The sequence below is a fragment of the Myotis nattereri genome, assembly GCF_964212035.1.
Source record: "Myotis nattereri genome assembly, chromosome: 15".
Classification (NCBI taxonomy): Eukaryota; Metazoa; Chordata; class Mammalia; order Chiroptera; family Vespertilionidae; genus Myotis; species Myotis nattereri.
The window spans coordinates 17,037,069-18,146,206 of NC_138090.1; the positions used below are offsets into that span (position 1 = coordinate 17,037,069).

General features: G+C 47.1%; 22 protein-coding genes, 2 long non-coding RNA genes and 4 pseudogenes across 43 annotated transcripts; 14 read left to right on the top strand and 14 right to left on the bottom strand.

Moving 5' to 3' along the window:
• The first annotated feature begins 568 nt into the window (after positions 1–568).
• PHLPP2 (PH domain and leucine rich repeat protein phosphatase 2) lies at positions 569–78,389 on the top strand. The gene is made up of 19 exons (XM_081108071.1): positions 569–704; positions 11,050–11,342; positions 29,092–29,225; positions 39,574–39,764; positions 47,940–48,065; positions 49,389–49,543; positions 53,587–53,733; positions 54,128–54,358; positions 55,947–56,149; positions 60,066–60,126; positions 61,366–61,461; positions 63,209–63,364; positions 65,062–65,262; positions 68,573–68,735; positions 68,967–69,097; positions 69,708–69,818; positions 70,641–70,835; positions 72,681–72,912; positions 75,438–78,389. Exons 1-19 carry the CDS (start codon positions 606–608, stop codon positions 76,584–76,586), a joined length of 4,074 nt encoding a protein of 1,357 aa, XP_080964197.1. The 5' UTR covers positions 569–605; the 3' UTR covers positions 76,587–78,389.
• Positions 78,390–83,194: 4,805 nt separating this feature from the next.
• MARVELD3 (MARVEL domain containing 3) lies at positions 83,195–96,768 on the bottom strand. 2 transcript variants are annotated; one of them, XM_081108259.1, is made up of 3 exons: positions 96,342–96,766; positions 94,676–94,809; positions 83,195–84,786 (listed from the first exon to the last, which is right to left on the bottom strand). In XM_081108259.1, exons 1-3 carry the CDS (start codon positions 96,749–96,751, stop codon positions 84,149–84,151), a joined length of 1,182 nt encoding a protein of 393 aa, XP_080964385.1. In that variant the 5' UTR covers positions 96,752–96,766; the 3' UTR covers positions 83,195–84,148. The 2 variants fall into 2 exon arrangements, with proteins under 2 accessions (XP_080964385.1, XP_080964386.1); XM_081108260.1 differs by lacking the exon at positions 83,195–84,786 and adding an exon at positions 88,394–89,846 and having other exon boundaries at positions 96,342–96,768.
• A 38,634-nt stretch (positions 96,769–135,402) lies between these two features.
• Positions 135,403–145,122, top strand: TAT (tyrosine aminotransferase; the record flags this gene model as incomplete). The annotated part of the gene is made up of 11 exons (XM_081108702.1): positions 135,403–135,637; positions 135,792–135,896; positions 137,978–138,045; positions 139,441–139,599; positions 140,040–140,178; positions 140,580–140,632; positions 141,402–141,554; positions 142,149–142,277; positions 143,046–143,129; positions 143,823–143,921; positions 144,310–145,122. The coding sequence occupies 11 exons, from the start codon at positions 135,403–135,405 to the stop codon at positions 144,448–144,450; spliced, it is 1,365 nt and encodes a 454-aa protein (XP_080964828.1). The 3' UTR covers positions 144,451–145,122.
• Positions 145,123–164,106: 18,984 nt separating this feature from the next.
• Positions 164,107–169,418, bottom strand: CHST4 (carbohydrate sulfotransferase 4; the record flags this gene model as incomplete). The annotated part of the gene is made up of 2 exons (XM_081107991.1): positions 169,259–169,418; positions 164,107–165,273 (listed from the first exon to the last, which is right to left on the bottom strand). The coding sequence occupies exons 1-2, from the start codon at positions 169,373–169,375 to the stop codon at positions 164,107–164,109; spliced, it is 1,284 nt and encodes a 427-aa protein (XP_080964117.1). The 5' UTR covers positions 169,376–169,418.
• Positions 169,419–185,143: 15,725 nt separating this feature from the next.
• LOC308531418 (glyceraldehyde-3-phosphate dehydrogenase-like) lies at positions 185,144–186,302 on the top strand (annotated as a pseudogene). The gene is made up of 2 exons: positions 185,144–185,904; positions 186,125–186,302. The product of its transcript is annotated as a glyceraldehyde-3-phosphate dehydrogenase-like (transcript).
• An 8,370-nt stretch (positions 186,303–194,672) lies between these two features.
• On the top strand, positions 194,673–202,698 carry ZNF19 (zinc finger protein 19). Of its 3 annotated transcripts, none has more exons than XM_081108703.1 (5): positions 194,673–194,702; positions 196,846–196,910; positions 199,490–199,616; positions 199,826–199,939; positions 201,229–202,698. In XM_081108703.1, the coding sequence occupies exons 2-5, from the start codon at positions 196,878–196,880 to the stop codon at positions 202,329–202,331; spliced, it is 1,377 nt and encodes a 458-aa protein (XP_080964829.1). In that variant the 5' UTR covers positions 194,673–194,702; positions 196,846–196,877; the 3' UTR covers positions 202,332–202,698. The 3 variants fall into 3 exon arrangements, with proteins under 3 accessions (XP_080964829.1, XP_080964830.1, XP_080964831.1); XM_081108704.1 differs by lacking the exon at positions 194,673–194,702 and adding an exon at positions 195,422–195,798; XM_081108705.1 differs by lacking the exons at positions 194,673–194,702; positions 196,846–196,910 and adding an exon at positions 197,487–197,745.
• Positions 202,699–206,009: 3,311 nt separating this feature from the next.
• ZNF23 (zinc finger protein 23) lies at positions 206,010–219,233 on the top strand. Of its 3 annotated transcripts, none has more exons than XM_081106764.1 (5): positions 206,010–206,049; positions 212,062–212,126; positions 214,248–214,374; positions 214,963–215,076; positions 216,875–219,233. In XM_081106764.1, exons 2-5 carry the CDS (start codon positions 212,094–212,096, stop codon positions 218,674–218,676), a joined length of 2,076 nt encoding a protein of 691 aa, XP_080962890.1. In that variant the 5' UTR covers positions 206,010–206,049; positions 212,062–212,093; the 3' UTR covers positions 218,677–219,233. The 3 variants fall into 3 exon arrangements, with proteins under 3 accessions (XP_080962890.1, XP_080962891.1, XP_080962892.1); XM_081106765.1 differs by having other exon boundaries at positions 206,013–206,049; positions 214,198–214,374; XM_081106766.1 differs by lacking the exon at positions 206,010–206,049 and adding an exon at positions 210,052–210,975 and having other exon boundaries at positions 214,198–214,374.
• LOC308530241 (large ribosomal subunit protein uL1-like) lies at positions 210,283–210,930 on the bottom strand (annotated as a pseudogene). Its single transcript has one exon. The product of its transcript is annotated as a large ribosomal subunit protein uL1-like (transcript).
• Positions 219,234–226,945: 7,712 nt separating the features above from the next.
• On the top strand, positions 226,946–230,532 carry TLE7 (TLE family member 7; the record flags this gene model as incomplete). Its single annotated transcript, XM_081108357.1, has 9 exons — positions 226,946–227,058; positions 227,187–227,206; positions 227,350–227,408; positions 227,884–228,096; positions 228,203–228,444; positions 228,838–228,979; positions 229,125–229,278; positions 229,818–229,891; positions 230,428–230,532. The coding sequence occupies 9 exons, from the start codon at positions 226,946–226,948 to the stop codon at positions 230,530–230,532; spliced, it is 1,122 nt and encodes a 373-aa protein (XP_080964483.1).
• A 22,897-nt stretch (positions 230,533–253,429) lies between these two features.
• Positions 253,430–279,148, bottom strand: CALB2 (calbindin 2). The gene is made up of 11 exons (XM_081108220.1): positions 278,959–279,148; positions 267,781–267,857; positions 266,119–266,208; positions 264,082–264,162; positions 260,588–260,644; positions 259,731–259,808; positions 259,206–259,261; positions 258,893–258,932; positions 258,678–258,731; positions 257,854–257,925; positions 253,430–254,084 (listed from the first exon to the last, which is right to left on the bottom strand). Exons 1-11 carry the CDS (start codon positions 279,050–279,052, stop codon positions 253,968–253,970), a joined length of 816 nt encoding a protein of 271 aa, XP_080964346.1. The 5' UTR covers positions 279,053–279,148; the 3' UTR covers positions 253,430–253,967.
• A 50,597-nt stretch (positions 279,149–329,745) lies between these two features.
• On the top strand, positions 329,746–333,222 carry CMTR2 (cap methyltransferase 2; the record flags this gene model as incomplete). Its single annotated transcript, XM_081108011.1, has 1 exon — positions 329,746–333,222. The coding sequence occupies one exon, from the start codon at positions 329,746–329,748 to the stop codon at positions 332,044–332,046; it is 2,301 nt and encodes a 766-aa protein (XP_080964137.1). The 3' UTR covers positions 332,047–333,222.
• A 6,136-nt stretch (positions 333,223–339,358) lies between these two features.
• Positions 339,359–668,498, top strand: HYDIN (HYDIN axonemal central pair apparatus protein). Its single transcript, XM_081108072.1, has 84 exons — positions 339,359–339,477; positions 394,159–394,316; positions 396,982–397,107; positions 402,427–402,546; positions 405,979–406,113; positions 414,681–414,880; positions 423,766–423,890; positions 436,094–436,295; positions 442,519–442,702; positions 454,644–454,743; positions 461,704–461,822; positions 466,568–466,791; positions 472,745–472,812; positions 479,554–479,783; positions 482,246–482,346; positions 485,163–485,298; positions 487,651–487,815; positions 488,999–489,151; positions 517,595–517,833; positions 520,652–520,904; positions 522,756–522,899; positions 527,655–527,798; positions 531,935–532,248; positions 553,622–553,703; positions 556,778–556,987; positions 559,210–559,347; positions 560,530–560,707; positions 562,780–562,904; positions 566,670–566,794; positions 567,205–567,341; positions 567,579–567,706; positions 567,869–568,060; positions 568,394–568,543; positions 571,209–571,448; positions 575,026–575,194; positions 576,447–576,614; positions 577,324–577,497; positions 577,801–577,974; positions 582,733–582,944; positions 589,124–589,261; positions 591,629–591,812; positions 593,939–594,080; positions 596,333–596,492; positions 597,557–598,183; positions 598,801–599,028; positions 601,288–601,490; positions 601,682–601,864; positions 603,549–603,668; positions 606,326–606,485; positions 606,590–606,762; positions 607,382–607,580; positions 609,427–609,526; positions 611,515–611,614; positions 614,018–614,186; positions 614,951–615,189; positions 617,503–617,620; positions 619,400–619,604; positions 620,304–620,539; positions 621,475–621,626; positions 621,739–621,928; positions 624,530–624,632; positions 624,845–625,123; positions 626,780–626,922; positions 628,533–628,751; positions 632,163–632,323; positions 635,274–635,371; positions 636,164–636,353; positions 637,769–637,981; positions 638,462–638,600; positions 640,081–640,246; positions 642,058–642,205; positions 642,810–643,017; positions 643,522–643,743; positions 645,738–645,907; positions 646,599–646,797; positions 648,560–648,718; positions 652,117–652,394; positions 653,555–653,774; positions 655,358–655,570; positions 656,410–656,573; positions 657,421–657,571; positions 663,832–664,062; positions 664,427–664,651; positions 667,187–668,498. The coding sequence occupies exons 2-84, from the start codon at positions 394,182–394,184 to the stop codon at positions 667,667–667,669; spliced, it is 15,027 nt and encodes a 5,008-aa protein (XP_080964198.1). The 5' UTR covers positions 339,359–339,477; positions 394,159–394,181; the 3' UTR covers positions 667,670–668,498.
• LOC308530242 (large ribosomal subunit protein uL11-like) lies at positions 401,618–402,109 on the bottom strand (annotated as a pseudogene). Its single transcript has one exon. The product of its transcript is annotated as a large ribosomal subunit protein uL11-like (transcript).
• A 2,243-nt stretch (positions 668,499–670,741) lies between the features above and the next one.
• On the top strand, positions 670,742–761,837 carry VAC14 (VAC14 component of PIKFYVE complex). Of its 2 annotated transcripts, none has more exons than XM_081108074.1 (19): positions 670,742–671,132; positions 682,201–682,351; positions 682,618–682,785; positions 683,576–683,638; positions 683,993–684,100; positions 684,613–684,722; positions 685,001–685,107; positions 686,055–686,189; positions 686,659–686,811; positions 691,667–691,730; positions 698,240–698,384; positions 698,857–698,922; positions 713,993–714,149; positions 725,599–725,731; positions 752,316–752,490; positions 753,865–753,983; positions 755,116–755,195; positions 757,072–757,222; positions 761,248–761,835. In XM_081108074.1, the coding sequence occupies exons 1-19, from the start codon at positions 671,029–671,031 to the stop codon at positions 761,408–761,410; spliced, it is 2,352 nt and encodes a 783-aa protein (XP_080964200.1). In that variant the 5' UTR covers positions 670,742–671,028; the 3' UTR covers positions 761,411–761,835. The 2 variants fall into 2 exon arrangements, with proteins under 2 accessions (XP_080964200.1, XP_080964199.1); XM_081108073.1 differs by having other exon boundaries at positions 670,813–671,132; positions 686,650–686,811; positions 761,248–761,837.
• On the bottom strand, positions 741,664–745,833 carry LOC308531195. Its single transcript, XR_013996907.1, has 4 exons — positions 745,623–745,833; positions 744,686–744,789; positions 743,958–744,444; positions 741,664–742,288 (listed from the first exon to the last, which is right to left on the bottom strand). It is a non-coding gene; the product is annotated as an uncharacterized lncRNA (long non-coding RNA).
• A 1,475-nt stretch (positions 761,838–763,312) lies between the features above and the next one.
• MTSS2 (MTSS I-BAR domain containing 2) lies at positions 763,313–778,204 on the top strand (the record flags this gene model as incomplete). Of its 2 annotated transcripts, none has more annotated exons than XM_081108082.1 (14): positions 763,313–763,381; positions 768,229–768,290; positions 768,383–768,456; positions 769,260–769,344; positions 769,423–769,514; positions 769,597–769,671; positions 770,855–771,012; positions 771,641–771,748; positions 772,646–772,743; positions 774,335–774,557; positions 776,117–776,191; positions 776,435–776,605; positions 776,781–776,946; positions 777,022–778,204. In XM_081108082.1, the coding sequence occupies 14 exons, from the start codon at positions 763,313–763,315 to the stop codon at positions 777,783–777,785; spliced, it is 2,220 nt and encodes a 739-aa protein (XP_080964208.1). In that variant the 3' UTR covers positions 777,786–778,204. The 2 variants fall into 2 exon arrangements, with proteins under 2 accessions (XP_080964208.1, XP_080964209.1); XM_081108083.1 differs by having other exon boundaries at positions 774,431–774,557.
• Positions 778,205–780,437: 2,233 nt separating this feature from the next.
• IL34 (interleukin 34) lies at positions 780,438–845,954 on the bottom strand. Of its 6 annotated transcripts, none has more exons than XR_013996905.1 (9): positions 845,823–845,954; positions 794,070–794,226; positions 789,673–790,050; positions 784,874–785,007; positions 783,737–783,814; positions 783,327–783,485; positions 781,184–781,319; positions 780,623–780,981; positions 780,438–780,575 (listed from the first exon to the last, which is right to left on the bottom strand). XR_013996905.1 is itself a non-coding variant. In XM_081108080.1 (8 exons), exons 3-8 carry the CDS (start codon positions 789,785–789,787, stop codon positions 780,887–780,889), a joined length of 720 nt encoding a protein of 239 aa, XP_080964206.1. In that variant the 5' UTR covers positions 789,788–790,050; positions 794,070–794,226; positions 845,534–845,747; the 3' UTR covers positions 780,438–780,886. The 6 variants fall into 6 exon arrangements, 4 of the variants coding, with proteins under 4 accessions (XP_080964206.1, XP_080964207.1, XP_080964205.1 ...); XR_013996906.1 differs by lacking the exon at positions 845,823–845,954 and adding an exon at positions 839,042–839,285 and having other exon boundaries at positions 783,327–783,488; XM_081108080.1 differs by lacking the exon at positions 845,823–845,954 and adding an exon at positions 845,534–845,747 and having other exon boundaries at positions 780,438–780,981; positions 783,327–783,488.
• On the bottom strand, positions 799,049–800,565 carry LOC308531420 (dnaJ homolog subfamily C member 7-like; annotated as a pseudogene). The gene is made up of 2 exons: positions 799,537–800,565; positions 799,049–799,396 (listed from the first exon to the last, which is right to left on the bottom strand). The product of its transcript is annotated as a dnaJ homolog subfamily C member 7-like (transcript).
• Positions 845,955–855,821: 9,867 nt separating the features above from the next.
• Positions 855,822–895,560, bottom strand: SF3B3 (splicing factor 3b subunit 3). Its single transcript, XM_081107032.1, has 25 exons — positions 895,423–895,560; positions 894,149–894,475; positions 893,244–893,416; positions 892,549–892,690; positions 890,759–890,871; positions 887,131–887,268; positions 886,882–886,985; positions 884,505–884,670; positions 882,084–882,179; positions 878,931–879,003; positions 873,640–873,791; positions 873,196–873,351; positions 872,611–872,766; positions 871,946–872,089; positions 868,768–868,890; positions 867,553–867,707; positions 866,360–866,534; positions 865,057–865,262; positions 864,809–864,965; positions 863,301–863,426; positions 860,558–860,770; positions 859,890–859,988; positions 858,888–859,031; positions 858,157–858,261; positions 855,822–856,410 (listed from the first exon to the last, which is right to left on the bottom strand). The coding sequence occupies exons 1-25, from the start codon at positions 895,490–895,492 to the stop codon at positions 856,270–856,272; spliced, it is 3,654 nt and encodes a 1,217-aa protein (XP_080963158.1). The 5' UTR covers positions 895,493–895,560; the 3' UTR covers positions 855,822–856,269.
• A 3,517-nt stretch (positions 895,561–899,077) lies between these two features.
• On the top strand, positions 899,078–927,967 carry COG4 (component of oligomeric golgi complex 4). The gene is made up of 19 exons (XM_081107777.1): positions 899,078–899,257; positions 901,080–901,162; positions 901,870–901,984; positions 903,650–903,824; positions 905,990–906,183; positions 909,128–909,233; positions 909,744–909,901; positions 910,734–910,789; positions 912,949–913,082; positions 915,398–915,516; positions 916,062–916,228; positions 916,953–917,118; positions 921,224–921,286; positions 923,567–923,683; positions 925,552–925,644; positions 926,630–926,713; positions 926,910–927,011; positions 927,117–927,245; positions 927,438–927,967. The coding sequence occupies exons 1-19, from the start codon at positions 899,099–899,101 to the stop codon at positions 927,570–927,572; spliced, it is 2,355 nt and encodes a 784-aa protein (XP_080963903.1). The 5' UTR covers positions 899,078–899,098; the 3' UTR covers positions 927,573–927,967.
• On the bottom strand, positions 927,967–940,117 carry FCSK (fucose kinase). The gene is made up of 23 exons (XM_081107776.1): positions 940,024–940,117; positions 939,545–939,696; positions 939,364–939,414; positions 938,511–938,636; positions 938,134–938,206; positions 937,693–937,790; positions 937,298–937,378; positions 936,627–936,746; positions 936,288–936,459; positions 935,752–935,864; positions 935,136–935,237; positions 934,846–935,016; positions 934,351–934,415; positions 933,573–933,943; positions 932,717–932,927; positions 932,390–932,556; positions 932,080–932,301; positions 931,582–931,725; positions 931,303–931,422; positions 930,036–930,223; positions 929,853–929,952; positions 929,135–929,358; positions 927,967–928,957 (listed from the first exon to the last, which is right to left on the bottom strand). The coding sequence occupies exons 1-23, from the start codon at positions 940,103–940,105 to the stop codon at positions 928,871–928,873; spliced, it is 3,240 nt and encodes a 1,079-aa protein (XP_080963902.1). The 5' UTR covers positions 940,106–940,117; the 3' UTR covers positions 927,967–928,870.
• Positions 940,118–948,516: 8,399 nt separating this feature from the next.
• LOC308530415 lies at positions 948,517–953,411 on the bottom strand. Of its 2 annotated transcripts, none has more exons than XR_013996843.1 (4): positions 953,264–953,411; positions 952,422–952,513; positions 949,340–949,434; positions 948,517–948,772 (listed from the first exon to the last, which is right to left on the bottom strand). It is a non-coding gene; the product is annotated as an uncharacterized lncRNA (long non-coding RNA). The 2 variants fall into 2 exon arrangements; XR_013996844.1 differs by lacking the exon at positions 953,264–953,411 and adding an exon at positions 952,615–952,675.
• Positions 953,158–996,087, top strand: ST3GAL2 (ST3 beta-galactoside alpha-2,3-sialyltransferase 2). 2 transcript variants are annotated; one of them, XM_081107034.1, is made up of 7 exons: positions 953,158–953,380; positions 982,915–984,290; positions 986,934–987,127; positions 989,658–989,837; positions 992,339–992,384; positions 992,679–992,798; positions 993,633–996,087. In XM_081107034.1, the coding sequence occupies exons 2-7, from the start codon at positions 983,952–983,954 to the stop codon at positions 993,804–993,806; spliced, it is 1,053 nt and encodes a 350-aa protein (XP_080963160.1). In that variant the 5' UTR covers positions 953,158–953,380; positions 982,915–983,951; the 3' UTR covers positions 993,807–996,087. The 2 variants fall into 2 exon arrangements, with proteins under 2 accessions (XP_080963160.1, XP_080963159.1); XM_081107033.1 differs by lacking the exon at positions 953,158–953,380 and adding an exon at positions 953,773–953,924.
• Positions 996,088–999,000: 2,913 nt separating this feature from the next.
• Positions 999,001–1,017,124, bottom strand: LOC308530416 (ATP-dependent RNA helicase DDX19A). The gene is made up of 12 exons (XM_081107036.1): positions 1,016,957–1,017,124; positions 1,014,198–1,014,246; positions 1,011,819–1,011,869; positions 1,010,989–1,011,124; positions 1,008,440–1,008,532; positions 1,006,987–1,007,089; positions 1,006,538–1,006,652; positions 1,004,511–1,004,688; positions 1,003,966–1,004,203; positions 1,002,367–1,002,529; positions 1,001,261–1,001,452; positions 999,001–1,000,867 (listed from the first exon to the last, which is right to left on the bottom strand). The coding sequence occupies exons 1-12, from the start codon at positions 1,017,011–1,017,013 to the stop codon at positions 1,000,806–1,000,808; spliced, it is 1,437 nt and encodes a 478-aa protein (XP_080963162.1). The 5' UTR covers positions 1,017,014–1,017,124; the 3' UTR covers positions 999,001–1,000,805.
• Positions 1,017,125–1,022,773: 5,649 nt separating this feature from the next.
• On the bottom strand, positions 1,022,774–1,040,144 carry LOC308530882 (ATP-dependent RNA helicase DDX19B). Its single transcript, XM_081107641.1, has 13 exons — positions 1,039,961–1,040,144; positions 1,033,800–1,033,848; positions 1,032,856–1,032,909; positions 1,031,307–1,031,442; positions 1,030,890–1,030,982; positions 1,029,733–1,029,835; positions 1,029,057–1,029,171; positions 1,026,987–1,027,164; positions 1,026,442–1,026,679; positions 1,025,739–1,025,901; positions 1,025,097–1,025,288; positions 1,024,181–1,024,685; positions 1,022,774–1,023,629 (listed from the first exon to the last, which is right to left on the bottom strand). Exons 1-12 carry the CDS (start codon positions 1,040,015–1,040,017, stop codon positions 1,024,624–1,024,626), a joined length of 1,440 nt encoding a protein of 479 aa, XP_080963767.1. The 5' UTR covers positions 1,040,018–1,040,144; the 3' UTR covers positions 1,022,774–1,023,629; positions 1,024,181–1,024,623.
• Positions 1,040,145–1,046,838: 6,694 nt separating this feature from the next.
• Positions 1,046,839–1,068,867, top strand: AARS1 (alanyl-tRNA synthetase 1). 2 transcript variants are annotated; one of them, XM_081107964.1, is made up of 21 exons: positions 1,046,839–1,047,214; positions 1,049,308–1,049,464; positions 1,051,898–1,052,086; positions 1,052,658–1,052,803; positions 1,054,879–1,055,070; positions 1,055,986–1,056,130; positions 1,056,714–1,056,859; positions 1,057,411–1,057,519; positions 1,057,674–1,057,824; positions 1,058,667–1,058,791; positions 1,059,178–1,059,322; positions 1,060,104–1,060,282; positions 1,060,874–1,060,987; positions 1,062,614–1,062,820; positions 1,063,310–1,063,494; positions 1,065,214–1,065,322; positions 1,065,952–1,066,065; positions 1,066,920–1,067,039; positions 1,067,165–1,067,251; positions 1,067,587–1,067,700; positions 1,068,317–1,068,867. In XM_081107964.1, the coding sequence occupies exons 2-21, from the start codon at positions 1,049,321–1,049,323 to the stop codon at positions 1,068,500–1,068,502; spliced, it is 2,907 nt and encodes a 968-aa protein (XP_080964090.1). In that variant the 5' UTR covers positions 1,046,839–1,047,214; positions 1,049,308–1,049,320; the 3' UTR covers positions 1,068,503–1,068,867. The 2 variants fall into 2 exon arrangements, with proteins under 2 accessions (XP_080964090.1, XP_080964091.1); XM_081107965.1 differs by having other exon boundaries at positions 1,046,845–1,046,911.
• Positions 1,068,868–1,070,193: 1,326 nt separating this feature from the next.
• Positions 1,070,194–1,071,444, top strand: EXOSC6 (exosome component 6). Its single transcript, XM_081108084.1, has one exon. The coding sequence runs from the start codon at positions 1,070,221–1,070,223 to the stop codon at positions 1,071,037–1,071,039; it is 819 nt and encodes a 272-aa protein (XP_080964210.1). The 5' UTR covers positions 1,070,194–1,070,220; the 3' UTR covers positions 1,071,040–1,071,444.
• Positions 1,071,445–1,078,588: 7,144 nt separating this feature from the next.
• LOC308531197 (C-type lectin domain family 18 member A-like) lies at positions 1,078,589–1,088,959 on the bottom strand (the record flags this gene model as incomplete). The annotated part of the gene is made up of 12 exons (XM_081108085.1): positions 1,078,589–1,078,986; positions 1,079,455–1,079,546; positions 1,080,792–1,080,888; positions 1,081,170–1,081,299; positions 1,081,894–1,082,000; positions 1,082,374–1,082,466; positions 1,083,068–1,083,175; positions 1,083,348–1,083,469; positions 1,083,850–1,083,947; positions 1,085,823–1,086,062; positions 1,088,141–1,088,232; positions 1,088,821–1,088,959. 12 exons carry the CDS (start codon positions 1,088,957–1,088,959, stop codon positions 1,078,949–1,078,951), a joined length of 1,356 nt encoding a protein of 451 aa, XP_080964211.1. The 3' UTR covers positions 1,078,589–1,078,948.
• Between the last annotated feature and the right edge of the window lie 20,179 nt (positions 1,088,960–1,109,138).

Genomic DNA, 1,109,138 nt, shown 5'->3' on the forward strand with positions numbered 1-1,109,138 from the left:
AAGTGGCTCCCAGATATATGACAGCTTGAGACTGAGAACCGAATTCTGATGTTACTACATAAGGAGAAAGGGAATTACAATGTGACTGGGAGGTGAGTTAATATTTTGGACACAGGGTTGGATCGAATGTGCTGAATGTCGCGAGAATCTCTGACAAGGAAAAGAAAGGTCCTCGCCGAGGTGAGTCTTCGCAACAATTCGTTCAATTGGAAAGAGAGGACACAAGTTCCAAGAGCCACCTCTGTGGAGAGCAGCGTCCTGTCACCACTGACACCTGCCCTTTGTCCAGCCGGCACTCGGGAGGCGGGGACAGCAGTCAATCACCCTCCCGGCGCCGGTCCTCCGAGGCTGCCGGCCGCCGAGGCCCAGCCCTGCGGTGGCGCCCGGCTCCGCCCGCGGGCTCCGCACATCCAACCCGCCTGCAGGCGGCTCACGGCGCCCCGGACGCATCTCGCCCGCAGCTACGCAGGTCCGAAGGGCTGCGGGGGGCGGGGCCGGGGCGGGGCTGCAGGCGCGGGGGCGGGGCCTCGGGCCGCTCGCGCGCGCCCCCGAGGCTCCGCGCGCCGTCGCGCCGGCCGGGCGTCCCTGTGCAGCCTCTGCCGCCGATGGGGGAGGTGGAGCCGGGGCCCGCGGGCCCGCTCGAGCCCCCGGAGCCGCCCGAAGCGCCCGCGAGCCGTCGGCCGGGCGGGATTCGGGTCCTGAAGGTGAGGCGGGCGGGCGGACACGCGGGTTGGAGAAGGGGCGAAAGCGGGGAGCGGCCGCCCTTGCCTCGCGCGTCGGCCGAGGCGGCCGGCGACCCCCGCCCCGCGTCAGTCAGTCCGCTGGGCTGCTCGGCCGCCCCGCAGCCCCGCTCGGGGGGCCGCGGCTCCCGCCCGGGGCCTCCGCGCCTGGCCCCGCCGAGGCCGAGGCCGCCTGCGTCCCCTCCGCTGCCCATCCCTGGCCGCGAGCCACCCGCTTCGCAGGCCCACGCCTGGGGTCCAGCGTCCTCCGGGCCGCTGCCGCCAGCCGGCTCCTCCGGGGCCCGGGGGCCCGCCCTGTCTCCCGCGGCCGGGCGCCGGACCGGGGGCCGGGCTGGAAGTACGCAGGGTGCTCCCGGACACCTGAAGACATCACCCCAGCGGGAGGATGGCGGCGGCGATTGGCCCAGCGTTGCGGGGTGCGCCGCGGGGCGCGGTGGGGGGCGGGGAGCGGGCCGACTCTGCCCGCGGGCTTTCCTACCGAAGTTCAGACCCGCTTCCCGCGCCGACGCGGGGCGCCCGCCCGGCAGCTCGTCCCGCCCCGCCCGGCGAGAGAATCCCCGGAGGAGCCCCGTCTCTGGGAGTCGCTGGGCGTGTTGTAGGAGGAGGAGCTGGACGGAAACGGGCATCCCTGCTCGCGGAGCCGGCCTGACGCTCCGCTCCGGGGAGACGCTAATGGGGGAGCCGTTATGCAACAGGCAGCGTGCGGGGCTGCGGGCAGGACTTGGGGGGGAGGAGGAGGAAATGAGAGCAGATGCCGGCAAGTGGGGGCCGTGGAGCCTGGAAGGTGATGACAAGAAGTTCAGACGCACCAGGAATGCGGGATGGGGAGGGGACCGTGAAGATGGTGAAGAGGCGTGGTTGTGGGAGACTTAGCTGGATGGCGTTTTCTACCAGCCCTCGGAATACTTGGGCAGAATTTTTTTTTTTTTTTTTTTTTTTTCCTGTAGGTCAAATAGGTAAACGAGGTGTTTTCTGGAGAGGGAATGGAATTCCTTCTGGAGTTCTAGAAGAGGAGTCGGCAGGATTTAAAACTTTCCAGGGAGAAGGGAGAGAGAGAATAATTTTTTTTTTTAGAAGATTAGATGGGTTTCAAAACCAAAAATACTTTGCAAAAACAATGAAAATCTATGATGTTAAAAAACACATTAATAGTTGTTCATTGGGAATGAGGGTGAGCACAATATAGTTGTCATTAAGATTATTAGCAGGACGTCACAAAGATGGGAACACTGAAAAAAATATAGATTTGAAACACCTCGTGAACCCATGAAACCACATAAAACAGGACTCTAAAATACTGAAGTGTTCTTGCTACTACCTTCCAGTCGTAATCCAGGGATTTAAAGAAATAACTTTTCATAGTTGATCTCCATTTCTGCATAAACCTTGTACATATTTGCTGTAACTTACTTAACCATAAGCTGCCAATATAATTACCCAAATGCTTTTGGATATTTATTTAAAACCATAAGGTCACAAAAATGTAAACTGAATGAACAACAAAAAAGCCAGCTGAATTTATCAGGAAATGGCAGGCCTGAGAGATAGGTAATGCCCTCTGGTCTGGAAGGTAAACAACTTTAGTATATATATAAAATCTTTTTTTTGTGTGTGTGTGGGGAGAGAGTTATGAGAGAAGGAATTGAGAAATGATCATCTTTATTGCAGGGTCCTACCTTCCTACACTGCCCGGAAGTGGTTCAACCCACCACTGGTTCCCTGGAGTTCCACTCTGGGGACCTTTAGAAAGATTCCAGAAATTGATCTTGATTCCAGTGCTCAGCTGGTGGTGTGGCAGGCTGACAGTGTCCAAGGCCCTTGAATCTCTTGGCTTTATTGCATATGGTTAATGCTTTAAATAATCCTTGCCAATAAATGGGATTGACTATGGAAAATAGGAGCTATGCATTCTACATACAGAAGTTCCCTTAAATAGCTGAGTGGTTGAAGTGTGTGCCAAGGGAAACTGGAAAAGAATATGTAAGTAGAAGACTTGCTGAATTGGGAGGAAAGTCATACTCTGCAACATATTATTCTCTGAAGCCCCTTTGGAAAAGATAGCCTTTTTTGTAACTATTTTATACTTAACACCAAATTATGAACATAATTTTCAGAAAATACACGTCTTCATAAAAAGTCTAATATACCTAAGCTGGTGTCCTTTAGCCAGATTAGATCTAGGTCCATTTGTATCGAGTTTTGGAAAATTTGATTCACAATCTGCCCCCGATTTATTTAGCAAACTGCTATTTAGGATGTACCCCTTTATAGTTGTAGTTGGGATATAGTATGATATTATTATTTTGAATTTTATTGATTCTTTTTTAGAAGAGAGAGAGGGGAGAGAGAAACATCGATTTGTTGTTTCACTTATTTATGCATTCACTGGTTGAATCTTGTATGTGCCCTGACTGGGGATTGAACCCACAACCTAGCATAATATTTTTAATACTCTTAAGGTTATTGGGAGTACCTTTGAAGCGTACATTTTTCTAGATGTTTCCTCCAGTTTGGGGATTTTTTTTTTTTTTTTTTTTTTTTTTTACTCTGTAGAAGATATGAAGTTATAACTAATCTAGCCAGTGACTGTGATGAGATTAGTGTTTTGAATAATAGTGTTTTGAATTAAGTACTGAAGTGAGTACTTAATTCATGGCGTACTCTAAAGACTTTGCTTTCTAGAAATATCTTTAAATCTTAAATGTGCTTTTTATACATTTTTTTGATGTGAGAGGTGATTATAGTTGTGTTCTTTTATAGATAAGTTTGTCAACAGTTCTTATACAAGAGTGAGGGAGGGAGGAAATAAAGTGTTCTCAGTCTAGCAATTCCAGTGGAGTAGTGATTGTAAAAGCTGAAAGCATCTCAGAGGACGGTACTGGCCTTTCCAGCAGTTACCTGATGCTTTAGGCCATGGGTGGGGAACCTTTTTTCTGCGAAAGACCATTTGGATGTTTATAACATCATTTGAAGGCCATACAAAATTGTCAACTTAAAAATTAGCCTGCTATATTAAACATTTAATTAACTCACCCCTCATGCCTTGGCAGGGCCAGACCAAATGATTTCTTGGGCCTTATATGGCCCGCAGGCTGGACGCTCCCCACCTGTGATCTAGATTGGTGCTAGAAGGCCTGTGCTTTCTTAGTATCTAGGTCTTTTAAATGCCCATTAATATCTATTAAAGTTCTAACTCAGCAGTTTGTCTTCATTGCGTGGAATTATCATATAGCCAGGAGGTAGATTCTTTGACCAATAACACACATATTTCAATAATGTAAAGTACCTGCTGGGCCTGTGTGGCTCAATGGTTTAGCATCAACCTAGGAAACAAGAGGTCATCAGTTCAATTCCCAGTCAGGGCACATGCCATGGTTTTGGACTCAATCTCTGGTGGGGGATGTGCAGGAGGCAGCTGTCGATGATGATGTTTTTCTGTCATTGAAGTTTCTATCTCTCCCTCTCTATTCCTCTCTGAAATTAAAAATAATAATTTAATCTAATAAAAGAGAAACATGCAAATTGACCTCACCTCTGCTACGCCCCAAACCACACCCACCAGCCAATCAGAGTGGCTATATGCAAATTAACCCAACCAAGATGGCGGCCAGCAGCCACGGAGCTGGAGCAAGCAGGAGGCTTGGTTGCCCCGGCAATGGAGGAAGCCAAGCTTCCCGCCTGCCCTGGCCGGCTGTGGCCTCGGCTCAAGGCAACAAAGTTTTAATTATAGAAGATAAATAAATCCCAGATACCTGCTTCCAGCCAGCCTCCACTGGGAGCTTGGGTGGCTGGGGGCCGTGGCCAGCCTGCAAACAGCCATCAGCCCCTCACTCAGACTGGCCAGGCACCTCAGCAGGCCCCCCGCCCCCCCAGAAGGGTGTGGCCAGCCTGAAAATGGCCCTCAGCACCTCACCCAGGCTGTCCAGGCACCCCAACGGGGACCCCCACCCTGATCCGGGACACCCTTCAGGGCAAACCAGCTGGCCACCACCCATGCACCAGGCCTCTATGCTATATAATAAAAGGGTAATATGCAAATTGACCCTTACAGCAGAACGACTGGAAATGACTGGTCACTATGACACATACTGACCACCAGGGGGCAGATGCTCAATGCAGGAGCTGCTCCCTGGTGGTCAGTGCGCTCCCACAGGGGGAGCTCTGCTCAGCCACAAGCCAGGCTGATGGCTGCCAGTACAGTGGTGGTGGTGGGAGCCTCTCCCGCCTCCTCAGCAGCACTAAGGATGTCCCACTGCAGCTTAGGCCTGCTACCTGCTGGCAAGTGGACATTTCTCGAGGGCTCCTGGGCTGCCAGAGGGATGTCTGACTGCCAGCTTAGGCCTGATCCCCTGGGGAGCGGGCCTAAGCTAGCAGGTGGTCATCCCCCAAGGGGTCCCAGACTGCGAGAGGGCACAGGCCCGTCTGAGGGACCCGAGTGCATACATTTTTGTGCACCGGGCCTCTAGTAATAATAATAAAATAAGGAATTAATTTAAAATATCCTCTTAAAGCCCTAGCTGGCTTGGCTCAGTGGATAGAGCATCTTCCTGCAGACTGAAGAGTCCCAGGTTCGGTTCCAGTTAAGGGCACATGCCCGGGTTGCGGGCTCCATCCCTAGTATGGGGTGGGCAGGTGGCAGCCGATCAGTGATTTTCTCTTATCATTGATGTTACTATCTCTTCCTTCCTCTCTGAAATCAATTATTAAAAAGTCCTCTTATCCGACGCCCATCAGGGTAACCCCGGTGGGGGATAGGTCCTCCCACACCCTGGGCCAAGGAGCACTTCTGAGTTACCCAGACCTCGTGATAACAGCTGAAGTTGTGTTGTGCTTGGGAACCTAAAGATCTCTCCAGACCTTACTATTGCAGTGTCTATTCCTTCACCTCCATTGAAATCAGCATTTTGGATTTAGGTCTTCATGGAATTCTTGAGAAGAGAGAGACCTTTGCAGTTACCCAGTTCTGAGGGTACAGGTTTAATAAAAAGGAATGCAACTTTAATCATGGACAAGGCAAAATAGGAATTCAAAACGTCACAGGGAATACGAAAACAAATTGGGTCCATTTTGTTGAAGATTAAAAGGCTTTGCACCATATCTGGACCAAGGCCAGAATTGTCTTCCAGGATGCAAATGGATTCAGAAGTCAAACCTTGAACTAGAATTGGTTACTAAAATATTTTAAAAGTTGGCAAAAAATTTTGAAGATGAAAGAGCAGTTTTACATCGGGGTTGCTGAGATAGGCACAAGAAAAAATCAGGCATAAAGCACAAGGAAAAAACTGTTTTGAGTGGATTGGTTGCTGCTCACTAAAGTTCTTCCCCCTGATCTCTTAAACATGGAGGTCATTATCAAGAAATGGCTTAGGGCCGAAACCGGTTTGGCTCAGTGGATAGAGCGTCGGCCTGCGGACTGAAAGGTCCCAGGTTCGATTCCGGTCAAGGGCATGTACCTGGGTTGCGGGCGCATCCCCAGTGGGGAATGTGCAGGAGGCGGCTGATCGATGTTTCTCTCTCATCGATGTTTCTGACTATCTCTCTCCCTTCCTCTCTGTAAAAAATCAATAAAATATATTAAAAAAAAAAAAAAAAGAAAAGAAATGGCTTAGGTATGAATGAGAGCCAGATCCTGTGGCTCCACCATTTGAGCCAGTGAATTAAGGCTAATTTGGCTGTTTCGGACACTGGTTGTCTAGATTTTAAACCACAAAACTTGAAAAAGGAACAGTGGCTACAAGCCTGAGCTTTAATGGAATATACATCTAACAGAAAAGTTGGAAATCACGAAAACTGAAGTCTTCCTCTACCTTCAGTTTAATCTGTGGATTTGTTCAAATACTAAAGATCCTCAGGTCCAGAATTCCAGCATCATTTATTCTTTTTAAATAAAATTTTAAAAACTTAAAAAAAAAATCCTCTTAAAAGTAAAGTTCCTTGCCGAGGCCGGTTTGGCTCAGTGGATGGAGCGTCGGCCTGTGGACTGGGGTGTCCCAGGTTCAATTCCGGTCGAGGGCGTGTGCCTGGGTTGCGGGCACATCCCCGGTGGGAGATGTGCAGGAGGCAGCTGATCGATGTTTCTCTCTCATCGATGTTTCTAACTCTCTATCTCTCTCCCTCCCTCTCTGTAAAAAATCAATAAAATATATTTAAAAAAAAACACCGTAAAGTTCCTTAAGGAACTTATAGTCTTAAAAGAAATATATATACACATTAAAAATCCTCACAGAAGAAAAATCATGGGTGAACTAATATAATAATACTGCCTGGGGTCTTTCTTGACTTTCCTAAGACAGAAGGTTGGTGGGCTATCATTGGGCTTAAAAAAATTTTTTTTTAAAATAAGCTTTTTGTTGCTTGTGTGAAATAGTGTCTATTTGCTCTCTCTTAATAGCAATGAGCAAAATTTCTCTCCACTGAGTGCAGAACTTATTTGTATAAATGTACCATATAGAATACTGTTTTCAGATGGACCAGTTGATCTTTCCCAAAGATTAAAAAATAAAGAATATTTCAAATTAACCTGTGAATTATTCAGTGGTTAACATTATTTAGTGGTTCAAATATGATGGCCCCTGTGTCTATAAAATAAATACTTGAGATATCAATTCTGAGATATTCAGCTTTAAGAAAATGCTCTTGATGAGAAGAGAGATCTAGTTTCCACTTGTTGCAGAGGTTTATCCTACTTATCGAAAGTTAGAATCAGTAATAATCTTTATGGTTTTGAATAGCTATACTCAAATCTCTAAGTTATGCAAAATAACCGATTTCCCTGTGTTTTCCTAAACTTAAACAATGAAGCCATTCTCACTCTCATTTTATTTTCTTCCCACATGGGAATACCTTCTAACTTTTCATTCCTCTTTATCCACCGCCTTTAGAAATTGAATTTTAGGTGCTACAGTTATCCTAAAATATTAATCTCAGTAATCACAAAAATAATATTTGTTTTGTCCTGGCCAGTGTGGCTCAGTTGGTTGGAGCATCTTCCTGTATGCCAAAAGGTGGTGCATTCAATTCCCAGTCAGGGCACATACCTAGGTTGCGGGTTCTATCCCCAGTCCATGTGCTTACGGGAGGTGGAGGCAACCTATTGATGTTTCTCTCACCTCTCTCCTCTCCCTTCCTCTCTCTAAAATAAAATAAATTTTGCTTTATTTATAGGTATTGCTGTTTTCCAGTGAGGAATAGTAGTAAAAGTATTTTATTTACTTTTTGGCTGATAGAAAGAAAAGATTATAAGTTTCTCTGTAAAAATGGAGATGAGCCAAAACCGGTTTGGCTCAGTGGATAGAGCGTCGGCCTGCGGACTGAAGGGTCCCAGGTTCAATTCCGGTCAAGGGCATGTACCTGGGTTGCGGGCACATCCCCAGTGGGAGATGTGCAGGAGGCAGCTGATCGGTGTTCCTCTCTCATCGATGTTTCTAGCTCTCTATCTCTCTCCCTCCCTCTCTGTAAAAAAATCAATAAAATATATTTTAAAAAAATGGAGATGTTTCCTTCCATGTTTGTTTAACTTCTTGCCAGAGCTGATTGGGCTAATGTGCAAACTGCGAATAAATTTCTGTGATGTCAGCTGAGTTTTGCATGCATTTCTGTGCCACTCAGGTGTTAAGGCACTAATAATAGATTATCAGTGTAAAAGAAAAGAAGAAATATCAAATAAATACTAAAACCCATTGTAATCTGCATAGAAATGGAAGTATGTTCCAGGTGAAGTTCTGCTGAGTAGAGAGTAGTCATTATTTCCTTCTACTAGGAAATCCTACCTGGGGGAAGAAGAATGGAGATGGGAGACATGGAAGGTTTCAAAAGAATGTAGAGAGAGTGACATTTGCATAGAATTTTAATGAATGGCTAATCAGGTGGACAAGATGAAGCAAACATTTCAGACAAGTCATAAAATTGTGGATTAGTTGGTGTGTTTGGGGAGTTACAGGTTGTTGAATATTCCTGAAGCAGAATGAAAGGCTTGACACTGGAGAGGTATGTCAGTGTAGTTAGTGGAAATTTCTTTTAAAGGGAACAGAAAGGGCCATCATAAAAATAGAGCAGTAAATGTTGGTCTTTAGAATCCTGTTATATTGCTGTAGCAATTGTTTTTGCCTTGAGATAACAGTAGCTCCACAATGTGTATGAATTTCACATGCCTGAATTAACGCAACAGTAGTTTTTTTTGTAACATGAGAAAGGAAAGAATACTTTTGAAGTATTTTGTTGATTCTGTACTTGATTATTTGGGATATAAGACAGAGGGTTAGGACCCTAGAGAACGTGCAGTTTGAAAAAATGTTTATTACAGCATTTGTTTCCAACAGTGAAAAATTAGAAACAAACTAAATGCCATTAGCAAGAGAATGGATAAATTGCAGTGTATTAAAAAATGGTATATTATTCAAATGAATGAGCTGGATGTATTAGCATGGATACATATAAACCAACATTGAACCTAATAAAAATATTTCAGGGCAAAACATAAGTGAGCTAGGATTTAAAGTTTTAAATTATGTAAAATGAACGATATATAGTTTATAGGATATGCATATATGGCAAACATCTGTGAAAATGAACGCAATGATAAATACCAAATACAGAGTAGAATGTTTCTGGGAGAGAGAGAGAGGAGCATGGGATTGGGATAGGGCAGTGATGGCGAACCTATGACGTGTGTCAGAGGTGACACGTGAACTCATTTTTTTGGTTGATTTTTCTTTGTTAAATGGCATTTAAATATATAAAATAAATAACAAAAATATAAGTCTTTGTTTTACTATGGTTGCAAATATCAAAAAATTTCTATATGTGACACGGCACCAGAGTTAAGTTAGGGTTTTTCAAAATGCTGACATGCCGAGCTCAAAAGGTTCGCCATCACTGGGATAGGGTACCAGGTGGCTTCAGCTGTATACGTAAGAATATATATATATATATATATATATAGTGTGTGTGTGTGTACACACACACACACACACACACACACACACGAGGCCCGGTGCACAAAATTCGTGCAAGAGTAGGCTTTCCCAGCTGCGGCGGCTGCCTCCATCCCTCCCTCACAGCCATGGCTGCCTTGATCCTGGGGCTGCAGCCCTGGCTTCGTCTGGGAGGACGTCTGGTCTAATTAGCATATTACATTTTTATTATTATAGATTCTTTAGAATAATGCCTGGAACTAAATAAGACAAAATATTAAAAATTTGTGAAAGTTGGGTAGTAGGTACGCAGATGTTTTATTATTCTTGACATTTTTCTGGAAACATAAGAAAAAGAAGAGTTAGAAAAGTTGATGGACAGACATGAACAGCTATAACAATAAAGAAAGCTAAGGTTGGCCCTGGCCAGTGTGGCTCCTTGGTTGGAATGTCATCCCATACACCAAATGGTGGCAGGTTCAATTCCCAGTCAGGACACATACCCAGGTTGTGGGTTCAATTTCTGGTCCGGGCGAGTGCGGGAGGCAACTGGTGTTTTCCCCTCCCTCCCTTTCTCCCTTCCTCTGTCTAAAAATCAAATAAAAAAAAATAAATAACAATAGCTTTAAATAAATATTAAAAAAAAACTAAGTTTGCCAGGTTAAGAATGAGCGTGGCAGATGCTGAAGGCTGTGTGAGGTGAGAGGAGATAATACTTGATTGAGTAGAGCAGTGGTCGGCAAACCGCGGCTTGCGAGCCACATGCGGCTCCTTGGCTCCTTGAGTGTGGCTCTTCCACAAAATACCACGTGTGGGTGCGCACATACCGTGCGATTGAAACTTCATGGCCCATGCGCAGAAGTTGGTTTTTGGCCTGGGCAAGTCGTATTTTGAAGAAGTGGCGTTCGAAGTGGGAGGTGTGGGTTGGTTGGGCGATGGGGGACTCGTCGCAGGCGGGCGGTGGGATACGCAGAGCGGGGGAGGTACATTGTTTTGAGGTACGTTCGCTGAGGTCGACCCCTTCCAACTCTCCCATCCACACTCGTCTATCTGAAGCAAGTATACAAGATGAGTGTGGATGGGAGAGTTGGAAGGGGTCGACCTCAGCGAATGTACCTCAATCAGATTGAGGATGTTTTTAGCAAAGGCCAGCTTAGGAGTAGCCTAATTAAGTTAATAACAATGTACCTACCTATTTAGTTTAAGTTTAAACAATTTGGCTCTCAAAAGAAATTTCAATCGTCATACTGTTGATATTTGGCTCTGTTGACTAATGAGTTTGCCGACCACTGGAGTAGAGTATTGGTGACTATAGAGTGGAAAGTGGGGTGAGAACTGAACATGTCTAACTCATTTTGGCTGATGTTTTTTCTCATGATTTTTTTTTCTTATTTTAGAGAAATATGAAACACAATGGGAGCAGAAATTGTTTGAATAGGAGAAGTAGGTTTGGTTCTCGAGAAAGAGACTGGCTGAGAGAAGATGTGAAGAGAGGCTGTGTTTACCTTTATGGAGCAGACACGACCACTGCCACTACAACCGCCACCTCCTCTGCCTCCTCCTCCTCCGCCTCCTCCTCATCCTCTGACTTACATCTTGTCCTTTGCACAGTAGAGACTCCAGCATCAGAAATATGTGCTGGAGAGGGAAGGGATAGTCTTTATTTACAGCTGCATGGAGACCTGGTCAGGTAAGGTCTGAGTCTTACCACTGATTCTACTGCAGTGTAAGCAGTCCACGTTTCTGCTTGGAAGTGCGCTTTAGGACTTTAATTGTGCTGGAACTGATGTTGATTATGCTGTCACTAGGCTTGAAAGAGGTTTTTCCTTGGAATGCTGATGTTATCATTCTTAAATTTAAAAACTGTCAGTGAAGGAAAATTTGAAGTTACCTCATTTGGATTAAACAATAAGTCAGACATCTAAATTTAAAGTAAATATTTTAAGAGTTTTTTTAGCTCTGGCCCAGTATCTCAGTTGGTTAGAGTGTCATCCCAACAAGCCAAGGTTGCGGATTTGATCCCTGGTCAGGGCACATGCAACAAGAATCAACCAATGGATGCATAAGTAAGTGAAACAAAATCAGTTTCTCTCTCAAATCCTATCTAATAAAAGAGAAACATGGTAATTGGCATACGACCGCTACCCTTCCCATTGGCTAATCAGGGCAATATGCAAATTAACTGCCAGCCAAGATGGCGGCCGGCAGCCAGGCAGCTTGAAACTAACATGAGGCTTGCTTGCTTCAGTGACAGAGGACTCCAACGTTCCCCGCCTGTCACTGCAGGCCTCTGAGCTGCAACTCTAAGCAACTATGTAACAAATATAGAAGCTAAACAAAACCCCAGAAACCTGTTTTAGTCCGACAGGCTTCAGCCAGCAGGATCGCAACATTGTAAGCAAAGGCCAGATACCTACTTTCAGCAGCGGAGGCCTAAGAGCTGGAGCCAAGCCTCAAAGCTAAAGCTGGCCCAGAATAAAAAAAAAAGAAAGAGCCGAAGCCGGTTTGGCTCAGTGGATAGAGCGTCGGCCTGCGGACTGAAGGGTCCCGGGTTCAATTCCGGTCAGGGGCATGGGTTGCGGGCATATCCCCAGTGGGAGATGTGCAGGGGGCAGCTGATCGATGTTTCTCTCTCATCGATGTTTCTAACTCTCTATCTCTCTCCCTTCCTCTCTGTAAAAAATCAATAAAATATATTAAAAAAAAAAAAAAGAAAGAAAGAAAGGAGTGGTTGGGAGCTTCAGTCACCCCCAGCCTGAAAACAGCCCTCAGCCCCTCACCCAGACTGGCCAGGCACCCCAGTGGGGACCCCCACCCTGAAGGATGTGTGACCAGCTGCAAACAGCCATCATCCCCTCACCCAGGCTGGCCAGGCACCCCAGTGGGGACCCCCACCCTGATCCAAGACACCCTTCAGGGCAAACCAGCCGCACCACCCGTGCACCAGGCCTCTACCCTATATAGTAAAAGGGTAATATGCCTCCCAGCACTGGGATCAGTGGAGCCGCGAGGCCTCCTAACACCTGGGTCAGTGTGACAGGGGGCAGCGCCCAAACCCCCTGATTGCCCTGCGGCTCTGTGTGTGACGGGAAGGCGCCCCAACCCCCTGATCAGCCCTGCTCTGTGCCTGATAGGGGGGAGCTCCCCAACCCCTGATCGCCCTGCTGCTCTGTGTGTGACAGGGTGCGGTGCCCCAACTCCCTGATTGGCCCTGCTCTGTGTGTGACTGTGCGGCGCCCCAACCCCCCCCCCCGCGCCCCCCCCCCCCCCCCCCGCGGGCCCTGCTCTGTGTGTGACAGGGTAGAGCCATAACCTCCCCATCGGCCCTGCCCTGAGTGTGAGAGTGGCTGCGCCCAACCCCCTGATTGGCCCTGCTCTGTGCATGACAGGGTACAGAGCCCCAACCCCCCTGATGGGCTCTGCTCTGGGAGTGACAGGGGGCAGTGCCCCAACCCCCTGATTGGCCCTGCTCTGTGCGTGACGGGGTGGCGCAGCAACCTCCCCATGGACCCTGCTCTGTGCATGACACGGGGCAGCGCCCCAACTCCCCAATCAGCCCTGCTCTGAGCCGGACCAGGGGCTGCACCTAAGGATTGGGCCTGCACTCTGCCACCCAGGAGCAGGCCTAAGCCAGCAGGTCATTATCTCTCGCGGGGGTCCCAGACTGCGAGAGGGCACAGGCCGGGCTGAGGGACCCCCATCCCCCCTGAGTGCACAAATTTTTGTGCGCTGGGCCTCTAGTCAATAAATAAAAATGTAAAAAAAATACATGTAAATAGAATGAAATTGAAATACATAAAAGGAAATAGAGTGAATAGTATATATGCTCATGCATGAGTATGTTGCTGTTTACATATACATTTTAAAACTAATGGTGCTTTACATAACATGTTGTTGATTTAATATTATTTAGAGATCTTTCCATATTAGTATTTATATAGTTTTCATTTATTTAATGGCTGCATGGTCTACCATAATTTTATGAGTCTATCATTTTATGAGTTTACCATAAAATGATTATAGCCAATCTCCTATTACTGGGCATTCAGATTGTTACTATTTTTTTACTTCTACAATCAGAGCTGCAGTGAATATCCTTGTACCTATAATATTTCTCCTATGTGGGAGTCAGCTGTAGGATAAGTTCCTGGAAGTTGAATTGCTGGATCAAAGGATATGTGCACTTATAATTTTGATATGGATAGTCAAATTCCTCCTTATAGAAGTTATATGTTGATGAATAATGTAAAAATATATCTATCTCCCTCTTATTTTTATATAAATGTAGACACATAGTCATGTATGAACACATCCTTGCTGTGAATAGAAATGATTGTCAGCAGTTTTTAAATTAGATAATCATAAAGTCAACATTCCAAGGAAAAATCTTTTTTCAACCCTAATGACTTAAATTCTTGCAAATTTTATGGCAATTTTGTTATTCTGTTGCTTTAATTTTTATTTATTTTAATGAGTGAAGTTGAGCATATTTTCATAGGTTTTTAGGCCATTTATGTTGCTTTTTAAAAAAATACATTTTTATTGATTTCAGAGAGGAAGGGAGAGGGAGAGAGCGATAGAAACATCAATAATGAGAGAGAATCATTGGTTGGCTGCCTGCTGCATGACCTATACTGGGGATCTAGCCTACAACCTGGGCATGTACCCTGACCAGCAATCTAACCGTAACCTCCTGGTTCATAGATTGATGCTCAACCACTGAGCTACACCAGCCTGGCTATTTATGTTTTCTTTAAAAATCTTCATATAAAGAAGAAAAGTATTCTCATAATAGTCTTTTTTCCTCTCATAATAGTCTTATACTGTGCATATGCAATCTTTGATTTTATTTATTTATTTATTTATTTATTTATTTATTTATTTATTTAACAAATTACTATTCTTTGAATTAGGTGTCAAATGGCTCTTTGTATCTTGTTACCGGAAAGGGGAACTGGCCCTTGGTGGGTCTGCCTAGGGCCAGTGGGTAGTGTGTGGCTTCTTGACTTCATGCAGGAAAAATTTCACAATACAATTCCAGGTAACTGTGAGGGAACATTTACTAGAGCTGGGGACAGTAAAGGGCTTAGCACAGCAGAAGCCACAGGGGCGCCTGGGCTGCGCTGCCTTAGCTCTCTGGGAAGTCAGAGAAAAGAGGGCCCTGGGGACAGGCTCAGGGGACCAGCCTGCAAGGAGCTGCCCCTGCCCATCGCTCCCCTGATTGCAAGGCTTGTTGGGTCCTTTGGAGTTCAGGAGGTACATGCCTGTGGGGGAAGGAGAAGGGAGAGGGGATGTCAGGTGCTGCTCCCCAGCGGGAGAGAGCGCCTTGGGTCCTCCGTCTTTACCTCTCCTGCCGGAGGGAGTCTTAGGGGAGGTCTCAGGAGGGGAGGGTCTCAGTAGAACATGCATCCGTTTCCTAGGAGTGCTCCTTCAGGGTGGGGTCTCCACTGATTGGTCAGTGTCAGGGCAGGGGATCATTATCATTGCAGCTGGTCCTAGTGTCATCCATCTGGTTTTGCTGCTTTTGTGGGTCTGGAGCTGACATACAGCTGAGTCCTAGATGTTATTTCTAGGGAGGTGACCGTCTGTATCTGCTGTAAATTGCTCTGCCAGTTTGTTCAGCTCTCTGTCTCAGTTTCCCTGTTCCACTTGTCCTGGCTTACTGGCCTGTCAGCCTGACCCATGATTTTCTCCTCCCCTTCTCTGTAATAAATAAATATCTTAAAATAATTAAAAACTGTGGATTCAGCTTGAAAGTGAGAAAGGAAGCTTCCACTTACACCTTAAATGTGGTAATGATAGTAACACCTTTAACTGAGCTAAAAATTGATGTCATTTTAAAAAATATAAACAGGTTTAGTATGTGTTCCTTTTAGGATTTGGACTAATTCCTGAAAAAGATTAGCATTTGAATGTTTTCCTTGTTCACCAGTTAACTACATTTCCTAAATCCATTCGTAAAATGAAAGGATCAGACAGGGTGATCCTTAGGCTCTTCTAAATCTTAATACTGATTCTGATCTAATTTTATCAGGTGGAAAGCCTTGACCTACATATTGCTGGTAGTGGTTGATGGAGTTGATATATTTAAACGTAAGACTTACTCTTTTGCATACTAGTGTGTATGCATACAAAGATATTAACAATGTAGAGGAAACCCCACTTGAATTGGCTTACTAGTTAATTAAGAATCCAAATGTGACGGTCTGATGGATGCTTCTCTATCTCTGGATCTGTTTTTGTTCATCAGTTTATGTTGTTCATTATAAACCTCAGAGGGAAGGCAGGAGAGGGTGAGGGTAAGGGGGAGAGATCAACCAAAGGACTTGTATTCGTGCATATAAGCCTAACCAATGGATACAGACAACAGGGGGGTGAGGGCATGAGCGGGGGTGGGGGTGAGGGGACAATGAGGGATAAGGACACATATGTAATACCTTAATCAATAAAGAAAAGAAAAAATTAGGAAAAAGAGGAATCCAAATGTGATGTAATTTACTTTTGTGAATCTAAACTACTTACAGTGGAGAGTTTGCCCCTTTTTAGCCTTGTGGCCTTGATAATTTTATAATTATTGAAGATATAATTGATTGGAAAATAATGAAAACACTATTGAACTGTGGTTTGAAAAACATGAATGTATTTTCATTGCTGAAGTAGGAGCTCAAGATGTCTCATTCAGCCAAAGAATGATGATGATGATAGATTTTAGCTGACATTAAGTGCTTTCTTTTGCTGTCAGTGTGTTTACTTTACACATTTTTTCATTAAATCCTCACAACTCCAAGGGAGGTAATATATCATTCCTTTCAAATGAGGAAAATTGAGGCTTTATGAGAGGTCAGGCAACCTGTTCAAGGTCAGGGAGGTACTGCAGGCAGTTGGAATGGCCTAAATCAGTGGTCCTCAAACTTTTTAAACAGGGCGCCAGTTCACTGTCCCTCAGACCGTTGGAGGGCCGGACTATAGTTTAAAAAAAACTATGAACAAATTCCTATGCACACTGCACATATCTTATTTTGAAGTAAAAAAACAAAACGGGAACAAATACAATATTTGTATTTGCATGTGGCCCGTGGGCCGTAATTTGAGGACCCCTGGCTTAAATCATTCAAGATTGATGGTGGACTTTGTTCTGAGTAGAGGCCCTCCCAGGGAGAAACTGGCGTGGTGTCCCTTACTCAGTTTCACTATTTAATCATACTTATTTAAAGATCACTTTTAGCCCTGACTGGTTTGGCTCAGTGGATAGAGCGTCGGCCTGTGGACCGAACCGAAGGGTCCCGGGTTCGATTCCAGTCAAGGGCATGTACCTTGGTTGTGGGCACATCCCCAGTAGGGGGTGTGCAGGAGGCAGCTGATGGATGTTTCTCTCTCATCGATGTTTCTAACTTTCTATCCCTCTCCCTTCCTCTCTGTAAAAAATCAATAAAAATATTTTTAAAAAAATAAAGATCACTTTTAACTGCCTTATTCAACGGTTAATTGCTTGAGTTCAGTCTTACATTATCTAATTAGAGGAAAAGGTACTTTCTTCATAATGGACCATTTTTTGTTGCTTCCTGAAGTGTAATAGGTATTCATTGTAGAAATTTTAGAAAAAATGAAAAAGTGTAAAGAGAAATAATTTTTAATGGTTAATGATTGTAGATAATGTCATTTAATCCTTACAACAATCTCGTGAGGTAAATATAATACACATTTTGGCTCAGTGGATAGAGCGAGAGAGGTAAATCTCTCTCAGTGGAGAGTCCCAGGTTCGATTCTGGTCAAGGCCATGTACTTCGGTTGTGGGCACATCCCCATAGAGGGTGTGCAGGAGGCAACTGATCGATGTTTCTCTCTCATCGATGTTTCTAACTATCCGATACTCTCCCTTCCTCTCTGTAAAAAATCAATAAGAATATTATATATATATATTTTTTTTAAATTCACATTTTATAGATGAGGAAAATGAGGTTTAGAAAGGTCACCTAAGATCACTGGGCTATATATAAGTGGTAGAGCTGGAATTTGAACTCTGGCATTCTGACACCAGATCCCATATATTGCCTACCCATGGTAACATTTTTTCCCCAGATTTTTTTGAAAGTGAGGGTGTGTATAACTTTTAAAAATTACATACTGTATTTGAGCCTGGCCGGTGTAATTCAGTGGTTGGCATCAACCTATAAACCAGGAGGTCATGGTTAGATTCCAGGTTGTGGGGAATGTGCAGGAGGCAGCCAATCAATGATTCTCTCTCATCATTGATGTTTCTTCCCCTTCCTCTTTGAAATCAATTAAATTTTTTTTAAAAAATTACATATTTAGGGCCATACCATATATTTAATTTTATTTACTGCTTCAATTAATTTTCTTGTGTCATTAAAAATTCCTTAGATACCAGTTTTTTGTTGTTTTAAAAATTTTTAAATTTATTTATTGATTTTAGAGAGGAAGGGAGAGAGAGACAGAGAGAAACATTGATTTTTTTTGTTCTACTTATTTATGCTTTCATTGGTTGATTCTTGTATGTGCCTTGACTGGGGATAGAACCCACAACCTTGGCATTTTGGAACAGTGCTCTAACCAAATGCAGTTTCTGGCCAAGTAGTTTTAATTGCTACAGAATATTCCATTTTATGAAGATACTGTTTTAAAATTGAGAAATGATATGCAATAATGGTTGTGTTTGGCTTTTGGAATGAGAGTGCATGGGTTTAGATCCTGGCTCTGACAGTTACTATGTAAGTTACATAATGCTCTGTGCCTTAGTTTACTAATCTGTAAAACGAAGAATGATATTATTTACATTATAGAGTTGTCTTAAGGATAAATTATACATGTTATGAAGATTAAATGAATTAATACTTATCAAGTAGTGTTTTTTTTTTCTTTTTAAAATACATTTTATTGATTTTTCACAGAGAGGAATAGAGAGTTAGAAACATCAATGAGAGAGAAACATGGATCAGCTGCCTCCTGCAACCCACCGGGGATGTGCCCGCAACCCAGGTACATGCCTCTGACTGGAATCGAACCTGGGACCCTTCAGTCCACAGGCCGACGCTCTATCCACTGAGCCAAACTGGCTAGGGCGAGTAGTGTTTCTTAAACTCCAGTGTCACCTGGGGAGCTTGCTAACATACAGATTCTGATTCAGTAGGTCTGGGGTGGGGCCAGAAATTTTGTATTAGGCTCTTTAGTGATGTGCTACACTTAGAGGAGCAAGGAAGTAAAGTACTTAGAATGATGCCTGGCATCAAATAGGTGCTCAATAAATGTTACCTATTTGGGTTGTTTCAAATTATTCGACTCTTAGAACTAGTGTTGTGATAACTAAACCTTTGCCCATAAATGTTTACATTGTTGATTTTCCTGGGCTTGGTCCTAGAAATGAGATTACTGGGACTAAAGTTGCATCATATGTTTTCCAAATCAACCATGACTTCCTTCTTTTGGTACTCATTTTTAGTTATGGACTTGTCACCTGAGTAAAATTGAAGGATTACTAATTTGTAGAATTTTAGCACTTGAAGAGAGAGCCCGAGAGAAGTCATTTTCTAGGGAAAGGAAGTCTATCCTAACCTAATAAGTCTATCCTATCCTAACCTTCCACCCTCCACCCTTTCTAACATTTTGAAATATGTATGGGGGTAGGGTTTTTTGGTTGTCACAACTACTGGGGAGAGTTACCAGCATTTGGGGGACAAGGGCCAAAGAGCCTTCATGTCCTCAATGTGTGGGACTATCTTACACAACAAAGACTTGCCTTGCCCAGAAGGCCAGTGATTTTCCCAAGGGGTAATCACTGAGACCATGTCCCTTCGTTTTATGATGTGAAACAGAGTCCCGGAGAGGCAGGCTGTAAGCACATTCCTGCAGTTTCCTGGTGCTGGTGCTGTGTTGGAACACAGTGTCTTGTCTCGCAGTCCATTGCTTTTTACATGGTAATAGTTGGTCAGTCTTTTTTATTGAACTGCCTCAGTGATAAATGACTCACTAGTGGAGCTTAGTGTAATCATTGCCTTCTGTCTAGGAAGTTGTAACAAGATCATATGTGATAAAACGGAATGCCCTTTGGCTCACGATGATATATTTGCTTTAATTCTTAGTCATCAAAATGACGAAGATTTCTGTATTTGATAGACTACCTTTGAAGATAAGCTAAGAAACAATAATATGTGTATCAGAAAACAATGCCCTAGGAATTTGGGATCCTGAGTTCTATTTCCTTTTATGTCAGTGACTTGCTGGGTGACCTCTTACAAGTCACTAAAATTTTGTTTACTATCCTGTACAATAAAAGCCTAATATGTGAATTGCCCCCTCGGGTGGTTGGTCGATCGGGAGTTCGACTGAGAGACCAGGATTTTGACCGCTTGCTATGACATGCGCTGACCACCAGAGGGCGGCACAGAACATGGCGGGTGTCAGTGATGTGGTGCCTGGGCGGGGGGCTGCGACCTCTTACCGGCTACCCAGGGGCAGGGGTGATGGGGACGGAGGTGTGGTGAGAATGCAGGATGTTTCCCGAGCTTGCTCTTACTTCCCCTGCTACCCTCCCCCAGGACACCAGGGCTCGTGTGCTGGGGAAGCCCCGTGCTCAGGTACTGGGCGCCTATGAGGAGCCCACCCCGCACCCGCGTGGTCTCTTACTGGTGAGCTGATTGGGCTCCCCATTGGTTTGCTCGGGAGCCAGTTTGTGAGCCCGGCCGGCCAGGAGAGAACACACTGCCTGCCTGGCTTTCATTTGGCGCTGCTGGGCAGCCCAGAGGTCCATGCTGTGCCCCGGCCCTTGGCATCCGACCATGCTTACCACATCCCCACGTGTGGACTCGGGCGCCTTGACTCAGGCAGAGGCGGGTGCACAGGGGCCTGGGGGCCCAGGTGCTGCCCAGGGCCCAGAGGTCAGCTGAGACCTGCCCTTACACAGCATAAGCTTGCGCTTCAATTGCCGGCAAGGCCTAGGGACCGCACCCATGCACGAATTTCATGTATCTGGCTTCTGGTATCCTATATAATAAAAGCCTAATATGCTAAGTGTCCGGTCGTCTGGTCAGTCGTTCAGCCAATCAAAGCATAATATGCTAATGATATGCTAAGGCTGCTCAACCCCTCACTATGACGTGCACTGACCACCAGGAGCCCTCCTACAGTCCCTCCCCGGCTGGCCAACCTCCCATCCCTCCCTGATCCTGATCGTGCACTGGTGGGGTCCCTCAGCCTGCCCTGTGCCCTCTCACAATCCAGGACCCCTCGAGGGATGTCTGAGAACCGGTTTTGGCTCGACAGCAGAACAACCAGTCGCTATGATGCACACTGACCACCAGAGGGCAGATGCTCAATGCAGGAGCTGCCCCCTGGTGGTCAGTGCACTCCCACAGGGGGAGCGCCACTCAGCCAGAAGCTGGGCTCACGGCTGGTGAGGGAGGTGGAGGGAGCCTCTCCCGCCTCCATGGCAGTTGGACATTCTCCAAGGGCTCCCAGACTACAAGAGAGCGCAGGCCAGGCTGAGGGACCGCCCCACCCCACCCCCACACCCCAGTGCATGAATTTCGTGCACTGGGCCTCTAGGCTTACCTAATAATAGACAAACATGTAAATTAACCACCCCTCCGTGCTACACTCACTAGCCAATCAGGAGAGTATGCAAATTAACCCAACAAAGATGGTGGTTAATTTGCATATGTAGGGGCAGAGTGAAGACTGAAGGCTTCGTCTGGAGCGAAGGCCTGGGTCCCGGGTGCTGGAGGAAAACCGGTGCTGGCAGCCAGGGGAAGGGAAGGCCTATTGCACGAATCTTTTCGTGCAACGGGCCTCTGATTATGTATATATTGGTCATGATGTCAGTCATGGCATTGCTTGTTTGATTTTGGTGCTTTTCTGGGTCTGGAGCTAAAACACAACTGAGGCTTACATGTATTTGATGCAGGTCAGAACCTAGTAAGTCCTGGGGGCTTAATGCTTAAGGGCTATTCTCCAGCCCCCTCTAAGGGGGCTAACCAGCATGACTAGCAGCATGCCAGGGGAGGAAAGTTCAGGGGAGGGTCCTAACTGCATGACCAGGGAGATGCTAGGGAAGGAAAGGTCACCCTGGGGGGCCAGTTCTTGGTTTCCCAGTTTTTTATTTTTAATTTTTATTTTTATTGATTTCAGAGAGGAAGGAGGAGAGAGAGAGAAATACCAATGATGAGAGAATCATTGATCGGCTGCCTCCTGCACGCCCGCACTGGGGATCAAGCCTGCAACCCAGGCATGTGCCCTGACCCTTCAGTCTGCAGGCTGATGCTCTTTCCATTGAGCCAAACCGGCTAGGGCTTGTTTTCCCCATTGTTAGGCACCCAGGGCTTTCTGTACCTGGCCCATCTTCCTTACTCTGCTCACGTCTGTCTAGCTGCCTACCACAAACAGTCCCAAGGCTTTGTTTCTCGGATTATTTGTTGCAGGTCAGAGCCTCATTGTCCTGAGGGCTTAAGGGAGTGGTGGTGTAAGGGCTTGTATGGGAATCATATGAGACTATTCTCCGGCCACTTGTTCCTCCTCTCAGGGAGTCTACCAAATGATGAGCAATGTGCTGGGGAGGAAAGGTTAAGGGAGAGTCCCAAATGCATGACCAGTGATATGAAAGGTCAGAGGTTTAAACTGCATGACCAGCGATTTGCTAGGGAGGAAAGGTCACCTGGGGGAGAGGTCCCATCAACAATACTTGTTTTCCCAGCTACTAGGCATTTGGGGCTTTCCTTCCTGGTGACCTTCAGTACCTGACCTATCCTTCTTAATCTGCTTATGTCTAACTGCCTACTATATCAAGAATATATACTGCCCTAGCTGGTTTGGCTCAGCAGATAGAGCATCGGACTGTGGACCAAGGGTCCTGGATTCGATTCAGATCAAGGGCATGTACCTCGGTTACAGGCTTCTCCCGGCCGGGGCCCTGGTCGGGGTGCGTGCAGGAGGCAACCAATGGATGTGTTTCTCTCACATTGATATTTCTATCTTTTCCTCTCCCTTCCACTCTCTAAAAATCAATGGGAAAATATTCTCTGGTGAGGATTAAAAAAAAAAAAGAGTATGTTCTGAATGAATTATCACTGAAGAAGGAAAAAGATTATTTTTGTTTTGTGCTTCATATTTCTATACTGTTTTAAAACTTTCAAGGAATGTCTTATAGTTCTAACCAGCATTGGTCAGTGGTTAGAGCATCAGCCGGGGTATCGGAGGGTCTCCGGTTTGATTCCCAGTCAAGAGCACATACTTCAGTTGTAGGTTCGATCCCTGGCCCTGGTCAGGGTATGTGTTGGAAACAACAAATGGATGTGTCTCCCTGACATTGATGTTTCTCTCCCCCCAACCCCACCCTCTCTCTTTTTCTCATCCCGTTGCTCCCTTCCACTCTGTAAAATGTCCGTGGTAAACATATCCTGGGGTGAGGATTAACAACAACAACAAAAGAATGTGTTATACATTAATTTGTTTTTATTTAAATTCTTTTTGTTTTTATATTTTAATACTTATGAAATCAGCTTATGTTTTAGAGTTGTTGGTGGGTCATAATTTAATTGGCAGCATTTTTATTTTATTAATGATTATTACAGTACCATCTAGTTTACTACAATACAATTCTGACACTAACTACCAGAGTTTTCAAAGACTTCGTAAGTTAAAGGGCATAGTCCCCAAAAAGATTGCCCTTACTTCACATGCTGGCCACATTTCTGACCTACTGGATACAAGTTAGGAGGTTACCTTGGTCCCTTCAAATTCAGTAATTCACTAGAACGACTCAGAACGCAAGACAGCATACACTTACAATTACAGTTTTAGTAGAAAGGATACAAATCAGGACCCATCCAGCCAAATGAAGAGACAGACACGTAAGCGTCCTGAAGGTAGAACTTATTTCCCAACTCCCATGTCACCATCCCCAGGACATTAATGCGTTCACTCACCAGGAAGCTCCATGGAACTTTGATACAGTTTTTATTGGGTAAACTTGAATGATCATATACTTGGAACTCACCTTCCAGCCCTCACTCCTCCCCCAAGACAGGCTGGCTCCTAGTTCCAACCAAATCCTCTTTCTGGTGACCAGCCCCTGTCCTGAGTCATCATATCTCTTAGTGTAAACTCAGGGGTGATGCAAAGGGCTCATGAATAAAACACTCCCATTACTCAGGAAATTCCAAGGATTTAGAATCTCCCTTCCAGGTACCAGGGACAAACACTACTAAGATTCTTTATTGTACAACAGTGATGCATAAAAAATAGCATATATATAATCCTCACCCGAGGATATACTTACTGATTTTCGGGAGAGAGAAAAAAAGATAAAAACATCAATGTAAGAGAGAACATCAATTGGTTGCCTTTCCTATATGCCCAGACCGGGGATTGAACCTGTGACCTAAGTATGTGCCCTGACTGGAAATCAAACCCAAAACCTTTTGGTATATGGGACGATCCTCCAACCCACTGAACTATACAAGCCAGGACAAAAACAGCGTATTTTTCAAATGATAGTGTATTAGACTTAATGGAACACAGTAATTTAAAACAAGTTTTTAGGTTCTTTGGTATAAGTTAACATATGAAGTGCTTTGCATTCTCTTCTGTGTAAATTATTTTAACTATGTAAAATAATGTGGTTTGCCTAAAAGAAGGTAGGTTTTTTAATGAAACCAGCACAGGTGGAAACCTTGATACCATTATGTAGTAATTATGTGACTCTCTGAGCCACATTTTTCTTTTTTGCAAAATAGGCATAGCCTTGTAAAATGTAAAACACTTCTAGCCTATTGTCAGTCATGGAGTAGACATTGAAGTATCCTTATTGTTGCTGTTTGTCTTATTAATCTATATTGCTGATCTTAACATTTGCAGATTTTACTTTATAGGTGGCCAGGGATTGAGTTTTAGTCTGAATTTGATGTCGAGAGCACTGCACTGTTTTGTTAGGGTCATTGATATAATGTATTATTCCCTTTCTTGGATTTCAATAATATGAACTTTTGCCTCTCACTATTATTAATAACAGTTTTTTGTTCTTGTTAACCCTCACCTGAGGTTATTTTTCCTATTGATTTCTTAGAGAGAGGGGAAGGGTAGGAGAGAAAGAGAGAGAAACACATGCTAGAGCAGTGATGGCGAACCTATGACACGCGTGTCAGAGGTGACACGCGAACTCATTTTTTTGGTTGATTTTTCTTTGTTAATGGCATTTAAATATATAAAATAAATATCAAAAATATAAGTCTTTGTTTTACTATGGTTGCAAATATCAAAAAATTTCTATATGTGACACGGCACCAGAGTTAAGTTAGGGTTTTTCAAAATGCTGACACGCTGAGCCCAAAAAGGTTCGCCATCACTGTGCTAGAGAGACACATTGATTGGTTGCCTTCCCACACTCGGCCTGGTTGGGGTCAGGGATCAAGCCTGCAACCGAGGTATGTGCCCTTAACCAGAATGAAACCCGAGACCCTTCACACCTCAGGCTAACATTCCAATCACTGAGCCAAACCGGCTAGGTCAGTGGTCAGCAAACTGCGGCTCGCAAGCCACATGTGGCTCTTTGGCCCCTTGAGTGTGGCCACGAAGTTTCAATTGCACTGTACGTGCATGTCCGCACGTGGTATTTTGTGGAAGAGCCACACTCAAGGGGCCGACCACTGGGCTAGGGCCTTAACTAAAAATTCTTGTGAAATGTTAGTTGGAATGAAATTTATTCCTCTCTTAATTGTGGATACTACTATTTAAAAGAACTGTTGGCTACTATTAGCTAAGAACTATAAACCAGTGTTGATAGCATTACTGTATTGGTTGAGAAATAACCATATGCATATATATTCAGATTCACAAGGACATGGTAGCTCCTAGAAACCTTAGAAGCAAACTAAGACTATTTCAGTAGTCTTACTGTCTTTCTTTAAAGCAAGTTAGAATATTTCAAATGCTGAGTGTTGTGATCCTTTCATTGCCAACATTACTCTCTCCTATACCTGTTTAACAGTACCATGTATAATTTTCCTTTGATATGTGAGAGTTTTAACAATAGCTGATTACCAGCCTGTTAAATTTTTGGAACTTTGAAACACAAAATTGATCTGTAAGCATATTACAGCATTTCCCTCCCCCTTACTCTTTACTCTTTTAAGCAGATGAGTTTAATAAGTAAAAGGAATTAGTCCCTCATTTTACTTGTTTTTGCTGTTCTTGAAATATTTCTTGTTTACTCATTTATGCTAAATTAGTAAGAGCAGATGTGGAGATCGTTTTGATTTTTTTTCTCCCACCAGAGAAAATACTTTCTTTAGGTGGAAATTATAATATAGAGAGGTTTCAAAATCAACAGAGCCTTTTTTAAAATTTTATTTTTTAGTGAATTTGTTGGGTGACATTGGTTAATAAAACTATAGGTTTCAGGTGTATAGTTCTATAATACATCAATCTACAGAGCCTTTTTAGGAAAGGAAATTTGATCATTTGAATATTAGAATTAGGATGTTTCCATTTCCCTTGGTTTTTCTAGAGGGAAGTTGAGAAATTGAGCTAGTGAGATTTAACCTGAAAGTATTATTTCTTGGTTCTGAATATGTGATCATTATATGGAATTTTGATATTTAAATACATGAAACTCTGTATCCAAAAATAATAGCAGGGTTATATTAGGAAGATATCCTGGGAATGGAATAGACGCTTGAGTTCTAAAAGACCCTAAAGATGAGCTGGCCCAATGTGATTCTTAAGGAGTCTTTTAAAATATTGGTGACAGATGGCTTCCTAGCTCTGTGAGCTATTTTGAGAGGCAGTCTGTTTCATTATGGACAGCTCCAATATTCTTCCTCATTTTTAACTCGTTTACCTGTGCAACAACTTCTCATTCTTCCTAGTTCCATTCTTTGGAGCAATCCAGAGTAAATCTAATTCCTTTTGACACTGGGAGATATAGATAGCTCTTTACGCCCTTGGATTCTTTGTCTTCAAGTTAATCCTTCAGTCGGTTTTCATATTACATGGCTAATTGACTTTTCCAGGAGACAGTTTATTAGAAGTCCCTCTTAAAATGCATCTTTCTTAGAAGAATTCTACCACTGTGTGGAGAAAATGCCTACTACTGTCATAGCCCTTGGTGAATTTTTATTTTATCTGACTAGAGATTAATTGTAATTGATGTGTTTATCCTGAAAAGATTATTTTTTGTTTCGATTAAATTCAACATTTATTGGTCTTCGTAGGCTTTTAGTTCTTTGGTCATTCTCCATGTAGTAGTTCCGAGTTTATAGAAAATAAAAGTCTGAACTGAGCAGTCAGAGGGGCCAGGCGATTGTTTTATTTTATCTTATTTATTTTAGCCTTAGTTTAGTTTATTTTCTTGTGCTCATCAGTATGATTTCCACTCCTCAATTATCATTTTCTAAAAAGTATGCTTTTATTGATTTCAGAGAGGAAGAGAAGGAGAGAGAGAAACATTAATGATGAGAGAGAATCATTGATTGGCTGCCTCCTGCACACTCCCTGCTAGAAATTGAGCCCACAACCTGGGCATGTGCCCTGACAGAGAACGGAACAGTGACCTCCTGGGTCAAAGGTCAATGCTCAGCCACTGTGCCCCTGTGGCTGGGCTCCTTCCTCAGTTGTCATTTTGATGCATTTCTTCACCTTCAGCTTTGTAGCATTCATGTTGTTACTTAAATCTTACTGGCAACAGTATTTCCTAGTTCTTTAACCACAAAACAGTTGTCCTTCATATATTTTTGCCATGATTGAGGAGGTGTATTGTGTTGCTTCTAATTAATACAATTCTTAAGTTTTCTAAACAGAATCCTTTTAAGACATAAAGACTAAGGTTCTTCAAAACAGTTTGAGTATACATAGACTTTCCTACACCTGTTTTTTGTTTCTTTCAGGTGGGGAATATTCTGTTTTTATTCTAAGTAAAATTTGGTTCCAGTCCTAAGATTTTTTAAATATTAATTGTTGATATGCTATTGAACACTACTACATACAAGATATTTTTCTAAGTACTGTACTTTACATACTATGTAATATCTTGTTGTAAGTAAATAAATTTAAAAACAACTGCATGAGTTAGGTACTGTTGTTATTTCCATTAGACTGATGAAGAATTTAAGACAATGAGGTTAAACAGCTTGTCCAAGGGCATGTAGTTAAGTGGCAGAACTGACTTTTGGAGCCTATACTCTTAGCCACTGTATTTCTAACTTTTTGTTTTCTTATAAAATAATTGTAAAAGAGTTGTCTTGTTTTTATTACTGTTGTAGCCCTGGCCATAAAAATACATATTGATAATTTTGTTTTTTAAATATTTTTAAGTATTTTAAGTCTATGTGATTTAAAATATGCCGTGTCACCAGGAGCCACGAATGGGTACTCGACATTCTGATTTTATTTTAGCTTTCAGTCAGGATCATGCAGTATAATGATTTCTGGGGACTTATTGGGCCATTTTATTCCTAATTTTTTTGGAAGAAGTGACTATGAAGCCAATGGAAATACAAAGTTCCTGGAAAATAGTAGGCAATCCAAAGTCTGCAGCTCTAATTGTGTGTGTAGCTTATGTGAAATCAGATCTGACCATGTATAATCTTTTATATCTCATAAATTTTCCACCTTTAAGTTTGGACCAGAGGTTCTTAATGGACCTTGTAGGGGTCCCTGAGACTCTTTGAAGAGATCTGTGAGGTCAAAACTATTTCATAATAATAATAAGACATTGATTTTCTTTTTTTACTTTCAGTCTTTCATGCATGTACAGAAGAGTTTTCTAGAGAGGGTAAATAGCATGTTACCATAGCAGATTGACTTTAGAAGCAGATCTGAGAATCTAGCTGCTTTCTATTTAATTAGCAATTTACAAAAATGTGAAACAGTGCTATTCTTTTCTCCAGAGTTGATTCATTTTGGAAAAGATATTTTTCAAAGAATATTATTTATGTTAACATCATTGGTTTATTATTGTTGCTTAAAAATGAATAAACGGGGCGGCTGTTAATTCTTTAGTTTTGCATTCATAGTGCCAGTGATGGCACTACTATGCATTCTAGCCATTTGTCCCAATTTAAGTTTAGAAATTACCAGTTCAGTAATAACTGAATCTGTTCAAAATGTTAATAAAAGTTTTGTTGCATGGTAGCATTAAAAAAAAAATAAACAAAAAATCAGGAAACGAATAAACAAAAGTTTGGAAATTCTTAATTTTAGTTTTTAATTCAGTAGATATCAACCCCTATGTAAACAAAAGCTCTTTGGGGACCTCAAAGACCACAGAGGGATAATGGGACCAAAAACTTTCAGCACCGCTTACTTAGATTATATGATATTAAAGAAGATCTTGATAGAGAAGTGAACATCTAAAACATAATAAAAGATTTAAAAAATGAGATGAAGCATTTTTATTAGTTACTAAATATTTTTCTTTTGAATTGTGCAAGCAGGAGACTGGAACCCACCGAACGACCTCTTCAGGTAGTTTATGATTACTTATCCAGGCTGGGCTATGACGACCCTGTGCGCATACAGGAGGAGGCAGCAAATCCCGACCTCGGCTGCATGCTTCGCTTTTATGGTGGTAAGAACTTATCAGCGGCTTTGTGACTATGCTAACTGCTTTTCAGTGGATCATTTATGCCTCTGTCTGTCTTCAGCTTTTAAAAAGTATTTCAGCCGAAACCGGTTTGGCTCAGTGGATAGAGCGTCGGCCTGTGGACTTGGGGGTCCCAGGTTCGATTCCGGTCGAGGGCATGTACCTGGGTTGCGGGCACTTCCCCAGTGGGGGATGTGCAGGAGGCAGCTGATCGATGTTTCTCTCTCATCGATGTTTCTAACTCTCTATCTCTCTCCCTTCTCTCTGTGAAAAATCAATAAAATATATTAAAAAAAAATTTCATTAAAATCTGTTTTTAAGCCAATGAACTAATGTAGTTAAATGACATCAACAAGGGGTGGTGGTTAACGGAAGACTTAGAAGAATTAGCCAAAAATATATTTCCTTTTTATTTTTGCTCTTTTAAACAAAACGTGTTTTGCTGACTTAATAATTATTTTTTACCTTTGTCAGAATCTTGATGAAATCATGCTTTAATATAATTTGAATGAGTAAATTATGTTTGGGCAAGAGGTTTTAAAAACACATTATTTGTTAAAAGGCAATATATGTATTTACAAAAGGTAAACATATATCTATAGATAAAGTGTAATTGGCTATGTAGCAAATTGCCTCAAAGCTTAGTGACTTAAAATGATAATAAATATTTATTATCTCAGTAGAGGCCTGGTGATGGGGCGATGGCCGAGCCCCCGACCAGTCGCATCGCACCCGCTTTGGCTGGCCTGGCGCCAGTGGCTGTCATAGTGTGGTCCCAGATGGTCGTCTGGTCTAATTAACATATTACACTTTTATTATTATAAATAGTGTTTTAATTTCTTATAATCACCTCCCAAGCCCATTCACTGCTTAATAGATAATCACTACTACCAATTTGGTATATACCTGTTCAGAATTTTTTAAATTTTATTCCTATGAATGTGTATTCTTAGAAATATATTTTATTTACATAAATATTATCATTTGGTATTGGTCTTAGTGATGCAGGCAACAATATGTTTTAGAGATTTTTCCTTAGCTGTCCTCTATATTCATTTCTTTAAGTTTCATAGTATTGAATATTGTATGTATTATAACCATTTCCTTAGTGATGGACGTTTACATTGTTTCCAGTTTTTTACTATTACATCATTGTAGTAAAATTGCTTTTTTTGTAGCACAATTGCCTTTTTGTGCACCTTGTTTCTTCAAGGAACATGAAACTATTGGGTCATAAGATAGTTGCATTTAAAACATTAATTGTTGGCTGGTCCGAGTGCAGTGGCGCCTACAATTAATTGATAAAAACACACACACACACAAACCAAAAACAAACAAAAAAACACACATTAATTGTTAGTACAGCAGAACAAACCTATATGCCATCAGTATGTCAAATTACACCTTTGCCCACAATATCTCTTTTTAATATTATTAGCATTTAAATTTTTTACTAACCTAATAAAAAATGGTCTCAGTGTTTTTTCAATTTTTATTTTCTCTGGTTACTGGCATAGTTGAATGTTGTTTCATATTTTCATTGGATCTTTGCATTTCTTCTCCTTTGATACTTCTATGCAAATTTCTGTTGTCATTTTTTATGTTGATCTAAAGGACTTGTGTATATATTCTGAATATGCATCCTTTGGATACCATGTCTGAGGCAAACTTTTCCCCCAGCCTATAACTTGTCTTTTAATTTTTTTTACTGTTTTTTATTGTATGGAAATTTTAATCAGTCTTTTCCTTTATGCATTTATATCTCTTCCCTATTCTATAATAGGTCATAAACATATTCTATATTTTTTCCAGTACTTTTAAAGTTTTAAATATGAGGTAGGGATTTAAATTTCCTTTTTTCTCTATGAATAGATTGCCAGTTGTCCTAACATTTATAGAATAGGTCACCCTTTTCCTACTGATTTGAAATATCACCTTATTATTATTATTAAACTTGAGGCCCAGTGCACGGATTCGTGCACTGGTGGGGTTCCTCACTCAGCCTGGCCTGCTTTCTCTTGCAATCCGGGACCCCTTGGGGGATGTTGGACTGCCGGTTTCAGCCGATTTTCACAAGCCAGGCCAAGGGACCCGACTGGTGCACGAATCTGTGTACTGGGTCTCTAGTATGCTTATAAGATCTTAAGACTTTCCCATCCTCCCATCCTCCCCGCTTCCCTCTGAGATTTATCAGTCTGTTCCATGTTTCCATGCCTGTGCGTTGAGCATCTGCCCTTTGGTTGTCAGTGCGTGTCACAGCTACTGGTCGAATGGTCAAACGGTTGATCAGTTGCTTAGGCTTTTATATATATAGATGGATTCCCATACAGGCAGGGTTTATATTTGGACTCTATCCAGTTAACGTTGATCTATTTGTCTTATGTTAATACCAAAACTGTTCTTAATTAATATGCCCTTACGATATATTTTGATAGTTGATAGACAAGTTCCCTATCATTCTCTGAAAAGTGAGGAAGATCTCTAGAATCAGAGAAGTGAAGTAGAATTTAGGTTGGTTCTTTAAAAAATTGACAGAATTTCAGTAAGCAGAAAGGAAAAGGAGGACATGGGATGAGAGACTAGACATCTTAAGGTATGTTCTGTGAATCACAGATAATTTGAGTCCAGATTATTTTGGGCTTTAAGAGCAATATCAGAATGTTGCCTTCATTTGGCAGAAAGTAGCAGGAAGTGATGGGATCTAAGTGAGCCAGAGAAAGATGAATCAGGCTGCAGTGTGATAATAATTCAGATGTGCACTAATAGGGGTCTGAACTGGGTAATGGGAAGAAATCATTCACATACGAGACTTTTTGAAGGAATAATCAGTAAGAATTGATGGTTGTTTGAAAAAGGGAGTTGGGGAAGAGAACATCAGAGATGAAGCTGCCTCTTGAGCAGTGGTTCTCAACCTTCTTAATGCCGCGACCCTTTAATACAGTTCTTCATGTTGTGGTGACACCCAATTTCTTTCTTTCTTTTTTTTTTTTAAATTAAATCTTTTACAGAGGCAGAGCTGCCTCGAACAGATTGTCAAACTACAGCAGGAAGGCCGGGGAGGGTGGAAGGGCAGGAGGGGGGTGGGTAAGAGATCAACCAAAGGACTTGTATGCATGCATATAAGCATAACCAATGGACATAAGACACTGGGGGGTAGGGGAGGCCAGGGGATTGTCAAGGGCGGGGGGGAAAAAGGAGACATATGTAATACTCTTTGTAATACTTTAAGCAATAAAAAAAAAAATTAAATCTTTATTGTTCAGATTATTACAGTTGTTCCTCTTTTTCCCCCCCAGAGCTCCCATCCACCCATTTGCACCCCCCCCCCACTGTCCTCATCCATAGGTGCACAATTTTTGTTCAGTCTCTTCCCGCACCCCCTCACCCCCTTCCCCCCCGAGAATAGTCAGTCCACTCCCTTTCTATACCCCTGTTTCTGTTATATTCACCAGCTCATTCTGTTCATCAGATTATTTATTCACTTGATTTTTTAAGATTCACTTGTTGATAGATGTGTACTTGTTGTTCATAATTTGTATCTTTACCTTTTTCTTCTTCTTCCTCTTCTTAAAGGATACCTTTCAGCATTTCATATAATACTGGTTTAGTGGTGATGAACTCCTTTAGCTTTTTCTTATCTGTGAAGCTCTTTATGTGACCTTCAATTCTGAATGATAGCTTTGCTGGATAAAGTAATCTAGGTTGTAGGTTCTTGGCATTCATCACTTTGAATATTTCTTGCTACTCTCTTCTGGCCTGCATAATTTCTGTTGAGAAATCAGCTGAGAGTCATATGGGTACTCCCTTGTAGGTAACTGACTGTCTTTTTCTTGCTGCTTTTAAGATTCTCTCTTTGTCTTTTGCTCTTGGCATTTTAATTATGATGTGTCTTGGTGTGGTCCTCTTTGGATTCCTTTTGTTTGGGGTTCTCTTCGCTTCCTGGACTTGTAAGTCTATTTCTTTCACCAGGTAGGGGAAGTTTTCTGTCATTATTTCTTCAAATAGGTTTTCAGTATCTTGCTCTCTTTGTTCTTCTGGAACTTCTCTAATTCGGATGTTGGTACGCTTGAAGCTGTCCCAGAGGCTCCTTACACTATCTTCATATTTTTGGATTCTTTTTTTCATTTTGCTTTTCCGGTTGGGTGTTTTTTGCTTCTTCGTATTTCAGATCTTTGACTTGATTCTTGCGATCCTCTAGTCTGCTGTTGGGAGTCTGCATAATATTCTTTATTTCAGTCAGTGTATGCTTAATTTCTAGTTGGTCCTTTATCACAACCTCGAGGGTCTCATTAGATTTCTTCAGGGTCTCATTAAGTTTATCGGTGGTTTCTAGAAAATTCTTGAAAAACCTTAAAAGTGTGGTTTTGAACTCTATATCCAGTAGTTTGCTTTCCTCCATTTCTGTCATTTGTGACCTGTTTCATTATCTCTGCATTTTTTATGCTTCCCTGTGTTGATAGAGTGGCTTTCTGTGCTAGGTGTCCTATAGGGCCCAGTGGCTCAGCCTCCCCAATTACCTGAGGTAAACACTCTTGGTGCACCCCCTTGTGGGCTTTGTGCACAGTCTTGTTGTAGTTAAGCCTTGATTGTTGTAGGTATCACTGGGAGGAATTTACCTCCAGGCCAATTGGCTGTGAGAATCAGCTATGTCTACAGTGGGGGAACTTCTGTGCTGGAGACACCCTTCTGGGGCAAGACTTGCTTCAGTGGGGCTTTGGTGCTCACTGAGTCTTCCCCCTGATTGTGTCCCTTATGGATCTGAGGAGTTGTAATCTGGATAGTCCCAATCTGACCACTGGATACACTGGCTCTTGGATCTCTAAGGAGGTGCTAATTTAGCCCCTGCCTGAGGCTACCCAGCAGGAGCTATGGAGAGATCTGCAGATTCCTCTTCTTTGTTTGGGATTTGGAGGTACCTAGATGAGGCCCAGCTGTGAAGCAATGCAAGCTGCTGTGGAACCTTGAGTCTTCTTTTGGAAGTTCTGGGTCTCTCTGACCAAGCTGCAGTTTGTTAGGTAATTTTCAGTTTGCAAAGGTCCAGGCCTTTCATATGCAAAAGTCTCTGCACACAGCTTGGGTGGGGCGGGGTCTCAGGGAATCAACAGGGCGGAGTAAACAGCTATGGAAGATCCTCAGTCCTACCCTAAGAGGCCCCATGTCTCAGTGTCCCACGGTAATCGCTGTAAGCACCTCTGAGAGAAAGCCGCCCTCAATTCCTACTGATGCCAGACAGTCCAGTTTCTTCCTGTATGAGTCTGGGTCCCCAGAGACTCGCCCAGAACTGGAGTTCAGAGCAGTCAGGAGCTTGAGACTCCCTCCCGATTGAAAAAGACAACCGCGTCCTCAGTTCCCAGCCCTTTCCACGTGCGCCTCCGTACCTCGGCACTTTACTTCAGCACCTCCTCTGAGTCTCATTATGCTTTTCTCTATCCTTCTAGTTGTAGAATTTCCACTCAGCCAGCCTTCCTGTGGTTCTGGATGATGTCCGTTTTGTCTTTTAGTTGTATTTTTGAAGTGGTTGTGCAAGGCAGCAATTTTCGGTGTTTACCTATGCCGCCATCTTGGTTTCTCCAATTTTCAGAGGTTTTGGTCCATGTTTCCTTTTAAGTGTAGTAAGTATCCAGTTGAAGATGTCTGCCAGAAAGTTAGAAATGTGGAACTAGAGCTGAAGAAATACAGATCTGGGAGTCAGGTACATGGGGATGTTAAAGTTGTGGAAGTTCAGATATCTTGAAAAAATACTTATTAGGAAAGAAGTTGGCTTAAGGCAGAACTTTCATTATAATAACCGATATTCGTTTTATACCCTTGTATGTGCTGAGCACTTTCTAACGTGCCTTTCATATAATCCTCACACCCCTATAAGTAGATGTTATTATTCCAGAGAGGTTATAACTTGCCCCAGTCAAATAGCATAGTTATTAGGAAGTACGTAAATCTGCCTGGTTCCAGATTTCAATCTTTTAACTTCTAAGATACTCCACCATTTATTTGTTGGAGAAAGAGTTTAGAGAAGTATGAGAAATCCATAAAATGTGAGAACTGGGAAGGACTAGGGATCATCTAATCCAACTCCTTTGTCTTAAGCTTGAGAAACTAAGACCTAAGGATATATGAAGACTGGTTTGGGATTATGAAACTAGATGGTGGAACTGTTTAGCCATCACTGCTTCTCAGAGTTTTTTGCTGAAATACTTCGAAGAGCAGAATTTTTTTGTGTTGTATGGGGAGCCTGTTGCAAATTTGAAATTTGTTTTGATGTTTCCTGTTTTATTCTTTAAATGTAAGCAAATATTTCATTTTTACACCCAACATGTCAGCCAATATTTATTTACTTGTCTTTATCTTTTTGTTTTGAGCTAGCTTTAGATTTTCAGAGCGGCTGGAAAGTTAATACAGAGAGCTCCTGCACACTCTACCTTCATGCAGCCCATTGAATTGTTCAGTAGTGCTTCAGCTTTTCTCTAGGTTCTTTCAAATTTTTTTTCTTTGTTTTTAATTTTCTACAGTTTGATTATTAAGCGTCTGGGCTTGAATTCCTTTAGGTTTATCCTATTTGGGGGTTCATTGAACTTCTTTTTTAAATTGTTTTATTAATCCTCACCCAAGGATATTTTTTCATTGATTTTTTGTAGAGAGAGAGGAAAGAAAAGGAAGAGACAGAGAGAGAAACATCGATGTGAGAGAGACACATCAATTGGCAATTGGTTGTCTCCTGCATGCACCCTGACCAGGGCTGGGGAACCTGCAACTGAGGGATGTGTCATTGACTGGACTCTAACCCAGGATCCTTCAGTCTGCGGGCCTATACACTGAGCCAACCTGGCTAGGGCTCACTGAACTTGAATCTGTAAGTTATGTCTTTCACTTGTGAAGTTCTCACCTATTATTATTTTTTTATTGCTTTTAAAGAGCGAGGAAGAGAAAGGAAGAGAGAAACATTAATGATGAGAGAGACTCATTGATTGGCTGCCTCCTGTGTGCTTCCTACTGGGGATCTAGCCCAAAACCTGGGCATGTGTCTGACTGGTAATCAAACCAGCAACCTTTTGGTGCATGGGGCTATGTTTAACCAATTGAGCCGCACCAGCCAGGGCTCATCTATTATTTCTTGAGATAATTTTTTTTCTTCAAATAATTTTCAAGCATTGTACTTTCTTCTCTCCCTCTGATTCTGTCCCTTAGTTCACTTTTCAGAGTTTTTGGCATGCTGTTTAGGATCACATTGACTCTTAGGTACATCAAGGGTGAGCCCACTTTATCGACAACTACATAGGATCTGTTTTCCAGAGCTCCTTTCTGTTCGAGATGTCCTGGTGCTTTAATCCGCTCTGTTGGGTACTTCCCACAATTGCATCCACACTCCAGGGCTCAGCAGCAGGAGACAGACAGTGCAATAGGTTTCACCCCCTGAGAGTTGTTTATTTTAAAATATATTTTACTGTTTTTTTACAGAGGGGAAGGGAGAGGGATAGAGAGTTAGAAACATTGGTGAAAGAGAAACATCTATCAGCTGCCTCCTGCACACACCCTACTGGGGATGTGCCTGCAACCCAGGTACATGCCTTTTACCAGAATCGAACCTGGGACCCTTCAGTCCGCAGGCCGACGCTCTATCCACTGAGCCAAACCGGTTAGGGCCCCCTGAAAGTTTTGTAGGTGCCCGGGTCCCCCACCATTGCAGCCATTCAGGGCGATGAGACTTGAGAAAATGAACAAAAGGGGGCATAACAAGAAAAAAATGAGGAATTTCCCCCACTTTCTCTGAGTGTTAGACCTTTTTCTCACTCCTCAAGGTAGAACTGAGGGCTTCTCCGAGAGCTCTCTGTCTACACCAATGCCCACTTCTGGGTTTTGGGCTTTTCTTGAGTCCTGGCTGGAGGATGTCAGAGGAAGAAAAAGTGTAAGCTCACCACCGGTTATGTGGTATTTCAAATTCTGTTCTTCTTCCCTAACCTGCCGCTACTCTTTAGTTTTCGGGGTCCTCATCCAGCTGCTGCATGTGCTTTCTGTCCAGGATTTATAGGTGCATTCAGTGCGGGAGACAGGGGAGTGTGCTTTCTCCATATTATCAGAACCAGGAAGTACTTCATTTGCATATAGTGCAATTTAACACTAAAAATTTATTGTTTTGCCTTTCAGTTTATATTCATAGTCTATCTGGATGACTTCATTTTTTATTCTTTGTTTGTTTTGAGTATCATTATGATCTCCTGGGCTTGTATATATTTATTTCAACACATTACAGCCATTCCCTTTAGGCTCAGCTTGTCCCATCTCTGCTAGTGGGAGCTCTTTTCAGTTGGCTTCTATGTCCTTCCAACATGACTCCAAAAGTCTTTGGTAGCATTCTGGATTTTCCATTAAGTTCTTACACAACAAAATGTCCTAAGCTATTCTTTTCATTGTCTGACTCAGAGTAGGAATAGAACATTTTTTAAGGACTTAGGGTTCATTTTAATGAAAAATGATATTTAGATGTTATGCTATAGGCAGTGGAGATACTCATTGCTACAGGGTTGCCCTTAATTCTCTTTTTGGAAATGTTTTTTAAATTATAAAAGCAATCCATTTTCTCTAGAACATTTGAAAGTATAGGTATATAAGGATATTAAAATTATTCCTTATTTTCCACTTAGAATTTTGGCTTTTGAGACTGGAAAACTAGTTTTTAAAATTAGAACTATCAAAAAAAAATTAGAACTATCAGATATTCTAAATTCTTATTTGAACCTCCTCATTTTGTGTTTTTTTAATTTTTTTATTTTTATCACTTTCAGAAGATTAGAGACTTGAGGTACTCTGGATGTTTACAAAGCCTCCAAAATTAGTAATAAAATAGCATGTTTGTTGGAGGGATCACTTTGTAAATTATATAAATATCTAACTGCTATGCTGTACACCTGATGCTAATATGAAATAAGGTTGAATGTCAACTGTAACTGAAAAATAAAAAAGTATTAAAGGTTTTATTTCTAAAATATTCAAATTGATTGAATTTAATTAATTCAAACATATTGAATTCAATGAGAAGAAAAAAAACCCCACCAGAATTTAATGTTCCCTTCTGAGAGTGGTGGTAGATAGATTTAGAAGTTTCCTCTGTAAGAAAATATATAGAGAAATAAAACCAAGAAAGAAAAGAGACAAAAAGTTATGCATCAATTGCAACATCTGTTTCATGTAAACTTTAAAAGAGATTGGTAAGCAATTTAGAAGCATGATAAACTATAATGAAGTCCCATTTTTATATTTAGTAGAATTTTGTAATAAATGATGCTGTTAACCAAGTTGGGGAATATAAAAGCAATGTCAGGTTTGGGGAAAATAATGAGGTAAAAAAATCAAAGAACTTTATTGAGATGCTAGAGTCCCGGTGCATGAAATTTGTGTACTGGGCGATGGGGGGCGGGGGTCCTGGTCCCTCAGCCAGCCCTGTGCCCTCTTGCAGTCTGGGAGCCCTTGGGGGATGTCCGACTGCTGTGGAGGTGGGAGAGCTCCCGCCACCACCGCTGCGCTCACCAGCCATGAGCCCAGCTTCTGGCTGAGTGATGCTTCCCCTGTGGGAACACACTGAGCACTAGGGGCAGCTCCTGCATTGAGCATCTGCCCCCTTGTGGTCAGTGCATGTCATAGCGACCAGTCATTTCACCATTTGGCTGATTTGCATATTAGCCTTTTATTATATAGGATAGCTCACATATCGTAAAATTCACCCTTTAAAAGTATACAATTCAGTGCTTTTTAATTTTTTTCTTTAATCCTCACCCGCAGATATTTTTTTACTGATTTTTAGAGAGCGAGAAAGTAGGGGAGAGAGAGAGAAACATCAATGAGAAAGAAACAATGATCAGTTGCCTCCCTTATGTATGCTCTCTAAACCAAAATTCATATACTCCCATTATATAACTTCAGTGATGGATAACATTTTAGTACTAAGATTTTAAAAAAATATATATTTTATTGATTTTTTTACAGAGAGGAAGGGAGAAGGATAGAGAGTTAGAAACATCGGTGAAAGAGAAACATCGATCAGCTGCCTCCTGCACACCCCCTACTGGGGATGTGCCCACAGCCAATGTACATGCCCTTGACCGGAATCAAACCTGGGACCCTTCAGTCCGCAGGCCGACGCTCTGTCCACTGAGCCAAACCAGTCAGGGCTAAGATCTTATTTTGTAATACGTATATTGCTTGGTTGCTTACATCTCTAAACCAGGTTGCTGTATGTTGACACATAATACTTCCTTTTTTCCTTTTAGTGTTTTTCTTCTACTTAAAGTGTGGCTTCTAAAGTACTGTTGTTGTTTTTCTTCTTTTTCTTTTTTTTCAGAGAAACCATGCCAGATGGATCAACTGGATCGAATCCTTCTCTCTGGCATCTATAATGTACGCAAGGGGAAGACCCAGCTGCATAAGTGGGCTGAACGCCTAGTTGTTCTCTGTGGCACCTGCCTCATCGTTTCCTCAGTGAAGGACTGTCAAACTGGAAAGATGCACATTTTGCCTCTCGTTGGGGGAAAGGTAAGACTCACAAAGATGAATTATTCTTCATTTGATCATCTTAATTTTAAAAAATCATATGCTTTTTATAGCCTTTTCACATCTTTTAAAAGAAAACAATATGAGCATTGTTAATGCTTACATCACAAAACTGGTCTTTAAGAGTTCTTAGGTTTAAATGAAAAAACTGACTCAGGCTAATTTAAGCATCAAGCAGCTTTATTTACATTACAGACTTTATGGGAGAGCCAAATGGTATCCATGCCCCAAGTTCTGCTGTGGAGTCCTTTGGAAGATACTCATGTCTCCATTGGTAGTCACTGGTAACACCAAGAGCAGACAGAAGATTCTAACACTAGAAGCTGCTTTTGGAGACTAGAAGTAGCTGCCATTATCCATCACCAATATTGATTCTTTCTAGTTTCTCCTCTCTCCCTTGTTAGACTAAAATTCAGACTGCGGGGCGGTCAAAAGTCTCCAACCAGTAGCCATGGAGACGTCATTTTTTGCATCTGTACTAGAGAATTTCCCATCAAAGGCAATCTGAATTTAAGAGAGCCTCCAGACAAAATGGCTGTAAATTCATGCTTTGAAACATCCAATCTGCATGTCTATACAGCAATGTAGATAAAATATGCATAATATAAAGATAAATATATAAAAAAGATATAGCTGGGCTTAAGAATATAGAATAAAAATGTAAGTGGTGAGTAGGTCTGAAACTGAGGACCTTCTGGGCTCTGGGTCTCAAAGGTTGCGGCCACCCAGGAGTTCAGCTGTTGTAAGTATTTGGGTCTAAAAGTGCTCTGCTCATGATGAGGGACTTGGCACCGTCTTATTGCTTAAAGCCAGGAGATGAGTAGTAGTCTTTGTTCCTGAAAGAAAGCTGGAAAAAACACACCAAAACCAAAAAACCAAAACTGTTAACCAGTCACTGGAACCAAGGCTGATTTCTATCTATGGTCCCAAAGAAGTGAGAGGACCCAGTTATATGGCTTGTGAGCAGAAAATGATCAAGCTCCAGCTGGCTTAATGAATGAATGTATGTAATTCCCATATCAACCATGGGGCAGGAACCCAGCACCACCAGTATGAGACCTGGTTCTGGCCTTGGGGGGGCTGAAGGAATGAATGAAGAAAGTAAGTAAAATTTCTCCAAAGGGAGAAAATGAGTGAGGGCAAGGTTGGGGATTGGTGGGGAAGAAACGTGAGACAGAGCAAGAAAGAAAAAAAAAAAGAAACTTACATTCAAGTAATTCTTGCCCATTCTTTCTCTTTCCTCATAATAGAACAGAATTTTGTTTAGGGTAGCAGTATACCAAGATAAAAAACCTCCCAACCTCCCTTGCAAGTATAAACAAAAGTTTAAAAAAGTTTCCAGGTGGGACTTTTGGGAAAACCCTTCAAAATGGGGCAGGCATGAATGGCTTGACTCTTTACCCTACTTTGTCTTCCCAACACAGTCGCCCAGTGTTGGAGGTGGAGCAGTCATATGGTGATGGAGAATGGCAAGCATATGCGGAGTATGATCATTTGGAAAGTAGAAAGCATTTGGGTCTCTGGTGGCATTGTGGAGCTGCTGTACCAGTTATGGACTGACTCTGTATTTAAGCCACTGTTTGACAGCTTAATAAATTAATTGATGTGCTGAAGAATTTCACATATAAAAATACAAAAGAGCCCTTAAAGGAGGTGCTGGTATACATTAATAGGAGTTCCAGAGAAGAGAGTAGAGGAGAATGGAAAGCAATAATGGTTGAAATAATGGTTGAAATTTTTCTGGAAGTAAAGACAAACTTGAGTGTTCAGATAAAAAATATATAGTGTACCAAGTAGGATAAATAAAAATAAATCTACATCTAGACACATTGCAGAACATGAAGGACAAAGAGCAAATAATAAAAGCTTCCAGAGAGAAAAAGATTACCTACAAAGAATTGACAGGCCAACAATAGTCTTCTTTTCATCAAAGTATGTGCTAGAAGACTACACAATTGCTGAAAGAAAATAAATGTCAACCTGTGTTTTATAGTCAGCTGAGTTATCTTATGAGAGTCAAGGCAAAATAGGACATTTTAGGACAAAGACTAATAAGCTGACATTCTCACCGAAAGAAGTAATGAAGGATGTACCTCTAAAAAACAACCCTCTCCTAAAGAAAAGAAAGTAAAAGAAAAAATAGAACAACAAAGGAAAGTAAATTCAGAGGGAAGATATTTTATATAAGAAATGATAAATGCAGAAATTGATAAAATATGGTAAACATATTTATTATGAAATTTTTAAAAAACTTACATATTTTGCCCTAGCCGGCTTGGCTCAGTGGATAGAGCATCAGCCTGTGGACTGAAGGGTCCCAGGTTCGATTCTGGCCAAGGGCACATGCCTGGGTTGTGGGCTCGATCCCCAGTAGGAGGTGTGCAGGAGGCAACCGATCAATGATTCTCTCTCATCATTGATGTTTCTATCTCTCCTTCTCTTTTCCTCTCTGAAATCAATAAAGAAATACATTTTAAAAAAACCTTACATATTTTAATTATGAAATTAAACTACTAGAGCACAAACTACCCTGAACAATATTCAGGATGTGGTGGTACGTTCCATAATAAAGTGTGATGCAGTCTTGGGATAAGAGAATAGAAACACCAAGTAGCTTTCATCGTTATTCGAAAAATTAAGTATGCATTTAAAAATTTTAAGGATAACTACTAAAAGTAGAGGGGAGAAAGAGAATATAAAATACCTGTAATGCTAAAAGAAGACAGGAGAAGAGTTGGAAAAAAGCAAAATAAATTGCATGGTAAGTTATTACAAGTTGTAATAGAAATAAATCCAAATATATCAGTAATCACAATAATTGCAAATATCAGATTGTTATTTAAATCTTACTACTTGCTATTTAGAAGAGACACCTAAAACTTAGAAGGTTGAACATGAAATGATGTAAAAATTGCACTAATCAAATAGCAACCAAAATAAAATTGCTATAGTTATAGTAACATACAAAACATTTACAGGAATATCTATATACAACAAAGGACTTGTATCCAGAATATATAAAGATCTTTAACAACACAGTGATAGACAAGTAACTTAGTAAAAAACAGAGCTAAAGATTTGAACAGACCCTTTACAAAAGAGGATATACTGATGGCAGATAAACACATGAAAAGATTCTCATCATCATTAGTTATTAGAGAAATGCTGATTAAAATCACAGTTAGATACTACACTAGAATGACTAAAATAAAAAGACTGATGAATACCTCGTTATCAAAGATAGGGAGCAACTGGAACACATACATCATTGGTTGGAATGCAGTCACTTTGGAAACCTTTTTTTTGTTTATTTGTTTCTTAGAAAGTTAAACACATGCTTATTAGATGATCCGCCAGCTCTTCTAGGTATTGGGAAATGAACATATATCTTTATAACGACTTTAAGTGAATAATTCCCTGAAACTACAAGCCGCCCCTAATATTCATTGACTAGTGAATGAACATTTTGTATATCCATACGGTGGAATACTGCTAAGCAATAAAAAGGAATGAACTACTGATACATATAAGAACAAGGATGAGTCTCAAAAGCATTACTTTAAGTGAAAGAGGCCAGGTATAAAAAATTCTTTTTACTGTATGATTCCATTTGTATAATTTAAAAAAGACAAGAAAACTATAATGAAAGGAAACAAATGACTGGTTATCAGGTTATGGAGGGAAGGGGATTGACTGCAAAAGGGCACAAGGGAAATTTGGCGGGTGATGGGGTTATACAACTATATTCATTTATAAGAACTTACCAAATTGTTCACTTAGAACCAGTGAATTAAAAAAGAAAATCTACAAATTTTATCTAAATTGTGCCTCAGTAAAACTTACCTCCCAAAAAAGACTAATGCAGAAGCATTACAGGGAAAAAGAGGTTCACTACAAATTGATGAGAGCAATATTTCACCATGAATATTTAATAATTCTGAGGTTGCACATTTTACAATGTAGTCCGAACATATATAATACAAAAATTAACAATTACCCAGAGAAGTTGACAAGTTAACTTTTCTTGTGTGTGTAAATCCTCACTTAAGGAATTTTTCCCATTGCCTTTTTGTAAAGAAAGTGAGAGCCCTAGCTGGTTTGGCTCAGTGGATAGAGTGTTGGCCTGCGGACTAAAGGGTCCCAGGTTCAATTCCAGTCAAGGGCACATGCCCAGGTTGCAGGCTCAATCCCTAGTTGGAGGTGTGCAGGAGGCAGCCGATCAGTGATTCTCTCTCATTATTGATGTTTCTATCTCTCTCTCCCTTCCTCTCTGAAATCAATAAAAATGCATTTTAAAAAATAGAAGAAGAAAAAAGAGAGTGAGAGGGAGGGGGGGGGGAGAGAGAGAGAGAGAGAGAGAAACATCAGTTGAGAGAGACACATTGATTAGTTGCCTCCTGCATGCGCCCCGATGGGCCTGGTATCAAACCTGCAACCCAGGCACGTGCCGTTTACCAGGAATTGAACCCACAACCCTTCCATGCATGGGCTGTTCTCTAACTACTCAAGACACACAGGCCAGGGCTGACAAATTAACTTCTAGTGGGAGATTTACAAACCTTTCTCAGTATTAGACATTGTATGATTATATTTTTCTGTGTCAACATCCCATAGTGAATATTTAAAAGGGAAAATTATTGTAAAACAATCAGTATCTGTTATTCATTTCAATAAGATTCTTTATTTTGACACAGACTCATTCAACTGCAATGTTCTATTGCTAAGAAAAATGTTCATGCTGTGAGCATCACAATAGGAAGTTATAAATATTATTTAATTTTATTGATCTTTTTAATATGGTTCTTTTTTGCTGAAACTATTTTATGTTTCTGCCACTTGATTCAGTGTTTACTTGGCACCAGAAACCTAGTGATTTATGAGTATCACTCGGAAATTTCCAGCCAACTCACTAAGATTTAGTAGCTATGATATACCAAAGCTAGATGTCAGACAAAGATGTAAATATAGTTACTATAAAAAGACTTCATCCTCATCAAAGCTTTTTAGGTTGGACTTTTGGACTTGGAAATTTTTCTTTGAAGAAAGCTGTTGTGCTGTGAATCCCCACTGCCATCCCAGATGGGAGCAGGGAGTTTGCCTCTTTCCTCAAGCGTGGTGAAAGAGGTTTCAGCAGGACGCGAGAGAGCTTGATGGAGGTCTCCTGCAGTAAAGGGGGCATAATGGACCGGTGTCCTGACTTCTGACCAGGAAGTCCTGAGGATAAGAGATAGGCTATCTGACTGCTTTGGTGATAGCTCATGCGTTAGGATGTTGTGTACTCCTTGCGTTGGTCAGTTTGTGACTCAGATGGATTGAGAGAGAGAGAGAGAGTCATTGGTTGAGTGGGTGGATTCTCTTAGAACATGTCCAGTAGGGCCACCTGAAGGGGCAAACAGGCTTTACCAGAGGACAGGCTGTAAATTGACCACTAGATTCCTTTGGGTATGAGGAGGGAGTGGTTAGTTGCTGGAATAACATTCATTAGCCAGGTCAAGGGACCTGGGAGAAGCCATCATTGGTTGGGTTGGGGTTGGTGGGGATAATCCAAAGAACCCTCTGAAGGACCCATTGAAATTGGCTTTTAAATTCCCTTTAAAGTCTGCTGGGCCCAGAGTGTGGAGTGAGGTTATGCTGCTGGCCTAGTCAGAACCTTTGGGCTTAGTCTCTCTGTCCTTCCTCCCCTTCCACTTCAGCCCTGGAGGGAGTCAGAAATGGCATCTAGCCCGGCACCTAGTGAGTAAGGGAGGAGGTGAGTCCACAAAACAGGCCAGGGCACCCCTTGCAGGCAGGCAGCTACCTCCACTGTGCTCAAGTGTTAGGGGAAAGGGTTGGAGCAGTCTAACATTTGAATGGAAACTTTGCCTCTTACCATGTAGGCCTGTCCTGGAGATTCTTGTCCTGAATCAGCAAAATTCTTGCATCACAGGGACTTGTACTTGCTGTTGCTGCTTCTCCCTCAGGTGTCCTTGCCTTGCTCCTTGCCCCCCTTAGGGTCATTGTTCACATGTTACTTCCTCAGTGAGTCCTTCCTTGACTTCCTACTCATTATTCGGACCACCCACCCTGTTCCCCTCCAAGCCCTTACCCTGCTCTATTTTTCTTCATATTACTCATTATATAGCATGTCACAGTTTTGGTGTTAGAGTGTTTGTCCCCTTTCAAATATAAACTCCATTGAGAGCACAGAGGGGCTTTGCTATTTTCCCCCTGTTGTGTCTCCAGCATCCAGAATAACAATGTATTTATTCAACAAATATTTAATTATCAAATTAAGACTATTTTGTGATTTAAAGAATCATAAATATACTCATTATTATGCACTGAGTTCTCTTTCAACATACTTGTTAAATAAGTATTCTTTTGCTTTTCATAACTAGTTTTATTGAGATACAATTAACAAACCATACAATTCATCCATTTAAAGTGTACTATTTAAGTCCTGGCCTGGTAGCTAAGCTGGTTAGAGCGTTGTCCTGAAACACCAAGGTTGCGGGTTTGATCCCTATAAGGCAGTGGTTCTCAACCTTCTGGCCCTTTAAATACAGTACCTCATGTTGTGACCCAACCATAAAATCATTTTTGTTGCTACTTCATAACTGTAATGTTGCTACTGTTATGAATCTTAATGTAAATATCTGATATGCAGGATGGTCTTAGGCGACCCCTGTGAAAGGGTCGTTTGACCGCCAAAGGGGTCGCGACCCACAGGTTGAGAACCGCTGCTGTAAGGGCACATACAAGAATCAACCCATCACTTGGCTGGTGTGGTTCAGTGATTGAGCATCAACCCATGAATCAGGAGGTCACAGTTGATTTCCCAGTCAGGGCACATGCCCAGATTGTGGGCTCGATCCTTAGTAGGGGGCATGCAGGAAGTAGCCAATCGATGATTCTCATAATTGATGTTTGATATCTCTCCCTCTCCCTTCCTCTCTGAAATCAATACAAAAAATATAGCCTTAGCTGGTTTGGCTCAGTGGATAGATATCAGCCTGCGGACTGAAGGATCCCGGGTTCGATTCTGGTCAAGGGCACATGCCTGGGTTGTGGGCTCAGTCCCCAGTGGGGGTGGGGGTGCAGGACGCAGCCGATCAATGATTCTCTATTATCATTGATGTTTCTATCTCTCCCTCTCCCTTCCTCTCTGAAATCAATAAAAATATCTAAAAAGAGTAAACATCAATTATAATAAATATGTGTGTGTGTATATATATATATGAATCAACCAATAAAAGCATAAGTGGAACAACAAATTGATGTCTCTGTCTCTCTCTCTCAACACATTAAAAAAAATTAAAGTGTACAATTTAATGTCTTTTAATGTACTTGAAGAGTCATACAGCCATTATCACAATCAATTTTAGAATATTTTCATGACTTTGAAAAGGAAACCGACCCTCCTTAGCCATAATTTTCCCAGCCCTAGTCACCTACTAATCTCCTTTCTGTCTCTATAGATATGCTGATTCTGGACACTTCAGATAAATGGAATCATACAATGTATGGTTCTTTATGACTGGTTTCTTTTACTTAGCATAATGTTTTCAAGGTTTATACATGTTGTAGTGTATATCAACATTTTATTCCTGTTTATTGCTGAATAATATTTCACTATGGCTATACCACATTTTTATACTTTCACCTATTGGACATTTAGGTGGTTCCCACTTTTATGAATAATACTGCTATAATTTATAAGTTTTTGTATGGATGTATGTTTTCAGTTCTCTTGGGTCTATACTTAGAAGTGGCATTGCTGGGTTATATACTTACTCTGTGTTTAATCTTTTGAGGACTACCACATTGTTTCCCAAGGTAGCTGAACCATTTTATATTCTCACCAGCAGTGTATGATGGTTCCAGTGTCTCCACAACCTTCTGTACTTGTTACCCAACATTTATTACCTGTTTTTTTTTAAAAATTTTATAGCCATCCTAGTGGATGTGACGTGGTATCTCGTGGTTTTGATTTGTATTTAATAACTAATGAAATTGACATAATTTCATGTGTTTATTGACCATAGTTTTTCGAGAAATGTCTATTCAGATCCTTTGCCATCTTTTAAAAAATTGAGTTATTATCTTGTTATTGTCCTTTGCTTTTTGACTAGGATTTTTAAAAAATGGATTCTGGTTTTCTTTCCTACTCTTCTTCAGGTAGAAGAAGTGAAGCGAAGGCAGTACTCCCTTGCATTCAGCTCAGCTGGAGCCCAGGCTCAGACCTATCATGTCAGCTTTGAGACTTTGGCTGAGTACCAGAGATGGCAACGGCAAGCATCCAAGGTGATAAGCTGTCAAATGGCATGATGTGGCGATAGGAATGTAGAAGCCCAATGGAAATGTATTTTGAAACTAAACTTAATTCCAAGAGAGTGAATTATAATTCTTACTAGTACACATTTTATTCTAGGCCTTTTTATGAGTATATAATGAATGAAATAAAGGAATTATTGTCAGGTCTTTAACTTATTTATATTTGGATAGTACAAAATGCTTTCAAAAGTATTTTAAGGTGCATTTACCTTTTATGCCACTTCTGTGTGGAGGGTAAGGCCTTGAAGGAATGAGATTCAAATGATTTTCCGTGGACCGTAGTAGTTGGTGATGGATGGAATTATTCCCTAACTGGTAGCCTAGTTTCCTTGGTTTGTTTCCATTTAGCACAGCTTTGATGAACCACTTCAGATTTGAACTTAAGATGGGACATGACCTGTGATCCTGCCACAAACCATTATTCCTGTATGCTGAGGATAATTAGCTTTTCAGCGTAATTTCTACTTTTTTAGCCCGTAATGACAAGTGCTCTAAAGTTGTATTGCAATTTCTAAATCCTCCTGTTTGCAGAATTTTAACACATTTTTCTTTGTGGAACTAAGTAATTGCATAAAGGGTTGTTTCAATATAATGACCTGTCATCAAAACATGAATGACTTCTCCAGTGGTATTTTGTTTGTTTTGGGTTTTTTTAAGACCCATTTTTCGGAACCCATGTTTTATTAGCATACTATTGTAGAAATATAAACCTCATTTTTGTCTTATTGGATTTTCTGTACTTATATTGTGTAATAAAATCTGCTCGGTATAAATCTAGTTTGAATTTTTAGTAGCTATTGCATTCTTTTGCCCTGAGAAGTTAATATTTTTTGAGCATCTTTTGAATGCTAAGCAGTGTGCTGTGTGCTTGATTATTTAATTTTATCTTCACTTGTGCAGATGTAGAAACTGTACTAGTGAGTAGCACAGTTCATGTGGCTACAGAAGGCCATGTCTTTCAATATCTCACTGCCTCCCAAAGTTTCGTGGTTAGTTTGAATCATCTTAACTTTACTTCTTGCATGAAATGTTACTTTTCCATCTTTATGATTTATATTTCTTAATCTTTTGCTTATAGACATTTTACAGCATGCCTTTGTGTATTCCTAACAGCTTATGGTTTTAGGAAAAGTAAATATTAGCTGGTTTTTATAAATGAATAATTAGGTCTCATTGCCTTTTTTTCTTCTCCTCTTTTTAACCCGGGCCTTTTTGTGTAAATGCCGTTCCATGCGGTGCTGGGCGAGAGCATGCAGTACTAGCTCAGATGCTCTTCTCTTTGACCTTATTCAGGTGGTGTCCCAGCGAATCAGTACTGTTGACCTCTCATGTTACAGCCTCGAGGAGGTTCCTGAGCATCTCTTCTACAGTCAAGATATCACCTACCTCAACTTGCGACATAACTTCATGCAACTAGAAAGGCCAGGGGGCCTTGACACTCTTTACAAGTATGTGGAGAATAGGTTTTCGGACTAACTTATTAAAAATGAATCATAGCCCTAATCGGTTTGGCTCAGTGGATAGAGTGTTGGCCTGCGGACTGAGGGTACCAGGCTCGATTCTGGTCAAGGGCATGTACCTGGGTTGCGGGCACATCCCTAGTAGGGAGTGTGGCAGGAGGCAGCTGAATCGATGTTACTCTCTCATCGATGTTTCTAACTCTATCCCTCTCCCTTCCTCTCTGTAAAAAAATCAATAAAATATATTTTTTAAAAAATGAATCGTAATCAGTACTTTAGTGGTTTTACTTAGGAGTGAGTATGCTTATCATCATCTACGTATTTTCCATTTTTGAAGAGGAAGTAAAATTTTTTATACAGTTTTCCCATTTTCCTTCCCCCTCTATAAAACAGAAAATAGATGCAAAATTTCTGTTAAACAGGCAACATTGAACTGTCATTGATCTAGATTATCTTCTGAATTTACTGATAGTGATATAGCCAGGGTAAATTGAGAGATTCAGTTTATGGAAGTTTTCGAATCAAAAGTATCAAACATAAGTGACTTAAAGGGAATAGGCCTAATTGAAAGAATTCCACTCCCAGGTTAGGGCTTTTATTTTTCCTTTGTATGTGCTACTGCCGACTCTAACCTTTTACTAGCTATGAAACTTCCCTCTTCTAATAGTGAACTATTTCACTCCTAAGGGACTAAGGTATGACCCATATATTTTCCATTTCCTTTGTTAAAATATATTTCCTATTCCCAGTCTGCACTCATGTCACCTCCCTCTTCCCTTTGAAAATGGATGGCAGTGAATAAATATATGGTATAAGTAATTATCTGGGCTTCTTATGGGGAGGGGAGAAATTGGAAATTAAAGCAGTCAAATTACATGGTGATTAAAAAGATAGTACACATTGAAGTGACATTTTATGTACTTCCTTAGTAACTGATATTTCTAGAATAAATTACAGAAAGCGGTATGATTTTTATCTCACATTTTACAAAGTTTTTCAACTTTAAGCCTATGATTAGTAATGAGATCATTGTTTTAATATTGGTATTTAAAAAATAAAAACAAGCTATAATTTTAAGGAAGTGGTTTTTTTAACATTACCTTCTGAGTTGCTGTGAAAATAGGGTAAATCTAGTTTGAGGGTTGGATTAGGAAATCAGAAGTTAAGGCACCAAGGCCACAATCAGTATTTAATGTCAGCATAATTAGAAAGCAAGAGTTGAGCCCTGGCCTGTTTTTCTCAGTGGTTAGAGCATCAGCCCATGGACTGAAGAGTCGGGGGTTCAATTCCGGTCAAGGGCACATACCTCGATTGCAGGCTTGATCCCAGCCCCAGACGGGGCACATGTGAGAGGCATCCAGCTGATGAGTCTCTCTCACATTGATGTTTATCTCTCTCTGTCTTTCCCCCTTCCTTTCATTCTCTCTAAAAAAATCAATGGAGAAAATATCCTCGGGTGAGGATTAACAAAATAAAAACAGAAATCAAGAGTTGAAAATTTGGAAGAGGAGTATTAGTGTGAGGTACAAGGATTCAAATCTGGAAGCAGGTGATACAGAGCTTCACCGTGGAGAACACCGCCTCAGCCTTACCATCTTGCACCAGCGTATAGTGAAGTACAATACTCCAAAGGAGCATTCATTACCATAGTGACTTCTGCAGGTCCAATTTAGGTTAATACTATCTCTGGCTAAGACAGTAGAGATACTTTCACTTGTACCAACAAAATAGAAGCACTAGTAATTACTATTTTGTGTTGTCATATTACAGATCATATTACAGTAAAACTCCATATTATATACATGTCTTAAGCTTCATATAAGTGGCCCATTCATTTCAAGTGACATTTGAACCAATATAATTTCAATATGAAGAAAAGTTGCTTATAAAGGGATTTGGTCTACATGTTAGCTATTCCTGTGTCTATGACAGTGATGGCGAACCTTTTGAGCTTGGTGTGTCAGCATTTTGAAAAACCCTAACTTAACTCTGGTGCCGTGTCACATATAGAAATTTTTTGATATTTGCAGCCATAGTAAAACAAAGACTTACATTTTTGATATTTATTTATTTTTTTAATTAAATCTTTATTGTTCAGATTATTACAGTTGTTCCTCTTTTCCCCCCCATAGCTCCCCTCCACCCATTTCCCACCCCACCCTCCTCCCTCACCCCCCCGCCATTGTCCTCATCCTTAGGTGCACAATTTTTGTTCAGTCTCTTCCCGCATCCCCCACACCCTTTCCCCCCCAAGATTAGTCAGTCCACTCCCTTTCTATGCCCTTGTTTCTGTTATATTCACCAGCTCATTCTGTTCATCAGATTATTTATTCACTTGATTTTTTAAGATTCACTTGTTGATAGATGTGTACTTGTTGTTCATAGTTTGTATCTTTACCTTTTTCTTCTTCTTCCTCTTCTTAAAGGATACCTTTCAGCATTTCATATAATACTGGTTTAGTGGTGATGAACTCCTTTAGCTTTTTCTTATCTGTGAAGCTCTTTATGTGACCTTCAATTCTGAATGATAGCTTTGCTGGATAAAGTAATCTAGGTTGTAGGTTCTTGGCATTCATCACTTTGAATATTTCTTGCTACTCTCTTCTGGCCTGCATAATTTCTGTTGAGAAATCAGCTGAGAGTCGTATGGGTACTCCCTTGTAGGTAACTGACTGTCTTTCTCTTGCTGCTTTTAAGATTCTCTCTTTGTCTTTTGCTCTTGGCATTTTAATTATGATGTGTCTTGGTGTGGTCCTCTTTGGATTCCTTTTGTTTGGGGTTCTCTTCGCTTCCTGGACTTGTAAGTCTATTTCTTTCACCAGGTAGGGGAAGTTTTCTGTCATTATTTCTTCAAATAGGTTTTCAATATCTTGCTCTCTCTCTTCTAGCACCCCTGTAGTTCAGATGTTGGTACGCTTGAAGCTGTCCCAGAGGCTCCTTACACTATCTTCATATTTTTGGATTCTTTTTTTCATTTTGCTTTTCCGGTTGGGTGTTTTTTGCTTCTTCGTATTTCAAATCTTTGACTTGATTCTTGCAATCCTCTAGTCTACTGTTGGGAGTCTGTATAATATTCTTTATTTCAGTCAGTGTATGCTTAATTTCTAGTTGGTCCTTTATCACAACCTCGAGGGTCTCATTAGATTTCTTCAGGGTCTCATTAAGTTTATCGGTGATTTCTAGAAAATTCTTGAAAAACCTTAAAAGTGTGGTTTTGAGCTCTATATCCAGTAGTTTGCTTTCCTCCATTTCTGTCATTTGTGTCCTGTTTCTTTGTCTCCGCATTTTTTATGCTTCGCTGTGTTGATAGAGTGGCTTTCTGTGCTAGGTGTCCTATAGGGCCCAGTGGCTCAGCCTCCCCAATTACCTGAGGTAAACACTCTTGGTGCACCCCCTTGTGGGCTTTGTGCACAGTCTTGTTGTAGTTAAGCCTTGATTGTTGTAGGTAATACTGGGAGGGATTGACCTCCAGGCCAATTGGCTGTGAGAATCAGCTGTGTCTGCAGTGGGAGAACTTCTGTGCTACAGACACCCCTCTGGGGCAAGACTTGCTTCAATGGGGCTTTGGTGGTCACTCTTGATATTTATTTTATTTATTTAAATGCCATTTAACAAAGAAAATCAATAAAAAAAAAGAGTTCGCGTGTCACCTTTGACATGTGTGTCATAGGTTCGCCATCACTGGTCTATGAGTTGATTAATTGTTGCTAGGTCTTTGTTGTATTGCATGTAGAAATTTAATAAAGGAAAAGATTTCAAGTATATCAGTGTGACTTAATTATACCAACATAAGCTTGTCTTCAAGATTTTTTGCCTTTTTAAGGAAAAGAGAGACCTCCCATCACACTAGACCTGGTTCCCTTGTAGCCTGGACTGAGCATTGGTCATTTTAGCATCTGTGCTGTGCCAAATGTGGCACATAGTGAGAGCTCAGTGAATATTTGTGGAACAAATTCTATGATAAGCATTTAAATAGATTGCTTTCTCATTCAGTAGTATATATGTAAATAATTTGTGCTTTTGCTTTTTAGATTTTCTCATCTGAAGGGCCTGAACTTGTCCCATAACAAACTTGGGTTGTTTCCTGTATTGTTATGTGAGATTTCTACACTGACTGAGCTAAATCTTTCCTGTAATGGATTTCACGACCTGCCAAGTCAGATTGGCAATCTCCTAAAGTAAGTATCATGACTTGTCACTAGTTTCTTCATGTCCCTGGTAGAATAAGTTACTGGTCTGGCATTTGGACTGAAAGTAGTACCATGTGCTCTCCCAGTGAAATAAGTCCTGTAATTATGAGCATTCTGTCAGCAGCAGTTACTTGCCTACAGCAGTGACTAGTGTCCCTCATTTCAATAGCAGAGGCTCTGGCTATTTTTGATGTTGGAGGGACCATCAATGTCAGCTATGTTTAAGTCATCTTATTAATAAATTTCTATAGATACTTAGGACATTTTATCATTTATTGGATTCATAAAAGTTAGTGACATAAATTAGAATCCATAATTCTAGTTCTGTCCATTCCAGTTAAAACATTTCATAAAGTAGACTTGTTTTGTTTTCTTCCTATAGTCTTCAAACTCTCTGTCTTGATGGCAACTTTCTGACTACTTTGCCTGAAGAATTGGGAAATCTGCAACAGCTTTCCTCCCTTGGAATTTCCTTCAACAACTTCAGTCACATTCCCGAGGTGTATGAGAGACTCACCGTGTTAGATAAAGTGGTTATGGCAGGAAATCGACTGGAAGTCCTAAACCTAGGGGTGCTGAGCAGGATGAGCCATATCAAGCACGTAGACTTGAGGTAAGGTCACTTGTTACCATATCTCCTTTAGATGGACCTCTCGTGGATCTTTAGGTTTTCTCTTTATAAAGGCTTTTTTAAAACATTAGGCTTTTAAAGCTATGGTTTCAAAGATGTAACAAAGCTTCACCTTTCAATCAATAGAGATTATTAATGAGGTATATAGATGTTCCACATGATAAGACGTTGACAAATTGCCTTTGACCAAAGGTTATTTAACTCACCTCCCAGCAACATTTTATGAGAATTCCTATTTCCTCCCATCCTTGTCAGTGTTGGATTTTAGCAGTCTTTCTCCTTATTGTCAGTGCAGTAGATAGGAATAGTATTTCTTTGTGTTCATCAATTTTTATGATTGAAGTTGAGCATCTTCTTAATGCTTATTGATTGGCAGTTTGTGTTTTTCTATAAACTTGACCATTTTTCTGTTGAATCATTGGGTTTCTTCTTTTTTTTTTTTAAATATATTTTATTGATTTTTTACAGAGAGAAAGGGAGAGAGATAGAGAGTTAGAAACATCGATTAGAGAGAAACATCGATCAGCTGCCTCCTGCACATCTCCTACTGGGGATGTGCCCGCAACCCAGGTACATGCCCTTGACTGGAATCGAACCTGGGACCTTTCAGTCCGCAGGCCGACGCTCTATCCACTGAGCCAAACCGGTTTCGGCAGGGTTTCTTCTTGATATCCATTTATTATAATTAAAATGTTAAAAGGTTTTACTACTAATTATTTTTTAAGAATTCTATTTTTTAGTTATATTTTCCTAAGGGAAGCTGTAAAAGACACACACGAGATGTTCTGTCATTTACACTAAGCCTTTGCTATCCTTCTAAAGATATAGTAATAGAAAAATGTATTGGACTACAAGAAAATGAAAACAGCCCTGCGTGCCTTAATAATATACTTGTATATAAGAGAACCAAGAAGCCATTTTCTATAATTTTCCCTTGAACTATTCCATGTAGATGCCAATTATTTTCCTCCCCATTAATTAATGTAATGTGAATCTTAGCACTAGAGAGAACAGGCAGAGCAAGGGGTGGAGGCAGTGTGGGCTGCTTCCTCTGGCTTTTTCTGTGGCCTCCTTGCCTGCTTTGCTGCTCACTAACCCAGAAGTTATGTCCGTCTTCTGGTCCTTGGTCCTATCCCTTCGTCCCTACCTCACTTTATTAGATATCTGCGTGGAAGTTAACTAACTTTGTGGGATCATGGTTCTTTTTTCCTTTCTCCTTATTTAACTTGTTATGTATTTGCCAGTCTGGATTATCTGATTTAAAATAAAGAACTTAAGGTACAGCTATCTGCAAGATACTTTGAATTTAGATATTTACTAAATATTTAGCCCTTTGCCAGTTTCTAATCTAAAACCTTGTGCTGCCTCAGTTCTAGAATCAGAAGGACTTCTCTTTTGACTGCCTTTAATCATGTTACAGAAGCTTAACTTAGTACCTTGCAAAATGAGGCAAGTAGTGAAATTCTTAAGTTGTTTAGAAAGAAAGACATCATACCTCTCCTATTTTTCTTTTGATAAGCACATTTGGTAGATTTTATTTCTAATGATTTCCTTATTTTTGAATATTCAGGATGAACCATTTGAAAACCATGGTAATTGAAAATCTGGAGGGAAATAAATACATCACCCACATGGATTTGCGGGACAACCAACTGACTGACTTAGATCTTAGCTCCTTCTGTAGCTTGGAGCAGCTGCATTGTGAGCGGAACCAGCTGAGGGAGCTGACACTCAGTGGCTTCTCCCTGCGGACTCTCTACGCCAATTCCAACAGTGAGTTCTCTGCCCAGCTTCCTTTTTCTTCTCTTACAGCTCTCATCAGAGCTTTCTAAGAACAATGGCATCTATGGTGGTCCTCACACTCTTTGTAAAATAGAATTTGAGGTTTATTGAGACCTAGCCTTGTCTTTTCAGTTTGCTTTCAAAACTGAAGTGGTTGAAATATGCATACAAAAGACATTACAAGATGCTTTGAGCTTCAATAAGTGCCAAATATTTACTAAATATTTAACCCACATTACAAGATGCTTTGAGCTTCAGTAAGTGCCAAATATTTACTAAATATTTAACCCTTTGCCAACTTCTAATCTAAAACCTTGTGCTGCTGCCTCAGCTCTAGAAAGAGAAACCCCTCGTTTTGATAGTGATTTGCTCCAGGAATATTTTCCAATGTAAAAGGCCTGTTATTTGTTGAGGTCATTTTTTAATGGAGAGTTCATCTTTACCAAAGAGGTTATAATTACTTTTTCTGTGTTTCAAGAAGGAAAGGAAAAAATGTTCAGTTTCACTAAGTGTCAGAGGGATTAAAATTTAAATAATACCATTTTATACTCATCAAAAAAAAAAATAATGCTAAGTGCTATTGAAGATAGGGAGAGGCAGCGCCTTATACACCGCTAGTCTGAGTGTGGTTGATAAAACCCCCTTGGAGAGCAGTGTGCGGTGTTGGAGAAGGTGAAGACACACAGGGCCCTGCTTGGAATATCTCCCAGAGACACTCATGTGTAGAAGGAGATGTGTATAAGAATGCTTATCATAGCATTGTGTTTGTTATAGTGAAAAAAATTAAAAATATGACTATTAATAGGGAAACTAAGCCATGACATATTTGTATGATAGAATATTGCACAGCAATGGAAATCAAGGTACTAAAGCTTTGTGTGTTAATATGGATAAATCTCAGAAGCACTTTTGAGTAAAAAAAGGAAGTGCATAATTATATGTACTAGGATAGTTATCAAATTTTAAAACACATAAAAATGTTTTTTTCTTAGCTATAAGTATGCCATAACACTATGAAAGAATCCATGGGAATGATAAAAATCATATTCAGGATGATGTTTACCTGGTATGTGCAGTGTTTCAATTCTTAATTTAAAAAGTGGAGCATATTAGGCAGAATGTCAAAATTCGTTAAAAGCTACATGATATGTAGAAGAGAGTGTTCATTATTTTGTTGTCTTTTCTGTATCTCTAAAATGTGTTATTAGGATAAAAGATAGTTAAGGAATTCTTTTGATGCCTTTAACCATGTTACAGAAACTTCAAATTATAGCTGTGATTAGGTCAGAATAGTGTCACTGCTGATGAGTGTTGTGCTGTTTATAGATATTGTGAGAGGATAGTAGGTCTTTTGTCATGAAAATATTATCAGGACCATTTTCTGTTCTTAATGTATCTAAAGATCTGAATAACTGGCTCCTTTGGAAAAGACCTTATTGACATAGATGCAGTCCTTCTTAGTAACCAAGGTTCTGTCACAGTACTGTACTAAATGGGGCTTTATCGAACTTAGCTATTCAGTTTACAGAATCCTTAAATTCAGCAAGCTGGAAGAATTCACATCAACACTTGCAGTTTTGACGCCTCAATAGTAAAGGACTCAGCTTCGCAAAAGAAGTTATCCAATGATCAGCTACTATAGGAAAAGGCAGTCAACTTCACAGGTCATTGGGGATATGCAGACTGACCCCTGCACACATACCAGAGGGACTAGAATGAGAGACTGAAAATACCAGTGTCAGTTGTTGGGAGTGTAAACTGGTACAACCACCCCGGGAAACTATTCAGTATATGCACCCCCTATAGTCAACAGTTCTCTCCTAAGCTTATCTACACTAATATAAGACAAACATGCAAATTGACTGTACCTTCACTATGCCTTAAGCAACACCCACCAGCCAATCAGAGCGACTATATGCAAATTAACCCAACCAAGATGGCGGCCGGCAGCCACGGAGCTGGAGCAAGCAGGAGGCTTGGTTGCCCCAGTGATGGAGGAAGCCAAGCTTCCTGCCTGCTGTGGCTGGCTCTGAGCTCCACTCAAGCCAACAAAGTTTCAATTATAGAAGATAATAAACCCCAGATACCTGCTTTCAGCCGGCCATGGCCACGGAGCTGGAGCGAGCAGGAGGCTTGGGTTGCCCCTGGCGATGGAGGAAGCCAAGCTTCCTGCCTGCCCTGGCTGGCTCTGAGCTTCACTCAAGGCTACAAAGTTTCAATTATAGAAGGTAAATAAATCCAAGAATAAAAGAAAAAATGTAGAGGCTGGGAGCTTCCTTCGCGGGGGGGCTTGGCCAACCTGAAAACGGCCCTCAGCCCCTCACCCAGACTGGCCAGGCACCCCAGTGGAGACCCCCACCCTGAAAGGGGTGTGACCAGCTGCAAACAGCCATCAGCCCCTCACCCAGCCTGGCCACTCACCCCAGTGGGGACCCCCACCCTGAAGGGGGTGTGACCAGCTGCAAACAGTCATCAGCCCCTAACCCAGGCTGGCCAGGCACCCCAGTGGGGACCCCCACCCTGAAGGGGGTGTGACCAGTCTGCAAACACCCATCAGCCCTTCACCCAGGCTTGCCAGGCACTCCAGCAGGACCCCCACCCTGATCCAGGACACCCTTCAGGGAAAACCAGCTGGCCCCCACCCGTGCACCAGGCTTCTATCCAATATAAAAAAGGGTAATATGCAGATTGGCCCTAACAGCAGAACGACTGGGAATGACTGGTCACTATGACACACACTGACCACCAGGGGGCAGATGCTCAGTGCAGGAGTTGTCCCCTGGTGGTCAGTGCGCTCCCACAGGGGGAGCTCTGCTCAGCCACAAGCCAGGCTGATGGCTGCCAGCACAGCGGTGGTGGTGGGAGCCTCTGCCGCCTCCTCAGCAGCACTAAGGCTGTCCGACTGCAGCTTAGGTCTGCTCCCTGCTGGTAAGTGGACATCCCGCGAGGGCTCCTGTCCTGCCAGAGGGATGTCTGACTGCCAGCTTGGGCCCAATCCCCCCAGGGAGCGGACCTAAGCCAGCAGGTGGTCATCCCCTGAGGGGTCCCAGACTACGAGAGGGCACAGGCTGGGCTGAGGGATCCCCCTCCAAGTGCACAAATTTTTGTGCACCGGGCCTCTAGTACTCAACATAAATGCTTATATTAGTCCACAAAAGATATGGAAAAAATATTCATAGAAGCACTATTCGTAGTCACCCCAACTCGAAAAGACTTCAGTGTTGTAACCCTAAAATGAATAAACAAATTGTGGTACAGTCATATAAACAGTTTCGTACTGCCGGGAGAATGAATGAACTACACCCACATGCAGTAATGTGAACAGATCCCACAAGTGCAATAAGGAGTGAACGAAGCTAGATCAGAAACTTTACAGACTGTATGTGTAATTTATGTAAATAAGCAAAAGTAGCCTGTGGTATAGGGAGCAAGGGCGGCGAGGGGCGGAGACTGGAAGGCTAATGAGAGGAAGCTCCTGGGAGCTGGTAATGGTCCGCTTCCTAAGTGGGCACTGGCTACACTGGTGTGTTCTGTGTGTAAAAATGTAGCGATCTGTGTGCGTAAGATTGTTGCCCTTTTCTGTATCTATGTTGTACTGTAGTTGAAAGTTAAAATATTGCCAGTGAAAATCCAATTATCAATTTTTTAAAAAATTAAGTAGTTACTGTTAACAACTGCCTCGTCTGGCGTGAGTCCAGTGCAGTACACACGATCCTTCATTCGTTGTATTTGGTCTTCAGATTGGGACTACGCCATTCATGTGTGTTAGTTACCCAGTGGCTTTTGTCTTTAGTTCATGTCAGTAGGTGGCCTGTTTTCTTTCTGACGCTGTCACTTTTTCCTTATTTACTTTCAGTTACTTACTTCTTTAGACAACGTTCCTGACACCCTTTTGTTTTTCAATTAGGGCTGACAGCAGTGAATGTCTATCCAGTACCCAGTCTTCTCACATCTTTAGAACTTTCCAGGTGAGTGTGCTTCATAAAGGTGGTGCTTGTTTGATTCCTAATATTTAAAAGACATACGTGGATAATTTGGTAGTTTTGAGGCACAAGAAATCTAAATACTTCTGAAGTCCCTCCCTCCCTTCCACATGTATCACCACTCACTTAGGCCTATATCATCTCTTGTCTGGAATTCTGTAACAGCTTCCTGATTAGTCTTCCTTTTACTAATATAATCATCTCAACCAGACCTCAGTGTAGCCACAGAGGGAACTTTTTAAATTACAAAACTGACATTGTACTTACTTACTAATTCTTCAGTGATCCCCCTATACCTGCAGGGTAAGGTCACAGTCTTCTGGACATGATTTCGTTTTCTCCAGCCTGTTTCTTACCACTCTCTGCTCCGTTTCCCCAAACTGCTTGTTATAATTCCCACATGTTCCATGCCATTTCTTTCCTTGCCTTTGTGTTCTCACTCATGTTGTCCCCTCTTTCTTAGAATGTCCTCCTCTCTTCAGGTCATTGTCCCACATTCTTCAAATTCTAACCCAGATGTCCTATTTCTTGGGGAGCTCGCCTTGATCCATTCCAGACAAAGTGCTTCTTTCACTCAGCCATCATAGCTGTATCTTCATTTCTCTTACAGCCCTCACTTCATTCTGCCTCGTCGTCTCAATCGACTGATCAGTAGGCACATTGAGGCCAAGAGAGACTGAGTAATATCTGAAAATAAAAATATTTTTACTAGGTGTCTGCTCAGTGGTCTACCAAATATTTGCTTTCACATTTTAAATGTTTTGAAGCCCCCCACTAGTTATCTTGTGCGCCTTCTTCCTCACTTTTATTCATTTTGTTCATTTCCCCCAGAATTTGCTATTCTTCTTCCCCAGTTATTACCTGTAGTCATCTTCAAAGGTTTGTTTAAAATGCCACTTCTTCCATTAAGTCTTTCCACGTCTCTCCTGCAGCCATCCCATCATATGTATGCTTTCCTGCTGTTGAGGGCCTTTGTATCTTCTTTGAGCATGCAGTATAATCGACCCAGGAGTATACATGTTTGAGTGCTTATCTCTGTCCACCTCTCTATCAGCGACATTCATTGAGCACCTCGTGCATTCCAGTGGTGAACCAAGAATGCTTAGGTATAGTGCTCCTGCCCTCAAGGGGCTCATGGGCCAATTAATAGGTATATTACAGACTAATGAAATGAGTTCCACTCATCATCGTAAATGATGGCTTGTGTTGATTCATTTTTGATAGAAACCAGCTGGAATGTGTCCCTGACTGGGCCTGTGAAGCAAAGAAGATAGAAGTATTAGATGTGAGCTATAATCTTCTGACAGAGGTTCCTACGAGGTATGTGTGTGTTAATATATATTATGTATGTATATAATGATATCTGTGTGTGAATGCATATATTTAATTATTCTCCTAGATTGGGTTACTTTGTATAGGTACTTTCATTTATTTGTTCAATAATTATTCAGTACCTGCTGAGTGCAGGGCAGTGTGAAGTGCTGTGAGGGATATAGTAACAGCTAATGCATAGGCTGGCCTGTAAGCAACTTAGTAATAAGCAGGTAGTTGAGGGGACTTGTGCACAGGTAACTGATAAAACGTAACAGGTTGCAGGCTAGGTTGCAGGCGTAGGTTGGTGATATGATACTTAGAATAGATACTTTTTATTGGATGAGTTATTGTGAGCTGGGCAAAGTTCTGAGAACTTTCCTTTTATATAGTCCTTTGACAGCATTATTATGTAGGTGCTGTTATCCTCACCTTACAGATGAGGACACTAAGGCTTGGAGTGGCTCGGTAACTTGCCCAAGGCCACACTTACCTGGGAAGTAGTGAGTGCTCACATTGCAATGTTGTCATTTCTTTTTTTTTAAATCTTTACCCGAGGAGTGAGGATATTTTTTCCATTGATTTTTAGAGAGAGTGGAGGGGCAGGGAGAGAGAAATACCAATGTGAAAGAGACACTTCATTGGTTGCCTCCCACACGTGCCCCGAACCAGCAACCCAGGTATGTGCCCCCGGTCACACCAGGAACCAAGTCCGAGACCCTTCGGTGTGCAGGCTGACGCTCCAAGCACTGAGCGACGCCGGCAAGTGCTGAATGTTGTCATTCTTGCCTTCACTTTTCATCACTGCACTGTATAAATAAAATGTTGTAGAAATTCAGAACTTTAATAATTATAAGATACAAGATGGTGGGACTTCTGCATGTGGGGAGGGGGGGAAGAGAGAGGTGCTTGGGAGAGGGGGTAAGTGGTATATTTACAAGCATTGAATACACCATTTATAGAAGGTATAAAATGTTATCATCTAGTGGAGTGTTTTAAATTAAACTAGAGGCTTTTGTAGCATAGTAGGTATGAATACAACCTTGGGAATCAGGCCTTAGTTCAAATACTACTATGCCATTGACTACATTCAATGTGAGATATTCGGCAAATCAGTCACTGTTTCTTCTGAACCTCATATTTAAGTGGCCTAGCACAGTGATGGCAAACCTTTTGAGCTTGGCGTGTCACCATTTTGAAAAACCCTAACTTAACTCTGGTGCCGTGTCACATATAGAACTTTTTTGATATTTGCAACCATAGTAAAACAAAGATTTATATTTTTGATATTTATTTTATATATTTAAATGCCATTAACAAAGAAAAATCAACCAAAAAAATGAGTACGCGTGTCATAGGTTCGCCATCACTGGCCTAGCACATTTTAAGCACAGAATAGTGGCTTTGTTATAATGAATTTTGTTATTTATTATAGTTACCTGTATTAATAGATTCACTCAATTCTAGAATAAATCGATTTATTCTAGAAATTTTTTGTTTAGATCTGTTCTATGCTGGTTGCTTTCATTAACTCACCTTTTCCAGGATGACCGTAAGGACTTCCTGGTGGAGATGGGTAAACATATGGCCATGGCTGCTTTCTTGGCTCAGGCACTTGTCAGGGATTATACTGTCTCGAAGAGTATGTTTCTATTCATTTTACTCATTTAATTAAACAGCCAAGGGCAGACTCAGAAAGAAAGACTTAAGTAAGTTTTTTGTTTCTTACTGTCCCCCCCTCCCCGCCCACTTCCAGAATTCTTAGCAGCTTGAGTCTTAGGAAACTGATGGTGGGACACAATCACGTGCAGAACCTCCCAGTGCTCATGGAGCACATCCCTCTGGAGGTATTGGACATCCAGCATAACCTGCTCACCAGACTGCCGGACACCCTCTTCTCCAAGGCCTTAAAGTAAGTACTGCACTGCTTGTCATTGGGGTGACCTTTGGAACTAGATTTATAGTTTACCTCATAGTCCAGCTATGGGTGGAGTCATTTGTACTTTCTATGAAATAAAATATGACCCTGTTTTATGAGGTGGTAATCTTCGACTCTAGGGCTGAAATAACCATCAAATACGTAAGAAGTTTTGGTGGTGTAAACAGTTTCAAACAGGTGGCTTTCATCTCAGAAAACAAATACAATTATGACCTTTAAAGAGAAATTGCAGTGCTCTCATGCCTCTTTCTTGGCAATTTTTAGCTTTTTCATTAGGAGAAAAGGACATACCATTAAAGTTAATTTTGCTTCTAGCTTTACCAAGCTATCATTGAGTTTTATTCTTTACGTGCATCACTCTTTTACTACCTACTTTGAAAACTGTGCATTTAAAGGTAACACTGTTTCAGAAGGTGTTACTTGCTTTCTCATTGTAAATTAGCAATAAATAATGTTTTTTTACTTTAACATCCATAATCAGGTATATCTAATGTGTATGTCACCCACCATTCAATGAAGATTCGTTTTTAATTATAGCCTTCTGCAATATGGAGAAGACAATATTATCTTCAGTTTAGAAATGGAGAAAATAGAGATAGCACTAGTAATTTAACATAGGCAATAGCAGTGATTTTCAACTGGTGTGCTGCAAGAATTTTTAAAACATGTGATACCTGACTGTTTAGTCAGGGGCACTGATCGCTTTTCTCTTAGATTGTCACATAAAATAATGACAACAGCCAATACAAGCCCTCTGATGTGCGTGAATCAAAATTATACCTTTTTTTGTCAGATCAGCAAGAAATATAATATCTTTTTTGGTGTGCACAGAATTTCAGTAGTTTATATGTGCCATGAGATGCAAAGGTTGAAAATTGCTGGCTACAGAAAACATACAAAAAGCATTTAGCCTACAAGTGTCTGGCTTGTTCTTTGTGTGGCAGCTTATACATCTCAATACACTTGGTTGGACTTTCCAAAAAATAAAATCTTTGGAAGTTCTAAAAAATGTTTGTATATAAAAAGAAAAAATCAGTGTTTGTATATATAATACATATTGTAAGTATAATTGGTATTGCCCTTTCTGGAGCTCAGTTTGGCAATATATATGAAAAATTTAAAGATATATCTATCTTTTGACCCCAACCAATTTTGCTTCTGGGAATGTAGTATAAATAAATAATTGGATAAGTATACAAAGGTGCTCATTATAATGTCTGTAATAGCAAACAGTTGGAAACAGCGCTGTGCCCATTATTAGGGGATTACAAGGGGCTTGGCTAAATAAATATGATGACGTTGAAATCTGACAAAAAATTTTTCTGAAGGGTGTCTTCACAGTTTGGATATTTGTGAACATGATACTCAACAGCACTCTTTCGGGGGGACATAAAGACAGTGAAAAATGAAGCTAAGGTAGACTTCAGGCCACTACAGAAGCCCGGGACTACTACCAAGCCTGAATGATTTCCTGTCTGTTTGGCTTGCATGAGTTGAGTAAAAGGAAATTTGGTTGTTAGAATCAATTAGAGAAAACTACCTGGAGGAAGTTTCATTTGTCATGAGTTTTGGAGCATGTAATGGCAGTGTTCCCTACTGAGATGGCATGATGTTTTCTACCTAAGGCAATAAATAACCATGCAGGAAATGATGTGTGTGTGCTCTGTCAGCCTCAGGTACTTGAATGCATCTGCAAATAGTCTGGAGTCCTTGCCATCTGCTTCTGCAGGGGAGGAGAGCCTGAGTGCCCTGCAGCTGCTCTATCTGACCAACAACCTCCTGACAGATCAGTGTGTGCCTGTCCTGGTCGGGCACCCACACCTGCGAATCTTGCATCTTGCAAACAACCAGCTACAAACTTTTCCCGCAAGGTAAACAAATGCATACCTTGGCCATTTCAGACAAATAACACGCATTCTGCATTTGTTAGACCACATTGCCGCTATCTCACTAGGTACTCTTGCTTTATGTGGAGTGACTTACGATTCCACTAGTTGAATGGGAAAGTGTTTGTACCTAGTTGTTACGTATCAATAACCAGAGAAGTTGTGGTTAAAATGTGTTTAATTCTTAGTTGTAGTTAGCTGATAATGAATGGTCTGAGAATTTTCAGCCTAGAAAAGTACAGGCTTATGAAATAAATTAAAGAAATTCCGGAGACAATTGTGTGTGTTTTTTTCATTCAGCACTGCTTCATAAAAGTATTGTTGAGTCCATTAATTTATTCATTATATACAGTGGATCCTTGAACAAGCTGGGTGCTACGGGGAGCCAACCCCCATACAATCGATAATCCACATGTAACTTTTCACTCTACAGTTGGCCTTTTGCATATGTGGATTCCACTAACTGTGAATGCAAAACAATATGTTTGATCTGCAGCTGGGAGACCGTGGTTGGGAATGTGAAAATGCTGTATCCCATCCACAGTTGGTTGAATCCATGGGTGGAAACCTGTGGGCATGAAGGGCCAAGTGTATTTATTGAAAAAAATCAGTGTATAAGTGGACGAGCACCGTTCAAGCCCATTTTGTTCAGTCAGCTGTCTATATTGAATGCCTACTGTATGTCAAGTGCTGTGTAAGCACTGGGGAAGCAGTGCCGATTAAGTTACAGCCTCTGTCCTCAAGTTACTTATAGTCAAATTGGGGGAATAGATGAGTATATAGGCAATTGCAATGCAGCATAATAAATGCAGGATGTTAAAGATACATGTATTAGCTCGTTGCACTGCACAGAGCCTGGGGGTGTTGGCCTTCCAGGAGGAAGAGATGAATAATAGCTAGGCTTCACCTATACGAAGACATAAGCGAGACATTTAATGTGATCAAAGTTTTAAACAGTGTCAGTAGAAAAATAAATATCTTTCAAAGTACATTTGATAAAATATGATACCTGAAAAGCACATCTATACCATGAAGGTAATATTAAAACTCATGTTTTATTTATTTATTTATTTATTTATTTATTTTTTAAAAATATATTTTATTGATTTTTCACAGGGAGGAAGGGGGAGAGATAGAAAGTTAGAAACATCGATGAGAGAGAAACATCGATCAGCTGCCTCCTGTACATCTCCCACTGGGGATGTGCCCGCAACCCAGGTACATGCCCTTGACCGGAATCGAACCTGGGACCTTTCAGTCCACAGGCCGACGCTCTATCCACTGAGCCAAACCGGTTTCAGCTAAAACTCATGTTTTAAAAGAAACAATAGGGAAATGATGTTTGGTATTATTTGAATGAAAACAATAAAACCATTTTGACTCTAATTTTATTTTATAAATGTTCTTAGAAATATAATAAACTCAGAAAAACTGATAGGGATTATAATTTTTTTAAATATTTATGAAAGAAGATATTTAGAGCTCATAAAAGACAAGCAGGATAAACATGATTGCTTCCTAAAAGAATTTAAACAGTGGCTTTTAGCCCTGGCTGGTTTGGCTCAGTGGATAGGCACATGCCCGGGTTGTGGGTTCAGTCCTCAGTGGGAAGCGTGCAGGAGGCAGCCAGTCAGTGATTCTCTCTCATCATTGATATTTCTCTTTCTTTCTCCCTCTCCCTTCTTCTCTGAAATCAATACAAATATATTTAAACTGTGGCTTTTAAAGTGAATCCAGAATCTTAATTTCAGAATGTGATCCCTTGAAATCTGATGAGATTAATTCAGTTGGCCCCACACACAGTCATATAAAGTGGAAATGACAGACCACTGACAAGTTATATTCGTTTTTGAAGCTGTTGGGAGATACCAGATGAATACTCTGAAACTCATGAATTCCATCTAATTTGGTGACACTCATATTGTGGGAGGGGTCAAAAGCAGGTTGATATTAAATGTAAAACATTAAAAATACAAAAATAAGAAGTTAGAAGTAAAGACAAGAACAGGAACAGATCATATAAAATTAGAGTACTCTGGTATAGATAGTAAAACTAAATGGAATTTAGGAGCAGTACATTAAAGAACATGTATGTTCTATACTGAATAATAAATCCACTGTCAGGTCATCTCTTAAACAATGTTATAATTGCACAGGCATAATCCAAATTTTCTGTTTCTTTTGCACTATTTTCAAAGGCTAGCACAGCTCTGGGCTCCGTAAGAGACTGATTGAGAGAGGGGCACTCACTGTGTTTCTGTCTACAAGTCAGAAAGTAGTAGGAGATCCAAGCAGGGAGTAGTGTGAGAGAATAGCATGAGATTTGGACATGGAACACGTTTAAAACATATTAAGTAAAGTAAAAACAACAACAAAACAGCAAGTTATAAAATATAACGTAGCATTGTTTTTTAATTTAAAATATAGTTTCATGCATGATAAAGGACGAGAGTACCCTCCACCAAAATGTCATCGGAATTCTCTGGTAGTATGACTTTTTTCCACTCTGTTTTCCTTGTCCCTTTTTCCAATTTTTTTCAGTGAATATAGATTACTATTGTAATTAAAAAGCAGTTTTATTTTACTGAGCTTAATTATTAAAAAAATATGGCTTTCCTAGCAATAGAAATTATGGTATGTTATATTAGAGCAACTTGTAATAATCTAGAATTCTAGATAAAGGTGTTAGGCCATCTTAAGATATTTTGCTTATTGTGGAGAAAGCTTTGCTCAATCCAGCGGAACAGTGAATCGCATTGCATTAACATTCTTAGCATAGCACTGTATGTGTAATAACCACTCAATACAATGTTTAGTGAAGATGGATTGTGTTATGTATAGGTAACAGCAGATATTTAAAACTGAAAAGACTCTTAGTAATGATTTAGTACAGCTTCTTTTTTAGCTGAGGATATTGATATAAACCGACATTAGCTTATGCAGTATTCTGCAACTAGTTAGTGGCGAAGCAACTAATCTACCAACACTAGGCCGATGCTGATTCAGCCTCTCCCTGTAAGTCACATAATAGGAAGCCGTTCATGCCACAAGATCCAACAGCTGTCAGAGAAGCCAGGGACGCTTCAGCCCCTGCAAACACACTGAGAGGCAGACCAGACTGAAGTGTAGCAGGCGCAGTTAACCTTGGAGAGCCCTTCCCTTCCTGGTGTCTCTGATCATTTCATATGGCCTGGCATCGGGCAGTGGGCCAGTTGCCTCTGTGCTTCGGCTACTCTAACACTTGCTTGGCAGCTCCTTTTGGGTGCAGTGTGGTATTTTGGTATTTCTTTTTCAGCAAACTAAATAAATTGGAACAATTGGAGGAACTGAACCTAAGTGGCAACAAGCTTAAAACCATTCCCACGACCATAGCGAACTGCAAAAGGCTGCACACCCTTGTCGCACACTCCAACAACATCAGCATTTTCCCAGAAATACTGCAGTTGCCTCAGATCCAGGTACTGTCACGTGCTGGAATGCTGTCCCTCGGGGGGAAGTGGCAGGAGTGTGAATGAGGTTGACCTCGTAAGGAAGAAGGACGAGGCAATTAGGGATCACAGTGTATTCAGTGGGTTCTTGGGAAGAAACTAAGTTCCCTTGGAGGATATAATAGTAGACTGGCTGTTAGAGAGTTAAGAATTAACTACCTATGATGTATTTTCTTTTGATTTTTTCCACTTCCTTCTCAGTTTGTAGACCTAAGTTGCAATGACTTGACAGAAATTCTGATCCCAGAGGCCCTGCCTGCTACCTTACAGGACCTTGACCTGACTGGAAATACAAACCTGGTTCTGGAACACAAGACGCTGGACACATTTAGGTAAGAAAACTTGTGAAAACGAACCCCCATGTGCTCTTAGTCCCACCAGCCATGTGGGGGCTTCTCAAGGTCTTGATTATTTGAAGGAGTAGAATGGATGAAGCATAAAACCCCTTGGGCCCCAACTTTGATTCAGTTATGGGTGGGTGTTCTGTCCATCCACATAAATGTTCTCACCCATTTATATTAGGACTCGGCATCAAGGCTCAGCCACATACTGACTATCTTTACATGGCAGGCATAGATGGTTGAGGTGGCACAGATCACATTACATCACAACATGTAAGAGACAGTGCAAGCTCATTCATTGTACCAAGAGTTAATTGTATTAAAATAAGTGGACAGTTGGCTGAAATGTTGAAGTCTTTGTTGTGCCTAGTTTTCATAGAGACAGCATCCATTGTAACAATATTTGGCCCCTATTTCTTCCTCCTACTTTTTCCTTTCTCCACCTTGGCCAGTGGGTCAGCATACTACTTTCAGTCTCTCTGGAGATGAATCTTAGTCTGTCAACGGACTATTTTATAAAAATATATATTATTGTTAGGATGGTTTTTGTAAAATACAGAAGCATATACGGTTTAATCTTTCCTTCCTCCACTTCCCACAGCCATATCACAACCCTGAAAATTGATCAGAAACCTTTGCCAACCACGGATCCTACAGTTACATCAACTTTCTGGAGCCATGGACTGGCTGAGATGGCAGGGCAGAGGAACAAGTGAGTATCTTGGCCATGGAGACTGAGAAAGAAGAAAGGTAGCCTCTGACATCTGGGAACTGATCTGATGGTAAATGCCAGGCCATATTCTCTTGTTGGGTGTAAACAAATCACAGAATGTCAACATCAGATAAGATCCCGTTGAGACCATGATCCAGTAGGACAAAAACAAGACGAATGCGCAGGCCCCAAAATACCAAATTCTCTCATCCCTACCATAAAATGGGCGACTACCATTTTCTGTACCAATTACAGCTTTATCCTTATGCTAATCTTTTCCTATAGATAAGATTGATGGAGATACCCAACCATAGAATGGCCCCGTTTTCTGGCAGCCCCCAATCTAGTATGATCACCCCTTCATTAGACCTTCTCCAAAGTGACCCAATCAAAGACCAAATCCTATGCTAGGTCTTACCTACACTCCCCAGAGTTCCATGATGTGCATTCTGCCTTGCTCAGGGCATAATACACTCAACTCATTCAACCACAGTTATGCTCCTGGGGGCCTCTGGCTGAAGGGTGTTAACAATACTAGTCTTTGATAACTACTAAGAGAAAACATTTCATCTTTCCAGCTTTGACAGCATTGCAAAATTAAAATATGTACAGCTTCTGAATGTGGCTGAATTCCCCTGTTACGTTAGCAACTCTTTCAAATGCTGCCTAATTATGTAACACTTTTCATTTGTAGGTTAGGATTTACTCCTGTTCTTCTCCACCCTCAATTAACACTTAGTTTTTTAAAGAAGGCTCCTCAGAGAATAATCCTTTTACCAATAACTTTCTTTGATGTTTGTCTTTCTTGTCTTTCTCTGATAGGCTGTGTGTATCTTCGCTAGCTGTGGATACCTTTGCGGAGGGCGTGGGAGCGGTATACGGCATGTTTGATGGGGACCGGAATGAGGAGCTTCCCCGCCTCCTGCAGTGCACGATGGCGGACGTGCTTCTGGAGGAGGTCCAGCAGTCATCCAGTGACACCGTTTCCATGGCTCACACCTTCTTGGTATCTCACAGGTAAGCAGGTGGGTTGAATAATCCCTAACTCAGTTCTACTTTTGGAAAATCTAAGCCAGAAGGCCAGAGTCTAAATTACAGGCACAGGATCAAGATGAGATCTTGCTCCTTCTGCCCTAGCCGTTCTTTCTATATCAGCGTGGAATGTGGGGGATTTTGGTGCTTTAAAGAGCCTGTGGAACCATCTGTGTTTTCTCTGTTGAACCCAAGATTTGGAAAGATCTGGAAAGCCCAGAATTGATGTGGGAAAGGTTGTGTGTGTATGCATTTGGGGGAAGGAGTGTGGTAAGCTTTCATAAGATTCTCCAAAGAGTCGATGACCTACAGAACGTTAAGCACTGATCAATTCATGTGTTTAGAATACTTATTGGGATTTATCAACTAATCTTCTAAGCCACTTAATGGTAAAAACCCTATATAGCTAAACTATTGAAAATCTCTTAGTAGCTAATGGAGCATTTTACCCATCAGGTGGGCTGCAAAAAGGATACTGACAACTGAGAGGTTGTTATCTTGTACTAGAGGCCTGATGCACGAAATTCGTGCACGGGGGGGGGGGGGGGGCTGTGGATTACCTCAGCTGGGCCTGTGCCCTCTCACAACCCAGGACACCTCGCTCCTAACTGCCCACCTGCGCACTCCTAACTGCCCACCTGCGCACTCCTTACCTCTTGGCTTGCCGCTCCTTACTGCTTGGCTCGCTGCTCCTTAGTGCTGCCACAGAGGCAGGAGAGGCTCCCACCACTGCCGCTGTGCTCGCCAGCCATGAGCTCGGCTTCTGGCTGAGCAGCACTCCCACTGTGGGAGCGCACTGACCACCAGGGTGTAGCTCCTGGGTTGAGCATCTGCCTCCTGGTGGTCAGTGCACATCATAGCAACTGGTTGTTCTGGTCATTTTGCCATAACGGTTGCTGGGCTTTTATATATATAGATATAGAGATAATCAGTGTTGAAATGGAGCAGCCTGGAGTCCAAGCTAGTTTTCTCTCTTATTATAATACAAAGCAAATAGGCTGGGAAAGGAATTTAACTTGGCAAAATAAAGGGTTTGGGAGAGAGAACTCTGCTTATGAAGTACCTCCTGAGAGCAGGGTACTGTACCAAGCATTTCTTATACCATATCTTTAATTTTCAAAACAAGCCAAAGAAGTGGGTATTTTATTAAAAAAATTTCTCAGAGAAATAACTTGCTGAGGATCTATAGCCAGTAAATGAAAAAGCCAAATTTAGAACCAGGTCTTTTTTATAGCACCTGCTCTATGCTTAGCATTGTGTACCACATGCTGGGGGATGGATGCCATGTGCATGGGAGAAATACAGGGGAAATTATGATCCTTCCTTCAAGGAACTTAAAACCTAAATGTGTGGTTCTCAATGTGTTGTTCCAGGACAACAGCCTCGGGAGCTTCAACATCACTGGAAACTTTTTAGAAATGCAAACTGTTGGGCTGCCCCTTATCTACTGAATCAGACAATCTGGGGGTGAGCCCTGTAATCTGTGTTTTCACAAACCCTCTAAGTGATTTTGATGCTCTAAAGTTGAAACCACTGAGTTACACCATTGTGGTCAGTGATTAGACACAAGTAGAAGGAGCAGAGAACGACCACCTTACTCTCTCCTTTGAGCTCACCGTTGTGTAAAATTCCTTTTCTCAGTGAGTTAAGAGTGGAAGGCAGAACTCTGCTCACCATTATCACCTCCTAGTATAGCCAGAGACTGCCTTCAGGTGGATGAGGGTGGGGCTGGTCCAGCCACCTGGCAGGAAAACAAGGAAATGGTGGCCATGAAGGACTGCCATTGTCTTCTTACTCTAGCTACCAGGTCTTCATTTTCTTTCTAAACAGGAAATTAGGGATGGCTGGTCAGAAGCTGGGCTCCTCTGCTCTTCTTTGTTACATCCGCCCTGACACTGCCGATTCAACAAGTAGTTTTAGCTTGACGGTGGCCAACGTGGGCACGTGCCAAGCAGTCTTGTGTCGAGGTGGGAAACCAGTTCCCCTCTCTAAAGTCTTCAGCCTGGAACAGGATGCAGACGAGGCCCAAAGAGTGAAGGACCAAAAAGCCATCATAACAGAGGTGAGTCTCGCTCCCCATCAGTCACCTCTACTCCCCAAATCCAGTGAATGCTGTTTGCGTAATGGCAGTGGAGGCCCACTTTCCTTCTATCAAGCCTTGTAAACTGTATCCAACTCAGATAATAGTACTAGGAGAAAAGCTAATGACCAGCTAATGACTAGCAAAAAGAAAAGTCAAATTAATTAGAAGGAAAAATCTGAATTCGATGCTTTAGATCAGTGACTTTCAGTCTTTTTCATTTCATGGCATACATAAACTGATTACTAAAATTCTGCAGCACACCAAAGTTTTCTTTTTGCTGATCTGACAAAGAACGGTATAATTTTGATTCATTCACACCAGCCACCTATTGTTGTGTTGTCATTTTTTAATTTGATAATCTAAGGGAAAAGAGGTCAGTGCCCCTGACTAAATAGTAAAGCATTGCATGATTTAAAAATTGTGTCAGCACACCTGTTGAAAGTCACTGCTGTAGATGTATAGCTAGCATGTAAAATGAAGGTAAATGTTCCCTTTGGTTAATTTCCAAACAGAAGAGAAACACTCCTATAGTTTGACATCCTAGTCTGAAATGCAAAGTTTCAAAATATTTTTTTCTGTTCATAATACAATTGTATTTGGCTCATATGCTTTGGTTATGTTTTCTTTTTTAAATAATGAAGCATCAGTATCTCCACAATTTTGCAGTTTTTCTTGTTTTAGAAATTAGCATAACATTTCTGCTTTCAAAGAGACCTTAGCAGTTCATGTGAGCATTGTTTACTGCAAAGCAGAATTCTGTTCGGATCTTTTGCCCATTTTTAATTGAATTGTTTGTTTCTTTATGGCTGAACTTTAAGAACTCTGTGTGAATTTTGGATACAAGTCCTTATCAGATGTGTGTTTTGCAAATACTTTCTCCTAGTCTGTGGCTTGTCTTCTCATTCTTTTAATCAGTGTCTTTTGCAGAGAAGTTTTTAATTTTAATGAAGTCCTACTTATTTTTCTTTCATGGTTCATGTTTTGGTGTTGTATCTAAAATCTCATTGCCAAACCCAAGGTCACCTAGATTTCTTTCTGTCTTATCTTTTGGAAGTTTTGGAAGTTCAGTAAGTCTGATTGGTTTTGAATTAATTTTTGGAAAGGTGTAAGCTCCATGTCTAGGTTATTTTTCTTTCTTTTTTGCATGTGAATGTCCAGTTGTTCCAGCAGCATTGGTTGAATAGACTGCCCTTTCTCCATGGAGTTGCCTTTGCTCCTTTGTCAAAGATCAGTGGGGTGTATTTGTGGGTCCATTTCTGGGCTGTTTGTTCTGTCAGAATTCTGTCAGGACTATCCATGTTAGATTTTATCCAAGGAAGCACAAAACTAAAAAAAGTGTATCACAATGTGGTTGATACCATGAAGATTCTGGAACTCTGAGGCATTATAGTCTTAGGAAGGTCTTTCAGTCAAAACAAAAATGAAAGATAAAAGAATGTTTTGTTTGATTAGTCTATTTTTACAGAATTTAGTAATGTTGTTTCGATTTGGGGGGGAAGAGGTTCTAGACAAGTAGGAAATATTTTTATAAATGTTATTTTAACCACAGATATTTATTGTTTGCTTATTTGCTAAGCACTGTGCTTTCATTATTTGTTTAATCTTCATAATAACACCCATGAAAGAATGGCTTTTATTTCCATTTTACAGTTGAGGAAAATAAAATTTAGTGTTTGTGATAAGTTCTGGTAAATAGAGAGCCAGGATTTTCACCCAGATAATGACTGCAACTATGAAGTAAATATATTGATGGCTTTAGAGGTTTTGCTTGGTTTTATCATGAAAAGAAATAAGTATCAAGTATCTGGCAGATGAACGTTCCCATCTGTAACTAAGGTTTTTCCTTTTCCTTTAAGTTTGGAATTATACCAGTTGTGACTTGATCTGTTACTCATTTTTTGTTAAAATCCTTACAGAGTAGGTAAATTTACTACAGATTGCAGACTTTCCTTTTCTAGGCTAAATAATTTTGGAGATTACTTAATGCTTTAGCCACAAAGATTGCCTTAGTCATTTAATATCTTCCTGAATCTTTTCATTTCTAACTGTGCCTTTGAATGAGAAATCATTTTTAGTGACCCATCTGAGTTCTGGCCTCTGTGAGAATACTAGTGATGGAGAATTAATGATAGCTCTGATCCTTGTTTTTCTAACAGGTGTCTTTCTATTTAAGGACATGCTGAGGCCTTTACTTCATGTTAAAGCAAATACCTTTTGAAATTGAGGTGGCTTTTAGCCACTTCACATTTTAATTGGTTTTATCTTTAGTCCTCTGAACTATTCAGTATAACCATCTGATATTTTGTTCTTTTAGAATTTTATACATTTATTTTTGTAAGGCCATTTAAACTTACACAGATCTTAGGAAAAACCATAATAGATGTCAGTTCTGTATTTGTTTGTTTATTTGTTTTTTGTAGAGCCCTAAGCATTGTGAGCTAGAAAGATATGAATTGTATGTCATTGTTGCTTGTTTTTCAAAATTTGCATTCTGTTGCCTCTAGGATAACAAAGTGAATGGGGTAACCTGCTGCACCCGGATGCTGGGCTGTACATACCTCTACCCTTGGATCCTCCCCAAGCCCTACATCTCTTCCACTACACTTACCATTCAGGACGAGTTGCTGATTCTGGGAAACAAAGCATTGTGGGAACACTTGTCATATACAGAAGCTGTCAGTGCAGTGCGTCACGTACAAGACCCATTAGCAGCTGCCAAGAAGCTGTGCACATTAGCCCAGAGCTACGGTTGTCAGGACAATGTGGGGGCAATAGTGGTTTATTTGAACATTGGGGAGGAAGGCTGCACTTGTGAGATGAATGGGCTCAGCCTCCCAGGTCCTGTGGGATTTGCTCCGACCACCACCATCAAGGACCCTCTCAAGCCAACCACTCCTTCCTCCAGCAGTGGGATCGCCTCTGAGTTCAGCAGTGAGATGTCCACGTCAGAGGTGAGCAGTGAGGTGGGATCCACTGCTTCTGATGAACATAACACTGCTGGCCTGGATGCCAGCTTGCTCCCACGGCCAGAGAGGCGCTGCAGCCTCCATCCCACCCCCACCTCTGCGGTGTTTCAGCGCCAGCCTTCATGTGCGACTTTCTCGAGTAACCAGTCTGACAATGGCCTGGACAGTGACGACGACCAGCCCGTTGAAGGGGTCATAACCAATGGCAGCAAAGTAGAGGTGGAAGTGGATATCCACTGCTGTCGGGGGAGGGAGAACTCGCCCACGCTCCCAAAGAATTCTCCGGCCCCACGTCCTGAGGAGCATGGGAGAGGATTGTTTTTTGGGATCCGAAGACAGAACAGTGTGAACAGTGGCATACTTCTACCAATGAGCAAGGACAAGATGGAGCTACAGAAGTCTCCCTCCACCTCCTGTCTTTATGGGAAGAAACTCTCCAATGGCTCGATTGTACCCCTGGAAGACAGCCTGAACCTCATTGAAGTGGCCACAGAGGCACCCAAGAAGAAAACGGGCTATTTTGCTGCCCCCACTCAGCTGGAGCCAGAGGATCAGTTTGTTGTGCCTCGTGACCTGGAAGAAGAAGTGAAGGAGCAAATGAAGCAACACCAGGAAAGCAGGCCCGAGCCTGAGCTGATTGAAGAGGATCGGACCGAGCTCCCTGAGGAGTTTGACACAGCACTGTAATCCTCCCCAGCAGCTCAGTGTTAGGGAAGGCTGTGTGGGGTCGGGGTCGGGGGCCCTTCCAGAGGCATTTTGCCTCTGCATTTCTAAACCATAGATGAGGGGGGTAGAACTTGGAGCCAAAAATGGTGAGAGCTATCAGGGTCTTCTCTGGATAAGCTAGTAAACACCATCAGTGTTAAGTTTCACATTTAACCTGCACTGGGATTCCCAGAGCTACTGGGAAGAAAGCAGATGTTGCTCTGTATCAGTCCTGCCACCTGCCATTAACCCTTTCTCTCCTAGGATAATTTTGAGAATTTGCCTGCCTGGGTAGGAAAGGGACTATTTCTGTGGAGGAAAATAACTGAAGATGATTCCCTTTACTGATTGCTGCTGATGGATCTCTATGACAGAGGAATCACCTTATATCTCAACCTAACTGATGGGATGGGATGTGACTAGTCACATGACTTTTCATTCTTCTCTACGAGAATACAGCCTATCAAAATGATGTTTATTGGAAATGTAGAACCAATCAAACAGATAATTTATGTATGTAATGTAACGAGAGCACTTTTCATTGACTGTGAACTTTTTATTTTCGAATCTGCACTCGAGCCAATCTTCTTAGAGGCAGCCCAGCACCTTCTTCTCCATAGGTAGAATGGGCATCAGGTGTTGGAGCCTTGCATGAGGGTACTAGGCAGGGTCCTGGGAAATTGATTTAATTGTTGGATGTCAGACTGTGAAAGCTCCTGAGAAGCTGGTGGGGATGAAGATGGGAAAGAAGTGAAGACTAAGACTACTTCCCCCCAAATCACAAAAAAAGAGAAAAGCTATTGACGAGTGTGACACCTGCTAGGAGCTTCCCAGCAGGCCACAAGAGGGGCACTTGGGGATTGGCCTCTTTCATACCACCTGATGGAGTGGCAGCCAGCCTCCTGTGGAGGGCCAAGGCTGATGCTGCTCACATCCAAGTAACCGGGAGTTACAGCAGATGACCCGGAGCAGAGGATGGGTGGCGCTCAGGTGTTAGGCTCCTTCTCTTCCTCTAGCTTAGGGATGGTTTTCTAAAATGTTGCAGGTGAGTGGAGAGTTCACCTCTTTAGTGTTTAACAGAGTACCGAAAACTGCTTATCCACGTCACATGGTTTGAGAATACTGGGTTTAATTACTAATATAAGAAAGAATTTAAAAATCCTAAGCTCACAGAAAACCTGGTTTACTATATTTTTGGCACATTCCATGTAACCCTAGCAAAATGCAGTTCCTTCCATATTTCTGTTCTGTTGCCTTTTCCATTAGAAGATTAACTTAGGAAAATGAATTTCTATTTATTCCTACAAAATTTTGACACTGCTTGATTTTACCCAATGAGGACTATGCTTTGAATGATTTCTAGAATACTTTCACAATTAAAAAGAAAGCAGAGTGGAACCATTTTTAATTTGTTTCATGAGCAATAATGTTAAAGATAGGGTTGAAATATACGTAAGTAGGGTCCTGTCCACAAATGGTTGGTCATTATGTATCTTGACCCTTTCAGAGGCCCCATACCCACATGCGTGTTTCGGTGGGGTACATACACTCTTGGGGGATTCCATACCACTTCAGTGACTAAGTTCAACCCCTCAAGAATCTGAATTTGGGTCCCCAAATTTTCAGGAATACTTGACTTCCCTGTGTCAAACTACTGGTCAGCTACTGCAGAATTTTAGAACTCAGGTCTTGATGTGAAGTGGGGAACATAGTAGTTCATACAAAGTTTAGGTGCTGTTAGAAAGATGGGAACAATAGTGTGTTGCTGCCTTATTTTTATATAGGAAAATGAAAAAAAAAAGTGAAGGGAAAATGAAAATGAAGGAAACACCCAAGATAATAGTGATGGGTGATGTAAAACATCTTTCTACCCAGACAGCAGAAGCTCTGAGTTATAGAATAGTGATGTTGTCTAGAAGAGAAAGTTGTTTTGGGAATATACCACTTTAATAGTATAGTCTCTTAAAAATTGTCCTTTATCTGTGAACCTTCTTGTCTTCTCTTTGTTATCCACCCTTAGTGGAACCATCACGAAACCCACTTCTGAAATGGCTTTTCCAGAAGTTAAATATATTTACTTTCAGTCAGAAGAACTCCCAAGTTCCAGATGTTCTGTGTGGTACATTTATTTTCAGGAAATATTAAGTTGTGTTGGATATCTTTAATATAGGCTATACCAAAACTATTTATTCTTTTTTGTAACTTTCTTTAGTTCATTTTTCTCTATAATTGCTCTGTATTAACACAGAGGGTAAAAAGGCCATAGCCCATTACCAAAAATATACAGAATCTTCTGACCTGTGAGGTCGTTTGCAGTCATTGTGTGAACCAATTAGACTGTCAGGTGGTGAAAGACAGTAATCTGTCTCCAGGTGAATGTAACCTACTTCCTAGGATTTTACCCAGAGGATGTGTTCCCCAGGTGGGCAGAGAACCATTGATCTCTAGTCCAGAGATCCTGGCCTCTGCATGATTCTCAGGTTTCCGTGTGTACCTCCCATTTAATAGAAAAGTTTAAGATAATTTCTGAAAATAACACCACTCCTGCTGATGGGAGCAGTTCAGCAGTCCTATGGAAGAAAGAAAAATACACGCGTCTTGGCAGCCATGGTATTCTTCCTTTTATCCACATGAATCGGGAATATATGTGAACATTTGAATGCTGGTATATCAGAGCTACCGTGCTACCAGAGTCATTGAATTACCACTCCTAATGCAAGTGAAGGTTTTATTATACTACTGTGAGTGTGAGTGTGCGTGCAATACATTTGTGAGTTCCTCTTCCTGGTGTGTAGAAGAGCCAACACGAGCAGCGTGGTAATCATTGGGTGCTATTCTAATTGTTTGTAGCGAGTGCTATTTTTCAGGAGATGGAGCCAGTTAGTTAGGTTTGGCTGATCTACTGACTATCATGTGATGCTCTTCTTCCCATGTAGACCTTCAGCAAAAGCAGGTACTTGGAAGCCACAGGCTCACCTTCTCTCTCTACTCAATAATTATTAATGAAGAGACCTCCATAAGGGAGCACTTGGCTGTTATCAATAAATGTACCAATTATTAAACAGTCTCCAAGCCATTCAGTGATGTCTGCAGCATCACGATAGAACTGTCCTATGTCACTTTTTACTTCCCTCTGGGTGGGGCCTTTTAGATTCCCCAATCAAGGAGGCAAGTTAATCTTTCTCTCCAGGTAGTGACTTTTGCCCCATAGCTGGGTAAGCACTTCCTAGATTGAGAAAAGCAGCTACAGTAAATCCTGCTCTGTTTCCCTCATTTGGTGATCATTCAAATCACACATAAGCTCCCTGTACTCTAATTTCATGCACTTCTCCCAGACGCTATGGGTTTTCTCTCACTGTTGCCAATGGACGTCACCCAAACAGTGAGTTCCTATCTTACGGTTTTGTGCAATCATCGTCGTATTGTAGTCCTAAGACTCATTATAGTGTATTTTTGATATTTTTGAAATGTGTTAAATTTTTTAATTCAATAATATGAGCCAGAGCATGTTGCAGCAAATCTATTATTTGTAAAAAATAACAATAACAACAATAATAAATAAAATAAAATGGAATATCTTTTTTCATGGCTTTGTTTTAAAATAAAATATGTGTTATTTTATAAATACTTTATTTTAGCATGCAACTGTAATTTTCTCTAACTTGTATGTAGAATTAGTTTCTTACCCAAAACACCATTAGAATTTTTCTGCTTTTTCTTGCTTTAGGGGAAGATAACAAATGAAACTACATTCCATGGCACTCTATGAAGCTATGAGTTAAGGGCAGAATAAATATTTTTGATCATCTTTTAAGCTGAAATAGCAATAAAAATTTTTTTATGCTAAGAAACATTATATTCTGACTTGGCTTATATGTTTTTTTTAAAAAAATCCCAAAGACAGGAAACATGGTACTTATTTACATGCAGGTGATCAGCTGACTAGAGGAAACTCAATTGTAAACAGTCCACAGCTCCTCTTAAATCAGAGCTGATGGTGATAGAGGAGCTAAGTGGGTAATCTGGCCATCATGTTTGGTATAGTGTAATAATGGCTTTGGTATTAGAACTTCAGACATAACTGGTAGGTTTTGGCCCATAAAATACTTATAATCTAGGTAAGCCTCTAAATTGTTCCTCTCTTCTACCCCCATTGACGTCTCCCAAATCTCTAGACTTCGAGCAAGATTAGCTACCTCTCCCTCCAGATGAAGTCCAAGTTGAAGTCCTTCTTCAGTTTCCTTCTCATTAGCAGAGCAAACATTTTGAAAAGTTGGTTCACCAACTATTCATTGAGCACCTTCAGTGCACTGGGTTCAACCACCATCACCATCATCTACTTCAATACCTCACTTCCATCAGACGCACACCTCGCTATTCCACGTGGCAGAAGCGAAATTTTCCGAGTGTGTTCTCTGCTTCCTGTGATATCAGTTCCCACCCAGGACACGCGAGTACATTAGTCACAATGCGTTCCAGTGTGTGAGTCTTTGGTCCCGAGTTTTGCCTCTGCTATTTAGAAGGTTTGAATTTAGACAAGTTAACCTCTCCAAATTGCGTCTCCCCCCCCCCCCCCCCCCCCTCTGGTTAAATGGAAATCATAGCTCTCAAGTTGTGACCTTAAATGAGATGATGCAAAATGCTACCTAAGCTCAATAGTGCATCTGGCACAATGAGCAGTCAGCAGAATGTTAGCTACTGGGTAAACCACTTAACCTTGAACTTTGGTCTCATTTAAAATGTGAATGATAAATCTTGACCCGCCTCCAAGTGGTAGGAAGTAAGCTGTGGTTGGAAACTGCAGACGTGGGGTGTTGTGATCACAGTGAACGATGGGGCTCCAATCCCTCGAGAGGAGTTGAATCTTGGGAGCAGTGTCACAGCTGGGCCTAGACGCAATGTTGGTGTCAGGCCCAAGTCCTCACTTTATCAACTCAGACACAGGACATGCTTTAGGGAACCTGGGAATATGTAATAGGGGAGAAGAGTGTGTACGGTTATTCTTTTGGGGGGTGGGCTGATCTTTGCTGTGGTTAAACTTTTCACTGCTCTGCGAAAACTCTGGGGCTGAGGGTGACAGAGTGGATGACAGAGTAGAAGCGCCTCTTTGTGGCACAAATGTTTGTATTTTAACCTCACAATGCAGACTTCCAGTTGATTGTTTTCCTCTAGGCCAGCGGTTCTCAACCTGTGGGTCGAACCTTCCTGATGCCACGACCCTTTAATACAGTTCCTCATGTTGTGGTGACCCCCAACCATAACATTATTTTCGTTGCTACTTCATAACTGTAATTTTGCTACTGTTATGAATCGTAATGTAAGTATCTGATATGCAGGATGTATTTAGGCGACCCCTGTGAAAGGGTCGTTTGACCCCCAAAGGGGTTGCGACCCACAGGTTGAGAACCGCTGATCTAGATAATCTCCCATTTCTGGAAGAGGTTCCATTTTGATCCTTTGCTGGGATAGTTTCTGTAAGAATTAGCTATTGAGAGAATTTGAGAGGAGCGAGGAAAGGCACTATGTTATAGGGAGTAGAGTCAGCAAACAGGCAGGCGGGAAAACATGTTAGAGGAACATGGCTTTGACTTAATTTTCTAAGTCATTTTGGTAGATGTTGAAACAGGATTATGTTTGCTGGTTTCTTTCTGTATAAATAATGTCAAAATTGCTGTTTCCAGAAATTTCTAAAAATTTGGTTTGAATTTATTAATAGTTTGATCTTGTTTATAATGTGACCATAAAAAATTATTTGAAAAAAGTAGTGATTGAAAAGCAAGAGGAAAATTAGGGAAAAACCCCCTATACTTTATATAACATATATTTGCAGTTGTATCTGACATGAGCTGAAAATCTGAGATGTATTAGAACAGTTATAAAACTTCAGGTTAAAATTATTGAAAGAACTTTATTTTTAAGATTCAGTGTTCATGATCTGTTGTACTATGAAAACAGTTCAGGGTCATGAGAGGTTATAATCTACCTTTGAAGATCTACTCTGTAGACACTGTCAGGGAACGCAGCAATGAAGAGGCCTCCCATAACCCTCTAGAGCAGGGGTGGGCAAACTTTTTGACTCGAGGACCACAATGGGTTCTTAAACTGGACCGGAGGGCCGGAACAAAAGCATGGATGGAGTGTTTGTGTGAACTAATATAAATTCAAAGTAAACATCATTACATAAAAGGGTACGGTCTTTTTTTTTTTTTTAGTTTTATTCATTACGGCTGCTCTAGAGTCTAGTAAAATTAACTACTTGATCTTTGAAGTCGTTAAAAAACCCTTACTAGCAGTGATGGCGAACCTTTTGAGCTCGGTGTGTCAGCATTTTGAAAAACCCTAACTTAACTCTGGTGCCGTGTCAGATATAGAAATTTTTTGATATTTGCAACCATAGTAAAACAAAGATTTATATTTTTGATATTTATTTTGTATATTTAAATGCCATTTAACAAAGAAAAATCAACCAAAAAAATGAGTTCACGTGTTACCTCTGACACGCGTGTCATAGGTTCGCCATCACTGCTTTATAGTCTAGTAAAATTAACTTGATCTTTGAAATAGTTAAATAACACGTTTAAGAAGTTTATGACTTTTTAAAAAATGTTTTAATTGGTTTCAGAGAGAGGGCTAGAAACATCAATGATGAGAGAGAATCATCATTCGGCTGCCTCCTGCACGCCCCTTGGGGAACATGCCCTCAACCCAGGCATATGTCCTGACCGGGAATCTAGCCGTGACCTCCTGGTCCATAGGTCGATGCTCAACCACTAAGTCATCCTGGCCGGGCGAGAAGTGTATGACTTATGGGAGCCCCATATTTCAGGAAGGCTGAATTCCAGTTGAATGACTTGCAACAAAAAGAAACTAACTTGGAATGGTGGCAATAAAACCCAAGACATTTTCTCTCAGCTCTAATACAGGAATCTCAAGGAGGAACATGCATGCTACAAGCATCTCTCTTGATGTGTCAGAAACCCAGCCTCCCATCTCACTCCTTGGGATCCAGGCAGTCGGTACACTGTCCTGTGGGCAGAACAGTTTCCCTCTAGGAGAGGGTCGGATGACTCTTTAGAATTCAGTCACACAACTGCTTTAAAAGCATTCTCCTGGGACCACACAGGAGAGGGTATGGCATGTTTCTTTTGGTGAATCTCAATAGTTGAGACGGGTGAGATATTCCTACTATAACGCCGGGCCTGCTACCCCTGATGTGTAGTTCTCAACTTTCAGGATTTCTCTGGCTACTTAGCCATCATCATCACCTTACCATTTGGTGCGGGAGCCAGACCATAAGTGCATATCCAAACTTCTGATGTTCTTTGTAGCAAAGGTGGGGGAGATTTTTTTTCCAAGCTTTGAGCTTGAAAAGCTCCCTGACAGAAAAATGAGATGGCCATCTAGCTTTGCATGGGTACCAAAGCGAGCATTTATAAAATCCTGTATGTGAAAACACCAGCTGTCAACTGTGCGATTTTAAAGGACTCCTCTTTCTGAGAGGAACCAGGGAGGCGGGCTGACATTTAGGTTCTAAGAAGACGACCTCAGAGTGTTCCGGACCACAGGTACTCCGGTCCCTCACTGTAGTTTCTGTGCTGCTCTTGGCTGTCTCTGTAGAGCTTCTGTTCTCGGTAGCTCCGGAGGGCCAGCACCACGCTGACTCCGTACATTATCACCAGGAGACAAGCAAAGGTGGCTGCTGCCCCATCAGTGCCTGCCAGCTGGCAGTTCATCCAGGTGAGGCCTTTGCGGGCATAGAGCCTCTCTCTTCTTTTGCAAGTGTCTGTGGCATTGATCCGCAGGGCTACGTGGAGGAAAACGCCGATGCCCACGCAGTAGCCCACTGCGGCCAGGAGGCTGAAGACGGCCTCCAGGACGAGCCACTTCCTTGGCAGTTTGGTGAGACTCTTGGCTCCTTGGAGTAACACACCCATGGTGAGGACACCCAGCCCCAGGGACACCGCCACGCCGCCGTAGATGAGGGGCGCCCGGAGGACTGTGTACTGCTGGTCCAGCTGCCGGACCTGCTCCAGCTCCGTGCCCTCAAATGGTGAGTAATAGTTGTTCCCGAAGCCGCCACCACTGGCAAAGCTGGCGCTGAATCCAGCCAGGACAAAGTAGGAAGCCACGATACACATGAGAACCATCCCATTCAGTATCACCTCCACTATCTGCACGACACCTAGGAGGAGAGAGTCGGGATTTAACACGAACATCACGCACCCAGGAAACCTCTCTAGGTCAGACCAGAGAAATCCTGTGACGTGACTTTAAGGGCATGGCCAGATGCAACATGAACAGCCTTGGATTGTTTTCCAATATTCACATGTTTGAATAAGCAAAATGTCACCCTGAAAAATTTTTTGGCAGCTTACAAAAAAAAAATTAAACCTACACTTACCATGTGACCCTGGAACTGTACTCCTGGATTCTTATCCTAAAGAAATGAAAACAGGGCTACACAAAAACTGTACAGGGATGTGCACAGTAGCTTGATTTGTAGTAGCCAAATATCCGAAACAACCCAAATGCCCTTCAGTGGGCGAATGGTTACACAATCTGCCACACCTATACCAAGGAATAATCAACAGTAAAAAGAAACAAACTGTTCATACAGGCAACAAAGTGGATGGGTCTCAAGAGAATTATGACAAGCTGGGGGGGGGGGGGGGAGGATGGGGGGGAAAGCCAGTCTCAAAAGGTTACGTACTGTACGATGCCATTTATGTAACAGTCTCAAAATGACGAAAAGATAGAGATGGAGAACAACACAGCTGTGGTTGTTGGGGCACGGGGATGAGTGGGAGTGGGGAGGGGAGAGGGCATGCGTGTGACTATTAGGGGGGAACACAAGGGATGAGGGAACAGTTCTATACTTGATGATGATGGTGGCCACATGGATCTACACATGATAAAACTGCATGGGACTACACACAAAGACAAGAGTGCATGTAAAATAGTGACATCTAAGCTTTGTAGAGTTATGATATTATACTATAGTTATGCAAGATGTTTCCACTGGAGAAAACTGGGAACAGGGTACACAGGATCTCTACTATTTTTTGCAATTTGTTTTTGTTTTGTTTATCTCACTAGAAAATATTTTCTCTATTGATTTTTAGAGAGAGTGGAATGGCGGGGGGGGGGGGGGGCGGGGGGGAAGAGAAAGAGAAACATTGATGTGAGACAGACACAATGATTGCCTCCCACATGTGCCCCAACTGGGGCTGGGTTATCGAACCTGCAACCCAGGTCAGTGCCCTTGACTGGGAATCGAACCCAAGACCCTTCTGTCGGCAGCCCAACACTCTAACCACTGAGAAAACCAGCCAGGACAGCAGTGTTTTATGAATCTATATTTATTTCACGTTTTAAGGTTTTTTTAAAGATGCCCTCACTGGTTTGGCTCAGTGGATAGAGCGTCAGCCTGTGGACTGATGGGTCCCGGGTTCGATTCTAATCAAGGGCACATGCCCAGGTTTCGCGCTCGATCCCCAGTGGGTAGTGTGCAGGAGGCAGCCGATCAATGATTCTCTCTCATCATTGATGTTTCTATCTCCCTCTCCCTTCCTCTCTGACGTCAATAAAAATGTATTTTTTTAAAGATCAAAATGATGTAAGAAGATATAAACTGAGAAAAATCACTTGTGTCCCTGTCCACTCTGTTCTCTACCCCCAGTCACCTTCATGATTTTCTGATATAACTCACAGCGTTCCCTCATGCAAATAAAAACACACTCAAACTAGCCTCCCATCCCCCTTCCCTGGCTTTCACAAGGGAGCACGCCCCATCTATTCTGCATCTTGCTTTTTCTTCATTTATTCTTCCCAGAGAGGTTTTCAGATAAGCTCCTACAGAGTCCATGTTCCTCGCTGTGTGGCCTCCAACCCCACTGGGTGGATATACCAGTCTATGCAGGATCTTACTGATGGACACCCTGTTTCCTTGGGGGCTTCTTAGAAGTTGAAGGACCTACGCATGCCATGAGACAGCAGGTGCCAGCAGGTGAAAGGAGACAAATGTCTTCTTGTCAGAGGTCAGCTCTCATGTGCAACTGACAGAAGCCCCGGGCTCCTCATGGCATCCTGCTGGCAGGTCTCCTGCCATTCTCCCAGTGTTCAGACATCGAACTAAGAGAAGAGCATGTGGACCTGAGGTGGGGACGCCAGGTTCACGTCCCTGCTCTTGACCGCCTGTGAGGTTGGCCTGTCACCATCTCTAAGCCCCAGACACTTCACCTGAGCAATGCAGTAATGCCTGCCTGTCCTCCCACGTGAAAGCAAGTACATGAAAATACTTGGAGAATCACAAAATGTTCTACAAGCGGTGGTGATGCTGCTCAGTAACGTTTATGAAGTGGCAGGGGCTTAGAGATTTAGGAACAGGATAAATGTATGAGAAGCGTGGCTTCTCAGAAGTCAGGAAAACCCTCTGATCCACTAGGCGTACCACGCCGTTTCTGAACCACGTGGCTGAAGACCAGTATCTCTGTCTAACATACTTAGGCAACAGCTACTGGGCTTGCTGATCCTATCTCCTGCCGGGCCTACACGAATTCCAAGGAGGTTCACGGGGCACAGCAGTCAAAGGCCCCGACAGTTAAAGCGGACGGGTCACGAGAATTCTAGCTTCACATTACACAGTGTTTTACAAAGGATCATACTTGAAAAAGATCTTAGCTTGTAAGAACATGTAATCAATAACTTCCAAATGCAATGGGTATTTCATTTTAAAGCGTGCTTTTAACATTTATGTAAAACGTTTTTTGTACTCGTTCAGTAGGAACTTATCTGGCCACTGGGTAAAGCTGGCAATAAGACGACTGGTCCGCGATGTGTTAAGAAGCTACATTCCTCTCATTTAAATCTGAGGTTAACATCAGGTCAGAACTGCCCACCCTCCACCCCGACACTGAAGCTACTGGCCACTCTCCCTCCAGCAGAGCGTGTGAACTGACCCAGACACCAGCCTAATTCACGGGGAGTGACTTCCCCTCCCCTTGCCTCTGCCTTGGTGTTCCTTACGTTTACGTGGCAATACCTCACCCCCTGTGGAGAAACAGGACTCCTGTCCTACTACAAGATGTGGGAACCTGAACGTTTCCTTCTGGGACAGAGTCTGTTCAAACAGTGGACTCGCGACCCACGCAGCAAACATCTGCGAGGCCGAAACGGAACAAATCTACCTCTTGTCAACCAACCCACTGACGGCAACAATCTGCTGAAGGCATATGGCCACTGACTACTGTCACAGCTCCAGCCAGGCGACCTGGCTTAGCTATAGGATCAGACCGGCCCAGGTATTCCCAGTGCTGTTAGTGCAGGACACAGACGCCAGGAGGAAAGAAACAGGTGAGCAGAGCCAGCAGTTGTCTCTGGTGAGACGGAACACGACGCTAGGACAGCAGAGGGCTCTGAAGAGGGAAGTGGAGACTCTGAATGTGAGATTTTTATTGTAAGTAGTGGCTTTCTCACTGAGGCTGCCTTGGTGCCTAATTATACACCCACGTCTGCCTCTGCATTGCAAATGTGAGCACACTGAGGAGAGCAGGTCAAGTATTTATTTATCTAAGCCATGCAGTAAATGAAAACAATTTTTACATTTCCTTTTCTCCAGGAGCAAATGTTGCTCATGCTGTCTTGTGTATTCGCCAATAAATTTTCTAAGCATATAGATATGCTTATTTCCTTTTCTAAACCCAAATGGAACTCACCTCTTAGATGTGATGTTGCCTGTATTTAAGGGAATATTCTAAATGTATTATAAAGAGAACCATCACCTCTAAATTAAAATTTTCTTTGGAATTTTATTAGACTCAAATAAAGCAAATAACATTCAGTTGTACCAAGAATATATTGTAATGTACTATAAGTCACAATTTAACATGTGATAAGAACCCATGAAGTCGTCTGGCCAAAAGTAGCATTCTTCTTTTGAGAAAAAGTTGACATTCTTTAATTCTGCATGGGCCCTGAATTCCAGACGCCGGGTTTTAGTCTTCGTACAATGGTACACTTGTAAGAGGTACAAAACACTTATTGAGCTTTCAAAGCCATGGTAAGGGGCCTTTTAGAATAGCTTCTTTGCAGCAAATTAATCTGATTCCTGTTTCCTCAGCCCACGCCTACCTCCAACTTAAATTTTACAGGAGTCTCCCAGCAATCCCAACCCTGCACCCAGGGCATGAAGGAGGTGAAGGACTGCGGCGTTCCGCGTGGAAAATACAGGGGCTGATCTGCTTAAGACAGCCATGCCTAGAAAAGTTCAGGCGGAGATGTCTTGTGTCTATGTGGCTTTTCTTGAACTCTGAAGACAAGGATCTTTAAATTCACTCGTCATTTCCCTTTATTAATGAAGAAGTGCACGTTGCTGCAGCACATGCCTTTCCTGGTGGGTCTCAGGCTCCAGTTTTTGTTTTAAAAAGAATTTTGGTTAGTCCCTCACCAACAGAGGACTGAACCAGGCTTATGACGTCAGAGAATGACAGTCCACGCAACCCGGGCTGCATCCAGCATCCCAGAGCTGGCCTGTTACTTGTCAAGCCTTGGCAAGTTCTGCAACATAGTCCCAGGAAGACCACGATTCAGAGGAACTTACATCACTTACATTTGGCACAACGTTTTTAAAAGCCTAAAACCCTAACATTTCTGCAGGCTTCTCCTTGAGCTTCCTGACCTTACGGTAACCCCTGAAGGCCAGCACGGCCCCCATGGCAAAGACCCCAATGCCCAGGGCAGCAAAGATGCCAGCGCCTATATCTCCCCCATGCAAAGTGCAGCTGAAGCCGCGGTAGCCTTTGCTCTCGTACAGCGCCTCCCGCTCCTTGCACACGGGAGAGGCGTAGGCGGCCAACAGCGCGTGGAAGTAAAAGTACAGAGCGGGCACGTATGCCCCGGCGATGAGCACGTCCAGCGAGCCTTCGATCAGCAGCCACAGGGGGCAATGCCACGGGACCCGCAGGACGCCCAAGGCGATGAGGAGGCAGCAGAAGGCCATGAGGGCTCCGCCGTAGGCCATTGCTGCCGTGACGGTAGGCAGCTTGAGCTGGTAGAACTGGATGTCCAGCTGCTGCGCTTTCTCCCCGTCAGCGCCATCGAAACCACTGTAAGCCCCTCCGAACTGGTAATAGTAAATGCCCCCCAGGCTGGCGATGCCCGTGTAGCCCCCCGTGGAATTGTAAGACACAGAGCTGCAGACCAGGATCAGCAAGTTCAGGAGAACCTCCAGCATTTGGCAGCAGGCTGCAAAAGAAGGGCGCGTTACCATTCTGAGATGCGATCTCGCACTCGGAGACGCCCACCGTGAAGCTATCTTCCCTGGGGCAGCGCCAACCACAGCTGGCTTTTTTTTTTTTTTTTAAGATTTTATTTTTAGCTTTAGCCGGTTTGGTTCAGTGGATAGAGCACTGGCCTGCGGACTGAAGCGTCCAGAGTTCCATTATGGCCAGGGCACATGTCCAGGTTTCCGCTCGATCCCCAGTAGGGGGCGTGCAGGAGGCAGCCAATCAATGAGTCTCTCTCATCACTGATGTTTCTCTCTCTTCCTCTCCCTTCCTCTCTGAAATCAATTTAAAAATATTAAAAAGATTTTGTAATTTTTATAGAAAGGGAGAGGGAGAGAGAGAGGGGAACATTGACATGAGTGACACATAGGTCAGCTCCTCCTGCACAACCCCTACAAAGTATGATCGAGCCGCAACCTGGGCATGCGTCCTGACAAGGAATCTAACTGGCAACGCACTGGTACCTGGGATGATGCCCAACCAACTGAGCCACACCGGCCAGCGCCACAGCTGGCTCTTTATCCTGCCCCTGGAAGGCCCGAACAGCCAAAGCTGCAGTAGGTGGCAGCAGGGAACTGTGGTCTCCAGAAATGATGTCAGAGATACTTTGGACTGAAAAGAGTGACTCTCAAGGAGGGCAAAGCAGCCTGCCCCAGGTGGGGTGCAAGACGATGCTGGAGAAAGCAGGCCAGTGAGCTGAGAGAGGCATCCTCCACGGAAGGCAAGAACTTGCTCTGCACCAGCCCTGCCCTGCCAGAAAGACTGAAAAGTGGCTCTCTCCCCGTCAGCTTTGTTTCGTGGCTCTCTCAGTTTGAAAGAGGAGACGTCTCCAAGTTGGAAGGAAACTGCAATATAGAACTTAACATAATAATGAAGTTAGAAAAAAAAGCATGGAAGATACGCCTCAAAATGTTAACCATGGTTCACCTGTATTAGAGATAGGGGCAATTAAGTTCATTAAACCCATTACAGAATTAAAGAGACATAATTGGGTTTACTCTTAGCCTGGAACGCCGTGTGCTCTAAAGTGTAACTTTGGTCTCCTTAGTTTTCCTAAAGGGCACGCCTGGGCCTTGATATCTTCCCAGAGTGGATTCTCTCAGGGCCCCTGGCTTCTTCAGACATGGAAAGGGCTCCAGCTGATCGAGCAAAGCTGGCTGCTCCCTTCAAACCAGCTTCACTGAGAGATAACTCACCCTCACAAAACCGCCCACCCTCAGCACACAGCGTGGGGTCTGGCAGGTAATTGATCACATAATCATCACCAAGATACAGACCATTCCATCTGCCAGAAAGTTCCCTGGAAAGTTGACCTTTGTGGTCAATCCCTCCCCGTCCTCCTCAGGCAACCACTGATGTGCTTTCAGCCAGTAGGAAGGTCTGCCTTTTCTAGAATTTCATACAGCTGTGTACTCTCTAGTGTGTCTCAGAGTCATGACGCTGGGTGCTTCTGAGTTGGGACCTGCGCTGCTGGAGGGGCTGTGGTGGTCAGCTGACTCTGAGGTTAGGGGTCAGGCGGTCAGCGTCTCCTTGCATGGAGAGAACCAGATGTTGTGCCCGGGTCCACTTGGTCTGTATATGAAGCTGTTCTATCTACACTCTGATCGACATGATGAGCTCTCAAGTATCTTTACACTTTAGAATTTCCCCCTAAAATGCAAATAGCATTGTTTTCTTTAAGTATAAAAGTAACACATCCTTACAAAAAATGTAGATAAAACAAAAATACATCATGTAAAAGTTAACTAAATTCCAACCAATAATAAAAAAAACACACACAATTTTTCTTCTGGACTGTTCTGCTATCTCTATTATAAAAACCCCGTGGTCATGACACCATCATGGTGGAACGACCAAAGACTGATGATCACCAGGAGGCTGCGTGCGCGGTTGGGGGGGCTATGTGATTTCGCACACTAGGCTTCTCGTATATACATAGTTTTGCCATTGCTTATTTTCTTCTTTAGGTAAGAACAGGGTCCTACTCTGTCTACTGTTTATATAACCCACTTTTTCACTTAAGAATGTAGTGTGAACATTTTTTCTATCTCAGCAAAAATGTATCTACTTAATGATGTTAAGGGATGTAAAGAATATCGCGATGACTTTAAGAAATTCCAATGTAAAGGGCATTTAGGCTTTTCCCAATGTTTTGCTAATGGGACCAAATACATGCTACAAATATCTTATTGGAATGTGGGGATGACTAGAGCTCCCATAGGTGCTTATTCCCATTTTAGATTTAAAAGAACCAGAAAAGAACCACCAAGGCCATGAGGGATGTGCAGGGGTTTCTGTTTTTAAAAATAAAGGCTCAGAGGCTCTCCAGGGCGTCCGGGCCCCTGAAGGAATCGGGCTCTCGGATAAGCCCCTCTCTCCTGAGAAGCAGAAGTTCATTTGTGGGCATTCCCTCCTCTGACCTGGGCTGCATCAGATCTGCTAATGAGTTAACAACTCTTAAAGTCAAACGTGGTTTGAAATCGTGGTGTAAGTTTAGTCCAGATAATTACTGGGTTAGGGTATTAAATAAATACCTAAAAGGTGTGGGGGGAGACTGAGAATATTAATTGGGGGGAAACCTCACAAGTCTCCATCCTGAATCTTTCCAGCGTGATCACAAGTCAATGCCATTGGCTGTGGGAAGCCATCTCAAAACTTCAATCTCCAGGCTCTGATCTGAGTGAGAGACATATACCACTGACTCTAGGGGTTGCAACTTTCCTGGGAGAACATGAAATTAAACTTTTAAAGATGCTTTGCAAGTAAGGCTATAAACGGAATGCAAACATCATCATGCTGTGTTGGTTTTTTTAATTTTTTTTTTTTTAAACAACTTCCTTTTTACATGGCCTAGCTCTCCTGTGGTCATCTCCATGATGATCTGAGCACAAGGGACTAAAGGGAGAGGGAAGGAGAAGCTGCTCCAAATGCCAATTGGGGGAGCCGGGAGGGGAGCAGGAAATGTACTTTCTTCCCAGGGAACATGTAACTCCTCACCAGTCCCTCCAAATCATGAGTGAGCACAACCTACACACAGACAGGGTTCCTGGTGATCTGCTACCCACATTTGTATTTGCTCTTTATCTCATCTTTACCCTCAGCACCTGACGATTTTAGTCTCTGCCCATAAAAGTGGATTGGGAGCCTCTCTCTTCTCTTTCTGTCAGGGTTCTCAGCGTTCCATGGAATGTCTTAAGTTAGGGTGACTCATAGCTCAACTTCGGGGTCTCCCCCGGAAGCTACAGGGGGCCACAGCTGCTCCCCCCACACACACACTTCTGCCACTTTGCTGGAGGAAGGAGGGTATGATTTTGTCGATAAGGAAAAGAGATCATAAAAGATGGACGCTAAGACGGGTGACCTTTCTCCAGGCATGCATTTCCTGCTGGAGAACAGTTCCTGGTGCTTAATGGCTGGTTCTCTCAGCACAACACCGTATTGTGTACTTCTTACGGGCCTCTGCGTGCACAGAGATCTTTATAAGCCCTCATTTGTTAGCTTCTTGTTGGTGAATCATCCTTTCACAATCTTGACTCAGAAACCCAACCTCTAGGCCCAAAGCCAAAAAGCCAGAAGCAATCAAAGGTAGTAAATCAGGGTGTGCTTTGCTCAGGAGCCTTAAGCTCTGCCTTCTCTTCTTGGTAAGTCAAGCACAGGAGAAAACATATTTCTAGGGAGAAACCTGTTAACCAGCCTGGCGTATTCCTATTATTTATTAGTATATCATCCAGGAGGGAAGAAAGGCCCGGCAAGTAAACCATTTCAGGCCTGAGCGTCAGGCTCTACGTTTCCAGTCCAGCTCTTTCGTTTAACAGCTGTGTGACTTTGGGCAACTTACTGTGTCTCTCTGAGCCTCAGCAGTTGCTGAGAGAATTAAAAGCAATGCGGTTGTGCCAACGTATGTAAACTGACATGAGGATTCTTGTTCTAGGATTGCCTCGAGCTCCTCAGTGAAAGTTCCATCTAATCCTATAATCATGTATGTCCTTGTAATCCTCCTAAAATACATTTTCAGGTGTAAGGTCCATGACTCCTCTCCCTTGGACGGAGAAATTTGCCCCCCTCCTGCTTACTCATCCGCAGCCTAGGAAAATTTCTCAGCCAGTCATGTGAGCCATCAGGGATCACCCTAACAAGCCAGATTTCCTTCTTTGCTGGCAAGGCCAGGACGCTGCCGACATGGGAACTCTGGGAAACCACATGAAGCTGCCACATGATATTAATTAACTGTTTCTTCAAACTCTGGGTGCCAATAAGTATGTTTTTTTGTTTGTTTGTTTTTATGAAACAGAATAGAATAGAAATTCCTCATGCACTTCGTGTATTGTTTCACGATGTGTGTGTGTGTGCCTGGTCTGAATGTAAAATAACATTTCTTACTGTGAGTCTCAGCCAAGTTTAAAGCCACGATGGAGTTTGGGCATCAGATCTCTTATGAACTGCAACCCAGCTGCTCCCTCCAGGTGACTTCTCTACCTCAGCTCCCTGACAGCTGGCAGCTCAGAGCTGGCTCTGCCCGTTAGACCCTGCAGTTCACCTGGAGCTTAAAAACTGCAAATGTGGCCTCAGCAGACCCCGGGGAGTCTTTGAGGAGAGGCTTGGGAAATCTAGCTGCGCCTTTCAGACATTTCTACTTTCTTTCTTTTTTTAGAAAATGAGAACCTCATGCAGGAATGGGAACGAAAATGCTAGGAACCCAATGCTGCTTGAACTTCTGCGTTACCAGTCCAGACCCTTCAAGAACCACCGGCGACAGCGAATGGCCAAACTGCCTCCCCAGTGGCTCACCTCTCCCAGTGCACAAGTATCTGCATTTGTGGCATTCCAGGAGTCCTTCCGCCTCTGACTGGTAGTATTCCACGTCCTCCCGTCCAGGCCTGGGGTTCGAGGGCAGATATAGCCCCGAAGGGGGTTCACTGTAACTAAAAACATACACGGCCATTAGGGGGCCTCAATTTCAATAGCTTGTTCAGTATTAGAACTCCGGACACCGCAGGCTGGGCCCAGACATCAAACAAGGAGCAGAACAGGAACAAAATCTGCCAGGGTATTTCAACACGCCAGGGAAGTCTCTGGTTCAGCCACCCCAGAGGGCATCCACTCTGCTAACTACCCCCATTACTCACCCCTGGATGCCCTCTGCTAACCATCTCCAGCCTTCGATGCTGGTTGGTCAGCCTGGAGGCGCCATCTAACCGGGCAGATGGCAGCCACCTTCCTGAGCTTCTCAGTCCAGCATGGACCAGGCCACTTCAACACTAGCTTGCCTTCACACGGCTCTGATGCCCGGGCTGGGGACGGGACACTGATGTGTAAGGCAAGCTAAAACGTAGCTCTGTCATTTCCCACGCCACACAGTTGTAATGCCATGTGGCTTTACTAGTATTCAAGGAAACAATAGCTGGTCCCTGGGACTCTACGCGGGCACGCCTTTTGTCACTGTTCTGCTAGTTGGTTCTAGATAATGTAACATAAACTCAGGATAGCAGCTTTCCCGCTATGTGGACACAACAGGTGGAGAGACCGGGCTGAACCCCACAAGTCCCACAGCAGAGGGGAGTCTGACTCCTCCTTAGAGACGTGGGCAGGTGTCAAAACCCAGAAGGAAGTCATCACCGCAGGTCCTGTCTGCTTCCTTGTTGGACTGGCACACATCCTGGGCGTCGGTGGATTGGGATGGGATGTTCTGTGGGTCTAGGTCTAGGACCACCTCCTGTCCTCCCTTCCATCCCACCCTCTCCCAGCTCAGTCTCCCAGCACATCACCCTGCTTCCAGCTCAGGGGCTTGGTGGGAACTCAGTGTTCTACCGGGCAGGGGTGGCAAAGTCTGCTCAGACAGAAGGGAGGTGTGTGACACAGTCATGGCATCTGAATGAGGCTGCCCAGGAAGACCTCACTGACAAAGGGGGGAAGGAGGGGATCTTTGCCCTTCAATGGGCAGTTTCTGGTAGATTTCATTCTTTGGTTAAAAGTGTAGCTTCCTCCAGCTGCCTGTGTTTGAAATACGTATATCCCTGGAAGGGATTATGCATTAAACTATTAACCCGACACTGGGCCTCCAGGAAAAGGGTACCTTGGGGAAGGCTGGTTCTGGAACAGGAAAAGGGTGTGAAGCCCCAAGGGGCAGCCCTGTGACCACGTGGTGGGGGATCAGGGAGGAGACTCAGGTTACCTCCAGCTACATCTCCTCCTTCCCACCCCTTCCCTCCCCGCCCCGAAGTCCTCTCTATCTCCTATCCTGGTGCCCCGGCTCTGCCCCTGCTAACAAGGGTGGTTTCTGCTCTGTTAATCGGGTTCAGGTCAAGACGTGGGGGCTCCATAGGTTTTCCTTCCAGCCCAAGTAAGAGCGCAAAGGAATGGCACTGCCTGCCTTTAGACCGGCTTCCAAGGGGCCCGGGCGCGCCGCTGGCCTGAACCCCGGCGCCGGTCTCAGGGCCCCGCAGCTCCAGCTCACCTTTCCGGTCCGCGGCGCCCGGTGCCCTCCTTCCTGTAGGGCGGTGACTCCGGGGTTTCCCAAGGCGCGGGCCAGGGGGGCGGGGCTGCGTCCCAGGTGGGCCTTCGGGGGCCGTCCCGCGTCCGGCTTTGGCGGGGTTTTTCCAAAACTCTTTGCTCCCCAGCGCGATAGTCCCCGACCCTGCGTCTGTCCTGGTGGGGGTCTCGGTCCCGTCCCCGGTCCCGGTCCCGCTCCCCGTCCCTCCGCTCGCCACCCCTTTTCTCCCTGCGCCGGTCCTCCGCTCGGTCCCGCGGTCGCTCCGGGTGCCGGTCCTGCTGTCGCTCGGGGTGCCGGTCTCGGTCCGGGCGCGGGTGCCTGTCTGGGTCTCTTGGCCGCGTCCGGGGCTCGCGAGTCCCCGACGTGCCTTCCATGGCCGGACGCCGCGTCCCGCCCCGGAGCGACCCGAGGGCAACAATCAGCACCAGCTTCCCCGGCAGGTGGCCGAGCCCGGGGCGGGGCGGGGCGGGGCGCACACCTGCGCGCACACGCACTGGCCGCGCTCGGGCCTGGAGGGCGTCCACCGAGCGCGCCCCGCCGGCAGGAGGCGCAGTTGGGCGCGGCTGAGTCCTGGGGAGGAACCGGAGGATCCCTCTGCTGTGCACCCCAGGAGCCGGCGACCGTCAGCCCCGAGGGACCCTCTGTGAGCCCACAAAGTGCGCGGCCTCTGGAAGCGAGCTTGCGAAGCGAGCTCTCCGCGCGCAGGTCTGGGGGAAGTTGGAGAGTTCCATTTTGGACATGTGAAACTTCAGGTGGCTGTAATTCATCCAAGTGTAGATGTCCAGTTGCAATAGCATATATGAATGAGTCTGGAGTGTGTGTGTGTGTGTGTGTGTGTGTGTGTGTGTGTGTGTGTTGGGGGTGGGGGTTAGGGACCTGGAGATACTCTGGAGTGTGTGTGTGTGTGTGTGTGTGTGTGTGTGTGTGTGGGTGGTGTGGGGGTGGGGGTTAGGGAGCTGGAGATACTCCTTGGGAGTGAAGGGGCTCACCTGAGGCGGGAGGGAGTGAGACAGGAGAAGGCCTTGGGCAGAGCCACAGGGAAATCTAACTTCAGAGCTAAAATGCCCGAGGATTAAGGAGCGAGGAGTGAGGAAGGAGGAAACCCAGGAGCGCTGGGTCACCAGGCCTGTCCGCACATCCCACAGAATCGCTGCTGTGAGTTCCATCCGCCTTTCTTTCCAGAGTGGAGGGGACGGGGCCCAATTGCAGGACCTTCCACAGGTATTTATTAGAGCCAAGCTCCATTCTGAGCCTGGGACAGCAATGGGGACTGAGGACCCCTGGTGAAAGGCAGACACAGGGTGGTTTGTAAAGTGGCAGAGCCCTTCCTCTCTCGGACCCTGGGCCCCCTGGAACCCTCTTTTTGAATAAACAACCTCCCGTACCAGCTCACCTTTTTGTTGCGTTTGTTTTGGTTTTACATTTTTACCTTTCTACATTAATTAATGTCATTTTGACGCATTTCTTCTATCAATAGCTAAAAACTTTTTTTAATGAAACATTTGAGTTTAGGTTCTAGACCAGCCGTGGGCAAACTACGGCCTGCGGGCCGGATCCGGCCCGTTTGAAATGAATAAAACAAAAACAAAAACAAAAACAAAAAAAAACAAAAAAGACCGTACCATTTTTTAAAAAAATATATATTTTATTGATTTTTTTTTACAGAGAGGAAGGTAGAGGGATAGAGAGTTAGAAACATCGATGAGAGAGAAACATCGACCAGCTGCCTCCTGCACATCTCCTACTGGGGATGTGCCCGCAACCCAGGTACATGCCCTTGACCGGAATCGAACCTGGGACCTTTCAGTCCGCAGGCCGACGCTCTATCCACTGAGCCAAACCGGTTTCGGCGGCCATACCTTTTTATGTAATGATGTTTACTTTGAATTTATATTAGTTCACACAAACACTCCATCCATGCTTTTGTTCTGGCCCTCCGGTCCAGTTTAAGAACCCATTGTGACCCTTGAGTCAAAAAGTTTGCCCACCCCTGTTCTAGACACATGTAAATACTTCCACATGTATCTCGAAAGGACAGTGTTCTCCTAAATAACCACACTGCAAAATCACAGTCCAGAAATTTAGCATCGATATATTATTATCAAGAATATATCCCATATTCAAATTTCCCCTACTGTCTCAATCATCCAGTAATTTTAAAATATATTTTATTGATTTTTTTACAGCGAGGAAGGGAGAGAGATAGAGAGCCAGAAACATCGAAGAGAGAGAAACACCAATCAGCTGCCTCCTGCACACCCCCCACTGGGGATGTACCTGCAACCAAGGTACACGCCCCTGACTGGAATCGAACCTGGGACCCTTCAGTCTGCAGGCCTACACTCTATCCACTGAGCCAAATCGGTTAGGGCAAGTAAATTTTTTGATCCTTAAAAATTACCCAAATTTGGCCAGTGGGAGTCCCTTCAAGCTGCCTCTTGTGTGCTTTTGACATCAGGAGACATACCCTGATGTGCACATCAATTTTTGTGGCTTCAGCTTGTGCCTGAACTGCTTTGTCTCCTGGCCTAACCTACCTCTTCCCTGAAGATCCCACTTCCCATGATGCTCCCTCAAGTGGAGAATGCTCGCTCCTGAGCCCCACTTAGGAATGGTCTGTTCACTTCCATATTCGGAGCCACCCACTACTCCTTTGAGGTTTGTCGTAGGTGGGTTATAAGATGGGCTGGATGGCCTAGACACCCAACACAGCAGTAACTTAAACAAACATGATAGAAAGTTTATTTCTCTCTTGCAAGAGTTGGGGTTGAACTGGTGGCTCGGCTCTGTGAAGTTCTTGCAAGTTTAAGTTCCTTCTAGGTGAGCCATGGGCAAACTACCGCCCGCAGGCCGGATCCAGCCCGTTTGAAATGAATAAAACTAAAAAAAAAAAAAAAAGACCGTACCCTTTTATGTAATGATGTTTACTTTGAATTTATATTAGTTCACACAAACACTCCATCCATGCTTTTGTTCCGGCCCTCCGGTCCAGTTTAAGAACCCATTGTGGCCCTCGAGTCAAAAAGTTTGCCCACCCCTGTTCTTGTTTGTTCTGCCACCCTTCAGGTGTCGCCGTCATTGGCAAGGTCTAAGATGCCTGGCTGCTGTGCCTACGTCCCAGCCCACAGGAAGGGAAGAAGTGGGGGCCAGGAATGGCTTCCTCTCTTCCTTTAAGAGTGAGACCCACAAGTTGTGGACGTAGCTTCTGCTCACATTATGCTGGCCAGAAGATAGTCACAGGACCATAGGTAACTGCACAGGAAGCTGGGAAGTGTAGCCATGTACCCAGCTAAAAACTGGAGGGGGGTCATGCTGTGAGAGTGAGGGGGAGAGTGGATGGCAGGGGACAATCAGGAGTCTTATTCATTCAGTTTCTGCTCTGCTTGGATGATGTCTCTCATTAGCTGGTGTGAGTTGGTTCCTGCACACTACTGCCTGCATTCCACTCACACCTGTTCTTTGACATCACTGGGACTCTGTGGGTCTTAAGTTTTTTTTCCCCCCTGATTATATATATATATTATTTTTTAAAATTTTATTTCAGAGAGGAAGGGAGAGGGGGAGAGAGAGAGAGAAACATCAATGATAAGAGAGAATCATTGATCAGCTGCCTCCTGCATGCCCTCTACTGGGGATTGAGCCCACAATCGGGGTATGTGCTCCAACTGGGAATTGAACCATGATCTCCTGGTTCATAGGTCGATGCTAAACCACTGAGCCACGCTGGTCAGGCATAATATATGTAATTTTTAAAAAAATACTCAACAGAGGATATGTTTTCATTGACTCTAGAGAGAAGAAGGCGAGGGGGGGGGGAGAGAGAGAGAGAGAGAGAGAGAGAGAGGGAGAGAGAGAGAGAGAGAGACTGAGAAGGAAGAGAGAAAGAGAAAGGAAAACATCGACCCATTGGCCTCCCATATGTACCCTGACTGGAAATTGAACCTGTGACCCTTCAGTGCATGGGATGATGTTCCAACCAACTGAGCCATACTGGCCATGAACTAATATTTGTCATTTTTAATAAGTCAATTTACACGAGTAAGGAAGGAGTGAGTTAGAGCCCAATGAAAATTTGATGGGTTTATTTGATTTTAGTTTCTGTTCTTTTACTTTAGTTTTTGTGGATGAGAAGGTTAGGAGCCAATGCCCTAACCTCTCTTTTGCCTTAGTTAATAATATAATGTTTTTTGGCTCTGGCCGGTGGTGGTCAGTGGTTAGAGCATTGGCCTGTGTACCAAAGGGTTGAGGGTTCAATTCCAAGCCCAGTCAGGGTGTGCACAGGAGGCAACCAATCAATGTGTCTCTCTCACATTGATGTTTCTCTCTCTCTTTCTTCTTTGCCCTTCCCTTCCTCCTAACCCTCTCTCTAAAAACAAACAAAAATCAATGAAAAAAAATACCCTCAAGTGAAGATTAACAACAACAAAATAACCACAACATTTTTTGGTTGTTCCACTGTTCTTCCAGGAGCCCTTGGACAGACATGATGCATCTGTGGGAAGTCACAGGAAATGCCCAGTGTTCCACCAAAACAAAGAGCACATGCAAATGGCAGATGGCCCAAGAGTCGAGAAAAGGAAAATATTTGCCAAGGTGCATCCAAGGTCATTTTCCAAAAAAGGTAAAATCACGAACACATACTAAAGATTTCTTTAAACTCAAAAGTCCCCAAGAGAATCAGGCAGGTGTTACAACAGGTTCAGGAGAGAATCTTAAGGACAGTCCCATTGTAGATCAGGAATAACGAGATGAATGTACAAAGGAGGCAGAACTGATTTCTTCCAAAGGGGGAAAGCAGCATCCGTCGAACCTCTACCAGACAGGATTAGCTCTGCATGTCTACAAACAAGAACTTTTTTTTTTTTTTGCATTGCTCTTAATTACCTGTAATTTACAGCATCGTAAAATAGCATAGTTTTCTACTAAAGCCCAAATGGAAAGACATGGCCTTTGCTTAAAATGGAAAAGTGGGATTCTAAATGGTCTTAGAGACTTTGGGGCTTGGGGAAGTGTAGCCTGAGGGTAACCCCAAGGAGAAAGGATACCCATTTGTGGGTCTGACCTCTTAAAACAGAGGTTGGGCATCTATGTTTTTCAATAGTTCCGTCAGGCACCCCATTTGAGAACCAATCTGTTAATATAAGTACCATTCAGTTTTCCCTCCTAAAGGAGAGCCCAATGCAAGAATAATCTAAATGCTTAGTTAAGTATTTTTCTTTAAAAGTAAACATTTCTGTCGGTTGGGGCACCTTCTGTGGCATTTGGGGACAGAGGGTTTACTTTCCCAATTCTGTTCTGACTCTGAGGGGGTTCACTGAGTCATCCCTGTCAGGGGGGTGGTCCTGCAGGCGTGTGGATCAAGGGGCAATGCCTGCATATTCCCCACCTTCTGACTCTCACTCAGGTGGCAGAGGGGACTTTTGACCCAGTTAAGCCTGCAGCGGGGCAGAGCTGGCCAGTAGGTGGCAGTGTAGGCTCAGGCTGGGGCGACTCACACAAAGCCTCTCTTCCTGAGCCTGAGCACTTGCTTGCCCATGTGAGCCTCATCACTGGGGTGATACAGAGCGGGCAGCTCAGTTCATTATTTCCTGAACTGCGCATGCTTCCTAAGTGACCTTGGGAAGTTACTCAACCTCCCTGTGCCCAAGAGTTTTCATATGCAAAGTAGGGGTAACTGTACCCATCATAGGATTAAATAGTGTAAATATGTATAAGCACTTGAAGCAGTGGCTGGCAGATATTAGTATCATAAAAATATTGGCTGTTTTTATTGTCATTGTTATGATTTATCAGGGACTGTGGATGTCTAAGTGAATAAGACAGGCCCTTAGAGAGCTCACAGTTTAACAAGAGAGGCAGAGAGGTAGATGTTGTGGATTATTACTAAGAAAAAAGATGTGCATGATGTGTAGATGGTACATGGAGGTGGAAGTAACTAGAACACAGCTTCCCAGAGGAAGGAGTGCTTGAGAATAGCTTTGAGGAAAAAATGAGGCAGAGGATCTTGGGGTTGGGGGAGCCAAGTTGGGGGGCAGAACTCTAAAGAAAGAGGGCAGCAAAGAGAAGGTAGGCAGGTTTGGGAGCTTCAAGTTGAAATCCTTCCATTTTGGACCATAACACTAGGAGCAAGGGAGAGAGTAAAGGGAAAAGAGACAGAAGAGGTAGGCAGGGGCCAGATCATAAGAAGCCTTGAAAGTCAGCCATACAAACTTGAACTCACTGCTGTGGATCTGCCGTCTCCAAGGAAGTACATGCAACCTCCCTGCAGTGTAGGGGGTAAACTAGAGCTATTTAATTTGTAAATGTTATCTCTTTGTGAATTTCTTTTTCTGTATTTGATTTATAATGGAAGCAATGTATTGGTAATGGGTACACAGATACAATTTATAAAGGAATATTGTGTGTTGGTGTCCATAATAGGTTTGTGACTACAGGCCATGCAGTGCCACCAGGGATGACTTTTAACCAGGGAAGCACCTCAGTCAGATTCATTATGGAAATAACATCTGAGGATGTTTGGAAGGAGAGCTGGTCCAAGCCAAGGCCTTGGCATTAGGAATGAAGAGGAAAAGGATTTGAGCGATCATAAGGAAATATCCTAATATATAAAAAGCCAGGGGCTGGCACGATCTAAACGACCGAATGGACAACTGAACAGCAGGTTGTGTGGGGAGACTAGGCCAGCAAGGGGGGCAGTTGGGGGTGGCCAGGTCAGCAGGGGGCGCAGTTAGGGGCAATCAGGCCAGCAGGCAGAGGTGGTTAGGGGTGATCAGGCTGGCAGCGGGGGTAGTTAGGGGCAACCAGGCAGGCAGGCAGGTGAGCAGTTAGGAGCCAGCGGTCCCGGATTGTGAGAGGGATATCCGACTCCAGGTTTAGGCCTGTTCCTGAGGGGTCCCAGATTGGAGAGGGTGCAGACTGGGCTGAGGAGACACCCTCCTCCCCTGTGCATGAATTTCATGCACTGGGCCTCTAGTAGTTCCATAAACAAGAAGGAGCAAGTGATCAGTAAGTAGTGCCAAGTGGCAAGAGCATGGTTACTAAATATCAAATGCTCAAGGAAAGACAAATATTCAAAGAATGGCTGGTACTCAATGAAGGTCAGGTATTTATAGTTGTAAACATTATTTTGTTAGAAAGATAAGTATTTTTTCAAATGCTTTTTCTGCATCAATTGATATGACCATGTGGTTTTTTTCTTTCAATTTGTTTATGTGATGTATCACGTTTATTGATTTGCGGATATTGTACCATCCTTGCATCCCTGGGATAAATCCTACTTGGTCATGGTGTATGATCTTTCTGATGTACTGCTGGATCTGATTTGCTAAGATTTTGTTGAGGATTTTGGCATCTATGTTCATGAGGGATATTGGCCTGTAATTCTCTTTCATTGTGTTGTCTTTACCTGGTTTTGGTATTAGGGTGATGCTGGCTTCATAGAATGAGCTTGGAAGTGTTCCTTCCTCTTGGATTTTTTGTAGTAGTCTGAGGAGAATAGGTTTTAGTTCTTCCTTGAATGTTTGGTAAAACTCCCCTGTGAAGCCGTCTGGTCCTGGGCTTTTGTTTGCTGGAAGCTTTTTGATGACTGCTTCAATTTCTTCCATAGTTATTGGCCTGTTGAGATTTTTAGATTCTTCCTGATTGAGGTTTGGCATGTTGTATTTTTCTAGGAATTTGTCCATTTCCTCCAGGTTGTCTAGTTTGTTGGAGTAGAGCTGTCCATAGTATTTTTTAACAATCATTTGTATTTCTGTGGGGTCTGTTGTTATTTCGCCTCTATCGTTTCTGATTTTGTTTATTTGGGTCCTCTCTCTTTGCTTCTTGGTGAGTCTGGCTAGAGGTTTGTCAATCTTGTTTATCCTTTCAAAGAACCAGCTCTTGGTTTCATTGATTTTCTGTATTGTTTTTTTGGTCTCTATGTCATTTATTTCTGCTCTAATCTTTATTATCTCCTTCCTTCTGCTCACTCTGGGGTTTTCTTGTTGCTCTCCAAAATTCAACACCCATTTTTGATAAAAACTCTCAGTAAGGCGGGAGTAGAAGGATCATACCTCAACATAATAAAAGCCATATATGACAGGCCCACAGCCAACATCATACTCAATGGACAAAAACTAACACCATTTCCCCTAAGAACAGGAACAAGACAGGGATGCCCCTCTCACCACTCCTGTTCAACATAGTACTGGAAGTGTTAGCCATTGCAGTTAGGCAAGAAGAAGAAATAAAAGGCATCCAAATTGGAAAAGAGGAAGTAAAACTGTCCTTATTTGCAGACGACATGATATTATACATACAAAACCCTAGAGACTCCATCAAAAAGCTACTAGACTTAATACATGAATTTGGCAATGTAGCAGGATACAAAATTAACCCCAAGAAATCTGAGGCATTTCTATACACCAATAGTGAACTTTCAGAAAGAGAGATTATAAAAACAATCCCATTTACCATCGCACCAAAAAAATTAAGCTACCTAGGAATAAACTTAACTAAAGAGGTAAAAGACCTCTACTCAGAAAACTACAGGACGTTGAAAAAAGATATAGAGGAAGACATAAACAGATGGAAGAACATACCGTGTTCGTGGATTGGTAGAATCAACATCATTAAAATGTCCATACTACCCAAAGCAATCTATAAATTCAATGCACTTCCCATTAAAATACCAACGGCATACTTCACAGATCTAGAACGAACTCTCCAAAAATTCATCTGGAATAAAAAAAGACCCCGAATAGCTGCAGCAATCCTGAAAAAGAACAAAGTAGGTGGGATCTCAATACCAGATATCAAGATGTATTACAAAGCCACTGTTCTCAAAACTGCCTGGTACTGGCACAAGAACAGGCATATAGATCAATGGAATAGAATAGAGAGCCCAGAAATTGGCCCGAACCAATATGCTCAATTAATATTTGACAAAGGAGGCAAGAACATACAATGGAGCCAAGAAAGTCTCTTCAATAAATGGTGTTGGGAAAATTGGACAGATATATGCAAGAAAATGAAACTAGATCACCAACTTACACCATACACAAAAATAAACTCAAAATGGATAAAGAACTTAAATGTACGACAGGAAACCATAAAAATTCTAGAAGAATCCAAAGGCAACAAAATCTCAGACATATGCCGAAGCAATTTCTTCACTGATACAGCTCCTAGGGCACTTGAAACTAAAGAGAAAATGAACAAATGGGACTACATCAAAATAAAAAACTTCTGCACAGTAAAAGAAACCATCAACAAAACAACGAGAAAACCCACTGTGTGGGAAAACGTATTTGCCAATATCATATCTGATAAGAGCCTAATCTCCAAAATTTATAGGGAACTCATACAACTTAACAAAAGGAAGTTAAACAATCCAATAAAAAAATGGGCAAAGGACCTAAATAGACACCTTTCAAAAGAGGACATTCAGAAAGCCAAGAGACATATGAAAACATGCTCAAAGTCACTAATCATCCGAGAGATGCAAATCAAAACAACAATGAGGTACCATCTCACACCTGTCAGACTGGCTATCATCAACAAATCAACAAACGACAAGTGCTGGAGAGGATGTGGAGAAAAAGGAACACTTGTGCACTGCTGGTGGGAATGCAGACTGGTGCAGCCACTATGGAAGACAGTATGGAGTTTCCTTAAAAAACTGAAAATGGAACTCCCATTTGACCCTGTGGTCCCACTTCTAGGAATATATCCCAAGAAACCAGAAACACCAATCAGAAAGGATATATGCACCCCTATGTTCATAGCAGCACAATTCACCATAGCTAAGATCTGGAAACAGCCTAAGTGCCCATCAGTAGGTGAATGGATTAGAAAACTGTGGTACATCTACACGATGGAATACTATGCTGCTGTAAAAAGGAAGGAACTCTTACCATTTGCAACGGCATGATTGGAACTGGAGAGCATTATGCTAAGTGAAATAAGCCAGTCAATGAAGGAAAAATACCACATGATCTCACTCATTCATGGATAATAGAGACCATTATAAACTTTTGAACAATAATAGATACAGAGGCAGAGCTGCCTCAAACAGATTGTCAAACTGCATCGGGAAGGCCGGGGAGGGTTGGGGGGCAGGAGGTAGGGGGGTAAGAGATCAACCGAAGGACTTGTATGCATGCATATAAGCATAACCAATGGACATAAGACACTGGGGGATAGGGGAGGCTAGGGGACTCTCAAGGGCGGGGGGGAAAAATGGAGACATATGTAATACCCTTTGTAATACTTTAAGCAATAAAAAAAAAGGAAAAAAAATAATATTTGGGGGTTGGGTACCACTAGTCAATACCCCATATGACCTTGAAGACATGCAATGATCTTCTGCCTTATTTCCAAGTGTTGAATAATTTTCCTTAGTACTGTGTAAAAGCAAAACAAAACAACAAATCACACAAAAAAACCCCAATACCGCTTCTGCACCTCACCCACAGCACCCATTTCTCTAGAGGAAAGAGAAGTTGTCAAGGGAAGGCCCAGTCCTCAGAGCCTTGGGGGGACTTCTCATGGTGTAAGCTGTCCACTTGCATAATTAAGAATTATGTGTCTGATATTATGCACCATTTCCAAAGGTTGCAAAACTTTAGAGCCCAGGAAGTTTAGAGTTCAGGCCCAAGGGACTGGGCCCACACAGATAATTCAGATAATTTCCTTCTCTTAAAATCCCCAATTATATCTGCAAAGCCACCCTTTGTCGTGTAAGGTAACATATTCACAAGTTCCAGGGAGTAGGATGTGGATATGTTTGGGGCGGGGTGCCGAAGCCCGCCGGCACTACAGTCGAACAGTACCTGAAAGGGAGGTGAGGATTAAGAAAAGAGACAGACACCAAGATGGGATCGGAAGGACTGCCAGTTCAAGACTGCAGCCCCGAGTTTATTTCACACAGTCTTTTTATACACTCACTGGTTACATATGCATTTAGCAGAACTTAAGCAACTTTCGATATCATCAGCGCAAGCCTCTCGTCTAACTGTCTCGGCCAGCTTCCCTTTTTTCAGATCCTTCGTCTCAGAGGTGGCTGAGATTGACTTTCCTGTTCTGAGCTCAGCTAGAGTACTTCCTTATACTCACATGCTATACTGCTGCAGCATAATTTCCTGCTTATGTGGCGTTTAGCAAGCTAAGTAAGTAACTTGAACTTTAGAGGGATAGAGCGTGAGACAGCCCACCTTGTGAGAGACTGTCTTCTCGGGACCTTGTCAAGCCGAGACCGCTCCCCACATCTCCCCCCTTTTTATTAATTAAAGCATAGTTTTTAATCTTATCTCATGGATACCTGCCTGTAAAGCTAATAGACCAGCTATTCCTCTTCTGACAAGAAAAGGAAATAAGCATAATAACATTACTACTCCTGTCCCAATTACTGCAATAGCAAGAGTTGGATATCTTTAGGAGATGGGACAGCTTTTAACATCTGCTGCAAAAATTCCGAAGCAGTTTTGGCTGCACTAAAATCTAAAGGCTCTGCACTCTGGAGTCCCTGAATTTCCTTATGCAGTTCTAATAAATCCACTGACTCATTAGCATGATGCCAAATTCCTGTGAGATGATTTTGCACTTTTTCCCATGTATATAAGCTCCGATTATATCTAATAGGAGTAACACAAATCCATTTATATTGAGCATGACATTCTAGTCTAGTTCTTAGCTTTAGGCTCTGAATCTCTTCCCCTAAGTATTGCACCATGTCATAGAGTGCATTTAATTTTTCTTCCATTTTTCTGTCAATAGATTCCTGTGTTCCAAGAGCAGTGCTCACATTCTTAGACAAATCATTTACAAAATGTGCAGTCTGTACAGTCTGAGTTAGGGCTACAGCGGCAGCAGAAGCTGCAGCAATCATGGCAACAAGCGCTGTAATTCCTGCAATTACTAACCCAATAAATCTTCTTGGTCTACTTAAAGTTCCTGTTAATTCTTTCCATACCTGTAACCCTCTGTCTGAATACCATGGTTCAGAGATATTGACAGGTAGCATAACAAAGGCTGGTTGGTGTAGAACAACCACTTGCTTCCCTATTGGGATATTAGTAATACAATTAGTTAAATGACAGTTCTTACAGGAGATGTTAAACATTGTTCTCTCAAAGGTAATATTTACATTTCCCACCAATAAAGCATAAGGATCTGGTACACAAGCCGTTACATTTACAGTCCAGCTGGGGGTCATAGGCTGTTGAATCCAGGCCTTATTCGGGAGTAGCCACCAATTACTCCTCATAGCAATTATATCTCCCAAACTGGCTACTAGCTTCCATAATTGCAGTTGTACATGTCCCCCCTCAGATGTCCAGAGTCCCTCATACATGCCTCGTGACCAGGATGTCTTGTTTGGTTGTGCCCAGTCCAAAACAGTCTTATTAGCTCCAGGGATGACATATTGCACAGCCTGCGGTATATGACATCGAACCCAAGGGACAACATGTTGCTTGGTGAACACCCGTTCCTCACACGGAGAAAGGTCCTGTGGCTGAGTAAGATTTACAGCAGCCCCATTTTCCGCTGGAAGTCCCCAAAGCCTTACATTCCAAGTTGCTGAACCATTGGCACTGGCATCCAAGGATCGCCAACATGGCCAGGAAGACCGTGACGGGGTCCTACAGGATCCGCTAGCAACAACAAGCTGATCAGCTCGGGTGGTCAGCTGCTTCACCTGGCCTCAGGTGCGCAGCTCTGCATGACGTGTGGAGTACGCTTGCCCACACGGTGTATCACGAAGTTGAAGCCTCTTCATCTTCCTCACCAGGTCCTCAGGTCCCCGCGGTCGTACCAGCGCGGGGAGCCAGCGCGGACCTTCGGCATCCTGTGGGAAAGCACACACATGCCCTCGTCCCCAGATTAGTACTGGATCGGGCCCATACCATAAGCCTGTCAAAGGATCTTTCCAGCGCACCTGAGCATAAGTGTTTGCAGTACCGGTACACCAAAAACGCTGAGCAGCAGAGTTCCCTTGTGAGCCCAGAATTAAAAAATTAAGAATAAAGAGAGCATGATGTAGAGACTTCTGTGGAGATATAGGATATAGCTCCCCCTTTTTTATTTTTTGCAACTGATTTTTTAAGGTGCTGTGTGCTCTTTTATATATTGTTTTATTTTTATTTTTATTTTTTTAAAAATACATTTTATTGATTTTTTACAGAGAGGAAGGGAGAGAGATAGTTAGAAACATCGATGAGAGAGAAACATCGATCAGCTGCCTCCTGCACATATCCTACTGGGGATGTGCCCGCAACCCAGGTACATGCCCTTGACCGGAATCGAACCTGGGATCTTTCAGTCCGCAAGCCGACGCTCTATCCACTGAGCCAAACCGGTTTCGGCTGTGTGCTCTTTTAATTACACTTTGACCTTGGGGGTTGTAAGGAATACCTGTTTTATGATCAATCCCTAGAGTATGACAAAATTTTTGAAATTTTTGATCTATGTAGCCTGGTCCATTATCAGTTTTTATACATTTGGGCTGTCCCATGACTGCAAAACATTTTAAACAATGAGCTATGCAATGCTTACTTGCTTCTCCAGCCTGACCAGTAGCCATCAAGAATCCTGAAAAAGTGTCTATAGTGACATGCATATTTTTACTTTGCCAAAAGAGGCAATATGAGTGATGTCCATCTGCCATAAGTGATTGGGTTTTAACCCTCTAGGGTTAACTCCATAATGAGGAACAGTATGAGTTTCAGGACAATGGGCACTTAGTTTGACAATTTGGCTGCTTCTCTGGTAATTTTAAATTGCTGGCGAAGGCTGTTGCTATTCTGGTGATGTATAGCATGAGATTGTTGTGCTAATTGTTCTTGAGAGTAAAAAATTTGCTGTGTAGCTAGATCTGCCTGATTATTTCCTTCTGAAAGAGGGCCTGGAAGGCCAGTATGAGCCCGTAAGTGGCCAAAAAAACAGGGTAAAGTACACTGCGGAAGAGCGTGTTGTATTTCCCTAGAAAGGCTCTGTACCTGTGGATTAGTAGTTTCTATGAAAGGTACAGTCTCTATTACCTCCATAGCTCGTACAACATAGTGGCTAACTGTGTAGAGATTAAAAGCTTGTGTAGGCAAATGCTCAATAACAGCTAAAACAGCCTGGAGTTCTACAACTTGAGCAGAGGTGTATCTAGTGTTAAAGACAGTGACTTGACCCTGAATTGTAAATACTGCTCTTCCACTGGAAGAGCCATCAGTGAAAACCAAGACAGCGGAAGCAATTGGAGCATCCCTCACTGCTTTGGGAAATATAAAGGCATGGCTGCTAGCAAATTGTAATCATTTTTCCTTTGGATAATGATTATCTAGGACATCTGAATATCGTGCTAAAGCGATGGCCCAATTGTCGCTGTTTTGCAAGAGCCAATCTAACTGTTGCTTGGTATATGGGAGGCAGATAGTGGGTGGTTCTTTTCCGATAATTCTTCGAGCTTCTACCCTAATCATTTGTACTAAAGTAGCAACCTGATCAAAATACGGTGTAAGGATTCTGGCAGGAGATACTGGAAGATGGAGCCACAGTAAGGGTCCTTCTTGCCACAGCACCGCTGTAGGGGTGTGTCGAGTGGCTAAAATATACGCGGACCATGTTGAAGAGGAATCAAAGTAGGTAACCTGCTGCTGACTGATAGCCTCCTCGACCAGGGCCAAGGCTTGACGAGCCTCCTTGGTGAGCTCTCTTGGAGAGGTAGGCTTTGCATCTCCTTTTAGAATGTCAAATGAAGGTTTTAACTGACCAGTTGTAATCTTTAAATATGGTCTTAGCCAATTTATATCCCCTAGAAGCTTCTGGAAATCATTCAAAGTTTTTAAGTGATCTTTTCGGAGTTTCACTTTCTGAGGAGTTATATTGTGTGGATGTAGTAGATACCCTAGATATGAATAAGGGGGCTTTCTCTGCACCTTTTCAGGTGCAATGACTAATCCCATCTTGTTAAGTCCTAATTGTAGCTGGGCGTATGCAGCTAAGAGTAGACCTTCTTGTTCATGTGCCATTAATATATCACCCATGTAATGAATTATATATACCTGAGGGAAACGTTTTCTAGCCTGGCTGAGAGCTTGTGCTACAAATTTTCGACACAAAGTGGGGCTATTAGCCATACCTTGAGGTAGGACTAGCCAGTGATATCTTTTCATAGGCTCTTGAAAGTTGGTGGAAGGGACACTGAATGCAAACCTTTTGCAATCTTGAGGTGCCAGAGGGATAGTATAAAAACAATCTTTTAGATCTAAAATAATTTTAAATGTATTAGCTGGAATTGCCGAGGGCGAAGGCAAACCTGGCTGTAAAGCACCCATTAATTCCATAGTTTCATTTACTTTCCTCAGATCCTGTAAAAGCCTCCACGTTCCTGACTTCTTCTTGATAACAAAAATAGGAGAGTTCCAAGGCCAGTTGGATGGAGCTATGTGGCCTTTATCCAGCTGCTCCTGCACCAGCTGCTCTGCGGCCTTAATTTTTTCAGTTATTAGGGGCCATTGATCAACCCACACAAGGACATCCGATTTCCAAGTAATCGGGTCTGCATGGACTGCAGGAGTGTCAATGACCCCTTCTAGATATACCCTAGTCCTGCTCTAGTAGGTCTTACTTATGGTATAATAGGCTCAGCTCTTCCTTGATTCTGTCTTCCCAGCCCTGTGTGGGCAGTAGCCCTTGATCAAACATCTGCTGAGTCACAGCTGCACTAGGGCTATAGATGTATACTCCCATGTCCTGCATGACATCCCTTCCCCATAGGTTCACAGGCAATCCTGGAATGATATATGGTTGAAAAGTTCTTTCATGATCCTCATCGTCTTTCCATTGTAGGCAATTACTGCTCTGCTCTGGGGCATTGGCCTGACCTATTCCTTGTAGTTGAGTCATAGCCGACTGTTTTGGCCAAGAGGGTGGCCAGTGATGGTCTGCAATAACAGAGACATCAGCTCCTGTGTCTAATACCCCCTTTAAATTTCTTTCTATCTATGGTAAGTACGAGTTCAGGTCGCTGTGCCTTGATGGCCTGTACCCAATAAATATCCGATGATCCAAATCCTCCCCTCCCTCGGGAGGCACTTGTTGCTGTTCTACCTGCCTTAGTATAGGGAATGAGCAAGAGCTGTGCTATTCTTTGCCCTGACTGTATTACAGAAATTGTTGTAGGGGAATGTGTCCTAATTCTTATTTCTCCTGTGTAGTCCTCATCAATAACTCCAGGGGCCACATGCAATCCCTTCATAGTACTATGCTCCTACCTAAAATTAAACCCATAGTGCCTTTTGGAAGCGGCCCATATACCCCTGTAGGTAAGGCCTGCACTCCCATTTCTGGAGTTAATACTGTGTAGGTGGAGGCACAGAGGTCCAGTCCTGTGCTTCCTGGGGTTGCCCTGTATAATTCCTGAATGGATTTCCCTGCTGCAGGCTGGGTTCGCTCTGCAGCGCCCCGTAACACTGTTGAGGGGCCCGGGGCTGGCCCCTCTTCCCGTTTCTCTGCATCGGGGGTAATGGATTTCCTTGACTGTCCTTTTTGGAATGGCATTCATTTGCCCAATGTTTGCCTCTCTTGCATCTAGGACAGGTCCCAGGCTGTTTGCTCCCATCCTGTTTCTTAGGGCATTGTTTGACTTGGTGACCTAGTTGTCCACATCTATAACAACTACCAGGTGGACCAACTGTTCGCTGACCCTTAGAGTTTCGCTGTTGGAACAAAACTTCTTTGACAGATTTTCCTTGCAAAGCAGCAGCGATAGCGAGTCCCTGGACATAGGAGGGCCCAATATCTGAGCAAAGCCTCACATAATCAGATAAACTACTTTTCTTTCTAAAGGGGCGTATAGCCACCTGACAGGCTGAGTTAGCATTTTATTTTATTTTATTTTTTTTTAAATATATTTTATTGATTTTTGACAGAGAGGAAGGGAGAGAGATAGAGAGTTAGAAACATCGATGAGAGAGAAACATCGGTCAGCTGCCTCCTGCACATCTCCCACTGGGGATGTGCCCGCAACCCAGGTATATGCCCTTGACCGGAATCGAACCCGGGACCCTTCGGTCCGCAGGCCGACGCTCTATCCACTGAGCCAAACCGGTTTCGGCATGAGTTAGCATTTTCATAGGCAAGCTGTTTTACCAGTAACATGCCTGACTCTCCATCTCCTATAAGTCTTCCCGCTGCTTGTAACAGCCTGGACACAAAGTCCTGAAAAGGCTCATCAGGCCCTTGACGGATTTTGGATAAGTCCTCTGTCTGTCTACCACTAGACAGTAACTTTCTCCAGGCTTTAAGTGCTGCAGCATTTGTCTGGGCATAGACTCCCGGAGCAAAATGAATCTGCTGGTCAGTATCTCTGTAAATCCCTTCTCCTGCAAGCATAGAACCGGCCATTTTTAATTCCTTAAGCTGCTTAAAAGGGAGAGGTTGATGGACTCTTTGCACTTGCCCTTGGGCATCTAATTGCTCAATTACTGGATATCGCTGAAAGCCTCCTGTATCCTCACCTCGATCAACAGCCTTCTGCAAGGAAAGCTGAAGCGGAGAGGCTTCTGGCACCCAAGGAGGGTCTCTGTTAGGTTGAGACGGAATTCTCAGTGGGCGTTTTTCCTGGTTATTTTGAACCATAGCTATGACAGGGGTTGCAGGGGGTGGAGGATCTAATCCAGCTATTATAGCTGGAGTTGCTGGAGGGACAGGGGTTAACGACCGCCTCCTTACAACCATCTGCTCTACTTTGGAAGTCAATGCAGCTATAGCCTCTTGCAATTTTCTCATTTCTTTTTCAAATCTTTGTTCATGCTCCTTGTCAGATCTTCCTGAGCCGCTGGCCATGGACATGACAAGCCATTCATCATCCTCATGATAATGAGCGGCAGCTTCTTCTAAAGCCTCCTCCTGATCCTCCTTTGAAGGCTCAAAAGAGTCAGTATAGGGGTGTTTTTCCTTTTTAAAAGCCAAAAGTTTCTCCTCTCCTGGTTTTAAACTATAGGGATTTTCAGGAGGTGGAGGTAGCGGAGGCAAGTCCACCTCTTTTTCGGGCAGGGAAAGAGGAGGGGCTGGTGGTACAGCCACAGTCTCCTCCAATGTTAGCTTCTCTAGACTCGGGCAAGAGGGACTTTTCCCTTTTATCTCTGGTCCCCATCGACTGCTTTCATGGTGGGGGTCAATACAATCCCTGATCAAATTCTATAAAGAAAATGTATCAAAAGGAATCTTTTTTGGTCCATGTACAGAATAATAATCCTGTAACCTCTCACCTACCTTTGCCCACGTCTCTAGACTCACAGTCCCTTCCTCTGGAAACCATGGACAAACTTCTTCTACAGATTCTAAAAAGCGCTCAAGCTGTTTCTGGCCAACCCTTGTTCCTCTAGCGTGAAGCATATTTTTTAGCACTTGCATAAACAACACGCGGCTATTGCCTTGCCCCATGATTATTCTCTCCCGACTCTACCTTCTCACTGCCCCTACTTACTTTGAATAGACGCGTCCCCTGCTTCGGCAGTGTCCTTCACCTGGTCCCGTTTCCAGTCCCTGTTCGGGCGCCACCTACCGGAGCCCGCCGGCACTACAGCTGAACAGTACCTGAAAGGGGGGTGAGGATTAAGAAAAGAGACAGACACCAAGATGGGATCGGAAGGACTGACAGTTCAAGACTGCAGCCCCGAGTTTATTTCACACAGTCTTTTTTTTTTATACACTCACTGGTTACATATGCATTTAGCAGAACTTAAGCAACTTTCGATATCATCAGCGCAAGCCTCTCGTCTAACTGTCTCGGCCAGCTTCCCTTTTTTCAGATCCTTCGTCTCAGCGGTGGCTGAGACTGACTTTCTTGTTCTGAGCTCAGCTAGACTACTTCCTTATACTCACATGCTATACTGCTGCAGCATAATTTCCTGCTTATGTGGCATTTAGCAAGCTAAATAAGTAACTTGAACTTTAGAGGGATAGAGCGTGAGACAGCCCACCTTGTGAGAGACTGTCTTCTCGGGACCTTGTCAAGCCGAGACCGCTCCCCACAGCGGGGGGCAGTATTCAGTTTACTACACTGTGGGTCTGAAGTTCAGGAGTGGGTGGGCTGGCTGGTTAGGGGGTCTTCCCCAAGGTTGCAGCCAAGAGTTTGGCAGGGACTACAGTCTGCTAGGCTTTAATGGGGCTGGAGGATGTATCTGCTCCAAAGGCCATTCATGCACATGGTGGGCAAGTTGTCAAGAGGTCTTACTTTCTCTTCATGGGGAGCTCTCCACACAGCTGTTTGGTGTACTTACAACATGGCAGCTGGCTTTTCCCGGAGCAAGAGATCCAAGAGTCCAAGTTGGAAGTTGCAATGCCTTTTTTGACCTTTGCCTTGGAGGTCACATGGTCCTTATTAAGGACCATGCAGAGGCTTGAATATAGATGTCAAGGATCATTGGGCCACCTAGGAGACTGGTTATCCCAAATGGTTATTCTCACTCATTTTTAAAAAAATACATTTTATTGATTTTTCATAGAGAGGAAGGGAGAGGGATAGAGAGTTAGAAATATCGATGAGGGAGAAACATCGATCAGTTGCCTCCTGAAACTCCCTACTGGGGATGTGCCCACAACCAAGGTACATGCCCTTGACCGGAATCGAACCTGGGACCCGTCAGTCTCAGGCTGACGCTCTATCCACTGAGCCAAACCAATTGGGGCCTCACTCATTTTTTGATGTGTGGTATCCTTAAGAATTTCTCCAGATTGTGGAGATTTTTGCACAGCAATCTCTGGTTTTAGAAAAAGTCTATAAAAGCATCCTATAGAATAAAAGACTAATATGCAAAATGACCGAACGGCAGAACTACCAGTTGCTATGATGCGCACTGACCACCAAAGGGCAGACGCAGGAGCTCCCCGCTGGTGGTCACTGTGCTCCCACAGGGGGAGCACCACTCAGCCATATAAGCCCTGAGCTGGGCTCACAGCTGGCAAGCTCAGTGGCAGTGGTAGGAGCCTCTCCTGCCTCCGGGGCAGTGGTAAGGATGTCCGACTGCTGGCTTAGGTCCGCTCCCCACAGGTCTAAGATGTCCGTTGGACATCCCCCAAGGGCTCCTGGACTGTGAGAGGGCGCAGGCCGGGCTGAGGGACCCCCCACCCCCGAGTGCATGAATTTCGGGCACCAGACCTCTAGTGTCCTTATAAAAAGGGTACATTTGGCCCAGCTGGTGTGGCTCAGTAGATTGAGCATCACCCCATGGATCAAGAACCAGTTCAACTCCAGTCAGGACACATGCCCAGGTTGCGGGCTCCACACCTAGTAGGGAGCATGGGCCCATGCACTTGCCTCACACTGTTGTCCCCAGTATGTCCTGTCCTGTTCTCAGCCCCATGTTGACCAGTACCAGGTGTGGGGTGATTCCCAACTTGGGTTTCACAATGTTCCAGGGAGGGTGGTTACGAATAGGAGGTGGCCTTGGATCAGAGAGAGTGTCGCTCTGACGACAAGAGCCAGATCCAGTAAAACCTAAACACAGATGAAGCGTGCTGCTCACTACCTTCAAACCTCTCCACACCACATTGTTTCCCTCTTTGGGTCACACGTTGCCCCCAGCAGGCTGCAGTCTCTCCCCCCATATCACCTATCCCCAAAATCTGCTCAAAGTACACTTTTCCACAGAGGGACAAATGATCTGTGCCTCATAACATTACCCTTCCCCACCATGGAAACTTCCCGGGACCTGCTGTTTTACGGTTAAGACAGTGCCTGGCATGTAGTAAGTGCTCAAGAAACACATGTTGAATAGAGGAATAAACTTCTTCGTCTTTTAAAGTTATTGCTATTATTTTGGATTATTAGCAGTACTTACTTATAGTAGAACTATTTGAAAATAGAGAAAAGTGTAGAGAAGAAACAAAAATCACCCATAAACCTACCATCCCTTATTCCAAATAATGTTAATGCTTTATTGTTTTCCAGTAATGTTGACATCCAATCCTATATACTTGCTATTGTGAAAGTGCTTTAAAATAGTATAAGGTGGGCCCTAGCCGGTTTGGCTTAGTGAATAGAGCGTCAGCCTGCAGACTGAGGGTCCCAAGTTTGATTACAGTCAAAGGTACGGACCTTGGTTGCAGGCTCCTCCCCTGCCTGGGGCCCTGGTTGAGTGTGAGCAGGAGGCAACCAATTGATGTTTCTCTCATATTGATATTTCTCTCTGTCTTGCCCTCTCTCTTCCACTCTCTCTAAAAATCAGTGGAAAAACATCTTCAGCTGAGGGTTAAAAAAAATAGTATAAGGTGGTTGTTATGCCCAGATTTCAATATCCCCAATAGACCACACCAGGGAGCCAGCCGTGTTCGATGCAAAAGCAAAGAGTCTTTATTCGAACTAGTTCGGCTCCCTGACCACACTCACCGATGCAGTGGCAAGCCAAGTGGCAGAGAGAGCTAGCCCGTTGGGAAGAGGAGTTTTATAGGGGGGTGGAGTAAGGGGAGGAGAGGTGACTGTGGGCCCTGCCGATTGGCCAGGTACAAGTTGGGTCTTGTTACACAGGATGTGGTCATATCTATGGCACGCACCTCCCTTGATTGTCATTGGTTAGTTTAAAGAAATCCTGGGTGTGGCTAGCAGAGGCTTGGGCTTCTGGGAAGACCGAGCACATGGCCCAAAAATGGAGGATCTAGGGTAAGATGGAGGGCGCAGTCCTCGCCCTTTCAGTGGTATTAAAGATAATAATTTATAATTTCCTAAAAATGGTCTCTTGGTCCCAAATATTCTCTCCTGCATCCATTCCTGTGCCCAGGGGCCATCTTCTTTTGTTTACAATCTTGACAGAGGGGATAGGATTATCTTAGGATATGATGACACTTGCAAGAACTAATTAATTTTTAAAAGTAAGCCCATGCTTTGGAGAGGGAGGCTGTAGGGAGCTGGAGGGTAATGGGTAGTGTCACAAAATCAAATAAACAACCACAACATCTTGTATGTCGCAACTCCAAAAAGGTTGGGAATGATCGTTTCCCAACAGCAATGGTCCTGTGACTCTGTATGTGAAGGACAACCCTTCTAACAAGCCAGCCCCAGGGACCCTGCACCTTCTGTGCTGGGCCTCTTCAGACTATAGTTCTCTCAAAAGCTCTCTCTTTTGAGTTGATGGCTTGTTTAAAACCCAAAATCTAACTTAAAACTTTGTTTTAGGTCTTCTCATAGCAGTGCTATTGTGAGAACAGTAGGACTAGGAGAGAAACTTGGGTATTTGTAGGAACTCCCTTGTTTTGCAAATGAAGAAACGGGCCCAGTTTGCTCAGGATCAGCCACACATCCTCAACAGACTAAGACTGGAACCCAAATTCCATGACCTCTTTTTATTTTGTCACACCAGTACTGCTGTTTGCTCCTTGTTAGGGCTTGAGTTATGCCGCCAGGTGAGGATGTGGAGAAACAGGAATCTCATTCATCAATGGTGGTGAAAGGAGTTTTAGCAGAAAAATAGGCAGGTTTAGGGAGATTTAGTAAAAAAGAGTGTCCACGGGGGAGGACTGCGTAGGTGAGGGCTGGGAGCTGCCAAAAGGCAGACATTCACAGAGGGAAAAGGAAGGTGCCACAGGATAAGGGGAGAGGAAGACATCTGTCTACAGAAGAAAAGGAAAAGCCGCAGGGTATGGGGAGAAAAAGGAAACAATCTTTCACAGAGGATAGAGAAATGCGGACAAATGGGAGACAGAGGAAAACAGATTTTCACAGGAGAGAGAGAATTCTACCACTGAAGGGGAGAGAGAGAGTGCAGGCGCACCAGGTGGGTTTTGGGCTTTGAAGCTGATATAGTGACCAATAAGAAGGGAGCATCAAGAGATGAAAGAACTGCAGCCTTTATAAACCTTAGCAAAAAAGAGCGTGGTGGGTTACCCCCTTGAGACCTCCACCCTACTTGCGAGTCTGTATTTGCTGCCAATACATTTCCACTCTTTTCGTCTACCACCTTTTGTCGGTGGCTTCATTCTTTGAATCCACCTGGACAAGAACCTGGGAAAGGAAATCACCCTTGCATCCTGCTCAGGAAAATGACCTGACTCAGTGGGAATGCAAAATGATATGACTGCTTTGGAAGACAGTTTGGCAGTTTCTTCCAAGGTCAACATCATCTTACCATCGGATCCAGCAATAGCGCTCTGAGATATTTACCCAAAGAAGTTGAAAACTTATGTCCTCATCAGAACCTACTTGATGTTTATTCATCATTGCCAAAACTTGGAAGCAAACAAGATGTCCTTCAGTAGGTGAACAAATAAACTCAAGCTAAAGAAATAGCTTAAGCATTATCAGAAGTCCCCAAGCTTCCTGAATCTTCCATTCTCAGCTATCATGTTACCAAAATGCACATTACACATACACCAACAATCCAATAACTTAAAGTAAGTTTTAAATATTTTGGATTTTTTTTTTGCCCTGACTGGTTAGCTCCGTTGGTTAGAGCATCATCCCAATACACCAAGGTTTTGGGTTTGATCCCCGGTCAGGGCACATAGAAGAAGCAACCAATGAATGCGCAAATAAATGTAACAACAAATTGATCTCTCTCTCTCTCTCTCTCTCTCTCTCTCAAATAAAAAAATTAAAATTAAAAAATATTTCAGAATTTTTGTTGCTGTTTCCTTTTTCAGTCTGTGGTTTTGCTATGGCAAAAGAAATTTAAGAAATTTGAGGGTTACTGTACCACTTACTAAGTACCTGGTCAAAAGCACTCATGATAAAAAAACACACAAAAAAACACTCATGATAACGATAAAAGTGACTGGCAAATCCTTGAGAAGTTTCTTTCTGGTTATATATTTGTGATTAAGGTAGATCTGGGAGCCAGTCTGTCTGGTTTTGTGTAGGAAATGGGCCTCTATGATCCATCTCTAGCATGGTCTGCTTTTCATGGAATTGGTTGCTGAATTTCCCCAGGGCAAACAGAATGTTGGGAGGAGGGAAGAGGATGTAGGAACAAAGAACTGTGGATGTGGGCTAGCATCATGGTAGAAACCCCTGAGGCGACTGCCTCAGCTATACAGGGGGAGGTGGAGGCAACTAGAAAAGGCCTCAGCCCATGTTTATTTTATTTTATTGTAGTTTTGCACATTACTTTATTTATTTATGTATTTATTTTTATGATTCTTTATTGTTGAAAGTATTACATATGTCTCCTTCCCTCCCGCCATTGACCTCCTCCATCCTGTCCTCCCACCCCCCACCTCACTGCTCCCATGTCTGTATCTATGGGCCATGCATATATGCATACAAGGTCCTTGGTTGATTACCTCCCACCCACCCACCCTCCCCCACTTCCCTCCGAGACTCTACACTCTGTTCCGAGCTTCCATGTCTCTGGATCCCCTCCATTCATTAGTTTATTTTGTTACTTAGATTCCACATATGAGTGAGATCATATGATACTTGTCTTTCTCTAACTGACTTATTTCACTTAGCATGATGCTGTCTCAAAGAGTAAGAGATTCTTCTTTTTTATTGCTGCAGAGTATTCCATGGTATAAATGTACCACAGCTTTTTTATCCACTTATCTACTGATAGGCACTTGGGCTGTTTCCAGATCTTAGCTACTGTAAATTGTGCTTCTATGAACATAGGGGTGCATACATTCTTTCTGATTGGTGTTTCAGGTTTCTTAGGATATATTTCTAGAAGTGGGATCACTGGGTCAACAGGCAGTTCCATATTTAATTTTTTGAGGAAACTCCATACTGTTTTCCATAATGGCTGCACCAGTCTGCATTCCCACCAGCAGTGTACTAGGGTTCCCTTTTCTCCACATCCTTGCCAGCACTTGTCATTTGTTGATTTGTTGATGGTAGCCATTCTGACAGGTGTGAGGTGATACTTCATTGTTGTTTTAATTTGCATCTCTCTGATGATCAGTGACTTTGAGAATTTTTTCATATGTCTCTTGGCCATCTGTATGTCCTTTTTGGAGAAGTGTCTATTTAGGTCCTTTGCCCACCATTTTTTTTAAATGGCCCAATGGGAGACAGCAAAACCTAGGAGACGTTTGAGGAAACAGGTGACTCCCTAGTACTCAGCCTGTGAGGAACCGGAAGAGGAACTGAATAAATAAGCTGTGTTTGTTGCCGCAGGTGTGCCTGAACAACCAGACAAACACCCGCTCTCAAGAACATGTTATAAGTCTCGTTTTCGCCATACTTCTATCTCTGAGTGTGTTATTTGAATTTGAACAGGTGAGCATTTCTCACAGTTTGGACCCCAGATCCATCACCTGGTAGACTTGTGAACTTGAGCAAAATATTTAACCTTTCTGGACCCACGTTTCCTTCAATGAAGTGAAGTTTCCCTACATTGCAAATGAGTGTAATAGAACTGACCTCATAGGGTGGTTATAAGAATTGAATGACTAAAGGTATGTAAAATATCTAGAACTAGGACTGATGTATAGTAAGTTCTATGTAAGTGTTAGCTGTCATTTTTAGTTTCTCTTGTATCACTTTACCCTCCCATATTTTGCCAGGAGGGAAAATATAAGCTTGAAAAAAACCTATTTTTATTTAAAAGAGGGGAAAGTCTTTTTTTTTAAAATATATTTTATTGATTTTTTGCAGAGAGGAAGGGTGAGGGATAGAGAGTTAGAAACATCGATGAGAGAGAAACATCAATCAGCTGCCTCCTGTACATTTCCTACTGGGGATGTGCCTGCAACCAAGGTACATGCCCTTGACCGGAATTGAACCTGGGACCTTTCAGTCTGCAGGCTGACGCTCTATCCATTGAGCCAAACCGGTTAGGGATAGAGGGGAAAGTTTTGATCGAATGACTTAAAGATCCACGCAGAAGGGCAGTTGGAAGAGGACCTCCACTGCTGTGCTGGAATCTTCTCCCCACTCTGCCTACATCAGACCCAGTCGAGAACTGGCGCTCAGTGCTAAAAACATCAGAGTACACGTGCTTGCCCAAGCTGTCGCTTGAGCTGGGGTGTATTTTTGGTCTGATTTATTTGGCACTTGTAAATCACCTTTGTTTTATGAGTTTTAAAAAAACTGAGATGTGTCAAGGTGTCATATTTTAACCTTCCCTTGGAAATAAGCACCCACCTCTGGATTGCATTGGGTTGTTTATGTATGCCCTTGTGCGTGGAACTAGCACTGTGTAAAGTCAGTTAAACAAACATGGCCCCTGCCCTCAGAAATGCACAAATATGTTGGTCTTCCGGGAAGATAATGCAGGGAACCCAAAACCAGTGTAAGAATTCAGCTCCTGTGCAGGTCGCTGTAAAGACAGCACACCTTGCAATTAGAAGATACACAAGTGTTTGCTGAACCTGAGAGTGAGATTTTGTTTAAATGAACCTGTATGTCCAGTGTAATGGAGCACGTGGGGTATCGATGTAAGAAATGTTTCTATGAACAAGAAGAAGAAAAAAGAAAATAAAAGACACAGATATACATACACTTTCCCAGAGTTCATACTTTGGTAAAACACAAGCCAGGAATACATTGGTCAAATATTTACAAGACACAAAAGCATTGTAGCTAATCATTTTAATGTTAGGGCTCACTGACATCTAAGTGTGAACTTAGTGATAGTTGAGAAATCAATAGAGTCGTACAAATTAATAAGTTTTTTAAAATATATATTTTTTGGTTTCAGAGAGGAAGAGAGAGAGAGAAACATCAATGATGAGAGAGACTCATCGATCAAGCCGCCAACCCAGGCATGTGCCCTTGACTGGAATCGAACCTGAGACTCTTTAGTCCGCAAGCCGACACTCTATCTACTGAGCCAATCTGGGCTTGGGCTAAAATTCGTAAGTTTTATGAGCAAACGTATTGGTTACTTTGCTAGATTGATCATATATATTAAATCTCTTGGGGAAAAACTGATATAAGTACCTGTGTATATAGTTATAACTATTATTTGCTGTTTTTTGTTTGTTTGTTTTAAAGAAGAGACAGGGTTCCCGGGAGACCCTAGAACAGCTGGCATTCACTGGCCTTGTAGTGACTGATTATTGGGCTGATGTCAGGCAATCTTCCGTCACCATCTCCACATGCCTGGTGCCCTTTCCAACGTATGCAGGGAACTTGGCAGGCCCAATCTCCAGCCACTCTTTTTGGGTTCTTCCCTCTCTCTCTGTATCTGCGGATGGTCCTTAGTTATTTCCCACTCCCATTTACCAGGATTCAGCTCTGCCTTGGCCTCTTGATTCTCATTTGGGGTGGGAAGGTGGGGGTGCGGGGGTTGGAGAATAGATCCATTCTGTGGCATACGCAATCGGGTGCAACACTGAAGTCATTGCGGCCGACATTTCTCAATGTTTGCTCTAGCAGAGATAGGGAGCCAAGGCTGATCTCTTGTTCCAGGGGACTGACAACCATGTTGTCAACAGAAGGCCATGAATCTACTCAGCCTCAGGTCTGGAGGGCAGGAGGCTTGCAGGGCAGTTCAGTCCAGTCTTCCTTTGCTCATTCACTTGGCAAATTGACTCCTTCAAGTTTAAGCTCGAGGGTCGACAAAGTTCCCTCTCCTCCTCTGGGCTTAGCCGGCACCGCCTACAGATCTGCACGGTGGCAATCATTGGCTTACCAGCCTGTCCCTTATCTGTCTATCCCAGGCATCTGCCACGGTGCTTGTCATGTCAAGGACACTCAATAAGTGTCAATAGAACAGAAGCCAACCAGAGCAGGTTGGCTCTGCCTTCTCTCTGCCACTTGAGATAATGTAGGGCAGAAAACAAAATGGCCCAGTTAACCAGGGGGTCCCTTTGGTCACAAAAGATTTTCGTAGCTTTATTAACTACCCCTTAAGTCTCATCAACATAAGGTAGGATGTTTTAGGGGTTATGAGATAGCCTGATGGATAAGAGTGCAGGTGCCTTGGTCTGAGTTTTGACTCTGCCATTTAGTAGCTGTGTGATCTTGGGCAAGTTCCTTAACCTTTCTGTGCCCTCTAATTCGGTTCTGTCCCATGCTCCTTGCGAATGTACCCCACGCACAAAGACTCATTGTAATAGCAAAACCACTCCAAACCAGTGTTCTGATAGCGATATGTTTTCACAAAGGACATTCCTTCCTAAAATGAGCAACAGACCGCCCCTGGGCGAAATCCCAGCTGTTTCTGCAGAATTACTTTGGAGGATGAGATATTTGATTGAGATTCAGTGGTAACCTTCTCAGCACAGATGTCTTTGGTTTGGTTTGATTTTTTGGGGAGGTAACCTGTTATTCTTCCTTTTTAAAAATTAAGATACAATGTCCAAACAGTAAAATGCACTCTTTTGGTGTACAATTCTTCAGTCTTTTGTCATATAACCAGCATCACAATCAAGATATGGAACAATTCCTTCGTCCTCCCAAATTCCCACATGGAGCCATTCCCTCCTTCCAGCCCCAGCCCTGGGAAACCACTGATCTGTTTTCTATCCTTGTAATGCTGCCTTTTCCAGAACAAGAGTGAGAGCCTTTAAAATAAATTAATAAATTAATAGCTTCCTAATTTCTCCTATAAAACCTGTAAGGTCCTATAGCCGTAACCACTGAAATTATTGCTCCCTCAAACCGTCTCTCCGCAGGACTCTCAGATGAGGGCCAAGGGAATGGCTGGATTTGCAGGTCCTTGGGTGAGAGGAGGCAGAGTGTGTGTAAAGCCCCTGAAGGGTGGGCTCCCCACCAGAGCCCTAGTCTGTACAGACTCAACCAGAAGAACAGCTGCTTCCACCTTATCTGCGTGTCTGTTTGTCCTTCTGGTCTGCACCCAAAAGCAGAGTTGAGTGACCCTGCTGCCCCACGGCCAGCAGCACATTGCTTTGTGGGATTTGTTTTAGTTTTGAGTGGGGGTCAGTTCTGATGCAGATGTGCGCTCCCACCCCTTTCTGTCCGAAGGCATTCGTAGGTGGCGATCTGGGCTGGGAAACAAATTGCCCCATGTTAAGCCAGGAGCCCTACTCAGTCCTCTCAGTAGCAAGACTGGAGCGCTCTCTCTCTTACTCCGTCCCGGCAACCTCTGCTCTGCTCTGCTCGCAGCAGCCCGCTCACCTGGCTCTGCCTGGAACATGCCAGGTGTAGTCCTGCCTCAAGGCCTTTGACCTTGCTGTTCCCTCTGCCTAGAATGCTTGTTGCCCCCGGGCCCATCCGCAGGACTCATTCTCTCTCCTCATTCCCATCTCCCATTAAATGTCAGTATGTGGTGGTTGGAGGGCGCAGCATTCCGATGATCCTACACTTCTAATCCCACGTCCTGCTTTATGTTTCTTTACGACATTGATGGCTCCTACCATATGTTTCTCTGTTCATTGCTTTTCTACCCCCAAAAGGAACATCGGTTCCAGGAAGGTGGGGGCTTGGTTTGATTCCCTCATTACTGTATCTCCAGCACTCGGAGCAGAGCCTGGCTCATAAACACTTGTTCAATGAGTGTATTCATGGAAGTTGGTTGCAGAACTCTTGCTGTGGAAGAGCTTTAAGTGATCAGTAGGCACTATGCCCCGCCTCTCCAGGGTTGACTTGGCTCAAACCTGAATTCTGTTCTTGTCTCATTTTTTTTTTCATTCTCTCTGCCAGTCCTCCAGCTGAGAGAGGTGTGTATCCCGTGGTCCTCTTCGCAAACACGACAATCCCCCTGTGTTTCATCACTGTTTTGTGCAAGGTCTTGAGAGAACTCAATGTTCCCAGGCTTGGGTAGTTCCCTGTGGTTTGCCCCCATGAATGGTTCTCTCCCATCCACAGATGCCAGCAGTGAACCTGGATAAAGTTTGTGGAGTTACATCATCTCTGGCACCTGTTTCGAGGCAGCATGCTGAAGGGGTGGCCTTGAGGCCTCATTGGGGGATGGCAGCAACAAACCCTTTCACCTTTGGAACATCTGATACTTCTTGGCCGAGAGAATTCTTCAGAACGGCAGAGCCATGGAGATCTACCCAGGACTTTCTACAGCACAGAAGCCAGGCTCAGCACCTGCCTTGTCTGTAAGGAAGACCCCATAAGGCACAGGGCAGGGGGTGCTTAAGTTTGTGCTGTGCTACAAGCAGCTGCTCTTCTGCATGGGAAGTCCTATCTTGTGGCTCAGACATCTCCCTGCAGAGGAAAATGGAGGCCTGAGTAAAAAGCTGAAGGCTCTTTTGGGTCTCATAAGCTCAGGAGCCCTCCAGAAGCTCAGGAAAAGAGAAAGGTTATGTAATTCATGTCATCATTAAAACTATCCCTTTAGTTGGCTGCTCAGAGATCAGACTGGATGCGAAAGGAATCCCTCTCTCTACGTACACTATATCTATATATCCTCCTCTTATTCACAGAACTAGTTAGACCTTCACGAGAGACTGAGCTCCATTTTTCCAAGAAGGACAAGGAAATTACAAAAAAACAATTTGCTCGGCTTGGAAAGTAAAAGACAATGTTTTCTTGAGCATATGAACGATTCACTGTGCAGCAGAATACATCCCTCCTTCTTCTCCTTCTCCTTCTCCTTCTCCTTCTCCTTCTCCTTCTCCTTCTCCTTCTTTTGTGGATGGCTGAAATCTCAGTCCCTCGGTAAGTACAAATGACACTCGTTCTCAGTGAATGTGGGACTGAGATTTCAGCCATCCACAAATGAAGGAACACCGAGTTCCGACCAAAGAAAAATGACTGCGTTAATAGGGCATGATTTCAATGGTTATGCAAAGCACAAAACAAACAAGATGGTGTTATTTGCCAGACTTCATGCCAGCAGTTATTTCAATCAGCAAATAGATGAAAGTTTTATGTCCTTTTTAACCATTAGAGCTCTGATATGAAGTGAATGGCCATTACATGAAAGCTCCACTGGTCCTCCCTTCTAACCAGGAGAAAAACATCAGATGAACCCAAATGGAGGGACCTTCTGCATCGCAACTGCCAAGGTCATGAAAAATAAGGAAAGTCTGAGGAACTGTCATAGGTCAGGGGAAACTGTCTAAGATCAGATTAGTTTCAGGAGACAGAAAAAAAGGATATTAGAAAAACTAGTGAAGTCCAAATAAAGTGTGGAATTTAGTTAATATTAATGGACCAAGGTTTATTTCTTAGTGTGACTAAAAATGTATCATAGTAACATAGACGTGAAAAATAGGGGAAAACTTTGTAATCCTTTTGCAACTTTTCTATAGATCTAAAACTATTCTAAAATAAAAAGTTTAGTTAAAAAATTTAAAGCTCAACCAGGTTCACCTCTCTGTTCTGACAGCCTTTTCTCTACCCAGCTTACAGATATAACTTATTTTTTTATTTATTTTTTTATTTTGATTTTGTAAAAATTACATGTGGGGACAAATTACAAAGCTCTCTCTATGAATTAAGATGGCATTATGAGTGATCAAAGTCCAATCTAGCCTCCTAATCCCTCCTAAATTCCTTACCCCACCCTCTCTAACTATGCAAAGGCTTTGGTTTCCCTCATCTACCACACCTACCATTTCTTTCCCTCTAATTTATGTACTATCCATTGTCAACTGGCAAGCAAGCATTGAACATGGCTCATATAAGGCTCCATGCCAGAGGCTGTGGAGAAGTCCAGGATAAGGGATGCCCCCTTGTACTTTCTCAGGGAACTTACGGTCCACTAGGGGAATTAAAACCTCAGTACCCAACTGATGAATGATCATTCATAATGGTTTAGGACGAGAATGCACAAAGTAACTATTAAAGAAATAAGCAGTAAAAAGCTGGTGAATAGCCCATGCTTAATCCACATAGTTAATTCATTATTTTCTTAAAGTTATCACCAGCTGCCTGTCTCTTCATGTTTTCTATTTATTTATTTTTTCCTATTTATTGAAGAAAGGACTCTACTTTTCAACTCACATAGTCCTCTAAAGAGAGGCAGACTTGTGTAGTGAGATCTGGAACTCCAATTCACCACTCATTACCTGTGTGACTCATGTTCACCTGTAAAGTGGGCAGAGCCCAGGCCCGACTCCTAGAACGGATTTGAGGATTCTGAGTTGATTCAGCTAGCGTGTGTCAAATAGTGCTTGGTATGGGATAATTGTCCAGTGAGTATGCTCTGTTATGCTGCTCTGCATGGGTAAAGGAAGGGTGTAAGAATTAGATCTCTAGACATGAAGAGCCCAGGCAATCATTAAAAAATAAGTTTAGCCTTGGCCAGTGTGGCTCAATTGGTTGGGCGTCATCCTGTGCACCGAAGGGTTGCTGGTTCAATTCCCGGTCAGGGCACATGCTTGGGTTACAGGCTTGATCCCTGGTGGGAAGCGTGCAAGAGGCAGCCGATCAATGTTTCAGCTTCACATTGATGTTTCTTTCTCTCCCTCTAAAACTGAATAAAAAAATAATGTATTTTTTTGAAAAAGTAAGTTCATAAAAATTTTATAGTTGTAGGAAAATGTTCATAATACCATGTAAAATGAGACTCACTGAACATTGTGATACATAAAGCCTATGGAAAAGATACATTTCAAAATGTTAATTGTTGGGAAAATGGTTAACAGTGGTTATCTTTGGGTCGTGGCACTATTTAAAAATTAGTTTTCTATCCAAAAAGCAGAAAGTTTTAATGTAGAAAGGTGGTTGCCAAGAGCTGGGAAGAGGATGGAGGGAGAATGAGTGTTTAACGGATGTAGACTTTCAGTTTTGCAATATGAAAAAGCTCTGGAGATCTGTTGCCCATCAGTGTGAATATACTTAACACTACTTGTTGAACTGTACACTTAAAAATAATTAAATTGATAAATTTAACCCTTTGAGTGCCAACCAATATCCTAGGAACTATGCTAAAATTGCCAAGGCATTTTTGCTGATTTTACAGCAGTTTAGGAAAAAAATTATGATTCGCAAGCAAATGAAATTACATATTCAAAAACTTAAGGGAACATTTACTACATTGACATATTTAGCAATATCATCATCACTAACAAAAGCAGACTTAGAACTGGACGCCATTTCAATGCTTTGATAGCGCTCCCGACACTTTTGGCGAAAGACGGGAGGAGCGTGATTGCGCTCCCTGGCACTCTAGGGGTTAATGTTATGTGTGTTTTTTTTACCACAATTGAAAAATTACTTTTCTATGGCAATCACAATCCTATCTAATAAAGAGGGAATATGCTAATTGACCCTCATGCCATCACAAAGATGGCGGCACCCACAGCCAATAAGGAGGGAATATGCTAATTGACTGCCCTGCACTCAAAGATGGCGGTGCCACAGCCACAAGATGGCCACCAGGGTAGGGCAGTTGTGGGCGATCAGGCCAGCAGGGGAGGGAAGTTGGGGGAGTCCAGACTGGCAGGGCAGGGCAGTTGGGGGCAACCAGGCTGGCAGGGGAGGGCAGTTGGGGGTGACCAGGCCAGCAGGGGAGCAGTTAGGTATCGATCAGGCTGGCAGGGGAGTGGTTAGGGGGCAATCAGGCAGGCAGGCAGGCGAGAGGTTGGGAGCCAGCAGTCCCAGATTGTGAGAGGGATGTCTGACTGCCAGTTTAGGCCTGATCCCTATTGAGGGTCCCAGATTGGAGAGGGTGCGGCTGGGCTGAGGGACACCACACACCCCCCTCCCCCCCAGTGCACAAATTTTGTGTACCGGGCCTCTAGTAGTTTTATATTTAAGAAAAAATCAATGAAAGGTGTTCTTTGATTTTTAAATGAACATCTTAACTATGGCTGGGTGGTGCAGATTGTATGAGTATTTCTACAGTGTACTGGTCTTGGCTGCCAGTGGAGTTCACCTGGTAGCAGTATTTTCCTAAATAGAGTGGGGTGGGGTCCTCTCATTTGTCCCCTACCCTGCTCCACCCCCGCCCCCTCCCCAGCTTTCTACGGAGAGAAAACATGAGCTACAGAAGAGGGGTATTACCAAAACAGTTTGCTTTGCCTGTTTTTCCTTCTGACGTAGGTTCAGTTGTCAGCTACTGAATGAGGGTGGTACCGCAGCCCCGGCCCCCTCAACCCACCTTGGGTCCTGCAGAACCTGCGTCAGCTGCTCTGTTTGCAGACGGCCCTCCACTGTCTTGTGCTGCTGGCTGTTTATTGATCTGTGAACCTGAGCCTGAGCCAGACGAGTTGAGACAGCGGAGGCTGGGCTGATGATCTCAGAGCAGCTGTTTTGTTGCCTTGGGTAGCTTCCTAGGCCCAGGTGTTACCTAAGGAAAACATGTGTTCCCCCTGCAAGACAGGTGAGGGACACATAATCCACAGACCACCAAGAGCTAATAAATACTTGAAAAGTGACCCCCCAACACACACACACTAAAATAAAAATAACAGAAATAACAGCAACCTTTTCTTTCCTGTCAATCAAGGAGCAAAGATTTTTTTTTTTTAAGAAAACCATTTCCAGGGTTTGCAAACAGTGACTAATAGGTAGGAACTGGCCTTTCTGAAAGCGAGCTCACGATGTGTATCAAGAACTGTAGAAACAATTGTTCTAGGAATATCCCATAAAAGTTTCAGGAAGACTCACTCGGGAATTCCGTGTAAGGTAAAGGGGACATTTCAAATGAACAAGGAGAGAGACTTCCATGTCTGACAACACTGAGCTTAGGATGACCTGAAAAACCTGCAATTATAAAAATATTGAGAAGTGTTGGATAAAATATAACAAAATGCTTGAGCTCCAAAGGTAAAAAGAGGCCAAGCAACAAGGACAGAACACCAGTGACAAGGGCGGGCTGACATGGCGGCTGCCCTAGGTTATTTATTTGAACAATCTGAGGCTACCGTTTTAGTGTCCGAATGAGGACAGGACACCAAGCCTTGAGGTGGGGTGTGTGTGTGTGTGTGTGTGTGGGAGGAGGAGGAGTTGAACCTGAGTCTCAGGTGTAGCTGGGGTCCTTGAAAGTCCAAACCTTAAGGGGCAGAAATCAGTCACAATAGCTTCTCCCTTCAAGGAAATCCCACCCTTGTTGTCTTGACTCTTTGCTAAGGCCAATATCAAGAAGGGTCTTCACCTCGGAGAGTCTGCCCACCATGAGAATGCTCGGCTGATTCCCTGTGTCACCCCTGAAGGTAGACATGTTACCCAGAACAGGCAGTCTCAAGTCCAAGAGGTTGCCAAAATAAGACATATTTGTATGTTTTCTCTTCCTACTGGCCTATCTGTGGATCAGTTTGGCAGGTCTATCAGTGTTTGAAATGTGATTCTATCTCCCGGAAACTATCCCATAAATCACATGATTCTTATAACAATTGGGTTCATTATGCTTCATCTGTAATAGAAAAAAGTAGAAGCTGCCCATGTCCAAAAGCCAGGAATGGTTAAACAAACACTATTAAAAGGAGTGAAGTGGATCTCAATGCATGAACAAGGGAAGAATATCCACACTACACATCATTTATTAAGGTGTTTTAAAAAGTGAACAGCATTGTCCAATAAGAACAGAGTGCAAACACATAGTAATTTCAGATTTTCTAGTAAAAATATCTTAAAACATAAAAAAGAAATAGGTGAAAGTAATTTTAATAATATGCTTTATTTCTCCCAATGTACCCAGAATACTAGTTAAGCATATAATCAATAGAACATAATTGATGAGATAGTTTACATTACTTTTATATGTCTTTGAAACCTGGTGAGTATTTTATACCAACAATACATCTCATTTCAGACAAGTCACATCTACAAGCACTAAAGAGCCACTTATGACCAATGGCTGTAATAAGGGACAGTACAGCGAGATATGTGTGTATATTTGTGTGTGTGTGTGTGTGTGTGTGTGTGTGTGTGTGTGTATTCCAGGGCCAGTTATATAGTACTGTACAGACATAGGAAACACTTGGAAAGATACACAAGAAATAGTTATAGGGTCTATCTCTTCAGAGTGGGATTGTGGGGAAAGAAGGTGTTCAGAGTTTAGAAACATCTATATTTGAATTTATTACATGAGGATATATCATACTTTAACTACTAAAAAAAACAAAAAACAAACCTAAAAGTAAAATGTTTATTTTCTTCAATGCAGTAAATCAATGTACAGAAAAATTTATCTTAAGGAAATAATAACTATACAAACCAACATTTTTGTGGCATTACTCACAATGATATAAACTAGACTCCACATCATGTCCAACAATAGGAAAATTATTTAATAAATTGTGATACTTTATGATGGATGTTTTGCATAACATGGGAAAATAAATATTCATGACACAATTTTAAAAATCACAAAACAAAAACTATCCAAATGAATTAGAATAGATATATGTTCAGACAAAAAAAAATGTGTACAAATGTTAATAGTAGCATAATTCATAGTAGCCAAAAAGTATAAACAAAGCAGTGTCCACCAGCTGGTGAGTGGATAAATAAATGCGGTACATCCATGCATAGAATATTAATCAGCTATGAAAAGGAATGGAATATTGATATAAGCACCACATGGATGAGCCTTGAAAACATTTGCTATATGACAGAAGCCAGACACAAAAGGCCACATATGGTATGAATCCATTGATATGCAATGTCAGGAATAGACAAATCCCTAGGGACAGAAAGTGGGTTTGTGGTTGCCAGGGGCTGGGAGGAGGGGAGGGGGAGTGGCTTTTCAATGAAAATGCCTTGGCATTAGATGGCGATGATGGGGACACAACATCCTGAATCGTGAGCTCCACTGACCCTTCTAATTTGAAATGGCTAAAACGATGGATCTTTTGTTATGTGAATTTTATCTCACTTTGAAAAAGATGTCTATAGACTAAGATCCCAACTTTATAAAATAAGACTAATGTGTCAAGAATGGTGGTGGGGTTATAAATGCTTTTTAACTTTTTCTGATTTTCTCCAGCACACATGCACTATATTTTAAATGGAGGGCCATGGAATAAAAGCACTTAGAAAAGAATGGTCTCTCTGGATAAAATCTGTGTGCTTTGGAAACAATGCCGTGTTCTCACTGTATTAGCTACTACACAAAGGGCCGGCCTGTCTCACCTGCGGAGTATGCTCCCACCTATGCAATGTTTAATGGCATTTGCTACAACAAACAAGCCGTAGGTGCCCAGTAGTAGAGTTGACTCCGGACTTTCCTTTTCTGTATCTGTGCATGTTGTAGAGATGGGGTTATCTATTCACCTTTTGAAACAGGGTTGCCCTGATTACGTACCTTAATGTTCAGGGCTCCAGCTTCAGAACTTGGACTCTCTTGGCGCAGGCTGGCTTCCTGCCCTTGGAAGAAATCCTGATGATTTCTGCCACTTCACTGATAAGGTGAGGTGGTAAATGCTTGCTTCACCGGAGTGGAGAAGAGAATGTATTAGATAAGATCTTCAACGCACTAAGAAACGAAAAGGTCCAAAAAAAACAAAAGGTTATTCAACCCCTCTGGAGACTCGAATCACTGAAAAGTAGATGGAGGAGAAGGAACTTACATAATGACTCCTCATCACCCAATAAATCAATAAATAAACAGATAGGATCTGGGGGGAAGGGGTTGGAACGGGGGTGTCACTGAGGTTTCTCTTAACCCTTGAATGGGTGGCATTTTTCATAGGCTCACAGGAATGATGGGATCTTGGCTGTGCTTGCTTAGTGATGTTTTGCTTAAATCTCACCTGATGTCTTATTCTTCCAATAACCCCATAGCAGGCAAATGAATAAGGATAAGGATAACATTGCACAGGTTTTGGTTGCCTGGAAGACCCCGTGCTTTTAAGATATTTGCTGAGTGGGCCTTAAGTCATTTCAGCTGTCCAGTTTGTTTTGACTGGGGTAGAACTTTGTAGACTGACAGGGAAGGGAGTCCCAGATGTAGGAAGCAAACAAACATGTCATGGGACAAGTTGCAGAACATGATCCCATCTGTGTTTTGAAAATCTAAAATCTTTATGTATCTATGTACCCTCTACCTACCTACCTACCTAGCTGCCTACCTACCTACCTACCTAGCTGCCTATCATCTCTCTACCTTGGTGAATGGATAGAAAAGGCCCTATTATTACCACTGCTTACCCCTGAGAGCGAGAATGGAGTGTGGGTTAGCAAAAGGCAAGGAAGGACTCTCACTTTCTACTTTGCCATTTCTGTACTATTATAAAATGCTAATAAGTTGTTTTGTAACAAAAAAAATTAATAAAAATTACCAATTGTAATCACAACTAACACCCCCCCCCCCACACACACACACATACATACAGTCCTCTCCAGCATCTCTCCACATACCTAGAAAGAGTTAACACAGAAAATTCCAGATGTCTGATGAGGACAAATTCCTGATTTGGTCCCTGGGGGTGGGAGGAGGGTTAGAGGTGAGAAGCGCCAAAAAGTGAAAAGGGGAGGAACGCAGAGGATTGGCTCCCCAGCTCTCCACCCAACCAATAGCACAAAAGTTTCCGGTCCAACGCCCACCTGTGGAGGGTATTTCAGGAGACAGGAGTTGCATCGGAGTTCACTGTCACCTGTCAGAGAAGAATTAAGACAGCTTTCTGGTTTGGCTCCCCGGAGGCTGCTTGCAACTCCTTCACTCAGAGGTAAAATTTAAAGCGTCAGCTGTTCTGCTGGTGGGGATGGGGGGGGGAGTGTATGCTTTTTCCTCTGTGGTATATTGACTTCTTTTTCCACAGGGCAGACATGTGTTTATAGGATAGTGCTCGATTTTGACAACACTATTAACATGAAATCCCTAACAACGTGCAATGAGTCTTCCTGGTTCTTGCTTACAGAAGGCAAGATACAGTCTGTTGGTGTGTTAGGGAGTCGTTTTGCTTGGACAGGCACTGCATGGGAAAGAGAAAAATACCTATTCTTTGATTGTTTAATAGTTATTGTGTCAGTCCCCCTGTTTCATTGAGAGCCCGGTTAAACTTTTATGAGGACTAGGATTGCAAACAGCCAATCTCACCGTAGATAAGTAAGTATTCAACAGAATGCTAACATTATAGAATGGGCTCTTGATTTTCCATCTCAGCAAAAGGTCTTAAAACTCCCCTCATTCATAACACAGCTACTCTTCACGAGAGAGCAGCAAAACAAAGAAAAAAGTTTGAAAAGGGATGTCCAATGAAATCACTCCTATGTTTAGGTCCAAATATAGCCGCCTAGGATGGTGCTCTGTGCTTCGTATCTCTGCGACCTCCTTTCCTCTCCCTTCTTCCCCCACAGACCTTGCTAGTGATGGACCCATACGTGATCGAGATGAATGGCAGCAGCGACCGCCCCTCCGTTCTGGATGTGCATGTCAACGTCGGTGGGAGAAGCTCCACGCCAGGAAAAGTGAAAGGCAGGAAGGCCCGGTGGTCTGTGAAACCCTCGGACATGGCCAATAACACTTTCAACCCCATCCGGGCCATCGTGGACAGCATGAAGGTGAAGCCAAACCCGGACAAAACCATGATTTCTCTGTCAATTGGTGAGTTGGGGACACTCGACTGAGGGGTGGTCATTGTTGCCCTCTCCCCCATCCTCGTAGGCTGTTGGGAGAAGACGGGAGAGGAGGGTGAGTCTGAGCACTGGGCGTGGAAGAGTAATATCTTGGTGGCTTTTCTTTTTCCTCCCATGAAAAGGGGACCCTACTGTGTTTGGAAACCTGCCCACGGACCCAGAAGTTACCCAGGCGATGAAAGATGCCCTGGACTCCGGGAAGTATAACGGCTACGCCCCCTCCATTGGTAAGCTTCTCCTGACACTCTAAGTGGCTTCCGAATCTTTGGTGCTCTTCAATAGGAATGCATTTCCAGCAATTCTCCTTGCTTTCCCGCACATGGTTCCTCAGGAGAGGCTAAGATAGATGGCCACCTGGATTTGGGGAAGAGGGTCTAGGATCAGCCATGGGCAAACTACGGCCCGCGGGCCGGATCCGGCCCGTTTGAAATGAATAAAACTTTAAAAAAAAGTAGACCGTACCCTTTTATGTAATGATGTTTACTTTGAATTTATATTAGTTCACACAAACACTCCATCCATGCTTTTGTTCCGGCCCTCTGGTCCAGTTTAAGAACCCATTGTGGCCCTCGAGTCAAAAAGTTTGCCTACCCCTGTCCTATCCTATTATGGCTAATTCTCAAATGAAGGCCTTGAACTTGGCTGCAGCTGCTTGTTTACTGACCCTTCTGGGTCCTAAGTTAATCGGCTTGGCTTTATTTCTCCTCCTCTGTGTATTCAAGGCTTATTTTTTTACTAGAGGCCTGGTGCACAAAATTTGTGCATGAGGGAGTGGGCCTACGCCGTCAGCCAGACACCTTAGTGCTGCCACGGAGGTGGGAGAGGCTGCTGTGGAGGTGGGAGAGGCTCCCGCCACCGCCGCTGCGCTCGCCAGTTGTGAGCCCAGCTTCTGGCTGAGTGGCACTCTCCCTGTGGGGGCGCACTGACCACCAGGGGGCAGCTCCTGCATTGAGCATCTACCCCCTGGTGGTCAGTGCGCATCATAGCGAGCAGTTGAGTGGCCTTAGCATATTATTAGCATATTATGCTTTGATTGGTTGAACAGCTAACTGGATGACCAGACACTTACCATATTAGGCTTTTATTATATAGGATGGTCCTGATCACACTCCTAATGAAGTTGTAATTGTTTCATATTAAAGAGGAATAAATACCACCCACACCACCAACAAAGAATAGACTGTCCTATTGAAGAATAGAGGGTTGTTTCTGACAGAAAGAAATTATTCCTATTTATGTTTAACCCTCTCCATCTATGAAACATGTCTACACTACACATTTTGGTAAAATCATGATTCCTTGGCTTTGTTTCAGTGTTCACATTTTTCTCCTGTGTTTATGTGCACATAGAAATGTATTCTTAAGGCAGAATAAAAGTTAAGTTTCATGTTAAAATAGAATTTTAAAAATACTTCAAAGAGGTTTCAGGGGCATGATTTTTAGGTTGCTTATTTACATTTTATAAAGCTTCATATAACAAAAATAAAGACAAATTAAGACCAAAAATTAGGTTATAAAAAAAGTTTGTAGTGATTTTTATAACCAAAGCTTAGAGAATTGACTCAACCTGAAAAACCAAAAACAAGTTTTGTAAATATTCAAAGGATATGAGCACTCAGGCCAAAGAAAACACAGATAGGAATAGACAGTATATCTTGGGAAATGCTCTTCCTCGTTAGTAATTAAAGAAGTGCTGATATCTGTAACTTCAAGAGATCTTTCTCTACCTTTTAAGTTAACAAACATTGTAAAATATTGCCTCTGGCCCTGCCAATGAAAGACAATCTTTTTGAAGAGCAGTTTGGCAAAACATGGTCATTTGCATGAAACTGTCTATACTTTCAGCTTATAAGCCAACATTTAGAAGTAATGTATGAGACTATGATTTCAAAGGTAAAAATTGTACAAAAAACAGTAATAGGGATATAATATGAAAAACTTAAGATGGACTGAATGCAACACACTCTTTGATTATAACTTTTCAAAAAATATAGTCCCTGGGTGGGACTAGGGAATAATTGAAATCCTGTATTTTATGGAGAATAAACACATAATCATAGTAACCAAGACGGTGCAGAGTGTCCTACAGTTTGGTGAGCTCTTTCTTGTTATTATTTATATATGTGTGCTTATTTCACAAATTTCAAATATAAACTTAATTTCCTTTGTCAACAGCGGCAGAGAGCTAACCTGAGTAGTATGTGCTCTGAGCAGGGGCAAAAGGAAGCCTGCAGCCCTGTGACTCTGGTAGAGCTGTCAGTCCTGGGATGGAAACTTCCAGCTTCCTCCTTCTGTTCCTTTCTTTCAGGTTACCTGTCCAGCCGGGAAGAGGTCGCATCCTATTACCACTGTCCCGAGGCACCCCTGGAAGCTAAGGTGAGCCTGAGACAGGGTTCCAGCTCTGAAGCAACACTGGGCAAACTACACCCTTTTCATTGTTTCTGTTCTGCAAATAAAGGTTTCTAGGGGAACAAATGCCAGGGATGGTTTCCCTTTAACAACTCGAGGACTTCTTATATAATGAGGGCCCTAATCAGTGATTACATTTAATGTTGTCACAGTATGATGATGACACTGCATACAGTTTATATGGTGTCAATCTAAAGGAGGCTCAAATGACTCAGAGATCATTCTATGTTTGAGTCATAAATGCCAAACAGTTAAAACTTTTTATTTTACCAATAGGATCTTTGCATTTTGTTAATCTTCACTTGAGGATATGTTCCCATTGATTTTTAGGAAGAGTGGCAGAAAGAGGGAAAGACAGAGAGAAACATCGATGTGAGAGAAACACATCGATTGGTTGCCTCCTGCATGAGCTCTGACCAGGGCCCGGGCCTGGGAGGAGCCTGCAACCAAGGTACGTGCCCTTGACCGAAATCGAACCTGGGACCCTTTGGTCCGCAGGCTGACTGAACTTCTATCCACTGAGCCAAACCGGCTAGGGCCCAATAGGATCTTTTTAAAGCTTCCCTCATTCACTTTAGGTCCCTCAAATAGGAAGACTGAGCTACCATGACATATTGAATTGATGGCAGTGCCAAGTTTAAATACCACCCTCACCTCTATTGTTTACCCTTCACCTACATTTCAGAGAAGAGCTAGGCTTCAAACCTCTGGTCAAAAGTAAATAAATAACCAGGTGAAAATACCCAAGGTTATAATGGCCACTCATGGAAGTTGGCTGAATCAGAGTTGACCTGTCCTTTTTTTTAAAAAAAATTATTTGTTTACTTCTTTTAAGTGGCCAGCATTTTCAACAATCTTTAGATCAGCGGTTCTCAACCTGTGGGTCGCGTCCCCTTTGGGGGTCGAACGACCCTTTCACAGGGGTCGCCTAAGACCATCGGAAAAACACATATATAATTACATATTGTTTTTGTGATTAATCACTATGCTTTGATTATGTTCAATATGTAACAATGAAAATACATCCTGCATATCAGATATTTACATTACAATTCATAACAGTAGCAAAATGACAGTTATGAAGTAGCAACGAAAATAATTTTATGGTTGGGGGTCACCACAACATGAGGAACTGTATTAAATGGTCGTGGCATTGGGAAGGTTGAGAACCACTGCTTTAGATAGAGACATATATATATGGCTGTTAAATTCTTTCTGGCTTAGTACAATCCCTACTCCTTTACTTAGAATTTGTAAGTCAGTTTATCTTTGTCCCACACACACCCATCTGACAATTTCCTTTCTCCTGTTGCTGGTGGAACTGCTAACAAAATGAATCTTTTATTTTTTTTTTCTTCACAGGATGTCATTCTGACAAGTGGCTGCAGTCAGGCTATTGAACTTTGTTTAGCTGTGTTGGCCAACCCAGGGCAAAACATCCTCGTTCCGAGACCCGGTTTCTCTCTCTACAGGACTTTGGCTGAATCTATGGGGATTGAGGTCAAACTCTACAACTTATTGGTAAATGACTTTTTAATTTTAGACACAAGTGCTCAATTACTACTAATGTTAGCAGGAAAAGATCTGGAAGTGGGTGGTTGAAACCACAGACACATTTTGTTATTTATCTTACACCATTGGTTTAAATGAGTTTTCTCCTTAAATTTCTCAGAATCATCTTTTTAAACATATATAATATTTTTTATTATATATATAATATTTTTTATTGATTTCAGAGAGGAAGGGAGAGGGAGAGAGAGATAGAAACATCAGTGATGAGAGAGAATCATTGATCGGCTGCCTCCTGCACGCTCCACACTGGGGATGGAGCCTGCAACCCAGGCAGGTGCCCTAACCGGGAATCAAACAGTGACCTCCTGTTTCAGAGGTCGATGCTCAACCACTGAGCAACACTGGCCGGGCTCAGAATCATCTTAACCTCACCCTTTCTTCCTCCCCAGCCAGAGAAGTCTTGGGAAATTGACCTGAAACAATTGGAATCTCTGATTGATGAAAAGACAGCTTGTCTCATTGTCAATAATCCATCAAACCCCTGTGGGTCAGTGTTCAGCAGAAGTCATCTTCAGAAGATTCTGGCCGGTGAGTCCAGCAGGGGAGAAGATGAGGATGCAATCCTTTAGTCATTGATCCAAATGAGAAAAGAGTCCGTCACTACATTCCAAGCCTAGGATGGAGGTTGGGGCGCTCCACTAGGGTCTCTAGTGTGCCATTGGAATGGTAGGACTTGCTTAAAAGAAGGAGAAAGAGAGGAAATACTTGACACATCACCACTCCCATCATGTGGAAGAAAGGGTCTGAAATATCTAGTTAATTAAATGGCAAATTTAGGCCTTGTACCCTGCAAGAATGTGTACCCATTTAGTTCTTAGAGAGCAAGACAAAGTACAAAAACATGAAAAGCAAAGTACAAAAGCTCAGGTAAATAATAAATGCACAGGCAATTCACATTAATGATTTCTGCGTGTTTCTTTTATTTTCAGTGGCTGCAAGGCAGTGTGTCCCCATCTTAGCTGATGAGATCTATGGAGACATGGTGAGTCTTGGGCAGGAAATCTCACTGCAATAATCTCCATTCCAAATTATTTCGTTGGACCTTCAGAGGTGGCATCTAAATCATCAGAAGCAACTCCTGATCACTTCAGTACAACCAATCAAGATCCCTGTACTCTTCACAGATACATAGATCTATCTATGACTCCTCAGCCAGTTGTCTGAAATCCAGAAAAGCTATGAAAATCCAAAGATTTCTTGCAATTCATTTGGTGGCAGACCCTGACTTGGCTGATATAAAGATATTTGTAGATTTCTATTTTTCTCACTTATGGATCTGTATGAGCGTAGGGGAAGGGGCAGAGACGTTAATATGCTTGATTAGGGGTGCTATCCCAGAGTGCTCTGGGACTGTTACATAATAGGTGGTGACACGTGCTATATAACCTTTCTAAAATCCAAATAATTCTGCAACATATTTGGGCCCAGGAATTTCACTAAGTGTCTGTGGACCCATATTATACCTCTAAACCTATAGCTCCAAAGGCCATGCCTTCTCTGGAACTGGCTTCAAGGGGCTGTCCATATTTCAGGGCTAGGGCCAGTTTCCTCACTTTAGGCTTCCTTTAATCCAGACCAGACACCAGGTTCAATGTCTTCCCATAGCCCCCTTGGGAGCCCCTTGGGGTCCCAATCATGCTTCAAGGTAGGGATGAGCCCCCAAATCCGAGTGATATAAGGAAAAGGGGAGGAGGCGTGGGATTTGGAGGAGGGTACGCCAGAAGACAACTACAGCAAGCTCTTCTCCACAGGTGTTTTCGGGTTCCAAATTTGAGCCTCTGGCCACCCTCAGCAGCAACGTCCCCATCCTGTCCTGCGGAGGGTTGGCCAAGCGCTGGCTGGTTCCTGGCTGGAGGCTGGGCTGGATCCTCATCCATGACCGCAGGGACATTTTTGGCAATGAGGTGAGAGCTGCGTGGTGTGTCTACTTTGGGATACAGACTTACTTTGGGTGCGCAGTGGGTGGGAGGTAGATTTGTTTTCCCCCCTTTCTTCCTGGCCCTGTCGTTCTGGGTGCCTGGAAAGATGCTAGATAACGGTGGTACTGCTTCCTCTCCAAACTCAGTTTTTCTTTCTGTTCCTGGCTCTGTGAAGAAGTTACAGCTGTCTCCAATTTTTGGACCAGCAAAAGGGGAACAATAGCAGTAATAACCCTAATATTGTTTGCAGGCATACAATGTGCCAGTACTTTATATGCATTATTTTAATTTAAATCTTCCCAACAACCCCATGAGGCCAGTATTAGTATTCTCTCCATTTTACAGAGAGTTGAGAAAAACGAGGCACAGAGAAGTTGTACACTTTTCCTAGAGTCACACAGCAGGGTCGTGGCAGAGCTGGGCTACAAACACAAGTGGTCTGATCTAAGCATGACACTAGGCACCATCACTTCTCCAGAAATATAAGAACTGATAGAAAGAATGGTCAGCACCAGAGTTCCCAAGGCCAGGGTGCCTAAGACCGGCTAAATACCGTGTTTGCTGGGGGTGGGCTTTTAGATCCGAGATGGGCTGGTGAAGCTGAGTCAGCGGATCCTGGGACCCTGCACCATCGTCCAGGGAGCTTTGAAAAGCATCCTGCGTCGCACCCCTCAAGAGTTCTACCACGACACCCTAAGCTTCCTCAAGGTAAGGGCAGCCCCTTTGGCCTTTCACTTTGGGGGGTCAGGGAATGCCACCAGTGGAATTAGGAATAATGGGTCCTCATTATTCCTGGAGCAGCGTTCCATGGTGGTACGTCCAAATCCGGGAGTGGTATCCGTGCAGGTGTCTGTCCACCCATGCATTTCCGGCTTCTGGCCATTCGCTCTGCGCCTGGCCAAAGTTTCATGGGGCAGGTTTTTGCCTCATTGACTCCTTATGCCTTACCTTTGATGTGGACTCTCCTTAAAAATAATGTGTTTTTTTAAAAATATATATTTTATTGATTTTTTTACAGAGAGGAAGGGAGAGAAATAGTTAGAAACATCAATGAGAGAGAAACATCCATCGCCGCCTCCTGCACACCTCCTACTGGGGATGTGCCCGCAACCCAGGTACATGCCCTTGACCGGAATCGAACCTGGGACCTCTCAGTCCGCAGGCCGACGCTCTATCCACTGAGCCAAGCCGGTTTCAGCAAAAATAATGTTTTTTAAACTGATTTCAGAGAGAGGAAGGGAGATGGAGAGAGATAGAAACATCAATGATGAGAATCATTGATCAGCTGCCTCCTGCATGCCCCCGACCGGGGGATCGAGCCTCCAACCCGGGCATGAGCCCTGACCGGGAATCGCACTGTGACCTCCTGGTTCATAGGCAGAGGCTCAACCACTGAGCCACACCGGCTGCTCTGGGTTCTTCTTTTAATGACTTGTTTTTTCTTTTACTTAACTTTTAATCTGCCTTCTCTCGTAGTCCAATGCTGATCTGTGCTATGGGGCGTTGGCTGCCATCCCTGGACTGCGGCCAGTCCGCCCTTCTGGGGCCATGTACCTCATGGTAAGCGTGCGGGGGCAGTCACCTGTGGAAAGCCAGGGTGCAGGGCTCACAAAGAGCGAGGCTCCTGTGTCAGTCCGTTTGGGAATTACTGTGTTCCTAACTGTTCCACTGCCATGACCTAAGCTCAGTGTTAGACAAAACCAAACCCTCTTAAGATGAATTAATTCCTTAATAGACTCACTTTATATATACACATAGAGAAGAATAAGACAGAAGAGACTGTCTACACATGGTCGTTCTCAATTTGGAATGATACTGGTTCCCTAGGAATGTACGGGAATGTACGGGAATCTTGTTTTTAGAATGGCTGGCGGGTGCTGTTGGCATTTTGTGGGCCAGGCCTGCTAAATATCTTGCAATGGGTGGGAACGTTCCATGCAATTCTGAATTGCCTGACCCATGAGGCTAATAGTTTACTTTTTGAGAAATACTGCCATTCTATTTCCAGCTGTCCTTTATCAGCATACAGGAAGGAACCGCTCAGTAAACTAAAATATTAATATAAATACATTCTCTCTTCGTTATGAAAAATCCCATGAGCTCGTAAGGGCTAGAACTTACTCATCAAGCTAGTTATCAGTTGCAGAGTTCCAAGGTATTTTTCAGAGCAGTTCCTACCTTACTTTCTGGCGTAGGGAGTGGGCCCGTTTTCCCTCCTTCTGCTAAGTTTGCCTCTCCCTGTTATTGGTACAGGTTGAAATTGAGATGGAACATTTCCCAGAATTTGAGAATGATGTGGAGTTCACGGAGCGGTTAGTTGCTGAACAATCTGTCCACTGCCTCCCGGCAACGGTGAGTGTTTCTACACCTCCCAGGACATTCTCCGCGGTTTCTAGACTCTCAGGAGCTCTCCCTGAGCTGGTTTTTATCGCCACCTTTCCTCCCCCAACAAAGTGTAGTCTCATTTGATAAGATCCGACCTGATGTGTCTTGTGGCCTCTGTTTAAAATTTGTTTCTCTCCATCATTATCCCATCAGTACTGGGAAGAAAAGGTATGGTGGAACATTCCCGGGGAGGGGAAATCAAGCTTTTAAGATGAATGAACTCAGTGACTGACTTAGTGTCCCAATGATGCCCTGAGTAAATGGCGCTGCTTCTTCTATTGGGGCCCTGGCCTTTTTAGGGTGGTCCAGGACCAGGTTGCATTGCTCTGAGAATAACAGGCTCTTCTTTTTGCAGTGCTTCGAGTACCCGAATTTCTTCCGAGTGGTAATCACCGTCCCTGAAGTGATGATGCTGGAGGCCTGCAGCCGGATCCAGGAGTTCTGTGAGCAGCACTACCACTGTGCTGAAGGGAGCCCCGAGGAGTGTGACAAATAGGCCTGAGCCCATGCTCCTGACTACGTCCCCTCCAGGGAGGGCCGGACTGGGCCCCGCTGCTCCTCAGGGAGTCAGGCGCCCCTGTGGGGAGAGGAGCCTCAAAAACACATCGAGGGTTCAGAATTGCCCCTGCTTTACCCCAGCCATATCCATACGCACACTCTGAATCCCGGATTCTCCTCTCACTCTGCCCTGCTGGAGTGACTAATTCAGTAACTTGCCCCACTTCCATGATAACGTCCTCCTTTTTTTCTGAGAGTAGCAGGTGAGCAAAATTCACCAGCAAGCAGTAGAGACAAGAAAATTCAGAGCTCCAGATGAGAGAAACAAGAGAGAGAGAGAGAACTTGGGCCCCCCAACCATTTCCTCACGCTGTAAGAACATAGTCCCTCTAGTCAGATCTGAAGCCCAGTTCTGCTACTGCCTATCTTAAGGTATTCCTCACTTTATGCGCTAGAGTTATAATGAAAGAAGTTGAGGACATATGTATTTGGTTTGTTATATTCTAAACCCATTAGGAAAATTTGCTAATTCAAAGGATCCTTTACACAAACATTTTTTTGGGGGGTAAAGAATTACTTTTCGATACAAATAAATATCCTGTAATGATTGCCTTTCTAAACTTAGATATGTGTGTATCAAGCTTTCTTAAAATGAAGACACATCGATACTAAAAAATAAAAAAAAAGGGAGGAATCATTGGCTCTTCCAGAAACACTGCTCTGTAAGGGTCACAAATATCCCTACTTGTCATTGTTATAGAATCATTGTTACTTTGCCTGTAATGTTATTGATTTATTAATATATATATTATATTATCTTTTCATATGTTTTCTAAGGAACATTTATATTGACAAGATCCTTTATTTTGGCAAAGGCATAAATTATTGTCTCTTTTTATACAAAAAATAAAATTTACTAAGTATGTTCTCTGGCTTTGTGTTTTTTTTCTCTTCTGTGGAGCATTTCTATCCCCAGGTGCTGCTCATTGCTCAGTCTGATTGATGCCTTACCCATCAGGCTTCATTGATTTCTTTGTAGCTGTACTGACATTTGGAGTTACTTAAGAAACACTATTCCTAAAATATTTTATTTGGGAACTCAACTTCTGGCTTCCTACTTACACACAAGGCAAACTAAGAAGCAACATTATTAACTTCTGGCCTTAGACTTTACACTTTCAACCTTTTGGGTCCCCAATCTCTGGTCCCAATTTCCTACACTTGTCCAGATCCACTAACTCCCTGGGGAACGAAGGCGAACTGGTTCCGTTAACCCAGGGAATGAAGGTGCCCAGGGTCTCCTTTCATTATGAGCTTTTCTTCTGCAATCCCTCTTAGGCACAGTTGCCTAATTTTTTTGCCTCACCATTTCCTTTAGAGGAGGGAGTCTGAAGTTATCTTACAATTGTTGGGGGCAGAAATATATTATAATTCCGCACAGAGGGACATTTTCCTTATCTGAAAGAGGAACTTCGGTATCAACAGCTGGCAGTCACACCCAATTAATTTCCTTTGCAAAAATAAACATCCCATGTCCCCCGTTCAGGGAGCTTACACTACAATTTACCTTTCCATTTTCTTCAGCAAATCAAAAGGAATATGCAATGATTGAGATGATAAAGATTGGTTTCCTGTATGGTGCCACTGCTGATAATTTTCCAAAAAGGCTGGCTCCTCTTTTCCTGTGGCCTCCCCCAACCCACCCCCCCACCCCCGCATCTCTGTTCAGAAATAAACAGGAAGACTTGGTGGGTTACACAAGACATTTCTTCTTCAAACATACATATTCTATCAAGCATTACTCAATTCTACTCAGACTTCTTAAATTTCCGAATTTCCTTGGTGTCTACATTTTTATGGAGTCAAACATTCAAACATTTACAAAACAATCCATGCGCTTTGGACAAACTTAAAACAATACAACCCTCCTCCCCCCTCTCCCCCAACCCCCCCCCCCCCCCCCCACTCTGATCAGTTAGCAGTTGCTGGTTCATTCTTTGAGATTACCCTGTGTATATGCATATGTAAAGGGGGGGGAGTTTTCCTCTTTTACTTCCTTTCTGCAAAGTATCCCTCAACTTTATAATTCAGTTTCCTATTGAAGAAATGACATTTGAGGCGTCCCTCACGTCCGGGATGCTTCTGTAAACATTCTTAAAAACATTGTGTTTTTTAAAAAAATGTGTTGATCTGAGAGAGAGACACGGACTTGTTGCTCTAGTTATGCATTCGTCGTTGGTGGATTCTTCTTTGTGCCCTGACCGGGATCCAACTGCAAACTTGGATGGGGAGGACCAACTGCGCTACCCGGCCAGGGCCGCCCTGGATGTTTCTAGATTAAATAAAAAAATAAAAAAAGGAACCCCGCACCGAGGCTGCCTCCAAACAAGTTAAAAATTCCCCGAGAGACGACTTCCAGCTGCTTGGCGGATAACGGAGAACAGGAGAGGCGGCGGCGCCTGAGCGTCCCGGGGTAAAACAAAAGGATGCGCGGACAAGGCCAGAGACACGGGCTCCGGTCTGCAGCTTCCCCTTTCCCGCTGGGCCGGAGCACCGCCTGCCGGGAAGCTACCCACTGGGGGTGCAACCAAGCAGCCCACTCGGGTGCGCGGCCGCCACCGGCCCCCCACGCGGGGGAAGAGGCGGGAGACCCGCGGCTGCGCAGGCGCGGAGGCGAGCGCGGCGGGCGTTGCGCTGCGCGGGGCGCATGCGTCGTTGCGAGGCTGCGAGGCGCCGCTCGGGGATGCTGGCGCCGCACCGGAGGGGATGGCGAGGGTCAGTTCCTTTAAGCGGGCGCGGACTTTCCTCAGTGATGGCTTTGGGTTTTATTTCCTCCTGGACCCGCGCCCTGTGGAGTGATTCTCATCCTCCTCCGTGTCCTGCTGCTTGGGCCGCGGCCAGCAGGAGGCTTCCGGGAAGTCGACAGGTCATCCCTAGGTAAACCCTTACCCTTGCCCAGCTCTGGGCCCGGCCCAGCAAGGCCGAGGTTTGTGAAACAGAAGCAGAAATTCCGTCCCAGGAGCGGTTGCCGGTTTCCAAAAGTTTGGTCCCTGGAACTTTCCCCCTAAAGAACCGTGGACTTCACGCTCCCTCGTGCCGGGTGAATGTCCGCATCTCGCAGCCAGCGCGTCCCGGCCCCGCCCCGCCCCGCCCCGCCCCGCCCCGCACACCAGCGCATTAGCACGCGTCCGGGGCCATCCTTTAGGCTACAGGTCGAATTATTGCGTCCGTTGGAGGAGAACTGAATTCCCAGTACATCTTACTGGTTTTCAGCCATGTTGGTGTATTTACAAACAAGTTCCAGACGGTATCGTGGCAGCGGCAAATATGGATGCTGTCGTGGGTCAAATTGTTGCACAGCGTCTTCCATGCCATTGAGGGATGTGTGTAGGAGGCGATGCCAAGTCAGCAAAGAAAAGGCTCAGAAGTCGCAAGTGTGTCTTCATTTTTGTTAATGCTCCAAGCAGGGGAAAAGCTGCTTGCTCCTTGAGGCATTTGCTCGTTGATAACTGAAATCCAACGTGTATTATAAAATTCAGAGTGCATTGTGCCCCGTTACAAAAATAAAGCCACTTGGAGTGTTTGCTTTGGCAGCCCACATACTAAAATTGAAACAATGTAGAGACGTTAGCAGTTTGAATGCAACAGCACTTTAAGAGGATTATACATCCTGACTAAGTGGGATTTATTCCTGGGATGCGGGAATAAATATGAAAAATTAATCAATGTGATATACCACAATAACAGAATGAATGACAAAAAGATGACCACCTCTAGGAAAAAAACTTTTTAAAAAATCTGTATGAGATAATGGATATTAACTGAACTTCATGTGGGCATCACTTCATAATATACATGTTCATATACAATATACATAGTCAAGTCAGTAGGCTGTACACCAAGCATGTCAAACTCAAAGGCTAACATGGGCCAATAAAATGAGGCATACGGCCCATGGGCTGCACGTTTGACATGCTTACTGTACACTTTAAACTTACACAGTTTTGTATGTCAAGTATAGCTCAATAAAACTGGAAAAAATTTAAAACATGAAAATGGAAGTTTTATGGGGCAAGAATTTTTTGGTCTGTTTTAGTCTCTTCTATATGCTCAGTAACCAGAACAGCCTCTGGCATATAATAGGTAGTCATATTTGATGAATGAATGAGAAAATACAAAGACTAATGTATTGCCATTACTTTTTATCTTTTAAGTGAACTACAACAAGGAGATACGAAGATTAACTAAAGATAGTACTAACGTAGAAGGAAGATTCAGGGACAGAGGTATTTATTTATTTATTTATTTATTTATTTATTAATTTATGAGAGAGAGAAAGAGAAAGAGAGAGAGAAACATCAGTTTGTTGTTCCACTTATTTATGCATTCATTAGTTGTTTCTTGTATGTGCCCTGACTAGGGATCAGACCCACAACCTTGGCATACCAGATGATGCTATAACCACCTGAGCTCCACGGCCAGGGCAGAGACAAAGATATTTAGAAAATTTATTTTCAAAGAGGTACAAGGAAGTGGTCAACAAGCACTTGAAAAGTTGCTCAACATCATTAGCCATTAGGCAGATGCAAATCAAAATCACAGTGGGGTCATACCCACTACAATGGCTATCATCAACATACACACACACACCCCTCCCCCCAATAGCAAGTATTGGCCAGGATGTGAAGAAATTGGAATACTCCTATATTGCTGATATGGATGTAAATGATTCGGCCACTTTGGAAGACAGTTTGGCAGTTTTTCAGGATGAAACACACAGTTACCATGAACACACAGTTACCATGTGACCCATCACTTCCACTCCTAGAGAAAATAAACCAAGAGAAATGAAAACCTGTGTGCACATAAAACTTTTACAAGACCGTTCATAGCAACATTATTCATAATAATAAAAAAATGGAAATAACCTAAATGTCCATCAGCTGATGAATGGATAAATAAAATGTGATATAGACGTAAAATGGAATATTTTTGGCAGTAAAAAGAAATGAAGTACTCGTGTAGGCTGCAACATGAATGAACCTTGAAAACATTGTGCTAAGTCAGTGGTTCTCAACCTTCTGGCCCTTTAAATACAGTTCCTCATGTTGTGACCCAACCATAAAATTATTTTCATTGCTACTTCATAACTGTAATGTTACTACTGTTATGAATCATAATGTAAATATCTGATATGCAGGATGGTCTTAGGCGACCCCTTGAAAGGGTCCTTCGACCACCAAAGGGGTCGCGACGCACAGGTTGAGAACCGCTGTGCTAAGTGAAAGGAGCCAATCAAAAAGACTAGCTTGTGTGATTCCATTTATATTAAATGTCCAGGATAGGCAAATTCAGAGACAGAAAACAAGATTAGTGGTTGTGTAGAGTTCAGGGTGCGGTGTATGTGGGTTTTGGGATGGACAATGACTGCTTACAGGTATAGGGTTTCTCTTTGGGGTGATGAAAATGTTCTAAAATTGATTGTATTGATGGTTGCACACCTGAGAAAATACTAAAAATCATTGAATGGTACACTTAAATGAGTGAATTGTATGGTATGTATGGTTTCTCTAGACATATACAAGCCAATTGAAATACAAATTTATATTCCTCCTCCAGTACAAAAGATAGCATGCAATCACAGTTTTGTACCTTGCTATTTTTCTTTAAATATATAAATATATATTGAAATTGTGGAGCTTTCCATATGTGCACACAGAAAAATTTTTCTCTTTCCTGCTGCATGGTATTCCATAGTATGGTTATCACCATGACTTTTGCCCACAAATTCTGCCCATCACCGCGGGATTGGTTAATAGCTAAGTTAGTTGCTTAATAAATAAATCATGGTATAATTTGGGGAACGCCAGGAGAGAAGCTCAGGGCCAGAGCAGCTTTCCCATGAAGCAGTGGCAGGCTGCCGGCAGAGGCTTGCCTGGAGGGTGAGTGATAGAGCCTGTCAGGTGGAAAAGCGCGGGAGCGGTCCTCCGACACTGGTGAGGATGGTGCCCCTGCTGGAGGGAACGCAGTGCTTCTGGAAGCAGCCGGAATGACACTAAGGCCCAGGCACTTGTCCTCAGGTTCCTCGCTCAGCCCCTCCCCTTCTCCCTTCCAATATTTCTGCATCAACTCCTGCCTTCTCCTTAAGAACCATTGAATCCCAGAGGTTTCCATTGGCCAACTCCTCCCTTTCTGAGACGTCTTATCGCTGCCTCAGTAACCATAGGGTGATGATTCCCAATGTACATCTCTACTCTAGACTTCTCTTTTGAACTTTAGACTTGCACATCTCTCTGCTCTCTCCCATCTCCATTTGGAGGCCTCAGAAGCACTACTAATTCTTCATTTCCAAGAGCTCACTCATATCTCCCCAAATCTGGCCTTCTCCCAGTGTTACTTCTCTCAAGGAATGGCATCTCTGTCCACCTGCACAGGCTAGAAACCTAAGAGTCATCCTCAGCCTCTCCTTTTTCTGCATTTTCCCATACCCAGTCCTCCCAAGCACACCTCAGATCTGGCCTTTGCATCTCCACTGCTCACTCTAGCCAAGCTCCAGTGGCTACCGCAATCTCCTGACTGGTCTGACAGCATCTTTTCTGCTCAGTTATCCTCTCAACATGTCGGCTGAAATTTGTCTTTTTTTTTTTTAACATGAAATTTTATTTTGTCACCTGCTTACCCCCTTTAATAATGTTCCATCGCTTTAAAGATTGAACAGAATCTCTAGCATAGCCTTCAAGGTCCATGGTCTGGCCCTACCTGCTTTCCTCCATTCTCACTTTGTACACATCCTTTGGGCTTTCCTACGGTGAGGTCATGCTCCCTCCTCTTGCCATCGGCTTTTTGCTCACGCTCTTCCCTCTGTCTGTATCAGCTTCTATTCCTTCTTCGAAGCACAACTCAATGGAAGTCTCCTTGTGTCCCTCCACTTGGGACACTTCCTTTTCATCATTGCTGTTATCATCTTCTGTTACTGTGCATTCCTTTGGGTGGTCCCAGCATCTGATTAGTGTCTGTCTCCTTCACTAGGCTGGAAACAACCTCAGTCCAGCGGCTGCCTGGTTTTGCTTATTATTGTCACCCGACAATTAATTTTGAATAAGTGAATGACTGCTGGTTCCATGACAACCGTGAATGGTGCCTCTTTACCATCTTTAGCCACAACCATTCCCTTGGGCGCACTGTGGACCACAGTCCTATTTCTTCCTGGGGCTGCTGGAGGAAGAAGCATCCGCCAGCCAAAAGCATGTGCTCTGGAGGCAGGGAGATAAGGGCCCGTTTCTGTGCTACCATTTACCAGCTGTGGACCACTGTCTCTCTGAACCTCCGTTTCCCAGTCTCTAAAAGAGAGTCATCACTTACCTCATAAGGTTGTGTGTTTTTTAAGTCACACCCAATACATTTAATTTTTTTTTCTTGAAAACATCTGGCACACTATTCATTTTCAAAGTTTTGAATTGTCCCCACAATGGTTTTTTCCCAGCCTTTTTAAAAAAAATCTAGTTCCAGTCAGAGTTTACCCATTGCATGTAGATCATATCTCTTTAGTCTTCTTTAATGTAAAGCAGTATGCCTGATTTATTTTTTTTATTTATTTATTTTTTTTGCCTTTCATGATAGTGACAGTTTTGAAGAGTTCAGGCTCATTGTCTGGTAAAATTTCCCAAATTCAGCTGCCTCATGATTAGATTCCAGGTAAACATTTTCAGCAATGATGTTGTGTTCTTCCCCATACCTTCCACCAGGAGGCAGACAAAACCAGTTTATCCCATGATTGGTGATACTAAATTCAGTCACTTGGTTAAGGTGCCCTTAATGTCACAGAGCTATGATGGGGGATTAAATGAAGGAATGTACCCAAGGGGTCTGGTCCATAAACCTTACTTCTTGCCTATTTCCCTTCAGCCTTCACTTTCAGGCAAATACACAACATTCCTGACTACACTTTCCCACCACAAGTGCCTCTTGGTGGGACTGGTGGTTATCACTAACCTGAGACTGCTTAAAAAAAAAGTCTTCTAATGAAATTTTTCATAAAAGTAGGGAAAGTATTATAATGAATCTCAATGTATTCATAACTCAGTTCCAAAAACTATCACCATTTTACCAATTTGTTTTCTTCCCTCCACTTTTTATTTTTCTGGTGCATTTTAAAGCAAACCCAAGATAGTATATGAATTCATACATAAATACTTTAATATGGTTCATCATTAACACATAGGGACTTTTTTCCCTTCCTTTCTTTCCTTCCTTCCCATCACCATTAACACCTAATGAAATTGAAGATAATGTCTTACTGTTACCTAAAAACCGAATCATAACGCTTTGACATTGCTTTGGAGTTTTATCTTTTTACGCTGCTTTTCTTTTTCCTAATGCACAGGTCCAGGAAGTCTACAACTGCCTCTTGGGAAAACAGTTCACTTAGGAGTTCTCCTCATTCTGCTGGTCCAGTTTGGCAGGCAAGTGCTAATGGTCGATGCACATTTTTGGAGATAGTAGGCACTGGTTCAGTGTATCCAGAAATGGCTGTGGTGCTTCTCAAACCGTACACAGATCACCTGGGAGTCATATGAAATTGTAAATTCTGATTTCACTGCTCTGGAATGGGGTCTGAAGTTCCGCATTCCCCAGCAAGCTTCTAGGTAAGGCTGATGCTGCTGGTTGGCAGAAAATGTTTTGAATAGCAGTGTTCATGGAAGGTGAAATCTTGATGTTCTGGATGTAGGTGATAAGAAGGAAACAAGTTAAGTAAAGCCTTACATTTTTTGAGTCTTTGATTCTAATCTCTAGCAGTTTCCAAGCCCAGTCATTCCACTCCACATCTGGGAAGGAGAAAAGCAAACTTGAATTAACACGTTGAACGTCCCCCCACACCCCCCCAAAAAAAATTGCTGTATGTTTGTTCCAATTTTTCCTATATAATCAACAATCCTAGTGTCTTGTTTGATGCATGGAAGCATTCCCCAGACTGTCACACAGACTTTCTTCTTATCCTTTTCAGACTGTTTGTTTCTAAAGGCAGGCAGATGTGTAGTTAAAGAGCAGAGACAGACCAGTCTCTGCAGGTGTGGCCTACGAATTTGTAGTTTTAATAAGCACCCAGGTGATGGAGACTAGACTAGGTGAGGGAGAGATTATTTGTGCTCATGAGAAATGGGAAGAATGGTTGGAAAGTTTCAAATAATTTACTCGTGGATTTATCATGTTGGTGTGGGATTTGCATCACGTACTTATTGAACATCTTCTATGGAGACAAACAAGACAGAAATATCCTAGCAGTAGGGGAGACAGAAAACAAACATGCATACAAATAACTAAGACAATTTCAGGCGCTGAAAGATGTTACAAAGAATTGTAAAAGAATTAAAACAGCCCTAGTTGGTGTTTCTCAGTGGTTAGAGCATCGGCCTGTGCACCAAAAAATTGTGGGTTCAGTCCCTGGCCCTATTTGGGGCTCTTATGGAAGGCAACTAATTGATATGTCTCTCTCATATCAATGTTTCTTGCTCTCCCTTCCCTCCCTCCCTTCCACACTGTCTCTGAAAAACAGTGGGGGGAGGGAGAGGAGGATCCTCTGGTGAGGATTAAAAAAAAAAAAAAAAAGAATTAAAACAGACCCTAGTTTTCCACGTTGTACTCTTTACCCTCTTTCCTTTTTCTCTCTCTTCTTCTTTCCTCTTTCTCCCCTTTCTATTTCTTCCTCCCCTGAACCTAAATTAGCACTCAATGACAACAGGGCTGAGAAAAACCGTCCTCAAAATTAGCGTGGGACCAGTGAGTGAACTGAGGTGGAGGCAATTGGGACCCAACATGCTCAGCTTTCTGTGCCCAGGTAATGCTTGTGCCCACAGGTGGAAATGGGGTTTTGGAAGGAAGTCCCAATCCAGTCCCCTGCCTGAGAAAGAGCTGATGTGCTGGCCATCTGCCTCCCCCGCCCTGCCCCCCACCCCCCCAGGTAAAACCATAATCCTAAACTAGAAGCTGAGGAGGGAGGGAGCCATATCTTCTTGGCACCTGCCTGGAGTAAGACTTCTGTCACATCGAGTTAGGAGAGATGGGGTCAGGTGATGGCTCAACTGCCACAAACTCTTACTGTTCTTGTCAAGATTTACTGCCCAGCTGCTGTGGCTTAGTGGTTGAGTGTTGACCCATGGACCAGGAGGTCTAAGTTCCATTCCAGTCAGGGCACGTGCCCTGGTTGCTGGCTTGATCCCCAGTAGGGGGCATGCAAGAGGCAGCTGATCAGTGATTCTCCCTCATCATTGATGTTTCTATCTCCCTTTCCCTTCCTCTCTCTGAAATAAATAAAAATGTATTTTTTTAAATTTACTAAATTTTCTTGAATAAATGTTTCTCTGTTTGCTGCATACTCTTAGGACAATATCCAGAGACTTTAAATGGTTGCTTTCCATAATTTTCTCTAGTTAAATGATCTTTCAGCAGGAAGTGTCAGACAGCACTGCTATTGTAGGAGTGTGGGCACCTTAGAGCAGTGGTTCTCAACCTGTGGGTCGCGACCCCTTTGGGGGTCGAATGACCCTTTCACAGGGGTCGCCTAAGACCAAGGGAAAACACATACAAAATTACATATTGTTTTGTGATTAATCACTATGCTTTAATTATGCTCAGTTTGTAACAAGGAAAATACATCCTGCGTATCAGATATTTACATTATGATTTATAACAGTAGCAAAATTACAGTTATGAAGTAGCAATGAAAATAATTTTATGGTTGGGGGTCACCACAACATGAGGAACTGTATTAAAGGGTCTTGGCATTAGGAAGGTTGAGAACCACTGCCTTAGAGGTTTTCATTTCCCCCATAACTTTAGTATGAAAATTTTTAAATAGCAAAACTGAAAGGTTTTCACAACCAATACCTATATTCTCCTTACCAATATTCTACCATTAACATTTTAGTATAGTTATTTTATTATATCTCTATCCATCTATCATTCACTCTGATGTATTTTTGATGCATTGCAGAGTAAGTTTTAGACATCAGTAACTCCTAAATTTCTAAAATATGTGTCATTAATTAGAATTCAATATTTTCAATTGCAATTAGCATTCAATATTATATCAGTTTCAGGTGTATAGTATAGTGGTTCGACATTTCTATAACTTATGAAGTAGAATTCAGTATTTGCATTTTTTATTTTGAGGTAAAATTTACATACAATGAAATATATAAATCTTAAGTATAACCATTAAGTTCTGACAAATTCATGCACCTAGACAAACCAAACTATCAGGATATGAAACATTTCCATCACCTAACAAAGTTCCCTCGTTTCTCTTCCTCAGTCTATTACCACCTCTTCCCTGTGATGATTTTCCCTCTCCAGGTTAGTCTTTCCTGTTCTGGAACTGTATATAAAAGAAATCATGCAGTATAAACTCTTTCCTGTTAAACTTTTACTTACCCTAATGCTTTTGAGAGGCATCCATGTTGGAGGAATCAGTTCATTCCTTTTATTGCTGAATGGTATTACATGGTAGGAATTTACCAATTTGTTTATCCAGTCTCCAGTTGACAGTCACCTGGGCTATTTACTGGAGGACTGTAGGCAGAGGGTTGACCTCTAATTACCCTTTAGATGGGTCACTGTGGTTAGTTAGTTAGTGGAAAGTGAGCTATAAGGACAGGGCAAGAAGAGACAATAGAGCAATCAGGAGGCTCTGTCAGTAGTTCCAGTGATAGTTGAGGTTGGCTTGGGTGCACATTGTGACATTGGAGATGGTGAGAGGCGGTCTGATTCAGGGTGTACTTTGGAAGTCAAACTGATAGGAATTGCTGATGAATAAGATGTGGAAAGTGAAAGAAAAGAAAGAATCAAAGATGACTCTCTTCCCTCAAGCCATTCCTTTAACCATACTTTGCCAACATGATGGTGGAGAGGCAAGCCGGAAACTCTCTGCTTGGAAATTTGGCTAAAAACCAATTGGAAGGCAATCAGTAAGCAAATATTTGCCAAATGCTCCCAGGTGGCACTTAATTAGTTCATATGCTGTACCCTGTGAACACATGCAGCTCTTCAGAAATCCAGCATAATTTGCAGTGTTTCTTGCCATGGTAATATCACTGTTAGAAATATAAGTCAACTTAATTTTTGAATCCCTACTTTATTCCCCCTTGCCACCTGCCACCCCACTCAGCCCAGCACTTCTGAGCTGTTGGCTTTAAGATTCAACTTCCCTTCTTCTAAACAGGAAACTTTTAAATGTCACTTCTTTCTTATTTTAATCTTTAAACATGTCACTGTGTTTCTCATAATAGAAGATTCTGTGGTTGACCTTTTGTCTAAGTGTTACATAACGAATGAGACCTTTACAAATAATACAAATGAGATCAAGTTAAACTCATTAAACAAGTGTTTATTGAGTGCCTACTATGTGCTAGTAATCGTGCTCGGCATTGGTTATACCAGAGTGAATAAGACAGTGTCTGCCCTCAAAGAGCTCAAAGAATATGTATAATGGAGGGGTTTATTATAGCGTGATCATTTTTATGATAGTAGAAAGCCTGTACAATGGCACTCAAGAGAGGCTTAAGGATAAAACCAGAAGAGGAAAAAAACCTCCCAGAGGAGGTGTTTTCATTGAGAACTGAGAGGTCAGAAAAAAACAAGCCAGAGAAATTGGAGTGGGACAGAATAGGGTATTCCAGATGGGAGAAGCATGACCTAGGATCCAGATGTGTACATGGTTGGGTTCAGGTGAAATGAAAGTTAGCAAATGACCACTGAGTGAATGAGCAATATGAAATTTAATTTTTACTGTTAGTTAGAGCTGTTTGAAAAGAGGGCAGAATCCAGAGTGGAGTGGTTGAGGAGGAAGTAGAAGGTGAGGAAACAAAGCTAATGAATAGAGACAACTCTTCAGAGCAGTTGGGCTGCAAAGGTGGAGAGAGGCTAGTAAGTAGTTGGATAAGGATATGGGGGTGACGGAGAGGTGGGTTTTTTTCCCCCCAAGAAGAAAGAGAATTGAGTAAGTTAAAATGCGAGAGGAGTCCTTTGGAGAGAAGTTGAGTTCAGAAGAGAGGGAGTGAATAATAAAAATGTGTAGTTCTTGAAAAGGTGAGAGGGGATGTAATCTAAAGCTGGGGAAACTGGCCTTAAACAGGAGATAAAACAACATCAATATTGTAGCACAAAACAGGAGGGAAGACAGAATGGTAAGGGAGGTTTAGATGCTTGCACTGAAGAGCTGAGAAGTCCATGTCTCATGGCTTTTCTTCTCTCTGGGAAGGACGGCAAGGTATGTGGTCAGAAGATGGTTGGGGAAGGTTCTTGTGGAGAGGGGAAGGCTTTGCAGATAACTGTTGAAGTGATCATAAACTGATGTAGGTGATCATAAACTCCTTGTAAAGTAAGCTGCCTTCGTGTGATTTTCTCCATTCGACGTTTGCCCGCTTGGGCTTGGGAGAAAGCTAGGAGAAATCAATGTTGGGGCCTTTGGGGTTATGATTGCTGGACACAATTCAGCATTTCTCAAACCGGTCTTTTTCAAAACATTCTCCTAACAGATGTAACTAGGTATATTGATAAAAAAAAAAAAGTTGTTAGTCCAAGAAGTTCGGGAGCACTGCTTTATACTCTATTCTTAATCTGCACATGAACATATTTGAAGTTCTGAAGGTCTTAACCCAGTTAAATTTAGAATAGCCAACTTTTTCAAGCTTAGTTGCATCCAGAATGCTGTGTGTGTGTGCCTGTGTGTGTCTGTGTGTGCGTGCGTGTGTGTCTCTCTGTGTGTGTCTGTGTGTGTGTCTCTGTGTGTGTGTGTGCCTGTGTGTGTCTGTGTGTGCGTGCGTGTGTGTCTCTGTGTGTATCTGTGTGTGTGTTTGTGTGTGTGTGTGTGTGTGTGTGTGTGTGTGGCATATGTTAAGGTATCATAGTTTGGTTTATGATGGGTTAGATAATCAAGAGTTCCCTCCATTCACCTTATCTTTACAGGAGCCTTTATTCCTTTCATTCAGCACATTTACTTGGTCTGTAGTTAGCCATTTAAATCACATTGATTTGGGATGCAATCAATGAATCCCAAATGTTCTCCTGAAATGTACCTCATTCTTTTTAAAAAAATATATATTTTTATTGATTTCAGAGAGGAAGGGGAAGGGAGAGAGAGACAGACATATCAACGATGAGAGAGAATCATTGATCTGCTGCCTCCTGCACACCCCCTTCTGGGGATCCAGCCCGCAACCCGGGCTTGTGTTATGACCAGCTGTCGAACCATGACCTCCTGGTTCAACACTCTGAGCCACGCCAATCAGCCTGCTCTGTATTTTTATAATGTCTACTCTGCCACTCTCTTTGAGATGACTTGAGTGGGGACCAAAAGAGCCCTGGCTGTGGCATCTCCCCAGTCAGGACACTTGGCTGGTAGTGTGCTATTTGAGTGAGATTGAATGTGATTGAATGAGGATGGAAGAGAAATCTATTTGAATCATCAGCTCTTCATCCTTCATGTATTGTTCTCTGATTAAAGTAGGGTTTCTCAACAACTGCACTATTGACATTGTGGACCAGAGCATTCTTTGTGGGGGAGGGAGCTTTTCTGTGCATGGAGGGAGGTTTAGCAGCATTCCTGGCTCCTCCTCACTAGATGCCAGGAACACTGCTACCCCCAGCCCCAAGTTGTGACAAACAAAAATGTCTCCAGACATTACCAAATGTCCCTTGGGGCAGGGAGGTGGAGGCGGGGGGGAGGGGAGGGGGGAGGAGAAGGGAGGGGGAAGGGATCGCCTCCAGTTAGAACTTCTGCTGAAGAGAAACAGAGAAACTAGAAGATCAGGAAGCTATGGATCTCCTAATCACTATCAGTATGATCAGCAATGCCATAAAGGGCTCGTGATCTACTGTTAAGCATCACCTTAATGAGGATGTTACCAGAAATGATGGAAGACAGTCCTTGAGAGCCAAGACCAGGTGTTAGCATGATATTTACAGCCGACACTTAGGGAGTGCCTGCGTGTGTGCCAGACACTTGCTAAGTGCGCTCTGTACTGCCATTATTGTACCCACCCTACAGCTGAAGGATCTCAGACATGGAGATGTTAAGGGACTTGCCTGAGCTCACCCAGCTGGTAATAAGAGTCAGCTGGGCAGCATAGTTCCAGAGCCCATGTGCTCATGAGCACATAACCCTCCTGTCATACTGTCCTTCCTGTAACATCTGTACTTCTTCATTCTGTACAAATTCAGCATAGCACCGAGCACATGACAGGTTCTCACTAGACCCTTATTGTTTCTGTCCATATTGACATTGGCATTTAATGGGGCACTTTGCTCCAGATGTCTGCTGCACAAGTGTCTGTGCTCAAATATCACTTCCTCAGTAATAACGTGCCTTATCACCGTCTTTATAACATTATTCTCCTTCATCCCTAGCTCCTAATCCTACTCTACTGCTTGTAATACATATGATCATATATTTATTGCTTGTTGTGCCACTCCCCAACTGAAATATAAGCTGCATGAAAGGAGGGGCTTTGCCTGTGCTTTGCTGCTGTATCCATAGCACCTAGGACATACCTTGGCATATAGTAGATGCCCATTTAATGTATGAAATTAATGAAGACACCCTTTAATGGAAATGCTATATTCAAATCTCCTTACTCTGGTTATTTATCATTGCTTTTCCCTCAATACTGCATTTAAAAAGTAACCTTTCTCTCTCTCTCTCTCTCTCTCTCTCTCTCTCTCTCTCTCTCTCTCTCTTTTATAAATTTTTATTGATTTTGGAGAGGAAAGGAGAGGAAGAGAGAGAAAGAAACATCAGTGATAAGAGAGAATCATTGATTGGCTGCCTCCTGCATGCCCACTACTGGGGATTGAGCCCGCAACCCGGGCATGTGCCCTTGACTGGCATCGAATCCGGGACCTTTCAGTCTGCAGGCCGACGCTCTGTCCCAGTGATGGTGAACCTATGACACGCGTGTCAGAGATGACACGCGAACTCATTTTTTTGGTTGATTTTTCTTTGTTAAATGGCATTTAAATATATAAAATAAATATCAAAAATATAAATCTTGGTTTTACTATGGTTGCAAATATCAAAAAAATTGTATATGTGACATGGCACCAGAGTTAAGTTAGGGTTTTTCACAATGCTGACACGCCGAGCTCAAAAGGTTCGCCATCACTGCTCTATCCACTGAACCAAACCGGCCAGGGCAGTAACCTTTCTCTTAATGACCGGGAAAATTTGTGCAGAAGAGTGGCAAAACCCTTGACAGGTTATTGGAAATCCTAAACTAATGTCTATCAGAGATTTATTGTTATCTGGCCTTTGTCAGTCACATATATTCATTTTAAATTTTGCTTTGCTGGTCTGTGAAAGTAATTCAATATAAGTCATGATAATGTACATAGTCTGTAAAATTATTCTATATTTAGCTTGCATTTAAATCACATAGTAAATTATAAACTGTATTTAAAAAGTTTTTAATTCATACCTGAGGATATGTTTATTGACTTTTAGAAAGAGGGAGGGAGGGAGGGAGGGAGGGAGAGAGAGAGAAACATTGATATGAGAAACATTGCCTCCCATATGTGCCCGACTGGGGATTGAACCCATAACCTAGGTATTGACCAGCAATCAAGTCCAAAACCATTTGGTATAGAGGACAGCACTCCAACCAATGGAGCCACCTGACCAGGGCTATAAACTATATTTTGAGAAACATGTTACAGGCAATATAATGGAAGATTTTTGCACAAAAATAATCGGAAGTTGATTCAACCTTCTCATCTCTCTCCATAACTACTATTCATAAGTTGAAAAGAGTAGTTTTAATTAACATTTACTAAAAACTTAGCAATTGTTCTCATTATATGGATAATGAAGCCATCTAGTAGCATAGTTAAATGACAGTCAGTCGAAGCCCTTTTGTTTCAAAATGATCTCTTTCTCACCTTCCAAAAAACTATCTAAAATGTTTTGACTCCTTTCTCTCCCAAAGTGGAGAGCTTAGGGTAGGTGCCCAGTATGGTTTTTGTAAAAACATCAATTGCTGACCTGAAATAAGGCAGTTCAACCCACTTTGTTTGATCTAGACAGGAGAGAGCTCATTCCCCAAACTTGCATACTAGCCCTGAGAAATTTAGATAAAATGCCCTCTCATCTGTGTTTAAACACCTCAGATCCCCTGCAGCTACATAAGCTGAGCAGGCAAATAGGTGCCTTTCTGTTGCTTGGATTTAGGGATGGAACAGATGTCTCCAAATTAGGAAGGATGTTCAGCAGAACACCATCTTCTAGGCTCGTCACAGGTTCTCAAACTCCCCCTATACCACAATTAGTGTGCTGCCACCTTCATCACTGAATTCCAGTGTCAGCCACCTGAGCACATGGACAGGAGACTAAGTGCTCACTAAGTCTTGCTCAACACTGGGTCCGATTTTTAAAGAGGTTATATAGCATGGCTTTATGCTACAGCTACACTGTCTTATGTTTGTGGAAGCAAGAACCTTTGCCTGGGAGATCCTAGGCTCTTGAGGTGTGTCTAGAGTGGCTTGGATTTGGATAATTGAATAAATTCACTCCTTTAAAGCCCCATATAAATTAACTTCAAAGACACAGCTGGCAGAGGTAGCTACTTAAGCATGTTGAAACATAAAGATGAAATGATGTTACCTTTCAAGTTCGGACAAAATGAAATACTTTAAAAGTTAGGACTCAGAGGTCCATGGAGTTCCCAGATAGACTTAGACCTTCTTCCAGTGCCTTCCAACCTGAGGACAGCAGCAATATCAGGAGTAAGTGGTATAGACACTTGGCATGCCATGAAAAGTCACCTGTCTTGGAGCAAGAAGGCCAACAGCGCTGGTGCCAATTGCCAGGCTGGCCATGAAAGAGTCACCTGGTCACTTATTTTATATAATCTCATCCCCTGTCCTGGGAGATTCCAATTCCAGAAAAATGCATTTTTAACTGATGATTCTGATACACAGCTAGATCTGGGCAATGTCGCAAAGACTGAGAGAAACAACTTTTCTTGTTAGGAGAGGTGACCAGGAAGGGCTCAGTATCACCAGTCATACTGGGACTGAGGTCCGTGGCTGAGGGATCAGATTTAAAAAACTCCTTACCCAGACTCTAGAGCAGCGGTTCTCAACCTGTGGGTTGAGACCCCTTTGGGGGTTGAGCGACCCTTTACAGGGGTCACCTAAGACCATCGAAAAACACATATATAATTACATATTGTTTTTGTGATTAATCACTATGCTTTAATTATGTTCAATTTGTAACAATGAAAATACATCCTGCATATCAGATATTTACATTAGGATTCATAACAGTAGCAAAATTATAGTTATGAAATACAACAAAAATAATTTTATGGTTGGGGGTCACTACAACATGAGAAACTGTATTAAAGGGTCGCGGCATTGGGAAGGTTGAGAACCACTGCTCTAGAGTGATGCATAAGGTATCATTACAACTTATGCCTCAGACAAGAAAGAAAGGGCTTGGTTGCTGGTTTTCTACTTTCTACAAATTCTTAAGAGGGCAATGTATCAATTAGTATTGATCAGTTTATACTTACTTTATCATCTGACACTGGACATCTTGGTAACTTTTCTATGTGTGGGTGATCCTATATAATAAAAGGCTAATATGCAAATCGACTGAATAATGGAATGACTGGTTGCTGTGATGCACCCTGACCACCAGGGGGAAGACGCTGAATGCAAGAGCTTCCCCCTGGTGGTCAGTGTGCTCCCATAGGGGAAGTGGTGCTCAGCCAGAGGCCAGGCTCACAGCCGGTGAGCCCAGCAGCAGTGGCAGCAGCCTCTCCCACCTCTGTGGCAGTGCTAAGGACCCCTTGGGGGATGTCCAACAGCCAGCTTAGGCCTGCTCCTGCTAAGCTGGAGATGATTATGCTCTTAGTTTGGGATCCTCTAAGGAGCATTTATTCTTAAGAAAATTAGAAAACATAAAGAGGACATTCCAAACAGAATCTTATTTTGGAATTTTAATGTTAACAGATGGTAGCTTCCAGGTCAAAATCTTCTATGTATTAGGAAAACACTGAGGAGAAATGACGTGGAAATCAGGCCCAGCCACCTCATAAACTTAAGAGCTTGCTCTGTTGTGCAGAGATTTTGTTTTATATTTGTGATAACGGATAATGGATAACTGATGTCCAACCTCATGGGTAAGTGTCCAATCCTGTTCCTCACCCCCTCTTTGAATCCACTGGGAACTCTGAGAGCTCAGAGTTCACATCCCTGTGGAATGGACTGATGGGCTCTTTACTGGAAGACACATTTCCTGTCTCTCCCCTTTCCCATTGGGCAGGATATGGACAGAGAAGTTAATGGATTTACTTCGCTGATACTGTGTGGTACCAAATAGGACCCCAGCCACAAAGTCTCTGAGGTATACACAGATAGGAAGGCTAAGGAGAGATGGCAGTATTCCTTCTCCAGTGGTGGAATGTGCCACACACACATGCACACAGTTACTGAGTCTCTTTTCTAGACCTGAATAGAGCTATAAAGCTTTCTTGGCTTGAGCATGTGTGGGCACAGCTTGTGCTCACGTGTACATACCAGCAGAGAATAAGCAATGTTCAGACATAAGCAGCCTTCAGTTAACGTGGCTGAGGCTGGTGCCAATGGGGACAGAGCCTCCTCAAGGGGTCCAAGTAGACAGAAGACACAGCGACAGGTTTCTCTGCTCTTGCTCAGACCTGACGAGGCGGTAGCCCAGCAAGTTCATGGTATCACCACAGACTTTCTGAAGTCGAGAAACCTTTTCATAAGGCAAGGACTGGCGCCAGGCCTGGGAGATACTGAGGGCATCCCTGGAATCTGTTTTGAAGGAGTGGCTACCCATGCCCTTGCCTCGAGTGATGTTGTGCACCCAGGCCTGGAGGTGTGGCAAGAATTTCAACCCTGTGTATTCATACATTCGGGCAGTCTGGGCCAGGGGGTCCTGGACCATGTCCTCATAGCGCATGAGCAGGTAGCGCTGCTTGAGGGCTTTGGGCAAGGTCTGAGCAGCCTTATAGATCTCCAGCTGGCTTTGACAGATAACCTGCATCACATAGTAGGGTTTGTCATCCTCCTTGAGTTTCTGCTGCTCCTGTCCCATCACAATTTGGCTGTCAATCATGAGTTCACTTGTGGTGTGTTCTCTGGAACGGAACACCGCCCGGGGGTCCCGAACCAGGTGCACGATGTGCAGATTGAGGGAAGGGTCCCTCAGCAGCGGGTAGAGCACCTGCAGGTTGAAGAAGCGCACCTCCTTGAGCACCACGTGGCTGTAGTTGCGGCAGGCCTTCTCCACCATCTCAAAGGGCTGTCTGCTGCATAGGGTCTTGCAGCGAGCCCTCGGTGTGATGGTACCCCGTGGGAAGGCGTTGCAGGCAGGCGGGGAACACAGAGCCCGGCTGGTTTCCCACTGGAACAGGCTGGACTGTATTCGGGGACCAGGTTTCATGTAGGCATCAAAGACGCTCATGTCACACAGAAAGATGGACCGTATCAGATCCCGCACCGCCATATGCAAGTTCCTGGAGGTGCTTTGTGTGAAGGTCATCCAGACGTGCCAGGCAGGCTCCATCAGGTAGAAGACATCCGGGTGCTGTCCGAAAAGCTGCCCCAGAAAAGAAGAGCCAGAGCGCCAGGAAGACAGGACCAGTACATGCATGGGCTTGGGCTCCTCCCTCGTAGACAGGGAGTTGAAGTTGTGGTTGTACAAATGGATGTATAGAATGAAGATGGCCATCTGGGAAGCCAGGAACAACAGCAGTGGCCTCATTTTGGGGGGCAGTACCATCGTGTTGAAGTAGAAGACCTTTAAGGAACAAGCAGAGGGGCTGTGATGGGCTGTTGTTTTGGTGTCTGCCTTCTCTTCCCTCCTCAGCCAAAGCCACCTTCTCCCCAGTCCCTACCAGTGAGCAATGCAGAGAGCTGGAGCCTTCTTGCAACCGTTTGCACAAATCCTCCTCAGAATCAATTCCTGACTCTTACAATTTGTGTGTCAATAAGGTCTATTTATTTTAGGCTCTTTACCTTCTCTCTCCTTGTCTTTCTTGTCCTTTTGTGCTATCAAAAATGTCTAAACTCTGCCATATTTCATCATTCATTGTAGGGGAACAGCTCCACCCTGGCGCCCTGGTGACATGCACGTCTTCACTCAGGCCACTAGGCAAAGCTTAACTGCAGTCTGGCCCAAATTGTGGTTGAAAGCCCTAAGGTTCCTTCGGAAACTAAGGAAGATAAGCTGGCTTATGAAGAACTACCATGAGGCCACCCTCTTTTCTTGAGATTGCCACCTTACCTTTCTTTATCTCAATGAAGCACAGTACTCTCAGTCCACTGAAGGTTATGGCTGCAAGCTACAAAGCTGCTTGGCTTTAGTTTGGAGTAATCTCCTCAGTGTCACGTGGTCCCCCTGATTTGGTGTCACCCTGTGGGACTAGGAACATGGGGAGCTGACCCAGTGCTGACCTCACATTATGTGGAGGTAATAAATTATCTGAAGCTATTTAGGTAGAATTGTCTCTTTACAGCCAACTCTGTAAAGTGTGGTGAGCCAACCTGAGCTGCAGTCATGATACTGTGGCCTGTTAGGGACTGTGCTGCCACTTGGGAGATGCTGGGCCACTTAACCTACTCAGGGCTGCCCAGTATGGTTGGGCATGTTGTGTGCTGGACAACCCTAGGGAATGCTATCTCATCAAGAATTTAAGATATTTATTATTTAAAAAATGTTCTGGTAGGTAACAGTAAACTAATTTTGTCTGACAGAATAAGTATATTAGATTGATTTGCTAGTTGTTAGATCCTATATAATAAAAGGGTAATATGCAAATTGACCAATCAATGGAATGACTGTTCCTATGATACACACTGACCACCAGGGGGCAGATGCTCAATGCAGGAGCTGCCCCCAGGTGGTCAGTGCGCTCCCATAGGGTGAGCACCGCTGAGCCAGAAGCCAGGCTCACCCGTGGTGGCAGGAGCCTCTCCGTCTCCGTGGCCGCACTAAAGATGCCCAACTGACAGCTTAGGCCTGCTTCTGTGGGACATCCCCTGAGGGCTCCCAGAATACGAGAGGGCACAGGCTGGGCCGAGGGATTCCCCCACCCCCGCCCAAGTGCATGAATTTCGTGCACTAGGCCTCTAGTGTTAAATATTTAGAGAAGCGAATTTCACTTTGTGATTCTCTGTAAGGCTCACACAATCCTGAGCTACTCCTGTCACAGTCGGGGCCCGCTTTGTGTGAAAAGACCATGGTTCTCAGCGTCATGTTAGAATACTATTCCAAGGGAGATCTTAACCCTCTTCAGGGGTTAAGATGATTCTGGATCATTTTGAGTGACTTACTAACTATTAAGAGATAAGATAGCCTTGGCTGGTGTGACTCAGTTGGTTGGGTGTCATTCCATGCACCAAAAGGTTGCTGGTTTGATTCCCAGTCAGGGTGCATGCCAGGGATGCAGGCTTGATTCCCGGTGCGGGGTGTGCAGGAGGTAGCCGATAGATGTTCTGCTCTCACATTGATGTTTCTCTTTCTCTCTCCCTCTCCCTTCCTATCTCTCTAAAAAATCAATATTTTAAAAAAGAGCTAAAATAGCTTATTTCACAAAGGATAAAATATTAATAGTAGCAAGGTGCTAATTTGCATATCACTATATAACCCAGAAGTTCTTCCTTCAAGCTTTAATAAAGAAGAGAAAATATATTTCTAGACAGTAACTGGAGTTGATTCAGGGTTGTTACTTTCCTGGTGACAGGTCTTATCACAATTTTAAAAAAAGGTTTTACTAGGTAATAGTCACATGGTTCAAATAGTTTTTAAAAATATCATTAAGTATTGGGGGATCACTTCATGAATTATATAAATGTCAAAGCACTATGCTGAACACCTGAAACAAAAATAAAATCATACTGAATGTCAACTGTAATTGAAAAATTTAAAAAACCCACAATCAAATAAAAAACACACACCAGTATACAAAAAAAGTATCATTATCATGGACATTAAACCCACAGATTCAGAATTTAAAAGGAGGCTTCCTAAGATTCTGCAGCAGAAAGGAAATAAGAGAAGTACTTGCCAGCCCACAGCTTGCCTGTCACTCGGTCTGTCACATACTGCACGGTAGGCAAGGGGAAATCCTGTGACAAGGAGCTGTGTCTGTGGAGGAGGCCTGGTCATAAATTAGCAAACTTCTAGAGCTATTTGTAAACACAGGTAAAGACATACTTTTTATTTTTTTTATTTTTTTTATTTTTATTTTTTAAATATATTTTATTGATTTTTTACAGAGAGGAAGGGAGAGAGATAGAGAGTTAGAAACATCGATGGGAGAGAAACATCGATCAGCCGCCTCCTGCACATCTCCCACTGGGGATATGCCCGCAGCCCAGGTACATGCCCTTGACCGGAATCGAACCTGGGACCCCTCAGTCCGCAGGCCAACGCTCTATCCACTGAGCCAAACCGGTTTCGGTAAGACATACTTTTTAAAGAGGCCACAGTATTGTCCTGGGGGAAAGAACACCTAAAATGTTGATCTGTTTCTGAAGCAGTAACTTCTTCTCTATTTACTAACAGCTAATATTTACCTATTAGCTGGTGTTTTGTCATCACTGTCAGTGAAAAGTCCGCTAACACTGTCCTCCATCTGCCCATTTCTAAACTTGCTCCCAGATAGCAACTGAGTTCATTTATTAAGTCCTTTCAGTTGCTTTTTTTTTTTTGAATACATAAGAAAATTCAAATGTATATGTGTTCTTATTTTTCCTTCTTTATAATGCAAAAAGCAGCAAGTTAATCCACCCTCGCTACACCTCACTTTTTTAGCTTAACAGTATATCTTGGAGAGCTTTCATGGCCATATGTAAAGTGTTTCCTCTTTCCATTTTACCACTAGAATAGAATACTATTGTGTGGATATACCACAATTTATTTAAACAGTTTCCTCATTGATGGACTTTTGGGTTATTTGCCATTTCAAAAGCCTCAATAATGACCTTTATATTCACACATCATTACTCATGTATGTAAGCTAATTTCCCAGCAACAGAATTGCTAAATCAAAGAGTACTGATGTATCTTTGATATCTATTGCTCCTGAAGCCTTCATACTGGTCACAAACCATGCTGTAGGTCCTGAGTTCCAGAGATTCTAGGGAATGGAGCTCAGAGGAAGAATTGGGCAGCCGCAGAGGTGACATTGGGAGTTTATAGTAGAGCGTTCTTGGCCAGTTCATGGGCTTCCCATGGAAGTCCCCTGAACCTTCTGGGAAGTGTGCAATGACCCAAGCCAAGCCTTGTGTGTCGGTGGCACAGAAACCCCTTTCTATCATTCATTACAACAATGCGTTTCCTCCCTGTGTGCCAGAAGGAGCCAGTGAGGATCATCTCTCCTTGGTGGCCAAAAAGTGCTTTGCTATGTGCGAGGGAAATGCCAGTGATTGGTAATCCCTGGCTTGGCCCTTACGGTTAGAACAGGAACAGCGAAGGTGTGCTCCTAGTTCTTTGCAAATTGAGCCCAAATGGAAATGATTAGACACCAGGCCATTATTGATAATGCTCCTACCCCTCAAAGACTCAAGAGGTAACTTTAGCAAGAGATGTTCTCCCAAAGGCCATGTGAGCATGAAGAAAAGTTTGAAGCAATGGAGCAAAAGAGAGGAAAGTGAAGAAGAGAACTTGACCTGTGCACAGTTATCAGGAAACAGATAGAATTTTATAAGCAGGGCCTGTCATCAACTCAGGCAAAAGCTAACCTTTCCTTGGGATTAGACAAGGAAATGTTTCAAGTTACCCCTTTCCTCCCCATAATCCCAGCTTTGAGCCAACTCGGTGTCCTGAGCAGGGCCTTCTGACTCTGTCCCCAGTTGACCTCAGAAGTTAGTCGTTCTTGCTTCTCAGGAATTCCCATGGAAACCCTTTGACTTCTTTCTCTGTTTGTTTGTTTTTCCCATGGGCACTCTCCCTGGCCAGAAAGAAAGTATGCTTTTGTCAAGTGAGTTCCATCTTTTATCTCTGGTGGGATTGAGGCACATCCTGGATCTAGGCAACATGACGGGCGGACCAGAACTGCTAGGGAATGCTTTAAGGTGCATCTTGGGCAAAGCTCATATCTGCAGAGACTATAATAAGTGGTAGAGATGGACATTCTTTTTTCTTTAACCCGGGGATATGTTTTTTTATAGATTTGAGAGAGAGAGGAAGGGGGACAGAGAGAAACATCGATGTGAGAGAGAAACATTGGTCAGTTGCCTCCAGTACGCACCCTGACCAGGATCAACCCACAACCTGGGTATGTGCCCTGATCAGGAGGTGAACCCTCAGCCTTTTGGTGTACTGACGACGCTCCAACCCACTGAGCCACCTGGCCAGGCGAGAAGGACATTCTTGAGACCCTGGGAGAAGCGAGGTGATGTGGCTCCGGAAGAAAAGGGAACCGGCAATCTCTTCTAACCTAGCCACTACCTTTCCCCGATTGTTCTGCACTCATCTCCTCTGTAGTCCTTGGCATCGATAAGCATTTTTAGGAAGTCTGTGACCTGCCTCCATCTCAGAGCCCCTGCTCCACCTTCCCAAGTGTTCTTTTCTGCCTGTTCAATTGCATGCTTGAATCCCGCCCTCCCTGTTGTCCGAATCCTAAATCTGCTCATCTCTAGCCTGGCTTTGCCAGTAAGTACTAGTAGCCTCTCTCTTCTGTTCCTCAGCTCTCCACATCAGCCACTGCTGCCCCAAACTACCTTTTAAACGTGCAAACTGGTCACTCTCCTCCTTAAAATTCTTCAACAACTTTTGGGAGGAAGCAGAGTTTACCACACCAAATTATGCCTTTTTGGAATCTTAATTATTTTAAGTTGTTTTTTTTTTTTTTTTTTTTTAAGAAACAGAGACTCAGAAAGAACTTTTAGCCTTTGCCCTAAATGAATAAAATCATTCAGCCAGAAGACCTGCTTCAGGCCGGGGGCCTCTTACTGACAGATAGCTGTAGTTTGCTATAAACTAAGTATGATCAAAGTCCTCTCTGTGTCCCATTGTTAAAGATGTCCCAGCAAACACTTCTGTACTAAATGTTTGCTTTTACGTCTTTTTTTTTTATAGTGCTGTACGTATTTATTTAAGAAAAAAGACACACCCAATGTGTATAATTGGACCTGTGCAGTTCAATTCCATTTTAAGGGTCAACTGTATTTGTCTTTTTTCAACTGGCTTATTTGCTTAGCATAATGTTCTCAAGGTTCATACATGTTGTCAGGGTTTCATTCCTTTTATTTAGTTTTATTTTTTAAAATATATTTTTTATTGTCGATAGTATTACAGATATCTCTCATTCCCCCCCTTTCTCACCTTCCTCCCAGCCCCTACCCACCCTCACCCTCCCACCCCCAGGTCTTCACTAACCTATTGCCCATGTCCATGGGCTATGCATGTAAGTATGTAAGTTCTTTAGTTTATCTCTTCTGGTCCCCCCAACCCCACATAGAGGTATGTCTGTCTGTTCCATACCTCCGTGCTTTGGGTCTTATTTTGTTGGTCAATTCATTCTGCTCATTAGAGTGCACAACTAAGTGAGATCATGTGGTATTTGTCTTTCTTAGACTGGCTTATTTCATTTAGCATAATATTTTCCAGGTCCATCCATGCTGTCCCAAAGGGTAAGAGAGCCCTCTTTTTTATAGCTGCATAGCATTCCATTAGTGTAAATGTCCCACAGCTTTTTTATCCATTCATCTACTGATGGGCACTTGGGCTATTTCCAAATCTTAGCTATTGTAAATAACGCTGCTATGAACATAGTGGTGCATATATTCTTTCTGATTGGTGTTTCTGATTTTTTGAGATATATTCCCAGAAGTGGGATCACTGGGTCAAATGGAAGTTCCATTTTTTATTTTTTGAGGAAACTCCATACTGTTTTTCATAGTGGCTGCATCAGTCTGCATTCCCACCAGCAGTGTACTAGTGCTCCCTTTTTTGCACATCCTGGCCAGCACTTGTTGTTTGTTTTTCCATCTTTATGTGAATTACCTTCCTTTTGAAGTCCTAACCACAACCCCTCCAGCTCCCTTCTCCTTAGCTCAAGATGGCGTATAAGCCTTAACTGCCCGATCTGTCTTTGGGCTGGTACTCTTTTGGAACCCCCTATGAAAATGTGGTCATTTTCTCCTGTTAATCTCCCTCATGTTAATTTGATTATTAGTTCAGCCAGAATTTAAAAGTGTAGAAGGAAAAATTATTTTTCCTCCCCCACACTTTCTAACCCATACAGTATTACGTCAAAATCCCCAAGTCTTGTACGCAGGGTCCTTCATGATCTGATCTTTGGTTACCTGTCACTCCCCTCCTTTTGGTGCCATAGGCTCCAGACTTTACTTTCAGCTCTTCCCAACTTGCCCTGTTGTTTAGAAGCCCCGAGACATTTGCAAGACTACTTCTCCCTCAAGATTGCCCACATAGCTGCTTTCTCCCTGAAAGTTATCTCCCTTCCTCTAAGATTTAGTTCCCCAAACTTTCCATTAGCATCCACCTCTCACTCTATAGTAAACAGCTGTAGAGGAATGTCTCCCCCCTGGTGGTTGTAACCTAAGGGTAAAGTTTATGTCTCACGTTATTTACAGATACATAACACTTACAAGTGATTAGGGCTCAATAAATACTTGTTGAATAAACAAATAGTTGACTGTGGGAAGAAGCAGTTCCTACAAAGCAGATAACTGAACAAGATGCATCAGAGACAGAAACTTGTCCTTTTCTAAAATGTACACGAATGTCTCTTTAGTACCAGTTACTAAAATTTAGGTGAGTCCATTGAGTATAGAGCACAGAACCAATAATGTCTTAATTGCATGAAGCAAGATACTAATACATACATCAGAGGCATAGCTTCAATCCAATATGGCACAGTTAACCTCACTCCAAAAACATAGTTACTACACTGAGCATGTATTAATTAAAACTAGGGGGAAATGAACATTATAAGAAACATTTATTAATAAGAAATAAAAGCCCCCTTGCAGAGCAACAGAGTACTCAGATCACTTCCCTTGCCATAACCAGCTCTGTTAGTAAAAGAAGAAAAAACCCTCAGCATGTCCCATCATCACTGCCCCCCCCCCTAAAAAAATAATTTAATAACATGTTGCCTCAGTATGGGCAAGTGTTATCATCCTGGCACACAAAGGACACCCCATCATTGAAGAGTCATGAGAACTTTAGGATCTTGACATAGGGGTGGCGCCTGTCAGGCACAGGGAACATGAGGGACCAGATTGGCGACCCCATTGGGCAGCCTGATTACAGAGGGCGGAGTTATAGATGTCCCCCAAGTTGGTACCATGGAGCCTTTTAGAAACAAAATAAATCTGAGAGAAAAACAGACAGACATCAATTTTTGAGTCCTGTATCCAGCCCCTGACACATTCCTAACTTAGATTCTCCAGTGAGATTATGCCTCTACAACCAGGAATTATAGATGGCAGAAGATAGGTGCACAAAGAGAGAAGAGAGAGAACAAATAGAGCAGAGCTGGGCTGAGGAAACCAACACCCACACATATAGCTGTAGGCCTGGGAAACCTGTGGGGATAAGCACCCAGCACAGGAGGAGCACAGGGTGTCCATATGGTAACAGACTATAACTAGACTGAAAGGACCAGGAAGACGGGAACTGGGTCCTGGCCAATTGCTATGTCTCTAGTGCCAACAACAGTGCCTGGGACACAGAAGGTGCTCAAGAAACATCTGTTGAATGAATGAATGAACGAACATTTGTAAAGCATTTTTTACTGCTTAAAGTGCCCTCATTTGACCTGGTTAGTAAGGAAGACGGAGGCCAGATATTTTTATTTTGCACATATAAAATATTTCAGTTCTAGTTAGAAGTTCCAGACTTGTCCAAGGCTGTACAAGATAGAGATCTCTTCTACCTTGGCTGATGTGCTGGTCTCATAACTTAGTCTTATTTTCCATGCTAATGGCGCTCCACAACTTTGAAAGTTCTTTTAGCCACAGACATAACACTAATCCAGTGAGATATACTAGTATAGACACACCATTTTATTGCACTTTGCTTTAATGCACGTCACAAATACTGTGTTTTTTTATTGTTTTTCTTAATCCTCACCCAAGAATATTTTTTCCTCATCAATTTTTAGAGAGAGTGAAACGGAGGGAGGGAGGAGAGAGAGAGAGAGAGAGAGAGAGAGAGAGAGAGAGAGAGAGAGAGAGAGAGAGAGGAAGAGAAGAGAAGAGAAGAGAAAGAGAGGGAGTGGGGAGAAAGAGATATGTCTATGTGAGACACATGGATTGTTTGTGTCCCTTCCCCCACCGCCCCACCACTGTACATTCCTCGACTCTGGGATCTGAGCCAGGATCCAACCTGCAATCTAGGTATGTGCTCTTGACTTGGAATCAAACCTACGATAAGTGCATGGACCAATGTCTAACCTCTTATCAACACCAGCCAGGGACAGATGCTGCATTTTTTAAAAATCTAAGGCAAGACCTCCACCAGTAAAAAGATTACAGCTTGCTTTATTATGAGACTCTTGATTGCTGTGATCTGGAACAGAGCCCAAAATGTCTCTGAGGTATGACTGTATGGGACTGTGGTGGTCCACGTCCCCAATTTTTTACAATAAATAAACTGAACTTTGATGGATTGATTCAGTGGTGAAAATGCCCTGCCAGAGCCAGAACCCAGGTCTGTTAGGTTCCAGATCCCAGAATGTTCAATTATCACACTACCCTTCACCGAAGGTAGGGGAAACCTGCAGCTCCCTGCACCTCTGGTCTGCCACTCCCCAGCACCTGCACAGCGAAGCGCAGGAGGTACAGAGACTTGACCTCCGAAGCAGGATCTGAACAAGTTAGATGCTTCAGGGGACTGGCTACAAAATACACATCAAAACAGCCCTGCCGGCATCCTAGGCTCTTTCAGACCCTCTCAGGGATGGAGCCATGTGGATGGAGGAGCTACTGGCAGGAGCTTGCGTTTTGTCTGGGTGATTCTCCAGGTGAGTCTTTGTCAGCCGCCCTCCCTTTACGTTATCACTGAACTCCCAGTTTAGCTGTCCCGGTGACCTGATACCCACTCCCGTGGCCCTGGGATCAGGGCCCTGCTTTGGAGGTGTATACAGAAAAAACTGTCCTTACCTTGTTACTGGCTTAAGCTTCCCACTGCTTTAGAGGCTCGCTGCTAGCCAAGCCCCGCAGCTTTTCTCCTCTGACTCACTCTCTTCTCCGCTTCCTCCTCCTCCTCCTCCTTCTCCTCCTCCTCCTCCTCCTTGCATTTTGCATACCCAGCCCATCTCAAAGGAAATTCCACTGCCCTCTCCTTCTGCCAAAGAAATGACCCACCTTCCAAGGCAGGGTGGAGAAAGCCTTCACTCCCAGGGAGTCTTGTGAGGCTCGAGGGGTGGGGAGACTGAGGTGGGCTGGCTATGGTCCTGGAATGTTCACTCCTGTAAGCAGCTGAAAGGTTAACGCCCTTAGGGCAGAGTGAAAACCAGAGGGCAACCCCGGAAAACTGGGAGCTGAGGTTGATAAGCAAATCACCCGATAGTTACAACCAAAACGCTGCAGAATATGAAACCTGTCTTCCATCTTAACTTTATCTCTTGCAAAAACAAAGGGTGGGGGGTGATGAGAAAGCCATGTCTGGATTGCATCTGACTGCTCACTCCATGTTATTAAGGGGGTTAACTTTTTTTTTTTTTTTACTTCTATATCATATTTGACATTTCTGTCCTTGCAGGAGGTAATAACTAGGTGTATTACCTAAATGTACAAACTGCATGTATGGGAGGACATAGGAGCATTGGCATTTAGCTGGGGCATAGGAAAAAAAATTTTCCCCCAAGAAAAAAAAGAAATGAATTAACATCAAAGAATATAGCTTCTCACTAGCTGCATGTCATTGGGCAAATCACACAGCTACTCTGAGCTATTTCACACAGATTGTTGGGAGTGTAAAACAATAGATGAGAAAACTTTACAACATGTACACAAATACATGTAAATTGTGGTGGAGTGTATAAAAGTCACTGACTTCGGATTCAGACATCTGGGCAAGTCATTCCACCTCTTTCAAGCCCTGAAATATCAGTAAAATAAGGTGTAAAATATCAGTGTGAAATATATATTCACCTTACAGAATTTTTTGTGAACAATTATGATTGGATTAATGTATATAATGTCCCAATGTGATATTATGACAATAATGAGTTAAAAAGTGATAGTTATTATTGAATCAAATAATACTTCTTTCTTCTTACACAGCTGCTGGCTCATTTTCCAGGCCTTGAAAGAGAGGGCAGGCAGAGATGTCTGAGTTCGGGGGTAATCTAGGAAGTATCTTTACTGGTTTCCATCAGCTGAGCCCCTGAAGGCTTTATCGCTGGCACAGATGACCAGCCATGTGGCGGTTCCTTGTTTTGATTGCAATTGTGTGTCCCTTCCTCCCTCCTTATTTCTCTCTGGTGGGGAGGAGAGAAATGTCTCTTCCTTTGTACGCTGTGCAGAGATATAACTTGAAGAGCCAGAACTGGGCAGTTGGTGGTTTTGCTTGTATTCTTATTATCAAAGTAATACTTGCTAGTTATTAAAATTTTTGAAAACTACAAAATGTATAAGGAAGACAATATAAATTCCTTTATATTTTGCTAACCAGAGAAAGTGATAGTTGATCCACCCTCCCACACACACCCTCTCCCCCACTCCACGAATATAGAAATCTGTATACTTGAGATCACACTCGAAAATGTAGGCTTGTACTTGTTTTCCCTTGGTCTTTATTTTAAAACATTTACATTATGAAAGTAGGGCATAAAGGTATGACCACTTTTTAAAAAACTTTTTTTGTTTTTAAACAAAACAAAAACTTTTTTTGTTTTAAAACTCACCCAAAGATATTTTTTCCATTGATTTTAGAGAGAGTGGAAGGGAGGGAGAAAGAGACAGAGACACTTGGACTGGTTGTCACAGGAGTTGGGGGGCAGAAGATTCAAACTCCTGTCCAGGTATGTGTCCTTGACCAGGAATCTGCCCATGACTCTTCGATATACAGGCTGACGCGCCAATCACTGAGAAACACCAGCCGTGGCAATTCCTCGTTTTTCTTTATAGTTTATCACCTTAAGCAATACAATTAAAATTTCCCCAGTTTGACCTTTATTACATAGAATCATGCCCCATGTATTCTTTTGTGCTTTGCTTTTTAAAATTTCACATTATCCTTATAAGATTCATCATATTGTTACATATAGTTATAGCTTTTTTTGTTTGTTTGTTTTTATTACTGGACTAGAGGCCAGGGGCACAAAATTCATGCATGGGTAAGGTCCCTAGGCCTGGCTGGCGATCAGGGCTGATCCGGGCCTTCTGGCTGCTGGCTGGGGCCTCTTTTCCCCAGCTGCTGGCCACCGTCGGGGACCTTCCTTCATTCTGCACCACCCCCTGGTGGTCAGTGCGTGTCATAGTGAGCAATAGACCTCCTGGTCTCCCGGTCAAACTCCTGTGGGGACACTTTGCATATTAGCCTTTTACATATATAGATAATATTCCCTGTGTGAATATACCACGATTTGTCCATGATGTTGTTAATGGACAGACATTTAAGTTGTTTATGGTTAAGAGCTATGACTACACATCCTAGACCCGTCTCCTGACATGTTTCCATAGTGACATGGGAGGGGGTTGGCTTTGATTTTTTCAGTTCACACTGTATCAGAATCATGTACCCATGTCAACAAATATTTATGGAAAACATTACTTTGAGAGGATTTACCATATGCCAGTATTCTCGTGCTCTATTGTTAGACATTTAGATTGTTTCCAATTTTTCCCCTATTACATATAAGTCTGTGAAGCAACTAGCACAATCCTCAGTACAAGTAACTGCCGCATCTCTTACCTTCCATGTAATGCCACATATCTTAGCCCCTTGAGTCTGTGATTAATAAATCAGGAAGAACTATTGGAAAGGTTGGGCTGGAAGCAGCCATTAGAAATAGGTGTTCATAGTAATTAAAAATCCAGGGTATCCAAAACAAAGAGTATTCCCAGTAAGTAAGATGGAGCATGAAGACCATGAAAGAAGACAATTACGGCTGCTGTTGGTTCAGAGCTTGCTATAAGTGAGGTACTGCACTTCACACGTAGGTGGATATCGTATTCAGTCTTTCCCAGGACCTTATGGTGTATGATCCACATTTTCCAGATGATAGAATGGAGGCTTAGAGATGCTAAATAATATATCCAATTTTATGGCATACGGTGTAAAGTCTGAACTGAACCCCAGATTTGGGATAAAAGTCCAGGACTATTCATCAAGCAGTGCTATGTCCCTACATTATCACGGAGCAGGACTATTGAGTCTATTTCCTTTTATTGTGCTGCTGAGAACTGTCAACATGTAGAGCAGAACTCTTTCTAATTATAGGAATAGAAATTTAACATTCATAAAGAGCAAAGAATTGCCAAAATTCCCTGTCCCACCACGTAATCCCAGCCCTTGCTGACCTCACAGGGGTGTCTACTAACCTCTGTGAAAGTAAAAGAGAGAAACACCATCTTCGTAATTGCTGATGAATACTGATAGTTCTTTTCTTTTTCTAAATCTCACCTGAGGACATTTTTCCATTGATTTTTAGAGAGGGTGGAAGGGAGAGAGGAGGGGCGGGGGAGAGAGAGAGAAACATTGATATAAGAGAAAATCATCATTTGGTTGCCTCCTGCACATGCCCTGACTGGGGTCAGGGATTGAACCTGCAACACAGATATGTGAACCTTTGGTGTGCGGGCCAACACTCTAACCACTGAGAAACACCAGCCAGTGCTTTAGTGGTAGTTTTAATCCAGACCTTTTTAATGTTCTCTTCATGCTTTTTTGAAGCCTGCCCAAATCTGAGGTTACTCAAACACAGCAGAATCCCTAAATAATTCATATCACCTAAGTAATTGATTCCATCTTTTCCTTGATAGGAATTCATGCTGATAGAATGCCAAGCAGCCGAAGAAAAGCATCTTCTGGTCACTACTAGGTGGTAGTTAGCAGGTTTAGATATTGGGCTCCCAAGGACCTACAGTATTCCACAGCACCAGGAAGAAATTTGAATGCCAGTGTCTGATATCCAAGCTTTCTCATGGAAATTTCACAGAGAAAACACCATTTCTCTAAGGCAGCACTGTCCAATGGAACTTTCTGTGATGGGGAAATGTTATGTATTGCACTAATTCAGTAGCCACTGCCCCATGTGGTCATTGAACACTTGAAATGTGGCTAATGCCACCATATTGGAAAGTACAGTTAAGGTTGCACAGATCCAGTCTCTTTATTTTTGAGTCTCAGAAAATCTGATGAAAGGTGAAGACCTTCTCGCCAGAAAAATGCATATTTGCTCATCATACAAACACAAAGTCATGTCCAGTTTCAAGGGGTTCCAAGTTAAGAATACCTACAAAAGGTTGCATGTATTTCATGTGCTGTTCAGCAGAGCTTTGTGCTCCCTCCTTTGTCCTTGGATCCTTACCATCTAAGTCTGGGTAAAGGGACCCTGGGTCAGCCACTGAGCCAGAGCCTGATTTTCTCAGGGGGCAAGGAGGATCTTCTGTGGGAGGGCATGTGCGGGAGACTACCTTTGCCCAGACCATAGCTCCTTGTGTACTAGGATCAGAGTTCCATCATTGCTATACTTGGCTACGTGTCTTTCCTGTCCCCTGTGACACTAAGAATAGTCGGCTTTCCTTGAGTCCTTTTCATGTGGCACTCTAGCCTTCCTCACTTAGCTCAGTATGCATCAGCCTGCAATGTGGATGTCCAGGCTGAAACCTGAGTGGCATTACGCTCTCTGCGTTGGTCACCAGCCCTGTGCTGCTTACCAGAGCCTGGTATCAGGCCTGACTAGGGTACTGGCTAAGTTGCTGGGTTGAGAGAATGGATTCTGGAGGACTGGGACTTTCTGCTTTGGCTAAGCATATGCAGGCTGTAGAGGTTGGACCCTCTGCATTCTAGGGAACTAGTATCTTCTGAAGAAATTTGTCAGGAAGGCAGTCTTGATTGCAATAAATCCTATCATCAAATGGACAATTGCCTTCAGTAGAACCTGCTTCCTTGAGTTGGACCGTGGAGGTGGGCACCTATATAGAGATCCCCTGGCAATAGGATAGATCGCTGTATCAGAAGTATTTGTTCCCACAGTGGGAGAGTAAGTTGGGTTAAGGTAGGTCAGGATTTGTGTCAACAGTGGGAGAGTAAGTTGGATTAAGATAGGTCAGGATTAGGGAAAAGGTGAACACAGTTTTAAGTTTCTTGGTTGTTGCTTTCTTGAGGCCCCTTAACAGGGCAGAGAGGGTGAGAAAAAATGGGGAATAAAGACCCAGGAGTTACTTATAAAGTCCAATCTTGTATGTCTTTGATGGTTCAGGAACTTGAACCATCAATTCCTTACCTGGAATAAGGCCAGGACGTGACCTGAGAATTCTACATCCAAGCTTTCAAAAACTTCCAAAGACTAGAGGTAATCTATGATGCAATTTGGGAAGGATAAAGGGTGTCTTTTGGTGGACTGTAAATCTGTGTGTCACATGATCCTCAAGGTCTGTCTACTCCTAAATGTCTAATTTGCTTCCCTTCTCTTTATGACAACAGCCATTGTCTTTGCTCAAGTTCTCAATTTTTTCTTGCTTGAGTTTCTGTCGACTCAACTATTCCCTCTAGCTCCAGTCCTGCCCCTTCCAGTCTCTGCTGCACCTGTAGCTAGAGTGATCTTTCATTGTGTGGATCTGATTCCTACTCCTTCTCTGATGAAAACTCTGCAATGGAGCTCATTCTAGACAAGCTCATCCTTGGCGTGTCATTTAAGAGCTGGTGTCTCTCTACTCTCCATCATAATCTCTTTTATGCAATAAATTCCAAAAATATTTTGGGGTACCTTTACATATCAGGGTCTGCTCTAGGCCCTGAAAATTACAGTGAACAAAAACAGAATTCTCTGCCTTCCTCTGGCTGATATGGCTCAGTTAGTTGGAGCATCGTCCTTTATAATGAAAGGTCATTGGTTCAATTCCTGGTCAGGGCACATACCCGGGTTGCAGGTTCGATCCTCGGTCAGGGTGTGTACAGGAGGCAAATGATTGAGTTTCTCTCCCACATTGATATTTCTCTCTCTTCCTTCTCTCTCTAAAATCAATGAAAACATACCCCAGGGTGAGGATTTAGAAAAAATTCTCTGCCTTTGTGGAACTTGCATTCTACTGGGTAGGGGACAAACACATCAATAAAATGTGTAGCATATCAGCTTGTGGTAAGTGCAATGAAGAAACATAAGGAAAGAAGAAAACAGAGATTGTGACTGGGGGTGGGTTTTCCCCATTTTAAATAGAGGGGTCAGGGAAGGTAACATTTTTGGGAGGACTTGAAGGAAGTGAGAAGTACAACAACAACAAAAATATCTGAGGAAAGACCATTCCAGGCAAGGGAACAACAGGTGCAGAGGTGGTAAGGCAGGCATCACAAGGAAACAGTGTGCGTGACCGGTCAGAGTTAGGGGTGGGCGGGGATATTTAAAAAGGAAGTTGAGAGGTAATGATGGGCAGGGTGGGACAAATTGTGTAGGAATGCAGTAGTCCTTATTAGTGGGAATTTGACTCTTATTTATAGTGAAATGAGAAGCTACTGGAAGGTATTTGTTTAGGAATGACTTGTGTTCTAAAGAAATCATTTTGGATAAAGTGAGGACAATAAACCATAAGAGAGGGTCACAGACAGAAGCTGAAAGATTAGCTAGGACAGTGGTCGGCAAACTGCAGCCCCTTGAGTGTGGCTCTTCCACAAAATACCACGTGCAGGCACGCACGTACAGTACGATTGAAACTTCGTGGCCACACTTAAGGAGCCAAAGAGCCGCATGTGGCTCGTGAGCCGCGGTTTGCTGACCACGGAGCTAGGAGGCTAGGCAAGAGACCAGTGGCTTGGATTAGGGTAGTAGAAGTTTAGGTAGTGGATTCTGAAATATATTAAAACATCTTTTTAAAAAAGGTAGAGTCAAATAATTCACCAATGGATCAACTGTAAGGAAGAGAGTAAGAGAAGAGTCAAGGCTGACTGAAGAATGTGGTTGCCATTTTCAAAAATGTGAAAAATTGGGTTTGGGGTTGAAGATCGGGAGTTTAATTTTGGATGTATTAAGTTCAAGATGGCTGTTGGATATTTAAATGGAATATTGAGGAGGCAGTTGGATATATAAGTCTAGAGTTCAGAGCAAAGGTCCAGGTTGGGGATATACATTTAAGAGTCATCAACCTAGAATGATATGTAGAGCAATGAAGCTGGATGAGAATGCTCGAGAAGAATGAGAAGACAGAGAAGGGGACAGGGAAAACCAAGAATGAGTCATCAGCAAGTTAAGAGGAAAATAGGTGAGTGTGGTGTTCTGGAAAGCAAGAAAATGTTTCAAGGAGAAAGAAATAATCAGTTATGTTAAAAGCTTCTGAAAGATTAAGAAGGATAAAGACTGTATATTGGCCACTGGTTAAAGCAACATGGATATCATTAATGACCTTGACAAGAGGATATTCTGTGGAGTCGTAAGCATGAAAATACGATGAGAGGAAAGGAATTGTAGATAGGGAAGATAGCCAACTCTTCAGTTTAAAGGGGAGGAGAAATGGGACAATAGTTGGAAGGGAAAGTAAAGTCAAGAGAAAGTTTTTTAGATGGGAGAAATAACAGCTTGTTTATTTGCTGGTGGAACATGATCCAGGAGAGAGAAGAGAATGGTCATAGTGATGGAAAGGTGTACACAAGTGGAGAAGTTGGCCAAAATTTGGAGCAATACGATTTCATCCTTATGCAGATAGGTGCAGGATGCTATTCTGGGACTTTGTGGATATTGTCCTATTGTTTTCATTTTCTAGGATTGGGAAAGAGTTATGGAAAGTTTGAAGAGAGAGGAGAAGATAAGGAATAGCCATCTATGAGGATGGTTTAGGGTAATGTAAGAAGGATTGATGCGTGACATCGATGGCCTTTGCGAAGTGAGTGCCCACAGTTAGTTTAGATGTGCGAGTTCTCCAGCCATGTCCAGTGGCTGCACTGTGCTGGCATTAGTGGGGAGTTGGATTTAGTCAAGGCTTGTGTTCTATCAGGAAAGTACACTGAAGTATGAGAGGGGAAAGGGAACCAAGGGTACATTCAAAGGAGTGATTATAATAATGGGCCATGGAATCTCAGGTGGATGAGTGGTGAAACAAGAGCACGAGAGGAATAACTGAGATAAGGAGGACATGCTTTTGGGAGGAAAGGAGGTCAAGATTTTAGAACTAAGCATTTTGGGAGGACCATCAGTAATAACAATGAGAACAGGTGGGAGCAAGGTTGGAGAGTGACAGTGGCCTTATGACTTGGATGAGGTTAGCATAGTCTGTTTAACATCAGAATCAAACCTAAGCTAGGAAGGAGGGAGGCAGAGTGGTCTGGAAATAGCAGTGAGGAGCAAGGAGGACACCTACTTCACTGTGGGATGGGGGAGAAAAACAGCCAACTCTTTCAAGGGCTGCAGAGGAAGCAGTGCCCTCAAAGGAGTCCTAGGTTTCCCTTAGAATGGGAAGGTGAAGAAAAAAATTTCGGACTTTGTAAAAAGAGAGATTTTGTTGATACTGATAATGAATTCTTGGGGGTTTCAGGAGGTGGAGGTAGGAAATGGGGTCAGAAAAAGGATGTACAGGGCCCTTTGGGGAGAAATGCAAGAGATAAGGAACTGACTTAGGATCCTGGGCTACTTGTGTGACTCACATAAACCAGGATAAAGGGAATAATGATAATGCATAATGATGATTTCAAAGTAGATGTTGGTGGCTAAACTGTGAATACCTGGGGCTGTGAAGGATTTGCCAGGAGAGTCTAAGGTGCCCCGTCTTTACTCATAGCAATGACAATGTGCAGGCCAGGGCCGGGGTGTTGCCTTATCCAGAGCACCTGAAATTCTAGACTTTGAGAAGCCATCCTGGAGATCAATAGTATCACCACTTCTGCTAAGGATGTGAAGCCTTTGGAATCAGCTTGGCCAAAGAAACAGGAGTTTTGATTGAAGGAAGAAAGGAAGGTAGTGGTGGAGCCAGAAACACTGAAGGGCAGGGTGGTTCTGCAGAGGATTTTGCAGGGATTCCTGGATGGTGACCAGATGACAAGAAGGCTAGAGGTGCTCGGTGGGAGTTGTTGCTGTGACTCAGGATGCTGTTAGATGCCATCTTTCTGTAGAACTTCAATCTGCTGTCTATTGCCTCATGGTCATAAGAAGGCTGCTGCATATCTAGGACTCACACCCAAATTCCAGATAGGAAATGGGGGGAAAGTTTATAGGTGGAGGGTATATACATTGTATGAAGCAAAAATGCAGGAGTACTTACAATCTTCTAAATTATTAGGTCTCGTGGGTTGATCTGAGAAAAGCACCTCCCCTTCTTTATGATTTAGCTAACTACCATCTCTTTCAAGGTTCAGTTCAAATCAGCATGAGTTAGGTGTCCCAGGTCTAACTATTTAGAGCCTGTGATAGATTGCAGTGACCCCCCCAATTCTCCTGTTTTTGTACTCATGCCCTGTGCCATGCATCTGATTCTGGTCTTAGCCATGAAGCTCGCCTTGATCAATAGGACATTTTTAAGCAGAGGCATAACAATCCCTTGTGTGGTTAGGCGTGCTCTTCCTCTGTGTCTGAGCCACTGCCATGAGGGTGAGAGACACACAAAGCAGAGTTGAATCATCATAATGAGGCTATCCTATATCAGTGCAGCCACCCCCCAAACCCAAGGCACCCAACGAAAATCAGCAGAACTGTCTAGGCAACCACCCCAGATACCTGAGAAATTAACAGTTATTGTATAACACTGAAGCTCTGTGGTTGGTTGTTACTCAGCATTACTGTAGCTTTAGATAATTAATAGAGTCCTTTGGGCATAGCTCTGTCACAAGTCTTAGCCCTGTCTCTCCCACTAATGGTGGGGAGTCTTTTAGGAAGGGCCACCTTTTTTCACAGTGCCTGGCACATGGAAGATGCTAAGTGAAAGCTTGGGAAAGGAATGAATGAATGAACCTTTGTTCAGTCTTTAAGAAGGAACTTTGATGCTTTGCTCACAGCAGGTGCAAAATTCCTAACCACACAGTGTAATCAAATGAACCCACCCACAGAAAACCTGGTTCAACAAGATATGTGAAGCTACAATATAAATAAATTCTCATCACAGATTAAGGTGCTTTTTTTCCTCAAGTACAATGGTCATTTCTTAAACATGGGTACTCTATTTTATATTTTATTAATACTGCATAGATTAGTTCACAGGTAATCTAAATCCTATAAGTACACTTTAAAGGGTAGAATGTAAATAAGTGGATATGACTCAGTCTAGATAGCCTTACTATTATCTTCAGTACACAATACCAAACCATTATTACTGTTATTTCCTAATAAAGTCAAGAATCTTGAATTGCTTTTAAAAATGATATTATTTATATTAACATAAAAAATAAAAAGAGAGGTCTGCAGAGGAAAATATATCTCGTAGCCTAGCCATGTATGGGGTGGGATCGTGAGAACATCATCTTTATAAAAGTCAGCAATTGGTTCTCCTCTTCTCCTGTTCGTTAGCCACATCTTCCTGAGCCGTGCCAGCTGCAACCCTCAGACATGATGGTGAAGATCAGAGTGAATGGATTTGGTTATATTGGGTGCCTGGTCGCCAGGGCTGCTTTTAACTCTGACAAAGTGGATATTGTCACCATCAGTGACCCCTTCATTGACCTCAAACACATGGTGTACATGTTCCAGTATGATTCTACTCATGGCAAGTTCAAAGGCACAGTCAAGGCTGAGACAGGAAGCTTGTCCTCAATGGAAAGTCCATCTCAACATCAAATGGGGTGATGCTGGTGCCGAGTATGTTGTGGAGTCCACCTGTGTCTTCACTACCACAGAGAGGGCTGGGGCTTACTTGAAGGGTGGATCCAAGAGGGTCATCATCTCTGCCCCTTCGGTGATGCCCCCATGTTTGTGATGGGTGTGAACCGTGACAAGTATGACAACTCCCTCAAGATTGTCAGCACTCTCTCCTGCACCACCAACTGCTTGGCCTCCCTGGCCAAGGTCATTCACGACAACTTTGGCATTGTGGAGGGACTCAGGCCACAGTCCATGCCGTCGCTGCCACCCAGAAGTTTGTGGATGGGCCATGTAGCGTGATGGCTGAAGGGCTGCCCAGTACATCATCCCTGCTTCTACTGGCGCTGCCAAGGCTGTGAGCAAGATTAGGTGAATGGGAAGCTCACTGGGATGGCCTTTGTTGTCCCCACCCTCACTGTGTCAGTGTGGATCTGATCTGCCACCTGGAGAAAGCTGCCAAATACGATGACATCAAGAAGGTAGTGAAGCAGGTGTCAGATGGTCCCCTTAAGGCAGTGGTTCTCAACCTTCTAGCCCTTTAAATACAGTTCCTCATGTTGTGACCCAACCATAAAATTATTTTCGTTGCTACTTCATAACTGTAATGTTGCTACTGTTATGAACCATAATGTAAATATCTAATATGCAGGATGGTCTTAGGCGACCCCTATGAAAGCGTTGTTCGACCGCCAAAGGGGTCGCAACCCACAAGTTGAGAACTGCTGCCTTAAGGGCATTCTGGGCTATACTGAGGACCAGGTTGTCTCCTGCGACTTTAACAGGGACCCAGTGGATCCGCCTTCAATGCTGGAGCTGGTATTGCCCTCAAGGACCACTTGTCAAACTCATTTCCTGGTATGCCAGTGAATTTGGCTACAGCAGCAGGGTCTGCATGGCCTCCAAGGAGTAAGAGCCCCTGGATCACCAGCCCCAGCAAGAGGAAGAGACCCTCAGCTGCTGGAGAGTCCATGCCTCCGATCGGTCCTTGAGCACACCGAGAATCTCCTGACCGCCAGTTTCCCTCCCAGACCCCCTGAGGAGGGGCGGGGACTTGGGGAGCCCTACCTTGTCATACACCATCACTGAAGTTCACTGTACCCCCTCCCAAAAAAGGTCACTGATCACATAGTATAGCATGTTTGGGGGATACTGAGCAAATTAATTTTGCTAAAGAAGAGGGTTTCTGCAGAGAAATAGTAAAAAAGGCTGGGAATAACTAATATGTTATGTGCCAATTACATCTAAATTTTTTTCAAAAGGCAGGGTATGGCAGGGCATTATGAAGCCAAATATATGGAAATCTGAATATAAGATCAGGGGCATTTTAAAATTATATTTTACTCAGTAGGAATGCTATAACTTTTGATGAAGGGAATGGCATAATTCTAGCAGTATGGCATGGGAAGGTTTTTGCAGAAACATGCTTAATAGTCATATTAAATAATTTAATATAAAAAACTATTATGCAGATACTATCCCCATTTATTTCTAAATCACATGTCTCATTAAAATCTAGATTTATGCTGGATGCAAATGACCAAGGAATTATTTTGAGATCATAGGTTTGCTCCTCTCTTCCTGACAGTCATTTAGCATATTGTCCATTGGGAGTCCATGAATTATTCCCCGCACATCCTGCTGGTCCAGTTCTGTGAAAAACTAATAATAGCTAGGGGTCAAGTTCAGGAGTAAGAATGAATGAGACTCCATGTAGCCAAAACCAGAATCAACATTGGGATAAACTGTTCCAAGTGCCTTTTCTAAGAGCACATCTCACCTGAGTTGTGGTAGCATTTACCTTCTGGGTGTGAAGGTGTCATATTTTCCTTGAAAGGCGTTTCATAACCCATTAATTTTATTTGCCACATGGGTGTCACTATTTATTCTTATTTGAGTTGAACTTAGAGTCAGGAAGTGTAAATATCTTACCAAAATTTTATGTCCTGTTAGTGATAGAAGAATGTCTTTTCATACTCCATTCCTCTATACCTGTTTTCTCTAGAATGTTCTCCTCTCCACCTTACCCCCATTCCACCTTAAAAACTTCAATTCAGCCTTCTAAACCCTATTCAAACATGCCCACATAAACAAAAACTCTTTGAGACCAAATAGCTTGAGAATAAATGTACTGATAATATTTAAGTTTCTTCCCAGCTCTAAAATGTAAGGGTACTATGCTTGGAAAGCAGTTTAGGTCATATATAACTTTTGGAGGTCAGAGGCTCAGCAGTGAGCATTGACCCATGAACCAGGAGGTCACAGTTCGATTCCCAGTCAGGGCACATGCCTGGGTTGTGGGCTCGATCCCCAGTAGGGGGCCTGCAGAAGACAGCCAGTCAATGATTCGCTCTCATCATTGATGTTCCTATCTCTCTCCCTCCCTCTCCTTTCCTCTCTTTGAAATCAATAAAAAATATTTTTTAAAAAGAAAATCATTTAAAAAAAATCTGGACATACTGAAAACTTAGATATACTCGATGTTGTATATACTATATATACTGGATAAACTTTATATTTTCTGTTCATTTGCTGGTGTTTAAATTTGCTGGTGATTTCTTCGTGCTCTTGCATTGTTTTCCTGGTATTTTCCCAGTCTGATGCATGTGGAGAAAGAGGTCAGTGTAGGTGCTATTCTGGCCCAGGTCACTGATTTGCTGTCAGATCTTTGGCAAGTCTTGCCGTAGGTCTCCATGACCCACAGCTGTTGCAGAAGAGTAACACTTGCCTTTGTGAGACAGTGAGGAGGGAAACACAAGACTCATACAACAAAGCCTTTTAAAAAGTTAAAAGTCCTTTGCCGAAGCCGGTTTGGCTCAGTGGATAGAGCGTCGGCCTGCGGACTGAAGGGTCCCGGGTTCGGTTCCGGTCAAGGGCATGTACCTGGGTTGCGGGCACATCCCCAGTGGGAGATGTGCAGGAGGCACCTGATCGATGTTTCTCTCTCATCGATGTTTCTAGCTATCTCTCTCCCTTCCTCTCTGTAAAAAATCAATAAAATATATATATATATATATATATAAAAAGTTAAAAGTCCTACTTGGGGCCCTGGCTGGTGTGGGTGAGTTGGTTGGAGCATCGTCAACTTCTTTTTATTTATATTACATTCAAGCTACCCATAGGCATGGCCACACTTGAGACCTTAGATTCACACCCAGTCCTTTGTAGTAAAGAAGACTGTTGGCGACTGGCCGGCATGGTTTAGTGGTTGAGCATCCACCCATGAACCAGGAGGTCTCGGTTCGATTCCTGGTCAGGGCACGTGCCCGGGTTGTGGGCTCAATGCCCAGTGTGGGGTGTGCAGGAGGCAGCAGATCGATGATTCTCCGCCACCATTGATGTTTCTCTCTCTTCCTCTCTGAAATCAATAAAAATATATTTTAAAAAATAAGACTGTTGGATTTTAATTGATAGATCTCTAACCCAGATGTCTGTAGGTTAACCTGGGGTTATTTGTTGCCTCTCAAGAAGGGTCTTCCAGGCTTCCATGCAGAGTGTATAAAGCCTGGTTGATAGTGTTTGAGAGCCAGGTGGGAGAATAGGGCTGGGCAGTGGTGAGGCACTGTGGTGCTTCTCTGTTCAGTATGCAGACTTTCATTCATCTTCTTGTTTTACTATACGTAAATCCTCTGCTTTAATCTGGCCCTTTGCTATTTTCTTCCAGAGAATAAACCTCCTGTGTTACAGGGCTTGGGAGAAGTCTCTGGGCTATGCTTGTGGGGATGGGATCTGCAAGTCTAATTGCTCCTTATATCTCCCCCTTCGGCTGTCTCCGCCTTGCAAAGTACTGTATCTGATGCCTAGTTCCTGAGCCTTTCCTGGAGGCCCCCCCAAAGTGAGTCCACTTACTTCCTGGTATTAGACATGAGTCCTAACCACCCTCCTCCCTACTCCAGTCCCATGCAAGGCTTCCAGTTTTCCCTGGTTACCATCTCTATCCCAAACTGTATTGACATCTCTCATCTGTTTTCATCTTTCTCATGCTCTTATCCTTGTAGATTCTCATCCATTTTGTGATTTCAGTGTGTCGTGTTCCAGAAATGCCTGTGTTCACTCCACCCGTATTCAGTAAGCAGCTGTTCTTGAAGTCCACCAGTGCCGTGCAGTGTAACACTCCGCAGTTGCTAAATGGAATGACAGCGACATGTCTGGACCTGTGAAGTGGGCAATACAGAAAATTAAATGAAAAAAGACAGCTGCAGGTTGGTATGTATGATACCATTTTCATAAAAATTTTATATATATAAACACACATATACATATGTTGTATGTATAATATAAAACATATTCTCCTTAGCATTATCTGGGACAATATAAATAACTATATCAGAATAAATATACTTTTAGAGCTAGTTGGATATATTCATTTGGCAAAAACATTTCCAAGGGTGTGATTTAAAGTCTAGTCAATCTGGTGAATGTAGACATTTACTTTGGGGGCCATGGACCAGGAACTAGCATTCACATTGTGTTCTATATGAACAGTGCCCCCTGCAGTTGTGCAACTGTGGCGGCCCTTCCTGGGGGTCCCCCCAAAGAAGAACCTGACCTCTACAGAGTAGCAGCAGGGGTTCACTTGCAAAGGAGATGCTTCTCCCACGTGCAACTCCTAGTGTTACCTTAAGCTGTCAGTTGGAGTGTAGGCCTGGCTGGCAACTTTGGAGGGGCAAGCCAGGCACAGGGGCTGGGCAGAGGATGTGGCCACACCTAGATCTAGGGGTGCCCTGTGGACTCCAAAAGGCTCCTCCAGATGTGTGGGTTCGATGTCCAGCTTCTGGAGAAGGGCTGAGGGCTGTTGGCATCCCCCACCCCACTACCAGAGACAGTCAGGGAGCTCTGGGGAGTCTCCTCTATTGACCAAGATAGTGTGTGTGTGTGTGTGTGTGTGTGTGTGTGTGTGTGTATGTTCGTTCTTACACTTAGCGGCCAAAAGCTAGAAAGATGAATGGACAGGGCTCAAGGGCCCCCCAAAAGCTGACAAGATAATTGTATAGAAAAAAAGCCCTCCCCTCCCTATCCCTGACCGAGTAGCTCTGTTAATTAGAGCACTGTCCAGATACACCAATGAATGCATAAATAAATGGAACAACAAATTGATGTTTCTCTCCCTTCCTCTCTCTCTAAAATCGATCAATAAAAAAGTTTTTTAAAAAGAACCACAGGCTTGAGCAGGAAGGGGGATGGTCTTTGAGACAGGAGTCCACCATTCTCTCAGGTCTGTGGCACCTGAATTGACCTTTCATTTTGCACCAGCACCTGTCTCATTAGTTTCGTTTTTCCTTGCGGCAGGCAGACAAACCGATTCCCGGCCAAGGCATGTGCCCAGGTTTCGGGCTCAATCCCCAGTCTGGGGGTGTGCGGGAGGCAACCGATTGGTGTTTCTCTCTCACAATGATGTTTCTCTCTCACTCTCCTCTCTCCTTTCTTCCTCTCTCTCTAAAATCAATAAAAACATATTAAAAATAGAGATAAATAAAAATCCGATGCTGAGGCTGAACCTTTAGAGAGTTGAATCTTTTTTTTTAAATATATTTTATTGATTTTTTACAGAGAGGAAGGGAGAGAGATAGAGAGCCAGAAACATCGATGAGAGAGAAACATCGATCAGCTGCCTCCTGCACATCTCCTACTGGGGATATGCCCGCAACCCAGGTACATGCCCTTGACCGGAATCGAACCTGGGACCTTTCAGTCCGCAGGCCAACGCTCTATCCACTGAGCCAAACCGGTTTCGGCAAGAGTTGAATCTTTAACAGGGTTTCTCAACCATGGCCCTACTGACCTTTGAGACTAGACAATCCTTTGCCATAGGGGGCTTTCCTCTGCATTGTGGGATTTTAGCACCATCCCTGGGCCCTACACACTAGATGCCAGTTGAACCCTCTCCGAATTGTAATGACCAAAAGACATGGCCAAGTGTTACCTGGTGGGAGGAGCAAATCGCCCAAGTGAGAATCACTGCTGTAGGGGCCAGGATCCAGGCATCATATTTTTAAAAAATCTTCCCAGGTGATTCCGACGTGCAGTCGAGTTTGAGAGTCAGTGCTCGGATGGAGTTTCCTCTGGGAAGTGTATCCTGATGGAAAGCCCCGGGAATTTTAGAGAGGTTTCTGTAAACTGTGATTTGCTACTGACTCAGCATGAATGGATCTATTCTGGGCCAGACGAGCAGTTCCGCTCATCTTATCTAGTAAGACTATTTTTTCCTATCAAGGGGACTTTGGAAAACAAAGAGGCTCTAACATCTCGAGAAGCTAGCAAAGCCAGCTGAGCTAGAAACACAGAGAACCTTTACAGCCAGCCAATGAAAGAGACCCAAACTAATGAATGGGCTAACCAAGCATGTCAAACTCGAGGCCGGTGGAGTTTAACATGCTTGGTAAGCAGTACTTGAGGACCCACAGGGTGTACCTTCTTGATGCCAAGATAATATTGACTGGAGATGCCCTGTGGGCCAGGGTCTTGTGCTGGGGGATCTCTTTACATGCCACCAAATAAGACATCTAAGTTATAAACAATATGTTAATAAATTAATCCTATATAATAAAAGGCTAATATGCAAATTGACCAAAGGGCAGAATGACATGCACTGACCACCAGGGGGCAGATGCTCAACACAGGAGCTTCCCCCTGGTGGTCAGTGTACTCCCACAGGGGGAGCACAACTCAGCCAGAAGCCAGCCTCACAGCTGGCAGTGGTGGTGGCTGGAGCCTCTCCTGCCTCCATGGCAGTGCTAAGGATGTCTGACTGCTGACTTAGGCCTGCTCCCTGCCAGTCGGATATCCCCAAGGGCTCCCAGACTGCGAGATGGCACAGGCTGAGTTGAGGGACCCCTTCTCCACTGCACCCCCCCCCAGTTCACGAATTTCATGCACTGAGCCTCTAGTATTAATAATAAATAGGTCTAGTTTAAGGAATAGACATGTCGATACTTCTGAAACATGTTTTAACCCTAACTTGTGTACAAAAACATTTATACATTTTGAGTCTGCTCCCCAGTATCATTGTGGCAGAAACTACAGTTTGGCTCTTTCTACACCCTTCCATCCTCTTTTCTACTAAGGACACCAGAAAGCTAAACACTTGCCTTCCAGATTTCTCTGCTGGTGGGAGTAGCCATGTGACATAATTTTGGCCACTAAGAATGCAAGCTCTATGAAGACAGATTTTTGTCTATTTTGTTCTCTGCTGGTTAAAACTCACCAAATCTTACACTCTTAAAAATGTCCACTCCAGGTGGGGGGAAAAGACAGATGTTGTTTAAGGGTACAAACTTGCAACCAATAGTAAATAAATCCTAGAGATCTATATGCATAGCATAGTGATTGTAGAAAACAATATTGTATTACAATCCTTAAACTTGCCAAGAGACTAGAACTTAATTATTCCAACACTAAAAAAATGATAATTGTGTAATGTGGTAGAGGTGTTAATTATTGTCACAATAGCAGTCATATTATAATATATAAATGCATCAAATTAACATGTACACCTTAAATTTACACAATGCTATATGTCAACTATGTTTCAGTGAAAAAAATTAAAATGTCCAGTTTATGTATATCCATTATTTCAAAAATGTGAAAAATAAAAGAGCAATTGTTAATAAATTACAAATTGAAAAAAAAAAATTGGCCCTTCAGAGAGAATCCTGAGAGGAATTAAGACACCAAGACCCTGTTTCTCTAAAGTTCAGGTAAATTGCAGTGCTGAAATGGATCTTGCTAACACTAGATGTCACCATTGTGCTGTGCAAGAGTAGCTGACCCTCAGGAGTGCTGTTTATTACTCACCACAGGGTCAGGCTGTTCAAGTGTTAGAAGATTGTTCATCCTCATTCCACCCATGCTGGGCTATGATCGCTGTGGCCTTATTAAAACTCCCTAAACGTTGATTTTCTCTTGGTTATAATTCATTCTATATTCCTGTGCCCAGTACTGCTTGGGGCCAAGTTAGAAGGAGAGGAGGGTGCCAGCCTCCATGCTCTGTGCTTCGGATAAAGAGTTCCCTGTGCCGTGGTTCCCACCTCCAGGTCTCTCTGGGACCCGTGCTTGCATCTCTCTGGAGGCCTCTGGGGGCTGAATTTTAATAATGGACTTATGATTCTGCAGACACCAAAGTGATTCAGATAAAGAATCAGTGGAAGTTGCTTGAATCAAGTGTCTTTAGTTCCAGTTGTTGCTTCCTCAACAAGATATTAGTCTTTAATTTTCCATAGCGGTTCTTTAATGAATACTAATAACCAGTACATTTTGTGATGCTTATTTATCAAAGATTCAAACCCAGGCGGCCTGGCTTCAGAGCCCATGTTCTGACCATCACACAATATAGCCCTCCTTTTTCCACTGCTGTTTTGGGGTAGTTTTTTTTTTTTTTTTTTTCAGCTTCATTGTATGATTGATATACAATCAGCTTGTTGATTTCTACAAAAGGTCTTGCTGGGATTTGATTGGATTGCTTTCAATATATAGATCAATTTGGGGAGAACAACATAGTATCCATGTATTAGATATTTTTGCATTTCGCTTGTTATTTTTTAAAACTTTTTTTTTTAACCCTCACCCAAGGATATGTTTACAGTATTGATTGATTGAGAGATTGAGAGAGAGAGAGAGAAAGGGCGAAAGGGCAAAACCTGCATCAGTTGCCTCCTGTATATGCCCTGACCTGCAACCTTTTGGTGTGCTTTTTATTCAATCTCAGATTTCCCCGCTTGGCTTTCTCCTGTCTCCCTAATCTACCAATGGATTTCATATACCCTGCGGGCCCCCCCCCCCCCCCCCCCGTCTTCTCCTTTGATTCTAGTGTATAAAATAAGGTGCAAAACTGCCATTTCTCAATCCGTTGAGATTTTGCTTCCCGGCAAACTGTCCTATTGTTGGTTTGCTCAAGTAAACTCATAGAAATTCTTACAGATTTGGACATTTCTTATGTCGGCAAATTATTGATAAGAATAACCTTGATAAGAATGACCCGTATTTTGAGATACTGCATCTACATTAACTGTAATGCGATGAAAATACCTGATTTTCTGACAAAAATCACAGGTACTACTGATACTACCGTGGTTTGTTGCCAACACGCAATTGAAGGAAATGCTGTTTCGGTTAGAGATGAGCGAAAAGGACCATAAACTTGCTCACCTACTCAAGGTCCCTGAGGGTCCCAGCTTAAGAAGCCCCGCGCTGGGAGCGGCGCCAGAGAACCACCGAGCTGCGCGCTCCGGCATCCTAGAGAGGAAGCACGTGCGGCCTGGGCGGCGCGCTCGGGTGACGCACTTCCGGTCACGCCGGCCTCGGCGCCTTATCGGAGGTGAGTGTTGGGTTTGTCACCTGGGAGTCCCTGCTAGGAGCGCTCCTTTCACCTTAGAGGAGGCAGTCGCCTTTGCCCCTGCTGCCGCGGCGGAAGGAGTCGGAGGCGGCCTGCGAGCCAGGCCCGCTCGCCCCGGGTGCCCTCGCTCCCAGCCGCTTTGGGGGAATGGAGGCTGTGGATGGAAGGAGACGCGCTGCGTGCCCGGCACAGCCACAGAGTCCAGTCGCTGTTCGAGGTTCCCGGGATGCAGCTAGGAATGAGACGGGTGTGGGTCCCGGCCGCAGGGAGCTCTCAGTTGAATGGGAAGTTAGATATTAGTCACCTCTGATCACCTCACCCCTCTGGTCCTAACCGCGTCGCTGCAGCCGGTTGCTTTTAGGTGAAGACCAAGTCCGCAACGTGCGCGAGGCCTGCGGGGCTTGGTCCCTTGCGCTCTTTTCCTCGTGTTGCAGCGCACTCCCCCTGGCTCAGCTGCAGACTTTCACTTCTAGGACGAGCTTTCGCACTTGCTGTCACTTTTGTAAAGATTTTCCTTTTAATCAAGCCAATTCCTGCTCAGTCTTATCATTTAGAATAGATTCTCCGGGGCACTAGTCACAAATGTGATCTTAAAGTTATTTATGATAATCTTGGATTGATATGTGTGTGTCCTTTAGCCCTAGACCAAGCCCAGGGAGGAAAGGGATCACCTTTTTTTCTCTCGCCACTATCTCACACTTGGGCTGGAATGTATGCAGTAGATGTTTGTTGAACGAAGAAAGCACACATCAGTGTGTCATCTCAAACATGGGCGACATAGTACACAGGGGAGGGAATGCAGTGCTAGTGGAGTGTGTAACAGGGGACCTGCCTGGTCTGGAGAGGGTGACCTGGAGGCTGAGTCGGCATTACCTAGCTGAAGAGGGGATCCGGCTGCTGGGGAGTATGGCAGGTGGACAGAATCCGTTACAAAGGCTCTAAGGCAGGGGTGGGCAAACTTTGTGACTCGAGGGCCACAGTGGGTTCTTAAACTGGACCGGAGGGCCGGAACAAAAGCATGGATGGAGTGTTTGTGTGAACTAATATAAATTCAAAGTAAACATCATTACATAAAAGGGTACGGTCTTTTTTTTTTTTTTTTAGTTTAATTCATTTCAAACGGGCCGGATCTGGCCCACTGTAGTTTGCCCACGGCTGCTAAGGTCTCATACAGATAGAGAGGTCCTGAATTAGCATCGCAGAAGAAACTGAAAGAAGGCTAGAATGGCTAGACCAGGAATAAGGGTGGTACAGATGAGCTTAGCAGGAAATTATACCTTGCAATGAGTTTTCTTAAGGAAGGTGCTGGCCTTTTGGTAGAATATTACTACTTAACAAGAATACACAATGTTCGTAGGGGATATAATTAAAGTAACAACTATTACATTTTGGAATGTTAAGTTGGCCTTTCAAGGTCCTTTGAATGGGACGATGAACAAAAAAGATGCCTGCCTTGAGACCCAAGAAAAGGAAGACTTACTCAGACTCTGATTCTGAATTTCTTGGCTACTCATTTATTTCCCATATTTACCTTAGAATCATGTTACCAGGTTCTAACAGAAATCCTATTGGGATTAGATTGGAAGCAACTGAATGTAGTTATTAAAAGCATGACTTTTGGAATTGGCAGATCGGAGTTCTGCCTCCAGCTCATCCATCCACTGACCGAGTGACCTTGGTAGAGAAAATTAGTCACTTAGCCTTGTTTTCTCCTTTGGGAAAAAGAAAAGGTTCAGAAGATTATTGTGGCTATTGAGTGAGAGGGTGCCTATATTTCACCCAAAAAGCATGGTATTTGTTTCTATTTCCTTTAACCTTTTATGTTTCCCAGTAAAATAGTTTTTAAAATGAAGGTCTGAGTTTCCTCTTGTTAGGAGTTGATGCTAGTTTTTTTGCTCTTTGTGTACTCAAGTTCCCCCTGTATTCATGTCCTACCTAGGACAGAGCATTGCTTGATGTTGGGGAGTATAGGTTTTGATGCCCAAGGGCATCCGAAATATTTATATACCATCTACTCAGTGGGCGTTTAGTAAATGATTGCTGCGGTTATTGGCAGGTTTGTTGGTGTTATAGAGGAGAGCCTTTGGGCAAGGCTTACTTTGGTTCTCTTTGCTTCTTCCCTCAGCCCCTGCCCTTCACTGAGAAGGAGCCCAGGTGATGGCAGCCATGCCCCTGAAAGCCTGGTACCAGGTGAGCTGTTAATTCCTCAGGTCGACCTTCGAGAGACGTGATTTGAAGGAAATGATGAGAGGGATGATTCTGGCAAAATTCTTGGAGCCAAAGCAGTAGGAAGATCCCCCGTTGATTCTCTCCAACTGGACGCTGGGGGAAAAGCCAATGATGGTGAAGGGCTGAGCAGCTAGAAGCCCACCAAGCAATGGTTGGAGAGAGTGTCCTGGCAAGTGGAATTGTAGCCTGTTCCACACTGGAGGGTCCCCAGGTTTAGAGGGATCTGTGAGAATGAGGGACTCGGGCTAGTGGTGTAGGTATCTGGTTGCAAGGTTCTTGGGAAGTGGTGACAGAAAGGTGGCAGGAAGAAGACAAGAATGAAGGAGCTTATATCATTTATCCTCCTAACGAGAGAAGTTAGGGCTTCAGAATCAAGGGTAATATATCCTCCTTGAGGTCAGTACTGGCTAAGGCAAGGCTGTGGGCTCTGACAGGAAAGCTGTGCACTAGGACAGGGCACCTGAAGTTAGGAATCCCATCAGGCCTCAGTGGCTTGACCAGTCACTTAACCTCTTTGCATCTTAATTGACTTCATTTGTAACGTGAACATTCAGGACCTTACATTTGTGGGGCAAGGAAGTTTTTGTTTTGACTTGTATTTCACTCTGAGACTGATGAGTTGCTGGGTACTGCTTTACTTACCATGTCTTTCTCGGGACTTATTTACCCAATAACTTAGCATGAACCATATCCCAAGTGCCAGTCCTGGATTTCTGACATCTGGCAGGTGCCTCTGCCTGACTGTTTCACTGATACGCCTTGTCTTCCTTGTAGCTCACCCCGCTTCTGATGTTCCGTAAGTACTGGCGAGTCACTGGTGCCACCATCTCCAAGTCCTGACCACTCACTGTTTCGATTGCTGCTTGCTTATTGACCCTTCTTCCTGGGTACCGCTTCCAGAGAGTCACCAGGTCCAGTTGCTTCTGCCTGCTACCCCTTCCACTTGTCCCACATTTTATACTGCCTTCCTTCAAGGTTTGTTCTTCTCTGGGATTTTGTTTGAGGACCTTCCCAGCTAGTTTCTCTGTGTACAGTCTTGTGCCTCCCCCTCACTGTCCACTGGTCACCTGATACATCTCAGTTTCCTGAGCTTGGACTTTATCTTCTAGTCCAGGTTTCTCAGATGTAGTGTGCATCACGGTCACCTGGAGGGTCCATTGATGGAACATTTGCTCTCGGATGGGGCCTGCCAGTGTGCCTTTCCAGTAAGCTACCAGGTGCTGCTGCCCTGGGGACCACACTTTGAGAACCACTATTGTAGTTAGTGGTGACTTATTAAATCATTCAGTTGAGTGGGTCAGGTTGTCATTTAAAGTAGATCATTGTATGTGCTGGCAGAGGATGGATTCAGTGTGGGACAGCTGGAATTGGAGCTGTTGAAGGTCCCCATCTGTTGAACTGTTGTACGGATTGTACAATAGTGAAGAGTCGGTTCCAGAAATATTTTGGTAATAAAATGGGTAGAATTTGATTACCAACTGTCAGAAGTGAGCAGTGATGGGGGCAAGTTAGTTTAGGATGAATCTTAGGGAAAGAAAATTGTCACTTACGTGTGAATTAGTTTATGTGAATTAGAGAGGGAACCAGTTTAGGGGGGCAGATGATTAGTGTTAGCAGGTGGGTCAGGAGAGAGTGTGAGGCATGGGGACTAGTGGAAGGGGCAGATCTGCACATCAGTCAAGGTGTTAGAAAGTGGGAGGATATTCACCACATGTTCAGGTAACCACATTTAATACTAAAGTCTAAGGTGTGAATAAAGGGCCTAACCAGATGCTGGAGCTTTCTGGGAAGGTAGACTTGGGGCCAGCTGCAAGGGGCAAGGATGGCTACTGAAAAAACCCGGAGGCTTGGTTGGCAAGAGCTATTGCAGATTGTGTTGGGGCTATAAAGACACGAGGCTAAAAGCTCTACCCAGCAGCAGTTTGATTCCAGAAGCATATTCTCCTAGGAAGACACATCAGGGAGCAGAATGCTAGGCTGCCCAGGCAGCACGGCTCCCTCTGCTGGGTGATCTTGAGCACAGACAGCACAGCAATCAAACAACAGATGGGGCTGGACGCAAAGGGCTCGTCATGGCAAACCATGACTCTGTTCTTGTGTGGGCTTGAGGTTTGGGGCGCAGTGAGCACTGGGGCAGTGAAAGGGGAACAGGTAGTCCTGAGATGCCACCTGGAGTGAGTGTCTGGACATTCTGAAGCTAATGGCCCTCCTGTAGGTGTAACAGTGAAAGACGGACAGTATTTACAAAGTCAGAGATTTTGCTCTGAGAAGGTGAATAATGGGAGACTCTCCAGGCTTTCTGAAATGTCTTATCATGTTTTGTAACAGTACATTTTATGTTCCAAAGGAAGCTCTTCTGATAGAGAAGTTCCAGGTTGTTGGTTGTAGAACTAGCCATTTAATGGTCTAACACCTATTCTTTCACCTTTTCTCATTAGCCATCTCTAATAGGACTCCTCCCTCATACTGTCCCCTGGGTCCCACACTCTGGCTCTGAGGCAGAGGATTGGTTCTGGGATAGCAGGAACCTCTTGTTTCAGGAGGTGGTGACCTTCGAGGACGTGGCTGTGCACTTTACCCAGGCAGAATGGGCTGGCCTCTCTTCTGCACAGAGGGCCCTGTACAGAAGTGTGATGCTGGAGAATTACGGGAACTTGACATCCCTGGGTAAGGCTACTTCCTCCTGGGACTCAGATCTATGCTTTCCTGCTTCCTTCTTTTTCCTTATGGGCTGGGGGTATGGCGTGGAGAAGGAGGGGTTGTCTCTGGTATCCCCACTGCATGGTTCAACCACTGAGCCACACGGCTGGGCAGTTTTCCTTCTTTTGACATAGCAGACCCAGGGCTGAAAGGTGCCATTTCTCTCCCCTTTTCAGGATACAGAGTTCCCAACTCTGCCCTCATCTCACTTCTGGAGGGAAGGGACTTGCCTTGGGGCCTGGAGGCACAGGATGACCCACCTGCAGAGAGGAGGACACACGTCTGTCAAGGTAAACGAGGCCAGTTTAAAATGGGCAGCTGTGGGGCTTTACAGAGCGTATACTTTAAAATGAACCATGCTCGCAAGGATTTAAATAGGTGATCTTTCCTAATAGGTAAAATATGAAACCTTTCCCACCAGTTTTAACTCTTACCAAGATAACTATTTCTTCATGCATCTCTTATGCAATTCTTGAATCCCTTGTTGCCTACCTCAGTGGCCCTTCTTTGGACAGGATGGATTTACGTAGGAGCAGTTTTTCGGTACTTGAGTGTGCCAGGTTTTGTTTAAGACTCTCTAGAGCAGCAGTCGCCAACCTTTCGGACCTCACGACCACCAGTGGTCCGCGGATACCGCTGCTCTAGAGGATACAAGTTGTGGAGACCGATGTAAAAGCTTTTTAAAAATGTGTATATAGGCAGTGGGCTGTGGGAGCTCAGCAGGAAAGCTTAGAGGAATTACCGTTTAGAAGCTCAAGTAATGGTCTTCAGGGGTAGAGCCATTTGTTCTGAATTTGACCGGTTACGTGGATAGCATGTGGAGAAGAAGAAGGTAGACTGGCCCGAGGAAGGGAATAAAGGGCTCAGTAAATCAGTGTGAAGGACTTTGCAGCATAATGTGCAGGCGAATCACCTGGGGAGCATATTTTAAAACGGGGTTTTTTCTGGAGCCCACCTGCAAGTATTCCTCTGTCCTTTCTAGTAAGTAGTGCAAAGGACTCAGAACCCAAGCAAGGCTTCCTAGCATCGGGGCTGGCACAGGGTGTGCAGTGCATCCCGACCCCCTTCCTCAGCCGAAGGTGTGGTGCTGTAGTTGGTCTGTCTCACCCTCCCAGCATTGTGTGGAACATCCAGATGCAGGCTTTGTGGTGGGCCGGAGGGCTCCATCCTGCATTTACAGCTCAGGAATAGGATATGGGAGAGCAGGCAAAACAGAACCGGCAGCAGTAGCAGTGACTGATTTTACCGGCCTCAGTGTCACTACTTAATCTCTGAGCCTGCACCTTCTTTGGTATTTTGTAGGCCTATAAGTGCCTGAGGTCAAAAGATACTAGAACATACGAGGGACAAGCCATTCGAATACAGAGTCTGGAAAAGCTTAGGAAGCAGTCCGACGTGTCGTGTGTACGTTGACACCCTATTCCACCTCGACAGTTCTCTGCCCGTGTGATATTTGGCACTGTTATTGCTAGCAGCCGATGTGGAGGTTGAACTAGTCATCTCTAAAAGCTCTGTTATTTGATGCTCTTTTGTTTCTAGTATCATTCTCAGGTGGCACTGTGCTTTCTGTTTATGTCAGATCCCGAGACCAACATTGGCAGCGAGTCCACAGGAGGACAGGGAATTTCTGAAAACAGAGCCGTGCTGTTGTCTTGTGGTCTGCAGAAGATGGCTCCTCAGAGAAGCAACGTCCTAGGAACATGTAAACTGGAGAAGCACCAGGAAATCTCCACAAGGAAGCATGGTAGAGGAAAGGTTCCCAGAATCCACTGTGACGGGAAAGCCTTCCGGTGTGAGGAATGTGGGAAGTGTTTCAGCTATTTTTCTCACTATGTTAGACACCAGAGAATCCACACTGGGGAGAAACCCTTTGAGTGTAGTGAGTGTGGAAAAGCCTTCAATGGCAATTCCTCATTGATTCGGCATCAGAGGATCCACACTGGAGAGAAGCCCTATCAGTGTGAGGAGTGTGGGAGAGCCTTCAATGATAATGCAAACCTGATGAGGCATCAGAGAATCCACAGTGGGGACCGACCCTATCACTGCCAGGAGTGTGGGAAAGGCTTCACCAGTAGCTCTGAGTTTGTTATACATCAGAGAATCCACACTGGAGAGAAACCTTATGCGTGTAATGAGTGTGGGAAAGCTTTTGTTGGTAACTCACCACTACTTCGGCATCAGAAAATTCACAGTGGAGAGAAACCCTATGAATGTAATGAATGTGGCAAAAGCTTCGGAAGGACTTCCTATCTTATCCAACATCAGCGTATTCACACAGGGGAAAAGCCTTATTCTTGTAAAATATGTGGGCAAGCCTTCAATTTGCATAAAAAATTAACTCGACACCAGAGAGTCCACAGCGATAAGAAACCCTTTGACTGTGTAGCTTGTGGAAAAGCCTTCAGTGCTCAGGAACAACTAAAAAGGCATCTGAAGACCCATGTTCAAGGGTCTTCCTATGTATGTGATGAGTGTGGTAAAGTCTACACTAGCAAAAGAAGTCTTCTTCAGCATCAAAGAGTCCATACTGGAAAGAAACCCAATGGGTGTGTCAAGTATGAAAAGACCTTTAGGACTTCTCCCCAGCTAGGTGACCTTGAGCATGTCCACCCCGGAGAGAAACCTGTGCTGGACATTTGTCGTTTTGGCCTCCCAGAGTTTTTTACCCCCTTTGACTGGTAGTATATTCACTTCCCTTTGGGACTCCATCTTCTACTCAAGAGTAGAATGTGTGACACAGACCTGCCTTAGCCATCGTTGTTGGTCAGTAGGTGACCCAAGATGGTCCAATTAGAGTTCCAGGATGTGGCCAGACTTAACAGGAAGAAATACTGTTCTTTTTCCTTAGTCTTAAAGCTGAGAGGAATTCCTGGATTATTGTGGAAGCTGAGAATAGAGTCAATACAGCAGAAAAAAAAAAGTGTTGGAGAGTAATCAGCCTTGACAATTCCATTTGAACAACTACATTAAACTATGTCTGAAGCTAGAAATGCATCTGGGCTTTTGAATTCCAGTAACCAATAAATTCAGTTTTGTTTTTCTCAAGCAAGTTTGAGTTAAGTTTTCTTTCCTTGGAATGGTGCCTTAACAGTCTAACAATTATCCTATATAATAAAAGGCTAACATGCAAATTGACCAAACGGTGGAACGACCAGTCGCTGTGATGCACACTGACCACCAGGGAGGAGATGCTCAACGCAGGAGCTGCCCCCTGGTGGTCAGTGTGCTCCCACAGGGGAGCGCCATTCAGCCAGAAGCAGGGCTCAGGGCTGGCAAGCACAGTGGTGGTGGCAAGCCGTGACAGTTGGATATCCCCCAAGGACTCCCAGACTGTGAGAGGGCACAGGCAGGGCTGAGGGACCCCCCTGGAGTACACAAATTTCGTACACCAGGCCTCTAGTTTTTAATAATGGTTATAATCTAATAATCTTCAGGACTAACGAAGGAGAAATGTTTTGTGTGTATGATGTATGGGAAAGTCTTCAGCTATGTCCCAGCAGCCCTGGTAACTGTAAGAAGAATAGGAAACCCATTGGAACATGGGAGCCCAGGGTGCATCAGGACAGCACCAGGGGATGGAAGTTCTAACAGCTCAAACTCTGTGACAGACGTTTAGTCTTACTACAAAACTATCAGTAAGTCCATTCTCAAGAAAAGTCTTAACTATGTAACCAAATGCTATCAAAACAAAAGACTTCAATTTTGTTTTCTCAGTTTTTATTTGGAATGGATACTATTCTAGGCACCAGACTGGTAAATGCCAGGCTATTGTAGCTTTTCCAGCTGGGTGTTTGTCTTGAATAGCATGCCCATCCTTCCCTTTGATCTAGAGTAGTGGTTCTCAACCTTCCTAATGCCACGACCGTTTAATACAGTTCCTCATGTTGTGGTGACCCCCAACCATAAAATTATTTTCGTGGCTACTTCATAACTAATTTTGCTACTGTTATGAATCGTAATGTAGATATCTGATATGCAGGATGTATTTTCCTTGTTACAAATTGAACATAATGAAAGCATAGTGATGAATCACAAAAACAATATGTAATTATATATGTGTTTTCCGATGGTCTTAGGCGACCCTTGTGAAAGGGTCGTTTGACCCCCAAAGGGGTCGCGACCCACAGGTTGAGAACCGCTGCCCTAGAGTCTGTTACCGGATAAAAAGGAAAGAACGGAGGTTGGCAGACAGTGGTCTCTGCTTCTGCATGCCTTCTGTAGGACTTCTGTAACCTGGTGTGTGCCTGTCTTAGGAATCGGGGCTTCATGATTACTGAGGAGGTCTTATGTTCTTACCTACAAAATTAGGTGACTTTTTTGCGATCCACCATTTGGGGTCAGCATTTCTGTGACACTGATCTGCTAATTTCTTCCTTAGACAAGCCTTTATTCCTAGCTAAAGCTCTGTTTTCTGAGCCTAGGAAGAAGTGGAAATCTTCATTGCCAAGAGCAACATAGTCCCCAGCAATCACTGCCCAATTGTGGGACCATTTTCCTATCTGAATGAGAGAAGCCATGTAAATTGCACAGGATCAGGGCAAAGCAGAGAAGGGCTCCTTGCAATGGTCAGAGATCCCAGGTATAGGACATATCCTCACTCCAGTGCCAGAAATAAAGAAGGGTCCTGCCCTGGAGTTGGAGTTGGACCTGGAGCCTTTGGATTACATCAATAACAAACTACATACCTCCTTCATGCCAGGCCTTGTACTTTACCTGAGGATAATGGTGTTGAACAAGGCAGCTATAGTCCCTGCTCTCTGGAGTGATCAGAGGAAACATGTTTAAATAAACTGTCACCGTTAAATAAGCACAAATGTACTAAGCACTGAAGTACAGAACGCTGCAATGCTTCATAACTGACCAGCCTCCCTTTTACTAGGTGGTCAGGGAAGGCTTGCTTTCCAAGGGAAATGGGATTTTTAGCTGATACCAAGTAACAGTCAAGACCGAGGTGGGAATGGGAAGGGAAAGGCATGGTAGGTATCTAAAACAGCATGTTCAGCAAGTGGGGCTGAAGTGGAGAGGGGGAGAATGGGAGTGCTAAGAGGCTGGAGAAGTGAGTGCAGGCCTCCAACCACCTTCCAGTGCAGGAAAAGGAAGGGATCGGAGCTGGAAGGAGAAAGGCCAACACCATCAGACTTGGGAGGGACCCTGCGGGTGGGTGGTGCAATCCAAGGGCTTATTTTGGAATTTTATGGGGGTGTTTTTGTTACAGTGTTTGGTGGTAACCAGGAGTGTCACAAATCCTGCAATGCACAGGATGGTTCTCCCTACTGAAAAAGTTTTCACAGCCGTAGTCAGTTTGGCTCAATGGATAAAGCCTCAGCCTGCAGACGGAAGGGTTCTGGGTTCAATTCCAGTCAAGGGCATATCCCTCGGCTGCAGGCTCCATCCTGGGGCCTGGCCCTGGTCAGGTGAGTGTGGAAGGTAATGAGTCCATGTTTCTCTGTCTTTCCCTCTCCTTCCACACTATATATATATATATATATATATATATATATATATATATATATATATATCTATCATCTCAACGGGAAAATAACCTTGGGTGAGGATTAACAAAACAAAGTTTTCACAGACATTGGTCTTGCTGGACATTCATGGAGGTAAAAACTGCTTCTAAAATACCTGAATCTAGAACTTGTTTTTAAGGTAAACACAAAGTGGTTTTGCACAGTTTTAACATTTGCTGATTCTCTAGGAATATGATCAAGACAAGATTGTCCTGTGTTTCGTTTAAACTTGACCAAAAGGGTTCACCATTTTGGATCCCACCTTGTGATTTCTGAGACACCAGTATAAGACACAGCATGTGGCTGTGGCATTCAGGCATCCTGAGTGCGAAGGCAAATATCTGGCCACTTCCTTAGGTCTCCTACAGCAGCAGTCATGACCAAACCTTGACATATCGAAATGTGTTTGCAATTACAAATCATTTTCCTTTTATTTCTCCTTTATCTCAGTTAAGGCATAACATTAGTTTTTAAAATGTAAGTTTATATTGTCTATGCTTTTCTAAGTGTTATCTATGATTTTCATGACAAGAGAATAAACTGGTCACTAGGAAATACTTGTTACAAAAAGAGTGGCCTTGGTTTTGATACCGTGTCATCCACTGAATCCAGCCCGTAGACTCCCAAACCTGGTTGCACCGCAGCTTTACTAAGACACGGACCCCCGGCACCACCCCGAAGAGCAAACGCTCGGGAACGAGACCCAAGGGAAAGGGACAAAGAGCGCCAGGCTCCGGGGCTCAGGTTTGGAGCGCAGGGGGCGGGGCCAGGGCACCACCGAGAGGGAGCGGCGGCATTCCTAGAGGGGCTCGGCCGCAGCCTAGTGACGCACTTCCGGCCGCCCCGCGGAGGCGCGAGCAGCGGAGGTGAGTCCGGGAGCAGCGGAGGTGAGTGGTACTGTGGATGGTGGGGTGGTACCCTGGCTCTTTGTGCGTGAGGGGTGGAGCTGGGTTGTGATTTCTGAGACACCAGTATAAGACACAGCCCGGCTAGGAGCTGGGTTGCCCACCCCTGGAGCAGGGAGCAGGGAGCAGGTCGGCGGCCCCTCTCTGACTCCCGCTTTGAACCTGGCGGCCGAAAACGTCCCGTTCCCGTGGGAAGCGAAGCCACAACCAGTTGGGGAGAGATGCTGCTGACTTTCGGGAACGTGTGTCGGAGCGGCCGGCGGGGGGGATGTTTGCCGGGGCGAAGCGGCCCGAAGGGGTAGTCACGAGTCCTTTGACACGTTGAGGTCACGCAGGCGCCCTCACCAAGGGTGGGTTGCGTGCGCTCCGGCTCCTGACATGGGGCCGTGCAGCAAGGCCCCGGGGAGGAGCAGAAGAGGCAGGGCCCCTCCGCCCGCCCGAGAGCGGAACAAGCCGGCGTTTGGAAGGCGCTGTCCGCTTACCGGAGCGGTGTCCGTTCCCAGAGGTAACCGCGCCCTGCGCTCCGTCTGCGGGATGACAGCGGCCCGGCAAGGATTGCTACAGTGTAACTAGTGACTTGTTCAGGCCTAGAATAAATACGCTTAACTCCTGCATTGTAATTCATACCCGTATGGAAAGCAAGTTTGCTGATGTCAACAAAGATCTGAGGCCACGAAACAAGTTTATTTGGGGTCTTCGAGGACTCGAATCCAAGAGAAGCGGATTCAGGTAACAGCCCAAACTGAGCTCTGGAGAGAACGAAGAAAGGCAGCGTTTATAAAGGCGCACATCACAGAATGTAGTTCTTCCATGCAATTGAGGTGTTGCCGGCGAGGTTAACAGGGTTTGGTTAGTTCCAATATGGAAACGAGGGAGGTGAGAACTGAGGAAGTAAATTCCATGTATGTCCGTGTAGCAGTTGTTCTAAGATGTTTATGATTCCCGCATGTTTATGTCTCGGCCTTGAGCGGAGTTTAGCACCAGGCTTTGTGCTTTGTTTGTTGTAGTGTGACAACAGGACGAGCAACAGTAAAAGTAGCTCTGAAAACAGGCACAACGTGTGCGCAGGCCCCACTTCCCTCATAGCCTCCTGACGCTATTAAAGTGACTCAGCAATGTTTATTACATTTTAGTTTTTCCCGTTCTCACTAGAGGGCGGCATTTGAGTGCAGGGCTTTATAGCCTTAGAGCATCTAGTTAAAATACTGTTTTCCAAAGTTACCTAGCTCTTGTCTTTCCCACCATTTCAGTGTGGGCACGTGACTCAATTGCAGGATGGTTAGGCTCATTTGATGTTGTTTGTGTTCCTGTTGTGGGTCATCACCACCATCCCATCCTGGTTGGTTGATTTTCAATATTTATGTGTATTTATTTACTTGTTTATGTGAAACATTACTCTGGTTATAAAAGAACAAAAGGCACACTCAGAGACACGACACTCCCTTCTACCCAGTTTCCTTCCATCCTGTTCCCATTCCAGGGTTCCTTTCACCCACTTACCACCCACACCTGATGTAACCACTCTCCTTTGTTTCTGGCTTATCCTTCCATTTCTTTTTGTATAAATGATCAGACACATATTTTCTTATACTCCTGTTTTTGCACTTTGTTTTTTTAAAAATTTTATTTGACAAAATACTTTGAAAATCACCCATATCATAGAGATAATTATCTTTTTTAAAAAATGCCATTCACGTATACATAAGACTGCATCTACTATGACAGTTAAGAAGCATAGTAAAATGAGCAGCCATGAACACACCACCCCATTAAGGAGGAGAACATTACCAGTACTGCTGCATCTGTCTGTGTGCTCAGCCCCAACCCAACTCCCAGCATCCCACCCCTAGAAGTAACAACTGTCTTAAATTTTGTGTTAATGTAGCCTTGCCTGTTTTTAAAAATCATTTTCTCACATATGCGTGTATATGTAAATAATGTGTTTAGTTTGCTTTTGAGCTTTGTGAAAACGACAGCATAGAGTCTGTAGTCATATGTTCCTAAATTCGTCCATGTTGTTGTGAGTCATTCATTTTTGCTGCTGGGCAGTTGTGTTGACGCTACCCAACTCAAGGGGTTCACTGCTTAGGGGGTTCTAGTCAAGGAGACATGGTTGTTGTTAGGTAGTTTTATTTACTCACAGCAAGTGAAGGAGACCACAGATTCACGTCCAAACCTGCTTCCTGGAAGAGAGGCTTAGCCATTGCTTTATACACTGTTTGGTCAATTACATGTTGATTTCTTTGCAGTTGGCTAAACTTACCTGGATTTGGTTAATTGCATGTTGAGTTCTTTCTTTTTTGGGGGGTGGGGGGGGCAATTGGCTAAACTCTTGGGTTGAGTGGTCAAGCTCATCCTGAGTGGATAAGCCGCATCTGCAAAATAGTGTGCTACATTTTCACACTTAACAAGATCTGCCCAGACCTTGAGACTCTTGTCCCATCTAACATTGGCGTGATCAAAAGATTGGGAAACTTATTTTGCTCTTCTCTGCTACAGTTTATTTTTTTTATTTTTTTTAATATATTTTATTGATTTTTTACAGAGAGGAAGGGAGAGAGATAGAGAGTTAGAAACATTGATGAGAGAGAAACATCGATCAGCTGCCTCCTGCACATCTCCTACTGGGGATATGCCCACAACCCAAGTACATGCCCTTGACTGGAATCGAACCTGGGACCTTTCAGTCCGCAGGCCGACGCTCTATCCACTGAGCCAAACCGGTTTCGGCATCTGCTACAGTTTAAATAGTGTTAGAATTACTCATTTCTTCAAGATTTGAAAATATTTACCTATGATATATATGGGCTCAGTACTTTATGAGTACACTCTTTACTGGCCATCTCAGTTTGATTAGGTAAAAGTAATCATGGATTACAGAGAAAAATCTATTTAATAAAATTGGTAGAGTTGATTCATTAAATTCATATAGAATTATATGTTCTTCCATCATATACGTTTTTAAGCATCTATAGATTATTTTTTAAATGGGCACTTCAGCTATTAACCCTCAAACATTTGTAAAGCAGAAATAAGTGTATTGGACTATTCAAACACCATCAGTAAAGCCAGAAATTATGAACAGAGAAGAAATTAACAACATACTATCCTAAACAATTCTTTGGCCAGAGACTAAACACCAGCTATCAAATAGTAATTAACACATGACATAAAACCTCTGGTATGTGGCTAATTGTGTATTCAGAGGAAAATTTATGGCCTTGTAGGTTTTAATTGCCAAATAGGAAAGTATGGAAATAAATGAATAAGCCATGCTCCCCTAAGAAGTTTGAAAAAGCCTTTATAGTCTAGTTTCCCCCAAAAGCAGAACAAAGGGCAAAGATTTGTGTGCCGGTGATTCATCTGGGAATGTAGTCCCGGGGCAGAGTGAAAGACAGGGCCTGGCACAGAGGGGAGGAGAGCCAGTACCAGGGTGCTGTCAGTGTGGCCCTTCTCCATCTGATTGCTGCTCTGTCTTACAGGATCTTGGAGGAGCTTTGGAATCTCATTTGGGGGTCTAAAGGGGAAAACATTTATCCATTGACCTCTGTCCCCTATTGGTCAAGGGTGGCACCACAGGCATTAACTCTCCTGCACTTTAGGGACCAGCAAGTGTCCACAGGTTTCCGCAGGGGCCCCATACAGGACAGCAGAGAAGCCCAGGGCAGGAGCCAGGCATCGGTGGTGTAGGTCCTTGCAGAGGCATTGGCAGGCTGCACCTGCACAAAGCTGAATAAGCTTCTGGAACAGGACTAAGTGTGAGACAAGAGGAATGGAGTGGTGCGTAAAAGTATCTCTTGCAGAGCCTAAGAAACAAACTAAGAAACAGAGCTTAATGAATTAAAATCAATTAGGGGAAAAACAAAAACAAACAGTGTTCTAAATAAATTAAAAAGCTGGTTCACTGAAAATAAAACAACATTAAAATAAATAAACCCATGTTCAGCCTTCTTTATTAATCTGTTTGGGATGCCATAACAAAATGCCATCGACTGTGTGGCTTTAACAACAGGAACCTAATCTTATAATTCTGGAAACTGCAAGTCCAAGATGAAGGATCTGCTGATTTGTTCTTAGTGAGGGCTCTCTCCTGGGGTTTCAGGTGGCTGCCTTCTCACTGTGTGCTCACATGGCAAAGATGGAGAGCTTTGGAGTCTGTCCTTCTCTCCCTCCCTCCCTCCCTCCCTCCCTCCGTTGCAGTATGGTTTATTAAGCTTAGTATAGGCGCTGGGACTTGCCCCTGGTGCTCTTCATGTACAAAGCCTGAACATTCTGCCAGTTCTTTTTGAGCAATGACACCAAGAAATTGACAGCTAAGTGGATGTTGTACACATCTCATCACCTGTCATCTCACGTGGCCAATAGCCGCTGCCAGACACAGCACCTCCTGCATCTGGAACTTGATTGCGGATTTTACCTCCTCAGCTTTGGCCACCATGTTCTCATTGTGGGTCAACAAGGACGGGAACTTGCCAGCCTTATTCAGGCCCAGGCCCAAGATTCATGGGATTTGCTTGATCAGAGACTCTGAAGCCAGAAAGGCATCGTACTTGGCCAGCTTCTTGACCAGTTTCTTATTCCTGCTGAGTTTCTTCAGCGCCTTGATGTCCATGTGCGGGATGTCCACGGCCTTGGCCTCATCACAGTGCTGCTGGTCGCCCAGAACACACATGGAGAACTTGGGGCGGGGCGTGGACTTAAGCCTGATGGTGCCCGAGAAGCGTTTGTCCCCTGAGGGTCATAGTTCTTCAGGCCAATCTGCAGCTCAACTGTCTCCATAAACTTCCGGCGCTTGTGCTGGTTCCTTTGCAGCACCTCCCGCACCGCCTAGGAGAGGGTGTCGTGGGAGACTTTGCTGCTCATGGGTCCTCGTGCTGCAAAAACTGGAAAAGAGCTCGTCCTTTTCTTGTAAGTGCATCAGCCCTATTAGATTTGGGCCCCGCCCTTATGACTGCATTTAATCTTATTACCGCCTCAGGGGTTAGAACTTTAACATAGGAATTTTGTGGGGACACAAGCTTTACCAAGGGAAGAGGTCTAAAAGCATATATATTCAAAAGAAGTGGGAAAAGCAAAGTAGCTCCAGATATGGAGGAAGTGAAAAAAGTCATAAACCAGTTTTCCCCACACCTGTGCGAAAGTTGAAATCCTGGAAGATGTAGATGAAATTTTAGGAAACATACATTTTCAACCTGAATTTAGGATCTGTGAGAATCAGAAAGTAGCCGCTCCGTGTGTTTTTGAACATGGTGAGCAAGGGGCTTTGGGTCATGGGGCCTACATGCCACAGCGACCCCCTCTGCCAGGTCGCTGAGATCTCGGCTTCTTTGCTCTCGGCAGGCTGGGAAGTATGAGGAGGCAGCCTGGTACCTCACTTCTGGCCCAGCTTCCTGAAGGTAAGTCTGGGCCATGGGGGAGGCTGACCTCCCAAGGTCTCTATAGAGACATTAGACCCTTGAGGACTCTCATCTGTGTGAGAAGATAGGCAGGATGTGGGGGAGCAGCTGTCCCTTTCCAGCTGCTGCCTCCCTGGGCCTGACCCGGGCCTCTGCTGGGGCTGCAGCACCTCCTGCCTGTCTTCTCTTTCAGGGGGACCGAGGGTGATACTTGTTTAGAGAGAGAAATAAATCAAAGATCTTGGTATTGTTCTGTCTCTTGAGTTGAAGCACTGCTCCTCGAGTTTTTGTTTTATTCTTTAGGCTCTGCATACATTCTTATGTACACTCGTGTGTGTGTGTGTGTGTGTGTGTGTGTGTGTGTGTGTGTGTGAGATGTGTGTCAGAGTTGTAAAGTCCTAGGGTTCCTGGCAGTGAGCATCAGTGTCATGGCTGGGAGGAGTCCGGGGTACTGAGCGATTGAACAGATCAGCCCCACCTTCCTATGGCAGCTCCTGCTCACACTCCTATGTGGACTCAGGCTGCCTGCATCTTAGATCTTCTCTTCTTGGTCGGGGTGGCTTACCTCACACTTGTCTCCCTCTGTGCTTGTCCTTAGCTCCAGCCCTTCTCTGAGAGGGAGGCGAAGCAATGGCAGCCATGCTCCTGACAGCCTGGCCTCAGGTGAGCCGTGGTTCTTCGGGTCTTCCTCTGAGCAGTTTCACATTGAGAAACCGAGAAGGGGAGCTGGTGAGCTGGTGATGAGAGCTGGAGAGAGCCTCCATGCTCACACCTGCCCGACTGGACTTGTGGGAAGAGTGGTGATGTAGAGGGACGGAAGCAGCAGGGGAGCGGGGCCCGAAGGCAGGGGTGTCGTGCTGGGCACATGGAGGTTCTTGGCTCTGGGGATAGGAAATGTGGGAACTGACCAGGTAGGATGCTCCGTGTATGGGTGTGAATGGAGGAGGCAGCAGAGGACTGGGATTCCCAGGGCCCAGGTACAGGTGAAGCAGGGCTGTGCTTCTAATTGAGGGGAAGAGGAGGGTAGTGGGGGCAAGGGAGGAAGGAAACTGGAAGCCTGCGGGACAGGCTGTTCTCACTCTGTCCTCAGAGGCTTTCAGGGCTTGGGGGGCAGTGGCTCAAACTGTAGGTCTCTGATAAGAGCTCTGGGCCTCTCCCCCGGAAAAATACATGTGCAAACAGTTTTCCATGCAATTTTAGGGACTTCATGGAGCCCTGAGGCTCATCCATGGACTTCCATGGACTGCAGGTTGGGAAAGTCATAGTCTCAGTAGCTCCACTAACATCGCTTAAGGCTCCCTATGCCGCAGGCACCATACTAAGCACTTGGCATGGATCGCTCATTCCTGACAACTGACCTCTGAGATAGGTGCTGTGTTGGACTCATTACACCACAAAAGACACGAAGGCAAAGGAGATAGAGTGACTGGCCCAAGGTCTCACAGCCATTGTGTGATTCTTCACTGCCCAGCCTTGGGGCACGTGTGGGACCAGTGGAGTTAACTTGGTCAGATTTGTGATGGCCGTGTAGGGAATAACTTTCAGGGAGATTCAAAAGCAGGGTGACCACTTCAGAAAGAAGTCCCCTGGTCCAGGCGATGGGGCTTCATCAGGAAAGTAATTGTTAAAGAGGGGGATCTAATTCCAGTAATGCTTAACATAAAAACCGTTAGGAGATGGGGGTAAGGGAGAGGGAGGAGTCAAGAATTAATCCCCAGGGTTCTTGCTGAGGTTTCCTGCACAGATAGTGGTGGGTGACACCAACTGAGGTTTGAATTCAGGAGGAGGCACCAGCTTACCTGGGGAAAGGGCGGTGGCAGTGGGCTGTGAAGGCATTTAATTTTGTGTGGAGAGGTTATTTGACCTGTCCGAGGTCACACAGCGAGTGACTCACAGTAACTCCCAGAAGCTGACTAGATTATTTGCTGGGTGGAGGTTGGTAGAGTCAACCAAGACAGATCCTGGCAGATAGTTGAGGGCAAATCCCTGCCAGTGTGCCCCCAAGGTTGTTAGAGAAGGCTGAGGCGGGCAGAGAGCAGCCGGAGTCTGCAGCTGCAGGAGGGAGGAGCCGGGCCTGCGAGCATGCAGCATCAGCCCTGAGTGGCAGAGCCGGTGCTGACTGCAGAGGGTATGGATGCAAAGAGGAGCAGCCAAAGGGTGTTTGAGGAGCTCGCCAACAGGAAAGCTGAGCTCCCTTCTCGTCCAAACGTTGGATGACGGTGCAAAGGATGAGGCTTGAATGGAGGGGGTAACAAAACGTCAGGTTTTCAGCAAGACCCAACTGGAAGTGGAATGGCTGTTGCTGCCACCCCCTCACCCTTGGTCCCCAAGCTGATCTGGGCAGCACTGAGCTTCCTCTGCTGGAGGTTCTGAAGCAGAGGCGGCACAGCCCCTTGCTGGGAAGTCGGTGACGCGGATCAGGCTGCAGATGGGGCTGGATGAGATGGAAGCCATGGCCATTCTTTGGGAGCAGGATGGAGAAGCCCACACCTCAAGGAGAAGAAGTGGGAATGCTGGTGGGTGGGTCCTGAGCCATGTCCACCAGTGAGGGAGTGGCTATACTGTCTTTGAGAAGTATAAAAACGGCATGAGGTTTCTCTGCCACGAGAGAAGTCAAATGTGCCCTGGCTTGCTTTTCAGGTATTTTTCTCACAGTTTTTGGCATGTTATTACTTTCATGCTCTTCACAAGCTCCCTCCCCGAGCCCTTATACTGCCCTCTGCCCCCCACTTAGGGCCTGAGCCATGGAATTGGCCCTAGGGCAGCAGGAACCTGTTGTTTCAGAAGTCGGTGACCTTTGAGGATGTGGCTGTGTACTTCACCCCAACGGAGTGGGATGGCCTGTCCCCTGCACAGAGGGCTCTGTACAGGGATGTGATGCTGGAGAATTATGGGAATGTGGCCTCCCTGGGTAAGGCCTCTCCCCTGGGCCCAGACTTGTCGGTTGGGGTTTCCTGACTTCCCTTACATGTTGCAGGTGGGGTCTCTGGTGAATCCTTTACTGAGTGGGGACTCCAGAGGCTGAGATTCCTAATTCCCTAGACCCAGGGATTGCTGGGAAGGGCAAACCCCAAGCCCTTTTTGGGTCAATTTAGGATTTTGCCGGGACTAGTGTGCACTCTTTATGAACCCTATAGAAGCTGTGTTTTAGACAGTATGGAAAAAGCAACTTACAGCGTTCTCTTTAGTTCCCCCTCACCCGCATCTTCGCTCTTTCCAAGGATGTCAGTGCACTCTGAATACCTCAGGCCAAGGTCAAAAACTGGTGTCCCTTTGGGCAGATTCTGTTTGCTCTGCATGAAGTCTCCTGGGCCATGGTCTGGGCCCTTGTCGACTTCTCCCTCACCTCCTCAAGCCCTCCCCTCCCCACCTCATGGACACCTTGGGGCTCTTACCTCCCCCCAACCCCCAGTTGCCAAGACAATCGGAAAAGAGGCTTAGATATCACCCAATGGCAGACTATTCACCCTTCTCTCCTGTTTCCTTTTCCCCAAAACAGGATTTCCACTTATCAAACCTGCTGTGATCTTACAACTGGAGGGAGGAGGTGAGCTGGGGGGCCCATCTCCACTGGCTGCTGAAACAGGCACAGACCCTCCAGGCCTCTGGACTGGTAAGGGAAGCACATATTGCCTATTATGCTGGAAAGTTTAACTCTTTAGGAAGAGTTAGCATGTAAGCATAAGTTAGCATGTTAGCAACATATAACCGTGCCACGCTTATTGGCCAGCTATACAAAGTAAAATTTAAATAAATTTTGATGATCTATATATAGATTCAATTAAGATCTTTTCACAATTTTCTATTTCTTTGTACTAAGAACAGATCATTTTCAAATGCCTCATTCTAACTTTTTTTAATCCTAATATTAGAATTTTACCTTACTTAGAAAAAAAGGAATGGATTAAGTAATTTGGGTGCAGGGAGAGGGTTCTTGCCAGTTTTCTAAACATTGTCTATTTAACACTTTACACAGAACAGGAAAATAGCCCTGTGGTTAGAAGTATAGTTTTGGGGGCAGATTTTCTGAGGTTCAGTCCTAACTGTGCAACTTCCTAGTTGTGTGACTGAGCAAGTCAGTTATTTAGTTCTCTGAGAGTCAGTGTTCTCATCCCTGAAAGTGAGATAATAATAATAAAAGTAGGTTTTAGTGCTAGTCTTAGAGTTTGAGGATGGAATGAGATAACATGTATCATGTGCCTGGCTAAGAGTGTGTGCTCAATGATACATTAGTTATTTTTGTTTTTTTGGAGGAGACAGCTTTATATAGTAAGCTATAGGGACTAAGGCAATAGGGAGGAAGTGCTGTAATTCATTGCTTCTCAAACCATATGCAAATGAATTACCTGAGAGTCTTACAGATATGCAGATTGTTATTCAGTAAGTCCGGTGTGGGGCCAAGATTCTGCATTTTTGTTAAGTTTCCAGGTGATGCCAGTGTTTTCGGTTCCCAGACCACACTTGAAGTAGTGAGGCTCTCATTGGCTCAGGCAGAGTAGCTGCCATATGACTTCTCATTTCCCATGAGGCCTAGCTTTACCTCCTGCATTTGGATTCCATAAGATTCTCTTACATCCCTTCAATGAATCCTCTTTTTTTAAAAGATGGTTTCAGCCAGATGATCTCTGACCAACAAAGACATGTTTTGGACATGGAGAGTTTGAAGTGCTTGGCATATAGAGGGGGGGAAAGGTGATATTGTGGAGACCCTTAATCAAAGGTATCTGGAAAAATCTATAGACAGTAGATAGTCCTGAAGTTTTTGAACATCCCATCATGATCTAAGCTAATAGTAGAAACATTGATCTAATCCATGAATATAGGTTTATTGGGGTGAGGACTCAAATGGGTTTTAGGCAAGCAGAGGGGAAGGTGTAAGGTATAAGACTCATGTCAGCAGAGTTGACTTTCTTTTAAAAATTATTTCCTGATGTCATCCCATACACCAAAAAGGTTGTGGGTTTGATTCCTGGTCAGGGTACATATCTAGGTTGTAGGTTTGATAACTGGGCAACCAATTAATGTTTCTCCCTCACATAGATGTTTCTCACTTTTAACCTTTATGTTATTGGTTATTATTGGTTTAGAGACAGGTAGTCTTTTCAAAATCATTACTTTAAAATTATACTATTGGCACATGCTCAAAACAGTAAAAAAGGTATATAAAATGGTGGGGAAATATATTAAACTTCCTGTTATTTTGCTCAGTTTCTTTTGTCTTCTTCCAGAAGTTTTCTAGGCATAGTACAAAAACATGTCTATGTCCGCCCTTTTTATTTACTTTTACACAAATGGAATCTACTCTACATACCATTTCTCAACTTGTTTTTCTACTTAACAGTATATCTTTATATCTTTTCCTATTAGCACATATGGATTTAACATTTCCTGTTTTATGTTTTTTATACTAGATATTGATATCCAGGCTGACAATAATATGACAAAGGAAATGAACAAAGAAAAACATAATACATCATTTGTACTTCAGGGGGACTTTTCCCAGGAAACAGACTTCTCAGAAGCCTATATTCTAGAAAAACAACAGCAGGAAGTCCACCTAGTAGTAAGTATGAAGAAAGAAAACAGCAGTGTCATTGACAGAACAGTGAAAAATGACGCAAGCCTCATGGAGGAGTGTTTGTTTAGTCAGAGTCTAAACTTGAATCAATGTAATACCATCATCACCACTGGAGAGGAGCCCCCTGAGTGTACAGGACTGGAGAAATCCTTAAGCTTTGACACAAAACTTATCCATCATGAAATAAGTAATTCCAGGGAAAGACCATTGGAATGTGAAGAATTAGTGGAAACCTTTAAGTATAACTCTCAACTTCATCATCAAAACAGCTACCTTGGGGAGAAGCCCTATCAGTGTAAGGATTGTGGCAAAGCCTTTAGTGTTAATGCAAAATTAATTTGTCATCAAAGACTTCATAGTGGGGAGAAACCCTTCAAATGTGTGGAGTGTGGGAAAAGCTTCAGCTACAGTTCCCATTACATTACACATCAGACAGTCCACAGTGGGGAGAAGCCCTATCAGTGTAAGGTGTGTGGGAAAGCCTTCAGTGTTAATGGGAGTCTAAGCAGGCATCAGAGAATCCATACAGGAGAGAAGCCTTATCAGTGCAAGGAGTGTGGAAATGGCTTCAGCTGCAGTTCTGCATATATCACACACCAGAGAGTCCACACTGGGGAGAAACCTTATGAGTGTAATGACTGTGGGAAAGCTTTCAATGTTAATGCAAAATTAATTCAACACCAGAGAATCCACACTGGAGAGAAACCTTATAAATGTAATGAGTGTGGGAAAGGTTTCAGGTGCAGTTCCCAGCTTAGGCAGCATCACAGCATCCACACTGGAGAGAGGCCCTGTCAGTGTAAGGAGTGTGGGAAAGCCTTCAGTAATAATACAAAACTCTCTCAGCATCAGAGAATCCACACTGGTGAGAAGCCTTATGAGTGTACTGAATGTGGAAAAGCCTTTAGTGTCAAAGGGAAGTTAATCCAGCACCAGAGAATCCACACTGGTGAGAAGCCCTATGAGTGTAATGAATGTGGAAAAGCTTTCAGGTGTAACTCCCAGCTTCGACAGCATCTGCGAATCCACACTGGAGAGAAGCCCTATGAGTGTAATGAGTGTGGAAAGGCCTTCAGCGTCAATGCAAAACTAATGCAGCATCAGAGGATTCACACTGGGGAGAAACCCTTTGAATGTAATGAGTGTGGAAAATGCTTTACTTCTAAAAGAAACCTACTTGATCATCACCGAATACATACTGGAGAAAAACCTTATCAATGTAAAGAATGTGGGAAAGCCTTTAGTATCAATGCCAAACTAACTAGGCATCAGAGAATACACACTGGGGAGAAACCTTTCAAATGTAAGGAATGTGAGAAAGCATTTAGCTGTAGTTCTGATTATATTGTACATCAGAGAATCCATACTGGAGAAAAACCCTTTCAGTGTAAGGAGTGTGGAAAAGCCTTCCATGTTAATGCCCATTTAATTCGGCATCAGAGAAGCCACACTGGGGAGAAACCCTTCAGATGTGTGGAGTGTGGCAAAGGCTTTAGCTACAGTTCTGACTGTATTATACATCAGACTGTCCACACTTGGAAGAAACCCTATGTGTGTAATGTGTGTGGGAAAGCCTTCAGGTTTAGCTTCCAACTTAGTCAACATCAGAGTGTCCACAGTGAAGGAAAATCCTAATGAGAAGGATGTAGAAAACTCTCCAGATTAATGTTGAACTGAATCAGGTACCATGAGACTTACCCTGGTGGAAAACCCTGAGAGAGATGAATGTAGCAATCTTTACATGGAAACAAATCTTTCTCATTTTATTTATTACATTTTAAATCAGAAATGAAGACCAGTTAAAAAGTAACATTCAAAAACAAATAGGTCATTGGGTGGCAGAGAGAGGCTTGCCTACGCCCAGCATCCTGGCCATGGACATATGGAGAGTTGATAGTCTGACACTCGGAAAACAAACAAAAACAAATAGGTTTTTTTATACCAACAACCAATTAGAAAATATAATGGAAGAAAATACCCCATTCCCAACACCATCAAGAAAAGTAGATTTTCTAGGAAAATTATATGGATCACCACTGAGGGTCACAAATGGAAACAAATGGGGAGAGAGAAGCCTTGTTCTTGGATAGGAAAACTCAGATATTCACTGTACCTAAATTATTTCCCTTTCATTTTTGACAATAAGCATGTATCACTTTTGTAAAGAGGAAAAACAATAAATATTTCTTTAGAAAAGGAAAAATGTGAGTAGTTTTTATTTTCATGGAATAGAGCTAACCTTTAGAAGTTTAGATAAAATCATCAGCTGAAACCCCACCCATGCTCAGCAAGCCCAGCCTCCAGAAACCAAATATAAGGGAAAATATTGATAAACTGACTTCAAAAGTAAATATTTGTTTTAAATCCAAATAAAGTTAAAAGATAAAGCACAAAACTAGAACCCTTGTAAAATTTGTTATGTAAAAGTAATATGCAGAGAGGTCTTACCATTAAGAGAAAAATCCTATATAATAAAAGCCTAATATGCAAATCTACTGAACAGTGGAATGACTGGTCGCAATGACGTGCACTGACCACCAGGGGGTGGTCAATGCAGCAGCTGCCCCCAGCCCGCAGGCCCCAGGCCAGCCAAGGCAGGTGCCAGCGACCCCTGCCTCCCATTGCCCCACCAGTCGCCCCACAGGTCAGCCCTGATCGCTGGCCAGGCCTGGGGACCCTACCCATGCATGAATTTTGTGCACCAGGCCTGTAGTAATCTAAGAAAACCCAGTAAATCACACTAGTAGGCAGCTTTAAAAAAGATTACATTATTAATAAAGTAAGATGTTCGGTCTTGGTAGTATTCCAAGGAGTGTAAACTAAAACGGGTGCAAACAACCACGCACAGGAAGCCCCTGAACCTCTAGCACAGACACGAGGTGTACACACAGACCCTCCCGTGGAGGCACAGATCCCTGCAGACAGACACAGGCCACCTCCCTGCGCAGACCTCCCTCCTGCGCTGTCCAGCGCGAGTGACCAGTGTTGGCTGGGAGGGCCATCGAGGGCTTCACAGGACCTGCTCCGGTCGGAGAGCTAATGACGCGCTCCAGGACTCGAGCTGGAGTGTCCAGGATGCCATGCACACGCCCTCCCCCGCCCCCATGCGCCTCGGAGCTGGTCATGTGTGGCGGCAGACCCTGGAGCCTCAGAACAGGGGTGCCAGGGCCCTTCTGACCCGCTGGCCCTGCTCTGGGAAACTCCAGGCCGAACACCGAGACCCAGAGTGCACCGAGGCATGGCGGCCACTTACTTACAGGGAAGCTGAGGCCCGGAGGTGGACACCCCCTGGTCCCCAGGCCAGAGGAGAGCTGCAAGGCCATAGCTCGCTGCAACCCTCCCGGTTCCCGAACGTCCTGCCGATGGTGTGTGGGTGTGCGGTCCACGGAGGCGGGGACAGGAAGCCCTGCAACTCCGGTCCCCGGCCGGCCAGCCGCAGGTTCTGCTATGGCAGCGACTAGGCAGGGACGCCAGGAGGGCCCAGTGGCTGCAGACAACCTGATCTTCTGTTGTCCTGATCTGCCTCCACGGCCGCGTGTCCTTGGTCTCCCTGCGTCTCCGGCTCCTGGGCGGCTCAGGGGTGGAGGACGGGTCCCAGGCTCACGGCCCTTCCCACCCGGGGGGTCCCCGAGGGCGGCAGGAGGAGGCAGGCACCCGCCCGTCCTCACGCAGCACCGTGGCCCGCCCGGACTCCCGGCCAGTGGAGCCCTTACCAGGCGGGAAGGGGCCACAGCATGGAGACCCGCCCTTCACACGTCCAGAGGAGCCAGGGTTAAAGTCCCCTCGGCCTGGGTCAGCGCGTGCTGCCCGCAGCGCAGGCGCCTCCGCCCCGGCTGTCACCCTGTCAGGGCCTCGGAGAACAGGGGCCGCCCTTCCAGGTCAGGAGGGGAAACTGAGTTCCGGGAAACATGGCTGCCGCGGGGCACCCAGCCATTCGGGGAGGAGCCTGGTGAGAGGCCCCAGCGGGGCTGGGATCTAAGGGGGGAGGGTGGGGAACGAGAGGATCCGCACTGCTCCGGCAGCTCTCCCCTGCGGGCGGTGGGGCGGGGGCTTCCGGCGGCTCCCGGCCACACCCCCTCCTCCGGTCCGCTCACAGCCCACCATCCGACTGAGCCTCTGTGGGCGGCCCGGCCCGCGCCTGGGCTCGCCAAAGGCGGGAGCGGGCGCCACCCGGCCTCTCCTCCCCGAGAGCTGCCTCCCCCGCCCCCCCGTTCCCCCCCCGCTCCCCCCGCTCCTGCCCCGCGCGGGCGCCATATGCCCGAGACCACGTGGTCTCCCCTCCGACAGCTCCCAGGACGCCCCGGGCCCCGCGGTCTGGGCGCGCCCGGGCCGGGTCCTCCGCCCGCTCCGCTCCGCTCTCCCCTCACCAGCCTCGCGGCGCGGCGTCCCCGCTCAGCTCTCCTCACCGCCGTCCACCGGGCACGGAAGCCCCACCCACGCCCGCCTCCAGGAAGCCCTCCCGGCTGCACGGCCGCGCGGAGGGCGCCTTGGCGGGGCTCCTTCAGCCGCACGGTAAGGGCCGCTCCTCGCGTCCGTGGCCGCGTCCGTGGCCGCCTCCGCCGGGAGCGCCCGGGGCCCACGTGGTCCCGGCGTGTGGCCGCGACGCCCGGACCCCGCGGGGTGACGGGAGGGCGCGCGGGTGAGGAGAGGGCGGCCTCCGCTCCCGGCGGTGGCCATTGGCTGCCTCGGGCGTGGGCGGGAAACCATCGCAGGCGGCCCAGCCGGCGCTCGCGGAGGGAGAGCGGTGCCTCCGCGGGCTGGGGGCGCGCGCTGGGACCCGGAAGTCCCGCGGGCTGGCGGCCGCGCCCGAGAAGCACCGCCCGCCCCGCGGGGGCCCAGCCCGGGGACTCCCGCGAGCAGGGCCGCCGGGGAAGGCGGCGAAGGGCCCGGGGCCGCGGGCTCTGCCTCGAGGTCCTGAAGGCGGGGCCGGGAGCCGTCGGGGGCAGGACCAGAGCGCCCACGGCCCGCCCGCCCGGCGGGGAGGGGCCCGATGGCACTAGATGGGGCGACAGGAGCCTCCGTGCTCCCGGGGGTCGCAGGATGAGGGCGCTGGCGGGAGGCTCCGTGACCACGGGGAGGAAGAAGGCCGCCCCGGGAGCGGGGTCGTGAGCACGGTCCTGGCTGCGCCTGCGGGCCCTCTCCCCGGCTCCTCCCCGCTCCACTGACCTCGGCCGGCCCGGGGCGCCCTGGTGCCGGGGTCCGCCTGGCCTGCCCGCTGTCAGCGCTCAGCGCCGTCTAATGGCTCCCACTCTCTGCCCCCCCCCCTTCTACTTGGAGTTGCTCCCTGGGGTGCGCCCTTGGCCCCGCAGGACCCGCTGGGGCATCATTTCGCGGAGAGGATGGCGGCAGGGAGCCGTAAGGGAGGCAGTGGTTGTGTCTATGCCGATAGGGCGCGCGCATTTCGCCGGCAGCCTCCCAGCTGAACGCCCCGGGGCTCCGGGCGGGGTGCGTGGGCGTGGGAAGGGGCGGTGCCCTGAGCACCACCCTCGGGTCCACCAGCCGGTGGCCACAGTGGTACGAACGGGGTTGCGTTTCCGCTGCCCGCGGGAGGGCGCGCCAGCCTCCAAATAAGGATCTGGAAACTGAAGTTTGAGGTCCGGCTCTGCCGATCCAGTCTAGCCTCGGGGTGCGCCCAGGGGCTGGGGCTCCCCCCCGCGCCCCCCCCCCCACCCACACCCACACACACCACCGCCGTCACCACCTGTGGCTGTACCTGGGCAGGGACACAGGCAGCTTCCTGCTCCTCTCCCGGGGAAGCAAAGGTGAGAACACCGCCCGCCTCAGGCCAGTGAGTGAGGGAAACGACAGAGAAGGGAAGAGTGTGCCCAGCGCGGGGCGGGCCGGGCCCTGGCCGAGGGGAAAGGAGGAAGCAGACAGCAGAGGCTCCGGGCCACCCCCTGCCCCTCCTGCAGGAAAGGGACCAGCGGGCAGAGCGGACAGGCCGTGCCGCTCAGTGGGGCCCCGGCCGCCGCAGGGTGACATCACCTGGGAACTTGTTAGAAATACCGTCTTGATGCCGAAACCGGTTTGGCTCAGTGGATGGAGCGTCGGCCTGCGGACTGAGGGGTCCCAGGTTCGATTCCGGTCAAGGGCATGTGCCTGGGTTGCGGGCATATCCCCAGTGGGAGATGTGCAGGAGGCAGCTGATCGATGTTTCTCTCTCATCGATGTTTCTAACTCTCTATCTCTCTCCCTTCCTCTCTGTAAGAAATCAATAAAATATATTTAAAAAAAAAAAAAAAAAAAGAAATACCGTCTTGGGCCCGACCCCAGACGCACAGAACCAATCTCTGGGGCTGCCCGCCCCCCACTCTGTTCTAAGAAGATCTGCGGGGGGGGGGGGGGGTTCTGATTGCTCAAATTTAAGAACCCCTGGGCGAGACAGCCGCAGAAAAGAATGGCTTCCCTGCTCTTTACTTTTTTAAAAAAATATGGAACGCTTCACGAATTTGCGTGTCATCCGTGCACAGGGGCCATGCTGATCTTCTCTGTGTCGTCCCAATGGTAGTATACTGCTGCCGAAGCGGGCACCCGGCTCCTCGCTTTCAGGGACACTCACCAAAGGTCACAGAGCCAGGCCTGTGACGCCAGGACAGGGGGAAGGAGAAGAAGCGGCTCCGCCTTCCCCCACAGTCACCCACGCTGGGCAGCCCATCGCCGGCTCCCTAAGCGAGGGGGTTCACCCAGAGGCGGACATTTGAGTGGCTCTGGTGCACAACCCAATCCAGCCGCACACCTCTGAGGAAACGCTAGCTTTGTGGGCGGCCTGAACACCATCCAAAGACGTGTCCCTCTAAAAATTTCTCACTCCATCTTTCCTCCTGCCCTGAATTTACTTGGCAGATCCCCACCTTGCCCCTCATCCAAGGACACCGGGGTTTTTCGGAAATGGCACCCCAGGGGTGGCCTGCGCTTGGCTGTGGTTGTGGCCACGCCTGGTCGATGGGCCATTCGTGGCAGTGCCTGGTGTGGCGGGGAGGGTCCAGAGCTGGGCACGGGGTTCCCGGCACGAGCAGAGCTCGGCCCTGCTGACTTCCCGGCTCTAGGGTTTGGCCTGCTTTCAGAGGTGGGTGTCATGCCGTGGGCGCGGTGGCGTGCTCACCTTGTTGGCAGCGTTGCCTCCCTGCGCTGGCGTCTTATGGTGAAGCTTGGGAAAGAGGGGGAGGCCTCTGTTCCCACCGCTGGGGCTAGGGCAGAAGGGGAATCCGGCCATCAACTCTCCCTTCTCCTCTTTCTAGAAAGACTCTTCCTTCTCTTTCTTAGGGCGAAATCCTGGTTAAATGGCTTCACTGCCTGTAGGCTTTACCTCACCCCCAAGCGGGAGTCTGGACAGCTGACACCGCCCCCGCCCCCCTTCACACTGGGCTGGGAATGTGTGCTCTGTGCCTCTGCCCTCACCAGGGCCCAGGCAGCCCTGGTGGCCCAGTGAAAGGGGCCTGATATGTGTCAAGATGGATTTGGTTGAGTATCGACCCATGAACCAAGAGGCCATGGTTCCATTCCCCGCCAGGGCACATGCCGGGGTTGCAGGCTCAATTCCCAGTGAGGGCGTGCAGGAGGCAGCCGATCAATGATTCTCTCTCATCATTGATGTTTCTCTCCTTCTCCCTCTTCCTTCCTCTCTGAGATCAATAAAAATATATTGATTAGCTATTTGCTCGCCTGCTCTGAGCTTCAGTTTAAAACACACACACACACACACACACCCCAAATAACTAAGAATCACCAGGGCCCCAAATAATCATTTGGGGGAAGGTGAGAAAGGAAGGACTTGGTTGAGAAAAAGACTCCACTTCCACAGTTTTTAATTTAGGTTCAAACAGCCACAAGTATGCAGAAACTCTCCCAAGTTATTTAGCAACAAATTTTCCTCCCGTTCTTCTTTCCTGTTTGCCAATTTCCATGCCCAAAGCATCCACTTTCCTAATATGTACATCCAGACATGTGCAAAGAAAGGCTCTCAAGTTCGCCTTTCTTTTACACAAAATCTGCGTGTTTTCAGGACCCACCAGTCCGCCCGTGAACACTCCTTGGAATTTCCACATCCACGCACTAGTGTCCATGCACTTGTTGTTTTTAACAGCTGCACAGCATTCCGCGTTATGCGTAAACTGTGGCTTACCTCACCGGCCCCCTGCTTTGGGGGTGTCCCCTCATCTGCTGTCACAACCAGTGCTTCCGTTTGTACCGATATCCTCTTGCATACATTCAAGGGCATCTTTAGGACAAATGCCTTAAAGTGGAAGTGCTGGGTCCGAGGGAAGCTGCCTTTTAATTATGGTGGATGCTGCCTTCCTTCCTCTGATGGGGAGGTAGGAGAGGAGACTGTTTGGAGCTAGACAGGGCAGAGAAGAGAACCTTTTCTCTGTGCTTACGAGCTATTTGCTCACCTGCTCTGAGCTTCAGTTTTAAAAATCTGTAAAATGCGGCACAGTTATAGGATAAAATGGGCTCAGCTACATACAGTGTTTGCTTCAGGGCCAAACACACAGCGAGAGCTCAAAGGTGTCAAGTTGTGGAGGCTTTGATACAACTGCCCCTGCATTTGCCAAAGAGCAGGCAGCCTGTTTTCCCTGGGGAGAATGCTGGGGCATTGGAGAGACGCGGTATCTGAGAGCCAGCGTTTGAGCCTGGTCCACAGGCAATGGCTCCCATTAGAAGATGCCCTCCCCAGCCCCACCATCATTTTTTTTTGTCCCCGAGGATTCTCACGTTCCCTGATAATGGCACCCTGGGCCTCCCCCGGGCCTTCCAGGCTACCTGAATGAAGGCACTTGGTCTGCCGTAAGTCTTCCCCGCTGTGGTCCCTGGCACAGTCCACAAATAAATGCAACCTCTGCCGTTTATTGCATGTTTGTCACTGGCTTTACATAATTCTGCGGCGTCTACAGGCATGATTCCATTCAGTTCTCAGAGTTCTCCCATAGGGGGGGAAAGATTACCACCCGCAGACACCCTCCTCCTTGCTCCGCAACCTGGTCCCATCCAAAAGGAACATCATGTTCGCGTGACTTCTTCAGAGTCCACCCCCCCCACACACACCCCGCCCCGCTGTCCCCTCCAGGTGGCAAGAGGCCCTGTGATGTGAGTGGAGTTTCCTGTTGCCTTACATTTTATTTACACTGGGGATGAGCCTTCATTTGTCAGATTAAAGGGTGGATTGATTTTATGGGACTGGAAATGCAGTGTGTGTGTCTAGAAGGAAAAACACGATACCTGGTAACATCTCAAAATGTCTCTGTGAAACTTGTCACCAGTGCTGCCGACATTTTTTTATATATATATTTTATTGATTTCAGAGAGGAAGGGAGGAGAGAGATAGAAACATCAATGATGAGAGAGAATCATTGATTGGCTGCCTCCTGCACGCCCCCCACTGGGGATCAAGCCTGCAACCCAGGCATGTGCCCTTGGCCGGAATCGAACCTGGGACCCTTCAGTCCTCTGCAGGCTGACCTCTACCCACTGAGCCAAGCCAGGCAGGGCAGCTGCCAACATTTTGTATAAAAAGTTAGCGACTGATCTTCTGAATCCTCTCACATGAGAGGTGTTCTCTGACCCTTCTGAATAGACCCCAAACAGCGCTCCTGTATCCGTTCTCTCTCTTGCTGCAGGGGGTAAGGACGGATTGGGAGCCCAGCCTCTGTCTGAGGGCCCATCACTTAAGCTACACCAGGTGCCTCAGGCAGTTCCTCGGTCTAAGGACATGAGTGCAAAGAAGGAAGAGACCGCATTCAGTATTCTCAGAATTTATGAGGGATCAGAGCCGAGGAGGTATGAGCCAGAGGGCTCTGGCCTTTCCTCTCAGCACAGGCATCAAGCACAGCCCCAGCTGGATGGGGTGTGTGGCACCCCGCAGTGGTCCCCAGGCTCCCCAGCGCAGCAGGGCCCGGTGTATCAGGAGATGAGCACTGTGACCCCGCAGCAGTGGGCCCTCCAGGCCCTCGACAGGTCCGAGCTCCAGGCCAGCTGGTTCTCTGAGGGGCGGTCGAGAGAAGAAGCAGAGTTTGCCTCCAGGTAGGTCTCCCCTGGGGGTGGGGGTGGGGGGGGCAGGAACTGACAGGGGTGGGGGGCGGGACTTCCTAGCAGGGAGCCCTCCATTTCATGCTCTGTCTCCCCCTCCCCCTCTCCCTTTGTCCCAGCAGCTTACTAGGATTCGAGTTTGGTGAGTGCCACCGGGACAGTGTGGACAGGGAGGGTGGCAGCTCAAGGTGCTCAGATGGGGCCTGGGAGAGAGGCCCTGGCGCCAGGAGAGCAGGCTGCCCGCTGCCCTCTCCGTGAGCCGTGGGCATTGATACTTCCCTGCAGGCCTGCCTTGTTCTTCGCCTCCTCCCAGTGACGAAGTCTGGTCCTTCCTCAGAGCAATTGTAAGTGTCTTGTTTTTTAAAAACAAAAACTTGGGATCTTTCTCTTCCCCGTTCCCCCCAAACAAGAAGGTGAGGGTGTGCAGTGTCCACACTCGCTCGCTCTCCCATAGGTGGCGGGCGTCCTGTGGCTCCCCCCTTCTCCCGCCACCAGTATTCAGGGCCTCCACTCAGTCACTTCCAGAGCTGCACCCGTGGCGGCTCTGAGCCAGGCTCTGCCCTCGCTGCTGGCACTCGGAATGGTCTCAGAAACATGGCCCTGCTTATCGCGGAGGCGACCTGGGCCTGACCTGGGCTAGCGCAGAAGATGTCAGGGGGCTGAGGTCCCCAGCTGAGACACGATCCTGCCTGGGGGTGAGAGGGGAGCTGTTGGGTGAATGGCTAGGAATGTAGTCAGAGGACAGGGGCAGGCAGTCCCCATGGATGAGGGGGGCCCAGGGCGATGGCCGTTCAAGGCCACCACCCTCTCCTCTCCCAGCCTCCCGTGGCAGACGAAGTGGTGGTCAGGCAGAGGATCCCACGCAAGTCCTGGAAGGTGGGCAGACTCTGCCACGGCAAGAAAGTCTCTGCCATTGCCATCAGCAGCTCGACTCACCACGTGTACACGTGTGGCCACGGCTACATCAGGGTGTGGGACGAGAGTGCCCTGCATACCTGGAACAAGGCCCCGCAGGCCCAGCTGAACTTCCAGGTGAGGGCTGTGCTACGAGGGCTCAGGGCACCCAGACGCGATTCCGTCAGGAGCCTCGCAGCCTGCACTTTGCAGAGGTGATGTGAGCATGTGACCGTCCCTACAGGACCGTCATAACTGTGTCCTCAGCTGCAAGCTGTTCCCCAACGAGCAGAGCCTGATCACCGGGGGGGTGTCCCGGACCCTGACGCTTTGGGATCTGGCACCCACACCCCGCATCAGGGCACAGCTGGCCTCCGCAGGCCCCATATGCTACTCTCTGGCCATCTCCTCCAATGCCCAGATCTGCTTGGCTTGTTTCAAAGGATTCATTGAGATTTGGGATCTGCAGAACCAAATCTTGATCAGGTATGCCCTGGGGGCGGGAAGGCATGTGCCCTTTCTGGACCTCACTCTCCCCTCTGTGCGGCAGGACTAAGTGAGTGAGTGTGGAGAATATATCTGGGGTCCTTCTAGGGCAGCGGTTCTCAACCTGTGGGTCGCGACCCCTTTGGCAGTCAAATGACCCTTTCACAGGGGTCGCCTAAGACCATCCTGCATATCAGATATTTACATTACGATTCATAACAGTAGCAACATTACAGTTATGAAGTAGCAACGAAAATAATTTTATGGTTGGGTCACAACATGAGGAACGTATTTAAAGGGCCAGAAGGTTGAGAACCACTGTTAGGGCCTTCCTGGGCCCAAAACTCCTGGGGGTCCCAACCAAACACAAACCTCTGAGTTATTTCCCACCAGGAAGCACCAAGTCCCTGAATATGGGTCCCGATGTGTGGATATCACGGGCAATAAGTTCTGGACCGGAGGCGAAGACACCAGCCTGTATTCCTGGGACCTGAGGAGCTGCCAGAAGCTGCAGCAATACAACCTCCACCATGAGGTGCCTGGCCGGGCCCAGCTGGCTGAGTGCGGCCCCCAGGGCCTGGGAGCTGTGGGTGCCTGCAGGAGCGGGACCTGAGCTTGGAGGTGGGCACAAAGGATGGAGTTGGCAGCTCGGAGCCCTGACTCCACCTCCTTCCCCACAGATCCTCAGCATCGCCCACGACCCCAGCGAGGAGTGGCTGCTAGTGGGCCTGCGGACCAGTGACGTCATCATCCTGCACACGCACCGGAAGGAGGCGTTTAAGGCCGTCATACATAAATACGTCCACCACCACAACCTCAAGTTTGCCGCCTCTGGTGCGTGAGAAGCAGGGCAACACCTCGGGGTGTCCTGGACACTCTGGGGTGTCTACTCACTTTAAAGTCTGGGCCCAGACTATTTCAGACTCTTAGTTCCTCCCTCTCCAGCCCCAACACTGGCCAAACAGAGATCCAGGTGTCTGCTCTCCCATTGCTCTCACCCCTGCATCACCCCCCACTCCCAACCCCACCAGTGTTTCTCCCTCTGATAGCCCGGCTACCTTTCCTGTCTTCTCTCTCTCCTCGCCCCTTTCCTTCCTGGCTCTGTCAGAAAGGGTTGCTTCCCCTGCAGAATGGCAGCCTGAAGACACGGGCAGACGGAAGAGGCACGAAGCCCCAGCTACTGTCCTGTTCAGCGATGCTCACCGTGATCCTCTGTGGGGTTGGCGGGTGGGGGCAGATGAGGGAATGGTTCGTGTTGTGTCTCTGATTTTTATATTTGGGGAAACTGAGGCAGAGAAACCTCTTCCCTAGTCCGGCGGGAACAGCGGGACTAGGATGCAGTATCTGGCCCTCCATCTGTTTTTCCTTTGCAGGGAGCTATTTTGTGACCACAATGGATGAGTCAATCTACTGCTTATCTGCACCTTATCTACAAAGGTTGTTTCAGGTACTGGAAGGAGGGGTGTGAAAACCCCGTACTAGGAGCTGTAGTCCTAGATCCCAGTGGGTCAGGCCCCAGAGGCAGTGTTGGAGAGGACCTCTGAGATGGCACCCAGGGCCATTTAATAGATGCGGGGGGGATGAGGACTTGAGGCCCTGTAAACTCAGGGGCTCCACCGTGAGCCCCGAGACCTGGCCCTGCCTCTAAACCAGCCGTGGGCAAACTACAGCCCGCGGGCTGGATCCGGCCCGTTTGAAATGAATAAAACTATTGAAAAAAAAGACCGTACCCTTTTATCTAATGATGTTTACTTTGAATTTATATTAGTTCACACAAACACTCCATCCATGCTTTTGTTCCGGCCCTCCGGTCCAGTTTAAGAACCCATTGTGGCCCTCAAGTAAAAAAGTTTGCCCACCCCTGCTCTAAACTGAGCCTCAGGTCTACGCTGAGCCTTGAAAGAGCCCTAAATGAAACCTTCATCTCTGGCCCAAGCCTGGCCCCTGCACAGAGGACCTTTTTTGGCGCCTCTTTTCCCCTAGGAGGAGGAGTCTACAGAAGTCCTGTGTTGCGACGTGTCCTCCGACAACCAGTATCTGGTCACAGGCTCCAGAAACTGTGCCACGGTTTACAAGCTCTTGTATTGAAGGTTGGGTGTCGGGTCCTGCTGGTGAAGATCCAGAGAAAGCAGCGTGCTGAGAGGTGACCTTGGGCGCCGACCAGCTTCCAACGCTTCCTGCCTCCACCTTCTCCTCGATGGCAGGTCACCTGTCTGTTCCCCTCTCCTAGCCTGCGCTCCCAGGTTTTTAGTGTACAGCTTAGGGATTTTTCACTTTATTTCTTTACCACCGATGGCTGGGTTTTGGTGGGGAAACTTGCCTTTATAACTAATAAAATAGAAAAGCAAAAACCAGAATGGCCTGGATACGTTTCATTATGGTGGATTCCTTATGCCCCCAGTCAGCAAATCCAGGGTAGGGAAGGACTTAGGTTTTTTTAGAAATCTTCTTTTCTTTCTTTCTTTATATTTTTTAAATCCTCACCTGAGAATATTTTTTGACTGATTTTAGAGAGAATGGAAGAGAGATGGAAAGACAGAGAGAAACATCGATGTGAGAGAAACACATTGATTGGTTGCCTCCTGCACAAGCCCTGACCAGGGCTGGGACCAGGGAGGAGCTTGCAACCAGGTACGTGCCCTTGACTGGAATTAAACCCGGGACCCTTGGGTCCACAGGCCAATGCTCTATCCACTGAGCCAAACCCGCTAGAGCAGGACTTAGTTTTGTTTGTAACTTTTTTTTGTGGGGGGGGGGGGAGGTGCGTGCAGGGAATTCTTGGAATTTAAGAAGGCTTAATAAGAAATGTATGTATATGTACAAATTTTCAAGTTATATATTGGAGTTGGTAGATTAACAATGCTCAACTCTTTTGTTAATCCTCACCTGAGGATAAAGAAAAAGGGAGAGAGTGATGTGAGAGAAATATTGATCGGTTACCTCCCATATGGGCCCTGACTGGGAATGGAACCAGTAACGTTTTAGTGTACGGGACGGTGCTCCAACCTACTGAGCCACCCGGCCAAGGCTGAGTCTCCATGAGCTGGTCTAACCATATCCCAAGAAAGGCTCTCCTTTTAGCTTCCTGATTCACAATACCTCATTTTGTCTGAGTCTTCGCAAGTCCTGATCCTAATTCTGGCATTTGGTGCCAGTGAAAAGCTACAGTTTTGTGTCAGCTTCCTCATGTTTGAGGATGTGATGATGTAATTTTTCTGGCCTTCCCCAAGTTGAAAAAGCCCCAGCTCCCCAAAACAAGCCAGGTAGGCCTGCTTTCTATTCCTCTCCCATCCTGCCGCCTCGTTGCTTGGTGGTGGCATGGCTGAGAGATAGCTGCCCACTCAAGTTTGTAGCTTAGAGTTGTCACTGGGAGGAGACTGCAAAGCCATGGATTAACCCTTTGCGGTCATTTGTCTACTCTCAGCCACCAAAGCTTTTTTACCGTTCTGGTCGTATGTCTGCTCTCAGCCACCACAGCAAGGAACCGTACGAATCTTAACTCTATTCATTCCTGTATCAGTTCATAATTTCTCTGAAAGCTCTTAAGTGTCTAAGCGACCTTGTCACGAACCAAAACATTGCCCCGACAAATCGGAGATACCGAAACTCAATATAAACAAACGCGCTCGTTCCACACTCACCATGCAAAACCCCGTGGCGAGTCAGTCGCCTTTTGAGAGTGAAGAAATCGACAAGCTTTGGAGATACTTTGCAGAATTTCAAATAAAGCTTTACAAATTACGTTTAACTATAATTAGGCATTCTCGCTTGTTAAGATATTTCAAAATAATACTCCAAAATGGCAAAAAGAAAGTTACCGAAAGAAGTGTACTGTGAATCTGAAAGTAACGATGAAGAGTTTTATTTTGGCACCTTGAATACTGACTCTGACGTAGAAAGTGAAAACGTTTGTAGTGATTCTACTAGTAGTGACGTAGTTCCAAAAAAGAATTAATAAATCTTGTTTATCCTTCATAATCTTGCATGTTATGTATCACTGCTCTTTCAATGGAAATTAATTCCGACCAGTACGACACCCATGTCCAAATTTAATACGACCGCAAAGGGTTAAGTGTGCCATCTTTGCATTGAGATGTTGTTGGGTACCTAATTCTTGCTGACCAATGATGAGAGAAGAATGGGTCCCATTTCTGGGCCAAGGCTAAAGGAGTAGGGGTGTCCCCTCCAGGTTCTCTGTCCTCTTCTACCAACCCAAGGCGAATGGCATGGAAGCCCTAGAGCAGCGGTTCTCAACCTGTGGGTCGCGACCCCTTTGGGGGTCAAACGACCCTTTCACAGGGGTCGCCAACACCATCGGAAAACACATATATAATTACATATTGTTTTTATGATTCATCACTATGCTTTATGTTCAATTTGTAACAATGAAAATACATCCTGCATATCAGATATTTACATTACGATTCATAACAGTAGCAAAATGACAGTTATGAAGTAGCAACGAAAATAATTTTATGGTTGGGGGTCACCACAACATGAGGAACTGTATTAAAGGGCCGCGGCATTAGGAAGGTTGAGAACCACTGCCCTAGAGGATTGTAGAGCCATGAGGTGGAAGCATCCTGTTTCCACAAATCAAATATGGAGAAAAGCTGCGCACTTTGGATTGTTATGTGGACGAGAAATAAACTTATATTAGAGCTGTTAGAAATTTTGGAGTCTATTTGTTACTGTAGCCCTGGAAACAACAAACTTAAAGGGCCAGGTAATAAATATTTTAGGCTTTGCCCCAAAGCTCAACTCCTCTGCTGTAGCGTGAAAGCAGCCATAGACAATACATAAATGAATGTGTGGGACCGTGTTCCAATAAAACTTTATGTATAAAAACAAGCAGTGGCCAGATTGATTTGCTGGCTATAGTTTGCCTACCCTGCTGTTGCCAGTGTGCCTCTAAATCAGCGGTTCTCAACCTTCTGGCCCTTTAAATACAGTTCCTCATGTTGTGACCCAACCATAAAATTATTTTTGTTGCTTCTTCATAACTGTAATGTTCCTACTGTTATGAATCGTAATGTAAATATCTGATGTGCAGGATGGTCTTAGGTGACCCCTGTGAAAGGGTTGTTCAACCGCCAAAGGGGTCGCGACCCACAGGTTGAGAACCACTGCTCTAAATAATATAATTAGCATTCATGTAAAAATGATACAGAGAGTAGAAGCCAATAGTAGATCTATCCTACTGGGCTATAGGAACAAATAGACTCCAAAATTTGTAATGTCCTTCGAGGTTTAAGTCCAAATATATGAGCAATTATAGTGAATGTAAGTAGAGTAAATATTCCTATTAATGTGTTTATATATGACTGGATTTTTAAAATTCTCAGATGTATGTGTTTAAAATATATTAAAACATAAGGATACAAAAAGGATGAAAATGAGATATTTTGTGTGCACGCTAAATCCAAGCAAGCTGATATATTAATTTTAGATTACATGTGCTCTAAAACAAAGAGCAATATCTGAGATAAAGGTGAACACTTCATAAATCCAACAGGAAGATACAAAAATTCCATTATGTTTTATGCATTTATTAATAGTTTCATATTTATAAAGAAAAAATGACAAAAATAGACAAATCTCTCTCTCAGTAACCAGTAGTTTAAACAGACAAAATAATAAGAATATAGAAGAGTTAAATAACATGAGTAAACTCAGAATAATTCATACAATCACTAGAGTATATATTTTTCACATACACAAAGCATTTATAAAACTTGACCATAAACTGTCATAAGTTTCAGAGGATTTAACTCTTACAGAATAGATTTCATGACCACAATGCAATTAAGACAGAAATGAATAATGAAGTGAAAACTAGAAATGTTCCTGTTTTTGAAATGAAGAAATAACTAATAGAGACTAGATCACAACATAATCGGAAGCTGAAAAGGTTCAGGGAACATTCAGATCTAGCTCCCTGGCATATGTTGTCAATTTGGCTCAAGTGTAATCTTACTAAGAACAAACACCTGAATTGAAGAATTCAGCTAAAACTGGTTAGAGCTTGGTCATTCCGCGTCAGCGAAACCCCGCCCCACCTCGCTCTCGGGCCACGCGGAGGACCCGCACTGGCTGCCCGAGGCTCCCGCCTGTTGAAAGCGGAGCCGGAGGGAGCCAGGACACAGTCCGGAGACAAGAACCCGGGGCACGGCCTTGCTCCCAGCAAAGGGGCTGGAGGGGAAGGGACCAGTGGCCCAGGCGGTTGATTTGCGCAGACGTCGCAAAAGGAATGAAACCTCTCGGCCGCGATGTGTCCATTTCCGCGCCGCGGCGCCAACACCGTGTTCTCTTACCTGTGTTCCCGGGAGCGGGGAGCACGCTCACTCCTGCGGCTGTGGCTTCACCCTTCCTGGGAGGTGGAATCACGTGCGTGCCGGGCGCCGCCACAGCAAAACGCCTGTGCCCTCTCTGAGGCTCGAACTCAGGACCTTCAGATTATGAGACTGACGCGCTGCCCACTGCGCCAAGAGGGCCGCCGGCGAGGGTGCCTTCTTTGCTGCTAAAGAGAACGGTCTGCAGCCCCTTTCCCGGCCGAGCCGCCTCCGGGCGTCAGTCTCCCCGGCCTCGCGGACGCCTGGTGCTATTCGAGGCGCACGTGGGGAAGGAGGGACGTGCCCCCGCCCGGCGTTCCCCTGCGGACCGGGCCGGAGCCGCCGCGCGCCGGGGTCCCTGGGGTTCGGAAGGATGGGCCGGAGAAGCGGGCGGGCGAGCGCGAGGCCGGGCAGGGGGAGGGGGCGCGGGCGCGGGCGCGAGGGCGGGGACACGCGTCGGAGGGGCCGGTGCCAGCGGAGGTCGCGGGCGCGAGGTGACCAACGGCGGGTGTCCGGTAGACGGAGGCTGTCGGGGCGACAGCGGGCGCGGTGGGCGTCAGGGGGCGCCCCTGAGCAAGGTGAGTAGGGCCCCGGGGAGCCCGTGGGCCTGGGAGGGGCGGGATGAGGAGGAGAGAGGGACAGAGGAGTTTGGGGTGTGAAACTCCCAGGAAGCTAGGAGTGTTCAGAGATGATGGGGGCTGTCAGGACACGGGCTAACTCCAAGGTGCTCCCAAAGGCCAGGTCTGGGGTCCTTTTGGCAAACAAATAAATAAACAAACAAACAAAGAAATATCGATAGTAATGGATTATAACTCATAGAATAAAGTAAGTATCCATGAGTCCATCCTGATGGAAATAATTGGTTATGTAAACATACACATGTCCGTGGATATTATGTATAGAGCATATGTATCTACATATTGAGAAGCGGGGGAGCCGCCTGGCATAATGACAGGCAAGAATCGCCAAGGGGAAAAATTGTGATTCTTCGGTGGAGAGACCTGCCAGACATCATCTTTTCCAGTCGCCAAAGTTGAAACCAGCAGTAATGATACCTGTCGATAGGGTGTGCTGAGGACAGATCACCACTTTTGTGTTATTCTTGCTTCCGCTGCATTATCTGGATTTATTCACCAGGAAATAGTAGATAAGTCCACATGGAGGAACAGTCTACAAAAGCACTGCCCAATCCTCCCCCAGAAAATCAAGGCCGATGAGCAGTTGGTCTGTTGGAATGCGGGGGAAGTGAGAGATCCGAGGCAGTTGGAGGCAGGTCGGAGCAGAGAGGACCGTTGGGGGGGGGGGGGGGGGAGGGGGGAGTAGGGGCTGGGAGGTGCTGGTGATGAAAGGCGGCTGGAGAGGATGGTCCAGGGAAGGGTCAGCGCTTAGAGGATCAGGTGGCAATAGTACTGGGCACTGAATGGGATCGCTGGGAGCGGAAACTGGGCCGAGAGCTGGGTGAGTCCTACATTCACTGTGCTGCTTGGGTCTGCGAGAGCCCCCCCCCCCCCCCCCCCCCCCCCGCCCCCCAGGACAGATTCCTGCTTGCCAGAACCCCACAGTCAGGGCAGGAGGCCGGCGGCCATGCTGAGCTGGCCGTCTGCACAGAATGCGCTCTGCTGTAATAGATAGACGGACAGGGTGAGCTCCCGAGGCTCAAGCTAGAGGAAGGGGCTGGGCGCTCGGGTTGGCTGGGTATCAGGGAAAGGCATCCATGTGGGTAAGTCCCACTGGCCTTTGGAAATGTGGGCCTGTCAGTCAGAGGAGAGGGTGACGGCTCAAAGCAAAGACTAGAGCTTGGTCCCACAGCGACCAGAGGAGGAGTTATCGAGGGGGAACGTGTGGCTTGAGGGGCTCTGTTCTTGAGTTTCCTCACCTTTATTTATTTATTTTTATTGATTTCAGAGAGGGAGGGAGAGGGAGAGAGATAGAAGCATCAATGATGAGAGAGAATCATTGAACGGCTGCCTCCTGCACGCACCCTACCGGGAATCAAGCCCACGACCTGGGCATGTGCCCTTGACTGGAATTGAACACTGGACCCTTCAGTCCACAGGCCGAGGCTCTATCCACTGAGCCAAACCAGCGAGGGCTTGAGTTTCTTCACCTTTAAATTGGGGTATGGGGAGAACCTGTCTTAAAGCAGTATTGTGGGAGTAGATGAGCTCATATAAACTGCTTCAATATATGTACGGTACTAAACAAATGCTACCATTCATTAGGGGGCGCAAAGAGATGGAGGGGGCAACTCGAGGGGCTGCAGAAGATACCAAAGCGTGCCGGCCGCCGGGGCCCTGGGAGGAGCAGGTTTTGAGTAGAATGGAATCATCATGATGCTGAGCACCAGCTAGATGCCAGGTATGAAGCGTGTTCCCCCAGACAGTTCTCAGGGTAGCCTTTTATGGGTTTGTGTTCCGTCCCCACTCCGTGATGTAACAAGGTAAATTCCTGGTCTCATCTGGACCTCGAGTATGAAATGGCCCTTGGACGGAAGCACCTTGAGTCAGGGAGGGTGTCGTAGCCATTTCTGGGACACCACCCCCTCCCTCCCACAGTCCACATCCCGAGAGCTCTGGGCAAGTTCCCAAACCCCCCCCCCCAATTCCTGCCGCCATTGCTTGCCACTTGGGGCCCAGGCCCAGCTCTGGGCTGGGAGAGCAGGGGCTGTGGGCTGGGATGGGGGTCTTGAGGTCTGGGGTCTGTGCTAGCCCACCCAGTGCCTTAAGCAAATGGGTTCTCCCCTCTGGGCTTGGACCTCTGCACCCCTAAACCGCAGATACCTCCTTGGACTGGAAACTTCCCAGGGGCCCTTCTGGTCACTCGAATCTGCCTGGATTCCTGGAGAGGTTGTTAAAATACAGATTCTGATTCAGTAGGTTTGGACGGGCCCTGAGAGTTTGCATTTCCAACAAGCTCCGGGTGCTGGAGGCGCTGGAGGCTCGGGGACCCCTGCTTGGAGTCACAGGGTCTGGCCCCGTGGTCCTCCACCCTCGCTGAAGAGTAGGGTGGCCTCAGAGGTTCCTTCTCTTCTGGAGAGAGAAGTGGGGTGCCAGGTTGCACCCCAGGCCGGTTTAGTTCATGGATGGGAGCTGAGGACCTGGCGTCAGTGCTGTTTGAAGCTCCTCGAGTGAATCTAATGTGCAGCCGAGGTTGGGGACCACTGTGCTACGGGGTGGGCAGGGAATTTAGACAAATTAGGGGTTTTCCGTTAAAGCTTTCGCTTTCTGCTGCCCCCTGGTGGCCATCTTGTTCCTGCACATTCAACCGCAAGCGGATCACAAAAAGAAAATGATGCTGCTGCCCAGGGTGAAGGGCTGCCCGCTGCCCCAGGACCCACTCTGCCAGGAGGGGGCTCCTCCCTTGCTCTGACGCTGCAGAGAATTCCTTAAGCCAGGGGTCCTCAAACTGCGGCCCGCGGGCCACATGCAAATACAAATGTTGTATTTGTTCCTGTTTTGTTTTTTTACTTCAAAATAAGATATGTGCAGGGTGCATAGGAATTTGTTCATAGTTTTTTTTTTTTTTTAAAACTATAGTCCGGCCCTCCAACGGTCTGAGGGACAGTGAACTGGCCCCCTGTTTAGAAAGTTTGAGGACCCCTGCCATAAACAATGGCCTCTGTCCCAGAGCCCCGGGGGCAGCCAGAATGTGTTGAGAAATTCCCGGTTGGTCTGGGGACAGGGAGGATCCCTGAGAGGAGGGAGGCCTGCAGGAGCTGAGGAGGCGCCTGGATCCCTCCCTCCATCAGAGCTAGCGGACCGGGGTGGGCACTCAGGGCATCATCTGGGCCTTGGCCCGTCTGTGTTGCAGTTCCCAGTGTCTTACTCCAAAGCCCACAGTGGGAGCCATAGGAATGTAAATGGTCTCTTGTTGACTCAGAGAGTCTAGGGGGCCCTCAGACGGCCTTGGAGGCTGAGATGAAGGGTTTTGAAAGGCGACTTACTTTTTAGATTTGTGTGTGTGTGTTTGCAAATAAGAGGAACGTGCCTCTGAACACGCTTGGCTTGAACGCAGCTTCTTGATCGTCACAGGCCTCCAGGGACGTGAAGGTGCCGACGTGCTGGGTGGTTCCAGCAGGAACCCTGCGATCAGGCTGAAGGGCCGCCAGGAAGTGAGGACGGAGGACGAGCCCCGAGGGGCATGGATGTCCGAGCCCAGGCGTCAGTCCCCGCCTGGCCCACAAGCGGCCTCTTGCAAGGAAACGAAAGCAGAGAGACTGAGGCCGTCAGGGAGAGGCGTCATGGAGGACTCGCCGTTCCTCATGCATTTCCAGACATGGGTGGGCTGCTGGCTTGCGAGGAGCGCAGAGCGGGCCGGCGCCCCCCGCGTGGGCAGGCTGGGTGCACGGGTGCAGAGCCTCGGTGCTGACGTGCTCCCCCCATGAAGCAGCTACAGGTGGGCTGGGCATGCCCGCAGGTGAGCGTGGTTGGAGATGAAGAGGAGCTGCCGGAGACTGCGAGGCTTCCCGCCTGGAGCCGGGAGCCCGGAGACCACCAGAGAGGGAGGGTCAGGGCAGGGTCCCTCTCCCCGAAAATGTGGGCCCCACGAAGGGAGTGGCCTCTGCTTCACGTCAGGTGTCCACGTCCGCACGTCTGCCCTGGTGAGACGGGGATGGGGCTGGTCTGCTGACGCCATCTCCCAGGGCGGGGAGGGGCGGGAGGAGGAGAGTGTGACCCGATGGAAAGCCCGGATGGAACTGGGGTGCCCTCCGGCTGGAACTGGGGCGCCCTCCGGCAGCTGCCCAGCCTGCTGTGTCACCTGGAAAGTTACCTGCACCCGGCTCCTCTGTTCCACAGTGATCCTAACAGTCCCAACCCGCCTGCGTGGCTGTGAGGTTTGAATAAGGTCACATGCGCCAAAGGTTCTTTTGAGAGGGGCTCCTTTTCTTTACAAGCATAGACTCTAAAAGGAGCCCCTGACCTCCGTATCCCTGGGCGCCCGGTGTGTGTGTGGGGGGGTGTTCATGAATGGGCGCCCGGTGTGTGTGTGTGGGGGGGTGTTCATGAATGGGCGCCCGGTGTGTGTGTGGGGGGGTGTTCATGAATGGGCGCCAGGAATTAATGCCCCAAACTGCAAAGCTTTGTGCCTGCGAATGTGTGTAAATACTTCCCCCAGGGGAAGTCTACAGACTGACTTGGGGAGGGGTGGGGCTTTCAAACGCCTTTCTCAGCTTTAGCGCTATTGACATTTGGGGACAGATAATGCTTTGTCCTGGGGGGCTGTCTATGTATTGTAGGATGATTAGCAGCATCCCTGGCTCTCCGGGTTGTGACAATGAAAAATATCTCCAGACATTGCCACATGTCCCTGGGGAGCGGAGAAGGGGACAGACTCGCCTCAGGTTGAGAATCACTGCTTGGATGTCCCCTGTGCAGCGAGCCCTCGGGAAGTGGCTGCTGGCTGTGCTGATGTTTAGCATGATTACTTTTCTTTTTTTCCCCCACTCTATTTAAAAATTATTTTTGATTGATTTCAGAGAGGAAGGGTAAGGGAGAGAGAGAGAAGCATCAGTGAGGAGAATCATTGATTGGCTGCCTCCTGCACGCCCCCTACTGGGGATCGAGCCCGCAACCCGGGCATGTGCCCTGACCGGGAATCGAACCGTGACCTCCTGGTTCACAGGTCGCCGCTCAACCACGGAGCCACGCCGGCCGGGCAAGATTACTGTTCTGTTGGTCTCTGCCTACTTGCCCACTTCCAGGCGCGGTCTGGCCGGTCCCGTGGGATCCTGCCACAGGCGTGTCTAAGTTGCTGGCCTGCAGCCCTGTTTCTCTGACATCACTGGTCCCCGAGTTTGCGGGGCAGCGGTACCGGACCCGGACTCAGTACTCATTGCAATCTCAATTGTGAGTTCCTTTACCATGAATGGGAACCTGGGCTCCCATTAAAATTAAGCCGGAGGTTCCGTGGGGAAGAAGGCCTCGAGGTCATCTTCTGTGGTGAACACGTTTTTTTCTTTTAACCGTAAACCTCAGAATCGGGAAGGCCCCGCGGGAGGCTGACGGGGACGCACTGGAGGGCCCGCCGTTAGGAGACGAGAAGCACCCGCTCGCGGCGCCCCCTGCTGGGGCGTCCTGGGTGCGATGAGGGCCTTTGCCTCTTGTTCAGTGATTGGTTGTCCTCCACAGACGAATGGGGCACAGGGCTGGCTCTCCTCTTGCTTCCCCCTTTACTCCTCCTCCGACATCTTCCCAGTAATTCCGAACGAGCAGAGGTGTCGCTGCTCACGAGTGATGAAGGTTCATCCGGACGCTGGGAGCTGTTCCTCCGGACGCTCACGGAGCTGCTGGCTCCCGGGGCTCCGTCAGCCATGGGCTCACCAGCGCGGCCCCTGCCATGCCTGGAACCGGGCAGCCAGCGTTGAAAAGGCTGTGGGTCCAGCCGGGAGCGCCCCTGGGTGCGCCCTGCCTCAGACCGCGGGAACCAGTGCCCACCCCGTGTTTGCCTTGGATTGGCTTCTGCTCTGCGGGATTTGGGGGTCTCGTCCGCGACCGCCGGGATAAGAGTCAGGGTGAAGTCGGGCTCTGGGAGGTGCCGTCGGAGTCCCCCTGGCAGTCCTAGGACCTGTGCCGTCACCTGCACGTCGGGCCCTGTGAGCTCGGTGGCCAGGGTTCCAAGTAGCACCTGGGGACACTGGCTGAGCCGTGACAGAGTTGGGTGAGGCATGTGCGCCCCGGGAGGGGTGCTGGTTATTTTAAAGCAAAGAGGTGGTCCTTGCTGTAGCTGTTGCCCTGGGATCCTAAACGGTGGGGCTGGGATGGTGAGGGCTGCACGCCATGGACCAAGTCGATGGTGCAGGTCATCGACCTGCGGTGCTGGAGGTTCTTGCCTCATACGAGCGTGGTCGCCGTGGAGCTGGGGTATCAGGTGTGGAGTTAACTGCCGATGGCACCTCCAAGCGTGCATTTCCTCGGGCTGGCAGATGGCCCCAGGACCGCGGTGCAGCAGTCAGAACAGTGTGGAATCTTCTTCGCTAGACAGACCGTGGGGGCAGTGCCAGCACGGCCAGTCTCCACAGGTGGGGCCAGCTGGTGGGGGAACCGGGGGGCGGGGCTGCGGGGGCAGGTGATGGCAGGGTGGGCCAGGGCCCAGCCACCTTTGTAGGAACCGAGTTGGCTCCTCCTTGACACTGTGACACACACGGTGGCGCTCCCGTGGGCACCCGCACACGTGAAGGGTTTCAGCAGAGCACAGGCGGGACCTTAGATGAGCCTGGAGTGGACCTCCGGGAGGGCGGAGGACTTACAGACTGGCTCCTTGGTGGTGGTGGGAAGGAGCCATAGGCAGCGTCTTTATCAAACCCAGGCTGCTGGGGGGCTGTCTGCGAGCTCTGCTGTTGGTAGACCCTCTTGGGAAAAGAGAAATTCGTTCTTGGGGGAACCATCAGGTGGACGGACAGGGTGGTGGCCTCCCCCGTGGGCTGGGCGTCTTGGTGTGACCATGGGAATCATGGGAAGGACCGGTGGCCTGTGGCGTCCAGCTCTTTAGAAGGGAAGGGTTTTTTGCATGTATGGGGGGGGGGGGCAGCTGTACCCACTGGGAGGCAGGCACTGCACTGGAGGCCTGCGGCGACCCCTGGGAACGGGTGCTGGGCCTTCCTGGCCAGGCCGGGCTCCGTCGGCAGGAAGAGGGCGCGTCCGCGGGTTGGCTTGTTGGGAGCGAGATGTCACCTCTTCCGGTGGTTGGGCCCCGGCCCCGGCCGGTCGCTGCGCGGCTTCCAGGATGTCTCCTGTGACGGTTGACTTCCCGGAGCCGCTTTGCGGGTCACTGTTTCTTGCAAGAGTCTTTCTCGGTGCGTTTGCCCCGAAGTGTGTGTCCAGTGGGCGGCCCCCGTCTCTGCGCTCATGGCTCTCCTGTTTAGAACACAGTGTACATTTTACAGGGCCTTGTTTTTCTCATTTTTTCCTTCAGGTCTCGGGTTTTCTCTGTGCTCGTGTTCACGTCCTCAAGCGGCTTCTGCTCTCCCTCCTTCCCGAGGGGCCGCCTGGCTGTGCGTCCACACGCCCGTGGCCGACGGCCTGCATCGAGGCCCGCGCGGTTTTGCCATTTATTTTTCAGGGGAGCACGGACCGCATGCAGGGAGCATTCCCTCCTTCCTTGCCTTGCTTTTTTAAAAAAATGTTTCTATTGATTTTTGAGAGAGAAAGGGAGAGACAGAGGGAGAGGGGGAGGGAGAGAGAGAGAGAGAAACATCGCTGAGCGAGAGACATCGATGGGCTGCTCCTGCGTGCCCACCAGCCCGCCAGGCAGGCCTGCGCCGCAACCCGGGATCGAACCGGCAACCTTTCGGTGCATAGGACGACACCCAACCAACTGGGCCACACTGGCCGGCGGCCTTCCCCCTCTGATTGTCCCAACTCCTGCCCGCTGGAGGGACGCGCGGCGCCCCTGGGATTGGAAGGCTCTTTTTCTTCCTGACTTCACTTGTGCTGCAGGGCCCTGCTCGCTGCTGGGGGCCCTGCCAAGGCGCGTGCGACGTGCCTCTTGACCTTCTGCATAGGGCACAGGCTGTACGCCTTCCTCGTTGCCCCTGCGATGGCAGAGCGGGGCCTCTGTCCGGGAGAGGAGGATGCGGCCGCCTCGTTGGTACCACTGCGGACAAGATGTATTTGATCGGACTCGTCAGACTTAGTGTTTTCCTTACCCTGGCATTCAACTGCTTTCTCTGACTTGTCGCTCCCGCGATGAGCCCTGCGCGGGGCCGGGGGCCGGGTGCGTGCTCACGGGCCCGGCTCACGGGCCGGCTCTCCCAGCGGAGAGAAGCTCTGTGGCCTGGGTTCGCTTCTGCTCTAACACGTTTTCTCCGGACGCGGGGCCTCCCTGCCGCCGGGCCCGTTTCGCTTGCCCTTTCTGTTTTTGCTGTGGCTCTTCAGCGCCCCTGCCAGCCGCCGTGGCCTTGATGAAATAGCCCATCTTCTCAGGGGTGTCTCTGGACGTTAGTGATTTTCAGGAAACCAGCGGCCAAGAAGAGTGGCCCTGGAAAGGGAGTCCCGAGTAGCAGCCCCCCTTCTTCAGCACTTTGGGGCGAGCTGAGGAGTCCCCCCGCTAGGCTGATAACTGGGTGCTGACAGTTCTCCTGGGGGCACCAGAGGCCAGGTCTGTGTGGTGATCAGGAGACGCTTCGAGACTTCGCTCGGCGTGGTTTTCTTCACGAACTCTCAGAAACCTTGCTTTTCCTAAGCCTTGACCTTCCAGTTGCCATGTCTGCTCTGACGAACGTTCGCAGTCCCTCTGAAGGGGGGATGGTGAGATGCTGGGTCCTGTTGGGAGCGGCCAGGGCTGCCAGCCCCTCTCCCGCCTCCTGCTCCCCACAGGCCGTGGGCCCTGCTCTGCCCCGGCTGGTGCGTTTGTCCCTGTTGCGGGAGGGCGGGCTGCTTCGGGGCCTGCAGGCTGTGCGTTCACACCCTCCGTGCGCGCCGTTGCGTGCCTTGAAATGGAGGAGGCCCCGTGTTCTCTCTCAGCACTGGGCCCTCCTGTCATTTACCTGGTTGGTCCTAAAGAGGGGCGGTTCCAGAGCAGCCAGTGTCCCTGGAATATGACTGAGGGCGGAGGGAGGGGCCCATCGGAATCCACGAGATGGGCGGGATGAGAGACGGCCTTCCGTGTGGGGCTCCGGGGGAGAGCATGTGTGATGGGGCCCGTGCAGCAGCCGGGGCTGGAGCAGGGCTGGGTCTGCTTAGTTTCTTCTCTGTATAACCCCCAGGGTGAGTGCGGCCTGACGCCTGGGGTTCGAGTTCCGAACTCTGGCTGTCCCACGTGAGACACGTCACAGCTGAGGAGCGGAGTGACAGTGGGACGTGCTGTCCTTGACGAGCCGCACGTCGGGGCGGGGCACTGGGCAGCGTCTGTGGATCGCGATGTCCCTGTCGCTGGTTTAACGTGAGGGAGCGCGTGCCCTTTGTGTACACCCGCGGGATCTGAGCTCAACTGCTTTCTCAGCCTCTGACCTTCCGTCCAGTCTGGGTTTTTTGCGCCTCTGCTGGGTCCCCCCCGCCCCCCGCCCCCCGCCGGGCACTCCCACTCATGCACCTTAAAAGTGTCCACTTGCAAGGATGACAGACAGTCCCCCCAACCCCTTCTGTCTCTTTCTGCCTATTTCTCCGTTGGGTACGATTCTTCCCACCTGGCCAGCACTCCCACCCTCATCCCCGCAACTGAACAAGCCCCTCGGTGAACGTGTGGTCTCTTCACAGTCTATGGCATCTCCCCAACCCGCCTGCCTTCCCTGTCCCGGCAGCTGCTCCCCGAGGCCAAATCCCCCTCCCCCTCGACTCCTCACTGCTCATGGACATGGAAGATCCTGAGGCTGGGTGCCCCGGGGAGGGTCTCTGTGTGCTGTCAGCTCTGTCCTGGTCGACTGCCGGCTGCCGCTGGGTTGGGGAGCCTGTAAGTATTTCTCTTGGGGGTGGGGTGGGCGGGACCCTCTGGTGAAGAGGGTGCATTGAAGCTCAGGCCTCCGTTCATGGCAGATTGTCACCCCCGCCTTCTATTGCTATGTCGTACGAAAGAATGGCACCGGGTCCTCAGCAGGCTCGCTGCGCCTTGCTCTGCTCAGCAGGTGTGTTCTTTGCAGCCTTATTGCACTTAAACTGCGGGTACCATTTGCTGGGAGCGGAGAGCCGGGGAGTGAGTCGGGCTTCTCTGCACTGGCCTGGTCGCAGGTCCTCTCTTGTCCATCTTCATCTTCACTTTTATTTACTTCCTTCCTTTGCAAGCCATGACTGCTCCATCTCCGTAAGCGGAAGCTGATGGGCGCCAGCGTGGTCACTCCTCCTTTGTTGAATAAATGCCTGCCATCGGCAGCGGCATGATATGTTTTCTGTTCCTTCGGTTTCACTAGCTTTGTGCTGCTGCTTTCCTTCTTGAGTCGGTGGACAAGCGGACCGGCTCTTTGGACTGATGCGGTGCTTTGGCGAAGGGCGCAGGGTGGGGGGGGGGTGTTATATCATTTCTTATTCTGTTCCTTTTTACACTGTTTAAAAAAAAATTTTAGAGGACATTTATTAAAGCTGGGGACAGTGAAACAAGGAAGGGCCTAGGATAGAAGAAGTGACAGGAGAGAGACGAGGCGGGGACGGGAACCCAGGCGGGCGGCTTCGGCTCACTAAGAAGTCAGATGAAAGGGGGCCTTGGGGACGTATTCGGGGGCTGAGCCCAGCACCAGCGGCCGCTGCCCCGTGGCTCCCTGGTGGCAAGTCCTGTGGGCTCCTTAGCGTTTGGGAGAGGCAGGCCTGAGGGGGAGGAAGAGGCGGGAGGGGAAGGCGGGGGGGGGGGGGGATGCTCCTGGAAGGGAGGGCATGCCTACACCGTGTGTTTCACATGTGATCTCACTCCTCTACAATCTGAAAACTCACCGAGATTCCCCAAAGAGCTTTTGTTTATGTGGGTTAAAGCTATTGCTGTCTGCCGCATTAGCCATCGAAGCAGAGACGGTGAGGAGCGGGTGGTGATTTATTTGAAGGTAGCAATGAGGAACGCATGGCATGTGAACGTCAGTAACATGCTAGCATTATTATGAAAGTAGTTTTGCCTCTGCAGACGGCCGTTCAGTAAGGTGTCCGTTTGTCCCCCACGTGAAAGGGCGCTGTGAGGGACACAGTCTGGAAAAGGAATTCTGTTTGTATTATTTGATACACCTGCCTCTGGAAAGAAACTCCGACATGCGTTATATTTGAAATGTGTTGTGTTTGCTCAGGTTCTGTGGGCTTGCCCCCTGGGTTTACCGATGCGTGCCGTTGCCTATAATACGGAAGATGGGTCTAGAGGACTGAGATTCTGTGTCTTGCCAGAAAACCCTTTGCTGCTTCATGTTGAATTTTTCATGCCCTGGAATAGATTATTTTAAAACACACTGAGCAAAAACCCCTCGCTTATGAACAAGCCATGTTTATCTGCTTATTTTAGTCATTGCACGAGCCAAGCCTGCACAGGTTTTTTAAAAAGAGAATTAAGATATTATTTACCTCTGTAGAGAGTTAGGTCAGGGGGTTTTAGGATATTAATCGGTTGTGCAACCACCAGCACTATCTAATTCTACCTAATTCCAGAATATTTCCCAAATGAAACCCCATCCTCATTAGCAATCACTCCCATTACTCTCCCCACCTGCAGCCCCTGGCAGCTGTTAATCTGCTGTCAGCATCAATGGTTGCCTATTCTGGACATTTCATGTAAATGGAATTATACAATGTGTGGCCTTTTGTGGGCTTTTTTTTTGCTTAGCATGATGTCTTTGAGGCTCATCCATGTTGTAGTATGGATCAGTGCTTCATTGCATTTTATGGGTGAATAATATTCCATTGTTTGGATATACCACTTTGTTAAAAATTAAGTACAACTGCCATTAGGACTGATAGCTGCAGGAAGCTGTTTAATCATATCTGCAGAAGATGGGGCCTCACTGGGTGCCATAGGGAGACTGATACTTGTTCAGTCGCCCCAAAGGCGAGCTTGAGTCCTTCAGCATCTCTGGCCTCTCGTAGCCTCATCCTGCTGGGTGTTTTTGCTAAGGCAGCGTCTACTTCGTACTCGGGCATGTGTGAGAGCTGCTCCGTGGTTGACTTGTGGCCAAGGAACGTAGGATCTTCGCTCCTCTTCCTTGTGTTTGCAACCTGGCACAGGTTTGGGAAGCTCACAGGAGCAAGGCGTTCCTGCCCCTCCAGCCTTAGAGCCTTTAGAAAAAGGAACACGGATGGGCCATGTTCCTCCAGGAGGCTGTGTTCTGGCTCCAAGTGGCTTAAGCTCATGGCCGACTCCAGAAAGTAGACTAGCGTGAGGCAGACCTTCCTCAATGAAGGCCCTCATCGCCATATACGGCATCATCTCAGCAAAGGTGGCCATGAGCTCAACCTGCGCATTGAATGCTTGGGCCATCGGCCCCACAGGGACGTGTTCTGCAAGTTCTAACAGTCTGCGGCGTTTCTTTCTTTTTCTAAATCACTAACAAGAGTAGGACTTTAAGAACGCATTTACTTGTGAATCTACGTCAGTAGGTTTTGAGGATGCGGCAGCTTGCTGCTCTCGGGGCTGCGGGGCAGGAGGGATTGCTTGTGGTTCAAGACAAGGGGTTAAGTCAACGTGTCCTTGAGGTGGGTGAGTAGAGACATACGAAGAAAGGTTTAACCTACTTATAAGTCTTTGGATGTCATCGATACTTTCTTGCATCTCTTTGATCTTCTTCTCGTGCCATCTTTAACACCTCCTGAAGAAGTGATATAGTAGCCTCAGGAGGCTTCTTGAGCACTTCGATCAATTGAAGCAAAGTGGACTGCAAATTGCAAATTACAACTCGTATTGCTTGGTTGAGTCTCTGGGCTGAGAGCATTCCTTGAACCTGGCTCATTGTCTGTGCTATTGTTTTTGGGTCTAGTGATGTAGATTCTTCTGAAGCTGCCGTTTCAGCAACTTCTACAGTTTCCGCATCTGAGAGGATTTCTCGGCGTAACCGTGTTGTTGTTGATGTTCTACTTGGGCTCTTCTGGGTTACTTGTCCAGATTCCTGGGTGGTTGTGGTCTTCCTCGCCCTCTTGGCGGACTTTGCCCTTGTGGCTGGATGGGACATGGTTTGGTTTCTTTGTGGTGGATGTCGGGTGGGGATCTGTGGCGGTCTGATGGGTGCCTTTGTGGACATGATGTCCCTGCTGTCCCTGCGGCGTTTCTTTACGTCCCTTTCCCTGCGATCGGGAGCCAGAGGGGTGACCCCTGGCCGGATGGTCGAGGACATTGCATTGAGTCGCTTCTTTATCTGCTCCAGAGGATCTTGCTGTGGTTCCCCTACAAGATGGTAGAGAAGTGATAAGGTGGATTTGACAATTCCATTTTGTGTGTCATCTGGTACGGTGACCCCTTTAAGGACCCCTGGGGCCACTTTGCCCCGAGCATCTGGAAGGCTCCTGTCAGGTGCCATGAGGTTTTGAGTACCAGGAGTCACCGCGTTTAGCTGAGGGAAAACAGCAAGGAGAGCTGAGAGCGTGACAGCCGTTCCCCGTTCCCACGGCGAGGGCTGTCGCTGGGCTGGGTGTCGGCTCCACCGAACTCGAGTGTGAGCGACACTGTGTGCCACCACATTTTGAGTCTCCATTTACCTGTTGATGAGGGTTGGGTTGTCTCCACGTTTTGGCTCTTTTGAATTATGCTGCTGTGAACATTTGTGTGTAAGTTTGTAGGTGGCCGTAGGTCTTCAGTACTCTTGGGTCTGTTTCCCTTTAAATTGTATCACTTAATTAAACAGGTAAGCAGGGTTTGTCAGGCACCTGTGCTCACATATTAATCAAGAGTCTGGATCTCTTCTGACAATTCTTTAGATTTTGCCTTCCCAAATATTTTAATAAATACAGAAAAAAAATGGAAGGGAACATTCAGGATGTCTTTGACACCTCTGATGGTCTTTGAGATTGCCCAGGGGAGCCCTGGAAAATCACAGACATTTGTTTTTGCACCTCATTAAGAGAGATGCCAGGAACGATTGGGTTTGTGCGATGAGTTACTATTGTAAGATTTGCATGAGGAGAGTTGTCAGATCAGAAGACATGTTCAGCCTTCCTGAGGCGAAGCTTATATGGACGAAATGTTAACGTATTTTAGACATTGTATGTTTTGCGGGGAGTCCCTGGCGGATTTTCAGTCCCCACTGCCCACATGTGTTTACCCTCAGGGGAGACACCCATTAAAGTCATGAAATAGTTCTGTACTGTATCCTGATGGAGAAACGTCCGTCCTCCGCGCTGACATTATTGGTTAGAGCAGCGGTTCTCAACCTTCCTAATGCCGCGACCCTTTAATACAGTTCCTCACGTTGTGGTGACCCCCAACCATAAAATTATTTTCGTTGCTACTTCATAACTGTAATGTTGCTACTGTTATGAACCGCAATGTAAATATCTGATGTGCAGGATGGTCTTAGGCGAACCCTGTGAAAGGGTCGTTCGACCGCCAAAGGGGTCACGGCCCACAGGTTGAGAACCGCTGCTTTAAAGGCTGGACTCTGGGTGCAGGCCTCTGAGCTGCCAGGACTTAAGCAGCTCTCAGACTCTCCCTTCGACCAAGGACCGAGCCAGGGTGTCCAGGGCTCGTCTTAGTCCAGAAGCAGCCGGCTTCGTGAAAGCGGACGCTAACCCCAGGTCCAGCGGAACGAGAGTGGACTAGGTCGGAGTGCGGGAAGGGGTGCAGGAGTCCCCTGTGGGTATTTAAACTCTTGCTCCTGTTGATTTAATGCTGGGTTCTCTGGCTCTGTGAGGAAGCCGCGTCTTTTTCAGCTCCCTGTCACCCACACCAATGTTGTAGACTCTGCTCTTGCAAATGGAAATAAAACTTTTCAAAATTATCTTTGGTTTTTCATTGGTGTGCAGCGGCATCTCATTGTGTTTTTTAAAAATACATATTTTTATTGATTTCAGAGAGGAAGGTTGAGGGAGAGAGTTCGAAACATCAGTGATGAGAGGGAATCATTCATCAGCTGCCTCCTGCATGCCCCACAAGGAGGATCGAGCTGCCACCTGAGCACGTGCCCTGACTGGGAATCGAACCGTGACCTCCTGATTCATAGGTCGATGCTCAACCACTGAGCCACGCCTGCTGGGCTCACTGTGGTTTTGCATTTCCCTAATGGTTAATGATGTCCATCACCTTTTACACATGTGTTTGCTATTGACATATGCTCTTCCCTGAAGTGTCAAGAGGTAAGATGTTGAGGTACTTGCACACCATTCGTTCCAAGCTTCCCATTCTACAGATGGGGGACTTGAGACCCAAGGGGGGGTGTCTGGCCAAGTTCTCCCAGCAGACTGTGGTCTCTGAATGAAGCAGAGGACGGGTGTAAGGAGGAACGAGCCCCTGAGCCAGGCTTCTGGGCCGTTTCCAGTACCTCCATCTCTTGAGCATCCGCCCAGCCCCTGCCATGGGATCCGTGTGTGCAGGTGAGCCGCCAGGCTGGGGCAGACAGAATTGTTCCCTTGGGCGTGTCGGCCAGGTTTGGAGGGCTCACGTTCCCAACGCAGGAGGCAGGGGACCAGGTGGCGTCCTCTCTGAGGGGTGGCAGGGGTGTAGGATTTCACAGATTTGGAACCAACCGGGTCCTTATGAGCCCTGGGCAGCCCCAGGATGCCCGGCTGGAAGTAGAGGCAGCAGCCCCAGTGAATGTACCCCCACAGCTGCCCCTTGGCCGTGCTGTGTGCCAGGCACGGTGCTACGTGTATGTGTGTGCCCCTCAGATCGCCTCCGTCCTCACAGGAATACGGAGGAAGACGAGTTCTCACCACACTTCATGCTGTGACAGGAGGGGGGGGGGTGCAGGACCATGTTTCTGCCTGTGTGTTTACTTCCTGTGGCTGCTGTAACCAGCGACCACAAACTTGGTGGCTTAAAACAACATGGAAGCTCTTTCCTGCAGCTCTGGGCGTCGCAAGTCCACGATGGGCTGCAGTCGAGGAGTCGCAGGCTCTCCGGGGGAATCTGGTCCTGCCTGGCCTGGTTTCCAGGTGCTTCCCGCCTCCATCTGGAAGGCTGGCTGAGCCTCTCACCCGCGTCACTCTGACCTGCTTTGTCTTCCACACCCAGGGACCCTCCGATGCTCAGGCCCACCTGGATCGCCCAGGACGCTCTCCCTAAGGCCAGCTGCTTGGAACAAAGCCTTAGTTCTGCTTTGCCGGGTAACAGTGGGTTTACTACGTCCGGGGATTAGGGCTCAGACGTGTTCCGGGGCCATTGCTCTGGGGAGTTGAGGGGCCCTAGGTGAGGAGGAGGTTTGACTTGAGAGAGGAAGGTAGAGGGAGAGAGAGTTCGAAACATCAATGAAGAGAGAGAATCATCAATCAGCAGGAGTGTGGGTAGAGCAGGTGTTGGCAGAGCGATAGGGTGGGAGCACCCCCCTTGAGGGAGTTCTAGCTGGGCGTGGGGTGGGGTGGGGTGCTGGGGGGCAGGTGGCCGGAACGCACACGGGGCCCGGGGTCATAGTGCTGTGGAGAAAGAGACGCCTGGAGGGGCTATGGCGTTGGGGGGAGGGGGCAAAGGGGAACAGGGGCCGCCGGCCTCACTGAGAAGGTGCCAGTTGGGCCAAGACTGAAAGGAGGAGAAGGAGGCGTCACAAAGCAGCCGGAGAAAAGGAGTGAAATCCCAACCCCTCCGTGGGCCCAGGGCCCTTCGCTAGCCGGTCCTGTCTGGTCCTTGAGCTTTCTTTCTTTCTTTTTTTAAAAAAATGTGTTTTTATTGATCTCAGAGAGGAAGGGAGGCGGAGAGAGAGAGAGAAACATCAATGAGGAGAGAGAATCATGGATTGGCTGCCTCCTGCACGCACCTCACTGGGGACTGAGCCCGCAACCCTGGGCACGTGCCCTGACGGGGAATCGAACTGTGAGCTCCTGGTTCACAGGTCGATGCTGCACCACGGGGCCACGCCAGCCGGGCCTTGGGCTTTATTTCTCACGTCTCCCTCTCTCGACTGACTTGCACTTCCCCCCTATGACCTGGCTCCCTCTGGCTTTGGTGCCACTGTTTCTGCTGATTGTCATTGTTTCTGTTCTTCCCAGCATGGGCCCAGGCTTGGTTTCGGACTGCCATGTGCCACCTCTGACCCTCGGGGCTGTGTCACCAACTAGCTTCAGTACCGCCTGTCCCACCGAGAGCGCTGGGCCTCAACCCGAGATTCTGGGGCTCTCGCTGGCCACATGTCCACGCTTGGCCCAGGCGGCCGTGGGCGGGGGGACGGAGGTCAGACGGCGGCTCACTGGGCTGCGCCGTCCGGGCTGTGAGCAGAACGGCCGGGAAGGAGGGGGGCTGAGGTCCGACCCAGCCACACCCACCCCGCGGCGGCCTATTGCTCCCCACGGGCTCCTGGCCCTCAGAGAGAGGACAGCGCCCAAGGTGACCTCGGAGTCAGCCCAGCCTGTCGTTGAGTCCTAGCCCGGCCCCTTAGGAGTTGTATCACCTTGAACGAGTTACTTAATGCCTCTGAACTTTAATTTATCCATCCGAAAATAGTACCCATCTCATGGGATGGTTGTGGGCTCGAACGAGGAAATGTCAAACGCACCTTATAGACAGTCAATAAGCGAGAGCATTAAAAACAGCAGTTCTCTACCCTTGCATCTCAGAGACCCCCGTGGCCCCGAAGGCTGAGCGCGTCCCACACGGGGCGGGGGGGGGGGGGGGCATCTGAGGGGCGGTCGTGAGGCGAAGCGCCCTCTGAGGAGAAGTTTGGTTGGTGGTGGTCCCGCACCCCCGGCTGATTGGGGGGATCACTCCATCCCACTGTACCTCAGCCCGTGGCCTCCCTACTGTAGAGAGAGAACGGATCTGCGGGAGGCGTGCCCTGGCTCTGGCCCCAACTGGCCGCGAGACTCGGGGCTCGTTATGATCTCCAGTTTCCTTGTCTCTGCAGAGGAGACAACCCCAGCACCTCGCCAAAGGGTTAAGAGAAACCCCTCAGATACACTGTTTAGCACAATCCCGGAGATGGAGGAACAAGCAAGGCGCAAAGAAGTGACAGGTGATGGAGGCAGGCAGCGACTCCTAAGTGAAAGCCCAGAGCTCTGGGGTCCTACGCCCTGTTTCCAGTGGTTGCGCCCCAGTTGGGGGTCCTGACGCCCCTCCCCACCCACGGAGCCCAGGCCCCCCCTCATCAGGAGGTGCGGCGAGCCGGTGAGAGAGAAGCTGAGCGCTCAACCTGCAGACGTTTCCACTTTATTGACTGTAAACTCTTCTTTGGTAAACAAGACGACAAGAAGCCCGGAGAGAGGAGCATGCTGAGCGGAGAAGACGGGAGGGGCGGTGCCCTCCGCACACGGGCGCTCTGAGGGGACAGCTACACCATCAGCAAGTGTGGGGCGGGCGGTGGCCTGCGGGGAGGCGCCGGGAGCAGGAGGGAAGGGCCCACCCAGCTGGACACAGAAGCCTAAATTACACAGCAAATGCGCTCATGCATCACAGCGAAGAGAAGCCGGGGAACCCCCACACCGCGCCCTGCCCACCTCTCAGGCTTGGTTGGTGCCCCCTGCAGGCAGAGCCGAGCTGGTCAGGCCAGGGCTGGGCTGGAGGGGAGCTCCGGGGGCCTGTCAGCTGCCCATCCTAGTCTCTCCTTTCCTGCTCTGCAGGTGGCAGGGGCGTGGGGAGGAGCGCCCAAGATCCCGGGGTCGGGGGAGGGGTGTCAGGGCCGCGGGGCAGGGTCTGGGGGGAGGAGAGGCCGCCTCGGTGGCCCCTCTACAGGGGGGCCTCGCTGCAGAGGACGATCTCCAGGTCCTTGCGGTAGAGCTTCCCCGCCTCGGCCAAGGACATGACGCTCTTCCTGTAGTTGGTGAGCTCTCGGATGTTCATCTCCTAGGAGACACAGAGAGGGTGAGAGCCGGCTCAGGGGCGGCCGCGCAGAAACCCCATCGGCTCACTCACAGCACAGGGCGGGCCCTGCCGCGGGTCCCATCGCAGTGGGGGTGGCTCAGAGGGGTGCAAAGCGCGGGCCTAAAGCCCTTCTTCACTCGCTGGCGCGTTGCTTCGGGGAAAGGATGCTGCTTGAGTCTCAGCGGCCTGGCCTGTGGAATGGGCACACTCAGGGCCCTCGCCTCGGGGGGTGTCGCGACGACTAGACGAGGCAGCGGATGTGAACACCATTTAGCTCCGTACCTGACTCGGAGCACGGATCCCAAAAAGGGCAGCTATGGCGATGACAGCCGTCACCTGTGCCAACTTCTACAAGTCCTGCCACCCCCCCCTCCCCCCCCGCCACGGGCCGCCTTTGTCGCTCTGTGTCCCTGCGGGCGAGGGAGAGGGTGCCCGGGAAGCTCCCTGACCTTGCCTCCAGGCCCCTGGACACACTTCCTAAGCCTCCCCGTTTACCTAAGGAATTCTGACCCGTGTCCTCAGGCAGCACCGCTGGCCAGCTCTCCCTGCTCACGGGCTCCCTGAGGCTTTCGGAGGCTCCGATGACAGGGACTGTGGACTGGACACACGCCCACAGCCCACAGCCTCGTGGTGCCTGGAGGCAGCATTCAGCGCTGGGCACGCCTTACGGGGGACCGGGCACACCCGCTTTATTGCGCTTTGCTTTATTGCGCTTCACAGATGTGGGGTGTTATTTTTTTGTTTGTTTTTAATTGAAGGCAAGACTCTCCACCAGCAAGAAGATTATGGCTGGCTTTACTGAGATGCTGGCCTTTTCTGTGGAGGCCTGCAGCGCCCCGCAGTTTCAGAGGTGTGTCTGCCCCCGCGTTGTAGTCATTGCTTTGGATGCAAACAGCCAATGGGTCTGGAATACAGCAACGTCATCTCCAACACTGTAAAGTCACTTAGACAGCTGTCGTTCCTCCTCCTCCTCCTCCTCCTCCTCTGGTATGGAAAATGTCCATAGATATTTTTTAAAGAATAGTTTTCACCCGGGCTGGTGTTGGCCCACACACGGATGGGTCTCAGGTTCGATTCCCGGTCAAGGGTGGGTTCGATCCCAGGCCCCAGTCTGGGCATGTGTGGGAGGCAGCCAATCCGCCAATCCATGTGTCTCACACTGATTCTCTCTCTCTCTCTCTCTCTCTCTCTCTCTCTCTCTCTCTCTCTCCCTCCCTCCCTCCCTCTCTCCTTTCCTCCACCCCTTCCACTTTCTCTAAAAATCGATGGGAAAATATCCTCAGGTGAGGAATAACAAGAATAATTCTCCTTCTAGGCTGAGGGGTCATGATCCCCATTTTGTTCTGGAGCAAACCGAGCTATAAGGCTAAGGCATGTACCAAAGGACTGGCCAGCTCACAGCCGTAAACAGCCCAAGTCCCCGAGTCCCGGAGTGTCTCTCTCCACCTGGCTCACCTGGCCTCAGTCTCCCCCTTTTCAGCATTGTTTCTGGGCACCCTCTCCTGTCAGGGGCACCCGACCCACAGGCACTCTGCAGGCCTCTCCAGCTTTGGGGGACATCTTCCCTGAAGCTGTGAGGTCCCTCATAACAGTGGGATGTGCCTGAGTTAGGAACCAAGGATGGGACCCCAAATACGAACTCCCAGCTTGAGCAGACACCCCTCCGCCCCGTGCAGTGCGGCATCAGGAGGCGGCAGCCTCGAGGGAGGGGCTGTCGGCGTCCTGTGTCTATAGGAGATGCTGGAGCTGAGGAGGCCCGGCACGCGTGGCAGCTGCCTTAGGAGGTAAGACAGACGCCTGATCCCATCCGCCTGTCCCCCAGGAGCCGCCAACATCATTCCGCTCGGCAAACAGACGACAGCCCCTGCTCCATCAAAACGGCACCTGCGTCTGCCCATGGGTTCACCAAGAGCAGCCGCCTTCCCAGCTCGGGGGCAGTTCTCCCAGCACGCAGCTCTCTCCCCACGGACTGGCTCTCTGCGTCCCCAGGCGCCAGGTCCGAAGCCGGCTGCAGGCGGAAGGCGCCCAGGGAAACAACTTTACGAATCCCCGGTTTTCTCACTGTCAGCATCTGACTCACGCTGTGCTTCCCCATCTTGAGCGACCCTGTGCCGCCTGGGAGTTCCTTCGGTGGTGGCGAGAGAGCCTCTCAGGCGATGACCAGGAAACCCAGGCCAGGCCGGAGGGTGGACGCCTGCCTTCAGGGCCCATCACCTCGGGCGCGAGGCAGGGCCAGATGGAGAACGTCCGTGCCTCATCGATACAATTACAGGTAAAGAGACTTGACATTATGATGCCCCACTCTCCTTGGTACATGGAAGCGCGTCAATAATTTCCCCCTAGAATCTGGTGCCTGGAAAAAGCCTGCCATGTCCAGACACTTGGGGAATGCTCCTCCTTCCTAGGAAAACACTCCCGGCCCCTTTCAGGCAGCTGTGGGCACCACCGAGGAAAAATAAATGTGGGATGAAAGGCATGGAGGGTGATACTCAGGGTACAGATAGAGAGGCCGGAAAGCAATCAGAAAGGGAGGCGGACTCAGAGGCTGCAATGATTCCCCCCCCCCCCCCCCCGCCCAAAATGGGCAGTAAATGTAGCTCTTGCCTGGCAGCCAAGGCAGTTACACACACAAGATATTGCAGAGCGTCCGCCTTCTAATGAAAGGAAACAGCCAACAGCCAACCTTTTGCTCAGAGGAAGACGTTTCCAGGAGGTGAAGGAGGGTGGCTGCAAAGCCTCACCTCTGGTTCTGGTCCCCCTGACCCCTCCCCCGACAAGGCACCTGACCACCCCCCCCCCCCCCGGGGGCACCTGACCCCTCCCCCCACACCTGACCCCTCCCCCCTGGGCACCCAGCTGAGGCGACGCAGGGAGGCCTCCTGGGGTCTGTCCTATGGGCAACAGACCCAGCAAAGGAAAGGAGCCCAGGCTCCGAAATTTCTCTGAGGGAACAAATGCGTCTGTGGCTCCCGTTAGCCCCCTGCCCAGCTGCAGATTCTGCCGTGAACTGGTTCAGAATACCTTCACCTCCCACTGGGCTCTGCTCTCCAAAATCTCTCCTCGGGTAAAAAAAAAAAAAAGTCTTCTTGTTGTTGTTGGCAATGTGGTCGGCACTTCCGTGTGCTGGGCCAGGCAACACAGCAGTCACCCACACAGCCACCAGGTGGAAGCCACCCGAGTGCCATCGCGGAGGAGGGAGGAGCGTACTGGTGTGAACACACAGGGGAGGGCTCGCCAGCCTTCAGAAGGCGGGGATTCTGGCGCCTTCTACAACACAGGCGGACCTGGAGGGTGTTCCGTGAAATAAGCCAGGCACAAGAAAACAAATACTGTGTGCTGTACCCATGCGAGGTCCCTAGATGGTCAGGCTTATGGAGACAGGAGGTAGAATGTGGCTGCCAGGGCCTGGGAGGGAAGGGCTGGGAGCTGTTGAATGGGAATGGAGTTTCAGTTCTGCAGGATGAAGAGAGCTCCGGGTGCGGGTGGTTGCACAGCATCATACACGCATTTGCTAGCACTGAGCTGTGCGCGGAAACGGGTAAGATGGCGAGCTTTATGCTGGGTATTTACCATAGTTCAACAGAAAAGAAATATAAGCCAATCAACCAACTATTCAAACAGGCACAAGACAAAACAACAGCCTAAACAACCGGGGGTGGGGGGGTCCCGCCTCATGTGGCTGGTCAGAGGGGAGCACGGTGCCCTCCGTGGTGCCCTCCGGGGCCCCTCCCCGGCCCGGCCCGCGGCTCACCTTCTTGTTTTTCTCGTACAGGTCCTTGAGAAGGGCATCCAGCTCCTCCTCGTCAATGTAGCCGCTGCCGTCCTGGGGGCGGGCGCAGGGCGTGAGTGCAGAGCTAGCCGCCAGCCCCACGGCCAGCCGCAGGCTCGCCCCTGGCTTCCCGACCTCCCCCGTACCCCGTGGGGCCAAACTAACAGTCGCTCTGACTGCACCAGTCCGGTCAGGAGCGGACGCGTCAGGGCACCCTCTGGGTAGCCCTTCATGCGGGCGTCTTTCCTTTGCATTGAAATGGAAGCGAGGTTCAGGGAGCATTTAGCCGAGTGTCACATCCCATAATACGATGCCAGGATGAAGACTGGGGCTCCCTGAAGCTTACCCCCAACCCTTCGGTTATAAGGAAGAGACCCTGGGAGTCTCCTGGGCGGGGGGAAGCTAAGGGGGGGTGGTGGTGGTGGTACCCTCTCATTCCCTACGTCCCAGAGAAACACCTGGTGTCCGAACCTGATGGCAGGAGAGCGGTCCTGGCACCTCCTGCCTTTGGCCCCCAACACCCTATCACACCCCAGCTCTGAACAGACGCTCTACCACCAACGATTCTCTCTGGGCCTTTAAGGCACCCAAGCCTTGGGTTCCACAGGCCATGGATCGCGGTGACATTTATCTTCTCACACAGCGAGGACGCTGCGGGGAATCAGAAGGGACAGGAAGAAACCACACGGCCCCAGCTGCCCCCCAACAGCTCGTCTGTTCCTAAGGACCAAGTGGAGCCATTCTGGCAGGGGACGCCCTGGGGATGGGGCCTCCAGGTTTCCACCCCACACCGTCCTCCCTCGTACCTTGTCGTAAAATGTGAAGATGGCGTTGAACTCCTCTGAGGACAGCTTCATGCCCTGGAAGGTCCAAGGTGTTAGAGAAGCAGAAGCCATGTGTGTGTGTGTGTGTGTGTGTGTGTGTGTGTGTGTGTGTGTATTGGGGGGCAGGAGGGTGGAAGGTGAGGCTCAGAGGGATGAGAAGAAGGGAGGAACCAAGAAAAGCAAAGAGGCTCTTTTACCTGGAATTTAAGCAGGAAGTTTTCCTGTACAGGCAAGAGTCTGGAAAGAAAACGTTCGAGCAGAGGTTAGAGGCGAGAACAGCTCGCACCCGGGTGGGGTGCAGGAGCCGAGCCTGTAGTTATGGAAACGATCGCTGAGCACTTAATCTGGAGTTAGTGGAAAGTTCTAAAGAGAGGCAGACAGACACACTGAGGTGTATCCGATCTGGCTCTGCATGGAGCTTCGTGAGGCCTGACCTGTCCCCTGCCCCCCTGAGGGATCTGAGAGTCGGGATGGGGGCACAGTGCGCTGGGGCGGAGGGCGGGCACCTACCGGGACATCTCCGAGAGGCCCAGCTTGCCATCGCCATTCAAGTCAAACATCCGCAGCTGTTGGGGACAGAGAGAGATGCTGGGGTTACTCGCTCTGACCTTCCCCTTATGGAGAGGCGGGCGGAGCAGGCTCATGCCTCCCCTGAGGTCACCGGGGGCCGGGGGCCAGCCTGGTCTGGATGGGTCACTGGGGAGAGACAGCTGGGACTCGGTCCCTGTTCCGCTCTCCCCGCCTCAGGAAGAAGGCCGCAGGGGACAGCAGGCCAGCCCCGAAGGCCCACCCTCTCCAAGTTCATCCTCTCCAGCGCTGCAGAGGTTGTCATGGAAACAGATGCTCCTGGTCTCAGTGAGAGCCTCAGAGAGAGGCTGTGGGGGGCCAGGAGCTAGAGTCCCTTCTCCAGCTGCCACCAGGGGTCACTTCACCGGGGCCCGAAGGATCAGCCCACAGAACTCTGCAAACCACAATCTCAGTGGCTTGGCCCCGTGTCCTGCGCCCCCAGGGAGGGGGGACCGCCTGCCCACTCACTATGGTTTGGGTGTACTCCTGGAGCTTGGGCTCATCATACGGCCGGTTGGCTTTCTTCAGCAGGTCCGACAGGAATCCCTGGAATGCAAAAGCCCCCTTCAGAGCTCCCGATTCCGCCAGTCCCTCATGGCTCAGTCCTTCCTGCCATTAGCACAGTTGCATCCCTCAAATCCCCAAACCCTCTCACGTTTGTGGAGTGGCCTTGGAGGCCTGGAGGTGACTCCTGGGCGCAGCCTCACCCCATAGAAAAGGCGTTGGAAACTGGCTCTGGCTCCTCAGAGAGCCCAGGACCCAGGCTAAGCAGAGCCTGGGGTCCCTGGTCCCCGAGGAATACAGGGGAAGACGGACAAGCCAGAGGCCGATCGCTGGGGATGCCTTAGGGTGCCGGTCCGGGCACTGTGTGGGGGGCAGTGGGGTGTGGTTGAACTCTGTGCCCTCTAGCTCCATGGTACTGATTTCACTCGGCTGCCCGGAGCCAGACCTGAGTCTAAACCGGTGATGGCGAACCTTTTGAGCTCGGCGTGTCAGCATTTTGAAAAACCCTAACTTAACTCTGGTGCCGTGTCACATATAGAAATTTTTTGATATTTGCAACCACAGTAAAACCAAGACTTATATTTTTGATATTTATTTTATGTATTTAAATGCCATTTAACAAAGAAAAATCAACCAAAAAAAAATGAGTTCGCGTGTCACCTCTGACACGCGTGTCATAGGTTCGCCATCACTGGTCTGAAACTGACCAAATCCGCGTTCCTCACCCAATGTCTCCTCCTTCCCCAGGGTCCTCAGACCACCCCCAATCTGGCCCCAGTCCATTCTCCGTCCCCTCACACCCTCCTCGAGGCCCATCCTACCTTGAGCTCGTTGGCTTCAATGTAGCCGCTTCTGTCCGTGTCGTACTTCCGCCAAGCCTGCAACGGAAGGCCGACCTGTTCGCAAGGCCCTCGCAACCCTGCGAGCTGCCTCCGCCTCCCTCCGCCTCCCTCCGTCCGCTAATGGGCCCGGTGAGCTTGCTATTGGAGAACGGTGCAACGGGTGGGGAGGTGGAGGCGGCCTGGCCCCGTTGCCCGTGTTGTATGTACATGAGGACGCGCAGGAGAGCGTCTTGGAAGACAACTGGGGGGACAGGGCCTCCCCACTCTCACTGGCTGCAGGTCCGGGTCTCCCTTGGGTCCTCCTCTAAGCAGGTGAGCAGCTCCCACCAGGGCTGGTGCCAGGATCTGGCGGATCTGACTTTTGCTGAGTGTGTAGGGTGTCCTTTTCCTGCTCTGAAAGCTTCTGGTTTTCTGGGTGGAGGCTGGGAGCAAGGGTAAGAACCCTCTGGAAGGGGCAGGAACAGGCTTGGGTTGCTCTTCACTGTGCTCCCTCCTCCATCCCCCAGCCCGATGCACGCGGCAGCCGTGTCTGACGGTGGGGCAGAACTGGTAGTGTGATCCGTTTGGACTATATCAAGGCCACAGCCCACATACCTCTTTCTGATAAAAAGCCTTCTTTTCTTTATTATTATTATTATTATTATTTTTAGGAAACCATCCCTCTCTCATGCTCAACCCATATGGTTCAAGAGAGGGTGACCCCACCTTTAGGGGTAGGCGTGTGCCTGTGGACAAAGTGCCCCGGTGGACAGGAGGGGATACCGTGGGGGCTGGGGCAGGGGGCTGCCTGGATCTGTGACAAAAGACCCAGAGGAGCCTGTTTTCTAAGTACTTCATCTATTTTGGTGCCTGACCATATTTATTAGATTTTTTTCTCAAGTTTCCTCGTCTTGCTTTTTATTCCCTTCTCCCCAGCTGCACACAGAGACACCGCAACACTCGCCGTTCCGAGAGTCAGCGAGCGCTCATGCTTCTCCTCGATCTGATCTCCTGCCCCCACTTCTCTGTATCATCCTTTCCTTGTCGGGATGATGAGAGATTATAGAGATTTTAGGGTCTTTCCTCCATTCCAGCAAACAAGGTTGTACGATCCCCATAGTACAGTAGTGGCTCCAGAAAGTTGCTTCTGACTTTAATTTAAATTTTTCCTAAGAAAGGTCTCTCCTCCCACCCCCGTCCTGATTTTTGAAAAGTGATTAGACACGAGCAGGACCCAGTAGCAGTGTGGCTCACACCCCAGATGATGGGGGTTGATGGTATTTAATGAGGGGAGAGGATATTCTCGGGGGGGGGGGGGCAAAAACCCCACCCCTGAGGAAGCACTAAGAAACACATGCAGGTTTTCAAATATGACTTCACCAGCTGCCTGCATGCATTTAGTGCATCAGAATTGAGTTCATCTAGGCTGGGTCTTGACGGGGGATGGGGTGGGGGAGTGGGGGGGTGGGGGGTAGGGGGGTAGGGGGGTATAGGGGGAGGAAGGCAGACAGTCCCCAAATGCCTAAAGGGAGGATAACCTGAAGGGAGCCCACCTTCGCAGGGCACCCACCGCACCCAGCAAAGCATCTGCCTGCTTTTGGGAGTGAGAACAGCCCAGCAGGTCCAGCCTAACCTCCCTCCCTCCCTCCCTCCCTCCCTCCCTCCCCCCTCCCCCCTCCCTCCCGGGAGCCGCCCCACCCCCACCCTCAGGCTCTCACGTCTCTGCCCTCCAGCACTTTGTGCTCATCCATCAGCGTGTCATTATTCTCTTCCCGTTCAAGGAAAAGAGTTCAAGAGGCTTGGGCTTTGTGAAATCTCAAAGAAACCCGCGGTGTCACTAAAATTAGAAATTAAAATGTTGTGCTGAGCAGCGGGATGGGCGCCCTCTGACAGCACTAGCTTCCAGGGCTGCCAGGGGACCGCTTCATCTTTCCAGCGGAAAAAAGCGGAACCAATGGACACCCCCAAGAGCGGTGCTGCTGGAGGATGGTGGGGTCCCCGGAAACTGGGGGGGGTGTTGGCTCAGCAGTTATGCTGGGGCTTAGGAGATAAAGGCGGGCGAGAGTATGGAATGATGTCAACTACACAGAAACCACTAATTCTGAGAGAGACAGACAGAGGGGCCATTGCTCCTCTTTAAGCATCTCTGCCCCCTGCCAGCTACCATCATCCACATTTTCCAGATCAGAGATGGAATCCAGGCCAAAGGAACCGTCAGGCATAACACCGCCTTTTCTATAGACAGAAAAATGGACTCTCTCAAAAGCAGCATCCTGACAGGTTTAAAGTCTATGCAGACCTCCCCGACCCCCACCACCCCGCACCCCGCACCTCCTCTCCCAAACAGGCAAGAGAAGGGCTGAGGACAGAATCCAGAATGTCAATTACCAACTTGGGGAATGTTGCCATCTGGAGACAACCTTCTAAAGCCCCATAAAATTCAATCCTCTGATGCTCAGGCGAGCTGCCACTGGAAAAGGCTCCCCCGAGCCTGAGCAGGCTATTTCTAACCCACGTTCCAGCCGTCTGTGGGGAACCCCTGTGATGTGGGGCTGGGGCTAGCTCCCCAGTCCTTTGAGGCAGCGACTCACGGAGAGGGGGTGATTGGCGGCTGGAAATGGGTTTAACGGGGCGAATGGCAACGCGGTCGAATTGAAGGCCAGTCACTGTTTATCACAGCAGGCGGGGTGCGGGGTGTGCGGGGCCTGGGTTGAGTTTCCCTTCCGGGGACACATACATGGAACGGCCAGGGTGCAGAGCCCTGGAAAAAGAGCGAGGAATAGCTGGTGGTTTGCTGGCCATCAGGATTAGTCATATATTTGGTGGAACCATAGGGAATTCCAGTTTTTATGATTAAAAAAATGGTTAAATATCAGCAGTATCATTTGGTGTAACCTGTTGGTTGAATATGGCTCAAAAGGCACTTGCATTTGGGTGTCCTCTTTGACTGATCTAAAGACTTTCTACTGTGCAGACAGTAACGCCCATTTAACAGGGGCCAGTGAAGCCCAGACCAGTCACAGAGCAAACCTGGAAGAGCCGGGCAACTGGAATTCTCACTGGGCGTTTCCATCCTCCCCACGTGTCTCCTCGGAACCCTGGCCTTGGGGGACAGGGATGGCACTGAGTGGGAAGACAGTGCGGGTGATCCCAGAGCCAAACCCATTGCCAGGGTCTCTCTGCTGCAGGATCTGGAGCCCGGAATACGAAACCCCCAAAGGGGAGCTGGCGTTTACACAGCATCTCCCAAGTGCACTTGACCTCGGCTTGCTTCTTGCCTTACTCCTCACACTTTCATGTGCACACAGCACCGGGGACCCCGTGAGCCTGGGTTCTGCCTCAGTGCTTCTAACAAGCACGCCATGATGGTGCGGGTCCACGGACCACTCTGTGAGTAGCTGCGCTCCAAGGGGCCGAGCGTCTCCCAGGGCCCAGGCCCAGGCGTGCGGGTGGGCCCGGCTCTGAACACGGAGAGGGCGGCGCCTCAGCCTCACCTCCATGAACTCCGCGCTGGAGCCCACGTGCTGCCGGAAGCAGAGCAGGAAGCCCTCCTCGGTGGGCAGGATCTGCGCCAGCTGCGGGTCAGAGAGCGACAGCATCGTTAGGGAGGGCCCTGCCCCCTACCCGGGAGCAGAGCAGGCGTCCCCTTAGGAAGAATGGGAAATGGCCAGGGCCGAGGCAGCAAGGGAGTCACATTTGGCTTCCTTCCTTGAGAGCAGCCTTTGGAAGGGGCAACGGATGTTCGGAGAAGTGCGTCTTTGTCACCCCAGCTGGAGGGACAGAAGGTGGCGCCAAGGACCCAGACTCAAAAGCGTACTGAATGGATGGTTCCAAACACATAACTTCCTAGGATATGCAAGGTGATCTGATGGCCCACACCAGGCGAAGGCACCTTTGGGGGGGAGAGAAATGCTGAAATCACCATCAAGATCTGGTGGTGATTACATGCCTGCCTATAACTGTGTGAACTCACAGAATTTGACACTTCAAGTCGATTTAATCAATGAGGTTTAATGTATGTAAATTATACCCCGACGGACTCTAAAACAGTGCCGGGAGTCTTGTGCAGCAAGCCCTCCCTGCCCGGCCTTTTGCTGCCAGCATCCGGGGTCACAGGCAAATCCTGATTAGTTTCAGGTAAATGTGCTAATCTTACTTCCCTCACCAGTGATTGGCTTGTGGGTAGGCAGGTGACCTAGTCCTGGCCCAGGACATGTGAGGGGAGGTCTGCTGAGGGTGCGCCTGGGAAAGGTTTCCTTGCTCTTATGAGGCGCCAACTGAGAGGAGCCCTTTCTGCATCTGGATGCGATGTGATGCCTGGAACTGCGGCAGCCAGCTTGCCTCCAGCCCGAGGATGGAGCTGTTTTAGGGGCCGAGAACAGAGCCCAGGGAACTGCCGAGAAGCAGAGCTGGAGACCTGGCCTCCTCCACCTGGAGCCAACCCTACCCACGGCCTTTCTCATCGTAGTTGAAGCCAGACGCCAGCAAACTGTGATTCCTGGGTCAAACCTGTCAGTGAACTTGTACGGGAACATGGCCGTGGCCATGCATTTGCACACTGTCTGCGGCTGCTTTTGGGCCACCATGGCAGTGCAGAGTTGAAGAGTTACGACAGGGACTGTATGACCCACGATCCCCAAACACTTGTCAAAATCTGCTTCACTTCTGTCTCTATAATCCAGGTGGACATGGATTTCAGGGGGTCCCTGGGCAGCTCCGTACACCCTCCCAACCCCAGGGACCCAAGTGTTGCTTCTGACCTCATTCAGGTGATCTGAGCTCCTTATCTCCGGTTGGTGGAATGTTCCTAACCATTTCCAGTTTGGCGCTACCCAGTTTCAATAGATCTTTGCTAAAAAAAAACTCTTGAATTTTTTTAATATGCCTCAATTTATCTTTTAACAATGTGTATATAGCTATTCACATATAAATGCATATGTGTATATAATACGTAAAGTATATTACACACAAAGTATACATGCCATATATACAGAGGTGGGCGAAAGTAGGTTTACAGTTGTGAGTATGCAAAAACAGTTTATTCTTATATTATTGTTGATTTATTATTGTGTTCTTTGTCTTATTATTGTTATTATTTCATATCCTTATGATTTATCTTTTAGGTAATGATGGCTGGTAATTTAACCTACTTTTGCACACCCCTATATTATAAGAAATTTGCATTTTTTAAAAAATGTTGCCTTTGGATGCCTTTACGCGGGGCACAAACTCTCTGGTTCCCCAGTCTTCACCCTCCCTTCTGTCTTCAGCTGGGCTCCTCACACGTTTACAAAACCTGATGGACCCTGAGAGCATCTGAGGTCTTCATCCCTGTCTTAGGCCAACGTTTGTTGCTTCCTTCCTTGTGGGACACAGGAAAAGCCCCTTGGGTCAGCCCAAGTGCTCAGGCTGGGGGCGGGGCTTGAAGGTCACCGCCTCATTTAGGTCCCTAGATGGGTGCTTGTGCCGGGGAGAGGCCCAGGTGACATGGCCCTGCCTGCAGAGCTCCGAGCCAGGACAGCAGGACTCACCTCCGCCATCTCGATTTTCCCATCCGAGTTCTTGTCATACTTCTGCATGAACGCCTTCATCTTCTCCCCCAAGTTGTCACTCTTGGACGTCTGTGGAAAGACAGAGGAGGCTGATTTTGCCACTGGGTCCCCTGTGAGGAGCCTGCCTGTTCTACCCACAAACGGAAGCCGAGATGAAGTGACTTCTCTTGGGGCCGACCAGTTAGAATAGACAGAACATGAACTCATGGCTCCTGCTTCTAAGGCCAGCATTCTTTCTACCACATAACAGCTGCTCTATGGACTTGAAAGGACTTCAACCAGCCTGGGAGGGTGTCAATTGAGACTGTAGTTGACAGACTTGAAAACCACCCCTGATGCCATCTGAGGAAGGCTGTCAGATTTGGGGCCCTTCATAAAACAAATTCCTCCACCGACACCGCGATCCCAGAGTCAGCTGTGGGGCCCGTGTTGTCTCTGATCCAGGCTTCATTATCTTGGTAACGAGGGGCGATGGGGAAGCTGTTGATAAACCCTTGCATCGCCTCCATTGCATAAGCCCATTGCCTGGACCACCTCCTCACGGGAGCCCTCTGCTGAGCTTTGAACCAGGAGCTCAGTGGTGGATTTGTGACTCATCACCAGAACTGCTCCACAAAGACTTGCTAATAAGCAGTGGACTGGCCAACAGACACGCAGCAGCGGGCGGTAGAGAGACCCCCAAAGGACCCTCCAGAGCTGGGGGAGGAAGTGGGTCTGACTCCATATATTTGAGGACCAGGCCTGGTTCTAATCACCTCACCTTTCCAATATTTCAGACGCTCCTCCAAAAAGCTTTAGTGAGTTCCACAGTACGGGGCTGGCACGGGGAACAACATCCCTGCCATTCAGGGGCGGGGATAAGATTCAGAGACACTTCTGGCGGCTAAGGAGGTGGTCTGACACCTCCGCACACGAGGCCAGCCAGTACCATTGATTCAGATGCTGGTTTGGAGCAATCCCCCATTTTCCTCTAGGCCCTTGCTGAGGATGCCAGCCTTTGTTGTTTAGGAAAGTGGTTCTCCAGTGGGGACGATTTGCGCCCCCCCCCCCCCCCCCGGCAGGGACATGTAGCAATGTCCAGGGACATTTTTGATTGTCACAACTTGGAAAGGAGCTACTGGCATCTGGTGTGTAGAGGCCAGGGATGCTGCTAACCATCCTACAATACACAGGATAGTCTCCATGATAATCCTTTGTCCCTCATGAATATCCCTCAGTCCCAGACATCCAGTGATGCTGAGACATGGTACTCTTTTTAGGGAGTAGTCCATCTTTTAAAAATCCTTACAAATAAAAGAAAAACTTTAAGGGTTGAGACCAGAGCTGTCAGGCTGGCGGATGGGATGCATAGCTTGGGACAATGCTTAGAGCCATGGTCAGCCCAGCTGGCGTGGCTCAGTGGTTGAGCATCAACCTTTGAACCAGGAGGTCATGGTTCAATTACCAGTCAGGGCACATGCCTGGGTTGCAGTCTTGATCCCCAGTTGGGGGCATACAGGAGGCAACCAATCAATGATTTTTCTCTCATCATCAATGTTTCTCTCTCTCCCTCCCTCTCCTCTCTGAAGTAAAAAAAAAAAAAAAAAAAGCCATGGTCAGATGACAGAAATCCCACACAATGGGAGAGGGGGCTGGGCTTACCATGCCAGAGACTTTTCTTGTCTTCTCCAGTTCTTGGAAGAAGTTTTCTAGTTCTTTACCTTCAATATACCCATTTCCTGCAAAGATAGCAAAGACAAAAAGCACTTAACCTCACAGCTAAAGAGTTAAGACCAGTGGAGGGGGGTACAGTGGGGAAGTGGGGGGCTTTACGGAGAATTCCTCCTCCCTGGTCAACCAGCAGGTGTCTGGCCAGCCCCAGACCGTTAGGGATGTGGGTCCTGCCCTCAGGCATCTGCAGCTGTAGAGACGGTGCGTCTTTGGGGTACACATGCAGTAGTCAGGGAACATGGGGCGGGGCCAGCGTCTGGGCCAGCACCGAGGTGAGCAGGAGCTGGGAGCTGTCCCTTAGCAGCTGGGCAAGCAGCAGGAGCTGGAGCTGGGACAGGGTTTGTCAGCAGATGGCCAGCCCTAGTCACCTGAACGAGGTCAGAAGCAACACTTGGGTCCCTGGGGTTGGGAGGGTGTACGGAGCTGACCAGTGACCCCCTGAAATGCGTGTCCACCTGGAACCTCAGAATGTGACTTATTTGAAAACAGGCTCTTTGCCACAATGCAATCGGTTAAAATGAGGTCATACTAGACTAGGGCAGGCCCTCGATCCAATGACATGTTCTTATAGGAAGGCCCCGGGGAAACACGGACACACAGGGAGGCCGGCCATGTGCAGGCAGGGGCAGGGATCAGAGTGAGCATCTCCAAGCGGAGGAGCACCCCGGACTGCCGGCAACCCTAGAAGCCACGAGAAAGACACGGGATGCATTGCCCCTCGGAGCCTGAAACGATCCTGCTGACACCTTGACTTTGGACGTCTAGCCTCCAGAACTGTAAGAGAATACATTTCGGTTGTTTTAAGCCACCTAGTTTGTGGTATTTTGTTTCAAGAGCTGCAGGAAACTGGTAAGTAAAGGAAAGAGTGAAAAGAGGAAGGCGAGGATCCCTCCTGGGGGATGGGGGCACCCGGGAGAGTGGGTCACAGGGATTAAGCATGGGGGGGGGGCAACCCACTGCAGAGTGAGGGATAGAGGGGCTCTGAGGTCTGGGGACCCAGGTTCAAACCCTGTTCCTGCTGCACTTACCAGCTCTATGACTTTGGGAAGGTTACCTGTCTGGGCTTTGCTAATGAAGTGGGATTTTGGATGTAAATTCCACCGCCCAACCCATTATGAGCGAGCGCACTGTAAATGTTGCTATTGTCTGCGTTCAATAACCAGACCCTGCGTATAAGATACAAAGTGTCTTTGAGGATCAGGTCCCAAGGTCAGTGCCTGACTGGCAAGGTGACGTAAGTAGTGAGAAGTCCGCTAGGTTCTCAAGTCTTGAACTCCAGATGACCCTGAGACCTGCGTGAGCTGAATCCACAGACAAGGTACACTGGCCTGGGCTGTGGCCATGATGGGGAGGAGGGTCGGTGGGTGGGGAGGCAGGCCCCAGGCACTGCTCCCCAGGCTGCGTGCTCTGATTTGGACTCTCTTGGGATCTTTAAAAAAACATGAACGGCCGGCTCCTACCCCCTGATGTTCTGATGTAATTGGTTTGGGGGGTGATTCTATTTTTTAAAGCTCCCTGGGTCATTTTCACGTCCAGCAAATTGGAAACCACAGGCCGAAAGTTCCAAATCTTATGTAAAGCAGTTAAACAAGGTTTCCACGCAGAACATTCGACTTGAGGAGAAAAGGGGGGTGGCAGCTAGCTTGCTTCAGGGGAGAATGGAATTACGAACTAAAGGAGCATTTGTCCTGGCCTTGGTCGGGTGTGGGGGACGGATGGAGGAGGATAGGGGAGTCCCCTGGCCCTCTGGGAGAATTTAGCTTACAAATAAATAACTCTAGAGGCGCCCTCTAGTGGAGAAGATGCCACAGAGTATATAAAGAATCACGTGAGATAAATGATGTATTTTTGTCTGCAGGGAAAAGATGTGATTGTATTGGGGGTAACGAGACTTGAGTCTCTCCCCCTCTTCCTACCAAGATAGAGTAGTCATGTCTCTTCTAAGGCAGTGGTTCTCAACCTCCTGGCCCTTTAAATACAGTTCCTCATATTGTGACCCAACCATAAAATTATTTTTGTTGCTACTTCATAACTGTAATGTTGCTACTGTTATGAATCGTAATGTAAATATCTGATATGCAGGATGGTCTTAGGCGACACCTGTGAAAGGGTCGTTCGACCGCCAAAGGGGTCGCGACCCACAATGTTGAGAACCGCTGGTCTAAGGTGTTCTGCAGAGCTTCTTGGGGGAGTTGGAATGTCACGAGTGTGTGCCTACTAGCTGGTGGGAGAGGGCAGCCAGAGTTGCCGAGTGAGGGCGGGAGAGGAAGGAGGAGGGGCTTTCTAGGCCGAACGGTCTAGTTAGTCACTAGTCACTGGTTAGTCACTAGTGGATGATAACTCTTGAGTTGGAGGGACAAGTCCTTTTTCTCTTCCTGCCCCTCCCTGCAGTGATCTGGCTGTTCTCCCATTTCTCAGGCAGGAAGCTTGAGGTAAGCGGCCGGTCCAGGTGCCGCTCCCAGAAGCGGGAGGCTGGGGTTGGAGAGGTGGCTCCGGGCTTGCACTGGGAGGTGTGTGACGTGGAGGCCTCAGAGGTGGCCGGGGCCGGGAGGGGTGGACACCTGAGTGAGCGTGCATCTGCTTCTCCAGTGTGTTAGGAAGTGGCTGGAATGCCTGCCGGGGGCCTCGAACCGGGGTGGGCAGGGGAGGCCCCTCTGGGCCGAGAGAGGAGAAAGGGAGGAGTGACGTCCCAGGCGGCGAGAGGGGCTGAGCTGGGGTCCTGCCACTGGAGACAGCCCCTTCCTGAACCCGGCTCGAGCAGCACCAGTGGCAGGAGGTTCCTGAGGCTGGGTGACCCCCCTTGCCAGGCCGGGAGTACACCACCTCCCTGTGACCCCAACAAAGGGGCAGGGATGTGGTTCAATTGAACAAGCCTTTATTTTTTAACTGAACAGTTCAACGTTTCGGTGGGACCTCAGGGAGCTGTAGCCACGTTCTAGATATGAGCCTATTTTTCAAGAGCATTTAATGGTCTACTGGGGGGAGGCCGCCAGACAAGATCAACGTGGCATCCTCCACCACTGGGGTGGGGGGTGGGGGGTGGTAGCAGGGGGGATAAGGCCTTGCTCCTTTGGCCTCCCTCAGAGCAACTCCCTTCCGTCACCTGGGAAGCGCCTATTATCCGAGGCTGGGGTGGAGGATGGCCTGCCTGCTTCCAGGGAGGCATTCAGCACTGGGGAAGTGGTTTGCTTTTTCTATGACCCTCGTACTTTCTTATGGGATTGGGGTGGGGGGGGGATGGTGACTGTCCACCAAGCAAATCTCATGTGGATGGGTATCTACAGGAAGGTGGTTACCATGGCAACCATCACCTCTAACCTCTATCAAACCTATTCTGTGAACCTTATGAAGAGAGGACTGGGTGGGAGCCAGGGACCCTGCACCCTTCCTTAGTTTACTCTTGCCTTTTTTAAATTAAATCAATTTTTTTTTTTAGAGAGAGAGGGGAGGGAGGAGGGGGAGAAGGAGAGAGAGGGACACATTCATGTGAGAGAGACACACAGGATTGCTTGTCTCCTGCATGCACCCAGAGACCGGGCCTGCAACTGAGGTACGTGCCCTTGATCGGGAACCAAAGCCGTGACCCTCTGGTCCTCAGGCCCACGCTCTAACGACGGAGAAAACTGGCCAGGGCCGTCGTTTACTCTTGCTACCATTTTTCACCACCATTGCGCCTCACTTTTCTCGACTTGAAAGTGAGATAGCACTTCCTTACAATTTATCTGACCATGGCTACTCGGAAGGCCTTGGCTGAAGGACGCTGCGATCACAGTGGATAGACGCCTACCCGGGACACGTGAGCACAGCTTTTCTAGGAATGGAACAGGAGGGAGGAGCCTGACTTAGACGTATAATTCTACCATCAGCTCTGCGACTGTCTGTGTGACGTTAGTGTCTAAGCCTCCATTTCTTCACCTCTAAGTTGGGTATGACTCCGTCTGCCCGTTCTCCTTTCTACGGCTGGTATGAGAGCCACGCGAGGGGATGTGAGGACAGCGTTCTGGAAAATGTGAAGTGTCCCTAAGTGGAAGCACCACTTCTATACTCTGCCCCGAAGGTCTCTGAACCACCCGCTGGCTGTACACCCGTTGGCCCAATGACAGCTGTCTTAGGGGGCTGGTTCTCGGCCCAGGCTGTGTTGGAATCACCTGGGAAGCTTTTAAAATATATTTTTATTGATTTCAGAGACGAAGGGAGAGGGAGGGAGAGAGAGAAATATCAATGATGAGAGAGAATCATGGATCTGCTGCCTCCTGCACGCCCCACACTGGGGATGGAGCCCGCGACCTGCATGGACCCTGCCCGGGAAGGGAGCTGTGACCTCCTGGTTCATAGGTTGACACCGAGCCACACTGGCCTGGCAGGGATCACCTGGGGCGCTTTTAAAACATCACTGTGGCCTGGGCCCCATCCCCAGAGCTTCTGACTTAATTGATGAGGCGAGGCCTTCTCGTGGGCATGTCTTCAAAGCTTCCCAGGTGACTCTAATGTGCAGCCGGGGGTCAGAACTGCTTCAAGCAGCGTGTCTGAAACCTTAAGGTGTGTAAGAGTGGCCTGGGGGTCTTATCAAAACGGAGATCCTGATTTAGTAGGTCTAGGGCCGTGGTTGGCAAACTGCAGCTCTTGAGCCACGTGCGGTTCTTTGGCCCCTTGAGTGTGGCTCTTCCTAAGCCTCAGGAGGACCCTCATTAAGTCAATAACAATGTACCTACCTATATAGTTTAAGTTTAAAAAATGTGGCTCTCAAAAGAAATTTCAATCGTTGCACTGTTGATATTTGGCTCTGTTGACGAATGAGTTTGCCGACCACTGTAGGGCAGTGGTTCTCGGCCTTGGCTGCACATTAGAATCACCTGGGAATCTTTTTAAAATCCTGATTTCTGGGCTTCATCCTCCGGAAATTCTGTTTCTTTGTTACTAATGTTGTGGCCCCGCCCCATAACAAACGACCTATGAACCAGGAGGTCACGGTTCGATTCCTGGTCAGGGCACATACCTGGGTCACGGCTCAATCCTCCTTGTGGGGCATGCAGGGTAAGGGCTTGCTGTTCAAACTGTGGTCTGTGGAACAGTAGCTTGTTGGAGATGCAGAATCCCAGGCCCCACCCGTCCTGCGGAACCAGAATCTGCATTTTAACTGCGTGGGAACACACACGTCTGAGGACACTGCTTCCCAACGCCCGTATCTTCATAGGAAGACCTTGCCTTTGGCGTTTACTCAAGGGGAGGCTGGGGGCTGGTGTGAGCCCCGAGATGGTTACCTGGGTCTTGTACTGACAAGTGACCCATCTCTATTGACTCGAGGGGCCTGGACCAGTGCTCCTCAAAGTGTGGTATGGGCCTGACAGCGGCGGCATCACAGGGGGCGAGGGGGGGGGGCTCGTTAAACAGGCAGATTGTCTGTCCCACCTCAGACCTGCCGAGCCAGAGGCTTCGGGAGGGAGGCTCCCACCCAGTCTGCTCTCATAAGGCCCAGACACCTGTGCTCACAGGCCCTTGTGCGGACGCACCTGGAGAGCCGCTGGCTGGGTGCTGGCGGGTGCAGCTCACCTGTCTGTGGGCCTCTGTGCTGCATAGTTAAGTCAGAGCAACCGAGGAGGGGAGACAGGCAGCTCCTCCTCCAGCTGCACAGGAGGCCAGGCCGCTTGACTGGCTGTGGGGGTTCCAGTTTCTGAAGAGGCAGGCCGCCCCCTGCCCTCCAGCCCGAGCTGTCACCCTTTCAGGGGGGAGACTGGCTTCCTCAGGCTCTGCCCCAATCGTGATATCACGGTGCGTGATGCCCACCTGGTACAGAGAGCTCTCCACTCCCGCCCCGCCAGGTCCTCGCACCCTGCCAGGTGAGTAGCCTGCGTTATGCACCCCATGTTGGAGGGAGTGGGGGGCGGGGAGACTTTAGTCACAGCTAATGGCCTTGTTTCCTTCTATTTATCTCAGGCACGACCCCTGTGCATATCTGTATATGTCTTGGTTTCTCTCTCTCTCTCTCTCTCTCTCTCACACACACACACACCACCCCCTTCTCCCAGTGGGGATCCCAGCGTAAACAGCTACTTGACTTTGCTTCTGTGCTTCTGGGCTCTGAGCTGGGCCGGGTCCCCTGAACCTGTGGGCAGCTGGCAGCTAGAGCTGGGCTGATTCCCAGGCGTGGGCGAGGCCAGAAGGATGGGGCAGATTGGGCGGGAGCGGAGGGGAGACCGCAGAGAGCCAGAGCGGAGGGGAGAGAGCCAAAGCCAGAGGCCCCAGATGGGACCGGCTGGGCAAAGGAGGGCGCGGGCCGCCAGGGGCCAGGAGAGCCGCCAGGCCCTGCTTGCGGAGCCTCAGGCTGCTCTATTCATCCTGGCCCCTGGGAACTGAAGAGGTTCCCCCCCTGGGTCTCCGTGGCCCTGGAGCCTCCCCCACGGGGCCTCTGCTAGTGAAACTGCTCGAGTTCAGAGGGGAATAGCAGGCGAGCGGCAGGGAGGGGCCGGCTGGGCTGGTGGCCGCCTGGGGAGGCGGCTGAAGCACCTTGTTTGTGAACACCTGCCCCTGCGGCTGCCCCGCTGGGGGCCCCAGCTCTTCCCAGACACGGCTGCCTCCCAGGCTGGCGCAACCACCCTCCGCAGAGAGGCAGGGCGTGGGCCTGCTCGGAGGGCGACCAGCTCAGGGCTGGCGCCGTGGGCGCTCCACACCGAAGGGCGCTGTTCATGAAACAAGTGGGGCGTCGGGGTGAAGGCGGCGGCGGCGGCGGCGCTGGGGTACTAATTCTAGGGCTTCCCCAGGTGGGGCAGGTCCTGGAAGCTCCCAGGGAGCCCAGACCCTGACACCAGCCCCAAAGGAGACAGGCCCCACGGAGACACCCTGACAGGGGTGAGGGCAGCCTCGGACAACTTCGGCCCTGGCTCCCCGAACCAGAGCCTCTGACCTGAGGGTGCCAAGAAGCAATCATTGCTATAAATCCTGCAATTAACCTGATCAATAGCACAGTACTACTGCGTCGCAAACGTTGCAGGATTTGTGTAAATGCGTAATATGTGCCAGATATTCCGTAACCCTGTTTGGGATGCTCCTTCTTAGGGGGCCACTAGCCTCCGTTGAATATTTAATATCCAATCAATGCAGCTGCCCGGCCGCGGCCCCCCCCCCCCCATCCCCAGAGGCGCTGGCGTTCACCTCCCCTCCCCCCACCAGGGCCAGGCACTCGGGGCTGGAAGTGTCCTCGGTGATGGGGGGGGGGGGGTGGTTGGAGGGAGGTCCTGTTGTTAGACTGGGTGTAGGCGAGAGGAGACACAGGGGCTTCCCGCAGCTCCTTCTAGTCCTTCCTGTCACCCCTTTTCAAGTTCTGGGGCCACACAGGTGAGGAATGAGGCTCGAGCCGAGAGAGGCGTTGAGGCACCTGCGTCGCCAGGCCACCGGGAAGCAGACAAGCGGCCAAGAGCCTGGGCGGATTCCCGCCCTGGAGATGGGCGTATGTGTCTATCTCTTCCCGGGGGAGGGAGAGGTGCCCCTAAAATTATTTTCTTTCATATCTTTCTTGTTTTGCCGAGTATACAAGAAACACATGCTCTTGTGAGTATGTCACACACTGTGGAAATTAACTGAGAAAATAAAACTCCTTTTAATTTCACTTCCTCTACTCTGCAGGGAGAGCGACTCTTATCTTCTGTGGAATATTTCCCAGCATACCTGTTCCACGAATGACAAAGACGGGCTCAGACTCTAGTCGCGTTCTGCTAGTTTCAAAACCTGAAGGCTGCCCCGTGGACATTTTTCCACGTCGGGACCAGAGCGCCGCCTCCTTTCCACCGGCGGCCCGATGTCGGTGAGGAGTGCGATGCGTTTCTGTTCCCTGGGGAAGCCCGTTCCCCCCACATTTCCTGTACTGGGTAAGGGAGCCCCGGCCCACGGAACTGTGCACACGCCTGAGCGTACGGCACGCACATGGGTAGATTCTCGGCGCGAGGGGACTGCTTCTTGGCCTGGGAGCCGCCGACCTCTGGGAGGGGACCCAGCTCAGTCGCTTCCAAAGGGCAAAGGGCGAGGCCACAGCTCGGCTCCTCACGAACCACCTACTGGTCGTCAGTGGGATAGCAGCCTGGTGGCCCCTGTGAGCTCTGAGCTGGTCACCCCTGGGCCGCCTGCATCTTGCAGAGCGAGAAAGTTCCTGACGACGAAGTGCCCGGGCAGCAAGTAGAGCGGGCTCAGACAGGTGAGGCCACCGAAGGGTCCCTCCGAGCAGGGGGGCAGCATGGAAGAGCCACAGCCCCCCCCCCCGCCCCCCCCCCCCCCCCCCCCCCCGCCTGCCCGAGGCACAGGGCGCGCTTGGCTGCTTTTGAGAGTTGACATCAGAACCTCCCAAATGCATGACCCTGGCTGACCTCCGTGGAGGAGTCCGGGGCTGGGACAGGGGACTAGGGGACAGGATTCCTGCCCCCTCCTCCTTGCTCTGTGATCTCCCCCTCTTCAAACACCCCCTTCCTTTCTCGACTGAAAGGCTAATGATAATTTTGAAAAAAATGTAACTCCTTGAGCAAAGTCACCAGGATGATGCTTCTGCCTCCTGGTTGGGAATGGCCGAGCTCGGGTCAGAGCCCCGCCCAGCCCGCTCTCCTCAGAGCCCAGTGCCTCCTGGTCTCTGTTTACTGCAGAGCTGGGGGGGGGGGGGGGGGGCGTCGCTCTCCCTGGTGGCTGTGGCTAATTGGGCTCCAGCGAGCTCACTCCTGGGACCCTCCTCTGCGGAGTCCTCCCTGCGCTCTTTAAGTGTGTGAGCAGCGGTGGGACTCGGGGAAGAAACCCCAAGGTGAAAACAGAAGCCAGAGTTAGGAAGAGGGAAACCCAGGCGGGCAGGGGACACCTCAGGGGCGAGGGGTGAGGGGCGAGCTCCCTGGCAGGCTCTGGTGTTGGAGGGGGGACGGGTAGGAAAGTTACAGCTGAATTCTGGGTCCTTTCGTGGAATTCCAGTTTAAACCACCTCTGTGCTCCCAGGCATTTAAATTCTCTCTGCTGCCTTCTCTGTTAGGCCCCGGGTCCTCCTTGGGGTTGCCCGAGGCCGTGACCTCAGAGGGCAATGGGGTGCCTGGTGGATAAGCAAGAAGCAAGCACTTAGCTCCCCTTTCACCTGGGAGCAGCAGGGAGCCACGGGTTCCCTGGCTTTAAAGACTGGAGTCTCCTTGCAGCGTAGCTATGCTCCAGCCACCCCAGGACCCCTTTCTGGGGTGAAAGGAACCCCATCACCTCTGGGGCTGGGCCAGGGGCTCTCCAGTGGGCAAGAGGGAGGCAAAGCAGGTGTCCAGACACCCGAGCGGGCCCAGGTGTGGCCGGTCGCCAGCCCCGCCTCCACCTTGCTGCTCGGTCCTGGAGAAGTCGCTTCTGTGTCAGTTTCCTCATTTACACACGAGGACCCCGGTCTGCCAGCAGGCCCACGGTGTGGAACGCAAGGAGGTGCGACTGTGTTTTGCAAAGTACCAGGTCTCCGATAAATGTAAGGACTAGCACGCTTATCGAGAGCGCGATGGGTCGTCCCCAGGAGGACAGGGGGAGAGTGGAACTGAGGAGTCCTCTGTTTATAGCTGACTCATCTGGCAGGAGGCCGGTGGTGTAACCTTGGCCACTGGGTAGCTTTCCTTGAGTCATGCACGTCTCTGGAGCAGATGAACCAGCAGGAGCACCTTAGGGAATGCGCCTGTCCCCTGGAATACTCGGAGGCTAGCAGCTCTTGGAGCCTTTTTCACCAAGTCCCAGGGCAGCAGCCAGGGGTTGGGAATACCGGCCCTCCTTAGCCCCATTTCACAGATGTCACCATCGACCCACCTCCTGCAGTCAGTCAGAGGGAGATCACGGTCCGAACCCACACATCACATGCCCAGTCCTCTGCGCCCCCAGCTTCCTCAGTTGGCTCCCAGGGAACAGAACGTCGCTCTTTAGCACCCCCAGATATTAACCCCTGACTCCCCAGAGCTCTGGGCAGAGGGCCGCTGGGTCTCCACCCTCACCCCGGCCCTGCCAAGCTGAGGAAGGGGAGGGGAAGAGTTGAATGAGCCACCCCTGGGTCCTCCCTCTGCCTCCCATACTCCCATCTCAGTCCCGGGGTAAACACGCTTCGCCACCACCCTGCCGATGGTCTGAGATGCCGGAACATTTTGGATGCCCACCCCAGGGAGGATCCCAGAGAAGGAATATCAGATCACTTAGTTTTTTTGGAGTGGTGGAGAAAAAGTCTCCTGCAAAATCAGAAGCCTCTCAAGGGAGGGAGCCCCCTTTATGCCTGAGGACAGACCCCAGAGATCTCAGTGCTGGGAGCCATCTGCAAAGGGCATTCAGTCCAGGCCTCACTTCCTGGGTGAGCCCATGTCAAGACCACACCGAGCAGGGGGTGGGCCCCTGAAGGCATTTAACAGTGTGCGCCCTCCCCCCAAAGCACCCAGGATTATCACCACGGGGAACGTGTCGGGCTGGCACCCGGCCCTGCCTCCACCCTGCCCCCTGCTGCTGCGGGCAGCACCGCATGCCTGCTGCCTGTGGGGGATGGAACATGGGCAGGGAGGCCCAGGGGGTGGGTGTTCAGGGCCCCAGTGCCATTCTCCACTCCTGCCCCTCGCTGACAGGGCTGGGGAGGCTAAGGGGTTCCATTCAGGACACCCACCTCGCCCCCCCACCCCCAGCTTAGGACAGATACCGGGCTAACCTGGTATTCAACCAAAGGGGAACTTGAAAGAAATGAGTGGGCTTCTGAGACCTGTAGCTGCGGGCAGCTGAAGGCAGGCCGTTCCCTTGAAGAGCAAGGCGGGAAGATGAGATGGAGGGGCACGGGGGACGCACGGGGGACTCGCGGGGAGCCCGGCCAGCCCAGGCCTCCTCTGGGAAAGCACCAACTTGCCCAGAATGAGGCTGCAAAAGCCGGTGGGCTCTCTGGCATCTACGTCGGGGCAGAAAAGTTACTGACAGTTGTCATCAGAGCAGCCGGGATGTCTCCCAAACTCAGGCCCCCCCACCCCCCCTCAGAGAGCAGCAGGCTCTGCAGTCAAAACGCCCCCTGAAGCAAAGGTGCCCCTGCCAGCCTCCAGCAGCGCTCCGTCCCCTCCACCGCAGGTCCCCTGGGGTCGAATGGCCACAGAAGTTGGGAGCTTTACTGACCGTCTGCGTCAAAGTGCTTCCAGATCTCCAGGAACTGGGACGCCGTCAGCTCGGCCAGGTGCAGGTAAGGGGGCTGCTGCTGCGGGCCAGCCATGGCGTGCGGCTCAGAGACCTCGGGCGGCACCGCGCTCTCCCTGCGCACTGCACTCCGCGCTCGCTCGGCCAGGTCCTGCGCGCCACGCTGCCTTTATATACAGTTCGGGGGCGGCGCTGCCGCCCGCCGCCAGCAGGGGGCGCGCGCGCTCAGGGAATCGGCCCGGGGCGCAGAGGGGCGGTGGCCGCCCCGGGGGCTCAGGAGGGTTTCTCAGCTGGGTGCGCGGAGACCTCTCCGAGGGGGGCCCCAGGGAGACGGGCGCTTAGGTGCAGAGGCGAGTGAGGCTGCCTTGCCTTCCCTCTCCCTCCCTCTGACCATCTCGGGCGCAGCTACGCCAGATGATGGTGGGCAGTAGCACTATTGACAGCAGCGGGAACCGCAACCTCAGTAATGCTGACAATATGTTGACAAGTATTTAGCACCTGGAGTTCGGGTTGCACTCGTCTCCCTCCTGCTTCCTCCTGCGTGTCCCTTGCACAGCCGGGGCACCGGGGACCACTTTCCTGATGAGGGCCCTGAAGACTTCAAATGGCTCACCGACCTGCCAGCAAGTCAGGGGCCCGGCAGGAATTTGCACCCAGCTCTGTGTTCACGCTCTCCCGGCCCCTTCCTGGGGCCCGGTCTTGGGGAGAAGCCGCTCGGTCTCAAGGCTCTTCTGGGGGTGGCTGGACTCAGGGCCAACCAGGGAGAATCCAGGTGGGAGCGGAGAGGCTCCTCCTGCCCCCGGGTCTTGGCTTTTGCCCTTCCTGGGGTGCCGCCTTCTGCCCCCTGGTACTTGCCTGCCCCTGGACGGTTCTGGGGGCTTTTAGACATTTGTCCAGGGGGTGGCAGGACTAGATATGCTCTCCAGTGTCTTAGCCGCGCCCGCCTGGGGATAGCGTGGGAAATGCCTAGGCCTGGGCAGGCAAGGCCCAACGCTGACCTAGGGTCTCAGAGGGGACAGTCCTGGAACCGCGGACAGGACTCCCCAAGCTGGGGACTGCGCTCCTCCCGCTTCTCCCTGGGGGCCTTGTGCACCGGGTGAGAAATGAATTGATACTTATTAACATGTGCTAATGAGTGTTGCCTGAGCTGCCTTCCAAAGGGAGGGGGAAAGGGAAGGAGGTGAGAGCAGAAAGGAGGTCACGGGGAGAGCTTGTCCCTCAGGAGGAGAGACCTGCCCAGAGTGAGCCCCAACGCCACTCGCCCAGAGCAAACGTGTATGGAGTGACTTAGAGGAGCGCACAGGAGAGAGGAGTCATGAAAAGCCAGCGTGTACAGCCCGTGTTCATCTCCTCCTCCTGGGCTGAGGACTCACCAAAGCCACAGGCTCTCTTGCCTGCCTCTGGGGGGACGGGATGGCCCGTGGTTAAGAGCAGGCACCCGAGAATCAGGCTGCTTATGCAAATTACACAGCCTCCCTGTCTGTGCCTCGACTTTCCTCTTCTGCAAAATGGGAATGTGCATGTTTACCTGCTAGAGTTGTTCTGAGGATGAAAAGAGTTAATCCCCCTACCCTTTATGGAGCCAGACATCAGTGGTGGTCGGCTTGGCAGGACATTCTTGGCCAGCATCCCTCTCCTGGGGCAGTGAAAGGCTTCTGGAAGGGCTAACCCCAGAGTGAGGCCCAGAGGGAAGGCTAACATCAAGCTCTTAACCCCTGCGCTGCCCAGCCACTCAGCGGTTTGGCACAGTCACTTCCAGCTCTGACACTGCCATTGGGTTCCTTTGCCCGGCTCCCCATCCCCCCGCCTTTCACCCCCCAACCCCAACCCCCAGCCCAGACCTGTGGGGCCGGAGAGCTCATCCTGGCTCTCTAAAGACCAAAGCTATTACCCCCTTGCTGCTTGGTTTTCCTGGTGAGGGAGGGAGCGTGGAACTCCTGCTTCCTATTTTCAGAGCTGTTGGGATGGGGAGGACGTTGGCTTGACGGGATATGCCTGCAGGGTGGCCGCAGTGACCTCCAAACCCCTCACTGAGACAGCCCTGCGTTGTTCATTGTAGACGCACGGCTGGAACCTCCTTCTGGGAGGCGCATCCCCGACTCTCCCAGAGCCAGGCCCAGGGAAGGCCCCTGAGCCCAAGCAAGTCCCTTTGTCCCTTGTCTCCAAGCCGAGCCTGCAAAGCAGTCACATGGAGGAGTTACAAGCCCCGCTCTGGGCTCAGACAGATGAGGGTGCAAAACCCACGGCCTGGCAGTGAGGCGTGGGGGAAGTGATTTCCCCTCTCTGGACCCTAGTAGCAATAGAGGTAATCAGAGCACTGGTCGCACAGCGTCAGGGTAAGGACCGAAGTGACTAGTCCAGGAGTCAGCTGGCACGTGAAAGCGTAGCTTTATTACCGCAGGCTGGTGGGGAACATTGCCTTGTTGTTCTGAAATAGTAGCACCGAAGGGCTAAGTACTTTGCTTGCAAAGCTTCTCCCCAGAGGCCAGGCACCTCCTGTCTGCTGGACGCACCAGGCCTGCCCTCTCCTTCCCACCACGGCCACGGGCCACGGGCTGTGGGAAAGGAGAACCTGCGAGAGGGAGAGGGAGGGGCCTTCGCCTGTGGGGAGGGCGGCCTCTGTGTCTCCTCAGAAGCCATGCTTTGCTGCAGGGCCTCCAGAAAACCTCTCCAGGTGGCGGGATGCCTGCCCTAAGGGGACACGGGCAAGCACACCTGCTCCCAGTGCAGAATTCTGGAGTCCGGGCCCCAGGCTCCGTGCTGTGTGAAGGCCCAGGCCGGGCTGACCCATGCGTAGAAGGAAGGTGGGGGGGGGGGGGGGATGGCACCCTGTTCTGGTTACCCGCAGCCCTTGGAGGTCTTTGTGGCTCCCGGGAAAGGCACACGTGGAGTTTGAAGGAGGGACAGAACCCACGTACCTGCTGGTTGGTCCAGGTGGAGCTGAAAATGGCTCCCCAGAGGACAGCCTGCAACCCATGGTGGTCAGCGAGTTAAGATCGCATCCTCCCTCTTCTCCCGGCCACCTCACTCCACCCAGGGTGGTGGAGGGGGTTGAATGCCCAGGGCCAGCCTCCTCTCCCAGCGGAGCCCTGGAGTCCAGGCCCTCATGCAGTTTGCAATGGGGAAGAGGAGAGCTTTGAAACTGAACTGGGTCAAGATCCACTACCTGAACATGGGAAGGAAAATGTGGACTCAGACCAAGAAATCGCCGAGGGATGGGCAAGAGATCCCATGGACATATTTGAAAGCAGCGGTGATAGAAATGAAACTCTTTTATGTTTCTGTCTCTATGAATTGAGGGCCCTGTCGGTTTTTTTAGATGCCTGAGGTTTCGCAGCTCCTCAGCGATCTCCCCTCACGTTTTACGACAGTGACGAAGATGACCATGCCCCCAAGGATACACTCAGATGCCTTTACGGAGGCTTGGCATGCGTCCTGTTTGGTGAGGTGGTCACAGCTAGCCTATCAGGTGTGCCAGGCAAGGACTGGGCCCGTTTTAAAGATTAGGAAACCAAAGCCCAGAGAGGTTACCACCCAGCCCGGCCCTGGCAGAGGCGGCTGCCGAGAACCCTCTGGCTCCTCCAGTTTCCGCTCCCCAGGTCAGTGGTCGGCAAACCGCGGCTCGCGAGCCACATGCGGCTCTTTGGCCCCTCGAGGGTGGCTCTTCCACAAAATACCACGTGCGGGCTCGCACGTACAGTGCGATTGAAACTTCGTGGCCCATGCGCAGAAGTCGGTATTTTGTGGAAGAGCCACGCTCGAGGGGCCAAAGAGCCGCATGTGGCTCTCGAGCCGCAGTTTGCCGACCACTGCTCCAGGTGAATGGGAGTCCTCGTGGACCAGGTACAAGTCCCAGGACAATGTGTACAAAGTGCTTTCCAGATCCTGGCCACAGAGCCACGGGGTGCCTGTCAGTGGCAAGGGGTGATGCCACGCCCACTGTTCCCAGCCTGCCCAGGAGTCGGGCTGGTGGCTGGCTCCTCCCTTCCCCCCGAAGGGGCAGATGGGATGCCCTCTTCCCTTTTGCACCTCCAGCCCACCAGCTGCATCCTGAATGCTGTAGCCCAGAGATTTTCAACCCCTTTCATCTCATGACACACATAAACTAATTACTAAAATTCTGTGGCACACCAAAACACATATTGCTTGCCGATCTAAGAAAATAGGTATAACTTTGATTCAGTCACACTGGACAGCTATTGTTGTGTGGCTGCCATTTTTTAATTTATTTGACAATCTAGGGCAGTGGTTCTCAACCTTCTGGCCCTTTAAATACAGTTCCTCATGTTGTGACCCAACCATAAAATTATTTTCGTTGCTACTTCATAACTGTAATGTTGCTACTGTTGTGAATCGTCATGTAAATATCTGATATGCAGGATGGTCTTAGGCGACCCCTGTGAAAGGGTCGTTCGACTGCCAAAGGGGTCATAACCCACAGGTTGAGGACTGCTGATCTAGGGCAAGCATGTCAAACTCAAAGGCTAACACAGGCCAAATAAACAAGGCCTGTGGCCCGCAGGCCGTGAGTTTGACATGCTTGATCTAGGAGAAGAGAAGTCGGTGCCTCTCACTAAGTGGTCAGGTATTTCATGTTTTACAAATTCGTGCAGCACACTTGTTGAAATCGCTGCTGTAACCCAGTACCTAGCATTCCTAAGAAGACCTGCTCAACTTGCCTTCTGCCTCAGACCCCAGAACCGCTCCCCCCGGGGGTGGCGGGGGGAAGGGAAGGCCTGCGGACAATGAGATGACAAGATGCAGAACAGATGACAAACAACGTTCCAGCCAGCTCCCACTGGCGGCGGTAATTGGCAGAGCTCCTCAGAGCACCTGGTGCTCTTTTAGAGCACATCAAAGAACAAATCAGAAGCCCAGCCCGCTTCCTCCCTCTGCCTGGAAAGATTTCATCCAGAGGGTGTTTCTTTGGTCTTTATAATGGCCAGGCCTGGCTTCCGGGTGCCAGAGAGCAGGCCTGGCTTCCCAGAAAGGAGGATGAAAGGGATGCAGGAGCCCAGCAGTTTCCATGGAAACAGGTCAGGTGGAGGCAGACTAGAGAGTCCAGAGGAAGCCAGAGGACTTTTGAGTAAACTTGATCTGAAACCCGAGAATCTGTGGACAAAATATCTTCCCCTGTGCAAAGCCCTGGGGTCAGCAGGATAGCAACAGGAAGTAGAATAACAGTACTTCCTGGGTGCTGTCCAGTGACACCTCCCCCAATAGGCGGGGGCCCAGGGGCTGAGAGCTCAGGCCCCTTTTAGCTCTTGGTTCTGCAGTTATTCTGCAGTTCTGCCATGGGATGGCTGTGTGACCTGGGCAAGGTGTTCACCCTCTCTGAGCTTTTATTTTCTCACTAGAGGCCCGGTGCATGGATTTGTGCACCAGTGGGGTCCCTCAGCCTGGTCTGCAGGGATCGGGCTGAAACCGGCTCTCCAACATCCCCTGAGGGGTCCTGGGTTACAAGAGGGCACAGGTCAGGCGGAGGGCCTCTAGTATGCATATAAGATCTTTGGTTAATCTCTTCCCGCCCTCCCCTCTCTCCCCTTCCCTCTGAGATTCATCAGTCTGTTCCATGTTTCCATGCCTGTGGTTTCCACTCCTGTGTTGAGCATCTGCCTCCTGGTGGTCAGTGCGCATCATAGCAACTGGTTGAGTGGTTGACCGGTCGGTGGGACACGAAGCATGTTACGCTTTTGTTATATAGGATTGGTGAAATGAAGATAATTTTAGTAACTTACTTGTACACTGTTTGTGAGCATTAAGGGTGGTAGTGCATGTAAAGGATGATGTAGTGCCTGGAACATAACAAGCTCTCAAATGTTATTATTGATCAGAAAACTGAAGGTGATCAATATGTCTAATCCAATCAGTGCAGCCCATCTCCCTGGACAAAATGGTTGGTTCAGGGATAGGCGATGAGAGCTTGCATCCCAGAATGTGAAGGAGCTGCTGGGAGGGACTCTATTTGCAGCCAGTTGGGCATGCAGCTGTGAGGTCCGGAATAGCCGCAGCCATCCTGACACCATGAGGGAAGAGTCTAGAGTGGCCCACGATGGGGAGGGGCACGGAGTGGAGATTGAGGATGAAGCCCATTTTGCAAAAGGCAGGGCAGAGAGACTAAGAAATTGGGTCACCTGTGACATAATTCGAGCTGCTGGATCAAGCTGAGCCTCAAATAGCTTTGGACTTTTTGGTCATATGACGGATAGGTATCCATTAGTGTTCAGGTTCATTTATGTTGGATTTTCTCTCATTTGCAACCAAAAAGGCCTCGACAATAATCCAAGAAGAGGACAGTTGATCTCATGGGAGGTGGACTTGGGAAGCTTTTGGGAAACGAGGCTTCTCTCTCTTTTTCTTAGGGTGGCAGGGCCACTCTGTCAGACTCCATCTCCATTCGCACGGAGCCTCCACCTCCTCCTCCCCCGCCAGCAAGCGTCCTCATGACCTTGCCTTTCCTGGCCGATCACAGCCACTTGCCTCAGCTTGTCCTCAAGAGTCATAGCTCCCACTTCCCCGAATGGCCTCGCCTCTCCATTTCCCTGTTCCAAATGCCCACGAGAAGAATCTGGTTGGTCTAGCTCACCTTCCCATGTCAGACCATTTTTTTTTTTCCTGAATGAGTATTATTGGTGGAAATATATCTGCTAAACTTTGGTCTTTTAAAAATTTCTTGTTTTTCAATGACAGTTTACATTCAGTATTATTTTGTATTAATTTCAGGTGTACAGCATAGTGGATAGACAATCACATGCTTTACAAAGTGATCCCCGATATTCCCAGTACCCACCTGGCCCCATACGTAGGTGCCACATTATTATACCCTAGGGCATTGATGGCGAACCTTCTGAGCTCGGCGTGTCAGCATTTTGAAAAACCCTAACTTAACTCTGGTGCTGTGTCACATATGGAAATTTTTTGATATTTGCAACCATAGTGAAACAAAGATTTATATTGTTGATATTTATTTTATATATTTAAATGCCATTTAACCAAGAAAAATCAACCAAAAAAATGAGTTCGCGTGTCACCTCTGACACGCGTGTCGTAGGTTCGCCGTCACTGCCCTAGGGCCTGGGCTGTGCTTTGCATCCCGCGACTATTTTGTAACCACCGACCTGTACCTCTCAGTCCTTTCACCCCGTCCCCCAACCCTCCTCCCCTCTGGCAACCACCTGTCTGTTCTCCTTCTCTATGAGTCTGTTTCAATTTTGTTCATTTTTTTTGTTTGTTCTTTAGATTCCACATGTAAGTGAAATCATATGTATTTGTCTTTCTCTGACTGTGTTTCTCTCAGGCATTTAAACCAAGGTTGCTGCTCAGCTGCACATGGCACCCCCCCTTGTCCCACTTGGCTGTGGCTGGGGGCAGGGGCAGGGGTGAGGGGCAGGGGGCGAGAGGGATGGGGCGAGGGGAATGAGGTGAGGGGCAGGGGGTGAGGGGGATGGGGCGAGGGGAATGAGGTGAGGGGCAGGGGGCGAGAGGGATGGGGCGAGGGGAATGAGGTGAGGGGCAGGGGGTGAGGGGGATGGGGCGAGGGGAATGAGGTGAGGGGCAGGGGGCGAGAGGGATGGGGAGAGGGGAATGAGGTGAGGGGCAGGGGGCGAGAGGGATGGGGCGAGGGGAATGAGGTGAGGGGCAGGGGGTGAGGGGGATGGGGCGAGGGGAATGAGGTGAGGGGCAGGGGGCGAGAGGGATGGGGAGAGGGGAATGAGGTGAGGGGCAGGGGGCGAGAGGGATGGGGCGAGGGGAATGAGGTGAGGGGCAGGGGGCGAGAGGGATGGGGCGAGGGGAATGAGGTGAGGGGCAGGGGGTGAGGGGGATGGGGCGAGGGGAATGAGGTGAGGGGCAGGGGGCGAGGGGAATGAGGCGAGGGGCCCTGATCTAGTCGAATGGAATCCTCTCGATCCTCCCCAAGACCCAGTTTCTTCTGTGACGTCGGACGCTAATGAACCTGTGGTCGAAGGATGGTCGTGAGGATTCAGGGACATGATGTACGCACGTTACTCAGCACGGTGTCTGGCACAGAGCAGGTAGATGTTGGCTGCTCTCTTCCCTTTCTCGTGCGGTGGGATCTCAGGAGAACTGGGTTCCGGATCCCCAGGTTGCTTTATGGACCTAGAAGAGTCCCTTCTCCCAGCTGAGCTAGGAGCTGATGACCCCTCTCTCCAGGAGGTGAGATGGGATCACTAAAGGAAAAGGGGCTGGAGGGTGTGGAGAAAGGCAAGGCTCCGGCAAGGGCGGCGAAGGGAAATAGAGCTGCAAGTGGAACTGAATCGGTAAGACCTCTTGTGAGGCTGGCTTGGCCTCTGCTTGGGGACCTGGCCGGGAGCCCTGGGCTCGATTTGCAAACAAACCTCCATTTCCTGCCAGAACAGGACTTCCTGGTGGCCAGGAACTTGGCTCCTTTCACCAAGGGTAGGAAAAGGGTCCCTAGAGAGCAGTGCCCCACTTCCAGGCTGCTCCGGGAGGCAGCAGGGATGTTGGCGTGTGGCGCTACCAGGTAAAAGATAAGCCCTGCATCCGTTCATTCACGGACTCATTTACATTGAACTCATTCGAGAGGCCAAAAAAATATTGATGAACCACCTGCTTGGTGCCAGGTGCTGTACCAGGCCCTGGGCATTCAATGCTGAGCAAAACTATTGAATAAACCCCCGAGATGCCTCCCCTCGGGAGTTTGGAGTTGAGAGCGGGGAGACAGGTATTGTCCAAACCACACAAGTGAGCAAAGAAGTGCAAATGGAGTGAGTAATAATAAGAGTCCTATAAACATCCCGCCTTTAACCAGGAGAAGGGAGGCCGGGAGCGGTCCTGAGACTCAAACCCTTGGGCAGAAGCTCCATGGTGGAGGAATGTAAGAAGGCCAGGGGGACCGCAGTGTAGAGTGTGCACAGCGAGCACTGGGCAGGGTCCATCTGGGGTGGGGGCGGGGGGCACTTGCCTTCCACCAAGGGCAAAGCTCTGCAGAAGGGTGCAGGTGTGACAGGCTACCAGCGAACATCTGCAGCAGCCGTGAGGTGGGCGGGAGCTCTGGCCAGTGAAGGGGGTTGGGCGAGGCCCCTGCGGCAGCTGCTGCCCTCCAGACAGGACCAGGGGCCTGGAGGAGTCTGGGCGGGGAGACAGGCAGCCCCTCTGGAGCCGTGGCCAGTGCGGAGGACGGAGGGTTCCCCCATGTGACCCTCACCCCGCTACTAGTCATCTGGTTCTCCCTTCCTCCCTCACACTCAGACACCACCCTGGAGGCAGAGGCAAGGAGAAGATGGAGAAGCCCGAGCCTTTATCCAAAAGAAACCAAGGGCTTCCAAAGTGCCCTTCCCGGCGAAGCAGCAGGGCGGTGCTGTACCCGGTGTGCCGGTTAGTAATGTGGATTTTTTTCAATAGATGGAGTTACACATACGTGGGTATGTATGCAATGTGATATGTATGCTACTTTGTTGTATTGCTCCTACCGATGACCGCTTGTTCGGATCGATGGCACACGCACTTTCCGAGCAGCACTTCAAAACGTACGAAGACGTGGAAAATTGGTTCTCTGAATGGTCTGCCTCAAAACAAGAAAAGTTCTATTGGGACAGTATCCACAAATCACCTGAAAGATGGGGGAAATGTGTAGGTAGCGATGGACACTACTTTGAATAAAGCACTTTGGATTTTTCTCTTGAAATTATCGTGTTTTCTTTGATTACAAAATCCGAATTATTATGGTTAATAATGCGGATTAACTCTTAACCATTTAAAAATTCGGATTGACTCTTAACCGGTTAATAATACGGATTAACTGTAACTGGTTAATAGTGTGGATCAATTAATAACCAGTTAAAAGTGCAGATTATTAACCGGCTAATATTGCAGATTAATTATTAACCGGTTAATATTGAGGATTTTGTAATCAAAGAAGACACGATAATTTCAAGACATCAAAAGTGCTTTATTCAAAGTAGTGTCCATCGCTAGCTACACATTTCCCCATCTTTCAGGTAGTTTGTGGATTCCGTTCCAATAGAACTTTTCTTGTTTGGAGACAAACCATTCAGAGACCCAATTTTCCACGTCTTCGTACGTTTTGAAGTGCTGCTCAGAAAGTGCGTGTGCCGTCGATCGGAACAAGTGGTAATCTGAAGGAGCAAGGTCTGGTGAATACAGCGGGTGGGTTAATACTTCCCAGGCAAGATCTTTTAATGTGTCTTTAACTGGTTTTGAAGTGTGTGATGGTGCGTCATCATGAAGCAAAACTACTTTGCCATGTCTTCTGGCCCATTCTGGTAGTTTCATGATCAAAGGGTGGTTCAAATTGATTATTTGTTGCCGATAGCGATCAGTATTAGCAGTTTACCTGGTTTTAGAAGCTCATAACACACCACACCTTCCTGATCCCACCAAACACAGAGCATTGTCTTCTTTCCAAAGCAGTTGGGCCTTGCAGTCGATGTTGATGGTTGACCTGGATCAACCCATGATTTTGTGCATTTGGGATTCTCAGAATAAATCCACTTTTCATCACAATTCAATGAAAAAAAGACTTTCTTTCGTGCCGTTGAAGCAACATTTGTCTTTCGTTCAGTTGATGTGGCACCCATTTTCCTTCCTTTAAAATCTTTCCCATTGCTTGGAAATGATCGGAAATTGTTTGCTGAGCAATGTTTAATCTTTCTGCAAGTTGTTTTTGATTTTGACGTGCATCTTCATCCAATAATGCTTGTAATTGTTGGTCTTCAAACTTTTCCGGTTGACCTGGATGTTCTTTGTCTTTCCCATTGAAATCATCACGTTTAAAGCGTTTAAACCAGCATTCACAAGTATCTTGAGATGGAGCATGTTCACCATAAGCTTCCTGAAGTATACGATAACTTTTTCTTCAAAATAATGAATTAAAACTTCCCGCAAATGCTCTTTTTTTTGGCACGAAATTTGACATTTTTAAGCGTAAAAATATCTATGATGTTAAAACCTTCAGAAAATTTGACAGATGAAATTGTGAAGCTTGTTGTCAATACCACAAAATAGCATACATATCAAATCGTATATATATCTCAACATACGTGTAACTCCATCTATTGAAAAAAATCCGCATTATTAACCAGTGCATCTAGCACACCGGGGAGTTCCAAGTGTGCCCCCCGGCCCTGCCCACTTCCCAGCGGGGGCGGGGGTGGGGGAGAGGGGGCACTAAGGAAGATTACCCTGGGGAACAAGGAAACGGCGTTTTCCTTGTGCATCTGAGTGATTCATGACCTTGCGACGCTCGGTTCTTCTTTGTCACCCTCGCTAGAGTGGAGGTAGGAGCCCTATCTATTTTGTTCATCACAATTCCCCTGCTTTCAGCAGTTTGTGACACGTATGCCCTCAGTGAATAATGGTGTAAGGAAAAAGGAAAGCGAGGGAGGGAGGGAGGGGCGGAGGGAGGCAGGACAGAAGGACGGGCAGCAGAGTGGATGAGGATGTTTCTGTTTCAAACTTTATAGCATCGGGACCCTCTGGAATGATCCCTGCCCTAGAATTGGTCCCTTGCCCTGCCCTGGGCCAGCTCCCTGTGCCATCCAGTGCCAGGCAGCGGGCCAGGTGGGCAGCTGCTCGCCCTGCGGGGGGGGCAGCACCGGCTGGTGAGGAGGCGCTGCCTGGCTCTGGTCCTTGCTCTCATTCATTAATCCCAGCCTAGTTCATGGCTGCCGCCCTGCCCTGCCTCCCGATCACGTCAGGGAATCCCCTCACAGGCAGGCCGCAGGCTGGGGCGCAGGCTGGGGACGCCTAGGCCCCAAGAGGCCAGATGGGGGCACGTCCTAGACCAGTGATGGCGAACCTATGACACGCGTGTCAGAGGTGACATGCAAGCTCATTTTTTTGGTTGATTTTTCTTTGTTAAATGGCATTTAAATATATAAAATAAATATCAACAATATAAGTCTTTGTTTTACTATGGTTGCAAATATTAAAAAATTTCTATATGTGACACGGCACCAGAGTTAAGTTAGGGTTTTTCAAAATGCTGACACGCCGAGCTCAAAAGGTTTGCCATTGCTGTCCTAGAACCTTCAGCTCCCACTGTGATTGCCGGGGTCGGATATAGGAGCCAGGAGCCCTGGCCAGGCCCGCCCAGCCTGTGCTGGAAAGTGATGGAGGAGGAAGAGAGGAGCGGAGGGAGGGGGGTAGGAAGGGCCGGGAATGTGCTTTACCCCAGAGTCACAGAGCCAGTTCACGAGGTTTGGGCCTCCAGGCTCACCTGCCCATTGCAGATGCCAGTGGCGCCTGCCAAGGTCCCCTCCAACATGGGACCACATCCCCCAGCGGCTGTGAATGTTGACTGCTGTCAAGGGCTCAAAGCAGCACCTCTCTTTGGAGAATTGTTCCTCTCCACCCCCTTCTCCCCCCACCCTCCCCACGTCCACACAGTGGGACAGCCCAGAGCCAGCGGTGAGAGAGCTCTGAGGTGCCATTCAGACCCCAGAGCTCCCGTGGGGCAGGCTGAGCCCAGACTCCCACGGAACCTGCACCTTTGCCTGGCTTCTTCTCCTGCCCCTTCCTTCTCCCCCGGCTCCCCCAGTTCCCCCTGAGCGCCCTCCCTCAGCAGCTCACCTGCGTTTAGAGCAGACCTCGGACTTGCTTCTGGGCTGAAACCTCTCGCGCTGCTTGCTGGGATGCCCAGCTCTTCAGTTTCTGGGGGAAGCTAGAAACACGTGTGTTTTCAGGTGAGGGCAGGGTGGCTTCCGACACCTCAGCATGGCAGCGCTGTGCCTGCCAAGCACCCCAGCCCCACCATTCATCAGCTGTGTGAACTTGGGCTCAGACTTGAACTTCTCAGAGCTTCTATTTCTGTCTCCGAGGAATTAGGATCCTATCATCGCACAGGGTGGCTGTGAGGTAGGGAGAGCCAGGGACAAAGACCGTCCAGCTGCATGATCTTGGGTGCGGCCAACTTCCTTAGCTTGTTTTCTCAGCCAGAAACTTTACTTACAAAGCATGTGGCGGGCCAGATTTGGGCTGTGGGCTGTAGTGTGCTGGCCCCTGATCCAGTAGAATGGATTCCAGGCCCTCCCGAACCTCTCCCAGCCCCAGTCAGTTCCTTCTTCTGTGAAACAGCGACACGAATGAACCTACTTCGAAGAATTGTTGTTACGATTCAGTGAAATGCTGTATGTAAATGACTCAGCGCTTTGTCAGGCACAGAGTAGATCAGAGGTTCTCAACCTGTGGGTCGCGACCCCTTTGGGGGTCGAACGACCCTTTCACAGGGGTCGCCTAAGACCATCGGAAAGCATGTATATAATTACATATTGTTTTTGTGATTAATCACGATGCTTTAATTATGTTCAATTTGGAACAATGAAATTGGGGGTCGCCACAACATGAGGAACTGTATTAGAGGGTCGCGGCATTAGGAAGGTTGCGAACCACTGGAGTAGATGGATACTGGCTGTTTGCATCCTCTTTCGCATGCAATGGGATCACAGGATAGCTGGATTCGGAGAGTCACAGGACTGATGGCACAGGCTCCCGGAACACTCAGTGCCTGAGAAGCAACGGACCCAGAGCCTGGCCCATTCAGTGAGCAGCAGCCTGGAAAGTTTACGGGGCACCTGGCCCAGGCTGCGTACCCAATACAAGTGAAGATAGTTATTTTTTTAAAAGGTATTTTTATTGGTTTCAGAGAAGAAGGGAGAGAGAGAGATAGAAACATCAATGATGAGAGAGAATCATCGATTGGCTGCTTCCTGCACTCCCCACACTGGGGATTGAGCCCGAAACCCAGGCATGTGCCCTGACTGGGAATTGAAACGTGACCTCCTGGCTCATAGGTCGATGCTCAACCACTGAGCCACGCTGGCCGGGCAAGCTTGTTATTTTTATTAATGGAGGTGACATGTCTAAAATCAGATGGTAATAACAATAATAACAAATGCCGCTGGTAGCTTGGGAGCGGTGCCCCAGAAGTGTGGCAGATGGAACCCTTGGGGCCCGGTGCCTCGGATGTGGGCTGGGGAGGGGAAGGCAGATGGAACCCGCCCGGGCTCGCTTCTCAGGCAACTGGCATGCACCCCACGGCCACTGTTCCGCAGCAGCCCGCGTGCCAGCCCATTTGTCACCCTGTCATCTCCTCCACACTCGAAAGCAGACCCCCGGGGATCGCGGACAAAGCACACAGAACAGGGAGTCACTTTTTTTCTGCTCCAGCCAGAGAAGAGGAGGCAAGGATGGCGAACAGCAAGAAACGTCCAAGGGCTGGTCCCTGCGGAGGAGGCTTTTTTGAACAAGATGGGAGAGATGCACATTACGTGGTCCAGGGGGAGCAGGGGCCAGCGAGCTCTGAGCTCTGGCTCTTGAGCAAACCAGCCCCTTCTGTGTCTGCACGGCAGGCAAGCTAAGGGTGGGTTTTACATTTGTAAATGTTTGGGAAAAGCTAAAAGGAGAAGAGTGTTTCATGAAAATCCCATGAAACTCAAATTTCAGCGCTGAGTTAAAGTTACTGGGGCACGGCCACACCTACTCGTTTGCGCATCGCCTGTGGCTGCTCCCATGGGACAAAGCCAGGACTGAGTGACTGCAAAGGACTCTCTGGCCCGGGCTGTTTGCTGTCCGACCGTCTCCTGCAAAGGTTTGCAGAGTCCTGGCTTACAGCACCGGGCTGACCCCCCACCGCACCCCCGCCCCGATTCCATCTCTTTTCAGTAACCCTGCCCTTCAAAAACACTTGGTACTTTCTTAGCACTTGGCTAATGCCCAGGGAGGAATCTGATGAATAAAGTCACACTCAGGTGATGGTGACGTCATGTGTAGCACCCTCCTTCTCCCAGGAGCCTGGGCTGGATGGTGTGTGTGTGTGTGTGTGTGTGTGTGTGTGTGTGTGTGTGAGAGCGAGAGAGCGAGAGAGAGAGAGAGAGAGAGAGAGAGAGAGAGAGAGAGAGAGACATTTGTAACTACAAAGGGTGGAAGCTTCAGAGCCCTGGCCCAAAGGAGACAGGTGAATAGGTGGGGGCACCACCTCGACTCCCAGGCGCTGCCCGGGAGGTCCAACCCTCAGGCTGGCCGAGGACCGGTGGCGGCTGGCTTTATGCCTCTGTTGGCCGGGACACTTGCTCGGTGGGCTCAGTGCTCAGGGCCCCAGCTGGCTGCCCCTGTATGGCAGCACGCGGCTGTCCTGCTCTCGCTGCTGCTGGATCTGAAGGGCAGTCACAGCTGGAGGCAGGGCCCATCCCACAGCCGGTGGCCTCAGCCCCCGTGGTGGCTTCAGGCCCTAATTGGCTGGACGGCTGCGACGGGGTTTCACCCCGCCTGCCACCCCTGCTTTCTGTTCTCCCAGTGACCTCCCTACCAGAACCAGGGTGAGCTTCCCGAAACGTCAGCTGTGTGGGCTGAACTGTGACCCCCCCAAATCCATATGCTGAAGTCCTAACCCCCCAGTACCCCAGGCATGACTGCACTTGGGGGTAGGACCTTGAAGGAGGTAATTACATCAAAATGAGGCCGTTCCAGTGGGCCCTCATTCCATCTGACTGGGTTCCTCATGAGGAGGAAAAATGTGGACACAGAGAGACACCACCCACTAACTCCTAGCAGCTGCCAGTGTGACATGTCGTGCCCCATCACCAAGCCTTTTCTTTCCCCAACATGGCAACCCAGAGGTCGCAGGTTCAATTCCTGGTCAGGGCACGTGCCTAGGTTGTGGGCTCGGTTCCCGCTCGGGGAGGGGAGCGGGTGCAGGAGGCAGCCAATTGATGTTTCTCTTTCATCAATGTTTCTCTCTCTCTCTCTCCCTCTCCCTTCCTCTCTTTCTAAAAAAAAAATCAAAAAAAAAATCAATGAAACACATGAAAAAAGAAAGACTTCCCAGCCGTGCTCTCCCACCTCCCTGATAAGAAAACCAGCTAGGGCTCGGGGGACGTGACATGCTGCCTTTCCAACGACCAGCCCGGTCGCTCCGAGGGGGCAAAGACTGTGCTTCGTTCTCTGTGGCCCCAGAACTCAGCCCACGGCCAGACCCATGGCATGACCCAGCTGGGCATGACCCAGCTCCTCTTCTGGGTGCTTCCTCCGAGGCCCGTGCGGGGCCGGACGCCTCACCTGCGTGAGCTCACGCCCCTGCAGCTGTAAGGAGGCCTCAGACTTCCTGCCTGCCAGCCCGCAGCAAGGAGGGAACGCTGTGACTAAAGTGGCTAAAGTGCTGGGCAGTGGCTTGTGCACCTGCGTCTGCGGCAGGCTTGGCTTCTCCTAGGTTTACACCTGCTCCTTCTCCGGGGGCCGCTGAGCCCCTTTACCTGCGAGGGAGCCGGGGTGCTCCGAGGGGTCAGGCTGAGGCTGAGACTTGACCTGACGCCACACCCGGCGTGGTCCCCTCCTTGCCCTGCTCCCTCCAGCCCTTGCTGGTTCCTCTGGGCAGCATGTCCTTGACAAACCCCTCTCCCCCGAATGCTTGTCTCAAGTTTTGCGTCTGGGAGAGTTTGTCCTAATACGGGGTTGACAACCTTTCCCTGCGAAGGGCCAGATAATGACTATTTAGTAAATATTTTAGGCTTTGCCGGCCACATAGTCTCTGTCCTAACGACTCAGCGCTGCCATTGTAGCAGGAAAGGAGCCATAGACAGCATGTCAATGAACGTACTTGGCTGTGTTCCAATAAAGCTTTGTTTAAGAAACAGGAGGGCCCTAACCGGTTTGGCTCAGTGGATAGAGCGTCGGCCTGCGGACTGAAGGGTCCCACGTTCAATTCCGGTCAAGGGCATGTACCTGGGTTGCGGGCACATCCCCAGTAGGGCGTGTGCTGGAGGCAGCTGATCGATGTTTCTCTCTCATCGATGTTTCTAACTCTCTATCCCTCTCCCTTCCTCTCTCTAAAAATCAATAAAATATATTTTTTAAAAAAACACCAAAAAACAGGAGGCAGGCGGCGTTTAGTCTGGGGGCCGTGGTGTGCTGACCTTTGACCGAAGACAGCAGCGGGGGGAGCTCGGTGCTCCCTCATGCCCGTTGTTCCCCAGGAGGCACAGAGAAGGCCCCTCTGAGGTCCCTCGCTGGTGGTGGCAGTGCCGGCAGCCGGCCCACCGCCTCCTACATTAGGAGTGAGTGGCTTCAGATGCCGTCCAGGGTGGAAGACAAGGGGGTGCAGGTGAGGAAGTTCTGGTGGGCTTGCCTGCCCCCCATTTCCAGGAGGACCAGTAGGGAAGGGGGGCGGGGCACACGTCGCCCCTAAAGTTCTGGGTGACTTCCACTAAGTTATTAATTGGCCCTCGTGCTCTCCTGCAGCCCTGGGTGGACTGCGGAAGACTCTGGAGTCCTCTGTGAAACCTACGTGCCGGAAAGGCTTTAAAAATAGCAGCGGCCCTTTGACAAGTCGAGTGCTAATGACCCGGACGCTCGGCACCCGCCGATGTGCCTGTGGGATCATGATGTCTTCGGTGAGAAGCGAGGTGAGGCTGCCGGTGCGCCCGGATTTCCAGCTCAGGCCAGCGGGCCGTCTCAGGCTAAGGGTCTCCCACCTGCAGGGGATTATCGGGGGGCGGGGGGGGGGGGATGCAGCACAGGCCAGGGAGGGGTGGGGGCGAGAGGAGCCCAAGTCCGCCCCCCACCCCTACCCCCACCCTGTCGCTGGCCAACCCAGGCAGCTTTCTGGTGTGACCTTTTTCTTAGCAAAAAATCATTTCTATTCCTTGTAGTAAATGCTACTCAACAAACAGAAGGAAAACTGCCAACAGTTCCACCCCCTGGGGTAGCAGTTTATTAACATTTTGGTTCGATTTTCCTTCCAGTTTTTTCCTAAGCATATATTGTACACATCATTTAGCTATTACAAAAATGGGATCCTTCTGTGCGTGTGGCTTCATTTCACAACATACTTTCGAAAAATATTATTTATTGGTTTCAGAGAAGAAGGGGGGGGGAGAGAGAGAGAGAGAGAGAGAGAAACATCAATGATGAGAGAGAATCACTGATTGGCTGCCTCCTGCATGCCCCACACTGGGGATCGAGCTTGCGACCTGGGCATGTTCCCTGAGCAGGAATCAAACCGTGACCTCCTGGTTCATAGGTCGACGCTCAACCACTGAGCCACGCTGGCCGGGCTGTAAGAATCCTTTTTAATATAAAGACACAGATGTGTGGAAATGAAAGTGGTAGGGAAAAGGACTGCCTGTGGGGACACCTCCTGGTGGATGCCGGCTGGTGGCCATGCGGTCCGTCGGTGCCAGGGCCTGGAGTCTCGGGGTCCGCCTCTCAGGCCAGACACCGCCATGGTTTCTGGATAAAGCATCCTTCTGTGCCTGGGGAGTGACATTCTTTGTTTGGTGTTGCAGCCCCGTCAGATTCAAACGCTTCAGCCAGTTTCTATTAATGGGAGCATTTTAATTGGGCAGCGGCTGCCATGGTAACTGGCGAAATCTCAGAACTTGGGGACTGGGAACCGACCAGAGATCAGATAACGTTTAAGTGGCTCTGTGTGAATTGTGCTGGTGTTCGGAGAACTGGCTTTGCCCAAGTGCCCCAGGGCACAGGAGCGTCAAGGCCTTTTACTGGTCACGTCTGTGGTGTCCCCAGCTTATCCTCCTGGATCCCAGGTTGCTTGGGCTCAGATGAGGCAGGCTGAGATTTCCGTGGGTGATAAGGCTGGAGGGGAGAGGGCCGGTTATCCAGGGAAGGCAGGTCACACTCGCCTTTCCTATTCCGTTCCAATCAAACTTCCACGTAACCACCCAGGCTCGTGGGCACTTTCCCCTGCAGCTTAATATTAAGTAACAGGACAATGCTGTGTTTTTTAAATCTTCACCTGAGATATTTTTCCATCGATTTTTAGGAAGAGTGGCAGAGAGAGGGAAAGGCAGAGAGCAATATCTATGTGAGAGAAACACCTCGATTGGTTGCCTCCTGCATGCGCCCTGACCAGGGCCCGGGCTGGGGAGGAGCCTACAACCGAGGTACATGCCCTTGACCAGAGTTGAACCCGGAACCCTTCAGTCTGTAGGCCGAAGCTCTATCCACCGAGCCAAACCGGCTGGGGCCAGGACAATGTTTTTGAAGCATGAACTACTATGATTTCCCCCGTGGCATTTTTTCACCCCATTCAGATGGCATGGTGTGTGGTCAACATGTGTGCAGCGCCCACAGATGCACGTAGCACACAGCTGCTCAGTCATGCGCGGCCCGAGTCCACCCAGGCGCACAGTGCTCAGGAACTGGGGGAGGATGTGCCAGCAAAGGTGAAAGGAATTGCTTCCGTGACTTTGCATTTCAAGAGTCTTGGCCTTAGAACAAAAGGAACTTGGGAGTATCGATAGAAGGATGAGAGAATGCGAAGTAACTAAGAACAGGAATTCTTCAGCCCAGTTTATTTATTTTTAGTATATATTTTTATTGATTTCAGAGAGAACGGGAGAGAGAGGGAGAGAAGCATCAATGATGATGGATCATGGATCCGCTGCCTCCTGGATGCCCCACACTGGGGATCGAGCCCGCGACCCGCGCGTGTGCCCTGACCCTTTATTGAACTGTGACCTCCTGGTTCATAGGTCGACGCTCAACCACTGAGCCACGCCGGCCGGACCAGTCCCAGTTTAAATAAAGGAAGACTCCTTGGGCTGTCGGAGGGAAATAAGTGCATAGAAATTTGTGGCTCTTGAGAAGAGAACCCTGTACTCTGCTCCCGGGGCCAAGGGCAAGGGCAAGGGCAAGGGCAAGGACAGGGCAGGGCATGTAGCAAAGACCTCAAGTCTGTTTGCAGAATCCAAGAGTCTCAGAGACTTGTGCCTGATTCCCAGGTGGAGCTCTAGGGAAGCAAGGGCTGCATGGGAAATCTAGGCAGACAGGGCCCTGGGGGAGGGGCAGGATTTCAGTGCTGTGGCTACGCACTGGGGCTGGGAGGGAGCTGCTGGAGCAGGATGGGCGAGGGCTGAATCTGAGGCGGTCTGAGCAGATGGGGAGAGCAAGAGCAGCTCTCCACCTCCGTCCCTCTGTGCTCATGGAACTTAAATGCAAGTGTGTGGGGAGGTGGGGTTGGGGTTCCTCAACTGGGCCAAGATTTACTGTCTGTCTTTGGGTGGGATGAGAGATCAGAATAGAGATTAGGTTGCGTTAAAGGAAAATAAGGTAATGTTTCCTGCGTTCAGTCCGGAGTCTTGCCTGCAAGATTTGTTCGCACAATAACACATTGTCAGAGTCTCAGAAAGCCGCCTGTTGGCCGTCCCTGGCTTATGCTCGTGGCTGTGCACCAGGGCTCTGCTTGGAATCACATGGGGAGCGTGTACGAACACACGTGTGTACTTTTAGACTTAAAGTCAGACTATCTCCCACGGCAGTGATGGCAAACCTATGACACGTGTGTCAGAGGTGACACGTGAACTCATTTTTTTTTTGGTTGATTTTTCTTTGTTAAATGGCATTTAAATATATAAAATAAATATCAAAAATATAAGTCTTTGTTTCACTATGGTTGCAAATATCAAAAAATTTCTATATGTGACATGGCACCAGAGTTAAGTTAGGGCTTTTCAAAATGCTGACACGCCGAGCTCAAAAGGTTCGCCATCGCTGCCCCACGGGGCTGGTCTGTATTCCATTGGTGCGATCGGTGCCTAAAAAGGAGCCAGTGAGACTCTTTCTTAGCTAAATTTGTTGGTGCTTTTGGGGAAGTTTCTTACTCTTTTTCCTGTTTCTTTATCTATTAAAAAAAATGGGTAAATTTCTCCTCTTCTTGTGAGTGACTCTGAACATTCAGCCTCTCAGAGGAGTGACCTTAAAAGAAACACACAGCTGTTCATTAAAGAACATTCCATGGTTTTTGTTTTAAAAGGGAGTCCTTGCCACTTAGAAATTCATTCTTTAGTATTCACAGCTGAAATAAAAATGATGATAAGAATAATAAAGTCAGGCACCTACAGGTGGAAGGAAGGGACATGTCGAGGGGAAGGGTCCAAGCCGAACTTCTTAGAACCTGCCTTTTCTGTAGCTTCGACTTTGGAGCAGTGTGAACATTTTACATGCTTACAAAACGAAATCAGCTAAAAAATGGAATAAGAATCCCTGACCACTGAAGGAGATGTGAGAAACCGAGAAACATAAACCTAGTTGTGTATCAAGTTGGAGGCACACAAAGGAAAATGATTTCAAACGACTATTTGTTTATTGAAACATTGTAATTGATTTTTAGGGAGAGAGGAAGGGACGGGGGGTGGGGGGGAGAGAGAGAGAAACACTGATGCAAGAGCGAAACATCGCCTCACATGGCTCCCGCACCTGAGATCAAGCCCACAGCCGGGCATGCACTCTGACCAGAATCAACCTGGCAACCTTTTGGTGCCCAGGACAACGCCCCACCCATTGAGCTACACTGGCAGGGCTCAAGTGACTTTTAAAACACAGTAATTTAACTTCACATACTTAGTGGGATATATTCTAAGGACAAAAGAACTGAAAAATAGATCTTATCTCAGTAAAAATATCATAATATCAGAAATAATATTGGTATTGCTATTCCAAACTATTTCAAACACATACATAGTAAGATTAAGCAAATAAGTAATGATGTTCATAGAAACCAAGATTATCAGCATCAGAGAGGCGATACGAATATAAAATTAAAGACTTCAAGTGAAAATTCTATAATTTAAATTTTGAATTGGAAATAGTTTAAACTCATGATATATTTTCTCTCTTAAAACACACACACACACACACACACACACACACACACACACACACACATACACATACACACAGTTTGTATTTTCTGCATCTTTAAACCCCAAAAGCCTGGAGCAATGACCAATTTCATAGCAATGGGAGGCCAGGACCCAGTTTATTTCCTCCCCACCCCAACCATTATCCACTTAAAGGGGCCATTTCAGCAAAACGCAATGTGTGGGGCTTGTTTAGATCCTGCCTCGAGCAGAACAACTTCAAAGAAATATTTACAAAATAATCAGGAAAATATGAAGACTAATTTGACACTTGATGAACTTAAGAAATTCCGATAATTGTGTTTGGCTGTGTTTTTAAACGAGACCTTCTCTCTTTAAGATATATCCTGACGTATTCACAGATGACAACTCTTGGATTTGCCTCAGAAGAATCTAGTAGGAATGAAGGGAAAAGTGGGTGGAGGTAGAGAAGAAAAACAAGATTGGACAGGTCAGGTTTTAATCATTGGTTACGGGGGGATCCATTGCACTGTTCTCTGTACTATTGAATATGTTTGAACATTTCCAACAAGACTTTTTTTTAAGTAGAAAAGGAGGAGGAGAAAGGGTGCGTTCTGTAGATCTTGCAAGCTGAAGGAATCTTAGATTGTCCTCAACGAGAGAAGCCCAGGTACCTCCAAGGAGCACAGCCACTTCCCTCCGCCCCAAAGGTCACAGTGCCTCCAGGGCCGAGGGACATATGCTCGGTGGGTGACCGAGGCAGTGATTCAGAAATCATGGCAGTGAGTTGGATAATCCACTTAGCGGCAGCTGGCTGAGCTGGCCTGGTGGGAGGGCAGCCATGAGCGTGGCAGAAGCAGAGAGCGGAGAAATGGAACCAGCTATGGGCCCTCCTGATTCCTTTTTTGAAGGGAACACATCCTAGTGTTTAAGGTGGTGTAGGCCCACTTAGAGGGTATCCCTGGAAAGGTGTCACCTGAGTCAGGGTCTGGAGTGATTCCAGATTTAAAGGATTTTATAAAACTGCCCTAGCCGGTTTGGCTCAGTGGGTAGAGCATCAGCCAGCCTGCGGACAGAAGGGTCCCAGGTTTGATTCCTCCGTTGCCAGCTTGATCCCTGGCGCATGTGGGAGGCAACCAATCGCTGTGTCTCTCTCACATCGATGTTTCTCTCTCTCTGTTTCTCCCCCTCCCTTCCCCCTCTCTAAAAATCAATGGAAAAATATCCTCGGAATAGGATTAACAAAACAACGGAAAAAGCATTTTATAAAACTATTGTGCATTTTTCCCCCAGATTATAAAATTAACATAATCTTGACAACATGTTATTAAATAATATCATGAAAAAACATAATGTTGCATGGAAGGATATAGCAGACTACAGAATATATTATTTCATCATGTAGAATTCAAAAAGAGCGGAGTTTAACTGTTGTTTAGAGGTACGTGGTTAGGTGATGATTCAGGAAGAACAGGATGTGAACTACAAGACAGCGAAGAGAATGTTATCTTTAGGAGAAAAGAGGTTATAAACCAAGTGGGTTGGTGATGCCAACATCAGGACCCTGGACCCCAGCAGCTCTCACCACAGAGCTGCATGGCCTCCTTGCCCAGAACCTCGACGTGGCACCCACGCCGAGCTGGCTGATGCGGCCGAGCTTACCCTCAGATCCCTCCCCCTCCACGCCGTTTCCCACCTAGAGGCGCCCAGGCTAACCAGGCCGAAGGGGGTTTGTGAAGTGCCTGGGAGAGGCGCCCACTTCACAGGAGGGAGCAAGGGGCACCTTTTGATTTGTGAGCTGAGCCCTTTTGATCTGAAAACCAATAGGAGTAAGTGGCTTAGGCCCACGGGAGCTTTTCCCTGCCATGCCCTGCGTGCAGTAGCTCTTGAACTCGCTGCCATCCTCTGGCATTGTGACTCCCTCCAGGACGGACCCTGCAGGACGCCCCCCCCCCCCCCCCCCCGAGGAAAAGCAGGCAGCAGACAGAGTTCTCATTCTGCCAGCACCAAACAGGCAGTTTTCTGCTGGCCCCAGCCCATGGTGTGACTCCTCCTGCCACTGTTTGTCAGGGCAGCTGCCCCAGAGTATCAGCTGTAAGCAGAAGGCCTGGATTGAAGAGATCTTTACAGAAAATGCCAACTGGATCCTAGCAACGCTTCCCAGAGACACACAGGGAGCACCGTGGGGCTGTTTCAAGACTCCCCAGCCTCCTTCAAGGGGTGGGGCGAGCACTGTGGGCAGCCAGGCATTCGGGAGGCAGGGGCTGCTGGGCTGAAATGTAGCCCTGTGGAGCTTGTCACCTGTCCTGTCAATCACTCGGAGGCTTTCACTGGTCAGTGCCGGGGTCCAACCCCAGCAGGTCCAGGGGTCCCCAAAGGTGTGGACCGAGTCGGTGAAGAAGGAATGACACAGGGACAGCGTTCAGTTAGTCAGCAGCCTAGCCAGGATCTCCAGCCAAGTTCTGTTCAGGATCTCCAGAGAGGTTCTGCTGTTTATTGTCTTGTTACATCCGTATTTATACCAGTTGATTTTAATCCTGTCAATTTCTATTACAAAGGTTAGGGTGTTTCTTATCTCCATTCCAGGGAGTAAAGATTATGTAGCTTAAGCATGATTGTTTGTAGTTAAAGTGATTAACTACCCGCCTGGCACTTAGTTAAGGAGTTTCATCCCCTCCCTAACTTCAGGGAAAATCCCTACCTGGGGAAACAACCTTTCTCAGAGGGGAGACCTTGGTTAAAACACACAGCGCTAAGGGGAGCAAACATATTAAGAACAGTATGCCATATATGCCAGGTCCCTTGAAACAGCAAGGATGGACTGGCTCCCGGCAGGTCAGTTTCAGGATCATCCGGGATCAGCTGACCCAAAGCTGGAAGGGAATGCTATGGTCATCTTGTTCATCCTGGGTCTCCGGGAGGAACCATGCAGACCAGGCCTGTGGGAAATATTTGTTAGATGTAAATAATTAGGCAGAGGGCCTCGTACCCTGCTTCAGTGTCTGGCACTCTCTAGGCACTCAGTGAATAAACGCCAAATGAATGAATAGTTGAACAAATTGCCTCTATAACTAATGACTTTCAAGCCGGGAAGTTTTGCAGGGAACTCTGAGAACTCACATTTAACCATCAGCAGTACAGGGGTTGAGAAAAGTGGGAGCTCAAGAAAATAGCGCACAGGTGTTCCTAGCACTCTCGCTTATGAGCAGCGTCCTGTTACACAATCCCTTATCCCCACACAGGCAGATTCCCTAGACTTTAGTCGAGGCCCTGAGCTTTAGCATCCAACAGATCTGGGTTCAAATCCAATCTCGGTTACATGTTATCTGGGGAACCTTGGGCAAGTCACTCCACCGCTCTGTGACTCACTCTTCTCATCAGTAGAATGGGCAATAGCTGTACCTAACGCTTGAGCTGTTTACACAATTTCCCGAGACAGTGCATGTGAAGAGTGGCCAGAGAGATCAAGCAACTTAGCCAAGGTCAGACCACTAGTGAATGGCAGACCCAAGATTCAAACCCAGGTTCTTCTGACACAAGTCTGTGGTCTTAGCCGATGTATCCATTTTTTTTTTCTTTAAGTCTTTGGGAGGAATTCTCTCTTCTCTTTCCTTTTTTTGCTTCTTTCCTCTTTAGGAGAAGTAGTCTTAAGGACAATGGATATGGTGTAGGCTGATAACCCTTTCTGTGGTTGGAGTATGGAGCCACCATACTTCTCCTGAGCCACATAAACAAGGCAATAGTCTGATGGCTTTGAGGTGCCCCTCCTGTTCTTCTCCAATGAGGGGCCCAAGATCTTTCCATCCATCCATTCATCCCTCCCAGAAATATATTGAGCACCTGATGTATGTTAGATGCTAGGGATACAGTAAGAAATAAAATGAAAGCCTTCCCTCATGACACCATTTCTTCTCTGTGTACTTTTGGGCAGAGGAGGCCAACTGTATGATGAGAAGTGACAGCGAACTTTCACTCTCCTCTGGTCTCAAGTGATATACGGAAGGCCAAGGGGTTGGGTGTAGTACAATAGGGCTCAGTGGGGACTCTGGTTAAGTGGAAAGTGCATGGCCCACCTACAGGCAACAGTTGCTCCTCCATTCCAGCTGGATGTGGTCCTGAAATCCAGGGTTATCAGATATTTGTATTTTGTCAAAAGAAGGTGGAAGATAACATTTTATTATGTGGGAGCTCCCAATTTTAACATTTGGGCAATTTGTTCTAATAAATTCTCCCCATCCTCCCCCCGCCCCCATTCTCCACTCCCCACCTATGGGTTTGATTCAACCCATTGGCTGTTGGTTTACAATTTTGCTTTATAATAATCCAGTGGACTAGGAAAGATACTTAATAGATATCATTTTAGTCTTTGATCTTTAAAAAAAAATAATTGAAGATTGGGACTTCAGTCCTACAACTATCAACCCTTAAGAAAAATTTCTCTGAAATATGCCCCCTGGCTAGTAAGATTACTGAAGTGTACCTAGAAAGTGCGTGCATAAACATGTGTTTAGCTATGTGGGTGTTATTTTAATGTTTAAAGCTGCCTTGTATAAGAAAAATGTCAGAAAGAAATGTATAATAGGAAAACCCTTTGGTCTTCCCGAGCGCACTTTGATATGAACAGCAAGAGCCGAGGGACAGGACAACACAACTCAGGAACTTAGAACTGGGACAGTCTTTCATGTCCAGGTCACTGAACTGAATCCCGCCCAAGGCAAAACTGTCTAAAACGGAAGCATCAACAGCTACTCGGTGGACCGTATGTGAGGGACTGGGGATAGCACTTGCTATCCTATTTGGGTTTTCGATACCACTTGGTGGCTGCGCTCAGGTGTCACGCTCCATAACAGAAATGTGGATCCTGGCAACATTGTCACTCCCTGTTTAGTGGAGGTAGAGACTGAGGTCGAGGGAGGACGGGGCAGCTGTGTTTAGAGAGGTACAGGGTGAGTCAAGACTCAAGTCTTGATCTTGAATTTAGGTGCTTTGCCTGCCACGTATAATTCAGTGTTTCCTAAGCGTCAGGCCTTCTTATGTTGCCGTGATGGTCCTCACCACGTCTTTGTACCACCCGTGCTTTTATTTATTCCATTTAAAACAAGAAATCCATCATTTTACATGAGTAATTTATTTTGTAAGGAAAATTTATCTTACTCTTAATCCAAAACCATTATTACTTGCCATAGAATCACAAGGCATGATAAGTTGCCTACCATTACACGCTGATGAGTGTTTATCTGTGTATTAATGACACTTACCTTGCAATGCCATTAGTGGAGTGCATGGGCCTAAAACCTTCTGTGAGGAAAGAAGGGTGTGCCTAGCTCTGGATTATGCATAGGCAGCAGGTCAGGTTCTTCCCTCTCCTATAGCCTCTTCTGGGAAGCTATTCATTCATGAATTCATTCATTGACTAGCCATTCATTAGCTCCCTACTCTGAGCCAGGCAGAGGTTCCCATCTCTGTGATCCCTCTTAAGTGAGATCAATTCTGTGGGTCATGAATGTGAGATGATTTGCTCTGTGTTTTTTTTTTTTTAAGCTTCTTTGGCTGCAAACTAGGCTGATCTGCAGCCAGAACACACCAGAACAGTCAGAGCAGTTGTTTGTGGCTGACGCCCGCTCTATTGCTCAGTGCATCGGAGTTGGATGGATTGGTTGTTAAATATTTTGAATATCATTCTTAGTGGCAAGCAATAAAAACGGATTCAAAGTAATTGAAGCAAAGGGGAATTTATTGGAAGGAACTGAGATCTCTCAGAATTTGGGGGCGGGGCTGAAGAACCAGGCTGGGATTTGGGCAGAACCAAGGCCAACCTGGAGTGCAGTGATGGTTAGGACCTGATGCTGGGCAGGAATGGACCCCATAAGGGTCAGTCTCTTTGACTCTCTGACCATGACTGAAATCCAGAGGGGGAGTGTCTGATTGCTGTAGGCTTTGGCCAACTGGACACAACTTACATGGCAAAAGGCAAGGCCTGGATTAAAGAGAAGAGAAAATAAAGGTGCTTTAGGAAAAGGGAAGTGGATGCTGGGTGGCTAAAGGCAACGTATAATCAAACATATTACCTTTTTAGATCTGGGGGAGAAAAAACTTAGGTCTGTTGCTAATTAGTGTAATATTGTGGGATGGGAAGATGATTTTTGCCTAGACAATAAAGTTGGAAAATAATGGCAATATTTACCCTCTAGCCATTTATGAGAAAGACGTGCCCTTTTGTCTCCTGGTGATTTTATATCTTCTTATTACATGATTATACTAATTAAACCTGTGTGTTTAATGGGAAGGATCATTGTACCAGGAGGGACAAGTTCTCATTTTGCCGCTACGTTCAATGGTGATCTTAACAAACAACCCCCACACCCCCCCAACCTCACAGAGGTGGGATTTAACGAAGAGGGAATTTGTCTTTGAGTCCCAGCTCTTTCACTGAGTAACCTGTGAGAAGTCATCTTTGGCGAGATGCTTTCTAGGAAACTTCACGGTGGTCTGGGACCAAGACAAACTCCCCGGCATCTCTCCTGGGTGGATGGTTACCCAGGTTGGTACTTGAAGGCAGATGAACCTGTGCAGGCCTCGCCCACTCATAAGCACTCTGCTGATGCCTAAAAGTGAGCCGGGTTTTAGGTAGCAGTCCCCAGCTTATCAGCCTTGGAAAACTAGTTCAGTTGACTATCAAGTATCAAGTACAGCAAACCTGAGATGTCTGACTGAATTTCTGACTCAATTTTTTTTTTTTTTTTAGCCCTGGCCGGTTTGGCTCAGTGGATAGAGTGTTGGCCTGTGGACCAAAGGGTCGCGGGTTTGAGTCTGGTCAAGGGCATGTACCTTGGTTGCAGGCTCTTCCCTGGCCCTGGCCCTGGTTGGCGTTTGTGTAGGAGGCAACCAATCGATGTGTTTCTCTCACATCCATGTTTCTCTCTGTCTTTCCCTCTCTCTTCCACTCTCCCTAAAAATCAATGGAAAAATATCCTTGGGTGAGGATTAACCAAAAACATTTAAAAAAAAATATATCTGGAGTGCTGCTAGCTTAAGTTTCCCAGTAGTGTAGCTTGCTGGACCATTGGGGATGCTTTATTCATTATGGCTAGACCAGGAGAAATGGCATGTGTAACTTCAATCAAAAGGAGACACCAATAGTCAAGGCAGAAATACTTTGAGAAAGAATTTTTCTAGAAAAAAGTGATTTAAAGGATCAGTGGTTTTCCAATTTTTGGTATATTTCTATATCAAATCTCAGTACAGACACACAAACACACACGGCTCATGAAACAATACTGAATTAACCCTATGTCCACACGTACTATGCATTTTTATTCCACTTTCTCTTTAAAATGCTGGTCACAGCCCCGTAGTGTTCATTTTACGTTGACCCACAGTTTTAAAGCCACTGATTCAGACGGTCCAAGTTCAAGGCCATCACTTCTGCCCGATTTGCTGTTGGTAGAGCTGTCCACGGTGCTGATTTTGGCCTTCGAAACGGACTTGGGATGTAAGAAAAAACATCCTAAAACTTCTTGGTACACTTTTATGTTCCAGGAGATGCACTTCTATGCTTGCTTTCTCCTCTTTCCTACCCTGAAAAATATCCTTGGGCTTGAGGGTCGCCTAAAGCATAATTGTGTGCAGTAAAAACAGCCCTTGCTAGCGGTCCTGAGCACTTTGCATACATTATCGCTTTCAACCCTGTAATAACCCCATTCATAAGAGGTGGACAACATTCTTATGTCCATTTTCAGATAAATAAGTGGATTCTCAAGGAGATTTTATAACTTGCTCGAGGTCACACAGTTACGTAGGGATGGCGTTGTGATTTAAATCCAGGCCTTTCCGACTTCAAAGATTTTTAATAAAAATCTCCCCTGGCAGCTGAATAATTTAGACCGATTCCACGGCATCGTATGTACTTTTTTCACAGAAGGTCCAAGTAACAGGTCTCACCCCGGGGCCCAGAGCTTGGCGGGTTGTCACATTACCCAGCGGCACGCGGGGCTCAGTGTGGGTGACTGGCCAACACCGACGGCTAAGCCTCGCTGAGCGCCAAACACACACTCCTCTCCGAACCCCAAGCACCCCACCATCTGGAGAAATGCTTCTCTGATGTTTTGGGCGATTTCTACACACAGCCGGCCCTCCTGCCACAAAACACACCTTCCACATGCCTATGTGTTGGCTCAGAGCAAATCCAGCCAAAGAGAACACAGCCGACTCGAGAGAGCAGGGAGAGAGCACACGTGTGCAAAGAGCACCTCTGTTTGCAATCCATACAAGTACACTCTCTCGCTCAAGCCAGAGAGTTTAATACATCTACGGAAGTGGCCGGTGCTGTGCCGGCGCCAGCTCCCCCAAGGTCACCTGGGCCTGGCAGTGTTTCACAGTCCAGACATCTGACATGAGCCAGACGGCTCCCTGCTTTTTTCATAATAACGTGTTTACTTCTTCCCCCCTCTGTCTGACATTTATGGAGTACCTGGTCAGATGAGCAAAGAAAAGGAAGACAAGGCTCGTCTGCTATTGAAGCCGATGCAATTGCCCCCTTTCGCAACCGCCCGTGACGGGGCTCTGTGCATCGCCAGAGGACTCTCTTGTCTCTTTCTGGTCATCTTTTCTGTTTTTGCAAACTTGGCCCTGCTTTTCCCCAGAGACGAGCACAGATGAATGTGTGCATTGGCGGCCAGCACCCGGTGGCATAAGAATGGCCAGGAAGTCAGTTTTCCCTGTGTGGAGCGGGTAGGCTGGGCTCCCCATGGTGTCCGAGTTCTAATCAAACATGCTAATTAGAACCCCGTGAGCAAGCAAAAAAGAGTCAGAAGTGGGTGGCTTCAAAGAGGCTGTGGAGAGCTGTTCTGAACTCTACTGATGCTGTGGGTTAATACTTCTTACCCTTGGTTCTTCATCAGTCAGTATTGTTTGGCTCCCAGTCTGCATTCTCTTACCTACTACACGAGACCCCTGAGACTGTTTTGCCATCATCTTGATCGTGGCTGGCAAGGAGCACTTGCATAATTTGGGGGTTTGATTAATTGATATTCCACGAGAGTAGGCATTGGCATCTCCTTTGATCTCCCGTCGACTGCACATGGAGGCGCTGAATACTTATTTGTTTGTCAAGTTAATGAATTAGATGTCGAACGAAGCCCAGATCCACCTGGAAAGCTTTTCATTGTTTGTGGGTGGTATCAGGTGGAACAGCCTCAAGAGAAAACATTTTAAAATGGAACTCTGAGAGCCAGCAAACGCCTCTGGATGAGAGGCAAACGTCACACCAGCCAGTGCCAGCCCCCCTCCCTGCCAATAGCGCCCTTTTGCTTGTTCTGGGATGTGATGATGGGGACTTAGGAGATAAGAAATCTAAACCTCAGAGAGAGTCGTGGAATATTACAGTAATGAGAGAAGTCTGGGGGGTGTCTGGACAGAATGCATCTTTTTTAATTAGATGAAGATTGTCAAAGCTTTGTTCCCATGGTTGGGCATATCTTCTAGAATTCCATGATCCAGGCAGACTTCTCTCTTTTCTTTTTTAAAAAAATATGTTTTTATTGATTTCAGAGAGGAAGGGAGAGGGAGAGAGATAGAAACATCAATGATGGGAGTCATTGATTGGCTACCTCTGAACGCCCCCTACTGGGGATCGAGTCTGCAACCTGGGCACGTGCCCTTGACCGGAATTGAACCCGGGACCCAGGACCCTTCAGTCCACAGGCTGGCGCTCTATCCACTGAGCAAAACTGGCTGGGGCAGACCTCTCTCTTTCCTATGCTAGTTTAGTATCCCAAGAGGTCCCTAGGTTCTTAGCATTTTAGAGCAGAACAGAACTTTTGATCTCACTGAGTCCAAATGGCCTTGTTTCAGAAATGAGTCTTGGTCTGAGTTCCTTCATTTACTCATTAATTCAATCTCTGCGTTTTCAAGATCCACGCGATGCCAGGCACTGAGCCCATCTTACCACAGGGCCACAGTAGTAAACAAGACAGAGAGTGCTCCTAACTCTACTCTTTGCTGTTCGGTAGTTTACATTTTGATGGAATGACATAGAGAGAAACACCAATCAAACAAATGCATGAGCAAGACAGTTTCAGGCCGTGGTGAACACTGGGAGGGAGATAAAACAAGGAGATGAGACTGATGGAGAGGGAGGATGGACCGACACGAAATAAGGAAACTACCTCTAGGACGAATATTTACATTGAGATCTGAATGAGGAGTCAACCTGGCAAAGTTCTCTCTGGCCAATGCCACCAGGTGGGGGAATAAGTGGTTCTATTCAAAGCCAGAAAGAAGGCCAGTGTGGCTGGATCCCAGTGAGGAGGGGGAGGCGAGACGTGAGCTGGGGGAGATGGGCGGCGGTCACATCACGCATGCGCAGCGTTGCAACTCGTGACAAGGGTTTTGGATTTCATTCTTTGTGCAACGGGAAACCACTGGGAAACTTTGAGCAGGGAAGCAAAGTGATCCGATATGATTTTTTAAAGAGCTACCCTAGTTATGGGAGGAGAATTGTCCCTTGGTGGTGGTCACAGAGGAGCATGGAGAATAGGGAAGAGCTTCTGCTGTGTTCCAAATGAGTGGTAATTCCTCAATCACAGTGAGGTGATGACAGAGCCAGGGGTAAAAAAAATATTAGGTTTCACCCAACAACAAATGGACACAGTACAATTGAAAAAAAAGAAAAGAAAGAAAAAGAAAAGAGCCGTTATCATTTATGAAGTGCTTAGTGTTGCCAGGCTGTGTGTGATGTGCTTTAGAGTCATCATTTTATTTAATAGTTGTCACAATGATCTAAGGTAGATTCTATTCTTTCTACTTTTCGGATGAGGGAACCGACCTGCAAGAATGTTAGTGGTCAACCTCACACAGGTAACAGGTGACAGAGAGGCCCAGTGGGGTGAAAACCCAAACTAACTCCCAGAGCCCAGAAGCCACAAAGGTCACGCTCACGGCTTCTAGCGAGAGCCAGCGCAGCCGAGTGGGTAAGCAGATGGCGTTGGAGCCAGAAAACCCGCGTTCACATCCCAGCCCTCTGGCTTACTAACTCCGCGACCTTAGGGCAAGTCACTTCCTTTTGTGTAATGTGGTTGAAAATGTTGCTATACTGCTTCTCTTTCTCCCCTCTTCCCCCCACCATTTCCCCATGGTGCCTAGTAATAGAATTCTGGGAAAAACATAACCCTTGGGTTTTGTCTTTGCAAAGAATGAAGAAGCTGGAAGACTGGGTCCCTGTTACAGCCGTAGCTTAGAGAGTGGACGGTACCAGCGCCTGAGGGGAAGGAACAGACTCCGATTCTCTGAGTCATTGGGCAAAAGAGAAAGTGAATGGGGCGGGGCAGGGGGTTCTGAATGAGGCCTAAGAAGCAGCCTTGGGGCTCGGTAGGTAGAAACGTTACCACAGGTTCCTTCATACATATGTAGCCTAGTGGTCTCTGAATCCCAAGTTCTTTGTTTTTCACCAACTGGTCAGTGTCTGCGTGCTTACACATGTTGGTCAGCAGGGGGCAGGGTAGCCAATGTGTTCCTTGTGAGTGAGGGGCTGCCTGCCTTTCACACAGGGGTCTGGCGAAGTTTATGCGGCCTAGAACGGCACCTATCTGGGCAGGTTCTGGGCAGAGAGCTCCACTTTTCCTCTGGAGCCTACTCTTCCCTCTTTCCCTTGTCTTTCTGCCTCCTCGCATCCTCTGCTCTGCCTCATACCCCCAGGTCTCACCTTGCACGTTGTAAAGCATGCTTGCACCCACCGATTGATTCCCCGGGTCCTCCAAAATATTCCAGGAGAGAGACTGGGTCAGGTTAGATATTTGTCATTTGCAAATGAAGAAGCAGAGGCCTAGAGAGGCACCTGACCGCTTGCCACTGTCCTTTCCTCCACGTTAAGCTCCGGTTTCTGCGCATCCAAGGGGAGCTTGTAATAGAGCGGTTGTGACAGACTCCACACACATACTCTGCATTCATCCCATATGGCTATTGGTGTCCAAATAGGAGACTCGCTGTTTTCATAGCTGCTCATGTGGGAGAGTGACTACATCGACGGCCCCAATGAAGGTCTCTGTAGCCACACCCTCTGCCGTCCTGTCCCTCTCTGACCCAGGCTGGCCTTGAGTCTTGCTTTGGTCGAAAGAAGGTGGCAGCTGTGAGTTTCAAGCCTGGGCCTTCAGGGGCCTTGCACTCTTCTGCGATATCTGGCTTGTTTGTTGTTTTAAATATATTTTTTATTGATTTCAGAGAGGAAGGGAAAGGGAGAGAGAGAGAGAAACATCAATGATGAGAAAGAATCATTGATCGGCTGTCTCCTGCACGCCCCACACTGGGGATCAAGCCTGCAACCCAGGCATGTGCCCTGACTGGGATTGAACCGTGACCTCCTGGTTCATAGGTCAACGCTCAACCATGGAGCCACGCCGGCCAGGCTCTTGCTTGCTTTTGCAACCCTGCCCCCTCCATGTGAAAAAGGCCAGGCTATCATTCTAGAGCAGCGGTTCTCAACCTGTGGGCCGCGACCCCTTTGGGGGTCGAACGACCCTTTCACAGGGGTCGCCTAAGACCATCTGAAAACACATATATAATTACATAATTTTGCTACTGTTATGAATCGTAATGCAAATATCTGATATGTATTTTCATTGTTACAAATTGAACATAATTAAAGCGTAGTGATTAATCACAAAAACAATATGTAATTATAGATGTGTTTTCCGATGGTCTTAGGCGACCCCTGTAAAAGGGTCATTCGACTCCCAAAGGGGTCGCGACCCACAGGTTGAGTACCGCTGCATTATCCAGTGGTGATTTTTCCAGCCCTTTTCCATGCAGCTCAGATGGAGGCTTTTCATCCCTGTATAGGTCACTTGTGTGTGTTCTTCCAGGGATCACAGTGGATGCACTTGACATTATCACAGAAACTCCTCTGTGACTTGTCTGGCCGAGACACTGACGCCCCGGTGGGCTGCAGAGGGAAAATGCCATCACGCCGAGCTTTCTGTGCTAGGCTGCCCCGTGACACCCACATCAATGGTACTGGGGTGCTTCGGTCAGGCCTTGCCCCAGCCTCGCTCCCTGAGGGCAGCTGGTGGTCAAGGGGAGAGAGCGGTGTGCTCCAGGTGGCAGGGAGCTGGTGGGTACCAGGTGTTGAGGCTGAGTTCCCTCCTGATGGCTTGTTAACTATTATGACTGTCACCCCTGGTTGCAGGCTACAGAAACCTACAGCTTTTTATTTTATTTTCAAAAATATATTTTTATTGATTGTCAGAGAGGAAGGAAGAGGGAGAGAGAGAAAGAAACATCAATAATGAGATGGATCGGCTGCTTCCTGCACGCCCCACACCAGGGGTCGAGCCTGCAACTAGGGCTTGTGCCCTGATTGGGAATCAAACTGTGATCTCCTTGTTCACAGGCTGATGCTCAACCACTGAGCCACACCAGCCAGGCGAAACCTACTGTTTTGATTGTACCTCTCCAAATCCAGGGGAGGAAGCATAGCCCCTCTCTCTCTCTCTCTCTCTCTCTCTCTCTCTCTCTCTCTCTCTCTCTCTCTCACCTGCCTTTCCTTTGAACATAGTGGAAGATTATTCCTGAGTTATATCATTTCATTTCAAGCCTCTGGCAAAAACCAACTAGGGTCCCTGAATTGCCACTCAGAATTCCCAGGGGGAGAGAATCTCATTGACCAGGTTTGGGCCAGGTGTCCATCTCCAGCCAGATGTGGCCAGGAGATCCCCGTCAGGTGATACCTTGTGCCATTTAGCCTGCCCCGCTGAGTGATGTCGAGTGGGGCGCTGACCTGCGAAGGGCGCTGAGCTGGGCAGCTTCTGAATGGCTTCCTGGTAGCCACACCTTGGTGTAATCCCCTGGAGAGTGGGCTGGGTCTACTGACTCTCCCAAAACTAGGTTACAAATGATGACTGGGACTCCCGTCTTGCCCAGACTCTTCCTCTCTGATTCTTCTTGTTTATGTGCTCTGACAAGGCACGCTGCATGGCGTGCCCCGTGGAGAGGCCCGTGTGTCTAGGAACGGAGGCCGGTGCCTGGCTAAGCACCAGCAAAGACCCCAGTCCTGCCAACCACCAGGGGAGGAGGCTTGGAAGCATGTCCTCCCCTGGCCCAGCCTGGCAATGACTGTGGCCCCAGAGGACACCTTGATGGTCGCCTGTGAGGGACCCAGAGCCAGGGCACCCAGCTGTGCTCAGACTCCTGACTCACACAAACTGCAAGGTAACAGGCGATGTTTTAAAGCCGCTACTTTTTAGCCCACTGTTCCAGAAGTTCCGCCCCTTGGCTACTGAATCTCGGGGGCAGTTGGTCATGCAGTAACAGATAACTAACACAGGCACCTCGTGTTGGGAGCGGCTCTGAGGTCAGGTGATCTGTGCCTTGTCCTAACTTCACTGGGTAACAGGTTGTGTGCCAGTGTTTGAACCTATTCAAGTGACTTCTCTTCTGTAAAATAGAGACGAAAGTCATAGCATGGCTGTCATGAGGACTGAATGAGCAAACAAGTACCAGCACTTAGTTTAGCTATATCAATATGAACGAATTAACTAATATTAGTGACATCGATAAAGTTTAGCTCCTGAGCTTTCACAGTTTCTGCTAGCCCTATACCCTGGGTTATTGGTGCCTGGGTTTCTTCTTCAAAGAGGTTTGGAGAATTCTGTGCCCCTTAAAAATGATAATATAGAGAGGAACATAAAATATTCAAAAATCTCTTGGAAGCAGACGATTATTTAGCTTCTGAATGTAGAGAACCATTTCTGTTTTATTCACTTCGGGTTTAAAGAACAAATTCCCATCAGAGAGAAGTCAAATCAAACCAGAATTTGTGCTCTTAGATTCAAAAGATCAAAAAACATTTGAGTCGACAGAACAGAATTTGTTTTTGCAGTTTCCTTTACACAAAGGCGCCCAGCAGGCCTCTGCAGCCAATTATTTTGCGCGTGGAAATGCCAGGGCGCGATGCAGGTGGCGATCTGTCACAGACGCACAGAGATCATCATTGGCGCTTAAAAGGCTGCTGCCTTCGGAGGCCGGAGCCCACGGTGTCAAAGGTTTGATGGGATTGGCTCATTAGTTCCAAGCTGGAGTGTCCAGTCACCCCGTTTTCCTTTCTCCTCGGGGAGGCTGCTTTTCTCCCAGTGGCAGCTGTGGACCTTGTGTGGTGGTGGGAGCTGTCGGATTTACAGACCACCCCCCAGCCCACCACCCACCTCACTGTGTCTTTTCACCGCCCCATCCCAGGACCACTGCCCAGGCCCGGATTTCCTACCTGTCTCCTTTTGTGGCATCAGGGGCCCAGCGGGCCCACCCTGTCTCCATTCATTCACACTGCTAGCTTCCTGCCTGAGCCTGGCTGCTATGGGAGCCGCTCTCTGAGCTTCCTGTCACTTTTGCCGTCCTAAGGTCAAGTGCAACAAAAGCCTTTCTGTGTTCAGGGTGACACGACTCGTTGCTGAGAAAAAAAAGGGCAGCAGAAAGAGTAAAGGAGAATTGCGGCCACCAGATACCCTTCACAGGAAGTACCGGGCTCCCCGCGTCCGGCCTGCCAAGGCCAGGAGGCTGGGGTCTGCTAGTGGCTGCCTGAGTCACCATATTCATCTCTCCTACCCCCAGTACCAGCCGCCCCCCTCCCCCCCCCCAAGGATGGTAGGGTCCATCACTCAATGAAACAAAGCAATTAAAAACAATGACCAGGAACAAACAAGCAAGGGAGAGGTTCTCTTCGGGCTATAAACTGGAAAGTGTCCTAGAAGAAGAGGAGGAGAAGGGTTTGGAGCCACCTAGTGCAGCTCCTACATCATTCTTTCCCCCTAGAAGTGAGTGATACAAGGGAAGAAAGTGAGCTGCCAAACCGTGAGGATTCTCACCAGTGCCCCTGGTTTAGGTAGAAGCTGGTAAAAGTTGGGAGTAGGGAGCTTAGAGAAAAGTCGAGGAAATCTCTTCCAGTAGCAGAGGTTCCCCTATTATCTCAGTATCACTGGGGAGCCAGGAAGAGCCCCCAGGTGTCGCCACCTGCCAGGATTCTGTGCTGAGTCAGGGGATTGAGTTGAAGCCTGAGGGGATCCAGTCCCCACTCCTCCCATCGGAAGGTGGGGGGGGGGGGCGGGTACGCCAACCTGGACATTAACGAAGTCTTGGGAGAAAGGGCAAAGCCAATTCTATAGCAAAGGCTGCAGGTAGTTGGCCAAGCTCTTTCCGAGTTCCCGGCCTCGGCCTCAGCCTCAAAATGCAGCTGGAAGGGGGAGAAAAGTCTCAGATAAGGTTAGGAAATTGTCAATGAAAATCCATTCTCTATTAAAGAAAAAAGAAAGATAACTGGGAGGAGCTGCAAATGGGGCAACGAAAAGAGGCAGCAGTTAACTGGGATGGTGGGGATCAAGGTAATATTTCTTAAAGATGGGACTGGATGTGGTGAATTTAAAAAAAAAAAGAGGGGTAATTTCTAATTCTATTAGGCAACTGGCCAGCCAGCTCTACCTCTGTAGTGCGCTTTGGGTTGGAGAAGTAAATTTGGGAATTATCAACATATGTAAGACTGCTTGGAGATTAGATGGAGCACGTAGGGGAGCACGTAGGCTGAAAAGAGCACGAGGCTTAGTAGGAAACTCTGAAGACGCCAATATCTAATAAGTAGACAGAGGCATTGGAACCTACAGAGAAGCCTGAGGAAGAACACTGTCACCAAAGTCATGGGAAGAGGCTGTTTCAGGAAGGATGACCACCGGGTTAAATAGTGCCAGGGATTCAGTGCAGATAAGGCAAGGGCCTGCGCTGGATGCAATAGCCCGGGGTTTATTTGGGGGTCTCCAATGAGAGAGTTTCAAGGATGTAAGAGAGGACAAGCACATTTTTAATGATTGAAAGAATTACTGGGAGATGATGAGGTAGAAACCGTAATCACAGAACTCTTCCAACAACGTTGGCTGACAAGGAGGTGGGGAGAGATAGGGCAACAACCAGAGAAAGACACAGGCTTGGGAGACTTGTTTTCAGGATAGTAGAGCATGCGTAGCTAATGGAAAGGTACCGGGAGAGGAGGGGGGAGAGGCTCCTCCGTGCCTGTGGGGTAAAGTTCAGAGAGACAGAGAGTGACATGGAGAGAGACAGAGAAACATACAGGAGAGAGACAGTTGATGGAATCAGGTTCTCTGAGATGAGATGCAAAGAACGGAAGGAGGAATTAGCCTTGGATGCCTAGTCCAGGATGACAGGAAGGGTAGGGAGGGAGTGGGTACAGACGCAGATGCGTTAGTGATGAGTGGCAGAATTCTGAAGTTCTCTCCTGAGGGCTCTAATTTCCTTTGCGACGGAGGAGGAGAGGGCAACTCCTGACAATGAGCGAGAGGACGATCGGGTAGGAAGCATGAGGAGAGTGGGAGAAGTTTGAAATTGTCTCTGGGAAAGAGAAAGAGACGAGTCATTTGGAAACAGAAAGGGAGTGGGGAAACCAAAGGGAGTTACTTGTTCCATTTTTTTTTTTTGTTCACTACACCCATGAAATGGACCTCTGTCCTCTGAAAACATGTCAAGCGTGTTCAGAATGGGTGATCACAGAGCATGTGGAGACGCTGGGCCTGACTGTCTCTAGGTCCCTTAAGAAGCATGTCAACAAACGCCTCTCACCCTTTCTGGTCTCAGCTCCCTGGCTTGGAGTTAGGAGAGGACAGTTGATCGAACCCCAACAGGGACGGCAGAAACATTGGAATCAGGATCCTGGGGTTGGGTTGAGGCAGAGAGGGTGTTCAACAAGGAAACTAGACACGTAGGAGGATCTATTTACCATCTTCTGCAGGCAGGCCCCTGAGCCAAGCCCAGCCCGCTGCTGGGTTTTGTAATCATGTTTATGGCTATGTCTGTAGTTATTTTCCAACTGCAACATCCGAACTGAGTGGCCATGACAGAGACCGTATGGCCCACAAAGCTGAAAGTCCTTACTACTGGGCTCTTTTAACCCAAAAGGTCAATCCTGCTCTAGAGGAAAAACAGGAAGGTTTCGGAGGAAGGATAACCTTGAGAAAAACCCCAACTTCTGAGTCTGTTTCCTTGTCTGCAAAAATAAGGACATCATTCATTAAATCATTCTTTCATTTAACAAACATTTATTGATTGCCAGAAGCTGGGAGTCCAGGGATCAATAAAATCCATCCTGGTCCTTTCAAAGTCCACAGCAGAGATAGATCGGTAAACACATAGTTGAAATGCTTCGAGATAAATGCTCTACGTGCATGCCCTGGGGGGAAAGGGGGGTTTGTGTCTCACCTGGCCCAGACGGGCTGGGAAGGCTTCACAGAGAAACAGGGGAGGAGGGACTTGTCAGCTTGGATGGCTGCTGTGGATGAGAATGAAATCAGTCAGGGGTGGTCGCAGCATGAGGGAAGATCAAGGGGAATCCGGGAGAGGAATTCTTGGAAACACCCAGTGCAGGCAGATGGAGACGGAGCAGTGAGAGCGGCAGAGAATCGGGAAAGCGTATGGAATATCAATGAGACACACAGGGCACCACCTCGCCACCCCTACCCTTGACACACCTTCCTAGCTGATCATTGCCCTCCCCGTGGAGCCCAGATGTGGTTTTACAACTGTTTCAATAGAACCCTCTGGTCAGTCACCTTCGATCAGTTGGAATTTGCCCTGAAATGAAACTTACTGGTGATCTTAAGTTACACAGGCAATTTGTTAACTATAAAGCACCTCCAAAATGTAATGTGCTATTCCCAATCATTAATAAAATAAAATGAAATAAAAAACTAATAATAGGGTAATATCTAGAATTCAACCCAGGTATCAGAATTTGAAATCTAGTTTGGTAATGTTGCACCAAACATAGCCTCGTTTTAATAGTTTTATGATAGTCTTTTCAAACTGAATCTGAGAAGCATACTCATTCCCGAGAATCAGACATGAGATTTAACTGAACAAGTGGATTTCTAAAGTATATGGGAGTTTGAATAGATTTAAGAATGAGGCAGACAGTTCTCCTTTTTATGTTTAAAAATTTAAGGAAATATTTCAAACATTCAGAAAAGAGAATAATATAATACCCAGGTATCCACTATCTAGATTTTAAAAGTGCTAATATTTTGCCATTGCTTCAGAGCTTAATAAAAAGAATGAAGACTTGTGCTAGTCGGTTTGGCTCAGTGGATGGAGCGCTGGCCTGTGGACTGAGGGGTGCTAGGTTCGAATCCGGTCAGGGGCACATGCCCAGGTTGCGGGCTCGATCCCCAGTGGGGGGTGTGCAGGAGGCAGCCAATCAATGATTCTCTCTCATCGTTGATGTTTCTATCTCCCTCTCCCTTCCTCTCTGAAATCAATAATAATAATAAAAAAGAATGAAGACATTGTGGATACAGTTGATGTCCCTTTTGTGCCTCTTTCCCATCCTCTCTACCTTCTCAGAGATTCCCACTTTGGAAATTAGTGTGTATCTCCCTCATTTGTATTTGTTTGCTTAATTGAGAGAGAGAGAGAGAGAGAGAGAGAGAGAGAGAGAGAGAGAGAGAGATCAATTGTTGTTCCACCTAATTACACATTCATTGGTTGATTCTTGTATGTGCTGTGACCAGAGACTGAACCCACAACCTTGGCGTATTGGGATAACACTCTAATCAGCTGAGGACCTGGCCAGGGCTCAAATTTGGTTTTCATGTTTTTTACTACAATTGTATCAATAACCATGAAGCAGAAATGTTTCCTGTGCTTTTAAACATTACATCAATGGCAAGGCAATGTAATAGGGTAGCAACTTGCCTTCGTCATTCCACATTATGTTTCTGAAATGCGTCCGTCCGTCCGTTCGTGCTGATCCATGTGCTCATTCATTCTGCGGCTGATCTTCTCTCTGTTCCTCGGCACCTGCCCAAACTGTTGAAGACAGAAAGCAGGTACATCCGACAGCTTCTCAGTGGCCGAGACAGACAATTTGGTCTACTCTTGTTTCCCTCTCTTCTCCTTACTCTCCCTCCCTCTTTTCCTCTCCTGCTCTATTAAGGATTTTGAATAGAAAAAGAAACAGCAAGAGAAGGACATCTCAGAAAAGAGGGTTTGGATGTAGCACCTTGTCTTCCAGAAAATAACAGACATTTTTTAGGAGCAGCCAACAGTGATCAGATTGTGGCTAAATGCAGGAACCTGTATTAAGCACTTTACAGTCACGTGGGAGTTCTCAGTGCCACCCTGGGAGGTCTTCCTTGCCCAAGGTCACAAGCTGGTAGGTGGAGGTTTTAAGCCAGGGACTCGGGTGCCAGAGCTGATGTAGTTCAGCTATTCGAAGAGAGAAGCCGTATCGATCTCAAGGAAGGTCAGAGTTAGGTGAGCTATCAAGAAGAAGAATCCCCAGGGCCAGTGCTTTAACAACCTTTGGTATTGATTTTACTTCTAAATTAAGTATCATAATGACTGTAAATAATAAGCGATAATAAAGTACTTACTTAACAATTCACAGGGTTGAGAGCTACTGTAGTTTTTTTTTTTTTTCACTTGAACTTCAGCCAGATATTGATTTCCAACTCCCTCCTGGATATTTCCACTTTGCAATTCCACTGTCATGCCTAACGCTGTAAGAACCAAACTGAGCTATTTCCTTCCTTCTTTTTAAAAAAAATTAATATATTGATTTTATAGAGAGAGGAAGGGAGGGAGGGAGAGGTAAAGAGGGAAGGGAAGGAGAGAGAGAAAGAGAGAGGGAAAGAGTGAGGGAGGGAGGGAGGGGGAGAGAGAGAGAGAGAGAGAGAGAGAGAGAGAGAGAGAGACATCAATTTGTTTTCCACTTACTTGTGCGTTCATTGGTTGACCCCTGTGTGTGCCCTGACCAGGGATTGAACCCACAACCTTGGCCTATAGGAACCACACTCTAGCTACTCGTCCAGGGCTTCCTTCCTTCTTGACCATTTCCTGTTGCAGCGGATTCTGGCTTCCATGGTCTTCTATACTCTGGCTCTTCACTTCCTGCCATGGACTGAATCGTGTCCTCATAAAATGTGGAAGCCCCAGCCGAAACCGGTTTGGCTCAGTGGATGGAGCGTCGGCCTGCAGACTGAAGGGTCCCAGGTTCGATTCCGGTCGAGGGCATGTACCTGGGTTGCGGGCATATCCCCAGTAGGAGATGTGCAGGAGGCAGCTGATCGATGTTTCTCTCTCATCGATGTTTCTAATTCTCTATCTCTCTCCCTTCCTCTCTGTAAAAAATCAATAAAATATATATAAAAAAAAATGTGGAAGCCCTGCGCTGCAGTGTGATGGCATTTTGGAGCCTGGGCCGTTAGGAGATAATTAGGCCTATGAAGAGAGCTCTCACCAGGAATGAAATCTGCCAGCACCTTGATCTTGGACTTTCCAGGCTCCAGAATGGTGAGAAATACAGTTTTGTGGTTTAAGTCACCCAGTCCATGGTAGTTTGTTACATTTGTTTGAACTAAACGTAACATGTAGTTTGAGCTAAGACACTACCTATATAGCATTTCAATCAAATTAACCTTTTGTCCTTTTTCTGTAGTGACCCCTCTTGTCTTTTTTTGCCCATGTTATTTTCTCGAGCTAGGCGGCTACTCTCCCTCCCCAGATAACACAAACCTGTTAAGACAAAAATTAAAGTCTCTTTCCCTCATCTTTTTTCTACTAATTTTCCCCTTTTCTAGATTCCTACCACATTTAATCTGTACCACACAACATAGAGCCCTTAGTTATTTAATCTTATTTATTTTTAAGCATCTTGTGCCTGCAATGAAATGATTAATGCTTCAAGGATGGGCCGTGTATTGTATTCTATTCCACATGTCAGTGTTTCTTAACCTTTTTTTAAAAAAAAATCTGGACTCATCTCATAGTAATATTCATTCTCCCTTAAACTCTTAAATTAAAAATTGTTTTTTTATTTTGGTCATTTTAACATGGGAGAAAATAAAGAAGTGTTTTAAAGTAAAAAAACATATATTTTAGGCTGGCATATTATTAATGCTTGTATTATCAATCTTGTTTTAAAGGTTTATTTTAACTATAATCTTTAAGGATATTTATAACATAAAAATACATTTTGACTTTTCCCCATTTAGTCAGTGACTCTGCTTCATTAACTTGAGATTAACTATGCAAGAAAAAACATGAATTGCTAGAAAATAAATTTTAAGAAAGAAATTTCATATTGAATTTTAGTCCTGAATGTATCTTAAGATGCAGAATGAAGTTTACTAGTAACTGTGTGTTACAGGACCAAAAATAGACGAGAACTGCCTTCATGACCTGATGTTTAGAATTCTTGCAATTATTCTAAAAATTAAATTATTTGTATTAATAATTTTTGCTTAGTCTGTAAACAGTATGAAAAGAGATTTCAGGGTGCTGTTTTCAAGCATTTTCCCACAAATGCCACAAGGTAGATGCTCTACCCAATAGTTGAATAGACAAGTTATCATTTTTACTATATCTTCTTTTTTTTAATATGTTTTTTAAAATTTATTTTTAGAAACAAAGGAAGGGAAAGTGAGAGAAGGATAGAAACATCAATGATGAGAGAGAATCATTGATCGGCTGCCTTCTGCACCCTCCACACTGGGGAAGGAGTCCGAAACCTGGACATATGCCTTGACCAGGAATCGAACTCTGACCCCCTGGTTCATTGGTCAACGCTCAACCACTGAGCTACGCTGGCCGGGCTATAACATTGGTGTGTGTGTGTGTGTGTGTGTGTGTGTGTGTGTGTGTGTTTTATAAACATTGTTTGTTAACAGCTTAAAGTGCTGTGTGAGAATTTTAATCAAAATGCATTTTAAAGATCTGGTGAAGATTATCAGGAGGGAAACTGAAAGAATTATTATCCGGTTGATAACCTTGGTTGACTTCTGAAATTTCAACATTGGTGTTTTCTTAGTTTCCTGCATTTGAACAATGATGCATTCTACGTGGCAAGAAGAGAGTAAGTGGAACACTATGTGCCAAAGAATAGGAAAAATTTGAGATTGTATAACGGTCAAAACCAAGCCTGATGGTGATCACTAACTCAGGTAAGTGGGTCGCGTGAGCCACAAGAACTTTCACGTGGCCTTCAGCAAGTTCAATGCTGTTCACTTATAGCCCTCTGAGAGGCTGTTTCCTTGTTAGTGGGAAATACTAGATACACATTGTATGTGTGTATGTATTTAATGTTTAACGGGAGAGATTCCATTCTTGCCTTTGTGATATGAATCTCGATTTCCCCCCAATATTTTACTGTGAAAAATTTCAACAGAGGAAAGCTGAATTATATAGCGAACAGCCATGTGTTCACCACCTAGATGCTACAGTTATGAACATTTTGCGGTTTACTTTATCATTGATCCATGCCTCTAGCCATCCATCAATGCATTTTATGTATGATGCATTTCAAAGTAAGGTGCAGACATCAATATACTTGTCTTCTACACTTCATTGTGCGCAGAGTTCAATATTTGTTTAAGGTTATTTTTTTGAAGGTAAAATTTATTTTGAATGAAATGCTCAAATGTTAATTATATCTTTTAATGAGTTTTGACATACACACATACCTCTAACCTGTCAAGATAGTTAACATTTCCGTCACCCAAGAAAACTCCCTCTGGGTTTTTGGAACTACAATTTGCACATTGTCATCTCACAGAATCTGTCTGAAGAGGTAAATTAGGGACTCAGCAAGTAGATTGGTGATAAATGACCACAGAAGCAGTTCAGGTTCTGTTTGCTTGACAGAGAAATATGATCAGAGCAGAGGCTGAGGAGCGAGCAGGTTGTTCTAATTTCTGTATGCTGCTTACGTTCTCATTGTCTTGCTAGTTGAGTATAAAGAATATTCAGGAACTGGAAAGAATAATTGTAGCTAGCTTCCACTCAGATACCATGTAAGTGAGCCCTAGCTAGTTTGGCTCAGTGGATGGAGCGTTAGCCTGCAGACTGAAGGGTCTCAGGTTCGATTCCGGTCAAGGGCACATGCCCAGGTTGCGGGCTCGATTCCCACTAAGGGGGTGTGCAGGAGGCAGCCAATCAATGATTCTCTCTCATCATTGATGTTTCTATCTCTCTCTCCCTTCCTCCCTGAAATCAATAAAAATACATTTAAAGAATATGTAAGTAAAAGTTGATACAAAATGCATTCACATAGTACATTTTTATCCAAATTTGCAAATATATTAATGCAGGGTTTGGTTGTGTTCTTTCAACTCTTTAAAGTTTCAGATACTAATTCTATTTATTCAAAAGAATTGAAAAAAAAAAGGGGGGGGGCAACAAACCTGTGAATTTGGAAGATCTTGGAATACCTTTTTCTTCCAATCAGCTACCAATCAGTTGCTCCTCATACTCTACAACACTAATACCTTTCGTCTTTTTCATCTTAGCCAGTCTATTGTGTATCTCATTATGGTTTTAATTTACATTTCCCCAAAGACTAATAAATTTGAACATCTTTTCATATTTTATCAGCCTTTTGGACCTCATTGTTTTGAAGTGTTTCCATTGGGAAAATTTATTTTCTTGTAGGAGTTTTTTCACTTGTAGGAGTTATGTACTATTGATACAAGTCTTTTGTCATACATATGTACATTATTATAAACTAGAGGCCCAGTGCACAAAAATTTGTGCACTCGGGGCGGTCCCTCAGCCCAGCCTATGCCCTCTCGCAGTCCGGGACTGCTCGGGGGATGTCTGACTGAGGCTTAGGCCTGCTCCCCGGGGGATTGGGCCTAAGCTGGCAGTCAGACATCCCTCTGGCAGCCCAGGAGCCCTTGAGGGATGTCTGACTAATGGAGGGAGCAGGCCCAAGCCGTTAGTTGGACATCCTTAACACTGCTGTGGAGGCGGGAGAGGCTTTTGCCACCACCACTGCACTGGCCAACCATGAGCCAGCTTCTGGCTGTGCAGCGCTCCCCCTGTGGGAATGCACTGACCACCGGTCATTCCGCTGTTAGGATCAATTTCCATATTACCCTTTTATTATATAGGATATCTTCTCCCACTCTATAGGTTGCCTTTCACTCTCAATGATCAATAGATGTTCTTAATTTTAACATTGCTCAATTTGTATATTTTTCTTTTATTATTAGTGCTATTTCTTCCCTGTTATAAACTTTTTACCTACTTCTAGGTCACAAAGGTGTTTTCTGCTAAAAGAGTTATTATTTGACTTTTAAAGTATAGATTGACAATCCAAGTAAACTGTATTTTTGTTTATGATGTGAGGTAAGAGTTCAAATAAAGTTTTTTTTATATGGATTTCCAAATGACCTAGCACCATTTTTTGAAAAGACATTTTTCCCCTCTTCATAGATGCATGTCCTGGAAGACTTGTAAAATTATATTTTACATATTTAAAATTTACATAAGATGTTTCAAACTCTACACACAATTCTATAGTCTCCTATTTTTACACAATACTGTTGATGCATATAGGCTACTAATGACTGCATAGTATTCCATTATATGGATGTACCTACCATTAGAATTTAATTAATTACCTTAAAGTAGACATTTAGAGTTTCCAATTTTTTATTGTTGATATTAAAGTGCTGAAATAAACATTTTGTTCAAAGTGAGTGCCAGTTGTTTACTAAAGATAAATTGCTAGGAGTGAGAATTGCTGGATTAAAATGTAAGGCCATTTAAAAGTTTGACTTCTGTAAGGTTTATATCAATTTTTACTCCCACCACAGTATTTAAACTTGTTTCTTCATATTCTCACCAACTGTGGTTATTATCGATTATTTAAAATCTTTGCTAAATTGGGTGAAAACATTGTTTTCATTTCCAATTCTTTTTTAAAAAATATTTTGTATGTCCTTTTTAAACACCTTTATTTGTTCTTCTTGGCTATTCCTATTTTGGATGGCCTGTTCACATCTTTGCCCATTTTTCCTGAAGTTGTCTTTTTCTTATTGATTTATAAACATATGCATAAATATCGACTATATGATGGTACAGCTTCATTTGAAGGATAAAGCATTTCAAAATAAAAGCAATAAAAAATTTAACAAAATAATAACAGTATTATCTAGCAGTTTCCCCAGTTTGGCTTTTAATCTCATATTGTCTAAAAGACACCAGTATTAACTCAACCTGTACTAAACTAACTTCTGCAGAAAGCCTCCGGGGTCCGGGGCCAGGTGGGCGGAGCCAACATGTCCCGGACAGGTTTGCCCCGCCCTCTTTACCGAGGGGGTGGGACCAAAGGGCGCTCTGTTTGCGCGCGCAGCTTTCGTTGCCATAGACGCTGTGGGGCAAGAGGCTGGAGCTTCCCAGCCACTGTAGCCCGAGGAGCGGCAAAAACTAGCAAACCGGGGCCTCCGCACTGCGAGAATCGCCGGCGTGCGTAACGTCGACGTGTGACGTCATCCAGGCCCTGAGGCGCGTGCGCAGTGTGTGTACGTGAGTCGGGGGCCCTCGGGCCGCCGTCGGCGGGCGTTCGGTGGGGGCGTGGGCCTGGAGGCGGGTCTGAGCCTCCTTTAGGGCCTCCTTTCCGGATTCCCGGCGCCTCACCTCTTTCCTCCGCGGTGGGGGTTGCCGTACACCCGGAAGGAGCGGAAGTGGAGGATGGCCCCTTGGAATGAGGAGAGCGCGTGAAGCGCCGCCTCTCTAGACTCAGGGCAGAGGTGGGCGTGAGCGAAGGTAATCCAGGCCAGGGTTCCACGCCCGGGCCGTTCTTGATATTCCACCGGGTGAAGCAGGGGCTGGGACTGTGGTTCCTCCAGGTCAGGGACAGGTCACCTCAATGGAGCTTGGGACTCACTCCAGCAGCTGAAGGAAGAGCGAGGGTGCCCCTGGCCCACAGTGAAGCGCTGGATCCGCAGTAGCGATTACTTTCACTATTGCTGGCCGGAGGAGTTGTTGGCAGAAACACTTCTAAAACTTCGTGTTAATTGGAGGGGTAACAACTGTTGATGAATTCTTGTGGGTTTTGTCTTGGGTCCAAGAACTTGGCAGGTCTTCCTTTTGCGGCTTTGGGCAGGGAGAACACGACTTCCTGCTGGAGTCTGCAAAAGAAGAATGGCAATACTGACCCTTCAGGCAGAATTATGATGCCACAGAGCTCTCTGGAGAGCGCTTGATGAGAGGGATAGAGGAACACTTGTTCTTTATATTATTTAAACCACATGCTTTTTTTGTCATACATTGATGTGCTGGAGTGAAGGTGAAGTGCATTCTTAGGATTTATGTTCAGAATCTAATCAGGAGTGCCTTTTGTGCTAAATGATATCCATTCTTTTTTTTTTTTGAAACAACTTATTGAGTGCTTTAGGGCACTAAGCCCTGTTCTAAACTTGGGATGATAAATAAGTAAGCACACTGCAGAAAGAACAGTGAAAGTAAATGCTAATAGATTAGTCTTCTGGATATTACTGTATTTATTGTGGCGCTAGCTCACCTGTATTTTCCATTTTAATCATGAAGCATTGACTTTTTGTGGGACGGTGATTGGCAATTTTTTCATATTTAACAAATTTAGGTTCTTTATGAAAATTTGTGTAGAATGCATTGGATATACTAAATAAATGCCGAACTCATGAACTAAATTATCTGTTAGTTAACACTGTGCTAGCAAGTACAGTTGACCCTTGACCCCCCCCCCCCAAAAAAAAAAACGGAACTACTAATAATATCTGTTGAATGGAAGCCTTACTATAACATAAGCAGTTAACACTTATTTTATATATTATGTATTATATATTGTATTTCTACAGTAAAGTAAGCTAGAGAAGAAATATTAAGAAAATCATAAGAGAAAATATATTTATAGTATTGATAGACAAAACCCCCACATATAAATGGACTTGTGCAGTTCCACCCCAGTGTTTAAGGGCCAGCTGTACCAGGTAATACTCAGTGCTCCATCTGCTGAAATTTAGAACTTCCCCAGCACTATGTCATTAAGCCATGCTTTTTTCTCTTATGTCCCTTTCCCTGTCAGGTGGACAGATGTTTTTGGTTTCTCAGGCAGTGTTAGAACACAGAATGTAGGGTGACTATTTGTGATTTGTATTCAGTAAAGATATTCTTCACTTTAAAGTTCTTCTATCGAAGCGTTTTAATTTTAATGGCAAGAAGAAATCATGTTTTATAGTGTGAGCATGGAACTGTCTGAGCAGGTAAGGCAGGAATTTATAGTTTAGAAACATGCTAGGGTGAACTATAGGTCAGTATCAACATTGAGTAGAAGGAGGCTAACCAGTCAAGTGTACATACCGTAAACAGTATAGTGATGAGCGTTAGTTGGTGACTTGTAAAGGTGATTTGATACCGCCAAAGTGCATGTCTCAGCAAGAGAGTGAGATCTGGGCAGAGAACATATTTAGCAATTCTGCTCGGTTGATAAGTGGGTGGTAGCAAAAAGGCCTGGTATCAGGATCAGTATTGGATTCAGGTGCAGAATCCTCTCCTGGAAGAAAGTGAGATTTGGAGGGAGCTAAAACAAAAAAAGCTAAAAGTCAGTTGTTTGAATTTGATCAAATGATCAAATGTCATGTTTGGAGATGAATCTTAGTCTAAGTGTGTTTGGGGCTCTGTGAGTGGTATCTCGGCCATGAGTAGAGGAGGACTTCAGAGGGGAGCTAGAGGGATTACTATGGGAATAAGAGCTGCCATTTACTGATGAATCTTCTGTGGAATTTGCTTTGTATATGCTAGCATATTTTATTCTCCTCTAAAAAAATGATACCTGTCCGGCCGGAGTGGTTGAGCTTCAACCCATGAACCAAGAGAGCTCGCTGGTTCGATTCCCATCCAGGGTATATGCTCGGGTTGCGGGCTTGCAATAGAGGGTTTGCAGGAGGCAGCCGATTGATGATGATGTTGTCTCATTGATGTTTCTGTGTTTCTGTCCCTTTCCCTCTCTCTCTAAAAATCAATAAAAAATATTTAAAAAGTGATACCTCAATTTTTAAAATAAGAAACTGAGGCTCAAAGATGTAAAATAATTTGCCCAAGGCCACTTATTAAGCTGTAAGTGGCAGAGCTGGAATTCGAGCCCAGGTCTGTGGATATCAAAGCCTTTACTCTTTCTTTATTCCAAAGTGCCTCCTTATATAATTGAGTGTGATGACATTAGCCTTTCCATTTTATGCGATTTGTCATGAGTGTGATCCGATTTGCTGTGGATGAGATTTCACTCACTTATAATTTTGATTCACTTAATTATGTGTTTTCTTTTTCTAGATTTTAATTTAATTTGAAAATGAGTGAGTGCAGAAAGCCAACCCTGGGTTCAAGTCCTGAGACATTCAGCCCAGATGTTGTTGCTGATATTTTTGAACTCTTTGCTAAGAACTTTTCTTATGGGAAGCCACTTAATAAAGAGTGGCAGTTACCAGATTCCAGTGAGATTTTCACCTGTGACCACACGGAATTTAATGTGTTCCTTGATTTGAAGAACTCCCTAAATGAAGTAAAAAACCTACTGAGTGATAAGAAACTGGATGAGTGGCATGAACACACTGCTTCCACTAATAAAGCTGGAAAAATAATTTCCTATGTGAGAAAATCTGTGAACGCTGAACTTTGTACTCAAGCATGGTGTAAGTTTCATGAAATTTTGTGCAGCTTTCCAGTTATTCCACAGGAAGCTTTTCAGAATGGAAAACTGAATTCTCTACACCTCTGTGAAGCTCCTGGAGCTTTTATAGCTAGTCTCAATCACTACTTAAAATCCCATCGATTCCCTTGTGAATGGAGTTGGGTAGCCAATACTCTGAATCCATACCATGAAGCAAATGACAATCTTACGATGATTATGGATGACCGACTTATTGCAAATACCTTGCGTTGGTGGTACTTTGGTCCAGATAACACTGGTGATATCATGACCTTGAAATATCTGACTGGACTTCAGAATTTCATAAGCAACATGGCCCCTGTTCACTTGATCACTGCAGATGGGAGTTTCGATTGCCAAGGAAACCCAGGTGAACAAGAAGCTTTAGTCTCTTCTTTGCAGTACTGTGAAGCAGTCACTGCTCTGACGACTCTTGGAAATGGTGGCTCTTTTGTTCTGAAGATGTTTACTTTGTTTGAACATTGTTCCATAAACCTGATGTACCTGCTCAACTGTTCCTTTGAGCAAGTCCATGTTTTCAAACCTGCTACAAGCAAGGCAGGAAACTCAGAAGTCTATGTGGTATGCCTCCACTATAAGGGGAGAGAGGTGATCCAGCCTCTCTTATCTAAGATGGTGCTGAACTTTGGAACTGAAATGACCAGGAAATCTCTCTTTCCCCATCATGTGATTCCTGAGTCTTTTCTTAAAAGGCATGAAGAATGTTGTGTGTTCTTTCATAAATACCAGCTAGAGACTATTTCTGAGAACATCCGTCTGTTTGAGAGCATGGGAAAGGAGGAACAAGCAAGACTGAATAATTTAAGGGACTGTGCTGTTCAATATTTCATGCAAAAGTTTCAATTAAAGCCTCTTTCCAGAAATAATTGGCTGGTAAAAAAATCTAATATTGGTTGTAGTACAAATACAAAATGGTTTGGGCAGAGGAACAGATATTTTAAAACCTATAATGAAAGGAAAATGCTAGAAACTCTTTCATGGAAAGATAAGGTGGCCAAAGGATACTTTAATAGTTGGGCCGAAGAACATGTTGCATATCATCCTGGGCAAAGTTCTCTTTTAGAAGGGACAGCTTCCAATCTCGAGTGTCATTCATGGCATATTTTAGAGGGAAAGAAACTGCCAAAAGTGAAGTGTTCTCCTTTTTGTGACGGTGACATTTTAAAGACTCTTAATGAAGCAATTGAAAAGTCATTAGGAGGAGCCTTGAATTTGGATTCCAAGTTCTGGCCAAAACAGCAGAATTGTTGCTCTTGCCATGTTTTTTCTGAAGAACTGATCTTTTCTGAGTTGTTTAGCCTTGTCAAGTGCCTTCAGGATGGGCAGGTTGTACAACCCAGCAACCAAATAAAGTGCCTGCTTGTGGGTTTTCCAATTCTCCCTGATATTAAAATGCATATACCATTGGAAGTTCAACTCTTTGAATCGGCTGAGCTCATGACTTACACCTGTTCATTGCTTCATGACGGAGACCCAATTTACCAGCGGTTATTTTTGGACTGCCTTCTACATTCATTACAGCAACTTAATACAGGGGATGTCATGATTTTGCCAGTACTTTCCTGTTTTACAAGGTTTATGGCTGGCTTGATCTTTGTACTCCACAGCTGTTTTAGATTCATCACATTTTCTTGTCCCACATCCTCTGAGCCTCTGAAGATCTGTGCAGTCCTGCTATGTGTTGGTTACCAGGACCTTCCAAACCCAGTTTTCCAGTATCTGCAGAATATGAATGAATTGTTGAGTGCTTTGCTTACGTCTGATGCACCCGAGCAAGTTTTACAGTTTGTGCCAATGGAAGTTCTCCTTCAGGGGGCACTGCTTGATTTTTTGTGGGATTTGAATGCTGCCATTGCTAAAAGGCATTTGCATTTGATTATTCAAGGAGAGAGAGAAGAAATCATCAGCAGCCTTCAGTTATGAAATTGAACTTGTCTTTCTGAGATTTAACTTTATGGCTTCCTACAGTTTCCATTGTCATTACATCCCTTTGCTATTTACAACCTTTCATTTTGGGAAAGGCCAACTTTTGCATCATTTAAAGGCTCATTATTTCTGGAAAACCATCAGCTATTACCCATCTCTAGGATATCCACAGGCATAGGGTTTTTGTTGTGGAATCTGAGTGTTGATATTCAACTTCAAACATGAGATGTGTGTATGTGCTTGAGGTGGACACACCCATAGTTTAGTTGGTCTTATTTATCTGCTTAAGTTGTACGTGTGTGCCTTCATTCCGATTTTTTTCCAACTAAATTCCTCTCAATGGCTAATGCTGTTAATGAATTGATAGAGGTTTTAATGAAAGGAGGTGAATCACTGCTGAGCCTCACTGATTTCCTTTAACATTGACCATGTCAGTTACAGATTTGGGGAACTCATCTTGCCAGATTTCTTAATATGTATGATACAACGCCATTGACCCAATGAAGCTACTGTGCTGTTTTATGAATATTTTACTAGCCACAACCACTCAACTAGCAAGGATATCAAGACAGCTTCAAACCAAAGATCATGTTTATAACTGAAAAATTACTGTGTCTAACAATTCCTGTATCATGGAAAGCCTCAATTGACAATGGTGTAGTAAATTTTAACTTCCAGGAAATAATCCGTGAACTAAAAGATATTTTAAAATTGCAAAATAATGTTTATGATCTCATATTGGGAACACATGGATGTGATCAATACAGTAAATAATGGAAAAAAATTTAACACTTTCATAATGATGATTCAGCATTTAACATTAGTTAGTGTTTACAGTTTCTTTTTTCAGTATGAAAGTATCACTTTATCAAAAGTTTAATCATGAGATGGTTATTTTATCAGTTATGTTTGATTTCTTTTGAATTACATGTATTTGACAGTGTAACCAGGCTTCTCTGATAAACTACTAAGTGAATATTCATTACTTTGAAATTCCACAAAATGGAGAATATTTGTATTCTTACGTGTGCATTTTAGACATATTGTTAGTTATATGAAAAATAGATGTATTATCTGATGTATTTGGTTGATAAATATTAATCTGAATTTTTTTCATGTTCTTTGCTATTTTGAGTTCCATCATGTATTCATGAATAAAGTCATTAGCAGAGAGATATTTGTGTTCGTCTTTTTTATAGAGAATCATGGGAGAAGTTAAAAATATAACTTGGAAACAGATTTTTTTTTAAGGAAGGTTTGAATGAGAGTTAATGTTCCTTCATTTCCTCTGATTTGTATTCATTAAAATTTAGTCCTTAATATTGTAATATTTATGGAAGCTCTACTTTGGGAAAGAAATTGAATACTTAAGAGGGAGGGGAGGGGATAGATTTAGTTCTTGTCAGGGAGGGTGTGGATGCCAGGAGGTAGATTTCTGGAAGAAATATGATTTCCTACTGGACTTTATGGTAGCAGTTCCAGTTGTATATATAATGACAGAAAATTGGTTTCCAAGGGAGAGTTAAAACCTCTCCTGGAAAACCATTTTGTACTTAGTAATCTTTATGCCTTGGTTGGTTTGTGCCAATGTAATGACACAGTTTATTCTTACTTATTTTAGCTATTTGATTAGAATGAAGGTGAAACCCTATATCCAGGTTCTGGTATTAAAACTTTCTTTTAAGCTTCTCAAACAAGTATTGAATACTTAGGTTTTTAGCACTAACCTATACTGGAATATATATTATATTGGTGTATGCTAGAATGTATTTTGGTTTTCAACCTGGCTTTTGGAATCAGTTGCTGTTCATCTGATTTATTAGATTCAAACGTTAAAGGTGAGATATGACTTGAGGAAGATTCAAACTGAACTGGATGTAGGTGACAGGTACAAATGATTTATAGGAATTTCTCCTTGAGAAAAAGGAGAAAACACATGCTTTCCAAAAAATGAATGAGATAGTAGAGGACAAGTATGAGATGGTTTGTATAGTTTTTCAAGATAGTTATTACTCTTTAAAATTTTTTTTTGTAGATCTTGAGATTTTTAATTGTGCTGCTTTTTGAAAAGAATTTATAGCAGACGGAACATGTAAATTTCATAAATGTGTTTCTTAAAAAAGTTAGATGAGAAAGAGATCTTATAAATTTAATTTCTTTAATTCTAATCTTTGTTCCTTCTAGAAGAAAATCAGTTTTATATTTCAGTGGGGGATTTTACATGTTATCCTAAAGTTACTTAAATATTTGAATGTGTTGAAAATACCTTTTCTGAAATAAATTTAAAATTAATGTGTGGACTTGACTCCATCTTTAAAATAGTTATTTTGTTTAAAAAGATTTGTGTTGCCCTACCCTGTTTGGCTCAGTGGATAGAGCATTGGACTGTGGACTGAGGGGTCCCAGGTTCAATTCCAGTCAAGGACACATGCCTGGGTTGTGGGCTGATCCCCAGTAGGGGGGCGTACATCAGGCAGCCAATCAATGATTCTCTCTCATCATTGATGTTTCTATCTCTCCCTCTCCCTTCCGAAATCAATTAAAAAATAAATAAAATTTGTATTAAATTTTTTTTTCTAATTCAAAGGTGTTGGAAAGAATAAAAGCAAGATTAAAATGTTCGGAGTGCTGAAAAAAACGTTTTTTGACGGTTTTATTTTACTTTATGAGAATACCTGCCCTTTAAAAATATTTAAACCTTATTCTTTAATTGCAAGTGAAATCATTAATTGAATAGTTTTAAAATTAGTTATAGTGCTTTGATGTGGGTATATGAAATCAGTAAATCCCTCATATTAGTAGAAATGAAAATGTTGATTATAAACCTAATCAAAATTTTATTTGCCATGGTTAAATACTTTCCATTGATTTTTTTTTTTTTAAAAAGGGCAACACTGACATTTAGTGTATTTTTACTTTCTAAGGTGAAAGTAAGAAATAAGACATTTTTAGTTCTGTTTCAATTTTTTTTAAAACATTTTAAAAACTTACTTTAGAGAGAGGAAGGGAGAGAGAAAGACATTGATTTGAGAGAAACCTCAATTGGTTGCCTCCCATATGAGCTCCAACCTGGGGATTGAACCTACAAACTAGATATGTGCCCTGATGGGGAATCTAACAGCAACCTTTTTGGTGTATGAGATGGTGCTCCAACCAACTGAGCCACCTGGCCAGAGCAGTATAATTTTTTAATGAAGAAATCACTTTCAGCCTGGCCAGTGTGGCTCAGTGGTTGAGCATCAAACTATGAACCAGGAGGTTGTGGTTTGATTACTGGTCAGGGTACATGCCCGGGTTGAGGCTTCATCCCCAGTGTGGGGTGTACAGGAGACAGCCAATTAATTATTCTCTCTCATCATTGATGTTTCAATCTTTCCCTCTTCCTCTCTATGAAATCAATAAAAAATATTTTTTTAAAAAGAAGTAACTTTCAAAACAAACTAGTGTGAAGCATGACATTGTTTACATTTTTACAAATCTTGTCTTTATAAGAGAAAACAGCCAGACTATCAGATCTGTTTTTACATTTAATCTGTTGCAGTACATTGTTTTGATTGAAGTGCTTAAGAAAACCTGGCCTCACATAGATATGTAGTTGGAAAAAGGAGGAGTATTTCAATAACCTTTATAGGTAATTATGGGTATTCTTTGATGCTACTCCCAAACTTGACACGTGATAGTTTCTTAAAAGTTGGTGCAAAGAGGAATCTTAATCTACACCAATGAATATTTTGTACTCTGTTACACTAAAATCATTTTCTGTCTTGCACTTTGAGTTGACTACTTATGCACACGTAGTTTTGCAGCACCATGAATCTGTTATTTGGAAAATACCAGTTCATTGAGTTATACAGATCTTGCAAATGTTGACACATTTGATTATATGGAATCAAAAAAGAAATCACATTATTTTTATGTTTTTATTTTTAATATTTTATTGATTTTTTTTTACAGAGAAGAAGGGGGAGGGATAGAGTTAGAAACATCAATGAGAGAGAAACATCTATCAGCTGCCTCCTGCACACCTCCTACTGGGGATGTGCCCGCAACCAAGGTACATGCCCTTGACTGGACTAGAACTTGGGACCCTTCAGTCCGCAGGCTGACGCTCTATCCACTGAACCAAACCAGTTAGGGCAAGAAATCACATTTTTAAACATCACTGTTGATCTCATCAGAAAAATCTAAGTATTGGGAAGCTGTCAAGCCTAGGGTGTTGAACAAAAATTTTTTAAAATTCTAATTTTCACTTGAATGCTTGAATTTTATCATGGCAACGAATACTGAAGGTTGTTGCCTGTGAAGTGACAGCTCACTTTATTAATTTTTGAGAAAATATCTATCAAATACACATGTCTGAATAACTAGAGTTTGGTTGCCAGTTCTTTAAAGTAAAAATGCTATTCCATGAAAAATGTACAACTTATTTGCCACTCAGTCGCACATCGGATGACGGTATGCAGAAGTGCATTCCCTGTACTTCCCATTTCTTCACTTAGAACATTAAAGACATCTACCAAGCGTCTCTGCTTAATCAAAGTAACCATTTTTACTATTGCATAAATGATATTCTTAAGTAGAAATGGCTCTCCCCCCCTCCACTACAAATGTGTGTGATGAAGAATACAATGACTACTAGTCCAGTTTGGTGCCACAATCTTTGTTTGGGCAAAGGCACCAGCAATTTTTGCCCATCACTGCTTTTGCATCATCACTGTGACTCTTAACATAGGGAAAAGGGGAAATAAATAATGTCTTGGCTTGGGTACATAGACCATATTTTGAGAACGGCTGCCCGTGTGTTTCCCCGTTATATCAGACATTCATTTATTTTATTATTTTTATTAATGAGGTGTTAATTACTATTTTGAGGCTTTATTATTCTTATTCTTATTAATCCTCACTTGAGGACATGCTTTCACCAATTTTTGGAGAAAGAGAGAAACATCTATCGGTTGCCTACCTTGTGCACCCCAACCATGGATCGAACCTGCAACCTAGGTATGTGCCCTGATCAGGAATTGAACCCGCAAACTTTTGGTGTATGGGATGAAGCTCCAGTCAACTGGGTCACCTGGCCAGGGCCTATTTTTGAGGCTTTTTAAAAACATGCTTAATTTTTCCATTTTTTAAATTTTTGAAGGTAAGCATATGTTTCTCTTTAGTTCTATTAATATGATTTTAGCTCTTCATGTTTTATAAAATATGCATTCCCAGCGATAGAGTTCCCTCTAAAGCACAAGTTTCACTGCATCCTACAAATTTTTATGTTTTATTTTCATTTAATTCAAAATATTTTAAAATTTCTTTTGATATTTCTTCAACTCATATATTGTTTAGAAGTGTGTTAACTTCCATGTATTTTGGGATGTTCCAGCTATCTTTCTGTTATTGACTTATAGTTTAATTCTATGTGGTCTGAGAGCAGAGATTGTGTATCTGTTCTTTTACATTTATTACAGTGTGTTTTATGGTCCACAATGTGATCTGTCTTGGTGGATGTTCCATGTGAGCCTGAGAAGAGTTCGCTGTTAGATAGAATAGTCTATAGATGGTAATTACGTCTACTTGATTGATGGTGCTGTTGAATTCAATTATGTCTTTACTGATTTTCTCCTTCTGGATCTGTCCGTTTTTGATAGAAGGATATTGTGAAATGATAGCAAAAAAATATATATATATTGGTCTCTGTCCCTGGTTCCTGGAGTAGTGCTCCGTTGTAATTTTCCTAAGTGACAAGAATACTATGAGCATCTTTTATTCTAATATTTGGTTGTTGACTCCAGCTCCTGATATAATTTTTAAATCCCTTGGAATTTCCTGGGTGATCAGAATGTCTATCTTATATATTATATATTATCTTATATTATTTTATATCTTATATCTTATATTATATATATTATATATTATCTTATATAGTCTTTGGTTATACCTGGTGCAGTCAGTTGGAGTGTTGTCCCATACACTAGAAGGTGGTAGATTCGATTCCCAGTCAGGGCACATACCCAGATTGTGGGTTCTATCTTTGGTTGGGGTGCGTGTGGGAAGCAACCAATCGATTTCTTTCTCCCTCCCTTTCTTTCCCTAAGATCAATCAATCAGTCGATAAAGTCTTTAGCCATATGTTGAAATATTTTTCATAAATTTTTCCTATATTTTTAAGAATTTTTCCTAGAGACTTTATAGTTTTCATGCTAAACAAGTTTTATCTAATTGCTTATTACTGAGTTACGAAAATGCTATTGATTTAATGTTATCCTGACATCTAGAAAATTGAGCTTTCATGTATTTCTAAGTTTGCCTGTTTATACTATTCTATTTTGTATATTGACAGTTATGTGGTGTCTGAGAAAAAAATTCACCTCTTCTCTTAAGTTATTTCTTTTATGTAATTTTTTTTGCCTTGTTACATTAACTAAGAACAATGACAGCAACCTATATTGACTGTACCGCACTTTAATGAATCAAATATTTAATAAGTATTTTTTGTTACAGAGTTTTGTTGCTACATAAATGACTATATTGTTTTAGTATGCTGTTAATAAAAACATAAATGATTAAAAATTTCCACACTATTGTCTTCTAGTTTATATGGTTTATAACAAGATGGCTGTTATAATGCTTATATTTATTTCTCTAGGAATGTATCCCCTTCTTCCTCCTCTTTGGCTGCCTTCAAGATTTTCTCTTGGTTTTGTGTGTTCAGAAGTTGAATATGATATGTCTATCTTTGGCTTGGGTATTTATCTTTGTTGGTGATTTGGATCTGTATTTTGATGTATACCATTAATTCTGGAATTCTTCATCATTATCCCTTCACATATTTATTCTACCCCATTCTCTGTCTTTTGTGTTCCTTCTGGAATTCTAATTGCACATTTGTTAGGTCATTTGATTTTGTCTTATAGTTCTGTTTTTATTTTTTACTCTCTCCTTTTTTTGTCTTTCAGTTGATATATTTTCAAGGTCACTGATTCTTTCCTTAGCTCTGTTAAGTTTGCTGGTGAGACTGCCAATGACAATCTTGATCTCTGTTACTGTTTTTTACTTGTAGCATCTTCATTTAATTTTTTCTTATGGTTCCCATATCTCTGCTGAAATTCTTAATCTGACAATGAGGGATGTCCACTTTTTACATAGGAGACTTTGACATATTTTTAATAGTTATTTTAAATTCCCTATCTGATAGCTCTAACATCTGTGCTTTATCTAAGTCTGGTTCCGTTGATTATTTTGTCTCTTGGCATTGTGGAGTTCTCTCCATTACTCTTTTTTGTATACCACATCCCATGATTTTTTTCTTTTATAGGGAAGATAGAGACGAAGAATCTGGCAGTGCTCCCTGGCCTTCCTGCAGCAGCTGCTCATTCCCTCTCCTCAGCCTGTGCCATGCAGGGTGCCTTCTCAGGACTTCTGCCCTCATTTTTGGTGAGTGCTCATTGGAATCTGTAGAGAGCGAAGCCTGTGAATGTTGCGAACTCGCCTTATATCTGAAGCCTTTAGGGTTCTAGACTGTCACCAGCCAATACTCAACCTCTACCAACTTGTTAACCGTTCTAGGTGAATGCTGGTTATTGGTGTTCACTGCCTCAAGTAAACAAGTGCCCACGTCTCCCCATAGACATTGTTTCTCCTCAGATTTTAATTTAGTTGACGTTTTTCTCAACTTCAACTTTTGATGAATCCAGGAAAAGTTGTTAACTTGTGGAATGTTCAATTATGTATGTATGTATGTATGTATGTATGTATGGGTGGCGGTGACTTTCTTTCTGGTTCTTTTCCAGTTCTCTGCACCCAGGTAGAAACCAGAAACCTGATCCTCATTTTTAACATCTAATATCTCTACTGGTAGGGTGACTGTTTAGTTCACACCAGTATAATTATTAATAGCACCCCCTTTTAATTTAAGAGTTTCTTTGTTTGAATTATAAATTTTATGATAACCCTATTCTTGAAAATGTTACGTAATTGGATATCATTAGGAACATATGTTAAGTTTGGATGGATTTATTTGTTCTAGATAAAAATCAAATATTGAAGATCATTTTCGTGATATTCAAAAGGACATGGGGAGAAAAAATGTAAATGAAAGACACATCAATCAAATCCAGTGTGTAGACTTTATTTGGATCCTGTTTCAATCCAAAATGATTTTTTTAGACAATCAGGGATATTTGAACATGGGTTAGGTATTAGAAGATGTTAAGGAATTATTGTTTTTTTTTGTTAATTATTACAATGATATTATAGTTATGTTTTTTTAAAAAATATTATTTTTCAGATAACTTTTGATGTATTTAGAGGTGAAATGGGATGACAATGGGAAGTTATTTAAAATACTAAAAAAAATATGGAGAGAGAAATGTGATAGATAAAAAGAAGAATAACAAGCCCTAACCAGTTTGGCTCAGTGGGTAGAGCGTCGGCCTGCGGACTGAAGGGTCCCAGGTTTGATTCTGGTCAAGGGCATGTACCTTGGTTGCGGGCACATCCCCAGTAGGGAGTGTGCAGGAGGCAGCTAATCCATGTTTCTCTCTCATCGATGTTTCTAACTCTCTATCCCTCTCCCTTCCTCTCTGTAAAAAATCAATAAAATACATTAAAAAAAAATAAGAATAACAAAATGTTGATAATTCCTGGAGCGTAGGTGATAGGTACATGGAAGCTCATTATTTTATTATCTCATCTTTTTTGTATTTCTGTCAATTTCCATAATGAAAAACTTTAAAAAAGGGAGTCAAGGATATAATCAGGAACCTATTTCTTAAAAAATAAAATCGGGTAATCATCCTATAATTTAAACAGGTAAGGGTGATGCTTTTCTAGTGGCAGATCACAGGCAATGCAGCTATGCCTGAAAGTTTATTTAAAAACTTCCTGTGCTTCAGTGATTATTCAGCAAACCAGATAATCTGTGACAGGGAGGAAAAAACAGGTGAAATGCCACGGTTTCAGTGCAGTTCAGTGCGGCAGACCCACACTCGCCCAGGAGGCGGGAACGGACCGTGCAGGTGTCTTTTTCATCCTGGCTCCATTTGGTGTCTCTTTTGTGCAGACTTATCTTAGAAGAGATACCCTCTGCTTTTCTCCCCTTTTTTCCAGGCTCTCATTGTCCCTCCATTCTCCCTTGTTCATAATATGGAGAGACGAATGCCTTGGGAAGGCAGGTAACAAGGCTCTACACGCCACGGGGCAAGGACTGCTCACTGTTTTGCACATTGAATGTGCACCTAGTACCATTACTGGCACATAAAAGACATGAAGTAAATTTTGGCTGGAGAAAGGAATAAATAAATTCACACTTGCTGCTCGCTACATAGAAGGGACCTAATAAATATTGTATTTGCTGAATTGAGTTGTGGATGACAGAATCGAAAAGCGAATTTTAGAGTTTATGTTCATTTAGTGCCAGACCTCTTCAGAGTCTTTGAAAGATGTCCAGGTGCGCAGAATCAGACAATGTGATGCCTGTGAAAAGGCAAGGAAAGCCAGCACGAAATGCAGCTTCGTTTAAAATGAAAAGAACAATATACAGTCACATACATGCCATCTTTCTTTCAAATATATTCATGGACATGATTTGGAGAGAACAGGAATTCTCTCCTCTAAAAGTCCTCATGCAAAGAAATCAGGGGGCATTGTAATATCCTGTCCCCAAAAGTTGGAATGATAGATACCCTTAAGTAAACAGCCGTAATTAATCATGGTGCTGCTTGTTTTGATGACCATGCGAGAGTGACAAGTTAATAATAAATCTCTAGCTCATACAGGGATGGCTAAGGAGGTGCTGTGGGTTAATTTACATCTTTGGATGGCACCGAAGATTTAATCATCTCACTGCCTCATACATCAAACTAATACTCCTGTGATAGAAAAGCAAACCATTTTAAACTGTTAATCTGAGAAGCAATAAGATCCTGTCTTAGGTCACAAATAAATTGAGTTGCTGGCGGTTTTGATGGACCCCTAGCGTGTGTGATTTATTCAGGTTCCAAAGCCACTCAGGACCCCTGGGAATCTTGGCTGCAAAGCCAGGCAAGCTGGGAACGCCGCGGGAATTGCCAATCTAATCACACAGCCAGATAGTCTAGACTGAGGGCAGTGACTGAATTTACCTTAGTCCTACCCAATAATTTATTTAGCCTTTATGTCGACTACCAATAAATTATAGAATACAGACATATATGAATTTGAGATTGAGTTCTTAATGGTTGCTTTTAGTTGGGATTGTAATCATCTTTCTGCTTATGTAATATTTGTTCTTAAAAGGTCAGAAGCTGTTTTTGAAGTTTTTGCTTTGTAAGTTGTAGGGTTTTAACCTGGCTAGAGAAACTGGGATACAGAAAGGGGAACTCTTTTTGGCATGATGAGCCATATGTGAATCCTAAACAATTTTTAGATTTTTAGCTCTTCATTTCTTAAGAAGCTAAACTATGGGTTGTAATGAATTTATTAATTTGGAAAAATATCCCCTTGTTGATACTAATACCTAAAATATCATATTCCTGGTTTAAAGAACCGGCCACAATGATCTCAGAGAAAGAGGAAGTAGAGTTTTGTCCAGTAGCAGTATGTATATGTGCATTCATTGCTCTAGTTGGTCATGAAATAATTCTTATAAAGGAATTAGATTGTAAAATATGATTTCTGCTCATCTTTTTACTAATGCTGTTTATAATTTCAACTAAGTTCTGATATTTAATGCACTGTTATAGGAAATGGAAAAAAGAGCCTAAGTTGGTGCCATAAAATTAGCCAATTCCCTCCCTCTAGCCCCAGGGCTGTAAATCACAGCTGTAAATTAGGGTTGCATTTGTCCCATCTTCCAAGGGCACACTGACATCCATCCATTCAACTTGGCAATTAAGAAAACACATACCACCCCAATACACGTGGGTTGCTTCTGTCTGCCTCTCTCTGAGGAAGGCTAGATTCCCCTGGTCAGGAGTTCAGGTTGGGCCAGGTAGGAGAATCCGTAGAGGAAAATCTCTTTCTCCTTCAGGAAGTCACTTAGCAAACATTCATCACTGTCTTAGGTCCTGGGGATGGATGGAAGGACAGGGGCAAAGAGCACTGTGTTGGTTTCCTATTGGTACTGCAAGAAATTACCACAAATTTAGTGGCTTAAAACAACACACATTTATTATCTTCCCGTGCTGAAGATCAAAAGTCTAAAACTAAGCTATTGGCAGGTGTGTGTTCCTTCTGGAGGCTCTAGGGGAAAATCTGTTTCTTTGTCTTTTCCAGCTTTTAGAGGCCATCTGCATTTCTTGGCTCATGGCCCCTTCCTCAAATGACTTCAGATTCTTGCTTCTGTTGTCACATCTCCTACTCTTTAATATGGTCTCCTCCCTCCCTCTTGTGATTACACTGAGCCCCCCTGGACAACCCAGGAAAGCCTCCCCACCCCCAAACCTTTAATATAATCCCATCCGTAAAGTCTTATTTTCCATCTAAGTTAACATTCATGGGTTCTCAGAATCAGGATGTGGACATTTTTGAAGGGGCCATTATTTAAAATAGGATAGAATTTGGCCTTGAACAGCTGTTACTGTCTACCTTGATATGATTGCTAACTTAAACATGAAATGTCAAGTTCTGGAATGTCCTGTATTTTTATTTTGATGAGAAAAAGAAAAAACTATTTCCTGGAGTTGAAATATTATGTTAACTCTCTTGGGCTTAGGTATAGAGCATTTAACAAATTAGGGCCTTGGAGGACTCAGGCTGCATTATATGGTGAAAGGAAAGACAGCAGTGTAGGTCTGTACGAGAAAGGCAGGAGCAAGTCTTCCAGTTCCTCCCTCCTGCTCTGCCTGTTGACTGTCACACCTTCCCTCCCCAATGTTAAGAGTGCTTATCTGATTGGAAACATTCCAGAACTAGATGGGCCAGGTTTGTTAGTGATTTGAGTCCCTGTGTATGAAAAAGTCATCACTATGGGTGGGTATCATTCATGTGTCTTTCCCATTTATGTGTCTTGAGTAATGAGGACCAGGGTCCACTTTTTCCCTGTGTGTATTAGCTGGCCTGAGCACGCATGCTCCCCCGAGTCTGTCTGTCTTGTTTCCTAATTGTGTCCTCATCTTGCTTGACCCTTCAGCAGCAGGTGACACAGACTCTACCTTTGGCGTCTGGAACACTGCTTTCTTCTGCTTTCTTGCTATCTCATGTCCACCCCCTCAGTCATCTCTGTTGGGCCTTCCCCATTTCCCCGACTTAATATTTAAATTTGCCAAAGCTTAGTTCCAAGACCTCTTCTATTTCTGTCTTTAATCATCTTATTCTTATGGGTTTAAACACCATTTATATATTTGATGATGCCAGCATTAGATTTCCATTGCTCTGTAGCAAATTACTATAAACCTGGTGGCTTAAAAAAAACACTACACTATGTAATATATTATCTTACAGTTCTTTAGGTTAAAAATTTGACAGGGTCTCACTGGGCTAAAATAACCTGTCATCAGAGTTGCATTCCTTTCTGGAGGCTCTAGGGAAAAATTATTATTTTGGGGGGATGGGGGCGAGGAGAGGATGCTTTTCCAGCTTTTAAGGCCTCCTACATTCCTTAGCTTGTGGTTCCCTTCTTCTACCTTTAAAGCAATTAATAATCTTATCTCTCTGACCCTTCTTTCTTCCTCAGCTCTCTGTCTTTCACCACAGCTGAGAAATGGTCTCACTTGTAACGGCCTATCTAATTAGATTCGGCTCACTCATATGATCCAGGGCAATCTCCCCATCTCAAAATCCATACCCTTAATCACATCTGTAAAGCCTTTTAATTTTTTATTTATTTTTTAGCCAAGTAAGGTAATATGGTCATAGGTTCTGAAGATTAGGTCTTGGACAACTTTGGGGGTGATTGTTCTGCCTACCAAAATGCCCAAATATGTGTCTCCAGCTAGACCATTCTCCCAAACTCCAGAACTATATATATTCAACCCCCTATGTGACACCTCCATTTGGATGTGTAATAGACACCTCAAGCCAGATTTGTCCAAAACGGAGCTCTTGAGCAACTTTCCCCAAACTTCCCTCACAGCCTTCATCATGTCAGTTGATGGAACCACCTTTTAAGTTGCTCAGGCCAAAACCCTAATGATTATCCGTGACTCTTCCCTCTCCTTTGCATCTATGTCTAGTCCTTCATCAAATCCTGGTGGCTCTACTTTTACAGATATCCATAATGTGACCACTTTTCACCTCCTTAACTACCATCACCCTTGTCTTAGCCACCATCTCCTCCCATCTTGATTATTACAATAGCTTCCTAACTGGTTTCTCTGTGTCTATGCCTTGCTCCCCTTCAGTCTGTACTCAACGCAGTGTTAGGTCTGGTCAAATAATTGAATCAACATCCCCTCCTCTGGGAACTGACCTTTAGACCACTTCACAACTGGACATTCCCTTTCACGTAGACCACATTCCACTTGCTAAGACCATTATTCTTTCCCTCCTGACCTTTCTAGGATCCAGACCTGCCAAGAGAATGCTCTGCCAAGAAAAAGCCTGCCTAGAGTTCTTTAAAAATCTCTGACTCCCTGTCCCTGGGTGCTGGTGCCAGTTGATCTAATACATTTATAATCCCTTACCACTTTGGCCTCGTGCATTCTTCCTTCAGCAACCCTAACACATAGCAGCCAGAGCAATCCCATTAAAACATAAATTGGATAAAGCCATTCCTCTTTCCAAATATCATAGTTGACTTCCCATATCATTTAGAGTAAAAGCCTACGTGCTTAATTAAAATGGCCTACAAGGTCCCAGGTGCTGTCCCTTTGACCTTCACATTACTTCTTTAGCCTTCTCTCTTCACCTTGGTCATGGTAGCCTCCTTATTATTTCACAGATATTCAAAGCACATCCTTACCTCAGGATCTGCATACAAACTTTCCTCTGCCTGGGAATCCCATCTCCCAGAAAACCACATGGCTTGTTCTCTTACTTCACATGTTTGCTCAAATGTCACCTTCTCAGTGGGGCCTACCCTGATACAATTGTATCTCCCTCTGCATTGCCTTTTCCTGCTTTGTTTTTCTTGTACTTATAATTTACTTATTTATCTTATGATGGTCTATTCCCCCCCCCCCTCCCCCCCCACTTAAAAGTAAACTCCACCAAGGCAGTTTATTCCTATTATGTTCACTCAGTACCAAAAAAATAGTTTTGGCCGTCATAGGTACTCAGTAAAATTCACTGAATGAATGGATGGAGTCCCTTTGGCATTGGTGTGTGGTTTTGGGGTTAGCCTTTCTTATATCAGAATAAAGAAGGTTAAATTTGAGTATTGGGAGACTAGAATGAAGAAGACAGCATTGGCTATCTCTAGCTTTAGATGAGGTACTTCTGGAAATTAACCTGCTTACTACTTATAAATTCTTCTGTTAAAGAAATAAACAGGTAGACTCACAGGATCTGTCTCTCAGTGCCTGGGATGAAAAAAGTTGTAATAAACTTAGTCATTGTGGTAACATGACATAATTAGAGGTAATATATTTGATTTTCATCCAGGTTCCTGGCACAGAGTTCTTGAAATCCTTGGTTTCCTGAGTGAGAGGGAACATCTTTTGTTATTCAAGTTTCTTTTAACCATACTTGAATTTATGCTAATGAGGTGACTCTTGGAAGGTGAAGTCTGGTTGTCCAAGGAACTAACCATATGATTGATTACAAGGTTGGAATTTTTAGCCCTGATCTCCTGGGCAGGAAGAGGGTTTCTTTGAGGTTAATCACCAATGTCTGATGCCCAGTGATTGAATCAGTCATGCCCTTGTAATGAAGCCTCCATAAAAACCCCAACCACAGGGGTTCAGAGAGTGGCACTTCCCAACTCCAGGGGATCAGAAGCTCCTGCACTTGGGGCTCTTCCAGACTTTGCCCTGTGTACCTCTTCATCAGGCTGTCCATCTGTATCCTTTATCATATCCTTTATAATAAACCAGTTCATATAAGTATTTCCCTAAAGTCTGTGATCTCTGTAGCAAGTTATCAAACCTGAGGAGGGATTTCTGATGGAAGGAAGTAAAAGGATTAGAATGCCTCTCCCCAGACACCTTCTCCCAGGCCATCTGAGAAGCAGGTATTTGTAATGCCCAGAGAGCTTGACTTTGGGTATCCTCTTGTTGGTTTGCCATTCCACTTGGAAGGAGTTCAAGGTTGGTCAGATGTTTGAAGGAGGGAAAAATGTCCAACTTCAATAAGGGGTTGGGAAACAAGATGTTCAGAATTTTCTTCTCATTTTCAAAAAGAATTAAGTAAGAATTTCTCCTCTGAGTGTTTCAAGGTCCAAAAATTGATTCTAGGTTTGGGACAGGAAATGTAAATGATGAACCTGGAACATCTTGAAAGAACACTATTGACCACTGCAGTTGTGACAAAAGGACACAGAAAAAAATTGCAGAATCAAAAAGAATCACTGCAATTGATGGAAGTACATAAAATATAAAAATATCTTAGTTCAAATTGATACCTTAACTGAATTATCATTGGAAATTGCTATGGCACCAAATTATTACTCTGAAAATTAATAAAGGTCCAGAATCAAGCAGTCATTCTGTCTTATGTATGTGATTTATGTTCAGGAAAAAATAGCTGATGAAGAAAGTTATTCTTTATTGCATAATTTTTTCTTATTTTGAGACGATCTCAAATTTACCAAAAATGCCTATTATAGTACAGCCAATGTCTTCATTTCCCCAGGCCACTTGAGAGTAAGTTACTAACCTGATGCCCTAACACCCAGGAATACTGAATACCTGAAATACTTTATATTTTCTGTAAATGAGGACACTGTCTTAGATAACCATAATACAGTCATCAAAATGAAGATATTAGCCCTACCTGGTTTGGCTCAGTGGATACAGCGTCGGCCTGTGGACTGAAGGGTCCTAGTTTCAATTCCAGTCAAGGGTACATGCGGGCTTGGTTTCTGCATGCCAATCAATGATTCTCTCTCTTCATTGATGTTTCTAACTCTCTTTCCCTCTCCCTTCCTCTCTCAAAACAATAAAAATATCTATAATAATAAGAGTATAATATGCTAATTAGACCAGATGTCCTTCCAGACGTCCTTCTGGATGACCTTCCAGACAAAGCTGGGGCTGCGAGGGAAGCCCAGGTCCTGGGTGCCTGAGGGAACCCGGTGCTGGCAGCTGGAGGAAGGCAGGCCTACTCTTGCACAAATTTTGTGCACCGGGCCTCTGATATTGATATATATATATATATATATATATTAACAGTGATGTCCAGTCATGCTAATAACATCCTTTATGGCAAAAGGATTCAGTTCAGAATCACATGTGGCATTTAATTGTTATGTTTCGTTATTCTCCTTCATTCTGGAGTAGTTTCTTAATATCTGACTTTTATGAACTTGATATTTTTGGAGATGAGAGGTCAGTAATTTTGTAGACTGCCCTTCAAGTGGATTTGTTTGGTGTTTCCTGTGATTAGATTCAAGTCATGCATTTTTTGGAATTCTCAGAATTGAAGCTGTGTTCTTTCTTTTGCAGCTTTTTATCAAGTGAAATATGATTTTATCAAAGGATATTCCCTTTGATCACTTGATGAATTCTGGGTCTATCAGTCTTCTTCACTGTGAAATTACTCTTTTCTCTTTGTAATTGTTTTATGAGGAGGTACTTTGAAAATAGTTGACTATCTTATTCTTCATTAAACATTCATTTATTTATATCAGTGAACTCATGGGTTATCATTTTATTCAGTGGGTTATATTTTGTTACTATTATTTATTAGAGAGGAAGAGAGAGGGGGAGAGAGATAAAAACATCAATGATGAGAGAGAATAATTGATCGACTGCTTCCTGCACGCCCCACACTAGAGATCAAGCCTGCTACCTAGGCATATGCCCTGACCAGGAATCGAACTGTGACCTCCTGGAATCTCAGCCCTCTATAGCTAATGTCTAGAGCTCATGTAATCCAAACGTTTACTGTTAAAATAAACCTGTGTCACAAGCCCCATTTTATAAGACCCAGATAGGGTTTTCACCCCACATTTGATTTTTTTTCTTACTGAATTTATTGGGGTGACATTGGTTAATAAAATTACATAGGTTTCAGGTGTACAATTCTATTACACATCAGCTGTATATTGTGTGTTCACCACCCCAAGTCAATTCTCCTTCCATCACCATTTATCCCCCCTGTACCCTTTTATACCTCCACCTACCCCCTTTCTTTCTGGTAATCATCATACTGTTGTCTTTGTTTTTTTTGTATTATTATTATTATTATTATTATTATTATTATTTTGCTTAATCCCGGCCCCTTTCTTACCCAGCCCTGCAACCCCCCTCCCCTCTGACAGCTGTCAGTCTCCTCTCAGACTCAGATAGGTTTTGACCATGTCTGGAGAAGACTTGTTTCCTGACCTTCAGTTTGGAGTATGGTACATATCTTATCCCAGAGACAGAACTGCTAAGTGGAAACGTCATGATATATTCTTGGCTTTGGTTCAGTGACATTAAAGGTCATTTAGGACCAAATGTCCTATCCTTCATAATCCTTTCTGTTGCTGGTATGACAGGAAGGGTCGATGCAGACATAAGGACATGCAACCCTCACTGGATAGGGGAGCTCACCTCTCACTCCCACAGCTGCTCCCTGCTGGAGCCATCCTAGTTCCTGGGTGCTCTTTGACATCCTGAGCAGCTGCAGCAGCAAGCAATTTAGTGCAAAATAATCCATCAATTAATCTTTGTTATTGGACATTTCAGATGCTTGTACCTTGGTTTGTACTGTAAATGAGGTGGGAAGCGGCATGACTCTTGATTGTTAAAGGAACCATACCAACATTATGGTCGCCCTGCCTACCTCATAGAAACCCCTGGGGAGCTCCAGAGCCCAGAGAGAAGAGCCCCAGTATTAGGAGGAGGTGACACCGGTAGTCTTTGTATTGTACATAACTTCTTCCGCCCTGGCAGGGACGCCGCCCTTTGCCTCCCGACCCCTAGAAGCACATCAGAATGCCAGTGAGTGAGAGGGTTAACCCGGGGTTCTCTTTAAATATAAAAAAGGGTAAATTTTAAAACTTCAATATTTGGAACATTGATAATAAACTAGTGTCAAAATATCATGGTTCAGAGCTGCGCTGGGGGAATACTTTTAATAAAGGAAATGTAAAATGATGTCTACGTGCTGTGGCAGAATTGTCCAGAGGCCTGACTCTTCCTGAAGCTGGAAAATCCCTTGGAAGTCTTCAGCTTCGCACTCAATTTACCACCTCCCTTGGCTGTTTCTCTTTTGCTGCTTTTCTTTCCTTCCCCTGTGATTTTCCCTTCTTGTTGCCAAACACACTTTCTTTTCTAGACGCCATCTGTTTCAGAATACGCTCGCGTTCCCTTTTTCCTTCCCCAAGTGGCCCACTTTTGGGGGCTTATGTTTTCCCCTCAAAGAGCTGCTTTACCCGCGTTACCACATGGGCTGGTGGGAAGGAAAGCTGTGGCTGAATTGAAATATTCCCAGGAACCCAGCAGAGACATTCTTCTGGGTTTGCAAGTGTTAAAAAACAAAATTAAACCAAGTAAACTTGAAGATCTAATTGGCTTTATTTAAGCGATTCAGGCATTGGCCAGCATCCCATCTAGCAACTGAAGGATCCTCCAAGGGCTTGTCCAGAATGGAAGGTTTAAAACATTTTTTTTCATTGAATTTATTGGGGGGTGACACTGGTTAATAAAATTATAGAAGTTTCATGTGTACAATTCCATGATACTTCATCTGTACATTGTGTGTTCACCACCCCAAGTCAAGTCTCCTTCCATCTCCATTGGTCCCCTTTGCCCTCCCAATGGGAAGGCAGCTGATTCTGAGGGTTTAAACAGGAGCGAAGGCAAAGCTGTGGATCTTCTTCAGTGCACGGAGGAAAGCCAGCTCTTACGTAACCATAGAGAAAACCTGAAAATTATTGGTCAGAAGGGGGATTGAATTGTCAGGAAGCATTTATTTTAATTTTAAGCACATACTTTTGGTATTTGTGTGTCTGTGTATCTGGGTTTTTTTTTGTGTGTGTAGGAAGTTGTCGTATTCAGAAACCAAAAGTTAAACAATAGAAGTGCTATTGTAATTATGATTCAGTTATCACTGGGACCGCCCTGACCCTAGGAGATTTAAGTAAACTTAAATCAAATTCTCAGTTTTATAGCCTGGCTAGCGTTTTCCTGGGGCAGAGGGGTTCCTGGGATGCAGCTTCCCAACACTAACATTGGAAAATTCCTGCTTAAACCCTGACAAGTTGGTTACTCTAGGCTTGACCAAGTCCAGCGCTCTCAACACTTTTTTTTTTGCAAATTCCAGACTACTTAATTTTTTTCTGCCACCTCATTGTGACTTTTGTATTCAGCTTTTCTCAATTCCACCCTGGGCTGACCTGCATGCAAATCTCAGTTCCTTCACAGATTTCCACTAAAGATTCACTTAGCACCATGCATTTAATGAAGCAAGCAGCTTTCCTGCCGACTCGCATATACCACTGAACAGTCTTTAACCATCTCTTTGGCTTCTTAGCATCCCTCTCTTTCTCTTCCTTTCAATCTCTGTTGCAGTCAGAGTATTTGTTTTATCCAGAGCACTTTTGTCTCCCAAGGTCCCTGGTGACAGGGGCTCCCACATTTTATTCCATGGGCAATGCTGGGAAATTTTCTCAATCAAGGTAGGTCTCATGTAAGAGGAATTCTTAACCCACCTACTTAGAGGATACACTTGTGTCTATTATATCATGAAGAATATTTAATACAAACATGGCTGAAAAATTTGACCCCGTTTAGGAATTATTAGGCTGCCTTCCTTTTCTCTTTCCCAAGACCTTGTAAGACGCAACTCTACCCCCCGTTACACAATGCCACTTTTTTCTTTTCTCCTTGAGCTTACCAGTAAGGGCCAAACTGAGGGTAGAGCTTAACTGTCTTTTTGTTTTAGGTACATCTGGGGATTTTCCTCAGAGGTATGTGGTTGGATGCCCAAACCCCTCAGGAGGCTGGCTTTGCAAGGGCAGGAACTGTGTGTGCATCTTAAAAACCAAGTGACGCATCTTTCCTAATGAAAGCATCACAGATTCAAGTCTGACTTGGACCGGAGCCTGTAATCATGAGAAAGTTGTTAAAACCACTCATTGGAAAGAGCTGGAGGGAGGTCAGGTCAGGTGGATGAGACTGGTGACCTGGAGCCTGCGAGTGAGGGTCCTTTCTGCTCCTCTTGGGGCTGAGGCATTGGAGCCAGGGCGGGAACCCGTGTGGGGCGGAGGTCAGACGTCTCGCCTGGCTTTCAGATCCTCTACTCAGTATGTCTGGACTCAGATGGTCCGGGAGTGTTACTTGGAGGGAAGTTAGCCAGGAGAAGAGGGAGGCATGGGAAAAGGAGCACAATGGAGATAGAAGGTGGGCCAAGGGAGTATAACATGTTTCCAGCAGTCTCGGTGCATGTCCCCGCTTGAGAAGTTGTGCTTTTGTGACCAAAGTATAATGATAATGATAACGGCACGATAATGGTGACATTTATGGCATGCTGACTGTATGCCAGACACAGTGTTTAATGCACACACGAAAAGGTGTTACACTTTCTTAAGTGTCCAGGGAAATGCAAATGGAAACTGCAGTGTGATAGTGCCACCAATGGTTAAAATGAAAATGTCAGGAAATAACAAGTGCTGGTGAGGATGTGGAGCAACTGAACTTTCAGGTACTGCGAGTAGGGATTTAAATGAGAACAACCACTTTGAAACACTCATTGGCAGTTGTCTGCTACGGCTGATACCCTCTGACTCAGAAATTCCACTTGACCTAAAAATTGTAAACATATTTTCATCCAAAGATACGTAAGAGAATTTTCAAAGAAGCACTACTTGTAATAGCCCCAACATGGAAGCAACTGAAATCTCCATCGAGAGTAGAATGGATGGCCTGGCTGGCATGACTCAGTGGTTGAGTATTGACCTACGAACCAGGAGGTCACGGTTCGATCCCTGGTCAGGGCACATACCCAGGTTGCAGGCTTGATCCCCCAGGGGGGGAGGGGGGACATGCAGGAGGCAGCCAATCAAAGATTCTCTCTCATCATTGATGTTTCTATTTCTCTCTCCCTCTTCCTTCATCTCTGAAATCAATAAAAATATATTTAAATAAGAATAGAATGGATAAATCACAGAATATTTGCAAAATGGACTATTATACAACAACAAAAATCAATGAACTCCAACCACATGCAACCCTATGGGCGAATGTCATTTACTCCTCACAGTAACTCGATAAGGTAGCTCTTACTGTTATTCCCAGTTTACACATGAGGAAACTGAGCACAGAGAGGATAATTTATTGCCTACGGCCTCAAAACTAGCTACGTGGAATAGCTCGGATTCAAACCCTGGCAGTTGAACTACCCTCAGCCTCTAGCCACCCAAGCTGCAGGTATTTAGTGTGTGCGCTGCTTTGGTATAACAGAGGCACAGGGTGGAGCTGGTGCAGGCTGGCCCAGCGGATGGCATCTACCAGCTAACTTTGGTTACTGAGTGCCAGGCTGTGTACAAGTGTGTCACCTAGACTCTAATGTTTAATTCTCACAAGAGCCCTTTGTGGTGGGTGCTGTTACAAATGGGAAAACAGATATGGAGAGGTGAAATCATTGACTAAGTCATATCACTAATGTGTGATGGAGCCAGGATTCAAAGCCAGGTCTGTGCTGCAGAGTCTGTCCTTCACCCTCCCACCACGTGCCTCTCAGCACCAACCAGGACAGCAGAGCCACGAGGTCAAAGTCCTAATAGGAACCGCTGCTCATGTCACAGGTCTTGAGTTCTTTGACCTCTACCCATTAATTAAAGCAATGGTAATTTGAGACCAAACCCCTGGAGTTTCAAGAGCAAAGTATCTGCCAGAGGTTGACTTGATCACATTCCAGGGGAGAAGAAGCCTGGCCTTGACCCTTTCTTCCTGGAAACAAAAAAGATAGTCGGCAATTTCTTCAGTTTTTGAGGTTGTGCCAAAGTGCATCCAGGCAGGCCGTGAACATGGCCCCCTTCTAACAGCCAGAGCTAAGCGGCCTTGGACTGGGGAGAAAGGGAGAGTTACTTACCAGATTTTTGGGGGTGCACGTGGAATTCCCCAGTGAGCTCTGAAGGGGGCATGGGCCTGCATCCCGGGGTGCTCTGATGAGAGGAGGTCTGGACACTGGCATCCTTAGTCACTGGCTGCTCAAGAAACAGATGCTAGGCCTCCCTGCATGGCCAAGAGCAGGAGACTTTGGAGACCCAGGTTCTTCTGTTTGAATGTGTTGATGGAGGAACAAGAAGGTAGAAGAGTTGGCAGCACTTTTATATTTCCTCCTGATTGCAGAGCTTCATCATTTCCAGCCTGAATCATTACAGTCGCCTTTTAACCTACGTTAACTCTTTTTATAAAAATATCTATATTTATTGATTTCAGAGAGGAAAGGAGAAGGAGAGAAATAAAAACATCAGTGATGAGAGAGAGTCATTAGCCTCCTGCACGCCTTCCCCTGGGACTCGAGCCCACAACCCTGGCATGTGCCCTGACCGGGAATTGAACTGTGACCTCCTGGTTCATAGGTAGATGCTCAACCACGGAGCTATACCAGGCAGGCCTTACCTTAACTCCCACGGCCACTTTCCCAAGCACACCATGCTGTTGGATGTCGCCATGTCTCTGCACTTGCTGAATCCTCCCAATCAACATGGCAGGAGCCTTCTTATCTTTGAAGGCCCCGTTCAAAGCTCTGTCCTAGGTGTTGCTCTCTTTGACCACCTCCCGCGGTAGAATTCATTGTTCCCTTGTCAGCACTCCCAGCACTTGCTTCTTCTTTTTAACACGTAGCATCCCTGCTCTGACACTGCACTGTGATTATTTGCCAACTTCTCTAGAGTAAGTAGACTGAGCTTCCTACGAGCAGGGGCTGTGGCATATTCATCCTCAGATCCCTAGCAGCTAACAATACCCGGCTTGTCTCGGTGCTGAATGAACCTTTGTTGGATGAAATCCAAAGGCACAGAGGTTTGAGGTATAAGGTCATAGTGTCTTTGCAACCCCAAGGCAGCCATAGAAAAAAGAGAAAGCTCTTCCCAGGCCAGCTTTGCCCTCTGTTGTCACATTGCTTTCTCACTCATATGTGCCCCTTCTTGCCATTTTGACATTAGTACCTGAATCTCTAGCTTTATATTCGAGATTATATATATATATATATATATATATATATATATATATATATATATAATTGATTTCATAGAGGAGAGGGAGAAAGAGATAGAAACATCAGTGATGATAGAGAATCACTGATCGCTGTCTATTGCACGCCCCACACTGGGGATCGAGCCCACAATCTGGGCATTTGCCCCGACCAAGAATCAAACTGTGACCTCCTGGCTCATAGGTCAATGCTCAAACTCCTTCTGGTACTAGCTCTAAAAAAGAGTTGTTTGCCTCTATCTTGGCTCTCTCATTCAGGCGGGTGGTAGAGTTATCAGTAATGTGGTCTAATATGGTACAGGTATTTGAGGGTGGGGAACAAGAACTTATTTGTCTCTGTGCCGCCCAGCTCCCATGATGGTTTAGCATACATAAAAAACTTTAATGAGCAAACTTTAAAAATAGATTTTATATTTTTAGAAAGGTTAACTGAAGTTTATCATTTATTCAGATTTCTTAAGTTTTTACGTAATGTTCTTTTCTGTTTCAGAATCCCGTTTAGGGTAAAACATTACATTTAGTCATCGTGTTTCCTTAGGCTCCTCTCCAATGTGACAGTTCCTTAGACTTTCCTTGTTTTGAGGACCTTGACATTTTTGAGAAGTACAGGTCATGTATATTGTAGATGTCCCTCTATTGGAATTTGTCTGGTGTTTTTCTCATGATTAGACTGGGGTTATGGATTTGGGGGAGGAAGATCACAGAGGGTAAGGGATCATTTTCATCCCATCATACCAAGAGTATAAGCAAACTTTAAAAAATGTGAGCATATAATCCTTTCCCCTCTTCTCAGATTTGTGCTCCCTTCTGTATTTCCTATCTTGGTTAATGGCCTCATTACATACACAGTCATGAAGGCTAGAATTTACATCTATTCTTTCTTTTCCATCTTCCATCCAGCCAGCTGTCAGTTATTAAGATGCTATTGCCCCGGTAGCTTTGTATTTTTCCCTTTTGTCATCCACACTGTCACTGGTTAACTCTGTATTATGTTTTCTATACACTGTTCCCATAGTCCCCTAACTGGTCTCCCTGACTCCACTTCCTTACTTCTCTATTTTATTCTTCCTACTACTATTACTAAACTATTGGTTTAACATTGACTCCATCTTCAGAAATCTCAGGCCTCTGTCCCCCCGCCCCCCCCCCATCACATACAGAATATTGTTTAAATTTCTTGGTGTGGAATTCAAGAACTCTTCTGGTACTAGCTCTATTCACCAGGGTAAATATTAGTTCCCATAATCTATATTTAATGGTTTTGGTGAGTTTATTTATCTCAAAAATAGATGTTTTCTTAAAGTAACCCTCCCCCCCCCCAAAAGAGGAAATGAAATGGGGTGTGTGTGTGTTTGTGTGTGATGTGCACACACATTGCAGTGGGTTCCTCTCTAGGTCATGGCTTTAGGAGAGAGAAAGAGCTACTTGTGGCTTAATGTCTGGTACGAATAGGACCAGTCCACTTGCTGCATAGTTTCTATCAGGTTAGAAAGATGAGAGGGCAGAAGAAAATAAGGAGATAATACATTTGCCCAGAAGTGAGTGTGTTAAGTGTTCAACAGAATTTTCACTCATTTTCCTTTTTCAGTGGCTCAGAACCACAGCCTCTATCAGCTCACAGGTCAGCTGGCTCATCTGGCTCAGGGTTTCTCACAAGGCTGCAATCAAGGTATTAACTTCTCCACTCATTTTTGCACTTCAATCACAAACGCTTTCTAAAATTCACTGGCTAAACTTCAAAGTTCTGTAATGCAGACAGCTTTGAATGTAAATTGAATTCCTTCTTGCATGGGACAGCCGGTTGTCTGTGTCACACGAGTGCATTGTGCTTGATTGTATAATATGGCTGTCCTAAATTTAAATGAGCAAAAGAAATTGGCTTTCACATTCCATCTGCCAATTTATTCATGGAAGTCCACGATCTTCATTATTAAAGTTTAAAAGTGCGTAAGGAATTTGTGAGTCTCTTAGGCAGCCTGCTGAGAAATGCGTAGTCTAGACCAGGGACCATTCCTATGCCCAGCACTAGGCAAGAGAAGGGCTACAGAGGTACGAAAACAAGAGTGGAGAGAGCAGGAGCCATGGGTCTGAGAATGCTCACAGGCAGGAAAATGGAGAAATCATTGGATTAATTAATCAGGAAGATGAATGCTCTCTTTGCATACTTATGAATATTGAGCTGTTAGCAGCTCCTTGAAGCTGTGTCTGGGAAAGGCAGAGACTGTGCAGAAATAGTCACTGACTTGGAAACTGTTTTCATTTCCTAAGCTTCTAAATAACAAAACTATTTTCTGAGAGTGGAAGAAGAACTGTTATTCTGGGATGGGAAACATCCCCAAACTGTCTGATAAAAGCAGCAACTATAACCACTGGTGTTTTCCCCCCTCTGTGGGAGTCCCATTCATCCCTGGTATAGAATGCATCGACCTTACTGACTATTGATAATTTTGTGTTGCCAGCAGCAAAAATAAGGACTGTCTATTAAAGGGTTAGTGGCAAGCTGTAGACATTGACCGACCATGGAGTTAGTCAGAAATAGGAAGGACACGTGGATAGAAGACATTATATAACTGCAATATATCTGTGTGGACTTCGGTTTTATGTCCTCACCTTCATCTTGGCTCTCAGGAAATATGCGCGCATGCACGCACTCACACTCACACACACACACACACACACACACACACACACCACCCATGTATATGGCAGCTTATGTTTCTCCACTAGGCTCCCACTTTTGTCCTGATTCATGGAATAACTAAAACTATTTTGACATACTTTTTTGTGGTATATTATCTACTAGAGCCCCAATGCACAAAATTCATGCAAGAGTAGGCAGGACTTCCTTCCTGGGCTTCCCTCCGGCCACCGGCAGGCACCCAGGACCCAGGCTTCCTTTGCAGCCCGGCTTTGTCTGGAAGGTTGTCCGGTCTAATTAGCATATTTCGCTTTTATTATTATAGATGTCTTGACTACCTTTATTAGTCCAGGTAGGCAGTATTTGATTTAATAAACATTTGGCAATGTTGTTCCTACCCTATTTTAATTTTAATTTCTCCTTTCTTTTCCTATTCTTATAGGGGGATTATTTTCTTAATAATCCTAACATAATTTTAGGTTTTACCTGTGGTTCATTCCCCACCAAAAGTCATTGCCCTTGGTTTTCAAAGTCATAACCATCTCCAAAGGTTCAGCAGGTAGGACCGAATCAGATCAGAGTGGCCCCTGGATGCTATTAGCCAGTCCGGTATGTCCATCTGCTTTTCTAATGAGGGCAGGGACCCGAGCGCTCTCCAAAGCCTCAGGGTTGGTCTAATGGGAAGATGAGGGCAATGGGGTGCTTTTAAATTAGGTTTGCTTGTTTCCTTCTAATATTCAGTTTATGAAAGACCACTAGGTCAGGGTCTGCCTCTGTCTGGCCCCTTTCCCATGTCATTATAATAGAGGTTGTACCCTTTTATGTTCCATCTAGTTGGAAAGTAAGCAACTCGAGTTTTCTTGTTTGTCCCTAGTATCCGACACAGTCGCTACAATCTTGAATACTTAGGTGTCTGCGAAGTGTGCGCTTAAGTGTATTTTAGGTGAGTTCTTATATATTCCTCCCCATTTCTGTAACCAGGTATTGTAATTATCAGAGCAAACATTTTATATGGACTCAAACCAAACACTTCTTTCTTCTCTTCTAGGCATTTCACAAATCCTTCCTCCTTTTGCCAGAAAGAGAAAAGAGGATCTGAGAGTTGTCGCATCCCCTGCCCACTAAAGTCAAAGTCCTAGCCCATTTCCGTTCTTTCCTTTCTGTAGCTCCTGGCTCTGTCACTCTGCTGTGTTTTATCCCCAAGTATCTAAGATTCAGATTTAGCTCAGAAAGTGTCATCTTCCCCATGGTTAAGCCCTGGAGCTGTTTACAGGGATGCTGTAGCCTACCTCTTCTGGAAGCTTTATCCCCCAACCCCTTTCCTCTGCTCTCTCTGGCTCTAGCTTGTGCACAGTGGCATCTGCAGTGCCGAGCATGGACTAAGGACCCATCCGCAGCTAATGCATGTGTTAAATAAATAAATGAAGAGGGCTGTGAGCTTTCAGCGACCTCCCACGAACCCCAGTGACTGCATGATCTGCCCTAGAGCAAGGATTCAATACAATAATTGATGAATCTATCAGAGGACATATTAAGTGAAGCAAAACTTTATTGGTCCTCCAATGGCCACTTTAAGCTTTCCTGACAACTCTAGCCAGCCATGGGCTTTCCCTTCCAACTACCCTGCTCCTTATTGAATGTTTTTTTGTTTTTGTTTTTGTTAATCCTCACCCTAAGATATTTTTCCATTGAATTTTTGTTTGTTTTGCTTTTTAGAGAGAATGGAAGGAAGCGGGAGAGATAGAGAAAGAGAGACATCGATGTGAGAGGAACACATTGATTAGTTGCCTCCTACACCCTGACCAGGGCTGGGATTGAGCTTGCAATCGAGAATGCGTGCCCTTGACCAGAATCCAACGCAGCACCCTTCAGTCCATGGGCCAGCACTCTATCCACTGAGCCAGACCAGCTAGGGCTTGACTGTTTTTATGGATGATTACAGTGCTGTTGATTTTGTGATGAATTACACACTAGTATTTGCATGTCTGTGTGCCTTAGCTCCTTTGATTGCGTGCTCTATCCAGGAGCTAATTTTTGTGGAGTTTGAAGCATATACCATTTTGGAAGCCCTTAATTACAAATACAAATTAAAGACAAAAGTGAATTTTTTGGGGATGACTTAGAACAAATTATAATATTTAAAAAGCTGATAAATATCAAACACATCACAAAATAAAAATAAGATTTTTATTCATTAGCTGCCTGCCACATTTCTATAATAATTGTCTCCTACATTTTTGTCTATGTAATCTCTGATTGCCTTTTTATATAACAATGAAAAGGCAAAGGTGTGACACAGTGGTTGAGCATGGACCCAGGAGGTAACAGTTTGATTCCTGGTCAGGGCACATGCCCAGGTTGCAGGCTTGATTCCCAGTGTGGGGCATGAGGGAGGCAGCCAATCGGCGATTCTCATCATTGATGTTTCTGACTCTCTTCCTCTCTGAAATCAATAAAAATATACTTTTAAAAATAACAATGATTTTGCAATATTTTCTGGAGAGAACAGAAAGATAGTTCGTGTTTTCTTAGCATGGTTGATGTAAATTGGTGTTTTTTGTTACATACAGTTGCCTGTATAACATGTGCGCTACCTCACACACAGACATGTTCATTCTTGGTAGTACTGCTATGCTGTGGGCCCCATAAACACAGCGATTCTATTTTGTGAGATTTTAATTTTTTTTTATTTTAAAAAAAGAAGCACAGTGTGTCTGTAAGTGTAGACACTGCAGTATCAAGTATTTTCCCAACAGGAGATGATTTGGGTTTTGCCTGGGTGTCGACAAGAACCAGAGCCTCTGCTTACAGTTGCGCATGCCTGATCGCAAGCCGTTTTCACAGACTCGCTCTGCTTTCACCCCGTTAGGGCATCTTCTCTACCGGATGCTTCTGGTTCCCGAGCCTCTGACACTGCTCTCATCAGTCAGTCCCTGATCCTGGGTGTTCCTGTCTGCGGCTCTTTAAGTGATGTCTCATGCTGCCAGACACAGTGTCTGCTGCCTCCCCCTGACAAGTCTTCCTCTCGGGGGCTCCTTTTGACAGTCAGTCACTGGCAGTGTCATTCTGTTGGCAGTTCTTGCACCTGCATTTTTAGGAAGCCAACACAGAATAAGATCTGCTTTTAAAGTCTCTTCTGACCCAGACACAGTCCACGTTGACTAGTGGTCTGGATGAGCTACGATACATTTCCTCCTCCCCCACCCTATAAGCAAGACCGGGGCTAATTAAACTGGTGCTGACAGCTTTTGTTCCTAGGCCCTCTAAGAGCATTATAATGAGCCTTTTAATGGTTGAGCTGAGTCTGATGTCCTAGTAGGAGAAGTCCAGTTCTACAGACTGAATGAATGTAAGTCCCTGATAGTAGGGGGCAGGTGTAGAAGATGGAGTGCTGCATAGGGCTGGCAGGGGACCCTCGGGGTTAAGACCTTAGACTCAACTCAGATGGACGTAAGTCCTGCCACTTACTGCCTGTATAATTTTGGCCAAGTCCCTTAATGCTTTCTGAGCCTCAGTTCCTCACGTGTGAAATGAAGAGAATACTACAGGGGGCTGTGAGAATTCACAGGGTAAAGCCCTCTGCACAGAAGCATGTAGTCAGCACTTCAGAAATGCTAGGTATCATTTCTTTACTTGTAGCGTTTCTCTCTCTCCTAGGTCTATCTAGAGATCTGGATATCTGGCATCTTTGGTTGTTTAAAGCTTTGCCCAGACTCCAGCTTCTTCAGCTGGTTTTTGTTTTGTTTTGTGTTAATCCTCACCCATTAATTGTTAGAGTGAAAGGGAAGGGGAGGGGGAGAGAGAAACAACTATGTGAGAGAGGCACATCGATTGGTTGCCTCCAGCACATGTCCAACCAGGGCAAAGGATCTAGCCTGCAACGAAGGTATGTGCCCTTGACCAGAATGGAACCTGGGACCCTTTAGTCTGCGGGCTGACGCTCTATTCACTGAGCCAAACCGGCTGGGGCTCTTTAGCTGCTTTTTAAAAGTAACTCTTTTTGACAACAGTGGCCAGAGCTTAGTCATTTTCATTTTCTGCCTATGGTGCTAAAAGCAGCATTTTGTCCACCATAATCCCTCTCATTCATGTAGCAATCTGCTATTTGCAACGTGTTTTCTCTGCTGTATTGTCAGTCTTCAAAGTGACCTGCCAATGGTGGTGGTCACCAGAGTTCAACATGCTCCACTTTCCTGTTGTCTCTTCCCAAGCTGTGCTCCGCAAGGAACCACGCTAATGGCTCCTCCCTCACAAATGCCCGGCTGTCCTTGCTTGTCATTCCAGTCTCACCACGGGGGGCACTTCTTCAGAGAGGCTTCTGGCCCATTCCCTCAGTCATTCTCCATCATAGCATTCTAATTCATTATCCCCATAGCACTTCTCATAGCTGATATTTTACTTTTTTTTTTTTAAAATTTCTATTTCTCATATTAGAGCACAGGCTTTGTGAGAGCAGAAATGTTCTGTTTCCTTAGGAAGTGCATTCTCATAAGGGGGGGGAGTATATTGTCCTTAAGTGGCAAAATTGGTTCTAGAGGCCATAAAAATGACTCTTTTTTTTTGTATAAAGCACAGATTTATATAGTGTACATAAACATATATGCATACACATACATGGTATTAAAGTTTGAGGGGCACAATTAGGATAAAAGTGTCTAAAAAGGCCTCTTAGGGAAGCAATAATGAAACAAAAAAGGTTGAGAACGCTGCTTTACAGTATAGAACAGAGCTGAGCACAGATTAGGCTTATAAATAACATTTTTCGAATGACCGAGTCATGCCTTTTAATAGCTGGAGAGACGGGTTCAGAGAGGTGAAGGAGCTAGTCTCGGGACATAAAGGTGATAGATGGTAGAACTGATCTCCAATCTATTTCCTGGGTTTTGTGTTTTTTATTGTAAGCCACTCAGTAAATGCTCAATATGTTGCTCTTAGAGTTGACTGGAATATATTAGACATCCGCACAAGAAGAAGCAAAGCAAATTTGCATTTTCTAAGTGACACAACAAATGATTTCAGAAAGCCAGTCTGTTCAGAAAGAGTCCGGCTAGTCTTCTCCGGGGGCATTAATGATGTGTTTTACATGGCTCATCTTTGACACGGGAGTCAGTTCCATCTCCTCCTTTTGGTAAAATGAAAGTGAAGAAGTGAGCCATATTTTTAGTGTCTTAGTAATTGTGTCACAGCATCCCTGGGCCAAAAGAAATAACTGACAATTCCATTTATTAAATAGTTAGGTCCAAATGGCTTCATTAAGTATTCATGTCTGAAGAATTTAGTGCCTGTTGATCACAGCATAGCTTCTTAAGCCTTGGAAATGTATTGGACACCACCACCCTCACTTCCTATTCCACATTTATTTTCAAATGGTACTTGCTTTTATCACAGCAACTACTGAAAACCCAGCTTTGAAAAGATTGGGTCACGGGAAGAAGTATAATAGTTCAGTGTTGACACTGTCAGCTACCTCGAGCCAGTAGTTTCTGACAGATGTCGCTGTGATCCCCGTGGATATTTAAAACATCCTGAGACACCCTTGTGACTTCACTGTGGCACCCAGAGGTGCCTCGGCACACGGTTTAGGAACTATGATCGTAGACCAAGGCAAGATATGATGCTGGCTTGAGGTAGGGTGGTGGTGAGGGAGTTGGAAGGAAGTGGGAAAATTTGAAGATATTTAGGAATGAAAAATTGGAGGCAAAGAGAACTGGTCCAAATATGTTGAATGACCAGGATGTGGAGGCGGAGGAAAGAGGTTTGGAAAATGAAGCGTGGGACCTGGATGATTGGAGAACTCCCATGTAGTGGGTGGCTTTTGGCATCCCTGGCCCACCCACCTTCACTTTCTTGAGAACGACAACCATCCTCCACACAGGAGTGGCTCTGGCAGCTGTATTCGTTCTGTGTGGTTCATCTCGCTTGCAGAAGGTGATTGGTCATGGGGAGTATGTTGCACCATGTCAGCCTAATTCAGTCAGATTTCCTCTCCCGAGAATTTGGAATGAAAGGCCTACTATCTATTTCTTAGGGCTCAAATGACCACTAACTGCGTGGCTTCAAATGGTAGAAATTTATTCGTCCACAGTTCTGGAGGCCAGACGCCTGAAACAGAGGCACAGGCAGGGCTGCAGTCACTTAGTTGGAGTCTCTGGGGGAAATGCTTTCTTTCTTCTTCCAGTTTCGGGTGGCTCTTAGTGGTCCTTGGCTTTCTTGGCCATATATCACTCCAAACTCTACCTCTGTGGTCACATTGCCTGCCACCTCCTCTTTATGTGCCTGTGTCTTCTCCCATTCTGTCTCTTACGAGGTCAGTGGATTTAGGGTCCACTTGGGTAATTCAGAACTATCTCATCTGAAGACATTTAACTTAATCACATCTGTAAAGATTTTTTTGTCCAACTAAGGAAACACTCATAGAGTCTGGATATTAGGATGCAGGCATATCTTTTTCAGAGCCACCCTTTAATAGACCCACTACACTTAGAGATGGATGCCCTGAGAGGATGGATGTGCGGGGCACTGGGATGACTATTGTAAGATCTGGGTGGAGAAATACAAGTCTAGGGTGAGGAGAAAAATGACATAGATGTGGAAAAGCAGAAACAAAGGGACACCTGGGCCCAGAGAAAGGTAGGCAGACAGAGGGACCAGCAATGCTTGGGTTCTATTCAACTTTCCTCTTCTTGGTTCCTGTCCTCCAGGAAGCCAAGCTGCCTTCAGGTTCTATGATTTAGTTGACATCTTCAACAAATTACCCCACTTGCTTACGCCACTTTGAGTCAGTTTCTCTAATTTGCAACCAAGAGCCTTCACTAACCCCAAACCGCAGAAGGGTGGGGAAGTGAGTCTCAATTTTGGCAAACCTCCAGCGTCCTTAAGGCTCTGATTTATGTCACTCCAGCATCAACAAAAAATTCGAATGGTGGCTACTCACAAAATGAGACTGATTAGAATTTATTTACTATCTCAGAACGTGAGGAATTTAATTTCTTTCTTACAATGATCCCATTCTATATTCACTACTCAGAGCACCTGAGAGAACTGTGTTTCATTTTGAGCAACAATGAAGGAGGACATTGGCCCAGTGGCTTTTGTCCTATGAAGCATGCATAGGAGACAAAGGGACTAGAAATCATGCCATCCCGAAAACTGGTTAAGAGACGTGGGCAGTTTACTATGAAAATAGAGGACTTGGAAGGCCATGATTGATGGTTTCTAAACTGAAAGAACTGTCATGCAAAACAGAAGTTAGACATTATTTTTAAAAAATATATTTTTATTGATTTTTTTAAGAGAAAGAGAGGAGAGAGAGAGAGAGAGAAAGAGAGAGAGAGAGAGAGAGAGAGAGAGAAAGAGAGAGAGAGAGAGAGAAACATCAATGAGAGAGAAACATGACCCCTATTGGGGAACGAGCCTGCAACACGGTCATGTGCCCTGGCCAGGAATCGAACCGGCAGCCTCTTGGAGCATGGGGTGACACTCAGCCAACTGAACCACATTAGCCAGGGCCAGACATATTATTAGGAGTCACATTTGGGGTTAATTCAGGAAGAAGTTTCCAGAAATTTTAGTTCAGAAATGGCATGGCATGATGCTTGATCTTAAATTTAAAAAGGCATGGGAAGTAAGCATCCTAAAAAAAAAGAATCTGAGCTTGGTGAGGGCAGGGCCTGTGTCTTGTTCATCTGGGTATACTCATTAACTAACATAAGGTTTAGGGCTTAGTGGTTCTCAGTCAAAACTTGATAAATGGAATAATGAAGAACAGGAGTTTAAAGAGAGGCAGGGTATCTTAGTCTGTGTGGGCTGATAAAACAAAAATACCATAGACTGGGTGGCTTAAACAATAGATATTTATTGCTTACAACTCTGGAAGCTGGGAAGTCCAAGATCAAGGCACTGGCAGATTCAGTGTCTGGTGAGAGCCCACCCCCTGGCTGGCTCAAAGCTGCTGTTTGCTCACTGTGTCCTCAATGGAGAAAGGGGTGAGGGAGTTTTTAAGGGTCCCTTTTGTAAGGGCACTAATTCCATTCATGAGGGCTCTACACTCATGACCTAATCACCTTCCAAAGGCCCTTACCTCTTAATACTATCCCTCTGAGGCTTAGTGAATTTTGAGTTTGGGTTTTAAATAATGACACAAACATTTGGTCTCTAGCACGGGGTGACTATTTTATTTTATTTAAAAAAATATATTTTATTGATTTTTACAGAGAGGAAGGGAGAAGGATAGAGAGCTAGAAACATCAATGAGAGAGAAACATCGATCAGCTGCCTCCTGCACACTCCCTACTACTGGGGATGTGCCTGCAACCAAGGTACATGCCCTTGACTGGAATTGAACCTGGGACCCTTGAGTCCGCAAGCCGACGCTCTATCCACTGAGCCAAACCAGTTAGGGCTGGGTGATGTTGAAGAGATGGAAGACTGAATTGAAGGAAGGTGATGATATTAATAAATAGCTTTTATTTATTAAGCCCTTGGTCTATGTTATCATCTTACTTTTAATCCTGTAACAATCCTATGCAGCAGTTGTCCTTGTTTTGCAGACGTGGGAAGTGCATGAAACACAGAGAGGTTACATATCAAACGCCACTCAGGGAGTAAGTTCAGGACTGGAGTTGTTTCACAATAGAAAGAAAAATCATTGCTCATGTGTTGAGCAACTACGATGTCCTAAGAGTTTTGTACACATTGATCTCTAAATCTCTTTACAATGGCGAGTCCATGGTTTCTGGGGTATATGCCTCCCGATTTCTTGCACAAGGCCCTCTTTTGGTGGGTCCCATGGACCAGAGTTTGCTAAGGTGGCTGGGGGCCCTCAGGGTAACTGCCCTACTTACCACTCTGAGGTCTGAAGAAGGCTCAGTCTTTTTTTTTTTTTTAAATATATATTTTATTGATTTTTTACAGAGAGGAAGGGAGAGGGATAGAGAGCCAGAAACATCGATGAGAGAGACACACTGATCAGCTGCCTCCTGCACACTCCCTACTGGGTATGTACCCGCAACCAAGGTACATGCCCTTGACCAGAATCGAACCCGGGACCCTACAGTCTACAGGCCGACGCTCTATCCACTGAGCCAAACCGGTCAGGGCAAGGCTCAGCCTTGATAGTCTTCACTGCTCAGTGCCCCAATTATCTTCCATGCCTTAGAAAGAACAAGGCTGTGGCCTCATCTCTCTTGTCCTGACCTTTAGGGGTCAGGCAGCTTAAAAATGAAGACGTCTACATCCTTCCCATTAGCCTTTTTTGCTTAAAGGGAAATATAAGCTAACACAAAGGATTCCTAAATGGGATCTAGCTTTTAATACCGTAATTAATCTTCCGTGGGATATCATTTTTCAGATGCACGGCTTTTTTGTGTTAGTGTTTGTTTTCCCGTTTTTGTCCGCCCGCCCATCTCTCTGGCGCTGAGAACAAACCTGGCTTCCATCTGTGCAGCAGCTGCAGATGGGCCCTGAGGGGAGCAGCGGCCATGGTCACTGGCTGCAGCTCTCAGAGCCCAGCAAGGCCTCTGGGGATGGAGGATTAAATGCTAGTCTTAGGTCTGAGGCGGAGGTGCTATGTGACTTTAGGTAATCTATTTTTCCCCCGTAGTAACAGGCACTTGAATCCTTAGCTTAATATATCTTCTCCTACTGTTCTGTGTACTTCAAGAAAAGCACCAACCTCGATATGGGTTTGGGGGGATGAGAAGAGATAAACCAAAGAACTTATATACTTATATGCATAGCCCATGGGTAGTGAAGACCTGGGCAGGTAGTGGCTGGGAAGAGGAGGTAAAGGGGGGGGGGGATGGGAGACATCTGTAATACTATCAACAATAAAAAATATATTAAAAAAAGAATAACACATGTTTCTTCCTGTCTCATATTCTTAAGTGACCCTTAAATCAAACAAGCATGACTTGTGGACTGCAGTCATAAAGAAGTTAGTTTTTGTCTTCTAGTCTCTCTTAAAATGTCTAGGGGACAAACTGGGTGAACTCAGGTGCTAAGACTCTTATGGACTCTCACGGGTGTCAAAACACAGTCTCGATACAGTTGTTGAATGTTCTGTCCAAGGTGATAAAACTTTTTTGGTTGTTGTTAATCCTCACCTGAGGATATTTTTTCCATTGATTTTTAGAGAGATTGGAAGGAAGGGAGGGAAGAGGCGGGGGGGGGGGGGGGAAGAGAGAGAGAGAGAGAGAGAGAGAGAGAGAGAGAGAGAAATCGATATAAAAGAGACACATCAATTGGTTGCCTCTTGCACACACCCCAATCAGGGCCGGGGATCGAACCTGCAACCCAGTTACATGCCCTTGACCAGGAATAGAACCCATGGCCCTTTGGTGTGTGGGCCAATGCCCTAACCACTGGGCAACTCCGGCCAGGATAATCACAATTTTTAACTTAAAGTTATGGCTTCTCTCCTGTTTTAGTTTGGGCTTGCCGCAAGCAGGAAACCTGCAGTTGGAGAATGAAAGCACAATCCCCTTTTTCTTTCTTTCCGATTATCTGCTACTCGGGTTCATTGCCAGCCTCTACACCTGTGCCCCCAGTTGGGTAACTGTTTTCTGGCCCCTCTGGTGTTAGGCCATGAGGAGGGGAGAGGGGAAAAGACGGTAAGGAAGTGGTTACCTATCCGATACTGCTGTGATGTCGCTGACACGTCCCCTTGTGGGGCACTTTCCAGAGTCTCTCAGAAAATGTAACCTCATTATTGGGCATCTGTACCCCGAAGTTCTCTTGATGGGATCAAACGCATCTCTCTTCATCTGGTTCTTTGCTTTGCCTTGGCCTCTAGGACCCTAACATCACCCCCAGCTTCCCTTTGCTGAGGTCTCTATGTCCCACTGAATTTCCTTCTTAGAAAGGACCCGAAATGACCTTACTCATTTCTCCTGAATGGCCCACATCCGTTTCATAGAAAACATTCATGTATTTCTTACCTTGATAAATCTTGGAGGAAGGGGACAGGATATTCCCAACCAAGTAACTTCTCCTTTGCTCTGCTGTCTGCTGACTAGTCTGTCTATCTCTTGCCCCTTTGAACTTGTAGGTGGGTTCAGACACAAGCCCACTGTCCCCCCTAAATGGCAGGAGCCAAATGTTAAACCCTTCTCTTTGGATGATCCTCTCAAAGCCCCTTTCTTTTGACTGGAGGTTATTAGGAGGTGGGTGGGGCTCACAGCTCAGCTTTCCCTGAAGAAACCCTCCCTAGTCACCTATTCCTGAGCCTTTATACACTCAGTGTATAAGTCTTAAGAGTTGTCTAACCTGTTTTCTCTGTAAATTCTTGGTCTAGTTCCCCAGGTTGAAATTTGCTACCTGTTGTGCCTCAGATGAAAAGTCTATTTTGACCTCTGTAATAAGATATCACTGGCTTCTTCACCGAGGATTAAGTTCCCACTAGACCAGTGTTGCCCAATAGAAATATAATGCAAGCCACATATGTAATTTTCCTAGCAATCAGATTTAAAAAAGAAATGAGTGAAATTAATTTTAATAATAGATCTTACTTAACCCAAACTGTATCCAAACTGTTATCCTTTCAATGTGGAATCAATATTAAAATTATTAATGAGATATTTTACATTCTTGTTTTGCACTAAGTCTCTGAAATCTGTAATTTACATTCACCCCACATCCCAATTCAGACCATCTACATACCAAGTACTCAGTGGTCACAAGTTGTCTAGTGGGTACTGTAGGACAGGCTGGCGGTAGACTATAAGTTCTACAGGCAGGATTGGCGTCCTTTTAAAAAAGTTATTAGATTCAATAGATATAAAGTTACATTTCAATAAATATGATTGGTGTTCTTCTTGGTCATTGCTATAAACCATAGTGCTTGGCATAGAGGAGGTATTTGATATTCGTGAAATTGAACTGAAATGTAATAGAATGAAGAAATTATCAAGGGAATTGTTTAACAGCTTCCCACAGCACTTACTGTCTAAATTACTCAGTTCTGCACACATTTAGTTTGCCCACATGGTTTGTAATTCTCTTATTCCAGAAGCATTTAAGCTCCAAGGAGGGGGCGGTGTCTTTGTCTTGTCCCCATAATCTACCACAGTTCCTAGTCTTGTAATATGGAGACTCATACAGTCAACAAATATTGATTTAGTGGCCATGCTGTGGCCATTGTTTTAGTTGCTGGGGATACTGTGTTGAATAATGTAGACAGTCTCTGTCCTGTGGAGTTCAGAGACAATAAAAAATAAGGGCTATGAAGGAAAAAACTGAGGTGGCAGGACAGGGTATGATTGGGGGTGGAGGAGCAAGGAGTAGGGAGAAGTAGTCAGTCCTTTGAAGAGCAAGGGGAAGGGCAAACTGATTGTCTTACCACGTTCTGCAAGCTCTCTCCTTTCCAGTCACACTGGCTGTTTATTTTCTCAAACATCCCAAACTCACTTCTTTTCATTTTCTGTTCCCTTGCTCGTGCTGCTGTCTTTTTCTTCTTCTATAGCTGGTGTCTTCTCATGCCATAGCCCAATGCTCCCTCCTCGAGGTGACCTTCCCTGACCACCCTAGCTACAGGGCTCATCCGCCACATCACCGAATTTTGCTTATTATCACAATCTGAAATGATCTTGTTTAATCATTGGTTATCTCCCACACCACTAGGGAAAGCTCTAAGAAATTAGGGACTCTGTCTTGACAATTGCTCTCTTCCTGGGCCTAGAAAAGTGTCTCTATAACAAATGCATGACCCATGATTATGATCAATAAATATTTATTGAATGAATGAATGAATGAATGAATGAGTTAACGTTTTTGGGAGGCAGACTTTGAATGAGGCCACCATCTAAATGAAATCAGGGAAGAACTGTACTATTTTTTTAAACTGTGTTCTCTGAGAAGGAAGATGGGGTTAATGCACATAGAAGTTGTTATCTTAGACGGTCTTGGGCTTCTGGTTCTGGCTCTTTTGAGAATCTACAGTAATGGCCCATCCTGCTGGGTAAATGGACGAACTTTTGCATATAACAAAGGGGAGGGGAATCCTGGACTTTCTGAAGGAGGTAAAAGGACCCCAAGTTAAAAATTCCTGTAGAAATGAGAAGCCTCACAGCAACACCTTACGCATGAAACACCTTTAAAGGTGTCTTTGGGGAGAGACGGGGTACAGAGAATTCCTGAAAACCAAATTCTTTCCCACTAGCAGCTCTGCCTGGCTGTTGCTATGGACGCTTGCCTTCTCCAATCATCGCGCGGCTTGCTGGGCTGTGCGGAGCCGTGGTTGCTGTGGCAACGGATGGCAACAGCTCCGGGACCTCCACGTTGTGGGAAAGAGAGCTGAAGGCTTGGAGCCGGGTGGGAGCCCCTCGATTGCAGTATCTGTGAGTTGGACTCGGGATCTCAGAGGGGAACGGGCACGGAATCGACAGGGGTGGGGGTGCACCTCTGTCCCTCGGAGGTTCTTGCAGTGATTATGGGGTCACAGTGTGAGGAGCACGGGGACTGGCCCGGGATCCCCTCCTCGTGTTCCCGCCCTTCGCCCTTCGTCCCAGGGGCTCTCCAAGTTTTCCAGACCCCACTCCTTCCCCGTCTCCCCTGGGTCTCACCCCCGTTAAAATAGCAGAACCTCCAATTTCTGTTTTTGGGATTCCCCAGCCAGACAGGTAGCTAGCGCCAGGGGTTGGCCTGAAGGATAGTAGTCAGGGGTGTCCTCCTTGCATCTAACTTCTGGCTATGAGGCCTTGGGCAGGGTAAATCATTTTCTGTATTTCCTCACCAGGACAATGGGGTGCCACCCCCCCCCCTTCCCTCCTCGCTCTCCTTTCACTTCTCAGGATGAGTGTGGGGATCCAGTGCAAAACTAATACACCCTCAGATGTACTTCTCCTATATGGTCTCATTTCACAGCCACAAAGGTCCTGTGAAGTGACTATAATGATTGATCTGCCTTTACAGTTGAGTAACTTGGGCACAGGAAGTGCCCCATGATTAGGGCTAGTGGGTGGCTGTCCTTATGATTCTTCACCACCACCAATGCTGGCTACTCATGTCCGGGTCTCTGTGTGCGCACCTGTTTACCTGCCTCCTGCCTCTATTGGGTCTTGTCCTTTTCATTTCAGAATGCTCCAACCCGTATTTATCTCACCACATGATTCATTCCTGCTCTCCTTTTCTTGACTCCTTCAAGTAATTGAGGCCCTACTTCATGTCTAGTACTAACCTAGGTGTTTTGCAGAAAAAACAATATTGTTAAGACAGGATCTGTGACCTTAATGAGTTTATACAGTGGAGTCACATTTTTCTGGATGATGTTCAGAAGTCAGTGGTAAGGTCAAAGTTGAACACACTGTAAAATATCTCAGGGAATATCCCTTAAATAACCCAGGAACAACCCAATTCAGACACTGAACCATTGAAAAGCTTTAATTCTGGGAATATTTAAACACATTTCATAAAATTATAATTTATAGACTTTTCCTGTTTGTCATAAATTAATCCTATATAATAAAAGACTAATATGCAAATTGTCCCCTGGACCTGGAATTCAAACGGTAGTTCAACTGGGAGTTTGACCAGGGGGCGGGGCTGGCCTGCCAACCACCCATGACCCCTCCCTCTGGCCGGCCCTGCCCCTGATGGCACCCCCCCCCCATCAGGGGCGGGGCAGCCTTTCAACTGCCTGCAGCTCCTCCCCCTAGCCGGCCCAGCTGGATTGGCCCCGATTGGGGTGGGCCAGCTGGAACCCACCTGTGCATGAATTCATGCACCGGGCCTCTAGTAGAAGGATAAATTTATGAGTTCTGTTATGTCTTTATTCCTCTAAATTTTGCTGTGGCCCCCATTTCATAGTTCAGTTTCTTCTCTGAGAATGTTGAGGAGGCTATCACCATTTGAGTGGCTACTTGGACGTCACTCTTTGCTTGGTGGGCTGGTAAATCCTTGAGGTTGTTCTGTAGTCTCTTCAGTCTGCACTGTACAGTCTGTTCTAGCATTGATGAAAATGACTAGCATTTTCAGGACTACCGTCTCATCTCATTCTACAGCCCACTGATTGGAACAGCAAAGACAATCACCCAACTATTTTAAAGGTTATTTTTTTTTGGTCTTTTGATTTAGCTAGGTATGAATATAGTTGAAATCCATAGTCCCAATTGATGTAACTCTTTTGGGGTCTTATTATAGAGATTGCACTTGTCCTGCATACGCATCAACACTTGGTATTATCAGTCTTTCAAGACTTTGTCCTTCTGATGGGAAAGTAATGGTTATCACTTGTTACAGTTTTCATTCGCCAGCTTACTAGTGAGGTCCTTGGATCATTGATTATTATGATTCTTGACTATTGATAATTGATCTGTGGATTGTGTGTCTTTATCTTTGTCCAATTTAAATGTGACTGTTCTTTTTGTGTTGATTTGTAGGAGTACTGTACACACCATGGATATGGATGGTTTCATGCTCTATTGAAATATAACTAAAATTAATATTTTCTCCCGTTATGTTCTTAGCTGTTTTTTTAAAGTCAGGTTTATATAATGTACCTGTAAATTATATATAGCTTACATATTATACAATTCACCTATTTTAAGTGTACTGTTCCAGGAGTTTTGAAAAATGTAGTCATGCTACCACATAAATGTATCTAGAATGATTGCAGTAGCTCAAAAAGTTCCCTGGTGCCAGTTGGAGTCAATCCCTTTCCCCACATCCAGTCCCTGGCAACCAATGATCTGAATTCTCTGTGTTTTCCAGAATGTCATATAAATGGAATCATAAACTACATAGCACTTTTTTTCTGGCTTGTTTTAATTAACACATTGCTTTGAGATGTATCCATGTTGTTGCATGTAACAGTATTTCATTCCTTATTACCGCTGAGTACTATTCGGTTGAATGGATGGAGCACCAGTTGATGGACATTTGAGCTGCTTCTTGTATTTGGTGATTATGGATAAATAAGTTTGCTATCACTACTCACATACAGGTTTTTGTACAACATAGTTTTTTTTGATAAATACTTGGGCACTGTGGGATTGCTAGGTTCTATGGTAAGTGTATGTTTAATTTTATAAGAAACTGCCAAAGTTTTCTAAAGTGACTTCGATTTTGGATTTCCACCAGCGTAGAATGAGAGTTTCACTTGTTCCACAACCGTACCAGCACGCGACAGTTTTCTTAATTTTAGTTTTTCTTATATAGACTTATTCTTATTTCATTGTGCTTTTAATTTGCATTTCTCTGATGACTAATGATATTGAACAACATGTGCTTTTTGTGTTATTCTAGCTCTTCTTTGGTGAAGTTATCTGTTCATATCTTTTACCCATTGTTATTCAGGTGTTTCTTTTTATTGAGTTGTCTTTTAAAGTAAAAAAAAATTTAAATTTTGGTGAAGTCTAATTTGTCAATTTTTAATTTTATGGTTTGTGCTATCTAAAACTCTTTGCCTAGCTTAGATTTTCTTCTTAAAATGTTATAGATTTGGGTTTTACATTTCTTTTCACATTTTATGTATGAGAACTATTCTGAGGAAGGCACAGCAATACCTCCGCCTTGAGTATACGAATGATCTGTGAAATCACAAAGGAGAGGGGAATTGCTCTCTGTTCTTAATTAGTGGCATAGTTTCACAAGCTTCAAATTAGGGTTGAGAATGTTTCTCCATGTTAGCAGCGAAAACATTTAGAACATGAAAATTTTCATCAAGTTTGAAAGAAGCCCACAAAACCTGTGAATATTGAAACCATGTTTTAACTGGTACACTTGGGCATCTGTGCAAAGTAGAGATTCTTGACTTAAGGTGTGTGGACCTTTAGATTCTGTGTTTATGTTCGTCTTTTGGGGGACAGTTCAGAGCTTTTATCTGATTCCCAATGGGACTGGGACCTCAAAAGTTAAAGACTATTTGGTTTAGGACGAGCACATTTTCAGAGCGCAGGGGATCGGAATATACTCGGTCATCAAAGGTGAGGAAGCAGCCTGGTGGTGTGGCTCAGTGGTTGAGGTCACAGGTTGATTCCCAGTCAGAGCACATGCCTGGGTTGCGGGCTCGATCTCCAGAGTAGAGAGCTTGCAGGAGGCAGCCGATCAATGATCCTCATTGATGTTTCTATCTCTCTCTCCCTTTCTCAAATCAATAAAAAATAGTATATATATATATATAAAGTATATATATATATATACTTTTTTAAAAATTTTTATTTTTTTAAATAAAGAAGCAACTGTTTCCTGATAGCAGTCTCTTCCTCTCAACTGATTTCTTCCAAGAGCTACCTCTTCATTAACTCCACAAAGGCACTTAGCATGTGGCTGTTCTTCATATAAAATGTCTTGCTAGGGGGATAAGGGCTTGAAATCAAGCAAAAAAAACCCCACAAAAAACCCCCCAAAACCAACAAAACACACACACACAACAACTGCAAGAAGGATTGAGGTTGAGCAGAGAATAAGTGAGGAATTGACATATCACAAAATGCCTCTATTGAAACTTAATTTGAAAAACTGTGCAGTCAGTCTTTTCATTTCTTTGAGGATTTAAAGTGCTTTAGTTCTCTGATATTTTTAAGGGTCATATTTATCCCTTGTGGTGATAGGGAAGAAGAGTGGGCTTTTAAAAAGTGTTCTGTGCTTGATTGAAAGGCTTGTCGGAGTATATGATATTGTTAAAGTGTTCTTCATCTTGAAATGAATACCAAAAAGTCAAACATGGTTGACTTTGAAGAAAAATTAGTATGAAATGATTTAAATAATAATAAAAAAAAACACGCACACAAGAAATCTCTTGTAATTTCACTGGCAGTTCATAAATCTGTTATATTAAAAAAAAAATCTCCACGCTTTAAGAGGCTGTCTCAAATGTCCTGAATCTGACTGCATCTGTGTATGTTTTTATTTCTTTTAACGACTGTTGTAAGCCCAAGTGAGATTAACTTGGCCTAATTCTATGTTCTGTGCAACTATGTTGTTGATGCTTGTTTTTATTATAAACAATCCACCCAAGTTTGCAGCAGTGGCTTTGAAAAATCCCTAATTAAAATAAATTTCAAGGTGAAGCTATTTTTATTCATGCCTAAAAACAATTACCAGTACTTGCGGCTTTAAAAATAATAACAGTGTGGTAAGCATATTTCAGAACCAGGAAGGCAGAAATTTGTGTTTATGAGAGCCAAAAAATTAGTCTGGCAATACTTTGTGACGCCTCTGGTAATTAATTATAGGTGATGTATATTATATGAAATCTCAAAAGTTTAGCAGGAAGAGCGGAAAAAAGGGCCCTTACGTATTTCATTTCTGATATAATCCCTGTCACTCTCAGCGGGAATTAAAGTTTAATAAAAAGGAATAACAGAGGGATACAATCTAAAAAAAATGCTAATTAATAACTTTAGTCCTACCAGAGTGAGATTCTGTAATAAATGGTAGGCTGTCAGTTGCTAACTCATGAAATATTGCAGAGAAGGAAAAGGCAACATACTCTTTCACAAGATGGCTCTTTATATTAAAACTGTTTGTGGTAGGGAAGTTTTGTCCTTGTTAATCATCTGTGTTTTTACATCGATGTTTGTAATTACAATTAAACAGATGGTTCCTAAAAAGATAGTGTGTTCTCAGCAATTAAAACCATGGCAAGCAGCTTTTCCTCTTCCCCAACATGCAATTAAACTGAATAGACTCACAGACCCTGTGGGTTCTTCAGAAGAAAGGTTCTGTGCAGATTCAAGTAGATTAGTATTCTGTTCCCCATCCCTGTCATCCTGACCCCTGCACGCTGAGAGCTGTGCAGCTGGCAGAGGACTTCCAAACAAGGTTTGTAGGAAGTAGCTACCCCTTCTCTCTCCCTTTTTTTTTTATTCTTAAGACAGCCAATGTTGACATGTTTGCTTGTGAAAGAAAGTTCTTTCATTTCAGAGTTTTGTTTAACAAATATATTTTTATTGATTTCAGAGGAAGGGGGAGAGAGAGAGAGAGAGAGAGAGAGAGAGAGAGAGAGAGAGAGAGACATCAATGAGAGAGAATCATTGATTGGCTGCTTCCTGCATGTCCCCTCCTCGGGATTGAGCCCACAACCCAGGCATGTGCCCTGACCGTGATCTTCTGGTTCTTAGGTCGATGCTCAACCATGGAGCCAGATGCTCAACCATTGATCCATGCCGGCTGGGCCATTTCAGAGTTTTTATTTGAAAAATAGTAGAATTTACTTTGGGCTCTCAAATTCTCACCTTATTTACAATTCCTGTTACAACAAATTAAGTTCAGGGGATTTTCAACAAGGATTCAGCACCCCATGGGATATGTTAACAGCTGATGTATGGCTCTGTGGCCAGTGGTGTCTCCCTTGAACCAGACCCCAGCAGTGTGAATGGGTCTCCCCCACCCAGAGCAGAGATGTGGAGTTGGAGCCTGTGGTGGTCTGTTCACAGATGAAACTTTGGAAAATAAGGGGTTTTGTTTGCATGAGCATAAATAGGCCCAAGTACACTTTCAATGATTTTTAGGTACAGGCTTTTATGCCCACAAGTAAGCAGTTATTTGCTGGTGTAATTAACCATCTGCACCTTATTATGAGGGTGCAGCTGGCTAATTATGCCCAGTGCCATAGGGCAGGTTAAACTCTTCATCTGCATAAGAAGTAGATTTGCAGCAAAGGACATTGACCTTTATAAATGAGTCCCTAAATATAATCAGTGTGAGGTCACTACTTAGAGATTCCTGTTTTGTTCAGAAGTGAAATTTATATATGGGTAATGGTATGTCTATTTGTAATTAATACAGAACCATAGGGCAGACTTAAATTACTATGAGTCAGGGGCAAATGAGATCCCTGCTGAGTTCAAATGATTTGGGTTCCTCAATTTGGAAAAGTGGCACATCAATATGGATGCACATGGATTCATGAACTTGTATGAACAACAACTTAGAGCATCACGGAGAGTTCAAATGGACTAAATTTGTGTATTAACCATTTCAAAGCCATTTTAAGCATTATTAGTTGTACATTATTCTTGTGACGTACTGTTTGAGAGAATAGCAGAATACAGACAACAGAATCTTAAATTTCAGTGTAGGTTAAATTCACAGTCAGCGCCAACTAAGTGTGAAGGAGGCCTGCTAGGGTGAGTTTTCCACTATTTGTCTAAAATTGTCTTTAATTTGCCTTTACTCTTGAAACATATTTTTTTCTGGTTATAGAATTAAAGGATGGCAGTTGTTTTCTTCCAGCACATTTGACTGCATGATACTATCTTCTGGCTTCCATTATATTAAGAAACTAGAGTCCTGGTGCACAGATTTGTGCACTGGTGGGGTCCCTCTCAGCCTGGCCTGTGGGGATCATGCTGAGACCAGCTCTCCAACAACCCCTGAGGCGTCCTGGATTGCGAAAAGGCAGTTCTCAGGTGACGCATCCGGGAATAGGGCTTCCTCCTCTCTGGTTCTGGGTGTGTCACCTGAGAACTGCAGCTGAGTGTCTGCCCCTTGGTGGTCAGTGTGCGTCATAGCTATCAGTCGGATGGTCGAATGGTCAGCTGGTCAGCCGGTCGCTTAGGCTTTTATGTATATAGATCACCTCTCAATTTAACTATGGCTCCTTTTAAGATAATCTGCATTGGAAACTAAGATGGCGGCATAGATAAACACCGGGAAATAGTCGCCTCCCACAGCAATTGAAAATTATCCCAAAGGATGGAGCAAACATCGTCCAGAAAAACAGGAAGGCTGGCTGAGTGTAATTTCTACAACTAGAAGACAAGAAAAGCACGCTGAGAGCCAGAGGAGCTGCGGAGGCTGAGTGCAGAGGTACGGCGGTGGCTCGCGCGCGCAGAAAGGGGGTGGCACCTGAGGACGCAGCTGTCTTTTTGAATCACAAGCTCCCGACTGCTCTGATCTCCGGTTCTGGGAAGTCTCTGAGGACCCAGGACACATACGGGGAGAGCCTGCTTTCTCAGGCGGCAGCAGGCGAACTTGAGGGCGGATTTCCCTCAGAGGTGCTTGCAGCCATTACCGGGACACTGAGACGCGCGACTCCGGGCGCGGAGAATCAGCCATTGCTTCTTTCTCCGGCCTTTTGACTCCCTGAGACCCCGCCCCACCCAGGCTGCGGCAGAGGCTTTTGCATGTGAATGCCCCGGCCCTTTGCAACCTGATAATTACCTAACTGCAGCCCGGCCAGCCAGACCCGGAACTTCCAAGAGAAGGCCCAAGGCCCTGCAGCGGCTTGCATTGCTTCACAGCTGAGCCTCTTCGTGGCCCGGCTGTGAGGCCTCAGGCAGGGGCTGAATTAGCACCTCCTTAGATCCAGGAGCCACTGTACCCAGTGGTCAGAGGGGGACCATTCTCCCACTTCAGACACAGCTGCTTCCCACAGCCAATTGGCCTGGAGGTCAATTCCTCCCAGTGATCCTACATCAACCAAGGCACCAAGAGTGCACCAAGAGTGTCCACCCCAGGTAACTGGAGAGGCTGAGCTACTGGGCCCTACAGGACACCTGGCGCGCAGGGACACTCTGTCAACACAGGGAAGCAGCTAAAATGCGGAGACAGAGAAACAGGTCACAATTGTCAGAAACGGAGGAGGACAGACGACTGGATATAGAGTTCAAGGCCACGTTTATAAGGTTTTTCAAGAATTTTATGGAAACCGCCGATAAATTTAATGAATCCCTCAAGGAGTATAGTGAGACCATGGAGGACATGAAAAAGGACCAACTAGAAATTAAGCATACACTGACTGAAATAAAGAATATTTTACAGAGATCCAACAGCAGACAAGAGGATCCCAAGAATCAAGTCAAAGATTTGAAATACAAAGAAACAAAAAATACCCAACCGAAAAAGAAAAAAGAAAAGAGATTCAAAAAGTATGAAGATAGTGTAAGGAACCTCTGGGACAACTTCAAGCGTACCAACATCAGAATTATAGGGGTACCAGAAGGAGAGAGAGGGCAAGATATTGAAAACCTTTTTGAAGAAATAATGACAGAAAACTTCCCCCACCTGGTGAAAGAAATGGACCTACAAGTCCAAGAAGCGCAGAGAACCCCAAACAAAAGGAATCCAAAGAGGACCACACCAAGACACATCATAATTAAAATGCCAAGAGCAAAAGAAAAGGAGAGAATCTTAAAAGCAGCAAGAGAAAGACAGTCAGTTACCTACAAGGGAGTACCCATCCGACTGTCAGCTGATTTCTCAACAGAAACCATGCAGGCCAGAAGAGAGTGGCAAGAAATATTCAAAGTGATGAATACCAAGAACCTACAACCAAGATTACTTTATCCAGCAAAGTTATCATTCAGAATTGAAGGTCAGATAAAGAGCTTCACAGATAAGGAAAAGCTAAAGGAGTTCATCACCACCAAACCAGCATTATATGAAATGCTGAAAGGTATTCTTTAAGAAGAGGAAGAAGAAAAAGGAACTCTTACCATTTGCCACAGCATCGATGGAACTGGAGAGCGGATAAATACCACAAGATCTCACTTATTTGTGGAATATAATGAACAACATAAACTGATGAACAAGGACTGATCCAGAGACGGAGAGGCTTTGATTGGACTGTCGGGCCTTGGAGGGAAGGTAGGGGAGGGTGGGGGCAAGGGGGAAGGATCAACCAAAGGACTTATATGCAAGCATATAGGACTAACCAATGGACACGGACAACGGGGGGGGTGAGGGGATGAGCGGGGGGGGGGGGTAGAGGGTACACATGTCATATCTTAATCAATAAAAAAAAAAAGGGAAAAAAAAAGATAATCTGCATTTTTATTGGCTCGTTTAATGATTTCTTCTCTTTATTTTTGGTTTTCTTCACCTTCTCTACGATGAATCTAGGAATGGATTCCCCCCCCCTCCCACCCCCCCACCCCTGCCCACCCCATCTAGCAAGCTTAGGATTTGTTGGACCTGAACGTATATGTGGTCTTTTTCAACACTTTAGTCAATTTCACAGCTATTATTTTTTTAGGTATTCCCTCTGACTCATCTCTTTTTTCTCACTCAAGGCTCCAATGATGTCAGATCTCTGTCTCCATGTCTCTTACCTTCACTTGTGTGTTTTCTGTATCTTTTTTCACTTTATGTACTGACCTGCATAATTCTTCTCACTTATTTTCTAGTTTAGTCATATTCTCTTTGGCTGTTTAAAATATGCTTTCTACTTATCCAAGAAATTTCTGAATTCAGTTACTATGTCTTTCATTGCTTTATGTCCTATTTGGGTCTTTTTAAAGTCCCCCTATACAGCATACCCCTACTATATTTTCTTTTTAAAATTTTTTCAAACCTAAATAAAACTTAACAGTGTCTGCATACCCTTTACTTACAGTCATCTGTGCATTGCATTGTGGGCCCACCACCCAAAGTCAAAGCTCTGTCACTTTATATATAACTCCCTTTACCCTTTACTACTACCCCATCCCCCTCCCCCCCATCCCCCCCACACACACTCTGGTAACCACTGTACTGTTGTCTATATCTATGAGGTTTTGTGTTTTTTTTTCTTTGATCCATCCATGTTGTTGCAAATGGCAGTATTTAATCTCTTCATATGGCTGATTAGTATTCTATTGTATACGTGGGCCACATCTTATTTATTCAGTCCTCTGTAGAAAATTTTGATAATTTGTGTTTGTTTTTAGATTACTGTGCCCTAAAGATATCTTTAAGCTTGTCTGTTAGTACTGTAAACATAATAACATAGTAGTTTTATAGTTTATATCGAATAAGTCGCTATATGCAGCCTTTGAAGGTCTTTCTGCTATCCTCAGCTTCTGCTAATTTTGTTCATGGTGTCTTCCTTTCTTGTGTGTCTGGTATGCGGATGCCTTCCTCTGTAGGATATTTATATTTGCTTCTGCCAGGCAACTCAGGATCTGTTAGTCTGCGACTACCATAGCTCATGGTTTGAAGTTCTCTAGACAACTTAAGTGGTATGAACCCGGGCTGCAAATCTGAGTCAGAAATGACCTCAACTTTGCGGTATTTCCCCCTTCTTTTTCTTTATATGCTCTTTCTCTGCTTAGCCCCATAACAAGTGTTACTGTGGATGTATGGGCACGGTGATACAGAGGCCAGTTTTAATTTTGGGTCCCAGCCTAAAGTGAAGCAGATTTCTCACTGTATTTCCCATTTTGAGCAAACTCTAATCATTGACTTCTATCTCATTGCCCAGCAAGGCCACCAAAACCAAAGGCCAAAGGGTGTTTGGAGTAAGGAATGCTTTAAGGGCAGAAGTGGCTGTGGATTCCTAGTGTCTGCTTTCTTCTCTGGTGTTTGATTTCCTCTAGTTATTGCTTATTATCTTGACAGCTCTTTAATACTTTTAAGGAGATTAAAACTTTTTTAGTTGAAAAAATTTTTCACTAGAGCTTTTAGTTGTGTTTACATGAGTGGTTGGTTCAACTGTTACCTGCCATTACTGGAAGTGAAAATGCTCTTTAATTTTAGGAGAAAATTTTATTGTTGTCCTTAGTAGAGATGCAGGGTAGAGACATACTTTTCATACTTTTAATAGGAATTGATCTGGCCAAGCCCTGTGAGAGCAATGCACTAAGAATTTCATAGTCAATATTTACCAGTGTGATAACCAAAAGAAGAAAAATGGCCCTATTGTATGCCAGTCAACTCAAGTGTAATGGTATAGTCGTAACCAATCTCTGTAATTGGTTTTCATTATGGAATTCTGTTATGACAGCCATCCAATATGAATAACAAGAATTGCATTTGGCATTGTAATAAAAGGTAGACATGCAGCATTTGACAAGTAGGTGCTAGTGAGAATGTCTGAGACAGTGATCAGTGTTGAGAGCACTCACTTGACCTAGGTCAAGCTATCTTGCTATTCACTTGCTTCTGGGAATTGCCACATCCCTAATGGCTGGTGGAGCTTGATGAAAGCACTAGCCCCTTTCTTTACTGATGTCAGTTGGAGTCATGGAAGGATCGATGAGTAAATCCAAGTTTGTTCTTATGTGTATGGGTGGTTTTATTAAAAGGATTCCAAACATTTTCTGTGAAAGGAAATTCAATTCCAGGCATTTTTTTTTTTTTTGTCAAAAGGATTTGCTTAATAAACACAATCACTTTTAAATAATGTTTGCAGAGAACTCAAGTTGTTAATACTTAGAAAAAATTCATATTAAAGTCATCAGTTTTCTATAAAGGATTTTTTTTCAAAATCTGAAGATGAAATATTTCCAGGTATCTCTTCTGGACTTACAAATTCTGGAAGAGCCAGAATTTTTGGATCCATGTGAACTTCTGCAAAGACCTGGCTATATGCTAGCTATATTCAAATGTGGGCTTACTAAGAGCAGAATAATTTACATATAGAATTATGTATTCTGGGTTACCTAATCCAAATATCCAATAAGTTTTAATGGTTTCCAGATTTCTAGACATCCTTGATGTTATATTTGATGGTACAAATGAATTACTCTATATATTATATAAGCTTATTCTCTCCTATTCTGATAGAAATGAAGCATTTTCAGTTTGCTTTAGAAATAGCAACTCATGCCATTGCATAGTAGTTATTTGCAGATTTTCCTAGTAAACTCCAAGAGTAAATTTTAGGTAAATGTATGATTTCTAAAAATCTAATCATCAAAATATACCAATTATCATGCAGAAATATAACAATATAACAATTATCATAAGTTCTATATTTCAAGTGACAGAAACTTACTTCAAACTTCAATACAGATTAGTAAAATTAGGGAATTTAGTAGTCCATTTAGTTAGGATACTAGGATGACTCATAGGATCAAAAGATGAGCCACAGATATCAAGGCCTCATAGTTTAGAACTACTTTCAATACCACTCTGATTCACTTATCTTCATCTTTCTTCCCTCCTGTCATCCATCCGTCCCGTCCTGCTCACATTTTTAAAAATTCTTTATTGATTAAGGTATTACAAATGTGTCTTTATCCCCCCATTGTCCCCTCATCCCCTCAGTCTTGCCCTCGCCCTCACCCTCACCCTCACCCCCAGTTGTCTGCGTCCATTGCTTATGCTTATATGCATGCATACAAGTCCTTTGGTTGATCTTTCCCCCTTACCCCCACCCGCCCCTACCTTCCCTCTGAGGTTTGAGCATGTGATTGATGCTTCTCTGTGTCTAGATCTGTTTTTGTTCATTGGTTTAAGTTGTTCATTATAGTCCATAAATGAGTGAGATCATGTGGTATTTATCTTTCTCTGACTGACTTATTTCACTTAGCATAATGCTCTCCAGCTCCACCCATGCTGTTGCAAATGGTAGGAGTTCCTTTCTTTTTACTGCGACATAGTATTCCATTGCATAGATGTGCCAAAGTTTTTTAATCCACTCATCTGCTGATGGGCACTTAGGCTGATTCCAAATCTTAGCTATTGTAAATTGTGCTGCTATGAACATAGGGGTGCACATATCCTTTCTGATTGGTGTTTCTGGTTTCTTGGGATATATTCCTAGAAGTGTAATCACTGGGTCATTGCTTTTATCTCCTTGCTTTCTTCTGCAGAAAGCCATCTCCATGTGAGGAAAAAGATGCTGTCAATAGCTTTAAACTCATTTCAGCCCAGCAAGCCCAAAGAAAAAAATCCAGCTATCATTCAAGGAAAGAACTCTGATTGGCATTATTAGGGTCATAAGATCAATCAGAGCATAGGAGAATAGGATACTGTGATTGGTCAGATCTGCCTGCCCCTTCCAGACAGGGCAGTGGGTTCTTACAGGGAGAAGGAAAACTGGGAGGGGGGATTATACTGGGCAGACAAAAGAAGTCCTTTACAAGAGTATCTTGTTAAAAAGGATTAAAAGCTGTTAAAGAGTATTCCTAATTGGGTATGCATTCTTGAATTCAAGTAAGATAGATAGATTTAAGAAAACTAAACCCCGCCCTAGCCAGTTTGGCTCAGTGGATAGAGCGTCGGCCTGTGGATTGAAGGGTCGTGGGTTTGATTCCGGTCAAAGGCATATGCCTGGGTTGCAGGCTCGATCCCCAGTAGGAGGTGTGCAGGAGGCAGCCGATCAATGATTCTCTTTCATCATTGATGTTTCTATCTCTCCCTCTCTGAAATCAATAAAATATATTTTTAAAAAGAAAACTAAACCTATTATAGATATACAAGAAGATACATTCCTCATCTTAGAAAATTTCATAGATTAAAAGAATTGATACAGCATACTGGAGAAAAGTTCAATTGAAATTGGGATTGCTGTGTTAGGAAAATATATTAAAACACCCCAAATTTTTCTTTGCTTAGATTTCTTCCACAAAGAAATCACTAAGAAATGGTAGGATGCAACTTTAAGAAAGAAAGAAATATATATATATATATATATATATATATATATTCATTGATTTCAGAGAGGAAGGGAGAGGGAGAGAGAGATAGAAATATCAACGTCCTCAGGAATCGAACCCAGGACCCTTCATCCTCAGGTTGACACTGTATCCACTGAGCCAAACCAGCTACGACTAATATTTTTTATTTTATTTTAATTTTTGTTAAACCAGCAGGAAGGGGCCATTTCATCTGTTGTTGATATTAAAATATGAATAAGCCCTCATTGGATGGTTGGATCCAAAATACGAAATTTTAGTTAGCAATTAATGGTAATTTTACTGTCTTTCATTGCAGCAAATTTATAAATAAATATACACGTGCTTATTAATTTGCTGCAATGAAATAATATGAATTGCCTAACATTTATAAGGAGCTTATAAGATAGATTACCTTGAGTGGTGTGTGTGTGTTGAAGCAAATTCTCCAAATGAACATCCATCATGTGTAATAGCTGTAGAAGCCAAAGGCATTCTCGCTGTGTGTTACTGCAAGCCTCCTGGTCTTTAGACTTTGGCGGTGACAAAGTCAATGGTATATAAATGAGAAGTTATTATATTTTAGTAAGGCAAACACGGATTTAGAATAGCTCGCCTGCTACATTTAAATTAGCGTATTTGACAAAATGAACAAGACCATCAGAAACTGATTTTGCAAGTAATAGTCTGAATGGCTTCCAAGTTATTCATGCTATGGTAATACATTACAAATAATAGATGGACTGCAATTATTTATAAGGAATTGGCTTTGTCAAGAGACTGGCCACAGCATATAGCTCAGATGACACTTGTGTCATGGAACATTAATTGGCTCAGATAACTCATAAGTTCTTGGCTTGATCTAAGGATTCAAATGATGTAACCAGAACACAGTGTCTTGGCACTGCTTTTCATTTTTGTGGCTTCATTCTTAGATAGCCTCTCCTCTCATGGGGCAAGAAGGCTGCCAGCAGCTTCAAGCTCATATCCCGGGAAACGCGGTGGGATGGACAGAGAGTTCCAGAGATTTTTACCTCGAAATAACCTTGTAGTTTGATCAGGGGAAACAGGGCAGCCTGAGTACCGGAAAGAAGGGGACAGAATGTGCCAGTAGGGTTAATGGACTTGGAAGGAGAAGATGGGCATTCCAGAGACGAGAACTATGCAGTTTACCATGTTATCTGAGGGTGTCCGCGACAGTGAGTCTCACAGTCTAGATTCCTACATGGATCAAGACTCTTTCTAAGAAGATTTAGCTAATCTCAGAGAGTCTCTGTTTCAATATACCTTTAAAAAATTTTATTGCTTTTTTGGTTCTTTAAGTGAGAAGGGGCTGGAAAATATACCCCTGGTTGCTTGGTAGACAAATTTTAAATGTTTACTTTTGGCCATTAAAGTTTTACAAGTAGCTATTCAGTGTTAATACACTGTGTGTCCCTCTCACCTAACAGTATTGTAAGTAATTGGTAATTATAAGTAATTGTATCTCAACTTAGTACCTTGACAGTCAAGACATCAGCTCTATAAATCTTGGATTTGGGGTCATGAATAGATTATCCAGGTTAATTTCAGACATCTGAGCAGTGCTATAAGTAGACTTCTGCTAGTTCTGGGTTCTATTGTATTGTGTTTCATTTTTGCATTTTATCTTCAACTTAAATGTTCCTATTGGAAAATTATCTAGGCATGGAATAGAATTTCTCCCCTTACACCATCTACACTCAGTAAATGACGATTTCTGCTTCTGAGAATGGTGGACTAGGTAAGGCAGATTCATGCTCCTGCTGAGGGCAACTAGAAAAACCAGACAGATTATAGACAAAAGCCTGCTTCAAGGCTGTAAAAGGTTAACAAGATGGCGAAGAATAATCAGGCCGAGTCTAGAGCAAAGAGGGACCCAGGGAAGTGAGCCTCAAACTTTGAACTCCTGAGAACACACACAAATTCCAAGGAAGAAGCTGAGAGACCCAGAGGCTGGGCCATCTTCGTGGGTTAAGGCGGCAGGATTGGTGACGAGGGCCTGCCTGGTGGTGAACCCCTTCTCTTTGGGTTTGGACCTCAAAGGGCTGCCTGGAAGGAGTAGGAATGAACTGGAAGTCAGCCCAGGAAGCCACTTGAAATGAAAAACCAAGCTTTAGAATGGGCAAGACATTGGCAAGAACTGACAGAAATCGTGTATCCAAAATATTAGAAGGACTTCCACAAATCAATAAGAAAAAAGATATCCCAATAGAAAAAAGTCAAGAGACTTGAACATTTCACTAGGCATTTCACACAAGAGGGCCTCCAAATGGCCGATAAACATATGAAAAGATATTCATTTGTAATCAGGGAAATGCAAATTAATACCACAATAAACTATCATGACACACTCACTAGATAGCTAAAATTTAGGTTGCTAGTAGCAAGTGTTAACAAAGTTGGGGGCAACCAGATCTCTCATAAACTGCTACTGAGAGTATAAATAGGTACAATGGCTTTGGAAAACTGTTTAACATTATCTTCCATTGTTTAAGATAAGTCTACCCTATGATCCAGCAATTTAATTTTCAGATATATATTCTGCTTGTCCTTGGGCACAGAGACATTTACAAGAATGTTCACAGCGGCATTATGCATGACTAGAGGCCCGGTGCATGACATTTGTGCACTGGGTGGGGGGGGGGGGCTGGCCCTCAGCCCGGCCTATGCCCTCTCGCAGCCCAGGATCCCTCGGGGGATGTCTGCCAAGGGGTCCTTAGCACTGCCACAAAGGCGGGGGAGGCTCCCGCCACTGCCGCTGCACTCACCAGCCATGAGCCGGCTTCTGGCTGAGCGGCACTCCCCCTATGGGAGCACACTGATCACCAGGGGTCATCTCCTGAGTTGAGTGTCTGCCCCCTGGTGGTCAGTGCATGTCATAGCCACCAGTTGTTCTGCTGTTTGGTCAATTTGCATATTAGCCTTTTATTATGTAGGATAGCCTCAAATGGAAAACAACCCAAATACTAACCACTAGTGGAATTGATTAATAAATATTAGTATATTCGAAGAATCAACTATTATACTTAAAATGAAAATGAACAGATTACATGCAACAAAATAGATACACAGAGTAGAGCAAAAGAAGCCAGATGCAAATGATTACATACTGTCTGATTTAATTGATCTAAAAAAACAGGCAAAACTATAGTGTTTAGGGATGCATGCTTAGGTTATAAAAGAAAATCAAGGAAATGTATTTTATAAAAATGAGGATAGTGGTTACCTTTAGTGGGGTGAGGGGCTTAGTGATTGAGAGGGGGGTGTGAGGGTCCTTCTGGGTTGTTGGCAATGTTGTTTCTTTCCCCTGGAGATCATTGCACAGATGTTCACTTTGTAATAATTCATTGAGCTGTACCTATTGGAGGCACTGTTTTTGTATGCATATAATACTTCACAATAAAATATTTTAAAAGACAATATCACTTTATTTTTTATTCATCTCATTGAACTAAAAACAAAATTAATCCCTTTCTCAGTCCAACTGCAGCAACACTTTTCACTTAGCGATGTGACCAAACCTGAATGTGGTCAGATATGCAGTCAAAATCCAGTTAGATTTCTGGGTGCTTATTCCAGAAATAATAGCGGTATCACTAAGTTTCATCTTCACTCCTCAAAAACAATATGATTTTATTTATAGTTAACTAATACAGTGCTTTGCATATAGCATATGCAGCTCTTCCTTATTCATGGTTTCACTTTTCACAGTTTCAGTGTCTGAAAATTAAATGGAAAATTCCAGAATTAAACAATTTATAATTTTTTAAAAAAATAAGTTTTAAATATTCACCATTCTGAGATAAAATCTCCATGTCTCATCAGGACATGAATCATCCCTTTGTCCACTGTCTCCACACTGTATATGCTCCCTGCCCATTAGTCACTTGTGGCTGTCTGGGTTACCATATTAACTGTAGCAGTATCGTTCAGGTAACCCGCATTTTACTTTAATAATGGCTCCAAAGTGCAAGAGTAATGATGCTGGTAATTTGGATATGCCAAAGGGAAGCCGTAAAATGCTTCCTTTAAGTGAAAAAGGTATGTATGTATGTATAAAACATACACAGTATGTGGAGGGTTTGGTACTATTTGCAGTTTCAGACTGGAGGGCTTAGAATGCATCTCCCTCTGATAAGGGGGGACTACTGTACTCTGTCATTTATTAAATTGAAAGATAACACCCTGAATTCCCTTGTGAGAAAGTAATCTATTGTAGAATTATAACACTTGTAGATTCTTGGTATAAGTCATGACAGTGGTATGAATTGGGGCTCACAAATTAATAATACGTCCTTTCTGTGCCTATGGCTCCATCTGTTCCTGTCATTGCCTTCTTCCTGTATGGCCCTGGAGTGGCCTGTCTTGACTTTTCTCCTGCCTGTGTCTTGTCTGGAAGCTTCTACAGTTTGAACAAGCCTCCAGCATCTGGCATTTCCCTGTAGAGAAGCAGTTCTTTTTGTAATTTGAGGCCCAGGAAAAATCAGTTTTCACTGTACATCTTGTGATATTGTGATTTATAATAAGAAATATGAATCTGGTCTTCATAAGCCTTCTGGCACAGAGCTCATAAAACCCTTGCAATTTCCTCATTATTGAGAGTGATAAAGGTGGTTTTTATTTCTTTTAAAAAATTTTTATTGTTTAAAGTATTACATATGAATCCTTTTTTCTGCCATTGACCACTCCCCACTAGTTCCCCTCCTCACCCCGCACATGCCCTCATCCCCACCCACCCAGACTGTGTCCATGGGTTATGGTTATGCTTATATGCATGCATACAAGTCCTTTGGTTGATATCTCCCCCTTTTTCCTCCCCCCTACTTCTTCCCTTTCTCCTGAGGTTGGATGGTCTGTTCTATGCTTCTGTGTCTCTGAATCTATTTTATTTCATCAGTTTATGTTGTTCATTATATTCCATAAATGAGTGAGATCATGTGATATTTATCTTTCTCCAACTGGCTTATTTCGCTTAGCATAATGCTCTCCAGTTCCATCCATGTTGTTGCAAATGGCAAGAGTTCCTTCTTTTTTACAGCAGCGTAGTATTCCATTGTGTAGATGTACCACGGTTTTTAATCCACTCATCTGCTGATGGGTAGGCACTTAGGTTGTTTCCAAATCTTATCGATTGTAAGTTGTGCTGCTGTGAACATAATGGAGGCTTTGTTTCATAGGCATGGATGATTCAGTCACAGGCCATTAGCAACTGATTCAACCTCCGGCCCCTATACTCTCTTGTGGAATAAAGGTGTTTCTGTTACGTTAATGAGGTGACTTTTGAAACTCACCTAAGGGTGGGGTCTGGTTGCAGGAGAATCAACCCTGTGATTAGAGCAGCCATGGGCAAACTACTGCCGTGGGCCGGATCCGGCCCGTTTGAAATGAATAACACTAAAAAAAAAAAAGACCGTACCCTTTTATGTAATGATGTTTACTTTGAATTTATATTAGTTCACACAAACACTCCATCCATGCTTTTGTTCCAGCCCTCCGGTCCAGTTTAAGAACCCATTGTGGCCCTTGAGCAAAAAGTTTGCCCACCCCTGGATCAGAGGGTTGGAACTTTCAGTCCATGGAGAGCAGAGGGGCTGGAGGGTGAATCAGTTGCTAATGGCCTGTGACTTAATCATCCATGCCTATGAAACAGAGCCTCCATACAGACCTCAAAGGACAGAGTTGATGAGCAGGATGAGATCTGGGGAGAGAGCGGAGCCCCTGGAGAGGGCATGGAAACTCCCAGCCCCTTCCCACATACGCTGCCCTATGCGTCTCTTCTGTCTGTTCCCGAGTTATATCCTTTTATAATAAACGGTGATCCAGCAAGTAGAATGTTTCTCTGAGTTCTGGGAGCCACTCTACTAATTGAACCTGAGGTGGTGGTCTTGGGAACCTCTGCTTTATAGCCATTGGCTAGAAGTACAGGTGACAACCTGGGCTTTCAACTGGCATTTGAAGTGTGTGTGTGTGTGGGGGGGGAGTGGTGGCGCGGTTTGGGGGCAATCTTGTAGGACTGGATTCTTAACTTGTGGCATCTGAGTTGAATTGTAGGACACCAGCTGATGTCCTGAGAATTGCTTGTTGGTGTGGGGACACCCCCCACCCCCACCCCTTACCTCCTCACTTTGGACTTGGTGGCCAGAACAAAATTCATCTTCATTTTTCTTTTCTTCAACATGAGTCAAATAAGAGGATCCTTTCTGAAATTTGTCTCTTTTATGTGCCTCAGATGTAATAAGTCACACGTCCTGCAACAGACAGATTGTTTTCAGGAAGCATTTCAAGGGGAAGAGACAGAGGCCGCTGGGAAACCTGGGAAATCTGAAGTAATCCAATTGAAAAGAGATCAAATTAATAGGAAACGAAGGAGTATGGCAGCTTTAGAAACAGGAGAAAATCAGAAGATGAAGCAGGATGAGGAAGTAAAAATTAATCTTTTCGTGCCGAGTGCCCAGAGAACCCCTCACTGACAACAAAAGTCGTGTTGCATTTACTTGAGCATCTTCCCTATTATTTTCAGTTTTTTAGAAAAATCAAATTTTATGCTAATAACAACACTACAAACAGGTACTGTGAAGTACTTTACACATGTTATTTCACTTAATCTTCATAATTAATGAATGCGGTGAATGTGGTAGCTGGCGTTCGCGATGACTCCCAATTGTCCTCACTTCCTGGCAGTCACGTCCTTATGTGGCCTCTCCCACGTGGACTGGGCCTGATCTCTGTGACCAACAGATGTTGCCGAAGTGATGGCGTGTGACTTCTGTGGTTACAAAGGACACTGTGGCTTCTCCCACGGTTTCTTGGACTGCTTGCTCTGGAGGTGTAGCTAGTCATTATGCCACAAGGGCCCTCGAGCAGCGCCGAGGAGAGGAACCAAGGTCTCGTACCAACAGCCAGGACTAACCTGCAGGTCGAGTGAGCCCTATCAGAGGTGGATTTTCCTGCCCTAATCAAGCCTTCAGGTGGCTTTAACCCTTGCTGCCATCTTTGACTGCAACCTCATAAGAGACCCCAACCCAAATCAACTAGCCCAGACTCCTTTCAATTTCTTGAATCATAGAAACTGTAAGAAATGAGAAATTTTATTTATTTATTAAAAATAATTTTTTTTAACTACAAAGTTTTGGGGCAATTTGTTACTCCATTATAGGAGGAGGAAACTGAAGCGTGGGAAGAGTAAACCTCATGTTACAACTTTGGAATCGATTGAAAATATAATATTTAAATTCTAATCTTCTCCTTGTGTCCTCAACTTCATTTTAATCTTAGCTCTATAAGCAAACGCAGGAAATGTTCATTGTCAGTGCTTTTGCTGAAGTTCTCCAGTCACCTTTTGGCTGGATGAAGCCTACTTTCTAGTAGATGCCTCAAGAAGGGAACAACTTCACATGCGTTTTTGCATGTTCAAAGTTCCTTTTCTGTCGTCTTAATAAGTGAAGAAGAGCTTTGACGCATATAAAATTCTTGGCTTACATATGTTCAAGTTTTGGGAAGATGTTGCTCCTCTGTTTTGCCATGTCACAGGTTGCTTTCTCAAAGTTCAGTGACATCTCATTCTCTTGTCCTTGTAAGTTATTTTACTTTTTTTTTTTTTTTTTGCATGGAGTCTATCAGGAGTTTAAAAACTTTAAAGTCTGATAGTTTTGCTAAGATATGACTCAGAGTTTATCATTCTGGGTCAGTTTTCTTGGTTACCTAATGGTCCCTTATGACCTTGGATTATAGTTTTAAATATTAGTTCCATTTCAGTACTTTATTTTTCTTCTTCTTAGGCTCCAGCATGTTAGACCTTCTTTGACTGTCTTCTATTTCAATCATTTGTTCTTTATAATCTTTTTTCCTTTTTAAAAATTTTACATTTATTTTCTTGGGTGTTTTACTGCTTTACTTCAATGTACCTTATTACTTTTCATTCAAATCTGTTTTCCTGTATGCACCTTTTCCCCTTCCATTTTGGTTTGGTAATGCCTTACTGTCTTGTGAACTTTTTAATGATTTTAAGGTTTTTTATTTGATGTTGTATCAAGCATTTTTAGTTAGGATTTCTGTTTGTTTATGTTTTGGTAAAGGGATGAATAACTTAGCCTGCTATTACTGAAAACAGAAATCCCTACTTAGTCATAAATGGCCCCCAAACTTGCAAGTGCCCTGCCAGAAGTATAAAGAAGGATATGCGAAGGAGAAATGTCATATTTCTTTGATTTGTAGGTATTGGGTGGCTGTTTAATGCCTTATTTATGACTAAGCATTGCAACTTTTCTGGGAACTTCCCATTTCCCATCTCATCTCATGCCTTTTTTTGAGTCTCTGCCCAGCTGTGAAGACCTAAACCCTTATGTTTTTTCTGTTTGAAAGATATCATGAGAGACAATTGTCAAATTGATAAAATAGCAGATAAAATAGCAATTGATGAATATATTTATTGGCTAGTGTTTACTTATCCAGGAAAGATAAAAGTGCCAAAATGTAAGAACTGTTTGTATTTTCATGTCTTCTGTTTTGCCCAGAATCACTTGGTTTTTCTAAAAGGGATTGTAACAGCCGTGGGCAAACTATGGCCCGTGGGCCGGATCCGGCCCGTTTGAAATGAATAAAACTATTGAAAAAAAAGACTGTACCCTTTTATGTAATGATGTTTACTTTGAATTTATATTAGTTCACACAAACACTCCATCCATGCTTTTGTTCCGGCCCTCCGGTCCAGTTTAAGAACCCATTGTGGCCCTCGAGTCAAAAAGTTTGCCCATCCCTAGATTGTAAGTTTTGAGGTAAGGCTAGGTTTAGACTGGTTACATGGAATAGACTTCTTTGGTTAAGGTATTTGTTCCAAGAATTTGATATAATTTTGAAGATCAGTATTTTTAAACCTTCCGGTATTTGAAAAAGTTTAAAAATAAAAAAAATAGTGACCTGTATTCAGGAATTAACTGTATTTGTTCTCAAACTTTTTTTTTTTTTTCACTCTTAGGTGAGCAAAGGAAATAACGAAAAATGACAAGTAGAAGACTCGAGGAGTCCATGGGGGCTGTCCAGATGGGGTTAGTCAGAATGCTCAAAGGATTCCAAAGCAAGGTTTTGCCACCCCTGAGTCCCAGGGTGGTTAAAGAAGAAGATGTCAACCAAATGGTAAGGTATCAGAGAATCTCAGTGTAAAATTCCTAATGTAGTCGCCTCAGGAGGATGACAGCTGCTAATTGGCATTATGAGAATCCGAGAGAGAATCATTGCAGAGCAGAGGCACCTCTTAGAGGCTCAGAAGTTTTTGAAATTGCATGCATTGAAAGAGAGGCTTGAAATGCTTAAGTCAAGCAGTTGAAATAAGACTGTGAAAGCAAATTATTAGGTTTTCCAAATATTTAGTTGAACTGTATGAAGCTGCCATTTGTGTAGTTAAAAAGCAAGCAAATATCAGAATTTTACAGGTTTTAACCAGAACACTCTATTAACCTGTTAATTGGCAAGAGTTACTTTCATTTGTATATTTGTAGAACATAGAATATTAAAATAATGACTGTATTTTAGGAAAAATGTATGATTTTTTCTTTTAAAATGAAAATATTTATATATTTTATTTTAAAACTAGAGGCCTGGTGCATGAAATTCATGCACTCCAGGGGGGAGGGCCCCCCCTCAGCCTGGCCTGCGCCCTCTCACAGTCTGGGAGCCCATGGGGAGTGGGCCTAAGCCGTCAGTCGGACATCCTTAGCGCTGCCACAGAGGCAGGAGAAGCTCTCACCACTGCCACTGCACTCGCCAGCCATGAGCCTGGCTTCTGGCTGAACAGTGCTCCCCCTGTGGGAGCACACTGACCACCAGGAGGCAGCTCCTGTGTTGAGCGTCTGCCCCCTGGTGGTCAGTGCATATCATAGTGACCGGTTGTTCTGCTGTTCGGTTGATTTGCATATTAGCCTTTTATTATTTAGGATAACAGTTGACATTCAATATTAAAAATATTTATATTGTTAATGAATTATAATGACTTGGTGAGAATTGAATTATAAACTACATGCTATAGGAAATTTCAGTAACAACTTACAATGTTAGATATAGTATACACGACATTTTAAAAACGAGTCTCAAGTTACATTTTAATTAGAAAAATATATTATTCTCTTTTGTGGTGGTTATGGTTTCATATTTAAGGTAACTCCAGACTTTTTTGCTTATAAGACTATATTATTATTATTATTTAATCCTTATCTGAGAAGGATATTTTTCCATTGATTTCCAGAGAGAGTGAAAAGGAGAGAGGAGGGGGAAGAGAGAGAAACATTGATGTGAGAGAGAGACATTAATTGGTTGCCTCCCATCCGTGCCATTACTAGGAATCTGCAACCAAGGTACATGCCCTTGATTGGAAATCGAACCCACAACCCTTCGGTCCACTGGCCAAAATCTAACCACTGAGCAACCCTACCAGGGCTCAACTTTGTTATTTTTATTTAAATCACAGCACAGCTGATACCTCTTAACATTTTAGTATTCTAATATGGGTTCCAATAAAAAAAAAACAAACCCTTAAAAAACCAAGTTAGAAGCTATATTAGAAATAATACCTTCATTTAAATGGATTAAATCACAGAAAATAATTTCATAGGGAATTTGAAAAGCATTGATTTTTAACCCAAGGCAAAACAAATCAGCTAAATTATATTACTGTGATTGTATTTCAAAGTCTTGGCACATACTGAAGCATTATGTTGCTGCCAATGACTATGATCTCTTTGCAGCTAAAGTGGGCCCTGGGTGATGGAAATGCTCTGCATCTTGACTGTATCAATGTCAATATCCTGGTTGAGATGCTGTACTATAGTTTTGCAAGACACTAACTTTGGGGGAAACTGGGCAAATGGTACCTGGTTCCTCTTGGTATTATTTCTTTTTTCTTTTTTCTTTTTTTTTTTGGTATTATTTCTTATAACTAAACTACATGCAAATCTTAAAATTACAAATTTAATTTAAAAAACATTTTCCTATAATTCAATCAATCAACCAATCAATCAGTAAAATAAAGTAGGTTCTGGAAATAACGTAAACATCCCAGCACAACAACAACTCCTTGGTCCTGGATAACTAAGCCATTGTTCCATTATTTAAATGATAAACGGTAGGTTACATTTTCTTCCCCTCCTAACTTTAGAAAGTGTCAAAAGCATTTTGGGTTCTCATTTGGGTATGTGAATAGGACTGGCTGCCAGAGCTGATGACTGGCTTAGATCTCTTTTAAACCAAGGTCTAAATGCACTTTTGTGATTTCTAAAAAGTTCAAACTTGTTTCTAAGCAGGGTAATCGCACTTCCCGAATCCTGTCCATTTTGTATGGTGACTCTTTAACCTGAATTAACCTGATAGTTAACGTTGTAATTTCAGTTGAGAAATAGATGTGTTTCAAACTTACCTCTGAAGCCTGAAAGTGATTTTAGAAAGGTAGGGCTGTATGTTCAGATGCCTCTTCCCAGCGTAAATGTTAAGCTCTTTGGACATGTTCCCGTGCAATATCTTGACTCCCTCTCCCTCCCCCCACTCCCCAAGTTCCTTTGTGTGACTCCTCCAAGCTTATAAGGAAACAGTAACTACCTGTCATTTCAAATTACTTGCAAAGAGCTCAAAAGGACATGGCTACCTCTCTTGTATTATTTAGTTACTTTAAATATTTTATAAGGGAACTTAGTGGCATTCCAGAATTATCCTGAAAGCTGAAAACACAAATTATTCATTACTGGAACTTATGAAAACACTTTTTCAGTGTAGCCACTTATGAATCTTTGGCTCCTGTTGTTTTAAATTCTAGCTAACACCCTCGGAGTTCCTGAAGGAAATGTCCCTGACCACAGAACAGAGACTGGCAAATACACGGTTGATGTGCCGACCACAGATCATCGAACTTTTAGATATGGGGGAAGCAACACATCAAAAGGTAGCTACTTTCTGTTTTACTAGCATTTGTCTTACTAGCATGGAGAGTAGGCACTGGCATAATGTGAACATTCCCCACCCCCCACCCCCATTGCTTTTTTAAAGAGAGGGGAAGGGAGGGAGAGAGGAAGGGAGGGAGGGAAGGAGGGAGGAACAGAGAGAGAAAGAGAGATGTGAAATAGATACATTGATTGGTTGCCTCCCCCACATGCCCTGACCAGAGTTGGGGATCAAACCTGTAACCCAGGTATGTGCCCTTGACCGAGAATTGAACCTCTGACCCTTCGGTGCACAGGAGATGCTCTAACCATAGAGCAACACTGGCCAGGGCATAATGTGAAAATTCTTGAACATAATGTGAACAGTCACTAAGTAATAGTTATTTTTTTCTGGGCCAATCTGTTATTTGTTTGCTTAACACATTCTTTTTCTTCCTCTGTTGATCTTGATACCTGTGATTTGATATGAAGAGAATTACAGTTAATTAGTACAAATAACTTTTGACTACTCACATTTCTATCTTAGCTACTTCTGGACACTATTGTTCGCAGATTAGGAGTAATTCCAAGAATTATATTAGCCAAGCCTAATTAAGTTATCTTAGCACAAGAAATCCCTCCTTACCTGAGCTGTCATCACTAGAAGAAATGAAAGTGGAATTATTAAAGTAGGCATTTGTTGTATATTCTGGCTCATCCTATATAATAAAAGGGTAATATGCAAATTGACCCTAAAGGTGGAATGACCGGGAACGACCTGTCTCTATGATGCGCACTGACCACCAGAGGGCAGAAGCTCAACGCAGGAGCTGTCCCCTGGTGGTCAGTTTGCTCCCATAGTGGGAGCTCCACTCAGCCACAAGCCAGGCTGATGGCTGCAAGCACAGCAGTGGTGGCGGGAGCCTCTCCCGCCTCCTAGGCAGTGCCAAAGATGTCCAACTGCTGCTTAGGCCTACTCCCTGGCCTAAGCCAGCAGGTGGACATCCCCCTAGGGTTCCTGGATTGTGAGAGGGTGTGGGCCCGGCTGAGGGACCCTCCCCACCCCAGTGCATGAATTTTCATGCACCGGGCCTCTAGTTTCCAATAACAAACGTTTTAGTCTCTAAAGAATAGTTATTCTAACATGTTTTTATATTTTAATATAAACCATATATTCTAGGTTTTAGGAGCATATTATTATAAAATGAAGTCTTTGTTTCTTACTTTTTAATTAACTTCTTGAATTATATGCTTCACTTTTTATATAGAAATTATGGTACAAACTTCCATCAGTTGAACTGATGGAAGGAGATCAACCTCCTCTCAGAGGGTTCCTCACTGTCCCAGAGAGTTTTTCAGACTAATTTTCTGCATGATGAATGAGTCCCTGAGGCTCTTTTTCTCTGCTCTTGCTAAAATACCACCGTCTCCCATGTCAGTGGTATTTTTATGTAGATCCCGGACAAGGATCTACATAAAAATTTCCTCTTCCTCTGAGCCCTGCTAGCTTTAATTATTATTTATTCTCTTCCCCATAACCACACTCTAACTTTGTGGGCAGGAAACATGGCTTTTCCCAAAGCTAATTTATCCTAATTAAGGGCTATTTGCTCCTTTCCCATAGCATAACTAGGACCAGACTGTGTGTGTTTTTGTATATATACTGCTTTTGTGTGTGTTTTAATGTATTTTGACTCCTGCTATGAAGAATGAGGAAAGAAGTATAGTACATCTCATCTCTCTCTCTCTTTTCTCAACCCTGCTGGTTATTTTTACTTTATTTTCAGGAGTTTCATTTTTCTCTTAGTTGATGACAGTCATCCTCTACTAACTTCTTCAAGAAGAGTTTATGGAAATGATTTCCCTGGTTTTATATGTTTGATAATATTTGCCTGTGGCCTTTCTACTGAATTGCAGTTTTGTTAAGTATAAAATTCTTGGGTCACATATTTTTTCCATAAGAGCTTTGCAGGCATTTTCCTCACAACATTTTGGCTTTAAATAATGACATATAAAGGTATGAAGCCAGCTTGATTTTCCCCAAGATAAAAGATAGATATTTTAATCTTTTAGGTTGTATGCCCAAAGATTGTTTATTTTTATTTAATGTCCAATAATTTTATTAGATTGTACCTTTGTATTATTTCTAGAAAGTTTTCTTGTTCATGCCATTTTGGGTTCCTTTCCTTAGGAATATCAATTATGAACATGTTGGACCTTCTTTGTCTGCCCTTCTACATCTTCTATGTCTCCTCTAATCCATTTTTAACTTTCTGTTCATTTTCATTTCATTGTAGTTACATATACCAGGTTATCTTCTGTGTCCCTTACTTTGAGTTTTATGTATGTGTATTTCTAATAAAACTCATTCTTTCTATTTTATTTATTTATTTTTAATTCTTTATTCTTGAAAGTATTATATATGTCCTCCTTCCCTTTCCCGCTTTGACCCTCTCTAGCCCACCCCTGCCCCCACCCCAGGTCTTCAGCACCTATTGTTTGTGTCCATGGACTATGCATATATGCGTACAACTTCTTTGGTCACTTCCTGCACTGGCCTCTACCAGGGCTGGGGAACCTGCAACTGAGGGTATCCTTTGCTTTTCCAGATAAATTTTATAATCACCTTTTTAATTTCAAAAAAAATTTACTGGGAATTTTTTATTGGATGGCATGGATTTTTATATCAATTTGGGGAGTAGTTGACATTCTTACAGTATTGAGTCTTTCAATTCATAAACATGATATATAGTCTTGTATTCTTGTAGGTCTTTAAAAATTCTTCTTAGTGATATTTTAGTTTGTTTGGATAAAGGCCTTGTATATGTTTCATTGGACTTATTCCTATGTATTTTATGTTTTGGGATGCTACTTTAAATGGTTTTGTTTATAAATTTAATTTCTTAAATGTTCCTAGATAGTACATAGAAGTATAATTATTTTTTGTATGTTGATCTTATACTTAGTGACCTTGATAAATCATGGATTAATTCCAATATTTTATCTAGTTGGTTATTTTGAATTTTCTAAATAAACAATTTTTTCTTCTGGGGGAAAATGACAATTTTGTTTCTTTTTGATCAGTTTTGAATGTTGAACTTCTGAGATAAACCCAACGTAGTCATGATGTATTATTCCTTTTAGATATTGTGGTTTTTAGTTTGTTAATGTTTTGTTTCTTTTTTTGAATCTATGGTTCATGAGTAACATTGACCTATAATTTTTCCCTTTTCCTACTGGCTTTCTTAGGTTTATGACAGTTATGTTAACATCATCAATTGAGTTGGAAGATATTTAATTTTTGTTTTTCTTTCCTTTGGTAGAATTTTTATAATATTTGAGTCACATCTTCTTTAAATGTTTGCTAGAATTTGCTTGTAAAGTTATTAGGGCCAGAATATTCTTTATGAAAGGTTTTACTTACAAATTCACTATCTCTAATAGGCATAGAACTATTTTAACTTTCTATTTCGTCTTGTGCTAATTTTGATAAATTGTATTTTTCTAGGAATTTTTACTTTTTATCTAACTTTTCACATTTATTGACATAATATCCATTTATTATCTTCCTTCATTTAGGTTCTGTAGTAATGTCCCTATTTTCATTATTTAATGAGCTCTTTGTACCTTCTGACTTATTTTTTAAATCAGATTCACTAGGTATTTTATTAATTTTATTAGTCTTTTTAAAGACAACTTTTGACTTTGTTGTTATATAGTATAGTTACTTTCCATTTCATTAATTTCTGCTATTGTTTTTGTTATCTCGTTTTTTATTTGTTTGGTTTTTTATTTTTTAACTAGAGTCCCGATGCACAAAATTTGTGCAAAGGGCTTGGCCCTCATAGCCCCGGCTGCCTCGGCCCTCGCAGCCCTGGCTTTGTCCGGAAGGTCCTCTGGACGGTCGTTCCTCTGTTCAGCCTTTTGGTCAATTTGCATATTTTGCTTTTATTATTATAGATGTTTGCTATTGATTTTCTAAATTACTGAGGTGGATGCTTACATTTTTGGTTTTCAAACTATGTTTCAAGATGCCTCAGGGTACAGCCATAAAATTGCAGGGCATCATGGAATATTCTGGATTTTTAAGGAAATATGGCAGTACTCAGTACTTGTTGGATAGTATACAGGCTATTAGTTTGAGGTAATTCATAGTTCCAATATTAGATTATACCATCTTTTTAGCTCTTTAATGCCTCCAAGGAAGTATTTGCTGACATAACATTTTTTTGTTATTCTCATAGTAGAATTGGTACAAATTACCTTATTCATCATTACCAGAAATGGAAGTTTTGGATTAGTGTTCTAATTATTCTCTATTATTTATAATAATAAAAGCATAATATGCTAGTTAGACCAGATGTCCTTCCTGATGAAGCCAGGGCTGCGAGGGAAGCCCAGGTCCCGGGTGCCGGAGGGAAGCTGGTGCCAGCAGCTGGGGGATGGAAGGCCTACTCTTGCACGAATTTCATGCATCGGGCCTCTAGTTTATTTATAAATGATCTTTAATTGAAGTATTTTCCTCTGTAGTTCTTAACTATCCGGACAGCATTGTACTGCCTCACTGTTGATGTCATCTATAATGTCATGTGAGTGGCAGCCATCAACATTGCAGCCCACAGTCTGGGCAGTCTCAGGATCTCTTGAATGGTTCCAGAGAAATCTCTGGCTAAAGATCAGTGCTGCATCTGTCTTGCAATGTTGACAATCTCATCAATGTCCACTGTACATAATGTTTTTTGCTTCTTTCTATCTCTTGGAGTTTCTTTGAGGCCTTTGATGATCAGGGCAGAGGCAGAAGGTACTACCTCCACCTGGGCCTGTCTGTTCTGAATGGTCTGTTTCATTGTAATCCTCAGACCCTTCCAATCACCTTCTGCTTTGGCGATTTCATTAGCAAATATGTTCTGGAGGCAGGCCCAGGGGGCCTCTCTTGGGAACCAGGGCAGACATGGCACTGACCTCCCCACTGGTACAACCCAAGTATATGACTTTGACCTCGTTGGGGTTGCATTTTGGCAGCATGTTGGAGGCGACTGGTATCAGATGAACCTGGATTTTGGATAACCAAAGAAAGTTGTACCTAAGCCTCCTCTGAGCTGAAAGCAGAAAGCTAGCCTCTATTTTTTTAAATGAGGACCAAAACTTCTTTTTCTGTATTAAAGAAGTTGATGAAATAACCTTAACAATTATACCAATTATTGTTTATAGTAATTACCCCTTTATGAGTGTTCCTTTTGTTGTTAGTATTAATATTCATAGACCTATCTAGTCTTTTCTTATTTTCCCTAATCATTTTTGCATTGTGTGATTCTATGATTAATTTACTTTTTCAACTAAAGTTTTCAGATATTGACCTGGACCAGGCATTATTCCAGCCCTTTCCATCAGAAATTATATTTCAGAACTACACTCCCTGCGAAGTCTATGAAGTTCCATTGGTTTTGAGGAATAATGACAAAGTGAGTATGTTTGATGCGATAGCGGTATCTTTCATGGATACATAAGAAGGAGCAAGTTAAATTGGGATCATGTAGGATCTTAGATAAATTCTTTAAGACCTAGGAAAATAGATGAAAACATACCCATTGACTGTAGGCTTAATGAAGACAAGACTCTGTTGGTTGGTTTGTTGCTATATGTATGTTCAATCCCTGGGCAGTGCCCAACAAACAGAAAGCTCCAAACGTGCACTAATGTTTTCTTGAATAAAGGATTGGCTAGATGAATGTCATGAAGTTCTCATGTGTGACCAGTGGGCTAGGCTTTCATTTAAGACAGGGTGATTACTATTCATGCTTACATACTTTGCTTTAGAGCCTCCCTAATTGAAGGTGTAAACTCATCTGAATTGTGGTTATTCAGCCAATGCTTTTATATTCTACAAATTGTATTTTCTTTTAATTAAAAAAAAATGGATATCTCTTTCCCCCTTTTCTTTCTCCCTCTTTTTACCTCAGAAGACTTTAGATTTTTTGTTTACAGATAGTTTTGGGCAGCTTCTCTCACTGTTTATACCTTGTCACTTTGTGGTTGCAACTGAGGATTTCTTCTCCATCCTGTGCCTTTTTCTTCAGAGATAAATTAGGGTTTATTTTTAAAAAAGATACTAAATGCCTGAAGATTTCCTTGACATATAATGATTGTGGAAAAAAAAGAATTAGGCTGGAGGTCAGCATAAAGCACAGGTCGGTATGAAAAGTAATCAGATAGGGAGGAAAGGTCTCTGAGAGATGCTAAAGTTTAGGTGTAAAGACAAGTAAAAATACTTATAGAATCTAAGAATGTGGAGGCAAATTCTCACTAACCAAGGGAATTCTCCTGACCGAGGGAAGATAAGTAAAGACTATGCAAGAATCCAAGGCCAATGGGAAGACTTGCAGGTATCTTTGGCACAGTAGCTCATTAAATGAATCAGTGATGCTTCAAAGATCAGTGGGATGATTTAGTGAAAGCAAAGCCAGACCCTGGAGAAAAAGGGCATATTTTGTTTTTTGCTGCAGGAGTGTTAGCAAGAGAAGCTCAAGGGATAGAAGCTGAAGTGTAGGCACAGAGAAGAAAAAGAACCCAGGTGTTCAGGATTATGTTCCTAGACCTTAAGAAGAGATATATTGCATAGACTTTGGGACTCTCTCTTTTCATATAGGGCTGCCAAATAATTTAGTTTCTCACTTCCAGTTCTCTTTTTCCCTTTCTACATTACTTCTTTTTTTTTTTAACTTTTGCCTGAGTTTTCTTAGGCTTTGAAAGCCAGAGAGGAGATAGTCTAAGTCAGGGGTCCTCAAACTTTTTAAACAGGGGGCCAGTTCACTGTCCCTCAGACTGTTGGAGGGCCGGACTATAGTTTAAAAAAAAACTATGAACAAATTCCTATGCACACTGCACATATCTTATTTTGAAATAAAAAAACAAAACGGGAACAAATACAATATTTGTATTTGCACGTGGCCTGTGGGCCGTAGTTTGAGGACCCCTGGTCCAAGTCTTCAGTAGGTTGAGGGGTAGTTTGGGCCACTCTTCCCTGGCCTTAAACAAGAAAGGCATGCCAGTTGGTTTATATGGACAAGTCAACGATAAGGGACATGTGTAAGTTTTACTGCCAGAGGCCACTCAATTCTCATGGATAACCTGAGAGCTCTTGGTAAGATGCTGCTCGAGGGTTGGACCCCATCAAAGGATGGTTCTCATCTAGGGAAATTCAGCCAGCAACAAGCAGACAGATTTCTCTGTGCCAGGCAGGCTTGTTTCTGGGCAAGTTACTCCCAGGGCCCTTCCTTATACTAGATGCCTGATACAAGCCTACTTCTCTACTTTCTAGGTTCATGGACACTTAAGGAACCACTGAGATCTATTTGGGCACCGTGCCACTCACCTTTTATTGGCTTCCTCACTGGCACGGAATGCAAAAAGACATAGCCTGTTTGGTCATTATTTGTCTCTCTCTCTCTAAAACACACAAGTTGAAAGTAAGCCATGAACACTCCACAAGCCACAACATGATTCTACTTTGGGTACAATAATAATCAGCCAGACTCCAGAGGCAGACAGATCTGCGTTCAGATTCCAGCTGTCTCCCAGCTGCAGACCATGGGCAGGTCATGGACCATGGGGATAATAACACCCATCTCAATAAGTTGTTCGGAATAGTGAATGAGATACCGAGTGTATGCAGTTCAGTGCTTGTCACGTCGTAAGCACTATACCATTATTACTTTTATTACTATTATATTAGTGTTACTCTTGTTTTCCTTCCTAGTTTTTAGTTCACAGTTATGCTGTTATTGAAGTATTCCCAGCAAGCTTACACAGTATCACTTAACACATCATAAATGTCAGGGCACATTTTCCTTATCTCTATGAGTTTGCACACATCTCTTCCTTATCTCTTCACCCTCTGGTCTTACCTGTCTGAATTCTCTTTGCATTCCTTCTCCCCTTTCCCATCTGGGGACAGCTTTGAGAGGTGGTGGGAGGTCTTTTTCCCTCCCTTTTCACCTGAGGCATCTGAGTCAGACTTGACTATAGTTAACTTTCCTTCTGCCCTCTTCAGTCTTTAAAAAAACAATCCTGTCTCCCTTTCCTAGTGTCCCTAGAACCTCCACCCTTGACCACCCTCATTCTCCTCATGACTGCATTTCCTTTATTGCTTGGGCTAACTGAGAGAGAGCTACTACTCTAGGCAAGGCAAGCAAGGCAGAGAAATAAGACTTTAAAAGAATAAAACTGTTTGAAGCTGTTGGGAGACTGGCCTTGGGGACATTATACTGTTTTCTTTGTTCTTGCTTCCCAGTGGTGCTTACTTAGGACAATCTCATAGAGAGGAAGGCGGAGTTAGGCTGGGACTTGACTTGAACACCCTTGCTCGGTGAAGCTGTGGCAATAGGGCAAGTGTCTGGTTCTTCATCTGTAGAATGGGGGTCATAGTGTAGCTCAAAGTTTATTGGGAGAGTTAAGCGACACCTCATGTGCAGTGACGGTCCATAGCAGGAGTGCAGCGAGTGTGGTTTCTGCTCCCAGAGCAATTCTCAGATGTTGGGAAACCCAGCTCAACTCGGCTGTGTGAGAGCGGTCTTGGCAGTCACGTTCTTGGTCTCTGAAGACAGTCACATTTAAATAATAAAATGAACAAAGGCTTAAAATAACAATACAATGAGTAATAATAATGTTCACGAAATTCAAAGTTAAAATACATTGAGTGCCTACTTTGTGTAAGACACTGGGATAGAGGTAGGGCCTGTCATCTCCTATGACAGCTGATGAAACTGAAGTGTAGACCTGACCAGGGTCGCCTGGCTAGCGGGCGGTAGACGGAGATTTCATGTTCACCTACGAGGCCTGCACTTCCCCTTCTGCACTTTCCCACGCACAGTCATCGCTCTCTGTTTTTCTTGCAGATCCCAAGGATGGTGAAAGTTATTGAGGAAAGCTCGCCGTACTTTAAAGTCATCAGCCCCAAAGACATTGGCCACAAAGTAGCTCCAGGAGTGCCGTCCATATTCCGCATCCTCTTCACTCCAGAGGAGAACAAGGTAACGGCCGTGCTGGCAAGAAGTTGGTTGCATGCTTTCGCCAGCAGTTTGCAATTCAGGCATTAAGGAAGCGGTGGTTGGTTTTGGTGTTGGTGTGGGTACTGGTATTGTTAGTAGGGGTATTAGCTGTATTGGTTGCGGCGTTGGTGGCAGTGATATTGGTTTGATGGTGGTCGTTGTGTTGTTGATGGTTTCGGTGGTGGTGGTCGTGGTGGTGGCAGTGATATTGCTGTTGTTGATGGCATTGGTGGTGGTGGTGGTGTTGATGGTGTTCCTGTTGGTGGTGGTGGTGATGAGAGGAGTGATAAGACTGGGCGAGAGGAGGGGATGGCATTCCACTGGGAATGAGGATACAACTGTCAAGGAGTGTTGAGGGCTTATATGAGCTGTAAATAGCCAGGATGTAAAGAAGGGTAATCCTTCTAACCCCGCCTCTCCCTTCTCCCCCAGCACCTACCTCAGCATATTTATATTTGACTGTACAGTTAGAGGGATACCAAAAAGGAAAAGGTGTGGTCCAGATGCGGCGAGCTAAGGCAAATGGCTTCTTGGAAGTTTGGGATCCTAGCTATTACATTCCTCCGCCCCAGATTCTAACTAGTTTAGGAAAGGGACCTAAGATCCAAATATTGATCACAGTATCAGTCTAATTAATGGTAAAAAATATGGCCAGACCTGAGGCCTAGAAGGGGCTTCCTCCTGTTTGCCTGGAAAGGGATTGGTAGATAACTGGGCCTTGGTGAAGGGCTGACCTCACTGATAGCTCCGTCCAAGGAGGAGTGGAGAAGCTATAGCTTAGAGCATGTGTACACAGGAAGAATGGAAAGAGCCTGAATTCAAAAAGAGGCCATTTCCCCTGAGCACCACGGGTGGGGAATATAACCCATCCTTAGGCTCTCCTCGCTTGTAGGAATTCCAGTTCCTCCCAGAAGGAAGGACCAGCTAAGGGGGACTGAGAGAGGAGGCTTCCTCCCTATCCCTTCTCCAAGAGCACAAAAGTGTGGGTTGAATTTTCCTCTATATGGACCAAAGTGGGGACTTACGGGTTTTACCTGCATGATCAAAGGAGTTAGGACAAAAAATAAGGTTTAAATAGGCATAACAAAATATCAGGTTATATATAACTAGAGGCCCGGTGCACGAAATTCATGCACTTGGAGGGTGGGGGTGGTCCCTCAGCCCGGCCTGTGCCCTCTCGCAGTCCGGGAGCCTTTGGGGGATGTCCGACTGATGGGCCTAAGCCAGTGATGGCGAACCTATAACACGCGTGTCAGAGGTGAGACGCGAACTCATTTTTTTGGTTGATTTTTCTTTGTTAAATGGCATTTAAATATATAAAATAAATAAAAAAATATAAGTTTTTGTTTTACTATGGTTGCAAATATCAAAAAATTTCTATATGTGACACAGCACCAGAGTTAAGTTAGGGTTTTTCAAAATGCTGGCACGCCAAGCTCAAAAGGTTCGCCATCACTGGCCTAAGCTGTCAGTCAGACATCCTTAGCGCTGCCATGGAGGTGGGAGAGGCTCCCGCCACCACTGCTGCACTCGCAGAGCCATGAACCTGGCTCAGGGCTTCTGGCTGAGTGGTGCTCCCCTTATGGGAGTGCACTGGCCACCAGGGGGGCAGCTCCTGCATTGAGCATCTGTCCCCTGGTGGTCAGTGCGCGTCATAGTGACTGGTTGTTTCCGCCGTTCAGTCGATTTGCATATTAGCCTTTTATTAAATAGGATGTTAATAGTGTTCGTGACATGTCATTATGGCTGGAATCAAAAGAGCATAACGGGATCCGAGAGAACTAGATTTAAATCCTTGCTTCTCCATCACTAATACTTATTAGCTGCTGTCAATGTCATTCCCATATTCTTGTTTATTGCTATTGTTTCTACTTTTCTGGAGAGCAGGGATGGAGAATTTAAAATGTGATCTGCCAAGTATGTATCACTGTAGCGAGTGGTTTGAAATTCCATTATAATAAATAACACTGCAATTCTTATTTTGCCAATTTGTAATATCACTACTTCTTGGGCTGTGCTTGTGGACCTGGCATTTTGTTTGGTGTCCTGTTGAAATAAATGAAAAGATAAATAGCTCCAGAAGTAATGTCCTTTGTTAAGTGCAATTGAAGTCCTTGTTTTTCCTTGAGGCTCTATATCTGAATAGCAACTGATAAGAGAACAGCACCTGGGTTTAGTTTGGGTGTCAAATTCCCACACTGACGTTTCTGTAGGAAGCCAAGCATAAGCCGATTATAAGCCTTTGTGCATCTTGCAATAGAAAGCTTGCTGGACCTGAGGAGTTGGCTTTCCTTAATTTTTTTCTGTGCTGGAGAAAATATGTCTTCTGTTGGATAAGTATTTTTCTCCCAGCAGGTAGTCTGCCTGAGCAAAGGACACATGGGACTTTCTGAGGAGATGGAATGTTCTAGATCAGTGGTTCTCAACCTTCTAAATGGTGCGACCCTTTAATACAGTTCCTCATGTTGTGGTGACCCCCAATTTCATTGTTACAAATTGAACATAATTAAAGCCTAGTGATTAATCACAAAAACAATATGTAATTATATATGTGTTTTCCAATGGTCTTAGGTGACCCCTGTGAAAGGGTCGTTCAACCCCCAAAGTGGTTGCGACCCACAGGTTGAGAACCGCTGTTCTAGATTGTGATAGGTGTGTGGGTTGTGTGGATAAACTCATTTGTCAAAATTGCACATTTTTGTCAAAATTGCACATTTTTGTCAAAATTGCACATTTAATACTTATGCTTTCCAATATACCCAAACTTTACCTTATAACTATAGACATATAATAAGAATAGAAGGGGAGATGGATTGAGGTATAGAGAAAGCCAGAGTGGCAGAATATTAGTAATTGTTGAATCTGGTGATGGGTATGTGGGATGTGTTATACTGTTCTTTGTATATGTGTTCTTTGTATATGATTTAAGTTTTCCCTAATCAAAGGCTTAAAGAAAAGAGAGTTTTTATTACTGCTTATCTATACAGCAAATACATAATTGAAATGTATTTTAGGTATGTTTGTATTTACCTTATAAATATGGAATGCTAACATTCCATTGAGGATTACTACTTGGCTATATTTTGTGCCTGCTTATTTTTCTCCCAGGTTTTTTACTCCCTATTACCATTCCATTTCACCGACATTGCGTGTTTGCTGGGAAACCCCTGGATAAATTTTAACTGCTGTTTTACTGTTTCTTCTTCTAAGTATTTGAAAGTTATCAAAGGCTACAAGCGTGTATGCAGAGGCATAAAATGATAATAATGGCTCCCTAGAGAAATGCAATGATCTCATTTTGCGTACATTAAGATTTTGTTTTGGATATGGGCTCGAAGCTATAATATGATTTACAGAATTTGTTTTTCTAAGGACATAGTGATTTCTCCTTTTGCTGACTAAGACTGATGGCGTGTGTGTGGAGAAGCTCTTGCTGCTACTTTTGCTTTATTTTTTCTGCAAAGATCCTCTTACACTTGCACCATCAGCAGTGTTTCCAGTCCCTGGGCATCTACATTTCCACCCTGACGGTTGGAAAGCCGACAGGGGCATGCACGGAATGGCCAGCTGGGGTTAGTCATGCTGTCTTTAGTGCTGCTCCAGAATGTAGCAGAGGACTAACTGGAGCCAGATTTATTTTAGGAAAAATAAAAGTTCATCTTTTCACTGTGTCATTTTTTCTTCAGTTGGCCAAATTGATAGCCACCATACATATGTATTTTCCCTCCTTATCCCCTGCTGATCTGAGCACGCTCCATTCTTATTTACCCTCCTCACATCTGGAGGGTGAGATATGTAAATTGCAGTGTGCCATTGCTTAATAGGCCAGTCCCCTTTCAATTGGATTTCCAGCACCCATGTATATTAGCATGTCAGAGATGAAAATGCAATTCACATTTCCCCCCTGTCATCTATTAATCTGGCCTCCTAGGGATTGAACTTGTTAAGAATGCCAAATACCCAGATAACAGGTGCAGCAAATTTACTTCAGCTTTCCTTATCTCTTCTCACACAGACTTTAAAATAATGATTGGATATGTTATTAATCGAATAATCCTAGTGTACATGTCATCCTATCTAATAAAGAGGGAATATGCTAATTGACCCTTACACCATCGCAAAGATGGTGACACCCACAGCCAATAAGGAGGGAATATGCTAATTGACTGTCACACCCTCAAAGATGGCGGCACCCACAACCACAAGATGGCAGTGCCCAGTCTCCTCAGCCCCACTGGGACGCCTGCCTCTGGAGTCCCCCAGTCCCCTCAGCCCCCCAGCTGCCCAGGGCGGGCCTAAGGCACAGGCAAACCTTGAATGGCAGCTGCCTAGCCGCCCAGGGCCGGCTGAGGCTTGCGCTGCCGGCAGTGGCAGCAGCAGAGGTGTGATGAGGGCGTCGCCTTCCCCTGATCGCCGGGTTGCCTCCTGCACCTGAGGTCTCCCAGATTGTGAGAGGAGGCAGGCTGGACTGAATTTTCATGCACCGGGCCTCTAGTTGAAATATAATAGTCAATGCTGTCATAATACCACAAAATTCTGGAGCCTGGCATTTTTCTTGACCTCTTAAATTTGTATATTTACTATGAAAAGGTGTTTGAAAAATAATAGGCTTTTGCAGTAAAGCAAAAGTGGGTACTTTCTTGGGCTTAAGGAAGCATCTGTTTAACTACAGTGTTATCATAGGGAAATGGCTACAGCGAATAAAATGTGAAGTGATGCAATTTTATTGTTGTTATGTTTTAAGAAAACATCTAATATATTGTCAAAACTGTTTTACTGATTTGTTACTGTGAAACTTAAAAAATGATGGCCCAAGAAAAATAGGAAAATGTTAACATGTTTAGTGTTATCTAAAATGGCAATAATGAAATATATTGCCAGCATTTTGAATTAAAGTTTAGATATCATAAAATTTTCCACAATCAACAATGTTTGTTGGCAAAAAAATGTTAAGGATTTTGTGTTCTTTCTGCCTGGAATTGGCCCTCTCTAGTTCTGTCTGGGTCACCCCTGTAACCCCAGGACCTAGCACAGTGCCTGACACACAGGATGTGTGCAGTAAATATTCGTCAAGTGAGATAGGTAAGTAAAAGTTCATGTCAAGAAAATATAAATATGTCTTCTCAACTTGAGAATGGCCTACAGATGATAAAAGCAAAAAGCTTATAAAAAAGGACTCAAATGTCTTTTTGTGCCACAAGCATATTAGATGTTAACTTTCTTGTCATTTCAGCCAAAAGAAACATGTCTGAGAGTCTTATATAAGAGGAGTTCTTCTCACCATTTTTGTTTCATGTCATCCTTGAGTCATATCACTACTTTTTTAGCTTTCTGGACTTGATCAGTATCATTTTATAATAAGGTTAATATGATGGTGTTGGGAAATCTCTTAATGAAGAACTCTTGATACTTTAATACCCAAATAAAGATATTAAAAATAAGTAATATTGTCCTAGCTGGTTTGGCTCAGTGGATGGAGCGTCAGGCTGGGGACTGAAGGGTCCCAGGTTCGATTCTGGTCAAGGGCACATGCCTGGGTTGTGGGCTCGATCCCCAATAGGGGGAGTTCAGGAGGCAGCTGACCAATGATTCTCTCTCATCATTGATGTTTCTCTCTCTCTTCCCCCTTCCTCTCTGAAATCAAGAAAAATATATTAAAAAATGAGTAATATTCTTTCACTCACTCTGTACCAGGCCCAGTTCTGTGAGCTGGGATCCTTAGGAGAACAGAACAAACTTGGGCCTTTCTGGAGCTTGTGCTCCACAATGAATAAACAAACATGCATATAATTTAATGTCAGGTATTGACCTGATAGAGAAGAGAGAGTGATGAGAGGGTCCTGTTTCCTTTCAATAGGAGAGTCAGGGAAGACTTGTCTGATGAGGTAACATTTGAACAGAAAACTAAATCAAGCCATGCACATATCTGAGGGAAGATGTGTGTCTGGGAGAGGGCAGGTTCAAAGGCCCTGCCACTGAAACATGCCGGGCAACAGAAGGAATGCGGCTAGAGCAGAGGACGCTGCTGGAAGAGCGTAGGAGACAAGGCTGCAGAGAATGAGCATCTTAGGAATCACACAGTGTAGGTCAGGGAGCCATCTGAAAGTGTCCTATATAATAAAAGGCTAATATGCAAATTGCCCCCTCGACCAGGAGTTCAACCAGCAGTTTGACCAGGCGCCGGGGCCAGCTGGCCAACTGCCTGTGGCCCTTCCCCTCAGCTGGCCCAGCCCATGATCGGCCCCCTCCAACCCAATCCAGACCCCCCACCCGTGCACGAATTCGTGCACTGGGCCTCTGGTTAAAAAATTTTTTGTTATAGAAGCTTTCACTCATTTGTACAAGTAGAGAGAACAGTAGGTAGAGTGAACTGTCTTCCCTCAGATTTTCAGGTTATGAGTGCGTGACCAATCTTACTTCATCGATCCTGTTCCCTGCCCCAGAAGATTTGAAACCAGCCCCATACATCATATTATTTCATCTGTAAATACTTCATTGTCTGTTTCTAAAAGATCAGGACCTTTAAAAAGTTAACATAGCCACAATACCATAAACACACCTAAAAACAATAGTTTAGGAGTGGGGAAAAGGCAGAAAGAGGATAGCCAGGGCTTAACTACACTGGCTATGCCCAACCTTGAATTCAGCCTTGAGAGGCCGTTGCCTGAGCATTTAAAGGACAGAATTATTGCCATGTTTGCTCTCTCTCACAGAGCTAATATAAACTCAAGGTTCATTCTTTTCACTTCTCAGAAAGCCACATCTGCCAATTTCATATCCTACTGCTGGTGTTTCAAAGTTAAGAGGAAAGGCACGTTGGAAGGAAGGCTAATAGACAAAAAGTGGTTTGGACGTTTCATCTGGAGAGCACATGGGATAAAATTTTAGGATATAAAGTAAATTACGGCTGAGTCTCCTGTAGTAGAGGGGCCAGAGCTCACTGCTCTGCCGCTAAGCACAGTGGAAGGGAGTCCATCAGCTGAAGTAATTGCTTAGCTCGCAGTCTAACGAAGCCTCCCTTGTCGTAACACTGGAATTAATTTTAGGCCAGCACAGTAATATAAATTGTATATTACATAATCTAATGTAGTCATATTAAATGTAGAACTCTAGGGACTGGAATACATTATCGAGGAGCTGTTGAAAGAATCTCTTCATAATCTTTTATGAGTGCATGAATTGATTATGAAAAAAAATACACAGTGGTGGGCAAAAGTAGGTTTACAGTTTATATGGCAAAAAGACGTGCAGGTTATGATTATTATAATGGCTTTATTAACGCAAAAGAATATCACAATGGCACAGTGCACTTAGGTACAATCTAGTAAGTGCTCCAGTTGCCGGCCTTCATTGTTTACACATTCTTGTAGTCTTTGAATATCAGTGAACTGCCCGGCCAGTGTTGCTCAATGGTTAGGCGTTGACCCATAAACCAAGAGGTCATGGTTAGATTCCTGGTCAGATCACATGCCTTGTTTGGGGCTCAATTCCAGGAGGGGGTGTGCGGGAGGCAGCTGATTGATGTTTCTCTCTCATTGATGTTTCTATCTCTCTATCCCTCTCCCATCCTCTCTCTCTAAAATCAATAAAAACATATTTTTTAAAACAGGAAAATCAGTAAAGAAACCTGAAATTTCAGTGACCTGCAGGGTTAGCCCCACGGCCTCCTGAGGTCGTTGAATTCAAACATACTTTTTTGCCCACCCCTGTATAATTCCAACCAAACTTCAAGTCTTCCTCATTTGGACATACGAAGAGGGTTGAAAACATCCTTGTGAATATCTCAGTTGGCTTCCTAACTGTTCCCAGTTTCTTCAGAGCGAGGCAGAGAATATGTAAATATAGAATACGAGAGGACGAATTACTGTGGATCGCCTCTTATCCTGGGTTCAGCGGCAGCTTCTGTTCTTTCTCTCAAAGTCTCAGTTAATGTTCGGTCTCCACACCTGCCAGGAGCTTTCCAGTTTCTGATTCCCAACAAAACCTTTGCCTGCTAGGTTTGATCGCCTAAGAAACAATGAAAAACAGCACTCACCTCTTTAGGATCCTGATGTAATCAGACAAGGCTGTTTCATTGTTGACTTCAGTGGGGTTTTCTAGAGTCAAATATGCTTCATGTAATTTGTGCTTCCCCTATGTCTGGGTAACATAATTTTCAAGCCTGGCATTACCATCTAGAAACCAACTGGGGCTATCAATTTAACACATGTTAGAAGGCTGACTCGGCATGGTTAGAAGGAGGATGTGAGGGAACTGGTGTGAACCTCCTCTGATCGAAACACAAGGGTGCCATCCCCCACCCTCCCTCCCTCACATCTGGGAAACAAGAAACATAAGCTTTCTGTTAGCTTGTAGGCTTTAACACTTGAACTGCTCTCTCTGTCAGAAAAGAGTATCTCAATGAATGTACAACTATAATTGTCTTGAGACAGTTTCATAGAATATATTAATTTTTTTTGCTAGATGCCTGGCATATGGCCATATTTCTTGCCCAGTTATCTTGATCATGTTGCTGTGTCCACAGATAATGATTGTACCTTCTCCTGTAGGATTACGCCCATATGTTGACCTGTGTGACTGAAAGAGAAAAGTTCATCGTACCCATCAAAGCCAGAGGCGCTCGAGCCATCCTGGATTTTCCTGACATGCTGAATTTTTCCACTTGCCCTGTCAAATACAGGACTCAGAAGATTCTGCTGGTCCGGAACATTGGCAACAGAGACGCCGTGTTTCACATCACAACGTACAGGTATGCATTCCTGTGCCTCTTGTTTTTGATCCATGATAGCCACATCCAGTCAGCATAGGTCATTGGCTAGAATAGCAGTTGGGGTTGGAATTGCTTGTTACAGTCTCGAGTTGCCAGGCTGGGAGATCTCACGGGTGTGGGGCAGACTTCCTCTTCATCCCCAAAGGAATCCAAATTTCAAGGTTACCTGTTTGGGTTTGGAGGGTTTTCTGAAATGCTGGATGAGAGTCTCTCTACGTAGCATGGAGAATGGTCCGTGGGAATCTATGAATAAACGTTTGTTTTATCTAAGAATTTGATAACTGGCTGTACTATTTTTCTACTGCTATTATCACAAATTACCACCAACTTAAAGGCTTAAAACCACACAAAGTTATTCTCTGGCATTAGACGGTGAGAAGCCTCACAGGGCTACATCAAAGGGGCCAGCAGGGCTGTGTTCTTATCTGAAGGCTTGAGGGGAGGATCCATTTCTTTGCCTTTTCCACTTCCTAGGGGCCACCCCTATTCCTTGGATCACGGTGCTCAGTTTTCTCCTCTGAAAAATAGGAAAAAGCATAGTAGCCGCCTAATAGGGTTGTTGTGAGGAATAAATGAATTAATAAGTGTTAATTGCTGATACACAGCAAGTGGAATATACTAAGTGTTTGTTTCTTCTGATTGTTTCTTCAAATGAGCAATGGCTAGTGTAGTGGGCAGAATAATGGTTCCTCAAATATGCCCATATTCGAATCCCAGAACCTGTGAGTGTATAATGTGATATGTCAAAGGGGGTTTAGGGTTGCAGATGTCATTAAGGTTGCTAATCAGCTGACCTTAAAATGGGGAAGTTATCCTGGATTATCAGGATGGGCCAGTGTAATCACAAGGGTCTTTAAAATAGAAGAGGGAGGCAGAAGGAGAGTTCAGAGTGATGAGATGTGTGAGAGAAACTCAACCTGCTCTGCAGGCTTTGACGATGAGGAAACAGAGCAGTAGAGAGGTTGTATAACTTGCGCAAGAGCACATAGCTAGTAAGCGGAAGGAGTTAGCGTTTCGTCTGATAATTTGAGAAGTCGCTACAGGGTAGTAGACACCATGGGACAATATGAAGGACAATGAGACAATCCTTGCCTGCAAAGAGCTCTCTTATAAGATGGGAAAGAACAATTGTTATGAAACTTCAAAACGGCGTCTGATCAGCAAGACCATGACAAGAGGGACCAGCTTGGGAGGATAGGAAACAGAGGGTCAAGTTCTTTTCTATGACTTAAAAAAGTGTGTATATTGATCTGGACTGTGAGCCCATTTTCTGAAGGGCTTTATCTGTGGAATCCTTTGCTGGTTTAAGGATACATCTCTTGAGAAAGGATTAGCATTTGCTTCTGCCTGGTTCATAAAGGTTAGATTGCATAGACTCTTGGTGATTATTTGCTGATTATTTGACTTGGGGGTTCGTGGACTGAGAGAATAAATCCAAACCCCAAACCTGCATAGGACACATGTCCAAAGTTATGAATCCCTAGATAAGTTTTGTTCCTTCCTCTCAAAACCAAGACAGACATTTTCCCTTGTGCTAATGGAGAATGGTTTGGCAGCCCTTCAAGTTTCCCGGTTCTATTTTTTTTTTTAAATATTTTATTGGTTTTTTACAGAGAGGAAGGGAGAGGGATAGAGAGTTAGAAACATCAATGAGAGAGAAACATCGACCAGCTGCCTCCTGCACACCCCCCACTGGGGATGTGCCCGCAACCAAGGTACATGCCCTTGACTGGAATCGAACCTGGGACCCTTCAGTCCGCAGGCCGGTGCTCTATCCACTGAGCCAAACTGGTTAGGGCAAGTTTCCCGGTTCTATATGGGGGTTTTGTTATACGTGCCCTGACTTGACCCTCTCAAGGCGGGCTGTTAAAGCCCAGGCTTCCAGGTCGCTGGGAACCCAGGGCAGACCCAGCATTAGCTCAGTGGCCTACGATTTAGTTCTCAGTTTCTCCTTCGTTTTTGAATCTTGTGGCTTTGCCTGAATTGTTTGCGTGCTCAGCCACACATTTATGTAGTTCTATTTTATCCAGTCTTTCTAGGTATTCCTTGTAGAAGAGTTTTCAACTTGCTCAGTCTGCTGCATTGTAGGTAGCAGGGCTGCCGTAATGCAGGTTGAAGGCACATCCCCTGGGAAGGGATCTGTGTTTATTCTTCCACGTGTTCCAGGAGCATCACTGTCTCTGAACCATTTCACGTAGATCTGAGTTTCTGTCTGGTATTGTATGTCTCCTCGCGGATACACTATTTTTAGTATTTCTTTGCAGCATAGGTCTACTGGAAATTCTCTCAGCCTTTATCTATTTAATGAAAGGTATTTTGCCTTCATTTTTGATAGGCATTTTCTCTGCATTATGGAACTCTGAATTGACAGTAATAGATACACATATTTTATTTAGTACTTTAGAGATGTCACTTTATGGTCTATTGGCTTATATTTTTCTCATGAGAAGTCTGCTTATAACCCTTGTCTTTTTCCTCGATGTCTTTTTCTTGGGCTGCCTTCAAGATTTTTTTCTTATACAGGTGGGCAAAAGTAGGTTTACAGGTGTGATACAAATTCATAGTCCAATAATTTATAAATAATTAATAATGTGAGAATAAACTGTGTTTTGTGTACACACAACTGTAAACCTACTTTTGCCTACCCCTATATTTGTTTTCTTTTAGCACTTTGAATATGATGCGTCCAGGTGTGGGTTTTGTGTTTTATTTTTAAGAAATTATTTATTTTGCTTTTGTTTAGTTTTAGTTTCAATCTTGCACGGGGTTCTCTGAGCTTCCTGGATCTTTTTTTATGTTTGGAGGATCTCAGCCACGATCTCTTCAAATGTTTCTTCTGCTCCGTCCTCTCTCACTGCTTCTTCTGCTTCTCACAGGTGACACAGTCTGCAGGCGCCCATCTCCCTTGGGGGCTGAAGACTGTCCATTTTTAGATTTCCTGCCACTTGTTTGTCCTGCAACCCCAGTGCTCTGAATGGTTCAAGAAAACTTGGGATTTTGCTGTTTATCGTGGGGTTTTTTTTGTTTTGTTTTTTTTTCATCGTTAGAGTAGGAGAGACCCTCTTTCTAGCTTTCTGCATCCTAGGTGGAAGCAGGACCCCGATCTACTTCAGATAAATGCACCGTCAAAGGCAAAGGAAGAGTTCTTGTGACACTCGGTGTCTCCTGACATTGTCCGTAGCGCCTATACAGCCTGAGCCTGCCATCTCCGGGCGGGACTCGCCTCTTTTGATTGAAGGAGAAGGAAGCCGGTTGTTCAGCTGGCTCACCGTGACTTAGAAAGAACCAGTTTTTAAAAATGTAATAAAAGGCCTCCCACAACCGCCATCTGCGGTACACGTTACCACTTCCGTTACGTTGGTATTCTTCCATTAGAAAAGAGAAGCCAGCTCAGGTGGGCAAACAAGTGCAGGCAGCGCATCCTCCTGGGCTGTTTGGCGGAATCTTCACAGCTCTGCATACATGACAGTTTCATTACATATTGCATTTCCGTAAAGTGAAACAAAAATCACTCCGCAGATTGAATAGTGTGAAGTGCAGGAAGATATCTCAAGCATGTGTATCCGTCACTATGAACGTGAATCACCTTCCCCTAATATAGAAACACCTCTAAGGTAAAATGGTTAGCCAACTTAAGGACTAGCTGGGAATCATAAAGACATTAGAAACTATAGTCCAACATTCCCATTGTACAGATAAAGGAAGGAAGGTCTGAGAAGGGAAATAAATGATTTATCGAAACTCCCCCAGCAAGTTATAATAGCAAAGCCTGGATTAAAATAGACATGACGCAGTTCTGGGCTTCTGTACCCGCAAATCCATTCCTCACCCTTTCCCTACAATACTCAGTGTCACCTTCAGGCTGTGTTAGTCCCTCTAGCCTCCTGAGTCAGCTGGGTACCCGCTGGGTTTGACCAACTGGGGGCACTAGAAGGAGATTAGACGGTAGGAAGAAGCCAGGGTATATCTCCTCCTCCCTCTCTAACTTCAGCAGAGTCCCCAGCAAGCAAATGTATTTCCCCTGTGATTCTAGCCCTTCAGACAAGCCCACCATGGGTTCTACCTTCTGCCAGGCCCCCAGGGCCTGGTCATACTTCCTCCTCATCTTTTGTCTCCAGCCCGGGTGGAAGTGGCTGTTGTTACTAATCCCTGAGTTATCTCGCTGTCTTTAATTGGGCTTCTCATCATTCCCATCTTCGGTGTAACCGAGACTCTCAATTAAATTCCCTGCCTGCAAATATTTTTGTTTTCCTGCTTAGACTTTGCATAAAATAATAGTTTTAGGTTCGTTCCACAAAATGCACATTTTCCAACCATGCTGTCAATTCTGTGAGCAACTTCAAATCCTTCCAATAAATCTCTTTTCTGCTTGTTAGTCAGAGTTGGTTTCTGTTGTTTACAGCTGAGAACCCCGAGGGTTACAATGCAAAGGGTCGCGGCTGGATTTGTGGTCACTTCGTGTTGAATCAGAATCTCTGGGAGATCCCCTGGCAGGTGTCCATTCTGAAAAGCACACAGGTGACTGCTGCCCGACTGGGCAGGGGACCACGATTTCGGTTAATATGGTTGTCAATAGACATGGCAGAGCAGTGGATATGGTTTGAGAATTTGGAGTCAGTCAAAAACCCAGCATCTCTTGTTGGTCTTTACTACTTTTAGAGCCAATATACAGTTAGAAATAATATCTCACAGGAAGTAGTTTTAAAAAAACATCATATTCTTTTCATTGAAATAATGATTCAATTAATGTTTATGTTCACAAATGGTTAAATTCATATAAATTACAAAAAAGAAAAGTAACTTTATAGGTCTGTTGCTGCCGTTAGAATATGAGCTTCTCAAATGCAAGGGTTGTATTTAACTTCATTTGTGTCCCCAGCATTTAACGAAGTATCTAAAGTAAACAAGTGCTCAATAAATGTTTACAGGCTAGCACAAAGGCAAAGCTACAATAGGCTCCAAGCATTATACAATAAGCACAAGGTTCTTTATACTAATATAAGGAGCTGCACTTGCTATAAAATATGCAAAGAACATAAACAATTACTCTTCAACTTTATTACAGATTTGACCTAACACTCTAGGAGGTGCCAGAATGACTTGGATGATTCAAGTCGGATTAATCTTGGAAGGTGAAATAGAAAAGATTAAGAAGCAATTTCAAAATCTAAAACCTCAAGTTAGGAATCAGTTAATAAAAAGCTTATCTGAAGAAAAAGTACTAATATTTTATTCAATATTTAATAAAATAGAGCCAATATTTAGTTTTCTGCTAAAGCATTGAGTCATTTGGATGGAATAGTTTTAGTTCTTAAGACTTTGAACAAAAATCTTTCAAAGTCCCTTAAAATCTTTCCTGTGGTTCATGATTTTTTCACAAACCCAAGTTCCCTCCCTCATCAAGTATTTGGGATTAATGAGGATGTGATATCAAAACCGAACACTTTAGTAGGGAAAGCCAGTCTTATGCCCGGAGGAGCAGTGCTTTTAGCTCTTTGTAAGAGCATTTTCCGATATGCTCTTGATAGATTCTAGCCTGTTCAGCCTGTCTGCTTTTAGTAAAACGAAGTAAAAAAATTAAGCTAGAGACAAGGCTTAAGCACCGGAACTTAACACACTCTACCCAGTTACTGTCTGATTTACTGAGAGTGCTTAGGCAGCTCTAAGTAGCTATGGCGATCCCAGGCGATTGCCTAGGTCCTGAAGACATTTAGTGTAATACAAGCCCAACCATTAGCACAACAGCAAAGTATCTGTTACCTCTCTATGGAACTTGGATTACTGGAGTTCTAGAGAAGGGTCACTTTTGTTTTTCACAGAAAATTGGCTTAGGCTCTGCAATGTAACACTACCCGAGTCATTTCAAAAGTGTTCTTTTGCTACCAAGAAATATTTGAAAAGAAAATGAAAGCAATTTCATTTCAGGGCAGGAAGAAAAACATTAGGAACTAGGGAGACAAAGACAGGGGAAAACATTACAGTAGATTACATTGTTCCCTAACCAGGAAGCGGGGGCCAGTTCTCAACATTTTAGATTCTTACTGGGGCCGTAAGGGAGGAAGGAACTTTTGAGACTGTGAGACTCAACTTCGTCCCACATGAAGCCGAAATTCGTGAGATACTGAAAGTCTACTCCGCTTCCGTTCCTTCCACTAGGATGTGATAATCACTAATGTATGATTGCAGATATTTTTATTTCCCTCTAAGAGTGGGTTGTAATTGCGTCTGACAGCCTCTGCGAGAGGCTCCTGTGAATAAAGAACTGTGCCTGGAGTGGCGAGAGACACCAAGAGAGAGTCTAACAAGGTGGCTTGGGTAAACAGGAAGAACCTGAACTTGAAGGCGTGGTCCATTCAACCTCCACCACCGCCTCGCTGGGTAACTCTGGGACAGTTGCCTGCCTTTTTGGAGCATCTGTTTTCTCATGTCTAAAATGCAAATAACAATACCTACTTTCTCAAGGTGTTTCTGAGGATTGGGGGAATTAACTAACATATGTAGAGTGCCGGTGTAGTACCCAGCATAGAAGCTTTGTTTGCTTTTCCTTTCCTTTCATCTCGAGAGTCTCTAGCTTTTGAGAGAAGCAGGTATGAAAAGTCAGTATAGTACAAGGTGAACTGAAGTAAGAAGTAAAAAAAAAAAAAAGTAAATTATAGCCTCTGAGAAGAAGGAGACATTATTGGCAAGAGGGAGAATTGGGGAAGATTCTATATAAGAAGCGATGTTGAGTCCGGGCTGTGATGAGTGGCTTTGGAAGGCGTGGGGTTTGTCTGTGCAGGGGGCACAGTCTGGCTGGAAGGGAGAGGAGGTGGCAGTGCCAGGGGAGGTTATGGGTGAAGAGACTAAAGTCCCCCCATGCCATCCCACCCAACCTGACTTGGAATGTGACAGGTGTAGGGGACATTTGGACAGATGTCTGTGTTTAATGAGAATGCAAAAACTGCTGGGGAACAGATTGTGTGGGACCTCAACTGCCTAGGACTTTGAACTTTATGGCATAGGTTGGGAGGCCCACTGAGGTGTTTGAACAAGAGGTTGATGTGCTATGACCTGTGTGTGTTCTTTATGAAATCTCTAGAGCCGTGTAAAGCATTGAGAGGAGAATTATAAAAATTTGAACTCATCTAAATACCCGGGATCATCCCCAGACTCATCTTCCATTGAGGGGCTGCCAGGGAGGGGGGTGAAAATAACAATAGCAACGACAAAAATAATGACACACACTTTTTTTTAGCACTCCCCACGTGCCAGGCATTATTCTAAGCACGTTACTCACGTCAACTCCTTTATTCCTCACTAGGGTCCTGTGAAGTCGGTGCTGTCATTACCTTCATTTTATAGGTGAGGAAACTGAAGGTTCAATGACTTGCCCAAGGTCATGGCAGAGCTGGGTTTTGAACTTACTCCATTGACTCCAGGCCAATAACCACTGCACCATCGTGCCTGTGCAGCAATGTCTGGGGTTTATTGGGGATTGGTGCTGCAGGAATGGGAAAAGGACTAATATCAAAGAGGAAAAGTAAAGACAGGAGAACATCAGAGAAAATAAACAATTGCCTGTGGGAGGAAGCACCACAGGTCCCGCAGTAATAATCTCAGGTACCACCCGGTGCGGCCTTGGCCATAAGCTCTGCACCTCATAGAGAAAGCTTAGGTGTTCTGAAATTAAGCTCATTATCTAAGGGAGGATTTCAGGGTCTGTTGTGATATAAGTAACTAATCAGAAATAGCTTAGCCTGCCAGACGTTGCACAATGCATCACTTTGAAAAGCTAGCAATTGGAAGAAGTGAAATGGAGCGTGAAAATAATGAAGTGGACTGGGTTTCCGATTTGGGAGGAAGAACTCTGTAAATTATTTAAGGCACTTCATGATCAGATCCAGCTTCTCGCTTACTACTCCCTTCCAGGGCAATTAGACGAAACGGCTTCCAAATCCCCCCTACCTCCCGTAGTGTCTACGTGCCCAAATTCTATTTTGAAGACACCGAACTTGTCCCCGTCTGCCTTTTCCAATGCTTTTCACCCTTCCTTCCCCAGCTTGCCCTCGCCCAGGAGGCTGGCCTGTATGGCACAGGTCAGCGGGCTCCCGGCCGCTGGCCTCTGGTTGGTTCAGGCATTGGGAGCCCGGCAGGCAATCAGACAGCAGGATGTGAGGGCAGGACACTTCTCCTCCTGGTGTCTTCCCTCTGAAGGGGGCTGGCTGTCTCTCTTGACTAAAGCTCTTTGCTCCTCATAAGGTAGCGTTCTCTCAGGACTCTTGTGGGTTTTAAAAACCAATCTTTCTCCTTGGCTCTTTGGGCCTAGAGGGGGTAACAGCTCTACAGTTAATAACCTTGGATGATGGAGTGGTCTCTTGTAGTTTCCCTCCAGCCCTCCTCCTGGGCCCCTTCAGTAGATAGATCCCTTGTTAAACTGCCCTCAGATGAACCTTCTGTGATTGAGTCATCACTTTCTGTTGGGGACTCTGGTATTTTTTTTTTCCATTATGAAGCCCTTTTTTCTCTGAACTCTCACAAAACTTGATTTGTATCCCTTCGAAGGTACTGTTCTTTTGCAGATTACATGATTTGCATCCATGTTGTAAATCTGTCCCTTACCGAATCACTCGGTGAATGTTAAAGGGATTGCCGAATGGCAAGGACACAAACAAGGATATTATCGCGTCATTTAATTTTCTCTTAAACTTGCTGATCTATTGCCGTTATTTTAACATTAAAACTACAGACCTTTCACATTAGGGGGAAAAGTCTACTTCACCAGCCCTGAGTTACAGTGTCGGGACTAGACCATCTACAGATCTAGATCTTATACCTTCTCCCCTCACAGTCAGGAACGTATGCTGATGGTGTCTCGTGTGTTGCAGGCCGTTCTCGGTGGAGCCCTCTGTTGGCACTCTTACCGTGGGAGAGTCCATGCAATTGGAAGTGGATTTTGAGCCACAGGCTGTGGGCAATCACAGCAAACGGCTGATTGTGTATTACGACACAGGTATGCATTCTCCTTATTTAAAAGTTCCGCCCGTTAAGAAAGGTCAGATGGAAAACACAAGGACGCAAAGCAGGGAATGGTTATTTTGGCTGCTTGAGAGTAAGCTAAGATCCGCCAGGTAAAGAACAAAAGAATAAATGCCTCCAACAGAAATAATGTTGAGGCAGATATAAACCCCACCTGACTGGCTTCTCCAACGTTTACAAGCCTGAGAAATACAGGGCTCAGGAGGGAACCTACACCCAGATGTCACCTTAGTAGGTTGCGGTTATTTATATGTAAATGGAACTTGAAGATAACTTCATACCCCCATGTGTTTTCCATTTGATTTGTTGCTGCGTTTGTCTGACATTTTGAAAATATAAATCCCAGTTCAGATGGTCTTTTGTGTGTTCACTAGTCTGTGTAAGATGCAGTTACTGTAATCCTTAGAATGTGCAAATATCTTACTTCTTTCTTAAATACAGTATGAGGCGGCGACTATTGCCACAGCAGTTTCTTGAAGGCCATACCCTGCCTAATGATGGAAATTATTCATTTAATTGATGGTCATGTAGACTGCATGTACAATATGCAAGTATCCAAAGTTGGTTTTCAAATTAATATTTTACCGTTCCCATCTATTACTTCCTATCCTCATTTCCTCCACATTTCTTTTTGAACCGTTCACGTGGAGTGATCCAGATTGTCTGCGTCAGGAGGGCGTTCGCTGTGGGAGAAAACAGAGCGTACAGCCAGTAAAGAGCACCAGAAGACACTGAGGTCACAGCTCAGAGCTGCTGGCTTTGTGGATGCGGAGCTGAGCAGGACAATTCAAGCCGTTGCATAAGCACTCGCGGCTAAGTGGTTCTGGCTCTACATTGCCCAGCATTAAAACTGCACATAACCAGGGGCACAGTCTGTATTTCTTATCGGTTAGTGTTGGCCATAGTTCACTGGCCGCTGGCAAGAGAACCCTGACCTGATCCAGCTTAAGCAAAGAAGTTTGGGCCCATGTCACCCAACAGAGGAAGGTTAAACGCACAGCTTATACCACATCAGGGACATTGATTTTTTCCAAAGTAGTCCTGCCATTTTACACTCCCACCAGCAAAGAGTGGGTTCCAGTTGCTTCACAGCCTTGCCAACACCTGGTGTTGTATTGTTCATTTTAGATATACTCGTGGCACAAAGGGATGTCTTCTAGGGTTTTAATTTTCATTTCTCTAATGATTAATGACATTGAGCCCATTTTCATGTGCTTACTAGCCATTCATATGTTTTTATTATTAACTTTAAGAGTACTTTATAACTTTATAGTCTGAATACTAGTCATTTGCCAGATATATGTATTGTTAATATTTTCTTTCAGACTGTAGCTTGCCTTTTCATTTCCTTAATGGTATTTCTTAATGAGCAGACATTTTTCATTTTGATGAAATCCACATTATCAGTTTTTTTCTTTTAGGATTAATGCTTTTTGCCTTCTTGCTAAGAAATCTTTGCCTTCTCCAAGATCATGAACGGATTCTCCTGTGTTTACTTTTAGGAGGGTATTAGTTTTAGCTTCTAGGTTTAAGTTAGTGATTGATCTTTGATTTCATTTTTGTGTATGTGTGAGGTGGGGACCATGTTTCTCCCCTCTCCCGCCCGCCCCCCCATATGCATTACTAGCTCTTCTCCATTCTATTATCTTGTTCTGAAATTTTAATTGGTTACTCTTTGTTCTATTACTTAATCTATTATTACTCTGTTATTTATTCCTTTTAACCTCTTTTATGTTTTCTATTTCTTTGTCTCTGTAGACATCTCTGGATACTTCTTACCTATTCAATAATTTACTCTTCAGTGAAGTCTACTGAGTTTCAATTTTTCAATTATAATTATTTTCATTTCTGAAATTTTGATTCTTCTTTAAATCAAAGTGCTCTCTACTCTTATTTTTCAAGTTTTCCTTTTATTTTTAAAATATATTAAACTTATTTATATTTTGTATCTGATAATTCAAATATATTGTCTGTTTATTTATTTATAATTTATTTCATTTGCTGCTTATTGTTTCTGATGATTTTCAAGCATGTTATCTGTAGGGAGGGGAATTATCTTTTCCCTGTACCCTTCTAGGCTTTTAGCTGGGCCCCTGTAACAAAAAAAAAAAAAACAGATTATCAGGAGAAAAGCATACAAATTAATGTAATTCTTATGTGACACGGGAGCCTTCAGAAGGAAATGAAGACTGGAAGAAGTGGATAAACCGAGTGTTTTTATGCTAGGTTTGATGAGGAGTGGTCAGTTGGGAAAATGTGATAGGACAAAAAAGGGTATGAGCTGCGTGTAGTAAACTTGGGGAAACAGTAAGGCCTGTTTGCTCAGCTTCCTCTCAGTGTCCCTCTGTCTTTGCAGATAAGGATGCTTCTGTCATCCACGTCTAGGCGGGCACCTCTCCAATGAAGGTCTTATGACCTGCTTGCTTCAGGGGAAAGTAAAAAAATAAAAATCCTTCCTGCACCTGCCAAGTTGCCATAATTTGGGGTAGTGTGTTCTCAATTGGCCTATCTTCTGCTGCTGTGTTTTGTAAATTTTGAATTTAGCATTTCCACTTTGGGTGGGCCCTAGACTTTATGGCCTGTCCTAGGAATACAAAGCAATAGTTAAAGCAGGAGTTCAAGGGTTAACAACAGGCTTTAGGGCAAAAGACAGCGTTGGCACCACATCACTTCCTGTGATTCTTCCCTTCACTTTGATGTTCTTATTTTCAAAGTCGTTTAAAAGATAGTTTATTGAGTATTTTAGTTATTTCAATCTCCAGTTTAATTTAATACCTAAAACTGACTCTAATTTGTCTTTTTCACATTGTTCAGTGTTATTTATAGAGTAGTTCATTCTTTCCCACTACTTTATAATCCTCTCTATATATCATCATATTATATAAACATGGTTTATCCCTCTGTGTGGTTAGACTTTAATTTCAGCAGTAGTTTTCTGAGTAGAAGTTTTGAACCTTATGGCTAGATTTAGTCATATATTCATTGGTTTTTCATATCGGTGTAAGTGATTTTAATTACATTTTAATTATAGTACATATAATTTAGATGCACAGATTTTAATTGTACAGTTCAATGAGTTTTGACAAGTGTAAATACCTGTGTAACTACCACCCCATTCAATATATAGAACATCTATTATCTCAGAAAGTTCCTTTATGTCTTTTCCAGTTAATTCCTTCATCCCCATCTTAGATTTCTATTATCCTACATTAGTTTTGCTTGTTCTTGGAATTCAAATCAACGTACTGATACAATATATACTTTTTTTATGTCTTTCACTCAATATAATGTTTTTGTGATTCTTTTCATGTTGTTGTGTGTATCAGTAATTCCCTTTTTACTCCTGAGCAGTATTCCACTGTATGCTCATACATAGCTTATCCATTCTCCTATTAATGTAACTTTGGAGTGTTTGAAGTTTTGGGCTACTATGATTAAAGCTTTAATAACCACTTTTCTACAACGTGTGTGTGTGTGTGTGTGTGTGTGTGTGTGTGTGCGCGCGCACGCGCGCATGCACATATATACTTTTATTTTTCAGGTAAATACTTAGGAGTAGAATTGCTGGATTGTAAGATAGTTTATATGCCTAAATTTATTTAAAAAACTTCAAGTTTTCTGAAATAGTTGAAGCATTTTATATTTCCACCAGCAATATATGAGGATTCCAGACATTCCCCATCCTCATCAACTCTTGGTCATTGTTAGTCTTTTAATTTTAGTCATCCTAGTGAATGTGAAGTGGTATCTATTTTGTTTTAAATTGCCATTTCCCCAATGACTAATAATGTTGAGTATCTTCTCATGCATTTTTGACTATTTTTATGTCTTCTATTTTAAGGTGTTTGTTCAAGATTTTTACTTATTCTTTTATGGATGGTTTGTCCTTTTGTCATTGCATTATAGTCTTTTATGTATTCATTTTTTTTCTTTTATGGCTAGTGTGGTATTTTTTTCTAATTCTATTTTCTAAACTTTTGTGGGTATATCAAAATAGAGTTAAATTTTGTGTGTTGATCTTTTATCTATAGGCCTTGATAAATTAACTTATTAGCTCATAATTTATCTGTAGATGATCTTACATTTTGCATATATATAATCAGGTCATCTGAAGATGATAGTTTAATTCTTTTTTTTTAATGTATTTTTATTGATTTTTTACAGAGAGGAAGAGAGAGGGATAGAGAGTTAGAAACATCGATGAGAGAGAAACATCGATCAGCTGCCTCCTGCACATCCACTGGGGATGTGCCCACAACCCAGGTACATGCCCCTGACCGGAATCGAACCTGGGACCTTTCAGTCCGCAGGCCGACGCTCTATCCACTGAGCCAAACCAGTTTCGGCTAATTCTTTTTCAATAGTTACACCTTCTATTTCTTATTGTGTCTTGCACAGGCTAGGCTTTTAGTACCATGTTCAATGGAAATGATGATAATTAACGTCCTTCTCTTGTTCTCAATCTCAGAGGGGAAGTGTCAGAGTGTCATCATTTAATATGATATCTTTAGTGTATACTCTCTATTAGTTAAAGAAAATTTTCTATTTCTAGGTTTCTTTTCATCTTAAATGGGTGTTGAATTCCATCAATTACTTCTGTATACGTTGAGATTATTACATATTATTTCACCTTTATTCTTCAAACGCAGTGATTGGTTTTCAAATGCTAAATCCGTGCAATATTCTGGGATAAACCCAAATTTTAAATGTTATTGTCTTAGTTAACCACTGGGTTAGATCTGCTGATAATTTGTTTGAGAGCTTAGCATCCAAATTCATAAGAAAGATTAGCCCATCATTTTCTATTAATATAATGCCCTTGTCTTTGGCCTTAAAAAGCCAACTGGTCTCATAAAACGAGTTGGGAATTATTCTCCCTTTTTATTCTCTAAAAAGAATCTTTTAAGATTCTTGTTCTTTCTTCCTTAAATGATTGAAAAATTCATTACTCAAGCTATTTGACTTAAAGCTCTTAAAAAAGTATTCAATTTCTCAGTAGACATAGATCTAAGATTTTCTATTTTGTTCTGGTATAATTTTTGGTAAACTTTTTCCAAGCCATTTTCCTAAGAAAATAAGCGGCCTTCCCAAGGTCACATAACCAGTCAGAAGAACAGTTAGAACCCAGACTCTCACTGCCATGCAGTGAGCTTCCCCCCCATACTGATCATCTCCCCAGCCTCTCATATTCCTACATTTGCATTTTTACTCCCATAATCCATTTACTTTGAAATGGAGCTGCATTCTCCCAGTGGCCCTCGGTCTAGATTTTATGTAAGTCTTCGGATTGGTACCATATTTACAATTACCATCCTGCGCTAAAGAAAATGAATATTTGTGTATTAAAGGTTAGTCATCCGTGGAGAAGTTGATTTCCATACCCTGAGGTTCTGGTGTCAACTTGGTTTCCTGAATAAAGTCATTTTCTAAAGATTGCAGACAGAGGTGAACTATCTTGTGGCAATTTTCCTTACATGAAATAAACAGCTGATAAGAATATGCTTTCATCTTTATTACGGGTTATTGATGACCAGAACCTATAACCAGGCTTTCATTAGTGAAAACCATAATGACTGCTTAAGCACAATTAATCAGGCAGCTCCTCCAAGCTGCCATGATCATTGGCTTCTCATCTCCCTAAATAAGCATCCGATGGAACACTGTGCAGCTGTTTGAAATAGGGATTAATTTGAGGGGGGAAGTTTAGCCTGGGCTTTTCTTCACACCTTCTCCAACAGTGTTCCAGAAGGAGGAGCTTTGGTACTCCTTGAGGGGGAAGTACTCCATCACATTTTTAAAAAAATATATTTTTTTTTATTGATTTCAGAGAGAAAGGGAGAGGGAGAGAGAAGAGAGAAACATCAATGAGAGAATCATTGATTGGCTGTCTTCTGCACGCTCCCTACGGGGGATGGAGCCCGCAGCCTGTGCTTGTGCCCTGACTGGGAATCGAACCCTGACCTCTCAGTCCATACATAGGTCAATGCTCAGCCACTAAGCCAAACCGGACCGGCCACATTTCTAAAACAGTTGTGTTTCTGCCCTTCAGTTGTTGGTCCCCCGCTGGATATATTCTTGGTTCAATGCAGCCAGGAGAGTTTGCTTTTTCAACAACCAGCGTTTGACCAGTGTCCTAGCAATGAAGGAGATTGAGTATTAAATTTCACCAATGACCAATACGATATTCCTTAACGTTTTCCCGAACCAGAACGCTCCTTCCTTTCTGGTGTTTGCCCTTCTGTAGTGGGATCAAGTTTGTTTAGGCAATTGATTTTACCCTAGAAATGATTTAGTTACCTTTTCATTATAGTCTAAAACTGAGAAAGAACTGAAGCAACTTTCTGCCTTTGACAAAGAAATCCTCCAGAAAAGGTTAAGAATACAAACACGGAAGACTACAATGGCAACAACAAAATAAAACAAAACGAAACAACAATGAATGAACTAGTTCTATCATTTCAATAAAACTGAGATGTGAAAAGATTATTTGACCATTACGAGATGGCTTAAGTTGACTGCTTAAGTTTTGCATTTTTTCAACTGGGCATTGAGAGACATTGAACCTAAGAGTTCAAGGTGATACGGGTATTCAGGACAGGCGTTAGAAAGAGACATTCTTATGGAACCTTTGGCTGCTTGGATGAGCCCTAGAAGTAGGAGCACAGCTTTCATCAGTGCCCAGTGAGGTTGCTGTCACTGTAGAGGTGACATTAAGCGCTGGCATCATCAGGACTTAGAGCTAATGCACTTACTCAGCATTTTAAAAGGTACTGTGTCTCTTACTGAAGAGGAGATATTTCAACTCAGGAGTTGGCAAGCAGGCTTTTCCCCTAGAGGCGTGATGATGTATTATTAAATGTATGCGCAATAATAATATTAGTACTTCACAGGACGGCTTTATGGTCATTTACATATTTTACTCTAGTGAACCATAAAGAAATTCTTTTTTTTTTCCCTTCTAAAAGCCAATAAAGGAATACCAAAATATAAAATAGTAAGGGAAAATGATTTGATATCTTGCAGTTGAAGCTGCTAAATAGTACATATCTGAATTTACTTTTACAGACTTACCTGCATGAACTTTGTTTCGATTATGTGATTATTATAAACGTGTGCTTTGTACTTTGGAAATCTAACAAAACATAGTTATTGCAAAAGAAGCAAATGTTTTAACATGGCTTGGAGGCCATGAAAATATCACTCAATCTAGTTTGATTTTTCTTTGGTTCTTATTCCATAGCTTAGGATAGGGAATAGCAGAAGTTAGGACACACAGACAGTTAGGAATTGTTTAGGGAAGTGGAATGAACGGTCTGTAAATTACACAGGACATAAAGACTCTCAAGTCATTCGGTGATAGTATTTAAAGGGACATTAGAGGACATCTCTTTAACTCCCTTCATTGTAGAGATCAGTAAACTGAGGCTCAGAGACATTCAATGGTCATGTAGTATCTAAGTAAAGCTGGAACTTGAACCCAGGCCTTTGACACCATCTCAGACCAGCGCCCTTTCTATAACCCCACACTGCCTTCCATGCAGATTGCAAATGCTGATTTTGGCATTGCCACCGGTGTGCTGGGTGAGCTCAGTCCAGTTCCCTCATTTGTTTCTTAAACCTTTCAAAGCACTTCCCAAGAAGTTTGATTCAGCAATTCCCTTGATTTGGTGAATTTGACCCTGCTGTGACCAAGAAATGAGAAATACTCCATCCACCAACTTGTTAGTTTTCTAGAGCAGCGATTTTCAACACTGATGTGCCACAAGAATTTTTAAAACATGCACTACCTGACTACTCAGTCATAGGCACTGACCTCTTTTCCCTTAGATTGTCACATTTAAAAAATGACAGCAGCCAACACAACAATAACCATTTGGTGTGAATGAATCAAAATTCTATCTATTTTTTTGTCAGATCAGCAAAAAAATATATATATTTTTTGTAATGCCACAGAATTTTGGTAATTAGTTTATGTGTGCCGTGAGACGAAAGAGGTTGAAAATCGCTGCCCTCGAGAATCTGGGGCTCCACTCATTTATTTTTAAAACTATCCTCGGCTGTCTGAAAGCACTGAGACCGCAGTATGAAATGTATTGTGTGTATCGCTGGCTTCACCTTTTTTGGTAAAATTAGTTTTGTTCATATTTGTTTCTACTAGATTGATAGCGGCAGAACTGGCAAGAGGTAATGAGACCTTCCACAAAATATACCTTTACAAGGACAGAGTAAATGATGGTGGCTAATCTCATCTACAATAACTGCACTATTCAACCCCAGAAACCCAAAAAGAAACACTGTGGGAACAGGCACTCAAGGACACAGAAGCACTGAGGCACAGCCACCTTATCCAGTCTTGTAGGCCTCACACCTCCATCCCGTCATTCTTCTACGTAGCTGGGGGATGGGGGCTCCTTCTAAGGTTGTCTTCAGGAAAGTGGGTATAAAAACGAAGTATTCCAATACCTTGTGGATCTGATGATTTTTGGAAGATAGTGGTGAAAAAAAATGATTATCGGTTCATTCTTGAAAAGGATATAGTTGCTCTTGCTGTATTTCTGGGGAGGAACAGTTTTTCAGTGAGCAACTCCAATGGGTGACATTGGTCTCTCTGATCCCCTAGATCTGTGTGAAATAAGTAAACCCTTGAATATTTTCTTGGATTTTTAAAAATATTTGTCTTTATTGTTGAAAGTATTACAGATGTTCTCCTTTTCTCCCCCATTGACTCCTTCTACCCCACTCCGGCCCCCTCCTCAGGCCTTTTAACCAATGAAATACAGGGTGGGCAAAAGTAGGTTTACAGTTTTGAGTACGTGAAACATAGAATTTATTCTTGTATTATTATTTATTCTTGTATTAGATATGTTTCCATATGAATAACTGTAAGCCTACTTTCCCCCTCCCCTTTATTTCAAATGACCACAAAAGTACAGACATGATATAATCAACAACCATTATGTTTAACATATCTCAACATTTTGCTATGCGCATTTCTTTCGGATGGTTTTGAAATGGTATTTTATACTTCTCTCATTACTAGTGCTATCTAGAAGCTTCACAATTTTCCTGAGGCTCTATAATCCATTTTTACATTAAAATATTGGGTAAGTAATGTATTCACATATTCAGAAATTAAAGCAATATATTTAAAAGTATATGTTGAAAGGTGTTATTTCCCACCCTATCTCATTCATCCCACCTCGCTCTTATTTTATTGGTTTCTTGCATATCTTCCCAGTGTTTTTTACAAATAGATGCAAGCATGAATGCACACTTATATTCCCCACTTATACAAAACAACATACTGTATCAATTGTTCTGAACCTTGTTTTTTCTACTTAATATGTCCTGGAGATCTTTCCATAGCACTGTGCACTTTTCCATACCTGCACAGCATTCCACTTTCAGGTGTAGCACAGATTATTTCACTGGCCTTCTACTGATGGCTATACTTGGGCTATTTCCACTCTATTGTTATTAAGAACAATGCTGTATTGAATACCATTGATCTTGTTCTGACTCATCCATAGGATAAATTCCTAAAAGTGGGCCAGAGGATTCATAGTTTTATAATTTTGTTAGATATTTAGATCTGTGTCACCAAATGGACTCCATGAAGAATGGTACCATCATGCATTCCTCCAACAGTGTGTGAGAGTGCGGGCTCCCCTTAGCCTTGACAACAAATTATGTTCTCAAATTTTTGTTTTGTTTTGCCAGTCTGATGGGGGAAATGGTATAGAAATACATCTCTTCTGTATTTCTCTTATTGTGAGCGAAGTTGCGCATCTGTTAATACATATAGGGGACCTTTGTATTTCATTTTCCACAATTCCATTCTTCTATTGGATTTTCTTGTTGATTTCCAAGAGCTATTTATGTATTTAGAGATTTAATACCTTTGTCTCAGACACAGTTGCAAATATTTTACCCAGTTCTTCTTTTACTTTTGTGTATGAACATTTGTGTCATACAAAATTTCTTTTGTCATTTGTATGTAGTCACTTTTCTAATCTTTTTTTAGAGGAACGTTGATTTTGAGTCAAAGTTAGAAAACTTTCCCTCTACAGTTATCAAAAGTTTCCTATACTTTTATGGTTTCATACTAAACATTGAAATATTTTATTAATTTGGCTTTTATTCTGATGTTGTTTCATATGGTTGCTAAGTTATCCCAATACCACTTTTTTAAAAATAAAATTCATCATTAAGCCAATGATTGGAGATGCTGTCTTTATAATATAATACATTCCAATATATATCTGGCTCTGTTTTGACTTTTTATTCCATTCTACCATTGGTCTGTATCTTCATACTGTGTTAGTTACTGAGGCTTTATACTATATTTTAATTCTGTCAGTTCTTATTTTATTGAGTTATTAAAATAAAAATGTTTTGAATTTTATTAGATTCTTCAGCATCAGTGGAGATTATATAATTTTTCTCCCTAGATCTATTGCATGTTAATAGACATTTTAATAGTGAGCCATCTTTGCATTCCTGAAACAAACTCCATTTGGTTGCACAGTATCATTCTTATAATGTGCTGATGAATTATGATTAATAATTTTTTTAATTTAGGATTTTACATTGATATTCAGAAGTGTAACCAGTTTATATATTGGCCCCATTGTTTTATCTTTGTCAAGTTATAAGAACGATGTTATGCTGAAAATTTAATGTTGGAAATGAAGAATTAATTGTGTTAGTTTAATAATAGAATTGATACAACAGAAGACAGCATTAGTGAGCCTGAATACAGGTCAATATAAACTACCCATACTGAATTACAGAGAGAAGCAAAGAAGAATGAGGGGAAAAAGACCAGAAAGTAAAGGCTACATAGATAATGGGACACAGGCAAAAGGTCACCCATATATGTGATCAAAGAGGAAGAAATTGAGAAAAAGATGAAATGAAAAATATTTTAAGAGATAGTGGCTGTGAATTTTCCAAAAATGATGAATGACATTAATCCAAGATTCACAAAGCTCAGAAAACTCTTGATGGTACAAATACTGCTGAACACTGAAGCAAAGAGAATATAAAAATAGTTAGAGAAAAAATACACCCATCTTAAAAGGCACACTAATAATACTGATTGATGCCAAACTTTACACCTGAAATTATGGAAGTCAGAAGACAGTAAAATGGCATTACTCAAGAGCTGGAAGAAAAAAATTAACTTAGAATTCTTAGTTAGGTTTGTGTACGTTTGTGTCTTCTGGGAAGTGGGGCCCTCATTTATACACCTGGAATTAAGGCAATTGGTGCTTCTTAAATGAAGTCTGGGATAAATTACTATGTTGAATGAAGGTGTTCTTAACATTAAAGGAATTTTAAATTATAAACATAGCTTTTGTCTTTCTATTTTTTTTATTGCTTAAAGTATTACAAAGTATTACAAAGGCTATTACAAAGGGTATTACATATGTGTCCTTTTTTTCCCCCACCCTTGACAATCCCCTGGCCTCCCCTACCCCCCCAGTGTCTTATGTCCATTGGTTATGCTTATATGCATACATACAAGTCCTTCGGTTGATCTCTTACCCGCCTCCCTCCTGCCCCCCAACCCTCCCCGGCCTTCCCGCTGCAGTTTGACAATCTGTTTGAGGCAGCTCTGCCTCTGTATCTGTCTTTCTATTTTTGTAGTGTGTGCATGTGTGTTTCGTTTAATTGCTGTTGTTTAGGGGTGTGGCTTCTCTTAGTCTGTTTTCTATTAATGAAGTTATTGAATCTCCTTCCTGATCCCCTTTGATTTGGACTTAGATCCGCTCATGCTGAGCAGCTCTTCCCAGATATACTTGGTGCAATTACTTTAAGAATCAGAAATCCAGCTCATGTTTGAGATGGAGATGAGGCATTGATTATAAGCCTAGAACTCAGTTGACCTCATGGTTGGACTGTAGGATTTAAAACTGTCACAAAGAAGAAAAAGTCTTGTAGCAACTACCACAGCAATTCATATTAAGCAAGATATGATTCTTTATAATTGCGCCAAATATACTTGAAGTTTACTAATTACATCTGACCTCTGGATTGATAGGGGAAAAAAATGAAATGTGTAATGCTTGTGCAATATTCCCTAACTTCACCATGGTGGGGATGGGGGGAGGTTAGCCTAGTAAAATCAGTCTAGAACAAATCTCAAAATGTGTTTACTTTGTTATTTTCTAGGTGAAAAAATGTTTGTATCTCTGTATGGAGCTGCCGTAGACATGAATATAAGGCTGGACAAGAATTCTTTGATCATTGAGAAAACCTACATATCTCTGGCCAATCAGAGAACTATAACTATTTACAACCGCAGTAACATCATTGCCCATTTCCAATGGAAGGTATTTGCTACCCAGGAAGAGGAAGATAAAGAAAAGTATAGGTTTGTAAGAAAAATCACCTAGGTGCTGTAATTTGGGGAAACACAAAGCTCAGTTATTATGAAAAATCATTGACTTTTGTGGTAACTTTTTAACCAGTTCAACAATGTCAAATTTTTATAACTTGATTCCAGTATACAATGCTTATTTTTTCATTGAAAGAACTTGAGTTGAACTATGTAGAACACAATGTTGTCCATTATCAGTTAATCTTAACCTGGTTATAATTTATCAGTAGCCAAACTACTGGGTTTTGAAGACCAAATATATAATTCTTCACTGTTTCCTCAAAACTAATCTACACATCTGTATTTCATTTCATAGCCCTAATCAGAATGATTAAGTATCATAGGGTTTCTAAAAATAATCTCTTTTGGGTTGGGATCAATGTGGAATTTTTTTTTTCCAGTGAAACGGTATTTCCAGAAAATAGGAAGAATGAGGAAGAAGAAGGGCTTAGATATAACAGCTTTTATAGTTACAGTTTTAGTAGCATTGCTGAATCCCTGCTAACCATATAATTTAATAATGATTTCTTGTTGGTATCTTTAATTTCTGCTTTTTAAAGTGATACTTTAGGCAGTAGAGAAAGTTAATAAAATAGAAAACCTAACTATTTTAACTAATCTCTTCACTATTAAATTTTGAATATTTCTTTTTCCTGAATCTACCCTTGCCTCTTTTAAACTCCTTTCATCCTCCCCAAATTAGCACCTTTGCTGCTTTCATTTGGATTTATTCAGCCTTTTTTATTTGCCTCTCCAATTTCATTAAAGATTAGCCCTGGGAAGCTTCAAAGCTTTGTTTAAAACCAAGTTAGTATGTGATAAAAATAAAAGTCTTAGGTTCATGGAAACCAGGCAGAAATCCCCCACTGTGCTGCCCCTAATTGAATCAGAAGGAGCCGTGACAATGACAGGCACAGAGGAACCAGCAGCTTCATTATTCAGGCAGGGAGCTTTAATCACTGGATTGCCACTGTGTCATCTTGAAAAAGTGAGAAAAGAAAAGCTTTTCCTGCCTAAAATCTTTCATTGGCCTCATGGTATAGAAACACCAGAAGTTGAGAAAGGCAAGAGGAAACTGGTCATCCACTGCTTCATTGGTCCTGATTCCCCAGCTGATGTGTGTACCATCAATCAGAATGGTCCAAGCAGGTTTAAAGATAAGATGCGAGAGCAGGTACAAGCAAAGGAATAGTAGTCAATGTAGTGTTTACATAACCTGCTTGTCCTGTAGGCATAGTCTCTTGGGGAGAATGAATATACACTTTCAGAGGGGAAGCCAGCTTTCAATTCAGCTTTGCCTATGTGTTTGGCTATATGTATAGAATATAGTTGATGCCAAGCCTATGTCCAAAAAATATTTAAGGATGTTAATTTCAACAGGAAAACTCATGAAGAATTTAAACCAATTGCTATCAGAGATGCTAAGATACAGAGTATATAATTTCAACTATGTGTGGATGGATATTTCTTTTCTCTCCTCACCCTACCTCCCCATTCCACTTTCCCTGACACTCACACCCTTATCTCTTTAATATTATCCTTGAGTCTTATTCCTTTTCTCTTATATTGTCTTTCTTTCACTGTATCTCTTGCTCTTTCTATTAGTGCGTCTAGCAATTTTTCTGTAGCGAGGGCATAATATGGGATAACATTTTCATAACCATGATTAGAAGCCTAATTTTATTATCTAGGATCACGACCTTCCCTTAAACAATGAACTTGAAAAGTGGCATCAGATGGCTAAATAAGAATACTTCCATTTTCACTTTGGATGACACATAGCCACATAACTCATGTTTCTCCAAACTGAGTTGGTTGATTTAAGTGAAGAGTTTATTGAATATGCCATCCCCTACTCTCTTCCCCTCTCTCCTAGGGCCAGATGCCTGGGACATGAAGGGAAATTGATTTAAAGGGGGAAATGGGCCATTTATGCCTAATATCTTATTTGAGCAGGTTGTCTCTCCTCTCTCACCCCTCTCTCGTTCCTTAATACATCCCCGAGCATGCCACAACTTCTATTATTAGCCATGGATTCTTTTTTTTTTAAATATATTTTATTGATTTTTTACAGAGAGGAAGGGAGAGAGATAGAGAGTCAGAAACATCGATGAGAGAGAAACATCGATCAGCTGCCTCCTGCACATCTCCCACTGGGGATATGCCCGCAACCCAGGTATATGCCCTTGACCGGAATTGAACCCGGGACCTTTCAGTCCGCAGGCTGACGCTCTATCCACTGAGCCAAACCGGTTTCGGCTAGCCATGGATTCTTATTCTGGACATAAGTAGCTATGAGATGCCTATCCTCCAGGAAAAAAAAAAAAGGCAATTACAGAGAGGTTTGTTGTTTACTGAACATTTAGTTCCCATCTCCGGATAGCTGCCCCTCTGTAGGCGGCAGTGCTCTTGCAGTGAGTATGGGCCCCCTTCTCCTCTAAGTCACAGATCCTCAAGTTGTATCTCAAGCCACACAGCAGTGTGAGATAAAGCAGAATGTTCTCTGGTAGCTTGCTTGTAGTCAAAGGTTTGCTCATCCCTGAGAAGCAGCAGTCAGATCTTTTTTTTTTTTTTTTAATATATTTTATTGATTTTTTACAGAGAGGAAGGGAGAGAGACAGAGTTAGAAACATCGATGAGAGAGAAACATCGATCAGCTGCCTCCTGCACATCTCCCACTGGGGACGTGCCCGCAACCCAGGTACACGCCCTTGACCGGAATCGAACCTGGGACCCTTCAGTCCGCAGGCCGACGCTCCATCCACTGAGCCAAACCGGTTCTGGCAAGCAGTCAGATCTTTAGCTAATGGTATAAACCTCCTCTTGACCTCCCCAACGAGGCCGGTGTAGGTATCCCCAGAATAAACCTCCTCGTGTTTGACTCTCCTGCTCCTGGTGATGAGCAATCTGCCCCTGTTCTTCCTTCAGCAGCCTCTGCAGTTAAACATGTAGAGAGGAAGGTCGACTCTGGCCCTGAACTTGGGACAGAGAGGATCTATTCTAAATGGTCTCATGCATACTGTGAGCGACCAAAGTTTCCCTTTGCAGCATCCCAAGGACCTACGATTTGAGACGTCAGTGTAGATTTTTCAGTGAGACTCAGGAGTCTGCCCACTGCTTTCCAACTCTAACATGGCTTAAACCTTGTCCTAAGGCATTCATCTCATAGGAGCTGGAAGTTGCTCAGCGGTCACATTGAGATGGCCAATTGCTTTAACCATTACCCTCAAGACCTCATTCCAGCCATCGTGGTTTCTTGGCCACTACATCTTGCTGATCTCCCAGTGGAGGAATTTAAGCCCTCCTCAAGAGTAGGATGCCTTATTCCTTTCTGGAAATTACCATTTTCATTCTAGGAAGGATGACTTCCTTCCTCTCCACATACCTCAGCATGTTGGTACCAGCCATAGGACACGTGTCCAGATTTGGGACCATGGACTAATCCTAGGCTCCAGATTCTAACAATGAAGATGTCACTCCCCCTAGGAAAAAATCCTTGACTTTAAGTTTTTTCTCCCCACTTTTATTTAAACCTTCAGAATGAGACACAGAGGGCTTAAAAATTGCCTTTTGGGTCTTTGTCTTGTCTTTTTGATGTTTTTCTGGGACTTGTAGAGAAATTAATCTCTTCAGAAATGGAGGCAGCATTCATCCCACCTAACTTCCTCCCCTTTGTCCTGAGGAAATATAAAACATTACCATAAGATTCTTTCATACTCATTCTCATCAGACTCGGCATGGGCTTTTGAGGATTTCTGTTCCCCACTTCTCCATGAAGGTCATGACCAATGTCTCAAGAGCAGCTGGCTCAAATTCTAGATCTACTCTGTGCAGGAACTCCTGCAGTCTCCAGAGGACTCCCACGAGTAGTCAGCCTGGATTTATTCCACAACATTCAGAAATAGGAAAATACATGTTTCTGTAGATAGATCAGTTTTAATTGGGCTTTGGGCCTGCCACCCAGGTAGTCATAAATTTAATCTTGAGCGGTATTTGATAAACAGGGAGAGGACATCTAGTCCTCAGTTTAAAACAGTCATCACAGAGTGCTCCGTGACCAGGGTCGCATGGTCCATTGGAAGGTGGATGGCTGTAACCTTTCCACGCCAGGTGTGGACATGGGAGTATTTCTCCCAGCTGTGAAGGCCATGGCTTTTAGTTTCCAACCTCCTCGGCATCTAGTTATCATCTCTTCAGGGTGCTGTAGGGGAGCAGGGCGTCTAGCGCCTAAAGACGAGGAAGCTACTGGTTCAATGCTAATATATCTGAGACACAAGTCTTTCCCATTGACTATACTCCATCGGCTGAACCCTACTTGAGGCCTGAAGGTGATGGGTGTTGGTGGCCACCAGACCATTTGGAAAATAGGTTAAATCCATGGTTTAACTGAAAGAGAAGGCTGGTGTGTTGTTGAGCTCTCTGATGAGAGGTGTCCTCAGCTGTAGCACAGAACCACCTCTGAGACAGGAGACCATGGAGACCAGCAGGAAAAATGGCCTCACAGTAGCCAGGGGTATCTAGAAGCCCTTGTTGGAGTCAACGCAGCTCAAGGTGTTGTTGCATGTTGCCTTTTAGTACCTCAGCCGTGGCTCCATTTCTGCATCAGAGGGCAAAGATGAGACGTGTGGGACCAGCCTCACCCTCCACCCACCCGCTTTGCATTATGCAGCTGTTACTGATTTAAGAGTCCCAGCAGCAGGGGAGAAGAGCAGTGCTTGGCAATTTATGTTCTGTTTCCTTTTTTTTTTTTTTTCTGGCTCAAGGGTTGAGCTAATCATACTCTTCAGTTCATGGAGCTTATTATCCATCCTTAGTCCAGACGAGGCATTTTATCCCCACGCACCACTCCCATTAAACTCCTAAATAAATGTAATTTTTATGATTCCCATTATTTGTTTAACCAATCCTTCAATCTCTTACATAAAATTTACCCACATTTTTTTTTGGTATTGTTGCTAGCATTTTGATGAGCATCTTTGTAGCTGTGTTTTTACTTACATCGGTGATTATTCCTTTAAGATTGATTTCTAGAGATGGGCGTTACAGCTTCCCCTCACAGGAATTGGCGGTTTCCTTTCTGTGGACCGAGCTCTCTCTAATTTGCGCTGCTCTGCCCAGCAGTATAGAAGGACTGCTCGTTACCCGAGACACTGCTTCCAAAACACAATAAAAAGGAAGCACAGAATGGAACCAGATCACACTGAAGCCATTTCTTTGGCATCTTTATGCTATGTTGCCAAAGGAACCTAGACACGAAAGTTATCAAAAGGAGCTATTTGACATATCAATGTAGTTTGCATGAAGTCATTTAGAGAATAGTTGGGTCTTGGTCAGGAATTCAGTGACCCTAGGCTCTCATTAAATAATTTGTCTCTCATCATTGGTGATACCAGTAAAATGTTGAGAAAATGGTCATATACCCTGGGAGGAGATAAAATGCAGTCTCCAAAAATTCAGGTGAGCCCTAGCTGTTTTGGCTCAGTGGATAGAGCATCGACCTGTGGACTGAAGAGTCCCTGGTTCAGTTCTGGCCAAGGGCACATGCCCAGGTTGTGGGCTTGACCCCCAGAGGGGGATGTGCAGTAGGCAGCCGATCAATGATTCTCTCTCATCATTGATGTTTCTATCTCTCTCCCTCTCCCTCTCCCTTCCTCTCTGAAATAAATAAAGATACATTTTTTAAAAATTCAGGTGAAGTAATGGCTACCAGGAGTAATGTGACCACATCTGTGGCGAGGGCAGAATAGAGGGCTAGTAAATAGTCGAATCAGCCTCCAAACCCAGTGCGTGCAGGCTCTCAATTTTGTTCTCCATCTAAGAAAGAATTAAAGCTAAGCAAGTTTAACAGAAACAAAATTGTCCTTGAAGTGTGAGAGGTAGAGTAGATGTTAAGTGTTTAAACAGCAACTTGGAAAAACACTATTACCTAAAATAAAATATTTTCCCAAATATGCATAATGGCTCAGGAGAAAGCAAGTAGAGGACAGGAAGCCCAGGAGGACTTCTTGAAGGAAGTGACTAAAGAGGAAACTGAGGCTCTTGAGAAGTTAAAGTAGAAGATCACTCAGATAGCACGTTACACACTCAGGGCAAGGAGGGGCCGCCCCAGGGTGATGGGTGAGATCATTCCCAGGAGGCTGGACTGGAGGGGGGAGCCCTTTACAATGGTCTTCATGGGAGTACCAGAGTGAATCTCACATTTTCCGTTTCCCTTCAGGGTCTGTGAGGATCTGATCAAAGAGGAAAAGGATGAGACTGACGAGTTTCTCGAAGAGTTTGTTAGTGATCCTTTACTCCGAGAACGGATTTCCATTCTCTCCCGCACCTTTGCGAATCAGAGAAGGCTGGTTCAGGCGGACAGCATACTCTTCTTGAATAACATTTTCATAATTGAGCCCCTGGTGAGCACATATATACAATCTGAACATATAGGGGAGTGCGGGCCTTATTTTGGTAAAGACACTCGCTGTGGGATTGTTCTGAGAGCATAAAGATTCCATCTGAAGAGCCTCGCCATCATTATGAGAAGTGAATGAAGGTTAACGGTAAGAATGCTCACAGGCTATGTTTATAGGTCACACTTTCTATGCACCAATCACTATTAAACACTTTAAAAATATTTTTATTGATTTCAGAGAGGAAGGGAGAGGGAGAGATAGAAATATCAATGATGAGAGAGAATCGTTGATCAGCTGTCCCCTGCACGCCCCCTACTGGGGATCAAGCCCCACAACCCAGGCATGTGCCCTTGACAGGAATTGAACCCCGGACCCTTCAGTCTACAGGTTGATGCTCTAACTGCTGAGCAAAACCAGCTAGGCCACTATTAAGTGCTTTGTATGTACTATCTAATTTATTTCTCTCTCTCTCTCTCTCTCACACACACACACACACACACACACACACACACACACACTCAATTATAGTTAACCCCCCATTTTACAGATGGAGAAATTGAGACTTAGAGAAATGTGATAACTTACTCAAGGCCAAGCAGTTAGTATCGGTAGTTAGAAATTTGTCTCTGATTAGCCTGACTGTAGTGTAGGGTTTCTCAACCTCTGCATTATTGACATTTGGGATTGGATAATCTTTGTCCTATACATTGTAGGCTATTTCATAGCAACCCTGATCTTGACCCACCAGATGCTAGTCATGACAACCAAAACTATCTCTGGATATTGCCAAATGTCCCCCTGGTGGGCAGGCAAAATTGCTTGGTTGAAAACGACTCTGTCCTTAATTCACTCAATAACTATTATTGACTACATGTTCTATGCCAGGCACCCTGTGTGTGTACCAAACATCAATGAGACTTCTTTGAGACTATTGTTTTGTGAGACCTGCTGTTGGAGTCACTAATGCAGGCAGCCAGCACACTGGTTCAGAGGCGAGGCCGATTATCAGACTGAGAAGCTAGAGAAGGCTTCTTGAGAGCAGAGCCTTGAACTGGGTCCGTCTTGCAGGATGGGGACTTTTGGGAAACAATGGCTCATTCAAGGATCTGTGCATGGGTCAGGTTGTTTGACGTAAAGGGTTCACACAGGAAAATAGGTTGGAGAAGTGGGTTGGAGCTGAATCTTCTTTCACATCAGAAGACTGTCCACTGCTCAGTTGAGCAAAGGGATAGTCAGACATGATGGATTAAACCAGCAAGAGGTTAAATCAGGATGAACATACAGTCTTGAAGGGCTAGAACAGACACCTATCAAAATAGGTCAAGCCCAAAGATGTTGAAAAAATCAGGAAGGCGTTACAAGTTTCAGTAGCAAATGACTGAGCAGGATGGAGGCAGCAGGAACAAGCAGGATGGCCCAGTGTGTGGACAGTCCAGGGGTCTTCCCAGCTGGTGCTCAAGACCCAGGCTGGTCAATACCGTCCTGATTCTCAGATCCTCTGGGAGTGGGACTCAGGGACAGCAAACACTGGTGTTCAGGAAGATGCGGGAGGTCCACAGGTGAGTCTTGCATATTTCCAATCCACAAGTAGAAAGACTGGGATTACCTTGGATTTTCCTCTCCTCACGCTTACTTCCATTACCTGAAGCTTCATGATGGAGATACATGTATATAAAAGTAAGGCATTTAATAACTGTTTTTGAATTCTAGATAGGAACTGCATTGGATGTTATCACAAGGCATCTTTTCACCAGGACTAAGAAAAACATCCTTTAAAACAGTGATACATAGAAATGGTATCTTTTAAATGAGACTATTTTGTTTGTATCGTGCGGGAAAAAAATCACCAGAAACAGGAAGGGGAGATAAAGTATAGTGTGTTTATAGCCTCTGTAATGATTTGTCTTTACACAAGGCAGGTTTTCTTCTCATGATCGTACGCATAAGCTGGTTCCTGACAATCTTTGCAAAATGAAATGAAGGCATGAAACTTTGCCAGTGTCTTCGTAAAATTATTCTAGTCCAAAAAGCAGATCTCGGTGTCGGTGAATTATTTATTGATTTTGAATCTCCTCCCGCCCCCTACTTAAAGATCCTGACAGATTTATAGAGATGCAGTTCTTGTGAGTGTACTATAATCTTACCTTGTAAATTACTTTTGAAGGTATTTGATGGGAAAATTCTGCCATTTTATTAGCTTCTTGACCCAAATGTGAACTATGGGTATTTTCCACTGTTGAGACTTGGGTTTTCTGGCTCAGGAAATAAATGCTCTAGTAGTTTGGGATGAGAGAGTTGGGAAAGGATTTATAGAAAGGTGAGATATGAGCTCTGTATTGGAGGAAGGGTAAGATTTAATTAAGTGGAGAGGAAGAAGGGGAATGTTTCTCGTTGGAGAAATTGTGAAAACAAAGAAAAAGGAGGCTATTTGTTTCATGGCATATTATATAACAATACAATGATCAGTTTTTCTGGAGCAAGCAGCCATAGGGAATATAAGAAATAAGATTGGGTCCAGCCGGCATGGTTGAGCGTCGACCTATGAACTTGGAGGTCACGGTTTGATTCCTGGTCAGGGCACATACCCGGGTTGTGGGCTCGATCCCCTGTGTGGCGTGTGGAGGCAGCCTATCAATGATTCTCTCTCATTATTGATGTTTCTATCTCTCTCTCCTTTGTCCTGGGTTTCACTTCCAGCTTTGCCGATAGACAATGTGATCTTAAACAAGCCTTTCAATCTTTCTTGGCTTTGGTTGCTTTGTGCACAAAGTAAGTTTTTGTTTTGTTTTGTTTTGTGTTTTTAGGGTAGGTAGGATACTTGGATCCAATTTGGGTACAGACTCTGAGTCCCTTAAGGTCAGAAGTGGTTTGTCCTCATCTGTGCTTCAGGCCTACCTCAGGGCCAATTAATTGAGGGGAGGGAGGAAGAAAAGAAGGGAGAAAGGGAGGGAGGGAGGGAGGGAGGGAGGGAGGGAGGAAGGAAGGAAAGGAATGAGAGGGAGGGAGGGAAGGAGGGAGTCAGGGAGGGAAATCAGTTGATGATGATGAGTTTGGCTCTGAATACATTGAATTTGAGATGATAATAGATGTTCAAAAAGTTTTGGAAATGCAGTCCTAAATTTGTGGGAGAGCAGTTAGGAGTGGAGGTAAGGTATGTGAGCATCTTGTGCAGGTCTTCATGGAGGGCATGAAAAGTGGATGGAAATTCTAAGAACAGTTTGAGTAAAGAACATTGCAGAGGACCCAAGAGAGCCCTCTGGCGCTGCCCTTTGGAGACCCTGCAAGGCGAGGAGAGGCTGTGAATTCGCAGAGAAGGCCTGTTCAGAGAGGGGCAGCCGGGGAGGGCTCATTAGCCCATCTTACATCTTTCTACCCAGTTATGGTTGGTTCATCACCATTTTCTACTGAAGGTCTCTGAATCTTGCTCATATATCGGATTAGTTATACCAAAGCCACTATTTAATTTCTGACAGTTGAGCTATGTATCAGCAATTAGTGTTTTTTTTATTAGAGTGTGATTCCTTTTAATTAGCTTCTTGATATGAGTTGAGTTCACCGAAGCAGAGAAGATTAAAATCATGCAGTCGCCTACTGATCTAGAAATTCATCTCTAATTGATATCCTGTTCAAAAGCTAAAAATAAAATAAAAGGTTGATCTAGGGCAGGGGTGGGGCACCTTTTTTTCTGCCAAGGGCCATTTGGATATTTATAACATCATTCGCGGCTATACAAAATTATCAATTTAATAGTTAGCCTGCTATATTTGGTCAAGCATTTAATTAACTCACCCCTAATTCTTTGGCAGGGCCAGACAAAATGATTTCTTGGGCCTTATATGGCCCGAGGGCCAGACGTTCCCCACTCATGCTAGTCTAGGGACTTAGTTACCACCTTGCTTTCAGATGGCCTCTTCAGCCTCTGTGTCCACCTAAGATGGAAACTGGCCTCAAATGAGGTAAATTTAAAAAGGAAAGAAAAAAATCCAAAACTGTTATCTTAGTGTCTGAAAAGAAATAAACGGTATGTTTATTTTTCAGACCTACGTATATACATCTTGGTCTTTCAAATGAGTCAGCTAAAACCAAGGTTAGTTTAGCCCTTATTGTGTCTCTGCATATTGTGTATTTTATGGAAGCATGGTTTCTATTTTAGAGGTTCTTTCAATTTCAAGCAAGTATTCAAGATCAAGAAATCAGTCACTGTCTCTAAAATGCCCAGAGGTGGTGATGGTTTTGAATTTCATCAAATTTTCTCAGTATAATCGTGTGAGAAGTAGTTTGACTCAATGCTATCACAATGTCTGGCCCAAACTCTAGCACCTAAAGTCCTTACATTGCTCTGTGACCTGCTCACGGGGTGGCCCTGTTTAGTCCCATTGTCTTGGCTCACTTTATTATCATGCTCATTACCTAACTTGCCCTAGGGTCTGTCCTTCAAACCTTGAGGAGGTAACGCTGGGGTGTCCTGGGTACTGATGTGGTTACAGAGTGCAGAGGTGGGGGAGTTTGTGTTTGAGAGACCCCAGAGATGGACCCCGGTGGAGGAAGGAGCAGACAAGGCCCCAGAGTGACCACAAGGCAGTCCTGGGCATACAGAACAGAGGTCTAGAAGTAATGTTTTTAGTTTTGCTTGGTAATCTACTGGTATTCTAATAGTAACTATAATTGTTTTAGTCATTAAAACATGTGGAATATTGCCCAGCCAGCATGGCTCAGTGGTTGAGTGTCAACTTATGAACCAGGAGGTCACAGTTTGATTCTATGTCAGGGCTCATGCCCTGGTTGCCGGCTCAATCCCCAGTAGGGGGCGTGCAGGAGACAGTCAATCAATGATTCTCTCTCTATCTCTTTTTAAAAAAATATATTTTATTGATTTTTTACAGAGAGGAAGGGAGAGGGATAGAGAGTTAGAGACATCGGTCAGCTGCCTCTTGCACACCCGCCCGTGGGGATGTGCCCACAACCAAGGTACATGCCCTTGACCTGAATCGAACCTGGGGCCCTTCAGTCTGCAGGCCGACGCTCTATTCACTGAGCCAAACCAGTCAGGGCACAATGATTCTCTCTTATCATTGATGTTTTTATCTCTCTCCCTCTTCCTTCCTCTCTGAAATAAAAAAATATATATTAAAAAAAAAACCACAAACAAAACAAAACAAAAAAAATCATGTGGAATATTACTACTATTCGTGTCAAGTTCCTTGTGTCAATTCTTTTGATAAAGTCTTGGGGTTTTAATGAAATTAGTCAAAATTTTTCTTGTATTCCTTACCTCGGGAGGGTACTGGGTTCTGTAGAATACTGATCATTTCTCAAGCTACCTCTTTCTGTATAGTTTTTTCCCCCTTTTGAAAAGAAGTGTAAAATTGGGTCTATTATGCATGTTTTGTGGCTTCCAGAAAAGCAAGTGGAATTGACTGCTTTCAGAAATATAATATCCTATTTGACTAGATGGACTCTGGCTGTACAGAATTTTGACAGCCTCATTTTGTTATATTCTCTGCTTAGGTCTCGTGGGTATCTGAGTGAGAGAAATTCAAAGACGAAAACACACAATTCTGAGAATTGAGAGGCAGAAGAATATCCCAGGGCCAAAAGAGAGAATTAAGCCTTTGATTTCCATGGGCGTCTAGGAGCCCTCTGAGAAATCACAGCACAGATGTGCCGGCCTTGTTCCTGAACTCTGGGACTGCTGGCTCAGGTCACACTTTTGAGAGGCAGCAATATTCTGAATGTTGAACACTTGCTATTTTCTCAAAAAAGAAAGATCTGAAAATTTAAAGGTATTTGCCCAAACCGGTCTTAGCTGATTGGCTATCATCAGTGAACAAGGAAAACATTTCTGCTTTTATTAGCAAGTGTCTTTTCCATCAAAGAAGAAGTCATTCAGTCTCCCTCGGAAAGCTTCAGTTTCATTTAAATAAGCCTTAAAAAGGGAAGCTTGATAATTTCTTTATCATCATGTAAGCAATAGTAAACCACGCTTTGTTGTCACTTAAGCCTGCAGAAAACACGAGGTTCAGCAATTCAGACTTTGAAAGCACAGCTCAAATTTAGTTTATTTTTCTCAAGTCGGCGTAGCATGTGAGCTCAGCAGAACCCGGTTGGGTGGAAGCCCAGATGGCTACCAAAGAGGCAAGAGCTAGCTCTTTGCTGCAGACCTCCCACTTCTGTACCATCAGCCGAGTCACATTGCAAACATGTGGGCGCTGACTCCTTGGAAATGGACACCAGAAAGGAGAAAGGAGGACAGGGATCCGCTGGGAGCAAAGTGTCCTTGACAAGTCACAGCTCCTGCTTCAGTACAGTTCCCATGCTTCAGCCTCCCTTTAATGTGGTTTGGCCTCTCAGATCTTTGTGCTTGGCCGAACCTTTTCCAATTGTGTTGGTGTGATCACTGTTGTATTGGAGAGCCAGTGTAGGTGCAGGGAGGCCTAAGGAAGTCTTAGGCTCCTCAAGGCTCATTAAATAAGTTGACATTCGTCATGTTGGAAGAGACACAAGTCTGTTCTCTCCAGAGAAAGGCATGAACATCACACGTAACTACTTCAGCTGTAAAAAAAACCCCACTGCAATTTTCACCACATATGGGTCAAAGTATTTCACCCAAGATAAAGCACACCTTTTGTGAAAATTCCTCTGGCCGATGACCAAATCTTAGACCCCTCTCTTAGAAACTTTTCTGGTCGTTATTTGGAGCATCCAAGCTTTACTAAATGTAGTTTCTTGTTGGAGAAGATATAATGGAGCAGAAAAATCTCCTTGTATATCATGTGCCTATTAGATCATTTATCTCAATGATAATTAGGATCGTTTACCTTCAATATTTTAGCTTCCATTTTTTTTTTCTATTTCTCTTTGAGACAACTTCTATTTGCCCTGATGATAAAGAGAGCCATGATTTCTCTCATTTATCTGATAAGCTCTAGAAGAGCAACTGTGGGTAGTGAAACGTATTATAGCTTCTAATTGGTGCTTCTTTTTTTTCTGATTGATAGAAATTTGACTTTGAGTTTTTATTTCCTAAGAGAAATTCTTTAACTTTTCCTTAAACAGGACAAGATAGATGACAATATTTATTTACATAGTTAAGAATATATCCATTTTGGTGGAACGTGATGGAATTTATTACACATTTTAGCTGCTCCTGAAGTCATTATTCACTGACCCTGTTCTGAGCTGACTGAACCCTGGCCCGGCCAGATGGCTTGATACAGATCTGCCAAGGCATTTCTCAAGAGCTGCAAAATACTAGGGTTGACTGTCATCCACAAGGACCTCCTGTGAGTCACCTTCCAAGATACCTGAGCACATGAGCATGCAGGGTGTCCTATTATGTTCGCCAGCCAGGAGCACCAGTTCATGCTAGCTTCTTCTAAGTCTGAGGATCAGTTGTAGTGTTTTTAACATTTTCCGGCATTTTTTTTTTTTTTTTTATGATGTGAGAAAGGTGAGGCCTGACCTTTTGTTATGATTGCAGTGGGGTTGAAGATGTTAAAGAAAGAACATTATAGAAACCCAGCGCTAACACTTACTTTTGATGTGGCCCTCGGTGAGATACTTAACTTCTTTGTGCCTTGGTTTCCTCATCTGTAAAATGGGGATAATACTGCTTCACAGGGTTGCAAAGACTGAGCTAGGTAATAAACACCAGCACTTAACACAGCGCTGGGAATATGAGCTCTCAGTTAACGGCTGAAAGTATTATGATTTGGATTTAGATATGATTCAGTCTCGTGTCGGATTAGAGATATGATTGGAAAGTATAACTTTTGAGGAGGCAGACCTGTGGGTCACTCTTCTGTATGTGAATTGGGAATTAAAATAACTATTTAAATGATAAATGTAGGTATCGAGTCATATTGTAAACTACTTTCCAGATAAACCAAGTAACTTAAATGTTCTTGCAGTTTGGGTTTTGATTTTGCAAAATATGTGAGAAATAACCCTTCATTGGAGGAAGGAAGGAAGGAAGGAAGGAAGGAAGGAAGGAAGGAAGGAAGGAAGGAGCTGGGTAATAGAGAAGAGGAAGGAAGCTGATTTTTAAAATACTGTTTTTACTTAAGGATTTTCAAGGGAGATTTTTTAAAAGAGCTCCTTTAATCATTGCCAGTATAATTTTTAAGGGGAACATTTTTTAAACATTAATTTAATTTTTCCCCATCACCATTTATCCCCCCTATGCCCTCTCTCACCTCCCTTCTCATGACTGTATTAATCACGTGTCATGAACCAGTGGCAGCCTGTTCAGAAACAGCTTTCAGAAAAGTCTTGGGACTGTGTCCATCAAGCCCCACTTGTTTGTCCTTGTTCCAGAGGAAATACGAAGTTCCATTTCCAGAGGTATTTAATATTCGGCCAAAAACCACATTATAGGAGTTAGCGTTAGACCTACAAATTCAGTTGATTCCTTCTAGCAGGCCACTTAATACGTGAAATGCGGTTATGACGCTGAGGGGAAAAAACATTAAGACCAAGAAGGAAGATAATCACAATATCACTGAAGGCCATGGTGGCAGTCATTTTCAATAAACAAGGCAGCAGTCACTTACCGATTATATCCTGTGTCCTCACTCTCTGATTTGGAGCCAAGAAATGGACAGTGATGGGAGAGGGGGCGTATGTGGAAGGAAGGAGGGACTGCAGGGGGCTCTGTGTGATGGGGCTGGTTCCTTAGACTGGAGGGACAGGATCCTGACGTCAGAGCCACTTCTGAATGTTTTCATTTTCAGAAAGAAACTTTAGAACTGAGCAATAAAGAAAGAAAAAATTCTTTTCAGAGACATAAAGGACATGGAAGTTAATTTCAGAAGTATTGGAGAAGTAACATGAAGTGTTTCAAAGATATATAAGTGAAAGTGGGGTCATCACAGGCTGACTGCCTGTTTCTGGGGGTTTGCTCTCTCTGACTTGCTATAGAAAATGCTATATTGAGTTTTTGCTATAAAGACAGACATGTTATTTAATTTTTACTTTAATCCCCACTGAACAATACATGTTTCTAACTCCTTCAAATGACCTCTTATTGAAAGCATCCCTCTGCAGGAGGAAACCGAATGACCACCCTTCTGTTTTCACAGATACACACAGCCCTCTTAAGGCACATTAACACAAGCCCAGGAGAGGCCTTTAGAACAGGATTGTCCTTGAATTATCTCCCCGGGCTGAGTAAAACGGAAAGTTACTAGCAAATGTCACAGGCACGATTAAACAGCTGCGACCCAGGATAGGAAAACACGGAGCGTACAGTCCCACCCGCTCAGTCTGAACCCTGTGGACTCTGATTCCCTGGCACTGGCATCCCTTCACCAAGCAGAAGGGCTTCTCAGCCTCCGGGGCGCCTCTACATCAGCCTATCGCTCGCGGATCGCATCCGTGTGTCAACACTTCCTCCCCTGGGGGGGATTCTGTGTGCCTCTCTGAGCGTGTCGTCCTGCCATTTCCCAGCCCCCCGGTTCTAATCGTCAGATTTCTTTCACGATGGGGTCCCCAAGAGTGCTCCAGGGAGAGAGAACTTAAGACTGTGACTCTCTTGTCTGCACACGGACCATGGATTCCCTTTCTCTTGCTGGGATAATGCTTTTGAAAGCCATCCGGCCCAGTCCAAATCATAAAGCCCTTGAATTTGCCTGCGTGCACGAAGCTTAGCTGACATCCATTGTAGCCTTTGGAAGGTCATTTCCTACCATTCTCATGAGACTTTTCTAGCAATTTTTAGGGTCCTCCAGGATGGCCCCTTGGATCAGTCAGCTTGCACAGGAACAGCTTAGCTGCGTCCAGTCTGTACTCTCAACCTGAGTCATGTCTAAGCCCCCCAGGCAATACATTTGTCTCACGGGTTAGGAGGGAACCCAGCTGTCAGGAGTTCTGAGATGGAATACCCACCGATACACCAGTGAACGGGTGAACCACCTCTTCTGCCTGGGCCCTCTGTCCATTCTATTGATGAGTGTTCCTAACACTCCATATCACTAAGGCCCCCCCGTAATCAAAGTGGTATTTGCCATGTACCAGGTTTGGAAGAGTGACATGCCTACATCAGTGAAAGTGCTGAGGGATTTCCTGTTCCCTGCATGATCTCAAAGGTCCCTGCAGCTCTAACTGGTGTGACGTCTGTGCTTCCAGTTGAGAAAATGGCAGAAATAGGCTGCAGAGATGAATCGACACCTGCTAATTACTGCACCATGTGCAGAGTGAATGGATACGGCTGATTCAGTAACTATGTTGAACTCTTACATGAGCCACTTCTGGATTAGGTCCTGCCGTAGAACCGTGCCTACCCTCATGGGGCCTTCATTCCAGCGGCCTGATCTGGGAGACCAGCGCTCCCAGGACCACGTGACACTCAGCCCTCGCTGCTACTTTCTGGGGGCTCCGTGCCCTTTAAGCATTCTGGGGACGCTGCCTGAGAAGCACATTGATCAGACTGCAACCTTCATAAATAAACCCAAATTGGCTCTCGTTTTCTATCACCCCATTGGGTGTCTGCCCCTTAGACTATTTTGTTCTCTGCTTGATTCTTTATTCCAGCACCGTGTTCATTTCTCATCAGATTGGAAATGGAGTATGCATTGGGGACTGTCTGAAACGGGAGCCTAATTATTTATCATGTTGTCTTCCCTCCTTTCCTTTTTAGACTCCACCACCTACATAGATTTTTGGATGTGTTTATCACATATGCCCTACTTGGCTCTCTTTACAAAAACCCTAGAAAAAAACACTCACTCTTCTACCTTCATTTTTCCAATACTTTCCTCTTAGTCTTTCCAAGTGGCCATAAAAATAAATCAATTATACTTTAAACAGCTATTTCCTGAGCTCTTACTGCGTACTGAGCACGGGGCAAAGCTTTTGACCTGTATGACCTTGTCTGATTTTTTGGAAACTATTTGGGGCAGGTGATATTAGCATCCACTTTTCTAGCCCTAAGAAGTTAATGAAGAGGTCCCAGATTACATGGTTCGTACAAAACATTTTTCAAAGAATACCTCCAGGGAATTCTGATGTTTGGTATGTGCGTTACAAAATTTCAAAACTTGGTCTCCTTATCATGAGTTTGAGTGGTTTACATTAACATGAGGAATATCATACTGGGTCAGAATCAGGGTTTGCTCTGGCCTTTATTGTGCCTTGGGCCATTGCTGTGTTTTCCCAGAATAAGAGTATTTCCTTATGTGGTCTCTCAAAAGTTAGGAATGTGGTCCCTCTATCAAGTGAGTTAGGCACTTCTTTCTCTGTGGCCCATCTGGACCTTATTTATACAGGCACAGCACTTAGCATGTATACTATAGAATATTTGTATACATATTTATCATCCGTCCAACATGTGAGCTCCATGCTGTCCTGGGCCACGCCCTTCATCTCTGAAGCCCAGTGCTGGGCGCACATTGGCATACAATGAATGTTCATGGAATACACAACATTTTTAAATTTCCTAAATATCCTAGTTATAAACTAATGTAACATTAGTTATAGAAACTTATTATATATTCATGAACTCACTGAAATTATTATTTTTTAATATATTTTATTGATTTTTTACAGAGAGAAAGGGAGAGGGATAGAGAGTTAGAAACATCAATGAGAGAGAAACACCAATTAGCTGCCTCCTGCACATCTCCCACTGGGGATGTGCCCATAACCAAGGTACATGCCCTTGACCGGAATCGAGCCTGGGACCTTTCAGTCTGCAGGCTGATGCTCTATCCACTGAGCCAAACCGGTCAGGGTGCACTGAAATTATTTTTAAAGCTTGTTTCCAACTTGTACCACCTCTTAACAAGTAGTCTAAGTTAACTGTCTGTTGGGTAAAATATTGCTTTCTTCTATTTATTGTAAAAATATTTCCTTCCAATTCCCTAGAGGTTTAACATAATGATAACATTTAAAAGCAGCACCTTCCCTTCATCATATTGTTTTTTAATGATTCTTTCTTGTTTTTCAGGAAGGTGATGTCTGGCCCAACTCATCAGCTGAAATCACTGTGTACTTCAACCCTCTGGAAGCCAGGCTCTACCAGATGACTGTGTACTGTGACATTTCAGGTGAAGACTTCTTCTGTGTGGAAAAGGCAGGCTAGCAAGTCTAGCAAGTGCCCAGAGCCTCATGAGATGCGTGTGTGTGTGTGTGTGTGTGTGTGTGTGTGAGAGAGAGAGAGAGAGAGAGAGAGAGAGAGAAAGGGGGGAGGGGCTATGGGCTGTGCATGACTTACTCACTTCTTTCTAGAATAGACCAATCTCTGACATTATACTGGAATTGTGGTGTGGTGGTGGGTGGGATGGGAAACCATGGATCTGATTTTTAGAGCAGTAAGAACATTCCTTTAGACAGATTCTCACAAATTATTTTTTGTTATTTCTGTAGTATTTAATGAGATAGAAGCAAATACGTATAGATTTACTTCCCCTCACATCTTTTTGCATAACGTATAGCATACTTTATGTGATGGTTCTGACATTGCTTTTAAAATATTTCTTGCCAAAACCGGTTTGGCTCAGTGGATAGAGCGTCGGCCTGCGGACTGAAGGGTCCCAGGTTCGATTCCGGTCAAGGGCATGTACCTGGGTTGCGGGCACAACCCCAGTAGGAGATGTGCAGGAGGCAGCTGATGGATGTTTCTCTCTCATTGATGTTTCTAACTCTCTATCTCTCTCCCTTCCTCTCTGTAAAAAATCAATAAAATATATTTAAAATACTTCTTAAAGATTATTCTATAACATTAAATGTAAAAGTATCATTTTTTTTTCATGGTTGCATATGAATACTTTTTATTTACATACCACAATTTAACTTTTAATCTTTTGTGACTAAGAAATAGAACATAGATTCATAACTGTATATAGTACATGCTGTGGTGGGCAAAGTGATGGCCTCCCAAATATGTCCATGCTCCCAGCACCTGCGGATATGGTATTGTGGTTGTATTACATTATATGGCAAAGGGGAATTAAGGCAGGCAATGGGATTTAGGTTACTAATGAGCTGACCTTAGGTAGGAGATTATCCTGATTGTGTGGGTGGCTCAGTATAATCACAAGGGTCCTTAAACATCGAAGAGGAGGCAGAAGTTGTCAGTCTCAGTGTCAGAGTGATGTGATATGACAAAGAGTCTTCCCACCATTTCTGGCTTTGAAGATGGAAACGGCAAGGAATTCAGACAGGCTGTGGAACCTGGAAAAGGCAAGAAAAGGGGCTTTCCTCCAAACTAGAACCAGCAGAAGGGAGCCCTGTCAATACCTTGATTTTAGCGCAGTGCGACCCATCTTGGACTTTTGACCTTCAGAACTTTAAAAAAAAATGTTTCCATGATAGTTGACATGCAATATTAGATTAGTTTCAGGCGTATAACACAGTGATTAGACATGACCTCCAGAACTTTTAAGATGAATTTGTATGTGAAGCTACAAAATTTGTGGTAATTTGTTGTCGAGCAATAGGGAATTAATACACACATATAAATTATAACACAATTATAAGGTAAACATTACGTAATCACCACCAAGATCAATAATAAAATATTTCCAGCTTCGAGAAGACCCCCTGGGTGTTCCTTCCCAGTCACACTCCTCTCACCCCAACCTCCCCTTGAGATAATCACTATTTTGTCCTTGGTGATCATGATTTCATTGCTTTTATTTATAGTTTTTACCCCTATGTATATACTTCTGAAACAATGCAATTTAGTACTGCTTGTATTTGAAATGTGCATCATCGACATCAATATGCACATCTCACCCATGGCGTTGCTTGTAGCTCTAATTGTATTTCATTGTCATTGTTGCATAGCGTGCCATTATGCGAGTGCACGTTCGGAGACAGGAAGGAGCAGGGAAGGTCATCACTGGTCTGGAGGGAGGCCTCTCGGGATGCATGAAATTTAGTCCATAATCCCCAACTGCAACCTTCTTTCTTTCTGAAGCTTTTATATCTAGGCTCAATGAGTACAAAGATGTATTAAAGCATAGTTCCTACCTTCAGATAACATGGACACGAGCAGGGGAAACTGACACACAGACCAACAGTTACATGGCAATGAATGAACAATGGAAGAGGATGGTATAGGACACACAGCTCAGTCTTAGGCTCCCCAGAGAAAGTGACCCTAAAAGTATTTGTTAGCCAAGAAAATAAAGGGTGTCTATGGATATGGATGGGAATGTCAGGCAGGGATATACTTTGTGAAAATACATAGAGAAACAGTGAAAATACATAACAAGAGCACAAAATGGCAAAGAATCATAAGTTCTTAGGGTGTGGCTGCCAGAGAGAGAGAGAGACACACACACACACACACACACACACACACACACACACACACAGAGACAGAGAGAGACCAAGAGACTTGGGAGGGGGTGGTGGGGGCAGGGGTTGAAGCTGGAGTAGTAGGTGGGATCTAGTTCATGGAAGGCTGCCCTTGAATGCCAGGCTCAGAACCTTGGACTTCATCCTGGGTGCAGTGGGGAGCCACTGAGGGGCTGGAAAGCAGGGGAGTGACCTGCTACGATCTGATTATGGCAAGTTTAACACCATTAACATATTTTCAGTTCATCTGAAACTGAAATTTTTTCATGTAAAGATTTCAGATTTTCTTAGAAGTAGTTAAACCTGTTAGATATTTATAAAGACTTGCCGATGGTTTGATCCAGGTCTTGAAACTGATCTTTCATCTGTCTTGACTTTCCAATGGAATGTGGAAATTCTGAGTTTAATCACAAAGATTACCTTTTTAAAAACTCAAAGGGAAACAGCATGTATTTGGTTTGGATCACCATATGGGAACCTCAAAGGAAGCAACACTTTCTGATTTTAAACTGTGAAATGTATTGTTAGAAAACGTTAATGGGTGCTTCAGAGAAATGGTTCCAGATGTACCTGCTTCCTTTAAAGACCCAATTAAGATGAAACCTCATTGTCCATTTTTATTCTGTACATCATAAGAGAGAAATATCTAAGTTTTTGGCACAATTTAAGACTTCTGATTTTTATTCTAATTAAACTAAGGAATTGAGATTTAATTTGATTTAGGAAACAAAAAGTCAAATCACCCCAATCATTAAAAACACTTTTGGGTCTTCAGAGTAATAAGTGAGTAATATTTAATGTATATATAGCTTTTCTTTCTCAAAACTCATCAGATTGCAACCTCTTAATAATGTAAAGTTTCTTAGTCAAATGAATAAGAAATTATTTTCTTGATCAACTAAATTATATTTTCGGTTTTAAAATATTTCAAACATAAAAATACAGGGAATAATATATAAATATCTATGATTATAGAAGCCATATTTAAGAAAACTTGAACAAAGAGAAATGTATGCCCATATTTTTGGTCAAGAAGAGCAACATCATAACAAGAATGATTCCAAAGTTTTTATAGAGGAAATAAATAAACTAGGGTTGCCTAGAAAATTCAGAAAAACAAGAATAATGTGGGAAGACTAGCTCCACCATGTGTTAAGAGTTATTTAAAAAACTACAACCATAAAAAAAGAACAAAAGAAACAAAAAAAAAAGGAAAAAGAAGAACGCACACATGTGTACAAATGGCATGTGGATGCCCAGTTGTTTTAGCTCTTTATACTGTATAGTCCATCTTTCCTCAATGATATTCAATGCCTGCTCTGTCCTAAATCAAGTTTATATTTATATGTGCATTTATTCTTCGTTCTGTATTCTGTTTCCTTAGTCATCTTTGCATTTTCTGCCCCAATACTACATTATCTTAATTATAATAGCTCTATAATAGATTTCAATTTATGAATGGCCAAGTTCCCTCAATTTACTCTTCTTTAAGAATGTCTTGGTTTTTATTGGCCCTTTGTTTTCCATTTAATTTTGTAATCAACCCATCAAATTCTATCTGCTGGCATTTTGTTTATTAAAGCATTAAGATTGTAGATATAGATCAGTTGGAGAAAATTTGACAACTTTATGATGTTGAGTCAGTTTTCCTTTTCAATAACATAGCCTAGTCCTCCATTTATTTAGATCTTTAGCAATATCTTTCATTAAAGTTTTATATTTTGCTCATTGAAGATCTTATGTCTTGTTAGATTTATTTCTCGGTACTTTATATTTTTGTTGCTGTTGTCAATAGTATCTTGAGAATTAATTTTTCTGATTGTTGCTGGGTATGGAAATGCAGTTGACTTTTGTATGTTGATTTGGTAACCATCAATTTTACTCTAATTAATTTTAAAAGATTATTTCTAGATTCTTTAAGATTTTCCAGGCAGACAGTCCTAAAACATGTGAATAATGGCAGTTTGTTCTTCCTGTTTATATCCCCCTTTTTTCTTGTCTTATTGCACAGAAATAGAGCTCAAGTATAATATTGGACATCTAAGATATCTTAGATGGCAAGTTCTTAAAAGCCCATGGTTACATTTCCTGGTACTTAATGCAATGAATCTATTGCATTCAGGAATTTCAGAACTGTTAAAGGGGTTCAATAGTACATTTCTCTACTTATGTGTGAAAACAAGGTAATGTAATCATAGGTGAGAAACTGCCCTATTTTAACATTTTGCTCTTCTTATAAGGAATTTGTCCTTTTATATTACTAGTTCCTTCAGGCTTGTCCCTCTCGCTGCTTTTTGCCAAGACAAGAAAAGTCCCTGCTTCAAAGATCTTATGGAAAAGTAGCATTTGAAATGTAACCCTAAAATTTAGGCTAATTCTTATAAATCAAGGCTGGGTATTACTCGTATTCCCACTCCACCTGGGGTGAGGGAAAGGGCTAGCTACAAATAAGACAAATTTCTTTGAAGTAATTAATAACTCCCAAAGAAACATTGGCTCACTGCTTTATCACAACACATCTCCTTTTTTAAAATTTATGTATTAAGGAAGGCAGTCAAGGTAACAGATGGGGAAAGCTTCAAGCCTGACAGTTATAAATAGTCTTGCAGTTTATTCCACAATATATTTTCAATTCCCTTTCTTTGCCATTCTGAAAGTTGGATCTCTGTCAAAATATTTTTCTCCTGACCAAGGAGTACAAATCATTGCCAATAGATTAAAATACTAAAATAATGGAGTAGGGCTCTCTGAAAATTTTACTTATGCTGCCAACAGTAATATACCGGGTCTTTAGAGAAACCTCTTTTCCAGGGATCAGGTGGATTGGGGAACCCTTTGAAGAAATCAGCTATTCCAGAATTGCTTTTGTTTCTTATAATCAAAGTAATACTTGCCTAATGGCCACTGCATTGCCAAACACTAGAGGGACACAGAGATAAGTATTCTTGTCTTTAAAAGGACAGTCATGGAGAGAAAGCATTAAAGAGATACAGAAGCTAAATAGCAACAGAAGGCAGTGGAACATCAAATGTCACAAGGCATTATAATGATGATAATAAATTAGAAATATCATTTGGTTGTTCGAAGTGTATTGTTGCAATACTGACAATTACATCTAAAAGAGCATCAAAAGTATTTTGAATATTCAAAACATTACACACAAAGCAAATATAATTTTCCTTACATAACTGGCATTTAAGTGGTGCAGATTTAAGGAAAACCTGTCAAACCATCAAAGATTTTTTAAAATGATGATATACCCATTGCCAGGGAGGATGTGGAGAGCCGGGAACCATTAAATACTGTTGTTCGTGTGTAAATTAGGACAGTCATTCTGGAGGGCAATAAACCCATAGCTGTCAGCATGTCAAATGCCCGTCTCTGTCCTGACAATTCTGTGTCCAGTAGCAGTGGGCTCAGTAATTTGGATCAACAACTCTCTCTAAGAACAGCTAGAAGAGCAAGGCGAAGCATTTTCTAAAACCAGTTTTAAAGGTAAAACAGAGCTGCTAGGACAGTGAAGAATTATGGGGCCAACATCCAGGAGAAGAAACCAATACAGTTAGATTTTGGGGGGAGGAATGACTCTTTATTCTTAGCAACACTGACTTTCTGGTAGATCAGCAGAGGCTGAAAAGTTCAGCTGAGTTAGGGAAGAACATGAAGGAGTTAACGGGAGGCCCCAGGAGAAAGGGCCCCAGTGATCCCCCAGGCGTGGGACCCCCATTTACATGAACAGTATTTAAATATGAGTAAGTGTGGAAGGATGGGCACCAAAGCCTAACAATAGTTATCTTTGGGTGGTGGGATTATGACAGAATTTCTACTTTTTTGATAATATTTTTATAATGATCATGTATTTCAAGTGGGGATTTTTCCATTTTTTTAAAAGAAAACAGAACAAATTAGTACTTTAAAGGTTTGTGTTCTGTGTTGACCCTGGGTCCATAATGGATGTGTAATAAGGGATACTGCTTAGTGGACTCCATTACCTGTCTGTGAAAGAAACTGCAAAGTAAGGTCAGATTCCTTAAACACTGGCTCTTCCTAAATCTAGGGAAGATCAACGTGGATAACGTCCCTTGGAGCCGCATGGTGACTCACTTTATGGGGAGCCTCAATCAGGGATCACTCTTATTTAGAGAAATTACTTTCCTTTTTAAGAAACTTAAGGATACCCCTGGCTTTTGTGGTTTCAGTTGGTTGGAGCATCATCTGGTACACTGATAGGTCACAGGTTCGATTCCCATCCAGGGCACATACCCAGGTTGCCAGTTTGATCTCCGGTCGGGGCGCATACAGGAGGCAATCGATCCATGTTTCTCATATCAATATTTCTCGCTCCCTCTCCTCTTCTCTAAAAAAAATCAGCAAAAACATATCCTTGGGTGAGGATTTTTAAAAACAAGAAACAACAAAAAAGAAATTAAGGATACAGTTAAGATTGGGTTAAATTTTTTCATTGTTTTTTTTTCTCCTGCTAAAATGTTCATCTAAATTGCAATACAAGCTGGCCCCTAAAGGTAAGAAACTAACAGTATTCCTGTTTGTAAAAAATAAACTAAATCTTCAGCCTTGGTTAAATTGCAGGTCCCCCAGTCCAGCGTAGGGGGTGGGTGCAATCATCTTGGGTGCTCACATTGGTAATGAGTTGTGGATAATAAAGCATCATTTGGGTAATAAAGTTTTAATTGTTTATATAGGTCGAGAGATCCGTCTGCCCCTCCGAATCAGAGGGCAAGGAATGGGACCAAAGATTCACTTCAACTTTGAATTGCTGGATATTGGAAAAGTTTTTGTTGGATCTGTACATTGTTATGAGGTAAACACTAGAATTGTTCATTGAGAGTCAAATAGGACTTGGCTTGCTTTGTTTTGTCTGTGTCAATAGAAAATTTGCACAGTCACATCCATTTGCCATTACTCATACTTATTCAGACCCCAGAACAATGTCTTTCTCCTCTTTCCTAGCCTTGTTGAGCGGAACAACTTTTTCCATTCTCTTCCCACCCCCTCTCACTTGACTAAACACATCAAAGCCACAACTTAATTGGCTTTATCCTCATCATTTTGTAGATTATAAAGAGGAACTCCATAAATACATCTCCCCATCTGTTTAATGCTTGTTCTCTGACAACACAAATCCTACAGATCAGAGGATAGAGAACCTTCTACATTTTCCAGAATGTCCTAATGAGGATCGCTGTTTTCACACCTCAGACGTTTCTCTAGATACAGCCTCCAATCCATGATTTAGCAACCAGTCATTGGGTTTTCTGGAAGAGACCTCCCTGCTTTGTCTTTCCAAATAAATAGAAAACGATACTTTTTTTTCGTTAAGATGTACTCATGGGTTCATAAGGATCAAAGTTAACTCAATGCCACCTCATCGTAAATTTTTATCTAGGACACATTTTTACAGTATCAAACTATAACCATTGGAACTTTATTTTAGAAAGATTCCAAATTGGAAATGTTTGTATTTCGATAGAGGTAAAAAACAAAAGCAGTTATTATTTCATGAGTGCTTGAGGTTTAATTAGTGTGTCAGGTTCCATGCGTTATTATGTGTGCATGTCAACATATAAGGGTACCATTTCTAGTCCTTACAAAGCCATGAAAGGTAGGTTTTATTGTACCTATTTTACAAAGAAGAAATAGGCAGATGGTGGTGAATTCTATCTACAACATCACTCTTCATGCGTGTTGAGCACGCATGCATCATTTGTCCATTTAGTCCTCACAAACCCCCTATGGAGTAGCTACTGTGACTATACCCATTTTATAGACGAGGACACTGAGGCCCAGAGTTTTGCTTGTTAAGGTAATTAATGTTAGATACTATGACAAGCAAATATAAAAATGGATATTCTCTCAGAATAGATAAGAGTCTATGCTGTTGCTTATATAAAGTCCCAAACAAGTTTGCCAATCAGGAGGTGACTATCCTCCATCAGAGAATGAGGAGCCCAGCCTCCTTCCCTCTCGTGGCTCTGCAGTCTCATAGGCATCACACTGGCAGGAGAAAGCACATGCAGGGTTTCACATGAGGGGTTTTTACAAGAGGTAGCACTGGAGACTGGAGGCACGTATCACTTTTGTTCATGTCCAGTTAGCTGGCCATAACTGCAAGGGTGGCTGGGAAATGTAGTTTGGCTGTAAACACCAGAAGAAGAGGATATGGGTTCCACGAACAGCAAACCTGACTGCCACATTTGTTAAGTAACTGGCAAGGTCACATAGCTTGTGAATGTTTGTGATCAGTGGGTTTTAGGGCCCTATGCCCTGTGGGAAGAGAAGGCCTGCTGGCTTTTCTGCCTCCACCTCTCACCAGATGTGAATCCAGCCAAGAGCCTGCTTAGCTCTCAGCCCAGCCTAACCTCGCATGGGAGGGAAATGCCTGGCTGCCGTTGAGAGCTTTCTATAGCGTCATTCGTCCCCATGATTCACTAGAGTAATTGTGGCCTAAATGCGATGATGTGCAAGGTAAACAGAGATGTTAATGTCGTGATGAGATGGAGTACACATAAGAGCCCAATTTAAATAAAGAAATCCGTCACAGGACTGTCATAAAATGAGAAGTGGCACAGCTACTTACATTGCATTGTCCTGTATTGCATTTTGAAAAAAAATGGTCACTTAGGGATGAAAATTAAAAGGCGCAATCGTTCTTACTAAATCGATATTCTGTTTGTAATTTATCCGGCGTGAATTTCCCTTACATCTTATAGCCTGTGTCTTACAGATGCCACATCGGAAAAGGACCTTTAGTTCTGATGCAAAATGCATAGGGTTTCCCCGAAGGTAATGATAATTTCTTGCAGATTTAACACAAAGGTACCGTAGGCCACCACTTCTCACCCTCCCAGGTTTGAGCAGTAATGCATACTGCAGCCAGGTAAATACGTGTTAAATGAGGCACAACATCATTGGGCAGTTTTGAGAGCTGTGCCCTGGCAGGGAAGGGCATGGTAAGGTGCTTCTCATGAGAATATTTTGCGCACTCTGCATATTTAATGCTGATGCCTCGTTGCATCTCTCTTTCAGTTTATTACGTTACCTCCCCGAGACACATTTGAATAACTATCTATTGCCCTTAGTCATTGCTGAGCTTAGCAGATCCATAAAGAATAAGCCAGAACCCCAAGAGTACACACTCTTCCCAGTGTGATTAGAAGGAAAACAAATGGAAGGGGAAGTTCTCTTACACATTTTCTCTGCTCTGAGGAGTTGCACCCCATGGGTAGGAGCATCACCAGTAATCAAAAGGTCTCAGGTTGGTGGCCCAAAGAGTCCGGCGGATTCTGTACACATAAGTAGGTGCTGCTTTGTCAGGAGGAGAGAATAACATGCACATTCTTGAAAACGGGGGAGCTGGCACCTTATAAAACATTGGTGTTAACCAAGAAATAAAAAGACAATCCGTGCCTCTTCTCAGAGAGAAGAACAAGGGTCCTTCGAGGTACCACTAACCCCTTGGAGTTACCACTGGGGCATGCCAGTTTCTTCTTCAGAACAGGTACACTTCAAACCCATTCTGGTTAGCACAGGGCAATGGATAGGAGTCACTGTCATTGAAGCCTTCCTTGCCAGGCACTATTCTAAAGGTCACATCAATTAACCAACTTCATCTTCGCAGCAATCTGAGAAGTTAGTAGTGTTTACATTTGATGGATGGGGAACTCGGACTCGGAGAAGCAGAGCATGCTACCCTGGGCCACACAGCTAGTCAGTCAGTGGCAGAGCTGAGATTTGAACCCAGGGATTTGGCTTCTGAGTCCCTGGTCATAATCACTTTTCTACATGGTCTCTCTCAAAGGAATGAAGGGTGAAGCATGATTCCTATGACCAGGGAACTTGAAACAGAGAGAGGGAGTTGGAACATAAATGTAGAAAGATGAATAACATATCAAGTAGCAATTAGTTGCATGTCTGTTGTGTTACATTGCCTGTCTGCTCTTGGCAGAGTGGCTGTCTTCCTCTGCAAGAGCCCCTTACTCTGTCCTAGCTCTTGGTTCCTTATTCTCTGCTTCTCCTGAAGCAAACTGAACTGGTGGGCCCCATATCCACCAGACCCCGTTCTCTTGGTTAGCTAGCCCTCTTCGTCTATTACAACAACAAACACGGAAGCCAGGCACCGAGTATGTATATCTCATTTATTACAAATACTAGAGGCCCGATGCACAAAATTTATGCAAGGGGCTCGGCCCTCACAGCCGCGGCTTCATTCGTAAGGTCCCCTGGAAGGTCGTTCGGCTGTCTGGTCTAATTAGCATATTACGCTTTTATTATTATAGATACTAGGTCTTCTCTACCATACCTTCTCATAGCTTTGCCACCTCCATTCTCACTTTTCACCATTAATCTTCTCTAAACAGAATCCAGAATAGTCAACCACTATTTCATCTGCACCCACTCACCCCCCGGCCCCCAAACATTTGGACTCTGGATTCTGCAATCATATTCCACTGGCATCCTCTCTTCGTCGGGGGAAGTGATGACCTCTAAGTAAAAATACAAAATCTGTAACATTTCCTCAGAGCTTATTCTCCTGAACGTCCATCAACCCTTTCTGGAAATTCTCCTCCCTTGGCTTCTAGCTTCCTGGCATGGAATGTAGGTTCCACATCCCTTTCTGAATGGTCTTCAGGATGCTCTGTGCTCTTATCCCGCCAATGGCTTCAGTGTAGGTTGAGGGCCGCTCCTACATACACTGAGAGAATGTGTTGTTCACACGTTCAGGTGTAAGCATTGGCAAGGAAGAGATTGTATCTTGGAAGCTCAGGAATAGAAGTGTGTGGCCGCAGTACAGGTTCATGGACAGGAATTGTGGGAGGGAGCAGGAGTGGTAGACTGAGCCAGCTGAGGAGGACTCTGATTGCCAAGCATGAGATTTTGATACGTACCTAGGGTGCATTCAAATATGGGTAATGACCTGGTTCCAGAACACTCGTCTATAGAAAACGTTCCTGTAGTAAAACGATGGCTTGCATAGGTATACCCAGTGGAGTTTGAGATGAAAATATCCCAATAGGGTGAAATATAATACCCCAAGGAAGAGAATCCTTGCAATCTGGAATCCACAATGAGGTCATATTTATATTTATCAAGCTACATTATAAACATAGGCTTAGGTAGTTCTTGCGCCCCTATTCTGACTTGCTTTTTATTTTCCTGTATGCCACTTCCTCTCAGCCTCCTCGTGCATATGAAAGAAAAACCTATCTTCCCTTGGTTACTTTATAGAGAGTACCCCAAAATAGTATTTTAAGGCTCTTGAGTAGATGCGATTGTGATCAGTCTTTCTAGCATGAGTATTAGACATATGACCAACTCTATTTTAAAGATGAGACAAAAACACAAAATTACTTCCTGGTTTGGGACTCTTATTTTCAAACATTCAAGAGAGAAGACTGTTCATTTCTCCCCGGGAGTTTCCCCGTGGTTCTAATTCACGCCACTGTCTGTCTCTGTGTTGGTATTAAATAATACAGCCGCATGCTGACGTGAAAGTAAATCCGAGGCCCGTTGTCTACCTTTTCATTCTTGCTTTTTTTATCGGTATAGGCAATACTCTCCAACAAAGGCAGCATCGACGCCCTCTTCAACGTGATCTCCCCGACTTCAGCTTTGGGGGCCTGCTTTGTTTTCAGCCCCAAGGAAGGCATCATCCAGCCAAGCGGGGTCCAGGCTGTCCAGATTTCCTTCTGCTCGTCCATTCTGGGGCACTTCGAAGAAAAGTTCCTGGTCAGTGTCAATGGGTCACCTGAGCCCGTGAAACTGACTATTAGGTAAGACCTATCTGTAATTACTGTGGTAGCTAGCTGAAGTTTTTACCTACTGCCTTCTTAAACTTCGTAACTAGATCATCTTAGACATCAATAACTGTCTTTGTGATATGAATACATCAACGGAATGGGGTATTTTAAATTTCCACCCATGTTTCCCTACTAACCATGTGTAGCTTAGGATTGCAACACGGATACAGATGCTGCTTTGTTATCCAGCTAGTTTTTTTCTTCCATACGCTATAACCTTTTAAAACAAGGACTGAATCCATTATTAAATAGTTTCTTGTTACTCTCTCTCTGTTTTAGGTTGTTTAGGGAAAAATCATCTCTTTATTATCACAGTTTCACTAAGTCTTCGTCTTCTGTTTTTGTTTTAAGGACATTCTTTAAATGCTCTCATCTCTAATGCCTGCAGGTAGTAAAAGAGCCTACTTACAGTGTCTGTCAGTCAAGGCTAGACATTTGCAGCTTTTGTGCCAGAAGTCTACTGATGGCTTCTCCAGCTGCTTGTGATAATTGAAAGTCATTAATAGCAGAGTTTGTCCTTGGGCTTTAAAAAGAAGTTCTCTGTGACCAACCCATTGGGAAGATCTATAACTTGGGTTCCCGGTACTTAGAAAGATAATATTTTCAGAACACATTGCAGATTCCATTTGGATTCCCAATGTAATAGGTTGTTAATTGCCATGGCGGTCTCTCTCCTTATGGTTACTGCTAGCAGGACCTCCCTCCACCTATGGCTGAGGTCTCCCTCGGGGTCTGAAGATAACATAGAAAAGAGACAGACACATATGGCCTGAAGGATCATAAGGGGAACTTATTGATTGTAGGATATCTACTAGAAATATAGAATCTCAGGATCAGCTCAAAAGTCATTACCATTACTTCTTAGGTCACTTTTCCACCTAAGTATCCCTGTTATTGGGTGAATTGCATCCTCCCAAAATTCATATGTTGAAGTCCACCCACCCAGTACCTCAGAATGTGACTGCACTAGATAATATCCATTTAATACAAAGGAAGACAATAATGGAGAAATAGAGGAACGAAAAAAGACATTAAAACATATAGAGCAGTGGTTCTCAACCTTGGCTGCACATTAGAATCATCTGGGAATCTTTTTAAAATCCTGATTTCTGGGCCTCATCCTCCGGAAATTCTGTTTCTTTGTTATGGGGTGGGGCCACAACATTAGTAACAAAGAAACAGAATTGCTGGAGGATGAGGCCCAGAAATCAGGATTTTAAAAAGATTCCCAGGTGATTCTAATGTGCAGCCAAGGTTGAGAACCACTGATATAGAGAATAAATAGTAAAATGGAAGACACAAATCATTATCAGTGATTACATTAAATGCAAATATATTAAATACCTCAATTAAAATGTAGAGATTAACAGGGTGGATTTAAAAACACACACACACACACAAAAAAAAACATGACCCAACTGTATGCTATCTATAAGAGACATATTTTAGAGCTGAAAGTATGAATAGATTAAAACTAAAAGGATGGAAAAAGATAGACCATGCAAACAGTAACAAACAAAACAAGACAAAAATAAACACACCTGGAATTTCTATACTAATAGCAGGCAAAAATAGTCTTTAAAACAAAAATTGTTACTTGAGACAAAATAGGACATTTTACAAAAATAAAAGTAAATTCATCAAGAAGATATAACAATTATAAATGTAAGTGCACCTAACAGCAGAGCCCCAGGGTACATGAAGCATAAGCTGACAGAACTAAAGGGAGGAATAGGTAATTCAACAATAATAGTTGGAAATGTCAGTACCTCACTTTGAATAATTGATAGAACAACTGGGCAGGAGACCATAAAGGAAATAAGAGTTGAACAATATATCCTAGTAAACCAACTAGAGCTAACAGACACGTACAGAACACTCCACCCAGCAAGTGCACTTGGAACATTTTCCAGGATAGACAATATGTTAAGCCATCAAACAAGTCTCAATACATTTTAAGTGATTTAAGTCATACAAATGTGTTTTCAACCACAAAGAAATGAAATTAAAAATTAAAAATAGAAGGAAATGTAGAGAATTCACCAATATGTGAAAATGAAACATCACCAATGGGTCAAAGAAGAAATCACAACAGAAATTTTAAAATGTTTTGAGATAAATGTAAACAAAACAGAAGATGTTAAGACTTTTGAGATGTAGTGAAAGTCGTGTTTATAAGAAATTGATAGCTGTTAAATGCTTATATTTAAAAAGAAAAAATATTTTAAATCAATAATATAAATATCTGCCTTAAAAACTTGAAAAAGAAGAGGCAAATAAATTAAAAACAAGTACAAGGAAGGAAATAATAAAGATTAGAATGAAAATGAGCAAAACAATAGAGAAAATTAATGAAAGTGAAAGTTGGTTTTTTGAAAAGATCAACAAATTGATAAACTTTAATGAAACTGACTAAGAAAAAAATTAAGAAAAACCTCAAAGTACTAAAATCAGAAGTTAAAGAAGGGGCATTATTACCAACCTTACAGAAATGAAAATAATTATTAGGGAATTTTATGAACAGTTGTATGCCAACAAATTAAAGAATCTGGATGAAATTGGCATGTTCCTAGAAGGACACAAAGTATCAAAACTAATTCAAAATAAATAGAAAATATGAATAAACCTATAATAGTTTAGGGAGATTGAAATAGAACCACTTCCACCCCCACTGCACCCTGACACACACACACACACACACACACACACACACACACAACCCAGGAACAGATGGCTTTACAGGAGAATTCTACTGAGTGTTTAATGAAGAATTAACATCAATTCTCCACAAATTATTGCTTCCCCCCAAAATAGAAGAGGTGTGAACACTTTCCAACTCATTTTTCTGAGGCCAGTATTTCCCTATACCCAAATCAGAGAAAAGTATCACAAGAAACTGAAGACTTTTATAAATATAGATACAAAAATTAACAAAACACTAGCAAACCAAATCAAAGCAGCAACGTATAGAAAGGATTATACACAATGACCAAGTAGAATCTATCACAGGAATGCAAATTTGGCTCAACATAGGGAAATTATTGTTATACAACATATTAGTAGAATAAAGGCCCTAAACCATATGATCATCCCAATAAACATAGAAAAAGCACCCACCGAAACTAAGCACACTTTCGTGATTTAAAAAGATAAACAAAAACAACGCACCTCAACAAACCAGGGATAGCAAGGAACTCCCTCAACATGATAAGGAATACCTATGAAAGACTCACATTTAACTTTATGCTTAATGGTGAGAGACAGACTGCTTTCTCACTAAGGTCAGTGAGAGGTCAACAAGGAGGTCTGCATTGCCACTTCTATTCGACATTGTACTAGAGTTTCTGTCCCAGGCAAGTAGTTGAGGAAAAGAAATAAAAAGCATTCAGATTAGAAAGGAAAAGTAAAACTGTCTCTGTTTGCAGATGATGTGATGTTGTATGTAAAGAATCTTAAGGAATACACACACACACACACACACACACACTCACACACTCATAAAGAACTAATAAATGAGTTCAGAAAAACTGCAAGGTATAGGATCAACATACAGAAATCAATTATGCCTGACCTAGTTTGGCTCAGTGGATAGAGCATCGGCCTGTGGACTGAAGGGTCCCAGGTTCGATTCCAGTCAGGGGCATGTGCCTGGGTTGTGGGCTCAATCCCCCTGTGGGAGATGCAGGAGGCAGCCTATCAGTGATTCTCTCTCATCATTGATGTTTCTATCTCTCTCTCTCTCCTTCTCCCTTCCTCTCTGAAATCAATAAAATACATTTTTTAAAAGTCAATTGTATTTCTAGGCAATAATAATGAAAATTCATAAATTAAGTTATGAAAATTCCATTTATAATAGGTTCAAAAACAATAAAATACATTTAACCAAAAAAGTGCAAGATTTGTACATTGAAAACTACAAAACAAGACCTAAATAAATGAAAAGATGTCTATGTTCATGGGTTGGGAGACTTCATATGGCAATACCTTCCCAAATGATGTGTAGATTCAAGATGATCCCTAGCAAATATCCCAGCTGCCTTTTTTGCATTAATTGGCAAGCTGATCCTTAAAATCATATAGAAATACAAGAGACCCAGAATAGCTAAAAACAATTTTGAAAAAATAAGAACAAAGTTGAAGGGCTTTTGCTGTTCTATTGATTCTTCAACTACATGATACAGTTTTTTAAGTAGCTGGATAAACAACGCTGCAAAATTAATGTGATTTTAAAAAATTACTCATGCACAGTATTCTTCCTTCAAATATTTATATATGTAATTTTATGAAGTTTTAACCACAGCACAGATATATTTTGTCTTCAAAATATTTAACTTAACATGTCATAGTAATTCAGTCATTCTAACTCTTAGTTTTTATAATTTTACCAGACCACTGCAGTGATGGAGGGCACAATCTTGGCAGAGACTGTCCTGATATTCAGAATCCCTGTTAGAATGAATGTGACCATATCTAAGTCCAGATGGTACTCAGCCACAATTCCCTAGTTGTGTGTGTTTTTGAACAAATGCGATTTAACTCTGGTTCTCTCTACTTCACTGATTATATGACTGCTCTGTGCAAATTTGTAAGCTTCTTTCTTACTTTCTTTAGCCCTTTGTGCCTTTCAGACCCTTTTGATCTGTTATTTTGCCCCCCTCCGCCCCCCTGAAGAAAATTCTTTTACAAGTCAAGAGTTTAATCCATAGGCTGGTTTGACTTCCTTCTCAGCTAGATCCTAATTCCTTGCTGCGTACCAGCCATTTCTTTTGAAACCACATGTCATTATCATGGTCCTGAGGAAGGCTTTTTGAATGGAGACTTGCTGCATTGAGTCTTTGCTGTCATGGCTCCTCCCACACTTGCAGCCTCTCACCATGTTATGGTCAGCTCTGTAGCAGCCAGTGTTGCCAGGGCACCAATGCACTCAGCATGGTGAGCCACACCTGCATCACCAGTGTCTGGAGCTGGGTGAATAAGGAGATTGATGCTTAGGCGTTGGCTGGTATCTGCGTGTCTAACATTAAACGCCTGGCACACTAGAAGCTGTAGAATCTATTACAGACATATCTCATTGTATTGCACTTTGCTTTATTGCGCTTCACAGATGTTGCGGGTTGTTGGTTTGTTTTTTGTTTTTTTACAAATAAAAAGCAAGACACACCCCACCCCCCGAACCAGCAAAAAGATTACAACTCACTTTATTGTGATACTTGCTTTATTATGGTGGTATGGAACCAAACTCGCAATATCTCTGAAGTATACCTGTGTTTATTTCATTTTATTTTATTATTTTTAAAATATTTTTTATTGATTCCAAAGAGAAAGGGAGAGGAAGAGAGAGATAGAAACATCAATGATGAGAGAGAATCATGGATCGGCTGTCTTCTGCATGCCCCCCATTGGGGATCGAGCCCACAACCTGGGCATCTGACCAGACCAGGATTGAACCGTGACCTCCTGGTTCATAGGTCGATGCTCAACCACCGACCAACGCTGGTCATGAGGCCTTGCACTGAGAGAGAAATAGACCAACATTTAGGGTAAAGAGTCCTTTCAAAGTCACCAATCCAGTCCTCCCCTTTATGCCTGAGGAAACGAAACGAAAGCCTGTAGAGGTAGTGACTAGCCAAGCTCACAGCCAGTGAATGGGAGGAACTGGCCTCAGACAGTTTTATAAAAGTGTGGGACAAGGAGTCCTGGTGGTATTGAAAGGCTTTGATGTTCCTCAGATGATTAAACCTATGCTTTTCCTTTCCTGCCTGAGTTAGCCGCTGTGTTAGACCAGCAGCTCTTCGTTTTCTTAAACCCTAGATTCGACCATTGATTTAATGCCAGCTGGGGTTTCAGTTGACCTTTTCGAGGTTGCTGATTGAACCCTGCGCTCACTGGGTTCTCTCCCCCTCCCCTCCCTGTGCTCCTGCTCCAGAGGCTGTGTCATCGGACCCACCTTCCACTTTAATGTCCCTGCTCTGCACTTTGGGGATGTTTCCTTTGGTGAGTATTTTTCGTTTTAATTTAGAAACAGAGAAGAATTACTTTTCTCTACTGGGGAGGATAAAGGTTTGCAAAGAGTCTTTCTTACCATTTTTTTTATGGGTAGAAACTGCGAGGATCTAGAATTGTTCTTCTGCAGAAGTGGCATTTCAGTGCCATTTCCCCGTTTCCATGTGAAAGTTGGAACTGCGTCCCGGGCACTAACAGTTGTCAGGCCACGGCCACCCCCCTCTTCCAGCAGGGAACAGTGGAAGGCCTTCTGCTTCTCTCCACCATCTGAACTTTACGGACATTCTGTTTATGTGCAGATTCTGATCTGCCAGTCTGCCACACGGCTACCTTCTCCCAGAGATGCTCTCAAGTTCAAAGTGAACTCAGTGGTGGGTCGATTCCACATTGAAGACTCTTCTGGATTTCTGTGTTCTCTTCTCACCCAGTTGCTTCTCTAAGTCATTTTCTCCCACCTCAGCTTCCCCAATAATAAAAATGATAACAGCAAAAATTCCTATTTATTGGTTCTTTCTATATATTCCAGTCACTGCTAAGTGCATTACATGCAGTACTAGGTTTAAACCTTTTAGCAACCCTATGGGGAGGTACTGTTTAAGATCCCCATTTTAGAGATGGAAGAACTGAGCATTGAATGTTTAAATAACTTCCTAAAGTCACACAGCAGAAATTAGCATTTCAGTTGAGGTGCGCTTAAATCATGTACTGTCACACAAGTGATATTGCACCCAAAGAGGCAGAAATGGGTTCTTGGAGGTTGAAACAAAACTTAAATATAACAATGGTTTGTGGTCCTCCAGAGTTCAACCCTCCCCAACAGAATCTTGTCCCTTGGTATTTAATTCATTGGGGAGAATTTAATATGATTTAAATTCTATTTAATTTCTTCATTAGGGAGAAATTAAATAGGATTTAAATCATATTAATTAAATATAATTTATTTGATTTAAAATTAATTTATCACATTGGTTCTTTTTAGGAGATGCTAATTTTTAACAAGGTTGAAAACCCCTGGTCTAAAGCCATGCTCCACAAACCTTTCCATTTTGTTCTATCATCTCCAACTTTGGCTTTCAGTTCTTTTGTGTCTACTTGGGAGAAACAGCTCTTTAGAAAAGGCTGACTAGATGCCTTTATCAATTGCTTTAACATTTGGGGGTCTGACAGTTTTATTTATACAGAATGTATTTATTTATACAGTGCCCCCCCCACCCCACCCCCCGTCTGCATTATATTGGGTAAGATACATACCATAGGAAAATCTATATACATGAAGTTGACTATCTGTTTGTTACTATAGAATATGAAAATGGCTGGAGAGATTCTTACGAAATTGTAGGGCATGTGTGAGTGATAGACTCTTTTGAAGGAAATAAAAATGACCTACAACTTGAAAATCATCTGGTGGCCAAGTAAGAAAGGCATCCTCTCTCAAGGGTGCCTGTGACGGCTGCACAATAGGAAGTGAATGAGTGTCCCAAGACCTACGCAGTCATCCTTCAAACAGCTCAGATGGCGGCCACAGGGAGGTCTGGGCAACTGATGCATGACGGCAGCCTATCCTTCCACAGGCATTTCAAGACGGAGTCCAGCCCAAGGGCATTTGGGAGATGTGCCCGACATCAGATGGCCCTCAAGGAGGGAGAGCACAGAGTACAAACAAGCACCTCAAATCAGTTAGTTCAGGAAACTTCCCACCGATTCATGGTCCAGGCTGCTCTATCGCTCACCTCTGCGGTGTGGATGAAAATGCTGTCCTAATGATAGGCCAACAGCTGTTTCTCAGACTTGGTCGAGCTACAAGTTTTGATAGTGAGCTTAGGTGAAGATTGGAAGTAGCGGATTTTTCTTTCCTTGTGTAATATCTTATTGAACCAGTTGCTGAGACAGCCGCTGGATAAGAGGCTGGGACACTCTACAGAGCCATGACCCAAGCTTCCCGAGTCTGAGATTGGAAAACCTATCACTCCTGAGTCTCCTTTCAAAATCCAAATTGCCTTTTCTTTTAGTTTGAATATGGGCTCCGTAGTCTTCTCTAGTGTGGCAGGGAATTTAACAAAAACATAAGCATTTTTGCTTGCCAACAGGAGATCTAGGGCTACTTGGTTTCCCAAACCACTTGGGTCAGTTAATTCAAGCTACTTTTCTGTGCTTCTAGATTTTGCACGGTAACAGCCAAAGTTAGAGACAATTTTATGATACCCTTTCAACATTATTTTGTGGTATTTTCAAATCCCAAAGTTAGAACTAGAGTCCTCATGACTTCAACACAAAGTCTTATTATTTTTTCCAGGTAGTTGGACCGCCCGTCACAAAGAAACACGGTCCACTGGGCAGTTATTTACTGGAAGCTTTTCATTATTATCCTGCATGTGCAAGTAGGGCTTTGATGAGGCAGATAAAACTGAGCATGTCATTGACACGAGACTAACAGACCAACAAGGATACATATAGTTCCAGATGCAAAAGAGAAATTAACTGTTACAGGAGCAAAAATTAACTGTTCCAGGAATTGGAGGAATTTTTTTAGTTATTTCAGGATGGCAGACTTATCATGTGGAGTTAAGCAAGGTTTGCAGGGACTGTTGTAGGGCTTGGGAGTGCATGAAGCTAATGAAAGTTGGTAATATTGTCCCCATATTGGCACTAAGGCCCATTCCATTCCTGAAAAGGTGTCTGGTATAGGTTATTGTGAGAGATGAAGATGTAGATTTGACTGACATGAGGATCTACTGGGTTAATGATGTTAGGAAATACCATATGTTATGGTTTAGATCAGCCGTGGGCAAACTACGGCCTGCGGGCCGGATCCGGCCCGTTTGAAATGAATAAAACTAAAAAAAAAAAAAAAGACCGTACCCTTTTATGTAATGATGTTTACTTTGAATTTATATTAGTTCACGCAAACACTCCATCCATGCTTTTGTTCCGGCCCTCTGGTCCAGTTTAAGAACCCATTGTGGCCCTCAAGTCAAAAAGTTTGCCCACCCCTGGTCTAGATACTCTAAAGTAGGTTAGTATCTAACATGTTTGAAGATAGCAATAAATATTTTGATGATAGGATTAGATGTCAGATGACATATCTAATAATTAATTAGGCTGGCTGAAGCTACAATAGCATGAGTGTCAGATGATAGAATTGGGTGGCAATTGCCCCTGAAGGAACATGGAGGTTTCAATAAATCCTCAGAATAGTCAGAGAATAAAATGGACCAAGTAACCACTGATGTGCCAGGTGATCAGCCAAAAGGGGAAGGAGGGGGTATCTGTAAAGCCACTATTTTTCAGGAGGCACAAGAATGTGTTGGATTGAGAATAAGGAGTGTGGAAGGCTCCAGGCACTCAGTATACTTGACAATTGGACAATTTGGACTGTCAGTATTTTACTCAATTATTTAAATTGACTTTCTGAGGGTGTAGAGTAGGGAGTCAAGGGCAACACTTCCTTGTAATGATCTTAGGAAGGTTGGCAGAAGAGGTCATAATAAACACAAGCAAAGCCCGCACCCAAGCAAGTTATCATTAACAGTAAGAGAGACATAACAAGGAATATCAGAATTACATAACTTGAAGATAGTCAATAGAGAATAATATGACCAGATGATAAAGAACAAAGTAGGCAAAGGAAAGTGTCAGGCACCTAGCAAAATCTTGTTCCACTAGGCTTGGGCAGAATCTTTCCACTTCATGTAAACACTGCTTGTTTTGAGGAGCTTGGAATGGCCATCTATTTCTGTAGGTCAACCATTTCTAGAAGTTTTATGAGCAAACTACCATTTGAGATCTCCAGTAAAAGTGTTTTCTGCAAGGCTTCAGCCAATAATTCAGTTTCTTTGGGCATCTTTTCACCCAAAGGTCTGCCTTATAGGTAACCCCAGGGTCAGTGAAGCCCCTAAAGAAGACTGTTGGTATATTTTTTCAGATACTCATTGAAAGACGAGAGAAGTCCTGAGGGTGAATTTTTAGGGATGGCTTCTAGACCTTATAGATGAGTTGGTTCTTGACAATATTTAGTTATGTCTGCATGAAGCAGGCTTGATTCAGACTGATAAAAGACTTGTAATTTCCTGGATTTTCTAGTTTAATAGTCGATGAGTTCCAGAGGAAATTAACCTGATCTGATGGACATTAGAACTAAAAGTAACACTCTTCCCTAAAGAATTCCAAGAGCCTCAGAGAGCTTGGCCAATTCGAGAGAGGTAATACTGTGTTTATGCTGTACATTTCCCAAGAATTGTGGATCATGACATTTTAAATCAAATGGTTAGTGCACTATAAGATTCTTTATAACTCTTCTGTGTGAGGCTGCTGTTCCCCAGGGAGGAAAGTTATAGTGTATAATTTCTTAGTCACATTTATGGCAGCAGCCTTTCTATATAGGGAGGCTCAAATCCATCTAAAGAATTTACAGACAATTACAGGAACATATTCTTAAATATATCATCTTTTATTTGAAAGGTTTACTGGAGTGTGATTTAAACCCATGATTCACTGCACAATTTTTCTGGAATGTGATATCCAGCTACCGAGGAAATTTTTTCCCATCAGCTCTTGCTCAGAGGCGACCTTATCTCTTCTATTATGAGATCTATGATGTTTGTCAAAGATCAGCTCGGGCTTTGGGGCACATCACAGTTGGTGTGCAGAAGACCATTGAAGTGGACAGAGGATCCTGCCTTTAGGAAATGTTGGTGTTTCTAAGTTTGAGGCTCATTTTTTATGTCCAAAATGGGTTGTGCTGATGTTTATTGATCTCCCGTTTACTGCTTTATTTCTACAGACAACTACAATTGTTTTCCAGAACGATCTGCCAACCCATTTCCCTTCACTTGGTGGGGATTTTTATTTTACTAGAAAAATTAGGAATCTCTTGTCTAAAAGATCCCATGTGTCCCCCGAAGTCCATGAATTGTAATTGAATTTTTGGTCTTGGGTATTGCTGAACAATTTTACACTCTCCTAAGCTTAGGTCCATTCTTTAGTAGAACACTTATGTTCTAAGTAGTGTAGCATCTTTTGTCAGAATTGAAACTTTTCCTTTGCTGCCTTATAATCTTTCGCTCTTCGTTTCTTTAAGTCTTCTTAGAGGCTTCCTAGGTCAGGTGACAATATGCATATTAAATGAAAATCAAATCTCCTGAGAATATTGTTTTTAAATCAAATTTAAGTACTAGGAGAGGAATGAAGGTGCTGCTGTGAATCTTTAAGGCGTTCTGACCAAGCATGTTGTTAATTATTCCAAGAAATGTTGAGTTTCTACATACTTTGATATCTCACCTCATAGATGCCAAAGAAGGGAGAATAGAGGTCTGCACTGTGCAGTACTGGCATTCTGATGAGACTTTAGATAGGACAGTGTTAGGATTTGGTGCTACCAGAATCCTAGTCTTCAACAATATCTCTTTCCTTTAGGCTTCTTGACAAGCAATATTACAGGTAATGGTACAAGGAATTGCTCTAGGTAGGAGGTTATAATTGCCTGTATTCTGAGAAAAACTAATAGCTTCAGGAAGTAGTCTGAGCAATGGTTTAGAAGAACCCATCTGAGTCTTTATAGGATCCACTTCCATAATATGAACACCCTGCATTAGACGAGTGTGTATCCCATAAATGGTTGGGTAAAATCAGAGTGTAAGTCAAATGTAGCAATTACATGATTGTGAAACGGACTTTCCAGCAGTTCCTCTGGAATTTTCAAGAATAATCCTTCAGATGCACTTAATCAGACAATTCTTTTTTTCGTTCAAGATTTCTTCCAAGTTGATTGGCAGGGGTGGTATCACAAAGGAGACATGAACGTGGTTCCTCTACAGCCCTATTGCGTAGACAGGGCTCAGACATGGGGAGAGAAGTAGATCAGTTCAAATCGTCCTCTGCAATACTACAGCCATGACTCCCAGGCCAGTTGTAGAATATTGCCACAGGGTTCAAAGCAGAAAGAGTAGTGTTTGCATGCCTATTTGTTCTCCTGTGGTCACAGATAATTCTTGTTCTGAAAGTGGTAGCAGATACAGTGGGCACCCAGGGGATCCAAAATCAGAGCTCAGTTTGTTGCTTACCAGGCAAGGAGGACCCCATCTCTGGAATGGAATGTGGATCTCACTGAACCGGATGTAGGAGGGCTGGCTATAGCGTGACAAAGCAGCTTTGTCTCAGGGAGGTAAAAGCCAATGTGTTGGTCTCTGTCTGGCTCAGAAGAAGATCACAAAGTCCCTCTTGGTAGAGGCTGTTTTTCAGTTTTGTGTCATGGACCCTGAGGGCATGAGCCTCAGACAGTCCAGGGTAAGCTATCTAATGTCTTGGCAGGCTCGGGATCACACAGCGGGCAAAACCCCACAGGCTTCTCCTTTCACACACAGACAAATAAAAAGAGCAAGCATTATCCTATTTGGGGGGGAATCTCTATTTCTATGCAAAAGTTAAATGCAAAATATCTTTCTAGAAGACTGCCCAGCAAACTAATAACAGAGGCCAGCTCTGAGGAGGATGGTGATTTTATGTTGATTGTCGCTGCATAGTAAATGAATAAGTATTCACTGAATGAATGAATGAAAGAATGAATGAAATGTATTTATTGATTAACAATTGAAAACAGCATGGGGGAGAGTTAGAATTAAGCAAGTAGTGCTGAATTGCGTAGACAATGTATTTGAGTGGTCTGGCGGCTGAGGGGGTTGAAGTTAAAGGGAGGCTATTGTGGGGCTTTTTCTCACCCCATATTTTGTTTTCCAGGGTTTCCTCACACCTTGATATGTTCCCTCAATAACACCTCCTTGGTCCCCATGACCTTCAAACTGCGCATCCCTGGCGATGGCCATGAAAGCATTTCAAGCTGTGAGCAATATACAGACACCAAAGGACCTTCTTGGAACAAGGAGGAAATACCCATAACGAAACCGAAAGAGTTTACCATCACCCCCAACTGTGGCACCATTCGCCCCCAAGGATTCGCTGCTATCAGGGTAAAGTGCACACACCCCGGGCAGCTGAGCTCTCAGATGGCCACGGGGACCACACCCAGGGTTTGCTCTGCATGCCCAGAGCCCAGGGAAGGAGCACCTCAGTTCACATGGAAACGTGGGCCTATCAGGAAACAAACCACTGTGGTGAAAGAAACCGGACGCAAATACATTGGGCAAGAGAACTGCCACCGCTCCGTGGACTTCGATCCACCTCAGCCTGTGGCCTCCACCAGATCAGGGGGTTGTAGGGTTTCCTAGTGAAACCACTGCTCTCCACAGACAGCGCACCCATCAGCACAGATATAACAAGGTTTAAGGACTCAGTGATCATTAGGGCCTCCTTTCCTTTAGACTCAAATCGTTTATACCAATAAATGTCCACATTCATGCCACAGATGACATCCCGTTGATTCAGGTTTTTAGTCTGAACCTGGGCTTCATAGTGAATGTGGATGCCATGTTTCTAACAGGGCTTATTATTTGGCTGTCAGTGCCGCCAGCAGAATTAATTCATGGCTAACTGAGAAATTTTTCCTGTCTTCTCTCACTGACTTTTTCTTTTCCAAACAGTCAGATCTAGCAGTATTGAATGCTGCAAAATTGAAATGATTTTATCTTTTCTGGAAAAGAAAAAAGGATAAGACTTTATAGCTAAGGTTAATAATTTCCTCTTTAGTCACTGTCTGTGAATATTTAATTCAGCTATGGTTTTATCCCCCCAAAATTGTTTTAAATGCTTCATAATATCTCACCATGAATCTACTCATCCTAACTCTTTTCTGTTTTTTTGTTTAGTTTTTGTTTTTGTTCTTTCAAGGGCTTCTCCATGGGTCCAATGAGGTTTGATTTCATATATTGTTATAACCTCTCAGGATTGCTATCGCAGTCTATTTGGGCTGCTCTTATAAAATACCAGAGACCAGGTTGCTTATAAACAACAGATTTATTTCTCATAGGTCTGGAGGCAGGATGTTGAGATCAGGAGCCAGCATGCTTGGGTTCTGGTGAAGGCATTCTTCCAGCTTGCAGGCTGCTGACTTCTTCCATCCTCACATGGTGGAAGGGCTAGGGAGTTCTGTTGGCCCTCTTTTATAAGGGCACTAATCCTGTTCATGAAGGCCCCACCCTCATGACTTAATCACCTCCCAATGGCCCCACCTCCTAATACTGTCACATTAGGGGCTAGGATTTCAACATAGGAATTTGGGGAGGACACAACTATTCACAAATCATAGTTGCTAACTGTGAATTTCCCAGAGAGAAGTGCTGTTGCAATGAATTTATTTAAATTTTTTATTTCTTAATGCTCAGCCTACCTGTTAGCTACCTTCCCTTTTTTTTGCCTCTCTCACATAATACAGGAAGATTTGAGAAGACGTAGGTCTATCTAGCAGCCTTCTGCCAGAACCACATGTTTTTCTGCCTCCTAACCACAGCTCAGAGATATAAACAAGGGCAGATCACTCCAGGAATCTCTGCACACAGGGGCAGCTGCCTCTCTCCAAATCGGACACGTCTTCTTTCCAAATCAATGACCCCATCTTCACTTTATTTTTCCTTTCTATTTGAAAAAGCTTTCTCCAAGCTTCAATTCTCCCTCATGATCTGTACTCCAACCACGTCTCTGTGGACTCAACTTTGCATCCAGTAATTCCCTCTGCAACTAAAAAAAATTTTAATTAGTACCTGATACATAATGTATAGCTAGAAAAGCCTTAGCCTGTGCCAGAAGCTGTTTTCTAGACTTACACGCATCCCTTCCAGTACAAATCATTGTGAAGCAATTAAAATTGTAACAAGACTTCAAAAGCCTAAATGTAATGTTGCACAACAGTAAATAAAACACGGGGTGAAACATACTGGCCAGATATTCTCCTTAGGCAGGCCTTTCGTTGGCACCTCTATTTTCTGCTTTAATAATGAATATGGGGGCAGGGAACAGGATTTTGTTAAAAAGAAAAACACCACACACATAACACAAAACTAGCTGATTTTCCATGCCATTTTCTGCTACTGACATGGTTATGTCACGTATTTGCTATAAGAGAAATTTAGCGGGAGTGTTTTATTGGTGTACTAAATTTTCATAATTAATATAGCCCAGAGGTATGGGAAACGACTTAAATTGCAACAATTGAAGTTTGCTTGATGTTGCTCATCCTTCATGGTCACTTCCCCCCCTTATGTAGGTACACGGCTTCTTTGATAACAACTTCCTCAGAAATGAGCCAACCTATTGTACTAAAAGCCACTGGGCTTCTAACCTGGCCTTTGAAAAAACTCAGCATGCCCTGACCCCGAAATGCAACTGGTTCAACGAAAAGTGTAAAATGCCACGCATCCCACCATCAAGTACTCGGAAGCCGCACTCCTCAGTGGGGCTGTCCCCGGGCTCCCCTCTCCCCGCTGCAGGGGGAGAGCTGAGCTTTTAGAAGAGCAGCTTTTCACCTTTTGCTTTCCAGGTGACCTTATGCTCCAACACTGTGCAGAAATACGAGCTGGCCCTGGTGGTGGACGTGGAGGGCATCGGGGAAGAAGTGCTGGCGCTCCTCATTACAGCGAGGTATCACTCACCTGCTCCCCTCTCCCCAGCCTCCCTGGGCCCCAGGAAGGGCTGCCTCTTCAGAAGGCTGCAGGCCTGCAAATGGCTCACACTGCATTTCTTTGTTCTGCTTTCCCTGAAGGGAGGCTGAATGCCATTCAAATGACAAAGCTTTCAAACAGCAAACGCACCTCCTGTGGAAATAGGAGAAGGGTGTGTGTGTGTGTGTGTGTGTGTGTGTGTGTGTGTGTGTGTGTTCGAAATATACTGGTGCTCTCTCTTTTGGACTTTCTGACTTTCCAGGTATATAACTAAAAGGATTTTAGCAGAAAGATGGGAACAGTTGCTGTTTTTTATTTTTATCATTAAGTACAGTACCCCTGAGGTCTGCAGCAGAAAGAGTGGTGCCCACAGTTCTGCAGTGGACGATCCATTTAGCAAGGCAGTCCTGCTCCAGGCTGCAAGCGGGCACCCAAACAAGGCCCTCTCTAACTATAAACTCCTCAGAACCATCACCAACTTCTCTATTTTAAAAAAAATATTTTTATTGCTTTCAGAGAGGGAGAGAGAGATAGAAACATCAATGGTAAGAATCATTGATTGACTGCCTCCTGCACAGCCCCTCCTGGGGGTGGAGCCCGCATCCGAGGCATGTGCCCTAATGAGGGGTCAAACCATGGCCTCCTGGTTCATAGGTCAACGCTCAACCACTGAACCACACCAGCTGGGCAGTTTCTCTCTTTTTTGATGGAGACGGCAACGAGCTCTGGAGTCAGGTTAAGATCCTGGCTGGCTTTGTTGACTGTCTCCTTGACCAGGTTACCGTCTTTCTACTGACGGTGACAGTGACCCTAAATACAGTAATCGCCCACACTGTTGCCAAAGTGAATGGGGAGTCCAGATCTGGGACTTTAGAGTGTACATGTGAAAATGCCATCTAAAGGAAATAGAGAAAATTTCTGGCAAAAAAAAATGCCTAGAATTTAGGTCTGTCATGAATCTTAAGAAAATGCACCTTAAAGAAGGTGCAGACCTGGTGGTTGGTGGAGGCATCATAAGGGGCACCTTTGCATGTGCCTTGAGCTTGGACAAAGCCCAAGAGCAGCCCTAAAAGAACTTGAAGGTCAAGGTCTTGTCCTAATCTATTTACGCAGTATTCCTTCCAAACGCCTAAGTAATTTCTTTGTTTGTTTAAAAAACGTGCAGAGTCTTTCATCTGGTCCTGTCTATACCCAAGTTGGGCTTTTTGTCTGGTCTTGCATTTTTCTATGTGGGTTTATTCTGATACTCTCCAGCCTCTTCTCCCTACAGCTATCAATAGGAAATCCAATTTTTTTTTTTTTTTAAAGAAGGCCGATGTGGCAGTGGTTAAGTGTGGAGCTATAAACCATGAGGTCGTGCTTTGATTCCGGTCAGGGCACACGCCCAGGTTGCGGGCTCCATCCCCAGTGGGAGGCATATAAGAGGCAGCCGATCAATGATCCTCCCTCATCACTGATGTTCCTCTCTCTCTCTCCCCCTCTCCCTTCCTCTCTGAAAGCAATAAAAAAAAATTTTTTTTTTAAAAAGGTCCTAGGAGGCTCTGAGTTTCTATCATGTATACTCTGTGACCCACGTCAAATACTAACTATGACTCCTCTCAGCCACGGCATTTCAGGTAGTAAAGGATTAGCTTTTGAAAGTCATTGGTCCAGCTGACAACTTCCATTTTAGCTAAAAACGAACACTCATCCCATGTGAAATCTCAAGCGTTGGGGTCAACAGGACTCTCTTTCCTGTCATTACAGTACTTCTCTGTAATCTGTAGAAACTGCTCAAACGCTCTCAACAGAGAATTGCTTTTCGAACTTGCTCTCTCAAGTGATTTTCCCCGAGAGCCAGCAGTGATGGCTTGCCATGCCCCCTCCCGCACACCAGTCGCCTCTTACTGAGCCCTTCCATGGCACTATGCTAGGCCCTGCATTCACATTAGCTCCTGTATTTCCCATGGTTCCCTAAGAAGAGTGTTTGATGCTGCTGTCAACCCCTGGAATGACCTGCATTTTATTTATAAGCAACATGGGGCTCTAGGAGGGAAAACAACGTGCCCAAGGTTGTGCTTGAACCTGGCTCTGTCTGCCCCAAATGCCAGCGCTCCTCACCATGGCGCTATATGGTGACAGTGCAGCCAGGCAGGGCAGATGCTGAGATTCACAGACACAAATAAAACCCAAGCCACCTAATGGTAGACCAGCTGCACACACAGGGCTGCAATTCCTCCCTCTCCAGCACACACCCCTCCCGCCAGCCCCCCCATACCCTCTGTTGCCAGGGCACCAGCTCTGGGTCGAGCAGCTGCCTGAGCCTGCTGATCCAAGACAGCTGTTCTGCATAGGAATTAGAATTATTACCATGATTTAGCTGGTGTGAGCTGTTACCAGCCCTCAGGGGGCTCTGGCTGGTCCAAAGTGTCACAGCCAGTTAGGACCCCACGCTGGTGGCATCGCCCCTTTTTGTCAGGGAAACAGGTTCACTACCCTAAGGAGCCTGTCCTGTGGGGGTCCCTAGCCAAAGGAAGGCTAAGTATGAAAAACAATAGGAATGTTAGTCATTACCCACAGATGACAGCTGGTTAAGGAGTCCTGCTTCCAGCCCTTTTTTGATTAAAAATGATGACTGGGGGCTAAGGGAGAGAGGGAAGGCAAGGAGAGAAGATGTGAAAAATGATTAATGTAGTTATTAGAGAAAAATACTATGTGACAGTAACAAATGTGTTTAACTTGGGACTCTTCGTTCCCCATATGTAAACAAGCTTTCCGTCCTTTTAAATTCTTTAATGGGCTCTTTCCTTTGAGCAGGTGTATTGTACCTGCCCTCCGCATGGCTAATGCAGAGGTGGACTTCGGGCGCTGCTTCCTGAAATACCCGTACGAGAAAACCATCCAGCTTGTCAACCCGGATGACCTCCCAGGATGCTATGAGGTCCTGCCCCAGGTGAGTTACTGGATCCTTTTTCAGTGTTGATTTTTTCTGCAGTTGGATTCCTCAATAAGAAAGAGATATCCTTCTCAGGAGCCATATTCCTAAACACGTGACCTTGTGTCATTCTGACTTTAAACCCTGGGATAATCTGGGGATGGGGTCATAAAGCCACAGCTGGCTTGCCACCTGCATGGGTGAGCAGCTGCAGGTGTAAGCAGTTGCTAATTTCCCAGGAAAATTGCCTTTGACAAAGAAAGCGTCAATTAAGCCAACACGCAGAAGTTGCACCTGCAGATAATTGCCTGGGAATGAACCGTGCATGGGGAATGAGGCAGACTGGGGGTTTTCATTTATGTCCATGGCCGTGACGTGAACCGCTCCACTAAGATAAGGTCATGCAATATTTATATGCTAGACTAGAAGGCTAGAGATATACAGGAGTGAGAAAGGAGAAAGTGCCTCTTAATATTTTATGAAATAGATTGTCCACACGCCACTACCCCTGGCCAGTTGGGAGACTAAGCAGTCAAATGGGCATGGACTAGAGACTTTAAAAGATCTGTGCAACCCAGAGGAATGGGAGGTTCCTAATGAGATGCAGCTTACCCAGAGTGCATTTGGGTTTAAACTCAGTTCTGTAAGGACAGTACTCTGATAAAAACTCATGCAAACAAAATTGAATGGGGTTTTTTATTTGGCTACAAGTTCAAAATGAGTTAAAAGACCAATGTGGGGACCACAGAACCAAGGCAGGCTTAGGCCCATCAGAGAAACGTGTTTAGCCGGAGAAAGGAGGTGGCTGCCATCAACACAGAAATTTGTCTTCAGGTCTTGACATTGTATTTTTGTAATAGAAACCTGGGTGGAAAGAATGAATCGTGGTCCAAGTAACCAGAGTGGCAATCTATGTGATCTGAAAATCCAAGTCATATGAGGGGCATACGTAGTATTTAATCTGGAACAGACAAGACTTAACCCTGCCAAAATAGCTACCCTTCATTAGCCAAGGGGCTGGTATGTAAAAGAGGGGATTGCAGTTATTCGGGGGGCTTCTCTGAGACAAAACCAGAGCCAAGTGGCGGGGGCGGGCATAGGGGACAACTTCTCCAACTTTCAGATGCTTAACAGCACAGCAGGCCAGCCCTGCGCAGTGCAGGTCACCTCAAGATCTCTGAGCAGAGCCTGCGTCTGGGGTGATGGGGAAGGTATTTCTGCACAACTGGGCTGGGGAAAGGGTGAGGTGCTTGCCTCAAGCACAACATTTAAGGTGGAGCAAAAAAATTCAAATTAATCAAGATTAATATTTTCATGCCACATTTTATGAAATCAATATTAATGAAAAGTCCATGGTGAACGAAATATAAAAACTTTATATAAAGACAGAATCAGTATTACTGGTTTTCCTGATGCCTCAAGCTCCAACGAGGCCGGACAGGGCGCAGCTGCAGAGGGACCTGCAGGTAGATGAGGCCGCGTTAACCCAGTCCAGGCAGGGAAAGACGGCGGGGTGCTCCGGACAGGTGACACCTGCATGCTCTGCCGTCCTCTCCAGGAGCCGAGCTTCTGAGGAGTGCTTCCCAGAATTCCCTAAACTCATTTGGCCATGGGGTTTTTAAGGTTTTGTTAGTGTTTGTTGTCATTGTACAAGAGCTAGTGACAGGCTGGGCAGCGTTCATTGGTAGACACTGGTCAACATTCATTCATTTGCCCACCTATTTCCCCATTTAAAAACCCATTTAAAAAACATGTACTGAGCATATGCTTTGGGCCAGAAAGTGGACATTGAGAAGAGGCTCAGGTTGTGCCCTAAGAAGAGTCCAGCCCATGGGTGACGATGGACACATCGATAGTGTGGGCTGTGGAAAAGGACTGCAGGATGCTCAACTCCAGGGCACTGGGGATCCCTGGGGGAATCAGGGTGAGGGTGCAGGCAGGTTGAAGGGAGCGGGCATTCCAGGAAGAGGAAACACGTGCAAAGGGCTGGAGGTAGGGCAGCACCATGTGTTCAGGAAGTACCAGTGGCCTCTCTTGGTGGAACACAAAGGGACGAGGTGGAGGGAGTGTGGAGGGCCAGGTAGGGAAGGTGGCCATGGGCAGCTGCTGTCCTGAGCTGATTCATGTTGTGGATAATCTCTATATCCTTTGTGCACTTTGAATTGAGGGTCTTATGCACACTCAACTCAACCAAACTCCCTTTTGGCAGAATTGGGGTGCTCATCTCTGCATACTTGCTTAAACAATGAGACATTTCTGAAGAACCTCCATGGACACAGGACAACACTTGTTCCAAAATAATCTAATCTGCTATTGATTGTATACCCTGCCGGGGGCTTGCTGATCTCTCTGGCTTGTCTCTCCCACCAGGTAGATGAGGACTCGCCCGCGGTGTTGCTCTCTAGTCCCAACCCCTATGGAATCATCCCTCCCCAAAGCACCGTCCACATCCCCCTGATCTTGGAGACCCAGGTCACCGGGGAGCACAGGTCCACGATTTACATCTCGGTCTTCGGGAGCCAGGACCACCCTGTGGTGAGAGCCAGTCTTCAGATTGCAGTCACATTGCTGTCCTTCTTACCAAGCCGCACGCCTCCGCTTTTAAGGCACAAGCCATCGCTGCATGTGCTCCCGTTGTTTGTCGTTCTAGAATTCTACACTTTCACTCCCTGGTAAAAAAAAAAACAAAAAAAACAAGCAGTACGGTACTTGGGGAATCTATTTGCGGATATCTCCAAAAGAGTGGTGTTTGTAGCACTTGTTCTGAAACCCCTTTAAGGGGGTTTTCACACAGAGACATGCCTGACCCTCTCCAGACCTATCAGGTCTGAATCTCTGCCAGGAGAGCACACCTGTATGTATATGTGTGTGTGTGTGTGTGTGTGTGTGTTTGTGTGTACATATATATATATTTAAAATGAGTGATTCTCTTTTTTTAAAAAAATATTTTTTTGTTGAAAATGCAGCTCGTGTGAGGGCCACTTGCTGAGCAGCCAGCACTTTATGAAAGAAAAAGGCCCCTTGTCTGGCTGTGGAGCAAGGTGGATCCAGCCCCCAGCCTGCACGGCTGTGTGTGGCGGACACCCCTGGGTGCCACTAGACAAGCCGCAGAACGCAGCTCAATCCAGCCACTTCTGATTCTTTTTTTTTTTAAATATATTTTTATATATTTCAGAGAGGAAGGGAGAGGAAGAGAGAGATAGAAACACCAATGATGAGAGAGAATCATTGATCGGCTGCCTCCTGCATGCCCTACACTGGGGGTCAAGCCCTCAACCTGGGCTCGTGCCCTGACCCGGAATCGAACCGTGACCTCCTGGTTCATAGGTTTATGCTCAACCACTGAGCCACGCCGGCCAGGCCACTTCCTATTCTTAAGTGCCAGTCCTCAGCCCCGTGCCGAGTGTCCTTGAGGCTGGAGTAGTGGGTGGCAGATGGAGGACCGTTATCTGGTTTCCCCTCGGTCCACAGCTCCGGGCTGACCCAGGCAAGCAGACCACCCTGGAGGGAGTTCAGACTGGATTCAAAGGTCTGACCGGCAGGCCGTCCCTGTGTCCCTCTGACCGCAGGGTACAGGGGGGGGGAGGTCGGTCCTACTGAGCCCCCTTTGTGCCCCTGCTTCTTGCTGAAGAGGTGGCTAGAAACTTCTGTTTCAATCGAATTGAAAGGCCAGCCACTTTCAGCTGTTCCCGTGTTCCTTCTGTGTCTGGGAGCGCAGGTGTGCCAGCTGAGGAGCATCGGAGAAGGCCCGGTGATCTGCGTCTGTCCCCACCAGGTGGATTTTGGCAAGATCTACGTCCTGACGGAGTCCTCCAGGGTCATCAACCTCTCTAACCAGTCCCTCATCCCTGGATTATTTCAGGCACACATGGTGAGTAGGCTGTGGGACTCCCGTGTGATTGACATACAGCTCTGCCTTTGCAACAAGCCTTTGAAAATGACCACCAGACGCAGACAGTTACCTGGTTCAACTGCATGCAACTGTGTCATTCTCATCCTCAGTTCCTTTTCATGGTAGTCATTCTGTGGACTAAGAAAAACAATATGCATGTAATTTGGTGAACAAGCAAGTACATTTACTGCCCCAGAGATTCCCTTAACTGAGCTGCACCTAAGCCCAGCCCCACATCTCAAGAAAACGCCTTTTACGTATCTCTGTCAACGAAAATGCTTCCTTATGTGTAATTTGAACCCTTTTGGCTACACATTTGTTGTTATGCTTACTTTTATTCTCTCTTCCTTCTAGCAATAGTTTAACATAGTGTATAAGGATGTATGAAATACAATAAGTAGTATTTGCCAAAGGTAGAAATTAAAGAGTGAGGCAAAGATAGATATAAAATAAGTCTGTCTTATTTCTGTGTATTTTGTAGTGACAGTTAGATTTGCAGGTCTTCTACAAACTAATTTTTGAACAGGGGTAATATATTCTTTTTGCAGAATTTAGGAATTTCTAATCCAGTAATTGAAGTATTCTTGGTTTTGGAAAACATTTTCTAAATTTAAGTATAACATTTAAAATAGTATAGCCCTTCTCCTATTCATAAGTTATTGACATTTGAATGAGTGCTAACATTTGATTTTAGTATTTGTCAGATATCTTTTAATTTTATAAAAGTCCCTGTCAGAATGAATAGGATTGTAGTTTTCTGCTGACTCATGACAGCTCCTCAGAGTCATTGGTCCCAATTAGCAGCCATTCACCCTGATCATTGTTCCATATTACCACCTTTTGTCATTGCTCCTTGTAGAGACAGCCATTTCCCAGTCACTGCTCTTTTTAACATGAGGCTCCGACACAACCCCACTCTCCTCCTAGTGCCTTTGGACCTTGTGTAGAGAATAATTAAAGAAGATTCCTACAGAAAAGATGCCTTTGCTAGTGTTTATCCAATTAATTGAGGTGTTTGGTAGAAAGCATGGGAGTTGATGGGTTTGGTGAATTGCTTAGGAAGTGTTGCTTCCAATTCAGTTTCTTAAAAAAATATTTTTTTATTGTTGACAGTATTACAGATATTGCTGACAGATATCCCCCTAATTCCCCTACTTTGCCCCTCTCCACCCAATCCCTGCCCCATCCCAGACCATCCCACACTATTGTCTGTGTCCATGGGCTATGCATATATGTATATAAGTTCTTTGGTTAATCTCTTCCCATCTCCTCACCCCTCCCCTCTGAGCTTCTTCAGTCTGTTCCATGCATCCGTGCCTCTGGATCTATTTTGTTCATTAGATTCCACATATAAGTGAGACCATGTGAAATTAGTCTTTCTCTGACTGGCTTATTTCACTCAGCATAAAATTCTCCAGGTCCAACCATTCTGTCACAGTGGGTAAGAGATCCTTCTTTTTTACAGCTCCATCGTATTCCATTGTGTGAACATACCACAGCCATTTTATCCACTCATTTACTGATGTGCACTTGGGCTGTTTCCAGATCTTAGGAATTGTAAATGGCACTGCTATGAACATAGGGGTGCATACATTCTTTCTGATTGGAGTTTCAGGCTTCTTAGTATATATTCCTAAAAGTGGGATTGCTGGGTCAAACGGTAGTTGCATTTTAAATTTTTGTAGTAAATTCCATACTGTTTTCCATAGTGGCTGCACCAATCTGTGCTCCCACCTGCAGTGTATTAGCATTCCCGCTTCCCCACATCCTCGCCAGCCCTTGTTGTTTATTGATTTATTGATGGCAGCCATCCTGGCAGGTGTGAGGTGAGTCCAGCTGTATGTGTAGTGTTCACAGTGGTGGAGCAAAGGAGTATTTTTGGTACATTTCAAGAACAGAGAGCAGGTCAAGGATCTATTGTTGTTTTTGCTAATCTATTGAATGACCCAACTAGGTGTTAAAGTGGGACTGTCCCCTTCCACAAAGGTTTCATGATGCCATCTTTTGATTCTTTCACATCATCTTAAGTCAGCAAGCTCCGGTTCCGAGGAGCCAAATGTGAGCTCTAAGTCAGCGGCTGCCACCCTTTCGGACCTCACGGACCACCAGTGGTCTGCGGACCACCGGCTGGTGACCGCTGCTCTAAGTGGCCTGCTGTAGAACGTGTTTTCCCCTCAGTCCTGTCTCAGAAAGCCGGTGTTTATTGAGTTGACCACCCTTATAGCATCAAAGTTATTTCAACTGCACGTCTCATAGGTGAAAATGAAACTCTTCATATTTCCACTGGGATTTTTGCTGGATTTCCTAGTAAATACTATCTGTGTTAATGTTACAGAAATCAAATTACACTAACTTAGAAATTATCTACAGTGGGAAGAAATAGAAATACCTTTTATTAAATTTCAACTTAATATACAATACTGAAACTCCAGATTCATTCTTACAGGAATTACTAAGCATTAGGAAATAGCTTTTGTTTTGTTTTTTAATCCTCACCCAAGGATATTTTCCCCATTAATTTTTAGAGAGAGTAGAGGCGGGGGAAAGACAGAGAGAGAAAAACATCGCTGTTACAGAGACATATCAGTTGGGGCCGAAGATCAAGCTTGCAACCGAAGTATGTGCCCTTGACTGAATCAAACCCGGGACCTTTCAGTACACAGGCCAACATTCTAACCACTGAACCAAACCAGCCAGAGCAAGAAATAGTTTTAATTAATAGTTGTCTTTTCCCTAGCTAAGCCTGCAGCTCAGAACCCAGGTAAATTGTGCTCAGGTATTTCTTGCCCTTACTTTCTAGCTCAGTGAGAAGGAAGTAGGGTCAAGGACAAACTGTTCACCTCTCTTATTTCTATGAATTCAGGACTAGAAGTTTTTTTTCTTTCCCTGTGGCTGCCCTGACGGGAGGGGTCATCCTCTCTCCTCTCTTGGCTGCCAGTGAAAGTCAGCCCTCCCTCCCCAGCTGTGGGCCCCACTGTCGGGCCATCTGTCCTGCTCAGCCTTGCACATCAGGACAGACACTGTGATTCGATTCTCCCTCAGGAAGAAACATCTGTTTGTTTTCAGTTGGAGGGGCCTGGAGACGGGAAGCTGGAAGCCCGCCTTCCTTGTGATGTTGGGAAGATAAATGACCCAGAGAGCGATTTTGAATTTCTCAGAAATAACTGCTATACCAAAAAAAATTGATTTTTTTTAAACACTGAATTCCTTGGTATAATATGTGTGAAGATTGTATTTTTTTTTGTCTGTTCCATTAAAACTTAACTTATCCTGAGAGTTAAAAAAAAAAAAAATTGATTAGTAAAAGAAGAGTGTGTTGTGGCCGGGAGCAGTAATTTCTCCTTTGCTGTGGAATGCCTGAAATACCAACCTCCCCGAAGGCTTCCCAATGCAGACATAGAACAATAGAGTGGGTCACCTTGGCCTTGGAGGGTAAAAAACGCCAGACTGTGAGGCAGAGCACAAAGGCCCTCTTGGCAAGAACTCGCGGGCTCTGCTTGCACGCACAGCGCTCCTCCCGGAAGACGGATGTCCTTTCTCCTGGTGACACCAGAAACGAGGGCGAGAAGATGGTGGCTCCCCAGGCCCCGGCCCTCAGCGCTGGGCTGGACACAGACGCCTTGTTTTCATGGGTGCCCCTCGCCAGGTGGAGCAAGCGCCTTCATTCATTGCTCAGCACCTGGTTGAAAGCATCTGGAGCCCTTTCCCTTTTCCTCTGGGCTCTAATGCAGCCTCGGGTACCGTTAACTTGAGAACATGTACGCAGATGTCAGCGACACCTTGGGATCCAGCGGGCGCTGAAACATCTCCACAGCGACCTTCTGCCTCTGTGGTCTGCGGGAGAGGCCGTGCAGTTAGATTGGAGTTTTCAGGATCCAGGAGACAGGAATTCTGTGCCTCAGTCAGGCGTGGCACTTTTTAGGCATCTGTATTCTTGGTCACTTGCCAGAGCCACACGCAGTGGTGTGGCATCAAGAGTATCGTTGGGCCTTTACATCTCCTGCAGACCCTAAGCCACCCGGTCATTTCTTCATTTAAATGGGGACCCCCTTTCTGTATTTACTTGTTTATCTGCTTGTCTCCTTCAGATGACAAGGGTCCATGCTTTGAGTTCCCTACACCTAGCAGCAGGATTGGCAGTTATAAAGATGACAGTACAATGACATTAATTATGACTAATGTTTATGTCGTTCTGTTTGCAACTTTAGATGCTGCATTTCATTTACTATGACTCTGAGAGAAATAATATTATAATGCCCATTTTAACCAGGTAGAGACAGAGGCGCAGACAGGTTAAGTGCCTAAACCTGAAGTGGCAGAGCCTGGTCCTGCCTGACTCCTGGGGGTCTGATTCCAGACCCGTGCTCTCTTCCCTGGGGCTGCTGTGCTGCCTAACTTTGCCTAATCAGTGGTTATACTAGAAAAAAGGAACTTAGAAAGGGTGAAAGGATTTTGGTTTGGGTTCATAAAAGACCCTTAAAGAAAGACACCTAGCCCGGCCAGGGAGGCTCAGTGGTTGAGCATCCGCGTATGAACCAGGTCACTGTTCAATTCCCGGTCAGGGCACATGCCCAGTTGTGGGTTCGATCCCCAGTGGGGGTTGTTCAGGAAGCAGCTGACCAATGAGTCTCTCTCTCATCATTGATGTTTCTATCTCTCTCTTCCTCTCTCAGAAATCAATAAAAATATATATTCTTAAAAGATAGACACCTAGAAGAGCAGGTTTTGCTAAAAGAACAAGAGAAGAAATTGAGCATTTTTGAAATAGACAAAAGGACCAGACATTCTTGATTTTATTTAGAAAATATGTTGAAATGTATATATGCAAATAATCTCCAGAATGTCATTTTTCAACCAACTGTAATTTTTTCAATTATGTATTTGAAATAATGGCACAATCTCCTTCCCACTTTTTTTGATCCTTTGTAATACAGTATGACAAAACAGTCAGTTCACATATGTAAGTGAGTATAAAAATTTTTCACTACTATAGCACTTAAAGGAGATTTAAATACAAAGTTATGACCCAAGGCTAAAACCCTGGTCATGTGCCCTGACTGGGAATCGAACCAGCATGACCTCCTGGTTCATAGGTTGACACTCAACCACTGAGCCACACCAGTGGGGCACGTCATGACCCATTTCAACAAAATAAACAGACAAACTCATAGGAGATTGGCAGGCATTTTGCATCCGTCCATGATAGGCGATAGTGAAATTGTAGGCATTCCTGAGAGCTCGTTTTTAGCTTGTGGTAGCAGCTGGTTTGCTGAGATTAGTAGCCACACGACGCTATCCCTACCCACCCGAAGCTCCCGTAGATCTGAACTTAGTTCTCCCTTTACTCCCTTTGCTTTATTAGTGCCAGAGAGATTTCTAATGGACAAGCAATAATTCTCCAAGGCTTTTTGATAGATGCTGCTATTAAGATATTGCAACCCCATAATGTGTGGGAAGCGAAGGTAGAATGAGCCGTTCCTCAGCCTTCAGAGGGCCGATTAGCTCTGCCCTCAGAATACCCGTTACTTTGATGGAAGGAAGCAGGTAAGGGGAAAGGTATAAGGAAAAGGAAAAGAAATGGGCATGCATCAGAGACCAAATGCAGTTGTTTAGTTGTTGTTTCTGAGGGTTTTGCAAAATAGTAGCTTTGTTTCCTAAAGCATAGTCAGTCATAATCTTTGGTTTTTAGCTCACAGTGAAACTCTTCTGTTGCATGTGATTGATTCATGCCGTAGGACTTTCTGTGTCCTCAGCACAGCCTATGCCCTTTAGGTTTGCAGTGTCCACTCTGAGGTTACCCATCAAGAACGGCAGCCCCTCCGTTGTAGCTCAGAGTCTGTACTGTAATCAGTCCTCTTCTGTTTCACTATGGAAATATTTGATTCTAGAAGTCAGTGTATATTTAACACATTTTTTTAATACAGAAAAATTCAAGAGCTGCACTTGGCTCTCAGATCTAATGCATGTTAACCTTTCCTGCTCTTACCTCAGGTCTTTTATTTTGAAAAAATCAAATATTGAAGTTGGAGTTTCATATATTCTTTTCTGCCAGCCCCATTTCCTTCTCTCCCCAGAGGCCACCTTACCATAAATGTGATGTTTGTCCAGGCCATGTGTTCTTATATCTTATTTCAGGTATATGTGTATTCATAAATACTGGATAGTGGTACTTTGTTGCTTTAAAATGTATATACGTTGTATTACTGCACGTAACAGCTTACAACTTGGTTTTTAGACTCAAGATTATGTTTCTAATATCTATGTTAATACATCGAGACTATTTAATTCATTTTAGGGACTCTGTGTATTCCATTTACCAGTAGTATGTTTGTTTCTTTGCCTAGTTGTCAGTTGGGTTATTATAACAATGTTGTGGTAAACGAAATATGTCCCCAAAGTATATTAAGTATATACTTTTGAGTGTATATATATATGGGTATATATCTAGCAGTGGGATTGTCGGGTTTAAAGACAGGTGGATTTTCAACTTCATTCAATATTGTCTAATTACTCCGCATTGTGCCCTTGCGGAAGTGTTTGAAATATCTATTTCTCTAGTAGGCTAAAACCTAGTATGGTCAGACTTAGTTCGCACTACTGTGAAAATGAAATACAATTTAATTTGTATTTCCCTTGTTACTACTGAGGTTGAAACAGTTTTTTATCTGCATATCCTCTTATGCCAATTATTTATTATCAATGATGTATTTGTAGATGTTCTTTATACATTGTGGATACTAACCCTTTGTTTATAATGGAATTTTAAATATATTTTTAATTTTGATGTTAACTTTATGAATCTTTTACTAGGTTTCTTGTACCTGTTTTTTATTTATGGTTTAAGAAGTGTATCTCTGCTCTTCTATTTAGATCATTTTAGACACTTATTTTCCAGGTCTGTAGTCCAGCTAAGTATATCTTCTTACCTAATAATAGACAAACATGTAAATTGACCATACCTTTGCTACGCTAACTAGCCAATCAGGAGAGTATGCAAATTACCCCAACAAAGATGGCGGTTAATTTGCATACGTAGGCTCCAAGCAGTGGAGCGAAACCTGACAGCCCGGGGACGGAGCAGTGCCGCCGGCCCCGGAGCCAGCTCTGGCCGGAGCCCAGCCAGAGTGACGGCCTGGGTCCTGGTGCCGGAGGAAAACCGGTGCCATCAGCCAGGGGAAAGGAAGGCCTATTGCACGAATCTCTTCATGCAACAGGCCTCTAGTTTTTATATATAATGTGAATGAAGTCTATTTTTTTCATAAAGAAAGCCAGTTGTCCTATCACCAGTTACTTAAAAGTTCTTTCATTTTCCACTGATTGGTAATGCCTTTTCTGTTATACTTCAGAGCTAATTTGTGCCTGGGTATATTTCTGAGCTTTTTGTTGTATTCCATTTATCTACCCCAGTGTGAATATTCACTGTCTTAAATGGTACAGTTTTATGATAGCAATAATAGCTTAACACACAGTATGTACTCGTCTCTATTGTTAGTCTATTGTGTGTATTATTTTATGTAATCCACAACAACTTGATTAAGTGAATGTTATTATTATCTCTATTTTACTTATGAGGAAAATGATGCACAGGGGTGATGAATAAGTAGTCCAAATTTACACAACTAGAAAATGAACAGTAGAGCTGAATGCTACTTTGTTATCATGAACATATGCTGAAACTTAATGCATCTTCCATACCTGGTCAGATTATATGATCTTTCTGCTTTAATCCTGCTAGGATTTCTTTTACGTCCTTTAATAAAGTCTTACGCATCCTTTGTCATCTCTTCAAAGTTTCTTCTCATAAATGGTAGCTTATTTTCATTGCATTTTCTAATTTTATATTAATCATATACAGAATACTATTGAATTTTATATAATCCATTATATCCATCTTGCCACATATCTCTTAATTTATTCTAATTGTTGGTAAACTCTCATCTGCAGGCTTCCTTCCCAGTCTTTTTATCTTACTCCTTATTCTTGTCTCATCATGTTGGATAGGATCGTCAATGCAATATTGAATAGTAGAGTAGGTTAGAATGGGCATCTCAGTCTTATTCCTGACCTTAATGAATAAGCGTCAAATGTTTATCACTTTAAGCAGAATACCTTCTGGAGATTTTTGGTAAATATCTGTGTCACATTAAGAAATTCTCATCCATTCCTACTTTGTTATCATGAACATATACTTAAACTTAATGCATTCTTCATACCTAGTCAGATGATATGATTTTTTGCTTTAATCTGTTATTACAGTGAATTAAATTATTAGATTTTTCTTCTTGTGAGCCATCTTTACATTCTTGAGATGAATCCAACAGTTACATTATTGTTTGAATACATTGCTGATATCATTTCTATCATATTATTTTAGATTTTGTGTCTGTTTACAATTTCTTTCATTGCACTTTTCTGGTTTGGATAGCAAGAATGTTATATTCTTATAATATGAGTTAGCTTTACCTCTTTCCCAATATTTGAAAAGATCTTCATATCATCTACATAAAGTAGGATCCATTCCTTGATGATAAAGCCATTTAGTCTAAGGATCTTGGTATGTTTATTGAGGGTGGGAGGTGTATAGGAAATGGTAAGGAAATTTTATCTAATGATTTTTTTCTAAAATGATTTCTCAGACTTAAATTTTTCCAAAAATTTTTCATTTCATCTGTTTTCAAATGTATTGGCATAAAATTATTCCAAATATTTTCTTATGATTTAAAAATGTTTGCACATTAATTTCTGCTCTTAGTTTTACCAGTTTTTTTCTGTTGACTTTCTTTACAATTATTTTGTTTTCTTTCAATCCCCTTAATTTGAATGTTTAACTTTTATATTTTAAATGTTAGTTTAATAGTGCATTTAAAGTTTATAAATATTCCCTTTATGTAACACACATTTTTATTTGTAATACTTTGTATTGCTATAAATATTTTATAAAACCAACTGTGATTTTCTCTTTAATATGTGAGTTATATATGGGAATATATTTTTAATTCTTAACATTTTTTCTTTTTATAGAATTTTAATAGGTAACTTTAAATTTAACTATAATGAAGTTGGAACACATAGTTTATATGACGCGTAGTCTTCGAATTTGTGTTTTGGGGGGCATAGCTATGGTTGGTCCTTATGAATACTTTATATGACCTTAAAAATACATAGGTTCTCTAGTTATTGAGTTTAATAGAGTAACCATCTATTTGTCTGATTGTATGTTTGTATTAGATCAAGCTTATTGATTGGATTGTCCAAGTCTTTTATAGCCTTACTAATGATTTGTATATGTTCCTGATAAAATTTTATCAAAATCTTACCTTTCCGTTTCTCCTTGTAATTATGTCATGTGTTTCATGATTTTATTTCTCCTTGGTATATTATTCCTTCTGTCATAATATATGTTGCCTGATTGTAATATTACTATACCAACTTTCCTTTAGTTTGCCTTTACCTAGTATATCTTTTTATTTCCTTAATCTCAGATTTGTGTGTATGTATATGTATGTATTGATTTAAAAACCTAATGATAGACTCTATCTTTTAATGGATAAATGTATTCATTTTCTATTGCTGCTATAACAAATTTATTACCTTATCTTTAGTTCTGAAGGTCAGTAGTCTAAAATGTGCATATCAGGCTGTGTACCTTTTTGAGACTCTGGAGGCGAATCTACTTTCTTGCCTTTTCCAGCTTCTAGAGGCCACCTGCATTCCTGGGCTCGTGGCCTCTTCCATCTCCAAGGCCAGCAGCAGAGCATCTTCTCTGCTCTGACCTCTGCTTTAACCCTTACGTCTTCTCTGACTCTGACCCTCTTGCCGCCTTATTATGAGGACCTTTGGATTACACTGGGCCCACACCAGTAATCCCAGGATAAACTCTTCATTTCAAGATCTTTAATCACATTTGACAAGTAAGGCAACATATTCACAGATATTAGGGATTAGAACATGGGCATCTTTGGAAGGCCATCATTCAACCTATCAAACCAAGACAGGCGCTTTAAAGTTTATTGTGATTATTGATATATATGGACTCGCTTCTTTAGCGTGTCATTTTCTATGTACTATGCTGTTTCCTTCCTTCTTTATTTCTCTACCTTTCTGCTTTGTATTGGACTGGTAAGTTTTCTCTAAGCCCTCATCCAACCACGTACATTTTCCTGTACTTGTTTGGGAGCTATAGATTTTATTTATTTTCTTTCTTTAATTTAAGTAGCTCTACTTACATTTTTAACAAATAAATTATATCTCTCTTTTTTTTTTTTTTTGCAAAAGTGGGAAAGAATTGAGCACTTGGTTCTCCTCAAGAATAAGACTAGTACCCTGTCAGACAGTTTTTATCTCTTTGCCTTTTCTCACTCCTATAATTTTTTTATTATTGTGTAGAATTTTGTGTCTTTATCACAAAGCAGTTGATTTTTGTCAGACAAAAATTAACTACTCACTAGTTACCAAAATGCTGATTTTTCTTCATTTTTTCTTATTTTGCATCTGCTTCCTTCTTAATTTATATTTCATCTTGCTAAATTATATCCTAAGTTCTAGTGTAGAGGTCTAATAGGTTATGAATGTTTGAGTATATTTTGATTTTACCTTCACTCTTACATAATAGTTTAGCTAAATATAACATTCTATTTGACAGTTTTGTTTTTCATTGAAAATTGATCTCTCAAATCAATTGTTGCTGATAAAATTCCACTGACTATTATTCCTTTATAGGTAATTTGACTTTCTCACTAGTTTCTATTAAGACTATGTTTTGTTTTGTTTGTTTTTTGACTTTCTTATATTGCTCTTTAATGTATCAGATGATTTGACCCTGAAATACTAGACATTTTTTGGAATTATCTCTTCAGATGTGTCATTACTTCTATTTTCTACTTTGAGAAAAACACATCCATATATGTCTGCATATGTGTATATGTGTATACATACATATTCACATATGTTCCTTTGCAACTCTACATGCCTACTTTTATTTCTCATTTTTAAAATTTTTATTGAATTTATTGGGGTGACATTGCTTAATAAAATTACATAGGTTTCAAGTATACAATTCTATAATACATCATCTGTGCACTGCATTGTGTGTTTAGCATCCAAAGTCAAATCTTCCATCATCACTTATCCCCCACATATAAGTAAAATCATATGGTATTTGTCTTTCTCTGACCGGCTTATTTCACTTAGCATAATACTCTCCAGGTCCATCCAGGCTGTTGCAAAAGGTAAGATTTCCTTATTTTTCACAGGTGAGTGGTATTCCATTGTGTAAATGTACCACAGGTTTTCCATCCACTCATCTACTGATGGGTACTTGAGCTACTTCCAAATCTTGGCCATTTCATTTCTCATATCTTTCATCGCTTCATCTCTCTGTGTGCCTCCTCAGTGACATGTTCTAATTTACAAATTCTGTCTTTGATTCTGGCAAGTCTAAAGTTTATCTCATCTATTTACTTTTTTATTTTTATTTTTCAATTATAGTTCTATTCAATATTATTTTATATTAGCTTCAGTTGTATAGCATAGTGGTTAGAGATTTATATAATTTATGGAGTGATCCCCTTGATAAGTCTAGTACCTACCTGGCACTATACATATCTATACTTTTTCATTTCAGTGGCTATTTTTTTTCAATTTCAAGATTTATAATTGGTTATTCATAACCACAATTCTTGATTTATATCTCCATGTTTTTGTTTCATAATCCTTGTTTTATATACGTTATCCTAACCTGCATCTCTCTGAGGATTGCAGGCAAATTTTTAAATCAATTTTAGTTAGTTCTATTGATTGGTCAAGAATGAATTCACTCACTGTTGTTTGCAGCTGTCCTTATTAGCATTTGGCATTTTAAATGATAGATTGATCTGGTGTGGGATGTTTATTTCTCACCCTCAGCATTTTTCTCCCTGTGTAGCATTTTTTTTTACATTTGCCTTCACCCTGGACAAATATCACTAGTCCAGAATCAAGTGCTGAGCCTTTTTCCCATGGGGATATTGGAGAACTCACAAATTCAGACATTGCATTGCACAGTGACTTGGCCTAGTTTATACGACAGTCTCTACTTCACCACCATCATGCCCACCACCACTGACACGAGTCTGTGTGTAGCATATAGCCTTCTTATAAATGCAGGGAAGCGCTCTTGGCGGGGAACCCTGGTCCTTGCCCATTATTTCCCACAGGATATTTTTGGTTTCCATTTTTTCTCCCTGAGTTTCCTGTACAGGTTTCAGGACCTAGAGCCCAGGAAGTCTGTGGCTCCCCTTTCTGTCTCTGTTCCACTTCTGGTCCATACAGTGCTTATCTTGGTTTTTAGTAACTATGCCTGGTTCTTCATTTTTGTCAAAAATTTATCTCTTTTTTTTTTCTATGTGTTAGAGTGAAAAACATGCTTTAAAGCTTATACACTCATTGATTTATAGTCAGTCCTCAACTACTTTTTATAGTACTTTATACAGGGTGGGGCAGATGTAGGTTTATAGTTGTAAGTATGTGTAACAGTTCATTCTTGTATTATTATTTATTAATTATTGTATTATTTTCCATATGAACAACTGTAAACCTACTTTTGCTCAACCCTATAAATGATCAGTGAGCACTTACAAAAGGATGCCCAAATGTGTCTTCCGTTGGCATAAGAGCAGAGTTCTTATGTCTTGGCCTCAGTTGTAACATCTGTAATATAAACTCACAGGAATAGGCAGGTGAGAAGAGAATAACATTCTAGCCTACCACAGTAGGCATCTGTTCTTTTACCACGTGACGTCATAGCCATTCTGAAATGGCTTGTGTTGCTTCTGACTTACACCAAGCGACTCACTCAGTGACAAGAGGATACCAGTGGCAAGAATATCAGGAAACTTCCAGAAGGAAAGTTTGTGCCTGACAACACGCTGTGAGCCTTTCACCTCCACCCTCACTCACGACCTCTTTTACTTTGGCAAAGCTAAGTGTGAAACCCCGACGACGGATTTCAGCAGGTCGTGTTGATTATACACTACACTGAGAGGGAAGGAACACAATTGATTGAGTGTTAGATGATGTGATTGGTCAGCACCTTCCCTGAAGTTAGAATGACAGCTCTAGTGATTGAATATGATTCGTTTGAGTACAAGCGAAAGCCAAAATGAAAGGTGGAGGTTTGGTTCCCTTGTCACGAATGAGCTATCCAGAAAATAAAAGAAAAATGTATTGGCTTCCTGCATGCTTTGCAAGTCTTTTCATCTTCATTCTGCCTGTTCCAGCTTTTAATTAGCTTTAGCAAATTGTTTTTTTTCCCTAATTAATTTATTATTCAGGCATACAGTTTATACTTGTCACTACAGAGGGAGATAAAGGTAAAACTTCCTTTTTGTGGATCAAATGTATTCTTTGTTCAAATCCCACCTTTCCTCCTCCATAAAAATGTATAACTTCTTCCCCATTACCAGCATCATCATCAACCCAACTGTTATGGATTAAATACCCCCCTCAAAGTCAAATAATGAAATCCTAATCCTCAATGTGAGAGTATAAGGAGTTGGGAGATACTTCAGTTATAAGAATAGAGTCTTCATGAATGGGATTAGTGCCCCCATAAAAGAGACCCGCCCTGCTCCCCCCCCCCCCCCGCCCCGTCCCCTGAGAGCTCTCTTGCCCTCTTCATCCTATGAGGATACAATGAGAAAAAATGAAATGACTGTCTGCCAGCTGGCCGTCCTCCAGAACTGTGAGAAATAAATTTCTGTCCTTTATAAAACCCCCAGTCTATGGTATTTTGTGAGAGCAGCCCAAACTGACTAAGATACCAACTCATGTCACTTTTAAGGAATGGCTATCATTGTCATTGTCATTATCAACTAAAGGATCTATTCTTCCTGTTTGTGCGCTGACAGTAGACAATCATGTTCATTAATAAGCTAGCGCCAGGTGAGATATAACACTTTTATATGATTAACAAGGACAAGGAGAGAGGCATTAAGTAGCATGGTGTAAAGCCTTAGTAATGTTAGGAAGTTCCCAGTAGACATACATCAAACTTATGTGTGTATCAGAGAGCAAATAATGCTCTTCCTCAGTCCCATTTCCTTTTCTCTGTCACAATCAAAGGACAGATACTAGAAAATTAAGTGTATACAACGTGGTAGAGCACTTTGTAGAATGGCATTTGAGGTATGTCCTTTTTTTAATGTCAGTTGCAATGCTGTTGTTGTATGCAACATTTAATATTTTGAAAGAAAAATTCCCCTCTGGGATGTTAGGACATTACGTTGGAATGCATCTTGGAGGGAAGGACCACATTATCTGAGGGCGAGCGTGGTGATGTGTCATGTACAGTTGTCTGCTCAGATGGTAGTCACTCAATGAAGAGTTGTTGAGTATGTGAGTGCTGACGTAGTGTTCTGTGCCATGGAGATTAAGGGTGTTGTTGTCAGACAAACCTGGAATAAAGTCCTAGCTCTGAGAAAGTTATTTACCTTTCTGAGCCTTCAGTTCCTTCTCCTTAAATAGAACTCGTAGTGGCATATAGAAGACTAGCCATAATAATATATGTATAAAGTGCCTGGTGAAAGATAAGTTTTCAGCATTCAGTAAGTGGTAGCTTTTTTTATTGTTGTTGTTAGTTCTCACCTGAGTATATTTTTCCATTGATTTTTAGAGAGTGGAAAGGAGAGAGGCAGGCAGGAAGGGAGAGAGAGAGAGAGAAACATCGATGTGAGAGAGACACATCAATCAGTTTCTGCATGGGCCCCAACTGGGGCTAGGGATCAAACGTGCAACCCAGGTACATGCCCTTGACCGGGAATCTAACCTGAGACCCTTCAGTGTATCAGCCAACACTCTAACCACTGAGCAACACCAGCCAGGGCAATTAATGGTAGCTTTGATTATTATTGTTGACAGACAGAAATATCGAGGTGAAATGGCTTGTGGAAAGACTTAAATTTTTATGGCACTATATATCTTAAGCTCTTTTCTATTTCTTACTTAAGAAAGAAAAAGAAATAAGTCATACTCAGGGGGGCCATAAGGTTTCAAACGAACTGATCCGTGTAGTATAGACCTCTGTGAAATGGGAGCTCTAATGTGGCCCTTTTCCTCACTATTTACTGTTTCTCTGAAATTTTGGTAATGAAGCCATCCTATAAAACATGAAATACTTGTATCGATGAATGCATGTGTTCTTCCACATCAACTAAAAGGGGTTTATTAACGAATAAGTTGCTATTTAGAAACTTTAGGATCATTTGTTTGTACAGATGCTTCCTGACACTGTGTAAATCATACCTATATGCTCAGACTCTGTCCCATTTTCTTTTACTTAATTATCTCCATGCCTTGTGTTTGATCTGACACCTTTCACTGAGTCCTGAGAAGGCACTTTCAGAAAGACTTTCAGAAAGACTTTCAGAAAGAGACTTTCAGAAAGAACACTATGGTCCTTATTCCAAGATTTATCCTAGTAGCCTGAAAGGATTGTTGGTACATGTTACATAAGAGCAATGCAAATTACATTTACCTTCCTCCCTCATACAGTCAAACTCAACTTGCCTTAAGATTCTTATAAACTTTTCCCCCACAGATGGGGAAATCGAGAGATAGGACAATTGCTTGACCAACAGGAACTCTCAGCATATCAGTGACTAAGCCCTTTCTACCATCCGATTCCACCTATCATTCCAAACTGCTTCCCTCTAAGAACAAGGAAAAAAACTGGGCAAAATATGAAGATTTGTGAGTTTGAGGGACTGATGGGACAACAAAAAACCAGTGACAACCCAAAGAAACAACCAAGAAATATATGCCCGGCATTTGTGACTACATTTCCTATACACTTCTAGAAAAGGATGGAAAACTGAGAGGAGCCTTCAGAAAACTCACCGGTCTAAGGAAACAAAAATTGGAATCAGGATGGGCTAGAGATATAAAGCTTGGAGATGGATGGACTTGTGAAAACTCCCAGAATTTTGGTTAGGACTCTGAAAAGCAGTACCTGGAAACAATGGTAAACTAGTACAGATACTCATTTTACATCATTTAAATCTCTGCCTGGATAAAGATAGACCCAAGATTTCTAGTTTCAAGAAGCAAAAATATATTGTCACCACAGGAAGAAAACATTCGTTTAGGCCTCAATGTATCTCTACAGTTTTTATATACAATGTCTAACAGTTAATTTTAATATAACCAGGCATAAAAGGAGTCAAGACAACTTAATACAAAACTACAATATGCTTAATATGCTCAAGGAAATAAAAGGCATGATTTAAAATTTTGGTAGAAGTCTAGAAAGTATAAAAGAGGAAAAATGGGAATTGCAGACTAAAAAGTACAACAATTGAAATTAGGGACATATACATGGGCTGAACCGCATATTAGATACAGATGAAGAGAGAATTGTGGAAGTGGATGATTGATCAGAAGAAATCACCCAAAATGGAAATAGAGAAGAGTTGGTAAAGCAAACACAAGGGGTATAGTTATTAGAGTACCTAAAGAAGAGGAAAGAATGAAGCAGAAGAAATAATGCCTGAGGCATCAAGCCACAGATTTTTTAAAAAATTGTAAATAGAAAGCAAGATAAAGAAAACTACATGTAATTGCTTTATAGTAAAGCTACTGCAGACCAAAGAATAGATATTAAAAGCATACCCAGAGAAAAGACAGTTTACTTTAAAAAGAATAATATTAAACCGTCCGCTGACTTCTGAGGCCTTGCCGAGGACAGGATACCATTACGAAAATAAGAGGACTTCAAGGAAGTCTTCATTCTGAAAGGTAGAATGCTAGCCCCCTTCTCCCTCAGTTTCCAGGACATGGAAGAAGGATTTTCTCTGGGTAACTTCAGCATTCTCGAGGAAAGGCAGAAATAAGCTGGTAGCTGGGAATCTAAAATATCTGGTGGCCCTTGGCTGGGTGCTGTCCAAGCACACGGCAGTTTTAGTGCTTCACTCTCAATATAAGTACTTAACCAAGCTCCCCCACGAAAGCCACTCGTGCAGAATTAGGAAATCAAAAAGCATAAAAATGAGAACTTAGAGGAAACAAACACATACAATGAGAAGAGAGCTAAAAATAAGACAAAATGATCATTAATAATCTCAGGAAAATAAAAGATGACTTTGCATCTATGAACAAGAACAGGGTGATATTTATAAGTGAAGAACAAAATGTGCCTAAGACGTTAAGAATATAATCACAGAAATTAAAATGTTGCCAGAAGACTTGGAAAATAAATTTGAGAAGCTATCAGGAAATAGAACATCAAGAAACATAACTCAGAATTAGGAGAGAAAGATTCGAAAGTTAAATGATTTGTTTAGGAGTTCTAAGATTCAAGTAAGTTTCAGAAAAAAAATATTTTCAATGGGGATGAGGAAATTATACAAGAAATAAGTTAAGGGATGTATCCAGAACTAACAGAGAGGAATTTATGGAAGAGACTTGTCAAATATGCTGTGTAATGGATGAAAATAGGCCCAGGTGGAGAAATTAAGTTCCAGGGCACTGGACACAAAGAGATGACTGTAGGAACTTCCACATACCAAATAATCTTACCTAATAATAGATAAATATGTAAATTAACCATCCCTCCACTATGCTCACCAGCGATCAGGAGAGTATGCAAATTAACCCAGCAAAGATGGCAGTTAATTTGCATACGTAGGGGCGAAGCGGCAGAATGAAGACTGAAGGCTTTGTCCAGAGCTGTGAAGACTGAAGCCTCGGCCGGAGCGAAGGCCTGGGTCCCGGGAGCCAGAAGAAAACCGGTGCTGGCAGCCAGGGGAAGGGAAGGCCTATTGCACGAATCTCTTCATGCAACGGGCCTCTAGTAATGATAATAATAATAATGGTGGAAAAACGAACAAGAAAAATTAGAAACCAGGGTATAATCAGACTTCTTGACAGCAATGCTGGGGGTAGGGAGGGTTTTATAAAAGAAAATAAATCCCAATCTTGACTTCATTATCCAGCCAAAAGATTAATCAAGACGAGGGGCAGAATAAAGACATTTTAGACATGTCGGATCTCAAACAACTTACACTCCAGGGATCCTTCCTCAGGAAGGTGCTGAAGAATGTGCTCCACCAAAATAAGGTTCAGGAAAGGGGCTCAGGCACAGGGAAGTTACGCTCAAGGAATACACAGCACAGAGCTGCACTCCCAGGACGCTGGCTGAATCGCAGGCCCAGAGAGCGGCCAGTCCAGACGGGGTTTCAGAATAGGTGGCTCCGGGAGAGATTGGGTCCGAGAAGATGGAACGGATAGAAAAGCTCATGATGTGGAAAGTATTGGGAGATTTACCTCTTTGAGGGCTTGGGATTGAACCCATGGTAGATACATGAAAAACAAAACACAAAAAAACCCAACAAAACCCACAATAATTCTTGGGGAAATGAGAGTTGTACAAGAAAGGAAATGTAGAGCTCAGCTGCGAATAGTATTTGCATCATACAATGATGTCAGTGCTAATGTCTGTCTCATCAGAAAATAGATTTTAACTCCAGTGGGAGGTTGGAGAGAAGACAGAGAGAGACATGGAGAGAGGGAGAGAATAAAAGCTATCATCGTCTTCCATAGAAGCAAATGGCTAAAACTCAAACTGAAAACTTACGAAGGAGCAGTAGATTGCTGGAAATACGGAGGTGAACACCAAAGGAAAACACTAGAAGAACTGACAGTGGTTGCCTCCATTAATGGACAAAGGCAGGAGGATGAGGAAGGGCAGGAGAGGTTTTCACAGTATGCCTTTTCTAGAACCATTTGACTCTGGAGATTGTGTACCTTACATAAAAATAAAATTTAAAAATTTAAATCAAGCCTGGCTGGTGTTGCTCAGTGCTTGAGCATCGACCCATGAACTAAGAGGTCACTGGTTTGATTCCTGGTTGGGGCTCAATCCCCAGTAGGGGGCATGCAGGAGGCAGCTGATTGATGATGATTCGCTCTCATCAATGTTTCTAAATCTCTATCCTTCTCCCTTCCTATCTCTCTAAAAATCAATAAAAACATATTTTTTAAAAAAAGTATAAAAAAATAAAAAAATAAACCATCTCAGCTTTAAAAAAAATTTTAAGTCATGCTTCAGGAAAGTATGTATAAGTATGCTGCCATTTATGCAGGAAAAAGTGTATATCAAATATGCTTTGTTTTTAGTCATAGAGTATCTCTGGAAAGATATGCAGAAAACTGCTAACAGTGGCTGCCTCTGGGGATGGTAACTAGGGGCTCTGGGCAACATGAGAGAGAGAGAGAGAGAGAGATTGAGATTCTACCCTTAAACCCATTTGAGTTTTACACTGTGTTGCATGTATTATTTATTTTTAAAGAAAAAGCTTCTAAGAAACAAACCACGAATGATGCTGAAGCAAGAGAGCAAACAGAATTAAAATTAAATGGGCTCTCAAGAGAACGAGTGATCATATCCTTTTAGAATGAGTTATTTATTCAGTAAATACAATGTGTGTCTTCTTGTTACACAAATCACATTATCTTTATAAAGCAAAAGAAGGTTAGGGGGGAAAATCACTCCTAGTGCCACCCTGCAGATAACACCATTACATGTTTGGTGCCTGCCTTTCGAAACGTGACTGTGCGTATTTACCTGTATACCCCTGCCCTCTCCCATGGGATAATACTGTTTCGTGACCAGCTATTTCCACTCAACAGGAGAGTGTGGTCACTTTGATACGAATGACTGAGGACCATCCCGGTACAGGTCATTTTCAGTGACGGGCGTGATTGCATCCTTTGGCTCCACTGCAGCTGAGTTAACCAGTTCCCTCCCCAGCGAGTGTGTGCAGCCTTTCACGACTGTACACCGTGCTCCTCTCCAAAGCGCTGCTCATACCCATCTCCTTAGACTATATTTTTAGAAATGCAGTCACAGCATCAAAAGAACATAACTACAATGCTTAATGCGTCGTAGGAAATGCTGGCCCAGAAACTGTGCGCCAGTTCACGTCCTGCCAGTTCACGTCCTGCCCCGGCAGCGCTGAGGAATGTCACCTTCTCCCCGACCCTCCCAGCATTCTGTACTTGCCAAACCTGGCAGGTGAAAGCACGTTGTCCTGTTGGTTAAGTTTGTGCATCGTTGGCTTGCCGGTGATGCTGAATATTTTTCATAGATTTATTGACCAAAAATAAATCAATATTTTTGCGCATCTTTCCCGTGCCTGCTACTAACAGTGCTAACTATACTTACTAACGAGAATGAGAAACATGATAAATTGGATGATCTCTTTTTTTTCTAAAGAGTTTACCGTCTCAAAAAATGAGTGAATACACAAACAATACAGTATTATTGTGCACTGTGTTATATGTAAGCATGGAGGAGGGAGTGTTTAATTCTATAAAATTTAAAGTGTTCTTAGGTAGGAATCTTTGAGTGGAGACTTGAGGGATAAGGAGGAAGAGGACAGGGAAACGGGTGTACATTTCCAGAAAACAGCCGAGTTAAAGGCAGGGATGACGTGCAGCACACTCGGGAAGGCAAGGGTCCGCGCTGGAAGCGGACATGCCTGAGAAGTGAGCTTGGAAAGGCACTGGGCCCACTAGGAAGGAGGTGGAATAGATCCTCCAGACCAGAGGCTCGTGCCTGGTATAATAGTCTCGGCTGCAGGCTGCCATGTTTCCAACAGACAAATATCCACCACATTTGGGGCCCACGAACCCTGGGAATTGGGTGTAACATTTGGGGGTGTGGTTAGGGGGTGTGTATATGCCCACTTGCTATGAACTGGTTCCATCCCTGTCTCGGAGGAGAAAAGGCTCAGCACCTGGTTCAGGCGGGAGAGCCACCCAAGACCCTCAGCAAGAGAGGACCAGTGTCAGTGTCAGGTCCCTGACAGAGAATCCTCCCGGCAGGGTAGCCTGGGAGGGCGCAGGCAGGAAGGAGAACTGGATGTGAGGATTTGAAAGATCATGTTAATAATACCACCACTCACTGAGCACTTACTCTGTGGGAGACAGAGAGCTAGATGGCCTGGCACCCCGTTAATTTCATCTTCAAGTAGCACCTTTGGCAGATGAGGAAACGGAAATCTAAATTTTAAAATGTGGCCAAGGTCGCCTGACTATAGACGGCAGCGGCCACAGCTGACCACCGGTCATGTGACGCTCAAGCCCACTCTCTTCATCATGACCTTCTCTGCGTCGCTGGTAAAGCTGCAGAACCACGTCTGTTGCACTCCAGCTCCCAGTTACCAGTTCGTTATTTTAAGCAGCAAAGTGACTCACTTTAGGGCAGGGAACCTTGAGACTGGAGAGACCAGTTAGAAGACGAAAAGGGAAAGGCTTCAGTGACTGTTCATTGTTCTTGTTCCACAAAGAATTGATTATCTGCTGAGATAATAGTATGAATCTAAAGAAATCCCTCACTCTGCACAGTGGTTCCTGTTGTTGTCTGTGTCCCCTTGTTCCCTGGAAGGAAATTCTTGCCGCTTTCAACGGGTAAAGGAGTTGTTTTGAAGAAAAGTGCATAGAGCTCTTTTCTCAAGCTTCACAGCCATCCGCGCTGCCGAGTAGGTCTGCTGCGTATACTCGCTCTCCTTTAGGGCTGAAATGGCGTGGGCAAACAGTAGCCTTCACTCCTGCCTTTCATAGCAAATGTTAAATACGGCGAAGGAAGCCTATAAAAGCTCGAGTTCACCTTGGGAGCTGAGCGCTGGTTAAGCAGTGCGCTGATGCCCTATTGTCAGATAAAAAGCAAATGTTATCTCTAGATATGTGAAAGGTAGGGGAGAGGGCTTAGCACAGATGACCAGTGGTATGGGATTCTGCATTGCAAAAACCACAGTTTCCCCTCTTCCACACAGTCACATGTGCACAAGCACCTACAAACCTCCTCTCCGTGTTTTTCCTGGGCTGCTCTGGTGACCCCGGCTTTCTAGCTCCTATTGACACGCGCTTACACAAACACACACACACACACACACACACACAGGCAGCTGTTGCTGAAGTTTTGGTGGAAGACTTAGGGAAACTCAACGCATCTTTTGGACAAATATATGAAACCCTGTATTTGTTTTTCTTTTTCAATTCTTTTTCAATGACAGTTTACATTAAATATTACTTTGTATTAGTTTCAGGTGTACAGCATAGTTGTTAGACAGTCATATACTTTACAAAGTGACCCCCCTGGTATTTCAAGTATCCACCTGGCACCATGCATAACATTACTGGCTAGAGGCCGATGCATGAAATTCGTGCAAGGGGCTCGGCCCTCGCACCCGGGCTGCCTCGAAGCCCCGCCCACTTGTCATTCTGGAACTTCATCCGGAAGGCTGCTCCGCCCTCTGGTCTAATTAGCATATTAGCTCTTTATCATGTAGGATTGTATTCCCTACGCTGTACTTTACATCCCCGTAACTATTTTGTAACTACCAGTCTGTACTTCTCAGCCCCTTCCCCTTTTCCACCCTGTATTAGTTTTCTATCGCTGTGTAACAGATGACTACAAACCTAGCGGCTTGCAATAGCATGAATGTGTGTTTCCCTGGGTCGGAAGTCCAGGCATGGCTTGGCTGGCTCCTCTCCAGCCAAAAGGATCTCAGAGGCTGAACCCACGGTGTTTGCCCAGCTGCATTCCTCTGAGGAGGCTTCACTAGGGAAAGTCCACTTCCAGCCCCCTCAGGTTGTCGGCAGAGTTTATTATCTTGCAGTGGAATGGCTGAGGCCCCATTTTCCTGCTGGCTGTCAGCCAGGGACTGCCCCCTGATGCTATAGAACCACCCACAGTTCCCCACCCTGTGGTCTCTTCCATAAGCCCTCTCACGAGGAAGAGCCAAGCCCTTCGACGGGCTCTCCTGACTAAGTGAGGCCCACTGAGGTTAATCTCCTCACCTTAAAGCCAACTATTTTAGGACCTTAACTCTGTCTGCAAAATCCCTTCACAGAAGAACAGACTGGTGGTTGCCAGCTGGGAGGGGAGTTGGGAGGTTAGATGAGAAAAGGTTAAGAAGTACAAGTTGGTAATTACAAAATGGTCACAGGGAAGTGAAGAACAGCATAGGACATATAGTCATAATTGTAATAATTATGTATGGTGTCAGGTGGTTACTAGACTTATCAAGGAGGTTAATCTGTAAATTAATAAATGTCTAACCACCACCCCCACCAAAAAAAATATCCCTCGATTAGCCTTTGATTAAATAACTGGGAGAAGGTAACTGCACCAGGAGATGGCGATCTTGTGGGCCGTCTCAGAATGCTGCCTACCATGAACCCAATGAGATGCTTCTCTTCTGCCAAGAGGATTGTATGGTACATGCTTTCCTGGCACCTATTTTAATCTTTTTTTTTAAAAAAAAAAACAAATACTGCTGAGTCCATAATTATGTGTCACATGGGGTGATGACAGCTTTTGGTAAAATGATGACAATAGCTGTCATTTTTATGAGAACTTAATTGTGTGCCAGACATCATTCTGAGTTTTACATGCATCACCTCATTGAACCATCACCACAGCTCTGTGCAAAAGGTGCAGTCAGTGTCATGGGCTGCTGCTGAGGAAACGGAGGCTGGGCATGGCGAAGTGACGTGGCCCACGTTCGACTGCTGGCAAGTGGCAGATCGGGGACTCACACCCACATCTCTTTTCCTTTGGAGCCCTCCTTCCTAGCCTGTTCCCGGCACTTGTTGTCTTGCTCTATTGCGGTTTTGAAAAGGCTATTGAATATCCTCCATAGCTGCGCTGATTATCATTCATCCATTCCTTCTCTAGTCAAATGTGCCATCTAATAACAGAAAATGTTACATAGACCAAATCCTCCCTCAAAACAAAGTCAAATGCCAGAGAGACGCAGGGCGCTAGGGTGATTTGGAGCCTGACTCTGGGTAAGGATCATCCAGCGTGTTGGCAGCTGGTGTTTTAATGTGCCTTGTTCTTGGATTCTGTGATATACTTTGCTGCCTTGTTTTATGCCAGACATTGATGAATACACTTCCTCAAAAAGAAGACTCACCAATTCGGCCCTGGAGAGCAACTTCAGGTCTTCTCCCCAGAGCAGCCAGTCTGCGTCTGCAGGAATCAGAATAGAAATGCTATGCATCTATCGAAAACAAATGTCCCCTGGCTGGAAATAGCACTTATGCAGGCGACACCCTCTCCTCATTGTACCCAAGGACTGGCCTATGCCACTGTCTCGAGGAAGAAAACAAATAGGTGGAATGGGAAAGGTGACATTGACAGCACCTTCTCCTGAAAGGCATTTGCTTTTCGATAAGAGGACAAACATGGCATTGATTTATGTTGTAACTGTAAGCTGAGTCTCATAAATGCGTGAAACTACACAGAGTGCTCTAAGGCCACAGGTTTGGGAAGAAAGGCCAACAGTGTGAGACTGTCTTGCCTAGAACATTCTTATTTTCTCCCCCAGCTGCCCCTCTGGTTGTCCCAACAGGAGATGGATCTGGGCTCCAGCCCTAGAGTTCCCACAGGAGTGCAAATACCAAGTTACGCCCCCACTTCAGTTTCCTGATTGGAGTGAACTCTTCACCTTTCAAAATCTGAGGTCCAGAGGAGTTAGGGGAAGACCCTAAGGCTATGGCAGTATACGAAACCAACAAGGTAGCTTTGGCAGAGAGAAGTGAGCAGTTCCCTATGCCCACCTCCCTTCACTCTTGGACCCAGAGCAAGACATTTCCCAGATTCCTGTGCAGTTAGGTGTGTCTGCATGACTGAGCTCTGGACAGTGGGAGTGGGAAGAAGTGTTGTGTACCATTTCCAGGCTTAGTGCATAAAATCTTAGCATGTGACCCCCCCCATCCCCCCCCCCCCATTCTCTTCCTTCTGTTATTGGCCAACTGAATGTCAATATCCAGAGTGGCTTAGAAGCCACACATTAAACATGCCAGAATCTGTTTAGCTGGGGTCCTTGAATGACTGAATGGAACCAGAGCCCATTCTCATGCCTGTAACCATTTGGAATTCATGTGAACCGGAAGTGAGGTTTTTTTTTTGTTTGTTTTTTATATATTTTATTGATTTTTTACAGAGAGGAAGGGAGAGAGATAGAGAGTCAGAAACATCGATGAGAGAGAAACATCGATCAGCTGCCTCCTGCACATCTCCTACTGGGGATGTGCCCGCAACCCAGGTACATGCCCTTAACCGGAATCGAACCCGGGACCTTTCAGTCCGCAGGGCGACGCTCTATCCACTGAGCCAAACCGGTCTCGGCCGGAAGTGAGTTTTTATTGTATTAAGCCATTGAGCATCAGGTTTTTTGTTGTTGTTACAGCAGCTAGGATAACTTTATCTGAAATAGTAGCCTAGAATCTAGAAGCTGAAAGTAAGAAAGGCAAATAGTTCTAAGCAGGGAGAAAGGCTGGTTCCATGTATTGCTTTAAGTCGTGTAAATGGTGTAAGTTAAAAACTCCTTATCTACTCTGATAAACATGCTGACGAAATGAAGCTACATTGATCCATTAAAAAATATCTGCAGAAAATAGAGACAGACTCATAGATAGAGAGCAGGCTGGCAGCTCTGGGGTGGGAGTGGGGCCGCAAGGGGCTGGGATGGAGGATTGAGAAAAAAAAAAAGCGAAAGAACTAATGGACACAGACAACTGGGTGGTGATTGCTGGGGGTGGGAGGAGGAGGACAGTGTGGGTGAAGGCGGAGGAGGGTATAGGGAGGATAAATGTTTATGGGGGAAAAAATGTTTAATATATTTTTTAAACTGTTGGCAGAAAAGTTAATTTGCATTTATGGCTGTTTTAGAACTCACTTTGTGTCATTTTCTATGATTAATATGTTAGAGGTTTTTAAGGTTTTCACTTTGGGATTGTGTCTTAGTTCAGGCTGCTGTAACAAAGTACCATAGACTGGGTGGCTTACAAATGAGAGAAATTTCTTTTTCACAGTTTCTGAGGCTGGAAGTTTGAGATCAGGGTCTCAGCATAGTTGAATTCTGGTTAGATTCCTCTTCCCGATTGAAGATCGTATTTTCCATATGAGAAAAACATGAATTTGGAGGGACTGAAGGTGAATGTTATGGATGGAATGGTTGTGTTCCCCCCAAATTCGTATGTTGAACCCAAACCCCTCAGTGGTATTAGGAGTTAAGGCCTTTCAGAGGAAATTAGGATTGGAGAGGGGATTCTAAGAGTCTTTGTAAGGGAGCTGGCTTCCTCTGCTCGGCTCTTCTCTATGCAGGGGTACAATGAGGAGTCGGCAGTCCTTACCCAGGAGGGGGCTTTCACCGGAACTCCCCGATGCCGGCTCCCTGGTCTCACACTGCCAACCTCGGGAACAGGAAGTGAATTTCTATCGTTTCTAAGCCACCCAGTCCATGGCACTTTGTTATAGCAGCCCAGACTAATAGAGAAATTGGTACTGAGAGTGGGGTGCTGGTGTAACAGATGCCTAAAATGTGAGGAGGCTTGGACTAGGTAATGGGTAGAAGCTGTAAGAGTTGTTTTTTATTTTTTATCCTCACCCGAGGATATGGAGAGAGAGAGAGAGAGAGAGAGAGAGAGAGAGAGAGAGAGAGAGAGACATTGATCGGTTGCCTCCCCTACACACCCACAACCTAGGCCTGTGCCCTGACCAGGAATTGAAGCCACAACCTTTTTGGTGTATGGAATAATGCTCCAACCAACCGAGCCACTGTCCAGGGCAGCTGTAAGAGGTTTTAAGTGCATGTTAGAAAAGGCTCACATTGCTGTGAATGGACTAAGATAGACTGTTAAAAAAAATTGGGGAGGGGGGGTAAATTAAGAATATGCATTAGAAATTATTTCTTTGAACCTAAATATAAGCAGAATATAGTGACATCCAACCCTTGTAGTTTCTCTTGCCAATAATAATCAATTTATAATCCTGAAAAGTAAACTTATAAGGATTGTTATCTTTTTGTGACTAATGTTTTGTTATTAATCCTCACCTGAGGATATTTTTTCCATTGATTTTTTTTTTTTTTTTTTTTTTTTAGAGAGCGTAGAAGGGAGGAGAGGAGAGAGAGAGAAAAACATTGATATGAGAGAGGCACATCAATTGGTTGCCTACCACACTCGCCCCAACCAGGGCTGGGGCTGGAACCCAAATACGTGACCTTGACAAGGAATCGAACCCATGACCCTTCAGTACATAGGCTGACATTCTAACCACTGAGACACACTGGCCAGGGCTTGTTACTAATATTTTAAGATAAAATTATAAACAAACGCAGCATAATGTTCTGGAAAGACAGACCTTGCTTTCTGTTTTCTTATTTTAGTACTTTATCAGGGCTAATTTACTATGAGTAGAAAGTTAAAAAATTTTAGAAAAACATTGAGTGGTACAAAAATCAACATTTTTCCTTATAATTATTTTTGGAATAGATCTAATTATCATACAAATATCCCATCTCAGCCCTAGTTTATCTAGTGTAGTACTTAATGCTGTTTTCTCTTATATCTATGTTTCTAGAGATGCCCCATATTAAAAGATCAGGAGTAATGACAGGACTCTTGACAGAGAATTAAATCTGTCATTTCCATTAATACCAACATTAAAGTAAAATTTCATCTACATCCTCATTATAAACAATGTATCATCTTGAGAACTGCTCTCCTTTGTTTCATTGAACTTATCTACATTTTTAAATACAATCTATTTAGTAGTGTCCATATAGACTTTCCAGCCAGACAAGCATGATAGATAAGTCAAGTCTGCACATGTTAGAAGACGGTAAGTACTAAGGCACCTATAAGGAAATAGTCCTGGGTAAAGGGGATCAGGAGTGCGGAGGGAAGGTTTTCCACTTAAAAGGCGATGGTCAGAGCAGGCTTCATTGAGAGGCAGTGTTTGGCCAAAACTCCTCAGGAGGAAAGGGAGTGAGCTCTGAGGATCTAATCAGTTAAAGGGAACAGATCAGTGAGAGTCAGCTTCCCCTCTATAATGTTCACCTCCTATTATATATTTCAGAATAAGTTTGGAATTTTAGCACATGAACTTCTATTTATTATTATGGAATAATAGAAATGGAGACGACTTCCTATACTGTGTTTATTAACGAAAGCGGTTCCCGCTCACTAATAACATCCTCAACACCCTTGCATTTGAAAAACATGTCCCTGGAAAATTCCATATTCCAGAAAGGATGTTGTACCTTCTGCGGGTATCTCAGAATTTGGTGATTAAAACAGGTAATTAGTACCCGCTTGTTAGAGAGCTGGGCTGTCATCTAGCGAAAGAGATGTAAGGGATCCTCGCCGCGCTCAGAGGCGGAATTGTAGGTTTGCTCTTCAGAATCAGATTGCTTTTTGCAGAAAGAGAAGCCAACAAACATCCAGCTGCTGTGATTTGGAAAAAAAAAAAATAATGTTTGTCTCTGATGTTGAGCTCCACAGTGCCGGCCGCTTGAGGTGCAGACGGCTCTGACGCCTGCGGGAGGGAAAGCCAGGAATAGCTTCACGGTTACCGTGTGTCTTGTGTTGCAGGCTCACAAAAAGTCCCTTTGGACAGTGAAACCCAGCGAAGGCACCGTTCCCCCCGAAGATGACATTCAACTGACGCTGACCGCCAACCTGAATGACATACTGATGTTCAAAGACACGGTCATTTTGGATATTATAAACAGCAAAACCTACCGGATTTCTGTCCAGGCTGAAGGAATTGGTTCCACCATTGTTTCGGATAAGCCCTTTGCTCCAGAACTCAACTTGGGAGCACATTTTAGGTAGGGAAATCTCCTGGGTGAATTGTCATAGGTATCGCCCAGGTTGCATAAGCTGAGCATCACCTCTATTTTTAAAAATGGCTTTTCAGTAAATTGCACTCACCTCAGTCCTTCCACTTTCCTATCTTCACTGTCCCCCTCCAGATGGGTGCGTCAGCCATCAGAAGACACCCCCCTAGTCACAGCTTGGTTGCATTCTCAAGCTGAGTCCGTCCACGCTAGCAAAGAGATGGCTCTCACACTTACAGTGCCTTCTCGGTGACCAGTTTAGAATCTCCACCATGATTTCCCCTCTTTTATTCCAATACGCTCTTAATCCCTCTCCGTGTAGGTCCAAAATACAGTAGCAGCTTAGTGGTAACCTAAGTAGAGTATAACTAGGAAGGTAAAAATTTACTGTAAATGTTTCTTATCAGGAATTGCAAAGCAGTAACTTTTTTGGTATTTTTGTCTCCTGCTTGCCTCCCCACTATAGCACCAACAATCAAGAGGGCCGTAATTGGCTCTACCTGATCATTTTGGAAAAAAACAAAACAAAAAAACTACAACATCTAAACATTTAAATAAAAGGTGGTAGACTCTGAGCAGAATGATCTACATGTGGCTCTAAAAATGTATGAAGTCTGAATGCTGACAGGAGGATATGTGTGGGGATTCATGCATGGCTCCCCAGCTGCGGGGGCCAGAGGAATGTGTACCTGTCCATTGTGATATTGTGAACAGACCTCTAGTCTAACAGGCCCCACAACCAAGATGAACACATGTGCCTAGAGAAGATGAGCCTGAAAAAAGAAATCAGGAGCCCTCCCCACAAACCCATTCACACCCTCTTTTCCTCTGTTCTGTCCCCAAACCATGACCTGATTGAAAATAGCATGAGCCACTAGGAATGATGCCTTCCGAGAAGCATCCATGAGTTTTGTGTTCACTTGATAGAGAAATGCTCCTCTCTGCCTGCCTGTTGACCATGAGCTAGAGCATGCTTCTATTTCCAAGTTTCTCTAAGTATACGCAAGCATAATTATAGAAGCAGTACGCTGCGAACCAAACTTGATTACATGATGTTCTCTGTAATCTGCAAACAGGGTCAAATAGCCCCAAAGGATATTCTGTCACTCGCCTGGAATTGGGAGGTTTAGCCTATAGTTCTCTATGAATACAGAAGCAAATTGTGGCTTTTTAGCTGTCAATTTCCCCTCTGCCTAAACCCTACCATTCTTTTTGACATGAAATCATGATGCCAGTAATCTCCAAAAGAATTGTCAAAAGCAGAGGACACAGAGGGTGGTAGATGGCAAAGAGAGGATAAAAGGTTATGGAAACGTTAAATTACATTTTTTAAAAAGGGGAAAAGAAGAGGTGGGCTGTTTCTGTAAATAAAGGTTTTTTCAAATCTATTTTTACTGATTTCAGAGAGGAAGGAAGAGGGAGAGAGAGAGATACAAACATCAGTGAAGAGAGAAAATCATTGATTGGCTGCCTTCTGCATGCCCCACACTGGGGATCAAGCCCACAACTCAGGCATATGCCCTGACCGGGAATCAAACCATGACCTCCTGGTTCTTAGGTTGACACTCAACCACTTAGCTACACCGGCCAGGCTGTAAATAAAGTTTTATTGGAATACAGCCATGCCCATTTGTGTACACATATTTTCTATGTCTGCTTTCACACTACAGTGGACAATTGAGTAGCTGTAACAGTGACCATGTGGACCCCAAAATCCAAAATATTTATTATTCAGCCCTTAACAGAAAAGTTTGCCAATTTGGGAACATATAGGTCTAAGAAAACCCCATATGCCATCTCTTTTAATTGCATGTTTTGGGGCAACTTCCTGACATTTTCAGAGCTTCCATTTCTTCATTTAGAAAATGAGCAAATATACTTGGTATTACTGGGTTGCTGTGATGATTGAAAGATATACTGTGAATAAGTTGGTCCTTTCCCTTGAAGTACCCTTCAAACTGAGCCCATCACAAGACATTTCCCTCAGTCCGTAGGAATTTACTCCACACAATTTGAAATACACTTCTCCCCCAATAGGCATTTTGCTTTTCCTTTCCTAAAATACTCCTCAGAGCCATTTGTCATAAATGAGAGCAGTTTTCATGTGAACTGTGTCCGTGTATTCTGCGGCATGCTTGACCTGCTGGGAAAGGCAGAGGGTGGGTGGGCCCACTTTTCCACGACCCCTTCCCTGGTGATGACAACTCAAGGGCCACACCCAGGCCCTTGACTTGAGTTTATGGAGGCCATGAGTAGCTGCTACTTTTTCCCATTACCGTGGTAGCTTTTAGTACAGTGATGGCGAACCTTTTGAGCTCGGCGTGTCAGCATTTTGAAAAACCCTAACTTAACTCTGGTGCCGTGTCACATAGAAATTTTTTGATATTTGCAAGTCTTAGTAAAACAAAGACTTATATTTTTGATATTTATTTTATATATTTAAATGCCATTTAACAAAGAAAAATCAACCAAAAAAATGAGTTCGCGTGTCACCTCTGACACACGTGTCATAGGTTCGCCATCACTGTCCTAGTACTACCATGATGCAGCCTTCCTATATTTAAAAAATTGTCTATTTATTGCTCACTTTAAAAAAAAGAGTAAATCGTGAAAGTTCTCATCACAAGAAAAAGAATCTGTAACTATGTATGGTAATGGATATTAACTAGACTTGTGGTGATTATTTCACAATATTTAAGAATATCAAATAATTAAAAAAAATACTTCCAGAGGAGTCAGTCCCAAAGATGTAGAGCTGAACATCCATCCCAAAGTTGAGTCCTCTCCATACCCACCTCCTCTTTTCCAGCCTGGACACCTGTTACTACCACTTCAAGCTGACCAACAAGGGACGTCGGGTCCAACAGTTGTTCTGGATGAATGAAAAGTTCCAACCCAAGAACAAGAAAGGTGCGCCTAAGAGGAGACTCGCTAAGCGCCCTCGCGCCCAGGCAGCCAGGCGTTCCCAGAGCCCCGTGTTTCAGCTTCAACCCTTCAGGATGGAGTTGTATCCAGACCAGACGATCGATGTGACACTTGATGGCTATTCTTCTACTCCCAGGGTACGGGGACAGCATGTTTAGAACCTGCCTTTCTCCTAAATAAATCTTTGCTCTATTTCTTAGGCGAGTTCCTTGACATTTATCTGAAGAAAGGATGTGGTTTCCTAAAGATTGCACACGGCCCCGAGTTACCATGGCAGCACCCATCGCTGTGACGGTCCAGCTCTGCTCAGTTTTATGTTTGCTTCTGCAGCTGCCATGAACCCCTCCTTAAAACACTAATTAAAGTAGCTTCTCATCCCCAGGGTCAGCAGTGACCAGCCAGCAAGTCTCTGGGAGAGGGAGAGCCAGCATTCAGCCCAAGCCAAGCCTCCCGGGAACGCTTAGCCGGGTTCATAGCTATCCCAAAGGGTGTGTCTGTAGACACTCTGGGCTAACGATTCTCTCCAGGTATTGGGACACCCCAGGCTTCTCTCCTCTCAGTCTGACATAACAGCATCAAATTTATAATCATCATCTTTTTATGGGTCAATGAAAGAGCTGGGTGTATCTTCGGCAGCTCTGATGTTCTTATTTACATCACCGCACTCTGCTTAAACATTTATGCAGATCCAAACCACGTCTCTGTTCCTACTCCCTCACGGAGACTGGAAACCACCAGAAACCTAAAAAAAACAAAAGCCCTTTGTAATTGCTCGTGAGCCTCCCCGACCTCACAAATGCAGACGTTGTGAATGAGGACTGATGGTTGCTTGAGCTCCGCCTGGTGTCACCAAATTAGGAGTGATGCTGAGCTTTTTCCTCAGGAAATGGGAAACAATAAGAAATTCGCCTTCCAGCAGACAGGATAGCAAAGCTTGTCCATTGCTTCCCTGTGGAGTGAGTGTATAAGGTGGTCTTTGTTTCTGCTCTTCAGGGGTTCAGCCACCTTCTACCGAGTGTGCACCATGTGGCAAACTGCGCTAGGCACCAAGGACGCAAAGGTGACTGGAACGCAGCCCTCCTTTCAAGACCCCGACAGGAGCACATTCACAACGTCATGATTGGGAGCTGGCCATAGTTTCAAAGGCCTTCAGCCTGAGCTGCGAGGGTTCTAAATCCATTCACATCTGAAACCTGAGCACGCTTCAATGCAAGCTGTTCATGATATAAATTCACTTTGGGTTCTTTCTACTTCATACAAATCTGGACCTCAGGGGGTGGGGGGGAGTAGGGGAGTAAAGAAATACTAGTTTCTATAGCACGATTTTTTAAATATCCAAGTAGGAAATGCAAAATGTTCCAGCCACAGTTTCTGACTAGCTTGATAAGAAATAGAACTACCATTGAACTCTAAGCCTATAGGATTTTTTAAAAATATATTTTTATTGATTTTTTTACAGAGAGGAAGGGAGAGGATAGAGAGTTAGAAACATCGATGAGAGAGAAACATCGATCAGCTGCCTCCTGCACACCTCCTACTGGGGATGTGCCCGCAACCAAGGTACATGCCCTTGACCAGAATTGAACCTGGGACCTTCAGTCCACAGGCCGACACTCTATGCACTGAGCCAAACCGGTTAGGGCGAAGCCCATAGGATTTTACCTGCCCTGCCCATACTGGCTGGCATGTCCAATCCCTGACAGTCCATGCATAATACACCTTCCACACAGGTATTCGTTGAACTGAATGTAAATTGATTTGTGTCCTCGAGAGCAGTCCGAAATGGGCACAGGATCCGCCCAGGACATATATAACCCATCAGACATTTAAGTGTGAGACAGAGAGCGACACCTGAAGTGCAATGTTCAGAGACACGTGTTCTTCCCTGGTGTCCGCAGCAGGTGGATGAGCGTCAGTTTGCTGATTGTGTGGAATTAAGTTTTCTGAGCTATGGATGTTCTCTCAGGGCCGGCCTTTCTCACCTGCAGATGGTCAGGGAGAAGCTGGTGTGCCACGCCATCATCGGGGCCCAGCGGGAGCGGAGCCTGGTGATGACTGTGGATGTCATGTGCGAGTTCATAGCGCCGCTCATCCAGCTCTCCACCAAGAAGCTCGTGTACCGACTGGAGAAGGTCAGTGGGCTGTGCTGGAGATCAGCGAGGTGTCAGAGAGTTCACATGTTCACTGGAGAAGCTAAGTTAACAGGAAGCCTGGTGTACCCACACCCACCGATGTTTCCTAAGCTTCAGAGGCCCATACACCTTCCTCTAAAAATTCCGAATCTAAACCTAATTCCTCCGAAATGTAAATTGCGACAGAAATTCTGCTTCCATCATCCCTGATGTACAAGGCCAAAGTGAAGGGGTGTTTATTCCAGTGCACTGAAAATGCACTGTGGTCGATCATTTTACTGTAATTAGAAAAAGTAAACATCACAGCATAGAAAGGATTAGACTGGAATTATTGATAATCATAATCATCAGAAAGAATAGCTACACCTTATTGATTAGTTTGTGCTGGGCACTGAGCTCTATTCATTACATACATTTGCCCAGTTGTCCCTCATAGCGGTCCGTGTTGTGGGTTCTGTTATCATTCCCATGACACGTAGGAGGAGACCGAGATACAAATTATTATGCGGTTCACCCAGCACTGAGAATAAGCAACTTAAACTATGACTCACATGTTTAAGTATATGGCTCTAAATGCCCATGACTATATGGCCATCAAGGGTGAATAATAAATGGGGATTAGGGGGGCAAGGGAGTGTTGGGGATGACTGCTGCTCAGGGCAGGGGACAGGACAGTGAGGAGGTTAGGGAGGCATCACAGTAGAACTTGACCTCCTCTTCAGCAGACTTCCATTGTAGGATTTTTAAGATTCAGAGCAGGTATGTGTGGAAAGTCTCCTCTGAGCCGGAGAGTGAGTTAATAATGCTGACACAGTCAAAGCTAAGAGACTGGTGGAGGTTACAACTGTAACCCAATTATTAACACTTAGTCATTTAAATTACAGTTCTAAGCAGTGCTCTGAAGAAGAGGTGTAAGTTGCTATGAGAGCACCTATCAGGAGAGTGGCTTTATTTGTACCTGTGGTGACAGGTGGCTTCCTTGAGCAAGTGCCTCAGGTTGAGACTTGAAGAGAAATTGAAGTTAGTCTGGTGACAAGAGACGGGGAGAAAATTAGGCAGAAGGAACAGCACACAGGAAGGGCCCGAGTCAGGGAAGACCTTGGTGAGCATGAAGAGCTGAAAGGCCGCCTTAGACAGAGAACATGCCAAGAGGAACAGGAGGTCCCTCAAGAAAAGTGGGCAAGGGCCCGTGAGTGTGGCATGACTGGGAGGCATGTTCTTGGAGGCCATTGGCGGGCTTCAGGAAGGGGAGTGACATGGTCAGATTTAGTCATTGAAACAGTCACACTGGCTGCTGAGTGGAATATTTATTAAGTCCTACTATGTGCCGAGCACTGAGTCAGCTGCTAGGAGTACAACAGTGAGGCTAGTCCCTCCCCGATGAAGTACACAGCCAACTGGGAAGATCAAGCATTAGGTACATTGTCCCACAGTGTGGTCTCTGCTGTCGTATGAAAGGACTGGGTGTGGCAGTGCCTGTTCAGTCAGGGAGGGGATCAACCAGGGTCCCTTTCATTCCCTGGAGGCCTGCAGGAGAATGGGCAAGACCATTGATTCTGAGAGTGGGTTCTATCATATTTTGTTTGTAAATATCTATTGAGCACCCACCAAGGGCATGGCACTCCGCTGGAGATGAATAAGGGGCGTATGATTGAGGAAGGGAGGGGAGATGTACAAGTTCAAATCAACAATTTTGGGGCAATTACAGTGTATGAGGCAGCAAAGACACAGCAAAATCCCGGGCTTAACAGACTATTGGGGAGAGTAGATACTGAGGAAGTAGAACAAGGGTTTCCGTTACAGGATGCTACGCTAACTGTGATGAGCTCCGTGAGACACATAAAAAGAAAATACTACAAGAGTCTCTGCTGCAGTTATTGAGCTTTCATTGCTCTGTTTTAAATTCTTCCTTTTATAACTAATCAGGAAAGATATTTGTTGGTGGCATTTGCACCAAATTTGGTGGCATCATATTTTCTCTGAATGTAGCTACTGAGTGAAAATTCGGTGACTATTTATTGAATAGCTATTCTGCATAAGACGTAATATATGTTAGACATGCAACTTTGTTTCTTATTAGATTTTTTCTAAGCCCATAAACACTCATAAAAATGTGTGGATCATGTTCCTTTTCTCCTCTTTATATCCTGAAGCCTTGGTGTATTTTTTTTTAAAAACCATATTCTTGTTTAACTGTCTATTGTTTGACTTTATCACTCGAATAAAATAGCAAATACTTTAAATATGGCAGTGACTTATTGAATTACAAAAAGGATTCGAGTCACAGCTCCCTGTTTAATTTTACCCTTCTCTCCTTCCACCCAAATATCACAAGTTTGAAATCTGTCCAACTACTGTTATTCTTCATTGTTCATTTCCTGCTCACATTTAATCCACGCCAGGGACAATGAAGAATTGCAACTTCATTACCCAGCGTGTGCAAGAGACCTGCTCGGGCTCAGTATTCAGATGTACTTATGTAACACCCAATTATCTAGTCTGTCTCCTATTTTCAGCTCAAGGCAGCGTATCTGACTTAGTACATTAGACTATAATGACGCCCACACTGCCTATGGGGAGAATTTTTCTAGGACCGTTTCCTCAGATATGATCTACTTTCTAACCATTGTACCATTCATAAGCCACAGAGATCAAACCACATCTTTGTGGAATTGAAAAAGGGCCATCGAAACCAGCAGCCAGTTTGCTCCACGAAGTCCAGCAGCAGATCCTGTCTCCTGCTATCTGGGGAGACAGACAACCCAGAGAGAAAGGGGTCATTTCAAAATAGAACGGGTTCTCTGTGCATCGATTCCTTCTCGTCACTAACCTCTAAACGGCCTCTTGCCGAAACCAAACAAGTGTGGCTTCTTCGCTTCAGAGCTACCTGCAGTGACACAGCAGCCTGGGGGAAGGTCACTGGTGGTGGACAGTTCCCCATGTGGCCTTTGATGACCCTAAAGTGCTGCTTGGGGGAGAATGCGATCTGCAAGTGCAGGATGAGTCCAGCACCTGTATTAGCATGTTAGAGGGAGGGAAACCACGGTTGACATCTCATGGTAAGTGCCAGACCAAACCCCTGCACAGAGGCTAGGGGATCACAACTGAGGTAGGAGACTTGAGCCAGTTGTCTGGACTGAATGGCTGTGTCTCCCCAAATTTATAGTCTGAAGCCCTAATCCACAAGGTGATGGTGTGGGAGGTGGAGCCTTTGGGAGGTGATTAGGTCATGAAGGTGGGGCCTTTATGAATGGAATTAGCGCCCTTATAAGAAGAGACACGAGAGATACTCTCTCTGTCAGGCATGTAAGGACACAGTGAGAAGACGGCCGTCTACAAGCCAGGAAGCAGGCTCTTCCCAGACACCAGATCTGCTGGCACCTTGATTTTGGACTTCCCAGTCTCCAGACTGAGAGACATAAATGCCTGCTGCTTAAGCCACCCCATCTATCTTTGTTATAGCACCTGAACTAAGGCACAATGGATGCTGATCACACGAGCTCGCCCAGAGCTGGGGGGGGGTCCAAGAACCACAGTGAGAGGAAGACCATGCTGGTCAGAGAAGCAGGCAAGGGGTCAGATGAAAATGTGGAATCTGGAAGATTTAACTGAAATCAGAACAAGGAGAAGAAGCAAATCAACCAAAGAACAGATATGCATATGTGCATAGACCATGGACACAGACAGTAGTGGAGCTAAGGCAGGAGGGGTATGAAGGTAGTGGGGGCTGGATGGAGGGGGCAAAGGGGAAGAAGAAATGAGGGGCATCTGTAATACCGTCAACAATAAATTAAAAAAAAAAAAAAAAAACCTGAGAAAAACAGGCTAGAGTTGTTAGAAGAGCCAGGGACAGCGGTTCTCAACCTGTGGGTCGCGACCATTGGAAAACACATATAGCATATCAGATATTTACATTACGATTCATAACAGTAGCAAAATTACAGTTATGAAGTAGCAACGAAAATAATTTTATGGTTGGGGGTCACCACAACATGAGGAACTATATTAAAGGGTCACGGCATTAGGAAGGTTGAGAAACACTGGATTAGAAGGAGGTTCTGTTTGGAGGCCACGGATTGAGGCTTCAGGTTACCTTCTGCTGGTATCAAAGGACCCGCTTTCCATAGTATGCAAGAAATAATGTGACCCCAACATCAGAAGGAGAAAAATTCAATCTGAACAGCAACATGCAGTTCAGGACCCATTCCCAGTATTTTCTCTGGTTGAAAAATTAAATTGGATGTTCAACAGAGTAAAAAGATGTTTCTAAATCAGGGTTAGCAAGAAAAAAATTAGAGAAACGTGTTATAGCATTTGTCAATTTAATAAGTATATTCACAATTGAGTGTTTCGAGCATGAAACAATACTGTAAAGGGAATAAAAGTTTTATTCGTTATAGTGATACATGGGTTCTTGTACAAGATAGCACTAATTTCTTAGTGTTTGCTTCATGACATTGTGGAAACTTTTTTAGCAATAGTTCCATCCAGAGGCATGGCTTATATCGGCATGTTTTTTTTAACCAGGCAACAGGAGAATAAGCAATCTAATCTGGTTTCTGACTTACATAGTCTCACTTCTCAGTAGTCCACCATACATTCCAAATGATTTAGCTCAGTCTCTCCAAGAGAATGAAAGTATACGTGCATGTGTTTGTGTCTGTGTATGCTCAGATATATTTGAGACGTTTGCTGCTGTAGCCTTACTCTGTTTGTCATAACTTAGTTTGCTGCCTCTTTTTCCTTTTTTTGCAGAAACCACAAACTGTCTTGCAACCTGATTACCAGCCCTTGGTCATGAAGAACATTTCCACGCTGCCCGTGAATGTGTTGCTCTCAACAAGCAAACCCTTCTTCATCTGTGACACAGAGCAATCTCTGTTGCCCCTAATTCCAGAGGTAACTGATGGAGGACGGTCCTACCAAGCTCCTGGGGGGGGGCGGGGGGGGGGGGCGGGGGAGGGGGCGTGTGTGTGAGAAAGGAGAGAATGACATCAGTACACTAATTTCAGTCCAGAAAAATTTGAAGAATCCAGAAAACAGTGAGGAAATAATACAGAGAATCTTAAATGAGTCCTAGATAAATTCCACTGTCTATCAGTAGAACATCTATTATTAATGGTGTAAGAACTTCTGGTTCATTATGATGACCCTTTCATTATAATGAAGCTAATCTTTAGAAAACAATGGTTTCACACTAAGGATAGTAAAGATCTTTTAATTCCCTTCCCTCAAATCCCACCAAAACTCCATCCCCAAGGAAACCAGGAAATAGCCAAAGCCCAATCTTTAAATCAGCCAGATACCAAGAAGACAGAGCCCGGCTAAGGCAGGAGGCTTGAGCTCACCAGGCCACCAGTCTGGGGCGGGATGCAGTGTTCTCTCCACATCCCTGGAAGATCATTCCCTACGATCCTTTGCTGGGCATGAGGACACCGGTGGGAATGGCTGGACCATGGGGCAAGCACGATGGCGGAGCTGTAGGAAAGGATTAGAGAAACCAGACCCACACCATCAGCTAAAGGAGTAGTGATTAAAGGAGGAAGGCAGGGCAGGCAACAATCGCAAGATCTCCAAACAGGGAGACTTGAGATTGCTATGAGCCACACAGAGGGGGATGGAGGGTTGGGGGAGTGAGGAACAGAGCTGCTTGGTCAGAGGGTGTTGCAGATCGTACCTGACTTGTGGCGGTTAACTGCCCTGCTGCCCTCCCCTGCCCCTTCCCACCAATTCTTCAGTGAATCTCATTCCAGCATGAGCTGGGGGAAAAACCAGCTAAGATCCTTGAACAGAGAGATAAAAGGAGAAAATGATCATAAGCAAGAGGCAGATGAAACTCTACTACAAGGAGACCTAGGCAAGGAAGAAGACCCAAAGTATAAACATGTAATTCTCTACAGCCTCAGAGAAATTACAGATGGCATGACCAGTCTTTAAAAAGAGCTCAAGGATGAGACACAAGTGTTCAAAGAGATGCAGCGTGAACTCACAGAGCCGAGGAAGACAAGCGGATGAGAAAACGAAAATTCGGACATGAGCGGCATTCTCATTCTGGGTGGTAGATCAGACACACTCCTGTCCCTCCTGAAATCTTAATAAGATAAAAGTAGAAATGTTCAAAATGAAAGAAGCCCAGAGCAATAAAATGAAGGGGGAAGAGGATGGTGTAACCAGATATTGAGAGATTTAAGCAAGTTCTAGACACTAGAATGACAATGGAGTGGGCTGACAAAAAGCCACAAAAACCTGCAGCCTGGAAAATTCTCCAGAGAGGCTGCAAACACGTGGCAGTCACTCAGCCCAGTAGCCTGGGCGCAGAGGCAACACGTGTGAGCAGAGTGTTGAAAATAGAAGGATTCCATGTACACCGAACAGCTGTCCCACCCAACCCCACACAAAAGACATGGGCAGCTGGCTTTTATCCGGAGACATAAAGGTACGTGCTCTTCCCCAGAGCCATCTATCAGAATGTTCCGGGAAAGTTAATGTTTCTCGTGTCAGTGTCAGCACCCCAGAGTAATCCCAGGTATCTGGGATGTGTCCACTGCCTGATCATCCCCTCTCTGCCCAGAAACTGTTCTGTAGACCAGCCCTACCACAAGAATTGAGAAATGGCGACCTCCGGATTGTTGGGAGGCCAGGGTGGGTCAGGAACTACTGTTTCTTGTCATAACTTGTAGTACAGTTTGACCTTTTATATTATTTGCATGTATCACTATAATTAAAACATACATGTACTTTAAAAAATGAACAACTTCTATAAATCAATAAGAAAACTACCAATAACCCAATGGAAAATTAGGCAAAGGAAATGAACAGAGAGCTCCCAAAAAGAAAAAGAAAATGGCTCTTAAGTATATGAAAATATGCTCAATTTTAATCATAGTAGAAAAAATGCAAATTAAAATGACTACAAAACACAATTCCCCCCTATCAGATTGGCAAAGAACAAAAATTGGATAGTGCTTGGTATTAAGAAGGGCATATGGAAACATGGATTCCCCTACAGTGTTGGTGAAGTGTACATTGGAAGACAATATGGCAGTAGCTATCAGAATTTTAAATGCCCAGACCTGCCTGGGTGGCTCAGTTGGGTGGAGCAATTGCCCGTACACCAAAAAGGTTGTGAGTTCGATTCCTGGTCAGGGCATATACATAGGTTGGCTTTTTAAAATTAACACTACAACCAATAACAGCTGGGAAGTGAGGTAAGCATAAGCTGACTTCATCCCCTTTACAGCTAGGTGTCAATAAGATACTATCTAAAGATGAAACTGTTTAATATTCAACTGTATTTTTACTTGATCATAAAGAGGTAACAATAACAGTAATATTTGGCATTTATAGACCATAAGCTCTGCTCTGAAGACATCACATGTATATTGACTCATTTCATCCTCCTAAAAAGAGGTAGGTCCTGTTATTGACCCCATTTTACAGATGGAGAAACTGAGGTCTAGGAAAACCAACTAACATTGCCCAAATTCATAGAGCTAGTAACCAGCAGGCCAAGCAATCAGGCTCCAGGGTCCATGATTTTAGGGTTAATCTCTCTTGTATAACAGTTCTTTCAGGCTTCTTTCTGAGGAAAAAAAATTTCAAACATGATATTTTGAAATAAAAGAATCTAACTATTTTTGCAAAATTTTATTAGCCATCCATTATGTCTGGACTAATGTGTATCAAATATGAACTCTGAGAAATAATATATGGTAAAATTTTGGATAAGTTTCTAATCTCTTCTTCGCACTTTTATATATAATGTAAAATTTTGTGGATATGTATCTTTTCCACAAAACAAAAGTCATTTCTCGGGGTTGGGGGGGGGGAAGGTGTTTAAGTCCATCTTCAAAGATACTTAAACCCCAAGCATGGAGGTACCAAGTGCTGCAGATGCATTGTCTACATTGTGCCCAGCCAGCTGTGCCAAGCGGCCAGCCAGGCTTTCAGATGGGATTAGCCAACTGAAGAGCCGTTACCCTCTCTTTGACTCTTGGATCGGGTGATCGGCAGTATCACCTGGAACCGTCTAATCGTGGCACCGATGCGCACCGTTAAATAACTGAAGCTTAAAACTCAGCGGAGAGGTGAGAGCTCTGTAAACAGATTCGCCCTGTGTACATTCCTCCCAACTACCTCCGGGCACTTTCTGCAAAACCAGGAGGTGGCTTTTATGCCGGTTAAATGTGGGAATTGAGTGAATCCTAAAAAAAAAAAAAAAAAAAAAAAAAAGCCAACTCATAGCCAGGCTTTCTATGGGAAGGTGTGACTGTGCCTCGGCATCCGGGAACCCATGGGGATCTGAATCAAAGACAAAAAGAACACGGGAAATATACTCAGCAAACGCAGTACAGCCCTGGAGTGTGTCGCTTTAAGTTGACCAGAAAACAGCAGAAAGTAGATGACACTGTGCTGAGGAGTTAGGATCGCAGACATCAGAGGAGAAATTAAATTGCCCAGTCCGACCCTTTCCATGTCATCCTCTACAGAGCCCCTCCCACCGCGCTTCAGTAAGCCTTTCTGGAATTCTTAGACAAAGAACTTTCCCCACTTGTCTAGGAAGAGCATTTTACAATCTACTTTACTTTCAGTTAAGAATATTTTTGTAATGGCTATTCGTTGTAGATTTTCCTTTTTACAACTCCTCAAACTTTATAACCTCACAACTCTTAGCAAAATCTCTTCCCTCAAGTAATTCCCTCTCCAGATTTTCCTTAGTTTCATTTTCAATGAATAAAATATGTATGCACAAACATATAGAGATCTATAATATCAATAAATATAGGTGACTATTGATATCAATATAGATATACTAGCTATTTAATCATGTGTAAGTGTGGATACCTAATTATGGACAAATAAAGTGTGAGATATATATATATATATGTATATATATATATATATACGAATAGTAATACGAATGTGTGTATGTATGTACATAAATATATTTAAATAACTTTGGCCATCCTGTTTCATGTATCAGGTTGGAAATGCATAGTACAAAGGTTGGTAATTTCCCATAATCTGATTTGCAGCCTATTAAACTGGAGATTGGTGAAGAAAAAAATCTGCTGGTCAAGTTTGACCCGACCCACAAATGCGATTTGAACAACTGGGTGGCAGAAGAAACTCTAGCCATCAGGTACCTGGAGCACCCTCAGGTAGACAGCCTGAACCTGCGTGGGGAAGTGCATTACCCCAACCTGTCCTTTGAGACCATGGACCTGGACTTTGGCTGTATCCTGAACGACACCGAGGTGATCCGCTACGTTCCCATCACCAACTGCAGCCCCCTGGCTGTGAAGTTTTGCTGGTTCTTCCTGGAGAACAACGAGGAAAATCAAATAAGGTACCGCCAGCGTAGCTATCCTGTAGAGCTCTTTTCTGCTGTTCGTTTGTTTTTTTTTCTCCTTGCTCTGCACTGGGTTCCTATATTCTGTGCGCTGGTCTTGCGTGAATACTTTTGGTTCTGGCAATTAATTATTGACAAAAATAACAAAGAGCCTAAACTCATGGTCCCTCCTAGACTTCCAAGCAAGAAAAACAGATAAAACATCTTTGAAAGCCCCAGTTGCCATCAAATTAACAGAGTGATTAATATCCATAAGCCTCCTTTAATTTTGAAGCTAGTAGTTGGATCATTAGAAATCTGTCATAAAAAAAATAAAGTTTTTGTGCAGTTTTCTGAATAAGCATTTCAAACCCAAAGCATGAATTACATAGCATAATACACTGAGCACGTGCTGCGTCCTTCAGTGGGCCGGTGGGTTTCATTCTGGCATATGTATGTAGTGGGAGGTGGTGCGTGCCGAAGGGGAACCGCTGTCTTCACAATATTTATGTTTAGAGGTCTCTCTCTCCTGTTCAATTAACTTTAAATTCAATTAGGAGCTAAAGCCAAACTTAATTTGGAAAACACTCCTTTTAAAAAATAACAACAGCCTGTGTTAGCCAGGCCGCAGGAACGTTTTCATCTGGGTTAGCCTCATTCGAGACCAGGACCAATGGGCGTCTGCATACGGTATGTCTCCATTGGGTGTCTTGACAACTGTTTTCAGCACTGAGTGTTGAGTAGCCATACTTAACGAAGGAGCCTCATGTTTCCTTGGCTTGTGGGTGCCTCCTGTATGCAATCCTCATCTTGTCCATGACAGCCAACCTTTCCTTTCCGGCTCTGTTACCATGGTAACGATGGCTTGCTCTGGATGTTTTCCATAGATAGCTAAGGACGACCTAGCGTAGCCAGGCCTGTCCACACTGGTGGGTGGTATCCTTTGCCTCTCCAGCATTCATTCATTCGTTTTATCAGCCGGACCAAGGATCAGGCCTGAGCTATGGAACCTGATCTTTAGGTGCCAGGGGCTGTTCAGGTTTGGAATGAAATTCTACAGAGGATGCACGTTTAAAATAATCAAGGAGAAACCAGTCAACCTGGCCTAATAAGCTGCAAATACCAGATTCTGTGAAGTTGTTCTCATGTAACAGCTAAATGAGTTTATTCCATCTGGGAGCAAGGGCCGGGATTGATTGATTGATTGATTGATTGATTGATTGATTTTGAGAAGCCATTTCCGTAATTAAAATAATGACATTTTGGAAGTGCGCTTGGCCAGTACTAGAGATGATGTGCTCTAATATTTTATTGCTTTAAGCATTCATCTAACCATTCTTTTGCTTTCATCAGTATCTTCTTATATCTTGATATTGAGCTTCTGCTTATAATTTTTCATTCATTCAGTCATTCAGAAAACATTTGATAGGTGATTCTTTTGCACCAGATTATGTGTGAGATTAGGGATACAAAAGTGAAGAAGACATGATCCCTGGCCTGAGGCTGCTGGGGAACCATACGTGTGAACCACGGTGGGCAGGTGACAATGCCAGGCTCTGAGGGACGATGGGGAGCGAGGGGTGGGGGGTGGGGGGATGACTGCTCAGAGGAGCCAGGGAAGCCGCACTTAGAAGCACAGTTAAATGTTCCGATGGAGGAGCAGGGACATATTCTAAGTGACGGGAATATTATGTTTCTATTAGTTAGGATTCACGGACACAATTCTGTTATAAGTCACAGGAAACCTGACCCTCAGCAAAAATAAAAAGGAAAGGGCATTCATTGGTTCGCAGATTCCTTCTGGCTTCTGGCCTGGCTTACCTCGGGGACTCAAGCAGTGTCTCCAGAGCCAGGGTCTCTGCTCTCTTCCATGTGTTGGCCATGTTCTCAGATCAGCTCCTCTCCATGGTCCCCAAATGCTCCTTCACTCCTGGGGCAATATCCTCACAGATGCCGATCTGCCGGAGAGGAAATGAGCTTTTGCCCCAGAACCTCCATGAGGTTCACTCCGATCAGACTGGCTTAATCACATTACCCGTCCCCTCCCTCAACCAGTCACTATCGGGGAGGGTAACACATTCATCAGGGTTGTCCTACCACGTGCCCCACACCAAAGGCTGCAGCCGTGACCCCAGAGCCCCGTGGACTGAAGGGGGTAGGAGTGGGGCAGATCTCCCGACAAACCTGACACACAGGAGCATGAATGCTGGAGAGGCAAAGGACGCCGCCTACCAACGTGGACCGGGGCTATGTCAGCATGGCCACCGTGCAGACTCGATGGCAGAGGAGAAGTCAGGAGACGCGACAGGGGGTAGGTTGGCAGTGGTGTGTGAGAGGCCTGGTATCTCAGGATAAGGAGTTTAGACTCTTTCTTGGAGGCAGTGGTGAGATTTATAATCAAGAGAGGGAAGAGATTAGCCAAAGACACAGACAACCAGTGAGGTGATGGCCAGAGGGAAGTGGGGCGGGACCTGGGTGGAGGTGGGCAGAGGAGGGGAAAAAGGGAACATCTGTAATCGTGTCAACAATAAAAATAAGGTACAAAAAAGAATATATATGAGAAACCACTAAACTTTAGACAGCAGGAAAAATACATATTTATTATTTTCAGTTTAATGAGGCTTTAAAAATAAATAAAAGGACATAACCAATTAAAAAAGAGAGAGAGAGAGACAGGAGTCAGGTTTTTTCAGAAAGATACCTCTCAGCGGCCTTCAGCGCAGTTGCCCAATCCCGCCTTCCTGAGAGGCGTTCCTTCCCTGGTCTGTCCTGCTTGACCAGCACCGCCTGTCCTGGTTCCCCTCATCTCCCGGCTCTCGGCCAGCAGCAGCCCCCTGGCGGGTGGGACGCAGGGCTCCCTCCTGGCCCTCTGCCCTTGCTGACAGTTGCTCTGCCCCACGGCCTCGCGTGGCCCGTTGCCGAGGCTCACACGTGTGTCTCCACCAGACCCTCTGCTCACTTCCCCGGGCACCGCCCTCCTGGCCTCTCCTCCGATGTCTCCCAGGTGGCTCACTCCCAACTGCCCCACACCAGCCCCGGGCTCTGCCCTCATCTCCTCCGGCCTCCCCTCTAGGGCCTCTGTCCGGTGAAGGCATCACTGTCCGGGAGCTGAGTCACCTGCTCCCTCCTCTCCCTCGCCCACCACTTCATCAAATCCGTCTCCAAGTTCCACCCATTCCACCTTCTAAGCCTCCCGTTCCCATCCCACTGTGTCACCCCAGTTCAGGCCGCCACTGACTCCTGCTGGCCCATCGCAGTCCCCCTCCCTGGGCTCTCAGCTGTCACTCACACTCCACCGTCCATCGTCCACACCGTAGCCAAGCGGCGAGTGTGGCCCTGCCTGGGCTCTCAGCTGTCACTCACACCCCACCGTCCATCGTCCACACAGTAGCCAAGCGGCGAGTGTGGCCCTGCCTGGGCTCTCAGCTGTCACTCACACTCCACCGTCCATCGTCCACACCGTAGCCAAGTGGCGAGTGTGGCCCTGCCTGGGCTCTCAGCTGTCACTCACACTCCACCGTCCATCGTCCACACAGTAGCCTAGCGGCGAGTGTGGCCCTGCCTGGGCTTTCAGCCTTTAATGACACCCATGCTTCTTAGGGGACAGTACCAGATGCTTCAGCAGAGCAGGTGCCGGCCTTGCATTTCTCCCTGGTTTCTTCTCACCTCACTCTGCCATCTCCACACTGACTCCCACATGGGCCTCTTTCCGGCCGAGCTGCTCCTATCTGACTGCTCTCTCTCTGCGGGAAGCTCTCCCCCTCTTCCTAGCGAGCCCCTCCCTGCACCATGTCTCAGCTGACCTCAGATCCTCCCTTAGATGACAGCCCCTGCCATAGGCGCTGGGAGCCAGCTCCGTGGGGCCTGGCCCCATCTGGAATGACAGCTCACTGTCCAACTTCACAGGAGGCCAGAGAGCACGTCTGTCCTGCTGCCCGTGGGTCCCAGGGCCCAGCATGGCCGCTGGCTCAGAGTGGGTCCTCACAGGCTGGTTTTTAATCAGCTGCTCCCTGCGCTCATGTACTGAGCGGAGAATGGTTGCATAACTGGTTGAAGATTCTTTTCTGTCAGCTTCCTGGCACCTGCCAAATGGAAAAGGTTCAAGGCATAATGTCACCTTGAATAGCAAAATATAAAATAAAAAAATGCCGCTTGCCTTCCAGATAGGCTCCCTCGGTGCCGGCGTCAGAAAAGCATCAAGAACTGGCTGGCGAAAGGTCACTTTTATCAGCTAGGCCAACACCAACCTTTTTCCCCAATTATAATTCTCCTCAGCACGGCAGTTCGTAAAAGAAACAAAAGGATAAAAGAGGCTTTTCTTCTTCTTTTATTAGGGGGGGCGTGAGGATGCCTAGACTCTCAACATTCCTGGTGCAGCACCCATACCTCTGCCTGTGTGTGTATATGTGTGTGTGTGTGCGTGTGTGTGTACATGCACACGTGTGCGTGATTCTGTAGGCAATTTTGACTCATATATTTAAAGAATCCCTGTTGTTTTGAGCATTTTTTTTTCAAGTTGGCCCTCCTATCACATATGGGAACAAAAATAGAAGTAAAAGGGACAAGCACGCTCACTAAGACTCTGTAAGAGGGGAAGGCAGTAACTGACTTTGAAACACGCTCCTCCACGTGAGTCCATGTGTATGACCGGGCTCTGGATGACTTTGGTGGGTGACAGTCTGTGCCGCTCACACACACAACATGTGTGAGGAAGCTGGGATGCAGCATAGAGCAGAGCGCGCACCGGCCCGCCATGACGTGGGGCTGTGCCCTTTATTGGCTGGCTGGGCAGCTGGACAGGAAGGTGATGTTTCACGGCATCTGTGTGAAAGAGGAGCCCCCAGGAAGCCCACACCAGAACCAGCCTTTACTTCCAAGGGGCCAGGGAGAGCCAAGCAGACGCCGGCTTGGCTGGTATCTCTGCCCAGGCCCCGCGCTGCACGGCTGAGGCGATGCTAGAGCGTGGAGCGCATGAGCCAAGCGGTCTCCAAGGACAGCTTTGCCTTTTTACTTCCAAGTCAGATTATAAATAAATCGAAAAGAGGGCCTAAGGGAGCCCAGCCCTGGAGCAAAGGAGCATGTGTTGTTCGCACATTGATTTTCCCGTGATGAGCATAAGTTGTCCAATATTGTGATTAGAAGAGGAGGGGGGAGGGCCTGGAAGGGGGTGGAGGAGGCCTCATTTTCTGGATGCTTCCATCTGTCTCTTCACCATCCCTCAGTTTCTGGAAAGTGAACCTCTTCTAAGGCGTGATATATCAATGGTGGTTGAGATCTTGGGCTGGGGTTGGACACGGCTGGTTAAAATCTGGGTTCTGTCCTTCTGGCCATGTCTTTCTGGACCATCCCTGAGCCTGGGTCTACTCAACTGTAAAATGGAGATAACGTAGAACCTAAAAGAGTTGCTGTGAGGATTAAATGAGAGATGCCTGTAATGTGCATATGTCTCTGAGATAGGAAAGAAAATCAGGAATTTATTCCCTGAGGGTGCCTTCCTCTCCTTCATACCAAGTACTGCTAAGTGAAGTGCTCTCCAAGATCCTAACTCAGGGGTGGGGAACATCTGGCACCTGGCCATATAAGGCCCACAAAATCAAAATCATCCGGTCTGGCCCTGCCAAGGCATTAGGGGTACGTTAATTAAATGTTTGACCAAATATAATCAGTGATGAGAGAGAATCATTGATTGACTGCCTCCTGCACACCCCTGGGGACTGAGCCCACAACCCGTGCATGTGCCTTTGACCGGAATCGAGCCCAGGACCCTTCAGTCCCCAGGCCAACGCTCTATCCACTGAGCCAAACTGGCTAGGACAGCAGGCTAATTTTTAAGTTGATAATTTTGTATGACCCACAAATGATGTTATAAATATGCAAGTGGCCCTTGGCAGAAAGAAGGTCCCCCCCCCCCATTCTAAAGGGTTAGAGCAGTAGGGTCCTCTGACACCTAGATGAGAGACCCAGGCCCCCTTTTTCCTGACCAAAGGCAGAAAATCCAGGCCACGTTCATCAGAGCTGGAGCCAGGCCTAATAGGTGTCAGCCCTGTGTGGCTCAGGAGGGCAGCCTCCCTCACTTCCCCACCCCTCCCTGCAGCCACAAGCCCAGACCCATGATGAGCATAGATCCTTGCTTTGCCCAAGGGTCCAATAAAAAATAGTAAATATGTAGGGGATCGACTAGAGACCCTTCCCGGGGCAGCCTTGGGAGGTGTGGGCTGGTGACAGCAGGGGCGCGTTAGGAATGGGGCCCAGGTCACGGGGTCACCTGGGAGCAGAGTCGCCCCCTTCAAGGAAATGTGAACAGGACGTGCTGGCTCCACAGACTCCATGATTGCAAGACTCTCCCAGTTCTAATTGGCTTCTCCTGGAATGTTAGGGTTGGGATCCAGGTCCCTTAGTGAATACCCCCGTGAGTCCTGGGCCCCCGCCTGCCCACAGTGACCCCACACAGGAGAGAGGGAGCCTTGGAGGAGGGACAGCCCTGGGATCTTTGTGGGCAGCAGTGGGCATCCCTGCAGCAGAAGGAAACTTTCCATCAGGAGGACGGGCCTCACTCAGGGTTGAGCCCACCTCTGCCCTGACTGGCTCTTGTGAACAGAGAAGAACATGGCCGGGCCCTGCTTTGACCCCCTGGCTGTGCTGTGGAGCCAGGCGGGCCTAGAGTGACTGATCTCCAGGCCGACACCAGCGATCGCCTCCTGCCCCAGGGCCTGTAGAAATGTGATAACGTGCTATTTCAAAGCCAAGTTCAGGACTGTTTTCTAGACCTACTGGGTCCCCCTCTACCCCTCACCCCAACCCCCAGCCCAACTGATCAGCCCTGGTTGCTAGGTAACTGTTACCTTAGCGACAGAACACTCCAAAGGGTTCTGAGTGGTGATTTGTGCCCATGGGACACTGGCAGTCGGCGGCAGAGCTGTGAGCCCAACCTGCCATGGAGGGCCTGCTGCCTGCCACCGCATCCGCCTCCCAGCTGATTCTGGAGCACCTGTGCGGGCTGCTGCTGGTGATTTCCGAGAGCTTGAGACACGGCCCAGGTCCACCTGCATTCCTCTGGGGGATCCTGGTGGGCGCTCTGGTGGTGGCGGCTGTGATAGTAAAGAGACAACACACTTTAAGAAGTGTGGAGGCGCCAGGTAAAAGGTGTTCTGCCCACCAAGAAGTCTGTGAACGATATAGTGAGAATACTGGGCCAATGACAGAAGCTGACGATGCCTTCAAGCCACCTGGGGTGGAGGCCAGTCCTCTCTCGTTACAGACCTCGTGTTTGAGGGCACTGAATCAACACCTGGGCAGGTTGTCACTTCAGGATATGGTTGACTTGCTGAAAACAGTACGCAAGAACCAACCTCCTAAACTTTCCCAAGTGACTAATGAAAAGCCCATCTCAAAAGCATCAGGGATTGATGGAGCACAACTTCAGAAGAGCATAATGGATGATTTGAACAAAAATACATTATCCAGAAAGTTCAGAACTACTATGAGAAGGAATTATGGGTTGGAAGCAGAAAATCCAGGTAAAGGAGGAGGGAGAAACAAAGGCTGAGCAGTCAGGTGTAGGAATGGAGCAGGCTCTGCTAGATCGAGTTCCCTGATCACTGTCAGTGGCTGGAAAACCGATCCCCAGCCTGCCTGCCTACCTTGAAGGTCAGGTGGATGACAGAAACTTGGAATCCCCACAAAAGAGGGAAGCAGAAAATGGGGATGCTGGCATCCATGTGTCCCAGGAAAATCAGGAATTTGCCAGACAATTGTGGAAGCAAAAGCAAATGAATGAGGCGCTTGCAGCAGAAATAACGAGCCTGCAAACCGACAACGCATCTTTGCAGCATGAAAATTTAAACCTAAAAGATGAGATTCAACAGCTGAAGCTGAAGCTGAAGCTTTGAATTCTGCCCGATATACAGGAAGATGCGACACAGCTTCAGAAACAACCGATTGAGGCGGAAACGCGCTACTTAGAAATGGAGAAGAAATTTCCCACCGTCTGGGGAAGCATGCACTCCATTTACCAGTCCCGAACACGTATAAGAAGATGGCCCGAGACCTGAACCAGGAACTACGAAGAAGCACTTGCTACTATGAAGACGAGATCCGATGCCAGCAGAGAAGGCAGCCGAGGTCACTGAGAGGAAGTTCCAGGACCTGAGGAGGGAAAATGATCACAACAGGCAAATGCTGGCCAAGGTCAGGTCCAAGTTCCGGCCTTTCCCAGGTCACCCTTTTGCTGCTTCGCTCCCCGCGCAGCCCATAGAGCCCCTGCAGTGCCCGGCCATCCCCTGGGCCATCGGGCCCGGAAGGAGGAGGGTCCTCTGGTGAGAGCTGGAGAATCCAGGGCCACCTGCTGGTGTGACTCAGCTCCCACAGCGGCTGGGTCCCGAACACCCACACCAGGGCCAACATCTGCCTGTTTCTGCTCCAGTAATTCTGTTTGCGCTCTCTTTAGCTTAGCTACTCTTACTAAATTGATGCCACAACGACCCTTAGTAGTACACAGAATTATAACTTTACAGTAGTATTATTTAAATAGAGATTCGTTAATATAATTCTCATGGGTACAGAGTTCCCCATGAGAATTATATACTAGAAGCATTGCATTTTGAATTAAATGACTACTATTATCTAAACCAGTGATAGCGAACCTTTTGAGCTCGGCGTGTCAGCATTTTGGAAAAACCCTAACTTAACTCTGGTGCCATGTCACATATAGAAATTTATTGATATTTGCAACCATAGTAAAACAAAGACTTATATGTTTGATATTTGTTTTATATATTTAAATGCCATTTAACAAAGAAAAATCAACCCAAAAAAATGAGTGCAGGTTGAGAGCTTGGCCTCTGAGGCAGGATCATGCTCAGCGCCTGCCCCATGTGACCTTGGCAGGTGGCTAAGTGTCCCCAAGCTTCAGCTTTCTCATCTGAAATGAGGGGGGTGATAAGGGCGCCTCCCACATACAGATGTAGTGAGGAGCCATGCCAGTCACATAACACATGCTCAGCAAAGGCCAGCTCTTATGGCCATTCCTTTATTGAGGAAATGGAGTGGATTGGCGCTTGTGATGTGAATACCAGGCCACGTTCTGAGAAGCAGCGTCCCAGAGGCGGCTTGGAGACACTGTCTCCTGTGATCAGTCTGAAGCCAGTTCAGGCCCCGGGGAGGCCTAAGCTTTGGTCCCCTCCATAAATATCCCTCTCTCTTCCCTATAGGCCCACCCCTCCCAGAGCCCTTTAAGTTTCTGTACCTCTATCTCTTCCACCTCCCAGAGAAGTTTGGATCAGAGACAAAAGCAAGCACGGAGCCCTGGAGTTAGAGGGAAGGCAGCCCTGATGAGGGAGCAAAGGGGTCACAGAGGAGCACCACAGGTCAGGTCCGAGGGAACATGAGTGCTTGTGTTGTCTGCCAGGGCTGCCATAGCACAGAACCACAGACTGCGAGGCTTAACAGCAGGGTTTATTTTCTCAGTCTGGAAGCTAGAGACCGAGATCAAGGTGTGGGCAAGGTGGGTTTCTGCTGAGGGCATGAGGGAAGAACGGCTTCCTAGCTTCCTTCCTGGCTTATGGATGACCCTCTTCTCCCTGTGTCTTCCCTCTATCCATGGTCTGGGGTCAAATGACCTCTTCTTATGAGGACACCATCATTTTGGGTTAGGGCCCCTCCTAATGACCTCATTTTAACTTCATTACTTCTGAGGCCCAACCTCCAAATATGGTCATTTTCCGTAGTGTTGGGGTTCAGGACTTCAGTACATATATTTTGAGAGGGACCAATTCAGTCCATTACAGTATTTATTTAAAAAATCAAATCAGTGAATACAGGAGGACACTTTAGAAAAGTAGAAAAGCCCGGGTAACAGAAGTCCATAAGTCAGGGACAACTTACCAGGGACAACTTACCAGAACTGATATATATATATATATATATATATATATATATATATATATATATCAGTTATATATATATATATATCAGTTTTATATATATATATATTATATATATAAGTTATATATATATATTATATATATAAGTTATATATATATCAGTTATATATATATATATATATATAATATATATATATATATATTCCCAATGGTTTTATAACCATTAAAGAAATTAAATAGTTTCACATCTTGCTATAATAAAACACTAAGTCCTGATAGTTACAGACAGGTTCTTCCAAGGGACAAATAATTCCAAACTTATACAAATTCTTTTCAGAAAATAAAAATAATAAAAGACAATATTGCCCAACTCATTTTATGGAATCAGAGGGAGGAAACTAATCTCCATACCAAAACCCACTCATTAAACCAGGTCAGAGACCAGGTCATTCTCATTAATTCAAAATATAAATGCAAAATATTCATCAAATATTAACAAATTGAGTTTAGGAAAGAATAAAAAGTTGGGATAGCATGATCAAGTTAGGTTTATTCCAGGAATTGCAAAGTTGGTTCCACATTAGAAAGCCTAATGATTTAATTTCTCACATTACCACAGTAAAGAAGAAAATCAAATGGTGCCCTCAACAGATTAGGGAAAAAAACTAAAACTAAACAATCATTCATGGGAAAACTCCTTAACCTGATCAAGGATAACTTGAGAAAATAATGAAATGTTAAAAATCGTTTCAGGAAGATATGAAAATAAATAAAGGGGACTAGATTTGGAAAGAAAGAAAGAAAAGTGGCATAATTATTTACATAGAAACTCAAAATAATCTACAGGTAAATTCTTAGAACTAGCCAGAGAATTTAGTGAGGATGGTGGGTAGATAAAAATGTGAAAGGCAATTTTTTACACTTGCAGAACATGTAGGACAAAGCCCTGATGGTCTCTGACCAAGATACAAAAAGCACAAACCTTATGAAACTATTCATAATTTCTGCCTTAAATTTGAGAACTTTGAGTCACCAAGTGACACCATAAAATAATTAAAGGAGACGTCGCGAACTGAAAGAAGGTTCTAGCATACTTGTTATCCTCAAATTACAAGTGTGCATAAACTATAAAGTAGGCCTTGGAAGAAAAAAATAATTCATTTAAAAATGGGAGGTAGTGGGCAGTTACTTCACAGAAGAGGGACTATGAATGGCCGATTTAGAGAGCGATTCCGCCTCATTAGTAATATTGAAAAAGGAGATTAAAACAATAGCTAGCCACCACTGCACACCCACAAGCGTGGGTAAGATTACACATGACCACACCAGATATGGTGGTGGCGATGGAGGGACAGCAGCTCAGGCATTGCCAGGGAGCGTGTCAGCTGGTAACAATCCCTCTAGAAAGCAATTTGCCATCCACTGGTGAAGTTGATCACAAACATTCCCAAGGCTCCGCCCAACCTCCTAGCCTGTATGACTTGTGTCATCTTTCCTCAGTCCAGCTTCTCTCCTCGGTACCCACCAGGTCAGCACATTCCACCAGCTTTTCCTCAGATGTTTTCTGGACCCTGTCCTTCCTCTCGGCTCTCCTGGCCGCCTCCTTACTCAGCATGCTCCCTCCGATTCCTGCACACTCTGCTGACTGGCTGCTTCCGCCTGGTCTCCCCAGCCCACACCCCAGATTCCTCCTCTGCAGGCTACACCTTCATCATCTCATTCATTCCTTCTGACCTTCTGACGTCTGTTGCTTTGCAAGGCCAGACTTTCTGTCTGTGTTCCTCCCTCTCGGCCGTTGCCTCTGGCTTTTTCTCGAGCTCTCTGTGTCTTTGCCCTCAGTGCCTGCTCCCCACATTCTCTCGTTTCTTCCGTATCTAAGAAAACAATATACTCCTCTCCCCCATTCACTCCCCAGCCCAGTTAAAGCTGGCTTTTGGCCCCTCACTGAGCTGAGACTGCGTTGCTGGACGATCAGAAATGATTTCATGACTTCACATACCCCTTGACATCCACTCTGTTTTTAGTGCTTCACAGGTGAAAAAGTGTATGTAACATGTATGCATAGTTTAAACGACTAAGAATGACACGAACATCCATGTTGTGTCGCCCCCATTGTCAATGTGACATCACTAGTACATTTGAAGCCCCTTGTGAAGGAGACCAATGTGAGGTCGACCTCCAGCAGCCCTGCTGGGATCCTCCCAGGCCTCCCCTACATGGGCTCCTCCATCTAGATTCTCCTCTCCTGCTGGGTGGGGCCAGCTGATTTATCTGCTCGAGGGATCACATGAGCCTGAAGGGCTGTAAGACATCTCTCAACTCTGAGCTTCCAGAAACAAGTTCCTGCCTTTGCGGTTGGCCTGCAAGTGACTCAAGGCCAAGCAGAGGGAGCCCTTTCACGCGCTTCCTATTGAACTTAGAAGTGACCGCCGTGTTGGGGACCATATAGTCTGCCTCTATTTGCAGTTCAGTGTAGTCAGGTCTCCTGAGATACCGTATTTGTTACCCCAAGGAGAAATGAATTGGGCTATTTTTCGTTTCAATTTTGAGTGTTAGAACTTTTTGTACAACTTTTGTGTTGTTATAGATGGAACTCTAGCTCCCTTATTATAAATTCCTTCTTTTTAAGGCATCTTCCCAATGTCTCCTCTATTGGCAGAGGGCATCGGCCTTTTAGCTATTTAGTGAGCCAAGCTGGCCTCTGCAGCAGTCAGTGGGAAGTATCAGCCTTATCTGAACCTGAGTTGAAGTGATGTCCGCTTGGTTCACTTTGCGGCCTGTTCTTAAAAGGAGCGCAGCTGATTTATCTGTGGGCTCATATTAATTAAAATCCCCCAAAGCGGCTCCATCTACTGAGACCAGACCTTAGAGGAAATTGACTTTCAGAACCGTCCTGGTTTGAAAACATTCCCAAGGAGCTTTGAAGCTGATTATGAGGGCGATCTCACAGCTGCGCCTCTGACAGCATGCAGCAGTGGGGACACCTTCTGGAGCTTTTAGGGAAATGGCCGTTCCTCACAGAAATCCCGCGTGAGAGCTCCGTGGCAGATTCTGGGCGCATTCCTCCACCCTTCTCCTTATCTAGATTCCAAAATAAGTCCTAGGAAATAGGTTCTGTCTTCTTCAGGCCGTGGATTTCAATTGCTTTTAAAATGAAAGGCCTGCTTTGTGAGTCGCTGCCATGGGCCTGGCATGAAGGAGAAGCCCTCCCCTGCTGGTCAGGTAGACGGAGTAAAGGTGTTAAGAGTATGAGCTTTGGAGGGAGGCTAACTTAGCTCAGCCACCTGCTCTGTGAGCCTCCGTTCTGTCATCTGAAGCCTGAGGACCATCCTAGCACCTGCTTCATCGAGCCATTGTGAAGATTTGATTAGGCAGTCCTTACTACGTGCTTTATATAATGCCTGGCAGAGAGTAAGTGATGGTAGCTGTGGGCTGCAGTTACTTAATTAGGGCCTGTCTTAGTCCATGCAGGCTGCTATCACAAGAGTCCAGCTACCGGGGGGCTTATAAACAGCAAACGTTTATTTCTTACAATTCTGAAGGCTGGGAAGTCCAGGGTTATGGCGCAGACAGATCCGGCATCTGATGAGGGCCCACACTTCCTGGTTCATAGACGGCCTCTTTTTCCTGTGGATTACATGGCAGAGGGACAAAGCTAGCTTCCTGTGGTCTCCTTTATAAGGGCACTGACCCCCATCAGGGGGGCTCTGCCCTCAGGACCTAATCACCTCCCAAAGGGCCCACCTCCAAATACCATCACCTTCAGGGTAGGATCTCAACATCTGAGATCTGGGGGGACACAAACATGCAGACCCTAGCAGAGCTCTCACTGTATCACCATTCCTGTGACCTCCTTGCCTCGTCTTGTAAGTCAGTGACTTGCAGCCTTGGAGGCTCATTCGAATCATGCTGGGAACATTTCCTGACTCCAAAGTAACTCAGAACTGCTCAGTGGGGGGTCAGGTATGGGATGTTATTAAAGTTCTGCAGGTGATGCCATGGGCGGCTGTAGTGAGGATCACTGTTCTAGAAGCTCCAATTCCAGCTCCTTTTGAGAATCTTTAAAAATCCAGTTTTTACCTCCCAAGGTCTGAGTAACTTGAGTCTCAGCAACTCAGTGGTGTCCCACCAACTTCCACCCGAGCACAGGTGGCTGGTCGGAAGCATTTGGGGATGTAAGAAAGCCAGAGGTGCCCTGACCAGTTTGGCTCAGTGGATAGAGCATCAGCCTGTGGACTCAAGGGTCCCAGGTTCGATTCCAGTCAAGGGCATGTACCTTGGTTGCAGGCACATATCCAGTGGGGAGTGTGCAGGAGGCAGCTGATCGATGTTTCTCTCTCATCGATGTTTCTAACTCTCTATCCCTCTCCCTTCCTCTCTGTGAAAAATCAATAAAATATATTTTTTAAAAAAGAAAGAAAGAAGTCAGAGGCTCAGGCAGGCTGCTTTCCGCGATGGGCGTGTATCTGCAGATCGCGTCCCCTTCTCGCGTGGCCAAGCTCGACCGACCGCGCTGGCAGGGAAGGCCCTGAGCCAGCCCCATCTGTTTCCATCTGTCGTTTGCTTCCCATGGTGGGAGGTGCAGCAAGTGTAAGACCACAAAGCCAGGCAATAAATATGGAAATGTGGGCTGGGACTTTGTGTTTGTGCCCAGAGAGGCCCAGGAATTTGCCCACTTTAAACATGATTTCAAGCCATGATGACAATCTGCTCCCTTTAAAAGCAGGAATCAAGGGACTCTCTAATCTGGAGCAGGTTTGTGATGTGACCCTGAGAGGAAGCAAGAGAGGGATGGGGAGAGGGAAGGGAAGAGGGAGAAAGAGAGGGGCTTCAGAAATGGGAGGAGCAGAAGTTAGATAGCTGAGAGGAGAACGGAATGTAAAAGACCACCTGATAAGATCTAACAAGTAAAGATGACGGGGTTGCTTAACTCGGCCCACTGAGTAGAAATTGAAAGCAGTAGGGGGAAAATACCTCCACAATGAAATCAGTTACGCCGAGTAGCACACCTTCCTATTCTCGATGGTTGAGAACTCAACGCGACCTCCGGACCATGCTGGGAGGACAGATGGGGCTCCAGTGGCAGCGGTGGGTCATTTTCCCCTGCTGCTGTCAAAAAGGGGGCCTTGACCAGGAAGGGCCTTCTCAGCCTCTCTCGGGCGTCTGCTTGATCCTCAGGACCATGGAGGGTCTTCTGAGAGGTATAAAACGAGGAAGTGAAGAATCAGAACGTTCCCTTGGGCTGCAAAGGGAGCATGGGTTAGACTGGGACAACCCAAAATGCCCCAAACTCTGAACCATGTTATAAACAGCGAGGGAAGACATAACCCAATAGCATTTCTTCCTGTGGTTTTTTTTTTTTTATTATGCAAGAATGAACATCCGGGAGCCTGCAGAGGAAACAGCGTTAGAAATCCAGGCAGAGAATGGCAGCCTTTGTCAAGAAGGTGAAAATGGCCCGGCCAGTGTGGCTCAGTGGTTGGGCATTAACCTATGAACTAGGAGGTCACAATTTGATTCCCAGTCAGGACACATGCCGGGTTGCTAACTGGCCAAATATTAGCTTCATCTCAGTCTCATGGCATCATGTCATTCCTGTGGCTTAGTCCGTGTCCAGGACACTAAAGCCCAGTACAAAAGGGTCTGGGAGTCTGTCCATGTTGATATTAAGAGCCTCCTTGTTCAGCCCAGCCAGCGTGGCTCAGTGGTTGAGCATCGACCTATGAACCAGGAGGTCACGGTTCGATTCCTGGTCAGGGCACATGCCTGGGTTACGGGCTCGATCCCCAGTGGGGGGCATGCAGGAGGCAGCGACCAGTGATTCTGTCTCATCATTGATGTTTCTATTCCTCTCTCCCTCTCTCTCCCTCTCTGAAATCAATATTAAAAAAAAAAAATTTTTTTTTTAAAGAAGAAGGTGAAGATGCTGATGGAGAGGCAGTGGGAAGGCCCCGTGCGCATTAGGAGGTGGAATAGCAGATCCATGATCCTGGGCTCAGAATCTCATCCTGACAGGCCACAGCCCAAGACTCTCTTCCCACTGCTGCCTCCTGGCCTGTCCGTGAGCGGGCAGAGGGGTGGAAATAAGAGGGCAGCGGGGGAGACAGTGAGGGCCGCCACCGTCAGAACCGTCGATCACCTGTGTTCCCCCTCCATTTGCTGCTTGTGCTTTGCAACCCCTCCACCCAGTGCCAGGAGGGAGAGGTGTGAGGACAGGGCAGTGAAGTGGCGGAGGAGGATCCGCACCTCTCCTGTCCCCCGTCCCCCCAGGGCTGCCTCCACGGCTGGCCTCACTGACTCCCACTCATTGCTAGTCATCATCATTACCATCGTCACCATCACCGTCCTCCTCCCCATCACCGTCCGCTTCCATTTGGCACCGACACGTACCCTCCGTCTACAGCAAACTTCTCCCTTGACCCTAGAGGACCAGGTTCTCTCAACCCCTTTTCCTTTACAGAGAGCTTTCCCTCAGACCCCGCCTCCTTTCCACTCCTCACTAAGAGGTACCACGCTTCCTCCACATGAGGACTTGCCCACGCAGCCAAGGGAAGGTGGGTCTCGCCCTCATTGGAAGCCAAGCAGACTCTCCTCTCGTTTGAATTGCAAAAATGACGGTAAATCCCACCCATCCCAGCACAGGGACAGCTCGTGTGCATTGGACATTTACCGTGACGCCGGCACCCTGCTGAGTGTGTTACATGAACTGATCCTCACAGCAATCAGATGAGGAGGGTCCCATCCCTAACACAGTACCCAGGCACGTGGTGTTTAAATGCGGAGGCCAGGATTCAAACCCGAGGCTTGTGTCCCCACAGCCTCGCTCTGAACCGCTGTGCACGCTGCACACCTTGCCGCTGGAACCCTGGTACCCTGAGCTACACCCGTTCCTATGTCCCGGACTCTGACCCCTTGGCTTTCTCACCTTTGGAGTCATACAATACAATACTGCAGTGGTTCCCTAGGAACAGAGCCTGAGCCTGGAGTGGTGATTTGGGGCAGGTGACGTATTGAGGGAGTGCTCTCAGGAGGAATTATAAGAGAGACAATATAGAGTGGAGGGGAACAGGATGGGGAGGTGTGATTTCAGAAGTCTTGCCTCTGTCTGACCCAGGGGAGCTCTGGAGTGTGAATTGCATCAGAGTTTATCCCACTCAGAGACAGGGAGGCTGGGTCCTCACCCTCGTCAGACATCCTCGCCTGTAGCTCACACCTGAATGGGTGGGAGGACATAACCTCCCGGGCAGCTTCCCAGAGCCAGGGCAATGCTCCAGAGAAAGGTGCAGCCAATACCCACAGCACCCAGGGGATGGTGCACCGTTCTGGTAAAGGGGTCACAGACAGTGTGCCCATAGCATCTGCTACAGTGGTGACTGCAGAAATAAATAAATAAATGGCATATGAGCCACACAAAACACACCTGCAGGACCGTTTCATCCAGCGTGGCTGTCTTCACCCTCTGGACACTCCCAGAATCCAGGTCCAATGAATGAATGAATTAGAAGTCATGCCAATGAATGAATGAATTAGAAGTCAGTGTGTCCCCTGCAAGACTGTCCCCGCCTTTTTGGGGGGGGGCGGGGGGAGCTCTTCTGCACGGCACAGACTTAGTGGATAGCCAACAACCACCATTCTACCTCCAACTATTGTCTGAATGACAGCACAAAATATTAACTGAAACACAAACATGCCCTTTGGGGTTTTGTTTTGATGGGCCACTGCTTCCAGTGGTGTGAGAACAGGCAATAAGAGTGGTGGACATTTTTTAATTTTCAGCACAAAAGAACGTATTGGCCCAAGGTTACCAAAAATTGAAAATAAAAAATGAAGAGGGCAACCGCTGAGCCCAAACCAGCGTATCTGATTGACAGTGTGTCTGACAGTCACATGGTTCTGTCACAGCTAAAGGGGCTCGGGGTGGGGGGGTGGGTTCTTCCCTGGCTCCGCCAATGCATCTGAAGTGGGTAGCTCTGGAATTGCACCAATATTGATTTTTTTTGTTGTTGCTTGTTTGCTGTGCAGTCTCTTTTAAAAATAACTGAATCTAATCCTGTTGGGGTCAGCATAACAGGAATGTAATCATCTGTTCCTGGGGATAAAATGAAATCTGGTCCAAAAAGACTCTCCCAATGTTCTATTTCAGTTTTTCGGAGCAGGTTTTCGGCTTTAACGATAAGTGGAAGTCTCCGTTATGATGAAGGTCTCGCCGTCTCCTGTGGCTCCGGCTGTCAGCAGCAGGGCGGCCTTCCTGCCCCCCTTTGCTTGTTTCCAAAGAGATCTCTCGCTTCCCAGCTGTCCAGGCACCCTTGTCACCTGAGGTGTTGTTTCTCCCCAGGCCTGCGGATCTGCTACCGCCTTGTGTTTTTCCTGTACAGATATGCCCATTTGCTTTTTTTCTTTTTAACATCCCAGGGAGGGAGCACATGTTGGATGCGAGAGCGCTGTTGTGAGGGGCAGCGATCCGCAGACCTCCCCAGCGGCTCTCTGACCCGGGTTGATGTATTTGAGTAAGTGGTCCGGACCGTCCTCTGCTGGTTTTCACTGTCCCTGGCTGCCCAGGCTGAGGGCTGAGTGCTGCCTCATACTAATTGTCAGCGTCAGTCCTTACCCATCATGTTGCCATGCCTACCCATGGTGGGTTCTAAATCTGACTATTCATTAGAATCACCTGGGAAGACTGTAAAACATCTAACTCCTGTCCTGGCCAGTGTGGCTTAGTGGTTGGAGAGCCAGCCCATGCTCTGAAGGGGCTGGGGTTCGATTCTCAGTCTAGGGCACGTACCTGGGTTGTAGGTTCAACTGCAGCCCCCAGTTGGGGCTCGTGTGGGAGGCAACCAATCGATGAGTCTGTCTCACATCAATGTTTCTCTCTTTGTCTCTCTCACTGTCTTCCCCCTCCCTTCCACTCTCTCTCAAAAAAATAAAAAAATCAATTGAAAAAACTATATCCTCAAATGAGATTAACAACAACAAAAAATCTAACTCCTGGGCCTTCCCTGAGACCTGCCGAATCAGAATGTACCCAAGGATGAGGTTTGGGAATTTTTATTTTAATGAACTCCCCAGCACCTATCCCAACACGGGTCCTCTGCCCAGAATGGTGTGGTTTCTGCCTAAGGTGAGGTCACCTAGAGACATCTGGTCTGGAATAAGCCAAACGGACGGCCATGGTGGAAGGTGAAAAGAGCTTTTCCACTCTTCTCCAAGGCCACGGGCGGCGGATGGGGAGAGGGACGGGGAAGGGAGGTGCAGAACAGCCACATTATCCTGCATGCCACTTACCGCTTCTCATTCAACCATCCATCCATCCACCCATCCATCCATCCATCCATCCACCCATCCACCCATCCATCCATCCATCCATCCATCCACCCATCCACCCATCCATCCATCCATCCATCCGACATGTATCCGTTCAACCAGATGCACAGTGAGCTCCTGCTGTAGGTGAAGGACCCTGCGTTACGGGGGCTCTAACGTGGGAACGGCTTGGGTCCTGCCCCGCAACAGCTCACAGTTCTGAGGGTGGTGCTAAGCCAGGGTTTTCCCAACGGGAAACTGGACTGTTCTCTCTTCTTAAAAAGAACAAGCAGGGCTCAGCTCAGAGCCTCATTTTCAGCAAGCAAGAAAATAAGAACATTGTTTTTGCCCACCATATTTATTTTTCTAAATGTGGTAGATAAAACTGGCTTTTAATTTGTAGTAATTATGTAAAAACTTCCCTTTAAAATAGACCTATGAATGAACACCACAGTGTGCTATCGCTGCATACTCATTTGAATGGTTAAAAAGCAAAGGACTGAGTACCAAGTGAGGTGAGGATGTGGACCAACAGGAGCCCCCCTGCCCTGTGGGTGGTGGTGTAAATGGTGTAAATCCACTTTGGAACACTCCTTAGCAGTTTCCTTTCCTGTTAAACATACATATACCATACAAGCCAGCTGTTTCCCCCCTAGGAATTTACCCACGAGGAATAAAAACATGTGTCCACACAAAGACCTACAGCAACTTTATTCATAGTATTAAAAGCTGGTGCCCAGCTGCTGTGGCTCAGTGGCTGAATGTCAACCTATGAACTAGGAGGTCAGGGTTCAATTCCCGGTCAAGGGCACATGCCCGGGTTTCGGGCTCAATCCCCAGTAGGGGGCATGCAGGAGGCAGCCCATCAATGAGTCTCATCATTGATGTTTCTATCTCTCTCCCTCTCCCTCTGTGAAATCAATAGATATAGATATAGATATAGATATAGAGATAGAGATAGAGATAGAGATAGAGATAGAGATAGAGATATAGAGATAGAGATAGATAGAGATAGATAGAGATAGATAGAGATAGATATATAGATACTTAAAGCTGGAAACAGCCGAGGTGTCTGTCAATAAGAAAATGGATAAACACACTAGTCAGCTATTATTGCTCAGTGATTAAAAGAACAGACTACTGCTCTGGCAACAACATCTGTGAATCTAAAAGCATCCCAGTGTTCTGTCCGGCCGGTGTGGCTCCGTGGTTGATCATCGACCTGTGAACCAGGAGGTCATAGTTCGATTCCAGACTGGGAAGGGTGGTCAGCAACCTTTTAAGAGAAAGTGAAAGTCAGTTAAGATTTGAGCAAGTCCCTTCTAGGCCTGCTGGTCTAGGATTTGGAATCAAGAGCCCACCCAGCCGCTGACTTGCGCCAGCAGGTGTGACGGTGACTTCCCCATGAGTTTGTAGATTGTGATGAGGCTGAGGAAGCCCGACCGTGCCCTCCTGTCCCAGATGGAGCCCATCCGGGGCCTCAGCCTCCGCCAGCCCGCCAGCGGTCTCCGCGATAGAATCCCCTGAGATTGACCTAAGTGATTTTGTTAAGTAAGTGCAAAGCCAGAATGGAATTTTTTAAAATAGCATTCTTCTCTCTACACTTATTACATTCTCAAACTCATCCCTCATGTACTCAGCCAACCACTCACCAGCCCACAGTTTAACGAGCACCTTCCGTGTGTCAGGCCCTAGACTAGAAGTCACCTCTGCTCTCAGGAGGCCATCCATCGCCTCCTGGGTCCTGGGGGACTGAGCCCTTCCTACCGTGGTGCTCTCTCCATCTGCCCCAGGCCTACCGCCAGGGTCAGGTCAAGGTTAGCAAGCAGAAAGGGATGTGACAACTGGTCAAGCTTCACATCCTCACAATAAAATGCTCCAATAAATGATGCAGCTTAACATTGAACACGGGGGACACATCCAGATTACCCGAAGGATGGCCAGAGCCCCAGGGCCTCCCAGAGCTTTTTATAAGGTGGAACACAGACTCGATAGGCCGGGAAAGAGGGGTTGGGCCTACAGGAAGTCGATCCGTCCGGTGCCCTACCCTGCTTGCCTGGGGAAGGGAGTGGCAGAGTGCTGCTCTTTGAGAAAGGCGCCCTGGAGTGAGAGCCACTTGTTCGGGGCACAGTGGTGGAGGCAGGAAGACGGGGTTACCATGTTGTGATGACTGTCACAGCAGTGATTCTCTACATTTCATTCACTACCAGGTCTGTCCTTGTAGATGAAGATACTGGATCCGAAGAAGGAGAGCACAGAAGAGCAGAAGCGCCCAAGCTGATCAACTCAGATGTACGGTTTCCTTTGCCTGGGGCGGGTTGGCAGGTCGAGGGCCCTTTCCGTAAAACAGAGGCAGAAGCAGATGCAGGAGCAGAGTGGCAAGGGGGCGCTGGGGTTTGGCTGTGACGAGGCTGCGAAACTTTATCTGAGTCACCTCGCCAACCAAACACCCACAGAGCCAAGACCTCAGTGAGAGCCCAGACACCTCAGCCAGCAAATGTTCTCTATAATGGAAAAGCCAGTGGCCTCTGAGCCGCAGTGACCTCGTGCTCTCCCCAGCCCCTAGATGAGGCTATAAGATGAGAAATATTTTCCTCGGTAATTTCACAGTAAAAACAAAGAGGAAATCAGGGGATTTTACATAGTCAAACCCCTAAATTCTCCTAGAATAATGACTCAAGCAAATCATTGGCGATGCATAGATTTACATACAAAGATATTTGTTATAACACTTTAGAAATAACAAAAATTGGAAAAATAAATGATTGTATGTCCATGAGGATAGACGCCTGCGGTGGCATAGTCGGGGTCAGCAAGCATTGTCACCCTCTTTAAGTAGGAGAATGAGTCAGCAGTACCTCGTGATAATACGATTTGGCAGGAGTATCAGAATTTAAAATGCACACTTCCTCTGAGGGGATATTATTCTCCAGACACACCTTTACATTTACATCAAGACGTGTAATTGTTCTCCTACGTTGTAGCGCTGTTGGTAAAAGCAAGAAAAATTGCAACGGCTCCATAATACGAGATCAGTTGAATAAACTCAATTACGTCTGCAGAAGAATTATACTATGAAATTCTTTTGCAGAAAATGAGAAAGTTTTTTATATATTGACTTGGAGCAATCTCTGATATGTTAAGTAAAAAATACTACATGTTCTATTTTTGTTGTTGTTATTCCTCAGTCGAGGGTATTTTTCCATCGATTTTTAGAAATAGAGGAAGGGAGGGAGAGAGAAAAACATCGATGTGACAGAGATACATCGTTTGGTTACCTCCCGCACATGCTCTGACCAGGCCGGGAATTGAGCCTGCAACTGAGGTTTGTAGGTGCGCTTGACTAGAATAGAATCTGGGACCCTTCAGTCCATGGGCTGACGCTCTAGCCCAGGGGTGGGCAAACTTTTTGACTCGAGGGCCACAATGGGTTCTTAAACTGGACCGGAGGGCCGGAACAAAAGCATGGATGGAGTGTTTGTGTGAACTAATATAAATTCAAAGTAAACATCATTACATAAAAGGGTACGGTCTTTTTTTTTTTTTTAGTTTTATTCATTTCAAACGGTCCGGATCCGGCCTGCGGGCTGTAGTTTGCCCACGGCTGCTCTAGCCACTGAGCCAAACCAGCTTGGGCCATTTTTAAAAAATTATTTTAAGTGATACTTGTGAAGAGTATTTAGTTACATGGGGAAGCAGCACTCATAATGTCCACTGAAAACTCAGAATATAAATATATATACAAATATACACATGTATATTCATATATCTACAGTATAATCTCATGGTTGATTTGTATTTCCCTATTTGAATGTTTCTGTATTTTTCAGATTTTTTAGAATGAGTATGTGTTTGTATATAAAACACTTGTCTTTGAAATGTTAATTTTTTTCTATGGCGAAAGATGTTTGTCAGAGAAAACTCCAGAAGACAGAAAATTGAAGGCAAAAATCCTCAAGATCCCACCATTTATAGAAAAATATTACTGAAATTTTAGCAAACAGCTTCCCAGATATATCTATTTGCATATGCAAATCTCTGAATGAATTTACACATGCTCACATCTTCCAGGGTGATACAATGGCATATCTCATTTTACATAAATGGAACTGCTTCTTCACTCAGAAATCTGTTGTGCACATTATTTCTAGTCCATAAATACACATTGCATCATCCTTCATGAGTAGAGCACCACACACACTTCATTTAAAGTGATCCCTTCTTGATAGGCATTTAATTGGCTTCCAAAGTCTTGCTACTTTAAATAATGCTGCAGTAAACATCCCTGTACATACATTTTGGGCAATTGTCCAGTTATCTCCATAGAAAAAAAAATGTATTACAGGCATACTTCAGAGATATGGCAGTTCTTTCCAGACCACCACAATAAAGTAAATCTGTTATATAAAAGCCAAGTGACCAAAACAACTGGTCGCTATGACATACACTGTGGCCAGCCAGCCAGCCGGATCCGGGGCGGGGCCGACCAACCAACCTCCTGCAGCCTCTCCCCCTGGCTGGCCCCACCCCGATCAGCCCCAATCGGGGCAGGCCAGCTGGACCCAACCTGTGCACGAATTCACGCACCGTGCACCAGACCTCTAGTAAAAGTTATATTTACACTATAGTGTAGTCTATTTAGTGTGCAATAGCATATGTATTAAAAGAAAAAATATACATACCTTAATGAAAAATTACTTTGTTGCTAACAATTGTTAACCTCTCTGAGCCTTCAGGGAGTCATAATCTTTTTGCTGGTGGAGGGTCTTACCTTCGATTTGTAAAAAAAGCAAGCAATATCTGCAAAACACAATAAGCGTAAGGCGCACTAAAACGAGATGTGCCTGTATTCTTAAAATATACACAACATGCTTCGTTTTGCTTTGTGATGGGGAGGAGCACATTGATGACTCCATTGTAACTGCTGGCTAACTTTCCCTCACACCTCTAATTTTGAGGGATTAAAAGGGAACTCTGCTGAAATAGAGAGAATAGACCCAAACCAGAGCCAGCTGGAGTTTCGGGAATCCCTCTGGCTCTCCGCATGGGAAGAGAGACTTTCCGTTGGGATAGAAGAAGTAGCATCTCCTGGGCACCAAAGTCATCTCACACTAACCCTTCTTACTGAGCAAGCTGCCCCAAGTTCAACGTTTAAATCTTGCCAGAAAAAAAATAAAACAAATCTTGCCAGAGCACTATGACCGCCATGACCAGCCTGTATTTTCAAGGTGCAGGGCTTGTCACCTGGCATGGAGTCAAACAAGTTAAAGTGAGGAAATGATCTGAAAATCGCCTGGACTTTAACTTACCTTTTGCCGGCTCTCCATCCCGATCGATGCTCTCATCTGGAATGACTTTCTCTGCAGGTGTTTGACATTCTGCCCCTCTATGGAGAGCTGCAGCCGTACTGTAGCGACCAGATAGCGTTCACCTTCTACGGACACTGTGACATCATCGCCCAGGCGACAGCTCTGTGCAAAGTAGAAGGAGGGCCCAACTATGAGATAAAACTACGGGGAGAGACATCCATGGTCAGCTACTCCTTTGACACCAAGGACATCAACTATGGGCTACAGGTATTGCCACCATCAGGAGGCTTTCTGCTTTTGTCTTAAACATCAGTCATCATCCTTGTGCTCTGATCTCCCTGGAACCCCTGATCATCATAGTCTCACCATCACCCCTATCCTTGACCTCTCATCTGCCCCCCCCCCCAACCCTAGTCGTCCTCCCACTGCCAACCGTTTGCCAAGTGTCTGCACTTGCTTTTCTCACCGTCTCCTGAAATTCAGCATGTTAGACGCTAAAATGTGCATCTTCTCTCTCAATCCACAAGCTCATCCCAACCTCTCTGTTTCTCTCAGTGACACACTACCGTCTCAGCCCCTGGAGGTTACGGTCTCCACTCTCTCCTTCACCTCCCCGCAGCCTTACAGCACCCATGGATTGCCGATTCCTCCAGCGGGACCCCTCTGAATGGATTTTCCTTCCCCGCCGCCACTGTGGTTATCACACTGCAGAGCCCCATCAGGCCATGCCGAAATTATCACAGCAGTTTTTCTCAAACTGTAATGTGTGTACGAATCACTGGGGAATCTTGTTCAAGTACAGATTCTGATCCAGTAGATCCTGGGGGGTGGGGGTGGGGGTTGCGGAGAATCAGCGTTTCTAACAAGCTCCCAAGTGATGCCTGTGCCGCTGGTCCACGGGCCCCAGGGAAGTGAGGGATTGCAACCCATGCTTCGCTCTTACTGCTAACCCATTTCAACATCATTGCCGGACAGATTGTCCCCAAATTGCATGTTTATCCCATCAATCCCTGAACAGTTAACCCAGCAGCGCTTGGGAAGGCCTCGTAGTATTGAGGAAATAGTATGGTTTTGTAGTCGGAAGAACTAGGATGTTATCCTGGTTTTACTTCCTAATGGGTCACCTTGGGCACATCACCTAACCTCTCCAAACCTCAGTGTCCCTCACCTATGCAACGGGAATGGGTAGCAATGCCTGTCTCACCGAGTGGTTGTGGTGGCTTAAGTGACCGGTCAGTGCTGTACTGGGCCAGAGAAGGCCTTCAATCATGAGTCCCTTCCTCTGTCGCCCATAACATAGCCACTGCAGGTACCTATATTGGGTAAGGGTATCCCAAGGTCCCCTATTACCTGCTGCCCCTTACATTAAACTCTGTTCTTCATCACTCCCTGTTATAGCTCTTCATTCATTTGGGGCCGAGCTGTTTTACCCCCTGGCCCTAATGCATCCCAGCCCTTCAGGCCTGCACACTTACTCTTAAATTATTCCACTTCTCCTCCACCCTGCAGCCCAGACTTACACACACTGTAAGGCCCAGCTCAGCTCCACCCCTCACCTGTCTTTCTCTTACTTGATATTCTCCGGGCACTAAAGTATAGTCTTTGCCATAATATAATGTACCTTCTAATTTTTGCTTTGGAGTAATTTCTAGTTAATTCAATGTCTTTACATCTTCTCTTCCCAATTAGACTTTGTGTTATGTACTCAGAGACGATATTTCCTAGCAAATTTTAATGGGGATTGGATCCCCATAATATAGCTACTGCAGTTATAATTACTGAATCGCATATGTGTATGTGTGTCTATAGGTTAAAGATTGTAGCTAAAATCAAATCCACTGAACACCTTTTGAGACCTTTTTTTATTGCACTGACCAAACAGAATTCTCTTTCATTCCTTATCTCCAGGGTCCTCTGGGCACTTGGTCCTGGCTCAGCTCAGAGTGTATTTTTTTAAAGCAGCTGGTCCTTGCCCTGTCTTGTTCTAAGGACCCCTAAGGTGGCCTTAGTTTGTGGTTATTGGACTTGCTGGTTAGTTGCTGAATTGTGTGAGCAAAATAATTCATGTCTGGCCTATTATTCCCATGTCTCGCCATATAAATAGAAAAGTTCATTCTAGAAAATTCTGAACAAATCTTTTTTTAAAAAAAAAAAAAAGAAAGAAAGAAAAAGAAGCAGATCTTGGTTTGGTGTAGAAAAGCTTACTTTAAGATCCTCCAATATGAGGTCTTTGTGGTGAAGAAACTGAAGGCCGGGGAGATGAGATGCTCACCCCACAATCATACTGACCTATATGAGCTGTTAGGAGCACTCAGGTAGAGCTAGTCGGCACCTTCCTGTGATACTGAAATGAGGACTGGCAGCGTCTACATCCTGAGAAAGAAAATCCGTGCCTGTGAGGCATGTTTGTCAGCCACTTTTGTTAGGATGACGGCAGCATCCCAAAGGACGGTGACACAGGGGACACTGTTTTCCTCCTTCTCCTCAAGCTGTTCGACCGGGTCACAGAGACCAAAGTCACACTGAAGAACACGGGGAAAGTCGGCTTCGAGTTCAGGGTGCTGACCAATGACCAGTCTTCGCCAGACAACCTCCTGCCCGGAGTGCCACTCATCCTGCCTCTTTCGGTAAGTAGCCATGTGAGGACGGTCAGAGGAGCCCCAATGCAAACCTTCAAGACAACCCAGAGCCAGGTCACGTTACACTAAACCAGTGGTTCTCAACCTTCTGGCCCTTTAAATACAGTTCCTCGTGTTGTGACCCCAACCATAAAATTATTTTCGTTGCTACTTCATAACCGTCATGTTGCTACTGTGATGAATCGTCATGTAAATATCTGATATGCAGGATGGTCTTAGGCGACCCCTGTGAAAGGGTCGTTCGACCGCCAAAGGGGTCGCGACCCTCAGGTTGAGAACCGCTGCACTAAACGTTCACGGCCAGGATTATGGGAGTGATATTTTTTAAAATTAAAATTAAAGAGCTCTCAGAAGCAAGAAAAATAAATCAATCCAAGCACTTCACTCATTTACTCAACAAGTATTGACTGAGTCCTGCATTCCCCAGGCACCATTCAAGCACCAGGGGTCCAATAGTGAAAAAGACAATACAACCCCATGGGTGTTTTTTTCATAATTATAAGATAGATTTTTCCTTTTTATTCTTTTGTTGTTGTTGTTGTTGATCCTCACCCAAGGATATTTTTCCGTTGATTTTTAGAAAGAGAGGAAGGGAGGGAGACAGAGAGAGAGAGAAACATCGATGGTGAGAGAGACCCATCAATTGGTTGCCTTCTGCACACACACCCCAACCAGGGCCAGGGATGGAGCCCACAACCAAGGTACACGCCCTTGACCAGAATCAAACCCAAGACCCTTCAGTCTGCAGGCTGAAGCTCAATCCACTTGCCAGCTAGGGCAAGATAGTTTATTTCTACTTATGTCCTCACACTTCCCTTGTGATTCCTTGAAGCTAAGGGCCTCCTGTCCATTGACTACAACAAGAGCAATTTTTTCATTAGCAGGTATGAAAACAACAGGAGGCTGCAATGAGCCAAATTGGTTTTCAAAGCAAATGGAGGAAGTAGTTTCTTGTACATTGTATGTGGATCTATCAGCTTTAAGGCACTTTTGTTGAAGTTTTTTCATCATGAAAATAATTTTCATCATGAAAATAAATCCTGGGGGAGGAATGTGAGTGGAGCATACCCAGCACCATAGGCCCTTGGGGTTATCTAGTCCATCAAACCGCCAGAAGCAGGAGTCCATTGTACCAATTTGAATGTTCTCTCTGGTCTTTCTGCTGCACAGGGTTTTATCAGTTCACTTAAAGAGCAGGAGTTGAAGATTTACTACTTACCTGGAGTACCTGAGATCTTTCAAAGAAGTTTTCAGGTCCAGATCGCCCACCTGGACCCAGAGAGTATCACACTGAGTGGAGAGGGAATCTTTCCTCGAATCTACATCGACCTCCCCAGAAACCTCAAAGGTACTGCTACCCGCTACCGTAGTTCCCCACGGGGGACAAAATACGCATTTTGCCTTGCTTGCTGGAATGTTGAAGGCTGCTCACATCATTGTCTGGGCAGTCCCTACTCGCTCCCTCCTGTGTTATTCCTCCGCTGCAAGAAAGTCAAGAGTTGAAATTGACGTGGAGGCCTGAGTTCAGTGAGATAAGACGTGGCCCTGGCAGTCGCACATTAAGACCCCTGGTCAACTCTGCCATCATTGAGGCCTCAGGAAATTGCCCTTCCAGCTGCCTTTTCTTCCAGCACATGTTCCTTCCCACTGTAATCTCCCTCCGAGTAGTCCTTCCCCGGTGGCACCCTCACAGGTGCCCACTGAGAACCTGAAGGCTTACTTTACTGCCCCGAGTACAATCCTCAAAAAATAAACTGTGCTGAAAGGCAACCAAGGTTCTGGTCCCTTTTCGGTATTGGGGAGTTTGGAAGCTCATTGAGACTGTTGTTAATTGCCTGCCCACGTCTCTAGCCAAGACTTCCTGATAGCATCTGGCCTCCCTCGGTACCAGAATATTTCTGTCTTGGCAGATCCGAAAGGTGATCCGCTCTTTTAGAGCCATGGACTCTGGTTCTTTCTTGCTGGATCAGAGGCCAGAGAAACTTCACTCTTCTCCGTGGAAAGGTCACTCTTCTTCATGAGTCCCTCTTCAAGCTCCTAAGCAGCTTCAGACTAAACCCTCACACCTCTGCCTTTCCTGCCACCCCACCCCGCAAAGTCACTAACTCAACTGTTGATGATCATCTATGACAGTGGTTCTCAACCTTCCTAATGCCACGACCCTGTAATACAGTTCCTCATGTTGTGGTGACCCCCAATTTCATTGTTACAAATTGAACATAATTAAAGCACAGTGATTAATCACAAAACAATATGTAATTATAGATGTGTTTTCCGATGGTCTTAGGCGACCCCTGTGAAAGGGTCGTTCAACCCCCTAAGGCAGGGGTGGGCAAACTTTTTGACTCGAGGGCCACAATGGGTTCTTAAACTGGACCGGAGGGCCGGAACAAAAGCATGGATGGAGTGTTTGTGTGAACTAATATAAATTCAAAGTAAATATCATTACATAAAAGGGTACGGTCTTTTTTTTTTTTTTTTTAGTTTTATTCATTTGAAATGGGCCGGATCCGGCCCGCGGGCCGTAGTTTGCCCACGGCTGCACTAAGGGGTCGCGACCCACAGGTTGAGAACCGCTGATCTATGAAATCCTAATAGCCGGCTCCCTGGAAATATGAACACAAACATTAGCAAGACTAAGGCCATGTCTCATCCTAGCATCTAGAGTTCCAGCGGACAGAAGGCAGCCCAAGTCCACATAGAATTGTCAGGAAGGAAGCTGAACACTGGGCAGCCAGCTGGCCTGCTCTGGCAGCAGACATGGTCAGGCCAGTGCAGGCTTTAAAATCATTGAAATCTGAGTACCGTTAGCTGGGCCTTCTGGGCTCCAGTTCCCTGCAGCCCCCCCGGCTTCTCGTCGCTTCCTAAAAGGCACTGTAATGACTTTGCCTGCCTTGCACTGCTTCCTGGTGAACTTGGGGGTCTGAAACCGCTCCACCACTTGCCTGCCCTCCCTGATTCTGGGGATTGTAGCTTAGTTAGTTGTCATTAAAGCAACTTGAGATGTAATACACACGAAAACTAGTTGAAAGGGTGGCCAGCTGTCTGGGTTTGTCCAGCCTGAGGGATTTCCCTAGTTGTGCAGCTGTGCGTGCTAGAACTGGGAATGTACCAGGTAAGCTGGGATCCAGGCGGTCAGCCTACTAGTAAGACTGGCTTAGGATGTCACTGCCACCAGCTTCTTAAGAACCAGCTGGTCCTAAAGCATCATCGCATTAAACTCAGCGAGGTCTCCGGCACAAATCCAGCTTGCTCACACAATGACCTCATCCTCTAAAGCAGAGAACACATGGCAGAGGAGGCACCAAAAAAGTTCATTTCCCTCCTCACTTTATTTAACCTGAGCTAAGGGTCTGTGTTTGGGACATAATTCATATATTTCTAACCATCCTGGTTTTCTTCTCCTCCCAATCCCCACAGGGAATGAAAAGTATGAAATCTTCTTGAATCAGGCCAGAGAAAACCTAGAAAACGAGTTAGACAAAGATGAAATATTGAGTCACACAGAGACCATTGAGGAAATGTCTGAGGATGAGCCTTTTAAGGTAAGACTAGCCTCACTTTGCACAGAATGTGTATGGCATAAGGACAGTATGTGCAAAGGCCCAGGGGCAGGAAGGACATGGGAAGGAGGAAAAGGTATAGCAAAGACGGGGTGAGGTTAGAGAACCAAGAGGAGCCTGAAGAGATAGGCAGCCCGCTATTGAACCTATTGAGGGTTTTGAACGTCATTCTGAAGGCACTGTGTTTCCACAGAGGCCGGGCGTTCTCGTATTTTGCATCTTTTACTTTAAATCTGCTGGAGTAATTCCAGAGGACAGGTGATGGTAGCGTCAACAAAGCTGATGGCCCAGAAAGTAGGGAGAAGTGGGTGAATTCAAGAAATATTTTGGAGGCAGGTTGGTCAGGGATTGATCGCATGTTGGAGTGAGGAGGAGGCGACTTCCAGGTGATGTGCTTGGATGACAACATAAGGAGGGGACACTCCGAGAAGAAACTCAGGACGAGAAACAAGCTTTGGGTGAAAGAGGAAGAAGGGAAATGAGTTCAAGTGGTCCATTATTACGCCTGAGATTTCTGTGCATCCTCCAAGTAGCGGCATCCAACAGGGAGCTGGACCCACTGCTATGGACCTGGGGAGAGAGAGAAGTTGGAGACAGTGGTGTGAGAGTTGTCAGATGGTCATTGTAATCACCGGAGATAGGGAGTTTCCCAGGGAGTGTACTGAGTGCTGAGGGAAGAAGGGAAACTCAGAGTAAAGGCCTCAGGCACCCACCAGCAACGTGGGGGAGAGGGACAGCCAAAGGGGCTCTGGGACAGTCAGGAGTGTGTGGTGCCTCCGAGGTGGGATCCAAGCCAAGAGGTCTCTTGAGGGAGGGAGGGACCCAGCTTGTAAATAAAGGCTGCCCTGCTGTGGGATAGAAAACAAAATCCCCAAATGTCCCCTCCCACCATTCCCTGAAACCCCTCTCTTCACCATCCGTTCCTGACCACGAAGGCTGCTTTCTCTCTGTGCCCTTCTTTTAAGAGGCAAATGTGCATGAGAACAGTGTCCTGAGGAGGAGGATGTATGCAGCTGAGAGAGCTTAGCTGGGGTTCTCCAATGGGGAAAAGGGGGATCACTAGGGAGACTGGGAGCCCACAGGCCACCAGCAATTACTTATTTGCAGACACTGACAGTGAGCCTTAGTTCCAAGGATATAGTCATAATTAACAACAACAGCTACCATTGAATGAACTTTTACACCAGGCCTGTGCCATGCCACTGAGCTGCATTATTTCATTAAACCCTCCCACGATGAGGGGAGGGGGATAAGATGCCATTATCATCTTAATTTCACAGTTTTAGAGGACTCGTGGAAGTGAAGTGCATTTCCAAGGCAAGAGCAGAGCTAGAGTTGGAATGCAGGTCTGTCCAGCGGACCCCGGCCTGCCTTGGGGCAGAGGTGCAGCTCCACCTGCTACTGCCTTCCCAGGTGGCTCCTCATCAGAGCCTTAGCACGGGGGGGTTTCTGAGGATGTGATGGCAGGGGCAGAGCAAGCTAGTCCTCCTGCATAAGCCAGCGGCCAACTGACCACTAAGCGGCTCAGGCAGGGGCCAGGCATAGGGTGGGCTCTGCTGGGACTGCCTGGAGGTGAGGCAGGCTCCTGCACACATCGTCACGGCTCCCACACCTCCCTGTTGTCTCATTACAGGCCCCTTCACACAGTAACCTTTCCTGCTTGGCCCAGGCCTTCTGGTTTGGACCTTTCAGGACAGGATTTTCCAACCATTTTTCACTATCTCTCCCGCCAAGACATCTTTTCCTAATACCCCATGAAATGCATGTAGTGTATGTAAAACCTAATCTCTTTGAATAGTTTGGTATTCAATTTTTTAATTTTTATGTTGAAGTGATTATAATTCACAGGAAGTTGAGAAAAATTGTTTTCCCATCGGTAGCATCTTACATAACTACAGTTACATCATCAAAATCAGGAAACCGACATCGGTAGCAGCTGTGGAGCTTACGCATCAATTCCATGTGCGCTGGTGTGTGGGCGTGGGGGGATGCGTTTGTGATTTTTTCATGTGTAGATTTGTGTAAACCACCACCACAGAACTGCTCCTTCACCACAAGGATCCTTGTGCTTGTTGGGGAAACAGAATTAAACAAAATCTCCTTCCAAGACAAAAAAAAATCTCTCCACAAAGGCAGATGAAAAAGAAAAAAAACTTATTATTAAACCAGAATGAGATCTGTGTCACAGGCAGTTCACTAAGAGATTACAATGACAGGAAGAAATCTCAGCCTCTTGTATGTAGCTGAGCAGATGCAACCCATTGCAGAAATGTTTTCAAGTAAAACAGTAACTAATCCGTAAGTAAGAACTATCACTTGTCCTCATTAGCAGACTTGGCAGCACCATTTGTCACACAGTTTGTTCTAAAGTCACATGGTAATTGGAGTGACCATCTGGGTGAGCTAATTGGCTTAACCAAAGGAAACCAAACTTGTTGTGTTTTTATGAGATGGCCCTCTGACTTTAGGCTCCCACCCTCTCACAGAAACTGGGCGATAGAGCCCTAGCTGGTTTGGCTCAGTGGATAGAGCATCGGCCTGTGGACTTAAGGGTCCCGGGTTCGATTCCAGTCAAGGGCACATGCCCAGCTTCCTAAATCCTCAGTAGGGGGCATGCAGGAGGCAGCCTATCAATGATTTTCTCTCATCATTGATTCTCTCTCTCTCCCTCTCCCTTCCTATCTGAAATCAATAAAATGTATTTTTTAAAAAAAGAAAGAAAGAAACTGGGCAGTAGGGGCTCCATCATCCTTGATGATCACATCAAGAAACAGTCCCCAGATCCTTAAGAAAGGTGCTTGGAGTTGTAAAGCTGACAAGAGGCTTATATGGCCCTCAAAAAGATTTACATACATTTCAAAGAGGCAGAGAAAGAACTAACAAGTTCTCTAAAGTGAATGCTCTAAGAAGAGGGAATGGGAAGAAGTCTCTTCTCTTCTCTTTTTTATTTTATTTGCACTTACATCCTACACCTACCCCTAATCTAACAATCCCTTGCCCCTAGTAACCACTAATCTGTTCTTTACCTCTATACTTTTATCTCAAGAAGACTATCTAATAAAAGAGTAATATGCAAATTGATCATCACTCCAACACACAAGATGGCCTGCAGGGGAGGGCAGTTGTGGGCAATCAGGCCAGCAGGGGAGGGCAGTTGGGGGCAACCAGGCCTTCAGGAGAGGGTAGTTAGGGGCAACCAGGCCTTCAGGGGAGGGCAGTTAGTGGCAATCAGGCTGGCAGGGGAGCAGTTAGGCATCGATCAGGCTGGCAGGGGAGTGGTTAGGGGGTGATCAGGCTGGCAGGCAGAAGCGGTTAGGGGCAATCAGGCAGGCAGGCAGGCGAGCAGTTGGGAGCCAGCAGTCCTGGATTGGAGAGGGTGCAGGCTGTGCTGAGGGACACACACACACACACACATACACACATACACACACACATATACACCCATGCACGAATTTCATGCACCAGACCTCTAGTGTTATATAAATAAAATCATACTGTATGTAATCTTTGAGGTTGGCTTTTTTCATTCAGCATGATGCCCTTGAGATCCATCAATATCAGTAGTTCATCCCTTTTTATAGCTGAGACTACTCATGCTATCGATGTACGAGTTGCATACTCCACCCACCCCCATGAAAATGTTAATATCACAAATAGACTGCATATCACCCTAAGGGGTGATCTTGCCCACACGGAGAATGCATGTTCTAGAAAAGTCTGCGCCTTTGCTCTTCTCTGTTGCTCCAGTTAAGTGCTCAGCTCCAGATGGAAGTAGAGCGACTCATAGTCCAAAACTATTCCATGGAACATCAGAAAATTATCCACGATCCCATGGACGAAGTCAGCCATCGGGGTCGCCACAGACTAGCCAAGTGAGTGCCCTTCCATGCTGTTCGTTTCAAAGTGCAGTGGCGCGCGCATTGCTGCCCAGCGGAGTGCTCCCTGGCATGATGGTTGGTCATGCAGGAAAGCACTCCACTCCCCTCATGTATCTGCTATCCTTTGGCATCCAGCTAACCAGGCAGGAACCTCTGGCTTTGTCTAGTGGACAGGCCCAGGTTCAGGTTCATGAGAGCCCACCTGGAAGGTGTGTTGAGATCATGGCTGAAACAACAGTGTGGACTTCTGAGGGAAGACGTAGCTGGTTCCTGGTCTCCCCTCTGGGGCCATTCATTGTTCTCAACTCCAGAGCATAGCATTGTGCCCGGGAGATGGGAGAGAGCCTTGTGCTCCCTCACTTTTGGAAGAGTGACTGGTGAGGAGAGCTTGTTGCTCATTTCAGAATCCAGCTGCCAGAGTATATCCTAGACTTTGGCCACATCATCCTTGGCGACTCTCGATCCCACATCATCAAGATCACCAACACCAGTCACATCCCAGTGTCCTTCCACGCGGAGAAGCGCATCCTGCACGACACAGGTAACCAGGCCAGGGAGGCCTTTCCCCCTGCACCTTGTCATTTCCAACAATGGCAAGGCCATCTGTCCTGGCTTTCTGGAGAGGAGTGTGGATTTCCTCTGGGACCGGCGGAGAGAATTGTTGGGTCATTCATTGGGTCTTTGAATGGTTATCCTGCCCCAGAGGGGCTTCTAACAAAAGCAGCTCTTGTTTGCTATTTCTCCTTCCCACAAAGAAATTCTGTTTGTCTTGGTCCAGGCTTTAGTACTGAGCTAGATCGTGTAAAGCAACTGCCTTCCTGCGAAACGGAAACATTTGAAGTGAGATTTGACCAGCAAGGGACCAACCAGTCTGTGGGAAACAAAGAAGCCATTCTGCCCATCAAAGTAAGGTGCACCGCTGGGGCCAGCTGAGCCTTCCCAGCTCCCAGCTGTGCTGGCCGATCACCCCTGGGATGATTCAGTTACTATTTCAGAGTCATGATTCTCCCCCCGCCCCCCAACCCTGTGCCACATGCTATGCTAACAGCAATCTTATGGCCTCTCTAGGTGGTTGGAGGGCCAACAGTTCACATCTGTCTGCAAGTCCAGGTGACCATTCCCACTATGACACTGTCTTGTGACAAAGTGGAGTTTGCCACAATTCAGTGTGGGCAGTGCCTTGTGGAAACTATTCAGCTCTCCAATCATCTTCAAGTTCCTTGTGAATGGTTTGTCGTCAGCCATAAGCCATTTAACAAGGTAAGTGAGTTGCGGCCCGTTGATCCCCCTTTTCCGTCTCCATTTCAGCCAGATTTGTAATTCTAGGCATGCGCTCTCATCATTTCACTCTCCTGCTCAGACTTTCAGGGACAGCCATCTCCTCCTGAATAAAATCTAGTTCCTTAGCTCGGCACTTGAGGGTCTATCAGGCCATGCTGTCTGGCGAATGTCTTATTCATCTTTGCACCCCTGGTATCTACACATTCCCTGGTGCTGGGAAGGCACTTAGTAAATGCAGGTGGAGTGAGCAGACGCTGGAATAAGTCCATTTTCCCTAGATGGTTATCTAATTGTCTAATATTTATTAACCAGCTGGAGAAGCACATGCCAAAGTACTTAAGACGGAAACTCCATACCGAGTTCAAGCCAAAGACGCGGATCTTTGAGATCCAGCCCACGACAGGGGTCTTGGATCCTGGTGAGAAGGCCAACGTGCAAGTGAGATTCATGCCCAAGGAAGAGGTAAGCGAGAAAGAAGTGTGGTTCCATTCAGACTTTGCATCGCTGAGCTTTACTCAGAGTCCAGGTTTCGTTGGGTCTCCAGGGAAGCTTGGAGCGACCTGTGCCTTCTGTTCTGATTATGACGTGGCCAGTGCTTCCGGTTCACGTAGGGGCTGTGTGGCCTGGCGGTGAAGAGCACCCGCTCTGCAATCAGCACATCTGCCTGACGCATCGACTTTGCCTCCAGGCCTGGGTGAACGGCCTCCGGCCTCTGCCATTAGAGGCCGTGTGGCTTGGAGCAGATTACTTAACATCGCTCAACTTCCGTTTTCTCACAGATCATAGGAAAAATAATAATAATCCCCTATTGCATTTCTGAATCCAGATAAGCTCCAAAAACTGGGGGAAGTTTTCCTAAGTTTCAGACCCAAACCCATTTGGCGGAAAAACCTCATCTGAACGGACGTGAGACCCTTTACTTATCCCACTTCGTTGGCAGAGTCTAACATTGCAGTGCAGAAATATTAATGTGTTTGATTCCAGGGGACCTGCCCCAGGCCCTGCTGAGGCTGTTGGGTAACACAGGGTACCTGTTCTCTATAGAAATCTGAATTTGAATGTGTCTGTCCCCAGGGTTTCAGGTAAGACCTTATCAACTGCAATAGCTACCTCCTAGGGTCATGTTGAAGAATAAGTGAATTAACGTGAATAAAATGGACAGCATACTGCTCTGTATGTAGTAAGTGTCTCAATAGCTGTTAATTATTATCATTAGTAGTTTTGATAATAATAGGTACCTCCCGGAAGACCCTGTCTGGGCCTCACAGACGCTTCATTTGTGAATACCACAGCACAAAGCTGCGTCTGACAAAGAATATAGTAAAAACAATAAAAAGTTAGAACCAGAGGGGACCTCAAAAGGTTACACTGTGAAAACTTTTGTTCAAAGCTTAAGGCATTTAGGAGACTTTTTTTTAATTCTTTTAAAAGAAAAAAGCATGGAAGTTTTTAGAATACCTATGGTTTTCCTGGTAATGGCTTTGAGGAAATGTTTAAGAATCTGCAGTGCGAAAGAAAAAAAGTGAGTGACTTCATATCTGATTCTAAAATAAAAGTCCCTGTTTCTATGATTGGCCGGTGTTCTCAATGGTTAGAGTGTTGGCCCATGCACTGAAGGGTCGCAGGTTCGATTCCCAGTCAAGGGTATATACCTGCATTGGAGGTTTGGTCCCCAGGTCCCATCAGGGTACATGCAAGAAGCAACCAATCAACGTGTCTCTCTTCCTCTCTCTCTCCTCCTCCCTCTCTCCCTTCCACGCTCTCTAAAAAACAATGGGAAAAAATATCCTTGGGTGAGGATTAACAAAAAAAATTAAAATAAGACAAAATAAAATCCCTGTTCCTATTATTATAAAAATATCCCCAACCCTTTTTAAAAGTAAATAGAATTAATATATTTTTCATTGTTAGAGAATCTTAAGACTGTCAAGGGGCCTCCTCAAGCTTTTGGTTGTTTTACTGAAGGAGAAAAATGTCAGTAAATATAGTTCTTTTTCGGGCAAATTCCATAAAGATTGAACTGGAATTGGTCAAAGTTAATAAAAATGCCCCCACCGATGGGGAGAGGGATTTATTGGCTACATACAAGTAATTGGTTTGCCCTGCAGCCCATACAGTCCGCACCTACATCTCCATCAGCAGCAGCAGCAGAGAAATCACCGATGTCCATACATACAACTCCTAGACATGATAACATGTGTTCAGAATACGCCGTGTTAGAAAACAAGGAAATGAATGTTTCAGCAATATTTCCATAAAAAGCAATTAAAATATAGAAGTTTGGGATGGGGCCTGTGAACCCATGTCTTTAAATAGGTCCCTTAGTGAAACCAGAGTAAGATCACTGGCATCAGGTATCAAATGGTACTTGGATCGTAACTGCATCAGATGAAGTGAATGCCGTAGCTGATTACCCATGACTTAACTCGTGTTCAGAAAATGACAGTATGTTCATTCAGATTCTCCAGGGAACAAACCTGGAGACATTTTTTTAATGCAAACAGATTATTTGAGAAGTGTAGGGAATACCGATAGAAACGTAGAAAAAAAGGTCAGGGGAAGGAAGGCAGCTAATAGGATGTGTGAGTGAGCCAGCTGCCTTGGAGACTGGAACTTAATCCCACTGGAAACGCTTAGAAAATATATAAAGTGCACATTTCAGAATTGCCCCTCCCCAGGGGCGAGGGAGCTAACTCCTGAGAGTCACTGGTTGAGGGCCGCTCCCAGGAGGGGTGACTTCTCCGGCACTGTGCCCACCCTGTCCATGGGTAGCCAGGCCCATGAAGTGGGAGCCCAGGGGTGCAGACCTAGAGGTACAGGGAGTGGCAGTGGGGCATCTGAGTACCCTGGAGGTCTGAGGGATATGGGCAAGGCACTTAGAGGTCCTTCTACAAGTATAAAACATTGATACGGCGCCTGGCGTGCAATAGGCACTATTAATCCTGTAATAGAAATTACTCTCGTGCAATTTCATAAGAAAAGTTTTCTCTCTTCTTCTAAATTTCTCTCTTTTCATCTAAATTCTGTTCTCTCCCCGCCCCCCGTCCCCCAACCCCAGTGGTTTTCAGTTCCACATGGCGTGTAACAGAAAGAAATCCAATGCTTGTTTTGTTTTTATGTTTTCCAGAAATTCTACAGTCAAACCCTGACGTTCCAGCTTGTCCGCAGTACTCAGAAGCTTACGCTGCTGGCACAGGGGCAAGGCTTAGAGCCACGCTTGGAATTCAGTCCTTCAATTCTGGAGCTGGGGCCGCTGCTGCCTTACGCGCCTGGAGACGAGGCCGAGGTGGTGGTGAAGAATCCCTGTGACTTTCCCATTGAATTTTACTCCTTAGAATTTGACCAGCAATATCTCATCGAAGAGAAGGTGAGCAGAGGCCCAAACCAGTCTTCATTTTCCTCCCCGTGTTGGGCCCTGACCTGTACTGGTGCTCTTCTCTCTGCCAGGACCGCTGGCCCCTGGCCTTTACCTCTCCTTCCCTTTGAACCCTTCCTGGTCAACTTCAAGATCGCTGTGTAGACTTTTCTAACCTGCTTCCCTTGCCCTGAGCAGAAGTCATGACCTCTTTGTGATCGCATTATGCGTCTAAACAACCAATGGGGAAATTAATACATGCTAATGGTAAAAATTCAAACAGTGAAGAATGTATGCAGCAGTCATTCTATTTGAAGTGAGTTTCTTGTAGATCGCATGTAAGTGGGTCTTTTTTTAATACATTCTGGCAGTCTCTGCCTATAGTTGTTATATTTAGATCACTTACATTTACTATAGTTATGTTTGGGTTTAAATCTGCCCTTTTTTTCTGTTTGTTCTGGGCTGTATAATTTCCAGTTTCTCCTTCATGTTCATTTTTTTAAAACTTTATTTTTTTTAGAGCAGTTTTAGGTTCACAGCAAAATTGAGGGGATGGTACAGAGACTAGACCAGGGGTGGGCAAACTTTTTGACTCCAGGGCCACAATGGGTTCTTAAACTGGACCAGAGGGCCGGAACAAAAGCATGGATGGGTGTTTGTGTGAACTAATATAAATTCAAAGTAAACATCATTACATAAAAGGGTACGGTCTTTATTTTTTTTAGTTTTATTCATTTCAAATGGGCCAGATCTGGCCCGCGGGCCGTAGTTTGCCCACGGCTGGACTAGACTATCCGCCTGCCCCTACACTCCATGGCTTCCCTCATTATCAATATCCCTTCCTAGAATGTACATTTGCTACAACCGATGAGCCTACGTTGACACACGATAATCACCCAAAGTCTAAAGTACATTAGAGTTCACTCTTGATGTTATATGTGCTATGGGCTGAGACAAATGTATAATGACATTTACGCATCATTATAGCATCATACAGAATAACTTCACTGCTCTAACAATCTCCTGTGCTCAGCCTATTAATCTCCTCCTCCTTCCAACCCCTGGTAATCACTGATCTTTTTACTGTCTTTATAATCTGGTCTTTTCCAAGATGTCATCCTATATAATAAAAGGATAATATGTAAATTGTCCCCTCGACTGGGAGTTCGACCAGGAGTTCAACCAGGGGGCAGGGTTGGCCAGCCAACTGCCCGTGGCCCCTCCCCGCAGCCGGCCTCTCCCCAAGTCGCACCCCCCCCCCCAATCAGGGCAGGCTGGCTGGACCCTGTGCACGAATTCATGCACCAGGCCTCTAGTATAGTCTTAATCAGTATGTAGCCTTTTCAGATTGGCTTCTTTCGCTTAATAGTGTGCATTTAAGTTTCTTTCATGTCATTTTGTGACTTGATAACTAATTCTTTTGGTCGTTGAATAACATCCCATTGTCTGGATGTACTGCAATTTATTTACCCACTCACCTACTGAAGGACATCTAGGTAGCTTCGAAGTTTTGGCAATTAGGAATAAAGCTGCTGAAACACCCATGTGCAGGGTATTGTGCAGACAAAGTTTTTACTCCTTTTGCTAAATACCAAGGAGCACAATATGTAAGAATGTGTTTAGTTTTATAAGAAACTGCCAACATGTCGTCCAAAGTGCTTGTGCCATTTTGCATTCTCGTCCGCAATAATTGAGAGTCCCTGTTGCTCCTCATCCTCACCAGCATTTGATGTTGTCAGTGTTTTGGACTTTGGCCATTCTCTGAGATATGCAGTAGTACTCATTGCTGTTTTATTTGCATTTCCCCCGATGACATATAATGTGAAGCATCTATTCATATGTTTATTTGCCATCATTATATCTTTTTTGGTGAGGTATCTGTTAAGGTCTTTTGCTTACTTTTTAATCAGGTTGTATGTTTTCTTATTGTTGAGTTTTAAGAATTTTTTACATATTTTTAAATAACAGTCCTTTGTCAGATGTGTCTTTTGCAATATTTCCTCCCGGCTGTGGTTTGTTTTCTCATTCTCTTAACAATGTCTTTTTCAGAGCAGAAATTTTTAATTTTAAGGAAGTTTTGCTGTTCCTGGAGTCTGATGTTTAGCTATCTGATTCTTATTAGTTATTTATTACTGCAAAACAAAATACCGCCAAGCTGAGCAACTTAGATGTTTGTCATCTCATGTTTTCTGTGGGTCAGGAATTTGGGACTGGCTGAGCTAACTAAGGTGGCTCTGCTTCCTCAGGACCCTCCCCCAACTTGGTCTTTGAATCTTCTCCTTTCTTTACATCCAGTGTTTATGCTCTACTACCTGATTTAGATGCTGCCTCCAGAAGTTTCCCTCAGAACGGGAATCTGTCCCTCTGAAGGCAATCTCTTCATTGGGTAGTTATGAAATGCTCAATGGCTTACGTTGGCACAGCATCCTCTCTTGTGGGTCAAGTTCAATGGAAAGCAGAATTTAAGACTCTGCGATTTGCATACAGAAGGTTTATTAGGGAGCTCTTGGGGAAAACACCTGTAAAGAATAGGAACGCAGAATTGGGACAGAAAAAGGCGACCTGTGAGAGGTTGCAGCGGAGACTTCAGCTGACAGCACAGGAAGCTCTGGAGCAGGCTCTTCAGTTACCCAGCTGAAGCCATTGGCCAAGGCTTGGTGTCTCCACAGCAACCAGTCTCTGGAACATTCCTTCCTTTCCACACTGACCTCTATCCTAAGCTCTCTTCCATTTCATTGGTCCATTTGTCTATCCGACATCAATACCACCCTATCTGTTACTCCAGCTTTGTAAGTCCTGATATCTGGTATGACAATCCTCTCTCTTCATTCTTCTTTATTAGGGTTCTAACTATCCTTATCTCTTTGTCCTTCAGTATATGTTTTTTAATGACCTTATTAACAGTGGTTTTCAAACACCTGAAAATGGTGATTCTGGAGAAGGGTTGTCTAACAAGATGTATTTTTTCACACCAGTGGAGCCAGGTGTCCCTCCAGCACTTGCCAGCAGCAATAAATTAGGTCAGATGGGGAGTAATTGCTTTCTAGGAGTTCATTTTATAAATATGCATATACACTAAAGTTGCCGCATTTAACAGGGGGGAAAAAACAGTTTTCCCAGTTAAATTTGAATTTCAGATAAACAATATGGACGTATTTATACTAAAAAGATGTATTCATTGTTTATCTGAAATTCAGATTTAAATAGGCCTCCATATTTCATCTGGCAATCCTCATACATTTATACATTTCCTCTCTACCTCCTCTTTCTTCCTATCTCTATCACTCTCTAAAAATCAATGGGAAAATATCCTTGGGTGAAGATTAACAACAATAACAAATTTAAAACAAGAAGAAAATTCTCTTCCACATGTTAAATGTCCATTTAGGCTGAAATGGAGCAAAATAAAGACCCATCTCCCCAGGTTCAGGGCTGAGCGAACCTTTAGACCCTCCGAAGCACCCTGCCCTCTGCACACACCTGCTTCAGGCAGGGGCAGGGGTCTGACGGGTGGGAGAGCAGACCCACCGAGGGCTGTGGGGAAGAGCTTCCGGGGAGACCACCAGCACTTCCCCTTGTCCTCGCGCAGATCTTGCGGTCGCTGAAGGGCTACGACTCCTACAACACCCTGCTGCTGCCCCCCCGGGTGCCTGGGGAGAAGCTGCCCTCAGAGGTGTACGAGTACTTTAGGGAGATGAAGCAGTCCAAGGAGGAACAGATGAAGGCGAAATACCTGGAGGCTCTGGCTCAGGACAACGGTGAGAGCTCCTCCCGGGGGCCGGCTCCGGCTCCGCTACTGCCCTGGCTTCTTGGAAGGGTCCCTGGGCCAGGCAGGCGCGAGGTGCCTTAGGCATTTATTTCTAATCCTTACAAAGTGGTCCCGTTATCCCCGGGTGCATGGGTGCGCAGACGGGGCACTTTCTGCTCTTGAAAGGCCCTGTCTTCAGCTACAGTCACAGCCTGGGGTGCTCGGGAGCTGGGGCTTCAGTTTTGAGTTTCAGGGGAGCCAGTTAAGCCCCTACAAACATGCTATGTTGCAAGCACTGAGCTGAAGAGCTGGGGGGAAAAGGTCAATGAAGCAGCCCCTGCCGTGGAGAGATCACAGGAAGTGGATGGAGGGAAAGACATCGCCTCTCAGGGCTGCCTGGTGGCGCGGGGTACAGAGCTGAGAGGCTGTGACGGACGAAGGACACCATGAAGTCAGGGAAGGGCCGCGTCCCTCTCAGCCCATTCCACTCCGCCGCCGTGGGCTCCTTTCTCCCCTTGGCCCGTGGAGGAGTCCGGGACGGGGACACTCTGCTTCTTCCCAGTGCTTCCCGGGCCTCTGCTCACTCTGCCCTCTCACCGTCGGCCATCCTGCTCCCCTTCCCACACCGCGTCCAGGGGAGCCCGCGGTCGCAGGCCGCATCGCCACCTTCGCTCGAGAGCTGCAACCTCTCTGGCTCAAATCCAAACCCTCAGCAGAGAGGATGCCTGGACCCTGGGGTGGGGGTGGACGTCAGCGTATACAATCCCAGCCCTCCCGTGCATGCACCCCCTGAAGCGCTGTGGGATGGGCGATGAGGGGGGTGCTGGGCCGACAAGAGTCAATATGCTGGACACTCAGCCGGGGAAGATGTCCATGACAGGTTACAGGGGAAAGCAGGTTACAAATTGGTGTGTACAAGACTGGTTTTGGAAAATTAACCGCGTGAGAGGTTGCTAGCTCTCCCATACTGGTATCATAAAATCAAGCTGCGATTCCTCTGTCATCATTTCTTTATCGATATCTCTTTTTGAAACTGAATTTTATAATTTTTTTGCTTTTCTGAATTTTCCAAATTTTCTGGAGCACTAATTTTGGGGATATTGTATGTTAAAATGTAGAAGCACTCTGGGCAGAGAAACTGCATGCAGTTCTTGTTGATTTGAGCTGGATGATCCAGGATGATAGTAACCAGCAGTTCTCCTCTTTGTCGTTTCCCTTTTTCACCCACTCTCTCTTGTCTCCCCCCACCCCACCCCCGGCAGAAGACGAAGATATACCCTTGTCGGAGCAGGTAACGGTCTCCAACGTGAAGAGGGGCTCACTTAGCCGAGGGATCTCTGTCACATCCGACCTGGAGGACTGGGAGGAGTCCAAGAACAATCCAGATGATGAAGAGGATGATGACAGCCTGGAAAAACTAGTGTTTCAAAGTAACCAGTATTTCATTTATTTATTTTATTTTTATTTTAGAGAGGGAGGGAGGGAGAGGGAGAGGGAGAGGGAGAGAAAATCAATGTGAGAAACATTGATCGGTTGCCTTTCATATGTGCCTCTGACCTGGCCCAACCTGCAACCCAGGTGTGTGCCCTGCCTGGGAATTGAACCCACAACCTTCCCATGCGGAGGGAGGGGGGGGTGCAGGGGGGTGGGGGGAGACACTCTAATCAATGAGCCACACCAGCCAGGGCTAACATTTGAATGTTTGGGGGCCAGTTTTCTCTAAGCAGCAGCAGGAAGAGTGACTGATGCCTTTCACCTTTCTCCAAACCTTCTAGCATGACTACGTATTAATTCTCTAACGTGACTATGCCATCATTTATTTAGCCATTTCCCTGCATGTTGCAAACTCAGCTAGTTTCCAACATTATTTTTTTCAGCAGAAGAGATTCCCAAAAATGGAATTAAGAGTCAAAGAATATCTATAATTGCAATCCTAGCAGCCCCGGGCAAATTAGTAGCCAGAAAGGGTACTCTCATACAATACAGGAGGGAATGAGGGCTGCAGCAGATGGGTTCTCGTTTCCAAACGGTATCTAAAAGGAAAAAGTCACTCTCATTTCCATCAGAACTCATGTGGCCTCCGGGTGTGTCCACAAGCACGCACATGCGCACACGCACACATGTATTTTTAATTTGCAGCTGAGAAGTTACAGAGCACGGACAGCCACTCTGCAGAGGACGATGGAGAAGCAGAGAACAGCCCAGTGAACAAAGCCATTGCTCGCTACCTGGGCATCGATGTTTCTGCAGAAGGTAACCTGGCCAAGAACCGGAAAGGCATCGCCATTATCGTCCACGGGACGCCCGTGTCAGGTATGTGACAGCTCTGAGGGGTTGCCCCTTTTATGGGGTGAAGCTTGCACGTGTCATTTTGAGGACCTAAGATTATTTTATTTGGAGAAGTTGTGGGTTCCCGTAGCACAGGGCCGACCGGTGGCAGAATCAGGAGCAGAATCCCCGGTCCCGATTCGGGCCTCAGGTCTTCCTTCTCTTTTGGCTGCCACCCCTGAGCACAGCAGGGCACCCGGAGAGATCACTGTCCAGGGGCCTCTGTTCTAGAAGCTTCTGTCTAGGACGCCAAGGAAATAATGTCCAGCCCCCTGACCTTTCCTCCAGGCAAGACGGCCACGGCAGCCAGCCTGGCCAAGTACTACGGCGCCGCCTGCTTCAACATCGACTCCATCGTGCTGGAGGCCATCTGCGACGGCAACAGCATCCCAGGGATCCGGGCCCGGGAGCTCTGCATCAGGGCGGCCATCGAGCAGTCCATGCGGGAAGGAGAAGAGTCTGGTGAGAGCCGTTTCCACTCCCTTCAGCACCTCGGCATGAGATGCTTTCTGTGGCCAGGCAGCCAGCACCCACTCCGGTAACCCCCACCTTCGCAGTGTCCCTCCCTGAGCTTTTCTCCCACCGCTTGGTTGAAGGCTGATTTTCAACGTGCTGCTACCTTAGGGCCCAGAGGAAAATTCTCCTCCCCAAACATCACGTGGCCCTTCGGGGAACAGGACAATGACTGGCACGTGGCCCACACCTTTGGGGGTGACACCTGGCGAGGAGCAGAGGGAAAGAGTGTAACAGCAGCGCGGGCTCTGGGAGAGCGGGCGTGGGAAGATGGCACGATCGGGGGCCGTTTTCGTGGGAATGGGCTTTGAGGGAGCAGGACTGTGTTGATAGGTGACGATAAAGGACAGGACACGCCAGACAAAGAAAGCAGGGAAGCCGACAGTTAGTGAGAGGTTGGGGGGAGGCTGAGGACAGTGGTCATTGACCTGATGCCAAGATTGGGAATCTGGGTCTTACTTGGAAGGAAAGGAGTCGGGTGATTGTCACCCTGTGGGGGTAATGGCCGGAAAGTAGCTCTTGTAATGACTCGTAAGGGAAGCCCGAGGCGGCGAGGCTGGGCAAGCTGACCTGATTGCCGCCACGGCAGCGCGAACTGAGGAGTGGGAGGCGCTCAGGACGTCACACCAAGATAGGGGCAGAAACCTGGAAGCGGGGGACAGCGTTTACCAAGACAGGGGATGCGGGGGGAGGAGAAGGTTTGCTGGAGAGACTTAACCGAGTGTTTGAACGCCACAGCAGTGAGGCCTGGGACGGCCGAACTCCCAGAGGCGGAGAATCCTGGCCCCATCAGGTCATCCAAGGACCTACAGGTCAGGGGGATGAACAGCTGCTCACGGGGAAATGTATGGAAGTAGAGTGCCTGCTGGGAGCTGAGTTGTTTGCATAAAAATACTCAGAACAGGGTGACAGCCTTCCTATTCCTGCAGCAGGCCTGCGCGTTGGTGAAACGGGGTGGGGCTTTCAGTCGTGTCGCTCCCTTCAGCACCTCTGCCTGGGATGCTTAAGGAGACGGTCGGGTCTAAGAGAAATAGCTCTTTAGTCGTGTAGGGGAGGAAAGATAATTTCCCTCTGCCCCTCTGAGTTCTCGGCTGAGACTCCTGTGATAAGAAAAAAAGAAGATTAACAAGAGGAAACAGGAGTTTATTAACACGTGTGCTTCCCGTGTACATGGGAGGTAGGGGGAAGTGAGTAACTCAACGTGGCTTTAGAGTCAGAATTCAATACCAGCTTAGGAAGGAAAGGAGAGGCAGGACGTCATCCTCTGGTGAAAGCAAACGATTTCTAGGAATGATGAATGAACCCTTAGGCACACGGAGGGAGGCATGACAGTTCGTCTGGGTTGCTGCTGACTTCCAGTCTCCTCTCCTGTGATAAGCGTCCATCTTCCCCAGTTGGTGGAACTCCCAGAACAGTGATGGCGAACCTACGACACGCGTGTCAGAGGTGACACGCGAACTCATTTTTTTGGTTGATTTTTCTTGGTTAAATGGCATTTAAATATATAAAATAAATATCAAAAATATAAGTCTTTGTTTTACTATGGTTGCAAATATCAAAAAACTTCTATATGTGACACGGCACCAGAGTTAAGTTAGGGTTTCTCAAAATGCGGACACGCCGAGCTCAAAAGGTTCGCCATCACTGTCCCAGAAACAGATTTGTGGCAAATGGGTTCGTGTTGCGTGCCCGTCTGTAGGCAGATAAGTAAGGGAAGTTCAGAGAAAGCCTCTCTGTGCATGTGCCGGTTTTCAACTGCCTACAGCTCGAAAGAATCAGAATACCCAAGCGGCAATTGTGAGGTGGCACGTCCTGAACTCCTGGAGTAATATTTCAGGGTGGCACATTCTGCTGCCCTTCCGCGGGAACCCCAAGCTGAATCATAATTCTGGTCCTCTTCGATTTTTGTTTCCTTCTCCGGCAAATAAACTATATTTCACTGAGGCCTCTGGAGCTGTGCGTGTCCTGTGACATATCGTGACGTATGAATGTGAGCTCCCTGCCTGAGAATATAATGTCAGCCCAAAGGCATCATTGGGGAGTCTTTCTCAACAAGTGACAGGTGCTGCAGCTCGAGTAGAGGAAACCAGCCCAGGAAGTTCCACAAAGAAAGGAGTGGGATGGACAGGGCAGGATGGGACCTTGGGGAGCACTGGCACTGTAGGAGGGGTGTGGAGGGGATGCCGGGGGGGCTGAGAGGTGGAGGGGGGATCGGGGGTGGGCGATGAGGAGAGCAGGTCACAGGGAAGCCACCTTTGAGTTACTCATTTCCCCCCACCTCCCATGTATACAGGAAGTATACATGTTAATAAACCTGTGCTTTCTCTTACTAATCTGTTTTTCTCATCGCCGGAGTCTCAGCTGAGAACTCAGAAGGGTAGAGGGAAGATGATATTTCCGCGCAGCAGGTGGGAAAGATCTGCAGGAGGGAGAGGGGCGAGAAGGGCTGTCAGGTCTCTCCGGGGCCCTGGTGGCATCCAGGCACCCTTCCAGCTTCATTTTCCCCGTAGCCCTCACCACTCGTTAACGTACTGTTTCTTTTCCTTATTTCATTGTCTGTCTCTCCCCACTAGAATGTAAGCATCCAAGGGCAGAGATTTGTGTTAGTTTTCTCCACTAATGTATTCCTAGGGTAGTGCCCTGTGCATAGTCCATGCAGAGTCAGGATTTATTTAAAAAATGGATTCAATCAGTAAAGGATCCTAATTGGAGATTGCTGGACATTCCAGTGGGAGGAATCCTGAGAAGAGAGGGCCTGTGAAGTTCACAGTTCAGAGGTCACTGGTGACTTTGAACCAAACCCTTTTAATGGAGGGCAAAGCCCCAACACACATTTGCCGTTTGCTCTGGAGTCAGCAGGCTGTACCGAACAGGAAGTGATACATCTGAACTTGCCTGTGAGTGTGCAACCCATACTGGATTGGAAGACGTTGTATGACTAAAAGACTGTAACTAAAAGACACAGTAACCATTGTTTATATTTTTCACATTATTTTATACTTACATTATATTATCTATTTTTATATTTGACTAGAGGCCTGGTGCACAGATTTGTGCACCGGTGGGGTCGCTCAGCCTGCCCTGCGGGAATCGAGCCAAAACTGGCTCTCCGACATCCCCTGAGGGGTCCCAGATTGCGAGAGGGTGCCTCTTGGGTGACGAACCCTGGAATCAGGCTACCTCCTCTCTGGTTCCGGGTGCGTCACCTGAGAACCGCAGTTGCCAAGTCACCGCAGCTCGGCAGCTCCTGCGTTGAGCATCTGCCTCCTGGTGGTCAGTGCACATCATAGCTATTGGTTGGAGTGTCTGCCCCCTGGTGGTCATTGTGCATCATAGCTACCAGTTGGATGGTCAAACAGTCGGATAGTTGCTTAGGCTTTTATATATATAGATAGATACTTTTTATATATTTTATATATTGAGTGAAATAAATTTTTACTTTTTTAATAGGGCTACTAGAAAATTTTAATTATACACATATGTGGCTCATGTTATATGTCTATTGGACAGAGCTGGTCTGGACCACTGTTTTGAGAAATTGGGCAGTGAAGGAAAGAAGTAAAATGATATCTTGAAAGATATGAAAGGTGAAATGAAAACTTTTGTTTAGTACGTATCAGAAAGAACTGGGTTTTTTTAGACATGGAGGAATGATGCTATGGAGAGGGGAAGGTGGAAGCATCAGAGCACAGAAGACATTCCATAGCAATCAGTGAGGGTGAGGATGGGCCAGGGCGGGGCGGGGCTCAGTGGAGTGAGCGGGTGTGGGTGGCAGGAGGCTGGAGCTTCATTATCTTCATTATCGAAGCAGAGCCTGGAGGGACTGGGGGTGAGGCTGGACGAACAGAGGACCGTGCCGGTCTATTCTTGGAGCAGAACTTTGGTACAACTACCCCACCCCCGCCCATCCTCCCAGGTGCCCTATGAAGTCCCTTGTGATCAGGTGCCAGGGACGGGGAGAAGGGAGCTACATGAAAGGGTAAAGCAGAGTAAGTACAGTGAGAGCTCTTGAGTGAGTTCTGGGGCTTATGTGCCGATGTGGTCAACAAGGAGTAGAGAGCTGAGAGCAGAGCTAGAGAAACATGAAGGCTGCCTTGCACACAGCCCCATCGCATCTTAGAGTGTCAGCAGCATCCACTAGACCCTATTCTCCTTCAGGGCAGGTGGTGCATCTGTGCCAAGTCAGAGGACACAGGGAGACAGGACTTGCCACTGTGGTTGGGAGGTTAAGAGGGGAACCTTTTAAATAATTACATCAACCACTGATTCTGAAAGGGAACCTCTCAGTGGTGCTTAGGAGTGGCGGTCTGATTGGAAGGAAGGGCAGAGGTGAAACGAAGAAATTAATGTTAAAGCCATGTTTGCCGACAGGCACACTGTTGTTACTCAGCCTATGTGTTCATTTGGGCGGTGCCATCTCATGCTACTCATTGGCATCACCGCTGCCTAGAACCACAGAAGGTCAGGGGTTGGGCTCCCAGGGCAGGGCTGTCATATACCCGCAGTCTCCGAAATGATTGCCCCTGGCCTGGAGGAGAAAGTGAGCGTTACTGCGGGATCTGAGCAGGGAAAAGCCCGGAACTCCAGGCCAGGTTCTCCACGGAGCCGCCGTCACCCAGTCCGCCCTGCGCTCGGTATGCCATCCCCACTGTGATTTCCTTCTCATCCTAAGGTGACTTTTCATATCAACCCACTCTCTCTGTGTAGCCCAGGAGACTGCTTCGGGTCAACTTGGCATAGGACAGGTACGACCGAGCAGCGAGAACCTGGGCAAGTTAATCTCAGAAACCACCCTGATAAACCCTGAAGTGAAATCTGCAAAGTCCATGCGCGGGAGCATGCTGTTTTCCAAAAACAGGGCAGAGCATGGCTCTGGGTCTCAGAAGCAGCATCACCCGCACCCGCCTGAAACTCCACAGGTACAAACCAGGGCTCCCCAGAAGCGGGGCTGGGATCCTTTCTCCTCCTCCCCTTCCTCCTCCTCCCTCCTCCTCCTCCTCCTCCTCCTCCTCCTCCTCCTTCTCCTCCTTCTCCTCCTCCTCCCCCCATCCTCCACCTCCACCTCCACATCCTGCAGCCAGGTCAGCACAGCTCCATTCAATGGGTGCCTTTGCCAGGCAGGCCTGAGTGCTGTCCCTGCACCACTCCTCCTGAAAGGAGGTCCATCCAGCAGGTGTTGAATAGGTGCCTTTAATAGTATAGGCACTGGGCTGAATGCTGGCAAAGTGAAGATAAATAAAGCAAAACCCCTGCACTCAAGCTGCACTAAGAGTCTAATGAAAGAACCACACCTTCAAATGTTTGCAGTGAAATGAGATTGGTGCCCTGGCCTGTGTGGATCAGTGATTAGAGCATCGGCCTGTGCACTGGAGAGTTGCAGGTTCAATTCCCAGTCAAGGGCAGGTACCTGGGTTGCAAGTGCGATTCCCCACCCTCCATCAGGGTGCATGTGAGAGACAACCAATCAGTGTGTTTGCAACCAATCAATGTGTTTCTGTCATATCACTGTTTCTCTCTCTCTCTCTTCCTCCTCCCATCTCTCCCCCTTCTCCCTCTCTTCCATTCTCTCTAGAATCAATGAAAAAATATCTTCACTCCTTGATTGAGGATTTTTTAAAATAAAAGAAATTGGTGACAAATAGCTGTGTAAAAAGAATTAGGTTAAACCATATAAAATTGCCAATATTCAACCATTTGGGAACGTCATAGCAATTTTATATGGCTTAATTTCATACTAAAGGGATGCTAAAGATAAAAAAAAAAAAACACCATTAATACAAGTTGTGGGATGCCTACAAGAGAGTCTTGGAAAGCCATTAGAAAGTCAGAGAATTGAGCCAGATGCCAAGGGACTTTGAGAACAATCTCAGGAGAAGAGCAGGTGCTGAAGCCAAAGACAGATGGCACTGTGGCAGACGAGTGTGTGACGAGTTGTCACTTGGAAAGTAGAGTCCAGTGATTGTAGGCTTCTGAGATGTTTGAAAGAAATTGAAAAAAAAAAAAGATAAAAGTGTTCATTAGAGGGGCAAACCCAGGGCCAAGAGAGTCCCTTTTTTGAAAGGAGGTCTATAAAGATGGGAAGGAAAAGTATAAGGTGATGATCCACCCAAGAGGGAATGCCAATCCAGAAGGAGACAAAAAGGGCAGGACTAATCATAACTTAAGAGAAAGGAGCTAGCTTCTTCTAGGGTTAGTAAAGGTGAAAACCAGACACAGCTGCGTGTGGCAGAAGCAAGGTGGAGAGCAGAACGTGGAGGAGGTCTTACTGAGTAACTTTAAGGTGTGTGCAGGACCCCGGGTCTTTGCCGGAAGTATGGAGGAGGTTGGGTTGCAGAGCATCTTGAGGAGAGTGGCTAAGTACGAAGATGTCCACTGTGAGGAACAGAACCAGAAATTAGTGGTGGACAGAAGCAAAGGTAGTTGAGAATGCTGATGGCCCAGCCAGACAGGAAGCCATACCTTCACAGATTTCACTAAGTGGCTCCTGGCAGCCCCCATTCAGAGGCAGAGAGAGACGTTTTCATCCCTGCAGGGGCAGGGTGTGCTCAGAATAAGGGGCAAGGGAGTTGAAAGTGGCATCTATATGGGAAGACAGCCAGGTAGGGTAGAAACTCAGAGGACGATAGAATGAGAGAGATAGGAAGAGGGAAAGGGTCTGTAGGTCATGTTACCGTTTAGAGTTCGGTAGGGGTAGTGGAAGAGGTTGTTTTAGAGAAGACTGCTGAGGTGGATAGAGTGGAGATGAAGGTCCCTATAAGAGAGGAGGCCCACACATTGGCTGGGGCAGGTGAACGGAGGGCATGTGGATAATGGAGCACTGGATGGGGCAAGTGGATGGACTGGAGGCGAAGGTCTCTGTGTGACCGGAGGTATGTTGGTTGGATGGGGCATCACCCAGGGTTGAATTTATGCCAAGTGATGTCTCTGATCTTTACTTTAGTCACATTTTTTTTTAACACCTTGCAAACTGAAACCATTGATTCAATTTATTTTGAAACGACATCCTTTTAACCCTCTTTTCCAATATCTAATATGCGTTCTTTACACAGGTATGTATGGATGAACTAGAAGCCATCTATTTGTATTTAATAGGGTGTCATGGGGAACCATTTCCTTTGCTTTGGTTCTGTCCATCTGAACAGTGAAGTAAGGCTTTATAGAATATATCAAAGGTGACACAAAATCCCAATGCGGACTTCAATCCCCGTTCACTGAACAGGGAACTTAAAACCTGTAAAAGATCACAGTAGAAACCAGATCTCACAGATCCCCACATGTGGCTGCCTGCTCGGCTCCAGTGTGACAGGCCTCCCACAGTGCGGACAGCAGTCACAGTCACGGTCACTTTAAGAGCGCTTTACCCAGAGATGGCTGTTTGGTCTTCTAATGTTCTCCTAGAGCAGTGGTTCTCAACCTGTGGGTCTTGACCCCTTTGGCGGTCGAACGACCCTTTCACTGGGGTCGCCTAAGACCATCCTGCATATCAGATATTTATGTTACGATTCATAACAATAGCAACATTACAGTTATGAAGTAGCAACGAAAATAATTTTATGGTTGGGTCACAACATGAGGAACTGTATTTAAAGGGCCAGAAGGTTGAGAACCACTGTCCGAGAGCATGAGCTTGCTGTTAAAATTGCAGTCGTTAGTTGCAAGTGGGAAGAAATGTATGTTATATAACGAAGACATGACCTGTAATATAAGGTAATTTATTCAAAAATCACCTTGTTCTACAAAAGCACCAGTTAGAAGTCCTGATCTTTTGAATGATGTTTAATCCAACACTTTTCACTTCTCAATTCCATGGCACCCTCAGCTGTTCACCACTCACTGTGATCATAGCCTAGACTTTGCTCATTTTACCCATAAACTCCAAGATCCCTATATTCGCACATCCTACTTTCCAACAGCCATCTTCTAACTTTTCAGATGTGCTTACTCATCAAAGCATCCAGTCCACATGTTCACGGCCTTCCACCCCACTTCTCTTACTTTCTTACCCAGTTTGGATTCTGTGGTCTGTCACTATTGCCACTCCCTTGCCCCTTCCCCTTCTTAGTACTTTTCAAGCAAAACTTTAGCCCTGGTAAACCCAATTCCCCACCTCCTCCATTCAGGACAGCTGGACATAGCTGGAGAAAATCCTCATTTCTCCTGAATGGTCTTAATTTAAGCTGAAGACTACAAATCTCAAGCGGACCCTTTGCTCTGTCCTAGCAAATTGGCTTTCTATCTCTTCAAGATAACCATTGTATTGCTGTCATCACTCTCCAAACCTCTTCCTCATTCTTAGCTAATGATCAGAAGATAACAGATCTCAGCAACAACCAGAAGACAATGCCTTATCCTCCCAACACCAACTCTACCAGACAGCTTTGGTCCTAGGCCAATGCCATGCCTTCCCGACAGCGGAGTAACTGTCCCTGCTCTTATCCAAGGCCCTGCAACTGGACCCGATCCCTTCTCTCTTACTCAAGAGCTAAATTCCTGCAATTCTCCCCTCTCTCTACCATTTGTTTATTTCCCCCATATATTGGATACTTCCCATTGGCATCGATACATGCTTTTATTATATTTATAAAAGCATTTTAAAATCTTTAAAAATATTTTCCCATGACCCCAGGTTGCTCTCCAGCTCTTACCTCACCTTTCAGGTTCTCTCTCAGAGAATGGCTGCATGATTGCTTCCTCGTCCTCACCACCTCTCTCTGCCTCTGAACGGGGGCTGCCAGGAGTCACCTATTCCAATGAGGCCTTTGTCCTCACCACTTCCCTGGCTACTCATCTCAAGGCCATTGGCATTCATCTTGCCAAATCCAGTTTTTGTCCTCATCTTACATGCTCTCTTGGCAGCTGATAACCCCTCCTCCAGAAAGACTTTCTTCACTTAGCTTCCAAAACGCCATACTCTTCTACTTTACCTCTATCTCCTTCATGACTCTCTCCACTCCTCCATCTTCAGATAACCTAGTTTTTCAGACTAGGCCAGTGGTCGGCAAACTGCGGATCGCGAGCCACATGTGGCTCTTTGGCCCCTTGAGTGTGGCTCTTCCTAAGCCTTAGGAGTACCCTAATTAAGTTAATAACAGTGTACCTACCTATATAGTTTAAGTTTAAAAAATTTGGCTCTCAAAAGAAATTTCAATCGTTGTACTGTTGATATTTGCTTGTTGATGAATGAGTTTGCCGACCACTGGACTAGGCCAAGACTAAGTCTTCTAATCTTTTATTTTTATTTTATTTTTTTGTATCTCTCTTTTCTTTGTAGGTAATCTCATCCAGTTCATTCATTAAATACTTAAATATTTTCTTCATTTACTTCAATGTTTTCTCTTTTTTTTTAATATATTTTATTTATTTTTTACAGAGAGGAAAGGAAAGGGATAGAGAGTTAGAAACATCGATGAGAGAGAAACATCGATCAGCTGCCTCCTGCACACCCCCCACTGGGGATGTGCCCGCAACCCAGGTACATGCCCCTGACCGGAATCGAACCTGGGACCCTTCAGTCCGCAGGCCGACGCTCTGTCCACCGAGCCAAACCGGTTTCGGCTTCAATGTTTTCTTAAATATTAAAATGCTTGAGTATTTTCATTATGCTTAGGACCCTCAAATTTCTATCTCTATCCCTAATTTTTCCCCAAGCTTAGGTTCATATACCCAAACCACATTTAATATCTCTATCAAATGGCTTAGAGGCATCTCAAAATTTGTATGTTGTAAAAAGTGGTTGTTGCTGCCTCAAAAAAGAATAAAACAAAACAATACAAAAAAAACTTGGCCTTTCCTTGGTCTTTTCTTTCTTGATAAATAACTTAACCATTTTTCAGTTTGTTCAGGTCAACACTCAAAAAATCATTCTTGATGCCTCTCTTTCTTTCATGTCTCATCTCAAATCCTATTGGCTCTGTTCCACACTATATCCTGTATCAGCCACTTCTCACCACCTCCACTGTGAGTGTCCTGCGGCCATCATCTCCTGCCTTGACCATGGAGATATATGACCCACCAGCCTTCCTGCTTCCACTCTTGTCACCTCATGCATCAGGTAGAATGCTCTCTTAAAAATAGAAGTCTGGCCGGCCAGTGTGACTCAGTGGTTGGGTGTCAACCTATGAACCAGGAGGTCATGGTTTGATTCCCAATCAGGCACATGCCCAGGGTTGCAGGCTTGATCCCCAATAGGGGGCATGCAGGAGGTAGCCACTCAATGATTCTCTCTCATCATTGATGTTTCTATCCTTCTCTCCCTCTTTCTTCCTCTCTCTGAAATAAATTTTTAAAAGCACATTTTTTAAATAAAAGTCCAATCATTTGTCTGCCTAAAACATGCCAACAACTTCCTATAATACTTGGAATAAAATCCACATTTCTTACCATGATTGACAAGCCCTGCATATTCTGGCCTGCCTGTGTCTTCGACTTTAAGCCTGACCACCTTACCCGTTGCTCACTCAGTTCCCATTGGACTTGGCTCCCATGTGCTCCCCAAATACCCACACATGCAGTCGTGTTGAGGGAATTTGCTCTTTCCTCTCAGAAAGAGTCTTCTCTCGGGATCTTGTCTTGCTCTTTCATATTCTCTCATACCCAGGTAATGTGGCCATGACCAACTAAATAGCCATTGTCTAAATAGCCATTGTCCAGCTCTGTCATTGCCCTTTACTCCCTTACCTGATCATTTTCTCCCTGGCATTCATTACTATTTGAAATTGTCACTGATTTGCATATTCATCTGTCCCTTTTCTGTCTCCCCAACTTGAATGCAAGGACCAGACTGGCAGCAACATTGCTAGGCTTGCGTGTTGTTGTGTCCCTGGTCCTAGAGGAGACCCTGGCCCATAGTAGGTGCTCAAAGAAGATTTGATTGAAAGAACAAATGGGTGCTGTTCAGTACATACACAAAGCACCTTCCACAGTGTTCCCACTCAGAGCGTATAGCAATTCTTTGAAGGAGATAGGAATATCCAATTTTACAGATGAGGAAAGGAGGCCCCGAGAGATGAGATGACTTTCCTGAGGTCACATGGCTTGTAGGTGTAGGAGTTGTTGGGACACCGAGCTGGGTTCTCACTTCTGAACCTTCTCTCCGCAGATTTCCTCCAGTCCTCTCCCCTCGGGACCCACACCGCGCAGACTTAGTGTCAGCACCAGCATCGGAGGCGAGACCGGGCTCCTGAGCTGTGTGCTCCCTGAGGAAATGCTCGTTCAGATCCTGACCGAGCGCTTACAGGTGCGTCCACACTCGTGCATGGAGCTGGGGAGCTCACACACCTTCCCCAGGCCATGCCGAGACGGAGCCCTCATAGCCCACAGCAGCTGAGAACCCCAGGCCTTGGAGAGGAAAGATGGGTTTCCTCACCCTCACCAGTCATTCACGTGTCCTTTTGACAGCCGTTGTCGGTCTGCTGCCTGAAGCCACTCACTTTCAAGGACCAGTGATCAGAAGAGTCACGGTGTTTTTAAAACTGTAAGGAGGAGCTGTTCAGAGTTAGAATTTGGAGAGTTAATTGCTATAAAAATTGGTTTTTAAGTGAGAAAAGCAGGTTATGTTCCATATGATTTCACTATATGTGGAATCTAAAGAATAAATTAAACGAACAAAACAGAAAGAGACTCATAAAAATGGAGAACAAACTGAAGGTTGTCAGATAGGAGGGGGACTTGGAGGCTGAGTGAAAAAGGTGAAAGGATTAAGAACTACAACTGGTAGTCACAAGATAGTCACAGGGATGTAAAACACAGCATAGGGGATATAGTCAGTAATCCTATATAATAAAGAGTTAATATGCTAATTAGACCAAACAGCAGAACGACCATCCGGACAACCTTCCGGACGAAGCTGGGGCTGCGAGGGCTGAGGCAGCTGGGGCTGTGAGGGCCGAGCCCCTTGCACAAATTTCGTGCATCAGGCCTCTAGTCTTTAATAATAAAAGCATAATATGCTAATTAGGCCAGACGAGCCTTCCAGACAAAGCCGGGGCTGCAAGGTAAGCCTGAGTCCCGAGTGCCAGAGGGAAGCTGGTGCCAGCAGCCAGGGGAAGGAAGGCCTACTCTTGGGTGAATTTCATGCATCAGGCCTCTAGTATTGTAATAACTATGTATGGTGCCAGTTGGGTACTAGACTTATGTTAACAAGATCAGCAGTGTTTGGGAGAGCGTCACTTAAGCCTGCAGGCTGCTTGGGATTTACAGAGAGCGAAACTGCTCAACAAGTCCCACAGCTGTGTGTTTGCTTTAGTTTTTCAAACTGGGCACAGTATTAATTGCACATTTAAATATGATAAAATCAGACTTGAGGTTCCAGCAGAGGAGGAATGTCGTTCCTGGAAATGACTTGTGTAGTGTTTGGACTGCTGCTGTGTTACAGGCACCACCCCTCTCAACTCACTTGAGCAAGGCGTTCACATAAGTGTGCAGGTATTTCATGAATCCGGATTAAAGGTAGCGAGTCACTGGGAAAGCCCAAGGGAAGCCAGTAGAGCTGTGCTCCTCAGAGCACTGATCTTTGTTGAGACATGGAGCCCGCATGATCTCCTTCATCTACAAGGTCTTGCTACAAAGAAAAAAAAAAAATGCAGACCTGAATTAAGTCGTGTATTTAGTGATGTCGTTGATTTACATTCTGACACAAGATTCTTGCCTCGTCAAACACCGGTAGAAATCTGTCCCCGGCCAGTGGTGGCCAGTCTATGCACTGCACTTTGAGTAAGACCGCTGTGCAAAGAGACTATTCTTGAATGGTTAATAATATCAAAAGCATTTCACTCCCAGGCAGTGACGCCACTAAGAATGGCCCAGCTGCTACCTCTGTCCTTGCTGCCGATGACCCTGCACACAAGGACAGCTTTCTTTGCATCTCCCTTCCCTGGGTCTCCTGGATCTTCCCAGACCAACACTTTAACATGTAGTTTGTTTTCCTTGTTTCCTTAGAGAGGAAGGGAGAGGGAGAGAGAGATAGAAACATCAGTGATGAGAATCATAAATTGACTGCCTCCTGCACACCCCCTACTGGGGATCGAGCCCTCAACCTGGGCATGTGCCCTGACTGGAATTCGAGCACAGCTCGAAGGAGCACAGCTCTACTGGCTTCCCTTGGGCTTTCCCAGTGACTCGCTACCTTTAATCCGGATTCATGAAATACCTGCACACTTATGTGAACGCCTTGCTCAAGTGAGTTGAGAGGGGTGGTGCCTGTAACACAGCAGCAGTCCAAACACTACACAAGTCATTTCCAGGAACGACATTCCTCCTCTGCTGGGAACCTCAAGTCTGACTTTATTATATTTAAATGTGCAATTAATTTTGTGCCCAGTTTGCAACAAGTTCCCAAGGGTCTATAGAGACAGCATAAACCCTTTGCTCTTCAAGTATGTACGATGAAGCTCTTCCATGACGGACTGAATATTTTTCCTTTCTCTTTATTTTATAACAGCACCTTGAATTTAGCAGGTAGTCGAATGGTACTTTTATCAGGGCTCAGTAGGTTTGCAGAACCAATTGCAGCCCCAGTGAAAGCACTGGCAGAAGAACAAGCAGCTCTGTAGAGAGCAGATGGCCCGGTGGCCATGGTAACTGCCTCTGTTCTCTCTGGTTTCAGCTGAGTGACTGCAGCCTGGGAGTGGTGTTTGACAGCCTCGACACACTCTTTGCTCGGAACGCGGCCATTGCTCTCCTCTGCCTGCTGAAGGCCATTGGCAACAGGGAGCACATCTACGTCCTCAACATGCCCCAGGATTACGCAGGCATGAAGGCCCAGGAGAAAGCCAAAAAGGAGCAAGAAGGCAAGGCCCCTGCCCTTCTGAACTGTCCTTCACAGGCGCTCACAAGTCTTTCCTTTACATATAGCATCTGCCCTTTTTAAAGGCTTCCCTGGCATGATAGCCCATTGGGCTTAAATGAAACTATTCCATTTGCCATTTCATAGGTGCCCCACCTCTGCCCCATAAGGTGGCTGGGAGTTCTTATTTCTTCCACTTTTTATGTGTGGGAACTGAGGCAGAAAGGACCTGTAGAGAAATTATAGACTAAAAGGTGGACTTGGCTCTTCTGACAACAAGCACAGTCCTCTTTTGTCCGGGATCTCACTGTTCACACTCATCTTCTCTGGAACTACAGCTGACCCCCAGGGAACACATCCCAAGTCCCATCCTGACTCAGGTGACCAGTTAGCTTGTTGGTTTTTGTTTTAGCCAACTGTGCATTTCCTGTAAAACTAGAGGTGCTGCTAAACTCTACGAAACCAAGTTTACATTTCAGCCTACCGGGTACCAGGCTGTGCGGCAGACCTTGTGTACACATTGGATGTCTTTAAATGGTGTGTCGTTCCCATTTTACAGACGAGGAAAATGAGGCTCAGGGATATTATGTCAGATCACATGGCAAATTAGTAAGACCTTTCCTTTCTTTTCTGTCATTACACCAGTCGCCTGGAAATAACTTTCACTGATTGAAAAGTAGATACATGCACACCGAGTAATATTAGTGAACAAGTTCCCAATTTAGTCAGAAGCAGACCTAGCACATTGTGGCTTCCAAGAGAGGAGGTGACACTACCCCTGGGAAGCAGATTCCTCCTCTGGCCTCCGCTCCATCCACATCACTGCCCTTCCTCACTTGGCCTTCCCTCTCTCTTCTAGAACAATCCACACAAATCATAATGCTTTTCCAGTGAAGGGAATACTCACAAACACTGAGCTCTCTTAGTTCTTAAACAGAACTCGTACTGCTTCCTTATATTCTCATTCCGGGGAAAATGATTAGGAAGAATGGCCAGGCAGGGTTTCCAGCAGGATTTCAACCTCCAGGTCCCTAGTTCTCCAGAAAACTCATTTCCCCACAAGGATCAACTTAAAAGAAAATAATTCTCTTCATTTTCTCAGTTATCAGTGGATTGAAGTTTTTCACAGTTGCGTTCTGAAAAAGCCCTGAGACAGCAAATGTAATAATATTATTATATCCAAATCTAATTCTTATTGAACATTTATGAATATGCCAGGCACTGGGCTTTACATGATTGCTCATTTGAGCCCACAACACCCTATGAAGGGGGAATTATTATTCTTATATGTTTCTGTCCCTTGGTAAATGTTGGGAAAAGGACTCAAATGCATATCTCTGAGCCCAAAGCTAAAATGAGAATGTGAGGTGAGGGTATCGGGCCAGTGACATGTGAACGAGAAGCCGGGTGCCTTTGTGCTGAGTGCGAACCACACTCTGGACCCGAATCAGCAGGCGTGGAAGACGATCCTGAGTTCTGTCGCCCTGAGCTCTTCAGTGGCTGGGCTCAGGAAGGGTGACGCCAGTGGGTGGTATATTTCCTGTTACTGCTGTAACAAATTCCCACAAACCTGGTGACTTAAAACAATACAGCTATATTATCTTACGGTCTGGAGGTCAGAAGTCCTAAAATCGAGGTGTCAGCAGGGCTCTACTCCTTTGGAGGCTTCAGGAGAGAATCCCTTCCCTTCCCTTTCCACTTCCTAGAGGACTGCTGTTTCCTTGGCTCATGATCCCTACCTCACAGCCCTCTGGCATTTGTTTCTGTTGTCACATCTACTCTCCTTCTGCTTCATCACCACATCACCTTCTCCAACTCTGGCCCTTGGTGATTATATTGGGTCCACTCAGATAATCCAAAAAAACCTCTCCAACTTAAGTTCCTTAACTTCATCACATCTTCCAAATCCTTCCTGCCATGTCAGGGGACATATGTGTGGGCTCTGGGGATCAGACATGGGTGTCTTTGGGGCCACTCTTCAGCCGGCCACAGACGGAGACCGGTTTTGGACTGTGTGAGTGAAGGAAGTCCCACCAGAGACTAAGAATGCTGCTGCCACCCCAGCCACCTTTCACTGCCACAAGCTGTGTGTGACTTTCCTCCCCTTCCCATCTCTGTTCCCCCACACAGAGCAGAAACAGAGGGAGGCGCTTGAAAAAGAGAAGGAGCGTCTCCAAAATATGGATGAAGAAGAATATGATGCCTTGACAGAGGAGGAGAAAATCGCGTTCAATCGAGAGGTCCAGCAGGCCCTGCGGGAGAGGAAGAAGAGGTGAGAGGCAAGGGCTGGCCCGAGCGGAGCAGTTCCCCTGGGAGCAACTTCCATGGGGCCCACAGGAGCCCATCCCGGGGACCAGGGTCATCCCCCAAGGTGGCAGGAATGGCCACAGGAGACCGGGAGGATGACCGACTGGGAGCAGGAAAACGTCCTGCCCCTCCAGGGTGGTGGGTGCTACAGCCTTGCAGGGCCCCTCTGTTCTCCTCTCCCTCCTTCTCTCTCAGGGACACGGGGGCTGGGTGAAGGCTATGCCATGTAATAGGGGAGGGGCTTCTGGCCCCAGTGCTATCCTAGGGCTTCCATTGGCTCCCCCTGACCACTGTGCCCTAGGTGTGGTGACTGGGGACCACTCTCTTCATGTGGGCACGGTGGTTGCTCCCCAGAACTCAGCCATTTCTCCTCCTTCCCCGGCCATCAGCTTGGCCCTGGGTGGTGCTGTCCATCCCCTGAGGTCTGGCTGCTTCTCCAGCTTGATCCTCGGCCTGAGTGCTCCCAGCCAGCACTGTCAGCCCCTTCTAGACCAATCGCTGGGACCACATGGGAATGACCGGATCCCCTCCACACCCCCTAGGGCCCAGCAGAGGCAGGGCTGCTATTTCAGGCTCTCAGACATAGTGGCAGTGGGATATATGCCCTTGCTGCCTTCACATGTGCTGGGGGAAGGGGGTCCCATTCCCTACCACTCCCTAGGATTCCAGCATTGGAGGGGGCAGAGCCAAGATACTTGCCTGCAATTTTACTTGTACCTCCTTCCTTCTGCCTTTTCCTTCCACCTCCAGGCCCCTCCCACTAACCCCCAACGAGCCTGCAGGAGACCCTCAGTTCTTCTCCTACTTGGTCCACTGTATAATGCCTGCCCTCCAGTGGTATGGAGGCCTCATTATTGGATTCCAAAAGAATCTCTTTTTCTCCTCCAGGCATTGCTTTCAGGCATTCATCTCAAGGTGGATTTAGCAAATGCAAATCTGGTCATCAAAGCTCAGCAGTGACCTGTGTATCACACATACACCCACACACACACACACACACACACACACACACACATACACACAGTGATAATGAGTCAGCTTCAGTGTGTGGAGAGCCACAGCAACAAGGAACAACCAGGGATTCCTGGAGATGAAAATAGGTGGGTTCTGTCATGCCAGAGATGCTGTTCCCTCCGCATGTGTTCACGTTGGTGCCTGGCCTTGGTGCCCGCACTGCCATTAGCAGCAGGGCAGGCACGACTGAATTCATAGCAGGAAGGGAAAGAAAGAGAGAGGAGGACTGTGGCTCTCAGGTCCAACACTGTGGTTCCAAGCTAGCCATGGTAGGGGCTGCTATTAAAAACACCATTTCTTGCCCTAACCGGTTTGGCTCAGTGGATAGAGCATCGGCCTACGGATTGAAAGGTCCCAGGTTCGATTCCGGTCAAGGGCATGTACCTTAGTTGCGGGCACATTCCCAGTAGGAGGTGTGCAGGAGGCAGCTGATTGATGTTTCTAACTCTCTATCCCTCTCCCTTCCTCTCTGTAAAAAATCAATAAAATATGTTTTTAAAAAAAGGAAAGAAAGAAACCACATTAGCCTCTTAAAAAAAACAACACACCATTTCTTGCTTTCTGAACATAAAATGACAGTGTAGGAAGCTGGGATACTGTACTAATATCAGAACAATCTCTGAGAGCTTCTTTTAAAACATCAAGCCTACTTTCAGCCATTGCCTTGCTCTCCTTGGAAGGAGTTGGAATAGAAATACAAATTAAGTGAGAACTCTTTTTTTAAAATATATTTGTATTGATTTCAGAGAGGAAGGGAGAGGGAGAGAGAGATAGAAACATCAATGATGAGAGAGAATCATTGATTGACTGCCTCCTGCATGCCCCTGACTGGGGATCGAGCCCACAACCCGGGCATGTTACCTTACCAGGAATCGAACCGTGACTTCTTGGTTCATAGATCGACCACTGAGCCGCACCAGCCAGGCCTAAATGAGAACTCTTAGTTGAGTTTCAGTTCATCAGTTTTGCTGAAAGACCATTCAAAGATAGATGTGAGCCATCCTTTCCTTTTTTTCTTTCCCTCCCTTTTTCCTTCCTCCTTTCCTTCCTCCCTTCCTAGTTTCTGAGCTTTCATTGTTTTTTTTTTTTCTTTTTATGCCCAATAAGACTCTGCCACATGTCCCCCCACCCAGCAATCCCAGGCAGGGAAGGGCTTGATCCTGTGGCCTCTGAACTCAGCTTTCTCTGCCTGGTTTCATAAAGGGAGCTGGAGAGATTGGCAAGGGAGTTGCATGAAAAGAAGCTACAACAGGAGCTTGAGCGGCAAAAGGAAGAAGATGAGCAAAAAAAGAAGACGAGAAAGACAAAGCAAGTAGCACCAAAGGAGGAGCCAGCCCTGAAGAAATCTCAGACCAGCCGGCAGGTAGAAACCCCCCCTTGCTCCTTCCCAGGAGGAGAAAGCAGAGGGACCAGCCATTGTAACCAGCCCTTCAGTCCAGCCCATTTCCCCCCAGAAAACTGACCCGATACTACTAGGTGGGTTCTATGTTGGAGCAGAAGGTAAGAGGAAAGGGACCAACATCTGTTGAGCAATGATTGTGTGCTAAGCTCTGGGCTTATGCTTCGTGCAACCCTGTCATTTTTGGCATCCTGGCCCCCACCCTGCGAGGTTCTAAGACAGGAATCCCGTTTGAGGTTGAGAGAGGGGAAGTCGAAATTCTAGGATCTCACCCAGTTATGTCCGACCACAGCCCTTGCTACCGTCTCTTCCAGCCCCCTGGATGGTGCTGAAGAGGCCGGTAGTAGATTTGCCTCCAGTAAGTTACCAAGTCAGCGACGCCCCTGTGCTCACGCAGGAGCTCGCCCTTGGTAACAGTCCAGGGAGTTCAACATCAGCTTGTCCTTGCAGAACAAGGACCATCAGTGTATCAACCTGTCAAGCTTGGGGGTCACATCTGTGTCCACTGTGATGGGGAAGGGGCCGAGCAGCCCAAGCAGCGCCCAGGTGGCCATCATGGCTGAGGGGTGCACGGGGGCTCATTCAGCGCTGTGAGTTCTGGGAGTGAAGTGACAGCCAGACTCCCAGGCAAGGTGCAGGCTGGTCCCAGTGGGTGAGCAAGAGTCCAGTGACCACAACACCCTGTGCCTCTCACAGGCACCTGAAAGCAGGTGTAGAGGGGCCATTCCGGGTCATCTTCTCCTGCTGACCCTGCAGAACACCAGCTCTCAACCAGAATGCACATCAGTCACCGTGCCCAACGCCAGGTCCCAGCGGGACCTGTACCAAGGGAGGGCCACAGAATGGACATTTTGATAAAGGTCCCCACAGTGATTCTTAGGCACAAGTCCATTGTACTTAAGTGGCTGGAATCCCATGAGGACTTCTTACAAAACAAAACATCCTCTTGCTCTTTTTTCATGTGATTCTGTGACCTGCTCTCCCTGAAAGAACTGTTTTCAGCCTGTGTTCTGTGTTTTGCCTTCTAGACTCTTACCTTTTCCAAACTAGAAGGCAGGATGGACTTGGTAGAACCAAAAGCTTCTGAGAAGGACCAGGGAGTGGCTGAGAGGGACGAACTGAGCAAGAAGAAAAAGAGCCAGATGGCAGATAACAACGTCGTTGGGTTTTCCCTGGTCCAGGATCAGGAGGACAGCGATGGGGACCTCCAGAAGGAAGCTGACAAGCCTCTGGCCCAGAAGTTTAAGATCTATGAGCTGACTCTGAAGGATATCCAGAACCTCCTCATGTACTGGGACCGGAAGCTAGGCATCCAAGTGCCTCACATGGGGGCTGAGGACCTGACCCACGAGCCCGAAGACCAGCGCCAAGTCCCGTCCGGTGGGCGCAAAGGCCGCAAGGACCGGGAGAGGGAGCGCGCGGAGAAGGAGCGAGCGGAGAGGGAGCGCCTGGAGCGGGAGAGGGCCGAGCGGGAGCGGCTGGAGAGGCTCCGGGCGCTGGAGGAGCAGCCGGACGGAGGAGACGTGGACAGGGAGGAGGACCACGAAGGGAAGAGGGATCTGGGTGTGCCATTCATCAATATCCAGACACCCGACCTTGACGGCTCCACCTGGAAGCAGGCCCTGGAGAATGACAAGCTTCCCAAAGGGGATCAGGTACAGACCCTCCTCCGGGATGGAGATGTAACCAATCAGGTAGCAGGGACTGTGCTAATGGTCATGAAAGAACTTATTTCTACATTAACATCTATATCCCCTTAAATCCATTCATCTCTGATACCCACCCCCCCCCCCTCGGTAAGACATTAATGGCTAAAAGGGCCTTTTTCTATGTGGTGACAATCCATAAAAAGTTCCACAGATCAAAGTTATTCCATCTAACCTCCTGAAAAGCCACCTGCAGGGTCGATTTTTAATATTGTCGGTTCGGTGCTACATGCTGGCGAGGCCGGCAGATTTGGGGTGAAGCAAAAGGCTCAACCACTCAAAAACCTTTTTCCCACAAGCTTCCCACGGTAACAGAAATTATACTATGAGATAGCTCTTATGTTCCTAAAAACAAAAGATTTTGCATAAACGAAAGCCACCTTTGGCAGTGGTTATCACAGCCTTCTGTCCAGGGACAAAACTTTGTCTACATTAAAACACTAGAAAGCACCTGCTGAGAACATTGAGGGGAAGGCGGGAGGTCTGAGCCGCCCTGTTCTCTGGGGGAGGGGGGGAGAGGTAGCCCGCCTTCCGCGCAGCAAATTAACGACCGGTTTTTCCTTTAGATCCTAGACTTCTTGGGCCTGGGCTCCTCTGGGCTGCCCATCCCGCCTCCAGTCTTATTCTCCATAATCCCCTACCCTCCGAAGCGGCTGCCGTTGGCCCCCACGGAAATCATGAAGCATTTTATGTTTCTCATCCCACTCTCCGAAGAGCTGGCCCTGCTGGAGGAGAAAAGAGAGGCGGAATCAGAAGTAGACCTTTCGACGACCACCACCACGAGCTCCGCCAAGGTAAAGAGGGAGCAGCGCGTCCTGACCTTGGCCGTCTCCCTCCACAGGCCAGCCGTGGAGCACGGGGCCGGGCGTCATGGCGCTCAGGCGCTTCCCCTCCACCCCCCGGGGATCCTGCCGAGGACCCCGCGCCAGCCTCTCCCCCTTCCAACCTGTCCATTCCCCAGGCACCGTCTAGGGAACTTGTCCAATTACTCAGAAGCTCATCTGTAAGAGAAAAGGAAGCAGCACTAGTCTTTTAAAAAAGATAGTGTAATGTATGCATGAAGCTAAGTAGTGTACACAGTGCCTAAGAATACAAGAATCGACAGACACAGGTTAAGGGAACACACACCACTAGAGAAGAGACAGGTTAGTGAAGAAACGGTGATGGGAAAATTGGCTATTTTATCTCCTTGCCTGATACAATGCAGTAAAATTAATTCCAGCTGGATTAAAAATATAAGCAACAAAATGAAATAATGTAAAAGTTGCCCTAACCGGTTTGGCTCAGTGGATAGAGCGTCGGCCTACGGACTGAAAGGTCCCAGGTTCGATTCCGGCTAGCTAGGGGCATGTACCTTGGTTTCAGGCACAGATCGATGTTTCTCTCTCATCGATATTTCTAACTATCTCTTTCCCTTCCTCTCTGTGAAAAATCAATAAAATACGTTTAAAAAAAAAAGAAAAAAGAAGTAATGTAAAAGTAGAAGAAAATATATACACTATGACTAAAGCAAATCACAAAGGGAAAATAGAGTTGACCAGTGATGTGCAGAGGATGTGTACATTCAAAATTATGGAGGGCCTTTTTATTCCCAGAAGAGTATGCTGGGCCAAAATTTGATCTCTTCACATGACCTCCTACAAACCATGCACATCAGCAAAGACTAAATAAAATCAGCAGCAAATAGATTACCTTTAGGCCCTGCCTACAGCTCCAGTGGATGACAGAGAATGTGCCCGTCTTCAATGTATAAGCAGGCAGAAAGTCAACATCTTCGCTGAGCGGCAGCCGTGGGCAGGGCTTACGAGAGCAGAGCCCAGATGAAAAAATAAAGAAAACTTGCCACCTCAGAGGTGACTATGACTCTTTTCTGAAAATTGGCCATTACCAGGAAAGAGTTGAGATTCTTTAGCTTAACCATTTTAGGAGGAACTCTAGTGTATCTCCAACTGGACAAAGGAAAGCTCTTCATTCTAGAAGAATGACAGCTGACATTATAGAAAGAGTAGAATGAGAAAAGTATTATTCTGTTATCCGCAGCGGACGGGGGGTGATGAAGGCACGCCAGTGGGCACAAAAAGCAGCAGTTTGTTGGGGAACAAGACACGCACCGGAGCCAGAGCGTCATCCCGCAGGTGACTGGTCTGCTTTGGAGGGAAAAGTCTTTCCTGGCCACATCTGGCAGGCACCCCTCCAGCCACACGAGCACAACTTTGCATCTGTCACTGTGGGCCAACCTGGCATTATTTGTCCCCCACTCTGGCGGAGTGTGATGTACACGGCATCCTCTATAAATCTAATCAAGCTTTGAAGCCTAATTTTCAGTTTATAGGAAATACAGGGAATAAAGGAATAAGTTAGATGTCGCTCTGAGAACAGTCAGAAAATTTTCAAACTACGGAATATCCTGTAAGAACACAGAACTGGTATCTCCAATCAATCAACGTGACTGGGAGGGGGCAGGCGGTCTCCATCAAAAGATACTAAAGAGCCTTGGCCAGTTTCGCTCAGTGGTTGGAGCACCGGCCGGCTCACTGAAGAGTCGTGGGTTTGATTCTTGGTCAAGGGCAGGTGCCTCTGTTGCAGGTTCACTCCCCATCCCCTGATTGGGGCACATGTAGGAGGCAGCCAATCTGAGTGTCTCACATTGATGTCTCTCTCTCTCTCTCTCCCCCTCCCGCCCTCCCTCCCTCCCTCCCACTCTCTCTCAGGAAAACAATGGGGGGAAAATATCCTCAGGTGAGGATTAACAAACAAAAAAAGATACTAAAGAAACACCACACAATGCAGTATAGGAACCCAGTCCCTGCCAGAGTCCAGCTTTCTTTAGGTCTTGGCCTCCTCAGGGAATGGCCCCGTTCTGGCCTTCTCTCCTCTACTTCTCTCCTCCCCCGGTGTGGGAGGCCGGGCCCTGCCCCGCTCCAGGCAGCCATCAGCATCTCCAGCCTGCGGCACGTCACCCCCGCCTGCAGGCAGCTGTGGGCATCTGTGTCTCCTGTCCGTACGTAAGATGAGCATGTGAGACCTTGTGCTCGTTTCTGATTTAACCCCAGGAGGAGCCGAACACCTCGTCTAAAGGGAACAAGCAGAAACCGAAAGAAAAAACAGACCAGATTCGGGATACTCTGAAGGACAAACGCCGCATCGCCTTCAACAGGAAGGGCCTTTCTGGGGCCATTTCTGGCACCGTTTCCCCCCTGTCAGACATGGACCAGAACAACTTGTCTGGGCAGCACTCCCAGGACAAATTCATCAGGTGGGCCCCCAGGTAACCGCAGCCGGATGAGGGCAATGCCCAAGCCCCATGTGGAGAGGGCGGCTGTCGGGGCACCGGATGGGAACCGGGTGGCTCTGCCTGTGGGTCCTGCAGAACACCAGCAGGACAGGCCTCCTCCCGGGCAGCAAAGGGAGCATTCTCACTTGAAAAGCCCATGTGGTCATTTGCAGGTTAAATCATTTCCGGTGGATTGTGCCGGCCAATGGCGAGGTGTCGTTGAGAATGCAGTTCTCTGCTACTGATCTCGGGAACTATGACCAGACGTTCAACTTTGAGATCCTTGGAACCTGCCGCCAGTACCAGCTTTATTGCCGTGGTGTTTGCGCTTATCCATACATTTGCCAAGACCCAAAGTAAGTGTCTTTTATTTTCAAAGAAAGACAGACACATTTTAGTTCTCCTCCATGCTACTTTGAACAAGGAGGCTCATATATATATATTAGAGGCCGGGTGCATGAATTCATGCACATTGAAAGGAAATTAATTAGAAGGTGGTTAGAGGGGCGGGATTGGGCAAGACGGGCTGGACATGTCCTGAAGCCAACCTCCTGCGGTCCCTCCCCATCCAGCTGCACCTGGGGCAGTGCCAGGGCTTGGAGGGCATCTGCAGAGTGAGCGGAATCCCTCTGGCACAGCCGTGGGCAAACTACGGCCCGCGGGCTGAATCCGGCCTGTTTGAAATGAATAAAACTAAAAAAAAAAAAAAAAAAAGACCGTACCCTTTTATGTAATGATGTTTACTTTGAATTTATATTAGTTCACACAAACACTCCATCCATGCTTTTGTCCCGGCCCTCCGGTCCAGTTTAAGAACCCATTGTGGCCCTCGAGTCAAAAAGTTTGCCCACCCCTGCTCTGGCAAATAGGGTCCCTTGGCCTGGCCTGTGGGGATTGGCCGAAACCAGCAGTCTGACATCCCCCTAGGTGTCCCAGAGTGTGAGAGGGCACTCTGCAAAGTTGCTGTCACTCAGCAGCTCCTGCGTTGAGTGTCTGCCCCCTGGTGGTCAGGGCACATCATACCTACCAGCTAGTCAGCCAGTCGGCTGGTCTGCCAGTCGCTTATCCTTTTATATATATACATATTAGTGAATTTCAGAGAGGAAGGGAGAGGGAAAGAGAGATAGAAACATCAATGATGAGAGAAAATAATTGATCGGCTGCCTCCTGCACACCCCTTACTGGGGATCGAGCCGCAACCCAGGCATGTGCTCTGACTGGGAATCAAACCATGACCTCCTGGTTCATAGGTCAATGCTCAACCACTGAGCCATGCCAGCTGAGCTGAACAAGAAGACTTTTAAAACCAACATGGAACTGGGACAGACTCCCAGACCCTTTTGTACTGGGCTTTAGTGCTTTGGACACGGACTAAGCCACAGGAATGACATGATGCCATGAGACTGAGATGAAGCTAATATTTGACCAGTTACTTTCCTTATTCAACCAATAAGCAAACAAACAGATTTTATATTTAGTGTAAGACATTTTATGCTGAAATAGGTGTGAATCTCCATGGGTGCGCTTTTTTATGAGCCCCCTGTGAACCCCAAAAAGGCACCTGGCCGAGCAGGCTAGTGGGGCAAGCACATCTCCCCGCCTCCAAGGAAGAGGCCTTTGATAGCTTGTCCACCAAGAGGGCCTTTTGCAGTTTTGATTAAGGAGCCACCTTGGACGAGGAACTCAGGAACTAGTTAATATCTACAAGAACTAGTGCTCCATGGGATTCTTGGGAATTTTTCTCGCTGGCCCACCAGAACAGGTCATCCCACTCAGTTCTGTCATCAGCCCCTCATCATGGAAGACAGTAGTGGGAATCTTTTTTCTCAAGTTCAAACTGCACTGTTTTCACTCCGGCCAGGGGAAGGGAAGGAGGAAGAATAACGGCTCAACAAAAGTCTTCAAAATTAAGACTCATCTGTCTCCAGACACCTGGACCCTCTGCTGCAGAGGGAGTGTTGGGTTCCTGTAAACATCAGGGGGTGGCATTGAACTTCCTCTCAGGCAGCCTCTCCTCTTCTCTTCCTCCCCTGTGTCCAGAGTGGTATTCCCTCAGCGGAAGATGGACGTGAAAGCAGATGAGATCGTCTTTAAGAAGTATATTATAAGCACGGACACGTTTTACTTTGGGCCACTGCTTTGTGGAAAATCAAGAGATAAGTAAGTGTGCCATTATCTCGAGGCAGATTTTAGACCCCTGGGTTGGGCTCACGAGTGTCACAAGCAGAGTTTCTCTGTAGACACAGCTTTTATTAATGCTGCCTCACTCCCTAAACCACAAATTGGGAGAACCGAGTTCTTGTTCCCCAAGCTTCTGCTAAGATGAATGGGGGGTGCCATTTTCCAAGATGGGAGAGCCTGGAAGAGGACCAGGTTTTGGTGACGGGGGAGGGATAGGATCAAGAGTTCACTTTGGGATAGGTTAAGTTTGAGGTGCTTGGAAGATATACCTTGTAGCCACATAAAGCAGGGAATAGGCTGTACGGTTTTGGTTCTCAGAGTTTTGTTGCCTGTCCTCAAGATAACAAAAGCTACGGGTGTGGATGAGATTGCTTGTGAAGAGAGGATATAGTAAGGAGAGAAGGGCCTCAGACGGAGCCCTGAAGAACTCCACCACACTCCAGAGTTGAAGCCAGCACAGGAGATGAGAAAGAGGGCCAGAGCTATTGTCGGAAACCAGAAAAGAGTGGGGTCATGGAGCCACAAGAAGAGGGTATTATGGACCACAGTTGAAGGTTGCAGAGAAGGTAAAGAGATGAGGACATCAGTGTCCACAGGATTCAACAACATGGAGGTCCCCAGGGACCTTAGCAAGAGCCCTTTGGGGGGGGGGGAACTTCTGAAGATGTAGCCCAAGTGCAGTGACTTGAGGAGTCAGTAGAAGGTGAGAAAATGGAGGCGAGGTGTGAAGATAGCTCTTGGGGACAGCTCGGCTGTGAAGGGAATTGAGAATGGGAGGGAGACATGGAGTCCAGGGAAGGCAGTCCACACACGGTTGTTCTTACAATGTTTGGATGGCAAGGGGAAGTAGGGAGGGAGAGGTTGGAGTTGCAGGAGAAAGTACGGGCCATCAGCTCCCCGAGACAGCACAATGGGATGTGTAGGTACTGGCTTTGCCAGGAAGAGGCACCTTCGTCTGTTACAAGGAGGGACGAAGGTGAGATAGCTTCAGGTGCAGGTAGGCTTACAGATTTGGTTGGAACCATGAGAAGGTGCCCACGCAACTGTCGGTGGTCTCCATGGGAAATGATGGGAGGACTTCTCCAGTGAGGGAAGCGGAGGGAAGTTAAAAATGTTGAGAAAATGGAGAAGGTGTGAAAAAGTTTTTGTGGAAAGTGAGAGAGAGAGAGAGCATATTAGAGAAATAGATTAAGATTCCCAGCAAAATTGGAGGCCCTGGTGAGGTTGATGATTATACATTTTTGGTGGCACTAGTTTTTTTCAGTTACACACACATTTCTTATTCTCTAGGCAGGGAGGTAAGACCCAAACTGAAACCAAGGTCTCAACATGTCATCATTCAGTCTAGCATGCATTGTGATCAGTATAGAGGGTTTATTTCTATGTTTACTGCTGGAGCTAAAGAGCCATCTTAGTTCCCCATTCCCTTAATACCTCCAGTTTGTTTCCTGAGGTGCTGGGCTAGAAAGTGAAGGTGCAGAAGGTTTGCTGATGATAGAGAGGATCTTCAAGGCCCAGGAGAAGGGTTTGGGAGAGAGGAAGGTGGATCAGGTTGACGGGCATAAGATACAGAGAAGCCTGGTGGTGGGAATCAGGGAAAACATGGCCATTCGGGACAGCACTGGAATTGGAACACAGGATTTGGGGCCAAACAGCACTGGTCCAGGAGGAGGACAATTACAGTGGCCCAGAAACAAGGACTAGTGCAACCAGGTATAATTCATTTATTTTTTTAAACCTTACTGAGCCTCAGCGTGCTCGTTTGCAAAGTGGGAAAACAGTAGCACCCACCTCACAGTCTCTGAAGACTGCCCTGGATTGTGCATGTGAAACTTACCGCACAGCCCTGGAGGGTGGCTGTGAAGGCCACCGCCCCTCCGGCAGTCCCACGGAGAGTGCTGTGTCTCCCTGACTCTGATTTGGTCTCTGCCGAGCACTCTCCCTCCTTCCTCCATCGTAGCCTGTCCACAAAGCTTTGCGGGCTGTTTCTGGGCACCAGTGGGTACTATGGTACCTTGCCTTCCTGACCTATCCTATGCTCTCTGACAATGTGTGTCTTTGCTGGCATTTCTTGTGCAGTTCCTTTTCTGAGTGCCAATAATTGAGCAGCTTCCAGTGCTCAGGCTGCTTGACTCTATGGCTCTCTTCCTAACGTCCCAGGAAACAAACAGCCCTGTAACAGCAAACATCGCCAAATGAGTCCATGATGAGACAGTAACATCCTGTGTGGGTGCCGAAGGCAGTGAATGAGGTCATCTCTAAGACAGATGTGAAATGAATTACTCAGGTGATCAGCTCTGGGAAGATAAGCCCTAGAAAGGATAGAGCTGTATATTCCTTAGAATTCTTTACAACAGTAACCACCATTTTTTGAGCATTTGGTATCTGCAGCTGTGCTAAGAGCATTGGCTGCACTCATTCATTGAATATTCCCAGAAATCCTAAAAGTATTGGAATCATCCCATCTTAGAGATGAGGAGACCAAGACATGAGGTCAGGGATCAGGCTGCCTCCGTGTAACCACTCTGTCCTTTGGAATTGTCTTGACCCCCCCACAACTGCCTTTTCCACCTGAGATCTCAGTCAATCCTCACATCCACATTCCTAATTTATCCCTCATTTTTGTTCATTTCCAGGTATAAGTCGTCTTTGTTCCCAGGCAACATGGAGACACTGACAATCCTGAACAATTCTCCAATGGTCACGGAGGTGTTCTTCTGTTTCCAGAATGATGTCAAAGCAAATACCTACTTCCTGGAACCCATGAACATGATTCTCAAACCCAATGAGAAGCAGGTACAGCCCCATGGAGACCAGTCCACCAGGGTAAGACTTTCTTGGGAAATTTGAGGCCTTAGTATCCTCGGTGTAAATGCCCTTTGTTTCGCCTCTTCCACTAGATACTGACCGTGTGGGCCTACCCCACTGCAGTTGGTATCTTTGAAGACAGCATAGTCTGCTGCATCAAGGAGAACCCGGAACCAGCCATCTTCAAATTAAGCTGCGAGGGGGTCCGCCCAGAACTGGATGTGGAACCCAGGCAATTGCATTTTGACCGGCTTCTGCTGCACAGGTCAGCGTTCTCAATGCCACCAGGACTGGGATGGAATTGAAGGAGTATTTAGTTCTAGGGTGGCCAACTCATCTGGATTTGCTCAGGGCTTTCCTGGCTTTAGCACTTAGAGTCCCACGTGATGGGAAACTTCTGGTCCTGTGCAAATCAGGATGGTTAGTAGCCCTATTTGCTGGACTTCAGCAGCATCAAGACACCCCCCACTCCCACAAGATCAACCGCCAAAGTGTGAGCACATTTGCATTTTTCTCAGAAGAAAGACTAGCTTTTTCCCGATTCTCAAAGCAGCCCATTACCCTAAAAGTTTAAGAATATTTAGCCTAGAGATTATAGCACAAACAGAGAACATTAGATCAAAACTAGAACGTACATATTTGTTCACTGGAATCTATGATTCTAAATAGAGAATGTTTCTTTCTGGAGCTGCTGGGACAGAACGATGGCATGATATTATGATATGGATGCTGCATTCTTTGATGGATACTGTCAGGCCCCATTCCTTGATAAATACTGATTAGTGAACTAAGCTATAATTGAAATAACCAGAAGTACTTCCTCTGACCTGCCACAATAAATCAAAATCACTTGAAACTGACAAAATGTCTTCTGGTCTCTGCAGAAAAGAATCCAAAGTAGTTCTTTTCCACAACGTCACGGCCCTGCCCGTGGCCTGGCGGATCACCAGCCTGGAGCACCTGGGCGAGGACTTCTCTGTGTCCATGCTGCAGGGCACCATCCCCCCCAAGGCTGAGTATAGCCTGCAAGTGCACTTCCAACCCTCCAAACCCGTCAACATCAAGAAGGCGTTTCGGTTGGAGGTGAGGCTTCACCCATCTTCAGACTTGGCCGTCAAACTGTGTACACACTGGGATCTCTGACACACACACACACGACCAACACATACACACACACTGCCAACACAAATACACACAACCTTCCACACACACTGCCCACAACACACTGCCAACACATACACACTGCCAACACACACTAAGCCAGGTCTCCCTGTTACACACTCTTATCTAATCCCATTTGACAGCCCCAACCCACAGTTTCTGCTCTGCACACACTGTAAGCTCCCTGAAGGCAGCCTCCTTCATGGCGGATTTCCCAGTGCTAAGAACAGGGCACTCAATCCGTGCAGAGTGAGTGAGTGCTTGGCGAAAGGAAAGATGGAAACTCCAAGTTAAAACTCGAATTTGGCGATATTCACAAACTTCCCTCTTGGCACCCAAAGCACCAGTGATGGGGAGTGGTGACAACTTGCCAACTTGCGGCTTCGGCAGAGAAGCAGGCGATCTCTAGGCAGATGCAGGAGAGCGGTACCCACAGCCCAGTGCCCTTCACCTTGAAAAACGGACCATTCCCACCCCCTCACTAGTCTCAGGAGTCAATGGTTGGGTCCAGCTGACACCAGTTCAGATGTTTCTTGGGACAGTAAGGGAGGAATTACCCCCAGGGGTGACAACAGAGGGGGACAGTGAGCAACTGGAGGCTGGGGGCCTTGCTTTTGTTTTCTTGTTTTTGACATTTCTGACTTTAATAGTAGTAATGTTCATGCAAATAAGGCATTTCAAACTTGCAAAAGAAAAACATTAAACACTTTTTGTGAAAAATCTAGGACTTTTTCTACATATTAAGCCAGAAACAAAGAACAGAACAATTCAGATTTACCAAATAGGTAGAGCAAGGATGATTAAGAATATACAAGCTTTCCATTTCCATTATCGGAAGAGTGCTCTTCGGGTTTATTTTATTTCAGAGTTCTAAAGAACACTTTTCTGCAATGTATACTCACAGCCCAGGCTTCAACAATATTGCAACAATCATGCAAATAAGTTAAAGCCAGTAATTGGACAAGATAGAAAATGCAGTCTCATTTTTCCATTCTTATATTAATGGTCTACACCAGCATTCCCCCAAAGGGTGCTATGAAGAACACTTATCCTACCAAATGTTCAGTGAAGACCAAATTCAAATATATTTCAAAAATAATCGTAACCCTAGCTGGTTTTGCTCAGTGGATAGAGCGTCAGCCCACTGACTTGATGGGTCTCAGGTTCGATTCCAGTCAAGGGCACGTACCTCAGTTGCAGGTTCAATCCCTGGCCCTGGTCAGGGCTGTGCAGGAAGCAGCTAACTGATGTGTCTCTCTCACATCACTGTTTCTCTCTCTGTGTCTCTCCCCTTCCCTTCTACTCTCTCTAAAAATCAATGGGAAAATACCCTCAGGTGAGGATTAACAAAAAAATAAAAACAAAATTCTATTCTATAGGACATACCCATAGGATAGAATTTTCTAAAAATAAATATTCCTGCCCTAACTGGTTTTACTCAATGGATAGAGCATTGGCCTGTGGACTGAAGGGTCTCAGGTTCAACTCCAGTCAAGGGCATATACCTTGGTTGCGGGCACATCCCCAGTGGGAGGTGTGCAGGAGGCAGCTGATTGATGTTTCTCTCTCATCAGTGTTTCTAACTCTCTATCCTTCTCCCTTCCTTTCTGTAAAAAAAATCAATAAAATATATTTTAAAAAATAAGTAAATAAATAAAATATTCCTATCACATTTCTTTCATGATTCCCACTGCGTGTTACGTAATTCAGGCTCTAAGCACCTCCTGGGTCTTGCTTTTACTGAAGACTCTCTCTCTCATCCCAACAGGTTTTAGACCCAGACAATCTTGTTGGAGTTGTTCAGATTGAAAACATCATGATCATTGCAGAGTCCTACGACATGGCCTTGGACATCACCTTCCCCAAAGGTGTTTAGCAGTCACATCTTCTGGTGCAGTGTAGTGCAGGGTGACAAGAACTATACTGGGTGGAGGGTGACGTATCCTGAGATGGGAATGTTTTGGTGCAGTATAGGCGGTTATTGGAGGAGGGGCAGGATTTCAGTAAATAGTAACGCACGCCCCAGAGTGATGTTAGCAACATTACAAGAATCTCAGTTTGTCCAACTGGAAACGACGGCAGGGGAAGAGGTCATGTAGACACAACATTTGCAGAGCTCTTTTCTGAGCAGTCATCTGAGAGTGAGTACCATCTTCCTGCCTGTATTAGTTTTCTATCACTGCTGTAACAAGTTCCCACAAACTCGGTGGCTTCAAACAATAGAAATGTCTTATCTTTCAGCCCTATGGATCACAAAATTCAAAATGAATGTCACTGTACTAAAATTAAGGTGTTGGCAGGGCTGCATTCCTTTCTGGAAACTCTGGGCAAGACTCCATCTCTTGGCCTTTTCCAGCTTCTAGAAGCCACCCCCATTTCTTGTCTCATGGTCCCCTTCCTCCATCTTCAAAGGCAGGAATGTTGGGTCAAGCCTTTCTCATTTGCCAGGTCTCTGGTTCTCCCATGTTTGTCTCCCTCTTTCACTTTTAAGGATGCTTATGATTATATTGGGTTCTTCGGAGAATCCAGGATCATCTCCTTATGTTAAAGGCCGATGATCAGCAATCTGAATCCCATCTGATACCTTAATTCCCCGTTGCTAAGTAAACTAGCATATTCCCAGGTTCTCTTGGGGCAGGAGTGGCATGATTCTGCCCACCACATGGGCCCATCACCCAGCTTAGATAGAGCCTTTGACCATGCCCTTTTCCACCTCCCTCCTTTCTCTGATAGATCTCAAAAAGATTCATAGAATGTTAGAACTACATGTTTGCCTAGATGTCATCAGTCTCATGTACAAAGATAGTTACCACAGCATTATTTATAACAATGGAAGAGTGGAAATAACCTAAATTTCTATCAGTAATGGAATACTGTTATTGTAGGAATAATACTGTAAATTATGGAACAGCCATATCACGATATGTCGTACACCCATTAAGATCACATTGAGGATGCCCTGGCCAGTTTGGCTCAGTGGATAGAGTGTCAGCCCACAGACTGAAGGGTCACAGGTTCAATTTATGTTCAAGGGCATGTACCTTGGTTTCAGGCTCTGTTCCCTGGCCCCAGTTGGTCAGGGCACATGTGGGAGGCAACCATTCAATGAATCTCTCTCACACCAATGTTTCTCTCTCTCTGTCTTCTTCCCACTCTCTCTAAAAATCAATGGGAAAATATCCTGGGGTGAGGATTAACAATAACAACAAAAGATCACATTGATGAGGAGTTGTTAATTATGTGTGGAACTTGTTATGATGTAATGCTAAGTAAAGCAATACAAATTTATATATAACTAGAGGCGCAGTGCACAAAATTCGTGCATGGGTAGGGCCCCTAGCGGCTGCCCGCTGCTGGCTGCCGGCCAGGACCTCCTTTCCCCCAACTGCCTACTGCCACCACTGCTGCCACCACAGGTGGCCAGGGCAGGGTCAGCCATGGGGAGGGGCTGAGGGCTGTTGGCAGGCCAGCCCCGTCCCCCGGTGGAACTCCCAGTGGAACTCCTGTTTGAGGGGACAATTTGCATATTAGGCTTTTATTATATAGGCTATCCCAACTCTGTACACCATATGCTTAGTGCAAAAAAATTGCACTCCCAGTTTTAGCTACTGGGAGACTTAAAAGGACAGTGAACCTAAGAAGCCAGAGGGAGCTGCCCCATTGAATTGGGTACAAGAGCAGTGTCTGTTGTTTGCTAAGATGCAATTACAAAAGCTTTTCTAGCCATGGTGTTTTCAGAAAGCAAATTCTCTGAAATTACCACCATGGCTTTTCCACGTGACATGCAATAGGAAGTCCCCCTGCCTCTTGTTCCCACGCCCACTTATCCTCCCCATCCCGGCCCTGCCCTCTGCAGGAGCTGAAGGAGGCCTCGATTTTGGGACTGTGAGAGTCCTGGAGGAGGTGAAGCAGCCCCTGCAACTGAAGAACCGTGGGAAATATGAGATCATGTTCAGGTAACCTGAAAACCATCCGGCATGTGGTCATCTGTGTCCACTCCTGGGGAGAAAAATGTGTCTAGGAGATTTTTTTAAAAAATGTTTGGGGCAATCATAAGAACCATCTCTGCTTTTAGCCACTCCTGGTTTCAATGAAGGGAATTCCAACTGCTAAGAGAGCAGAGATTCTCACACTGCTCTCAACTCTGCGGCTTTGTGGAGACCCGTAAGGGCCCTCTGAAGGCACCTAGCACCCCGGGCCTGAGGTGAATAGGAGAATAGGAGACACTGGGAGGAGGAGGTCCTGGGGTAGAGGGAGAGATGGAGATGGGGAACGTGGCCTCAAGTTGCCCTGCCCTGTCTTCAGCTCCTCTGTTTCATAAATTGGCATTCTACATAAGATTTCAGGTGGGTAGATGTTCCAATTTTCTTTTCTAATTTTAAGAAGTGCTGTTTGTATACATTCCTAATGGCAGCCTAGTGGACTAGAGGTTCAGCTTGTGCTCATCTCTTGAGATTAAAAATATGGTCATAGCCCAGCCAGTGTGGCTCAGTGGTTGAGTGTCAACCTATAAACCAGGAGGTCCCAGTTCTATTCCTGGTCAGGGCACATGCCCAGGTTGCTGGCTCGATCCCCAGCAGGGGGCATGCAGGAGGCAGCCAATCAATGATTCTTTCTCATCATTGATGTTTCTCTCTCTCTCTCTCCCTCTCCTTTCCTCTCTGAAATCAATATATATATAGTAACATGGTGATAGCCAGAGGGAAAGGGGATGTGGGGATGTGGGGAGGGGAAAGTGGGAAAAGGTGGGATAAATGGGAATAGAAAGAGATTTGACTTTGGGGTGGTGAGCGCACAATGCAATATGCAAATGATGTTTTATTGAACTAAACACTTGAAGCGTGTATGGTCTTATTAACCAATGTCACCTCAATAAATTCAATTTTTTAAAAATGAAAGACTAAATAAGGGAGTTTCCTGAGAGAGGAAAGGGTGGTGCTTGGTGGGGGGAGGGAAGAGGTCACTCAGGCAGGGTCACACGAACCTCAGTGGCAGTGCCAGCACCCACGGCCAGTCTATTTCTATGAAAAGTCATCCTTCCCCCAGAAGAATTCACAGCTGATAAGGGGTCTTCCCCTTCACAGATTTGGAAGAAATTCAGTGTATTCATGATAGTGGGGTTTTTTTGCTCAGAAAATGCTGAAAATTCGAGAGGTGCCACTTCAATACTACCATTTAGAAACATGTATTAGAATAAATAAATACAAATGAAAGCTTAACAGACCTAAAGAAAGCCACTGGCACTCAGGCATTAATGCTGAATGCAACTGTGCCTGTTGGCGAGTTTTGCTTCAGGTTAAGGCAGGGTGTTAGCTCCGCTCTTTCAGGTTGCATGGAAGAGTCACCCTCTGGTTCCAACAGGTGATGAGGGGATTGTGCAGGGAGGTGAGGGAGTGCAGGCACCTGCAGGCAGCAATGGCGTGACCAGGTCCCCTGGGGCATGAGGATGACATGCAACTCCAGGTGTCCCATCTCAGCTGAAGTTCCTGCTCCTTCTCCAGTCCCTTGTCATTTTCATGAGTCAGCTCATCTCTGTGGTATCTCACCTCACCTCCATGGGACCACAGCCCCCCTTTCGGAAGGCCTCTCTTACAGGGCTCCTGCCCCCCACTTTCTCTTCTTTCTTGGATCCCCTGTCTTCTGCGTCACTGTTCCTTCTGTGTGTGCTGCACCCAGTCTCAGAAAGGGGAGGGAGGGAGGGAGAGAGGGAGGGAAGGAGATGAATTAATATAGTTGGTCCTTATCCAGCATCAAGTGTCCCTGTTGGACAGATTTCCTGCTAGGGCACCACTTTACCACAGGCTGGAGATGGCTGTCTTTGCCTCAAGCATCACTCACTGGCCTGGTCAATCCTGGCTAAGGATGGGTGGTCACAGAGTGCAATGCACAGTGGACACTGCTAGGCCAAGTAGTTAACCAGGGCCAGAGGCATGGCAGGCACTTAACAGTCTAGTGCAGTGATTCTCAACCTGTGGGTCGCCAACCTGTGGGTCGAGATCCCTTTGGGGGGGGGTCAAACGACGCTTTCACAGGGGTCGCCTAAGACCATCAGAAAACACATATATAATTACATATTTTTTGTGTGATTAATCACTATACTTTAATTATGTTCAATTTATAACAATGAAAATACATCCTGCATATCGGATATTTACATTACTATCCATAACAGTAGCAAAATGACAGTTATGAAGTAGCAACAAAAATAATTTTATGGTCGGGGGTCACCACAACATGAGGAACTGTATTAAAGGGTCGCGGCATTAGGAGGGTTGAGAACCACTGGTCTAGAGTCTGCTCTCTAGTATCTTGGGTTCCCTGGATTATGATCTATACTGACCTTTATTCTTATCTTCCAGCTTTTCTGTGGACTCCGTAGGCATTACATCAACCAATATAAATTCTATGATCTCAGTCCAACCCAGGAAGGGCTCAATGACCACAACAGATAAGCCCACAAATGTCCAGGTGTTCTTCCGCGCCAAAAAGGAAGTGAAGATAGAGCAACAGCCAATCCTGCGCTGTCAGGTGAGAGAGCTCAGTGGCAGGCTTGTGGGACGCGTGTGAAAAAGAAGAGCACAGGGTCTACCCATGCTCCAAGGGGGGAAAGGGAGGGCCGGCCTGGGTGGCAACCAGAGAGGATGCACCAGCGTTTGGTCCCCAACTAGTAGGTCCGGGTAGGTCAGGTGGGAGGTAGGCAAAGTCATCAGAATTGAGAGCGCCAGAAAGGCAATGTGGACCCTGCTCTTTGGGGAGCGCCTAAGACAAGGAAGCCGAGGTTAGTCATCAAGTGCAGAGGAGGAGTGGGGAAGGGAAAACAGGAGGCAAAGTTGGTCTGTGTCAGCCATTTTCAACAGGTGTGCCCCAAGAATTTTTAAAACATGCAACACCTGACTGTTTAGTCAGGGGCACTGACCTCTTTTCCTTTAGACTGTCAAAAAATGACAACAGCCAACACAACAATAGCCATCTAGTGTGAACGAATCAAAATTATACCTATTTTTTTTTGTCAGATTGGCAAAAAATATATTTTTTGGTGTGCCGCAGAATTTTAGTAATTAGTGTCTATGAGAAGGTTGAAAATTGCTGGTCTGTGTTGATCCATGCCATGGCTAGTTTGTAGTTAGTTTTATGTTAAGTATTTTCTAATATTGTTGATGCAATAATATAAAGAGAATGAAAGGAACATGCCTTCATGCCAACGAGGAAAATAGGCAATGAATTAGACAGTCAGTGGAATTCTGGAGCTATGCCGGGAGCTGATGTCTTCCCAATCCTCCTTTCCTTTCTAGATCATTGAGCCCAATATGACGGACGGAACTGAAATCATTGCCAGCATCCCAATTAGGCTTTCTGTGAATGCAGTGTTCTCCAAGTACAACATCAGCCCCTCCTCCATCATCAACTTTGGGGCTCTGATCTGTGGCACTCGTAAAAGCACCACCTTCACCATAGAAAATCAAGGTGTTACTGACTTCAAGTATAACCTCTACAGGATGACAGGGGACAGCTCCATTCCCCAAAAGAAAGCGTAAGACAGCCATTTGCTTGACTCATGCCATTCCCTAGTTAATTAGTGCTTTATATTTTACAACGAGCTTTCATATATTTTATCTAAATTCACCTTATTCCCTGTTGTGAGTGAGGTCATTAAGAAATGGCTCATGCGCCCTGGCCGGGTGGCTCAGTTGGGTGGAGTGTCATCCCATACACCAATAGGTGGCTGGTTCAATTCCCGATCAGGGTACATACTCAGGTTGTGGGTTGGATCCCCAGTCAGGGGGTGTGCAAGAGGCAACTGATCACTGTTCCTCTCTCTCTCTTCCTTCCTCACTCTAAAAATAAAAAATGACTCATCCAAGATTATCCAAGAAGTCACACCAGTAGATCTCAGTTGTGAACCTACATCTCTGACTCCAGATTTCACATACTTTCTAATTAATTAAAATTGTTTTATTCATTAACTTACAGTTGACTTTCTAATAAATTGGTTTAAATCAGATATACATACAACTTTACATTGTTTGTAGTTGTTTTACACTTTTGTGGATATCCTCTTTCATTTTGGCAAAGTATTAAGAGATTTTTTTGTTAAACTGTCGAAAGTCTCTATCTTCCTCATTTAATTTCAACCTAATATTTTACTTATTTTATAATAATTTAATAATGTTTATAGATATTATAATACAACTGTGTGTTGCTTTAAATTGTTTTTTATTTATTTTTCACTTTAGCATGCACAAATTCATGCAAAATACTCAAAAGAGGATAGAACTTCAGTTGGTCATTAAGCAAGTGAATGCTCAAATATATAAATCTCTCAAAAGGTTAAAATTGCACCTCAAATACATTTGGATATTTAAGGGGAACTAGCCTCAGGAAAATTAATTGTTGGGTAAACTAGCTTCAAGTGAAGTGAACACTTACCCAAACTTGTGTTTGTACTATTCTTTAAGCTACCTCGTAGTTAAAAATACCGTGACAGCCCTGATCGGTTTGGCTCAGTGGATAGAGCATCGGCCTGCGGACTGAAGGGTCCCAGGTTCGATTCCGGTCAAGGGCATGTTCCTCGGTTGCGGGCACATCCCCAGTAGGGGGCGTGCAAGAGGCAGCTGATCGATGTTTCTCTATCCCTCTCCCTTCCTCTCTGTAAAAATAAAATCAATAAAATATATATATATTTTTAAAAATACCGTGACTGCCCTGGCCAATTTTACTCAGTGGTTAAAGCATGGGCCTGCGGACCGAGGGGTCGAAGGGTCTATTCCTAGTCACATTCCTGAATTGCAGGTTCCCCAAACCTCAGTAGGGGCATGTGCAGGAGGCAACCAATCAATGTGTCTCTCTCATGCCAATGTTTCTTTCTTTCTCCCTCTCCTCCCTCTCCCCTCCCTCCCACTCTCGATAGAGAACAATTGGGAGGGGAAAATATCCTCAAGTGAGGATTAAAACAATAACAAAAAAAAAGAGCATCATGACTATAAATGTGAAGAAAGGGCCAGAATTTAATCTATTGACCATTTCATTTTTTTTAAATGAGATCAGGTAAAAGATTTGGTGTCTATAAGTAATTTCTACACACTGCTTTCCAAAGAACTCAAGTAAACATTTAAAAACTATTATTCTCTTGCAGAATAATTTTCAATGTCCTTATGAGTCATATGTAATAAGTACAATTACTGCATAATTTTCTCACAGTTGTTAAATGACTTTGGCTAATGGTGAATGCTGACTCTCCTACCCCAATGTCCTCTTAGGCAAAAAAAAAAAAGGGGGGGGAGCCCTGATCAGTTTGGCTCAGTGGATGGAGCGTCGGCCTGCGGACTGAGGGGTCCTGGGTTCGATTCCAGTCAAGGGCATGTGCCTTGGTTGGGGGCACATCCCCAGCGGAGGGTGTGCAGGGGGCAGCTGATCAATGTTTCTCTCTCATCGATGTTTCTAGCTCTCTGTCCCTCTCCCTTCCTCTCTGTAGAAAATCAATAAAAAATATTTTTTTTTAAAGGGGGGTCTTGCCCTAACCGGTTTGGCTCAGTGGATAGAGTGTCGGCCTGCGGACTGAAAGGTCCCAGGTTCGATTCCGGTCAAGGGCATGTGCCTGGGTTGCGGGCACATCCCCAGTAGGGGATGTGCAGGAGGCAGCTGATCGATGTTTCTCTCTCATCGATGTTTCTAACTCTCTATCCCTCTCCCTTCCTCTCTATAAAAAATCAATAAAATATTTTTTAAAAAGGGGGGGTCCCTTCCCCCATTCCTAGGAGAAGGGACCTTGCAAGCAGACAGACAGGTGGCATTTAACGTCACCACCCCAATCTAAGGGTGTATATACTCTTGCTTCTTTAATTAGAGTCAGCCACACGAGAACTTTAAGATCCCGGGAAAGCGAGAACTTCTACAAGGCTACCGCTTCCAGAGCAGCCAAGTTCTCAGAAACTACTCAGAAAGAAATAAACATCACTAGCCAGGTAAGGACCCTTTCCCTTGTCCAAAGAAACCCTGTAAGACCACCTTCCAACTAGTCCTTGCACAAACACTCCCCTCCCCAGGATAGCAGGCACGTTAAATAGTTATACTGAAAGGCCACTTTCATTTTAAGAGCAGGTGTAATGGACTTTAATTTGGATACCCTCTTTTGTTTTAAAACCTTCATTGGCTCCTCACCGCCTTCCGATGACATTTCAACTCTTTATATATTTTTTATTTAACAATCTTTTGCTCATAAGAAACAGGAGCCCATTAAGACTGGCTTAAATAAAAGGAGATTCAAAGACACCTGCTTCTAGTAAGATGGAGTTAGATATACTTTTCCCTACTCTCCCCAAACCAAGTACAACTAAACCCCTAGACATTACGTATAAAACAGGTGGAGACAAAACAGATCAGATCAGTGAGGGTCCTTGGGACCCGATGAATATCACGGTGGTGAGTTTCCTGAGTTTTCCTTTTGCCTCATATATCTCATCGGGATGCTGAAGGAGCTGGCAACACAAAAACATCACCAGGCACAGATCCAAAGAAGGCCCCAACAAAAGCCTATTCCCACTGGCCAAACAACCAGGACAAGAGCAACCTGGTAAACCAGAAACCTTCAAATAAGACCTATCCTATGACAGTTGAACATGACAAAACCTAGGATCCTACCCCACCACTGCTAGCAAAGGACCGTGGGAAGACTCTCACCCTTATCCAGGTTATGAGGAGGTGCCTCAACCCCCGGCCAGAATGATGTCCCAAGAACACCCAGGGGGTAGCCAGGAGTTTCTAGACCCTCCCCTCTCCCCCATTGTTAGTGGAGACACCACATGGGAGCCTTGAGTTTCACCTGACCCAGTGGTAACAGGCGTTTCTCCCCCACCCCCAGTGGACCTCCCCACCCAGGCAACAACAGGACAGTAAGGAAGCTCTCCTCCCCCGCCTTGCCAGGGAGGTAGCTGTTGAGGACTAGTGGGGAGCTGGAGCCCCCACCCTTACCTGGCAGAAATGAGCAGTCTGAGTGGGGGATTGGACCACCACCCCCACCTGGAAGTGATGAGGCAGTGCTTCTCTCCCCCCTGCCAGAGAGGTCTCGGAGAAAGCCAGGTCAAAGAGGTTTAAGTAAGATCCAGAGTCTCGTAATATAACACCCAAAATGTCCAGGTTTCTCCTGAAACTCGCTTGTCATACCAAGAGCCAGGAAGATCTCAAACTCAATGAAAATAGTCAAGCAACATATGGCAACACCGAGAGGACAGAGCTGTTAGGATTGTCTGACAAAGACACTGAAGCAGCCAACACAGACGTGCTTCTGTGAGCAAGTACTCACACTTGGAGCGATTGAAAACACTGGACGTCTCGGCAAAGAAAGAGCAGCCATAAAGAAGAACCAAATGGGAATTCTGGAATTGAAAAAAAAAAATAAGCAAAATGTAGAATTTCATGAAGGGGTTCAACAACAGAATGGAGGGCAGATTCCCACTTGGTAAGTGTCGTAGGATGTGGAACGTGTCTGTCCCCCGAAAGCCCCACTCAATCATGATTGGTCAAAGCAAAAGGAGTTATCTCTGTGCTTCATCTGAGAACTTGCTGAGTCGGAAGCACTGAGAGATCCCCTCCCTGAAGAACCCCCAGGCCCTCCCCCCAGGAGAAGAGCTGAGCTCCAGAGGAAGCCTCTGGGGGACCCCCCAACAGTCCCTCTTGACCCCATCTCACAGCTCTGGTAGAAGGGCTTGGCTCCACCCCTCCCACAATCCCACTGTCTCCTGCAGGCTCGCTACAGCCACGGCATGTTCACCGTGTACCCTGGGTTTGGCTCCGTCTCTGCCGGAGGAGCACAGACCCTCACCGTTGACTGCGTGGCTGACCCTGTGGGGAAGTGTGAGGAGTTTATGGCGATCGATATCTCTGACCGAGACCCCAGAGACCACCCTGGCGGCATTCCTTACAGCCTGTTGGCGGAAGCCTGTCTACCAGGTACTGAGCACTCAGAGGGGACCGCATCCCTTACAAGACCTTCCTCTGTAACCGCCCCTCCCCCATGCACATGTGGAGCAAACATGGCTGGGCTGCTACCTTTGGGGCCTTAGAACTTCCTCTAGTCACGTCTTCAGCCACATTTCTCCCTAAAGACCTACAAGGCATGCACACCTACACAGGGATGTGCAGCTTAAAACTCCTAGTTTGGTCTGGGCTTCTCAGATGACCAGGTTCTCTGGGAATCGTGGTTCGATGGGATCTGGCACAAGTCCCGTATCCAGCCTGTTCATGGCCAGGTCACTCCCTGTGGACGACACGCGCACGGAGCACAGTGCCGGTGACTGACTGAGCATGCTGCAGCTTTCACCCAGCGGATCTCAGATGGAGCACAGGGAGAGCTTTTGCTTTGGCTAGAGGCGCTCTGCAGCCTCGCACCAAAGGGAGCCAACTGCCTCCTCCTCTCTTAAGCCCACCCCAGATCCTGATCTTACCCCTCCTTGCCATTGGGAGGAACGGTGGTTGGGGTCTGGCGACCCACAAGATCCGTATGAAAGAAATTAGACTATGTCCCATCACTCACACCCTATCTCTCTTCTATGATTGTCCTTTGTCGGAACCCAAACCTCCAAGTGAGGAATTAGAGAAAGCAGGAACTGGGCTACCGGGCTGTGTCTAAGTCTTCCCTCCACTCCCCAGCCTTCGTGACAGACAACAACGCCTCCGTCTTTGAGGAGCACCAGATCTGCAACAGTACCAACCTGTACAGCATCCTGCAGACCACAGAGAGCAAGGGGCTGTTTGTGGAGGATGAGAACAAGTTCATGTTCTGCCATGTCATGGTGGGCCATCAGGCCAAGGCTCGGTTCAAGATGAGCAATGTGGGGAAGATCGCCTGTGATGTGACCATTGTGGTTAAGCCTGTCTCCAACAAGGTAAGCAGCCCCCCTCGGCCCCAGCCCACCGGTGTTGGCTGAAAGCCGGGGAGAGAACTCTTGGAAACCCCTGCCCTGGAGCCTGTCTACATCAGTGGGGATTATCTGACACTCAGGCCCTGCTGGAAGTTGTAGGAGGAAACTGGACCGACCACAGAGAGCAGGGGGCTGGGCTGTGAGGAATTTTCTATATATTCTTCATGGTGGAATAGAAAATTCAGGATGACAAGCGAGAGGGCTGAGTCAATAGGTTTCACTCACCCTTCATTTCCAAGCAGAAGTGCTACAGATGCTATCGTCTTATCTCAGCTGCTCAGTTCTCTGCCCCAAAGTAGAATCTTGGCCCAGGTGTCCTTGGGCCCCAGAGCTGGCATTGTTCACATGGCTGGTGGTGGTGGGGAGACCACCCAGAGGGTTGGCCCAGCCTAGAGCCAGAATAGAGTATGCATTCCCAGGAGGCTGGCACCCACCACAGAGGGACAGGGCTTGGGAGACTAATTCCTCTTATGACGTCCCTCACGCCCCAGTGACATCCAGTCATTATTCTTTGACTTTATTTGGGATACAAAGGAGCAGCTTTCTTCCTTTTTTTATGCTTAAAAAAAAAACATAAAAAGGTGAGGAAGCCTGATTTCTAAACAAAGATAAGTTTCTAACGGGGGGTTTGCAGGCATGATATGTTCTCCCCGTCCTAAAGTACAGGCTGCCCATTGAAAAAAAAAACAAAGGAAACTTGGTTATTGCTGGAATATGGGTCCCAGAGTGTCTAGGCTGCCCCTTTCAGGGGCATGACTGTGCAGGCAATGGAACATGTTTACCCCAGAGCTTTGAGCGGGGAGATTTCACAGCCGGGGCAACAGAGATAAGCAGCAAACCCTGTGTCTATGCCACATAGCTCACACATGTGTGGGTTCCTGCCCCTCCCCCCTCCCCAGGCCACTGCCCGCATCATTGACATCTTTGAAGTGGAACCCAACAAGATGTGTATTGCCAGTCGTTCACATGCCTTTGCCACGGTGACCTTCACCCCCCAGACCATGCAGACGTACCAGTGTATCTTCGAGGCGACCTTGGATGGCGTGTCCAGGTACCAGCACCCCAGCAACCTCTCCTGCAAGCGGGGCTGCAGGCCACACCCTATGGGATGTCATTCCTGCCATGCCGGGCTGACAGGCCTCCATCTCCCTGTTCCCCTGCAGCATCCAGACCAAGAACCGAAGCCTCGCGTTTGATATCGTGGGAGAGGGGACCCTCCCTCGGGTGACCATTGTGCGGCCAATTCTCCACAACCAGTATGGAAACCTCTTGCTCCTCTTTAAAAGGCTTCTTCTTGGCCATTCAGAGAAACTGCCTCTCATCCTCAAGAACAATGGCAACATCCCCGCCCAGGTACTGCTGGGGGGTGAAGTGCGGGGTGGAAAGGGAGAAGAAGCCTTCAGATGTAAGATTTCTGACATTGAGGTCCCTGCTATCCCTCTTGTATGAGGACTTCTTTGATGTTCCTCATCCATTAACCTGTGTTAATGCAGAGGAAAATCTGACATGCTCTCTACCCTCAAGGAGTGTCAGAGAGCAGATTCCATAGTCCACTAACAATCACTGTGTGAGGCCGTGTACGACATGCACCAAGCTTAGTGGGTGGGATTATGGGTATGCTTAGTGTCGTCTTTGTTTTTTTCTGTAATGAACATTGCATTTATAATAAAGGAAAACAAAAGGAACCTCATTGAGGGTGAGAGATGTAGCATCTGTAGGGACTTCTGGTTCAGCCATTATATTTTGTAAAATTTTATTTTACAAAAAAAGTGCTAAATTGTGTAAGGGTTAAACAAAAGACTGTAGGACTTTTGAAAATGATCTTGATCCCATCTAGGGGATCAAGGAAAATTTCACTCTAAAATGACATCTGAGTGGCACTGTAGGTAACTGGGTTTTAGTTGGTGGGCATGGCAGTGAGTGAGTGCATCCAGGTAGCAAAAGAAAATGGCAAAGACAAAGTCACACAAGCAAAAAAGCAGAAGGTACAAACAGGAGCTAGTAAACACCAGCTTCATGAGAGCATAGTGTACAGATAGGAGAGCAGTGGGAGATAAATACAGAAGGCAGAGTAAGGGGACAGCTTGTCGAGGGCTTCGGATTCTGTACATATTGTAAACCCTACAAGACATTATTACTATTATTGTTATTGTTGTTTATACAGTTAAAACTCTTTAAGGTCTACCCACATGATGATGATGATTATTTATTTATTTTTTTATTTTTTTGCTTGTCATTCCTGCATCTCCAACTTTACATCTGAAATCCTTTTCCTACTGTCCAAAGAATACTTTTTACTATTTCCTTAATGCATGTGTGCTGGTAATGAATTCTCTATTTTTATTTTAAAATCTTCATTTCTTCTTCATCTTTAATGTAACTTTTACTGGCTATAGAACACTCTGCGCTAGCAGTTGTTTTCTTTCAGCAAATGGGAGATATCATTCCAGATATCATTCTGGTTTCCATTGTGACTGCTGAGATGCCAGCTGTCAGTCTAAAATGTTCTTTCAAGGCAATCTTTTCCCTCTGACTGTGTTTTACATTGTCACTCTGTATTTGCTTCCTGCTATTTCACTATTATGTGTCTATGTATGGATTTCTTGTTGTTTATCCTTCTTGAAAATCACTGGGCTTCTCGATTCTGCAATTTTTGGAAAATTCCTAGATGTGTGTTCAAATGTTGCTTTTATTCTATTCTGTCCCATCTCTCCTTCTGGGAAGCCAGTTAAACATATAGAAGACCATCTCACTACTAGTATATCCTCTATGTCTCACAATCTCACTGTATTGTCCATCCATTTTTCTCTGAGCTTCATTGTGCATAATTTCTTTTGACCTGTCTTCAGTTTATTAACTCTGCCTTTAGTTATAACTAATCTGCTATTAAACCTCCAAATAAATTCTTGTTATTATTTTTTAACTCTAGAATTTCTTTTAGATTATTTTTAAAATCAACATAATCAGGGTTTTTTATATGTTTTTTATCGACTTCAGAGAGGCAAGGAGAGAGGGAGAGAGACATAGAAACATCAATGATGAGAGAGAATCATTGATCAGCTGCCTCCTGCATGCCCCCAGCTGGGGATTGAGTCCACAACCTGGGCATGTGCCCTGACCAGGAATCAAACCGTGACCTCCTGGCTCATAGGTTGACACTCAACCACTGAGCTACGCCAGCCAGGCTGATTTTATTTTTTAAATCAGTGGGCTGGAAAACATCATTTTTCTCCAATTAATTTTGGAGAAAATGCCCACCTTGGTTTTCTCTCATCTTGGTAGGATACTCAACATGACACTGTCAAACAACTCAGGCACTGGTACCTAGGAGACACTGGTTTTTAGAAACTCATATGCATGCAATCCCCCATGGAATGACAAATACCCATTTTCATTTATTAGTCTAGAGCAGCGGTTTTCAACCTGTGGGTCGCGACCCCTTCGGCGGTCAAAGGACCCTTTCACAGGGGTCGCCTAAGACCATCCTGCATATCAGATATTTACATGATGATTCACAACAGTAGCAACATTACAGTTATGAAGTAGCAACGAAAATAATTTTATGATTGGGGGTCACCACATGAGGAACTGTATTTAAAGGGCCAGAAGGTTGAGAACCACTGGTCTAGAGTCTATTTTACAACCACCTCTGTCAAAAGCAGAGGCTGTGGCAAACCCACGTTGACACTACTGAGCTGGCTGATCTGGGAAGGTACCTGTGCTCTCTGGGCCTCCAGTTCCTTACCTGGATAACAAGAGCTGCACTAAATGTTCTTTTTTCCTCTCTAGGTCTAATATTTATGATCTCTCCCTCTTCATAAGAAACAAAAAATCGGGCACTAGGCACAATGGCTTTTTTGGGAATACTTTCCAAACAGCACGGGGTCTCACCGTAGCCTCAAAACCCATGAGCAGCCTGTAAGTGTAACACTCACTCCTGCTTTCCTTCTCCAGCTGCATGTTGACCTGCAGGACCAACTAGAAGTCTTCTCCCTGAAAGGGAGGCCCACGACCTCCTACATCTACATCATAGAGGAAAACGAACCCCATGCCAAAGGTAAGCTGAGGAAGAGTAGCTTCTAGAGAGCGATGGAGCCCAGTCACTGTTTCACTGGGGGACTAGTCAGGACCCAGAGAGAGCAGGGTGTCTAGTCACCAATGGCCACGCTCAACAGTGCTCATTCCCACACTTGCCCTTGAGTCAGGGTCTTTATGGATGCACCTTCCTTTAAGCTGACCCTACAGCATGCTTCTCTCTTCTCTTTGCAGCAAAGAAAGCTCACACGGCGTCCCTGGTGGTTCTTCCTGGGGAGACAGCCGAATTTGATGTTGTTTTCCGAGCCCGAAATGTCGGGAGGATGACAGGCACCATCCACTTGTCAGTGCTCAACAATCAGTACGAGGACACGATCATCCGCCTGGTGGGAGAAGGCTACGAGGATGACATCACTTTGGACAACGTCCACGGGCTGGTGGCTCCCACCAGCGGGGAGGCCTTCGACATGTCCGAGGTCACCGAGGACGTATCTATGGAAAACTTGGTGGCAGGTGGGAGAAGCAACAGTGAGGTGTTGACAACTGTTGGCTCTTGGGTCATTTTAAATGAGAGTGAAATTTAAAAAAACAGATCAACTAGCTTCCTGGGAATTTAGGACCGACTCTCCTCTGCATCCCTGTATGCCCTTTCGTGCCTGGCTCCGTCACTGCTTGCACTCCTGTGTACCCTCGAGGGACATTCATGGAGCATCCCTGTGCATGTTCCAGGCACTGTGCTGAGCCCTGGAGTTCTGATGAGCAGCCAGCGTCTCTGCCCTTCTGGGGTTTATAGTTTAGATTCCAATTCAAATTTAGCTAATAACCAAAATTTAAACCCCAGATTAGCGAGAACGGAATACACATCTCTCTGCCGTTTCCTATGTTTATATCTATTAACTGGCTCACGTTGACATTGTCTGTTTCACCTGCACCACGTATCGTGGACATTCTAAGAGAGATGGTGGGCTTGTTTAACAGGTGTAGGCTTGTGCCTCCTCTAGAGCATCATTCTCTGTCGTCTGAGAACCTACAGCATCAGCATTACCTGAGAGTTTCTCAGACATGGGAATTCCAGGCCCTCCCCCAGCACTCACATGCTGATCAGAACCTGCATTCTAGCGGGGCCTCTAGGTGATGTGAGAGTATACGAAAGCTGAAGACATTCTGCTCTGCAGTCTGTCAAGTGCTGCAGCTTCATCTGGTTGACTGCACTCTTTGGGGTAGGAGAGAATTTACTTCCTCGTGACCCTCGGAAAGCATTTGCTAAGCACCCTAACTGTGTGCCTAATTGCTATGAAGTGAATTACACCAACACCGTCCCATAGTTTTTCTAGGAGCTTCATTATAGTCCTGGAATAGAGCATTGCGCTGTCTATATGACATGGGTAAAAATCAGCACTCCTCACCCCTGTTTGTGGCTACAGGGCGGCTTCTCTCTTCTCAGAAGTCAAGCAGGAGCCAGCAGTGAGCCCTAGTTCAGAAATCAAATTTTATACTTCTGAGAGGCTTGCCAGATTTAGAAAATCAGACTATAGAAGTCCCTGTTAAATGTGAATTTCAGGCCTGGCCGGAGTGGCTCAGTGGTTGAGTGTCAACCTATGAACCAGGAGGTCACAGTTTGGGGGGCGTGTAGGAGGCAGCCAATCAATGATTCTCTCATCATTGATGTTTCTGTCTCTCCCTCTCCCTCTCCTTTTTTCTCTGAAGTCAATACAAATACATTTTTCTAAAAAATGTGATTTTGAGATAAATTATGAATTATTTTTTGGTTTAAGTGTATCCCAAAATATTGCACGGGGCATGTTTATACTAAAAATTATTCATAGTCTATTTGTAATTCAAATGTAATGGGACTCCTGTATTTTATCTGGCAACCCTAACCCTTAGTAGTAATGTTTCAGCAAATAAATGGAGTTGGGGACTGTGTTATCTCTTGGAGGTAAGGGCCAAGGTGGGTGGATGGAAAGATGGATGGATGGATGGATGGATAAGTAGATTCCCCAAGGAAGGAAAGCTTACTGCTCAGGACTCCAGTTTTTCCAATAGAAAATCCAAGGAGGGAGGGGTTACATGAGGATGCGACACATTGTCTTTCTGGTGCTGCCTCGGCTGGGTCGGGGCCCTGGGAAGAGGCCGGGGGACCCACATGCCTTCTGCTCTGTTCCCTAGCTGCTCTGGTGGACCACATTCAGTTTGGGGACTGCCACATTGGAAGCAGCTATAGCGTGAGCTTCACAGTCACTAACCACAGCCAAGTGAATGTGATTCGGTTTGAATGGCCCTCGTTAGCTACAATTGCCTTTGCCCCACAGGTAAGTGAAAGCTACTTACTGTTTCTGGACTCCTTTAGGCCTAAGCCAAACCTATTTGATTGTTAGTCCATTCCTGTGGATACACACACACACACACACACACACACACACACACCCTCTGATCTAAGAGCAGAGAATGAAGTCTGCCAAGACTGTTGCTAGGCTGATGTTGAGAAATTCCATGGAAGCCTGTGTGGATGGAAAAGGTCCCAGTCTTCCTATCCCAGAGTGTACACCTGTGTCCCCCTAGGTGTGTGTTCTTTAAGCATTAGTGGTTCACTAAAAGATAAAATGGGGGTGATGGTTTCTGTGGACAACTGAGATTTTGAATATGTTTCAAGTTACATCTTTCTCTTAAAGACCCCCCAGTGCCCTTCAGCATTCTAACACCTATCTAAGTGTGTTTTGCCTGCAATTTTCTAACCCCTCCTTTTAGCATCTCACAGCGCACATTTTGTGAATTGCTGACCAAATCTCACCATTGACCAAGGCCTCGGACAACATGGTAGCAGATCCTAGCCTCTGGCCCGCAGGCGCTTTTCATTGATAACTGACTTCCGAGGAACAGCGCAGGAGGCAGTGCGTATGTCTGTGTGTACCAGGACACTGATACACGCAGACATACCCACTGCCTCCCGCTCTGTTCCAGCCGCCAAGTCTTCAAGCACAGAATTCTCAGGGCATGGAGCGAGGGGGTTGGGGCCCCACCTTTAAAGCTTGGACTGCTAGCAGGAGGAAGGTTTGCTTCCTGGAGAGATGTGAATCATTAGTGAAAGTAGACAGGGATAAGCTTCTTAGAGTCCACACACACACTCACCCCTCCACACCCTTCCACACACACACTCACGCTCCTGTATATGCACACACATATTTGTGGCCCTGGGAAGTATGGTAAGTACATAGCTTTCTTCCCCTTTCATCTTCCAGAAGAGGCAATTTCAGAAACATGAAAGGACTAGAATATATATATATGTGCATATATATATGTATATATATATTTCATATATATGTTGTTTTATATATGTGAGTTTTGTTTACATATGAGTTTTGGTATATGTGTGAGTATTGTATGTGCGTGTTTATGTATGTGAAATCATAAATGATTTTTTCTACAGCCCAAATTGGATTTCTCATGTATTTGCAGCAAATCTGAGCCTTTTTGGTCTCAGGATTCCTTTACACTCCTAAACATTATTGAGGATACCCCCCAAAGAGCTTTTGTTTATGTAGGTTATATCTATCAATATTTACCATATTAGAAATTAAAACTGAGAGTGTTTTTAAAAACTGCACTCATTTATTAATTTTAAAATATAATAATAAGCCCATTGCATGGTCATATAAATATATTTTTATAAAAAACAGCTATATCTTTCAAAATAAAAAAAAATTGAAATTGCGTGAGAATAGAGGCATTATTTTGCATTTTTATAAATCTCTTTAATATCTGACCTGATAGAAGAGACAGCTAATCCTTATATTTGCTTCTGCATTCAGCCTAATGCTATATCATATGTCACATAACTGCTGGAAAACTCCATTGTATAGTCATGAGAAAATGATTATATAAGATTGAATTCCCAAGTGTCTAACACCAGGCTCTTCCCCAGACTGGCCACCTCCACCCTGGGTGTGCCAAGGACATCGTGATGACCCTGAAGTCAGACATACCCATCAACATGAAGAAGATGGACATCAAGTGTAAGGTCTCCAAGATCCTGTTTCAGCAACCTGCAGACCAGGTCCCCGACTGGGACGACCGCATGCGCACAGTCAAGTGGGTGGACATGCCCAGAAACATGCCCGGGACTTTCACTCCAAAACGAAAAGTGAGTAGAGACTTAAATCCCAAATCTGGCCAGGCCTACCAGGCCTGGATGCCTACTGCCCTCACCATTGCCGTGTCTCACCATTTCCTTCTTTCATGGAAAAAGAAATTGTTCCCATTCAACTTGACTTTTTTTTAACATATATATTTTTATTGTGAACAGTATTACAGATGTCCCCATTTCCTCCTCCCCTTGCCCTCTTCATAATTAAGAAAGACCCTGCCCTGCGCCCCCCCCCCCAATGCTGCACCGCACTATTGTCTGTGTCCATGGGCTATGCATATAAGTATATTATTTCTTTGGTTTATCCCTTCTCATCCCCTCCCCCCTCTCAGATATGTCAGTCTGTCCCAGGCCTCCAGGCCTTGGGATTTATTTTGTTGGTCAATTTATTTTGTTCATTAGATTCCACAGATAAGTGAGATCATATGATATTTGTCTTTCTCTGACTGGCTTATTTCACTTAGCATAATAATCTCCAGGTCCATCCATGCTGTCCCAAAGAGTGAGAGATCCTTCTTTTTTAATAGCCGCAGGGCATTCCATTGCCATTCCACTTGACTTTGATCTCAAAAGTGACAAACTGAACTTCCAAGCGTGCCACCTGCCATCCATACTACACATATCACATGAACCACACCTCTGAATTGGTAGAGCTTTAGATTAAGCTTTGATATCTCACTGAGCAAGTCCTCTCACCTTTTTCTTCTTCAAAAATGTCATGGCTGGTCTATTCGTTGTTTCCTTTTTCCCTCAGGTGTCCAGAATTAGATTAATGGTAGACAGAATCTCATCTCTGGTCCATGCATGTCCCTCTTTTAATTATTCCTTGGTTGGTTCCCTTGTAATAATATAAACAAAGATGAACCCACACACAGCACAGGAAGTAGAACGTGGATTACCTGTGTGGTTCTCAGCCGTGCCTTCCCTCGGCCTCCTTCCTGGAGGAGGTCATCTCCTGAATCTTTTTTGCTCATTCTCTTGATTTTTTTCTTTTGTTTCTTTTTTAATCTATGCAACTAAACATTTAATTGTAGTTTTTTTACTTTATTTGTTTAAAGGTTGTTGCATGTGCTTACCCATATTGTGGCATGTGGCTCCAGTACACCCATTTCACTGCTATATAAAATTCCATTATTATTTACCATCCATTCTTCTTTTGAAAGCTATTTGGGGCTTCTCTAGAATGGACTGTGTTCCTATGAGCATTATTATTCATGTCACATTGTATTCATTTGAAAGAGTGTATATTTCCAGAAGTGGAATTGCTGAACCACAGGATATAGGAATGTTCAACTTTCCAGGGTAACTCCCAAATGTTTTTCCAAAGTGCTGTACCAACTTATACTTCTACTAGCAAAGAGATCCCATTGATCTACGATCTCGCCAACATTTGGCATTGTCGGATTTTTTTATTTTTATCTTTGAAATGAATAGGAAATAGCCCTGGCCAGGTGGCTGGGTTGGTTGGAGCATCATCCCACACACTAAAAAGGTTGTGGGTTCATTCCCCGATTTGGGGCATGTTCAGGAGGCAACTGATCGATGTTTCTCTCTCTTTCTCTCCCTTCTTTCTCTTTGAAAATTCAGTAGAACATATCCTCAGGTGAGGATTGAAAAAAAAAAAAAAGAAACAAATAGGAAATAGATTCATTTGGGGCCTTTGCATTTCCCCATTCACTAAAGTTGAATACTTCTTCATGTGATTATTGGCCATATAAGTTACCTCTTAATGTAAATGCATTTTGCCCATTTTTCACCTATGATGCTTGTCCTTTGTATGTGTCATTTTATTTTTTATAAACTCTACTTTATATATTTTTGTCTGCAAACATCTTCACCAAATTTTAGCTTATCTTTTCACTTTCTTTGATTTATCTTTTTGTGAACAAAAATGTTCATCCCTCCCTTTATAATTATTTATTTTTGTGTCTTGTTTTTAAAACCTTTCTCTAACAGTGAAGAAAATAATCACTCTGTGTGTGTGTGTGTGTGTGTGTGTGTGTGTGTGTGTGTGTGTATGGCCCACCTGGATATTATGGTATGAGGCAAGAGTCCAATTTTATATTTTTCCATCTAGATAACTAATCTTGCCAAATCCCTTTTGGGCCCAGCACTCCTTTTGTGATCTGCCGTGACTCCCTTGTCATCTAAATTTCATATGTGCCTAGATGTTTCTTGTCTCTATAGTCTATTGCCAATTTTTCCACCCCTGTGCTAGTTTTACGCTTCTTTAATTCCTGTAGCTTCATAATCAGCCTTGATATCTGGAAGGGAGGTCCCTCCTCCATACTGTTTTGTTCTGTTTAGTTATTCGTGGCCCTTTATTTTTCAAAATAATTTTGCAATCCATTTACCAAGTACAATTGACCTTTGAACAACATGGATTTGAATTGTGTGGGTCCATTTACAGCAATATATATAACAGGCTTTTTTCAATGAATGCTGTCAATCTATTTTCTCTTCCTTGTGACTTTCTTAATAACATTTTCTTTTCACTATCTTGCTTTATTGTAAGAATACAGTATGTAATAGATATAGCAGACAAAATATTCTTAATTGACTATTAATGTTACTAGTAAAGTCAACAGTAGGCCATTCATAGTTAAGTTTGGGGGGGAGTCAAAGTTATACACAGAGTTCAGTGCCCCTCACCCCCATATTGTTCAAGGGTCAACTATACTATAAAATGGAAAATTCATTGGAATTGGATTGCACCTACAAGTCAGTTTAGGAAGAATTGATAATTTAATAATATTATTCCATCCTTTCCATTAACAAGGTATGTCGCTCTATTTACTTAGGTCTTTAAGATTTTTTTACTACCATTTGGTGTCTTTAATAGTATTAGGACTCTTTAGATTTTTTTTATTTGTTCTTGGGTCTATTTTAATTAAATTATTTTTTAGGAATTTGCCCTTCCACTAATTTTTCATATATATTTCCATAAAATTATTCATAATATTTTTTACCATATGTTTAAATATGTAGGATCAATAATAATGTCCCTTTTTCATTTCTGATGTTGGTTATTTGTATTTTTCCTGATCAATCTCACCAAAAGTCTTTCAAATCTTTTCAAATAACTTTTGGCTTTGTTGGGCCTTTCTGTTTTAGACTTATTTTCTGTTTTATTAATAACTGTTCCTATCTTTATAATTTTCTTCCTTCTACCTTCTTTGGAGTCTGTCTGACCCTAAACTCATGCCTGTGCATTTCTGATGCCCTCAGTAATTTCTCACTTCCTTCCCATTAATGAGTCATTTTAGGTTTTCCTTCATCTTTAACTCTGGAATGTGACTTTATGGATTGGTGTTAATTTGCAGTGTAGAGTAGTGTGCTGTTATTCCCCACGGTGTCCCTGTGACAGCTGGCTGTGCATCACTGAGGACGCGGCTGCCTTTGTTACAGGTGATAGAGACGGACCCTGAGCCTGCGCACTCGGTGCTGGAAGAGCACTACCGAGAGCTGATGCTGCAGGTCAGCGCCAACGTGAACTTCGCATCCTACCAGTGCCCGACGAGCGAGGTGCACTTCAAGGACACGCTGGTGTACCAGGCCCGAGTGTTTCAGTGAGTCCTCAGAAGCCTCCCAGCGCTCAACGTTCTTTCATCTCGTCATCCTCTCAGTCTTTAACCAAACCTGCATTCAGTGTCCACGACAGCACATACCAGGCGTCGCCTGTCGCATGCACCAGAGTGTCTTCGTGACGCCAATGAAACACTCAGACCCACAAAGCAATTGAAGTTTACACTTGAAATCAAGATAGGCAGGAAACTGGCACCAGTGGGAAGAGTCCTCGCAGCAATCCGTACCATGGCCCAGGAACTGTGTGGGGCCCCGGGTGACAGCTCAGGCAATATCCACACTAGTGGGGGGATAGGGCCCATCCTCAGCTAAGAAGCCCCATGACCAACAGAAGCAGCATTTCTCATGACCACTCCATAGGTGTCGCTTCCAGGATCCCTGCAGGGGACATGCCCAGTTACAAGAGTCACTGCACTCAGAGAACCCCACACCTATAGCTTCCCTCCAGATAATCATCACTCATCCAGACCAGTTGCAATTTGCCAATCGGGAGTCATTTCTACCATAAACAACATTGCCTATTAACACCGCTGGCATTTCTCCTTTATTTTCCAGGGAAACTGAGCTAGAAAGTTAGTTCAAAGTCAGAATTGTCCTTAGAAGGAGAAAGGGTTATAGTAACCCTTCACCCACACTCAGACGCAGGGCTACAAGGATGCCATGGGTTCTGCTCTCAGAGTTCATGGTCGCAGTTGGGGAGTGGGGGAATAGGTGACAATAGGGGTCATGGTAGTGGCAGCATGGTGTCCTGTTGATAAATGTAACTCCATCTCTCTAAGCGTTGCTTGGTTCTTCTCCGTTTTTCAGTAACACTGTGTAGGCAGTAAGAGTGCCTAAGGCAGCCCTAACGGGTTTGGCTCAGTGGATAGAGCATTGGCCTGTGGCCTGAAGGGTCCCAGGTTCTATTCTGGTCAAGGACATGTACCTTGGTTGTGGGCATATCCCCAGTAGGGAGTGTGCAGGAGGCAGCTGATCGATGTTTCTAACTCTCTAACCCTCTCCCTCTCTGTGAAAAAAATCAATAAAATATATACTTTTAAAAAAAAGAGTGCCTAAACCAACATGGGAGAGATGGAGTATCGGAAGGCTCCCCAAAATGGTGGCCCAGCTGAATTTTGGAGACCAGATAGGAGGTAGCCCAGTGAAGAAGTGAGAAAAAAGGGCCTTCTAAGCAGAGAGAGCAACACAGACAAAAAGAAAAGGGCTGTGACTAATCTTTGAGAATTACAAAAACAGAAATGGAAACCGCTGACATTTCTACTTTGTAAACATTAGTACCTGACTTGGTCACCTCATTTTGCATTTGGTGCCCTTGAAGTGTCCTCTCAAGTTATCATAGCAGCAAACGGCACAAGGAAAGGAGTGGGATCTTCTGCTGATGCCCATTGCACCTGAAGCAGGGATCAGCAAGCTGTGCCCGTGGGCCCAAGCCAGCCAGCCACCTATTTTTGTAATTGGGTTTGCTGGCACAAGGCCATGCCCATTCGTTTCTGCATCGTCCGTGGCTGTGTTTGCACAATAGCAGAGGGAGTGATGGCTGCTGAGACCTACTGCATGCAAAGGCCAAAAAAAATGTTCCTCTCTAGCCCTTTACCTAAACCCAGAATTCTTTTTTGAAGACTACTCCGTGCCACTAAGATTCCTCCACTTTATAAAAATTTCCTTTAGGCTGAAGGCCACTAAACTCACGCATTCACACCATGAACATAAGCCCCCTGAAGTCAACGCACTTGACTTCAGACATACCTGCTGGACTACCTGGATGGGATAATGGAGATCTAATCCCTAAACCCGTCCTAGCCCTCCTCCCCTAAAACCAGGAGAGCACTGTGATCCCTAAACCCGTCCTAGACCTCCTCCCCTAAAACCAGGAGAGCACTGTGATCCCTAAACCCGTCCTAGACCTCCTCCCCTAAAACCAGGAGAGCACTGTGATCCCTAAACCCGTCCTAGACCTCCTCCCCTAAAACCAGGAGAGCACTGTGTTTCTTTCTCTTACACAATCATTTTCTTTCTTTCTTGTTTTTAAGTCCTCACTCAAGGATATTTTTTCCATTGATTTTTAGAAAGAGGGGAGGGGAGGAGAGAGAGAGAGAGAGAGAGAGAGAGAGAGAGAGAGAGAGAGAGAGAGAGAGACATTGAGACATTGATGTGAGAGAGATACATCAATTGGTTGCCTCCCGCGTGCACCTAGGGGCTGGGGGCGGGGGATGGGGAGAGGGGATTGAGCCTACAACTGAGATCCATGCCCTTGACCCAGAATCAAACCTGAGACCCTTCAGTCCGTGGGCCGATGCGCAAAGCAGCCAGGGCCACAGTCATGTCCTTGTATCAGGACCTCATCCTCCTGCTGTCACTGTCTGTGATCAAGTTTAATAGTGATTCCGGAAAAAGCTTCTCTCTCCCACTTCTTGTCTTGGAGCAGGGAAACTTGAGGCAAGAAGAATTTGAGACAAGTATCTCAGCCAGTGAAAGCCTCTCAGGAAGAGGTCAGGTGGCTTCTGAGGACAGGGACATTATTTCTGGCGGGAAGTGATTCACGAAGGGAAGGGGCTATGGAATTTGCACCCCAGGAAGGTACTCGCAGGTGAAACAGATTTTTGTTTCCTCTCTCCTGGGAATTTTCAGGATTACCATGGCACAGGCTGAGAGTTCATCGCATAAGGTGCCAGTGGATGACTTTAAGGGCTAAACGTGGATATTTTCACTTTCAATGGCTATGCATATATTTTGTGTTTTGGAAGGACATGTAATCGGTACATCAAATGCATGATTTCAGATAACATTGCTTAAAACTTGCCTTTTGAAGAAATACTTTAAAAACAAAGTGACTTCACCCAAAGGAAAAAGTAACAGTTTTAGATGTCGGATGTGCCGACAAGACACAATCATTTGCAGCACGTTTCTCAAATGCGTTCCCCCATCTGTGTGCAGGTTGGAGCTGGTTAACACAGGGAGTGTGCAGCTGGAATTCAGCTGGACCTTGGAAGAGACAGCGAAGACTGTCAGCTTTGCAATGCCAGAAAACCAAGGTAAATGCGATGGCAGGTAAAACCTGGGGTGAACGGAGTGCCCGGTTAGTAGAAGAGCCTTGCTCCCTCGGCCCAAGGAGCTATGGAGAAGCAGAGCCGAGGCCTCCTGGTGTCTGTAGAGACAATTGGGCCTGAGACACTCAAGAGCTGACCTCTGCCCTCCTGGGACCTGGACCCTGCCCCCTCCCCACCTCTCACAAGGCCAGCATCCCAGCTCAGGTCCCTAGGAATCTTTCCGATGTTAACCTTTTAGAAGATTACAGTCCCTTGGAGACAATGGTGAAAGCTATGAGCTGTCTCCCCAGGAAATCACATACCTTGCCTGACTTGCAGCTGATGCACATGCAGCACTTTAAAAAAGGGATCCAGCAGGAATAATAACCATTATTCCTGCTTCAATATGGCAGATTCCCAGACCTTCCAAATGGCCCTTTTCCGTGGGCCCTGGATCGTGAACTCCTGCTTTAAAACAGTGATTCTCCAAAAACTATGTTCACTACCCATTCTTTTTGAGGCACAAGACCCACAGGTATCTACTTGGCCCACTCCCTTGGACCAAAGGGAAACAAATTTGAAAGCTTGATGGAATTAATGACAATATTTTTTTCACGAGTCACCTGTGAGAGCTAGGAGTTAATTCCTTACCCCTAGAGCCTAAAGTTAACTAAATCTGCTAGAAGAGGTGAGCTCCCAGACCCCACGGAGGGTCCCTAAGGACCTGCGAGTGGGATGCCTTCTCCTTGTCCTCCCACTGCAAATGCAGAATGTCACTGGCTCTCTGTCTGTCCCCAGGTCCTCAAAAAGATCAGCTGAGCCAGGGCAGCACCGCGGACAGCGCCATGGAACACTCGACTGACCCTTCCCCACTGTCCTTCTCTGTGGTTCCCATCTCTGGCGTTGTGCCAGTGGGGAAGGCTGAGAAGATCCAAGTGAAATTCTCCCCATTGGAGGTTGGAGACTTCGAGAGCACTATTATCTGCCAGTAAGGAGATGTGCTCCCCAGGCAAAGCTCTGCCCCTCCTGTCCCTCTTCTCTGCCACCACGACCACCATTCTTCCCAACCCGGGCCCCTCCACAGCCCCAACTTGCCACATTTCGCTTTGGAAAGATTCAAAGGCGCTAGCTTTTGGAGAACAAGGAGAATGGAGTCTTTTGTGTTGCTCAGCAACGCTCTCTAGACCCTTCTTCTGCCCCACCTCTCTCTTCCTGGCCCCAGACAAAAGTCCACTGGGCAACAAAATAGTTGGCAGCCAGGTGGGTTCCAGTCCTGGGACAAGCATGAACCTAGGAAGGCTTTCTTGAACCTTTACCGATACCAGGTTTCCTTGACTATAAGGTGCAAATAACAATAACACCTTGCAGAGTTCGAGTTAAGACTGAACGAGGTAACTCCCTGAAGCTTAGAACAGTGCCTGGCACACAGTAAGCACAACAAGCATTAGGTGGTGGGGACGGTGGAGGTTGTAGACCTGGTGCATGGTAAGCAAGGAAGAGATGGGGTCCAGACTGAGTTAGAGAAAACCAATCCAATAGCTCCTGGCCATGAGAGTCCCTGATGCGGTCCCCACTCCCAGGGCAGCTCCATGGAGAACTACTACAGAAGGATCCCACGAACCATGGCTGAGTGTGGCAGGGACCTACGTGAGCCATAAGAGCCTCCTGCAGTCACACTGCAGGGACCCTCCTGCACCTGGGCCACCTCAGCTTGGATCTGGGGCTGAAAGTCTGCTTACATCCAGTGTACTTTCTCTGAGGAGCTCAGGATACGTTTTTAGGATCTCAGCATCACTTTCCATATCCCACAAATGCCTCTGAGAGGGCCAGAGGGTACTCCTCTGTGCTCATGTTACAGCAGGGAGATGTTCTCAACCCTGGTGTGGGAAGTACCTCAGTCACACACTTAGGAACACTGAAGAGACCAGAATTCAGGCTTCTCATACTCAGCCTATTCACACATTCATCCACTCAACCACTAATTAATGAATACCCACTATGTACTGGTCAAGACACTGAGGTTATATTGTTGACCAAGATAGAACCAGCCTCTACACTCATGGAGCTCATATTTATATTTTAGTAGATGTAATATTTGTTTCCAACCAACTAAGAAAGCAACAATTGGCTAAAACTAAAAAATAAATAAAAATAACCATATCCGCCCTCACCGGTTTGGCTCACTGGATAGAGCATCGGCCTGGGGACTGAAGAGTCTGGGGTTCGATTCTGGTCAAGGGCATGTACCTTGGTTGCAGGCACATCCCCAGTAGGGGGTGTGCAGGAGGCAGCTGATCGATGCTTCTCTCTCATCGATGTTTCTAACTCTCTATCCCACTCCCTTCCTCTCTGTAAAAAATCAATAAAATATATTTTAAAAAAAAAATAACCATATCCTCTCAGGATTCCCAACCTACTACCTGGAGAGCAAGGCCCAGTCATATCAGCAAAAGGACGGAGCTTCTTGCCCATCTGCCACTTTGAACTGAAAGAGTCGGACTACATCACTGGTCATCGGCACAACCCGGATCTCCGAGGACCTGGTGGTGGGCCTCTGGACCCAAACACCCGGGTGATCGAGTTCACCAGTGTGGGCATAGGAGCGAAGAATCTCCGGTGAGTTGCCTCGGTTTGCATCAGTTGAGTTCATATCAGTCAGTCCTTCTAAAGGACTCAGAGGAAGAATTCAGAGACTTGAGTTGGATGGGTTCCTAGAAGCAGTTTGATACGCTGGGGTTTGACTTGGGAGAGCTGCTACAGTAAGGAAGCTGAATTCAGTCTCCTTAGCTTTGATACCGGGGTGGGGGGCGGGAGGCATTTAGAAGGCATAGAATCCCTAACCACCACCTTGAACATAGAGGATCACTGGGACAGAAGGGCCCTTAGCACCATTATTTCTCCAAAGCCCGGAGCTCCAGCCATACGTTGGGCCCCCACATGAGGTGTGGTTTTTATTTCTACAGTAAAAAAGTATCTGCAACAGTTCTGGTTCCCACGTAGGGGGACCGAGCCAGGGCAGTTAGGTCCTGAGAAAGTGTCTCTTAATCCTCAGCCCTCCCTCTCACTCTCTGCTGTCGATTCTTCCCCCTCGGCCAGGACGTTTACAATCCTGAACCCGACCGCTAGCACCTACTGCTTCCGCTGGGTCTCTGAAGAAATGGAAAGTCTCCAGAACCCTTCAGCCTTCACCTGCCTCACAGAGAAGGGCTGCATCCACCCTGAAAAGAAAGCCGAGGTGTGTGTGTGTGTGTGTGAGTGTGTGTGTGTGTGTGTATGAGGACCGCTCGGCCCGAGGCTTCAATCATTCTATCTCTCTGCACAGCAAGTGTGCCATAGACCAGCGATAGAGTTAGGGTGGACAGCCTAAGGGTGAGTCCATCCACACGTGTTTTTTGAGTGGCTACCATATAGGTTAGGCCTGTGGTCAGCAAACTCATTAGTCAACAGAGCCAAATATCAACAGTACAACGATTGAAATTTCTTTTGAGAGCCGAATTTTTAAAACTTAAACTATATAGGTAGGTACATTGTTATTAACTTAATGAGGGTACTCCTGAGGCTTAGGAAGAGCCACACTCAAGGGGCCAAAGAACCGCATGTGGCTCGCGAGCCGCAGTTTGCCGACCACGGGGTTAGGCAGTCCTCATGGACAAGACAGACCTGAGCTCACTTGGTTGGCCATGGAGAAGCAGATCTCTAGTATTTGGGGTTTAAAAGAATTGAGATGATTAAAGCAGAACAGGGAAGCTGGACACCCACCAAAGCCTGGACACTATGGGACAATGTTATTTTTGTCCAAGGGACTGACAGATGTGAAAGGACACAGATGTGTTTTCACTTGGTCAGGATGAAAGTCAAAACAGAACACTGGCGTCATGTCCCACATCTCAGGCCTGCAGTCTCCACAGTGACACAGGTGAGGGGGTCCAGCTTAAAGAAGCATGAGCTCGCTGGTCAAAACAGATCTGCAGGTCCCCTGTCCTGTAAGTCCTGCAGGGAATCTTAGAGGCAGAAACAAATCCGGGAAACAGAAATCATGCATTCGGCTGCCTCCAGGAAGGTCATACAAACGAATGATGCAGGCCAAGGGCACCCTGACAGGGAGTGCCAGGCAGAGCTGGCTGGCCACAGTGCTTCTCCGGCAGATCACCACCACACAGACAGTGGGCCAGGGTTGCCAACTCTCCCAAACTTCTCGGGAAAAGTCAAAATTCCAAATTCCTATCTGAATCTCTCCATTTGTACATGTCGTCCAAAGACCAGATGTGAATACGGCAGCCTAGCCAACAGAAGCTGCGGATGGTGTAGACCCTGTGGGCAAGCAGGGCAATCAGACAGGACAGCCAGACTTACATGCCCTTCAGAGAGGGTAGAAAGGCAGTGGTGACCTGGTAACATCAGCCACCAGAACCCCAGTGCCGACAAGCCTCTAAGGCAGTGGTTCTCAACCTTCTGGCCCTTTAAATACAGTTCCTCATGTTGTGACCCAACCATAAAATTGTTTTCGTTGCTGCTTCATAACTGTAATGTTGCTACTGTTATGAATCGTAATGTAAATATCTGATATGCAGGATGGTCTTAGGCGACCCCTGTGAAAGGGTCGTTCGACCGCCAAAGGGGTCGCGACCCACAGGTTGAGAACCGCTGCTCTAAGGGCACGTGGGGTAAGTAAACAGAAGTGCCTCTTCCCACTGTGTTCCAAACTGTCTTCTCAGATTATCTTCCAGTTCACGCCTTTGCATCTGAAAATCGCAGAAGCGTTCTGGACTTTCTCAGTCCCCGAGCACAACATCACAGTCCCTTTCCTGCTGGTAGGCAAAGCCTCTGACCCCCTGGTCAATCTGGACAAGTCACACATCAACTTCAGCTGTCTCCTCATTGGTAAGGCTGCCCTGGAGGTTTACATTTAGAGTTGGCATGACCGGTAGGGGAGGGAAGTGGGACCAACCCAGCAATGTGCTCCAGGAGCAGCCTGGCGGGGGGACTTTCCCTGGCGCCTTCTAGAAGCATGCCTGAGGACCTTTCTCACTGTTCACCAAGCCACAAAATATGTACCTCTCAATCCAGTTTCCACCAAGGATGTTCTAAACCCATGCACCCGTGACCAAAGGAAATTTAGGAGCCTTGTTGCAGGTCCTCCTTGGAAGATTCCTTTAGAGCCTGGACTGACTTCATTTCCTTGCAGTTTCTTCAGCCCAGGGCTCTATCCACTGAGCCAAATTGGCTAGGGCTTGTTGAACATTTTTTAGTGGCTTTAGCAAATACAATAAAACAAGAAAATTAAATAATTGGCTAAAACATTGAGGGAAAATGAGACAACACTATCTCATATTGCTGTGTTGATTACTTCATACAGAGAACTTCTAGAGCGGTGGTTCTCAACCTTCTGGCCCTTTAAATACAGTTCCTCATGTTGTGGCCCAACCATAAAATTATTTTCGTTGCTACTTCATAACTGTAATGTTGCTACTGTTATGAATTGTAATGTAAATATCTGATGTGCAGGATGGTCTTAGGCAACCCCTGTGAAAGGGTCGTTCGACCGCCAAAGGGGTCGCGACCCATAGGTTGAGAACCGCTGCTCTAGAGAAAAGCAACACAAATACTAAATGAACAAGACAATTTTTAGTAAGTGGCTGGATGCAGGACAAGTATACCAAAATCAATAGTGTCTCTTTCTTTTCGTACTAAGCACTTAGAAACAAACAAAAAAATTCTATTTAGTGTTGACAAAACCTATATAACATTAAGGATCAACGTAACAAGAACAGCACAGGACCTATATGAAGAAAACTATAGAAATCCTATTAAAATGCCCCTAACCAAGATCTGCATATTTGTCAGTTCTCCCAAAAGCAAATGCAAATTTAATCAAGTTCCAATTAGAATCTCAGCTAGGGTTGCCAGGTAAAATACAGACACATAGTTACATTTGAATTTCAGGTAACAGTGAATAAATTTTAGAATCTGTATGTCAGCATAAGTATGTCCCATGCAACATTTGGGATATACGAAAAAAAAATTTTGCTTCATCTGGTAACCTTAATCCCAAAGGATTAGGGGGGCCAGGGGGCGGGAGGGTTGGGGGGCAGGGAGAAGAGAAGTGGATAGAGTGATTCAAAGTTTTTGTGGAAAAATAAATTCTCTTCAATAGTCAAGGAAAGTAAGAAAAAGCAAAATAGTAATAGCAGCTGCAGTAGTCAGGGCCCTGTCAAGACTCATGACATGCACGAGATCTAATTTAAAGTGTTCAATGCAGGGGTCGTTCCTGTTTGACAAAGGCATGGGCAGAGTTAAGGGGCCTACCAGGGAAGGTGAAGCCCCCTTAGCAAAAGCAGGAAGGCCTTGGGTCTGAAGGAGCAAGGAGGGAAAGCAGTGTCGCCAGGATCCCCGGAGAGCTGGGACGGAGCAGAGGAGCCACCTAGCAGGAGCAGGCAACTGATGGGGTCAAGTTCTAGAGTAAGAGCTGGAGCCCCTCCAGGGGAGGAAGGTCACTCGCAGAGCGAAAGGAAGACGGAGGTAGTCAGCGGCTGAGGAGCTTGGAAGAGGAAAGAAAAGGAGTTGGAGAATCTCTTGGAAGAAGAATTCCTCTCACCTGCCGAGCAGTGTCTGCTGAGATCCTTCCGGAGCAGGCAGGTGGCTGCTCGCCCCGATGCCCGGGCTGCTCCTGAGGGCTGATGTTTCCTCCGCAGGCCGAGAAGTCCGGGAGACCGTGCAGATCATCAACAGGGAGGAGCAGGGCTTCAATTTTGCCTTCCAGGACAACTCCCGGTATTCTGAAGGTTTCAACGAAAGCCTGGCCGTGAGTCCCATGGAAGGCTGGCTCCCGCCAATGTCCAGGTAAAGAAATAGGAAGGCCCCCAAGACTTCAACCTCCCAAAATGGCCGGAGTCCCAGGCCTGGCAGCCAAGAGAATCAGTTTCCCTTAGATAGTAACAATTCACATCTCTCTCCTACCTATTCCCTGTTATTCACTCCCCTGCCGAATTATGTAGTATTGAGAATTTTAAGCCCGTGTTTTTTCTTATATATATTCTTTTTCTTGCTACCTACTATATTTGTAAATCCATAAAGCAATGTCCTGCCTTGCCTGGAAAACCTTCAGAATTCATAATTTGGCCTGGCTGATGTTGCTAGGTGGTTGAGCATTGACCTATGAACCAAGAGGTCACGATTCCAATCCTGGTCAGGGCACATGCCCAGGTGGTGGGGCATGCAGGAGGTAGCTGATCAATGATTCTCTCTCATCACTGATGTTTCTATCTCTCTCTTTTCCTCTCCCATCCTCTCTGAAATCAATAAAAATATGGTTTTTAAAATTCATCATAATGTGAAGTTATAACACCTTTTCCTCAGAGTGTATCTGCTAACCTATTGGGCTCGTGTTCTTTAGCAGGTTGTAGCAGGTGGCCTTGTCAGCTAACCTGCCGTCTTCCCCAACCAGGTTACAAATTGACATTCTCTTCACACCAAAGCAAGAAGGAGATGTGAACTTTAATTTGATCTGCAATGTGAAAAGGAAAGCCCACCCTTTGACCTTAAATGTCAAGGCTGAGGGCTACACTATGAATGCGGAGATCAAGTGCAAAGACAGGACTGGCTTACTCACCCTCTTGACTCCCAGTCAGACCACCATGGTCAACTTCTATGAGGTAAAGGTGTGAGCGGGCCTTGCTCCCTCTTGGTTTCTGCGCTGGCTGGGAAAGCAGTACCAATGACTGTTCTTCTTAGCTGAATCTCTCTGTTTCAAATGCCAGGGAGACCAGGAGAATATAGAAAGGTACCAGGAGCCACTCCATCCTCAGAATGTATATGAGTTTGATGTGAATGTTTTCTTATTTTTCAAGGGATGGAGAGACGGTAGGGGAGGGGAAGAATGCTTGTGCTAAGCAGATAGGCAGGATGTTTGGCTACCGAGGGAGGTCTGAGAACTAAATTGCCCTCTTACTCTTCATATATGAGGGGCCCCCAACACTTCATAGCCTTCGCTGGGATATCTGGCCACATTCACCTAACGATGTTCAACTCGCTAACATCATCTTACATGTCTGTTTTCCCAGGGATATATTCCCCCAACGTGTTACATATCCTGATCCCAGAGGAGTGAACCATGGTTTGCATTCACTCGACATACTGCCCTGTGCTCTGTCTCTCAGGTGGAGCTGAATGAGTGTGTCCAGTGTGAGTTCACCTTTATCAACGCTGGGAAGTTCAACTTCAGCTTCCAGGCAGAGCTCTCTGGCCCCAAAGCCCTGGTGCAGTACTTCGAGTTCTCACCCATGGAGGGCAGCGTGGATGTGGGGCAGAGTACACCCGCCAGCCTGTCCTTCCAACCATTTAAGAAATGTGTCTTGAAGGGCCTGGAACTCAGAATCAAGGTGAGGCCATTGAACACTGTCTAACACTGAACACACTCACAGCATCCTGTTTTGGAAGAAGAATTCTCCTGAGTGTTTCTGGTCTTCTCTACCTGCCAGAAGCCCCTGGGGAATGGCTGTGTTGTAGACAGTCCCATACTCTCTATTAATGGCCTCCACCCAGGTGCCTGGTGATTGTCAACTGAAAAGCAATTAAGCACCCATGCACTGGTATATCGTGCAGCCATTAAAGTAAATCAGGGAGCCTGGGAACCAAGAGGTCACCGGTCTGATTCCTGATCAGGACACATGCTTGATCAGGAATCAGGTTGTAGGCTTGATCCCCAGTAGGGGCCATGCAGGAGGCAGCCAATCAACTATGTTCCTCTGATTCCTCTCCCTCCCTCTCTCTCTAAAAATCAATAAAAAGCATATTTTACAAAATAAAATAAACAAGGAAGATTGATGAGAGGAGGGAGAGAGAGAGAGAGAGAGAGAGAGAGAGAGAGAAGAAAGAGAGAGAAGAAAGAGAGAGAAAGAGAGAGAACATGTACAACATTTTCCAAGATAAGTTATCAAATGAAAAGCCAATGAGTTGTGATGTCAGCGGAGATGGCAGAGAAGGATCTCAGAATAGCTGCTCTTCTGTAGCAATGAGAACACTGGCAAAAACTATCAAAATCAAGTTTTTCAGAACTCTCTAAATTAACCCTTTTACCCTCAGCAGTTTGGCTTTTGGCATCATTCCTGTCATCTCCTGGTCACAAGGCGACCATCCCTCCTGCAGCCCTATGTCTACATTTCAGAGTGGAAATAAGGGGAAGAGCCTGGAGGCAACATACTTTCCCAACAAGACTTTGACTCTTTATTCAAAATACGGCACCTTTTGTTTACATCCCAATGACCAAACTATGTCTCATGGCCACCTTTAGCTGCAAGGAAGAATGGGAAATCATACGTTCTTGTCCTTTTATACCTGACTTATTTCACTCAGCATAATGTGCTCAAGATCCACTCATGTTGTTGCAGATGGCACTATTTCATCTTTTTATGGTTGAGTAGTATTCCACTGTGTATACGGGCCACATCTTCTTTATCCAGTCATCCACTGAAGGACATTTAGGTACCATATGATTTCACTCACATGTGGGACATAAAACAAAAAGCAACAAATGAACATAAAAACCCAAACATACAAACAAAAAATAGAGTGATAGATACAGACAAAGAATGGTGGTTACGAGAGGGGAAGCGGGTAGGGAGCAACAAATAGGTACAGGGGGTCAATACGAGGTGACGGAAGGAGGCTAAACCTCGGGTGGGGAACACACCATAGAGTACACAGATGTCATCAAGTTGTACACCTGAAATTTATATAATGTTATTAGCTCATGTTACCGCAATAAATCTAACTTTTTAATGTTTTAAAAATGGGAAATCAAGTATCTTCACCTGGGCACATTGACAACAGTTAGAGTCCTGTTAATGAGGAAGCCTTGGGAATCAGATATTGGGGAGTAGTCACACCCCTCTGCCTTCAAGATGAAGCATTGCTTCGGGAGCAAAGCAAGAACCAATGTAGAGACTGAGTGCAGAGTAGCCCATCTTGCTCTTCTTAAATAAACCAACTTCTGCCCAGCCAGCATGGCTCAGTGGTTGAGCATCGACCTATGAACCAAAAGGTCACGGTTCGATTCCTGGTCAGGGAGCATGCCTGGGTTGTGGGCTCCATCCCCAGTAGGGGGCATGAAGGAGGCACACAATCAATGATTCTCTCTCATCATTGATGTTTCCATCTCTCGCTTCCTCTCCCTTCCTCTCTGAAACCAATAAAAAATATTTTTAAAAAATAAACTTCTAACCTCTGAGTTAGACTCTCTGCAGATGGAACCTTGGGACCTGTGTGTGTGTGTGTTTTTAAACACTTGACTGCTTCCCTCCTTCACCTGAGGGTTTATGGGCCCTTCCCTCTCACTTCTCCTAATCACACCCCACCTGCCGTTTCCTCCCCACAGATAAGCCACGGTCCGACATTTACGTGCAGCATCTCAGGCTCTGCCGTGAACCCTGCTGTCCATTTCTCATTCACCAGCCACAACTTTGGGAGCTGCTTCATCTACCAAGCCGGGATGCCCCCATACAAACAGACCCTGGTTATCACTAACAAGGAGGAAACGGCTATGAGGTGAGCAGACTTCCCAGAGCCCCCAGATGAGTCTGCAGCTCCTGGTGGGTCCTACAGCCTTTAGGCAGGGGGCGTGCAACCACGACAGAAGGAGAAGGGTCATGGGGATGAGTCAGACACAGGTGGACATGAATCCCCAGTCTCCTTTCCCCACCACTGACACTGATGCTTGGAGAGCCGTGGGCTCCTCCAGCAGGTGTGGCTCAGTGGTTGTGCATCGACCGATGAACCAGGAGGGCACATGCCCCAGTTGTGGGCCCAATCCCCAGTGTGGGGTGTGCAGGAGGCGGTGGATCAGTGATTCTCTCTCAACATTGGTGTTTCTTTCCCTCTCTCCCTCTTCCTTCCTCTCTCTGAAATCAATAAAAACTTATTTTAAAAAAAAAAAAAAAAAAAAGAGCATTGGGCAAAGGGTGATGGGACTTGGAGTTTGAGGCCTGATTTTGCCAGGATCTCATGGTGTTATCTGAGGTAAGTCGCTTGACTTTGCCCAGGAGAATGTGGGCTGGATCCTCGCCAGGTCCTTTTCAGCCCTTAAATGTATGACTGTAGGACACACACACGCAGGGCGGGAAATCCATCAGGACCAAGCTCAGGTGGGGGGCGAGGCGGGGTGGGAGGATGCGGCCAAATCAGTCCCCCTGGGTCAGCCTTCTCAGAACTTAGGCACCTTCCTCCTGCTTGTCTCCAGCATAGATTGTTTGTACACCAATACCACCTACCTCGAGGTGAGCTTCCGTGCGGATGTGATAAAGCCAGGAAAGTCAATGGAGATTCCAATCACCTTTTATCCCCGAGAAAGTATCAGTTATCGAGAGCTCATCCCCTTTGAAATCAACGGGCTCTCCCAACAAGTAGTTGAAATCAAAGGGAAAGGCGCCGAAATGAAGGTAAGAGGAGACCCTCAGACTGGCAGCTTCCCTCCCCTTCCCACCCCCCTTGGCCCACCTGCGTCCACTCCCACCCTCCCCTCTCCCCATCTCCTGCCCTAAGCTGCTCTCCCACTGAGGGGTGAGTTAGCCAATCAGTGAATCATGGATCTTACTCAATTCCAAACTGTACTGTATCGAAGGACAGGCGCCGGAAAAACAGTCTTTTTCTTGGGGAAGTTTGAGGCTGTCAGGTGTGGGGTCCCAAGCATGTCCTTTTTCTCCCACGTCAGGGCATGTTTTGTTTCCAGGTGTAATAGGCAAGACTTGTTTGAAGCAACGTATGCAGACATGTGTCTCAGTCCTGGACATCTTCCCTCGCCACCACAGGGATGCCCATTCTCCGGTCAGCCCCAGCCCCCAGGATTAGATTCGCTGAGGGGTTCCTTCTTGCCCGGTGCTCCTAACAGGAAGGGGATGCTCCAGTCCTGCTGCTCATGCCTTTCTTCCCAGGCTCTGTCTGGTGGGAGTATTTGCATGTAACCAGTTATCGGCCACGATATTTTGAATTTAATTTGGAAAGGTCCGCCGCTTGCGTCTGTAGACGCTTATGGCGTACAGCTGGTCAGCAGGAGGTTTTAGAAGCCTGAAGGTCTTCCAAGAGTCTCAGGGATGCGTGGGACAGGTCAGCAATCAGGAGAAAATGGGAGGAGTGTGTTCCCATGGAGCCAAAGGCGCCCCAGGGCGATGCCACCTGGCCTGTCTGCACCCAAGCCAGGGACGGGCTCTCTTCTGATGTCACAGATTCGTTCATTTGCTCAGGCTTTCATGCACTCACTCGGCGCCCATTACGTAGCAGGTGCTTTGGGAAAACCCAGAGGTGATTTAAATATGTTCTCTGGCTTCCAAGAGCTCACAGGCTGGTACTGAAGATTCGCTTTTTCAGGCAAAATGGAAGCATGTGGGCCAGATACAAAGACGGCTGGAGGGAGCGAGCTCAATGTAGTGACTGGTGGAATGACAGTGACCAGTGGGTGCTGCCCCGTGGGTCAGTGCCCTCCTGGAGGGGAAGGCCCAGCCTGACCGTCCTCGGGTCCAGGCCAATGCTGTGTTCCGAGCTTCAGATGAGGACTTGGAAATGTCCGCCTCTGCTGCAGCCATTTTAGTTGGAATCACCATCCTCCTCACACCCGAGGCTTTCTCTCAGGCCCTCCTCCCGTCCATCTCCGCAGGGGAGCGAGCCACGCGCTCTCACAAAACACACATTCGGTGGGGTCACTCCGTGCTTCATTGTCTTCCTTCCAGAATAAAACCTGACCACCCCCCAGACTTAATCTTCTCAAGTCTCCCCCTCCCTCCCAGCCACTGACCCACCCCCTCCAGCTCAGGCCCTCGTTCCTCCCGAGAGGTGCTCGCCAACCCCACCCCACCCTGACTCGCCCGGACTAGATCCTACCCTTCCCTTAGCTCTCAGTGTAAACATGCCTAGGGAGGAGGGGGCGGTCCCCAGACCCCCATCTACCTCAGTCCCCTGTAATGGGCTCTCCAGGTGCCCTGAGCTTTTCCGTCACGTCTGTTAACCCAGTTGTAATTATGTCATTGTTGTTTAGTGGGCATTTTATGCACGTAAATGTTATTGAGCGAGTGAAGGCTCATCTAACGTGAAGACTGGGGGACACGGAAAGCGAGGGACCACCCTTGGCTCCCCCAGGTAGATGTGGGATATTCATTTTTCTCATTAACTGACAAACCCTCCCTCCCTGCTCTCTTTCTCATCCCACAGATTTTAGTCCTAGATCCAGCCAATAGGATCTTGAAGTTAGGAGCTGCCCAGCCAGGGCAGGTGGTGAAAAAAACGGTTTCCGTCATGAACAACAGCCAGGCCCCGGTCACATTTAGCCAGTCGGTCCTGTTCTCGACTCCAGAACTCCGGGAGCCTAAGGTGGGTGCCCGGGGCTCCCAGTGGCCTCTCCATGCTTCCCTATGACATGGACAACCAGGCTGACATCACTAACAGTTCACAGTTCTCCCGCACCTTCACTGTGCCAAGACGTGCTAACAGCGTTCCATGTGCCGTCTCTGATCACCTTCACAGAAACAGTCCAGGGTCCGTGCTTTTATTATGCTCAGTTCACATCCAAGGAAAGCGAGGCTTAAAGAGGCAACATCCCTCTACAGGGCGAAGCAGAAGGAGTGGACTTGATGGGAGGCAGTAAATTCTAATCAATAAACACAGATCTTCATTGCAGACAATTTGAAAAATACAGTATAGAAAATCATAAAGGAAAACATTTTGCCCATAATCTCATACCCAGAAATAATCACTTAACATTTCCATGTCTATCTTTCCCGTGTTTTTCCTACACATTTTTTTTACAAAAATAAAATGACAATGTTCGTATTATTTTGAACCCATCTAGGAACACATCATAAATATTCTCCCTGCCCTCCAATGCCACATGCTCACTGCTCCCTCCATTATGTAGATAGACCAACTGTCTATTTCTGCTCAACTCAGGTGTTTCTAACGCTTTCTGTTATAAGCAACAAGGTCATGTCCATGCAACCAAAGCTTTGTGTGCATCCATGGCTCCCTCTCATGGCAGACTCCTAGAAGAGGGCTTGTGGGTCAAGAAGAAGAATGTGTTTCAGTACCCATCACCATCTGCCCCTGAAAGGGTGTCCCCTCTGCACGCTTCATCTGTGTGAGATGCACCCTTATTCCTAAGTCCATGTCCCAAGCTCCCTGGAGAGAGGAGCTACCAGTCCCAGCTGCCTGCTCCCCATCTTACAGTCATCAGTATTTGGGTGGCCCCTTGACCATAGACTAGGTGTGCTTCATTCATCCCAAGGGTAAATGTATCCATCCCCTTACATTTACTCAGTAAATATGTGTGAGGTGCTAAAAATATAAAGATGTGTCTTAACTTGGGCTGCCCTAGCAAAGTAGACTGGGTGGCTTACACAGCAGACATTTATTTTCTCACTAGAGGCCCGGTGCATGGATTCATGCACCGGTGGGGTCCCTTGGCCTGGCCTGCGGCGGGCGATCAGGCCAAACCCGGCTCTCTGATGTCCCCCGAGGGGTCCCGGATTGCGAGAAGGCGCAGGCCAGGCCGAGGGACCCCACTGGTGCACCATGGGGGCCGGGGAGAGACCTCGGGAGGGCTCCAGGGCATGTCCAGCCCGGCTCGCCCAGTCCCGATCGGCCAGACCCCAGCAGCAAGCTAACCTACCGATCGGAGCGTCTGCCCCATGGTGGTCAGTGTGCATCATAGTGACTGGCCGAACAGTCGGACACTTAGCCTATTAGGCTTTTATTACATAGGATAGTTCTGGAAGCTGGAAGTGTGAGGTCAGAGTGCCAGCATGGTCTGCTTCTGGTGAGGGCTCTCCTCCTGGCTCAGAGGCGGCCACCTTCTGGCTGTGTGCACACACAGCAGAGAGCAAACAAGACTGAGATTTCCAGTGTATCTCATCCCATCAGGAGGGTCCCTCTGTCATGGCCTCATCTGAACCTAATTACTTCCCAGAGGATCGGAAGAGGGGCGGGCTGCTCAGAGGAGGGCTGTACTGAGTTTTACAGGATGGAGAGGCAGATGGGGGAGGGTGTTTCCAGCAGGCAAAGGTGTACCGGCCAGAAAGAGCCGGTGCTTCTGGAAACCCAGATGTGCTTCAGTGTGACAGGAGCACTGTGGACCACCTCGGGGATGCAGGACACAGAAACACTGGCTGTGAGAGGCCAGCCAAAGCCAGAGACACAGTGGGTACCTCCACCCAGGACCCCGTGTTGCGCACTTTGCCATCCAGAGAAAGAGGGCAATAATCACTTAACATTTTGGTGCCTGTCTTTCCACTAATAAGGCTTCGCGCGCCTCATTAATCCAAGTTAGAGTCCTGGTTTCCAAGAGGTCGGCCCTCACAGTTTGCCTACCCATCTGCTTCTTTGGTTGATCAGACACAAGCTGCCAGGGACCTGTGCTGACACCATCACCTGGGGGTGGCTTCCAACATCGTTGTGTTTTGAGAATGTGCTAGGATCGCTTTGCTATTGCAGCCTCTCGGCCCGTTATCTCACGCCCTGCTGCCTGGGTCCACCTGCTGGCGACTGCCCAGCTCTGGACCAGAGGGAGCTCAATGTTGAAAAGGGGTCTGGCTTCCTTAGAGCTGATTTTGATTTGCCTTTACCAGGACCAGCGGGGAGAAGGGACCACACAAATTCAGACAGCGGCTCTCCAACTTTAGAACTCATGAGTCACCCAGGGCACCTTTGAAAGTGCAGGTCCCAGGCTCCTCCAAGGACCCTGATCCAGCCGGCCTGGGGCAGGGCCCCGGAATCTGCATTGTACCCCGCACAAGGAGCTGGGGAGCGCTCCTCAAAGTCCACAGAGCGCTGAGTGTTACTGCCTCTTCTGTTTCCTCCAGCAGAGAGCAGTGGTTCTTTGCAAGGGGTTAGAAAGAGAATTAACATTTACTGAGTGCCTATTACGTGCCCTACATTTTATTTTACTTCTTTAAAATATTTTTATTGATTTCAGAGAGGAAAGGAAAGGGAGAGAGAGAGAGATAGAAACATCAATGATGAGAGGGAATCATTGATCCTTTGCTTCCTACACACCCCACACTGGGGATCGAGCCCGTAACCCAGGCAGGTGCCCTGACAGGGAATCAAATCATGACCTCCTGGTTCATAGGTCAACGCCCAACCACTGAGCCACACCAGTTGGGCTGTGCCAGACATTTTATAGAGATGATCTAGCTCAGTGGTCCGCAAACTCATTAGTCAACAGAGCCAAATATCAACAGTAGAACGATTGAAATTGCTTTTGAGAGCCAAATTTTTTAAACTTAAAGTATATAGGTAGGTACATTGTTATTAACTTAATGAGGGTCCTCCTAAGCTGGCCTTTGCTAAAAAACGTCCTCAATCTGATTGAAGTACGTTCGCTGAGGTCGACCCCTTCCAACTCTCCCATCCACACTCGTCTTGTATACTTGTTTCGTCTGTCTCCTTTCCGAAAACCGACTTCTGCGCATGGGCCACGAAGTTTCAATCGCACCGTACGTGCGCGCCCGCACGTGGTATTTTGTGAAAGAGCCACACTCAAGGGGCCAAAGAGCCGCATGTGGCTCGCGAGCCACGGTTTGCCGACCACAGATCTAGCTGAATGAGTCACAGGAAGTTTAAGTCACTTGTCAAAGATGGCACAGCTGGTAAGAGAGAGCAGCAGTGAGATTTGCCCCCTGGGCTGTGACAACCCCAGCAGCAAGACCTCCAGGAATGGAGGCCTCAGCAGCCCCCTGCCCTCAGCTGCTGAAGCTCACTGTCCTCTTGCCCAGGTCATCACCCTGGTACCCTTCAACAACATCACGCTGAAGCCCAAAGAAGTCCGCAAGCTGGAGGTCATCTTTGCCCCGAAGAAGCGTGTCCCCCTCTTCTCCGAGGAAGTGTTCATGGAGAGCATGGGGCTCCTGCGCCCCCTCTTCCTGCTCAGCGGCTGCTGCCAAGCCCTGGAGGTCTCCCTGGACCAGCAGCATATTCCCTTCGGACCAGTCGTGTATCAGACCAAAGCCACGCGTCGCATCCTCATGCTGAACACGGGCGACATGGGTACAAGGTAGGAGCTGGGGCAGAGCGCTCAGACCCTGGGTCGGATTAGACACTTGTCCTACAGGTGTGGCCACTTTTTATTTCTTCGCTTTGCTTTTTACATCTCTTTCCTGCCTTCAGAATGTGGCGGTGGTGGCCTGATGACTAAAATGAATATTCTAGAACATTTGCTCAGTGCCTGTTAGATGCCCTTTGCATGGCTCATCTCATTTAATCCCAACAATTCTACGAGACCAATACTATGACTGATCCATTTTACAGACGAGAAAACTGAAGTTAAAAGAGATTAAGTACCTTTTCCAAATTCCCACATTTAGCAAGAACTTACCAGGCGCAGGGGCAATGCTGAGTATTCTTACATAGAAGAGCCCATTTGACTGTCCCGGGACCCAAGGTAGGTACTGTGTTGTCCCCATTTCCCAGGTGAATTTGTGGCTCAAGGAGGTCAGACAGCTTGCCTGGGGTCACACAGCCAGGAGGTGGGAAAGACAGAATTGGAGCCCAGGTGCACCTATGGCAGCTCTCCTTGCCACGCTCTTCCCACTTCCTAGCAGGTGCCCAGCCCAGTCACTACTCAGGCCTGCCACCAAAGCCGTGCGGGCTGCACACCGCACACCTGCCGGGCACCCCTCACACAAACTCGGTGCGGCAGCCCTTGCACTGGAAGCACATTGGGCTGCACTGTCCACCCTCTGTCTCCTGCCCGGACCAAATGCCAGACCACAGAGTGATGACCACTCAGAGCCGTCGCATCCCAAGGCCACCAAGAGCAGGTGCAACTCTCCCAGGAAGGGATCATCTCCACCCTCCTGGATCTGGCCGGGGAGGCCGTGCAGGGAGTGGTTAGGGCCACAACCTGAGGAAGGCTCCAGTCCTAGCTCAGCCACTTGCGACCTTGAGTGCACCCGTGGAAACATGTTCATGTGTATGTCCCTGATGCAGCCCCTTCCCATCCTGCTCAGCTCTGACAGGGAGCCGAGTTACCTTACCCAGGAGGGACCTGGACCCTGCCCGCCGCCTCTGCTATACCGAGCAATCTTTCTCCTCCCAGTCCCATGGAGTCCACAAGGGGTGCACCTCCAGTCTCTTGTTCTCAGCAGCATTGAGGACACCCCCAGGACATCCCCTAGTAAGCTGTCTTTCTTGTCTCCTTTTGTCTTGGAAAAGGTTTAAATGGGATGTCAAAAAATTTGAGCCTAATTTCTCCATCAGCCCAGAAGAAGGCTATATCACTACAGGCATGGAGGTTTCTTTAGAAGTGACCTACCACCCCACAGAGGTGGGCAAGGAGAATCTCTATAAAAACCTGCTCTGCTTCATCCAAGGAGGCCCTCCTCTGAGCCTAACCCTGTCTGGAGTCTGCGTGGGACTACCTGCGGTGAAAGAGGTCAGTAAGTGCTGCCCACAGAAGGCCATGGCCAGAGTGGACCTAGCAAGCCCCACAAGTGAGCTCAGCCAGGCCTTCCAGAGACAGAGGCTCTGTTCAAATAGTCCTCGGTGCCCACCTCAAATATTCAGACCTGCCCCCGCCCCCACAGGGCCTTTGCACATGCTCTTTCCACTGCTGGAATGTTCTTTTTCCCTCTGCATTCAGTTAATTCCTATTCATTCTTCAGCTCTCAATTCAAGCATCACATTCTCAAGGAAGCTTGCCTTGACATCTCTGGCTAGATCAAGTTCTGTTATAAGCCATGAGTGAGGGGTGAGTGCCTTTACTATGTGTTGTTGTTGGTTTTAATAGCCTTGGGTTAACCCTCTGCTCACTCTGTTCCTAGAAACCTAACAGTGCACTGCCCGCTGTGTGTCTGGTAACACTGCTTATGGCAAAAATGATACCTGATCCCCATCTCTCTAATTTTGCTATTTCAAGAATGGTATGTAAATGGAAACATACAGAATGCTATAAACATGCATGAACAAATCTTGGCAAGAACACATGCTTTCATTTTCTTGGGTACTTAGGAGTGAATGGCTGGGTCAGAGGGTAGATATATGTTCACTTTCTTAAGAATCTACCAAAGTGGTTGTGTCATCTCACATTCCCACTAGTAATGTCTGACATTTCTATTTGTATCACATCCTTATCAACACTTGATATGGTCTTTTTTATTTTAGTCATGCTAATAGACATGTAGTGGTATGTCATGGTAGTTTTTCATGTGCATTTCCCTAATGACTAATGATGTTGCAGATCTTTTCAGATACTTATTTGCCATCCATATGTATTCTTTGTTGAAATATTTGTTCACATCTTTTATTTGTAATTGGGTTGTTTGTGTTCTTAATATTGAGTTTTCAGAGCTCTTTATATATTCAGGACACAAGTTTTACATTTAGATCATCAGTCTGTTTAAAGTTCATTTTTGTATGCAGTATAAGATATGGATCAAAATTCTTTTTACTTACATGGATACCTAATTATTCCAGCACCATTTGTTGAAAAGATTATTCTTTCTCTACTGAATTTGCACTTTGGTGACAACCCAAAGGATCATATTATGTGTGTGTCTATTACTGAACTCTATTCTTGTCCGTTGATCTATCTGACCCTCTTAACACCAATACCACATTGGTCCATGTTGTTACATTCAATGGCCAGTTCTCATCCTTATCTTAGTTGACCTCCTGGTAGCGTTTGACACCCTGAGCAAGTACCTCCTTCTTCACACAGTTCCTTCAAATGGCTTCCAGGACGCCGCCCTCTCCTGGTTCTCTTCCTGCCTGATTAGCTGCTCCTTCCCATCTCTTCTCATTCTTCTTAACATTGGAGTGTGCCAGTCAGGAATTCGTCCTTAAAGTCCTGCTTTTTTCTAAATGCACTTACTTCCTGATAATTGCATCCAGTATTTTCGCCTTTAAAAAAAAACTGCTAAATGGACAATTCCCAATACGCACCTCCAGTCTGAACTTGGCTTTGAACTCCGAACTTGTCAATTCCACTGCCTGTGTAAGGTGCCGCTTTTCTTCCAGACGGTAAATTTCACCTGCCAGGTGCGCTCCAAGCACACGCAGACCATCCAGCTTTCAAATCGCACCAACCAGACCTGGAATCTGCACCCCATCTTTGAGGGCGAGTACTGGGAGGGGCCCGAGTTCATCACTCTGGAGCCCCATCAGCAAAACAAGCCCTATGAGATCACCTACAAGCCCCGCACCATGAACGTGGAGAACCGCAAGCACCAGGTAGGCTGAGCACCCCATCAGTTCGTTTCCTGGCGTGACTGGAGGGAGAAGTGGTGTGACAGAGGTTAGGAGACAGAGCTTGGCAGCTCAGAGAATGTTCGAACGAGAGGGGACCCTATCTTCTGGTATCTTCACTCCCAATACTATGCAGATACAGTCTTGGCTGCCATCATAAACATACCCAGTTTTTCATCCTGTTAATTTTCACTGTACATTCTATCATGAGCATTTTTCTATTTAATTGGGTAGTCTTTATGATAATCATTTTTTTAATATTTTTTTTATTTCAGAAACGAAGGGAGAGGGAGAGAGAGAGATAGAAACATAAATGATGAGAGAATCATTGATCAGCTGCCTCCTGCACAGTCCCTACTGGGATCGAGCCCATAACCCAGGCATGTGCCCTTGACTGGAATTGAACCTGGGACCCTTCAGACCGCAGGCTGCTGGACTAACTACTGAGCCAAACCAGCTAGAGCAATAATCATTTTTAATGGTTGCCTAAAATTTTGAATGAGGGTTTCATGATTTATTTAACATTCCCCAGGTGTTGAATATTTAAGTTATCTCCATATGTTCCTATAAATGGTTCTAATATATATGCTTATGTATGTATGTAACATTTTCCCCTGGAAGGATTTTTCTAAAGTAAGACCCCTTGTCTGTGATTCCTGGTTAAAACACATGGGAATATTGTTATGAATCTTGAAACAGCTGCTTCCCCAAAGTGTTAAGCTCATTTGCAGAACCTCCGTTAATCCCGGGTCACTACCATGCCTGAGAGGTGCCTAATAAAGGCCCCTGGGTATCATTCTGATTGTATTTCCTCCTCTCCTTAGGGCACCCTCTTCTTCCCCCTGCCAGATGGAACCGGCTGGCTATATGCACTGCATGGAACTTCCGAGCCCCCCAAAGCCGTGGCCAGTATCTACCGTGAAGTGCCATGTAAGACGCCCTACACTGAGCTCCTGCCAATCACCAACTGGCTGAACAAGCCCCAGAGGTAAGGAAGTGGGGCAAGGGGTTGGGGTGGGGGAGACAGAAGGAGGACTCCTACTGTCTAGCCTGGCCCTTCCCCTGGTCAGGGCCTCTGGAGGACATTGGCTAAAAGGGCCAGAGACCGAGTTCCCTGATGTGGCCAGGCATTGCCTGAACTCTAAGCCTCCAGAGACATTCTCCTGTTCGTGCTCTATGTGAGTGGCTGGTTACCTATGAACCTCCTAGAACAGTGCCTGGCACAAAGTAAGTGCTCAAGAAATGTTAGTTATTACTATTGTCATAACAATAATCATGATGGTTATTATTGAGTGTCCAGTCTTACTACCTAAGCCACTGGCCAGAGAAGGACATCCCTTGGACCTTGGACTTGCAGTGGAAGTAGAGAAGAATGCAAGGACTAGAGGACCTTGAGGCCAAACAGCTTCGTCCCCTGCTTTTATAGTTCAGGAGCCAAAGGTTGGGAGAAGAGGCCCCTTGCTGAGCATTGTGGGTCAAGGCCCACACCTAAGTTCTGCCATTAACCAGTCAGGTAACCTGAGCATGTTATCTCCCTTCTCTTGGCCTCATTTCCTCGCTAGTAAATGGAGATGGCAATGACATGCACCTCCTGCAGACATCACAGGGATTAAAGGCCTGTAACACATGCAGAGCATGGACTCAATAGCTGGCACATAATAGGTGGTCAGTGAATGGCAGTACTGTTACTGTTAGAGACAGAGTGAAGGCAATAACCCTGGACCCATGTGTTTTACATAAAATCAAGAGTAGAGATAGCACCTTTCCTTCCTTTCTTTGGGCAAATATCTCATTTTCTCTCTCCTCCCTTCTTGTGCTCCTGTGGCTCCCCCCAGGTTCCGGGTCATTGTGGAAATGCTGAAACCAGAGAAGCCAGACCTAAGTGCCTCCTTAAAGGGCCTTGATTACATTGATGTACTGTCTGGATCAAAGAAAGACTACAAGCTGAACTTCTTTTCCCACAAGGAAGGACTATACAGCGCAAAGGTATCCATATGTCAAAGGCATTGCCCTGGAACCCTGGAGGTCTGACCCTGAGGTTGACAGTCCTGGTTTTAGGGAGCGAAGAAGTCCTCCAGAGCCAGCCTATCCTTATCCTGTTGGGCTGACCATTTAAAGTGACCTGGCAAAGGCAGTCAGGTTCCCCAGGCTCTTTAAGATGAGACCAGATTGCAAGGCCAGCCAGCCATCGCGTAGACCCATGCCAAGCATTCAAGGAAAAAGAGTCATGAAAACTCTTATGCAGTTTGTAACACCGGACTGGCAAATACCAGGCCACACAAATAAAATATCCCATTTTCTGAGTGCTTATAGTGTGTCCAGCATTCTGCTGAGCACTCAACACACATAGCTAGTAATGTCAGAGCCAGGATTCAACTCAGAGTCATCTACTCCAAGACACCACATGATCTTTCATATAGGAGCTGTTTTTCCTAATTCATTCATTAGTTCAATAAACATCTATTGAGCATATATGCCATAGAGTAGGTGCTGCTGACACAGCAATCATCAAAAATAGACACAGTCCCTATTCTCATGGAACACACAGTCCAGTGAAGGAAGATGGACATTAATCAAATAATTGCACTATGAATGCATTATTACAAAATGAGGTATGTGCTTTGAAGAAAGGGGGCATATGTGAACTCACAAAAGAGGTCAGGGCTAAAGATAATATATGGGAATTATCCATTTATCGATAGTATTTAAAACTATGTAGAGAATGGAATTACCTAGGGAAAGATTTTAATGTGAAAAAAACAGAAAGTAGGAACACATCTGCCCTGCCAGAAGAGATACCGACAAAACCCAGCCAGCAGCATGTCATCTCTCCTACAATTACTGAGTTAGGCTACTCCACTCAGATCACATTCACAAACAAGTTAAAAGAGAACCTTAAAATCAAGGAATCACAAAATATCTGAAGGGGGGAAACGCCACCATAAAATAGAAATACCAGCTCAACAAAGAAGAACTCCTGAGATAAGGGGTATTAAAGCAAACAGAAGAAGACCTTCAGTGAATATTACCAACTAGAGGCCCGGTGCACAAATTCATGCATGGGTGGGGTCCCTTGACCTGGCCCGTGATCAAGGCCTCTGGGGGAGTGGAGGGCTGAGTGGGGGGAGGGGCCGCAGAAGGTTGGCTGTGGGAGCACACTGACCACCAGGGAGCAGCTCCTGCGTTGAACATCTGCCCCCTGGTTATCAGTGTGTGTCATAGCCACTGGTCAACCAGTTTTTCTGGTTGTTGCAGTCGTTTGGTCATAATGGGCACTTAGGCTTTTATATACTAGTATATAGATATCCTTAAAGGAATGAAGGAAGATAATCATACCCATGAAATAAGAACAGACTGTTGTGGAAGAGAATCAATTGGAGACCCTGAAAATGAAAAATAGGATATTTGGAATAGAAATCCATAAAGGTCCTGGCTAGTGTGTCTCAACCAACTAGTTGGTTGAGTGTTGTCCTGTGCACCAAAAGGGCACCAGTTCAATTCCAGTTGGTCTGGCACATGCCTGGGTTGTGGCTCGATCTCCAGTGTGGGGACATGAGGAAGGCAGCTGATTGATATTTCTATCTCACATCAATGGATGTTTCTCTCTCTCCCTCTCTCTCTTCCTCTCTCTCTAGAATCAATAAAAACATTTTTTAAAAGAAAACCATAGAGGATAGCTGAATAGTGTAATGAACTCTGGGGAAGAATTATTTGTAAGTGAGAAGACAGGACTGAGTAATATCACCAGGCTTTAGTACATGCGTACAAAGAAATTGAAAGATGAAAGGAAAGAATAACAGGTGTTGCCAAAACCGGTTTGGCTCAGTGGATGGAGCGTCGGCCTGCGGACTGAAAGGTCCCAGGTTCAATTCCAGTCAAGGGCATGTGCCTGGGTTGCGAGCACATCCCCAGTGGGGGATGTGCAGGAGGCAGCTGATCGATATTTCTCTCTCATCGATGTTTCTGGCTCTCTATCTCTTTCCATTTCTCTCTGTGAAGAACAATAAAATATATTTTTTAAAAAAAAGAGAATAACAGGTGTTGGTGAGAGTGCGGAGAAATTGAATCCTTAGTGGTAATATAAATAGTGCAGTCACTTTGGAAAACAGTCTGGCATTTCTTTATATGCTTAAACATAGAGTTACCATATGACTCAGCAATTTTACTCCTAGATATATACCCAAAATATAAACTACTTAGAATGATTTTCAACCTAGAACTCAAAACTATTATGAGAGCAAAATAAAGATATTTTTTAACATGCAAGGACTCAAAGTAACCCACCCATATACACAATCTTTGAAAAAAATACTACAAATTAAAACTTTTTAAATTAACAAAATTTAAAAAATAAGTAAATGAATCCAAGAGAAAAGTACAGGATATAATGAACAAAGAATCTAAATTGATGGGTAATTTCAAATAATTGTTGAAAAGCAATCTGAAATACTTCATATGGCCTCAAGTTAGGAAGGGAAAGAATAAAATAAGGCAATGAAAATAATGTTCTCATTCTGTTGGAAGTAAATGGGGAAATAAGAGATATTTTCTCTTTTATAGAGAAGTGTAGGGAGAAAATAGAGATTTTCATAAATTGTAGGTGTGAACAGAAATATATAAATAAATATATGTATTAAAATGTAAGTGTAAAGACTTTTGAGTAAAAATGACAATGAGCCCAGATCACAGAATTTCTTTACAGTAATAAGTATTTAAATTGACAATGACAATAACAAAAAGGTTTTTTTAATCAACAATACAACAAATTTTTTAAAAATCAACAGCACCTTTGGTTATGATGGAGTAACTAGTCCTCCCACCATATAAACCATAAAGCTGGACAAAATGTCTGGGGCACGTCTTCTCAGTCATTGGAAAACAAGCAGCACAATACTGCAATTCATCAGAGAGAAGGAAATGTATGAGCCCCATGATTGTCATGGCTCTCTGCCCAGGGACAATTTCCTGACTGCAGTGCAGTGAGCTGGAGTCTAAGTAAAGCGCAGCAGCCCCAATGAGCTGAGGTGACAGAAATCAGAGTTTGGTGCAGCCTGAATAGCCGGTCCCTGCAGGGTAAGACAGCAGAAAGGAGGGAGCAGGATAGGGAGGGAGTGGGAGTACAAAAATCTATACAGGAATTCCCCTGGAAGTCCTTGGCTGAAGGTGGACTGTCCATGCACAGGAAGAGACTACATGAGAGAGCAGCTGCTACAGGGGTGATAAGGACTGAAGGAGCCCTAAATGAATCAGCGCCCGGGAGCATGGGAGGTCTGGCCCAGCCAGAGTGGAGAGGCTGCATGAACAACACCTCCTTAACCCTGGTAACCCAGTTGAAATCCCTGAGAGGCCAGAAGAAAGCACCGTGTCCATAGGATAAGATCTTCTGAGGGCCAGCCTGGAAAAGCCTTACACTAAAAAATTTGGATAGCGAACCCCACCAAGTTGGAAGGTCTTGAGGAACACTGTGAGGTTTCCACGTATCTGCTCTAACCAAGCATAAAACCAAACCTACACAAGTTTAAAGTGTCAGTGATTGAACTGCCTCCTAGAATAAAATCAACACTCGTATCAGGAAGATAACAGAATCCAGAATCTCTACAATGATCATCAACAGTGTCCAATACACAAACAGAAATTACTAGACTTGTAAAAAAGCCGTCAATGGAAACTGACTCCAAGATGGGACAGATATTGGATTTAGTAGGCAGAGACCTCAAAGAAGCTATTATAAACATGTTCAAGAAGTGAAAGAAAATATTTTAAGTAATTCAATAAAATATTATCTTAATGAGTGTACCGATAAAGAATCTCAGCAGAGAAATAGAAACTATGAAAAAGAACCAAATGGATACTCTAGAACTGAAAAGTACAACAAACTGAAATGAAAAATGGATTGGATGTGCTCAACAGATGAGAGATGTGAGAAGATACACTGAACGTGAAACAAATCAATAGAAAGTTTCCAATCTGAAGAACACAGAGAAAAAAGATAGAGGAAAAACAACCAGAGCCTCAGGAACCTGTGAGAAAAACATAAGGTGGTCTAATACATGAGTATTATGAGTCAGAAGAAAAGAAAATGAGAATGGGACAGAAAATTATTTGAAAAAATAATGGCTGAAATGGCCCTGATTTGGTTTTTTTAAAATGATTTACAGATTCAAGAAACTTGGCAAAACCTCAAGCAGGAAAAATATAAAGGAAACCATGCCTATGATCATCATAGAAACACTGCTGAAAACCAAACATACACAGAAAAGCTTAAAGCAACCAGATTTAAGATCTATTACATACAGGGGACAACAATAAAAGTGCCCCCTGACTTCTCTTCAAAAGGAATGGAAGCCATCTACGAAGTGCTGAAAGAAAAAGAAATGATCAACCTAGGATTCTTTATTCACTGAAACTATCTGTAAATGTGCGAGTGAAATAGGCATTTTCAGATAAAAGAACATGAGAGAATTCATTGCCAGGAGACTTGCATTACTGAATGCATTAGCATTATTGGAATGCAAATAGGTATTCTTCATTCCGAAGGGAGATGATACCAGATGGGAACCTGGGTCTGCTGGAAGGGAAGAACAGCACTACACATGGTAAATAAATAGGCAAATATTCAAACATGTTTTTCTGCTCATAACTCTGTTTAAATGACGACTGTCAGCTTATAGCAAATATAACATTGTAAAGTGGACGTTCTCCTATACGTAGAAGTAACAGGTCCAATGACAAACGCACAAAAATGGGACGGACAGGTCAATGAAGTTCCAGGTCAGTAAGGTCACCACATTGTGCCGTGGGAAATGTGAGGTAGGAGGCATGAACCGTCAGTTGGAAAGTGGAAAGTGGTGAAATGCTCACTCTAAATTTTGACAAGTTAAAACTTCACGTTGTCAGCTCTATAGCAACCATGAGAAATTTTTTCTTTAGAAAGATAGCTAAGAAGCCATTAGAGGAAATGAAATATATTCCGAAAGAGTGTATACTGACCCAACAGAAGACAGGAAGGTAGCAACAGAGGAATAAAAAATGATTCCAATGGAAAGAAAGAGCAAGGAGGGCAGACTTCAGCCCAAACATATAAATAATTATTTTAAATGTAAAGGACTGAATGCTCCAATGAAAAGACGGAGGGTGTCAGGAGCACTATAAATCTTAACACAGGAAGAGGTTGAAAGTAAAAAGCCAGACACATTAAGAACTATGGCCACCTAATAATACGATAAACAACAGAAAGTGTTAAAAAGGGCAAAACAATCAAATAGACTCTACTTCACGAAGTAGACATGTGAATGAGCCATAAGCACCTGAGAAGATGCTCATCATCATCAGTCATCTGGGGGAAAAACTTTAAAACATTTTTAAAAATATATTTTATTGATTTTTTACAGAGAGGAAGGGAGAGGGATAGAGAGTTAGAAACATCAATCAGCTGCCTCCTGCACACCCCTCACTGGGGATTTGCCTGCAACCAAGGTACATGCCCTTGACCAGGATCAAACCTGGGAACCTGGAGTCCGCAGGCTAATGCTCTATCCACTGAGCCAAACCGGTTATGGCCCAGGAAAAGAACTTTAAAAAGGTGAGCAGCCTGTCGATGACAAGTCAGTTGCAGGGGTGAGGGGACAATATGCGACAGTTACAAGTGTGAGCTCCAGAACCAGTCCAACCAAATCCTGGTTCTGACACTTCTCTGCATGTGATGCTGGTCAAGATACTTCATGTTGTTAAGCCTTGTTTCCATCATCTTAAAAAAACAACAACACATCATGTTGCTTACAAACTGTGTGAATTAAACAATTAAGTACTTCTAGTGCCTGGCACAGAGAAATCATTAAGTGTTAGATGCCATCGTCGTCATCATCATCATCATCATTGTCGTCGTCATCTACTCTGGCAACAACGGGAATAGGGGTGAAACCCACTACAACATGAACCTCTCCAGGTCATGCTTGTTCTCAGGGCCAGCCCGCTGTCCCCACTGAGGAGCCATTCACCTGCAGCACTAGCCAGGGCTGCTGTGGCCTCCAAAGCAAACGCAGGCTGTGTAACATCCTCTCACCTGGGAAGAGCCAGAGCAGAGTCTCTAAAGAGCCCGGCCGGCTGGTGGGGATGCAGACAGGCTGGGAGGGCCCACGTCAGCCTGGCACCCACGCTTCCCGTGCCCAGGCATTGCTCGCAGAGAGAATGACCCCCGCTAACCCTTCTCCTCTGCCCTGCTTCCTCCCACTCTCCCGTGAACTCAGGTGATCTTCCGAAACGAGGTGACCAACGAGTTCTTATACTACGTGACGAGTTTCAGGGTCATCCCTTCAGGCGTCATCAAAACCATTGAGATGGTGAGCCCCGTCCGGCAGAGCACATCAGCCTCCGTCAAGGTGGAGAACCCCCTGCCCTACTCAGTGACCTTCGCCACGGAGTGCAGGGTGCCCGACATCAACCTGCCCTCCCAGTTTGTGGTGCCCCCTAACTCGGAGGTAAGACCCGACTGCCCGGGGCCCCTGATAGCTGTGGTAGAGGCTCTGCCCCCAGGGCCGCTGGATCCACGTTCTGCACCCCTGAGGTCGGGCCAGCCCTGGCAGGGGTCTATAGTGTGCTTGACCCTTGACCTATATTTAGATTCAGACAGATTCCAGATCTCGAAATACCTGGAACAGAAGTTAGGAAGAGGACAGGGGAGGAAAAGTGGGCTGGTTTGGGCAGAGGTTCCCGGAGCTCAAGATCAGTGTGAGCACTGCAGCGCGAAGCGCCATCTCTGCCACCCACCTGCTCTGGGGTCCCTGGGGGGCAGGGGAGAAGCGGGACCCACCGCATCACCGACGCCCCTGTCTTCCCTCGCAGGGCACATTCTCATTCGAATTCCAGCCCCTGCGAGCTGGAGAAACCTTGGGGAGACTAGTTCTGCACAACAATGATCTGGGTTACTACCAGTATGAGCTCAACTTGAAGGCTCTGCCAGCGCTGCCTGAAAAGCCCATCCACTTCCAGACTGTTCTTGGCAGCGGCCAGAGCATCTTTGCCAAGTTCATCAATTACACCCGGCAGAAGACAGAATACTACTGCAGGGTGAGCAGCCCCGGCCCCACCCCCAGGCCCTCCCCTTGCCAGAAGGCTGACCTCAAGAACAATGGGAGGAGGACACAGGGGGCGGCACTGTGAACCTGGGGGAGTCGGTGCATCATAGAGCCTGGGAACCCCCAGCTAGACGGAAATAGTACGAGGCCTGGGTTCTTCCTTAAAGACTTCCTATCTTAACAAGCTGGGAGGAGGGGTGGGGAGATTTGCTCCCCAGCGCATGCTCCGTAGTCAATCAAGGGGGACAGTAGAGCTTAGTGGTCATGAGTATAGGCTGTGGAAGCCAACAGACCTGGATTTGAATCCTGGCTTTACTATATTCTTTGTTTTTAATGTATATTTCTATTGATTTCAGAGAGGAAGGGAGAGGGAGAGAGAGATAGAAATATCCATGACAAGAGAGAGTTTTAAAAATCTGCACGCCCCACACTGGGGATCGAGCCTGCAACCTGGGCATGTGCCCTGACCGGGAATCGAACCGTGACCTCCTGGTTCAGAGGTCGACGCTCAACCACTGAGTCACGCTGGCTGAGCTTTACTATATTCTTTGTATGAATAATTTACTAAATCTCTCTAAGTTTATCTCTACAGGGTGATAATACCCTGACCTTACAGGATTTCTATGAGGATTTTTAAATACATACATAAAACCATTTTCATAGAGCCTGGCCCACAGTAAATGTCCCATATATGTTACCTAGTATATCAGTTGGAATCTAGGCTTAACTCCTGAAGCAGAAACCCAAAATAACAACAAAATAGATGTTTATTCCTCTCTCAGATAACTGTGGGCATAAGCAGTTTGAGCTGGAATGGTAGCTCGATGACATCAGCCACCCAGGCTCCTGTCCCGATGCTCTGCCCTCTGTAGAGAGTTGCTTTGGTCCACATGGACCAAGACAGCTTACGGTGACATCCACATTCTAGCCAGGTACAAGGGAAAAGGGAGGCGGGGGAGCCTGCATATATCATTTCCACTCACATTCCATTGAACAAAACTGCATAGCAACAAGGGGAGCTAGGAGATGTAGCCTTTACACTGGGTGGGTGTGTGCCCCGTCAACATCAGAGCTACAGTCAAGGGACATATAGGCACTTGGTCAGTCCTATCAGTCAGGAGAAGCTAGATTATGCTGTAATATACAAAGAGCCTCAATATCTCAGTGGCTTAAAAGCACAAAGGTTTGTCTCTCGTTTGCACTGTCTATGCAGTGAGGCTCAGAAGGGGACTCTGCTCATCACAGCCACTCAGGGATCCAGGCTGACGAGCAGCCACCATCTCCCGTGTTTCCGGGCACAGTACCAGAGGGGTGAAAAGTCCCTACAGGGACTTGCATGGGCAACTGAAGACACTGGTGTGGAAGTGACACCTTTCACTCTCTCAATTGATTGTCTAGAACAGCGGTTCTCAACCTGTGGGTCGCGGCCCCTTTGGGGGTTGAACGACCCTTTCACAGGGGTCACCTAAGACCATCAGAAAACACATATATAATTACATATTGTTTTTGTGATGAATCACTATGCTTTAATTATGTTCAATTTGTAACAATGAAAATACATCCTGCATATCAGATATCTACATTACGAATCATAACAAAATGACAGTTATGAAGTAGCAACGAAAATAATTTTATAGTTGGGGGGGTCACCACAACATGAGGAACTGTATTAAAGGGTTGCAGCATTAGGAAGGTTGAGAACCACTGCTCTAGAACTAGTCTCACCCATCCATGAGGATCTAGATCAGTGATGGCGAACCTATGACACGCGTGTCAGAGGTGACACGCGAACTCATATTTTTGGTTGATTTTTCTTTGTTAAATGGCATTTAAATATATAAAATAAATATCAAATATATAAGTCTTTGTTTTACTATGGTTGCAAAGATCAAAAAATTTCTATATGTGACACGGCACCAGAGTTAAGTTAGGGTTTTTCAAAATGCTGACACTCCGAGCTCAAAAGGTTCGCCATCACTGATCTAGATCATGCGGTCTTCCATGTGTATGGGAGGAAAGAAGAGCCGGTTATGGGGAGCAACAGCAATGACTGCCACACTAACATAATCCAGCTACATGTCTTTGGGCCTCATTTTCTTTATAGTAAAACCAGAGGCCCAGTGCATGAAATTCATGCACCGGTATGGTCTCTAGGCCTGGCTGGTGATCAGGGCTGATCAGGTTCCCGGCCTCCCTGCCTCTCCGCCTCCCCCTTCCCCTGCTGCAGCCACTAGTCACCCGCCATGTTCTGCACCGCCCCCTGGTGATCAGCACACGTCATAGCGAGCCATCAAACTCCCATTCTCCTGGTCGAATTCCCGAGGGGACACTTTGCATATTAACCTTTTACATATATATAGATAGGAATAACAATTAAAAGTGCTACCTATCTTCAAGGGAGTTATATAAAGACACACAGCTTTTTATAGCCTGCTCGACTGAGAGTGGAGGGACTGGGGATGGACCTGGGCTGCTGCTATACCCACCAGGACCCCGTGTGAACCAGGTGTACTTGTTCTCCTTTCAGTCCGACTGTGTAGACTTCCACACGGAAAAGGTTATCAGCGCGCCCGCGGGGGCCCAGGGCGGCACGGAAATCAGTGTGGAAGTCTATTTCGAGCCCAGCCACCTGGGGGACACCAAGGGCACCCTGAGCCTGTCATCCGTTGCAGGCGGAGAGTATATCATCCCCCTCTTCGGAGTGGCTGTGCCCCCAAAGCCGCAAGGTCCCCTCCAGGTCCGAGCCGGGTACAACATCGTCATCCCCTTCAAGAACGTCTTCTACCACACAGTCACCTACTCCTTCATCGTGGAGCACCCGGCCTTCTCCGTGCGGGCCATGGACTCAGTCCGGCCCAAGAAGATCAACAACATCACCGTCTACTTTGACGGAAACCCATCCGGCAGCAAAACACCCATTACCAGCAAGCTGATTGTGTCGTGCTCTCCCGGCGAAGGCAGAGAAACAGGAGTTAAATGGGTTTATTATCTGAAGGGGGTCACCCCTTAGTTGTAGCCAGGGTCAATTGCATCCAGAAAAAGCCGTCTCCTCCGCTTTAATATCTACATATTGTTCTAGCCTGGTGAATAGAGAAAATAATCAGAACTCTAAAGGGAGTGTGTTATCCTCCTCATGCACTTCTGTCCACATTATATGTATTCCGAATACATGAATGAAATATATATTCCATATTAAACGTGGTAACTATACAAAACAGAGCTATATTTTACTTTGCAAGGGCAAGTCTCTGAATTTGGTCTCTTAACATACCCGCAAAGCTCAAGTACTATGTACGTAATCCCCCTTTTTAATAAGACCACACGGGTGTCACACTCATGGCCTTCTGTTGTACAGAACTTGGCAGTGCATGACGCTGGGGCACCACAGCTTTTTAAAAATCCATGATGGCTTGGAGAGCCCTTAGACTTGACTCTATTTTGATTGGGTATTTTATTTTGCTTTCACTCTTTTCAAAGCCACGAACAGGTAAGTGTAACAACAAGGCATCATACAGATGCAGATGAGTTACAACTGTGAAGTGATGGCCAGTGTGGAACCAGGAATATCAAGTATCCACTGGTCTAGAAGCATCTAAGCATGGCAGGCCAGAGGTGAGCACAGAGAAAGCCATGGTGGCCATTGGGCTTAATTCTCAGCACCACTGATAGTCCAGTTATGAATAAATAACCTCATTTAGTTGGCATTTTCAAGATAGAGAAAAGAAGCCACCTCTTTCTGGGAACTGCTGAACTAAAGGTAGGACCAAGATTGTCTGGAGCCTTGAGTAAGAAGCAACCTAGTCCAAAATGTGATCTCAGGAGAAAAGAGTTCCTCTGGTAAAAAAAAAAACAAACAAACATATATATATATATATATATATACACACACACACACACACACACACACACACACACACATATATATATTTACTATTTCAGTTATTAAAAAGTATCACATATGGCCATATGGCCCTGGGGAATTTGGTTCACCTTTAAGAAAATGTCAAACCAACCAGCCAAAGAAACAAATGAGATATTATATTACATATGGGTCCAGTGGAAATGAATATGCACAGGAGAAATAAATCCAAACCATTCCCACTGATTTGATTTTTTTTTCATTGTTTTGTATCAACCATCATCAGAATCCTAAAGACATCCACCTTGCAAGACATTTGGAAATGTCCTTATCAGTGTTGCTTGGTATCAAGGTAGGAGGTGGAAACCATTAAGTGATACATTTTCTCTGGAGGTGAATCTTCTTCATTCATTGGACTTTGTTGGCAAAGGTTTTAAAAGCTGTGAAAACCCCACTAGTAAAGAAAAACACATTTTTCACAGATTTTTCTAGGCAGGGTTTTTTCACGACTTACTGAGTTTGGATTCGTTCCTGTATTTGTTTTATATAGCTGCATAACAGATTGCCACAAACCTAGCAGCTTAAGGCAACACAATTTCTTATCTCAGGTGCCATGGGTCAGGAATGGACTGAACCGGATTCTTGGCTCAGGGTCCCCCAGGCTGAAATCTAGATGCCAGCCAGTGGCATCCTCATCTGGAGGTTAAACTAGGGAAAGACCCACTTCCAAGCTCCCTCAATGTGTTGACAAAATTTATTTCTTTGCAGCCATATGATTGAAGTCCTCCTCTTCTTGGCAACTGACAACAGGGAACCACTCTTAGCAACTAGAGACTACCCTAAGGTCCTCACCACATGGCCCATCATAGACAGTTCATTGTTGTTACTGTTTATTCTTCAAGACCACAAAGAGAATCTCCCTCTCATTTGAAATCTAACTTCTTTTAAGACCTCGCCTGATTAGGTCAGACCCACCCAGGATAATCCCCCTTTTAATCAAAGCCAACTGATTAGGGACCTTAATTACATCTGCAAAATCCCTTCTGCTATATAACATAATAATTGCTAGAGTGACAGCCTATCATATTTACAAGTCTTGGCCACACTCAAGGGGGAGGGATTATATAAGGCATGTACCCAAAGGGGTGGGAATCTTGAGAGCCATCTTAGAATTCTGCCTACCATAGCCCCTTACTTGTGTTCCATCGATTCTAATCTATGGATTGAGGATAATACTCTATTTCCAAGGTTGTTATAAGCTTTACAAGCGTACCTTTCACTCAGAAAAAAGTACCACCATGTGTTATGTTCATATTTAATACTCATTGGGCTCTACTGTGGTCTAGCCCCTGACCTAAGTCCCTGTCCACTGTAGAAGGTTACAATAAGGAATGCTGATGCATCTCCCTGTTACTGCATCTTTAGCCATGCTGCATCCAGAAAGTGCTTGTTAAAAGCTTACCACATAGCTTCAATTTCTGCTCCACCATTTAGTGTGACACTCACGGCACTTGGAGGGGCTGCTGTATAGTGGCTCCATCTGTGGACCTACACCCAGATTTGGGGTTTCTGCTGTCTGGAATCGAGCCCTTTCAGGTATCAGCGCCTGGTAAACACATTTCCAGTCCCAAATAGTGGGGCATCAGCCACTGTTGGTACCTGAGATTTTAGGTGGTAGACCGGTAGTTCCGTTTTTTACTGAGAATTTAATGTTTTAGAAAAATATACAACTATTCAAAAGCATGATTTTGGGTCATAAGCAAGGCTAACATAGGAATTTAAAAGATTTTAAGTGAGTTGATTTGAGAAAAATGTTTTTAAAGTAAGTGGCTAGAATATGGCAAAAATCATGATGGTGTCACTCCAATTTGGGAATCATTGGCATATGTGAAATCAATGACTAAGTAGTGAATGAACTGGTGGATTCCGTGAGTATGGAATAAATTATGCTAAGTCATGCTCCAAGAGCCCCTGCCCTCTCACGAGCGTCTGCGGAAGCCCACCAGGCCCCAAGCCCACCACCTGCGGGAAGCTAAGGGCAAAGGATACCCACCCGGCCCAGCTGGTCTCAAACCGGACTCAGGCCATGGGGGGAAGAGGTGGGAGGCCGGAGAGTGAGAGGAGGAGGCGGGGCCTCGGGGGCGTGGCCAAGCCACGATGGGCTGCGCGAGGGGCGTGGCCTGAGAGGGGCGGGGCCTAGAGGCGGAAGGCGGAAGCGGCTGCGGAGTCACGTGAGCGGTGTAACATGGCCGCTGCCCCTTGAGCGCGGCAGGTGCGGGGCTGGAGCTGATCGTGTGAGTCGCCGGGGACAGGTGTACGGGGGCGGGGTCCAGGCCCGGGTTCCGAATCGGCGCGCGCGGCGGAGCGAGGTAGGCGGGCCGGGGCGGCGTGGCCCATGCGCCAGCGCCGGAGGCAGCACGGAGCCGCAGACTCCCCTGGTCCCCGGCGCAGCCCGGGCAGTCGCGGGCTGAGGAGTCGCGGGGCTCCGGGGGGCACCCCGAGTTGCTACCATGAACCCCGAGAAGGACTTCGCGCCGCTCACGCCCAACATCGTGCGCGCCCTCAATGACAAGCTCTACGAAAAGCGGAAGGTGGCCGCGCTGGAGATCGAGAAGTGAGTGCCGCGGGCATGCAGGGTTGGGCGCGGGGGCGGAGGCGGGACCCGCCCTGGCTACGCGGGCGCCCACTCCCTGGGGGAACGGCTCACGCCTCTCCGCCAGGGTTGCTGCCCCGGGCCCAGCCTTCTGCGCTGCGTTACAAGGCAGGCGATGGGGGGTCCCAGCTTTGCTGCTGACCGGCTGTGTGACTTGGGCCAAGTTATTTAACCTCCTGGTGCCCAGAGGGCTGCCGTGGGAATGAAGTGACTTAATGGATGTGTAGTGCTTAAGGCTGCAATGAGAATGCAGCGCCATGACCTGTGCTCAGTGCTTAGCACAGTGCCTGGCACAGGCGTCCTCAGTGTGATGGGAGGGAGGTGGGAAGCATGATAATTTGCTAACGAGTTGACCTGCCTTATTTCTCACTCATTCTGAGAAGTGAAAGGGACAGTTAGGTGACCACGTGGAGAAATCAGGATCTCAAGGTTCAAAGGGCCGTTTATTTTATCCCTGTCTTGTCACCCTTCCTTGCAAGTGGAAGTAGAAATAATTTGATCTTTCTTGCTTCTGCAGTCTTATTATAAGTGTGTGTAAACATGATAGGATATTGTGCTCTATTTCCCAATGTACAAAACAAAATCTTTTTTTTTAATATATTTTATTGATTTTTTACAGAGAGGAAGGGAGAGAGAGAGAGAGTTAGAAACATCGATGAGAGAGAACCATCGATCAGCTGCCTCCTGCACATATCCTATGGAGGATGTGCCCGCAACCCAGGTACATGCCCTTGACCGGAATCGAACCTGGGACCCTTCAGTCCGCAGGCCGACGCTCTATCCACTGAGCCAAACCGGTTTCGGCCAAAACAAAATCTTTAACTGGGAATGTCTTATGATTTTTCTTCTACTCTTTTACGTTTTTGTTTTCTTCCCGTCAGATCTTGGTGATAAAGTCAGGTGGTTGAGGGGGGGATTTCAGAAGAGTGAGTGGAAAGAAGCAGGCTGTGAAACTGCAAGACCACCAGTCTGGGAGTTACGGAATATGGATTGTATTTCTGCCCTGTCCAGTAGGGTGGCTAGCCACTGGCCACCTGTGGCTATTTACATTTAAATTATTGAAGGTAAAATAAAAGAATGTAATCCGGTTCCTCAGTCACGCCGCCCATATTTCAAATGTTCAACTGCCACATGCTATTTGGCTACCATAGTGGACGGTGCATATTTTAAAACATTTTCATCACTGTAGAATGCTGTTGGACGGCTCTAATCTAGTCCATAATGTGACTCTCATTCTTTTTTTTCTCTTTATCCTCACTCAAGGATATGGTTTTTTTTTATCAATTTGAGAGAGAGAGAGAAGCATTGATGTGAGAAAGAATGATCACTATGAGAATGAAACATCGATCAACTCCTTCCGCATGCCCCCCAACTGGGGATCAAATCCAAAACCTAGGTATATGCCCTGACCAGGAACCAAACCAGCAACCTTTTGCCGTAGGAAACAATGCTCTAACCAACTGAATCACCTGGCCAGGGCATAACACCCATTATTTGACCTTGGGCAAATTCCTTAACCCTACCAGACCGCTGTACCGATTTTCCGTAATTTCCACACAAAGGTGGAATATTGGCGATAGATGAAAGGTAGACCTATTTCCTACAATGTCTCCAAGTCCCATCTTATTCTAACCACTTGTTTGCATGTAACTAACATTTTTCTATATCATGTTGGTTTTTTCTCTTTAATGCTCAGGAGCCCAGGTATAGGGGACAGTTAGGTTCAGGGCCTCAGGTCTGGTAGGATTAACTCACAGTTTCTTAACCTCAGCACAATTGACATTTTGGAACAGATCATTCTTGGGTTGCCCTGTGTATTGTGGGAATTTTAGCAGCATCCCTGGTCTCTACCCACTAGATACCAATAGCACTCCATCAGTTGTGACAACCAAAGATGTCTCCAGACCTTGCCAAATGTCCCCCTGGGGGTGCGAAATTGCCCAGATTGAGAACCACAGCCTTAACTGCTTTGCGTTTTAGTTTCCTCTTCAACTACAGAGCTTGCATTCTGCTAAGAGGACCCTCCCATTCAGCTCTAACATTCAATATGTCCAGAACCACCTAGCTTCTTCTCTCATCAAGGACTAATTTCTTGACTGCTCTCTTTTCATACTGCTGCTTGATTATACCCTGACTGTTACTAATGCTGGCAACTCTCAGTGATGAGTATTGCTATACTGAGTAAGAGAGCAGAGGTGATGTGTAGACATGCCTCTATGTCCATGGGTTTTATTGGCGGATCCGGCCCGAGGGCCGTAGTTGGCCCTCGGCTGGCTTAGGGGGAGGGGCTTAGGGGAAAATGAGTGACTTGTAATGGGTACAAGGTTTCTTTTTAGGATGATAAAAATGTTCTAAAATTGTGGTAATGGTTGCACAACTTTATGAACATGCTAAGAACCACTGAATTGTACATGTTAAAAGAGTGGATTTATGGTGTGTCGATTGTTTTAAGAATAAGAATGCCGGTCGTGTTTTGTTACAGTGTGAGGGAGGCACTCCTTAAGTGTCCCAGTTGTCGTGTGAAATCCAACATGTCTCCTGCTGTCTTTGCCCTGGCTCTCCTTCATGGTTTCCCACTGATCATGTCCAGTGGATGCCTAGTACATGTGGTCAGGTAACTTAGGCCTTTCCAGAAGCCTTTGGCCCTTCCTCAGAGGCAGGTGCTCTGCTTCTCCCGTTCAGTTACTGGAGACCAGTGAGCAGATGAAAGCCACAGCACTGACGAGATCAGTAGATGGAGGCGATGTTTCCCTGGGTTCTCTTTGGGAAATTGCTGCCTGGATATGCTGTCTGCGTACAGCATGTTACACAGAGAACTGGGGTGGGAAACAGGCAGCAGCCCCAAGTCCCTGCTGTAAGTTTTATAACACAGGAATAAACACAAGTCTGGATTTATCTTTTTCTATCATTTTTGGAACCAGGAGCATAGCAGGTTCTCAGTCAACATTGAGTGAATGAGCCTGATCTTGTGTGGCGTGTATAGGATCAGTTTGTTTCTTTAATTCTGACTTTGCACTAATACTGTTATATGAACACTAGAGGCCCCGTGCATGGATTCGTGCACCAGTGGCGTCCCTCAGCCTGGCCTGCGCCTTCTCACAATCCAGGACCCCTCAGGGGATGTCGGATAGCCAGTTTCAGCCCGATCCCTGCAGGCCCCATCCAGACAGGAGGGAGCCTGACCCTGTGCGTTGAATGTCTGCCCCCTGGTGGTCAGTGTGCATCATAGTGAGCAGTTGAACATCCTTAGCATATCATTAGCATATTATGCTTTGATTGGTTGTTGGGTTGTTCTGCCATTTGGTCTATTTGCATATTACCCTTTTATTATATAGGACTAGGGGCCCAGTGCATGAAATTTGTGTACCTTGAAAGGAACTGTGGGCCGCGAGGCTGCAGTGGGCACAGGGGTGGGTCTCGGCCCATTCTCTGCGCCCCCGCCCGGCCCCTCTCACTGCGGCCCTCAGTCCCCGGTCTGCCAGCAGCCCTGCTCCTGCCGCTGCTGCTCCCATGCACTCACAGCACCGGCCCCGCTTGCACCCACTGACTGTAAAATGATTGGGGCTGGCACCAGCAGCGGGTATGAGCAGGGCCAGTGCCAGGTGCGAGCAGCAGCTGCTGCCCCGATCGCCCCTCAGGAGCAGGGGGAGGTGGCGAAGCCCTCAGGTGCGATCGGGGCTGATGGCCTCCGCTTTCACCCACTGATGGCACCAAGCGATCAGGACCGGCTCCAGGTGCCAGCAGCAGGTGTGGGCGCTGGCAGCAGGTGCGAGTGCCTGGCAGGACTGCAAAGAATTTTCAGTAATCACCAGAGGCTTGCCCCAATGACAGTGACTGGCACCCCACCTTGGTCTGGCACCCCCACTACCTGCTTCACCATCTCACCCTGGCCGATGCCTGCCATGTTCTGCGCTCTGCCTCCTGCTGCCGACACCTGCCATGTTCCACGCGTGCCCCCTGGTGGTCAGCACATGTCATAGCAACCAGTTGTTTGGTTGTTCGGTTGTTCTGCCATTTGGTCTATTTGCATATTAGGGTTTTATATATATAGGTGTGCAATGCACAGCTTATTACATGCACTATCTTCTTTAATTCTCCCCAAACAGGCAAAATCATGGAAATTATTAGCCCCACCTTTCAACCAAGGATGTCTCCTCTAAAGGCATAGGAACATCAGTGCAGCGGCAAAAACCTCTGCCACCTATTGGCTGGGACATTTGGACATCACCAAAATAAAAAGGGATTGGGGTGAAATGAAATAATCAACATAAAGTGCCAGGCACCCAGTAGGCATCCAGCAGATGGGAGCTCTGATATGTGAGGAAGGGGATAGTTTAGCAAGTGGGTAAGATTTTAGACCTTGGAGTGAGAAAAACCTAGGTTTCATTTCTGCACCTACCATCTATAAGTGGTGTAATCCCGAGTCCTTCTGAATGTCTCTGAGCCTCAGTTTCCCCATCTGTAAAGTAGGTATTCAAGTACCACCTAATTCAGTGGTTGGTTGAAGGTTTAAATTGGGTATGCATGTGAAGCATCTAGCACATTACTTGGATATAGTAAGTGCTCAACAAATGATTACCTATTTCCTACCTTCACAGTAGAAACCCAGCCCTAGGGTTTCATGCCAAAGACCTCGTCTGTACTCCCTGCACAGTGTGGGGAAAGCTTCATCTCACTCAGGGCCACCGTGCAGCTGAACTGGTTTAGGAGATGGGAGAGAGGCGCTGGGCTACAGCTGAAAGGGCATGGGCTTGGTAGGTCATCAAGGGTTCTGATCCTCCATGACCTTAGGAAAAGGACTCGCTTTCCCTGAGGCAGGGTTTCAGGGGTCCAGTGAGGGACTGTGGTTGTGTTGCTGAGACGGTGGCCCCAGGCTCTACTTTGGCTGATGACTGTTCTGAATGTCTTACTCTGCCTGTGGCTCCTCCTATCAGGGCGGGGGTGGGTGGTGTGGCACTTTGCACTTTGGGGTTGGGGCGTGTCACAGGCTTGGGGAAAGGGGGCCTCTACCCTCCTGGGACACCTCTGACCAGTGGAGAATGGAGGTGCTCTACCTCCTCTAGAGGCACTTCGTCAGCCAGCGTTCTCAACACGAGAGGAAGCAGTCTCTCTCTGACAGATGAAACAGTGACGCCTGTGACCTTTACGTCAATGAAGGTCCCAGGCATTTGTGAGCGTGAGAGTCTCTGAGCCGAGTATTAACTTCAAAACTAGTTCAAAACTAGTTCGGCTTCAGACCCCCCACCTGTGGCTCGGCACCAGGAGATGAAAGAGGAGACGTGCGGTCTTTTGAAGAGAGACTAGGCCTGGCCCTTGTTCTGCCTTCCTTTGTAGCTGTGCTCTTCCCTCTCCGCATGCCTGGAAAGCAGCAGCCAGGTCCTGCTGGCGGGGCAGCTTTGGAGCCCCTGGAGAGGGCTGGGAGCACCCTTCACCCCTGGGCAGATGCCCTTCAGGGCCATTCTCAGTGTGCATTTGGGGATCCCGGTAAAGATTACTCGAATAACGCCCTAGCTGGTTTGGCTCAGTGGATAGAGCGTCGGCCAGCAGACTGAAGGGTCCCGGTCAGGGGCACATGCCCAGTTTGTGGGCTTGATCCCCAGTAGGGGGCGTGCAGGAGGCAGCCAATCAATGATTCTCATTGATGTTTCTCTCTTCCTTCCTGTCTGAAATCGATAAAAATATATATTTTTAAAAAATATATAACTTGAATTATAACACTAAGGGCTTAGGCCAGGGGTGGGCAAACTTTTTGACTCGAGGGCCACAATGGGTTCTTAAACTGGACCGGAGGGCCGGAACAAAAGCATGGATGGAGTGTTTGTGTGAACTAACATAAATTCAAAGTAAACATCATTACATAAAAGGGTACGGTCTTTTTTTTTTTTTTAGTTTTATTCATTTCAAACGGGCCGGATCCGGCCCACGGGCCGTAGTTTGCCCACGGCTGGCTTAGGACCATCTGAAAACGATACTGGTGAACCCAACAGGTTAGATTTAGCCTAGCAGATCCCCTCCAGTGTCACCAGTGCGGCAGCAGAGCTTTGCCTGTTTGCCTGCACCTGGTGCCGTCCTGCAGCCGCTGGCTGTCACAGATCCATCCCCGGGTGGTGCTTCCTGATTCCTCACTCACAGTGTTCAGAGATGCAAGGAATCCCGGCACCGGTCTGTCCTCAAGGACTTCCTCAGGGAGCTGTGGAGACAGAAATGTACGCAGGAGCGGCTTCACCAGTGCCTCACTGGGCCCAGAATGAGGAGTCCTGAGTCCTTCAGTGTTCCGAGGAGTGAGCTCTTCCTGGGATGGTCAGGAAAAGCAGGGGGTGGATTTGAGCTGGGCTCTGAAGGCTGGGTAGGATGTGGGGCAGAAAGGAAGCGTGTAAGGAGTAGAATGAGCTGGGCCCAGGGAGAAGGTGTGTCTGGCTGGAGTGGAAAGTTATGCCTGGCATCTGGGCATTGAGACTAGAGAGGGAAGCCTGGCCCTGTTTGCGTCACCCTGAGTGCCAGGTAAGGAGTGCGGGCTTGATCCATGACATAGCCCTTCCTGCTGTGGCCCAGAGGTTGACCCTAGCTCTCTGAGCGGATGGCATTGGTGAGTGAGAATGTGTTCTCACGGTTTCCCCTCCAGAGGGAACCGTTGTCAGTGTTTGCCTTGTCTTCCTGGACATGAGACTTTTCTGTCCCTACGTTCAAGGTGCAGACAGTAGAGACTTGGGGTTCTGGGACCTCAGGATTTCGGCAGTGGCCTGGGATGTCCTGAGTTAAGCCCTGGATTCAGGGTGGACGAGGCCTTCCAGCTGGTGTAGAGCAAGTGAGAGGTGCTGCTGGGCCTGCACAGTTGGGGGAGTGGTGAGCACAAAGATCCCCCTTCCCCATCTCCTCCCAGAGACCCCATTACTCTTACAAGCTGTCACCCCGACATTACAGCCCTGTTCCTCATACTCTTTCATCATTCAGTCCTGTGAGACTTTGTGGTCCTCAAAGCTCCCTAAACACCATTCAAATCCATACCACTCACCATTGCAGATCACTCTTACCTTCCGGGGCTCCTTACTGCCACCAGAATTCAGTTCCAGTTCCTTGGCCCGGCAGCGTCTCCTCCACCTGTGCCCTTTACTCTGCCAAACCAAATGCCTCTCCCGTCCTCCGAGCCTTTGTTCATGCTGTTCCTCTGTCTGGGCTGCTTGGTCCTGAACAGCTCCGGAATGAACACCTACTCGTCCCTCAGAACCCCATCAAATGCTCGCCCTCACGGAGCCACACCTAATTCAGTTTCCTCCAGAGATGCTAGTCATTCTCTTTCCTGCCGGTTCCCTCCTCACCTTGCACTCTTCTCACCAAAGGTGTTTTCTTTTTCTGTTTTGCATGAAACTTCTTGTGAACTCTCTTGTTTCCTCTCCCCACACTCCACCTGAGCCCCTCAAGGGCAGGAAATGTATCCCGGAGCCTGGCTTGGAACAGGGAAGAGTGCCCTTCCCAGTTGCTCAGGGGCCATTTGTGACCTGAAACAAGGAGACAGGCGAGGAGAGTTTCCAGCATGGCCTGTGCTGCTGCAGGGCTGGGTGTTTGGATCCCCTGCTGAAACCATATCCTCACTCCCACCCTGGTGCTGCTCGGTCTGACCTGTGCAGAGCAGAAGCATGGCCCAGCCTCCTTGGGCATGCTGTTGGCAGGCAGAGCTCCCAGCAGGCTGTCGGGCAAGAGGGAGGCCCAGCTGTTACCGGGGCCCTGATGATTTCCCCCTGGACTCCTCAAGAACAAGGAAACACAGGTTCTAGATTTGTGTGGAATACAAGTCATTCTCAGCTCTCAGACTATTCACTAATTCCTTAGGCAGTGTGAGATCTCAAATTCAACCTCTTAGGGTTTAAAAAGTTTGCTGCTGCATTGGCCGGGAATCGAACCCGGGCCTCCCGCGTGGCAGGCGAGAATTCTACCACTGAACCACCAATGCTCCAGCTGTCAGCAGCTGTGTGAGCACCTCCCTTTAATTCCAGTCCTGACTGGATATATACTGACTCAAAACATAAGGCCAGGCTGTAAATCTGCCACATCAGCATAGCTGGAAGAACAGGAAGCCTATGTGAAGGGAGAGGAGAGAGAGAGAGAGAGGAGAGGAGAGGAGAGGAGAGGAGAGGAGAGGAGAGGAGAGGAGAGGAGAGAGAGAGAGAGAGAGAGAGAGAGAGAGAGAGAGAGAGAGGAGAGAGAGAGAGAGAAATAGAAATAGAAATGTGCCTTCAGACCTCAGGACAGAAACTAGAGCTCAAGTCCTCAGTAGCAAAAAGCACATTGCAACTTGGGTGACTTTCTCCCCTCTGATGTCTCTAATGTGGGTGGGTCCTTCCATTCCACGTCCACATGTTTGTTGAGCTGTTTTAAGGTTCTCGGATTTCACCACAGTTTCCTGCCGGAAACTGGCCAAGGTTGAGGGGGCGCAGCAGGAGTCCCCTCACTGGTGAAGGGCATGAGGGCCTCGTACCACAGCCAGCAGTGCCTCTGGAGAACCCAAGTGCTGCTCACGCACTCTGAGCAGGGAAGTGTGGTCAGGTTCACAGCCCTTGGGCTGCTGCAGGCCCAGGCCGGGCAGGGTTGAGGAGACTGGCTCCTCCAGCGGGACCTCTGTGTGAGGAGGAAACCTGCCAGGGAGAGGCAAAAAGAACAGCACTGCATTGGCCGGGAATCGAACCCGGGCCTCCCGCGTGGCAGGCGAGAATTCTACCACTGAACCACCAATGCTCCAGCTGTTTGCTGATGCATCTTCAGGGCTTTTCTCAGGGGACTGTATCTTATTGAGGCACAGAAGAGGCCTGGCTGATGTCGGCCTCACCTGGCTGGTTTGTCCTGTTTGGAAAGCCAGACTGGTTTATATAGAACCGCCCTTGCTGGGCCTTATTATACTGCTTTGGGATGAGCCGGGGGCAGGGGGTGGAACCTATGAAACTGACATTGAGTTTCCACCCGGAGGCCCTTGATTTATCCATAACCTCAGTCCCTGGGTGGGCTTGGTGGAATCTCATCTCTAAAGATCAAAGGAAGAGGCACCTCACAGGCCATTGCACCGCCCCTTCCTGACATGCCCGGCTCTGCTCTCACATCCACCGGCTCAGGAACCAGCCAGTTTTGTTCACCTGTTCGCACAGTGCCCGGCACAGAAGAGGTGCCCCATACAGCTTGCTGCATTAAATCTCTACCGAACCCTGCCCAACCCCTCATTGAACAGCGTTTTTGCAGGAAGGTCACTGCCTCATAGGATGGCACGTTTATCTTTGATCAGCCCTAATTACTAGCAGGTTCCTGACACTGAGCTGGAACCACATAGACTAATGGGTACCTTTCGGACTTGATGGTCTTTAAAATTCTTCAAGCAAACTTGAGACCCCCATTTATGCAACAGGCAAGCAGTGTACCTGCCATGATGAGCACAAAGTGATCAGACAGACAGTCTAGGCAGCTGCTTCAAAAAGTCCCTAATCCCCAGACTGCCCTCATCCCACCTTCATCTGCTGCACTGGTCCCTTGTGCCTCGATAATGGATGGTCTTCCCCTCCCCATCCATCTCGGGCTTCTTCATACTCTTTCTGAACGACATAGTATATCGGCCTTTGTGGCCACTGGGCTCTGAAAACAGAGTCTGGTCCCCGGTGGACCTGAGCCTCCTCTACTCTCCCCAACTTGGGCAGGGCTGCCTTGGGAGCATCCCCTAGGTGACCACAGGCGCCATGAGCCCAGACCGCCCTCCTCCCTGTTAGCATCCCTCACCAGGTAGACACCTCGGAGCCATAGCTATACTTCCTCTCCCGTATTACATGGGCTTCCCAGGGAGAGGCAAAAAGAACAGCACTGCATTGGCCGGGAATCGAACCCGGGCCTCCCACGTGGCAGGCGACGTTGTAGAGGGCCTCGCAGGCGTAGTAGAAAGTAAAACAGTCCCTGTTCTTTCCCCTGGCCTCAGCCACACTCAGCCTCTCCTTCCGGACCCTGCTCACTGTGGGGCTCTCCTGTGGGGATTTTCATTGTCCTTCTGTCAGCCCAGCCTTCCCAGGCTACCAGCAGAAGCACCGCATTACAGCCCGGATCTGAGCCTGTCACCCCACTGCTGGAAAATGTGCCGGGTTGTCGTTTCCTGTAACTGTCTCTGGTCACTCCTTCCGCACACCAGACTCCTCGTCCTTTCCTAAACGTGACGTCTTTTCAGAGCTCCTTGCCTTTGCTTCCCTGTCCCTGCGATATGATGCCATGCCTTTCTCTCCCTTTACCTGAAAAATGCCTATTGATCTTCCTAAGATCTGGCTCAAATGGCACCTGCCAGGCAGCCCAAGAAAGTTAGCCCGTGGCATTTTTCTTGCTTCTGTAGCATCAGTGTGGCTTCTGTGGCCACACTGCTACAGTTTCGTGCTTGTTTGTGTGTGGACCTTGCCCATTGGACGGGGACCTGGTTCAGCACCATCCCTGGAAATAATGACTCAGACCCAGAGAACCTCTGGCCCTCTGGCGTGCCCGAAGGGGGGGTTGAGCAAGTGTTGAATAAAGATGGTTGATCAACTGACAATGCGCATTGTCGTTTTTGTTCTCCAACAAGACGTTCACTTGCATTCTGCCAGATTCCCAGAAGTGAGATGGCCCCACTGTTCCTCACTCTGTTGTACACAAAGGGAAACTGAGACCCGTTCACTTGCATTCTGCCAGATTCCCAGAAGTGAGATGGCCCCACTGTTCCTCACTCTGTTGTACACAAAGGGAAACTGAGACCCGTTCACTTGCATTCTGCCAGGTTCCCAGAAGTGAGATGGCCCCACTGTTCCTCACTCTGTTGTACACTAAGGGAAACTGAGACCCAGAATAGGGAACAACCGGGACCCGGCCAGCGCCTCCCAGACAGCAGCAGACCTGGGAAAGGCCTCCCCTGACATGCCTGCTCCCAACTCCTCTTTCTAAACTGGTCATCTCTCCCCCTCCTGCCAGCCCCAGGCCCTGGAGCAGCAGCCAGGATAGGCTGGTGGCACTAGTCCTGCAGCCCCTCTCCCTCTCTCTCCAGGCTGGTCCGGGAGTTCGTGGCCCAGAACAACACCGTGCAAATCAAGCATGTGATCCAGACCCTGTCTCAGGAGTTTGCCTTGTCTCAGCACCCCCACAGTCGGAAAGGGGGCCTCATCGGCCTGGCTGCCTGCTCCATCGCGCTGGGCAAGGTGGGCCTTTCTCCCGGAGGGACAGACACACCAGTCATGGCCTTGACTCTGACCCGAGACCCTACAGGGCTTTGCAGACCTGTGTTTATTGCCGTCCTCTCCACCCTAGAGCAGCAAGGTCTTGCAGCCTTATTCACTGGGAGGCCAACCTGGAAAGAGTCTTTAAACCTAGCCCCACTCAAAGGCCTGGGATGTCAGGTGGCACCGGGGCCTGGGGGGCTAGGGCCTGGCCTTTTTTGACCTGTTTCTCCTCCTCCCCACCCCAGGACTCAGGGCTCTACCTGAAGGAGTTGATCGAGCCGGTGCTGACCTGCTTCAATGACGCCGACAGCAGGCTGCGCTACTACGCCTGCGAGGCCCTCTACAACATCGTCAAGGTGGCCCGGGGCGCCGTGCTGCCCCACTTCAACGTGCTCTTTGACGGGCTGAGTAAGGTGACGCTCCTCACTCTGGCCGGCTGAGCTCGCTCCACCCCCCTAACTTGACCTTCCAGGACTTGAGGGCTTGGGCCCCTTTTCCCAGATGCAGGCCGAGCAGAGGAACACATAGTTGCCAGGGACACTTGTCTGTTCGATCTAGTGATTTTTTTAACCGGCTTGTATTTACATATTTTCCCATTTCTCTATTAATTTACCCTTACTGCATTTTATGAAAGTACCAGTCCACTGCAGCTTGGAGGGGAAAGCTGATAGTTTGGAAAAGCCTAAACTTCCTTGTAGAAGGTGGAGGTGGTGCATCCCTATACAGACTGTATTTCCCCTGTGGGAGAGCACTAGCCCGGGAGCACTAGGAGAAGCGCTGTGTAGGAAGGCCTTGGAGTCCCTAAGGCCCTCCTCCGCTCCGCTCTCAGTGCGTGGAGCTCCCTCCCAGGCACCAAGCTGATGCCATAGTCACTGCTGGGGTATCAGCCTCACGGCTGCCTTGGTCCCCTCCTCCCAGAGTGGAGGGCGGACCCAGCAAGTTAAGATCCAAAACCCTGAGAAAGGCCGACAGGAAGCAGCCTGCTGGCCCAGGGGCAGCGGGTTATGGGACTTCCTGCAGGTCCCAGAAGGCCCTGACAGAACGGGATGCCCACCCAATCTCAGTTCCTTAGCCAGGTCCCATTTGCCCATCCCCACTTCCCCCGCCTTCTTTCGATTTGTTCCGAGCTGCGCCAGGGCCTGGCCGTGGGTTTCCCGTCGACGTCTTGACCTCTGCCATCTCTCTCCTCTGTGTCTCTCGTAGTTGGCTGCTGACCCAGACCCCAATGTGAAAAGCGGATCTGAGCTCCTAGACCGCCTTTTAAAGGTATTTGTACTCGATCCCCACTTTTCTTTCTAGAATCTATTTCTCACATCTGTCTGTACAACTTATAAATTCTGTCACTGGGACATTCTCCCTAATTTGTTTAAATTTGTTCATTTACATGCAGTAAAAGTCACTCTTTGATGTACAGTTCATGGATGTTTATCCTTATCTTGGCTGGGCTTGATGAGTGTATGGACTTATGTCACCAACACAAGCAAAATACAGAACCGTTCTGTCACCTGTTTTCCTCTGTGGCTGCCTGACCCCTGCAGCCAGCCCTGGGCAGGACTTGGGCCAGGTCAGGCAGCCCCTGCCTCTGGCTCACTCCGCAGCTCACGCACCTTTGATCCACAGGACATCGTGACGGAGAGCAACAAGTTTGACCTGGTGGGCTTCATCCCCTTGCTGCGGGAGAGGATTTACTCCAACAACCAGTACGCCCGGCAGTTCATCATCTCGTGGGTAAGGGCCGGCCCCATGCACTTTCTCCAGCCATGACGAGCCTCTGGCTTGGTCACGTCTCCTCTCTGGACACCTGGCCAGGTCCTGTGGCTGCAGAGGAGCCTCATTATTAATCTCATAGCCAGTGATGCCAGATAATCTGAACACACATTTATTCAGCTTGTCCCTGGTGAGGATACAATTCTTTCCTTTTTCTGAGAAACTCCAGTTTCCCTTGAAAGCCAATGGGCTACTTCTGGCTGTCACACCTCTTTTAGTTTGTCTGTCCCTTCCCATGTACTCCCTGCTCCCCCATGGCATCTGAATTTCCTGGTGGTTACACCCCTGCACTTTTAACCAAAGCCATAGCTGCTAGCACCTTCCGCCCGCATGTGCAGGGGGGCACCTGCAGGGCCAGGAAATGCTGCCTCAGCAGGGCTCCTCCTCACTGCCCAGGCCCAGCAGGTGGGGGAGGAGGAGACGGTGGTTCCGGGCTGGTGTAACATTCCCTCCTGTTTCTTCCCCTGGGTCAGATCCTGGTTCTGGAGTCCGTGCCAGACATTAACCTGCTGGATTATTTGCCAGAGATCCTGGATGGACTCTTCCAGATCCTGGGTGACAACGGCAAAGAGATTCGGAAAATGTGAGTGGAGGAAGGAGGCAGGCAGCTGCCACCGTCCAAGGCCCCTCAGTGCGCACACGTATCCCACACTGACAGACAGGCGGCAGCAGAATAAGAAGTTGCTGTTTTTCTTCCTGCTTATGTGCTTCCCACCAGGAGGAGCTAAGAGCTCAGCCCCCCGCCTCTGAAAAACATTCATTTGACAAGTTCAAAGTGTCGTTCCATCTGGGAGGCCAACCCAGGGCAGAAATGGGCCCTGGCTGCCCTGTGCCACGCCCCTTCTCCTCTCTCATTGGCAGGTGTGAAGTGGTCCTTGGGGAATTCTTGAAAGAAATTAAGAAGAACCCCTCTAGTGTTAAGTTTGCTGAGATGGCCAACATCCTGGTGATCCACTGCCAGACCACGGGTGAGTGTGTGAAGGCCCAGGCACCGCCACCCTCTCAGGAGCTCCTTTCTCTCACCCTCTGGGAAAGTCCCGGTAGGGATGGAACCAGCGCAACCCTGGATCCGGAGCAGAGGAGGGCCGGGTCCTTGTGAGAGAGATCCAGGTTCTCTGTCCACATGGCGGCCCTTTCCTTGGCCGGGCCCGGGAGGGTGCAAAATCGGGAGGCCCTCTTGGTGGGAAGCCGGCCTCAGCACCGTGAATTGAAAACTTGGGGTTAGGATTGTGTTTCCGTTAAACGGCTTCTGTTGAGGATCAACCCACTGCAAAATGTAACTGCAGGGCACAGCAGACTTACGATTGGTCACGAGTCTGAGTCCGCTGGGTGGTTCTGCTCACCTGGGCGAGGTGTGGCTGGGCTTGGTCCTGCACCTACAGTCACCTGGAGGGTTAGCTGCAGCTCCGTGGTCTAGGGTAGCCTCCCTCGTGTCTGGTAGTTGGCTGGCTGTCACCTGGAGCAGCAGGGACAGTGGGTCCACGTGTCCTCTTCCAGCAGGCCAGCCCAGTGCACTCATATAGAAGTGAGCAAGGCCTTTGGAAGCTTAGGCTTAAACCAGGCACATCATACGTTACCACCTTCTGTTGGCCAAAGTGGCAAGGCCAGCCCAGAGTGAAGAAATGGACTCACCCCTTGATGAGAGCAGCTGGGCAGCCCCATTGTGGTGGGCACGGGTGCAGAGAGGGGTAGAGAACCGTGGCTGCTCTTACAGTCTGCCACAGGTTGTTGCTCCATTCCGACATGAAACTATGTACCCTGGGGAGGCAGAAAGCAAGGGTGAGAGAGTACTGGTGAGGCCAGCAGCAGCATAAGCCCTTGGGACCTCCCAGTCCCCTCTGTGGGCATGGTCCATGGGAGGGAGCATCTCGCTGCTCATGCTGACCGTCCTGGAACCCGCCCCTCCCTCTGCCAGACGACCTGATCCAGCTGACAGCCATGTGCTGGATGAGGGAGTTCATCCAGCTGGCCGGCCGGGCCATGCTGCCCTACTCCTCTGGGATCCTGACTGCCGTCTTGCCCTGCCTGGCCTACGACGACCGCAAGAAAAGTATCCTTTGCTCTGGAGAAGGGAAACGAGAACAGCCCCACAGGGCGCTGTAAAGCTGCAGGACCCTGGAGTGGGGGTGGGTCTCCCTTGGGATGGGTCACCTCCAAATAGTCCCTGGGACCAAGGGAATAGGCGGTGTTGCTGAACACAGACTGGGAGCGCCAAGACAGCACCGAAGCTGTCCCTGCTTACGGATCTGGAGCAGCTCCCTGGGCCCACACTTCAAACCCGAGCTCACACTGCCCAGCAGGGTGGGGAAATCCTGTTGGTGGGACGTCCACCGGGAAGGGGCCCTACAAGTCACAGGAGCATCCTGAGGGGACACCAGTGTGGCAGGAGGACATGCACGCTGTTCAGACTGCCTGTCTGCCCACTAACATGCCTCTGAAGGGGACCGCCCTGACCGATGCCAGTGCACTCGGGCTAGGGAAGCCCCCGATGGGGATGCTCCTTACATCAGTGGGCCCAGGCATCAAGGAGGTGGCCAACGTGTGCAACCAGAGCCTGATGAAGCTGGTCACCCCTGAGGATGACGAGCCTGAGGAGCCAAAGCCAGCGGTGCAGAGGCAGGCAGACCCCAACCCCGACGACTCCTTGGCGAAGCAGGAGGGGACAGGCAGTGGTGAGTAGGCTTTGCCTCCTGCCCCCCACCTCCCAGGCCGGGCGGGCACCAGGGAACCAGAGGTCGTAGTTGATTTGGGGCCTCACTGACTACTTCCCATATGTTAACTCGTGACAACCCAGTAAGGTAGGAAGTGCTATTGTCCCCATTCTACAGACGGACACGGGAAGGTAGATAACACGACCAGGACCTGGCAGTTGCTAAGTAGCAGAGTTGGGATTTGAACCCTGGCAGTCTGTCTACAGAACCTGTGCTCTTAACCCTTTTGTTTTAAAAACCATTACTCCTCTCCTTAGTCTTTCCCTGGGCTCAGCTACAGAAATCGTTTTCCGTGTGGGAAGGGTGGGGTGTGGCAGTACAGGTCTCTTGAATCTTGGCTGTAGACACGCAGCAACCCAGAAGCTGGCTGCTCTTACTGCGCCCGTCATCCTCACAGAGGGGGCTTATTCAGTCCGTGGGAATTCTGTCAGAATCAGTGTCTTTAAAAAATGAAATGGCGCTGCTCTCCTTTCAGACTCCTTTAACATCATTGTCTTGTTTCTCCGTAACATGAAGAAAACCATGTTTCTGCCGATGGGAGTCCGGAGTTTGACCCTCTAAATGTCATCTAGAGCTGACTGTTTTTCTCTCTTGGATGTCTGTCCTCACTGAGAGGTCACTGGTCAACTTTGGGGTGATGTTCTCCTTTACAGAATCAGCCAGAGAGTAAATTGATACGGAACCTACTCAGATCTGTAAGCCTGGGACTTTCCCCCAGGAGCCGAAAGAATCACACGCGTTTTCTCCCATGGCCACTCTGTCTGAGCATTTCAGGCACACGTGCCCCTGGGCCTCCTCCCATGGGTGTGGCATGCTGGATTCTTTCAGGTGTCACGTTACAGCGGGGCCTGGCCTCTGTGGGCCACAGTAGCAAAACAGCTGGAGGCAGAGCAGCACGCAGCTGGGGCATTGGTGGTTCAGTGGTAGAATTCTCGCCTGCCACGCGGGAGGCCCGGGTTCGATTCCCGGCCAATGCAGCAGCTGGAACCTTTTTTGGCAGCTCCTTGAAAAAGAAAACTTGGGGAGATAAGTGCGTAGGAGCCTCCCAAGGCAGGAGCTTTCTTTCTGAGAGATATTAGAAGAATCTCAGGCAGAGACATATTTTGTGAACTTTCACGGACGTCTGAGTATTTTTTCATCTTTTCATTTTTTATTCTCGTTTTAGAAAATTTGGAAAGTGGGGGAAAATATAAAGAAGCAGGACTGTTCCCACCAAGAGGCAGTCAGTGTTATAATTTTGGTGTGTTTTCTGCATTATGTGTATGTGAGGTCATACAGCGTATACAGGGTGGGGCAGAAGTAGGTCTGCTTATGTGGCAACCAGCCAGGCCTCTGGAAAGGAACCGCCACCCTGTCGTCGTGGTAGCGGCTGGGAAACCAGCTGGAGCGTTGGTGGCTCAGTGGTAGAAGTCCTGCCTGCCACCCAGGAGGCCCGGGTTGCATTCCTGCCCAAGGCGGCGTAATCATCTCATGTTTTAGATAGCTTTCCTGAGCTTCCTGGAAACAGCTCCCTGCTCAGGAGAATCTTATCTTAACCAAGATGCATGCAGGCAACTTGGCTTCAGATTTTACTGCCTCATAAACAGCCTTTCGGCAGACACAGAGCTCACTTTACGGTAGTTCCCGGAGATGGCAACAGCTAATTTGGGCTCCGCATCCACTCCAGCCCTGCTTGTAACTAACCAGCACTTGACCAAGGCGCCAGGAGAAGGTGCCAGCAGGCCAGGAGAGTGAGGATTTAACTAGTCGACGGGTGCATCCCAACCTGCGCCCTTCCTCCAGTTCTGTTCCTCTCTTCCGACCGGGTCCTCCTGGGGAAGGCAAGAGCCTCCTGCCTGCTCTCTCTCACCTGTGTCTCCCTCCTGGCTCAGTCTGTCGCTGCGTCCCACGGCACGCCTCTGGGCCACACCCACGGGAGGCTTGTCAGCCAGGCCCACTGTGGGTGAGCACGCACTCACACACACAACTCACGCACACTGCTCCCTCGCCTCTCCACGGGCTCCGGTCGGGCAGGCTCACGTGGGTGCCACGCTGCGCCCTGCCCTCTCTGCTTTCTCTGGCTCTCCCTCAGCCCTGCTGCTGGTGGGGGTCCAGGACAGGGTCCCTCTCTGACTCTGAGTTCCTGTGGCACGTGATGTGTCTTCCCTGTCCCTCTCCGTGACTTCCCCAATTGCCGCAGGTGTCATGGCCTGGATTCTGGGGCCAGAACCGCCTGCCGGTGTCCAGCTCTATTAACTACCTGTCTGTGGCCTTGGGCCAGTGGCTTGGTCTTTCTGTGCCTCAGCTTCCATCTTTGTTGAAGAGGGCAGCAGTGATAACACAGCCCACAGGGTGATGGTGAGTTTCAGACAAGAGCTTTGCATGTAAAGCTCTTAGCACATGAGAGAGGCACTCAGTTACGGGCGCTTTAGTGTCTGGTTGCTTTCCTTCCGGTTATAATAGATCCATCTCCTTAGCAGTGTCCCCCTTGTTTTTATCACCAGCCTTGCCCAGGTGGTAATGGGCCCCTGCTGGGTCCTAAAGGAGGGAACGGAGAGGGTCGGGATTGAGGTTCATGTGGCAAGTGAGGAGCAGAGCTATAAATAGGGCTTCCGTGGAGGGCTGGTGACTGGGCAGCATGTGCTGGGCCCATCCATTGCAGAGTTCTGATGCAGTGGGTGTGTCAGCACCTCCTGTGGGCTCTGCAGATGCAGGCGATGAGGCCTGGAACCTGCCTGCAGGAGCTCAGGGCAGGTCGGCAGGTGAGTCACCATGTGACTCTGGGCATGGTCACAGGGCCGGCTGCCAGGCTTCGGGGAGGTTATTTGAACTGGATCCTTTCTTTCTCTTTAGCTTCCACTCTCCCCCCATCCTCACCCCCATTTTATACTCTAATTATAATGTAAGTACACGTTCCCTGTAGAGATTTTGGGGAAGAAACGGAGACATTCCTACTGGGCGAAAGCAAAAAGTAAACAAGTTAAATATATTGTCTGGCAAATATATTTAGCAGCGTGCATCAAAAGCCTTAACTATTTAAGAATTTCTTTCTTAGGAAATAAATAGGTAAGGTTTTTCCTTTTAAACACCTAACAGATGGTAGCCCATTTATGGTCATAGCAAGCCTGTGGTGTCGACACTGTCATCACCCCATTATACCGGTGAGGAAAAGTCAAGGGTCGCACAGCCAGAAAGAGCGGAGTCAGGCTCACACCCAGCCCCAGGGGCCTCAGAGTCTCTGCTCATAGCGATGTTTACACTGCGGTTCTCTGGCAAGGAAATTAATACAAAGGGCAGCCAAAGGTGCTTGGCCTGACTGGGGTCCCAGAATTGCAAAGGAAAACAATGTATGGTTTTTATTCGGCTTGGCAAACATTTAAAAGATTACTGGTATCCCTGTGAGGCTTTGTGGGAATGACTACGCCTCCATTCTGGAATATATATCGGTAGGACCTTCCTAAAGGGCACTTGGCAATATTTGTTGGGGTGTCAGATGCCTGAACATTCTACCAGCAGCCCCCGTGTTCATGGGATCCTGGAGAAATGCTTACTCTCGTGCATAAGGAAGCACGGGAGAGATGTAAATGAAATTAGGAAACAATCGAAATTAATTGGAAGCCAGCTTCCGACATCACATCATTTCATCTATAAATAGGTGTGTTTCTGAAAGACGAGAGGGGAGAGGCCGCCAGAGGCATGGAGCTCCAGCTGCTTTTCCAGGCTACTGGTCCAGGCCGGCCTGCCCCTACCCCCCTTCCCCTTCACCACACACTCCCTGTCCCTGGGGCTGCTCAGCAGGTCCAGCTCATGCCCAGCCCTTCCTGCCCCCACCACGCTGTGCCACATCCCCCAAAGGTTCTCTCAGCTCAGATTTTCTGTTAAAGTGAAATGAAGGTCCCCTTACTAGGGAGGTGAGGGTAGCTTCACATCCATACCTAGAATAGCATCGCTCTAAGACATAGTACAAAGTGAAAAAAGCAAGTAACAAAAGACAGTCTCTGATTCCATTTATGTTTCCAAAACAAAAAGGAGGATTAGCAAAAGATGAGAGGGTACCTGCCTAACTGGTTCAGCAGTTTCCTGCGCGGAGAGTGAAGATCAAAGGCTGAGGAGTGACGGGCTTGGCTTTGTTTTTGACATTTTTAGAGTGAGAAAAGGTTTTCCTTGTATAATTTAAAACTGTTAAGAGGCCAAGGCTGGTGCCATTTGAACAATATAAGTAATAATAGTTTTAATTTGAACCCACAGAATAAAGTATCTATGGGTCCAGACAGATGGATGGGTAGATTGCTAGATAAATGGAGAAGGGACAGCTCTTCCTTAGAGCTGGCAGCTGTTCAGCCTTTCCGGGAGTTGCCAGTCTGGTGTCCATTCCCAGCAGCAGTGTCTGAGGCTTCCAGTTTCCCCGGTCCTCACCACCAGGTGTTACTGTTGCCTCTCGTGTATGTTAGCCATCCTCGTGGGTGTGAAATGGCGTCTCATTGCAGTTTTGCTTTACATGTCCCTGGTGGCTAGCGATGTTGAGCGTCCCAGAAGTCACGTTGAACATCCATGCCCTCGGGCCAGAAGTCCCTTCTGACCTTCCTCGGATGTGTCCGGCGCTGGTCCGTCTCCTTGCGAGGTCACGTGCCTAAACTCGTACAAGCCTGGGTCCTCTCCCCACACTTTGGGGCTTGAGCAGGCCTTGGGTCCTCAGGGCTCCAGAGCCATGTTCCTTGTCAAGGGCCGGAATCAAGGTGTGGGGGACCGAGAGTCTGTGTTTTTATAACCGGGATCTTGTTCATTCGAAAGACCCAGCAGCCTTTAGCATGACACGTTGTTCCTCTTGCTCTCCCAGGAGGCCCCGATGTGTCTTGTGACTCCAGCTTCAGTAGTGGCATCAGTGTCTTCTCTCCAGCCAGGTGAGTGGGTTGTTCAGCCAGAGGTGTTTGTGGAAAGCCAGCAGCCTAGACCTCTGGGTGCAGGAAACTGCAATGAAGACCCGCGGCAAACTGCGTGGGGCCACCACTTATGGGCACAGGAGGTGCCTGATGAGGAGGTCTGAGACACGGAGAAAGCCCACCCCACCCAGCTCTGATGGACAGATAGCTGTCGGAGGGGAGTGGGGGTTAGGAGCTCCTGGAGGTCAGAAGCATAACTAACACGTGGTGACCGCAGTAGGACACTTACAGACAGCGCTGCCCAGCACCTTTTGCTTGTCCAGGAGAATGTGGGGCTGACAAGACTGACACGGGAACGCTGTTTGAAGACAGTCTGGATTACAGGCAGCAATTGGTTGAGTCCAAGTGCATGGACACGGACTGTGTGGGCAGCAGGAGCTGTCCTCTTCTAGGCTCCTGGGTCGGTGTGATTGCACAGCCTTCCACATGGGGGCAGTGCAGGCCAAGCAGTGAGATCATTCCCTTCCTTCCAGCCCCGCCGGAGTCTGCAGGGTGACGGCATTCCCCGGGGGAAGGAATCGTCACCGTGCTGTCCTTGTCGGAGTAACTCTGAGGACGTGGCCCATCTCGCTTTTTCCTTGGGTGGAATGGGCACTGGTGAGGCCGGAGTGGATGGCGATGCCCCTGCAAAGGGTTTCTTCCCTTTGAACTCAGGCCTAGAAACCAGTCCCTCAGGAAGGAAAAACGCACTCAATCCCAGGAGGCTCTGTTCTCCCCTGACCCTTAGGCTCTTCCTCCTTTTACATCATTTTCCATTTATTCTTCTCTCTAAGGACCCTGTGTCTGTTTTCTAAGTGTGCAGGTACTGATTACAAACACGCACTACTCCTAGGACCATTCGCAAGTTGTTCAGGCAAACCAGTAAGCATCCTTCGTTCACTCGTTTCAGTTAGTTGTCGTGCGCTCCAGCACCTGCCTGTGCTCAGCCGTGCAGGTTCCAAGGGGGAGATACCGCCCCTGAACATGGTCTTTGACCTTGAGGTTGTCTGTGGGGAGGCAGAGAAATAATCAGGAAGTTACCAGAAAGGGTAGTGATTGCTATGACAGGGGACTCTGGTGTTGGGGGCAAGTGATGGCGCCTGAGCTACGGCTGGAATGGTGGCTGACGGGGATGAACGCTCGGTGGCTGCGTGCTTCCTAAGCCGTGCCGGCTGCTTTGTGTCACATCATTAGACTTTGCCGACGTTTAAATCCCATGGGGTCCGTGGTGTTATTCTCTGCATGTTAGGGCCGAGGAGGGACAGGAGATCCCCGGCTGCTGTGCAGAGAACTGACGTAGGAAGGATTCGGGAGCATACAGACTGCTCAGGAGGGCTAGAGGCGCAGCCTGAAGGGGTGGCAGCGTAGGGAGGAAGTTGGATAGATCTGAGATCTGTTTTGAAGGTAGAACTGACAGAATCTGCTAGTGGGATGGAGTGAAAGGAGAGAAGTGACAGAAAGAATAACTTCTAGGTTTGGGGCTTGAGCCAAATCCGGATACCGTGGTGTCATTTCCCAATGGGAAGGAGGGGCAAGTGAGTGAGAGGGCCAGTCAGGAGCTCTGTCCAAGGTGGCTCTGAACATCCCCTAGAGCGGTTAAGGGGGCAGGTGGGGGGGGCGAATTCTGGAACGTGGGGTGAGGTCTGGATGGAGAAGCAGGGAGACAAGTGTCCCACAGAGGACATAGACTTGTGTTCTGGGGGCTGTGGGAGCCAGCAGTACCGGCAGAGTGAGGGCCAGACCTGTGGTTTAGAAGACCCTCTGGGAGCCGGGGGAGGATAGGTGAGGGAGAGGGCAAACTGACAGCGGAGGGGCCTGTTGCAGACGCGTCACTGTAACCGAGGCTACAGGGATTGTCCCGGGCCCGTGGTTGGCAAACTGCGGCTCGCGAGCCACATGCGGCTCTTTGGCCCCTTGAGTGTGGCTCTTCCTAAGCCTTAGGAGTACCCTAATTAAGTTAATAACAATGTACCTACCTATATAGTTTAAGTTTTAAAAATTTGGCTCTCAAAAGAAATTTCAACCATTGTACTGTTGATATTTGGCTCTGTTGACTAATGAGTTTGCTGACCACTGTCCTAGTCCATGGGAGTCCGTGTATCTGCATATCTCTCTCCCTCTCTCTCTCTCTCTCTCTCTCTCTCTCTCTCTCTCTCTGCACCAGGCAGGTCCTCCTCTCTCGTAGGGGAGTCCCACTTTCTAGGCGTACGTCCTGACTCCACCTTGCCTGGTGTGTGGCTCTGGGCAAACAGCTTGGCCTCTCCCTGCCTCGGCTTCCTCGTCTGGAGACTGGGTGTGATGATGGCACCGACTTCAGAAAGGCCTGAGCCTAAGTGAGCTGAGCCGTGTACAGAGCATAGGATGGGCCTGGCCCACAGAAAGCACTGTACACTTTCTGCTGGAATTGTTATCACGAGAACCTTGTTATTAGCCCCACTTTACAAATAAGGAAACAGGCCCAGAGAGGTTAACTTTTGCCCAGAGTCATTCAGCTAATTAGTGGCCATGTTGGCACTCCAGCTTGGTCTGTCTGACTCCAGAGCCCACGCGGTAACCTCTGTTGCTCGTGGCTGGAGAGCTGCAGGAGCTCTGCACATTGGCCCCGTCAGCTCCCCGACACGGGAGTCCTGGACGGCTTTGCCGTGTGAGCAGGCTTCTGCTCTGATGCTGAGGGCCATGGGGTCGTCGGGCATTCAGTTCAGGTCCCTGTAAAGCCGGGGGCCCTGCACATCAACTAGGCAAGCACTTGGATCTAGAAATTGTGCTTCCCAACTTTTAGCATCTGCTGATTGGAAAAAAGGTAGAAACAACTCTTTTTTTTCTTTTTTCTTTTTTTTAGTTTTAGCTTCCTTTTGAGATATGGCATGTGAGTGCTATAAAGAGTTAGACATTACAGAAATAAAGTGCTGCCTCCCAGAGAGAACCCCTGGAATTTACCGTTATTTATAGGTAGTATTGGAAGCATTATTCAGTAAAGAGGTATTTTAATAGCCACTGCAGCGCCATGCATTTGGAAATTGTAGCACATACACAAGCAAGACATTCGTTATGAGATGCTTTATGAAAAAATGCTCAGCGAAAGTGGGGCTTTGCAGACACCTTGAAATAACTCAGGAGCCCCAAGAGTGATTGGTCTAGACTTGTTGGAACCCATGCAGAAACGTATTTTAAACTGAGTAAACCAGGGCAGGGGTGCCCCATGTCGGGCTCCAGCCCAGCAGCTCGGGCTGAGCACGCCACGCAGCGTGCGCTCCCCAGGAGGGGCCCGCTTTCCAGGGTCCTCGCTCCCCACTGAGCATGCTCAGAGCCGAGCACACAGCAGCCCAGAGCCGCCTCGGAGGCAGGTGGGATCATCAGTTCTCCCTTTCCCGACACTGAGATCAGTCTCCTGGTGTGTGCCTGCTTCCCTCGACCTTCACCTCCAGCCAGTCACGGACGTGACACCCGGGAGAGTGTCTCCAGCTGAGAAAGGAGTTCTCGGTGCCTCTCTCGGTTTCCTCATCTGTGCATTGAAGGATCCGGTTAGGTGAACTGTGAGGTCCTTTCAGTTACATAGTGTGGTTGATGCCTACCCCTCCAGCAGCCTGAAGGTCCCACGTCTGGGAGGTGTGCTGTGGCTGGCATTTGCTGTGAGAAGAGTCAGAGACTCTTATGCCAGTTCGCATGCAGACTCCTTAAAATCCTCTCTTTGTTATTTGGCCCTGACAGAGGGCACCTGAGGGAGATGCCACCATGGGCTGATGCTTGCTTTCTGCCCTCAGAGACACTGAGCTGGCCGGAAGCATCTCAGGACCGTCCAGCCTGGGGATCACTAGACTTGGGGTGTCCCCCATAGACACCAGCTTCTCCAGTGTCCCCTCTCCCTCGTGGAGACTTCGTCTGCCCTCCTGATAAGAAGATACACTGAAAAGTGTGTGTGACAGCCCCTTTCTTCCTCCACATGTGGCGCTGCCATCCTGCTGCCCCTGCCAGGGGACAGTTGGAAGCGATGCCACCATGGACTCTCCTGAGCCTGGCCCTTTCAGGCAGGGGGTCCGTGTGGTCAGGAAGGCCAGCCTGGACTCGGACTGCCCAAATTCAGACCGCTAGCTCCACCACTTCCTGTGTGTAACCTTGGACAGGTTACGGATGTCTCTGTGCTTCCGCTTCCTGGTCTACAGAATGGGAATAACATTGTATGGGCCTCTTAGGGAAGTGAGGCTCTGCAGGTACAGAGCTCAGCACAGTGCCTGACAAGAGTGTTTACCCAAGAAATGTGAGTTACCATTTCCAGTATCACATCTTCCTCATTGTTACCAGAGCCCTGCGTCTCCCCCACCCCCCAGCCCGAGGTTCATGCACACCACGGGGCCTGAACTGCGAGTGGAGTAGTGGGAGCTGGCCTTGGCCCTGCCTTCCTCCCCACCAGCAGCTCAGCACAATGCCAGTGCTGCACCATGCAGCTCTGAGTCCCCAGGAAAGTAGACACAAGGCCCCTCCTCCCAGGGGAGTCATTTTAACTAAGAATGGGGCAGGCACAGGGTACTCCTTCCAGCGGGCAGCCAGAGCGTGGCTCTCCTGCTGGGGAAAGGGACTCACCAGGCCTGACCTCCGGCTCGGGGGTGAGGGAAGCCGGGGCGGAGGAGGGTTGGTTTCTGTTCATTCCCCACTGCCTCCGAGCTCCTGCCTTGGTGAGGCCTTGGGCTGTGTCGGCTCCTGGAGTCCCGCAGCCCAGGGTCCCTAACCCTAACCCCTAACCCTCTGGCAGGGAGAGGAGCTGAGAGGGAGCTCCCCGCAGAGAGCCGGTGGGGGCCCGCAGGATGGGAAAAGCAGGACTTGGAGATAAGACAGGAAGTAGATCCTGGCAGGGAGAGGGACTTTCTAGGAAGTCGTTAGACAAAGAGAAAATGCTTAGGGAGCCCTGGATGGGCTGCCAGCCTGCTGCTGTGGAGCTGTGCTGTCCATGCGGAAGCCACTGTCCCGCGTGGCTCCCGAGCTGTGCAGTCACCATGAAACGCACTGGGTTTCAAAGAAAAAAATATACGGTCCCTTATTAATGACCTCTATGTTCCATATCAGTTACATGTTGAAACGGTAATATTTGGGGTATATTGGGTTAATTAAAATGTATTCATTTCCCCTGTTTCTTTTTACTTTTTAATACAAAACCAGAAAACGTAAAATTCCATGTGTGGCTCCCATTGTATTTCTCTTGGACAGTGAGCATGAAAGAGGTTGAGTGAGAGGGTGGTGAGAGCCCACGGGTGCCGCCCCGACTGTCTGCCTCTGCGGGAGTTCCCTGTCTGTCTAAGGCCACTAAGGACCTGGATGCTGGGTGTCCTCGGGAGACCCCAGGAACTTCCCACCTCGGGGCTCCCGGGGAAATCTCAGTGGCAGCCCTGGCCAGAGGCTCAGGCCTTTTGCTGCCAGAGGATGGAAGTGCCCAGGGTAGCCCCCGAAATGAGCGCTATGGGGAACCATCAAACCATATTAAGTAGCAGTTCCGTTTAGCACTTACACAGCTCAGAGCCGTGCCCTTTAGGAATTCACATCAAATGCGCTTCAGAGAAGCTGCAGGCGAGTTAGGGAAGCACAGGCTGGAGCTCCTGGTGCCAATGAATAATTGAGCAGCCTGGAAATACCACGGGAGGCCATTCTGTACGGCGGGAACTGAGGCCGGCCTCGTCCTCGGGAAAGGGCCCTGTCACCCCTTCGTGGCACCCGTGGGTGAGTGCAGTGTAACGCATCGGTGGGAGAGCAGCCCCTCCCTAGCAGCCTCAGGTTTCCTGCCCATGCCGGTCCCATCCCTGAAAACTCCGGCCTCTGGCCCATGTCCCAGCAGCACCAGCCTTCTCGGCTGCCCAGCGCGACTCCCTGCCTGGAGACCAGCAGGGCTTCTGCCAGTAAGGCCGAGTCTGTGTCCCTCTGAAGCAAAGCACAGAGGGTCAAAGCTGTCCCTCTGCACAGCTGCGTTTCTCAGGCCGAGGCTGACTTCGGCTAACGGGAATGTCACAGCTTCAGGGCAAAGCAAGGCTTCTCACTCAGGCTGCCCTGTGCTGAGTGCCCTGGGGGACGACAGACAAAAGCCACAGTCCCTGTTCTCCCTTGAGAAATGTTCCCCAGGTGCCTTGGGAAGGCGCTGTGGGGCTAAGGGCTGTCATCGGGGCCTTTTCCTGGGCTTTGTGGACACGGTGGTACTTACCACAGAGGGTCTGGACTAAACGTGCTGAGGTCTGCGGGGGCCCAGCCCAGTGACACTGGAGAGGTTTCCTATCATCACCCCCAGGCTAGTGCTGGTCGAGAAAAGGGGGAGTGGGTGGGCCCCAGGAGCCTGGCCCTCTTCCTCCCAGTGTGGTTCCCAGGAGGAAGAGAGAAGGCCTGGCGGCGGTGTGTGCCGTCTGCGCTCTACGCCCAGAGAACAGGCAGGACGTGGTTCTGAGTGTGTGGGGCCGGGTGGGGCCGTGCTCGCTGGGGAAGCTGCCGTGGCCTCAACTCCTCGGTCTCGCCCCCAGCACAGAGAGGGCCCCCGTCACCCTCCACCTCGACGGGATTGTGCAGGTGCTGAACTGCCACCTCAGCGACATGGCCATCGGCATGATGACCCGGATCGCCGTCCTCAAGTGGCTTTACCACCTCTACATCAAGACGCCCCGCAAGGTGAGCCCCAGCCTCGTGGGCCCCGAGGTCCCTCCAGCCCGGGGCGCTTTCCGGGTCCACCTTGGTCTCGAGGGCTTGCCCCTGCTTGGTCGGGTTTGGGTCATTGCAGCTCTGGAGAAACCCTGACAAGCAGGGGGGTGACAGGTGCTTGAGGAACCATCAGTGTTGGGGGTGGGGAAGGTGGTCCATGCAGGGGACCCTGTCCGAGCTGAGCCAGGGCCTGGAGCAGGGGTCCTCAAACTTTTTAAACGGGGCCAGTTCACTGTCCCTCAGACCGTTGGAGGGCCGGACTATAGTTTAAAAAAAAACTATGAACAAATTGCTATGCACACTGCACATATCTTATTTTGAAGTAAACAAAACGGGAACAAATACAACATTTGTATTTGCATGTTGCCCCGTGGGCCGTAGTTTGAGGACCCCTGGCCTGGAGCAAGGGAGAGCTCACGGTGCCTTGCTCCCTGCTCCGCAGATGTTCCGGCACACAGACAGCCTCTTCCCCATCCTCCTGCAGACGCTGTCGGATGAATCCGACGAGGTGAGTCCACACACCCCTCCCCTGTGACGTGGCTTCCTGGCCATCCCTTTGAATGACGGCGGATCTTGTAGCTGAGGTGCTTGTTCTGTTCTCTTAAATCAACACCCAGAAAGTGCCTTGTTCTCATACCTGGTAAGGTGCACCAGGCAGAGGGAAAGCTGTGTTTGCTGCCCTTGGCTTTGAGAATAAGGACTCCTCCTCTGTGGGCACCGAGGAAACCAGTCTGCACAGGGAACTCGCTGGCCCAGGATGGCAGTGGAGAGTGACAATGGGGAGCATGACTGTGGGTCAGGCGCCAAGTGCTAGGTCTGGCCTTGCTTCATTGCCTGCACTTGAGCAAGTCACATCTCGACCCTGCGTCTCTTTTCTCCCACGTTCAGTGGGGTAGTAAGAGCACATGGGTGGTGAGAATGAACTACTGCTCAGAACATCCCTCGGTGCCAGGCTGCGCACACACTGAGCACTCTGAACGCTGGTCGTGATATGCATTGCAACTGGGCTCCGTTTTGACCTCAAGTTTGAAGCTGGATCCTTCTGCTTTGCTTTGTTGGGGTCACCAAGAGCTGCTGGTGCCAAGGGGAGAGGCTGGCCCAGAGTCCAGACAGCAGAGTAACCCCGAGTGGGAAGCTGGTGGGGGCAGGGGGGGCTGGGCTCTGGTCCCTTCTCCTGTCTCGGAGCTCCTCCAGCCGCACCCCTTTCCCCACACCATTCTCGCAGCATTCTGTTCCGGGGAGTTAGGGTAGGTGAGTCCTTTTTCAGGGGCAGGGGTTGCAACTGGGCATTGCCACTTGCCAGGGTGGCATCCCGTCTCTCCCCACGCCAGCTCCTGGCTGCAGGTCAGATTCTGGCTGCTACGCCTTCGCGCCCCTGCTTCCTTCCTCCAGGCCCTGGGCAGCTGTTGTCCTCCAGGAAGCCGTGGGTCCCTGATTGCAGGCTCCCACAGTGCCCACTGGGAACGTGGGAGTGGACAAGGCTGAAGGGTGGGGGAAAGAGGGACGTGGCTCACAGCTCCCTGTGGAGTAAGCCACCTCGGACCTCCCTGGGCTGGTACCAGGCTTGTGTGGGACCCTGTACCAGGACAGCTGTCCTCAGCCTAAACCTGAGCTGAAAGGAGATGCAGACAAGCAGGTGTCTGCCGCTCGGTCCTCTCAGGCAACGGTCGCCAGACAGTGGTCCATGGACCACTGTGGTCCGTGCGGTGTGAAAGGTTGGCGACCGCTGCTCTAAGGTACTCTGCCTTCCCAGAAAAATCTGAAGCAGATGGTCTGGGAATCTGCCCTTGACCCCTCCGGCCTGCCCACCACATATACACACACATTCAAGCAGCCACACACGTGTGCACACACACCCTCTCTCCCTTTCCCCACCACCCACTGCAGTGCGAGCCCAGGTGGACTTGGCCCCGTTCTGCCTGAATTGAGAGTGACTCACTGCACAGTCACAGCCCTCATTTCAATACAGAAAGGAAGAGAAGAGCTTGGCTGATTGGTTCCTTCCCTAGGATCTTACTGGAAGCAGCTGAGTTTTCAGTCTTTTAAATGGAGTTGTTTAATCCCATCCAGCTCTCTGCTTGCGGTTGGTTTTGTGTGCGTGAGCGTTTAGAGGGAGCGGGAGGAGATGCAGTCCATTAAACAGCTCTGTTCAGGTCTCGGCTGTGGAAACTCCATTTGCTGAAGCTCCAAATGTTGTCAGAGCTTTGGGACACATCATGTGGGTCTCGGGTGCGGCTAGGATTGCAGCTGCTCTTGGGGACAGTTGCGGGGGTGGGGTGGGGTGGGGAGGAAAGAGTCCTTTGCTTTCCCTCTGGGGCAGCTGTTCTCAACCTGTGGGTCGCAACCTCTTTGGCGGTCAAACGACCCTTTCACAGGGGTCGCCTAAGACCATCCTGCATATCAGATATTTACATGACGATTCATAACAGTAGCAACATGACAGTTATGAAGTAGCAACGAAAGTAATTTCATGGTTGGGTCACAACATGAGGAGCTGTATTTAAAGGGCCAGAAGGTTGAGAACCACTAGGGGAATGGTTGGGACCTCGGTAAACAGTGGTGAGTCCTGATTCTGCCACATCCTGCTTCTTTACCAGAATCACATTCCTAAGCGTCCCCTGCCCAGTCTCTTTGGCAACTTTGAGGGCTTACTGGGTACTTGGCAATGGACAGCCAGCCATGAACAAGACAATGTCCCCCTTCTCCTGGGATATCTAGAACAGCCCTGATATCAACTCAGAGCTCCCTGGGGTTCAAGACTCCAAAGGTCATTCATTCAGTCAAATCAGACCACAACCAAACCGGGGAGCGAGGGGGGCGGGGTTCCTATTAAAGGCTCTTGGAGTCTAACGGACACAACAGTCCCTGCGAGGTCCTTCGTCCAGCCTGGGGCCTCGAGGCACAGCTTTTCCCACGTCTTGGACGATTCCTAATAGCAGCTTGCTGTCTGAAGCCATTACTCTGCAGGGACTGCTACACCCTTCACGCAGTATGGAGAGAGGCCTCAGCAGTTCTGTGGGAGCGTCCTTTTGCAGTTCAGAAAACGAAGGCCTGGGGAGGTTAAGTAGCCTGCACGCCTGCACACAGCTGGGAAGTGGTGGGGCACACAGAACCAAAGCCCATTCCCTTAGTCACATAAGTGCCATGCCTGTGTGTCACCACATGTGGCCCTGGCTGCCCCCATCAGAACCGGCTGGGGAGGTGGGGCGCTCGTGTCTAATTGTATCCTCATTTCTTTCCACTTCCTCTTGTTCTCCAAGTTCTGGAGAGGAGTTCTGTTTGGGGTGTTAAGGGGCGTGTATTCTGAGAAAGGTCTCCCTTTAGCCCCCAGACCCTTTGTCCACTTTTCTTATTGATTTCTAGATGCTCTTTGTATACTGGAGACATTAGATTCATCATCTTGTTGCAGATGTTTTTCTCTCCCAGTATGATTGTGATTAACGCACGTGCTTCTCGCCCTTGGTGAGAGCCGCTGGCCTCAGGAGACAGAGTGTCAGCAGGTGTTAATGATGCAAGAGCTGGGCTCAGGGAGGGGCGGGGCTGCAGAGACCTAGCTCTGCCCTCCACCAGGTTCCGTAGTCCCGCCAGCACCTGGCCCCGCGGGTATGTCTTGTCTGCTACTGGTCCTCCCTTCTGTCCCGGTGCCAGCTCAGTAGTACACAGCCTCTGACATTCTCAGTTGTCTCTGCTTTCCCGTTGTTCAGGATAAGTGTCTGTTTGCTCAGTACCGCCTGCTCCTTGCAGACTTTGTCTGAAATTCCCTTTCATCAGAAAGAATTTGAAGGTGTCAAATTGATATTTTTAGCACCAGAATAGAAATCCTCCCATTAGCTAAAGATCCAAGTGCGCCCTGATTCAACAGCGTGGAGTGCAGGGCACATGCTCAGAGCTTCCTACTGGACGCTGGTGGGGGGTCGGGGCCCCTTCTCCCCCTGCTGGGAAGATGCGGTTGTTGGCTGCCTCCCGACCTGAGCCACCTGAGTGAGCTCTGCCCGTGAGCCCCAGAGGACGGGTCCTGCCCATGTTCCTGATGATGTGGCTGGCCCGGGAGGGGTCTCTGGTCACTCCTCACCCCCACCCACTCCCTAGCACAGCGATCTCCCACCCCTCATTTAAAATCCTCAAGGTGTAACGGTGGGTGCTTGTCATTAACACCCACAGAACGTACACGAGGAGGAGTCCTAATGTAAACTATGGATTTGGGGGGACAATGGTGGCATCAGTGTAGGTTAATCAATTATAACCAATGTGGTGGGGGATGGTGATAATGGGAGAGGCTATGCAGGGGCAGGTGTATGTGGGAAATCTCTGCCTCCCGTTCAGTATTGCTGTACACCTAACACTGCTCTAAAAATAAAGACTATTTCAAACAAACAAAAATGTAGCACTTTTTTTTTTTTATCTCAGTCTTAGGGGAGACCTGGAGGGAGTCTGGTTGCCTCTGACTGAACATAGTGTCTAGGCCAGTGATGGTGAACCTATGACACGCGTGTCAAAGGTGACACGCGAACTCATTTTTTTGGTTGATTTTTCTTTGTTAAATGGCATTTAAATATATAAAATAAATATCAAAAATATAAATCTTTGTTTTACTATGGTTGCACATATCAAAAAATTTCTATATGTGACACGGCACCAGAGTTAAGTTAGGGTTTTTCAAAATGCTGACACGCCAAGCTCAAAAGGTTCGCCATCACTGGTCTAGGCAGTTGGCCTCCAGACCTGAGCTTGAATCCTAGCTCCTGCCCCTTCTTTCCAGGGACCTTGGGCAGGGATTTGATAGATGGGACTAATGATGTCTACACTTGCCTCATAGGCCATTGTTTAAAGGGATGGGGAGCCCTAGCTGCTTTGGCTCAGTGGATAGAGCATCGGCCTGTGGACTGAAGGGTCCTGGGTTCCATTCCTGTCAAGGGCACGCATCTCAGTTACAGGCATGTCCATCCCCAACCAAGGTCAGGGCTCGTGTGGGCGGCAACTAATCATTGTCTCTCTCTCTCTCACATCAGTGTTTCTCTCCTCTCTGTCTCTCCCCCTTTTCCACTCTCTCTAAAAAAAATCGGTGGAAAAATATCCTCGGGTGGGAATGAACAAAAAATAAGCCAATGAAGGGATAGTGAAAGCTCCTGCCCAGATCCTGGGCCACCGGAACAGCCTGTCTGTGGTTACAAGTTCTTTAGGGAGAAGTCAGGGAATTGGGCTTTTTACTGTGATGCGCTCTCCCACCCCGGAGCAGGGCTCATCCCGTTTACGTAAGTTGTCTAGTAACGTTTCAGGGTCGTTTTTGTAGGTCTTACTCAGTATGAAGTTTACTATTGGTGTTTCATATTTTTGTTGTGATTTTGAGTGGCATCCCTTTCTGGTAATATTTTCTCTCCAGTGACAGTGCAGCCTGGTGGTGAGAGCAGGGCCGTGGGGTCTAGAGGTCCCAGAGTCCTGTCCCCGGCTCTGCCACTCCGTTGGTTGGTCTTGAGCAAGTGACCTAACCTCTCCAAGCCCAGTTTCCTTATTCCAGTGGTTCTCAACCTTCCCAATGCCGCAACCCTTTAATACAGCTCCTCATGTTGTGGCGACCCCCAATTTCATTGTTACAAATTGAACATAATTAAAGCATAGTGATTAATCACAAAAACAATATGTAATTATATATGTGTTTTCCGATGGTCTTAGGCAACCCCTGTGAAAGGGTCGTTCGACCCCCAGGTTGAGAACTGCTGCCTTATTCGAAAACCAAGAGTAATAATGGAACCACCCTCCCAGATGAGATCATGAAGGTAAAATGCTCGGCGCAGGCCCAGCGCATATAAACAAGTGGTAAACGTTGGCCGCTCTGGTGCTGGTGATGATTTCTGTGAAGGGCCCAGCGGCAGGGACAATGAGCTCAGGAAGATGGGCTCCGTGTTGCCCAGATCCTGCCTGCCTTAGCTTCAGCAGCAAAAGCCGGGGCAGAAGCTGGTCTCTGTCCTGTGTCCCTGCCGGACTTCAGGACCACACAGGCCCCCGGCAGATCATCCATCTCCAAATCTTAGAAAAAGCAAAGGCAAAACTGGGCAGCAGAACTGGTGCCCTTCTCCCCTTTTCAGCCTTCTCCCCAGCCCCCCGCACCCTGAGGTGGAGCTGCCTACCTGGGCAGGAGCAAGACCCTGTTGTCAGCAGGTTGTGTTTGCAGCATCGCAGGTGGGAAGGCTCCCGGCTGCTGCTCGTCTAGGGGAAGGAGGGGGAATGACGTCATTGGCAAAGCACCCGCATCAGGGCCTCTCGCTGCCACACTCTTCCTCAGAAGCAAAACCTTCCAATTCCATTGAGATCCAGAGGACACACCTCCCCAGACTTTCTCAGCACCTCAGAATTGGGGTGTCCTTAACACCTGCAGCAGATGTTTCCAGCCTAGAAGAAGCCCCCTTTCTCTCTCTAGTTTCAGAGTAACCATGAAGAGAATTGCTGATGGGAGTTTATAGCTTATGTGACTGGTATAGAAGCAGAAAAAAGAATGAGAACCACCTGTCTGGAAATTTGGAGGGTAGGATTGTGAGGGCATTATTTGTGGCAGTGCTAGAGTTTCCAGCTCAGGAATCTGCTAACTGCAGGAGAGCAATGCCGGGGTGCAGCCATGGCCTAGGAGGCCGGGGTGCAGTATGACTTAGGAGGCCGGGGTGCAGCCATGACTTAGGAGGCTGGGTGAGGGGTAGGTCTAAAGAGTGATTTGAGGCACCTAACTAAAGTACCTTGTACACCTAAGCAAGAGTGATGTGGCCTGTCCAGGCGGGCCTGGGGCCTTCCCTGTCCTCAGCCCCATGGAACATCTCATTTAGCCCTGGCTGAATCCTGAGAGAAGAGAGGCCATCAGCTCTGCTCTTCGGTGTAAAACTCAGCCCATTAACCCACTCTACTCAGGCACTCACCTCACCTGCGGGGGGCTGCTGGGAATAGGCAGGGCTGGATTTGAGGATGGCTTTGGGGGAGCGGGAAAGGACTTCATCTGTTTTCATGGTCCAGGTCCCGGGAGAAGTGGAGTGGAACTGAAGAGCTTCTCAAACCTTCTCAAAACAGGAAAGCTCCCCAGGGCCCGACAGACACAGGTAGAGACGCGTGTCAGTGGCCAGCAGGGTGGCTGGCACTGTGCTGTGACAGCACTGCTCACTCTGCCACCCTGACTGGCAGTTGGCACAGCCCCAGGGCAGACTGGGGCGCTGCTTTTGGCTCTCTGTCTCGGGGGGCAGAGGCCTGTGGTCCCATCATGTCCCTTGACGTCCCTTCTCCTAAGCAGCCCTGTCACTTCGGTCTGCTGTGTTGGTCAGCTGGGCCAGGGACTCATCTCTCGCTAAGGGCCTCTCCCAGCAGGGATTCCTGCGTGGGCTCCCACTGGGAGAGGCCCCAAACCTGAGCGCTGCGCTATGAGGAAGGCTGGGAAGGCTCTGAGTCCCTACGTGTTCCTCTCCTGACTCAGGTTCCGGGTGACTGGGCTGCGCTCCCCTGTCCCTGAGGGAGGGCTGCTATTGGAACTTGGCCATCCCTCCGTGTCCGCCCCAGAAATGGGGGCTCCCACTTCATTAGAGGCCCCTGCAGTGGAGGGCAGCTTTGAGAGCCGATGACAGCCCGCCCAGCACCCCCACTGCTGGTTCCATTCGGAAACCATGGTGGGTACCGTGTGTGGGACCCCACGTGTCCGTGGGAGGAGACTGAGACAAGCAGAGGGCGAAAACCCAAGTTTATGGGGTGGCTGTGCTGTTCGGAGGCATTGCATCCAGTGTCTTAACGAGCCTGCGGCAGTCCTGGAGTGGGTTTAATTTTCCCCAGTGTGACATAAAGGAAATGCAGGCGTGAGGAGGGAGCTTGCCAAGGTCACACCGCCAGGAGCCAGAATTGGCAGTCGTGTCTGTCTGATTCCAGAACATCTGAAACCCCACGCAGGGTGTGCCCTCACTGCAGAGCCGTGGCCCAGCGGGTGGGGGCACTGCTTTATCCAGGCCGCCCCTCCCACTGTGCGGGTCTCATTTTGTCCTTGACAGAGCGACAGTCTGGTCGCACCTTCTCTGAGCAGTTGACTGTGACCTGCCCGGAGGCTGCCCTGGGCTATGCGCTGACCCAGGGCCCCCAGCTCCCACCAGTCCCATCCAGGAGTGGGCCAGTGGCCGGGACCCGGAGGGGCGGTGTGGGAAGCGCCCGTGGGGAGCAGGAGGGCGGGCCTCTGGTCCACGCTGCCCCGCTCTGTGGACCAGCAAGTCCATGGCGTCTCCTCACCGCAGTTTTCTTCCCTAAAATTCAGTTGGACTGGATTGTGTCAGTCCCATCCAGCTCCAACTCTGTGTGGTCCTGACCCCGCTCCCCGGAATACTAATGCGGCCTGCTCAAAAGTGGACAGTCTTCCGGAAGAATGGGGCTTGTTTTCCTTCTCATATCCTTGCCTCGGTTTTTATTCCACTCCCATTTTCATTCCATCCACTCTCCAGAACAAACCAAAACAACCCCTCAATTCCGAAGATTTCTTTCCCGTCAGATGGCATGACTCGGTCGGATGCCAACCCAGAGAGCCGAGGGTAGATGTCAGGGCCCAGAACTCCGTTCCTCTTGCCAGGGCGCCCCACTCCCCACCCCCGCCCGCCAAGGTGGGGAACGAGTTAGGCCCAACAGGGCCATCCCAAACCCCAAACAAGAGAGGCATGGACCCGTTGCTGCTGCACCCCCCGGGGTCCTGCCAGAGACACGGAGCTCTTGTCACTCAGTTCTCCCTGTGGCTGACCTGTGGGACTGGGGTCCCACTCTGTCCCTGTGGCAAGGAAGAGAATGGGACCCCAGTCACAGGCCCCAGAGACACCAGGCCCCCACAGCCAGCAGAGAGGCACTGGCAGTCACCGCTAGGGGTCCTAGGAGGACTTGGTCTTCTGGAAAGAGCCCTTGGCAGGGAGGAGAGACCAGCAGAGTAACTGTCCCAGAATCGGGCCTGGCGAGAGGGCCTCTGCTCTCTCTTTCTTCCGCGTGTCTGCACTTTGCGTTTTCGGTGCCCCACCTCAGCCACCCTCAAGGAAAGGGGGCCCACAATCATTGCAGTTGGCCTGGCAGCAGCCGGGTGTGTTTTAGTGTGTTTTAGTGTTATTCTGTCTGGATTCCTTCCAGTGATGAGCAAGTAAGGACCCAGAGCCAGCACAGCAGTTGGCGGAAGTGGGTTGTGCTGGGGGAGCCTGCTGCCCGGCCCCGGCTCCTGATGAACAGGGACTGAGGAGGCTGGGAGAGAGGCGTCTTTCCCATCGGCACAAGAGCGAGTCCATGGAGGGGAGCTGGGCAGACGCCCACAGCGGAGCCACCAGCCAGGGCTGCCGGCAGAGTCCCTGGAGCTTTTGAAAATCCAGCTGCTCGGGCCTCAGCCCCGACCTCCCGACTTCCCCCAGGTGGCCTGCTGCTGGGCGCTGGCACTGTCCACAGGCTCCGGGGGTTCCCGTGCACATCTCGGCAGGGAACCGCCGGGAGGGACCAGCGTTAGGATCCTACTGGGGGGCTGTGGGCCCTGCCCCTGCTCTCGGCCCGATGCCCTCCCTCCTCAGGCCTCAGGGCGACCAGGCCAGGACCCTGATTCCATCCTGCGCCCTACTCAGCGTTCGTGGCATCTCCGGAACCCAGCATTTCTCCCAAGCTGTCGTCAGTTGTTTTCCCCTCTGGAGGTGGCCACAGCTGAGTCAGCTGGATTTCCCTGATGGCGTCCTGCTGGCAGCTCACAGGGCCCAGAGTGCCTGAGATGAGGGCGTCTCCCCACTGCTCACAGGAAGAGCCGCCCCCCAATGCTCACTTCCTCCACACCAGCCCCTGTGCTGGGCTTCACTGAGTGCGTGGTCCTGGTTCATCTCTGTTGTGTTCCCCACTTTACCCAAGAGGGGACCGGGGCTCAGAGAAGTGAAGTAACTTGTCAAAAGCTCAGCTCAGATGCTCCATGCAACGGTGTTTGTCACGCACACCCCCACTCTTCCTGCGCATGTGTCGGAAGTCCCTTGTGCACTCTTAGCCCTCCTCCCACTCTGGGGACAGACGGGCTGTGTCCAGCACCTCGCAGGCACTCACAGACATTTATGAGAAAGTGAACAACTAGGAGGTGGGGAGGGTGGGGAGCTGACCCCACTCGGCCTGCCCCGCTCCCCTGGGCCTCCTGCTGGGATCTGGCCATGCCGAGCAGACAAGAAGCTGGGCCAGAGAAGAGCCTGCCTCCTTGGCCGGCCGGGGCTCCGTGGAGCAAGTGCCCGGGTTAAGCAGAGACCTGGAGGCGGGCAGGACACCAGGGAGCTGTGCTGTTCTCCTGGTTGCCATGGACCGATGCCCTGGAGACAGCTGGCCCCTCGGCTCATCGCCTGGTAACCGAGCCGTAGCAGTGCCTGCGCTGCTCTGGTGCTGCCCTGGGCACAGCGGGCCCTTCCCCATCCCTGCCTGGCTCCTGGAGAGAACCATAACCCTGGGAGCAGTGACTGGCATCAGCAGGAAGGAGACCCTGGGGGTGGGAGGGAAGGGGAGTTGGGGGTCAGAAAACCAGCTCCAAGTTGTCTTGCCCCAGGCCTGCCTTTCTCTTCTCTACCCTCCGGGATGCGGCTGGAATGTTTTAAGCTGCCAGAACCCACACTGTTACCTACTGTTAGAACTTAGCAGTAAGATTTAGGTGCAGGCCTTTTGCATATTTTTGCATATATGGCACAGAACTAGGGAAGGATTTCAGTTTATTAAAAATGAAAAAGGAGAGAGAGAGGAAGGAATTAGGCCCCACAGCTTCCGTGCCTCTGCCCTTACTCCTGGCTCCGCTTCCAAGATTCAGGAGCGGCCCAGCCTGACCCAGATCTCAGGCTCTGCGCCCACTGCTCTGGGAAGAAGCATCAGTTTAGCCTGAACTCACCTCTCCTGCCAGCACCTAGTCTAGTGTGTCCCTTGGAAGCACTGTCGCAGCTTCCTCCTGGCCGGGACTGGAGAGGGCCCGGCTTGGGGATTTCCTTCGCTCCTCATGGGGCTGGAAGGCTGAGCCAGGAGACATCTGGGGCATATCGGCTGGACAGTGGCATAGCCAAACTTTTGACAGAAGTTTCTTAGAGATAAGTTAGTAGCATGAAGTGGGCGGCCTCTCCGACCATCCCCTTGGCAGAACATCTTCCATCTCCTGCCTGGCACTGCAGGTCAGCAGGTATTTATCCAGCATCTGCCAATGCCTCGGTCTGGGGCTTCATGGTCAGGAGACCTCGTGGGAGGCGAGGATGGGCTCCCAGCCGAGGGACCTGGCCGTGCACACTCTGGGTCTCCAGCCGTTCCTACATCGTGAAGGAGCAGAGCAGGCAGCACCTAGGGGACAGAAGGGACCTCCCACCACGAGGGGTTTTCCAGGGCTGGTCTGTGGACGAGGTGCTGGGACAGGGAGTGCCTGGGCAGACCATTAAGAGAAGGAAAGGAAACAGCCACCGTCCCAGAGACTGTCCCTGGCGTGCTGGACGCAGCAGGTGACAGCCTGCAGGGGCCCCATCCGGATGACCCCTCTCTCACTGAAAGGTGCCCTTGGCTGGCGTCAGGTCACCTCCTACGAGGAAGGGCTTTCCCAGCAATGCCCTGGCTCCCTCGTTTTTGCTCCCCAAGCCCTAGCGGGCATGAACCCCTCACCACCTCCCCCGCGGCCTTCCCCTCAGAGTTGCTTTGTCAGATGTTTTGCACACCCAGTTGCCACTGACCCTTCGCTCCACTCCAGGATGAGGGACCAGCTGATGTGCCTTCCCCAGCCCCCGGCCCCCGCCTGTTGCCATGGTAATGGCAGGCACTCCTGTTCCTGCAGAATATTGCTTTCTTGTAACCTTCCTCCCTCCCTCTTCCCCCTCCCCCACCCCACTTCTTTCTCTCACACAAAAAGAAAGCACAAGTGTTTTATATTCATTTTGCAAAAAGCTGTGTAGCGCATACTAATTGGCGTGGCTTCCTCCTGCTTGCGCCTTTCCTGTTCTCGGAGCCAGGATCACAGGCCAGGCAGGCATGGGCCCAGCCGCTCCTTGGGAAGGAGGGTCAGCTTGGTTTCTGGAGGCCGAGCAGCCGTCTATAGCCCAGGGCCTTTCTCCCAGGCTGTAAGCAGGTGCCTCGTAAGCATGGCTGCTGAGGCTCACCCTGTCCTTGTCCTAGAGCTTCCTGTGGGGTCCGCAGGGGGTGGAGCACCAAATCCCTGGCTGGACACACGGACTCAAAGCCACATCCAGCTGGAGGGTTGTCCTTCTGTTGCCCAGTCCCAGGGCCCCTGTTGGCATCGCCTCCCAAGGCCTTCCCTCCCTAGGGGCCTCCTGGCTGCTGAGGCAGAGCCTTGGCCTTGGCCTCAGACGTGTGGGTGTGAAGCATCAAGTTCAGTCCCTAGGCTGAGTGAAGTTTGCCAGTCAGCTGGGAGAGGGCTGGTGATCCTGGCTGTCAGAGAGCCACCCTGCAGCCCCAGAGTGGCACCCAGCTCCCCTCCTCAAGGCATTCCTTGCCCTCCATTTGACAGCTCCTTCCCCTCCTTGCCTGTAGGAGGCTGGGGGACTGAAAGGGCAGTGTGTGTGTGTGTGTGTGTGTGTGTGTGTGTGTGTGTGTGTGTGACACCCGTACATGTGGCGTGGCCCCAAGCTGGGCTGTCTGGGGACCAGAGATAAATTTTTTGATATGTAAGCACAAGGGAGTGGCTGGGATTGCTGCAGGAACCTGTAGATAACATTTCCGGCTTTAATTGTGCAATTGAAGTGTAATTTGCATTCATTTGCCATTTGGTGTTAAACTTCCTAAAATAAGAGAATTCACAGTGTAAAATATGCAGCGTTGCTGGCTGCACTCCCCAGTGGGGCAGAAGGAGGTGGTACAGAGATACACGATGCAGATCCTCTGGTGGGGAAGGGAGGTGTGCAGCCCCCATGTGTGCCCCGCTGTCCCAGCCCGTCCCGACGCCAGGACTCGCTCACTTGCTGCATTTGACGGCCGAGTTTGCTGCCTGGAGGCTGAGTGCCCTGTGCACCTGCACCGCTGGCCTGAGAGGCGGGGCCTGTGGCTCCGAGGAGTGAGCGGCATGAGGGGTGCAGTGGGGCTGGCAGGTGCCAGGAAATATAAGATCACAGAGGTTGCCCCTCGACCCTCTCGGCCCTCCTGTGAGTCTGAACCAGGTGTGAGATCATGGGGGTCAGTGAGGGTTCCCCCCTCAATACATGGGCACAGCAAGAGCAGATTGCTCAACAAGTACCACTGGATTGGAATTAGGGTGTCTATTTGGGATTTTGACTTGGGGTGTTTTTTGAGATAGAATCCACATACCATAAAATCACCCTTTTAAAGCATGCAGCCCAGCATTGTACACTGCATGAGTATACTGTGCCAACGAGGTTGTGCAACCATCACCACTATCTAATTCTAGAACATGTTCACCACCCCAAAAAGGAACCCTGTACCCATTAGCAGTCACTCCCTGTGTCTTCCTCCTCCAGCCTCTGGCAACGTCTAATCTCCTTTCTGTCTCTGGATTCGCCTGTTCTGGACGTTTCACATAAATGGAGTCATCTACAGGATGTGACTCGCACATCTGGCTTCTCTCACTCAGCAGAAGTTCTTGAGGTTCATCCGTGTTGGGGATGTATCAGAACTTCAGTCCTTAATATCACCAGATAGCATTCCCTGCGTGGATATCGGGGTATCAGTCGAGGGACGTTTGGGTGGTTTCCGCTTTACGGCTGTGATGGGTGCTGACCTGTGAGTGTTCCTGTGGAAGCTTGTGTGTGGACGTGTTTTCAGCCCCATTGGGAGTAACCCTGTGTTTCACTCTTGGAGGCACAGTTGGCCTGCTCCTTGCCTCACTGATTTTGGACAAGTCACTCCCCCACCCGGACTCCCTGGTCTCCTTGCGCCTCCCTGACGTTGACACAGCGACTTGCTTGGACAGTCGAGCGTCTGAGTGCACATCCTGCGAGGTGGGGCTCGGGCTGCTCTGTCGCTCGGCGCCGGACTCACTGCTCTGCTGTCTGTTCCCACATCTCACCCTCTGTGTCCTTCCATCCACTGTTGGAGCAGAAAGCCCTCTGGGAGCCTCCCTCGATGGCAGCAGAGGCCTGGGCCTTGCTGCTTCTGGACCTAATCCTACCCTGGCTCCTGGCCTGAGCACCAGGCAGCCCTTGCTCCTGCCATCTGTCTGGACTGCTCAGCAGCCACACTTCTCAGCCAACGCAGATGCGTTCTCTGCAGGCCCAACAGTCAGACGTCCCAATGTGCAGGAGGGCAGGGGTACAGGCTGCCTGCAGGCCCTGGGCTGGGGCGCGTCTGACTCACCTGCAGCCCCAACACCCAGCACAGCACACAGGGGAGGGACAGCTGGGATGCCAGGTCCCACCTGGTGAGGCTGGCGTGCGGCAGGGCGGGGAGTGAAGTTACTGTCTCTCAGGGAGGTTTTGTGCCGAACACACCAGGCTGCTGGGAGAACACGGGGGGCCAGAATGGGCCAGCAGGTACGGGGCTCAGCTGCACGGCCAGGCTGCAGAGAGGACCCCGGGAAAAGTGACAGCGGGGGCAGGGGAGGATGGGGTGCTGGCACATTAGTTGCTGTGAGACAGGAACTGCTTTCAAACTTGGAGAGGTTAGTGGCTTTTTTTTTTTTTTGAGATAAAATTCTCCCTTTTAAAATACAGGATTCAGTGGTTTCACTTACCTAGTATTTTTTTATTTAGTATTTGATAAGGTTGTATAGCCAGCACCACAGTCTAACATGAACGTTTTCATCATCCCACAGAGAGCCTAGAGCAGCTTGACCTTGACTGTAGTCACCACATTCCCCCGCTGGCCTGGCCGCCCGCGGTACCCGGGGCCGCCCAGAGCTCTGTGTCGTTTCCACTGGTCCAGAGATCTCTGGATTGTAGGGCAGCCCCAGGGGACCATGTGACACAGCCCTGACTTGAGCGCACAGTGGGGACTGTTCTCTACACTCACCTCTGTGCCTTCCTTGGAAGAGCTTGGCAGGCAGGGTCAGGTTCAGGGGCCTTGCTCCACTAGCTTCTGTGTATGTGCGCTGCAGAGACAGCAAGAACTGAACACATTAGGAAGTCTTCCGTCCTGGAGCCCAGAGTCACACCCCAAATGTGCAGGGTCCTCTGGGATCTGCCAGGGCCTGGTGTCGCCTCTGCAGAAGGATTTGTCCTGTGACCTGATGCTGGGCTGGACCATGGCTGCCACCCCCAGGAGTGTGGCCATGAGGGCACTGCTGGGTCATCGTTGGGCACAGACAGCCCAGGAGCCCTGAGATGTGTATTGCACAGGCTGCCCTGGTGCCTGAGTCCCGCATCCCCTGGGGTCCCCTCTCATCCCCACGCCAGGGACCAGAGAGGAGTGGTCATAGGAAAGCTGACTTCCTGGCCTCAGATTCCAGCTTCCTTCCTCCAGTCGCTCCTGTCCACTCCCTGTGTTCCCTTCGGTTCAGGCCTTTGTAGAATATTTTGGGCACCGTTATAGCCATAATCTTGGCCACTCTCACCAGCCTGTTGCCCTCTGCAGACCCCTCTCTGCCTCTTGGAGGAGGCTCTGTCTCCAGCCACAGCTGCCTGTGGAGGTCCTTGTCCCTCATCCTCTGCTTTTCTCCCCAGGTTATCCTGAAGGATCTGGAGGTGTTGGCAGAAATCGCTTCCTCCCCTGCAGGCCAGACAGAGGACCCAGGCCCCCTCGACGGCCCTGACCTCCAGGCCAGCTACTCCAAACTTCAGGTGTCCACCCCTGGCAGGGCCGGCCTGCTGACCACTCCCAGTAAGTCTTCCCCTGATGCTTCCAGCCTTGGGGACACTAGGAACACTGGTGCTCGGTCTCCTCCTGGACTGGGGCCATCCTCGGGGCTGTCCCTCTCGAGCCTTGGAGTTCTGCCAGGGTGTGAGGGTCAGTGACAGCCATCGTCCAGGAGGCAGGTGGACCTGACCATGCTGCCGCCTCCTGGCTCACACTCCAGCCCCTGTAAGAGACGCTTAGTCCCTTTTCCTCATCTTCCTGCACCTTTCACCCGTTGAGCCATTGGCTTAATGTAAAATCACCTAAGTCAGCCGATCGCCTCTCCCTGGGGCGGCGTCTCCCTGGTCAGGAATCAAGGGGCTTTGGAGTCGGGGCTCACAGGTGGGAGACTAGGCAGCCATTTCCTTCCTCACTGAGAGGCTAAAAATAGCTCTCAACATGGCAGGCAGCCCAGGCAAGAGACAGTATAATTCAAACAGCATGTTTCCGGGAGTACTTGGCCATGAAGGTGGCGTGGGGTTCCTGGTGCTCCCCCTCGGAGCTCCTTCCAGACATCAGGTGGCCCTTCTCCCAGGCCAGGCTACTCCCAGCACCTCCCTCCCAGGCAGACACAGTTCCCTCCGACGACACCGTCCTGGAACCTGCCCAGGGGTGCGAGTCAGTGGGAAAGCACCCAGCGGGCCTTGGGTGTTTGCCTGGGTGTCTCTGTCCCCTGAGTGGCTCTTGCCACCAGGCACCAGGTCCTAGATCAGTGATGGTGAACCTTTTGAGCTCGGCGTGTCAGCATTTTGAAAAACCCTAACTTAACTCTGGTGCCGTGTCACATATAGAAATTTTTTTATCTTTGCAACCATAGTAAAACAAAGATTTATATTTTTGATATTTATTTTATATATTTAAATGCCATTAAACAAAGAAAAATCAACCAAAAAAATGAGTTCGCGTGTCACCTCTGACACATGTGTCGTAGGTTCGCCATCACTGTCCTAGACAGTCCCTCCTCTGATGCAGAAGCCAAGTGTCAAATACATTTGGGGCCCAGCAGCAGCAGCTCCCCTCCTGCAGCCCCACCAGGCTGGGCCCGAGGACACCTAGAGCACCTGCAGGCCTGCCTGCGCCGGGCTGCGAGGTCATCACAGAGGTTGTGCATGAGAGGGTCTCCCGGCGACACTCGGCATCAAGCCCCACCCCTGCCCTTGCAGCAGAGTGTCCATAGGACCCCAGGCTCTAGGCCGCCACCGCTGCACACACTCCGCCTGCAGCTGGTCCCAAGTCCCAGCTATTCCTGCTAAAGTAAGGAAGGAGTGAGGGGCTATGGTAGCCCAACTTGCTTCTTGTTTCCCCAGGATGCAGGGGTTTCCTTGCCAGCGAGCGGGTTTCCTCTGGGCAGTCAGAGGCCATAGTCAGGGAGGCACCCACATCCTGACTTGGGACCCGTGCTGAGGTTCCCACCCTCTATTCCACAGCCTAGGACTCCACTCTTCATCCTGTGTCCCCAAGTCAGCACTTGAGGGTCAACCTGAAGTCCCCAGGACCGCCGGCAGGAATGCCACAGGTTGAGTGTGGGGGTAGGGCCCTCCATGAGAGGGAGAGGAGCAGCACGCTCCTCCTTGGAGAGGGCGGGCCTGGGGGGCAGGGACAGGGTGGCAGTGATACCTGACCACCAGGAGAAAGCACCGCAGGGACCAGGCCAGCCTCATCCCCTTGTCGGAGTATCCGCTCTCCCTAGTGGGAGAAGCGAAAAGCTGAGGCAGCACAGCCCCAGGCAGGATGGACACCTTGACCTCCCACGACTGTGCTCCACCTACAGGTGGCTTTTCTCTTTCTCCCTGGCACAGAGAAGTGCCGCCAGAGCCCTGCACCCCGGCCTGAACCCCAGGGTCTGCTCACGGAGCTCATCATGACTGAAATGCTTACTTGCTGGTGGAGGGGTGGGCCAGAAAAATGGCTGTGAGTGGCCCAGGTCACTCTGGAGCCATAGGGCCTGACCCAGGGAACCGCAGGAGAGGCCCTGTGAGAGCAAGCCCTTCCAGCCGCTAGGGAACAAGGGCTGGGGGCACTTGGATGGCAAAGCGCTCAACCCCAGCTCCTGTCCCCACCAAGATGGGTCGGCCACTGACGAGTCTCAGGCAGTAGTCTCATCAAGGCTGTAGGACCGGCTCACCTCAGCCAGGGACTCACCCGGATGCATAGACAAACCAAGTGTGCCGGGCGGGAAGAAATTCCGTCCTGGGAAGAACACCAGGGAAGTGCTGCAGCCAGCAGTGCTTCTTGCTTCGAGGGGTCCCAGCACCGAGGGCCACACGCTCTCAGCCTGAGACTCTAGGAGGGGAGACCACCCCTGCATGTGCGTCCACAGCTGGCACGAGATTTTCAAATGGGTCCGTGATTTTAAAAGGTCAAGTTCACAGCAGTAATAGAAGAGCATGGGAAGCCAGAGCCGGGCCGCAGCCACCTGAGGGAGGGCGCGCGGCAGGCCGTCGTTGCGGGCGGCTGTTGGGTCGGAAAGCACTCGTCCCTCTGCAGGCTGCTCTTTGTGGTGGTGCTTTTAAGGCACGCGAGCAAGGGGGTCATTCTGCTTCCATCTGGCTGAGCACGGGGACAGTGGCCCCAAGGCCGGACCCTGTCCTGTTTGGATTCTGCTTTCCTCTGGCTCTCCAGGGCACAGCTCTGAGAACTCGCGGACTGCAGTGCTACGTCCCTTTAGGGTAGATCATCCCATAAAGGAACTTTCTGGAAAGCCAAGGAGGCAGGGAACCTAGCAAAGATGAAGTCAGTGGTGTTCCTGGGGAATCGAATGTCCCGCCTGTGTGTTGGGTCCAGAAACTCAAGTGGTGCAGATGGAGCGCAGTGGTGGGGAAGCGGGGCCCATCCCACGCCTGGGCGGTGCTGTGTTGGCCTAAATGTGCAGCAGCGGTCCCCAGGGCCGCAAGGCAGAGCTGCCCACGTGGGATTTTCCTCCCGCCCGTCCCAGTGTAAACATCCCCTCCCGTGCGGAGCTGTGGGGGCTGAGGCCGTGGTGTCGCTCCTCGCACGCCCCCTTCATTCCTGACCTTTGCAGAGGCCCCGGCTGGGAAGGGGGCCTCCTCGGGGGCAGTCGCGGGGAGCCAGTGGAGGGACACTGTTTCCCTGTCTCCCTAGACTGATTTGGTGACATGAAACAGAACAACCTTGGTCTCCTGTGACTTGGCAACTTCTGTGCCTTCTCTGCCTATCTCTACTCGGGGGGACGTCAGCCGAGGCTGTGCAGGCTCTGGGCAGAGGAGATGCTGAGCCCCCTCAAGCCGACCCGGAGCCTGACCCTGAGCCTGCACAGAAGGTGCGGCAGGAGCTGGCGGCTCTGGGGCCGTTCTCCTGTTAGAGACAGGCCTGGCCGGCTTGGGGCTTGGACATCCCAGCTGCAGAGTGGAGGCGCCTGCCAAGCACAGCAGCAGTGTGGCAATCCGGGGCCAGAGGTCAACCCAGAACTGATGTTTACCCCTAAAACCCAATTTTCCCTGTCCTTCCCCCTGGCCACAGGCCCATTCTTGGTGGGATAAAACTGCTTACATCAGGGCTCTCTGGTCCAAGGTGGAGTATGACCCCAGCTCTAAGAACATGGACAAAAATGGAATGTTCTGATTCAGTTTTGTTCCTTATAAGCCCAGGCTGGTGTGGCCAAAAGCAGAAAGAAGTTCTAGAAAAAACCTAGAAAGCAATCCCTGGGCGTTTTTCCCAATAACAACTGAGACTGTAATATGTGGAGCTCCCGTGAGGCCCAGGCGCTGTCTGAGCGCTCCCCACGTGCCAGCTCCTGTACCCCGAGGTGAGCTAGCTCAGACCTCGCTGAGAGAGACCACCGCTACTGGCGCTGCGGCAGGCAGGGGTGCTGACCCAGGGCCTAGCCTGAGGGCCTGCTCTCTTCACCCCACACTCAGCACAGGAGCCCCCGTGAGCCCCAGCCTTGCCCAGCACTGGACTCTTCCACCGCCCGAGGGAGGAGCCGAGCAGTGGTAGCCAGGCCGGCGGTCTCCTGTGGGTATGGGGTCACGATACCCCTCAATCTGACAGTTCTTGGAGGTGGCCCTCTTCACAGTGACTTCAGGACTCCATTCTGGCCTCAGGTGACCTCTTGCGCTTCTTCCTCCATCTCTTGCAGCCACACCAGACGGGGTCCCAGCCCCCAAGGGCCTTACAAGCCCTTCTTCCCACACGCTGTGTTCAGGCGCTGGGGTTGGGAAGACCTAGGTTCACAGTCCATCTGTGCCCTACGTGCCCTGCAACCTGGGGCAAGTGTCCTGCCTCAGTGCCACCTCGCCTCCTCCATTACTTGGGCGATGGGTGGTTGGCGGCTCTGTGCGCTCTTGCGTGGAAGACGCTAAGATACGCGTGAGTGCCACCTCTGCTTCGGTCCTTATTATGGGAGCTCAGGTGCTTTCCTCTGTGGGGCTTTCAGGAGAACCGGGGCCAGACCCCTCCCGCCTCTGCCCTCCCACCCGTCGCTCTGTGCATGGGTGCTGTGGGCCGCATCTGTTTCCCTCCTGGCCATGACCGCTTAGACCCTGGTTTCTCAAGGTGCAGGCTGTGCAGCCTCGGCGTCGCCTGGAAGGTCGTCAGCAGTGGGCACACTTGGGCCCACCCTAGACTCAGAATCGCATTTTATCAGGATCACAGGTGCCTTGTGCGCCCCCCACAGTTAGAGAAGCGCCAGCTCAGCCCGCAGGGGTCTGTGGCACTCACCTGTGAACCCCGCATCAGAGCTGTTATAACGGGGGCACCAGAGCTGGGTCTGAGGCTCACCTAGCATCACTGCCCAGGCCTTTACTGGCCAGCAGATGGAGAGCCCGGCCCCCTCCTACCCAGGCCCATTGCTGTTGACAGTCTGAGGGCCCTTCCCCCTTCCCTCTCTCCAGCACCGCCCGTGGCCCCAGCTGCTTGCTCCGACAGCCCTGCAGCTTTCCCCTGGTGCAGCCCTCTCCACTGCCATATCGGCTTCTGGTTCCTCTCGGGCCCCGCTGGGGCCCATTAGCTTATCTCGCTCTGAACCAGGCAGCTGGAAACCTCCTGGATTTGGGTGGTTGCCCGGGGCAGAAGGCTCCCTGACCTCAGCCGGGCTCGCCCCCCGGATTCCGCAGGCTCCACAACCCCCGAGACCCTGTTTCACCAGAGCCCTTGGCCTCCCTCTCTCCCAGGGAAGCCAGCCCCTCCCCACTTGACCCCCTTGATTCCAAACCAGCCTCCCAATCCCACAGCCCCCTCCTCCGAGCACTTCCTGTGCCAGGAACCGTTAAGCTCCTTCTCCCTGTGAGGCTCACAGACAGGAACCGCCACCCTGGAGAAGGTGTCACTTCCTGCCACTGCCCTGCCAGTTAGCGACAGACCTGGGTCTCCTCTGGGTCCCCTGGCCCTTCCCCGCATTCTCAGGGCAGGGGACCCATTCCCGCTGGAGGGGCCAGGGGGAGAGAGACAGGAGGGTGGGAGTGAAGCAGGACCCTGCTGGGCCTGGGCTGGGCGGCTAATGTTTTCCCATCTGGTTTTGTTGAACTGTAACTCGCGTTGTGTATTGAGGCCAGAGCTATTTTTATCCTGACATGTGAGGCTCCTTCACGTCATAGCCACAAAACTCAATCCAAAACATCCCAGGGAAGGTTGTTTGTGAGCCGTTGTGCAGATTCTCATGTCGCCACATCAGGTTTCACTTAGCAACATCTGCAGGGCTGGCTCCCTGGCCGCCCACCCCACCGGCCTGGTTTTGTGTACCGAGCGCTCCCGACAGCATCTGTCTGCCCCTGGGCCAGCGGCGGTCACGTGCGCTTCCTGCCAGAGCCTGCCGTTCCAAACCAGAAGGGCCAGGCGAGCGGCATTTGGCTGCAGGCCTGGTCCTCGGCAGGATCAGGGAATGAAACCCCGCAGCCCCCGAAGGGCACCTCGCTCCTAAGACCCGTGGGCAGGTGGTTCTCTTTCCCCTCTTCCTGCGTCCCAGCCGGACAGCTGCTCGTCACCTCTGGGCCCGGAAGACGGCGCCGTCCACGTCACCCGAGTAAAAGCCTCTGCGTCCTCAGCGGAGCCTCAGCGCAGGGGAGAGTGTGCAGAGGGCAAGAGCCAGAAGTGGGGAAGTGGCCTGGAGGGAGGCGCTGTGAGCTCCCACAGGGGCTGTAGCGGGCGGGCCTGAGTTCAGAGGAGAGAGGCCTGCCATGCCCTGTGGGAGCCTGGAGTGGGTCTGTTTTCTTCCACCCCATCTCCTCCTCCTGTGCCTGCAGCCCTGCCTGCGAGGCTCTTAGTTCCACCTCCAGCCAACAGGGCCTGAGGGCCAGGGAGGTGGGAAAAGTGGCCACTGGGCCGGTGGGAGGCTGAGGCTGGGAGATGAGGCCCACACCCCGCCCCATGGTGAGCACTGGAAGGGCCCAGCCTTGACCAGCCCACCCAGAAGGTGTTCCCCACCCCCGCCCCCAGGCCTGCCTGCCCAGACATGTCTGCAGTTGGGATGGGATCTCCTGAGCTTTAGGGGCTCCTGCTCTCTCCTGCAGAGGCTTCTGCCCTCGAGGGCAATGGCCCTGACCAGAGTCCCTCTGGCATGTGGGAGCCTGAAAGGCAACAGGCCCCATCCCGGAGCTGGAGGCCCAAGCAGGCCAGGCCCAGACGGCTCCCCCAAAGCTCCCCCACACTCTGGCCTCCCGCCAGCCAAGGCTCAGGGAAGGAGGGAAGGTGGCGGCCCTGCGCTTTGTAGTCTGAGTGGTGGGAGGCTGAGCCCCACAGGCTCTCCTGGCAACCACTGCACTGTGAGAAGGCGAGTCCCTGCCGGCTTCTTCGTGATAGGGCTCTGCCCCCACCTCCCACCAAGGGCCGCAGCCCCAGGGCCATCCTGCAGCCTGGACTTAGGGACTTGGCCCTTGGGGAGCTGTGGCTAGGAGGCCTGGGAATGTGGCCAGAGCAGCCCATGCTTTCTCCCCTGCCATCTGTGGTCAGCTTGTCAGCGCAAGGTAGCAGGTCGCCCTCCCTGAATGTGATTAGGGTTTCAGGTGAGCCCCTTTCCTCCTTGCAGCCTCCCTACCTCCCAGTTCTGAAGTCTCCCCACTCAGAGACACTCCAGACTCTCCTCCAGCCCTCAGTCATTCGCCCTGAGACTCAGCAGGAAGAATGTTCAGTGTCTGGGTTATGGCATGTTTGCGAATAGCTGCCCCTACTTTTTGGACCATGTGGCAGGCTCCAGGCCCAGGACATTACATGTTTTGTCTCATTTAATAGGGATTCTTGTTGCCCCCACTCTGCAGATGAGGAAACTGAGGCTTCGACTTGGCCATGGTTGCACAGTCAGTTAGTAGAAGAGTGAACTTCTGACCTGAACTCAGGTGTGATGGACTCCCAAGCTGAGCTCCTAAATACCATGCCCAATGCTTCCCACTGCCCCTTGGAGGCCAGAACAGCGGGCCCCTCTGCCCAAGACACCCTGCCTCCGGGAAATGGAGACTGTGGCCCAGTTGGGGAGGATTTCTTCATGGCTTTTGTCTGTGTCGGTCCCTTTGTCCTTTGGAATGCTTGGGAGCCTAAATGGCACTAGGCCTAGAAATGGGGTGGGATGGGCGTGCACATACAGGAGCAAGAAGGGGACAGGGACATCACAAACAAGCACCCAGTGAGCTTGTCACACCCACCTCCAGTGAGCGTGAGGGCAGCCTAGCCTCCAAGCCAGGCCACCACCGGGCAGCCCAATTCATAGCCTCAGTGTGGGGACAGGAGGAGGGGCCCAGAGGCAGCTGGGCTGCCTCAACAGCTGTACCTACAGCCACCTCCTCAGAGATCAACTCCAGCTGGGCCTGGGGTAACACGATCTGTGAGAATGTGACACTTGATTCTGCAAACAGCCTCGCTGGGCCAGGGAGTAGGGACTGTTTGCCATCCCAGAGTCACCCAGGATCTCCCGGGCCAGGCCATTCCGGGCAGGAACCCAGAACAACACACTGCAAACAAGCTCAGTGGGGCCCACGCTTGAACTGGGCTTCTCACTCGGCCCTACACAGGGCATCGGAGCTGTCTAGGTCCGTGGTCGGAAAACTGCGGCTCACGAGCCACATGCGACTCTCTGGGCCCTTGAGTGTGGCTCTTCCACAAAATACCAACTTCTGCGCATGGGCCACGAAGTTTCAATCGCACTGTACGTGCGTGCACGCATGTGGTATTTTGTGGAAGAGCCACATCAAGGGGCCAAAGAGCCGCATGTGGCTCAAGAGCCGCAGTTTGCCGACCGCGGATCTAGGTGGTTCTGAGGAGAGAGGACAATAGTCTGAAGGTGTGACTCCTGATAAGAAATCCTTCCAAAGTAATTCACAGCTGCCGTTTCCAGTTCCCACCAGAAGCACCGGGCGAAGATGTAAGGGAAGCCTGAGTTCAGCAAAAAGGTAGCTACTGGGAAAAGGTTGCACTGCTGCTGCCTGGCCATGGCACCTAACGAAGTCACCCCTGCAGCCCCCCTGTGGCTCGCGCCCAGTGCTCTGGGTGGCTCCTGTTTGTGCTTTGGGCTGATCCTCCTGGGAGCTGTATCCCCTCGCACAGCCAAGCTCCATTCCCAGTCCCCACATCGTGCCTGTTTCACGCCGGTGTGTGGCCATCCTCTCCCTGGTCTGGGGAGGAAGCCATGATGGCCAGAGAGAGGCCAAAGTGATGGCCCAGGTCCTCCGTCAGCCCTCTGCCTCCTCCCGCGTCCTCCCCTGAGTGCCAGGCTCCAGTTGAAGCTGAATAAGTTCTGAGCACCTAACATACAGTGTGGTGATTATAGTTAATAATACCGTGTTATACACTTGAAAGTTGCTAAGAGTAGATCTTAAATGTTCTCACCACAAAAAAGAATGGTAATTATGTGAAGTGGTGGGAGTGTTAGCTAATGCTATGGTTGTAAGCATTTTGCAATATATAAGTGTATCAAATTAACAGCTACATGGCAAACTTACACAGTGTTATATGTCAGTTTCATCTCGATAAAGCTGAAAAAATTAAAATACAAAAAATAAAAAAAGCATCTACAAAAACTTTTTAAATATGGGACAACTGGATATCCATCCACATGCAAAAAGATATTAACTTGGACTCCTTCGTACAATATAAAAAAAAATTTAAATGGGCCAGAGACCTAAATGTAAAAGCTTAAGAAAAAAATTTTACAAGAAACTGTATCATAAATCTCTCTGACCTTGGATTAAATAGCAGTTTCTTAGATACAACACCAAAAGCACAAACAAACAAAAAAAGAAACAGATAAATTGGAATTCATCAAAGTTTCAAAAATTGTGCTTGAAAAGACATCATCAAGAAAGTGAAGACAACCTACAGAATTGGAGAAAGCATTTGCAAATCATATATCTGATAAGAGACTTGTATCTGATATACAGATAATTCTTACAACAACAATGAAAAGATAAGTAACCCAGTTTAAAAATAGGCCAGTTGCTCAGTGGTTAGAGCATCAGCCCTCAGATTGGAGGGTCTTGGGTTTGATTCCTGGTCAAGGGCACATACATCAGCTGCAGACTCAATCTCTGGCCTCCGGTTAGGGCATGTGTGGGAGGTAACCAATCAAAGTGTCTCTCTCACCTCTCTTTTTCTCTCTCTTTCTCTCCATTTCCCCCTCCCCCCTCCACTCTCAGAAAAAAAAAAAATGAAAAAATCTCTGGTGAGGATCAAAAAAAAAAAAAGACAAGGATTTGAATAGACATTTCTCCAAAAAGGATATACAAATAGCCAATAAGCACAAGAAAAGATGTTCAATATCATTAATCACTAAAGAAATGCAAATCAAACCCAGAATGAAATACCACTTCCCATCCACTAGGAGGGCTATAATCAAAAATAGATAATAACAAGTGTTGGCGAGAAATGTGGAGAAATTGGAACTCTCATACGTGGCTGATGGGAATGTAAAATGGTGCAGCCACTGTGGAGAAGTCTAGCAGTTCCTCAAAAGTTTACACATAGAGGGTGACTATATGATCCAGAAATTCCTCTCGGGTATATAACCAAGAAAAATGAAAACATATTCACACAAAACCTTATATATGCATATTGAAAGCAGTATCGTTCTTAATTGCCCAAAAGTAGAAACAACCAAATGGTCCACCAACTGGTGGCTGGATAAAATATGGTTTATCCATACAGTGGAATATTATTCGGCCATAAAAAGGAGGGGGAAATGGGGAATGACAGCTAATGGGTAAGAGTTTGGGAGATGACGAAAATGTTCTGGAATTAGTGCTGATAGATGCACATCTTTGTGAATATACTGCACACCACTGAATTGTACACTTTAGGACTTTATGGCATGTGACTTATATCTCACTTGAACTGTTCTCTTTGTAATGCCCCGTTAATGTCTTGGGCAGATGGAGTGAGGATTCCTACCATCGCTAGCACCTCTTCCCAGCAGTGCTGTTGGGGTCAGTGTGTGTTAGAAAGGAAAGAGGGGGAACCCAAGGAGTGTACTGGGGTGTGTGAATACACTGTGGGGATCACCCATGCATTCCGTCAGCCCTGCCCCTCTCCCCTCCTTGGTGCTGGATGCTGGGTGCCTTGCAGAGGGCGACATGGGGAGGGGTGGCCCTCAGTGTGTTCTCAGCTAGGACACATCAGAGGGAGACCTCCACTGTGCTTCTGGTTGGTTCTAAAGCCAACTGTGGGCTTTGAAAGTCTTCAGAGCACGGCTGTAAAAGAGCATCTTTGCCTGAAGATGAGAAAGAATGTCTGATTTCATAACATTGGGTGCATCCCTGGCCCATGTGGCTCAGTTAGTTGAGTGTACCAAAAGGTCGCCAGTTTGATCCCTGGTAGGAGCACATGCCCGGGTTGTAGGCTTGATCCCCAACAGGGGACCTGCAGGAGGCAACCAGTCGATGTTTCTCTCTCTAAAACTAATAAAAATATATTAAAAAATCATTGGGTACAGAGTGAAACCTCGGTCACATTTCACAGCGTGTGCCGTCTTTCATCTAGTGACGTGGGCACAATTACTCTTGGTTCAGTCGCGCTGGGAAAGGAGTGTGGCTTTTGCCTCGCCAGGTGTGTCAGTTTTGTTGACCTTTGAGATTGTGGGTCTGACTTTCCCCCTTTTTTCTCTTTGACTTGTCATTTGTCAACTGGCCAAAATAAAGGCCAAGGCATATTTTATTTATTGAGATAATGCGTAGAAGTTTATTTTTTAAAAATTGCATAGCACCTAGCAGAGGATCTTACGGAGAGGCGGTGTTCACTAAGTCGCCGGGGTTGACTGGGCGGATGGACAAGTCAGTGGGTGTGTGTGTAGTAAGCAGAGTTGCTTGGACTTACCTGTGTAGCCCTTGTTTTATTGCTGTCAAATGTGGCCCTTGATTGAAGATTTTCCCTCTTGTTGTTGCACACAGACCACCACCACCACCTTTTTGGCATTTACAACTGTTTATATTCTGGGGGGTGGGCTGCCCATCACCCTGTGGACACAGAATAAATCCCAGCTCCATCCCTTTCTCTACAGGTACCAAAGGCTTAGAATGTTCTCCTTCCACTCCCACCATGAACTCCTACTTCTATAAGTTCATGATCAACCTTCTCAAGCGGTTCAGCAGTGAACGGAAGCTCCTGGAGGTCCGAGGCGCCTTCATCATCAGGTTAGCGCCACACACTCCTCCTCACCCTGTGAGGTGTCCCACCCACCACTTCCTCTTTCGTGTCACTTGTCTCCTTTCCCTGACCTTTGTGTTTGTTCTTCAGAGAAACAAAGAAGGTCCCCCCCTTCACACTGGTGTTACTGACTTGAGGCAGGTCCCTGTCACCATTTTCAAACAAATGAATTCGTTTTTCACTTGTGAGACAGTGTTTTCCTTTGAGGTTGAGTATCTTCTCATTAAATGCCCTAGAGGGGGTCTTTGAGGAGTGGGGGAGTAGGTAAGCCAGATGGGACATGAGCCGGGCTGTGCCAGGTGACCCACTGCCTACACGGGGTGCCCAGGTTTGCTGGCAGTGGTGGAGCCAGATACATGAGTCATGCGAGCCTAGACCTGGACGGTGCCTGGGCCCCAGCCCCAGTCGCTCAACGCCTCTCAAGCTGTCATCACCAGTAGCATGGCCAGGTCTGGCCTTTTGCCACCTACTCAGCTCCAAGGAGCAGGGTTACCAGAAGAGTGACCTTCAGACCAATAAAATCTAGATCTTCCAGGGGGAAGACTTCTCCGGAATAGTCTGAGCGGCAGCAGCTCTCAGCTCTGGCAGTTAGGTCACCCAGGAGGCTTAAAACAGAAGCCGATGGCTGGCCCTCCCCCTTCAGTGAAATCAGAACCTGTGGGGTGATGAGGGTGTTAAAGCCATCCAGGGTACCTGGGGGACAGATAGACTAATGTGGCCCCCGGGGCCAGGGAGGCTTCTGAGGCCATCGGGGGACTGGAGCTGAAGGAGCTTCTGGCCTGTACAGAGCCTTCAAGGCAGAGAGAAGCTTGGTGTGTTCATTTTGCCGGAAACCAGAGTTAAGGGCCAGGGAAGCTCAGCCTTGGGGGCCACACTAAGGATTGGGGGCCTTACCCAGAGGTCACAGGGAGCCACTGGAAGGGCTTGAGCAGGGAAATGGTGTGACCAGATTTCTCTGGTTTAAACGATGACTGTGCTGCTGGGGGATGATGGGGGGAGAGGCAAGGGGTGTGTGGGAGGCTGCCGTCCAGGTGAGAGATGGTGGCAGCTGTTGGCGGAGGGGAAGAAGCAAGGGGATTTGAAAGTATAAGGTTTGGTGATTGACTGCAGGAGGAATGAGGGGAGAGGAGGGGGAGTGACACCCAGGACCCTGGTATGCCACAGTGGATGGGGTGGCAATTTCTGGGATGGGAGCCCTGGGGGAGGAGCAGGGAGGGAGGAGGGGCCTGTATTTGCATGTAAATTGCTTTGGGAACTTCAAAGGAGAGGTTGAAGAAGCAGTTTCTATACCTGCCTCTCCAAACGGGGCCTGGGCCTGAGATACAGATCTGGGAATTGATGGCATAGGCATCCATTCGTTCCCTCATTCATTTATTCAACAGATTGACTGAGACTGATTCTGTGTGAGGCACCGTTCTGTCCTCGTGTGCTTGTGGGGTTTTCATTCTTAGGAAGTGGGAACAGTCGCTGTAACAGGCAGAGGGAAGGGCAGGGGCTGAGCTGAGCCTGAGCTCCGCTGTTCAGCTTGGGAAAGGAGAAGCCAGGAAGGAGGCTGAGGAGAGGGCCCGGGAGGTAGGAAGAAGCAGAGGAACGGGGGATGATGGCAGGAGGCAGTTTCGGGGAGATGAGGCCCCAAGAGAGTCTCCTGGGAGGCAGGGGGAGGGAGCACCAGGCCCTCGCTCGAGGGCTGAGCTTGGAGGTGAGCGATCTGGAGAACAGACAAAGGATTGAGGCGAAGGAGGGACAGGCCTGCCTCGCCAGAAGGACAAAGAGCAGGACCGCAGAGCCCCTGCCCTCCCAGCAGGTGGCTGTGGGGGTGGGAGGGGGTCACCGCACTATTGGCATTTGGGGTCGGTCCTTCTTTGTGGCGGGGACTGCCCTTGCAGTGTAGGGTGTGGAGCAGCATCCCTGGTCTCCACCCACCCGCTGCCAGCAGCATCGCGCCCACCCCGCTGGGACAATCAAAAATGGCTTCAAACATTTCCAGTGTCTCCTGGGAGCAAAATTGCCCTGAATGAGAACCAAGGTTCAGAGGGACAGAAATGGGTTCTTGTCCTCATTGGCCAAGGGAGGAAGATGTCCACGGCTTTTCAGCACCTCAGGCTGGGCAGGCAGTCGGGGATTGAAGTGAGGTTAGATGTGGTACAGGAGATCCCCACCAGGAAGATGACGGCCTGTCCCCACATGAGTGACAGTTCGCTCTATGTGGTTTTCCAAACTGCAGAGGTGCCAGCCCTCTGACCAGCCCTCCTTGCCTGGAAGACTTTCGGGAACCGGTGGAGAGAGGCCTTTGGAAAGGCCTGCATAGCTACTCTCCTCCCTGGAGAACAGGCTGTAATGGGTTCTTCCATCCTCTCAGCCTCGCAGGCCCCATCAGGAGTGGGGAGCGGGAGCTCAGGGGAGTGAGCAGCACCCCCAGACTGCACCAAGCTGCAGTGCGGCTGGGGCCCTGCCACCGCCCACCTTCCCATTTACGCCTCTAGGACAGTGAGGCGTCACTCGCTTTGCAGTGTCTCCCAGGCATCCAGGGCTGGTGGGAATCCTCATTTTGCAGAAGGGAAATGAGAGGAAGCCATGTACCATTCCGGCTTGGTCGGAGCTGGGCTACAAACCCCTGCGCTCTGCTAACGCCGCAGCTGCCACTTTGCCCCTCTGTGAGAGAGCCGAGTCCCGTGCCCTGCGGGGCTCCTCCCTCCTGGTCCAGGGCACTCAGTATAGCCAGCATGGTGACCGCTCGCCATTCTAGGGCTCACACCCCTCAGGGACCGTGCTGGGACCTCCTGGGTGAGAGCCTGGCCTCCCTCCCATCCCACACAGCCCCAGAGGCCTCCTAGCCCTTGGCACTCGCACTGAGAACCAGGCTGGCCCCTCACACATGTTGCCCCTTGTAGTCCTTTGCTTCAGTTGTCAGCCTGCTATTCCTCTAAGCAGCACCAGCACCTGTCAGTCCGTGTTAAGGCCAACAGCCACCTGGCCCTTCTGGGCCACGCCAGTTCTGTGAACCTGCTGCCTGTTAAGCCAGCGTGCCAGGTCACAGCCGGCCAGCCCAGGCCACAGCCCAGGCCCCCAGTCCGGCTGTCAGGGCGCACACCGCACAGCATCAGATGTGGAGGCGGCCTTGAAGGGGTGCTTTCCTCTTCGGCAGAGATTGCTGGGATGGGCCCTCGGGAGCATCAGCCTGCCCGCAGGCTTCTCGTCTCATTTCCTTACGTTCTGCCGAGGGCTCCAAGGAGGAGCGTAATAATGGTACATGCGGCTGCTGAGAAACAGTAAGTGATCAAACCCTCCAGGTGCTACTGAAACTGTAAGTTGCTCCTCTCAACCCCCAAGACCAATCGTTGAAAAGGAAAGGGAAGATTCTGGCAAACCACGTCTGTGGCAGTGTGAGCTCCAGGTCCCGGAGCGGCTGCATGTCTAGCACAAAGCATCTGGAGACAGACATCTGGTGGGGGTCCTGGCGCTGAGGAAGATGCCTGACTTCCCTCGGGACCCAGAGCGTTTCCTCTCCCCTCAGCTTTCCCAGGCTGCACCTCCGAGGGGGTTGGGAATGGGGCCCCGAACTCCAGCCTGGGTGGGTTGGACATCTTCTCTGGATCCAGATGGCCTTGTTTCTGGTGGACATAACAGTGTATACGCCTGTTGAGTTTGGGGAAGCCAGTGGCTCAAAACCTCATCTCAGCCAGACTTTGTGGGAACTGCTCGCAAGTCCACACGTGGAGGGAAGACAGGACAGGGTTAGGGGGTGCTGAGGGGGCTGGTGCCGGGCACCCCCAGCCCTGCCCACACCCACACCCTCCACAGTCGTGCAGCCACTGGGCCTCCCACAGGCACTCAGGGCAGGAGGGAGCTTCTGGAGTGAAGCTGACGGGTTCGAAACCCAGGTCCTCCAGTTTTTAACGGCGCGACCTGTGTCCAGGGCTGGCTTGCTTGGCCTGTAAGACGAAGACGGCCCCCAGGTGCTGCCTGTCGTTTGCGGAGAGGGTTACGTAAGACCGTGCGTGTTACAGCTCTCCGCACAGCTCGGTAAAGGGGAGCTGTTGTTCCGCCTGGCGATGTGGCCTCGCCTCCCACGGTGGGCTGTGGGGAGGGGAAACCAGACTTGAGAGGGTGAAATAATTGAACCTTCTGTGCCAACAGCTGGCTCTGGCGCACCGGGCCTGCTGCCCCAGCACCCAGGGCACCCACCGCGGCCCAGCCCCTTAAAACAACTCTGCCCGGTGGGTGTACATTTACTTCCCTCTTCCAGCCTCTTCCCACCCTCCGTGCCAGTGCAGGCAGGACAAGCGCGGGCCTTGTTTTCCCATGAACTGGTCACTTATGCCGAGGAGAAAAGGCGAGGAGGGAGAAAACGCAGCCTCTTTGATAAACTGTGATATGAACTCCAGCGTAATCCTACAGCTGGGGTCCTTACAAGGCCTGCTGTGTGCTGGGAAGGGAGCGGGGTTAGGACGCCCCACTCTGCCGGCCAAGACGGCCCTCTGGCCAGCCGTCCTCTGCCTTAATCAGCTGAGCCTCTTCCCCTCCTCTTCCTCCCTGCCGCCTGGCAAGGGGACTGGCCGGAGAATGCTTTCTTTTTAACCAGCGACTCTGCTGTGAACGCGAAGGCTCCGACCCCAGCCAGCCCAGTTGATGGTGGGTGAGGTCCCAAGCACCCTCCCCAGGAAAGCGGTGCCTCTGAGCGGGGCGGGTGTTCAGAGAGCACGGGCTGGGGGCCCAGGGGAGGTGGGGGCAGTCACGAGGCCCCTTCCGCGAGACCAGGCCCCCCACTCCCTCCCCCGGGTTTACATAAGAGCCTGTGTCGGGCCTGGAGTAGGGAATTGATTGGCCGCGGAGGTGGGTGGTGGGGCAGGGGAGCCAAGGCCTAGGAAGCCACTGGAAACTGGCCTTGTTTTTCGTTGCAGGGGCTGGGGGAGGGCCTCGAGAGAAGAAGCCCTTTCATGCTGATTGGGAAATTCCACTTTGCTATCCTTGTGCGTTCCGCCTGGGAGACAAGCCCTTGGCTGGGGCCAAATGGCCCCTGTGGCTGGGGCAGCCCACACCCGCTGGTCTGCCTGACTCTCCTCGCTCTCTGCGGCCTCTGTCTGCGCCTTGACTCTGTCGGCCTTTATAGGTGCCACCTTAGCTGCCCCAGGGGCATTGGCCAGGCCCCCAGAGCCCATGTGCCGAAGCTAATAGAGGATGGGTCACAGTGAAGTGGCATCAGAAAAGCAGGCTTTGCCTCCGGCCTTGGCCTGCAGCAGAGGGCTTCTAAGAGGTCCCACTTGGACCTCTTCCTCTTATAACTCAGAACTGAAATAAGTTGCTGTGACAGACATGCGCCAACCTAAGTCTGTCTGCTGGCAGAGGCCATGGCCCACCTGCCCGGGAAGAGGCGGGCTGCGATCTGTGATCAGTCGAGGTTGTGTTCTTGGCCCCCAGCTGCGGGAGGAGGCGGACATTGCACAGTCTGGGGGAGTTCTCCCAAGGAGTGGCCTGCGTCCCTCTCAGATGCTTCTCGCAGGTCTTGGCGTTAAGCCCGTCGGCCCAGCTCCTTGTGTGACACTTCGAGAGCTTTCCACAGTCGTCCCCCTCCCCGGGGCCAGGGCTGGGGTGCTTTTGTTGAGATGCAGGACATCAAAGGGAGTGTGTGGCAAAAGCTACTTTGTTAGGTATGGGGTTTTTGTAATCCTCACCCAAGGATATTTTTCATTGATTTCTAGAGAGAGTGGAAGAGAGAGGGAAAGACAAAAATAATGATGTGAAACACATCGATTGGTTGCCTCCTGCACGAGCCCTGACCAGGGCCCAGGCCGGGTAGGAGCCTGCAACTGAGGTATGTGCCCTTGACTCGAGTCGAACCCAGGACCCTTCAGTCCACAGGCCGACACTCTATCCACTGAGCCAAACCGGCTCAGGTGCAGAAGCTGCCTTGTACAACCAGCTCTTGGCTCTGACCTGGGACAGCGCTGAGGGGATGAATGGCAGGCACGATCGGACACGCCAGAGAAAGAGACTTGCCTCAAAAATAGAAAGATGTCCTTGTGAAGGGCAAAATTCAGGGAGCCCTCCCCACTCTATTTCCACTGTCCCTAATCCATGGCGAAGTGCCAGCTTCCCAGCGCCTCATGCCTGTGACCCAGGGGTGACAGGGAGGGCTAGGGACAAGCCTCCTTCAAGCAGCCCCCACACTGTCCCTGTAGAGCCACTGTCCTGCAACCGGCCCTCCCTGTGGAGGCGCCGTTTCCTTTGGGATGGAAGCATGTGTTGAGCCTTGCTAGGCCAGGCTGGGATTAATTAGGGTTAAAGGGTTGGGGGGAGTCTAGCCAGAGGGAGCCCTGCACACTGTGCTCTGGGAGCCTGGGAGCTTTAGAGGGCAGTGTCCCCACGTTTCAAGGGTCCCCCTGGATCCCTGTGATGGGGGAGGTGGAAGGAGGCAAAGAGCCCACTCGCTCCGAGCTGGGCTTGTGGGAGGTTAGAGGTCATGGGTGAACTTGGCTGGGGGAGGCATGTGACCCAAGCAACCCTCCTCCCTCGGAGCCAGTCCTTCGCCCCAGCATCCTGAAGGCCCTGGTGGGGTGAGGACTCAGGAACCATTCCTTGCCCACCGCCCAATCATGCCTTTTGGACTCCTCATCACATGGGTGCCGGGACCTGCTGGGCCCTTGGATTAAAAGACATCAGCTCGTCCTAGCCGGTTTGGCTCAGAGGTTGAGCATTGGTCCGCAGACTGAAGGGCCGAGGGTTCAATTCCAGTCAAGGACACGTACCTCGGTTGCAGACTCCATCCCAGCCCTGGTCGGGGTGCGTGCGGGAGGCACCCAATCGATGTGTCTCTCTCACATCGATGTTTCTCTCTTCTCTGTCTCTCCCCCTCCCTTGCACTCTCTCTGAAAGTCAATGGAAAAATATCCTCAGGTGAGGATTAACAACAACAAAAAGCGTCAGCTCCCAGCCCATGGCTCAGGCAGCAGGGGCAGCCGCAGGGCCTGGGGTGTGATTGTCAGGAACTGTTGCCAGGGGCTAAGGACTTGGTAATTAATTTCTTTCTGAAGTTTGAGGGGTCAAGTTTCTGGGTAGACTTTGCAGTCCTCTGGATTTGTCTATACTTTACCTAAGGACGCCAGGAATCGAACAGCTTTGACCTTGGTAAGTTAGCTTGGTTACTTAGCAGCAGCTGATGAGTATCGTACTGTCGCATCGTGACAGGTGGTAGGATTGGAATCAGCCCCTAGAAGTCATTTCCACCTCCTGCCTGTGGGGAGGGGCCGCATCTGAGCCAGGACAGGCACAGGGCGCCCTTCGTTTTCAGGGTGCTTTCAACTCCTCCGGAGCAGCAGCTACAGAGAGTGTCCTGTTCATTCACTGCAGGTGCTCTCACCCTGGACACCTCAGCTTAGTGTCCGCGGGCGGCCTGAGGGCCCTGTGTTCTCCCGCAGGTGGTTTCTTTGAGCAGGTGGCCCCAGAGATCACACACACACACACACACACACACACACACACACGCATGCACACACACACACACACACACACACACGCATGCACGCTCTGCCTTCAGAAAAACCCACACGGGCCTGTCACGTGCAGTTTGTGAAGGGCGCCCGGCCCCGCTGCCCCTTCCACACAGGAGAGTTCTGGCTCAGCAAATGGTTGCGCCTGGGAGGACCCTGGCCTGGGGCACCCTGCACCACTGGACATCTCTCCGGCTCTGAAGGGAGTGATGGGACTTTCTGCAGTGGTTCTCAACCTGTGGGTCGCGACCCCTTTGGCGGTCGAATGACCCTTTCACAGGGGTCGCCTAAGACCATCCTGCATATCAGATATTTACATTACGATTCATAACAGTAGCAACATTACAGTTATGAAGTAGCAACGAAAATAATTTTATGGTTGGGTCACAACATGAGGAACTGTATTTCAGGGGCCAAAAGGTTGAGAACCGCTGCTTTAGAGCTTTGCAGCTTCAGCTCCAGGAGAGCTCTGTTTAATTCCCCTGCGGTGCCAGAGCATCTGCGCCCACTCCCTCACGCCGAGGGGGGCGGCGTCACCAGACAGAGACCCAGAGCCGGGATCCTGCTTGTCTTCCAGACAGTGGTGGTGGAAACCATTTGGGAAAACCACCCAGTTTCCAGTCTGGACTTTGCTTTCCTCAGCCCTAATCGGGAAGAAGCTGGGCTCTCTCATGGCATCTCCCTTTCACCCAGCATCGTTCACCGCAGGAAACCCCCACACACCGTGCTGGTGTGACCTCCCCCTCCTCCTCTTCCTCCTCTTCCTCCTCTTCCTCCTCCTCCTCCTCCTCCTCCTCCTCCTCCTCCTCCTCCTCCTCCTCCTCCAGGGCTCATCCTGCTGGCTGCCACCTCTCAGGCAGAAGGGAAAGGTTGAGTAAATCTGTGTCCTTCCCCGTCTTCCCTCTAGGCCCCCAGCCCTCCAGGCTCCTGTGGTCCATTAGCCTGGCCTACTTCCGGTCTGAAATTAGATGACTCAGTCTCCTTGGAACTGCCTGGCACTTGGACAGTGAATGCCTTTCTTGGTGTAAATCTCCAGTTTGACTCTTGCTCAAGAGGACATGTCTCACCCCCTCCTTCCCCCACATTATTTGTTTCTCCCTCTGGTTTATCAGTCGCTCACAGCAACCCATGTTGGCCATCTCTGAAGCTGAGCTGAGAGGGACCTCAAGGGCACGCCAGTCTCTCGTTTCCCCTAGTCCTCCACCGCGCGTCACCTCCCACTCTTTCCTAAGCCCTAAGCTTTACATCTCTTTCTGCGCTTCTTCAGAAAGGGCGCCCCATGCCCCGCCCCCAGCGTGGCCTGCAGTCTCGTGTCCCAGCTGCAGCCGTCACACACGACCATTTTCCCCGAGCTCGGGGCCCTCTGAGCCTCCTTGTTGCTCCCCCAGAGAGTGTCTCCATTACGCCCTCAGCCTTGTCAGCGGTAAACCAGTGGCCCTGGATGGGCCCGCGGCTCCGCCCCGCCTTGCCGCCTGCGTATCTGGCCCTTCCCGTGCAGACAGGACCCCCAGCCCTTCGAGTTGCTTCAGGGAACAGGCTCAGAAGCTCTGCTGTGTCCCCAGGCGTTCAGGCTTGTTCTCTGCTCAGTTTTGCCGTCTCTCTGGTAAAGCCCTCTCTTTCTTAACACGGAACACTTTTTGCTTCCGTGCCCAGGTCTGTCTTTCCTTTTCCTGATCAAGGCAAGGTGGCAGCCTTGCTTCCCTCCCTGCCTCAATGCCTGTGATGCTTTGTTAATGTAAATTTTCACTGAAGAGCGTACTATTTACAGGTGTATAAATCGGTCAGTACCATGCACTGCAGCTCGGTAGCCATTTAGTGGCTGCTCAGTTTTTGCTAATTGGCTGCACCCATGTAAGGAGCACTCAGATAAAGAAGTAGCTCAGTGGTTAGAGCATGGGCCAGTGCACCAAACGGTCGCTGGTCCTATTCCCAGTCAAGGGCATGTACCTGGGCTGCAGATTCGATCCCCAGCCCGATTAGGGCATGTGCAGGAGGCAACCAGTCAATGTCTCTCTCACATTGATGTCCCTCTCCCTCTCCACCTTCCTACCTCCCTTCCACTCTCTCTAAAAATCAATGGGAAAAAATATCCTTGGGTGAGGATTAACAACAACAACAACAAAAGAAGTGGAGTGTCCAGAGGGTCCCTTCCATGTCTCCTCCATTACTGCCCTGCCCTCCTCCCCAAAGGAACCACTGTCCTGACTGCTAGGTTCATTTTACCTGGTTTTGAACTTTATATAAACGGAATCATACGGTTTGTACCCCCTTACAAAGTCTGGCTTCTTTTGACCCACCTTGTTTGTGAGATTCATTTGTGTCACATGTAACAGTAGTTCACATTTCTGTAGAGTACCCCGCTTATGGAAACACCGTGGTTCATTTACCCATTCTGCTATCCATGGGCATTCGGGTTGTTTTCAGTTCGGCGCTGTTATGAATGTCTTTTGGTGAACATGTGCATACATTTCCCTTGGATGTAGACCTCGGAATTGCTGGATCAGGCCCACACACTTTAGTTGCTGCACCAATTCCCACTCCCACCGGAGTGTGTGCGTCCAGGTGCTCACGTCCTCACCAACCCTCGTGTCGTCGGGCTTTGGTTTGGGCCATTCCGTTAAGTGCTGGTATCACCTGATGGTTTAAATTTGTATTTCCCCGAAGACCAAGGAAGCTGGAGAACTTCTCGTTGCTGGTTGGCTGTTGGGATATCCGCTTTTGTGATAAGCCTGTTCAGGTCATTTCCCACTGGGCTTTCATTGTTTTTCTCACTGATTTGTGGAGGTTCTTTCTGTATTCAGGATTGGAGTCTGTCTCAGATGCATATACTGTAATTATCTTCTACTCCTGAGTGCTCCCTACATGGTGTATTTTGATGACTAGGAGTTCTTTATTTTTAACGGAGCCCAGGTGACCAGTTTTTCCGTACAGCTAGCACTTTTTGTTTTGTGGTGCTTTTCCAGGGGATTAGAAGGAGCTCATGAGAGCTAACCATAAATGTGCCTGATTCTGGTTGGTATTTGTTAAGCCTCCCAGTGAGCTGACACTGAGTATAATCCACCTAAACCCAGCATCATTACTCTCAGCTCTGGACAGGGTCTTGGAGGTCACCTAGCTCAGGCTGCTTATGCTTGGCCAAAACAAAGATTCCTAGCTTCCCTCCCCCCCAGCGGCTGAAACCCAGGGGCGCTGGAGCCGGGAACCAGTCATCTATGTTGGCCAGCACTCTTGTGTGGCAGGAGGCAGGAACCCAAGTCAAAGTCGCCAAAATGAACAAGGGGCCTTCACTGGCCTATGCAGCCAAACCAAGGCCAAGGGCAGCAAGACCCAGGCCCTGGGGGTTTCTCTGTGGCACCGTCTCTCTTCTTGACCCTGGTTTGAGGTCAGCCTTGTTGTTTTAGTTTCTTCAAGTGGCAGAGGCATGGCCACCGCATCACATGGCCATCACGTCTCTGCAGGTGATGCTCTGATTGGCTCACACAGAGCCGCAGCAGCCCCAAGGGAAGCCCGTGAGGAGTGGGGAGCAACAGCTCTCTGAGCAAAGGGGCCGCGTCTCGGGAGAAAGGGGAAGAGGTGCTGAGCAGTGGGCCACGGGGGCCGCCGTGCGGCTGCCGTCCTGAGCAGTTCTCTGGTGTGACCGTCACGATCTCTGCTCGTCCTCGGGAGGTTAAATGACTAGCAAACGTGCTTGGAAGGGCCTGGGCCTGGTCACTGCATGAGCACCAGCAGCAGCTGTGATGGCATCGTGATGAGTAGCATCCACCCTCCCCCCAGTGTCCAGAGAGGGGAGGCCCGGGGGCAGGGTGGCCTGGCCCCCTTCTCCCCTTTCCAGCCCTCGCTCCCTCTGAGGCAGCCTCAGCCTCGGCTCCTGAGAAGCAGATGTTGGGCCTGACTGCACTTTCTCTTATTTTCTCGAGATTGGTAAGACAGGGAGCCGCTGAGCAAGCTGAGACTTGACCCCAGGTGTCTTCCCTTCCCCTCCCCCTCCCCAGCCCTGCTCAGAGCTGCCCAGTCAGGGCTCCTGATGGCATGAGACCAAAAAACACTTCTCACCCTTACGTTGAAAAAAAATAAAGGCGGTGTTCCATCAGGGACAGGACGGCTCATTAAAAACTAAACGTGTGCAGTGGGAGCCCTCAGGACTCGGTCTCCCCCCTCACCTCCACAGCTAGCCCTTCCTCCTCTGCCAGCCCATCCTGGGCAGGCCGTCCACCCCACCCGGTGGCAGGAGGGACTCCAGCAGCTCGCGCCCACTCCTGTCACTCAGCACCCAGCCCCAGCAGCAGACCCGGCAGGGGTCCAGTGGGCCCGTCCCTGTGGCCAGAGCGCGCCGTGCCTGATGGCCCAGGACGGGTCATGTGCCCGCCCTCAGGTACAGCAGTTGGAGCAGTTGTTCGTGGGGAAACACGGCCCTGCAGCCAGACTCTCAGGCCGTGAACGCTGGGGAGGCAGACCGAGCCAGTGTCCACGTAACGGTCTCGGTTCAAGGGCCCACTGGCGGCGGCAGAAGGAGTGACACCCCACCACCCTCCAGCAGCCACATCCTCATCCCTCCGTGAAGGCGGGGCAGGGGGCTGTGTGAGGGAGCCTAGACCTTCCCAGAGACCGCCATGAGGGTGGGGCGTGGGGGCATCCCTTCCTGACGGGAACATGGCAGCATGGCACCTTGCCAGATGCCAGGCTAGAGTTGTCTGCTGTGTGGTCAGGTGTGGAGCTGGGGGTTGGACACGGCTGCTCAGAGCCGGGCAGTGATTGGAGACCAGGAGAGCCTCAGTCTGCATTTTCGGCTCCGTTCCAAGGGGCCAGAAGGGACCTTACGAGTCAACTGAGTTCTGTCCCACAAGGAGGACACCGGGGCTCTGATTTCTCAGGAACTGCTCACCACGCGCGGCCTGTGTGCGAGGCAGACCCTGGCGCGGTGGCAGACAGCGACAGCACTCAGGTGTGACGGAGCATTCCAGAGGGCAGAGTTGGCCCGCAGGGTCCTTCTGTGACTTCCTGGAGCAGGCGGCCCTGGGCACGCACGGACCCAAAGCCGGTGCCTGCCTTTACCAAGGTGGCAATCTAGTGACAGGCAGACAGGTGACCAGTGAGCAGAAATGTGCGTCCCAGTGTTGGGATTTGTGCTCCGGAGGAAATGGGGGGCGGGGGGTTCGGGCTCAGCCTGGTGCCCACGGCCTCAGCGGTGACCCAGATCCCGTGTTTCTCGGAGCAGAGACGTGCCCTAGTTTCCCTCTCCTCGGGCTCAGCCGAAGCCACGCCAAGAATTGGCTTTTAAAGGCTGCCCGAAATGTGGTTCGGAGCCAGAAAAAATCTATAGAGCCAGTGCATTTGTGACCTTGTTGAAATGCTTACTGAGGCAAATCAAGGGGGTGGTGTTGGGGTTTTTTCTTCCTCTTTAAATTAGTATTTTTTACTAATTTGGCCCTCCTCACCCCATCCCCTCCCTCTTGGCACATTCCCTTCAGGCCGCCTAGCTCCTCCAGCCCACGGCGCTCATCTCCACTTGTCCACACCCCTCCCCCCAACCCCTCTCCACCCGCCAGGCATAGGGATGAAAAATGCCAGTGGGTAAAAATAAGGAGCCTGGCTATAGCCCTGGAAATGAGGCCACAGCTGTCAGGCCAGAGAGTCCGTGTCTCCCAGAAGGAGCAGCCGGGAGCAAGGGCTCGGCCCCCACCCTGTGAAGGTGGCCAAGAGGAAGGGGCGGCTGCTGTGCTGGCCTGGGGAGGGCCAGGAAATGCCATTTGTCATTGAGCAGACCTGCCCTGTGCCCACCGGCAGGGACACCGCAGTGGGCAGAGCTAGTCCCTGCCCTCCCGGGGAGAGTCACAAGGCAGGGCCATGGAAGCGTGATGCTGCTCTGGGGAGCAGATGGGATGGGGGAGGGCCCAGCCCCGATGAAGAGGCCCAGGAAAGCTCTGGGAAGAGGCTGTTTAAGCCGCGCCATGAAAGATGAGTAGGAACTAGCTGGGGTGGGGTGGGGAGGGGTGGGGTGGGGAGGGGAGGGGAGGGAGAACAGGTGTTCTGACTCCTGCGCAGTCTGCTCAGAAGCCCATAGGCCAGGCCAGCACCCAGGGCACTGGGGCCAGGTCCCTGGCTGCCTCGCAAGCAGCCCTGAGGAGCCCAGTGACCCACTAACGCGCCTGAACAGGTTCAAAAACCAACTCCACCTGCTGTGGCCGCGCAGTCGGAAGGAACTGCTCGCATGGGCCACCTTGGCACTGAGCTCCCACCTCCCCGGCCAAGAGGGACCTGGGCGTCTGTGCGAGGCCTCACCTGAGGGGGGTGGGGGCGAGTTCAATGCTGCCGTCCTCCCGGCACTTCTAGGGACAGAAGGGAAGGGGGCCCAGGGTGGGGTGTGGGGGTCTCCCTTATTTGCCATGCCTTCGGCTCCTCCCCGCTCTTAGCCTAAAACACCAGAGGCTGGTGAAGGAGTGGCTGGGGAAGCCTGCTGGACAGGGGTCTGGCTGCTACGTCGTTCCAGAAGTTTCAGTGCTGCTGGAACCATCGGTGTGAGCACATAACCTGGACTAAGTTTAAAACCTCCTCCAGCCCAGACGTCCCCGTCCTGACTTGTTTGGCTTTTTAGGGGACCTGCGTTTGGCCAGTTCACTCCAGGTGCCCTGAATTCAGCTGACACTGTCTCAGTCCATTGCTCCGGGAGTCAGCCTTTCCTTCCTCCTGTCTGCTGAGCCCCTCCCTCCTGACAGACCTCAGCCCCTTTCCTGGAGGAGACCCGCCCCCCGCCCCCCCCCCCCCCCCCCGCCCCTGTCCTCCCATGGCCGACAGTTGGCAGTTCCTGGAGTTACCTCACTTCCTTCCTGCACTTGAAGCCTGAGTGGCCGCCCCCAGTCCAGTTCCTCCAGCGTCTCCCGGCCCCCCAGTAGCAGGGTAATTGGTTTCTCAGATCTTCAGCTGTGCACCCCATCTGTGAGGATTTCCCGGTCCCCTACTGCCTGAGGTACCCTGAGGGCGGGGCCGGGAGCTGAGGCTGCTGCTTCTCTCTCCGCCCCTCCTGTCCCTCTGCTCCTGCTCCTGCTCCTGCCAGCCAGGCCTGAAATAGCAACCCCTCCACTTTCTCTCCCAGCACCACCCCCGCAGCCCAAGGTCACGCTCCCCCCAGGCTGGGGCTCGGGGCCTGGTGTGATAGAGCAGCTGCCCGCTGAGATCTGTCTCCAGCCCAGCTCCCGAGAGGAGTATCTGCAATTACAGCTCTTGGAAGGTTGCCGCTTTCATTTCATTTCTGTGGTGTTTGGAGAAAAGTTCAAGCTTCTTTTCACATGTTAGGTCTTCCCGAGCCAGCTAAAGGGTTTCTAGGAGAGAAGAGACTGCATCAAAGATATATCCCTAGCTGGTTTGGCTCAGTGGATAGAGCGTCGGCCTGCAGACTGAGGGGTCCCGGGTTCGATTCCAGCCAAGGGCACATGCCTGAGTTTCGGGCTTTATCCCCAGTGGGGGATGTGCAGGAGGCAACCAATCAATGATGTTTCTATCTCTCTTTCCCTCTCCCTTCCTCTCTGAAATCAATAAAGATGTATTTAAAAAAAAAAATAAAAAAGATACATGCCCACAGGCCAAGTGCAGTGGCAGGGAGAGTGGGGGAGCCGGGCCCTGAGAGGAGAGGCCAGAAAGGAAGGCGGGATGGATCCACCCGGACAGGCGTGAGTGCCCGAGGGGCAGGGGAGGACGGAGGGCGGCACCCAGCCGCAGCGTCCTCGCGCCACACTTGTGCCGCCTCTGCTCCAGCCTCACCAGGAGGAGGCTGCCTCCCTGAGGCTTCATCATCCGAGTCCTGCTGTGCCAGTCCCTGCCCGCTGCCTCCCAGCCCACCCTCTCCCTCAGCCTGGCCGTGGCTCTGCCCGTCCCCTCAGAAGGGCAGCCCCAGGACCCTCTGTCCTGAACGTGGGGAGAAGGTGGTTGCAGGAGGCAAAGTGGCTTAAATAGCAGCTTAGAGGGTGGCGGCTGTGCACTGCTTGGATGGCCTGTAGACTCAGCTCTCACCCCGTGTGGCCCCAGCGCCCAGGCCCTTCACTGAGAGGCTCCTCTCCCGCCTCCATCCTGCTTCTGGAGAAAGCCTCCCTGCGCAGGGAGTGGAGCCAGCCTCCCCTCCTGCTTGTGCTATGCTAATCGCTCCTTGCAAACGGCAGACTTTGTAGGAGGTTTGCCTGGTTTCAGAAGAAACCCACGCCTTTGAAGCAAAGAGCCACGGTAGCTAAAAATACAATTTCCCGGCTGTTGATCCTCTCATTTGTAAAATGCAAGTTTCCATTGTGAAATCTGCAAATCGGCAGCAGCCCCCACCCCCAGAGGGAGAGGGAGGCTCTGCCAGCCTCCGGGAGGTGCCACCTGAGTCCTGCTCCCCGCTCCCTGCCCTGAGCTCCAGCGGGAGTCCAGGAGCATCCCACAATGTAGAGGAGTCTAAATTTTTTAAAAACCATATTTATTGTTTTGAAAAAACTTAAACCATGTAAGATTTTTTTAAAAAACAAATGATGCAGGAGAATATGGCATAAGATGTAAAAGACCCTGAACCACCACTTCTCCCAAAAAGTAACCTCTGTTCTCAGTTTCATTTATTTCCTTCCTCCCCAAACTTTGTCTTTGCGTTTATAAATATACAACTCCGTTTGGCTTTGGTTGTGGTTGTGGGTTTTCCAGGATTCTAGACCCAGAATTGTTCTGGCCTTGTCTTCACTCCCTCTCGTCTTTCCACAGTGCGCCCCTCCCTCGGGATCCTGGCACGTTTGCGTCAAAGCAGAGTGGCTCGAGGTCGCTGTTCCTTGTCAAGGCCGCCGCATCCATCGCCCACCTCTGTGTGGTGGCCTGGTCTCTGCTGGGTGGGCAGTGACCACGTGATGCTGGGAGACAGGCAGGATGGCTGGTCCCCAGCAGGCCCCTCTCCTGGCACAGCTCTGCAGGGCAGGGGGGGGGGGGGTTGCGCTCATCTATAACGGGACCGGGACTCCTCAGACACCTCCTGGGCCCTTCCCCCAGAGGGACTTCCACGGGCCCGTCCTCATTCTCGTGCATTTAATCCGGTGAAGATTGCCTGGGCTGGAAAGGAACATGAGGTTGAAAGCCCATTTCACGCATCTTAAAATTCCCCGAAAACGACTGATCGCGAGAGGGCTTTTCCAGCCTCCTGGAGGGGGTGGTGGGGGTACGAATAAGAGGAACCCCTTCCATGTGACCTGGGAGAAGGAAGGCGTCCCCTCCATGCTGTCTGTGTCCCTCTCCTGCTGTGGCCCCTCCACCTCCCAGCCCTTTCTCCCTGATCTTTCCACCACTTTCCCAGAGACCCAGCAGTGAGGCCGCCCTGGTATTTGCTCTTTGTTACCAGCAGCCGTATTATTGTTTCTCTTCAGTTGTTTCCTGATGTTTATCTCAGTGCCCTTTAAGTGGGCACTTGTAAAGAGCTACAGAAAGTCGCCGTTCGCAGGGTTCTATAAAACCCCCACACTAAAGATGGGAAGGCCAGAAAAGCATGATCTAGCTCCCTAATCAGAGACTCTTCTCTTCTGTGGAAGCCAAAAATGTAGCCAGAACGGCAGGAGCGGCATAAGCCACAGGCTGGGGCCTCCTCCCCCAGGGCTAGGGAGACAAACCCAGGCCCGCTCCTGCTGGCGATAAGGTGAGAGTGGCGATAAGGAGTCCTGGGCAGGCACAGGTCTGGCCTGAGAGTTTATCTCTTTTCCCTTCCTTTGAACAGACCAAGTCAGGGCCTCTGACCCTGTGTGTGGCCTTGGACCCGTCCGTGGCTTCAGTCCCATGAGCACCCAACCTCCGTGAGCCTCGTAAGCCTGGCTGGAGTTGGCAGGGCAGGGGCGTGGCTGGGCAGGCAGGTGTGGGGCCAGGAAGCAGTTTGCCACATTGATTGTGTATTTGCGGCCTCTTCATGGGCAGGGCCACCAGTGGGGGGACGATATAGCCTTCGGAGCAAATCCTGCTTGGAAGGCGGGAGCACAGAGGGTCCAAAGGGGACAAAGGTTCCATTCGTGCTTCTCTCTTTAACAGTCAATCTAGAGGACAGCAGACATCGGGGCTCAGAGATGCTGTGTCCCTGGCAGTACAGGCCTGGGTTCCGAGCCATAGAACTGAAATCACCCCCCTCCACCTACCCCTCCCCAGGACCCAAACTTCAGAGTGGCGTCTCCTGGCAGAGGTTTCTGGGAACCTGCTGCTAGTCACCCCATAGATGTCCTGTTCCCAACCCCCGGGTCTGAGTTTGGGTTCTGGCTGCAGAGCTGTGGACGCAGTTCCCAGGCTCTGCCTCCCACCCGACCCCTTGGCAAAAGAACAGCACCCCAGCAGGGCAGAGCTAAGTGTGGGCACAGGCCAGCTGTGTGCCGGCCAGTTGTGGTCAGTGCCTGCCACCCACAGAGGTAGCTCCAGGGAGAGGATGAGGGAGAAGGAGCTGGTTTGCAGATAAGCTGCCTTGGAGCCACAAGAAGGTTCTGGAAGAACTCGGGTTCCAGTCCATCAGAAGGCCCAGTGATATCTAGCCACGGTGCCCCGAAATCACCTGCCTTCCAGAAACAGCACGCCCAGCCCCTATGCCGTGGTTCCTGGCACCTGCGAGCCGGTGCATGGTGAGGCAGCAGCTGAGAGCTTGGTGCCAGGACGGGGCCGGCCGGGACCTTGGCATGGCCCTGAGGTGCTTCACTCTCATTCTCCGTTAAAAGGGGACCTGGCCGTGTAAGCGGATTTGAGGGATGCGACATGCCTCGTGTAGAAGTGCTCGCGAGTGTCTGTTCTGTGTGCCATTGTTGGGCAAGAGGCCGTGACACAGCTGGAAGGAAATCCCTGTGACCGGAGAAGGCAGGAGCCGGCGCTCTCAGGGCTTGGCACGTGCTGGCCTTTCTTAGAGTGGATTGTCATGAAGACAATGGGATTTCCTGTAGTGGCCCGTCCTTCTGTCTTCATTTGCTCTGGGTGTTCAACAGATGACACACTCAGAAGCTGTGGGCTTTCCTACCAAGGATTTGAGACCCCACTCACACCACCTCCCCCGCTGTCTTCACCCCGCCTGGTCCTCCCACCACTGCCTTTTCCTCCAGGGCCCAGCACCCCTCAGCCGAGTGCCCGGGTCTTCCCTGCTTGTCTCCTGGTGTCCCACAGCCTCCGCCATCTGAGCTCCATCCAGCCGTACTCGGGGGTTCTGTGTGGGCTAGAAGGTGCAGCCTCCAGTGGGACACACAGCTGGACCACATCTGTAAATCAGACCCCTGCTGAGGCCCCTCCTTGCAAATGGCAAGTGCTTCGCCCAGAACCAGACACTGGGCAGAAACCCCGGTGCGCGAAGCCGCCCCCTCCCCAGACCCCTGAATCCCACCACTGAAGTCATCCGGCCACCTTGCCTCTCCTGCGATTAGCTTTCTGTTCCACCAGCATCCGCCTCCCTGCCGCCCACAGGGGCCCAGCCCTGGGCCAGGCCGATGGGGTTTCCCATACCTCCTGCCGTGGGGAGCCTGGGTCAGGACAGGAGACTCGCGGCCTGCGGGTGCCAGGAGATGGGGTTCAGGAGGGTGGAGGACCATGAGGGGCTAGAGCAGTGCCTGTGGATGGACGGGGATAGCCTCAGCCAGGCTGAGAGCAGCACGTGGAAAAAGCCCAGCTAGGTCAGCCGGGCCTCACACAGGAGATGGCTCCTGTCCTGGGAGCAGGCGGGGCCCCTCCTGAGGCAGGAAGGCCCACCTGATCCCCTGGTGGTGGAGGAAGTAGTCACCTCTCCCAGCTCTGCCCGCTCTCACCTTAGTCCCTCGAGCAAATCCCAAACCTGGAGAGAAGGGCCAGCCTGGCCTAGGGCCTCAGCCCGCTGCCTGCAGGGGACCCTTTGGTTTTCTTGGCCACTCCTGCCCAAGGGAGGCCTTCCTCAGAGGTCTCCGGGTGAGCCCAGCCCAGGTGTCTCTGGCTGACCAGTGTCTGGCCGCGCCCGCCGTCTTCAACAGAGGGATAGAGAGCTAAGTGGCCAAAGACCCCTTTCTTCGTCTTCCTCCGCCTCCTCCCCACCCTGCGGTGCCCCGCCCTCCATCGCCTTTCCTCCAGCTCCCAGCAAGACCCAGAAAAACAAGCCCTCTGCCTCCTCCTCCCACTCCCACCACCCTACCCCAAAACTTTTAAGTGCATCACACACATCGACTGCATTAAACACGATGAATTTTTAAGGCGTGAGTTGGCAGAGTTACCATGGCTGCCTCTGCCCTGAAGGGCGCACTGCCAAGGATTGATTGAAATAAATAAAACAGATTTACAGTTTTCATACTTAGGAAGCAGAGCTGGAGGGGAAGAGGAGCGAGGGCGGGTGGGGGAGGGTGCGTGAAACCCGGAGCTTTTGGAACCTCAGATGGGAGACCACGCCCTCCTCCACCCTCACGTTACACTGGCTTACCCTGAAGGAGAGCTGCTTGCTCTGTGCATTCCCGCAGCAGCCGGCTGTCAGGCAGGGCGAGGCCAGGAGGGTCCTCTTCCCGTGGAAATGGCTCTGGGTCCCCGTGTTTTCCATACTTGACATGAGGCCGCATTTCAGAGTTACAGCTGGGAGGCTCCAGGCACCTCCCAGGAAAGCCTGCGTCCCATTGGCCATGAGAGAACATGGACAGCTGGAGGCCAAAGGAGAGAGGAAGTGAGGGCCTGTCTCTGCACGGGACTGGCCTGGTCGGGACACAGCAGCAGGCAGCTGGGGGCGGGGGTGCAGGAAGGAGGCCAGGCTCGAGGGAGAAGGGAGGACCTCGATCAGGAACACTCGGGGGCGATGGCAGTGATTTGGCGCTGCCCTCCATAGTGCCTGGACCAGAGGGGCCTAAAGCGCCTTGCCTCCCAGCTGGTTGGCACAGCCCTGATGCCAGCTTGTCCAGGGCCGTGGAGTCTACCCCACCCTGAGCTCTCCTCAGAGGCAGCGTCCAGTTGCAGCCTCTGAGAAGAAGCGTGAGCCAGGGCTGCCTGCCCAGTCACCTCCAGAGCGGGCAGTGGCCAGCAGGAGAGCAGACCTCCTGCCTCACCTTCCCCCGAGTCCAGCCGCCACCACAGACCGGAGCTCGCAGGCCCAGGGCTGGGGAGCTGGACCTGTCTGGGTGGGAGACGGGAGGGGCGGGTGGTCCTGATGAAGGACCAGGTGGGGGCAGGATGGGGCAGGGGGCTTCTGTGAGTGTCAGGGAGCTGGCAGTTCAAGGAGCTGGCACACAGTCCTTCCTGTGTCAGGGAGGCCTTTTGTTGGGCCCAGCCCTGCAGGAGGCACCGAATGAAATCATCCACATGCCCTTCTCTCTGTGGCACTGACCCAGCACAATTCCTGGGGGTCTGGACGGGCCCGGGAAGAACTCGGCCCCTTGATCACACGGAGCTGGGGCATTGGAGAGCTGGGCACACCCGCCCACCCTGGAGCTTGGCATCTGCGGCCAATTCTGAATTCTCTGTCTGTCACGGGGCAGTGAGCGCCGAGAGGAAGGCCAGGGTTGAAGCAGGACTGGACGGTATTAATAGCAACTGGGAAAGATCAGGGGTGGGATGCGGGTGCCCCCAACCCTTCCACCCATCTCTCAACATTGACATCTCTGTCCACTCAAATGGGCTGGAGTCCAGTCTCCCCTCCGCCCGTCCAGTGGACAGATAACTGCTTGGGACAGTCGAGAAGGGACGGGCCTGGGAGGAAATGGTTGCCCAGCCTCTGTTTCCCTCCTCTGTAGTCATCGGTGCCCTTCCCCCGTCCCTGTCCAGGATCCTGCCACGGGTCAGAGGACGCCTTTTGTCTCTTAAAAAGGCCGGGCCCAAGGAAGGATGGGGTGGGAGAGGCAGCAGCTCACTCCCCAGCCCGCCCTCAGCTCTGGCTCAGCGTCAGAACAGGCGGGCGTCCATGCCCTTACTTGGTGAGGGAGCCGCGGAGAGCCCAGAGGCCAACTGAGCATCTTGAAAGTGGCCCAGGGGCCTCGGGAGGGCCTCCGACAGTGAGGGTGAGGGGCTGTCTCTGGCCATGGTGACCTTGCCGGTCCTGTTTCCGAGGGGCGAGGGGCAAGGGGAAGCGGGGTCGTGGGAAGAAGTCTGACATCGTCTCCGAAGCACATGGCAGAGTCCAGATTCCCAGAGCCCACCCGGCAGGGAGCCAGAATGCTTCCTCCCACGGAGGCACCGTGCTCAGCCTCCAGGCCCACCCTCACTGTGGGGCCCCTGCTCCTGCAGCGGGCCTGGGCCTGCCGGGCCCCAACTGTCCCCACTCTATGCCACCCCCAAACCCCTACCTTGTGTCTGTCCTGAAAGGAACCACTCACACTCTCCCTTCCCCCACCCCACTACCTAGACAGGCCTCCAGTGCTGAACTGCCCCTCGTGCCCCCCTGGGCCCACAGGCTGTGCCTGGACAGCAGGGGCTTACCGGGGGGAGTGGGGGGAGAGGCATCTGGCGGCAGAAGCAGCCCCCCCACCTTGCACCCCCGGAGAGCGGCACCTCCTCCTGTCCACACTCAGCCGGGGTGGCGCTCGGAGCCACTGGGAGGTCTTGTCCTCCACACCAGGGGCGGCCTTGCCCACTCTGGGGGCCTGCCCCGGTCCCTGGAGGCACAGCTGGGTATGGCCCCTTCCCCACACCCAGGACAGGGTCGGGGAGAGCACCAGGCTCCCCATTGGCCTGGCGGGGACCAGCCTGTGCCCAGGCGTTTCTCCCAGGAGACGGGCAGCAGCTATTGCCTCATGCAGGCCGCCTCCTGCCCAGTCTAGGCCACCTGTCACCTGAAGCCGCGGCTGTGGGTGGGTGCCAGGGGGGATCGGCGAGCACCTCCCTCCGTGGCCAGCACTGAGGCTGGTGGCCTTTCGGGGCTGGCTCTGCGGCACAGTGGAGGCTTGGCCGGTGTTAGTGTTGAAGGGGCCGTGACACACCGGCCGGGCAGGTGCGGGCATGGCTGCAGAGGGCCTTCCCCTCTGAGGCCGCCCCAAAGGGCACAGCAGTCCGCTGGGGAAAGTGGGGCTCCAAAGCAGGCTGAAGACAGGTCGCTCCCCTGAGAGCCCCTCGCATATGACAGGGACCAAAGAGAATGCAGACCCGGAAGTAGGGGAGTGGCTGCCCGGGCGGGTAGCAGGAGCCTGGAGGAGGGGAAGGCAGAACCCCGACCCCGGGGACCCTGTCTGAGTGTGAGGGCTCACATGTGGACCCCTGCCCGGTCCAGCGCTAAGGCGGGTGTGAGACCCCGTCCAGGCTCCCTCCCACCCCACCTGTGCCTCTTCCCCAAGCATTTTCTTTTTCTTTTTTTTTTAAATATATTTTATTATTGATTTTTTACAGAGAGGAAGAGAGAGAGATAGAGTTAGAAACATCGATGAGAAACATCGATCAGCTGCCTCCTGCACATCTCCTACTGGGGTTATGCCCGCAACCCAGGTACATGCCCTTGACCGGAATCAAACCTGGGACCTTTCAGTCCGCAGGCCGACGCTCTATCCACTGAGCCAAACCGGTTTCGGCCCCAAGCATTTTCTAAACCAGCGGTCGCCATCCGTGGACCACCGGTCATCCGTGAGGTCCAAAAGATTAGCAGCCGCTGTTCTAAACCATTGTCTCATGAGCTGCACTCTTATATGGGTATTAAAAGTCCGGGCAAATGTTTAATGCTTACAAGCTGTGCTCCATTACAGAGCTATGCCTGAGAGCCAGGCAGGCAGCTCGGCCAGGCTGGGCTCGGCAGAGAAGTGATGACGCAGCAGCCCTGTGGGGGCAGCCATCTGCCAGCCCCACCGGGTGGGCAGTCCCCGGTGCCCGCTCATAATAGGCACCGAGGAGGCAGAGCAGTGAGAGGGGCTCACGCTCTGGAAGTCGGTTCTTCTGGGTCGAATCCGCCCTTCCTGCTCCCTGGTCGGTGGTGTGGCTGGAGCAGGGTCCTCTGTGGAGGAGGGGATTATAGTGAAGACCTGCCAGGGGTCTCCCTGGGCAGGGCAGCCAGGCCCCAGGTGGCCAGGGTGAAGGAGGGACCTCACGGCAGCTGCGCTCTGCAGGCAGAATGCACACAGATGTGCAGCGGGCTTGCTGGGCTGAGCACAGGAGTGTCTGCAGCACACTGTCCGTCCGCGTAAGCCTTCGTCAGCGTTAGCGTGGCCCCTCCGCACAGTCACACTCAACAGTGATTATTGAGCCCTAGCCGGTTTGGCTCAGTAGATAGAGCGCCGGCCCATGGACCAAAGGGTCCCAGGTTCGATTCTGGTCTAGGGCACGTACCTTGGTTGGAGGCGCCTCCCCGGCCTGGCCGGCGTGTGCAGGAGGCAACCGATCAGTGTGTTGCTCTCACATCGATGTTTCTGTCTTTCTCTCTCTTCCACTCTCTCTAAAAGATCAATGGAAAAATATCCTCGGGTGAGGATTCACAATTAAAAAAAAACAACAGTGATTATTGAGTGCCGGCCCTCTTCTCTTCTTGAGGGACATGGGGGTCCCAGACAAATTCTGGTGGGAGACACAGCCTGGGACCTAGGGAACAAGTTCATCACCCAGATGACCTGGGTAATGAGAATCACTTGGAAAGAAACAGGACTCACTTAGAGCTGGGGCCTGGGTGGCTGGAAGGAGCCAGTCCCTAAGCAGCGTTCTCCAGGCCAGGGCAGAGGCCAGGGCACAGGGCATCGTGAGGGAGGGAGCACGTGTAAGGGCTGAGGTTGGAGAGGAACTGACCAGAGTGTGTGGGATCCTGGAGCCAGGGTGAGGGGCTGGGTTTTATTTAGATCCAGCAGGAAGCCACTGGGGAGTGCCGTGCTCTGATGGACACTTTTTAAGGAACCCCGCTGGTGCATGGAGGGTGAATTCTGCAGGGAGAGAGGCTGGGAGGCCAATCAGGAGCCGGCTTGGAGTTGACCGGGCACCAGGGCTGGGGTGGCTGACACAGGGCCCGGAGGAGGCAAGATGTGCCCTGAAGGCAGAGCCCCCTGCCCTGTCTTGCGGTGGACCCAACACGGGCCCGGGGATCAAGGATGACTCCCTGGTTGGGGCTGCAGCAGCTGGATGGGCAGTGACACCAGTTCCCGAGATGAGGACAGTTGGGGGGGCCAAGAGTTACACTGTGGCCCTGCCAAGTTTGAAATGCCATGCAGGGCTCAGTGGGGGTCAGAGGCACATGTGGGAGCCCCTAAGCTAGAGGCAGCTTTGAAAATAATCATGGACCAGATGCCACCACCAGGAGACAGACTGGAGAGCGAGCAGGGGGTTGCACAGCACTAGGGGGCAGCCACCGGAGAGGTGGCAGAACCAGGGGAGCACGGGTCACCGTGGCCAGAGAAGAGCGTTTCCAGAAAACTCTGCCGTCCCGGGCCTTCTATAGCTCCGCCAGTGTTCCCCAGGTCTTAGGGACACCAGGAGCCTGGGTGCCCTCATCTCCTCATGGCCACCCCTCTGCCTGCCCCTCCGCCCCCTCCCAGCCGTCCCTGCCGGCCTGTGGTCCCTGGAGGCGCTGCCTGGCAGCAGGCTCAGCTGCTGGCCTCTGTCATGGAGACGGCAGCAGCTGCAGGCGACGGGCATTTGTGAGCATTTGTCAGAGCGCTGCCCTTCCTGCCTGGCCTGCCCTTCGGGAACATTTCTCTCCCATGGCCCTGGAGACGGGGCTCCTGTGGGGCTGGGAGGACCGGAGGGGACCGGAGGTGCTGTCTGTTCTTGGCCTAAGGGCCAGGCTTTCTCCTGGGAGCTGGCTGTTACCCCACTCGTGTTACCCAACCAGGGGCCCCACTCGCCATAGACTGTGCACCCCACACAAGCCATCACTAGTCTTGGCAGCTGCTCTCTGAGCAGCCCCCATGGCACAGGTGGGCATTGTCACCAGGTGGGAGGTAAAGACATTGTCACGTAGACACTGGGTCACACAGCTGGGCAGGAGCACGGGCTCTGGGACCTCTGCCCCCCACACACCCCACATCCCAGGCAGGCAGGGGAGCCCCCGGTGATGGTAGAGCTTCACCCCTCCCCTCAACAGCCTGTTTCCATGTCTCTGGTGGTTTCTTGCCCGAGTCTGCTGGTTCCAGCTGGGCCGAGGCTGGATGGAGCCTGCCTGTCCACTGTTTGCACTTCGTGGTTTGCGATTTTGGCGGCCTGGGGGGCGGGGATCTTCTCCAGCCTGGCCCCGAGGCGTGACTCGTGTTTACTGGTAGAGGAAAGCAGGGGGCCAGTCCCTGATGCTGCGAGGTCAGTGACCTGGGATGGACATGTTTCAGGCCTCAGACCCCTGTCCCCACCAGCCCCAGGCATGGTCTGCGGGCTTCCCTGGAGCAGAGACTAGGAGTCAGAGAGGGGTACCCGCCCTCCTCACCAACCAGTTGCCCGCTCGGTGCGGCCCTCCCTGCTCAGGACGCCTGGACTCCCGGGGGCCCGTTGTCCCCCCAGCCAGGCCTCCATGGGCACAGGGACAAACTCTGGAGGTCGACAGCTTCCTCCAAGCCCCTCCTCGCGCCCACCTGTTCCTGTTGACCTCGCCTTGGCCCAGGGACCCTGGAAAACTGTCTTTACTCCCTGGGCTCTGTTTTCTTGTTTATCAAATGGGACTCCTTTCCACCAAGGCCAAGCCTATCCCCCAAGATTCTCCCTAGAGAAGAGACGGTGGAAAGAAAGGGTCCCTAACTGACCCCATGACTTTGGTCAAGTCACCTCGCTGCCCTGTGCCAGCAAAGATGAAACTCGGGGTGTCGTAGGTTCACTCATCCCACAAGTGCGGCCTGAGCCCAGCACCTGCAGGCACCTCCAGGCAGGGTTGCAGGGAGAACCGCACAAACCAGCTCCTGGCCCAGGGGCTCTCATGGGGAGCGGGGGGACGGGACCCGGTGAGCAGACGTGTAGAAGCCGTAGAAGCTGGCGGCACAGAGCGCCGTGTATGTGGGGGTGAGAGCCCGGGCCTGCCGCGCTCTGAGAACCGTCTCCCTGGGGCAGAGTCAGGAACGAATAGTCTGGGGCTCCAGGGTGAGTGTTTTGGGAGGCGTGGAGCCAGGCCCGCTCTGAACAGTGCCCCGTGTCCCCCATGGTCCCCACACCGGCCCCAGGAGAAGCAGGTGTCCTCAGGATGGGGAGACCGGGGAGGGGTCCACAGTGAGGCCCAGGGGGTGCCGTAACCTTCGCTCTGCCCGCTTTCCAGGCAGCTGTGCCTCCTGCTGAACGCGGAGAACATCTTCCACTCGATGGCGGACATCCTACTCCGAGAAGAGGACCTCAAGTTCGCCTCGACCATGGTCCACACCCTCAACACCATCCTGCTCACCTCCACAGAGCTCTTCCAGCTGCGGAACCAGCTCAAGGACCTGAGGACACTGGTACCGTGCCTGCGAGCTCTGGCTGGGGAACCCTGTGTGCACGCGGGCACCGCTCACCCGTCCTGCCAGCCCGCCCTCAGCCCCAGGAGGCTCTCTGGGAGGAGACGGATGAAATTGGAGATCTCCCTGGGCCAGTGTAAAACATGGACGCCCCTGGGCTGAGCACAGGAAGCAACAGCATGGGAGTGAGTCCCAGCTGGTTCCTTGAGCAGCTGCGTAGGCCTCTCCGAGGAGACCGTGTGCTCTACTCGGGTCCACGCACCCTCCCTGACCCATCAAAGGCTGTGCCTTATCTCCCATTGACACCCCTCTCCCACCCTGGTGCTGCCCCCTGGCACACAGGGTTCTGGACTCATGTGGGGGACCCAATGGGTGATGCCCTCTGGATGCCACCTCCCTGTCAGGGGCAGGCCTGTGGCTGTCACCCTGCCGGGGATCAGGTTACTGCTCTCGTTGCCCTCCTCTTTGGCCCTGGCCCTGTTCCCCAGCAGCTAGACCATGTGTCCCAAAAGGCACCCGGTCGGAAGCCAGGGTATCATAGGGCTGCCTGTCCCAGGCTTGGGGTGAGGACCTCCCCAGGGCTGATCAGAGAGCAGGAAGGCACTCACCATCCTCCCATCCTGCTCTGGGGGCCATGGTCAAGGTCATGCTCCCCGGGGGTGGGGGCTGAGTTGCAGATGGCCTTCAGGCGTTTCGTTCCCCTATCTGGGCTGTGGTCACCACCCCCACACCCTCCTTCCCAGCTCAGACCCTGCATCCAACCCTCTCAGGGTGCCTCCAGGACAGCCAAGCCTGGTCTGAGGGCATCTGGGGCCAAGAGGCTCGGAACGATCCAGGCCACACCCCTGCCTCCTTCCTGTGGTTCCTTTCAGACATTCGCAGAGGCCTTAAGAATTTTCCTCGGGGCAGGGGCTCCCCCGAATGTGGGTTCAACTCCTGGGCTGGTTTCCGAGTGCAAGGTGGGCCGCAGAAAGGGAGGAGATGTGCCGTTTGAGGACGAGGGGAGGGTGCTGCAGGGAACCACACCCCACCCGCAGGCTGTGCCCTCCCGCACAGCCCTCCCAGCCCCACACACTCCGGACCACAGGGTCCTGGAGGGGACAATCACTGTCATTTGCCGAGAGCAGAAATGCCAGCACGGAGGACAGGCTCCCCCACCAGGCCCTGTCACCACACGTGGCTCTGTGGGGCCTGGAGTAATGACAGGGTCCGGGAGGAACTGTCAGCATTTCCTGTGACAGCGCGTTCCCAGCGGGGCTGCCAACAGCTGGCTCCCCACACGGGCCCTTCCCGCTCAGATCCCCACATGGACCCCGGGGGGAGGAGCAGGTGAGGAGGCGCGGGCCCTCTGCTCACTGCTCCTGCCTCCCCCAGGAGAGCCAGGACCTGTTCTGCTGCCTGTACCGCTCCTGGTGCCACAACCCCGTCACCACCGTGTCCCTCTGCTTCCTCACCCAGAACTACCGCCACGCCTACGACCTCATCCAGAAGTTGTATCCTTCGCCGTCAGTTCTTCCGGTCCAACCGCTGAAGGGGTGGGCCCACTGCCATCCTCCTGCCCCCAGGCCCATGACATCAGGACCAGATGGGTGCCTTGAGGGAGGAGAGCTGGCCCTGGAGAAACCGCATAGGCTGGGGATCGGGGCTGAGGGACCAGGTGCGGGAGCCGGGGAACGGGCAGGGGCACCTGCTCGCTGCAGATCGGCGGGCCCTGTGCTGAGGTGGGCGGGAGGAAGGCCTGAGAGCAGGCGGGGGCGAGCCTGTGGGCTGAGCTGAGTGTTGCTGGTGTTGCTGGTGCTTAGGGACCTTCAGGGGCCACAGAGCCAGAGCTCGGCGGTGACCCAGGGGGCAGAGCGGGCTGACCAGGGGGCCTCAGAAGAGGGAAACCTCCCCCCCCCCCCCAGCCCACTCAGGGTCTGCCTCAGCGAAGGGCATCATGGTCACATTTTGTTTAAAATACTGTACAGCAAACCAGCCTCCTCCGGGAATGCCTGGCGTGACCTCACTGGGAGAGCTGCTTAGATGCAGAATCGGTCTCCTTCCCTGAGGGGCTTGGAGTTGGGGTTCAGGAAGGAGGGGCCCTGAGGGGTCTCCTTTGAGGGTCAGCCATGGCCTTGCCTGGCTCCCTCAGTGCTGCTCCCCTTCCACACCCTAGATTTGCTTCTCTCGGTCATTGGTGACCAAGGGACCACAGGCCACACCTGCCGCAGCCCTGACCTTGGCCGGGCTGGCGGCGTCCACTCGGGTGGGAGCAGACCCTTCCTGCCCAGCCCTCCCCACAGGCTGCAGGGCCGCGATAAGTGAGGGCCTTTCAGAGCCCAGGATCGCAGGGGAGGGAGCTGCCGGAGCAGAGCCGGGTGCCGTGCAGCGGGGACAGCTGTGCGCTTCTCAATTAGAGGGACACAAAGGCAGCGGGATGGACTAATGCCCTTCGCATGCGGAATCCTGCTTAGGCAGAAGCAGCTCTGTGCCTCGGGAGCCGGACCGGAGGGAGGAGGTTCGCTCTGAGCCGCTGGGTCAGGCCCCTGGGTCCCAGCTCTCCAGCTGCCGCCCCTCCCCGTCAGGGCCCTCCCTGAGACAGGCTGTCCTGGCCCAGGGGGAAGACTTTCCTTGACTGCCCACCAGCGGGGACCTGGAGGTCACTGTGGACTTCCTCACGGAGGTGGACAAGCTGGTACAGCTGATCGAGTGCCCCATCTTCACATGTAAGGGCCCTGCCTCTGGCCTCTGGCCTTTGGGTGGCCTGGAGTGAGGCGGGGTGAAGCCACACTCAGAAGAGGGAGGGGGTGGAGGGAGGGCAGTCACCCCAGGGATACTCTGGAATGTCAAGAGTGGAAGACTGGGGAGGAGATCAGGTCTGAGGAGACCAGACGCAGCAGGGCTGGGACATGTGGCATCAGAACCTGCCCGGGTGCCTCAGGGTGGGGCTTGTGGACAGGCCAGCGCCGACAGCAAAACCCACTGAAGGTGAGTATCAGCTGCCGGGAGAACTGGAGCAGTGCTGTCGGGACAGGTGGGCAGCTGTCCCAGCGCCGTGCCGGCCCCTCCTCCAAGACGCCACTCTGCCCTGGCTCTTGGACGCTGTGGGGACCCTTGGCCCACCTGCAGGCTTCTGTGTGCCCAAGAGCCACACACTCATCTCTCTGCAAAGCAGAGTTGGCATTTGCTGGGAGCCGATGGGTGGGAGCTGCCTGATCGTAACACCCAGGCTGAATGTGCAAAAGTGGCAGCTGGCTGTGGCACACGCAGCTCTTGGCGCCTCAGACACAGCGACTGCATGCAACGCGTGCGCTTTCAGTGCGGTAGGAAGCCAGCCACACAGGCCTCCTGCTCTCTGGCAGCGCCTGTGACCTGTCAGGCTGAGCCATCAGCCTTCACTCTGGAGCCCAAAGGCAGATTCAGGGGCCGAGGACACCACCCCTTCCACCCATCCAAACAGAGGGCAGCTTTCCAAACAGCCAGGCACATGCTGCCTGATGCCTGTGGGACACGTGTGGAGGGAGACCTGCTCCCCGTGGAGTGCACCTGAGCCTGTCCCAGGTGGTCCCCTGAGCTGATCTCACTTCCCTGGGGGCCTCCCAGGCAGCCAGGCACATGCTCCCCTGAGGTCAGATCCATCCCGACCCTAGAAAAGCGACAGCATCTCCTCTCCAGGCCCAGGACTTTGTTGGGGCGACCACAGCAGATGCCCCCCTGGTCCTGCCGAGCACCCGTTCTAACAGTGGGATGCCTAGACGCAGCTTTCCGCAGGGCTCGGGGGTTTGGACCCTGATAGGCCCACGCTTCTGCTGGAGTTGCAAGGCGCGGGGATGACTGCTCAGGTCTCCCCTGGTGGCCCCTGCCACCTCAGAAGGGGCGGGCTGCGGGAGGCCCTGCTTCCTAGCTTTCCCAGCCCCAGGGCCTGGCTGCTCCCTAGCTCAGCATCAGCCCAGATGCTGCACAGCTGCTGGTGGCATGGCCTCTCTGGGAGTGTGTGTCACCCTCCACAGAGGGTACCCAGCTGGGCCTAGAGACACAAGAAGCTAGAGCCAGTGACTCCCAGGGGGGGCTCATAGGAGAGAAGGCTGGGCCTGTGTAGTTGGGACGGGTGCCGGGCAGGGCTAGGGGTGTGTCTCCTCCCACCGGTGGGGTGGTGGCAGGACTGGGATCTGAGGTGGATTCCAAAGCCCCTACCAGATGCCCCTGGGGTGTGTTTCAGCCCCACATGACAGCGCTTTCCACCCTGCCCTCCCTCCGCGCTCCTAGCCCAGCCTCTCCACCCCACCTGCCTAGCTCGTGCAGCACAGAGGGGACCTGCTACAGTACAGCCCACACCCCTCCTTACCAGGGCGGCGATGAGCATGGGGCAGGGACAGCCCAGCGGCAGGTTGGTGTCGCCAGGCTGAGGTGACTGACTGTTGGGAAGATCAGACAGGCAGTGGTAGGAAGAGAGAATGATGAGGTCAGGGGACAGCGAGGCGCTACTGGCTGGGGGCAGGAGTGGTACCTGGCTGTTGAGCCCCTGCCTTGTTCTCTGCCACGGCCCCCTGGCTGGCCCTGTCCTGGCCAGGCTCTTAACCCCTGACCTCTGCTCTCCTGCAGATCTGCGCCTGCAACTGCTGGACGTGAAGAACAACCCGTACCTGATCAAGGCCCTCTACGGCCTGCTCATGCTGCTGCCCCAGAGCAGCGCCTTCCAGCTGCTCTCCCACCGGCTCCAGTGCGTGCCCAACCCCGAGCTGCTGCAGACCGAGTGAGTGCCGGGCAGGGGCCTGCGCCCGCTGCCTCCACGGGGGAGGCATCGCCACCCAGCAAGGGCAGGGCCGGGGGGCCTGGTGAGGACGCTCTGCCTAAGGGGCTGCCGAGGGTCTCCTTGCCTGGGCATCACACCCCTCTCTCACCTCAGACCCTGTCCACCCACAGCCACTTGCCTGTGGGCCTCTCATTTCCCTATCAGAACACCAGGCTGGGGGATTCTGGGAGCAGGTGGTAGTGAGACCTTCTCTAAGAACCTGGGTTAACCTAAAAATCAGAGGTAGCGTGCACCTGTGATTGCACTGTGCGGGCGCTGCCCACAGGAAGAAAAGGTATAGACACACCTCTGCCAAGAGGCCCAGCATGGGCAGCTCTGGCAGGAGGCTGCGGCCCCTGGGGGGTCGAGGCTCCCACCCCAACACACTGCTGGCCTGGCCCCTGGAGCCTGTTGGGCCTTGTCTATATTTGGTAACCCTTGGAGGCTTCGCCTCATCCACAGGCATTTGGCATCCGAGATGGAAAATTTCACTTGTCAGGTCGCCATGGAAACAGGCAGAGCCACTGAGAAGATTTACGCTGAATGGAGCGCGCCCAGCTTGCATCAGATGCCCTGTGTGTCTAGAATTCCCTCCCAGGCTGTTCAGGCCGCTCTGCGGGCCTGGCGTCTCGCTCCTGGAAGGGCCTCGCGCCTTTGCCATTGGCATGGATGCAGGCAGCCTTGAGATGGGCTTGCCCGGCACACGGCCCCTGCTCCGAGCCTCTATGCCCTACAGGGCTCAGCCCACCACCCCTCCCACCGGGCTGGCCTTGCCACGGGCTGGGTGTGGGCACCTGACTGCTGGTCTGCCCCGGGCCAGCTGGAGGGGCTCGAGCCCTCAGCAAGAGTGGCCTCCAGACCAAGGCCCAGCTCCTGCCCACCCTGACCCTCTCCCCAGCAGCAGCTCTTCGGGGCGGCGGTGCTGGCACTATCCCGCTGCTCTTGGTGCCACCGGGGAGTCCCAGGGGAGCAGAGAGCAGCTGAGGAGATGGGTTTGCGTTTGGGAGAGAGGCCTTGAAGCCACACTGCTTCGCTGGCCTCCTCTACACGGGCCTTTACAACACCTGGTGGGTGTGAAGGTGGCCCTGGCAGGCGCTTAGGAAGGGGGTGCGGTGGGAGGGGAGGAGGAGGTAGGCAGGCTCTGGTACCCCTTTCAGGAACCAGCCTGCCTTGCTGGGGAGACCTCAGCCCAGGCCGTGGACCCTGTGCTGCTGGGCCATTCCCTTCTCCGAGCTCTGCCCCCTACTCTCCTCATCTCAGAATAGAGGGACCCTCCCTGCGCGCCCCAAGCCAGGGCAGAGCGAGTCTGCACAGGGACGCTAGGGAACCGAGCGTTCCTTCTGTTTGCCGGTCGGGACATCCCCAGGCCTCGATAGGGACCTGGCCCCAGCTCTGACCTCAGGCAAGCCCCACTCTTTCTCTGGGTTTCTTCCTCGGGAAATGAGCGTTGGGACTAAATGGCTGCTTCAGGGCTCTGTGTTCCCAGCCATTCTTAGCGGGGACCCAGGCGACAGGCCGGGAGCAGTAGGTGAGGAGGGGCCTCGAGAACAGCTGGGGAGGGGTCGGATGGCAGGGTGGGCACAGGGACAGCGCACATCCTGGAGAGGACAGTCTCAGCCCTGGGAGGGACAGGCAGCTGGGGGACAGCGTCAGGTGCCGGACAGGCCTGCAAGCAGGGAACAGCTGAGGGAGTTCCTGGGCCCTCGCCCTCCCTCATTCTGTGGGCTCAAGGCGCCCACGGGCCTAAGGGAGCCTGGCCCCCCTCAGGCTTCCCAGCCACTCCCCAAAGACCATCTCCTGGGTGAGGCTGGAGGGACCCTCTGAAGGAAAAGCTGTGACGCTCACCACAGTAGCCTGGTGACAGGTGCGTGGGTGGGGCGGCAGGAGAGGAACCCCAGCTCTGCTGCTGGCGGTGTCCTCTGGGCATCACTGCCTAAGGGTTGCAAACATGAAGGACCCGTGCGAGGCCCCCGGTGGCTGTGCCCTCTGGGACGCAGGGAGAGGAGTCCTGACCCCCATGGGACATACCCCTCCCTGCGCCCATGACCTCAGGCCAGGAAGGGTCTACCCGCAGGGAGGCTGAGTCCCTGGGGACAAGACTAATTGTCTAGAGAGCGAGGTACAGCCTACTCCTCCCGACCCCCACACCCTGGCCACATCTTTGCATATCACCTGGGTTTGCCATTCATTGCTGACATCTCCATGGAAACCCCTCATCTGCTCCTGGGGCCTAATGCCGAGGCTCACCAGGGGTGTTGAGGGAGCAGCATACAGACCCATGGAACCCCAGCGGCAGATGACATGTTTCAGGGTCATCTCTGGCCTCACGTTTACAGGCCTGGGTTGGGGTAGCATCCGGCCACCCCCTGAAGTTAGAGGTCCAAGCTCCAGGGTGTCTCTCGGCCTCCTCAGAAACCCAGGTTTCTCTCGGGACAGTGGCACCTGTGCCACAGAGTGACTGTGACAGGAGGTCCCTGCCTGCCATCTGGCCCCTAGAGCAGCCCCACTTTTTGATCTTCGTTGAACTATGTTCAACAGCTCAGGAGGCAAGGCCTGAGGCCCAGAAAGCAGCAGCCCCAGCAACCGGCCAAGGTGTTTGCAGGTGATGCACCTTCACAAGAAGGCAGGAAGGGAGCAGGCTGAGGGGCAGGGGCCACCTCCAGGCTCCAGGTGGCCAACCATGGGAGGGTCCACGCTGCCCTGGCCCTGGCCCAGCAGCCCGGTGCAAGGGCAGCGATGCCTCTCAGGCGCAGACCATGCTGGGAGCCTGTACCTTGCCAGGAGCCAAGCTCACTGCTGAGGGGTCCGTTTGGGTGAAGCACCATCGTGTTTCCCCCAAAATGAGCAGCTCATGTACCTCAAGCTGCCAGGCCCTGGCTGGTCACCTCCGAGGGCAGAGTTGTAGTCATAGTGGCTGCCCATCAGGTACCTAGGCGGGGGCTGGAGAAATCCCCCTTTACAGATGAGGAAACTGAGTCACCCAATGTTTAATGGCTAGGAAGTGGTCAGGTTACCATTGGGTCATACCTGTCTAGCTCCTGTGCTCGGCTGCTGCCCGGACACCCCCACTGGGGTCTGTGCATGACTCACAGGACCCAAGGATTCTCACGAACAGCCCAGAGCCTTCCTGAGACCCCTTCCCTAGAGCTCCAAGGGCCCCCAGGTGACTGCCGGCCACACAGATCTGCCCCCCAGGCGAGTGCGGTCCGTGAAGGAGAGCAGAGTCTATCACGGGACTGCAGGGATGGCGAATGGGACAGGCCTGAGGGGATCTAGTCCCCAAGGGCAAGCTAAACACTGGTTTGAAGGGGCAGCAGGGCTACTAGTTTGCACAGCTGTAGGGGTACCACGCACATTGTAAGTGTGCAGTGCACAACTCGTGCTGCTGTACCAAGCAGCTGGGGAGGGTGGTAACAACAGGAGCGGTAGGAGCCATGGGCATGCCCAGCGATGAAACCAGCTTCCCCAGGGACAGGGACTGCCTGCAGGCTTCTGGGTCCCAACACTCAAAAATGTGTCCTGCCAATTGAGAGCCCAGTACAGACCCTTCAGCCTCCCTGCTGGCCCTAGCCCTGCCCCAGAGAAAGGGCCAGCTGCCTCCTCCCCCATCCCTGACCCTGTTCCAGGCCCCAGCTGGCTTCCTGGCTGGCTGCAGGCCCTGGCTGTCACCCCAAAGGGAGCCACTCGTAAACAGGAAATGCTTCCCAATGCGATGCCTGCTCTGGGCGCTGTTGCCAGCCCACAGGCTGGAGGCCATATCCAAGCCGCAGTGTTGACTGGTCTCTCCAACTGCCGGGGAGGGGAAGCTCACAGGCTCCTCAACTCTTTGGGGCTGTTGGGGAAGGGGTGCTGGGCCCGAAGCAGCCAACTCCCCGCCGTGGAGTTCCACCACCCGTGGCCCTGCCCTCCTGTGTCTGGAGCTGCCTCCCTCCAGCAGCACGTGTGCCAGGACATTGACACTGCGCCCTTCTGCTCCCTCTCCCCAGAGACAGTCTGAAGGCAGCCCCCAAGTCGCAGAAAACGGACTCGGCCAGCATCGACTATGCAGAGCTGCTGCAGCACTTTGAGAAGGTCCAGAAGAAACACCTGGAAGTGAGGCACCAGCGGAGTGGGCGCGGGGATCACCTGGACCGCAGGGCTGTCCTCTGACAGGCCTGGCGTGGAGAAGGGCCCAGGAGTGGTCCCGTGGAGCGCTGGGATCTTCAGGCCCCTTCCCACCGAGCCTGAGGACCTGCCTCGGGAGCAGGGCTGGCCCTGCCACAGCCCCGGGATGGGAGCGGGGGTGGAGGCTGCTCTGTCTACCCGAACTCCTCTCACCACCCAGCCCCCTGCCCCCCGCGCTGCCCAGCATTCAGATAGAGCTGGCTTCCTACCAGGGTGGGGCCACAGCCTCAGACGCACCTATCCTCTGGGATGGTCTCTTTCTAACACCCTCTGTGAAAGAGCTGGACCTCCTGGCCCACCAGAGGCCTCATGCGATGTGTGTATACGGAGCTGTGTGCACATAGCGGCCAACAGAGGTCCGTGTGAATGATGCATTCCCTGCCCCAATAAAGAAATGACAGGAAACCCTCAGTTTGTGCCTGCCTGCTCCTTCCCACTGGCGCCTGCCCCTGCCTGATGCTGCAGCTGCCCCAGGACCTTGCACCTATCCTGGAGACAGGGCTCATGGTGGCCCCCAGGAGGGCTAGCTTCGCCGGGAGTCTGGTTACTACACACTCACTTGACAGGTGTGGGCCTTGGGGGACCCAGCTCACCTCTAGGAACTGCCCCTACTTCCCAGAAAGCACCAAGCACTGGCCTGCCTGGAACCCGGAAACCCCCCCCAGGCACCTGCCCTGACTTCCATCCTGATTGCCCAGGGACCATGGGACGCGTCCCCACTGGTCACATGGACTGAGCGCACCTCTGGAGTGTCTGACTGAAAGGGCATGCGCACTGCAGAACTGCGGCCCACTGGGGTGGGAAGGAGGGCCAGACGGTGCAAGGAGGGAGGACGTGCCCAGGTGAAGCTTCCCCTTGATTGGGCTAAATGAGCCGCACCTAGCCGCACCTGTAGGCCCTTGGCCTCACACTTTGGGAGCCTCTGATTGGCCCAAGGGCCCTTAAGTGGCTCTCAGGACCCGTGGCGGGGTGGAGCGAAGGAGCTTTCCCAGAGCAGCGTCTCTGGGCGGTGGGTTTCACTGTTGGAGTCTCCGGGTCAGGGTGTAGGACGCGGCCGACTTCTGCCCTACTGGACCCACACGGTCCCACCACCCAAGAAGCGTTGCCAGCGGACCAGGTCACTGCTACCCCCAACCGCCAGGCCCCCCAACAGGGTGGCATCCGCGCCATTTGGAACAGGAGCCAAAGAACTGGTGGAGCAGGGTCCGAACTCCTCCGCCTGGGATGGAGCGCCCGGGGCAGGCGGCCCTCGGGACACCTCGTGCTGTGCGCGCTGTGGCCGACCTCGGGGTGCTCCCAGGGGACCCCAGCCCTCCGCGGGGCTGCTGAGCCCGGAGGTCCCAGGCCCAAGACCTCGGGCTGCAAGGCCGCGTGAGCCCCTCCACGGGGGGCGGGCAGCCGGCAGGCCCCGCCCCAGCGCCGCCCCCGACCCGCGTTGGCGCCCGCGCCGCCGCCCGCTCGCCGGACCAGTCTGGCCGCGCTGGACTCGGATTTCAAAGCCGCGGTGCCTGGCGGCGAACGGGCCTGCGCCCGCCCGGCGGTTCCCACAGCCCCTCCCGCCGCGACCCTCCACCCCCCCCCCCCGCGTCCCCCTCGCCGCGCCCACGTGACGCCCGCGCCGCGGCGGCTCCGGTTACCGCCGCCTCAGTCCCCGCGCCGAGGCTGCGCCGCCAGCTGCCCGCGCCGCGCCCCCCGGCCGCCGCCAGCCCCGCGCGCCATGGCCTGCGCCGCCCCGTGGCGGCCCGCGACCCCCGAGCGCGGCGCTGCCGGCCGCTGAGCGCGCCCCGAGGCGGCAGGCCCGGCCGGGCCCGGAGCGAGCGCCCGCCGCGGCCCGGCTCTCCCGCCGGCTGCCCGCGCCCCGCCTGCGCCCCGCCGCCCGGCCTGAGCATGGAGACGGCGGAGAAGGAGTGCGGCGCCCTGGGCGGGCTCTTCCAGGCCATCGTCAACGACATGAAGGTAACGGGGGGCGCGGGCGCGGGGTCCCCTTGGGGGCGCGCGGCGGCGGCCGCCGTGGCCCGCTGTGTCTGTGCGCCGCGGGGTCTGTGTGTCCTTGGCTGGCCCGCGTCTGCCGTGCGCCCGGGTCCCCGGCCGCCTTCCTGGGGGTGTGGGTGCTCGTGTGTCGGGGTGACTGTGTGGTCCCCAGGGTCCATGCTCTGGGTCACCCAAAGCGCAGCGCCCCCAGGGGTTCGCCCGCGGAGCCTGCGCGCACCCGGGCTCCCTGCGCCCCAGACCTTCACACCATGAATGAGGTCTGGCTCCTGGGGTGCCTCTGTGGACCTTTAGCCGGTCCGGGTCTCTCCGGCCTCCGCCCCCTACCACCACCCTGGCCCCCCTATACCTCAAAGGCTGGCCTTGAAGCCCCGTCCATGCTGTCACCACCAAAGCGGGGGGAAAATAAGAAAGCCGAGAACCGTTAACTCCTTCCCCACCGGCCTTGGCCTCTGCCGACCCTGCAACTGTCACCCGCCCCCCACCCCACCCCCTCGGACCCGGACCCCCAAAACAAGCTTTAGAACTCCAAGGTTCCCAGGCTGAGTGTCCCTGCGCACCAAGGCCTCTGTCCTTACCGTGGGAGGAGGAGCGGAGAAGGTTGGGATTGGCAGAGCAACCCCAAGGGAGGGCTTTCCCTACCCTACTTCTACCCGGGCCTCAGCCCCAGCCCCAGCCCCTCCCCGTGATTGCCCAAGGTCAGGCTGGAGCAGGCCACCCGCTCCTGGCCCACCATTGGCTCACCAGGCGGGGAAACTGAGGCCGGGGAATGACTCAAGGTCATTTAGGAGACTGCTAGACACTGTCCCTGACCTCACCCCTCTTTGTCCATCTAGGCGCCAGGGGCATCCTTCCCCAAAGAGGCGGGGTGGCAGGGCCGGCTCCAGTGGCGGGATGGGGTCAGGAGCTGTTCCCGCCCTTCTCCTTTGGGGTGGGGAAGGAGAAGGAACTGGGTTCCCACGGGAACTCAGAGCCCCCACCCTCCCAGCCTTTCCCACTTCCAAGCACACCACACAGCCCCAGGTGACATCACAGGCCCAGGAGGAAACACCACTCACGGAGGTGCCGCCGGCCGGCTGTGCTCAGGCAGGCCCTCCGGAGGTGGGGGTGACAGGCATGCCAGGGGCTCCCGTGCTGCCAGAGACCTGCTCCCCACAAGAGGCCTGAAGCCCCCTGGCCTGGGACCACGGGCAGGCAGCATGGAGGTGCCCCCACCCCCATATGGGGTGCTTCCCCGAAGACCGTCTACCTCAGCCCTTCTGGCCCGGAAGAGTGCTGGCCTCTCTCTGCCTTCAGCAGCTCCTCCTGCCCTGTGGGCATCACAGCCCTGGCACCAGGATCTCCTCCTGGGACCGGGCAGCCCGGACCACCCTCCCCCCCAGCCACTCCCAGGGCCGGCACCCTCCTCCTGCCGGCAGCCTCTCCAAAACACTGCAGAGAGCAGCAGCTTTTGCTCGAGAAGAGCGGTAGACTGCCTCTCCCCTCTCCAGGGTATTTGCAAGGAACTTGGGGACAAGACAGAAGCAAACGGGCCCAGGTTATAGCTAGAGATTCAGGCAGGATTTTCTGACGTGGAGGCAAAACGGGAGAGGTTTCACCTGGGGTGATGCCAAGCACAGATGTTCCCCTGCCTGTGACACATGCGTATGTTCCGGCCAGGGACAGGGCAGGGGACTGGGCCACCTGGAGGCCCATCACCTGGCTTTAGGGGACAGCTTCTGGCTCTTCCACAGAGGGTGGCCATGTCAAGAGGATGACCTTGCCCCATGAGGCTTCTCCACTGGCCCCACAACAGCCCGCCCTGGCCCTTCTGAAGGCCCACACCTTGGCTTGAGGCCGGAGGGAAGGGCTCCCCGAGCGGTACCTGGAGCTGGAAGGGTGTGGAGGCGGGCACCCACTCAAGGGTGGGGAGGGGGCCCTCAGGAGCATTCCCCGCTGGCTGTGCCTCATTTGACTCAGCTCAGATGCCCACTTGGTGCCAGGAAGCCCACTGAAGCCCAGAGAGGGGCAGGGACTTGCCTAAAATGGCAGGACTGGGCTCAGGACCTGGGCTCTGCTCCGTCCCCACCTGCCCGGGCAGCACCTTCAGCCGAGTGCATGGGGCCTCCTCCCAGCACTGGCCCATCCGGAAAGCGGGGTCATAACTTTTGGTGAGTGTCACCCAGACCAGAGCCCTGGCTGGGCTCCTGGCAGGGATCCCATGCGCCTGTTAGCCAGCATTCCCTGAGCACTTACTAGGTGTTGGCGCATGCTAAGTGCTTTCCAGGCAGTGCCTCCTCGAGTCTCTCCAGCCATGTCAAATTCGTGGCTGGACAGGCCACGAGTTTGACATGCTTGCTCTACACTTTGCTCTACACTGACCCCCAAAGGAGGTCTACTTCCCATCCTGATCTTACAGGTGAGGAGGCTGAGGCTCAGAGAGGGGTCCCTGGCCCAGGGTCACCTGGACAACCCTCTCTCGGGGGTTGTAGCCTGGGTCGCTCACCTGCAGAGCCAACACTAGGACCACGTCCAGCACCCAGAAAGAGTCTGAGGGCCAGGTCCCCAGCAGCCTCCTCATGGGTCTCATCCCTCCCACTTGGACACCTCTGGTGACAAGCCCGTCACCTTCCCCTTCCTGAGCAGCTGCCCACTGTGCTGGAGGCAGAGCGGGGGGTCTCTCCCGTCCCTGCAGTCCCTGCCCTCTCCCCACCCTGATGCCCAGAGGCTCATCTCCCCGCAGCCTCTACCTTGACCGCAGGGACCCGTCAGACAGGGATCGGATCCTGACTGCCTCTCGGCAGCCTCGGGCCAGTCTAACCTTCATCCCTGGAGCCTCTCATCTCTAGAATGGGGGCGGTCAGTATTCATTTCACAGGGCCGGTGGGAGGGTTCGATGCGATCCCATGGTGACAGGGCTCAGCGCACCGCAAGCACTCGATCACACTCACTAGTGAGAACTTCCCAGCGTCTTAAAGCCTGCAGCCAGGCATGGGCCCAGGGAAGCCTGAGGACACGCTCCTGGGGCACTGGCTGCTCCGGGCCCTCAAATCCTCATCTCGGGGGTCCTCCAGTGGGGGTGGAGTCCTCGGTCCAGCTGCTGAGGAGCAACTGTGCCTGGCCTCCCACTCCCTGTCTTGTCCCCTCTGCACGCGAGAGCGAGGCTGGGAAGGTCCGAGGTGGAGTGAGCCTGGCTGGGTCGAAGCTGTTGGGATGGGCCTCGGCCCTGTAGGGAGGACGGACTTTTCTCTGCCAGGTTTCACCTAGTCCAGCCGTGGGCAAACTACGGCCCGCGGGCCAGATTCGGCCCATTTGAAATGAATAAAACTAAAAAAAAAAAAGACCATACCCTTTTATGTAATGATGTTTACTTTGAATTTATATTAGTTCACACAAACACTCCATCCATGCTTTTGTTCCGGCCTCCGGTCCAGTTTAAGAACCCATTGTGGCCCTCCAGTCAAAAAGTTTCCCACCCCTGGGCTAGTCCCTTGCTCTCTCGGGCTGCCCAGGGGCCTGCAGAGGTTTCCTGGTGGCCAGGACGGCTGCTTCTGGACCGCTGCACTCCCCCCACACACACACACCCCCACCTCCTCGTATGTCTTTCCTCCCTGGAGGTGTCATCTCAGCAAGGCTTCGTTCGGGGCTGGAGGGGTGGGGATGGTAGGGAGTGCCACCCTTCAGAAGACCCCTGGGGGTGCCAAGGGGAGGGTCAGCTCCTCGGCCTGCCAGGGAGGACCCTTTCCCCTGAGCTGTGCCCAGTGGTGACAGCCCACCCACAGCCTCCCCCTCCCCCTCCAGCTCCAGCCTGTGTGAACTTCTCAAATATTTGCTTTCCCTGGGCACTGGTTGGGCTGGGCTGGGAGGGGAGGGAGTTTCTGAGGCTCCCAGAGGCCGCCCTGTCTCCTGTCCACCCCTGCAGGCTGTCCTCGGTGAAGAGGCCATTTCAGAGCTGCCCCTGGGGTCCAGGCCCAGCAAAGCCTCCCTGGGAGCCGGGGCAGGGTCTCTGCCTTCCCTTTTTCCTGGGGATCAGCCACAGCGCCTCATCCCACACGGAAGGGAGGGTTGGAGACCCTTGGGGCTGGGGCTCTGCTGGGCCAGGACCCAGCGGCCATGGGAAGCACGTCAGCCGGAAGAGCCCCTTGATGAGACTGGACAGCTCGGTCGCCAGGAGCCTGGCCTCCCTACTGGGACCCCCCCCCCAACTTGGAGCTTTGGGCCAGGCTGGGATAAAGGCCATACTGTGTCCCCAGGAGGAGAGGGAGGGGAGCCGGGGTGGAGAAAGGTGGCTCTGTTGGCCGCACAAGGCCCCATTCAGCCCAGGGCCTGGCTGTCCCGGCCAGGCTGGCCGGGCCCTGCGGCTGTCACACCCTCCCCGGCCTGGGAGCCACTGCTGCTGGCCGGGATGGGTGCTGGCTGGGCTGGCAGCAGCTTCCAGGGCACAGAGTAGCGCCCTCAGGGGCCCCAGTGGAGCCCTGGAGCCCTGCCCCCCCACACGGTGCCTCTGTCCGGTGCCATGGGGAGCAGCCAGGGCCACATCCAGGGCAACATGGTGCCCCTCAGGCGGCTCAGACCCAGTCCCCCGCCAGGCCCGGGGGAGCCCCAGGGACACAGGACCTGCCGTCTACTGCTTTCACCTCCCTGTAGGCAGGAGGCCCAGCTTCCTGGTTGTCAGGGAGGAGGGGGCACAGAGGCATCAGGGCCAGGACTTCCTCCTGCTCCGGGCTCTGTCCTGGGTCCTCCGTCCCAGCAGCCAGGGCCCAGGAGCCTCCCTCTCCCGGGGCAAGGAGCCCTGCAGCCCTGTGGCGTCTCACTCCCTCCCCGTCTCCCCGCAGAGCTCCTACCCCATCTGGGAGGACTTCAACTCCAAGGCCACCAAGCTGCACTCCCAGCTAAGGTGAGGCCGCTGAGGGCGCCCCGACTCGGGGAGAGGGGGGCAGGGGAAGTGAGAACACCTCACAGCGGACCCTCCACTGTCCATCTCCCCAGGACCACTGTGCTGGCTGCTGTGGCCTTCCTGGACGCCTTCCAGAAAGTGGCCGATATGGCCACCAACACCCGAGGTGGGGAGGGGCGCGGCTGGAGGTGGGGGGGGGCGGGTTAGGCTCCAAGGCTGGACTGTGAGCCAGGGAGAGGACACCGGGCCCAGGGTCGGGATCTTGAGCTCTACTCCCTCGCGGAAGGGGCTGGCTGTTGAGAAAGGGAGCCTCTCGTCACTAGAGGCTGCAAGTAGGAGTGGGAGACGGGAACAGGGGGCGGGGGTTGCCACAGGGGCCTTCATTCTTGCTGGGAGCACCCCTTTGGCCCCTCAGCCACAGGCGTTCACCCTTCTGCTCAGTGAGTCTGAGGACGGACTTATCACCCCTCATTGCCCTCAGAGGGCACGGGGGCAGGCGAGCCTTCCTGTTGGCTCTGCGTCTCCTTTGCTTTCTGGTCTGAGGAGCGGGGACCTGGGTCCCCTGTTCCTTCAGGTGGTGAGAACCAAGGCAATGGCTGGGGCTGGCACTCTCACACCTGCATCTGGGCACCCCTGGGGGTGGTTCCTGGTAGGGGGAGGGGACTTGGGCTGTCTTTGGTTCTGACCTCTCCCAGCCTAGTGAAGGGCCCCGACCACAAGAGCACCTGCAGCTGCAGAAGGCTGGCGTGGCCGGCATGGGCAGGGCCGTGGTGGGGCTCGGTAGCTGCTGGGGAATGATCATTCCGACACGGGGACCGGGAGGGGACCGGCAGGACTGTGGGATGCTGGGGACAGGATGGGCCGGACGCGGCCTGGCCTTCGCGGGGCCAGCGCGCCCCCTCGTGGCCGAGGCCGGGAGTACAGCAGTCCCCATGGGCCCTTTCCCATGCCACGCGCTTGCCTCGCCAGGGGCCACCCGGGACATCGGCTCGGCGCTCACGCGCATGTGCATGCGCCACCGCAGCATCGAGACCAAGCTGCGGCAGTTCACCAAGTGAGTGGGCGCCGCGGGCGGGCAGGGGTGTGGCAGGAGACACCCCTGCTGGCCCTGACCTGCACCCCATGTCCGCAGCGCCCTGCTGGAGAGCCTCATCAACCCGCTGCAGGAGCGCATTGAGGACTGGAAGAAGTCGGTCAACCAGCTGGACAAGGACCACGCGAAAGGTGAGGCTGGGGCTGGGGCCCGGCCGGGTGCCCACCGCCACCCTGCGGGGACCCAGCACAGCTCTCCTCTCATCACCTGCAGAGTACAAACGGGCCCGGCACGAGATCAAGAAGAAGTCGTCAGACACGCTGAAGCTGCAGAAGAAAGCGCGCAAAGGTAGAGCCAGAGCTGCCTATCCAGGCACAGCCCCCCGGGGCCCCACTCCATGGACCCCACTGCCCTCTGGGGTGTCCCAGGGCATCATCCTGGCCAGAGGGACCCTATCCTGGACACAGGACCCTCCGACCTGTTGGGTGGGACAGAGGGAGCCTCCCTGCACCCAGACCAGGCCCCAACCTCCCCTCTCAGGAGTTGGCAGGAGGCTCCACCAGCCCAGGCACCCCCCCCCTCCCCCGCCCCCCGAGTGGCTCTGTCCATCGGCTGTCTTTCACACATACTCTTTCTCTGTCTCTCCTCTTCCTTCCACATCCTTCCTGTAGAGCTACTTGGTAAGTCAAATGTCCATCTCTCCAGCTGCTTCTCCCGTCCTTGTCGCATTTGTCTGTCTCCCCAGCTCAGGGCCATTGGAAAGAGCTTCTCACGGCCGAGGAGGTCGGTCTGACGGCCTAACGAGGGAGGGGCCTGGGGCACAGTTCCCCGGGGGCCCTGTGGCCACTGCTGGGTCAGTCTGCCAGTTCAAGAGGGGTTGGGCCACCCTGGGTGGGGGGCACAGGCCTTGTCTGCCTTGCCCCCGCCCGCCCACCACCCAGAGATCTTACCTATCACCCCCCACTTCCTGTCTCATTGCTCCTCTACATCATCCTCTCGCCTCTCTCTGCTTCTCGGTGTCGCCATTGCTGTCTGTGCGTTGCTCCCTGAGCTGAGTGGGGGCCCACATGGAGACACCCCTCTCCCCTGCTCTCCTGACCAGGGCCTGGAGGACAGCTGAGCCCCATGCTCTACTTTGCTCTGTTTCCACCCCCACCCTCTCCAGTACCCCAGGAGGCGAGAGGGTGCCATCCTGCAGGCAGTGAGCGTCCTGGGGGGTGGAGGTCTCCTCGGGGCCCCCTGAGCACAGCTGTTCCTAGGGCGGCCCTGGTGCTGCCCAGGACTCTGCCCACCCCAGGGCCTGGGTGGCTTGGCAGCTTTGGTGTCTTTCCTGTGTACGTGTCTGTGTGTCTCCTTTGCCTGCTCTGGGGACCAGTCCCTCTACACGTCCCAGAGTCCTGACTGCCCTCCCCGGGTCCCTGGCCCCCACGGCAGTGCCCAGCCCCAGCCAGGGACACCACCACGGGGCCTGAGCCATGGACGCAGCGAGCGGGCCGGGTCCCCAGCACGGCCTCTCCTCCCCACCCTCCAGGGAAAGGCGACCTGCAGCCCCAGCTGGACAGCGCCCTGCAGGACGTCAACGACATGTACCTGCTGCTGGAGGAGACGGAGAAGCAGGCGGTGCGCCGGGCCCTGATCGAGGAGCGCGGCCGCTTCTGCACCTTCATCACCTTCCTGCAGCCTGTGGTGGTGGGTCCCTGGGGCAGCGGGCTGTGAGGCATCCCACACTGGGCCTGGCTGGGGTCCCCTGGGTGCTGCCATCACCACAACCAAGAATCAGGATTTGGGAACTACCGGGCATGCGCCCGTCTTTTCTTTTTTAATATATTTTTATTGATTTCAGAGAGGAAGAGAGAGGGAGAGAGAGAGAGAAAGAGAGAGAAACAGTGATGAGAGAATCACTGATCAGCTGCTTCCTACACACCCCCTTCTGGGGATCGAGCCCGCAACCCAGGCATGTGCCCGGACCGGGAATCAAACTGTGACCTCCTGGGCCATGAGTTCTTTTTGGTGACTTGGTGTCAGCAGGCTGGCCCAGGGCTGACCCCTTGACCTTGGAGAAAGGCCAGTCTCAGTGGTCCCTCGCTGGGTGTGTCCAGTGCTGAACACTCCTACCCAAAGGCCTGTCTCAGCTCCTCATCGCCGATGTGGTCTGGCAGACAATCACACCAGCCCCCGGCTGTGCAGGCCCAGCCTCCTGCAGCCCCGGTAGCACTGGCTGTGGGGAAAGGGTGAGGGGGGAGGGGCCAGGTGAAGCCGGTCCCCCAGGTGGGCAGGCACGGGCAGAGCCAGCGGCCCTGACTCACTGCTTCCTCAGAATGGCGAGCTGACCATGCTGGGAGAGATCACCCACCTGCAGGGCATCATCGACGACCTGGTGGTGCTGACGGCAGAGCCCCACAAGCTGCCCCCTGCCAGCGAGCAGGTACGTCCAGGCCTGGGCACAGGGGAAGGGTGGGCAGGGGGACGGCCTGCCCTTGGTCGGGGACAGTAGAGGAGGAAGGGGGACAGCATTTAGGGGACACTGCTGAGGACAAAGGGCCGGGCATGTCCTGACACCCACTGTGGGGCATCCAGGGGCACCTGCCCAGGTGAGGGGTGATGCACCTCAGGACCCAGTAGGGGCTCAGACTGTGTGCAGATGGACAGAAGCCCCGGGTTCATGGGGCTTGGCCCTGCCCCTGCCCACCTCACCCCCCCTCCCCCGCCGTGCTCCCACTGCGCCAGGTCAGCCCCCGGGCGGCCCTGTGGCATTGCTCTCCCTGGGCACTCAATGCCCAGCACTGCTGAGCACTTTCCAGGCCTTCAGGGCATCACCCTCCAAGACAGGAGGGATCGGAGCCCCAGAGGGTCTACAACTTGCCTGAGGGGCACAGCAGAGCCGGGATTCGAACCCCCTGGTGTCCTTCATGGGCACTCTCACCTGGCTCCCCTGCCAGCAACAGCGCGTCCTCAGGGGCCCTGCTTCTCCCGTATCCCGGCCTGGCCTGGCCGGGCTCAGAGCTGACAGTGTGTGTGTGTGTGTGTGTGTGTGTGTGTGTGTGTGTGTGTGTACACTGAGCCTGGCCCCCCGGGCAGCGTCCCTGAGAGACAGCGGAATCTCCCAGGCATCCCCCAGCATCCCTTCCCGCCCCCACGTGAGGAGCTTCTATTAGGAAAGGGCTAGGGGGGCATCGGGGGGCTTCAAACTCCCGGGGTCTCCTGCGGGGGCCGGGTTCTCAATTGAGAAGAGAGGAGGGGGGCCCTGGGCCGACCAGCCCTCTGGGGGACCCCAGGAAATGATACGGCCATGACCTCCATCGCTGTCCCTGTCCCTGTCCAGGTGATCAAAGACCTGAAGGGCTCGGACTACAGCTGGTCCTACCAGACCCCACCCTCGTCGCCCGGCAGCTCCAGCTCCCGCAAGTCCAGCATGTGCAGGTCAGTGGGGGGCAGGCACGGGGAGGCTCCCAGCAAACCTGCAGCAAGAGTTGCTGCAGGGCCCACAGTTCACAGTTCCTGTGTCACTGAGGGATTTGCAAGTGGAGAGGGAGAGTACACCCTCGGCACAGGGCTGGCGGGGTCAGCGGGGTCCGCGGGAGGGTTTGTACGGGAGCAGCGACATTTCTGGAGCAGCAACCCCGTGCCTGGGGCCGTGCTCCGTGCTCCACTCACTTTCCTTACTGAATCCTCACACACTGTGTTGGGTTGGGGTTGTCCCAACCCAGGCCCGGCACAGGCTGGGGGAATCGTAAGAATCGCCTCTCTCCACGTTGGGGAGAGGCGTGGCGGCTTCTGGGAGCGTGTGCTGAGGCCGCCGGCTGACAGACGCTCTGGCTGGCTGGCTCCCGAGAGCCGGTGCCTGGGCAGCCGCACGGCCCGAACCCCAGCCTGGCCTCACTTAATTGCCGGGCCCTAGGGCAGGACTTGGAGAAGATGTGTAAGGATCGAGGCTCCTTGGATGGGAAGCAGTGAGCACAGAGCAAGTTTCTTGTTCTGGGGGAGCCCCCTGTGCCAGGCGCCCCTGCCCCAGCACCCCCTCGGGCCGGGCACCACTCCTGCAGGGAGAGGAGGGCCGGGTGTACTGGACCCGGGTGGTGGCATCACAGGAGGGAGTGCTGATCGCAGGGACACCCCTGACCAGAGACGGGGCAGGTGGACGTCGGGGTCACACTCGGGAAGCCCTCATCCCCCGGGGGTGCAGTGGGCGCAGAGGATGTGAGCGGCAGGGCTGGACACCCTCGGGGCGGAGGGGACGAGGCAGTGGTGGGTCCAGGACCCACACAGACCATCCCCACAAACCCAGTTAGGGTGTGACGGCAGTCAGACTGAGAGGACCGTGTGGAAACGATCAGACCTGTGTCTGGTTCTAGCGCAGCTGGAAGCTGGCGCCTGGCGACTCAGTTTCCTTGTTAGCCTAAGGCAGCGGTTCTCAACCTGTGGGTCGCGACCCCTTTCACAGGGTCGCCTAAGCCCATCGGAAAACACATATTACATATTGTTTTTGTGATTGATCGCTATGCTTTCATTATATTCCATTTGTAACAATGAAAATACATCCTGCATATCAGATGTTTACATTACGATTCATAACAGTGGCAAAATGACAGTTACGAAGTAGCAACGAAAATAATTTTATGGTTGGGGGTCACCACAACATGAGGAACTGGATTAAAGGGTCGCGGCATTAGGAAGGTTGAGAACCACTGGCCTAAGGCCTGTTCTAACTGCAGCATAGGAGGCAGAGAGATCGCCACCCCCACCCCTCCCTCCCCCACCCCCCCGCGTGCCCTGATGGCGTATGTGCCCTGACTGGGGGTCTTTGGTGCTGTCCTCTGCCCAGGCCCACCCTGTCCCACGGTCCCAGAACCCAGCTCCCCTGGTACCTGGGTCTCAGGACCTTGTAGTCTAACATTGTCTTTTCCTTCCTTTGCCCCTCACCTGTCTCCCACCCTCGTCTTTCACCTTCCCTCCCACACCCCCCCCCCCCCGTGTCTCCGTCTGGCTGCTGTCCCCCCGTTCACTCCCCCAGCGCCCCCAGCAGCAGTGGCAGTGCCAAGGGTGGCGGAGCCCCGTGGCCTGGGGGTGCCCAAACATACTCACCCAGTTCCACCTGTCGCTACCGCAGCCTGGCGCAGCCAGCCACCGCCACCGCCCGCCTCTCCAGCATCTCCTCCCACGACTCTGGCTTCGTCTCCCAGGATGCCGCCTACTCCAAGCCTCCCTCACCCATGCCTTCAGACATCACCAGCCAGGTGAGGGGGTGTCCGGGCCCCTGGGATGGGCACACTGGCCTCATGCCAGCCTCAGGCTATTTGCGTGCGGGGCCACCACACCGGGGACAGACTGAGTTCACTGCCTCGAGGCTCTAAGGGGATGGGGGGGGGGGGGGAGTGTCTTGGAGCAGCCACTCCGCAGGCGCGGGCTCCATTCCTGCCGCCTCCATGAGACGGACCACGGGAGGTCAGGCCACATGCCCGGCTTCCACTTGGGCTCAGCACTCACCTCTGCTCTCCTGCCCAAGGCTGTCCCCCTGGCACTGACACCCTCCCTGTGCCGGCTCCTTCCTGTCGTCACACAGACAAGCTCTAGTGTCATCCTAAAGGCCCCCCCGCCCCCCCTCCCACCTCCTGCCAGGTCTCCTTCACCGCAGAACTTCTCAAAAGGTTGTCTACACTGCCCATCTCTACCCCATTTCCCATTCACTCCCAACCCAAGAGAAAAACATCCATATTTTTAAAATACTTTATTGACTTGAGAGAAACAGATTTGTTGTCCCACTTACTCGTGCAGTCATTGGTTGCTTCTTGTATGTGCCCTGACCGGGGTTCGAACCCACAACCTTGGGCTCCTGGCACGATGCTCTGAGCTACCCGGCCAAGGCAGAAAGGAGCAGTGTTTTCACAGCGACTCTTCAGCGGAGGAAAGACGGTCCTTTCTATTCCATTTAAGTGTGGTCGGTTTTGTTTTGGGTTCTTTTCATGACTAAGTGCTGAGTTTTTCCACTGAGTTTTCCTCGTCTTTTTTTTTTTAATCCTCACTGAGCCTCTGCCCTGGGGAGCCCCAGCCCGTGTCTGCCGTGCCTGTATTTTCCTCATTCTTTTTTGTTTTGAGTTGGGGCCTCCCACGTGGACGTCTGCTCCCACATTCTACTGACAGCGCTCTAGTCTCCACGCTGCCCCTGCGCCCCCACCACCCGCCCCAGTGGCTCAGCCGACCCTGCTTCCTCCAGGGGCTCCGCGGTGTCCCTGCTTGTCTCCTCCCTTCACCAGCGGCTCTCCTCGCCCTCCTCTGCTGGGCCTTCCTCTTCCCAGCCGCTGGACTGGCAGCCTGAGGGCCCCGGCCTTTCCTCTAGCGCCCCTCATTCTCTCCCACGGCTGCTGCATTTGTGGCTCCAACCCCAACGTCTCCCAAACCCCCAACTTGTAAACACAGTGGCCGCCGTGAGTGGATGCCTCACAGGCAGCTCCGCTGAACAGGTGCCGGAGGGGATTCTGGACCCCGCCCTCCCCAGGCCGGCCCTTCTCAGAAAACCAACACCACCAGCCAGCTGCTCACGCCAGACCCCCGCTGCCGCCCCGTCTCTCTGCCCCTTGCCCACACACCCAGGCCGTCAGCTGCAGGCCCGTCACTCATTCTCAAAATGGGCCGGGTGCGGGGAGGTCAGAGCTGTGGTGTGCGCTCTGGTGCTGCGTCCGCTGCGGGTGCTGGTGGGACCCCCGCTGCATGCCGCCATGACCAGCTCTGTTCTCTCCTCTCCTCCGGCCTCCCGCCTGCCCGCCTGCCCGCCTGCCCGCCCGCCTCTGCATGGCAGAAGTCCTCCAGCTCCGCGTCCTCCGAGGCCTCGGAGACCTGCCAGTCCGTGAGCGAGTGCGGCTCCCCCACCTCGGTCAGTGCTCCCCACCTGCTCCTGGGCAGGGAGGGCCCTGGTCCACCCAGCGGTGGTGCACGCAGCCCCTCCCCGCACACTCACGTCTTCCCTCCTGGGATCTGTTCGCCTGCACCTGGCAGGACCGAGGGCTCACAGCGCCCGCCACACTTTGTCTGTGATTGGGAGCCTGAGGCCCCAGTTGGGCCGGAAACCCCGACCCTCCACTACAGTGAGGGTCCCCCTGACCTGCCTGCCCTGCAGGACTGGGCCAAGGCCGGCCCCCACGAGCAGCCCTCCACCCTGCAGCGGAGGAAGGACCGCGTGGAGCTCCTGAGAGAGACGGAGCCAGGCCCGGCCAGCGGGGGCAGCCTGGGCCCCAGCGGAGAGGAAGCGCCCCGACCCCGCATGTCCCCGGCCACCATTGCAGCCAAGGTAGGCGGCAGCTCCCTGGGCATCCCAGCCGGGCCCCACCTTCACTCCCAGGCCAGTGCCAGGCGGCCGGGCGCTGGGTCTCGGTGCCGGCTCTGCCCCTGGTGGGCGCTCCCTGGAGTCCAGGCTGAGGGGGGCCGCTGGGGAGCGAGGCTCAGCCTGCAGTCTTACCTCCCAGCACGGTGAGGAGGTGTCCCCGGCGGCCAGCGACCTGGCCATGGTGCTGACGCGCGGCCTGAGCCTGGAGCACCAGAAGAGCAGCCGGGACTCGCTGCAGTACTCCAGCGGCTACAGCACGCAGACCACCACGCCCTCCTGCTCAGAGGACACCATCCCCTCCCAAGGTAGGCCCCGGGGCTGGGGCGGGCGCCCGGGCCGGCGGCCCCCTGGCCCTGGCCCACTGCCTCCCGTGCCCCCAGGCTCCGACTGCGACTGCTACTCCGTGAACGGGGACGCCGATGGCGAGGGCCCGCCCGAGTTCGACAAGTCGTCCACCATCCCGCGCAACAGCAACATCGCCCAGAACTACCGCCGCCTGCTCCAGACCAAGCGCCCGGCCTCCACGGCCGGCCTGCCCACCGCCGGGCTGCCCGCCGCCTCGGGCGCACCCCCCGGCGTGGCCACCATCCGCCGCACGCCCTCCACGAAGCCCGCCGTGCGCCGCGCCCTGTCCAGCGCCGGCCCCATCCCCATCAGGCCGCCCATCGTCCCCGTGAAGACGCCCACGGTGCCCGACTCCCCCGGCTACGCGGGGCCCACGCGGGCGGGCAGCGAGGAGTGCGTCTTCTATGGCGACGAGGCCGCCTCGCCCCTGGCGCCGGACCTGGTGAAGGCCTCCCCCAAGAGGCTGAGCCTGCCCAACACGGCCTGGGCCAGCCCGACCCCCGAGCCCGCCGGCTACCCCGGGCCGGGGGCCGAGGACGAGGAGCAGCAGCAGCTGGCCGCCAACCGGCACAGCCTGGTGGAGAAGCTCGGCGAGCTGGTGGCGGGCGCCCACGCCCTGGGCGAGGGCCAGTTCCCCTTCCCCACCGCCCTGTCGGCCACCCCCACGGAGGAGACGCCCGCCCCACCCCCGGCCACCGCCGGCGACGCGCCCGCCGAGGACATGCTGGTGGCCATCCGGCGGGGGGTGCGGCTCCGCAGGACGGTCACCAACGACAGGTCGGCGCCCCGCATCTTGTGATGGCGCCCCCTCCGCCTTCTGGCCCAGCGCGAGGCCGCCGCCCAGCCAGGAGAGGGCAGAGCCAGGCCGGCGTTTTTTCCTCTCCAGTCACAAGGCAAAGCCACTTCGTGGAAAGAGACACCCAGCTAGGACTCGGCATTTACACAGACAGCGACTTCTCAGCAGACCTCGCTGCCCTGGAGCTGCAGGCCTGGACCTGGATGTGGAGCCTGTTTTATACTCTCCTTGCCTCCCCTGTCCCTCCACCTCCTCCCCCAGGCCCTGCCTCCCCATCTCCGTGAGCCCCGCGCACGGCTCCCCCGCCCGTGGCCTGGGCTGGGCTGGGCTGGCAGTGCCACAGCCGAGCTGACCTGGCCAGCAGTGCCTCTGGCCTTTCAGAACTGAGCCCTGCCCCTCCCCTCCCCTCCCCTCCCCTCCCACTCCATCAGGGAGGCTGTAGGGGCAGGTGCCCACGTAGCTAAGGTAGCAGATGTGACTGAAAAGGTGAGCTGAGTGGCTGGTGGTCTCGGGGCCAAGTGAAGTTGGGGGGCCAGCCCGCCATGGGGGGGGAGGGGCTAGGGCCCAAGTCTCCAGGAGGGAATGCAGGGAGCCCACCTGGAGGGGCTGGGGTCAGGGAAGGGGTCTGAGGCTCTGGGCGATGGGGCCAGCCCCGTCCTCTCGATGGGGCATGTCAGGACTAATGCGGGTGGCACTGTGCTCACAGCTGCGGGCACCTTTGGGGGTGACTTCGTGAGTATAATAAAGTGGAGCTGACTGGACAAGGACTGTGTGTGGGGACAGGGTGGACGATACAGGGTGTGTCCAAGAGTGCCTGAGGGACGGGCCACAGTGGCCTGGGGGCCGTGGCAGGAGGAGGAGGACCGATCGGCTCCCCCAAAGCCAAGGGAGAGCTGTTCTCTCCAGCCTGGAGCCCAGTCAGGGGCGTCCGCTGGTCGGGGGTGGGGTCCTCTGGCCGGGCCGGGCTGGGGGACGTCTGGGAAGATTGGCTTTGACTCTCTGTTGCCAGAGGAGACGCCAGCCCAGGACGCATCCCTCACCCTCCATGCACCAAGCTGTGCCAACTCCAAGGCAAACGCAGGTGCCTCCAGCAGGAGGGCTCCGGGGCCCGCAGAGCTGAGCGCGGGTGCAAGGCCACACAGGGGCCTCCTGGGTAGGTCAGCGCTACCTGGTCTGGAGGGACGGGGCTGGTCGGAGTCTCCCAGCCGGAGGTCTTGGCGGTTCCTGTGCTGGGATCCAGGTGGGGCAGGGAACCAAGGGCACCTCTGAGTGGGTGGAGCCCCGGCTCCGGGACGATGGAGAAGGAACCTGTAAGTCGCTAGGTCAGCACAAGCTTGCTGAGTGCCCGGGCCAACCCCGGGGGCCCGAGGACTGGAGGGCGGGCGGCCCTGGGGCGGGCGACATGCCCCCTCAGCTGCGTCAGGCTCGGCCTGGGAGTGGGATACAGGATGTGTGAGGGGAGCAGGGTGCAGAGCAGTGGGCGTGGCTGGGTCCTTGTGCCCCTAGAGCAGCGGTTCTCAACCTGTGGGTCGCGACCCCTTCGGCGGTCGAACGACCCTTTCACAGGGGTCACCTAAGACCACCCTGCATATCAGATACTTATATTACGATTCATAACAGTAGCAGCATTACAGTTATGGCTGGGGGGCACCACAACATGAGGAGCCGTGTTAAAGGGCCGCGGCCTGAGGAAGGTGGGACCCACTGCCCCAGAGGAAGAACCTGCCTCCTGCGGGGAGGGGGTGGCTTTGGAGGTTCGGGGAGCGTGTGCCCCTGCCTTGCCCACCCCCTCCCTCCCGGCCAGCCTGGGGCTGTACATAACACCCCGACTGCCTCTCCACTCAGTGACGCCCCGGGGCCGAGCCAGCTGTCCCGCCGCACAGACTCGGGTGGGGGACTTCACGTTCGTTTTATTTCTCATTTTGTACAGAGACATTCTTTTCCAAGTCTTTTGACTGAAGTAACTTTTCTGGTGCTGTTGTTAACTTGTTCCTTCTTTTAATTTATTTCCCCACCCAGGCCTCCCTCCCGGCCTTCCTCCCCTCGCCTCATCCCATCTGAACCGTCTCCTTTCTTTCCTGTCGGTTTTGGTTTTGAATAAATTATCCTCTCCACTCCTCGCCCTCCAGCCACCCTGCCCCCCCCCCCCCGATTTAATAGTCACGGCTACAAGTAACAATGCACTGTGAAGACCCCAGTATTAATAAAGTTGTACTGTAATTCACACTGGCCTGCCTGGCTTCCTGCCTTCCCACCCGCTCACCTGCCCGCGGCACCCCTGCACCCGCCCATTCCTACCTGGACCCCAGCCTGCGGGCGGGGCTCCCCGGCCCAGGGCTCCAGGCAGCAGGGGCAGGAGTGGTGGGGGCTGTGCCTGTGCCGGGACCTACACCTTTGCAGGCTCCAGCTCCACCCCTGCCGGGGTCTGTCAGCAGCCAGAGGGAGGGAGGCCTAGGGGCACTGCAGGGCCAGCCCCCTGGGGCGGGGCTGGAAGGAGTTCAGTCCCTCAAATGCCCGGCTTTCTAGCCCCCGGCCAGGCTCTGGGAGACGGAACCCAGGCCGGCCCTCCAGCCCTTCCCAGCCACACGGGCACTGGGTGAGCAGGAGGGGAGGGGCTCCCAAGTCCACCCTCCCAGACGCAAAGCAAAACAAAAACAAAATAAAGTGGGTGTTTAATAGAAAAAAATAAATGGGCAGAGAACCCACTGTGGCAAGATACGGCGTTTGGCTCTGCCCTCTCCCCAGCCTGGCCAAGTCCTGTGTCCGCCACACCCACCTGCCCACCCGGCACAGCTCCTGGGCGGTGCCAGGAGGGGCCGTGAGCTGCGAGTCTCGTCCGCCTCCAGGTGCCCCCAGGCCCCCACCACTCCCCGAGAGACCTTGTGAGGCACCGAGGGTGGGGGGCCGAGCCTTCCCCCCACAGGACACCCCCCCCAAAGGAAAAACACCCTCCCTGGGGCTCTCCCAAGGGGGGCGCCCCCCACCACCCAGCGACCTCAGGCCCAGTCCGACTGGGAGCGCCTCCACCTCCCGCTGGGCAGGCCTCTGCCCTCAGAGGCTGGCGGCCTTGCAGCCGGAGCCGGGCTGTGGGGCGGAGAGCACAGCTAGGCGGCCACACACTGCGGCAGGGGCTCCGGGCCGTGGGGCTGAGGGCTGGGCACCTGACAGCCCTGCCAGTTTTGGACGGATGTTTCTTTACCTGCAGGGGAGGGAAAACCAAAACAAAAACCGTACGAGCGGTCGACACTCGCCTTGTCCCCAGTCCGAGCCATACTGTTCCTGTTCCCACACCCAGAGCCCATCTCAGCTCCCAGAGGGCACGCCCAGGAGGGTGCCAGCTCTGCCCCCCTGCCCCCTCCCCCGCCCGGCCCGGCCCCACCCACCCACCCAGGGCTCCTTACAGCAGGAGCAGTACAGCAGCTCCATGACCCGAAAGCAGTTGTCCAGCAGGGCTTTGGGCCGCACCAGCTTCAGGCTCAGCCGCGGGTCACTCAGGAGGGACAGCACAGCATCCACCGGGGGGCTGAGCTTCACGTCCTGGGAGGGAGGACACGGTGAGGCACGGCCGGCCGGGGAGGAGCCGGCCACAGGCCAGGACGGCTGTGGGGGCCGTCGCATCTGGAGCCGAACACTGAAGTCAGATGAGCCCTCCTGTGACCAGGAGGCCTGTGAGCAATTCCTCTCCTTCCTCCCGGTGCCACATTTCCTGGGGAGGGGGCACCCCTCAATGTCCCTCACCCAAGCACAACACAGAGGCTTCTCTCTTCCCATCTCTGGAAAAATGACTACCCTGCCCAGAGGCACCAAAGAGCCACTGAAGAAGCCCCTAGGGCCCTAGCCAGTTTGGCTCAGTGGATAGAGCATCAGCCTGTGGACTGAAGGGTCCCGGGTTCGATTCTGGTCAAGGGCAGGTACCTCGGTTGCAGGCTCCCAGCGCTGGTCGGGGGCAGCAAGAAGCAACCAATCAATGTGTCTCTCTCACATCAGTGCTTCTCTCTCCCTCTCCCTTCTCCCCTCCACTCTCTCTGTAAACCAATGAGAAAAATATCCTCGGGTGAGGATTTAAAAAAAAAAAAAAGGTCACTGGGGCTCCCAGCCTCGGTCAGAACCTGGACAGCCCCCCACAGTCAAGCCGCAAAAGCAGCTTCAGGCCCCTAAGCCGGGGATCGTCAGAAGCTCGCAGTGGCTGTTGGGTGTTCTGGCTGCGGAGCAGGTGGGGGTCCCTGGGGCAGGGGGTACCAGGGGAGCAAGGCAACATGGGGGAGTGTGGAGGGGTCCCACGTGCCTGCACGGGCACACACTCATCCAGTCACCTTACCCTCCAGGCTCTTGTGGGGACACACATGCTCAGGGGCCTCATGCTGAGCAGGCAGTTACTAGGAACCGCCCTATTGTTGTTGTTCATTGAGGCCCATCGTTTACATTAAGGTTCGCGCTCTGTGTTGCACATTTTATGAGCTTTAACAAACAAATGCATGACGTCACACGCTCACTTTACAGTATCGTACAGAAGCGTTTCGTCGCCCTGAACACGTCCTGTGCTCCGCCTCCCTCCTCCTCTCCCCGCAAAGGAACCTCGTTTCTTAGTTGCAGAAACAAAGCCCCAGGGCTCAATGACTTACCCAAGACTGCAGAGCTCGCCAGAGCCCGGAGCAGAGTCTGAGGCACACCTCCTGCCCCCAGCCCAGCCCACCCGCTGGTCGTCACTGGCTGCCTCCTCTTCTTTCCCATTTCTCCCACACCCATCAGGACATGCTGGAACTTTCCAGGTGTTCACATCCTCCCTCAACAGCCCTTGGCCACCATACCCACACACACACACACACACACATGCACATGCATGCAGGCAGGCACACAAGCATGGACACAGTCACACATGGATTCACACTCAGGCATACACACACATGCACACACAAGCACACACTTGCACATGCACGCCAAGCATGCAGGCACACACATGTAGGCAGGCACACACAACATGCATGCAGGGCAGGCAGACACACATGCAGGCAGGCACGCACACATGCACACATGCAGGCACACACATGCATGCAGCCACACGCATGCAGGCAGGCATACACATGCAGGCAGGCACACACATGCAGGCAGGCACACACATGCAGGCAGGCGCGCACACACACATGCACACACAAGCACACACTTGCACATGCACACCCAGCATGCAGGCACACACGCATATGCAGGCAGGCAGGCAGACACACACACATCTACAGGCAGGCAGGCACACACATGCAGGCAGGCACACACACATAGGCAGGCAGGCAGGCTGACACACATGCAGGCAGGCTCACACACATGCATACATGCAGACACACACATGCAGGCAGGTAGGCACATGCACACATGCATGCAGGCACGCGCACATACATGCATACATGCAGGCACACACACATATGCATGCAGGCAGGCACACACATATGCAGGCAGGCAGGCAGGCAGGCTCACACACATGCAGGCAGGCAGGCTCACACACATGCAGGCAGGCACACGTACACTGCCCGCCCACCTCCTGGCCCAGCTCACCCCGAGGGCCTGCTGGACTTCCACCAGCAGAGAGTGGATGTCCTTCAGGTACTTCCAGGACGGGTGGCCTTCGAGCAGCACCCCCTGCACGGCCTCGGTGGCGCTGAGACTCACCGAGACCCACAGGTGGCGCAGCTCCTGCTGGCTCACGTGGGCCCTCTGCTGTGGGGACGGGAGAAATCACTGAGACCCCAGACACGGGCCTCTGCACCCCTCCCACCGCGCTGACACTGCCTCCCACTGTGGACTGCAGACAACCCTGGGCCTGGGCCTGGGCCTGGGCCACGGGCGAGCCTGCTTGAGGGGCCAAGGAAGGCCCCGGGCAACAGGAGCTGCCACACCCCGATGGCTCCAGGAGAGGCCAGACGCCCCAGGAGACAGGGGCCTCCCAGCCCGGGAGGGGTCCTCACCAGCCTGGTGACGTTGGCCGCTCTGAGCACCCCCTCGTAAGGCATGCTGACCCTGTAGCCGATGGGGAAGTACTGTTTCTGGGGAGGTAAACAAAAACCATGCGATCAGTCAGGGATGCTCGGACAGGTGCTCCCGAACTGCCCCCACCCCCACCCTCACCTCAACACTTGGCTGTAGGGGGAGGGCCCCAGGAGCCGCTGTGATGGCAGAGGTGCCTCTGGGAGAACGCACTTGGCTCCCGTCAGGGTGGGGCAAGGGAGGGATGAATGAGACAAAACACCCAGATGCTGTTAGGGCAGGAGTTTCATCCACGAAACAGTAGGAGGGACACCCCACCCCGAGAGAAGCAGATTCCTCGGGGGAGGGGAAGACCAACGGGCACTCAGAAACCTGTGATGGCTGCCCAGCTGGGCGTGTACTGAACCAGTGATGGCGAACCTATGACACGTGTGTCAGAGGTGACACACGAACTCATCTTTTGGGTTGATTTTTCTTGGTTAAATGGCATTTCAATATATAAAACAAATATCAAAAATATAAGTCTTTGTTTTACTATGGTTGCAAATATCAAAAAACTTCTATATGTGACACGGCACCAGAGTTAAGTTAGGGTTTTTCAAAATGCTGACACGCCGAGTTCACAAGGTTCGCCATCACAGCACTAAACCCACGAGTGTGCGCGCAAAGGAGTGACCTGTGTGGTGTGTGAAGCAGATCTCAGTGAAACTGTTTAAAAAGGAACACGCCACAGGGCTTCGCCACCCTGTGAAAAGAGCCTTCCTCCGACGTCTAGGTCCCCATCTCCCCGCTAAGAATAGGAGGTGCCTGAGGTCCCCCGAGGCTTCCTGGAGGCCATTCCTGAATCACAGGGTGAGTGCCACATGGAGATGGGACCAAAGTCAGCCCTAGTGGGAGCGGGGAGGCCCCCAGGGACGGCCGGCAGGAGGGAGGGGGACAGTACGTGCAGGCCAGGGGACCAGGGGGGAGGTGGGGCAGGGGGTGGAGAAAGGCAGAGAAAGGAGCCTGCAGGCTCAGGGCTGACACCGGTCCAAGGAGGGACCCTGAAGGTCCAGGCCCCTCCGTCCCATCAGCCAAGGGGCTTGGGTTGGGGGCCCCGGCAGGGGCCACAGGGTTACCATGTACTGAAGGCGGTTCCTGTACTGCAGCTTGCCCCGCAGGATGCCAGTGAGGGCGCACTCCTTGCTCTGCGTCAGGGGCCACACCTCCAGGTCCTGGTTCCCCAAGGCCATGCCGAGGAGGATGCCGAGATCTGTGGACCGTGCCCAACGGGAACACATGAGCAGCCTGCCCGCTGCCACACTGCCCAGCCCTCCCTCTTCCCGGTCACCAGTCCCCGTGGGCGAGGCGGGAGGGGTGGGGGCGAGGCAGGCGGGCAGGAGCCATCCAGCCTGTCTGCTCCTGGCCGGAAGCCAGCCCCTGAGGCGAGTCTCCTCTCCTCCCCACAAGGCAGGCACCCCTCCCTGCCCAGCCACCTCAGCACCGCCTGCAGTGGCGACATGTTTCCAAAGCCTGTTGCTGCCTTTTCCACCTGGGGGTTCAGGAGCCGTCGGTTCCAGTTCCAACCCTAGCCATGACTCTTGGTGACGGTGACCATTTTCCTCCTGCCGGCCTGACCTTGGCGTCCATCTCGGGTAGGTGCACCAGTGGGACTGTAGGGGCCCACCTGGTTTGCTCACGCTGGATGCTAAGCGAACCTCACTCAGGTGGTTCCTCACACTCCCTGCCCACCAATGAGCTGCCGCCTTCTGGATGTTACCAGCCTTTACCGCTGGGGGTCGCTGTGACTTCAAAAATAGCCTGTGTGATTTCCTGTAACTGAGCCGACTTACCAAAAATCTCTAGGAGGATTTGCAAAAATATATATATATATATATATATATATATATATATATATATATATATATATATGAACAACAGCTACATCAATCAGAGCAGAAAGAACAAAATATAAATGGATAAGAGACATGTCCAAAAAAATCAACCTCACTAATAAAGACAAGGACATTCAGGCCCTAGCTGGTTTGGCTCAGTGGATAGAGCGGCGGCCTGCGGACTGAAGGGTCCCAGGTTAGATTCCAGTCAAGGGCACATGCGGCACATGCCAGGGTTGTGGGCTCGATCCCCAATGGGGGGTGTGCAGGAGGCAGCCGATCAGTGATTCTCTTTCATCATTGATGTTTCGATCTCTCTCTCTCCCTTCCTTTCTGAAATCAATAAAAATATTTTTTAAAAAAAGGTAAGGACATCCACATTAAAATAATCACATTTCACCTATCAAAATGGAAAATGGTTTTGTTTGTTTAATTTTATTTTAATAGCAGTTGGTGCTGGCAAAAGTAGTAAGGCGGATACTCATCCTGGAGAGCAGCTTGGCAACTTTTGTTATTAATGGAATTAATAATGTCCACACCCTTTGACACATTAAATTCATTTCTAGGAAGAAACCCCCCCAAAAAAACAAAAAAGAGAGCTGTAAACCAAAAGATTTACAGACAAAGACTTCCATGGCAGCATTATTTCATAATCGTGACCTAAATGTTTAATAACACTTAATGTAGCCAATAAAAGTCACATTGTGAAAGAATGCTTTCTGACATGCTTATGTGGTAAGAAAAGTGCTCAGGATATGCTGGGGGGAGTTTTTTTTTAAAGCATGACCCAATACTCTATCTGAGGCTATAATTCAAGTGTGACTTGAATTCTGTTCATTACACGTCTGCCTTCATAGCAAGTGTGGTGGGAAGAACTGTCCCAAATTACGTTCTTTATGCTCTACAGGATATAGTTTAGATTCTACAGTCAATGGCTATCATTGTTATAGTCAGAAACAATCTTTTCCTTTTTTTCTTGTTCTTTTTTTTTCTCCAAATATCAGCCAGGTGGGCGGGCTGAGTCCTCTCCTGGACCCACCCTGGTTATGAGGAGGCGTTACTGACGGACATTCCCCACTCACCTTCCTGGTCCTTAGGAAGACCGGTCCCTAAACTCTACTAGCCTGGGCCTGCTCCCGTCACCTCCCTGCGTCCTCACCCCGCTGCCAGGCCTCTGCTCCTGCGGGGCCCCTCACCAGGAGCGCCCTCAGGTCCACTCAAACCCTGTGCCCCACGAGGGCTACAGCCCCCCAGCCCACAGCCCTTCCTCTCAAGGAACCCTGACAACCACATTTTTTACAAGGTTGCACGTTTGCCACCCATCCTACGCTCCCTCGCTCTCTTTCTTTCTCTTCCCAGGTGCTCAAACCAGTATTTGGACAAAGGAACTAGATCAACACAAACAGAACCAGCTTGCTTCCGGTCTTGTCGCTAAGTCCTTGACCTTGACCTTCTCAGCTTGGCATCCCCGCAGGTCAAGGTCATTCCTGCCTCAGGTTTTGCTCACACTTTGTCGCTGCCCTGGGTATCCTCTCACACTGCAGACCATCACCCTGACCGCTGCCCTCCCCAGGGTCTTCCCTGCCTCCACCAGCCCCCACCAATCCTGGTCTCTAGCACCATCTGTCCATTCACTTATGATCGTCACCAGACAACTTAGCCCCTAGTATGTAAACACATGATTTGGTAACCACAACCCGGGCTTGTTTTGGGTTCCCCTCGAGCAGGGGAAGGGTAGCAGGCAGGGCCCCACCCGAGGGTCTGACTCGGCAGGTCAGGGTGGGGCCCGAGACCTGGCATTTCTAACAGCGCCCAAGTGACGCTGCCGGCCGTCTGGGGACCACACGTTGAGAACTGCTGACCTAAAGCGGCAGTTGCAAACTGGTGTCCCAAGGGCCACATCTGGTTCACAGAGATTTCACCGAAAAACCTGAATTCCCATCTTTTCTTTAAAAGTCAGCATCTGTCCACACTGGGTCTTCTTCCCCAGGTGGCAGTCACCACTGGCTGCTCTCCCCACCCCACATCCTGCCCCAGCTGCCCCAGCTGTGTCCCGGTCCAGAGCCTCTAGCACCTGGCAACTGTGGGCTCGTAGTCGGGACTGAGTCTTGGCGCGCCAGCACCTCCCAGCCTGGCACCCAGGGCTGCGCCAGAACCCTGTCCACAGGGGCTCTGCCCCCCAGACGGCCTTCCTCCAAGTCGGCTGTCCATTTCCAATTTTAAGCTTCTTTTCTGCTGCCTCCACCCCGGAAACAGGCCAGCAAACAGGTGCCCAGGCAGGGACAGCACCCCGAGAGCCCCACAGCCGGGCACACCTGGTCCTGGTTGAGAGACCCGCCTTGCCCGCCCCTCCAGAGGTACCAGGCCTGGGCCAGAGGGATGGAGAAGAGGCTGGAGAAAGGGCAGCATGAGGAGGGGCCCCTCCCCCTTGCCATTGTTCCCGGGGTGGGGGCTGCGCCTCTCCCCCAGGCAGCCAGCCCATTGGTGCATAAATAGGGCGTGTCCACCACCATGTGCAGGGGGGCATACAGCACCCCAAAAATGTTTTATTTACCCAGAACCTCAGGTGCAAGCTTATTTGGAAACAGAATCTGCAGATGTAATGAAGGCCGACCCTAAATGAAGTCGGGGAGGGGCGCACAGAGGAAAAGGCCATGTGAAGGCAGGGGCTGGGGGGCGCTGTCACCAGCCAAGGAACCCCAGGAGCCACCAGAGGGGGGAAGAGGCAGGGAGGGTCCTCCCCGGAGCCCTCAGGGGGAGAGTGGCCTGGCCACACCTTGATTTCAGGCTTCAGACTTCTGGCCTCTGGCCTCTGGCACGGAGAACGAGTTTCTGCTGTTTTAAGCGCAGCCCCTCTGCAGGCCCCGGTCTGCGTCCCGCCATCTGCCTCCCCAGCCTGGTCCCCCATGCCATGCCCTCCCATCCTCGCTCCCGTCTCCGTCTCCGGAACTGGTCTCATCACATCCTGTCCAGGAGTTTGCAACAGCAGCTCCTGCAAGTACTGCCCGGTTCCTCTTCCAAAAGCAGCGGACCTTACCACGGCCCCCCCCAGGCCGGGCCATGAGCCTCCAGCAGCCCCTGCTCTCACGAACCAGCTCTCCATCCCACCTCTCGCCGCCCACCGAGCCTCTGCTCACGCGGGCCCCTCTACCCGGCCACCTGCGTGGACACTGCCCACCGCCCAGACATTTCAAGCGGCTTCTCACCCATGCGGCTCCGCCTGCTCCTCACGGCCTGGAAACGTCCAGAACACGCGGCCTCTGTCCCCCCACTGTTCTAAGAGCTCTGACCCTTTGCAAGATCCTTCCACAAGGGCCGGATTGGACCCAACTCCTCTGCCAGCTCCTCGAAGGGTCAAGTCCCGAGGCCGACCCATGCGGGCGCATGGGAGGCACCAGAAACACGTGCTGAGTTTGACTCACTCACATTGACTCTCAGGGTCGGCAGGGATCCTGGTCGCCCCCCACCCCACCCCATCCCACCCCCCCCCCCCCCCCCCGGCCAGCAGCTCAAGAGGTTTCTAGGCCCTTTCTTTCTGTCCTCATTTCAACTTATTTTTCTTCAACAAACTCCGCCTTCACGGAGAAGCCAGCTGCCTTCTGAGGCACCGGCCGCACGTCTCCCACGTGTCTGGGGGACCAGGCACTGTCACAAGCCCCCACCGCCTGCTGGCCACACCCAGGGCGGCTAGAAACCGTCTCTCTGCCACCTCGGTCCCCGCGGTACACCTAGCACCGCGAGTCTGGGAAGGTACTGCTGCCACCGACCCCCCAGGCCTGCGCCCGGCCACCACTGCGGACGCCCACCCATCGTGTGACTCACACCCGCCAGGCGCTGGGCTGGGTCAGCTGGAGACGGGGTGGAGGGCGGGCCGGGGACCCCGAGGGCACGGCACTAGGCTGGGAAGCATCTCAACTTCTCACCAGCAAGAATGGCCCAGTTGCCATGGTTACGGCAGAGCCTGGTTCTGGGCCAAGACCTCCCTGGGGCAGTCCTCACCCCCCCCCCACCCCACCCCCACCACCAGGCCCCCCAGTACTCACAGTGGAGCCAGGCGAATCCCCGGGGCATGGTGGTGCGCGGGGTGCCCCAGGCTGCACAGACAGAGTCCCCGGTGGCGCGTCTGTCCCCAGAGGCCCGAGGGGGCCTACATGGCATCAGGTCAGCACAGGTGGCCCAAAGCGGAAGAAGGGCTGGTCGCAGGTGCTCCTGGGGCAGCGCCACCCTTATCTGCCTGGCAGTGCGGAGGGCAGCCGGGGGGTGGCGGCTGCCGGTTCCATGGCAGCGGAGACCGGCCCGAGAGAGCGGCCTCAGGGCTTCCCTCCGGAGCAGGCGGAGTGCCCGGCAGGCCCCTGGGAATCCGGGCTGGTTGTGCTTTCCCTGATTGCTCCGTCTGCAGCTGCTCAGTGTGAGATCTGGCTCTGGAAAGAGAAAGGAGGAGAGAAACCAATTATGTAAGAGCAGCGCTGCCACTCAGCCATCAGCCCCAGGCACGCGAGCCTGCCTGCTGTGGGTGCTGCACCCACTGGCCCGAGGGCCCGGGAAAGGCCGGAGGCGCTCGGCCTGCTGGCCCTGCTGGCCCCGGCGGCTGCCTCCTCCGCCACAAGCTCGCACACAAGAAGTGACTCCAGGACCAGCACCGGCCCAGGCGTGAGCTAGGATGACATCGGCCGGCAGCCTGAACAAAAGCAGGACCGAGAAGGAAGGGCTGCCCGAGTTCCATCAAGGGAGCTTCCGGAAGAAGGTGAGGTTTGAAGGTAACATATTTGAATGACGCGGGCTGCAGGGAGGCGAAGATGGAAAGAATTCACCCCTCGACTCACCTTTAGGTTTAGTCCCATTCTCCTAGTACCCCAAATTTGGGTTCCCTCTTAATAGATTGCTTACTTAAATTTTAATTTCAGACAAACAACACATATTTTTTAGTATAATTATGTCATGAATACTTTTTAGTATAAGTATGTCCCAAAGCCTGCATGGGACATCCTTATACTAAAAAAATAAATAAAAATAAAATAAAATAAATTCATTGTTTACCAGCAATTCCAAATTAAGTTAGCAGTCCCATATTTTTATTTGTTAAATTTAGCAACCCTATGATAATAATGGGATAGCTCTTCCTGAGTGCTCACTACATGCTAGGCCCAGGTTAAGGCCTTTGAATTCATTGAATCCTTACAACAATCTTATGGGGCCAAAAAACATATTATCATTTTATCAATGAAGAAGTCAGGGCCCAGAGAGGTTAAGACACTTGTCCCAGGTCACACAGCTTGTAAGAAGTGCAACAAGAATTCAAGCCAGGCCTGCTGGCGGCCTCTCCCGCAAGGCGACGCCTACATGTGTCAGGAAGCCCTTCTCAGCTGGGCGCTGGGCTTGGCGCTCTCATGCCATCTCTCATCTCACCTCATCTCTCCCTCACTGGACTCTGCGAGGTGCCGGCCGCTGTCCCCGTTTTGCAGATGAGGAAACAGAAGCTTTGAGAGGCTGAGTTGGCCGGCGACAGAGCCAGCTCTGAAGTTCAGCCTCTGACTCGGTTCTCTCTGTTCCATGTCCTTGCCCGCTCTGTTTCCCCTCTGGTCGGGGGCGGGGGGAAAGGCCACAAGTTGTTGGCAGGAGGGGAAAGTATGATTTGGGGTCTTCTCCATTGTGGCTCGGGGTTTCCCAGCCGGCAGGCAGGGACTCACACAATGAAACAGGCCTCCATTCACCCTCCGTGTGAAGTCACCCCCAGATCTCAACTGCTCCTCTGATCCTGGATATTGCGGTGTCACCATGACACCCACCTAACTGAAACTTCTGTTGTTTAAATGTTTAGGGTGTATTGAGGTATAATTTACATATAGCAAAATTCACTGTTTTTAGTGTACAAATCTGAGTTTAGACCAGCGGTTCTCAACCTGTGGGTCGCGACCCCTTTGGCAGTCGAAGGACCATTTCACAGGGGTCGCCTAAGACCATCCTGCATATCAGATATTTACATGATGATTCATAACAGTAGCAACATTACAGTTATGAAGTAGCAACGAAAATAATTTTATGGTTGGGTCACAACATGAGGAACTATATTTAAAGGACCAGAAGGTTGAGAACCACTGGTTTGGATAAATTCATAGAGTTGTATAACCACTACAATAACCAGGATATAGGATATTTCCATCCGCCCAGAAAATTCCCTCTGGCCACTGTGTGGTCAGCCTCCCTCCCACCCCAGCCTCTGCCGGGCAGCTGCACCTTTCCCGGCTGCCGGGTACCCACAGTCAGGCACCTCCCCCCAGGTACCCGCAGTCAGGCACCTCCCCCCAGGTGCCCGCAGTCAGGCACCTCCCCCCAGGTGCCCTCAGTCAGGCACCTCCCCCCAGGTGCCCGCAGTCAGGCGCCTCCCCCCAGGTGCCCGCAGTCAGGCGCCTCTCCCAGCTGCCGGGTACCTTTTGCATCAGGCTCCTCTCACTGGGCATGTGGGTTCAGCCAGGGAACTGCGTGTACTAGCGGTTTGCTCCTCTTCCTGGCTGAGTATGCCATTGTACGGCCAAATCGCTGTTTGTCTGTCCACCCACCAGTGGCAGGGCATCTGGTTTTTCTGAATTTTTGATAATTATCAATGAAACCCCCACAAGCCTCTGCACACAGGTTTGGGGGGGGCTGGGAGTTCCCATTTCTCTCGGGCGGATCCGTAACTTGAATGTGCTCCTCAGTCCTCAGAACATCAGAGCTCTGCATGCTGACCGTGGGGTGCTGACCGTGGGGTGTGACTGCGGGGTGCTGACTGCGGGGTGCTGACCGTGGGGTGCTGACCGTGGGGTGCTGACCGTGGGGTGCTGACTGCGGGGTGCTGACCGTGGGGTGCTGACCGTGGGGTGCTGACCACGGGGTGTGACTGCGGGGTGCTGACCGTGGGGTGCTGACTGCGGGGTGCTGACCGTGGGGTGTGACTGCGGGGTGCTGACTGCGGGGTGCTGACCGTGGGGTGCTGACTGCGGGGTGCTGACCGTGGAGGTCCAGGCAATGGTCTCCCGTCCTGTCCTGCTCCACGGCTGGAGCATCCCTCAGCCCAGACCTCACCAACCACATGCACGTTCAGGCTCTGTGCCCCGTCCACACCCCACAACACTCCGGGCAGCCTCCTCACTCAGAAACCTCCCGGAAAGGCCCCCGTGCTGAGCCCCACCCGGGACCACAAATCCTGGACCACCAGGCCCTGATGGAGAAGCTGAGAAAGGGCGGAACGGGGTCGCGGTCGCCTTCCCGCCACGGTACATAGTCCTGGGCTCCATCTGTGGTTACACCCTCCCGTTGAGCCCCCTGAAATGAGGGGGAGGGGTGGGGGGATGTAGGAAAGCCAAGGAGGACACCAAGAGGGACACAGGAGCCAGAGCCACCCACCCCCAACCCATCCCTGGGGCCTAGAACAGCCGTTGGGAAGCCGTGCGGGGGAAAGCTGTGTAAGAAAGTACAAGTTGGACTATGATGTTGCCCAAGTCATTTGTGAATAGCAAAGTCGCAGCAGCAAGTAAGAAGTGAACATTAACTTAACAGAATCACGGCTCAAGGGAGCTGGGAGGTCAAGGAGCTGGGGAGGCAGCGGTATGTAAGGAGGGAATCGGGTGATGGGGGCGAACTCCCCCCAGTGGGAAGCCAACAGGTGATGCCTCTTAGGAAGACTTGGCAACGTGAGCACGTTGTGTATAAGGAGAAATATATGCATTGCTTTTTGAAAAAGTGCAAGTCCTGAGTCTGGGGAGCAGGAAGTGGGGAGGAGGGAGCAGACAGAAGCCTGCTGTTGTTCATAACAGGGTCCTACTGGACTATTTGCTTCTGTAGTTCAGGTGCAGGTATAATTTTGATTTAAAGATATAAAACTAGACTTATGCCCTAGCCAGTTTGGTTCAGTGGATAGAGCATTGGCCTGTGGACTCAAGGGTCCTGGGTTCGATTTTAGTCAAGGGCATATGCCTGGGGTTGTGGGCTCAATCCCCAGTAAGGGGAGTGCAGGAGGCAGCCAATCAATGATTCTCATTATTGATGTTTCTATCTCTCTCTTCCTCTCCTTTCTTTTCTGAAATCAATAAAAATATATTTTAAAAAAATAAAAATATAAAACTAGACTTTTCAAAAAGGCATTTCAGGGCAGCAACTACATTGCCATGTTCATTCAGGTTAGGCAGCAAGGGCCTGCTCTCCGGGGCCTTCGTTGTTCCCTCTTTTCCCAAGCCACCTGCCCCTCCTAGCGGCTCCACCTCCAAGGGGCAGGAGCCACGAACAAGACTAGAGTCCAGCAGCTAAACCCAGAGCCAGTCCAGCCTGATGAGGAGATACAGGGTTCTATTTAGGACACACACACACTCTATCAGCTGTGCAACAACCCCCAAAACTATAGTGGCTGAAGCAACCATCATTTCTTATTTTTCACGAATCTACAGATTGGCCGGGACTCACCTACCTGGGTTGGGCTGGGCTGGGCTGGGCTAGGCTGATCTAGCCTGGGCTCACTCACGCTGGTAGGCTGGCAGAGTGCTGGCTGGTCTCGGGTGCCTCAGCTGGGATGACTCCCTTCCAGCAGGCTAACCTAAGTGTGTTCTTGTGACAGAGGCAGGATTCTAAGAAAGAGAGCAAATGAGTAAATGGCCTGAAGGCTGAGGCACAGGACAATCACACCATCACTTCTACCACATTCTATCCACCAAAGCAGATTGGCAGGGGAAGGGAGTGGGGGTACACGGACTCCATTTCTTTTTTTCTTTTTTTACTTCAGAGAAGAAGGGAGAAGGAGAGGGAGATAGAAACCTCAATGATGAAAGAGAATCACTGATGGGCTGCCTCCTGCACACTCTCAGTTGGGGATTGAGTTCGCCAACCGGGCATGTGCTCTTGACCGGACTGGAACCTGGGACCCTTCAGTCCGCAGGCCGACGCTCTATTCTTGATGAAAGGAGCTGCAGAGCATCATTGCAAAAGGCACGAATGGGGTGTGCATGTGAAGAATCGGGGCCACTTTTGCAACCAATCTATTACACCCACACAGAGCATTCTTCTCCCCAAAGTAGCCAGGCCTGACCGGAGGCCCAGGGGACACAGCACTGGACCACCTGCTCCAGCCTGACCACTTCCCTGCAAGCAGGGCTGGGCCGCAGGGGCCTCTGAGGCATTCCATGCAACCCCCACATCCTAGAGATGAGGAAACAAGGTCTCACGGGGGAGGCAGCTGGCCCCAGGCCACACGCCCAACTTCACCCTCCTCCTGTGAATCAAGCCACTCTGTCCTCTGAGAACGTGGGGAGGGGCAATGAGCCGCCACCAAGAGTGAGTCACAGATGTTCTAGTCAAGAGGAGGTGGAAGGAAAGTAGGAATGAGTTGAGGACACAGGAAAAGGGAGACAGACAAAAGCAGAAACAGGAACGAATTACTCTGGTGAATTCCATCAGCCCAGGGTCTGTATTTCTGAGTAAAATTTCACCCACCACCTCTGTTCTATACGCGGAAAGACGAAGCTAGACCTGGGGCACCTGAATAGCCCAGGACCCACCCTTGGCCACATGGGTGGAGTTGGTCTCATCAGAGAAGTGCTCTGGGTCAGAATGCTCGCGCCCTTGGCTACCCTTCAGTACAAGTCCTCGCTGTAAAGGAGTCCCTGTTTCTCCAGCCCGTGACTCTGGGCGTGGCCTTGGGACGTGTTCTCACCTAGGGATGTGCCTGTGCCTTGAGGCTTGTCCTCTCTCCGAGTCTTGTAAACACCTCCAGCCTCCTATAGGAGGTGCTGCCGAGGTCCCCAGCATGTGAGTGAGACCAGTTGGCCCCAGGCACATCAGCCCAGAAGTCCAGCCACCACACAGAATCTTGAGAAAGATTCAACGTTTGCTTTAAGCCACTAAACTCAGGGGTAGTTCGTTACACAGCTAAAGCTAATCTCCGCAGCAGCATGGGAACGCCCCGTGTCTGCAAATGGCCTGTCAGGAGCCAGATCGATTCCAACCCAAAGCCTCCTCTGGGGGTGGCTCCGGTGACTCAGCTCCTCAGAACGAAGCTCCAGCCCAGGTCAGGGGTCTCCGGGGACAAAGGTGCTGGCGCTGCCCTAGGCCCAGCCAGAAGCTCCTCTTGGAAGAGCAACTTTCTGGAATTCAGTGCTAATCAAGATGTTCTTTTTTTCCTCGGCCACACTTGAATTATTCTATAAAACCTTTTAGTATACAAATTGTAATGGCAGACTCATGTAGTGGCCCCCAGATGACCACTGCTCAGTTTCAAAAATCATCAGCCCTGCCCGGGTAGCTCAGTTGGTTAGAGCGTCATCCAGATACATCAAGGTTGTGGGTTTGATCCTGGACAGGGCACATACAAGAAGCATAAATAAGTGGAACCACAAAGCTATGTTCCCCTCCCTCTCTCGCTCTCCCTCCCTCCCTCCCTTCCTCTCTTCCTAAAATCAATTTTTAAAAAAATCAATCCTCTGACATTCCTGTTTCACCCATCCCCCCAATTTTTTCCCTAGAGTATTTTTTAAATATATTTTTATTGATTTCAGAGAGGAAGGAGAGGGAGAGAGAGAAACATCAATGATGAGAGAATCATCGATCAGCTGCCTCCTACACACCCCCTACTAGAGATCGAGCCTGCAACCCGGGCATGTGCCCTTGACCAGAATTGAACCTGGGACCCTTCAGTCCACAGGCTGACGCTCTATCCACTGAGCCAAACCGGCGAGGGCTCCCTAGAGTATTTTAAAGCAACTTTCAGACATTCCATTTTACCAGAATGTAAGGATTTTTGTTTTTTTGTTTTGTTTTGTTTTGTTTAAATATATTTTTATTGGGTCCGCAGGCCGACGCTCTATCCACTGAGCCAAACCAGCTAGGGCAGGATTTTTAAAAAATATATAATCACACTACTATTATTGCACATTCTCAAGTCAATAATTCCTTATGTCATCTAATATAGAACCCATGTTCAATTTTCCCTGATTACTTAAAAAAATGTCCTTTTTTAAAGCTGCTTTTGTTTGAATTGTGGACGAAAAAGGGGCCACATACTACACCTGACAAGCTCAGGGGAGGCCTGCAGAATGGGCCCTACAAACTCAGAAACCGAGAGTAACCACATGAAATGGTCTAAACATAACAATTTCTAACTAAAAGCAGGTCACACCTGGGCATGCAGTTCCCTTGACTAAGGTCAACCTTTACCTGAAGTGAACCTGTGTTTTGTCTTTTTGCAACTAAGATAACATACTTCTGAAATGTCTGCGTAATCTCCTTCTCCAATCCCCAGACCTCAGACCCCTCATTGTTATCTTGCTCCTCGCGTTCCACCTCTATGTGCTGTAAATGTCAATCATTAACTGCCCGCACCCACCAGTGTAAAAGAAGTGTTGTTTTTCTCTCTTTTGCCTTTTTATCCAACCTCAGAGATTTCCCTGCTTTGCTTTCTCCTGCCCCCTTAACCTACCACCAATGGACTCCATATTAACCCCTCCTCCTTTTGTCTCCTCCTTGTACTCTAATATATAAAATAAGCTGCAGCCCTAGCCAGTTTGGCTCAGTGGCTAGTGTCGGCCTGCGGACTGAAGGGTCCTGGGTTCGATTCTGTTCAAGGGCACATGCCTGGGTTGTGGGCTTGATCCCCAGTAGGAGGTGTGCAGAAGGCAACTGATCAATGATTCTCTCTTATCATTCATGTTTCTATCATTCCTTCTCCCTTTCTCTCTGAAAACAATAAAAATATATTTTAAAAAATAATAATAAAATAAGCTGTAAAACTGCCATTCTCCGGAGCATTTTCTCAATCCTGGCAATTATCAGCTTGACTCAAATAAACCTTAAAAAAACCTCTGCAAGTTTGGACATCCTATCTAATAATAGGCAAACATGGTAATTGACCATACCTTCGCTATGCCTCCCATTGGCTAATCAGCGTGATATGCAAATTAACTGCCAACAAAGATGGCGGCTAATTTGCATACTGCAGGCAGGGTGGGACAGCGCCATCCCATCTGTGCTGCCGCCATCCGGACCTGCTATCTGCAACCCGGGGCAGCGGGCGTCCGTGTGCGACCCGACCCGGGTCAGCTGGGCGGTGCAGCAGCAATCGGCCAGCCCACCCGGCCTCCATCCGGGCATCTCGTGTGCGACCCGCCCAGGGCGTCCCATGTGCAACCTGACCCAGGGCGGCTGGGTGGGGCAGCAGCGATCGGCCAGCCCACCCGGCCTCCATCCGGGCATCTCGTGTGCAACCCGCCCAGGGTGTCCCGTGTGTGACCCGACCCAGGGCGGCCGGGTGGGGCAGCAGTGATTGGCTGGCCCACCCAGGAGTCCCGTGTGTGACCCACCCAGGGCGTCCTGTGTGTGACCCAACCTGGGCCGGTGCCCCAACCCCCGGATCGGCCCTGCCGTGTGTGCGACCTGGGGAGGCGGGGCAGGCACCAAGGGATCGGGCCTGCCATCTGCCACCTGGGGAGAGGGCCTAAGCCAGCAGGTGGTTATCTCCCAAGGGGTCCCAGACTGTGAGAGGGCACAAGTGGGGCTGAGGGACATCCCCCCATCCCCCCTCCCCCTCCAGTGCCCAAATATTTGTGCACCAGGCCTCTAGTTTCTTATAAGATGACAGAATCAAGAGCCCCACAAGGTGGCTCACCTAGTGCCCTTGATTGATGTCTTTTACATCTTTTTCCTTAAAAAAAAAATTAAGATATAGTTCAATGCCATAAAATTCAGCATTTCAAAGCATGCAATATAGTGTGTGTGTGGGGTGTGTGTGTGTGTGTTTTTTTAGTTTATTCAGAAAGTTGTGCAATAATCACCACAATCTAATTCCAGAATGGTTTCATCACCCCAAAAATAAACTCTGTATTCATTAGCAGTCACTGTCTATGTCCTGTTCCCCAGTCCCTGGCAACCAACCACTAACCTGCTCTATGGGTTTGCCTGTTCTGGACATTTCATACAAATGCAGTCATATGATTTGTGATCCTTTATGACTTACTCTTTCATTTAGCATAATGTTTTCATTCATCTTGTAGCACATTATAAACTGAATGTTTGCATCTCCCCCACAAATTCACAGGTCAAACCCCTAGCTTCCAATGTGATGGTATTTGGCAATGGGAACTTTGGGAGATAATCAGTGTTGGATGAAGTCATGGGGGTGGGGCCCTCATGATGGGATTAGTGCCTATAAGAAGGGCTTGCTGTCTCTCCCTGCTCCCACAGAGGTCATGTGACCACACAGAGAAAGTAGCCTTCTGCAACCCAAGGGGAGAGTCCACACGAAACCAACCATGTGGCTCACACAGACATGGGGTATCCAACTGAGAGAACAAAACTGCTCTAAGAACATGGAGACAGAGGACAGGAGCAGGTGAATGGCATCCATATTCAAGGTCAAACTGAGCAAGTCTGTTTCTCTGGCTTCTGTATGATTTCCTTGCATTAGTCGTACTGAAAAATAAAATTCCCTGGACCAGATGCTTCAAAGCTGAAGGCCCAAGACCAGTGAAGAAAGCCTGGAAGATATTTGCATCAAATCACCTATATCTATGCCCTCCTCAGCCAGGTCCCGTCCACTGTCATGGGGTCTATTTCTTGGGATCAGAGAGGAGGGTAAAATCTTCCCCAACTTCCCTGAACTTCTCCTCCTCCCACTCCAGTGCTACTCACTGATTCCGCTGTGCCCAGACACATGGTGCATCAAAGACCACTTCCAATAAAGGTTCTTGATCTTTTCCTCAGAGGCTTTCATGTCCACTCCCAGAATCTTGTAGTAATCTTTCCTCTTTTTATTTTCACTTATTGAGTTGAGAGAGAGAGAGAGAGGAAGAGGAAGAGGGGAAGGGAGAGAGAAACATGGATTTATTGTTCTACGTTTATATGTATTCACTGGTTGCTTCCTGGCCAGGGCTAGTGATCTTTCCTTTTACCCTTCTTCAGTTCCAGCTGTGCATTTTTTAGTTGCTCCTGTTCGTGTGTTTTCTCCACCCAATACATGTTTTCATGGGCCTCCTGCTTCTTCAGATCCTTGATCATGTACCTCAGTGTCCATGTAGCACTGAGCTCTTCTCCAGAAGGCTTTCACACACATGCCACCGAGCTTCCCTGCATCTGTGCAGTCTTCTATTGCATCATATGGTTCCCTAAGCTTGGAATGAACTGTACCCGAGTAGAATGTAGCATTTGTTTTTATAGTGTTGGGGTCTATCCCCAGGACTTTGATGGACTGTTCCTTCGCTAGCTTGCAATTCCCTTCTTTAAATGCTTCATTCCCATCTCTCTTTGCTTTAAGTGTTTTGGCATTTCTGCAAGCCACACAGGCCTTCTTGTGGTCAGGAGCCATCCCGAGAGCCTGTACAAAAACCTGAACCATCTTCTCAATACGGCCTTCGTAATATAGGCAAAGACCTCGGACATACAGAGCATCCACGTTGGTGGATCCACTTGTAAAAATGTCACCGGCCACCAACTGTGCTTCTGGAGAATGACCCAGCATGGCTAAATATTCTGCTTGGAGGATTTTGAAGCAATGGCAGGCAGGGGCAAATTTTAGGGCACAGGTCTATGCAAAGAGCAACCTTCCAAAAATCCCACTTCTCTAAATCCATTTCAGCTATTTTCTCCTAGTCTTTGACTGCATTAGCGTTCCCAAACTCCCGCCATGCCTGAGCATTTTTGTGATCCAGTTCTAGGGTTCTCTGGAAACTGACAAGCTGCTGTTGCCACTCCCTAGACATAGGTGGCATTTGCCCTCTGGTAGACTTCCCCACCCAGCTGTCATCCAACCCTACTGACTACTGTGCATCTCCAAGGGCTTCCTAGAACTTGCTGAGCATCATCAAGGTGCTCAATTCCCATAACATGGCTGTGGTTCTTACATAATAGTTATAAGTTTCATTGTAATCTTTCTTGGCATGATATGCATTTCCTTGTTCTTTGAAAGACTGCTTCTTTGTCATCCAGCAGCTCTGACTTGATCACCACCATGACCACAATGCACCCCATGGCCACTATCTTACCACCAGGACCAGTACTCCATTCCTCTTTAGTATTGTCAAATAATATTCCATTGTATGGATATATCACATTTTCTCTATCCATTGGGCATTCAAGTTGTTTTCATATTTTGGCTATTATGAAAAACACTAGAGGCCCAGTGCACAAAATTCATGCACTGGGGCGGGTTGTTCCTTAGCCCAGCCTGCACCCTCTCCAATCTAGGATTCCTCGGGGGATGTCTGACTGCTGGTTTAGGCCTGATCCCTGTGGGATTTAGAGAAGTGGGATTTTTGGAAGGTTGCTCTTTGCATAGACCTGCGGGATTGGGCCTAAACTGGAAATTAGATATCCCCCTCACAATCCAGGACTGCTGGCTCCCAACCACTCACCTGCCTGCCTGCCTGCCTGCCTGCCTGATTGCCCCTAACTGCTTCTGCCTGCCAGCCTGATCACCCCCTAACCACTCCCCTGCCAGCCTGATCGACACCCAACTGCTCCCTTGCTGACCCGATCGCCCCCAACTGCCCTCCCCTGCCAGCCCAGTTGCCCCTAACTTCCCTCCCCTGCAGGCTGGTCACCCCTAACTGCCTACCCCTGCTGGCCTGATCGCCCACAACTACCCTCCCCTGCCGGCCATCTTGTGTGAGGGTGTGGCAGTCAATTTGCATATTCCCTCCTTATTATATAGGATTGCTATCAACATTTGAGAACCAGTTGTGTGGACATGTTTTAAATTCTCTTGGTATATGCCTAGGAATGGGGTTTCTGGGTGACATGGTTGCTCTATGTTTAACTTTTTGAGGAACTGCCAGTCTGTCTTCCAAAGCAGGTATACCGTTTCATATTTTCATCCGCAGTGTATGAGGGCTCCGATTTCTCCACATCCTCACCAACACTTGTTATTATCTACCATTTTTGTCATACCCATCGTAGTGGGTGTGAATGGTATTTCACTGTGGTTCGATCTTCGTTTTCCTGGTGCCTAATAATGTTGAGAATCCTTTCATGTGCTTATGAGCCATTTGTGTATCTTCTTTGGAGAAATATCTATTCAAATCCTTTTCCCAAATTTAACTGGTTTATCTTTTTATTTTTGAATTGTAAGAGTTCTTTGTATATTCTGGGTACTAGGCTCTTTTCAGATATATGATTTGTAAATATTTTCTCCCATTTTGTGGGTTGTCTTTTCACTTTCTTGATAGTGTCCCTTGATGTACAAAATTTTTTAAGTTTGATGAAGTCCAATTTATATTTTTCTTCTCTTTTTGGTGGCTTGTGCTTTTGGTGACATATCTCAGAAATCATTGTCAATCCAAGGCCACAAATACATGTTTTTTTATTCTAAGAGTCTCATAGTTTTAGCTCTTATACCTAGATCTTTGATCCCTTTGGAATTAATTTATGATTATGGGGTGAGATACAAGCCTAACTTCATTCTTTGCATGTGGACATCCAGTTGTCCCAGCACCACTCTTTGAAAAGACTTCTTTTCCCCATGAAATGCTCTCAGTTCACCAAAAATCAGTTGACCACAGAGGCATAAACAGATATGAATTTATTTCTGAATTCTCAATTCTATTCCATTGTTCTATGTGCCTACTTTATGCCAATACCACACTGTCTTGATTTCTGTAGCTTTGTAGTGTTTTGAATTCTTAAGACTTTTTAATATATAACAATTTACTTTTCCTTTTTGTTGTTGTTGAAGAAACTGAGTCACTTGTCCATGGACTCCCCAGATTCTGGATTTGGTGGGTTACATCACTGGCATGTCATTTAACATATTTATCTCTGTATTTCTAATATTCAGATTGAGAAGCTTCACTGGGCTCAGGTATAATTTTCCCAGGAGGTATTGCATTACATCAGGAGGCACAGAATGTCTGCTTGTCCCACTTTAGCAAGCTTATGTCTGCTCTTTCTTGCTGATCCACCCACTATAAACTTCTCCATCAACCTTCACCTGTCATCAGACACTGATGACTATGGCCTCGATCCAGTATTTCATTAGGTGATGACTTTCTAACTCTCTCTTTCCTTTTACATGTGTTACTGTGATTCTTCTGTAACAGAATTTTCCTCCCTCATCTATTTTCCTATCTTAGAGCAGGATAAAAGCTTGATTCTTTCCATTCACTTACCAGCTAGCAAATGAGTTGTTCTGTAGCATCCTCTAAAGATAATCAATAATGTTTTCCAGTATAATTTTGAATTCATTCACTCTTTAATTTTTATATTTCAATCCATTGAAATTACTTTGAAGTCAGGTTTATTAAGGTATAATTGATGTACATTAAAGTTCACACTCTTGTCCTAGCTCATTTGGCTCTGGATAGAGCATCAATCAGCCTTCAGACTGAAGGGTCCCGGGTTCGATTCCAGTCAAGGGCACATACCTGGTTGCAGGCTCCTCCCCCATCCGACCTGGTCGGGGCACATGCAGGAGGCAACCAATGGGTGTGCCTCTCTCACATTGATATTTCTGTCTTTCCCTCTCTCTTCCACTCTCCCTAAAAATCAATGGGAAAATATCTTCAAGTGAGAATTTTCAAAAAGTTCACTCTTTAGCTGTACAATTTGATGAGTTTCAACAGATATTTACACCAACACCTTTCTAAGACACAGGACATTTCTATCGCCCCCAAACGTTCCCTTGGGTCCCTTCCCCACCCCACACTTCTGACAATCACTCATCTAACTCCTTTTCCTAGAGTTTTATCTTTTCCATATATAAAAAGATGGGACCACAGAGTACATCCTCACTTCTGCCCTGTCTTCTTTCACTTGACAAAGGCGTTAGGAGCCCATCCATGTTGCTGAGTGTATCATAGTCTGTTCCTGCTATTGCTGAATAGCATTCCGTTGCACCAGGGTTTTTCGAATATGAGGAGGGCTGCCACCCACTTCTGCCTGGAGGTGTTCTGAGGACATATGTTTCATTTCTCTCAGGTAACCTAGGTGCAAGCCCCTGGAGCTTTAACAATAAGAAACTGCCAAGCTGTTTTCCTAAGTGGCTGTTGGTTATGGTTTGGGCTACTCCGAGTACTTCATCACTTGGCTAGTGGGAGTTCCTTCCCGTCGGTTCCTGTGCTGTTGGCATGAGTCCAGCCGTCTTCAATAGCTTCCTCGCTTTCAGGTATGCCTGGAGGGTCCACCCTTCGCATATATTTTCTGTCTCAGACTTGAAATCAGCTCCTTTTCCAAATAACCCTTTCCGTGGGAAAAGGTACTTAGAAACCACAGCCTGAATACTAAGTCTTGTTACTCCTCAGGTGTCGGTGTGCATGGGCCTTTTCAGCGCTAGGAAATTTATATTTTTTAGAAATAGGAAAGTAAGTCATTTGTTTGTACATAAATCATTCGAATTATAAGGTTTTTAAAAACATCTTTAGGTTATTATTTGCATCTCTTTTGTCTTGTGCTGAAAATCTTGTTTCCTAATGACACGTAGAGGATTATCCTTCTCTGTGTACAGTAGTTTCAAATGGTAACAGCAATATAACTTCACCATAAGACAAGTCTGTAAGACTTCTCTGTGGTTCTTTTTATCTTAGGTTATATTCCCACTGGGAATATATAGTCAAAAGATCTTATATTTTCAGCTCTCACCAGGTAGCTCAGTTGGTTAGAGTGTTGAACCAATACATTGAGGTTGTGAGTTCGATCCCCTATTAGGGCACTTACAAGAAGCAACCAATGAATGCATAAATAAATGGAACAACAAATCGATGTATCTCTCTAATTAATAAAAAAAATTTAAAGATCTTATATTTCCATTTCTCTCTTATTTTTAGGGATGTTAATTTGTTGTGTGCTTTAATTATATAAAGCCCTCATACCATGCCAAAGTAAAAACTATCAAAGGTATGTTCAGAAAGGTCTAGCTTCTCGTCCCTATCTTTCTCCCCCGTTTCTCCCTCCCTGATAAACATTTTTATTAGTTTTTGGTTTATTCTTGCATTCTTTATGTTTTGAAATAGAAACGTAATTTTTATAGTTCCTTTCTTTTTGCCTATAAAAGGTAGCCTGTTGCACATTTTACGCGGTGCTGTTTAAATGTTTTAAAATAAAACATGGATACATAACCAAAAACAAATGCATGGTTACATACATTATTGTAAGAAAATCACACCTTATAACTACCACCCAATGAAGAAGCAGAACCTGGCCTCCCACCCCAAAGGCCCTCCCTCCCTAAGCCCCACCCCCATCACAGCTCCCAAAAGTAAGCGTCGCCTGGCTGGGCTTCTGTCTGGTTTTATCAACCAAGTGTACATCCCTCGACGCTACAGTTCAGCTGTTACCTTTGTCCGTTTTTAAAATTTCATTTGTCCTTTGCGTCTCTCTTAACCTACGAGGTTTCCTCTCATCCTGTTCTTTCCCTTACAGCTCATCTGTTGAGGAACCCGGGACATCTGGCACGTAGCGTGGCCCATCTGGGCTCTGGTGGTCGCACCCTGACCGTGCGATTCAGCACGTCCCTCTGTCCTCTCTATTTCTGCACATGGCGGTTGGATCAGATTCAAGTTCAAACCCCTTGTCTCCAGGGTGGTGCTAGGTTCTTTCAGGAGACATGTGATGTCTGGTGTTTCACTCTCTTCTGCTGTTGGCAGCCACTGACGTTTAGAGCCCAGACCCATTCATTCATCCAGGGCTGCCGAGTGATCTCCCCCCTCACCTCGCCTTCTGACCAAGCCTTTTCCCACCGGGCAAGCAGAGGCGGCCACAGACCCAGAGCTTTGCTAAGGTGTCTGACGCGAACGAAACATTGTGCTTCCCTCCCACATCTGACCTCGCTCTGGAATGACAGGTTCTGGGCTCGTGTGGTGTGTTCTCAAACACCTGCTTCTCAGAAAGGGATGGGCCGGGTTCCAGGCCGGCACTGCCTTACACCTCCTTCTCCTTGCAGCAACGGTGAGCGTTAACCCTGCCATTTTCTCAGGAAAGCCACCCAAGCAGTTTCATCAAGCAAGACCCACTCATGCCTGGGTGCGCGGGCCAAACGCTTGCAGCAGGCCAGATGCTCCTGGCAGGAGCCGCGCTCCGGGATCCGAGTCACCACATCCGGGAGGCTTGGCGCCCACACCAGATGCCTGAGGCATCCCCCAGGCTGGGGTATTGTCTTCTGTGAAGCAAAACATGAAAACCTGCCCAGTGCTACAGACAACAGAAGCATGAATCAGTAGGATGCCTTACTCAGCATTTCCTAGCCCAGAGCCAGGTGTCTAACAACACTCTTCAGGCCCTATCTACGTATCTGTTTTTAAAATATATTTTTATTGCTTTGAGAGAGGAAAGGACAAAGAGAGAGACAGAAACATCAATGATGAGAGAGAAGCATTGATCGGTTGCCTTCTGCACACCCCACACTGGGGATCGAGCCCACAACCCATGACCTAACCAGGAATTAAACCATGACCTCTTGATTCACAGGTCGGATGCTCAACCACTGAGCCACGCCAGCCAGGCCACATCTACATATCTTGAGACATATTTCTCTCATTTTCTCACCTTTTAAAATATATATATTTGTACTGATTCCAGAGAGGAAAAGAGATGGCGAGAGATGGAAACATCAATGATGAGAGAGAATCATCGATCGGCTGCCTCCTGCACGTCCCCTACTGGGGATCGAGCCCGCAACCCAGGCATGTGCCCTGACCAGGAGGAATCAAACCGTGACCTCCTGGTTCACAGGTCGACGCTCAACCACTGAGCTACACTGGCCAGGCTCAACTTTTTATTTAAATTGATTTGCAAAAAAAACCACAACTTTATAACACTTTCATTAAGAGAAAAACAGTTTGGCTTTCCTTGCTGATAGAACTCTCTTAAAACCCCCTGGACTTCCTGTAGGATGTACGGCCAGCATCACCCCCACAGGGTATCACAGTGCAAGAAGGCAAGGATCCTGTTTGCTCAGAGGAAATGGCATTATGACAGGAAACACAGTGGCTATGGTGGGCAGACCAAGCCGACTTTCCACAAAAAGGTTAAAACTACAAAGAAGATTGGCCCTGACTGATTTGGCTCAGTGGATAGAGCATCAGCCTGCGGACTGAAGGGTCCCAGGTTCGAATCCAGTCAAGGGCATGTACCTTGGTTGTGGGCACATCCCCAGTGGGGGGTGTGCCGGAGGCAGCTTGTCGATGTTTCTCTCTCATCGATGCTTCTAACTCTCTATTCCTCTCCCTTCCTCTCTGTAAAATATCAATAAAATATATTTTTTTTAAAAAAGAAGAAGAAGAAGATTGTGCGGAGGCTTGAATGCCTTGAGCCCAACTGCAGGTCTAAGAGAATGGCAGCCAGTAAGTGATGGGAGCATTCTGAACTGGGAGGAGCTAAAAGGGCCAAGTAGCAGTAAAAAAGAAGAATCTCTTACCCTTTGGAGAAGCCTGGAGAGTATTACGCTAAGTGAAACAAGTCGGTCAGAGAAAGACAAGTATCACATGATCTCACTTATATGTGGAATCTAAGTAACAAAATAAACCGATGAACGGAGTGGATCCAGAGACATGGAGGCATGGAATAGAGCGCAGAATCTTGGAGGGAAGGCGGGTGAGTGTGGGTGGAGGTCATCAACCAAAGACCTTATATGCATATATGCATGGCCCATGGACACAGACAATGGGGTGGTGAAGGCTTGGGGGGGGGGTTGGAGAACAAAGGGGACATATGTACTTTATTGTTGAAAGTATCAACAATAAAGACTTAAAAAAATAAATGAATAAAATAAAATAAAAAAGAGAAAGGGCCAGGTGATCCAGTTCTAAGCTTCAGATTTTTTGTGTGTGTTGTTTTTTTAAAAATTTATTTTATTGATTTTTTACAGAGAGGAAGGGAGAAGGATAGAGAGTTAGAAACATCGATGAGAGAGAAACATCAATCAGCTGCCTCCTGCACACCCCCCACTGGTGATGTGCCCGCAACCAAGGTACATGCCCTTGACCGGAATTGAACCTGGGACCCTTCAGTCTGCAGGCTGATGCTCTATCCACTGAGCCAAACCAGTTAGAGCTAAGCTTCAGGTTTTGTTTTATTATCCTATATAATAAACGCCTAATACACTGAGTGCCTGGTTGTCCGTTCAACCAATCAAAGCGTAATATGCTAAAGCCGCTCAACCGCTCGCTAAGATGTGCACTGACCAACAGGGGGCAGATGCTCATCGCAGGAGCTGCCCCCTGGTGGTCAGTGCGCTCCCACAAGGGAAGCACCACTCAGCCAGAAGCCAGGCTCACGGAGCCTCTCCCACCTCCATGGCAGCGCTAAGGATGTCTGTCTGCCAGCTTAGGCCTGCTCCCCCCAGGAAGCGGGCCTAAGTTGTCAGTCGGACATCCCTCAAAGGCTCCCGGACTGTGAGAGGGTGCAGGCCGGGCTGAGGGACCCCCCTACAAGTGCATGAATTTCATGCACTGGGCCTCTAGTGTGACAATAAAATCTTGAGGATGTGTTCACTTCAAAAAGAGAGAGAGAGTCCTGACCAGTTTGGCTCAGTGGATAGAGCATCGGCCTGTGGACTGAAAGGTCCCAGGTTCGATTCCGGTCAAGGGCATGTACCTTGGTTGCGGGCACATCCCCAGCAGGGGGTGTGCAGGAGGCAGCTGATCGATGTTTCTTTCTCATCAATGTTTCTAACTCTCTATTCCTCTCCCTTCCTCTCTGTAAAAAATCAATGAAATATATTTTTAAAAATTATAAAAAAGAGAGAGAAACACAGTTTTCACTTACCAAGATGAGAAGGAAACCTCAAGCAAAGTTAAATAATGAAATTAAATTCTAGCCAGAAAGCTTTGCCTGCTGATGGCTCTGAGCTAGGGATTTGCTCTTTTTTGAAAAGACATGTTAGCAGAGGTTAAAGGAGTGTTAAAACGCAGTAGCACAGACTGTCTTTGTCCCAGAGCAGTTCTCAGCCCGGAGGCGGATCTCTTCTCCAGGGGACATCTGCAATGTCTAGACACATTTTTGTCTGTCACAGCTGGGGGCAGAGGCCAGGATGCTGTAAACACTCTACCAAGCCCAGGGCGGCCCCCCCACAACAAGGAACACTTTGGCCCCAAATGTCAATAGTGCTGAGGCTGAGAAACTGTGTTTTAGAGCATTAAGAAGGGTCGGAAAAGAACTGAAAAATCATTTCCTCCCTCTGGGATTCCATGTTAATTGATGCAGGATCCGGGTACTAGGGAACACCACCCATTAGCCAGGGCGCCTAACCCACACTCAGAGGCAACTGTCTACATACGAGATGTGGTGGAACCAAGGGTGACACCAGCCACTGGTGCTGAAAGAACGCTGTTACCAACCGGAAGGCTGATCCCAGGGACGTCCACGGGCCCGGGGCAGTGAGCCAGGGCAGTGAGCCAGGACAGGGGGAACAGGGAAACTGAGGCAGAGAGCCGAGCAAACTACAGCAGACACAGAAGGTCACCGCCACAGAGTTAACCTCTAGGACTCAGCTGTATGTCAGCTCCAGACCCAGGAAAGCAGCAAAACCAGATGGGTGACACTGGGACCAGCTGCAATGATAATGATCCCCTGCCAATCAGTGGAGACCCCACCCTGAAGGAGCACTCCTAGGAAACGGATGCATGCTCTACTGAGACCCTCCCCTCCTGACACCTCCCCCAAGACTCCCTCCTGCAGGAGAGGTAAAGACGGAGGACCCAGGGCGCTCTCTCCCTCTGGGGAGCAGCACCTGACACCCCCTCTCCCTTCTCCTTCCCCCACAGGCATGTACCTCCTAAACTCCAAAGGACCCAACAAGCCTTGTAATGAGGGGAGCGATGGGCAGGGGCAGCTCCTTGGAGGCTAGTCCCCTGAGCCTGTCCCCAGGGCCCCCTTTTCTCTGACTTCCCAGAGAGCTAAGGCAGCGCAGCCCAGGCGCCCCTGTGGCTTCTGCTGTGCTGAGCCCTTTACTGTCCCCAGCTCTAGTAAATGTTCCCTCACAGTTACCTGGACTCATGCTGTGAAATTCTTCCTGCATGAAGTCAAGAAGCCACACGCTACCGGCTGGTGCTGGGCAGACTTGCCAAGAGCCAGGTCCCCTTTCCGGTAACATCAGTGCTAGCCCCGCTGCCATCCTGACAGTTAACGTTTATTAAGCACCTACTATGTGCAGTCACTGTGCTGAGAACTAGTAAGTCACTATTCCAGCGAGAGGCACACAGGCCGGTGGGGGAGGCAAGGAGGTAAATAAATGAGTAGAAAACGGTATCGTGAGAAAGTGTGTGCAGCCACTGGGAAGATGAGAAGCCACTGAGCAGGGGGCCAGGGGGTGGGCTGGGGGTTGGAAACAGAGAAGGTTTCCCAGGGGAGGTGATGCCTTGGTTCTCAGCCCTCCCAATGAGCTCCCACCGGTGGGAAGCAGAGGTCATTCAAAACCAGCGCCCGGCGCCTTGCAGAGGGCACGAGTCCAGACCCCGTCCACACTAATCTGTAGAATGGATAACAACCCATAAATATACACTAAAATAATTTTTTAAAAAAGAAAAGCTATAATACCCATACAATATCCATGGCGTTGCTATGTGCACGTGAAGAAAGAAAACCGGAAACAACCTGAATGCCAAGCCACAGGAAAGCAGTTAGCGTAATCTGAGGACTGATTGCTGTTTTAAGGAGTGCTGGCCGTGTGGCAATGAGTTTGCAATCAGTGTAGCAAAATGATTACACCTTTTCTCCTGGTAGCAGCTGTGAGAATTAACCCTCCCATTCCTGGAGAAAAGCCAGGCTCAGAGAAGAGAGGAGAAAGGAGTCTTGTCCACCAATGCCATGGGAACTATTGAATGTCCTTATACACACTCAAAAAATTAAGTGTAACCCTTACCTCACACCATACATAACTGGAAATGGACCACAACTTAACTGTAAAACCTAAAACTATAAAAATTCTAGAAGAAAACCTCAGGGAAATTCTTTGTGGCTTTGAGTTGGGAACATATTCTTAGATACGACACCAAAAGCATAAAACAATTTTTAAAAAATGAGGCTGGGCCCTAACCGGTTTGGCTCGGTGGATAGAGCGTCAGCCTGCGGACCGAAGGGTCCCAGGTTCGATTCCAGTCAAGGGCACATGCCCGGTTGTGGGCTTGATCCCCAGTAGGGGGTGTGTAAGAGGCAGCTGATCCATGATTCTCTCTCATCATGGATGTTTCTATCTCTCTCTCCCTCTCCCTTCCTATCTGAAATCAATAAACATATTTAACAAATGAGGCTGAGCAGTAGCAACAGGAACAAGTTAGAACAGCATATGCTGTTATCAGAGTATTCCTTTTATGGCTGTCATTTATTTATGACAAATGGTGTGGGTTTCCTACTGATAGAGCAACATAAAGTGTCCTTTTTAAAGAAACGTGGTTAGATTTCTAAAATGTGAATGGCCCTATGGAACACACATGCAGACAGGATACAGACTGAAGGTGGAGAGGTGGGTTCAAATCCTGCCTCTTCCTGACCTTGGGCAGGGTGAGGATTCTCTTCTTGCTTCAGGTTCCTTGTCAGGAAAACAGCTTCCTATGAAATTCCGACCTCAAAGGGTTATGTCGGGATTTACCGAGTTTCTATAGCGAAAGCTTAGAGCCGGGGCTGGCATGGGGTGTGCAGTAGCTCAGCGCAGTAGGTTCTCATTTAACATCGCCGATAGGGTCTTGGAAACTGCGACTTTAAGCGAAATGATGTCTATCAAAGCCAGTGTTGCCGTGAGCTAATTGAAATAAACAATAGCTAAGTTCCCGCTGCATATTTCTGGTCATAGAAAATCACTACACTTCTACATAAAGATTAAAAACACCTCTAAGTAATAAACACTAAAGTAAGTATGAACTATACACACATAATAAAGACTAATAAAAACAAGTAGGATAATTCTTTCCCAACCTGCTCATTCCAGTTCAGGGTCCCTGGTGGCCGGAGCCTCTCTGGGCAGCTCAAGCCGCGAGGCGGGAATCACCCCGGGACAGGAGGGGGCGCTCACACCCACACCCACACCCACACTCGCTTTTAATTTTGAATGATTTCCTTTATTGCTGTTGCTTGCTCTGTGAGGAGAATACTGGATTATGAAAGAAAGAAACCCAATGTGCAACTAGTCACATGGGCCCCCTGAATGCCCTGAAATAAACAACGGCTTCAAGCAGCTGATGTCCTTCTGAAGGGTCTGACCTCTGACCTTCAACCTCTGACCCCTGACAAGCAAAAAGACTCAAAAGTGGAAAAACAGAGTGTGTCATCCTAGTGCCATTCTCAGAAAAAAGGGACAGCGGACCAAGGGACTCCAGCAGACCTCTGTGCCTGAAGGCTTCCGTGGGGCGACAGGATAAAAAAGACACAAAACAAGCGGAAAAGGAGGGAGGGAGAAGTCAGCAAGAACCTGGGGTGTTCAGCTCCTTGGACAGAAACCTCTGCAGAGGGCCATCCTTTCTATGCGGCAAAGCTGGGAACTGTCACCAAGGAAACAACCAACCTCACAAGGACGTGGAGCGATCGGAAAGGAAACAACCAACCTCACAAGGACGTGGAGCGATCGGAAGTCCCGCACGTCATCCTTGGGAGAGTAAATCCGCACAATCATCGATGAGGACTATGTGGCAATTCTAACAGAGTTAAACGCACACCTGCCCGGTGACGCAGTAATTCCGCTCCCAGGACTTAACCTGGAAAAATCAAAACATATGTCCACATCTGGGTGCAGGGGGCCGACAGTCTGAACTGCATCACAAGAAAAAGAAAGTGTTGTGACTATGTGTGGTGACGGATGTTAACTAGACTAACTGTGGTGATCATTTCGCAACACACACAAATATCGAGTCATTATGCTGTAAACTTGAAACTAACGTGATGATATATGTCGACTACACCTCAAGAAGAAAATGTAAATACATAGATACGTCCACAGAAAGAATGAACAAGAATGTGCATGGCTGTTCTATTCACATTAAAAAGAATAAGCAGTTCCAAAACCTGAAAACAACCCAAATGTTCATCAGTAGAAGAATGGGTGTACAGACTGTGGTGCAATCACACAATGGAATTCTACTCAGCAAAGAAGAGGAACCAACGACTGACCCATGCAACGTCGCTGAATCTCAAAACATTATGAGCAAGAGGCCAGACACAAGAGCACACCTAAGCAATCCCATATATGTGAATGCAAAAACAGGCAAAAAACCTAATCTATGGTGATAGGAATCCGAGCAGTGGTTGTCTGACATGGGCAGTGGTGGTAGGAACTGACTGGAAAGGGTCATGAGGGAACTTTCTAGGGTGATGGAAATGTCCTAGCTCTTGATTGGGATGGTTTTCCCATGGATATACTGGTATATAATCATCAAAAACCTCTAAACTGGGATGGGTAGTGTCCCCCCCAAAGTCAAGTCCACCCAGGATCTCAGAATGTGACCTTATTTGGAGTGAGGTCAGACCAGATGTGGGTAGGCCCCAATCCAGTGATTGGTGTTCTTATGAGAAGAGAAAATGGACAGACACAAGGAGAAACACCATGTGACGATTGAAACAAAGTGCCTGGCATGTCCACAAGCATGGGATGCCAGGGATTGCATGCAGCCATCAGAAGACAGAAGAGACGATTGAGGATGATCCCCTAGAGCAGTGGTTCTCAACCTTCCTAATGCCGCGACCCTTTAATACAGCTCCTCATGTTGTGGTGACCCCCAACCATAACATTATTTTCGTTGCTACTTCATAACTGTAATGTTACTACTGTTATGAATCGTAATGTAAATATCTGATATGTAGGATGTATTTTCATTGTTACAAATCGAACATCATTAAAGCATAGTGATTAATCACAAAAACAATATGTAATTATATATGTGTTTTCCGATGGTCTTAGGCGACCCCTGTGAAAGGGTCATTCGACCCCCAAAGGGGTCGCGACCCACAGGTTGAGAACCACTGCCCTAGAGCCTTCCAACAGATCGCAGCCCTGCTGACACCTCCAGACATGAGAGAACAAAATCTGTTCTTTTAAGCCACCAAGTTTATAGCGTTTTGTTACGACAGCCTTAGGAAACCAATATACCATCAAATAGCACATTTAAAAACTGTTTTATTTTAACTAAATCATCCTCCAATTTCGGTTGTTTCTTGTGTTTTGTTTGGTGTGTGTGTGTGGTTTTGTTTTTTGTTTTTATTTAGTTTACTTTTGTTTTTTAGAGAGGAAGGAAGAGAGAAAGACACACAGAGAGAGAGAAACATTGATGGGCCCCGGCCAGCTATATGGAACCCATAACCCCGTATGTACTCTAACTGGGAATCAAACCAACCGAACCACACTGGCCAGGGCGTACTCCAATTTTTTAAAAACTGGAAACAGCAAGCTGGTGATGAAGGCTCCAAGGTGACTCTCGCTTTACCACATCTGAACACCTGAAGAAGAGCCAGCCTGCTGCTGCTCAGAATTCACAGAGTGGGAGACCTGGCACTGCCCAGTGGGGCCCTACCAGTGGCTCTCCCTTCACGCTCCACCGTGCAAAGCTGCTCCCTTTGCAAAAATGCCTCCTACAGGCCAGGGTTTGATTCCTGATCAGGACACATGCCCAGGTTGTGGGCTCCATCCCCAGTGTAGGGGCATGCAGGAGGCAGCCGATGGATGATTCTCTCTCATCATTGATGTTTCTAACTCTCCCTCTCCCTTCCTCTCAAAAATCAATAAAAATATATTTTTTAAAAGATCAATGGGATTTATTCCAGGAGTGCAAGATGGTTCAATATTAGGAAACTTAATATAACATAATAATAGATCCTAGAAGATCCATAAATGTTGAATGAGCATTTGACAAAAGTCAACACCATTTCCTGAAAAAAAGTCAATAAAGAATCAATGAATAATTCTTTAACATGATAAAATATAAATCTCAGATAAAAGCCAGTAGTTTGCTTAACTGAAAAGCATCAGAAACATTCCCACAAAAGTCAGGAATAATACACATGTGCACACTTTCATTGTATAGGAGGTACTAGCCAACGCAATAAGATAAGCTAAAGAAAAAAGAGATGTAAGAATTGGGTGGGGAAAATATAATGTACAGCAGGTTAACAATTCTGTATTGTATATTTGAAAGTTACTAAGAGCAAATCTTGAAAGTTCTCATCACAAGAAAAACATTGTCATGATGTGTGGAGGTGGATATGAACTTATTATGGTGATCATTTCACAATATATACATATAAAAATCATTTTATTGTATACCTAAAACCAATATAATGTGATACATCAATTATATCTCAATAAAAATAAAGACTTGGACGGGAGGAGGTAAATTATTTCCACTTATAGATAATACGGTTCTAAGACTTGCACATCTAGAGAATCAACTGAGAGATGTCTACAAACAACAGCCAATTAGAAAAGACGCCACAAAAAAGTTAAGCACTTGTGAATAAACTTATCAAAAACTATGCAAGTTATATTATAAAAAACTATGAACAATACTGAAGGACACAGAGGATTTAAACAAATGAAAAGACATACCATGTTCCTAGATAAGAAGGTTCAACATTATAAATATGTCCATTCTCTGAAGTTAATATGTAACTAAAACAAGCCCAATACATTTCACAAAAGAGGATACTTAAATGTCCAATAAATACATTTTTAAAGCAGTGAAACATATTAGTCATTAGATAACTGAAAACTAAAATCATAATTAATTGCCACTATACATCACACATCAGAATGGAAAAAAATATTTAAAAAACAACTGTTGTAAGAATAGGGCCGGAACTGCATCTATACCTCCCAGCATTAGGATGAATTTCAAATGGATCAACATTTGAATGTAAAATAACAGAAGAAAAAAGGACGCGTCCTATTATCTTGAAGTGGGGATGACCTTTGTACCTGTGATTCAACGTTCAAAAGCCATAAAAGAGATGACTGATTATTTGACTGCATAAAAATAAACACTTGGGCATACAAAATAAACAAGCCATCAACCAAGTAAGAGATAAACACTAAACTGGATGCAACTTGTATCAAAGGCAAAAGGGTGATCTCCCTAATAGATAAACAGCCTCCAGAAATAAAAAGGGAAAAGACAACAATTCCATTTTGAAAATAAGCAAAGAATATGAGTGAGGAAGGGGGAGAGGGAGGGGGGGGGAGAGAGGGGGAGGGGAGAGAGAGAGAGAGAGAGAGAGATGGTCCTTTTAAAGATAAGTTTTAAACTTTTCATAACAAGTTTAAATTAAGACTCAGCTGAGTCACTGTTTTTCACCTATCAGATTGGGGGAAAGCCAGTAATGAGACTAAATTATGCATTGGCAAAGATGTCGGAAAACAGTAACTTCTCATCCAAAACAGAGGTGCACATTGATACTAATCTTAGGAAAGGCAAATTGGCAATATCTCTCAAAATTACACATGCAGATACCTAGCAACCCCATTTCTGGGAATTTATCCTACGTATATCACATGAGCCTGCAAAATGCCACAGGTGCAAACAGTAGCAGATTGGAAACAACCTGAGTGTTCGCCACACAATAAAACAGCATGATATAGTCAGCGAAACGAGCCAGGCAGGGAACAGGGTGTACTCGATTCTGTAAAATGTGTTCAGCCGAAAAGCCAAAGCATTTTACTAGTATACACATATATTAGTATTTGCTTGTATATGCATAAAGAGACCCTGTATTAGAATAATTCACACTCAAGTGTGAACGACTGGCAGCTTAGAACCCCCCAGAGATGGAGCACCCTTAAAAATGCTGGTGCCCTAACCGGTTTGGCTCAGTGGATAGAGCGTCGGGCTGCGGACTGAAGGGTCCCAGGTTTGATTCCGGTCAAGGGCATGTACCTTGGTTGCGGGCACATCCCCAATAGGGGGTTTGCAGGAAGCAGCTGATCCGATGTTTCTCTCTCATCGATGTTTCTAACTATCCCTCTACCTTCCTCTCTGTAAAAAATCAATAAAAACATTTTTTTAAAAAAATGCTGGTTAACCCAAATAAACCTGTCATGTGATGGAGTTTCTGCCGGGGTGATAAAATGAGTTGGAAAAAATGCACATACTGCAAGTCCAGAGCCTTGGGAGGTCATGAGGGCAGCCACACATCCGAGATTCACAGCTTTTCCAGGATCAGCTCTGATTGGATTAGGCCCAGTAAACTCAAAACAGTTGCCTGGGGCTGGAGGGTAATGGGTGGTTATAAACTAGGAGCGAAAGAAAAACTTTCCCTCTGGTCCTTTTCTACAGGATGTTTAAACCATATGCTCGTTTTATCTAATGCAAACGTTAAACAGGGAATGAGAAGAGCTGAAGTTCACGAGCTCGAAGCCTTGATGTAGACCCAACCAGATCCTCCCTCCCCTCCACCCCCCTGCTCTTGGCTCTTGTTCTGAGAACCTGTCCTGTATAAACAGGTAACATTCAGTACTTACAAGGATTTTATTACCCTATAAACAGCTCATCGGCTTTGCCAAAAACATCTTAGGTTGATATCGCTAAGCAAGACATAGTGAGATATGCCTCACTATCTGGGGCAACTCACCTAATCTCCCTTACACATCAGCTTTCTCTTTGGCGGAGCAAAGATGAAGACATCACAGAGTTGCCGCGAAGTGCTGGCCTGTGAGCGTTTCAGAAGCCGAGAAGCAGCACAAAACAAGCTCTTCACACAACAGCGACAGCGGGTCCAGAGCCCAGCCTCAGCTCGAACGCGCGCAGCTCGCAGCTTCAGGGCTTCTCAAAGGTCAGTGTTGCCCAACACTGACCTGGAGAGGCGGCTCCAGGCCCCACCCTGCGCCCGGTTCAGTGGGTGTGGGGCCCATTAGCCTGAGTTTCTAATGAGCTTCTTCTCCCAGGTGATGCTGATCCGCGGGTTTGAGGACCACGTTTGAGTAGCCTGGTCCCCAGCAGGGTTCCTCACATGGTGATGTGCAAACCAATGGCCTGGGCCCGGCAACCAGTCAATGTGTCTCTCTCACATCCATGTTTTTCTCGCTGTTTTTCCCCCTCCCTTCCACTCTCTCTAAAAATAAAAAATAAAAATAAAATCAAAGAAAAAATCCTCGGGTGAGGATAAATAAATAAATAAATAAATATTACAAATGGCCTGGGAATCCTGTTAAAATACAGATTCTGACCCAGTGAGTCTGGGTGGGAGGGACCTGGGAGACTCCATTTTTAACAAACTTCCAGGTGTTGCAGATGCTACTGATCTGCAGACCACACTTGGAGTAACAAGGTTCTGGAATATTCCATTCATTTTACAGATGAGGAAACTGCCTGGGGAAAAATAAATTATCTGCCTAAGGTCACTCAGAAGGTCAGGGCACAGATCGGACGGGGCCTCCAGTGGCTGCCACTCCTCAGAGGTGCCTCCCCGCACTGTCCCCCGACCAATACCACAGACCTTCCCCCCCCACCACCCCCCGAGCCAATACGTGAGAGTAGGAAAGACAGAGAGAAACATCCATGTGAGAGAAACACATGGATTGGTTGCCTCCTGCAAGAGCCTTTGGCAAATGGCGTGGACATTTACTAAATCATTCACAATTCCCCACTCTTCTGAGAAATAAGCCACGTGTTAGGGAGTTTAACTCAAACCACCAGTCTGTTCTTTATTTAAAAAAAAAAAAAAGCATTTTGGCAAAAGTATTTCTTTAGCTGAGTCAGCTTCCCCTCCAGTGACTCACCTGTGACAGGTCCTGCTGTGGGAACCCTGGGAGACACCGGGGCATTTCTCTCAACACATGTGGTCTGGTTATGGGTGGGGAGGGAGAGGAGAGGCAGGAAAGGAGATAGGGAGGCTGATCCTTGGGAAAGCGGAGGAATCTGCTGATTGGGGCTCCTTCATGACCTCAAAAACTGAATTGCACTGCCTGTATTTTGCCAGCTCACTTTATCATCCTGACAGCAAGTCCAGCGAATTAAAAAATGTATTTGGCCCTGGCCAGTTTGGCTCAGTGGATAGAGCGTCAGCCTGCAGACCCAAGGGTCCCGGGTTCGATTCCGATCAAGGGCACATACCTCGGTTGCAGGCTCCTCCCCGGTCCGGGGCCTGGCCAAGGCTCTTGCAGGAGGCAACCAATCCATGTGTTTCTCTCACATGGGTGTTTCTCTGTCTTTCCCGCTCTCCCTAAAAATCAATGGGAAAATATCCTCGGGTGAGGATTAACCAAAAAAATAAAAAAATGTATTTGGATCAACCAGATGCATTTGGATCTTTTCAAGATGCATTGTCTCTGAGCTGCCAATCTTTCTCACGTCAGTGTGAATTATTCCAAGACAGAGGGAAGGGGGTGGAGTTCCAGACACAGGTCTCTGGAATAATTAAGGCGGGAGGGGGGGCTTACCTGAGAGGAAGCCTGCTCTGGGAGCACAGCACAGCAAGACATTCACCAGCAGGCCCCACCCTCATCCCTGGTCTTCAGGCTGAGTGGCTTGTGGGCCTGGCCCTGCCACTAATTTACTGTGTGACTCAGTGAATCACTCAGTTGGAGAGAGTTCAGAGCCAAAAGGAACAACTCTCCCATCCCAGAACCCCAATTTCTAATCCACAGAGCACATGGCCTGCCTGGGAGTGGTTTCCCCAGAAGCAGCGCCCCGGCCGGCCGGGCGACTGAGTTATGGAGGAGGTGCTCTCAGGAGGAAGCTGTGAGGGAGCCGGAGGAGGAGGTGGGAAGGGCAGCCTGGGAGACTCAGAGCATTTTTCAATGAGGCCAGGATGGGGGGGAGGGGTTGGTTCCCTGACTAACTCAATGGCCCCTGGGTGGGGGTGGAGTGGTGTAACCTCTCAACTATCTCTGGCAAGGTGGCTTGGAGGACACAGGGTAGCTCAGTGGATAGAGCGTCAGCCTGAGGACTGAAGGGTCCCGGATTCGATTCCAGTCAAGGGCACATGCCCGGGTTTCGGGCTCAATCCCCAGTGTGGGGCATGCAGGATGCAGCCAGCCAATGATTCTCTCTCATCATTGATGTTTCTCTCTCTCTCCCTCTCCCTCTCTGAAACCAATAAAAACATATATTTTTTAAAAAGACACAGGGTTAGTTGTTTGTGGCAGCCCCGGTTAACCCATAGCAGCTGGGAAATGGGTACAAAAGTGGGGAAGAGGGACCTGGTAGACACCACCCTTCCTCTAGTTCTGAGAGCCCCCCCAAATGTGTTTCTAAACAAGAGGCTCCCCAAATGACGAAAGACAGACGGTGAGGGAATGCAAGTCCATTCTTTGCTTCCAGAGGAATCTTGGAATCTGCGCTTGGACTAAATCCCACCTGCTCCCCCCCACCCCATTCTCCCTCACGCCCAACCACACAACACATACACACACACACCCGCTGCACATTTGGGCAGGATGCTTAGGTGCCAACAGAAAAGGAGAAATAGGTCCGCTGAGCGCTCCTAGGCCGGGAGGCTGGAGGAAAACTGAACACAGGCCAGGGTGGGGAAGGAGAGAAGCCAGGAGCGTCTCCTCGGCTCTGTGAGCCCTTCCTCCTCTCCCAGCCCCTACAGCCCCGCGGAGCCGCGGTCGGCATCCATCCTGGGGAGATAGATGGCCACCTTCTGGCAAAGTGCGACCTGTCCACGGGACCAGAGGCATCGGGCGCCAGTTCTGGCTCTGGCTCTTCCCTTCCCCACCTGCTCGCTTATCATTGACACCAACTGATGCTCCCCTCGCCTCTCGCGTCTCATTATCTCTGCTTTGCAAGAGAGATGGAGCTGAGAGACTGCGCAACCGGCAGGAGGTCAAACGGCTAATGAGGGGTCACCAAGGTGGACCTGGTCCAATGGACGGGCCATTGGACGCGTTCGCCTCCTCTCTGTAAGTGCCTTGTCACCACGGGCTCGCTGAATACAGCAGTCCCGAGAGCAAGGCTTATGACCTTCGTTTCTCAGAAGGGGACCCCTGGGGGCACCCACACAGGCTGCAGCCGGGCCACCGCCAGCTCCCTTTACTTGATGCGGAGACTGAGGCTCCAGGACGTGCAAGGGCTGCGCAATGCGCCGGAGACGAGCCGCCCCCCATGTCCCCAGCCAGAGGCGGCGCACCTGGGGCTACACCTGGGCAGGCCCTGGGGGCGGTGCCTGGCGCCCGGGCCCTCCCTCACCCTTTACCCGCCCTCCTTCCCTCCCTCTACCCGGAGGACTGGGCCCTAAAGCCGGCTCTCATTGGCAGACAAGGCAGTGTGGTGAAGACTTCTGTAAAGTGTCAACAATTTTAAAAATAAAAAAAACACCACCCAGGATGCGCGGGGGCAAACGGAATCCCCGTGTCCTAGTCTGATTGCAGCAGTACCAGGAAGGAAGGGTTGGCTTGATTTGAGAATAAATCACTGTAAATTCCCCATGTCAGCAAAGGGGAAAACCGATGATCACCTGCGCAGGTGCAGGAGGTTTTGTCCCTTTTGATAACATTCAGCATCCACTCCTGAGAGAAACCTTCAGCACATTCTGAGTAGAAGGGCATTTCCTCGACCTTGAAAAGGGCATCTATGGGAAACTCAGAGCTAAACGGTGAACGACTGGATGCATCTCCCCGACACTGGGAACAAGATGAGCTCATAGACGAGACCAGCAATGTTTCAGGGCACAAGATCAAAGTATAAAACCCGCCGTATTTCTACTTACTAGCACCAAAGGCTGGAAACAGCGTAAATGCCCATCAGCGGGTAGTGGATAAAAAAAAAAAAAATCATGGTAGATTCATACAATGGAATACCTCGTGATGGAAAGAATGGACATGGAGACAGGCCACCGACAGCATGAATAAAGCTCAAAATAATTATGTGGAATGAAAAAAGCCAGACCTCCCAGAAGAAAGAGTACATACTGTAATTCCATTTATAAAAAAAACCAAAACTCTAGAAAACCCTAACTAAGCTGTAGGAAGAGAAAGCAGACCAGTGATTGTGTGGGGAGGAAGGAGAAAGGGCGGATCTCAAAAGCCACGAGGGAAGTGTTGGCAGTGATGGCCCTGGTCGGTTTGACTCAGTGGATAGAGTATCGGCCTGGGGACTGAAGGGTTGTGGTTCAATTCTGGTCTAGGGGAAGTTCCTGGGTTGCAGGTTCAATTCCCGGGCCCACCCCCATCAGGGTCCATACAATCAATTGATGTTTCTCTCTCCCCTTCGCCCCTTCCGCTCTCTCTAAAAATCAATGGAAAAATTATCCTCAGGTGGGATTTTTTTTTTTTAATTGCATATGTATCGAGGTACCTAGAACAGGCAAATCCTAGAGACAGGGAGTAGAATAGAGGTTGCCAGGGCTGGGGAGAGGGACGAAAAGGGTGTTGTTTAATGGGGACAGAGCTCCTGTCTGCGATAAAGAAAGAAGTTCTGGAAAAGTGATGATGGTCACACAACATTATGAATGTGCTTAATGTCACTGTATTGTACACTTTAAATGATTAAAAATGGTCATTTTTATGCTATGTACATTTTACCACAATAAGAAAGTAAAAATAGCCGAAACCGGTTTGGCTCAGTGGATAGAGCGTCAGCCTGCGGACTGAAAGGTCCCAGGTTCGATTCCGGTCAAGGGCATGTACCTGGGTTGCGGGCACATCCCCAGTGGGAGATGTGCAGGAGGCAGCTGATCGATGTTTCTCTCTCTTCGATGTTTCTAACTATCTCTCTCCCTTCCTCTCTGTAAAAAATCAATAATATATATATATGTATATATATATATATATATAAAATTAAAAAAAAAAGAAAGTAAAAATAACTCAAAAATATTGCCTATAAGTGAACATTTGCATTTGAGGGGGAAGAGGAAGGGTTTCTGCTTTTCTCAGCCTCCTAAGGGATGTGGGTCCTCAGAGGTTAGAACCGGACACACAGCCTCCCCTCCCACAGGGCCAGGCCCTCCCCATCCGTGTCCAGGGATCGCCAGAGGGTCAGGCCCCGCCCCCGCAGCCTACACCCCAGGGTGGCTGACCAGTCTCAATCCCTTTGCACCTGAAGTTTCTGAGCAGAGTGCCCTTCCCCATTTACCCACCCACCTGCTCTCCCTCTCCGTACCTCCCCTTCCCCTATATCCCCTGCCCTACACCCCCCAGACTCTCCCAAGCTGCCCCAGGCCCACAGAAGGCTTCCAGCCCCGTTTGCTCCAGCTGCCCCTCTCCAAGGGGGCTGTCCCTTTGTGCCCCTCTCCCCCAAGTCCCTGGTACCCTCTTCCTTTGACTTGATTGCAGTGTCCTGAGCATCTATTTTGGCTGGGAGCTCCCTAAAGTCTCGGACTTCCCCTGACTGCCTCTGTCTCCGGACTTGCACAGCTGATCAGCTGCCAGGCCTTGGGCTGGCCCAGTCCCTTTCTTGCCAATTCAGGAATGTCCCTGGTGGAGAACATGGGGACATGGAATTCTCGGGAACAGAGCGCGTTGTGTCTAATGCTTTGGCTCACAGAGGCGGGACTGCCCACGCAGGCTGCCGGGAAACCTGGCCGTGGCTTCTCCTTACTCACTCGGGCCCTAGAGAGCCAGTCACTGCCTTTCTTTCCCTAAGCCTCACTTCACCCACCTGAGAAATGGGGCTTGAGAAACTTCCTCCAGCTGGGTGCTGGGCGGCGGGGTGGGGAGCGGTGGAGGGGAAGTGGGGGTGTCTGCAGAGGTCCCCACGCTGGGGAGCGTCTTGGTCACACAAAGCCTGTCTTCCTGGGAAGGTCTGGCTTCGCACTTGTTGACTTTGGGTTCCAGCCCTGCTCTTCCCAGGGCCCCGGCGCTCGGCGCTCGGCTGAGGCTCTGGTTTTGTCTGTTACCTTCCAAGAGCCACGGGGCCTGTGCTCCTCGCTGTCATGAAACAATCATTCATCAGGAGGCTCGCATTTCTCTCCCTGCTGGACCGCCAGCCCCACTGAATTCCTAGCTCAGTGCCCAGCATGAAGAGAATGCTAACGCTGTGTTAGCTGATTAATGCAGGGAGGCGGGTGGGGGCTGGGGTGAATGTTCTGCTCTCAGGCATCAGCATCGCAGCGGAGGAGGAGTGAGACGCAGCCCCAGGCCCTGAGCCACTTGGGAAGGGAAAGGCTGGAGTCAGGGCGAGGTGCCCGGCCTCCTCCTTGCCAGGCCACACTCACCCCCTTGGCCCAGGCCCACCCCACGCCACCTGTACAAGAGCAACACCGTCTCACACAGGGCTGGAGCCGCCACCTCGGAGTTCAATGCTCTTCAACGTGCATTTGTGACAAAGATGGAAAGCGGGGAGCCCCGCCTAAGCAGCTGATGGGGGGCGGCGGCGGGGGCGAGGGGATGGGAGGGGCCTGCACCGCCTCCTAACGAATGCGGAGAAACAGCTCAATGTCCCTCGTGAGGGGAGCCGAGCTGGCCAAGGAGATTTCAGAATCTCCAGAAATATCTGTTACCAGAGTTTGCGGCCACAGGCTGGCAGTCTGGCCCATTTCTCCTCAATGAGGGGTGGGCAACCTCAGGTCCCACCAGCCCAGCCTCCCTCCTCCTCACCCTGCCCCCAGCTGTCCCACAGCAGAGCCTTAAGCCCAAAGGCCTGAGGAAGGCACTCCAGCCGGAATCCTCCTCCCCGTTCCCGCTGGGATCCCACTCCTGGCCGCTCAGCTTTCCTCCACCTCACAGCTGCACGTCCCGCCTCCTCCTACCACTTCCCAGTGCCCGGCATGGACGAGCATCTCTTGCTCTTTCTTTTCTTTTTTTCAATCCTCAGCAGGGGATATGTTTCTCACTGATTTTTAGAGAGAGAGGGAGAGAAGCATCAATGTGTTGCTCCCCCTATATGCCCCGACCCATTGGGATCAAACCCGCCACCTTTTGGTGGACGACGCTCCAGCCAAGTGAGCCACCCAGCCAAGGGCTCTTGCTCTATCTGTTATTTTTCAAGCCCATGGTAGTTCGCCACTGATAGTGGGGTGAAGAGTGGACCCCCCATTCCTGTCCACCTGGAACCTCAGTAACCTTTGGAAAAAGGGTCCTTCCGGATGTAATGAAGAAGATGAGGTCGTGCTGGGTTGGCACGGGCCCTAAATCCAACAACTGGTGAGACACACACAGAGGAAGAGCCGGCGGCGGCGACAGGGACAGAATGGAGACGGCGACAGAATGGAGATGGCGACAAGCCAAGGAGGTTCAGGGGGCGCCCGAATCTAGGAAGCAGCCAGGAAGGATCCTCACCTGGAGCCTTCACAGCAGAGGGAGCCCTTGATTTCAGACCTCCAGTCTCCCAAAAGGGGAGGGGGGGGGGTCTTGTTATTGTTAGTTTTTGTTTTATATTTGAGACTTTCATTTTGGAGGTTGAATATTGTCTAGCCTCCATTTTGCCCACGTAATTGTAGGGTGTAATTTAACATTATATTTTAGGACGTTAATTAAAACCTCCAATTTAGGTCAAGATAAAATGCTGAGAAGCATAAAGCATAGTGGGCATCCAACCTCATATCAGCCTCAGGTGTACAACACAGTGGCGCGATTCCTATATGCCTGGTACCTTATGACGCCCAGAAACCACAAGTCTAGTGACCATCTGTCGCATACAAAGTTATTACGATATTATTGACTATATTCCCTGTGCTGTACATTACTTCCTGTGATTTATTTAGTTTATAACTATAAGTTTGTACCTCTCCATCCCCTTTACCTTTTTTGCTCTTCCCCCTGCCACCCTCCGCTCTGGCAACCATCCGTTTGTTCTCTGTGTTGGTTTGTTATTATTTTTAATCCCACATATAAGTGAAATCATACATTCTCTGTCTGATTAATTTCACTTAGCATAATACCCTCCAGGTCCATCCATGCTGTCACCAATGACAAGATTTCATTCTCTTTTAAGGCTCAAATTCTTCTCCACTTGTCTATCCATGAAAACCTAGGTTGCTACCATATCTTGGCTATTGTAAATAATGCTAAAAACCAACATAGGTTTTCAAATGACTATTTTTGTTTTCTTCAGATTAAAGCCCAGAAAGGGGAATTGCTGGGTCAAATGGTAGTTCTGTGTTTAATTTCTTGAACATAGTGTTTTCCCTAGTGGCTGCACCAAAGAACACACCCCCAACCAGGCAGGAGGGCTCCCCTTTCTCCACATCCTCACCAACGCTTGACAATAACCACTCTGACAGGTGTGAGGTGGTATCTCATTGTAATTCTGAGTTGCCTTTCCCTGATGATTAGTGACGTTCAGTGTCTTTTCATGTCTATTGGCCAGTTGTAGGTCCTCTTTGGAGAAATGCCGATGCAGGTCCTCTGACCATTTTTTAAAAAAAATATATGTTTTTATTGATTTTAGAAAGAGAGGAAGGGAGAGGAATACAGAGAAACACCGATGAGAGAGAAACATCCATCTATCGGCCGTCTCCTGCATGGCTCCTACTGGGGACTGAGCTCGCAACCCCGGCATGTGCCCTGACTCAGAATCAAACCAGTGACCTCTTGACTAGTAGGTCGATGCTCAACCACTGAGCCACACTGGCCAGCCTCTGATCATTTTTAATTGGATTGTTTTTTGTTTGTTTGTTAATCCTCACCTGAGGATACTTTTGCATTGATTTTTGGAGAGAGTGGAAGGGAGAGGGAGAGACAGGAAGAGAGAGACACATGGATTGGTTGCCTCCTACACGCACCCCAACCAGAGCCAGGGTGGAGACCAGAATTGAACCTTCAGTCCACAGGCCGACGCTCTATCCACTGAGCCAAATTGGCCAGAGTCGGATTATTTCATTGATATTGAGTTGCATGAGCTCGTTATATGTTGTGGCTACTAATCCCCTATTGGATATGTTGTTTGCTTATGCCCTCTCCCATTCAGTTGGTTGCTTTTTGTTTTGTTGATCATTTTCTTCTCTGTGAAATGTCTGCTGTTGTAAGTCCCCCGCGGCCGTCCTAGGAAGCTGACAGACGCTGCTCTGCATTTTGCTCTTCTCAGTTTATCTGGAAGACTCTGGCAAAGTCTCTCTCTTTTTTTTTTTCTTTTCTTTTTTCAGCAGCTGCTAAGAATTCCACTGTGTATGGACCATAATTAATTTAATCTGTCTACCACTGATAAACATTTATGTTTCCAATCTTTAACTTCTACAAATAATGTTGCAATGACTATCTTTGTACAGACAGCTTCATGCCCCCGGGGAAGTTCATATGGAAAAGCGGAATTACTGGGGGGAGAAATGAGTACGTTTATATGTTTGAAAGCTATTGCAAAAGGGCCTTCCAAGGCACTCAGACACTTTACATCCTCAGAAGCAGTGCCCGAGAGGTTTTCACCGGGTCACTCGTTTCTGCCTTTATTTGTTATGTTTCATCTTCTACATCAATGCGAGTTTGTTGTCCTGAGTGAAAGAGTCTAATACCAAGATATCTGTCTCTGTGTCTCTGTGTCTCTCCTCTTATAAAGACCCCAGAAGCTGATGTCTCCCTCTCCACCTCCTTCCCCTCCACCCTCTCCTTTACGATGTTATGATGCCCACACCTGTCCCTCCACACCTGTCTCCTTGCCCACATTAGCATGTGAGGGCATATGCTTGTTTGTCTGAATAAAACCGAATCACCAGATCCGATGACTTGCTTCCCCTGCCCCTCTCCCCATCACAGTGACCATAACTGTGGGTCAGTATTCTAATTTTTTATACTGTGCACACACACATACACACACACACACACACACACCGCCTCCCCATAAAGGCATCACGGAAGGCATGCAGAGGTAGACATTTTCAGTGCAATCCTGTTGCTCTGAAATCTCTAGTTATTTTGCTTCTCCTCTTCCTTCTCCCTTCTCCCTTCCCTCGCCTGCAGCCCTATACAAAAACCCCCATGCCCAGCCTTCGCTACCTTTTTCAAACTCGTACACTGACACAGAATGCATGTATGCAAGTGTGGGGCTCGGGGTCAAGTTCTGCTCTTTGGGGTTGCTTTGCAAAAGTGGGGCTCTTATTGGCACCCACGTCCATTTCTTCTTTTTCTCACGCAAAACTAAAATCCCCCAGGGAAACCCTTCCCAGTCTTTTAATGGCTGCATAATGTGTCCTGGCTGCGGGATTTTACTGTTTCCAGGCATGGTGGTGGTTGTGGTGGTGGTGGTTTTTTATTTGTTTTTGTCTTGTGTGACATTATGAATAATCTACAGTAAACATCCGGGGACATCTCTCCTCTTGTTTCTCTTTTTGTCCTTACTGCTGACTCTCTCACAGTGGCTGGTTTCCTGGTGCATTCCTGTGGGTTTTTTGTTTGTTCGTTTATTGATTTTACAGACAGAGGAAGGCAGAAAGAGAGAGAGAGAGAGAGAGAGAGAGAGAGAGAGAGAGAGAGAAAGAGAGAGAGGTTTGTTGTTCCACTTATGTATGCATTCTTTGGGTGACTCTTGTATGTGCCCTGGCTAAAGGTCGAACCTGCAGCCTTGGTGTGAGGGGGTGACGCTCTAACCAGCTGAGCTGCGCGGCCAGGGCTCCTGTGCATCCTGTGACTGGGGCTGCTCAAGCTGGACAGGCCTCCTGGGGCCGCGTGACCAGGCTGGACTGAAGGTGTGTCCCTCCAAAGAGGTGTTACTTGTGCTTCTACCAGGTGTCCCAAGGAGTTACTAGTCAGCAGTAGCATTTTTTAAAAATTGTGGTAAAATATACATAACATTTCCATCTTAACCATTTTTTTTTTCTTTACTATTTTTAATCCTCACCCAAGGATATGTTTTTATTGACTTTAGAGAGGGAGGAAGGGCGAGGGAGAGAGAGAGGGAGAGAAACATCGAACCCACAACCTGGGTATGTGCTCTGACCGGGAATCAAGCCTTCAACCTTTCAGGGTGACTTTCCAACCAACCGAGCCCACGGGCCAGAGCTGGAGTAGCTTTTATGTTCATTTCCTGGCCTGGAGACTCTAGGATCACATGAGTCGTGTCAATTTGATCCCAAATCCAAAAGAAGGCAGGTGTGTGGTTACAAATTCCCCCAAAGAGGCCTTCCTTTTCCCCAGCCAGACCCAGGCCAGCGCAGACACGCTTTCCCCTCTGCCTTTGCTGGGGGGTGAATCTTTTCCCAGCCTCACTTTCACTGGCAGGTTAAACCCTCCAGGATTCCAAGTGTATGGGGGGGGTCTCAGTGCTCCCTCTCTGCTTCAAGGAGGCTCAAAACTTTGACCCTTATCCCCGTGGCTATTCAAACCCAAGCCCCTGGGTTATCCAGACCAGGGAAGAGCCCTCGAGGCCGGCCAAGCAGCCTGGCTCCCTCCCCAGGCAGGCTTCCTTTACATCTCCTGCCCAGGGCCTGTCCTTATTTCCATGCAGCTCAGCTCTGCAGAAAAAGTGCACTGATGCCCTGGCCAGTGTGCTCAGTGCTTAGAGCATCAGCCCATGTGCCGAATGGTCACGGGTTCGATTCCCAGTCAAGGGCACGTACCTGGGTTTTAGGTTCGCTCCCTGCCCCCTGGTTGCGGTGCATGAGGGAGGCAACCAGCCGATGTGTCTCTCTCACATCAATGTTTCTCTCTCTCTCTCCCCCTCCCTCCCTCCCTCCCTCCCTCCCTCCCTCCCCCTCCCATTCTCTCTGAAAAGCAATGGGAAAAAGATCCTCTGGTGAGAATTAATGGGGGGGGAAAAAGTGTGCTGATGGTTTTGTACCCTAAGTTTCTACATGTTTTATAGAGTTTTCCCTCGAAACTATCAAATCTTCTATCTGGCTAAAAAGAAATACCCCTTACATTTCCTTTTCCTTGTATTGGTTTTTAGCCGTAACTTTTCATGGGCTCCTGCCTAATCTGGGCCAATGGCACAGCCCCAGTGGGCATACAGGAGCTGCTCAGTGGAAACTCGTAGAAGGAAGGGAAACAGCCGAGCGCCCAGTGTGGCGGGGCATGGCCACGGAGAGGGCGCTGCCTCTGCTTCAGGGACGTTTGGGCTCATAAAACCCGGGTTGATGACCTCGGCAGTGGCCCAGAGGCAGCTGGGACTTCCTCAGCGGGGCTAAGCGGACCAGGGGACGATGAGGAGGAGAGTAATAATAATAACAGCTAGTGTTAGTTCCTCTGTATCATTTAATCCCTGCACCCCGCACACAAACACCAGCAGCCGTGAGGAATCCTCGCCCTCGTTTTAAAGATGAGGAAACCGAAACTCAGAAAGCTCAGCGACTTGCCCAAGGCACGCAGCTGGCCAGTGGGAGGGCAAGTGCTGCATCTAAGTATGTCTGACCCAAAGCCCTTGCTGATAGCCCTAGGCTAGAGGACGGCCTGAAGGCAAAAGGAAAAGAGCACATTCCCAGACCCAGCAGCCTGGGCGGCTGGCAGAGCCTGACTATAAGGCCAGGGAGGCCTGCCCAGGGCAGGGAGCCCACAAGAATGTGGAGCAGGAGGGGGTGACCTGAGCACCCAGCAACTTCAGGGTCAGAACCCAGAGGCTGCCCGCTCGGCCCCGGGCCCGAGCCAGCCAGGGCAGGCCACTCTGGCTGCAGCTCAGGGCCGCTGGGCGTAGGAAGGAGCCACTTCTCTTCACCGCAGCTGGGTTTGCCTCTTCCTGGGTGCTGGCACCCTGCAGAGGAATAACATGCTATGGCTTCAGAGCCCCCGTTTTCTCATCTGTAAAGTGGGAGTGAATCTCACAGTGATGGGCCCTGGGCCTGGTCAGTGGTATCATACCACATGCATGATACACGCAGACAGTAACAGCTCCGCCCTCATCGCAACTGGACACACGCATGGCTGGGGATGGATGGAGGGCAGCACACATGTGGCTGCAGGGCATCCACTGGCTCTGGTGTCTGAGACAAAGGTGCAAATGCAGTGCCAGAGCCCTAGCCGGTTTGGCTCAGTGGAGAGAGCTTCGGCCTGCGGACCAAAGGGTCCCAGGTTCGATTCCAGTCAAGGGCATGTACCTTGGTTGCAGGCTCCTCCCCGGCCTGTGCCCTGGTCAGGGCCCATGCAGGAGGCAACCATGATGTGTTTCTCTCACATCAGTGTTTCTCTCTGTCTTTCCCTCTCTCTCTCACTCTCCCTAAAATCAATGGGTGAGGATTAAAAAATATCCTTGGGTGAGGAAAGGAAGGAAGGAAGGAAGGAAGGAAGGAAGGAAGGAAGGAAGGAAGGAAGGAGAGAAAGAGAAAGAAAGAGAGAGAGAGAGAGAGAGAGAGAGAGAGAGAGAGAGAGAGAGAGAAAGAAAGAAAGAAAGAAAGAAAGAAAGAAAGAAAGAAAGAAAGAAAGAAAGAGAAGAGAAGAAAATGGGGTGCCAGAGAGCCCAGTGCCATATCTAGGAGAGCCACTTCCAACCTCGGGAGGGAAACCCAGGCAAGAAGCCGACTTGGCACAGGTCTGCCACTCAGACACCTGGTTCCCAGCAGCTCACTGCCTTCCCCTGGCTGCTCATCACAGCCTGTCCCGACCATGGCCCTTCTGTGCCTCTGGGGCGCCCTGGCCACTCTCCTGACAGTTCTGGTCTCTGTAAGGACAGATCCCTTTTCTCCTGAGGTCAGCCGAACAAGGTTAGACTTGTCCCCAGAAGAATGCGTCTAAGAAACTAGAGAGGAAACAAAACCAAGAAATTAAAATGCAGCCACCTGCAAACAAGAGAACTTCCAAGTCCTTATTCTGATAAGAATCTGGCCCCAGACTGGCCTGGCAGCCTCCTCAAGCTGCCTCCTCACCTCCTCCTCCTCTCCGCCCTTCCAGAACCTGCTTCCTCTGGCCTTGAGCAGCATCAGCCCTTCCCCTGGCCCTCGCCGGGACCAGCTTGAGCTCCTGGAAAACTCAACTGGCTGCAGAGAGTCCTCCTCGGGCCCCCACTCTCCCATAAGGAGAATACCTCCGGGCAGCGTTTCTGAAACGTCTGAGGATGTAGCCGGTGATGGCAACTGCAGCGAATGGGAGCTCCATGACAGCAAGACTTCCTTTTGTTTCCTGCTCCCTCTTCTGTGCCTGGCCCATGGCAGATGCTCATGATGTTTGTTGGATGAATGAGCTATGAATATGAGCTTGGGTGTGTACATATCATCTCTAGAAGGACCCCTAAGAGCCCAGTATCAGTGATGGTGTTCGGATAGATGAAAATAGAGGCCTAAGGAAGGAGATACGGAGAGGAAGCTACTCTTTACTGTAAACCAATCTCCACTCTGTATTTCCTTTTTTTAAAAAAATATATTCTATTGATCTTCCACAGAGAGAAAGGGAGAGGGATAGAGAGTTAGAAACATCGATGAGAGAGAGAGACATCGACCAGCTGCCCCCCGCACACCCCCCACTGGGGATGTGCCCACAACCAAGGCACATGCCCCTGACTGGAATCGAACCCGGGACCCCTCAGTCCACAGGCCGATGCTCTATCTACTGAGCCAAACCGGCCACGGCCAATCTGTATTTCTTGATGTTTATTTTTTTCACTGTGCATATATAATAACTATTTGAAATTAAAAACATAAACCATTTACATTAGCACAAAAAAATGAAATGCTTTGGTATACATCTAGCAAAATATGTAGAAGAGCTCCATAAGAAAAACTATAAAACTCTGATGAAAGAAATCAAGGAAAGTAGGAGGCACTCAGAGCAGGAATGACGGGCCAGGTGCAGAGGGTCCCCAGCGGGCGAGTCCTGGGTGCCTAGCAATGGGCAAAACTACTCCCGTAAGGCAGGACCACATCTAGGCCTCAGCTGTGCTTCAGCTCCAGGCTCAGAAAAGCAGCAAAACCAGGTGGAATAATGCCATGGCCAACATCAGGACCAGCTGCAATGACTAATAATCCCCTTCCCTGGTACTGAGCAATCGGTGGGGACCACCACCCTGAGCCACACACCAGCCCTGAGCGACACACGAGAAAGATGATGAATATTCTATTGAGATCTTCCCCTGACACCTCAGATACAAGCCCGAGAGATGGAGGACCTGGTGTGGCTCTCACTGTAGCACGCCCACACCTTTCCCCACCCCTTCCTCCAGGAGCGCTTTCCTGGACTCTCTCTTACCCCCAAGCTCCACGGGCCCCTCTTTTGCCTCTGTCACGTGTTTCCTGAGCCGATTTCTTTTTTTCCTTTTCTTTTTTAAAGATTTTTTTATTGCTGATTGTATTACAGATATCTCTTGAGCCCACTTCTACGGCTCACTTCTTCTACCTCTGTGACTTTTTAAACTTTCTCTTTTAGTATGAATCTTGACTCTGAATTTTTTCTTAGCCAGAACTCAAGTACCGAGATTGCTGAACCCAGATCCCTTCTGACTCCATCGGTCTAACACCTGGTGCCGTTTTTCTGCTGCTAGGTGGAGAAGTAGTCCATGTTCATGAATAGGAAGACTCAATATTATTTAGATGTTTGCCCTCCTCAGCTTGAGCTATAGATTCAATGCCATCTCAATCAGAATCCCAGAAAGCTATTTTATAAGTATCTACAAACTGGTTCTAAAGTTTATATGGAAAGACCCAAAATAGCCAACACAATTCTGAAGAAAAATAAAGTAAGAGGACTGACACTACCTAACTTCAAGATTTCCTATAAACCTACAGGAATCACGACAGAATAGTATTGGCAAATGGTGCTGGAACAAAGTGGACATTGACATGCAAAAAAAAAAAAAAAAAAGGGCCCTGCTGCTGTGGCTAATTAGAGTGTCAGCCAGTGCACAGAAGGGTCATGGGTTCAATTTCCGGTCAAGAGCACGTGTCTGGGTTGCATCCTTGGCCCTAGTCAGGGTGCGTGTAGAAGCACAATCGATGTGCCTCTCTCACATCTCTCTCTCTCTCTCCCTCCCACCCCCCACCTCCTTTCCAGTCTCTCTTAAAATCAATGGGGGGAAATATCCTCAACTGAGGATTAACAACAACAACAAAAAAGGAATCTGGACACATATCTTTTACAATAATTAATTCAAAATGGATCTTAGACATAAACGTCAAAGGCAAATAATAAAATTTTAGAATATAACATAGGAGTAAGTTTAGGTGGCCTTGGGTTTGATGATGCGTCTTTAGATACAACAAAAGCACAGTCCATTAAAAAAAAAAAAAGAACACTGGTAAACCTTATTAAAATTCAAAACTCTGCTCTGCAAAAGACAGCTAAGAAAATGAAGAGAAAATATTTACAAAAGATGTATCTGATTAAGAACTTGGATCTAAAATATATTTTTTAAAACTCTCCAAACTCAGCAATAAGGAAACAAACAACCCAATTAAAAAATGAGCAAGATATCTGAACAGACATCTTGCCAAAAAGATAAGTGAATGGCAAATAAGCACATGAAAAGAGGCTCCACATCTTATGTCATTAAGGAATTGCACAGTAAAACAACAATGTGCACTACACACCTATTACTGTTTTGGCTAAAATCCAAAAGAACTGCCCTGACTGGTTTGGCTCAGCGGATAGAGCATCGGCCTGCGGGCTGAAGGGTCCCGGGTCCGATTCCGATCAAGGGCATGTACCTTGGTTGCAGGCACATCCACAGTAGGGGGTGTGCAGAAGGCAGCTGATCGATGCTTCTCTCTCATCGATGTTTCTAACTCTATATCCCTCTCCCTTCCTCTCTGTAAAAAATCAATAAAATATATTTTTTAAAAAAATCCAAAAGAACTGACATCACTAAATGCTAATAAGATTGCAGAATCCCACTGATTTGCTGGTGGGAATGCACAATAATACAATCTCTGGGAGATAGTTTGGCAGCTTCTTACAAGCTCAACACAGTATTACCATACAATCCCAGTTGATATTTACCCAACTGAGTAAATATAAACATGCACACATATCTCTAGAGCAGCTTCATTCATAATCACCCAAGACCGCAAGCAACCAAGACACCTCTCAACAAGTGAATGGATTGAAAAACTATAGTACATCCATATAATGAGACCTTATTCAGCACTTAAAAAGAAATGTGCTATCAAGCCACGAAAAGACCTGAATGAACCATAAATGCGTGTTCTAAGTGAGAGAAACCAACCGGGAAAGGCTCTGTACTGCATGCTTCCAACTAGATGGCATTTTAGAAAAGGCGAAGCTGCACAGACGGCATCGAGAGCAGTGGTTGCCAGGGGCTGGGGGAAGGGAGGGTGGAAAGTGGTGCACGGATGATCGGTGGGGCAGTCACTCTCTGCTGTACAACTGTAATGGCGGAGACCACAGTCGTCACACACTGTCATATGTCAGTCAAAACCCCCAGAATGCACAACACTAAGGCTCCATCCTAACCTAAACTATGAATTTTAGTTAATAGTGTATTAATATCAATTCACCAATTGTTGTAACACACTAATAATACATGCAAATAACAAGAGAGCCCGGCCGGTGTGGCTCCGTGGTTGAGTGTCGACTCATGCACCAAGAGGTCCCTGGTGTGCTTCCCGGTCAGGGCACATGCCCGGGGTTTGGGCTCGATCCCTGGTGGGGGTGTGTAGGGGGCAGCCGATTGATGATTCTCTCTCATCATTGATGTTTATCTCTCTCTCCCCCTCTCCCTTCCTCTCTCTGAAATCAATAAAACCATTAAAATGTTTATAACAAGGGATACTCTGTATCCACAGTGGGGTGGCTACATGGAACTCTCCATACTTTCTCCTCAAATTTTCCGTAAATCTAAATTGTCCTTTTAAAACAATCCATTAATTTTTTTAAAAAAAAGAAAGCTTACAAGGTATAAAATAAAAGCGGTTCAGCCAATGTCATGGGCTTTGCAGACAGCCTAGAACAGTGATGGCGAACCTTTTGAGCTCAGCCTGTCAGCATTTTGAAAAACCCTAACTTAACTCTGGTGCCGTGTCACATACAGAAATTTTTTGATATTTGCAACCATAGTAAAACAAAGACTTCTATTTTTGATATTTATTTTATATCTTTAAATGCCATTTAACAAAGAAAAATCAACCGAAAAAATGAGCTCGCGTGTCACCTCTGACATGCGTGTCATAGGTTCGCCATCACTGGCCTAGGAGGTCGGTCCCAAATCCTGAACCAGCCTCAGCTTCCTCCTGTGGGTTGTTCCAGAACTCTGTCACTCAGCATGACAGTCAAAACTCATGTTGTTGACATGACTTCTGCAGACAGGGAGAGCCTGGCCTTCTGGCTGGGAGGTGAACCGGGCAGGCAGGACCAGGAGGCACCTTCTGCAGAGACGACACCCAAAGGTTTCCAGCCGCAGGAAGACACTGGAAAGCACCTGGCCCCAGGCCAGCCTCTGCCGGGCCAGCTGCTCTGCTGGCCTATGTGCACGGAGCTTCCTGGGTCTGGGACAGCCCCTCCAAGGGGGCAAGCAAGACGACTGACTACGTAGCCTGTGACTCAGTGCAGAGTGAGGAGCCACCACCCTGCCCTGGTAGGACCCTTCCACTGCGGCAGCCCGGGGAACCCCTAATCACCTTCTTCATTCATAAAAATAGCACGACCACTGGGGTGGCAGTGAGGGTACCAGGCAGCAGTGGGAGAGAAAGCGGAAATGTAGGCTATTTCACCAAGCAGTGAGTGGCAGCAACATTACTGCTATCAGAACAACAACCACAGAGCCTCAAGGGCAGCAGCAGGGAGAAGGAACTATCCAGGCCTCTGAATACATAACCTCCTGAGCCTCAAGCCTCAGTCCCCTCCTCTGCAGTATGGGAGTAACACAGTCCTTCACCTCCTGGGCTCTGTATGAACTCGGGGAGATGGTACCTGCCCGGGCTGAGCACCTGCCTGGCACAGAGGGGTGCCTTCCTAAGGTGTGAATGCCATCCCACTAACTGTGTCATCCTGGGCAAATCGCTGTCCCTGCCAGGGCTTCCTCTGTGATCCTGCTCAGATCCGAGGCCACAGGAGGCCGCCGTGTTGCCACCATTAAGGAGAGTGTTGATTGCCTTTCGAGCGCTTGACGATGGACTTGGACAAAGTGAATCTCATGGCCGAGGTGTTGACACCCAGGGGGCTGGGCTGGAAAAAACACCGTTACAAAAAAGGCAAAACGAACTCAACAGCCTTGGGGAAGACGTTGAGCGCAGGAAGAGGGCGGCTGGAGAGGGTCCCATTTAACGAAAAGACCTGGAGGGTGTTGAATGACAGGAAGCCTGGCTCCCAATCATAGCCAGTGTTTTCTTCACAATTATCCTTGAACCCTGGAGACCCCAGCAGTCAGGGCTCGGCTCACAGAGGTGCCAGCCAGAAAGAGGCGGCAGTGCTGACTCCCCTGGTAGGGGAGGGGGTCACAGCTCTATCGGTACCTGTGAGGGTGTCAGAGGTTGGCTGGGGGCAGGGTTGCCGGGAGTGACCAGCGTGGGGAGGCAGATTTTGGAGATTTCCACCCTGCCTAGAGGGCTGGAGCCAAATGGTCTGGGTGCAAATCCCAGCTCTACCACCTACTGGCTAGCCTTGGACAGGTGACTTAACCCCCAGGCATGGGTTCCCAGCGGTAAAATGGGGATGAAAGTAGCAACCGCCAAACAGGGCTGTGATGAGGACTGGAGATCAAGCCTGTTCAGCAGGTAGCACAGTGCCTGCCAGGAGGAAAAGGCACATCTGTTATCACTGTCACTTAGGGCAGGGCTGGCAGCAAGCCTTCCCACCTACCTACCCCCTCGCTCTGATGTGGGTCCCACCGTAACACAGGCCTGTGCCATATAACTTTGCCTGGACTGGATTGGAGAGGTGCAGAGTCTAGGAGACCCTCTGGCTCCAACCTCTCACGCCGGAGTCTCTCCGCAGCTTGCCCCGCCTCTCCTTGCATGCCTCCACTAACAGGGAGCTCATCACCCCCATGAGGCAGCTGGCTCCACATTCAAGCAGCTCTGATCACAAGTTCTCTAGGCAGAGCCAAAATCTCCTCCCTGCAAACTGCCCCTTCCTGGAAGTGACTTTTCTGCCAGGGACTTTCCAATGTCTGGAATCCACCCATCCCACAAACGCCAGGAACCCTGAGCAGGGCTCCAGGACGGCTCCCCGGAATCCCACCCTGAGCATCTCATGCAGAAAAGCACAACTACCCCCCTCGCCGCCCCCCCCCCCCCCCACACACACAGAGAGACACACACACACCCTCCACATCCCGGATGGATGAGGCTGAAAGTCTTGCACTAATAATGGTGTCACTCGACCCTCACAACACCCCTGTGAGGCATGTACCATTTCTTTGCCCAATTTTTTAAAATTGTGGTGAAATACACATAATATAAAATCTTAACCATTTCTAAGTATGCAGTGAATTGTTGTGCAACCATCACCAACATCCATCTCCAGAACTCTTCATTTTGCAAAACTGAAACTCTAAACCGATTAGTAATGATTCCCCCATTCCTCCCCACCCACCCCCCTCCTCGGAAACCTCCATTCTACTTTCAGTTTCTATAAATATAACAACTCTAGGTATCTTATGTAAGTGGAATCACACAGAGCCCTGGCCGGGTAGCTCAGTTAGTTAGAGCGTCTCCCGATAACACCAAGGTTTCGGGTTCGATCTCTGGGTCAGAGAACATATAAGAAGCAACCAATGAATGCATAAGTATGTGGAACAAGTCGATGTTTCTCTCTCTCTCTCTTCCTTTCCCCCACCCCCCTCTAAAAATCAATCCATTTTTTTAAAAATATATTTTATTGATTTTTTACAGAGAGGAAGGGAGAGGGATAGAGAGTTAGAAACATCAATGAGAGAGAAACATCGATCAGCTGCCTCCTGCACATCCCCCAATGGGGAAGTGCCCGCAACCCAGGTACATGCCCTTGACCGGAAATGAACCTGGGACCTTTCAGTCTGCAGGCCGACGCTCTACCCACTGAGCCAAACCGGTTTCGGCTAAAACTCAATCCATTTTTTAAAAGTGGAATCATATAGTATTTGTCTTCCTGTGTCTGGCTTATTGCACTCAGCATAATGCCCTCCAGGTTCATCGGTGTATTTTTTAAGGCTGAACAATATTCCATCGCATGCATTCACCACATTCTGTTTCTCCATCCATCCGCCAATGGACGTGTGAGTGGCTCCTACCTTTAGGCTATTGCAAATAATGCTGCGGTGAACATCCAGTTCTATGGGGTACATAATCTGAAGTGGAATTGCTAACTCATACGGTAGTTTTACTGTTTAATTTTTTCAGAACAGCCCGACCTGTTTTCTACAGTGCCTGCACCACTGCGCCATCCCGCCGACCATGCATGAGGCCCCGATTTCTCCGCCGGGCCAGCACCTGTTTGTTTGGCGTTTGTCTTCCTACCGTAGCCGTCTTCCCGAGGGTGAGGCTATATGGGGAGCGCCTCCTTTTACCCGACCTCACGGGGGGGGAAGTGGGATGGGGGGCCTGGGGCGGCCCAAGGCTGTGACTGGCCCACGGTCGCTCGGGCAGCAGGTGGGAGCCTGTGCGCGCGTGGCCGGGGCTGTCTGCAGCCGACCCTGCTCTCACCAGCCCCTCCCCGCACATCCCTGCTGTCCCGCTGGGCAGGGACCCGCCTGGCGCCGCCACCTCCTCTGAGCTCCCGCGGGGGGAGGCGGGGACCCCAGGGGGACCCCTCTCCTGCCCGGGGAGCAAGAAGAACCCCAGCCCCTGGACCTCTGGGACCCGGGCACCCTGAGACGACGGTTTCGGCAAAGGCCTTACCCTGCGGCCGGCAGAGCTGGGGGCCGGAGCCTCCGCGGGCTGCGCCTCCCGCTCGGGCAGCCAGGCTGGAGCGGGGAGCGGGGAGCGGGGAGCGGGACGCGGGAGTGGGACGCGGGCTCGCTCCACAGCCGCCAGCGGGCCGGCGGCGCCCCGGTGATCGGCGATCGCAGAGAACAGGGACCGCGGGGGCGGGGGCGGGAGCGGGGCCAGGGGCCGCGGGGGCGGCGCGCACTTTCTCGAATCCGGCGGGGCCGGGCCGGGCGCCGGGAGCGCCTGCCGCGCGGTGGGGCCGGGAAGGGCCAGGCCCCCGCACGCACGCGAAGTGACCCATCAAGGAGCCTCGGACGCAGAGCCCGGGCGGCCCCCTCCTGCCGGGCCAGCTAAGTCTCCCTGAGCCTCAGTTTCTTCGTCTGTAAAGTGGGGAGACCGAGTCAAACCTTGCAGGGAGCTGTGGACATTACCTGTGAGCCTGGCACAGAGTGAGAGTGGCCGCCACTGCCTCCTCCCACTCCCAGGCGTGTCCTCCACCTGCCCCTCACCTGCCCCTCACCTGCCCCGCAGGGCTCTGCCCCTCACGGCTGGAGGGCTGGCAGAGCCTTGAGACCAAGGGTCCAGCCTCCTGGTGACTCCAGGGAGTACACGGTTGAATGTATTCGTTCTTAGAACAACAAATAAACTCAGGAACCATAATTCCTTCAGGTCAACAAAGCCAAGGTCACAGATGTTTGCCCTGTGTTATGTATATGACCTGGTAGCACCCTGAGCTCCATTGGTAGGGCCTGCCTGAATCATGCCCCACCACGCAATGGGCTAGTAGTGGCCGCTGCACAGGATGGAGACCTACATCTGATGGCATTTCCACGACATGCACTGGAGTGGGAGTACAAACCCGGTTATAGTAAGGTCATGTATAGATGATCTGATAGGACACAGAGGTGTGTGAGTGTGTGTGTGTGTGTGTGTGTGTGTGTGTGTGTGGGCAGGCCCTCATTCCTCCAAGTATGGTTTCCTGGTCAGTAGCAGTAGTAGCACCGAATACTTAACAAAATCCCCAGGCGATTCCTGTGCAGGTTACTCAGGAGTGTGACATTGGACTTGGCAATGATTTCTTAGAACTGACACCAAGAGCGCAGGCAACAAAAGCAAAAGTAGACAAATGGAACTACGTCAAAATTTAAAACTTTTGTGCATCAACAGTGAAAAGGCAACCTATGGAATAGAAGAGAGTATATGAAAATATGGTAAGTTCTAGAGGCCTGAAGTAATTTATACCTAGAATATATAAAGAAATCCTACAACTCAACAATTAAAAAAACCAAATAACCTGACTAAAATATGAGCAAAGGACTTCAATAGACATTTCTCCAGTGGTGACAAACAAATGCCCAAAAGATATATGAAGAAGATGCCTAACATCACTAATCGTCAGAGAAATGCAAATCAAAATGACAAGGAGATGTCACTTCACATCCATTAAGATGGCCACGATCAAAAACAGAAAATAGCAAGTGTTGGCAAAGATGTGGAGCAATCAGAGCCCTTGTAAATTGTTGGTAGGATTGTAAAATGTTGCAACTACTATGAAAAACAGTATGGAGGCTCCTTAAGAAGCTTAAAACAGAATTCCCATACGATCCATCAATGCCATTTCTGGTATACCAATCAGTGCCACCCCCAATTGAAAGCATGGTCATTTTTTAAATCCTCACTCGAGGATATTTTTCCATTGATTTTTAGAGAGAGTGGAAGAGAGAGGGAAAGACAGAGAGAAACATCGATGTGAGAGAAACACATCAATTAGTTGCCTCCTGCACGAGCCCCGACCAGGGCCTGGGCTGGAGAGGAGCCTGCAACCGAGATACATGCCCTTGACTGGAATCGAACCCAGGGCCCTTTGGTCTGGAGGCCACCGCTCTATCCACTGAGCCAAACCGGCTATGGTGAAAGCATGGTCTTGAAGAGAAATTTGAACATCATGTTCATAGCAGCATTATTTACAATAGCTAAAACATGGAAACAAGCCAAGAGCCCATCAGCTGGTCAGTAGACTAACATTGTGGTGTGTATACACAATGAAATACAGGGGTGGGCAAAAGTAGGTTTACAGTGATTCGTATGAAAAAGTATGTAATACAAGAATAAACTCCGTGTTTCATGTAGTCACAACTGTAAGCCTGCTTTTGCCCACACCTGTATTATTTAGCCTTAAAAAGGAATAACATTTTACAACATGGATACATTTTGAGGACCTTATGCTAAATGAACAAGCCAGACACAAAAAGACAAATACTATATGATTCCATTTGTTTGAGATACCTGAGTAGTCAAATTCATAGACACATATAGTGGGATGGTGGTTGCCAGTAGGTAGGAGGGGTAGAAAGTGGGGGGTCATTCATTGTCCAGTGGGGACAGAGTTTCAGTTTTGCAAGACGAAAATGTTCTGGAGATCTGTGTGATAGCAATGTAAATGTGCTTAATATCTATGATTATGGTAGATTTTTAAAAATGCTCACGGAGAGAACTTAATGATCTGAGAAAGTAGAAAGACAAGGAAGCCGGGAAGTCCTGGCTCTTGGGAAAGAGGGAAGGAAAGGTGTGGTTCCAGGGAAGGAAGAGTGAGGTGATGTGCAGGTGATACAGGCAGAGTGGGGGCTGGGACCTGGTGGGAGAATCTGGGCCAGGATGTGAACGTCCTCCCGCTATGACAGCAGCGGGCCCCCAGAAAGCTTTGGAGCAGGGTCCGGCCCTTCCCGAGAGCTGCCAAGCAAAACCAAGGTCTCTTTGTCTTTCAAACTCATCACCTTGACTGCAACCTTGCTAACTGCAGACCCACCCATCCCCACTTACCTACCTCCCGATCCCCTGCGATGGGGAGGCAGCCCTGGCTGGGTATTGAGCCCTTCCTGGCTGGGATGTACAGACAGGCCTCTCTGGTGGGCCTGGAAAGCTCAGGAGGTAGGTTCCCAGGCTGACGGTAGCCCTGCTCCCAGGGGACACCACTCCCCAAGTATGGGACATGGCCCTCGTGCACTCAGGATGGCTGGAGCCCAGAAACCCCCTGGGGTTGTCACAGGCCTGCAGGCCACGGTTCTCAGAACTCCATGGAGTCTCTTGAGGTCAAAGGGCCAGACTGTCTATTTCAGAAATGACTCTTCCTTCCGAGGCTGCGTCACGGATGGCCACCGTCACTGGAGAAATGTCTATTGCAGTGATGGAGAACCTTTTGAGCTTGGCCTGTCAGCATTTTGAAAAACCCTAACTTAACTCTGGTGCCGTGTCACATATAGAAATTTTTTGATATTTGCAACCGTAGTAAAACAAAGACTTATATTTTTGATATTTATTTTATATATTTAAATGCCATTTAACAAAGGAAAAATCAACCAAAAAATGAGTTCGCCTGTCACCTCTGACACACGTGTCATAGGTTCACCATCACTGGTCTATTGCCTGGGCGGGTGGAGGGGTGGGGAGTGGAGGGGTGCCACAGCCTCCAGAAACATTTGGACTCCCAGGAGAGAGCTGTGAGAAGCCTAACTGCCCTGAACCCTCACCTGAGGGAGGAGGCCCACCTACTCTGGTGGCGGAGTTGCTGGGACCAGAACCACAGAACCCCAGGCCCCAACTCCCAGGCCTGGCTCCCTCACCAAGCCTCTCCTGAGAATCCTACTTTCTGCATTTATTTATTTGGGGTATCATCAAAGCCCCTGAGATGAGGTGGAAGGCTGGGGGTCTTCCAGGCCTCCACCACCATCCCCTGTCCCAGAACAGGCATCCTCAAACCTGCCTAAATCCCCACTTCTTTGAGATAAAGTCCAAATCCTCAAGGTTCTGTAAAAGGTGGTCTCCACTGATTCTTCTCTTTCGTCTCCCAGGCTCTTCGCCCAGCCCTGCAGCTCTCCTGAACTTTCCAAACTCCCCCAGACGCCGCTCAGCTGTCCCACTTGCTATGCCTGCTTCCTTCTCCTCGCTGCCTCATAGCCTGTTGTTCCTTCGTAAGCAGGGAGCTGTCCCAGAGTGACCGGCAGTCTGTCGCAGCCTGCTCTGCTCCCATGAGATAGGCTGTGTGCCCTCTCAAGAGCAGGGAGCCTTTCTTATGGGTCTCTTCCTAGTTTCCGGCACCATAGCCACGCAGGCTGATACATGTTGAGTGAGAAAATGAACACAGGAGTTTTCTGCCCACTTTTTATGGTTAATTCACCCAAAGGCTCTAGAGCAGCAGTTCTCAACCTGTGGGTCGCGATCCCTTTGGGGGTTGAACGACTCTTTCACAGGGGTCGCCTAAGACCATCGGAAAACACATATATAATTACATATTGTTTTTGTGGTTGATCACTATGCTTTAATGATGTTCAATTTGTAACAATGAAAATACATCCTGCATATCAGATATTTACATTACGATTCATAACAGTAGCAAAATGACAGTTATGAAGTAGCAACGAAAACAATTTTATGGTTGGGGCTCACCACAACATGAGGAACTGTATTAAAGGGTCGCGGCATTAGGAAGGTTGAGAACCACTGTTCTAGAGCATGGCCTTGACCTTCCACATTGGGTCCCTGAGTGCCAGCAGCCTGACCTATGTTATCTTAAGTGATTCTACGGCGCAGGTGTTAACATTTCCATGTTACAGATAAGGAACTGATGATGAGAGGTCCCATGACTGCCCACTGCTGGGAACTGGTGCAACCAGGACTGGAACCCAGCCTGGCCAGCCTGGCTCCTGCTACCCTGGCCTCCCAGTACTCTGTGAGTGGGGAACAACGTGTGCCCACAGGCTTCAGGGGAATTCTCCACTCTGTCCGCCCCTCAAACCTGTGCTTTGAGGAAGATGGTTGAGAGGTAGAAAGAGTGGCATCCAGATCTGATGGCAGTACGAGGCCACGAGTCTGGGGGACCTTAGGAAAGAGACCAACCTGACCTGTTATCCCCCGATGCCTAGCCTTGCAGCCTAAGCACAGAGAGGGGCTTAGCACACATAGTCAAACAACCCTTAACAGGTGGCTGGATGAGAGAGAGGTCAACATGCCCTCGAGAAGGTCTTCTCCATTCTGCCCAGCTTCTAGAATGATCCAGGGAAAGGCCCAGGCCTGAAAGAGCCTTCCGGGGGTGCTTCATAAGTGCTGTACACTCTCTCTGCTGTCCTCGTACCCCCAAGAAGTTTTCTAATCTGTAGTCTACATGTGAACTAATTGAACTTATTAGGCAAGAGGTCAAGGTCGAACAGCTGCTTTCAAAGGTCGTCTGAACCACTGTTAGATGGCTTCATCCTCCTTCCTAAACTCCCCAGAGAAAACAATCCCTACCCACCCCCTCGTGCCTTCACAGTACTGGAAATTAGGAAACAAGTCTCATAGTTCCTATGAGTGAGCTGACCCCATGGGTAACATGAGCTGAGCTACAAAAATGTTCTTGCCCTTTGCGCCAGTATTCATTCTGGATGGGAAATAAAACACAAGGAGAGGTGGGGGGATGGGGGGATCTAAAAGACTAAAGAAAGTTATTTTCGCAGAGATGGCCATAGAAGTGGAATTATTAATTACAGAACACCTAGAAGCAATCCAGCTTTACAACCGAGTGACAGAGGATTGTTAAGGTGGCAGATACCACATGGAACTTAACAATGACACGGTTCATTGGTTTATGTTCATTTAAAATGCATGATCTCACTCATTTATGGACTATAATGAACAACATAAACTGATGAACAAAAACAGATCCAGAGACAGAGAAGCATTGATCAGACCATCAAACCTCAGAGGGAAGGTAGGGGAGGTTGGGGGGTAAGGGGGAGAGATGAACCAAAGGGCTTATATGCAAGCATATAGGCCTAACCAATGGACACAGACAACAGGGGGGTGAGTGCATGAGTGGGGGGAGGGGGGTAATGTGGGGATAAGGACACATATGTAATAACTTAATCAACAAAAAAAAAAATTAAAAAAAGAAAGAGAAAAAATAAAAATAAAATAAATGCAGCCAAGCCATGGCTCAGTTGTCTGGGCATCGTCCCATGCACCAAAAGGTTGCAGTCTCGATCCCTGGTGGGGGGCGTGAAGGAGGCAGCCAATCAATGTTTCTCTCTCACATCGATGATTCTCTCTCTCTTTCCCTCTCCCTTCCTCTCTCTTTAAAAATCAATTTAAAATCTTTTTTTAAAAAGCGTATTAGATTATAAATGGTTTAGTGACTGCATCATGGTTTTATTTTAAAAATAATTAAATAAATGCAAACTGTAAAAGCAGAACATTTTAATTTCAGAATAGCATTTGAATGAGAAAGTCTCACCTATGCCATTTTATTTTTTTTCCTTTCCTTTAAAGAATTTAAAATCAATTCGTTTTTGATGAGGTAATTCTTGCACATGGTAAAAATTCAGGCACATAATACATTAAGGTCTAAAAACCTAAAGTAATATGCAAAGAAGCAGCCACCCAGTAACCCATGACAATCTTTTAAGAATGTGGATTTGTCAATTTACTAACCTCAGAAGGGAACATGGAGAGAAGTAACTTGCTTTACGGTGATTCGGATCTATTTTTTTGGTTTTGTTTTCCCCTGCAAGACTGAAGAAAGCAAAGGTTCAGAAATGAAGAAACCCAGAGCAGAAAATCCACACCATTTCTCTACAAGACATAGCTCAGAGCTTCTTGGCTGGGACTTTCAAGTCTAGCTCAGATCCCTCCTGCTGTCATCTGTGAAGGAAGCAGCTGAATCAGGGTGGAGAAATCTGGCAAAGAAAACCATGTGAGAGAAAATCGACTGCCTTCTTACCTGTTCCCACACCAGGATGCAATCTTCTAGCGTTTTGCTGTCGGATTTAAAGGACTCCAGGGCCCAGAGCAGGTACCTAGCGGCTAGGGGCAGTGGGAGCCAGGTGGGAGCAGCTCCGGCTTCCCCCAGCCCACGATCCAGGCTTCCCGGCTGATGGGAAGGGCCAGAAAGCAGGCCAGTACAACACGATTCAGAAACTGAAGCCAACAAGGGTGGGGCAGACCACGTGTCCCCAGCCTGCCTTAGAATGTGGAGTAGGAGGGGGCCACAACCCCACAGAATCAATTGGGAACTATTCAGACCGAAGGCATCTGTTAAGATAAATGGTGGAAGTCCCCATTTGGGTCGTTTTAAGTGGCCACCCCAGCTCCTCTCCAGAACACAATCGCTTTAACCAAAAAAATCTTCTTGCAAAACTTAATAAAACTGGGTGATGTGGTAGTAACCGGAGTGCATGTAAGGCAGGGGTCGGGGACGGCGGGCCTGGGGGCTCTATTAGGACCACAAAATCATTTGGTCTGGCCCTGCCAAGGCATTGGGGGTGAGTTCATGAAAAGTTTACCCAAATAGAGGAGGCTAATTTTAAACTTGATCATTTTGTATGGCCCTCGAATGATGTTATAAATATCCCAATGGCCCTTGGCAGAAAAAAGGTTCCCCATCCCTGATGTAGGGGAATGAATATTAGACAGAGAAAAGGTCTTTGATAGATATCAGTGTTGAGGACCAATCAATGACCCAGTCTATACGGAGACAGGAGCCCAGAGAGATCACATATCGAAGCCAAGATCACACAGCCCACGTGACTCAGAGCCTTTCCGGGTGTAGCATGTGGTCCTTCAGAAGACCGGCCCTTTGCTCAGGACATCTCCCAGGACAAGGGCACTCTCACTTTGCCTGGGTCAGAGCGAGGGCTGAGAACGGCTCTCCCCAGAATTCTGTGGGCACCCAAGAGGCAGCTCCATCCTCTCCTAATTTTCATAGCAAGCTCTCTGACTTTCTCAAGACTATATTTGGCCCTGGCTGGTGTGGCTTGGTTGGTTGGGTATTGTCCTATGCACCTAAAGGGTGCAGGCTCATATCGATGTCTCTCTCTCCCCTCTCCCTTCCTCTCTCTCTCTAAAAATCAGTTTTTGTGGAAAAGAAGTTGTATTTGGAATTATGGAAGGGCCATACCCCCAAGGGATCCTTTAGCTCCCCATTAGTAGACATTGCATGTCGGGGGGCAGGGGAAGGGCTGTGTTCCCAGCATCAAACTATCCGACAAGACAGTTTGCAGTGTTTCCCTGAGTGCGAGCAGAGCCCTTTAAGGGCCCCTGATTAACATCTAGGATTCCACAGCACCTAGTCCGGGAAACGCTCGACTAGAGGACATTAGCATATCTTACTCTCAATGCCAATGCCTGGCACAAGTAGTTGTTCAAGAAATGGTTTCTCAATTGGATTGACAAAGCTGGATTCCTGGTTTGGCCCTGCACTTCCGGCAGGACGATAATGCCCACACAGGAATGCACTGGGCTAATTCCCCACCCCCACCCCCGTCCCCAAGGCAGTGGCTACACTCGCCACACCCTCTGCAAGGCCTTGCTGCAGAGCTCTGCCAAGTTGCTTCATACCGGTCCGGGCAGCCCGTGGGAGGGCACAAGCGGGGAAAGTTGATGGGGGAACAGTCATAGGATCTCACTGGGGCCTCAGAGAAGCCTCAACAAACTCTCCTGTGCCTTCTCTGGGGCCTCTTGGCTTGAAATGATGCCGATTTCTTTTAAAGCATTGCATCTAGGACTACAGTTCAAGATGGAGGTGGCTCCGCATCTCCCCAGGCTTCTGCACCCAAGTTCAGTGGCCACGCTTCCTGTTACCATGACCTTGGACCATGTCTTATTCTTCCCATTTTACAGACAGGAAACTGATCCTTGCTTAGAGATTGGTGAACCCAGGTCATCTGACTCTATCCAGTGCTCTTTCTATGGCCTTCACTCCTACTGACATTTGGCAGACAGGATCTTGTTTCTGACTGGCCTTTCTCCGGGTGCAGCATCAGCTTCTTAAAGGCAAGAGAGTCCCCCGTGTGCCTGTGAACAGCATTGGGCTCTAATAAACCGTAGTAAATGCTAATACTTCTCTTGATTATTGTCACTAGCGTATACACCACACTTATGCGGGGCCCAAATTAACTTGTGAACGTGGCCCAAATGACCTAGTCAAAGGCAACTCTCATTCCCTGAGATCTTGTTTGCATCAAAGAAGGGAGCACAGCACGCTCTGCTGGGTGGGCTTGTGCATTGAAAATCCCATGACCAGGTTCAGTGAGCTGACAGCAGCCCCGCTTGGCTCACTTTCCCGGAGCATTTCCAGGGAGCCAAAGCAGACAACCTTCTCGGCTCTCCTGTTGCTTCTACTATCCTAAGCCCTTCCTTTGCTTCATTGTCCCCAACTTTAATAAACATACTTTCAAAATGAAAAATAAAAATCTTTTGCCCTAGCTGGTTTGGCTCAGTGGATAGAGGTCAGCCTGTGGACTGAAAGGTCCCAGGTTCGATTCTGGTCAAAGGCACATGCCCAGGTTGCAGGCTCATCCCCAGTAGGGGGTGTGCAGGAAGCAGTCGATCAATGATTCTCTCTCATCATTGATGTTTCAACCTCTCTCCCTCTCCCTTCCTGTCTGAAATCAATTAAAAAAATATATATTTTTTAAAAAATGTTTTGATGATCAGGTTCTAGAAGGAAGAATTAGTAGTGGGGAACTGAGATGAGTTTGCCCCTAGGATTTCAACCCAACCTGACTGGGTACTAAGAGAGCTGCTGAACTTGGGTGTGGCTGGGGGTGGGGTGAGGGACAGGGGCCTTTAGCTAGTTCCAGCCTTTTGTCCTCGAACTGGAAATTCCAAACTGGATTTTCGGGGGCTTCATTTTGAATAAGAAGCCATGTTCCCTCAATCCCTACCATACCTAGTGATTTCCAGATCTGACCATTATCAGCAGATTGTGAAATAACACAGACGGCCAGCAGATTTAGTAATCTGGGGCAGAATGCAGGAATCTGACCAATTCAGATAACCCTAATGCCCAGCTGGGGTTTAAAACCCCTGAATGGGTTCCTGCAGTCTACCTACCCTCCACTTTATTTTGATTTAGGACCTTCTGATTTTCCCTGGGAGTCCCAAGATTGTGCCTGTTTTATCTGAGTAGACCAGACATGAGCCTGAGGCTCTTCTGAATTTGAGGCCAATTTCTCTGGTAGAATCACCTCACTGTCAGCCTCAGATGGACAGAAATGGCAAGGTTATAAAAAACTCTCCTCCAGCTTCCGGGTGCAGAGCAGACTTGTGAGGAGGTGGCACATCGTAGGTGCTCAGTCCATCCTGCCGGAATAAATGAATTCAGCAGCATCTTCTAGAACAGCAGTTCTCAACCTTCCTAATGCCGGGACCCTTTAATACAGTTCCTCATGTTGTGGTGACCCCAACCATAAAATTATTTTCATTGCTACTTCATAACTGTAATTTTGCTACTGTTATGAATTGTAATGTAAATATCTGATATGCAGGATGTATTTTCATTGTTACAAATTGAACATAACTAAAGCATAGTGATTAACCACAAAAACAATATGTAATTATATATGTGTTTTCTGATGGTCTTAGGCGACCCCTGTGAAAGGTTGAGAACCGCTGTTCTAGAGGGTTAGGTGTATCTCCCGACGTTGGCTTTCTTTTTTAAAAAGTATATATTGTTATTTATTTCAGAGAGGAAGGGAGAGGGAGAGAAAGAAACATTAAAGAGAATCATTGATTGGCTGCCTCTTGCACACCCTCTACTGGGGATCAAGCCCACAACCTGGGCATGTGCCTGACTGAGAATCTAACCGCAACCTCCTGGTTCAGGGTCGATGCTCAACCATTGAGCCACGCGGGCCAGGCCTGACGTTGGCTTTCAAAGCTTCCATAGAAACAATTCTTGGTTGGGCTGGTCCAGACTGAAGGGGATTCTTCTTACTGCTGTGTCACTCCAACTTCATATAAGCCCCACACCCTGGGCTGTCAGATCCCCAGATGTAAATAAGTCAGCCACCAACATGGAGGTGTTCACTGAGTCACGCCAACTCCCCCCCTCCCCCCCATGTAGCCCAGGGTAAGCCTCTGTCCCCCTCCTTTGATTTCAGCAGCAGAGATGGTTCTTCTGAGCTCTGGATATAGTCCTTGACTATATTTTAAGGGTACAACAACTTAAAATATTCACATACAATATTCCATATGTAAATGAGCAAGTAGGATGATTCATGCAAGCACCCGTCATTTCTATTTTGGAAAGGAATAGAATTTAGAAATTAACAAAAAATTGAGAGCTAGGTTGATCCCATCTGAAGAATGCGCCCAACATTTCTGGCTTCCCACTAACAAGAAACTTCAGAGAGGCCACAGTCATGGGAGCAGCATGCATCCGGAGGCCAGTGCTCTCCCAGTGAGCCGGTGAACCCCCAAGAGCCTTTCCGGCCCGAGCAGCTGTCTTTCTAGAGATACATTAAAAAAAAAAAAAGCAACATTCCATCCACAGTCCAACTCGAACCCCCCTCCCCCAAAGGAATGCTGTTCTTGGCAAGAGATCGTCCAAAGGAAACAACATCTGTGGAACCTTCATCCGTGAGGTCAGGGAAAAGCTGAGGCAGCGAAAACCTTCTCAGTCCTTCATTCGACCCAAGTTGCAGGCCCTCAACAGAGAAGCGGGATGGGAGCCATCCTAACAACCTAGCACCAATGCCTGTGTCTCGATATTACCCCTTCTGAGTTCCATAGAAGCTTCTGGTGTTTTGCAAGGCTGGACAATACCCTGTTAACCGGGTTGCTCAACTAAACCAAAGGAGTTGACTAGATCCCCTTAATACCTACACAGGTAGGATTTGTAATTTAGCCTCATCCTCAATCACTAAATATTTATGATGCACCTTTTGTAGGTCCTGGGGCAACAGCCATGAACTAGACAAAATTCCTGCTCTCAATATAGTCAAGCCTAATTCCTTGTGCCTGTGGTCCAGAAATTCCACTTGCCAGAGTCTTCTCTCTCTCTCTCTCTCTCTCTTTTTTTTTAAAATATATTTTATTGATTTTTTACAGAGAGGAAGGGAGAGAGATAGAGAGTTAGAAACATCGATGAGAGAGAAACATCGATCAGCTGCCTCCTGCACATCTCCCACTGGGGATATGCCCGCAACCCAGGTACATGCCCTTGACCGGAATCGAACCTGGGACCCCTCAGTCCGCAGGCCGACGCTCTATCCACTGAGCCAAACCGGTTTCGGCCAGAGTCTTCTCTCTTGACGAGAATAAGCAAACTCATGGACAGATATGGAGAGGAAGCTCAATGGTGACAACTCCCAGATATGACATCTAAAGCACATGCAACAAAATAAAAAAATAGACAAGTGAGACTACATCAAACTAAAAAGCTGCACAGCAAAAGAAATAATCAATAAAGTGAAAAGACAACCTATGGAATGGGAAAGATTACTTGAATATCCAAAATCCATAAAGAACCCATACAACTCAATAGGAAAAACCAAAACAAAAAATCCAATTAAAAAATGGGCAAAGGACCTGAACAGGTGTTTTTCCAAAGAAGATATACAAATAGTCAACAGGTACATGAAAAGATGCTCAACCTCATAGTCATTAGGAAAATGCAAATCAAAACTACAATTATCACCTCATGCCTGTGTGAATGGCCAACAAAAAGATAAGATAAATGCTGGTGAGGATATGAAGAAAAGGGACTCTTGTGTGCTGTTGTTGGGATTGATCCAGTCACAATGGAAAACAGTATGGAGAATCCTTTAAAAATTAAAAATAGAACTAACATATGATCCATCAATTCCACTTGGGGATATATCCAACAGAAACAAAAACACTAACCTGAAAAAGATATCTGTACTCAAACGTTCATTTGTAATAGCCAAGACATGGAAACAACCTAAGTATCCACTGAAAGATGAATGGATAAAGAAGCTGTAGTATGTATGTGCAATGGAATATTCAGCCATTAAAAAAGTGAAGGGGCCCTGACCTCTTGCTCAGTGGTTAGAGCGTCAGCTCATGGACATGTGTGGAGGCAACCAATCATTGTGTCTCTCTCACATTGATATTTCTCTTTCTGCCTCTCTCCCTCCCTTTTACTCTAAAAACCAATGGGGGAAAAATATCCTTGGATGAAGATTAACCAAAAAAAAAGAAAAGAAAATCCAGCCATTTGCAACAACATGGATGGACCTTGAGGGTATATGCTAAGCAAAATAAGTCAGAAGACAAATACCGGATGATTTTTTTTTAAATGCAGAAACTAAACACAACAAAATACCTCTCCTCCCAAAAAATAAATTCACCGAAAAAGAGGTCAGATTTGCAGTCATCAGAGGCAGAGGAGGGATGGAGAGGATGGGAACTGAAGCAAGGTGGTCAGAAGGTACAAATTATCAGCTATAAGGTAAATAAGTACTAAGGATATAATGTACATGACTGTAGTTAACACTACTGTATAACAGATGTTAAAAGTATTGAGTAGACTTTTTCTTCAATTTATGGGATGATGGCTATAATCATTTCACAATATATACAAGTCAAACCATTAAACTTATATACAGATGTATGTCAATTATATCTCAATAAAACTGGAAAGAAAAAAAAGAAAACCTTTCCAACTGTAAGAATCCCAGTAGAGGCAAATCCAGAGAAGGCCCCTCAATTATGGAGCTAAAATGCTATCTATATGTCCCTTGAAACACTCTTATCCAGCACCCCTGTGGGTACATCAACAGACATCAAAGCAAAGCAGTTTAAGGGGAATAAGAGAACATCATGGGGTATGTATGGGAGAGGGAAGAAGACTTCATTGGATTCATAGTTATTTCAGAGGAAAATGAGATTCCATTGTGCTGACCTAAGCCCAAATATTAAGAGCTCAGGTTTGGCTCAATAAGGGCCCACAATGGGCTGGGCTGAGTGTCGGTACTCTGGCATGTACTCATTATATTCTCACACCAACCCTGCTTGTCTCCGTTACGGATGAGAAGCCAACTGGCCTGACCAATGTCATGGATCTAATCAGAGGCACAGACTTGACTGAACTTGGACCTTGTGAGTTCGTGTCTCAATTTATTTACAACTTCCCGTTCCAGACTTATTACTCCCGTCTTCACCTCATAAATTTTTAAACATTTAAAAAATATTTTAAAAAACTTTATATTTTTATAAAAATAAAAATCCTTATTTTTATTGAGAGGCCTGAAGGATGATTTCCTTGATTAGGAAAATTTGAGAGAGAAAACAATAAAACATTCAAACAAAATTTATAATCCCAAGACACAGGATCACTTGGACTTTTTGGTTAATGTTGAGATTCTTAGGAACCAAGATGCTATTTTAAGGAAGGCTGGGCAACATATTTAGGGACTTCTGTACAGCTGATGTTACACCTCCCTTTACCTTCTATAGACAGGGAACCAAGACTCAGAAGTTTTAAATGGCTTGTTCAAATCCACTCAGCTGTTATTTGGCCACACCAGCATCAATCCTGTGGACTGACTCTAGTTCTCCTTCTACCGTAAACACATTTTGGCTGATAGTTTCACACGTATAAGCTTTCTCTCCCCTGCTGGAATGTCAAGTTCATCTGAGCCGGCCCTGAGAATTTGTACTTAGCACAATGCTTGGCATATTAGCTCATAATCTGCTGTCATCTCTCAACCTTTCACAATATGGACCCCTAGGTCTGGGACAATCACACTGAGTTTCTATCATTTTTGCTGGGCTTTGGGTTAGAGGAATGAAAAAGGAATCTGGAAACACATTTGGAAGCACAAGACAATCCAACATAAATTCCACCCTTGCCTGGCCTACCTGTAGCTCACCAGTAGGGCAGTAGTAATCAGATGATCACACATTCCCAGTTGTGGTATAAGATCTAAAATTAACATTCAATATTATATGCAAGAAAACCAGAAGGGCTTCAAATGACCTAACTACAAGTCCCCCCGCCCCGCCCCCCCCGTCTCTCCCCCCACACACACATACTCTGCTCTTGTGGATAATGTTCCCTAAACACCCCTCCTGATCAAAGGACCAGGCATGGTTCCTGCTTATAGCAGTTCCCAGTCAGTCCCTGGACTTACTCAGACAAGGCAATCACGTCCTCCCACAGGAACCAAGGGGCACCCATCTTCTTGATACCACTAAGCCTGCCGGCCTCTCACGGCCCCTAGTTTACTGGGTTCCTGAGGGCAGCCCTCATGTGATTATGTAACTAATCAACTGCCATTTATCGTTAAAAAAAAAGATGGCACAATTCCGGATTCTAGACAGATCAAGTTTTCCTTTTGTATATACCTCCCATTACTATAAAAATTATTTCAGAAAAGAGGGAAGAAACAAGGAGTTGCTGCTCACACATGTTTCTCAGTCCACTGCATGTCAACATCACACAATCTAAGAGACTAAATGAAATGAGTTTAGGTGGGGGCCACAGGAAAAGTGGACCCTGGTATTAGGCTGCACAAATATTACTTAACAGTATAGTGCACTATGCAAATCCTTGAACTAAGTGAGAAAGAAAACTTATTTGGGGATCCAACTCCTAGCAAAATCTGAGTCTCTATCAACTGATCTAAAATCAAATAATAATCAAAGGGATTCAGCCCTGCTGGTACAGCTGTGGTGGAGCATCAACCTATGAACCAGGATGTCACCGTTAGATATTCGGTCAGGGCACATACCGGGTTGTAGGCTGGATCCCCAGTAGGAGGCGTGCAAGAGGCAGCCGATCAATGATGCTCATCGTTGATGTTTCTCTCCCTTCCTCTCTGAAATCAATTTTGAAAAGTGTATTTTTAAAGGAGGGACTCGCAGCACATAGGGAACAGCATCAGGAACCCTCTCTGCACTGGACTGTGGGTTGTTTGGGGTCAGTGTGTCTAATCCAGTGATGGCCAACCTTGAGCTCGGTGTGTCAGCATTTTGAAAAACCGCAACTTAACTCTGGTGCCGTGTAACATATAGAAAGTTTTTCATATTTGCAACCATAGTAAAACAAATATTTATATTTTTGATATTTATTTTATATATTTAAATGCCATTTAACAAAGAAAAATCAACCGAAAAAATGAGTTCGCGTGTCACCTCTGACACGCGTGTCATAGGTTTGCCATCACTGGTCTAATCACACCCATTCCTCATTTTAACCCAATGCTGAGCCACAATCTACTCAAAAGTGGCTGAGCCCATGCATATAAAAGAACATTTACTCTGTGAAGTACATGTTCACTGAGAATAGCAGCAAGCTTAGCTCTCTCTCTCTCTCTCTCTAGGTTCAGTGAAGCTGCCTGAAAGATTACGGTTTCCCACACAGCTGGGCAGGAAGGTGAATCCTTAGGTGTGGGCTAGAAAATGTGAGACTGGCTCACTTCCACCTGACAGGCTACCAGTGGTGTTTCCTCACACCACAAAGGCCCTGCAGAGCCTGCTGTCTGCTGCAGACAGCCCCCCTAGCTACCCATGTGCCTTCAAAGAGGTACTACATACACTTTGCTCCCAAGGGCAGGTTAATATCTGGATACTTCTGTACTTACTGATCCTTCCTAGTAGTCACAGGGCAAAAAATCATTACAGGAGCTGTAAAGTAAAAGGAGCATCTGTTTAGACTACCCAGATAGAATTCATGCCAAAGCCTACACTCTAAGACCTCAAAGTAGAAGCTAACACAGGGGAGAAAAAAATCAGCCATTCTTCCTCAATATCCACTAGGAAGAGGCATGGGTGACCACAGGTTATTGAGCCAAGTTCATCTGTATAGAAGACTAGAGAAAGCCATAAAACCATAATGCTGAAAGCAGGACAGGGTGCCAGAAATCCATGCAGGGAGCTGGAAGGAAGGATACTCTCAGTTCTTCCCACTCCAACTCAGGCTCCGTTCTCCCACCTAAATTCTCATCCCTACAAAAGACACATGGACACAGCTACCTTAAAAACTAGGTTTGTATTTCTGGTTAGGTTCCAGAGTGGCAGAACTCAAGAATTATACGATATCCAACCTGGTCCCCACCTCAGCTTGTTTGCCTCTCTCCCTCCCTCCCACAAAGATAACATTATACAAAACTTTATTTACAGGAAAACCAGTTAAAAAGTAAGGGTGTGTACAAAAGTAGACATGAGAGCCAGAAATATCAATGCAGGGAAAGCTTTGGGGATTACGGGCACCGTATTCCACACTGGACCTGGGGCAATATATTATGTACCAGGCAGGGAGAAGCACAGTGAATCTCAGTGCCAATTTTAGGGGAAACCAATCACTCTAGGGGAAGTCTTAATTATCCAGCCACCCTTCTTCTGCCATATGGGTTCAGAGCCAGGTAGCGAGGAAAACAAAACACAAAGTCTTTGACAAGCCCCATAGAAAAAAGAAGGGCTCAGAAGGCATAGCGGGTCCGGATGTCCTCAAGCTTCTTGGACACCTCAGGTGGGGTTCGGTCCAGTTCTTCAGAGACATTCTTTTGTTTGTTGGGCTCCATAGAGTTGAACTGCTCACAGAGGTCTCCATCAATCACATTCTAGGGCATGGGAAAATGAGAGCAAAAGGAAAAGATTAGATGCCAAGAAAATGGCACCTGCTAAAGCAGCAGCTGCAAGGAGGGCTTTTTATTCTACAAACCCCTTAACCCCATTTACAGAGGAGGACCACGACTGTAAGGTGATTCTTAGTAGCCAGAGTTCAGATAAACAAGACTAACTGAAATCTTTTCTCGGCTGTCCTCCGCCTGGAGTTCTCCCATTACTTTCTCCATCAATCTACTCCCTCGATGCTCCTTCATTCAGACTGTTCTGATTTTTTTTGGCACCAGACAATGTGACTTTTATTCTTAAATAACTACTATACAAAAGCATATTACAATAAAATTTACGTATAACTACAAAGCAATGCTAATTATTTTTTAAACAAACTGCAGACTTTTTCTCCATTGTATGTTTTAGACTCCTCTGTCAAAAATTAGTTGCCCAGCCCAGCCATTGTACAGCTTAGTGGTTGAGCATCGACATAGGAACCAAAGGGCCCCGAACTGATTCCCGGGTTGCAGACTCAATCCCCAGTAGAGGGCAAGCAGGAGGCAGCCGATCAATGTTTCCCTCTCATTGGTATTTCTGTCTCTCTATCCCTCTCCCTTCCTATCTCTCTCAAATCAATACATATTTTTAAAAAAATAAATATTTGCCCATATTTCTGGGCTTTCAATTCTGTTCCACTGGTCTGTATGTCCGTTTTTCTGCTAAAATGCTGTTTGAATTATTGTCACTTTGTAGTGTATTTTGAAATCAGGGAGTGTGATACCTCTGGCTTCTTTCTTTTTTCAAAATTGCTTTGGCTAATTTTTTTACAGTTCTGGTAAATCTCCATCACTATGCCATATTGTAGCAATTTTAAGGTAGAAGTTCCTAATTTACTTTAATTATTCCACATTCCAAATAGCCATTAAGCCATCATTTTGTTTTGTTTTTTTGTTAATCCTCACCTGAGGATATATTTTTCCATTTATTTTTAGGGAGAGTGGGAGAGAGACAGAAACAATGATGTGAGAAAAACACATCAATTGGTTGCCTCCTGCATGAGCCCTGACCAGGGCCCAGGCCGGGGAGGAGCCTGCAACCAAGGTACCCACCCTTGACAGGAATCGAACCTGGGACACCACGGTCCCCAGGCTGACGTTCTATCCACTGAGCCAAATGGGCTAGGGTCAAACCATCATTTTAACAGTCTGGCTTTGACCAATGTTTCACGAGAAACTTCATCTGAAACCCAAAGCTTAGTTGTCTTTTTTTCTAAAACCATCAATTGATCAACACTCCAGCTTCATTACTCTGCAACTGTCTGGAGGTGGAGCCTATAGGCTAGCGTTCTGACTCAGGGAGATTCCAGCAGCCCCCAGGGACAGGCTTGGTGAGGACCTGGCAGCCAGTGGGGGCCATGCAGTTGAAAAAGGGACTGTTCTGATTTAAAAATATATATATATATTTTATTGACTTGCAAGAGGGAGAGGGAGAAAGATAGAAACATCAATGATGAATCACTGATCGGTTGCTTCTTGCGTGCCCCCTCCTGGGGATTGAGCCCAAAACCCGGGCATGTGCTCTGACCAGGAAATGAATCAGTGACCTCCTGGTTCATAGGTTGATGCTCAACCACTGAGTCACATTGACCCAGCAGGACTATTCTGATTTTTAAGGGAGTGAAAAGACCAAAGAAAATACTGATTAAATGGGCTGATTCCCCCTTTCAACCTACATTTCCAGCAATGACCTACCTTAACAGGGAAATAATAAGAACGAAAGCTGAGGTGGTCTCGCCCACAAAGAGGAGGATGCTCAGACCGGAGATGCATTTCCACATGCTGGAAGAAGTCATGGTCCTGGCAGAAGAAACAAAGAATCTGTGACTAAAAGACAAAAGTGATCTCAACTACTAGTCTGTGGTTTCCAGAAGCACAACGAGCAGAGAAGCCACTGATTTTTATCATAAAAATAGATGCTAAAACATCTAAATCACTCCTCTGATGAGCACAGGTTGTCCTGCTACAACAAAATAGCTAAAGCTCAAAAGAAAACCTCCCTGTACTTGCAAAACATGAGAACACCACGTGTAAAGAGTGGTTTGTGAATTCAGATTCTTGATGCCGGCTTCCTTGGCTGGAATAACATAAACCAAATTTAGCCAATCCTAGATTTGACTCTAAGAGGTAAAAAGTGCCCCAGTCCTTATCACGCCATCATTCCTAATCTGTGGGGTTTGGTCTGGGGCTTTGGCTTATAATTAAGCCTATACCCACATCAACCATACAAATGGCTTTTCCCATGGGGCTAAATAAATACATAAATAAATCAGGATTCTATCTCCTCAGGCACTTTTGTCAGCTTATAAAATTTCCAGAACACTCTTAGTTGCAGGTAGGGACAATGGATTTGCCCCCTTAAGCAGATTTAGCACAAAGAAAGCACCTTGGGAAGGCAAAAGCCAGAGCAGCGTGGGAGAACTCACCTCATGAGATGTGAACGGAACAAGGATGCCAATTCCTCCTGACAAGGTGGTATAGACAAGCGATTCTGAGCCTCCAGGAATCAGCGTGGTCTTCTGTAATGACAGCACTGTCTCCCCCACATGATAGTTCATGATCACCTCTGCCTGCAAGTCAAAAACAGACCAATAACTCTGTGGGCCCTCAGGAGCCTGTTCTAGATTCCCACAAGCAAGCAGTACCTCCAAAGGGCAGGTTTCACCTCTCAAAACCCCCAAATTACTAAAATTTATTTTTTAAATTTTTTTTTTAAATATATTTTACTGATTGTTTTACAGAGAGGAAGAGAGAGGGATAGAGAGTTAGAAACATCGATGAGAGAGAAACATCAATCAGCTGCCTCCTGCACACCTCCTACTGGGAATGTGCCCGCAACCACGGTACATGCCCTTGACTAGAATTGAAACTGGGACCTTTCAGTCCGCAGGCCGACGCTCTATCCACTGAGCCAAACCGGTTAGGGCTAAAAATGTTCTTAACATTTAGAGCTTAATGCCCTTACAAACATACAGACATGAGGTAATTTCTGATAAAACAGCCAACGCTAGGCGTGCTCTCTAAAAGGAAATCTATTTTTAGAAGTCCAGGAGGCTCTATTACAGAAGAGTAGGGCCAGCACACACCTGAGAAGAGCTGGTGAGGATGGACCTATGCAGCCATCGTTTTCAAGGACCTCACTATGTTCCAAAGAGATTTTATGCTGCTAAATGACTCAGAAAACTTTCTATTCCAGAGTCATAAAAATGCGACAGTGAGTGACTTGAACACTTTAAGTCAAATCCAGTGTCCATCCATCACAGGCTACATACTATCAACTTAGGGACTTCCATGCATGCAGGAGAGCACATGCAGCGTGGTCACATGCACTGTGGATAATGCACTAAAACATGCTTCCTCAGTGAGGGTCAGGGGAAATGTACTACACAGGCTGGTGCCTCTCCTTTGGGCCCCCTCCTGAATCTTACCTTCTGAGAGGCCCCATTGAGCAAGCCCCGGTCCCACAGGGCTTTGTTTCCTGTGGGGTCCTCATCGACTTCATCATTGGTGTTAGGTGGGAGCCTCACCTACAAGAAAGTGACAAATCACAGGGCTGGGTCCTGCATCTACTTACCTGCAACACCAAACAACATGTGTGCCCCAGGTCCTTGCAAGTAAACCTAGGGGCACTGACTCTGGCAGAGGCCTGAGCCCAAGTCTCCTGCACCTGTTCTGGTGTCCTAGGAAGGAGAGACTCAAGACAGTCAACCCCTGAGCAAGGGTGTGACACAGCAAGAGCAGAAAACAAAGACCACAGAATACAAACAGAGAAGTCAGACGGGGCTTAAAACAACAAACCAAAATCTGGTCAAAATGTGAAAATAAACATTAGGCATTAGCTCAAACGGAACTATTATTAAATCATGTCCCATGGGGAGGAGGGAGGTGAAAAGGGGGTGAGGAAAAATAATCAAAAAAAATTGATAAGATTTAGAGAACACAAAGTTCTTTTTAGAGTGAGCCATAGTAGGGCTAAATTTTATACCCAATTTTACTTCCCATACTAGAGATTATAGTCCTGGGTTCTTGCCTTTACCACAAACTAAACCAGCTTTTATACACATCACTATATATAACCCAAGTAATATCAACTCACCACACAAATGTTGCCAAACTTGTCTGCCCCAGCCACAGTGTCATAATCGAGAAGGCTAGCTGTAGTGACCCACCGGGGGTAGGTGTCATCAGCAAAGATGATGAGCTGGTTCTCATTACGCTTGTAGCGAACCCAGATGAAACTTTCTTGGACGTCAGACACAATGACTCTGTGCCCAATAGTCTGGATCCCAGAGATGTAATTGGCAATATGCTGGAAAAAACAAAGACAACAATGGGTATAACCTTGAGGTTCAGAACCCACAGAAACTCCAGCTTCCCCTGAATGCAACATATATAGGGTCTGTAGAATAGCATACACCAAAGAATAGTAGTCATCAATGAATTCCTAGATGGGGAAAAGAGCTAAACTGTTTTAATATAGTATCACAACAAAGTAAATCATAGGAATTTTTCCCTAGTGCATATAAAACTTATGTTTATACTACACTGTAGTCTATTTAGTATGCAATAGCACTGTCTAAAAAATTGCATATACCTTAATTTAAAAACACTTTATTACTAAAAACTGCTAACCATCGGAGCCTTTAGCAAGTCATAACTTTTTTGCTGGTGGAGGCTTTTGCCTCAGTGCTGATGGCTGCTGACTGATCAGGGTGGTGGTTGCTGAAGGTTGGGGTGGCTGTGGCAATTCTTAAAATAAGACAACGAAGTCTGCTGCATCGATTGACTCTTCCTTTCACAGACAATTTCTCTGTAGCATATGACGCAGTTTGACAGCATTTTGGAGCCAATCCTCTCAAACCCTGCCAGTGCTTTAACAACTACGTTTATACAATATTCTAAATCCTTTGTTATTTCAACAATCATCAGAACGTCTTCACCAGGAGTAGACTCCATTCAAAATATCACTCTTTGCTCATCCATAAAGCAGCAACTCCCCATCCATTGAAGTTTTATCCAGAGACTACAGCAACTGAGTCACACAGCTTCAGGTTCTACTTCTAGTTCTCTTGCTATTTCCACATCTGTAGTTAGTCCTCCACTGAAAGTGTTAAGACCCACCAAGTCATCCATGGGGGCTGGAATCAACTTCTCCTAAACTCCTGTTAATGTTGCTATTTTGACTTCTTCCCATGAATAAATGTTCTTAATGGCATCTAGAATGGTAAATACTTTCCAGAAGGTTTTTAATTTACTCTGCCCAGATCCATCAGAGGAATCACTATCTATAGCCTTACAAAATGCATTTCTTAAATAGTAAGACTTGAAATTTTAAAAAATTTTGTTTAAAGACTTGAAAGTTCAAATTACTCCCTGATCCATGGGCTACAGAATGGGTTTTGCTAGCAGTCATGAAAATAACATTAATTCCATACATTTCCATCAGGGCTCTTGGGGTCAATGAGCAGTAGTAATATTTTGAAAGAAATCTTTTTTTTTTCCTTTTTCTGAGCAGGTCTCAAAATGGGCTTAAAATACTCAGTAAATCATGTTATAAATAGATGTGCTGTCATCCAGGCCTTTTCATTCCATTTATAGAGGCAGAGCAGATCTACGTAGGGTAAATGAGCACCGGCATCAATGGCTCCTAACAAGAGAGCCAGCCTATCTATCCTTTGAAGCTCTGAAGCCAGGCACTATCTGTCAAAGTCCTAGCTCGCACCTTTTTCTAAAATAAGGCTGTTTCACCTACACTGAAAATCTCTTTAGTGTAGCCACCTTCATCAATTATCTGATAACTTGCTGTACTTTCACCATCAGCACTTTTATGTTATAGAGATGGTGGCTCTTGCCAACTTCAATGTTTTCTTTTGCAGCTTCCTCACTTCTCTCAGCTCTCATAGAATTGAAGGGTTAGGGCCTTGCTCTGGATTAGGCTTTGGCTTAAGGGAAGATTATGGCTGGTTTGATCTATCCAGACCACTAAGTTTCTCCATATCAGCAACAAGGCTGTTTTGCTTTCTATCATTTGTTCACTGGAGCAGCACTTTTCATTTCCTTTAAGAACTTTTACTTTGCATTTACAACCTGTGTGGCACAAGAGGCCGAGCTTTCGGCCCATCCCTGCTTTGTACATGCCTTCCTCACTAAGCTTAATTATTTCTAGCTTTCGATTTAAAGTGAGAGATGTGTGACTCTTCCTTTCACCTGAACACTTAAGCGGCTATTGTAGGGTTATTAATTGACCAAATTTCAATGTTGTTGTCTCAGGGAAAAGGGAAGCCCAATAAGAGGGAGAGAGATGCAGAGTCAGGGGAGTGGTCAGAACATACACCATTTATCAATTAAATTATCTGTCTTACATGGCATGGTTCATAGGGCCCCAAAACAATTACAACAGTAACATCAAAGATCACTTATCACAGATTACCAAGAATTACCAAAATGTGGCACAGAGATATAGTGACCAAATGCTGCTAGAAAATGGCATGGATAGACTTGCTTAAACAGGGTTGCTACAAACCTTCAATGTGTAAAACGCAATATATGCAAAAGAGCAATAAAACAAGGAATGCCTGTAGAGAAAATATATTCCTAATTCTCACAGTTAAATTCCATATAGAAGTAAGCAGGACAGAAACATGGTTCTTAAAAAGTTTGAAGAAATCAAGAAAACCAACTTTTCATGCCCGTCTAAAATCTCAAGGGCCTATTTCTGAATCTGAAATTAGATAACTGTAACAAGGTCCTAATAAAGACCTGATTTTAACAGTACCATGCCAATGCCCTTCCTCCCTTCCTCACTAGCTACATCTAGGGCTTTCTACCATCATATTTACCTTGTTCTCACATTTTCGAAGTAACTTCTTTTTTCCCAGGTCATAGACTCGCAGAAGCTTGCCCACACCAATCAACACCCTACCCTGGAATGGGGCAATGGCAGCAGGGACCTCTTCCACTGGAGTCTGTGAGGAAAAACAGGTAATGCAGCTATTAGAACACATATGCTAGCCCCACTTTCTCAACCCAAAATGCCTTCTATAGGCATCTGTCAGAAAGACAGACAGCAAGCCAAGTGATTATCTTTTGCTCATCAGGGAAATAAACCAACATACAACACTATGAAACAGGATGTTTGGGTGAACAGGTTCCAGGTGCTGCATTTCATCCAGCAAATAAATCAATGCCACACGTCAAAGGAAGTCCTGGTGCCCAAGGAACATGACTCAGAGCCCGTGCTAATTCAACCCGTGCCATGAACTGGCAGTGAAGCTCCAAACCTGCAGTCTGTGGAGGAACAAACAGCAGAGGAGAGCTCGGGACTTAACTGTGAGGGAGACCGATGAGCTCAGTACAAAGACGGGCCTGTGAAATAATTATTTCCTGAAAAAGAAGCCACATTCACGTCCTGTCAGTGTTGTCTCAAGGAGACAACAGGAATTGTTTTTCTTTAATTTTAAAATTATGGTAAAATAGCTCTGGCCAGGGTGGGTCAGTTGATTGGCACTGTCCTGTGCACTGAAAGGTTGCTGGTTCAATTCCTGGTCAGGGCACATAACCAGGTTTCGGATTTAATCCCCAGTTGGGGTGAGTATGGGAGGCAATTGTTCGATCTTTCTCTCTCTCCTTCTCTAAAAATCATTTAAAAAATGTATTTTTTAAAATTATAATAAAATATACATAACATAAAATTTACCATTTTAACCATTTTTAAGTATATCATGCATTGGCATTAAGTACATTCACATTGTTGTGCAACCATCACCATCACCATCACCCTACCCCAGAACATTTTAAATCTTTCCAAGGGAAAATCTGTAACCAGTGAACAGTAACTCCCAGAGAATACCAACTCTTTAAACTGATGAATTTTGATCACAAGTTGCTGCCTGCTTAGTAAGACGAGTAAACAAGGAGTCAATTCAGTGTGAACAGTTAGCACACAGGCAGCAAAGCTTCACTGGAACATGCAAGCCCCAGCAGCATTTTCCATGTGCTACCAAGACATGGATCAGAATCAGTGAGTTGGCTCCCAAAATGGTCACCAAAGACCTGATCCACAGGTTAAGCAAAAGTGGGAGAATCTAGTAGGATATAAGATCCAGTACAGCCCCAGCTGGTTTGGCTCAGTGGATAGAGCGTCAGCCTGCAGATTGAGGGGTCCCAGGTTCGGTTCCAGTCAAGGGCACATGCCCAGGTTGTGGGTGCGACCCCAGTGGGGGCGTGCAGGAGGCAGCCAATCAACGATTCTCTCTCATCTTTGATGTTTCTATCTCTCTCTCCCTCTCCCTCCTCTCTAAAATCAATTAAAAAAAAAAATCCAATAGAAGCACTGGCTGGTTCCTACCTTGTGCAAAAACTCCAGTTTTTCCCCATTGTTCACAAGCTTGTAGGTATAGACAAAGCCGCCTGCTACAGATCGGGGGTTCAGTATCAGGTCTTTGGCCACGCCCACCAGCACATACCAATCCTCACCAGTGTTGGCGAACCTGCACACGGCCACACTGCAGAGAAAGAAGCAGGAGTTAGGCAGCACTCACAGCCCAGAAAATTCCTGTTTCAGCTCCAAAACCGTGGATGCTCTGGACTCCTTACCTAAAAGCAGCTTCATTCTGTTCCAGCTGGACAAGGTCCAGCGTGTTGCCCTGAATAGGATTCATCACTCGGATCACAGAGGCCCACTGCCCATTGCCAGCCTTGGGAGCTCCAAAAATGGACTCAGGGAGGTTTTCATTGAGGAATGCTGCTGCCATCTCTGCAGCTAGCTCCCGCTCATCCTCCCCTGCTGCTTCCACCATTTCCTAAATAAAAATAAATAAACAAGGAAGAGTTGGTGTATTCAGAAGTGGGTGCTGGGTTAAAGTAGATAAGTAACAAGAACACCTCCAGGGGCAGTCCATAATCTATACAATAGCAAAGTCTGTCAACCACATCAGAATTTCCCAAAATGAGAAGATTAAAGGGAGAGGTACACAGAACAAGAGGAAGAGGGAAGATCACTAAAGGAGAAACCAGTACTTCCCATCTAATTTCCTTTGCTAATTCCTCTGATCTCCTCTCTTCCAGACCAGATATAGTTTTACATGACTGGGGATACTTGCCTTTGGTGAGAAATGATTTCTGGAAGGAGCCACTGTTATGGGGAATATGAAAGCTATCTTCGTTGGGCCCAAATCCAGGAAACATGTAACAGACTGTTTTGGAAACTCAAGGACTGAAGAACTCTGTTCCAGAGATGGAACTAAATACTGAATAAACCCAGGTCAGTGTATTAGTCCTGAAGTCACAAGAAAACCTCTAAAACCAAGGACTCAGACAAAGGGCTCTGCAAGAAGGACCCGAGAAGAGCCTGGATCTTTAATAAAACAAAGAATAGCCCTGGCTGGTTTGGCTCAGTGGATAGGGCATCGGCCTGTGGACTGAAGGGTCCCGGGGTCGATTCCAGTTAAGGGCACAAACCTCGGTTGCAGGCTCCCTCCCCCGTCTCCTGCCTGCACAGGCCTTGTCAGGGCTTGTGCAGGAGGCAACCAATCGATGTGTTTCTCTCACATCGATATTTCTGTCCTTCCCTCTCCCTTCCACTCTCTCTAAAATCAATGGATAAAAATCTCCAGATGAGAAAGAAAAAAAAAACATATATATATATTGTTGATATAGTTGATTATTCTTTGTTTTATACACACACACACAAACACATAACAAAGAATAATCAACAATTACAGGAGTTTAAACTTTTCAACAGTTTCACACAAACACCTTTAACCAGTTAACTGCCACAATATTTTGAATTTAATTTAAAAAGGTCTGAAAAAAAAAAAAAAAAGGTCTGGCGCTTGCGTCTATAGAAGCTTATGGCGTACAAATGGTAAAATTGAACACTGAAGGTCAGTCTCATTACCTCTGCCATCTGCTGCTTCCTCTGAGCTTTCGTGGCCTCAGTGTAGGCATTGTGGTCAGTCTCGATGATGATAAGGTTGTTACTCTCAGGGTGAATGACAAATTTCCTGGGTGTGTACTGCAGTGGAAAGGCTACTTGATTAAAGACAGCACCTAGCTTCTCCAATGCCAAAATCCTACGTCAAAAAGAAAGGGAGTTAATAGGCCACTCACTCAGAACCTACAAACTGGTGTTGAAATGGTCCGTGAGTGGTCACAGCAAACATATCAATCCCTAAAGCTCTAATGCTGGCATTAGACAACATGCAATAACAGACTTCTCATCTGGAAGATTCTGTGCAGGAGACAAGATAGGGAAGGGCTCTCCACTTTGGCAACAGCCCAGCACTGTATCATGACAATTCTAGTTTTCACCAGTGAAACTCATATTAGAACCCTCATGTGAAATTTTTTTATCACTCCAGTGATGAGAAGTTAAAATTTCTTTTTTATTACCAACAAACCCTGAAATAAAGAGCACCAATTCCAAAATTATTGTGAAGCACTGCAATTACCTGGAGATACGAGGTATTTGTGCTGATGGTGTTTCATAAAATAAATGGCCTCCTGAACCTAAGCTTTATGAAACCCATGAATCCATTGTGAACAGCCAATAGTTATAACCAGGACACCAACAACATGGGTGGCATTAATAAAGGTTAAATAAAAAACAAAAAACCTAAAACTTAAGTCAAACTGAACAGGTTATTTCCCAGCCTGCAATATAAATAGTGCTCACTCCAGCATTATCAGCGTAAACTATAGTCTGTCAACTTGTAAAAGGCCTAAATAATTTATATTGAGGTTAAAATTTAAGCTGTAACAATGCAAATGACAAGACAGAGTGAGAAAAGGTGATGAGTGATCCTGCTCTAACACTAACCCAATGGCACTGCCTAGAAAACAAGAAGACTGAACTGTACTACAAAAGTTTTAAAACTTGGCCCTAAAAGTCTAATCAGAAGCTAAAACTCCAAACACCGAAACTTGGCTACCAGGTTCCTAAATCCAGCGCCAAATGAAGGTTTCAGTTGCAACATACTAGTTGGCTCTTTTGCCATCTCTTCATAACTTTTTCCAATACGTTGGCAAAAGTACAGTCCAAGCCCTGGGGAGAAGGCTCCCCACTGGGCTTCAACGGTGAGACTCTCTCACCTCAGAGTATTGGTGGAGATGGCCACAATGCCTTCGGGACACTGTTCAGAGGCGAAGCCAGATGCAAATTCCAGGGTCTCATAAGATAGGGGGGTGAGATGGAAACGAGATTGGTAAGAATAGCTCAACCATGAGCGGCTTGACATGGCCAACACCTGAGGAAGGAAAAAAACACCGAGTAAGTTTGGGAAGAACTCAACATAGCATGCTGAGCAAACACCCTATACCCAAATTTTAGATGGCAGAATATCCAAATGAATTTTAGGAACCTAAAGTTACCTTAAGAAAAAGAGGCCTAACAGCCTAAGTGCCCATAAGCAGATGAGTGGATTAAAAAAACTGTGGTACATCTACACGGTGGAATACTACGCTGCCGTAGGAACGCCTACCATTCCCAACAGCATGGATGGGCCTGGACAGCATTATGCTAAGCGAAATAAGCCAGTCAGAGAAAGATAACTATCACATGATCTCATTCATTTGTGGAATATAATGAACAACATAAAGTGATGAACAAAAACAGATCCAGAGACAGAGAAGCATCGAACAGACCATCCAATCTCAGAGGGAAGGCAGGTGAGTGGGAGGGGAGGAAGTAAGAGGACACAAGTTGGGGGGGGGGGGGGGGGGGATAAGGACACATATGTAATACCTTAATAAAGAATAATTTAAAAAAAGAGGCCTAGAGAAGAGGCAGGATGGCTTACTATTTGCTGAAAGTGTGGAATCACTCAATCTCTCTGAGCCTGTTTCCATGTGTATAAAATGGAAATACTATCACAAGGCTGGATAGTTGCAAGGATTAAATGCAGTAACAAGGACAGCACAGTACCAGAAGTACTGATATTCTCAGCTATAAAGGACCTCTTTTACATTACATGGCAAACTATGACACTGATACAAGGCTGCTCATGGGTAAGTAGTACCCTAGATGGGAAGTATTCATCCAGCTAACGCTCACTCTGCTCAATTTGCCCAGCCTCAGGGCTGAAGGGATCAACATAATCAACTCATGACACAGTGCCATAGAACCCGTTAGGAAGCTCTGGATTAAGGGACCCTAGATTTCCAACATAAAATAAAATAACCAAGATAGAGTTAATGTCAAACTAACTATGTACTGGTAAATTAATGAAAGTACAGCTTACACCAAGGGATTTATCTTACTGGTGCTACTAACATCCAAACATGCTGCCTGGCCCTTTCATTACTTACTGCCTCCTGGCCTTGCATCCGCACACGGAAGAGTTTCACAGGACGGGACCCCAGGTACCTAGTGCGGGTGTCAGACAGGTCCCCAGTGACAGGGTCCAGGACAGTTCTCAGCAGCACACCGTTCTGAAAAAGGAGAGGAGTGGGTTAAGCCTACCCAGGATGAAAAGTTCCCTTGGCCGCTTTATATTAATATAAATTCAAAGCACATGGAAGGAAATGACTTGGTTTAAAGAACATCCTAATAATCAGCCAACAAACCATTCATTCATTCTCTCACTAAATCACTCACTCAAGTAGTTACTGAGCACATACTAAGTGAAAAAGCATACTTCTTTTTCACTGCATATCCTTAAAATTTTTTTTACCATGTATACTTAATTCTTTATAATTTCAAAATATATGCAGTTAAAAATACCATTTCCCCTAAAAATAATAAGACTCCTAAAAAAAAACAGCTCATTCAGGTCTAGGGCAAGAATATTCCAGGATGTGGGGTCATGTTAAAAAGACAAAAGAGCCAACTTCAAATGGGAACTCCCATTCATTTAAAATGAGGTTATTTAGCATCCAAGGAAGAAAAAAAAAAAAAAAAAGATTGCAGCAGTTTGAAGCACAAATATATAAAAGTCTGCAAGTTCATATGCTACTTTATAAAACCCCACTTCATCAGTCCTCAATATTATTATGGCACCAACTCCTTACTCTGGAAATTGGATGCGCAAAGAAAAAAAAATTAAATATTTATTCTTTCCCTGTATGAACTGTATTTCAGGGTGAGCAAATTGTCTTTAGAGAAAAATTCCAGCTAATTAAATGAAGTATGAAATAGAAAATCATCATTTCCCAACCCTACTGAAATCAACAAATCGAGGCAATGTGTATCCAAGGCTGTTGATGGGGAGGCTTCTACACAAATAATTTAAAATAAATACAAGCACTCTCACATCACTCATAGTGGGACAACCAGATGCCAAGGCCTCCTGATAGAACATAATAGGAGTGAACAGAACCACCTATAAAATATCCTCTCCCCTCCCACACACAAATGAAATCCAAATCTAATCAACCCCTGATCGGTGCTATCCAATACTATAGTCAGCAAGCCACATGAGGCTAGTCCAACTTGAGTTGTGCTAAGTGTAGAAGACTAAATTCCAGATTTCAAAGACTTAGTCCAAAATAATAAAAAAGAAAGAATATACAATCTTATTAATTTTTATATTGGTTACAAATGGAAATATTTAAAATATGTTGAATTAAACAAGACATTAAAATTAACTTCACCTGTTCCTTTTTCGGTTGCTATTGGAAAATTTATGTTACATAAGAAGCTTACATTATATTTTTAATAAACAGCATGGTCTAGGACAGTGATGGCAAACCTGTGACACGCGTGTCAGAGGTGACACGCAAACTCATTTTTTGGGTTGATTTTTCTTGGTTAAATGGCATTTAAATATATAAAATAAATATCAAAAATATAAGTCTTTGTTTTACTATGGTTGCAAATATCAAAAAATTTCTATATGTGACACGGCACCAGAGTTAAGTTAGGGTTTTTCAAAATGCTGACACGCCGAGCTCAAAAGGTTCGCCATCCCTGGTCTGGGATCTACCCATTACTTTGCAGGAAACAGGATGGAAGAACATTAAATACACAAGAACGACTGGAAAATCCAGAAGGTGGGAATTTCTATAAAACAAATGATCTGGTTTCCTAAAAAATAAAAATATGGATGGGGCAATTATGAAAAGAAACATAAAAATATAGATCAAACAAATACAAACTTTGCACAGCTTTATGTAGATCCTGAACAGAACCAAATATAAAGACATTTTTGGAGAAAAAAGAAAAATTGGACATGGACAAGGCAGAAGATGACATTAAGGAATTACTGTTGGATATGCTGTAAAATACCTCCTCCCCACCCCCAAAAAAGAGGATGAATAGATAAAACAAGAAAACCCAAAGATAACTGTTAAAAATCCATGGGTACATGGAGGGTCATTATAACTTCATCCATGTTTGACAATTTCTAAATTAGGAAGTAAAACTAAAAAGCAAAAAGTACCTGGGCTAGATTATTCACGTGTTTAAGTAAATAATCATTAAAGAAAATGAAAAGTATATGGTCAAAAAACCCGACACTGCCCTGGCTGGTGTGGCTCAGTTGGTTGGAGCATCGTCCTATTCTCTGGAACAGCAGTCACCAACTGGTGGTCCGTGAGGTCCGAAAGATTGGTGACCGCTGCTCTGGAAGGTCACAGGTTCCAATCCCAGCCAGGGCACATACCCAGGTTGGGGATTTTATCTTCAATCAGGGTAAGCATGGAAGGCAACTGTTCGATGTTTCCCTCTCTCTCTCTTTCTCTCTCTCTCTTCCTGCCTCCCTCTTTCCTCTCTCTCTAGAACCAATGGAAACATATTCTCAGGTGAGGATTAAAACAAACAAACAAAAAAACCCTGACACTATCTGATCTTTAAATTCCTGCTTTTCATGCCAGGAAGAGCTCAGCTGCTTTGATAACAGGGAACACTTAGGAGTCCTTTATTGCTAGTGGACCCCTTTATGAACTGTGAGGTAGTTTTAAAAGCCGAATACAGGTGAATCTTGATGACTCCACCTAGTTTTGACCCAGAGTAGTGAAGGCAAAGCATTTTTATCAAACACTCTTTGTGAAAATACTTTCCTCTAATCCTTATTTGTTCTAACTAGAGGCCCAGTGCACGGAATTCATGCACTCGGTGGGAGGTGGAGGGGTCCCTCAGCCCAGCCTGCGCCCTCTTGCAGTCTGGGAGCCCTCGGGGGGATGCCACAGAGGCGGGAAAGGCTCCCACCACCACCACTGCACCGCTGCCAGCCATGAGCCCGGGTTCTGGCTGAGCAGCACTCCCCCTGTGGGAGTGCACTGACCACCAGGGGGCAGCTCCTGCATTGAGCGTCTGCCCCCTGGTGGTCAGTGCATGTCATAGCGACAGGTCTTTCGGCCATTCGATTTGCACATTAGCCTTTTATTATATAGGATTAGAGCTGAGGACAGTGGAAACACAGAGCAGCACCATTCACTGAATGGTAACTGAAACCATGGGCACAGAAAATCCCCATATTGAACAAAGGAGTGCATGAAACCTAAAGGAGGCCTGCCACCAACAATATGCGCCCTCTGGATTTCTTACCTGTAGCCCAATATTCAGGTATAGGAAGCCAATAGAGCCCCTCTCACCCAACTCATCCTGCTTCTCCGTCCCACCCATTTCCACGATACATAAGGATTCAGGCTGGGCTGGGAGAGCCTGCATGCTCAGAGGTTGCAAACAGTCCTATGGGAGAAAGAGAAAAGAACATGGGAAATGACTAATTTTGGAAAAAACCTACCCAGAGAAATCTAATTCTAGGAGTAAAGAACAATCTGAGGAGTGAGTTCCAAAGGGGAAGTGGATTACTAGCTAAATTGAATCTTAAAATAAGCTCTGCAGAGGATCATGCTTTCCTCTTTTTGTCAAAGTGGATAATGGGGTTAAAGTACATAAGCAAAGGTCACTTCCCCTAAAAGTCATCTAAGACCCTGGAGCCAGCCCAAGTCCTTTTCTGTAAAAACATTCTTGGGGTTTTGTTTTTTTAAAACTATAAAAGAGAGTCAAGGGTTTAGCCAAAGAAGTGGTGAGCAGTCTCAGATTAGCATCTTTAAAGCACTGCAGATGACTTCTGAAATGTGCCACTGTGATATCCAGAACAACAGAGTTCAGGGTTCAGCACAGCTGATCTCGGAGACAGCCACGAGGAGTGGGCCAGATGCTCAGGTTCCAACTGGAAGATTCTTGAAGTGGAGGGTGACACTCACTGAGGGGTCCAGGGAGATGATTCTGACAGTGTTGTCTACAAGTCCCACAGCCAGGAAGCGAGACCGCTGCTCTCCAGGAGGCACATTGGCCAGACTCATGCACACCACATCTGCTGACATCTCCTTCCGCTCTGTGTACTCGTTCAGCTGTCCTGACTATAGGAGTGAAGACAAGAGAGGTCACAAACCACTCCAACTCACCCCCAACCGTGGACTCAGAAACTGGAGGAGGCCTTTTAAGTTCCTTTTTGCTTCCTCTCACTCCTCTTACTATAATCAATGATCAAGCATTTCTCTACTTGAGATTCTAAGACTGAAAACTATGGCAAATATTTGGTGGAAAAATAGAGTGTGAAGGGCAGGAGAAGCAAGTGTTTCATTCATAAGATGGGGTTTCATAACTCCAAAGAGAATTAAGACATGAACTTACCCACCTCCTACTCCCCCATAAAGTGCCAAATGGGTTTGTGGACACTTTCCCTCAATTCTCTTTCTTGTGAATATAACCTACATACCTGGACTACAACTCCCATCTCTACTTCTGGACCCTACACAAGTCCCACAGTAAATAATAAAATAACATACGGGATCCATCTCAAAATAGACCAGCTCTCCTCCTGTCAGGGCAATTACTACTTGTCGCTGGTTCACTGCACATTTCACAATTGTTTTCTTTCCAGGGGTCTTCCACTCATTGACTCTCTTGTCTGCTCGGATGTGCCGAATGCCATCAGGATACACCTGGAGTAACAAGAAAACCTGACTTTAGCAATTTGACACATTGCTCAGCATGTGTCACACTTATCAGATCTGTCACTCCTGTCAGATCTGGAGCCACTGCATTTGAAGCACCAGCTGAGTCAATGACAAAAGAGCTAATAGGCTACAGGCAAGGTCAGCTTTAAAAAAGTTCATATCTTGCACTGTCTACTTCAAAGAAGTTTAAAAGCTCATTAAGGTAAATACAGCAGCCTACATAATGAGGGCAAAGACAGAAGCAAGTAAGGTGAGCTCTCTGAGAATCCTCACCTGCACCAAGGCATCATCTCCTAACAAGGAGCAGGACAAGGTGGGAGTGGTGCCCAGGAACCCAGAGTCAGTCACTTCTTCCACAGTCTCTCCGATAGACAACACAAGTGTGGCATTCACGAAAGACACAATGATGTAGGCATCAAACTCATCTGAAAGAGGAAAAAGAAAGGAGCTGGTTAGCTAATAAATTATTAATTACACAGCCAAATGAGACACACTAAGTTTTCTCTTCAGAAACCTTCCAAGGCACTTCTATGTGTAGTCACCACACACAGTCATGTGACAAACAGCACAGGATGACCCAAAAGATAACTGAGGGTCTTAAGAGCCTACAGGTATACTTAAATGCCGAAATGCATTGAGTAGGTACGCCCACTTCTAATACCTCTGAAAACTAATAGTTTCTTGAGACATTAGCTGGAAAAATGCAAGAGGACAAAGCAAGGGAGTCAGTGGCATGAAGAAGTTTTGAATACAATGCTTATATATATTGAAGCTAAACTTATTTGTGCCAGATGCCAATCACAAGCTATTCTTAAAAAATACTCCTTATAACCAGGAAAGATGCCCACCCTCTTCCAAATGAAGCTTACCTAGGAACATAAGACCTAACGAATAAAACAGATTACTTAAGCCTTCATGAGACTAAGTCATTCTAGGGCTGGAAACTGAGAACCCTAGTATGTCCCAATAGGAATGATGTAAGAACACTAGATAACCAGGAAATAGGGAGGGAAATTGTTTATACTGTCATCCTTAACCTCTCTGGAACACTAGATAACCAGGAAGTAGGGAGGAGAAATTGTTTATACTGTCAGTCCTTGACCTCTCTAGTTTTTCACTATTTAAAAATACAACTACTCCGTGGTCATGAGCAATCCTATTAGGATTTGCTTTCCACTTAATGAAATGTAGTTGGATAAACAAACACTAATGATTTTCTCAAGGAAGTCAGAGGACCTGAGGTATACAGGCAACCTCAAGTTTCCCATGCACATCCCATTGTAAAAGGTCATCCATTTCCCATATATTCTACCCTGCAACATAAAACAGTTTTTGTGTATCTAATACATCTGGCATACATGTTAATAAATACTAAATGAGGGAACTTTTTTTTAAAAAAAGAGTTGAGATTTTCCTAGTTTACATTTGAATTTTCTCTATCAATTCCCCCTTTGGTCCCTCCCACAGAAACCAGGTAAACAAGGGACAGAATGACAGGTAAACAAGGCATGACATTAGGAGTGGCTACCTTCCTCTTAGCAGAAGAAGCTACAGTACCCTTTCTGCCCAATTTGAGCGTTGGTCAGAGTTCAATGACATACTAGTAAGTTTGATCCAACCAAACCGCAATCAAAGACATGATCCTAAGGGTTCAGCTGAACTAAGATTACTGGATTAGTTCAAGAGAAATCAGTGTTCTTTATTTAAGTAAAAAAGAAAGCCCAGTGAAGATGTTTTATTGCTGTAATCTACAGCAGTAGTGCTCTGACCCATTAGCAGGACATAAAATCAATTTGGTGGGTTTGTAATCAGCACTTTTAAACAGAAATATGCAAAAATAAATGTGATTTATGAAATCGTTTCACACAAAGGAAGGATTAAGTAGTTTTGTGAGACTTTTTGCTTCAGTTAATAATACATGTGAGTACTGACTGGGTGGCTGAAAGGTAAGAATCAAAGATTGTTCCCAATGGGTGTAATCTAATGGCTACACAAGGAATCCAGAGTAAGGAATCAATTTCCAAATCATAAGCAGCAACAGTGGACAAGCAGATAGTTGGTTTTATTTTATTTTCTTATAACTGTCAACACATACCAAATGCTTTGGGGACACCTTTTAAAATAAAGAGCTCTAAGACAGCTCTATTCACATTCATAATATGAGTAATGACACAGTTGTTCCTGAAACGGGTATCTTAATCGTGTACAACAAAACCATAGTCAGTCTCCACACGACACCAAACTTGGAGGCTTTACGCCAGCGGTTTTTGAACCAGAAATTTCTGGTGTGCAAAAATAACAAGAATTGCTTAATTTTAACATTATATGAATATTGTGTCCTTTCCCACGTTCTCATTACCGAAATCTAATACCTTAAAAGTTGTGCCACAGCAAATTAAAGTAAAACAGCAAAAAGGCTCAAACTAGCCAGGATTTCCGGTCCTTCCTTCCGTCATGAGGAAAAGGGTCTTCCAGAGAAGAGACCATACAACTTTTAACTTACAGGCAAGAGAATGGGGGAAGGAAGGAAGGAAGGAGGGCTACCTGGGTCCTTATCTTCCCTCTGACCCAAGGCCCCACTGCCCAGATATGAAATAGAGTTGCTCAGTGGACTTAAATGTGGCAATTCAACATTTGGGGGGCAATTCAACAAGCGGTAGGGCAAGGACTAATAATACCTGAAACCTGCTTAACATCACATTTTCTCAACATATCCATTACCCTGTGAGTATTAAGCACACTGTAACCTCTACCTTTTCCATTTTACGGGAAGGAGGACCTGCAACAGATTAGTAGCCCTTGTATCTTGAGGCTATAGGTTAAAAGTTGGAGTTCAGAACAAAATCAAGCTTCAATCAAGGCAAATTACTACAAACGATAAACATCCAAATTGCCTTTATCCGAGGGTTGCAAGCTTCATATAGAACCTGTTCATCCCTCAGTGAAGAATTCATTAGGGTATAAGAATGCACCTTTGCCTCAATTAAATAGGGCTTTGACCTGTCTGAGCACAGCTGAAGCATCCCAACAGAGGATGCTTTATTCTTCTTCCCCCTGCTAAGTATCTGAGGCTCAACAAGCAGCCCACTCGAAAGGCTAAGGTGAGGGACCATCTAGATGATTTAAGCCCCCCTCATTCTTATTTTATATTCAGACTACTCAGTGTTTGTCTTGCCTCATATTACATTAAAAAAAGGGGTGGGGGGCTTTCTCCAGGACCTGATCATTCAGTTAATATACCTGGAATATACAAAATTTCAAGGGAGAATTTGAAGATGAAGTTTTTAAGCTACAGACTCTTTCAGCTTAAAAACAAATCAGTCATATTTTCCACTTTCTGTGGAAGAAAATAAGACAAGTTGATTCCTGCCTCAGACCATTTAATATACAGGCAGATGGGTATGCATTATTATTATGCACAAGGACATCCAACTGCAAATTTACCCTCTGAGAGATGCCATCAGGGCAGCCTCAATATTTTGTGTAGGTCCCTCTCGCTGGGTAAACTCTAAGACCCCATGGTAGACCCTAGCAGTAGGTACACACCTGTGGTGATCAGCACCTTCACCAGCCACCTGTGGAAGAGAAAAAAAGGCTTGGTATTGGTAGTGTGCATCACCACGTACCAGCCATGGTTAGTAATTGCCTGGAAGATTGCGGCATGTGAGGACATGTGGAATGCTCTCTCAACAGTAACCTGGGGTATCTGGAAAGAGAATGAACAGAGAGAACCTGTCCTGTTTTCATGGGTGATAGCCCGAATTATGGTTTTTCCAAAGAGTAAAATTTACCAAGATGTAGTCTTTCCCTAGATTTTGACATTCAGAAGAGAAATTTTTTCAGCTACCAGTTCCACCATGCACCATACTGCTTAACACTAACTTATCGAACATTGTCCAAAAAGCCCATTCCATCCTCTAACCCCTCCTTGGCAACATGCTTGTGCCTTTCATCACATCAGAACACACAATAGCTTGGTATATTTATCTTCTTAAGACAACAAGTGCTCTGAAAATAGGGACCTATCTTTATTGCTGAGTACATGGGGGCACTCAAGAGACTGCAGGATGAGAGTATAGAACTTATCCTAACAAACCAGCAAGAATCACCAACTCCCACTGCAGGGCCAGTCAAATGAGCAATGGAATTCAGGAGACAGGGCTTGATAAACTATCTTGGGACAGTGAACCTTAATAAGGTAACTTTGAAAAATGAAGGTAACTTTTCAGTAATTGTAAGTCTACTTAAAAACCGTTTAAGAAGTAAAACAAACAAGAGGGGAAGCACACTAGTTTTTATCTCAAAGGAGCTTTCTAATTTGAACAGTCTAGGCCAGTGGTCGGCAAATTGCGGCTCGCGAGCCACATGCGGCTCTTTGGCCCCTTGAATGTGGCTCTTCCACAAAATACCGACTTCTGCGCATGGGCCACAAAGTTTCAATCGCACTGTACGTGCCCGCACGTGGATTTTTGTGGAAGAGCCACACTCAAGGGGCCAAAGAGCCGCATGTGGCTCGCAAGCCGCAGTTTGCTGACCACTGGTCTAGGCAATGTTTTCAAGAGCCATAAAGTCCATCAGCTACCAAGCTAAAGGTGAACATCAATACTGACCAGTTTCTTTATGACATTAGATATAATAGCGAAATCTTTAAAATCAATTGTCTAATTATCTTCTCAGCTAAAATGAACCTAATTTCCTATTCACCTGTTTTTTTCTCAACTCAGACTTGATTCCAATGCCAATATAAAAACAAAATCCACCAAAATGTGTTTTCTGCTAATAGAAAAAGGTTTCCTTCCTCCACATTTCCTATTTTCCTTAAATTTGTTCCACACAACCAGAACATCTAAGTATCAGAAATAAGTTCAGCTGTTTCTTGAAAAAGCTTTGTACGCTGGCCAGGGTGATCTTATTCACTAGTCGTACAGTCCTAAGGGAACAAGAGCGAAATGAGGTCTAGGAATAGAAATGAACTCAAAGTAAATAAAAGGGAAAATGGGAATTTTTGTCTAGGAACTCAGATTCCATCTCTCCTCTATTCCTTTCCCACTCATTCTAAAATTCTGATTCCAATCAATTTCCGCTTTCCTTAAGCACAACTACACCCAAAAAGCAGGACTAATTAACAAGCTTTACCAAATCTAATACCTAGGATAACTGTCAATTTCACTGTGGTTTCAGCACAATAGAAGAAATGGTTGAAGACAAATGAAGCAAAACCTTTCCCTCACACCATACCACTTACACAGATGAAACCAGTGTCTTACAGGTGAATACAGTCAAAGAACATCACACGTGAAGGCTCTATGATGCCAAAATGTACTATATGTACTGAATATTAACAACCTCCCTATGCACAATCTCCCTTACCCATTTCTACAAGAAGTAGTAGGTGAAGGCAACCAGACTGGAAGAGCCTCAAAACATAGTATCAGGCCAGAAAAGTTTCTAGTATATGGTGCTAGATGAAGTGACATAGAACTATTATAAATGCAGCCTCTTACACCTTCTATTGTCAATGGCACCCAGACCCTCATTTTGACTGTTGGGAAAGGGCTGCTTACCTTCAATGTGCCGGCGCACTGTCCAGACAGCATTGGGGTTACCAGGAAGTTCAGAGACAGCCATTTCCGATACCTAATAGAAGAGACAGACCACAGATCCAGTGAGCATGGAACTCAGTTCCCTGCTTATAACTACACTCGATAATAAAGTACCAAAAGCAGTGCTCACATTGTGTGCTGAATTAAAATAACCATCTAGTCAAAAAAGAACATAAGAAAAAAAAGTAAAAAATACTGGCAATACCCGTGACAGACTTTAGCAAGAAATGATGAAACAACCGGGAGGGTAGTTGTTGCACCAAAACTCTACACTGTCTTTCGGTATGGCATACCTGCAACCTCCTCAAAGAGAGCATGTGGAAATGAATCAGGCCATCTGAGTTATTAGCATTCCATTTCTAACTCCCAACAGCCAAATGTCATCTCTTTATGGACCAATTCAAATGCCACATCCTTTAGGAAAAATCTTCCCTAGCGTCTTGGCTGGCAGTCATCTCTACTTCCTATAAGCTCTCACAAAGTCACTATCACCATCTCTTAAGGTACCTTTCCAAAAAGGGATCCGAGGAAATGTTATCCTTCCCAGAATTTTTATGCCCCTTAAGGTCAGAGTCAAGAATCCTATGAATGTCCTACAGTTTCTCAAACATTAAACAAAATATCTAAGGTGAACTCAAAATGATCTGGAATGGAAAACTGGGTGTGGCTTATACATGAACTCTCTATACTATCCTTACAAGTTTTTTGTAAATCTAAACCATCCTAAAATAGAAATTTTGTTAATATTTTTAAATGACCTAGAGACAGTACATTAGACAGCTTAACATATTGTATTGTGTAACTACATTTTGTAGGAAGAACTCAAGTATATTCATGAAAGACATTACCCCTTCGTTTACTAATATGGTAATAGCTGATCATGGTACAGGAGAATCCTGGAAAACTTCATCAATTAAATGTAAATATCAGACACATTACATTCTATACCAAATGTAATATCTGACAATGACACTGTTTAACTGAATGAGACCATAATCTACCCATACAACAAGCTCCAAATACACATAAGAAACAAAGACAACAGAAGGTTTTTTCCAATTTTACTTTTCAATTACAATTTAAATTCAATACTACTTTGTATTAGTTTCAGGTGTCTGGAAAAAAGATTTTTTTTTTTTTCTGTAGAAGTGGAAAAAAGTAATACGGGCAGCGGACTCAAAAACAATTCTTAATTTGGGTCCTTTATTTCATACACTGTACACAAAATTTTCTGTAAATACATATATGCTAGCCATCAAGAAGCTCGATAGAATCCACTGAATAGTAACTAATCAATAAGTATTTGTCTAAGTTGGGTTTGGATCATTGAAAATTTGGTGGATTGATGCATATTTTGAGTCAAAAATTTGTCAAATTCCTTGAACAGTAATATTAATGGTTAACATTAACTGAACAGTTATATGCCAGACCTTGAGCTAAGTACTTTATAATGCATTATCTTATGTAATTTAGACATCAATCCTTTAAGGCAGGTGCCATTAAGCCCATTTTTAAAGAGGGAACAAAAGCTGAGGAATAGATATTAACTAGTAGAGCCAGAATTCAAAGCCAAGGTCATCTTGGCTGTGTCCCAATAAAAATCTATAAAAAAACAGGCCATGGGGCCTATAGTTTGCCAACCCCAAGTTCTGAAAGCAAATTGCCCAGAAAGATTTATTTTCATTGCTTCCTCTGGGAGCAGTTCAGGGAAATGCCACAGGAGGCACCCTGCACAGCCAGGGCAAGAGGATTTCTGAGTGGGGCCCACTGAGGCCTGTCTCTCTGGACCCTGAGGGTCCTGCTGTGCTGGCTCTTCGTGTGATGACACTACTGCCCTCTTTATGTGGCTCATGGACACAGCTCTTCTTCAGATCCCTTAAAGTGGTGCATATTCTGAAGGCCCTTTCTCTACTATGCCATAACCTTGCTCTAGTCAGTGAATGTTCCTAATGCCGTTTCAACATTTGAATTTTTAAATTTATGAAACATGCAAAATTAAAAAAATAACACACATCCACATACATATACACATTTTGCTATATGAATTCCGAGGTTTAAATTTTGAAAAATAATTAAACTTCAAAAAATAAAGAAAGATGTATTTTACTACTGACAAAGTCAAGTCCTGGGCATTTGCTAAAAGGTCAACACTAGAATCAGGAAAATAAGATGTAGGATTTGAGAAGATTATTTTGAATGCCCATGTCACCTACAAGGCCCAACAATAAAGGGTTCATTAAATAAATTATGATCCATCCACTTCGATGGACAAGTGCAAAAAAATTAAGTATAATGTGACTTAAATGCACATAGGAATAAGGAATAAATTTAATAAGATATAAAAATATATACACAATAGCCTGGCTGGTGTGACTGTGGTTGAGCATCAACCCATGCACCAAGAGGCTGCTATTCGATGCCCGGTCAGACCACATCCCCGGGTTGTGGGCTGTTTCCCCAATATGAGGCATGCAGGAGACAGCTGATCAATGAGTTTCTCTTTCTCTCCCTCTCCCTTTCTCTCTCTCTAAAAAAATCAATGAAAATACATATTACATACACACAGTATTAATAGAAAATGTTAAGTATCTGAAAACTGAATTAAAAAATGTTAAGTATCTAGAAACTGAATAAAGACCAACAGCAAAATGTTCCATGCAGGCCCTAACCGGTCTGGCTCAATGGATAGAGCGTCGGCCTGCAGACTGAAAGGACCCAGGTTCGATTCCGGTCAAGGGCATGTACCTTGGTTGCGGGCACATCCCCAGTAGGAGGTGTGCAGGAGGCAGCTGATCGATGTTTCTCTCTCATCGATATTTCTAACTCTCTCTCTCTCTCCCTGCCTCTCTGTAAAAAATCAATAAAAATATAAAAAAACAAAAAAATGTTCCATGCAGATTTCCTAATTTCCATGTTAAGGCTAGTGAGCCTGGAACTAATAGATATGTTCTTCCCCTTTTATGCTCATTTGTCACTTTTTAAATATGTGGCCTGTTGTGCTAATATGTTAAGGAACAGGAAATTTAAACTCTAAACTTTATGGAAATAGGGAAGAAAACATTTTTCAATGCTCCCTTCCAAACCCTGCAGACGATCTAGAAACTCCAATCTTACCTCAAGTCCATGCCTCAAGACTCTCAGAGATGACCGGGGTCCCCGACCACAGGCCACATACAGCTGTGGAGTGTCTTCATTTGCCAAATCAGCTATCTGCATGGAAAAAGAAAGTCTACTTGTGCTAAGTTTTCACACTGATCCCTGATTATTCTCAGTGAGCAAATCACTTTTTAGTTTATGAAGCTTATATATTAGCCACTGGCCTTGGGTACATGAAAGAAAAAGCCTGAATGTTCCAAAAAGCACACCAGTTGGAAAACGGGTTTTACCAATCAACAAAAAGGCTGTACTAGTTAAGTTAGCAAAGGATTTTTTTACTTAGTGATAGAAGCGCTATATAGCCTCCAACTAAAATTTAGCATTTGCTTCCAAATAAAAATACAAACTATAATCTTATCAGTATCTGTGACTTTCTCATCAGTAGGTCACATTTATTCATATAACATTAAGATTTATAGATACCTCCAATTATTTCCTTCATCACTACTTTGAAATTGCATTTAATGTCTATTGTTAGACTGTATTTGATCACAGATGCCTGTCTACAGATGCACCTAAGATGCACTGACCAAGTAATAGGCAGCTCTGCACCTGGTTGCTCAACACCAACTGGGAAAGCCATATTCTCATATTGGCATCCCAGACATCTAGCTTTTCGTTTCCAGTACAATTATTTGTTGATCAATATATGAAAATAGGTCAGTCATTTGTATTGTTGTTTTGTCAAATTGGACAGTTAAATGAAGACTCTTGACTGTAAGGCAATGCACCATTTTAACATGGATTAGCATGTGAGTTGAGTGTATATGGCTTTCACACTGACCTCTTAAAAAATAATTAGTTAACCTATTTTAAAGTCACCACCTTATTTAAAGGCTTAATTTTAAAAAGCATATATATTACTCTTTCACAACTTAAAAAATATTTTGCTATCTTGGCTCTATGCTAGTGCTATGTGAACTTACAAAGTTATTCAGAGAGAGGATCTAGATGCCTCACCAGGCTAAAGACATTCATGGCACACAAAAATGCTTATAGCCCCCTATAGATACCCAAATTTCCTATTAATTTTATTCTTGATCTACAAACCATTTACACAATTACTTCCTCACATTTCAATGAAAGGAGAAAAATCAAATTAGAAAATGCTTATTTTCTATTGCCCCAAGAGGACTGACTCTTTATCAAATAAAAAACAAAAGCAGTTAATTTCAGAATGATCAATTTTACCAGGAAGAGTGCCTGAATGCTGACTTGCTCCCCCAGCATCCAGTGAACAAACCTCTCTCCCACTAGAAAGATGATCAATTAGACAAGGCAAGGGATCCCTTATAGTCACTCAAACCCCAACCATGCAGGACACAGAAGCCTGGGAAAATTCCTGCTCAACCAAACACCAGTAGTACGGGATGTAATCCACATCCTGGGCCAACTCAGGTTCCTCCCTTAGGATGCGATTAAAAAGTTTTTGTTGCCCAGCCAGTGTGACTCAGTGATTGAATGTTGATCCATGCACCGAGTGGTTACAGTTCAATTCCTGGTTAGGGCCCATGCCCAGGTTGTGGGCTGTCCCCAGTAGGGGGCTGCCTTGATGTTTTTCTCTCTCTCCCCTCCTCTCTCTCTAAAATACAATAAAAAAAATTTTTTTAAACTTCCTGTTACTAGGGCCTAGTCTGATAGCTCAAGTTGATTAGTGCATCCTGATATACCAAAGTTATGGGTTCGATCTCCAGTCAGGGCACATACAAGAATCCACCAATGAATGCATAAATAAGTGGAACAACAAATTGATATTTCTCTCTCTAATAAAATAAATTTTAAAAAAATTTTAATAAAAAAATTCTTGTTACTAACTGACCCCAATGTGTCTGGAATATTTTAAGGAGGGAATGAATGTTAAAAATTAGATAAAGATAGGTATTTCATAAACGGTTGTGATAAAAGATCAATTTCAGAATACTTGAAAGTATATGAGCCCGTTTACATTAAAAAGAAAAATATAATACACACATTTATTTGTTTTATGTATGTGTGCAAGCTTATAGACACAGAGACAAATGCCTGGAAGCAATCATAAGTTGTCAATAGCAACAGCCTCCATGGAGGGATTTTTGGTTTGTTTTAAAGATTGGGGAGACTTTTACTTTTAGCCTTTTGTATGGTTTGAATTTTTATACTGAATCTGAGTTTTATAATTAAACAAACAAAAAGCCCAAGAATTTATATAATGGGTTTTAGTCCCTGAACTTCTACTTAAGCTGCCATATCTATATAACTCTGATGATTCCACAGATATGCTGACAAACCCAGTGTTTGACTAGCCCTTAATTTAATTGGAGTTAAAACTTTAAACTCATTCAGATTCAAAACCAATTGGCTGCCACTGCTCATTGTGGAGGTGACTGGAAAGACCCATACCTGGCAAAACAAAATGGGAGAGAGGCTGTCCAGCTCATCGACCAGCACAAGGTTTTTGAGCGGTCTTGGCTGAAAGAAGAACGTGTCTCCTTCTTCCAGAGGCATGGCAGACGAAAACTCAGGTTCTTCATCATCATCTCCAAGATGTGCAATTTGATATAAGTAACTAGGGAGAAGCAAAGAAAACTTTAGTTAAAACATTTTCTGTCTGAAGATGTTTGACATCAACATTAATGTTCAAAAAAGTACTTTATAAATATCTAATCCAAATTATAACATGAACTTTTGAGTCAACATCTATAGTTTGAAATCTCTGCTTATCTGAGTAAAGTTTTTTTCCTCTCTCTTTTTTTTTCAAAGAATAGAAAAGGGATGAAAAAATTAAGTCTATTGAATTCAAATCGGTATAATGAAAGCATTGGGCTTCCACTAGAGTGCCTAGGTTTGAATCCCAGCTCTGCCCTTAACAACAGCCACATAACCTCAGGCTTAGTACTTCATTTCTCAGTGCCTCAATTGCCTCATTTATATAAATTAAATAATAGTGCCTTCCTAAAGAATTCTGAGTACTTACAACAGTGCATGGCACCTAGCAAACATCATGTTGGTCAAATAAGATGAAATATGGATACAGGATATCCAAAGAAAATCTATAACCATTAAAATTTAATAAAAAAAAAAAAAAAGACAGGCAATTTAATAGAAAACCAGGCCAAATCTATTGAAAACAAGAATTGGTGACCTTGCAGAAGTATGCAGATATTATTGTATTGTTCACCAAGCAAAATATAAACGTATCCAAAGATAGTAAACAACAAAATCTGTCCTCTGGCTAATAATGCTTATTAGTGAACTGATTCAAAGACAAACCACAAAAAAAAACAAAAGCAATTTGAGAATAATCTATAACAATTTGCCATCATAAATTGAGTATGCAATGAGCATTAGGGAAGCAGCTCAATGAAAACAAAACAACAAACTACTGGTCATATTTATTCTTTTAAGTAATTTATCGAACCTTTAATACAGAGCACTTTGAACAATATCCATTACAGCTTTTTAGAAGCAGAATGACTAAATCAGTGTCTGAAATACATAAGATACTCAATAAACCTCAGCATTTAACTTTTGGTAAACATAGCAGATTTTATGCTAAACCATGAAAGAGCAAATAAGGTTATTATCCTTGAACAATTTACAAAAAGCATAGAGAAAATAGAACACAAAAATTAATATGAACTCCTTATTCAGGCAAGATGCCTAGATGCAGATGATAAAGACCACCTGTCAGAGATATCTTCAGTGTCTAGTAACGAAAGAATGCGAGTTTATCTTCATCACAGGAAAGGTTGCTTTGGCTGAATACAGTAAAACAATTTCTGAGACTACACTATGCTTAAGACAGAGACTTTGGAACCAGACTGTGGGTTTGAGTTAGATTTAGTTCTGTGATTAAATTTCTTAAATTCTCTGTAACGCAGTTCCCTAAGCGATAAATGTGATGGGTAATGGCACTGTCTTAATGGGAATGCTATGCATTAATATTTGTAAAGTGCTTAAAACAGCTTGGAACGTATCAGCAAATGCTAAATTAGTGTTTGATTAATAAATAGGTTGTTGTATGGATTAAATGTGCTAACACCACCACATGTTTCTAATGTCCAAATCACCACTCTTCAGTCTTCCAAATTTCAGCTGCAAAAGTAATGAATTTCTCACAAGATCAAATTCATCTCATTCTGACAGCATCCCACCTGTATATTGTCATCTTTCTTCCTACTCTCTGCCCGAAGAACTCTACCCTGTGGAAGGTTGCCCGAGCCACAGGATATACAGAGGAATTCATGCCCCAGGGGTAACTTTCAACCCAGAAGAGTTAACTGCCACGATATTTTGATTAAAAAAGGTCTGTCGCTTGCCTCTATAGACGCTTATGGCGTACAAATGGTTAACCTTCAGATAGGCCATCTAAGAGGCACTCTGCTTACTTGATGCTCCTGGAAGTGAGTTCCCACTGCCCACAGCAGGAACCTCAATAATACATCCCCATGCTGGCTTTCCTTTTTCTTCTCTTTAGATTTGTACAAAGTGTTTATGGAACATCCTTTTAATACTAAGTATTTCAATAAATATTAATTCCAGCAAAAAGCTCAGGAGATCCCGTCTAAAGCTATGCAGCCACCCACAGGTACAGATCAAAGCCACTGAAGTAGGGGAAAATAAGAGAAAGAATGTAAAAGGGAAAGGAGGGCAAAACTTTTGTTCTGAAGAAACTAAACATTCTTGTGAAAAGCTCCCTGCCCTTGAGCCATATCTTCTCCCTCCTGCAATTGTTATAGTAACCAGGGTGAACCAGGGGAATAAAAGGATTACTCACTGGTTTCCGAATTCTGATGCTACAAAAAGGAAGCCTGTTTTAAGCACACACATGGCAGCAGCAACAGGCACAGTATCAAAATACTTGAGCCGTATCTCAGTAACCTGGAATGAAAAGAAAAAAAATTCTAGTGTAGGTAAGTGAAGCTAAGATAGGCCATGGAAGGGAGCCCAGTATTATAAGACAGCTAAGCAGAGTAACAAATAAAATACAGTACTTTAGTCTTTACCCTAACCATGGTCTGCTTACCATATCTTCATCTGTCTCCAAAGTGATCTTGAAGATATCGCCCTGCTCTGTTTGGGCCAAAAAGAAGAACATCGATTTGGTCTTATGGGTGGCAGAGCAGACAAAAATCATTCCTCTTTCAGGGTCATCCAGGTCATTCTAGCAAAATTAAATATATAACCAACATCTTAGAAATGAGTACTTATACTGTATTTCAGCTGGAATACAAGCTACCCAAGGCCCAGAGCAGTGATGGCGAACCTATGACACGCGTGTCACCTCTGCCACTCATTTTTTGGGTTGATTTTTCTTGGTTAAATGGCATTTAAATATATAAAATAAATATCAAAAATATAAATCTTTGTTTTACTATGGTTGCAAATATCAAAAAATTTCTATATGTGACACGGCACCAGAGTTAAGTTAGGGCTTTTCAAAATGCTGACACGCCGAGCTCAAAAGGTTCGCCATCACTGGCCTAGAGGCACCTGGAGCCTCTCTATATAACCTCTGACCCAGAGCAGCCAGCTAACCATGGTAATAAAACACATCTAAAATTCTTGTTTGCTATAAATACATAACAAAGCCTGGGTACAAAAAAATAGCCATAATTCCATTCTATAGTCTAATTAGCTGAGTACGGCAAAAACCATCTCCAGCCCTAGCTGGTATGCTCAGTGGTTAGAGCGTGGGCCAAGCGTGAGTACCTGGGTTGTAAGCCAATCCCGCCCCTGGTCAGGGTGTGTGTGGAAGGTAACCAATTGATGTGTCTCTCTCACATCCATGTTTCTCTCTTCTCTCCCCCCCCTCCCTTCCATGCTTAAAAATCAATGGAAAAAATATCCTCACTCCCCTGGTTAGGATTTAAAAAAAAAATTACCTCCAAAGAAAAATGTCACAAAAGAGACACAAACTTTAAAAAATCATCATTTCAGCTGTGGATAAATTTCTTCCACATCTACGCCACTACTATCCAAACCATTCATAATCATCCCTGTTCCACATCAACCTTTGATTCCTAAGAGGCATTCCCTTGGCTATGATTTTTGAATTTTCTGTTTCCAATATTTTGTATTTCTCTCATGAAATAAGCTCTTCAAGGGAAAAACATGCTTTATACTTCTTTGTAGCCCCAAAGCCAAGTACAGTGCCCTGCAGTAGGATGTTCAATAAATGTCTCATCAACCAAACTAAATTACTTTCTACCCCTTACCAAGAATTTAACTTCCTAAGTTTCTTCTCAGGTTTTCTAAAATTGATGGACTCTTACTCAGATACCATGTATTAGAGAAAGTAACTCCTAAAAGATTTAACTCCAGGATCTATAAGTTAATATAAAAAAGATAACTAATCCAAGGCTGAGAGGAGAGATTGAGGAAGATCAGATGATTCAAGATTAGTTATGTGTTGAAAATTACTGAAGCTTGGGTACACAGAAGTTAATTATATTCTACCTTTTTGTATGCCTAATAATTTCCATAGTAAACGGTTAAAATTAAGAGCAATAAAACACCATTTTCAACCACCAAAGTAGTAGCTGATTAAGGAAGAAAAAAAAAACCCTGGGTGAGATGTTAAGGAAAAGGACATTTGCACAGTCTCAAAGTTCACCGCCAGATCCCACACCAATTATTATTAAAAGAAAAGAGAGCAGAGACACACCAATGTAACAAAATGTAACAAAATGATTGATTTAGCATCACCAATAATGAGACAAACCAACATTGTATGCCCCTAACATTAACATGGCTTAATGGAAAATATATAGCACTACCTACAGAATAATTCTACCAAAAATATTAACCTGGATATAATCATGGGGGAAAAATTATGGGACAAACTACAAGAAAACTAGCCCAGCCTTTATAAAAACATCAGCATCCTAAAAGACCAAAAACAAACAAAAATGAGAGGAAAATATTCTAAACTAAGGAGACTGAAAGTCTGTAGATTATAAGGGAATTTTGGAGAACAATGAGAGAAACGGAACTTTACATAAAATAATCCTATATAATAAAAGGCTAATATGCAAATTAACCGAACAGCAGAACGACTGGTCACTATGATGCACACTGACCACCAGGGGGCAGACGCTCAAAGCAGGAGCTGCCCCCTGGTGGCCAGTGCACTCCCACACGGGGAGCACCACTCAGCCAGAAGCCCCGAGCCAGGCTCAGGGCTGGTGAGCACAGCAGTGGTGGCGATCTCCCGCCTCTGCAGCAGTGCTAAGGATGTCTGACTGCCCTAAGGGCTCCCGGACTGCGAAAGGTAGCAGGCCGGGCTGAGGGACCCCTGAGTACACGAATTTCGTGCACTGGACCTCTAGTTTTATTACATAAAATAGTAAATTATATCAGTAGTTTGGTTATATAAAAAAAAAAATTTCATCCCAAGAAGCCAAACACCAATCAGAAAGGATATATGCATCCCTAGGTTCATAGCAGCACAATTTACAATAGCTAAGATTTGAAAACAACCTAAGTGCCCATCAGCAGATGAGTGGATTAAAAAACTGTGATACATCTACACAATAGAATACTACACTGCACTATAAAAAAAGAAGGAACTTTTACCATTTGCAACAGCATGGATGGAAGTGGAGAGCATTATGCCAAGCGAAATAAGCCAGTCGGAAAAAGATATATATCACATGATCTCACATATATGTGGGATATAATGATCAACATAATTTGATGAAGAAGAGATCCAGAGACAAATGGCAGGGGAGGGGGGTTAGAGAGCAACCAAAGGACTTGTATGCATGCATATTAGCATAACCAATGGACACAGACATTGGGGCGGTGGGGGCTTGCCAAGGGTGGGAATGGCTGGCGGGGTGGGGGATCAAGCAGGGAAAAAGGAGACATATGTAAAATTTTAGGCAAAAAAAAAAAAAAAAAAAAGTCCTCATTCTTAAGAGCCACATCTTAGATTCTTGTAGTGAAGTATCATGGTGCCTGCAACTTATCTTCAAATGATTTAGCATCAAAAAGTTTGTATGCATGCATATACACTTATACACACACACAAACATAAGGGAAATGCAGCAAAATATTAACTGGTAAATACACTGAAATACACTGTCCTAGTCTTAGTTTTCTGTATGTTGGAATAGGGGGAAAAGATAAACAGAATGAGAGACAATTTATCTCCAACAAATATGCCTAGGCGGCTTCTTCAAACTAGAAACAAATTTCAAATTGATCATGTTCATAGGTTCCTCTAAAATGGAAATTTTTGTTTTTAATGCCCTTCCTCAGAGATTTTGTTTTTTTCACAAACATATTTTACCAGCTTTATTAAAAATAACATTTACAAAGAAACTAAAACTTGTTAACAGGTAGACTAAGAGACTACACTATAATTACAAAAATTAAGTTCATTTCACAAACACAAGTTATCTCTTATTTTTAAATATATTTTATTGATTTTTTAGAGAGGAAGGGATAGAGAGTTAGAAACATCAATCAGAGAGAAACATCGATCAGCTGCCTCTTGCACACCTCCTACTGGGGATGTGCCCGCAGCCAAGGTACATGCCCTGGACCGGAATCAAACCCGGGACCCTTCAGTCCGCAGACCGACGCTCTATCCAGAGCCAAACCGGTTAGGGCAAGTATCTCTTCTCTTATGGCAAACAAAACCTTACCCGTCTCCTGGGAATAGGACAGCGGATATCCGGCTGGTCACCAAAGTTCTTGTAGGTGATATAGTTTTCAGAGCAGATCAGCACTCCACTTGGACCATCTGACCCTCCTGGAACTGTCAGAGAAAATAAAACTTAGCAATGATCTGACATAACCATGAATTTAACTTTCAATTCCTTCTCTCCTTTAGCACAACCTGAAGTTACAGTGTGCTGAAAGCTGAGAAACATTCCAAGTTTTTCCCTGAAAGTAATGTTACACAAAAATGGAGCCCAGTTTGGGTGACTCAACCTGTTCAGATAGCCGATAATACATCTAAATTTTTTTTTTTTTTTTTTTGGTGTCTGTAGCCAAATTTATCCCTGAGGCCCAGCAGAGGGGACCAGGGCCCATGTGCTACAGTGTTTCTATGGCAGCCTTCTGGACCAATGCCTGCCATGGGGGGCAGGCACCGAATTTGACACGGCTGCTACATCTAAATTTTTAACTCCAAGCCCAGAACTGAGTTCTCAGCTTCAGATCTATAATCCAACCATGGATATTGCACTGGCACCTTCAAAATACAATGTGTTCACAAACTCAAGTTCTTTCCCAAACCTATTCTACCTCCTGGGTTCTGTACTTTCAAAAATACTACCAACAAAAAGGCCAAACCAGAAACCTGGTTGCCACCCTTCAACTCTCTCTCCTCGCACAATCCTACTGATTAGAATCTCTCCTAGCACCTCTCATGCTACCAAACTCTAGTGAAACAGCTTCCTGACCAATCTCCTGGCCTACAGTCTCAATATCCTTCATTCCATTAGCCAAAACGTAAGCAAGTACGAATACCTCGTTTTATTGCACTGTGTAGATACTGCATTTAAATCAACATCAAGGCAAGACCCTCTCCACCAGCAAAAAGATTACAATTTGCTGAAGGCTCAGATGATGGCTAACACTTTGTAGCAATAAATTTTTGAACAATAAAGTATTTTTAATTAAGGTGCATACCACTGCACACTTAATAAACAGTATAAACAAAACTTTTATTTTATTTTTTTAAATATATTTTATTGATTTTTTACAGAGAGGAAGGGAAAGGGATAGAGAGTTAGAAACATCGATGAGAGAGAAACATCGATCAGCTGCTTCCTGCACACCTCCTACTGGGATGTGCCTGCAACCAAGGTACATGCCCTTGACCGGAATCGAACCTGGGACCTTTCAGTCCGCAGGCCGACGCTCTATCCACTGAGCCAAACCGGTCAGGGCTAAACAAAACTTTTAAATGCACTGGAAAACAAATTCATGTGACTCACATTATTGCCCATTTGCTTTATTGTGGTGGCCTGGGACTGTACCTGCGCTATCTCTAAGGTATGCCTGTGATCTCCAAGTTATTATTCCCCTGCTTAGAATCCTTTTGGTGTAGCTACCACCACACCCAACATAGACAAGGTTCTCAGGTTTACTATAAATAAGTTAGCTTCCTGCCCTAACCGGTTTGGCTCAGTGGATAGAGCATTGGCCTGTGGACTCAAAGGTCCCCGGTTCGATTCCAGTCAAGGGCATGTACCTTGGTTGTGGGTACATACCCAGTAGGGAGTGTGCAGGAGGCAGCTGATCGATGTTTCTCTCTCAGTAATGTTTCTAGCTCTCTATCCCTCTCCCTTCCTCTCTGCAAAAAATCAATAAAATATATATATAAAAAAATAAGTTAGCTTCCAGACCCTATTAAGTAAACCCTCCCAAGTTTGGGCATAAAATGGACCAAGCAAAATGGTACAGAGCAGCTCTGAGAGAAAAATACCTGTAATAAGGAAGTTGCCATGTTCTTCCAAAGGTTCACTGTATTTTCGGACCACATGATTTAAACCAAGGTCTAACTCATAGAAAGTAAGCGTCTGCTGGGTGTTAGCTGCTGCTTCCCCTGTTGGATCATTGTCTGCTTCCTACAGTGGAGTACAACAGCACAAAGACTCATCAGTACCGTAAAATCAAACTCTTAAAGGACATCAGGATTCTTCCATTTTACAAACAAGGAAGCAACAATCCATAGATGCTAAATGGTTTGCCATCACACTACTAGGTAATGGTAAAGCTGGGACAAGAACACAGGTCTCCTAATTCTGGAACCAAGGTTCTCTCATCTAGAGGATACTGCCTTCCACCTTTCACTGTCTCTCTGTGGAAAAAATACCCCCAAAACAGTTTTATCTCATTTCTCAGGCCGTTTTTCTCAATAAATACCCTGTTTCCAAAGGGAGATTATTCAAGTCAGAGCTAAGTACTATTATATAATCAGGTAAGCTCTGAAACATTCCAAATTTCAGTAAGGCACTTGGAATATGGAAAAGATTTGTTAGCAGCATGGATAGAAGATTCAAACAATGAAGAAAAAACAACCTTAGGAAAGCTCTGGGGTGACTGGGGGTTAAAAAAAAAAAAAAGACACAGACAGACACACACACACATACACACACACACACACACACTCCCCATTACCTCATAATCCATTTCCAGACAAGCAAACATTGGATTTTCAAATCCCACATCTACTCCGACCACATGATATACTAAAGTGTTCGCCTTGTGGGCCTCCAGGGGAGACGAGATGGTAAGCCGGGCTGCAGCATCTCTGTTTAAGATATACACCAATTTCTGTTTTTCAATGGCACCTGTAGTTGAAGAAGACAAAACACACAAGATTTCCAGGTAATGAATAGAGGGGCTTAAAGAGCAGATTGGTTCTCATCAGAATTTTTTTTAAAAATCTTTAACAGCCAGCCCAAAATCTGCAAGTATACTAACTTAGGATTTGCTTTCTACCATTAAAATAGAGAACAGCATTATTTTACCCATCTTCTTCCTAATAGGGATCATAATATCCCATTAATTCTTCAAAAATTTTTAGTGTGCCCTAGATTTAACGATATTGGGAAACTAAACAATTCATAAAATTGCCACCTTTCTTCTTCCAGTTAGATCTAATGATTTTATGACTGGTCAGAGAGGGCTGCCCTCTAGAGGCCTGATCAGATACACAGAATTGTCTTCAAGAGATTTGTCAGAGAAGAGACATGAATGTGAATCATCACTTCAGGCTGATGAAAGCAACCATATTCATTGCCTAAGAACATAAAATCATTTCATTGTAATCTTTTTGTTACAGATAAAGCAAGAAATATAAAAGCAGGAAGTTCCAACTAGACCAGAAGTAGATACGGTATGGTAAGACTTTCTCCATGTTTTAAAAGGAAAAGCAACTTTAAACCATGGAGTTAATCCACATATGATCCAAACTTTACCCAGTTTTGATTTATTAGCACACTGCCAAGATTATAGCATTGTTATCCTAAACTGAGCAACTATAATTGTCAGAGGTGCATTCAACAGAGCAAGTCACTCACTAATCATAACAGCTCGCCCTTTGGGATCCACAGCTAAGAACTGGCCAGGAACAATACGGCGGCATCCACTCTTGCCAAAGGTCTCTTGGTGAATTTTCTCAAACATATTCTTAGATGGCTGGTATTCCAGGATAACAATCCGACCCGAATCACTGCCAACCACAATGTAGTCTTTGGTGCCACCTGTCAGCCTAAAGGCCATGAGTGACCGAATAACACCAAATACTTCCACAGTTAGTAGGGTGTGTACTTTGCCAGTGTTGGGATCCGGGCGAAGCAGCTCCAAAATCTTCCCACGAGAAACAACAATTTCCTGTTGTTTGGTTCCTAGATTGCCAAAAAATAAAGATCATGAAAAATCAGAACTACTCTAAAAAGTAACCTGGATGAGTCAAAATGCCACTTAACACAGATATAATTAAATGGGTTGGGGGCTCAGTATTTGAAATTAATTTATTCCATTTAAACTGGTATAACAAAAATGGTATTTTTTAAGTGGTTACACAAGTTACTTCTTAGAAATTTTATTTTTCTAACATTTGCCATCAATCTGCATAACTGAGCACTATCCATAAATGGTATTAATGTATGCTTGGCATCATAAGATTAAAAATTTCCGAAGTCTCTTTCTAGTCCCTCTTTAAGGCTATTATTCTAAGAAATCATATTACTATTTTGTGCAGTTTGATGTAGTATCTCAAAGAACTTTTAAAACTCTCATCTAAAATATACTGGTTTTTTTCTAAACTCATCTAAAAAAGTTCACTTGCTTTCATAACTGCTATTAATACCTCCAAATGCATAATAGTCAACATAATTCCACCTGGATGAGTTGTCATCACCTTTAATCTAAATGTTTAAAATAACTAAGTTCTTCTTTGCCCAAACTCTCTCTTTGGTCTCAACTAACCTGCTTTAATATTACTATGATTTTCTCTGCCACCGAGGTTGGAAACTCATATCCTTTACTTTCTTTCTATCCCCACTGTCAGGTCTTCACTATCTTAATGGCTTCCTATCCCATATCCGACTCTTACCCATCCCAATCCATTCTCATTGCTCAATGCCACCACTTATCAGGAGCCACCTTACTTGCCAAAGGTCATTTGGGTATCAGATAAAATAAAGTACTCCAAAGTGCTTGGAAGCTATAAAGCATTTTAGGAATTAATGTTCTCTAATGATTACAAATTTCCAAATCTAAAAAATATAAAGCATAAAACTAGCAATATTAAAAATACTATATTCAGAAAGATAGTAACTGGACAACTTACCAGAGAAGTTGCCATGAATGGCAAAGCTGATACCAGTGGCTCGCTGCAACGTCAAGTTGTACAGGAACATGGTGACAACACCACTGAGTAACCCACCACTCCACAATCCACGCGTTGATTACACCAAGTCAAAGCAAGCTAAGAGCACACAAAAACAGAAAAATATCAACTGGGAAATTGTTTATTTCTATACAGGAAGTTGTGGCTGAATGCAGCAGAAAGAGGACAGTAAGGACTATGGGGGAACAATATATTCACAATTAAAGTGCCTTCTATTCACCAGACACTATATATTCTTTGCCTCTAATCTCACCAGAAACCTATAAAGTACTTAATATTAAAACTCATTTTGTAGGTGAGGAAATTAAGGCTAAGAAATTCAATCATATATCCAAGGTCACATTACAAGAGATAAAAACGTTGGAAGCTAGGATCTGGACCATTAATGCAACACCGTGTATTTGCTCTCTTTGTCACAGAAACCAGGTCTACTTTTACTTGTAGTTGAACAGGGTATGTATTCACAAGGTTCAGAACACAAAAGCACAGCAAAAAGCCCTCCACTCTCCCATTCCCTAGCCATACAGCTCACTCTCTGGGGAAAGCAACGAAGTTATAGCTATCCTGTCCTTCCAAATAGTTTGTGTATGAAGCAAAAATGTACCGTATTTTATCTCATTTTTTAAAGTAAAGGTTGGCCGAAACCGTTTTGGCTCAGTGGATAGAGCGTCGGCCTGCAGACTGAAGGGTCCCAGGTTCGATTCCGGTCTAGGGCATGTACCTGGGTTGTGGACATATCCCCAGTGGGAGATGTGCAGGAGGCAGCTGATCGATGTTTCTCTCTCATTGATGTTTCTAACTCTCTATCCTTCTCCCTTCCTCTCTGTAAAAAATCAATAAAATATATTAAAAAAAAAAAAAGTAAAGGTTGAGTACTATATATTGTACACTCACATTATACTGCAATTTATCTATGTTGGAGATAACTAAAAAGGGCTTTCTCGTTTTTATTTTACACTTGCAGAGTATTTCACTGAATGGGTATATTAGAATTCATTTAGCCAATACCCTGCTGATAAACACTTAGGTTGTTCCCAATCTCTTGCTATTATGATCATGGCTGTAAAGAAAATCACTCATATGTAGGTCACTTATATGTGCATGAATATATCTCTACCATTAATTCAAAGAAGTGAAATTGCTGGATTGAAGGATTCATACAACTGAAAATTGGATAACTAGTGGCCAATTAACTTTCAAAAAAACTCACCAATTAAATTCCCAAAAATGTATGAGTTCCTATTTCACTATAACCAGACCTCTGTGATCATCTAACATATAAAAATTAGTAACTTACTTAGGGTAGTTCTCACTTGCATCTCTTATATAGATCTATGCCTTAGGAGTGATTAGAATTTAAAATCACTAAATCTAAAACAAAATCAAATTCCTTCCACTTCAGAAGGCCTCCCTAAAGGAGTACAATGAAGGGAGTTTTTATCACCATACTAGAGGCCTGGTGCACAAAATTCATGCATGGGTAGGGTCCCCAGGCCTGGCCAGCAATCAGGCCAATGGGGCCTTCTGGCTGCCAGCCAGGGCCTCCCTTTCCTGGCTGCCGGCTGGGACCTTCCTTCATTCCGCGCCGCTCCCTGGTAGGCAGCACACATCATAGTGAGCGGTCGAACTCCCGAGGGGACACTTTGCATATTAGCCTTTTACACATATAGCTACAGGCCTGGTGCATGGATTTGTGCACCAGTGGGGTCCCTCTGCCTGGCCTGTGCCCTCTTGCAGGCGGACATTCCCCGAGAGGTCCTGGACTGCGAGAGGGTACAGGCCAGGCTGAGGGATGCCCTCCCCCCCCCCGCCCCCCCCACACAAATTTTATGCACTGGGCCTCTAGTCATTGATGTTTCTCTATGAAATTAATTTAAAAAATATTTTTTTAAAAGTAGCGATCATAAATCTTAAAAACACTCAAGTATCTGTTCACACTGGCATCTTCCCCTAGTCATAAAACTTCATTGAAACAATTTCAATGTTGCAGGTATCAACAACAAATTTCACAATGAAACCCCTATCACATTATCGTTAACGTGATCCATGCTATAAGATTAGCCATATTAAAGGTAAAAAATTGATTTTGTGCAGAACCGGTTTGGCTCAGTGGATAGAGCCTCGGCCTGCAGACTGGGGGGTCCCGGGTTGGACACTGGTCAAGGGCATGTACCTTGGTTGCCGGCACATCCCCCGTGGGGGCCGTGCAGGAGGCAGCTGATGGATTTCTCTCATTGATGTTTCTAATTCTCTATCCCTCTCCCTTCTTCTCTGTAAAAAAATCAATAAAATACATTTTTTTAAAAAAATTGATTTTGTGTTGTTGTTTTAACTGGCGGAGGAAACCACCGGCCACTTTTGATCCCCCCCGAAGCTCCGTCCAGGCTGCTTTTCATTTATAGATGAGGAACCCGCCTGCTCTCAAGTTCCTTTGTAACTGACCCCATCCGTTCCGTCCTGGGGATTCACCTTCCCCCAAACCTACGCCTCCCCCTGGGGGGTGGAGAAAGGTGCATTTCGGAGGAAGATCAGCCTACAACTGCAATAACCACGCACCAGGAGCCACCCGGGCGAAAACCCGGTAAATGTTGTGACTCCCCGCACCTCTCCTGTCTGATTACTAGAAAAACAGCCTGCAATCAATCGCTCACTCCATCCCTTCTCGCGTGCCGAACGAACGCCGCCGCTCTTCAACGCTGCAGTCTCCCAGGTCGACACCACTGCCCATTTTGCAAATGATCAAAACGGAGGACCAGGGGAGGAAACACGCTGACCAAGTGCCCAAATGCAATTCAAAACAGGGTCTTCGCTCCGAAGACTGTTTCCGTTATTTGCTCTTTTCAGCACGTTAGGGTGTTTTTTCCCCCCACCTTCGCGCACAAGTGCTGTTGACCGTCTCCAGGAGGAGACCTCCCTCCCGCCCTTCCTCACAGCTCCCCCAAACCCGAAGAGCACTCCCCCAAACCCGAAGAGCACCAGGGCCTAACAGCTAGGCAATCCCTACGGGCTTATTTTTAGCCGGGTCTCTTGCCCACCTTGTAGACAGAAACAGGGCACAATTCCTGGCAGCCGCTGTCACGTCCCAAGCGTTCCTGTCGACCTTTCGTTTCTTGCCCGAATCCCCTGACTTCGGTTGCCGCACCGAAAACCGGCGCACACTGCTATATGGCCGCTCTACGCCTCTGTGGGCCTGGGGGAGACAGGAGGGGTGCTTCTTTACCCTGCAGCCGGGAAGATGGTGTAGATATCCAACGGATGCAGCGTTCCTTCAAGGCCTAAGCCACCGCCAACGCCGACACGCCGGCAGCCGCCATTAGCTCTCAAGAAGAGGACCTTCCGGTTAGCGCGCGGTGGAAAAAGGCCCCCCCGGCGCCTGAAGGATGTATATATATATATTTTATAACGCATCGGTCTTGCAGCCACCCAGTACTGAAAATTATTTCAACATACCTTATGCCTGTCGCTTTTTCCAGAAGACTAGAACATGAAAAGACTTTTGAAAGTAAACATTTAAAAAAATCAGTTTCTCGGGCACTTCCGTAGGCAGCCCCACACACCCCGCGCGCCAACGAGGAGAGGGGCCTCGCGGGGCCGGAAACACGGACTGGGCACCAAGATGGCGGACCTCAGTTCCCCCCAGAAGCTCTTAGGGGCGCCTCCGCCGCCTGAGGGAGTGGGAGGAGGCCGTTGCTCCGAAATCTCCACCGAGCTCATTCGCTCCCTGACGGAGCTGCAGGAGCTGGAGGCTGTGTACGAACGGCTCTGCGGCGAGGAGGTGGGAGGGCCGAGCCTTTTTCCTGGAGCATCCAGGGGGAGTGGGCGTAGGAGCCGTCAGTCGGGAAATCTGGGCTGTGGGAAGCTCTCTCCTTGCCGAGGGAAACAGAAAAGCACCTACTGGAGAAGCAGGAATGTCGCTGAGTGGTTCTCGGGACCTGCCATCTCCCTCCACTCAGTCTGATGCCCCAAGCTTGCTCTCCCTGTTATCTGGGCGAACCGCGCCACCCTCCATTGATTTCCCTTTAAGACGAGGTGCCTCCTGCTCTCCGCGGGATGCAAGTTAGATTGAGAGTCTGTGCCAATCCGCCTGGTTCTCAAAATTAGAATCAAGGCTTTCTTGCATTCGCGTAACCATGACATGCTTTCACCCTGTTGTCGCACTGAAGCCTGCAGTCATTTGCAAATAAAGGGGAAGCGTTTTAAAACGTCCTTTTGCAGAAAAATGATTGGCGGGGGGGGTAATGTTGGCGTTTCATGCAGAGCTGGGTAGAAGCTTGGGGTTTTGGACTAGCGGCTTCCTCTCAGGTGAGGGGCGTGGCCTCGATCCCGCCCGGATCCCTTCCAGCTCGCGGCGTTTCACCTCCTTTCGGCCTCTCCCTTTCCTGTGGCAACCTGATGCTGTCGGTGCATTTCTGAGTGTCAGCCGGTGCCTGGCCAGTCAAAAGAAAAAAAAGATTTAAAGCCCTGATCTAACAATTGAGTAGCCGTTCCCTAAAACCAAACGCATTTTAAATAAGGCTGCGCACAGAAGGCGGGCCCAGCCCCGGCGGGTCGTGGAGGGGGCGGTCATTGACATCGCAGTGTGTTCGAGCACGAGCGTGCACCAGCTCCCGCCGTTTCGGGGAGGGAGGGTTGTCAGCGAGGCGCGCTGTAGGAAACGTACGCGCTCTTGACTTCACGTTCCTAAGCTTGCATTCCTCGGGTCAGTCGATTCTTTGGGAGAAAATTAAAGTCAGTCTTGCAGGCGGAACAGCGTTGGTGCTGACTTTGTATGTGGTCACTGTCAAGGTGGAATTTCCCTCCCAGTGCTGCTGGACTGTTCTCCCAGACACGCATGGCTGCTAGGAATAGCTGTTATGGAACCACCAGCCGCATAGTTTATGTTCGATACCTCGTTCGGCTCCCACAACAGTCCCATGAGCTATGTATTCCTCTTCCTATTTTCCGGGTGAGGAGACTCAAGCATAAGAAGGTTATGCTAGCCCTAACGGGTTTGGCTCAGTGGAGCGTCGGCCTGCGGGCTCAAGGGTCCCAGGTTCGATTCCGGTCAAGGGCATGTACCTTGGCTGCGGGCACATCCCCGGTGGGGAGTGTGCAGGAGGCAGCTGATCGATGTTTCTCTCTCATCGATGTTTCTAACTCTCTATCCCTCTCCCTTCCTCTCTGTAAAAAAATCAATAAAATATTTAAAAAAAAAAAAGGTTACCCTAATTGAGGCAATGCAGAAAGTGGCGTGGCCGAGGGAGAATTACACGCTAGGAAGAGGCTTTTTGTGACTGCCCCTTGGGAAGTTGCGTTGGTGTAGCCATTCTGTTTTAAAGGCTTTCTTCCTGTGTTAGGCACTATGCTGCGACACTGAGTGAAGGTTTGTTTTCGCCTTTGTGTTGTTCATCTGTTAGATGAAGTAAGATATACATAATAATCACTATGCAGTGTGGTTAATTGCAAAAATTAAGTATTGTTTGTTAATATCCTGGGAGAGTGGAGTGGGAGGAAAGAAGACATTTGCAATGGCTTTCATCCTTCCGCTAAGGGGTTGGGTTAGGTAACTTGGGATTCCTTCTGAGCATCCCAATGACAGGACGCTTCTTGTGTTTCAGAAAGTGGTGGAAAGAGAGCTGGATGCTCTTCTGGAACAGCAAAACAGCATTGAAAGTAAAATGGTCGCCCTCCATCGGATGGGGTGAGTCTCCATCTCCCAGGAGTTACTCTACAGCAGGGTCCACTGGATGCGTTATGTTTCCTCTCTGTCACAAAATGCCAGTTGAGTGTGAAACAGGAGCATGACTTCAAGGAAAAGTGGACGCTCTAGGGTTTCCAAAGTGCCCTTGACCAGCGGTACCAACATTACCAACATCCCTTGGAAACTTGCTGGAAATACAAATTCTAGGGCCCCCACCCCAAGCCTACTGAATCAGAAACTCGGGTGGGGGTTCAGGAATCTGTTTTTCAGTAAGCATACCAAGAGGCTCTGGTGTGTGGCTCCAGTTTGGCAACTGCTGTTGTTACAAACATTGTGTAGTCATAAAAACTGCTCTTTGATCACATCCTCTCAGATTGTGGGCTAATACACTTTATGCTCACTTGAAGAGGGTATAGGGGAGATAGACTGTGATGGGAAAATAAAGAGAGAGAAAAACAGTTGGGAGGATCTGTTCTCCCATTCTTTGTCAGTACCTATTTAAGGGTGTCTTTAAAGTATAGGCCTGAGTTTACAGTAAAACACGCTTGGGGGGAAAACGGTTAGTAGAGTGATTTAAGCTAAGAATTACGGGGAGGTACAAAAGAAGTAGAAAGACCTCGTCTCCATGTGCAAAAAGATTTTTCCCATCTCTTACTACTACCTTCTGCCCCTGTGCATGCACGTGTGCTGACAATGTGGATCTCCAGTCCCAACCTGCAGTTGATTGAAGGTGATGCAAAGCAGCTAGCTGGAATGATCACCTTTACCTGCAGCCTAGCTGAGAATGTGTCCAGCAAAGTTCGTCAGCTTGACCTGGCTAAGGTAATCCCATTCTGGTGTTGATGTTTGAGTTAGTAGAAGACAGTAGAAAAGCCACCACAAGAGAAATTAGAGCAGCACTAGCCAATAGAAACCTAATGTAAGGCGCCAAAACCAGACAACGATATCATAACAAAAGAAAACAACTCCAGACCAACTGCTCTTATGAACAGAGACAGACATTCTCAACAACATTAGCAAACAGAATCCAGCAACATATAAAAAGGACCATACTATGTGCAAGTGGGATTTATCTCAGGATTGGAGGGTTGATTTCACGTACGAAAATTAATGTAATATATCAATAGGAAAAGACAAAATACACATGATCATCTTATAGACTAAAAAAAGTATTTTACAAAATTTAACACCCCTTATCAAAACACTCAAAGTACTTTGAAGAGAAAGGAACTGCCTCAGCCTGATAAAGGGCATCTATGAAAAACCAAAGATAATATACTTATTGGTAAAAGACTGGTTTCTTTCCCCCTCAGATTAGAAACAAAACAAAGATGTCACCTCTTTGCCGCTTCTCTTCACCATAACACTGGAGTTTCTAGCCAGGGCAATTAGACAAGAAAATGAAATAAAAATGATTCAGATTAGAAAAGAAGATATTTAATACCAACCACATATGGACTTTAAAATTTTCTAGTAGCCATTTTTGAAAAGTAAAACAGAAATAGGTGAAAATCATTTTTGAAATATGTTTTATTTAACTCATTATGTCCATACCATTTAAATATGTAATTTCCATAAATTATAATCAGATATTTTAAATCCAGTGTATATTTTATACATACACACCTTAATTTGGACTAGCCACATTTCAAGTTCTGTGGTTAGTGGCTTCTGTATTGAACAAAATAGCAGAGTCTATGCTTTTGAACAAATCATTCCCAGCCTTGATTTGCCCTGTGAAATAGTATAACTTTTCCTGATCTGTGTGTTCAGATTCTATAAAATCAACTTACCAGAAAACTAAGCCACATAGCCACCAACTCACATATTAAAGGTTACTTTTAAACATTCTTGCTCATTCTAGTAGAAAATTAGTTTCCACATTTTTCATTTACTTTATAACTTGGTTTACAATGTCACGTTTCAAAAATGTCAAATGTAAGCCAGATATAAACATGGAATATTCACCTGGCTGGGTAGCTCAGTTGGTTAGGGCCTTATCCCATTCACTAAGGTTGCAGGTTCAATCCCTGATCAGGGTACATACAAGAATCAACCAATGAATGCATAAATAGGTGAAACAATAAATCACCTCTCTTTCTCTCTCTCTCTCTCCCTCTCTCTCTCCCTCTCTCTTCCCCTTCCTCTCTTCCTCAAAAGTCAGTAGATAAAAATATAAAAAATAAAAGCTGTTTGCTTGGTGTGAACAGCTTTAAAAAAAAAAAAAAAAAAGGAAAGAAAATATGGATTATCCCTGTTCTTGCTTCCATTAGTTGAATGATCTGATCACATAAATTAAATTGCATGATACTTGTCAATGGTCTTGATCATTAGCAATAACAGTTTGTGAGTGGTAGTGTTTTTAATTTCCCAGTGAGAAATGAAAAGGACCTATGGTTAGCCAGATTCAGTCTCTGAATCTTTCTATCTTCTGAAGAGATGTTTTTGAAATAGGACATTGTTGCTGAGCACCAAGTCTTTTTGCAGAACCGCCTCTATCAAGCTATTCAGAGAGCTGACGATATCTTGGACCTGAAGTTCTGCATGGATGGAGTTCAGACTGCTTTGAGGAATGAAGATTATGAGCAGGCTGCAGCCCACATTCATCGCTACTTGTGCCTGGACAAGTCAGTCATCGAGCTCAGCCGACAGGGGAAAGAAGGTCAGCATCCCAAACTGTTGATTTCTAGTTAACTTATAAGCATCTGTAATCTGAACTAGGCACACTCAAGCAGGAGAAGGGCATCTATTGGTAGGAAATTTGTTAGGTAATAGACCCTCTATGGGCCCAGATTATCCCAGGGCAGTGTTGTTATTCCTATTTTACGGAAAAGGAATTTGAACTGTTCTCTAGCCAGTGGGTTCTTTCCACTTGCCTACTTAAAAAACTAAATTCTGCCCAGCCAGCGTGGCTCAGTGGTTAAGCATTGACCTATGAAACAGGAGTTCACAGTTAGATTCCTGGAGAGGGCACATGCCCAGGTTGCAGGCTCGATCCCCAGTGTGGGGAGTACAGGAGGTAACTGATCAATGATTATTTCTCATCATTGATGTTTCTCTCTTTCTCTCTCTCTCTCTCTCTCTCTCTCTCTCTTTCTCTCTCTCTTTCTCTCTCTCTCCCTTCTCTGAAATCAATAAAAAAGATATATTTTTTTAAATTAAATTCTTAGCCTTGTGTTCTGGGCCTTCCATAATCTTGACTCACCCTTTCTAGCCTTATTTCATGCTATTCACTCATGCATCCATTCATTGTGCAAATATTTATTGAGCTCTAAATGCCGGAGCACATACTAATATAGTTGACCTTTGAACAACTTGGGGGTTATAGGCGCCAATCTTCCACACCGTTAAAAGTCCTCATATAATTACAGTACTATTTTAAATACTCCGCAATAGTCGTGGTTGTTTTTTGGGGGTTTTTTGTTGTTGTTTTTTTGGTTTTTTAAATATATTTTATTGATTTTTTTACAGAGAGGAAGGGAGAGGGATAGAGAGCTAGAAACATCGATGGGAGAGAAACATCGATCAGCCGCCTCCTGCACACCTCCCACTGGGGATGTGCCCGCAACCAAGGCACATGCCCCTGATCGGAATCGAACCTGGGACCTCTCAGTCCGCAGGCCGATGCTCTATCCACTGAGCCAAACTGGTCAGGGCTCGTGGTTGTTTTTTAATCTTTCTGTTTCTATTTGCTCACTTCATAACCTTTGCCTGAAATGAATGTTCCTTTTATTCAGGTATCAAAATCCAGTCCATCTTTGAAATGGGATGTTACCTTCCTTAGGAAGCCTTTTCTGATTACTTCAAACAGAAATGTGACTTGTAGGCACCTTTATTTATGACAGCTATCATATACTGAATTTATTATAGTTATCTGTACACAAAGCTTCTCTCTTTCACTCAATTATAACTTCAGTGACAATAGGATTATGGCTGATTCATCTTTTAATCATCCACATTACTAGTACAGTATCTTGCACACAGTAAATGCTTAGTACATATTTTTTCATATTTTTTAATGAAAAGTGGTTCACAGTCCTGACCAGTGTTGCTTAGTGGCTAGAGTGTCGGCTGTGGAACTAAAGGGTCATGAGTTCGATTCCCTGTCAAGGGCATGTACCTGGATTGCAGATTCAATCCCTAGCCCAGTTGGGGCACGTGCAGAAGGCAACTAGTCAATGAGTCTCTCTTACATCAATGTTTCTCTCTCTCTCTCTCTCCCTTTCTCCCTTCTATTCTCTCTAAAAAGTCAATGGAGCCCGGCCAGTATGGCTCTGTGGTTGAGCATCTACCTATGCACAGGAGGTCGCTGGTTCAATTCCTGGTTAGGGCACATGCCCAGGTTGCAGGCTCCATCCCCAGTAGAGGGTGTGCAGGAGGCAATCAATTAATGTTGCTATTTCTCTCTCATCGATGTTTCTATCTCTCTCTCTCCCTCTCCCTTTTTCTCTGAAATCAATAAAAACTTTTTTTTAACAAATACTTTAAAAAAAGTCAGTGAAAAAAATATCCGTGGGTGAAGATTAACAAACAAAAAGAAAAGAAAAGCCCAAACCGGTTTGGCTCAGTGGATAGAGCGTCGGCCTGCGGACTCAAGGGTCCCGGGTTCGATTCCGGTCAAGGGCATGTACCTTGGTTGCGGGCACATCCCCAGTAGGAGGTGTGCAGGAGGCAGCTGATCAATGTTTCTCTCTCGTCTATGTTTCTAACTCTCTCTCTCTCCCTTCCTCTCTGTAAGAAATCAATAAAATATATTTTTTAAAAAAAAGAAAAGAAAAGTGGTGCACAGACTAAGTGGTATTAATTTTCACTTTCTCCTTTGCACAGGGAGCATGATTGATGCCAACCTGAAATTGCTGCAGGAAGCTGAACAGCGCCTCAAAACCATTGTAACAGAGAAGTTTGCTATTGCCACTAAGGAAGGGGATCTGCCCCAGGTGGAGCGCTTCTTCAAGATCTTTCCGCTACTGGGTTTGCATGAAGATGGACTAAGCAAGTTCTCAGAATACCTTTGTAAGCAGGTATGGCCCCTGATTCTTGGCAGGATAATGGCATGGTTCTCTGCCTACAGATTGGAGCACTGGGGAGATCCAGTGTCAGTGGATAATTTTTTGCCTCTGGATTTGACTCCCCTTTCCTGCTCTTGCAGTAGCCTGGCAGGACTGAATGCATGCATTCATTCACATTTATCTATTTCCAGTCTGCCGGGAGCCGGTCCATGCTTGCTGTTTCAAGGGACCTGGCATATATGGCATACTGTTCTTAATGTGTTTGCTCACCTTCTTGGCACTATGTGTTTTAACCAAGGTCTCTGAGAAAGGTTGTTTCCCAGGTAGGGATTTTCCCCTGAAGTTAGGGAGGGAATAAAACCTCTTAACTAAGTGGTAATTAATCACTTTAACTACGAACAATCATGCTTAAGCTACATAATCTTTACTCCCTGGAATGGAGATAAGAAACGCCCTAACCTTTGTAATAGAGATTGATAGGATTGAATCAACTGGTATAAATACAGATGTAACAAGACAGCGAGACACAGAACTTAGAACACAGAACTTAGAAGACAGAACCTACACAGAACCTAGAGACAGAAGAACTTCGCTGGAGAGAGCATGGCAAAAGATCCTGGACTGAACCTGACTACAGAAATTGGCAAGAGAACCTGACTAGAACCTGGTGACTGAACCTGGCTGGAGAACCTAGCGAGGGAACATGGCTACAGAACCTGGCTGGAGAACCTGGAGAACCTAGCAAGAGAACATGGACACAGAACCTGGCTGGAGATCCTAAGCAGAACCTCTCTGGAGATCCAGACCAGAACTTGGCTGGAGATCCTGGCTGGAGATCCTGGCTAGGCTGCTTGATCAACTGAACACTGTCTCCGTGTCCTTCCTTCTTCGCCGACTCCATCTACGCCTTTGGGGACCCCTGGACCTGCTGGGGTTGGACCCCGGCACCAGTCTACTGTGTGCCAGGCCCGGTCTGGACATCTGCTGATGCACATTTATTTCCAACAGACCAAGTGAAAGTATAGGAAAATTAAAATGCAAATTCTCTGACAAGTTGACTCATCCTTTTCAAACTGTCAGCCAGGAACTGGCTTCTTTAAAGAGCATTTTGAGTTGCTGGTTAGTGTTTTTAAGACTTCATAAATAGGGTTGAGTTTCAAAATAAGCCACAATAGCATGAAGCAGATTAGGTCACTTGGGGTTAACTCCTGATAAAGAAGCAAGCGCCAATTAAAGTCTTAGCCCTCTTCCCACTCCTCAGATGGAAAGAAGCAAATCCCAGGAGGCATGTGTGCAGAAGCTATTGTTTGTTTATTTATTTATATTTTTTTAACCCTCACCCAAGGATATGTTTTTATTGATTTGAGAGAGAGAGAGAGAGAGAGAGAGAGAGAGAGAGAGAGAGAAACATTGATTAGTTGCCTCTCGTATGCGCCCCCACTGGTGTACAGGATGACATTTCAGCCAACTTAGCCACCTGGCCAGGGCTTGTTTTTTTAAACTATATGTCACAGTGCATCCTGTCCCTCACCCTGCAATTTTCTGTAAGGAGACACTAATTTGCCATTAAGAAAAATAAGACAGTTCCATATGTGCTGACATATTTCACTCTCTAACGTATGTGGTTTGTTAAGTTAAACAACAGTATGCTACCATTCCTGTTTAAAATGAGGGCCATGGCAATCCTATATAATAAAAGCATAATATGTTAATTAGGCCGGGCATCCTTCCGCACCAGGCCGGCACTTCGAGGGAAACTGGGGTCCCGGGTGCCAGAGGGAAGCCGATGTCGGCAGCCGCGGGAAGGAAGGCCTACTCTTGCACAAATTTCGTGCATCAGGCCTCTAGTAAAGATATATGCTTGTATAAGCATGGGATATTTTTGGAAGGGTTAACAGTGATCACCTCTAAAGATGGGAATTAGGGGACAAGAGACATAGGTAAGAGCAAAAGACACTTTTCACCAAACATTCCTTTGTCCCTTTTGAACATTTAAGTGTTTATATTTTATCCATTCTAAAAAATTAATTAAAATACAACTGCTTTATGTTACATTTTTTATTTTTTAAAATTTACTGATTTTAATCCTCACCCGAGTATATGTTTATTGATTTTAGAGGAAGGGAGAGAGAGAGAGAGAGAGAGAGAGAGAGAGAGAGAGAGAGAGAGAAGAAACAAAGAAACAAACATTGATTTGAGAGAGAAACATCAGTCGGTTGCCTCTTAAACTCACCCCAACCAGGGATCAAACCCACAACCTAGGTATGTCCTCTGACTGGGAATCGATCCACGCTACCTTTTGGTGTACGGGACGATGCTCCAACCAACTGAGCCACGCTGGCCAAGGCTTTCAGTAGTTTGCCATCTGGGACCTCGAAATAGCTTCTACTTTTAATCCTTTAAAAATCCCTTCAGCCCTAACCAGTTTGGCTCAGTGGATAGAGCGTCGCCGGCCTGCTGACTAAAGGGTCCCGGGTTCGATTCCGGTCAAGGGCATGTACCTTGGTTGCGGGCACATCCCCAGGAGGGGGTGTGCAGGAGGCAGCTGATCGATGTTTCTCTCTCATTGATGTTTCTAACTCTCTATCCCTCTCCCGCTTCCTCTCTTTAAAAAAGTCAATAAAATATATTTTAAAAAATAAAAATCCCTTCAGCAGTGCCCAGATTCCTTGTCCTGCTCAATAAAACACCATTAATGATAAGTTAGAATTACACTTTCAGATGATTATTGAAATTGGGGGCTCTCTCCCTTGGCTAATGGCAGAACATATTTTCATGCAAGAGAAAAGCATTATTTATACCTCTGAGTTCAAGTTCCTTGTCTTGCCTGAGGCTTAGTCAATCCAGAGTTCTCAAGGGAAACATGGGAAAAAGAAAGGCAATGGGAAATCCTTTTGGGAAACTGAGGCCAGCCTTTGGTCTAAAAAATATATGTGGATTTTCTTTTTTTTTTCAGGTTGCCAGTAAAGCTGAGGAAAATCTGCTGTTGGTACTAGAGACAGACATGAGTGATCGAAGAGCTGCAATCATCTTTGCAGATACACTCACTCTCCTGTTTGAAGGCAAGCCTATTTCCCCACTCTAGGGAGATGGTAGACATTATCCTAACACCTGCATCCTTGTGTTTCTTCTCTCCCCACTAGCCTAATGCCTTTAAGTTAATCCTATAACTTACTGCACACTGGTTTATTGGAGAATTAACTTCCCAATTCAACATCAGGTTAGCAAAAATTATTTTGATCCTCCCTTGCCCTCAAGACCAAACTCTAAGAATAAATTTAACCCTTAAATACATTACTGGGAAGAGAGCAATACTGATTTTTAAAGATGTTTTGTACAAATTGTCAATATAACGTAGGAAATGTCTGCTGGTGTACCAAGTACAGAGCATATTTCACAGACAAATTTGCTTAGCAAATTCTAGCACTGACAAGAACCGTTTGTATTCATTTGGGGAGGTGAAACAACCAAAAGGAGTTGAGTTAGACCTGGGTCAGCCTTGGCTAGAAGAAAAAAGCTTATTATATGAGAAGAACATTTGGAATCCAACCCTCTTTCTTTCTTCTCTCTAGGGATTGCCCGCATTGTGGAAACTCACCAGCCAATAGTGGAAACATATTATGGGCCAGGGAAACTTTATACCCTGATAAAGTATCTGCAGGTGGAATGTGACAGGCAGGTGGAGAAGGTGGTAAACAAGTTCATCAAGCAGAGGAACTACCACCAGCAGGTGAGCAGAGGAAGCTACAAGAGGCTTGGAATCAGTGTTCACCAGGGACACCAAACGGAATAAATGGGAGGGATGGGGGGGGGTGGGGAAGAAAAGAGATACGGACAGAAGAAAAATAAAGGCTGAATGCAGACTGGCCTGCATCTTGCCCATCAGGGCTTGAGGTGTTGTCATGATGGTGATGGCCTCAGTACAAGATTGAAGAGGAACTGGAAAAGGCTTCCTAAAAGGAACACAAGAGAAACATTAAACCAGTTCTTTATCACAGAATGTGCAACTGTGCTTTCTAGTGATACAATGAGAATTTTATTTGTGAAGATTCTATTAAGTGTCAAGTAATATGTCACACATTTCTCCTTAGTTCCCTTAAGTGCTAAAGATAACAATTGCTTTTTCAGAACTTTATATCTGCATTCCTTTTAGCAGAGAGAGTAAAGAATAGGACTTAGAAATAGTCATCCTATACACTCTAGAGTAGACAGTAGTCCTTTGGCATACCACTAGCATCACTTTTAAATGCAAAAATATGTTGCTGCTAAGGTTCCAGTGCAGATGCAAGAAAAAAGGGTCCTTGAACATTCTGTCTGTTCGATTGTGGCAGCCAAGATTGAATGGGGGAATACAGTCAAAAAGTAAAAATAAATGCAATAATAGAGGTGGCATTACCATCTAAATCAAAAAATCTTTGGCTCATCATTCTGAAAGCCTACTTGTGGCGTGTCTGTTAAGCACACTAACCAAACACTCTTGTATGCCAGAAGTTTGGAGTGACCAGCAAAAGGCAGATACAAGGAGGGTGGGGAAGAGCACTCTTATATGTGGTGTTTTGCAGTTCCGGCATGTCCAGAGCAACTTGAGAAATTCTACAACAGAAAAAATAGAACCAAGGTAATAGTCCTCTTTTCTTCAGCCCATAAGTGTTTGGTTTGGCAATCGTGTATCATTCATACACTACTCTGTTACAATGTGGTCTATGTTTTAAAAATATTTATCTATGACTCTTGGTTTTCTTTAATAGACTATCGCATACAAACAAAAGCACATATATAACCTATATAGTTCATAAAGAATAATAGATCATTAACAGTATTTTTGAAGTCCCCAAGTGACTCTCTTCCACCCCTCTCCCAAAGGCAACTACTGTCCTAAAATTTTAAGCTTTTTAACTTTTCTAATAAAAATAATATATGCTTATTAAAAGAAAATGCAAACATAAAAATGTATTCACTCAATCAAAATTTTTTTTTTAGACAAAGGAAACAGATAATTTTATTTTTTTTAATTTTTTTTATATATTTATTGATTTTTTTACAGAAAGGAAGGGAGAGAGACAGTCAGAAGCATCGATGAGAAAGAAACATCGATCAGCTGCCTCCTGCACATCCCCCACTGGGGATGTGCCCGCAACCCAGGTACATGCCCTTGACCGGAATCAAACCTGGGACCTTTCAGTCCGCAGGCCGATGCTCTATCCACTGAGCCAAACCGGTTTCGGCACACTCAATCAAATTTTTACTGAGTACACATTACGTGCCAAGCACTGGGAATATGGCAGCAAGCAAAGTGAGCAAAACAAACCTAATTCTTTCTTTGTGGCATCTCTGGTCTGTAGTGTTTACTATATGCCAGACATTGTTCTAAGCACTTAACAAATATTAAGTCATTTAATCCAGGCTTTCTCAGCCTCTGTACTATTGGCATTTGGGCTGTGCATTATAGGATATTTAGCATCCCTGACCTTTACCCTAGCTGCTGGTAACGCCCTCCAGTTATGACCATCAAAATGTCTCCAGACCCTGCCAAATTTTCCCTGGGGGGTAAAATCACCCTCGGTTGAGAATCGATGATTTAATCCATTAACATTTTTTACAGATGAGGAAACCAAGCCTAGAGGGTTAAGTGACTTGCCCAAGATCATACAGCTAGAAAGTGTCAGAGCCAAGAAAAGAACCCAAGTAATCTGACTCTAGAGTTCATGTTGTTAACCACTGGGATATGTTAAGTGTAGGGGACAGGAGAATGTGTAATAAAGGGATACAAACTAAGCTGATGAAGTTCAAGGAAAAATTCCTGAGGCAATGACCTTAGATCTGAGACCTTGAGTTTAATAAGTAGGAATAAGGTGAAGAGTGTTCCACGTAGAGCAGGGAAAGTGTGTGCAAAAGGCCCTGTGTGTTTGAAAAGTGAAAGAAGGTCATGGTAGTTGAAGTGCAGAAAGTTGGGGAGAACCTGACGTGAGATGAATCTGAAGAGGTTGTTAGAGTTAGGCCATTCCAGGACTTGTATCCTAAGAGCTATGGAGATCTTAATTATGATATGACCAGATTTATGTCTTGAAAAGATCTCTTGGTCTTCAGTGGAAAGTTAGTCAATTTGTGTATATAAACTGAAATAGTGATTCATCTTCATTTTTTAAAATACACGTATCAGTTATCCTAACACAATTTGTTGAAAGGACTATTCCTTTCCTATTGAATGTTTTTTACACTCTCCCTAGTAATCAGTTGACCATAAATGTGAAGATTTCTGGACTCTCAATTAATCTAACGGTCTATTTTAATGTCAGTACCACACTGTTTTGAATTGTAGCTTTGTAGTAAGTTTTGAAATTGGGAAGTGTGAGTCCTCCGACTTTTTTATCTTAGATTGTTTTGGCTATTCAGATGAGTAGATGAATGGGTGTGGAATAGTTTAATGGTACCCCCCAAAATCTCATCACAGCTAAATAAGAGGTTGGGAAGGTTTGTTTTCTCTCACATGAGGCATAGATCATTTTTACTCAAACTGCTAACAAAAACACACCTCCCAGTCTCTTATTTAGCCCGGGCAGGATTTTCGGGGCCGAGTGACTTGGGTGAAATGTGTAAGTGGAATATGTGGTTGACAGCTCTCTGATTATAGTTGGGTCAGCAGAGCCAGGATGGCCATCTGGCACAGGCCTTCTGGACCCAGTGGGGAGGAGATGTTCGGGAGTATGTTTGCCCTGTAGCCATTCTGTCTGAAGGAACCCAGTGTCCTGCTGATTTCTTCTGCTCCATGTGTCTCAGGGAACTGGACCCCATCCTGACTGAAGTTACCCTGATGAACGCCCGCAGTGAGCTGTATTTAAGCTTCCTCAGGAAGAGGATCAGCTCTGATTTTGAGGTGGGGGACTCCATGGCCTCAGAAGAAGTAAAGCAAGGTAAAAGGCATTCCCCATATTCCCTGGGAGGGCTGGGGTATGGTTATTGTTGTGCATAGTTAAGCCACAAATCTCTTAATAAGAAGTGATGGGTTTGTTGGCATCTGGGGGTCTATGGGCAAATTGACTCCCAGGAGAAAAATCTAGACTTAACTGAATTTGGAATTGGACTGGGCCTTTGAAGCCATTTAATTATTTTCCTGTGCTATTTTCCCCACACCATGCTTCCTTACCAGCTTCAGTTTAGGGACTGATGTTTAAATAGGTGATATGCACACATGATAGATGGAGGGAGGGAGGGAGAGAAGGATGTGGAGAGGGAAGAAGGGAGAGGGAGGGATGTGGAGAGGGAAGGAGGAAGGAAGGGGGAGGGAGGTATGTGGAGAGGGAGGGAGGGGAGGGGAGGGGAGGGAATTTCATGATAGGACTATTCCAGACTGGATTGTAGCAACTGTTGCAAAATTCTATCAAGTTACTAAAAAATAACACTGAGTTGTATACATATAATGGGTTAATTTTATGGTACATACATTACACCTTAATATAGTATTGAAGTACAATATTGAGAAAAGAGTATATCATATAAAGGAAGAGCATACAAAAAGAGTATATAGTGTTGCCGAAACCGGTTTGGCTCAGTGGCTAGAGCGTCGGCCTGCGGACTGAAAGGTCCCAGGTTCGATTCCGGTCAAGGGCATGTACCTGGGTTGTGGGCGTATCCCCAGTAGGAGATGTGCAGGAGGCAGCTGATCGATGTTTCTCTCTCATCGATGTTTCTAACTATCTCTCTCCCTTCCTCTCTGTAAAAAATCAATAAAATATATTTTTTTAAAAAAAAAGAGTATATAGTGTAGCTCTAGCTGGTTTGGTTCAGTGGATAGAGCATCGGCCTATGGACTGAAGGGTCCCAGGTTCAATTATGGTCAAGGGCACATGCCTGGGTTGCAAGCTCCATCCCCAGTAGGGGATGTGCAGGAGGCAGCCGATCAATGATTGTCTCTCATCACTGATGTTTCTATCTCTCTCTCCCTCTCCCTTCTTCTCTAAAATCAATAAAAATATTTCTTTTTAAAAAGAGTATATAGTGTAAAGAAAGGCTTTCACTATATCTCTCAGTACTCTTAGTCACAATTTTTGAAAGGATAAATACATTGAAAAAAGTGTGCCACAGTTCTATTTTATTTATAAATTTACTCCAGGTTTTTAAGAACATTTAATTCCTGCTAGGCAAGTATTACAGAATTCCCCAAACTGGAGACTTGAGACCAACCCAGCATTCTGCATGATTTGTACCAATAATACATGGCAGAGAAACTAGTTATATGGCCCAGTTGGCATTGCCTTGAATTGGTGTTTAAAGGAGGTTGAATTGGTATTTTGGGCCTTATTTGGAGTTTTGGGACTCATTATTATTAATTATAACTGTCATTGTTCAGAGTTATGCTGTCCAATGTAGTACCACAGCCACATGTTAACAATTTAAATTGAATTAAAATGAAATAAAATTTAAAAGTTCAGATTAGTGCCCTTGCTGGTTTGGCCCAATGGATAGAGTGTCCGCCTGTGGACTGGAGAGTCCCAGGTTTGATTCCAACCAAGGACACATGCCTGAGTTATGAACTCGAACCCCAGTAGGGGTGTGCAGGAAGCAGCCAATCAATGATTTTCTCTCATTGATGTTTCTATCTCTCTCTCTCTCTCTCTTCCTCTCTGAAACCAATAAAAATATATTTTTTAAAAATTTCATATTAGCCACATTTCAATTCTTCAATAGTAGTTACCATATTAGACAACACAGATTAAGAACATTTTTGTCATCACAGAAAATTCACTGGTTTAGAGAATGAGATGTATTATACCCAATATATTTCATTCTTTGCCCTAGAAATTTACATCTTTTGAGTCTTACTATTTCTAAAGAAATAATGAAAAATAAGCAAAAAGGGCTTTGTACAAAAATGTTCGCTATGATCTGCAATCACTCTGATCTCTAATTATCTCTGTTGGCAAATGTTTGTAATAAGTAACCCAGGTGTCTCAATAGAGGAGAGCAGTTTTTAAAAATATAGACTCTACCTGATAAAATATAGTCATTAAAAATAAGTAAGTTAAAAGAAGAAAAAAGCTATGAAGAAACATTGTAAATATTTATAATTTTTAAAGCACAGTACAAAACTATCTATACTGTGATTGTAACCATGTAAATCGTGTACAAATTTGGAATAAAGACTAGAAAGGAACCAGCAAAAATGAAAAAGGTTGACCTATTTTCCTTGAGGAAGAAAAGTGAGTGTTCTTTCTTGGCTGTCCCCTAGAGCACCAGAAGTATCTGGACAAACTCCTCAACAATTGCCTGCTGAGCTGCACCATGCAGGAGCTGATTGGCTTGTATATTACCATGGAGGAGTACTTCATGAGGGAGACTGTGAATAAGGTAGGACAGAGGACACATCCCTTGGAAATGGGGCTTCCTGTCCAAGAAGCCAGGCCAAGGAAATGGCCAAGGCATGTCATATTTCTTGGTCCTGCTTTGAGAATACCCTTGCAGATTGAGAGGCACCACTTTGTATGGTTAGTTGTTATGCTTTGGAATGGTCATGCTTTTCATAGATCCAGATGGGACTTCTTTCCCAAGGATCAAAAAAGAACACCTCACTCAGGGCGTCTACATGTCCCCGGCCTCCCTGGAGGTATGTGGTGAGGAGTGTTGGGGAAGAAGGGCCTCTCCTGATCTCTTACATCTCAGATAATAGTTGTCCTCAAGGCAGAGGCCCTAAATACTTAATTTCCTAAGTGATCAATAGGGAAGTGATATCCTTTAATAAGGATATCCACACCAGCTGTTGACCAGGGTAAACCATGTGGGGAAATTAGGGACAAGGTATAGAAAAGGAAGCAGAGCCAGGGCCTGTTCCAGAACCTTCTCGAACTGTGACATGTAGAACTGGGCCCTTACCGGGTGCTTTGCCTTTTGGGTAGGCTGTGGCTCTGGACACCTATGAGAAGGGCCAGCTGACATCCAGCATGGTGGACGATGTCTTCTACATTGTGAAGAAGTGCATTGGGCGGGCTCTGTCCAGCTCCAGCATCGACTGTCTCTGTGCGATGATCAACCTCGCCACCACAGAGCTGGAGTCGGACTTCAGGTATGGTTGGCGCTGTCTCATTTCTAGGAGGCAGGAAGGTCCTAATTGTGATTCATTTCTGAGGCCCGTTTGTTTCTTCCTTTTTCCCCTTATAATAGTTTAGTTCTATACAGGATCAACCTCTTACCCATCGCACATCCTTGGCTCCAGGCAGCTGAACAGCAGCCAGATATCTTATGGGCCAAGTCAGTGTCCCCGCACTGGCTTGGAGAGGTCATTGGCCCTCAGTCCCATGAAAGACAACAGGCAGTTCAGGTGAAGGCAGGAGTTGTAATATTTACATAGTTGCCACTATGCTGATTGCCTGCTCTTATTCGGTCCTAAAACAACCCTGTGAGGTAGGAGCTATTAGCTCTTTTATAGATGAGGAAACTGGGCCTTAAAGAGATTCCATTCCTTGTCAAAGATACCACACCTCATACGTGGTGAAATAGAGACTAGAGTCCTGAACTGACAGCCTTTCATTAAGCTGAACTTCTGAGTTTGTTGGAGCTCAGTGGTGATACCTGAGAGCCTCATGGGAAGTTGAGAATTAACTAGTCTTCTCTGGGTGCTCTTGTCATCAGTACCCTCGAGGGGTATTGGCCTATGACCATGCCTGGCTGCCCAAGGCCTCCTACTGTCATCTCAAGGATTGGTCATACTCTGATGGCTCAGGGTAGGGGGCCCTCTGGTCCTGCTGTCCTGGAGGCCCATCAACCCCCATATGCCGTTCTGCCCCTAGGGACGTTCTGTGTAACAAGCTGCGGATGGGCTTCCCGGCCACCACCTTGCAGGACATCCAGCGTGGGGTGACGAGTGCCGTGAACATCATGCACAGCAGCCTCCAGCAGGGAAAATTTGACACAAAGGGCATTGAGAGCACTGACGAGGCCAAGCTGTCCTTCCTGGTAGGTAGCCCCACCCGCCAGGAGCTGGGTTGGTTTATCTCAAGAGGTAAAACTATGACGTGTAAGCTACAGTGTAACCTTCAGCTGGAGACTTTCCCTCTAGTGTCTATGTAGAAGGAAAACTCCTTTAAGGACAGCTCATCTTAGAAGGTTCTGAAACCATGTCTTACCCAGGGGCCTATTCTGAGGAGCCTGAGCCAGGACAGGCACTGTTTCCTGCCTGCAGTCTGGGTGCTCAGCTTTCTGGAGTGCCCATCCACAAGAGCACTAGCCCACTGTTCAGGGGCTCCACTTAGAGCTTGGCTTGCATTTGCCACAGGGCCAACTGGAACATGTGCCAAGCCTCCAGCCGGCTCCTCTGAGGACAGTCCCCCAATACGGATAGGATGGGTGCCAATCCTTCGAGCCTACCAGGACTGCTTTTCTAGCACACTTCTTAGGCTTTCAGTGTCCTCAGAAATGTGACCTTAGTGAAGCCCTTAGCCTCCCAGAATGACAGATGTGATGAAGCAGTGAGTCTTCAGTTGTGTGACAGCTGGCGAAGGAGAAACGTGGAAAGATGAAAGGATTTATACCGCACCTAGTGTGTAATGAGCCAAAAAGCACAAATGAGTCCTGAGCTCACATCCAGACTTGTCTGGCACTTGCTGTCTTGGCATGAATGGAACAGCACTGTGAGAGGTCACTTTGCTCCACCCTTACATTGGCCAGACTCTCGTCTTCTTGGACCCTGAGGGTCAGAGGATGAAGGAAACATCCAATAGCAGAGCTCTCAATCAGCACACAGATAGGGACTATGAACACCCTTGAGTTAGATGTAAAAGTGTATGTGTGTATTTTTTTCTGGAAGCAGGGACCTTAGCTTTTCAGATTCTTAACTTTCAAAAGAGTTCAGAGCTGTTACTTTCTCAGACAGAAACCTAAACATGCTAATACCTGTCTCTGTACAAGAGAACCCACAGTATAGTCCTCAGATAGATGTGGAGGCTCTTTAGGCAGCCCCACTCTCTTCCTGTCATTGAAAATATGTTCCCCGGGGCATTGGGTTCTGTCGATCTGGAATGTCATGGTTGTTGCCAGAAAAGATTATTAGTTCAGAGAAACCGTTGCCTCTGAGTATGGTGCCTTTGGAGAACTTTGCCAAAATGTCTGGCAGCCAGTTTCATATGATCATGGATTGACTTAAATTTTCATTTTGTTTACATTCCATTTCATTTTTTACAGAACTTGATCTTTCATTTCTCTGCTCAGAAACGACTCCTTGCTACCTACCTCAGCAAAGCTAGCCACCTTTGCCGGCTGGTTTGTTGAAGGCCCTCTGAATCTCACCCATCCTGCCCCTCCCGTCCTACTTTCCCCACTCAGCTCCACAGGCCCCATTAGGATAAAGGCTGTGCGTTTGTGCCTTGGCTGCTCCCGTTCAGACAGTTTCATTATTTGAGGGCCCAGAAAATAAGGCCAATAAGAAGAGTGATGCTGGGGCCCGGCTGGATCGCTCTAGCTCAGTTGTTAGAATGTCATCCTGATTTGCCAAGGTTGCAGATTTGATTCCCGATACAAAAATCAGTCAATCAATGCATAAATAAGTGGAACAACAAATCAATGTCTCTCTCTCTCTCTCTGCCTCTCTCTCTCCCTCCCCCTCTCTCCCCTCCCTCCCTTTCTCTCTCTCAAAAAAAAAATCAATAAGTTTAAAAAAAAGAAGAAGTGATTCTGAATGCTTGGTAATAGGATTCTAGTTTTTCTGACACCAGGTACTTAAAATGTCACCATTCCCACCGCAGGGCCTATGTCTTATGTCACCTTGATTCATTTGGTTGTCAAGATGAAATCCCCAACGGTGCTGACAGATCATTCACCATGAGCTGGGATAAGCCCAGTGAGTCCTTGCTTACAAGGGCTGTCGGTATAAGGAAATTTTAAAATCAATACCGTTTGAACCCAAATCCATTTTCCCCTCATGACAGATTATTCTTGGTGCCCTTAAGTGTCTTTGAAACATTTATGTTGTCTTCATCCTTGAGCGGTCATAACAGTGCAGTGAATTCCCTGGGACCGGTGATGTCAGCGGCCTTGTGTGTGGCATGCTGATGTGAGGCCTACGTGTCATCCATCTCAGTGGAAGCAGCCTCAGCACTGTCAGCAGCGTGACCTTTCAGTACTGGCCGCAGGACACTGATGAGGGGAGCATTCTCAGGAGACAAGAGGGGTGGCCTACCCTCAGCCTCCTGAGGTTCTGGGAGTCTTCTTCTACCTTGAAATCCTGAAGCTCCCAACTCATCTCTTGAAAACTGGTTCCTCTCTACATCACCTTTGCCTTCCTGGTCATGCCGCCAGCACACCAGTTCCAAGGCTGTGTGATCCTCTCAAATTTTAATTGCTGCCCCACACAGCCTCTAGGCCAGTATTCCCAGCCCACAGCTGTGCTCATGTGCCATTCACCTGCTTTAAATTATCCTCAGTGTCACCCCATTGTCCACAGGACAGCAGAGCACCCAAGTGCCGGTCTGACTTTACCCACCTATTACCTTTTCCTGCACTTGTCTGTGCACTGACTCTGCTGATCCCTAAATACCTTTTGGAGTTTTCTGCCACTCTGCATTTGCTTATGTTATTTCCTCTCCATTCACTCATTCAACAAATATTTATTGAGAAACTTCAGGCACTGTCTTCGGTTCTAGAGCTGCATTGCTCAATATGGTAGCTCCTAACCACATGTGGCTATCTAAATATAAATTTTAAGGGTACAGGGAGATAAATGGTGATGAAAAAAATTCCAGAAGGGAATATGAATGAAAAAAACAAAATGAATTTTTTTTTTTTTGCTTTTTCTTGTAAATTTAAATTTTAAAACCCATTTCCTGAGTTGCACTAGCCACATTTCTAGTGCTCAATAGCCACACATGGCTAGAGGCTACCATACTGGACGGTTCAGACTTCTAATATTTCCATCATCAGGAAAGTTACGTTGCACGGTTTTCTACTAGAGACACAGTGGTAAAGAAGACAGATAAGATCCCTGTCTTCAGGGAGCTGTCATTCTAGTGAGAAAGGCAGGCAAGAAACAAACATTATCGGGTCATCCTAAGTACCATTAAGAAGATACAGAACTGGACAGGGGGCTTGTGGGGGTGGAGTAATGTACTCACCATCATCTCCTGTTAGTTATGTTCCAGCCTTTTAAATTCAGCTCAGTTAACAACTCTGCCATGGAGCTTTCCTTGAAGAGCTCAGACCAAAACGTTTGTTCTTTCCTCAAAATGGCATAGCAGTTCGTGCCTTAATCATCACTTTGACACATGCTGGTTTATATGATTGGTATTTCTGCACCTCTCTTAAAAATCCACTGAACTGTGAGAGAAGGAGTCCTCGGCTCCTATCCTGGCTCTAGCTCTGTGGTCTGTCACTCTCTGAGTTCCTCTCTCTTTACCATGCTTTCTTTTTCTTTACAGAGTTTATCACTACCTGACATTATAAAATACATATATATTTATTATCAAACTTCCCTTCTGGAATATAAATTCTTTGTGGGAGTGAATTTTGTCCGTTTTGTTAACTGCTTTCTCCCTGGTGCCTAGGACAGTTTCTGGCAGGTAGCCAGTGCTAGGTAAATATTTGCTGAGTGAATTCTGGACTAGCCTTGGTGAGTCATTTCATCTTCTGAGGAGTTTTGTTCCTCTCTATGAGCTGGCTTGATAATACTTGTTTTGAGAGGGTATTTGTATGAGAAAGTGCCTCCTGGGTGCCAGGGCTCAGGAAGGATTTCTTTAATGAGTGTCAGCCTTTGCATCACTGATCTGGACCTGGAGGTTCGAAGCCTCAGGATATCTCCCAGGCCTGTGTGCCTAAACGTGGAGGAAAAAGACCTGAAACCTTGGGTCACTGCCTCTGAAGTCAGGTTGGCTTTGTTGCCTTGGTGTCAGGACCAGGAGAAAGAGCAAGCTGGCTCACTGTTCTGCCCAACCTGAGAGCTGAGGGCCCTGCCTGATGACAGTCCTCAGCCCTCATCTGAGCCTCAGGAGTGCAGCTGTCAGCCAGTCTGGCACTGGAGTGGGTACAGACACCAGGGGGCAGGAAGTCACATTCTTCTGTCCTCATCTCCCAGGTGACTCTGAACAACGTGGAAATCTGCAGTGAAAACATCTCTACTCTGAAGAAGACGCTGGAGGTACAGAGGAAATTGCCTACTGCTTTGAGCCACTGCAGTCCCCGGGAGGGAGCCCTGGGCACTCCTCCTGGTGGGACTGTGGCAGTCAGCACTGAGCCAGTCTCTCCTTCAGAGCACAGGAGGGTCCACTAGTGTGTGACCGTAGGAAGAGCTCTGGCCCAAGATCTGGAAGATCAGAGTTCAGATTAGATCTTCCAGCACGTACTTAGCATGTGACCTTGGACAAGTGTCTTAACTCGCAAAGCTTTAGTTCTCTCATCTATTGAATGATGCCCTACTTTGGGTTTGTTGGGTAGCATAACAAAAACCATGATAGAAAACACTATAAACGTGATAAAGTCCTCTATAAGTGTGAGAGATTGAGATGAGAGAGTCACCAAGCCTTGTACAAAGCTGGTCGCTGTTACCATTTTTTAAAGGAAGGCTGCATAGTATAGTGAAAATTGTTTGCACTTGGAAGTCAGATACCCCTGAGTTCAAATCTCCACTTGACCACTGACCCGTGCTGCAGCCTCAGGCAAGTTCTGTTCCCTCCCTGAGCCTCAGTTTCCTCATTTGTAAAACAGGGAGAGTGATCTCTGCCCCCCAGGGTGGTGGTGAGAATTGAACAAGGTAATGTAAGCACCTCGTATGTGAGAGGGATGCAATAAGAGTAAATTGTATTAATAGTTACAAATAACAGCATGGAGCAGTCACCATAAGTGTCAGAGGACAAGGGGCCAACTCTGCCTCTGGGGAAGGAGGGAGGCCAAGGTCCTCCTCCCTCGTGCACTTGTACTCAGCTCTGCTGCAGAAGCACAGGGCTCCACATGCACAGGGCTGGGCAGACTGAGGCGGCGGGGGCCAGCACACAGGGGAGAGGGCCCAGTAGCTGATGAGGTTTCTGAGCAGCTCAGGGAGAACAGTCAGATGGGAGTTGACAGTAGTACTGTAAACTGGACTAGATGATGAATGTATCCCAAAAGGGGCTTTAGAATTGGGTAAAATGAGAGTGATACGAAGTACCAATAGCATAGTGTCTATCACACTGTATGTATTCTACAAGGTAACTGTCATCATTGTTTCTGAGTCATGGCGCCTTATATTCCTGACTACATCTTTCACTTAGTCTGTTGGATTTTGAAATAAAATTTTAGGAAATGTTAGGCATTCAGAACTGAACTGATAGAATTAGCCAAGTGAAAGAAAAAAGGATAGCAAAAATCTAAAAGCAATTCCCGTAAATCCTACCCCCTCTGGATTTGCATTTCACATGTGTCCTTAATCCATGAGGCCAGGCGGCATGGTGTCCATCTTACAGGTGAGGTTAAAGAGCTAACAGTAAAGCTGGGAGCTGCTGTAGGAATGCGGGGCCTCTGCCCTCTAGATCAGTCCCTTTGCGACTCCCCCTCAATGCTGCGCCCGCTGTCGCCAACGCAGCACAGGCTTTCTAAGGAGGCTGCAAGCCATGTGGGCAGCTGCAACCCAGACATGGTGAGCTTCAAGCAGCTCCCCCTGTGAGCGCTGTGCACCTGGGCTGTAGTGCGGGAGTCGGAACAAGTGCTTTGAAGCCAGAATTCCCACCTGGAATCCCAGCTCTTCACCTGACTGCTGTGTGGCTTTAGTTATAACTTCTCTGTGCCCCAGTTTCCTCATCTGTGTAACAGGGATAATAGTACCTACTTCATAAGGTAGATGCTTTAATAAAAATAAAATGCTTAGAACAAGGTAAGCCAGTTAAGTCCTAGCTATGTTCATGACAATCTCCCTTGGGCTGCCAGACTATAATATTTTAAAATTAGAAATGTAACAATAGCTAATATGTCCTTAGTGCCTACTATGTGCCAGGCATTTGGCTAAGCACTTCGTGCATCATTTCATCCAATTCTCACAACCACCAAGGAAGCAGGATTTGTGTTCTTATTTTATAGACAGTGAAATTGAAGTTCAGAAACTAAATCACCTGACCAAGGTCACTCAACTTAATAGGTGGCTAAGCCAGGAATTGAACCTAGGAATGTCTGTCTCTAAAGGTATGAAAAGATGTCTGGTTTTTGTGTTTCTTATTCACATCCCTTAACACTGGTACCCCCAGATTACAAAGGGGGGAGTGGGAGCCAAGTGGCTAGCCACCAGGATAGAATCGAGGTTTCTGAAACGCACTCAGGACTCGTGCCTAGGATCGGCCTTAGCTGTGTCCAGAGAAGGCTAGAGCAGGAGAAATGGCTGTTGCATGTTGCCGCCCTCCCCACTGCCTGTGGCCCTCGCTCAGAAGCCTGAAAACTGGGTGTTCTCTCCTAGAGTGACTGTACCAAGCTGTTCAGCCAGGGCATTGGTGGGGAACAGGCCCAGGCCAAGTTTGACAGCTGCCTTTCTGACTTGGCTGCCGTGTCCAGCAAATTCAAAGATCTCTTACAGGTAAGCCCCAGGTTCAGCTACTGGCTGAATCCTCTGCCTGTGTTGCTTGGAGAAGATTGTTACTGCCTTACCGTGGGCTCTGTGTATAAAGAAACAGGAAGGACGGGTGAGGAAATAGCATGCAAGCCACTGAACCTATGCAATCCCTTGAGACTAAAGGCCCCGTTGGTCTTTCAGTGACGCAACTGTCACACTGACAAGCTAGCATGCTGGCCTAGAATCTGCACTTGGCCCCACTGTGCCAAGAGCCCTCAGAAAGGTGCTCTGAGGAATGGAACCACATGGTTACTTAGACCCACTGCTTGGCCTTAGTCACAGGTGCTGCCTAGTACTGGGCACTCATATCGCTTCCTTTCTTTTTTTTAAATAAAATAAAATTTTTTATTGATTTTAGAGAGGGTGGGCAGGGAGAGAGAGAGAGAGAGAGAAACATCAATGAAAGAAATACCGATTGGCCTACTGGGGATGGAGCCCGCAACCCAGACATGTGCCCTGACCAGAATCAAACCGGCAACCTCTTTGTGTATAGGGCGACACTCAACCAACTGAGCCACACCAGCCAGGGCCAGAAATCTCTTGAGAGTGTACACCAAGCTTGTCAAACTCATGGCCTGTGGGCCCCATGTGGCTCACAATGAATATTTTTATGGTCCAGCCATTATAACGGTATGTAAGAAACATTTCAATAACAATTTGTAACTTAATTTTTACAATATCCTGTTATACATAATTATTAATACCAAATTACAGCCCTAACCAGTTTGGCTCAGTGGATAGAGCGTCGGCCTGCGGACTGAAGGGTCCCAGGTTTGATTCCAGTCAAGGGCACGTACCTTGGTTGCGGGCACATACCCAGTGGGGAGGCAGCTGATCGATGTTTCTCTCTCATCGTTGTTTCTAACTCTCTATTCCTCTCCCTTCCTCTCTGTAAAAAATCAATAAAATATATTTCTAAAAAAATACAGAATTACAACGTTTGCTAATGACTGATTATTATAATCATGTCATTACATTTACATGCCTTACTCGCAGGTGCACCATTTCCTCCACTAATACTAGCAGCAAATATTTTAGCAGCTGATTGCCCCGTCATTAGTCTTGTACTAACTTGTTTGGTGTGCGCAACAGGAAATATTTTGCTTGCAAAGAACAAGAAAAATAGGTTTATTTGCATTACACGTATTAATTTGTGCAGTTATTCAGTGTCTGATAAGTTAATGTTCAAGAAAAAATATTTTTATTAAAATGTTCTATTATTTTATGTTAACGATTACTCATTTACTTCAGCCCTTTGTATTCAGCATGTCTCTATCAAAATAAACCTACATTTCTATGACAATTGAAGCTTTTGTTTTTTGGCGGCCCACATAAACTTAAGCCTTGTTTATTTGGACCATGTTAGCCTTTGAGTTTGACATGCTTGTTGTACACACCATCCTCTAGGCCAGCGGTTCGCAACCTGTGGGTCGCGACCCCTTTGGCAGTCAAACGACACTTTCACAGGTGTCGCCTAAGACCATCCTGCATATCAGATATTTACATTACGATTCATAACAGTAGCAACATTACAGTTATGAAGTAGCAACGAAAATAATTTTATGGTTGGGTCACATGAGGAACTGTATTTAAAGGGCCAGAAGGTTGAGAACCACTGCTCTAGGCCTTATCTCTGGCCTGGACCTGAATTGGCACAGATCTGGAAAGGCCAGAACTGGTGTTCCTGGCCTCTTTTGTCAACATTATCTGTTACACTTCAAACAAGGCCTGCAGATAGTCTCAGAGCTGGAAGAATGCCCGGGCAGTCGAGGATGGAGCTGGAGAAAGGAAAGGAGTAGGTGCCTTCTGGGTCTGATACTTGTACTTTGCAGGAAGGGCTGACAGAGCTAAACAACACAGCAATCAAGCCACAGGTGCAGCCCTGGATCAACACCTTTCTCTCTGTTTCCCACAACATTGAGGAGGTAAGTCTGACCACAGGAGCCTCAAGCTCAGGGTGACCCTCTTGTTCCCCTCCCCCCAGCTGGAGGGCAGTGGAACTGTCTAAACAGACTAGTCTAGTCCTCACACTCTTCTCAGGCCCACTTCCCTCACCCCCATAGCCTAGGTTCCTCCCAGGAAACAGGCTGTTCCTGTAGTAAGAAGGGCTCAGACAAACATTTAAAGGGCGTTTGCCTTGACCTGACATATCCTCTTACTGATGCTCTTTTTTCTTTTTCTAACCTAAGGATATTATTCCTATAGGACAGGGGTGGGGAATCTTATTTCTGCCAAGGGCCATTGGGATATTTATAACTTCATTCGTGGGCCATACAAAATTATCCACTTAAAAATTATCCTGCTATATTTGGTCAAACATTTATTTATTTATTTATTTTTTAAATATATTTTATTGATTTTTCACAGAGAGGAAGGGAGAGAGATAGTTAGAAACATCGATGAGAGAGAAACATCGATCAGCTGCCTCCTGCACATCTCCGACTGGGGATATGCCCGCAACCCAGGTACATGCCCTTGACCGGAATCGAACCTGGGACCTTTCAGTCCGCAGGCCGACGCTCTATCCACTGAGCCAAACCGGTTTTGGCTGGTCAAACATTTAATTAACTCACCCCTAATGCCTTAGCAAGACCAGATTAAATGATTTCTCAGGCCTTATAGGGCCTGCAGGCCAGACATTCTCCACCCACCCCTGCAAGAGTAAAATGCCAGGAGCTTTACCATATTGTGTGGGCCATGGCTATAGGCCAGGGCCATTTGCCAGTGGGAAGTGTGGTGCAGAAGTAGCAGCAGTCACTGCCTGCTGTGATGTCCAAGGTGGTTTTAAATTGGATGAGTCAAAAGCTACCAGGGAAGAAGAACCTCTTCTGTTAGAAGGGTGGAAGTAGGTGGGTGGGTTAAATGGTTCTTGGAGAAGCCCCAGTGACCCATCTTGCTTCCTAACAATAGGAAGAATTCAATGACTATGAGGCCAATGACCCTTGGGTGCAACAGTTTATCCTTAACCTGGAGCAGCAAATGGCAGAGTTTAAGGTGAGCAGGGGTCCTAGCAACCAGCTTATGGAATTACCAACAACTGCCCAAATCAGCAGGCTGAAAGCCCCCCCAAGTCCCAGCCTGTAGAAACACTCCTTGATGGCCTCATGTGACTGTCCCTACCCCCCAAAAACCCCACTGTGTAGGCAGAGGGATGGGGGGGCTCCCGCTGATGTCTGGCCTCTGTGTGTAGGCCAGCCTGTCTCCAGTCATCTATGACAATCTGACCAGCCTCATGACCAGCTTTGTTGCAGTCGAATTGGAGAGAGTGGTGCTGAAATCCACCTTCAACCGGGTAAGGTCAAGGGAGCACGGGTCCCCAGCTCTGTTTCTCCTTTGAAGAAGATGGGGCCTGTCATTTGCATCCTTGAACAGTGACTGGGCTTATGTTCCCCTGCAGCTGGGCGGTCTGCAGTTTGACAAGGAGCTGAGGTCACTCATTGCCTACCTTACCACGGTGACCACCTGGACCATCCGAGACAAGTTTGCCCGGCTCTCCCAGATGGCTACAATCCTCAATCTGGAGCGGGTATGTGGGGTCCCCTCAGCCTAACCAGGGAAAGGTGTCTGACCACATTTGGATGCCAGCCACTCCACCAAAACGCCAGCAGCCCAGCCCTGCCAGGCACCTTCTTCCTGGGCTCCACTGTTCTGAACCTGGTGGAGCCGAGGCCTTCCTCAGGATAGCCCCCTCCTGGCTGACTTGGCTGTTCTCCCACAGGTGACTGAGATTCTGGATTACTGGGGCGCCAACTCCGGCCCGCTGACATGGCGCCTCACCCCCGCTGAAGTGCGCCAGGTGCTGGCTCTACGCATAGACTTCCGCAATGAGGACATCAAGAGGCTGCGCCTGTAGCCCCAGGGTGAGCCCACCTGGCCTGTCACACTAAGTGGCCACAGCCAAGGAGCTGAACAAGGCTGTCTGGCGTGAGGAGAGCTCAGACGGCCCAGACTGTTCCACCATTGGCAGCAGAGAAACAAGGCACCGACTCACTCCACACTCTGCACTCAGACCGAGCTTTGGGAGTAGCCTCTCCCCACCAAGGGGCAAGTCTCCCTGGGCTCCTAATTGGTGGGCAAGTCAACGCAGGCCAGCCTTCTCCAAGGTGGTCATGCTCCCCCCTGGACACTGCAGCAAATGGACTGCCAGCCCTAAAGGATGTGGGTGCATCTGGGGACCTAGAGAACTAGGTTTACTCCGAGTAGAGGGTGTGATACTATGTCCACTCTGATTAAAGAGACTCCTTGGAGAAATGCCAATGTGCTGTTTTCAGGGAGGGCTGGGTGCTACAGGGCAAGACAGGTGTACCAGTTACACTGAAATGTGAAGGCAAAAGCCTACAGCCTCAGCCTCCTCCCACAGCCAGAGTGGCACACAGCCCCTGCCAGGACCTACTTGATAGCTGGTGACTCACCTGACCCTAGACCCTCATTCCCCTCTTGGGCCCTCAGCACCAGAAGCTGGATCATCCCCAGGCAGTTTCCCACAGTGCCAGGGAGGTAGGAACTCCTCCTGGCAGGAATGGAAGAGCTCTCTGAGGACAAACTCAAAGGGCAGATTCGATGGTACAGTCCATGGTACAGGTTAAGGCCTGAGTTGGCAGTGACTGGCTGTAGACCACACTGGCTCACTTCCACAGACATGGGGCTGGACCGCCACTCCTACTCCTACTCCCACTCCCCCATCAAGTCAGCCTGGGAGTGAGTACTGAACATGAAGTCTATTCAGGCAAAAGCCCGGCCTCTAAGGAAGGCCACAGGAAATCCTCAAAGGGCCTCTTCAGGGTCAGCCTTACCAAGGGACCCAGCCTCTGCTAGGGCTGGTTGTCATCCCCTGCCAGGGCCTCCATGCAGAATAAGAAGGCCCCAGCTGGCCTTGTAAAGGCCACAAGGGACACTGACCTTAGGACCTTCCTATGTCCAGATGGAGCAGAGGCCAAGCCTGGGCCACAGTGAATCAAGAGGTCACAGTCCTGTTCCCAAGCGTGGTGTCTCTTTCACCAGGGGGCTGGGCCCAAACTCAAGTCGGCTTCCTTTGCGAGCAGATCCATAGAGGTAGGTGGGGAGTCGGAGGCTGAGTGCTCTGAAGGGAGGGGCTGCTGTAGCTCCAGGTTTTCTTCTCTTGCAGAGGGACAAGCCTCATGGGAAGGGGCATCAGGTTGAGTTCTCACTCCCCAACAGCTGCAGGCTCAGGCCCTGAGTGTCCACTTCTACCAGGTGGACGCTGTAGTTCCCGAGGCCCTGGGAGCAAACGACAAGAGGTGTGTAGAGGGCTCTGTGCAAATCTCTGGCCTTCCGGAGGCTGACCTGAGGCTGCAAGGCCAGGGGGACATGTAGCTACAGCCCCTAGTTAGCCAGTGGGCCACAGTGAAGGCTCCTGCCCCCCCACCAATTACCATACCCAACACCATCAGGTACCTCGGTCTTGGCCAGCACAGCCTCCAGAGCCTCCTTTTGCTTTGGCTCCTTGGTCAACAGATAGAGAAAGCCCCCACCGCCTGCCCCTGCCAGGCTCTGGCCATACACGTGGGGGGCCAGGACATCCATCATTCGCCGCACAGCCAGGGGCTCACAGCCTGGAGCCATGCGCTTCTTCTGCTCCCAGTACAAGGCCAGGCACTGGCCCAGCAGAGGCAGGCTTCCTGGGGTGGGGGCAGAGAAGGAAAAGGCGTGCCTGAGCCAGAATATTCTGTCAGTGCCCATTTATCGACGCTAAAGTGCCAAGAGGTGCTGCTTAACCAGGGGCTGGAAACAGGAGTAATAACCACCTCACAGGGTTGTCTGAGGACCCGTGCACATAAAACTGACATGGTGCCCAGCAGTGTCCAGTAAATGATACAGCCGCTCACTGGAACCCTGCTCAGCTCTGACTCCCTGGCACTCGGTGAAAGGGCCCAGCCTCTTCCCCCACCTGCTTCTTGGTAGATAGGACTGGAGGCCTTCCCCATGGTGCAAGTATGGTCCTGAGATATGGCTCCCATCTAAGTGAGACCCTAGGGAGGGCAGATGGTAGGCTTCCGTCCCCGGGGGCCTAACACCTGGGGCCTGTGCCAAGCCTGAAAAGGCCCCTGGCCTTAGACCCATGGGCGACCAGCCCTCACTCCTGGCGCCCTGCCCCTGGGAGGAAGCACCTCACCTTGGTGGAAGGCTTTCGCGCACTCCTCCGTGTGCCGCACTAGGCTGTGGGCATTCTGTACAACGGCAGGCAGCCGGGCATACCAGCTCCTCAGCACATCCTGCAGATGGGGCAGGAGGGGTGCGATGAAGGGCTGGGCCCTGCCTCCCTCCTGCCTCCCTTCCCCCCGGGGCTGAGGCTCACCTGCAGCAGATTGCGCGCCAGGCGGGTCTTGCCAGTGTACACCAGGAGCAGGTGGTCATTGAGCGTCTGGACAAAGCCCTCAGGTACAGTGATCTCTTCCACCTCCACCTTCAGTGGCAGCTGAGCCCGGGAGCGCCCCACCTTGATGCCAGGCATTAGGCCACCCACTTGGTCCTGCCAGCCACCTCCTGTGAACCCAGAGTCCATCACTGTTGGAGCCTGTCTGGCCCAACTTCTCTCTCCCAGCCCAGGCTCTGGCAGGAACCAGTGGGCAAGATAGCTTCCCCCAACTCCAGCTGGGCCAAGTGAGCTGCCCAGCTTCTGTCACCAGCCTTGGGAGCAGGATGAGCCCAGCGAGAGAACGAATTTCATTCCAGAACCCAGCTTGAGTGGCTAATGATTAATGTCTGTCCCCAACAGACCACTTAATTTCTGAGAGCAAGGACCCTGTATTTGTTCATTTTATCCCCAGGGTCCAACACTGAGTGGATACTCAATAGTTGTCAATTGACCAAATGAAGGGTTTGAATGGTACATCCCGGAAGAAAACTAGGAAGGCCTCCCTATGTGCCCCTCTTGCTGATAACTACCTGTTACGGGATGTGAGTCATTACAACAAAAGGAGGGGGTGGGCTGCAAAGGGACCGGAAAAGGTAGCATAACCAGCATCTATACATCTTTGTGACAGGTTCCTGCCCAGAATCACGATGGGGATGAAGCCTGGCATCCTGGGTGACCACAGCACCCTAGGATCGGGCCAGACAAACTAGCTGCTCCCCATTGTGCATGGATTCCAAGGGGCCATGGTGGCGAGAAGAGGGAGAAGCCTGTGATCAGAGCCATGTTCTGGGCCCTCGGTGCCCCCCACGTGGCTGGCGGGAAGTGGGGGTGGGCACCAATGACCATAGCCCAAGGGAGAGGCAGGTTGGTTGGGAAGGCAGGGTAAAGGTCCGGTCCCCTACTACAAACCCATTCTGCCCAGCCCCACCCTTAGGGAAAGTCCTGGATGGCAACAAAGTCATGAGGAATAAACAAGTACCTAACACACATGAAAGGCAGAGCACAGAACCTAAAGGTGCTCCTAAAACATCAGCTCCTTTGAAGTAGAAATGTTTCAAGTTGAACATCACCAGAGGTCAGAGTGATAAGGAAGCTCTAACCATTTGAAGGAACAGCAGTTAAGTGGCTGTCACCAAGCCCAGGGGAGCCCCCGGAAGCTCCTGGGAAAGTGCCAGTGACCTCCCTCCCAGCAGAGGCGGTCCCATACCTGTGGTGAGCACCTGCTCCAGGTGCAGCACTGCATGGATCAGGGACTCCCTGCTCACCTTCCGGCCCGCAGCCCGCTGCAAGGCGGCCAGGGCAGTGCCTGCCAGGATGCTGCTGGTGCCTGCAGGGCAAGGAAGAGGTCAGTCGGGCATGAAACACCTCTGCGCAGCCCAGACCTGCCCCACCCCCTTGGTCTGTTGGGCAGAGGTAGTGAGGAGGAAGGAAGGAGGGGCTGGAGGGCAGGGATGGAGTGGTTGGCAGCAGGACAGGGCCCACTCACCGAGGCCAGAGCCATGGGGCAGCTCAGACCAGGTGTGCAGCTCGAAGCCGCCCCCAAAGGTGCGCAGCAGCTGCTCACTCAGCGAGAGCTTGGACCTGACTTGCACGATCCCCGCACAGATGAAGGCCGCCTTCAGCAGGGCTCCTGGGAGGGACCAGCACCCAGCAAGGCATTTGGTCTCCAAAGGCAGAAGCAGACATACCACCCACCTCCACTATTTCCCATCTAGGGGTTCATCTAGGGGACAAAAGTCCAGCAGCAGTGCAAGTCCATCCCCAAGCCCCCAAAAGATCTCTGGGCTCCCCAACATGGGCAAATGTGCCAGCTCTGCCTCCTGTAGCTGCATGCACCTGGGCAAGGAGACCTCGGGGCTCCTCAGCCTGACTGGGTAGCCCTCAAGCCAGGCCCCCAGGGCCAACAGGGTCTCCAGGGTCCTGCCCTAGCCCCCAGCTAGCTATGTGTGCCACTCCCACCGGCAGACGTCCTGGGTGCCCTGACCTGGAGCATGGGGCTGGCAGTAGTCCCTCATGTCCTCCAGGCTCCGGCACACTATCTTCATGGCCATCTCATCCCGCCGAGGCCCCACTGCCAGCCACAGCTCAGGCTCCCAGATGCGGCGAGCCCTGGCCCCAATGGGCCGGCGGCCATCCACTCGCACAGCCAGGCCCAGCACTGCCCCACCAAGCTCATAGGCAAGGGGTGGCGTGTCGCTCCAGCCTCCTGTAGCAGTTGAACAAGACCAAGCTGGTCAGGGGGCTGCCTGCCCGGCTCTGGGGTGGCTACCCTCACCCCCCTCCAAGGGACTCACCAGAGAAATCCACACGAGCTGGGCACTCAGCCACCACCCACTGCCCAGGTGCCGGCAGCCCCACAGGCTCCGTGGAGACAAAGTGCTGGGCGGACATCACAGCCTGGCGGATCAGGATCTGCCCAGCCCCCTCGTAGTGGCGAGCCGCTCGCACTAACAGGACTGGCCTGCCAAGAGGGCAGGGAGAGATGGCGGCATGGAGCCCCAGGCTGGGGGCAGGCTGCCTGGGTTTGGGGCCCGACTTCCTTGGGCCCCACCTCTCTCTGGTCTGCACCTATAAGAATGACCAGGGGCTTCTCCAGGGGTCCTGACATCATTGGCACCCACCTGCTCAGCCACTTGTCCCGCTCCTGGGCAAGAGCCTTCACACCCCCAGCCAGGTCTCCACACTCCAAGTACGAGAAGGGCCGAGCCCACTCGGGATTGGCAGCCGGCCCACTCCGTAAGCCACCCTGGCCTTCCGCCATGCAGCCCAGGACGTCTGCCACACAGGCCAGCACCCGGGCCGCCACGCCTGGGTCTCCTGCACCCGCTGCCACTGAGGGACCAGAAGCCGGGTGGTTAGGGAAGGGACCTACCCCCCCTGCCCTCTTCCCCAAGTGACTGTTCAACAGCCCCCAAACATTCCTGCCCCCTCACACCTCTTAACTTTGCCCACCCCACTCCTGTGCTTGGCAAAGTTCTCATCCTGCCAGCCCCAGCCCAGCCCAGCCCAGCCGTGCCTCTTTATCCCCACCCAGGTTGCCCAGAGCGGTTAAGAACTCAGACTTAGGGGTCAAACTGCCTGTGTTCAGTCGCAGTGCCACCCCAACCAGCTGTGTGGCTGTAGGTGAATGACTCAAATAGGGACCACTTTCCACAATCGCTGGGATCATTAATGAGGTGCTGCCTGGAAGAGCCTGCCACATCCCCCGGGGCTCTGGCACCTACGTTTTGGCACCCAATACAAAACATGTAGGGTTTGCCGATGCTCACTGGACTGGACCCAGAGGCTCGGGCCCAGGCCTCAGCCTCTCATCAAACTCCCTACTGACAAGAATGAAGCTTCCCAGGAGCCTGAAAGCAAACTCTACTGTGTCTCTCCCCTGCTCTGAAGTCTCCCACCTCCTGTCATCAACCCAGAGGGCAGGTAGGACAGGTGATGCTGGGCCTGGCTTCCCCACACAGAGACCCAGCAACTCACCCTGGTCCAGCGTGGTCAGCAGGAGCCCAGGGCAGCCCTCGCGCACAGCGGCCCGGATCAGCGGGCGCAGGCTGAGGTCCTGCCTGGCCTCGAGCACCTTGCGCGCCTTATGCAGGGCCTGGCGGAAGAACAGGTCCCGGCGGGAGGCCAGTGTGGCAGCCCGGTCCAGACAAGGCTGCAGCTGCTCCCAGGACAGACGCCAGGAGGCCCGCCAGGCCCACAGGGCCTCACCCCCATCCTCCTGCGGGTCCAGCATCCACAGCATGTCCCTGGGCCCCAGGGCCCTTGAGGGGTGGAGCACAGGAAAGAGGCGGGCGCTGAGAAGGCAACGCTCCGTGGGGGGCGTGTCTGGGTTCCACAGGTCCCAGTTTCTGATGTGGGGAGAAGGCACATTAGCAGGAGGCAAGCCCAGGCTCCTGCTTCCTCCCCAAGGCCGGCCTGCCTGTCCACTGGGGGCTGGCTAATTCTCGGGGGGCGGGGAGGGGGCGGGACAAGTTCCTCCAGTCAGCACAAGCAGGCCATGTAGGGAGGGGGACGAACTGTCCTGCCCCCTTTCCCAGGCCGCCTGACAAAATCCCAAAGCCTGAGCACAGGCAGGAATTAGGAACTGTCCAGGGGGAAAGTGCTGGGGGAGGATCAGACTGCCCCAAACTACCCCAGACCCCGTGGGCTGGTGGGAGGGCAGGTGCTGCTCTGGGGCTGAGGCAGAGATGAGCCTGGAAGAGGCGGTCACCCTGGCTGCCGAGGCCCAGAGGCCCATGGAGGCCATCAGTCTTACCGAATGCCTGTCTTCTGGAAGAACTCATTCCAGGACATGTTAAGATACGTTCCTGTCCCCTGTCTCTGGGGGAAGTGGAGGAAGCAGTCAGGGCTTCGGGGACCACAGGAAGGGAGGGGTTAGGGACACTAAGACCAGAGGGGACAGGACAGAGACCTGCACATATGAAAGCAACTTCTGAAACCCTGTGTCAAGCCCGGAGCTCAGCGACCCTGCCCAGGTGCCGGGAACCTGGCGCGGAATCCCGGTTCTAGGCCTAATCCACTAAAATCGGCTCTGCAGCCCAAGGCAGGTCACCTCCCTCTCTGAACCTCAGTCTGAACCTGGCAGAGCAGATGAGGAGGGAGATCAAGGCATGGCGAGACTCTACTGGCTGCAGCCTATCCCTCAGGCCAGCGCTCAGCGAGCCCTGCCGTGGAGTGGAAACTGGGCTGGGATCCCTGGGCTCCCCAGAGCCTGAAGATGGGGGTGAGGGGACGCAGGGCGAGCACCTACTTCCCAGCTGTCCAGACGTCCAAAGAGAGTGAAGGCACGAACAGGGGCTCCGTGCAGCCGCACGTGGTGCCCCTGCAGGACAAGGTCGTGCAGCCCCAAGCCGTGTAGCGCCTCGGACTGGGCCGTGTCCAGGCCACTCACAAAGCAACCAGGGCCGATGTGAATGGGGCCCTGGCAAGGGAGAGGGCGGGCATCCTGAGGGGGCAGTGCCACTCGAGGCACCCCCCAACACACACGGGGCCTGGCCCCCACAGCCTTGCCTGCCCTCTGCCCCTGCTCTCAGGCCTCACCTGGAGATGGCAGTGCTGCAGGACACTCCCAGGACCCAGCTGGACAGCGCCCTCCAGCAGGCAGTTGACCACAGAGCTCCCGGCCCCCAGCAGCTGCAGCTCCTGAGCAGCCGGGGAGAAGGTCGTGAGTGCCCTCTACACCTGCCCTGGCCCCAGCTTCCGGCCGACTCTCATCCCACCCGTTCATGCTGCTCCCAGGGGCCTCCAGAGAAGTCTGACCTCAGTAACAGAGGTCCCACCGGATGGCAGCTTCCCCAGAAAACCTCTCCCACCAGCCCAGGTACCCCCACCACGCTGAGGGCAACCTCGGAAATCTGTCTGTCCCCTTCCACAGCACCATGGCACTGACCCCGGCCCATCACCACCTCTCCAAGCAGACCCCAAAGAAAGGGGTGGGGTCTTCTCTAGCTTCTCCATCAGGCAGGCCTGGATGCAGAATCCTACCTTGACCACTTACTGGCTCTGTGGCCTTAGGCAAGTTACTTAACCTGTCTGAGCCGCCAAATGGGGATGACGACATCTAGAGTCATGGGTAGTCTGCTCCAAGCGTGGGCTGTTCCTTTCCTTTCTAGGAGCCCCTATCCCACCTGTCCTCAGGCACCTCTGCTGGTCTTACCTCCACCTGGGAGTGCACGACCTGGGCCCCAGGAGTCCTGGGAAACGTGAGGCTGAGCAGGAACTCACTGGCCGAGTTCGTCATGTAGCTGTAGCTGCCGTCGGGGATATATGCTGTAAAGATATAAGCAGTGACCCCACCCCTATGCCTGCTGCTGCTCTGAGCCCAGCCAGGCCTCCGGCCGGCAGACACATCTTCATCGGGCCCTGGAGGGCAGGCCTAGCCATGAGCCCACTGTGCTGATGGGGAAGCTAAAGTCCAGAGAGGCTCAGTAACCTGCCCAAAGTCACACAGCTAGAAAATGGAAAGACTGGGCCCGGAGCCCAGGAATGAGACAAAAGGAAGAGTTATTGGGGGTGGGGGGAGGTGGGGGGTGTCAGGCCTCTGGGTTGGGAGAGGACAACTGGCTGATACATGCACTAGACCTGCCTGGTCCAGGAGCCCAGGGACCAGGCAGGAGGCGGCCTTGTAGCTCCGGGTAGGGGGTCCTCACTCCGGTGGCCTCCCCACCCAGAGAGCCGAGAGGCAGCACCCACCCACGGTGAGGGGCTGATCACGAAGCTCCCTCCACAGCTTGGCCCGCGCCACCTGAAGATAACCCTCGACGTCTGCGTCGCTTTGCCCCGTTTCCGGAGGCCGCCCCGCCAGGAAGTCCTCTCTGCTCACATTCCGGGCCATGCACAGCAGGAGGTCGAAAAACAGAGACAGCTGGGACAAGGACAGGAAGCACAGCTATTGGGGGCTCCTAGGCCAAACTGGGGCAGACCCATCCCCAGAGACACGGACCCTCAGAGGGGAAGGGGCGAGCCTGAGGTCACAGAGCCAGTGCCGGGCTTTTCCCCAGGCCAGGGCCCCCAGCCCCCACCCTCAGTCACCTGGACAGGCCGGGCTCCGGAGTCCAAACCCATGTAGGTGCAGGCATCCAGCGGGGGGCTCACGTGAGTGGCCAGGAGGTGCTCAGCAGTCTCCACGGAGAAAAAGGCGACTCCGGAGACCTGGAGGAGCCCCCATGAGGGTCAGGTGGGGGGACCCTGGTGTCAGGCTTGGGCCTGAGTTGGGGGAAGACACATAAAGATGGACCAAAAGGCTGGCTGCTATGCCAGGCAGAGTCCTTCATCTTCGGGACCACTCCTGCACCCAGATTCCAGGCTTACTGGAGGGGGTCCCTGAACAGGAACCTTCTGGGACCCACCTCAATTTTCAGGCCTCCTCCCAAACCTAGTTCTCTCTCATCCCCTGGTCTGGTCCCAGACCCTTACCCACCACTCGCATCCTTGTCCTTCATTCTAGAAGGATCCCCCAAGTTGGCTTCCAGACTTCCACCCAACGCATTCCTGAACTTTCTCGCATTCTTGTTCTAGCCTTTCCCGTTTGGGGCAAGACCCTTTCCTCAGATTCTGGCTCCGCCTGCTCCTCCACCACAGATTCTGGTCCTGTCCTGCCCGGGAATCTTCTAGAAGGAGTGGAGCTCTTCCCCGAGCAGGAAGGCAATCCTGCCCTTTTCCACGGGGTCCCCAAAGCCCCCCAACCTCGGCGGCAGCCATACCAGTGGCACCCGCCCATCAGGCCTGGCGCACCGCTGTATGTCCGCCTCGCTGCCCTGGTAGTAAATGTCTAAAACGAAGCCCTGTGTCGGGAGAGAAAATAGAGTTAGGGAAGGGGGCCGAGGACGATCAGGAGCAGGGACACAGCAAGGGTACACCCGATGGGAGAGGGGCTTTGCCTGTCTTCCCCAGCCCAGCACAGAGCCTGGCACAGGGTCCACATGCAATGCAAGTTTGGCCAAAGACTAAGTGAGCATGAGAGCTGTTGCCACAGAGGAAACTCCTCCGAAGCCAGGCTGTACCAGAAAGTCCGGAGCAAGAGGCTGCCCAGAGCAGAGGACCAGGAGGCCATCCCAGCCCGGCTCCGGGGCCCATGGCACTGCCCCAGGGGCACTACCTGGGAGTCGGTGAGGTAGACACCATGGTTCCGGGCGTAGGCTGTGGTTCCTGGAAAGGCGATCACTCTGGCTCCCCGGAAGCCGCCCCAGCTGATTCCTATGAGGAGAGAAATCAGGAGCCTCCCGGGGGGCCCCAACCCAAGGCAGGGAGGCCCCAACCAGGTAAAGATGAGAGCTCAGGGCAGGGGCATCTGGGCGCCTCTAAAAGGAAAATATGGTTCCCGAGCCAAATGGACGTTCCTCTGGGAGGATGACGATGCCTCCCCTCCCAAAGTTCTACGGCAGCCCTGGGGGGCAGAAGGGGCAGGGCTGGTGTCTCCATGCTACAGCTTCCCTTCTGAATAGGGCAGTGGGCCAGGCCCAGAAAGGGTGAGCTAGGACAGGCACGTCCCTCCTCTGGCTACGGCAAGGGAGGAGGTCCCCAGCCTTCTCAGGCTCACCTGGGTTGGGAGGAACAGACAGCAGCATGTCGGTGCTGCAGACCCACACGCCTGGTGGGGAGCCTGGGCCCAGCTGCGGGAGAGAGTGCAGATGGTGGGTGGCCTGGCCCAGCCCCTCCTCTGCTCCCACACAGCCCAGTGTCGAGCCTGTCCCCCTGCTCTAGGGAGACTCTGAGGTAACAGGGGCCTTCCCTGACCCTCCTGCCCACCTCCTGGGACCACACCTCCCTCCAGTTTTGCCAACACTCATTTCCTAAAGCTCTAACTCTAGGTGCCGCCAAAGCCGTTCTTCCTGGCATCCCCGTCTGAGCCAGGACAGGCTGCAGCTGGTGGTGCAATGAGAGAGGAGCGAGGCCCTAAGGCACCTCTGGCCTCACCTGATAGGTCATGATGTCCAGCAAGCGATCCAGGTTGTAGACCAGAGCCTCCACGGGGGCCTGGGGGTTCTCCACGGGGAGGCAGGTGAAGGCCCGGCCACAGTCATCGAAGGGGAAGTCTCGGCCCTAGGGGGGAAGCAGGGCAGGGGAAAGAGCCCGTGGGGCAGGGAGCCTGGGCACACCCCCGGGGCTGTGCAAAGGTGTAAAGTCATCAAGCTAGAGTGTTTTCTCGTGTAACTTTCCCAGTTACATGATTCTAGTAAAAAGTTAGAAAAGTCAGATATGCAAGAAGAAAATCTCTCAGGAATAATCACCATTCCTCTCATTTTGAGGTATACCTTTTCAGAATGATATGCATATATTCTTTACTTTTTGATTTTTTACAAAAATGAGATTCTGAAAAGGTAGAAACAACAGAACTTAACACACACACATACACAGGTAAAACTGGGGAAGTAACATGGGGAACCATATAAAGGCAGGTCCTGCTTTAAGCATTTCACGGATCATCTCAGCATCTCCACCCAAAGCAGGAACCATCGCCGTCCTGATTTTACAGACGCGGAAACTGAAGCCTAGAAAGGGTCCAGCGCCTTGCCCAAGGTCACGAAGCTGGGAAGTCTCTTTCAATGCACAGAACTAGATGGACTTATTCATCCCTTTCTCATATCCCACCAGAAAGATAATGCTATTTATATTTAACCAGTTGCCTATTTTTTGGATACTTGGATCAATTCTGACTCCAGTTCTTCTGGATTTGCACAAAAAACACCTTGCAAACACACCCCTATCCAACCCTGAGGATCGATGGGTCCAGTCTTCTGCATGGCGCCCCGCCCAGCATCTTACTAACCATGTGCAGGATGAGGATCCAGGCCGACTGTAGGACATCAGAGGTGACCACCTGCCAAGAATGGAAGAGCCCTGTAGACAAGAGGCCTGGGCAGAAGGCACCAAGGACGGCACCCTCTTGTCTGGGGAGAGGCCCCGACACAAAGCCACTGAGGCACGACAGGAACGACGTGAGCACTCACAGTGAAGCCTGCCCGGGCACTCAGGTGTTCAGCAGCCACCAGCAGGGCATTGAGGGTGGCTCCTCCGCTGCCCACACGCGTCTCAGGGTCCTCCACAGCCAGTAACAGAGTCCCGGCGGGGATCTGCTCTCGTTTCTGCCGCACTTCCAGCTCTGTGGTCAGAACACAGCTGGGACCTGCTCCCCAGCCTCCCAGCCCTGGTCCCAAGCAACTAAAGCAAACCTACTGATAATTATTATTTCATCTTTGACTCAGTAGCTTTGCATGTACTAGCGCATTAGCTCTCTGCCCAACTCTGTGAGGGAGGTACAATTATTCCCATTTTACAGACGAGAAAACTGAGTCTCAATGAAATGGCATGATATGTCAAAGGTCGCATGGCTAGGAAGAAGCAGACTCTGGGTTTGAACTATAGGAGGCATAGGGGTGTGGGGAGGGGTTCCCACATTAGGGCAGAGTGGGGAGGGAGGGTCCCCTACCTTTCTGGAAGACCTCGACACTGTCCTTGTACTGGCAAGTCAGGATGATAACCGTCCAATCAACCCCCTTGGGCTGCTCCATTCTAGCCAAAGTTGAGGGGCGTCCTGAGGCAGAAATAGAGGTGTGCGTGGCTTATTTTATGTTGTCATACCCTAAGATTGGTTTTTGTATTGTTTTATGGATTTTAACACTTGCATAGAGTCTTGTGGTCACCACTACGGTCGCACTGGACAATCATCAATCAGTTCTCTTCAGCTAGAGCTGGAATGTAATCTTTTGAGACTGGCTTCTTTCACTCAGCACCATGCCTCTGAGATTCATCCAAGTTGGCTGTGCATATCAGCACCGTACTTCTTTCTTCGCACGGACCTTCCACAGCCTGTTTCTCCATCCACTCACTGAAGGACATCTGGGCTGTTTCCAGGTTTTGACAGCCATGATTAGAGCTGCTATAAACATTCATGTGCGAACTGAGTAGGAACCTAAGACCTCATCTCTCCAGGTGGATTCCTCGGTGTGGGATTGCTGGGTCACGTGATCAGCGTGTCTTTGACGTTCTCATTCTGGGTGCACGTGATCTCCTCAGGAGAGGAAGTGAGGGGAGCAGGGTGGGGGAGACAGGGTGTCCCACCTTAAAGCAAGGGCCTACCCTTTCTGGACCACTGGCCCCTCAGCATTCAGTCATTGGCTGTGATCCGGGGGAGGGAAGGTCTAACCTCCCAGGCTCCTGAGGCTGAAGGGAATTCCCTGGGGAAGGGGACAGCTGTGGGAGGAGGGCACCAGCCTGTTCTAGGGATCTGGGCAGGGTGCCAACAGTGCCCACTTCTAGGGACTTCAGGGGGGATCTCCCTGAAAGAGGCTGCCACCCCACCTGCCACCATCTTCTTTCAGGCACTCTGAGCAAGTGAGGGGAAGATGGGGCCAAAGCAATGTCTTCACCCCTTCCTAACTCCCCCAACATTTCTCTCCTACCAGACGGGAAACCAATCTGACTCCAGGGCCCCTGGCCTCCCCAAGACCTCTGCAGACAGGTCCCTAGGAGTGCCCTGGCATCAGCCTCTGGCAGAGTCCCGACTGCTGTCCTACGAAGCAGCCCTCCCCCACCTCCTCCCTCCAACCCCCAAAGCTCAGTGTCAGAGCGATGGTGGTGCTAGCTGCATGCCTTCCCAGGGGCACAAGGAACTCATGGCCAGCCCGCACCCCAGCCAGAGCCAGCAGGAAACCTGAACCTCAGCAGGTTTCTTCTTAGGCCCGACTCCTCTGCCACCGGGAGAGACCCACCACGTCGCAACACCCACACTCCCACAAGCTGGCAGGGAAAGCCTCAACCACTAACAGAAAGTGCTCTGTTCCCTGCTCAGCCCAGCAGGGAAATCCAGAGGGGAAATCTGAGCTGAGATCTTGGCCAGGCTCCTGAGGGCCAAGGCATTCCCAGGGATGCCCAGATGGCCTTCCCAGTAAATGGGCGGCGAGAGATTCCAGCTTGTCCACCAACTTACTGTGTGATCTTTGGCACCCCTACCCCCTCCAGTCTCCTGACGCAGGCGTGTCACTGACCAATGTCCCCCAGCTTGTTCCCCTGGAGGCCATGCTTCCCAGCAGCTCCCAACCAATGACTCAGCAGCAGGGCCAGGAAGACAGACCCCTCCCAGCAATTTAGGGTTCCTCTGACAGGCAGTCTTGGCTCCAGGACTGCCCACCCACCTACCAGAAACTCTTAGAACCTCACTGCAGTCTGAGACTGTTCCCGCCCACCACTTCCCTGCTTCCTCCAGTTCCCTCCTCGTTTTCCCTCCGCCAGTAAATCTAACCCCATCTTGGTCTCGGCTTCTCCAAGAACCTGAACCAACATGGAGAGTATAATATCATCTCCTTCTTGGCACCTTCAAAGGAAAAAAATCACTGTTTGAACCTCTCACTTAATGTGTGGAAAGGACCATCTTTATCCTAAAAAAAAAAATAGATGAGGAAACTGAGGCACAGAGAGACTGGGTCACATGTCCAAGGTCACACAGCTAGCAAGCGGCAGAGTCAAACCTGAACTCCGTGGTGACAGATGATCTGACTCTGGACGGTGGGCACACCGTGCAATGCACAGATATTGCAACACAGAAACCCACACCACAGAACAACCTTTATGTTCATGTTGACCAATGTCACCCCAATCAATTTAATTAATAAATAAATAAAAATCTGAACTCAGACACTTTTGCTCCAAAGTCCATTCTCTTAACCACTACACTGGACCTGCTGTGTAGGACTGAAAACAAGAACAAAAGGAGTAAATATATATAAAGTGCTCCATTCAGGTGGCGATGAAACGGGGAGGACGTTCATGATCACAGCCATGAGAAGTGGGCTCCCCCACTCTGACCCACAGTTAAGACAAGATGATTTCTCATTCCCACTACCTCCCTGCAGGGTAAGTGTTCTGTCCATTCTCCAGATGCTAATAGATGCTACCACCATGACTGGGACCCGGATCTCTCTGATTCTTATTTAAGTCATGGTACTAACGATGTTTGGTCCCAAGCAAAGGTGACAAAAGAGAGCAAGGAAGAAATGCCCCCAGGACAGTCCAAAAGTCTGAGCTCAGTGTTGGCCTCAGCACCGTGATAGGAGACATGGGCAGATGACAGGTCATGGCGGGAGGAGGGAGGGCAGCCCTATCTGGACTGCATACAACTAGAGACTGGAGCAGAGGAACAGTTCTGGGCTGGGAATCAGCCCCCCCGGGCTCTCTCCCCATCTCGGCCTCTTCCTGTGTGATCTTGAGCAGGTTACTTCATCTCTCTGAGCCTCAATTTCCTAATCTGAAAACTATGGCCAACAATACCAACCTCCTAGGACAGTTACCAGCATTAAATAAAATGTAAAATATGCAGCACATAGCAGGAGCTCAATGAATGGTAGTTCTCTCCAGCAGGAAAAGGAAGCAGGAGCGTTTAACTTGGCCCTGAAGCTGGTAGAAATGAAGGCTCTGAAATATTCTCTGAGTCAAAGATGATCCTGAAGAAGAAAAATAATCAGGGAAACCCTAGATGATTTGGCTCAGTGGATAGAGCCTCGGCCTGTGAACTGAAGGGTCCTGGGGTCGATTACGACCAAGAGCACATGCCCAGGTTGTGGGCTCGATCCCCAGTAGGGGGCATGGAGGCAGCCGATCAATGATTCTCATCAGTAATGTTTCTGGCGCTCTCTCCCTCTCCCTTCCTCTCTGAAATCAGTAAAAATATATTTAAAAAAAATAGTAATAATCAGGCAAGGCCTAGGGAAATCAAGCAAGGCTGAGGAGCATGCCTTGCCAGATCAGCCAAAAGGGTATTTTATGGTAACACAAAAGGTGGCATGATACTTGTAGCTAATACTTAGGGGCTGCTTTTTTCAGGCACCATGCCAAAGGCATTGTAGTATCAGCTCATATGACCTACTCTGCAGTCCTCCCTAAGAATTGGATCTTACCACACTCATGGTAGAGGTAAGGAAACTGTAGCTTAAAGAGATGAAATAGCCTGCCCAAGGTCATACAGCTAGTACAGGCCGAACAGGTGTTTCCAAGTTTAAGGTCCATGTTCTTAACCACCCTATAGGAACAAGATATCTCTCTCCCGGGGCCTCTGCCCTCGGTCATACCTGACATCCGTACAGAAAACTTAGAAAATAGCCTTCTATTTCAATATTCTGCCCACTTTTTTAGTTGAAATACTATTTGCTAAATTGGGGGAGGGAAGGAGAATCAGGGACAGAAAATATTAAGACTTTTTCATATGCTGTTTGAAGAAAGGTAGGGCAGGGACCTTGCATTTTAAAGCTTTCAAGGGAAAAACAGGCACATGGAGGAATCTGATTTGCCTTCTGGTAAGAAAAAAAAAAAGTGGAAACTGATAGGGAGTAAAATGACACTGTAAATTACACAAAAGGCCAGCAAAGTAGTCCCCCCTGATCCACGGGGAATACATTCCAAGACCCCCAGGGGATGCCTGAAACCAAGGATAGTATGAACCCTATACATGCTATGTTTTTTCCTATGCATACATACCTACCTATGAAGACTAGCTTCGGATGGTATCCTTTCTCCTTAATCAACTTGTGCAACTTCTGCTGGAAAAGTGGCAGCAGCTTCTTCGCAGCGCACACAGCCTCTCCGGGATTTTTATATCACTTGCTGTAAAAATGGCTTGGCGTCACTCTTTTCAGGGGACCCTTGGCTGAAGTCTTTGTACAGGCTCACTGCTTTCCGGCACAACATGTTGCCACCCATCAGAACACATTTTCTGTTCCTGTCTTCGACCCACAAATGTAATGCCTTTTTCATCTTAACCAAGCACTTATCCCTTAGGGCGGCTGCATAACTTTGGCAATTTCAAGTGACGGCAAAGCTAGCACGGATCTCTTTTTCCTTCTTCACAATTTCACAGATAGAAGATTCATTCTTACCATAGATCTTAGCAACCTCAGCATACGATTTTTTCTCTTCCCTTATTAAGCCGAGAACTCTCGCCTTCTCCCATAAAGGAAGCACTTTATGGCTACTCGGCATGCTTGCATCGCCAGCACCACTACTCTTGCACTATGGGGCCATTATCAAGTCAAATAAGCGTCGCTTGAACTTCGATACCTGACAGTGGATCTGATAACCAAGGAAGTTACTAAGTTACTAACCAGCTGGTAGCAGTATACAGCCGGGATTACGTGGGACAAAGGGGTGATTTATGCCCCAGGCAGGAGGGCGCAGGCCAGGGGAGGTTTCATCAGTCTAGTCGGAACTTCAAACAACTTTAAGCATGCATTGTCTATTTCTGGAATTTGCATTTAATATTCTTCAGATGGAAGACCTCAGGTAAATGAAATCGTAAAAGCAAAACTGCGGATAAAGAGGGGACTAGCGTAACTGAGATCTGTGCATAGTGACGAGACCCCACGGGACACAGAGGCAGAAAAGCGACCTCAACGCAAAATCAGCAGCGAAGGCATCCAGCACCCCACCTGCCTCCGGGACGAGGAGGTCCTGGAGCCGCATCTCCTCCCCGTTCCCAAGTCTCGGAACCCCCATTGAAAGACCCCAGCAAAAGGGACGCAGGATCTGCTGACCCCCACCCCCTACAGCCAGTGGGTGCCCAGGGGCGCCAGCGGAGCTCTCGGGGACTCCCTGCCTCGGTCCTGCCCCTCGCAGAGATCAGGCCAAGAATTGGCGAGTGGGGAGTGAGGTGCGCGAAGCGGAAACGCGTGGTCCGACGTACCTGCCTCCTCCTGGTGCTGGGCTCAGCCGGCTTTTATGAGGGGCTGCGCGTCCCTTCGCGGCGCACCCTGGGAAATGTAGTTTCACCTCTCCGCCGGCCTGGGCTTGTCCTCTCAAAACAAAACAAAACAAAACAAAAAAAAACCAGCTCCCACCTATCGCAGGGCAAGCACTTTCCAAAAGGGCAGTCAGTGATCAGATCCAGAAAGAAGGTGAGGCGAGAAGGTGGCTCCGTGGGCCAACAAAACTACAACTCCCAGAGGAACCAGTGCGCCTTAAAGACATAGGCTCCTTTTCTGGGACTCGCGCTTTCAGGTTTGGGTTTGTTTGTTTAACCTTCTGGCCGGGACTTGCTTTTCTCCCGAGGGGGGAAAAAAAAATCCTGGAGCAGGGCGGGGGAAGGGAGAAGCATAGATGTTGCCTGAGCTTGAACGGCTGCCATTGGATTAGCAGTTGGTTGTAGTGCTTTCTGGGTTTTATGCACGTGGGTACTAACGGAAGACACTTCGCAACTCTGCAGTGGAAAGGAGATCAGCAGAGTTCTGAATGGCAGCCTTGTTTGTAATCGCGGGAGATTGGAAACGCTCTTTCTTTAGGGCACTGGGGAAATAAAGGCATATCCATGCAATGGAATACTATGCAGCAGTTAGAACCACGCAGAACTGTGTGTACAATAGGAAACGTGTCCAATACATTTTGTTAAGGGGTAAGAAGCAAGTAGTTAGAACCCTATGTACGCGGGAAGCCACTCATGTCAAAAATAATGTATATAGCCCTGACCGGTTTGGCTCAGTGGATAGAGTGTCGGCCCGTGGACTGAAGGGTCCCAGGTTCGATTCCGGTCAAGGGCATGTACCTTGGTTGTGGGCACATCCCCAGTAGGGGCTGTGCGGGAGGCAGCTGATCGATGTTTCTAACTCTCTATCCCTCTCCCTTGCTCTCTGTAAAAAAAATCAATAAAATATGTTTTTAAAAAAAGAAACAAGCTTCTACTCAAATTTCTATTTAAAATAATGTATATGGACACACAGTATGTGTGGGAACAGGACTGGAAGGGAACACACTCTGGGGCAGAGACTGCCAGGAACGGGGAGAGGCAAGGAGAACTTAAGCCTTATCTGTATTTCTGGAATTTTTCTTACAAGAAGGTACTTTCCAAATCTACTGTCATTAACAGGGAGCCAGAAAGGCCCTGCCTTCGGTCTCAAAGGAGATGGGGGACCCTACTCTACCTCTGTGTAACCTTGGCCAGTCACTTGGTTACTCTGCGTCTCCTTGTCACCTGTCATCTGTAAAAATGGGTTAATAACAGTATTGAATGCTGAGATTGTTGTATAGTAAAATGCTCAAAAAGTACTAACCATTTGACAAGAGGAAAAATTCTGAGATGTCCTAAATTGATTTATGGCAGGCTAGAGGGTGGGAGGAGGGGGAAGAGATTAATCAGTTAACAGAACCACAGGCCAAAACCGACAAAAGATGACTCACATTCTTGAATGTCTGTTAAAACTTTCGATTAATTTCCAGAGAGCTATCTAAAGAAAAAATAGCGAACCACTAGAACCGCCTCATCCTGATTATGCATGAGCTTTCTGGCTTGTTGCCCACAACCAATCCAGAAGTTGGAAATAGTTCTTCCTTACCGGCTATGCATCTGTCCTAGAACGGCTACGGCTTGACCTTTTCCCAACCCCTCTTTAAACAGAGGCAGTGTAAGTTCTTTCAAAACAGCTTACACCTTTCTTCACCAAACCCATCGTATAAAGGATCCAGGACTGGGCCCATGTTCTTCTCCATCTAGCCCTGCTACTGGTGATTTAGACTGTGTATGTCCCAGGACATGGTCCTTTTTCTGGCTAGCATATGACTCAATAAACCCTTTCTTTCAGAAAAGCTTTAGGCCACAAAGGTTCTTTTGTTTAACATATCATTATGACTATGTTTATTGTGGTTATGCTTACGCTGCCCCATTAGAGCAGGGTCTTTGGTTTGTCCACTAGAACCGTGCCTAGAACGTTGTAGGTGGTTGAAACAGTTTGTTGCATGAATGAGCCGTCCCCTGCCAGTTTCCACTACCCACCTCCTCTCCCAAATTTTTCTCCTTCCCTCAGACTTCTCCCACTGGGGTCATTCCCCCTCTTCACGTGGCCCAGCTCTCACCCTCCTTCCCACACTGAAGTGCCTGCGCTTTCTTCTGTGAACCCAGGAGGCCTCCAGGGGAGTGATGAGCTAGCTGCCTCCCACTGCTGCTCTTCTCATCAATGCAGATCCCTCTCTGCAGTGGAGTGGGAGGCATCCCTGCAGCTACAGCTTTGGGTGTGGAAGGGTTCAAGGAAAACAATGTGCCCCCCAGGAGCTCAGAAGCAAAGGGCTTCATCCCACCTCCCAGGGCCGGCATGCTGGAGGGGTAAGGAGTGGTTCCAAGGCCACTTGCACTTTTCAGACTGAGAGGCAAAGATGCTTGAGGGATTTTGATAACATGAAGCCCTCCGTGCAATCTGTCAGCAGCAGACACAAAAAATGCCAAGCTCTCAGCTCTGTGGGTAGCCCCACTGTCTCGGGTAGGGAAGACATAGCCATAAAAAAAAAAAAAAATGTTCTGATGTTATCATATACGGTAGAACCCAGTGGTTAAATACAAGGATTTGAAATCTGACAAATCCTCCCCAGTTCCCATCATTCCCTTACTGTGTGAGCAATCCACTGCATCTCTTTGAGCCTCAGTCTCCTCATCCCTAAGAATACAGCTTCCTCATCTGTATTTACCTAATCGGAGTTTTGGGAGGATTCAATGAGCTAACGCACATAAAGAGGTTAGCACAGCCCTGGCTGGTTTGGCTCAGGGGATAGAGTATCAGCCTGCAGACTGAAGGGTCCCAGGTTGGATTCTGGTCAAGGGCACATGCCCGGGTTGCAGGCTTGATCCCCAGTGTGGGCCGTGCAGGAGCCAGCCAATCAATGGTTCTCTCTCATCAATGTTTCTATCTCTCTCTCCCTCTCCCTTCATCTCTGAAATCAATAAAAATATTTTTTTTAAAAAAAGAGGTTAGTGCAGTACCTGGCCAGAGTAGGCGTCCAACTTCCTTCTTATTAAACATGCCGCCAATGAATGAGCGTCCGGGAAGGCTTCTTGGTAGAGGTCCCATCTGCAGGGCCCTGGATGAGATGGAAGCAGGAAACCCCTTGGGAGCCAGGACTGCCCACATGGTATCTTAAGTTGGGTTCCTTAGATACAGAGCCTGAGACAGGGATTCCAGTGCAAATGATTTATTAAGACAGAGGGAAGCAGGATAGGGGAAGAAGCCCAAAGATGTGGCTTCATCTAAGTCTTGCCTCAGTCTGATCCTCCAGTGAACTCTGGAACAGAAAATGCACCACAAGGTTTATCCCTCTCAGAAGCACGGGAGCTGGGCTTTGTACCGCTCTTCAGTCCTTCACGGGCTGTAGGCCACTAGGAGGCGGGGAAGGGAGGAGCATGATTTCCCAGGCATTTCTGGGAGAAACACGGGCTATGCGGACAACAAAAGACATCATCAATTGAAGCTTCCCCAATTCCATTCATTCAGTCTTTAATTTGAACATCAGCATTTAGATCATTTAAATATATGAGGAAAGGAGAGGGAGAGAGAAATAGAAACATCAACCATGAAAGAGAATCATTGATTGGCTGCTTCCTGCATGCCCCACACTAGGGATCGAGACTGCATGTGCCCTGAGCGAGAATCAAACCCTGACCTTTTGGTTCATAGGTCGACACTCAACAACTGAGCCACACCATCCGGGCTAGATCATTTTTAATCTTTGCTCTTACAGTGGTGTAACAAACTATTTCTATATGTAACCAAAACATGTGCAAATAGGATACTTTCATATAAACTGTTGAATCAAATGTTGTGTACATGTGTAATTTTAAGATATTAGCAGGTTGTTGTTCATAGAAGCTGTACAATTTCAGTCACACTGGCAGTGTACAAGAATCCTTGTCCCTCACACTCTTGCCAAGATAGTTATCAAGCTTTTTTATTTCTGCCAATCTGATAGGCGAAAATGGATATCTCAGTGTGGTTTTAACTTACATTTCTTTTATTAAGAGTGAAGCTCTGAGTCGCGGCTGGGTTGCTCAGTTGGTTGGAGCATCATCCTGTGCACCAAAGGATTGCGGGTTCGATTCCTGTTTGGGGCACATACCTAGGTTGTAGGTTCGATCCCCAGTGGGGGCACGTGCAGAAGGCAATGGAGCGATGTTTCTCTCCCTCCCTCCCTTTCTCTCTCTCTGAACATATCCTTGGGTGAATATTTAAAAGAAAAAGAGTGAAGCTCTGAGAAAATAAGTGTTGGAGGGAATGTGGAGAAATTGAAACACTTGTGCACAGTTGATGGGGATGTAAAATGGGATAGCCACCATGGAAAACATTATGGTGGTTTCTCAAAGAAATAGAAACATGCCGAAACCGGTTTGGCTCAGTGGATAGAGCGTCGGCCTGCGGACTGAGAGGTCCCGGGTTCGATTCCGGTGAAGGGCATGTACCTGGGTTGCGGGCACATCCCTGGTGGGGGATGTGCAGGAGGCAGCTGATCGATGTTTCTCTCTCATCGATGTTTCTAACTCTCTCTATCTCTCTCCCTTCCTCTCTGTGAAAAATCAATAAAATATATTTAAAAAATAAATAAATAAAAATAAAAAAAATAAAGAAATAGAAACAGAATTACCATAGGATCCAGCAATATCACTTCTGGGTATATAACTATAAAAGAATTGAAAGCAGGAAGCAGGACTTGGAGAGATAGTTGTACACCCATGTTCGTAGCAGCATTATTTACTACAGCCAAAAGATGAAGCAACCCAAGTGTCCATCAAGGAATGAATGGCTATAATGTATACACAAACAATGGAATATTATTCAGCCTCAAAAACGAAGGAAATCCTGACACATGCCACAGCATGGATGAACATTGAGGACATTATAGTAAGTGAAATAAGCCAGACATAAAGGACAAATACTGTATTCATACTCATATGATGTCACAGTCAAATCCACAGAGACAGAAAGTAGAATGGTGGTTGTCAGCAACTGGGGTCAAAGAGAATGTGAGGAGTTCTTGTTTAATGGGCTCAGAATTTCGGTGTTGCAAGATGAAAACAGTTCTGTGGATGGATGGTGGTGATGGTAGCACAATAATGTGGATGTATTTAATGCCGTGAACTGTACACTTAAAATTGGTTAAGATGATAACATTTTGTTTTTTATAATTTTTAAAATAAATTTTAAAAAATGAAGCTCTGCATCTTCTCATGTAAGAGCCATTGTGTTTCCTTTTCTGTGAACTGCTTGTTCATATACTTTCTACATTTCCTGTTGGTTTCTTGATCATTTTTACTGATTTGCAAAAGCACGTTGTATTAGCCTTTTACCTCTGATGTAAATAGCCAACATTTCTACCATTTTTCTATTGGTTTTTGTTGGCTATTGGTTTTGGTTTTTAGCTAGGTTTGAGGTAGAGCTCTGACTGAAAATTTTTTTTAACCATTTTATGATGGAAGATGTCAATACATGCAAAAGTAGAAAAAATTTTATAATGAACCCCAACTAACCATCATTTCTCAGCTCCAACAATTATCAATTTAGCTAACCCTGTATCTATACCTTCACCTCAACCCTAGATTATTTTGAACCAAACCCCAGATATCTTATCATGATATAAATATGATTTCAGTATATAGAACCAGGAAGTCGCTGGTTCTATTCCCCGGTCAGGGCACATGCCCATGTTTGCAGGCTCGATCCCCAGTAGGGGGCATGCAGGAGGCAGCCGATCAATGACTCTCCATCATCATTGATGTTTCTATCTCTCCCTCTCCCTTCCTCTCTGAAATCAATTAAAAAATATATATATATTAGCCGAAACCGGTTTGGCTCAGTGGATAGAGCGTCAGCCTGCGGACTGAAAGGTCCCAGGTTCGATTCCGGTCAAGGGCATGTACCTGGGTTGCAGGCACATCCCCAGTGGGAGATGTGCAGGAGGCAGCTGATCGATGTTTCTCTCTCATCGATGTTTCTAACTTCTATCTCTCTCCCTTCCTCTCTGTGAAAAACCAATAAAATATATTTAAAAATATATATATATATATATTAAAAGAAAAGAATCATTGGAGGGGATTAAAGGGGGGAAGGGGGACATATGTAATACTTTCAACAATAAAGAATTATTTAAAAAATAAAATAATAATAAAAAATAAATAGCAATGGGGGAAAAAGAATCAATGGGAAAATATCCTCGGGTGAGGATTAACATAAGTAAGTAAATAAATAAATAGATGGAGAATGAGAGAGTCCAGAGGGAGGTGAGCAGGGACTCAGTAGAGTCAGGGAAGTAAAAAATTACAAAGGGTTGGTCCGTATAAATGCTGACTAGGCCGGCTGTGTCTGCTTGTGGGAAATTATTGAGGTCAGGATCCTAACCTCCCACAGAGACTGGGAGACAGAGGCTCTATTCCAGTGATGGCGAACCTTTTGAGCTTGGTGTGTCAGCATTTTGAAAAACCCTAACTTAACTCTGGTGCCATGTCACCTATAGAAATTTTTTGATATTTGCAACCATAATAAAACAAAGACTTATATTTTTGATATTTATTTTATAAATTTAAATGCCATTTAACAAAGAAAAATCAACCAAAAAAATGAGTTTGCGTGTCACCTGACACGTGTGTCATAGGTTCGCCATCACTGCTCTATTCCTTCCCGAGGATTACATTTCAAGAGCATGGCTCTCAGGTCCTTGGGAAAGACACTCCTGAGTTGTAGGAGATATATCTCAAAGGGACAGAGGCAGGAGTCACAATTATAAACCCTTTTCAGTAAGTCCTCTAAGCAAGGGGTGGTCACGAGCCTACCACGGGGTGTTGGCTAGAATAAACAGCCAATTCTTTGGGCAGCCTTGCGCTTTACGAACTTTAAAGGGAGCGAGGGTCGTCCCCGGGATGTGGCCTTGAGCTGTCAGAAACTACGCCATTGTGTGTCAGTCTTTTCATGTAGGGGAGTGGGGTGGGTGAAGTCATTTGTGTTGCGAGTGTCATTTTTAGACCAAGGTTGGGGCCTACGGATGAACAGGTAGGTCTCAGAGGAGCTAAAGTTTGGTCCAGCAGAGAACCTTTCTCACCTGACAGCTTTAGAGTCTGGGCGGAGGCCACCACGTTTCCCCCGCGGAGGTCTCAGCTCCCGGAACTTCAGGACAGAGGTGGTCCGGAGTTTCTACCCGCGTAGGTGTAAGAGACTCAGATACCTGGCAAGCCAGGAACCCACCTCCTCACCTCTCACTCCCCGCCTCGGACCCATTTTAGGTCAGAGCTCACCCAGAGGCAGCAGATGCTACTGAGCTGGGAGAACTCTGCCCAACCAACACCAACAGAAGCCGTTCTCAGAGTGGTTCCCCAGCCCAGCCGCCTGGGAACCTGTTAGAAACCTCCCAGGCCCACTCTAGAGCTGATGAAACAGAGCCTGGGGTGGGCGGGCCAGCAACCTTTGTCTGAACAAGCTCTCTGGGAGAATCTGACACAGGCCCAAGTTTGAGAACCACTGATGTGCAGGCCTTCCCTGTGCTAGAGGGGATGAAACGAAACGTGGAGGGTGAAACTGAGGCCGACCGGAGCTTCCTAAAGGATGTGAGCTAGGTTTGTAGGAGTGGGGAAAGGAGAAGACGTAGAAAAATATTTAAAATGTGTGCACGCTACCCTACACAGTAAGGAACCGAGGGCGTCTAACAGAAAAAGAGATGAGAATGGCATGAGAAGGTGCCCCAGCAGGTGAGTGCTCCAGCAAACCCACAGACACTGGGGCCCCCTTCCCCAGGAGGGGACCCCCCCACGCCCACGCAGCTCCCGGGGCGCTCTGGGCTCGGGCCTGGCCGGAGCAGCCCAGCTGCAGCTCCGGATGGCAGAGCCGGGCAGGAAGCCAGGCTAGCCCCAGGTCAGGGCTCCTCGCGAGCACGGATGGAAACGGTACCCGGGGTGCGGCGGTACGTGGGGCGGAGGCTTCTCCTGCAGCTGGGCTCGGCTGCAGCCGGCACAGCCGCGTCTAGGAGGCAGCCTGGGCTGGTTGGCACCTTCCTGGGAGTCCAAGGTATGCAACCCGGGCCCCGGGGCACCTCACACCCCACATCCGACACTGGGAGCCCGGTCTTCTGGGAACGGGGATTTCCCATCCCCCACCCCCCTAATGAGCGGCAGACCCCCGGAGCCCCGGTCGAACTACAAAGCCCACAATCCCTAGGGCGCAGGCGCGCTGTTTTGGGGGAGTCGTAGTCCTGAATGCGGGGCACCCCTATGGACTCAGCAGCAGCTGGACTCCACCTCCCAGCATGCCCGCGCGCGCGGCAGGAGGAGGGAGGGGCGAGCCCAGAGGATGTGAATGGGGAGGGGGCAGCCGCCCTGTTCCCCCCCCTTCCCTTCCAGCCGGGCCGGGTGGGGGGAGGGGCTGGGCTGAGGCGGCGGCAGCTCGCTCGGGTCGGGCAGGGCCGGCCAGGGCGGGACCGGCCCGCTGCGGGCGAACCAGGGAGCGGCGGAGCTAACGGGTCCGGACGTCGGCGGCGGCGGCGGCTTTCTGCACGGGTGGAGGCGGTGGCAGGAGCGGCGAGCGTGGCCCGCGGCGCCCGGCGCTGAGTGAGGTGCGCGGGAGGCATGAGGGCGGGCGGGATGCGGTGCGCCCCGGGCCCCTGGCTGCTCCGAGCCCTCCGTGCGTGGGCAGCGGGCTCGGCCCAGCGGCCCCAGACCGGCCGGGTCCACCCCGGCAACTTCCCCCAGGTCAGGGGGCTGGGCTCCCCCGTGCGGGCGCGGGTCCGTTCGCCTTGGCCTCGATCCCCAGCCCCGCCTTCTGCTCTGGCACATGCAGCCGCTCCCAGTCCCCCGGGCGCGACTGTTCCGCTCCCCGGTGGCGCCCCCAGCCCCAGCCCTGGAGGCGCGGCGAGCCCCGGTCCCGCTGGATAGTCCACTACTTCGTGCCTAACACCCACCCCGCGCGCTCCCGGCGTCCGCGCCATGGAGACCCCTGCCCCGCTTTGCTGGGTCAGCTTTTCAGCTGCGAACTGGAGAAGTTTCCTCCTTCAGGAGTGGGAGGAAGGGCACAGGGTCCTCTCCAGGGCGGGAGCAGGGGGGAGCCGTGCTGAAGGGTCATTGATCCCCGCAGATGCTCACAGAGGAAAGGCCATCTTCCCGGGGTACGGACTGTTCCCTTCCATTCCAGCTGTTGGCACTCAGTATCCCTGATGTGTTGCCATCTCTGAAGGCAGTGCATACTACCACCATTTGCAATAAAGGGAAATGGAGACAAACGTATAACTTTTCTTTATGTTGCTATCAGTGCTACATTTTTATTTGTTTAATAGCAATATTAAAACAAAACACATAGTTCTGGTACGGGACGTTGAAATAGTTCTGGTGTGGACTGTAACTGCTCTCAAAAGGGCCACATTGCAGGGCTCAGGAGAAGGCAGGGGACCCTGTGGTGTCAGAGCAAGACCCAGGGACCCCAGGGAGCGGTCCTCCCCCTGCTGTACCCTCCCTGTCTAAGGAGTCCTTCTGCTGTAAAGTCCAAGCACCGCGGGCAGGCAACTACCCCCCAGCGTGAGCGGATCTGCAGCCACTAAGGAAGAAAATCAGCCACAAATGCAAATAGCTAATTGGTCCAGAGGGAGCTGCTCTGGTGAGGAAAAATCAACAAGTTATTTATTTGTGTGGCTACAGGGAATTTGGAGGGGGAGCGAAGAGGGGAAGCCGAGGGGTGATTACAGGAAGAGGCACAGGTGAGGGAATTGGGGGTGAAGTGGGGATCGCCCCTGCGGCTCCTGCCGCACCTCCAGTTTTCTTCTCCTCATCCACCCCCACTCCCTCCCTCCTTCCTCTGCAGGGTTCCTGGAGGCTTGAAAGGGACTTGAGTAGAAATTTGGTTCTCCCCTCCCTGTGAGTCAAGTTCCCCACCATTCTCATTGCCACTCAAGTTTAGTTACAGAACAAATGCCAGTCATTTCGCACTGATGGTGAACTGGAACCAGAGGCAGGAGGATATGAAAGTCTCAGCCGCCACAGGGAATGAGGCTGAGGGGACCAGGCGGGAGAGGGGAGAGCCTCTGAGCCCCTCCTGGTTCCCTGTTTCTCTTGGGCTCTGTGGGGAGATGTGTGCGTCTGGGGATGCCAGGCCAGGAGGGAGTTTCCAGGGGATCGGCCTTCTCTCTGTTCCATCCTGTCCCTGAGTGGTTGGTATTTCTCTGGACCAGTGCCTTTTCAGTGACTGGCTGGTCCCTGGGGATTCCAGCATAGCTCAGGAGGCGATCCCCCGGACCACAGGGAGGGGAGACAGGAATGCCTAAAGGGGGTGAGGAGAAGAATGAGGACCCCCTTCAGGCCTTTTTGGTGTTGGGGATCTAACATGGGCACTTCCATCGGTAGGAAGGTGCTGTGAAATGGGGAGCAGGGTAAACAGTTAATATGAAGGAGGTTTCGCCTAAGACCAGAGTGGCAGCTGGTTGATGAAGGACTTTCCTCAGTGCCTGAAAAGCGGTTCGTGCTTGACCCTTGGCAAACTTACAGGACGAATGTGAGCTCCGATCTCTCAAGTGGCATTTCCTGTACTTAACACAGAAGACACCTCTTCTCCCTTCAAACCCGGCTGATGTATTTTTTTTTTTAAATTTTATTTTACTGTTTAAAGTATTACAAATAGTAGTACATATGTCTCCTTTTTTTTCCCCCATTGACCTTCCCCCGGCCTCCCCTACCCGCCTGCACATGCCCTTACCCCATCTCCCCGGTGTCTTGCGTCCGTTGGTTATGCTTATATGCATGCACACAAGTCCTTCGGTTGCCGGCTGATGTATTTTAGAGGGTGTCTTCTTTCACTCAGGCTGCCCATCTTAGCAATTCCTGCCCATCCTGGACCAGATCTGTGGGCCTGCCCTGCCATTCATCCTGTGCAAAACGGAGAGAAGCCAGCAGGTCCTCTGTTGGCAGGCAGTGAGGCCCAAGTGAGGCCTGCGTTGGCCGAGGGCCCGAGAGCCTCAGGGTAGGGCTGTTTGGCCCTTCAAAGGGGAAGCAGCTTGTTTGCTCAGGTGTCCCCTCAATGGTTTCCATAGTCCAGGGCCCAGTCTGGTTAGATGCATACAGCTACCCACAAGGGGTGGGTGCTGTGTGACCCAGGCGAGTCACTGCCCTTCTCTGGGCCTCAGAGTCCTCATCTATGAAGACAGAATTTGAAGACCTGCTCAGGGATTCCCTCTCAAACCATCTGGTAGACTTGGCAGAGGGACACCATAATCTGAGAGGGAAGGTGGTGCAGGGGGCACAGGATTCCACAGTGAGGTGCCGACGCCCGGGGAACTCAGTTTGACCTTTCTCCTAACCTGCTCGGAAGCACTGACAGCAGCCAGCCTGCTCTGCTGTCCCTCTGGAGCACGTGGGCTCCTGCAGCCGAGGGAATGGTCCCCGGGCCTCCCATTGTCCTCGTCCCTCAGCCCTTGCTCTGACTCTGTGTGGGTTCAGGCAGAAAAGCCCATCTGGTCTCTTATCGCATTCCTCCCTTCCTACACTGGCTACCCATTAGGCCGTGGGGTGACTGTTTATAGGGTACCCATTTTTTTCTGCTCCCAATGCCCTCACCCCCTTATGCCCTGGGCTCTGCTCTAGCCAGGTTTTCCCCAAAGCCAAAGCTGATCACGGAGGACCCCCGTCATCAGCACAGACACAGGGCAAGTGGGCTGAGTTGAGAGCAGAGCCTGGAAGGGGGCGGGGTAGGGTTTCACGGAGGAGGAGGGTGGTGATGGAAAAGGAAGGTGGAGAAGGAAGGTGGCGATGGAGAAGGAAGGTGTGACGTAAAGGCAGCACATACCAGGATGCAAATGCCTGAACTGAAAGGCAGGGGATGACTGGGGACCTTGAGGAGACTCGTTTGGGCAGAGTATATGATTTCTTGGATCACTGCCCAAGAAGGGGAGGCAAGATAGGGTGGTCGGGTCCAGAGATGGGCTCGAAGACTCGCCCTGGCAGGGAGGAAAGGCCCAGGCTTTCGGCCCTGAGCTGGGCTGGGCACACAGGATTGTGCTGGCAGAAAGTGTGGCAGGGGTTGTTAATGATTGTTTATTCTCCACAGGCTGCCCCGGGTCAGTCTGATAAGAGGGAAGAGATAGGCTCCTTGAGTGTTATCCTCCTGACAGCTGCCTTCTCTGGCGGGCCCCGGACACTGATGGTCTTTTGTGGTGCTGCTCTTGCTCTATCCCCTCTCCTTCCTGAAGTGCACGAGCCCTGGCGTCAGCCCAGCTGGGTTTCCCCTGACTGCTGGCCAGCTCCCTTCCCATCTGTGGTCAGATGAGGTCTGCCCTGGGGGAGGGTCAGTTCTGGTGAGACTGAGCCAATTATGAGCCGGACCTCAGGGTGGGAAGCCACTTAGGGTGGGGCCAGGACTCCCACACCTGTCTGGTCCATTTTGGTCCCAGGGTCACCCTGCTGCTCAGCCAGCCAGAAGGCTTTGGAGGAGCCCCACCTTTGCCCCAGAGTATTGGGCGATCCCGCTGTTTTGCTGGAAGGAGTGGGCGTGGGGATCTGATGGGATTTGTGTGGTCACTTTGGCCTCTCTCTGGAGAGTGAATTGGAGGGGTCTCTTTAGTAGATCCGGGGCTACTGTCGGTGAAGGGTGACAGTTCCTTGGATAATATGATGGTGGTAGACGTGGAGAGAAGTAGAAAGAGAAGTGATGTAGGTGGTGAAAATCAGGTGGAGCCCTAGTTGGTTTGGCTCAGTGGATAGAGCGTTGGCCTGCGGACGGAAGAATTCTGGGTTCGATTCCAGCCAAGGGCACATGCCTGGGTTGCAGGCTCGATCCCCAGGAGGGGGCATGCAGGAGGCAGTCGATCAATAATTCTCTCTCATCATTGATGTTTCTATCTCTCTTTCTCTCTCTCTCTCTCTCTCTCTCTCTCTCTCTCTCTCTCTCTCTCCCTCTCCCTTCCTCTCTGAAATCAGTAAAAATATATTTTTAAAAATCAGCCCTAACTGGTTTGGCTCAGTGGATAGAGCATCAGCCTGCGGACTCAAGGGTCCCAGGTTCGATTCTAGTCAAGGGCATGTACCTTGGTTGCGGGCACATCCCCAGTGGGAGGTGTGCAGGAAGCAGCTGATCGATGTCTCTCTCTCTCTCATCGATGTTTCTAACTCTCTATCCCTCTCCCTTCCTCTCTGTAAAAAATCAATAAAATATATTTTAAATAAATCAATAATATATATTAAAAAAAAAAATCAGGTGGACTTTGTAATAGGTTGCCTGAGGGAGGCCGGAGGAAGGAGGGGATGTAGGTGATTCCCATGTTTCAGGTTTGCATGAATGATGTCCCTATCCCAGAAACTGGGAATATAGAAAGAGGACTGGGTTTAGGTGGGCTTAGAGCATGCATGAGTTAGGTTTGGAGCAGGTTGAGTTGGAGATATTTTGGGGTACCTCTAAGGTATGTCATCTGGGGGCAGCATTCAGAAATGAGTGGGATAGATGAGTCTGGAGGTCAGGGGAGTGTCGGGCATCATTTGAAAAGCCAGGCGCTACTCTTACCAGGTTGAGAAATAGGTTTGGAAATGGTTCCCCAAAAAGCCACTGCCAGATGGAATGGAACCCAGGATCATGACTTTCCATTGCGTTCCATGTCCCGGGTCATCGTCCCTTCCCTGGCCACTTCAGCTGGTTCCGGCCCTGCCCAGGCAGCAGAAGACATGGCACCCTCCCCTGTGGAGTCATGCCTGTGGTGGGAGGGCTCTGTTGGTGGGCAGTGCGGACCCCAGGCCACCCAGGAAGGATGTGCATTCAGAGCTTCCCTCACCACCTGGGCAGAGTCCCTGGCTGGAGAAGGTCTTGGGTCCTGGCCAGAACTCAGCCACGGCCGGGAACCCCAGAACCACTTCTGTTCCTGTGGGCTCGCGGGCCTCCCCGCTGGGTTAACCTATCAAGGACGGGGGTTTTTAGGGAGAAGTTCAGGGCAGCCCTTCTGCCTCAGATAGCAAGCAGGACTGTCTTAAGTGGCTTCTAAAAATTCTTTTAAATGAAATGGGAAATGGTTATGATGTATCCAACATTGTATCAGTTGGACTTCTCACTCAGTGTGCCCTTTGATAAAAGGGAACCTGTTGACTCAGAGTATTGCTGGCCACATGCAGGGAGGATGAGGGGCTCAAACAACATCCATCTCACCCTGCCCTTCTCTGTGGCGTGTCCCTCCTTTCCCCCGTGGTGGAAGGTGCCTGCCAGCAGTGCCAGCCTCCGTCCTCTCAGCATCCCTTGCCAGGGTTCCCACAGGAGTCATGGGTTCACTTGGAATTGGGGCCCATGCTAACTTCGGGCGCTCGGATTGGCCAGGCCTGGGGTTTCATGGTTCAGAGATGGTTCCCCAAAGGGAAATGGGGTGACATCCAACCTAAAGACGTCATATGCGAGGTGTGCACCAGGGCCCTCGGGGACCTTTCAGTAATGCCTGGCCTGACTTACATTTCAGAAACACCACTGATCAGGATTTGTTGCCATGTATTAATTTACGTTGTTGAAAACTAAATGCTAGAATGGGTATTGGAACTTAGACTCATTGAGTCATTCCACTTACAGATCAGGAAGTGGCGGTTGAGAAATTTGCCTGATATCCTCAAACCAGCAGATAGAAGAACTGAGAGCAGAACCCAGGTCATCTGACGTGCAGGCTGGGGGCTCCCTCCAGAATGAAGTGGCATCTTTTAGGGAGGGGCCCCTGAGGCACCCCCACTGTCATCCCCTGGACTTCAGGACAGAGTTGACATAGGCAGGTTATGGCAAATGGCCACTTCCTTTGTGGTGGCCCAGGGCCCCCTGCATGGTGGTGGTTGGTGTTATGCAGGGGTCGGTCTGAGATGAGGGAGACCCTCCCGTCGCTTAACCTGTCCCAGTAAGCAGAGGAGGCATGGGCCCCGCTCTGGCTGGCCTCCGCCCGGTGCTGCCTCCGCCCCCTGTCCGTCTCCCTTGTCATCTTGGCTTCTTGAATGCTTCCCTCCTCTGTGTTGTTTCCAGCTGGGGTCTGGATAAGAGCGTAGCTCCAGGGCTGCTGCGCTGTCTGGATTATGTTGGAGTGTTTCCCGTTGGGGAGAGTTATGCCCCTCCCTCTGTCTTCTCCCTGGGAAGAGAATGCCCAGGACAGTGGTACCAGTTTCAGGGACAGATAAACAGCACAATTTTGGCCTCAATTCCCATCACCTCTAATTTGTAAGCGTCCAGATATTTGACCGAACTTGGCAGAGCCAGGAATGAATGGGGTTTTGTAGAAAGAGCTCTGGGCTTCGAGCCTCCAACTAGCAAGAGGAGACCTCAATCTGACACATGCTTCCTGTGTCACACTGGGTGGGTCACCCCCCTGGGCCTCTGGGCCAGAAAGGGAAGGCTGACCCTGTGAGGGGCTTCGGGCGAGCTGAGGAGCTGAGTTACAGAGAAACAAGATGCTGGAGGTCCTGGGAGCTTGTAGGCAGTTCTCACCAGCTCCTCAGTGCCCAGGGAGTGAGGTAGGGCTCTGCCAAGTTCGGGACTGAATTCCTTTTTCATTCTCACCGTCTCCTCAGGCATCTTTCTTTCTGCCCTTCAGATATTTGCTGACAGCTGGCTCTTCTCTCCTGACCTGTCTACCAGCCCGGACTGACCAGTGTGCTCTGTCTGCCCCTCCTGCTTGGTTCCCAGAGGTCCCCTGCTCTGCCTGTTTCTGTCTGGGGCTGTGTTCTAAATGATTACCCAGCCTGGGCCAGACCCCCCTGTTCCCTGAGGCTTAGTGTTTGCTCTGGTGCCTGCCCCCTGCCCCCTCTGTGAGGCTGCAACTCAGTGGCCCTGGGACACATAGTGTGGTACAGCTTACAGCCATGGCTTCTTTCATCTTGGCAGGGACTGTGAGATAAGTAGGGCAGGCATTTTCATGCTCATTGTACAGATGGAGTGTTTGAGGCCCAGAGAGGTATGATTTGCCCAAAGGTATGTTGCCACACTGTCGAACAGCAGGGCCAGTCCTGGAATTGAGGTCCTCTGAGCTTAGTCCAGGGTTCACTGTAAAATGTTAACTCATAGGCACATATTGGGGTGGGGATGCCCCAGTTTCACCAGGAAGGCCATGGGCTTGAAAGCAGGCCCTGGCCCCACCTCTTCACAATCCCAGGTCTCCCCGGCACAGCCCCAGTCTCCAACAAGCACCATCGCCTTGGCCATCCCCGTGTGACCCCAAGATACATAATAAAACCGAGCAACAGAGACCACTCCCTGGGGACCATCATAATGGTCCCTGGTCTGTGTATTTCTCCCCTCCCTGTTCCCCCAAAGTTGATGACAATAATGCGTGTCATGTCGCTATCATCTTAGCAGGGAGCATATAATTTAGGCCAGCTCCGGGAGGATGAGTCACTCCTTGAGGAGAGGACTGGGAAGAGTCTTTCTCCCCCTTCCTCCCCCACCCCCCGCCCCCCACACATACCCCACACTCTCTCGCTCCCCTCTCCCTGGGGGTGAGGGTCACAGGCAGTGCAAGGGGAAGGCTCTCTGTGCTACTCATAGCAGCTGTTACTGCCACTCTCCAGAGGTGGTGAAGTGGATTACCCAGCAGCCTTGGGGATATTTGTTCCTCCCAGGGGCCCTGCCGGAATCAGTCCTGGCACAGGATCAGCTCCTCAATGAAGAGGAAGATTGCTCAGCCAGAACAAGGGAGAAATGAAAGCAGGTGTGTGCTGGGCATGACCCCGCCTGGCAGCTGGGCTCTCCAGTTCACCAGCCACCTGCTTTCTGCCTCCTGGAGACGGATGTTAGTGACACAAGGAAAAGTGGGGGCACAGGGCAGGCGTTGGAACCAGAAGTTACTCAGCACCAGGAAAGGTGACATCCGAGGACACAGCAGCCGAGCCACGGCTTGATTCTGAGCCCCTCTATCTTTTTACTTCGCGTCTCTCTACCTCCACTCCTGGGGGGAGAGAGGCCACCTGGCTTCCTTTACGAAATGTCCTGGTCCAAGCAGGGATGCAGACACCTTCGGGTGCCATTAGCATAGCGACCACAGGCTGACCTTTCCAAAAGACATGACTGAATATAAAAGGAGAAGAAAAGAAAGAGAGCGGATGAAGGATAAAGAAGAGTCTGGCTCACGAAATACAGGCTACTCATTTGTTCCCAGGGCTCTCTGCCCACTGGAGATACTTACTACCTTTAGGGCCAGCATCCCTCTGCCTGTAGAGTCTCTGACCTGTCTCCTGTCTCAGGCACCCCCTACGACACATACACCATGAATCCTCTCTAGACAGCTGGCCCACCTTCTGGTCAACCGTCTGTCCCTCCCTCCTCTTTACTCAGGGTTCATTGGTTGTAGAGGGCATGGACCCTTCCCTAGGCAGCATAGGGGATTGGCACCCACATGACCGTACCTTTTAGGCGTGCCATCTTATTCTAAGTAATCCTTGTACCAGGACCCATCTCTTTACTTTTTAAAATCTTTATTGTTGAAAGTATTACATATGTCCCCTTCTCTTCCCCATCGACCCCTTTTAACCCGCCCCTGCCCCCACCCCAAGCCTTCACCACCCTGTTGTCTGTTAGGACCCATCTCTTTTTTTTTTTAATTTTTAAAAAATATATTTTATTGATTTCTTACAGAGAGGAAGGGAGAGAGATAGTCAGAAACATCGATGAGAGAGAAACATCGATCAGCTGCCTCCTGCACACCCCCTCCCGGGGATGTGCCCGCAACCAAGGTACACGCCCTTGACCGGAATCGAACCTGGGACCCTTGAGTCCGCAGGCGGACGCTCTATCCACTGAGCCAAACTGGTCAGGGCAGGACCCATCTCTTGACACAGTGCTCAGGCCCCAGCTTAGCCCACAAGATGCCATAAAAGGACTGGTGGTCCTACAACATCTGATCTTGGCAGGAACTATACCCGTCTCCCCACCTGGCTCCTTCCTCTCACTGGCTACAACAATAGAAACTAATAAGTTGGCCTGGTTGGTGGAAGTTTGGGGATGCGTTGGGGGAAAGATCGCGTGGTGTGTTTTTTAAAAAAACAGAAAGAACACTTTGTACCTAGTGTTGATGAAGGATGTAGATAAGAACCTGACCACAAAATGGAGTTTCCAACCTGCAGTCCGCCTCTGCGTCCTCTGTAGCGTGTGAGTGCCCAGGAGTCAGACAGGTCCCCACACTCCAAATCGCTCCCTGCCAGTGCCCACAATGCTCCCATGTCATACCAAATGTTCAGGTGAAACCACACACAAAATCAGAAGAGCCACCGCCTCACAAGGAAGTGTGGGGGTGGGGGGTGGGGGGGAGGATAGAAAAAGGGAGGTTGTCATCAGTTACAGCCCATGGTCCCTACCCTGCTAAGAAGGTTGGGGCCCCACAGAGAACTTTGCCCTGTGCAGTGGAGGCCTCCAGCCTGCAGCCCAGGCCGTCACTCTCTGGGTACTGCCTGGTCCCAGAGGCTCTGGCAGACATTCCACCTGAGTGGCTTGGCTGGGCCATGAAGACTGAAAAGTTTCAGCCAGAGGTCTTACCAGCGCAGTGGAAGGGGTGTGGGGCATCACTGGGCTGATCAGCCAGCCTTGTTCTCACCTACACCTGCCAGTGAGGCACTGGCACTGGCCCTTGCCGAGCCGGGAGAGAGGAGTGTCCCAGAACCAGGGCTGCTGCCCTCTGAGGGAGGGCACTTCTGGACCCTCAGGTCCCAGCAGCTCTGTCAGCATTCTCAGGGCTGGAGCGTGTCCTGTGTGTCGGAGCTTTGGGCCCAGCCCAGCCTAGTATATGCCACCTGGGAAGCGCTGGGGGGTCTGCTGTCTGCTTTGCTGAAGGCCTTAGAATTCTGTTGGGTTGTGCGTCTGCAATGGCTGCACAGACCCCAGTCCGGCAGTTCCTGAAGCCATCAGTCACCCTGCTTCCTGGGCCCCTTTCTCGCAGGTTCACAGTCCTGGGGGTTGGGTTATGACCTCTCCCATGGCATTCTCTCCCTATCCGACCTTCCCAAGAGGATGTGAGAATAGATACTAGTTTCTTTGGGGTTTTTTTGGTTGTTTTTTTTTTAAATACATTTTACTGATTTTTTACAGAGAGGAAGGGAGAGGGATAGAGAGCTGGAAACATCGATCAGCCGTCTCCTGCACGCCCCCTCACTGGGAATGCACCCGCAACCAAGGCACATGCCCTTGACCGGAATCAAACCCGGGACCCTTCAGTCCGCAGGCTGACGCTCCATCCACTGAGCCAAACCGGCCAGGGCAGTTTCTTTGTTTTTTAAAGCAGGAACCATTTCTTTTTGTTTTATTTATTTTATTTTTATTGTTTTAAATATATTTCTGTTGATTTCAGAGAGGAAGGGAGAGGGAGAGAGAGATAGAAACATCAATGATAAGAGAGAATCATTGATTGGCTGCCTCCTGCACATCCCCAACTGGGGATCGAGCCCACAACCCAGGCATGTGCCCTTGGCCGGAATCGAACCTGAGACCCGTTGGTCCGCAGTCCGATGCTCTATCCGCTGAGCCAAACCAGCTAGGGCAGATACTAGAGTTTTAAGTTGAGTCCTTCCCCTCTGGGCCTGGGCTAAGGTCTGGCTAGAATTTGAGTCACAGAGACTGTGGCTTCTCCCTTCCCTAGGTGTGCATCGGTGGGAGTGTCTGTGTCCCAGCTCAGCCTTCTCCATCAGCCTCTGCTGGGGACTGGCAGGCCGTAGCCTTCTTCGGGGTGGCCAGACTTCCAGTGCTCACAGGTGGAGGGAGGGGGAGCCCAGTCCAGAGCCTCCTGCCGTGGTCCAGACTCGGGAAGGGCGAGAGAGGGGAAACACCAGTCCTGTTCCTCTCCCCCAGGCGAGGGCAGGAGCGATCAGATTAGGAATTCTCCAAGGGTTGGGAGGCAGAGGGCTGGTTGGGAGTTAGGAGGGGAAAGCCCTGCCCTTCTCTGCCATCTTGCATGTGTCACAGCTCCTTGAGGAGAGCATTTGCCCTTTGCCTCCAGCCCCTGGAGCTCTCTTCTCAGTGCCTTTGCCCTGCGTGTTCCAGGGAGCTGTCTGGGGTAGTGGGCCATGGTCTCACCGGCTGCTTCCCTGCCATGTGGGTGCTCACGGTGGGGAGAGGGCTGACGGTTACCTGGAGAAACCACTTACTCCTCTTTTAGTCCCTTTCCAAAGAGAGTGAAGGAATGCAATGACTTCTAAACCTGCTCTTAGACCACCCTGGGCCTCCCACCCCAGGGGAAGGGGTGTGTGTGTGTGTGTGTTTGGGGGAACCAGCCTTGAGAAGGATTGGATTAACCTGTGGACTGACTCTTCTCTGAGAAGAGCAAGGAGAGTTCCTTCGATAAGAGTGAGTTTGTCGGGGACCATGGCCCTTTTCCCCAAGGGGGGCTGTAAGTTGAGGAGTGATCCCGAAGCCCTCGGCTCTGCCCTTCGCTAGTGCTCTGGCTGGCTGTGTCCCCCGTGAAGGCCTCCAGGATAAGCCATGGAATCACGTCACCGGCTCCCAACTCTTTAGAAGGCAAGGCCCACAGTTGGGACCTGAGATGCCCGTCTCTGAGGCTAATCGCCCCCTGATATCCTAGGCAGGGCAGTCCTCCTAGGGGAGCCCTGGGTGGTGGGCAGGCTGGGGGCGCTGGGAGAGCTCTCAAAGCAGAGGAGCCCCAGCCCCATTGCTCTGCTTCTTGACAGAACAGGAGCTTCAAGGCCCCAGAAAGGAGGGCTGTGCTAAGGGCAGGGACGCAGCTGTCCCGGGAGGGAGAGGGCTGGGCTCTTCCCGTTCCGTCTGCCCCTGCTGGGTGGCAGTGCATATTTGTTGAATGAACCCATCCCCTGCTCTTCTCTTGAGGTTCCAGTCATAGCCCAGACACCCAGGTAAGCGCAGAGGAGAAGGAGGGCAGAGCAGCTTCTCTGCGGCTCTTCATTGGACACCTATAGCATGAGATGTCAACGGTAAAGGCGATGAATAGCCCAGCCACCTGGTGCTCTGAACTTACCGTTAAAGGATCAGAGCTGGCTATGAGCATCTTTGCTTCCTGACCCTGGGAGGCAGAGGTGGGCAATAAGGTCTGAACCCCCAGCTCTCCGGACTGCCCCCTGGCTTGCCCTGGGCCACCATTTATTCATCCCACTCCCTACTTCCTTTAAAAGTCCCCAAAGAAATTTAGATTTGTTTCACCATGGCCAGTTTTGTTCAGTGGTTACAGCATCAGCCTGAGGACTGAAGGGTCTCGGATTCGATTGCGGTCAAGGGCGTGGGTCTTGGTCGGGGCATGTATGAGAGGCATTCAATTGATGTGTTTCTCTCACATTGATGTTTCTCTCTCTCTCTCTCCCCTTCCCTTCCACTCTCTCTAAAATCAATGGAAAAGCCCTAACCGGTTTGGCTCAGTGGATAGAGCGTCGGTCTGTGGACCGAAGGGTCCCAGGTTCGATTCCGGTCAAGGGCATGTACTTTGGTTGCGGGCACATCCTCCGTGGGGGTTGTGCAGGAGGCAGCTGATCAGTGTTTCTCTATCGCTCTCCCTTCCCCTCTGTAAAAAAAAAATCAATAAAATATATATTTTTAAAAAATCAATGGAAAAAATTCCCTCAGTGAGGATTAACAACAAACAAATTTAGACTTGTTTCCCAGTCTCCTACCTTCAGGGCCTTCCTCCTGTCTCCTGCGTCTCAATGTCTGAGGCCCTCAACCCTGTGGAGAAACCCCTTATTAACTTTGTCTTTTCTAGAATCTTGCTGCCAAACTGTGGCTTGAGAGCCACCATGGGAATGACCTTGGCGAGCTGGTTTGGAACCAGCTCCGGGCAGGCCTCTGCTCTGTGTAGTCTGGGGAAGCGACAGCTGTGGGAGAGGTGACAGGCTCTGTGGCCCTCAAGCTCTGCCACAGGACGGACACGGCACTCCTCCGCGCAGCCTGGGGGTAAGGGTCAGCCGGGCGGGGCTGGTGCTGAGGCCTCAGGTCTGTGCTGTCCACCACCTCCCTGGGAGCTGCTGCTTGCCACTGGGGCCCGGAGGAGGCAAAGCCTGTGGTTTAGCCAGGAAGGAGGCTCTGGAGCCAGACCCTGGTGATGCTGGCCTGGGGGAGGCTGGAGGGGGGCTGTGGGTGCTGAGGACCCTGTGATGCCTAAGATCATGGGACTCCAGCCCAGAAGGGTTGCCCAAGCTGGGGCTCGGGGCTAACGAAACTGTGGTCCTTAACCTGGAGCATAGGCACTGAGCTGGGAGCTTTATGCCTCTGAGATGGGTGATATTCCCATTGCATAGATAAGGGCACAGATCAGAGCTGTTAAATGGCTAATAGCTGGCAAGCGGCAGTGCCAAAATGGGAATCCAGGTTTTTCTAGTTGCTTTCTTCTTTTGGGTGGCTTGACTGGAAAGGGGCTTTGAGCGGGGTAAACAGGTGTGAGATCTGACAAGTCCTAACGAGGGAGGGTGCAGCCAGTAGCCTGCAGTGCTTAGGGGAGTATCCAGAGAGAGGTCCATGTTAGCGGCCCTGGTGGCTCTGCTGACAGAAAATTAAGAGGGGGCACTTCAGCCGTTCCCACGGTCCAGACATCTGCCATCACTTTTGCACACACACCCTTCCCATTGCCTCGGCTTAGTTCAGCGGTTCTCAACCTGTGGGTCGCCACCCCGTTGGCGGTCGAACGACCCTTTCACAGGGGTCGCCTAAGACCATCCCACATATCAGATATTTACATTACGATTCATAACAGTAGCAACATTACAGTTGTGAAGTAGCAACAAAAATAATTTTATGGTTGGGTCACAACATGAGGCACTGTATTTAAAGGGCCAGAAGGTTGAGAACCTCTGGCTTAGTTAAATCAATTTACACCTGAGGCCTCGTGTTTCTTGGTGGTCCATGAGAAGTTAGAGAAAGCTTTCACTTCCAGAATGTCAGAGCTGGAAGAGTGGGGGCAAAATGTAATGATCGCTTTCATCTGCATCCTTACGTAACGATTTATAGAAGTGGCTTCAAAGCATTTTTTTCATTACCATATTTCTTCTGATAAAAAATGGCAAATTTTTTATTTTGTTTATTTTTTAAATATATTTTTATTGATTTCAGAGAGGAAGGGAGGAGAGAGAGAGAGATAGAAACATCAATGTTGAGAGAGAATCATTGATTGGCTGCCTCCTGCACGCCCCCTACTGGGGATTGAGCCTACAACCCAGGCGTGTGCCCTTGACTGGAATGGAACCTGGGACAGCTTCTGTCTGCAGGCTGATGCTCTATCCACTGAGCCAAACTAGCTAGAGCTCTTTTTAAAAAATATATTTTTTAGTTGATTTCAGAGAGGAAGGGAGAGGGAAAGAGATAGAAACATCAATGATGAGAGAGAATCATTGGCCGCCTCCTACACACCCCACACTGGGGATCGAGCCCGCAACCCGGGCATGTGCTCTGATTAGGAATGGAATCGTGACCTCCTGGTTCATAGGTCAACACTCAACCACTGAGCCATGCTGGCCAGGCAGAAATGGTGAATTATAAATAACATGATCTCTGTACTCAGCGAAGGAGTGACATGTCTTTTTAGGTTCTGTGTAGGATCATCATATATATGGGCCAGATTGTGCCCATGGTTCTAATTAGTTCATAACCCCTAGAGGGTAGGGTATTGTGAGAGATGAGGCTTAGGAGGGTGTCCTGATTTGGGGATCTCTGGATGTATGTGTTAAGGAGCCTGAGCTTGGCCCCATGAATAAGGACACCCCATCTCGTATGCTTTTGAATACAGAAGATGATGCGTTTAAGTCTGAGGCACCCTATGGGCGTACTAAAGAGGCAGTTGAGAATGTAGGTCTAGAGCCCAGAGTAGAAGGGCAGCTCTTAGGTTTGGAAGGGGATGGTGTAGAGTAGAGATGCAAAAATCAAAGGGCTGAAGGCAGAACCTTCAGGAGCCTCAGCAGCTCAAAGAGACAAGGAAGGTCTGAGTCCAGAAAGTAGATGGCAGAGATGTGGAAGTCCAAGTGGAGGTCAGCAGGAGCAAACAGATCATCAGAGAGGAAGAGGGTGGAGGCAGGATTGCATTTTTCTAATAGTTAAAGAATCTTGGCCTGGGAAGAAAATGGCTTGTGGCCTGCTGACAGCCTGGATGAGAATTTGGCTCCCCATTCCACTGCTCTTCTGATATAATGGAAACTAAAGGCTGGGCAGGGCAGGTTGGGGACTTGAAGAGAATCAGATGGGCCTTTCACCAAGGGTGTCCATATGGCCAGGATGCATTTTCCCTGGCCAGGTACAAGTCTGTGAAAGTGGTCAAGTGGGTGGCGTGGAAGAGGGGTTGAAGGCTGGAATGGCCTTCCCCATGGAAGATCTGGTCAGACCGCATCTGAAAAATCCTGTTTGCCTATCTGCCCACCCTGCCCCCGCCCACTCAACACTGGAATGAAGAGAGGGGTGGGCGTGGGAGAGCAGTTTTAATTGGGACTTTTGATCAGCTTACCCCAGGCTATCTAAGTCTGCTTCCTTCAGCGTGCTGGCTGGAGTTCTGTGAATCTCATTAAAGATGGTTTGATATGCCTCCCCAGGAGATAGTATTGGCCGGGATCCCTCATTCCGCAGTACAGATAGAGTAATCCAACTCATCCAGTCAAGATGGCACTGTAAATTTATACTCTAAACACAGAGCAGTCATACATAAAAAGATAAGATTCTAAAAACATAGTCATGCACTCCCCCACCTCCCCACACACAAAATGATAAACTTCTCTGAGGAGAAATGGGACGGGAACACCAAAGAGAGAGCAGGGAGAAGCTGCAAGCAGGCAGAAGCAGCCAGAAATCTGGGGTAGCAGAGCTGTAAGTGCTGCACATGGAGCGTGGAATCTGAGCTAGTTCCTGCCTGAACCCAGGGCCTGGGAAAATTGGCTGAAAAAAGTTGCTTCCAACCCTTCCCTGGGGTTATGGCTTCTTATAAAGATGTTTACCTTGGGAGACAGAACTTCACAGCCTGGACCCAACTGAGCTGCTGCTACAAGATTTGACTCTAGATTGGGAGACCCAAAGACCTGGGGAAGCAAAGGTATGAACCTCTAGATGGGGAGAGAAAAATAAAATATAAGAGAAAAGATGAGCTTATACACTGAAGTTCCAAAGAAAAATTTACCCAAGAAGAAATGAAAATAAGAGTAATCAGAAAAGTCTTTAATATAAGTTAGGTCTTGGACCCTCAAAGAGATATGGAATCCATTAGAGAAAGGGAAATTATGAAAGAAAAAGGAAACAAGAATACATGAACATAAAAATTTTAAATAAAAATCTCTAGCAGTGAAAAATAGTGTCATCTGAATTTGAAAGAATAGCTAGAACAGAAAATACATGAATTGGAAGCAAATACTGAGGAATTGGTTTAGAATGCAGCATAGGCACAGAGGATAGATTGACAGGCTTCAACATGTGTCTACTAGGCATTCCAGATGTGTGGCAAGAACATGGAAAATATGCCTGGCCAGCGTCGTTCAGGGGCTGAGCATAGGCCTAAGAACCAGGTGGTCTTGGTTCGATTCTTGGTCAGGGCACATGCCTGGGTTGTGGGCTCGATCCCCAGTGGGGAGTCTGCAGAAGGCAGCCAGTCTATTGATGTTTCTATCTCTCCCTCTTCCTGCCTCTCTGAAATCAATTAAAAAAAATTTTTTTTAAAGAACATGGAAAATAAATAATATTTGAAGAGATAATGGCTGAGAATTCCAGAATTGAACAAACAAGATGAATGCCACACAGAGTAGATACCTAGACATAACAGTGAAACTGCAGATAAGAATAAAGAGAAAATATTAAAAACTACGAGAGGAAAAAAAGAATTCAACCAGCTCACAATTAGGCTTGACACTAGATGCCCCAAGATGACAGAGGAGTATCATAGGGAAGCTAGAATTCGATACCCAGTTATCATTCAAGAATGAGGTAAATACATTTCTGGACATATAAAGACAGCTTTATCACCCACAAACCCTTGCTAAAAGAACTAAAGGTATACGTCAGTAAGAAGAAAAGCAAATTGGAGAAGGAACAGGTTGCTTGCACCAACACAGCATAGAAACTGGTATTACATTGGAAAATTTAATTAACTATAGATAGTATATCAGGATGCTTTCTGCTACATGTAATAGAATAACCCACAGTGACTTAAATGCTAAAAAATATTTAATCAGCTTATGATGAGAAGTGTGGCAGTAGGAAGCTCCAGGGCTGGGGCAGTGGTCCATTAATGACATGAAGGACCCCGAATCATTCCATCGTTCTGCTCTGCTGTCCTCAGAGTGTAAGATGTCCCTCTCTCCTCATGGCTGTGGGATGGCTGCTGCAGCTCCAGGCATCATATCATCACCCGATTGCACTCCAAGCAGGGAGATGCTAGAAGAAAGGAAACTGTCACCCTAGGCCTAGCCAGTTTGGCTGAGTGGATAGAGAATCGGCCTGTGGACTGAAGGGTCCTGGGTTTGATTCTGGTCAGGGGCACGTATCTTGGTTGCAGGCTGCTCCCCAGCCCAGGCCCTGGTTGGGGCACATGCAGGAGGCAACCAATCAATGTGTTTCTCTCACATTGATGTTTCTCTCTGTCTTTCCCTCTCTCTCCCACTCTCCCTAAAAATCAATGGGAAAATATCCTCAGGTGAGGATTAAAACAAAAAAATCCTATATAATAAAAGCCTAATATGCTAAGTGTCCAGTCGTCTATTCAACCAATCAAAGCGTAATATGTTCATGATATGCTAAGGCCACTCAACCGCTCGCTATGACGTGCACTGACCACCAGGGGACAGATGCTCAAACTAGTAGGTTAGCTTGCTGCTAGGGTCTGGCCAATTGAGACTGAGCCAGATGGGCCAGACATGCCCTGGAGCCCTCTTGCGGTCCCTCCCCAACTAGCCAACCTCCCGCATCCCTCCCCAGCTCAACCGTGCACTGGTGGGGTCCCTCAGCCTGGCCTGCACCCTCTCACAATTCGGGACCCCTAAGGCAATGTTGGAGAGCCGGTTTTGGCCCAATCCTGCAGGCCAGGGGATTCATGCACTGGGCCTCTAGTAAAATAATAAATTAAAATAAAATATTTATTTTATTTTATTTTTTTAAAAGAAGGAAGCTATCTAATGTGCCTCCTTTTCTGGCTGGAAGAAGAATCTTTCTAAGAAGGCCCCAGCAGACATCTCTGTATGTCTCATGCCTGAGCTGGTCCATCCTCAGAGCAATTCCTGGTAAAAGGGAACAGGCTTACTGCCGTTGGCTTCGATGAGGCTTGCCTCATCTCCTAGGACGGGTTTCTTCACTGTCTGAACAAAGTCAGGATTCTGTTGGCAGGAAAGACGGGGGAGTGGCTGCTGGTAGACAACCAACAGCGTCTGCCACAAATGATAAAACACAAACAAAAGTCTAGCGTCTGATTTGTTTTTTAATTTATAAAAAATGAAAACTAGCCCTAGCTGGTTTGGCTCAGTGGATAGAGCGTCGGCCTGTGGACTGAAGGGTCCTGGGTTCGATTTCGGTCAGGTGCACATGGCCCGGTTTCCAGCTTGATCTCCAGTAGGAGGTGTGCAGGAGGCAGCCGATCAATGATTCTCTCTCATCATTGATGTTTCTATCTCTCTTTCCCTCTCCCTTCCTCTCTGAAATCAATAAAAATATATATATACTTTAAAAATGAAAACTAAGCCGAAACCGGTTTGGCTCAGTGGATAAGCGTCGGCCTGCGGACTGAAAGGTCCCAGGGCATGTACCTGGGTTGCGGGCACATCCCCAGTAGGGAGAGTGCAGGAGGCAGCTGGTTGATGTTTCTCTCTCATCGATGTTTCTAACTCTCTATCCCTCTCCTTTCCTCTCTGTAAAAAATCAATAACATATATTTAAAAAAAAAAAAGAAAACTAAAATTGTTGACCACATTACCAAGGAAGAATAAGGTACAGTAAAGTAGGGAATTTCACTGTGAAATCACACCAAGTTTCTGCCTTGTTGAAGAGACTAGTGCTGATGAAAACTGTAGACTTCATTTAAAAAATGTATAATATGCTGACAATTTAACACATTGCGGGCGGATCATGAGCATTCTCGTGTTTTCATATTACACAGTGTTTTACATCAATGTTAAAGGCACGCCTTAAAATTGAATACCCATTGCATTTCAAAGTTACTTATTACATGTTCTTATAAGCTAATACCTTTTTAAAGTTTGATACTTTGTAAAACATTTTTTTGTACTTGTAGTAGGAACTTACCTGGCCACTGGGTAAAACTAGCAATAAAACTATTGGTGCACAATGCGTTGAGATAACCACTAAAAGAATAGGAACATATTTCCAAGTCAGGAGGGGGAAAAAAGTGTTTGGAGTGGGGAGAGTGTTGGATTGCCAAGAAAATCAAAACTAAAGTAAAATTAGTGGAGAGAAAATACCAAGTACGATAGTAACATAAGTCCAAGTACATAATACTAGTAAGTGTAATGGATGACATGCAGGTGTTAAAAAGAAAACCTCTCAGATTGGATAAAAACCAAGTAAGGAATGGTCTGGAGCCGAGAGACTCGTCAGCAGGACAGAGAGACTTCATAAGAGCCGCCCTGACCTTATCACGGTGGTTCTGTTCTTTAAATGACTTTCTATTCCTTTGCCCCACTTCCCCCTCCCCAAACATTTCTGTGGGGCCTTATCTGCCTAGCTCTTAAGATAACATTGTTTTTCTGAACTTTGCTTCCTGACCTAGTGTAGTTATGTATAACACGAGAGGCCCAGCACGTAACACGCATGCCCTGCCCACCTGCGCACGCCTCACCGTGCCCTCCCCACCCACTGGCCTCCAGCCTTGCTGCGTTCTGAGCCTGTGGGCCGTGGGGGAGGGACCGAGAGGTGCGCCATGCACTTCCCACTTCCTAGTGACTGGTCCTTTGGTCATCCTGGCGGGCCGGTGTTACGGCCACTGGCCTTTTATAATATAGATATTCCTGGACTTTTCCCCCAAAAGGCAGACAGGCTACACTCTGGGACTCCTTGAGGGGGCAAGTGTGGAACAGAGCAGGGACCCCCACATCTCAACTCTCCCCCTGGGGCGCTCCCACTAATGCCTCAGAGCCCAGCATTCCTCCCCTTACAGCCTGTTTCTTAGGGTACACCATTGATTCTCTTGCAATAAAGACTTATTTCTCTAGGACTTAATTGAAAGTTAGCTAGAGTGACAATCACAGGTTTGAAAAACGTTGTTAGCGCTTGCTTTCTGGTTTCCTGGCTGCTAATTCTGGGCAGCATCAGAAGTACCGGAGCTGAGATCTCAGATTGGATGTCAAACGAAGGCGAGGTGTCCGGCAGGAAGGCAGAGGCTCAAGAGGCAGAGTCTGCCTGGCCAGTGTGGCTCAATGGTTGAGCGTCAACCTATGAACCAGGAGATCACGGTTCAATTCCTGGTCAGGGCACATGCCCTGGGTCTCGGGCTCGATCCCCAGTGGGGGTGGTGCAGGAGGCAGCCAGTCAATGATTCTCTCTCACCATTGATGTTCCTCTTTCTCTCTCTCTCTCTGAAATAAATTAAAAAAATAAAAAGAGGCAGAGGCTGCCCAAGGGCCTTTAATTGGGAAACAGAGAGGTTGACCATGAGGGTCTGCCAGAAGCCGGTGCCAGGATGTTGTCGTGCGGTGACTTCCTTTAGCCAAGCTTGTGGAGGCGAAGCAACCCGTTCTCAGCCCCTTGAAGGACAGGCCTCATGGGTTTGAGATGCGTCTAAGGGAGGGCTGTCCGGTTCCTTCCTCAAGGAATGACCGGCACTGCCCCCTCCCCCAGGGCACCTTCTGCTCTCTGCCATCGCCACACCCAGGACGCAGGGAGTTGCCAGGCTGGTAGGGATCTGGGGCACAGGGAACCCTTCCATGCTTATACCCCAGTTAGTGGGAAAAGCCACTCTGAAAGGCAGTGGATGCTTGTGGGAGGAGCACTGGCCTTGGAGCTGTCAGGCCTGGAGTGGCATCAAAGCGACATCACTTACTGCCTGGCTGACCTCGTTCGGCCAGTCCGGACTTCGGTGAATACCAAATGAGAGGCTGTGCCCCCAAGGGCTCAGAAACTCATAAAGCAGCGTGCGACGTGAGTAATAATCTGTGCTTTGATGCTTTTCCTTGTGGCTCTGGGACACATCCGCGGGCTGCGTGTCAGCGGGTGGAAAGAGGGTGGCTTTATCAGCATCTTAGGCTGGCTTTTTGCCTTCTCCCCACCCCTTTCAGATTTAAGCAGCCTCCTTTCCGCCATCCTCTGCATCTAATTTTGACATTTCTTTTCTCTGCCTGCCAAGAAGATTGTGTTCGGCTGCACTCGTCTGAGGCTGTGGTATCCTGTGCTTCATCAGGTTAGTTTGATGGTTTGTCTCCTGGGAACTGACCGGAGACGGGCTCTAACGCCACCCTAGCCTCCCCTTTTGGGGTCAGCCTTTGCGGCTTAGCCCCGTACACTTGCCTCTTCTCTCCTTTACCCGAGAGCTGGCTAGGGCCCCCGTCAGCTTCCATTGGCTCCTCGTATCTGCTCAGGCGTGCACCTCCTGAGTGGCAGAAGGCTGTTGGAGGAGGGAGATCAGCTATTCTTCAAAGCCTTCGCTGCCCCTGACCTTTTGGATACTGGTCGCCAGTTCTGGTGCTCTGTCTGGCGTTTCAGGCTTGCCCGGTCATTCGGGGAGCGTTTATGGTTAAATGGTCTCCCCAGACTTGCATAATGTGTGACCACAAACCTTTTGGAAGACCACAGCATTGCCTTGCCACCCGCTAAATTGTCCTCATTACTCCCCGTCCCTCCTATAGGACTCTTCCACAGCTGTTCTCTGAAGGTCTCCTACCCCAACAATAAAAAGACCTTCTCATTGTCTGCCACCAGGCATCACTTCCTGGGACTGTGCTCCGTGCTCTGCTTTGCTTCCTGTTTCACAGGGAGGAGACCCTGTCCATGTAGGCGCTCGCTCCTACCCCTTCTTGTTCCCCAAGGACTTTGCTTCTCAATTCACCTTTTTCCTGCAGCTTGAACGTTTCCTTCTACTAAGCCACTCCCATTAGGATCCAAACATTCTGTAATATCTCCCAACTTAATACCCTTTCCACTTTATCCCATTCCCTTTTCTTTGGTAACATCTTTATTAAAATACTAGAGGCCCGGTGCACAAATGTGTGCACTGGTGGGGTCCCTCAGCCTGTCCTGCTCCCTCTCACAATCTGGGACCCCTCGGGGGATGTCAGAGAGCTGGTTTCATCCTGATCCAGTAAGGAGGGAGCCCGATCCTGTGCATGGAGTGTCTGTCCCCTGTTGGTCATAGCAACCAGTCAACTGGTCATTCAGTCTCTCAGGCTTTTATATATATAGACTAGAGGCCTGATGCACGAAATTTTGCAAGGGGCTCAGCCCTTGCAGCCCAGGCTTCGTCAGGAAGGACATTCAGCTGTCCAGTCTAATTAGCATATTATGCTTTTATTATTATAGATAATTCACATACCATACAGTATGTGAATTATACTGTACACATTTCAGGTGTACAGTTCAGTGGATTTTAGTCTGTTCACATGGTTATGCAACCATCACCACAAACAATTTTAGAACATTTCATCACCCTAGAAGGGAACTCCCTACATATTAGCAATCACACCCCATTTCCCCCAACCCCCCAGCCCTAGGCAACCACTAATCTGCTTTAGAGATTTGCCTCTTCAGCACATTGCACATAAATGGAATCAGAGCATATGCAGCCTTCTGTGACTGGCTGCTTTTACTCAGCACACTGTTTTCCAAGGTTCCTTCATGGTGTAGTTAGTGTGTGTCAGTCCGTCATTCCTTTTTTTTAGCTGAGTAAGATTCCATTGTATGGGTGGACAACATTTTGTTAGTTCGTCAGTTGATGGAGCTTTGAGTTGTTTCCACCTTGGAGCTAACAGGAATAATGCGGCTTATAATCATTTGCGTACAAATTTGGGTGTGGACATGTGTTTTCTTTTCTCTAGCTGAGTCATATGGTAATAATAGTTCCATGTTTAACCTTTTGAGGAACTGCCAGACTCTTTGCCAAAGTAGCTGCATCATTTTATCATCCCACCAGCAACGTAGGGGCGTTCTTCACTAACTCTTGTTAATATAATATCTTTCATTATAGCCATCCTAGTGGTTGGGAAGTGATATCTGATTGTGGTCTTGATTTGTATTCCCCTGTTAGCCAATGATGTTGAGCCTCTTTTCGTCTGCTTGTTGGCCATTCCTCACCTGTCCAGTTTTCACCCCATCTTTCTCTGGGTCAGCCATTGTGAAGGTCACTGCTGACTTCCATTCAGCCACAGATGGTTGGTTCTCAGTCACATCTTACCTTTTAAGAAAAATTTGACACAGTGAATTCTCCTTCATTGTTTTTTTTTTTTTTTTAATTTTTTAAATTGATTTTTAGAGAGTAAGGGAGAGGGATAAAGAGACAGAAACACCGATGAGAGAGAAGCAGCGTCCACCGGCTGCCTCCTGCACACCCCCCACTGGGTACCAGGCCACAACTCAGGCATGTGCCCTGACCCGGTATCAAACCAGTGACCTCTTGGTTCATGGGTTGACACTTACCCACTGAGACACACCGGCTGGGCTCTGCTTCATTCTTGAAACACTTTCTTCTCTTGGTTTCCCAGGTACAGGGCTGGTTTCTGCCCCCTGCTTAACGGGGCCATTTCTTTCCTATCTCTCTTCTGGCCTCCACTTCTAGACATTGGAGTGCCTCAGGGCTCTCTCCTGGGCCACCTTCTCTTATCTGTGTCAGACCCTCCCTAGATAATTTCATCTGGTCCTGTCGTTTTTTTAAAAATAAACTGTACTTTCAAACGGATCCCTTCGGCTCTGGCCTCATCCATGAGCTTCAGATCTGTGTCCAGTTTCCTCTTGCCATTTCCATGTGGACGTCTAAAGGTCATCTCACATTTAATCAGCCGCAAACAGAGCTTTTGCTTTTTTCCCCACCCGAACCCATTCCTTTCCTGTCTTTTCTTTAAGATATTTTTATTGATTTCAGAGAGGAAGGGAGAGGGAATGAGAGATAAAAACACCAATGATGAGAGAGAATTATTGAGCGGCTGCCTGCTGCACACCCCCACTGGGATGGAGGCCGAAACCTAGGCATGTGCCCTGACCGAGAATCAAACCTGTGACCTCTGGGTGCATGGGACGATATTCAACCACTGAGCCACACCAGCCAGGGCTCCTGTCTTTTCTGTATGAATGAATGCCACCCCTACCACCAGGTTGCTCAGGTCACAGTCCTCTGTGTCACTCTGACTTGGGCCTTTCTCTCCCATCCCCCACCCCCTTCCAGCCCATCACTTAAACCCTTCAGAACACAGCCAGCCACTACTCACCACCAGCACTGTTTGGGGCATTACAGGAGCGCCTCTCTGGTCTCCATGCTAGGCTCCCACAGCAGCCAGAGTGACTTTTTAGTAAAAAAAAATGTTTTAACCTTAAAAACATTAGATTTTATTATGAAATACATCACCCTTTCAACATCGTACATATCACATCTATACTCCTTTAAGAACAAAAATCAAAATCACTCTGTACTCTATTCCTGACCCAATACTTCAGAAGCCTCTGTCGGCCCCTCCTTGATCGTATCTGCCTTCCTTCCCCTCCAGAGGGAATTTCCTGAATTTGGCTCTGTTGTCTTGATTGTATCTATTTGTTTTATCCTCTATGTATAGAGGCCTAAACAATTTCTTACTTGTCTCTGGGTACTTTTGAACTTTTCATGAACTCATACTCTAGGCATTTATCCATGACTTATTCTTTTTGCTCAACATAATGGGTTTTTTTGCTCATATTCATTCCTGTTGATGTCTAAAACTGGTGTTCGTTCATTTTTACTATATGACGTGAATGTACCACAACTTACCCATTCTGTGCTGACGGCCATTTTGCTTGCAGTTTTCCGCGGTTTCCCCAGTGCTGTCAGGAGCATTCTTTTGCGTCTCTTCCTGCACATGTTCCTGTGTACCTGGCAGTAGTAGAAATTCCTGAGTTTGCCATATACCACGAGGATGCCAAAAATTAAAAAAGATAGAAAAGATCACTGCGTGGAACAACAAATGGAACTCTCATACAGTACTAGTGGGAATGTACAATGCTACAACCACTTTAGAAAACTATATGGTTATTTCTAGTAAAGTTAAGCACACATCTATCCTAAGATCTAGCAGCTCCACTCCCAGGCATTTACCCAAGGGCCATGGGGAGGGGGGAGGTGTCCACAAAAGGCCTTGCACAAGACGTTCATGGCCGTTAGATTCCTAATGACCCAAAACAGGAAGCAGTTTAAATGTCCAGACATGGAGGAGGATAAACTGCTGATGCACACAGACTGCTGGATGAATCTCTAAAACACTGCACCGGGCAAAAGAAGCCAGACGCCAGGGTACATATATACTGTGTGTTTGTATGGGGTTCAAGAGCAAGTCAATCCAATCTGTGGTGACCACTCAGAGAACTGTGAGCGGTGGATCTTGCCTGGAAGGGAGCACAGGGAACTTTCTGGACTGATGGCAATGCTCTGTATTTTACACAGATGCACACATACATGGAAATTCACCAAGCTTTACATGGAAAGAGCTCTGTATTTTATTATATATGAATTAAGCCTTACTGGAAAAAAAAATTGTTTCAAGTGAGGTAAGACTTGGGGGTTGGGGTGTCCTATCCCACCCCATCCCACTGGCCCCTTAAGTGTCTACCGGAAGAATAAAGAAGCGTCATGAGCCGGGAGGCCCAGGAGGCTAGCCTGCTTCCTTTTGTGGGCAACAGAGGTGGGGACTGATGCCAAAGTGTGTGCTTGCGCCCCCCCCACCCCGACTTTTTTATATCGGGGTATATGCATGGGCTTAGTGTGAATGTCAGAGCAGCTGTGAAGGGGAGACATCAGAAGTAGTCAGTGGGCTCCTGGAGGGACTGGGGGTTCCCAGGAGAAAACGAGACAAGTGAAAGCACTTAGTGAGGGTCAGCAGCGGATGACTTCTGGGGTTTTTAATGCATGCCTGGGGACCTCTGATCTTTTTTAGTCCCAATTAGCAACAACCTGCGCTTCCATTTGCACTCAATGCAAGTCGAGCAGCTCAAGCTCCCCGGAGCAGCCTGGCCATGGGGTTCCCAAAGCTGGGCTTTTGCCAGCCACTCTATTTCTGTGCTCTTTCCTAACATGTTGTTTGAAACTAGGGCTTTTCCTCTCCCCACCAAGGCGGTCAGGTGCCTCTTCATTGAGTTAGAATCCCCAGGAGTTCTGACGCCCCTGATGGGGGATGTTTCCTTTAGAGCCTCCTGTGCCTTCAGTGGCCACTATAGGCTGCCCACCAGAAACCAGGTCTCCCTAGGGAGGCCTCTGCTCCCATCCCTTGCTCAGCCTGCACCGTCACCGCCTCCCCCCTTGCCTCACAGCTGACACTCAGGTCACGGGACGCTGAGAGCGGGACTCTGTCAAATCAGTTCTCCTTAGATGTTGGGCATGGAAATGGGCCCAGGGGGGACTGGAAGAGACCGTTCAGCCAAATGTCATGCCTGGAGTCGGGCCTGCCAGACGGCAGTAGAGTTGGAGGGAGCACACCAGAGCCAGTGCTGCTGGGGCCCCAGGCGGGGAGAGCCAGGAGCCCTGGGTGAGGCGTGTGGGGGAAGCTTCACTCTTGACCCTGGGAAGCCAGCTTCTGTGTCTCCTTGTCTCTCATCCCTGACCCCTGGCCAGTCACAGGCTTTGGACCAGATAGACCTGGACTCAGATCTTGCCTCCATTCTTGAGGTCATGACTTAATGCAAGTTCCTTCACTTCTGTGAGCCTTGCCTTCCCCCCATGCCCACTGCCGCCCCCCTGCTGGATAATGCTCTCCTTGTTGGAATGTGCTGGTTCCTTTCCCTGATGGCTTTGACCCCAGAAATTTGAACTGCCACGAAGGGGCAGCTGAGGTTCTTAAACACAGAGGCGGAGAGGCCTTCTCTGCAGCCAGGGGACCCGGGAAGGGCTGGCTGCAGCTGGGGCTCTCAGTGAGCGGTGGTGAGGCCCAGGGGTCAGGTCAGAACCCGGCTACCAGGTTAGGCAGCAGCTGGCGGGGAGAGGCAGGGAGCCAGGATTAAGTAATCCTTGTGGTGTTGGGACCAGGGCCCGGAGGCTGCACTCTTAGCATTACCTTGACCCTGCCCCAGCTCCTTTGCAGATGGCGTGGATTCAGGCCAAACCACTGTCGCCGAAACCGGTTTGGCTCAGTGGATAGAGCGTCAGCTTGCGGACTGAAAGGTCCCAGGTTCGATTCCGGTCAAGGGCATGTACCTTGGTTGCGGGCACATCCCCAGTAGGAGATGTGCAGGAGGCAGCTGATCGATGTTTCTCTCTCGTTGATGTTTCTAACTCTCTATCCCTCTCCCTTCCTCTCTGTGAAAAATCAATAAAATATAAAAAAAAAAAACAAAAAAAAAACCCACTGGCAAGTGGCCTCTTCTCCCTGCTCTTGCCAGCCAGGGCAGCACAGGGCTCAGGCTGTCAGTGCCCCCAGGGCCTTGGCATTCATTTCATCCATAACATACAGATGAAGACAATGCCCAGAGGGCCGGGCGGTGGTGGTGCTGAGCCTTGGCACCCTGTGTTCAGACACAGTCATGTCCTGTCCCTGACACCAGGCCTGGAAGGATTGTTAATCCCTGAGCTAACCCAGGAATGCCTCATCTATAATCCACATTGAGAGAGAAGAGGGCAAGTTTCAGGGCCCGGCCCAGCCTCCTGTGTTACTTAGAGGGGCTTCTCACAGGCACCAGGGCGGGAGTCATATCCTCAGTCCCCTGGGATATTGTTCAATTAAGTTTTACCTGAAATTAACCTCACATACCTGAACTAGGGACATTTAAAAAACATATTCTATTAAGAGTTTGTTATAAAGTTGTTCCCCAGGCCACACGGTAATAAAAGGATTAGGCGCAGCCTTGCAGGAAGCAGGCGGGGAGCTGAGGAGGGCCAGGATGAATCTTGGGCCTCGGTGAGCGCATGCCTGGGGTTAGGGAGGGGGCCTGCTTTCTAAACCTGGTTCTTGCAGGGGCTTGCCTTGTGACTCGAGGGGATCACTTTCTGTCCTTGTTTACCTTCTGGCTAAGAAGTGAGGATGGTGGGCTCATCTCGTCCTGAGGCCCCACGTGAGGAGGGCAACAGCTATCTGTGGATAGGTAGAGGCGAGAGCCCTTTCTTTTGTTTACCCTCGGTTAGGTGGGCATTGCCTCTCCTACCAGCTTGGTCCCTGCTGGGACTTGGGGACAGAGCTGGGGGAGAACGTGTGTGCCAGTGGTTCTCAACCTTCCTAGTGCCGCGCCCCTTTAATCCAGTTCCTCATGTTGTGGTGACCCCCAACCATAACATTATTTTCGTTGCTACGTCATAACTAATTTTTCTACTGTTATGAATCGTAATGTAAATATCTGATATGCAGGATGTATGTTCATTGTTACAAATTGAACATAATTAAAGCATAGTGATTAATCACAAAAACAATATGTAATTATATATGTGTTTTCCGATGGTCTTAGGCGACCCCTGTGAAAGGGTCATTCGACCCCCAAAAGGATCGCGACCCACAGGTTGAGAACCGCTGACGTGTGCCATTTGGTCTGCACGTTATTTTTTCTCTCTGCAATTTCAGGGTCATGCTGAGGCAGCCGGGCGCCTGACAAGCGAGGGGAACCTGCCAAGGGATTACTGCTAGCAGGAGCTGACGGCAAGACGGCAGGACGGCTGGTCCCTGAGGAGTGGGGATGGGCAGAACAGCCTCTGAGTTCAGGCCAGCAGCACCAGGAAGGAGGCCTGGGCTCTGGCTGGGAGCCTGGCACACGCTCTGCTGACCCAGATGACCCAGACTGCGTTCAAAGCAGCACGCCGCTGAGCAGCAGCTGTGCCCAGGCCCCAGGACTCCATTGCTGCAGGAGCTCTGCACCCCCTTAGGAAACTGCAGTGGGGCTGGGACCATCGGGAGAAGGGACCTGTACCTCGATGGGAAGTGGAAGGACAGAACCTGACGCAAGGAGGATCTTGGTCTCTGCAGCAGGGTTTTGTGACACCCACAGAGCGTCCTGGTTTCTTCCCTCAGGGTTGGGGCCTGGGTCCCCTCCCCTGGCAGAGGGATTGGGGCCTGAGGACCATCTGAGGGGTGGCTGCCTCTTGCATGGAATCAAGGCTGCTTGAAGCCCACATGTCCTCTGTTGCGATTGGGGTTCAAGGGCTTCCCTGCTGCAGGGGGCGAGGGGCTGCCTCGGTGTCTGCTCATGAACCACAAGGACCTCGACTACTCCAGACTGGATCATTTCAAGCCGCCAAAGAGGGGGACCCCCAGCGCTGGCAGCCAGCAAGCCCAATGGACTAGAAGGCTGGAATGGACTGACCTCCCCCTTGCCAGGGCAGCGGGAGAGGCAGAGCATCTGTGGCCCAGCTAGTGACAGAGGGACCCAATGAAGCCATAAGCAGGGGCCCAAGTGGCTCAGGGACAGGGGAGCCACTCTTGCCCACGTGCTTTCTCCTGACCTTGAGATCGGGTGTGGCCTGGGACGCCTGCTGCCATCTGCTCTGCAGCACACGCCCTTATGCCCTAGAACAGGCAGGCCTGCCAGTGGCCGGGAAAGGAGTGGCCGCAGGGACACCGGCTGCCCTCCGGGCTGGTGGTCCAGCCTCCCGGGGCCTCGCACCATGAAGTGCTCCCTGCGGGTGTGGTTCCTCTCCGTGGCCTTCCTGCTGGTGTTCATCATGTCACTGCTCTTCACCTACTCTCACCACAGCATGGCCACCCTGCCCTACCTGGACTCGGGGGCCCTGGGGGGCACCCACCGGGTGAAGCTGGTGCCTGGCTATGCCGGCCTACAGCGCCTCAGCAAGGAGGGGCTCGCTGGCAAGAACTGTGCCTGCCGCCACTGCATGGGCGACGCCGGGACCTCCGACTGGTTTGACAGCCACTTCGACAGCAACATTTCCCCTGTCTGGACTCGAGAGAACATGGATCTGCCCCCTGATGTCCAGAAGTGGTGGATGGTGAGAGAGGCATGGCCCCTCCTGTCTACCTTTGCTGCTTTTCTCCAGGGATCTGTTCCCCCACTCCATTTGGGAGTCACTCTCAGAGCCCCCTCTGGGATTTGGGGCTGTCTTCTGGCCCTAGAGTCTTGACAAAGCAAGAGGCCCATTTAACCAGAGCTATCTACTAGGATCCCAGAATCTGAAAGGCAGAGTGAGCTTTGGCCTGGAAGGAGAGAGACCTGATCTTCCCTAGTGCTGGTAGGGGCTGAGCATAGACCAGAAATTCCCACTGGGCCAGGCAGGTGACATAGACAAGAGAAGTGGCGGATTCTGCCTTACAGATCCTGCTTCCTGACAGGAGGGGTCACCAGGAGTCCCACAGGGCCTTCCTGTGACAGCTTGGAGCCCTTGAAGGGTCCTGTCTACTGCTCATAGTCACAGCCTTCCTTTCAAAGTTCAGAGTTCACAGGGCTTGCCCAATGTCCCAGGTCCCAGTGGTGGCCACCGAGGTCCAGAACAGGACACCAGACAGAGGTAAACCTATGGGCAGGCCAGACTTCCAGCCCACAGGGATGGAACTCGGGGCTCTTCAAGCAGCAAGCAGTAGAAGCCACTTCTCCTCTGCCCCCACAGTCATCCTCTTTAACCGTGAACTTAGGAATACACATAGCTAAGTTTGTGTTCTCTGAGTTTGTGTTCTTTTTTTAAAAAAAATTTTATTTTATTTTTTTTAGAGAGAGAGAGGAAGGGAGAGAGAGAGAAACATCGATGTGTGAGAGAAACATCGATCAGTTGCCTTCTGTCTGTGCCCCAACCAGGGATCAAACCCACAACCTGGGTGCCCTGGCTGGGAATTGAACCCGCCACCTTTCAGTGCATGGGACAAAGCTCCAACCAACGGAGCTGCACCAGCCAGGGCTCTGAGTTTGTGTTCTTGTTCCCAGGGGTCCTTCCTGTGCTGAGAAGAGGTGAGAGAAGCAGACCCCCTCTATCCCCTATCCCTTCCACGTATTCTGTCCCCTGAGCAACTCCTGCTCAGCCACAAACCCAGGTATTATGGCTCAACCACAGGGCATTTTATTTTATTTTTTAAAGATTTTTTATTTTGATATTAAATAAATTTTTATTGATTCTAGAGATGAAGGGAGAGGGGGAGAGAGATAGAAACATCAACGATGAGAGAGAATCATTGATTTGCTGCCTCCTGCATGCCCCACACTGGGGATCGAGCCTGCAACCTGGGATGTGCTCTGGACTGGGATCGAGCCCAGGACCCTTCAGTCCACAGATGGACACTGTAGCCACTGAACCAAACCAGCTAGGGCTAAAGATTTTTTTAAATTGATTTTTAGAGAAAGAGGAAGGGAGAGAGAGAGAGAGGGAGAAACATCGATGTGAGAGCACAGCATTGATCGGCCATCTCCTGCACGCTCCCTACTGGGGGTCTATGGAATGAAACTGGCAATATTTTGGTGCATGGGACGATGCCCAACCAACTGAGCCATACAGGCCAGGCACACAGGGCATTTTAAAGGCCTAGCTTGACCTTACCAATTGGTGGCCTGTGGGCCACGGCCAGCCCACTCAGTGTTTTTAAAATATTACTCTTAGTGACCTGGCCAGTGTGGCTCAGTGGTTGAGCGTCGACCTGTGAATCGGGAGGTCATGGTTCGATTCCCAGTAGGGCCATATGCCCGGGTTGCGGGCTTGATCCCCAGAGTGGGGTGTGCAGGAGGGAATCAATCGATGATTCTCTCATCATTGATGTTTCTATCTCTCTCTCCCTCTCCCTTCCTCTCTGAAGTCAATAAAAATATATTTAAAATAATAATAAAATAAAATATTACTGTTAGTTATCAGCATTTATGAATCAGGATATTGCACATGAAATCCATACATTCGGCTTCTCTTGAAAAGTTAGACAGTGTAGCCCTTCTGGGCTCACAATCTCACGCGGCAACAATTGACTGAAGTTGCCTCTTATTGATGGATGGGGCCTCCTGTTTGCCATGAGCCCCACCTGCCACTTCATTCCTGTGTGTCACCTGCCTGGCTCTGAAGGCATTAGAATGCTACCTGGGCCTCATTTTGTGTGGGTTTTTTTTTTTTTTTTCACCTGCATGGTGCTGGGACATGCAGGAGACCAGCTTCATTCTGGCTAGTCTGGCTTTGAAACAATGTCTGCACTTCTCTGCCTTCCCTGGAAGCTCAGGGAGTGGCTCCACCTATCCCATGAATTCTGCCCCAGGCAGCTTCTGTCACCTCCACTCCCAGACTGCAGCTCAGTGGGACTTTCCACCTTACCTGCACCTCAAGACGACCTCTTGATGTGACTCAGAGCTGCCCCGAGGGGACAGCTGAGCAGGGGCCTCTTCATGCATGAGCGCCCACCCAAGAAGTTTCTCTGCTCCTGGCACAGGCCTAGGGGTCTCTGGAGAATGTGCCTTGACCTCCAACCCCCCTCCAGTGCATCAGAGCAGCTGGAAGGGAGACTTTACTGTGGTTGAGGGGAGGGTCCTCACTGCTCAGAGAACTCCTGCTCCCTGCCAGCCTGGTTAGGGGTCCCGTGTGGCTTGGATATTGGAGGGTGAGAGCTGGGGAGGGGAGGCAGGCAGGAGTCCCTCTCTGCTCACACCCACTCCCTTCCCCTCCGCTCTGCAGATGTTGCAGCCCCAGTTCAAGTCACACAATACCAATGAGGTGCTGGAGAAGCTCTTCCAGATAGTACCAGGCGAGAACCCCTACCGTTTCCGGGACCCCCAGCAGTGCCGGCGCTGTGCTGTGGTGGGGAACTCGGGCAACCTGCGGGGCTCTGGCTATGGGCCAGATGTGGACCGGCACAACTTCATCATGAGGTGAGCCGCGGGGGCCCCAAGCCTCCTGGAGGGGGGACTGGACTCTGGCCTTGTCTGGCAGTGTAGGAGCTGCCAGCGGCTGGGGCTGCTATAGGTCTCTAACACCCAGACCTGCGATAGGTTCTCACCTTTGTTGGGGTGGATGAGGAGGCAGAATTCCCATTTAAGACTTTGCTTGAGGCCTGTACTCAGTCTCCAAGTCTGAATTAGAGCTGAAATTAGACTCCTAGCTGGCTGCGGGTGAAAACTCCCACCAGAGACCCTCCTACCTGCCTGGTTTCCTCAGTAGTTGCACCAGGGGTGAGGGCCAAACCAAACCAACATCTTGCTTAATAGTCACAGGTGATTCCTCCTGGAACTCACAGAAGACAGATGTCCTGGACAGAAGAAGAAAAGTAGAATCAATCAGACAAGCAGATGGATGTCTGGTGCTTGCTCTGGGCTGCTGTCCTTTATGTCACAAGGTTTAGATTGGGGTGGAGGGAGGGCTCACTTGTTCAACAAGACATCAGTGCCCAGCCTTGAGGACAGAGGGGTTGGACGGGCATTCATTCCAGACAGGGGCACAGAGCAAGAAGTCTGGGGATGGACAGGGACTAAGGGTGGACTTGTGAGCCGGGTGCGGGCTGCTCCTTCTGCCCTGGACCTGTTTTTTCTGACTTCTTCACTAGACTTGGAGGCAGGAAATGCCATCCCACTCCGTGGAGGAAGAGCCCTTCAGAATAAGATACTGAAAATGCCCAGTTTTCACGAAGTATCTCGGAGGATGAGCGTTGCAGAAAGACCGGGTTTCCCAGGAGGAGGAAGGAAGGGCTTTATCTTAGAATCTGTTGCTGTCTCCATAGCAACACCGAGACAGCAATGTCTCTGAGGCTTTCCTCATTCCTTGCAAAACCCTTCTTGTGGTGAGAATGGTGCGGTAACGGGGAGGGGAGTACCAGGCCCTATCCAGGAACCCAGAGCCCCTGAGATTCTCCCCATCGTCCAGTTGCTAGCAAAGGAGGCAAGCTGGGGGCTGAAGAGGGGCCTCTATTTACCCAGAGACAGTGGCTGAGGTTGGGGAATGAAGCGTCCATTACTCCAGTCAACCTGCCCAGCAAGTGGGAGGAACCTCGAGGAGGTGGAGGCTCTGCAGAGGGCCCACTGAAGGGAGGGAGGCAGAGTGATGCTGGGTGACAGGTCCTAGAAGGGACTTTGAAAGCTCTGGCTGCCAATTCAGTGGGAAAGGCAGGTGGAGGGCTGTCTTCAGAAGCCAACCTGGGGCAGCTGTAGCCCTTTGATCTGTAGGACCAGCTTGGTCTCTCCATTGCTGGTGTCATGAGGTTTGTTTCTTGGGTCTTCACAAGAGTCAACCTTGACCCCAACTCCTGTCTAGCTTAGAGCCCAGCCAAGACTTCCACTGCCTGCTACCCTTCTGTGCCCCAGCAGCTGAGAAACACCATCCCTATTAAGCCTTCCTATCCAACCTGCTCTGTTCCTCCCAGAAGTGAGGTATTATTGGGGGGGGGGGGGGTGTACACAATAAAAATGAATTCTCCTACGTCCCATTTCCCAAGAGTAAGAATTATTAATAATTTTAATAACCATTCCAGATTTTTTTCTATTTGTATACAAAAGTATTTTTTCTTTTTCTTTCTTTTAATGAAAAATGGTTAGCAAACTATAAAATTTTTAAGTCTTCCTTTTCTGTGTTGTAATTCCCTCCTGCTGCACACAGTAGGTATTCAAGAGCTATGTATTATAAGGAAAGACGTGGGATACCTCACACCACTTGTTTTTTTTTCACTAAATAACTCTTGGACTTTTTGTTTAAAGAATAGTTTACCAATTTTTTAGAGAGAGAGGAAGGGAGAGAGAGAGAAACATTGATGTGAGAGCACAACATCAATTGACTGCCTCCTGATTAAACCCACGACCTTCTGGTGTACAGGATGATGCCCAACCAAGTGAGCCACACAGGCCAAGGCTCTTGGACTTATTTCTTACCAGCACATGTAAATCTACTTCATTCATTCTGATGGCCACATGGTATGTGAATGGGCCAAAATGTATAAACTAGTCTTTATTGCTTGATTCTACTTTTCACTATTGTGATATAGAAGTGAATATCCTTGTACACACATCTTTGCACACTTATGCACCTATTTTAAATATATATATATATCTTTATTGATTTCAGAGAGGAAGTGAGAGGGAGAGAGAGATAGAAACATCAATGATGAGAGAGAATCAATGATTGGCTGCCTCCTCCATGATTGGGGATTGAGCCCACAACCTGGGCATATTCCATGACTGGGATCGAACCATGACCTCCTAGTTCATAGCTCAACCACTGAGCAACCACTCTCAGGCGGCACCTATTTTTACAGATGGATTTCTGGTAATGGAATTGCTAGTGTATTTATATATATTTTTTGGCTAGCACCAAATCGTCCTCTAAAAATCTTGTACCATCTTCTTTTGCCTTTTTCTTTTGTGTGTACCAGTTTCTATGGCAGTTTCTTCTCATGTCAACCTCTTGTCCCTGCAGAATGAATCAGGCACCAACTGTGGGCTTTGAGCAGGATGTTGGCAGCCGAACCACCCACCATTTCATGTACCCTGAGAGTGCCAAGAACCTGCCCGCCAACGTCAGCTTTGTGTTGGTGCCCTTCAAGGCCCTGGACCTGCTGTGGATCGCGAGCGCCCTGTCCACGGGACAGATCCGATTGTGAGCTGCCCTGCTGACTGGGAGTGCAATATGGGTGACAGGACCACCTTGGGAGGAGTCTTCCTGGGGACTGGATCTTAGAATTCCTTTAACTGTTTTAGCCAGGAGGGGCTGGTGCGGAGGGGGCCCCAGGAGGGAGGGCCCCAAGTGGTGCCTTAGCTGAGGCCTGAGTATGTTCTTTTGTCAATTCCCGCATGGTGACAGCCAGCATAGTGGTGGTGGAAAGGTGAGGAAAGAACAGTCTGGTTTTGGTCTCCTTTCCAGGGGGTGGTTCCGAACTGTGGGAGCTCTGCCTTCTGAGAATTTTCTTTGGGGGCGGTGGCTTCGTTTGAAATCTCAGGAAATTCAGTGAACCAAGGTTTTGTTTGTTTGTTTTTAAGATTTTTTAAAAATATATTTTATTGATTTTTTTTTTTACAGAGAGGAAGGGAGAGGGATAGAGAGCTAGAAACATCACTGAGAGAGAAACATCGATCAGCTGCCTCCTGCACACTCCCTACTGGGAATGTGCCCGCAACCAAGGTACATGCCCTTGACTGGAATCGAACCTGGGACCCTTGAGTCCTCAGGCTGACATTCTGTCCACTGAACCAAACCAGTTAGGGCTTATTGATTTTTAGAAATAGAGGAAGGGAGAGAGAAAGAGAACATTGATTTAAGAGAAACATCTATCAGCTGCCTCCTGCACACCCCCTACCAGGGATTGAGCCTGCAATCCGGGCATGTGCCCTGACTGGGAATCAATCCAGCAACCCCTTGTGCCCAGGATGACGCCCAACCAACTGAGCCACAGTGGCCAGGGCTAACCAAGTATTTTTTTTAGCAGCTTTATTGAGATATAATTCACATACCATACAATTCACCCACGTGAAGTATATAATGCAATGGCTTTTGGCCTATTCAGAGTTGTATAACCATCACCACAATTAATTTTAGAGCACTGTCATGTTCTAAAAATGAAAACCTTTAATCTGCAGATCTAAAGATACCCCTGTACACCATAGCCATCACCCCCACTCCCTTAACCCCCACCACCCAAGGCAACTACTAATCAACTGTCTTAACCATGGTTTTAGTTGTGTGTGCAGCAAAATGTGTGTAACTTAAAATTTACAATTTTAATTGTACAGTTCAGTAGCATTAAGTACATTCACATTATTGTGCAAACATCACCACTGCCCATCTCCAGAACTGTTTTATCATCTCAAATGGAAACTCTGTAGCCATTAAGTAATAACTCCTCATTCCTTCTTTCCCCAAGACCCTGATAATCACTGTTATTTCTGTCTCTATGATTAAGACTATTCTAGGTACTTCATATAAGTAGATTTATGTAGTATTTGTCCCTTTTTTTAAAAAATATATTTTATTGATTTTTTACAGAGAGGAAGAGAGAGAGATAGTTAGAAACATCGATGAGAGAGAAACATCGATCAGCTGCCTCCTGCACATCCCCCACTGGGGAAGTGCCCACAACCCAGGTACATGCCCTTGACCGTAACCGAACCCGGGACCTTTCAGTCCGCAGGCCAACGCTCTATCCACTGAGCCAAACCAGTTTCGGCGTATTTGTCCCTTTTTATCTGACTTATTTCACTTAGCATGATGTTTTTAAGGTTCATCCATGCTGTAGCATGTCTCAGATTTCATTCATTTTATATATTTATATTTTTTATTGATTTCAGAGAGGAAGGGAGAGGGAGAGAGAGAAACATCAATGATGAGAGAGAATCATTGATCGGCTGCCTCCTGCACGCCCCCCACTGGGGATCTGCAACCCTGGCATGTGCCCTTGACTGGCATCGAGCCTGGGACCTTTCAGTCTGCAGGCCAATGCTCTATCCACCGAGCCAAACCAGCTAGGGCAGATTTCATTCATTTTAAAGGCTAAATATATTTCCCTGAATGGACATGTCACATTTTGTTTATCCATTCATCCAATAATGGAAAATTGAGTTGTTGTGACCTCTTGCCTGTTTTCATCATGTATTTTTAAACACAGAAGTGTAAGTCACAGTGTCCTGACTTTATGTTTGAGAGACCTAAAAGCTAAAATAAATGCTATAGTGTTTAAATCCCAGAGATTTAAAAGGGATTAAAAAAGGGAGTGTAGGTTACGGGTGTCATGGCTGGCTAATAGGGAAGGAGGGATTTGTGCCAAATGTGAGGAGAGTAGCAAGAGTGTCAGGTGGGCACAGGTAAAAGCACACACATGGTGGGTTTGAGATGATTGGCTAACTCAAGTGGAGAGTTCATAGCAGAGAGTTGTGGGAGAAGAGTTGGGGCTGGAATATGGAAGGGCCAATATATGTCTAATAAAACATCCTTATTTTATCCTGAAGGGCATGGGGAGCCATTGAAAGTTCTAAGGGAGGTACTGCAGTGATATGGTGTGGGAGAGCAGTCTGGAAGCAGGTGGTCTTGTGGTGAGGCTGTCATCCTTCAGGCCTGAGCAGGAGGGAAGGCACCTAAATGTTTTGTGTGTTTTTGTTTGCTTGCAGTACCTATGCTCCAGTGAAGTCCTTCCTTCGAGTAGACAAAGAAAAGGTAAGTTTCCTCCTCTGCCCCCTTCCTTATCCCCACCTCATTGGAAACAGTGCAGACCTGACCTCCTGGTGTGCCTGGTCCTGTGGTTCGGGTATGCCTTAGTGCCCTTCTAGAACCTTCAGTGTCCCCATCTGCTGGGATGCCTGACCTCCACAGAGGCTGCAAGGAGCCAGGGAACACAGATGAACAGGTCGAAGGGCAAGCGTGGAGGAACTGGCACAAGCTACTCAGAGCCTGTCCCTGTGCCTCTAGGCCACCCAAACCCTCATGTGCCTGTCACATTTTTTCCTCCAGGTCCAGATCTACAACCCAGCCTTCTTCAAGTACATCCATGACAGGTGGACAGAGCATCACGGGCGGTACCCTTCCACAGGGATGCTGGTGCTCTTCTTTGCCCTGCATGTGTGTGATGAGGTGGGTAGCCCAGTCTGGGGGTAAATAGTGGGACCCACGGAGCAAGGGAAAGCAGCCCTTCTCAGGGCTCAGTAGTGCTTCAAGAGGAATGTGTTTTTTGTAGGCAGAAACCAAGTGGCTTTGATTTCTCCTCATTTCTAGGTGGTGGAGCTCTACATTTCCCAAGCTTACTACTTTAATTTGACCAAAGCTGAAATCACTTCATTTAAAAGTTAAATTTATTCACAAAGGAAATAGAATACTACTTCCATTATTGATATTACTTGCCATAAAGAAAAAAAATAATAAAAGACATAAATAGAATAGAATGGAGATAGTGTAGTTAAGATTCAGGGGGATGGTTATCTCCCCAGGCCTGCTCTCTTATTGTTAAAAACGGAGGTTAGTCATTCAAGGAGGCATCTTGCTAGTGGGCAGGGGTGCTCTGCCATACACTTCAGTGCTCACACCCAGCACACCCACTTTTGCCAGTAAATCCTTTAACGTAGGGTATTGGGTACTTGATCAGTTTTTAAATAAAAGTACTCCATTAAAAAAAAAAAAGTTAGCAAGGGTTGGGCTAGCCCTAAATTGGGGCGTTGCTCTTGAAGCAATCAGACGGGTGGAAGGAGCTGAAAGGGAGCAGCAGTCCCCCTCGGTCAGTGTCCTTAGCCCAGGCTTGGGTGTCCCCTCTTCCCATGCATCCCGCGCTCTGGGAATCGATTAGCTGCGGGCCTCCCGGGTTTGTCGGGTCGCTGCGGCTCCTTTCTCCTTCCCCACTACTACACAAGGCTCCCACCGCGTCCCGTCTCCCAAAGTCCGACGTGGGGTGACTTGCACCGCCCTCCCCTGCAGGTGAACGTGTACGGGTTCGGGGCTGACAGCCGGGGCAACTGGCACCACTACTGGGAGAATAACCGGTACGCGGGCGAGTTCCGGAAGACCGGCGTGCACGACGCCGACTTCGAGGCCCACATCATCGACATGCTGGCCAAGGCCAGTAAGATCGAGGTCTACCGAGGCAACTGAGAAAGGTCTGGCCGCGACTCTTCCCGCCCGCCGCCCAGCGCCTGTGCGCGCTCCGGGTCGGGACGCTAGACCAGCCCGTGGGTGGCGGCTTCCGCCTGCGCGCGTCGCCGGGCGTGGGGCGTCTCCGGGCAACGCTGAACGCGCCCGGCCGCGGTCTGGACCAATCATGTTGCAGCCCAGCGAGCGCCGGCTGTTCCCTGCCAATCACAAGACTGGGCCTGGCACCCAATCAACGCGGCGGTCGGGCGGAGCCTCTGTTTATCTCAGTCAATCGTGCCCCTCAACTCGAGTCGACTTCCGGCGCTGGGCCCGTCTCCTCCAATCAATGGCCTTCGGGGCGAACCGGCCGACCCAACCCCCACAGCCCTAGGCTCCTGGGTAGGATTTTGTTTCACGCTTTTTAAAGAGAAGAGGTGGCCTCTGGCCTCGGAGAAGTACTGTCTGCAGGCGGGGTCGGGGCTGTCGCAATTGCTTGCGGGCCTGACCCCGCCGAGGACGCCGAGAAGGAAAGGGAAGCGCGGGCCGGGCCGTGGCGGCTCGGCTTCCCTTCCCCGGCGCCCCGCGTGGGTCCAGGAACGGTTCATGTGACTTACGGGAGTGGGGACGGGGAGCTCTCTTTGACCTTAGAGGCAAAGCCAGAACCCTCCCAAACCTCTCCAGGCTTCCGAGAGAATTTCAGGCCCCGCATTTATTCAGTCCGAGATGGGTGTTAACCCACCAAAGAAAGGCAGTGAGAATCCAGCCCTCACCCGACCGCCCCTCCCTCCCCGCCTTTGGCCACCCTATGGAATGGCCTTTCTGACCAGGGCATCTCGTGTCTCACCAGAAAACGAACTGTGCTCACCCTTTGCTTGGGGGCGGGGTTCGCCCAGGGCCCAACTCGAACTCGGGTGTACGGAACTGGGCGGGGAACCAGGAAGCCCCCTCACGTCCAATGTAAGGTGCTTCTCACTCACGTGTATCCTAGGCCCCTACTGTTCGCTACAACTTCTAGTGTCTCCTTAGGCCCCGGGCCTCCTCACCAGCTACTTGCTCTAGAAAAAAAAAAAATCAAAACATGCCCTGGGATGGATTAGGGCGCTGCTGCTTCTCTCTCTCTCTCTCTCTCTCTCTCTCTCTCTCTCTCTCTCTCTCTCTCTCGCACAAACACTCTTCGGCTGGCTCAAGGGAGCGGGAGCCACTGGTGGCAAAGACGGCTGGAGATGGGGAGCCCAGCTGCCTGGTGCATGCACCTTCTTCCCTCACATATCACCCCAAAGAGGAGTAAGAAGCCTCTTGCTTGGGGGTGTTTTTTGCTTTGGGCTCATCATTTAGTTAACCTACAATGACCAGGTATGGCTGACCAACACAAACTCTGTAAAAAAATCCCGAGCTGGCCATGGAAATAGCCGGGAGCCTAGCTGGGGAGGAGTAGACTTGCCCCTCTGCATGCCTCCTCCCCTGCGCATGGGTCCCTTTCCGCCGGCTCACCTCTTGCCTTCTCCCTCGCACTCACTTTCCATTTCCAGCTCCGGAGTGGGCTGGGAAGCTAACAACCAGGGATTACAACTGGAAGCTACTACCTGCATGATTGAACCCAGCTTAACCCCCGCGAGGACGCTGCGGGTGGTATTCAGCCTTCAAGGTCAGGGGATTTTAGGGAGGACAAGAGCTTCCGTGAAGCTTCCAAACCACTGAAAGGACCCCCTCTATCCAGCAGTGACAACACACATGCCACCCATTTTCTTAGTGAGTTGGTACCACCAGGCAGCCTCCTGGCTGTGGGTGTAGTTCCTGCAGCCCGCTGGGGGAACAGTAACCAGAAGAGTATTAGAGGAGGCTTGGGGTGGAGCAGTGGGCACCCCCAAAAGTTAATATATGGAGAATTTAGCTTGAGTCTGTACCTTCCTAATTCCCAAAGTAGGTGAAATAAAGAATGGGAGTGGGTTGGGGGAAGTAGGGGTTTGATGGATTGCCTCCTCCCACCGTTCTGGAGAGCCAGGGCACCAGCCATTCTTGCCAGTCTCATCTCAATGCTTCCTGAAGAGGCTGTTTTGAGTGTTTAGAAGATGAAAAAAAAAACAATGCAATTATGCCAAACAGTATTGAGCAGAATAATTTATTTTGTTTTTCTTTGTTTAAAAGAATAATAAACCCACATTCTGGAAGAGGTAGGTCCCAGCATCCAGTCCAGATCTCCTTTTCTGCAATAGTTATTTAAACAAATGTGGTTTTTTTTGTATTATTTTCTTCCCTTTCTCTCTCTTTCTAAATTAAAAAGGACAAAAATACTATATAGTCATTAATCTGTTTTGAAATGTGTCAGTGGGGAGCTGTGACTAAGTAAAGTTTAAGAATGTTGGGGAGATTTTGAAGTGGGGGTATCAACTCCCCAAAACCCTTATACAGGAGGCCTCCCAACTCAAAGCCAGCTGCCTCATGTCATAACTAGAGGCCCGGTGCACGAATTCATGTACGGGGGTCGGGGGGGTCCCTTGGCCTAGTCTGCGGGGATCAGTGGACCTCCGTGCCACTTGGTAGACTCTGCCACTCCGCTGCGGCCTCCATGTACCCATCCTAGGGCGATACTGGTGCACCCATGACCGCACAGCCGCTGCTTGTCATTGCAGCCTCACTCCTCACGTGGTAGTCGGCTCATGCCCAGTCATTCCGATGCCGGTCCCAATCCCAGTCCTGGTTTGGATGGGGGAGAGGCTCAAGCCACCGCAGCTGCGCTTGCCAGCCATGAGCCTGGCATCTGGCACCCGTAGGTCAGCTGAGCGGCGCTCCCACTGTAGGAGCACACTGACCACCAGGGGACAGCTCCTGTATTGAGTGTCTGACCCCTGGTGGTCAGTGTGCATAATAGCAGCCTGTTGACCAGTCGTTCAGTCGCTTAAGGCTTTTACTAATATATATATATGGGGGGGGGGGCGGGCTGGTGCATGAGTTCATGCACGGGTGGGGTCCCTAGGGGTGGCCTGTGGGGATCTGGCTGAAACCCACAGTCCAATGCCAACTGCTGCTCCTGCCTGCCACTCCTGCTCATCCTAGTTCTGCTGCGCCTGCCGCGGGCTTACGCCCAGTCAGTACTGATCAGGAGAGCCTCGGGCTGCAGTGGCGCTGTGTCTGGCACCCGTCCTGAGGGAGGTAGGGGGGCCAGGATGCGATTGGCCCTCTAGGCGGGTGGTGGGATGCCCTTGCCACCCTGGGAACCAGTTCCGTCCCACTGACATTCGCGGCGGTTGTCGGGAGCTACCTGGACGCTGCTTTTATATCATTTCTTCCTTGCGGAGCATCTAGGAGGGGAAGTGGCTACAGTGCCCAAGGCCAACTTCCAGGAGGCCAGTGGCGCTGTCGGGATCAGGCTGGTGGCACTGGTCCATCAGTGTCTGGCCCGTTCTCCAGAGATTGGACCTGCAGGACTACTGAGGGAGTGAGTGGCTGCCACCGAGCTGGTAGGCCACTTGGATGGGTTGGTCAGCGGTGCTCCCACTGTGGGAGCACATTGACCACCAGGGGGCAGCTCCTGCATTGAGCATCAGACCCCTGGTGGTCAGTGCGCATAATAGTGACCAGTCATTCTGCTGTTTGGTCAATTTGCATATTAGGGTTTTATTATATAGGATTGGTTGCAGCAGCACTCCCAAATGTTAAGAATCAAGAGTTCCACCAAACCATGTCTTTTTTCCCCCCCTCGATGTTGGCTGGGGACTATATTGCTTTGATCCAGCAAAGATACCACATCTGAATACACAAGTTGGCATTACCACTTGATTACATTTGCAATAAACTACTGTCATTCCCCATGACTCGGAGGGTGAATAAATAGGACTAGGAAGAAAACATCCACCCCTGCATAATTCAAGTTTGATGGCAGCACCAACCTCTGCGAATCCTGCAGGGATGTGGTATTGACTATCCTATATTATATAATAAAGAGCTAATATGCAAATGGTAACCACGCCCTCGTGCCGGGGCTGGGGACTTGAGGCCGCACCCTGCCCTATGGGGTTTGACAGGACTGGGGCCTGTTGGGTCTGGGTCTTGCACAATTTCAAGGTGCGCGCGGGTGGGCGGGTACTCAACTTTGTGTCCCGTGGCGTGCCCCAGACTCTGACAGGAGGGAGATTTTCATATACATTTTACTAATTTTCTTTCATCTCTGACACTTCTATTATAGAGAAAGGGCAAATAGCAATATTCAAATATTTCTGCTAATTAATTCCCTTTAATGTGCACGAATTTTGTGCACTGGGCCACTAGTGTGTGTGTGTGTGTGTGTGTGTGTGTGTGTAACTTAAATATGTATTTATTTAAAAGTTTATTGATTTATTGAGAGGAAGGGAGAGGGAGAGAAACATCGATGAGAGAAACATTGGGTTGCTTCCTGTAGGCACCCTGACCAGGGAACAAACCTGCAACCTGTGCATGTGCCCTGACTGGGAATAGAACTGGAGACTTCGGTGCATGGGATGATGCTCAACCAAGCCACACTGGCCAGGGCTCTTGCTCTTTCTTAGTGAATGTATTTTTCTCTTTGAGCACACAAACATATGTAGTCTTTTATCAGACCATTCCATAAAATTAATTTTATCTGGGGTGAATTTAATTTATTGATGTTTGCAGTCTTTCTTAGTGTTAGGTTTCTTCTCTCCCCGCAGTCCAAATGGATTTAGCAGTTGACTCCATCTAGCTCCTCACTCCTTTGGCCCTTATTCTAGAACCAAGTCTGTGGACATTCAGTTAACTGGGGATATCACAGACCAGACAGGCAGCCAACAGAACTGTGTGTCAGTTTCCTGTCCAAGTCCTCCCACCCCATTTCTGGGCCCAGGTTTTAACATAATTCTCACGTCCAACCAGGGTGCAGGCCAAGTTCAGTGCAGCTCCTTCCCATTCAATCAGTCACCATGGCTCTAGCCCACACACCACAGCCATGTCACCACTCACCTTCTAAGGTACCATAATCACTCACAGCCAATGAGCAGGGCAAAACATTTTGAGACCCACAATATCAGAAAATTAACTGCCCAAGAACTGCCAGAACAGGAAATGGGAGTGAATAATTTATAATGCTGGCATGAGGAAAGCTTTTCTAGCCATGACATAAAATTCAGATTTCTTAAAATAAAAATGAAATGTAACATTAAAATTAAACTTTTGTGTAGTTAAGAAAAAAATGAGTTTGTAAAGACAAACTAGGAAAACATCTATAACTCAAGACAAAGTTTAATTTTCCTAAAATAGAAAGATTGACAATTCAGTAGTAAAATGGTGAAACAAGAATAATACAAATATCCAATAAACTTGAAAATTTGCCAAACCTCACTAAATACAAAACAAAAAAGCAATGATATAATCTACTTTTGCTGTACAGACTGGCAAAGTTTTAAAAATTAGTAAATGTACAGTGTTGGCAAGCAGGTAAGAAAATAGTAGTATTTCTGTATAACTGCAATAACATACATTGGTAAAAATCTTTTGGCAAACTAAGTTAGCAATGTATTAAAAGTTTAAATGTCCCCAGTCTTTGACCCAACAACTCTACTTCCAACAATACATCCTAGAATGAGTCTCGGCAGGGCAGAGGTGACCGAGGATAGTTATGAGGCACTGTGGCGACAGAACAGAGTGGAACCCCCATATGCCTTTTACTAAAGGCGCCATGAAATAATTGCTAAGCAGCTACATGCTGGAATGATGCCACTGTCAACAGCGAGACTGATCTACGTGTGCTGGACAGTCACATGTCCACAATACGCTGGTAAGAGAGTCACAAAGACAAAAAAAAAAATCAACAAAATATGCTGGTAAGTGAAATGGTGAGTTGCCCAAGAGTGGGTAGAATGTTCACATTTTTTAAAAGCTAAGTAGGACAATATATGCAAACAGAAGGCAATATATTGACTGTTCACCAAGCTGCTAGCCATGGTGACGCCAGAGAGGTGAGGATAGAGAGTACTTGCACTTCATAGTTACATACACAAATAGATTTTTTAATGTGCACATATTAGTCTAATAACCAGAAAAATACAAATAAAGACAAATCAAGATAAGTAAAATGTTTCATAATTATTTTAAAATTTCTTAACATAATGAATGATGGCACAGCTCTAGTTTATTCGTCCACATTCACACTGTGTATGAAGTAAAGTAACCAATAGATCCATTATTACAGATAAACAGAATAATCCCAAGTTTTCACTTGGTCGTAACTTACTTTCCAAACTGTGCTGCTCACCTGCAGGCATAGTGTGGACGCCCCCCCCACGGATAAGAGCCATCTCACTTGGCCAGGCATGTGTCAGACAATTGCCCAGTGTCTCCTGGCTGCCATGAATGATTACTGGGTGCACAAGCAGACAGAGCAAATGGCAAGAGAAGTCAGGCCTGGATTCTCAAAGGAGTCATAGCACCTTGCCAAACAAATCCTTCTGAAAATTCACTGACATCCATGTTTCTTCCCAATCAGGTTCACAAAGTATCCAAGATGCTCACCCAGGGAGAAACAGGGATATCCTCTGGCACAGAGAGAAGAGGTTAAATAGATTAACTGGAACATCTCTGGATTTTAGAAGATGGCTCCAAGGACAGGAGACATTTGTGACTGGTCAAGGACAGCTCACAGGCCTCTGCTGCCGCTCCCGTCACTCCATCCATGTGGTGGGCCTCTCCCACACTCTACCTCTACCATTTCTGCAGGGGCTGGATGCAGGCCCCAACATCCCTAGCCAGATAACAGGAATGGAATCCTGGGGCCAGTGAATACCAATAGCAACCAGATTACTATAAAGATGGGGGAAACCTTGGCTTAAAAAAATGGGGGGAAAGGACTACATTTCTCAAATGCAAAATTTTCCTCTACCTTTCTCAATCATTTGCATAATTTCTGTCAAGGCCAAACGTAGTTTAAAATAAGGCAGGTGGTTTCTCTCCGCTCGTGCCTTTGTCCTTCGGTGACGTCCAGGCCTGTGCTGTGAAAGCATCAGGTTCCTGCGCAGGACCTGCAGGAGCTTCTCAGTTGGCTATTTTCTCAATCTCGTCCAAATCATCCGTGTCCAGTCTTTCTATTTTCTTATCTGAGAATAAAAAAAGAGTCAAAGAAATCAACATGGGGTTACATGGACACACAAACCTAGGGAAGGGGCAGCCCAGCAGGGAGAGAAAACACACAGGGCAGAGACCTGCCTCTGTCCACTTCCATCCTCCGGTTAAACCCAAAGTCTTCTGGTGCCTGAGACAGACACTGACAACAACAGTCCGAGTCCAAGGCCCTCAGCCTGGCCAAGGGGAACCAACAGTCGAGTCCTGACACTCAACTCCCAGGTGTGCTCTTTGGGGACTTCCCGATTGTAGGGGAGGAGGGGAATGTGCAAAGGGACAAAGCCTCTCTAGGGGCCACAGGACTACCTACCCTCCACCCACCCCCGGCCTTGCCCCATAAGGAAAGGCAGGGCACTCCCAGGACTCACTAAAATGCTCCTGGATTCTGTTGAGGATGTTCATGCTGTGCTTGCTGTCGACCATGTTCACTGCCAGGCCCCTCTTGCCAAAGCGGCCAGTGCGCCCGATCCGGTGCAGGTAAGTCTCGTTGTCTGGGTTCCCATCCTTGTCCACAGGAAGGTCAAAGTTGATGACAACAGACACCTGTTCAACGTCGATACCTGCATGAAGGAGAGATGGAGAAGAGTAAGGAATGGGAGTCAGGCCACATACACCAAGTTTGGTTGGAGAGAGTCAGGGTGGGCCAGCTCTGGGATTCCGGGACAAGGAGCAGGTAGCAGAACCCAGAGGAAAACCACAGGACTTTGGCAGGTGCTAACAAAATTAAGAACTCAGTAGGAGCCCTAGCTGGTTTGGCTCAGTGGATAAAGCCTCTGCCTGAGGACTGAAGGGTCCCAGGTTCAATTCTGGCCAAGGGCATATGCCCAGGTTAGGGGCGCAATCCCCAATAGGGGGCGTGCAAGAGGCAGCCAATCAATGACTGTCTCTCATCATTGATGTTTCTCTCTCTCTCTCTCCCTCTCTGAAATAAACAAAAATATATATGTAAAAAAAAAAAAAAAAAGTCAGCCGAAACCGGTTTGGCTCAGTGGATGGAGCGTCAGCCTGCGGACTGAGGGGTCCTGGGTTCGATTCCAGTCAAGGGCATGTACCTTGGTTTCGGGCACATCCCCAGGTGGGGGGGGGGGGGGGGGTGGCGAGTGTGCAGGAGGCAGCTGATCGATGTTTCTGACTCTCTATCTCTCTCCTTTCCTCTCTGTAAAAACTCAATGAAATATATTTAAAAAAAAAAAAAGTCAGTAGAGAGCCTCTGCTAGACACTGGTGTCAGGAGATGCAGCTGAAACCTCAATGGCTGCCCGAAGAGCAGATGTCATTGTAAACCAGTGAGAAGCCTATACATTTCCTTCCACCAAGTCAGGACTCGGTTTCTGTGAAAGTTCTTCTCTGCTGAGGGAATCCAGTCTCTCCTAGAAAAGGACGTCACCACCAACCCCATGTGACTTCCCTCAAACCACCTGAGTTGTTCTCTTGCTACCCCGAGGCTGGCAGACCAGGACAAGTTCTCTGCTCACCACGGGCACACACGTTGGTGGTCACCAGAACCTTCTCTTTGCCCTCTCGGAAGCGCTCAATCACCGCAGCCCTCTGCTCCACCATCATCTCCCCACTTAGCAGAGCCACCTGGTGGCCTTCTCTTGAGAGCTCTGCTGCCAGCCAACTGGCTGTTTTGCGGGTCTGAAGAAAGAAAACATTTGAGAAATCAAAGTCCCTGAAGAGAATATTTTCGATCTAGAAAACTCTACCTGAAACTTAGCAGCTAAGGGTTAAATTTCCTAAAATTGTTAATTTGATGGTGTACCAGGAAGTAACAATGTCACCTGGGTCAAAAATATTTGATCTAAAAATAATCGGGTGAAAAATCAGAAAAATTATACTTACTAGCCTGGACTCTTTAAGATATCCATGTCATGAAAGGTGGGGAAACTGGTGGGATTAAGTGAGTCTCAAGAGACATGACAACTAAATGCAACAATCTCTGAATGGCTCTTTGGTTTAGCAAGAATAACCAAAAGCAATAAAGAACCTTTGTGGTAACAGGTGGGGAAATGGGATACGGATGAACTCTTTAGGGGGTAATATCACTATCACTGTATCATTGTTCAAGGTGTGGTAATGGTATTATGGTCATTCTTGGGAAATATTTAGCTGTGAATTTGTCATGATGTCTACAACTACCTTAACAATGACTCAGTAAGCCCTGGCCAGTGTTCCAAATGGTTAGAGCAAAGGGTCACAGGCTTGATTCCCTGTCAAGGGCACTGTATCTGGTATTGCAGGTTCAATCCTGGCCCTGGTGGGGGGATAAAACCAATCGATGTCTGTCTCCAATCAATATTTTTCTCTCTCTCTCCCCCTCTCTTCCTCCCTTCCACTCTCTCTAAAAAGTTAATGGAAAAAATATCCTCAGGTGAGGAGTAACAAAAAAAAATTTTTTTTAATTAAATAAATTAAAATAAAATGACTCAGCAAAAAGAAAAAGTACATGTATTTCAAGCACATGGATATGAATAATAAAGCAAATGTGGCTAAATGTTGACAATAGGTGAAGGACATGTTATTCGTTTTATTTTTTTATTGTCTCTAGGTGTGAAAGTTTCGATTTGAGGTTGGGAGAGGGATGCCACTCTAAATTATAAGTCTTCCAACAACAGAGTAAGAGTTATCTCATTTTTATATCCTTTAAATAGCATTTTGAAATTTTCTTCAGATATCTTATTTACTGGTGAAAAAAATTTTTTTGCTATTATAAATGACATTTATCCCTCAATTTTCTACGTTTTTGCACTTGAAACTAGAAAACTAGTTATTTTATATTAATTTTGTAACCAATCATTTTAATTTCTTATCAGTTAATTCTCTTGGGTTTTCTAATAATACATCACATACAAATAATATAAAATTCAAGGTGTTCTATGCTTAGGCTATATATACCTCAGGACACTAAAAATTGCCTCTTACATCTTCACAAACCATTTCCTTCCTGGCCCCACAGGAGAAGCTGGTCCTCCTCAGCACTAAGGTGGAGCTGGCTGAGAAGGAGGGGGCTGGACACCTTCCCATGGAACTCCTCCCCAGGCTGGCCTGCTGCTGCTGCTGCTGCTGCTACTCACATGGCAGAAGATCATGGCCTGAGCAATGGTGATGGCCCCGTAGAGGTTACACAAGGCCTGGAACTTCTCGTCTCTGTTATTGCACAGGACGTAATACTGCTTGATGGTGTCCAATGTCTCCTCCTCCCGCTTCAGTTTGATAATGTTTGGGTCTGGGACCACTTTCTGGGCAAATTTCCATACCGAGTCTTCAAAGGTGGCAGAGAAAAGCAGCATCTGGCAGTTCCTGGGCAGCATCCTGCAAGGGAAGGCCCAGGTGTTTGGCACGAGCCCGAGCGTTTCACTGGAATGAGCAGCAGCACAGCCTCCCCAGGCTTGGATGGGCTATGTCCCCTGGAAGGTGGCAGAGGTGGAGGAGCACTGTGGGGAAGAGGCAGGACCAGACGGGGCAGGGACAGGGTGGTATTAGATTCCTAAGTCTTTTCCTCGACCCAGGCGGGAGTATGGTCAGTGCCGACATGGCCCATCAATCACAGGCTTCTCAAGCTTCTGAAGCAGAGAACCCGGTACAAGGCTGAGAAGTTCCTCCCAATCCAGAGTCCTACCTTTGGATGCGGATGCTCTGATCTTGGTGGCCCTGAGTAGCTATCATCACATCAGCCTCATCCAGAACAAACACCTTGATCTTCTTGGGGTCAATGAACTTGAGCTTGGCGCACCAGTCTAAGACGGTCCCAGGGGTGCCAATGACAATGTGCTCACTGATCTTCTGACCCCTTTCCACTGTGGAGACAAGAGGTGTTCTGTGGTTATTTCCATGGCAAAACCAGCTTTGGAAAGCAAAGCCTTGCCCCATTCTTCCAGAGCGTTTAGAACAAGTTAATTACAGATTTCAACGGATACAGGACTGTTTCCCCAGTCTTGGTTGTACTGTCAAGTGGGCATGACGACACCTAACTGACTGCATGTGGTCAGGATAAAATCCTACACAGTGAAACCTCAGTAAGTGTTAGTTCCTTCCTACCTTCTATAATTCAACACCATCCAACTCTTTCTCTTTAGCATTATCTTGTATCTTGTTCTTTTCATACCATTCATTCACTCATGATTCACTGATTTTCTCCCAAATTGGCAAAAATACTTTGGGGTCCTCAATAATGTTTAAGAATGTAGAAGACTGGCCCTGGATGGGTAGCTGAGTTAGTCATCCCGAGAAGCCAAAGTGGTGGGTTCAGTCTCGTCAGGGCACATACAAGAATAAACCAATGAATGCATAAATAAGTGGAACAACAAATCGATGTTTCTCTCTCTCCCCCCTAAATCTATAAATAAATAAAAAAAAAAAGTGTAAGAGACCAAAAAACTTGAGAACCACTGCTGTAGGCAATTATAAACTTTTGGGTCAAAGGGATGTCTCTCTTCAACTTTTCTAGGTAACATCAAACTGTTTTCTAAAGTGATTGTACCAGTGTATACTCCTGCCAGAAGTGTGTGAGCATTCCAGTTTTGTGTCTTCACCAATACTGGTAATTGTCAGATTTCTTCATTTTTGCCCACCTGAGATGTGTATAGTGGATTTAATTTACATTTTTGTGATGACTAATGAGGCTCATTTTCATGTTTACTGACCATCTGAATTTCTTCTTTTGTGAAGTGTCTGTTCAACTGGGTCTCTTTTTTCTTTTTTTAAAACTATGTATCTCTTGTATATATTATTGATTTCAGAGAGGGAGAGGGAAAGAGCGATAGAAACACCAATGATGAGAATAACCGACTGGCTGCCTCCTGCACGCCCCTTATTGGGGATGGAGCCCACAACCTGGCCTGTGTTCTTGACCGGAACCAAACTCAGGACCCTTCAGTCCACAGGCTGATACTCTATCCCCTGAGCCAAACCAGCTAGGGCTCTTTTGTCTTTTCTTAATGATTTGTAGTTTTTAAATATTCCATTAACTTTCTAATGACCCACTTTCTACCTGCCCTACCTCATTTTAAACCATATTCTCTACATTACATTCTGAGAATACACAGAAGAAAGAACTGCTGGAGGATTTCTGATTTTGATAAGACCAAGAGAGCTATACATGCTCTTAGTAAAGCTGTGCTTACTTTTAAAAAATACGTATTTTTATTTATTTCAGAGAGGAAGGGAGAGGGTATCACTGATCGGCTGCTTCCTGCATGCCCCATACTGGAGATCGAATCCACAACCTGGGCATATGCCCTGACGGGGAATCGAACAGTAACTCTTGGTTCATAGGTCAACACTCAACCACTAAGCCATGCCTGCTGGGAACTTTTAAAGAAAGGTATCTGACCTCCACCCCGCATCCTCAGTGCTGCCATCCCTCTCTAGTAAGCAGCTTCCAGAACTCTGGATGCCAAATTCAAAACCCTATCTTCTCAGTGAAGAACACCTGGACCCAGGCATTTTCTAACAATGCAAAATCTTATGTTAAAGGTGGAGAGAACTGTTAACAAATTAGCAAGTAAATACATTGGCTAAAATCAATGCAATTGGGCTCTAAGGTCAGACTGAACCAGAGTTGAATAATCATCATCATGTTTCAGCATGCAAACACCCAACCACCCTACCCTACTCACTGCTGAGGGCTCACCTCTTTATACTCACATTTATTGCCTCGAACAGCATAAGCAAGCTTTAGTTCTGGATGAAATTTGCCCATCTGCTCAATCACTTTTCCTGTTTGAAGCGCCAACTCATATGTTGGGGAGAGGCAAAGGCACTGACAGGGGGATCATAAAGGATGACTTTAGGAGACCCTTTCAGTAACAGACAACAGGCTCTAAAGCAACAAGTATGCTGATGTTATTAGCACTTGAACAGTGCAGGGAACCACATCCTTTCAACCAGGCCAACCTTTCAGCTTGGCTGGGGGGATGCTTTTGGAAGCTATTGTTTAAAGGTGCTTTCAAATGAATTTTATCCATGTCCTGCTCTGCCTGAGCCACAGTTTGAAGCACAGGGAATGTTCAGAACCCTCCAGGGGAACCCTCGTCAATCCCCCACCAGATGGCAGTGCCCAGGCAAGTGAGGACCCAGGATTCCCCAGCCCTCACCTGGGGGTATCTCTCTGCTGGCTCCACTCGGCTGAGCATGGCCAGAACAAAGGCAGCTGTTTTCCCAGTACCAGACTGAGACTGGGCAATCAGGTTCTGTGGGCTGGATGAAGGAAGAAAAGAGATGAAAATAATATTGGTTAAACATACACAAAGGTGTCAAGATGTTCTTTCTGGGTAGTAGGAATATGGACTTCCTCCTTTAGTCCAGATTTTCTGCATTGAGTACATGACAAATGTTTTTATATTGTTAAAAAACTGCTTAAATATTATGGAAAATGATTGTTTTAGACGGGTCCACACCGAGAAGTCCTTACTCTAGACTCTAGCACAGCTAGTGCCCTAGCTCTGTACCTTAGGGGTCCCGTGGAAACTACGACAGCACAGTAAGGTCTGTGCCAATGAGACAAGTCCCCGAGAATGTTTTCTGCTGAGCCATACTGTGCCTCTAGCACCCAGCTCCTTCCGTGTGTTCCCTTTCCCATCTTTATAGAGAATGTAAGATTCCAAGTCAGACAGATACTTTAGAGCAGTGGTTCTCAACCTTCTGGCCCTTTAAATACAGTTCCTCATGTTGTGACCCAACCATAAAATTATTTTCGTTGCTACTTCATAACTGTAATGTTGCTACTGTTATGAATCATAATGTAAATATCTGATATGCAGGATGGTCTTAGGCGACCCCTGTGAAAGAGGTTGTTCAACCGCCAAAGGGGTTGCGACCCACAGGTTGAGAACCGCTGCTTTAGAGGGACCATTCACATTTCACTTCGTGTAACCCATTGTCGTGGAAATAGGTGGCATTTTTGTCATTAAAAAAGAAAAACAAGCCCAATGGAGTGGCTCAGTGGTTGAGCATCAACATATGAACCAGGAGATCACAGTTTGATTCCCAGTCAGGGCACATACCTGGATTGTGGGTTCAGTCCCCAATAAGAGGCATGTAGGAGGCAGCCGATCAATGATTCTCTCTTATCACTGATGTTTCTCTCTCACTCTCTCTCTCTCTCCCCCTCCCTTCCTTTCTCTGAAATCAATAAAAACTTTTTTTTTTTAAAGTTGCTACATAAAAGTATACCACTTACCTAAGGTTTAAAAATATATAAACTACTCTAGATTCTTAGGGCACACAGATACCTAATAAAAGTATAAAGAAAAGAGAAAATGACGACCCACTTCGGGATGATGCTTACTTTGGTGGGAGAGGATATGAGCGGAGAAGGGTATACAACTACCAACTACTAAATGATGTTTTATTTCTTGGCAGGTGTTCTTGGTATTGCTCTTGACACCTTTTTGCAGGTCTCAAATATTTCAAAATAATTTGTAAAAACCCGATTCAAGCTATTCCCCTGAAGAAACATGTTGCCCCAAACATCCCACCTTGGTCTCAAGACAGTAACAGCTGTTGGTGGGTGACATTAAACCAAATTCTGAAGAGGTGCATACTTACGGCTCAGCAAGCATCATGGGTAACGCGTTCTCTTGTATCTTGGATGGTCGGTTGAAGCCCATGGCATAGACTCCCTGAAGAAGCTGTGGTTTCCTGGGAGGCCAGGGAGAGAGAAAAGGAATCTCTAGTTGTTGAGACTGTTTAAAAGGCCGCGATTTTTATCCTTCCCTATATCTAGCAAAGAACGATGCTTCCTATCTTTGTCAGACATATTTTCCTATGCCTTTAAAAAAACAAAAAACACTACCTAAAACAAGACGAAACCATCTTTTCCTACTAGATCTTAATCTGCAACTATTATGCAATTCATAAAATATAGATTAGTTTCCTTTCTCACAGAAATTCATGCTTTCAGCACATCCACAAATATGACTGGCCTTCTGTGACCAGTGTTCCCTGGATACTGCAAGATGGTATTTATTAATTCATGGTGCAAAGTAAATTATAAAAGACATATTTAAAAGTAAACTTGCTTCCTATGCTGCTAAGAAATAGAAATCCCTTAGGAGAATGGGATTTCAGTTGGAATTTCTCAGCACAGATATTAAAGTGAACCAGCCATTCTGTGTTCAATGGTCCTTCCAAAGCCAGCCTGGAAAAGTCAAGTGCAAATACTTGGAAAAATTGAGAAGAAAATTGATTCAGCCAGTTTCTAGTAGCTGATCTATACAGTACGAGAGGGTTCAGTTATCATCCTGAACTTTACAGTGCTCAGATTTATTTATGTCTAGTCAAAATCAAGAACAGGAAAGCACCAACTTCTTATATAAGTTGCTCTTACATTGCATTTACAATAAGCTCTCTGCTACCTCTAAACAGGGTGTTTAACAAAAATCATACTAGATTATTTTCAAAAAAAGTCAAACCAAGTCAAGACTTCTGTCCTGAGCCCTTCTTGGAGTTCAACAGACTCTCTAAAAGGCAAATTCTTCTGGCCTACGTTGGTTCTCAGACACAAAGGACTTTGAGAACATAACCTGTGGTGTCTGCCATTTGGAAGAAAGGCTGTAACGCCAGCAGATTCTGATTTGGTTGTCAAGGAAACAGTCATACTAAATGAGGATTTTCAAGTGATCTAAGAACTTCCAGTGGCTCAATTTTTCTTTCTTTCATTTTGCAGATTCATTCAAAAACAGACCAAGTATACTAGGTGACCTAGGTTTCATTCTTTGTTCCCTCTGGCGACCAATAGCTAAATCAGAGAGAACTTGCCTTTCAGAGGACAATTCATCACTAGTTGAACTAAGAGCTCCAATCCATTACGTGAAAGAAACTTAAAAAAAAAAACCCACTGATACTTGGAAACGCAAACTGTGAGTTCAGGAAACAGTAGAGCACATCTAGCTGCCCTAATGCAGTTTACGAACAGAGCAGAAATGACAGATTTGTTGAATGAAACCCTTGAGAGAAAATACAGAAAATTACAATTTCCTGAAATCATTAAAAAACAGCCACACTTTGATTAGTGTTAATAGTTGGCAGAAATGTAGCCTCTGTTTGCTCACAGTGGGCATACTACAGATTTTGCTGAATAAAGGTAAAGAATCCATTTATTCCACCACTTTCTTTTTACCAGCTATTTCCTGACTATGATTTGGGTCCTGGCAGGCAGCAAGAATGTTAGTTTATCTTCTGTCACTCATAACACCCCGCACAGTGGCATGTACATAAACCTATGAGCCATGCACACCTCTTTACTAACTTACTGAAGAAACAAAAAACTTGGTATATCCTTTCTTAATTATCTCTTTAAAATACTGACACATTAGAAGTCATTCTTAGCGCCATGTCATCCATGTGCTCCCCTAAGATTCAATTCTGGGTTCTGGACTTTAAAAAAATTCCAGAATGTTGAAGGCTGCTTTGTACTGTAAGTCCTGGGAATCCTGTACAGGCTCTATTGACACATTTGATAAAAGCAGATAAACTGTTCTTAAGACCATAAACCCTGTAGTCTAAAGAAAGAGCTTACCTAATAAGAAATGTTCCTGACATCCAGAAATCACCTGTCAGCCAATATTTTATTGAAAGTTCTAAGAGCATAAAAGAAAAAAGACTTTCAGCTATGATGAATAAATCTGTGGCATTTAAAAATCCCTATCAAGAGGAGGAGAACCGGGAAGCAGAGAGACAAGGGTAGGAGGGAGACCATCACTGTCACCTTTTTCATACTTTTTGACTTTTAAATCATGTGAACTATTAACTAGTCAAAGAGATAAATATATTAGGATTTTAAAAAATAGCTATCTTATTGATTATTGAGATTTGAGAAAGGAAGGGAGAGGGAAAGATAGAAACAGCAATGAGAAAGAAACATCAATACTGATTGCCTGCCTCCACTGGGGATCAAGCCCGCAACCTGAGCAAGTGCCCTGACCAGGAATCGAACCAGCAACTTCTTGGTGCATGGATCGACACTCAACCACTGAGCCACACCGGTCAAGCAGGGTTTTTAAAAATAAAAGTAAAATTCCCACAAGAATCTGTGTGATGTTAAGTTTTATAAAAGAGGGACGGATAAGAAACAGCTCCAACAAACAAACACTCACAGCCGAAGCTCCTCGAAGGACTTCACTGAGTAGAGGGGGGACTTTGGATCCCGCTGCAGGACTTCCACTTGGTTTGTGTTGTCAACCAGGTTGCTTCTGATCAGCTTGTTGAGTAAGGACTGGGCAGCTCTGTCCTCTGTCAGAAAGAAACCAGTAGAATTTCTTTTTCTAATTTTTAAAATTTTTTATTGATTTGAGAGAGAGGGAGAGAGAGAGAGAGAGAACTATCGATTTGTTGTTACACTTATTTATGCACTCATTGGTTGATTCTTGTATGTGCCCAGACCAGGGATCGAACCCGCAACCTTGGCGTATCAGGATGACGCCCTAATCAACTGAGCTACCTGGCCAGGGTCACCAGTTGATTTTCTTCACACTCATCTGGCAAACTCCATCCTTGTTACACTCCCCTCCCCTTTATAGAACATTCCCTAAAAAGGCTATCTATGTTAATCTCCACTTCCTCTCCCCCTCTTCTGTTGAATGTACACGGAATAGGGTTCTTATTTAACCTCTCCACTTAACCTCAGCCCTTGTCAAACTCACCAATGATACCTACACTGCTAAATCAATCCAAAAGGCAATTGTTAGTTCTTCTCTTAATCAACTTGTTACCTATAATTGACTCCCTACTTTGGAAAAACTTCCTTCTTCTGATTTCGGGGACAGCACTCTCTTTTGGTCCTATTTCACTGACTGTGTCTTCTCAATCTCCTTTGTGGATTCCTCTTCTTCCCCTTCATCTTATAATTAAGAATACCTCTGGCTCCAGAAAGGCAAGTCCTGGGTCATACTGTGTCTCTTGCTACAGGCTTTCAATGAGTAGTTACCTTTCTCTTCTTCATCTGTTTTCTCTGCAGTGGCACTGGTTTTGATAACACCTACACAAGAAAACAGTTGTCATAATCAGAAAGGCAAATAGCAAACCCACCCAAAAGGTGGGACAATGTAAATACTAAAATTTATTTTACATGATCAAAATGAAAATAGTTGGCACTTCTGTGTGTTTAATAAATTTTTATTCCTACGAAATTTTTAAGTACATAAGAAAATTTTAATTTTCTGGAAATTTTGGCTGACTTCAAAGTGATCAGCAGAATGTCACCTCTGACTTACTTACCCTAAAATAAACTATAGCTTTATATTAGCAAACATAATTAAACATAAGAAAAATTAAAAGACAGAGGTAAAATGATCACTTTTTATAGAATGTATGACTGTAAACTTTTAGGGCCAAGTATCAACTTAAGTAAACAGAAATCAGTAGTTTACATAATTATATAGAGAGATATAATTGAAAAAATCTGACTTATAATAGCAACTAGCCGAAACCGGTTTGGCTCAGTGGATAGAGCGTCGGCCTGCGGACTGAAAGGTCCCAGGTTCGATTCCGGTGAAGGGCATGTACATGGGTTGCGGGCACATCCCCAGTAGGAGATGTGCAGGAGGCAGCTGATTGATGTTTCTCTCTCATCGATGTTTCTAACTCTCTATCTCTCTCCCTTCCTCTCTGTAAAAAATCAATAAAATATATTAAAAAAAAAAAAAATGCCGAAACCGGTTTGGCTCAGTGGATAGAGCGTCGGCCTGCGGACTGAAAGGTCCCGGGTTCGATTCCGGCCAAGGGCATGTACCTGGGTTGCGGGCACATCCCCAGTAGGAGATGTGCAGGAGGCGGCTGATCGATGTTTCTCTCTCATCGATGTTTCTAACTCTCTATCTCTCTCCCTTCCTCTCTGTAAAAAATCAATAAAATATATTTAAAAAAATATATATTAAAAAAAAAAAATAGCAACTAAAAAGATAAAATGTTGCACCTAGAAAAAAAGTTAACAAAAACACGCAAGACTTGGATGAAGAAAACTTTAAATCACGCATAAAATAATGCAAATAGGTACAGTGAAAAGACCCCATACATTTAAATGGAAATCTAAGACATTTACTTAACCCAAAAGAAGGCAGAAAAGAGGCAGAGAACAAAATATAAGGGGACAAACAAATCAAACAGTAAAATTGCTGGGTTGAAATGTGGATTGTGGACCGACCCCCAATTCATATGTTGAAGTCCTAAGAATATACCTCAGAATGTAACCTTGTTTTGAGATAGGGTCATTGCGGATGTAATTGGCTAAGATGAGGTCATTAGGGTGGGCCCTAATCCAACAGGATTAATTTCCTTCTAAAAAGGGGAAATTTGAACATAGATATGCACACAGGGAAAATGCCATGTGAAGACAAGACAGATTGGGGTGATGCTTCTATAAGCCAAGGAAAACCAAAGACTGCCAGATCCTTCCTCACAGCCCTCAGAAGGAACCAACCCTGCCGACAACCTGATCTTGGACTTCTGGCCTCCAGAACTGTGAGACAAAAAATTTCTATTGTTCAGCCCTAGCCAGTTTGGCTCAGTGGACAGAGTGTAGGTGTGTGGACTGAAGGGTCCTGGGTTCGATTCCCGTCAAGGGTACATACCCAGGTTGTGGGCTTGATCCCCAGTAGGGAGCATGCAGGAGACAGCCAATTAATGATTCTCTTCCATCATTTATGTTTCTCTCTCTCCCCCTCCCTCTCTGAAATAAGTAAAAATATATATTTAAAAAATAAATTTCTATTGTTCAAACCACCCAGTTTGTGATACTTTGTTATGGCAGCCCTAGCAAACTAATAATAGGTGGAGACTGGGAACTGGGTAAATGGTGGCCAGATGGAAAGGCCTTTCACCTGTTTATACTTTATGAGTTATTTGTGGGTTTTTATTATTGATTGCAGAGAGGAAGGGTGAGGGAGAAAGAGATAGATACATCAACGATGAGAGAGAATCATTGGCTGTCTCCTGCACATCCCCTATTGGGGATGAAGCCCACAACCCGGGCACGTGCTGTCATCAGGAATCGAACCGTGATCTCCTGGTTCATAGGTCAAGGCTCAATCACTGAGCCAAGCTGACCGGGTACTTTATGAGTTTTGAACCCAGATTAACCTTTAAAAATTTTAAAGAAACATTCTCAAGTGAACAGTGACAGAGGCTAGATCAACTCTGGAAAAATAACATATCCCTCTCAGTGTGAAACCGACGTTACCAGCTGTCAAATCCAGAGCGAACATTTGCCGAACATGCTAAATGAAAGCTCCTTTTCACATTACAGCTATGAGTACAAAGCAGAAGCAAACGTGTAACTTGTACCAGCTTACAACTACTCGTGACTCACCATTTGTATCTGATTTGACTCTCTCTTCCTTGATCTGCAAATTACTGATCTGAATGGAAATAAAAGAAAACACTTGAGAGCAGAGCCACAGGATAACTTAATACCATGAATTATGTATTAAGCTAATGTACACAAGTCTATATGGTAAAATAAAAAGAGGGGAGGGTTTTTACCAACTATCAGGAAGCAGTATTTTATTTTATTTATTTATTTATTTTTTTAATATATTTTATTGATTTTTTACAGAGAGAAAGGGAGAGAGATAGTTAGAAACATTGATGAGAGAGAAACATCGATCAGCTGCCTCCTGCACATCTCCCACTGGGGATGTGCCCGCAACCCAGGTACATGCCCTTGACCGGAATGGAACCTGGGACCTCTCAGTCCGCAGGCTGACGCTCCATCCACTGAGCCAAACCGGTTTCAGCAGGAAGCAGTATTTTAAAACATTAAGTTACATCAGCCTCCTGATAAGCAAATTGTTTAGAACCAGATATCAAGTATATTCATATCTCATCTAGATTAGGAAAATAGGTTTAAAAAGATGTGAAACAAATTCTCAGTAACTGTCTTTTAAGAAAGATCTGATGCTAAACACTAGATTGTAAACTCGAGAGCACCAGAACCATATACTGTATCATACTTTTTAAAAAAATTGGTATCAGAGAGGAAAGAAGGGGAGAGGGAACATCAATGATGAGAATCACTGATGGGCTGCCTCCTGCACGCCCCCCACTGGGGACTGAGCCCAAAACCCTGTCATTCGCCCTGGCTGTGTTTGATTCCCACTGATCTCCTGGTTCATGGGTCTAGGTCAGGGGTGGGCAAACGTTTTGACTCGAGGGCCACAATGGGTTCTTAAACTGGACCGGAGGGCCGGAACAAAAGCATGGATGGAGTGTTTGTGTGAACTAATATAAATTCAAAGTAAACATCATTACATAAAAGGGTATGGTCTTTTTTTTTTTTTTTTAGTTTTATTCATTTCAAACGGGCCGGATTTGGCCCGTGGGCCGTAGTTTGCCCATGGCTGGTCTATGTGCTCAACCACTGAGCTATACTGTCCGGGCCATATCATACTTTCTGAATAAAATATATAAAAACTGAAATCTGTTATTCTGCATAGCTGCAAACTACCAACCATGTTAAGCATGGGCCTAAAAAGAAGTTCAAATAAGGCACTGTCCCTCCTGGGAGCCTATCTTCCCTTTCAGGAGTGCATCTCCTAGACCAGTGGTTCTCAACCTTGGTTGCACATTAGAATCACCTGGGAATCTTTTTTTTTATTATTATTATTGCTTAAAGTATTACAAAGAGTATTACATATGTCTCCTTTTTATTCCCCCCCCACCCTTGACAATCCCCTGGCCTTCCCTACCCCCCAGTGTCTTATGTCCATTGGTTATGTTTATATGTATGCATACAAGTCCTTTGGTTGATCTCTTACCCACCCCCCTCCTGCCCTCCCATCCTCCCCGGCCTTCCTGCTGTAGTTTAACAGTCTGTTAGAGGCAGCTCTGCCTCTGTATCTATTTTTGTTCATAAGTTTATAATGGTCTTTATTATCCAGAAATGAGTGACATCATGTGGTATTTTTCCTTCATTGACTGGCTTATTTCACTTAGCATAATGCTCTCCAGTTCCATCCATGTTGTTGCAAATGGTAAGAGTTCCTTCTTTTTTATAGCAGCATAGTATTCCATCATATAGATGTACCAGTTTTCTAATCCATTCACCTACAGATGGGCACTTAGGCTGTTTCCAGATCTTAGCTATGGTGAATTGTGCTGCTATGAACATATGGGGTGCATATATCCTTTCTGATTGGTGTTTCTGGTTTCCTGGGATATATTCCTAGAAGTGGGATCACAGGGTCAAATGGGAGTTCCATTTGTAGTTTTTTGAGGAAACTCCATACTGCCTTCCATAGTGGCTGCACCAGTCTGCATTCCCACCAGCAGTGCACAAGTGTTCCTTTTTCTCCACATCCTCTCCAGCACTTGACGTTTGTTGATTTGTTGATGATAGCCTGGGAATCTTTTTAAAATCCTGATTTCTGGGCCTCATCCTCCGGAAATTCCGTTTCTTTGTTACTAATGTTGTGGCCCCACCCCATAACAAAGAAACAGAATTTCCAGAGGATGAGGCCCAGAAATCAGGATTTTAAAAACGATTCCCAGGTGATTCTAATGTGCAGCCAAGGTTGAGAACCACTATCCTAGACTCTAACGATCCCCAAGAGACCTGCAACCAGGGGAGCAGTGGGCAGCGGCGGCTCCACCCAGGCTCACCCCTGAACCTGCCTCCAAGGCCCCCTCTTCTCTGACTTCCCAGTGAAACCACGTAGTCCCGCCTCGGCTCTCCTGTTGCTCCTTCTATTCTAAGCACTCCCTTGCTTCACTGTCCCCGGCTTTAATATAGGTACTCTCAAAATCAAAGTTAACGATGTTAAAATAAGGGAAGCACACTGTCGTTCTACTCTTGATGAGAAAGAGAACCAGCCTAAACTTGCCTCTCCTTGACATCCCCACTGGCAGATGCGATACAGAAAAGACAGCATACGTAGCGGGAACAGACTGCCACCGGATAAAAGCCTTAAACTGGCCCAGAGGGAAACAAAAGGCTCGAATCAGCACGGATTCCTCGGCGGGCCATCGGCCTGCCGCCCCCCACCCCCACCCCCGTGGGCTCCCTGGATTTGGGGCAGGGTCCGCTGGGGCCCTCCTACTTCCTTCTCCCCTGAAACTGCAGCCACTGACCGACTTGACAGCCGCTTCCTGCTGGTCCACGGCCAGGGCCCACGAGTCCGAGGCCATGATGCGGAGGGAGGGAGGCCGGCTCGCGAAAAATGCACACGCTCGCACAGATCCCGAGCCCGCCGCCGGAGCGAGAAGGTAACTCACGAGGACCGGAAGTAGACGCTGCTTAACCGTGACGTCAGTTCCGGCAGGACGCGAACGTCACCATTCCGAGCCGCGCCCGCTCGCGTCTGGCGCCGAGTCGAGGCCTCCGCGGATTTCCGCGGGTTTAGCCTTTCCGTGTCTCAATGGCTGAGGTCTGTGAGGTGAAACTCTTAGCCTCGCTTTGCCGAGCTTCACGCTGAAGTAACCCAGGTTTTACTTTCAAACCTGCCACGTCTCGCTAAGTTTATGTCTCTGAACTCTAAAGACAAGTTCTCTGAGAATACTACACGATGCCGGTTTCCACTGTTAGGAACGCGGTGACAGGTAAGACGGCAAAAACCAAAGAAACCAAAGCCCTGACCTCCCTCCCCGCCCTCAGCCCCACCCGCCAGAACACAGCGGCCCTGTCCTTCTCTTCGGCCATTCCAGCCCTGGGGCGTCCCCGTCGCAGCGCAGGTGTTTTATGTAGTCCGACACAAAGCGGGCGTACAGTGTAAACGCTGACCTGTTTGTCATACAGCCGAATGTTTTTAATGTCATGATTACCAGTGCACCGGCAGAACGGTCCATCACACTCGTATCACGTTCGTTGCCCATCTCCTTCCTGGCGTTTTATCACTAGGTAACCCTTCAGCAGACATCCGCGCACCGTCAGAAGGCATCTTACCTGTTTGCTGCCTGTTTCCTTTCGTCTCTCCCCACTAGAATCTGAACTGGTTAGTGAACCTAGAAGAGTTCATGGCACACAGTAGGCTCTCAGATATCACCAGGCAACAGAAGGGAGAGGAATGTTCCTCAGACAGTGACGTAGGCCTCTGGCCAGTGCGGCTCAGTGGGTTGGGCCTCGGCGTTGTACCAAAAAGGCCACCAGTTCGATTCCCGGTCGGAGTTCATACTCGGTTGCAGGCTCATAAGCCAGTCACAGGAAAACAAGTGCGGACGGTGGAAGAGTCACATCCCAGAGACAGGAAGTACAGTGATAGTTCCCAGGGAAAGGTCATGGGAATGGTTTATTGGGTATGCTTTCCATTGTACAAGATGAAGAGTGAATAAAGCCGGCCGGCGTGGCTCAGTGGCTGAGCGTCAACCTATGAACCAGGAGGTCACAGTTCGATTCCTGGTCAGGGCACATGCCCAGGTTGTGAGCTCGATCCCCAGTGTGGGGCGTGCAGGAGGCAGCCAATCAATGATTCTCTCTCATCATTGATGTTTCTCTCTCTAGCCCCCTCCCTTCCTCTCTGAAATCAAAATATATATATATTTTTAAAAAAAGAGTTCATGGAGATGGACTGTGGTGATGGGTGAACAATCTGAATGTATTTAACACCACTGAACTGTACTCTTAAAAATGGTTACGATGGTAAATTTTATGTTTTACCACAATAAAATACAACTGGAAAAATTGGGAGCTGGGAGTGGGAAAGGTTAAAATAGGAGAGGGAGAGCCGCTAGAACAAGTCCTTAAAAGCACCAGGAGAGAGAGTTTAGTGTACTGATAGGAAAATTTAGACAATAAGGACCCCTCCTGTTGTAACAGGAGTGGGAAGACGTGTGCTTGGCGGTAAGTCTGGTGGCGGAAGGCTGAGGGTGTCTCCTGTGTTGGCTGTTTCCTCGGATTAGGGAGAGGACTTGCTGAAACCTGAGGGAGAGGATGGGGTGGGAAGTTTGAGGTGAGTCTTGAATGACCCCTGAACAGAGTGGGGGAGTTAACCAGAAAGGACGGATGACCCATAGGTTAGAGGCACTGCAGCTTTTCCTAAAGTTGTCCCCTCCACTGATGTTGAATGTGAAGTCAGATAAATAGGACAATGTTTATTTTGTCCCTGTCATATAGACCTACTTGCTTTAGAAATTAACAAAGCAATACTGAAACACTGGGACCTGTTTTGTTGTTAAACTTGGACTCAAATGGCATTGGTTTATTAGGATGATCTCCATGCAAATGAAGAAGTTGTTGGTGTCTGAGAGGGACGCAGACCAGATAACAGTACACCTGGTCATGGCCACACAACCTGGCCAGGGCCTAACTCATGTCCTTTCAAGTCTTAAGTGTGGAGACATTTGCTTTCAGGAGTAGAACAGAAGACTAGTTGTCTTTTCTTCAATTGGACTGGAGGCATATAAATGAGGATATAACAGAAAAGTGTAAAGACTCACAAAATGTGTACTAGTACTTACCAGAGAGTTCTATGTAAACAACCCCCTCCTCCCATTTCCTCTGGGAGAAGGAAATGGGTGTAGTCCTGGGCGATAAGGCTACCCAACCATTAGATATTGATAAAGCAGAGGCGATAAGTATCTCATTTGAGCGGCTGACATACCAGCCATCACTGTCAGGCTTCACTTAATATTCTTTCCTCCACCTACTCCTATACCCCATTTTACTTAAAAAAAATTTTTTTAATATATTTTATTGATTTTTTTACAGAGAGGAAGGAAGAGGGAGAGAGTGTGAAACATCGATGAGAAACATCGATCAGCTGCCTCCTGCACACCCCCCACTGGGTATGTGCCCGCAACCCAAGTACATGCCCTTGACCGGAATCGAACCTGGGACCCTTGAGTCCACAGGCCAACGCTCTATCCAGTAGGCCAAACCGGTTAGGGCACTTAAAATTTTTTTTATTGATTTCAGAGAGGGAGAGAGAGAGAGATACATCAGTGATGAGAATCATTGATCAACTGCCTCCTGCATGCCCCACACTGGGGATCAAGCCTCCAACCCGGGCATGTGCCTTGACCAGGAATCAGACCATTATCTCCTTGTTCATAGGTTGATGTTCAACCACTGAGCCACGCATTCTGGGCCCCATTTTACTTTTAGAACTATCTGTATTCAAAACTACTTTGGAGAACCTACTTGCTCTCCTGAATACTAACCAGAACAATTTCTAAGCCAAGGAAGAAGCATCTAACAACAGTGGCATGAGGAAGAGACATAAGTAGGAGTGTAACATCTTGCAAGCAGATCCCCACCTGGCCTCGCACTTCCCACTAGGTGTCTGAAGCTACTCTGGGGAAACCCTGTCCCAGATCCAGGATTAGGGCACTGGAGCCATCTCCATCAGCCCTTCAGTCTCCTCACCTCCATTGTATCATTTTTAGAAGTTGCTGTAATCTGAATCAACAGATTAAGGAATATTTATTCTCAATCAGAAAAGCAAAGTCAGGTAAAACTGCAGGAGTTCCTAAGAACCTGCTATCTATGTCCCAGACCAGGAGAAACCTAAAGAAAGTCTCTGAAATCTACAACAGCTTGGGAGGTGTTGGTGGAGAGGGGCCAGTCCCTCTTTAAAGATGACAGGCCTGACATCATACAGGCTGTGTAGGAAACAACACTGATCCAATCTTTTCTTCCCTTTGCGTTTCTCCCCAGAATTATTTTGAACAGTGTATCTAATTATTGAGTTACAAATCATCTTTGGAATAAAAATAGTAGATAGGCATGTAAGCCTGCCCTTTTTCCTCTGTAATATCCCTCCAGTCCATTTTTTTTCCTGCATTCTCAGTACAACCAGTGACATCCTGGCACTTGCTGTGTGATGGGACTGATGCAATAATTTTCTAACTGGTTTCTCAGAGGCCAGCCTTTTCAGCTTCAGTATATCCTGTACACCTCTACTAGACAAATTTTCCCAACTGCCCCCCTTGCAAAACACAATTTCATCACCTCCTGTGTTTTAAGAATCTATGATAATTTACTAATAAATCCAAATCCTGTTCAAACAATCAAATCTCCATTTTCTACCTGTTGAGGCTTTTCTCTGCCCACATGGCTAGGCTGCTTACCTTATTACCCTTCCTGTATACGGTGTTTATCCTGGTGAAGTTACTATAGTCTTCATAGGACCAGTCTGTCTGCAGTGGTCAGCAAACCACGGCTCGCGAGCCACATGAGGCTCTTTGGCCCCTTGAGTGTGGCTCTTCCACAAAATACCACGTGCAGGAAATACTATTGCAATTGGGGCAACAACATACAGTGCGATTGAAACTTCGTGGCCCATGTGCAGAAGTCGGCATTTTGTGGAAGAGTCACACTCAAGGGGCCAAAGAGCCATATGTGGCTTGCGAGCCGCAGTTTGCCAAGCCGCAGTTTGACAACCACTGGTCTAAGGCATTCTTCTTGTCACTTGAAATCCCTTTTCCCTCATAAGCAAACTCCTTCATGAATCTTCCCTAACCTTGGTTATCCTTACCTTTGTTTAAAAAAAATATATTTTTATTGATTTCAAAGAGGAAGGGAGAGGGAGAGAAACGTCAATGATGAGAATCACTGATTGGCTGCCTCCTGCAAGTCCCACACCAGAGATCAAGCTGGTAACCAGGGCATGTGCCCCAACTGGGAACCGTGACCTTCTGGTTCACAGGTCGATGCTCAACCACTGAGCTACACCAGCTGGGAGGAAATCCTTACTTTCTGAATACCAAGGCACTTTGAATGAAATGGCCTTCAAGTTAAATAATAAATGACATGGGGCCCTGGTCTGTGTGGCTTAGTGAATAGAGCATTATTCTGGGCACCGAAAGGTCTAGTGTTCTATTCCTGGTCAAGGGCACATACCGGGTTCAATCCCCAGCCCCGGTAGGGGTGCATCAGGAAGCAGCCAATCAATGTGTCCCTCTCACATGGATGTGTCACTCTTTTCCCTTCCTCTCCCTCCCCCACTTCCACTCTAAAAAAACCAAAGGAAAAAATATCATCGGGTAAGGACTGACCAAAACAACACAAAAACAAGAGATGGGAACCACAAAGGGAGAAGATCTCTTTCTGAATCCCATTTTTATTCCTTTCCTAGGACTAGAAAAACTGAATGTAAGAACTTTGTATTTGCTAGCATCTACATTCTTTCTAATTAGCCAGCATCCTCTGGTTTACCAGCAGGAAAAAAGGGAATGTGAACAGACCTCTGGCAACTGGGTAGGGCCGGCCCTTGGCCTGTGGAGCCATCCCAACTACTCATGTTGGAGCAATGTCAACTTTGAAATGGAACAGTAATATAAGGTGATGACTAGCTTATAGAATAATAGGTGAGTCTTCACTTATGTATGATTACTAAAATCAGCAACCAAAACATGCTGTTTTCTTCTTATAGTCATTAATGATATCTTAGTAATATGAATATATCACAATTAGGTTTAGTTAATATTAGTAAAGAATACATCAACAATTGATTAGTTTTTATGCATATAGCCAATGAACGACATGCAAAAAAACCAATAAAATCAATTGTTTATGGATAATGAATATATCCAGAATCTGCCATTGGATCAAAAAATCTCCTTTTCCCAAGTGAATTTTTGTTCTAGGGCACAGTTTATCATTCTGTGTCTAGGAACAGTAAAAGAAATTCTGTTCACCAAGGGCTCAATATACTTTTACATTACTGATGTCTCAAAACTGGACAAGGTCACAGAGGCAGCTTTGGTCTACTGAGCCCTGGGAGCCAAGCACTGGTCGCAGTGAATATGGTCTATGAAGGCACATGGACTGCAGTGACACTGGGGTGACATTCCAGAGCTATCCATAACAGTGAGTCTGACGTTTTTAAAACACACTCCTTTGGGAGTCTCTCCCTGGAAAATGCATTTAAACTCAATACTGCATATACTTCAGACTCCATGAAACCCATCCACTGAATTCTTTGGGGTCAGATTAAGAACCATTTATCTAGATTTCTACCATATACCCATTTATTCCTACTATTGAAGAGTCTGAAACATCCCTTCCCATTTTGCTGCCCAGATTTAGGGCTCCTCAGAAGATGGGTTATACGTGCTGTGAGAAGGTGGTGGTGCAGCCTCATGAGGAATCTATAGTCCTTTAATTACTGCCTTTGTCTTAGGTATTTCAGGGTTGGTCCACAGGACTTTGGTGGGGGGATTAAATTTCTTCTGTATATGACTCCCAGAGTAGGTCAGAGTTGGCCAGAAGCAGAGAGAAGACTATACAGTCACGTGCCCAGTGGAGGAATGTAGCAGGACTGGCAGAGTGTTAGTCTCTCTGCAGTATCTGTAATGTCAGATCAAGGTAACCACCTGGACGCTGATAGAGGCCCTTTCCTTTCCCAAGACCAGAGCTAGTCCTAAAACAGAAACACCTACAAGGAAGGTCTGGGATTTGAGTAGTTCTCATCACAGAAAACCCCTCTTCCAAGCCTGGTCCTAGGCAAAGTGGCCATTCTGTATCAGACTCTTAGAGCAGAAGAAGACCCCTTTTGGCTGGACTCCTATTACTCTTGTAACTCAGTTTCATCTCATCTTTGCTCTGTCACTTCGTGGGTACCAACAGCCTTGGTCAGACATGAAGAAATGTTCATTACTATTATTTGCTCCGACTACTCTGCACAAAGATGCCAAGATGGAGTAAAGGTCTTGGCAGTTACTCTTGCCTTGTACACGTGAATGGTTGTATTCCACCTAGTCCTTTAGTTGTACTTAGTTGCACAAAGATGTCCAGTATCTTTTCACAGTCAAGGTGCCAAATACCTGAACTCATTCATCAGCTGTTACAACATTTGTCTTCTGGGATCTGAAGACAAAGCAAGGATTTGTGATTACTGCGGATCACTTCTGGAACTGCCCTGAGGCTGGCTATTCGTGACTTGAAACCACAATTTTCACTGAGGATACAAATCTCACATCACCTTATATTTACTCAAGACTCCTAAGGGGGTCAAGGATGTAAAAAAGATGCTGCAAATGCCTGCGAGACCAGGTTTTAGGCAAGCTAGAGCCACCACTAATTCTCCACGATGACTTAACAGGTCTTGCTCAAGCACAGGCAAGGGATGTACCAGTAATCAGATGTACACTGCACACAGCTTGCACGTGCTGAAAAGAACAGGTCATGGTCCTACAACACAAACTTGGCACCCGCCAAAAAAAATCCCTGGTTGGCATTTTGGTCCATGCTTAGCATTTTGGTTCGTGCTTAGCAAATCCCCTCCTGCTGTGGGTTTCAGTACAGAGTTGGCTGACAACACTCAGTTGAGCTATCCCACCCCAAATCCAAACCAGCAGCTCACAGCTCTCCTCTGCTGCCTCACATCTTACTCCCAACATGATGGGTTGCTTACACACCTGTCCTACTTGGGGCTTCTCTCTGTGTTCCCTCTTCACCTCTGTTCTGTCACTTCCAGTAGAGCTGGTGTGGGCCTGAACACTCCTACCCAGACAACAGGCAGAGGCTGCCGGACAGATTCTGAGCAAGTGCTCATTTAGTACAGCATCTAGATTAGTGTAACCATGGGGAAAACACTGGCCAAAAAACAGACAGAATTTCCAAAAGGTAAATTTCTGTGTATTCACGCCTAATCTTCCAAAAGTTGTGTAAATAATTTTATCTACCTTCCCCCATCATTTGCACAATTTTTATCAAGTCCAAACGTAATTTAAAATGAGGTAGGTAGTTTCTCTCTAATCGTGCCTTCATCTTTGTGGCGACTGTTGAGGCCTGTACTTGAAAGCACTAGTCCCCCACGTAGGGGGAGCCGAGGGTGGGCAGCAGGGCCTGGTGGAGCTTCTCAGTTGGCTATTTTCTCAATCTCATCCAAATCATCAGTGTCCAATCTTTCGATTTTCTTATCTGAGAATAAAAAAAGATTCAAAGAGAGATCAACATGGGGTTACATGGAGAGACACACCTAGGCAAGGGGCAGCCCAGCAGGGAGAGAAAACACACAGGTCTCTGCCCTGCTAGGAAAGAGCCCTGCCTCTGCCCACATCCACCCTCCAGTTAAACCCAAAACCTGTTGTCTGGGTTCCTAGACACTGACAACAACAGTCCGAGTCCAAGGCCCTCAGCCTGGCCAAGGGGAACCAACACTCGAGTCCTGACACTGAACTCCCAGGTGTGCTCTTTGGGGACTTCCCGATTGTAGGGAAGGAGGGGAATGTGCAAAGGGACAAAGCCTCTCTAGGAGCCACAGGACTACCTACCCTCCACCCACCCCCGGCCTTGCCCCATAAGGAAAGGCAGGGCACTCCCAGGACTCACTAAAATGCTCCTGGATTCTGTTGAGGATGTTCATGCTGTGCTTGCTGTCGACCATGTTCACTGCCAGGCCCCTCTTGCCAAAGCGGCCAGTGCGCCCGATCCGGTGCAGGTAAGTCTCGTTGTCTGGGTTCCCATCCTTGTCCACAGGAAGGTCAAAGTTGATGACAACAGACACCTGTTCAACGTCGATACCTGCATGAAGGAGAGATGGAGAAGAGTAAGGAATGGGAGTCAGGCCACATACACCAAGTTTGGTTGGAGAGAGTCAGGGTGGGCCAGCTCTGGGATTCCGGGACAAGGAGCACGGAGCAGAACCCAGAGGAAAGCCATAGGACTTTGGCAGGTGCTAACAAAATTAAGAACTCAATAGGGGAGCCTCTGCTAGACACTGGTGTTAGGAGATGCAGCTGAAACCTCAATGGCTGCCCGAAGAGCAGATGTCATTGTAAACCAGTCAGAAGCCTGTACATTTCCTTCCACCAAGTCAGGACTCGGTTTCTGTGAAAGTTCTTCTCTGCTGAGGGAATCCAGTCTCTCCTAGAAAAGGACGTCACCACCAACCCCACGTGACTAATCTCAAACCACCTGAGTTGTTCTCTTGCTACCCCGAGGCTGGCAGACCAGGACAAGTTCTCTGCTCACCACGGGCACACACGTTGGTGGTCACCAGAACCTTCTCTTTGCCCTCTCGGAAGCGCTCAATCACCGCAGCCCTCTGCTCCACCATCATCTCCCCACTTAGCAGAGCCACCTGGTGGCCTTCTCTTGAGAGCTCTGCTGCCAGCCAACTGGCTGTTTTGCGGGTCTGGAGTGAAAAGAATTGTTTTAAATGAAGATACCTGTAAAAAAAAAATGAAAACACCTGCAGAAAAGTGGCTTTTTGCCATTTATATACAGGAAGACCTGCAGCATTCAGCCAGCAGGTTAGACTTAAAATTTTTCAAATAGAATTTTAGCAATATAATATATTTTGGATGAATTACTTAAATGATCTTAGTGTTCATCTAAGAAGAATGTGGTTTTTATTCAAGGTTTTCATTCCTAAAAAGTTTGTCTTAATATTTTAACATTATTTCATTGGGTGTTATTTGGAGTTTTTTTCAAGTTATCTCCAAGAAGTGGGATTCAAGATGGTTCCATTTTCAGTCTTCCCCTTATAACTCATTTCATTATGAGGAGAATATGCCCTAGGGCAGGTAGAAGTGATTCACTTTCTTCCTAGCCCCACAGGAGAAGCTGGTCCTCCTCAGCACTAAGGTGGAGCTGGCTGAGAGGGAGGAGGCTGGACACCTTCCCATGGAACTCCTCCCCAGGCTGGCCTGCTGCTGCTGCTGCTGCTACTCACATGGCAGAAGATCATGGCCTGAGCAATGGTGATGGCCCCGTAGAGGTTACACAAGGCCTGGAACTTCTCGTCTCTGTTATTGCACAGGACGTAATACTGCTTGATGGTGTCCAATGTCTCCTCCTCCCGCTTCAGTTTGATAATGTTTGGGTCTGGGACCACTTTCTGGGCAAATTTCCATACCGAGTCTTCAAAGGTGGCAGAGAAAAGCAGCATCTGGCAGTTCCTGGGCAGCATCCTGCAAGGGAAGGCCCAGGTGTTTGGCACGAGCCCGAGCGTTTCACTGGAATGAGCAGCAGCACAGCCTCCCCAGGCTTGGATGGGCTATGTCCCCTGGAAGGTGGCAGAGGTGGAGGAGCACTGTGGGGAAGAGGCAGGACCAGACGGGGCAGGGACAGGGTGGCATTAGATTCCTAAGTCTTTTCCTCGACCCAGGCAGGAGTATGGTCAGTGCCGACATGGCCCATCAATCACAGGCTTCTCAAGCTTCTGAAGCAGAGAACCCGGTACAAGGCTGAGAAGTTCCTTCCAATCCAGAGGCCTACCTTTGGATGCGGATGCTCTGATCTTGGTGGCCCTGAGTAGCTATCATCACATCAGCCTCATCCAGAACAAACACCTTGATCTTCTTGGGGTCAATGAACTTGAGCTTGGAGCACCAGTCTAAGACAGTCCCAGGGGTGCCAATGACAATGTGCTCACTGATCTTCTGACCCCTTTCCACTGTGGAGACAAGATGTTTTTCATAGGTATGTCCATGGCAAACCAGCTCTCCTTCTTGAGAAATTCTAAAGCTTTGATGTATTTTAACATAATTTTTTTGATGTTTGCATTAATATTTTAAGGAAAGGTTAGGATATCACTACAATATTTCATGGACACACACAGAAAAGACAATGCTGAAAAGATATACTAAGGATAGAAACAATGAGAAGATAAAAAAAACTCTTTGTGGCATTCTTTCCCATTTTATATTATCTTCAAAAATCTGTTACCTTTTTAAATTTGTATTGTTAATCCTTAAGGGAGGACATTTTTTCCATTGCTTTTTAGAGAGTGGAAGGGAGGGAGGGAAAGAGAGACAGACAGACACACATTGATGTGACAGAGACAACTTGACTAATTGCCTCCTGCACCCTCCCCAACTGCATGCTCTGAACTGGGGTTGGGGAATTAAACCTGCAACCCAGGTAAGCGCCCCTGACTGGGAATTGAACCCTTAACCCTTTGGTGCATGGGCCAGTGCTCTAACCATTGAGAACACTGGTCAGGGCAAGGACCTGTTATCTTTATTTCTTCTCTGTCAGCATGGTTCCCTCTAGATGAGGATTGCATTTCCTCATAATAGACATTTTCAAAGTTCTCCTCACTCTAGTGTACTCTGCTCCTTAACTCTTCTAGCATTCACATCAAACAAGTCAGTTGCTTTTATACGCCTCATGCCCAGATCAATAAATAGGGTTCATTATGAAAGACTTTGTCTTTTCAAACACAATCTACCTCCCTTAAAATGCTTCCCAGACTAGGCCTGGCAGACCATGACACGTTCTAGGCACTGTGCAGTATGAAATTGAGAATTTGGTTCTTCATTTTCAATTAGATGGTATTTATTGATTCAAATTTTAGCACTTATTTGTACTCTTGACCAGACATAAACAATTTCCCTCTAGTCACAGCCAAAATTTTGCCCAAATGTGAATCAATTCAAAGCTAGCAAATGCTGCCTTTTTTAAAATTTCAGTTAACAATTACTGCCCCTCATAAAATAATTATTCAAAATCCTATCATTCTAACTCAAATCCAAACTAACATTTTAAACATCTTATGATAATTTTTCACTAAGTTTTATTATCTTACTTTTCAGAACTACTTCACAAAAGGATGTTGTACACAGAGTAGATTTCTGTGAGTCATAAAGTTAGAAGTTTGTGTTAAAGATCCATAGGACTCAACCAAACTTCTAAGAAAATTTAAATTACTTAAATATTGTCAGTTTGTTGTAAAACAAAGGTAGAAAATATGTAAAAAATAAAAATAAACTACCAGAGTTAACTGCCATGAACATTCTAGAACATTTTTGTTCTACTAATGACATTAAAAAGAAATTAGGCAATTAAATCCAGAACTTGGAATATTTTATAAGCAAAAAGGTGTGTTCAAAAAGTCAAAGGTAATGTGAAGTGACTATTCTAGATTAAAAGAAATGTAAGGAGATAACCAAATGCAATGTGGATACACTCCCTCAATCTTGATTCAAAACAAAAGAGCCATAAGGAAACACTTTTGGGACAATTGGGGTAAAATGAAAATGACTGGGTATTAGTCATTAGAGAATCTATTAATTTTCTTGGTGTGATAAGGATATTGTGGGTATGCTGAAGAATGTCTTCATCATGAAATGCATACTAAAGTATTAGGAATAAAAAGCCACAATGTCTGCAATTTACCCTCAAATGATTCACCAGAAATATCTATATACACATAAAGCAAATATGGCAAAACGTTAAGTTTTCAAATCTAGGTGAAGGGTACATGTGTTCATTGTATTAGTTTAACTGTAAAATTTAAAAAAAATTTATTAACTTAATGAATTAGGATTACATATTCATACTCACATTTATTGCCTCGAACAGCATAAGCTAGCTTCAGCTCTGGGTAAAATTTGCCCATCTGCTCAATCACTTTTCCCGTTTGAAGGGCAAGTTCATACGTTGGGGAGAGGCACAGACACTGGTAGAAAGAGTGCAGAGTGAGAAGTCAAGACAATAGCTCTTTTGCAATGGGGAGTTACATCAGGATTTAGTTATTCTTCTAGCTAAGGCTGAAGGAAAAGATATATAAAGTGTACATCATTTGATTCTTTAAGCTGCAAAGTCACAAGGTAGAATTCTTAGGGGCCAGAACTCTGGCTGGGTAAAGACACTTGGAAACAGCTACTGGCCAGTAGAGTACCAAAACCTACAAGTGAGCAAGGATCTGAAATTCAAATGGGAGATTAGCTTCCTTTTCACTTTCTCAGAAAGTTCTCAACTTTCTAATGGATGAATAATTGTAGATAAAGGAGGTTTTTCCTGCAAGTAAAGGAGCCAAGCCTATCAGTAGTATCCTAGAATTGGCAAACCATGGAAGAGAAGAGGATTTTTGTTACTAGATCAACTATGTTGTTTGTACCCAACTTAAGGAGCTCTAATTTATGTAAAAGGTAATATAAGACATGGCTTTTAATCCATCAAGTGGCACTTCCCTTCTAGCTATGCATTAGCAGAAAACCCAAATTCACCAAGTCCTTACCTGGGGGTATCTGTTTGCAGGTTCTACATGGCTGAGCATGGCCAACACAAAGGCAGCTGTTTTACCAGTACCAGACTGAGACTGGGCAATTAAGTTCTGAGGGCTGCACAAGAAAACGAGCTGTTCAGTAGCTTAAATCTCAAGTATCCTTTCAGTCAATAAAAATGAATAACGTTTAAAGTTAAAAAAAAAAAAGATTTCCATCTTGAAGTAATATTATTATGACACAGAACAAAGAACACTTTGAGAAAATACTTAAAATATGTATTTTTAGACAAATAGCTTACTAGAAATCGTGAACCTCCATCCCACCTCAAATCTACTGAAATCAGAATTTGCATTTTAATAAATTCCTATGAGACTCATAGGCCATGAAAGTGTGAGAAGCACTGCACCATTCTGGTCTCCTAGAACAGTTTTTAGCCTATATATTTGACACAATAAACTTTATATATCCATATAATGAAATCATGGTGTATATCAGGGGTGAGGAACCTTTTTCTGCCAAGGGCCATTTGGATATTTATAACATCTTTTGTAGGCCATACAAAATTATCACCTTAAAAATTAGCCTGCTATATTTGGTTAAATGTTTAATTAACTCACCCCTAATGGCATGGCAGGGCCAGATCAAATAATTTCATGGGCCTCATAGGGACGTTTCCCACCCCTGAACTGTATATGAATGATATAAATGTGTATTTCCCAACATAGGAAGATGATCATATAAATATTTAAAAGCATATAAAAGTTTATATGTAAATGTCTGCCCTGGCCAGTGTGACTCAGTAGATTGGAGTGTTGTCACATGTACCAAAGGACTGTGCGTTCAATTCCTGGTCAGGGCACAAACTCAGGTTGCAGGATCGATTCCTGGTTGAGGCAGATGTGGGAGGCAACCAATTGATGTTCCTCTCTCACATCGATGTTTCTCCATCTCTCTCTCTCTCTCTCTCTCTCTCTCTCTCTCTCTCTCTCCCTCCCCTCTCTCAAAAAAAAATGAATAGTATGTGGAGGAAGGAGATTACAAATGATTTTTTTCTTTTTTATCGTTTTCTAACTTTTCTAAAATTAGCATATATTATTAGTGTAGTTTTTTTAAATAAGTTTTAAAATGGAAAATTAAAAATGGAATAGAGTTATGTCAGGACACATACGGCTCAGCAAGCATCAAAGGCAATGCATTTTCTTGTATCTTGGATGGACGGTTGAAGCCCATGGCATAAACTCCCTGGAGAAGTTGTGGCTTCCTGGAAAAACAATTAATGATGCAAGTCAGTCTTTTTGGTTGAGGAAAGAAGCCAAATATATGGGGAATTTTTTTCTCTTTTTAACTGGTGTTACCCACAGCTTAGAACTAACAAACTTGAACTGTGCTGAACTGGGTCCAATGTGTAAGGGCAGATAACATTTTTATAGATTACCTGGAAATTTTACTAAATAGCTCAAAGCAGCTAATGTTTTAAAATTAAATTTGTTTAGCTAAAAGTTTTCTACTATGATAAAAAATTTAACAAGTCTAGGATAGCTATCTAAACACAAAGGGGAGAGTGAGAAAGCAAACAAATACTTACAGCCGAAGCTCCTCAAAGGACTTCACTGAGTAGAGGGGGGAGTTTGGATCCCGTTGCAGGACTTCCACTTGGTTTGTGTTGTCAACAAGGTTGTTTCTGATGAGTTTATTGAGTAAGGACTGGGCAGCTCTGTCCTCTGTCAGGAAAAAAAGCAAATAATGTGAAGTCCATGAAATCTACCATAAGCCCATCTGAATTTAACTGCTATTGGTATTTTATGCAGTAATATTTTTAAAAAATAATTCTTTATTGTTGAAAGTATTACATATGTCCCCTTATTTCCCCCATTGACCCCCTCCTGCCCCTCCTCATACCCCCCTTATGCAGTAATATTTGTACTGGGACTCCCTCCCCCTTTTTTTTAAAGAATACTTTATATTGATTTTTAGAGAGAGAGGAAGGGAGAGGAAGCCCCAAACCCAGGCATGTGCCCTGACCTGGAATTGAACTAGCAACCTTTTGATGCACAGGATGAAGCCCAACCAACTGAGCCACACCAGCCAGGACTGTACTGGGACATCTAGTTCAAGGTATATCATAGTTTTTACTTATAAATATGATTAGTTTGTTTTATTAACAAGAAAGATTGTGATACTCATAGCATCCATTGGGCCTCATATTCTTCTTCAGAACTCTATTCCTAACTATCCTTTCCTGAGATATTTCCTCCTATCTAGACCCAAATATTTCTCCCCAATTTGTGCTTAATATAATCTTAAAACTTGCCGAAACCGGTTTGGCTCAGTGGATAGAGTGTCGGCCTGTGGACTGAAAGGTCCCAGGTTCGATTCCGATCAAGGGCATGTACCTGGGTTGCGGGCACATCCCCAGTGGGAGATGTGCAGGAGGCAGCTGATCGATGTTTCTCTCTCATCGATGTTTCTAACTTTCTATCTCTCTCCCTTCCTCTCTGTGAAAAATCAATAAAATATATTAAAAAAAAACACAACAACACAAAATAGCTAGAGGCTCGACGCACAAAATTTGTGCAAGGGTCTTGGCCCCAGCCCCTGCCGCTGCTGCCACTGGGGGCCTCTGCCGTGGCCCCTGCCCGCTGTGGCTTTGTCCGGAAGGAAGGATATCCGGAAGGACGTCCGGTCTAATTAGCATATCACACTTTTATTATTATAGATGATTAACTTAATAAATATAATCACAATCATGAAAAAAAATTAAAATCTGTATCTTGATAACATATAAGCTGCTTGCATCTTAAATATATTGAAATGTCATTAAGTTTAATTTTATTAGACAATGGGATGCAACTTAAATGTTTTTTTTTCTTTTTTCCAAAGGCAGTAAAATTTCTTTTCTATTGCCTTGTAAAAAATAATCATTCCGGGAATATTTCCTGCTGCTGCTGAACTTCATCACTTTTCAAAGTAAAATTTCTGTAAAACGTAAACAATTAGAATTCCTTCACCAACGACTATGTTAGCACTGTGATTCCCATTAAAGTAAAGCCAAGTTGGGTGTATAAATGAAGCCTCTTAACAATCCATCCTCTTAAGCTATAGAATCTTAGTATGTAGCTGTCAGGCTGTGTTACCTTTCTCTTCTTCATCTGCCTTCTCTGCATTAGCATTGGTCTTGACAACAGCACCTTTATCAGACACAAAGTGGTATTCAAAATCACATCCCAAACCCAACAGCTGAGATCATTCAAATTCTACTAGACACTAGAAATGTAAAGGCCTGAGGAGCAAAAAAAACAATGAGGAAACCAAGCCACAGATAAAAACATTTTATGGTTCCTACATAAACAAAGGTATGAAACACTGTAGCTTATATTTTAATCCTGTAGTCCTCTCACCAGACTTCAAAAACTAGTGTTAATTTCCCTCAGAGCATCAATATTTATGAAATGTTGTAGAATGATTACAGAAGTCATTGATCAGAAATCACCTTGATGCTCAACACCTATGCAAGTCGAATTTCATCCTTATATGAATACAATAATGCTACTAAGTCTATGTATACGAATTGTTGATTAATAGAATTGCTGATTAATAGAAATTTATACTCAAACACTGCTGTAGTTTTGTGAAAATACACACAAAACAGATTGTAAGTGAATTCTGTAAGGTAAATGTTACAATTTTTTCCTTATAATAAGTACATCAACAAAATTTTAATGGAAATCTTAGATTTGGGGTACATGATTTAGAATAATTATAATAGGTTAACGCTCAGATTGCTCATACTTTGTCTAGTCCATCTCAAATTGAGGATTATTTTTAAAAATAACAATCTTGGACAGTACAGTCTCATGGTTAGTAATAAATGTAATAATGTATAAGCCAATTAGGCATCATCATGCTTTATTAAACACAATATAAACAAAACAGTTCAGTTATTGATTTCCAAATCAAATGACTGCCAGTATCTGCCAGCCCCTGGTCTGGTTACATATATGTTTTTCCAGACAGTTATGTCAAAACAGAAATACTAGAATAAATCTCATTTGTAACTAACTAGCTTTTAGTTACTCACCATTGGCATCTGGTTTGATTTTCTCTTCCTTAAGATGCAAGTTGCTCAACTAAATGGAGAATATAGGGGAGGATGGAAAGTGTCAGGAAAATCAAGTATAAGATTTTAAATCAACAGAGCCTCCCCAGTGTAGCTGGGGAAACATGAGCCACTCTCAAGACCTATTCATTAGATTGTTCTGCTGGGCTCCTTTTGTAATCCCTAATTATAATCCCTAAATTCCTAATTACAATCTCTAGAGAAAATGAATTTATGAATTTGCTTAATTTTCTGATTACAAAGACCTCTTAATGGAATATCAGCTGAGTTGTCATGTTCTCATATTCCAAACAAGAGGAAATTTAAAGAGATTTTGGAAAGTGCATCTGTAATTAAGAATCAGTTATGTTACAAGGATATGTCTCAGCCACAGGACCACAGCATACTGATATGCAGCCTCACTCACATTCAGGTTGCCTTGTGCTGATATTTTAAAGTTGGAACAGCTTGGAGGATTGTTGCATGCTGTGTAATCAAAATACACAGCAGGCTGAAGTGGGAATAGATAGGAAGGGACAGAGCAAAGACATTTCAAAGAAAGAATTATCAGGACTTTGATCAGACACTGTAAATTAGGGATATCCTGGCAGGATTTAGTTCCCCTATTAGAATGAAACTACCCTTTTAGTTGTCAATCATACCTCCATACAGCTGAAAAAAGAAAAATACCTTAAAGACAGGAGTTATTTTTAATTGATTTTTGGGTATACTAAGCAGGTGCTATACTCTTAAAATATGAAATGGTGCCAAAGGCAACCTAGTGCAGGGTGAAAGTATGGAAATCACAATAAAGGGTATTTCCTAAAGCATCACCAACACAGGTTCTTTCTGTCTTTCCTCTAAACCTCAGAAGGGTTTGGAAAGGGAGGAATGAAGAAGTTGTTTGTTTTAATGGGTGGTTGTTAGGAATAGAGGAACTTCTGATGGAAACTGAAAAGAGGGTTTCTGGTGTCTGTCTGCTTTGGTGTTGTGGGGAAGAGGGAACACACTAGAGAGCCTGGCAAGAAAGGAAACTGGCAAAAAAAAAATCATCATAAAGCAGTAAAAATCTTCATTAATTCTGAAGAATAGAGAACACATTAATAGGTAATGAAATGAAGCAATCAGCACAGTACATAATATATAAATAGTTTAGGTATTCAGTTATTTTAGTCTTCACTAAAGTATTCCTCCTTCACATCCTGCCAATGAACCTAGTTTAAGTCCAGCAGTATTCAGGGCTGTTAAAGGAGAGAGAGACTGACTTACTGGCAATATTTACAAGAGTAAGGTTAATAGTATTCACTCCTAGGGTCATAAGAGCTACTTAAATGTTAGGGCTGAGGTCTGAATAAGTTAATGCGGTATAAAAGAATTAGGAAATATCCATCACTGCAAAGCATTTAAATATTCAGTGTCAAGAGGACAAACTATTCTTTTGTTGATAGATTTTTCATATCAAAGTTAAGAGTAAGTAGTTAAAATAGCTAAGATACACTGTGTAGGGTGAGAAAAATAAAATACAATGTGTAGTGAAAGTTGGTAGCAACAATGTAAATGAAACAAATAGATATTTTAATATAAATGTATCAGAATTCTGGAGAGGTTCCAGCAGAATCTAAAAACATAGCCCTCGTTTGACTACAAGGATCTCAAAGCCCATAAGGCAAAAGCAGCAGGACAAGTTTCTATTATCCACTTCAGTGAGTTAACTGAACACTGAAACTTACGTTGAAAGCAGTTAGTTCAGATACCTTCCTTTGCTCTATTTATTTGGACCAAAAATGAAAAACCAATTTCTCTTGTGTCTTCATTGGAAACCACCTTAAAATTCTGAAAGTTAACCAAAAGATAAAAAAGTAAAAACACCTACCTTATACTATCCACATTTTTCAATGCCTTTAATTAACATTTTAGTTTTCAAGATACATTAAGATCATTGAAAACTATAGTTACCCACTGCATTTTATTCAAACATTATCTGAAAAAGGATGCTTGAGAAATAAGAAAGAAGATTTAATGTTAAGTGAACTATACTGAAAAGGGAGGCTCTTAGGCAAAATGGTGAAGTAGGAATCTTATTCATCAGTTTTCTTATCTGTTCTCCCTCCTCTAAATTGAAATCTCCCATGGAACAAAGGAGCCACTGGGACTGAGGAAATAAATATAAACAGAATCTAATATTTTCTTATCTACAATGAATAAGAAATGAAGCTTAATGAATATTTAAAATATAGTAACCTAGCACTGTGCATGTTATAGTTACATGTCATACAATGCATGTGGGGATCCTCAGTGAGAGTTTCATAGTGGCAGAGAGTAACAGAAGTGTTTTTTTAAAAAAATATAGTTTTATTGATTTTATAGAGGAAGGGAGAGGGAGAGAAAGATAGAAACATCAATAATGAGAGAGAATCATTGACCAGCTGCCTCCTGCACTACCCCTACTTGGGATCGAGCCCACAACCTGGGCAAGTGTCCTGACCAGGAATTGAACTGTGACCTCTTGGTTCATAAGTTGATGCTCAACCACTGAGCAACACAGGCCAGGGCAACAGAGGTGTTTTTAGTCATGTGTTCAGTTTTATTGTGAGGTTATAATTTACCTGTGCATGGTTAGGTAGATTCACAAATCTTATTCAAGGTCAACTAACTAATCCACATAATATGGACAAGTAATTTAAAAGGTTCCTGCAAAGAAACTGTGAATTATTGATAAAAATAACAATAATAATAGCTATCACTTATATAACACTTATATCAGGCATGTCTATAACTCAGTGAGGTAGTTATTATGATTATCCCCATTTTTCAGATGTGGAAACTGAGGCACAGAAGTTAAGCAGTTTGCCCAAAGTCATATAACTAGTAAGTGAGGGACATGGGATACAATTCTAAGTATGTCTAGCTAGAACTCAGGTCTTAATCTCTACATAGTAGTGCCTCATAGATAATATTAATCTCAGAGAAAATAATAATGTAAAGATGATAGAGGTGCAGCTGCTTTGGAAAACAGTCTCACAGTTCTTCAAAAGTTAAACATACAGTTTCTGTATAACCCAGCAATGCCAGTTCTAGATATGTACCCAAGAGAATTGAAAATATATGTTCACATAAAAACTTGTGCCGAGCCGAAACCGGTTTGGCTCAGTGAATAGAGCGTCGGCCTGCGGACTGAGAGGTCCCAGGTTCGATTCCGGTCAAGGGCATGTACCTGGGTTGCGGGCACATCCCCAGTAGGAGATGTGCAGGAGGCAGCTGATTGATGGTTCTCTCTCATCGATGTTTCTAACTCTCTATCTCTCTCCCTTCCTCTCTGTAAAAAATCAATAAAATATATTTTAAAAAAAAACACAAAAAAAACTTGTGCCGAGACCGGTTTGGCTCAGTGGATAGAGCGTCGGCCTGCGGACTGAAGGGTCCCAGGTTCGATTCCGGTCAAGGGCATGTACCTGGGTTGCGGGCATATCCCCAGTGGGGGATGTGCAGGAGGCAGCTGGTCCATGTTTCTCTCTCATTGATGTTTCTAACTCTCTATCTCTCTCCCTTCCTCTCTGTAAAAAAATCAATAAAATATATTTAAAAACAAAACAAAACAAAACTTGTATATGAAATGATCATAGCATCATTATTCATAATAGTCAAAAAGTAGAAAGAATCCAAATGTCCATCAGTGGACATGATGAACAGATAAATAAAATGTGGTATATCTATACACTGGAATATTATTTGGCAATAAAAAGGAATGAATACTGATACCCGCTGCAACATGACTGAACCTTGACAACATTATGCTAAGTGAAAGAAGCCAGACACAAAAGACCACATATTATATGATTCCATTTATATGACATGTCAAGAATAGGCAAATCTAAACAGACAGAAAGTACATTAGTGGTTGTCTAGGGTGAGAGGTTGGAGGGAAATGGGGAGTAACAGCTAAGACATACCGAGTCTCTTTCTGAGGTGATAAAAAAAATTCTAAAATTATGGTGATGGCTGCACAACTCTGTGGATACACTAAAAACCAGAGAACTATATGTTTTAAATGGATAAAGTATATGGTATGTAATACCTCAATAAACCTGTTATTTAAAAAAAGAGATAGCTCTAGCCGGTTTGGTTCAGTGGATAGAGTGTCGGCCTGAAGACCAAAGGGTCCGGGGTTTGATTCCCATCAAGGGCATGTACCTTGGTTACAGGCTCCTCCCTACCCTGGGCCCAGGAAGCAACCAATCGGTGTTTCTCTCATATCAATGATTCTCTCTGTCTTTCCCTCTCTCTTCCACTCTCCCTAAAAATCAATGGAAAATTATCCTCAGGTGAGGATAAATAAATAAATGATAAAAATATAAAAGAGATAATAGGGTAGGGTCCCACCATAATGCTCTAAAAATAGGGTCCCAAGATTTAATTAATTCCAGGTTATATTGTTATAAGGTAAGTAAAATGGCTAGTATATATCTGCTGAAATTTATAGGAGCTAATCATATCTGAATGTTCATTGTCACAGGGTGTATTCTGAGTTTCTGTTCTGTCTTAAAGATAATTCTATGCCCTAGCTGGTTTGGCTCGGTGGATAGAGCGTTGGCGTGCAGACTGAAGGATCCCGGGATCGATTCCTGTCAAGGGCACATGCCTGAGTTGTGGGCTCGATCTCTAGTAGGGGGCATGCAGGAGGCAGCTGATCAGTGATTCTCTCTTATCATTGATGTTTCTCTCTCTCTCTCTCCCCTCTTCTCCCTTCTTCTCTGAAATCAATAAAATATATTTTAAAAAAGAAGATAATTCTAACAATGCAAACTCAAGCAAATAAGAAAATGGCAAAGCTACCGACTCCTAACAAACTCTTTTAGGCATATTAATAGATCAAGAGAATGACAATGTAATCTGATCTAACAAGTTAGTAAAAAAATTTTAAACTATTTGATATATTCATATTTGCAATGGCTAATAATATGATTTTTTCCCTATGTATATATTGTACTTTGAGACATTAATGTAAGTACAAAGCCAGCAAAAGGAAGTACAGTAAAATGTTTAAAAACATTATCTTTAGTTCAGCTTCTATTACTTTTGTGTATGCTTTATAATGTATATATTTAGCAAAACAGTACAGCATGCAATATCTAATATGTATATATTGAGGTTGCATGTCCAAAAGTTTCTGACAAAGCCATGTAATATAAAACAAACTATACAGCTTATTTACTCAATTAACAGCGCTGGCTAGGCATGAGAAATGCTGAAATGAATAAGCTAAGGGCTATCGTAGAGGAAGGGGATGCCATGATGAGAATGGGAGTATTAAATGGAACGAAGTATACTGAGTGCTGAGACCTCCACATTTTCCTCCCACTCCACTAACACTCGTCAGACCTCTACCCTCCAGGCAGGAAATCTGAGGATCCTCTCTGCAAAATCTGGCCAGTCAGGAGGAACATTCTGGGGACACTCAATGGTACAGCCACTTTGGAAAACAGTATGGCACTTACTAATTTAAAAATTGGTGGTGGTGGGAACCAGTGTTTAAAATTAAATATTTGACTCTTTGAACTATGTGCATATTACTTATTAGTTATAAAAAATAAGACAAAGTCCTTGTTCTCGAATTCAGAGAAAAAAAGTAATAAAAGAAGTAGGTTCAAGGCAATATCAGAATATAGAGTGTCTGGGTGAGAGAAATTAATTCTACGTAGTAACGTTTAACACATCTTGTTTCCTGGGTGTCAGGCCCAGAACAAAGTTAAGCAGATCAGGAGAGGATTTACTAACTGCCAGGCCTACTGAGTGGCATATCTGTGTGCAAGCTGAGGAAGCACACAGATATGAGTAACCCCCGGTCCGTAAGCCCAAAACCCTCAGAATCGGGAGGTGGAAAATAACACCTACAAAAGTGGTTACAATCTATGATCAACCCGGATTCCAGGAAGATAGACAGGTGTTGCTGGGCTCTTCATAGATGGGAGCACTCACCTGTGCTTACATAACATGGGAGGCGGGTAAACAAAGATAGTTCAGGGTCCATGCCCATCCCCGCGCGCATCCCATCCGGCCCAGACCAACTAGGGAGTGTCCGTTCCCATGGAGCTGAGCCCCGGCTAGAGCTGATTCCGACCCTTTTATGGCTGAAGCCAACTCACCGACTCGGCCGCCGCTTCCTGCTCATCCACCGCCAGGGCCCACGAGTCAGTGGCCATGGTCCCGGGCGCGAGTGGGACGCTGGTGCTGGCGGACTTGCCGGCTGGCGCGGCGCGATCGTGGGCTCCCGGGGTCGCGGTGAGCCCGGCTCCCGCCCCACCGAGGGGTAAGTCATTCGCACCGGCGCTGGGAACCGGAAGCGGCGCGCCGCAGTGACGTCGAAGTCCGCGTCGGCCCTGGCCCCCTTGGGGCTGTCCCTTCAGGCCCCCCACCCACAGCCCTGCTTAGCTAACGCTCTCTTTTTCTTTTTTAAACATATTTTTAAATTGATTTTAGAAAGAGAAGAAGGGACAGGGATAGAGAGATAGAAACATTGATGAGAGAGAAACATTGATTGGCTGCCTCCTGCAGCCCCTGCTAGGGATGGAGCCTGCTGCTGGGACATGTGCCCTAACCGGGAATCGAACCAATGACCTCTGGGTTCATGGGTTGACCCTCGACCACTGAGCCATCCCGGCTGGGCTCACACTTTCTTATTTAACAGCTAGACCCGAACTGGGGTAATTACCTTAACGGGTCTAAGCTCTTGTCAACTGCCTCTCCAACGGAAGAGCAAAACCACATTCCCGCCCAGGATAGTGGCATAGAAGCGGCTCATACAGATTGAAGATCTCGAAACACAAGACCATTACAAATAGTCACCAAAATGCATACTGAAACAAGCAGATTTTTTTTCTCACTTTTCAGGTTGGTAATTTCAGATGTCCAAGTGTTGGCCAGGGTGTTGGGAATCAGCCCTCTCAAACACCGTTTGATTGAAAATTTGTCCCAAAGCCAACACCACTGAGAGAAATTTCACCTTAAAAGATACTCAAGGAAGGTGCTAGGGAAATGCGATCCAGATAGAGGACCAGAGACAGGAGAGAGCAAGGATGTTTGCAGAGCCGAACAGACACAGTTTCAGTGGGGATTGACAAGAGTCAGGGAAGAAGAGGCTGGTAGATGGTCAAAGAAAAGTGCAGAATAGCTTAATGAGCAAATGACTTCACTCCTGGGAACCCCTCCCATCTCGCTTGACTTTTGAAGTTAACTGTGCCTAGGTTAGAATCCCAGCTCTCCCATGTAAGGATCTTGTGACTGGGAGAATTATTAAAGAGGCAAAAGTATCTTGTGCTTTTAGAAAAGGTAAAATAAGGATGAAGTGTGCAGATGCTTCCTGCTAACGTCATATAAGCTGCTCTCCCCTTGCTACTTCACTAGAAAAAAGCTGGGCGTTTTCCTGCACTGGAGAAAATGAATCCCCACTTCTCTCACTTTACCAATATTCCACTACATACAATAAATTAATTTCAAGCAGAAGTGGGCGCTATGTGGAACTTTACCTGGAGAATATGAATAAAAATGTTTGGGAAAGGATAAAGCAGTTCCCAGCAGTCCTTTACTTGTCATGATTCTTTTTCTCCTGCACCATTTAAAGAGTTAATTGGGGAAGATTTTTTTTTATACTACAGATGAGGATGTAAAAAAAGAAAAAGGCAAACACACAGCCTGGGAAACCATGACCTACATTTCATCATGTCAGAAACAACCCTGGGAATATTTTGCCAGAGAAATTATATTGACGATCACAGGACTAATGGAGGTTAATGGATCTTTTAAGTTTAATGAGGTTAAAAATTAAGTCATCTAACCCTAGCCGATTTGGCTCAGTATATAGAGCATCGGCCTGTGAACGGAAGGGTCCTGGGTTCGATTCCAGTCAAGGGCACGTGTCAGGATTGTGGGCTCAATCCCCAAATGGGGGCATGCAGGAGGCAGCCAATCAATGATTTTCATCATTGATGCTTCTTTTTTTATTTTTATTTTTTATTGATTTCAGAGAGGAAGGGAGAGGGAGAGAGACAGAGAAACATCAATGATGAGAGAGAATCATTGATTGGCTGCCTTCTGCACGCCCCCTACTGGGGATCAAGCCTGAAACCCAGGCATGTGCCCTTGACTGGAATCAAACCAGGGACCCTTCAGTCTGCAGGCTCTATCTACTGAGCCAAACTGGCTAGGGCTCATCATTGATGTTTCTATCCCTCCTTCTCCCTCTCCCTTCCTCTCTGAAGTCAATAAAAATATATTTTTTAAAATTAAGTCATCTAAGGTGTTGACTGTATATAATAGGATACACTTGTGCAAAAAAACAAAAACAAAACCATAAACCAACACACCCAAAACAAAACAAACTCAGATATACACTAGTACCTACTATACAAAATGTTTAAGATACACAAAACTGATACAGTGGCTTCTAGTGAGGGATTCTAGAAATCTGGGGTGGGAGAGACTTCCTTTCTGTTATGTACACTTGATCCTCTGAAATTTATTTTCCATGTGCATGTTTTCCTTTTATTTTTTTATTTTTTTTTAAATATATTTTATTGATTTTTTACAGAGAGGAAGGGAGAGAGAGTTAGAAACATCGATGAGAGAGAAACATGGATCAGCTGCCTCCTGCACATCTCCTACTGGGGATATGCCCGCAACCCAGGTACATGCCCTTGACCGGAATCGAACCTGGGACCTTTCAGTCCGCAGGCCGACGCTCTATCCACTGAGCCAAACCGGTTTCAGCCATGTTTTCCTTTTAAAATTGTATTTCAGACAAACAAGAAAGGGAATAATATAACAAACATCTAGGTTACCCCCTCACGGCTTAAGAAATAAAACAATTATGACTCAATTGAAGTCCTCCATAGCCATCCTAAGAGACAGCAGTTCTCCTGAATTTGCTGCTCATCCTCCCCATAAATGCTTTTAGTATATGTTGTTTCTCTATTAAAAAACAACAGCCTAGCCGAGATGGCTCGGTGTCCAGCGCAGACCCATACACCGAGAGATCACCGGCTGGGCTTCCAGTCAGGGCACATACCCGGGTTTCAAGCTGGACCCCCACTAGGGGACGTGCAGGAGGCAGCCCATGGGTATTAATGTTTCTCATCAATGTTTCTATCTCTCTCTCCCTCTCCCTTCTTTTCTCTCTAAAATCAATAAAAACATATTTAAAAGCAACAACTTAAAAATAAGCATCAGGATTCTAGACTCGCCTACATCCACCTCCCCAAGCCTGCACAATATGAGACTCCTGCTAAGGAGAAACCCGGTCTCCAAAATGGAATGTGGAGAGAGGACTCAGGGGAACACAGAGCATCTGGATTTGAATTCAGCCTCCTGCATTTTACTCCCACGTGGCCTTGGGCAGCCTCTGCTCTGAAATCACCGTAAATCATCTCACTGTTCAAGGACGCAATGAGATCGCCAGGTGAAGGCCACGGGTCCAGGGCCGGGCCTATGGCGAAGGCTCGTGCCCCACCCGCTGTGGCAAGGCGAGGAGGACACCTAGATGTCGGAGAGAGGGCCATCCTCTACCCTCAGAAATACTCACGGCGCCCACGGGCAGGGAGGCAGAAAGCACCTCCAGGCCAGACCTTGGCCTCGGCCGGCGGCCCCGGCCATCGCGCGGCAGCATGGCCGTTGCCCTCACCAACGGCCTCCCCAGCTCATTGGCTGTAGCGGGGGACCCGCCAGCCAATCAGCGCGCCAGGTTCCTGCGGGCAAAAGCCGAGTCCAGGCTCCAGCGGGGGCGCCTTGGTGTGAATTTTGTCACTTTCCGCTAAATGTCCGGCTGCCTGGCTGGACTCGGAGACTCCAAGGGCAGGGCAGTATCTGCTTTCTTTAATGCTGATCTTCAGGGACTAATGCGTAATAGACACTCATTTGGTGAATAGATAGATGCGGAATGCACACCCCTCGGTAGGTCAAACTTTTAAATCTTTGTCTCTGAACAAACAGGTGAAAAAGTTCATTCTGGAGTTCAGGCCCTCGCTACTCCAGGTGTGATCCCCAGCAGTACAGCTGTCGCCAGGGAGCCTATTAGAAAGGGAAAGTCTCAGGCCCCACTCCAGACCTACTAAGTCAGGATCTACATTTCAATGTCCCAGCTGACTACTTACAGCATCTTATCGTCTGAAAACAACGATTCAGTCACTCCCGTTTGATCTGAGAGCAAATAAATGAACATTCTAAGTCCATAGTATAGATGCTAAAAGTAGCCTAGGTGCGATGGAAGCATCAGAATCTAGGACCAGTCCTTACAAAGCGGAGTATTTTAGTTTGAGCCCCTGTTATCTTCCTCATGCTCCAAGGTGAGGGCCTACCAATGTTCTGTTACAGAGCAAGCCGTGTGTATAGCGTTTACTCTTATAATAGGCCTATTTGCTTAGCCCAGAATAAGAAGTTTCCTAAAATACACAATTGGCACATTGCATTGAGATAGCTTTCCTTCCACTATGTAGTTGACATCTACAAGAGAAAAATATCATAGAGAACTGGGTAATTATCTGAATAATTCATGTAGAAAATTCATGTTTAGGAGAGTGTGACTTTTGGACCTCAATTACAGTCTCTCCTCATTGCCACTGAATGTGATACCAGCGGGTGAAGTCCCAAAGGGAGGCTCAAACCCTGAGCCAGCAGGGTTCTTGGCTTTGAGCAGGAAAGAATTCAAGAAGCGAGCCCGACAAGAGGTTAAAACAGAAGCCAGTTTGTTGAGCAGAGAGGATAAGCAAGAAAAGCCACTCCACTGACAGAGTAGTGGACCCTCCTCACAAGAGAAGGAAGAGAGACGCCAACTGTCTCTTGAGACTGAGCTTCTATCTGTAGTTTCTATGGCAAATTCCTGCCATGGGGAAATAAGAGAGTTGGGGGGCGGGGGGAGTTGAGAATAACTTGAACCTTTACAAGGTGTATTTTGTGTCCTTGTGTATGGATATGGTATGGTGAGTAGTTATTAATCTTTGTTCTGGAGGCTCCTCATGGTCTGCTTTCATCTCTAGCCAGCCGAGTTCTGTGTCAGGCAGCATGTAACAGGCCCCTGACTTAACTTTGTTTGACTTTATTAATTTATATAGTTCTCATGCTCCTCTCCTATATTAAGTGAATAAGATTTTAAAAAATTCTGCCTCTCATTCTTTCAGTGGTATAGGTGCTGTGCTAACAACAATAACTCTGGCAACATAGCGAAGTTATTGAGATGACAACCTATATTACTTTATTTAAAAAATGCAATTTGTATAGTTTTAGCTCTCATATTCACTGTGGTGGCACAGCAGTCTGACCCATATTGCAGATTATTTAGGTTTAATATGCCTACTCTTTTGGGGCCCATTTGGGCCAGAACAAACACTTGTCTCTTGGTTTTGTCCTTTACTGTCTCAACCTCTTAGTGCCTTAGTTGTTAAAAGCAAGTAATAATTTTTTAAAAAGCAGATAATAATCGTAACTCATTATAAGGTTGTTATGAGGAGCAAAAGCTTAGATCGGCGCATGTTCAATAAATGTTAGATATGATGAAGATTATTCAATTGCTGTGACCTAGAAAAAACCCAAAAAACACTGGCTTTTGAACTTTATCTATTTGTATAGGATGCCATATTACTTTAAAAAGTAAAATTTTTCTGACCAGCCCGCATGGCTGAATGGTTGAGCATCGACCTACGAATCAGAAAGTCACAGTTTGATTACCAGTCAGGGCACATGCCAGGGTTGCAGGCTCGATGACTCTCATCATTGATGTTTCTGCCTCTCTCTCCCTCTCCCTTCTTCTCTGAAATCCATAAAAATATATCTTTTTTAAAAAGTAAAAATTTTTCTGCAATATCTTTAATTCTGTTTTGAACAGTAGTACAATTGTATACCAGGGTGTTTTGATATATCGGATGCTGTAGGTTATAGAGCATGGACTTTGGAATTAGAGGTGGGTTTGGATCCTGGCTTGGCACCATACTTTTCAGTGTGAATTTGGGCAAGGCAGTTACCTCATCAGTAAAAATGGCATGGTAGCTGACCAGCCTCATACAGTTTAAAAATTAAATGTTAGAAATAATCTATATGAAATTATAAAAATATAGCTTGCCAAAACCGGTTTGGCTCAGTGGATAGAGCGTCGGCCTGCGGACTGAGAGGTCCCGGGTTTGATTCTGGTCAGGGGCATGTGCCAGGGTTGCGGGCACATCCCCAGTAGGGGGTGTGCAGGAGGCGGCTGATCGATGTTTCTCTACCATCGATGTTTCTGACTCTCTATCTCTCTCCCTTTCTCTCTGTAAAAAAAAAAAAAAAAAAAAAAATCAATAAAATATAAAAAAAATAGCTTTATTGTTTCAGAGGGTGAGGGAGAGGGAGAGAGAAACATCGATAAGAAAGAAACATCGATGGGCTGCCTTCTGCACGCCCCCTACTGGGGATCTAGCCCCCAACCTGGCCACGTGCCCTGACCACAGTCCTCCTGGTGCCTGGGATGAAGCTCAACTGAGCCACACCGGCCAGTCATCTCTGTGAAAATTTTAATACAATATACCTCACATATAAATATTAACCGTTGTTTTTCAAAGGCAAATGCAGGGGCAGATGCGAAATTCAATATTAAATTACTTCTTCCACAACTAAATCCAAGAAAGTCTGACAAGGACAAGTATATCCATGGGCACATTATACCAGAATCTTTCAGGACTACATACCATTCTGTAACTAAAATGATCAAAACTATATATCAAGAGCTGTGACTTGTATCAAACACATGTCACCGTTTCCCGTTATTAACCATGTCAGCTATTGGGGCTTTTTCTATGTAAACCAAAACGTCAGCCCTCAGGAGTCCGCGCCTTACTCTGTCACGTGACGCACCCCTTTCCTTCTTTCCCAGCCGTTGCATCAGCCAATTTAGAGCTGCCTTCCCAGAAACCCGCTGAGAAGCCCGGGTTGATTGGCATACCCATTGACCAATGAAGTCCCGTAGAGGTGAGGCGCGGTGGGGCGCTTTCCATCTGCGCGCTCTGATTGGACGGGGCGCTGCGCGTTGCGGCCGGCGGTGGTTTCTGGCTGTGCATCTGCCCTGTGTGCGCCTACAGGTATTCGCGGGCCGCTGGCGGTGGGCTGAGCGAGGAGTGAGGCCCGGCGACCCTCGGGGGAAGCAGGCAGCCTTGGAAATCCACCGCGAGGGCGGCAGGGCCGGCGTCTGCGAGCGCAGCGGCCGCAGCGGCTGCTTGGCCAGGCCTCGCGAGGCCTCTGGGATTGGACCTTGGGCAGGAGCCGGGGCCCCGGCAGCGGACACGGCAGCCGAGCGCCGGAGTGGAGCGGCCTCCGGTGGCCTGAACCAGGACCAAGCTCTTGGGAGGATCCCGGTTGCCATTGACTACCCACCCAAAGCGGAGGTTTTCTTTCTCTTAAGTTTTGTATCTCCTAGGGGTGAGCGGAACGTTGGTGGTCCAGGGTGGAATCTGTATGAACCGTCCTCTGAATTCTTAAAATTAGCTTAACAACTGACAGCCGGTCCGGGCCCCATCATGTTCAGCTATTCCTTTCTCAGACAGCCTGCGTTTCCTGGTGTGCTTTTAAGTTATTCATCCCGAGTTTGCTCTTAGAGACTTATTAATACCTGGTTATGAAATTGTTAGCGACCACGCTTCTAGATGCTGAGGATACACCTGTCACGGGGAGCAAGAACCAGGCATGGTGCCCACTGGTGTGGCGCAGGCAGCCTGATGGGGAGGTGGCTCACACAAGCCAGCAAAGGCATGAGACTGAAGGAAGGGGCCCGGGGCTTGGAGAATAAAACCAGGAGAATCTGATCAACCAGGAGGAGGCTTCCTTAGATAAGTCTCTCTGAAATTAAGAGATCCGGCAAGAGAAATTAGAAAGAGGGGAAGCGTGGGAGTAGGGTGGGTAGCTGACCTGGCAGATGAAGGGCTTGTGGAAACGTCCCTGAAGGCTGGTGTGACTTAGGGTGCTCCGGATTCACAGCTCCTGCCAGGAAGTGGGATCTGAGGACCCGCCTCTGTAGCCCATAGAGCCAGCCAGCTTCTTCTCTTTTTTTAAAATATATTTTATTGATTTTTTTACAGAGAGGAAGGGAGAAGGATAGAGAGTTAGAAACATTCATGAGAGAGAAACATCGATCAGCTGCCTCTTGCACACTCCCTACTGAGGATGTGCCCGCAACCAAGGTACATGCCCTTGACGGGAATTGAACCTGGGACCTTTCAGTCCGCAGGCTGACCCTCTATCCACTGAGCCAAACAGGTCAGGGCTGCCAGCTTCTTTATATTGCATAGATGAGTGAGTGGTGGTGGTGGGGACACAGTTTTTAACAGCCCCAGGCTTTATTGGGCTTATTGTTGTCCAATGTAGTGGATTCGTTTACGTCATACTGAGGTTATTTCTGTATGTGACTGTCTTCCCATTAAAGACATCGACCCATTCACCTTGGTTCCTAGTACCATGGTACGCACTCAGTAAGTTGACTGGAGAAGCAGAAATGGAAAGTTCCTGCCTACTTGCCTCAGGTAGTCCATGTAGAGGGCGAGCAGTGAACACTGCAAAACAGCTAAAATGGTGCTGCACAGAATTGCCTCCGTAGATTCATCTTTGTCACCTTTATTGAGATTCATTGAGAGCATGATGAGAAGGGGTAAGGAAGAATGCGGTGTGACAGTTTCGAAAAACCCCAGCCTTGACTCCTTACCACGGACACAAAGTCCTCGCCTGTAGGAATTGCAGTCAGCTATTGATTTGGCTCTATCAACCAGTGTTTCACCATCTTTTTGATCAAAGGGCTTTTGTTTGAATAATGAGTTGATTGAGTTGTGAATAAATCAATTGAAATTTTGGTTAAAACAAAACCTGAGAGAGTTTCATGTTCACTGTATACAACCTTTAAACATTTTTTTTAAAATATGTTTTTATTGATTTAAAAATATTTTTTATTGATTTTTTTACAGAGAGGAAGGGAGAGGGATAGAGAGTTAGAAACATTGATGAGGGAGAAACATCGATCAGCTGCCTCCTGCACACTCCCTACTGGGGATGTGCCTGCAACCAAGGTACATGCCCTTGACCGGAGTCAAACCTGGGACCTTTCAGTCCGCAGGCCGACGCTCTATCCACTGAGCCAAACCGGTCAGGGCAGTTTTTATTGATTTCAGAGAGAGGAAGGGAGAGGGGGAGAGAGAGAGAAACATCAATGATGAGAGAGAATCATGATCGGCTGCCTCCTGCACACCCTCCACTGAGGATTGAACCCGCAACCCGGGCATGTGCCCTTGACTGGAATCGAACCTGGGCCCCTTCAGTCTGTAGGCTGATGCTCTAGCCACTGAGCCAAACCAGCTAGGGCCACAGAGAGGTTTTAGATCAAACCGTTTACCCGTGTCCTGCTTTGATGTGGCCTAAGAAGGCAGGAGTCTTATGGAATGCCTACTTACCTCTTAGTTTTGTCCTCATTTTTTTCTTTGGTTATTTTCTGTAGGGTCACTTTCAAGATGGACTCAACCCTCACAGCAAGTGAAATTCGGCAGCGATTTATAGATTTCTTCAAGAGAAATGAGCACACCTATGTTCACTCATCTGCTACCATCCCATTGGATGATCCCACTTTGCTCTTTGCCAATGCCGGCATGAACCAGGTAAGGCTTTTCTCCCTTCTTCCTGGCTATTTGTCCACATAGGAGCCAGGAAAGCAGTGATAAAAGCAAAGCTCTCGGAGTCCGACAGAATCCCAGATCTGTCACTCACTGTGTGGTCTTGTGGAACTTACGTTATGTCATTGAATAATAATAGTGCTTGCCTTTTCAGCAATTCTCAACCTGTGGGTTGCGAACAATGAAAATACATCCTGCATATCAGATATTTACATTACGATTCATAACAGTAGCAACATTACAGTTATGAAGTAGCAACGAAAATAATTTTATGGTTGGGGGTCACCACAACATGAGGAACTGTATTAAAGGGTCACGGCATTAGGAAGGTTGAGAACCACTGCTTTAGATTGAAGAAAGGTGTAAATAAAGTTACTGCATTAAAAATGTTTAGCACAGTATTCGAGTAGGTACTCAAATATGAGCTATTATTTTTAGTTGTGACAAGAAGCCCCGATATCCACAAATAAAACTTGTATGCCTCTCAAGAAAAATGCAACTGAAAGTAAAAATGTCAGGCCAAGTCAAAGCAGGACATGGGTAAACAGTTTCATCCTGTGTTTAGTCTGTTAAGTTTTGCCTTTGTTTTCCGCTAAGGAAAAAGCTGTTTTATTAGATTGAGAAGCTGGGTTAACCTGGCGGAGCCCTGAAGAGAGCTGTTAACTATTGTGATTCTCCTTCATATCTTCATTATCTTTGTTTTTTTCTTTATAAAACAAGTCAGTGCTTCATGATTCTTTCAAAGCTTTGCTTTCATCCTCATTCTAGGACATGCAGTTTTATTGGGGTTTTTATAGTCTCTCTTTTTTTAAAAAATTGATTTCAAAGAGAAAGAGAGAGGGAGAGAGAGAGAAACATCAATGATGATGCCTGGCCAGTATAGCTTAGTGGTTGAGCATCGATCTATGAACTAGGACAGGGGTCCTCAAACTACGACCTGCGGGCCACATGCAAATACAAATATTGTATTTGTTCCCGTTTTGTTTTTTTACTTCAAAATAAGATATGTGCAGTGTGCATAGGAATTTGTTCATAGTTTTTTTTTAAACTATAGTCCGGCCCTCCAACGGTCTGAGGGACAGTGAACTGGCCCCCTGTTTAAAAAGTTTGAGGACCCCTGAACTAGGAGGTCATAGTTTGGTTCCCGGTCAGGGCACATGCCCAGGTTGCAGGCTCCTGGGCATCCAGTGGGGGGTATGCAGGAGGCAGCCAATCAATGATTCTCTCTCATCATTGATGTTACTGTTTCTCTCTTTCTCTCCCCTCCTCTCTGAAATCAATAAAAATATATTTTAAAAAAAGAAGAAACATCATTTTCACTTTTAAAAAATTGTAATTACTACCCTAGCTGGTTTGACTCAGTGGATAGAGCATTGGCCTTCGACCAGAGGGTCTCAGGTTTGATTTCGGTCAAGGGCGCATGCCTCGGCTGCAGGCTCCTCCGAGTCCCAGGCCCTGGTCAGGGTGCATACAGTAGTCAATCGATCAGTGTGTTTCTTTCACATTGATGTTTCTCTCTGTCTTTCCCTCTCCCACTCTTTCTAAAAATCAATGGAAAAATATCCTCGGGTGAGGATTAAAAAATAAAATTATGATTACTAATTATTTCATTTTAATTCATTCAATTTTACATATTCACAAGTGGCTGGTAGTTACCAATTAGGAGAGGTCTAGTGGGAACAATAAGGCAGAGTTACACATATAACAATGGTATACCAAAGCAAGGTGATAGATACTCTCTCCCTACACATCCAGTCATGTTGATGTTATTCCCTTAATGAAGGTCTCAATTTTTTTTCTTCCTGCTCACCTTTACTATCGAGCTAGTACATCGCTTTTTTTAAAAAATATATTTTTATTGATTTCAGAGAGGGAGAGAGAGATAGAAACATCAATGATGAGAGAGAATCATTGATCGGCTGCCTCCTGCATTCCCCCTACTGGGGATCAAGCCTATAACCTGGGCATGTGCCCTTGATCGGAATCGAACCCAGGACCCTCAGCCTACAGGCCGACGCTCTATCCACTGAGCCAAACCGGCTAGGGTGCCAGTCCATCGCTTTTAGAATAAGTCTTTCCAGAAAGATGATACAAACCCTGACTGTCAGATTTGCAAGGAAGCACATGTTTCAGCCCATCCACCTTTGGCTGTTACCTTAGATCTGTCAGGCCTTTCCCCTGCACGGGTCGTGTCACTGGTGGGGACCATTAGGGAACTTAGAATCGAGGAGAAGCTGCTCCAAGAAAGGTTGCCCTCCTGTAGCCTCGCAGGGCCACCTGCCTCTGAGAAGCTTCTCTATTCCTGGCTAATTAAATCACAAAAGGAACAGTTTGTGTGTGCTCTCTTCCTGTCAGTGTGTGGCCACCTAGTCTGCCTACAGCTCTTTAAAAGTTGAAATGTGCCCTTCTTTTTTTCAGTTCAAACCCATCTTCCTGAACACTATTGATCCGTCTCACCCCATGGCAAAGCTGAGCAGAGCTGCCAATACCCAGAAATGCATCCGGGCCGGGGGCAAACACAATGACCTGGACGACGTGGGCAAGGATGTCTATCATCACACCTTCTTTGAGATGTTGGGCTCCTGGTCTTTTGGAGATTACTTCAAGGTAAGATCAAAGCAGGAGGTCTGTTGGGGTTTTGAGCAAAATAGTCATTACCACTGAGGGAAGCGGATTCTAATTTTGCTGGTCACTTAGGAGTAAATCTTCTAAATGATGATATTTTAAGACTTTGTGGTGGCAATACCTATAATTTGATGATTACAGTTCACATTTGGATTTCTTGCATAAATCAATCAATCCTGAATTCTGCTGAGTTTATTTATTTATTTTTAAAAATATATTTTTATTTATTTCAGAGAGGAAGGGAGAGAGATAGAAACATCAATGATGAGAGAGAATCATTGATCGGCTGCCTCCTGCACACCCCACATTGGGGATCAAACCTGCAACCCGGGCATGTGCCCTGACCAGGAATTAGACCATGACCTCCTGGTTCATAGGTCGATGCTCAACCACTGAACCATGCTGGCCGGGTGTCTGCTGAGTATATAATGAAGATGTTGTCGTTTTCTATCTGTGTTCTCAGGATCTGGACTTATTGTCCTCATACTAAATAGAATAAACCAAACACTGGCTTGGCCATGTTCCACATCTTTCTTTTCGTTCCTTTTTGTAGGAATTGGCATGTAAGATGGCTCTGGAACTTCTCACCCAAGAGTTTGGCATTCCGGTGGAAAGACTTTATGTTACTTACTTTGGTGGGGATGAAGCAGCTGGCTTAGAACCCGACTTGGAGTGCAAACAGATCTGGCAAAACTTGGGGTAAGATTGCAACTCACATTTGATGAGAATGGAGGAGTAAAGTGATTGGTGCCAGAGTAGGCTTTTAGGACTTGGAGTACATTGCCATTTCCCATTTCACGATGGAGGTGGGGTGACTGAGTAATTATCTTTTGGTACGCATATTGTTTCTTAGTATGTTTGATTGGTCATTCTATTTTGGAAAGCCAACATAAAGTCATATTTTTTAATTTTTGTGTATTTTTAGAAATTGTGCATATAATTCATGTGTTTTAGAAATCCAAACTACATAGAAATGTAAAAATAGGAATTAGAAGATTTCTAAGATTAACCATTGTTAATAGTTTGATATCCCATATATACTCTTCTAGGCCTTTTTCATATTTCTGTAGCCCTATGTGTATCTTTTTCAACAGAGTGATAATATTAATATGAAACAGTTTATTTCTTATGGAAATGTAATGGCATCAAACAGGTCTAGGACAAAGGAAGTTGTTTTTTGTTTTTTACTTGGGGATGTGGAATGAGGAGGCGTGGAGAGCTTGGTTAGGGATGCAGGAGAGGAGTAGTAAAAGCCATTTGGGTTTTTAAAAATATAATTCTAAAGTAAAATCATGTAGCGTAAAAGGAACATGACAGATGAGCTGTATGTGTTCTGTGCTTTAGACGGAATAGGATTTGTGAAGTGCTGTATCAGAAGTGGAGAGATGTACCCTGTAGACAGCTGGGGTGCCCATGGTGTCCTTGTCTCATCTTGTTCTTTTTACTGAACTCTGCTGTTCTTTAGTACATAGCTTTAAAAAAAAAAATACTATCAATGACCTTAAGCTAATATCTTTTTTTTCTTTTAAATCCTCACCCAAGGATATTTTTCTTTTTTAAAAAAATTTTTAATTGATTTCAGAGAGGAAGGGAGAGAGAGAGAGAGAGATAGAAACATCAATGATGAGAATCATTTATTGCTTGGCTGCCTCCTGCACACCCCCTGCTGCGGATCGAGCTCACAACCCAGGCATGTGCCCTTGACTGGAATCAAACCTGGAACCCCTCAGTCTGCAGGCCGACGCTTTCTACACTGAGCCAAACCGGCTAGGGCTAAGCCTGTCTTTTTTTAGAATATGTTTTTATTGATTTCAGAGAGAGGAAGGGAAAGGGAGAGAGATAGAAACATGGATGATGAGAGAAGCATTGATCGGTTGCCTTCTGCACTCCCCCTGTTGGGGATTGAGCCCACACCTGGATATGTGCCCTGACCAGGAATTGAACCTCGACCTCCTGGTTCATGAGCCACACCAGCTGGGCTACTGCATAACTTTTTAGTACACTTAAGCAATGCAGCCTTTCTTTCTTTCCTTTTTTAACTTTTACTTCAGTTATATTATTCCATCCAGCTTCCCCTTGTGTTTGGCCTGAAATTCCTACTTGGTTAGACTCTATAGTCTAATGTACTTGGGCATTTTGGGCAGTAACATATGTAAAACTTAAATACTAACCTTGACTTTTTGAGTCCTGTTTTACTTGGCTTTCTCTGTGTCTGTGCTTTTTTTATTAAGTAAGCACAGTCTTTTTGGATTGCTTTATTATCTAGCAACTTTCAGCAGTCAGCTATTTTTGAAACGTTTTAATCTTATTAGATCCTTTTTGGTATCATTTTAAGGTAAAATATAGATGACTAATATGAGAGGTAACTTCAATCAGCAGAGTTTTTTATTTTTTTAACACTTATACTGTCATATAGTCATTTTTTAAAATGAAGAACCATTTGTCAAGAAAATATTTGCTTAGATTCTAGTCGTATGCAGTATAAATGTTTCCATTTTAATGTGTTCCTTTCTAGGTGTTATCCATATCTTTGCATATTTTTATTTAGTCATGTTTGGAGCATATGTATATTTTGTATCCTATTGTTATCACTCTTGAGAAGAATCATGTTCTGCCTCTTTAGCAGGGTCTGTATGTAGGCTTGGCATTAGTAATTGTCAGAGAGTGGTCCATCTTTGTAGAAATTTATAAGGATCTCTTTTTGCAGTGGATGCAAGTCTGTGCTAAATCCTGTCTGTGGTTATAACTGGGTTTATCCTCCCCACTGTGTGCAGGTTGGATGATACCAAAATCCTCCCCGGCAACATGAAGGATAACTTCTGGGAGATGGGTGACACAGGCCCGTGCGGTCCCTGCAGTGAGATCCACTATGACCGGATCGGAGGTCGGGATGCTGCACATCTTGTCAACCAGGATGACCCCAACGTGCTGGAGATCTGGAACCTCGTGTTCATCCAGTATAACAGGTGGCCTTGGGGACGTGGACCATTCCTGCTGAGATATCCCATATATACTCTCCCAGGCTTTTCTCATATTTCTGTGGCCCTGTGTGTATCTTTTTCGACGGTGTTATTCTTCATATGAAAGTTTATTTCTTATGGAAATGTAATTGTGTCAAACAGGTCTAGGACAAAGGAAGTTTGGGTTTTTGGTTTTATGTCCTTGGACTGCACAGATAGGAATCAGGCGTGTAGCTGTCTTCTCATCCTGGTCTCTGGGGACAGTGGGGCAGTGCTAACGCAGGCACCAAAGGCATCATGGCATCTTGTGGCCATTCTTTTATTTCTCAAGTTTTCCCTCTGACCTCTGGGTCAGAGCTGGGACTATTCTTTTATAAGTGAGTTTTATTCCCCATGATACCTACTTGAAGGTTATTTCTGTAATATCATTTGGGCCATTATTTTTTTGAAAAATAATTTATTCTTTTTAGTCCTTAACCAAGAATAATTTTTTCCATTGATTTTTTTTTAAGAGAGAGAGGAAGAGAGAGAGAAACTTCTATGTAAGAGAGACATATCGATTGGTTGCCTTCCACCCACACCTCAATTGGGACTGGGGATAGAGCCTGCAACTGAGGTACATGCCCTTGACCGGAATCGAACCCAAGACTCTTCAGTCCGTGGGCCAATGCTCTATCTACTGAGCCAAACCTGCTAGGCCTAGACTTATTTTAAAGCTTAATTTTTTTGAAGCTTTGCCTCTCTTCTAAATGGACCCCAGAGTACTTCTTACCTTTCTCCCTTCACTCCCCTCCTCCCACCAAATCAGGCAGGGACAAATGACAAAAAGTCCCCATCTGCAAGCTGCTGTGTAAATGCGTTTTAATCGGTAGGGAGAGGTCTGAGTCCTCATTTCAACTTCCTTTTTCTCTGATCATGCAGGGAAACCGATGGAACTCTGAAACCTCTTCCTAAGAAAAGTATTGACACAGGGATGGGCCTGGAGCGACTGGTGTCTGTGCTGCAGAATAAGATGTCCAACTACGACACTGACCTTTTTGTCCCTTACTTTGAAGCCATTCAGAAGGTACTGGCCCTTTGCAAACACTGCCAATTTGTGTGGAAGTTTTCAGGCTGGGCTCTTAGCAGTGCTGTCAAAAGTTGAATAACCAGATGCTTTGCTAGCTGAGGGTCCTGTGACCATCTTGCCAACTTTATTGTTAATAACACAAGGCTCTGGGCACAAGGCACTATAATTTGTGGAGAGCAAGGGGCTGGCTAGAGGCTCTTTAGTCCCACTGCTCTCACCTTTCTTGGCAAGAGGTTCGTTCTCTTAATGCCCCTCAGTCCTCTCGGAACCTCCTAGGGCAGTGATGGCGAACCTATGACACGCGTGTCAGAGGTGACACGCGAACTCATTTTTTTTGGTTGATTTTTCTTGGTTAAATGGCATTTAAATATATAAAATAAATATCAAAAATATAAGCCTTTGTTTTACTATGGTTGCAAAGATCAAAAAATTTCTATATGTGACACGGCACCAGAGTTAAGTTAGGGTTTTTCAAAATGCTGACACGCCGAGCTCAAAAGGTTCGCCATCACTGGGCTAGGGCAAGGCAAGGCCAGAAAGGCCTTTTCCTCATGTGCTGCCTCCTGGATTTTATCTGTAGGGCACAGGTGCCCGGCCATACACTGGGAAAGTTGGTGCTGACGATGCTGATGGGATTGACATGGCCTACCGGGTGCTGGCTGACCATGCTCGGACCATCACTGTGGCTCTAGCCGATGGCGGCCGACCTGACAACACAGGGCGGGGGTATGTTACACGTGGGGCGATGTTAGGACTCTGTGGAACTTAGAGCTATGTTTTATTGTTTTCTTTGTCTTCTAGGTAGTTGGAGGGAAACTTTGTTTAGGGATGAAGGGAGTTTCAAATCACACTAAAGAGTTGTCACATTGTTAATTCTTTGCTGCTAAGTACAGATGATACGGATTGATAGAATATTGGCAGCAATGGGGTAGGGGTAGGTCTTGACTAGCTCCAGGCAACTTCTTTACTGACAGGCAGGGCCTGGGATGGGGGAATCAAGTCCACCATTTGGTCTGTACTTGCCTCCATCTCTGAGGTCAGGAAAACAAACTTCGATTACCCCAGATCAACCTTGATGCATATTTGTGGATACGTTACTGAGTTTTGTGCTGGAATTCGTGTTAATGACCTTGGGGAATGCAAAAAGTAGCAATCATAGGATAAAAGAAAGGCTTTGAAAGAGAAAGACAGAAAGTTGGGTTGAATTCCAAAGAACTACTACAAAATATTCAGCCGGGACCATATCTTAACGGAGGACTGGGTTCTACCTCTTCTAGGTATGTGTTGAGACGGATTCTTCGCCGGGCTGTGCGATACTCCCATGAGAAACTCAATGCCAGCAAGGGTTTCTTTGCTACATTAGTAGACGTCGTCGTCCAGTCCCTGGTAGGTCTGTTTCCCTGTTTGCTGCTTCTATACCAAGCACATACCTTGAGGGGCCCGGGAGGGAGGTAGCACACTGTCAATGAGCATTTTTAGAGGGGGTCATGGAATAGTCCCTGGCTTCCCTGGGCCCACTTCTCTGTTTCCCCTTTGCCAGGGCGATGCATTTCCTGAACTAAAGAAGGACCCAGATATGGTGAAGGACATCATTAATGAAGAGGAAGTGCAATTTCTCAAGACTCTCAGCAGAGGGCGTCGCATCCTGGACAGGAAAATTCAGAGCCTGGGAGACAGCAAGACCATTCCCGGTGAGGACCAGTTTAGTTTTTTTCCTTTCTCCAACGAGGCTGTTTCATCTTCCTGGAAGAGGCAAGCCCTTTTTTCACAAACGGACAGGGGACTCCCATGCCTCCAGAGGCTGAGCATGGCTTGGTTAGACTGCTTGTGGTGTAAAATGGGGTTTATATTAAAATTATAAAATACTGGGTGTGGAGAGAGCAGAGCGCCTGAAGAACGGCTTCTCTGTGTACAACACATCCATCAGCAACTTGGGCTTACTCCTCACGGGTGGCAGAACACTATGGCCTTCCTGTGACATTACGCCCTATACATAAAAAAAAATAAAAATTATAAAATACATTATTATGATAAAATATTCAAACAGCATACAAGTAAAAGTGAAAATCCTTTTTCCCAAATATGTTTCTCAGAGTTAACAGCTCTTAAGGACTGGGTGTATTCAGGACGATTCTCTATTTGCATACAAATTGTGTGTGTGTGTGTGTGTGTGTGTTTTCCAGCAAAAATAGGAATATATAATACATAGTGGTTTTTGAAAATTGCTTTATTTTTTTACCAGACAGAACAAATTAGTTCTGAAAGTTTTTTTCTTTTTGAAATATAATTTACAAGGGGAAAGGCTGATGAATTTCACAAACTGAACACTTTTTTATATTAAGAAACAGAACTTCACGAGGAGACTTCTTGTCATTTCCAAAGGTTTGATGGCTTTTCTGACAAGTGCATAGACCCAGTACTCTCCTTGTCTCTTTAATCCCTCTGTCACTGTCAGCATCCTCCTGGGAAGGGCTTGGGGACGAAAGGCAGGGGCCGTCCACATTACTTGACACACTTCCTTTGTGCTGTGCAGGGGACACTGCTTGGCTTCTCTATGACACCTATGGCTTTCCAGTGGATCTCACCGGTCTGATTGCAGAAGAGAAGGGCCTGGTGGTAGATATGGACGGCTTTGAAGAGGAGAGGAAACTGGCCCAGGTAAAGAATTTGGGGAGTGAGCAGGAGACCCAACACCTACCAAGGCAGGACTTGGCTGCAAAGCAAGGAAGAGTTTCCATTCATTAAAGTCTTTGAAATCCTGTTTTCCCTAGACCAGTGGGTCTCAGCTGGGGCATTTTGGCACCCCAGGGGACAGCTGGCAATAATGTCTGAACATATTTTTGTTTACACAACAGGGGGCATGCTACTCGCAGAGTAGAAACCAGAGATGCTGCTCACACCCTACAGTGCATAGGGCGGCCCCATAACAAAAAATTATCTGCTGAGATGGAAAAACCCTGTTCTAGAGTTTGACATTGGACATAGTTTAGCAGCTTTGAGTTCTTCTGCATTAGGGTAACTATGCTTGCTTCTCTTACTGGCAGCTGAAGTCACAGGGCAAGGGAGCTGGCGGGGAAGACCACATTATGCTGGACATTTATGCTATCGAAGAGCTTCGGGGAAAGAGTCTGGAGGCTACAGATGACTCTCCAAAGTACAGTTACCTTTCGGACTCCACTGGTAGCTACGGTATGTTACTGAGCTTATCTGGAGGGTTTGCAAGAGACACTAGAGTGTCTGTGGTAGCCTTTCCGTCAGTGCCGTATAGTCACGCTGTGTAATTTCATACTCAGAGACTCTTGGTTGGTTTTCTTAACTCTCTTGAAGTAATTCTAGATTCATAGGGAGTGTTTTGTTTTTAGTTTACAGGGAGATTCCTTGTACTCTTCACCCAGTTGCCTCTCATTGTAACATCTAATAGGAAATCAGGAAATGGACATTATCTGACTCACGGTGGCTGTTGAATTTGGCATTGGGGATAGTAATATTCTAAGTTATGAAAAATCAAACAGGCACTACATGTTTTTCCTCTTTTGCTCCAGCAGAAATATCTAAATCTATCCAAGCAACTCACAAAAGAGTATATTCTTTGCGAATTGACCTTGCAGTAGGGGACTTGTTACTACTATTAAAGAACTACTAGTCACATTCACCGAGTTTCTGCTCAGTAGCTGAGTTAGGGTGACCAGCTGCCCCAGTTTTCCCAGAACTGTCCCAGTGCTGACACTGAAAGTCTCGCATCCCAGGAAACCCTTGGGTCCAAGCAAACCAGGACAGTTTGGACACCCTGTGAGTGCTGCATTCTCTGGTGGGAAGCCAGTGTGTTAAGCCTTTTCGTGGAGGCTGGTGAGCTTGCTTTCAAACAAAATTAGATAATTAGGCCCTAACGAGAGTTTGAGAAATAGAATGCAGCAAAAGCCTGGTAAGAACGTGCGACCGAAGTCATTGACCCGCTTCCCCTCCTGTGCAGCGTTTGAGAGCACAGTGGCTACAGTGATGGCTCTGCGCAGGGATAAGATGTTCGTGGAGGAAGTGTCCACGGGCCAGGAGTGTGGAGTGGTGCTGGACAAGACCTGTTTCTATGCTGAGCAAGGAGGGCAGATCTACGACGAAGGCTACCTGGTGAAGGCTGATGACAGCAGTGAAGACGTGAGCCAACATGCATGCTTCGTTGTTAGCCAGAGAGGGGTCTGACAGAGTGCCAGGGGTAGCTTTGCTGGCTCCTCAGCCCTCGGCCTTGGGGAGCGGACACACTGATTTTTGGGCTGTGTTCCACAGTCTGTATTTCTGAAGCTGAGGGAGCTGCTTATTGCACCATGTTGCTTTCATAGCCATGAGGTCCCCTTGTAGCAGGATCCTGGGTTGATCCTCGGTTCCTCTGTGCTTTCCTCATAAACAGGGAGAGGCAGCTCGGAGGGGCAGGCATCCTGGTCAGAGCCTCAGCCTTTAGCTCTGCCACTGCTGACTCTGTGGTCTTGGATGAGTGTCCTAGTCACATATGGGTCCATATATAAGATGGCGTGTGCGTATAATGTAAATGTGTACACAATGGTGCATGTTACGTATAGATAACAAACACATGGCATTAATGATGTATATACACGCATGCCAGTGAGGAGTGTCTTAGAGAAAGGTGTATGTATAATTTGTGTCTGTAAAGAGAATTTATATACATATATATATATATACACACACACATTTGTTTGTTTATCTATTGGTCTCCTCCTTGACTCCCTTCAGAAAACTGAGTTTACAGTGAAGAATACTCAGGTGCGAGGAGGGTATGTGCTACACATAGGAACAATCTATGGCAACCTGAAAGTGGGGGATCAGGTCCGACTGTTTATTGATGAGGTGAGTTGAATTATGCTGGTCAGCATTGAATCTGGTTAGTATTCACCTCTTTTTTCTTTCTTTTTAATTTATCGCTTATAGAGGGAGAGGAAGGGAGAGACACAGAGAGAGAAACATCGATTTGTTGTTCCACTTATTTCTGCATCCATTGATTGATTCTTGTATGTGCCCTGACCAGGGATTGAACCTGCAACCTTAGCATTTTGGGACCATGCTCTAACCAACTGAGGTACCTGGCTAGGGCATCCTTTTTTTCTTTTCTTTTTTTTTTAAATTTCAGCTTTATTGAGGTATAATTGACATATAGAATTATAAGGTATTTTAAAGTTCAGTCATATGCACTTAACAGTGGGGATATATTCTGGGAAATGCATCGTTGGGTGATTTCATCATTGTGCGAACATCAGCGTGCACTTACACAAGCCTAGATGTTCTGGCCTACTACACCGAGGCTGCACGGCACATCACCGTTGTACGTGTGGCCTGCCATTGACTGAAACATCATTGTGCAGCACATGACTGTACATCACAGTGGTTTGATATATTTACTGTTCATCTCCTCCTTGGCTATAAATTGGTCCATAATTATAAGGGATGAATCTGAGAGTTAAATCTATATATATGTTCCCATGTCAGACCACAGTGATTTCCATTGTGATCCTATAGACTTGTTTTCATGAATTGCCTTTCTCCAGGTTAACTTCAAATATTTCTTCAGAACCCAAGGATCCTGTATTAATTAAGAAATCGATTTTAGCCCTGGCATGTTCCTGAGTTGCAGGTTCCATTCCCCTCCCCAGTTGGGGCTCATGCAAAAGGCAACCAATCAATGTCTCTCTCTCTCTCTTTCTCTCTCTGTGTGTGTGTCTCTCTCTCTCCTTCTTCCTCTCCTCTCCTCTCTCTAAAAATCAATGGGAAAAAATATCCCCTCGGGTAAGGATTACCAACAAAAGAAATAGATTCTATTGTATGTGACAGCTCCAAAATAACAGTAACTTTAAACAAGATAGAAATGTGTTTCTCACCTAAAAGTCCAGGCTTATATAGAGCCTGTGCCCCACAAAGTTATTGGGCCCAGCTTTTCCTTCCTTGCTTGTTGCTTTGCCATCATTCCTGGGGTGTTGCCCTTGATTTCATGGTCTAAGAAGGTAATTATCAGATTGATTTTCTAGGTCAGGGATCGGCACTGTTTTAGAAAGGGCCAGATTGTAAATACTTCTGGCATTTTGGGACATAACTGTCTCTATCATAACTACTCAACTCTGTCGTTGTGGCACAAAAGCACCATAGACGATATGTACACATATGAGTGTGGCTGTGTTCATAAACCTATTTATGAAAATGGGTGACAGGCCAGATTTGGCTCATAGGCCATGGTTTACCAACTCCTGTTCTAGGCAGGGGGAAGGCATGCCCTTTCTCGTGAAGGGTATGCTTACAACTCATTGACCAGAACTTATCACGTGGCTACACGTAGCTGCAAGAGAAGCTAGGCAACGTAGTCTTTATGCTGGGCAGCCATGTGTCCAACTAAAAATTCTAGTACTTGGGAAGATGGGGAGAGCAAGTGTTGGGGGACAACCAGCAATCTGTTGCAGATCCCTCCACAGCCGCCTCTCTTTACAGCCCCGACGTAGACCTGTCATGAGCAACCATACAGCTACCCACATTCTGAACTTCGCCCTGCGCTCCGTGCTTGGGGAAGCTGACCAGAGAGGCTCCCTGGTTGCGCCTGACCGCCTTCGGTTTGACTTCACTGCCAAGGGAGCCATGTCCACCCAACAGATCAAGAAGGCTGAGCAGATTGTTAACGAGATGATTGAGGCAGCCAAGGTAGGTTGGGTCATGAACCTCACTCCTTCCTGCACCATCACTTTCTGTCCACAGAGTGTCAACCCAAATGCTCTCGCTCCATCGTACCATATTCTGTCCTGCACGCAGGTTTGCTTAAAGCAGTGATTCTCAAACTGTGCTCAGTGGGGGCAGTGCTGGTGCTCAGCATAGGGTCTGAGGGCCTCTGGGGAGCGGCAGGGAGAGGTCTTTGCTCCGCTCCCTGCTTAGGACAACCAGAGCTCTTCTAGTACGTCTGTTTTACATAAAGCACATCCATGTAAGATTTGCTCACAGTTTAACAAAACATTGTTGGAAATTTCTGTTTTGATTCCCTTGACTATACATAGTACCTTCTTTCAGGAGGCTGTGGGCAGGCAGAGCCGGGATTAGAAACCCAGAGCCCTGCCTGCAGGACCACACTCATCGTAGTGCTTCCTGCTGACGTCCAGAAACCTTTCCCAGCCTCTGTTTCGTCTTCTTTCCCCGCAGCCCGTCTATACCCAGGATTGTCCCCTGGCAGCAGCTAAAGCCATCCAGGGCCTGCGGGCTGTGTTTGATGAAACCTATCCTGACCCTGTGCGCGTCGTCTCTATTGGGGTCCCAGTGTCCAAGCTGCTAGACGACCCCTCCGGTCCTGCTGGCTCACTCACTTCTGTTGAGTTCTGTGGGGGAACGTGAGTACCTCGGGGAGCAGTAGTGGGGCCAGTGGCATTACTGCTGGCGGATGTAGGTCCTAGACCAGGGGTGGGCAAACTTTTTGACTCGAGGGCCACAATGGGTTCTTAAACTGGACCGGAGGGCCGGAACAAAAGCATGGATGGGGTGTTTGTGTGAACTAATATAAATTCAAAGTAAACATCATTACATAAAAGGGTACGGTCTTTTTTTTTTTTTTTTAAATATATTTTATTGATATTTTACAGAGAGGAAGGGAGAGAGAGAGTTAGAAACATCGATGAGAGAGAAACATCGATCAGCTGCCTCCTGCACATCTCCCACTGGGGATATGCCCGCAACCCAGGTACATGCCCCTGACCAGAATCGAATCTGGGACCTTTCAGTCCGCAGACCAATGCTCCATCCACTGAGCCAAACCGGTTTCCGCAAAAGGGTACGGTCTTTTTTTTTTTTTTTTTTTAGTTTTATTCATTTCAAACGGCCGGATCCGGCCCACAGGCCGTAGTTTGCCCACGGCTGTCCTAGACCAACTGCAGTTTATCTAAGGTTTGAACAAAGCCCCAGAAGCGCAGTTGGCAAACAGCATCCCAAGAATCCCAGCATGGCAGTGCTTGTGAGCCTCCTAGGAGGAGGAGGCACTTCCCACACACCGTTTGCTCTTGTTCTGTGCTGATCCCATACGAGTTGGGATTCTTGGTCTGTGAATTCAGAATTCAGCAAAGCCATAGAGTGCTCATCCAGCTCCTGGTCTGGTCCCAGCCCCTTTCCCTTCCGGGGGCCTCACTTCACTCCCTTTGCTGCTTGAACAGCATCTGAGCTGTTAATCTCATTGTCTCAGAGCCCGAGTCAGGCCCCACGGTAGGCCCAGCTCAATTTGGCTTGGGATAGCCACTTATTTCTGCCAACTTGAATTCCTCCATAGCACTTGGTACCTCCCTGGGGTCTTCTGGGGATGGTTCTGGTGACCTGGGAAATTCCTGCTTCTGAAGGAAGCCTGATGAAACATTTGGGCCTTGGTAGGGCCCTCCAGGGCCTCCTGCAGGCCTCAGGCAGGCAGGGAGCAGGAGAGCATGTGGAGGGTGAGGGAGATATGGGGACCAGGTTCCAGGCCTAATTCTGCCTTGACACTTTGCACAACACTCTTTAGAGCACAGAAAACAGCTTTCAAAGGCTCTATGCCTCACAGGATGACTGAGAGATAATGAGAATTTGAGGTTCTCGGAGCAACAGGGAACAAAACCTGTTTGTTTAGAGGGTTGTAGGATTTTAAATTAATCTCCAATATTCTCAACTAGTGAACTGGGATAGAAGAATATAGTTTATGTTCCACCAGAGAGAACCAAAAACGTGAATGAATGTAGAGCCCGTCAGCAGTTATATAGTATTGGGTATTAGGGACTACAGTTTCATTTGATCTCATTTGATTTTCCCAACAGCCCTGTGAGGGAGCATAACACTTATTCATACATGAGAAAACAGGCTCAGAAACATGGCGTCTTGCTTAGTGTCACAAAGCTCTCAGCCCCTTTCTGGCCAAGCTGGATTCTGAAATTCCTTTAAACATGCAGGGCCTTTTCCTACTGTCCCCTTTAGGGAGCTTCCCTAGGACTGACTTCCAAGGGCTCAGGGCTGCAGAGCCAGGGGCTTCAGGGGTGCTGTGGGGACCACGGCACCTGGGCGTCCTCATAACCACGGGCTTTGTGTTCTGCCATCAGTCACCTGCAGAATTCGAGTCACGCGGGAGCTTTTGTGATTGTGAGTGAAGAAGCGATTGCCAAGGGCATCCGAAGGATCGTGGCTGTCACGGGTGCTGAAGCCCAGAAGGTGAGCAGATTGGGTGGTTCGTGGCTTAACGGAACAAGGCAGGAGGAGCTTAGTCTGCAGATCCACAGATGGTGATGTGGCTGCTGCAGTCAGAAGCAGAAGTACAGGGCTGCCCCCAAATGTCCCCCGTTACCTGGCATAAGCAAGCCACTGCAGAAGACTTCATAGCTATCTTACTTTTAATCTGTGCAATACATGCAAATCCTGCCTTGTTCCCAGTAATATATGTGTCTAGGAAGGTTAGCCATGGTTTTGCTATGACTTCCAGTGTCCCCAGCACTTACCCACGTCCCCCTGGGGGTCCGCGCCTAGTTTGAGATGGGAACAGTTGTGTGGGGTGGGGACTAGCTTGTGCCTGATGTGTGCTGCAGCCTCCTAACTTATGACCTCTCGGTTACCCCCTGCCCCTGAGCTAGTGCAGCCTTTCCGCTGGCCAGGCATGTGAGGAAGGTGCTCCGTTTTGGGTCAAGAGGCTGCAAACACTTGCTCCCTGAAGGAAGAGAAACTTCTGGTGTCTCAGGGATGTGTTGTTCCATCGCCTGTCATCAGTGTTGGCCACAGGTGTTTATAAACAGAATAGTGAAGCTGAAAGGCACCTGGAGTTTACAACTCTGACTGTCCCCTCCCAGGCCCTCAGGAAAGCAGAGAGCTTGAAGAAGTCTCTCTCTGTCATGGAGGCCAAAGTGAAGGCCCAGACTTCGCCCAACAAGGACGTGCAGAGGGAGATCGCTGACCTTGGAGAGGTAGGGCGGCTTCCCGCTCCTCAGGGCCTGCTCAGTGCTGGATCCTAGGCCTGGTGACCAGACACACCCTTTCTTGAACCCTCAAGTCTTGGCTCTCAGTGCAGTGGGCCCTGGGACTGACTTCTGCTGTCACGCAGCCTTGCAATAGGGAGTCCATGGATCCCGGAACCTGCCTGCTGCCCCATTGCCAGTAGCAGGGGGGCCCGTCCCAAGCACGAGTGCACACTGGTGTGGAGGGAGTTTGGGGAGGTGCTGTGGGTGCCCAGTTTCCAGGCCTTCCGGTGTTTGTTAATATTCGGGGACTTCCAATAGCCCTTCACAGGCTGTGTTCACTGCTTGGTAGGGACCAGGTCTTACAGGGTTCCCATCTCTTTATCCTGCTCTTTCTTTCCAGTCCTGCTTGTTAAAACTGCTGTAGTTAATCCTGGCTGGTGTGGCTCAGCGCACCGAAGGGCCTCAGGTTCCATTCTCGGTCAAGGGCACATACCTGGGTTGCAGGTTTGATCCCCAGCCTGGTCAAGGCACCTGCAGAAGGCAACCAATCGATGTCTCTCTCACATTGATGTTTCTCTCTCTTTCTTGCTCCCCTCCTCCACCTCCCTCTTCCCTTCCACTATCTCGGAAAATCAATGGAAAAAATATCCTCAGGTGAGGATTAACAAAAAAATGAAGTGCTGTAGTTATTCATAAGTGACTGACTGCAATACCATTTTTTTGTTTTCTCTTTCCTTCTGGACACTAATCAGGGAGGACTTTAGTGTTCAAAGCTAGAAGAGTGAGGTGGGCTGGGCTAGAACCTCACATCCTAGCTCCTTGTGGTTCATATCTGAATGGTCTTCCCGCTCTGGTTCCAGGCCCTGGCCACTGCAGTCATCCCCCAATGGCAGAAGGATGAATTCCGGGAGACTCTCAAATCCCTAAAGAAGATCATGGATGACCTAGACCGGGCTAGCAAAGCGGATGTCCAGAAGCGAGTGAGTCCTGGCAGAGCTGGTGGCTGGAAGGGAACCAAGAGGATTTACCCAGCAAAGACCGCTGTCTGGGTGTCGGTCTGGGCCTGAGACCTGAAACCTCTCTAATGGACCTTCCTTCCTTGTAGGTGTTGGAGAAGACAAAGCAGCTCATCGATAGCAACCCCAACCAGCCCCTGGTCATCCTGGAGATGGAGAGCGGCGCGTCAGCCAAGGCAACCCAGGGGCAGGGCTCCAGGGGCTGGGTCTCCAGGCATTGCTCGGTGCCTATCCGCTGCTTGTCTCCTCTCGGGGGCTCATTAACCCTCTGGTGGCTGCAGTCTGAGCTTTGTGGCTCAGAGCGGAGTGGTCATCTGAGGGCCCACTCTCTGGAATTGAGGTTAAGCCATGGAGAGATCTGGTGGTTGGAGAGCTAGGACCAGCATCTGCTCTAGGAAGGGGGCGTTGGGGGAGGAAAAGCTCCAAGAACTGAGTTCTGCAAACTCGCTGTGCTTATGAGGAGCCTGGCCCCTTCCCCAGGGCCATGGCCTGATGCCAGGTTCTCCCACAGGCCCTGAACGAAGCCTTGAAGCTCTTCAAGACGCATTCCCCACAGACGTCAGCCATGCTCTTCACAGTGGATAATGAGGCTGGCAAGATCACGTGCTTGTGTCAAGTCCCTCAGGTCAGAATACCCTGCACCCTGTGCCAGTGGGTGTCTGTAGCTTTTCTGAGGAAGCTCAGTTCTTATGGTTGTTTGCCCAACCCCCAAGTGTGTTTGTGCAACCCCCATTAGAAAAGCTACAGACACCTTTCTTTCTTTTAAAAAAATTGATTTTAAAGACAGGAAGGGTGAGGGAGAGAGGAACATCAATCATCTGCCTCCCACACGTGTCCCAACTGGGAATCGAACCCACAACCTGGGTATGTGCCCTGGCCAGGAATCAAACCTGCCACCTTTTGGTGCACGGGAAGACACTCCAACCAACTGAGCCACACTGAGCAGGGCAAAGAAATAGCCCTTCTCCTGCCCTCCTGTTGGTCCCCTCCAGCATCCCTTACCCTCAGGGCCTCTCCTGGTGGATGTGTTTCACTATGCTGGCTGATACCTGGTTTTGTCACTCAGTATGCCTTGTCTTAACCATGGTACCGCTGTAGGGTCTGCCTCAGCCTCCAGCAGCATCACCCAGGGCAGGAGTGAGTGTCTGTGGTTCCCCCATCCTTTTCTTTCCCTCCCCTCTCAGTGCCTCCCTCAGTTCCATCCTCTGTCCTAACTCCCACTTCTCCTTCCTGTCTTCCAGAATGCAGCCAACCGGGGCCTGAAAGCCAGTGAGTGGGTGCAGCAGGTGTCAGGCCTGATGGATGGCAAAGGTGGTGGCAAAGATGTGTCTGCTCAGGCCACAGGCAAGAATGTGGGCTGCCTGCAGGAGGCGCTGCAGCTGGCCACTTCCTTTGCCCAGCTCCGCCTGGGAGATGTGAAGAATTGAGGGGAGGGGTGGCTTCCACTTGGAAGCGTCTCCCCCACACCCAGATATATCCGTCCAGCCAGGAGATCTCCATCTGCCACACGGACATTGGAATCTTGGGACCTTTAAATAGCTCCATTTCTCCTCCTAACTCAGCAGTAACTGGAACTCACTTGGGTGCCAGCCTGTGCCTCAATGCCCACGTTACATTTCTGCCTGGAGCCCTACACCTCAGCACCATCTGTGTAGAACCACTATCCCAGTATTGCTACTAATCATTGTCATGCTCATGTCTATAGACAGTTTTCTGCAGACCCAAGGCTCTAGGTCTGCAGGAAGGAACCATTTTTGCTGCAGAGAATAAAAGGACCATGTGCAATACTTGACACCCTGTGATTTCTGTGACTATCCACCGTCCCACCACCACCAGTAGGTGCCCCTGTGTGACAGCCTGTGGCTCCCTGAGTGAAGAATAAACACTGTGGTTCTGGCTGCAGTCCTTGCAGAGTCCAGCCCCAGACCCCTGAATTTTGGGAATGGCCCCCAGGATTGCCTCAAGATGTTTGTGAAGGTGGCCCACAGGATGGAGCAGGAGTGATGGAGAGAGGCATGAACCAGTGGCAGATCCACAGAGATACTGGAAGCAGAGAGAAGCTCCTTTCTTGGAGCCTCTCGGAGAACCTCCCCATTTCTTGGGCCCATGTCCCTCTTCCCTTCCCCTCGGCGGTGTTCTCTGATACAGGAGGTATTTAGGGTACATCAGTTGCCTCCCCCAACTCCTTTGCACCATCATTCCTGTTTCCTTAATCCAAAGGTGGACTGAGCATGGACACCCTGCCTGGCCCTGAACCACTTCACCCAAGCCTGATGAAGCCAGCTGGTTTGGAAACGTGTGCTGGGAGGTTAAGTGTACTGCATACCTACACTGGCTTCAGCTGGTTACATGTCTCCTGGGCACAGCAGGCTGGCGGACATGGAGAGAGGAGGAAAAGCAGGTCTGTGCTGGGAGAAGCAGCAGAGGCCAGTGTCACAGGCAGGAGGAGGGTGCCAAAACCCTGGATTCAAGCACATGCTGGGGATAGAAAGCTTCACAATCCAGGCAGCAGAGAGTACATCCCAATCCTTCAAGTGGCAGCCAGGTACTGAGGGTACAGAAGTGAGCAAGACAAAAAGTCATTGCCCTCTTGGGTAAGGCAGTGGGGAATACATAGAACAGTCACACAAGTAAGTGTAGAATTAAAATAAATACAATCTTGCCCCGCCGGTGTGGCTCAGTGGCTGAACATCAACCCATGAGTCAGGAGGTCACAGATTCCCAGTCAGGGCACATGCCCGGGTGTGGGCTTGATCCCCAGTAGGGGGCGTGCAGGAGGGAGCCAAACAATGATTCTCTCTCATCATTGATGTTTCCATCTCTCTCCCTCTCTGAAATCAATAAAAATATATTTTAAAACATTAAATAAGTATAATCTTCACAAGTGAAAGGAAGAACACACACGTCCTGGGATTGCCCTGGACCAGGAAGCTAGAAGTCAGCCCGGCGAGCTCAGGTCCCACTTTTGCAGGCCTGCCAGGTGAGTCCACCCTTGGAGTCTTAAACCTTTGCGGCGGGCCCGGGGCTGCGCAGCGCTCGCCGTTCTCCCTCCGGGACGGCAGGGGGCAGTGCGGCGCCGCTCGCTGCTATCCCGACAGTCCTCGCGAGGCGCGCGGCGGAAGCGGCTCGCACGCCGGGCGCCGCCATGCCGGGGGACCATCGCCGCATCCGCGGACCCGAGGAATCGCAGCCGCCGCAGCTGTACGCGGCGGAGGAGGACGAGGCGCCCGACCCCCGCGACCCCTCTCGGCTGCGGCCCGTGTACGCGCGCGCCGGGCTGCTGAGCCAGGCCAAGGGCTCGGCCTACCTGGAGGCGGGAGGCACCAAGGTGCTGTGCGCCGTGTCGGGCCCGCGCCAGGTCGAGGGAGGCGAACGCGGCGGCGGCCCGGCGGGCGCGGGAGGCGAGGCCCCGGCCGCGCTGCGGGGACGCCTGCTCTGCGACTTCCGCCGCGCGCCCTTCGCGGGCCGCCGGCGCCGCGCGCCCCAGGGCGGCGGGGAGGAGCGCGAGCTGGCGCTGGCGCTGCAGGAGGCCCTGGAGCCCGCCGTGCGCCTGGGCCGCTACCCGCGCGCGCAGCTCGAGGTGTCCGCCCTGCTGCTGGAGGACGGCGGCTCGGCCCTGGCCGCCGCGCTCACGGCTGCCGCGCTCGCCCTGGCCGACGCGGGCATCGAGATGTACGACCTGGTGGTGGGCTGCGGCCTGAGCCGCGCGCCGGGGCCCGCGCCCACCTGGTTGCTGGACCCTACGCGGCTGGAGGAGGAGCGCGCCGCCGCCGGCCTCACGGTGGCGCTCATGCCGGTGCTCAACCAGGTGGCCGGGCTGCTGGGCAGTGGGGAGGGGGGCCCGACCGAGAGCTGGGTCGAAGCCGTGCGCATGGGTCTCGAGGGCTGCCAGCGCCTCTATCCTGTGCTGCAGCAGTGCCTGGTGCGGGCTGCCCGCCGGAGGGGCGCCGCGGCCCCGTCCTGAACCAGGAGCCGGAGGAAGGACGGACGCCCAGGACCCTGCTACCGCCGCCCGTCGGCTTCCAGGCTGCGCCGCCCTGAGAACTTGGAGCCCCTGAGAGGCTCTGGGGAGACGCGCCGGGACTGATGCACTGGACAGCTGTGCCGGGACAGTTTTGTGCGCACGGACTGGTTAGCGATCCTTTCCTACTGAAGCTGGCTCTTCGCCCCGACCCCGTTGGAAAGGACGTCGGCCGGGCAGAGGTGGAAGGTGGGACCCGACGCCACTGCTGCCTTGTGAGGGATGGACCCCGTGCGGGCGGGCCGGTGACTCCCTCCGTAACGGGGCTGCTGTGGAGAGAGCGGACAAGGGGGCTGTGCCTTCTCACTTATATCTGAGCTGCAACAGAACAAAAAACCCTTTTCTATCTGCAAAGCCTTCTGTCGTGGTTCTTGGTACAGGATTTAGAAGAGCCGGGCTCTCTCGAGCTTTGTAGTGTGTTCTTGGACTCCCGGTGTCAGGGCTGCGGGCAGCAAGGTCTAAATGTGTTCTGCCCCTGAGTGTAACGGGAGCAGAAGAGAGGCTGGAACGGAAGGAGCCGCGGGGGTTCCTGTGGGGAAACGGGGCTTTGGACGAGAAGTTGCCCCTCAAGTACCGGCGTCCCGGCCGCCGCTGAGGTTTGATGCGCGTGGGGAGGGCTGGGTGCACACCAGCCTCTGTTTTGGTGCCGGGAAGGGTGTGGCTCCCCGTGGAAGCCAGAACCCACCCTTTCTTGGCCTTGTGCAGAGCAGCACAGCCAGCCTGAGGGCCTGGACTGGCTTCATTATTGGTGTCTCTTACCCAGTCTCGGCCCCGGGAGAGGGCGGTGAGCTGCCGGGAGTGAGAGCTGGATGTTGGGGATCCAGATGCAGCCTGGCCATTCCCGAGGGCCAAGCTGCCTGGCTGACTGGCCACAAGGACAGGATCTTCCCTGGTGGCTCCTGAGCCCAGGGGTTTGTGCTCATGTCTCTGTTGGAGGAAGGCAGGGCAGCTAGTCCCCTCTCTGTGCCTGGGTTTGGTATGAGCCTCTGAACTTGAGTGTCTTGGGTCTGCTCAGCTCCTCTGGAAGGGCTGGCCTGGAGCAGCCCAAGGACCAGAGTGAAGCTCAGAGACAACCTTGGTGACCAGGGAAAAATACAAATTTAGTTTTTCCCCTTCGGACACATATTTCCAGAGCAGATCTGATATACAAAGTATCGCACCAGCAAGAGACAAGGTAGAAAGAGGATATAAAGACAACCTTATTCTGACGGATGGTTTTGTACTCTCCCCCTATATGGGGCGCATCCTAAGCACCTTAAAGCTCAGTTTCAGACGAAGGGGAACGGTAGGATGTTGCCTGTACCCCACTGTGGCTGGAGAAGGCTGTGTGGGCCCACTGCTGTGGGTGCTCCACGCTCAGGACTGGAGGGGAGGAGCATCCGAAACAGTACCTACAGTCCGAGAGGGCTGATGGGGCTTCCGGGGGGCCCTGTCCAGCTTCCTCTTGCAAGATGGCCTCAGCTTGGTGAGGATGGTGAGCTGGTGCTGAGCAGTTCTCCATCCCACCCCATCCCATCCTTGCTAGTTCCCAGACTCACCTGGAAGCATGACCTCCAAAGCTAAAACCACATAACGGGAGGCTTCCCAGCTGGTCTGGCACAGCTGTCCCTCCACGTCATGGCCCTCCACAGTGGGTGCCTGCAGCGACACAGGTACTAGTGGGGTGCCTTTGACACAAGGCAAGGAAGGGAGCCTGGGAAGGTACTGGAGCAGGTGAGTCCTGGAGGGGTTTTAACCTACTGGCTGCCCTGGTGTGAGGCATGATTCTTCACTTGTAGGGAAAACAACAGGACCCTGGCCCAGAGGGCTGGGCAGCATGGTATGGCCAGGAAAGAGGGCCATCCACTACACATCCCAGTCTTCCCCCCCCCTCCCTTTCTTGGCAGCTCAGGTTCTTCCTGAGACCTGGGAACCCCAAACCACCAGACAGAAGAGCGTTCTCTCCATCCAGCCCGTCTTCCCAGATGCGACCGAGGCCTGGGCAGGAAAGGGCCCTCGAGCCCAGAGGCCAAGGGGTAGAGCTGGGCTCTGCCTGCTCCCAGCAGCCCCAGCTCTGCTGAGATGGCCCAAACAGCACATGGTTGGCCCGCCTCGGGGACCACCAGTGGGGGAGGAGGATACGATAGGGCAGGGAACATTCGGGCTCTTTAAGGCTGCCAAAGGGCTGTTGGCAGGTCCAGGTTTGAATCTGCTCCATCTAGGAAGGTGGGTTTCCACAGCTTTTCGGGGAGCATAGTACCATGTGGACAGCCTAAAGACAGGCAGCAAGTGGGGGCAGGGGCAGGAAAAGGGCAGGAATCTGGGTTTTAACAAGCTTGCCAGGTGGTTATTAGGCGAGGGGTCTGGGACCATGGGGGATACCTGTGACATTACTCAAAGCCCTCCCCACTCCCAGGAGGTGGTATTTCAGCCCAGAGCTGGCCCAGCTGAGCCCACCAAGCCTGAGTTGAGGGGATATAAGCAGGGCACAGGCCATCTGGGCTTTGCCTGTGGTGGATGATATGCCTCCCCCAACCACCACTGTGGGCTCCCACGCAAACCCTAGTTACCCGCCTAGTTACCTGGACCTCAGGACCCAGACACAAGGAGTGGGGGAAGGGGGGGGCCGCACCAGGCCACTCGCTGCCTCCTCCAGGTCTGTGCTCTCCTCAGAGCTGCCTGCCCCTGGATGGGACCTATGGCTCCTGGGCTCCTGCTGGGGTTCAGTGGTTCTGCATGAAGAGCCCTTAATTCCAGGCCCCTGTTCTCGCTGCCCTGTCCCTGTGCAGGGAGGTCACCGGTTATGGCTTGGAGCCCCAGCTGAGCCCAGAGAGGCCCCTCGACGTCCAGCACTGATCCAGAGTGTCCTCTTGAGAGGACAACATGAGTTTGGGCTGGGGCACTCCTGTGGCCCAGGTGTCTACTGAGTGAGTGGGGGTCATGGGACAACCTAGAGCCACAAGGATCCTCAAGCCACAGGAACAGCCAGAGGGAGGGGGGTTGGGGGGAGCCCTGCAGATAGGGAGAGCCCAAGGCAAGACTCCAGGAGGGGTGAGATTCCGCCACCCCTGCCCTCTGCTTTCTGGCTTCCGCAGCCTGGGTGGGTGGCCCCGGACGCTGACTCTGGTGGTGGGTGGTGGGAGGCAGGTCCTTGGAGAAAGGAAGCACCCAGCTGAGCGAGTGGAGGGTGCGGGTCGGGGTCTGGGTCCTGGGTGCAGGACACAGGCAGCCCTCCCCCACGTCTAGGAGTGACCCGGCTGGGACAGAACTCAAGGTGACAAGTCTCAGCAGAGCACATTCTTTTAGGGGAAGTTTCAGGCCCCTCAGGCTGGCCGGGGCTCCCTTCCCAGTGTGGCCCACCACCTGAACCGCACAAAATGCACTCGCTGCGGCACCGATGGCTCAGTGGTAAAATTCTTGCCTGTCACGTGAGAGGTCTGGATTCGAACCCAGGCCAATGCAAAGGTTAGTTCTTCCCTTACCGCCACTCTTTTATCACATTTCCCCTAAAATTATGTTTTAACTGAGTGGTAAAAGAATGGTATTTCACTGGCCGCTGAGCCGGGCTTGGGAGCTACCCCAACTGAAACAGGCAGGGTGGGTTTCGGGGTTATGGGTTCTGCGCATGGCACTGTTACAGCAGTATTTGCTGCAGACAGGGGAGGTCCTCAGCCGCATCAGTCCCCCTGGTCTGGGCTAATGGTTGCAGTCTGCAAGCCTGGGCTTCCCAAAAAAGATAAATGAATGCACATTTGGAATGGTGCAAGGGGCAGAGGTCAAGCCGCCTCCTCAAGTGTCCTCAGGGTCAGGGCTGGGGGTGGGGGGGACCTCCCCCACAAACCTTTCCCTTCAGGTTGCCGAGCCCAAAGCTGGACGTGACCAATTCTCAGGAAGAGCCACCAAACCCCATCCCGAACCTGTGCCTCCTCGGGGCAGCATCCTAAGAGCCAGAGCCTGCGCCTGCGCCCTCCCCCTGCGGCCCCAAACCCTGGGGAAGGCTTCCTTCTCCCCCCTGGAGTCCCCTGGGGACACCCCTGCCCCGGGCCTTGAATGCAGGGCCCCTCTAAATGGAGTCCCAGCCCCTATTGCTTCCCTGGTGCTGCTCCTGCACCTGCACCTCAGAGGGCGACCAGGACTGGTGCCGAGCCTGCTGGGCAGGGGGGCGGTGGTGGAGGAATAGGAGACCTGGAGGCAGCAACTGGGACTGAAGAGCTAACCCGCGTTAAAAAACACACGAGAGCCCTAACCGGTTTGGCTCGGTGGATAGAGCATCGGCCTGCGGACCGAAAGGTCCAGGGTTCAATTCCAGTCCAGGGCACAGGCCTGGGTTGTGGGCTCGATCCCCAGTGGGGGGCGTGCAGGAGGCAGCTGATCAATGATTCTCTCTTCATTGCTGTTTCTCTCCCTCTCCCTTCCTGTCTAAAATTAATTTAAACACACACACACACACACACACACACACACACGAGAGAGAACTGTGGGAGAGAACCACGGACCTCCCACCACAGATAATTACACGACTGCACCAACAGGTACCTCCCCCCAAAACAGGCATAAGAGTCTCACACACGAGAGCTAACCAACACCCACGTGCAGTTCTGCATCACTGGAGAAACACAAGTTAAAAAACCGGGTTACCCACGAGTACACCTCTGCTCATAACCCCAAACAAATGCAGTGAAAAAGCTGCCCACACAGACCCTCCGGCTGCCGCGGCAGGGAGAGATTTGGCCTGTTCTCTCTCGGTAAACCTGGAGGTGCAGACTCATCAGAGCAGCCCCGCCCAGCCCTGCCATCCCACCTCCGGGGACATGAGCCGGGCAGAACCCAAAGGCAGCCGGAACCTTGGGCAGGCCCCGGGGTGTTTACACGGATGCTGTTCCTAAGAGCAACCACCGCCCGCTGCCTCCGCCTCCCCACCCGCCAGACAGAAGCACCGAATTGCCCACCAAAGGGCCCGGAGCTCAGCGCAGCCAACACAGATGCCCAGCCACAGGGGCCAGCGTGTTCACACACACCCTCATGCCTGTGGAAGTGGCCCTTAGGCTGGCACAGGTTGGTCACCTCTGTTCTGAAAGTAGTGAAAGGTTTCTTGAAGATTTCTTTAAGCTTCCCACGTTCACAGCCAAGATTTCATCCAGAAAGGTTCTTATTTGTTACTTCTCCAACACCTAAACCTGGAAAAGCCCCCCAGGGCCCACAGCGAGGCTCCCCTGGGAGGAGGGCACCCTGGTCTGCCGGCAGGATGCCGGCTGGTGCCGTCAGTGAAAAGGGGCCTGGGAATGAGCCGGTCGACGCCCTCAGCATACAGACCGCACCTGAGGCCGGGGAGGAAGGCCCTCCTCGGGTGCCACAGTGAGTAGGACGCAGCCTGAGCTGGGGTCCGTGTTCCATCCCGGGGGAACCCAGCGCCCCAAACAAGCCTCCTTCGAGCTAGAGCCTGTGTTTGAAGTAGCTGAGGAGAAAACCCTCCTTGCCGTCAGAGTTCCCCGGGACAAAGCTAGGTTTGGGGACACACAGCTGAGAATTTGCTTTTCTCACCTGTCCCCAGGTGATGCTGCCGGCCGGCGGACGGACGTGGAGAACCCCGGCATTATGCTAACGTGCCCAAGGTTGCCACGGACTTTTCAGGTGGGACCAGCTGACGGCCACCTCCACCCACGAACCCTGAGATGGCCCCACAGGTGAGTCCTTTTCCGTGGCATCGAGGGACGTGCGGTTGTGGCTCCAAGAGCGCTGGCCTGACAGTGTCAGAGCCCCAGCAGAGGTGGGGTTGCCACAAGGTGGCGCCAGAGTCGCGGCTGGTGGAGTCCACTCTGCATTCCTGCAGCAGGTGACGGAGTCCCCAGATGGGCTGTGCAGCAGAGTCTGGGCCACTATTTCTGGCCACAGAGACACCCAGCCTGGCTCTCTGACTCTCCCCGGGATCCTGCGACCAATCATCATCCTTTTGTTTTTAAATTGAGGTGAAATTTTTGTAACATGAAATCAATATGGTGGCATTTGGTACATTGACAATGCTGAGATTCACCTAAGCTCCACATTTACCTAAGTCCTACAGCATTTTCATCGTTCTGACACAAAACCTGTACCCCCCAGGCAGCTATTCCCATTCTCCGGCCGCTTTATTGCAGTGGATTTTCCTGTTCTGAATATTTCAGATAAGTGGAATAATGCAAGATGTGACCTGTTGTGATTAGCTTCTCTCACTTAAAATACGTTTTTAAGGTTCGTCCACCTGGGGTATGGGTCAGTACTTAATTCCTTTTAATGGCTGGATAGGATTTCATTATATATATCCGCCACAATTTTCTTTAAATATGTTTTTATTGATTTTTAGAAAGAGAGGAAGGGAGTGGGATAGAGCGATAGAAACATCGATGAGAAAGAATAATGATCGGCTGCCTCCCGCACGCCCCCCACTACAACTCAAGGTGTGCCCTGACTGGAACCGGCGACCTCTTGGTTCATGGGTTGATGCTCCACCACTGAGCTACACCAGCTGGGCCACCATTTTCTTGTGTATTCATCCATTGGTGACATTTGGGACTTTTCTACGTTTGGCTATCGTGAACAGTGCTGCTGTGAGCTTTGTGTGTAGGGATTTTCTTGTTCTCAGTTCTCTTGTGTACATGCCTAGGAGTGGAATTGCTGGGTCATATGGTCGCTGCGTTGAACTTTTGAGGAATTGCTGACCTACTTTTCTCAGTGGCTGCACCATGTTACCGTCCCACCAGCAGTGCACGGGGGCTCCAGTTGGCCCACATCGTCACTAGCCCTTGCGATTGTCTGTTTCTTTGGAAACATCCACCCTAATGGGTGTGACGTGGTGTCTCCTTGTGGTTTTGGTTTGGATTTCCGAATGGCTAGTGATGTTGAACATCTTCATCTCTCGTTTTGGAGAACTACCTATGCAAGTCCTGCACCCATTTTAAATCACTGTCCTTAGAGTACATTCTTTTTCTGTCAGGATTAGCCACGGCTGTTTCTATTGGTTGCAACTAAGAATTGTGACGGATACACTTCTCCCCATCCATGGTCCCAGGCCACCCTTCGACCTCCAACCAGCAAAGCAACTCGACGTGGGCACAGGGCAGTGTGTCCGTGGGCCGTGGCACATTCTGGACCCGAACAACAGAGCCTGCGTGGGTCTTGGCACCACTGCGGGGAGAGGAGGGCGACAGAGACCCCAGTGTAGTTAATCACAAAGAAAAAAGATACACGTGGAAGTTGCAAAGAGACTAAAGGGAGAGGGTGTGATCGACACACAAAGCCACAGAGGCCGTTGAGAGGAGCTGGAGCAGGACATGAGGGACACGCTGAGCCGTCTAGATCTGTGCGCTTTCCAGGGGCTAAGAGCCTGAGAACATCACTCGGGTGAGCAGGGCAGGGACTAGGCCGGCAGGAGGCGGCGGCAGTGGAGCCTCGGGCTCTCTGGTCTCCCAGGGACGCCCCCCCCCCCCCCCCCCCCCGGCTCATCTGAATCCCCTTCAAAAGGAGCAGTCACAGGTTTGGCTGTTTCATAACTTAGTTTAATCTCTTGTGGGGTGCATCCTGGGCAGCGAGGGACCTCCATCTGCCCCAGAGGGTCCACCCAGATGGAGAAGAGCGGTCTCATCTGACCCCTGGCCTTGCCCCGGTTTCAGCACCTAATTAAGGCCCATCTCCCCAATCAAAAGCAGGCTGAGGGGCCCCTCCCCCGAAGCCAGGCTTCCTGTTGGGCCTGCGCCACTTCCTGTAAAGTCTGAGACCTCTTTGGGCTTGAGGTCCTGGCCTGGCCCAGGTTCCGGACCGATGGGCAGGCAGGCAGGCAGGCGGGCAGGCAGGGCTGGTGTGCCTCCAGGCAGTGGCAGGGGAGAGGCCTGGCAGCGTCTCAGGGCCCCGGGTCCCACCGGGAAATGTGCTCCTGAGCTGGGAAGGAAGCAGAACAGAGCGAGGGTCCCTGGCAGCCCAGGGCACCCTGGGATGGGGACCCGCTGCACCGGGTCCAGAAGCACCCAGGGCCGTGGTCCCCTGTGTAGCTCAGGACCCTTCCAGCAGGCGCTGCTGGGAGCCGATTCTGGGCTTGGCTTCACCTCTGCCCCCCACCACTGGGCTCTAGAGAATCAGGTAACATCGGGGAACCCGACAGGCCCCCAAATAGCAGCTTTAGTGACAGGAGGACGGGACCTTGGAGAAACCCCCGCAGGCTGCACTTGGTCCTGCCGCGGGTGGACGTGCGGTGTGAGGCTGGCGCACCTTCCCCACTGGGCGTCCTCCAAGGCCCTGTGAGCTCAGACGCTCTCTAGGCCGGGGATCTGCGTATCCAGGCGCTTGGATCTGGCCAGCAGCCACCCCCGGGGACAGGCACCACGGGAGGGGAGTCGGGAGGGCCCTCACCAAACTGGCAGATGTAGCGGTTTCGGGTTTTACAGCGTTGGTCGTTCCAGTTGAAGGCAGCCGAGGCCTGCAGCTCCACGCAGTTGCCAAACCTGCTGGGCCAAGATGTCGGGTGCTCAGGTGGGATGTTAGGAGTCCAGGAGTCTCAGATCCTCCTCCCCAACAGGCCACCTGCATGTAAGAGGCCTCGGTGCCTCTGGCCTGTATGTGGGGCTTCTAAAAGCCAGACCAACCCAAGCTCCCATCCCTGCCCCCGACCACTGCAGCGCTTCTCAGAGGATCCGGGAGGTTCCGGCCCACCGCCTGCCTGGGGCAGCAACTCCACCTGCCCACTGCGGCATTCAGCCACGCCGGCCACGCCGGCCACACCGGCCAGGCCAGCCACACCAATCAACACCAGCCAACGGGTGGGGAGCGGACCTGGAACAGGCAGGCCCTCCCTCCCGGGAGGGAGCGTGTGCCTGGGAGCCCAGCCAGGCTGCCTTCCTCTAGGGCAGTGCTTCTCAACCTTCCTAATGCCGCGACCCTTTAATACAGCTCCTCATGCTGTGGTGACCCCCAACCATAAAATTATTTTCGTTGCTACTTCATCACTGTAATTTTGCTACTATTATGGATCGTAAGGATGTATTTTCATTGTTACAAATTGAACATAATTAAAGCATAGTGATTAATCACAAAAACAATTTGTAATTATATATGTGTTTTCTGATGGTCTTAGGTGACCCCTGTGAAAGGGTGTTCGACCCCCAAAGGGGTCACGACCCACAGGTTGAGAACCGCTGCTCTAGGTGATGGGACAGGGGCATAGGCCTGGATGCTGTCAAGGAGGTCGAGGGGGAGCTGGGTGAGAGAGTTGGAGCCCTGGGTGGCCACACAGCCTGACCACCTCCACCCCTGTGACCCCGCCCTGGGCATTCCTAGGCTCTGAAGACCAGGGCGGGGCCACGTAACCAGAAGGCCCTCCGTACAGGCTGGCTGGTGGGTGGATGGTGTATGAATGGATGCAGGTGGGTGGGTGGCTACAGAATCCGGGAATCAGTGTAGTGACACAGACACAGGGCTGGGGAGGGGGAATGGACGATAGATGGAGGGACCATGGGGATGGTGGACGGATAAAGCCTTCTTGGGTTTCCTGGAGCATGCCTCATCTCAGCACCATGCCCACACCCAGCTGTGCCCTGACCTCCTGGGCACCCGGGTAGCAGGGGCGGCTCAGACCCTCAGAGGGCTCGGCCAGGCAGCAGGCTGGGGGAGGCTCTTCAATGCATCTCAAGGCTTAGTGAGCAGGCCCAGCGGAGAAGGTGGGCCCAGGAGGGAGGGCACCCCAGACTCACCCCTGGTTGTCAGGCTGCCCAAAGGCAAAGCTGGTGAAGGACTGGTGCTCCCCGGTGTTCCAGCGGAAGGCGTCCTTAGCGGTTTTGTAGGTGAGCCCTGGGCCGGGCAGTCAAGGTTGGCCCCACGACCCAAGAAAGGAGGGCGGAGCCTCAGCCTGCTGTCTCAGGCCTGCCTGGTCCCTGCCCTTCACCCCTCCCCAGCCCTCCCGTTCCCCTGGAGGTTCTCTCTCACTGCCGCTCCTCCCCTGGGCAGGAGGAGCCAGCCTGACTGCCGGCCCCACTGGGCTCCAAGCCTTCACCCCGGCCTGACTGTCTGCTGGTGGGTGCTCTGGTTTCCACGGTCCAGATTCCTGGGGGCATCCCAGCCCCCACACTCACCGATCCAGAAGTTCCTGGTCTCGAAGTCGCTGTCAGTCACCTCGTTGGTGGTCTCCAGGCGGCCCAGGTAGAAGGCGAGGATGTCCTGTACTTTCTGGCTCTCGATCTGGGCGAGGACCCCGCCCTTTCCCTGTAACCCCCACTCTGGGTCATGCTGGCAGGGACCCAGCGCTCAGGCAGCCCTTCCTGCCACCCCACCGCGGCCATGAATGACAAGTATGTGTGCTGGCTGTGCTGTCGTTGTCCCCCACCCCACAGCCTCCTGCCTCTTAGACGAGGGGTCCCGCTCCCTCTCCCCTGCCTGCGCTGGGGCCCAGCCTGGCAGGGTCCTGCCACTGGGAGGCTTTTGGTTTACTTGCTCAGTGCCTTACATAATTTGAGTTGGCCGCCAACATTAATAAGTCTAGAGATGCCAATGAAAATCTGGGTTTCTGGTTCTGAAAAATCCTGAGTTCTGGCCTCCCCGACTCGTATCCCTGTTGGCAGCCAGCAGCTGGAGCTGAGTCAGGACAGCTCCTTAGATGGGGGTTGGGTGGGGGCCTCATTCCTGGCCCCTCAGCTCAGTACATGACCTCTTGGTTTCCGTAGGCCTCCGAGTGGACCCCTGCTTTATGCTAATGATGAGAAGGTGTCGAAGGAGCCATCTCTTAGTCCAGGATCCCTCCTTAGTCCTTGAGACCCTAGAGGGGAGGGGCTTCCCGGGAAGGGAGGGGTCAGCTGTCACCTGGCATTTCATCTTGGCTCCGTAATAGGTGTCTGCCTCTGAAGACACCATGAAGCAGTCGCCATCGATCCTCAGGTCACAGGTGTGGAAGGGAAAGTGCACCTTGGCTGGGGAGAGGGAGCGTGAGTTTGTGTGTAAGCATCTCTCGTCAAAATCATCACCCCTCCCACCCTGCCAGGGAGCTGAGCTCAAGGTACCACCCACCGGAGAGTGGGTGGGGTCAGTGGTGTGCTGGTAAATGTGTAACAGCCAGCTCTCTGCCTCAAAAAATAAATCAGTCAATCTATGGTTTATAGCATTTGCCAATTCCCGTGGTGTAAATACCCATACCATGGTCTATTTCAAGCTACCAATATCACTGAACATGGAACTGGGAAGAGATGTGTGCAACAGGCAATTGTGAGGTGGCCCAGATCCAGCACCCTATTGAGGGGATTCTGGGAGGGCCCGGCTTGTTGGGGGCCTTGGGTCAGGACTCACTGGCACATTGGGCTCCCCCGTAGCCGACGTCACAGACGCAGGAGCACTCCTCTTCCCGGAACCGGCCATGCACGCACTGCATGCTGCACCGCACCGCAGGACGGGGCGGGCGGGGACTGCGCTCAGCCACAAGCCTGGACCCCGTGCTGCCCCTCACAGGCCAGGCTGCGGACACGCAGAGACTGGCCAACCACAGAGAGATCATCTCCACAGGGCTTTTGGCATCTCTGGTTTGATCGTGTAGAGAGAAGCAAATTGGGGTTGGGGAAGTGACCTGCCCGTGGTCACAGAGCTGGGGCGGGAGACAATGGGAGAGGAATCCACTTCTGAATCCTAATTCTGTCTTCCACCACCTCAGGATGTATGGGGCCACTCCTGATTCTGATTTGAACCCCCTGCGCAGCTCAGGGTCTTGCAGACAGTCGGTGCTCAATGGATGCTTGCTGAATGACGATATGCAATGCTCAGATCAGCAAGCACCCCCCTAGCACACTTGATACTCCCTCAAAACGCATTCATTGAGTGCAACACAGCCCCTGGACGCACCACACAGCGTCTGTGTGCACGCATGCGCCCACATGCATTGGGCTCAGCCCCTCCTCACCCCCAGGGCCTGTCTGCGTGTGTGCTGGGCCTAGACTCCCCTCGCTGGGTCCCTCAGGCCGCTGTGGTCTGCAACTCCAGGGCTCCTCACCTTGGCAGAACCTGCCCGTGTAGCCCGGGGGACAGTGGCAGTGGCAGGTGCTGACGTTGAGATGTCCGCCGTTCCGGCAGCTCATGCGACATGGGTTCCTGGGGACCTCTGGTCAGATAAGGAGGGACCTCTGAAAGGGGCTTCCTCCAGGCAGGTGCCTCCTGGGTGCTGGGCCCAGGCTTGTGGGACAGCCCCTCAGGACGCTGCCACTTCCTCTGATTACCCATCAAGCTCTCCGACACCCGCTCCCACAGGAGGAAGCAGGTACAGGGACACTTACCACAGAGCCCCCCTGCATGGTCCCAGGCTTTGAAGCAGCCCGAGACGCTGGCCGTGCAGAGCGAGCACCAGGCGCCCTTCTTATAGGGGACGATTGTCTGCCCGTTGACCTCCCAATTGCCCCTGTGGGAGCAAGCGCCAGAGAGGGCTGGAAGGACCTGGCCATCTGCCTGCCCCACCCGTCCCTCAGCTCAGCCAGGGGGTCTGGGAGCTGGGTGAGAAGGGGAGATTCCCTAGTAAAGAAAAGAGGACCTCCCAACGAATCCTGGGAAATCTGCAAGCAGGGAGTGCTTCCAGGAGGAGGCATCCGAGGGGCCTCCACATCCTGCACGGCCAGGACCATGGGTGTTGCCACCTCTGCACCCAATCCTTTACCCACTTCTTCCCTCTCCCACAGGGTGGAGATCTAGAGGTAAAGGCCTTTTGGGTGAGTGGGTAGACGCCTCTCCCAGGGGGAAAGTATCCTCACCCCAGCTGACAGCCCAGGAGTGGCGGAGGCTTACCCAGGAGAGTAGGCACAGACAAAGGCTTCCATCTCGGCCTGGTCCCCAGAGCAGGGATGTTGCCCACAGCCCAGCTGGCTCGAGGTGGCCCACACGAGCTGTTGGGGACACAGTGGCTCAGAAGTCCGATTGGGCCACCCCCAGACTGGGGCCAGCAGCACAGGTGATGCTCACCTGGGAGGGAGAGCATAGCTCTGGCCCCAGACGAGGCAGGCAGGCAGCTCCCTCACCTCCCTGGGGGCCTCAAGAGTAGCAGCTGGGATGTGCAGGGCTGTACGGATGGGTGGGAATAGTGTAGGAAGGCTGTGTGGTTGTTCGGGGGAGTGGAGGGTGAGAGCAGGCAGACACCTGAAAGGAGGGGAGATTGTGGATCGGGGCAGGAGAGATGCTACAGCAAGACTTGGACATGAAAACCTTGTGACAGATTGCAAAAACGGCCTCACTTCTCGCTCCAGCTCCCTTTTATTTTTATTTTTATTTTTTTTAATATATCTTATTGATATTTTTTACAGAGAGGAAGGGAGAGAGATAGAGAGTTAGAAACATCGATGAAAGAGAAACATCAATCAGCTGCCTCCTGCACATCTCCCACTGGGGATGTGCCCGCAACCCAGGTACATGCCCTAGACCGGAATCGAACCTGGGACCTTTCAGTCCGCAAGCCGACGATCTATCCACTGAGCCAAACCGGTTTCGGCTCCAGCTCCCTTTTAAATGTGGCTTTGCAGTTCTTTGTATCAAGAGAAGGACTCTCTTTCCCACACCCTGTGGCTTGCAGCAGAGGTGATATGGAGCCAGTTTTGAACCTAGGCCCTCTACTCACTCTCATAACATCGTGCTCAAGCCACCACATGAGCAAGCCTCCTGGAGGCTGAAAGACCTCCGAGGGCGGAGAGGAGCCAGTTAGAGCCACTCTAGACAGCCGGCTTCTGCCAACCCCGCAGCTGATTGAGTTGCATGAGTGGGTCCAGCCAAGACCAGAAGAACCTCCCAGCTGATCCCAACCCAAATTGTCCACCTGCAGAATTGTAAGATGCTACATTGCAGGGGGAGTGTGTGTGCATCAAAAGCTAATGGAGCCGTGACTGGTTTGGCTCAGTGGATAGAGCGTCAGCCTGTGGACTGAAAGGTCCCAGGTTTGATTCCGGTCAAGGGCATGTACCTTGGTTGCGGGCACATCCCCAGTGGGGAGTGTGCAGGAGGCAGCTGATTGATGTTTCTCTCTCATCGATGTTTCTAGCTCTCTGTCCCTCTCCCTTCCTCTCTGTAAAAAATCAATAAAATATATATTTTTTTAAAAAGTCATCTGTTAGAGATATATACTAGTACTTATTTATAGATAAAATTATATGATGTATGAAATTTGCTTAAAATAATATGGGAGGAAAGGGAATTGAGTAAGGATATAGATGAAAGAAATGAGCTGATAATTGTTGAAGCTGGGTGATGGGTACATGGGGGTTCATTAATCATTCTGACCATTTTGTATATGTTTGACATTTTCTGTAATGAAACTTTTAATTCTCACCCAATGATATCTTTTTATTGATTTTGAGAGAGACAGGAAGGGAGAGAGAGAGATAGAGAATCATCAATCAGTGGCCTCCTGTTCGCACCCCAACCAGGGATCAAACCCACAACCTACGTATGTGCCCTGAAAAAAGTAAAACCACCCGGCCAGCGTGGCTCAGTGGTTGAGGGTCAACCTATGAACTAGGAGGTCACAGTTGGATTCCCGGTCAGGGCACATGCCTGGGTGGCAGGCTTGATCCCCAGCGTGGGGCATGCAGGAGGCAGCCGATCAGTGATTCTCTCTCATCATTGATGTTTCTATCTTTCTCTCCCTCTCCCTTCCTTTCTGAAATCAATAAAAATATATTTTTTTAAAAAGTAAAACCACACAAATTGGAGGAAAAGCAACCACTAATTTTAGGACAAACTCTAGCCCTCCTGAGCCAGTACCCTGGCCTCACCTGAGTGTAGTGGGTGCAGGTGGCATTGAAGGCACACTCTGCCGCCTCATGGCTGTACCGCTGGCCTTCTGCAAACCACAGGCCCACCACGTGGACGAAGGATGCCGAGCCCACTGGCAGCAGCTGCACATTCCAGCCCACCTGTGAAGTGGCCCCCGTGGTGGGCACCAGGCTTGGGGCCGGGCCGCCACAGCGGGCTGCCCTGGCCTGAGCCTGTCGGGCTAGGCTCTCACTCCAGTCCTGGGGGCAGTACAAACAGGAACATCAGCAGGGCCCTCCCTTGCCATCGCCCACACACTCCCGGTTGCTAGTTGCAGAGAGCACTCGGCCAGGTGTCCTGCTTGGCTGCCTGACCACTCGGAGCGGGTTTTACCCAGTTCGCCGGGCCAGGGAAGGTCGGATAGGACCGGCACAGAGGGCTCCAAGGTGTGCTGGGAAGGGCCCTGGCGCTGTCTGGGCCCCCAGCCCAGAGCCTGCTCCACCCAGGACTGGGAGCCTCCATCCTCCTGACTCCTGTGGGCACCCTGAGCCCTGATCATGGCACCACCATCTGGGGGGACAGGTGCCCCGGAGGGAGGAATGTCAGCCCCGGCGATGGGATGGGTTTCTGCGGTAATCTTTTCCACCCGGGGAGGTGAGCCCTGGCAGGGCCCACGCCTTTCACGCTGGTGCTGTGTTTGCCACGAGGTACCCCTGGCCCTGGCCATGCTCAGCTGCTCCCACTCGGCTTCCCTTCTGTGATGCCAAAAGCTGCAGCAGCTGGGCCTCTGTACCCCATCCCCCCACCCCGGCCCTGCAGCACCCCCTCTTCTGAAACAAGGCCCTCTGCAGGCGGGATAAGGTATATGATCCTGTCGCCATGCCCTGGTCCACCTAGACACCTCATCACAGCTATGTGACCTCCAGCAGTCCCCTAATCTGCGTAAGACTCAACATCCTCATCTGTAAAATGGGAACACGAAGGGACCTATAGGCTGAGATTGTCGTGAGGATTAAATGGATGCAGGGCCCAGCTTGCGTGGCTCAGTGGTTGAGCATTGACCTATGAACCAGGAAGTCAGGGTTCGATTCCCAATCAGGGCACATGCCCAGGTTGTGTGCTTGATCCCCAATAGGGGGCGTACAGGAGGCAGCTGATCCATGATTCTCTCTCATCCTGGATGTTTCTATCTCCCTCTCTCTTCCTCTTTGAAATCAATAAAAACATATTTAAAAAAATAAAGTAAAATAAATGGATGCAGGGAGTAGAGTGCATTGTGAGGGCCTGACTCACAGCAGGCCCTGGGCAGGGGGCCATAGTGACTGTACTGCGATGGGGGCTAGAGCTGGGAGCAGCAGGGCCCACTGGGGCTTCTCAGCAGCCCTGAGCCACCCCAGGGCCTCACCCCCACAGGAAAAAGCTGTAGAAGCCCACAGGGGTGCCCAGGACCAAGCCATAGGTATGATGGAGGCTGACTGGGGACTTCTTTTTGCACCTTTTATGAAGTTCTGTTTTCTAAGAGTTTGGCAAAGAGGGCATGAAAAGTGTAGAAACAGCTGATGGGGGGGGAGGGGGGTTCCCTCACACCAGAGTGTGGGGGGGGGAGGGGGAGCCAGGACCTGGGCCTGCAGGAGGGGGAGAGCCGCTGCAGCACAGGGAAAGGGGGAGAAGTGACCCCTCCCATCTGCCTGTCCCACCCCCACCTCCTGGGAAACTGACCCAGGAGCTTTCAAGGTCACCGGTGCTCAGCCAGCGGAGGAGGAGTTTGTGGGAGGCAGTCATGGGGAACCCTGCCCCTCCCTCGCTCCCAGGCCTGTCAGCAGGGGCTGGGGTAGCGGAGGTCCCACACCATGGGGGCAGAGTTTCTGGGCCCCAGGATGACACCTCCAACCCCAGAGCCCCAGTCAGGGGTGATGGGAAACCCTGCACCGCCTTCCACAGTCCCCGTGAATGAGCAGGGCGCTTGGAGGGGCCCCTTCACCCAGACAAGCCCGTGAGGAAGCAAGCACTGGGTCCCGGCCCCACACAAGCCCCTCCCTGAGCAGGATGCTTCTCCCTCCATCCTGCTGGGACTCCTTTGTGAGCTCCGTCCATGCCTCTGGTCTCCAGGACAACGGGATAGGATGTGAGGAAAGGGCACAGGACTGCCCTTCTGGAACACAGGAAGCTGTGGACCCCTAGCAACCAGGCCCGGCCCGCTACGGGCAAGGTGACTGGCTGCCCCTTCTGCCCTGCTCAGGTGGAAGGGCGCCTGGTGCCATCATGGCCTCCTGAGCCCTCTCCGGGATGCCCCTCCAGCCGCCCCCTCTGTGAGCTGGGCCCCGGGCCGGGCACTCACCAGTCTCTGCATGTTGGCCGCGGGGGGGTGCACCCGGCTGCGCAGGCGGTTGTGCAGGGAGAGGAGCAGGAAACCCTCCTTCCTGCTCAGGGCTGGGAGGGGAGACAAGGTCAGGGCCACCTGAGTGGTGGGGCCTGTGTCCTGGCTGATAAGGTGGGGTCACCACAGCCAGGTGAGAATGCAATCCTGCCCTTAGGAAACAAGACCTCAGGCTGGACAGGAGCAGGTGTGGGAAACCGGGAGCAGAGCGATGGAGGGACTAAGAGGTGGAGAAGAGTCAGGTGAGAGGACAGGGGTAAAGGAGTTTGGGCTAAGAGCTGGGCGTGCAAGACAGAGGCAATGGGGCTGGGGGTTGGGTGTGGGGAGGACGCCAGCCCTGGGCTCCCAGCAGCCCCCTGGCTCCGACTCCTCTTGGCCACTGTGGTTCTCGTAGGGCCCCAACTGCAAACTCTAGGCTGTGTTCCTCCTGGACCTCCAAGCCTGGGCCCACTCCCTTTCATTCGTCCTCCTCCCCGGCCCAGCCTCCCCCATTCATCTCGGCCCCTGGACTGGCCAAGGGTTGCTTTTTAGACCACATCAGCCTGCCCAGGGCTCAGGCCTCGAACTAGCTTCTAGAAGCCCCCTAGGACCCCTGTGCCACATCATAGCTCCTCCACCTTGCCTCACCCAGGGCCCCTTACCTCCAGGCATGGGAGCCTGCTCCCCCCGCAGCTGGAGCGGCCGCACCTCTGCCCAGGCCATGCAGAGGAGAGCCAGGAGCCCGGGCAGGAGGCCAGGCCCGCGGCCCCCCAGCCCAGAGGAGGGCTCCAGCCGGAGCATGGGTCCGTAGGGCGGCCTGGGAGCAGCCTGGCTCCGCCGTCCACGTCCAGCTCGCTTCACAGGCTGGACGGAGCTATTCACAATCTCGAGGAGTCAGGCTGGGCTGGCAGACAAAAGGAGGAGGCTGGTGAGTAATCATTGTGTCCAAACAAGCCTCCCATCCAGGCTGGCATGAAAAAGGAGAGACAGCTGCAATCCCGGCCGCCCCTCCGACAGCCGACCTACCAGCCAAGCGGTGTGCACTGACCCCGTGGCCCCTGCTAATCATTGCAGGGTTCTTAGAGCCCTCGGGGAGCCCTCGCAGACCTTGCTGATTGGCCCACAGACATTCCAGGGCTGCGGATTAACAAGTGATGGCGGTGTCCTGGCCAGGACAGCGTCCTTCATCAGTGACTTCCACTCCCAGCCCCCAGCCCAGGCAGGAGGCTGGGGCCTCAGCCGTGTGCCCTGCGTGCGGGCAGGAACTGGGCAAGACCCCAGGGGAGTTCTTTCCTTTCTTGGGAAGCTAGTCCCAACCCCCAGCCATGAATTAAACATGGGCAGGTGGTAACTGTACACCAGACAGGTGCCATCGGTGGGTGGGCACGGGGGCTGTAGGCTCGAGGGAAGTGGGCTGGGAGGAAAGGTTGTTGTAGGGGAGTCCGTCTGGGCAGTGTGGGGGTTGGGCCCCCCGACACATACACCCCCCCCCCACGGTCTCCCATGTGACTACTGGCCAGGAGAAGGCAAGGAAAGAGGCAGGAGAGCATGTGACACCCTTGGCTGACTTGAGTCCTGCAGGGAACAGGTTGGCCCCTAGACAAATAGGCGGTGTGGTTAGGGGGCAGCACATTGCCATGATGCTCGGGGTCTGGCCACGGCTACACAATCCAACAAGAGTACAGTGGGGCCTTGACTTACAAGTTTAACTCATTCCGTGACGGAGCTCGTAACTGAAATTACTCGTATGTCAAATCAAAAAGTGAAGGCGTGAGACACGTGATGCTGGGCTGATGTTGTGGTGTTCACTGTGACGTTCGCTGCACCAACTAGCGGTGGGGTATCTGAAGCTGGCTCGTAACCCGAATTTTAGCTCTCAACTCAAAGCAAAAAATCAGCCGAGAGACGGCTCGTATCTCGAAAAACTCATTAGTCGGGACACTCGTAAGTCAAGGCCCCACTGTATATCGAAGCAGATCTGCACCACGGCTCACATTCCTTAGAAAATAAAAGGCTGTCTTGCAGGCCACAGGCAAATGTCCACGTTCCCCACAGCGTGGATCAAAGGTTGTTCAGCCATGCCAAAGGACAGCCTTGCCAGCCAACTACCTCTTCCTTCTGGAGTTTGTGGACCCCTGACCCCTGGGCTGGCACTCTCTAAGAGCCAGGTGTCAACTCCTGAGAGCTTTGCTGAGATGCAAGTGGGCTTGGCTTCCCGGGGAAGCTGATGGAACATGGATGTCATTGTGGGTACTGGGGAGTGGGGCCAGGCAGGCACAAGGACCCCGAAGCCAGCCGGGGGTTGCAAGTCCCCCCTGAACACCAGGACCTCAGGAGCTTCTACTCTTGCAAAGCATGACCAGACAACCTCACACGTATCCCGTCCAGATCCCAGCAGCGCTGAATAACTGTAACCTTTCCTGTAGAGCTGACAATGCATGTTCACATATGTGGGTTCATGTAATTGTCACAACAACCCTGTGAGACGCGGTGCCCGTGTTGTAGATGAGGAAGCTAGGCTCAGCGTGTCTGAGGGACTCGTCCAAGGGCACCCGGCAAGCGCGTGGTGTGTGCCAGCTAACCGGAGTCTTTGCCTTCACATTCCCAGACGCTGGTGAAGATCTGATTTAATCCACATCTTGGCTCTGTGAGTTCAATTTCCTCAGCCCTGCTCTACGGTAACAAAGGACGCAATTCCCGCCCCTGCGCTCCGATTACCAATGTGGCTAGCTCTCTGGTTGTAGCACAATGCAGGCACTTGGGACAGGTAGTAGGAAAGTATATTTTGGGGCCTGGGGCGGAGCGACTTTCGAGGGGCCCTGGCTCACTGCACGAGGAGGTCAGGGTGGATAACACAGCAGACCAGACATCTGAGGGCCTGGGTTCTAACCCAGACTCTGTATGACACTGGGGTTGTCACTTCCAACCCTGGGCCTCATGGCCCAGTGGCATGCAGCAGGGATGACAGCCTCTGCGGGACGCCCTCACCAGGGTGTTGCACTTCAGTTTACATGAGAGTTCCTCATGGATCCAGACTTCTTACAGGATCCTGCTGTGTGGTTGGGTGGGTTTTGAGAATGGGTGTCCCCCGCCCTGCTTTTTAAAAATATATTGTATAGTATTATCATTTATTTATTTTATTATTTTTAGCGTTTAGTGCATTAACTTATTGTTTACTCTTAAAATAATTCTTTATTGTTGAAAGTATTACCTACGTCCCCCTTTCCCCCCATTGGCCCCCTCCAGCCCCAGGCCTTCAGCATCCTATTGTCTGTTTTTACGGGTCATGCATACGAGGTCTTTGGTTGATTACCTCCTACCCAACCACCCTCCCCCGCCTTCCCTCTGAGATTCTGTGCTCTGTTTCATGCTTCTATGTCTCTGGATCCACTCTGTTCATCAGTTTATTTTGTTACTTAGATTTCACATATGAGTGAGATCATGTGATACTTGTCTTTCTCTGACTGGCTTATTTCACTTAGCATGATACTCTCCAGGTCTCTCCACGCTGTCTCAAAGGGTAAGAAATCCTTTTTTACTGCTGCATAGTATTCCATGGAATAATTGTACCACAGCTTTTTGATCCACTCACCTGCTGATGGGCACTTGGGTATCCCCTTTCTTGTAAGGCAAATTTCCCCAATAAGCAACCTCTGTTTTTTTTTTTGTTTTGTTTTTTTTTTTTGGTCAGAATGTCCTCCCTTTTTTTAAAAGGCTGAAATCCTTACATATTTATTTTATTATTTTTAAAAATAATAAAAACTTAGAGAGAGAGAGAGAGACAGAAACTGACATTGATTTGTTATTCCACTCATTTATGCATTCATTGATTGATTAATTCTTTTTTTAAAATATATTTTATTGATTTTTACAGAGAAAAAGGGAGAGGGATAGAGAGTTAGAAACATTAATGAGCGGGAAACATCAACCAGCTGCCTCCTGCACACCCCCTACTGGGGATGTGCCCGCAACCAAGGTACATGCCCTTGACCGGAATCGAACCTGGGACCCTTCAGTCCACAGGCTGACTGACGCTCTACCCACTGAGCCAAACCAGTTAGGGCGATTGATTAATTCTTGTATGTGCCCTTGTGCCCTGACTGGAGATCAAACCTGAATCCTTGGCATATCTGGACGATGCTCTAACCAACTGAGCTACCTGGCCAGGGCAGCAACCTCGTTCTGGTCTCTGTCAGCATAGATTTGCTTTATTTGTTCTGAATTTCATATACACAGACTCATAGAATATGCACACCTTTAGGCCCGGATTCCTTTGCTTCACATCATGTTGGTGAGATTCTTGCATGTTGTTGCCTGTATCAGTAGGTTGTTTTTGTTGTTCTTATTTTTCATTGCTGGTAGTATTTCATATTTCCATTCTCCTAGTGATGGACATTTGAACTGCTTTAAGCTTTTATTATCAATAAAGTTGCTGTGAGTGTACAATTTAAAATTTTCTTTTTAAAAAAATATTTTTTATTGATTTTTAGGGAGAGGGAGAGAGAGTAACTTCTATGTGAAAGTGATAAATCCATCAGCTGACTCTTGCACACTCCCTACGGGGGATCGAGCCCGCAGCCCGGGCATGTGCACTGACTGGGAATGGAACCAGCAACCTCTTAGTGCAACCAACTTAGCCACACTAGCGGGGCTTCTTTTCTTGTAATAAACACCTGGAAAAGGAAGAAAAGACAAAATTACCCAAATCAGGAAGAAAAGAGGGGACATCATCACAACTGATACTCCAGAAAACAAAAAGTTGTAAGAAAATGTCGACAAAATGAACAACCTAAGCACAATGGCCAAATTCCTAGAAAAATAAATTACCAAAATTGACTCAAGAAGAAATGGAAAATCTGAATAGACATATCACGATAAAAGAAATTGAATGATTGATTAAAAGTCTTTCCACAAAGAAAAGCTTAAGTGTAATTAGCTTCTCTGATGAATTCTATCAAATACTTAAGGAAGAAATAATGCCAATCACACGTAGACAACAGGTGAATTTCATGGCATGTAAACTGTATACCAGTGAAGCTGTTTAAAAAACAAACATAGGAAACACTAACCAACTCATTTTATGACTCTAGCACAGGGGTGGGCAAACTTTTTGACTCGAGGGCCACAATGGGTTCTTAAACTGGACCGGAGGTCCGGAACAAAAGTATGGATGGAGTGTTTGTGTGAACTAATGTAAATTCAAAGTAAACATCATTACATAAAAGGGTACGGTCTTTTTTTTCAATAGTTTTATTCATTTCAAACGGGCCGGATCCGGCCCGTGGGCCATAGTTTGCCCATGGCTGGCAGTACACCGATACCAAAAATATTCTAAGAAAAGAATTTAGGGTGAAGTATACTGATGTCTACAATGTACTTTGAAATGAATCAAAACCAAGATAGGAAAAAAAAACAAAAAACCAAGATAGAGTCATGAATGAATATAGGAATTAATAGATGAATCAATTTGTGATAAAGGATGTTTAGTAAAATGATAAAACCCGGAATTAGGTGTTTGGGTGTTCACTGTAAAATTCTTTCAACTTTGCAGTATATTTTAAATCTTTAAAAATAAAATGAAAGGCCCTGGCCGGTTTGGCTCGGTGGATAGAGTGTCGGCCTGCGGACTAAAGAGTCCCGGGTTCGATTCCAGTGAAGGGCACCTGCCTGGGTTTCAGGATTGATCCCCAGTAGGGGGCGTGCAGGAGGCAGACGATCAGTGATTCGCTATCATCATTGATGTTCCTATCTCTCTCTCCCTCTCCCTTCCTCTCTGAAATCAATAAAAATATTTTAAGTAAATAAATAAAATGAGAGAAATGTAATTATAGGGCATGACATGGTTCAGTTGAGAATAGCTTTTATGAAGTCAGACAATGTAAATAATAATGATTTAATCCAAAAAGCAAAATAAAAACAAAGTTAAAAAAATAGGTGGCGCCGAAACCGGTCTGGCTCAGTGGATAGAGCGTCGGCCTGCGGACTGAAAGGTCCCAGGTTCGATTCCGGTCAAGGGCATGTACCTGGGTTGCGGGCACATCCCCAGTAGGAGATGTGCAGGAGGCAGCTGATCGATGTTTCTCTCTCATCGATGTTTCTAACTCTGTATCTCTCTCCCTTCCTCTCTGTCAAAAATCAATAAAATATGTTTAAAAAAAAAAAAACAGGTGGCAAGTGGGGAGAAAGAGGGTGTGTGGTATGAGAGCCAATCCTTTTCCAGGTCAGTAGAGAATATCTGAATACTGAATACTTGGATGCTGGCATTCAGACCCAGGCCAGGTCAGCTCCAAAGTCATTCTCTTGACCAACCTCAACCAACCCTTCCAGCTTGGCCTCTGAGGGCCTTGAGTCCAAGGATGCCCCAGATCCAAGTGTCTGAGGGTCCCTAACTCCACGGAGCCTCGCTTGGGAAGGACAGTGGGCGGGGACTGGCCCACCCCTTCTTCAAGGCTTCTCAGTCCTTGCCGAGCACAGGAACCACGCTGGGTTATCTCTGGGGGAGATGTGATTAGTCTGACATAGGTTTGTAATTGACCCTGACATCCTGCACACAGTAGGAGGGGCCTGTGAACCCAGGAAACCTTAATTCATATGCCACAGCTCCACCTACTGGTCAGTTAATATGGCCAAAGGCGGTAAACTCATCCCATCACTACAGGATTCGCCCCATTTCACAGATTGGCAAACAGAGCTTTTGCTCTTCTCTTTTCCCAATTCATCTAATCATATATTAAATGCCAGGCACAATGCTAGGTGTTGGGGCTTTAAAGATGCTAAGTCCTCACTAGAGGGATTTACGGAACCAGTAGGGGAGAAAAACAACATATGTGACAAAAAAGGGTACAGTGGGGACACCAAAGGGAGGCAAACCATCTTGGGGAAGAAAAAGCTTCCCTGAGGAGGTGGTGGTGACACCGGACTGAGTTTTTGAAATCCAGGAGGGGTCTGCCAGGCTGATGGGGGCGAGTTGTGGGGGGTCATTTGATTCTAAATTCAGAACTATCCCACAAGCACAGCACAGTGTGTGCCAGGAAGGGCATCTTGGTGAGAAAAGGTGGGTATGGCAAAGATCTTAGTGCGACCGGAGATACAGCTGCACAGGGGTGGGGGGGTGGGAGTGGGGGTGGGGGTGGAGAATGGCCCAGGATTCAGGCTCCAGCACAAAGCACAGTGTGGGCCATGGTCAGCCTCCTCCACTCCCACTGTGAAGACCTTTGTCTGCCATGATAAGGAGTCTGAACACTATCTCCCCAACAAGGGGTCACACGAGGGTGTTAAGCCAGTGAATTATCTGATGTGTTTTAGAAAAGTAACCCTGTAGATTGAGGACAGGGTGAGCTGGGCATCAGGAAAATCATTTAAGAGATTATCACTCCCTTTCTATGTCCCTGATTCTATTATAATCATCATTGATGTTTCTATCTCTCTCCCTCTCACTTCCCTCTGAAGTCAATACAAAAATACATTTACAAATAGATACTACAGTCCTACATGCACTGCAAGGTCACATGGCAGATGGAATAAGGAATTGAAAACCCTATTCAATCTACTACAGCCAGCCATCCTCCTTACATTGTTTGCTCATTTCTGTCTCTCTGTTTCCAGTCATTGGCTCAACTCAGCCTTAAATGCCCTCCTGGCCACCTGTTCTACCGGAAACTGTAGAGATCACTGGATTCAGATATATAATCTTGGCTCCATTCCCAGACTTTCCCACTAGCTGTGTGATCTTGAAAAAGTCGTGTCACAGCCCTAGCCAGTTTTGCTCAGTGGACAGAGCATTGGCCTGGGGACTGAAGGGTCCGGGGTTCGATTCCGGTCAAGGGCACATGCCTGGGTTGCAGGCTCTATCCTCAGTAGGGGGTGTGCAGGAGGCAGCCGATCAATGATTCTCTCTCATTAGTGGTGTTTCTATCTCTCTCCTCCTCTCCCTTTCTCTCTGAAATCAATAAAAATATTTAAAAAGAAAAAGAAAAGAAAAAGTCACATTACATCTGAGTCTACATCATCTACTAAAAACTTACCTCATAAGATTGTCATAAAGATTAAAAGGGATGCTGTATGTGATAAACCCTTGTCCTGTGTAAAGCACACTCTTAAAGAACCAGCTTAAGGCCCTTGCTGGCATGGCTCAGTGGATAGTGTTGTCTCATGCACTAAAGGGTCACAGGTTCGATTCCCAGTCAAGGACATGGTCAAGGGCATGTACCTGAGTTGCACGTTTAATCCTAGGTCTGGGGGCATGCAGGAGACAACCAATCGATGTGGCTCTCTCACATCAATGTTTCTTTCTCTCTCTCCCCCCCTCCCTCCCTTCTTTCCACTCTCTCTGAAAAAGCAATGGGAAAAACAAATACCCTTGGGTGAGGATTAAAAAATAAAAGAGGACCAGTTTAAGTTCTCCCTCATCCACATAGTTTTAAATAACTATCATTTCTTCTTCTAAGTTGGCATCTAGGCAACTTCTCTCGATTCAAGAGAAGTTCCTGGAAAGTTCTTTAGAAGTACTGATCTGCCCTCCAGCCTTGTCGATTTCACTTCATTTGGAGGACCTTGGTTTAAATTTCCCCAAGTGATTCTAATGTATTAGAGTCTCTAGCACATCATTTAACACCTACTTGAATAGGTCACTATCTCATGCGTGAAAAGACTTAGATATGAGTCCTGGTTTTTATTATCTGCAACTTGAGAATGTACCTCTACGCCTTGTTTCTCTCATGGGTGAGTCAGGGATACGCTCATCTCTACAACACAGGTGTGGTGACATTTCAATGAGGTAAGGCAGTTAGGGCACTTGGCACAGTGCCTGGCACAGTAGCTCGCTGCAGTGCTACTCTGTCTTACTCAGACTGTATGAAATAGTTCTACAGCTCCCAGCACAGCACGAGTCCCTAGCAGCTGTTTTACTGCATAAACACACCAGGATTTGTGGATGGAAGTTGGTGTAGTGAGAGCACCGGCTGCTTCTCACAGATACTGTTCTGAAAACTCCCCACGGGTGTGACCAAGAACGCACACACACGCCCTGTTTCCACATAAACATGGGCTCACGGGCACGTGAGGGACACATCAAGTGCCAGGCTTCTAGCGTGAAGTCAGTTGTAAGGCAGGATGTCGAGCCCAGTGACAGGCAGTCACTTCAGGAGGAACGGAGGCTTCTCTCTCCAGCCACGCCAGCACTGCAGGGAGGGGACACAACCCCTGTACCTACTGCCCCTCCGTTTCCACATTCTGTTTTACACTTGGTAACACACCAATCAACGGTTTTACATGTGACGTTTATCTTTTGTGATGGCAAACACATACAGATGAAGAATACTTCACGGACATGGTAAGAATCATTAAAGTGTCTGTTTATTTGTTTATAAACCTGGTAATATGAAAAGAAAAACTTAATTGAAGTCCGGCTTGATAGAAATACAGTGCACAACGTTGATACCGTGTTCATGGAGGCAGAAAGGCTCGGTCACCCTGTGCCTGTCACCAGGCCCCTTGAGAGAAGATCCCGTTTACCTAAGTGCCTCAGATGGCTTCAGGACCACATGCTAACGCTACACACCAAAGGGACAGGAAGGGGCGGGACAGACTGCACAGTTATAGATGCGGATAATGAGCTAATGCACTCGACAGTCATTGCAGTGGCGCTTTGACACATCCTGAGAGTTGACCGGAGAGGAAGGTGTGAGTGTGCTGCTGGGGAACCTCACTGAGACGAGCTGGGGCAGCCTCTGCCCACACCCACCTGCTCTGGGGAAGGAGAGGTGAGCGGGTGAAGGAACCCTCAGCCTGAAATGGAGTTACCTTTGCCTCCCTCCTGTCTCCACCCACCACAGGACACTCTGGAGTGTAAGGCACGAGAACTGGCGTGGAGAAAAGATGTGCTCCAAGCCCCAGTTCTTGGTGTGTAAAGGGATTCCTGGCTTAGATCTTTTGAAACAGGTGCTAAAAATATCCTTCCCACCTCTCATAATTTCTGTCCTTGAGAGACAGGAAAACAAGAAGGGTTGCAAAGGATAAAAATAGCTGCGTCTAAATATCACGGGAAAAATGGCCCGTGAAAAATGCGTAATTCTTCAAGGGATGCTCTGCTCTGAGAAGTCTAGCATCTCACAAGGAATTACTAACGTTTTATGGAAAAAGGAAGGCCGAAAACGTAAACACACTTAATGCTCTTAACACAGTGCACTGGTGCTTATGAGAGTCTACCAGAGTAGACTAACAAGTCAGGCGAACAAGTCAACAGTGACAATGAAAGACGTTTAGGACTTAGCTATTTTTTTAACTTAGCATTTCAAAGTGGAGGCCAAAATTGGTGATGGGTGAGGAAGAAAGCACATTGACTATCAACACATTAAATACCATTTTGATCCTCATTTCCTATAGACAACTAGTTTTCTCCCAAATTCATGTCTGGAAATGGCATGAGCCAGATGGCTCATTAAAAAAACAACAAAAAAAACAACAATATAAAAACTTGTGAAGTTTTTCTCCTGAAAGAGCCACTTCTGGGCACCAGGAATGGCTCCCCCAAGAATATACCTCAGATTCATTAGTCTGTCCCCTCTTCTTTTCTGAGGCAGAGTTTTGGGCTAAATGACTCCAAGCTTTAAGCCTTTAGCTAAAATATTAAAGTATTTATCTAGGACAGAAGCCCAGAATGGCTTGAACTTTTCATGAAGCAGAATTAGCAAGAGACAAGAGTTTCTGTTCTCAGGCAGCCAGACCTCATGTGGGCTGTCTTGTGTGAGTTAATTGGCAAGTGTGTGGTGTATAAAGTATGCAGGTTGCCCTAGCCGGTTTGGCTCAGTGTATAGAGCATCAGCCTGCAGACCAAAAGGTCCCGGGTTTGATTCTGGTCAAGGGCACGTACCTTGGTTGCAGGCTCCTCCCTAGCCCCAGAGTGCATGCAAGGAGGCAACCAATCAATGTGTTTCTTTCACATTGATATTTCTCTGTCTTTCCCTCTCTCTTCTACTCTCTCTAAAAAAGATCAATGGAAGCCCTAGCTGGTTTAGCTCAGTGGATAGAGCGTTGACCTGCTGACTGAAGGGTCCCTGCTTCGATTTTGGTCAAGGGCACGTGCCTGGGTCATGGGCTTTGTCCCCAGTGGGGGGCATGCAGGAGGCAGCTGGTGAATGATTCTCTCTCATCATTGATGTTTTATCTCTCCCTTTCCCTTCCTCTCTGAAATCAATAAAAATATATTTAAAAAAATAAGAAAGATCAATGGAAAAATATCCTCAGATGAGGATTAATAACAACAAAAATAAAGTATGCAGGTTGTGGGCTGGTATGGTGACACAGGGGTCCCTGGAACCTTACTGACACTCCGTAAAGGTGGGAGCCCTTGTTTCTTGTGCACTGCTGAACCCCATCACTCAGCAAGTGCCTGGTGTAAAACAAGAGGCCATCGATAAAACAAGGCTGGCTTGTGTGCCCTGGCCAATGTTGCTCAGTTAGTTGAGCATCGTCCCATGCACCAAGAGGCCATTGGTTCCATTTGTGCTCAGGGCATATGCTCGGGCTGCAGGTTCGACCCCTGGTAGGGGGCATGCAGGAGGCAGCCTATCCATGTTTCTCTCAATCTCTCTTTTTTTCCTCTCTTCCTTCCTCTCTTAAAAAAAAATCTATACAAAAGGCTAACATGCAAAGTGTCCTCTCGGGAATTCAACTGGGAGATTGAGAGTTCCATCGCTCATTATGACGTGTGCTGACCACCAGGGGGCGGCGTGGAATGAAGGAAGGCCCTAGCTCAGGGGTGGGCAAACTTTTTGACTCGAGGGCCACAGTGGGTTCTTAAACTGGACTGGAGGGCCGCAACAAAAGCATGGATGGAGTGTTTGTGTGAACTAATATAAATTCAAAGTAAACATCATTACATAAAAGGGTACAGTCTTTTTTTTTTTAGTTTTATTCATTTCAAACGGGCCGGATCCGGCCCATGGGCCGTAGTTTGCCCACGGCTGCCCTAGCTGGTGGCCAGGGGACCCGATAAGCCCTGATCGCCGGCCAGGCCTAGGGAATCTACCTATGCACAAATTTCGTGCATCAGGCCTCATATATATATATATATATATATATATATATATATGTGTATATATATATATATATATAAATAAAAAAATATATATATAAATAAAAAATATATATTATATATATGTAAATATAAATAATAAAATCTAATATGCTAATTAGACTGGACATCCTTCCAGATGACCTTTGGGACCAAGCCACGGCAGCGGGGGCCACGAGGCAGCTGCCCTGGCGGCAGGGGCCAAGCCCCTAGCATGAATTTTGTGCATCAGGCCTCTAGTATATATATAATCTATATTGGCTTTTGTGGTGAGATGGGCTTGAATCCAAGAAATGGAACAGGAGAGTGTGGCCCAACACTCAGGGGCGGCTATACCATTAGATTGCTTTCCATGCAAAGGAAGTTTTACTGAACGATGTGCCAAACACTATTCTAAGTGCTGCGGAAACAGCCATGCATGAGATTAAGGTTTGGTGTGACAGGGAAGGGCTTGCAACTAGTTGGTAAGGCAGTCAACAAACACTTTCCATAGTGATGAACTCTATAAAGGAAAGAAAACAGGGCATGTGATGGTAAGGGGTGGGGGTGGGGGGCTTCTAAGATGACAGAGTGAATGACCCCTCTTTCCCAGGCTAGAAAGGTGCAGAGTAAGACCCTGCCTCCCAGGTGGAGCAGGGCAGCAGGCCGGATTTGTTTGATTGGTTGATTTATAAATATATTTTTATTTATTTCAGAGAGGGAGAGGGAGAGAGAGAAACATCAATGATGAGAGAGAATCACTGATTGGCTGTCTCCTGCACACCCCCTACTGGGGATCAAGCCCGCAATCAGGGCATGTGCCCTTGACCGGAATCGAACCTCGGGGATCCTTCAGTCGCAGGCAGCAGTCTTGCCCAGGAAAACCTGAATGATGCCAAGAAACAAAGTGACTGTCAGTCCAAGAAGCCTTTTTACGCCCTGAAAGAGAGTGGCTTTCGGCTGCGGCTGCGGTCCCTCCTATACACACCCTCGAGGGTGGAGAGAACCCCGCCACCTCGGCCGTCCGGGTTGCACTTGCAGAAATTAACAGCGTCTGAGGCTGCGGTTCCCAAGGGGCCTGGAGAGGAGACGCCTCCAAACCGCCTTCAGCTGGGCTGAGGCAGAGGCCGGGCACAGCGAGGCGAAACAGGCCCACGTGCAGGGGCGGGGCTGCGGCGGTGACGTCATGGCGCGCGTGCGCGGGGGAGGTCACGCGCGGCGTCCCCTCGCTCGGGGCCGTAAAGCGCGGAAGGTCGCGGCCCGCTTCCCAGGAGCCCCTCACGCCCTCTGCCCCACCCCCTCCCGTTCCTGGCCCCCCACCCCCTTCCCGGCCCCGAACCGGTGACCGTGGAGGCCGCTGCCGGTCCCCCGCCGGGTGCTGCTGAGCGCGGAGCCCGTGGGGCCCGTGAGGTGAGGAGACGGCGGCGGGCGCTCTGACGTCCCCGTCCGCGCGGCCTGAGCCCCCGGGACCCCGGCGCCCTCTTTCCGCTCTGGTCTGGCTCAGGGCCGTTCCCCGCGGCCCCTCGTTTCCCGTCGGTTCTGCCGGGTTCTCCCGGGAAGCCGCGGGCCCGGGCGAGAGTGGTCCGCCTGGTCTCGCTCGGTCTCCGCGGCGGTGCTCGGGCCGGCGGAGCTTGTCCCGGCCTCGGGGACCCGGCAGCGGCTGCCGCGCACCCGCTCCCCGCGTGCGGGGTGACCTCGCTGCTGGCTCCCCGCCTCGGGCTCGCACAGCCCCGCAGCGCAGAGGAGGCGTCCCGCCCGGTCTCCCCGCTGCAGGTGGCGGCGTGGTCCCGCGTGGGACGTGCGGTCCCCTGGGCTTGGCTCGCAGGTCGGACTCCGCCGCGCCCTGCGGGGCAGGCACCTGGGGACGCCGAGGCCGGGCGGCGGCTCCTGTCGGCCCCTCGGGTCTGATGCGGGTGGCACTCGGGTTTGATCCCCGCATCTTCAAGTCCATGTTGCCCAGGCCTGTGAGCCCGGCGCTGAGGAGGCAGCGGGCTCGGAGGTGGGGTGAGGCGGCCCAAGGGGCACCCTTTTCCGGTGCCAGGGACTTACACTAATTTCTTAAACGTGCTGATCACCTGGCACACTCGTTTGAAAAACACAGCACCCTGAACCAGGAGGCTCAGACCCTCCAGAGGGGGAGCGGGGTGTGTGTGTGTGAGTGTGTGTGTGAGTGTGAAGGAGTGCCCCAGGCGGCTCCTGTGCGGAGGCAGGTGTGGGACATGCTCCCCGGGCCTCCGTGGGGCCCGCAGCGCCGTGTACACGAGGCTGTGTTCCAGGAACAGCGCCGGGGGTTGGAGCTCCCTGGCTCCGCTGGCTCTTGTTGGTGTGAGCAGATCTGAACCAGCCCAGCACTGAAGTTGTTTAGCCTTTGACATGTTAAGTGTCTTCTCTACTGGCTTTCCCTCCTTTGCTATCAATCTTTGCTTTGCTTTTGCTACCAAACCTACTAGAATAGACTCTAGTTCCTTCTTTTCCTTCATTGTTTGCATCTATTTTGAATCTGTCTTCATTCCTTCCTCCCTCCCTCCCTCCTTTCTTCCCTTCTCCCCCTTGCATTTTACTAACTCTGTTGAAGGTCATGATGAACTCATTTGTTACTATGTTTCTTCTGTCATCTTTGCAATTCTCTTTTCTCTGTTGGGGATGTGTCATGTGGTTCTGTCCTTGTAGCTACCCTTCTTTACTCTAATTTTATTCTTTTTAAAAATATATATATTTCTTTATTGATTTCAGAGAGGAAGGGAGAAGGAGAGAGAGATAGAAACATCAATGATGAGAGAGAATCATTGATCGGCTGCCTCCTGCACGCCCCTGGGGATCAAACCCGCTATCCAGGCATGTGCCCTTGGCGGGAATCGAACCTGGGACCCTTCAATCCGCAGGCTGATGCTCTATCCACTGAGCCAAGCCGGCTAGGGCATCATTTTATTCTTTTTAAAATATGTATGTTTTTATTCATTCAGAGAAAGGAAGTGAGAGGGAAAGAGGGATAGAAACATCAATGATGAGAGAGAATCATTGATAGGTTGCCTCCTGCACGCTTTCTACTGGGGATTGAATCTGTAAACTGGGCAGGTTCCCAGACAGGAAAGTGAACCTAGACCTCTTGGTTCATGGGTCCACACTCAACCACTGAACCACACTGGCTGAATTAATTTAATTTAATTTTTTTAATTTAAAAATTTTTTTAGCCTTGGCCAGGTGGTTCAGTTGGTTGGAGCATTACCCCGTGCAAACATGTCCACACAGTTGCATGTTTGATTCCTGGTCAGGGCACATACCTAGGTTTTGGGTTGGCAACCAAAAGATGTTTCTCACATCAATGTTTTTCTCTCTCTTTTTCTCTCTCCCTTCCTCTCTCTAAAAAATAAAATCAATGAGGACATATGCTCAGATGAGAATTTTTATCTTTTTCAATTCCTTTTTACTTTGTGTCTCCCTCCCTCCCTGCCTCCTGGACACCCTTTACTGGGGAGGTTGAGCCTACAACCCGGGCATGAAAAAAATAAAAATAAATAGAAGGATCCCTAGCCGGTTAGGCTCAGTGGATAGAGGGTCAGCCTGCAGACTGAAGGGTCCCAGGTTTGATTCCAGTCAAGGGCACATTCCTGGGTTGCAAGCTCGATGCAGGAGGCAGCCAGTCAATGATTCTTTCTCACCACTGATGTTTCTATCTCCCTCCCTTCCTCTCTGAAATCAATAAAAATATGAAATAAAAAATAAAATAAATGGAAAAAATATCCTGAGATGAGGATTAACAACAATTACAAAAAAGTACAAATTTACAGTAATGGGGATGTAAAGTACAGCACAGGAAGTATAGTCAATAATCTATATAGATAAAAGCCTAAGTGACCATCACAACCGAAACAGAACAGGCTGCTTGGGGTGACTAGGCCAGCAGGGGGGTTAGTGAGGGGCGACCAAACAACCGAGCAGCAAGCTGCATGGGGCGACCAAGCCTGCAGGGGTGGCATTTGGGGACGACCAGGCCCTCATGGGGGGGACAGTGAGGAGCAACCAGGCCAGCAGAGGGGGGCAGAGAGGGGTGACCAGGCCAGCAGGGGGGGCAGTTTGGTGTTTCTATATCTCTATCTCTCTCCCTTCTTTGAAGTCAATAAAAAAGGTATACATATACATATTTAAAAATATTCCTTGTTATTCTTTTTGATGCAATTGTAAATGGGATTGTTTTCTCAATTTCTCTTTCTGGTAGTTCATTATTAGTGTATAAAAATGCAACTGGCTGAAACCGGTTTGGCTCAGTGGATAGAGCGTTGGCCTGCGGACTGAAAGGTCCCGGGTTCGATTCCGGTTAAGGGCATGTACCTGGGTTGCGGGCACATCCCCAGTGGGAGATGTGCAGGAGGCAGCTGATCGATGTTTCTGACTCTCTATCTCTCTCCCTTCCTCTCTGTAAAAAATCAATAAAATATATTTAAAAAATGCAACTGATCCCTGGCCGGTGTGGCTAAGTGATTAGAGCAGTGGCCGGAGAGGGTTCAATTCCAGTCAAAGGCCCCCGGTTGGGGCTGGTCGGTTGGGACTGGTCGGGGCTTGTGGGGGGGTGGGGACCAATTGCTGTGCCTCTCACAGTGATGTTTCGCTCTCCCTCTACCTCTCCACCTCTGTCTCCACCTTCCTGTTTACCTCTCTCTCCCTCCCTTCCACTCACTAAAAAGCAATGGAAAAAAATATCCTCGGGAGGATTAAAAAAATGCAATCAATTTCTGAATATTAATTTGTATCCTGCTTTACTGAATTCATTTATTAATTCTAGCAGTTTATTGGTGGATTCTTTGTTTCTCTCTATACAATATCATGCTAACTGCAAGTAATAACAGTTTTACTTCTTTCTTTCCAATTTGGATGCCTTTTTGAAAATTAAAAAATTTCAAAATTATAGTTTTATATACAATATTATATTAGTTTCAGGTTACAACATAGTGAGTTGACAGTTATATAACTTATGAAGTGATCACCCCAATAAGTGTAGTACCCAGTTGACACCATGCATAGTTGTTAATACTAGAGGCCCAGTGCACAAAATTCATGCACGGGGGAGGGGGGGGTGCCCTCAGTCCAGCCTGCGCCTCTCCAATCCAGGACATCCCTCTCACAATCCAGCACCACTGGCTCCTAACTGCTCACCTGCCTGATCGCCCCTAACAGCCCCCCTTGCTGGCCTGGTCACCCACAATTGCCCTGCCCCTGCTGGCCTGGTTGCCCCTAACTGCCCTCCTGCCAGCCTGGTCACCTCAAACTACCTCTCTCTTTTTTTTTCTTGTCTGTTTGCTCTGGCTAGGACTTCCAGCACTGTGTTGAATAAAAATGGTCAAAGTGGACCATCTTGTCTTGTTCTTGAACTTAAAGCTTTCAGCTATTCACTCTTGAGTATGATGTTAGATGTGGGTTTGCCATATATGGTCTTTATTATGTTAAGGTATGGTTCCCTCTATCCTCACTTTGCTGAGTTTTTTTTTTTTTTATATATATATAAAGGATTGTGTCAAATGCATTTTCTGCATCTGTTGATATGATCATATGATTTTTATCCTTCATTTTGCTTATGTGGTGTGTCATGTTACTTGATTTTCATATTGAACTAAGCTTGCATCCTGGAAATAAATCCCACCTGATCATGGTGTATAATCTTTATACTGTATTGCTGAATTTGGTGTGCTAATATTTTGTTGAGGAAATTTATCTGAAGGTATCTTTTGATTTCTTCCTTGATTTTTTTTTATTATTATTGATTTTTTACAGAGAGGAAGGGAGAGGGATAGAGAGTTAGAAACATCGATAAGAGAGAAACATCTACCTCCTGCCTCCTGCACACTCCCTACTGGGGAAGTGTCTGCAACCGAGGTACATGCCCTTGACCGGAATCGAACCTGGGACGCTTCAGTCCGCAGGCCGACACTCTATCCACTGAGCCAAACCAGTTAGGGCTCTTCCTTGATCTTGTTGTTAACCCATTCATTGTTTTAGCAGCATGTTATTTAGTCTTCATGTGTTTGTGTGTTTTTGTGTGTGTGTGTTTTCAGTTTTCTTCTTGTCATTGATTTCTAGTTTTATAACATTGTGGTGAGAGAAAATGCTTGGTGATTTCAATCATCTTAAATTTATGGATACTTGTTGTGTGCTCTATCCTAGAAAATGTTTCATGTGCACTTGAAAAGAATGTCTGTTCTGCTGCTTTTGGGTGAATTGTCCTAAAAATATCAATCATGCCTACCTGGTCTAATGTGTCATTTAAGGCTACGGTGTCCTTGTTAATTTTCTACCTGGACGACTATCCATTGATATTAATGGGGTGTTAAATCCCTATTATGACTGTATTACTGTCTGTCTTTCTCTTTATATCTGTGAATATTTGTTTTATATATTTAAGTACACACACACACTAGTGGCCTGGTGTACGAATTCATGCACATTGAAAGGAAATTAATTAGAAAAAATACTTTAATATCGCTATTTGCCCTTTCTCTATAATAGAAGTGTCAACCAAATTCACAATGACAGATGGAAACGCATGCGTGAGTCAGCCTTTTACATATGTAGAATAAACTTGCTTAATTAGACCTGCTTTGTGACGTAGCTTAACTTTTTCCAGCTCAGTGAAGCACCCCAACTTCTCTTTCAGGTAATTGTCAGCAACACGCAGTAAATATCAACATGAAGCAGATTATTATTGTAGATCACGCAGGCAGAACAAAGGGTAAAATATTTAACTGCAGCAGTGTTTGACTATGTTCTGTGTAGTGAGAAAAGCTAAAGTCATTTTCAAGGTCCACCATTTCTTACTTCTTTTCATTCGGGTCAAGTTTCTGAACTTTCTAAATCTTCGTTTTCCGGCTAATGAAAAGAAAATAGGATTTCACTGAGTCTCCTATCTAGGTACTCCAGGATTTCTGTGAGGATCAAATGAGATGAGGTGCGGGAAAATGCTACACAGAGATTTGGTTAAAGTGTGAAATGTTTGCACCTGGCTATAAAGCAAGTCATGTTCCTGGGCCGAAGAAACTGCAAGGAGGCTAGTCGTTGCTAGAGAGAGGAAGCTGTGCGTTGCTACGTGACATCATTAATAGGCGTCCATTTCCCGGCTGGGCTGGGCTGTGGGCTGCATCTTGTGCCATGGATCTCGGCAGCGTCGGCTTCGATTTGGTGGACTGTCACTCTGGGATGTTGATGGGGCCTGTGTCTCACCTGGGGGAAGCCGAGTGTTGCTTCGTGGGCGCCAGGTCCACGGTGCTGTTTCTTTGTAAATGGCCAGTGCATGTCATGGCAGCTCCTGCATTGAGCGTTTGTGCCCTGGTGGTCAGTGTGCATCATAGCAATCAGTTGGACGGTTGGACACTTAGCATATTAGCCTTTTATATATATATATATATATATATATATATATATATATATATACACATACATATATATATATATACATATATATACACACACACACACACACACACACGTGCGCGCGCGCGCACACACACACATTGGGTGTGTAGATGTTTATGAGTTATAACTATTATTAGATTGATCCCTTTATCATTATGGAATGCCCTTCTTTGTCTCTTGTTACATTCCTTGTTTGAAAGTCTATTTTGTCCAGCTGGTATGGCTCAGTGATTGAGCATAGACCCTTGAAGCAGAAGGTCACAGTTCAATTTCCAGTCAGAGCACATGCCCAGGGTTGCAGGCTCGATCCCCAGTAGGGGGTTTGCAGGAGGCAGCATATCAATGATTCTCTCTCATCACTAATGTTTCTCTCTCCCTCTCCCTTCCTCTTTGAAATAAATAAAAACATTTTTAAAAAAGAAAGTCTATTTTGCCCAATATAAGTATTGGTACCTCAGCTTTGTTTTTCATTTTCCATTTGCATGAAATATCCTTTCTATCCCTTTCAGTCTATGTATGTCTTTCTATCTGAATGGGTGTCTTCATGGCAGCATATATATGTACAGTTCTTGTTTGTTTTTTTTTCATTCAGCCACCCTATATCTTCTAAATGGAACATTTAGTCCATTGATATATAAAGTAATTATGGATAGGTAAGTAGTTATTGCCATTTTTTTTTGTAATATTTTTTTTTATTGATTAAGATATTACATATGTGTACCCTCTACCCCCCCCCCCCCCCGCTCATCCCCTCACCCCCCCGTTGTCCGTGTCCATTGGTTAGGCCTATATGCTTGCATATAAGTCCTTTGGTTGATCCTTCCCCCTTGCCCCCACCCTCCCCTACCTTCCCTCCAAGGCCCGCCAGTCCAATCAAAGCCTCTCCGTCTCTGGATCAGTCCTTGTTCATCAGTTTATGTTGTTCATTATATTCCACAAATAAGTGAGATCTTGTGGTATTTATCCGCTCTCCAGTTCCATCCATGCTGTGGCAAATGGTAAGAGTTCCTTTTTCTTCTTCCTCTTCTTAAAGAATACCTTTCAGCATTTCATATAATGCTGGTTTGGTGGTGATGAACTCCTTTAGCTTTTTCTTATCCGTGAAGCTCTTTATCTGACCTTCCATTCTGAATGATAGCTTTGCTGGATAAAGTAATCTTGGTTGCAGGTTCTTGCTATTCATCTCTTTGAATATTTCTTGCCACTCTCTTCTGGCCTGCATGGTTTCTGTTGAGAAATCAGCTGACAGTCGGATGGGTACTCCCTTGTAGGTAACTGACTGTCTTTCTCTTGCTGCTTTTAAGATTCTCTCTTTATCTTTTGCTCTTGGCATTTTAATTATGATGTGTCTTGGTGTGGTCCTCTTTGGATTCCTTTTGTTTGGGGTTCTCTGCGCTTCCTGGACTTGTAGGTCCATTTCTTTCACCAGGTGGGGGAAGTTTTCTGTCATTATTTCTTCAAAAAGGTTTTCAATATCTTGCCCTCTCTCTCCTTCTGGTACCCCTATAATTCTGATGTTGGTACGCT

What these genes read in the sequence shown, in the direction of transcription:
- ZNF23 (XM_081106764.1), top strand. Translation starts at nt 212,094, where the DNA reads ATGGCAGCCATGCTCCTGACAGCCTGGCCTCAG. An exon ending in TGGGAATGTGGCCTCCCTGG is followed by an intron (nt 214,375 to 214,962) that starts GTAAGGCCTCTC and finishes TCCCCAAAACAG; the next exon opens with GATTTCCACTTATCAAACCT. An exon ending in CCCTCCAGGCCTCTGGACTG is followed by an intron (nt 215,077 to 216,874) that starts GTAAGGGAAGCA and finishes TTTTTATACTAG; the next exon opens with ATATTGATATCCAGGCTGAC.
- FCSK (XM_081107776.1), bottom strand. Translation starts at nt 940,105, where the DNA reads ATGGAGCAGCCCAAGGGGGTTGATTGGACGGTTATCATCCTGACTTGC. An exon ending in CTGCCAGCCCCATGCTCCAG is followed by an intron (nt 931,726 to 932,079) that starts GTCAGGGCACCC and finishes GGTCCCTCCCAG; the next exon opens with GAGCCCTGCTGAAGGCGGCC. An exon ending in CTGTGCTGGCCAAGACCGAG is followed by an intron (nt 928,958 to 929,134) that starts GTACCTGATGGT and finishes GTTTGCTCCCAG; the next exon opens with GGCCTCGGGAACTACAGCGT.
- HYDIN (XM_081108072.1), top strand. Translation starts at nt 394,182, where the DNA reads ATGACAAGTAGAAGACTCGAGGAGTCCATGGGGGCTGTCCAGATGGGG. An exon ending in AAATAAACATCACTAGCCAG is followed by an intron (nt 617,621 to 619,399) that starts GTAAGGACCCTT and finishes TGTCTCCTGCAG; the next exon opens with GCTCGCTACAGCCACGGCAT. An exon ending in AGACAGAATACTACTGCAGG is followed by an intron (nt 664,652 to 667,186) that starts GTGAGCAGCCCC and finishes TTCTCCTTTCAG; the next exon opens with TCCGACTGTGTAGACTTCCA.
- ST3GAL2 (XM_081107034.1), top strand. Translation starts at nt 983,952, where the DNA reads ATGAAGTGCTCCCTGCGGGTGTGGTTCCTCTCCGTGGCCTTCCTGCTG. An exon ending in ATGTCCAGAAGTGGTGGATG is followed by an intron (nt 984,291 to 986,933) that starts GTGAGAGAGGCA and finishes TCCGCTCTGCAG; the next exon opens with ATGTTGCAGCCCCAGTTCAA. An exon ending in CGGCACAACTTCATCATGAG is followed by an intron (nt 987,128 to 989,657) that starts GTGAGCCGCGGG and finishes TTGTCCCTGCAG; the next exon opens with AATGAATCAGGCACCAACTG.
- MARVELD3 (XM_081108259.1), bottom strand. Translation starts at nt 96,751, where the DNA reads ATGGAAGGCACGTCGGGGACTCGCGAGCCCCGGACGCGGCCAAGAGAC. An exon ending in GGGCGCCGCGGACCGGAAAG is followed by an intron (nt 94,810 to 96,341) that starts GTGAGCTGGAGC and finishes GTATGTTTTTAG; the next exon opens with TTACAGTGAACCCCCTTCGG. An exon ending in ATACTTGTGCACTGGGAGAG is followed by an intron (nt 84,787 to 94,675) that starts GTGAGCCACTGG and finishes CTCTCCTCCTAG; the next exon opens with GTGTCGTGCAGATAGTGGAG.
- SF3B3 (XM_081107032.1), bottom strand. Translation starts at nt 895,492, where the DNA reads ATGTTCCTGTACAACTTGACGTTGCAGCGAGCCACTGGTATCAGCTTT. An exon ending in TGGAGACAGATGAAGATATG is followed by an intron (nt 886,986 to 887,130) that starts GTAAGCAGACCA and finishes TTTTCATTCCAG; the next exon opens with GTTACTGAGATACGGCTCAA. An exon ending in AGTGCGCCGGCACATTGAAG is followed by an intron (nt 873,792 to 878,930) that starts GTAAGCAGCCCT and finishes TTCCTCTTTCAG; the next exon opens with ATGAGTTTGATGCCTACATC.
- VAC14 (XM_081108073.1), top strand. Translation starts at nt 671,029, where the DNA reads ATGAACCCCGAGAAGGACTTCGCGCCGCTCACGCCCAACATCGTGCGC. An exon ending in CTACGACGACCGCAAGAAAA is followed by an intron (nt 686,190 to 686,649) that starts GTATCCTTTGCT and finishes TCCTTACATCAG; the next exon opens with TGGGCCCAGGCATCAAGGAG. An exon ending in TACGACCTCATCCAGAAGTT is followed by an intron (nt 753,984 to 755,115) that starts GTATCCTTCGCC and finishes ACTGCCCACCAG; the next exon opens with CGGGGACCTGGAGGTCACTG.
- PHLPP2 (XM_081108071.1), top strand. Translation starts at nt 606, where the DNA reads ATGGGGGAGGTGGAGCCGGGGCCCGCGGGCCCGCTCGAGCCCCCGGAG. An exon ending in ATCAAGCACGTAGACTTGAG is followed by an intron (nt 54,359 to 55,946) that starts GTAAGGTCACTT and finishes TTGAATATTCAG; the next exon opens with GATGAACCATTTGAAAACCA. An exon ending in TCTCTACGCCAATTCCAACA is followed by an intron (nt 56,150 to 60,065) that starts GTGAGTTCTCTG and finishes TTTTTCAATTAG; the next exon opens with GGCTGACAGCAGTGAATGTC.
- LOC308530882 (XM_081107641.1), bottom strand. Translation starts at nt 1,040,017, where the DNA reads ATGGCCACTGACTCGTGGGCCCTGGCGGTGGATGAGCAGGAAGCGGCG. An exon ending in CCTTTGATGCTTGCTGAGCC is followed by an intron (nt 1,029,836 to 1,030,889) that starts GTATGTGTCCTG and finishes TTTCTTGTGCAG; the next exon opens with CCCTCAGAACTTAATTGCCC. An exon ending in CTGCAAACAGATACCCCCAG is followed by an intron (nt 1,029,172 to 1,029,732) that starts GTAAGGACTTGG and finishes TCTTTCTACCAG; the next exon opens with TGTCTGTGCCTCTCCCCAAC.
- LOC308530416 (XM_081107036.1), bottom strand. Translation starts at nt 1,017,013, where the DNA reads ATGGCCTCGGACTCGTGGGCCCTGGCCGTGGACCAGCAGGAAGCGGCT. An exon ending in AGTCAAATCAGATACAAATG is followed by an intron (nt 1,011,870 to 1,014,197) that starts GTGAGTCACGAG and finishes TTTCTTGTGTAG; the next exon opens with GTGTTATCAAAACCAGTGCC. An exon ending in CACCAACGTGTGTGCCCGTG is followed by an intron (nt 1,001,453 to 1,002,366) that starts GTGAGCAGAGAA and finishes TCCTTCATGCAG; the next exon opens with GTATCGACGTTGAACAGGTG.
- CALB2 (XM_081108220.1), bottom strand. Translation starts at nt 279,052, where the DNA reads ATGGCTGGCCCGCAGCAGCAGCCCCCTTACCTGCACCTGGCCGAGCTG. An exon ending in GAAGCACTTTGACGCAGACG is followed by an intron (nt 267,858 to 278,958) that starts GTCAGTAAAGCT and finishes CTATCTTTGCAG; the next exon opens with GAAATGGGTATATTGAAGGT. An exon ending in CCAGCGCGGAGTTCATGGAG is followed by an intron (nt 260,645 to 264,081) that starts GTGAGGCTGAGG and finishes CTTCCGTTGCAG; the next exon opens with GCTTGGCGGAAGTACGACAC.
- EXOSC6 (XM_081108084.1), top strand. Translation starts at nt 1,070,221, where the DNA reads ATGCCGGGGGACCATCGCCGCATCCGCGGACCCGAGGAATCGCAGCCG.
- AARS1 (XM_081107964.1), top strand. Translation starts at nt 1,049,321, where the DNA reads ATGGACTCAACCCTCACAGCAAGTGAAATTCGGCAGCGATTTATAGAT. An exon ending in TCCGACTGTTTATTGATGAG is followed by an intron (nt 1,060,988 to 1,062,613) that starts GTGAGTTGAATT and finishes CTCTCTTTACAG; the next exon opens with CCCCGACGTAGACCTGTCAT. An exon ending in GCTTGTGTCAAGTCCCTCAG is followed by an intron (nt 1,067,701 to 1,068,316) that starts GTCAGAATACCC and finishes CCTGTCTTCCAG; the next exon opens with AATGCAGCCAACCGGGGCCT.
- IL34 (XM_081108080.1), bottom strand. Translation starts at nt 789,787, where the DNA reads ATGCCATGTAGGCCCCCTCGGGCCTCTGGGGACAGACGCGCCACCGGG. An exon ending in GGAACCGCCTTCAGTACATG is followed by an intron (nt 783,815 to 784,873) that starts GTAACCCTGTGG and finishes TTACCTCCCCAG; the next exon opens with AAACAGTACTTCCCCATCGG. An exon ending in CGGCCAACGTCACCAGGCTG is followed by an intron (nt 783,489 to 783,736) that starts GTGAGGACCCCT and finishes CCGTCCCCACAG; the next exon opens with CAGAGGGCCCACGTGAGCCA.
- ZNF19 (XM_081108703.1), top strand. Translation starts at nt 196,878, where the DNA reads ATGGCAGCCATGCCCCTGAAAGCCTGGTACCAG. An exon ending in CCCTGAAAGCCTGGTACCAG is followed by an intron (nt 196,911 to 199,489) that starts GTGAGCTGTTAA and finishes CTCTTGTTTCAG; the next exon opens with GAGGTGGTGACCTTCGAGGA. An exon ending in CGGGAACTTGACATCCCTGG is followed by an intron (nt 199,617 to 199,825) that starts GTAAGGCTACTT and finishes TCCCCTTTTCAG; the next exon opens with GATACAGAGTTCCCAACTCT.
- COG4 (XM_081107777.1), top strand. Translation starts at nt 899,099, where the DNA reads ATGGCGGACCTCAGTTCCCCCCAGAAGCTCTTAGGGGCGCCTCCGCCG. An exon ending in ACTCACTCTCCTGTTTGAAG is followed by an intron (nt 909,234 to 909,743) that starts GCAAGCCTATTT and finishes TCTTCTCTCTAG; the next exon opens with GGATTGCCCGCATTGTGGAA. An exon ending in GAGCTGGAGTCGGACTTCAG is followed by an intron (nt 916,229 to 916,952) that starts GTATGGTTGGCG and finishes TTCTGCCCCTAG; the next exon opens with GGACGTTCTGTGTAACAAGC.